The sequence below is a fragment of the Pelodiscus sinensis genome, chromosome 11 (genome assembly GCF_052426305.1).
Source record: "Pelodiscus sinensis isolate ZL-2025 chromosome 11, ASM5242630v1, whole genome shotgun sequence".
Taxonomy (NCBI): Eukaryota; Metazoa; Chordata; order Testudines; family Trionychidae; genus Pelodiscus; species Pelodiscus sinensis.
The window spans coordinates 48,794,469-49,690,613 of record NC_143062.1 but is presented as its reverse complement, the minus strand read 5'-3'; the positions used below and the strand labels follow the sequence as shown (position 1 = coordinate 49,690,613).

Here is an 896,145-nt window from a genome sequence, read left to right as displayed (position 1 = left end):
CTGGATGCACAGGGGCTTGTCGGGAGGGTTCTGGCGTAGGGGCAATGGGACTCTGAGCTCAGTGGAGGAATCAGGAGAGTTGGGGCTTGGTGGGGGGTCCAAGTGCTGGGGGAGTGGGACTTCATAGGCTAGTCGGTCCAGATGCAGTTTGCTGGGGCTCAGTGAGGTGGGGGTGCGGGAGGGTGGGGAGTTTGTTGGATGAGTCCAGGTTTAAGGGAGCAGGGCTTGTCAGAATGAGGGTTAGATGGGCCTGCTTAACCAGGGAGCTCCAGCTGCTACTGTGGGGACACTGCATGCCAGACTCTCCCTCTCCCCTCGATTCTCCATCCCCTTCCCCTCACTCTCCATCCCTTCCCCACTGCCTCTTCTTCACGTCTTCTCCACTGCAGGGCACAGAGAACAGGAAGCATGTGGGGAGACAAAAAGGGGAGGGGACTGGGCAGCTATCTCTGCAGGGCTCATTGAGCTAAGCAACACTCCCCACCAACACAACTCTACACACTAGCCAGGGAGAGGGGGATTACGGGGACTGCATTCTAACCAGTCAGACACGACCCCGCTCCCGCCTCTGCACTGGTGTCTAGCTGACCAGACTTCTCTGCTTTTCCCTTCTTCCCTGACCGTGGCTTTCTCAGTTATAATTTGTGAAGCTTTTTATCATGGCTTTGTATGTTATCTGTAGCACAATGCAATTTCTTGTACTCTAGGCCGTGAGGCCCAACTTTGCCTAGAAACCATATTGCTAATGAATATGGATGTAACCTGTGGGATATGTGTGAGGCGTGAATGAGAAATACCCCACCAAAAAGGCAGTTTAGGATCTGTGACCTTTGAGGCAAAGACCCTGCAAGCAGATAACTTAACTGAGAAGTGGCCAGAAAATCTCTCTCTCTCTCGGACAAGATGTAACATCATAGCAGAAACCTGGGACCGACCCAGAGAAAGTAAAGCCTCCTACAGATCCGAAGGGATCCCCCAAGGAACATCACAGTCGAGCCTCCAGGAAGCTGACGCCTGGCCAGTACTCCAGTCACCAGTGAAATCAAAAGTAATCTACACCACACTTGCAACCTGCCTCCAAAATGCCAGCATTGTCATGCATATGAGAAGAGGACATGGGGAGAAGAGCCCCCAGCAGCAGGTTTGGTAGCAACTAGACTGGGAAAGTGAAACCAAACCCACCACCACTCCACACACTAGCAAAGGGGGGGAGCCAACTGAGCAGTGAAAGGGCAAAGGAGGAGAAGGGATGCAGCAAGGAGGAAGCCACTTTGTCGACCTAGGGCCAAGTGCGGGGGTGAGGGGCCAAGTAGGGAGGAAACGAAACCTGCCAGAAGCAGCAGGGACACAGCAAGCTGGGTGCGGTGGTCTTTGCAGAGCAGGGCTTGCAATCCTCAGTCCGTGTGCTGGAGAATGCTGCAGTAGCAGCAGAGAGAGCCTAGTGACTGTAATTCAGGCCTTGTGTATGTTTCATGCAGGTTCAGGGGCGGGCTGCTGAGGAGGCTCCCTGCTACTCTGCCTTCTCGGCCGCCCTGCCTGAACCATCCTAATAACATTCCACAGCAATGCCATGTGCAAGTTGGAGGCAGGGAGGGGAGAGGCCGGGCCAGCACAGCTCCAGCACTGGGCACGCAGGGCCTCCCTTTCACCTAGCAAACCGGATGCTCATGTCTATCATAATCCCCTTAGTCAGCTCCTGTCTGAGTGAAACAGTCGCAGTTTTTAATCTCTCCTCATAAGAAAGTTGTGCCATATCCCTAATCATTATTTTTGCCCTTGTCTGCAGCTTTTCTGTTTCAAATATATCTTTGAGATGGGGCAACTGGAATTGCATGCAGTATCCAAAGTGGCAGGCATACCATGCATTTTCCTATTCGTATTATACTTTCTGTTTGATTCTCTATCCCTTTTCCTGCTGCTGCACACTAATTGGGTGTTTTCAGAAAACTATCCACAGGGACTCCAAGATCTCCTTTTTGAGTGGTAACATCTAATTTAGAACCCATCGTTTTGTATATGTAACCGGGATTATGTTTTCTCACGTATGTTACCATTGCATTAATTAGCATTGAATTTCACCTGCCATTTTTTACTCAGTTTTGTGAGATCCCTTTGTAACTCATCATAGTCTGCTTTGGACTTGACTATTTTAAGTAATTCTGGATTATCTGCTACCTTTCCCACCTCACTGTTCTCCCTCTTTTCCATATCATTTGTGAAACAGCACAGCTTCCAGTTCCAATTTTGTGAGGACACGGCTATTTATCTCTTTCTACTTGAAAACTATTAATTCTACCCGTTGTTTCCTATTTTAACCTATTATTGATCATCCCTCTTACTTTGCTTAAGATCCTCTGGTGTGGGACCTTGTCAAAAGCTTTCTGAACATCCAAGAACACAGTACTCAATGGATCACCCTCTAATGCAATAGGCATGAAATATGACCATGAATATCCTTAACAGTGCCATTATTAGACAAGTGCAACAAATCTTGTACAAGGTATATTATGTCATGGAAAAGTTATGATTTCCTAAATAAAATCATCCTCTTTAAAATCCATGTATCATTTTTATATCTGAAGTTATGAATATTGCTATATTCCAGAATCACCCCTGTGTTTGTTCCGTGATAACACCCACCAGGTAGCTTACATCCAGTCTAGCCAGAAATTGTGAATGAATTTTTCAAGCTTAACCCTCACAATGAGCTATAAAAGAAACTCATCACACCCAGTAAGCCTTCCCATGGATGCTTTAGCATGAATATAACCTATGGTTCACCTTTCCGCCCCCTCTTTCCCTCTCCCTGAGTCAGCAAGCCATATAGGGACTCTGTGATATGCTCATATGATGCTGGCCACCATCTTGTGCCAGTGATTCCACAGACAAGGGCTGTAAGCTTTGTTAGGGACAGTAAAATTCCAAGCACATGACAGAGGATATAAAAGACTCTAGAAACATCTCCACGGTTTCTCTTTCCTAATCTGATTCTCTAGGCAGATTTACAACTAAATGGAGCATATGGGACTAAGAACTGAGACTCAATCTTTTGGAAGCTACCAGAAACTTTACAAGCCAGCTGTCTCTAACATCACTAACAAACCTGATATAAGAACGTTGCCATTGTTTTATGTATATGATCGATTGGCCATTTCAACTTTCTTCTTCTTTTCTTTTAATAACACACCTTTAGATGTTAGTTATTAAAGGGTTGGCAGCAGTATGATTCTTGGATAAAATCTGAGTTATATATTGATCTGACTAAGTGTCTAATCTCTTGGAATTATAGGGACCCAATATTTGATTAAAGTGGCTTTCCGTTACCACTCATCATGAACCATCACCACCTAGTGTCTGGGCAGTGAAATAGGTGTAATGTGAATGAGTACAGCATTTTAGGAATGCCTCTGAGGAGATTGCATTTTTTACTTTTTTGTTAACCAACACGGTGAGCTGGGAGTTTGTGTTACTGGCTTAGTATAATCTAATGATAAAATAACCATCAGTGTGAAATGAGTCTGCCCTATTTTTAAGCAGTTTGTCCTGAATCTGGCAATCTCCGCTGTCATAGAATCATAGGACTGGAAGATGTGGCCTCACCAGTGCCGAATAAAGCGGAATAATAACTTCTCTAGATCTGCCAGCAATGCTCCTCCTAATGCACCCTAATATGCCATTAGCCTTCTTGGCTACAAGGACACGCTGTTGACTCATATCCAGCTTCTCATCCACTCATCCCCAGGTCCTTTTCTGCTGGACTGCTACTTAGCCAGTCGGTCCCCAGCCTGTAACAATGTTTGGGATTCTTCCACCCCAAGTGCAGGACTCTGCACTTGTCCTTGTTGAACCTCATCAGATTTCTTTGGCCCAATCCTCTAATTTGTCTAGGTCACTCTGGACCCGATCCCTGCCCTCCAGCGTATCTACCTCTCCCCCGAGCTTAGTGTCATCCGCAAACTTGCTGAAGGTGCAACCAATCCCCTCATCCAGGTCATTAAGAAAGATATTGAACAAAACCAGCCCTAGAACCGATCTTTCGGGTGCTCCACTTGAAACCGACAGCCAACCAGACGTCTAGCCATTGCTCACTACCTGATCACTACCGACAGTCTAGCCAGCTTTCTACCCACCTAAGGGTGTGTCTAGACTACATGCCTCTGTCGTCAGAGGCATGTAGATTAGACACATAGGCAAAGGCAAATGAAGCCGCGATTTAAATGATCACGGCTTCATTTAAATTTACATGGCTGCCGTGCTGAGCCGACAAACAGCCGATCAGCTGTTTGTCCGCTCAGAGCGCTAGTCTGGACGCTCCCCTGCCGACATCAAAGCCCTTTGTCAGCAGCCCCGTTATTCCTCGTGGGATGAGGTTTACCGGGGCTGCCGACAAAGGGCTTTGATGTCGGCAGGGGAGCATCCAGACTAGCGCGCTGAGCGGACAAAGAGCTGATCAGCTCTTTGTCGGCTCAGCGCGGCAGCCATGTAAATTTAAATGAAGCCGCGATCATTTAAATCGCGGCTTCATTTGCCTTTGCCTATGTGTCTAATCTACATGCCTCTGACGACAGAGGCATATAGTCTAGACACACCCTTACAGTCCATTTATCCAATCCATACTTCCTTAACTTGCTGGCAAGAATATTTAGCTTTGCTAAAGTCAAGGTATATCACATCCCCCAATTTCCCCATGTCTATGGAGCTAGTTACCTCATCATAGAAGCTAATCAGATTGGTCAGGCATGCCTTTGGTGAATCCATGTTGACTATTCCACACCAATTCCTGCTCTTCCAAGTGTTTCAAAATGGATTTCTTGAGGATCCCCTCCATGATTTTTCCAGGGACTGAGGTAAGGCTGACTGGTCTGTAGTTCCCTGGATTGTCCTTCTTCTCTTTTTTAAAGTTGCACACTACATTTGCCTTTTTCCAATCATCCAGATTCCAATCATCCACTGTCACCCCATGAGGCCCAGTGACATATCCTTGTCCCCATGATTCCCTCAAATAATTCTATTAGATTGGTAAGTCATGATTTGCTTCTGCACAAGTAGCGATGACTCTCCTTCCTCATGCAAAATTTTCTCAGGTAAGTCATCGCTATAGAATCTAAAGGAGCCAACGTGGATGCAGGCTTTGCCTGGGCACTGTCAGACATAGAATATAAGATGAAATTGGCATACGGCCACCCCTCATTCTGCAGAAGCAACCCACCTTAGCATATCATGAACGTGATGGCACATGAACGTGATGGCACTCTCCGCACTCATAGAATCATGGAACCACAGAGCTGGAAGAGACCTCAGAAGGTCATCAAGTCCAGCCCCCTGCTCTAGGCAGGACCAATCCCAACTAAACAAGTAAAGCCTTTAATTGTCTCCACTGTCCTGCCTCCCTAAGACATTTGACCTACCAAACCACCTGACCTCCCAGCCTTTCCCCTCAAGAAATATGCAGGGCAAGCGTAACCCACACACCTGGGTGTGGAGTGTTCTCTCATCTAGCGGCAGTGAGACCACATACAGAAATAATGAGGCTGCCCTCTAGCCTCAGTTACCAGCCAGCAGGACTGCCTGACACCCTGAGAAAGGAGTGGTGGGCGGGGCCTCCAGAAGGGGCGGGGCCAAGAGCAGCCAGACCCTACCACTGCCCAGACAGAAGTGCAACCCTCCCCCAGCCCTCACGGCCACGCAGACCGGTGCTCCAGAGGCAGTTCAAAGGGGCCTGGGGTTCCAGCTGCCCCCAATGTTGCACTAGTGGCAGTGGTGGCCGGGAACTCTGCGCTCCTTTGATTCTCCAGGCCTTTGAGCAACTGCCCCCTTCGCCCACCACCCCTGCCCCTCTCCCTGCTGGCAGGCCTGCTACTAGCCAGCTGGCTTTCAGCTTATGCAGTAGAGTTGCAGTAAGCTCTACAGGCTGCAGATCTGATTCCACCCGCTAATAACTGGGGTCTGCTGGTGTTACACTGCTCCCATCAAATTTGTGTGTAAAGGAAATTAAATCAATGTTGTCAAGTATCAGAGGGGTAGCCGTGTTAGTCTGAATCTGCAAAAGCGACGAGGAGTCCTGTGGCACCTTATAGACTAACTGAAGTGTAGGAACATAAGCTTTCGTGGGCAAAGACCCACTTCGTCAGATGCATGTAGTGGCTACATGTAGAGCCACTACATGCATCTGACGAAGTGGGTCTTTGCCCACGAAAGCTTATGCTCCTACACTTCAGTTAGTCTATAAGGTGCCACAGGACTCCTCGTCGTTAAATCAATGTTGTGGACCCTCCCTCCCTCCCATTGAGGTTACCTCTCCGGGGAGGGAACTCCAGTCAGTAGGAAAAGGCAGTTGTTAGTAATGGGAGATTCAATCATTAGAAATGTGGGTAGCTGGGTTTGTGATGACCGGGAGAACTGTATGGTTACTTGCCTGCCTGGTGCTGAATTTTGGGCACCTCAATTTTTGGATGACCAGCTTGAGACACTGCAAAGGGATCTGCTTTCCCAAAAGCTCTGACTACAAATCCTTTGCAAAACAGGCCCTTCCAGCATCCGTTTACCAGGTGCCCAGAAAGTTCTGTTGAAAAAAGACACTGTCAGCTCCAGTCAGCAGCAGTATCCCCTGGTAACTGTGTGCCTGTGAGGCTGTTCAGGAAAGATTCAGATGCTGCCCAGCTGATTAGTAGAGCACTCACAGTTAGGTTTTGTTTCTATTAGTGGTGCACATTTGTACCTACCCCAGTGCACATAAAAATTTATTCTGCACATGGATGGAAAAAATCGATCCACGCATAGAAAAGATTAGAGCAGTGATTCTCAACTTGTTTCAGTCCACGGACCACCAGGCCAATCAAAACATTTTCGTGGACCACCTTCTTTTTGAGACATGATAAAAAAGAGCAGACAACGAACATTTTGGTTTGTAATTTTTCTTACTAACAGATTTTTGGTGCCTGCCCATGTTGTGTGACTTTGGACAATGTTCTTGTGGACCACCGAAAAAGTCACCATGGACCACCAGTTGAGAACCACCTTGCTCCATGCAACTCCCTGGAAGCTACATGTCCCTCACCTCCTGGGAGGGGGCACAGCCAAGGGGGCTCCCCACTTTAAAAAGAAGCTAGATCATTTCATGGAGGTTAGGTCCATAAAAGGCTGTTAGCCAGGGGATAAAATGGTGTCCTTGGCCTCTGTTTGTCAGAGGCTGGAGAGGGATGGCCAAGACACATACCCCAAGGCACATACTATCCTGAGCCTGAGAGGTACTCCAGCATCCCAACCCCCTGCCCCAGCCCTGAGTCTCCTCCTGCATCCTGAACCCCTCGCTTCTGGATTCACCCTGGACCCGGCACCCTCAGCCCAGAGCCTGTAGCCCTCCAGCATCCCAAACCCCTGCCTCAGCCCGGAGATGCCTCTCTGAGCCCCCAACCCCAAAGCTCCCTCCTATAACCTATGTCCCTCATCCCTAGCCCGGTCCAGAGCCCACACCCAGCCTCCAGACTGGAGCGCCTTCCTACACTCCATACCTCTTATTTCTTGTCCCACCTCAGAGCTCTGCCAATGTGGGGGGCAACAGGGGCAGTTGCCCCAGGGCCCAGAAATTCATTGGCAGTGGCCGAAGCCCCAGGCCCTTTAAATAGCTGCTGGACTGCTGGACTGTGTGCTCTGGGGAAGACTAAGGGCTAGGTTGGTGCTCCGCACATCCCGCAGCGCTGACGGCCAGCTGCCCTTGGCTCCCCCCCTTCCAGCCTTGGCTGTGCCCGTTCCAGGAGTGCAAAGCCAGGCCCCATCCCATCATGGCCAGGGGCCTGCGGAGGCTATCGGCTCTGCTGTCACACCCTAACTCCCTGCCCCAGCCAGGTGAAAATGAACAAAGGAGTGAAGGTGGGGGAGAAGTGAAAGGGCAGGACCTTGGAGCAGGGGCAGGGCCTGCGTAAGGGGATGGGGCAAGAGTGTTCAGTTTTGTGTGATTAAAAAGTTGGGACCCCTATATCAAGGTGTCTCAAATTGGGCACCCAAAAATCTCTAAACCTATTTGAAAATCTTAGCCTAGAATTTAAACTAAATCAGATAAAGGATTAAAAAGCTTACCTCTGATGCATTCTCTGTCACTGGCATCACATACTACTCACAATCCAGGGATAGTGAAGGGTTCACCTTGCAAGTATATTTCTTTCTCTTTTCATCTGTCGTCTCCCTCTTTTTGTACGTGGCATTTTAAAGGTACTTCTTCCTCCTTTCAGAGAGTGAGCACACAGAAGTGGCTGAAGATGCAGGCATGTTTAAAATTAGGATGTCTTTTCTCTCTCTGTCTTTAATGTATGTACTCGTGAGAGTGTAAAACACAAAACTGTACTGAAAATAACACTGAAAAAAACCCAGAGTTCAGCAAAATGGCATAGCCTAGAATTTGGCTAAGCATGTCAAAAAGTTCTGATGAAGGGGGAAAACATGAGTATTATTGAACAGTATTAAAACAAACTGTAAAACCTGAATTTTACCAATAGCTCTTCTCATAATTCTCTATTTCTAATGCTATAATCTCTCTCTGTCACCAGAGATTACTCATTACATAAAGAATTATAACTGCTAAATTTACACAAAACAGATGAAGAGGTGGGTTACTGCTCGAGCAGAAGCTTTTGTTTACCAAAAGACGGCTTTAATATTCTGCTATTAAGGGAGGAAAGAAATGCAAACACATGAAGCAAAAAGTGATGTATGTTTCTAGATAATTTGTTCCTAAAATTCAGCTGAGCATGAAATCTCTTGAAGACAAGCTGAGTAGAGATCCTGGGAACACACTCTTTTAACCCAGTAGGGACACTGTATTTTTCTTCATTTATACTCAGCTGTTTACTGTTTAAAATGGAAAAATATAAAACTTTCTCTCCCTAATCCTTAGCAATAAAACAAGTCCTCAATATCTTGTCCTTGCCAACCTCAGTTCTTCAGTGTGCCAGGTCATTCTTAAAGTAGTTTTTCCTGCCAAGTAAAATTTGAGAAGTTGTCTCACACATCATGTTTAATGGGGATTGTAGGTTATTTTTCAATGAAGTCCAGTAATCCCTGTATAAAACTGCTTTTTATGTAAAAAGCATAAATCCTAGAATTTACGGTGTTTCAGAATGTATATTTTCTCCTATGGGAAAGTCAAACAAACTCTTCTGTCTCTTGCCATCACATTTTCTCAGTGGCCAAGAAGTGAAAACAATCATTAAGCAGAAATAATAGTGGTATTAATAAGAACCTTATTTAATCTTAAAAATAAATTCCTTATCAATTCTTTTCTCGCCATATGGCAAACTCTGATTCTTTTCCTCATCACCAAGTTTCTACTGGGTTTTGACACTAACCTAAAGGCTGTGTCTCGACTGGCAAGTTTTTCCGCAAAATCATGTGATTTTGCGGAAAAACTTGCCAGCTGTCTACACTGGCTGGTTGAATTTCCGCAAGAACACTGACGATCTCATGTAAGATCGTCAGTGTTCTTACGGAAATACTGTGCTGCTCCCGTTCGGGCAAAAGCCCTCTTGCGCAAATCATTTGCGCAAGAGAGACAGTATAAACAGCACAGTAGTGTTTTCCACAAAAAAGCCCCCATCGCGAAAATGGCGATCGGGGCTTTTTTGCGTCAAACCGCGTCTAGATTGGCCACGGATGCTTTTCCGCAAAAAGTGCTTTTGCGGAAAAGCATCCTGCCAATCTAGACGTGCTTTTCTGAAAATGCTTTTAACGGAAAACTTTTCCGTTAAAAGCATTTTCGGAAAATCATGCCAGTGTAGACATAGCCAAAGTGTTTAATCTTGTTTTAGCCCAACAGCTCTGAGACGAGGGTTCAGTGCATCAGAAAAGCAGCAAAACATTATAGTCCCTGCTTCTACAGCTGCTACTGTTTTATTTTTTGGAGCTCATGTATAACACAATCTTTTGTTGTTTTTTGTTTTTCTAGGGTAGGCACATAGAATCCAGAGAATATGCTCTACTAGATTATGACGATTTTAAGCAACTTTTGGGCCTCACAGCTTTACAGTATCCCTTTATTGGCTGCTGGTCTTTTTAATATTTTTTAGATTGTGATGCCATTTCTGTCTTCCCCTAAACCTTTCCCTCAAGCTACTGTACAATCTGTAGTGGACAACTCAACAGCTTCCCCTCTAAGGCCAGTCTCCTGACTTAAAACTCATCATTTCTTTTGTTTCTCAAAGTGCAACAGTATTCATGTTTTCGGCGTAGTAATAGCCCAGCATCCAGTCAAAACAGACTCTTCTGTGATCCCAGTCAGTCATTCCTCCCTATTAAACTGTCATCCCCACATGCCTTCTGAGTTACACCGTGTGTATTTCCCATGACTGTACCCACAACACGTCCACAAATGACTGTGTGTGTTCAGTAACAGCGCCACAGCCTTTTATGAGCCTTCTTCACTAGCTCGGCAGCTGCAGCTGCTGACCACAGAACTTCCGTCTCTTCGAGCTGTGCTCTTTCATCTCCCATGACTAAAACAATCTATAAAGAGTAAAAAAGTCTAATATATATTTTATTGACAGCATAATTTTTTAAAAAAATGTTAAAGATTTCCACAATATTTTCCATAAAGTCAAATATTTTCATAAAATCATAAAACTGGAAGGGACCTCAAGAGGTCATTGAGTCCCGTCCCCTGCCCTCATTGCAGGAGCAAGCACCATCTAGATCATCCCTGACAGGTGTCTGTCTAACTTGATCTTAAATGTCTCCAGGGATGAAGATTCCACAAAACCCCTGGGCAATTTATTCCAGTGTTTGACCACCCTGACAGGTAGGAAGTTTTTCCTAATGTCCAACCTAAACCTCCCTTGCTGCAGTTTAAGCCCATTGCTGCTTGTTCTATCCTCCGAGGCCAAGGAAAATAATTTGTCTCCCTCCTCCTTGTGACATCCTTTTAGATACCCAAAGACTGCTGTCATGTCCCCTCTCAGTCTTCTCAATTCTAAACTAGACAAGCCCAATTCTTTCAGTCTCCTCTCATAGGTCATGTTCTCTAGTCCTTCAATCATTCTTGTTGCTCTTCTTTGGGCCTTCTCCTATTTCTCCACATCTTTCTTGAAATGTGGTGCCCAGAACTGGCACAGTACTCCAGCTGAGGCTTAATCATTGCAGAGTAGAGCGAAAGAATGACTTCTCGTGTCTTGTTCACAGCACTCCTGTTGATGCATCCCAGAATCATATTTGCTTATTTTGCAACAGTGTTGCACTACTGACTCACCTTTAACTTGTGGTCCACTATGACCCCTAACTTCCTTTCGGCAGTACTACTTCCTAGACAATCACTTCCCTTTCTGTATGTGTGAATCAGATTGCTCCTTCCTAAGTGGAGCACTTTGCATTTGCCCTTCTTAAACTTCCTCCTGTTTTCCTGAGACCATTTCTCTAGTTTGTCCAGATCATTTTGAATTTTGACTCTATCCTCCAAAGCACTTGCAATCCCTCCCAGCTTGATATCATCTGCCAGTTTAACAATCGTACTCTATATGCCATCATGTAAATCATTGCTGAAGAGTTTGAACAGAACTGTTCCCAAAACAGACCCCTGCAGAACTGCACTTATTATGCTCTTCCAGCCTGCTTGTGAATTGTTAATAACTTCTCTCTGAGAACAGTGTCCAGACAGTTATGCACCCACCTTATAGTAGCCCCACCTAGGTTTTATTTCCCTAGTTTGTTGATAAGAAGGTCATGCGAGACCACGTCAAATGCCTTACTAAAGTTTAGGTATACCATTGCTTCTCCCTTATCCACAAGGCCTGATATCCTATCAAAGAAAGCTATCAGATTGGTTTGACATGATTTGTTCTTTACAAAACCATGCTGGCTGTTCTCTATCACCTTATTATCTTCCAGATGTTTGCAGATGGATTCCTTAATTGCTTCCTCCATTATCTTCTCTGGCACAGAAGTTAAACTGACTGGTTTGTAGTTTCCAGGATTGTTCTTATTTCCCTTTTTATAAATGGGCACTATTTTGCACAGAGCGTCCTGAGTCCAACACAAAAGAATACCTCTAAGCTACATAGACAGAGCATGATATTTTTCTTTACCTTAAGAAATGCTGATAATGAAACCCAAGCCTCCTAACATTAACACAGCTGTAGGAGGACTCACAGCTGTCTCCAAGCATAAGAGGGGCTACATCTAGACTGGCCCCTTCTCCGGAAGAGGCATGCAAAGCAGGTAAGTCAGAATAGGGAAATCCGCGGGGGATTTAAATATCCCCCACGGGATTTAAATAAACATGGCCGCCGCTTTTTTTCCGGCTTGGGGAAAAGCCGGAAAAGAGCATCTAGACTGGCGCGATCCTCCGGAATAAAGCCCTTTTCCAGAGGATCTCTTATTCCTACTTGCGGTGCGCTTAATTCGAACTAGGTAAACCTCATTCCACGAGGACTAAGCCTAGTTCGAATTAACTAGTTCGAATTAAGGGCTGTGTAGCCACTTAATTCGAACTAGTGGGAGGCTAGCCCTCCCCAGCGTGCACTGGTGGCCACTCTGGGCACCACCAGGGAAACTCTTCTGCCCCCCTCCCGGCCCCGGAGCCCTTAAAGGGGCACGGGCTGGCAACGGTGCCCGTACCAGGTGCAAGCCTGCCAGCACCCAGCCAGCAGACCCTGCACCTGGCACAGCTCGAGCCAGCCACCCGCTGCCACCCAGCCCTCCGCCTCTTCCCGGGACCAGGCTGGTGGCTCCCGGGAGCCTGCCCAGGTCCGCAAGAGGCGGGCGCCCGCCTGGTCTAGTGCAGACATCGTGGACCTCATCCATGACCTCTGCACTAGGCACAGAAAAGTGGCCGTCTAGGGCAGGAGAGCTGCCAGCCTGGCCACCCAGGAGCAGGTTGGCATGAAAATCAAGGTGGTCCACTGAGACCCCCGACCCTGAGCCCTGAGCTTAGAATGGCCGTACTGGGTCAGACCAAAGGTCCATCTAGCCCAGTAGCCTGTCTGCCAACAGCGGCCAACACTAGGTACCCTGGAGGGGATGACCCGAAGACAATGACCAAGCCATTTGTCTCGTGCCATTCATCTCCAGCCTTCCACAAACAGAGGCCAGGGACACCTTTTCTACCCCCTGGCTAATACCACTCCATGGACCCATCCTCCATGACTTTATCTCACTTCTCTTTAAACTCTGTTCTAGTTCTAGCCTTCACAGCCTCCTGCAGCAAGGAGTTCCACAGGTTGACTATTTGCTTTGTGAAGAAGAACTTTCTGTTATTAGTCTGAAGCCTGCTACCCATTCATTTCATTTGGTGTCCTCTAGTCCTTCTATTATGGGAACTAATGAAGAACTTTTCTTTATGCACCCTCTCCACACCACTCATGCTTTTATAGACCTCTATCATATCCCCCCTCAGTCTCCTCTTTTCTAAGCTGAGAAGTCCCAGTCTCTTTAGCCTCTCTTCATATGGGACCTGTTCCAAACCCCTGATCATTTTAGTTGCCCTCCCCTCTCCCACCCTCTCTCTTCCCCTCTCCCGCCTTCTTTTCCAAGTCTCCCCGAGTTTTGTTCAATAGAGAGTTTCTATTTTTGAACACACGTGTCCTTTATTTTGTACATCAGGAAGGGGGGCTAGGGAGGGGTAAGTGGAAGGAGGTGAGGGAGGAATGGGGTACGAGCCCCCTATGGGGAGGACTGGGGTGGCTCTGTGGGCTCCTCGGGGTGGAAGCTCTCCTGAAGCCCCTTGATTGACCCCCCCTCCGGATGGCAGCCTGCGGCAAGTGCAGCCAGTCTGATGGCCAACTGCTGTGATGTGCCGAGTGTGGGTACTCAGGGCACTCCAAGCCAGGACTGCTTTGCAAGCGGGGAACCCCTGAGAACTGTTTGTCCGGGGTGGGGGTCGGGTCCCTTTAAGCACAGCCCTCGGCTAGCCTCAGGCAGCAGCTCCACACTCTAAGTCCTAATCTGATGCCCTGCCGGCACTGCTTCCGGCCATCCTTAACCTCTGTTCAGGGTCCACTCAGTGTGGACATGCTAGTTCGAATTAGCAAAACGCTAATTCAAACTAGTTTTTAAGTCTAGATGCGCTAATTCGAATTAGCTAATTCGAACTAAGTTAGTTCGAATTAGTGCTGTAGTGTAGACATACCCTCAGTCTCCTCTTTTCTAAGCTGAGTCTTTTTAATCTCTCTTCAGATGGGACCCATTCCAAACCCCTAATCATTTTTGTTGCCCTTCTCTGAACCTTTTCCAATGCCAAGATATATTTTTTGAGATGAAGTGACCACATCTGTATGTAGTATTCAAGATGTGGGCGTACCATGGTTTTATATAGACGCATTAAGATATATTCTGTCTTATTCGCTATTCCTTTTTTAATCCTTCCTAACATTCTATTTGCTTTTTTGACTGCCACTGCACATGAGTGGATGTTTTCAGAGAACTAGCCACAGTGACTCCAAGATCTCTCTCTCAAGTAGTTGTAGCTAAATTGGTCCCCATTATATTGTACATATAGTTAGGAATATTTCTTCTACTGTGCACTACTTTACATTTATTAACATTAAATTTCATTTGCCATTTTGTTGCCCAGTCACTTAGTTTGGTGAGCTATTTCTGAAGCTCTTCACAGTCTGCTTTGGTCTTAACTATCTTGAGCAATTTGGAATCATTTGCAAATTTTACCACCTCCCTGCTTATCCCTTTCTCTAGATCATTTATAAATAAGTTGAATAGGATTAGTCCCAGGACAGACCCTTGGAAAACCCCACTAGTTACTTCTGTCCACTCAGAAAATTTACCATTTATTCCTACCTTTTGTTTTCTGTATTTTAACCAGTTATCAATCCATGAAAGGACCTTCCCTCTTATCCCATGATAACTTATTTTGCTTAAGAGCCTTTGCTGAGGGACCTTGTCAAAGGCTTTCTAGACATCTAAGTACACTGTATCTACTGGATCCCCCTTATCCACATGTTTGTTGACCCCCTCAAAGAACTCTTGTAGATTAGTAAGGTACGATTTCCCTTTACAGAAACCATGTTGATTTTTCCCCAACAAATTATGTTCATCTATGCGTCTGACATTTTATTCTTTATTATAGTTTCAACTCATTTGCCCGGTACTGATGGTAGACTTACCCATCTGTAATTGCCAGGATCACCTCAAGAGCCTTTTTTAAATTTTGGCATCATGTTAGCTATCTTCCAGTTATTAGGTACAGAAACTGGTTTAAAGGATAGGTTAAAAACCACAGTTAATATTTCTGCCATTTCCTATTTGAGTTCTTTCAGAACTCAGGGGTGAATGCCATCTGTTCCCGGTGACTTGTTACTGTTAAGTTTATCAATTTGTTCCAAAACCTCCTGTAATGACACCTCAATCTGGGACAATTCTTCAGATTTGTCACCTAAAATGAACGGCTCAGGTTTGGGAATCTCCCCAATATCCTCAGCCATGAGGACAGAAGCAAAGAGTTCATTTAGCTTCTCCATAATGACTTTATCATCTTTGAGGGCTCCTTTAGCATCTCAATCATCTAAGGGCCCCTCTGGTTGTTTAGCAGGCTTCCTGCTCCTGATATACTTAAAAAAACATTTTGTTATTACATTTTGAAGGTGTCATCTTGATAGATTTTAAAATGGCTTTCCTCTAGACAGACACAACATCCAGAAGATAAACAGTTTGGCTATGTCTACACTGGCAGCTTCTTCCAGAAGAACAGCTATTCTTCCGCAAAAACTTGCCAGCTGTCTACACTGTCCGCTTGAATTTCCGCAAAAGCACTGACTTCCTACTGTCTGAAATCAGTGCTTCTTGCGGAAATACTATGCTGCTCCCGTTCGGGCAAAAGTCCTTTTGCGCAAAACTTTTGCGCAAAAGGGCCAGTGTAGACAGCTCAGATTTGTTTTGCGCAAAAAAGCCCCAATCGCAAAAATGGTGATCAGGGCTTTTTTGCGGAAAAGCGCATCTAGATTGGCACGGATGCTTTTCTGCAAAAGCACTTTTTGCGGAAAAGCATCCGTGCCAATCTAGACGCTCTTTTCCGCAAATGCTTTCAACGGAAAACTTTTCCGTTAAAAGCGTTTGCGGAAAATCATGCCCATCTAGATGTAGCGTCTGACTTACAGCCCAGCTCCAAAACAGAAAGATTACTGTAAAGCCCTTGCTTCTGAGAGGGAACTGAATTTGACCACACTGAACAAAAGTTCAAAGTATTTTCAAACATTGCTGATGGGTGGATGTTGAGTGACTACTTGTTCTATGGCTTTTTTTCAAAAAACTATTTTATGGGATTTTTATATTGAACTTCCGGAAATCTGGCAACATGCTGTCATTTCAATATCTTTTCAGCCAGCTAAAACTATGCCAGCTCCTCAGAAGGGTCTCTTGTCGCCAATTTATGATTTTTTTATGAGGGGGAAGGTGTCACAGACTTACAGTCTCTACAATATGTAAAACACTGAATATTTTTACACTGTTAATTTAAGTGGGACTTTTTCAAATTGATGTTTGCTAGAAGATGACCTAATTTGAACCTGGTTGGACCAAGTTGCATGACTCCAGAATAAGCTTCACAACTGATATATCTGAAGACCTTGGATGAAGACTGAGTAGGTAAAGTTCATAAACTATAAGAATCAACGAGATGGTCTAGAAATCTTGTCCTTTGTGGTCAACAAGCTACCTGGGATTAGCCTCACATTCCAGAATCTCAGAGACCCACCATCCTGAGAAAGGATGTCATGACACTAACTAAAAGTTCTGTGCAGCTCTTCCCTATTGTCCCTGAAACCAAGTATATGCTAGCAAGAAGCAATATGCCAACAGAACATCACCATCTAGTTCCTTGCCTTCAGTTCTAGCTCTTACTTTACAAGAATTCAACAAGAGCTGAAGAGTATGGAAATCCCTGTTATCTTATTTTTTCTTTCTCTTTTTATGAGCTGTTGGAGGCATACCAACTTTTCTAAAAGGCGTGAAAGTGTGGTTGTGTAGATGCTTATGTGTAAAGTCCACATAGGGAAGGAAACAGAAAAAAATATTTCCCAGATTTAAACAACCCTAAGCATTGTCTCATAAAATTATTCATTAGAGCACATTTTGTGGCCGATGTTAAAAAGTCCTGAGAAATTTCAAACTGTCATCTGTATTTCTGATAAACAAGAATTGTCAAACTTCTGCTTATAAAGAGAGTGTTGTGTTAAAGTCTGTATTTTAATATCTTTGATGTGGGGGAAGAAAGGGTTGCCATTTAAGAACTGAATTCTAAGGATGAAGCTTTATAATTGGCTCTAAACCTGTGGTTTAGACATTAGCTATAACTTTTTTCAGTATTAAGTTCTTAATAAGTTTTAAATCATATATTTCATTAAATTTAGTAAATTTTTTAGGTGAGATTCAAAACCAAATGAACCTTCCTAGGGTACGTCTAGACTGCATTGCTCTTTTGGGGTACAGGAAGTACCCCAAAATAGCAAGGCCGCATCTTTAAAAGTGCCTGCTATTTCCCGAAATAGCGGGCATGCTATTCCAGTATCCCTGTAACCCTTGTTCTATGAGGGTTTGTGGGAATAGTGTCTTATTTTGAAATTTGGCCCTGTGTAGACAGTGCCAAATTTCAATATATGCTCTTTCGACTTAAGACTCAGAATAAACTACACAATTTACATAGCACAAATTGTGTAGCTTATTCCGACAGAAGGGTGCCACCCCTCTTTTTCTCTAACTAATGGCCATGCAGTAGAGAAACCACTCTGAATCACTTGTGAATTTTTAAAGTAAGGTTGAACATTAGGAACATCTGCTTAACTGTCACGGTGGTTAAGCACTGGAATAAATTACCTTATGAGATTGTGGAATCTTCATCACTGGAGATTTTTAAGAGCAGGTTATTCAGACACCTGTCAGGGATGACTTAGATGGAGCTTGGTCTTGCCATGAGTGCAGGGGACTGGACTTGATGACCTCTCAAAGTCCCCTCCAGTTCTAGTGTTCTATGATTATATGATTCCTTGGCGGAAATTTTTTCTGTCGATCGTACAGCTCAGACTAGAAGGCCAATTTATATAGCAATCACATTGACTTCTGAGAAAATCAAAATTAATGTGAGACGTAACAGAGGAATTACGGAAAACTGTTGGAACTCTAGAAACTAATAATGCTATTGAAGCCTTCTGATTTGGCAAGGAAACAAGTCCACACAGATATTCAACAAATGCCAACAAAGACATCCAAGTAAACTTTAATTCCACAAACAGTCAAGCTTCATGGTGACATTTAAATAGCATAGAGTGCTTGTCTAAGTAAGTAAGGCTGTGTCTACACTACACGCCTCTCCCGCCTCTTGTGTCCACCTGTGTCTGCACTCACTCAGGAAACTAACAATAACACTAACAGTTAGGGAAGCAAATAACGTCGTTAACAGGTGAGAAAGAGAACAACATCCACTCTTTCCTTGCTCCTCCTTTGCTTCCAACAATAATCAGACTACAACAGCAAGGGTTCGGCTAGATTACAAGTTTTTGTTGGAAAACGGTACGCAAAATATGCTCCACATTTTGCATACCTTTTTCCGATTTTTTTTGTCGGAAGAGGCTTTTCCAATATTTGGCCTGTCTAGATTGGGCCAAATGTCAGAAAAAAAAACCTCTTTCGGAACCCCCTTCTTCCTTATAGAACGAGGAATACAGGGACTTCCAAAAGAGTGTGTTTGCTCTTCTGCAAAAAAAAGTGGAAGAGCAAACGCATTCCCTGGACACAGTGGAGGTTTTTTAGGATACCTGTGGTATCCCAAAAACCTCCCGCAGTCTAGCTGTACCCCACGAGACGTGAGATATCACAGTGATAGAGAAGGTGTAAGAACCCGAATCAGATGGAATCTTCAATTATAAAGTCATTACCTATCCTCTATCATCAAAACTGGAAAAGGCATTAAACAATAGAGAATTGTTATCATGTGAAATATTCTGTTGTTTTTTTTTTAATTAATCAGACAAAAATATATTATTGAAAACAAATGATTATTTTTTCCTGGCATGATGTTTAGTATTTTTCTTGTTGCCTGATATAAACTATATCTACAGCATATTCAGTGTTCGGTAAGATACAATAGAGATCTGAAAGAGATGATTTGTAACAATTAGCCTGCGCCAAGGACTCCTCCTGTTTGCATAATAATGAGCCATCTCTCTTTGCTGAGATATGGAGAAAAATGCTCTAAAGAGATTATGGCTGAAATCCAGAGCCGAGTGACCAGCCAGAGGTTTTTAAACATGTTATGTTAAAAAAAGAGGCTGTAATGAAAATACAGCCTCGCTCTTGCTATATTTCAAAGGCAGAAGTGCCGCCATTTTACCCCTGTCCCCGACCTACGGAGTCGGTGCTGGGGGGAACTGGCTTTTAAGGATCAGCATCGGCTCCTGCTCCCTGCCTTGCTGCCTCTCTCTGATAGAGGCAGCCATGGGTTGAGAATTTGAAAGTGGAAGGCAGCTTGGGTGAAAGTGATCATGAAATCATAGAGTTCACAATTCTAAGGAAAGGTAGAAGGGAGAACAGCAAAATAGAGACAATGGATTTTGGGAAGGCAGATTTTGGTAAGCTCAGAGAGCTGATAGGTAAGGTCCCATGGGAACTGAGACTGAGAGGAAAAACAACTGAGGAGAGTTGGCAGTTTTTCAAAGGGACATTGTTAAGGGCCCAAAAGCAAGCTATTCCGATGTGTCGGAAAGATAGAAAATATGGCAAAAGACCACGTTGGCTTAACCACGAGATCTTGAATGATCTAAAAATAAAAAAGGAGTCACATAAAAAATGGAAAGTAGGACAAATTACAAAGGATGAATATAGGCAAACAGCACAGGAATGCAGGGGCAAGATTAGAAAGGCAAAGGCACAGAATGAGCTCAAACTAGCTACGGGAATAAAGGGAAACAAGAAGATGTTTTATAAATACATTAGAAGCAAGAGGAAGACCAAAGAGAAGGTAGGCCCACTGGTCAGTGAGGAGGGAGAAACAGTAACAGGAAACTTGGAAACGGCAGAGATGCTCAATGACTTCTTTGTTTCGGTCTTCACCGAGAAGTCTGTAGGAGTACCTAACATAGTGAATGCTAGTGGAAAGGGGATAATTTTAGAAGGTAAAATAAAAAAAAAAGTTAAAAATCACCTAGAAAAGTTAGATGCCTGCAAGTCACCAGGGCCTGATGAAATGCATCTTAGAATACTCAAGGAGCTGATAGAGGAGGTATCTGAGCCTCTAGCTATCATCTTTGGAAAATCATGGGAGACAAGAGAGATTCCAGAGGACTGGAAAAGGGCAAATATAGTGCCCATCTATAAAAAGGGAAATAAGAACAACCCAGGAAACTACAGACCAGTTAGTTTAACTTCTGTGCCAGGGAAGATAATGGAGCAAGTAATTAAGGAAATCATCTGTAAACACTTGGAAAGAGGCAAGGTGATAGGGAACAGCCAGCATGGATTTGTAAAGAACAAATTATGTCAAACCAATGTGATAGCTTTCTTTAATAGGATAACGAGTCTTGTGGATAAGGGAGAAGCGGTGGATATGGTATACCTAGACTTTAGTAAGGCTTTTGATACGGTCTCGCATGATATTCTTATCAATAAACTAGGTAAATACAACTTAGATGGGGCTACTATAAGGTGGGTGCATAACTGGCTGGATAACCGTACTCAGAGAGTAGTTATTAATGGTTCACAATCCTGCTGGAAAGGCATAACAAGTGGGCTTCCGCAGGGATCTCTTTTGGGACCAGCTCTGTTCAATATCTTCATCAACGATTTAGATATTGGTATAGAAAGTACGCTTATTAAGTTTGCAGATGATACCAATCTGGAGGATAGGGTCATAATTCAAAATTACCTGGACAAATTGGAGAAATGGTCTGAGGTAAATAGGATGAAGTTTAATAAAGACAAATGCAAAGTGCTCCACTTGGGAAGGAACAATCAGTTTCACACATACAGAATGGGAAGTGACAGTCTGGGAAGGAGTATGGCAGAAAGGGATCTAGGGGTTATAGTGGACCACAAGTTATATATGAGTCAGCAGTGTGATGCTGTTGCAAAGAAAGCAAACATGATTCTGGGATATATTAACAGGTGTGTTGTGAGCAAGACACGAGAAGTCATTCTTCCGCTCTACTCTGCGCTGGTTAGGCCTCAATTGGAGTATTGTGTCCAGTTCTGGGCACCGCATTTCAAGAAAGATGTGGAGAAATTGGAGAGGGTCCAGAGAAGAGCAACGAGAATGATAAAGGTCTAGAGAACATGACCTGTGAGGAAAGGCTGAAGGAATTGGGTTTGTTTAGTTTAGAAAAGAGAAGATTAAGGGGGGATATGATAGTGGTTTTCAGATATCTAAAAGGGTGTCATAAGGAAGAGGGAGAAAACTTGTTCATCTTGGCCTCTGAGGATAGAACAAGAAGCAATGGGCTTAAACTGCAGCAAGGGAGGTTTAGGTTGGACATTAGGAAAAAGTTCCTAACTGTCAGGGTGGTTAAACACTGGAATAAATTGCCCAGGGAGGTTGTGGAATCCCCATCTCTGGAGATGTTTAAGAGCAGGTTAGATAAATGTCTATCAGGGATGGTCTAGACAGTATTTGGTCCTGCCATGAGGGCAGGGGACTGGACTCGATGACCTCTCGAGGTCCCTTCCAGTCCTAGTATTCTATGATTCTATGGGGGGTGGAAGCAACTAGTCGAATCACTAGTTGACTAGCCGATAAGTGTATGCGCTACACATACACGTATCTGATCGTTGACTAGTCGCTTACATCCCTAGCTGATACCAGCTAAATGTTTTTGATAGAAGAAACGGGAGGGCCATTCACCCCTGCATTTACTCAATTATTATGACCGATCTGGTTACAGGATTACACTGTGATAGTAATGACATTAGTGGAGTTACATCTGCATAAAAACAGAGAAATAATCGTGAGTCAGGCCCATCAGGTTTTTGCACATTTAGTATTGTCGGCCATAGTACTTGAACTACTTAACTATCACGCTGGCATTTGGCAGCCATATTTTCATAGATATTTAGGAATCTCCACTTTTATATTTAGTTGGATCCCAAATAGTCTATTTGCTACTTTAATTGTTCTTGGTAGAAAATAGCTCTCTTTACTTGAGAAAGAAGGCAGACAAATTGGAAACTATGCTGCTGGCAAACCTACCCTTGGAAAGCATACAGACAGTATATCATTACACATTTATATTTATTTCTATGTTGCAAAAGTGACTAAAATATTTTATTGCATGCAGACATTGTATAGTGATCGATATAAACCAAATGAAACTGTGTGAACAGCTGCAGCGCATTGTTATGGCCATTTCTCATGCAGCAATCTTGTTTTGTTACTGAATAATTGCTTATTTTCTCCCTTTGCTAGTCTCAACTCTTTTTTTCTGAAGAATCTCACTAATGGTGAGTAAGTGAAATAGGAAAATGTTATACTCTGGTTACATAAACTGTTTAAAGTCGTGTTTTTCAGGCTAAGTCTTTTATTCAGAGCCCCATTTTCATGCTATTGCATCTCTGTTTATCATCTTTCACAGCATGCCAGTTTTCACACTCATTCGTATGGCATTACAGTTTCTGCCTGTGTGAGGTATCTATCCAACCATGTGTATTTTCTAGAACACATGATAATACCAAATGGAAATGGCATTAACAAAAGTGCAGTAAGTGTAATTCATATCAATAACCTCACGGAGTAAGATAGATCTTTGCAATGTACTCAGCATGTAGTCCTTTTATGAAGTATTTGATGGTTCTGTTTTATATATCACTCTTGATTCAGAATAAAGTAATTAAGAACAGGATATTTTTGGTATCATATATCTGGACACTAGTTAATAACAGCAGAGACTTTGCCTTTCCTGTAATTAATATTGCGTCTGCATTTCCATTTTAAGCCTAATTTTTCACAATTTTGTAATTTCTGCATGCATTAATTCTGGAGTAAGAAACAGCACAAAGTACCTCAGTTTATGAGTGATTTATGTGTTACCAAATATACAAAGATAGTTGTAGTTACACACAACATAGGAAAACATTTTGCAGTATAGCTATGCAGGAATGACGTACACACAAAGAGCTATACCAATTAAACAAGCTGAGAAGAGAAAGATGGTGTAATCTTGGACCAGTCTACTTAAATGACAAGTCTGCAGACAGATGATGTGACATATTCTCACACCTTAGCTTTCAACCATACTTGTAAATATCAATATCAATTGCATGACCTTCTCCAAAAATGCCTTACAATCTGCAAAGCTCTCTGGATTTACATTGCGATACTACTTTCACACTCCACAGAGTTAAGATTTTTTTTAGGGTGCAACTGCTTTCTTTTTTAATGGTGTTTTTGCTTTGATTTTTATTACCTATTAACCCAAAACCATAAACCACAACCTCTGAAAGGGAGACTAATAAATAAGGTCAATATCTCCATAGCCACCCTGAAAATAGCTGATATTTGTGTGATCTTTTAAATGTTAACAGCTGGTTCATATTGGTATTTTAATCCTTTAAAACAATTATATTAATATTAAAAATATAGCCCCATATTACACACTATAGTGAACCTAAACCGAACATTTACAAAGAAGAGTTTACATTTATGTATGTGCTTGCTTCATATATCAAACTCCCCAGACTCCTATTTGAAACATTTATTTATTCAAATGACCAAGAAGAGAATTGCAAGTCTGAGGATTGCTGGCTGGAGCACTTCATTCAGATTCTGCAGGGTCTACTCAGCATTTTCACTGACGTCGAGAAGAGTTAAACCTCGATGAGAGTGGCCGGATTTGGCTCAGAGTCTACAGTGGCCTCTAGGTAACCTTTTATGCAGAACACTTTGCAAAACAACATTTGTACAAATGAGAAGGAATGTAGTTCAGCTATTAGCAAATTATAATTGTCCATAGATACTATACAATATGGCTGTGTCTACAGTGGGCCACTTATTCCAGAAAAGCAGCCACTTTTCCGGAATAAGCTGCGAGCTGTCTACACTGGCCACTTGCTTTTCCAGAAAAGCAATGATGATCTACTGTAAAATTGTCAGAGTTTTTCCGGAAAAACTATGCTGCTCCCGTTCGGGCAAAAGTCCTTTTCCAGAAAAACTGTTCTGGAAAAGGGCCAGTGTAGACAGCACAGTAGTCTTTTCCGCAAAAAAGCCCCGATCGTGAAAATGACGATCAGGGCTTTTTTCCGGAAAAGCGCGTCTACATTGGCCATGGATGCTTTTCCGGAAAAAGTGCTTTTCCAGAAAAGCATCCTGCCAATGTAGACGTGCTTTTTCCAGAAATACTTATAACGGAAAACTGTTCCATTTTAAGCATTTCCGGAAAAGGGTGCCAGTGTAGACGTAGCCTATATGTTTGACCAGATACACACAAACATTTCTCTCATTTTTGTCCATTTAAAGCTTAGAGAAATCCTTCAAAACTTGAAACTTAGCATCCTTCAAAACTCAAAACTTAGAAACATCCTTAATCTTAATCTACACTAATTTGCTGTCTGTCTAAAATTAATTTATCCATGTTGAAGCTTTGGCCCTGGTCCAAGGTGTATGCACAGATATAACTTTAAGTACGTAAGGGCTGTGTCTACACTGGCATCCCTTCCGGAAAAGGGATGCTAATGTAGCACTTTGGAATAGGCAAATCCGCGGGGGACATCAGTTTCCTTTGCAACGTGACTAACTAAGCAAGCCAGCAGGGTGTACTTGTCTTTACGTGTTGGATGATTAAAGAAAGCACACAAAAAGCATTCTCCAGCAATAATATTGCTAAGGTTTTGTTTAGATTTATAAATGATTGATATAAATGATTGATACAAAGGATATCAATAGGGGAAGCCAAGAGGCAAAACAGAATTTTAGATAAGGGGATAATCAGGAAAGAGAATTTTATAAATACATTTTCTGGTAAAAGGAAAACAAAAACCAGTGCTGAATCAATAGAAAGGTCGAATCATACTGGCCACAAAGTGCTGAATATTTCAATTTTTTTCAGACTTTAATATAAAGGGTGAAGGAAGGATGAAACTTAGTGAGATAAATATGAATAAGTCTCTGGGAATATCTTGCTATAGATTTAACAAAAGGCAGGTAAGGGAATATTTAGATAATTTAAATATTTATAATGCAAAAAGGATCAATCATATTCATCCAAAAGATTCTTAAGGAACTGGCTGAGAAGAAATACTGGTAGCCATCTTCCTGACTTCATGACAGGTAAGGCATGAGAGGATGGAAGAAGAATGAATAATCGCACAAATGTGAAGCAACCGAAAGGGGAGAGACAGAGTTTTAGGCAAGTTATTTCTTCGAACAACAAGAAAAATATATTATAGAATAGAGATGCCCCCAATCTACGCAACTTGATCTGAACAAGCAAAACACCCAACAGTTGAAGAGGTATGTGTGCGTTTTGGCTTTACCTTTAGGGTTTTGGTTTGTCTTGCAATGGTAAAGGAATGAACCATGAAATCTGGCTAGGCCTACATGTCAGGCAGTTTTGATTTACGATTTATAAATCTAAACAAAACCTTATCAATATTATTGCTGGAGAATGCTTTTTGTATGCTTTATTTAATCATCCAACACGTAAAGACAAGTACACCCTGCTGGCTTGCTTAGTTAGTCACGTTGCAAAGGAAACTGATGTCTGTGCATCCAATCCAGCTTTTCAAAAACAATCTAGGTATTTTCCATAGGTCATTAACCATTTCTGGATTGGGGACAAGCTTTTCCATTCTACCAATGTGGGATGACATGTTATAGTAGAAGCTAACCCTAAATCACAAAAAGAGTTAAAAAGCAGTAGAGACAAATAAGAAAGCAAAATCTCACATCATGAATAATAAATACACTGTTCCATTTTGTCCTCAAATAAAATAATAAGAAAAATGCATAATGAGAGACAGAGGTGTAAAAATATGAAGCTAAAATTGAATGGTTGAATTCTACATTTACACATTATATATACACACATTTTATATATTCAAAAATTCATTTCATGGTGATAATGAACCTGTTTGTGATTAACATTCTATCACTCAAAGCGTTATATTGTTAGAACAATTTTCCAAGGTACTAAACTATCCTGTACCAAACACCGCTTTCTGGCTACTAGCTGTTCAAAGTAGGTCTCCCTTTTGGTTTTGACACTATTAAACTTTTTGCCTCGGGGCAAGACTAAAAGATGTGGGCTCCAGGAGGAAAAGGAAATGCTTAGAGTAAAATAAAGAAAAACAAAGGTTAAAGGACAGAAGCAATAAAAACCAGCTAAGGAAGGCTAATCCACACACACACACACATACACACAAATAAATACCTTTAAAGTAGCAACTTAAATTCCTCTGAAAGAGCACATGCACTATTCTTATTGTTGTATTTGAGAGAATATGGACCAACTTAAGCCCTGGGATAAACAGGTACATCTCTCGCAGAAATCCACTGATGATATATCCATTTGTGTCGTTGTGAGTTGGCAGATTCCTGTCTATATTGAACTAACCAGAGTCTGGATGCATTTCTAAGCAGGTCTGTGAAATTATTTCTTGCCGAGATCCCTAGATCCATCCACACCAATACAACTGATTCCTGTTCACTGTTGTGAGTACAAGACCAGCCTCGGGATTCAGGAAAGCGTTTGTCTGATCTGATGAATCCTTGGCATGTATTTTCGGCCACCAGTAGTAAATCTGCTGAGAAGCTCATGCAGTCTGAAGCCATGTTGCTTTGCATGGAGTTCCTTCCATGCTGCCTTACCTGATTTAAAAGATCCCCTAGCAGCTCTTTCCTCAGAACTCTAGTGAAGTCTCCACTCCAGACAGGAAGATCAATAGTGATTTTAAGGGCTCAGGGCTCCGGAAAACCCTTCTGCAGTCACAGCAGCGGTAGCCACGACCTTCAGGTCCCTTTGAATTGCTGGGCCCTGGAGAAATTGCCACCTTTGCTCACTCCCATCAGTGGGTCTGGACCACTGCAGCGGCGTAGAGGGTCTCCCTATGGGTGGGTCGTGTGTCATACTGATTTTGGGAGATGTGCAGATTCTGTGACTAGATAGACCATCCCAGTTGTTTACAGGATGGCTGGGGGTTGGAAGCTGTACACTCCCCCGAAATGGAATAAAACCTGTCAGGTTCCTCTTCTTGAGTAGTCCACACACATACCCCCCGAAAAAATAATACAAAAACAGGAAGGGTTTGTGAACTTCCTGATAAGCAATGTGAGCTAGTCAAGAGAGCAGAACTTTCTCAAAGGCATTGATCTGCAGTTGATTCTGTCCCACTTGTTGGAATTTATGACATATATTATTGGTATAGTGGAGTCCCTGAGCTACTTTAGGATGGGAGGAAATACAAAAGAGCTACCTTACAAATTGGTGTCAGGTCTAGAATTTAGGCAAGACATCTATTTTTATTCCCTGTAGAAATAAAGTTCATTTTCTAAATTTGCCCGGTTTCATCAAGTTTACTGTGCTTCTTGTAGAGTGGAGTGAAATTGCCCAACTGTGATCAGACCTTTGGAAATGGACAGAGAACATAAAATCAGCCCTGATAAATAAAAGTTTCATATAAAGTCCACAAGATGCTACGAATGACATTGCAATGGTTATTTTTTTCATTAGGCTATATTGTCTTTGTAGCTCTAATTAGTTTAGACATAATTGACTAGAGCTCTCTGCTGCCAAGGTAACTCTCCCGCCCAGAGTAACTCATGCATCAGCTTTTGATCTCTGGGTTTATAATGGTAAATTTCTCATGCCCGTAGAATGGAAGAAGTAAGAAGAAGTGAAAAGAAAGGGAATCGCTCAGCAGTCTCAAATGTATTCATATTTTTATTGCATTGAAATCTTTTATTTCTTTTTGCCCCCTCTTTTCATTCTAGGAATCAAAAATTCCAGTTTATGACAATGTCCTTAATTACAATCATCAGAACACTGCAGCTTCATGGGTGGCGGGTAATGTGGGAAAGAGAAGGAATGTGGTCTCCTCACCTCAAAAAAGATATTTTGGCCTTGGAAAGGGTTCAGAAAAGGGCAATTAAAATGATGAGGGGTTTGGAACGGGTCCCATATGAGGAGAGGCTAAAGAGACTGGGACTTTTCAGTTTAGAAAAGAGGAGACTGAGGGGGGGCTATGATAGAGGTCTATAAAATCATGAGTGGTGTGGAGAGGGCCGATAAAGAAAAGTTATTTATTAGTTCCCATAATAGAAGAACTAGAGGACACCAAATGAAATTAATGGATAGCAGGTTTAAAACTAATAAAAGAAAGTTCTTCTTCACACAGCGTGTAGTCAACCTGTGGAACTCCTTGCCTGAGGAGGCTGTGAAGGCTAAGACTATAATAGAGTTTAAAGAGAAGCTAGATAATTTCATGGAGGTTAGGTCCATAAAAGGCTATTAGCCAGGGGATAGAAATGGTGTCCTTGGCCTCTGTTTGTCAGAGGCGGAAGAGGGACGGCAGGAGACAAATCGCTTGATCGTTGTCTTCGGCCCACCCTCTCTGGGACACCTGGTGCTGGCCACTGTCGGCAGACAGGCTACTGGGCTAGATGGACCTTTGGTCTGACCCAGTACAGCCGTTCTTATGTTCTTATGTTAAGGAAGGCATTGCCTCCCCAAAACTATCTACCCCACTCAGCCACCCGGGAGGGGAGGTTACCTCCTGCCACACCGTCCTGGAGGGGGGGTTACCTCTAACCAGCCCGTTTCCCATGCCTGTCTCTTTTCTGTGTGGTTTTCTGGGAAGCAATCACATTCCAGGCACATCCCATTGTCCTGGCATAACCAAACCCTGACCTTGCTTTCATGTACGACCAGAAGAAGCTGGATAGCAAATTTGGTGGTCCTGAATCTGCCTGTGTAGGAGGAGTTCTTGACAGACAGACAGACAGACAGACAAACTCTCTCAAGGAGATAGTAGATTAAGATGTATTTCCATGAGAGGTGTGGCCTGACAGGAAGCATGGGATGAAGAATCAGGAAGTCCCAAATTCTATTCCAAATGTAATCATTACAGGTTTGGTGGCACGATTTCCACTGGAAACCAATAAGACTTGCACTCCTAAGTCACTTAAGCACTTATAAAAGATCATGAGAGGTAGGTGGAGCCCCACCTCCACAGTCAAAAGAGCCCCCAACTCCTCCCCACCCAATCTGCTCGTAGGAGCTCTGGGCTGGCCATAGTCATGACAGCTATCCCCACACCCAGGGCTGACTTCTCCATTAGGCACAGTAGGCACAGTGCCTAGGGCCCACAATACTTTTAGGGGCCCACGAAAATGTTTTAGTTTCTTTTAAAATCAGAAGAAAAAAAATGAACTTTTAGGGTCGAAGAAAACTTTTTAATTTTTTTCTCACATCAGAAAAAAATGAAACTTTTAGAGCCTATGAAAATCTATTAAATTTTGCCTAAAACAGAAAAAAAATAAAATGTTGAAGTATTTACAGTTATATTAAAAATAACAATCCCGTATTTGCAAAATTAAGAAATTATTTATATAAGGTAATCCCTAACCTAAATAGATAACTTACTGATGAAATTACTTATAACACATACCTTTTAAGTAATCAAAATGGAGAACACTTTGATATATGCGCCATTATTTTGTACTATAGTGAGAAATTTAGTGACTGTAAACTGTATGGACAATATGGCCTCGGCCATAGGCGCCAACTGAATGATGGCGGATAGGAGGCCCACTTAGCCTCAGTGCAGTTTACTTCATGCAATAAGCCAGATACATACTTCGACTGCATTGATATAAAGATGAATATAATCCAGCCTGGATTATATTTGTCTTTATACCAATGCAGTCGTAAAATATAAAAAAATTTTTTTTTTTTTTTTATGGAGGAAGGGGTCCATGAAGGCAAAAGTGCCTAGGGCCCACGAAAGTCATAATGTGGCCCTGCCCACACCACTCTTGGAAAATTCAAACGCTCGTCTCCTTTTCTCTCTTCTGGGAGACGAACCTCAGCTCGTTATTCCAGGGCAGCTGAGCCAGCAGTATGTGTTACTTGGCTTCCTGGGTTCATCAGTGACTCCTGAAGAACCCAGGGAGCTGAATACCACATGCTGTCTCCTCAGCCACCCTGGAACCTGCCCAGGGCACACAAAAAAGAAAAATTTCCCCCACCAAAACCTGCAACTGAGGTCCGGCAGTAGTGCTGATGGAGGATGAGTTGCATCTCCCTTGGGCTATTATACTTGTTGCCACCCATGGAATGTTGCTTATTAATATGTCTTCTTGAAGACATTTGATCTCTGTCTTTCCCACAAGATATGCTGGTTTTAGCAGTCCATCATCAGTGCTTCCCCCAACCCCAAAGAGTCCTTGCAAACAATCAGTTCATCATTATACGTTAGACTAACCACTTCTGCATTTCAGACCAAATTTACCATCATTGTTCTTTATTCCAATAACAAGTGCTTGCGGCGCTGACATTCAAGCTCTGCTGTGTTCAGGATTTCAGACGGATTTTTAGTATTCAGAGGCAGCACCCTCGCTCATCAGCTTACATTAACACAATGGCTCTTTTGGAGCCATTGCCGTCCATCCTGCCAATGATCCATGGGTTATGTACTTTCTCAGAGTCTGATACCTTCACAAACAAAGCGTTTTCCCCTTTGCATTTCTTGTGTCTCATGGGATATTTCCCCCTTTCTTATCCTGCACTCTGTAACACTAATGCAAAGCAACCAAACAGTGACTATTAAGCCACAAAAGCTTATGTGAATGTATCATTAGGGGTCTGATTAACCCTAGCAAGACGAAAATAAATGACAAGTATTGTTTTTGACAAATATTGTCTTGTTTCCTTGTTCTCCCATCTGTGTCCCTATGCTGTTTCTTGTTGGATACTGAGATCGTAAGCTCATTGGACAAGGACTATCATTTCTATGTACACTGCCTAACATAGGTCGATTTTTTTCCCCCGAAGCAGGTGATATTTTTCCTAACAGTACTTGTAGAAATATGTCAGCACAGTGGGTTGAGAAAGGAGTTTTCAGCCACTGGTTTCTAGATTTCATTGGGTAACTGAATGGGCTTGTTGTTTCTTTGTTGTTTTGTGTGTCCCTGTGGTGGGGCGACTGCCCCACTCTGGCTGGAAGGGGTTAAGGCAGGCAAAGGGGGAGCCTGTGTTCAGCCCTGGTCAATTAGGGAGAAGCGTTTTAGTAGCCAGTCAGGGTGTGGCTGGCTGGGGCAGCCCTGTATATAAGGAGCTGCCCTGCAGGGAAAGTTAGTTAGGCCCTGACCAGGGAAGGTGCAGGACCTGGCTCTTGGAGAAACACCTTTGGGAAAGAAGTGCAGGGCAGGCTCAAGGGAGCTAGAGGAGACTCCCACCTGAGACCTGCCTGGCAGCTGGCCTTGCCGCAGGGGCCAGGAGGGTGCAAAGGGGAAGTGGCCCAGGGAGCAGGAGGCAGTGAAGGGGAGTAGAGGATGGCAGGACAAGGCTGCCGCCAGAGGGTCCCTGGCTGGGCCCCAGAGTAGTGGGTGGACCAGGGTCCCCCCCTTTGCCCTTGACACAGAATCTAGCCACCACTGCTGTGCAGCCTGAAAGGACTGAGGTTTGCCTCTGAAGTGAGGGGCTAGATTAAGGCTGCAGTAGGCCACAGTGGCAGGTGCTAGATGAAGGACTGCTGATAACCCCCTGGGGGGACACAAAAGACCACTGTAGTGGGCAGTGCAGGAGGGCAATGTCCCAATGAGGATGCCTCAGTCCAGCGGAGGATTTAGGGCAGGGCGAGCGGGACGGCTGCCCCGGGCCCCGCGGCACTCTCATCCACCCCTGCCTCGGTCTGGGAGCGACATGGGTCCAGAGTCCAAACCTGGACAGAGTGGCGTTGACGGGCGAGACACCAGCCAGAGGGAGGTGCCCTGCTGACAAGAGTGCTAATTCCCAGTGCTACCAGCAGGAGGCGCCGCAGTAGTGAGTCAACCCCATGACAGACTCTCTCAAGTCTTTTCCTGTGTAGAGACGCTGGGATTGAACCTGGGACCTTAGTGGCTATAGCCTTGTTTCTCTGCCACAGGGGTGGGGAATCTTTTTTTGGATCAGGGGCTGCTGACCTACTGAAAAACCAGTTGGAGGGCTGCACATAAGTGAGAAGCAAAAAAAAAAAAAGCCCCTGACTGAGAGGAGAAAGACACTCCCCACATTCACCAGACCATAGGGGGGCTCAGCCTCGTAGACGGTGTGTGCTTCAGCCCCCTAGTGGGTCAGCGGGGGGGACTGCAGTGCCAGCACAAGCTCCCCAATGCTGGGGGAAGCCCTGAGCCTGGGGGCCAGATCCTGGCAAGCTAAAAGCCGCCTGGCTCTCATCTAAGGCTGTAGAGCAGACTTCACTCACCCTTGACAGGGCCTCTGAGTTACACCCGCAAAGCCAGAGGGGCTCACCCAGCTAAAGTCCCTCTTACAACAATGACTCTAGGACAAAAAAACCTGGCCTCAGCCTTCTGCCTGGAGTATTAAATTTGGCTCTTCCATTGCCATAAAGAAGAAAATAGAAGCTAGGAAAACAAATCACCAGAGAATTTTTAAATCAACGCCAGGGGTGATGCTGCACTGACGTGTGTGAGAGTTGGGTAAGGTGCTATATGGGAACTGATCTCTGAGCTGGCCCTCCTACGTCATCATCTCCACGTTCCCGTTCCTGCCGCTGCCATAAGGGCCCTGCTTGTGAGGACTCCCGAGACAGGAAACGCTATGCCAGAGCTGAACTCTAGTCAGGATTAAAAGACTCCCCAGTCCTCTGCTAGGGGAATTAAATTTCACATAGAAAGAACTCAATTAGGCCTTCTTTAGGCAAACAAAACCTCTACACGCTCTAGTCGTCTTTCTGGGATGTCCTACTTCACGGAGGAAGGTCAGCTCACCACAGAAGAGCCAGACAAACAACCTCAGTTATGGCCCAAGTTGTTGCTTAGGAGCGACAGTGTCATGTCAAAATTCTTGCCCCTCCAGATTCCTACGCACTCTCTCTCTCCTTACCAGTTCCCCTGTGTGACTGGGGAAGGGATCATTTAACGTCTCTTTTTGCCTCAGTTTCCCACTTGGGAAACTGGGAGAATAATCCTTCCTTTCTCTCATCCCCTCAGCTGGCTTCTCTGTTTTATATTGTAAGTTCCTGAAGATAGGGAACATCTCCCTCTGAGTATGCTCAGGGACAACCACAATTGGACCCCAGTCCTGGATGGGCCCTCTAGGTACTATCATAGTAATGATATCCAGGGGATTTGTAGCAGCCTTGCTATCAATCATTCGGCCATCCAGAGAAGGGTGCCTTCCTCCCTGTCTCATGTCCCATGGATTGAGTCATTTGGAGTTACACAAACATGTCATTCTCATGAGTCACTGGTCACGTATTGGAAAGTAGCATACTTGGGTAACTACTGGGTCTTTCAATAGCCTCTGTCGAGAGGATCCTATTGTTTTAGAATTTGTAGCAGCTGACCTCCAAGAGCTCCAACAATAGAGGGTAATGTTGGTTTGTGAAGTAGAAAGTGCTTATTAAACAGAAGAGGCATGCAGAGTCCTGACCAGAAAAGATGGAAGGGCTATTGTCGAAACAAGCCCTTGAAGAGGTCAGCCCAAGGTATCGAGAAAGAAGCTAGCTGAAACGTGTCCGTGGAAGACACAGAGATGAAATACTCATAACCAATGTGCTATTGTTCATGTATCATTGGCAATGCTGCTCTCCTTGGCTGTGTCTACTCTGCACAGTTATTCCGAAATAGCATGTCTACACTGCAGGGAAGCCTCCAAATTAGTCCGAGGCAGGCCTCTCTAATGTAGACGTACTATCTCGATTTAGAGCCCCAGGGGCTATTTCAAAATAGCAGAAGTGGAGCATCGACACACGCCTTATTTCCAAATAGCTATTTCAGAATAGGCGTTATTCACAGAATGAGGTTTACAGAAGTCGGAATAAGCCGTTTGTTATTTCAAAATTATTTTGAAATAACGGAATTGCTGTGTAGATGCTCATATAGTTATTTTGGAATAACGGCCGTTATTCCAAAAAAACTGCTGTGTAGACATGCCCTTTGACTATGCATAGAAAGGATGCTATCAGCCCAGGAAGAGTGCATCCTGAGGAGCCAGGCTGATTCCAGGTTGTAAGAATCTTTGCTGTAGGTAGTTAAAAAGTTGGCCTTGCTGCTGACTTGGGAAGTTTTCCAGGTGATTTAATAGAACAGATTTCGAGGTGACAACTGAAGTATTTCATGCTATGCGAGTATCAGCCAGTTCCACACTTCTGAGAAGCTCAGTATTAGTGGTCACAATCTAACCACAGGACACAAACCAGATCCAGCCGGCTGAGCCACTCAAGACCTAGAGGTCACAAATCCATAAAGAAAACATAGGCCGGGATCATCAGCGGCAGACCTATGGCCAAGAGCACTCTTCTCATGGCTAGGGCCATATCCGGGCCCCTGTGGAACCCCTTCATGCCACTCTGGTGAAGACAAATGACTCTGAGGCTGTGTCTACACCCCCAGGTTATTTCAAAATACCTCCCGAGATAATTATTTCAAAATAAGTTTCTTCCTCTTCACAAGCTGGAATCATGATATCAAAATAACAAACCCATTATTTCCAAACAGGCTTGGTAGTGTGGACACTCACCTTACCTTGAAATAAGGGGAGTGATTTCCAAGTAACTCCCCAGTGTAGACATGCCCTTAAGAAACAGGGAAAGCCTGCTGTGGAATTCCCTTAATGCAGGAGGACCCTAGTGTCACAGGCCGTCTGGAGGCAGCCATAGTTAGAGATTGGGATGCTCTAAGCTCTCCATTAAGGTACTCTCCCATCAGGCTGCAGAATCAGGTTAATTTAAGGACTGCACTTGCTTGGCCTTTGCCTAGCGCAGAACTGAAATGATGACTCGCCTGCATTCTGGGTTAGGACGATTGCTAATACACAGCACCCAACTCTTTTGTTTGCCATGAGGATTTATCCCATGTCTTCCCCCACCCCTTCTGTAAACATCAGCTTCTCGAGCATAGCAGTAATGATACAAAAAGAATGAGATTCTCTGAGGAATCTGTGGAAAAAAAATATTTTTCTGCTACATAGAGTCACTGGCTGATTTTTAGAGGAATAAGGGATCTTTCGGAAAAGGCTTTATTTTCCGAAAGATTCCCGTCTAGACTGGCACTTTTTGCCGGCAAAGCCCCGAGCCGGAAAAAAGCGGCAGCCATGTTTATGCAAATGAAGCGGGGAAGATTTAAATCCCCGCTTCATTTGCAATTGCACTGTGTCTAATTTGCATCCCTTTTACGGAAAAGGGATGCAGTCTAGACACAGCCACTCTTCTTGTGGATAAGCAGGCATGTTCTGATAGGGCAAACTTTCAGGTTAGATGTTAAAAAGAACAGATTTTGCCAGAACGCTGTCTTTTAAATATCCTTCAACTCGGGAGATTATTTTTATGTCATTTCTCCCTTTTCTCAAATCCTTCATTCACTGCTGACTGTTCCTTTGCTCTGTGGTCATTTGCACACTACTTTTATACAGATCACCAGTCTATCCCCCAATTCCCTAATTAAGAGTCATCTAGTTACATAATGAGACCAATCTCTTCCATCTAGACATCAGCTTTTCCATTATCCGTCCTTATAATAACAGTAGATTGCCGTCTCTAATGTACTAGTGAATTTTAAGTGCAAGTTTTAGAAAAGTACTTTTAAAAGGTCTAATGCCCATTACCTTGGGGGACATATGAAGTTCCCGCAATCATAATGGCAGATGCAGGCTTACATGTAGAGAATAGATCACCCTAAGTTCAAATATTGTATGTACCTTGCATAGAAAATTCGACATATGGAAAAACTATTAATAGTGCATTTCCTTCAGAAAGTTTCCTGTGAGAGAAGATATCTGTGCGATCTTTGAGGGTTCTTTTTTGCATTTTCAGGTTTTTCTTTGCATTTCACAGGTATGCCTCAGAGCTTCACTCTTTCTTGCTCAACCACCCTGGCAGGCATAAAATAGAAGTCTAGAACATGGATTGCTATTTTCAAATAGAATCAGGTACAGTGACAAGGAGGGAGCTTAATGTAGTCTCTTTATAGAGGCAACACAGGGTACAGTGCCCATGTACACGAGGACTTTCTGTAGCTGGTTTGGAGGACAAACCATTGCCTTATAAACAAAAAGAGAGAAGAAACTCCGGGCAAAATAAGCATATAAAGAAAGCTTTGCTTCAGCGCTTGTGGGCCTAATGAAGATGAAGGAGGTAGGTCCCAGATGGCCACCCATTCTCCTTTACACCCTGGGTTTTTTTCCATTGACTACAATAAAACGAAAATTTCTCCCCGGCCTTTCTCTTCGGTTTATATGTTCTCTTGTCAATCAGGCTCGCTGCTGCTGGAAAGAACCGCTCTCCACACATCCTAGCGAGCAGAATACAGGGACAGTTCACAGCATGGACGTCAGGATTTAACCCGTCAGAACCTGCACAGGATCCAAAACGGATGAGAGCAACGTTCTCCCCCATTTCTACCTGAGCCACCATTTCTTGCATTGTATGAGGCTCCTCTGATTTCCTTCTCCGCTCTGCCTACCCCCTTCTCTACTTTAAAGAGTTGTTGTTTTATCAAATGGGAAGAACGGTAAAGAGAGGAGGGGGAAATCAATATAGTTAAACACATTATTCCCTGGACTCCCAATACTGAGAGGAAAAAGTTACATTTTGCAGCATGAATCCTCACAGATCTGTGCATTGCAACCATTTCACTTGTCTGAGGGGTTGGGGGGGAGTCACTGATGCCTAGGGGCAAGTAAGCAGAGTCCAGAAATTTATTTGGAAATATACCCTGGCCTCTTTTTATCCATTTAGAAACTGTCGGGAGATATACCCCTAGAACTGACCTAGCTGGCAATCTAAAAGGTCAGTGATCCTCAGCCTTTCACGTAGTACCTCCACACAGCCTTCACTGAGCATCTTGTACTTGCCCTGCAGCTCGCAGGGAATGCATAGGGATTCCTGCTAGAGTCTCTCTCCAGCTAGAATTTCTGATGCACTGCAAACCGCTTTGGAGAACGGTTACATTTTAATGATCCTGCCCTAAGTGACTATTCTGGAGCATACGAGGCGCTGACGTGTTATAGAATATAAAAAGTTTATAACTATAGGGCCATGTCAGTGAGAGCATCTTACAACACCACTGATTTCAATGGTGTTGTTTGCCGAGGAAGGTACTGCTCCACATGATTGAGTGGAGGAACCTGGATCCTTGTTAAAATTATTATAATTTTGCTTCATTTTGTCTTGCTGATAAAAATCGGGAAAAGGCAAGCAGTTCTATGTACAGCCTAGAGACCTCAAATGATCTAAAGTGTCCCTTTCTTATAGCTTGGGACTAAGCACACAATTGGGGTTATTAACATGGGAGGGTTTAAAACACACTTTGGACAGCCCTAATTATCCATCTGTTCAGCAAGTTCTCTGTTCACTGAGCTCTTCATGAGTAAGAATAGGTGAGTCTCAGATTCATTTGGTTTTGCTCAATTTTTAATGACTATTAGAATAAGTGAAATATACATTGCAGTGCTAGCTTGTGACACCTGCACAGACTCAGAAGAGAGAATTCTGCACAAAGATTTAAGATCTGCTGCTTATATGACAAGCTGACAGCTGAATAATTGCATTCCCTTGGGAATGTCCAGGAACAACGCAACCTTTTCACCATGAAACAATTTTACTTTACAATTGCCAAAACCACCCAGTGTGTATCTGAAGAACTGACAAAAATAAATAATATTCTAGAGATTTGTTCCAAAGGCTTATTGAGAGAAGGAATTCTGTACTAATCATACAATTCGATGGAGATGAACGACATTTTCTTCCTACAGCCATATGGCAAAAATAAACTTTTACTATGGGAGCATAAGTCCTTGCAAATCTTTCCTAAATACAGTCGGTAGTTCTTCCATTTTTTGATTATTATTTTTTTAATCTGTAACCCAGGGACCCTGATTCCAGGAGGAATAACAGATAAAGCCCTAGTTCGAACTATTTCAAACTACCAGGGTCCCTGCCGCATGTAGACGTGGGCAATTAGTCTAGACTTGTAAATTTAAAAAAATGGCGACCGGCTGGGAAGATGCAAATCAAGCATGGGATATTTAAAACCCAGGCTTGATTTGCAACTTTGAATGCCTACATTAGCCTCCCTGGTTCAAACTGTTAACCTCCCCAGTTTGAACTAGGGGGCTAGTGTAGACGTACCGTAAGAGATCACTTGCCGTGTTTCTAGTGCTGACTCAAAAACATTAAAACACTTTCCCCCAGCTCTCTCAACCAGTTTCTCCACCATTCCCTCACCCATCTCTACTTTTTTAAAAAGAGTCTTGCAAATTTCACCGATTCTTCCCTCAAATCCCCTTTTAAAAACAATGTTAAGGGCCCAGGAAAATGCTGGAATTAGCTAGTAAACTTCCACTTCTACCTACTTGCTGCTGCTGAAGCAAAACTGCTGAGGCCAGGTGATTTTTCCAGTTTGCTCATCCTAGGCAGGAGGAGGGGGAAGCTGAGAGGCTGACCAAGATCTGATGAGATAACATTTTTTTGCTGCCTGGGACTAAAAGATTTCTGGACTTTCACTTCCTTGCTGATTTTATTTCTCGTTAGGCCGTTCAAGTAACATAAGCAGAATCCAGCTAGAAAGCTGCCCCTCCTATGCTAAGAAAAAAGCCACTAGCAACGGTGCCAGGGTGAAAACTCAGCAAGGCTTGGCTTGCCAGCTAAACTTCCCAAAAAGCCTCCTCAGTGGGCATGCAGGCGTCCAGCAGCACCCCGAGGCCAGCTGCTGCAGTTCAAAGCAGACGCATGACGCTGAGCAAGCTGCAACTACAGCTCAGTGGGCTCAAGTACGTGTGCTCCCCAGATGCTGCACTTTATGTCCCCATTCCATACCTTTGATTTTACACATCATTATGGCACCGCTCTGGGGAGATCCTCTAGCAGGAATACCTATGCATTCCCTGCTAGCAGCACTAATCAATCACCTTTCTTTATTGGATTCAGCATGTGTGTTCCTTTAGGGCAACTGGGAAACCTGCCAGCTTCCATTCTCCCTTCCAAGCCACAAAGGTGGAAGTCCAGGAACGGAGTGAATTCCTGTTGTGCATATGAAGCTAGGCAGGCTCTCTGGTTTGTAGCACAATGCATGGAACAGCTGTTTTTACAGCGTAGATGAGTTCAGAAGGCCAGAGCTCTCCAAAGTCAGCTGAAAGACTCCCACTCAATTCTGTGTGCTACTTTCCCCCCATCATTATGACAGTGTTTCTCAATCTTTTTTTAAATAATGTAGCCCTTTAAAAAATTAGAAGTGCCCTCAGTACCTACAGTTTTCAGTCACACACATTTTTTTTCTACCATTGCAACACATTTGTTTAAACAACTTAATTGTAGCCGGGTGGGCAATGAAATTTTTGAGGGTAAAAAGTAAAAAAATAAGCAAGCGCTGTAAAACTTGAAACAAAAATTGAGTTTTCTCCAAATTTCATCTGTGTGGATGTACCCCTCAGACTTCTCTCAAGTACCCCTAAGGGTACTTGTGCCCCTGGTTTAGAAACACTGGTCTACGACAATCAGTGTTTCAACTATGCACATGCTACTAAAATAGTTGACTTCTTAAAACTGTGGTCAGTGCATTTCTCTCAGCTGTAGTAATATTCCACATTAAGAACTGTACTGATTCCAAAGAGTCATGTGTCCTACATAGGGATGCATCACCTAATGACCCCAAAATTCGGGATGTAATGAATAATGAAGAGGACATGTCACTGATTTAGAGCAAAGCGAACTGTGTATTTTAATACAGCTAAATGTAAACATACCCATCTCGGCGCAAGGAATGGAAGCTTTACTTAAAAGATGGGGGACTCTAGTCTGTGATGCAATGTGTTTTTAAAAGATTTGAGAGTTAAGATGGAAAATCAGCTGAACATGAGTTCCCACTGGGATGCTGTGGCCAAAAGAGCTAATGTCGCCACTGGAGGCATGGACACAGTGGAATTTCAAGTAAGAGGAGAGGTTGTTTTACCTCTGTTTGCATTGATGTGAGGGTAGAATACTGCATTCAGTTCTGGTGTCCAATTCACAATGAAAGTTGAAAAATTAGAGTGAGAGAAGAGCCACAAGAATGTTTAAAGGGTAGAAAACCTGCCTGTCATGGGACAACACTTCCCCTAACCCCTAAGAGTATCCCCATTGGGCCAAGTGCCAGTTCCTGCACTGCCTCAGTTTTAAGAAGCCTTGCAGCTACTCAGCCCTCCAGCCGAGTCGCACTCCTGTGTGATACTCAAACACCTTCCGGCGTATACCTCTAACACGGGCCCATCCCGGTACCCTCTGCAGAGTGTCTCTCTGAGTCCAGTCTCTCAGTCTGTTTCCCCTCAGTCTCTTCCTCCACTCCATAGGAGAGGGGTGCCTCCAGGGCTTCTCCTGCTGGAGACAGTGTCCTCCAAAGCTGTCCCTGGTTCTGCCTGCCTGCCTGCCTCCTTGACCTTCCTCCTTCAAGTTTGGGCTGCAACTGAGTTGCCTTTACTCCTGCAGCTCCTTTTGTAGTCCTCTCTGGGCCCTGATTGGCCCGTTACTCCAGGGCCTTTCTTGCCTCCTGGAGGACTTCTCTATGGCCCTTTTGGCCTTAGGACCTAGCCCCATTACACTGCCTTATAGTGAAAGATTTAAGGAACTTATTCTATTCAGTTCAACAAACTCTCAGAAGGGTAGCCGTGTTAGTCTGTAATTTAAAAAAACCAGAGACTATTAAAGGGTGACTTGATTACAGGCTATAAATACCTACCTGGGGGACAAATATTTAATAATGAACTTTTCAATGCAGCAGAGAAAAAGTATCACATGATCCACCAGTAGCTGAAACCAGGCAAAAAATTCAGACCGGAAATAAGGCATACATTTTTAACCGAGAATAATTAACCATGGGAAGGATTGTGGTAGGTTCTCAATCACTGAACTATTTTACAATCAAAGTAGGCTGTTTTTCTTAAAGATATGCCCTAAGGAGTATTTTGGGGGACTTCTCTGGCTTGTGCTAGACTGGAGGTCAAACTAATGGCCCCTTTCTGGCCTTGAGATCTATGGATCCATAGAGTGGGGGCCAGGGCCAGCAAGAATACATCACCAAGGCAGCCCAGGAGATGACTGATACAGCGCCCACTTCAGTAGCTTCAGCTGATGACGTTCCTATGAAGCCCAATACAGGAAGTGCCCCTGTCCTGTGTAACCCAAGGTTGGGGCAGCAGTGTAGAAAGCCATCAGCTGAATCTCCCCATTGCCAGTTGTTGAATGGAAATGTAGCTCGCACGCCTCTGACCAAGCCAGGTGAACCTCGCCTGTTACGACAAATAGATGAGCTGCCAGGTTAACAATAACAGTGCGGTTAATGTCAAAGGTTGTGCAGATCAGATACAGTCCAGGCTCTACCACCAACTCTAGAAGGTTGGAAGATGGGTGGACAACATCTATCTAGCAAATGACCCCACAATGTGAGGAGGAGAAATTTTGACCAAAGGCACACCATAAGCTCAAATATTTAAAAGACAATCATGAGATTTTTACGGCAAATTGTTTCAAAGCACAATGAGTGACACTGGCTCCTGTGGAAGTTGATGAGACCTAGGCACCTAAGTGCCATGTATGCTTTTGTAAATCTCTTAAGTGACCAAGGAGAGCATGGAAGTTCTCTGCTGTTAGTGTCTCGTTCTAGATACATTCACAGTAAACTGTTCCAGCAACATACAAAATCATAAGAACATAACAGCCACACTGGGTCAGACCAACTGTCCATCTAGCCCAATATCCTGTCTGCCAACAGTGGCCAATGCCAGATGCCCCAAAGAGAGGGAACACAACAGGTAATCCTCACATGCTCCCTCCCTGTCACCCATTTCCAGACTAACAGAGGCTGGGGACACCATTCTTACCCATCCTGGTTAGTATCCACTGATGGATCTAACCTCCATGAATCTATCTAGCTCTTTTTTGAACCCTGTTAAAGTCCTGGCCTTCACCACATCCTCTGGCAAGGAGTTCCACAGGTTGACCGTGCAGAGTGAAGAAAAAGTTCCTTTTGTTTGTTTTAAACCTGCTGCCTATTAATTTCATTTGGTGACTCCTAGTTCTTCTATTGTACGAATAAGTAAACAACTTTTCCTTATTCACTTTTTCCACACCAGTCATGATTTTATAGACCTCTATGGGTATGTCTACACTACAAAGTTAGTTCGAACTAACGGACGTTAGTTCGAACTAACTTTCATAGGCGCTGCACTAGCGCTCCGTTAGTTCGAATTTAATTCGAACTAACGGAGTGCTTAGTTCGAACTAGGTAATCCTCATTCCACGAGGATTAAGCCTAGTTCGAACTAGCTAGTTCGAATTAAGGGGTGTGTAGCCCCTTAATTCGAACTAGTGGGAGGCTAGCCCTCCCCAGGTTTCCCTGGTGGCCACTCTGGCCAACACCAGGGAAACTCTACTGCCCCCCTCCCGGCCCCGGCCCCCTTAAAGGGGCACGGGCTGGCTACGGTGCCCGTGCCAGGTGCAAGCCTGCCAGCACCCAGCCAGCAGACCCTGCACCTGGCACGGATCGAGCCACCCACCCGATGCCCCCCAGCCCTCCCCCTCTTCCCAGGACCAGGCTGGCGGCTCCCGGGAGCTTGCCCGGGACCGCAAGAGGCGGGCACCCACCTGGACTAGTGCGGACATCGTGGACCTCGTCCATGATCTCCGCACTAGGCACAGGAAAGTGGCCGGCTTGGGCAGGATAGCTGCCAGCCTGGACACCCAGGAGCAGGTGTGCAAGAGAATCAAGGGGGTCCACTGAGACCCCCGACCCTGAGCCCTGAGCCCTGAGCTTACAATGGCCGTCCTGGGTCAGACCAAAGGTCCATCTAGCCCAGTAGCCTGTCTGCCGACAGCGGCCAACCCTAGGGACCCTGGAAGACAGTGACCAAGCCATTTGTCTCGTGCCATCCCTCTCCAGCCTTCCACAAACCTTGGGCAGGGACACCACTCCTACCCCCTGGCTAATACCACTCCATGGACCCAACCTCCATGACTTGATCTCACTTCCCTTTAAACTCTGTTCCAGTTCTAGCCTTCACAGCCTCCTGCAGCAAGGAGTTCCACAGGTTGACTCTTTGCTTTGTGAAGAACAACTTTCTGTTACTAGTTTGAAGCCTGCTACCCATTCCTTTCCTTTGGTGTCCTCTAGTCCTTCTTTATGGGAACTAATGAAGAACTTTTCTGTATGCACCCTCTCCACCCAACTCCTGCTTTTAGAGACCTCTATCCTGTCCCCTCTCCGTCTCCTCTTTTCTAAGCTGAAAAGTCCCAGTCTCTTTAGCCTCTCTTCATATGGGACCTGTTCCCAACCCCTGATCATTTTAGTTGCCCTCCCCTCTCCCAGCCTCTCTCTTCCCCTCTCCCACCTCCTTTTCCCAGTCTCCCCGAGTTTTGTTCAATAAAGACAGATTCCATTTTGGAAGACACGTTATCTTTATTTTGTACATCAAGAAGAGGGGCTAGGGAAGGGTAAGTGGAAGGAGGTGAGGGAGGAATGGGGCACGAGCCCCCGATGGGGAGGACTGGGCTGACTCTGCGGGCTTCTGGGGGTGGAAGCTCTCCTGCAGCCCCCCAATTGCCCCCTCTGCCCAGATTGCAGTCTGCGGCAAGTGCAGCCGGGCTGATGGCCGAGTGCTGTGATGTGCCCAGTGTGGGCACTCAGGGCACTCCAAGCCAGGACTGCTTTGCAAGCGGGGCACCCCTGAGAACTGTCTGTCCGGGGTGGGGGTTGGGACCCTTTAAGCACAGCCCTCGGCTAGCCTGAGACAGCATCTCCATGCTCTAAGTCCTCCTCTGATGCCCTGCCGGCACAGCTTCCGGCCATCTTTAACCCCGCTTCAGGGTCCACTTAATGTGGATGCGCTAGTTCGAATTAGCAAAATGCTAATTCGAACTAGTTTTTAGTTCTAGATGCGTTAGTTCGAATTAGCTTAGTTCGAATTAACTAATTCGAACTAAGTTAGTTCGAATTAGCGCTTTAGTGTAGACATACCCTATCATATTCTCCCTTAGGGTATGTTTATGTAAGCGGGGGAATGATCCCACTACTGTGGGGAACTTTCCTGGCTTCTATACCACCCCGGTGAAATGAACCAGCGAAAGGATCTGAGTCCCCGCTCCCACTTCCTTTACCCCACGGCTCCCTGATCCTGAGGGCTCCCCCTCCACTCTCCTGAGTAGCAGAGCCCTTGAAACCCCAACAAGGCTGGGCCCAGATTTCCTGGGGCTTAATCCCCGACCTTGTAGTCACTAGGTGCAGGAGTTAGGGTGTCCTCACTCCGAGGTGCTCTCTTTACACTGCAGGCCTTCTTGGCCCAGTGATCACTTCATAAGGTTCAAAGCAAATACAATTTATTAAACAACAACTGATTAAGGAGAAAAGAATAAGAAAAAAATGAGAATGGTTAAATGAGAACACACAGCCCTGCTCTGTAGCACGGGGACATCAAAACAGCCGCCTGCAGAGTGTAAGGACAGTCCACAGTCTCTTTCTTAGAGGCCCTGGATATGCTGCAGGGGGCTGCAGGCTGGACACGCTAGCTCTGGTAGTGACCACACAGTCTCAAGCTCGAAGTGGCCAGACCCCTCTCCCAGTCCAGAGCCTTTCCTCACACTTTGCTGGTCCCAGGTGCTCACCACATCCAGCTGCAGGCTGTGCTGCTTGGCCAGTTCCAGCTCCTTGTGTTGCTTCTCTGTTCCTTTTGGCTCTCTGAGCACTGCCAGTCTGCTGCTCAACACAGGATCTGTACTCCTTGAGCTGTGTATGCCTGGCTCTGCTGCTGCAAAAACTGCCCCTCAGCACAGCTTGCTCCTCTTAGCAGTGTCTCAGCTCTCTGTTCCTTTGGCTGGACTTCTTCTGCACACAGCTCGCTCTGCTCTCTCAGCTCTCTCCTTGCTCAGAGAGACCCAGAACAATCCCTGCTCACAGGGAGGACGGGGCCTGGCCTCTCACTGTCCTCACTGGCCTGTCCAACCTGTCAATCGGGCTGAGCTGGAGTGTTGGCTGCTTTCCAAATAGACTCTGGGGTCTGTCAGTCTCATGAACTCTTCCCCTTCAGATACTGCGAGCTGGCAAACAAAAAACTCCCACAGAGTTTTAGTAAGGGGTAACAGTCCCCTTACATTTACACCATGGAGTTCTTCCAGAAAAAGGCACATGTGGACACAGAAGAGGGAGTTCTTTCAAAAGAAGAGGCCTCCAGGAAATAACACAGGTGCTCTGATGGTCACTCCGTCCATACTAATCACAACTTAAATGCAAGATAGCGTCCAATCAATGCGGATACTATCTTTTGAAAAAGCACATCACTTTTTCGTTGCGCTTTTGCTGTAGGGATGCTCTCTTTCAAAATAAGCCATTCTGGAAGCTCTCTTCCGGAAAAGCTTCTTCCAAAAGAAGCTTGCAGAATAGACATAGCCTTAGTCTCCTCTTTTCTAAGTGAAAAGTCCAAGTCTTTTTAATCTCTCTTTATATGGGACCCGTTCCAAACCCCTCATCATTTTTGTTGCCCTTTTCTGAACCTTTTCCAATTGCAAGGTATCTTTTTGGAAACGAGGTGACCACATCTGTAAGTAGTATTCAAGATGTGGCCATCCCATGGTTTTATACAGAGGCAATAAGATATTTTCCGACTTATTCTCGATCCCTTTTTTAATGATTCCTAACATTCTATTTGCTTTTCTGACTGCTGCTACACACTGCGTGGATGTTTTCAGAGAACTATCCACAATGACTCCAAGATGTCTCTCTTGAATAGTTGTAGCCAAATTAGACCACATCATATTTTCTATATAGCTGTCTCAAAGAATTCATTGCCCTCTTACTGAAGCACCTGAGAATCCTTAAGACCTTTATCCTCATAATACTATTGATGTATTAGCCACATGTTACCAAAGGAGAACTGAGTCACAGGAAAATGACATGGTGTTTTATCTTAAGGGGCTCACTGCTTAACTTCTATGGAAATCAATGGAAATTAGGTGCTTTGGCTTTTTGAAAATTGCCATGGGAATTGGTGGCAGAGCGGGAGAGTAAATCCAGATCTCCCAAATCACTGGCTAGGGTTCTAGCTACTGGGGCATCCTTCCTCTCAATAGCACCCCCCAATTGTATCAAAAGCATGGAAAGCAAAAGCAAATCTCAAACCCTGAGAAAAAGCCCTCAGCTGGTGAAAGTCAGTGTAGCTCCATGTGACAGGATGAGGCAGCCCCACACTGAACCCGCAGGGCCCAGCCAGGGTTACCTGGCTGCAGAGGCCCCTCCCCCACAGCTCTACCGAGCATGCCCGGGCTGTAGCTGTGCTATAAAAGCCTTGGGAAGGACTCAGTCTGGGGAGACAGCTGGAGGAGAAGGACTGGTGCAGGGAAGCTCCCACTCAGCTGTTACTGGGGATTCCAGGAGAGGCTGGAAGGGACGCGGAGATGAGTTGGTGTAACCCAGGGACTGCCTGCCGAGGGGACACCGGCACGGAGCTTGCAGCAAGCTGGGCAAGTACAGGGGAAGGAACCCCAGGGAACCAGGTAGGAAGTGGCCCAGGGCAGGAGCGGGAGCCACCTCTCCTGCCTAGAGAACCTTGGTGTGTTTCGGCCGGATTGCCCTACCGAGGGAGTGACCTGTTACCCGGTCGCTCACAGGGCCCTGGGCTGGCACCCGGTGGAGTAGGATGGGCTCGGGGCCCCCTACCTGGGGTGCGTCCCTGCTACAACCCTGAACTACATTGCGGACTCAGGCTGGAGGGCCTTGTCCTTGCTTAAAGGGCCAGCTATAAAACTGCATTGTGGACTTGGGCCAGGGGGCCTTGGACTTAAGAGGGCAGGTGGAAGGGGCCTGCCACACTCCATTAAAGCTACACTGATTGACACTGGGGGAGGAGCTGAGCCCTAGCATTTATTAGATTTTGGGATCTCGCCAATTTGGAGGTGCATTCTTTCTTCATGTGATTTGCTCCACAGTAAGGATGCTGAAGGTCTGACCTGATTCCTCTTCTACTGTCAATCTCTAGCTTCCAGCCCTTACACATTCGAACTTCTCTGCAGGTGTTGGCCCCAAACTGTACCTACCCACACACACCACTCTCTCCCAAGAGGACAACTCACTAGAAGTGATGGTTAGCCTGCAGTTACACAGGGCACATTTATACTTATCTGAAGATCAATCTTTTGGCATTTGATTTAGCAGGTCTAGCACAGACCTGCTAAATCGAACGCTGAAGGCAGCTCCTGCTGGCTTTCGGTACTCCTCCTTTTGTGAGGAGTAGGGGAAGCCTACAGGAGCATTTGCTCCCTTTGGCCTTCCACAGCGTGGACACCACCAAAGCCAGGGTTAAGCTATACTAACTCCAGTTATGCATTTTGCGTAGCTGGAGTTGTGTACCTTAAGATGACCTTCCTGCACAAGTGTAGACCAGGCCACAGTGATTCACTCTAGCTATGCCATGTTACCTTTTTCTTGCAGTTTTGGTAACATCTGTATGCAAATCTAAGCCACGGACAATTCCAGCTATTGTTCATAGAACCATGCCAAGGCTTGGGAGATACTGAGAATGAATCACATTTGAGGGAAGTCAAAAAGCTGAACTTAATTGGGCCGAGGTTGTGTTAATCAAAGGCAATTCCACCCGCATGGACTAAGTAAAGGACCCTCTGAATTATTGTCTGTTACTGTGGCCACTGTCTTATGGGAAAAGCCAGGGAGAAAAGAAACGTCAAAGTTGACCACTGAAAAGGCTCTGAGACTGCAGCATCAGGGCTGACAAAAAGCAGAATAAAGCTATGGCCACACTACAGCTTATGGTGACACCACTGATGACGCGCTGGGGGGTGAATACACCAGCCTCCCCCCTCAGTACTATAAGTTGCACCAACCTAAGCACAAGTGAAGAAGAACAACAAGGGGGGCTCCAGCAGTCGTGCACAGCCGTGCAAAAAGCCACACCGTGGGGTTAGGGAAGAGCGTGGTCCTGGGGGGAAGCTTGTCACCAGAGCCTGCCAGGGACCGGAGGTCAGAGCTGTTCTCCCTGCTGCCCACCACAGTGGTACCAGCTTGGTCTTCAGAAGGTTGCCGAGTCCCTCGTGTGGACACGCCGTGTCAATGGGAAAGCTTCTGCTGTCAGGACTGCCACCACGCAGAGGTGGTTTTATTACGCTGGAGAGCTCCCTCCCATTGTGGAGTGGGTCTTCTCCGGACCTCCTGCGGCAGCACAGCTGTCTATGCAGACAGTCCCTAAGACTCAGAAAACTGCCTTTGCCTCAGGCTCTCTCTGTGACCTGGGATAAAGCACATAACCACGCCGGGCCTGTCTCAACATGGAAATAATCCTGCCAGGCTGAACTATTTCGATTGCAAACTGAGGCAGAGACGGTCTGACACTGTCTGTACGTTACCTCAGACAACAGAGCCCCACTGGTACTGGTGGAAAGCATGAACCGTAAGTTATGCCACCTAGCAGAGGGTGTCCCAGGGCAATTAGTATTGGTCAGAATTTAATAACCTTTTGGGTTTTTTACCATCATCTTATTATCATGATATGCCTCAGGTGACTGAAAGGAAAATATTCCAGCCCTGCAGGACCATCACAGACACTATCCAGCTCTTGGATATGTGTGCTCAACAGTCTTAACTGCAAGATCAGAAGCAGCCTCATACTGAGTATTTCTAGAATGACCATCTGTCCCTGTGCTGAATATGGGACGCCGGATAAAACAGCAGGCCGTCGGAACCGCGCCGTGCAAACGTTCACATCCAGGAGAGGGAGAAACCAAGAACGACCCTGGCGCTGGAGTCTTTTTATTTACCGTCTGCTCTGTACGGTCTGCACGGGGAGAGGTGACACCCCCACATGCCCTACAGCTCTCGCGCACTCACCCGCATCATCAGCCACTGCCCCTGCCCACTCAGCCCTGGGGGTGGGCGGCTGGTGAGCAGGGATCCGGCCGGCCGCCAGGACCCCCCAGTGCTGCTGGGATGGGAGACACAGAAGATATGGGACAGGTGGCCCGTTGTTTAAAAGAGGTCAGGACACCTGCAGGAGGGCTTAAATACAGGACTGTCCCTTTAAAAGCAGGACATCTGGTCACCTTACGTATTTCACCCCAGTAGTCAGGACCATCCCTAGGGTCTGCGGGGCCTGGAGCAATTTCCCCCTCAGGTGCCCCATGTCTGGGTCCCAGGGTAATCCCGCTCAGGCCCTGCCCCACCCCTCCCCTGCACCATTAAGGCGGGGAGATTGAGTGCCCCCGCCCCCCCGCACTCACTGCAGTGGTGGGAGCCGAGCGGCCTGGGGTCGGGGCACGGTGCCGCCTGTCGCCATGGAGAAGCTGTGTACAGTGGGCTGGAGCGGGGTGGAGCAGAGCAAGCTGCTCCAGCTCCCACCACCATGATGAGTTCGGGGGGGGGGGGGGGGATGCTGCTGTCACCCTGCCCCAGGCCAGTCCATAGGACGGTTGAGGTGGCCGCTGTGGGGCCCCACAACGCACAGGGCCTGAGGCAGCCGCCCCGAACTGTCCTAAGGCCAGGATGGCTCTGCCAGTAGAACCCTGCTGAGCCCGCAAGCCAGATTCAGAGGGAAGCGAGAAATAGGGAAGGAAATAGGGAAGACCGACTGGATCATGGAAGGACAGAACAGGCTTAATTCTCCTGTCATTCACCCTCATGCAAATCAGTAATAATCCACTGCTGCCGCTCAGGTTACAAACCCGCCCAAGCGAGGGCTCCTGGCAATATCAAAGCAGAAGCGTATACAGCAAAAGTGCTTTCTCCGATTATCCATCAACAACATTAGGATACATCCCTTATTACTCACAGCCCAGCCTTCAGTGAGCTGGTTCCTTCACTGTGCCACATGCTGAGCGCTTCACTGTAGCCACTTAATTTTCTCATTTATTATGGCAATTTCAGAATAGGTCACAATGTCATGTCATAACATTTGAGGGAACTTTTATTTTTATTTGCTACCATAGCTACCCAGTCCTGGGACTAGGGAAGTGATGGTAAATAATAACAAAAGGGAAATGAAAACAGAACAATGTTTTGGTAGGAAAAAAAATATTTAATAGCCATGGCTTCGGAGAAAATTATTTTTATGACCAGGTTTTCCACAGTGCATGCAGAATTTGCAGGTGCATCCATTTGTATGCAAGGCATGACATGCTGAAGAAAAAGCTGTCTCCAAGATGAGCGGCCTTTTCCTCACTTCCTCCTCGCTTTTAAAACACTAGCCTTGCTGGAGCAGAAACAGCAAAGATTCTTCATCGACACAGCTGGAATTGCCAGCAGGGCTCAGCATATTGGGTGCCAAACTGGTCCGATAACCTCGCCACAAGTATCCCTACAGGAGCAGCTGCGTGCTAAGATTTTTGAGAACCTGCCCTCTCCCATTTTGGGGGCTGAGCCCTTGAAAATCTGACCATGATCTTTAGAGATTTGATCCCATGTGTGATTGGCGGGGTCTCAGCGGAACCAGCTGTGGTCTCTCAAGATGCACTGCAAGAGGTGGGAGGACCAATCCTCCAAACTGGTGGTTATTCCAGTATTTATAGTCACCAAGTCAGCGCAAAACAGCTTGGCTACGTCTACACTGGCATGATTTTCCGAAAATGCTTTAACGGAAAAGTTTTCCGTTAAAAGCATTTTTGGAAAAGCACGTCTAGATTGGCAGGATGCTTTTCCGCAAAAGCACTTTTTGCGGAAAAGCGTCCGTGCCAATCTAGACGTGGTTTTCCGCAAAAAAGCCCCGATCGCCATTTTCACGATCAGGGCTTTTTTGCGGAAAACACTACTCTGCTGTTTACACTGGCCCTCTTGCACAAAAGTCTTTCGGAAAAAGACTTTTGCCCAAACGGGAGCAGCATAGTATTTCCACAAAAGCACTGACGATCTTACATGAGATCGTCAGTGCTTTTCCGGAAATTCAAGGGGCCAGTGTAGACAGCTGGCAAGTTTTTTTCCGCAAAATCATATGATTTTGCGGAAAAACTTGCCAGTCTAGACACAGCCCTTCTGTATTACCATATTGGTCAACCAGAGTCCAATCCAGGCAGTTCCCTTAAACTGCCCAGCCTCAGGCCACCACCCAGACACCCCAGCCAAATAAAGTTCCTCCAGTCTTTAGGACATGAAGCATTGGGCTTAAATTGCAGCAGGGGAGGTTTAGGTTGGACATCAGGAAAAACTTCCTACCTGTCAGGGTGGTGAAACACTGGACTCAATTGCCTAAGGACGTTGTGGAATCTCCATCACTGGAGATAATGAAGAGCAGGTTAGACAGACACATGTCAGGGACGACCTAGGCAGTGATTGGTCCTGCCGTGAGGACAGGGGACTGGACTTGACCTCTCGAGATCCCTTCCAGTTCTCGTGTTCTGGGATTCAATCCCAAAGGATCAATCACAGACCTTCTCTCCAGTACATGCTTATAGCCAATTCTTAATAACGAACCTAAGATTTCTTTTAAAAAGAGACAGCAGAGTGGTGTAAAGATGAGCATACGTACAGCAGCGATGGGCAGCCAAGACTAGTGAGTGGGCCTCATGAGTGGCCTGCCTTTGTCTCAGTGAGATGCATGATTGCCATGGTGGCCCAGTGGTGTTCCACCTGTGGCTCATGCACCCTCGGTCGGTCCTACTGCCTCCCCCCGCACTGACGCCCTGCACTTCCGCCTCCCTCCCAGCACTTACAGACTTGCGTAGAAGAACTAGAGGACACCAAATGAAATTAATGGGTAGCAGGTTTAAAACTAATAAAAGGAAGTTCTTCTTCACACAGCGTGTAGTCAACCTGTGGAACTCCTTGCCACAGGAGGCTGTGAAGGCTAGGACTATAATAGAGTTTAAAGAGAAGCTAGATAACTTCATGGAGGTTAGGTCCATAAAAGGCCATTAGCCAGGGGATAAAATGGTGTCCTTGGCCTCTGTTTGTCAGAGGCTGGAGAGGGATGGCAGGAGACAAATCGCTTGATCATTGTCTTCGGTCCACCCTCTCTGGGGCACCTGGTGTTGGCCACTGTTAGGAGACAGGATACTGGGCTAGATGGACCTTTGGTCTGACCCAGTATGGCCGTTCTTATGTTCTTGTGTCCCCACTCCTCTTCCTCTCTCTCAGAGCTTGCCATGGACAGGTGGCCCACCACTGACTTACAGATGTGAGTTCCATTCTTGGGGTTCGGATACAGAACAGAGAGGGGAATCTTGTAGCTGCAAAAAGTTATTTTAGAATCTAGTCCGTGGTTAGAGTCCAAAATCCACATCCAGCGTGATTCCAGCCAGTGACTGGGACCTTGATCCTCATGGCTTAGATTTCCCCCAGGAGCATCCAAGCACATAGGAACCAAAAAGGGATCTTGTCCAAAGGGACTCGATACCTTTGCAGCAGCCTCTTGGTCCAGGAGAGCAGACTAGGTTTTTGACATCACCTTCGGTCTCCCAAGTATCCTGGCAATTAGCACATGATCATTTATGCACTGAACAGTTCACATACAATTTACCACCACCTTCAAAGAGACATATGCACAATAATACTGCTTCAATTACGTTTCATCACAACTGTTAATATTCCCTACTGATTTTGAATCAGAGTAACAGACAGAGGATTGTTTGTTCCCATCATAAGGCCTGAGCAGACACCAACTGTTCCCAGGCCTAACAATGCAAGTTTGCATTTCAAAGTTCTGCTCCAACCTAATGTAACTACCCACTTGTCATTCATGCGTCTTCCCAACAAGTCTTTAAAGGTCAGCCCCGGAGCTGGTTAACCCTTTCTGGCCACGTGCCGCATTTTAATCGGCTGGCTAATATTTCAATCAATAACATCACACTACAAGTTACAGTCACTACACCCACTGTACTTGGAAAAATAACAAGTGCTTTGCACTTGAGGGCGATCCACATGCAAACAATATATTTGCTCTAGTGCAGGACTGGGCACGATGCGGCCCTGGGGCCGGATCCGGCCCACCTAGCACTTTGATCTGGCCTGCAGATTGCATCTGGCCGCTTTCTATTTATATTCTGCTGCTCGGGCCACCGAATTTCCAGGCGGTGGCTCAGGCAGCAAGATCCTATTTAAATGACTCCCATCTCCCGGTCATGGTGCTATCCTTGCCAGGGCAGAAGCTGCAAGCCTTTAAATAGCCACAGCAACCCCAGGCGGCTGCCAGGCAACACGGTGGCGGGGGCCAGGAAGGGCAAGCCCATTGCTGTGTTTATTTCAAAACCTCTGGCCCCAGACAATCCTGGGCACAAGCTAGATTAAAGCTAGCTGGGGTGTGGCTACCTGAGCTGAGATCCCACCCATGATTGCAGTGCACACGCCCCCTTTGTCAAGAGACAGCGCGGAAGAGAAGGGAGAACCAGGCAGAGATCCTGACATCTGATTACTCAAGTTGGGGGAGTGTATTTACAGACAATTAATGACAGGCTTGTGATATTTTTTCTGTCTTACACAACTTGTCTGTGATGAAGTTCTCTCTGATGTGCTGTATCCACCAGCTACATGCTCAAAGAGGAAGGAAAAGATGAAAGAGGAATGCCTCAGTAGCTCAGAGCGTAGTTATTTTCCACCTACATAAATCCCTTCTTGTCTCCCTTCTGCTGTAATTCCCCACCCCCATGCCTGGAGGATGGGGAAGAGCACTTATAGAAAAAATTGCAAACATGTTTAAAAATTGGTCATGAAATGCTACTGTATTTCCTGCTGCGTTGCTCCCCATATGTGGGCTAGAAAATACACATTCAGGGTCGTGTCAAGGCGCTGGGACATCTGATTGGAAGTGGAGGCAAACAGCGAGCAAGCAGGTACATTAGGATCTGTTCTACTGGGAAGATCTGGCTTAAGGTATGCAACTCCAGCTATGTAAATAACAATAGAGAGGTAGCTGTGTTAGTCTGATCTTGCTAAAACAAAAGGAAAAACTATGTAGCACTTTAAAGACTAACAAGATGTTGTAATAGGTGATGAGCTTTCGTGGGCCAGACCCACTTCCTCAGATCATATTCTGGAAGGAAGTGGGTCTGGCCCACAAAAGCTCATCACCTATTACACCATCTTGTTAGTCTTTAAAGTGCTACATAGTTTTTCCTTTTGTTTTATGTAAATAACGTAGCTGGAGTTGAAGTACCTTAAACCGAGCTTGATGTCGTCGCCCCTGTGAGAGGTCGATGGCAGCAAATGCTCCCGTCAACTCCCCTTTCTCCTTGAGAATCGAGGAGTACCGACACCAATCAGGAGCATTCTGACCATTTGATTTAGTGGGTCTTTACTAGACCCGCTAAATCGAATACCAGAAGATAGATCTCCAGCATGATGTGTATCAACATGGCTCAGTCAGATCCATGCCTAAATCTGGTGGTTTCTGTAGGAAAGGATTGATGATGAGTATGACAAGCTTAACTGTACCTTAAATAAATAGTTTAAATTTAAGTCTGTATCTCTTATTTGATCCAGACAGAAGACATGCAATTGGCTGGGAACGGCCACTAGCTTTAAGTCACAGAAGATGCGCAATGGGACCTCTCTTAAACAGGGCGGTAATAGAGGGCACAAACCCAGTCTGGACCCCAAGACGAAGGGCTTAATAGCCTCCATGGGAGACTTGAAGCCTGAGTCCAAACCTGTTCCACCACAGCTGACAACCCAGAGCCAAGAGGACCAAATCCTTACCTGGAGGGAAGAAAAGGGAAGCAGCAGAGAGAGAAACTGATCAGCTCACACAGGGTATGTCTACACTACCCCGCTAGTTCGAACTAGCGGGGTAATGTAGGCATACCGCACTTGCAAATGAAGCCCGGGATTTGAATTTCCCAGGCTTCATTTGCATAAGCCGGGAGCCGCCATTTTTAAATCCCGGCTAGTTCGAATCCCGTGCAGCGCGGCTACACGTGGCATGGAGTAGCTAGTTCGGATTAGGCTTCTAATTCGAACTAGCTGTACTCCTCGTGGAATGCACACTGAGCCTGGGTTGGATTCTACAGTCACTTCCCCAGAACATTTCTCTAGATTGCTTCATACCCAATACCCTGCACTATGCCCTCTCTGGGTCTCCACAGTCTCTCCCCTCCCTGCTGTATCCCAAGCATGTGTCAAGGCCCATCTCCCTCTGGCTGGCCTCCGTGTCCTGGAGTGTGGGGCAGTTCTCCCCTAGAAGTCAGCAGTGCACCTCCTTCCCCATCGGCAGTCAGCCCAACTTGAACTGCTCTGCCGCCTTTTATAGCGTGTCTCCAGCTGGAGCATGCCCAGCAGAGCTGAGGGGGTGTGGCCTCCACAGCCCAGAGGAAAGGATTAACCCCTGCAGCACCTGTGGAGGGCTGATACACCCTCTCAGGGTGTGTCTACACTTGCACCCTATTTCAAAATAGGGATGCAAATGCAGACATTCGAAATGGCAAATGAAGCCGGGATTTAAATATCCTGCCCTTCATTTGCATAACTGTGTTCTGACCCTATTTCAAGTTAACGCTATTTCGAATTAACAGATGCTATGTAGATGCGGTTATTTCAAGAGAAAACCCTTCTCTTGAAATAGCTGTTAAACCCCATTGTACGAGGAGTAAGGGTTATTTTGAGAGAAGGGTTTTCTCTCAAAATAACCGCGTCTACACATCATCTGTTAATTCGAAATAGCGCTAACTCGAAATAGCGCCATAAGGCTATTGACTATAGCTATAGCTATTGACTATAATAGAGTTTAAAGAGAAGCTAGATATTTTCATGGAGGTTAGGTCCATAAAAGGCTATTAGCCAGGGGATAAAATGGTGTCCTTGGCCTCTGTTTGTCAGAGGCTGGAGAGGGATGGCAGGAGACAAATCGCTTGATCATTGTCTTCGGTCCACCCTCTCTGGGGCACCTGGTGCTGGCCACTGTCGGTAGACAGGATACTGGGCTAGATGGACCTTTGGTCTGACCCAGTACGGCCATTCTTATGTTCTAACGCAATTATGCAAATGAAGCGCGGGATATTTAAATCCCAGCTTCATTTGCAATTTTGAATGTCTGCATTTGCATCCCTATTTAGAAATAGGGTGCAAGTGTAGACATACCCTCATAGCTTATGAAGCCAAAATCCAGGAAAAGGGTGAGTTTTGATGGCATCAGGAGTGAACTAGAATAGAACAGGTTGGGAAAGGCTCCTATTTATATAGGTATCCTGAGGATGAATGTGCTTTAGGAGAATTATTCACAAGAGAGAGAGACGTTTTGCATAAGCTTTGGGGATTTTAATAAATGATTATGAAAAATGAACAAAATTTCGCCTTTTTGAATAAAATTTTCTCCTTGCCTTATTTGTTTTTAGGACAATTAACAGTTACATCCATGCTCCAGTATAGTAAACTCTGCTTTCTTCTAACATAGCCCCTGAAGTTTAATGGCTTCATCTCTTATTCATCCAGTTAAATTCTACAATTCAAAAGACTTGGGACATCAGGCTAACTTGCTGACTAATTTGTCTTTAGTAGGAACACTAATTGTAAATGGTCTCTGAGGAATCTGGTGAACTGTGAAGAAAGTAAATCCCCAAATTACAGACCTCCAATTAAAAGGTAATCAAGGTATTGGGCAGATGTTTGCTAGTGAGGGATTTCATTTGCTTTTTTAGTTTTTAAAGAATCACAGTGAGATTGTTTTTCTTTTTATCTCTGCTGCATGCTGGACTGAGCAAATCTGAGAAGATTAGAGATCTTTTATGAAAACATTATGCTTCAAATTTTAAAGCATTGATGGGTGGCAGGAATTCCTACAATGTTCTCATCCCCTTTTACAATGAAATATCTTGACAAACTTTGTTCATTTTTTGCCTCTCTCTTGCATTTCACAATTTACCTTTTAAAGCTTGTAACCATGAAAAATTCATACGGATGGTGGAGGTAGAGTTCCTTCATTTCATCTTACCTTCTCTGTCCTCTCCCGAGGCTCCTGCTCTATGAACAACTTATTACTGAGTGGTGGTGTTGTGACAGCATAGATAAGTCACTTCTCTCCAGCTCCTTCTTTTGTTGTCCTTGGTGCCTTTGCAGATTGTAGTCCTGTGACTGTCTATAACCCTATGCTCACTCATTTTTCAAGACTATAATACATTTTGTGCAAAGTATGCCTTGGGTGATAATGCATAATGTGCCGGTCATTATTGTCCTAGTAACATCGATGTAGCAAACATTGTATGTGAAGCTGAGGGCTGTCAATTAAGTGCAGTGAACTCACACAATTAAATTAATCATGATTTAAAAATAATTAATTGCATTGCTAAACAATAGAATGTCATTTGAAATTTAAATATTTTGGATGCTTTGCTACATTTTCAGTTATACTACAGAATGCAAACTGTACACTACTCACTTGATATTTTTATTACAAATATTTGAACTGTGAAAATGACAAATGAAAGAAATAGTATTTTTAATGTACCTCAGACAAGTACGGTGCTACCTCTTTGTTGTGCAAGTGCAACATACAAATGCCGATTGTTTAGTTTTTGAGTGCACTTTGCAACAATGTAAAAACGTTACAAGTCCACTCAATCCTATTTCTCGTTCAGCCAGTTGCTAAGAGAAACATATGTGTTTACATTTGCGGGAGATAATGCTGCCCACTTCTTATTTATAGTGTTATCTGAAAGTGAGAACAGGCATTCATATGGCACTTTTGTGGTGGTCACTGGAAGGTACATGCCAGATATTCTAAATAGGTGCATGCCTGTTAGTGCTTCAATCACCATTCCAAAGGACATACTTCCATGGCAATGATGCCTGTTTAAAAAAAATTAAGGTGTTAACTGTATTGTAAGGGAAGAATTGTATGTCTCCTGCTCTGTGTTTTATCCACATTCTGCCATACAGTTCATGTTACAATGGTCTTGGATGATGACCCAACCCTTGCTGTTCATTTTAAGAATACTTTTGGCTGCGGATCTGACAAACTCAAAGAAGGTACCAATGTGAAATTTCTGAAGTTTGTTACAGCACTCAACCCAAGGTTTAAGAATCTGAAGTGCCTTCCAAAATCTGAGCAACCAGCTGTGGAACATGTTTTTGGAAGTCTTAAAAAAGCAACTCTGATTTGGGTTTACAGAAACTAACCGTTAAAAAAGAAAATCAATCTTTTGCTGGCAGTATCTGACTCAGACGATAAAAACAAACATGCATTGGTCCTCACTGCTTTCAATTGTTATTGAGCAGCGCCCGTTAGCAGCATGGATGTATGTTCTAGGGAATGGTGATTGAAGCATGAAGGGACATACAATCTTGAGTGCATTTGGCACAAATATTTTGCAGTGCTGGCTGCAACAATACCATGTGAATGCCCATTTTCACTTTCAGGTGACACTATAAACAAGAAGTGGGCGACCTTACTTCCCGCAAATGTAAACAAATTTTGTGTATGTGGAAAAGAAGTAGGAATTAGTAGACTTGTAAAATTTTATATGGTTTTTCCTTTGAATGCAATTTTTTGTACATAATTCTATGTCTATAAATTCAACTTGCATTATAAAGAGATTGCACTACAGTACGTGTAGTAGGTAAATTCAAAAATACTATTTCTTTTGTTGTTTTGCAGTGCAAATATTTGCAATCAAAAATAAAGTGAGCCGTGTACACTTTGTATTCTGTGTTGAAATTAAAATCAATACGTTTGAAAATGTACAAAATAGCCCAAAATAGTTTTAAAACGGCATTTATTGTTTAATTGTGTGACTAATCACCATTACTTTTTAAACCCTTGAGCACCCTAGGGAAATGAATAACATCAGTACAATCTTAGAATGTACACTGCAAATCGGGGGAAGCAACCACAAGCCATGGGCAGTACAAGACGTGCATTTCTAGCAGAAAGCCTGGGGCTGGGAAGTTGCTTGTGTTGTTCTGCAGTGTAGTTCAAGAGTGGCTGGCCAGAGTTCTCGCGCTGCACAGCCGGGAGTGATTTCCATGCTGGAAGCTGGGTGTGGGCAGAACAGGAGTGGTTGCTTTCACAACACAGTAGTATAAAAGGCTGCAGAGCCGTTGAACCGTCCAGCTTATACCCTGGGGAATGCCCCCTATCCTCTTGGCTGAAATGAAATGACTCAGCAAGCTGAGGGTGCACTTACACAGAGAAGCAGAACAGCCATGGCTGCTCTGTGAATATTGGCAAGCTGCATGTGCTGTTCCAGACTGCTACAGGCTCTCTGTCTCCCGGAGTAATCGGGCAAAGAATTCCCACCAGTACTGCCACCGCTTCCACTGCAGAAATGGGCATCTTAGTATCCAAAAGGCTCCCGCGGTTTACCAGCATTTTTACCCCATGTCCGTTAAAACTGCATCCATGCGCAGCCCAAAGCTTCCAATAGCGCTGCCATCACGGGCCGTGGATCCTTATGGTGCTCCACTTCATGGCATGACTCTCATCTTTGCATATTCCAGGCTGGTGTCCGCAGGGCACGTGATATGTGTCTGCTGCTGCAATGCAGCCACTCTGGGGAGGTGCAAGGCAGTGGCCACAAGGGGCTGTTTAAAGTAGAAGAGTGAAGAGTGAGTTCTCCAACTCCAGCTGTGGGAGGAATATTTGACAGGTAGAGTAAGCACCTACACTGGAACTTCCCTACGACCGTAGAGAAGAGCTAATGGCCTCATTTTGGAGAAAAGTTTCTGGGGGAAGCCTGTGGTTTTGACACATCGTCAGCACTGACGTAACTCAAGGGGTTATTTTATACTGGATCATGGCTTATTTAGGATGGCATCTCTGCATGTGGCTTTTCTTGGAAACTAATAGGGTGGCTTGTCCCTTCAGGGCCAGAGATCTGGGGCCAGCCAACCCTTGTTAATAAAGAGCCGCACCTGAACAGGGCTCAGCTAATGGCCCTAGACACGCATCAGGAAGCCATGGACGGTGAGTTCTTTGGGTGAACAGTGTGGAGTACAGAGGCTGCTGGAAGTGTGCAGGTTCCAGCAGGGAAACCTGGGACAAGAGTGAAGTACAGAGGCCACTGCGAGTGAATCTGAAATTTGGGAACAGAACGACGGTAGGAAAGGCCTGAGAGTGGCCTGATGAGACGGAACACAGATGGGCTTGAGGAGAAACCCACGATGGAGTGTGAAGGGACAGGATGTTTGAGAGTTAAGAAGCCCCTTGAAGAGGGACTCGGAAAGGAGGCTGCCACAAGTCACGAGGGGCTACTCCCCACTGGTGCACCTCTGCATCGTTTACCTAGGGATTAGCTCTCCACTGACTGCTGCCTGTTCCTGCAGTCACTCAGCACATTGTCTCGATCCAGAGGGACCCAGAGGCCCCTGCTGAAGATATAAGGGTCCTGCCACACTCAACCTCGGAAAGGAGCAGTAGCGAGGTCCTCCAAAGAGGCTAGAGTGGCTGCAGAGGAAACAGCCAATCAGCGGCTGCAGGGAGAAGCCAATCAGAGCACAGGAGGGCCCTGTAAAAAGGAGCAGCCGAGCCAGAGAGAGGCGATTCTTTGCTGGAGCGAAAGGAATGCAGATAGTACTGCTGAATAGCTCAAGGGAACTGCCACACAATGGACAGCTCAGTGCAAGTGGAGACTGGAAGATCTTGTGGAAGGCTGCTGGGCCGGAACTCAGGAGAGTCCTGAGCTAAGGAAAAGGTGTCAGTGAAGGTTGAAGCCACAGTGAAGTGGCCCAAAGACGGCTGGGCGGGCAGCCACTGTGGGCTCAGGAGCAAGTTGTGGGGGGTGGGCTGTCGCTGTGCCCCCCACAAGGGTCAGGGCCTGCGATGGAAGGAGCAGAGCTGAGAACAGTCAGCCCTTAGTGCCCACCAGAGCTCGGCGCTGGGCCCCAGCCCTCCAAGCCGTGAAGCACTCCAGCAGCCGTTCCAAGGGCTCCAGGGCTCTGGTAGCAGCAGAGGCACCTGGGAGATTTTAGCCCCTTTGAAACACCAGGTACCAGGGCAACCGCCCTCGCCTCCGTCAGCAGGGCCCGCCCAGAGCAACGAACGCCATTCTGCTAAAGGGATGTGGTGGTGGATGGGTACTGGGCTGGTAGTGGGTGGGCCTCAGTCCTTCCCCTAGGCCACTGTTGGACAGCAGCAAACCACCCTAGAAGGGGACTGAACTGACAGGGGGCCCAGCTGTAGTGCTGGGGCCAGAATGGACTGAGGACAAAGCCACGGCCGTTGTAGAAGTCCTGGGGGTCCCGTTGGATAGCAGGGCTGGTTTAAAAAACTGCAGGCCCCCCTGACCAGAAGGGGCCACTTGCAAGAGGCGGGTGCCAAGCTGTTGCGCTTCTTTAGGATTTGGCCCTCTGGCCAGGTCACTTAAATTTTCACCTGTTGGGGTCTGTCTGTGTCCCTCTGCAGGGCCGGCTTTAGGCCGATTCCCCTGAATCAGGCCCTGCACCTAAAAGGGGAGCCCCGTGCCTAAAAGGGTCCCGCTCCCGGGCGCACGGTGCATGCACAGCCCTACCCCGGCGAATCGGGCCCTGAACTTCCTAAAGCCAACCCTGTCCTTCTGGACGAGCTGTCCCTTTACCATTCTACACCCAAGACTGTGCTACTGACCACTGGCTGGCAGGAGACGCTAGAACCCAGAACTATTCTGCAACTCGCATCTGCTTGCACCCAGGCCTGGTGGCTATTTCCCTGGGCTCTATCCTGCTTCCTTCTTCTAGCCTCCGGGAGCCATGGTTTTACCCACCGGTCTGAACTTCTTCCCCTCCCCATGGCGACTGTTCCCATTGGCTTCTTGCCAGACACAATCATCTCTATTAACCTTCCCTCCTGTCCAGGAGTGACTGCATGTTTCCCTGGAGGCTGCTGCAATTCTCAACCTCCGAGCTTTATAGGAACCCTGCTCAAGCGAGCCTCATCCTTAATGGAGCATCCTTGATCCCTGGCTTCCCAGCAGGGTACAGGCTGGGTGCATAATTGGCCCACTTAACCTGTTTTAACCCCTTCAAGAATGCTGTGGGGGTAACTTAAAGGATAAGGGTACCTAGGAGGTGTTCTTCCCCATGATGGGAACCAAAAGCCTCGAGTGTTTACTAAGAAGAGCACCCAATGGCAGAATTAATGGCATGATTCAGCCAAAATATCCTCCAATATCAAAATGCTTTATAGGCCTGGGATCACCAACATGCTAAATGCAACCTTAACTCCGTAAAGCGTTGAAAAGGCGATCGTTACACTTTACTCATCGTAAAGACGTCTGGTCCCAAGGCTACGTGCGTCATTTGTGTTTGTGCGATGAGGAGTCCTGTGGCACCTTATAGACTAACTGAAGTGTAGGAGCATAAGCTTTCGTGGGCAAAGACCCACTTCGTCAGATGCATGTACTGCATCTGACAAAGTGGGTCTTTGCCCACGAAAGCTTATGCTCCTACACTTCAGTTAGTCTATAAGGTGCCACAGGACTCCTCATCGCTTTTGCAGATTCAGACTAACACGGCTCCCCCTCTGATATTTGTGTTTGTGCGGGCCAGCTTCTTTTGCGTACTGTATTTGGCAATCACTTCTGCGTCAGAGGGGAGAATTGTTAGCCACTCGATCCTCACAACTTCCTCTTATCTCCGAGAGCAGACAGGAAACCAGTCAAAGGTGGGCGAGTGGTCTGGGCACTAGAATCTTTACCAGGGTCAGCAACATAGAAATTATGCACCTCAAACTTCCATTTTGTCTCCTCATACATCCTGGATGACCAGAGTTCAAGACTCAGTGATATATTTTGTTCCATGTCGCCTCCTCTTGGCATTTGGCTAGTCTCAGACACTTTGTCAGAATTTTCTCTTTCTAGGAATTCTTAACCAATAGCAAAACTGTTGCTGCGATGGTGTGTTTCTGTACTGCCAACTAGTGGTGAAGGGGAATAAGAAGTAACTGAGTAAAAGTAACTAACTCTAGATCTGTGCTTGTGCATAAATATAACACTTCTTCCTAGCAAATACTAAATGAAGCTCAGCTGGCATTTCACCAGGATTCTTCCCCTAAATTGGTCTGCTGGCTGGATCATTTGCACTCCTGGTTTGGGCTGTGTCCTGACAGGAGTGAAACCTGAACACCAATCCATGCCTCCCTCCCCCCATTATAACAGTTAAAAGCTGTTGTCTTAAAGATTGCTGTTTTTAAGAGCCCGCGTAAGGAGCTGCCGAAAGGAAGCCATTTGCAAGGAACACGACTGTTTTTGGTACTACCAAACCAAAAAACTATGCTATGTGTTCTTGAGTGCCATCTACTGGCACTTGATCTAGTAACCATTTACAAACAAATACTATGGCTGGTAACAGACAGTGTTTGATTATATTAGAACTCAGATGTATAGCACTAGGATAATGTGTAATTAAATCTGTAATCACCTATGCTGGCCAGGAAGCACCCTTTCCCACCATGTACACAGTTCTCCTATATAGAGTCCTTTGGCAGCACTAATTTTTACCTGATACCTAGAGGAAAAGGAAGCATGCTGTAATACAGCTGTTGAACTGTGTGATGCTATCTGGAGGGGGAAATGCCTTCCTAAATGATCTAATCCAAAGTGCAGAGAAGTCAAGGGACAGACGTCCATTGGCTGTATTTTAGATCAGGTCCAAAATCAGCATATGCCATGTTTGTCATTAGTTGGCATTGCTTGTCTTTAGTTGGCATTGCTGCTGCTATTTGAGTTGACGACATCTTGCATCTGTCACTATTGCCAACTTGTGGAATTACTTGCAAAGCGCTAGCAACAAAATAGGTGAAAAAACTCATAATAAACCTACCTTGGTGACTTGGGATGTGAGCCACTGACAGGCAGGTTACTAATCTGATTAGCTCCAGCAAATTCTTTGTTGTTATTATTGCCGTTCTTATCTCGATCGACACCAGACAGCTACTTTCTGTGGCTTAGTTTTTCTGTGGAAGGAACTTCCCATGAAATGTTGAATGCTTGTTGAACAGTCCATCAGACCACAACCGGCTCTTTATATCGTCTAGTTCTGAAAAGATCTTCATCACATGAATGGAAGAGCCTACTGAAAAGTGTCAGGATTAGATGCAACGTTTGAAAACACATGTGAATGTATTACTCTTACTCTGATTCAACTGGCAACAACCGAGCTTTGTTAAGATTCTATTGGAGCAAAAGCTTGTAAGTTGCAGCTCCTATATCTCCCTAGCTACTCATATTGTAAATGGTCTGCATGAGAGGCCCAACTTCATCTCAGTGGGCCACAAGATTGTAACCAAGACAGTCTCCCGGGATAAGGTCGTTTTGCTGACTGCGCTCGCGTACCTAGAGTTTGCGGGAGGTGCTAACTGAACCGTAGCAGCGCTTTGATTGGATGGAGAGGGAGCACATGGCTCTCACAGTCAGTATTGTGTGGAATCAGCATGTACCTCATTTCGTGCCCCTGCTTTATGTGCGTATCACTTTAGTTATCCCAGTAGAAAAAAAAACTATATAGATGGAAGCCAGTGTCATCTAGCAACCTTGCACATAGGCAGCTCAACAAACTGTCTCGTGGGCCACACACAGAGCCCCAATGGGACCACATGTGGCCCTTGGGCCATAGGTTGCCCACTGCTGTCCTAGAGACAGTAGGAACTGTGCTCCACCTGTCCAAACTTCGTCAGTGTCTAGGCCACAGTTCAGCAAAGCCTTATGTCCCATGAAAGCTGATGTTAAAGCAAAGCACTTACACATTAGTTTACTAGGGTACCCTTGAGCATATGCTTAAATGTCTTGCAGTACTGCAGCCTTAAATAAGTTCAAGAAAAATAAATTGACGCTCTACATTTATAATCTTTCTTCCGTCCAAACCTGAAACCTTTATCGCTATAGTCATAAAATCTTAATGAATTTAAAAGAACACTATTTTTCAAATTAGTATAATTAGTCAGACGCAGTGAATCACTGGCCTTTCACTCAAACATATGAAGTTCAATTCTGACTTTAAATTTACTCTGGAAGAGATTTAATATATTTTTGGCTGAGAATTTTATCTTCTTTAGAAGCTTTATATAAACAAAAATGTCATCCTTTTAATTAGGGAATTGAATAACAAGATGTAATCGAGTCAATCTGGTTAAAATGACTTCATTCTCTTTATCAAATACTTCTTGTTTTATCTTTATAAAAAGAGAGGGTTAAATTTAAACAAAGTAAATAAAAGTAGAAAATGCTTAAATTAAATATAACAAAATTGTGTATGTCAGAGAAATAAAGGTAGGTTTAAAGACAAAAAAGGAAGCGATAAAAGCAATACATCTTTAACATGCAAGAGTTAAAAATTATTGCAATAAGCATACATCAGATAATGAACAGGGGTACATTTTCAAAAATGCCTTTCACATTTTCAAATATTTAGGAGCTATGGAACTCAGATCAAGACTAAGGTTAAAAATTAATGCCTAAAAAAAGGCAAGGGTTACAACTTTTACATATTATAATGGTAAATATTAAGTAGTTATGACGACTTTACATCTATATTTCATCCCTTTTTTCCATTTCCCTTCATATGCTCTTTGATTTTTGTAGGGGGTAGGAGGGATGGTCTTTTCCAATGTGTGTTTTGTACTTTGAGGCTTAGATCCCGATTAGGTGCTCCCATAAAATAAATAAGAATAAATAGTCTACAAGTTTGTAAATTGCTTTTGTGTTGTATTTGTAAAGAGAAGCCACCCAGAAACAAAGCGAAGTGTCCTTCATCTGTGCAGATGAGTAAAGAGAGAAAGAAGCAGGTGTTTCTTTGGGACTGAATGGTTCCTGTTTCCACATGTGGTTATGTGTGGAGGGAACAAAATCTTTCCTTCTCTATAATAATCTTCTCTCTTCTGCCTAGCAGTAAATTTTAATCCTCTTTATCTAGTCATGGAAGGAGGCCCGTAAAATTCTACCCATGTTGACTCTTTTGTATTGATAATCCGTTTTCAGTTGTGTGGGGTTTTTTAAGGTGCTCTTAAAATGGGGTCACAGCTGGTGTATGATGCAGGCTTTTAAATCTTACTTGTATCTCTCCTCTTGGGCAACACAATGCTATTTGTCCAATAATCATTTTTATATGAAACTGTGCAAAAGACATTGTGAATGAGGCTGAAAAATGTCACAAATTCAGCTGTGGTTGAATTAGACTTTTTTGTTACTTGAAGACACCTCGACAGGGTCTGTGTTTAATCTGTGAACAGTTTGCAGCTTCTAATGGCTCCCTTATGAGTAACTTGAGCAAAAATTGGGCAGAGTCTTGGATTATTCTTTATATCTAGAAAGATCAGAAATAACCCATTTTAAAGTACTGCCCTCCCCAATGCACAGTGATGAATTAAGTTGTTCAAAGCTAGGTAAACTCCATTTAAAATTATACATGGGTTTCTTTTGTCTCTTCAGTGTGCTACAGCATTAAGTTCATTCTCACTTTTATGTGAAACCTACATAAACGTAAATACTCACCTGGCTTCCTTTGGCACTATTCTTTGGGTTTGTCTTTACATCAAACACTTCTGCACCCTGATTTTCTTATCCTGCCCCCAGTCATGCATTCCTCTGTGAATTTTGAAGGTGTAAGGAATATAAAAATGAGGCCACTTTGCAGACTTCATCTCTCTATATATTGGCATATATTTTGATCAGTTTCATGAGCTTTTCTAAGAGACATGTCATCAGTTGAAATTTAAGGCCCTGATTCAGCAATGGATGAATGATGAAGGCTAGTGGATTTAGGCATGTCCTTAATTTTTAGTCTAAAACTTGAGTTGGATGAAATCATGATTTTGGCTTGGCCCTTTTTACTGAAATGTAATCTGTCCTTACACAAACTAAGGGAGTTGCATCAGTAAATGAATTAGAAATGACCCTTCTATGACAAATTCTTTTATTTGAGCAGCCAGCTGCAAATGATACTTTTTTAATAAATGTGAAGCCAAATCATTAGAATAAGAGCAGAACATGGACAGACACCCAAAAATGGCTTGCATTCCTTTAAACACACACATACACTTGTTTTATCTCAGCTGAATCATTCTCCTCTCAAATAATACATATATATATACACACGCGCAGAGTATCCAATAAGTTCTTGGACTGCACTGGAGACATTTTTATTTTAGAAGGTTGAGAAAGCTACTGGAGGGAGAAGCTTTGACTTTAACAAATAGGGAGGAGTTAGTAGAAAATTTGAAAGTGGAAGGCAGCTTGGGTGAAAGTGATCATTAAAATCACAGAGTTCATGATTCTAAGTAATGGTACACGGGAGAACAGCAAAATAGAGACAATGGATTTCAGGAAGGCAGATTTCAGTAAACTCAGAGAGCTGGTAGGTAAGTCCCATGGGAAGCAAGACTAAGAGGAAAAACAACCGAAGAAAATTAACAGTTTTTCAAGGGGACATTATAAGGGCCCAAAAGCAAAATATTCCACTGTGTGGAAAAGATGGAAAGTATGACAACATACCACCTTGGCTTAACCAGGAGATCTTACATGATCTAAAAATCAAAAAGGAGTCATATCAAAGTGGAAAAAGGTCAAATTACAAAGGATGAATATAAGCAAACAACGCAAGTATTCAGGGGCAAGATTAGAAAGGCAAAGGCACAAAATTAGCTCAGTCTAGCTCCAGACATAAAGGCTGCAGCTGCTTTGGCGCAAAATCTTGCCGCCTGTCTACACTGGCCGCGAGTATTTGCACAAGAACACTGACTTTGTACTGTACAAAATCAGTGGTTCTTGCGCAAATACTCCGACGCTCCTGCTCAGGGATAAGCCCTCTTGCTCAAGTATTCTTGCACAAGAGGGCCAGTGTAGACAGTCAAGTTAATTTCTTGTGCAAGAAAGCCCGATGGCTAAAATGGCCATCGGAGCTTTCTTGCGCAAGAGAGCGTCTACACTGGCACGGCTGCTTTTGCGCAAAAGATGTCTTTTGCGCAAAAGCATCCATGCCAGTGTAGATGCTCTCTTGTGCAAATACTTTTAACGGAAAAACTTTTCTGTTAAAAGTATTTGCGCAAAATCTTGCCAGTCTAGACGCAGCCAAAGGGTAACAAAAAGACTTTCTATAAATATTTTAGAAGCAAGAGGAAGACCAAAGATAAGTTAGACCCATTGCTCATTAAAGAAGGAGAAACAATAACAAGAAACTTGGAAATAGCAGAGGTGCTTAAGGACTTCTTTGCTTCAGTTTTTGTCAACAAGACTGATGAAGGAATGCCTAAGGTAGAAAAAGTTAGATATAGACGTAGTGTAAGTGATTTTTAACTTTTTTTAATTTTATCTTCTAAACCTGCCCCTTTCCCACTAGCATTCACTATGGCTACGTCTAAACTACACCGCTCTGTCGGCAGAGGGTTGTAAATTAGACGTATCGAAAGTGCAAATGAAGCCGGGATTTAAATATCCCGTGCTTCATTTGCATAATGGCGGTCGACACTTTTTCTCAAAACGAGGCTTTTTGAAAAAACCCTGGCAGTTTAGACAGGGCATTTTCGTCAGAAATGCCCCATTTTGAAAGATTCTGTACTCCTCAAAAAATGAGTATAGGATCTTTCGAAACGGGGCATTTCTGTCGAAAATACCCCATCTAAATTGCCGGGTTTTTTAAAAGCTCCATTTTGCAAATGAAGCGCTGGATATTTAAATCCCAGCTTCATTTGCACTTTCGATACATCTAATTTACATCCCTCTGCCAACAGAGGGGTATAGTTTAGACGTAGCCATAGTGAATGCTAGTGGGAAGGAGTCAAGTTTAGAAGATAAAATAAAAAAAAATTAAAAATCACTTAGAAAAGTTAGATGTCTTCAAGTTACCAAGGCCTGATGAAATGCATCCTAGAATACTCAAGGGGCTGAGAGAGGAGGTATCTGAGCCTCTAGCTATCATCTTTGAAAAGTCATGGATGTCAGGAGAGATTCCAGAAGACTGGAAAGGGGCAAATACTGTACCCATCTATAAAAAGAGAACTAAGAACAACCCAGGAAACTACAGACCAGTCAGTTTAACTTCTATGCCAGGAAAGATAATGGATCAAATAATTAGGGAATTACTCTGCAAACATCTGAAAGATAATAAGGTGATAAGTAATAGCCAGCATGGATTTGTAAAGGACAAATCACGCCAAACCAATCTGACAGGTTTCTTTGATAGGATATCAAGCCTTGTGGATAAGTGAGAAACAGTAGATGTGGTATTTCTATACTCTAGTAAGGCATTTGATATAGTCTCGCATGACCTTCTTATAAAAAAACTAGAAAAATACCAATTAGATGGAGCTACTCTAAGGTGGGTACATAACTGGGTACATAACTGTTCTCAGAGGGTAGTTATTAATGGTTCACAATCATGCTGGAAGGGCATAACAAGTGGGTTTCCTCAGGGGTCTTTTTGGGACTGGTCCTGCCTTGAGGGTGGGGGGCTGGACTCGATGACCTCTTGAGGTCCCTTCCAGTCCTATGATTCTATGATTCTATGAATATCTTCATCAACGATTTAGATAATGGCATAGAGAGTACAATTACTAAATTTGCAGATGATACCAAGGTGAGAAGGGTTGCAAGTGTTTTGAAGTTTAGGGTCATAATTCAAAATGATTTGCACAAACTAGAGAAATTCAACTTCTAATTTGTCCACAGTAAAACTCCAGGCCAGGAAAACTCTTCACTTCAACAAGATTTCTCCCCAGGTTTTTTTTCATATAAGGAAATCACTTTTCAATCATTTCACACACACTCACCCCCCCCCCCCCCACACACACACACTCCCCCGAACCAATACTGGCCTGTACTAGTGTAGATTATACAAACTGACTTTAATTCCATTTCTGAAAGCATGCCTGTAACACGTTTCCACTGGAGGGGTCACTGTGATGGAAAAGAGGCTCAGCAAAGAATACACAAATGAAGGGATTAGTTCTTTACTTCAGCATGGTTTTAGATGGGTAGGGGATTATCCAGTATGGCTCCCGCTGCAGTGGCCAAAGGGTAAATAGTTACTTTCCGTTGAAGTCCACTGAAAAGTCTACCCAGTCGACAAATGCTAGTGCCAAAGTACACTAAAAATTTGGTAACCAGTCCAGGCCACGTCTATGAGAGGGGGTTTCCAGGCCTGTGTGGCCCCCTAGTGGAGGATATGCTGCACCTTGTTCCAGAAAACTGGTATCTGTTGAGGGGGTGGGAGCAGCCATTTTGAAAACTGATGAAATCCAGGGGCCGACAACAACCAATCATAGCCCAGAAGACGGAAGTAAAAAGCTGCAAGTGGTCAGCATGTCAGTTGCTAGCTGGAGCCAGAGGCATGAGTGGGGATAAACCTTAAGCGGAAGCTTGAGGAGTCATACAAGGTCTAGGCCTAGCTGTAGTCAGTGGTGGAGGTTAAAAAGGAACATTGCGGATTCAATCCCTGGGGAGAAAATTTAACCCAGAAAGGGTAAAAAGCTGCTTTTCTTTATAACTGGCTCTGAGGGACAAGGCATTCTTTCCACCTCACGTGTCTGTTATGCCCTGAAAGGGTTTTTGGATGTGTGACCTGGATGGAGGGCTGAGCCACAGATGCAAGCTGAGGGCCTTCGGGGAGCGGGCTTGGTATCCAAAGAGAATGGTAGCACCATGGCCGGTTCATGAAGGGGGGCTCAAGAGGTGGGTGCATTGTCAGTGTGAAAAAGGAAGCTAAAGCATTTTCAGAGCGGTCACTCTGGACTTGCAAGTGTTGCGGTGCTGCATACATGTCCCCAAACCGAGTCATCTTTGGGTCTAATTAAACACATTAAATAAAGATGAAACTTCAAAAATATGGAACAGGTGTTCACTTCCACGTGGCAAATCAATGCATCCTAGACGCAAAGTCTGAAATCAGAAATTTATTCAGGGAAACCAGGAAAGCCACAAGCCACTGGGAATGTTCCTTCAATTCAACTGAAATATTGAATTACTCGCAAGATTTGCCTTTTTCTACTAGGACATAGACAACTACTTAGGAGATACGTGCAGCTGAAGGTATCTGGCTCATGTGACCTTTACATATGAATTGAACTGGAAAATGTGAGGGAGTGAAGAGAGGAGGCCCTGGCATCACAGGGGTTAAAGCCTTTTTTTGGCCCAACAAGCCCCGCCCCGCTTCACCTGTAGCCAATGCCAGGCCTGGAGGGAGGATAAAAGGAAGGAGCCTGACTCAGTTAAGGGCTGACCAGCAAGGAGGCAGGAGCGCAATTCCACTGTCCGCAGGACAGGAACCAAAGCCCGTCCACTTGGCCAGCTGCAGGTGCAAGTTAGCCTCCAGCCCCACCCCTGGCACAAAAGGGGGAGGGGGAGAATCTGCTAGAACCCTAACTGAGGTGGGAATCTGGACTTTTGGGGCCATGCCCAAAACGTAAGGCCTATACTAATATCGAGGGCTGGAGTTCCAAGGCCTGGGGCACTGGCGGCAGGGTTTCTGCCAGGTAATTTTGTGACCTAACTACTAGGCCACCCTGCCACCAGGGAGACCTGGCCACAGAATGTCATTATATACAAATGTGTGAATAAAATATGAAGTCTCAGAGAGCCTATTATGACCTTTACATTTGCATAACTGTACCAATGGCTTTCACCTGTACCTTTCATGCTGCTCCTTCGAAAGTGCATGGTACAATATAAGCTAAAATCTTCATCAGAATAGATTTATTGTTGTAAATAATAGGGATGTAATAGTGTAATCGATTAACCGATAAGCAAAAGCTTATAGGTTAATGCTATGGACAACATGCATTCCCTGCCACTCCCCCTCCCCCAGCGTAAATTTGTCAGTCCTGACTGATGCCGAGTCTGGGACCTACCCCCACTGTGGCTCTGCATTTAAAGTGTATTAGGAGTCGGGCGGGCCGGCAGCCCGGCTCAGTTCTGGCTCGCACCAGGTCTGGGAGCTTAGCCCCTGCCTCCCATGACAGGGGCTGCTGCCACCCCGCACTGCTGCTTCTGTATCAAGCAGTTGGTCTGCAAAGGGAGCTGGATTTAAACTAGTTCCCCTCATGGAGCAGCTCCTGCCTGGCACCTCACATTGCTGCCTCTGATACAGAGGCAGCAGCATGGAGTGGAAGAGGGTTCCTTGGGAGTGGGGCCAGATCACACTGGCTGCCAGCCCCACCCCTGGGTATTATGGAATAGTCAAGGAACCCATAAGAATTCATGAGGTTAATCGACTATTCAATGAACTGATATTTAACATCCCTAGGAAATAACTATCCAATACTTGGGCGTGTGTATTGGATTGCTGTAGTTAACTTCTTTTTTTCCAAAAGAGGTGGATTGTGAAGGAATATGTAGATAAGGTTACACAAATAACATGGAATTTTGCATCTATGCTGCGGCTGCCCGAGAGAATGCTAGGGCACGCAATGTGAATTAAATTAAGGTTGTTGCTTCCTCCAGGCAACAAGTGCTGTACGATTCTGCAGGATTTTCTCGTCTAGTATTTCTGTAGCTTAGCCCATGAGCTAGGTAATAGAGCTTTGCATGAAGCAAAAAAAAGTGCTTCGCTGTATGGGGAATAGTCGTCACTGACCTGGAACTTGGGTAATAACAGTAAATTGGAAATAAATATTTACTAAAATGCTGCATGATCCTGTGGGGATTCTTTGGAAACATCAGAACAGCCATACCCAATCAGACTAGCGGTCTGTTTAGTCCAACATCCTGTCTTCCAACAGTGGCCAGAGCCAGGTGTTTCAGAGGAAAAGAACAAAACAAGGCAATTATCGAGTAACCCCTGCCCTGTTCTCTAGTTACAGCTTCTAGTGGTAAGATTTAGGTGCACCAAGCACACTGGTTTGCATTCCTAGCTCTCTTGGTGAGTAGCCATTGCTGGACCTATCCTCCATGGCCTGAGGTCATTCCTTGTTAACCCAGTTATACTACTGTCACATCACAAACAAGCCTTATCCTGAGGCAGCGCAGCCCAATGGCTAGAGTCAGTAGCACAGCCCTCAGTACAGGGTAGCAGAACCTACTGGCTAACGACAGCCATTTGGGACAGCAGCCCCCAGTAGGGGGGCCCAGGCCCACCCTACTCCACCAGACCCCTAACCAAGGCCCTGTTAGTGGCAGAGTGCTCTGCCACTGGCTCAGCAGGGAATCCCACTGCTGAGCTCATTTGGGTGAGAGATATCACTCATGCACCCTCCTTGGGTCGCTTCCTACCAGAGTCAGGATGGGGACACGCCACAGAGTCTCTGGGTCCTCCGGTTCCCGTCGTCCAGCTCTCCGGCTGGGGTGGAGCTCTTGCAGCAGGTCCTTCCCTTCCAGCATCCAGCCCAGACAGAGCGGAGCTGCTCCCTTTTATACTGTTCCTGCATTTGGAGCATGGCCCAAAATGGCTGGGGAAAGGGGGTGAGACTTCCTCCCTCCCCGGGGCATTAAGTCCTCCTGACCCAGTGCGGGATATACACTCCCCGTTACACCTTCACAACATTCCCTGGTTACAAGTTCCACGGGTTCACTGTACATTGTGCAAGGGGAAATACTTCCTTATGGCTTTTTTAACCCCCCTGCTCATTAATGTCAGTGGGTGAGCCCTGGTTCTTGTGTTATGAAGTAGTGACACATGCTAGTCATGAGTTTAGACTTCTATCATATCACTGCCTTCCCTTCTTTAAATTCAATCGTCCCTGTCTTTTTAAGCTATCCCCATATCCATAAGCAACCTCTAGTTTCTTACCTCTAGTCACTTTTGCTCTTCTCTGTACTTTTCCTTTTTTTTTTTTTTCCTCTTTAAAAAAAAAAAAGGAGGTAGGGTTCAAAACAGAACTAGCTAAATCCACGGAAGTTACATCTGTCAATATTTACTAGCCAGAATGGGTAGGAATGGTGTCCCTAGCCTCTGTTTGTCGGAGGCTAGAAATGGATGACAGGAGAAGCATCACTTGAAACTCCTCTGTTCACTCCTTCTGGGGCACCTGGCATTGGCTGCTGTCGGAAGACAGGATCCTGGGCTAGATGGACCTTTGGTCTGACCCAGTATAGCCGTTCTTTTGTTATGTTCTTAAAGATTGGACATCCAGAACTGCACGCAGTTCAGCCATCAGAGATTATATCATTTACCATGTTTGTTAACAAAATTCATTCTTATCCTTCACTTAATATTGTCCAGAAGCAGCGTCCAAACACCCTAGAATCAATCCACTTACTTTAATTAAATGATTTTCCCCACTAGAATACATTGAACTTTAGCAACACTTCTACCTTTGCTATTCCAAATACATTTCTCATCAGAATTACCAAATGTACAAATGTGGGAATTGGCTAATGCAAATTCTACAACTACATATTTAAAATACACAAAATTGAAGTGCAAGAAATGTCCTCTCTTTGTCAATGAGGGGTATTCCAAGGGCTTGCATGAGGAACTTGCTAAGGCACTACATTTCCATTACTTACATGGGATGGATCTGTCAGTCCAGGTGCTACTGAACTGAACCATGTGCTAGCTTGCTGTAAAAACTGAAATCCAGTCTCTGAAGAGGTATCCTGGTTTACGACTAAACAGCTCACTCTGTAAAATAAATCATGCTAGTTTTACTAACCAGAATTAATGATTTACATTATTCTAGACTTAATGTTCTTTGTGCTCTAATATAACAATGTCACTAGTAAAATGGTAATGTTTCCATATACAGATTTGCTAAATTGCCTGAATTATTTAACAATGGACATCCTAGTTTTGCCATCCTTAATCTCACTGAGCAAGTAGCTCAACTGAACAGTAAAACTGGCCCCCATCCAATCCTTAGCCATCATAAAAGTCCCAGTCTATTTGCAGAAGGATATTACTGAGTTTAATTTAATCAACATTACTAATAAAGGCTGTTTGCATCATTAACAAGAACTGGGTGTTGCTGTAATGCCCCCACCTTGCCTTATGCAAAGGCTTTCCTCCCTCTGCTAATAGATAGCAGGTTTAAAACAAGCAAAAGGAAGTTTTTCTTCACACAACACACAGTCAACCTGTGGAACTCCTTGCGAAAGGATGTTGTGAAGGCCAGGACTTTAACAGGGTTCAAAAAAAGAACTAGATAAATTCATGAAGGTTAGGTCCCTCAATAGCTATTAGCCAGGATGGGTAGGGATGGTGCCCTAGCTTCTGTTTGTCAGAGGCTGGGAATGAGTGACAGTGGGATGGGTCACTCTCTGTTCTGTTCATTTTCTCTGGAAGCACCTGGCATTAGCCACTGTCGGAAGACAGGACACTGGGCTAGATGGACCTTTGGTTCATTCTTCTGTTCTTATGTTCTGTCTCTTGGTTTCAGCATGGCCAGGTAGACCCCATGTGTGCCAGGTTTTGCTATTAGCTAAAGCTAGCTGGGAGGAGAATAAATCTGCAAACGTCCTGTAGCCAAGGGCAATAAGCCTAGTCAAGGGACCCGAAACAGGTGCAGCAGTGGCAGCCGGAGCTGAGTGGAAGGGTCAGAAGGAACAAGAACAGCAGCAAACTAGCCCAACAAACCTGAGATCGGTGCTCCAAAATTCTATATCCTTTGAACCATGTGCAATACACGTCAGATCTGAAAACAGAAGAGAGACTGCATCTAAGAAACATACGGCTCACTTTAATCTACAGATGGAGTGTCTGTGGCAGCCTCCTCCGACTGGTCTTCTGGCAGATAACAGCCTACTATTGCTACTAGCAAAGCCCGGTTATTCCTTTCACTCAGTAGGTCGAGCGGTGTACTATGGTTGCTGAAACTCTGGGGTTGAAACCTCCCTGAGGATTTACAAGAAAATATGAATGCTTGTTGCATAGGGCTACTGCGTGTCCTACTTATTGGGGGCGGGGGGAAGGGACATGCAAATCCAAAGGAGAAGGAAGGCTTAGCAGTGCTGCATGGTACTGTCAAGGGGTAAGGTAGATCTAAGATGTGGTTTAAAACTTTGGCTGTGAGGCTTCATAGGCAATCCAACCAAACTGAATTTAAACACAACCTAGTGAATTCAAACGTCTTGGAAAACATGGGGCCCTTAGATTGAGTCACATCCCTTTCTGGCATCTGGTGTGTCAGTTTCTTCAGGGCAGAATGCCTCATTTATAAAACACATGACCTGAAGGAGTCTTTGCGGATCATGGTGGGTGGCTCTTGCTGACAGAAAGCTGCATAGATGGATCTAGCTTAGCTTTCCAATCCCTGCCTTTAGGCCTGGAACCACAACATTCTGTGTTACTCATCTCAGAACGGCTTTGAGGAACCTGACTTGCTGGAACTGCACTATAAAGCTCTGACAGGAGAACCAGGCAGAATTCCACTGACATGCCCCAAGCCAGCAACGTGAACTTCGCTTTTGCTTCTAGTTGTTGTTGGTTTCCTTCTCCCTCTCTTCTTGCTGCCCAAACGAGCCGTAGCTTAGCATCTGCCTAATGTTATTGCTTCCAGTTTAACTCTTCAAGTAACTTGAGTGGCAAGATTGGCGTAATTTACAAAATGGATTGTGTAGTAAACTGACTCTGGAACTGATTAGAAGTGCCCTAGTTTAGATTGGGAATTTAGGAAAAACTGGGTGATAGGGTTTTTTTAACCCTTTCCTTCTCAGATGTATGGACCTGGAATAGGTCTTAGGAAATCTAAAGCTTAAGAAAGTTAGTAATGTCTTTATAATAGTTCTTGAGGTCTTTCTAAGTTGGCTAGTCTCGTAGAAACCCAGAAACAAAGTAGAGGGGTTAATACATTTTCTAAATGTGATTATGAAAATGCAAGGGTGATATCTAAGGACGTTCTGTCTTTCTTTTCCAAAAGGTAAGTGACACTAGTTCTCAAGACAAAATTATCTGTGTATTCCGATGGGTGCATTTCATCTCTGGGTTTTCTTATGTCCCCTCTTTCCCTGTTCTGACTGTTATTTGAACATGAGATGAGTGAGAAAAATACTGATGTAAAAGTATATTAGCAGGGAAGCAGGGGGTCCGGGCTGCGGGGGCTGGCTGCAGGATCCGAGTGGCAATCCATATGCTATACGGTTAACTGGTGTGTCAGTGCTGAGCCACTTTGCCCAGCGACAATTGCCCAGTTCTAAAATGGGAGCAATTGAACTGTTGTAGACTTCCCCTCCCTGCAGTGGTCACTCTTTGATTGCTGCTTTCTCAATGCAGGGGCAGCCATGCCCTCAGCCCCTAAAATTGGCAAGCATGCTACCAGCGATGGCCATCTGTCCTCGGTACTTAAAGGCTCCGGTCTCTGAGGGTGTGTCTAGTCTACAGGGTTTTGTCGACAAAAGTAGACTTTTGTTGACAAAACTATACCTGCGTCTACGCTACCAACAGTAAGTCGACAGAACGCGGCAGTGTTGTGGATGACGGTAAACCTCATTCTAGGAGGAATAACTCCTTTTGTCGACCGAGTTCCGTCGACAAAAGGTGCTATTGCATCCACACCGTGCTTTTTCTAAAGAGAGCGTCTACACTTTGTCGAAAAAGCAGCTTGCTTTTTCGACAGAACTGGTTGTAGTCTAGACGCTCTTTTTCCAGTATATGTCGACAAAGCCTCTGTCGAGAAAAGCCTGTAGTCTAGACGTACCCTGACTCACGAAGTGCATGTACTGCCTGGCCTAATCTCCTTCCTGGGAGATTTCCACTTCCTTTCCCTCTGCATAGTGTTTAATCACTTAGGCTATGTCTACTCTGGCAGCTTCTTGTGCAAGAACATCTTGTGCAAGGGTTCTTGTGCAAGAAGTCTTGTGCAAGAAAACGTCCACTGCCATGTGTGCGCTGTGCTTTTGCGCAAGAGCTCCCATGGCAGTGTGGATGCTCTCTTGCGCAAGAAAGCTCTGATGGCCATTTTAGCTATAGGGCAGAGCGTCCACACGGCCCTCTTGCGCAAGAGCTCCTGTGCAAGAGGGCTTACACCTGATAAAAAAGAGCATAGCTCTTGTGCAAGGAGCCCTCTCTTACCAGGCCATACTGTCAATTTCCTTGCGCAAGAGTGGGGGGACAGTGTGGACGCTCTGCAGATTCTTGCGCAAGAATGGCTGTACTTGTGCAAGAAGCCACGAGTGTAGACATAGCCCTACTGTGGCACATCTTAAGTTGGACTGGGAGAGGTCTAGGTTGGATATTAGGAAAAACTTTTTTCTGGGGGGGGGGGGGAAGCACTGGGATGGGTTCCCTAGGGAGGGGGTGGAATCTCCATCCCTAGAGGTTTTTACGTCCTGGCTTGACAAAGCCCTGGCTGGGATGATTGAGTTGGGGTTGGTCCTGCTTTGGGCAGAGGGTTGGACTCGATGACTCCTGAGGGCTCTTCCGCCCCAGAACTTTATGATTCGTGGGGCATATTTCATCCAAGGATCTAGACCTGCTTATAAACAAAGTATTGAGCCTGCTGGGCTGTAGATAAGTGTCACCATTCGCACTTAACCGACAGGGGAAGCTAAGCCGCCGAGATCTGGCTGAAGCGGCGAGTGGCGTTGCACCCAGAATGAATTCGGCCAGCAGAGAGGAAGCGCCTTGTCCAAGGTTGTACAACAAACCAGGGATAGAACAGGAGGCTTGGCTCCAGTGCACTGCAGTGTCTGCCTGTAGGATGCGTGTCACAGGCCTAGGCCACGTCACGATTTTTCATATGTGGTTGCAGGCCAGCCTCTCGGAAGGGGCAGAGCCTCAGGTGCAAGGGGCAGGGCCTCAAGGTGGAAGGGGGCGTTTCGCTCTAGGTGCCGCGCCCCTGGTGGCGGGAGGGAGCTGCCAGCCACATTGCACTGTGAATGATTTTGCACACTCGCCCACCCCGCGGTCTCAATTGGCCTGGGGGCACGGGAGTGGCAGGGCCGGACGGATTCAGCCCACGGGCCGTATCTTCCCCCACCTCTGCCTTAGCGCAATCCTCGGCCCAAGGAAAGAGGAGCATTTTTTTTCCTGCATGCTTACTCCAGCAGTCAGAGGATGTGTCTGGGGTGTAGGAGATGCTTGTTTTGTTCTTCCTGCTGCCTGAGGAGGCCAGAAGGGATTAGGACGGGGAGCCCCCGGCTCAGGATGAGAGGAGAAACAGAGGCCAAGAAGGGAAGTGACCTGCCCCAGGCCACACAGCAAAACCAGGAGTAGCTCTGCTGAGTCATGCTCCAGCGCCCCATTCACAGAGCCATGCTGCCTTTCCTTTGCATTAGCTCTGAGTGTGTGTGTGTGTGGGGGGGGTATCACAGGAGACACCTTGGGGGGGCTGACAGACACTGACACTCACCTTCCTGCGCTCTGGGGCATCTCACTACCCTGTCCTACTGCGCTAGCTCTCTGGTCTCCCCCAGCCAAGCCACAGAGCTGAGATCACCGCAACCCCGTGTAAGCAGTACAGAGTTCCTGCAGGTCCAAGGAAAATGCAGTTTGGGGCCCAGTTTCCTGGGATACCAATCCCCAATGGGATCACAACGCACGATGCATTTTTTAGGTAAGCGCCCTCCAACAATGCCAGGGGGACTGTGCACCCCCATTGCTCCCCCACGTAGTAATTATTTACACTGGGTTTGATAGTAAATAAGTGATTTTCTTAAGTACAAGCGGGAGGATTTAAGTGGTTGTAAGTGAAAACAGGCAGAGCCAAGTAGATTAGAAATTTAAAACAACAAAACGTTTCGCTAATTCTAACACTGAAACCTCAGTACAAACTTTATTACAAACTCACCCTAAAACTGTTCTTACTGTAGCTTAGCCTCCAAAACCAGGAAAGCTCCTTTTCCCTGCGGTCTTTAGTTATCCTGCTGGGTGTCCCATGCCGGCCGAAGACAAAGAAACTCCTAGCTTCCTGTTGTTTTATAGATACCGCCTTTCCATAGACAATTCCTTAGTCCACCCTTACCTGTTGGGGCGGACATGAGACTTCCTAAGACCAACCACTGCAAAGCCTTAAAGGACAAAAGAGGGTGTTTACAGTTGGTTATCTGGACGTTGAGGGTAGCCCCCTTGATGGCTTCCCTGTGCACATTTCAAACCATAAAGCATTCCACACTCCATGTATCTAATGCTGCACACGAGAATGCTACAGACCCCAAAATGAGATCTACAGAGCTAGCAGATTAGGCTCGGAAGGGGAGGGATAGCTCAGTGGTTTGAGCATTGGTCTGCTAAACACAGGGGTGTGAGCTCAGTCCTTGAGGTGACCCTTTAGGGATCTGGGGCAATTCTGTCAGGGATGGTACTTGGTCCTGCTGTGAGTGCAGGGGACTGGACTGGATAGGAAGATCTCTCAGGTTCCCTTCCAGCTCTATGAGATAAATATATCTCCTTAAAAAAACTGATGGGTTACAGGAGGCCATTTGTCCCAAGCATCTTTGAGTCATGCATATTTGTGGCCATAAGTCCATTTCGTAAAGCAGGGGGGAGGGTGGGTTGCAGCCAGCAGCTCCCTTGCTCAAAATCCCCTTGTGGCAATGCAGAGGAGTCCCTTTTAACGTTGTCAGCCCTGGCGCAGGACAGTCAATCACCCGCCACAATAACCAAGGGCAAGGCTAAAAGACAACGGGTGGGAAGTCAGAATTGTGGGTCTTCACTCAAGCTTCATTTTCCAAAGTATGTGGAGAACACAAGGGGCATCCGTGCCTATGAAGCTGCAGCTCTAGCCTGGCCTAAGTCAGCTTCGAGGCCAAAAGCGGAGACGTTGACGAACCCGGAGAACAGATTTGCTGGCGTTAAAAGGAAGCACCCTCAAGCTGTGCTCACATCTGGTGGTTAAACCTTTTGGAGACAGTGACAAATGAGAATTAAAGAGCAAATTCCCTCCCCCCATCTAAACAATAGGGGAGTTTGACAGTTGCAGGGTGTGTCGGGGGCAGTACCACATTGTGATGCAGCTACACAGCTACTGCAAAGCTCTGGGATACGGCGGAGGGGTCGCTAGCTCCTCCTTGGCGAGCAAACGGTTAACCTCAGTCAGAGAAAGCACTATTGAGTCTGTACCACAGCAGCTCTGAGAACACGGCCCTTGGGGACTGTCCCGGAGCAGACTCACCACCGTGGCACCTCCAGCGGGTTGCTCTGGGAATTAGCGTGTGGACTTGCTGGACGCCTCCCTGTAGCTGGGGTCTCCCCATATTCCTCTTTGACCACGGCGTCCTCGTCCAGACACGGCCTTCCAGCAATACCTGTTCCAATCTCTCTGTGCCCCCTTTGGGGGGGGGAGTGTTCACTCAACTGCGCACTCCAGGGTCCTCCCCTCCCAAGTGGCCCCCCCATTCTCCTCCCAGGGAGCACCCAGTTTCCCTGTCCCCACCTTGCCTCAGTGACCCACTGTCAGTCTCATCTAGCCCCTGCCTCGGGGCAAACGGCCATCTGTAATAGCCACTCAGCACTGGCCAAGGGGGGTGGACCTGCGGCCTTTGCCTACCCTGGCTGCTTCAGGCCCTGCAGCCTGGGGGGTTGCTTGACCAGAGCCTCCCCCTTCCCCCCCGAGCACTGCTCTACCCCCAGAAAGCCTCCTGCTTCCCAGGCAGTCAGGTCCCTCCTGCTCCCGAGCCAGAGCATTGGCTTTCTTTCTACAGCCCTCAGCTGGGCCCTCATTAGCCAGAGCTGCCTCAGCGGGGGCTTCACTCGCAGCCCTCACTCAGGCCCTTAAAGGGCCAGGGCAGGGCAGATGCCCTGTCACCAGGGGCAGCCCATGAACCTAGGCAAACTAGGCAGTTGCCTAGGGCGCCGCCAGCCCGGGCGCTCGATGATGACATCACGGGGCACCGTGGCTTCCCGTGATTACATCACAGCCATTGCACACCTTCCGCCTGGGGCGCCAGCTGCCGCAGCCGGCCTCAGGGCACTCCTGCCTGTCACAGGGACCTAGAGACCCTGGCCACGTGTCTCCCTTCTCAGACAGTCCCAGATATGACCTGTGCTTTGGGGGGTTCGGCACGGGATGAGGGGAAACAAGGACCCGGCCTCGCCCTTTACACCAGACATTCCCCAGAGGAGGAAGGTGATTCCAGTTGCTTCACTGCCGATTTGCACTGGTCTCACTGACGAAGTATTCGCATGGCACAGGTGACTCACGCCTGGAGATGAGGTGCCTGTGGGAGAGCTCTTGGGTGGATCTCAAGTAGATAAGTTCCTGTTCCACTTTTTGCTGCTCTGTTTTCTGGCTATCAACTTCCCTTGAGGAGAAACCCTGGCTGGCGGTAGCCTGCACCTGTGTTCTAGTTCTGCTGAGTCACCCACTGTGGAGTCACATTGTCTCACAGGCAAAAAGCAGTCGCTAGACAACATTTTGGAGTCTAACTGCCTGAGTCCATTCATTTCAGTCTAAATCAGAATTACTTCTAACTTTAGTAGCCCGTATTTTGACGGCATTAACAGTTAACAAAAATATGGTTGTTACAGTTCAGATTGGTCATTCATTAGATGGGGATCTAGTAGCACGTGGCTTTAACATATAAACTACTTTATGAGCACTTCTCGCTGCATGCATATAACAAAGGCCCTACCTGGTCTAGCATAGTCAACCTGTGGAACTCCTTGCCAGAGGATGTGATGAAGGCTAGGACTTTAACAGGGTTCAAAAAAGAGCTAGATAGAGTCATGGAGGTTTGGTTGATCAATGGCTATTAGCCAGGATGGGTAGGAATCGTGTCTCTAGCCTCTGTTTCTCTGTACATGGGTGACAGGGGAGGGATCGTGTGAGGATTACCTGCTGTGTTCCCTCCCTCTGGAGCACCTGGCCTTGGCCGCTGTCGGCAGACCGGGTACTGGGCTAGGTGGCCATTCTTATGTTCTTATTGTGTTCTTGAGGAGTGAGCAGTGGAGGATGTGATTCACTGAGTTCGGTTATGAAAGAATAGGTTTTCATGAGTCTCACGTCTAAAAATAAGAATGCTGCTCCGTTTTATCCATGACATGCATCTCTGCCAAGAATGGCTGTCAGAGCTCACCTGTCCAGCTCATTCATGCTTGCCAGTTTCAATGACTCCACGAGGCTTGCGATGATAAATGAACATAAACTAAGCGGCCACTGGGAGACTTGATCCTTGGGTTAAAAAAGGCAGTTTCCAGAAGCTGGCATCTTAGAAGACGGGAAGACAGAAGGATGTAGCCTGACACTCAGTTATGAACTTTTATTTTCATGCTGAAACACCAACGTCCCAGGAATCGGCCTAAGATGCAGGGCTAATACGAAATGCTTGGACGGGGCACTAGAAAACCTTTAATGAACACAAGAGATCAAGACCTTTGCTTTCAGTTTCGTCAAAAGGGTTTTCTTCATTTTCTTCACGGGCACCTCTGTTCCAATGGAAAGGCCATTTTCCATCCCTTCTGCCGATGACCTGGTCAGTTTATTGCCGGGTTACCTTGTGTACTGTCTTGAATATGATCTCTACCTTGGTGTTATTTAAACATTTTTCTTCAGGCAGGAAATGTAGGATTTTTTTTGTTTTTGTTTTCTACTTGTGGCAACTTCATGGGGGGAAAAGCTGCCAGCAAACACGGGCACTGTGACACTGGGTGCGTCTAGACTGGCAAGATGTTGTGCAAAAACTTGCCAGCTGTCCACACTGGCCGCTTGAATTTGTGCAAGAGCACTGACTTTGTAATGTACAAAATCAGTGCTTCTTGTGCAAATACTTCACGCTCCCGCTAGGGAAAAAGCCCTCTTGTGCAAGAATACTTGTGCAAGAGGGCCAGTGTAGACAGGGAAGAACTGTTTTGTGTGAAAAAGCCCTGATGGCTAAAATGGCAATTGGCGCTTTCTTGCACAAAATCGCGTCTAGACTGGTCATGGATGCTTTTGCACAAAAGTACTTCTTGCGCAAAAGCATCCGTGCCAATCTAGACGCGCTTTTGCGGAAATACTTTTCCGTTAAATGTATTTCTGCAAAATCATGCCAGTCTATACGCAGCCTGCATGTATTAAGCAGTGGGCATGAGCGGTAGGATACAACAACATGGAAAATCAAAAGACCTTTTTTTGGTTATGTCTCACTAGATTACAAACATCACTCTTACGCTGGGAAGGATTTCCTGGCTGTGAATCGGAGAAGGTACCGTTTGAACAGTGGGAAGTCAGCAGCTAGTTTTTGAGTCAAATAAAAAAAAATCTCAAGTAACAAGTCAGCAGTGAATAAGAAAAGCATGTTAGGGTTGTCGTGAACAGGGTAACAGTGGGATAACCTGTTGTAAAGATTGAAGTCAGGCGGGAGGAAGAGGAGAGGCTCATTTTAACAGCACACGCTTTGTAATGAAGTAGCACTTTGACTTTTGAGAAACCGTCTATCCTTGTTGCGGCTCATCCGTGCGACATTCCTAACAGGAAACTTTAGACTGAGCTTTCTAATGTACTTACTATGGGAAAGAAGGTGGCTTAAGTCGGTGGGTCTCAAACTTCTTGGCCTGTGACCCACCCTGATCAACGCAGACCTTTCTGCGGACCACCAGCCAACCACCCATGAGGACGAAATGGGTGCAGGAGGGAGTCGAGGTGCCGGGTTTGGCTGGGAGGCTGGGAGAGGAGGGTCTGGCCAGGATTCCAGCCAATGGGAGCAGCGGGAAAAGCCTCCAAGTGAGTGGTTTCCGGTGCTGCTGTTTCCCCAGCTAGAGGGAGGGGAAGGGCAGCTCATGAAACTGCTTCCTCCCCCCATGAGCTGAATCTGACCCGTGAGGCTTGAAGCTCCGCCTCCTCCCCTCCCCCATAGCAAGAAGCCAACCTTGCGGGGAGGTGCAGGACTGGAGCACCAGTGGGGGGTTTCTGCTCTGGGGGGAAGGGCAGCCCTGAGCCTGTGGCCCATCCGCAAAATGGTCCGCAGACCACTGGTAGTCCACAGACAACACTTTGAGAACCGCTGGCAAAGTGGAGACGAAGCTCGAAACCTGTTGGCTGTGTCTAGACTGACAAACTTTTCCGCAAAAGTGGCTGCTTTTGTGCAAAAACTTGCCAGCTGTCTACACTGGCCGCTTGATTTTGCACAAAAGCACTGACGTTCTACTGTCCGAAATCAGTGCTTCTTGCACAAATGCTTTGACGTTCCCGTTCGGGCAAAAGCCCTTTTCTGGAAATGTTTTTGCACAAGAGGGCCAGTGTAGTCAGCTAAAAACTGTTTTGAGCAAAAAGGCCCCGATGGTAAAAATGGCGATCGGGGCTTTCTTGCGCAAAACCGCGTCTAGATTGGCACGGATGCTTTTCCGCAAAAAGTGCTTTTGCGGAAAAGCGTCCATGCCAATCTAGACGCTCTTTTCCACAAATGCTTTTAACGGAAAAATGTTTCTGTTAAAAGCATTTGCGGAAAATCATGCCAGTCTAGATGTAGCCGTTAAGTATGAACACGACTGAGGACAGAGACATAAAAACACCAACGGAGTTAGATTAGGAACATGGGAAGGAAATCAGAAAATGACCATTACACTGGACCGTATGTGGCCAGGGGAAACCTGCCGAAATACAGACACTTACTAGAAGGAGCAGGAATGTGGAAAGAGCTGCACATGCAGGACTGGTCAGTAACTGGAGGCATTCTTCCAATGGCGCCTCGGCCCCGCACTGTAGAGCAGACTGGGGGCTGGGCCCAGCTGGCTGCCAGTGCCCCGCCCCCACGGCCCTGCCGGGCATGCTCAGAGGTGAGCCAGGGTATAAAAGGCCCTGAGACCGCTCACTCCAGCCTGACTGCTGAAGGGGAAGGACCTGCTGAGAGAGACCCCGAGGAGCCGATGCGGCAGCCGCAACAGCCCCGGCAACCGGTAGGGTGACGGGGAGACGTGGGGCGGTAGGAAGTGGCCCAGGGTGGGGAATTGCAACCCCGAGTGCTCAGCGTGTTGCGGGGAGGGACCCCCTGCTGAGCAAGCAGTGGACTGAGCCACTGCCCATAGGGCCCTGGGCTGGGACCCGGGAGAGCCCAGGTTCCCTGCTCCTCTCTCTGCACGGCTCCTAGGCAAAGGTAGCCCTTGGAGCCTGTGGACTGGGCCTTGGGGCCGTATTTACCCCGATAGAGGGGAGTGCTGCAGGGACTAGGCCTCCGGGCCGTATTTACCCCGATAGAGGGGAGCGTTGCAGGGACTAGGCCTCTAGGCCGTATTTACCCCGATAGAGGGGAGCGCTGCAGGGACTAGGCCTCCGGGCCGTATTTACCCCGATAGAGGGGAACATTACAAAGACTAGGGCTCGGGGACGTATTTACCCCGATAGAGGGGAACATTACAAGGACTAGAGCTCGGGGACGTATTTACCCCGATAGAGGGGCATACTTCACAGACTGGGCTGTATTGACCCCGATAGAGGGGCTCTATTAAGACCATGCCTTAGGGACATAGTAACCCCCATGGGGGGCGGGTGGAGCGCTATAGGGACTTAGGCTGCTGAGCTGCACTGACCCCTATAGAGGGGGATCTGGGACTCAAACTCTGGCCATCGGGCCATTCACACACTGATAAATGGACCCGTGGGAGATTTTGACAGCGGGAGTCCGCCCGACGGGAGCATGCCCCTCGACAGGCATATTGTGTCAAAAAAAGTATCCACTCTAGGAGCAGGAAGAGCTATAACTAAACTGGAGGCAGAGCAATTCAGGGAAGAGGACCCCAATTGCTCCACAGATGGGCAAGATTGGAAAGATTAAAAGGGCCATATTCCCTGTCCAGGAAAGATTCCAGTGTCGCTCAGCTATAAGCAGAGTGCCCACAGCCAGCAGAATGTGTTTCTATTGGTGGTGCACATCTTCATATTCCTTGGTGCACATTGCAAAATTTATTCTGCACAGGGATGGAAAATAACAGAGGGAATATTATTAGCCGTATGGACAATATGTGCCCCCAAACTAGGATAAAGTTCTAACAGGGACATCACTTAGGCTATGTTAGTCTCCCAAGTAGCACTGGTGAGTGCCTGTTGCTTCAGAACTGATCAAGCAAAGCCAATATCATGCAGGCAGCATTGCTACAGTGACAGAAGGCTGAGGTGTGACTCGTTGGCCTACTGAGACTTTAGATGCCAAGGGGCCAAGACCCAACTAAGATCTGATAAAGTATCAGAACTAGGATCTCTGCGAGAGAGAGGATGGTGAAAATCCGAGACACGTTATCTGGCTGCCGCTGCAGTGTGGTCCCATTGAAAATGAAGCCGAGCAGGGAGGTGATTTGAAAGGCAGGAGGTGGAGAGCAGAAAGGGGCCAGAGGGAGCGAGTGCTGCACTCTTCTGTCACACTCCGAGATTATCGAGGTTGAGAAGAGACAGCCCAGGGACAGGGTTCCCTGTATGCTGAGCACTTGGGTGGCCACCCAGAAGAGATTCAAATGCTGCCCAGCTGATTGAGAGCGCCCACAGCCGGCAGCCTGTGTTTCTATTGGTGGTGCACATCTGCATAAGCTTTGGTGCACATCACAAAATTTATTCCACATGTGGCTGGAAACCAATTAGAGGCAACATTGCGCTCAAACTTCCTATGTGCTTCTGGGGCAACTCCAGGAAAGAGCCCGAGCTCCCAGTGGGAGTGTAGCAAGCTCGGCTAAAAGGGCAGGATCTGGACTCCCCGGGAGAGAACCCTCTGAGGTGCTCCGAGGAGGCGAGAGCGGCGGCGAAGGAGAAGAACTCAAGCCCCCAAAGAGTTGATTGGTTTGCGTTTGTACATTCCGAGTTTGGATTTGTCGGGAGAGTCCTGGCCCTGGAGACGGGGATGAAGATAATGAAAGAATGGTGTGAGGAGCACAGGGCCCAGAGGTGAGGCCACGAACCTGTTCTGAGGACACCAGGCTGTTTTCTCTTGGACTTTCCGTTCCCCTGCAAGGCTCGGCCAGAGGCTCCGTCACAAGAAGAGGCAGAATTCCGGGTGTCTGCCACAGCCATTGGTGTGGAAGCCAGCTGTGGAGAGAGCTGCTCCCCAGTACCCGACCAGGAGGAGGCACTTCTGCAGGGAGCTGGGCAGAGAAGACTCGCTGGCAGGCCGGGGCAGAAAGCACTGCTGGACAGTGCGGGGGGGGGGGGGTGAAGTCTCTGCACTGCCGCGCTAGCGTGGGCAGTAAAGGGGCACCAGCAGCCTGAGGAGGCAGGCAGGGAGGCCAATTACCAAGCTTCCGGTGTTTGGGGAAGGAAACGAAGCCCAAAGCAGATGCTGGGTGAGAGGAAGATGAGCCTGGGGAATTGTTAGTGCCTGGGAGAGGGAAGGAGGAGGAATCCTCAGGCCATTGCTGCACAAGGAGCCGTGCAGACAGTGGGCAAGCTCCCTTCTGTCCCAGCCGGGTGTTCGACCACCTGTGGAAGATGCGGGGGGAGGCTGGTCAGATGGCAGGGAGGGAGGCTCCAAGCCCAGTAAAGGAAGAACTCCGCCATCTCACAGCCCCTGGAGGGAGAGCTAATTAAAGTCCTGACCTGCAAGGGAGACGAGCCCACCAGGCTAGTGAGGCCAAGACCAGAGAGACCGTCTCGAGGGGGGTGTGGAAACTCCCCTGAACTGACGAAGAGCGATTTTTTTTTTTAACTGACACGCCCGGCTTTGCACCACATCCACCGCCCTGACCAAAGTGGAGCCCTGAACCGAAGCGGGCTGGGGAAGAGGCTAACGGGTCTCTTTGGACTCCGATGTACTTGCGTGTGAGCACGAGTCCTGCAGCACTGCGGTGGGGCTGCCCCAGGGACCCTCCCCCAGCCCAAGACTTGTAGAGTGGGTCCTACTGGCACTGCCGCGTTTCCCTTTTTCGCGTGTAACCCGCGGGGGTTTGTGTTCCTACCCCGCTCCCAAGAGATTCCTCCCGCGGGGGTAGGGCACTGGTTTTTGCTCCTGGAACGAGACGTCTTCAGAACCCACCCCACAGCGGAGCCGCATTGTGTGACTCTGCTGGGGGCCAGCAGCTCTGGTGATGGTGGGGCATTATGTGATCTCAACCACAAGAAGTCAGGAAGTTCTGCTGCCAGTGATGGGTAACGACGTCTCTTCCCCTCCCCCCCCCCCGCCCCGGAAGCCAGCAGAGTGCCTTTGTGACTGGCCTCTAGCCATCGAACAGGCTCAACCTCTTGAAACACAGGCCTGAGAACACATTTACTTTCTCGGTCGCCGTTTCAGATTCAGCCTGACAGGATGTGGGGTTTGACTCTGGGGAGCAGGCTGCTTAGATGCCAACAGGGAGTAGGTTTGATGGTCCGTCCCTTTCCACCGCCGTCACTACCCTTGCCACCTACCGCCTGCGCAGCTGGCAATGTCTTAGACCAGGATCTCCTTGGACCGCTCCAGGAGATGGTCTTTTCAGATCAGTGTTGCCACTTGACTGCCATGGCCTGTGTTGTCTCGGTCCTATGGATACGCTGGAGGCATTCCGCATCCAAGCCTGTTGACTCGGCGCCTTTTGCGAGCCCTGAGTTGACGCACTGAGTTGATGCACGACAATGTCGTTTTAGCGGCACAAAACCCCCTCGCAGGAAGCAAACGAAGGGTCACAAAAGTTTCCCAGAATAAAAATCTGATCTTCTAGGCAAAGAAAATAGCAAGGCATAGCTGCTTTTCTAGCAAAGGTTACTTGCCACAGCGATATAACTCACCAGCTGACTTTCCCCTCCCACGTAATTTAAATGTATTTGTGATGAGGTGGACTGGGCTGAAATTCCTCCCTGCTGGAGGCCTCTGGGTACTGCCACATTTCATCCCAAGTAAGGAGCAAGTGAAGAGGTCTTCCCTTGCAGCTACTCTAGCAAGCTTGGAAACAGCCAATCAGGGCCCAGAAGGGCTCTATAAAAAGATGCTAGAATGCCAGAGATGGGGCAGTTCATTGCTAGAGCTGCAGGAGTGTGGGTAGCAAAGGGATCCGCAGCACAATGGACAGCTCAGTGCTAGTAGGGACTGGAGAGCAAGGAAGAACTCCAGGCTGGCTACTGGGTCTGAGCGTAATGATTGCTGTTTAGCCAGTTAATTAATTAAATGGGATTCTACACCCCTCGTAGGGTCCAGTGGTAGGGCTGGGACTGATATAAAGACCACAGATACACACACAGGTGGGCGCTAACTCTATGACCGTGTTGGTGCACCAATCTCAAATCCTTATTCAGGAACAATATCTTTTGACCATGATACCAAGAGTGAGTGCTGGATATTTGGTTCCCTGTCTGTCAGATCCCCGATAGTCCTTAAAGGGCCCTGGGTGGGAGGTGGGAGTAGGAGGGGCTCCTCTACCGACAACTCTCCCTGTAAGTGCCAGGCCTAACCCCTAACCGGTAGACAACACGACTAGCAACCAGAGGAGCCAACAGCCTTGCCAGGACCCTGGGCAAGGTCAGTGGGCTGGCTTCATGGTCCTGGAAGGGGTGGGGCCTCAGGTGGAAGGGGTGGGGCCAGAGACAGCCAACCCTCAGTGCCACCTGGACCACCGCACACCTCCCCTCACCCCCCATCCTTAGCGCTACCTGGAGGGCGCCACACGCCAGTGATGATTTTAAGGGCCTGGGGCGCCAGCTGCTGCAGCAGTGGGAGACTTGGGCTCTTTTCAACTGCCAGGCCCTGGGGCAATTTCCCCACTTGGATGCCCTCCATCCCCTCCGCCCCCATCAGCGGGCCTGTTACCAACCGGCCCTGAGCGAGGACTGTCACAGCGACTATCTTTTTATCTCAGCCACCTGACTTTTAAAGACGCGTCCATTGATTTTTCTCCACCCCCCCTGCACATAAACCCAACAGACATAATCGCACCACACGCCGCTGTCATGAAACGTGGCCAGTATCCTACCGTCAGGTGCTTCAGTTGTTGAAATGGCCCGAGATTAGGCCTACACCACCATATAAACTTCATTGATCTACGCACCGCAAGATAGCCATTCAATCTGATGGGAACTAGCAAAGGTTTCCTGCACATTAAGGCTCAGCCGACAGGCTCAGCACACGCTGGGTTGCAGCTGAGGGCGGAGTGCAATGCAGCTGTACCCTTCTGAGGGAAGCGGCATCACAGGGTGAGTTGTGAGGGCAAAGACGCAAGAGCTCTGGATAAACAGCAGTGTCTGTATAAACACAAGCCTGTCGATTGCCAATGTCTGTCACTCTTGAGTTCTGAGGGAAGAAAAATTGATAAGAGTCGGGTATTTCTCTCGTCACCTTGTTTTATGCACAAAACATGCACGAAGTCCAGTTTTCCTCAACACACCAGGAGACCGTTTTTTTGCTTCAAGCCTCTTTCCAGCCAGTACTCAGCTGAAAATTATCTGTGTGTGGGGTGGGTTTTTTTTTCCCACTCCCTTGCTACTCCTGCTTCTGTGGCCATCTGGTGCTTCCCTGTTGTTTTTCGCGTTTCCTCTGGAGACATGCTAATGTTCCCAAACCAATACCCAGCAAACCCCTGTCCCTAAGTGCCCTTCCCTGTGCCCTTGTTCTGGGCAGGGACCCATGCAAGTGCTTTGGGTGGAGGCTGCTATTGTTTCTGTTGCCTGGTTCCATGGAAGAGCGTCTATCTTAAATGAAAGGTCGTGGTTCTGCCCGACTCCTAGCAATATAACCAGCACTGATGACTGGTGTATAAAGATAGAGTGTGGCTCTGTTGGGTGCTGTGCAGGTTCAATAAAACCATTGCTATGCTGCAAAAGTCTTCCCAGATTGGGTCTTCATGAGCAGATGTTAACAATACCCCCTGGGACTGTGGTAACGGGATCTTAGTGGCCTCTGGTGGAGGAGGGGAGCTAAGTGAGAAATGGGTGCATCCTATAGAAAAAAAAACGTGCCTCTGTGTTGAGACCAAAGAGGTAATTTAGTTTAATTTGATTTAATTTAGGGTCACCATCCATCCCACGGTCAGAAATAACATGGCCGTCAGAGACAATACAGAACACCCAGGCTACGTCTAGACGGGCATGATTTTCCGCAAATGCTTTTAACGGAAAAGTGTTCCGTTAAAAGCATTTGCGGAAAAGCGCATCTAGATTGGCACGGACGCAAAAAGCGTCCGTGCCAATCTAGACGCGCAAAAAAGCCCCGATCGCCATTTTAGCCATTGGGGCTTTTTTGCTCAAAACAGTACTTGCGCAAATGATTTGCGCAAGAGGGCTTTTGCCCGAACGGGAGCAGCATAGTATTTCCGCAAGAAGCACTGATTTCTTACAGTAGGAAGTCAGTGTTCTTGCAGAAGTTCAAGCGGCCAGTGTAGACAGCTGGCAAGTTTTTCCGCAAAAGCAGCTGACTTTGCGGAAAAACTTGCCAGTCCAGACACAGCCCCAGGGTGTGTCTAGACTCGACCTCTCTGTCGACAGAGAGATGTAGATTAGGCACGTCGAAATTGCTAACGAAGCAAGGATTTAAATATCCTGCACTTCATTAGCATAAACATGGCCACTGCTTTTTTTTCAAAACGGAGCTTTTTTGAAAAAAACGGCAGTCTGTTGAAAATAAACCCTTTTGTACAGGATCTGTTGAAAAAGGGTTTATTTTTGACAGATCTGCCTCTAGACTGTCATTTTTTCGAAAAAGCTCCATTTCGTGTTTATGCTAATGAAGCACAGGATATTTAAATCCCTGCTTCTTTAGCGATTTCAACGTGCTTGATTTGCATCCCTCTGTCAACAGAGGGATGCAGTCTAGATGTAGCCCCACAGCCAGCCTGATAGGAAAAAGCCACAAGAGGTCACTGGTAAAGACCAATGGTAAGACCAATGGAAAGCCCTTGATGCCTGGCATGATGACTGGGAAGAGGGGAGGAGGAGGTAGGTGACTCCGACAAAGGAGCTGATGGGCATGCCCAGCACTGCGCAATGACAACTTCCATGCCAAGTCTGCTGATTTTTGTGATGCCTTTCAGACCGAGGTGATAGCCTGCCCCAAATTCTCACAGGTTCAGTGCACGGATACCGCAGCACAGAAACGGTCCCTTCCTTTGCATTAACATCCTGGATGCACAGTATGCGGGTTATGGCTTCAAAGAAGACTATTATTTGGCAAATGCCCATGACTTCATGCTGCATGAACTTCACTGTGGCTACTAATGTGAGTAACACCAAACCTGTGTAAATGGATGCAGGCTTGCACCTCAAATTGGTACTGATACCTTGACTTCCAGATAGGTTCAGAATTCCCCGGGAAAATGTACTGTAGGAGTTTGTTTTGCTGTTGGGAGCTAATGGCGAATGTGCAATTAATTTTGAGCTGCTGCGGGAAGGAATCCTCGTTTCCACTGATAATTCACAAATGTACTTTATTCCTACCCTGGGAGCTGTATTTTGCTTACCTATACCAAGAGTTGAGGGCAATATGATTTTGTATTTGACTGTTTACATAGACAGTTAAATGACTTAAATAAGCCATGCGAGTTCCTAGCTTCCCTGTAAAGAGAGGAAGCCAACTAATTCCCCTCGCTTTCCCCCCCCTTCCCTTTTCCTCCCCATCCCATCCTTTTCTATCATGTATTTGTAACTCAGTACCTCTTGGTCCATACATCTGAAGAAGTGGGCTGTGGCCATGGAAGCTCAAGATACCATCTACATTTTTGTTAGTCTCTAAGGCTGTGTCTAGACTACATCCCTCTGTCGACAGAGGGATGTAAATGAGGCACTTCGAAAGTGCAAATGAAGTGGGGATTTAAATATCCTGCACTTCATTTGCATAATCGTGTCATGGCGCTCTTTCGAAAAAGCACCATTTTGAAAGTAAAACCGTGGTCTAGATGTGGTACTTTGGAAAATGGCAGGATTTTTTGAAAGCTTGAAAAAGCCTGCCGTTTTTGAAAGAATGCGGTTTTACTTTTGAAATGGTGCTTTTTCGAAAGAGTGCCATGACACAATTATGCAAATGAAGTGCAGGATATTTAAGTCCCTGCTTCATTTGCAATTTCAAAGCGTCTCATTTACATCTCTCTGTCGACAGAGGGATGTAGTCTAGACACAGTGTAAGGTGCTACTGGACTATTCACTGTTTTTTTAAATTGTTTTCAATATACTGCACGGCTATTTTGAAATAAGCTATTCTGGAATAGTTACACTACAGGGAAGCCTCAAAATTAGACCGAGGCAGGCTTCCCTAATGTAGATGTGCTATCTCGATTTAGAGCCCTAGGAGGCACTGGGGAGGAATAACTTAGAACGGCCCGGGTGAGAGTGTATTTCGAAATAGCAGCAGTGGAGCGTCTCTACATGCCTTATTTCAAAATAGCTATTTCAGAATAGGTGTTATTCCTTGTAGAATGAGGTTTACACATTTTGGAATAAGCCGTCCGTTATTTCATAATAACAGAATGGTTGTGTAGATGCTCACATTATTTCAAAATAATGGTGCAGTATAGATGCACCCTTAGGGTAGGTCTACAAGTAGTGAGTAGCTCAAAATAAGCTATGCAATATTGCATAGCTTATTTCGAGAGCTTATTTTGAAATTTGGCACTGTCTAAACAGCTCTAATTTTGAAATAAAGCGCTATTCCAATGAGTGCCTTAATCCATGTGCAACGAGGTTCACGGGACATCGGAATAACAAGCACGTTATTTCGAATGTATTTAAAAATAATGGGCTTGCTATTAAGACGTACAGAATGCTATTTTGGGATAATGGACGTTACCTTGAAATTAGAGTTACCATATCTGACCTTTTTTGAAAGTTCAAAGATGGTAACTCTAATTTCAGGGTATCTGTATCAGTATCTACCAACTCACATTGTATTAATATATAACACATTAGTACAACGTGAATTGGTAGATACTGATACACTCCCTCTCAGGAGTGTCGCCTTTTTTGAAAGTTCAAATAGTCTGTGACAGGGTCCGTCTACACTGTGGCGCTAACACGGCTACCCCTCTGATATCCCTGATCGGAATTGCTTTTAACATTCTGAGAGGTGGACTAATGAAAAAATGATGGGGATTCACCAAATATTTGGGCCACACAGCGGATCCTAATAAAACAGAGACACTTATCCTGACCAACATGTTCCTTTGGGGCCAAAATCTGCTGCTGCTGATGCTGATCGCCTCGGTTTTACTCTAAGGCTGCCATTCTGCAAATATTTAGGCATGTGTTCAAATTCTATACCGTGTGTAGACTACTCCTAGTAGTAAAGTTAAGTTCATGCATCAGTGTTGGCAGGATCAGGGCCAAAGAGAATGGAGTCTGCTCATACACTACCACTTCAATGTTTGCTTGAAATGATGCTCTTCACCCACCCCTTGGACGTCTTTTGCTCAGCAAGCACAGCTCTGTAGCTCCCAGCAATTTCACCAGGGCTTCACAGTTTGCTGTTGGCACTTGAGGAGATGGGGCTAATGTTGGCAAATGCTTTATGTCTGCAATTAGCAGGTCTGCTGCTTAAATGGGACCTTGTAGACACGCTATTTTTAATTATTATTAAATGCGGGTGGAAGACATGCAGCTCATTATAGGCCTCCTCATGCAGTGACTACAGCCCTAGGACATGTTTCCTTTAACCACAAAACAGGATTGGGATAGAGTCAAAATGGGAAAGCACAGCCAGTTTTCTGATAACCTTGGAGGCGTACAGCTTGACACAGTCCTCGGCTCGGAGAGAATTTGGCTCCTTTCTTCTCTCCCCTCCCCCAGAAGAAAAGAGCAGGAGCAGCCTGTGTTCTAATTGAACATCCGTCATCCCACGTCACTCCAGGTGAAATAAAACCTGTTACTAGAGCATACAGGGGCCAGGAAACTCCTGCACCAGGGCAAACTTCACCTAATGGCTATAATGATTTGAGCACCTTGCAAGGTTGGGACACAGGTGCAAGATTGGGAACAAATGCCGAATGTTGTTCCCTCAAAGCTCCAGTTGATTTTTGGGGGAGTTTGGAAAGTGAAGGATAAGACTTTGTCCTAGAGCCCCTTCCAGTGGCAAAAATGAAGATTTTGCTAGCAGAGCACCAGTTTTTGGTTGTTTTGCTTTGTTTGTTTTTACTGAATCTCCCAGGGTCCTTCACAATGAGGGAGACAAATAAAAGAGGGGAGGTGTTCCTTATATATTAAAAATGAATACATTTGGACTGAGGTGGAGAAGGACATAGGAGATAGACTTGTTGAGAGCCTCTAGGTTAGGTTAAAAAGGGTAAAAAGCAAGGGTGATGTCATGCTTAGGGTCTACTACAGACCACCTACCCAGCAAGACAAGGTGGATGAGGCTTTTTAAAAACAACTAAAAATCATCCGAAGCGCAGGATTTGGTGGTGATGGGGGACTTCTGTTTCCCAACAGATGTCTGGATAGTTAACACAGCAGGGCCCAGATTATCCAATAAGTTCTTGGACTGCTTTGGAGACTTTTTATTTTCAATTATTTCAGACGGTTGAGAGCTGCTAAAGGGGACACTGTTCTAGAGTTGACTTAACAAATAGGGAGGAATTAGTAGAAAATTTGAAAGTGAAAGGCAGCTGGGGTGAAAGTGATCATGAAATCATAGAGTTCATGATTCTAAGGAATGATAGAAGGGAGACCAGCAAAACAGACAACGGATTTCAGGAAGGCAGATTTTGGTAAGCTCAGAGTTGGCAGGTAAGCTCCCATGGCAAAAAAGACTAAGGGGAAAAACAACTGAAGAGAGTTGGCAGTTTTTCAAAGGGACATTATTAGGGGCCCAAAAGTAAACTATTCCACAGTGTAGAAAGATAGAAAGTATGGCAAGAGACCAGCTTGGCTGATCCAGGAACTCTCACCTGATCTAACAATCAAAAAGGAGTAGTTTAAAAATGGAAACTAGGTCAAATTACAAAGGATGAATATAAGCAAACAATGCAAGTATGCAGGGGCAAGATTAGAAAGGCAAAGGCACAAAACGAGCTCAGTCTAGCGAGAGACAAAAAACGGTCACAAGTAAACGTTATACAAGTATATTAAAAGCAAGAGGAAGAGAAAGGACAGGGTAGGTCCATTGCTCAGTGAAGAGGGAGAAATAACAGGAAACTTGGAAATGGCAGAGGTGCTTAATGACTTTGTTTTCACCAAGAAGATTGATTGAATGGATGCCTAACTCAGTGCATGCTAGTGGAAACAGAGTGGCTACGTGTACGCTGGCACCCTTTTCCAGAAATGCTTAAAACAGAACAGTTTTCCGTTATAAGTATTCCCGGAAAAAGCACGTCTACATTAGCAGGATGCTTTTCCGGAAAAGCACTTTTTCCGGAAAAGCGACCGTGGCCAATCTAGACACGCTTTTCCGCAAAAAAGACCCAATCGTCATTTTCGCGATCGGGGCTTTTTTGCAGAAAAGACTATTGTGCTGTCTACACTGGCCCTTTTCCAGAACAGTTTTTCCGGAAAAGGACATTTGCCCAAATGGAAGCAGCATAGTTTTTCTGGAAAAACACTGACAATTTTACAGTAGATCGTCATTGCTTTTCCGGAAAAGCCAGTGGCCAGTGTAGACAGCTGGCAAGTTATTCCGGAAAAGCAGCTGCTTTTCCGGAATAAGTGGCCCAGTGTAGACACAGCAACTGGGTTTACAAGTTAAAATAGAAAAAGAACAACTTAAAAATTTCATAGAAAAGTTTGATGTCTTCAAGTCACCAGGGTCTGATGAAATGCATCCTAGAATACTCAAGGAGCTAATAAAGGAGATATCTGAGCCTTTAGCTATCATCTTTGAAAAGTCATGGAAGTTGGGAGAGATTCCAGAGGACTGGAAAGGGGTGAATCTAGTGCCCATCTATAAAAGGGGAAATAAGAACAACCCAGGAAACTACAGACCAGTTAGTTTAACTTCTGTGTCTAGGAAGATAATGGAGCAAATAGTTAAGGAGCCATCTGCAACCATATGTAAGATAATGAGGTGATTGGTTTGGCATGATTTGTCCTTTACAAATCCATGCTTGCTGTTACCTATCTGACAGCTTTCTTTAATAGGATAACAAGCTTTGTGGGTAAGGGAGAAGCGGTGGACGTGGTGTAACTAGACTGTAATAAGGCATTTGACATGGTCTCACATGCCCTTCTTATCAATAAATAGGAAAATGCAACCTAGATGGGGCTACTATAAGGTGGGTGCATAACTGGCTGGAGAGCCATTCTCAGAAAGTAATTATTAATGGTTCACAGTCATGCTGGAAGGACGTTAAAAATGGGATTCTGCAGGGGTCTGTTTTGGGACCGGTTCTGTTCAATATCTTCATCCGTGATTTAGATGGTGGCATAGACAGTACAATTATTAATTTGCAGATGGTACCAAGCTGGGAGGAGTTGCAAGGGCTTTGAAGGGTAGGATCAAAATTCAAAATGATCTGGACAAAGTAGAGAAATGGTCTGAGGTAAACAGGATGAAGTTTAATAAGGACAACTGCAAAGTGCTCCCCTTTGAAAGGAACAATCCGTTTCACATGTACAGAATGGGAAGTGACTAGCTAGGAGGGAGCACTGCTGAAAGGGATCTAGGGGTCATAGTGGACCAGAAGCTATATACGAGTCAACAGTGTGGCATTGTTGTGAAGAAAGCAAACGTGATTCTGGGATGCATTAACAGGAGTGTTGTGAGCAAGACACGAGAAGTCATTCTGCTGCTCTACTCTGTGCTGGTTAGGCCTCAGTTGGAGGATTGTGTCCAGTAATGGGCACCACATTTCAAGAAAGATGTGGAGAAATTGGAGAGGATCCAAAGAAGAGGAACAACAACGATTAAAGGCCTAAAAAACATGAGTGGGCGAGGGAAGACTGAAAGAACCAGGCTTGTTTAGTTTAGAAAAGAGAAGATTGAAAGGTGACATGTTAGTGGTTTTCAAGTATTTAAAAGGGTGTCACAAAGAGGAGGGAGAAAAATTGTTCTCATTGGTCTCGGAGGATAGGACAAGAAGAAATGAGCTTAAAGTGCAGCAAAGGAGGTTTAGGATGGACATTAGGAAAAACTCCCTAACTGTCAGGGAGGTTAACGACTGGAATAAATTGCCTAAGGAGGTTGTGGAATCCCCATCTCTGGAGATATTTAAGATCAGGTTAGACAGACATCTATCCGGGATGATCTTAGATGGTGCTTGGTCCTGCCAGGAGGGCAGGGGACAGGACTACATGATCTCTCAGGGTTTCTTCCAGTTCTTTGATTCTGTGAAAAGCTGGGGAGCTTCCTAAATAATAATGGAGCTTCCAAAACATCCCAACAGTTCAGAGCTCCTCCGTTTTTAGTGGTGGCCAATAGCATCGTTTTCCTTTTCCCATCACTATGTTCCTGCTGTCTGTCTTCTCTTTCTTTCTGATATAAAAATGATCCACTCACTGCACTGGCTGGTAAAAAAATGGACAAACTTTGTATTTGCCCAGTGATATGGACTGACAGTGGTTTATTTCAAATGTAAACCAATGCCTGCTCAGTGAGAGATATGACCTGGCTGAGTTGCTTTAAAAAAAACAACAACAACCCTCTGAGAAGCGTAAAATCTCCCTAACCGGATGTCTACAAGGCCACTAGTTTAGCTGCTAGCAAGAGCTGTTACATTTTAGATGGGGAATTGGTTACATTCCAAAACAGAGCGTTTTACTTCTTCTAAAATTCTTTGCAAGTTTCAGTTCTTGCTCCGGGTACCATCTCCTGAGGAGTCCACAAAATCATTTCAAGCCACCCAAAATTTCCACACAAGCCACCCAAAATTTCCACACAAGGGAGTAGTCCCATGGACTTCAGTGGGATAACTCGCATAAGTATGGGCTGCAGGATTTGGCGTGTTCACAAATTAGTTATCAGAGTAGCTCTGCTATATATAGTATTTTAAGGAGAACGGCTGCAGAGAATTCATTCCAGATTTCACACCAAAGCCACTGGTTGTTGAGACGGAAACGTGGGAGTCTGGCAAATGCTGTGAGACTGTGCTCATACAGTCCAAAGATACAGGATAATAATTATGTACCTCATGCTAGTGGCCTACATTGGAGTGGCAGTGCTACCTACTAACTAGCACACGGACGTAGGATCCATTCCTGGGCCTCTCACGGTACATCTACACAGCAACATTATTTTGAAATAACAAAGTGCGTGTCTACACAACCAGCAGTTATTTCAAAATACTGTCAAACTGGAGGACTTCTTATTCCGACTCCTGCCACCCTCATTGTTCGAGGAGTAAGGGAAGTCGAAGGAAGAGTGCTCTGTTTTGAAATAAGAGCAGTGTAGACGTTCCCAATTTCGAAATAAGCTCTTTCAAAATAAACGACACAATTAGCGTAGCTCAATTTACGTCGCTTATTTTGAGTTAAGCCCGGCTGTGTAGACACAGCCTCACAGGCCTGCTGGGGAACCTTAGGTAAGTCTCTTGGACTCTGCGCCTCACTTCCCCTTCCCCCACCATGTGTAACAAGGCTGATCTTGACCGTTGCAGAGTGTTTTGAGGTCTTCTGAGGAAGAGCCCTCTATATATAGGGGGTATCGTTATTCACCTATAACTCCCATAAAAAGGAACATACCAACAGGGATGTAAGTATTACCACTCCCGTTTTACAGATGTTGAGGCAGACAGGTGAATTGACTCGTCCAAGGCTGCCTATTGGCTGCTGCCCTGCATTTTTCGAATATCCAGGTGAAATTGGTTTCCCTGATAACCAAGACCCACTTCTGGTCTGCAGTCTAGAGTATGCTAGTTGTCTTTCCCATCCGTACCTCTCAGCTAAAGATGAAACTATACCTGCAGACTTCCAAGCCGTCGGGGACAGCTAGAGCTGGGCAGCTAGCCATGACCCAGTAAGACCTTGATTCAGCAAGCCACCTCATCACGTGCTCACTTCGGTAAAGTCTGGGGTCCTGTAGAAATCAGAGGTAGTCACACACATGTCTCTGTGTTTTGCGGGACCAAGCTGGACAGTGGCTTGTGTTACGTTGATCTAAGAGATCAGTACCCACCTCGGGGAAGCCACCATCATAATGGACCATTTGGAAACTGAATTATCCACCACCTGGAGAAATTCACACATCTTCTGGCCAAAGGTGTTGCATAGTAGCAGGTCAGTGTTGGAAAACTTGCCCTGAGTCTGTGCTGTACTGGCTCTTGGGGCAATTTTTTTCTCTATCTTTACCAATCCTGCTGCAATGTAAATGCTAATTAAAAAGCAAGCACCGCTGCAAATTCATCGCATGATATTACAAAGCAAGACAAAACTCTGGTACATTGAATACTTAGGAAGAGACTCTAAAGCCTTTTAGGAAGTCTCTGTTTCCACACCTTTGCTAAACAATTGCTCGTTTACAGCGAGCCTCAGAGATGTAGCCACAAAACGCTTCTCAAAATCCACTGCGACTCTCTTTTAAACTAGTCCAGAAAAATACTGGGCTGGCTTTTCCTCTCCTGATCCTCCACCGGCATTGCTTTAATGAGGTGTAGTAGAGGGATGCTTCTCCCTATGCCTTAAGTCAATTAGACTGGATAAAACGTAAGGCCATGATACGGCATTGAGCCGTGTGGGCGGACTGGGCCTAAACCACTCACTCAGTGTGGCATTTTATCTGGCAGAGGCCTCCGTGTTCCCAAACGATGAAGAGCTTAGAGCACAAGGGTCCTGATTCTTCACTAGGATGCTTACACAGCAGCGAAGGGGTTAATTTAAACGTTTGTCCCATATTTCCACAAAGATGGTTATCCATTCCCAGCGCTTTCCGAAAGTGAACATTAAAGCTCGAATCTTGAGTGTTTTGCCTATTTAGAGAGAGAGAGAAAACCATGGCGAGGAAACGGGACTAGCTCGGCTATGAATGTGTGAAAACAGACCCGTCCCCACAAAGTAAATGAGTAAGGCCCTGATCCGACACCAGAACCATGCAAGTGGACTCCTGCCACAAAGATGCATGGTGCAGCTCACACAGAATCTGGGGGTCTATGCACACCGCTCCCCATGCAAGCCTGTGGCTTCTCTTATGCAGGGTGAACTTCTGAAAAGTGCCCAAGGGACTTAGGAGCGGAAGTCCCATAGAAAAGCAATAGGACTTGTGGCCGTAAACCATTTAAGCCCAGATCCTCACAGATATGCAGGCGTCCTGAGCCACCTCTGAATCCCACCCTAAGCCTCAGTGTATACTAGGGGTATATGGTGCCATGTAAACTAGTTTACATGACCTAGTCAATGAAGCAGGGATTTAAATAATCCCTGCTTCATTAAAATAAAAATGGCTGCCGTGCTGTGCCGACAATCAGCTGATCCGGCACAGCTCAGCCATCTAGATGTGGATTGGCCAACAAGGGAAGCCTTTGTCAACCTCTCCCTTAACGAGGTTTACAGGAGCGGTCGACAAAGGCTTCCCTTGTCGACCGATATGCGTCTAGACTGCCGCGCTGTGCCGAATCAGCTGATTGTCGGCACAGCGCAGTGGCCATTTTTATTTTAATGAAGTGGGGATTATTTAAATCCCTGCTTCATTGACTAGGTCAGGTAAACTAGTTTACATGGCACCGTTGATGGAGCCATGTAGTCTAGACATACCCTAGGGCTTTATTTGGAAATATCCCCCCCTTATTTTGAAAACATAAGAGGAGCATCCGTGCTACCAAGCCTGTTATTTTGAAAGAACGGGCTGCTTGTTTCGAAATCTGTACTCCTGCTCTCCTGGGGGAATCACACTTATTCCGAAATAGCAGTCTTCAGTGCCACTATTTCAAAATAATGACTCCTCAGAGTCATTCAAAGCAGTCACTTCCCAGTGCTTCCTGGGGCTGTGTGTCATGATAGTGAGTCCACAGTGACAGAGCCTGCCTCGGGCTAATTTCGAGGCTCCCTCATACTGGGGATACTCTATCGTGAATTTTTTATTTTGGGAGTAATTATTGCCAGTGTAGTTGTTTCAAAATCATTTCCTAGTGTAGACAGGCCCAGCATGACCCAGTTTGACAAGACACAACTGGGTGCTCTAAACTGTCCCCCTGTGAATTCCGACTTCCTGAGTTTGAGCACCAAAATCCGAGCACGGGTCACGGCTTATGCAGCTCTGACACCATTACAAGAAAAAGCCACCTCTGGCACACTATTCTGTGAAAATCCAACTCTTCCAATGTTAATAGTGAAACGACCTGCCATCTGTGATAAGTTAGTGATCGATTACCATAATTTAGCAAATATAACCCGCGGGTTATATTTACAATGGCAAATGAAAGCAGAAGGCAATGCAAGCTACTTTATAATAAAGAATCAGTGTTTTGATGGGCGGATTAGATGCCCCCGCCAGGTTAAGCCTTGTGAACACACACATTTTTACAAGCCTGATGCCTTATTTGATGCCCCATAGGAAACGGGCTTGTTCCAAGGTGTAGCACGTCCTAGGGGCCTGTGAAAGCAACGTCACTGGTGAGGACATGTTGCTGACTCCCAGGGTGCATGACTAGGTGATGGCGCCTTTCAATCCATGTCCATCCTCAGCCTGTTCTCCCGCTATATTGCGCCTCTCCCTGGGGCATGCTGGGAAGTTGGGGAAAAAAGGGCCAGGGGAAGTTATTGAGAAAAAAAAGATTGCCTGCCCCTTTAAGGGCAGCCATTTTGAATTCCGTTGTTCTCTGCAGCACACCGGTGTGCCGCGGAACACAGTTTAAGAAACACTGCTCTAAACCCTGTGCATAAAGGACACCACGTCAAGTCACACCCTCCCATCCCCCTAGTTCCAGCACCTACGGCACAGGGGCGGGGCTTGTAATAAAACAGGAGGAGTCACAGGAGCACTTAGAGCTTGTTCTTTAGTGGTCCTGACCCCGGTCACATGACATAAATCAGAGTTACCAAGGGTTAGTAATAATCAGCTGGTCGGGCTCCGTGTGCTGTGGCTGCTCTCACTGGGCTGACAACTGAGAGGAGGTGGGCAGCGATCCCTGGCCTGCCAGATGGGGCAGCCTTGCAGCTGGGACAAAGGGGCAAAGAGTGAGGGGAGAATTCTTCTTTCCGGTCTCTCTTAGCGGAGGCTTCGCGCCTCTCAGTGCTGGATGGGTTAACAGTCTAGGAGAGGCAGGGGCCAGTTTGCCACCAAGAAGAATCTCTGCGTAACGGAGACAGGGCCCTGCTTGGCCTGCCCAGCTGTGGGTCTGCAAGGCGCTGATTTTAAGGGAGCAGGAAAACGGGATTTTCTTTTTAATCTCCGGAGGCTCGTGGGACTGGGCCTGCAGGAGCAAGAAGGCCAATGTCTACAAATAAACAGAAACAGCCTCGCCAAGTGAAAGTGTCTGGCTTCCCACCCTAACAGAGCGCCCCCTGTTTCTGGTAACATGGTTGGACGCTGCTCTTCCAGCCAGCGTGAGGATCCCTTAGGAAGGTGGCGGGTGGCTCGTCGTTCAAAACCAGACGCTGAACCTCCACGGCCGTGATCCTGGAAATGACACAGCACAAACTCTCCCCGTAGACAGATAATCCTACGCAACAAACAGGTCACTGCCAGATGCTATGGTGATGGGCACTGTATAAGAACCTAAGAAGAAAAGTGCATGCTGGGGAGATACAACCCACATAGACAACCCCAAATAGGAAACTTCTTGAAGACTGGATGGGCTGCCTGTCTGTAGGCAGTAGGAGTTATTTGCAAGAGGGCAGAGGGCTATGGATTATAAACTAAGTGTTGGATAACCAGGGCTCTGCAAGGCACGTAATGGTAATTTGTTCGCTAGAGGATGCCAAGACCAAAGCGATTCTCACGCGCTTTGATAAATGGATTCCTGAAATTTAGCAGCTCCCCAGTGGCACTCCTCAATGTGCAAATGAAAGGGAGAGACGTGAGTTCTCCACCGGTAAAGCCCCAGATAACTGACTGCACAGAAAGAAGGCAGGTGCGGAGAGTCCTCGCCACACAAAACTAACCACCAAGCTGCTGAGTCGGCCCGTTTTGACCCGGCACATCTCCCTACCTGAGCACCACTGTGTCCGCTAGTGGTGCAATTGCCACTGTATGGAGCCCCCAGCAATGCTAGATGATGGGGAGCTGCCCAGGGTGGGGACAGGGGCTACTCAGCTGTGCATCTCCCAGACTGTCTTTTCCCTGCCTTCTCCCCCATCCTGTAGGGCAGAGGTGGGCAATCATTTTGGCAGTGGTTGCAGGCTGCCCCCGCAGAAGGGGCGGGGCCTCGGGTGGAAGGGGTGGGGCCTCGGGTGGAAGGGGTGGGGCCTCGGGTGGAAGGGGCGGGGCTTGGGTGGAAGGGGGCTGTTCCCTCAAGGTGCCACATGCCCCTGGTGGAGGGGGGAGCTGCCATCCACTTTGAACAGCAACTGACTTTGCACGCTCCCCTGCCCCCAGGTCTCGACTGGCCTGAGGGCAGGGGAGCGGCCGGGCGGGCCCTGAGCTGGATCAAATGGCCCGTGGGCTGTATCTTGCCCACCCCTGCTGTAGAGCCGCTATCGGCTCTGGCATCAAAATTGGGCTTTGGGCAGCGCGTGGGTGACGCCTCCAATGTTTCTCTGATTTTAATTGACAAGAACATGCACATTTCTGCTGTGAGGTCAAAACTGAGGGCAGGAAAACCAAGTCTGTTTGCCAGCAGCACCCATGGGTGCCCAACCTGGCAGGAGGGGAGGGAGACCGAGATGTAAGAGGGAACAAACGCATTGTGGGAAGGAATTAGGGATCCCTCTGGAGTCCCAGTCCCTCCAGCTATTCTTCCCTGTAGCGCCTACCTCCCTGGAGGGACTCTCCAGCTTCCTTTTGGGTCCGTCTTCCCACAGTGGCATAAGTGCTGTGCACAGACCCCTCTCCTCCCTCCCCTGGATGGGTGTCCCAGGAAAAGCTTTTACAGGGTTTGAGACTTGAGGTCCTCGTATGTTATCAGGAGCTGATACCACTGGCTATTGCCCCTCAATAGGTGGGGGCCTGAGATCGTCTGCTTTAATTCAACGTGTGGCCTGAGGGTAAAGAGCCGGAGGGTCACTGCTCTAGGGTGTGCTGTGGGGCTGGGTAGGGTGGACTCTTCTTCCAGCTGGCGAGGAAGTTCTATTTGTGGATTCTACATGTGAGCTGCCTGCCCGTTGAATGCACAGTGCTTTGCCCCACCCCAGTGGCCACGTAGGGTCTGTCTACACAGCAGCCAACATTATTCTGAAATAACAATGACTCAAGGAAATAACGACAAGCCGTTATTTCGAAATAATGTCGAGCTGGAGGCCTTCTTACTCCCGCTCCTGTAACGCTCATTTCACGAGGAGTAAGGGAAGTCGAAGGAAGAGTGCTCTTCCTTCGACGTCCTGCAGTGGAGATGCGCCTAAAGCCGAGTGAATCTATTTCGACTTCAGCTATGCAGTTCACGTAGCTGAAGATGCGTCGCTTAATTCGACTTCAGCCATGTTGTGTAGACGTACCCTTAGAAATTAATGCATCCGCGGCAGCCTTAAAAGGCCCTGGGCTTTTAGCTTATGCAGTAGCAACTCATGTGTTTCTCTCCCAAGATCCCAGGTTCGATCCCACCCCTCTGACAGCTGGGGTCTGTCAGGGTTACATGTGCACATACTGTAACAGTATTGCTTCCCCCTCCCCTCTCGTGCCTCAGATACTTCCCCCTCAAAAAGATGTTTGCAATCTCATTCTTTGGAAGCCAACACTGAATTCTGAGTTTCCCATTTCTGCCTTCTAGTATTTGACTTTACCGGGCTCACATTTTTCAAGTTTCTCCCGTTTCTCTCCACAACTATGTGGGCTGGGAACTACTTTTGTTTTCTGGGGTAGGTTATTTGTTTTGTTTTTTAACCGAAAGCCAAGATTCTCTTGTAATTACAGGACTCTCCAAGCTGGTTCTTAAGGAAACACGAGATATGACAGAGCTGAGATAAAATCATGAGAGTGAGCAACAGTGCTTAAAGAAATCAAAAACTGTGAGCAAAAGAATTAACAAAGAGCAGAATGAGCGAGAACAGTAGATGTAAAGGCAAATTTGGCCTTTCTTTATTCTTTAGATATGCGTTGCCTGTTTAGACTTCTCGCTTTGTTCTAATTAATTAACAAACTACTGCTAGTCAGTCATTCCTCAAAACATATTTATTTTGCTTCACTGCATTTATTTGCACAGGACTACTGTTGTGTACGTAGATGATCCTTTAATGAAGTTCAAAACACCCTCTCACAGCATGCATTGCTCTTCCAAACACAAAAAATACAATGTGTTGCATATGAGCTTCTGACTTAAACTACCCTAATTCAGTTCTTCTCTGCTTGAGTACTCTTTATGTATTTTTTTGGCATCTTATTTTTACTCATTATTTTGACTATTTTTAATTGCTTGTTTTCATAACATATTTAAATGAATATTCACAACTCTGTTTAACAGAGTTTGCATTACCTAATTAAAATGTATTAGTTTGTTTTTGCAATACCATTTTTTAAATGTAATTTTTATTACATGCCTATCTTAAAGCAAAGATGGGCCCAGCACAATACCTCCACATCTAAAATCCTTCAACTTTTGGGGTGCTGGGGTAGAGGTAGAATGGAAGTATTTGAATATCTGGCTCTAAGTTTGGGTCTGTACTGGATGAGGTCTATTTTCTAGTTCAGAGGTGGCTAGATTCTTCCAAGTCCCGGCAGGAAATCACAGCCTGAGAGAGTGGAAATTTCCTGATATCAGTTGATACTGTGAATATTCTACTTCTTTGGGCTATGAGATTTCAGTGCTGTTGATCTGAACAGAAGCCCTCATTTGACCTTTTACCGTAGGCTACTGGGCCAATAGCAATTCACCTGAATAGTTCCCACCTTTGGAACAGAAGGCTTTAAGATGCAATTATCCTATAACATAGTCAGCAACCTTAGCGCCCTGCCTAGGGATGTGGGATATCTCTATTGACCCATGCTTAGGTCAGGTGCTCAAAACTTGCATAAAGAGGCAGAGTAGCGATTTCTGAGTCACTATAGCAGATGCCCCTTGTAAACTCCAAAGCAGGTTGGATATTTTTCAGCATCAAGGGGAGCAGGAAGCCATGACAGAGGAGCAGTCAAACTTAGGGAGAAAGATCAGGGTTGGAATTGTATCGTCTTGTGTCTTTTGGAGTTACCACCGGTGCTTTTTTTGCGACGGTACTGCCCGATACACAGTACCGGCACCCCCAGACGCAGTACCAGCACCTCCAGTCAGAGCTCAACAACTTTTCTCCAGGGGCTACGTCTAGACTGCAAGCCTCTTTCGAAAAAGAGCATCTAGACAACAACCAGTACTTTCAAAAAAGCAAGCCACTTTTTTGAAAAAGAGCACCCTGGCAGTCTGGATGTTCTCTTTCGAAAAAGCACAGTTTGCATTACATAGCGCCTTTTTTTGAAAGAGCACTTTCGAAAAAAGGCGGTCTTCCTCGTAAAACGAGGTTTTCCGCGGTCGAAAAAACTGCCACGTTCTTTCTATCGGGGCGGATGATAATTTTGCGGGGCCCAGGGCTGCGACGCAGGGCCCGGGGAGGCACAATTTTGCGCATGCGCCTTGGCAGCAGCCGACCAAAAGTAGCATCCCGCGAATGCGCCTCGGCAGCAACCGACCGGAAGTAGTGTGCACGGGGTGCATGTGCGGGGCCTATTGAAGCGTGGGGCCCAGGGCAGCCGCCTCGCTCGCCCTGCCCTATATCCGCCGCTGTTTCTATTTACTTTCAAAAGAACGCAGCAACAGTCTAGACGCAGGTAAAGATTTTTCGAAACAAGGCCACTTTTTTCGAAAAATCCCTGTAGTCTAGACACATCCTGGAGTACCGGCAAAGGGTTTTCTTTTTGTTTTTTTTTTTACAAAAAAAGCACTGTTTACCACTAAAGCAAAAGGCCAGGAAGGATGTAGTTTGGGGTGATGTGCAGTGGGTGTCTGTTCTGATCGGGCAAGAGGGGAGCAGCCCGTTCTGACAGATCACAGTCACGGATGCACCAGCCAGCTGGAGTTGGACAGCTGCCCTGTGGGAGACTGGCAGTAATAGCATCCGCTCCTCAGTTAAGTGTGGAGGTGGCTGCTGCCAGACACTTTAACAGCGGAAATAAAGCCAAGTTATTTATCTCATTTTATTTACAGTAATAAGGTGCCTGCTGGACATCATTTAAGTGCAGGCCGATAAAATCAATACGGAGCATTTGAATCAGAAATAAAGCTCAACCACGCTGAACAGGCTGCCAACCCGAACCGAAGGATCTAGTACCAAGACCAGGGCAATAGCTCCCAAACAACCCAAGCCACAGAACAAGATGGGGCCAATCCCCCAGTTATGGGGTGCCCGATCCTGTCTTTAGTGTCTAGTCAGTCCATACTGAACCCTGCTGGCCTTGAAGACGTGACTACACTGAAGCCTGTGAGGGGGAATTTGTTTCTTTGTGAAGGCCAAGCAGGGATCTCAGGAGATAGGGAGGCGGGTTGGGTTCTGGAGTGGCTTAGAGGATAGAGCATTTGCCTGGGGAGTGCAGGGTGATGGGTTCAATTCCTCCCACCTATCCAGGAAGTAATCAGAGGAAGGCAGGATAAAGGACCCACTGGAAATAGAGAGGTGGGGTAGATTCTGGCATGGCTTAGGGGCAAAGGCATTCACCTGGGAAGCAACAGCACAGCCAACACAAGCAGCCCCAAGGATGGAGTTTGCTTAGAAAGGCAGGATAAGGCCTTTCTGCCCCACCAAAACCAGGCAGAAAAGCCACCCCCCCATTTCCAGGAAAAGATGAAAACAAAAGAAGCCCCCCCCCCCCAAAAGGTCACTGATAAAGCTGGTGGAATAAATAGTTCTTGGGCTTGGCCCTACAAGAGGACTCCAGCAGACCACCCATCAGGGAGCATTCCACAGCTGAGCGCACTCCTGGTCAGGTGCAGGGACCAAGCAGTGACCCACTGTGAGTGTCTCTGCAGAGCAGGGACAGCGAGGGAGCTTATACAGATCCAGAGTGAAATCCTGACCCGCTTGAAGGCAAAGGGAGTTTTGCCATTGACGTCAATGGACTGTGATTCTCCCTCCAGTTTGCACTCTGCTCATACTGTCCCAGGTCCAGTGAAGGGAGATGCTTTCCTTCAGGCGTATGCCGGAGAGAGACAGTGTTTTAAGTGAGTGCAACTGGACATTTTCTCTGTGCTAGAGAGATTCTGAGACAATGGTTAATGGGCAAAGCTTACGTGTGGCTAGAAAAGCTGTTATCTGGATCACTGATCCAGGTTAGTCTGGTTTGTGAGCAATGATTTATATGCTAATGTACCAAGAAATCTGTAAAAAAAAAAAGAAAAAAAAAAGACAAAACTGAGTTTCCTGTGGGGCTGATTCTCGTCTAGTTTAACTGCAGTGTATAAATGAGCGATCAAAGATCACTGCCCATTAGTCGGAATTACTGCACTAGGCTACCCCCATATTTCACTGGATATCTTCTTGACAATCTCCTGATCTCTACAAATTGTTGGTAAGTGCTGCATTAAACCAACTATCCTCAGTCTTGGCTCTGACTGTAGGAACTCAAACAGATGTCTGCAGCTCTGGTGAGAAGATATTAAGCTTTAGTTTTTACTGAAGACTGTACCCACTCATGACAGTAATATACAAGTGAAAATATATTGACTAGAAGTAACTGACATTTTTGTCTGATTTTTTTTAGAATGGCTTTTTAACTAAAATTAAGTCTTTCAGACTGGAGTCTGGCTCTGAAGCGGGCCAGACTGAAGAGGCTGCCATCCATCCTGTAGGTTATTTCAAGTCTGCCTGGGAGGTAGCCCAATGATCTGGAATATGGCTGCCAAAAAGATATTAAATAGCGTAGGGCTATCACGCACCCTTGTTTGACTCCAGTCCTTACGTCAATTGGTTCAGTTGCATCGTCATTGTTGAGTATCGTGGCCTGCATGTTGCTGTGTAAGAGACATATAATACTGACAAATTTTGGTGGACAACTAAAATGTTGCAGGATCTTCCAGATGGCCTCATGGTTGACTATGTCAAATGCTTTCATCAAATCAAAGAACACCATATACAGAGACTGATGTTGCTCCTGATATTTCTCTTGCATTAGGTGGACAGAAAAGATCATATTGATAGTTCTTCACCCTGGTCGGAAGCCACATTGTGATTCTGGAAGGACTTCCTCAGCCAGTGGAAGGAGATGGTTCAGAATGACTCAGGCAAGAATTTTACCTGTGGTTGAGAGCAAGGATATCCCTCTGTAGTTTCTGCAGTTCATCCTGTCACCCTTGTTAAAGATGGTCACTAAGACAGTGTTTGAGCTCACTGGGTATGGTTTCCTCTCTCCAGAAAGAAGGAATATAGGCATATAGCAGGGATGGTCCTCTCTCCTTGAATATCTCAGCAGGGATTCTGTCAGTGCCTGTGGCCTTGTTGTCTTTCATTTTTTTGTGTGGCTGCTTGAATCTCGCAGATGGAAGGTTCACGATCCATATTGACACAGACAGGTAGATTGGTGCCTTTGTGATACGGACAAGTAGACTGGTTCCATGTCGAAACGGACAGGTAGAATTAATCGACGATGAAATCTTCCATCAAATCTCCAGTGCCAGCACAGCTTATGGACATTTACAGAGGTGAGTCTTCGATGACCATGACATCAAGACACAGACCAAGATGGACGTCTACAATGCCATAGTCATCCCAACGTTCTGTATGGAGCTGAGGCCTGGATTCCCTGTAGACGACATATTAAAGATCTGGAGAAATTCCACCAAAGGTACCTAAGGAGAATATTGGGCACCACGTGGCAGAACAGACAAATCGACGTTAGTGTCCTCACAGAGACTGACTCTCGCAGCATTGCGGCAATAGTCGCCCACAGGAAGCTACAATGGTGTGGTCACGTGGTCACAAGGCCTGACACATGCTTGCCTTAACAGATTTTCTAGCTGAGGACTGGGACGAGGTCTCATGGTGGACAGGAATGTTCTTAAGAACTCTTTGGTAAAGTGTGGCGTTGACATTGACACCTGGGAGAGGTAGGTGAAGGATCGGGTAATCTGAAAGATCACCATCAAGAATGTTGACCCTTTGAGGTCAAGGAACGTCTCATAGAATCATAGAATCATAGAACTGGAAGAGACCTCAGAAGGTCATCAAGTCCAGCCCCCTGCTCTAGGCAGGACCAATTCCAACTAAATAACCCGGCCAGGGCTTTGTCAAGCTGAGACTTAAACACCTCTAGGGATGGAGACTCCCTAGAGTCAAAGAAGAAGATCAAAGAGCCCAATGTAAGGAGCGTGCCCGGGCCCGTATTGGCACTGCTGGTGTTGGTGCCACTGGAGATAGAAATCTCATATGCAGACACTGCCAGTAGCAACAAGACAAAAGGAAAAGAGGAAACGGCAAATTGACTCTAAGCATCATTAATTCTATTGCATTTAGTGACAGAAAAGAGTAAAAGAAAGATGAAAACAGATGGAGAAAGGGGGAGAGGATCAAAGACAAAATAAAATTAAGCAAGAAATGGCTTAATTTCGCATCTACACACTCATCGGCTATAGGTGTGCATGGGGAAATCTTACCCAATTCGAGGGATCCCAGAGAGAGACACGAGACAGTTATTTCTAAATAACCCCCCTTATTTTGAAATAATAAGCAGAGCGTCCACACGATCAAGCCCGTTATTTCGAAATAATGGGCTGGTTATTTCAAAATCTGTACTCCTGCTCTCCTCAGGAAACAACGCTATTTCAATTTTGTTATTTTGAGAGTTATTATTTCAAATTTAGTTATTTCAAAATAATTTTCGAGTGTAGACAGGCCCTCACAACAATGTTCTGATTTTTATTATAAAAACATCTTTTGTTTCTATCGAACCAGAAATCCTGAATTATCTTTGATCCTCTCCCCCTTTCTCCATCTGTTTTTCATCTTTCTTTTATTCTTTTCTGTCACTAAATGCAATAGAATTAATGATGCTTAGAGTCAATTTGCCGTTTCCTCTTTTCCTTTTGTCTTGTTGCTACTCTGTAATTTTTCAAAAGCTTCCCTCAAGTCTGGACAAGTTACAGTTTGGCAAAAAGACAGAATGACACTGTCTCACAGTGTGAACGTTAGAATAAGAAAAGATCAAATTAAAAACAACCACCACCACCAACCGTGGTCACCATACGTGTTATTACATTCAGTTTGGAAACGGAGAGGGGAGGAAGAGGAAAATGGGATAAACGGAGGAAAAATAATAATGACCACTTTAAAAAACAAAACAAAGTAAAATCAGAAAAATGCAAGCAATGCCAATTACTCTATTTCAAACCCTGTGAACTGAAAACAACTTTTTTTTTAAACCAGCCCTATCTGGTTTTCAACCAACTTTACTACTGACATACAGGCATGTCTCTACGGCTTCCAAAAGCTGTATAGGCCAATTTGTGGCTTGCTTTTGATGATAACAAGTAGAGTTCTCATTTCACATGTTACAAACCTGGTCATTGTTCTTCCTTTCCTTCCAAATGACCCACCTCACTCTTCTCGACAGCTGGGTGGGAGATGACTTTGGCCGTAAATCAGATGGGGGAGGTACTGTAATGCTCAGGACCCTCAGAGGTTTCACCTGTACGTTCTTTTGTTCTTTTTCTTTATATCAACTTGTCTATTAACAGCTCTTTCAATGGAGGAGGAGAGAGAAGCTACAGAGAGCTCTTGGGTATTATTCAGTAATAACCCTAGTTTTCTTGGAGTGGCAGCCAGTACTTGCTAGCCATTGTTTGTCAGTCCATGTTGTTTTGCTGGATAATATCCCAGTGTAATAGCTTTGAGCTGCACTGGTGCTTTGTTAATAATGTGCTGGGAAATGGGCCTTCCCTTTGACATAGCAAAGGCAAAAAATGGTTTCTGAAGTGCACGAGCATATAGATGTTCGTACCTTCTGACCTGGTATCAACCAAATCAAATACGTGCAGGAGCCAGAGAGAAACATAGCTCCTTTCCACTGTGCAGAACGGTTCCAAATCGGCCATTTAAACTACCCTACGCCTTCGTGCCAGGGTGAAGCTGGGGGCGAAGAGAATTTTTGGATGCCTGAAGTTTGGGGTGCACTTTTCTCCGAGCTCCCTAGCTTTGTATTGAAGAGCACACTAGCTTATGTGCTAGAGCTAGTGGTAAACCCTTTGGTAAACCCAGAGGCCATGTCTACACTAGGATCTTAGTCCAAAATGAGCCCCCCAAGGTCGATTTTCTAAGCGATGCATCCACACTACCAAGCCCGTTATTCCGGAGTAAGGGGCCACGGAATTTGATCTCTATAGTCCTGCTTTTCATGAGGAGTAATGCTAATTCCAAACTTGTATGTCCAAAATAACATTAGTGTAGATGCTCCGGTGCTGCTAATTCGAACCAATTGGCCTCTGGGAGCGTCTGCTTCCTGGGGCTCAGATTCCAAGGCAGGGTCCATGAATGTGGATGTGCTACCTCGGACGACGTTCGATTCTTCCCCGTAGTGAGCACGCGGAACTTTGAACTTGTAAAATCAGGTGCCCAGAAGTCGAACTTAGTAAATTTGAAATAAATGCATAGTGTAGACATGGCCAAGGAGAAATATACCCAGGCTAGTTTCAACACACCACTGCCATCAGAGGCTGGCCACGCGTAAGGGAACTGGACAAAGGGTTAACACGTGAATCGGGCTGATGGAGCAATGAGAATAGATGGCAATGCAAGGGCAGGAGCCTGCTTAGATACGGTTGTTCTCCTTTTGCTTTGCTGTGATCGCACAGGGTGATGACGTGCCAGGAACTGTCACACCATGAGAACTTCAGAATAGGACACAGAAACCAAGAGATTTTCTTAACTCAAGGCTGTTTCCCTCACTTGTCCTACCCTTCCTCAAGGAGCTGTCCAGGAAGCCAGCAGGTGAACTAGCGCTTAAGAGAAAGAACCTTGTCTGCTACACAGCTCGCCCCTCCCGGCGATACCAGAGAACTGTGATAGCTGACGTCACAGAGCAATCAAGTTACAAAGAGGAGGTTTTATGAACCAGACAAACAGAGACTCTGGCTACGTCTACACTGGCATGATTTTCCGGAAATGCTTTTAATGGAAAAATTTTCCGTTAAAAGCATTTTCGTAAAAGCACGTCTAGATTGGCAGGACGCTTTTCCGCAAAAGCACTTTTTGCAGAAAAGCGTCCGTGGCCAATCTAGACGCGCTTTTCCGCAAAAAAGCCCCGATCGCTATTTTTGCGATCGGGGCTTTTTTGCGGAAAACAAATCTCTGCTGTCTACACTGGCCCTTTTGCGCAAAAGATTTTTGGAAAAAGACTTTTGCCCGAACGGGAGCAGCATAGTATTCCCGCAAAAGCACGGACAATCTTACATGAGATCGTCAGTGCTTTTGCGGAAATTCAAGTGGCCAGTGTAGACAGCTGGCAAGCTTTTCCGGAAAAAGTGGCCAGTCTAGACACAGCCAGGGTACGTCTACACTACAGCGCTAGTTCGAACTAACTTAGTTCGAATTAGTTAATTCGAACTAAGCTAGTTCGAACTAACGCATCTAGAACTAAAAACTAGTTCGAACTAGCGTTTTGCTAGTTCGAACTAGTAAGTCCACATTGAGTGGACTCTGAACAGGGCTTAAGGATGGCTGGAAGCAGTGCCGGCAGGGCATAAAAGGAGGACTTAGAGCATGGAGATACTGTCTCAGGCTAGCCGAGGGCTGCGCTTAAAGGGTCCCGACCCCCACCCCGGACACACAGTTCTAAGGGGTGCCCCGCTTGCAAAGAAGTTCTGGCTTGGAGTGCCCTGAGTGCCCACACTGGGCACATCACACCACTCGGCCATCAGCCCGGCTGCACTTGCCGCAGGCTGCCATCTGGGGAGAGGGAGTAATTGGGGGGCTGCAGGAGAGCTTCCACCCCCAGAAGCCCGCAGAGCCAGCCCAGTCCTCCCCATCGGGGGCTCGTACCCCATTCCTCCCTCACCTCCTTCCACTTGCCCTTCCCTAGCCCCCCTTCTTCTTGATGTACAAAATAAAGATAACGTTTCTTCCAACATTGACTCTGTCTTTATTGAAAAAAAACTGGGAGAGACTGGGAAAAGGAGGTGGGAGAGGGGAAGAGAAAGGCTGGGAGAGGGGAGGGCAACTAACATGATCAGGGGTTGGGAACAGGTCCCAGATGAAGAGAGGCTACAGAGACTGGGACTGTTCAACTTAGAAAAGAGGAGACGGAGGGGGACAGGATAGAGGTCTCTAAAAGCAGGGGTTGGGTGGAGAGGGTGCATTCAGAAAAGTTCTTCCTGAGTTCCCATAAAGAAGGACTAGAGGACACCAAAGGAAAGGAATGGGTAGCAGGCTTCAAACTAGTAAGAGAAAGTTGTTCTTCTTGACAAAGCAAAGAGTCAACCTGTGGAACTCCTTGCTGCAGGAGGCTGTGAAGGCTACAACTAGAACAGAGTTTAAAGGAAAGTGAGATCAAGTCATGGAGGTTGGGTCCATGGAGTCCTATTAGCCAGAGGGTAGGAGTGGTGTCCCTGCCCAAAGTTTGTGGAAGGCTGGAGAGGGATGGCACGAGACAAATGGCTTGGTCATTGTCTTCGGTCCATCCCCTCCAGGGTCCCTAGGGTTGGCCGCTGTGGGCAGACAGGCTACTGGGCTAGATGGACCTTTGGTCTGACCCAGGACGGCCATTGTAAGCTCAGGGCTCAGTGTCGGGGGTCTCAGTGGACCCCCTTGATTTTCATGCACACCTGCTCCTGGGTGGCCAGGCTGGCAGCTCTCCTGCCCTAGACGGCCACTTTCCTGTGCCTAGTGCGGAGATCGTGGACAAGGTCCACGATGTCCGCACTAGTCAGGAAGATGCCCGCCTCTTGCGGTCCAGGGCAAGCTCCCGGGAGCCGCCAGCCTGGTCCCGGCAAGAGGGGGTGGGCTGGGGGGCATCGGGTGGGTGGCTCTGTGCCGTGCCAGGTGCAGGGTCTGCTAGCTGGGTGCTGGCAGGCTTGCACCTGGCACGGGCACCGTAGCCAGCCCGTGCCCCTTTAAGGGGTCCGGGGCCGGGAGGGGGGCATAGAGTTTCCCTGGTGTTGGCCAGAGTGGCCACCAGGGAAACCTGGGGAGGGCTAGCCTCCCACTAGTTCGAACTAAAGGGCTACACAGCCCTTAGTTCGAACTAGCTAGTTCGAACTAGGCGTTAGTCCTCGTAAAATGAGGTTTACCTAGTTCGAACTAAGCGCTCCGCTAGTTCGATTCAAATTCGAACTAGCGGAGCGCTAGTGTAGCGCATAGGAAAGTTAGTTCGAACTAACGTCCGTTAGTTCGAACTAACTTTCTAGTGTAGACATACCCACAGAGACTCTCTGGTGTAGTAAATAGGCTGTGGCAGGGTCAAGGTACTAGTGGTCTCAACTACCTAGAATACCTAGAGCGGGCAGACTGGCAAGTAAGCAGTTAAGAATGGACCTAGGATACATCCCGGTTCAGAAGCATTTGAAATTCAGCTTGGCCCCCATGAGAGCAGCAGTTTTACATCTGATTGTATTTAGTAAACAAAAAACCTGCAAAAAAAGTACTCTCTCCCTGTTCGTGCTGCTGCAAAGAATGATGGGCTCTCCTATTGTCTTTTGAATGGAAGAATCTTAGAATTAACATTCAAGGTCTCTTTTCCAAAGTCCCTCCTTTGAATGCCGACCCTTTACCAGATGACAAAGTAAACGTGGTGTTCATGGATTTCATTTGCTCTTTTAAAACCTGGACCTGCAAAAGTCACTTGGAATAACAGGAACCCGGGAGGACCTGGCCACATTTATGTTCTATCCATCTTTCATGTATTTATGCTAAATATTTCCTCTTGGAAGCCTTGATCTCAGCTGCGATTAAACTATTTCCTCCCTTGTTAATCCAGCATCTATTAAACATTTCTTTAGCTATCTGTCTTATACTCTAAATAATTTTTGTTCAAATGTAGGGTGGAGATTTTCTTAAAGTCAGAGGGCAATATTCTGCAGTTGGTGATACTAGTACGAATTTCAGTTGAGGGAAGTTATTTACCCATTGTGAGAGCAGGATCTGGCCCCCCAAATGTTGTTCTTTTTGTATGATTTAAATCTCCCATCTGCCTCCCCATCCTAGTATAACAGATGTTAATATGCTGCCCAGGGATGCTGTGGAATTGCCATCGCTGGAGATATTTAAGAGGAGGCTGGACTGACACCTGTCAGGGATGGTCTAGACAGTGCTCGGTCCTGTCGTGAGGGCAGGGGACTGGACTCAATAACCTCTTGAGGTCCCTTCCAGTTCAAGGGTTCTATGATTTGGTGAAAGCTGGTCAGCACTCAAGGAGATCACACATTTTCATGATATGTGATCGCATCCCTGTTTGCTTCAGTGACATTCAAACCCAAGTGCAAATGGGGTAACTTCATTGACATGAATGTTGAGTCATGTAGGTCAGTGGAGCCGGAGCCAGGGACAGTAGGGCTGTCGTTGGCCTTTCATTACACATGCAAATGAAATGCTGAATGAAAATCAATGCGGTTGCATTAGGGAGGTAAGTTGGCAGGAATTGGGAGTGCTGCCTGTTTACCTTCTGGGGCAGCATCTTGTCACTCATGAAACCTTTATACCAAGTGTGGAGTGGCGCTGATGGACTCCAGCCAAAATAGAACACGGTCCTTTTCTGGGAGGAGTATCCTCCTGCCACTGGCTGACAGTAGAGCAAGGGGAAATAAACGCCTACAATTACAGAATCCAGAAGACTCATTGCGCTGTCAAATCACAGTAGCCTCAATCTGCATTTATTACCTACCTAGTCTATTGATGCCTATGGGGATGTCCCAACACTTGAGCTGCACTGATGCCTGTGTGCATACTGTGAGCAGCCAATTTTATTCCTCTCCTCGGAGGGTCTGTTTGCTATCGACGCTCATTCACTTAATGGGGCTCTAGTGGTGGAATCCCTTTTCTTTTTAATGGGGGCTTGTTAGCTAAAGTACAGGCGGATCTGTTGCAACAGCAATTTCCTACCGCACAAACGGAGAGAAATTCACATAAAACTACAGCTAAGTAACTGGTAAAGTTTCCAGAGTACTCCCAGGAGCAGGGCCATTCACTGCGAAGGCAGAGAAGTGTAAGTCACAAGTGGGCTGAACTCTTCTTCGGCACTGAGAGCGAAATCCCCCAGCTGGAGCCACAGGCCAAATGCCAGAGGGGTGCTGAGCATGGCTGAAGTCCAGAAAGGGTGTTTCTGCCCAGGTGTCCGTGAGCTCATGAAGGATTTACAGCAGCTGCCCAACATGCGCCTGAATCACTTTTGCTGCACAATCATTTGCACATTGCAATGGTGCAGGGTTATTAGGGACCCGATGTGCATGGGTGTAAAGGTGCCCACAAGAAGCAAGGCAAGGAGGAATCGCATCTTATACCTTTGGTGGGGCAAATGTGTGGTTGGGGCCAATATGTCTCTTTACCATACCCGTCTCTCCGTACACAGGCTGAAATGAAGAGCACGTGAAGGGGTTAAACCAGGGCTGGGAGAAATGTGGCCCGGGGGGGGCCGGATCGGGCCCTCGGATTGCATCTGCCGATGCCACCGAATTTCCAGGTGGTGGCTCAGGCAAGCAGGATCCTATTTAAATGGCTCCCGACTCCTGGGCGCAGCGCTACCGGGCAGGGGCTGGAGCCGTGCGCCTTTTAAATAGTCGTAGCAGCGCCTGGTGGTTGCCAGGCAACGTGGTGGGGGTGGGGCCAGCAGCCACGAGCCCTTTGCTGTGTTTTTAATTCAAAGTCTCCCATCTCAGACGACTCCGGGGGGAAGCTAGGCCGCGACTTCGTGACCACGTACCCAAATTCATGAAGTGGCTCCCCCTGTGAAAATTATTGCCCACCCCCCCCGTTAGACACTACCCCTGCCATTTGAACATACAAAACTTCTTAATTACAACGAGTGGGAATGATCCATCTTCCTGGTAGATTCGCTGAAGAGGGTGAGTGTGCAATGGAGTCTGCGCATCAGAGACATAGCCCATCTGCTCTGTTCCTTTCCCTGGCTGCCGGGGTGGGCAAAGGTTGAGTTTAATGCTTTGGTTGGGAGGTTTGGAATCTGTAAAAGATGGGACATCCTCCTGCTTTTCTTGTTTCTGGCCATCCCAATCTCTGGAGGTAAAGGACTGCTGGAAGATGGGGCTTGTTTCGGCATGAGTGCTGTTCATTTCTTTTGCCTCAAGAGATCCCGTTCTGTGCAGTGTCCCTCCTTTCAACCTTAAAATTACTTCCAGGAGAGCCCTTCTAAAGAGTTTTAAACCTTTTTAAAAAAAATTCAGAAGGTCTTCCACACAGCTCAGAGATTTGGTTTTTTATGTTTTCAGACTTCTATGTCTTTTATGTTTTATTGTGTAGGGTGCCGAGGGATCACTCACTGAATACCTAATAACTGCACTTGTTATCCATGATGATTATCTTGGCCGCATAAGCTCCCTTGATCTTTTCAGAAATTCACAACCAACCAACCACTTCAGAATGAGCGCTGTTGCATTAAGAGATTAGCCAAACTTCCTGGCTTTTTGCAGGTCACTTCCTCATGCCTAGTGTAACACACACGTCTTCCACCTTCCTCAGCATCGGGGAGCATTTTGCTAACTTAAAATTGCCCATGATCTCTCAAAATGTCGACATTCTCATTTGACACCCTTTTGGCCCCCACTTTGCACCCATTCATCTTGTCCTTGGACTCAGCTATTTTCACTACGGGCTAGTCTAGAAACACTACTGCAGCACATTGACGCCAATGCAGCTGCGCTTCTGTGGTGTGTCTAGTCAAGAGGCTGTAAGCCGATGGGAGAGAACAATTTGCCGTCGGCTTAATTACGCAACATCCTTGAGTGGCGATAGCTATATTGGCGTGAGACGCTGTCTCCGTCAACACTTGGGTCAACATCACTTATGCCACCCAGGGATGTGGATTATTATTCCCACTAAGTTATACCGAAGTAAGTGGTATTGTAGCCAAGCCCTAACATTCTTGTTCTGTTCTTGCCACTGCATTGGTGTGATAGGGTGAACTAGGCCCCAATTCCCCCTACAGGAGGCCAGAGGCCTTGCCACACCCCATGCCAGCAAAAGGAGCAGAAGAGAGGTCCTCCAGGAAGGATAGAGTGGCTGTCCCAAGGTGGCCAATCAGGGCCCAGCAGACTAGTATAAAAGAAGCTGCTGGGCTAGATCCTGGCAGTTCCTCACAGGAGCTTGACCCAGATACTGACTGGGAAACCAGCAGCACTATAGACAGCTCCAAGTGCAAGCTGAACTTTAAACCTGGGTGAGGCCCAGGTCCAGTGGCCAAAGACTGGGCACAAGCTGAATATAAGAACTGATAGCACCACGGATAGGGCTAGTCAGATCCTAGCCTCAGAACCTTGTGACGACCAGACAGGGCAGCATCCAGGGGAAGTGACCCAGAGAACAAGGAAGTACCAGACAGCCAGGCAAAGAACTTACCCGACACCCCTTGGCCACGGAGGGTTGCCCACAAATGGGTGGCCCCTGTTACAAATGGGCTTAACTATCTTTTTATAGCAAGAGGGAATTTGTGCCTCTTTCTCTTCCCCTCCAAAAGAATCTTACTGAGTTCCTTGTCTGTGGGCTACCACAGTACACTAAACTAGAGGTCCTTTTGAATAATTCAACTCCCAAATCAAACGGCCCCACCGCTGTGCCAGTCGCTGACATTCATAGAACAAAACCATTTTGGGGACTTAGTTAAAAAAAGCTCCATGTGACTTCAAGACCAGCACGAGGCTTCCATGTGGATATCTCAGCGAACGAACAGCTGTTTGCTCTGAAGATGTTATCCTGAGGGTAGCCTGTGGAGGGGGGGGTCTCTTGATAGACCAGGAGAAAGGAAGCTTTATTAGTCACTCAACAGAACCATTGCAAACATTAGGGGGGGTTGGCCCATCGAGATATGTTTGGGTATCAGACAAGTAAATGTTCTGAAGTCATTATCCATCTACCACTGGTAGGTGGCAGATGTGCGGCCTAATAAACGATATTTGCAGCAATCCATGACCTACAGAACAATATGTCTTTACTTAGAGCTCACATCACCTATCAACACTCTTCATTCCATTTTGCTTCATGCATCTTTCTGGATTAATCTATTTTTTATGTCTCCATAAATCAAACAACCCAGCATGTTGCTATGATTACACTGAAATAAAGGCCCTTTTTTCTTCCAGCTACTTTGCTTGCCTTCCACGTCTGTTTCTCAGCAGGTTCTCAGATGCCATGTAAGACTTTTAATGCCTCACAACACACTTAAAGAGGAATGAATCTGTCCTGAGGCTATGGGAAAGTAGCTGTTCTGATAAAATAATCCATGAAACTCCAACTTCAGCACTTCTCCGTTCCTTCCTTTGCAATACCGGTCAGAAATAAAGGCTGCTGAATTCATCTGCAATCTTATAACACACATGACTCCTTGTAATCTGAATTGTAGCCTCTAAGGTACATCATGGTGACGGGCTCTTGCTCTCTCTATCTGAGCCACATCAGTGAGTGGAAATCCATCGGTGCTATCCTGCTTTGCACCAGCGAAAGAAGTCGCCTTTTGTTTTCAAATGTTCCAAAATGGAAGTGGCTACATGCAGATTTAATTCCCTGCCAGCCCCGTTTTTATTCTCCCTCCCTCCCTCAGTTCTTTGTACAGTCATTATACAGATTAACAAGCCTGGTTTGGAAATGATGAATGTTATTAATATTCTTCCAATTCAATAATCCTTCTCGTATTTGAACGGCGTGCAATATTTTTCTGCTTTCTTCAGCTTTTCGCTAATTCAAATATATGACAAATGTGAGTCTTGGTTTCAGTTTTCTATTATTTCCCTTGTCTGATCAAATAAATTAACAGACTGTCATTCCTTTCCCAGGAGTGATGCCCATATGTCAAGGAAGGCAGGGTGAAAATATTACCTGTTCAAACAAGATGATAAAAGTTTTCATACATTATTCACTCGTCCATGCAAACCAGACAGAGATGCTGATCCTATTCCTTTCACCTTGACCAGTGCCCACTATATTTAATGGTAAATAGTGCAAGATTTGCAGAATCTACATCAGTCCAGTCCTCCATGCATCATTTCCCCTTAAAGTCCGCTCTCCTCTTTTCTCACAGTGGCAGTTACTGTGATCACACCCAATGGCAGTAGTCACTTTAAACAATGGGAACGAATCGACTGTCCTAAATGCACACTTCTCCCAGCAACGTGGCATCAGTTTAAATCCAGCATTTCGTGCTGTCGCGGCAGTTTTCTCTATTTGGACTATCAAGGGAAAGATTCCTACCTAGCTATTGTTGTTTGACAATGTGCCATCGGCAAAAAGACGCTGCAGGAAATGGATGCACGTTTAACAATGATGCATACCATTCTCCGGGCCTCTGTCATACATCTGTACCATTCTCCTACCCATCTCAAATGCTAATGGAAAAAGAAAGTTGCTTCCCTCACTACAGGTCTTTATTTGATAGATGATGATGTAATGATTGATCGGTAGCTGTAGGAAAACTGTTATGTACACTGTACCTTTGGCACGTGGAACCAAGAGTTCAGCTCCTTTACTTTTCTCTCATTTTCTAAATCTTTCATAGATGTTAAGACCCTGAAGGAAGCATTCGGATCTTCTAGTCTGACCTCCTCCATTTCTTTTAATGGGGCACAGCTGTTTACAAAATATGCCTTACGAAGATATATGGGATAATTTGCTGTCTGAATGCCGGCGCCAATGCCGAACGCTTACCTACTTGTATCTCAGTTGTGTGTGTTTGTTCTAAGGATGGGAACATATAAATCAAAACTCCAAGTTCAAGATGTGGAGTTAGTTTCAGGATTTTAACTTACAAGTCTAGACAGACATAGGCTAATGTAAAATGATCAATATTTTAAAATAAAACACTGTGGTCCCAGTAACGTTCATTAATGATTTTGCATCAGTGAGAATAATTAATGCAAATTGCATTAAAAAAACCCCACAGTTACTTTGTTCTGCCCTTATGAGAATGCAATTGCTTTTTAATTGCTTTTCTCAAATAGCGTCACCTGTTGAACTTCCGCTTACAGGCCTGGTTTTGCACACCAGTCTGCTGTAATTTTACAGAGTTAGCCCTTGTTAAAGTAAGAGCACCTGTTTTGCCTATCACTCTGGCTAGGTCAGGGATATGAGGCTCGAAGTGAGAATGTTGCTCAGGTTTTCTGGAGCAAACCAATAGGAGCAGACTAGTTGAATATCTGTTCATAATCCCTAAGGTCAAAACAGGTGTGAGTCCCCTCCTCCTCCCCCACATCCTCGTTTGCACAGGAAGAGAAAATGGATACAGTTTTCATAGTTTTACCTTCCTTATTTTCAAGCTACCCGAAAGAAAGTAATATCATGCAGACAAAAATGATGTACTTTGAGAATTGTTCAAGTGCCTACGGTGTTTGTCCATTTCTTCAGGCCTTTGGGTCTTTTGTTTTGGTTGTGGGTTAGTCACTCTGCAAGGGCCTTGAATTGAGATTCCTTGTGTACCCAAAATGTTCATGACCTCAATGGCTGTTTTGAGCGTGCAAGGAATGCAGGATCAGCCCCTAATTCTGAGCTGTACTACATGGCAGGCACAACCTAGAGTGAGGAAAGGGAGAGAGGGCAAAGGCAGACTTAAGGTATCTTTGTGTCTCCTGAATTTGGGGCCTTCCAGGCTATACTACATAAGAACGTCAGAACGGCCAGACCAAAGATCCATCCAGCTCAGTGTCCTCTCTTCCCACAGTGGCCAGTACCAGGTGCTCCAGAGGGAGTGAACAGAACAGGGAATCATCCAGTGATCCCTTCCCTGTCACCCATTCCCAGCTTCTGCCACACAGAGGCTAGGGACACCATCCCTGCCCACTTTGGCTCTTTTTTGAACCTTGTTATAGCCACCCCGTTCTGCATCCGACCTGCTGCACGTGAGCCTGATGGCTGGGGGCTCAGTCTCCTTCCCATGGCAGTGCAGGGCTGTTTCCGGGTGTGCAGCGGGGAGGATTGGAAGAGGGGGTTGCTGCATTCCAGGCCCCTAGGGTACGGCTACACTACAGGACAAAGTCAAATTAAAATACACAACTTCAGCTTCATTAACTGCTTGGGTAAGTAACATCCTCCTTTGCTTTGTTCCTTCTTCCCTTTCATCCGCCCTCCCCCATATAAAACTAGGGTTTGAAAGGACTCCTAGGTGAAAGGCACTGCACGTCCATAGGGGTAAGCCAATGCCAGCAAATAACAAAAGCAGCAGTGACCCATTCCAGTCCCAGTACGTCATGTGATTTGTAGCTCTTCTTTGACTGGAGAAAAACAAATCCTGTAATAAGGTATTTTTTGAATATCAGACAAAAACTGTATCGGAATGACATTCAAGTGCCGACAGAAGGCACCAAAGCCAGCCGAGCTCAAGTTAATACTCAAGATAATTCCTTCTCGGTTCAGCCCACTGACTCAGCAGGGCTGGAGCTAGAAGTGCTGGGGGGACTGCCGCACCCCCTGGCTTGAAGTCGTATTAGGAACCCCAGAACCACCTACAACATCCCCCCCACTTAAACATTCTTCTAACACTTCCGCAGTGTGTGTTTCCCATGCCGGTGTAAAGTTCCTTCCCTGTCTATTGCTGGAGTAGGTGTCAAGTCTATTTTGAAAGTAGCATTTAAAGAAATATTTGTCTTGATTAAAAAGCCTATGCTAGGACAGTCAAAAAAAGACCTAGCTCCATTCATGGAGGTTAGGTCCATTGATGCTTATTAACCAGGATGCTTAGGAAAGCTGTCCCTAGTCTCCGTTTGTCAGAGGCTGGGAATAGGTGACAGGAGATGGGTCACTTGATGATTCCCGGTTCTGTTCCCTCCCCCTGGGGCACCTGGCATTGGCCACTGTGGGAAGACAGGACACTGGGCTAGATGGACCTTTGGGGTCTCTTCTGTGCTTCTTTTATTTGGTGTGAGGTCTCTGGCCATCCCCAAAGGAATGATAGAAGACTCCCTCCCGGAGCTAGCAGGACGCTCAGTGTATACAGAGGGCGGCGTCATAACATAAATAACTTCAAACAGATACAATTTAGATAAGAGTGAAGAATTTTAAATTGCAAATGGCAAATGATCTGGACTCAATTACACATTTAATCAAAACCAAGCCGGCCCTAGTTAGAAGCAGTAGAAAGGCAAAATACTGAGCTGCTCGCTCCAACGTGATACCATCTCGCAGCGGAAAGGAAGGGACCGAACTCATTACAGATAAGCCGCGCTCCCATTTCCCTCGGATTGTTTTGTTATTTAAAGCAAAGGGCTAAAAAGGAAATCGCTCCCAAGTATCTGCCAGGAATCGGCCCGGCCTCCGGGCGTTGATCCTCCCCGCGGCTCCTTTTAACCCCACGCTGCTCCGGGCAGCAGGGACCGGGGATCCTTAACACATGCACCGCCCGCCGCCAGCCCTTCGTCGCAGGATTGTTCTGGATCCGATTAACACGGCAGCCCATCCGTCCTGCTGTCTGCTGTGGTGGCTCGCTAGTTAGCCCGGCTCCTGCCAAATAGATCGATATTGCTTTAAACCCCCCCTGCTGTCAGGAAATTGAAAAAATATGCAGCAGCAGGTCTGATTTGCAAAGGGACTGGAAGGACCGCGCCGGTTTTCGCCCCCTTCGGAGGGAAAAGAGTGTGTGTGTGTGTGTGTGTGTCGAAAGGGGTTTGCAGGCGAGTGTGTGCGGCGTGAGACACAAGCTGCACAGTGCGCAAGAGCGTGTGTGCAGGGAGACACACGTGTGTGCACCCCTCCAGAGGTGCTTAGGTGTGAGTACACACACACACACACACACACACACACACGGCCGCTCACTAACCCCTTAGTTTCCCCGGCCAACTCCTCCAGGGTTCCCATCAGCGGGAGCGGCAAAGGGAGGGGGGAAGAGGAAATAAAAAAAAAAGGGGGGGGGGGAGAGGAGAAAAAAATGTGAGCACGGCCCCTTTAAGAGCCCCGGGGGCGCGCACAACCACCCGACTCCCCTTCTCCCCGCGCGCCCCCGCCTCCTCTCTCCCTCTCTCCGCTTTAAAGTGTGAGCCAGGCGCCGGGCTCACATGGCACTTCCTGTGCAGGGCAGAATGGAGCGCGCCCCGCTGCCGCCCGCCCGCCGCCGCCCAGCCCGCCGCGGAGCCCCAACTTCCCGGGGCATGGACTGAGCGCCCGCCCGCCGCCAGCCCCCGCGCTCCGCTGCAGCCATGGCGTGGCCCGGCCAGGCGCTGCCTGCATGAGGAGCCCCAGCCCCGCCGAGGCGCTTCTCCTCCCGCCGCTCGCCGGGGACTGAAGTTGTGAGCGGGCTGCCCGGAGCCCCCTTCCCCCGCCCCCCAGCTCCGCGGCTCCCGGCCTGGCGCTTGCGGGACCCCCTGCGCCGGCTGCATCCCCCCGCCAGGGCGGCGGCGGGGGCCCCGGGGTGTCCGCGCCCCGCGGGGCGCAACTTGGATTGTCAACAAGTTCCCGCCCCGCGCCCCTTTCGATGCGCGCCTTTGGACATGCGGAGGCTACTGCGACCGTGCGGGTGGATCGTGGGCTTGCAACTCGCCAGCGCCGTGCTCCACTACGTGGTGTGCTTCCCCGGTGAGCCGCGCCGCGCCGGCCTGCCCGCCCCGGGGGGTGCGGGGCTGTGTCTCTGGGGGGGGGGGCAGCCCACGCGAGCCCCGGGCGGGCGAGCCCCACTCTGGGGGGGGGGGGGTTTGGGGGCCGGTCTGCGCCCTGCCCGGGCTTTGTCTGGCGAGGCGGCTGGGGCTGGTTCCCCCCCCCCCCCGCACTTAGCCCAACTTCCCCCCCCCCCCCCGCGCGGGGAGCGGGACCGGCTGCGGGAACCTGCCCCCCCCCCCAGTGTGTGTGATGGGGGCCGCCTCCCCTGCCCCCGGCCGCCTCCCCTGCTGGGCTTCGCCCGCCCCACCGCGCACTCCCCGGCGCCTACCGCGGGGCGCCCGGTGCCTCCCTCCGGCGCGCTCGGCTTGGCGCAGTGCTGCCCCGGCGGAGCGCGGAGCCGAGCCGGGCAGCCCGGGGCGTGAGTCCGCCCAGCCCGCTGCAGCAGCGGGGGAGCGCGGGGCGCCCTTGGCTCCAGCGGGCCCAGCCGGGGCGCCCCGGGGAGGCTCCCTGCTGCCCCGCGCCCCCAGCCTCAGGGGTGCCCCGCCGCTCCCGGGGCCTCCCACCTGCGCCGCTCGGCTGCGCTCCGCCGCCGTCCCCTTGACCTTGGTGGCGGCCGGGGATGCGGTCTGGGGCCGGCGGGACAAAGGTCGGAGCCTGCCCGGGCTCCGGCGGGGCGAGGTGCGGGCAGAGCCGGGCGGCTGCTCTGTTCCGAGCCGGGCAGAGGAGGGGGCGAGAGCGGAGCCCGATGCGGAAACTTCCCCCGGCGGGGAGGGAGTCGGGCTACAGCCTTCAGGGGCGCGGGGCTGCCCCCCCATGGGGCTGGGATCCCCCCACCCAGATGTTGCCTGAACAGCTGCCAGGCTCGCTGGGGTCCCAGGCAAAAGCCCCCCGCTGCTGCCGAGGCGCGTGGCGAACGGAGCCGGGCGCGTGTGAATGGAGCCCAGAGCTAAGGAAAGTTAAAATGTCAGGGAGCCTTTGCAGGAGGCTGCTTTGCCATTTTCAAAGCTGCAGTGGCGCGGCTCTGCCCCCAGAGGCGCAGCTGAGCCGGGCTGCGTCCCGCGCCTCCCCACAGAGCCCCCCGCGCACGCTCCGGAATGGACGTGTCACTCCTGGGAACTTCTCCGGAGCGTGGCTCTGTCTGGAGTGGGTGTGGCAACGGCCACTGGCCTGCGCATCTGCTGGCTTGCAGCAGCCACTCAGGGTGCCCAGAGGCAGCTGAGAGCAAGGTCTCAGGCTGCCCAGTTTCTCTGGCCAAGGGTTACAACACCCACTCCTGCCACAATATATCTGTGCCCCTTGAGGTTTTAAAGGGGCGTTGCTAATTGCACCTATGTGAAGCCGGTTTCTTAGAGCACCCTGAGAATGTCAGCTGTAGCTGTATTTCTTCCTGCACGTTGCTCTAGAAATGTCTAAGGGGTTTCCAGTTTTCCCCATTCCTGTCTTAGGACAATCTTTATTGTGGGGAAGTAGCTGGAAACAAGGAAATGGATTCTGCACGAAGTGCTATCACATGCACACGCTATCTTTTTTTTTTTTAAACTTCTTTTGCTTCAAATATTATGACTTGCATAGCTACAGTATTTTCAGCCAGATGTGGTTTGTTTTATTTAAATAGTAGTGGTTTGGACTTCACTGACTTTCAAAAGTCTGGAGCTATATTTTAAAAACCTACTTCAGTAGCTTATTGCAGAAAGAGCCAATTTTCATGTCTTGCAGGCTCTAGCTGCATGCTTTTTCTGTTAATTTTTATTAGTTTTTTTTAAAGTCAGCCTGTGTCTTCATGGAAAGCTGTAACACAAACCTTCTGATGTAACTTGTATTGTAGGCAACTTACAGGATACATTCAGAGTTTTCTGGAAGCTTTCTAGTAACTTTCAGTTCTCATTTTAAATACATACAGGGCAACTGGACTGTATATTCCAATCACTTCAGTAACTTATCAGATAATAAAATGACTTCAAGCAAAAATAAAATAAGCCAGAGTGAGAGTTAAAACCTCCATCTATTTGAAATTTTGCAGCTCTTGAGGAAAAACATTTATCTTTCTTGTATTGATTTCTTCTCTATTTCAGCTCTGAGAGGCCTTTCTTTCTGAGTCTGATGTATAATATGCAGTAATTACATCTAGAAAGCAGGTTCTAAGAACAATTCAGGAAAACAAGCTCTGATGTAGGTTTAATATGACAATATTGTAAGAGTAATTTTATATCAATGGAGTTCAAGCTAGATCATATTTTCATTATAGGTTGATGTGGATATATGCTCCATTGTATGCCCGTGTTCATGTACCATGTGTAGCTAAATGACTTAACAACATACATATCTGTGAAATAGCTATATAATATTTACAGATGCTGTTCATCACGGAGGCTTTTCTTGGAAAGCAAGCTACTTGGCTTTTGTGGATGTAATTCTCAGATGCTGCTACCATGTTAGGCCTCATTGAAAGAAAACGTACAATAATGAAATCCAACAGCAGTCACACTGTTGGGCAAGTTAGCATTAACCAGGAAGGCCACTGTAGCCTTCTCTATGGAGACTTGGTACATGAGAAATGCCAGAGGCAAGCTGCAAAAGTGAGATCCGTGGAGGACAAAATCTGGTGCCCGGTGTTCATCACGCCAAATGGCAAACTGTCAAAATTGGCATTAGTGGGGAATTCATGCCAAAATGCAACTACTAGCACCCAAAACAATCCCTTCCAATTTTTTTAAAAAACTGAATTTAAGAAGCTTCGGGGATGCAGATGTGTTCATATAGCAAATCTTTATTTCCAGTTACCTTTAAACCAGAGATACAGATCACTACGTTCTCTCCCCCTTTCCTTTCTAGATCGTTTTCATTAGTGAAGCAACATAGAACGAGGACAATTTAACATTGTAAAAATCAAGTGAGGTCATACAGAAAATAAACCCTTTAACCTTCAGCAGTCGGCTAACAGAATTGTAACAATTTTTACCTTTGTACAAGTGTCTTGTTCTCCCTCAGTAACAATGAGGAATATATTGGAAGCATTTGCTCTTCCTACAGTGCTAGTGCAGTACATTTAACTGTGAACTTGTCACCGATAATTGCAACGGTTAATAAATCAAACAGTAAGAGGAAAAACACTTCTTGCTATGGGGTTTGATCACTCATGCAGCTAATGTGGTGCCAATGAATAAGAAAGGGCCTAAATATGAACCATACATTAGCATCCTTTATAATCTGTTTGTCAGCGCTTCACTGAGGATCATTTCTGTCCCAGGAAGGAATGATGCCATCTTCATGCTTTGTTAGTCTAGAAAGTGCTACCAGACCATTTGTTGTTTTTTTAAGTTTATCCTGTATAGACTAACTCAGCTATCCCCAAAGCTCCAGTAAGGTATGTCTGTGCTCCACTACTCATTTGTCAGGAGTAAAAGTATTGAACTTCGCATCTATGGAGCTATAAGGTTGTTTCTGTTTCCGTAGGAGAGGGGTGTGTGTGTGTGTGTGTGTGTGTGTGTGTAACGAAGAAGGTGATTTAAAAAAATTAAATGACCTAATTTTTAACCCATTTTTAGCTCACTGTTGACCTAGCATATGTCGACCTCCAGCTCTTTAAAGTCATGAATAGGGTTGCCAGATGGTTTCAACAAAAGTGCCAGACACACTTGACATTACATCACCATCGACATTACATCTTTAGAAAATACCGGCCACTTCTATTTTCTCACTTGTTTCCTGAACAGAGAACTCAAATACTGGACTGTCTGGTTCAAAACCGGACCCCGGCAACCCTAGGCATGATGTTGGTGGCTTTCTAGTCTTCATACATGCCGAGTGAAGAGCTAACTTCTCGGTGTGTACGTGTGGGGCTCTAGTATTGTTCTTTTCCTGGGAGTTTGTGCCTTTGAGCTAATCAAATGCTGCTTTTAAAGTCTTTAACGAGGCTGAAAGACTGGGCTTGGTTGTCCAGGATTTTTCTAGCGCAAAGGGTGTGTGGGGGTGTCTGTGTGCACACGCATGCGCTTTGCTTTCACAGAGAATATGGAATGTACAGGAGAGGGCTCTCCAAGACTTGATTTAGTTCTGTGGCTTTTATGAAGATGACATGTCTTACATCTTAATGATTCTTATTTTCAGTGTATTTTTAAACATGCTTTATGTTCCAGGAAGTGGCTAATGGAGTCCTTGCTGATAAAGAATGTCAAATGCTCTCCTCTCCTGTCCTGTGCACTGGGAGATGAGCTTGCTGGTATGCTTCTGAAGAGAGAACTAAGGAAGAGCTTTGATATCGTTAGCAGGCTTAGAGAAGCTGATTCACAGCTAACAGTGCCAGGAGAGAGCTTTGTAAAATCTTCAAGTGATGCTGGAAGCTGAGTCTACTCAACAGCTACAGCAAGTGTGATTATTTTTTAGGGGGTGGGGGGAGCAACTCAGTCTAAAAGGAGTGTGGGAGAGTATTTTCAGAGGCTGGAATAAAACTGGGATATCAGAGAAGTGTGGTGGTGCTGCAGATGCTGTTTACCTGATCAGATTTATAGGCTCTGTATAACAGTTGTTCTCCACTAGTGAGATCCAGCCCTATTCTGGGTCTTGGGGTGGTTTTTTTGCTTTTTAAGAGTAAAGAAGTAAGGTAGCATCATGTGTGCACTCTCTCCTCCTCCCCCCCCCCCGCCACACTCCACCTTTCTCTTCAGAGTTCAACTTCAATATGTGTTACGGGAAACTGGTGTGAATAGCTTTCCATCACACTTAGGGAAAAGAGGAGCCTAATAAGGGATTTGCATAATCTAGTATTTGCATAATGTTCTTCGTCCGCTAATCTGTACAGCAGCTTCGGATTGTTTCACTGGCTCTTGGACAAGTAGTTCCTGGCTGAGTTGTGAAGTTGTGCTGTCTGGTCCATGCTCCCGGGACAGGTGGATGAACACTTCAATTCGTGATCGCCTAAGAAATCTCACTGTCCGTATGATGAGGCTTTCCTTGAGTGTCCTCATTGTATCTTAATGCAGCTGGCATTTTACCTGGGGTGAAATTCTTTCCTTAATTAAAGCCTTACGCTTTTTAAAAATTCGTAGCTTGAATAGTTTTTGTTTTGTCCAATTGTAGAAAATACCATGAAGATCCTATGAGCGGCAGTTAAGGGTTAACCTGCTGATAGCTTTTGGAAAGACAGCATTGTTCATGTTGATGCTAACTTGCATGTTTGGGGTTTTATGGTTAATAATTGGAAGCTGTTTGAGTTCATCTCCGCTATCTTTGGAACAAATGTTAATCTCTTGACAGCTTCTTTTTGAGCAGCCATCATGGGGCATAATGTGGCTGGAAGCATAAGGGTATAGTAATAAAACTGCACTTGATTAATATATAACCTTAATATGAGGCATGATAAGAGAACGAGGCTATTTCTTGTTTGCTTTTAAGTTACCGTAGTTTAATTTATTACAAAATGTACATCATGGGCTGTGTCCAGACTCCATGCCTCCGTCGACGGAGGCATGTAGATTAGCCAGATCGGAAGAGGGAAATGAAGCCGCGATTAAAATAATCGCGGCTTCATTTAAATTTAAATGGCTGCCCCGATCTGCCGATCAGCTGTTTGTCGGCAGATCGGGAGAGTCTGGACGCGATGCCCCGACAAAGAAGCCTTTCTTCATCGACACAGGTAAACCTGGTTTCACGAGGCTTACCTGTGTCGATGAAGAAAGGCTTGTTTGTCGGGGCATCGCGTCCAGACTCTCCCGATCTGCCGACAAACAGCTGATCGGCAGATCGGGGCAGCCATTTAAATTTAAATGAAGCCGCGATTATTTTAATCGCGGCTTCATTTCCCTCTTCCGATCTGGCTAATCTACATGCCTCCGTCGACGGAGGCATGGAGTCTGGACACAGCCATGGGTGCTGTTACGTTCTGACCAAATTGTGATTCTTTATACTCACATGGCAGCAGGCGGTCATTCTGAAGGCTTAATTAGAGGGCATTTAAATATTTCAATCAACGTGTTCTGCTGTCCGGGCCAGATCCGGAACCCTGAGGGCTGGTATTCTAAGGGTATTGAGGATCCTGGTAAGATATTTCCAAAAGTGCCAACCACCTCACTAGGCACGTAGCCATGCTTTCAGGTGCTGGCTTACCTTCTAAACCTGAGACCGGGCTGTACTTTCACCTCAAGCCAGCTGCCAGTCACTTTATTGGCCTGAATAAAACTGCAGGTCTGGGTTTTCTTTTCTTTACATAGCACCGACCTGGGCTTAACACCATTGAGGTAAGCAGAGTAACTCTTAGTTAACATTGGCATCTGCATCTCCCTGAAAGGTTACTATGTTCTCAAGCCCAAGGATAGGTGGAAAACCTAAACTACTGTGTGTCCCCTACACGGATTGAGTTTCGGTACTAAGGAGGCAAGCCAGTTATATTGCCCACCTGAGAAGCGAACTGGAGACCAGCTCTTCTGGTTGGCAGCCCTAGTTTTTCCATTTGTGTATTGATACTCCTTCAATGAAAGCAAGGAAAACTAACATGAGTGTAGCTGATAAGGGTTTTTGTACTAGATCGGGGTGCTGCACAGAGGCAGACACAGATCCTGCCTGATGAACTTGCAGTCTAAATAATGACCTCTTCATTTGTCTTCTCGCCAAAAGCTAGCAAGGTGTGGGAATGCTTTTTCATTGCTCTAGTTAGTCAGTGAGATGGCTGCTGCTGTTCTTCTGTCTCCCTCCCTGTCCCCCCCCCCCATATTCTTTAATTTTATTCATATGGGAATGACATGGGGGGGGGGGGGGAGACACAGGAATGTGGCGGGAGGGAGGGCAGGGAGAGAGGACATTCCAAGCAAGGTAAGGTATGCACTTAATTTTTAATTAACAAATTCAACTTAACCATCATTGTGTGAGAAGCTAATTTTAAATTTCACTAATGGTAAAATCAGGTGTCTGTTTTTGTGTCCTCGTGCCTGTTTAGGTATGTTTGGGAGCTGGCGTCCAGAATGCTAAATCAAGTAATTTGGCGAGTGCTGGACAATTTCATAGAACTCCTAGCTGCAACCTACACCTGCCAGCAGCGGTGATGTGTGAAATCTCACTTGATGCGGGGCTCTGCAGTGCATAAATGTTGCTGTAATGCCCAAGGAGATGTATTCTCTTCCAGTCACTGCTTTGAGGGCTCTTGCATTCATAGCATGGGAACGCATGTACAGAAAATCTAGGCTTTTTGAGACTTGGATATTTAGCTTAACAAAGCTGCTTTGAATATCCTTTTCCGTGCTAGCAGATACTTGAGGAATGAAACCTGGCGGCAGGAGGAGCTGCACTGGTATTTGGGAGCAAAATATTGGCCATTATTTGATCATGTGGCAGCTGTTGGTTCTTTTTTCCCCCGATAAAAAGCCTGCCTGTCTTTTTGATGGAATGCTTTTAAAGCTCTTCGTCTGACAGCCAGCTTATTCTAGTAGCGAAAAAGAGGAAAGCTATCTGATCTCTTTTGCTCACAAAAATGGACAGTAGTACAGATTTTTTTTTTTTTTGCCTTCAGAGGGGAAGAGAGTGATACAATGCCACAGTGCTTTAATCAAACCAGTGCTTCAGAATGTACCCACATGAAAGTGCCTAAGTATTGGATTATTGCACTTCATCATTCTCCAGCCTTAACTGGCATTTCTGCTCCATGGCTGTTCCACCTACCTTCAAAAGCAAGTCCTGAGCCTCCTTTTTAGCCTCCCCTCTTGGGGGGCGGAAAAAAGGATTTCGAAGGACTCAAGCTGAAGGAGGCACAATTTGTGGCAACTTTGTCAGTCCCCTCCCAAAAAGAGGCAAATTTCACGTTGTAAAACACTTGTGTTCCGACTGTTGCAGTGTTCCACTAACTTGGTGCTGATGCCAGTGATTATACCTTATACTGGGCAATGATTGTCCATGGTACAAGGCAAGTGAGCTGGGCCCATTAAGTGTTCTTCAGCAAGGCTGCCCATGTAGTACCATCAAAGACTGCCGTTTGTGGAGATCCTTTGGGTGCCATATTTTATGGCGCATTCAGAATGCTGCCCTGCACAATTGGAGAGTCAGTCACCATAGCTTCTGCTGCTTGGTCTTAAAAATGGCTCTTTAGAGATTTTTTTGCAGAGGTATTGCAACGATTAATAAGATGTCCCAAAATGAAAAAAGTTCTCAGATGGCCAAGGTTGTTTTTCCAGAAGTGACTAGTGCTTTTTTAACTTTTTTTTGGCAGCCTAACATGAGGTACGACAATGGGGGCTGACTTATTTCCCCTAAGCAAGTGCTGAGTTCTGACCTTCTAATAATCAGACTCGAAGTTTTTGCCACCAGAAAACTGAGGCACTCAAAATTGCTTGTTGCTTAGATGCCTGTCTACCTACACCCAAAAACAAGGGGTAGAAAAGTCAAAAGCTCCTGAATCCTGCTGAAAGATTCTTAAGTGGCTCTAGGTGCTTCTGCAATTTTATTCTAGGTGTACTATCGAAGCAAGCTAGGAAGAAGAACAGTAAAACCTGGGGTTCATGGTGCAGGAATACTTCTCATGCACTGCTTCCCTTCAACCAGGGAGAGCCAGCACGCAGCTTGATAGGTCAGCATCTGTGTTGCTCATCAGTTAATAGTTCCAATATTGCTTTTACAGTAAAATTTAGGCATACATATTCAAAACACTCGTTTAAAATATACCTAAAATGTGCCTGTTGACAGCAGTTGCATCATATTCTAATTGGTGAGAATCACTAATGAGAGTACTCAAGATCTAAAATTAGTTGTTTATTTTCCCTTTCCCTCTGTGCCCGAGGGTTTTGCATCAGATTATGTGACTTCTGTATAACTGTTTGTATTTCAAAGCAACACCTCCCTGAATTTTTAGCTATTTAAGTGTTAACTGTGTGGGCTTAGTGACAGCAGTTTCAGAAACTGTGACTTTTTTTAATTGTTTCTTACTACAGTGTTGATGCATAGTAAAATGTTCCTCTTTTGTTTACGGTGAATAAATGCATTGTTATTTTCTGTAAAGCCCGGGTTCCAATGTGTGATCATATAACGTTTCCTCTTCACATGGCGCGGATCCTCAGCCCATGCAAACTGTCATCGCCCCACTTGTTAAATGGAGCAATGACAAATTACACCAGCTGAGGTTCTGTCCATTGTCATCTTGGTCTGTGGGGAGGAGAGTCGGATAAAAAAAACTACACATTAAAACTACGGGTTTTGTTAATTTCAGTATGTCGAATGAAATTCTCGCAATCATAATTTGGTTGGAACATAGCAGCCGTCATGCATGTGTTTTAATACACTTACAATACCGTAACTTTGTATTTTGTTTGTTTTTTTTGTTTTCAAGTCCCAAGTCTCTATTCTTTGGGTTTGCCAGTATTTAGGGCCTTGATTTAAAAAGCTAGGCTCTGTGAGCCAAGCCCAATGCGTGTTCTTTAGTGCTGTTTATGCACTTGATGCCTTGGCAAGGCGCAGACACGAGGATGACGACAGCCTAGCTAACCTGTTTCAGTGCTACGTTAATACACGCCTGGGAGCTTCTGGTGCTCACCAGCCGAGTCCACGTGGACCAATTAGTGTACAGCACACTGCGGTGCTCTAGAAACGACAGCCAGTTGGCTACATGGAGCAGCCATGCAGACAAGCTCGCAGAATGCCAGTTGCCTTACAGTTAATAGACTAGAATAATGCAGCTCTGTTACTAGAACAGTCACGGGTTGGCCTATGGCTGCTGGAAGGGACTAGAGGCCAAAAGCCCACCCCTCTTCCATTGGCCGACAGATCTCTGCTTTCTATTGTGCACCTCCTTGAATGACGACAGCAGAGCTCACACGAAGGCCTGCAGCCCTTGTGGTGGTCTTGGTAGGAGCTTCATGGACTACAGGACATGGCTCCCTAGAGTAGTGCAGGTTAGGGAGTGTGCAGGGTACCTGTGCTCAGTGCTTTCATGGCAGATGCCATTCTCAGTGCTGGCTCTACTCTGGATGTAACCCTTCGCAGGCGAGGGATTTTTCTAGGAAGACCCTACCTACCCTTCCAATGTGCATATTGTTTTCCTCTGGGTTCTTTCAGACAGCTGAGAGTTGGGGAGAGGACCACTGTTGAGAGGGCATCTCTCTGATGACTGGCCGTTTGCGCACTTCCTTTACAGAAGGGATCATGAGAGAGCAAGACTTCTTCTTCTGCTGTCTCCTAACACATGCATGTCCAGTGCCAAGATGCTGCTGCTAGACGTCTGAAGCAGGGTGTCCTCAGCTGAGCTTTTTGCCTTTAGAAGTGTGCAATTTCCACTAGACCCAGGTGGGAGCAGGGTTGGCTTCTTCCAAAGTCCCTTGAAAGAGTGCTTGCTTTCGGCTTGGGCTTGCGAGACCATCCGAATGGAAATACAGTAATTCCTCATTTAACATGTGCCTGCTTAACATGTTTTCGTGATAGCACGATTTTTTTTTTTAGGGAACGTTTTTTGAATTACACGACTGTCCCCAGAACAACACGATTTTCCCAGCTGGCCCATTGCTGGTGGCTGTGCAGGGCTTCCCCCGCTTCCCTGCAAAACGTCAGAGGGTTCGCTGCTTGCCACACTGTTCCCTGGTGACGACCCCCCACCCCACCTGTCCCACAGCCGGATGCAGTGCGGGTCCCAGCAGACCCGTCACAGGGGCATACTCCCAACCCAATCCCCCTGCCCTCTCCTCCCCTTCCCTTCCCCAGAGCCAGACCCCTCCCCTCCCTGCTGTAACCCAGTCCCCTTTGTCCCCCAACCTTATGGCCCAGTTCCAACAAACACCACCGCTTGAAACGCAACCCCTACCTTTTCCATTATTTTCAATGGGAAAATTGACCTCGCATAACACGTTTTCACTTAACACGATCATTTTCTGAAACACATCTATAGTGTTAAATGAGGAATTACTGTATCCTAACCAGTGTTCCCTCTAATTCTTTCCATCCAGATATAGCATTCACTTTGGCTACGTCTACATTGGCATGATCTTGCGCAAATACTCTAACGCCAGAGTTCTTGCGTTAAAGTATTTGCGCAAGAGAGCGTCTACACTGGCACAGATGCTCTTACACAAAAGCACATCTCTTGCGCAAAGAGCATCTGTGCCAGTGTAGACGCTCTCTTGCGCAAGAAAGCTCCGATGGCCATTTTAACCATTGGGCTTGCTTGTGCGAGAAATTCATGTTACCTGTCTACACTGGCCTCTTGCGCAAGAACAGTTGTGCAAGAGGGCTGATTGCTGAGTGGGAGCATCATAGTTCTAGCACAAGAAGCACTGTTTTCATACGTTAGAAGATCAGTGTTCTTGCACAAGAACTCGCGGCCAGTGTAGACAAGCAGCATGTTTTTGTGCTAAAGCGGTTGCTTTGGCGCAAGATCATGCCAGTGTAGACACAGCCTTTATGTGCACAGAGGCATGAGGGGATGTGTGCTAGGAATATAAAATCCCATTGAGTTAACCCATTAATTGTGAGGTTTAAACAATTAAATGCCAGGGGCCTGCTCCAGGTCAGTTAGAGCAGCCCTTGGTCCCTGCTGGACCCCACTGCTTAACCGTAACTGGTAAGCATCCTCCAGTAGGTGTGATGCTTACCTGTTAACCAATCACATCCCTAATGTGCACCATCAGTAGAAACACAAGCTGCCAGCTGTGGGCACTCTGATAATCAGCTGTGTGGCATTTGAATCTGCGGGGACGATGTTTAAGCACACAGCTCACAGGGGACACCCATCCTAACCTGTCCAAAGTTGCTCAGCTGCTTATGAGGGCACCCTTTGCCAATGGGGCAAAATAAAAAAGTTGATCTATGATGATGAATAGGCCCAATACGGTAGCTTATGGCCTCTTGGTGCACTTCACTTAAGAGAGCCTACCGCATGACTTCCTCCTGATGCTAGTTTAAGGGCACTGCTTGTGAGGAGCAAATATGTTTGCATTACTGTGGGTTTGTCTACCCAGGGAGGGGTTGGCGACAGAAGTGCTGTCGACATGCACAAGTCATTGAAAGCTGAAACCGACAATTCGGTTTTTCTGCCTCCCATTGTGGCTACATTGCTAGCACCCTGTTGCTTGAGCAAAGCAGTATGGGTAACTGTTCCACAATTCTTGCCGGCACTTTCAGCCTCTAAACACTATGGGCACGTGCAACGTCGTCCTGTGCATTTTGGGAACGTGAGGCAAATGTCCTGTCGGCCACCTCTGGGCTTCCCACCCTGCCCTGGGTTTGTCGTATCTTTGTGCCACTTGAATGACAGTTTGCTGCAAATTGCAGGAGCTGCAGTGAGACATCATGGATCCCGCAACTCTCTCCCGCGTTGGCGTCAACGTGATTAAAACCTCGCACCTCGCAGCACCGCTCCCGAGCGAGGCATTCCCCTGAGATCCACGGGATATTTCAGACTTCCACAGGGGCCGGAGTGATTCATGTGGGCTGTCTCACCAACTAAACTCACATCTTAAGACATTTGTCTTCATTAAGGTCTTTCAGTCAGGATGTCAAGTGGCAAGGGAGGCTGAGTCTCACTGGAAAATCTCACCATGGTGTTAGTGTCCAGCTCTTCAAGTCACAGGTGCTTTCATGGGGAGTGGGGTGTGCTGGAGGCATTTCTTGATTGGGAAATGTGTGTGTGGGTATAGAGAGAGGGTTACTGGATAGAGAATTTTGCATTTGTGTCCATGGGCTGAGGTGTGGGCATGGAGGACCGGCTGCTGTGAAGAGAGTTCTGTCTGTCATGACAGTGGGGTCTCTGGTGTTGGTTGCTCTGCACCTGGAGAATATTTGTCACAATCTCATTTTGGTCTTCCATGAGCTGTAGCATGCCCTGAGTGGTTTGTGTGTTCCCCCCACCCCCCACTTAGACCTCAGGAGATCTTTCCTTCTCTCCTTTGCTGTGCTTGAAGCATTGAAGGACGTCACCCATCCTTGACCAGCTTTCCTGGGTGTTTTCCTTCGTTGAGGGAGTCTGCTGGTAAAGGGGCTTGACAGCTCGAGGTCTGGTCGGGAAAAGGTAACGATTAACAATCATGAAAGATTGAGTATTCTAAGTCCCTGCTTTCACTGGCCAGCCTGTCCATCCCCTTACGACACATAGCAACCAACAGCCCGCATGGTTGCTGTGACCCTCCCTTACCTGCACTGGGACAACTAAATGCCCCAGGTTGCCTCTTTCTCCCTGCCCTTCCTCCCCCATTCCACCTGTGCTTGTGCATCTTTGTGACCCTCCTTCAGCTGCACTAAATTAAATTTGTGCCCAGCATGGCCCCCCTCTGCACCACCCATCCCTCCTCCACATCAGTGTACCTTGTGTCTCTTGCCTTACCTTAGGGCCCCGTGTCTCTTGACTTCCTTCAGGCTCCTCGTGCAGTTGCAGAGAGTCCTCAAACGTTGGACTTGAGAACAGTTCCTCCTTGCCTGGCATGCTGGCTGCCACTGGATGGACCCCAAGCCCTTCCTCCGTTTCCGCCTCCTCACCAATAGCTTCCATCTGTGGGACAAGTGCTTCTCACAGAATGTGTATCCACATTCTCCTGGGGTGTGGGGTTCCCACTCATCACTGTGTCCAGTTCTTTATGGAAATGGCACCAGGCCGTCTGTTTGCTTCCTTCACCTTCTGGTAAGCCTGCCGCAGTTCCTTGATCTTGGCTCTGCATTGTAGGGGGTCTCTCTCGTACCCCGTCGCACACAGGGCTGTTGAAATGCGATTGTACGTGTTCCAGTTCCTACAGGTTGCTCCCTGTGACTGCACCAGTTCTTCATCCCATACGTGGATAAGACCCAAAAGCTCTGCATTGCTCCAAGCAGGAGAGTGTTTTGAGCAATCGCCCCCCCGGGCTTGCTGAGAAGATGCCAGGAACACCAAAACACTATGACCCAGGCACCAGGAGAACGGATTTTTAAAGTTTCCCATGGACAGCAGGTGGGGGGCACCTGGTATGCGTGTCTGCAGAGCAGCAGAGTTCAAAGCACTGACCAGAGTGGCTAATGAAGCATTGTGGGAAACATGCCAGAGGTCAATAAGTTTGACAAAAAACCTACCGTAGGGGGGACTGCATGATTGTCTACAATAAAGGGAGGAGAAGAGCCAGAAGTCTTGTGTGGAGGTGGAAGTTTTTTGTTCCCCAAAAATGGGGGCGTAACTTCGCTCACGAAGTCTTGTCACGTCACAATGTGTGCGCTCCCTGGGTTCTGTCACCAGAAAGGGGTGTTGTGGTGACCAAAGCTGCAGTGTAGACCAGGCTTGAATTAATACCTGGTCCTAAATACGTGCTGAGCACATACAGCTCCCATGAACATCAGTGGCACGTGGCATGCACAGCACTCTGCAGGATGAGGGCATTAGACAGCAGTTCGCATAGCTCCTGCTGGAGTTCCCTTGTACTGCCATGTCGGCTTCGTCTGTCAGGACCAATCGCTGTTGTGTGTGCTGCTGTTTCTCATGTTGACAAATCTTGGTTCAGATGACTCACTTACCAGAAGGAAGACCATGCTGGACAGCAAAATAGCTGAAGCCAGATGTGACCGGGCCCAATAACTTTCAGTGGGTCAGTTTCCCTTGCTCTCCTTGCAAATGTACTGGTGTAATTCCTTGGGTTGCTCAAAGCTCAGTGTGTAGCTTTTAGTCTAAAACCCATGCAGCCAAATGGCAGCTTAAGGGGCCCTAGGAATAGTAGCCTTATCCATTGGATCCTCAATCCAGTTCCTGCATTGCTGTGTACTGAAGAGCACAGCAAACCATGTGTGCAGAGCGGGGGCAGGAGTGAACAATTCTCCCTTCTCTTCTGGGGCCCTTAGACTCTCTCTGCAAGAGCTGGGTGTCTGAGTGTGTCTACATGCAAGACATAGCGCTTACAATGCTTACGGACAAGATTAAGGCAAACTTACATATTGATTCATACCTAGTCTCATATTTGAAACCACTCTCTTAAGCTGGAGGTCATCTGTGGTCTTGATTGCTGAAGAGTTCATCTATCTTATCACATCTTGTACTCATTTATAGTGGCTTCCATTTCTGGTATTGTTGGAGAGACAGCCGTGTTTCAGTGTAAATTAAAATCAATAAGAAGCAATTTCATTTGGTTTTAACTACTAGGAAGGGCTTTTTCAGTAAAACTCTGTACGTTGAACTAGGTCACTTGCTTCGTTCAGGCAAGCTAATTGCCAAACCCATTAATTCTTGTGTGTGTTTATTTTCCAGTGCTCCTAATAAAATATCAAATATGACTGACAGCTTTAACGGTTGGTTTTACAATGGGACGTGAAGGCAATAAAGAATATTCTGTTTTTGGCACGTACATGGGATTTTAAGCACATGATTTTAAAGAAGGAAATAGTGTTCTCAGAAAAGTGCCCCCTTGGATAGCTCTTGGGACACAAATTATACCACCAGTGGCAGCTCTGCCTCCTTCTCCTCCCCCCCCCCCCCCCCCCCCCACCAAGGTGCTTGACCACGTTCTCCAGGGACAGCAGCCAGCAGAAAGACAGTCTAGGGAGCCATATGCATGGAGTCCTCGCTTTGCCCTGCTCAGACTCTCTGCATCTGAGTCTTAGACTGTATGGCCCAGCTCCGCCGAGACCTCTCCCAGTTGCTCAAAGGGCCTCTCTTACCGCCCATTGATTTCCGGCCCCTGCGTGCACTTTTTTTTTGAGAGTCCGGTTGTGTATGTCCACATCAGAGAGTCCCATGGCGGAAGGTGTCACCCTATTGTCAATTAAATAGTTTTGCATAGAGGCCACTCGAGTTGCCAGAAAAAACCCAACAGGCCAAAGCCCATAGAGGTGGTTCTCCTGAGATCGGAGATGATGCCGGTGTTGCCTTGTTGAGAGTCTGGAAGTAACTGCAAGTAGCCCTCTGACACGGTTGTCATTTTATTTATTGAACAAGGGTGTTGCGCCCCTTGCTTACTGCACTTGCCAACCCCTCTGTCATGGGGGAGGGTTAGGAACCCCGCAGTCCCCTGGGCCACTGGTGAGGGCCAGCCAGGGTCCCTCCCCTGCTCCTCCGCCAGCCAGGGCTCCTTCTCCCTCCCCACCTCGTGTGTCCTGCCACCGGCGACCCCATCAGCTGTCTTAAAAACAGCAGCCATCCTCCAGGTGGCACTTGCTGGAGCTTCAGCCAGATGCTGTGGCACCTCAGCAGAATAGGGTGCACCCTATTTCCCCTTTTTCTCTCCCCCCCCCCCACTACGGCTTCACCAATGCGCGTCCACTCGCAGCGCAGTCCTGTCCAGGGGCCTAGCGAGGGTGTTTTGTGCCAGGGCAAAGGCAAAATCGGCCCGCCCCAATGAGTGACGAGGGCAATGTCTGGGTGCAGCGGGCTGGCGCTGGCAGCTGGGGCCCGGGCTCTGCGGCAGGACTGGGGGACGCTCGGCTTTTCTTGGCGCACGGACTCGCCTTCCCCTCCCTGACAGGCACGGGGAGCTGCGTGGGACAGCCGCAGGCCAGCCCCCGCCCTGCCCTCCACCCCTCGGACTCAGGCGGGGGCCGGAACCCAGCCTCTGCTCCATCAGCTCCCGCCCCCGGTCCTGTCCAGTCCGGGCACTGAATGGAGCAGTGGGGGGTGGCAGCGGCTCCTAAGCCGGGGCACTGGGCTCCTGGCCAGGCTTTCGAAGTGCCCGCTCCCGCCGCCTGGCCCTGCCTCGGTGGCTTGTCTGCAGGGAGCAAGTGGCCCGCCAGCCTTGGCTCGCCGCGGGGGGGCTGTGCGCTCCCACCCTAGCCCGGCTAGCAGCTTGGGACACTTTCATGGGCTGCTTCCCCCAAGGCCCCTTCTTCCTGCCAGGTGCCCCTCCCCCCGCGTCCTGCTGTTCATTTCGGGGCTCTCTGCTCCCTTGCTTGCAGAACGTTTGGCAGCTAAAGTGGCACCCCCGTAGCATGGCACCCGGGGGCAACTGGCCCCCCTGCCTTCCCTTGCTACGCCACCGGTCCTGCCCCCTGCCCCCGTCCTTCTCAGCAGCAGCAGTCCCCTTCCTTGCACCCTGAAGGTAAAAGGGCCACGTTTAGATTTCATGAGCCATAGGTTGCCGACCCCACTATGGGTAAGCAGCAGGGAGGAGAGAGGGAGGCCGGGTGGCTGAGGGCCAGGGGGCTGCGGCATGCAGAATGACGTGATGCCGTTACTCTGTCGTCCCACCGGAAAAACTTTTTTTTTTAATGGGTGTAGTAAGATGGGGGGGCTTGATGCCTCAGGAATTGGGGAAGGTGGTTCAGGAACTGTCCTCTCTCTGTCCTTAGTACAAACTCTTTGCACAAGAGGGTCGTGCAGAAATTGTTACTATCTTCATGATGATTGTCTTCAGTATGAACTCAGTGGTCCTGCCCTAGCTTCCAATGAGCACAAGTCCTCCCTCAGTCCTTGAACCTGACTGGGAACCTCAGCCAAGCCCAAGAGCTGTCTGGATATGGAGACTTTAACTACTGCAGGGTGGACCTCCCTGGTTCAGGAACTGACCTATCCCGCGTGAGGGAATTTCCAGACCAAGAGAAGTCAGATCTGGCCCCCCTAAATGGGCCATCAGCCCCGCGTGCCACTGGCCTTGCTGCCCTGACAGTCCCCCCTACCTCCTTCCTTGCTACGTTGGGCAGCCCCACTGCAGCCCTCCACCGTGTCTCTGCGGTCGTGGAACGTCCGCAGTCACTCTCAGTCTATAGACGTTCATCTGTATTTCCATCTTACAGAGCCTTGCCGGACAGCAGTCGTCATCCGCCCCCAGATGGGAATGGGTGGGGGTGGTGGTGTGCTTGCACTGCTGGGAGTGTCCTATCTCTCCTGTGGAGTGAGAAAAGTGCAGCTCTTAGGGTATGTCTACACTACCACCCTAGTTCGAACTAGGGTGGCAATGTAGGCAACTGGAGTTGCAAATGAAGCCCGGGATTTGAATTTCCCAGGCTTCATTTGCATAAAGCCGGGCGCTGCCATTTTTAAATGTCCGCTAGTGCGGACTCCGTGCCGCGCGGCTACACGCAGCATGGACTAGGTAGTTCAGACTAGGCTTCCTCGTGAAACGAGGAGTAACGGTAGTTTGGACTAGGAAACCTAGTCCGAACTACCTAGTCCGTGCCGCGTGTAGCCGCGCGGCACGGAGTCCGCACTAGCGGACATTTAAAAATGGCGGCGCCCGGCTTTATGCAAATGAAGCCTGGGAAATTCAAATCCCGGGCTTCATTTGCAACTCCGGTTGCCTACATTGCCACCCTAGTTCAAGCTAGGGTGGTAGTGTAGACATACCCTTAGTATGTTAAACCAGTACTTGAAAGACCGTTATGTTATTCGGTCTGTCCCGTATTTAAATAAAATACAGCTGGTGGATCTTGGCCTCTCTGAATTCGCTGGCAAACCCGGTTGATTAATCTGGGCCAGGATTTCCTCTACTATTCTACTATTCTTTGCCACAGGTTTTGACCTGCGTTACACCAGGAATACCATGTTCTCAGATAGGCAACCGGTCAATTTCTATTTTGCCTTAAAAGCCAAACCAAATAAACTTGCATTCCCATCAAAGGGTGGTTTTTGTGATGAGCTCCCTCATCTGTTGCCTTAGCTTCCTTGTAGCTATCAGCAACTCAAGCTCTATATTACTGGTTCGGGAAGGCTAACGGCTTAGGGGAGCAAAGTAGACATGGGCCAGAGTGGTTATTGTGGTATTGAAAGCAAGCTTCTGTTCCCTTAATACTGGAAGAGCATTAATCCTGTTGCTAGAAAACCTAATTACTGACTGCCTTGCTTTGATGAAGAGCCCGTTTATTCAACTTTGAAGGCAAGTTGAGTAGCACGCAAAATGCTTGGATCTGAGATCAAAACTTCAGACCATTTCTTTTCAACAAATTGCTTAGAACTATAAAGGGATGTACGTGTAGGTACCAGATGACCAGTTGGGTTATAAAAATACAGGTAGACCCAACACACGTCGCATTCGGGCATCTAAAGGTAATAAGGGCTTGACGGTACTTTCGTCATACCCGTCCTGTGTGAATTCAAGCTGGTTATATAATAAAAGCAGTAATATTATCTCGCTCAAGCGGTTCATCTGGGAGCAGAGTTAGTTAGTGCCTGTTATGCCTTTGTACGTGTTTGCAGTACAAGCCATGTGATCTTTCTCTTTTTAAACTAGCTTGTTTTAAATGTTAAATTGAATGTTCATCTTCAGCTCATTTTTATCTGGATCTTGGAGTCTTGTACGTGGTTTTCCAGACATGTAGCTTTCCTCTGATTTTAGAGTTCTGGGCCAAGATCCTGGTGGATCCGGGTGCCTAACTCACCTTGAAATCAATCAGAATTAGGAACTGACACCCCTTCAAGAATGTGAGCCTCGATGACTGTTGTGGTCACAGACCCTTGCACTTCTGTGACTGTTCACTCAGTTAACCAGCATTAAATTTCAGGGCTCTCACTCACCATGATCTCTTCCCCAGCCATAATTCCCAATCAGTGTTCCTTGGAAGCCATGCCCTTGGGTGGTCATTCAGGAGAGAGTCAGGCACCGCCTGGGTGATTAGTGGAGCGTCCACAGCCGGCAGCATGTGTTTTTACTGGTGGTGCACATCTGCACATGATAAACTTTTTTCCACACTGATAGGAAAAAATGACAGTGAACATTACTGTAAACCTCCCCTTGTTCCACCTTCTCAGATGCTCGGTGAATCTGTAGAGCCAGGTAAGTACTCACAGAATGTACATTACGAATGGATAACTGCAGCAGCTTATCTTATTGGCACTCTATTAGTGCCAAGTTAATTTACTAAATAAGTCTGTAGTCTTAATCTTCAATTTTTAATTTGCCTCTCAATTGTGATAACGGCTCGAGAGTGCCCAGCAGAATACTGCAGTCCTGGCATTTTCTTCCTCCCGATGAGATGGATATAATATGTGTGTGCACGAGGAAGAGATGGTGTCTTTTGTGGGTCATGGGGCCGTCGTACTTAGGGACCGTATTGGAGTTTGCCATGTGACATTCTGATCCAGTAAACAGATGAAATGCATAGGCTTTGTGTGTGTGTGTGTGTGTGAGAGAGAGAGAGAGAGACAGACAGACAGACACCAGGTCTTCCTGCTACGCGACGAGTGAATTAGGCCATTTTACTCACACTGTCTCCATTCCTGTTCATTGTATGGACCACTTGATCCAGTGTACCATATGATGTCAAGCAAAGCAATCGATGCAGCCATTAGCCGGCTTGCTATCTGTGTAGGAACATTGATGAATTTGTTCATATTTCCCCTCGGGTTTCTTCAGTGATTTGTGTCAGAGGAGGAATGAAGAAGCAGCGTAAACAGAAGTCACGCCCTTGCTGTAGCTCTCATCCCGGGAATAAAGCAGAGACTGTGTGTGTGTGTGTGTGTGTGTGTGTGTGTGTGTGTGTGTGTGTGTGTGTGTGTGTGTTGGCTTTCAACCCTGGCCTTTCTGCTCTGTATGGCCAGAGCGTGGCATTAAGGGTCTCCTTAGCACTTTCCTTATTTTAACTGTACACATGGCCTTGTAGGAGTGGTGGATTGATAAATCTAGTCAAGAACAAATACACAGAAATGAATGGGAGGACTTCAGTGGAATTAGTATAAGGATACTGTACTATAAATATCCTCTTTACAATTTTTACCCTAAACAGCTGTTCTTTGATACCGAGCTTTGAGTCAGAGGTGGATTTTTTTTTTGTTTATTTTTTGATCTGCAGCATTTTCAAAATTGTTTGCAACCTCCTAGGGTGGGCCAGGCAGTTTCAAAGGCCGGACGCCCCCACAGACAGGGGCTCCCTAGGAGCAGGGCTGTGAGCACGCTGGCTGCCAGACCCGCCCCTGGGGACTGTCGAATAGTTGTATAATTGCTCCGATTTCATGCGGTTACACGACTAGTCCAACACGATATCTACAGTCTGTTTTTATACATGTGTCATGTCAACGCTAAAACAAACCAATGCCATTCGTGGACCCGTTGCTAAATGGGAAGATTTTGTGTGCTCTGCCCCAGTGGGGCAGTGGCAGGGGGTGTGTTGGAGCATCAGAGCAGGCTCCCCAACGTGGAAGGCGGGAACTCTGACCTTCGGGGGTTGGATCCAGGTAAGACAGGGGCTGCATCCGGTCCAGGCCTGAGCTTCCCCACCCCTGCTGTAGACCATTGGTGGGGTCTCCTGGCCTAGCTTTACCCTGTGTTAGGTGGTGGTGAAATGCTGGCTAAGGAAGATGTAGATTTTCCACTGTATGTTCGTGCAAGAGCCCGTTGGTCCTGAAGCGGTGAAGTTGAAGCAGCGGCGAGTTAGTCGCCCCTGACAGGTGACATCTGAAAGCTGGTGGGGACATTCTGTTGAAGAACTCCGTTTAGAGTAGCGAGAGGCTGTCCCGAGCAGCCGCCTTGACATGCTACAGGGTCAGGCGACAGCCCCGCAGAGCACCCCTTTCTGTTACGGCAACGCGTCTTACTGCATTCAGTGGGAACTCGTGCTTCAAGTCTGGTGTAGCAGAAAGCAGATGAGTGAATGACTTTCGGCAGCGCTGACAAGGGAAAAAACCAGCTATTGACCACTACAGGTTAGCTTGATCAAGGGCCCTGTTGCTTCTTGGCAGTTGCTTCCTGGAAAGCTCCCATGCTGTAAGTTTCCGGAGATTTGGAAATCGGTGGTGATGCCGAATGACCATGTGGAAATAGCACATTTTTAAGTACTGTGCTTTTAATATACGCTATAAAGATTATATTAAAGATCCCATGAGTCAAACCAGTTGGAAGAGGAAAAACTATTAGCACAATTTTGTATGTGGTCACAGGTCGCTCTTCTTGCTTCTGTATATTCCCATTTTACTACCTGTACTGCTTTTTCCAAGTCAATACTTGAAACCTGGAAGGCGCAGTAGAGATGTCTGCCGGCCGATTGTGTAATACATGTGTATTAGCACTGAAAATCCATTTAATTATAGAGTGCGTCTTAATATATTCAAATCAACCCCAAACGCTTTTCTTTTCCCCTGGCTGCCAATTTCAGCCATTTTTGGCTCAGAACAGTAGTGTCTGCAGCCTAGAATTCTTTGTGCAATCCTTGAGAATGCCACAAGTTGAGACAATGTAGCTGTGACATGCAGCAAGTGTCTGGGTGTTTGCCAGGATTGATTGTGTTTTGCAAGTGTCTGATTTCCAATCTGAGTTAAGCCCAGAACAGGCAAGTTAAAACTTGAGACCTGTGGGTTATGGCTCATCCGTTGTGTCCACAAGTTTGTCTTGGGGCATGGAGGCTAGAAACTAATATCAAAAGAAACTTATGCCTTGTCTACACTTACCCCTGCTGTCGCTCTAATCTATATGACTTGAGCTACGCACACAGCTCTTCTGAATTCTAGGCTCCAGAGATGGTTGTACAGAGCCAAAAATAGCTGACACTGGAAACGGATGGTACAGAAAAGCATTTGGGGTTGATTTCAGTGTATGAAGACACACTTTATAATTAAATAGATTTTCAGTGCTAATGTATAAATATTGCAAAATATTTTCCATACACTTACTACGGCGTCTTGCGTGCGGTAAGGTCGGCAGGGGCTGCTTTCCTGTCAATGCCAGCCCTGCTTCTCGCCCTGGTGGAGTACCAGAATTGACAGGAGAGCGCTCGGAGATTGATTTATCGCCTCAAAGCAGATGCAGTAAATCAATGACTGGCGAATCCATTGCTGCAGCATCAATTCCCGGTGTAGTGGAGACAAGTCTTTAATTCTGAGCATCTGCTAAGATGGTGAAATATACTTTGGCATGACACATAACCCATTGTGCACAGATAAGAATCTACGTTTTTCTCACCTCTAGGTTGCCTGCATAATGTTGTATACTCTGTTCTGTTTTCATCTGTTCCTCTATTTTGGGTGGTATGTCTATATCCCAGTAATAGGAATTGGGGGGATGCGGGGGGCTATAAGCATGGAAAGCCTGCCAATAGCTTCCTTTCTCTCGGGAGCATTGACTAGCTGGGTCAGAAGTGGACAAAGATTCCATCTGGATCTTCACTCTGCCAAGAGCAGCATGTGTGCATTATTTTTTTTTTGCATGTGGAAGCACTGATTTTTTTTCCCCCCAGTGTTGGCAGCACCTTCTATTGTGGGCTTGAGACTGTAGGGCAGGTGGATTTGCTGTTCCATTCCATCCTGGTTCTGACTTGTGGCCCCGGGGCTATTCCCCAGCTCATTCAAACGCTTCCTGTGCAGTAGGCTGAGGGGATGGGGGATGGGCAATCCAGATTCATGAGCCATCTTGCTGTGAGCAAATCATGTCAAACCAATCTGATAGCTTTCTTTGATAGGATAGCAAGCCTTGTGGATAAGGGAGATGCGGTGGATGTGGTATACCTAGAATTTAATAAGGCATTTGATACAGTCTCGAATGACCTTCTTATCAATAAACTAGGGAAATACAACCTAGATGGGGCGACTATAAGGTGGGTGCATAACTGGCTGGAGAACCATTCGCAGAGGATAGTTATTAACAGTTCACAGTCTTGCTGGAAGGGCATAACAAGTGGCGTTCCAAAGGGGTCCGTTTTGGGAACGGATCTGTTCAATATCTTCATCAATGATTTAGATCATGGCATAGAGTGTACAATTATTAAGTTGACAGATGATATCAAGCTGGGAGGGGTTGCAACTGCTTTGGAGGATAGAGTCAAAATTTAAAATGATCTGGACAAGCTAGAGAAATGGTCTGAAGAAAACAGGATGAAGTTTAATAAGGACAAATGCAAAGTGCTCCACTTAGGAAGGAGCAATCAGTTTCACACCTACAGAATGGGAAGTGACTATCTAGGAAGGAGCACTGCGGAAAGGGATCTAAGGGTCATAGTGGACCACAAGCTAAATATGAGTCAATAGTGTGACACTGTTGCAAAAAAAGCCAACATGATTGTGGGATGCATTAACAGGAGTGCTGTGAGCAAGACACAAGAAGTCATTCTTCCGCTGTACTCGGCGCTGATTAGGCCTCATTTGGAGGATGGTGTCCAGTTCTGGGAGCCACATTTCAAGAAAGATGTGGAGAAATTGGAGAAGGTCCAGAGAAAAGCAAAAAAAACAATGATTAAAGGCCTAGAAAACGTGAGCTATGAGGGAAGAGTGAAAGAACTGGGCATGCTTAATTTAGAAAAAAGAAGACTTAGAGGGTCGTGATAGCGGTTTTCTAGTATCTAAAAGGGTATCATAAGGAGGAGGGAGACAAATTGTTCTCCTTGCCCTCTGAGGATGGGACAAGAAGCAATGGGCTTAAACTGCAGCAAGGGAGGTTTAGCTTGGACATGAGGAAAAACTTCCTACCTGTCAGGGTGGTTTAACACTGGAATAAATTGCCCAGGGGGGTTGTGGAATCTCTGTCACTGGAGATATTCAAGAGAAGGTTAGACAGACGCTTGTCAGGGATAATCTAGACAGTGTTTGGTCCTGCTGTGAGGGCGGCGGACCGGACTTGATGACCTCTCGAGGTCCCTTCCAGTTCTGTGATTCTATGCATGGTGGAGGAGAGCAACCCAAAGAGGTCTGTCCTGGTGGAGGAGTGAATCACCTTGGGCCACAGTGAGGTTCAGCTGTTGGGAGCATGAATGGCACTAAATCCTCCTCCCTGTTTCATTTGGCTCCTTGAGGTTAGGGGGGAGGAGGGAGCAGGGGGTGAGGAGTAACCAAGGGCCAGTCTGGTGATGGTGGGTTGTTTTTTCTTCCCCACGACCTACCATCATTGCCGTATCTGAGCACCTTTGCAGGTGGAAAGTAGATGGATGCCTTGCTCCATCAAGGAGTGCTTGGTTGTGCCTGCTGACAGCTGCTCTGGTGGTGGATTGAGCGTTTATGGACTAACAGCTGATTCTGTCTGATGGACTCACGGGTAGGACTGTCCACCTCTGTTTGGAGGAGATGGTGGGGCCTAGGTGATGCTGGTAAAGCTCTGTAAAGGGGCTGTGGATGCTACCTGTGCAGATCCCATGGGTGTCATAAGCGCCATGAGGTCCTGCCCCAACGTGACAGTCATCACTGTGGGTAGCAATGGGCTTTAGCGGGCCCAGTACTGGGCTTCACATGGATTCCATTGAGGGCATGATCCTCTGCAGAAGGGATGGTCTGTAGATCACTCAGGAGCCTTTTTGGCCATGATTAGTGACTTGAATACCACGCCGTGGTCTGGCCACGCCTTGGGCCCGGGTTCTGCTCAATGATGCACCAAGTGATGTACCCGAGCTGTGGTTAGTTAGTGCTGTATGCGTGTCATCCTGTTAGGTAGGTGACCTACAGCATGTTCAGAATGTCTTCTGCTCTTGGTGCTGTGGAGGGTGCTGGCTTCAGTGGCTATAGACCAAGGGGCGGGAACTTTATTTGGGTTGGGGGCAAAAAAAAGCAAGACAAAAACCCTTCACTGACGTGGCACCCAACTGAGGAGGAGAGACACTCCCTGCATTCCCCTCACACACCAGAGCCTAGGCGGGCCCAGGCTAGTAGATTTTGTGTGCACCGGCATCATGGGGTAACTGGAACACCAGCATGGGGGGTGGGCCGGCAGGCTCTGAGATTCAGGGGCCGTATCCCGGCCACCGCGCCTTAGCTTCCCAATCCATGGTATAGACTTCTGCATTGAACTTGGTGATACTCCTTGAGAAAACACCAAGTGCCTGGGATCTTTTCAGAGGTAATGCAGGGATTGAAGAGTAAAGAACCGGACACCCACATAGTAACAGATCTTTTCTTCATTGCCTGATAAACTGTCACCGAAGGCACGTATTCCATGCAAAGCAAACTACTCTGGGGCGGAGGTATTCATACTCTGTCAGGCAGAGAGGAACAGCTTCTGTAAACCCAAGTTTTCATTTAAATAGGCCTCACGATCTGTTAAATATTTAGATATTAATATTCCCCCATGGCTTGATCAGCTATTTGAAATGAATTCTCTCATGCTGCTGTCACAATTAAAGAGAGACATGCTGAGGTGAAAGGGATTGTCTGCTTCCTAGATTGGAAGGATGCGCTCAGTGAAAACGAACATCCTCCCAAGGTTAAATTATCTATTTTAAACCCTTCCAATTACAGTACCAGGTAGAGGGTTTTTGATGAGATTTAGTAGAGAACAAATGACTTAATCGGAGGGAGGCGAGCGATTTGGCCCACTCCTTAAGGGGGGTACATCCTGGGTTTCTGCCAATTTTCTGCTCATCTACCGTTGGGGTTTATTTTGCTGTCCTGTGGGATTAATCCCATGCATTTTGGGTGGGCGGGTGGGCACCAAGACTGCTTGTGACCTCCCTTTCTTTAGCATCCCATGTGGGGCTGGCCACATTTTCAGTGGGAAGGAGCTTTTTGTAAGGCCCTCGGACCTGTCCTAACTCCCAGGTGACCATGGCACTCAGTAGCCATTTCTCTTCAAACATAGTAACCCAGGAGCGGTGGCATGTTTCGGTCTTTTCCTTCCATCTCTGTAAGTTAACACGCTTCTCCAAGCCTGGCTCCAAACCTATGCTGAACTCGGCCAATAAAATGGGGGAAATGCTCTCCCCTAAACATTTGCTCCAGTTGGAGTTGGGGACAGTGGGTTCCAATTCTAACAAGTTCAGAGCTTCCATTGTGTGCTTGCTGGGTGGTGAGGGGCTGGAAGGAGTGGGAAGGGAAGCCGGTACTTAAGAACTTTCCTGCAATGTGGAAATCTGGTGGATTCCAAATCAGCTGCCCAGAGAACCCCTCTCTCGGCATTGTGGTGACCCTCATTCTGGCAGCATTAGTTCCCACTGGCGGCCGTCTGCTTGTGTCAATTGTTCTAGCAAATATCTCACTCAGTTGGGAGAGGAGCATGTCACAGCTAGCCAGACCTTTCACCCACTGACCCCCAACATCATCGTCCCTGTAGATCCAGGCTTGGGATGGAAGCATTGGGGAATTTGCATAGGCTCCCTGTGGACCAAGGAGGAAACTCGTGCTGGTGACAATACTTCCTCCCCGTATTCCCTGAGCCAGCGTGGATAGCCTGCCGCCTCCTTGTTCCAGTGTAGTACACGGGTCGTCATTGTCAGCAGAATGCAAGTCCGAGTAACTTGAATGAAAGTGACACGTGTGCACCAAGAGACCATGCTGTCTAAACTAGCTAAGCGGACTGCACCAGGAAAAGACCTTCACAGAATCAAGCGTTCTTAAAATACCCAGTGAATACCTATCTGAACTCGGGACTTAGTTACAAAATGCGCCACGATTTTTAATTTTGTGATGATTCGGAGGCTTTTCCCCCTTTTCCCGTGTCTTGTTGTGTAATTGAACTTCAAGGTGTGTACTCGTGATGGATAAGCTGCAGATCTTGTCTGGAGATACGGTCTGCTTTTCTTGTGCCTCTTGCTGACACAGGTAATGTGCTTTATAAATATATGCTCAGATTGTAGCCTGGTGCTGCCCTCTTGAACTTGAGTCGTTCACCTTCAGGTCTGTAATGATGATCACTAGATGCATCTTATCTGTGGAGCAGATGGCTGCCTTTGCTTGTTTTCAGAGTTGGTATACTGAGCTAATTGCTCTTCTGAGAGACTTCATTTTGCAAGCTTACACTGGAAGAAGGCTTATTGTCTGCAGACCTATTTTTCTCTTGCTGCCAGAGGCCTTACTCCTGCAAAGAAACCCGATTATAGGAGATCTGAGGAAGCATCCTTTCGGAGGGAGTTCACTACTAGCAGCAAGAAAGAAAAGTCCTCTGGTGTACTATGGGTTATTTTACTCTATTTTTACAATACCGTTGCCTTTTCACTCCGGCCTGATTCTTCTTGTAGGAATGCCAGACCTCTGTTGCCGTGATGAATAGCAGATAAACTAGCCAAGTAATGTATAGTCAGTCCTGACTCGGTGTGTGTGTGTGTGCGCGCGCGCGCAAAAGAAAAAACCTTGCTAATTCTGAGAGCTAAATTTGAAACTTCCCCAGCATAAAATCCATACTGAACTACATCCACACACTTGTAAAAATCTCCTGTGCTGTTGTAGTTTCCTTTTTAATATTGCTCTGGGGCCTAGCTCCAAAATCAAGAAAAAAGTCCGACAAACCTCGACCTAGATATCTAGAGTGATACCAGAATGTGTGGTGCACTCCAGGCAGAAAGAGAGGAGTAGTCTGACAATGCCCATTGACGATGGCCATGCCCCCAAATCACCGGACATCAAGCCTGGCTGGAAAGTCCTTCAGCTGTGGAGGGAATATCAAAGGAAAAAGCTGGCTTGAGAATTCTCAAACCCAGCTGGAGAGATGCTGGTTCAGAGAGCGAGGGGACGAAGTGGTCCAGAGGTTGGAATGTTGGGAGTGGGTAGGTCCAGGAAGAAGATTTGAGCTGGCCTTTGCTACTTTATTGTTACCTTCTTCATTCATAATGTTAGTGCTCAGGAAAGGGGGTGGTAAAACTTCCTTGGACTCCCAACGGGAGCAGAGCTGTGCCACCATTGAGCACTTCAGTTCTGCCACATACATTGTGTGGACTGTGCTTTACAAAAAATGGTGGAAAATCATCTGTTCACAAACGGGCTGTACTTGAAATGAATGATACTGTCCATAAACGAGTGGCTTGTGTTGTACCATTTGCATCTCTTATGTTCCTAATCCACCTTAGGTTGGAAATATTATGTATAGAGAAAGGAGCAAAAGGCATGAAGTGAAATTATACCAGCTTTATATAAAAAAAAAAGCCTTACACGCAGGACTCTGCATGAAGCGGGTGCGGGATCAAAGGCATAACAAATTTGCATAGATACCATTTGAATTGTTAATTCACATTGCAAGAACGTGTCATTTTTAATTAAGAGTAAAATGTGGTGGATATTCTAAACTGGAGATGATTATAATTGCAAATGGAAAATGAGCTTATGGGAGCTGGTTTTGTTAACTTATAAACCCAAGTTTTAAATTGTAAATTCACAAAGCCCTCTTCAGTATCACCCATACACAAAGCAAAAAGTTAAGCCTGTGTTGAGGAAGGCCCTATTGCTGCAGACACGCAACTTTGTAACTTAGCTCTCGGTTGCCCTGCTGCTGTGAATGGGGTGACGCACATGGATAGAGCCCTGCAAATCCACAGATACCTGTTTTGTATCCACGGGTATTCGCAACAGAGGATGTGATGCATATATGAAATTTCGTATCTGCGCACGACTCTGCATGTGGGTCCATCTACTGACGCAGGTGCGTAAGTGTTTACAGCGTTGACCCAACACGATAGTCTTAACAAAAACAATTGAGCAGTAGCATTTATCCGAGTTACACTTTCATTGCTGGTTTCAGTGCTGCTAACATACAATGTTGGTTGGGAAGAATGGTTTTTTGTCCCATAGAATTTTGATCTTTATGGCTTCCTATTTACAAATATGGCTAGCACTGTGCTTCTAAACTGGGGCGGGGAACCCCTTTTGGGTCAGGGGCCAATGACCCACAGAAAAATCAGTTGGGGGCCGCACACAAGTGAGAGGCATAAAACCCACAATACACACGTCACGGACAATCTCCACAATCCCCTGGCACACCAGAGCCGGGGGGGTGGGGCAGTCTAGTAGATCTTGTGTGCTCCACCCCCACAGTGGGGCAACAGGAGAACCCTGAGCCTCGGGCCAGATCCGTTCCTCGGCCGAGAGGTTCCCCACCTGTTCTGAATCCCCGTCTCACATTCAGATATTGAATTGGAGGCAGCTCTTGGATGACTCACTGGATTGTAAATCAGGGTGGAAAAATACAGCTTTTTAGAGCTCTGTTAGAAATGGTCAACTGCTCAGCCATGCGAGAGAGCAGCCAACTTAATTATCAAGCCTACACCTGTGTGTCAGGAAAATAAATATTTGGAAGCAAGCAAAATTAGATGGTTTTACTACGTTATACTAAGAGCAATACACTAAGGGCTCTATTTACCCCTGGGATACAAAGGGGCTTTAAAGAGAGAACTCCAATTAGCACTTTTAGGCGTTATCTGTGTAAATCTTCTGCACATGGGTGGGAGAATGGACCCTCTAAAAGACTAGCAGGTATTACCTCTGCGTCCTAATTCTCTGTGGAAGCATAATGGAGAATCACTTCTTTGATCATTGTGTTCAGCCTTCCTGTTAGCTGTACACAGCATCCCGCTATGAATAAGCTATTGTTTACCAGAAATGGCCAGCTAGCATCGTTATTAGAATAATGAGCGTGCGGAAATTTGACCCAGAATATTACACAAACTTGCATTCAAGAGTAGTTTCGCTGCCTCCTGGGCTTTACTAGGGATTCACTCGGGTTTTCTTCTAAGAAGGTTTGAATTAGTTTTTCCCTGGAAATTGACTTGATCTGTGACTCCCTCAAATTCCCTCTTCTTCCCCTCCATGTGTATCGTGCAGCCCTGTAAACTCCTTGGGGAAAGGTGTCTCTCTCCTCTTGGTGGCTGCAGTACTTGGAAAGCGGTATTTTAAAACCAATAATTCCACGTTAGACGTTCGTCACTGTTGGCAAGTTAGTGCTAATGAAGATCCATTATATGTGGGAAGAAAGAGCAAAGCTTCATTTTATTGTGTGGTGTGCAAATAGCTCAAAAATTAAGAATAAAGTGAACTAATATTGAGTAGGCTGATAAAAGAACTTACTTGAATGACAGCACAGTTGATATATATTTTTTTTTCTTCCCAAGTACGTGGCTGGAGATACAAAGTAGGGCAATACACTGCTGATAACAGTGGCTTCATTTGCATTTCTTCCCCCTTACCTTGTGATTTGTCCCCTGAAGCACATGTGTTGGGAATTGAAAATGCAGTTGGCCTATTATGTTGGCAGTAATCTTTCAATTTTTTTAACATAAAAAATGAGGCAGCAAACATGAGCAGCCAGTGATGTATGGGGCTATTGATGGGAATTGAATTTGCAAAGGGAAAATGGGATTTGGTTGCAGTCTAAACTGATAATGATGTAGCCCAAATGGATTTGTAATGGTCATTCATTCATTGTTTTTTGCCAACTGTGTGCTTTGACAAAACATATTCATGAAGGTGACGACGAGAGAAGCAGAGGTTAGCTCTGTGAGTAGGAGTTAATAGCTCATAGCAAACGTGTGTACAAACATTGGACTCCAGCCTGTTCCCACTAACTTCATTAGAGGGGACCGGGAGATTTATTTACATAGGAGGAAAAACGGTTGGTGTTTTGAACACATTTTTATGAGTAACTCGGAGAGAGAGAATAAAATACACCGTGGTGCACACATTTTTAAGAATGTGTGTACGTTTGTTGTATGGACCTTGAGAATTCTTTACTACTGTTCATTACTTATGCAGTGTTGTAAACCTACAAGGGCTTAATGGAATTGTACAATACTAGAACTGGAAGGGACCTCGAGAGGTCAAGTCCAGTCCCCTGCCCTTACGGCAGGACCAAGCACCATCTAGAACATCCCTGACAGGTAGCTGTCTAATCCGCTCTTAAATATTTCCAGTGATGGAGATTCTGTAACCTCCCTAGGCAACTTATTCCAGTGTTTAACCACCGTGACAGTTACCAAGTTTTTCCTAATGTCCAATCTAAACCTCCGTTGCTGCAATTTAAGCCCACTGCTTCTTCTCCTATTCTCTGAGGCCAATGAGAATTTTTCTCCCTCCTCCTTGTAACACCCTTCTAGACACTTGAAAGCTACTATCATGTCCCCTCTGTTTTCTCTTTTTCTAATCTAAACAAACCCAATTCTTCCAGTCTTCCCTCATGGGTCATGTCTTCTAGACCTTTAATCACTTTTTGTTGCTCTTCTTGGGACTTTCTCCATTTTCCCCACATCTTTCTTGAAACATGGTGTCCAGAATTGGATACAGTACTCGAACTGAGGCCTAATCAGTGCAGAGTAGAGTGAGAGAAGGTCTTCATAGTGTTTTGCAGTAGTCAATGTACATGCCCGAGGACGTTGCAATTTCATGCATGTGAATCTCATGCATTGTGCAAAGACATGCCCATTCCATTGGGTGGGGTGATGGTTTGTTTGGTTTTAAGTCACTGACTGAACTGGGATTTGGGAGGTGGGTCTACACTGCAGCTCTGAGCAAGATGAGTTCTACCTGGGTTCAAGCTGGTGCCCTGAAAAGAGCAGTGTGGCTCTTGTGACTCTGGCAGAACTGAGGCGAGACGCCCAAGCTGTATCCCAGAGACTTACGTGAGCTTGAGTCTCCAAGCTGTGGCATTGATATTACTGTGGCTGCATTTGCAGGAAGATTGACGCTCCGGAGGTCGATCTTTTGGCATTCGATTTAGCGGGTCTGGCAAGATGGAAGGCTGAGGGTGCTCCCGTCGACCCCTTCTTCCTCCTGACTAAGGGGAATTTCAGGAAGTTGACGGGGGAGTTTTTCCTGTTGCCCCACTCCCACGGTGGGGCTGCCCCAGAAAATCGATGCAAGGTACATCAGCTCCAGCTATGTGCTCTTGCATCGCTTTTCGCTGCCGGTGTAGACCTGGCTTATGTTTAGTGAGCTACCATGCGTCAGATGATTGAGGCTGCCTGGGCTTTGAAGCTTCCTCAGAGCTGCAGTGTAGACACACTCCTGGCTGCTAGAAGAATGTAGAAACATGTCGCACACTACTATATGTGCGGGGCTCGATTGTCTCTAAAGGTATGTCTGTTCCCCCACACAAGTGTCAATTGTAGCATGGGTACAGTATCTGTGCTAGCTTGAATCTAGTTATCTGGCTAACTGTGGGAGGAAAGATGCAATGCATGGACCTGCATGAGTACAAGCCCAGTAGGGACTCTGGGTACATATTCAGATTGCGAGCTACTGCAAAACCAGTAAGAAGGGAAAGTACTTCCCAATGCTTCCTTCTCCTGTTGGGGGCTAAACATATCTGTTTTGGTATGATCATTAAGGGTCCAGTATGCCTAGCAGTGAACACCAAGGCAGAAATTTGGGTTCAGGAGGCCAGTGCAAGTTGCAAAAGGTTGGAGTAAATTGGCACCATGTCGCCAGTAAAACCCGCAGTAGGCCGAACTATCTTGAACAAATGTTGTTCGAAGGCAAGCACGGAAAGAAATAGTCCTGAATGTCGTCTCTACTGGCAAATGGCCAGAATGCTAAAGCGAACTTTAGCACTGGATACTTGTGCGTCATGGCACCCTGCTTATCTGCCGGGGCAATAGAATCTCTCCCTGGGGAGTGAAAAATTTTCTCTGCTCTGTGTGCTCGTGTAGCGGGTTTAACATAAGGGTGACGGTGACGCAGGAAGAAAGCTGCACAATGGTCTTAGCAATTAATGGGAACGTCTTTGGAAATGCGTGTGGGAAGCTAAGTTTCTGCTGTGTTGTGGAGCCGATAGCGCGGCAGGTGTCTGAAGTGTGTGTGTGTGTGGGGGGGGGGGTTGTTTTTTTTTTTTTTTTTTTTTTTTTTTGCTTGCGGTCCTCTCAGGCATTAAAACAAATCTGGCTCAGAACATTTGTGTGTATATAAAGAGCTGTTTTGTTCGACATCTGTGTGAAACCTACAAACTGTTCGTGTTACAAGGGGGTTGGCTATCAACTTGGAAACTTTTTTAAAGAAGACACAATTGTGTAACTCAGTCCCTTTGCTATGTCTGTGGTTCCCTTCACTTCTCCCATCCCAACACGTGGATGCACTGAGTTGTGAGATAAGACCAAGCTGACCCTAACTGTGTCCTTCTTAATGTGACCCATTAGATCTGCAGAAGCCCAAAGGGGAGTAATGTGTGAAAATCACAGAATACTTAAACTGGAAGGGACCTCGAGAGGTCATTGAGTCCAGTCCCCTGCCCTCACAACAGAACCAAGCACCATTTAGATCACCCCTGACAGGTGTCTGTCTAACCTGCTCTTGAATAGTTCCAGGGATGGAGATTCCATAACGTCCCTAGCCTGGGCAATTTATTCCAGAGTTTAACCACCCTGACAGGTAGGAAGTTTTCCCTGATGTCCAACCTAAACCTCCCTTGCTGCAATTTAAACCCATTGCTTCTTGTCCCATCCTCAGAGGCCGAGGACAAGAAGGTCTCTCTCTCCTCCTTGTAACACCCTTTTAGGTACTTGAAATAGCAGAAGACTGGACCCTACGTGGTGAATTCCTGCCCATGGCTCTTTAAAAATGAATTGCTACTAATTTGAGATCAGAGTGGTTGAGATTCTGAAGGTGATGAATGAATTGTAGAGTCAGAGTCTCTGATTACCTATTGAATTAAGTGAAAAGAAAAATTATTAAAAGTTACATTGGTCTTAGGTTCAAGGCGCGTGTGCGTGTGCGTGTGTGTGTGTGTACACAATTAACCTCTTCCATTAACAGACTCTGATGCTGAAGTGATCAGGTTTATGACAAAGACTCCAGAAGGATAAAATTGCTATGCTTGCTGTTGGGGACAGGACATCCAGATTTTCCCTTGGAAGTTTTATCCTATCTAGATATAGCGCTAATGTTCTATCTTGGCATAACTTGCTCATGTCATTATCCCCAGTTGGCTTTAGGTTCTCCATTTTTGTATTAACTGACTGATTTCCTCCCTGCCTCCCATCCAGTTTTTCCACAAGTGGTTGTCTTCAGATGCATCCCAGAATCCTTTGTGTCTGTTTCCTGGTGAGACTTGCTGTTTTAGGGGATTAGTGTGAGATATCAGATGGGAACTTTAGGCAAGCAAGGAAGGTAATGGTTTTAAAGACAATGATGTTTCTTGAAACTCGGGAGCAAAGGTGGTCTGGCTAGCCTCTGAGGGCTGAATCCTGTGATTTCAACCGACATAAAGTCGAGCAAAATCCAGATTACTGGCAAACAGCAGGTTCTTGTCCAAGAGTCTCTTACATCTGCATTGTCACAAAGCTGCAGTGTTGTCTGGCAGTCCACTGCGTTGCGTCAAACTACAGCAATCCAAAACACGATGGGAGGTGTTTTGGGGAAGCATGGTTGGGTCTACTCTTCCATGGTCAAGGATGAACTTATTCTTCTAATGAACCACAATTCCTTTTGGAGAAGTGGGCATTAGCAAATGGCTCATTTTCACCCCAGCCTATTCCTGAGCACATCGTAATAGCAGTTGGTTCCCAAAGATGTCGCTGGTAAAAGATGATGCTGCCTGCTCAGTATCCCCTGCACCAATGCTTGAGTGGTTTGTTTCGACTCCATTCTTGGTGTCGATAGGAACCACTAAGGCAGTGCTTCCCAGAAGACTGTACTGCTTTCCTGAGTCTGCTGTACCCCCATGTTTCACCTCACTTCAACACACAGAATCAAACCTAAAAAGACAAAATAGTCTAAGCACAGACATTTTTGAAAAATTTCTGACTTTCTCCTTTTTACCGTAATTATAAAGTAAATGAATTGTCATATAAATATTGTACTTACCGTCCTGTGTCTAGTCCACAGAGCAGTGTAAACAAATTATTGTCGGTCTGAAATTTTAGTTAGAACTGACTTGGCTAGTGCTTTTCGTGTAGTCCTTTGTAAAACGAGGCAAATACTCCAAGTTGATGAATCCCCTTGAAGGCCCCTGTGTACCCCCAGGGGTACACGTACCCCTGGCTGAGAACTACTGCCCCAAAGTCCTATGGTAGTATATCCCAGAAGCACTCTGTCTCCCTCTAGTGGTGGCTGGGTTACCTGTAGTTCTCAAAGTTTGCTACAGCATAGGCGAAAAGAGCTGCATGTTCTAGCTCAGGCAGTAGCAGCTTGTGCTCTAAGACTCAGACTTAGTCTGTACTTACCAGATCGGTGGAATTTAGGTACATAACTCCAGCTACCTTAAGTCTACTCTAGCTACCAAATTCTCTTAATTTGACCTTTGTCGCGTCTCCATAGTGGGAAGTCGAAGGGAGAAATGCTCCTGTCGAATTTTCCTTATTCCTTGCGAGGAGTAGGCGTTCTGGTGTTGACGAGCACTCTCAGCATTTGATTTAGCAGGTCTTCACTAGACCTGCTAAATCAAACACCGGAAGATTGACCGCCATGTTGATTTTCTGGGAAGTGAAGACATGTCCTCCGAGGTTGCAGGATCTCTCTTCACCCCCAATGACACCATCAAAGGGGTGTCATGTTGCATTACTTCCTGCACCTTGCTTAACTCTGCTTCGAAATTGGCACCACTTCTGCTTACTGATCAAAACAAAAAACGGTATTTTTTTTCAAGATTCTAGTTCCAGGAAAAAGCTTCAGCATATGCTGAAAGTTAAGTTTGTGCTTAATCACTTTCCTGAATCTGAGCCAAGTGGTGGAAAAGCATGTGTCTTCCAGTAAAAAGTAAATTATTTTCTAGCTAAAATTCATATGAACTCTATCTGTAACAATGTAGGTGATTGTGCTACTTGGCTTTAGCCTTCTGTTTTGGCAAAATGTGCATCTGTTGCTTTAGTAATTCGCAACATGCACACAACATATGTTCTTCCACATACTGTGAAGGGAAAATGTGAACTTTTCATCTAAACAAAATGGGCTTATATAGATCACTTGTGTGGCTCTTGTTCTTTGTTTTTGCTCCCCTCTCCCCAACCTTGGGTTGTGTGTCGCTCAGTGGAGGAGTATATTTTCCACGGTTTCCATTGCAACCGTATTTTGCTACTGTTGGTTTTTATGATTTTTCAGGAGTAAGCCAGTATATGTCATGAATGTCACTGATTCACTGTAACATTTTCCTTTACCAAATGTCTGCACAGTCACATATAGGTTTTGGATATTTTTATGTAATGGTTCAAGGTTCAATTATTTTACTGGATGAAGTCAAGCTTTTTTCTCTTATTTTGTACCTGTATAAAATGTTAACTTAATGAAACATTCCTGGTGGCAGTCCATTAACAAGAAAACAAAAGATATCATCTAGAGACAGCTGCCAAAATGTTTTGTTCAATTGAAACCCATTCTCCAGCTGTTTTGTATTCATTACGACTGCCTCTTACTGCAAGTTGAAAAGGTCTGTATGATGTAATGCAGTGATACCTTTGTGTGCAAAGCTGCTTGGAAGCAAGCCGAGTCAACAGGAAAGCAATATCTTCTTAAAGCTGGTGACTTATATTACTTTTGTGATCTCAGGTATGAAGGAGATAAAAAGGGCAAGGGTTTACTGTAGAGTCTCTGGAAGGCATGTAGAGTTCTTGAAGTAGTAATAAATGGCAGATTAAAATTGATCTCGGTGAGACTTCCGATGTTAACCAGTGTTATGAAAGTAAATGATTTTAGCTATTTGGCTGCTTCATGAAACAGGTCATATTGTATCATACTGTCAAGGTACCTCCCTGCTTGAAAAACCCAGCTGCTGAGAGAGCTTTGAAAAGCATTTCAGGAGTGGTTCTGAAACAGTAATTTTCAAGTGATTAAGAACCATCAAATGCTGTTTTTATTCGAGACGTTAACATTCTTGAATACCCACAACAGTTAATGGTTAATTCAGAAGTGCTTGAAAAGCAGCAGTGTTATTTCTGTGTGTGTCAGAAGGCATATCTCCACCTGACCTACTGTGGTGCTACAGATGCTCTGACTCAGTTTCCCTTCTCTCATGGCTCCTGTTGAGCTCCACACAACCCAAATGGGTGTGAGACAAAGTTCCATGCCGTGGTTCTCATTTGTTAACTTCAAATAAATTGGAAACATATTTGGCCCTGGGCTTAGGGGCCTGCACATCTTTCCGCCTTGGGGCCCGTGTGTATCAACCCTGGTCTGTAGTTTGCCCTACCATGGCTTCGTATGTTAGGTACATATGTTGTGTGAGGGGGGGCTCACAACCTCTTTTTTGGGGGCTGTAGATTCTGGGAGCTTCTCTGCCTTAGGATAACTGCACGCTCTGTCAACCTTTCTCCTTAGCTGATGGCCTTTTATTGGGTCTGGGGGGAGGGCCTGCTGTTCAGTTAAAGGCCTAGATCTAACTATTCCCTGAGATTTAAATAGTTCCTCATGATTAGCCTGTGCCCCCACTGCCCTTAAAGAGGCTAGCAACCCTGGGACACAATGGTTTTGGGAACAGCATTTGTTGTTAAAATGTGGGCATCGGATGTTGTGGCCAAAACAATAGCAATAGATGCTTTTTGGCAGTGCTGATGGCTATCCACTGGCTCAGTTTATGTAGGAGGTTAGATGAGATCATAATGGTCCCTTCTGATCTTGAAACTTTAGAAAGCTAACTAGAGAAATGTTTTCTTGAGTATATGTCACTGTCCAACCAGCATGTTTACACGCTTTTTGGAAACAAAATGTTTGGGGTAAATATAGGGTTGCCAGATGGTTTCAACAGACTTGACATTACATCACAATCTACATTACATCTTATTTATAAAATACTGGACATTTCTATTTTCTCAGTTATATTTTCTCAATTTGTTTCCCGAACAGAAAGCTCAGATACTGGACTGTCCGGTTCAAAACCGGATACCTGACAACCCTAGGTAAATATTGGATTCGTTTTAACTTTTTTCTTCCTGGATGTTCATTCTTTTTCCTGGTTAACACACTGAGGGAACATCCAGGCTTCGTCTACACTACATAGCTCTTAGGGTTCGTCTAAACTACATGGGTCCATCGACGGAGCCATGTAGATTAGTTGTTTTGGCAAAGGCAAATGAAGCCGCGATTTAAATGATCGCGGCTTCATTTAAATTTACATGGCTGCTGCGCTGAGTGGACAAACAGCTGATCAGCTGTTTGTCCGCTCAGCGCGCTAGTCTGAAAGCTCCCCTGCCGACATCAAAGCCCTTTGTTGGCAGCCCCGGTAAACCTCATCCCACGAGGAATAACGGGGCTGCCGACAAAGGGCTTTGATGTCAGCAGGGGAGCGTCCAGACTAGCGCGCTGAGCGGACAAACAGCTTATCAGCTGTTTGTCCGCTCAGCGCAGCAGCCATGTAAATTTAAATGAAGCCGCGATCATTTAAATCGCGGCTTCATTTGCCTTTGCCTATGTGTCTAATCTACATGCCTCTGACGAAAGAGGCATGTAGTCTAGACACAGCCTTAGTGACACAGCCGTGTCGACAGGGCCGTGGTGCTGAAAGTCGGGCAGTATAAACGGTGTTTGCCAGCACTTCCATGCTAAGAGTGGGGTTCATGTTGTCAATAGCTATATACGCTGCTACTAATTGTGGCAAAATCTTTTTCTTTCGGTGGTGGGTTTGGGGGGGACCTGTGAATGACATAAGATTTTGTCATTCAATTAACATCGTAGACAAGCCGTACACATAGAATCAAATTCTTAATAGAATCTGTTTTTCCTGTTGGTTTTGCATAGCATTCTAGAGGAGCCAAAAAAATGCGTTGTTAAAGGAAGGGAGCATTGGTCAGATGAGCAGAATTCTCCCTATTTCAAAATCCCAAGAAAGAGCGAAGAAAGACTGCAGACAAAATTTGTATCCACATCCATAGCCACAAAAAACGAGCTTTGGATATCTGTATCCACGTCCATGGCTCTTCAGCTCTCACGTGAATATCTGCTGATTTGCAGGGTTCTATTGACAGGACTTGTTAACTCCATTGCTTTATGTGTGTAGAGTACTAGGGAAGACAATGTAATCGACGAAAACCTGTCTGGGCCGTATGTTTACTCTTTTCTCCTGTCAGCCTCTACTTTTTGGAAACTCACTCTTAAAGCTTTTGGAGGATCAGCTAATAGGTAAAAATGTTGCCCTCTGATATGAAACCACATCAACATTGGGTTGCAACCAAGGGTGGATTATAGTTTGTTCCCAAAGGATATGATTCCTCCCTCCCTCCCTCCCGTCTCCGTGGAAATGGCAGTGTAACAAGATAACCCCTCCCTCTTGGAACTAGCAAAAGGCACTACTGGAATGGAATGGAATGGAATGCGGTGTCTGATGAGAATGCCGTTGGTGTGTTTGTTTTGCCGGTGTAATACTGTCAAAGCTTTGTTGAATGAGCTGATTTCAAGCTGTTGATCTAGTTCAGACCTTGGCAGCTCTCTAATCTCCTTGAAGCTTTAGTGTTTGATTGCATTCGTTTGCCCTGCAAATAGTCAACTGTGTAAGTTCTCTCCAAGTGAGAATATCTCTAAAGCCTGTATTTATCACAGACCAGGTTCGCAGGAGTGCAGAGACCTTGTACATACACATGTGGACAGTTTTTGACTATCCAGTGAAATTGCAAGTTCTGCTTGTCAACACCTGTTAAACAGGCCTAAGTTATCTTTTGGGTTGCAGTAGGTTTTGTGGTTGAACAATATGTGGACTAATAACTGGTCGTCTTTTGCAGCTCACTCTGGTGGTTGCATGCCTAAATGAAAAGCTCTTCCCATCCGGGATGCATTAACACGTGCATTTACAAGTGGTGGTGGTTAGGGATGTGAACGAGGAGTCCATTAGATGACGAACCAATAACCAAGCGGACTACTCACATTTCCCCTCCCCCTTGCTGCCTCTGTATCAGAGGCAGCAAAGGGAGCGGGGAAGCAGGAGCCAGCTAAAAAGCCAGTTTCCTCACCGGCACTTGTTCTGCAGTGCCGCCTGTTCCCTCCTGCACTGCTACCTGATAGAAGCTGCCCCCGCGCTGCTGCTTCTACCCGTGGTGGGCCTTGGTTTGCTGTGTACAGAGGCTGCTCCGCATCCCGCGGTCAGCCTGGGCCCACCACGGCCAGAGGCTGCTTTGGAGCAGTAGGCCCTGTTCGCGGGGGGTCTGAGCTTCCCATGGACAGAGGCTGCTCTCCTGGGAGCTTGGACCCCCCCTCCCCCCAGACAGGCGCTGCTACCACCCCACGCTGCTGCCTCTGATACCCTGCTGAAACGTGGTTAATGAATTCCACAGGTTTTGACACCTCTGGTACAGCTACTACGGGGTTAACAGTGTCCCTGCAGCCAGTAACTGATTAACCTGGCTGGGCGTGAGTTAACTATAGGCAACATATGTGTGTGTGTGTGTGTCGGGGGGCCCAGTGCTGGGTTAATCTGGCAAGGCTCACAGAGGGGGGATGTCTGGAGTCGGTGTTGATGAGAGACAGGCATGGCCAGCCGGGGTCGGAGCGGAAATCCTTGGTCACTGGATACCGAGGGGAGTGGGCAGAGCTGTGAATTGTTCTCGGCTTCTCGGTGTCTAATTCAGGTGACTTTTTTTCCCCCTCATTCAGCTTGAGTAAATGTGCAGGCTGCTGCTCGGTGGGCCATAGGGTTGCCAGATGATTTCCACAAAAATACCAGACACACTTGACATGACATCACCACCTACATTACATCTTCTTTAGAAAATACTGGACATTTCTCTTTTCTCCATTTGTTTCCCGTACAGAGAGCTCAAATACTGGACTGTCCGGTTCAAAACCAGACACCTGGCCACCCTAATGGGCCGACGGGGCCATGACAGTGTAATGAGGCCTCCCCGGCAGATGTATTTAGCTGACGCAGCATAGCTAAACTGGAAGAAAGTGATAGGAGCTGAGAAGAACGATCCATTCTCGACTGCTCTTCGCCTGCAGTTGTTGAAGTGAAAATAACGTCCAGGGCTTGTAAGTCACAGGCTGGAAAGGCTTTGTGCTACCTCCAAAAGCAGAAAATCACTTCCCATTTTTTCCTAATGATGCCATCATCAAAACAGAGCAGTAGCAAGGACTTAATCCCTGCACCAGGCCTCACAGTAGCTCACATTAGGAGCAGGGCTTCTGTGTCTCCCAACTCCCCCATAATGGCAAAGAAGGAATTCACTCCTAAAAAGCGAGACTTGAGCGGTATCAAGGTGCAACCTTTTTTAAAAGTCTTCAAGTTGAGCACAGTAGAAGCAATTTAAAGGTCAATATTTGAAGTTCTTTGCAGAAGATCTATATTTTCAGACGGGTAAACGTGTAGGTCAGTCAGCCGGCAGGAATCTTGCCTACTTTCCTCACCACCCAAATTGTGCAGTGAACATGCTAAACCTGGGGTGGGGAACCTCTGGTCCGTGGGCCGGCTCCCAAGGCTCCAGGGTCCCGTCTGCATTGGGGAGCCCGTGCTGGCACTCCCCCCCCGTCCCTACCCCCTAGCTGCCTCACCACAAAGCTGGGGGCACACCAAATCTACTGGGCAGGTCCCCCCTGGCTCTGACATACAAGGGGAATGTGGGGAGTGTCTGTCTTCTTCTCAGTCAGGGTGCCACGTCAGTGAGGGGTTTTTAAATTTCTTTTTTGTACAGCCTCCAACCGACTTTTCAGTGGCCACTGACCCCAAAAAAGGTTTCCCACCCCTGTGCTAAACCCATTCGAAGATGGATTATCTGACCACGGAGCTAACCATTGTCTGTCATGCCAATGTGCAAGGGTGAGGAGTTCATGTTGCTGGCCCAACCATAACGCTCATTTCTCGTGAGTGTCCCTCTTCACAACATTAATATTCTTTTTTAACTAGGGATGTCGGTGTGTAGTTGACTCTGTACGATTCACTGATAAACCTGGGCTTATCGGTTACTGCTATCAATTACATGCTCTCCTCCCCCCTCAGAGGCAGTAAAGGGGGGGAGGTGGGAGCTGCCTTTTAAGCTGGCTCCTCCCATACACTGCTGCCTCTGATAGAGAGGCAGCAGCGCAGATGGTGTGGGGGCAGGCAGGAGCTGATACAGGTGGGAAGCCGGTTTTGCATCTGGCTTTGTGTCAACTCTGCGGAGTCACCTGCTCCCCCCGTGTTGCCTCCCATAGAAGTGGGGGGAAGGACAAGAGCTGGTGCTCAGAGGGGTCAGCTTAAAAGCTGCCTCCCCATGAGCACTTCAGCATTGCTGCCTCTGTCGGAGGCAGCAGTGCGGAGCAGCAGGGGGTTCCAGGGAGCGGGGCTGGGAGTGCACTGGCTGCCCCCCCCGGGGACTATCGAATAATCGTGCAATCACTAAGATTTGATGAGGTTGCACCATTATTCAGTTAATCGATATCTAACATCTCTCCTTGTAATGTAGCTTTTTGAACCAATATTGTATGCTTAAGCCCTTCCACTCGCTCTTCTGAGGAAGGTGGGAGGGAGGGCGTGAGTATGGGACAGTGTATCAAGTAATAGGGATGTAAGCGACTAGTCAACTATCAGACCAGCATAAGCTGATCATATAGTTGAGTAGTGACTCGACTAGTCACTCCCCCTCCCCCCTTGCTGCCTCTTGCTGGCTCTTAATACATTTAATAGGCAGAGGCACAGCGGGGTTAGCTCCCGGGGCCAGGAGCTCACCTCACAGAGGCTCCACAGTTTCGCCTGCTGATCAACTAGTCGATGGACTTTCCAAATGCAATTTAACATCCCTATCGAGTCATTATTTTTTCAGACGACTTTCTACCACAAAACAGTTAAATATTCATTATTCAACTGCCCAGCCTGGAAGACGTAGCGAAACGTGTATGTTTACCTTAGTTTAGTAAAACCTTTTAAAAACTGTTTTTCCCCAAGCAAAGGGGAGTTGAAATTACCATTGAAAGTTAGAGATGGCAAGTATAGAAAAGCAGAAAATCTTAGAGAATCAGGACATCCATTCGTCTTACTCAGAACTCCAGTGCTGTCCTGGCCTCTAGGGGCAGTTTCTGTCAACAGCTTGAGAAGCACATGCACGATCCACTTTTCTGAGAATAGTCTGCTGAAAACATTAAAAAACCACCTATTCAGGACTTCATTATTGACTGGGGCAAACATGGTTTCAGAACATGTGAAAATGCCTTTTTTTTAAAAAAAAAAAAAAAACCAAACAAACCCAAAAGCAAAGCTTGAAGTTAGTCTCACAATGTGAAATTTTCTGACAGGCTTTCTCTTCCTCCCCCTTCCGAAACACGGAAGGTGTGTTTTTTACAGACCCTTTTTAAGTTCCTTTTCCTCCTAATAATCTCTCTTGCTTGCACACACAAGATAACGCTGGTCTGTATGGTTTTGCTGGATTAGTAAACTGACAAAGCATCAGAATAAACATCAATCTGTGGTGAACCGCATTAGCTGGTGTGCTTAGCTTTATTTATTTGTGTTGCAGTGTGGCCTATTGCAGTAACGATGCTAGGCCCCCAAACGAAAGAAGACCGATGGCTCATTCCAAAGCTTTCGATGCAATTTGTAATCACTACACTAACATATCAAAGACAGTGGGGATGGGGACAGATACGTGACAGAGTTTGGAGTCAGAGGTTTTTTTGGAGGGATTCTGGATTTTCGCAAGTATCCGAGAGGTAGTCTGGATCTGCAAAAGTGACAAGGAGTCCTGTAGCACCTTATAGACTAACAGATGTATTGGAGCATAAGCTTTCATGGGCAAAGACCCAGCACTTTTTAAATAAAGTGATGGAGATTGTCTATCTCCTAGAACTGGAAGGGACCTTGAAAGGTCATTGAGTCCAGTCCCCTGCTTTCACAGCAGGACCAAGTACCATCCCTGACAAATTTTTGCCCCAAATACCTAAATGGCATCTGCAAGGATTGAACTCACAACCTTAGGTTTAGCAGGCCAATGCTCAAACCACTGAGTTATCCCTCCTCCCCCCACTTAGAGTGCATTGGCTTGGCTACAACATGCTGATGACCAGGGCTTGCCAAGTGGCAGCGAGCCCTGCTCGCCAGCTGTGCAGTTCTGCGTTCTGCGCATGCGTAGGTCGCTCTGTGCCGGCTCTTCCGGGTTGTAATCTACTTGCCACAGGCGAGTAGATGACATTATTTGTCGAGCCCTGCCGATGACAAATAACGTGATCTTATTGTTCATGGGAGGGATTTTGTTGCCCCCCCCCAAAATTGGACTGAAAATATGGTGACAGAAAATATTGGAGAGGAAGGGTCTTTCTGCCACGTCTCCTGTACTCTGCAGGCCTCCCAGTGCAATTGGATGGGGAAACACTATTAACTACTGTGAAACATCTTATTAAAGTGAAGGCCCAGAACAACCTTTCTCTTTTGCCACGTACGTTGCCTTTTAGAACAAGATTCATTGGTAACCTATCCTGGTACATTTCCAATAGGAATTTGACTCACTCGTCATCGCTTGTATTCATGGGTATGAATTCGAGGAAGGCGCCTTTCCACTGGGGCGAGGCGAAGCTCATGGAGTTGAAGCTGTTACAAAATTCTTGAGCTCTCTGTGTTCTGGTTGGCAAAAATGTATTCTCAAGCTCCCCTCCAACTGAACTTCTCCTCTCCCTGGTCCTCCAGGGATGATCCACTAAGACCCATGCTTTCCTCAGGAAAGAGAAATCTGCGGTCAAGATTGAAGGTAGGGTAGGGTGGGTAAGTGCCCTGTATGCAGTGCTCATGTCCTGTTCTGTGTGTGTAGTCACCTTATTTCTCTCTGTCCTTCTGCTTCTTTGATTTCGTAGCAGGTCTGCACATACTTTAGCAACGACCAACCACAGACTCTCTCAGAGCAGCCATTTTCCCAAGGCAAGGAATTTGAAAATTGCTCTGCCTGCCATCTAGGAATTCCTCTTTTCTTCTTTAACTTCGTTTCCTGCACTCGCCTGACCTAGTTCATTCTGGATTGGACCGGTTTAGTGGAGCTGCAAGCTTATAGCTGGCTGAGGAGCCCCATACTCAATACTGCAGGGACATGATTAAGGGCTGAGGTTTGGATGTGGCCACAAGCCAGCGAGGCATGTGCAGATAGCGACCTCGTAACAGCTTGATGGGATTTCAGGAAGACTGAGGATGAAAGCCCCAGTTCTCCACTGCCCGATCTACCAGGTTATATTCTCTCTCGGATGCAGTTGGCCGTAGTTGGACTCTGCTGCGTGGAAGTCAGAAACTTAAGGCACACAGCGCTAGGAGCAGAAATTAAACCTACTGCATGTCAGGGCCTTTGTTTAAAGCAGCGGTTCTCAAACCATGGGGTAGGCTTCCCAAGGCAGGTACGAGCTGTGTGCACTTTTTCTTTTAACGAGCTCCAGCTGCCAGTTCCAGGTGGCAACGGAGCACCACGTCCTCTGTGAAAAGCGCTGTTGACAAATACCGCTGTTTACATTGGCACCCTTCCTACTGAGCTGGTGTGACACTGTTTTCAGAGCTGACTGGTGGTGTATGTCCTTGTGGAAGTATGGGGGTGGGGCATAAATGACTGCCGACACACAAATGAGGAGGCCCAGGTCGAATATCATTGAGAACCACCCACTGAGTATCTCCCTTGCTAGCTCTGAAGTACGGCACACCCTTTACTATTGTAAAGACTTAACTCTGAAAACTAATTCGAACTAATGCAGATACTTGGGATAAAAGCTTAGGTTTTTATTCTAAATTTATCAGTACTTGGACATGAGACGACATAGAACCAAATGTAACTTTTCCTTGTTCTGTTGAAAGGTTATTCCTTTCTGTTGGAACTTAACCCAGGGCTGTAATTCCTAGCAGATGTTTTGATTAAATATAACTAATTGTCGATGTCTTGTTTTGTTTTTTCTTTCTCTTTTGAAAGCCACAGTTGGGAGGATAGGAACCTGAATTGATGAGAAATGTTGGAACCCTTAGTTGCGCAGATTAGAATTTAGGGAAAGGTGAAAGAAAAACTTTCTCTCCAAGGCTGTGTCCAGACTCAGGGGATTTTTCGGGAAAAGTAGCCTTTTTCCGAAAAAACTTCACCTGCGTCTAGACTGCAGCCGCGTTCTTTCGAAATTAAATCGAAAGAACGCGGCTTTTCTTTCGACGGCGGTAAACCTCATTTCACGAGGAAGAACGCCTTCTTTCGAAAGTGCTCCTTTCGAAAGAAGGCGTTCTTGAATGTAAATAGGGCTTCTTCGAAAGAGAGCATCCAGACTCACTGGGTGCTTTCTTTCGAAAAAGCGGCTTGCTCTCTCGAAAGTTCCGCGTGCAGTCTAGACGCTCTCTTTCGAAAGAGGCTCTTTCGAAAGAGGCTTGCAGTCTAGACATAGCCCAAGAAAGAGCAGCACTCTAAAGCTCATGGTTCTTATCTGGTTTCGTGTCCATATTTAACATGGCAGCAGCTCTCATTCGAACTGGAGTTTGCTGATAATTATGAGTGAATGGCTTTTGCTGACAAATAGCTATGCATGATTTGGGTAATCTCTGTAAAAGATGAATCACTGAAGGGATGTGAAAAGTTTCTTTGGGTAGTTCAGTTGGGGTGACTTGATATACTTAGATGGCTTCAGAGGGATTTTTGTTGTTTAAAATGCAAAGCACAGGCCTTGAGTTATTAAATCTTGTCTTCAATTCATCTCTTTTATTTATATTCTCCCCGTAATAGAGTTGCTTGCGATCAGGCTACTTTGACCCAGTGCTGTAGCATGTGTTCCTCTTTGCCTCTGTCTCTTCATCTTTCTTTGGTGGAAATCTAGCGCTTATGTTCCTTCAGTTTCTCTCCTTGCGCAGTCGGCCAATGCTCTCTCCCTCACTTCCCTTGTGATCTTTCTTGGTTTGTCCCCGGGGTATCATGTGTGCTTTCACAGATGCCTTCTGGGGATCATGTGGTAGCTCAAGGCAAGGTTGAGGAGGCCATGTGTGGGGATTGAGGAAGGGGACTGTGGTGGAGCACCTCAAGTGCGAACAGGAGCAGCTAACAGGAAGTTTGGAGAGGGAGTTCTACAGGTAAAAGAGGAGTAAATACGGGACCCTTGTGGTAAGTGGCTGTCTGTGTGTGTGTGTGGGGGAGGGGGGGTTATTTGCTGTGTGCTGAGCTTGTGTTTGTCTGTTTGGTTTGTTTGTTTGTTTTGAAGGAGCTTCTGAAAGGTTTGAAATCTAGAAGCCTCTGTTAATTGGCTAAGCCTCAGTCAGGGGGAGGGGCTACAAGAGCTTTATAAGCCTGTGAGTCAGCGACCAGGGAGCTTGCGAACAGGAGCAGATAACAGGAAGTTTGGAGAGGGAGTTGAGAGGGCACTAGTGACTTCTGACCTTCTTTAAACATAACTTTTATAATCTATATTCTAGACATTTAATAAGCCCAGTTTAGACTTAAACTTATTCATAAGAAAAATGGAGACAGAAGCCCAGCAGCAAAGTGGGGGCTATCCTGTTTATTGTGTTGAGTGTAACATGTATGATTACCTGCCCTGTGGGCGGGTGGCGTATGTGTGCACCCGTTGCAAGGAGCTCCTGACCCTCAGAGACCGAGTTTGGGCTTTGGAGGCCACGGTGGCTGAACTGGAGGAGCTAAGGGAGGTAGAGAAATATGTTGATGAGACTTTCCGGGACACTGTAGTAATGTCCCACCTCCAGTTTGAGAGCCCCAGTGCTCTTAAGGAGGATGAAAGTCTCAAGGGAACAGAGCGTTCAATGGGAACAGAGGGAAACCATCCCGTAGTTGGGACCCTCCTTCCGGAGGATGTTGCGGTATCCTCTCGCACTGAGGATAACTCTGAGGGGGAGGGAATGCCAGTTGTTAGGAAGAGGCAGGTGTTAGTAGTGGGTGATTCAATCGTTAGAAACATAGATAGTTGGGTTTGTGATGACCGGGAGAACCGTATGGTCACTTGCCTGCCTGGTGCGAAGGTTGCGGCTCTCTCGAGGCATCTAGACAGACTTATGTGTAGTGCTGGGGAGGAGCCGGTGGTCATGGTGCATGTAGGTACCAATGATGTAGGGAACGGTAGGAGAGCTGTCCTGGAGGCTGCTAGGAAAGAGACTGAAATCCAGGATCTCTATGGTGGTGTTCTCGGAAATGCTTCCAGTTCCACGCGCAGGGCCAGGTAGGCAGGCAGAGCTTCAGAGTCTCAATGTGTGGATGAGACGATGGTGTAGGAAAGAGGGGTTTGGATTTATTAGGAACTGGAGACCCTTTTGGGAGAGGGGGAGCCTATATAGGAAGGATGGGCTCCACCGAAACCAGGGTGGAACCAGACTGCTGGCACTAAACATTAAAAAGGCCGTAGAGCAGATTTTAAACTAAGAGATGGGGGAAAGCCAATTGGTGCAGAGATGCACATAAATTGGATGGAGACTTCTCTCAGAGGAGAATCCATTGATAGAGAATCTCTAAGCTGTAGTCAGAAAGAGAGGAGGGGAGAGGACAAACCATGGGCCAGAGCAGACAAACAACCGCATATAAAGGAATCCAATGCATCAGGGAAGGGCAGACAAATAAGCAGTGGCAAATTTTTAAAGTGCTTCTACACAAATGCTAGGAGTCTGACTAATACGATGGGTGAACTGAAGTACCTAGTATTAAAGGAGGAGATTGACATAATAGGCATCACTGAAACCTGGTGGACTGAGGACAATCTGCGGGACACAATCATACCGGGATATGAAATATATCGAAAGGATAGAGCAGGCCGGGTGGGTGGCGGAGTGGCATTGTATGTGAAAGATAATGTAGAATCAAATGAAATAAAAATATTAAATGAATCAACATGTTCCATAGAATCGCTATGGATAGTAATTCCATGCTCCAATAACAAGAAATTAGCAGTAGGGATATATTACCGACCACCTGACCAGGACAGCGATACTGACATAGAAATGCTGAGGGAGATTAGAGAGGCTACCAAAATAAAGAACTCTATAATAATGGGGGATTTTAATTATCCCCATATTGACTGGATACATGTCACCTCAGGAAGAGAAGCAGAGATAAAATTTCTCAGTGGCTTAAATGACTGCTTCTTGGAGCAGCTGGTACAGGAACCCACAAGGGGAGAGGCAATTCTCGATTTAGTCCTGAGTGGAGCAGAGGATCAGGTCCAGGAGATAACCGTTACAGGACCGCTTGGGAATAGTGACCATAATATAATAACATTTAACATTCCTGTGGTGGGAAGAACACCTCAGCAGTCCAGCACCCTGGCATTTAATTTCAAAAGGGGAATTACACAAAAATGAGGAGGTTAGTTAAACAGAAATTAAAAGGCACAGTGACTAGAGCCAAATACCTGAAAGCTGCATGGAAACTTTTTAAAGACACCATAATAGAGGCCCAACTTAAATGTATACCCCAAATTAAAAAACATAGCAAGAGACCTGAAAAAGAGTCACTGTGGCTTAACCACCATGTAAAAGAAGCAGTGAGGGACAAAAAGGCATCTTTTAAGAAGTGGAAGTCCAATCCTAGTGAGATAAATAGAAAGGAACATAAACACTGTCAAAACAAGTGTAAAAATGTAATAAGAAAAGCAAAAAGAGATTTTGAGGAATAGCTAGCCAAAAACTCAAAGAAATAACAAAATGTTTTTTAAGTACATTAGAAGCAGGAAGCCTGCTAAAAAACCTGTGGACTGGAAGCATGGGTCGTCAATAATATTGAGCAGCATTACCAACACTCCCATTGCTTCCTGGGCTCTTAGGGTACGTCTAGACTACCGCGTTTTGTCGACGGAAGTTTTGTCGACAGATACTGTCGACAAAACTTCCGTCGACAAAGAGCGTCCAGACACATTGAGTTCTGTCGACAAAGCAAGCTGCTTTGTCGACAGAACTCCGTAGTCTGGACGCAATGTTACAGGCAATAACACCTTCTGTCGACAGAGTTCTGTCGACAGAAGGTGTTATGCCTCGTAAAATGAGGTATACCAGTGTCGACAAAACTGCTGAGTTCTGTCGATGTTATGTTGACAGAACTCAGCGGTAGTGTAGACGCTGGTATAGTTTTGTCGACAAAAGTGGACTTTTGTCGACAAAACTAGGTAGTCTAGACACACCCTTAGAAAGCTTATTAGAGCAAGAGAACAGCACAGAACTCTGCGAGGCAGGAATGGTGGCCACAAACAAACTTTTTGGGCCCGTGGGAAACTTGGCCACATCCATGATAAGTGGACATCTGGCTCCTAAAATCATGGTGCACCATGGAAGTTGCCTCACTAGTGAGGTTTAGCCTGTCGGGGCTTTTTTCCCAAAGCAGAGAGAACTGACAAATGGTTTGAAAAGTTCCCTTCCTTCTGGTTTGTTGGTGCATTGTGGATTTTAGTTGTTGCTGTTTTTCCTGCATATACTGCTTTAAAACTAGCCATAAATATCCTAGTAATCCATATTGGAATGAAAGCAGTAAAATATAAAAGTATCTTAATGTACTGGAATCCAGCCAGACTCAGTAGAGTTTTACTACACTCTTTAATGGGAGAATAACTAGGAGCAGGATGGTAAAAGAGCTGTTAAAATATTGTTCTGTATGCTGGCCTGAGGTTCAAAAGGGAATTGACTTGACTTCTGAACTTTCAGTACCCTCAGGTGCTAACCATCTTCCATTCTGAATAACTTAGTTATTAACATACATCTCACCATTAATCCCTCCTGATACTTTCAACCTCTGTGGTAGACTCTAGACATGCATTATTAGTCTAACTGAACAGATGGTCGGATCAGGCAGCTCTGGAAGGATTTTCTGGAACCTCACGTAGGCCTAAATGTTCAGTGGTGATCGAAAGAACAGCCATTTATTGTGTATAACAGGTTTAATTGGTTCTACAAATGTCAAGAAGTGTACTACTCGCGTAGTGTCATCTGCTGTCGTCTTATCCAGTAACCGCTCACGCATAGAGTGTGTAACACTAACGGGAGATTAAGGGCTTGTTAGGCAATCTATTGCCAGATTTAATTTATAGAAAACTCGGTAAATTGTATTGAAAAGGAGCCTAAATACTATGTAGAGCTTACAGTGTTAATACTGTAATTTTAAATACCGTAATTAGCTTTAAACACTATTTAAACCTTAACATACACTGTAGTTTACTTGAAGATTACTTCCATGCGAAGGAGTAGCTGGTTGGTTGGAATTGGTTGGCTTTTGTTGTAGATAAACTGAAATTAAATGGTCCAAGCAAGTTGTCTCACACACACATACAGTCTACCTTCTTGTTTGCTGTTAATGGTTCCTCGACCTGTATTGAATTTCCATATTTTATTAGCACATCTCTTCCCACAGCCTGTTACATGCAGGAGCTTCCTTTGACTTTTGGGAGAGATGACCCTAACTTTTAGTGAAGATGGTTGGGGAAACACTATTAATGAATATACAATTAAATGTAGGCTAGGTATTTTTGCAGCATATAATACTCAAATAGGCCTACCAGGTCCTAAGACAGAGTCCGTCTCTTGAGACGAGTAATGTGACCGTGGAGAAAAGAGATGAAGAACCCAATGCAGAAAAGATTGCTGCCTAATGTCAGAGTCCGGGTTGAAGACCAGAAAGGACCACTGGGCTATCGAGATCCCGGGTGGGTTATCGAGATCCCGGGTGGTGTTATGATCATGAGAGATGGGACTAAGGGGTTAACTATACCTAAGCCAGGTAGAGTTGGCCAATAGGAATGTAGGTAGGAATTTCCAACTGGGACAAAGGAATTGTTGGGGTTTCCCTCCTTTGACTCTGGGGCAGTTTTCTCTCCAGCTACTGAGGGAGACAAACAGAATGTCTCCCTCCAAGAACAGACCCTTCACTCTTCTGTAAGTAGGGTGTAAAGTTTAGATAAATCCGTTCGGTTTTATGGTTTGGGAAATGGGATCTGATGTCTGTGCACTTTAAAAAAAAAAAGTTTTTTGCTCGCCCCTGTAACTAAGTTCTAGGCCCATGGTGGAGTTTCCCCCATGAGTATTACTTGGTGACTTTTCCATCTAGTCACCTGCTTTCAACAGGAATATTGTGGTGATAAGAAAAGTTCTTTCTTTTCTTTTTATTAACCTGGTGTTTGGTTAATTTTTGTGTCCTGGTTTTACTTTAGGGGTGAGAGTTCCCAAGTACTCTCTCCCTGGTCTCTTTATCATTACTTGGGTGGTGGCAGTGGATTTTATCCCCAAAATCTAGGTTCTTAAGGTTTTGGGGGGAAGTTTTATACCACAGCCTGGTATAAGGCCTTGGGGTACTTTCGCTGGCCCCCACTTCTGCATTCATCGTGCCAGAGTGGGGAAGGAGCCATGACAGGTGGGCTGTAAGCAGCTTGAGGGTCAGATGCAGTTTGACAGGATTAGCCCCCATGGTCCGTCAGAACATTCTCCTGCACATCTGCTGGCTGGGAATGGTGACTCGCAGGCCATGGGGCAGCAAGCAGCCGTTCCTGCTGCAGCGCAGGGCAATAAGGTATCTGGCAGCCCACCAGGGGCTAAGCCTAGTGAACCGCATGCGGCCCACAAGCCGCTTTTTGCCCACCTCTGATCCAGTCGGACCTCTTAGGTAATACAAGCCACCAACACCATCCTGAACCCAGCTCCCGAAGGGAGCGATGTATGTTACAGCCCACAGGAAATGAAACTACTGTGAAGGGTCTTCCTAATGGTCTTGCAAACTTAATCCGGAGTCGAGCAGTGACTGCAGCGTCACAGGTGTGTCCAGTGCCCTGCTGTAAGGAACTCCAGCTGCAATGAGAGGCCTATGGGCACGCGTCTACTGTGCAGATCTATCACGCCCTCTTGTGAATTGCAATCACCTCTCCGACGGCCCTGGAATTGGTGCAAACTCCTTAGATGCTTTGGTAGCTTGAATCCAGCATCCTTTGCACATGGGAGTAACGTTTAGCGTTTATCTAAAGAACAAACTTTTTGTTTCCTTCTCAAAACTTTAAACAAAAGCCAGGGAATAGGTGTCAGCTGTTAGTTTTAATTTTCTCCCCTGCACATAAATCTGTCTAAACTGTGGGATGGTGAGTTCAATACGTATTTTTCTTATCTATACACTTGAGAAGGACTTGGCTGTAGTAGTGAAAAAAAAATCCATGTGCAAAGCTGAGCCCTGCACGGTACACTTCTTAAAACACTTCGCAGCAGAAAGTTTGATTAGTTAAGTGGTTAACTAAGAGGGTAGGCCGGGTGACGCTTCAGCCTGCCGGCTTCTGGCCCCATACGGGGCTGCCAACTTGCAAAATGTGTGGGGCTGGCAGAGCCGGCGGCCCTGCACGGCTGGAGCCACCCTCCTGCGGCTGGCCACTCCCTGTGTACCCTAGATCCTGTCACTCTTTACAGGTAGTACAGGGTGGGGAACTAGGGCTGTTAGCGCAGGTGTAGAAGTGTGTATTCCGGTCCCATTCCTTGGCCTCCGCCCGAGACTGGGCAGTTCATGTGCATGGGAAATTATGACTTGCTCTCCCACTCTCTGTAGGCAGTAAGTCCTTGGTCCCTCGTGCTTTTGCACACTTCGAATGGGACGTATCCAGCCCACTTCGTTAGCCTCATTAACATGGGTCCTATGATGAACAGCTACTGTTGCTGTTACATGTATCTTAGATTCTGTTATTTCCACTCCAACGCATGTGCTGCAGCTCATGTTACTAGATATACATTGGTTAGTCTCTAAGGCTATGTCTAGGCTGCACGCCTTTTTTGACAGAGGCTTTTTGGACAGTATCTTTCGAAAAAGCTTCTGTTGAAAAAGAGCATCTAGACAACAAGAAGATGTTTCGAAAAAGTAAGATGCTTTTTCGAAACGAGTCTAGATGCTCTCTTTCGAAAAAGCCCTGTTTTCATGCAATTGCGCCTTTTTTTGAAAGATGACTTTTCAAAAAAGGCGTTATTCCTCATAGAATGAGGTTTACCGCAATCGACAAAACCGCCACGCTCTGTCGATTTACTGTCGACAGAATGCGGCAGTAGTCTAGACACAGGTATAGTTTTTTCGAAAAAAGGCCATTTTTTTTGAAAAAACCCGGTAGTCTAGACACACCCAGAGATGCCGCAGGACTACTCGTTTCTGAAGTTCAAGACGAACACGGCTGCCCCTCAGATCAATTCATTGATCTCCATTTGCTAATTTAAATGCTTTGGATGCTACACAACTTAAAAACTTCCTATGCTGCTTCTATACTTCTTATAACTTCAAAATACCTCAGGCAAACTAGCTGAGTTCCAGGTGATTGAGAGGGAGGGAGATTGGGGTTCGATGGTCTGGGTTGTGATCCGAGACCTCCATGCCGTCAGACTTAGGGCAGTGGTGCAGTTTGTATCTGCCGGCTGCGTGCCTTCTGCCTAGTTTGAGCAAGTCTCCAGGTACAGAATGAGGCCATCGGTTCAAGCATTGCTAAGGCCTTGTCTGCACTGGCAAATTACTGCACCAGCAATTTCTCGCCTTGTGCGGGTGGTTTCCCTAACACTTTGGCCGCACTCTCTTCCCGCACTGGCACCGTGGCCGCACTGTTGTATCAAAGCCCTGCGGCGGCAACTCTTTCGAGCTGCCAGGGTAGAGGAAGCCGAAGAAGCCAAGGCAGAAGGGGCTGACAACAGCTGCCCAATCTCTGAGAGCCTCAAACGATATAAGGAGGCGGGGGCAACACTTGTTGAAATCTAAAGTGCCATTCAGAATGGGTTTCTGTGTTTCCTGAGGTTTTTGTGACCTCAGAAAACTCTGGACAGCACCAGAGTTACTCAGTTTCCATCCTGGATGCATGTGAGCGTGCAAGGTGAACCGATGCTGAGGTTTACATTTTTGCAGGCAGCGTTCCTTTGAAATGTGGGGTGTTCCAAAACCTAACGTGAAGCATTGTAGTAATTCAAATGACTGCGGGTTGAATTTCTCTGGTCTGAGACTCTCTGGTCCAGCAACCGGACCAGCAGGGAGCAGCAGCTGGCCAAGGAGCTCCAGTAATCCCAGGGTAGCTGGACTGGCAGATCGACTCTCCTGGTCTGGCAAACTCCCTCCGTTGCAATTGGTCAGGTCTCAAGGATGCCAGACCAGGGAGGTCCAATGTGCGGTAACATGGAAAACTTCCCCTAGGCGCAATCTGGCATGTACACAGCATGTGCCAATGTGCTTCTTCATTTGGAGCATTTTTCAAAGGGAAGGATACCAAAGCTTGAAGTACTTCTTTAAAGCGTCCGCTCTCTGCTGATGACCATGATCTAATTGGAGTCTTGTGGTCAGCAGTATGGAGGATGCTTTCAATTGTCAAAATGACAGAGTGTAGCTTGCCTGCCACATAAACACTACTGTGCTGGTTATTTTGAGCATTCTTAGTTGCAGAAACAATTTTTGGTTCTTTTTGGATTCTAGCAAACCAGAAGAATTGTCAGAAGCCCGTATGGTCAAAGTCAGTTACGTTTGACAAGGGATGCCAAGAAAAGCTCTTCACTAACTTTGGCCTATAAAGGACTTCTCTGCATAATGAGCTATTTGAGAGGGGCAGGATGGAGAGGGAGGATGGAACAGGCCTGATGGGGGAAGCTCTGTTTCAGGCTGAGAGTTAATAGGAAATGTCTGGTTAAAATTTTAAAATTCAGCCCTTTGATCTGGGGCCTGCTTCCTTCCACACTTCCAGTCCCCTCCACTCACAGAAGTATTTGGTTCTCTTTGGGCTGTAGCTGTCTTAGGAAATGGACGTTGCTTTAACCAACATTATTTTTTAACTGCCAAGGGTGACATCCTCTCTCCAATGACTTCAGTGGGAGTTGGCCTTTTGACTTCAGCAGGACCAGGATTCGGTTTGTTTTTCACGTCTGCTCTGCCAAAATGGCCAGTGGAAACGAAGGAGGCTATTCCTTACTGTCCTAGCATGCAGCACCAGGGCTATGTCTACACTGGCGGGTTGTTGTGCCAGAAGTATGCAAATGAGGCAAACCTTGGCATATTGCTGAGCCTCATTTGAATACCTAATGCACTGCCATTTTTCTGGAAGAGGCTCTTGCGCTAGAAGGAGCTGTCTACACTGCCCCTTCTTGCGCAAGAAAATCCCTCTTGCGCAATGCCGCTACGCTGATTATTTTCAGGAATAACGGCATTGCGCAAGAGGGGTTTTCTTGTGCAAGAAGGGGCAGTGTAGACAGCTCCTTCTAGCGCAAGAGCCTCTTCCAGGAAAATGGCATCTCATTAGGTATGCAAATGAGGCTCGGCGATATTCCACGCTTAGCCTCATTTACATACTTCTGGCACAACAACCCGCCAGTGTAGATATAGCCCTGCTGGTGCGTATTCCTGCGTACACTGTCTCAAACAAAGCAAATGGCTATTTTCGTAAGGGAAAAGTTTCTCACTCCAGGCAAACAGTATATATTGGTATCTCCACCCAGATGCTGCAGAGACGGGCTCTAATCTTAGGGCTGCAGAAAGAGGGGCAGCTGGCAATCTCAGGAAATTTCCAAAGGTTAGAAAGAGATGTCCTTTTGGGTCAGTGTACTCATTAGTTCTCTCTTTTCTAATAGGCAGTGGCTAACATCCTGGCTCTAGGGAAGTCAATACTAAAATTCTCATTGGCTTCAGCAAGTCTGCATACCTTATTTCTACTTGTTTGTGTTTTTTACCCTTAAGCCAGTAAGTTGTTCAAGAAAAGGAGAAAAGCATAACCCACGTGTGCAGGACTGTTCTAGGTAGCGGCCGACTGAACACGTTACATGCCACCTTCCTTTTTTTTTCCTTTACTTACTACAGAGTCAACCTGTGGAACTCCTTGCCAGAGGATGTGGTGAAGGCTAGAACTTCAACAGGATTCAAAAAAGAGCTAGATAGATTCATGGAGGTTAGGTCCATCAATGGCTATTAGCCAAGACGGGTAGGAATAGTGTCCCTAGTCTCTGTTTGTCTGGAAATGGGTGACCGGGGAGGGATCACATGAGGATTACCTGTTGTGTTCCCTCCCTCTGGGGCATCTAGGATTGGTCACTGTCAGCAGATGGGATACTGGGCTATATGGACCTTTGGTCTGACCCAGTACCGCCGTTCTTCTGTTCCTGTGCCTTGACGGTGAATTTGGGCCCAGAGAGGCTTCTGAAACAGCAACTGCTCCTCTGGAGATTTTGTGGTCAGATTTATTCCCCCCCCCCCCCCATTTTGCTTACACCCATATCACCCAGAAATGCCATCAGTGAAGCCAGTGTAAGTAACTGGGGCCATGTCAGTGTTCAGTGAGAGGAGAAGCAGGCCTGTCACGTTGAGATTCTTTTTAAAGAGTCAAGCAGATGAACTCAAATATTGATACTGTTCTCTGAACGACAGTGAGGCTGGTACAGAAATAGATTAAATGAAGAGTAGAAATGATCCTCTTTCTCAGAAACAAACAAGGTGAAACCGAGCCTATTGTCGGTTGGCGAGTAAATGCTCTATTTACAGGGACCAGACACGTTGATGGCCCTCGAGGCTTCTGTGCACAAACCAAGGGGAGTATATAGCCCGGCCAACGTCTACTCCATATTTGAGAGAGTTGGTCTGTCTGTGTGTCTGTGTTCAAGAACTTCTTCTAAATGGTAAGAGCTAGGATTGCCACATTTGGTAGGCAGCTTCCTCTCGTTGTAACTGAAAGCAAGGCCGGGGGTTGGTTGTGCCAGGACAGTGTGATGTGCCTGGAATGGGATTGCTTCTCATAAAACCAAACAGAAAAGAGACACACTCAGCAGACAGGTGACAGGGGCTGGCAGGGGCATTCCCCCTCATCTGGGACTGCCCCAGCCCCATGCCTCCCACCCCACAGGTGCCCTTTAGGGAGGGCAAGGGGGCTCTCCCCCTGCCCCGCTTCATAAGGGAACATGGCTGGCTATTCCCTTTCGCCAGTGAGCGAGGGCAAAGTGCAGAATTTGCTGCATTCTTTACTGGAGAGCGCAGGGGGCTGCCGAACCCGGACCAGCTCCAGCTGGGCGACGCACCTCTCCCCCGCCTGTGCCTGCTGGAGCCACAGAAGCAATTGAGAGATGCTTCTCCCCCGGTCCCAAGCTACGGTACTGTTGTCCTCTCCCCCGGGGCAGCCTGCCTACTGCCTCCTCCCCAGCCCTTCCACAGAGCAGTGATTTAAATGAAGCCTGGACATTTTCGTTTTGTTGTCTAAAAAACGAGTATTAATTGATTTCGGAACCTGAGAGAGGCTGGGTCAATCTACTAGCCTTAAATAACCGTGGAGGGAGCGCTTCAAAAAAACACGAGTACAGGACAGGGATGTTAAAAAGCAGGGAATATGGTAGCCTGGCAGCTACCATAAAAACCTTGGTGGTTACGTGAACTGCGGGATGTGCAGTGTAAAGCTTTATAAAGAGCCTACTATGAAGCCCCTTTGGGAGCAAGGCTGCCAGCCCTGTTCTCTGCGCTTTGTAAAGGACTACCCAAGGTGCAAATAGACTCCTTCTTAAAGCCTTTGCTGGCTTGTACACCTGTACTTGCATAGTGAAATGTACAAGTGCCAACGTAGCAATATTGTGTGTGTCTAGTTGTAAGGGATTTGAACGGGTAACCAGTTAACCAGGTGATGCTTATAGGGTAACTGTTAACTGGTGCTCTCTTGCTTGCAGCCTGCTGTGGGTGGAGGGCTACTCCAGCCGTGCTCGGCCTCCGCACAGAGCTGCCGGCTCCCAGCCTGCATAGTCCACCACCTAGAATCTCACTTAGCCAGTTAACTGGTTAAACAATGGGTTAAGCTCATGTTTAACTGGTTAACTGATTAAACAGGATTTTATATCCCTACTTTGTTGTAAGCCAACACAAATGTATATAAATTTTCCATTGCACTAGAACAGTGATTAAGCATTCTAAAGCTACCCTTTTTGTGAACAATATAGTAGTAATTTCTCTGTGGTAACACTGACTCTAATGATGTGGAGAAACTCTGCTGGCTTGTTTGGGAGGGATGCATTTATACTCCCCACTGTGCACAATTTTAGCATCCTATTCATTGACCTTACTTACGTGAGTTTATCTTGATTTCATTACAACTCGTATATGCCACCAGAGAAGTGCGTTGGCTGTAATAGTAAAATGAAACTTAAAAAAAGTTGGATTCAGAAATATTGTAAAGTATTTCAGGGCAAATAAGAAAGCTATGTGGAAACTGTAGGGCTGGCTTTTTTTCACAAGTGCTCAGGACCAGAGCTTGGTGAAACTTTGTGTTGGAACCTTTTTCTGGTAAAAAATGCAGGTTTGGTGACTCAGGAGTGTTTAGCTAATTCCTGTTGGTTTTCTTGAATTGTTCATTTGGAAAACAAAACACTTTGAAAAAAGTCAAAACTTTTTGCTTTGTTTGTAAACTACTTTTTCTTTTAAAATGTCCCGAATTCTATCTCTAAAGGTTCAAAATAATTGTAAGAGGTCACATTTAAAATAACTTCAATCCTGAGACACCTCATTCAACAGAAACGACTTTCTGAAATTGCTGAAGAACTGAAAAAAATCCTATTATTTGCCCTGCTGTTTCGAACCCATCAATTCCCTCTACAGTCTGTTTCACTTTCTTCAGTTAAGGCTGTTGGGTTCTGAAGACTTTTGAAAATCTGGCTTCTTCATTTCTGATGTCTAAAGAGAAGCTTTTGCATGTGACTATATCTTCTAGAAAATCTGGCCTTTTTGTCTGTTGTTGATATGCCTTTGTTAATTTGTACAGACAGTAATGTGGCAAGTGGTTCACAAAAATAAATGGTAATATGTCATGGCAAAATTGTTGCCTGGGCCAATTTTGTACTTGATCTAATTGAGTTTTGCTATTTTATGTCAATAGAGTAAAACAGGTCCAAGTCTTTTCTTACATGGGCCATAATATCTTTATATGCAAGGATTTACAAGGGAATTCTTTCACCCATCAAAGGACTTTATTACATGCAGTAATAATACTTTGAGGTTTTCATGAATATACATGAAATTGGACTAGATACCCTTGGAAGGTCCCTTTCAGTTCTACTGATACCATGCTTTCTCCCAATAGGATACCACAAAACACTTGAGTGTTGGCTAAGCATTATTTCTGGTTTATGGGTAGGGAACCTGAGGCGCTGAGGAGCAGACAGGACGTCAGTAGTGGAGCTGGGAATTGAACCTAAGAACTCTTGCACTAAAGAGTTTTTACGCAAGATCATGCCAGTGTAGATGTAGCCAGGCTGTGTCTAGATTACATCCCTCTTTCGACAGGGATGTAAATTAGGCACTTCAAAATTTCAAATGAAGCCAGGATTTGAATTTCCTATGCTTCATTTGCATAATCACATAATGGCACTCTTTCGAAAGGCACCATTTCAAAAGTAAAACTGTGGTCTAGACACAGTTCTTTCAAAAAGGGAAAACCTCAGGTTTACAGGATCTTTCAAAAAAGCCTTCCCTTTTCGAAAGAACCGCGTCTAGATGCGGTTTTACTTCCGAAATGGCGATTTTTTTTCAAAAGAGTGACATTACATGACTATGCAAATGAAGCATGGGAAATTCAAATCCCGGCTTCATTTGCAATTTCAAAGTGCCTAATTTACATCCCTCTGTCTAAAGAGAGATGTAATCTAGACGTACCCATCGGGACCCAAGTGACATAGCGTGGCCTTATACATACAGGTGAAGAATAGGCCATAACATGGAATGGCAGCCGGAATTGTATCTTCCCCTCCATCTCCACCACCAAAAGTTGTGACAGAAGTGTTAACGCTTATTGTTTGTACAGTCTGTGTTACCAAGGTGTGTGTGTGCCCTTCGCACAGTGTAGATGATTTTCTGGCATAGGTTTGATTTTCACACCACCATTTTTCATTCTCCATTTTTGAACCTGATCTTTGCTTTGGCCATTTTAGTTCTTTTAAAAAATAAGGTGCAGTTTCTCCTTCTTGAAAACTTGCTGCCTTATTTTAAAGCTTTTCCAGCTTTATGTTTCATGGCACAGTGCTATCTCTGAATACAGATTCTGTGGGGAGGTTACAAAAGGACCGATTGGTTAGCATTGTGTAGGATTTGAAGGGGTAGCTCTTTTTCTTGTAACATAAGGCATTCAGCTAATGTATACTCACACAAGAGCCAAGACAGTTGATTTACATGCAAACTACAGAGTGTAAAATGAAAATGAATTCCTATTGTTGGAGTACTTTTTGAAAAGGGATGCTTTCTTTTTCTGGGTGATGTCTAAGCGTTTTTCCTTTTGAAACTGGATTTCAATTCAAGCAACCCCTACTGAAATTTTACTCCACTCCCTTCCAACACTAGCAAATCAGTAAGATCAGGAACCTGAACATTTAGGTTGCATATTTTCTGCATAGATTCCAAAATACTGTAAAGCTAAAATCCAAAATAATCACGGTTCTCCCATACATGGGGTTCTGCTGCACTCTTTTGATTGTAGCAAACTTTTTGGGTTTTAACACTTGGCCATATCTCAGCATAAAGTTTTATCTGGAGCAGATGATAGTTAAGGGGTTTGGGATGTTGATTTAAAGCTGCCAAGCTGATAGTGCCAACTGTCTATTTGCGCTGCCAAACTTTTTGGGAGGAGTAGAAGTGAATTCTTACATCGTAAGGTAGGGATTTTCTCTTCCCCAACTGCTACAATGTCCTGTATTCATTCCATGGTCTTCTATTGCCCATTGGGGCTGTTGTCTCTGCTGTAGCTGTGCTGGAATGGCATGCAAGTCCTGCACCTTGCTGGCCAAGAGCCGAGAAGATGCAGAGCCTTGCTCTTCAGTAAGCAGAGACTTTTCTCCTCTTTCTCCTCCAGCAGGCTTAACTTGAAAAGCCGGCAGGCCTGCAAGTAACCTGGGGCCAGGCATGCTGATGCCAGGCTCAAAACGACAAGTAAGGAGGTAGGATGAGCTGCCTGACAGCCTTGGATCTGGGGGGCAGTTTCCTGGTACTAATCAGTTTTCCCTTAACACGTCCACCTTGGGCTCAGACGCTGCAGTCCTGGGCCCTTTTCCAGGAGCAGAGAGACTGGTTAACAATGACCAAATGGCCTCTTTCGTGCCAAATATCGAGGGGGGGTTGGGGTGGGGAAAAAGCACGTGGAGAAAACATTTTAAAAACAATCAGCTTTATATGCATGTTGTCATGCCTTTAAAACCTACCGTTCTCTGGGTCGGAGAAGGCCCAGCTGATGCGGGCTCCCTTTGGGGTGGGTGTGATCAGCCTGCCTTTTGAGGCAGCTCCTGACAAGAGAAAACCACCTCCCCGCCCCTGCCGAGTACAGCTGTTTCTTTGTTGACCTTCAAGCTCATAGCTCTAGCAAAGCCAGATTTCTAACCTTTAGAGACCATCTGTTGCCTCGTAGACCACAGTTCCCTACATCACTGTGTTCATCTAGGGTATGTCTAGACTACGTGCCTCTGGCGACAGAGGCATGTAGATTAGACTACCCAGCATAGGAAAATGAAGCGGCGATTTAAATAATCGCCGCTTCATTTAAATTTAAATGGCTGCCGCGCTGAGCCGATCAGCTGTTTGTCGGCTCAGCGCGCTAGTCTGGACGTTCCGCAGTCAACATCAAAGGCATTTGTCGACCTCTCCGGCAAACCTCATCCCACGAGGCATACCGGGGAGGTCGACAAATGCCTTTAATGTCAACCGTGGAGCGTCCAGACTACCACGCTGAGCCGACAAACAGCTGATCGGCTCAGCGCGGCAGCCATTTAAATTTAAATGAAGCGGCGATTATTTAAATCGCCGCTTCATTTTCCTATGCCAGGTAACCTAACCTACATGCCTCTGTCGCCAGAGGCATGTAGTCTAGACATACGTGTAGAGATTAGAAGTCTAATTGTTCCACCCCCATGATACAACAACTTTGCCTGACTGACCAGGTAACACACAAAATTCATATAGTTATTACAGATCAGCATTCATAGATGGTAGGTAGCATCTCCTAGCCCGCCACACCCTCTACTGGCACCTATCCCGTTCGATTTCCCCATATACAGAACGTTCTGATAATGCAGCCCCGAAGGAAGGGGCCTGCTCTGTTAGTCTAGATGGGTAACAGGCAGCAGGACTTGGCACAAAGATGGGGCATCAGCCCTGCCCAGACACGGGCTGTTAGTGGCACGAGGAGCTTTGGCTTATTCAAAGAAAAGACTCAAGAAACGGGTGCTCAGAGTTGGAAAGCGACAGGCAGGGTAACTGACCGACCCTTCTCAAAGGACAAAGCCCATTTCAATGAAGAGCGCTAAAGAAAACACACATTTCCATAATTGCTTTGCTGTGTAGTTGATGAGTTGCAGTTGCCCTCAGATGTGATATGATCATTAATCAGGTCGCGGACACCCTTTCCGCACTAAGAGGTGATCTGTGCCTGGAGAAGCCATCCCAAATCCTGGGCCTAAGCCAACATCTCCCTGCTACAGTGGACACCGGTCTGCATTGGAGCCCTGACAGTAGTGAAGAGCCACTGCCAAATTGGACGCCTGAGTTTGAACGGTTATTTTCTGGATTGTATTATGGGAATGCATGCGAAACCCAGTTGTGGACCAGGATGCCACGTTGCCCGGCAGTGCACAAAAATAGAACAAAAAGCTAGTCCCTACCCCAAGGACCCTGCGATCTAAACAGACATGGCTTTTCCAAACTGCCGAGTGATTTTTAGAGAGACCAGGTGGGTGCAGTGTGAGGCTGTAAAATCCCGTTGAATTGGTTAACCGGTTAAACATGAACTTGAACTGGTGAACTGAATAAAGGGCAGGATGAGCAGGGGTGCTGCAAACAGAATGGAGCAGCTCCCCTGCCCCCGCCCACTGCCAACAAGGGCTGTTCCAGCTAGCAGGCCGGAGCAGCCCCGGGGCAGGCCCGCCATGGACAAGTGCTGCTTGGTCCAACTGATTGGAGTGCCCCTGCCTGCTGTGGGCCCCCATGGCCGGTGGAGAGCTGCTCCAGCCCTTCCACTTAACAGGAATTGGTAAGCCTCAACCGTTAACCGTTCCCACCCATCCTGAGGTAATGTCTCTTACTGGGCCACGTTCTGTTGGCAAGAGATTCCAGAGTGAATCGATTTTTTTGTGTGCCCGGTTCAACGATGGCTTTATTTTCAAGGGTTTCCTACCCCTAAATGCTTCACATCTGAAACGCGGGGTCCTTCGTTGTGCCTCGAGGCAGACACCCAGAAGCATTAGTCAGCTTGAATTTGGCTCTTGCTCATTGGTGGTATATCACAGAATGGGAGGATGGGAAGCCTCTAGCTTCACAGTACAACTCGTTATGGCGAAGTCAAGTCAATGGACTGAACCGAACCCCTGGCTCTCTGGCACGCTGCTACCAAAGGGCCTCATCAGTGAAGACAGCCGCATTGTGGTTTGCTTTTCTCTAACAGTATTTTAAGAGCCGTACCTAAAGCATTAATGGGATTAGAAAACTTTCCCTGTGTTGACAGGTTTTGCACTCTAGATATTTGATGTTCCCATATACTGTGCGTCACTTACTCATGAGAACGGCCATACTGGGTCAGACCAAAGGTCCATGCAGCCCAGTATCCTGTCTGCTGACAGTGGCCAGTGCCAGGTGCCCCAGAGGGAGTGAACCAAACAGGTAATGATCAAGCGATCTCTCTCCTGCCATCCATCTCCACCCTCTGACAAACAGAGGCTAGGGACACCATTCCTTACCCATCCTGGCTAATAGCCATTTATGGACTTAACCTCCATGCATTTATCTAGTTCTCTTTTAAACCCTGTTATAGTCCTAGCCTTCACAACTTCCTTAGGCAAGGAGTTCCACAGGTTGGCTGTGCGCTGTGTGATGATGAACTTCCTTTTATTTGTTTTAAACCTGCTACCCAGTAATTTCATTTGGTGGCCCCTAGTTCTTATATTATGGGAACAAATAAATAACTTTTCCTTATTCACTTTCTCCACTCCACTCATGATTTTATAGACCTCTATCCTATCTCCCTCTTAGTCTCTTCTTTTCCAAGCTGAAAGGTCACCTGCACTGTAAGTCGTCTTGGCCTGTGTGCCTTTCTCCCAGCAAAAGCGAAGAGAGATGCTCTTTTTTTTTTTGCGCTTCGGAAAGGTCGATTATAAAACCACAAATTGGCTGGGGAGTGGTGAGGCAAGAGAACACTGGGAAATAACGGATGGGTTTGACTGAATGTCTAGTGAGCCGTGTCTTTTAAAAACAAACTTCCTTTGACCAGCCAAGAAGTTGTTGAACATAACGTAGTGGGTGTGGTGGCAGGAACTGCTGTTTGCCATGAGAACATGTGTCATCCGTTAAGAACAGAAATAGGCCGGAAGACGGTTGCTATGACTCGTCCTTGCTGGTATTTATTCTTCTGCAATGCCGTTTGCCTTGATTTCCTCATTGTCCCAGTGCTGCCCAATGCATCCTGCGCCTGACATGTAAATGGTGAACTCTCATGGGCAAAGATTCCTTCACCTTTTTATTGTCTGTACCACCTCAGGATTCCTATGTGCTGTAGTAAAAGAAATTAACAATTATTCTAATTGTAATATGCAAAGTTTAATCGGAGGTTTTAGTGCTGTGCTTAGCAACTAAGTATAGTCCTAGTTTTAAAAATAACAGCAAAGCCCATCCTAGCAAATTGTCCTTGCCCCCAAAATAGGGAATCATAGAATTGAATACTAACTCACCCTCCCGTGAATGTTTCAGTAAGGGTATGTCTATACTCAGAAATTATCTTGAAATAACAAAAATGGATTTAATAACTCCCAAAATAACAAATCGAAATAGCCTGCCCACACTACGGGGCAACCTCAAAATTAGTCTGAGGCAGGCTCTGTTAATGTGGACGGGCTACCTCGACTTAGAGCCCCAGGAAGCACCGGGGAGTAAGTTTGAATTGCTGTGGAGAGTCGTTACGTTGACGTAGCAGTACTGGAGTCTCCACGCTAATTTTGAAATAAGCGTTGTTGCCCAAGGAAAGCAGAAGTACAGATTTTGAAATAACCAGTCCTTTATTTCTAAAGAATAGGCTTGGTAGTGTGGACTCTCGCCTTATAAATGCAACCTACCAGGGGTTACTTTGAAATAACTCCCTAGTGCTAATATCCTAGGCTGTGTCTAGACTGGCAAGTTTTTCTGCAAAAGCAGCTGCTTTTGCGGAAAAACTTGCCAGCTGTCTACACTGGCCGCTTGAATTTCCGCAAGAACACGGACGATCTCATGTAAGAAATCAGTGCTTCTTGCGGAAATACTATGCTGCTCCCATTCGGGCAAAAGTCCTTTTGCGCAAAGCTTTTGTGCAAAAGGGCCAGTGTAGACAGCTCAGATTTGTTTTGTGCAAAAAAGCCCCGATCGCGAACATGGCTTTTGCGGAAAAGCGTCCGTGCCAATCTAGACGCTCTTTTCTGCAAATGCTTTCAACGGAAAACTTTTCCGTTAAAAGCATTTGCGGAAAATAGTGCCAGTCTAGACGTAGCCCTGGGGTATTGGTGTCCTGCTGCTGCGGAGCAGGGAGAGATTGCAGGATGTTTGAATGCTTGCATTCTTCACCACCTCCTATCTTCAGAGGGATCTAAGGTGCGGCCCCGTGTAGTCCTCATGGCTGGAATTTTGTCCTGCAGTGACTCAAGCTCATGATGATGGCAGCAGCCAGATCTTCCTATGATAAACTTAGCTGATCTAGCGGAGAGAGGCTTTAGACATCCTGTTGACTTTCAGCTGGAAGCTAATCAGTGGCGTAGCAAAGGGTAGGGCAGTTGCCCCCGGGCGCCACGCTAGAGGGCCACCAGTTTAGTCCCCCTCCGTTCCCTCTGTCATCCCTCGGCTTGCTTGCTCCTCCTCCGCCCGCTGGTGCTGGCTGGAGCCTCCTCCCTGCCTCTCCTCCCCCCGCCCGACCCTCCTTCATTTCCACCGGTGGGTTAGTGCATGCGGGGCCCAGCCCAAAACTAGAGGGGGCAGGGGAAGACATGGTATAAGCTCCTCCCCCACTCCTCCCAGGGTTGGGCTTATCTGTGTGCCAGGTTTGGGGCCCTGCCATGTGGTGGCAGCAGCCAAGAGGGGGCGCAAATTTTCCCTTTGCCCCCTGGCACCTACGACCCTCACTACACCTCTGAAGCTAATGCCTAACTCCCTTCAGTCTCGTTTTGAAAATCAGAATCTCAGACGTTCTTACAGCAAGTACCCTAGTTCTCCAGGACTAGGGGCTTCTATGCTTCTCGTCCTATACTGAACATGCTTGGTTTCTAGATCTTGTGCTCTTCAAGGCAGGGACTGTCCTCATCTGTCTTTAGAAAGAGCCCAGACCCTTTTGAGTGTCCAATGACCGGGATGACATCTAGCCAGTTTTGATCAGTCTAGTAGCACCTTGAAGACTAACAAAATGTGTAGATGGTATCGTGAGCTTTCATCTCCCAACCCACTTCTTCATCATTTAGTCTTTAAGGTGCTACTAGACTATTTGTTGTTTTTAAGTTTTTTCTGTTACAGACTAACTCAGCAACCCCTCTGAAACAATTTTGATCAGTTAATCATGGATTTTAGCACTTAGGAACCCCAGCTTTGTTCTCCTTTGTCTCCCCACTGCTGCCACCACAGAGATGCACGTGCAGTTTGCCCATCTTCCCGATGACCTTCCTTGTTTGCCCCATTTTAATTTGATTTCTGCTCTTGGCAAATTATTCTGCGACTTCTCTCACGTGTCTGTGTATTTGAAGTGATTCCTTCTTAAGAGCTTTTCTCTGCGTGGGAAAAAGCTGAATTGACGACAGGCTGTGGGTACAGTGGCTGGAGAATGTTTAAACTTTTGTGGCTACGGTCTTGGTTCATACATGCCAGGCAAGAGTTACTTGGGTGTTTTTATATGTATCTTGACTTAGTTGTTCTGTGTCCCCGAGGCATTTAAAATATGCAGCAGTTTGTCATGTTCCATTTTTTCCATGCAACTGCAGTTTGTCCTCTTTGTGTCTCTCTGTGTCTAGATTCAGCTGTGTTTTTATATTGGTATTTTAAGTGTGTATGTGACAGCAGTCAGTTGATACAAGCTGTAGGAGTCTTTGCGTGTTTGATTAGTGGAGGCTTCTGTCTGCTTTGCGTGTCTGGAGTGGGCGTGATTCCTTGCATTCGTTAGACTCCACGTCTGCAAAAATTCTGCACACCTGGGATGCTGGTGACAACTCCATGACATCCGGGAACAGATGAGCTTGATAAAGCGCTCTAGCTTAGGAATGGTTTGTCTGTGTACTTGGTCTCCTAGTTCAAGCAACAAAATTGTGTTGTGGACTCCGCACTGTGGAGAAGGAAAACCTTCCTTAAGGACAACATCAAACTGGGGCCAAGGGAAAGGATCCCATAGTGGAGACCCTGCTTTTTGATGTCCTGGTATCCTTGCATTGAAGAGACCCCTGTTCCTAGGAAGAGAGATGTAATAGTAATTGGGGATTCGATTAGTATAAGCAGTTGGGTTTGTGATGACTGGAAGAATTGCCTGCTGGGTGCGCAGATTGCCATCTTAAGACAGCTGGGTAAACTCATATGCCGTGCTGGGTGAGGAGGAGTGCAATGTGGTGTGGGTACCAGTGACATTGGGAAAGTGGTCCTGGGGAGGCCGAATGTAGGTGTTTAGGTAAAAGATTGAAGTCGAGGTCCTCCATGGCAGCATTGTCTGAAATGCTTCCCGTTTCATGCGTTCAGACAGGCAGAACTGCTGTGTTTTAATGAGTGCACGGAACGGCGGGTTGGGAAGGGAGATTTCAGGTTGAGGAACTGGGGAGAACTTTTTTGGAAAGGTGCAGGAACCTGTACAGGAAGGGTGGTCTGCGCCTAAGCCAAAATGGAACCAGATGGCTGTCATGTAGAACAGTAATAAGTTTAGAAGAGTCTTCAAGGACTGGGGAAAGACCAGTCGTTGCAGAGAAGCGGAGGGTGGACAGTCGCATCCCATAGGGTAGGCTTCATTGAAGGGAACAGTCTATGACCTCGTACAGATGAGAGAATAGAAGCTGATAAAGTGCATATAGGAGCTGACAGGAAACGGTCAAGAATCCCAGTCAGTTCCATCACACGAAGGCAGACAACTAAATATTGACACATTTATAAACGCGAGAAATCGAAATACTAAGGTGGGTGAACTAGAGAGCCAGGTTTTCAATGAGACTATTGCCATAAAAAGCATTACTGAGCATGGTAGAGCAGCGACAATCAATGGAACACGGTAATACCGAGGTAAAAGTGTGTAGAAGTGGCAGAGTAGGTAGCTCTGGAGGGGGAATGGGGCGGTGAAAGAAAGCATAGAGTTAAATATGGTAAAACGCCTCAGTGACGCAAACCGTATGCCGAATTTCTAAGGATAGAAGTTCCGGGCTGGAATAATAAGAGGATAGCAATAGCAGGACATTAGCAACCGTCTGAGCAGCAGGATGACAGCGATTCTGAAATGCTGTGATTAGAGAGGCTACGAAGACGAATGCCGGTAACAATGAGGGATTCCTTTATTGACTGGTTCCATGTCACTTCAGGATGGGAAGCAGAGAAAAATTGTAGATCCTTTTAATGACTGCTTGGAACGGCCAGTCCTGGAACCCACAGGGGGAGGGTGGGAGGCAGTTATTGACGTAGACCTAACTGGCACACGGGAGCTGTTCAAAGCAGAGAATGTAGATGTACTTGCCACAATCACTATTTTTTTACATCCCTGTAGAGGAGAAATGCCCAAAGAAATCCCTCATCATAGCATTTCACTTCGAAAAGGGGGAACGATACAAACATGAGGAGGCTGTTTAAGAGGAACAGTCAGGAGTGAAATGCCTTCAAACTTTTTGAAAACTTTTTTTTTTTTTTTTTTTTTAAAGCTGCAATAGAGGCTGACACTATGCGCACCTACCCCCAAATAATAATCAAAAAAGATCAAACGTGCTACTCTGGGTAAACAGAATAAGAGGTGATCAGAATAGGGATGTCAGAGACTAGTCAACTATCCAATAAGCATATGCTTATCCGATAGTCGACTAGTGACTCAACTAGTCACTTTCTCCCTCTCCCTCGCTGCCTCTATCAGAGAGAGTCAGCAAGGGGGGGAGCAGGAGTCGGTGCTTGGGGGAGCTGACTTACAAGCTGGCTCCCCCCAGCACCGTCTCTGTCGGGGGGAGCAGGGGAGCCCGGAATGGATCTGGTGGCGCTTCTGCCTTTGAAATGTAGCAAGAGCGGGGCTTGTGATACGTTTCAAAAGCAAGCGTGTGCAGGGAGCACTGGGCCCGCAGGGGACTTGAGCAGTCCCCCGCTGGCCCTGCATTTGCTGCTTCTGAAATGTACACAAGGCTCTTACGCATTTCAAAAGGAAGAAGCACGGGGCCAGCAAGGGGCTGCTTGAGTCCCCTGCCTACCGCATGCTCCCCGTAGCGCTTCCGCCTTTGAAATGTAGCAAGGGCCCTCTTGGCTCTTGCTACATTTCAAAGGTGGAGGCGCCCTTATGGACTAATCGAATAATTGATGCAATTTGCATCAACTATTTGATTAGTTGATTAATCTAAATAGTTAATGTCCTTTGATCTGAAACAGACATCCTTTTAAAAATTGGAAAGTCAATAGTAGCACAAACTCTGGCAAATCAAATACAAAAGTATAATTAGGCAGGCCAAAAAAGTACCTGAAGAGCAACTAGCAAAAAGACACAAACTACCAGTGCATAGGAAGGTACATCAGCATTTGGAAGCCTGCCAACCAATCTGCTGGTGGGGAGGGGAAGATCCCTCTGGGAGACACAGGTGCTAAGGAGTATTCAAGGAAGACAAGGCCATTCCAGTGAAGCTAAATGAATTATTTACGTCCCTCTTCACAGCAGAGGATGAGGGAAACTCCCACACCTGAGTCATTGTTTTGAGGTGAGATGTTTGAGAAACTGTCCCAGATTGAGGTGTTAGAGGAGGTTTTGCAACAAATTGATAAATTAAACAGTAATAAGTCACCAGACCAGATGGTATTCACCCAAGGGTTCTGAAGGAACTCAAGAATGAAATTGCAGAGCTAACATCTGTGCTATGTGACCTATTGCTTAAATCAGCCTCTCTACCAGATGACTGGAGGATAGCTAGTGTGATGTGGATTTTTTTAAAAAAGGCTTATTGGCCTACAATTTCCAGGATTGCCCCTGGAGCCTAAAAAGAGTAGCAGGCAAATTTGGACTAAAACTATAGAAAAGAACAGAATCATCAGACACCTTGTTGAACATAGTATGTTGGGAGGAGTCAACACACAGCTTTTGTAAGGGGAAATCCTGTCTCCCCAGTCCACTAGGCTTCTGTGAGGTCAACAGATCTGTGGACAAATGTGATCCAGGGGATATGGTGTATTTGGGCTTTTAGAAAGCCATTTGGCAAGGTAAGGAGTCGGGGGATAAGAGGAAGGTCCTCTTATGGTCAGTTACTAGTTAATGGATAGGAAACAAAAGGCAAGAATAAACGCCCGCGTCTCAGAATGGAGATAAATAGCATGGTTCGTCAAGACACAATACTGGGACTAATGTTATTCAACGGATTCATAAATAAGCTGGAAAAGGGATGAAGAGGGAGAAGGCCAAGTTGGCAGATGATACAAAATTCCTCAGTTAAGTCCAGAGCTGACAGTGAAATTCTACAACGGGATCTTCCTGAAACAGGGAGACTGGGCAAGGAACTGGCTGACAGGATTCCATATGGAGAAGTGTAAAGAAACGCACTTTGGAAACCATAAACCCCATTATGTGTACAGAATGATAGGACTAAATAAGCGGATCGCAAAGAAGCCAGATCTTGGATTCTTTGGGGATAGTTCTCTGAAAATATCCACTCAATGGGCAGCAGAAATCAGAAAAGCTAACAACATCAGGAACCATTATCATAATAGAGAGTACGCTTATTAAGTTTGCAGATGATACCAAACTGGGTGGGGTTGCGACTTCTTTGGAGGATAGGGACATAATTCAGAATGACCTTAGCAAGTTAGAGAAATGGTCGGAGGTAAACAGGATGAGGTTTAATAAAGAGAAATGCAAAGTGCTCCATTTAGGAAGGAACAATCAGTTCCATACATACAAGATGGGAAGCGACTGTCTAGGAAGGAGCATGGCGGAAAGGGATCTAGGGGTCATAGTGGACCACAAGTTGAATATGAGTCAACAGTGTGATGCTGTTGCAAAAAAAGCAAATATGATTCTAGGTTGTATCAACAGGTGTGTTGTAAGCAAAACTCGTGAAGTCATTCTGCCGCTCTACTCTGCACTAGTTAGGCCTCAGCTGGAGTACTGTGTCCAGTTCTGGGCGCCACATTTCAAGAAAGATGTGGAGAAATTGGAAAGGGTATAGAGAAGAGCGACAAGAATGATTAAAGGTTTAGAGAACATGACCTATGAAGCCAGGCTTCATGAACTGGGCTTGTTTAGTTTGGAAAAAAGAAGATTAAGGGGGGACATGATAGCGGCTTTCAAATATCTAAAAGGGTGTCACAAGGAGGAAGGAGAAAATTTGTTCCTCTTGGTTTCTGAGGACAGGACAAGGAGTAATGGGCTTAAAGTGCAGCAGGGGAGGTTTAGATTGGACATTAGGAAAAAATTCCTAACTGTCAGGGTGGTCAAATATTGGAATAAATTGCCAAGGGAGGTGGTGGAATCTCCCTCTCTGGAGATATTTAAGAACAGGTTAGATAGACATCTGTCAGGGATGGTGTAGACGGAGCTTGGTCCTGCCTTGAGGGCGGGGGGCTGGACTCGATGACCTCTCGAGGTCCCTTCCAGTCCTATGATTCTATGATTCTATGATAATACCACTATGTAAATCCACGTTTGGCCCACATCTGGAATTCTGCCTGCAGTTCTGTTCACTTGATTTCCCCTCCTTGCCCCCCCCCCAAAAGAGATGTATTGGAATTGGAAAAGGTACAGAAAGAGGCAACAAAACTGGCCAGTGGTCTACAACGGCTTCTATCTGAGGAGAGATTATAAAGAATGGGGACTGTTCAGTTTGGAAAAGAGATGCAGGGAGAGGGAGTAAAATCATAGATAGTGAGGAGAACGTGAATAAGCAAATGTTATTTACCTCTTCCAATAACACAAGAACTAAAGGGCACCTAATGAAATTAATAGGCAGCAGGTTTAAGACAAACATAAGGAAAGCAGTACTTCACACAGCACTGTCAACATGTGGAACTCCTTGCATGGACATGTTGTGAAGGCCAAAAGAATAAATGGATTAAAAAAGAACTAGATAAAATCCTGGTGATTAGATCCATTGATGGCTGGCTATTAGCTAAGATGATCAGAAACACATGACAATGCTCCGGTTCTCCCTAAACTGCTGACTGTTGGAAGCAGTAAATTTCCCCGTTCTGTTCATTGCCAGATGAATCAGAAGGACTGGCCTCCATTGGACACCAGATCTTGGGATAGAGGGGCTGTTGGTCGTGCCATATATCTTCCAAATGTAGGAATGACCCAGCTCACGGCAACTACACCTGTATTCCTCTTGCTGTGGTCCAGCAAGGGCACTCAGGGTATGTCTACACTTGCAGCCTAATTCGAACTAGGGCTGCAAATGTAGGCTTTGGGAATTGCAAATCAAGCCCGGGATTTAAATACCCTGTGCTTGATTTGCATCTTCCCGGCTGGCCGCCATTTTTGACGTTTACAAGCCCGAAGTAACTGCCTGCGTCTACACGCGGCAGTGAAACGGGCGTTCGAAATAAAGCCCTAGTTTGAACTACCTGTTAAACCTCATTGCAGGAGGAATAACAGGTAGTTCAAACTAGGGCTTTATTGCGAACACCAGTTTCACTGCCGCGTGTAGACGCGGGCAATTACTTCAGACTTGTAAACGTCAAAAAATGGTGGAAGATGCAAATCAAGTGCGGATATGTAAATTGCAATTCCCAATGCCTACATTTGCAACTCTAGTTCGAATTAGGCTGCAAGTGTAGACATAGCCTCATTCAAGGTTTCTGGCTCCGGAGCCATCACTCAAAAGAGTTCTTCTAGGCTTTTTGTTTTGTTGTGTGTTGTCCTCAGTGGCTGTGAACGGTTGTAATGCCAATAGTTAGATGTGCTTTCTAAGAGAGTACATTTATTCTTCCATGGAAAGCTTCACAGAGCAGTTATGTTAGAACAAGACAAAAGAACCTGCTTGCATGCTACTAAGCTTACCAGAGCTTCAACCCCCACCAAATTCAGCAGCAGCTCTGAGAGGAAACGCTCCTTCACAGGCCACAAAAGGCTTTCTCCGTGGTTACAAGTTCATAATTGCCTCAGAACAAGCCCCCTGTGAATAAGTCTGTCTCTCCCTCCTACTGCTTGGACTTTTGATCTTCAGGGTGTAGCTTCAGAAAGTTGGGCCCCAAGGCGGGACTGCAAATTCCCTTCCCACCAGATATTTCCTAGGACACCCGCTCAGCTATGTCCCAGTAGTTCCTTCTTGTCTGACACATTGTTTAAGAGAGTCTTTTGGCGCATATTACATTTTGCAAGGCATGCATTGGGCACATCTCCGCACGGGAAAAAGTTATACACAATCCCACCTACCACAGACACTTTGTATACAATTCAGTGGACTCCAAATTCAGTCATGGTTTTCAGGAATATGGAAGGGACGTATCTGGTCTGTCTCAAAGTTTCTTTAGAAAAGTATGTTAATTTTAAGTTACATGTCAACGCTAAAGGCAAATACACAATAAAGAGCAGATATAGCCATATCCCAGGCAGCTTAACGACACCTTAATCAACTGAAATCTCTCCAAAAATCAACTCTGCGTATGAAGAGATACATATTGGGTAGCCTGTCAGCTGCCATTCTAGGCGAGGTATTACTGTGAGTTTAGTGATGGCGGCAGAGAGAAAGCAGAGATACCTCTTCTAGAAATACATCTGGATCTGTCAAGTGTGTCCAGTATTTTTGTTGAAACCATTTGACAACCCTAGCCACATGGCTTGACTAATATCAGTGGGGTGACATGCATCTGACAAAGTGGGTCTTTGCCCACGAAAGCTTATGCCCCAATAAATCTGTTGTTTAGTCTATAAGGTGCCACAGGACTTCTTGTTGTTATGGCTTGACCAACAGTCTAACCATTCTCCTTGTGGATGACTTGCAAAAATGTGTCTCTTTCACTAAATAATCTCCTCCTGCCTACCCTGCTTCTCATCTTGTCTGTCTGTCTGTCTGCCTCCTTTTGCATGTTATCTTGTCAGCATAAAATGAACATGGCCAAACCCCTCCATTTAAGCTATCCCATGGGGATTAATTTTTTCCCTTTCCTAGCCTAATTTTTCTGCTTTCCTCTCCACCACCTCATTTATCATAGCATCTTCCTCTTTGGTTTCCCATACTAGCCTATTAGACCAATCAGTCCTTACCGAATGCTTCTACTTACCTCCTTTCCCTTTCCTAAGGATTCCCCCCCCCCCTTGAATCTCTCAGTAGGCTTTTCATCTTGGCATGCGTCAGATTAAGGCTTCAGTCGTGCTTATTGTTTGTCAGTTCTGTGCAGCTCCTTGCACATGATACAACCTCTGAGCGCTTCCTGTCACGTGTAAATCCTTCTTACGACCTACGTGTGCCATGTTGCTAGTGAACAAAGTTGCTGTCCATACAAATTGCCTCCTCTTCCCCAGAGTCCTCTCTAATTGTCTGTTTTTAAATTCTGGGCTTCTTGGAGCAGGGAGCCCTTAAGTTTTGACAAGTGCTTAGCATGCCTTTGGCAATGGCTCCCGCTAAACAAAGGGGAGTCCAGGTGATTTGGTGGTACAGCTTCTCCACTGGTCACTCCTGGTGTGGCAAGCTGGATCACCTTAGTCTCAACCGACGGTATGACAGTGAACGGAGGGTAAATAATTCACAAAAAGGGACGATGTGAGTAGGCTAAGTTTGGACTTTGTGTCGCACCTTCTTGGTGCCATAGGGGCAGACGTGCAGCTCTGAGGCCTAGCGGACCTCGCTTTTATTTACAAGATGAATTTTAAATCCTTGAAGAGTAAATGAGACAAAGCCGAATGGGTTGAATGAAGCTAATAAACCAGCGATCCCGCAGAACAAAGGGCTGTAAAGAAACTGAAAAGAACTTTCTAAATCGCCTCTCCTGCCTCATGCCACAGCACCAATGCAAGTGCCCAAGCCCAAACCTGAGATGCCGTGTCTGAAAACGTTTCGTGAGGGGAACAAAATTAACGATGAATTTGGAAATAACAGATGATTGTTTCTTATATTAAATACTACAAATGCTTTGCCAACAGTATACTCAAAATCCTGCCTTTCTGAAGCAGGTAAAGGTCTCAGTTTGAAATGTTGGGGTCATTTCAGCTGAAAGGCATTAACTTGCTCAGGATCACAGAGAGAATCTGTCCGAGCCAGGCCTAGAAATCAAGAGGCTGTTTTACACTGCTGCGCTTCTCTTTCTCTGTCCTAATGCACGGCTGTATCCCCCTTCCCTCCCTCACCCTCTTGCTTCTTAGTTGAAGACTGTGGAGAAGTACTACTTCCTCTCTTCACTGCTAGTCCAGAGAGTTACTTCTCTTTAACCAGTCGCTGGAGCTGGAATGCTAAGACTTTTGATGTCTTACCCCTGCGTATAGAGACTTATTCCTCATCTCCGCATTCAAGGCATGTGCTTACAACTGGAACCAAGGAAACAGCGATATGGACACTTCCCTCTCAGTGAGGGCATCAGCAGTAATACCTTAAAGATACCATTGAGGCTGTACTCGACTTGAAACCTATAAGAGAGGTGCTAAGTATTCCAGGGAGGGGAGGGAGAAAGTCAAAAGACTGTTTCCTGAGGCCGCCACATGCTCCTTTCACGTAAATCGACACAGCTTTACTGAAGTTGTTTAAGCGAATGCTGCCCTGAGCCAGCTGCTGTGACATTTGGCAGAGGTGGGGATCTTGCCAAGACCTAATGCAGATGGTTCCCCTTTTCATGGGTTGAATGATCTTTGAAGGATTTTGGTGCTGCTTTTCTTGTCGCCCAGTAGGTCTTCTTGATTTCAACCCTTAATCCGTCTAAGGGTCAGTGTCTTCCACAGCTATCTCGAGCAGCATTTACATTCTGCGGGGGCAGTCTTCCTTGGGCTGTGAGTTTCATTCCTGGTGGAAGCATCGATCAGAAGCCACGTCTCAAAGGGGCAGCCATTTTCGTTAGTCTCCACGGTGCCCTGGGACTATTCGTTGCTTTTTGAGAGACCATGGAAGTCTCGCTATTGGATTGTGCTAGCAGCAGTGTAGGCACAAACGGTGCTGAGAGTCCTTACTGGCTGCGCAGGTTTGGTTTTGACTCCACAGCAGTGCTATGGATACCTTAAACTAGCACAGTCCTGCTGCTCTCTGGATGTGCATCCCAGATCTCCTGATGCGGCTCCTCTTTTTTGTGCAAGTGCTTGCTGCCCACCCAGGCACTGGCTTGCCTTGCTGGTGACTGGCATGAGTGAGACTATGCCCCGGGGAACAATCCCTCCGTGTTGCTAACTTGCCTTATCTGCGCTGGGCTAGCTGCCAAAAGCAACTAGAGCGGACGATAAGGGGGGATGACCCTCAGTTCTTGATCAAACTGATGCAAGTGTTCTTCTTTTGTATTTCAGAAGCATTCAGCAGACTAGCGTGTGCTGCAATGAGACAAACACCTCCACCGGCCTTTAATTAACAATACAACAATGACTCCAGTAAAACCATATTCTACACCAGCGAGGGGCAACCCAGACTAGTGAGTGGGCCGCACAAAGGGCCCTCCTCCATCTCAGCGGGCTGCAAAGATAATTGTAACCAAGGTGGTCTCCCGGGAGAGGGGAGTTTTGCCAATTGCGCTTGCGTGCCTAGAATGTGCAGGGTGCGTCAGTTGACCCAGAGAAGCGCTTGGCTTGGCTGCCGCAGGAGCACGGCTCTGTCCATGTTGTGTGCCATCAGCACGCCCCTTGCGTGGCGCGCTCTTGCGTCACATGCGTGTCACTTCAGTCATACTGCTAGGGTCAATGGATGCGGATGGAAACCGGTGGACTTAGGCAAGCCTGTGTGACGGTAAAGAGAACGGGCCAGGAGTGTGTGCAGGGATTCCAATGGGACTGTTTTTGGAAGAGCACTTAAAACAGTGGCTCCGCAGACAGTGCCTAGGCCTCACTGTCTCCCTTCCCTTCCCTCCCCGGCCCCTGCTGCCTTCTCTTCCCCCGCAGCCAAACAGGCCCCTGCTGCCTCCTGGGCTTCCCACCCATCATCCTCCCAGCATCACATCAGCTGAGTCCTGGCTTGCGCTCGGTCCCCTGCTATGTCTCTGCCTTTTAATTGTATTAAGAGCCTGGCAGCTAACCCCGCTGCGCCTCTTCAGTTTTGCCCCCTTATCGAGTAGTCGATGGAATTTCCATCGACTACTGAATTACCTGATGACCCACAATTTAACATCCCTAAATTGAGTAACCTCATGAATTTTTATCGATTAGTTGACTATTCTGAGTGGACTGCCAAGGAGTCCCCACTCCTGAGGAGCCCCCTCCCATTCTGTGCTGCTGCTTCTGTGTCAGAGGCAGCAGCGTGGGGTACCAGTGGGGAGCTGGTCCGCCAGGGGAGCCAGTTTAGGAACCAGCTTCCCTTACGGACCAGCTGCCTGTCACCCTGCACAGCCCCTATCTAGGGAGGGTCTGAGTTCCCAGACCTGGTGTGAGCCAGAACTTAGCCAGGCTGCCTGCCTGCCCGTCTCCTAATAGGCTTTAAATGCTGAGCCTCAGTGGGGTAGGTCCTGGACCTGGCGTGAGCCGGGCTGCTGGCCAGCCTGCTAAAAAATTTACTGGCAGCAGTGGTGGAGGAGAAATGCGTGTGGTCTATCGCAGTGTTTCTCAACCTTTTTTTATAAAGTACCCCTTTAAAAAAAAAAGTACCCCCAGTACCTACAGTTTTCAGAAACATACATTTTTTTTCTTCCATTGCAACACATTTGTTTAAACAACTTAATCATAGCCGGGCGGGCAATGAAAAAGTGCAAAAATAATCAAGCGCTGTAAAACTTAAAACAGAAATTCAGTTTTCTCCAAATTTCAGTTGTTTTGACGTATCCCCAGACTTCTCTCAAGTACCCCTATGGTACTCGTACCACTGGTTGAGAAACACTGGTCTATAACGTTAACCTTTTTGGTTAATCGGTTAATTGACTACACTATTACATCCCTAGTCAGATAATCATTTCAGACCAACTGACAGCTGCAAATCAAGTAGAGATTGCAATGGACAGCATCTTCTCTCTGCAGCAGGCCACCTTCGTGCTCATCAGACTTTTGGTTGGCAGTGCAACTTGGGTAAAGATGAGAAGGTGTAGTGTTCCAAAGTAGACAACTTTTAAAAAAAGTATTGAGAGGAGTCTTTGAAGGTTTTTATACATCTTGTTCTTTGGATATTAGTGTTTTACTTGAAACTTAGCGAGATCGCAAAAGAAAAATCACAAATTGCCTTCTGAAGGGTTTTCAAGATGTGTGCTGTATTGTGCTAAAAATATGTTGCACTACAGCAATCCTTTATTAGCTGGTTTCACTCCACCACCCAAATGCTCTATCTGGAATTGCTATCAGCCATAACATAAAGCTTTGTTCTTACACATAAAATTGACAGAATATTTATTTGGTGCATATTACATTTAAAGTGGCCTAGTTTTGAATGTGCGTTTATGGCTTTGAATCTTAGTACTTCCAAGAGAAAAGTTTTAAAACAGTTCTTATTCCTGTGCTGAGGTTAATAGACTCCTACCTTGGTTGTTTTATTAATAGCTCCTTCCAAGTCTGGGTTATTCAAAGTACACTTGGCAGCAAGATATTATAAACCATGATTTATTAACAGAAAGCTAAGGCTTTGATGCCAATTATATGATGAAATACCAAGATATAAATGAATACTAAATTTTTATTAGACACATTTACAGGAGTTTACATGGTACCATAACTGTTCATGGAACAGCATATAAAATATGACATGCTACCCCTAGATGCTTACAAGACTAAAGACTCAATTCTGCCTTGTGTAGCGTGAGGTATGAAGTGAAGGAAACATCAGCCTCATTGGTGGCTTGTGGAAACATTCTCTCTGCCCCATCTTTGTGATGTCTCTTGCTCTTCACGCAACAAAAAACAATAGGAAGAAACCACATGGGTACGTGTGGGTCCTAAATACGCATTTACATGAGCAGGCAAAGCTTAGCTATCTACATCTTTCTCTTCTGATTGTAGTTTTGGGCTGTTTCTATGACACAAAATCCAGTGAGTGCCACTAAATGGCTCGCAAGCTACCTGAAGGGATGCTATCTTGTTCCCGTGCGCTGCACCTTGGGCTAATCTAGGCAGCGGTTCTCAGATTGTGGGTTGAGGCCCAACAGTGGGTCGTGATCCCATTTGAACGGGTTGCCAGGGCTGGCTTAAACCTGAGGAGGTCAGGCTTTTTGTCCCCCCCTCCCTTCCGCCAGTTGTATAGACATTTTTGTGGTCAGAATCAGGTCACGGTGCAATGAGATTTGAGAACCCCTGGACTAGCGGGTGGGTTTGGGCAAATTTCTGCCACAAGGCCCTGTCCCCAACGGTTCTGCAGAATTGTTACTGCCACTTGCGTGTGCAGGGTGTATTGGGGGCTCTTCAGAGGGTTTGTGAGGAGGCATGGGTCGCATTGAATTGCTGGGGTATTGCTGGCACCCAGCTCTTCAGTATCTGACCCAGCTCATGCTGTGAAACGTCCACGCTGTGGAACAGGAAAGGAGAGGCACGGTGGGTCTGGGTAGCTAACTGTCAAAGAAGGAGAGAGGTGCTGAACAGTAGGAATGAATGTCAAGTTACCAGAGATGCCAACTTAAAGCTTCCATTGTTGCTAGTTTTATTCCATTAGTTACAACCATCGAGTGAGATGTGGTAGTTCATCAACTAACAGCAGCGAATTAAAATCCATGATCTTAAGTCCAACACATAATCGGTCTCTGTGCTCGACCCTGGCATTCCCCTGTGTCCACTGCTGCTGTGAGGGGGAGGGGAATGTGAGCTAGCTCAACCACCAGATATGGGCTTGATGTCAGAATTGCTGGGTGACATTAGAGGGTCTGTGTAATGGAAGAGATCTGCATAATGGTCTCTCTTTTGGCATGGAAATGGATGGATGAAAAGTTGGGCTGATTGAAGTCAGTGGTAGAATTTTTATTGATTCAGCAGGATAAGGATTTCACACTATGAACTGAAAGAATTACAGTCAGTTCTTTTGGGCACCCTTAAATACTACCTGAGGTCTCTAGAGGATGCATAATGACGATGTCCCAGTTAACCGATCAGATGTTGAAATGAGCTTTGATCCTCAGCCATTGAGTTTCTGAGGGCCTAGAACACACTAATAGAATTTTTGGTTTTTTAGAACAAAATTAACTTCTTTCAAATAAAGACATCCTATCCATAGACATCTTTCAGGTATATGGCATGGAACACAATTTCTGTTCTGAAAGTTGGGGGGCTTCAATGAATTTACAGGGCGGTGGAATATTTAAATGTTATGTAAAGACATACTTTGCAATTGCTCGTATTTTTATTTAACTTTATATTTGTTGTGAGGTTTGTATATGTTTTCGAACTGTTTTCCCCCTTTACATTTAGGATTGGCTTATGGCTAGCTAATAAGGTGATGAAACATTAAGTATTTCTTGACATGAAAAAATGGAATCTGATTGTTTTTTCTGTTCATAGGGAAGTCATACTTGTTTAAAAGTATCATCTATATTTCAATGAAGATGGAATTATCCAAAAAGCTTATACTATCTTTGAAAAGTACAGTTGTATTGAGCAAGTTTAAATCACCAACCCACCCATTTATTCTTATGCACTTAGTTAAATAGAAGTTAAAAATCCGTGAGAGTTCATGCATTGCTAAGTGTTGCATAACAAAAAAGAGCCTTCGTCTGCCACAGATATCTGTCACTCAGCTGTGTTTTGTGCCCAGTAAATGTACAGCAGCTGTTAGATATTTCTTTACAACTTTGTACAGAGTCAAATTCTGGAGGGGATGCTAATCCTGTCATAATTAAAGCTGAAGCCAACTTTCTACTCCACATCCACTCTTTTTTTTTCTTCCCCCCATCCATGCTTCAGAAGCTAACCCTGCTCCCCTGCACAGCCTGAATTTTTCAAATCAAACCAATCCATCAAAAATTCTACATGCCTCATTTCATCTCAGGTTGGATGTTGTTGAAAGTTTGAGGGAGATCACACGATGAATTTCATTTGCAAGAGGTGGATCTTTTAATTTTTTCCCCTAAAGCTTTGTTTGGCTCATCATGTCTCGGAGGCTGATTAACCTCCAAACTTCATACTTCACTTCTCCTGTAATGCTTAACAAGTGGAAGCACTTTTCACTGGCTTTGAAGGGGTTCAGACATCAATTTTTAAAATACTTAAATGGGTTATCGTGCATTTATCAAAACCTGGATGTGATTCTTAACGAATATTTATACATGATTATGGTTACCCTTTGTAGTACAATAAAGCAATGTGTGTGTGGCCCTCATGAGACAGGCTTTGCAGTCGCTGTCATAAAGCTACATTTATATTCATTGTCTCGATTCTACTCATCACGTTTTTTTTCTGGCTAGCGCTGCATCGGCAGCCTCACAACTGGATGTCATGGGTTTGATTGAGCTTGCAGTATTGAAGGAATAGTTTTGCTCTCAAGTCTCCCCCTCCTACGCGTGACTTTTTTAACTTGAGCTCTTTAACTCTTTCGCACTTAAAACAGTAATGCAAATACCAACCCTTCCCCTCAGTAGGGATGTGAGGGGCCTAGCAAAAGAGTGGAGCACTTCAGAATCGAGATGTGAAGGTATTACTGTGTACACGGTTCACCGACGAGGCTGGGCTCATTGCTTAGTGTGCATATTTACACACAGCTCCCTCCCATGCCCCCCTCCCATGCTGCTGCCTCAGACACAGAGGCAGCAGCGTAGGAGGAGATGTCAGGCAGGAGCTAGTGCACAAAAACCTGCTCGCTGTGCATACCTGCTACTGGTATCCGAGGTAATAGCTGGGGGAGAGGGCAGACAGGAGTGCGCCCCCAGTGTATAACTGCCAAAAATGTCAGCAGTTGCAAGTTTAGTAGGGGGATGTACCCCCTGCTCGCTATGCTTGCCAACTTCTCCCCTGCCTCCCCAGAGCATCGGGGAGAGGAGAGGCTCTCACCCTGCTCCTCTCCGAGTGCTGTGGAGGGGGGAGGCCACACAACTCTTGCCCGCCTCCCTCGAGCACCAGGGAGGGGGGAAAGACCACGCGGCTCCTGCCCTGCCCTCCTGGGCACTGAAGAGGGAGGGAGGAGGTCGGGTGGCTGAGGGGGGAGGGGCAGTGAGATGCATCCTGCCGGAAAAGATTTTTTTTTATATACAGCCTCTCTCCGAGTTACGAACGAGTTACAGACCAAACACTTGGCCGTAACTCGATCTGTTCGTAACTCGGACCCCATTGAGTTACATGCAACCGTGCTGTTCGTAAGCGCGGGTCGCATTCGTAACTCGGGGACCGCCTTTACGACTGCTACATGGGAGCTTTGGTCATAAGTGCGAACGGTCGTAACTCGACCGTTTGCATCTCGGAGAGTGGCTTATGAGAGAGAGAAGCCAGAGGGCGGTGTATTGGTATTGGCTTATGGTACGTGGAACCGACGCACAAAGTATAGCAAGACCTTGAGAGGGGCTGTTGTGGCACTGTAAATGCAGGGAAAAGGGGAAGCTAAACGATTAAAGCACACGCTGGCCAGTTTTGCCCTAAGCCAGCTTTAGAGAGAAGGTCAGCAGCTGCCGACCAGGCTGGCTCTGAACACCCCGCACTCGCTAGGGCCCTGTGGGAACTCATGTGAAATTCAGCCACATGGCCAAGATTCTGCAGTGCCTTGGGGATCCTCTCCCCCGACTCGTCTGTTGCTCTGTCTCTCGCCGACAGCTAGAAAGCACCGTGCTTGGCGGCGGTGGGGAGCGTGCTAAAGATCTGCAGCAGCCTGGCCAGCTTGGCCCTTCCCACTCGCCCCACATGCGGGCGGGTGCAGGGACGCAGGGTCGGGGGCACTTTGTCCTGGTTCAGTGGTCCATTGCTCTGGGAACCAGCTGGTCTCCTGCAGGCCCCACTTAGCTCTCGTGATGTGCCCCGAGCAGGGGTTGGGTCCTGGTCCCTGTGGGCTGCTGGGGTTTGGTGGCTGAGGTGGCCGGGAGCTGGCACCACTGCGTACTGGTCAGGCATGCCCCGTTAGCTGCAGAGAGTTCTTCCTATCTTCCTACTGCCTATCATGACAGCCGCGCCAAGACACTGCAGGACCCGCTGCCTGGGACAAGGTCTGTCTGAGGTGCTCGTGTCTCGGCTTCTCTAGGACAAGCAGCCACAGCAGCCTGGGGGCGGTGGGATGGGGAGGTGAAGGGAAGCACTGTTGGAGGCCGACCCTCAGCCTGAGGCAAGGCACAGGCGAGGAGAGCAAGCTTTACCCTCTTGCTTTAGCCACTCATTGTCGTCTTGGTCATAGTGTCTTTTTTTGTGACTTCTGTTTGCCGGGGAGGGGCAACAGGACTCGGAGTGTCATGATGACATCACCCTGTTGGCCCGCAGGAAAATGTTTCTTTTTTATGTATATATATAGAGAGATTTGAATAAACTCATTTGAACATCCCTAAAGGTCTTGAGTTTATGCTCAGGAGTTGAGCCATTCAGAGAGTAGTAAGAAACAAATAGAAAGCGCATGTAATGAGTGTAAAATAGGAGGAATGGGTTAGAAAATCGGGGTATTTTAAAGAACCCGGGTAGCAAAACTTTCCACCACCTGAAGCCGGATAGCAGGTAGGGATGGAAGATGTTTGCCATCTGGGAGTCCATGAAACAGAAACTGTAACGAGGTATCCCAAAATCTTTCAAAGCATGAATTCCCATCATGGGAAGAGGCAACAGAGTTAACTCATGATGGCGTTCCCTCAGATGGCAAAAAGAACATATGACTAGAGGAATAATCTATTACAGAACTAAATCAAGGCAAATACCTTGCGTTACTCGCTGTATCTTTACAATCTTAATAGCAAATGTAATGGCTTTTCTGGCGAAACTGATCTCTCTCCGCAGGTGCGCCAGGCTGTTGCTTTTTTGGGCTCTCTGTCATGAAGTCAGTCATAGTTGAATTAAACCTCTGAGTATTATCTGACATCCATTTTTCTAGAATAGGAGCATTAGCGTGGCTCAGTCAGCGTTGCAGAAAGGCCAAATTGCAGGGAGCCAGCCTAACAATAACAGATCAGCCCAGACTGTCATAGGAGTCAAGAGCCTTTCTGAACACTGCTAATTTCAGGCTTAGATTCGTAGGGCAGATTGCACACAGACTGGATATTGCCGTTTTCAGTGAGTGTCGGGCTGTCGTTAGTCAGGAAGGAAGCACGGGGCCAGCAGATCCCCGAGAAAAGCATAGAAATAACATCTGGTCACCAGCCTCCAACAGAGCCACTTATGTTCCTGAGAAATCTAAGATCCTGTCTGTGTTCCGTTCACCGTTCTTGTGCGTTAGCTGCTTATTACTCGTGGCCTTCTCCGTAGTTATGGGCTGTTGCCCTGATGGTGTATTTTTAAAGTTGGAAAATGTCCTCACCATATACTGTATCCTGCCATTTAAGGAGTCTCTCTTGATCAATAATGTTGCAAGATTCTTGAACGGGCTTAGATCCATGGTTTTTAAACAGTGACGAGTTAAGCCCATGCCAGAAGCCTGTTTCAATCAACCACCTCGCCAAAGGGGTTTAAGTGAAACTTCTGTCATGGCTGGAGAGACACTAGGGTTTCCAAAAGTTTCCCATTCAAATGAGCACACTGGATGTAAATATGACCTGGGCTTGTATGTCACTTAGGTGCTATTAAAAAATTTTAACACACTGCTGGCCCTTCTTAAATCAGTATCCCATTCTGACAACAGCATCGCCTCTCTGAAAAGTAGCAGATAGGAGGGGCCTGAAACTTAGCTTGCCGAAGAAGAAGAAGAAGCAAAAAAAATGCAATACACATCCAGACTGCCCTCTGCACTTCTTTACACACATGCCCCAGTCCTGGAACAGAGGTGGTAGCCAAAACAGCGGTCAGGGCAGTTAGTACCCTCTTTCAGGATTCTCAGCCCAAAGTAATGCCCAGTTCCCATGGACCAGTGCTGCCTCGGGAATGGACTCTATCCCGAGCCTCAGGCTTCTTGTTCTGCTCCCTCCCCGAGGATCACTGCTCCCTCCCCCAGGATCACTTGCAGTGAAAACTCATCTGTGCCGGACCTAAGATAAATGTTGTAAGACCGTGCGTAATACAGTAGTGACACTGGCTACAACAATACTGGAAAGGGCTTGTCTACCTGATGTTGCTGTGCAGAGCATGGGGGTGTGAACTGTGAAGTGCTCTGAAGTGTTGCACTCAGACTCCTCCCTCTGGACTCCTCTGGCGCACTCCTTGTACTGGCTAGCGCAAGTAGGGTTCACGCGGGCCAGTGCAATACGTCGGAGAGCTCTGCGTTTCACATCCCCTACTCTCACTGAGCAGTATCTTAATTCAGCGTGACGTCAGCTACTATCTAACGGGAGCAAGAGACCCCACAATTAGTCCTTAAATTGGCAATCTAGTAAGAAGACCAAATTAAAACGAAGGTCACAATTCTGTTCTCCCATACACGTGTTAGGCTGCCCTGGAAGTCAATGAGTGTTCTCTGGGTGTGACGGAAGATGCAATTTGGGCCTAAATTAATTTCATTGGTAAAACTGAAACTCGAGCATGGTGTGAATGAGACAGCTGCTAGTCCGCTGATTCATGTCTGTAGAGACGTATCATCAGGGTTTTTAGAATGCGACACTGTGTGTCTGGCAGATGCGCTGGCACTGGGTTTCAGTCTGTTTTTCAGATGAGGTCTTCAACAGTAAACCTTTGTGTGCTCCTTTTTGTTTTAAATGTATGTTTTAAAAAAAGCCAAGACATTAAAACTGCAAAAATAATACTGAAATGGACACAAGCTGCAGTAAGCAAGGAAACACAAAATTAAGGCTGATGGGCCCACTCAAGGCTTCTCTGGTCAATTTGTTTTTTTTTTGTGTTAAGGTAGGGATGTTACTTTAGCAGATCAGAATGATGTAAAACATCCCTTCGTTATGAAATAGTAATTCTGTTATTACAGCCTTCTAATCTGGCGTCACACCTTGAAGAGCTGTTGATGCTGTGTGTGAAACACAAGCATTCTGTTTAGAGAGCACTTGACTTGTTTTCATTTGATATCTTTCCCTTTTCAATGTGAAGAGCACTTTTTTTTTTTTTTTGCATTAAAGATCTGTGCTGCTGAGGAATTCATCTGCTCCTATTGCATATCTCTCATGTAGTCACAAGCTTTCACGAGAAATGGTGCAACTATATGTGCTTATCTTGGTTTCTTATGAGCTGTTATAGCATCTTGCCATTTGTCTTGGCCATTCGAGTGCTCCTTTGTGAGCGTAACTGGGATGTGGTGAACACAGGACGGACATGATTGTGGAAGCACGGCAGGGCTGCTGGACTCACAGGGAAGTGTGAAGTTTCCAGGGATGAATAACTAACGGAAGCCTCTGAATGCCAGAGCAATACAATCCAGTTTCCGTTTAGAGTCTGCCAGTAAAAAGAGACATACTACGTGTGATGTACTGACAGACGTGTCTTTGTGTAATTAATTTTCAAAGTCGTCTTTGGCTATTCCATGCAATATTGGTTGGATGTGTTCTCCTAGTGGAATAGCAACTATTGGGAAGTCTTCAAGGAACAGACAGACGAATGTCCCTGATGGTAGCTTTTGCAGGTCTTCATTTTCTTTTAAATTTGTAACTGGATGGAGCAAGTGTCCTTGGAGCAAGAAAGTGTCAAGAAGTCCTTCCTAATGCTGAATTGTTTCTAATTTTTTTACAGACCAATTTTTCTGGAATCAAGTCTCCTTTTATTGCGTAATTAGCATTATCAAGAGAAAGAAGTACAGCACAGCTCCATGTCTTTATTTACTTATGAAGAGCTCTCTGTTGGGCAGCTAGAATAGCTAGAGTATCTTTGCATCTCCAGAGCTGTTTTGTGCATTACGATAAAGGATGAAAACTGAAACATGGTCTATGTTACAGAGCAAGGTTTCACGAGGCAGCTTACATCTACCTAGCTATGTAAGTGTCTACATGAAAGTTGCACTCCCGCTATGCCGACGTGACACTTCTCATAAAGACGTTGAGTCGACATAGCTAGGTTGATGCAGGGTCCGTGACTCTGTGTTGCTTATGTTGACTGTTACTGGCATTCAGAAGCTATCCCACGGTGCCCCGCACTGGCCGTATGGTTGGGATAAGCACTCCTGGTGAGGATGCACACCTCTGATGTAAGTAGCAGAGAGTGGCCACGCACAAGTTATTAAATAACCGTGGCAGCTATATACCAACATAACATAGGCCTACATAATTTTGTAGGGTTGTCATACTGAGTGTATGTAAACCAGTGAAATTTTTGGCTCCTAAAGGAGAGAGATTTTTACCATCTGTGTATGCCTGTGGGTTATATAGGTCTGCCTGGTTTGGTTGTTCCCTACTTGCCCACCTCTCTCTCTCACACAGAAGAAGGAAAGAGAGAGAAGGTTGGTGAGGTAATGTCTCTATCTGACCAATTTCTGTTGCTGAGGTAATCTCAAAAGCTTATCCTTCCCGCTCACCTTGTCTCCCTCATATTCTGGGGTCAACCCTGCAACAACAGCACTGAAAAGTGCTAACGAAAGAAGCAAGTCCCTTATGGAAAGATGCCAGATTTTCTCCCTGCTGTCTCTTTGAGAAAGGAGAGACAGATTCCCAGGTGGCAAGTGGCTGGTAGAAGAAAGAGCCCTCTTCCCCCCTCACCCTCCTTTTGTCATATTAAGTGTGGTGGGGAGGGAAGGAAAATCCCCCCATGACCACAGCCGACTTTCAGATCTCCTCAGGAAAACTCGCAGCCCGCGTCCTCCATCTGCCAGACCAGATCACGGAAACTGCCTGGCTGGCTTATGTGGAAGGCCCAGACTGTAGGTTACAGGGAGTTCATGGGGTGGCATCTTTAACAGCTACTCTACAAGCAGAAATGGAAACTGCAGTGAGTGCAAAGGGCAACTTGGTCTGAAATCCAAATACAACATTTCCCCCCACCCTGTTCAGGAAACTTGTGGTGCATTGCGTAAAACTTGGTTAACCACTCGGTCTAGTTCAACAAGTAATTTAACAGTTCCTTTGGTCCTGTGGTTACTCTGAGTCTAAGCTCCCTTTATAACTGCATCCTGTCTGAGAAGAGAGAGAGAGAGTGTGTGTGTGTTTGGCTTTTTTTGTGTTCGGGTAGGGGGGCGTGAGATAATAAAAAATTGTCTTTTGATTTGTAACATTGTATAAACCTAGCAGCCTGATGGATGACAGCAAGAGTGTGATTAGCACGTTGCTATTATCTATACAAGATGGTAAAATACCAAGCTGTCATGTGGTGACTTCCTGTCCAAATTAGATCACTGGTATCCAAGCATAAGCACTCAAATATTTATTTCAAGGAACATGAAAACACCATGCCATTCCACCCGCAAGGTGGGCTTTTTTGGTTATTTGCACGCACTGCCCTGCAGAATCAGGAACTGGAGTGTGGGCTCACTTTCAGTGAGAAGTGGTGTTGGGAAGGCTAAAATGAAAGCACTTCCGGCCCTCTGGAGTCTGTCCTTCTCTTCTGCCCTTCTCCTCAGTGCGCTGAGTGACTCAGGCCCAGCGTATGTAGAGATGTTAGAAATTGTTTATTTTAGTAATCGTGTAACTACAATAATACTTAGCGGTTACATGGTTGCTAAAATGCTCTCCCTGGATGCGTGGCTGGCAGCTGGTGCGCTCTCGGCTCCTGGCCCCCCTCTTAGGGTGGCAGGCAGGAGCTGTTTTAAAAACAACTCTCTGCGTAGATGGGCTCCTGCCTGCTACCCTGCAGTGCTGCCTCTGATACAGAGGCAGCAGCATGGGGTGGCCTGCAGCTCCCTGCATTCTCTTCATTTAAAACTCGGACTGGTAGTCTGAGGTTAACCAGGACGGTTCGGCTGTGAAGACAGAAGAGGCTTATATGGGGATAGTAATTCCTCTAACCCGGATCTAGCTCTTGCTTATAGAGTTTCTCCTACTGTTTCTCGAATCCAGATGGTTTCCACGTCTGTCCCTTGATGAACAACCCTTCTTGGCTAGTACTGATGAGTAAATTACAAGATGAAGCAAAAAGGACTTCCAAGAAAAAACAGGAAATATGTGATTTTCTTTGGCTAACGGTACAGCCTGACAATACTCAGTAGAAGGAACATGTGGCAGGAACACTGTGTAATAGGTCATGCTGCCTTTCATCTCAGGAGACTAAAGAAACTGTCTCCATCCAAACAGGAAACCCGTTTGCCTTGGTTGCCAACTTTAATTCTTCTTCATTTGACGATGAGACAGAAACTTTTTGTCTTACCTTTCTAGTTATGAAACCAGTTCTTTTGCTGCACGTTCACACACAAATCTGTTTGGCCATTGATGTATATGGAGGTGGGACTTCTGCCACCAGTCTCCTGCCAACTGGAAATGTGGCTTCCCTTTGGTTACACCAGAAGCATTGGTGTAGGGCTTCTGGGTTGCCGCACTAAGTGAGCTTAAAAGTACATTAGATCTTTGTGATAGAGGTCTATACAATCATGACCGCTGTGGAAAAAGTGAATAAGGAAAAGTTATTTACTTATTCCCACAATGTAAGAGCTAGGGGTCACCAAATGAAATGAATAGGCAGCAGGTTTAAAACAAACAAAAGGAAGTTTTTCTTCACTCAGCACACAGTCAACCTGTGGAACTCCTTGCCAGAGGATGAGATGAAAGTTAGAAATTTAACAGGGTTCAAAAAAGAGCTAGCTAGATTCATGGAGATTAGGTCCATCAATAGCTAGTAGCCAGGATGGGTAGGAATGGTGTCCCTAGCCTCTGTTTCTCTGGAGGTGGGTGACAGGAGGGATGATGTGAGGATTACCTGTTGGTCACTGTCAGCAAACAGGATGCTGGGCTGGATGGACCGTTGGTCTGACCCAATATGGCCCTTCTTATGTTCTTACGTGACATGAGCCAGGCGGTTTGGAAACTCCATGTTTGAGGATGCTCCATAAAATTGTTTAAATCTAACTCAACTAATATTTGCCTGGAGTAGTTGTACGGGACAAATCTAGTGCAAGTTGTTAGATGGGCTCACGATGATAGCTCTTGCTAGTGTGGGGAACAGTGCATGGCAGGGCACATGGTTCATTATTACTCAGCAGCTGCAATTTACAAAGGTGTCAGGGAGAAGGAGGCAGACAGAATGAGTTATATGCCTGTCTGGTCAGTTATTTTTAGAGGCTGTGGCATTACGCGTATGTTGAGAAATGGCTTTTGAGAACGCTTCATCTTAACTAGAAGACTCAGCCCAAACCTAACAGCGCTGGGTTTTTGCATCGCACATTTCTTTACAATGTTGCTCCCTCCTGGGGGATGGAGGGGCTGGATACACATGGCAGTGTAAAGGAACCGGGGTGGGAATAAGCAGCAGAAGTATTCAGTATGCCATGTCCAGTTAGCTACTCAGACATCGTCTCCCAGCGTGGTGGTCTGTAGGACTGTGCCTTGCTTGATTTAAGCTAGAAAGTGCTTGGTGACCACGTTACACTGAATTTTTGTTGTCTGCTCTCTTCATAGCTCTGGAACCTCCTGTTTATCTGCTCCTACATCTTCCCACCCCAGTGCCCATGTTTTGATTTAGTCCTCTCTCCTACGGGCGTTTTTCTGCTCTCCTCCATGCCTCCCCGTTATGCAGTGTCCCCCTTCCTCCCATGCCGGTAGGAACCTGTCAGTTGATGGTGGCTAGTACAGCGAGGGGCAACGTAGGCTAGTGAGCAGGCCGCATGAGTGGTCCTCATTCATCTCCATGGGCCGCAAGACTGTCATAGCCAAGTTTCATCTCCCGGGCTGGGGCAGTCTTGCAAACCGCACTTGAGTCCCTAGAACGTGCAGGGTGGGGAGTGCCGATGGAACCGTAACAGTGCCGTGATTGGATGTAGGAGGAGCACATGTTGTGTGCATTCAGCATGCACCTCACTTCACGTGCCCTGGCTGTACGTGTGTGTCACTTCCGGAATAGCAGCAGGGAAAGCCCTCCGCCGACAGAGCGTAGCAACTCTGGGCTGGGTAACAGTCAACAAAACGTTGCACGGGCCTCACGCAGAACCTCAATGGGCTGCCCGCAGCCACCGGGCTAGCAGATGCTCCGTGGGCTTTGCTGATACCTGTTGGCTTATTTTAGTCTTGCATTCAGAAGCGGGAACCCTTTTAAAGGTTGAGCAGTGAGCTTAGCTTGTCTATAACTGCACGACGCTGGTCCTCCTTTCCCCGCGTCCCTCCATTTGGGGCATTCACTTGATGCATCTTTTCTTCAAAGTAAGCTCTTACAGGCAGGGATTGAGTGTCCCTATGTTGATACCACCCTTGGATCCATGGGCCTCTGATCCTGTTCGGGGCTTTCGAGTGCTATAATGCAATAATAAAAGGCAATCACGGTATTGATGAAAGGCCACTTACAGCTAATAAGAAACAAGCTCTCGTCCGGTTTAATTCCATATTTAAAAACATGCTTGGGTTTCAATTTTTCAAAGCAAAACTTTTGTCTTGTTTGCGGGTGAGCCGCACTGAACAACAAAAGCTTTGTCGCTCAATTGCCGGTGTGGGCACAGCCTCATGGCGTAAGGGCCAGTTGAACGACTTTTGGTTTTGATGTAAGTTTTCTGAAACGGGGCTGGTCTGTGACCAGGGAGCAGGGACTGTTTTGTTGTGTGCTTTGTGCAGCACCTGGCACACGGGTCTGGTTCGTGCCTGGGGCTCTCCCATGCTACAGGAACGCAAATGAGTGACAAGGTGTCCTGTTTCTTCCTTCCAGGCTAGTGGTTCTGACACACACACTCCTGCTGAGCAGCTCTGATCACTTAGTCTCTCTATTGGCAAAAGAAGTCAGGACCCCTATTTTCTCCCCTGCCCCTACTTCCCCATCCTGTCACTCAGGCTGTGGTGGCAGGAGGCGGCTGGCGGTCGTGAGTGGATGAGGGGCAAGGCAGGAGTCGACAGCCATTGTCCCGGCTCACTAAAGTGGACTTCCTGCGACCACATCAGAGATCAGACACCCCCATCCCTGCAAGCTGTCTTCTCTCTCTCTCTCTCTGTGCGGCTGCTTCTTTCTGGGCCAGTCGTACATGTGGGTCCGGGCAGCTCCTGGCAGCAGAATGTCTCTCGCTTGGGGCATCAGCATCACCTTCAAGGCCCCAGATGTTATGATTCGTGCCTGTGCAGCTTCCAGGGCCTCGTCTAACACAGCTGGATATACTAGGGTTCAAGTTGCCGGAGCTGGCTGCAAGCTTGAGTAACTCATCATGGAGAGGCATCTGGATCTCGTTGTCCCATCCCCTCGCATTTCATTGCAAGCCTCATGCTAGGGGGAGTTCTTAAAGCCACAGCTCATGGAGTCATCAGACTGTCACAGTCTTGGCTTACTTGATTGTTTACAAGAGATTTTCTAGCCCTCATGGATGTGGGCAAAGCTGGGAAACATTGATCCCCCAAGCCTCCAAAGCTAGAAAGGAAAGAAACAGGACGAACCTGACATTGATTATTTCCCAAAAACCTCCAAGACCAACCACCACTCCCAACTGTTTAAGCCAGGGCTACTCAACTTTGGAAGCCCCAGAGTCCACAATGATACTTAGAGCACATGCCAAGGGCTGCAACTTAAGTGTGGTTGTATATACATGCAAATAGATATGCATATATATGCAAATAGCTTCTTTCACACTGACAGGCATAAATACAAAGATTAAGGCAAGACTACACAACACGCAGGCCCCATTTCAGTCAGTTCTGCTGATATGAATAAAATGCGACATTGACCCGATTTCCACCCGTATGACAGCACTTCGCAATCATAGAATCATAGAATAATAGGACTGGAAGGGACCTCGAGAGGTCATCGAGTCCAGCCCCCCGCCCTCAAGGCAGGATCAAGCTCCGTCTACACCATCCCTGACAGATGTCTATCTAACCTGTTCTTAAATATCTCCAGAGAGGGAGATTCCACCACCTCCCTTGGCAATTTATTCCAATATTTGACCACCCTGACAGTTAGGAATTTTTTCCTAATGTCCAATCTAAACCTCCCCTGCTGCACTTTAAGCCCATTACTCCTTGTCCTGTCCTCAGAAACCAAGAGGAACAAATTTTCTCCTTCCTCCTTGTGACACCCTTTTAGATATTTGAAAACCGCTATCATGTCCCCCCTTAATCTTCTTTTTTCCAAACTAAACAAGCCCAGTTCATGAAGCCTGGCTTCATAGGTCATGTTCTCTAAACCTTTAATCATTCTTGTCGCTCTTCTCTGTACCCTTTCCAATTTCTCCACATCTTTCTTGAAATGTGGCGCCCAGAACTGGACACAGTACTCCAGCTGAGGCCTAACTAGTGCAGAGTAGAGCGGCAGAATGACTTCACGAGTTTTGCTTACAACACACCTGTTGATACAACCTAGAATCATATTTGCTTTTTTTGCAACAGCATCACACTGTTGGCTCATATTCAACTTGTGGTCCACTATGACCCCTAGATCCCTTTCTGCCATGCTCCTTCCTAGACAGTCGCTTCCCATCTTGTATGTATGGAACTGATTGTTCCTTCCTAAGTGGAGCACTTTGCATTTCTCTTTATTAAACCTCATCCTGTTTACCTCTGACCATTTCTCTAACTTGCTAAGGTCATTTTGAATTATGTCCCTATCCTCCAAAGAAGTTGCAACCCCACCCAGTTTGGTATCATCTGCAAACTTAATAAGCGTACTCTCTATCCCAATATCTACATCATTGATGAAGATATTGAACAGTACGGGTCCCAAAACAGACCCTTGAGGAACTCCACTTGTTATCCCTTTCCAGCAGGATTTAGAACCATTAACAACAAATGGGCAATGACAGTCCAGGAATATAACTATTAAAATGCATATCAACAGAAGACCATTCTGTTGGCGACTTTTTTGTTTTGGCTCCCACCCGCGGGCTGCATGTTGAGCCCCGCGTAGACCCAAACCGTACCGTGGGTCACAAACAAAGGGGCCGCGGGCCACAGGTTGAGTAGCCCTGGTTTTAAGCCAAGCTCATGACTTCTGTTAGCCTGACTCATAAGCAGTGAATGCTTGGGGTTGGAGGATTCTGTTCTCAGCGGATGCAACAGATGGGTGCTGTATGCTGCACATCCACAGTGTGGAGTTTGGAGCAGCCCTTACGGATTTCTCTCGTCTATAATTGCTTCACTTTGCTCCATATAAATTACCCTAAGGGGTGAGGGGAGGAGCCTGACGGAAGGAGATCGTCTACCTCTCGTACAAAATCCATCCCTTGCAAATACTACCTGCACATGCCTCTCATTTGCACAAGTAGTGCGTGTGCGTGTTTTTCTGAAATCACGAGCTAGATGTGAGGCTTGAATATTTAGTTATGCAGAAAGGGTTCATGACAGCAGATTCCCTTTTCAAAGATGATTGTCACAGTCGCTTAAATTGTCTGCCAAGCATCATAATAGAGTTTTACTACTGCAGAGAAACAAAAGCATAAGATAAGCTTAACTCATTGAAATAAAAAGAGAACAAAGGGAGAAAACAACAGAACAGCAAACAGCCTTGCTGATGACAAGGGAACATGGAGCAATTTCCATACAAGTAACAACTTGAAAAGAGCTCCCAAAATAAGGTTAAGGCAGAGAATGTATTTAAGGTCCTTCTCCCCCTCCCATCCTCTCCACGCTGCTTGTTCCAACGGTAGCTTTTACTGGTGGTAATAACAAGACCGGCGTTCTGTCAAGGTGACTTCCTGAGAGTCGGGCCTGGCCTCAAAGGAAGCGACCATGAAGAGCGCGCACCAAGCACAGCAACTCAGAGGTTTGATGGGAATTCAACAGAAATCCTCGGGTGAGATGGAAAAGAAAGCTGGGACTTGAATGGAGCCAAAACCAATTTGCTGGCAGGTTGCAAGTCCTCTGCGTTTCAAATTTGAATTTCTATCCCCCACCCCCTTCCTTCCAGTGGGAGCAATCGTTTCCAGCCCGTTCTCTGCTTTGGCCGTTGAATCTGTAGAAGAAGCAGGTAACTGGAGCAGGTGCCTGAGCAGGGTTGTGTACAAAGAAATAGGTTGGTGGGGGCAGTGTCCGCTTTATGTCCTTGGATCCAAGCACTGACAGTGGGGAACACCAGATCTCCTCTAAGTGCGATAGAAGAACGGCCAGACTGGGTCAGTCCAAAGGTCCATCTAGCCCAGTATCCTGTCTGCCGACAGTGGCCAATGCCAGGTGCCCCAGAGGGAGTGAACAGAACCGGGAATCAACACATGATCCCTCTCCTGGCATCCATTTCCAGCTTCTAACACACAGAAGCTAGGGACACCATTCCTGTCCATCCTGGCTAATAGCAGTTGATGGACCCACCCTCCATGAATTTATCTAGCTCTTTTTTTTTTTTTTGAACCCTGTTAAAGTCCTGGTCTTCACAACATCCTCTGGCAAGGAGTTCCACCGGTTGACTGTGCATTGTTTGAAGCCCCTACTTACCACTTCCAATCTTGAAACTTTTTACAAATGTTAATTATACTGCTGGCGCACACAAATACCCCATTTTATTAATTAGGAAATTGCAGCAGAGAAGCTACATGAATTGCCTGTGTACAGAAAGATACAAAATTAACATTCCAGCATTTGACCCTCAGACCACACCTTTTATCAGTTGTTAAGAGGTAGGTCCCAATTCACACACGGAGCACGTGCATTTTTGGGCTTCTCGTGACGCACTTACATGCTTAAATGTCATTGAAAGTTGAGCACGTGCTTAAGTGTGTGTGCTGGGATTGGGGCCTAAATCTGCAAACAAGCAATAAAAGTTGCTGATGCGACACAGCAGAATACGAAGGAGTTGAGCATAAACGAGAAATGAGGACACTGCGTTACCTTTAATCAGGGACTAGAAACACTAATTTTCTTCATGAGCTGCTTTTTTAGCTTTTATGTAAAGTATTCAGGCGAGAATGAGCAAAATTGCTAACGTGGATGAACAAAAGATGTGTCCTAATCCTGCAGCCTTTTCCTGCATGGAATTCCCATTGAAGTCAGGTTGGGATGGTGGTGAGGGGGACTGATGGGGTGGGGCTGGGGTTATATTGCAAGAAGGAGGATTGTATGGCTGAGCCTCCAGTTTGGAATTTGTGGATTTTAATGATTTATCTAGCTTCTCGGTTTGTCTTCTCCTCCCCCCCCCCCCTACATTTAGCCTAATTGTGTAACACACTTGGATGTTGGTTGAATTCAACTGAATTGATGGTACGGATTTCATTAAATCATAGAATACTAGAACTGGAAGGGACCTCGAACTGTGGAAGGGACCTCGAGAGGTCATCAAGTCCAGTCCCCTGCCCTCACGGCGGGGCCAAGCACCCTGTAGATCAGGCATCTCCAACCTTTTTAAGCACAAGATCACTTTTTGAATTGAAATGCAATCCAAGATCTACCTCAACTCTAAATACCCGTGTCCCGCCTCCTTTGTACCCCTTCTCCGGGTCCCTGCCCTTGCTCACTCCATTCTTCCTCCCTCCCCCATCCTTCCTGCCTTTCATCAGGCAGGGGCACAGGGTGGGGGTGCAGGCTCTGGTCTTGAGCTGAGGGGTTTAGAATGTAAGAGTGGCTCTGAGCTGAGCCTAGGGCAGGGGTTGGGGTACAGGAAGGGGTTCAGGGTACGGCTCTGTAAGGGAGTTTGGGTCTAGGGGGGCCCAGGGCTTGGGCAGGGGGTTGGGGTGCAGGATGGGGTACTGGACAGGTGCAGCTGGATACTGCTTACCTCAGGTGGCTCCTGGGAGGTGGTGCAATGGGGCTAAGGCAGGCTCCTCCTGCCCTGCCCCTGCACTCCTCTCAAAAGCAACCAGCAAACTCCCTCCATCCCAAGGCCTATTTCTGCCTCATCCGTTCTGTGGAGATAGAACACAGGGTGGGAGAGGGGAACCGCTCCAAAGCAAAGGGCAGGAGGTGCGCAGCAGTGTGGGGAGGGGCAGTTGAAGTGCTCACACTTGATAGCCTCTTGGCCAAACCAGTCAAGATCACCTGTCAGAGGCTCCAAGATCTACCAGTAGATCCTGATCGACTGGTTGGTGACCGCTGCCTTAGATCATCCTGACAGGTGTCTGTCTAATGTGCTCTGAAATATCTCCAGTGCTGGAGATTCCACAACCTCCCTAGGCAACTTATTCCAGTGTTTCACCACCCTGACGGTTAGGAAGTTTTTCCTAATGTCCAATCCAAACCTCCCTTACTGCAATTTTAGCCCAATATGCGATTTACCCATCGTTATTGCTCTCCTTGTGCCTACTTGGTGCCATAATCACAGCATATTCCTTGTCTAGATATTTCAAGACAAAATGTTGTTCCGTAGGTATATGGAGCATAAAACGCATCATTTGTATTCCCTTGCCTGTGTGAGCACTAAATTAGATGCTGTTCTATTCTAGAAGGAGGATATTTAAACCCATCTACACTCTAATGGAAACAAGATTTCAATTATTCTTGTAATGATAGGAATGAAAGTTTTCTAGTTTAGCCAGGAAAAGTCATGTCCTCTAATGAACCTCAGCAATTAGAAATGCACCAGTCTATGCTTATATTGAATAATCTATAGCTAAATGAATTGTACAGCTTAGTTAGCCGCAGTCTTTTCTCCTGCACCCTTTCTCATGTTCACATGCAGCTACATATTTCTCTCCATGTGTTCCAATGCACTCTCCCCTCATGCCACATGATTTTCCTCCTCTCGTGATTTGAGAAGACTGCATGCAAAGGCCTCTGAATCTTTGGGGAGCACGTATTTGCTTGTGCTCTTGTTGGAACATGTAGCATTTCAGCATGACATTTTGCACATCTATGCCCAACAAACAACACGTTACACAAATGGTAGCATAACAACTAGAGCTGTCAAACGATTTAAAAAAATCGCAGTTCATCACGAGAGTAAAGAAGTCGTGATTAATCACAATTTTAATTGTGTTAATAATCTAAGATCTATGTAAGTTGATTATATGTATTGGGATGTTTTCCCACACTTTCAAATATATTAATTTCAGTAACAACACAGAAAACAAGACGTACCATTAGGGTTGTCGGCTCAACTGAAGCTATTCCGGGGGATTTCCCCCTCTCCTCCCCACCACACATGACAATATCATTTTCTTACAATATCCTATTTAAAATCTGCTATATTCCTTTCGGTGGTCACTGGGAGATGGATGGTAATTCTGGGACGGTTCTGGGGGTTGGCAACTCTATGGACAGTGCTCACACTGATTACCACTATTTAATTACCAATTTTTACACTGTAAATAGATCAAGGAAATGGTACAATTTGGTTCACTTCATACAGGTGCTGTAGAGCAACTCTTCATATTGGAAAGTCATACTTGCATGCTAGAATTATGTTTGAGTGCAGTTATGATAAAATAATGTAAAATTCAGAGCTGACAAGTCAAAGCATGTAGGAGGATATTTAGTGTATCTGGCACAGGAGTACCTTGCGACACCAGCTGCAAAAGTGCCATGCAAATGTCTTTTCTGTCAGGAGACATTGTAAATAAGAAGTCGACAGCATTAACTCCTGTAAATATAAACAAACTTGTTTCCGTTAGCAAACAGCTAAACAAGACATAGGACTCAGTGGACTCTTGTATGAGGTGAATTGGAAAAATACTATTTTCTTTCTTTTTTACAGTGCAAATATTTGCAATAAAAATACAGAGTGAGCACTCCACGCATTGATAACTGAAATCAATGCATTTGAAGAGGTAGAAAAACAATTTGTAATGCATTTAATTGGTATTCTGTTCAACAATCTGATTTAATCGCAACTAACGCAGAACAAATTAACTAGGTTTAACAAATAATCGCATGCATGAATTGTGATTAACTGACGGCCCTAATAACCTCAACCTAATTGTATACAGGGTCAATGCAGAGGAATTCTGTGTATTTGTGTGTATCTATGACTTTCAAAAAAGCAGTATTTTTTTTCTGTTTTCCAAGCTGCTTGGGTCATTTTCTGGAACTAGTTGTTATGGCTGGATGCATGTTTTATGGATGCATGTAATCAGTTTCTTGGCAAATGTATGCATGAGCAAATTATTTATAGTTATTTTCTCGCTGCATTAAAGGTTATGATATGGCGAGCAACATTTTAAAAGCAATGCAGTGCCAAATAACTAAAAATCAAGGGATTAATGCTGTAATGGGTATGGGGCGGCCGGGGGGAGGAGGGAAGGAGGAGGCCGGTGTAAATTGTGTTGAGTGTTTTGTGTGTGGCCCTGATACAACAATAGTGCACTAATGTTGCTTAACAGTGCATCTTTACCCCATTTATATACTCACTGAAGCATTTAAACAGAGTATTTGCCATTTATTTCCAGGCAGCTACACTCTTGTAAAAATAGATGAAAGGGATAGAGGCACCTTTTGGAGAAGAAATTGTATCTGAATTATCCCTCCTTGCTACTGTACTGGAGCCAGATTTTATGACATTTAAAGCTGGCTATGCATGATTTCATTTTCCTAATTCTACGCTCCATTTGGTCAGAGTGGTGGCGCGGCTGAATCGTGGGAGACGTGGATTCAGGAGGTTCTTAGCCAGGTGGCACTGAGCGGTATCACCTTCGTGATGCACTCGGGCAACCACAGCATGTGGCCGTGTGTGTGGGTGGGGCTCGTTGCTTGTAGAATCAACCAGGAGGTAGACCTGGACAGGGATATGAATGGCTCACCGGTCGGGCTAACCTGTGGGGGCTGGAGCAGCTCCCTGCCCTGGCCTGCTCAGGTAGAGGCTCTGCAGCCCAGCCAGAGAAGGCCCTGTCTGCACCTCGGTGGGGGATTCAGCAATAACCCGGTTAACTAGTTACTAGGGATTGTACATCCCTGATCCTGAAGTGAGGTTGACCTTGTATAGGGGTTTGAGAGTCCCCGCTGCGGTGCCTCCTGCTGGTTTGTCCAGGAATTGGCTCTTTCAGCCCTGGAGTGTCTCCACCACTCCTCAGGGCCCGTGTCTCTCCTGGCCTCTTTCCTTATGAAACTGCCCTGCAGCAGTGCCCCACACTCTGAGGCCTTCCCCTCTCAGGAATTCCAACCCCCTATACCCACGTTGCCACCAACCCCCTACCCCAGGGGCAAACTGCAGTCTGATATGGCCACTCATTGGCCAGGGCTGTGGCTGCCTCCCTGAGCCCTAGCATCCCTCAAGCCGTAAGGTCTCTGCCTGGGAGTTTGCCTGGCTGAAGCTCCCCAGCCCTGCCTATCCTTCCCCAGCACTGCCTTAGGTATCCTCTCTAGCTCACCAGGCAGCCGGGTCCTTCCTTCTCCACAGCTGGAGCAAGAGTGTGTCTTTGAGCTTAATAGCCCCTGTTTATACTGCCCCAGCTGGGCCCTGATTGGCTACTACATGCCCTTGCCTGGTTGGACCATGGTCCCAGACTTCTCCCAAGAGTGGGTTAAACCTTTATTTCACTGGAGCGGGGTGACTGCCCTGCTACACCTTGGTTCAGCATGGAGAGTCCAATGGTCCATGTCCTTTGCATGGTGTAATGGGGGCTCACGGAGAAACGGGGAAGAGCTGGGTCAGTCAGGCTGAGCTGGTTACCGGATGGGTTTGTGCCCTATTACCCGGTGAGTGAGGAAAACAATATCCCCTTGGTCTTGCCACTTATAAGATCTTGGGCAGGGTGTAGACTGCTTGACACCTGCATGCACAGGGGCTAGCACAGTAAGGCCATGTTCTGGGTTAGCACTACAGAATGAAAAGCTTGCGCCTCCCAGTTAGGAATGTAAAATCTCATTTAATTGTTCAACTGATTAAATGGGAGAGGGCGGTGAGGTGCCACGGGCCGGTGTCTGATCTAAGACTGCTTATGAATTTCCAGTTACCACCTTCAGGGTTGACAGGTCCTTTGTTCCAGGATCAGATCCAGTCATCAATTATTGTATTGGGAACCCTCGTGCACAGCTGCAACGCTCACATTGTAGGAACTTGTGTCTGTTTCCAAGCAGAGTTTAGTAATACGTTTGGCACAGTCACAAACTCCCCAGTTTCACGAGATAAATCGGGAACGTGCATCGATATTTCCATACCATACGCTCACCCCATTCCTTGTAGAACAACTCGAGGTGTCAGCTATCATCTTCCTCATCACCATCACCTTCCCCATCATCACCAGGGGCCTCATTCTGGCACCTCCCAAGGGCAACACCTCCCATAGGCGTTTACTCTGGCACCTCCCAAGGGCAACACCTCCCATAGGCGATGCCGCTAACCTGTTACACTGATGTTATGTCAGATGCATGTTCAGTCGGGGATGTTTTCTTTTCTCCTTCTTGATATTTCCTCACCTTACTGATGGCGAAGTGTCTTTTTCCAATAGGTCAGCACAGCATTGATCTCAGCTTACTATCTTATGTGTCTGTTTGTTACTGTGGGCCTTTTGTGGTTGTCTCTCACGTTTATTATTTCTGTCCTACCCATTTTTTCGGTCTGGTCTCGACCGGTTGTTTTGGGTTTTTCTAAGTTATGATGTACCTGCCAAGTTTGAGGGTATTCTTGAAAGCCCCTATGCCATGGAAAGTCCCTCTGTCTTACCACCATCTTTGTAGGGGAAAGGTCCTGAATGTGTGTGAGCTGACGGTCCTTTTACCCAGATAGGGCACAGACAAAAATACTAACTTTGCCTTAGCTCAGCATACAGAACATGGCCTGTAAGTCTCCTATGTGCATGCCAAACTTCCAACACAAACCTACCATAACTTCTTCTAATAAACATAATCCAAAACCCTAAGGAAATAATACATTTATATATATCTATGAGCAAACAAGCAGGTTAGCCATATAAGTTACAGGGCAGGGGCTGCTCCAGCTCCCCAGCTTCCAGCCCCATGCTGAACTGCTGGCTCGCAGCCCAGGGGCTGTTAACGGTTACCAGGTAACCGGTTACCCGTTCCCATCCCTACTCCAAATGAAGGGCTGTTGGGAGAGCTCTTAAGTGTCTGCTAGGGTTTTGTGCTACAGAAAGAGAACCCTATGAAGTAGGAGATGATTAAAAGTGGACTTCAGCCTTCACTCACCCTCTGGGGAAATCCTTAAAACCCTGGGTATGTTGTGTTGTTTTTAAGACAGTTGGGACTTCGGTGAAGTAGAGGGCTGTATCATGGACCAGACATTACAGGGATCGATTGCTTCCAACCTCCTTACTGCATTACCGAAGTGAGGACTTCAGGAGTCCATTCCGGTCGTTGTCTGTGAGCACAAATAAGTGAGGGGCGGGAAGTGGAAAAGGTGACAACAGGAGCCCATCCGGCTGTGGTGATGAGGATTCTACAGCATGTGCTAGTTCCCATAGTTCTGGCTGAAAATGCTGGCTCAGAGCTTAGAATTGAAGAACAGCACAGGAGTAAAGGTCTGTGCTTAGAGCCAAACCCTACTGGTTTCCCAGAAGGGTCAAAGTCATCGCGGAGGCAGGTGGGGCTTCACTTCCTGTGGGTGGTCAAGGAGTCTGCGTGGTCTAGTAGACAGAACACTGGACTCGGCCTCGAGACTTGTGGGTTCTATTTCTGCTCTGAGTGCTTGGGAATGCTTGCCTGTTCCAGACGACGGTACTGTCCTCCTTTGTGAAGCTCTTGGAAATGAACTGATGGGAGGTGGCCAGTGGTGGTACTGGAAGGTGTCTTCTGAGCACAGAAGTGGGGAATGGCCACTACCTTTGGAAAAGTGACTTTCAGTTGGAGTTTCAGTGGTGATGTGAAAACGTTACCAAAACACTGACAACGGGCTATTTTAAAGGATGGGCTTGAACGGCCTGGTTTTGTCCGTGGCGTGTGCAGCTAGAATGCACAAACTTGGAAGTGCAAATTCACCATTCACTCCAGAACTAGCTTTTGTGTTCACCAACCACAGCCCTGTTGCTGCAAAGGAGCCATGTACGTATTTTTGGATTCACCTCTTGGGCCAGATTTTCTGTTGCGGCCCACTGCGTTCTAGCTCTAGACGATGCTGCTATTGCCTCTGCCGTTAAAGAAGTCGATGCAGTCTGACAGGGATAATGATGAGGTGGGTATCGTCAGCTAAAGCTAAGCAACTGCAGCACAGGGAGAGGGTGTCCTCTACACGGAAAATCTCTGGCCTGACATTATCACGCTGGCTGTCCTGGTGAGGAAAGGGGCTAACTTATTGGCAAATCAGTCAAGCAAATTTGAAAAGACAGATCCGCTCGCAGTCCCTCCTCCATTAGGCTGCGTTTGTGTGGCTAGAAGAAAGCTGATGTGTGCCTGCACGGAAAGGGAGCAACAATTGAGTGGAAAGCTGTAACAAGCCAAGATGGGCTGATAGCTTTGTAATTCCTACTAGTACAATAATGTCAAACGGCGAGTGAGCAAATAGGAGCTACACGAATATATCCTGGGCTGTGCTGCTTGGCTCATGAGTGGGTGGGGAAGTCTTGACCTTCCCTTCCACGGTATTTAATTACATTTCCCACATGACCTTCTCCTTGACACATTCCATCATTTGCATCAGTGATGATTGGCACCAAGCCCCTTTGGCATCTCCCAGGTTTGCTTGAAACTTGTTTGTTTTCTTCATTTTTTTTCCCTCCTGCTGCGCTAATTTTTCTCTTGACCTCTCAAGATGAACTCAGTGAGCCTGTCATTCTGATTAGAACGCTTGTTCTCCAGGTAGCTTTTCCCACCTCCTCACAGCTCTAACATGTGCCTCTGTTGGAGGAGTATTATGTGCAAGTGGAGGGTGTTGGAGGAGTATTATGTGCAAGTGGAGGGTGTGTACTTCTTCTTGCCCTATTTTGCTTCTGTGTGTGAAGCTGAAGGGGGTGACGCTTTCACACATAGGGGAAAGTCAACGTGTCTTGTCAGAGGCACACGCGGTGGCTACGTCTACACTGGCATGATTTTCCGAAAATGCTTTTAACGGAAAAGTTTTCTGTTAAAAGCATTTTCGGAAAAGCACGTCTAGATTGGCAGGATGCTTTTCCGCAAAAGCACTTTTTGCGGAAAAGCATCCGTGGCCAATCTAGCCGCGGTTTTCCGCAAAAAAGCCCCAATCGCCATTTTCACAATCGGGGCTTTTTTGCGGAAAACAAATCTGAGCTGTTTACACTGGCCCTCTTGCGCAAATGATTTGCACAGGAGGGCTTTTGCCCGAACGGGAGCAGCATAGTATTTCTGCAAGAACACTGACAATCTTACATGAGATCGTCAGTATTCTTGCGGAAATTCAAGCGGCCAGTGTAGACAGCTGGCAAGATTTTCCGCAAAATCATTTGATTTTGCGGAAAAACTTGCCAGTCTAGACACAGCCTGTGTGTACATCCACCTACTGTGTCCTTAGTCTTTGATCTTGCACCATTGCTTTGCTTTGTACAGGCAGACTCTGCGGTTGACTTTCTTGGGCTCTGGGTTTGCCTGCAAGGAGCAGTTAGCATGATGTGGACCCTTAGCATACGTTTCACTGTGATACAGATGAGGCTAATGAGTACAACTGCACACTGCAAGAGTGCTGCTGAAGGTGTACTGAAAAATGCTCTGTAACTTTTTTAAAGAAAAATAATTTCCTCCCCCTGCTGGTGTTAGACAAAATGTTGTCTTAGTCATACAACTCTCCCAACCATGATGGTCACAAATGCTGACCAACAAATACCTCACGTCTGCCTTCTCTTTTACTTTTTAACCCTCTCTCCCAGCGATAAATTCTGCCTCCTTAAATACTATTTGACTATTTGAAAACACTGCATTAGGCGCAGAGATAGACAACAAGGAGTACTAAGAAATTTTCGGCTTGCATCACGGTAAAAGGCTAACGATACCGTGTGTTAGGACTAACTTGGTATGGATCAATGACCTGAAAAAGGCGATGGACAGTGATGCTGCAAAATTGGCGGATGACACGGAATTATGTAGGTTAATCACGACAGGCGGGACTGTGAGGAGCTTCAGAGCGACCTGACTGAGTGAGGTTAAGGGGCAGAGGAAAAGCAGTGTTGTCAAGTGCACTTAGTGTGGGAGGAATAATTAAATCTGTTCATACAACGTGCAAGTTTCCAGATGAACTGTAATGACTTTGGGGGGGAAGAGACGTGGGCATCGTATGCTGCTGTAATGAGTGAGAGCAGGAGTGCTGTGTGGTGATGGGCCTGCCCCCCCCCTCACAGCGTGACTGAGGCATTGGCATGTTGGACTAGCAGAGCAGTTTCAATGCAGCCTCCTCTAGGTCGGGTCAGACCAGTGATGGCAAGCCCCTCCGATGCCTGGCTGGCTGATGGGGGGAGCCTTGTCGGAGACACCACACCTGCGTCCCGTCACAAAGGTGCTATTGCGAAATATTTGTCAATGGAGGCCAGAGAGACTCAGAGGTGGGTGTTGAGAGAACCCTGCTCTGTCGAGAGAGGGAGAAACAGGCTGGTGGAGAGACGCTCTTTAAGCCAAAATGGGACTTGACTAGGTTCTAGTGGTTCAGGCTCCTGGCTTCCTCAAAGAATGGGCGTCTGTTTTACCCGGCGGTGGAGCTGAAGAGGAAACCCTTCAGTTGGGTAGCCGGTGTGCTGAGGCCGCTGCCTGTTGTGCTGACCAGCAATGTCCCATGGTTTCCTGTGCTTGCGTTGGTCTGTCTGCAGGAGCGGCCCGTCCAGATAGGCGAACTAGGCAGTTGCCTAGGGTACCAAGTTAAATGGGGTGCACTGGGGTGCCAAATGGTGGTGCAATATCGTTGAGGGGTTTGGAGGTGGGGGCGCCGATTGCATGGTTCGCCTTGGGTGCCAGCTGCTGGCAGCTAGTCTAGGGCCACGCCTGTCTGTTTGTGTCTGGCAGGTGTCGTCTATGTCCCTTGTTAGCCAGGTGGGACAAGGAGTGTATGTCTCTTGTTCTGCGTTGGTCCAGCAGCTAGCACAAGGCACCCTGCGCCATGGCTCCATGCTCCTGGGCGCAACAGTGATACAAAGAATTAGATACAGGTTGAACCTCTGAAAATGGCACTCTCTGGTCTGGCAGCATCCGTGGTCCGGCAAGACCCCGAATACTCCTGGACCAGAGGGCCCCGGGGCCTAGTGGTAGGAGGGTCAGCAGCCCGGTCAGGGCAATGGGGCCGGAGACCAACAAAAATGCTGGGGCTGGGCAGAATTTAGAGGGCTGTTTGTATTAAGGTACTGTGCTTACAGTGGCTCAATACAAGGAGGTTCCCTTCAGTGCTGTGAGGCCACGTTCGTGTTCTCCCTGCATCCGAGATCACTAGGCGCAGCTGTGTGGGTGCCGGCACGGTTATGGCCTGGGACAGCTCATTTACCCGGAACAAGTGAGTGCGCAGGGGCTGGCTCTCTGAATTTCGACTGAATTGTTTTGCTTTCTCCTGGTGAATTCCAGGCATCGAATTGCAGAGGCCTGTGTGGATGAAGGCTTGAGGCAGGACTAGCACCTCACTATGTACGTGGCTCACGTGACATTTCTCAGGCAGATAGACCACTGTGGGTCACAATCTAATGGTTATTCTTTGTCCAGACCAGCCCTGTTATGCTGCGGAGGCTTTTCCACCTGCTGCAGCATCAGAGCTGCAAGTGCCTTGCCAGTGAATCGGGTGTGTTTATTTCCACAGCCCTTGACGTAGCATCTCCTCTGGTACTGAAAAGAAGTGTGAGGTGTGGATAGGCCGAGTTTCAGGCAGCCATAACACCGTGAACAGGTGTGAGACAAACCATGCTGCTGCTTCGTCAGAGGCACGAGTTGAGGAAGGTCTCTGCAGCCTGCGATGGGTTTGTTAGTGTAAGGTGCCATAGGACCCCTTGCTGCTCTTGCTGAAAACAGCTGTCACAGCCACCTCTCTGAACACTGCCTCTGGCTGTCGTGCATTGGGTGACATAGGTCTAAGCATTTATTTAATGGAAGCGCCTGTCTTCCTAGCTCCTCGGGTGTCATGGAGTGTACAATCTGCCCCGGCGGTTAGCGTGGAGGCAGCATTCAATCTCTAGGTGGGGAGCTTGTGTGTGTGGAGATGCAGGTGCTATTGGTAATCTGAACTATTTAAGGTAATAAAACCCCCACATGAATGAAATGTTAATAAGCTGGGAGACCGTGAACCGAGACGAATAATGATTTGGACCAAATTTTGCTCTTCCATTGTTGCAAATCCAAAGTAATTGTATAGACGGCAACAGCTGCGCTGCTCGGACAGTGGTGTGATTCAAGAAGGGCTCCGGGCAACTGTGTTAGTTTTTTAGAGAAGCTCATTCATCAAGTCACTTGGGGGATGAAATTGTGGCCCCAGGGAAGTCTGTGGCAAAACATAATGAAAAATACAAAACAGAGGCCTGATGTCACCTGAAAATGCATACCATGGAGGTGGTCTAGCGATGGGCAGTTCGAAAGACACATCTGTCTAGGTGCTATAATTCCTAAACCGCTGAGCAGTGCGGCATTGCTAGGGTCCTAGATGAGTTGGATCATCAGGAGGGAATCTTGTACTGCGATAGACTGGTGACACCTCTTCATTCCCCGCTGTCTCAACAAAAGGACCATAGGAGGGTTATGGAGAACAGGCTGGAGAAATAAGAACCGGTTACTGTGCATGCTAGCTGTCTACTGTGATGCATGTTTGTCCTGTAGGAGCCACTGGATTTCCCAGCTGGAAGCTGGGTGCAGGAATTTTCAAGTCAGAGATACAGAGGGCCAATTCTTGGGGAATTTGTGGAAATGTCAGTTACAAGGGAATTGGTACACGACTAAAACGACAGACATACTGGTAGGATATGGGCTTAAAAAGCCTCCAGTATTCAAGCATTCTGGTACATTTTAACACAGTGTTTCTCTGTGCAGTTCTCAAACTGAAGAAACTTTTTAAAAAGATTATTCTTCAGGCTTTCAGAATCTGTAACGTTTAGGCACAGACTTTTTAAAAGCATCTCACCCTGGCTTCTATTGTAGTGTCCGCATTTGATTCCAGGCACAAAATTGTGGCTTTAGATGCCTAATTGCGTGGTTTGTTGGTGAAATCAGGTGGTTGGGTATTTGAATTTCTCTTGTGTCTCTGATTAGTCATAGGTCCAAAAATAGACTGCATTTAAGAACTTGGCCCTCTCTTAAACCACACGAGTCAGCCTTGGCGTCTTTGTTATCCAAAATGACTCATTTTAGGACATTTCAATTACACTGCCTTAATTCAGAAATGAAGAGGGGAAGAAACATTATTTTTGGGGGGGGGGGGCGGGGGGGACGTGGTGGTGTCACATGGGTTAAAGAAATTGCCCAAGTATCTTCTTTGATTGCAGATCTGGTGGTCTGATATCCCCCACTGCCCTCACACACACACTCCAAAAATGGATATAGCGCCGTGGATGCAAAACCATCCTAAAGGTATGGATTGGTTAGCTGGTAAAAGGAAGAAACACGTTGACAGGGATGAAAAGTAGGTTTGGTTTTAGCTACGTATGGCTAGCATAAGTGGCAGTGATTTTGCCACAGATTGCTACGAGAGTGCAGGGTTTGGGGGCACTCTCTATCTGTGCACAACTGGGCCGTTAAAGGGAATCCAGCCAGGTTTTGGATTAAGTACAGTACCTGTCAAAGTTCAGTAATGCAAGAGGAAGAACGAATTTAAAGCACATTAAGCAACACGCTTAAGAGCCTGATGGGGAAAGTGTGGTCATCAATATTTCTTCACTCTTTGCAGCTTCTTACTGGTGAAACCGAAGTGCCAATTTATCCAGCATAGATTTGCTGAGCCCTCTTACAATGAAGGGGATTTTAAGCTAAGGTGTGGAGTTCCACCCATTTTTGTGTGTGTTGTGTGCCTCTTGACTAATAAATGTCTAGTTAAAACAGCTGGACAGACTCTTCTTAAAACACCCTATGAGCAGCGTGGCAAACGAAACATGCCAGAACTCCCTAATTCTGCTATAAGATTGAAACCTCCTAGAGTGGCTTGAAACCTTGTGGGTCATTTGCTTAGTTTTTGCAGCAACGAAATTGCAAGCATCAAAGTCAGAAGCTGCATTTTCCTTTCTCTTTGTTCTTTTTCTCTCCCTGATATTTAAATAGCTTCTTTAAAAAAAAATCATTCTGTGGTACGCTTCAGGGAATCGCTGCCATGCACTGGGCAGCTGAATCGGAGTCTGACTGAGTGTCTGTTTTCTTATCTGTTTCTCCTTTTTGCTCAGGAAGTGAGATGGGCTGAAAGAAACAAGCCGAAGGCCAAGTAAAGAAGACGGAGAAACTTTTTCCAATTAAAGCCTTGATTAGTCTGTCACCTTGTAGCTGAGTATTCAGGGCTGGTTCAGGGTTTGAACATCATGCAAGCAATAGAAATTGATCCCCAATTACCAGTGTGGTAGGAGGGGGAATTGCCCCAAATGCAGCTGCAACAATTAAAACTCCAAAGGAATCTTTAGAAACTGCCTGGGAGCAACTCGTAATAACAGCTTGGGATAGAATGGGTTTCCTTCCGGTTGGGAATTCAAGTCTTCCCTTGTGTTGCAGGGATCGGTGATGGAAAGTAAGAACTGGCATGTTCCTTGTGAAACAACATGCTTTTGAAATTTCACGATGATGTAGAACGTAGCTCTGTTGCTGTAGCATAGATATGGCCTGATGTTGGCATCCTCCTGTGATGTGGTTGTAGCTTCTAGCAATAAATGGGTAGAGCCCTGCAAATCCGTAGGGTTGCCAGGTGTCCGGTTTTTGCCCTGACAGCCCATTTTTTCTGGTCCCCTGTCCTCCGGATAAAAAAACCAACCAACCAACCAAACAAAAAAACCCACAGAAAACACTGGACATGTAATTTTTTTTTCTTAACAAATTTGGTCTCTTGGTGTGTGTGTTTTGGTTTCCCCTCCTCCCATGTTTGGGATTTTTGGTGAAAGCATCTGGCAAGCCTACAAATCCGTAGGTATCTGCTTTCTATTGCAAGTCTCTGCATCTGTGGAAGTGAATGTGGATATTCGCAGCTTATTTTTGTAGCTACAGATGCGGATACACATTTTGGATCCAGAATCTCGCAAACTTGCATATACTCCATTTATGTTGGCAGGTATCCGCATCCACAGATATCAGTGCAGAGATCTGCAGCTCATTTGTGCAGGTATGGATGGTGGATACCAATGCTGTATCCACGCAGGACTCTACAAATGTGTTTTTTCCTGTTGTGGTAAGAACATCATCTCCCCAAGCAATGGTAGCTAGGTTGAGAAGAGCATTCGTCTGCTGATCTAGCTGTACCTACATCAAGAGTTAGTTTGGCATAGAAGTGGAGCTCAGGAGTGTGAATTTTTTACCAGAAGCTTGGAATGTGTGATCGGGAACGGATCGCTTCATGATGACCTGTTGTATTCCTTCCCTCTGTGGCACTTGGCATTGGCCACGGTTGGAAGTCTAAACTGAAAGTGTCGATCAGCCCTCTTTCTCTGGTGGTTCCCCAGTTCACATTTAATTATAGCTAAACTGGAGAAGCACTCATATGCCTCCTTAGTATATTGTAATTCATACGCATTTCTACAGTAATTGTGTTCCTTTCTCTGTTGTCAGCATATGGAGTTGAATTCTGACCTTTAGAGTTGTAACTTACCTTAATTAAAAAAAACTTATAAAGAATAAGGCCATAACTTCTGTTGCTTGCCTGTTTACACCTAGTGTGGCTACCCAACAATGCTTTCAGTAACACAAGTGCAATTAAATGCATATTGATCCGCAGCCTCTCACTGAAGCGGAGGAGGATAGAGACAGTGAGGACTACCTGCAATGAGCTTGAAACTAGCCATGTGGGAATACAGTGAACTAGACATTGAGTAGCCAAATAGCAAAAAAAGCTGACTGAAATCTAGCTGAAAAATGGCTAACAGATTGCACTTCAGTGAGGAAAAAAATACTTTGCTAAATCCTTGTGATTTCTAGAGCATAGGTATGCTGGTCTTTGGGATGCTTACTCAATTGTTGCGGAAGCTTGGAGTTCAATACAGATGGACTTGGAACATGTACTGAAGTTGGAATTGCTTGATAGAGTCCAAAACTTCAGGAGGAGTGTACAAAACTGGCTGGCTTTATTGATTTTTTTAAAGCACCTTGGTACCATATTAATGGGTTTTTTGTGCTAGCATTTTTTTGAAATCTGTGCATAATTTAAAAACAGAAAGGGCCATATAACCGAACTAGTAGTTAGAAGAGCAGCTGTATAACGTATTACAGACCTTTGACTGCTTGGAGGAAGGCATTGGCTCTGGCCATTAATCTCAATAACAGAACAGACATAGACATGCACACATCGTTAAAATGTTAATGATCTGGCTCTGCCAATGAAACCAGGCAACTAAGATGTGACTGTGTAAAATGGAGCATTTCAGACTTCAGCAGTGCTATCTGACCATGCGGGTGGGTCGGTCCAGTTGCCTCTTTACACATCCATCGACTCCTCTCAGTTTTCAGGGTAGCCAGTAAACACGTTGGCCATCTGGTGATCTGTAGGTTAGCAGGTTGCCTGGCTGTTTTCCCCACCACCATGCTGCAGCTATGTTAGGAAATGCTTCTATCACACCCATTGCTATTGGGCCTTTTTAGGTTCTTGTGCTGAGATGCCGGGCACACCATATTGGAATGAATGGGTTTATTTTATAGGTGTTGCTTAGCACAGTTTCACTTTTAAATACAGGCTGAACCGCTCTAGTCCAGAATTCTGTGATCTGGAAACATCCATTGTCTGGCATGATTGTAGTTAAGAACATAAGAACGGCCATACTTGGGTAGACTAAAGGTCTATCCAGCCCAGTATCCTGTCTGCCGACAGTGGCCAATGCCAGATGTCCCAGAGAGAGGGAACCGAACAGGTAATGATCAAGCGATCTCTCTCCTGCCATCCATCTCCACCCTCTGACAAACCAAGGCCAGAGACACCATTCCTTACCCATCCTGGCTAATAGCCATTTATGGACTTAGCCTCCATGACTTTATCTTGTTCTCTTTTAAACCCTATTATAGTCCTAGCCTTCACAACCTCCTCAGGCAAGGAGTTCCACAGGTTGACTGTGCGCTGTGTGAAGAAGAACTTCCTTTTATTTATTTTAAACCTGCTGCCCATTAGTTTCATTTGGTGGCCCCTAGTTCTTATGTAATGGGAACAAGTAAATAACTTTTCCTTATTCACTTTCTCCACACCACTCATGATTTTATAGACCTCTATCATATCCCCCGTTAGGCTCCTCTTTTCCAAGCTGAAAAGTTCCAGTCTCTTTAATCTCTCCTCATATGGGACCCGTTCCAAACCCCTAATCGTTTTAGTTAGCCAGATGTCCATTTCTCATTGGTGTGAGCAAGTTTTCCACAGTCCCATAAAGTTTGTTTGCAGCCACTAGTCCGGGCTCTCAGTGTTCTGTGCAGTGACTTAGCCCTAATTTACCCCTACATGTCTTCTAACAGCCCAGTAAGCAGTTGAAGTATTGGCAGTGCTGCTAGACCATACTGACCTCCCGTGGTCTGGATAATTCTCTCGTTCGGAACCAGTCAGGTGTCGGACTAGAGAGGTTCCACCCGTACTTAGATAATTAAAATCAGCCTTCTAAATCAGGATGTTCACTGGGCCAGATTCTGTTCTTGATGACATCAGACCAATGCTGTGTCCTGCCCTAAATTCTCATCTCTGTTGCCATTACATATACACATTTCTACTAAGTGACTTCAATTAAAAACCAAAATCGGAACCTTACAATACAGCAAATGGATACAAGCAGGGATGGAACAGAGCAATGAAAATCAATATAAAAATAGTTCATGGTAATGCCATTTAACAAACCTACTTCGCAGTGTGTTCTCAATTAGCTGGAGGGATGGGAGGGAAGATTTTTGGCCATTCAGATCTTACGGGAAGCATGAAAATGGAGAGACTTGTGCTAGAGGGAGTCAATATAAAGCTCATCACACATTAAAAAAAATCTTCCTTCCTAATTAAGCCAAACTAAGCTCATGGTGAGCTGCATGGGGCACTCTCCTGAGAAGAGGAGAAACTGACTAAATCTAAATTTTATATTGTGAAGGTGATGTCTAATAAATCAGAAGCAAAGATCTCGCAATGGGAAAGTATTCCCTACTTTCTCCCAGTTAAGTGTTAGACTCTGGATAATGGCGTAAGAGTTAATTGCTACAAAGTCATAATAGCAGTTTGAGTACAACTGATGCAGTAAAGTGCCTATGGTAAAATAATAAACCATTATTTCAGTACTAATCTCAACTTAATTAGAACAGGACAATGCAGCATATTTTTAATACTAGAGGAAAAACTATTAGCATACTATTTAGTAACAACGGTATCCTATTATCCCAAAAGATACAACAGGATTAATAGAGCAGTAAAGCACTGCAACCATATGTCAACCGAAGAACATAGCAGTAGATTAATTTTGTCAATAGCCACATTAAATCCAAATGGGAGAATCTTCTTTATGCAAGGATCAGGAGGGACGGGGTGGCCACAGTTTGAGTTGTTGGTTGCAGATTGTTTGCTGCTGAAAGGCGCAGGGTGCCTTCCATGCTAAAGATGCAGTTAAATGGATACAAGCTCTACAAAATACTGTTAAGCTTGTGCTGATCCTTCTGTCTTCTTTTTGGAGGCCAGAAGTGACCATTAGAGATCGTGTTGTCTGAACTCCCAAATAATACAGATCGTCGAGGTTTCACCCCCTTAGTATGGTGCTGATTTCTGAATCCAGGATCTGTATTTTTATTACTTCATGTTTCTGAGCTTTTTTTCTGCATGCAGTAATCAGGAGTCTGACCCTACCCGTACACGTGCAGCCCATCAGGGTTCCATTGTTTTACCATTTACTGCTGCTCATGCACAAGGCTGCCAGATTCCACACGACACAGCCTGTAAAAGTCATGTTCTCCCTCTGAATCCACTCAAAGCACCGCTACAGTTCAGTTGGCACACCCCGCAAATGCTAACTATGCACGTGCAGTGAACAAACCGACCCTATCCCAGGAGACCTGGCTACGACAATCGTGCAGCCCACTGAGATGGAGGAGGGCCTCTCACATGGTCCACTCACTAGTCTGAGTTGCCCGTCGCTGTATCAAGGAATCAGGAAGACTCTGTGAGCGCGTTTAACGTTCTAACTGAACCTAGTCCTGAAGTTGCATCAAATAAGTTTTCTTCACGTTGAACGTGACTAGATTTCTCTTCATTTGCAGAGATTAGTCAAGGGCAAAATGCTGGATAGTTTTAAAAATCTCTATCAACATCACTTCGTGTTAATTTATAACATGATACAAACCCAGAAAATAGTCCGTCCTCTTTGTCTTGCTGTTATGTTTAAGTTGTGGGCTCAAACATTGTTATTGGAGCACCGAGGTCTGGATAATGGGCCAACATATTCTCCAGCAGTTAATGCTCATCTGCCCCCGGCTTGGCCTCCATGGCTAATGCGGGAGACTGAAGATTATTCCTCCTCTTTTTTTTTTTATTACCGTTGCTAAGGAAACCAAACAGCAATGGTCTCTGGTGTCAGGAGCCCCGTGGAAATAGGCCTGCTGCTTTCCTGGGTGACTGTCAGCTCTGTGCTCATTCCTGGCTCATTTGTTTTAAGGCTGTAGCACAAACTAAAAGCTATTGCAAGTTGTTAGATGGGGGGTCGGGGAGGGGAGGAGAAGAGTGTCTGCCCTGGAATCAGAGGTGTGACTGCAGCCCCTATAGCTGTACCTGCACTAGCTGGGACCTTGGTAGTGTCAATAAGAAAAGCAGTGACGCTACAGCAGCATGGGTCGGCCATTGGGGTATATAACAGGGCTGCGTCGGCCCTGCTGCCACGGTTTTGCTGCTCTCCCTCAAAGCTAGCTTGGGTATGCTGTGCTAGGGATGTTAAATATCATGAATTGTTAGTGGTTACTGGACTATTCTGTAGTCCCCGGGGGGGAGGGACTGGCAGTCAGTGCACTCTGGCCCCATTCCCGAGGAGCCCCCTACCACTCCATGCTGCTGCCTCTGTATCAGAGGCAGCAGCACAGAGCGGCAGCAGCTCCTGTTGGGGCAGGGGTGTCTGAGCTTTCGGAACCGGTGTGAGTTGAACTGAGCCAGGCTGCCTGGCCACCTGGATCCTAATACACTTTAAATGCAGAGCCACAGTGGGGGTAGGTTTTGGACCTGGCACGAGCCAGGACTGAATCGGGCTGCTGGTCATCCTGCTAAAAAATTTGCTGGTGGTGAGGGAAGAGGGGAATGCTTATAGTCTATGGCATTAACCTATAAACTTTTGTTTATCGGTTAATCAACTACACTATTACATTCCTAGTGTGTGCTCCAGTCACACTTCTGCTGGCAGGGTAGACATATTTTGAATGCTAGTTGGGAAGCCGTGCCTTTCTCTCTGCAGAGAGAAGAGTTACGTTCCTCAACCAAAGCCAACGTCTTGCAAGCCTGTTCTGGAATGCACACCTCTAGGGAAGAGACCACGAGTCAAGGTCTACCCTACAGAGAAACATTGAATTAAGATATCCATTTCCGGCTATGCTAATTACATAGCTGGAGTCGACAAACCTTATTTTGAGTTTGTGTACCGTCTCTGCAGTGTTAGCCCCTATTGGCTTCCTTTACTCCTTGCAAGGGACAGGAGTACCGGCGCCGATGTGGGTGCTTTCTGAGTTCAATTTAGTGGGTCTTTACTAGACCCGCTAAATGGAACTCCGGAAAATCGATTGTGGCAGCGTCAGTGTTCCACATAATGAAAACATGGCGTGAGTGTGCACTTTTACCAGGAGAGTAGGTGATAAAACACCCAGTGGTTTTTGTTGGATAGAAAATTGGAGGCCTTTGTACTTGGTCTCTCTCAGACTCCCCCACAAGGCTGTGTTGACATTGTGGGGTTACTAAATGTGATCACGCGGCTCAGTGAGCAGTCAGCTAGTAATAACGGCTTTCTGTGAGCTCAGGGTTGAGTCTGAACTAGTGGCCTACATGAGAAAAGCCTTGAGGGGGAGTACACGAGAGAAGGGCAGGAGAATACGGAGCATTATAAACCTCTAATAAAAATGCTGAACATGGACACAATTTCTATGCTACAACTTCCGGGTGGATGTAACTAATATAGACTTTACAGAGCTCTGGATGTCTGCATGCTGGCTTTCCTTTTCTGGAAGTTATCTATAGTATTATACAATGCTGAGACCTTGAGTTTTATGCGTGTGACTGTTTATGGAGAAAATAGGTACCAGGGACTCTGAAATTGTGGCAGGTTTGATCAGGAACATGTTGTACAACCCCCCACCCCCTCTTTTGCTTCAGAAAAACCAAAAAAACCCTTAAAATGACTGCAGTAATGTTTTGCTGTTTAAGCTCCAAGATTACCATCAGGTACTGCAGTAAGCTAAAAAGTTACCTGCTACAGTAAAACTCCGATGGTCCGGCATCTGATGGTCCGGCACTCCTGATGGTCCGGCACCATCAGGAACCCGGAAGTGCTCCGGGCAGCCGGACCATTGGAGCTGCTCTGCCCCCAGCTTCCCGGATTCAGCCGCTGCTAAAACTGACTAGTGGCTGAATCCGGGAAGCCGGGGGCAGAGCAGCTGGTGTGCTGCCGGGTAGGTCCCGTAGCACTGCCCCTCGGGGCTGCAGGACCAACCCGGCAGCACCTCAGCTGTCCCCGATTCAGCCGCTGCTGAAACTGACCAGCGGCTGACTCCAGGAAGCCCGAGGCAGAGCTGCTCTGCCCTGGGCTTCCTGGAGTCAGCCGCTCGTCAGTTTCAGCAGCAGCTGACTTGGGGACACCTGGGACAGAGCAGCTGGGGTGCTGCCGGGTTGGTCCCCGCAGCGCCGAGGTGCGGCGCTACCGGACCAATCCCGCAGCGCCCCAGCTGCTCTGTCCCAGGCGTCCCGATTCAGCCGCTGTTGAAACTGACCAGCGGCTGACTCCAGGAAGCCCAGGGCAGAGCAGCTCTGCCTCGGGCTTCCTGGTGTCAGCCGCTGATCAGTATCAGCAGCGGCTTAATCAGGGATGCCTGGGGCAGAGCTGGACTATCAGAAGGGGGGGGCTATGAGGGGTCTGGGGCCAGACCCCTCATAGCCCCCCCTTCTGATAGTCCGGCATATCTAATAATCCGTCACCCCCTGGGTCCTAAAGGTGCCGGATTATCGGAAGTTTACTGTATGTATAATAGTGGCCCTAGTCTTGCACTGCATTTGCCCCTCTTCAGAACCCTACCGGCTTCTGTGGCTATTGTAATGCTCTGCACAGTACCAGCAATCTGCCAACATGCTAGTGCGACGCCGGCAAACTTCAGTCATCTGTGAGCAGAACCGAACCTGGGACCCCTGAAGCTTAGAGTACAAGCCTCTACTGCAGGAGCTGAAAGCCAGATGACTGTGAGGTCAGGCTGGAGAGCAGCCTCATTATTCTATGAGTGGTCTCATTGTCACTAGATGGGAGCATGAACCACGCCCAGAAGGGGTGTGGGTTATATTAGCAACAGAGGATCAGTGCCTAGTAGTGTGGTCACTTCTTCCTGTGAAAAACAAGAGCTAGGGGCTCCCAAATGAAATCAGTAGGCAACAGGTTTAAAACAAACAAAAGGAAATACTGCGTCATGCAACGCGCAGTCAACAGTGGAACTCTTTGCTAGAGGATGTTGCGAAGGCCAGGAGTTTAACAGGGTTCCAAAAAGATCTAAACTCATGGAGGTTAGGTCCATCGATGGCTGTTAGCCAGGATGCTCAGCGATGGTGTCCCTGGCTGCTGTTTGTCAGAAGCAGGGAAAGGACAACAGGGGATGGATCTCTTGATGATTCCATTCTGTTCATTCCCTTTGGGGCACCTGGCATTGGCCACTGTCCGAAGACGTGATCCTGGGCTAGATGGATCTTTGGTCTGACCCGGTATGACTGTTCTCATGTTCTTGTGAATTTGTAGTTGCTTTTTTGAGCTAGCACGGAACATTGCATTGTATTACTTGGTCAGTATACTGGATTACCTGGGCTGCAATAGGACAATTCCTGGTTTGCAGCATAGCTGTTTTGGAACTAACCCTGTTAGGTTCCTGAAAAATCTAGGCAGAGTCCTGTAGGAGAAAACCCTTTACACCCAGAACTTAAGTCTAAAGCAACGTGTGATCTTAGCATTTTTGTCCCTTTTTATTTTGAGATGACAGTTGTTCCATTCATCTCACTCTTACAGCGCCAGTCTCTGCATTTCTCTTGGGATCTATAACTGGGAACAAAAACTGACATTTGATAGAGCAAGGGGAGCGCTTGGGGAAGAAAAATACCTACAATGGGCTTGAAAATTTCTCCGTTTTCCGGTATGATGATCTTCTTTGTGAGATAAAAGAAGAGGCTTTTTTTCTGCTAAATGTGTCCCGTGCTTAACTTGTAGTTTTTCATGTTAATTATAACCACTATCTGTGAAATCAGTAGGACAGCAACGTGTCAGATACAATCAATCTTTTCAAAGATAAGCTGGTTTGAATACACTTCTCTAAAACCAAGACAAAAGGCAATTCTCGAACGCTCTGGCCATGATCAGCAAACCTCAGCTTTTGCTGAAAATAGAAGATCTGTTGCTTTACACGAGACTTGTATAACGCTGTCAACCCTTATAGACATACGGCTCCATTTGATGTGTCCTGACAATAACAGTTAGCAGTAGCTCTATCCTCCCCGTTCAGAACAGGGCACATCTGTTAGATGTTGGTTGACCTTCAAGGCCCAGTTAAGAACTAGCTGGAAAACATCCCTTTTCACCCCCCCCCCTTTTTTTCTGGACTCTTGAACGTGTTAGCAAGTTACTGCTCAAGGGATGGCTTTGGAAAGTCTGCGCAGACAGTACATGGGAGATTCTGAACATGGCTTTGACCTGGAATACACTCTTCTGACTAAATGGAGCCATTCTGCCTGCTCCTATGGCATTTCGTGCAAGGGAAGGGATTGTTCTCCTGCCTCCTTGGAGAACATTTTGCCCTCCCTGGGACCATGCCGTGGTGGGTTGCTTTTGTCCGCCTGTCTCCAACTCACCAACTCAGATTGGGTGGCATCTTGTTGTGTTACTATCTTGTATGTTCACCTGCAAAGGGTTCTCGCACCCGTTGTCTGAAGCGACGTCACACTGAAAGGCGAAGTGTTCCTACTGCCACATCCCATGGGTCAGATGGAGGACAGCCCCTGCACGCATACATATGCAGATGGAGAAGGAGGTAAGCCTCCTTGCTTAGGTGCAGGTTCAGGTCGCTGCTGCTGATCGTACCCTCCTCTGGAGGCAAGGACTGTCCCTCATTAGTGGCGTTAGCTGGGGGCGCCACCTGAAAGGCTGGAGCAGCAAGTGCCAGCGCCTACGCGTAGCTGGCTGCTTTGGGAGCTCGCTTTGAGGCCATGCAGCACAACATGGTCCCCGCCGTGGGTCTGTGAGGTGAGAGGCCCGGTGCTGGCTAAGAGTGACGAGGCGGTCACCGGTTCCCGGGAATGTACCGGTGGGGATATGGTTACGTCACCTCTCCGTTACATGAAACGCTTAATCCAGATGCTGTCTGGCCTTAGTTCTAACGCCCCTCCTCTTGCACCCACAACCTGGCCTGAGCTCCCCAAGCAAAGAGCTTCCGTAGCTCCCTCTGGCTACAGCGGGCTCTGGGGAAGCTCCCCCCGAAGGAAGTCAGGCTGTGCGTTCTTACCCTCTTCCTGCCCAAGGTAGTACAGGACGGGGTGCTCCAGGGCAGCGGGAGGGAAGGAGCAGTTAAGTCGTCTCAGGAGACCCTGCCCAAGGACGCATAGTCCAGGGAAAGAGCGTCACTGGAAGGCTATCCAATTGCTCACAAGAAAGTATGTAGCTTTAAATGAAGGAAGAAAAGGGGGGGGGGACACTCCAAACTCATCCCAAGAGGCTGTTGGTGCAATTTACAGCCATTCCATTCCAGAACAGTGGCGTTAATCGGAGCGAACCAAAGCCCAGGTGAGTTCAGAAACACTGAATTTGAAAAGTTTTGGTTCACTAAGCATTGTGCCACCAACAGCTGTTAATTGTCATCTGCGTGGGGCTGTAAAGCGTAAAGGAGGGGCACCGGAAAGTAAACAACAGCCGGATGCATTGAGCAGTGCTAGCGCAGGGGTGGGTGACATACAGCCTCGTCAGCCGACGGTCAGCGCAGTGAGTCCCTTATGACCGGCTGAAGTTCTTTTAAATTGTGCTTGGTTCTGTTACAGCAACTGAAGGAGTCAGGTTAAAGCTTAAACAGTTACTATTTTATTGTTACAGGGTAAACTTAGTTGTTAAATGCTACTGCTGTGTTACAGATAACACAGCCACTACAAAGGACAGGACAGAAATTACACTAAGAAGTCACTTACAGGTACCATGAAACCCCTTTGGTTCTCTGAGCTCTTATTAAATGCATGCAAAATAGACACCTAGCAGGTATATATTCTCACCCCTGCATTCCAGACTTGGCATGGCCAGCGTCTTTCTCTCAATCCCTCGGGAAGAAGTAGGGCGAGGTTGGGCGTCCCACAGACCTTGGGAGATAATCAATACCTGCCAGCAGGTATAGATGATTGGAGCTCAAATGGGGTGGGCTACTAAACCCCTCTTTATACCCCTTGGGTCATGTAGGCTTCTTCCTTGTCTCAAGTGGCCAATTAGGAAAAATGGCTTTGAATGCCAAGTTTCCCACGAAGGGTGCAAAGCATAATTCACACCTGGGAAAATGCAGACAATGGGCATCTCTGGTATGTGATGGGCGAAGATTCCTCTCCTGGGACAGTGCAGGCGTGTCAATTACTGGTACTAGCCATCATGGCAACGGGAGGCCTTCCAGTCGTTGGCTAGCCCATTTACTGTCTGGTTTCTGTTTATGGTAGAGTCAGGGACAGGCAGCACACCTGCATTCCCAGGGCATCAAAGGCTGACTGCCTTTCTCTTGCTCTCTGGGGCGGGGGGGAACCAAGATGGGGTTCATGTCTGGCTACAAGCCTGTGGGCCAGATCCGGTCCGCCAAGCTGTTTGATCTGGCCTGCGGCCACCCTGCCACTCCCCCGCTGTTGGTGGTTGATTCTAAGCTCCGCGCGCTGGAGGGCAGGGAGCAAAAGAGTTTGTGCGTCTCCTGCCCCCAGGCCAATCGGACTGTGGGAAGTACGCAGTCTCCTCCCGCCCTGCAAGGGGCTCAACTGGTGGGTGACTCTAAGCATGATGATTCTTGGCAGGGTGGCGGCAGACTTTGCATGCTCCCCACGCCGCCACTTCCTGATTCACTTGGAGCGGGGGAACCATGCCAAGTCTCTGCCCACCATCAGGGACACAGGCGCCTAGAGGGAACCGCTAGCTGTTCAGAACAGCTGGCAGTTCTCTCTGAGGCGGGGCAGGGAGGCAAAGACTTCACATGCTACCCTACCCCCACCCCAATTAGGGACTGTGGGCACGGAAGCACAGAAGTGTCCTGGCCCCCCCCCCCTTCCACCTGAGGGCCCCACCCCTTCTGAGGCGGACTGGGGCTACTTCAAACATTTCTGAAGTGGTCCCTGGTCAAAAATGATTGCCCACCTCTGGCCTAGAAGGAACAGCCCCTTTTTTGCCCGAGGCCCTACCCTTTCTGGGGATGGTCCTCTGGAACTACTGCCAAAATTTGTGAAGTGCCCCCCCGCCTTGCAAAAATTATTGCCCACCCCCGTTGTAGCTACAAGAAGCAGGAGCTAAGGATGTTCTAAAGATTAGGGCATTGAGAATCTAATATTGCCCAGATGTCAACATTTATATGTTAAGCTGCTTTAAAAAATGCACGGAGGTTTATTTGTATTTGGTAAAATTTGAAGCAGCAGAGTCAAATTAAATCATGTCTGATCATTTTTTCCCCCTTCCATTAGTTACAAGTGGCACCAAAGATGACAAGTACTGAAAGGTAACAAGAAACAGACGCAAACAGAAATGTATTTGCTTATTTTGTATCCCGTTAGGGTTGTAGTACAATAAGATGAATACTCCACTGGGGCAGAGACCGGCTGTGAATATCTTGTGTGGTACTCGATATGTTGGCTACTTAGCATGCAGAGTTATTTCATGTGTGTGTTTAGGGATGTACCGCACAAAACATTTTAAAGTTAATCGCATTTAGTGTTGGGACAATGTATTACTGAAGTCTAGTATGATTATTTTTTTTCGATTCAAAATCAGATTACCCATATGGTCCCAGCAAATCTGGTAAAGCTCAGAATATAATATGTAGAATGTCGGGCAAATAAAAGTAAATACTCACCTAATGCTTCTAAACTGAGAGGAAGAGTAGCATTTGGCAGTCTGTACGGTGTTATTGTTTAAAAATTCTGCTTTGCTGCAGCAAGTACTGTGTCGCTAGAAAGTGAAGATGAATATGAGCAGTGCTCTTACAAAACAATCTGACGTGCTGTCACTTTTTAATGCATTAGGGTTTTATTTCAAGAAAATCATTTACCTAAAATTATAATGGCTTTTTGAAGTTGGTGGTAGTAAAATTGAATAACTGTGCTGGTATTAAGTTAATAGCTGCTTTTTGGCCAACCTAGATTGTTGGATGTTCCCTACAAGATTCCTTTGTGGTATTGTATGAAAGGATTAATCTATTTTTAACACTGACACCAGATGTACAAGAGGAAGAAATATTGTTACAGCTTCCCATGAACCAAAGTACAGAATACAAAAACAGCAACTGTGAAACCCACAAAAGCAAGGAACTTCCAAGTTAAGGTTGGCAGTGTCCTTAATTACACCCCCGCCCCTCCGCTGTGGATAAGTAACAATGCATAGAACACAGGAGCCACTTAGCTTCTTGCAGTCCTGAGCTCGGAGTAGCTAGGGGACCCGTTCTCCAGCTAGGCACAGCGACACTAGTTTTCAGGGGCTTGTAGGGTTTCCCCCCCCAGTAACTAAACTTTCCATGGATACTAGGGACCATTCTGGGGCTTCCTAACTCAAGTGGGGCTACAGAGCCAAGAGATCGTATACTTAAATCTCTGGCGGAATCTACTCTTGAGGAGACAGACCTGTAGCAGTCAATCAGCTTGGCTCTCCGAAAGCTGGCAGAGTTCCTGGTGAAAAGGTTTCTGTGAGCGACAAGCTCAACCCACTGCTGCTTTTGTGGGGTTGTCCAGCACGGAGGGATGTGACTCATGACCAGTGAACTGAGGCTTAAGAAAGTACGTTCTGCAGACTGCTGTGGCTTGTGCATGAAGTGCAGCATTGTTACATGGGCACGGTTCTTCTGGCATTTCCCCCTCCCGCCCCCAAGAGAACGAAATACTCCTAGTAATTGTCAGGCTCGTCGCCCTGGCGCTGGAGCACCCTCCACTCACTAGTTCCAGCAGGAACGAGAGACCCCGGCTTGGGCCGAGAGAGCCGTTTGGTCTCCATGACCGTGCTGCCAGTAGCTGAGCTGGGGAAGTGTTGGCTGGGGAGGAGCCATTTCATGGTGCGGATGCTGCCCGCAAGCACCTGGAACGCCACGACTCCCTGCCGAGTGTCGTTCCGACAGCACACCCACAGGCACCGACCAAGAGCTGACTGGCTTAGTGATAGAAACCTGTCCCAGGCCCATGCCCTGGCTGGGCTAACTTCTATCTCCCCAGCACAAGTCCCCGGCGGGCCCTCGCTGCAGCACAGCCCTCCCGCCAACTGAAGACACCACTGTATGGCCCATTCTCCCCCACCCCTCCTTTCTCTGTCACTCAGGCTGTGCCATAGCAACCTCCCTGCACATCTCTAGCTTGGCCCTCACCTCCTGCCCTGCTAGGTCGCAGCTGCCCGTCACCGAGTCGGAGATGCGCTGGTTAATGTAATAAAAGCCAGTTCCTTGTTTTTTCCTAAAGGTTCTCATGCGATTGACAAAACCGTTCCTCCAATAGAGGCCTTCCTACAACCCTGTGTTCTGCTGTGCCTCTGACTTCAGAAGGCTGCATAGCCTAGTGATTAGAATGCAAGGCTGGTTCCTGCCTCCACCACTGATGCTCTGTGTTGACCTTGGGTTGTTCTTTGTTTTCCCCACATAGGAATGTGGATAATAATACTTCTCCTTGTTAATTAATGTTTGCCAAGGGCTTTGGGAGCCTTTCACGGGAGATGGTGCATGTGAGGCAAGTGCAAAGCGTTTTGTTCTTTTACAATTTCTTGTTATGTGCTACGCTTCTTTTTTCAAAGTCGGGGCTTCAACCTGCATGAAGCACGGAGCCGGCAGCTTCTCCGGAGTCTCTCAAAAGCCGCACTGGTACCTCCAGCGCCTTGTGCATGCGCCACTGCAGTTGGGATCGGTCTTTTGGCAGTGGCATTGCAGCGTGACTTCTCTTCTGATTTGTTACTCTCCCACAACCCCCCGGTCCTTGGCTAGCGCCGTTTTAGAAACGGCAGTCTCCCGCTTTGTAGCGACACACATGATGATTTCTGCCCCAGGGCATTACCGTACGCTTACCTATAGGAGGTCATCTCCCTTACATCTGCCCATCTCCCCGAGCTTGCCAGATCACTTGATATTGTTGAGGCATCTTTTATAGTGTCTACGATTCCTTCCGCTTGGCATTGGCCACAACTGTCACGAATACGGAATTAACGTTGTCTTCCAGACTGTTCCGGAGATGGAAAAACCATCCAAGTCCTAAAATGGAGCACTGCATGGATCCATTTGATCCTGCCTCCCATTTTCAGAATGTGCTGTTGATGGCGATAGAGCATTTCTAGTGGGTTACAAAGCCGGTATTGGAACTAACATCGTTTTTGTCCATGGGGTTCCTCTGAGCCCCGTTTCTCCTCTTTGTGCCCCCTTCTGCCAATGGCCTCGCTGTAGGCAGAATAATCTTCTAGCCTGCTTCAGCTCTGCTGGGTTCCTGAGGTAGTTAGACCGCTGCAGGGCATCGAAACTCCCTACCACTGTCGAGAAATGTCATGTTTCCGGAATAGTAATAGAAATGTAGCCGTGTTAGTCTGGTGTAGCTGAAGCAAAATGCAGGACTATGTAGCACTTTAAAGACTAACAAGATGGTTTATTAGATGATGAGCTTTCGTGGGCCAGACCCACTTCCTCAGATCAAACAGTGGAAGAAAATAGTGGTTGTGACTACTTTCTTCCACTATTTGATCTGAGGAAGTGGGTCTGGCCCACGAAAGCTCATCATCTAATAAACCATCTTGTTAGTCTTTAAAGTGCTACATAGTCCTGCATGTTTCCGGAGTGAGCCGTATGCGCTTGGGGAACACCGTAAGAGAACTACTGGCTGGTTTGGCATCCTGGGGACCTGACCCATCCCAAACAAGGGCATTTGCTGGACCAAGGTGATCCCCGGCTGCCGGCCTCCCAGACTGTTGCCTGTCCCTGCAGCCAGCTCTATTTCTAGCCCTAGCCCCACTGCTGCTGGGCTCCACTGTGGGATCTGGCCATGCTACTGCTCTAGCCGGGTCTCCTCAGGGCTGGGGTGTCTCCACCCTGCTGCCAGTTCCAGCTGTGGCTCCTGGCCAACTCCCACTTCCAGGCTCCGGGACTCTTTGGTCCAGCAACATTTGTGCCGGACCATGGCTGTTGCCAGACCAGAGTGTTCCGGGTTTGTATTACTTGTGCACTCTGCTTCCCCCATGTGACATTGGGCCCTGCTGTTTCTAGACTGACAGAACTGGTCTTCCTCTAAGTACAGTGGTAACATTGACCAGCAAAGGTGACGCTCCGATGTTAATAGAGACAAGGGTACACGGCACCTTATTGGGGAATGGCTTCTCTGGGTTAGTATCTTGTCAGATATCTGTTGTGGCTGAGGAAGGTGCAAAAACCTCTACGTGTCAGAGAATTATGGGATCATCTGCCCAAGGGACAGTTTCTTCCTCGTTGCTGACAGCCGGTGGTTGGCTTTTCCACGGAAAGAGCAAGATGATTTATCTGAAAGACGAGTTGAAAAGGGGGAGTTCGGAAAAGATGGGAAAATATGCCTAATACCCCCCACCCCAAGCCTGGTCAATGATACAATCTTTTGACTTTAACTCAATTTAGTATTTTGCTCGGGGGGTGGGGGGGGGGAGAGGCTTTGGACATCATCTTAAGATAAAAATAAATTTGGATTTTCCAGGTGTAGTCCAGTGCTGGCAATATCTATCTGTGCTACATACTGCCAGCATAAGAAGTTTAAGATGCCTTCACTCTATGAAACATCAACAGCATGAAATAAATGTTTAGGGCCATGTCTTCTCTCAGCGGAAAAGTGCTGCTGCTGCAATCCATTTTCCGGAGTTTGATTTAGCAGGTCCAGTTAAGACTCGCTAAATCAAACTGAGGGTACCTCTGTTGGTGGCTGATACTCTTGGGAGGAGTAAGGGAAGATGACCAGAGCAAGTGCTTCCATCAGCCTCTCATTGTGGGGACAGTGGGGAAACTTGAATTAAGGTACATCGACTCCAGCTACGTATTTAACATAGCTGGAGCTGGGTATCTTGATTCGACCTTCCCCTTTAGTGTAGACCTGGTCTAGATACAGAAACACTAATGCCTATCAATTGGACACTCAACTTGTTTTTAAAAGGTTTTTCTTGCCTTTTAATTTGCTCCCTTGAATCATTCTGTACCTTGTTGACCTTGAGACCTGACTGCAAATTGAAAGAAAAATAACCTACAAAATATATTAATAGCAAATTTTTATTCTCTGTCGTAACCATGCCCCTTTGGAGTTTGCCGCTCCAGTGTTAGTGCCTGGAAACCAAGAGTGAACCTAACTAGAAAGAGATTAATGTGGTTTTACTTCATTCCCACAGTTAAATAAATTGTGAAACTGGCAAGGTATGTAACCCTTACAGCCTGACAGGAACCCTAGAAAATCCGAACTGTAGGCCGGACGCTGATCCCATTTTAGTTTCACACCCAGACGGGTCCACTGAGTTCAGCGGAACCGGTCCTCGTTTACAACGTGAACGAGAAGAGCATCATTCTCCGTATGCATTGCTGAGGGCGTGCTATTTTGCTCGCTCGTTGAGTGACCACAGTGTGCTGTTTCCGATGATTCCGCCTCAGAGCACCATCGAAAGCTGTTGGCGCACATCAGCAAGGCCGAAGGGGGGCAGTTGGAGTACTCCAGTTACACCCCTCTGAAGTGCATTGCCACACCTTGCAGACAGCCCCTTGTTAAGCTGTCTCGAGTTCGGCATTTGAAATGCCTACATGCTTAGCCTAAAGTGTGTCGAATATACAGAGGGAAGGGGGCAGTGTAAGGAGATAGATGTTTGTTCTGGATTTGGATAAAACCAAACTGTCCTTAGGGTTTTGGTTTTGTCTAGAGCTTCTGGTGATCAGGGATGGTCTAAGACAGGGGTGTGGAACCTTTTTTGAGCCATAGGCCACTGACCCACAGAAAAAGTAAGTTAGGGGTCACACACAAGTGAGAAACAACCCCCCCCCCAAAAAAAACCCCAAACCCTCACTGACGTGGCCCCCAACTGAGAGAGACATTCTTCACATTCCCCTCACACACCTTAGGGGCCCAGACTAGCAGGTTTTGTGTGCTGTGCTGCAGGGTGGCCAAGCGGCAGGACCGCCAGCATGGACTTCCCAGTGTGGGGGGGGGAGGAGCCCTGACCCTCAGGGGCCAGATCCAGGCCACATGCGACCCCCAAGCCTTAGGTTCCCCACCCTTGGTGTAAGGTCATGAAGCAGATCCACTGGCAGAGTGATGGGACAAAGGACAGCTGCGGGGCTCTTGGGTGGCTAGTTGAATTGTTGTGTTGCTGGGGACAAGGTGGCAAATGACTGGCTTTTTGGCACCGCTGGGTATCTGTCCAGCTTTGCTTAGGCCTAATGCGGGTTCCGCAGGCGATTCCAACTACCCGACAACTTGGATCGGCAGCCCAGCATCACCGGCCGTGCTGCATGTCACAGCGCTGATACCAGCTGGGTTGTAAACTGCTTCATACAAACCCAAACTCCTTGTAATCCTGCAGCAGCCTCCCTGGACAAAACTGGCAGCCGGCCTCTCTCTTCCCCCCTCCCCCCCGACTGCCCCAGGCTCCCTTGTTTGAAGCCCCCTGAATGGGGTCATTAGTGTAACTTGAGGCTGCCTGGCTGAGAAGGCTCTGCTGCCTTCCCTCAGAGCCGGAGAGGTTTGGAGAGGGAGGTCTGTAAAACCTGGCCATGACCATGGGAATTTGGATTCATTCTTCCCAGTTCCTTGGAGCTCATCTACTGTCCCTGGCAGCAGCTAGCTGCCCTGAGACACCCATGACTTGGGCGTCAGGCCAAGTGGAGGCTCTCCCTTGGCATAGAGTCAGGTCTCACCACCCGACAGTGGGGGACTCCCCTGTCAATCCTTGAAGGGCTCCGCCTGCTGTTACAATACCCTTGCTTTTGTGCTGTGAGAATAGATGTGCAGTGGTTTGTTTACAGCAGCCCTGCTGCTTGTGGGAGCTGTGTTCCTGATGCGGAGGGATAACGGAAACCGCAGCCGAGCAAATTCAGTGGCTTCTAACTCACCCAGCTGCGAGGGCTGACGTTCCAAGCGGGAGGAATGCAGCAGCTCCTAGGAGCCAGTAGTTTGAATTCCACTGGTTAATTTATTTCCCCACCACGTGACACTGTGTTCCCTGAACTATTTTTCATCTTCAATTTGCAATCTGCTGGTTAGCGCCTGTCCGGCCTGCTGTGCTCTGCGTTGATGTTCTTGATGTTCTCTGCCACTGCGCTGCCGCCTCATCGTACGTCAGGTACATAAGCAGCAGCAAGAATGAATAGAGCCGATGGTCCCATGCCATTTACACAAACAGATCTGTAGCTGATATTCACCCTAAGGGGACCTGAAGGGCAATTCTCTGCTACACAGTAAGGCTGATTCTCAGCTCAAGGGTACTCCTTCTCCCATTGAGTCACTTCCAGTGTTCACTAATGGGAGCCATCCATGAAAATTATCTGTCCATCCTCTGGAAAACAGAGTTAGTCTTTTATCCGAAAAGCAGAGGAAAGTCACTCCAGTATATTTGAAGGGAGAAGTCTTTCCCGGAATAGAATTTGTTGGTTCCGCCTGACCACCATATGTCATTTGAAGGGAGGTTCCAAAGAGGATGGAGAGAGGCTGTTCTCAGTAGTGACAGATGGCAGAACAAGGAGCAGTGGTCTCAAGTTGTGGTGGGAGAGGTCCAGGTTGGATATTAGGAAAAGCTATTTCACTAGGAGGGGGGTGAAGCACTGGGATGGGTTCCCTAGGGAAGTAGTGGAGTCTCCATCCATAGAGGTGTTTAAGTCTCAGCTTGACAAAGCCCTGGCCGGGTTGATTTAGTTGGGATTGGTCCTGCCTAGAGCAGGGGCTGGACTTGATGACCTTCTGAGGTCTCTTCCAGCTCTATGGTTCTATGATTCTATGACTTTCTTTGTTGGCGAGAGATAAAATCATCTGGACAAAATGCCTGGTTCTGTGGTTGAGAAATCTATTTAAAAGCAATGCAGTATTAAAATGGACTCGCTGCACCTGAAATGTTTTGTAGATTTATTTGCTGTCAAGAGGCTGATAAAATAGTTGAGGCAAATGGCCTAGTTCTGTTGAGGCAGCTTCCTCTGAGAGGGACTGGAAAGATGGATTGAATCCCTTTTGATTTTAATTGCACAAATATACTGTTAACCATTATACATTGGTTTCCTATCAATTGTTCTCTCTTTTCCCTCCTCCCCCTCTGGCCTATTGTGTGGTATTTATTATAAAACATCTGGAACACTAAATGCCAGAATGGAGCGATTTAAATCATTGATTTAAATCACGCTTTAAATCTCAAAAAAAAAAAAATTTAAAATCAATTTACCAAAAAGCTAAGACTGACTGTACTTAGAGTGCACTTAATTTTGGAGTAAGCCCCACTGGAAAACAAGTATAGGGTGAAGTTACTGTGGGAAAGCCGAGTTACGCTTAAGTAAAATAGGGAATAGACTTATGGCATCGCCATTATGGTCTGTGGCCATCGTGTTCCAAAATAACATAGTTCTGTGTAACAAAGTAAGAAAATGACGGTCAGTGGCAACTAGTAACTCTAGATTTCTCTTACTGCATCTGTCTGTGCTGTATACTTGGGTGATAGATTCTAAACCTGGTTAACTAATTAAAGAAGCCATAAGAGTTAGCTAAGCTAAAGGGTTTTTTCTTTTTTTTTCTAGCAACATCCAACACAGCAAATAGCTTGGGAATTGCCTTGTCAAATCATACTTCTACTAAAAGGCATAGAGAGAGCCTTGAAGAATGATGCATTGCCGAGTGAATTATTTGTTACAAAGCAGTTGATCCCCTTAGCCACATCTACATCTTCATCCACATCATTTGTCCCAATAAGCAATTTTCCTTTATAATGTTTTATTCTTAAAATTAGGCCCTGCATCTTCTTGCCCTGCTTACACTTGACGTGTTTCCCTTTTCCACCCCGAGAATGAATTTCTTCAGAATGTTTCCAGATGGGGCCTCTTTACGCCCAGAAGCCAGGACGCTTTCTGTGGCAGAAGTGTGGGTGAACCTAGAAAGCTGTATGTGTGCTGATAGCGTCTTCCCTTTTTCTTTTCAGCCCACTCAACTCCACTATTGCTTTCCATGTGTCTCCGTCCTTTCCTGTATATTGTCTCTGTCTTGAAGACAATGTCTTAACACCACCTCTTCCATGGTTGGCCAAGGTCATAAGAACATAAGAATGGCCGTACTGGGTCAGACCAAAGGTTCATCTAGCCCAGTATCCTGTCTACCGACAGTGGCCAGCACCAGGTGCTCCAGAGAGGGTGGACTGAAGACAATGATTAAGCGATTTGTCTCCTGCCATCTCTTTCCAGCCTCTGACAAACAGAGGCCAAGGACACCATTTTATCCCCTGGCTAATAGCCTTTTATGGACCTAACCTCCATGAAATTATCTAGCTTCTCTTTAAACTCTATTATAGTCCTAGCCTTCACAGCCTCCTCTGGCAAGGAGTTTCACAGGTTGACTACATGCTGAGGTCCACCACCATATAAGGTCCACCACCATATAGGCACAAAACAAAAACAGCCTCATCCAGCTCGTGTCCGTCTTAGCACATGTTCCTTTTTAGTCTGCCGAGACACAGAAATTGAAAGCCAAGAAGCCCCACCAATTTCAAGAAGCAATAGCTAGTAGCTAGGCTGGATGGATGGATTAGCGCCATCCATCCATTTTTATGAGACTGTCAGTGTTACGGGTGTCATCGTGGAGACGACCTTACGATTAACTGAGATGCCTGGGCTTGTCACTTAGTCCTGTCAACTACACCCATCCCATCCCTGCCTCTCTTAGAGAGCGTATCATTGAGTAGTCGTGTAACCACCTCAAATTTTTGCAGTTATCTATTAGATAGTCCCTGGGGGCGGGTCTGGCAGCCAGTGCGCTCCGGGCCCACTCCCAGGGAGCCCCCTACCACTCTGGACTGCTGCTTCCCTGTCAGAGGCAGCATCACGGGGTGGCAGCAACCCCTGGCCACAGGGGGGGCCTGAGCTCCTTGGGGACAGAGGCTACTTCATGGCAGCCTCCCTTGCACCATAGGGGCAGGCGGCACCATGCAGCCGGTGCTGGGCGGGGAGCCAGCTTGAAAGCCGGCTTCCCCTAGCAATGATTCTCTCTGTATGAGGCATCAGGAGAGTGGGCAGGCAGGTCCACAGAGCCAGCACGCATTGAGAGCCGGCTTAAAAGCCAGCTCCCCGGGCGTATTGGCTCCCGCCTGCACCCCTCACGCTCCGCGGTGCCACTTGTCCCTCTCCCTGCGCTGTTGGTTCTGTCCCTGGAGAGCTCGGATTCTCCTCCCTCCCCCCCCTCCCGCCTGTGGACAGGGGCTGCTGCCACATCACACTGCTGCTGATAGAGAGGCAGCAATGTGGAGTGGCAGGGGGCTCCCCAGGAGAGCTCCCCGTAGCCCTGCCCTTGGGGACTATGTTGTGTAGCTGCTAAAATCTGACGCGGTTACATGACTATACAGCTGCACATCATCTGACTTCCCTAGTCAGTGTAGGGTGCCATGTGTGATGAGACTTAACTGTCACTGTTGTTTTTAAATGAGAAACTTAATATTCATGATTTAAAAAAACCAAGAGATCAGATTTAAAATAAAAAAAATCTGATTTTTAATTTTAACAACACCCTCCTCCCCTGCTAAATGCTGTTGTAGTGGAACATGTGAAAAAGTTAAGTCTTGTGATGTCTACATCTTACCTGTCTCTCTTTATTAGTATCTGATGAAAAATGAAGCCAGTGCACCTAATCTAAAGGATGCTGTTTTTAAAATGAGACTTGTTTCACAGATAGTTAACTGCCATGGCTCATAGCTGTTAGCCCTGGTCTACCCGAGGAATTAGATCTTGTGAATACTCTTTTAACTTCTAATATTTTAAAATCCCTGTCTAACTTAAATAGCGTAGTTGTGAATCCAGTAACTTTTTGGTATGCACATATAAAAACACCCCAAACCTAACTGCAGAAACCCTTTGTGCAGCCTGAATTAAACACAGGAGTAATTACTAACAGTCTGGATAATGAAATCCCTTTATGGCAGAAACGCTAACAAGATTTTTCACTGTGCTCTTTATAGACTTCACGTCATCATAGAGGGCTAAGGCCGTAATAGTTGAACTTTCATAAATCGTCTTGATGGGCTTATCTACATGACAAATGTAGCACTGGTTTAACTAAACCGATTTAGTCAAAGTAGTGCAAGTCCCTACTGTAGACACACTCACCCAATTTAACGCTTTGCTTAAATCAGCTTGCCTCGGTCAATTACAAAATGAAAATCCACTGGTTTGTTTGTCTGCATTGGGGGTTTGCACCAGAACAACTTCTAATTTGTTTAGTCACAGCTGTGCACCTTTTCTAATGTAGACAAGGCCTCAAATGTTCAATGTTTGGCCCATAATGTGGTTTGAGTTAACGCAACCTAATGTACGAATGATGAAATTGTTCGTTATTAAATATCCGCCTTAAAGGGTTTTTTCCTTTACACGGATGACTGTTTGATATCATTTGAACACTAATACCCAGAGTATAATCTCTCCAAATATTATAATAATTTTATATAAAAGGTAGATAGGGGATAAAATTCTGTATTTTCATGTGAACTCTGAATATCACTAGAGTATTCAAGAAGGAATTACCTTATTGTGCCTTTGAGGGCACTTATCAAATCCATTTTGTTGAAAACTTAATATACCGAGACAGAACAAACGGGAAGCTGATCAGAATATTAAATAAACAGCACGGAATTTCATTGCTTTGGCTGGCTCTAGGAGAGGGACACAGATTGATACCCTTTAGACTGTTGTGTGGGATCTGAAATTTAGTGCTAATGGAAAATTAGAGTGAATTAGGCATGGGAGAGATTTCACAGTGAGATCTATAGGGATCGTCACCTTCTTACAGAGAGTAGCTATGAAGGAGCCAACACAACTCCATTAATTGTGGCCGCTGTTCCTGCTGATAGGTACTGATAGAGCAGCAGCAGCTTGTGGACTTGCTCTGGGTTTAATTTTCTATTGGTGCACATGAAGCCAAATGGGGCCTGATGTGTTGTAAATGGGCATTCTCGTTGAAACTCTCGGCCCACAAAATGCTGGTACGTGTAAAGCTGTGTGCATCTGCCTTCAGCTTTGGTTTGGTGTATGCACAATTCTATGTGTACCCAGCTGCGGCATGGCTAGGACAGGAAGAGTGAATGAGGTGGGTCCCATCTTCCGGGGGCGGGGGCGGGGGGGCGCAATGAAGGAGGCCGGGGGAAGGGATGGAAGGTAGGGAAGATCAGATGTGCAGGAGGACTCCAGTGCCACAGGAAGAGAGCAGGAGGGTTCCAGTAACCAAGAAGGGGGCAGATCAGACGAGGGGCCTATACTCCTCCCCCCGCCTTTATTGGTCAGCAGGCACTGGGGCACACCGGCTACAGGCCCGGTGGTGACTTGAGCTCCGTCCTCCCTTCCAAACCTCCCTTCTAAACCTAGCCCTGCCCTAACTGCTCCATGAGGCCCCTCCGCCCCCCCTCTCCCCTCCCGGCCGGGGCTGGAGACCAGGGCAGCAGTGTGTGGTGCCAGCAGGAAAGCATTGAGGCTGGGCCGACAGAAACCCAACTGGGTCAAGAGTCCCAGCCCGCGGAATCGTGGGGCCCCCACCCCGATTTGGGTGGGCCTGGCCTGGCGACGCTAACCAATATTCGTTTATGTAAACATGTAACCGCTCAGTAGTTTGAGTAGTTCCATGTTTACATGCAGCGGGGAAGGCGGGAGCCAGAGCTCGCGGGAACCGGTTTTGAATATCTACACTGCAATAAGAGCTGTAGCAGTGACTCCCCGACCCTGGGGCACATGGCATAGGGGTAAAAACCAATGGTGTAAATGTTCCCCCTTGGGTTCTGAGCCCACCCCCCTTGCTGGGCTTCAGAGCCCAAGTGGGGCATGTTTACACTGGTCCTTTTCGCTCATAGCGTGAGCCCTGCAAGCCCTCGTCAATTGTCCTGAGCTTTGAGAGTATGTCTGCAGTGTAGTTAACAACTCCTTGCTGAGCCAGTTGACTCCAGTTAAGGGGCTGTTTAATGATGGTGAAGACATTCAGGCTCAGGCTGTAGCCTGAGCTACCCTCCTGCCTCACAGGTCCTAGAGCCAAACCTCTACACCACCATTAAACCGCCCTTTCCCCCGAGAGCCTGCGCCAGCTGGTGCAAGCCAGCTCCTGCTTCTTAATTACAGTGTAGACGTACTTAAAAGTCACTACCCCATTTTTGTTTCAGGCTCAACTTACCCAGAAGAAAGTCTGTAGGAGACTCAGGGATTGGCCTCCAGTTTTCTGAGTTCTACTACGATGTCTTAACCTAAGGTCAACTTTCCGACAATGTAACGCAATCCAATTCCATCCTGCAGTTCTGTGAATCAACACTTGAGCTACTTCTTTGGCTTCGATTGCCAGAACTTTTCAGCAGCATTCCACAGTTGCCTAACGTGGCTGCTCTCTGATTTAAAAATGCAGAAAGACACTTAATTATAAATCTGTGCGGAAGCCTAAAACTGCATATATTCATAAGGATGTCAAGTTTTAATTGCATAAATAAGATGCTGACTTAAGCAAATGTTCAATTTCACATTAAAGGAAGAGATTTGTAAAGGCCTAGATTTACATAATTTAATTTTCTGCACAGGAGATACTGAAAATCAATAGCATGATTCATAGCCATACCGCCGAATTGCCACGCTGCGTCTTGGGCTGCTCGGGCTAAGAGTACAAAGAGTTCTCCGATTGATTTTAAGTTGTGGGTGCTGACTTGGAGTGTTTCCCTGTAGAATCCCCACACTGTAGACCCAGTCTGTCTCCTGTTTTGCGGTAGAGCCTGCCAGGGCCTGGCAGCTGTGGATTTAGGAGCAGAACTTGACCTCTCATGGAGGTGGCTGTCCATCATCTTTCTTCCAGGTGAAGAAATGCAGATTTCCCTGGAAAATCTGTCTTGTCTGCTGTCATGTCTCTTGTGGCTATGCATGTTCAAGGGAGTCAGGAGTGCCTACCTCCCTGTCGTGAGGCATTGGGTGACCGATATTGCCAGTGCACATGTCCCAGGACACGTGGTTCCAAGTCAGACCTTCCTGCCATTGTTCGGAACCACCAACATTCTTTTCCTGTTCCCCGGCTGCTGCCTCTTGTGAGGGCCTGCCAGCTGCTTTGCCTAAACGTCTATCCCACAGTCCCTCCTTGTTGAGTTCCATGTCACTCTTCTGACTCCCACAGATGTCTTCTCCTGCTCCTGGACACCCTGGCTCTCTTGTCAGCAAGAGGGAGGAGAGGAGGTAGACAGGAAGTGCGGATATGACCTGTTGAATCCAAACCTTGCCACATGGCCCCTGGCTCTTCAGTTTAAGCTGAAGCTTCACACTTGGATCCTGCAGGGAAACCAGGCATTTGGCATCTGCATGAAAAATACTCGGAACTTGCAATTGTCACTCGGTAACACAATTTGTCCAGATGGTTGTTCCAATGGGCCTGGGGGAGCCCTCTCCTATGTTTTGGGGTGAGTCTTTTCTGCCATTCCCACGGCCACAGAACTTCCACTTGGTCCCAAAACTTACTGTGGCCGTGCTAGGGATAGCAAATCCCGCTGAATTGGTGAACCGGTTAAACAATACGTGTAACTGGTTAACCAATTAAAGGTGGGGGGGGGCGATCCAACTTGGCTGGGCTGGAACAGCCTTCCTAACCCTCCCCTTGCCCGCTGCTGGGCTGGACCCTCCCGCCCCACCTCAGCTCCGCTGGAACCCCCCCCTCTACTCCACCTCTGCTTCCGCTGCAAACATGGCTGGAGTACCCCTGCCATCCCTCTCCTTTAATTGTTTAACCAGCTCATCAGTTAAATGGGATTTGACATCCCTAGCATGACCACACTAAATTTTCTCCACAGGGTTCAAGCAGCCCCAGGACCAGAGTGGGCAGGGAGCTGCTTCAGCTCCCACCGGTTAATCGAAACCTGTTAACCTTTCACGTCCCTAGGTCATGCTGCAGAAATCAATCGGCCCTGCCGTAGAGTGAAGCTCTTGGCGGTGCTGTGTAGACAGGGAGCCCGAGTACGTCTGCTACTGAAAACCAGCCAGCTCCACTCACCTTCGTACCAAGCAGGTATTAGTCGGGTATCAGGGCAATGGGAAGAACTGAATAGACCTGCCTATACTTGGTGTTCCCGGACGGTTTGCTCAAGCCCCGCCTTGCTGTGCTTGGCTAGAGAAGTGACGGGCATGCAGCATCGGTGGTACGGCTGCTATATGCGGTAACCTTTTGTACACCTAACTGAAGTTAAGTACTGGGAATTATTTAATTAGTACCTTGCTGATTTAAATAACTGAACCGCGACCAGTCAGAGAGAAATTGCTGTTGAGTCACACGATGCTCGGCTGTGTTTTCAAATAATGCCTAGACAGTTCTCGTTGCCTTCCCAAGCAGGTTTTATTTTTGTGTGTGCATTTATTATAGGCCGGGGGTTTGCAGCGGCGGTGTGTGGTGACAGAGAGAGGCAAATTCCATTTCAGACTAGCTTCCTGACATTTGTGAACTCGGACAGCTCAGATTTGATTCAGTCAAGTGGATGGAAGCAGTACACGCAGTATCTGCATGTGTAAAGTTGCCCCTTTGGGAAAGCTGAGCATTTCTTTAAAAGGAGAAAAAAGCAGGTGTTAACTATAACAAGAAAAAGGCCTGGAAGCACTTGGTGGCTCCCTCTTTTGTTTCAGTTGGTGGGTTCAAGTTCTTCACTTTATGAAAGCAAACCATGTTAGCGGTTCCTTCTTCATGAATCTCTTTGCTGCGTGCTGGTCATAGGGTTGTACATGAGGTGGCTTCCTGACACCTCCCCTCCGTCTTCTTGGCTGGAAGGTTGGGTCTGTGTCCTCCATGCTGGGTGGGATGGAGAGCTACTGTCGTGTGACGTGCCTTCCATGAAGTTCTCAAGCCGTCATCCGGATAGCCAGTTAATCTCCACCTTGCCAAAGACCTCTATCCTGTTAGAGAGGGTACTCCTGGGCCACTGGAGGACTGCCTGGCTGGGGATTTTAAAATGTCGCTTGGGCTGTAGGGGAAGCAAGTGTAATACAGTATCTGAAGCATCGAGCTTGATGCCATAGGTATCTCAAGAATCTGGCTACACTCTGTGTTTCCTGTAGCAACTACTGTTTTGTGCACACCTAGTAAAGCAAGTCCACCCCGACCCTTGGAGTGGCTAGACAGGAAGTCTGTCAACGGCCTAAATGTCCAGAGCAGATGCTCTACTGGTGTAGGTCAGCGTAGCTCCATTGCAAACACCGAAGCTAACCTGTTGTGCGCCACACGGGGGCATGTCCGCAGCTCTTCAGATTGTTTCGTTTTTCTTAGGAAAGGGCAGGGAATGTGACTGTTCTCTGGGCACCCAGAACCATGAGTCACCTTGTTTTCCTGCTTGCCTCCAACCAGCAGGAACCTTCCCTGCGCTTCTCTGGGTGGGGTGGAGGGGCCAGTTCTCGGATATCACTGGCCTTTTAGTCACTCCGCTGGGTTACGCTTGTCTTCGCCTTGCGCATGGTGTCCCTTTGAATTTTGTCCCTATGGGACCCATACCCTGGCACTGGCTGCTCACAAAACTGCCCGGAGGGGCATTGTACCCCTGTTGACTTGTTTTACCTTCAACCATTGCTCCTGGATGACACACAGCGCTTGTGAGCCCTTAAAATACAACAGAAGTCGGCTTATGGAAGAAAGGGCCAAGCTTTAACTAGCCAGGAGAGGGAGTGATGACAGCCAGCAGATATGGCACAAGCCAGAATCAGGAAACGCAAACCTAGGTCTGCGCTTAGGGGGCTGTTCCCTTTCCCCGCTAATAAAACAGGTCTCCTCATTTTCCCCTCCCCCGCACCAATTTCATTCTCTTGTGGAGTTGTCCGGCTTCCCAGGATTCGGTTTTTATTTGTCCATCCCCACTCCCAATATGGCTTCTCAGAGACGGGATGCCGAGTGCCGCCTCCTGAAGGAGGTTTTTTGTTTCTCCTCACACGCAAGGTAAAGCCTCCTACCCCTTTGCTTCCTTCAGGAGCTTTCATTTGTTTTCTGGTTGCCCGATAGTTTTCCACTGAAAGACTTGGGACTGCACAAAGCTAATTAACATTGCATCACCAGCCAGCCAGGGAGGGGTGACAAGAGCCTCTTGCCTGAACATATTGACTCTGGTGACTAATTATCATTATTCCAAATCCTGAACGCTTATTTGTAATGTAAATATACTAGCAGATTTACCCGGTGTTCCCCAGGTCCTTCCAGGCATGGGATTGGGGGGGGGGGTACAGGAGTCGGGGCATCGCCTTGGAGATGTGGGGGGCTCAGCGCAGAAGGCTCAGAGGTGGGGTGCAGGAGTCAGGGTGGGGGGGGTTGAGGGAGGGTTCAGGATAGGGAGTTGGGGATGCAGGGAGTGTGAGAGTGAGGGTTGAGATTGAGAAGGGCTCAGCGTGGGGGTGCAGGAGTCAGGGAAAGGAGTTGGCTGGTTCTGACTAGTCCCTGTGGGCTGGTGGGAACTGTTTCCTTCTCCTGGCCTGGGACGGGGGGGCAAGAGGGGCTTTCTCCCTCCTCCTGCTTACTCCTGGTGTGGAGAGGGGACTGGCAGGGCCTTTCTTTCTCCCGGAGCTTGCCAAGGACTTTATCCCTCTCCCTCCTCGCTCCCAGGGAGTTTGGGGTGGAGTGGAGGGCACTTACCCAGTCGGGTAGCAGGCAAGATGGGGGATCTCAGCTTCAGCTGGCTATTCTTTTGGTGGTGCTGCTGCCCCTAGTGGACACTGTGAATATCGCATCCCTCCAAACAGCCCCTCCCTGTCCATGGAATGGAAAACATTCCCATTCCAGGCACTTCCTGTTTTCCTGGCACAACCAACCCCTGACTCTGCTTTAAGCGAGGAGAAGAGGAGATTGCATTCCAAATTCGGTGGTCCTAGCTCTTACCCTTCAGGAGGTGTTCTTGAGCAAATGGACTCACAGACAGATGGATGCACAATTCTAAAATAGATTGTTCTTTAAATGTTACCTGTACGTTCGTCTCCTCAAGATTCATAACCATTGCAATTTAGGAGCTCTCTATTGACATCTTTCAGGTTGTTCCTTATGGATAAACTTTGTGTGTGTGTGTGTGTGTGTGTGTGTGGCGCATTTGTCAGGTCTAAGGTGAGAGTTGTTGGCAAACCAATCGGGGCACGTTGCCTAGGAATTTGTATCACAGTAGCCCAATAGTCTCTCGTCAGAGAGTATGCCTGATTCAAGGCTCTGTGTACACACGTTTCTGTAAACCCAAGGTCTGGGTGGATGTTGTGTTGTCTTCTGTATTGTATGGCTGTAGCACTAATCACAGAGGAGGATTCCATTTGGTTAGGTGCTATTGTGTAAACACAGAATAAGAAGGCAGTTCCTTCCTGAAAGCATAACCCGCCTTCTCCCCTTTCCTCCAATGGCATTGGCATCTTGAACATCCATCACTTCCTTCTCTCCTCATTGCACCTCCCCTCCTTCCTTGGAAAGATCGTTGTTCAGAAGCAACAAAAACCTATTCTGAAGGTAACTCAGTCATTGGGGTTTCCCAGTATGTCCTGGCTCCTGAGTCGTCTCTTTAGATTGTGAACCTTTCTGGGGTAAGGAGTGTCTCTGTTCGTGAACAGCATCACACCCTTAGAGGGTGAACTTCATTTTCCTAATGGCGGCTGTTCTCTTCTCTTCTCAGCTCTGACTGAAGGCTACGTTGGCTCGTTGCATGAAAACAGACATGGTAGTTCTGTGCAAATACGGCGGCGTAAGGCCTCGGGGGACCCTTACTGGGCATACTCAGGTGAGTTGACTCTCTTGGTATTGGAATGAAATGTGCCTGTGCCAATCTCCAAACTACTTGTTTGAAGCGATTGTTGTATACGGTTTGTTGTTACAGCCCCTTCAGGAACGTGAAACGGGAATTGGACTTCTGTTGTGCGAGCTTCATTATTTCTGTTTTCGCAGTGACTCCCTTGAGAAGCTAGCAGCTTGACTGACCTATCCTGACCTTGAGTGTGGAAGGCGAGATGATGGTTGCATAGCTGGCTCCTGTGGGGAGCTGCGACACTCCCCCACTCACTGGCCACAAAATGGCAGTGAAGCGTTGTGATGTTCTTGGAGGGCCGAGACTGATAGTTTCCTTGGTACCCCCTGCTCCAGCAAGAGTGAGATTTGTGGTGCCTAATGGGGTGTCAGCCCCCTGACACCTCCAGTCTGTCAGCCACCAAAGCAGTGTAGGTTATACCAGCTCTCCCTTTGCCTTGTAGGCTAACAATCAGTGCACTCCATCACTGAGCCTTTTGGAAGCCTTTCCCTGTAGTGATCAGCCACTTAACTTTTGAACACTCGGCCATACCACGTCTGTTGTTCCCAGGGGAACATTACGCACATTGAATGGTTCAGCTCTGATCATCTCCTTAAATACTGCCACCGCACTGGGATATGTTTACAGTGAAAAGGATCATAAGTTGACTATCAAAGCTCAACATTCTAGAGTAAGGACTATGGTAGCTGAGGGGTTACAGACTGCACAAAATCAAGATTAAATTTACTTATTCAAACAGGTTGGCCAAAGTTGTCTCTCCCCAAATGTCCTTTTGCAAAATTTTCAACCAAGCCCGGTTGCGATCCTGTTTTCAGGGATGCAGTTTGATTGCCTGATTGTTTCCTATAGCTGCAGGATAAAGGGGCAACTTTTGTGTCATCTGCTTCTACCCCCAAAATTCATGGTTTGCACTCCAGCTCAGGAGAATTCATGTGGCTTATTTATCCTGTTGTTTTCACGTATCCTTATTCGCTTGGTTTAGGATACAGAGAAAGCAGAATTAGGTGGATCTTTTGTTGGTTTTATTGGCTTGGTAAGAAAGGTCTAAGATGGGGTCTCAAACTCCCGTCCTGTGGGTCGTCTCCCGTCAGAGCAATCTTGGGATCCAGCCCATGACTCCCGTTGGGCTGGGGAGGGAAGGGGATGTTCATTACTGGCCCCCAAGCCCTGCCTCTTCCTGCCATTGTCCCACCCTCTCGCACCATGGCACCCCATCCCCCAAGGACCTGGCTTCAGAGATCAGTAAGGGGGCTGGTGCGGTATGACGGTAGCGGTTGTGCCTCCCCGCAGCAGCAGGAGCTGCAGAGGAAGCGGAACAAGTGCACTTGCCTTGTGTGCGCCGTTTCCCTGGCGGCTCCTGCTGCCGTGAGGAGTGCGGCAGTGCACAACTGCGGCTTCTGGGTGGTGCCAGACTCCTCCCCTTCAGTAATCCTGGAAGCTCAGCACTTGGGGGGTGGTAACACACAGCCCCCACCCCCACAGGGATCATTGGTGACCCCAGGCTAAGAAAATCCTGCCATCTTGGCTCAATTTTGAGACTACTTGTCAAGATACAAAGTAACTTGTACCAAGCCACCTGCTTGTGCAATTTTTGGGTAGTTGCAGACTTGCTCCTGTTCGTTTGCAGACCAGCTCTTCAAGAAGAGGGGAAAAGGAGAAAAGAAAAACAAATCAGGTTGGGAGCCAGGGTTTTGTTTGCAGAAAGTGTTTCCACACACTTGCTTCTTTCTGAGGGTCCATTGTGTTATTAATTTCGCATAACTTTTTTCAGAAGAACTTGTGATGTATTTAAATCATTGGATGTTGGTTCCACAGTATATAGAACTGGATTTATCTAAAGGATACAGTTGGTTTTCTAAGTACTTGGAATACTGATGTCAGCCAAATAGGAAAATTATAACCTGCATAATACTGCTAATTCTGCTCGCAGTAATAAATTATCACTTTCACGGAAACGGCATGACTAGGTTAGCATTCATCCATTAATATACAGAAACATCAGGTGTCACATTTCCCTTTCATTTGATGTCATAATCGGAGATGCTGTCTCATTGGCAAATAAGGCCATGGAAACAAAATACGCCTATGTCAAATGAACTCTAATTTCTAATAACTTTGAGAATACCGGCTAATGAAGAGGAAAAGGCTTGACGCTAGTTTTGCTTCTGTATTGGATTTTCAAGTAAATAATCTGATAGTAGAAGCAATCAAATCAAGGGAAAAAAATCTGTATTTTAAAATGGATGGTCTGTCAATTCTTATCTATCCTCTACCAACTAGACAAAAATTACAGGTTAAATGGCATTTGGCATGTTTCCTTGCTTTTAGTTATCTAAAAATGCATTTGGAATATTCATTGCCGCCAATAAAAGGAAAATGCTTCAAGAAGACAAATAAAACACTGTTGGAATGAGTTTGCTGTCATAGATATGAAAACTCTGAGCCTGAGATGCTGGGTTTTGTTTTTAATCAGTCCTACAGTTTATAAAATGTCTCTGCATGTGACAATGTTCTAAACTCAACATCATGACTATTCAGTTTTTTCTTTGACTAATATTGCTTATCTCCAGTAAAAACTCTTACCAACCACTTTAAATACATGTCAGTGTAAAATATATAGACCTGATTTTTAATTGCACATTATCTATTGGCTTTTTTGCTCTATTGTGTCTATCGATAAATCTCTTGCTTCTATAGGGAAAATAGCCAATCTGTTTTGTTTTACAGAGAACAGATAGGGCCTCCTCAGTCGTCAATCTCATGCAGTTCTACCTGATTAGTGTTATCTAATTAGAACCCCTTTGTCACTATTGCTGATAACAGAAGTTAAATTGGGAAATAGAGGCACAAGAACAGCGGTACTGGCTCAAACCAATGATCCATCTAGGAGCCTGTCTTCTGACAGTGGCCAATGCCAGGTGCCTTGGAGGAAATGAATAAGAACATGGTATATTTATTAAGTGATCAATTCCCTATCACCTAGTCCCAGTTTCTGACATTTGGAGAAATAGGAAGCCCCAAGGCATGAGGTTGCATTCTGAACTATCTTGGTTAATGACCATTGATGGACCGATCCTCCACAAACTTACCTCACTCTTTTTTTTATCTCCATTGTACTTCTGGTCTTCACAAATTGCGGTGGGTATGAGTGTCATCGATGGACTGTGCATTATGTGACATACATCCTGAAGGTTGTTTCAAACGTGCTACCTAGTAATATAATTGGGTAACGCTGGTTCTTCTTATGTGAAGGAGTAAAGTATTATTCCCCCCTCCCCTTCATGATTTTATGGATCCTGTCCTAGCGTATCCCCTTCCCCCTATCTTCTCAAAACTGCATAGTCAAGACTTTGAAATCCGCTCATATGGAATTTGTTCCATATCTTTAGGGAATTTTTTGGTTACCTTTCTCAGCTTTTTTCTGATTTTAATTAATCTTTTTGAGATGGAGTGACGTGCCATAGGTATTGTGTACACACCATGGACTGAAAACATATAGGGCTCGTCTACACTGGCCCCTTTTCCGGAAGGGGCGTGTAAATTTCATGAGTCGTAGTAGGGAAATGCGCGGGGGATTTAAATATCCCCCGCGGCATTTAAATAAAAATGTCCGCCGCTTTTTTCCGGCTTTTAAAAAAGCTGGAAAAGAGCGTCTACACTGGCCCCGATCCTCCGGAAAAAGTGCCCTTTTCCAGAGGATCTTATTCCTACTTTGAAGGGCACTTTTTCCGGAGGATCGGGACCAGTGTAGACGCTCTTTTCTGGCTTTTTTAAAAGCCGGAAAAAAGCAGCGGACATTTTTATTTAAATGCCGCGGGGGATATTTAAATCCCCCGCGCATTTCCCTACTACAACTCATGAAATTTACATGCCCCTTCCGGAAAAGGGGCCAGTGTAGACGTAGCCACAATGCATTATGTTATTTTCTATTGTCTATCCCTGTTCTAATAGGTCCTGACATTGTCGGCTTTTTCTTTGGCTGCCGCTGCGCATTCAGCAGCTGTTTTGAGAGAAATAGCCCCCATGGCTCCAAGATCTTTCTTGAGTAGTAACATCCGATTTTAGAGCCCATCATTTTATAAGTGTAGTGGAGTGCATTACTTGCACTTACAACATTGAATTTCATCTGTCATTTTGTTGTTCAGTCACCGAGTTTTGTGGGCTCCTTGGTAATTCTTCACAGTCGGCTTTGGGCTTAACCATGTTGAGTAATTTTGTATTGTTGGCAAAACTTGCCTTCCGACTTCTCACCTCTTTTTTTTCAGATCATTTATGAATATGTTGAACAGCACAGGTCCCACTACAGATCCTTTGGGGACCTCCCATCTCTCTCTCTCTCTCTCTCTCTCTCTCTCTCTCTCTCTCTCCACTGACCATTTATTTCTAGCCCCTTGTTTCCTATCTTGTAACCACTTACTGGTCCATGAGAGGACGTTCCTTCTTACCTCATGACACTAAGATTTGCCCATTGGGGAGGTGAGAGCTTGTGAGTGTCAGCTGACGGGGATGCTGAGCATGTATTTGTCCCACGTCGTGTGGGATGAGGCGGAGGCTACTTTAATTCCTTCCCCCCCGGTCTTGGACTGTTTCATGCGTGGAGTGTGGTGGAGCAGTTTGCCTGGCTTTCAGGTGTGATGTCTCTTGGGCAGAGATTTTTGGCTGTGGTTAGGGTGGCTAGGTTAAGTGATCAGGCGAATAGAGATTGGTTTTCCCTGTGTCGGGGGAAGAAAGTGTCCTTAAGCTCTTCTGTAGACGTAGCCTGGAAAAACACTTCCCTTTTCATTCACAAATATCCAGACCACGTCCTCTTCTCTTCATCATCGTAGAACCTCCCGGGGGCAACTACAGCAATTGCTGGGGTCGGGGGAGTGCCATTAGTAATTTACTTTCAGACATTTAAGCTTCTTTTAATGTGATGTAACAGTTGGAGGCAAGGATGGAACGTTGCATGTCCTCACTGTTACTGTCAGCAGCATGCAAGCCACAGTGTTGATGGGCACTGTTTGCTCCACGGAGACCCCACAGATCTATGTGGCTCTTGCTTTTAGATTGAACAGCTCTGTTGTTTGATACTAAATTCAGTGAGAAACCCTGATTCTTTCCATGCTGGAAGGCACTCAGGCCTCGTCCACACTTATCCCGAAATCAATGCTCCAGAGACCCATGTGCCAGAGTTTGATTTAGTGGGTCTAGTAAGGACCCACTAAATCGACCGCTGATGGTGCCCCCATTGACTCGAGTACTCCACAAGATCAAAGAGTTTCTCCCATCAACCTTCCACAGTGAGGATGCTGCAGAAATTTGGCCGAAAGTACGTCGACTCTAGCTATGGTATTCTCACTGCTGGAATTGGGTCTCTTAGGTTGAGTTTCTCCAGTAGTCTAGACCTGTCCTCAGAGTGGTGGCAGTTCTAGGCTAACACATTTGGTGACTGGTCATACGGCCAGATTGGAGAGCTGTGGGCATAACAGGCCTGCTGCCGTGCACAGGGCAAGGGGGCAGTTACAGGGGCAGAACAGGTCACCAGGGACTCTTCAATAATGGGTCTGCCTGGAGGGTGGCTTGCTGAGCTGGGACTCAGGAGATATGAGCTCCATCCCTGGCCTCATGAAAGACTGGCCAATTAACCGTGGGCAAGTCCCTTCACGTAAACCGGGAATAGCTCTTCCCTGCCTCGTAGAATGCTGTGAGCACAAACAGCCACTTCAGATTATAAGGCACTCAGGGTATGTCTACACTACAGCACTAATTCAAACTAACTTAGTTCGAATTAGTTAATTCGAACTAAGCTAATTCGAATTAGTGCATCTAGACTTAAAAACTAGTTCGAATTAGCGTTTTGCTAATTCGAACTAGCATGTCCACACTGAGTGGACCCTGAACTGAGGTTAAGGATGGCCGGAAGCAGTGCCGGCAGCGCATCAGATTAGGACTTAGAGCGTGGAGCTGCTGCCTCAGGCTAGCCGAGGGCTGTGCTTAAAGGGACCCGACCCCCACCCCGGACAGACAGTTCTCAGGGGTTCCCTGCTTGCAAAGCAGTCCTGGCTTGGAGTGCCCTGAATGCCCACACTCGGCACATCACAGCACTCGGCCATCAGCCCGGCTGCACTTGCCGCAGGCTGCCATCCTGGGGGGGGGGGGGAGGGTCAATCAAGGGGCTTCACCCCAAGGAGCCCGCAGAGCCAGCCCAGTCCTCCACATTGGGGGCTCGTACCCCATTCCTCCCTCACCTCCTTCCACTTACCCCTCCCTGGCCCCCCTTCCTGATGTACAAAATAAAGGACACGTGTGTTCAAAAATAGAAACTCTCTTTATTGAACAAAACTTGGGGAGACTGGGAAAAGGAGGTGGGAGAGGGGAAGAGAGAGGGTGGGAGAGGGGAGGGCAACTAAAATGATCAGAGATTTGGAACAGGTCCCATATGAAGAGAGGCTAAAGAGACTGGGACTTTTCAGCTTAGAAAAGAGGAGACTGAGGGGGGATATGATAGAGGTCTATAAAAGCATGAGTGGTGTGGAGAGGGTGCATAAAGAAAAGTTCTTCATTAGTTCCCATAATAGAAGGACTAGAGGACACCAAATGAAATGAATGGGTAGCAGGCTTCAAACTAGTAACAAAGTTCTTCTTCACAAAGCAAATAGTCAACCTGTGGAACTCCTTGCTGCAGGAGGCTGTGAAGGCTAGAACTAGAACAGAGTTTAAAGAGAAGTGAGATAAAGTCATGGAGGTTGGGTCCATGGAGTGGTATTAGCCAGGGGGTAGAAATGGTGTCCCTGACCTCTGTTTGTGGAAGGCTGGAGATGAATGGCACGAGACAAATGGCTTGGTCATTGTCTTCGGTCCATCCCCTCCAGGGTACCTAGTGTTGGCCGCTGTTGACAGACAAGCTACTGGGCTAAATGGACCTTTGGTCTGACCCAGTACGGCCATTCTAAGCTCAGGGCTCAGGGTCGGGGGTCTCATTGGACCACCTTGATTTTCATGCAAACCTGCTCCTGGGTGGCCAGGCTGGCAGCTCTCCTGCCCTAGACGGCCACTTTCCTGTGCCTAGTGCAGAGGTCTTAGATGAGGTCCACGATGTCTGCACTAGACCAGGCGGGCGCCCGCCTCTTGCGTACCTGGGCAGGCTCCCGGGAGCCGCCAGCCTGGTCCCGGGAAGAGGCGGAGGGCTGGGTGGCAGCGGGTGGCTGGCTCGTGCCGTGCCAGGTGCAGGGTCTGCTGACTGGGTGCTGGCAGGCTTGCACCTGTCACGGGCACCGAAGCCAGCCCGTGCCCCTTTAAGGGCTCCGGGGCCGGGAGGGGGGCAGAAGAGTTTTCCTGGTGGTGCCCAGAGTGGCCACCAGGGAAAGCTGGGGAGGGCTAGCTTCCCACTAGTTCGAATTAAGTGGCTACACAGCCCTTAATTCGAACTAGTTAATTCGAACTAGGTGTTAGTCCTTGTAGAATGAGGTTTACCTAGTTCGAATTAAGTTCGAACTAGCGGTTTGCATGTGTAGCGCCTATTAAAGTTAATTCGAACCAACGGCTGTTAGTTCGAATTAACTTTGTAGTGTAGACATACCCTCAGATACTACAGTGATGAAAGGTTCCTAGATCCATCTCCCCTGTATCTCAGTGGAACGCCTGCCTATGCTCTCCATGCGCTCTAGGTGTGGGTGGCCCAGAAATGTGGTCCACAAACTGTTTCATCCAGTTGTACAAGCGAAGGTATTCTGTTGCATTTTTACAAAACGATGTAGTCCATCATCTACCAACACAGCTCTTGGGCTATTCTTGTATGCCCTTAATTGTAGAGCGGCTAAATCAGAACTTGTGTGAGAGAAGTGGCATCTTGAGAAGGAGGGGGAGAGAACAGATAGCAATTAAATGAAGTGCAAACTCAAGGTCTGTTTTTAATGGCTTCTGTCATAATCACGGAGGCGAAGCTCACGGTGTATCAAGAGAAACGGTATAAAACGTGTGCCATCCGCTCTTTAAGCCAGCCACAGAAACGAATGCTTGTCTACTGAAAAGAAAGAAGATAGCAGGGCCTTGTAAACTGACAAGAGAGGAGGGAGATGAACTTCAGCGCTTAGTATCCAAAGTTCCATTTAAATGGGAAACACTTTCTGTGTGCACTTTGGCAACACACTGTGTACCTGTGTGTATGTCAAATCTGGCTACAGAAATTCAAAAGAGATTCTGTGACATTTGGCTAAAATATTAGAGCAAGAATACCCGTTAGAATAAATGAACCTAAATGAATGAGGATTATAGCTTAATGAAGGTTACCGCTGCAGAGCCTGATTCTGCAACCTCCTAAGCCCTTGTGCATCTTTATTCATGTGAGCAATCCCTTTGAACACCAGGAAAGCTAGTCACACCAGCCTAGGACTTCACCGTTTGAGACCAGCAGTCTGCTTGTACTCAGTGAATTGCAAGATCGGGTCCTAAAATGTCTGTCCCACATATCCTTATTCCCATATTTAATAGGTTAAATGTGGCATATGCCCCGTGTCCATAATTACGACAACTGACAGTTTAGTAATGTGGAAAATTCTGGGCAAGTTCATAAGTCTTTCTCTGTCTTTTCTCCCTCTAAATTAAAAAGAAGTCTCTGATAGATACACAACATGGAAAAGTGTTCCAGGTTGAGAGCTTTTTGACCGGCACTTTCTTGGGCTGTCTACTGTACTTCACAAAGGATCATAATCAAAAGAGTAAACCAAATTTTTGACTTGCAACTTCCACGTTCTTTTTCTGTCAGCGAATGTCACTTTATCACTCAGCCTATGGGATGTGATGGAAGATACAATTTTTGGATCCAAATCTGGTACTTTACTGTCAACTTCCTGGGCCTTGATACTTGTTAATTAATCAATAGTAATTTAAAATGCCTTCACTGTAAGTACAGCCACATCCATTAAAAAGAAACCCATACCAACATCCCTCTTAATAACCACAATCCAGAGAAATGTCTATGACAAATGAGCGACATGTGAAGAAGGGGTGATTTACTGAATGGCCTAATGAGATCATTTCAGTACATTTAAAAAAAAAGCAGCAAGTAGAAAAAACCATCCAACCAAACAAAGCCTTTCGCTCCTTTGCTCAAACCAGGAAACCTCCACCCAGATATTGAGAAAAAATTAGAAAGCAAAGTAGTGCCAACCATTTTGATTCCCCAACCCGGCATGGACAGGGTCAGAGTGTGGCCCCCAAGGGTGGGGAGCCTATATCAGAGCTTTAGTTCACGACTGCATCTCCTGGACCATTTTGGCGGCCAGCTCAAATACTAGAGGCTCATCTTTGATATCTGGCAGCTCCAGTTTCAAAGCTGGCTGTGGCTGCAGGCATGCTTGGTTGTGCGTTCCTGTGTTGATGTCTCCTTTGCTGAATTAGCTCATGAGCCTCTCCAATGAACTGGTTGGAACCACGGGGACTTCTTGGGGAACAAGGCAGGCTGGCATTGGCACAAGTTGTACAAAATGTTCTCTACTTGTGTGTCTATTGAACTGATTTTTATGAAGAGTATCAGGAAACCCTATGCATGAAATGGATGGGGTTTCCCCATCGTGTTTAATCTTGCAGTGTGTTCAAAGCACCTCTCTCGTTCTTAGGTCCTCCAGATATCTGACTCTGAAATGTAGTCAGAGACATGTAGATGAGTACTCCAAACACTGTCTGAGAGAGAGAGAGATTTTCAGTGCTCTTATTTGGTAGCTGTTCCTAGACAATGTTGTTCCAGGTGCTGGAACTAGTTTGAAGTAGTTTCCATCAGATGCGAGGTTTATAGTTTGGTTCAATGGCTCTCAACACCCCCACTGAATGTAGTATTGCAGAACCCTGAGTGGTGTTTTCTCTTCTCTAAACGTTTAGGGTCCTTTCTCCTTTGAATATAAGTGCAATTGCTAATAATATTAATGGAAGTTGACAGAAGAGAAAAATAGGCCTTACTCACACTGGGTTGACGATGAAAAAAGTCCATTAAGAAAAGAAATCTTGCTCATTGCTGTCATTTTAGCAGCCATTGCTATATATGAATTCGAACATCATTAAACAGCAATTTCTGTTGTCCTTTAAGATACAGTATTTAAAATATAACCACTGAGATCCACCTTGAATTTGAGATTTCAGCTGCTTTTCTTGAATGCAATTTCTGGCATTAAAGCAGGAAAGATCACTAAAGCTTCTTTGCTGTAAGAACAACAAATAGTTTAAAATATGATGAAATGTAACTTGGTTTTGTCCTTTGTAAATGTCTGAATTTCTAGCTCTTTTGCCCATGTGGTGTTCTCATTAGATGAATAGCTAATATGAATGGCATTGGACACCACTGTCACATAGTGACTTCTGGAGAGGTGATCACGCAGACTTACTGTTTGGAGAGGCAACTAATGATCTGTTTTCCTTGGTTACTTTTTTTTCTCTTGGGCTACATCTAGACTGCAAGCCTTTTTCGAAAGATACTTTTGAAAAAGTCTCTTTTGAAAAAGAGCATCTAGACTACAATCAGTACTTTCGAAAAAGCAAGCTGTTTTTTCAAAAGCGAGCACCCAGGCAGTCTGGATGCTCTCTTTCGAAAAAACAAAGTTTGCATTACATAGCGCCTTTTTTTGAAAGAGCACTTTAGAAAAAGGTGTTATTCCTCGTAAAATGAGGTTTTCTGCAGTTGAAAAAACTGCCACGTTCTTTCCATTTATTTTCGAAAGAATGCGGCAGCAGACTAGATGCAGGGGAAGTTTTTTAGTAAAAAGGCCACTTTTTTTTTTTGAAAAACCCTGTAGTCTAGACACACCCTCTCTGTCTCAAGATAACATAACTTGATGTTGACCAAAAATCTGAAGTCTGTACACTCTTTGTATTGTAAGATTCTGAAGATATTCATCAAAATATCCAGAAAAATCTGCATTACAGCCAAGAATTTTAGAAGTAAGTCTCCTCTCCAGCTAACGTTCTAAAACATGAATTCAAGTTAGAAGGCCAAAGAAATACTGCTGTTAATTGCTGAACTGAGCAGTAAATTGAGATTTGCATGTCCTGTCTCCACTAATCAGAGGTGAATGGTTGTCTGCCCTGAGTCCTCTCGAAGCTACTACTATGATGCTGTCACTTGTAAAGGCAATTAGATCAGCGAACAGTCGATTCTGTTATTAATATCCACCTTTGTCATGAAATGGAAGTGGAATGACTTGGCGGTTGACTCTCTTTGTCTACGCATGAGCACTGACTTCTATGTTGTGCTTTTAGGGTACTCACTTGGTTTGAGGTACAGTTGCCAGATGTCCGCTATTGACCCGGACGGTCCGGTATTTTTGCCTCCTGTCCGGTAAAACAATTCAGAAAATACCAGACACCTAAAATATCTGGTATTTTCTGAATTTTTTTTTCCTGTCCAGGAGGCGAAAATATTGGACACCTGGCAACCCTACGACACACTTGGCAACTGGGCCCAGCTCCTGGCCTCCCCTGGATCCCCGACACAACCAGCCCCCCATCCCTGGACCCGCTGCTTACCTAGTTCCTCATGGAAGCTGTGTTCTGTCTTGATCAAGAAAACAAAATGGCCGCCAGCAAAATCCTAAAGACCAAGGGAAAGCACTGCATTCCCTGTGTCTTTGTGCTCAACTGCTCCCATGTTCCTATCCCTATTCTGACTCTGATTGCACTCTGAAAGGGGCTATGCTGTTTTAATTTTTTTTTTTTTTTGCTCATCAGTTGCCTTCGGTTTCCCAGCCTCCCCCCTCGTGTTCCCAGACAGCCTCCCAGCTTAAGGCTCTCTCGCAAGTTCTGGATAAAAATCCTCCGTTCCAAGCCTGCTTGTAAAAGGCTTCTCCCTGCCCTTTAGTCCCCAGTGACTCCTGAGTAGTCAGCATGCTGGTACTACCTCCTGGCTTGATGTTTGAGAGCCACAATGTTTTTGGCAACTTCTGGTCTTCTGAGGCTAGAGTTGCCAAGTAGGACTGAGGCTGTTTCAGGAGCTTTCCTCCCTCCTCCCCAACATGATGTAAATATCATGTTGATTAAAACAGCCTATTAAATCCTCCCGGATGGCTTTCAGCACTCATTGAGGAATGGATACCGATTCCAGAAGACTCTAGGATATAGCTGGAGGGTTGTCAACTCTTTCTGAGGCCTGGTCTTCAATTATCAAATTCAATAGGCTTCACTGTGTCACTCAGCGGGTGTGAAAAATCCACACATCCCTGAGCGGCATGGTTAAGCCAACCCAACTCCCAACATCAACAGTGCTAGGCCATTGGAAGAATTCTTCCATTGACCTGGCTACCGCGTCCTGGGAAGGTGGGTTACTAATGCTGATTGGGGGACCCCCTCCTGGTGGCATAGATAAGGTCTGCACTGATGTGCTATAACTGCACCACTGCAGCATTTCAAGAGCAGACAAGGCCTCAGTGTCTTTCCATCAGAGTTTATGGACCTCCACTGTCTCTCCTTGGGCTGGACAATGGATTATTATTCAGAGCTGGTTTCATGGAAACGACGGTGTGGCCCTTCCCTGCATGACTGCTCACTACTCTGCTGAGAGGTGGAGGTGAAATTGTACCACAGATTATAAACACATGGTTTTCTAGATTCCCCCGTACAGAAATTCATAGCCATAGGCTGTGTCTGTGTCTCATCATGATTCCGAAGTTCCAAGCATTACAGACATTCGTGGGAGATGTATATGTTTGTGGTACAAGAATGGAGCGTGCAGTCAGTCAGCTGAACTGTTGAGTTTTTCTGTTCTCCCTTCCGGGGATCTGGCCTATGTTTGTTACAACCTTGCCTAGCAAAAGCTTCCCTGCTGGGTTTTTGAGCCTCAGAAGTTTCTTTCCAACTGTTTTCTGCCTCAAGATATCCATTCCGGAGTAAGAGACGTGTTACTCTCTCACTTGTCCGTTGACAAGTTCCTACCTCACCTCCTAACAAGGTCTCTTAGAGCATGAATGTTATGTCATAGGTACGTTATGATAAGAGATTTGCGATTTTATAGACTTGGCTCACACTCGAGATTTTAGCCCCACGGTCTAAATCTGTGAGTCAGCTGATGAGATTCTGAGATGGATGTCGGAGTTTATCTCAGCGTAGACAGGCTTCCACTTATTTTCACAGAGGCCAAGTGGTTTCTTTATTAGACACCAGAAACACTATTTTCCTTCTCTCCTCTTATGGTTGAAATACTCATGGTTTATTCCAAATACAACCAACATGATTGCGGATATCCTGGTTACTTGCCTGGAATAATATCTGGATGGAACATCGCTGCAAGTAAAGTTGCCATTTTTTACCTCACCAATGCTCCTCTTGAAATGGTGGACTGATTTCGTTCCGATGCTTCTAAAAACAGTGGCTGTGTCTACACTGGCATGATTTTCCGGAAATGCTTTTAACGGAAAAGTTTTCCGTTAAAAGCATTTTTGGAAAAGCGTGTCTAGATTGGCACGGACGCTTTTCCACAAAAAAGCCCCGATCGCCATTTTCACGGTTGGGGCTTTTTTGCGGAAAACAAATCTGAGCTGTCTACACTGGCCCTTTTGCGCAAAAAGACTTTTGCCTGAACGGGAGCAGCATAGTATTTCCACAAGAAGCACTGATTTCTTACAGTAAGAAGTCAGTGCTTTTGTGGAAATTCAAGCGGCCAGTGTAGACAGCTGGCAAGTTTTTCTGGAAAAGCGGCTGATTTTCCGGAAAAACTGGCCAGTCTAGACACAGCCAGTAAGTCTGTGACTGAAACGCTGCTTTTGCAGTGGGTGTAGTGGAGGAGGTGGCTAGCTCAACAGTGAACCTTGAGTTACTGAATCCAAGCCCTTTCTGCAGTGGAAGTGTGATTATGAGCTGGCTTTCAGCAAAGAACCAGGGCAAGATCTTCTTGGGCTTTGAGTTCTTTCATGGGGCTTCTGCCTGTCTCAGTATAATAAACATAAGCTGGAGAGTAAGATGGGAATTTTACAGATTTGCATGTTGCAGCCCCCGTATTATCTTGAAATTCTCACTTGCCACAGAGCAGTCATGGGTCTGGTTATTTCTACCGAAATAGAAAGCTACAGAACAGTGTTAATGACACACAACCCTTTAACCCTGTATTGCCATACATTGTGATTTGTTCTATTGAACGCTTTCATTATGACTGGAATTGGATGTTTGGCCGAAAATTGACATAAGTTCTAATTATAGTACTTTAAACACCGGAAAATGAGCTCAAACACCGCAAAGAGTTAAATGTTCATTTTTAAAAGAATAAACCTCAGCCCTGCATTCTAAGAGAATTTAGTCTAAAATGTTCCTGGCCTTTTTCTAAGGAGAAATTCCACTGGCATAGAGATGAGTGTACAACAGTGATGTATTTTAAATGTGCAAATGAGCCGACACAATCAGAAAACAGCGGTAGCGCAAGCACAACAAACGTGCTGAAGAATGCACAGAAGGTAGGAGAGCACCAGTGCCTGGAGGTACTTAAAAGATTGCAGCCAGGACATTGAACTTCCAATCTTGGTTTAATATATAACTGACAAAATATAGCAGAATAAATAAGGGAGTGGATTGTGAGCGGCAGGGAGTCTGCGGTGGAAAACAAAGCAAGCAGGAAGGCTGTGAACAGTCTGCAGAGGGAATAAAAGAAGTAGTCTGAGGCCAACATTATTGCAATAGCCCAAGCGTGAAATAATCAAGGAATGAATCCGAATGTTAGTTGCAGAATAGACGTGGAATCCTCATGCTGCGTAGATGGATTGAGTCATACAGATGTTTCTGCCTATGAAGAAGTGGCTGCATTGCTTTTCTTTCTTTTCTTTTCGAGGCCCGGGGTGGCTACTGTGTAACGTGGCCATGATTTAAAAAAAGGCAGTTCTAAGATAATCTTCTTAGTAGCTCTACTCCAGGAATTGCCCTCCAGGCAGGAACTCCATCTTGCAAAATGTAGCAACAAAACATTATGGTCCTTGAAATGTCAGCCTGTGTCTGGATAGAGAATATAGCTGGGAAAGGGTATTCTCTAACCATGAAAATTAGCAAGCAAATACAGCGAATGGCTATTAACCGTGAACTGCCAATAGTGTAATGTTTAATGTAGTTCTTAAAGGTGTCACATGTTCCTCAGGCTGGAGCCTGGGTGCTTACCTGGTAATTCTGTAGGCGTCACCTCTAGCTAGCTAGGTGCATATCTGTTTATTGTCACTATAACATCTGAGTGCATCACATTCAATGGATTTTTTTATCCACACAACATCTCTGAGGAAGGGGCATAAAATCTACATTTTATCAACAAGAAACTTGGCAGGTTAAGTGAGTTGGCCAAGGAGTAAAAGGAAGTATGTGGCTGAGCTGGGAATTGAACTCGAGTCTCCTGAATCTCACCCTAGTGTCTTCTCTTCTAGACCATCTTTCCTCCCTTAGCAGATGATACAGAGGTTCTGCTCAGTGTTCCCTCTAATTGTTTCCTTTCATGTGTGGAATAAGTTTATGTGCACAGAGGCATGTGCAAATGTGCACCACCAGAGGAAACAAAAATCCTAGCGGTGGGCACATTGCAAATCAGCAGCGTGGCATTGGAATCTCTCCTGAGAGACTGCACGAGGGCATGGCTTACAGGGAACACTAGTCCTTGTTAACTTGGCAATCCGCTGTGTTATTGCAACTGTGAAGGGCCTGGAGGCGGGAGGCATTCAATGAGGGGATTTCCAGTCGTGGTGAGCACTTCCTGCCTTGGGCCAGGCCTGTACTACAGGGGAAGTTCTGTTTAAGATACGCAATTCCAGCCACGTAAATAACATGGCTGGCATTACCGTACCTTAAGCCGACCTTTGGTGCCATTTCCACAGCGGGAGATTGATGGGAGAAATACTCCTGTTGACGTCCTTTACTCCTTGGAACAGCGAGGAGCATCGGGGTCGATGGGGGTGCCCTCAGCATTTGATTTATCAGGCCTTTATTAGACTCGTTAAATCAAATGCTGCAGCGTCGATCTTCCCGTGAGTATAGACCTGGCCTCAGTTTGGGAAACCCAGTCTTTGACCCTAATGTCATGCTGCAAGGCCCAGAAGTGCTGCTGGGTTTTTCTCCAGGGGTAAAGGGGATGTGAGGTGTGGGGAGGGGCAGCAAGGAAAGCTCAGTGCATTAGCCTTTCATTCTCAATGGCTAGGTTCTCACCAAAGCCCGCGTGTGCCCACAGAACTGGAGGAGCAGGCTTTAAAACAGCCAATGAAATAAATATGAAATCCTGCAGCGGAGTGCAGAGCTGTGCATCTAAATCACATCTTCAAGCAGCCCTTGAATGATTTTCTTGAAATGTTTTGCAACTTTCCCCTGAACTCTGAAGGGTCGGGCACGCAGCCTTCCAAGCTGTGCAGGCGGAGGGAGACCACTGGCACTGACTGGCAGCGGGGATGACTTATTTACGAGGCACATCAATCTGCAGCATACAGACATCAGATCTCCCCGTGAACCCGTTTGTGGAACTGGGAAGGCAAGTGGGTTTAAAGTAAATGAAGCTCCTGTCTCCTGCACTCATGCTTGCTAGGAGTGCTCTATCTCCTGCCCTCACTTCCACCCTCCCTCTCTGCTCGGTGGGCAGATCAATTGGAGTTTAATTTGCTCCTAATGAGGACGGAGGAATGAATTATCCCAATTGGCTAGTGAAAAGCAGGAAGTCCTGCTTCCTGTTGCTGTCCTAGTTGCTGAGAAGTGATGGGAAGTAAGAGATCCTCAGGCTATGTCTACACTGCACAGTTATTTCAGAATAAGCTATTCCGGAATAGTTATTCCAAAATAGCACGTCTACATTGCAGGGAAACCTCAAAGTTAGTCCAAGGCAGGCTTCCCTAATGTAGACATGCTATCTCGATTTAGAGCCCCAGGAGGAATAACTTAAAATGGACCTATTTCAAAATAGCAGAAGTAGAGCATCTGCACATGCCTTATTTAGAAATAGCTATTGCGGAATAGGTGTTATTCTTCATACAGTGAGGTTTACAGAAGTCGGAATAAGCCGTCCGTTATTTCGAAATTATTTTGAAATAACAGAATTGCTGTGCAGAGGCTCGCATAATTATTCCGAAATAACTTTGCTGTGTAGACACACCCGTAGAGCCCTCATTATTCTCCAGGGCTGAACTGTCAGTGAGGGATAAACACCATCCAGCATTGTGCAGCCATTAAGCCTTCAGTATTCGGGTCTGATGAACAAGCCGTTGCCCAAATGGCTCCTCTATTGTGTTTCTGTAGTTCGTTGGCCTATTGCTCCGTTTTCATTCGCGTTGGGCTTGGGTAACCCTTCCAGGTGTTAAAATGCTACACTATAGTTCAGAGGGTCACTGGAGGGTCTTTCCATTGTCCCTTTTGTGTTCCTCCACCAGCTGGGGCAGATGCTGTCGTCAAGGGCGGAAGCATCTGCCCTGGCTGGTGGAGGAATACAAAAGGGACAATGGAAAGACCCACTCCCTCGAACACTACTGACAACTGATGGGAACTAAGACCACTGAGGGTTGAGCAGCTGAAGATAGACTGGGTGAATGTGGCCTTGTCTGTGCCTTGAGTGACGTTTGACAGCACGGAAAAGTTTAAATTCGGGCAGTGTGTCTTCCTTAAGCGGAAGATTGATGCTGCTGCAATCGAGCTTCCCGAATTCAATTTAGCAGGTCTAGTTAAGACCCGCTAAATCGAACTCAGAAGGCAACCAGTCAGTGGCCGATGCTCCTGCGAGGAGTAAGGGAAGTCAGCGGGAGCATTTGCTCTCCACTTGGCCCCCCACTGTGGGGATGGTGGGGAAACTGGTAATGAGGTACGTCAATTCTAGCTACGTATCTTGATTGGACCTTTGCCTTTAGTGTAGACCTGCCCTCAGTCTTCCCATTGACAAGAGTCTTTCCATTGGTGCCAGTGGGCAATGGATCAGGCCTTGAGTTTTTCTCCGTCTCAAGACAATTCTTGAGTGTCTGTTGTTAAGTTCTCCGAGATCCCCACCTGTATGGTGTCTTCATTTGGTCTAAACCTTCTAAGGTTCTATTGAACTAAAATTTACCCAGAGCACACTTTCAGCTCTATCAGAGGCATTTGTCTGGTCCACCTTACAGACTTGTATGTATTTATCCTCACAGTACCTCTATGAAGTACGGAAATGCTGTTTTACAAATGGGGAACTGGTGCAAAGAGAGACTGAGTCTGAGGTAGTCTGTAGCAGGAGCGGACAATTGAGCTCGGGTGTCCTACCTGTGAGGAGCACCTGCATTTTCCTGCCTGGCATGCTGACAAGTTAGTTTGCAGGGGTGAAGTTCCACTTGATGATGTTCTGGCCCGGCTTTTCTCCCCACTGCAGTAATAACTCTGATCTCGCTGACATAATGCCACATGGCAGGCACACGCATCACAGCTACCAAAGAGAACTGAAGGAACAATAGGGCACTTCTGTTCTTCGGGTTTTTGAGACGCTGTCGCCTGCCCTAGCATATAAACTTCCTTAGAATTCAACAGAGGAGAAAACAATACTGTAAATAGAAGACTGAAGATGACTAAGACTGACAGGTGGACCATGCTGGGTGTAACCAATCAAAAAAGGTTGCCTCGTTTCCTGTTGCTATCTCTGTTTGCCATAATAAAATTACAGCTACATACCTCTCTCCATACCTGCCATCCATTGATGCCTGTTGGCCCAGTCCTGAAAGACGTGCCTGCCTTTAATTGCCATGGACTTTATTGTTCTGTGTCTTATAAGAGCAGAGCCTTAACTGGCTTATTACATATTGCCGAGACTTTAGGCGTTGTGGGTTCATTCTTGTGGGGTCCTGAGTACTGTCACGTTCCACTGGAATGAATGCTAAGTGTATATATGCTTGGCTTTCTGTGTCTCAGGTAGAAAAACAAGCTTATAGCCCTGAGGTAACGGCTACTGTGAAGTCACAGAAAGTTTAAATCACTTCACATTCTGTTGGCTGCATCTCTTCTAAAGGTGTATTGGGTCTTAGGTTGCCTCGGCTCACAGCACATGCTCCGTTCTTCTCACCCTTGGGGTGTGAAAATGGCTTTACGTTCCAGATGTTAATCTGCTTCTAACCAGAAGTGACATTTCCTTCTCAAATAGTTCCCTACTTCCACAACTCTTCAGACTTTTAGTTTTGTTTTCTGAGGGACAGAAATTCAGACCCTCTTTGTGTGATGCAGTACTAGAGAGTGCAGAATGGACTTCTCACGTGGTTTGAACAAAGACTTGAACATATTTATGTCCCCCTCCCCCTTTGGGGTCCTATATTTTACTTTATATATATTTATTTATTGTGCTTCTAAAAATGTTGTAAGCCGCCTTGGATATTTTAAATAGAGAGGCGGGGTAAAAATATTTTAACACCAGCTTTTCTTACATTTAACACCTTATTGACATCAAAAGCTAAGTATGAGACACTAGCAGCCCACTCAATTAGCCTCATTAGCAGCAGTACTACAATCCATGGGTCATTTTTTTTTCTTTTTCCCTTTTTATTCTGAGGATCCCCTCTTTTTTCCCCCCTCAAGAGCGTCTCATCTGAAGAAGTGGTTTTTGCTCACGAAAGCTCACGGATACTAGACATATACTTTTTGTTAGTCTCTAAGGTACCACTTTAGAAAGTTGTTTTTAAAGTTGCAGACTAACACAGCTATCCTGCTGAGATTATCAAATACCCTGTAATAATTCTGCTGTCTGTGGGGAGTGAATTTGTTTTCATAGAAGATGAAATATTCACTCTGCAAATCTGTGACTTGACAGTTCCCGGTTATGTTAGGGATCTCCAGTATCTGTAGTGCAGTTGATTATTTGTATTAGGGTAGTGCTTAGAAGCACTAGGCACAGCACAGGGCCCTGTTGTACTGTACAAATATGTAGCGAAGTTCCTGTTCCTTAAACACCTTACAGTTGAAGAATGCGATAAGGTAGATGCAACTAACAGATGCGGGAAGCACAATGTGACAATTGTGAACAACAGGAAAAGCGGATGAACTCCGCCTCTTTTTGCGCTTTTATTAAAGCTTTCCCTATGCATCTCTTTTGGTCTCTAAAATTGACAACTTTTATTCGTTCTGGAAGTGGCCATTTTGGACACACCCCAGCTCTGCGCTAATCTTCAATCTTCAACCAGGCGTCCCTGCTGTTTGAGAGTCTCACACCAGTTTCTTCACATTGCAAAATGTGTGAGGAGCAAAATGAGTCAACATTTTTGTGACAAATGGAAAATTGACGTGTTGAAAATTCGGCGTTCTTCTCCGGGGGAAAAAGTTGGATTTTGATTAAATGATATTGTTCAGTATGTTGGAAAAATGTAGCTTATTCAAAAATGTCCACAGGAAAGTGATCTTTTTTGGGTGACATTTTAAAGTTAAACGTTCCGGTCGGAATCAACACTGAGTTCTGGAAAGTTTTGTGACAACCCTTAAATGTTTGATTTGTCATCCCAATGGTGTAGGAAAATATTTTGAACTATTGGGATTTCCTAACAGACAGCAATTTGGTTTCCTTGCCAGTTCTGTTGAATAGCGACATATTTGGAAGCACATGGGTGAAACCTAAACAAGGTCTGCTTGTAATAGCCAGTTTTAGAAATGCACTTGTAAGGAGGCACACTCCCCTGCACAGCGGACCAGTACAAGAATTATGTATTGTGGAAGACATACTTTTGAGTTGCGTCCAAACTCTGCAAACAGTTATGCCTGTTTCTTACTTGCTGTGCCATTGATTTCCATAGGATACCCTGCAGAAACAGCCTGGTTTTCTGGGTGCCTCTTTTTGCAAGATTAAGCCTTCTGATTATTCATTTATACCAATGACCTGCCCTGAGGTCTGTTAAACACCCATCCCATCTATAGCACTGTGGGAATAATTTTGCAATCTCAATAAGATTTTTATGAATTTCGATGAATTTTCTGTTTGAATTAATGATCCGCAGTTGGAATGTGAATTCAGAGTACACAAGAGCTTGAATCCTAGTAAAACCAAAACTGACATTTCTTTGGAGTTGTTGCATAGTTGCTAACTTAGGTCATCAGTATTTGAGTTCTGGTAGCATCTAGAGAAGTCTCAAGAAGGTAAGAGGCACATTAGGCCAGTTTTTCAGAGGTATTTAGATGGCTAAAAATTCAGCGGGCCACTTTGCACTTCCCACTGGGCATCTGCATTTTCGGGCATCTACGTACATTTGAAAATCTGGCCCATTGTGTTCAGTGCTGGGTGACTATTTAGAGGTTACAATCCCAGCCCTACTGAATTTGCGATCTAAAGTTCCAATCCTGTTGGATTAAGCTTGAACAAAAATCCACTAAAGTCAGTCAGGACCTACATGGATGTAGCAATCAATTAATCACTGAATGATAGAACCTTAATTGTGGAAGATATGGTGACGACTTCCTGTCTGGTGTCATTGTAATGGCTCCCTTGTTCTTATCTCTCGCTGTAAGTGGTCTAAATGCCACTACATGAGACAGTGACCACACCTAGGTGTGTGCTTTACATCATGATTTCACGACAGTTGCCACCTGTGTGTTATAGCAACAGAAAAGAGCTTTCTGATGCCTCTTATCAAAGTAGCATATAATAAAATGACTACTTTGTAGATGGTTTTACTAAACTACACCATTTTTAAAAGAGCATAATGCTCTACAGTCTTTTGCAGGATACTGAGCATTTTTAACATTCTTGAATGTTGATTGCCTGGCATACGGACATCTCTGCTTATTTTAATAAGTACTTTCAACTGTAATGTAAATAATGAGGGAAATGGTCTTTTTTATATTCAAGCCCATTTCACTGGATAATGTAATATTTTTAAAATATCCATATTAAAATTTAAAATTCAGGTGTTTGGGTTTTTGAAAGTTGATAAAGAAATGGGAATGTCCATAGCATGAACTGAAGAACTCAGACACGTGCTACCCTGATAAGAAAGCCACGACCAATGATAGTGTTTGTATAAAATGCGTGTAGTGAATACTGTTACTAGAATTTCATGCTTGTAATCCAGAGGTGTAATCAGCAGGAGAATTTTGATGTGAGGGTATGTTCCTGATAAAACCTGCTTATTTCTTTTACCCACCAGTTTACGTCTCATCTCCTTTTAGCTCGTGAATTCATTGAGACACGCAATTGTCGTGTGCTATATGTTTTTACAGAACCTTGCTAGCTGGAGCCCGGAGCTGGTTTAGACCTTTCAATGTGACTGCAGTGTAAACAGTTAATTATAAAGGCTTCATATCGGAAGTGCACTTTGCTGTTCTTCTATGTGATGAGGGGGAATAAGAATTCCCTGGAGAACATGGAACAGTCAGTTTAATTGACTAGGGATAAATATGAGCCCTACAGTCAATGGAAATATTCAATAGAAATGATGATGTGTAGATGTATGGATCTGTAGATGATGGAGGCCTCGTGTGTGCATCCTATTCCTCGGGAGGGTGCTAGCCAACCCATTTCAAGATGCATTGGAAAGTGAAGGAGGAGGAAAATGGCAAGGAAAATAAATAAAAAGTCCACTCTGCTGCAGCTGAGACGACAGAGTTCCTTGTGGGTATATTGATTTTTTTGAAGCACTGCTTAGCGCTGGCGCTTGACTGTAGCTATAGTCCTGTGGTGTTGGATAAAGTGATGGCAAGGCCACCGACAGGGGTGGGGGGCAAAGGGGACAGCCACCCTGCGGCCTGGTGATACAAAAGGGCCCAGGGCTCTCGGCCCCCAAGGCCAGAACCCAAGCCTCTTAAATCCCTTCCAGAGATGCGGGCGACACTCTCCAAACAGTGCTGAGGGCTGTGAAGAAGGAAGGCGGTGGGAGGGCATGGTCTGGGCAGCACTGAGGGTGGGCTGCCCCCAACTCCTCCCCTTCTCCCTGGGGTCCTGCCCCATCTGTGAGCACAGAGCTAGCCCCACACCTTGTCCAGGGGCCCAGCAATTTGGTTGGCTTCCCTGAGCGAGAAGGGGAAAGGGAGAAGCCACCAAGCGCTCTTCTCTCCCCCTCTATTTTGTGCTTATTGGGCTCCCAGCATGCAAAGCGTCACAGGCTTCTAGAATTCTCAGTGCCGCTCGGAAGGGAAGAGAGGTGGTGCATGGGTGAGACATGGCTGTTTTTCCTCTTCCCAACCCGCCTCTGCACTCTGGCTCACTGAGCCGGGAAGAGAGAAGGTGTGTCCTGTTGAAGTGGATAAAAGGTACATCTATCCTGTGCGTGCCCCCAGCTTTGCTGAGGCTGTTTCTCTGCATGCAAGGAGAGTGTATACCCCCGGAAGATGCTCCAACTAATTGCAACCATAACATGTGCAGTCAGCCACCATGGACTGATAGAATAGAACAGCACAGAGTTAAGGGTTAATTGGAAAGCAGGATTTTAGAGGCAAGGTCAAAACCAGCTGGCAGTTTCAGAATGGGAGGGAGGGAAAGAAATGTACAGAAGTGAGACTTGAAAACCTTGAGTCCAGATGCCACTGATATTACAACTTTATTGAAAGTTAGAAAAGTGATGATCCAGCAGAGGTCATGATGACCTGTGTCTTTTGTAGACAACACTTACAAAAGGGATTAGCAATAGAGTGCTACTTTGTAGTAGTCCTGTGAAGCCACCCTGAGAGAGGTTTTTCTGATGTCTTTTCTCCCCAGGGAGCAAATCCACTATTAATTGCTAAGTACCGTTCCAGAAAATATCTAGGGTGTTTTAACTCTATTGTTTATGTCTGTGTGTGCTTAAATCTAATAAAAAGCCATTTTCGGTGGGGCATGCTTATTTGCATTAATCTCTTATCAGGTAGAATTGCTGTGTTCCTCAGTGATTTAATCCTGACACCACCTAGTTAAGTTGCTCCTGTTGTGGGTTCTGAAAACCCTGGGCGTACGTCTACACAGCAGTGTTGTTTCGGAATAACTAACGTTATTCCGAAATAACAAAGAGCGCATCTGCACTACAAGAGCTCATCTGCACTGCCTTTATTTCGAAATAACGTCAAGCTGGAAGACTTCTTACTCTGACCCACGGTAACGCCCATTTCATGAGCAGTAAGGGGAGTCAAAGGAGGAGGGCTCTTCCTTCAACTTCCTGCTGGGTAAACAGCACCTAGAGCCAAATTAAGCTATTTTGACTTGAGCTACGCAATTGATGTAGCTGAGGTTGCATAGCTTAATTTGACTTTGGCCCTGTTGTGTAGAAGTACCCTGGGTGACATTAGTTAAAAAAAAATAGTATGTCATAGTTAAATGCATTTTTTAAATAAAAAGAACTACACATGCATTTACAAATTTTGAGGCTCGAAATCGCAATATTAATTTAACAAACTTTTTCTGTAAAGTCATCACTGCTTAACTTGACGTAGTTTGCCCTGATTTGTTATTAAGAACCATATTCAGTCATTAAGAATTGGTTTTATTTTAAAACCAGTCACATCTATTTTAGTATCCAGTATGCCTTTTGGGAACAAGAATGTAGTGCAAACATAGCTAATTGCTGTGCCCCTGTGGCTAAAAGTCAGGCAGTGTAAACACTGTCCCCTCTGTTTACAGTGGTACTTGACACCCCAGAGTTTTTGTCATGGGGGGGGGGAGTGCAGGGTGTATTTAAACATCTGTGAACAACATAAGCTGCGTAACTCAGTATAGACAAAGCCTTAGGGTGTGTCTACACTGGGAAGGCTTGGCTGCAAAAGTGCAGTCGACGTACAAAAGTGAAAATGGGTCAGACTGATTTTTTTCTGCCTCCCATTGTCAACATCCCATGGCCACATTGCAAGCACCCCTCTCAACAGAGCAAAGCATAGTGCCGTGTTGTGGGAAGGCAGAATTATCTCTGCATTTCTTGGGATTCTCTCCGAGTTCTCCCACAGCCCCTTCAGCAGCTGGGAGCAGCACCATAAGTAGCTCATGAGTTCTCTGGGCTGAGGAATATCAAAGAAGCACAGCAGTCTTTCCACCTTTCCCTGTTTCTAGCAGAGCAGAATGGGAGCATTCCAATGATTTGCTCTTTCTGTTTGTTCCCCAAATGAAGCAGCTCACTCAGCTGTCAGATACTTCTTGGAGCTTTGAAAGGGGGAGGGGCACATGCCTACAGGGCTGCAGAGATCACAAAACCCTGAGCACAGCCATTAGGGCAGGCCTTATGGGATACTGGCAGAAGCCAGTTCTCTTGACAAAGCAAATAGAGTCCACGCTGGCTTTTTGTCGACAATAAAGGGAGGGGAAGAAAAAAGTCTCTCGCGGGGATAGAAAGCTTTTTTTGTCACCAAAATTGGATGTTTCCCCCCTGACAAAAGTTGCATTGTAGTATGTACACTCTCATTGTTTTGTCAACAAAAGGCTGTTTTGGGTGACGAAAAGTGCCATTGTAGGTAAGGCCCCTGTTACTATACTACTGAAGAGCACAACACCTGTGCTGAATCTAGAAAAGTTGGCAAGGGAGATACTCAAGTTATGTATATACAGTCCCTTCCCGACTTACGAACCGGTTACGGACAAAGCAATTGGTCCGTAACTCAGTTTGTTCGTAAGTCGGACCCCATAGAGTTACATGCGACCGCACTGTTCATAAGCGCGGATCACATTCGTAACTTGGAGTCCACTATTTACGACAGCTTCGGTCGTAAATGCAAAAGGTCGTAAGTCGACCGTTCGCAACTCGGGGACTGGCTGTACTTGCAATTAATCGACAAAACTTTTGTCATTCACAGGTTTGGTCACCGCTCTCCCCATTACAAAAGTTTTGCTATGGTAAATGCAAATGTAAAAACCGCTTTGTTGGCAGGGACTTTCTCCACTTGTGGGGACTAGAAGTATTTTGTTGGCAAAAGTGCCTACAAACAGCATTCACACACACTGACTTTTAGCAGCAGGGCTGTGTCGACACAGCTTTGTTGCTAAAAGCTGAGCAGTGTAGACATAGCCTCAGTCTTTGGTGTGAACAGAGAGAACAAAAAGACATTTTATGAGCACTGCTTGATTGCATGTAGAACCCTGACAATCAGTCAAGGATTTTGATCCATTTCTGAAAGGGCACATATCATCCACTAACGTGATCTATGCCATCAAATGCCAACAATGCCCCACTGCCATGCATATTGGCCAAACTGCGCAGTCTCTACGGGAAAGAATGAATGGACACAAATCAGATATCTGAAAAAGCAACACACAGAAACCTGTTGGAGAACACTTTTACCTGCCTGGACACTCATTAATGGATCTCAAAGTCACCCTGTTGTTTCAGGCCAATTCCACAAGCCAAATACACAGGGAAGGGTTGGAACTTAACTTCATTCACAAGTTTGATTCTTATCAGGGAGGAATGAATAAAGATATTGGCTGGCTTGCACACTACCTTCCACATCCTAATGACTTACCCAACCAATGGGTACTTATAGAGGTGCAAATTGTTCTTACCAGCCTCTTGTAACTTGAACAATCCAATTTGCTATTTTTTTGTCTCTTTTCTTTTTTTTCTCCCCTCTCCCCTTACTTCCCCCCACCTCTGCCTTCCCTTATTTATTCTCGGATCTGGACTTTCAATACTCCAGTCATCTGAAAAAGTGGGTTGTACCCACGAAAGCTACGTGTTTTGTTAGTCTTTAAGGTGCTACTAGACTATTGTATTTCCAGTTACAGACTAACAAACTCGGCTGTCCATCTGATACTTTTTTAAGATACTTGAGGAAGGAATCAGAAATAAATGTAATGTTAGATCAGTTAACAATGATACAACTGACACAAGAATAACGTGCTAGCAATAGGATGCAAGGAAGTCACTGGGTAGAGAGCTAAGGCAAGAAGTTTCATTTAGTTTGGGACTTACTTGATAGTCTTTCTAGCTGTATGAGTAGTTGATGAACAGAGGTTTTTATAAAGGTAAAATGAACTGACTAATATGTTCAATATTAATGCTTCAAAAATAATTAAATATTTGCTTTCTCTGTATAAGAAATATGTTATAAATAAACGACTTAAACTTAGGTTTATAGTATGAGGGTCAATTTCCAAATCCTCCCTGTTATTCAATCCTTTTTATTTTTTAAAAACGGAAAGTGGCTATTAAGTGTAAAGCATTGGCAATTGTGCAAACAGAGGACTACAAATGCCACAGCTTTAAAAACAGATTACTGCAGCTTCATGCCTTCAGTAACGTAAGGGTCTTTCAAAATCTTACACTTTAAATGAGTTTCACGGCCATAAAGATTTTATTTTCTTGCTCGCTTAAACCAAAGCGACGCCACTAACTCTGAGGAAATGATACTATGGAGGCTACATGGGACTTCACTTGCAAGGAGATGAATTTGAATGAATCAATGCTAGTGGAAAAGAGAATTTAGTAGAAATCTTAATGGAAATCTGCAATTAGATAAATGGCTGGTATATAAGTGACCAGACATAATACTACTTGCTAGACACTGAATGTTGAACGCATTAAAAAAAAAAGGTAAAATATAAGGCACAATGCTAATGTAAACAGCACATTGAGTCGTAAAATGGAGACCATGTTTGCCTTCAGCTGGTGTTTTAGAAAGTATTGTGGAGAGTACAGCGGCTAAGTTTGGGTCTCTTTCACAAAGTCTTGGGCCCAAATTTTCAAAGGTGCTTAGGTGCTGCAGTACTAAATAGAACGCCGAAGTGAGTTGTCAGTCTCCCTAGTATAATTAGCCCTAATTTAACGAGTAAGGGAAACAGTACTGGGCACTCATGTCTATCTTTCCACACAATTGACTCATTGAGTATAACATTTTAAACATCAAAACCCTATGCCTTTTGGTGCCAAATTAAAAAACCTCTCAAACTTCTGATAACCTTCCTGGAGGTTACCTCTGAGTTTTCAATGAAGTACAACAATCCGACTTTGCTGAGCAGGTACTTTTTTATATTTCAGTTTAAAAAAAAAACTGGTGGGAAGTAATTTAAAGAAAATTGCAAATTCTATTCTTAGTATTAGTGATGACTTAAATCTTGCATGATTAGTCATAGGTGTGGGGATAGGGCAAAGTAATGAGCTGAGCTCATTTGTAACGGCACCAAGAATTTTTCAATGTGAAATGTCTATGCATAGCTTAAAGTCTCAAAGGACGTCTTGGCTTTTTATTTTTAAGCAGAATCCGTCGCATGAAATAGTTGAATCCAGGGGTTCTCCAGCTGTGGCCCACAGGCCACTTCCAGGTGGTCTGCCAATGTGAGGGAAGAGCCTGTTGAAAACATCTGTCGGCCCTCGGGCAGCAACACTTCCTGCTCATTGCATCCCAAAGTGGGTCATCTTTAGGCTTTCTATCAGCTCTTCTAAAAGCCAATTACTCTTAACTATAGTTCCCACTAAGGTGTGTACCTGCGCAGCCGTGCACAAAAAATTCCTCCTTCTCCCCCTCTAGCGTAGGTCTACCCTGCATGCTTATTTCAAAATAATAATCAGAAATATTCCAAAATAGCATATTTCAAAATATTATGTCTACACTACAGAGAAGCCTCAAAATTAGTCTGAGGCAGGCTCCCCTAATGTGGACGTGCTACCTTCATTTAGAGTCATGACTTTGAATTGCCCTGAGGTGGAGCTATTTCGAAATAGCAGCAGTGGACCATCCACACTATTGCTATTACGAAATAGCGATTTCAGAAGAGGTGTTATTCCTCCTGGAATGAGGTTTACAGATGTCAGAATAAGTCGTCCGTTATTTCAAATTTATTTCAAAATAACGGAAATGCTGTGTAGATGTTCGTATTGTTATTTTGGAATAACAGCTGTTTTTCCAAAACAACGCCGCTGGGTAGATGCACCCCAAAAGAGCCGCACAGCAGTAATCACATGGCAGGCAGCTGCTCTGGCGGGTGTGATCGGCTGAGACGGTGTGGTAAGGGAGCCGCTGGGGCGGGGGACTGGGGCTACCACGTGGCGGGGGGGAGGGCGGGGCGGGGGCCTGTTCTGGCAGCTGGGAATGGGACATGCTGCATGGCCGGGAAGGTGGGGGGAGGCTGCTCCGATGGCCGGAAACTGTGTGTGTTAATAACTTGGGTGCCACAGTGGCCCACATCCAAACCAGCACACGTGACCTCAATATCGGTGCACGAGCCAAAACTCATTCTGCTCACAGTTGGAAAATCTTAGTGGGAACATTGCTCCGAACCCCAAGCACCTGGGCATGTCTTGTACAGCTGCCTCTGCTTCTTTCTTTGGTTTGGATTTTGGATTTGGGGTGGGATAAGCAGCCCGGGGGTTTACATTGAACCATCATCACATTTTTCATCTGATGAAAAATATACCAGACCTGAACTTCACCTTTACCCAGATGGTGTCATGGGAGGCTCCAGGCAATAGAAAGGAGATTTGGTACTAGTAAACTAGCAGCTGTATGTCCAGGAAAAGGAAATAAAACAGCACAGACTGAAAATAGGGGGATGTGAGTAAAAAGCGGCTGCCTTCCCACTCTGGCCTATGGAAGGGAGTTGATTTCCATCAGTCCCTTGTTAATAGTGTGCTAATGTTTGCCCTCCATGTAACAATTGGCTGTAATCGTTTCAGGGCAGGTCTGTGACCCAGCCAGGTCCATGGGAGAGTTTCTAGCATCAGATGTCCACAAGATGAAATCTGCTGCATTAACCTATTGATTCCAAGAGGTGAATTTGTCCTGCAGGTGAACACTCAGCAAATAAAGCAAGCGCAAGGACTGGGAGTGACTGTCGTGGCCTTTACATGATCCTCTGTTGTTTCCCCAAACTGCACTGGATTAGAAACTCTCAGGTCCCCCTAGTCCTTCTGTCTTCCTGAGGCTTCTCTCTAGGGTTGAAGAGCAGAAAACGTGGTGGTGTGACATGTCTGTTTGTGAGCTTCTTCCGGCCTTCAAGCTCGTGGCCTATGGTGATAGTTCAGACAGGCTTACCTAGATCAGGACAGAAGTTCTGCTCACAGGCCTGCAAATCGGAGCAGTTCAGTGAAGTCAAGGCTGTCTCCGTCTCAGACCTAGGGTTGCCAGGTGTCCGGTATTCACCCGGACAGTCTGGTATTTTCACCTCCTGTCTGATAAAAAAATTCAGAAAATACCAGAGATGTCTGGTATTTTCTGATTTTTTTTCCCCCGGCCAGTAGGCAAAATGCCAAACTCCTGGCAACCCTACAAACACTCAGCACCCGGCCTCCCCCACCCCCAATCCTCCCCAGCCCTCTGACCCCAGACCCTATGCTTACCTGGTTCCGCAAGGCTGCTGGCATAAAATAGCTACTGGCAAAAAGACCTTGGGGAAGTAATGACTCCCCTGGGTCTTAGTGCTCAACCGCTCCCCTGTTCCTATCCCTGCACTCACTCTTAAATGGGACATGCTGTTTTATTTTATTTTATTTTATTTTATTTTATTTTATTTTATTTTTTTTGCTTAATAACTCTTGGAGTCCTTTTTTGTTTGTTTTTTTGCTCAACAACTTTGGTCCCCCCCCCCCTTTTTTCCCCCTTCAACAGAATTTGTTCGGTATTTTTGTTTCAACCATCTGGCAACCCTGCTCAGGCCTTCACGCCAACTAGCTTTGGGTGGTGACAGCACAGTGTGTGTCTGCTTCTTGAAACCATTCTAATGTGGTTTGGAGGCTAAGGGGGCGGGATGGGGAGTGGAACCTAGAAAATGTCCTTGTACTCTGCTTTCCCAAGCATTGCGTTAGATCAAGGAATATATGGCAGCAGGGTTTTTATTGCTTCAAAGAATGTAGCAAGATTCCAGAGATCAGACGCGTCTGGAAGTGCTGATTCTATAACCCTCAGTGGTAACACCTCTTACTCAGTCCACAGTGAGGCGGGCGTGGGCTGATCTGGCTGGAGGAGTCCACGGCGGGGTGGGCCTGGCCATGCTGCTCCAGCCTGGCCGGGCTCACTGTGTCACGCCATGGGCAGGGATCTGTTTCAGTGCCCCCACCCTCACTCCCACGCCTGCAACGTGATGCAGCCAGCCAGATAACCAGTTAAACATATAGTTTAACCAGTTAACTTTTTAAATGGGATTTTACATCCCTAATTTGCAATAGCTCACTTGGTCCCCAAGCGTGCGAACACTTAAACACACAAGTAACTTGGATCATATGAGTTGTTCCACTGAATTACTCCTGAGTTAAATGAGGCACATGCTGTCTATAAGGCTGAAACCTCTAAACCCATCCCAGACCAGACTCTAGAATAGCATCCATTATACTCCTCCTGTGTGTCACGTGAAAACTGGTTGGTTGAACCCAAACTCAGACATTTGTTACTGATGTCGTAAGTGTTTCTACAGTGAAAGTTTTCAGAATTAATTTTCAGTTCAATACCTCATGGTGTAATTAATTTTCTAATTGTATTTCTCTTCGGGTATGTCTACACTTGCACCCTCTTTCGAGAGAGGGATGTAAATGCAGCTGAGCGAAATTGGAAATGAAGCACGGATTTGAATTTCCTGTGATTCATTTGCATAATCGCGTTGTGGCGCTATTTCAAAATAGCGCTATTTCGAAATAACAAATGCTGTTAAGGCGCAGTTATTTCAGGAGAAAACCCTTCTTCCGAAATAACTGGTAAACCTCATTGTAGGAGGAAGAAGGGTTATTTCGGAAGAAGGTTTTTCTCCCAAAATAACCGTGTCTAGACAGCGCTTGTTATTTCGAAATAGGGTATTTCGAAATAGCGGCGGTCTGCAATTATGCAAATGAAGCACGGGAAATTCAAAGCCGTGCTTCATTTGCAATTTCGCTCAGCTGCATTTGCATCCCTCTCTCGAAAGAGGGTGCAAGTGTAGACACCCTTCTTTTGCTGCTCGTTTGAAATTCTTCTGCAGTTGTTTCTGAATAAAATCTGATCACCTTTTTCAGTTCTAAGGCATCTGGTGAAAGTAAGAATTTACAGCATTTAGCAGACTTGAACTGCCATGTAATACACAAAATACACTGAGATGACTTTGGAGTGAAATGCAGCCATGCGGGAACTGCACATAGAAACACTACAAAGGTATTCAGGGCATGAAGTGAAAAACATCGTATCCTCCTGGAACTACTGGAAAAGTTTTCGGCAGGTAGAGGGTCACTTACATGATTTGAAATTATGTAAGTACAAGGGAAGTTAAATTGACTGGTGAGGCTACGGAATCTCCATCACTGGAGAGGTTAAGAACAGGTTAGACAGGCATTTATCATGAATGATCTAGATGGTTGGTCCTGCCGTGAGGGCAGGGGACTTGATTTGATGACCCCTTGCGGTCCCTTCCAGTTCTAGTGTTCTAGGATTCTATGAAATTGCCATAGCTTTCATGATCACATATACTCGGGATCTCAGTTTTGTTTGAAGAGTTTCTAAAGGTCATTGGTTACTGACCATAAAAATCCAGTTTTCTTCCATTTAGTTGAAGCTGTGACTGCAAAGATAAGGACTGAGTATTGGCCATGCTGAATCCCACATTGGGTGTCTTATTGGGTACCATTTTTTTAAAATAAAAATTACTAACATTACCTGGCCATGAGATACCAAATCTCTATATGCTGCTGCTTGTCCAGTGATGTCAGAGTTTGTAAAAGGAACCCACCGTTGCCATGGAAATTCTGAAAGTTGTTTCTGGTTCACTCTTGGCTAGTGAGTTGTGGAGAAATGTGACTTTATGGAACAAATTCTTCCCGGGTGTAGCTGCACATGCTGCTGCCTCAGTGGACAAAGCTGGACGTGTGTTTGCTCATCGTCCAGATCCCCAGAGGATTTGGATGCTACAGTAGCTGAACTGCTGGAAGCAAATAGAAATGCTTTCCTTTTGCGCTCTGCTTTCCAAATTCATAGCAGAGCTTGCAAATAACTCTTGGAAATTAGAGACTGTTAAAATGTATGAGTCCAGTGGTTTCAGGGGGAGGGAGTGGGGAATTTTTAAAGTAGATGCCTAACTCCTGCGGAAAGGCACCAAGAAAGCCAAAAGCTATTTGTGAAAATCACTGTGAGCTAGACCCCGAGATGCCATTTATGTCTTTACAAAATCTCCCCCTGGATTGTTTGTGGTGTGAGAAATAAGGCCTGTGGTTCTTGTGTGTGTTAGAATGCCTATGTGATCTCTTCTTATGACAGCATTGTAGCATGGCATGTTGGAACTTTGTAACCGTTCTCCTTTGGTCTGTCGTGTCTCATGCCAGCGCTCACTCTGAAGGTGAATAAATATTTTTGGGGAGTTTGCTAACATGTTATGGCCTATAGATGCTGGGCTGCTTAAGGAGATCCAATATCCTTTGAAATAAGTGCAAGTCTTTCCATGGACACTCAGAAGATTTGGATCAGGTCCAAAGTGCAAAAAGTTTGGCACATTTTTAATAAAATGTGGCTGTTCCATTATGTAAGCGGGGGGAATGGTCCCGCTATTGTGGGGAACTTTCCTGGCTTCTATACCACACTGGTGAAATGGACCAACAAAAGGATCTGAGTCCCCCCTCCCACTTCCTTTACCCAACGGCCTCCCTGACCCTGAGGGCTCCCCTTCCACTCTCCTGAGTAGCGGAGTCCTTGAAATCCCAAGAAGAGCTGGGCCCAGGTTTTCCCTGACCTTGTAGTCACTTGGGGCAGGGGCTAGGGTGTCCCCACTCCGGGGTGCTCTCTTCACACTGGATGCTTTCCTGACCCACTGATCATTACATACAGTTTAAAGCGAATACAATTTATTAAACAGCAACTGATTAAAAAGAAATGAACGAGGAAAAATGAGAGAGGTTAAATGAGAACACACAGCTCAGCTCTGTAGCACGGGGACATTACAAACAGCAGTTGGCAGAGCGTAAGAACAGTTCACAGTCTGTTCCTTATAGGTCCCAGGGCATTCTCTGGCTGTGCTGCGGGGGGAGGGCTGCAGGCTGGACACACTTGCTCTGGCAGTGACCACACGACTTCAGGCTCTAGGTGGCTGACCCCTCTCCCCGTTGGAGTTACAATCCCTCTCCAAGTCTGGCCTGCAGGGCCTCTTGGCCGGTGGCGTCTCCCTGCACAGAGCCTCTTTTTCCCCCTTTGCTGGTCCCAGCTGCTCACCACACCCAGCTCCAAACTGTGCTGCTTTGCCAGCCTCCAGCTCCTTGTGTTGCTCCTCTCTCCCCTCTGGCTCTGTCACTGCAGGTCTGTGTCTTAACACAGCTTGCTCTTCTTAGCTCTGGCCCCCTTCGACGCAGAGACGCAGAAAATCCCAGCTCACATGGAGGATGGGACCTGGCCTCCCGATTCCCTCATCGCTCTGTCCAACCTGTCAACCAGGCTGAGCTGGAGTGTTGGCCTCTTCCCATTTTCCCTGGGGACTGTCAGTCTCAGGGCTCTGATTTCTCATGGACCCTTCCCCTTTTGGGACTGGGAGCTGGCCATCCAAAAACTCCCACTGAGTTTGAGTAAGGGGCTAACAGTCCCCTTCCATTTGCTGGACTCAGCGGTTCAGGTGCATACAAAAGGACATTAGATTTAACCCAGGGGTGGGCAAAAGGGCCTTCGCGGGCCGGATCTGTCCTGGCACGTGGGTTGATCCGGCCCACAGAGGCCCTGCTGCCCCCCTGCTCCTAGGCCAATTAGGCCTGGGGGCAGGAGAGCACGTGAAGCTTTGAAGTGGCACGTGCTCCTTGCAGGGTAGGGCGGGAGGAGGCTTCGCGTGTTCCCTCCGATCCCAGGCTAATCAGGGCCTGGGGGCGGGGAAGTGTGTGAAACCTCTTCCCGCCCTCCCAGGGGCATGGGTGCCTAGTGGGAAGGGACAGGGCAAAGGGGCTCCCCCACCCCCAGACCAATTATGGTCTGGGGGTGGGGAATCCCAGAAGCATTCTGGTCCCACCCCCTTCTGGATCAGGCCCCACCCCTTCTGAATTTTTGAAGTGGCCTCCGGCCAAAAATTATTGCCCACCTCTGATTTAACCTCTCAGTGCCTGTTCTCAGACAAAAGACAGGACTATGTAGCACTTTAAAGACTAACAAGATGGTTTATTAGATGATGAGCTTTCGTGGGCCAGACCCACTTCCTCAGCTACACCAGACTAACACGGCTACATTTCTATCACTGTTCTCAGACAGAGAGTCAAAAACCCCTTTTATTCTCCTTCTCCCTAATCCCCGCCCCGCCTTCATCCCCTCCCCCTCCAAAAGGCATAATCCAGCTTTAACTAGTGTATCCCACCCTTTTCAACATTTCCCTGTTTTGAACCAGAAATGGGGGAGGAGCTGCCCTTTCCTCTCTAAATGTGAACACTGGCACAGAAGTCACTGCAATAAACTGGACCCTAAGATGAGCCTCTCCATACCTGGTGGGGCCCCTTACGTAGAGATGTAGGGGGATTACCCCTGGGAGAAGGAGGTGTGCGATGGGTTGGAAGGATGGAGATATGCTTGTGAAAACACATACCTGGCTGTCTATCCACACAAGCACTAACATTGGTAATGTGCTAATTTCACTCATTTGCTTCTCTCGTTCCCATTTATTTTTACCCTGAGCAAAGCATGCCTTCTTCATTGAAGGCTGATTTTTTTTAAAACGATCAGAGCACAGAACAAAGCAGCTGTTTCTACCAGTTTCTATCTAACTGCAAGGTTCGTTTGGTCTGCAGGAGGCTGAAAACTTCACATGTATCACAAGAAGTCATGTGAGTCTAATGATGCCATTTAACAGGCAGTGTTTTTCTTGGCTTTCGCTGAGACCCGTTAGAAAAAGAGTGTAAAATCTGAGAATCCAAGCTGTGGCAGAGAGGGAGGATTGGAGAAGGCACTTCTGATGTCAAGACTTCATAAACTTTCAGGTAGGAGGAAGGAACTATGCTAGTGTCTGCTAGGGAATTCAGGATTACAGTTGTTGGCTGGTTTTAGAACAGGGATGGGCAATAATGTTTGATGGGGAGGGGACTCCAAGAATTTGAAAAGTGGTCCAGGGCTGTACTCCTCCATGGTGTTAATGGAGGGGTGCAGGGTCTGGGATTGAGGTTGGGTGCAGAAGGGAGTTTGGGTTCAGGGACTGGGGTGCAGTGGGGTCTGTGAAGGACTTTGGGTGACGGAGGCAGGTGTGACCTAGGGCAGTGGACTGAGGTGCAGGGGTTTGGGATGGGACCTAGAGTAGGAGGGGTTTGTGATCTGGGACAGGGGATTGGGCTGTCAGATCTGGGAGGGGGTATAGGTGCGGGAAGGGGGCAGAGGGCTTGGGTATATGGAGTTAGGGGGCAGTAGTGGGGGAAGGCGCAGAAGTTTGGGAAAGGGAGGGACTGCGGTTCCAGAGCCAGGGTCTGGCCAGGAGACTTCCCAGCCAGCAGCCTGACCAGCCAGCCAGCCTGCCTGCCTACAGAGCTAAATCTTGCAGAGCGTAACAGCTTTTAAGCTCTGTGCTTTCAGAGCTCAACCAGCCGGCCAGCCTGCCCTGCCCCTGCACAGGCTGCAAGGCCATGTGCTTGTATGAGTAACTGAGCTGGAGGGGAGGGGAGTGTCCTGCTTCGTGTGCTGCCTGTTATTGAAACAGGTAGCTCCCATTGGCTAGTTTCTGGCCAGAAACCGGCCAATGGGATTGTGCTGGGGGCAGCGCCTGAAGCCTTCCCCCCCCCCCCCCTTCTGGGCTCACAGTTTTGAAAGAGAAATGGCCCCGCAGCTGCTTTTCTGAGCAGGCTGCAGGGCAAGCAGGGAGCTCCCTGTTGTGTCCACAGGCGGGATCCAGCGGTTTGGCGGGCTGCACCTTACCCGGGCCTGTTCTAGAAGAACCTTGTCTATTACTAGGAGGCTTTACTGGAGGAGTGTGGCTTTTCCTAAACTGGGCATCCCCAAATCCTGGTTATCGCAGAGTTGTAGGGCAGTGGCACAGTTTCCAAGTAGGAACGCTTCAGATTTATAATGTAGACGTGCAAACTCCACACAAACCAGATTAAGATAGAATACGATTGCTCCTTGGCAACGCCAGTTCCCAGGTTTACCTAGAACCTGAATGCTTAAGTGAAACCCTGCTTTGCCTCTCTGCTCCTAGTCCCTTTAGTATTACAAATGTGAAAAGCAACTTTCTCCGCTAGCCTTTGCCCCATGGATGGGTTGGGTTCCTTGTTTCAGGGTGCACTCTCCCAGGGTTTTAAGGTCAGGCATGGTCTCTGGTGGTCTCCTCAAGAAATAAACAAACACCAAAATCTTTCTTCTAGGAGGAACACACGTAGCTCTTTATGTTGTAGTTAGCAGTGTGCCAGATGCTCCTGCGTTATGGGGATGAACAACGTAATTAGTGTTAAGAGACAGCTGGAGGGATTCATGAGGGCCGTTGCATGTCTGGGTTGCCTGTGATGGTGAGGGGCAGTGTGTTTTATGCTCCTAACAGATCAGGAAGGGATTGTCCTTGCCCTCCATGGGGATTTGTTTTAGCCCTTTCCTCTAAAAGAATTGACCATAGACGTGGGTCGGGGAGGGAGAGGGCTCTAAGGTAGCACCAAACCGTCTCTTTGTCATGTGCTTGGCTGGCTGGTTCTCGCTCACCTGCTCAGTCTGATTGCCCACGGGGGGCTCAGGCAGTCATTTCCCCCCATGTCAGATGGGGGTATTTCACCATCCTCTGCTGCAGGTGGGCGCAGGTCACTTGCCGGGATTATCTGGGTTTATCATTTCCCTGCCTGGGGCAATGGTACACACGAGTCCTTCCATGGTACGTAATAGTCTAGCCTTCTCTGGGCTGACACCTGCTCCAATTTCAGTTGTTGGATGCAAGCTTTGTCTACACATATGGGGGGTGGGCCCGCCATGGACAAGGTTTGCTCTAGCTGGCCTGAGTAGACCCTGCCTGTGGTAGGCCTCGCAGGCCTGGAGCAGCTCTAGGCCCTGTGGTTACCTGGAACCGGTACACATTATCGATTTAGGGTGATACTTACCGGTTAACCTTTCATATCCCCTACGTCATAACGAACAGTAGGACAGAAAGGCCATGAACCTGAGAGGCGCTGAACGCCTACAACTCCAGATGACTTCTCAGGATCAGCCCAAATCAAACCAAAATGCTCTCCTGCCCTTGTCTCCTCCCCATTTTTTTTTAAATCCAGGGAGGGAAAAAAATTGAATTCTGTTAATAGATCCCTGGGTTTGTTTTGATTTAAACACCGTCAGGAAAATTTACCCTTGCCCCGTCAATATCTCTGACGTGAACCGTTTAATAGTTTGAAAATGAATGAATTTAAAATTGGATAGTTGAAGGTCAGAACCCTATAGTGATAACTCAGCTAATGTAATATTCATATCTGGCGAGGAAATGGCACCATATATCAATATGTTGTCGCTGTCTGCCATCATTATGTAGGGTAGAAGTACATTTGTGCTCTGACAGATCTCTGAGAGAGAAAACGATGGGTTATTACATACAGCAAATGTAAAGGAAAGTTGAGTGCTTGTGCACCAAACAGAACTGAGAGCCGTTGCACCATTAATCTGTTCTGAACACCGTGATCTGTGTCACTTCCAGATTAACCTCGTCAATATTTTCCATGATAGAATTGGCTGCACTGGAGATGGAAAGGTGCGGTAGGTTTGTACATAGTCCTTCAGGGTCCTGCAGACCCAGATATGCTTCATTTGGGTATATTAGCTGGGATGGGAGTTGCGGGGAGCCCAGTGTGTTCCTCCATAAGCTTGTCCTTGAGTCCAAAACACATTGTGAATGGCGAGACTGACTGCTTTGTTGAGGAGCCGGGTTTGAGGGAAGGAAGTGGGCACACAGAGACTCTTAGTGCAATAAAGAATGTCCTAATAGAACAGGGGCCAAATCTGGCCTGCCAAGCCTTCTGATGCAGCCTGCAATGTAGCCTGCCAAGACCCTGAGGCAGGCTCTCTTACTGGGGGTGGGTGGGAAAGAGACTTGAAGCACGGCCCCCGCCCCATCATCACAGCTCCTGTGGGCTGGAAATGGGCCAGCGGGAACTGCGATGGTTGGGTGGGGGGGTGAGGGGGGCGGGCAGCACCCAAGACTTTTCCCCTACTCCCCCTCCCCGTGCCACACAGGGAGCAGAGAGGGAGCAGTCAGCCATTTTGAGCAGCCTGAGGCTGCAGCAGGCAAAGAACCTGCCTCTGGGTCCTGCTGGGCTGCTGGCCGGGAGGCACCGAGGTAAGCGCCTCTCAGCCAGAGTCTGCCTTTGGCACCCCAACTCCCTGCTCCAGGTCCCCAGCCAAACCCTCTGCACTCACCCTCCCCTTGGTCACAACTCCCTCCCAGATGCTGCACCCCTCCAAAGCCCTCCCCCAGGCCCAAATTCTCTCCTACATCCCTACCTCCTCCCGGACCCTGCACCCCATCCCCTGCTCCAGGTCACAATCCCCTCCTTCACCCAAACTCCTTCTCAGACCCCTCACCCTCTTCTGCACCCCAAACCCCTACCTCAAGCTGCCTTCTGCACCCAGACTCCATCCCTGACCCTGCACCCCCTCCATAGAAAAGTTCGGCCCTTGCCCACTGACCAAAATCTTACTCCCCTTTCAAAAATTATTGCCCACCCCAGTAATTATTGCCCACCCCATACTGCATATACCTCCTTGGTATATTCAGTATGCACGCCTTGGTTGGTGTGCAAGCCTATGCCAGTTACACGTTTGCTTTCCTTAGCAGCATGTGCTAGCCAGCAGCAGGTCAGGATTCGTTGTGCTCTTTTTTTTTTCAGGGACAAGTCCTACAGTGGGTCATGGCGTGTTGGCTCACAATGCAAAACGCTGCCCTGCGCTGGCGAGGATTTCTTGGACTGAGGCTGTACCAGCTCGTATCCATCCATCCTCGCTATGCCAAGCTGCCTGGGCCAGGGGGTTCTTTGTTGCATCCTAAGACACAATTACTGACGATTCGCTCCACCATTAGCAAACAAAAGGCAGGGTATGTGGACTGTCACCCAGCCGGCTGTCTCTCCTCCATTGGGTGTTAGAAGAGAGCTTGCCCTACCACGGAGTCAGCATATGCTGAATGACAGGGAGAAGTCAGCTTGGGCTTACAGACAGGCAGCCATGAAGAGGGATGGTAAATTTCTGTCGAAAACTGACCTGAGTTTCCTCCCTCTGCGTTGTGTAGCAAAGCTACCCAGAACTAGTGGTGGTCTCTTGATTAGAATGAAACATGGATGAATGAAACATGGCTGCTTAGGTCAAAATTAATAATATTCGTATGTTTGCAAATGTTTGTATCCTCTGCCAAGCTCTCTAAACTGCCTGAGTAATAGAAAAAGTTGCTCGATGAGCGTTTTGGGTGTATTTGTATTATGCTGATGAGAAAAGGAACTTGGTTTATTTTTTCTCCTCGGCGCCGCAAGTGAGTTTCCTGCATTGTTAAGTGAAAGCTCCCAAGAAGCAACTTTGTTATGGCTAGTTGAACCCTGCTGGTCCCATCTCCTGGTTATTGTTGGTAAAAAAAAAAAAATCAAATTGATATGCTTCTTTTAATTACTGATAGGATTTCAGAATGGCCAATGGGAACTGGGGCCAGATTTTTAAAGGTATTTAGGCACCTTACTTCTAGGGAGATCAGTGGGAGTTAGGCACCTAAATACCTGTTAAAAACCTGGCCTTTTGCACCCAACGTCCATTGAAATTCGAAGGTCCTTTAAATACACCAGCCTGCATGAATAGCCTGTCAGGGTAGGGTTCTGGGCATGCTCATAGCTGTAACTGAAGATTTAGGCTAATATAAGCATGAAAGCAACTCCTTGTTATCCTATTCCCATGTCAATCACATAACTACTCTTCAACTCACCTGCCAAAAATGGTAATCTGAAAGAGCTGTTCCTTGCCCTGAAAAGGAAGCGACTTATTGAAGATACTTTTCTGTTTAAAGTGTTCACAACCTGTGCAAGAGAATCTTTTACAGCTGAAGATGAGCGAGAATTACTCAAAATGGGATCTGCAAAATGATCCTTAAAGCATTTTAGACAAAACAATTTATACATTCAAGCGTTTTTTCCTTTCCTTTACCAGCTGTTGTAAAAGTCAAGCAAATTAATCACTAGTAGGCTTTCTGAAGAGAATATCCAAATAGCTATTGATTGTGTGTGTGTGTGTGTGTGTGTGTGTGTTTCTTCCTTTCCCTTCCCTGCAGTTTTCTAGTTTTCAGCCCTTTTAATGAGTGGGATGGGGAGGGAAGTAGAAAGAGATCTTACTGCTGTATGACAGGTACTTGGAGTAATCATCTACCACTTGTCATCTGTAATTGTTTGGCAGTCAGGGGAAAAAGTTATTTTATGCCTTCGTGCCATTATCATGTCTGCTATGGAATTACCTTGCTTGGGTGAAGATGTTGTATAAAATATTTCAGTGTCCTGTACTTTGCATATAATTAGAGGGGGGTGTTTTTAGAACTGAAAGGGACACTGTCAGATATTTTAAAGTCAGCATTTACGTTATCATCTCTTCAAGAACATGCTCCAGATTTACGTGCATGAAGGATACATTCTTTTTAAAAAAAACAAAAACAAAAAACAAGCAAAAGCTATTTTCCAAGATGATGTAATTATTTCACAGTGAAGACTGGAATAGATAAGGAGCAGTGTAGATTTGTTAAAATATCCTTTTTGGATGTATCACTTCTGGGTGAAGACTTTGGTACAAGGGTGTTTTCTGCACATATTCCTGGGGTTGGGGGAAAAAAAGTCAGATATTGAAGCTAGCAGATGCTTGTTCTGTGTGCTGATATGAATTAGAATTCTAGGTGGTAGTGACTTGAGATGGTTAAATAACCAACAGTAGGTTTCATCTAAAATAAATGGATACCAACCTCTGAGTGGCAGGGATAGGTTTTAAAAAAGAACCCAACTCTCATGAGAAGAGGTGGACCTTGCAGTGTGATAAGGGGAACAAATCCAGTAGAGCAAAAGGGGGGAAAAATCAGTTTCACACAAGGGAGAAAGGAATCCACAGGCCAAGCTCTCATTTGGAGCCAGGAAATCTCATTTCAAGCCTTTTCCACTGACTGGAATTCGGGCAGAATGGCATGAGGAGCAGGGCCACCTCTCCACTAAGTAGGTCTCTTCAAAGGGCCTTGCAATGCAGAAAGGGAGTGAAGTATAGGAAGCCCAAAGGGCCTCTTTTATTGCACCGTCTGTTGCAAAACTCTCTGGCTTTATATCTTACAAACACACTGCTAGGCTGTCCAGGATTATCACACTGGCTCTGCCCAAGTCCTTCTGGCCGGCATCTCCGGAATGGATGACTGGATCCAGGCCCAGAGCTCCGTAGGGCGTTAAAAGTTAAAGCCAGCATCCGTGCTCTGACACAGGTAGGAAGTGGTGCCAGCTGGTGCTGCAATCAGCAAATGGCTATTCTGCCCCCGCTGCTGTTTGCAAGGGCTCTCAGGAGAGTTCTGTGGAGCGCGCATTGCAGTGCAGTGGCCAGGACCTTGGGAAGTGTAGCTGGCGTCGCGTCTGAAAGGGTCAAGCGTGGCTGCAAAAATCACAGGCGGAAGTATGTCATTTTGTCTATATTTGTAGCCCCTCCATCCAATAATGGTGCGTAATAACAGCCAGATTGGGTCAGACCAAAGGTCCGTTTAGCCCCGTGCCTGTCTTCAACAGTGGCCAATGCCAGGTGCTCCAGAGGGGATGAACAGAACAGGGTATCAACAAGAGATCCCTCCCCTGTCGCCCATTCCTAGCTTCTGACAGAGGCTACGGACACTTACTACCCATCCTAGCTAATAGCCATTGATGGACCTCTGCTCCATGAATTTATCCAGCTCTTTGAGCCCTGTTAAAGGTCCTGGCTGTCACAACATCCTCTGGCGAGGAGTTCCACAGGTTTACTGTGTGTTGTGTGAAGAAGTGTTTCCTTTTGTTTGTTTTAAATCTTCTCCCTATTCATTTCATTTTGTGACCCCCTCCCCTCGTTTTTATGTTATGGGCACAAGTAAATAACTACACCACTAATGCCTGGTTCTCTGAGACTTATGAAATTGGGCAGGTTTAGGGATCTCAGGTGCTCCAGCATAGAAACCCTATAGCAAGATGGAAATGTTCCTCTCTCAAGCTCCTGGAGAAATGAATGACTATTCCGGGTGAATGGAATGTTGACCTCCTCCAAGCCCGTCCCCAATACTTGATCTATTGTGCTACCCACCCTGTGGCTGCAGACAGTGCCTGACTGTCATGGCAGTGATGAATTCTTGAGTCTGTCCAGAAGGCCCATCATTTGTCTGAGACTCTGGCTATCAAGTGCTGTTTTCAATGATGCTTTCAGCACAGCCACAGTACGGCGTCTGAGACTCTCTGAGATCTGCCTGCTGTCTCGGTGGCGAACACCCCAAAAGACAGAACCTGCCAAAGTGATAGACAGTACCTTACGTTTCGAGTGGGCTTTTTAAAAGCCTTTTTTTAATGTAGGCTGAAAAAATTCACCACTGTAAATCTATTCCCGAGAGCTGTGAGAGATAACAGATAATTTTATTTCACTTAAAGCTTGAATGTTTTCTTTTTCCTTAAGTAAATAACACCTTGCTGAGCTGTATTTAAGGATGCCAATCTTTCCATGCTAAGGTGGCTGTGAAGGTGTTAATTACAGTGAACAAGCTAGTTATTAATGGTATTTTTACATTCTTGTCATCTATTGGTGGCTAGGGTGGGGGAGTTATTTAATTTACAATATCAGCTACTTTCTACCAGCAGAACCAAGTTTAGAGAAAATGGGGAAGATTTTACCATTGTATGTATGAGTTGAAGGAGTTAGTATCCACATATAGATCTGTGGTGGTCCATAAAGGATTTACTCTCTCTCATTTAAGGTGATTTGTGAATTAAATTGTCCCTAATCAGATTGTGGCACAGTAGTTGGTGACTTACTCATTAAATGTTATCATATTAACAGGGGCGGCCCGTGAGCCTAGGCGAGCTAGGCAGCTGCCTAGGGCACAGCTGGCTCAGGCGCCCGATGATGATGTCACGGGGCACTGGGGCGCCCCGTGATGACGTCACGGCCATTCATGCAGGCAGGGGCGCCAGGTGCTGCAGCCGGCCTCGGGCTGCTCCTACATATTAAGGCCTTCATGGGAGCTCTTTCATGTGAGTTCATCGATGCTATGGACGTTAGAGCTTTTACCGTCTTCAGTAGTAATGCAGATTTAGAGATGCCTCCATATTTGGTTCACAGGAGCAGTAGGCAGTACCAGTTCCTTCTGAAATTGTTAGTCTGTGTTCTTGGACACCCCCTACGGCAGGACTATTCAACACGCGGCACATGGCCCATTAGTTTTTGGCCCACGGTGCAGTTTGGGTTTACGCTCAACATGCGGCCCATGGGTGGGATCCTTTGAACGTGGCCTCCACTGGGAACATGCTCCACAGCGGCGAGGCGTCTCCCAGGTGGGGTGAGCATTGGAAGATGCGAGCAGACGGGCTGGCTAGAACAGACGGGTACAGGGTGTCGGTGTTTCTAGCCTCCAGGGAGGAGATGCTAGGCACGCCGGGGCATTGTGGGAAGTGCTGCCTGCTTAACCTTGTGGGCAGAGCCTGAGAGGTGCTGACTGGCTCACCCTGGCCACATTTGCGTCCGGTGCCACAGCATAAGGCTTAATCTTTGTATTCATGCCTGTCAGTGTGAAAGAAGCTATTTGCATATATTTACATATATATTTGCATGTAACTTAAGTTGTGGTTTTTGGCATGTGCTGCCATTATCATTGTGTCCCTTGGGGCTTCCAAAGTTGAGTAGCCCTGCCCTACAGCATAGATTGTTGAACAGTTGCTCTTTTTATGGTCCATTGTGTCGTTGTGCCAGCAATCTTTTTAAGCAGTTGTCAGATGATCCATGAGGTGATAGTCCTTAAAGCTTCAAGCATTGCCGTCTACCCTGTTGATGAAAAGTAGACAACCTAGGCAGTGTATGAATCAGTTTCAAGCTAATACACGCTGTTGGCTTTCGGTTTTTGTTTAGTACCGCATTTTAGAGAAAAAGGTAGAGAATGGCAGTCATGTTAAAAATGGCAAACTCGTCAACTTAAAAATGGTGGTGGCGGTGGTGCAGTCAGTTGATGAGGAACTCTTGACGGTAGTCTGTCCGTGTTTATGCTGTGTGATCCTGGCTTACCCTCTCTGAGGGTATGTCTACACTGCCACCCTAGTTCGAACTAGGGTGGTTAATATAGGCATTCGAATTTGCAAATGCAGCCCAGGATTTAAATATCCCGGACTTCATTTGGATGTTCCCAGGCGCCACCATTTTTAAATGCCCCGTAGTTCGAACTACCTGCCCGCGGCTACACACGGCACGGACTAGGCAGTTCGAATTAAAGCTCCTAATTCGAACTACCGTTACTCCTCCTGCAAGTTCGAATGCCTACATTAGCCACCCTAGTTCGAACTAGGGTGGCAGTGTAGACATACCCTTAGTCTCTGAGCAGTGAATCATGTTAAACGATGGTATCAAAAGCAGCATGGACATTTAAAGATGGACCTTTGTGCAAAAATCCAAGTGCATTGATTTTACATGGCTATATTAGACCCTTGGCATTGCTTCATTGGAATTAATTGTGGTATTTAATAATGAGGTAGGACTAAATCTAAGAGTAGCTTCAATAAAAATCACTCCCCCCCCTTAATAGATATGTTTTTCAGGGTAGAGACACAGCAATTTTCAATACATAATGTATTCAGATACATTTTGTATCTCCAGCAGCATATAAACAATAATAGAATAACAGTCTGTCATGCCGTGTAATTTTACATTTCTTTTCAGAGTTAGTGGATTAAGTTCTGTACTGACATACAGCCCATTTAAGTAAATGGGTTTCCACAGGAAGTAAATTACTGTCGAACTGGGCCAGAGAGTAATGGTGAGCAGCATCCAGAAATGCCTTGATATTTGAACGTCAGGGTACTTTGTTCTTCTTCTGTTTCATTTTTGTGATGATATAATTATCTGGTCGGCAAATAAATCTGAATAAAGCATTTGTAAATGCCAGGGCTTGGAACACTGATGTCTTTTTTTGAGCACAGAGAACTTCCGATACAATGTATGGAAAATAATTTGTTGAACTCTGTACAGTGATGTATGAGAGCGCTCTCGGAGGAACGCATTTTTGTGCATAAATTAGTTTTTAAATAATCCCATCATTTCATAGTGCCTAAATTTAAATACATCATTGGCCACGTTTTCCGTGGGCGTTCAGCTTGTATTTCAGCCCTCGTAGGGCAATAGCAACGCCCTCAATCATTTGTGCACACAGAGTAAAATTTACTTGCATGACATCTACAGGCAGTCCCCGAGTTACGCGGATCCGACTTATGTCGGATCCGCAGTTACGAACGGGGCTTTTCTCACCCCGGAGGACGGCAGCGGCGGGACGCCCAGATGCGCCGCGGTCCCGCTGCCCATGTCCTCCGGGGCGAGAAAAGCTGCTCCGTGTCTCGCTGGTCTGCTGGGGGGACTCCCCCCAGCAGACCAGGGAGACGGGGAGCAAAGCCTCGGAGGACGCCGGCAGCGGGACAGCCGCGGCTCGTCTGGGCTGTCCCGCTGCCCGCGTCCTCCGTGGCTTTGCTCTGCGTCTCCCTGGTCTGCTGGGGGGAGCCCCCCCAGCAGACCAGGGAGACGCGGAGGATGCGGGCGGGACCGTGGCGCGTCTCGGCGGTCCCGCCACCCACGTCTCCCTGGTCTGCTGGGGGGAGGGGGAGGCGCAGCTAGTGCGCGCCCCTTCCCCAGCAGACAAGGCTTTTCTCGCCGACGACGCCTGGGGTAGAGCAGCTGGGGCGCTGCCGGGTTGGTCCCGCAGCGCTGCTCCTTGGCGCTACTGGACCAATCCGGCAGCACCCCAGCTGCTCTGCCCCAGGCGTCCCCAAGTCAGCCGCTGCTGAAACTGACCAGCGGCTGACTACAGGAAGCCCGAGGCAGAGTTGCTCTGCCCCGGGCTTCCTAGAATCAGCCGCTGATCAATTTCAGCAGCGGCTGACTTGGGGACACCTGGGGTACAGCAGCTGGGGTGCTGCCGGGTTGGTCCAGTAGCGCTAAGGTGCGGCGCTGTGGGGACCTACCCGGCAGCGCCCCAGCTGCTCTGTCCCAGGCGTCCAAATTCAGCTGCTGTTGAAACTGATCAGCGGCTGATTCCAGGAAGCCCAGGGCAGAGCAACTCTGCCTCGGGCTTTCTGTAGTCAGCCGCTGGTCAGTTTCAGCAGCGGCTGAATCTGGATGCCAGTTCTGACTTACATACAATTTCAACTTAGGGACTGTAGGTTTGTTCTTATCTTGTACATAACCCGGGGACTGCCTGTACTTGCGTTAAATCTTTCGTGTGTTTAGGCATGTCACTTCTGTCATGGGCACAGAGAAGACAAATTGTCCAAAACATGGCACATGTGAGTGATTGCTTCTGCAGGAATAGAGGCCAAAAAGGCGCTAATAATGAAAGGACGACGAGGCTAAAATCTTGTATTGCAGCACTAGTAAATTAAGCCCTCGTCCTGCGACTGGCTTTGCTGGCACAAATAGGAATGGATTGTATTGAAAAGAATTGTATGCAGAAGAAATAAATTGTAGTTCGCCTAAATAACGGCACTTGCTTCGAGATGCATGTACATGACAAGAGCTTGAATCTTTTAACAAATGGTTAAAAATGTAATAAGCAAAAGTGTTTTTGGGTGTGATTTAAAACCAGGTATTTTACAGTTTTTAGTGAAGCTGGTGCACTTGGTTTCGAGCACTCTGTTGTGGAACATAATAACAATGCTTGTTGTGCTTCAATATTTGATGAAAGTGTTGGTTTGAGACCCAGTGTTCAAGAACTGCTTCCCCCGTGTCTCTTCTGAGCTCTTGTCACTTGTGCTGCGCCCTAAGATGGTAATGCAGGTTTTGTCTCTAAGTATGAGCTTTCTTGCAATACTTTGCTTCCTCTTTCGTGAAGGGGTGTTATCTAGCCCTATCTTGATTTTTTTCCAAGTTATTTTTTGATAGTTGTTAAGTTTTAGTTAGTATATGTTGACATTTAGCCATATTAAAACACGTGTGGTTTGCTTGTGACTAACCTTCTGGGAAATGAGGAAATCCCTATCGCACTAGGCCAGTGAACTCTCCTCTTCGTAATTTACCATGCCCCCGATTTTTCTGTCCTGTGCAAACTTTGTCAGTGGTGCCTGCATGTTTTCTTCCAGGTAACTTCGAAAAATGTTCAATAGCGTAGGGTCAAGAACCAGTCCTTGCAGGACCTTACTTGAAACCCATCCATTCCATAGACACTTCGGGGCCTGTCAGTTAGACAGCTTTTAATCCCTTTACTGTGTACCATGTTAATTGCATATCATTCTAGTTTGAGTATACGATATCTGCATTTTAGAGCATAGGATTGCACTCGTTTTTCATGCTGTGGGCAAGTCTTAATAGAGGGAGTGTCTCACGAGTCACATCTTCTATTTATAATGGCTCAGGCCTCCTTCTCTCCCTTTTGCTATCATATAACATGCTCATAAGAACAACAGCAACTGCGTATTTGGACAGTAACTTCAGGAAAAGTGGAATGTGTTTTTTTTTAAGCTGTGTTTGGTGCAATATAACATCTGTCCCAATACAAGGAGAGCCAGCACAGCTTGGTCAGCTAGTTTCCTAAGTTACCACCTAATGGTCTAGCTACGATGGGTGGTCTATAAACTACTTTTGGGGAGCTGCTGGTATCCAGCCAGGTGTCATTAAAATTCAGTGACCGAGTTAGCAGTGGAACTCAGGAGTTGTGATTCTCGGTTTCAGTCCCTAACCCCGAGGCATGCTGCGCCAGTGTGTCGAGACAGCGATACGTATTCCTAAAATAAACTGTCACAGTACGTGAAGTTACTTGCTGGTAAATCAGTTGGCTAGCAACAGGAGCAAAGTCTTTAGGAAATGGATAAAGTAGCAGCATCCTGTACCGTAAGCTTGATCATTTGTGTGGGTAGTCAGGACCCTGACAATATTCTGGTAATTTGAGAAGTGTATCTTTTTTTAGAAACTTGTCATCTGGGAGGGAAGCTGTTAGGATGGAAAGAGCGAATCTATGAAGATGATTTCTCTAATTAGAATACACACTTCATTTTACTTGTGGCAGATACTGCTCATGATTCACATGCACAAGTGCACCTTATGCCCTTCTCTTGTGGGGACAGCTTGAAACAGGGAAAGCAAAGTGAGGGGTCGTGTCCGTGAAAACACAAAATAAACTAGCGGAGCAAATAGGACAGGACTGAGTCTTCTCTGATGCGACCTGTTCTGAATTGTTGCAGATGTTTTGAGGTAAAGGTGGCACAACTTCAGGGAGGTGAGATTCATAGATCTCTTTTGATGCTGGTAGAACCATTTAGCAGATAGTATGGAGTTGGATGTAAAAGGAACATAGGGCTAAGTTTGAGGGCGTTGAAGGAAAAGGACAACCCCATTTCTAATATTGACATGTAATCTGTAGACTACTGATTTTAACATTGGCGGTATCTCCTGGACTCTGAAAGAAGGAAGAGTGGTACATCTTCCTCAAATGTCTTCTCAGCAGAATTTTTATCACTCCCGCCACTTCTCCAACCACCTCTAATCCAACATGCTGGAACTTTGGCCTACACAATAGCATCTTCATTTGTGATTTCCCTACGCTTAGGTTGGCTACCTTCCATGACACACTGTAGAAAGTCTGTGGTGATGCTGCTTTGATGTCTTTGGTGTCATGTCTCAGCAGGGGTGGGGATGGGAGAAAATTGCCCCATTTGCTTTTTATAGGTTGAGAAGTGAAGGTTGGTGTGCAAGCAACACTGGAAAGCTCAAGATTTAAAAGCTACATGAGGACAGTGCTGGAAGATAAAATAACGTAACCGAGCCTGGGACGTTGTTTTGTGAACTTCAAACCTGATGTTTGCTAGAGCGTCTTGTAACGAAGAGGATTTGTCCCTCCCCGGATATCTCTAGCCAAATAACAGTTCGGGAAGTCACATTGTGATCTTTTTCCAGTTTGCACCTTTCTCTTCTGCATGGAGCTGTGGTTTTATGTAATGCTAAAGCTGTAAACATCTGCTTCATACAAACCACCTCTTCGTTTCTAACTGAACAGCTCCATTTTGGGCCTTGGTTATTTATCAGAGTGGTCGTTGAAGAAGCAGTTGATTTAATTTGTCAGTATCTCCAAGGAATAGAAAGGAAACTGCATCCAGTAAATACCAACAACAACAAAAATAATTACCAAGGCATGTAAATGAGAGTGTAAATAACTGCAAGGCTTGCATATTACTTATCTCCACAATAAGGCTGTGTCCAGACTCCATGCCTCCGTCGACGGAGGCATGTAGATTAGCCAGATCAGAAGAGGGAAATGAAGCCGCGATTAAAATAATCGCGGCTTCATTTAAATTTAAATGGCTGCCCCGATCTGCCGATCAGCTGTTTGTCGGCAGATCGGGAGAGTCTGGACGCGATGCCCCGACAAAGAAGCCTTTCTTCATCGACACAGGTAAACCTGGTTTCACGAGGCTTACCTGTGTCGATGAAGAAAGGCTTCTTTGTCGGGGCATCGCGTCCAGACTCTCCCGATCTGCCGACAAACAGCTGATCGGCAGATCGGGGCAGCCATTTAAATTTAAATGAAGCCGCGATTATTTTAATCGCGGCTTCATTTCCCTCTTCCGAGCTGGCTAATCTACATGCCTCCGTCGACGGAGGCATGGAGTCTGGACACAGCCTAAGATGGAAAATCATTGGCAAGTTAATGCACACCTGTGGGCAAGACACAAAGTGGTTTTTTGACATGATTTGTAAGAGGCATGTGTTTAAATAGTACAAACATATATGTTGCATTTGAAAATCCATCCCTTCCTTACTTTCTTAGCAACACGGAGGAGATTGGTTTACAAATGTGAAATGTTTATTGGGCCCCTGTAGTGCCTATGTATTCATAGAATCATAGAATCATAGAATAATAGGACTGGAAGGGACCTCGAGAGGTCATCGAGTCCAGCCCCCCGCCCTCAAGGCAGGATCAAGCTCTGTCTACACCATCCCTGACAGATGTCTATCTAACCTGTTCTTAAATATCTCCAGAGAGGGAGATTCCACCACCTCCCTTGGCAATTTATTCCAATATTTGACCACCCTGACAGTTAGGAATTTTTTCCTAATGTCCAATCTAAACCTCCCCTGCTGCACTTTAAGCCCATTACTCCTTGTCCTGTCCTCAGAAACCAAGAGGAACAAATTTTTGCCTTCCTCCTTGTGACACCCTTTTAGATATTTGAAAATCGCTATCATGTCCCCCCTTAATCTTCTTTTTTCCAAACTAAACAAGCCCAGTTCATGAAGCCTGGCTTCATAGGTCATGTTCTCTAAACCTTTAATCATTCTTGTCGCTCTTCTCTGTACCCTTTCCAATTTCTCCACATCTTTCTTGAAATGTGGCGCCCAGAACTGGACACAGTACTCCAGCTGAGGCCTAACTAGTACAGAGTAGAGCGGCAGAATGACTTCACGAGTTTTGCTTACAACACACCTATTGATACAACCTGTTGATACAACTGTTGATACAACTATTGTATTGCAGAACTTTCAAGCTTCCTCATGAAGTTGTGAATTCACTTGTTAATTACTTTGTCATAATCAATACCTTACTCAAATACAGAAAACATGGAGATTTTGAGAGTCACTTTAAAGGGAAATGAATAATTACATGACCTGATGGCTGTCTTAGCATGGACAAAGCTTTTGGCTGGCACCCAACTTTCTTGGGTTCAAAATTCAAAGCCTACCCTGCTTTCCAGATGAGGCATTTTAGCTATTGGAAGCCTGAGTCCCATTGTCTATTACAATTTGTTCTACTGAAATATTGTACTGAAAGAAAACTGCTGTTTGTTTTTAATGCAGTAAAAATGTGTAGATGACAGGGAATTGATTGGATTAGCATTTATAGTTTAATTGCTAAACAAATAGGAAGCCTCCAGCTGGGCAGTCTGGTGACTTGTAACTTGACCCTTGGGACTTGTCGCTTGATCCTGTACACACCTGGGTATACTCCCATAACTCCCAGTGAGTGATTCTTACTGTGTGCATCCAGATGTTACTCAGGTGCAGAATGGGGCTTGATTCTGTTCTCCCCTCCTCCCCCACCACCCATTATAGCCCCATTGTGCCACTATGGCAGCCAAGAGGAGGCTCAGAGGCGTCCAGAGACATGTCCTGGTGTGGAGGGTTTTCTTAGTCTCTGTCATCCTTACCCCCTCACATGTGATTGGCTACAGCCCAGCACACTGCCAGAGTTCCCCATGCTCGGGGAGAATCCACGTGGTGTTAGTAGAGGGTGGAATCCAGGTGTGGTAAGAGGGTTGTGTGTGAGGTAGTCTGGGTGCAGGCAGCTCCTGAGGGGTCCATATGCAGGGGGGGGGGGGCAACATGTCTGTGCTGCTGGGGAAGCGTACATACCTGCGCTTGTGGCTTTCCCTTGCTTCCTTGTCAGAAGCCACTTTTCTGTAGAGAAGCAAAGGAATCTGCGGGGCGCACCAATTCTGCACATCGACAGTGGCACAGAAACCTGCTGGGAGGATGTGGGGCATCACCGGGGACAAACAGCACGGAACCTGGCACAGAAAGTGCACCTCGGTATTTGAAAGCCTGGAAGAAGCTGCCGATTTTCATAATAGCTTAAAAGAGCATTTTGATTCTGAAATCTGACTTAAAAACTCGACATAATGGGGAGACGTGTTGCCTGGGACTGAGTGATTGGCATGTCTTTTATTCCACACGCTACTTCTGAAGGTGAATACCAGCATCTCCGAAGAGTGTTAATTACCACCGTGCACATTAGTTTGGTAAATAAAGACACGGTTTTGGTTCACGTTTACATTGTTGCTTGTCATAGTGATGCTTGATCTTCCTCGACAGAAGATCTTTCGTCTCAATGGCAACCAGGAGAGGCAAATTCCGCATGGTAGTCAGTGCACTATTCGTTGCATAAGATACCTTGCCAACTTCTTGGATGTGCATCATAGAATATGAACCATTGCAAGCATCAGCCAACATGGATCTTCAGTATTGTCAGCTGGGTCTCTGCAGAGATTAGGGAGAGAATCCAATTAGAGCCAGCATATTTGATTAATATGAAGATGCACTATCTGATCTGCAGGCAGATACAGCTCTTGGTGCATGGAACAGGCAGGTTATGTAAGCTAAGGCTCTGGTATATTTTGGGCAGTGTTTGACTTCAGAAACCTGTCAATGCAATCCCCTCCTGCAGCAAACCTGGGCTGAATCTTAACAAGGGAAGGGGGAAAAAAAAAAAAGGTTTGTGCGCACAATTTAGAATTCCGTTACCTGTTGGAACTGGTGAGATCTGTTCGCTCTGCATAATGAGTGTGCCGGTGACCGACAGCTCTTAATCACGGTGCTGGTAATCTGTTTCCTTTCCAAGGTACTCCCAGGGAATCCTGTGATCAGCCTTGCTAGAGTGAAAATAAGACCTAGCTAGCATACGTTGAACAAGAGTGAAAAAGTGGTTAGGTTTTTTAAATTTTATTTTGTTTTGGTCCGGTAGGAAGGCTCCCGAATCTTGTAGAATCAGGGTAACAACATGCAAATTACACCAGTGTGTAAGAGGGCAGGATCACACTGTGCTCTGCAGGTGCTCGTTTAGTCTTAATCCTTCATTTCCTCTTTGTAGATTTCTCCTTCCATGCATCTGTAGGTAGTGCAGAATGAGGAAACAACCGGCACCTCCTGCATGTAGAAACCCAGAATACAAACTGCTCACATTCCCCCAAAAAAGTAAGAGTGTATTAATGTAGTCATCCAGAATCTGATATTTAAGATAAAGCTAGGGTTCTTATGGGTAGAATCCAGAAGGGAGCACAGGATGTGACCCTCCCCCTCTCCCCACCATCCTCACATGAAAGTTTCCTTTCTGCATCCGGCAGCTGAGTACTCAAGTTCTCAGATGCCCTGTAATCTACGTAAGTAGCCTAAGCCTTGATCATTCTTGTTCCCAGAGGTCAACAAAACTGGTTTTCAGTCTTGTTAGCTGACTGTGGGATTGGAGATTAGAGAACTCAAGGGGAGTGTAGACTAATCCAGAGCCTGTCCCCCTTTAGAACCTGCTGCAGTAACCTCGGCAAATTGAATCGAGCTTCCCCCCTATGACCAGACAGGCATTGACAACATCCAACCTCTCCCCTTCCTCGCCGCCTGAAAGAGACCCCACCTCAAGCAGAGGTTTGGTCTATGGAAGGCTCTTAGATACCACAGTGATGTGCAGAAGTGCCAAGGTGAAAGATAGAGCCAGGAGTCTGGGCTGCCTTTGGTTACCAGAGGATTGCAAGAGGGTCTTTCTTTTGATTTCCTGTTAGAGCATTTTATTGCAAACTTAATCCCATGCGAGGATTGGATGGGACTGGGCTGGGCAGCTCTCCAGCTTTCTTGACGTGCCTCTGCCACAGCTGCCCACAGATGAGGGGGTTCTTCAGAGAGCTGGACGTCTCCCACCGAGGGACGCAGACCTCTGGCTCATTTACCCTCTCCTGGAAGCATTCTGGTTTGGGCTCCCTGGGAAGCTTGTGCAGGATTGCCACCCCTCGTTGTTCAAAAGCGACAAATCAGGCACTGCACAATTTCATGAGACCTGTCTCAAAAACGATGCCATGTCTATGTTTGTTGGTGGGCTGGGGCAGTTTGTCCGTTGATTGTGGAACCATTAGGGATTTGCGCTGCAACCCGAGAGGTGAGAAACTTCCTTGTGTCATCACCTGAGTCTGGAGCTAGGACGGTACGGAAAATGTCACCAGCTGGCAACAAGTATAGCAACTCCTTATTTATGTTTATGCCTGCACCTCCAAAGCATGTTCTGTAACCTTCCCCAATGGCTTTCGTAGGCCACCAGACCCTGCCAGAATAGCCACAAAGCTCCATCTTTGTCGTCAGGTGGTAAGTTCATGCTCATCACTATTGTCTGAGCCTCTATAGCGGGGGGGTGGGGGCGCGCACTGACCCACAGAAAAATCAGTCGGGGGCCGCACACAAGTGAGAAGCAGGGGGAAAAAAGTCCCTCACTGTGGCCCCCAACTGAGAAGGAGAAAGGCACTCCCCACATTTCCTTCTCTCACAAGAGCCCGGAGGGTGGGGAGGCTAGTAGATTTAATGGAGCACCAGCACGGGCTCCCCAGTGTTGGAAAGGACCCCGAGCCTCGGCGGCAGGATCCAGGCAGCTGAGGGCCGCATCTCTCCCCCAGGCCTGAGGTTCCCCACTTAATGGGATAGAAGCAGCATTGCTAGCATTGTCTGATTTTATAGTCTCCTTTAAATCCATTTTTTTGTTCGGACTATAGCTGGTCTTCTATTTCTGTATTAAAGTTGATTCTCGTAATCATACAGTATCTCTCTCTCACACACATATGTCATACTGTATGTCGGTGGGGAGAGGGAAGAGTGTTTGCTCTAAAAAATTAATTTTTATTCCTGATTCTTATTAGCAGAGGCAGCACACAGTAATAGATTTAATTAAAGGTATAGCAAGCTTTGTCAGTCAAGTGAGGCAAAATTGTACTTTGGCTTCCCTCCAAAATTCCAGAAACAAAACAAAAACCAAAATCCCTTCCTAAAGCGTGCTAACATAATTCGAATGTTGTTACCACTTACGTTTTTTTTTCCTGTCCCAGGACCAGAATATCATTATAATGAAATTCAGATCTAAAGGTTTACATTACTGTTCATTGTTAGCTGCGCGTGTTAGATCTCCTTTCTGTTAGTTACTGTGTAGCAGGAATGATTTAATTGAGTACTAGGGTCAATCTTTTAGAAAAAGGCTTTTGTGTAACATGTGCCTTGCAGTAGAAAACTGTGTTATCACTTGGTCTTCAATGTCAGCAGCTGATTTTCCTGACAGGGCAGTAGATACTTACAAATAATGGCAGCTTTGCAAGAAAATGCATATTTGGAGATTATGGTAATAGCACTTTGTTCAAATTAGTGCAATCCGGATGCATGATTATATCACGGCTACCTGATTTCAATGAATATGATTGAGTTAGCTGGTGGTGCAGTTCATTTAAAAATGGCATTGGAAGTAGTTCTATTTTCAAGACCGGTAATACCAAATAAGATTTTGCCCCTCCCCCCCCCCCACCGTTTTTTTCTTTTTCTTTGTAGGGTCAGAATAATTGCTACCTTCCTGTCTCTGACTAGGATCCAGAGAAGCTGTTTAACAGCTGTTTCCTCAAATGTGAATTCTTACTAAGAGAAAATATTTTTATCCCTTTTTTTCCTACTGTAAGCCTGGAACTAGCACACTCTGTATTGGAATGAACAGAAATTGTATATTGATTTTTATCCAGGGTCATTTTTCTGATTGCACTGATTTTAGAAAACAATTGTAACCATCATACACAAGTGATTACCCTAATGTGTATATACAAGTGTGTGTGTGTGTATGTGTGTAATGTTAGAATATTATATATTCTGTTACCCTTGCAATTAGACAACATTGGCTCAGTCTCCTCTGAATCTTCCTGTGTGTATTGTGGATGATACGGGGGTTACGTTTTAGTTACCTGAGGCAGCTGGCAAAGCGTGACTGCTGTAGAGATAGATACTCGCTGTAAATAATTTCATTGCACTTAGTGATTCATCAGACATGCTGTGCATAAAATATACCATGCGTTTGTTTCAGTTTCAACAAGTCCAGCTGCCCTTGGAAGAGATTTCTGTTCGGGTAGCTGTTCTGTCCGGGGAAGGATGTGTTAATCCTGTGTTGTGACACCTTAAACACCCTTTTTGCTTTTACAATTTGGCCTGTGCCAGTCTTCATTAGCTAACTGTTCTCTAAGTGGGCATCCATTGCCTATGTCCATGTTGCAGCTAGCATAGGATATGTCTAGACTTGCTAAGGCCACAGGAGGTCAGATGTTCTCTGATGAACTGTAGCCTTCCAGTTGCTGCACCAATGAATTGCATGGTTTTGGAAAGCTACTAAAAATGATGGGGAGGCAGGATTCTGTTAGTGCCTACCCAGTTGTACGTGGCTGGGTCATGCAATAGAAGTGGATGATGGGTAGGATTGCCAGGTGTCCGGTATTGACCCGGACAGTCCGGTATTTCGCCTCCTGGATGGTAAAAAAATTCAGAAAATACTGGACACCTAAAATGTCCGGTATTTTCAGATTTTTTTTCCCCCGGCCAGGAGGTGAAAATACCGGGTGCTTACCTGGTTCCGCAGGGAAGTTGTTTGGCCCAGAGCAGTAAGACAAGATGATGGATGGCTGCTGGCAGCATGTTAGGGCCAAAAAGCCTCAAAAGCATTTCTTAAAGGGGCCACGCTGTTATTCTTTTCTTTTTTTTTCTTTTTTTCTCTTTTGCTTAACAATTCTCGGGGGCCTTTTTTGTTTGTTTGTTTTTGTTCAACAACTTTGGTCTCCCCCTCTTTTTTTCTCAATAGAATTTTTTCCCCAGAATTTTTTTCCCCCAGAATTTTTTTTGGGGGGATAGGGGTGTTCGGTATTTTTGGTTAAACCATCTGGCAACCCTAATGATGGGTGGTAGTTGGCTTGTTTGTTGTTTTGAGTTTGTTTGTTTTTTTGGAGGGGGAACACAGAGGACTGAAAACATCCATGAGGTGAATGGACATCTCTGTTCTCATGTGCTATCATAGCAAAGTATATTCCAGGAAGGGGACACTGCAAGATATACTGTACCAGCAGTAGTATTTTGTGTGCCTTGTTAACTTACCAGTGGTTTAAGGATGTATTTAAAAGATTGCTTGTGGACTTCAGTTTGGGAAACATGAGGCCGTATGTAGCTAATTATGGTATTAATATGATAATAAGTATTAATAATATTTATGATATGCACATTCATTCCAGGGCCTCAAATCGTGTTACCAACGTTAAGTAAATCTCTCAATACCCTGGCGAGGTTACAGAAAATGCCAAATAATTTTGGCCCCGCATCACTAAGACCTTTAAGCAAGTGGATAAATATTACTCACATGCGTACTGTTCTGCTAGTGTCTTAACCACAGATTCGAAGGGGTGTTACTGAGTCCTTGGCTGATCTGAGGTTGAGTCTGAGAGTTCCCAGTCTTGCGCTTTAACTGCTAGACACTACTGCCTCTCTTTCAATGCTAATTTCACCTCTCCATGACCCCAAGCAGCAAGTAAGCCAATTTGCCATTGTTAAACCTCCTGACCAGCTGGAGAGGCAAGAACAAACAGCAAATTCTGCTTGAGCGGAACCTCATTCTATTAGGGAGCTTTTCTTTCTAAAAAGCCTGGAAAATGAAAGACTCTGTTAGTAGTGTTCTGGGAGCTTGCTCGCCCAAATCAGGCAAGGATGACTCAGAGCAAACTTCTGAAATCCACAGCCCTCCCCCCTTTTTTAAATAGGAGTTCTGTGAACAAACTCCTGTAGGAGTAACAAGAGACTGCCCGTGAAAGGAAAGTGTGTTAGCCATTCAGGCCACCTGGTGGCTTGCCATTGCTCGGTCAGGCAGTGTTTTTCACATTGTAATTTATTTTACGCTTAAAACAAACCACCCCTACTAATGGCACAGACAAAAAGCCTCCTTCCTTCCAGATTTTATCCGTGAATGAGAGAGGATGTGGGAATAAACAAACCAAAGCCACTTAAATTTCCTGTCATGCACCTTCTCTGTCTTGAGTTTTTGGTTGGGGCAGGATGGTTTTCTGCTCCTGGCTCATGCTCCCTGCCTCCCGTGTGTGTGTGTGTGTGTGTGTGTGTGTGTGTGTGTGTGTGTGTGTGTGAGCTTTTGGTTGGGGTGGGGGGGGGAGGGTGTGTGTGTGTGTGTGTGTGTGTGTGAGTTTTTGGTTGGGGTGGAGGGGGGAGGGGGGTGTGTGTGTGTGTGAGTTTTTGGTTGGGGCGGAGGGGGGAGAGGGGGTTTGTGTGTGTGAGTTTTTGGTTGGGGCGGGGGGGAGGGTGTGTGTGTGTGTGAGTTTTTGGTTGGGGCGGGGGGGAGAGGGGGTGTGTGTGTGTGTGAGTTTTTGGTTGGGGCGGGGGGGAGGGTGTGTGTGTGTGTGTGTGAGTTTTTGGTTGGGGCGGGGGGGAGGGTGTGTGTGTGTGTGTGTGAGTTTTTGGTTGGGGCGGGGGGGAGGGTGTGTGTGTGTGTGTGTGTGTGTGGTTTTGTCAGCAAGAACAAATTAATAATCTGTAGCCTGACTCAGTCCTGGTCACTGAAGCCCACTGTTCAAGCGCAGAGTCCTGCACTTGGGGCAGAAGGATCCCAAGCATTGCTACAGGCTGGGGGCTAAGGGGCTGAGCGGCAGCTGTGCAGGAAAGGGCCTGGGGATTATAGCAGATGAGAAGCTGGATACCCAAGGCAAAGGACGTATTAGGGTGCATTAGGAGGAGCATTGTCATCTAGAGAAGTGATTATTCCCCTTAAGAAAGGGTGGGGACAAATTGGAGAGACCAGTGGAGGGCAAAGAAATGTGGAGAGGTGCCTTCTGGGGGTATGTCTAGACTACGTTTTTTTTCCGAAAGGAAATATGCAAATGAAGTGCTAATTTGCATATCGTCTTCTGATCGCTTTTTCGAAAGCGGGTTTTTCAAAAGTGAAAGTCTGGACGCGTTTTTTTGGGGGGGGCCTTTTTACGAAAAACCGAATAAACCTCCTTTTTTTTAGGAAGAGCAGTTTTTTCAAGAGAGGTTTTTTCTGAAAAAAATTACGTCCAGACTTTCACTTTCGAAAAAAAAAAACGCTTTTGAAAAAGCGTTCGGAAGAAGATATGCAAATTAGATGTACCCTGGGACCGTGTCACTGAGGCAGGGGTGGGGTGTTTTTGGCTTCTCACTTTTGTGTAGCCAGTCCCCAGTGAAGGGAGCTCACCAGCCAGCTGTAAGAGGCATGCTCTGAATGCAAGCACTTTCCCCTCATTCTTTTAGCGTCTGGGGCAGTGTTTCTCAGCCAGTGGTACGAGTACCCTCGGGGGTACGTCGACACACCTGACATTTGGAGAAAACTGAATTTTTGTTTTACGTGTTGCAGCGCTTTATTATTTTTGTACTTTTTACACCCCAAAATTTGCCTGCTCAGCTATGATTAAGTTGTTTAAACAAATGTGTTACAATGATAGAAAAAAAATTGTGCGTCTGAAAACTGTAGGTACTGGAGGTACTTTATAAAAAAAAAGTTGAGAAACACTGGTCCGGGGAACATGATGAAAAGCTGCCACTCTCCTCCCCCATGCGCCCCAAATATTGCCCTTGGTAGGCTGGAGGAGACAACTCAGGGAAACGTGCCTTGTACTTGGTGTGGAAGATGGGACAGTTTGTGATCGTTCTTGGCTCCTGGGAGTTAATTCCAGTCTCAGACTAGCCAGAGAAAGTTGGCTCCTGCAGAAATAAGTCTATAAGGTGCCACAGGACTCCTCGTCGCTTTTGCAGAAATAAGCTTCACCCTTGTGCCAGAAGAGTGTAGTTGTCAGCTGTCATCTCCGGAAGTTGAAGGGTAGCTTTTACCTATTCAAATATCAATGCGCTGTTGACTGAAGCACAAGTAACAACATGTTTTAGCTAGAATATCTTATGATCCATTTTGAAATTCTTCACACTTTTGGGCACTCTAAAATACAGATTTCATAATATAATATCAAAGAGGGAAAGCTTGGCAAGATTTAGTGTGTGGTTCAAATAATCAAAATTCTTAGATGCTTATTGGAATCTCAGTAAATGCCCAAGTCTCTTTAAACCACATATCTTTCCAAAGGAGGCTTTATTGTGAGATTTCTGGTACCTGCTTGGTCAGAAATACCAGAGAGAGCTTTTCCGGGGCTATTTCTGTTTCCTCCTCTGGATTCAGTCCAGAACTACAGAGAGATGTGAGTACTCCCTTTTTAGAAGGGACACGTCACCTATAGAATTTCAGATGAGATTCAGGGTAGATTGGCTTCCTATTCTGAATGAAATTTTGTGTATGTATTAGGTTTTGTAAATGTTACAAAGTTTGTAATGCACACTCATTTTCCAGCTCCTTTATGCTTCCGGAATGACGCAACATGATCTTAATGTATGTGAGAACCAGACCCTCAAGCCCAAAGTATATGATTTATCTCCAATAACCCATTCTGGGAAATTCATTGCAGTCAGTGTGGTTGCAAAATTAGGGCAAAATTAGGCTTTAGGGGTGATCCCTTTACTGCAGTCCTAATAGTTTTCCAAAGGAAATTCTCAAAACTGCATCTTGGGACAGATGCAGAATAGTGGCGTTTTTCAGCAAAAGAAATCTTTTGTATCCTCCAAGGAATCCTTCCCATCTTTCTAAAAACCAACGAGACAAGAAATATAAATCAGCCATTTAAAGGAAAGGAGACAGTTCAGAAACAACATCCTTGAGGGTATTCTGCATTGTACTTTTGCTGTTAGGACTAATGGACCAGAGATTTTGCTCTTAATTTAAGCAGAAGAGTATTTTCCAAACCACAGATTTTTTTTTGATTTTTTTTAAGCTTGCCTGTAGCTTTTCAGTGACAATAATATTGGATGGCCTTTTGTGTAGTGACCTTTAATATGCTGACAAAAAACAACCCTCTTCCCTCCCCCCCACACACTTTGGCCAATCTTCCTCATGAAAAATGGATCAGCTAATGCCCTTGTCTTTTTCCTCAGAATCTTTTATAACATGGTTTAAAAATAAGGCCTTTTGTGGGAAAGGAAATTCTATTTTCACCACCACAAAATGTTCATGTTAACTCTAGAAGTGGCATAGGTTGCTTGACATGCTAAGGCATTTAAAACAGGAACGGCTACTCCAGCTTCTGAACTACTGAGAATAGGTAGTGAATATTTTCAGATATAGTGATATATAAAATGAAAGTTTATCCTTTTGCCAGAGGCAAGCAAACCTGGCTGGAGTTTTTGTTTCAATGAATTTCAATTTCAAAGGGAGATTCATACGTATACCCATCTTACTGTCCTTGGGGATAAAAAACAAGCAATGGGAGAAGTTTGTAAGATGTTCTCACTAATTTTTCCCACCCAAATCCCTCTGGCTGGAAGAATTCTCCTGTGTTACAGTGGTTGATCTGCAAAGAGGAATGGATGTGTTGGTAAAAGCTTTTGTTGTAGCTTATTCCTGATGGTCCACTTGACTGCATGCTCTGGGAACCCAGTTACATCTTTATCTGCTTGTTAATGAGAGGTGAATTGGGGGCAAGGTTTCACCTTTGGCCTTTCAATCTTGTGAAGTGATAACAAGGTGGTTCCCCTTATCTCTGATTTAGGCATTATGGGAGGTGAGTTGTAAAAACTTCTGGAGCATCTTAACTGTTGCCCAGCATGGATGGAACCGGATTTGCTAAATTTCGGGTGCTAGTGATGTAATGCCCACTTCCAAAATGGACTAGCTCCAGACACGCCACCATTGAAAACTCAACATCTGAGAATCCAGCCCTGGCAAAGTCACAGGCTCGGAACTTGGAAGCTGCCCAAACACACTCTCTTTAAGTGGAAGCTCAAGTTGCACTTTGAGGGTGGGATTTTCCTCGGCGCCTAAGGAAGCTGGGATTCCAGTACCTCTAGCAGGAAGATCACCAGACACTCTAAATGCCAGACAGCGTTTTATGGCTGTTCTGCCAATGATGCTTCAGAATCCAGCGAATCGCTGATTGTTGGGGTGCTTGGATTCACATTTAGGTAATAGAACTAGGCCTTAATAATAAATATAGGCTGAACATTTCAAACCTGGATGCTGAAGTGCCTAACTTCAGAAACCCGGATTTGAAACCAGTGTCCAAAGTTTCCCATTCCGCAAAACTCTGGTTTAATTTCTAGGCGAGAGTCGTGTAACTAGGAAGAGGTGCCAAGGAAAGAAAGGGGACTTTAGGAACCTCTGATGGGCTGACAGACTCTACAAAGAAACAGAATTAAAGGGTTAAAAAGGAGGAGCATTTTCTTTTCCCACTTTCAGGCTATGGGCAGTTTGAGAACAGGAAACACAGGCAGAAGAGGGTGACTCCCAGGGAGATTCAGGCCAAATGTATATTAGACCCGGAAGGTTGGCTTAAAGTTACGCAACTCCAGATACATAAATAATGTAGTTGAAGCCAAGACGGGTGCGGTTTTCACAGTGGAAGGTCAATGGGAGCAAACACTCCTGTCAGCTTCCCTTATTCCTCCCAACTGCAAAGAATACTGGCACCAACCAAGGGACACCCTCAGCATTTGATTTAGATGGTCTTCACTAGACCTGCTAAATTGAATGCCTACAAGATCGATCTCCTGTGCAGTAGACATTTCCCTATCTACTCATGAGCAGTGCTTCAAGGTCTAGTCCATTTCAAGGTCTAGTCCATGCCCAGTATTCTTGGTAGGCATTGTAGTTCTGCCTGGTTCAATTAATCTTGTTTCCCCAGCTTCTAACTTAAATCTCCCACAAAGAAAACAGCAGGGAGGTATCTTTTGAATAAAAGGTTAGCACCCTTTCCCATTGGCTCTCCTGGTTCCCTGCCATCACCTCCTAGCTACTTGAGTTTAACCATTTAGTTACCGATGCTGTCCAGCACTCCTATCTGTCCCAGGGTGCTACAGAAGTGAGGGCCCTCCGTCTCCGAACCCTTTCTTGGAATATTGAAAGGCTGCTGTGCATGTGTGGGGTTCTGGCACCTGATTAAAGAATTGTGTAAATACGGCTATCAGTTTGGCTTGTAATTGGACGATGTGCTGAAGTTTTTCCGACCAGTTGTTAAATGACAGCAAAGAAGCATAGATTTTTTTTTAAAGCAGAATTAAGCTGTTTTCCTTTAATCATTAGGAAGGTTTTATTTTTCATAGAACACACTTTGCCTCTAGCTATAAAGCTGAAAGTGTAAGTGCAGCCGACTTGTGTGGTTGCACGAAATGCTCTGTGTCACGTTGCTGCTCATGTCATTTACTCCCAGTAACCTTGGCACTCATCCTTGCATGTGGCTTCGTATGCTCAATTGACTTTCCCTTACTTTCAGGCGGCTTCGTTGCTGGTCATTCTTTGTTTCTAATATGTTCGGCGACATACTCTATTGGACTAATTGGATGGTTTGCACTCCAATGGTTGAGTTATGACCTATGTTTGCTATCTGACATGTAAATGAAGAGCTGAAATTTACAGGAAATAATTTGCACCTTTGGTGTCTTATTTTGAATGTATAGAACGGGATAAATAGGCAAGTTTGCAGAGCGTTCAGAACTTTCAGCATTTTCCTCCCTTCCCCGCAGAAATGAATAGCTGCTGCTGCTGCATATCTAGATGATGCAATACAGAAATAAAATGAAAGAGAGCGTTTCCTTGGCTATTTAAGACTGTGCCAACTGCTGCCTCATCTGATAATCAGACACACGGGGTGGACCCTTGCACTCCTGCAGAGACCTGTTAATTTCATTTGTTCCCTCTACAGCCACAAAGGGTCCACCTACCGAGGTCTGATTGCAGAAACTGGGCCGTAAAGCAAAAGAGCCACAAACTGAGTTGTACTCCTGTATCTGGAGGACTGAAATCTGGGATTAGGGATAAAACTTGAATTCCTATGGATTTAAACAATAGCCTCGTGCACGGGTCTGAGAGTAGATGTGGGAATCATGGATGAGGGAAGTGAGTTGATTAGCCAAGATATCTTGATCTTCTTTCTCTGAGAAGTGAGAGTCGGATTATAAATCGTTCAAAGGTTTTAAGACTGCATGGGAAAAAATGTCGCTGTTTCATCTGGAATATATTTTTAGTGGCCTCCCATCACCAAAAAAGTGCCCTGAAGTATAATAAGGCTGAAGGATGATTGGGCTGTTGCAGTCAATGGTAGTATAACTGAAGTCCAGTGCAATTCACAAAATAGTGAAGGGTTTTGCTAAGAGAGTGGATAGTATATTGTTCAAACACACATGGGTTTCTTTGGTGCTGAAATAACGTTTGGGGCCACTTGTGATACTTTGACTCGCAATGAGTACAAGTTGAACCTCTCTAATCTGGCATTTCGTGGTCCGGCATGAATTTAATTAGCCAGATTCCCACTCATCCTGGGTGAGGCCAAGTTTCCCACAGTCCTATAAAGTTTAACAGCCACCAGTCCTGGCTCTCAGAGTTCTGTGCTGTTATTTAGCTCTAATTTACCCCTTCATGTCTTTCTAAGAGTCCAGTAAGCAGTGAAAGTGTCAGTGATGCTGCTAGATAATACTGACCTCCCGTTGTCTGGCAAATTCTCTGGTTTGGAACCGGTCATGTCCCAACGGTGCCAGACTAGAGAGGTTCAACCTGTAGTGCCTTTTATTTTAATGATAGAGCACTGCTCTGGGATGCTGGAGCTATCATGTTCTGCTTCAAGCTGTACCACTGACTGGCTTGGTCACGCGATCTGTCTATTGACTTAATTTTTATTTTATTTATTTATTTTAATTATACATCTCAACACGAGTTCAAGTCTCAGAATCTGGCCCTTTGATCTGTTTATATTGAGGGGGTTGCCTATCATGCTTGCATTCTTACTATCACAGGGAAACGTGCGATTAGAAGGCTTGCGGTGTGGTAGAAATATGACCACCTGGAAGCATTACATACCAATCATAAAAATGTTGATTTCTTTTTCTGTTCACGATACTGAACAAATGAAAAACCAAGTTAGTTTTAGAAACCCTAGGGCAGACTGCCACCAGCCAGGACACCAAACCGTTGATTGTGTGTCCTGCAGGTAGATTTCACCAACCAGGCATCAAGTGTAATCTCCTTAAGTCACAAGGACCGGGGCAAGTCTGCCTTTGGGGTAGGCTCTTACAATCTTCAGGGTGCTCCTGGTCCCAAAGGATCAATTGCTTATCCCAGGTGAGTTGTACCTTAGATCTCAAACCAGTGTCAATGCTCTGTAGCTGGTGAGGTAACAAACAAAAGATTAACTAGGAAAAAGAAATGACTGAATGACAAGGTTCAAGCAGGTAAACATATATATACAAATGAGATCCAGTCTTAGGTTCCAAAAGATGATGTTGGCTGCTACAATATACATGCTTTTCATGTCCTTTGGAGCTAACCAGTTGGGGATCATTGCAGGGGTGATGTGTGGGGTTCACAAAGGGTCATGGGGCCCCCAAATGTGGGGGGGAGGAGAGGCAAGGGGCCAGCAGCAACCTACACTTATTCTACACTAAGCACATTCTATCTCTAAGAAGCACCCATTCTTCTATCTCTAATGCCGGTAAGAACACACAGGCGAAGCAGACTGGTTCGCAGCTCAGCACTTGTCAGTGCCTTTGACAGGAGCTGGCCCTGGTCTGCCAGCATCTCCCTCTGTTTTGGACCTCTGGTCGTTATGGGAAAGCTTTGTGACAGGTCGTTGTTTAAGAGCCAGCGGTTTGGCACCTGCATGAGGCTTGGAATTTCTGGCGTCTCCTGGCGGAGATGGATTGTTACCCATCATGTGTTTTCCAGTGGAGCTCACCGGCCCCAGTCCGCTTCTGAGGCCTCGTAAGAGGCAAGTGAGGACAAAAGTGCAAGATGAATCAATAGCCTCCATTGTCCACTTGTTGAATTTGCAAGGAAGGATCTTCGGCTTTCTGCCCCGGTGCCCCTCGCGCCTGGGAGAAGCTCCCTGTAAACATCGCAAAGCTGACTCATTGTTCTCTTTGAGAGTTCTCCTGGAAACTCGATTCTGTGGTGAGGCCTGGCGATTGCTTGATAAGAATCAGGCTGCTGGCGTGCTGAGCTCACTGTCCTTCATGCAGTACTGTTGCATTGTTCGCTTGTACTCCCCTGTGTGTGTCTCATCTCCTGTCTTAGATCCCAAGCTCTCTGGGGCAGGAGCTGGCTTGGTTCTGTATTGGTAGAGAGGGGCACAACGCAGCCCCGGCCCACAGCTGGGGCTCCTCTGGACTCCGACAACACAAATAAGAAACAATAGTGAATCCAGTTTCTTCCAAGATGGAGGAAATAAAGGGATTCTTGCCCTTCCTGTCATGATGGTCTACGTGGTAAATAGAGATCTCCAGGCTTAGGAATGTCAACAATAAAAGTAAGGGGCCTACGTACTTTGTTAGCCGAGATTAAATAACTAATATTGAAAGAGCAATAGAGAGTCTGTCATGTGGCGTACATCAATGGAGCAGAAAACTTCAATGTGTGTTGTAGGCCTATAATGACTATTTATCTCAAATGTGCCGTCTGTTGATTCACACTGAGTAATGAATGACCTTTCTGTTTCCACAGCCGAACCTGTGCAGCCCTCATTTGGCGGGGGTGTAGCGCCGCGGCTGTTTATCATGCCTCGCTTATTCTGATCACTGGTTTAAGCCACGCTCCTAGGGAAAAATCTTGGACTTCTATTAAGATTCAAAACAGAGAGATTTCATGGGTTAAGAGGGAAGAAAAGCAGCTGTTTTCTGTCCCTTGGTGCTATAATTCAAAGTTGACTCTCCTGCTGTTTGCATCAAATTACTGCCAATATTGTCATAAGTAAAAATTTATCAGCCAAGGGCGTATTTACAATGTCTTCGCAATGCAGGGCCTGGTCTCTCTTGTCTGTTTGGGTGATTCCTTTGTGAAGCTTCAGTTTCTTACTCTCATAAATGGGATAGGACACATGAATGAAAGCAAGGTGGCAGAAAAGAGTCAGCAGCTTCAGAGCTCGCTTCAGAGGAAAAGGACTATGTGAAGTGGAGATGTTTTGTAGCCAGTTGCATTATATATATATAAAATAAAAACCCGTCCTAAATAAAATAGAGTAGCAAACGTAGTGCTTCAGGAAGGGGAGGACGGAAACGGGGGGGAAGTAGGCAACCTCCTCTTCTGCTCTGCCACACGCACGGTGACGGGTCAGGGGCGAAGAGGACAATTGCACAGGGGCACAGTAGCAGTGGTGGTAGCTGATGGCACCTCTGAGAGCTGGGGCCGGGGGGAACGCCCAGCACCTCACTCCAGCCAGTACTGAGGGCTGGCTGCTCTTGGTCCTACCCCTTCCACCTGAGGCTCTGCCTCTTCTGGAAGCGAAGAACTTGCCCTTGGGTCCACAGTAGCTATCTGACCCATTAGCCACACTTGCCTGTCTTAGTCTTGCAGATGGGTTCAGTTAGTTAGGTTTTACTGGTGTAATCCCTAGATGCCCAAAATCAGTGTTTTCCCATAGGGCATGTTAATTCTTCAGGTGGGACCTGTGGACTTGTGGCATAAAGCGTGAAATGACATTAATTTCTAGGGTCGCGCTATCACTGCAGTGTTTGACAAGCCAATCACCTAATAGTTTATCTCAATGAGGGAGGGAGATTATTCCCTTGTAAAATAACACAGCAGTATTGCTGCTATGCTGGCACGACCAGCGAGAGGAGTAACTGGGTCAGAGGAGAAATAGCTGCTGCTCCCTTCTGCTGGTTTCCTTGCCATCTCGCTGAAGTACAAGGACAGGTCTGAGCTATGTTTCAGTATAACAGCGTCGACAGCACTATGTTGGTGGAAGACCTTGTCCTCCCACGCCAGGTCTCCGCTGGTGGAGAAAATCGATGCAAGATACGCAGCTCTAGCTACACGAATTGTGTAGCTGGAGTCGACATATAATGCCTCGATTTTTTTTTTCTGGGGCAGCCCCCACTGGGAGGCTGACAGGAGAAACTTTACAGCCAACTTCCCTTACTCCTCGTTGTTGACAGGGGCATCCTTAGCATTCAATTTAGCAGGTCTTTACTAGACCCGCTAAATCGAACCCCGGGAGATAGATCACTGGAGTATCAATCTTTCAGGAAAGTGGAGAAGTTGCCTCAGGGGGGTGGATTAACTGTCCATCTGGAGCAGCCTTTGTCTGCAGCAAGCCCGGGCACCCCGTAGGTGGAGGTTGCTCTGGCCTGCAGCATGGGGGGGGGGGGGGGCCGCAGGAAAGGGGCTTCTCCATCTGGGTGGCCTTTACCCGCTGAACTCCCCCTTGAATTGGTTAACCATTTAAATGGGATTTTACATCCCTACTCTCTGGTGATTTAAAAAAAATTGGATCTTCATTTTCAGAGATAAAAATATAGCACGTTGCTCTACTGGGATGCTTTCTGGGAACACAGTGCGAACTGTGGATGTTGCTACTACTGCTGAAGTGATGAGCTTCACAATACAGTCTTTAGAGGGAGGAGTTGACTGTGCTGGTTACAAAAGACTTTTCTGTTGTCTGACAGATAAACAGTATGTGGTTTGGCACAAAAGAGCTTGTTGCAGTGCTTTGCTTGTGTCAAATTAATGGTCTCTGGGCTCATTTGATCTTGGAATTTCTTTTCAGGGAAAGCTTTTCAATAGAAAGCTGTACAGTATTCTGTAAGATAAGTGGTAAAAGACAAACATTCGATTATCCAAACTCCAATTATTCAACCCTCCCAGCTACCAGAAACAGGGTCATGTCCCCTGACATTAGATAATTACATTGAAAGTTACCTTGATTCTCCAAAACCTCAGTTATTTTATCCAATGTCTCTGTGACATTCAGGTAACAAATGTGGAGCTATTGACTTGGGCCTATTTTGTTCTCACTTCTGCTCTTGTAATCCAGCTAACTTCAATAAATCCTCTTTTTGTTTTGTATGTTTAAAAATAAATTACTGATATTATGTTTCTTAGAGGCTCTGTTGTGCTAGCTGCAATACAGATACAGGGAGAGAGTCCTTAAGAGGTGCCCTGCACAGCTTATGATATAAAAGGCGAGACCCATAAAGAGCGGGGATAGGATTTACTCTTCTCTCCCATTTTCCAGGTGAAAGTCTCAGGCACAGAAAATTGTGACTTTCACAAGGTTACATTACAAACGTGTAGCAGAGGTAGAAACTGAACCTAAACGTCTGGGGATAGCCCAGTGCTCTAATCACAAGACAGGGTTGTTTGGTTTTTTCGTCTTTGTGACAAAACGTGTAGATGAAAGCTTGCTGAAGGCCACTGATGCTAATGGTCTTCTAAAACGTACAGCAGAGCTGCCTTGCCCCCCAAAGAAATCCTTCAGTGCATGGGTGTTGTCAGTACATCTTTTAACGCATCCCCAAGGAGCTGTCACAGAGTGAGGTGGCAATAGAGGAGGCTTGGAACACATTGGTAAGTGAAACGCTAGCAAGTCACCAGACCACAGGTGGGACTGAGCTAACAAAATGGCACTGAGAATTCAGTGTGCAGTGCAAAGCACAGTATACATTGAAATATATAACCCTAACCGTGCATACAAAACCATGGAGTCTAAACTAGCTGTTGCTGGGGATAGGAATGTGAGAACGGCCAGATTGGGTTAGACCAAAGGTCCATCTCGCCCAGTGTCCTGGAGGATAGACATATCCATGGTAATTAGCCAGGGTGGGCAGGAATGCTCTGGGTGTCTAGACCTCCGACTGAGCAATAGGAGATGGATCACTTGTTTGCTCTATTCTGCTCGTTCTGTGTGAGGCATCTGACATTGGCCACTATGGGAAGACAGGGTACTGGACTAGGTGGACCAATCGTCTGATTCAGAATGGCTGTTTCTTATGTAGTCATTTTTCCTCTTGATTGTAATTTAGAATTAGTTTTTGTTAAATAAAACTAGCATGGAATGTGTCTTTTTTTTGTTGTTGCTTTCAGTGGTGCATGTGTTGTATTGAAAAGACCAAGGACAGGGTAGGCCCATTGCTCAGTGAAGAGGGAGAAACAGTAACACGATAAATAATAAAGCCTTTCATGCTGATGGGGATATTTTGAGAAAATAGCATTGTGAACTGATGTCCAGAAAAAGAGTATTATATATCCTTCTTCTGTTACGATGTTGTACAAGAGGATTTGATAAGTTAACAGGCAGGATGTTGCTTCTTATGTATGTTTTCTAGGGTTTCTATTTGTAGCTTCCTCAACGGAAAGTAAAACACATGAGTTTGCACAGGAAAGTGAAGGATGTCAGTACTCCAGAGGGTGTTCAGAAATAGGATGAATTAAATGCGAGACATGCGATCTCGCTCTGACTGAATGAGTGTGATTGTTTTGGTCCTGTGAACTTAATCTAGAAAATGCTCATTTAGTAGCATTGTGCTGTTTTCTGTCCGTTCCCGGATGACACCCAAAGCACTTGGAGCAAGGGGAAGTCTGTTTTGCAGCAGGACACACCCCAAGATAAGTAATTATGCACTGAGTAAATGCACCTTGGTTTTTTTTTTCTGTTGAAACAAATAACGAACTGATAATCTAATAAATCAATTGATAGAACAGCAGTTAATAAGTGTTTAATGTGGATAAATGGGGTTGTCTGCCAAATGATGCTTACATATTTAATTGAAGACGTGTTTTAGCTGCTTTTTTTAAACATTCATTTGGACTTACGTGATGTGTAAGTAAAAGTGCTTATTTCTGTGGGAGGGGCTCCATTTTCCAACAAGCGACACAGTGTACATTCCTGAAGTGCCTGGGTGAGATTTAAGGAGGTGCAAGACTGCACTTCCCCATGCTTCAACATGTTCGCTCTATGGTGTGTAAAACCACATCGATGCCTCAGTAAGGAAAGAAGACAGAGGGTCCACCTCTCACTTGAAGCAAGTACGGGTCTATTCAACATGTCGAACCTGATCCTGGGGTTATTTGGCTGTACACCAGCTGTGTTGGTAAATATGGGCTACAAAGGCCGTGGAACCCAGCTCCAGGATGCAAGAGTCATTTCTGGCACCATGTGATCTTCACCCTCGCCTCTTCCAAAACCCTTGCTGTAAGGATGTGCCATTGACTCAACAAGGTGTGGAGGGAGGGGGAAATGTGGTCAGAGCCGGTTCTACCTGGATTGGCACAACAGTCCCTAGAGGAGTGCTACTGTAGATTATCCTGGGCTGTTGTAGTTTACATGGGTGTTGGCTCTAGTCCCTAGCTGGCTCCAGAATTCAGGCTGGGAAAGCTGATGTAAAGCAGTCTTTTCCTCTTCTTCAGGCCTGAACTAAGGTCAGGAAGTAAGGGACCCTTATCACTGGGGGGCGTTGGGTGGGAAGAGGGTGGTGAGCGTTAAACGTGTTGTCTTTCTTGAAGTTTGAAATCTCACCCATTAAGTTCAAGCTGAAGTATGAAGAAGCAGGTAGAGCAATAGGGAACAGGAACAATTTTATAAAGCACTGTGGCAAAAAGAAGGCAGCTTGCTGCCTTTCTCAATAAGAAATGCTCGGAATTAATAGCCGTGCCTTGAGATCCTTTATCCTATTGAAACCACAAATGATTCTTTGACCGGTAACCGTAGAAAAAATAACACGTTCCTTCTTGACTCCAAACAGTGAGTCTCACAAGTGCTGTGAAATATCACAAAGAATGAAATGGGATCATTCATACTTACTCAGTCAAACCATCTTAAAAATGCTGCTGCAAGTAGAAAGGACAAGTCCTGGGTTTTAGTTCTTTTCATTTGAACAGCAAGTAAAATATGAGGTGTTGGTACGGAGAGGTTAGAGAAGTATATTTTCTGCCTGTCTGGAAAATTGTATTGATAATTAAAAGGTGCATAGATCTGAATGGGTTAAATCTAGGAGGCTGATAATATTTCTTCAGCTTCCAGGCTTCCCTTTACATTGACTCCAGCACAGGCACACAAAAGGTTGCAGACAAAAAGTCATTAAGTGGGCTAATGGGCCATTGTACTAACCTGAGGCAGCGTTTGAAAGGAACGGCTTCTTTCTTAACTTCTTATTAGAACTCTCTCAAGTATAACATCAAGCTAGAGGTAATTAAGCTAAAAATGCAAATAAACGTGGAGTGATGATTTTTAGGCTGAAAATAAATATTCCCGTGGCGTCGGTTGTTTCCACAGAAGCAGAGTAAATCTAGAAAGTGAGAGTTGGCTTTGGTATCCTGGGCATGGTCCCCTGCTGCTGCACAAATTGAACAGTGAGGTTCTGGTGTTGGTGGGTAATTAATTAGTGTCAAGGTGAAGGCCCACACCCTCCTCAAAGTAGGAGGCATTGGTGCTGTCACAGAGGTGGGTGGGGGAAATGCAGACCCTTGGAGAGCCTTTGGGAAGTTTTTCCACTGTATAGGCCAGTGTTTCTCAACCTTTTTTTATAAAGTACCCCTTTTAAAAAATATATAAGTACCCCCAATATCTAGTTTTCAGACACACACAGATTTTTTTCTATCATTGCAACACATTTGTTTAAACAATAATCATAGCTGGGCAGGCGATGAATTTTTGGGTGTAAAAAATACAAAAATAATCAAGCGCTGTAAAACTTAAAACAAAAATTCCGTTTTCTCCAAATTTCAGTTGTATTGGCGTACCCCCCAGGTTTTCCTCGAGTACCCTTGAGGGTACTCGTACCTCTGGTTGAGAAACACTGGGATAGGCTTCTCCTCTACATGCAGCATTACTTGGGAGAGAGGCCTGATTCTTAGCCGTGCGAGGTGGTAACGTGATCTGATGGTCTCAGTCCAGCACTGAGTACATCAGCTGGCCCTAAATGATCTCAGATAAATAGCCGTGTTAGTTGGTAACTTTTAAAAACCACGAGTGGTCCTACGGCACCTTAGAAACTAACCCAAATATATGGAAGAGTCTAGCAGCTAGACTATTAGTTGATTTTTTAAGTTTTTCCAGTTAGACTAACTCAGCCACCCTATGAACCAATTATATGGAATCATGAGTTTTCGTGGCTAAAGCCCACTTCATCTAGGGATCCTAAAATGCATTTATTTTGCTAAACCTGTAATCACTGAAAGTTTCAGCATTTACACATGGGAGGCACGTGGCTCCCTGGGAGCCGGTGCTTGCGGGGAGCCTGTTTAAAAGCCGCTCCCCACAACCACCGGCTCCCACCTCTCGCCCCTTCCACCGCGCCTCACGCTGTTGCCTCTGACAGAGGCGGCTTTCTCACACCTGCCAAAAGCTTCCAGGGGGACATTCTGTTGAAGCCAATGGGAGTCTGACCACAGGCTGCAGTATAGCCAGAATTCTTAACCCTGGCATCTTGCTTATCTTATCAGATGGATATTACTGTTAGAGAATGATACTTAAGACATAAGGACACTAAACAACTTGCAGGATCTTACCCTACAATTTGTTTGCTACGATTGACTGTTTTATGTGACAAACCTTACAGCGTGACAAGGAAAGGACTGAAGTTTTACAGGCATCAAACCACTTTTTATTTACATGCATATTTTGCACATCCTTGAGTGCCTGTTATGTAATAGCACTTACAGATTGAAATGAAAACTGACAACATTGAGAACCTAGACACACCGCTGCTGTCAATATATTTAACTTCCTTTAACTGCCTGACTTGGTGCTTTGCTTCCCACAAAGCCATAGCCAACATTTCCCAAGTATTTTGTGTTCAGAGTGCCTGTGGGCACAGTGCCTCATCCGTCTCTATGCATGGTAGACATGCAATACCAATATGAGAGCCTATTGGCAAAGAACATCAAGGAAAATGGGTCTGGCCCTAATCTTGTTCTCCCTCAAATCTGTGGCAAAACTCCCATCCTCCTAAATGCAAGCAAGATGGTGCCCTTGGCTTGCAAGTGTTGCTTGAAGAGAGAGTTGATGAATGAATCTGCCCCCTCTTACTTTGCCCAGGGGCCCGGCATGACTGTCGGCTCTCCTGGACAGGAGTAATAGGATACATAGAAGGAAAGCAATTAGACACACGTTGTGTTAAATTCTCCTCATAACGAACCCCAATAAGATACCAAGGAGAGGAAAAGCATTTGAATATATTGTCGTTATATATACCCCTATTCCAGGGCGTGGCTTCTTCTTTAATTAAATACATAAATCCTCCTGACAGCCCCCTCAGGAGGTGGAAGTGAGAGGGGAGCCATAGTGGGCAGGTGGCTGACCCCAGGGAACGAACCTCCTCAGCTAAAAGCCTGAATCTGCAGTTTGAAGAGGAACTGAGCCTTGTAGCTGGGGTAGAAAGGTCTCTGCAGATCAGGCCCCAGAGGGATTATTTAATGAACTAAGTGCATAACTGAGGCTGTGTCGACACTGCAGGTATTTGTCGGCAGAGAGTATGCTAATGAAGCGCCCATTAGCATTTGTTGCGCTGTCATTAGCATATTCTCTGCCGATGTTTTTTGCTGAAGAGGTTTTTGAGCAAAAACAAGCCGCGTAGACGGGTCCGCGTAGACGGGTCTTTTGTGCAAGATCCCTTATGCCTCAAAAAAGGAGGTATACAGGATCTTGGGCAAAAGGTTTTTTTTGCGCAAAACGGACCTGTCTACGCTGCTTGTTTTTTGAGCAAAAACCTCTTGCGCAAAAAGCATCGGCAGAGAATATGCTAATAACAGCGCAAAAAATGCTAATGAGCGCTTCATTAGCATACGCTCTGCTGACAAAAACCTGCAGTGTCGACATAGCCTGAGAGTCCTGGAAGAAGTTGCATGCAAGGGGATTAGGGATGAATAACGGGGGAAAATGTTCATCTGAAGAAGTGGTTTGTGCCCACGAAAGCTCATGAGACCATCTACATTTTTTGTTCGTCCCTAAAGTGCTGCAGAACCTATTCGTTGTGTTTTAAAGGGAAAATGTTGTAATGTAAAGTTGGCCTGTGGAAATTCTTAATACCAGTTCACTGGAGTCCTTTAAAGGCATCTGTCTCCACTGCAGAGTTTTCAAGTATTATTTTAAACCTCAGTTGCAGTTTGATTGCTCCCCGCCGTACTTCCTAGCCTTGTGATGTTGCTTCCTCCGTGATCTGAGCAGTCATTCTGCCACTGAGCTGTCTCCATGGTTCCTGGGACCTCATGCCTGTCAGAAGCCCGTGAGAAAGTCTTTAAAGGTATTTTTGTAAAGTCTGTTTAGAATATTTAGCTGCAGACATCCATTACTCTTGCTCTTCTGGCTTTAGCACTTAATTATAGGATTAAATATTTTTTCCTAAGATCTAAAAATGCTTTTGAATAAACTCTTGGGAACAGTCTTGCCCAGGGACGAAAGAAGATGAATAAGTACAGGTCTTTTCTGTCACTGATTTTTCGACTCATTTTAAGGTTGCTCTATCTTTATTAAATAAAATATGGGCAAATATCCTTGATCGTGGGACTTGTTTTCGTGTTAAGCGTTTTGAAACTCCTGCTCGCAATCCACATTTCACACACCAGATTATCATTTCACTCCTACAATTTTTAGTAAATGCTTTGCACACAGTCTTTATGCATAAGAAGGAATCACCATATGCAAGATTGATTAGCAAGATCTGACTCAAGGCTGGAACCTAACCACAATTTGTGTGTGTGCGCTGACTTCTACAGAAGAACAAAGTCATTGGAAGAGCTAATGACATATGCTTGGCTCCTTCATTATCCCTTATTCCAACTTCCAGATTGTTTCTCAGCTATGGCTGGTCTTTTTCCTGGTCAATGTTTGGCCTTTCTTTTTGTTATTTTACAACCTGAGGCGATACAAGAGCTTCCTTATGTTGCTGAGTTCTTGAGAAAGATGTTATCCCTGTTACACTTTGGTAAATGCATTTTTGGACCCCTTAAGTGAACTTCTCCCACTGCCAGAGGATCCACATAGGCATAACCTTGCAGTACCCCCAGTGTGCAAAGGCTGTAGGCTGAGCTGAGCTCTCTGCAATGACACTGAGGCCGTGTCCACGCCCAGGGGAAAGGCTGGCTTAAGGGACGCAATTCCAACGACTTAAAAAACAAAGCTGGAGTCGACGTACCTTAAGCTCGCAAGGAGTAGGAATACTGGTGCCAACGGGGGTGCCCGCAGTGTTTGAGTTAGTGGGTCTTTTCTAGACCCACTTGAGAGGGAATGAAGACAGGAGGGCCTGGCATCACAGGGGTTAAACAAAGCCTTTTGGCCCAGCTTGCCCCGCCCCACTTTGCCTGTAGCCAATGCCAGGCCTGGAGGAAGGATAAAAGGAAGGAGCCAGGCTCAGTGAGGGGCTGACCAGCAAGGAGACAGCAGCACGGTTACACTGTCTGCAGGACACAAACCAAAGCCCATCCACTTTGCCAGCCACTGGAGCAAATTAGCCTCCAACCCCACCCCTGGGACAAAGGGGGGAACCTCCTAGAACCCTAACTAGGGGGGGAATCTGGACTTGTGGGGCCATGCCCCAAATTTAAGGACTATATGAATATAGCAGGCCAGAGTTCCTTGGCGCGGGGCACCACCAGCAGGGTTCTGCAACCCTTTTTCTGCCAGCTAATTCCGGGACCTAACCACTAGGCCACCCCGCTGCCAGGGAGACTCAGCCACATGGCTAAATAAATCACTGGAAGGTCGATGGCCACAGCGTCAATCTTTCCGCAAGTGGAGATGTGGGAACTGTACGTGTTGGGAGGCTGGGAGGGAGGAGTGAGAAATGAGAAGAGGATATCCTGATTCCATGCTCCAAGCTGCTACGTGTGTGGCTCCTTGGCCACTGGAGTGGCAATAGGTGCAATTCTAGACCATACATTGGCGCAGTGACTGCATATGAAATGCTCTGCAAAGCCATGGCTCACCCTTAAACGTGGGATGAAGTTTGAGACATGAACCGAATTTCAGCCTCTCTGCCTCACTGGCATGATATACATCCCGAGTTACACACCCTCACTCTTCTGGTGGTGGCGCAACTTTCTGTTTTATTGCAGATGTGTGATGTACATTATTCCGCCAGCTCTGGAGTGGCCTCCCTTTCGTTGTAGGGCATCATTTATTTTTGAAAGAAGCAGGAGAGTGATGAAACCCACCACAGCACTTAAACCAAACCAAAATTTCCAAAATGTAGCAAGTGTGTCTGGCAATTTAAAATAAAAAATGGTTCCTGTCAAGCAGCATCTTCTGAGCAAGTAGCTACTTTCCAGAAAATCTCGAGGAAAGCATTTTATATTCTGCTCATGTAAATTCAAATAGCAATTTTATCTTTAAAGATGGAAGTTATTCCAGAAAGTTTCTATTCATTTTTATTTAAAACGGGGCATTTCTTTTCTTCTGTCATCTAGCTATGCTATATATTAAATAAATTACTTCAGTCCAACTCTGGGATTACAGTCTTTCAATAATACTTGTTTTTCCTTAAGACTAACTTACTGCAGGGAGATAAAAATCCAATCATTTAGTTTTATGTGAATTTCCTTAAAAAAAAAAAAAAAAAAGGAGAGGGGAGTTTCAAGTTTAGTTGTTTATGTTCTTTGAAGAATATAAAGGTTTTGCAGTTCAGACAGACCCATTTCCTTTAGTAATGGGAAAAGTTCCAAGTACTTCTCTTCAAACAAAGCTAGAAAGATTATTTTTACAGACTTCTGTTGAGTAGATTTTGGACAACACCCTAGAACAGGAAACCTCAGTTTCGCCTAAGTTTTTTCAGGGTGCAAATATACAAATTGCTGTTTTTAAAAATACAAGATGACAAGAAGCAATGGGCGTAAATTGCAGCAAGGGAGGTTTAGGTGGGACATTAGCTAAAACTTCCTGTCAGGGTGGTTAAACACTGGAATAAATTGCTTAGGGTGGTTGTGTGGAATCTCCATCACTGGAGATATTTAAGAGCAGGTTAGACAGACATCTATCAGGGATGAACTAGATCAGGACTACTCAACTTTGGAAGCCCTGGGGGACACAGTGATACTCACGGTGCATGCAGAGAGCCACAACTTAAGTGTGATTGCATGTACATGCAAATATATATGCAAATAAAATTTCACACTGACAGGTATGAATATAAAGATTAAGGCAAGACTACACAACATCAACATTCAGGCCCCACTTAAGTTAGTTCTGCTGATATTAATACAATGCAATATTTACCCAATTGCCACCCATATGACAGCACTTTTAATGAGCAATGATGGCCCAGAAATTTAACTACTAAAACTCATATCAACAGAAGACCATCATATTGACTACCTTTTTGTTTTGGCTCCATCCGCGGGCCGCAAACAAAGGGGCTGTGGGCTGCATGTGGCCTACGGGCCGTGTGTTGAGTAGCCCTGAACTAGACGTTGCTTGGTCCTGCAGTGAGGGCAGGGGACTGGACTTGACGACCTCTCAAGGTCCCTTCTAGTTCTAGTATTTTATGAATCTATGATTCTATAACACTAGCCACAATTAAACCTTTAATATTTGTTATAATAATACAATATACAGTTTGATTTACTCCTTTCTCACATGAATGCATCAATGTAATCAACCATGCAATTTGAAATTCACATTTGAAAGTGAAGCATTTGAACTGTGTAGTTTTCCGCCAGAGACCTGCTAGCAAAACACAAAGTTTCTAACAGTATTTCCAAGAAACGGGATTGAGAGCACACAAGGCTTTGCAGAAATGATGGTAGTGATGTGTAAATGACACTTAGAGTGGAGGTGCAACCATCTTCTGTTATAAGAACTAAAAATAAAGCTGGAGTCATTAAAACTTCACTGTTCATCCCATTGGCTGGAAAGTGGTTATGCTGTTTTTCCTTTTTGGTCTCGCCTCATAAAGTAGAGAGCGTTTGATTCACCGAGCGATGCCAGACTTTCTCATAGCTGCCAGCTTCTTACTAAAAGATTGTTTGTCTTTGATTTCCAAAGTTTGTAAGTTTTAGTTCAAGACTGGAGGAACTCGGGTGAAGAATTTGAAATTTCTGTATTCTTACTGAGCGCCTCAGAGGCTGGAGAGCTGTGAGAAATTGCATTGTTGCTTTTTATGAGCAAAGAAGTTGAATAAGAAGTGTCTGGTTGAAATCCTTGGGTCTGGACCCAAAAGAGCAAAAATTATTTTCACATCAGATGTTGAAGGGTCTGCACTGGAATATTTTGTTTCCAATGTCGTCGTGGTTCTTCGTATTCCTTGGACGGCCGATCCAAGAGTGCCCGTTAGCAGCTAGTCGAGTGTGCCACTGCTCTCAAATAAGAAATGTGGTTTTAAATCTGGTGTCACTCTGATACAGGTTGAGCCTCTCTGGTCCAGTACTCTGCTTGATCGCAAATGCTACCAGAGCAGGAAGCCCTTGGACAAGAGAGCTCCAGGAGCTGGGAGTACGGCAGCAGGGAGCAGGATCAGGGGCTAGCAGCCAGAAGAAGAGCTGGGAGCCCAGCAGCGGGGGCTAGGAGTCCAGTGGCTAGTGCCCCGCAGCTGTGTCAGACCAGCAGCATAGTCCAGCTGAGGGGGGCGGAGCTAGGTGGCTGGGCTGGACCGCCAGCAGCACCTGGCCCAGGGCAGGGAGTCTACTGCCGTTGGCTGGCAGCGGGAGAGCCTGAAGTCCATCAGCCACGACTCCCTGATGGAGTCACGAATTCCCCTGATCCAGCAAAATCCCTCATTCGGGACCGACTAAGTCCCAAGGGTGCTGGACGAGGGAGGTCCAACCTGTACTAGCTTTCAGAATCTGAAACCCTTATTCTTCCCCATGTTAACTGTCTTGTTTATGGGAACAATGGGGACTAAGAGGGAAAAAAAGCAACCGACTCTTAACTCAAGAATTACAAAAATGGGACTTGTGTTGTAATGGTCAGTCCTGCTAGGTTGGCTGAGCCTCCTCCGGGATGATCTTGCTCCTGTAGATGCTACGGTATTTTGGGTCGATGATACAGAGGGACTGGATCTGGACGGGGAAGGGCCTGGCTTCTGAAGATTTAAATCTGGCCTACGCTAGAAGCACTGTGCCTGTATAGTTCAACTAGTATAACGTGCCGGCCAAGTGCCCCTGCTCAATACCACTGACGGGCAAAACCACCCCTTTGCAGTGTAATTATTCCATCCCTTCTCTCCCCCTCTCCCCCAACGACATAAGCAACACTAGTAAAACCAATTTTGCCAATATGAAGGTATCTACACTAAGCACAACTCTGTCAGCCAGGCCTCCTCCTTTGTCACACCACAGATCCACATACGCAGTGGTTGGCAGCGTAGGCCTGGCTGTCACATTTTTAGTTCACCCTAGTTCTTCTTTTTTGCTTTTCTCTTCCACTCTGCCTCCCTCCCATTCTCTCTCCCTCCCCACCCACTCCAAAAAACAGGTGGCGGGCATGGAATAAAAGGATATTTCCTGGCATTTTCTAGTCATTGGGTGATTGTTCACATGAACACCAGAACACTGCGTTAAGTTCTGATACTAGAATTTGCTTTCAGAGATACAGATATCCTCTGTTTTGGGGGTAGTGTTGGGGGGCTCAGGCTATTAGTGCCACAAGGTGGCGAGGTATCAGTCTGACTCAGAATGTTTCTGCTAGGGATGCTGGAGTTTAACCAATTAACCGTTTAACCGATAAACTGCTGGTTATCGGTTAATGGTAGCGGTTAAACTCGACTAGCTCCCAGGGTGGTGGCTTCACTGTGGCAGCGAAGTCTGGTCTCTGGGAGCTGGGCGGGCGGAGGCTGGTGATCTCACTCCTGGCTGAAGGCTTCAGCTTTAACCTGCAGAGCCCTTAGCGCGTGGAACCTCAGATTTTTAGCAGTTACACGGTTACATTGCAGTTTTTAACATCCCTAGTTTCTTCCTGTTGGAGAGCTCTGTGTTGCTCGAGGCTTTGCCTCAGACATGAAGTACGTGTGCATTTTTTTAAATTACTCTTTGCCTTTAATTGCGGTGTGCATGTAAAATGGCATTTTTATCTTCTCTACCTTGCATCTCCCTTTCACTTGGCTTCCTCTTCAGGTTAGCTACCTCTGCAGACCTCATTACCCTGCCCATCGTTCCCTAAAGAACAGCCGCCCACCTGGGAAAGGGAGCAGTGAATCTCAGTTTTACTCGTTCCCTTGTTCAGGCAGATGTTAGGTTAACAGCCCGGATGCAGAAAACCGCATGCGGGTGCTGCTGCACTCCAGCGTGGCTGTAGTCTGTGTCTCTGTGTCTGCTAATGGATCGTGGCTTTGTCTGTGACAGCAACAAATGGGGAGCTTCTGCACAGCCCGTAGTGACCTGCGGGCATATGGCAACTTGAAACTTCTTGCTGGAACTTTTAACCTTCTGTGGCAGAGGGTTGGGGTTTGCCTCTGGTGTGGACTGAGCAGAGGTTTGTCTCCCTTAACCCAGAGGTTCCCAACCTCCGGGCCGCGGACTGGCGCTGGGTTGTGAATCGCTGGCTGCCAGGCCGTAATGGCTCTTAGGGCCGGGGCTGGGATACACTGCCCAGTACCTCCCCTCCCATTGTGGCTGTTGGGAGAGGTGTGTCCTGCCCTGTGTCTTAGCCAACCAGTGTGGTCTCCTCCCGGATGCGGAAGCGTGGTTCAGTGCGCGGCAGGAGATCAGCCGCAACCTGGGCAGCAGAGCTCACCTGGCGGCTGGGAGACCACACAGGGTAGGTGAGGGGGGTGGGGCAGGCACTGTGGGTTCTGGGGGTTGGGCTAGTGCTGGGGGGCTCTAAGAGGTGAGGGGCTGACATTGGGGTGTCACTGAGGCATCCGGGGTGGGGAGGTGTCACTGGGGGACTCTGGAGGAAGGTTAGTGGTTGAGGGCTTGTGGGGGCAAGGCTGGCACTGGGGGGTCTGGAGACGAAGTTAATATTGGGGACTGGGAGCTGGCGCTGGTGGGTCTTGGGGGGATTGGGTGCAGCAGGGCTCTGGAAATAAGCTGGCACTAGGGGGTCTGGTGGTGGGCTCTAAGGGGCAGGAGGCTGGCACTGAGGTGTTTGGGATGTGGGGCTGGCACTGGAGGGCTCTCAGGGTGGGAGGCTGGCATGGGGGGGTTGGTTACAGGGGACTCTGGGGTCAGTGGCTGGCGCTGGGGGCTAGTGGAGGGGTAGGGAGCTTTAGGGGGTATGGGTGGTAGTGGGGGTTCAGGGGACCGGGATGTACTAGCTGTTCACAGTGGCTCTGGGGGCCGGAGCTTTTGATGGCCCGGCAACATTTTATTTGCATATTTGCTTATTCATTATTTGCATATGCAAATTTGCAAAAATTGGTGAATGGGATTGCCTCTCGGCAGTATAGAAAATGTTGGGAGCCAGTGCCTTAACCCACTGGCTGGCTGACCGCGTCTTGTGTGGGTCTTGGGCTGTTTGACACCTGGTGCCCTGCAGGAACAATTCTTCCAGTAACGGTCCTGAGCACAGCCGCTGAACTCCCACTGCCAAGGGGTTCTGTAATATGGAGAGAGCAACAGCAGCAGTTACTAGAACCGGTGACTTCCTCAGGTTTCCTTTGCTGGTGTGAGGAGCTGGAGAAGGGGGAATTTGGCAGTCTCCTTCTCTCTTGCACCCCTCAACCTTGGCAGACTCCGCACCTTGTGAAGTCTGCATGGAGGTGCTTCCCCAGAGTTGGAGCAGAATAGAGCATGTGGCTGAAGTGGAATTTTTTCCACCTTCTCATGTACGGGATCTGTCTCAACGTGGGCAGCGGAGGATTATAAAACGGGCCTTTCTGGGAGTCTGTAAATCAAAGATTGAGAAAAGGAAGCAAAATCACTGACATTCATCCAAATTAACCTTTGAATACCTCACATTTTCTGAATGCACTTTGTCAAATGGCAGCAGAGGGTGGTAAATGGTCCTGTTGAATATCTCAGGGCTTCAGTGAATCCTAGAAAAAACTCCTTATTGTTAAAATAAATATCTGGTTGAGCCCGATAAGAGGTGAGATGGTTCATAAAATGCTGGATGAGTAAGTCTAAAGAACCTGTTTAATTGAATCTTCGTACTTAGAATGTCATAGTGGAAGAAAATAGAAGTCTGGGGAATTGTGGCAATATGCTGTCTTGACACCTTCTCGTAGGATGAGTGGCTGGTTATATTACTACCGCCGGTCCCATTGAAACCAATTGTAGGCAAGTCATTTTGAACAGCAAACAAAATGTATTTTCAGGCTAACCTTGACTGTATGGAAATATAGACATTGGGAGAAGGGTGTATATAGTTTAAGTGATTAGATCAAATAAGGAAGCAAGAACTGCATAGCCTAGAAAATCCTTCTATTTGTCCCTGAGCCCCTGTTGTTTGCTGGTTTGACCTTTTAATACACCTCTCCATAACAGGGCTTTTTCCCTATGTCAGATTTTCCTTGTTACTGATACAGTCCTGCTCCGGGTCTTGCAGAACCTGAAAAAGGAGCCCTACTCAAGAGAGGAATCCTGTTGCAGCCAACAGAACTATGCAAGTGGAATTCATAATTCCACGATGGTGTCCTAAGTGTTGAATCTGAACTAAAGTAGGAAAGATCAGTAAATGGCGACTTGTCACATGAATATTACCAAAGTCAAACCCTCTGGTTCAGACTCCAGTGAGGACTTTGGAGCGAGAAGAATCTAATTAGCTGCCACATCATGTACAAAATCCAAGCAATGAAACGCAAGGTAACGGATAAAGACCTCGTAAATCCCATATAATAAACATCCACTTTATTCTTATCACATATGAAGTAATACAGACTTCATCCCAATCCAACAGAGTTGCCAACCCTCCAGGTTTGGACTGGAGTCCCCTGGGATTGGCATAATCTCCCGGTGATTATTGAAAGCAATCCGGAGAGTTTAAATAGATTTTAAGACAATGACATTGTCATGTTGGGAAATTTTTTTCCCCAGAATAGCATCAGTGTTAGCAACCCTACAACCCAACGTGATCTCTGACCTGTGGCTTGCTGAGGCTTTTATGTATTTTTTGTTTATATTTCACTTTTTTATTTTGGTGTACAGTAAAACTCCAATAGTCTGGCATCCAATAGTCTGGCACTCTTGATAGTCCGGCATCAACATGGCAAGAGCCTAGTGACTGAGCTTCGGCAAAAATGAGTCACAAGGTAACAGCGGCAGCAGCTGAACTGAGCGAAAAGGGTAAAAAAGGGTTAAAAAACCGAAAACATTACAGTATACTGTATACAGTATGTACAATAAAAAGGGTTAAGAACACTTTATATACAGTATATACATAACCAGTTTATAGTACCTCCTGATACTCCGGCATATCTGATAATCCGGCACCACCTGGGTCCCATAGGTTCCGGATTATAGGAAGTCGACTGTATATGGTTTTGCATTCTTATCTGCTGCAGAGAATCATATCCAGTTGTCAAATACTACCGGTATTGGTTGAATATTTTGTGTCTTTTTTTTTTTTCTTGAAAAAGTTCCTTTTGGATTTTTAAGTCAATGCCGACCTCATCTTTGCTTTAAATAGTGTTGTCTATGGCTTGGATTGTGCATCTAGAAGCTTTGGACTCTGCGTTCCCATTTATGTCTACTGGGTTCTGGGCTTCCTTCAAGGAGCTGTGAAAATAATAGCATTTGCAAACCTGTTTTTAAATGTGCCATTTTTGAAGTCTTTTAAAATCTCAGTTGAAAAAAACATTTTTAACACTGTCACAGGCCCTAAAACGGTGAAAACAGGGATATTTCTTCAATTTCCAAAGGTGATCAAAACCAGGCGTCAGTTGGGACCATTTTATGACCTTGGTGAAGAACCTACCACCTCTTCTCAGCTGAACTACTCTTATACTTACAGCACTTGGATTATATTAGGGATGTGAACGACTAGTTGACTATCCAATAAGCAAATGTTTACCGGATAGTCGACATGTTAGTCTACTAGTCACTTCCCCCTCCCCCTTGCTGCCTCTATCAGAAAGAGGCGGGGGGAGGGGGAAGTGGAGGTGCTTCAAAGCAGTAGTGCCGTATGGAGCCAGGGGTCTGCCACTTTGAAATGCTGGCCCCAGACTGCACACAGCATTTCAAAGCAGCAGCATCGCATGGAGCGCAGGATCAGCTGACCCCGGGCTCTGTGCGGCATAGCTGCTTTGAAACATCACAGGCCCAGCAGGGGACTGCTTAAGTTCCCCACTGGCCCCGTGCTCTCTGCATCACTTTCGTCTCTGAAGTGTAGCAACAGCCTTCAGAGGGGGAGGCGCTCTTATCCACTATTTGATTAGCCAGTTAATCGAAATTTTACATCCCTAGCTTACATATTTCGTTTGTAGAAACGTAGCTCTCTACGACTGTGACTAAAGAGAGCTACCGCTGTGTTCATCTGTTCTTTGTAAGCCAGTAGGGGGCGACATGCCTACATAAATATTACCCATTCCTGCTTCCAGTTATAAACTCCCATTGAAAGCTTTGGAAGCAGGATTCAGACCATTGTTACTAACGTGCTCGTTTTCATCTCACTCTAGGTCACGGTTGGGGAGTCTTTTTTGGGTTGAGGATTATTGACCCACAGAAAAATCAGTCGGGGGTGGCACACAAATGAGAAGCAAAAGAAAAACCCCCCAAGCCCTCACTGATGTGGCCCCTGACTGAGGAGAAGGACAATCCCCACGTTCCCCTCACACACCAGAGCCTAGAAAGACCCAGGCTAGTAGATTTTGCGTGTTCTAGCCCCGCAGGGCAGGGTAATGGAGGGACTGGAGTGCCAGCGTGGGCTCCCCAGTGCGGGGGGGAGGGGGATCACCGAGCCTTGGGGGCCGGATCCAGCCCTTGGGCCTTACGTTTCCCGCCCCTGGTCTAGGTGGTACCTGAGTTTTTAGTAAGACATTAACTATATGCAGTGAGGGTTAATAATTGGCTGCCTCTGAGTGAGACAAGAAATTGCAGATAACCTTTCATGACATGTCACTCAGGAATGGTTTGTGTTTTCTTCAGACTATGCAGAAATATTCTTCTTGCCTTCAGAGTAATTTTCCGGTCAGGATACTTTTCAACGCCAAAATCTTTTAGGACTGTTACAATTAGGTTAGGTTGGGGTAGGAAGGGATTTGAAGAGTGCTGCCCAGCCCAGCCCCTCCATACGCTCCTGAAAGGAGCTCCCACCCTTTGCTTTGGGGGACTTGTGCTTCCCCACAGCTATCCATCCCCTCCTCCGTCTGTTGAACTGTGGCTGTCTCCTTTAGCCACCGGGGCTTACGACGGAAGCTAGATGTCCTCTTGAACTCTGGGAAAACGCCTGCCTCTTCATAATAACTGGTAGGCTGTCCCTGAACAATTAGGGCGGTTAATACTTTCCCCATGAGGCTAGTCATTATTTCAGCAAAGATAACTTCTGCTGGCATGATAAAAGACATTTATGAAGGAGCTGAGATCAGCCCACCCATTCGCTTTAATGGACACCATCAAGGAGAGTGTGCCCCAACCTGACGTTCTTTTTCTTAAGACTTGAGAATTTATGGTCCGCACTGCCACATCCGACAGGAATGCCCGTGGGAAAAGGCTTGTTAAGGATCCTTGCGTAAAAATTTCTCTTGAGTTCTTTCCGAGGGGCAAGGGATATTGCTCTTCACAGACAACATGCAAGTGGTTCTGCATCCAAATGCTGTGGGAATCCTAGACCCCGGCCTGGTGGGTTAGGAAGGGGGAATGCCAGACACCGGAAGCAGAGGAAGAACCCTGTTAGACGATGCCCTTCCATGGTTGTGAGGTCGGGGATGTGGGGGCACAGGCGGGATGAATGCTCTCGAAATTGTCTTTCCTCTAAGCATGGCTAATAAAACAGAGGGACTTTCCGTTGGAAAAGCTACCGTGCAGTGAAAAGATTAAATAAAGACCAGCTCCAAATACAGAACCTTTCTCACTGGTTTGTTTGGAAACATGCAGCTTAAGGAGCTTAGGAAGCTTGGGGTGGAACTAGTAAGCGAATTCCAAATAAGGCAGCGTGGTCTGAGAGATGGGAGATGATTGCTGTGTCAGAAAGCTGAATGTGTAAAATAATGGGAATGGAAGCAGGGTGAAGCAGGAACACTCTGCCTCAGGCCAGGCTGCGAGATGAAATATACCTGATCAAAGTGGACTGGACCAGTAAGGAAATCCTGCCTAAAACTCCAGCTGCGCCCTGAAATCATCCTCCTTCATTCTGAGCTCTTTGAGCTTTCTGCCCTGTGACGTGCCAGCGCTAACAGACAAGATGAGGTGAACCATTTCTTAGTTCATAAAAAGCCATTATTCTACATTTCTTAAAAATGGCTGTTGTGGGGGGACGAGGTTAGAGAGGGGAAAAAAGTTTTTCTCCACAGTTAAAGGTCGCCCCAATAAGCCCCACACGACTGATGTAGCAGAGGGACCTACCTTGTAAGGTGTCAGAGCTGAGTAGCGCCATGTGAGTCTTGGTCTCCAGAACGTTTCTAGAGCACACTTGGCACAAGTGATCCTGTCTCTTTGTCAGACTGGGAGCCTGAAAAAAAACCCAATGTGACTTTGATCGACGATCCCGTTGTAAAGATAAGCCCTTGGCGTCCTGGCTTAATTTTACTGTCGTGCCATGTGGCTGCACTTGAAGTCCTGTCCTTTGCCTTCACAAGCGTTGGAGAAATGTGCAACATAAAAGAAATGGTGCCACCAAAGAGGCCCGTCTTTGTTGTTGTTTATACCAAAAGTATTATGTTACGCTATTGGCAGAGTAATTTTCAGCTCCAAGTGAGACAAGATCAGTCACAGTGGTTTTCACAAGATTGATGTGAAGACCTAGAGTGGTGCTAATTAATCAGAAATGGGGAGAACGCCTGCCTGCATACTCAATTAGTGTAACATTCCCTGCATTGGAGAACAGTGCTGCTATACAGGAATAGTATACAAAGGCCATCTTTAGAGAAGGCTGAAAGATTCAGCTCTTATTAAACTCTCTCAACTCATTACTTGTATACTAATAATACACTAGCGCAGAACTGGCTAGATTAGGAATCAGTGCTGTCTGAGAGGAGAACTATGCCGTGTACCTGAAACATACCCAAAGACAGACATACCACATTTCTGATAATGGTTCTGCATAAGCAAAATCAGGCAGAAAAACTGATTTATTTTGTCATGTTTTGATACAGACAATAGTCAACTGAGCAACATATGTTTTTCATTGCTCTTTGAAACTGGGATATGGTAATACAATTACTTTCAAGGATAAAGAAGTTTGTGTCCTCACAATACTGCATGCGAAAGTTGCAGTTACAGATTCAATCCAAATAAAAGAATACACATGGGAAGTCATTGTTCTGTATGTGAGCCACACATTAATTATATTTACACATTTGTACATTTTTATTATAAAAAGATTACTTTTTCTTTCCTTTTTCAGGCTTCCATCTATTACTTCAAGTAAAATACTAACCTACAAGCCGCAGCGGTGTTAAGTAGCACAAGGCAGCATGCATTTTTAAGCCTTTAAAAAGAAAGCGATTTAGTAGTGTAGCAGCTTTAATTTTATCCAGATTTGGAGTTTCCATCAGACGCAGCTGTTGAGTAAACCTGAGAAATGAATTAGAAATGGATTAATGAAGCTGTAAGACAAAGACATTAGAATATTTTAAGTAGTGCTCCAGAAAACCAATTTTAAACATGTAATGTCTGATACTTGTAGCAAAATAAAATAAAACAAAACAATAGGCCCAATTTGTGAATTGACAGCCAACACATAATTTTTTCCCCACAGGCTCCTGAAGTATGCAAGCCCATATAATTATAAAAAACAACAAATAGTCTGGTAGCACCTTAAAGACTAATAAAACATGTTGATGGTATAATGAGCTTTCATGGGCACAACCCACTTCATCAGATGACTGGTCTTATTCCTTGTTTCACTTAGTTGTGGTCTTTGGAGGTTTGTTTGTTTGTTTTTGCTGTCTTGAGATGACTGTAATCTAAAGAAATGGGTTGTGCCAATGAAAGCTCATGAGACCATCTATGTGATTTGCTAGTCTTTAAGGTGCTACTAGACTATTTCTTGTGCTTTAAGGTTTTCCTGTTACAGACTAACTCGGCTACCCCTCTGAAACATAGTTATAGTTCATCCTAGTTAATTGTTTCCCATCATTAGAGAGAGGTAGCCTCTCCCTAATAAACAAGTCTATGTCAACTAGCCCAACATGGCTCCTCCACTCCAACCACGCTAGAAGTGGACATACTTTGCCAATTCTACTCTTTGTAACATGAGTGTAAATCTGCAGTAAATCCACCGGCTTGATACCAGCATCAAAAACCGAGCTGGGTTTTCCTTGCCAGTTGGGCCTCTGTCTCCATTATCTCTGTATCTATATGTAAAAAGAGGACACTGACGTTTGATCGTTGAACAGAAAGAAGTTGAGACTAAACCACCATGAGGTGGGCATTCTGCTTCAGACTGACCTCTTCGACTCCAAGAGACGCTTCATGGGAGGGAGGGAAGCGTCATAGGAGAGGCTTCTTTCTTGCTCCAGAGGAATTCCTGCCTGGGCTCTATTTTTGGAGATTATTCTTGCATCAGGTGTTCAAAGCCATCTGCGCATAGGAACCGGTAAGTTGAGGATTTGCTGCATTATTGTGTGGTATTGCAGCCATCCTTCACACGTCTCCTGTATCTGCATTGTCTTATGTCAGAGGAAGCCCACCAAGGGGCTTGTCTATATGGGGGAAATGTACTGGCATTACAATTTTGGTTACCATTACAGGCAGTCCCCGGGTTACGTACAAGATAGGGAATGTAGTTTTGTTCTTAAGTTGAATCTGTATGGGTATGTCTACACTACCCCGCTAGTTTGAACTAGCGGGGTAATGTATGCATACCGCACTTGCTAATGAAGCCCGGGATTTGAATTTCCCGGGCTTCATTAGCATAAGCGGGGAGCCGCCATTTTTAATTCCCCGCTGCTTCGAACCCCGTGTAGCGCGGCTACACGGGGCTCGAACTAGGTAGTTCGGACTAGGGTCCTATTCCGAACTACCGTTACTCCTCGTGAAACGAGGTGTACCGGTAGTTCGGAATAGGCACCCTAGTCCGGACTACCTAGTTCAAGCCCCGTGTAGCCGCGCTACACGGGGTTCGAAGCAGCGGGGATTTAAAAATGGCGGCTCCCCGCTTATGCTAATGAAGCCCGGGAAATTCAAATCCCGGGCTTCATTAGCAAGTGCGGTATGCATACATTACCCTCCTAGTTCGAACTAGGAGGGTAGTGTAGACATACCGTCAGTAAGTCGGAACTGGCGTCAGCCGCTGCTGAAACTGATCAGTTTCAACCGCGGCTGAATCTGGATGCCAGTTCTGACTTACATACAGATTCAACTTAAGAAACCCAGGCGTCCCCAAGCTGCTGCTGCTGAAACTGATCAGCGGCTGATTCCAGGAAGCCTGGGGCAGAGCACCTCTGCCTCGGGCTTCCTGTAGTCAGCGCTGGTCAGTTTCAGCAGCGGCTGACGTGGGGATGCCTGGGGCAGAGCAGCTGGGGTGCTGCTGGGTTGGTCCGGAGCGGCACTGCAGGACCAACCCAGCAGCCCCCAGCTGCTCTACCCCAGGGGTAGGCAAGAAAAGCCTGGTCTGCTGGGGGGGGGGCACTAGCTGTACCCCCCCCCCCCCAGCAGACCAGGGAGACGGGGGTGGCGGGACTGCCCAAGTCCTCCACAGTTTTGCTCCATCTCCCTGGTCTGCTGACCTGGGAGACGGGGAGCAAAGCCGCAGAGCACGTGGGCAGTGGGACAGTCCAGGCACGCCGCGGCTGTCCCACTGCTGGCGTGCTCCAAGGCTTTGCTCCCCATCTTCCTGATCTGCTGGTCAGACCAGGGAGACGGGGAGCAAAGCCGCGGAGCACGCCCGCAGCGGGACAGCCCGGGTGCGCTTGAGCTGTCCCCCTTCGGGCGTGCTCCGCGGCTTTGCTCCTGTCCCCCTGGTCTGCTGGGGGGGTCCAGCAAAGCCGCTGGACCCCCCCCCCAGCAGACCAGGGACACCAGAGCAAAGCCGCCGCTGGACGGCTTTGCTCCCGGGCAAACAAGCAAAGCCGCCCAGGCGGCGGCTTTGCTCGGGTGTCCCTGGTCTGCTGGGGGGGTCCAGCGGCTTTGCTGGACCCTCCCAGCAGACCAGGGAGACCGGGAGAAGCTTTTCTCGCCCCGGAGGACACAGGTGGTGACCCGCCACCCGTGAGCTCCGGGGCGAGAAAAGCCCCGTTCGTAAGTGTGGATCTGACATAAGTCGGATCCGCGTAAGTCGGGGACTGCCTGTATAATTATACTGCTTTAACTCCTTTGTGCAAATAGTCTTCTTTGGAATAACAGTGGCTTGTTTCCAGTTTAGTTTCCTGATGCAGTAAAACTCCAGTGGTTCGGCATCCAATAGTCCAGCACCATCTGGAACCCGGAAGTGCTCCGGGCAGCCGGACAATTGGAGCTGCTTTGCCCCCGGCTGACTTGACGCCTGGAGCAGAGCAGCTGGGGTGCTGCCAGGTTGGTTCCGCAGCACCGAGGGGCGCATCCCCCCCACTACACCCAAGACCCCTCATAGCCCCCCCTTCCGATAGTCCGGCATATCTGATAATCCGTCACCCCCTGGGTCCTAACGGTTCCAGATTATCGGAAGTTTACTGTGCTATGGATAAAAGTGTGTTCACATTAGCAGCTATATTGATATAATTTTCCCCATTTGGTCAAGTTCTTGCTTATAACTTCTTTTGCAGTTTTCTTACACTGAATTTAGTAAAGATGACTAGAGTTTGTGAGCATACATTTTCCGCCTTTCAGTTCTCTCTCGTTCATTGTAAAATGGTCTTATCCCTTGTTTCATTTAATTGTGGTCTTTGGTGGTTGGTTTGTTTGTTTGTTTTTGCTGTCTTTTAATGGAGAATATTCCTATGAGAAGATGTCGGTATGAGATCAGGAAATCTGTTTTGTTTAGAATGTTTGACAGCTGTATGGCCACATGGGAATCCAAACAGTATTTGGAAAAGATAATTATCCCTGACTTATGCTCAAGAAATGCAAAATAAAAGCCCCATAAGGCTTAGGTCAAACTGAGCTTAACCCAGTCTTGTGAGATTTAAAAGACATATGTATGTCGTTAACTACTTGTACAGCATTACTAATCCTCCAGTTGGATTTCTGAAAATCTGGAAATAGGTTTCCAATTTTAAAAGCATTTGCAAATGTTTCTGTCTTCAGTATTAATTCACAGTTTTTCATATGCTTATTGGAGTGTCACGTGGTCCTTCTTCACTACATAAGCGTTATCTCTCGTGGTTACGAGTGGTTCATTGGTGGCCTTGTCTGTGGCTTCTCTCATTGTTGAAAGATGCAACTTCCAACTGCTCTCATTGTTGGAAGATGTTACTGCTGTTTGTGTTCTGCCGCTTGCTAGTTTTAGGCTTTAAGGAGCTTGCTTTTTGTATAGTCCATCCAATCCTACACACATTCTCCAAAGGTTGTTTGCCTAGCGACTGTTTTCAAAACTAACTAAAGGCTATATTTCTCGTAGTAGAGGACTTCTCAGAACCCGTCTGTGATGGGCCGGAGAAGGGATTTGTTGACACTGTCTAGCGTGAGTCACCAGATTTGCATTGTGCTTTGTTGCCGCCTGACAAGCTATGACCATGTGGAACAATGAGTGTGAAACATTTGCTCCCTACGTGAGGAAAACAAAAAAGGGGGGTGGAAGGATGCGCAGTGCAGTATCTCTCTGAGCATCAGTGCATCTTGAAGAAACATTGTATAGTTACATATTAAAAACCCAAAATCATAACACACCTGGAACATCTGGATTGGTTGAAATGCAAACAGGACATTTCAGGAATCCCAAAAGAAGTTCCTGACTCTCCAGAATATCTGATGGAAAAAACGAGGAATGGGAGAGTCTACATTGCTGTCCATATATTTCTGTCCACCTTTGTACCTGTGGGCCTGTTACTGACTTACCTTGTCCTAGAAGTGGGTGTGAGAGTTTGATCAAGATATGTAATAAAAATAAATAAGTCATTGAAGTAATAACAAATACATAATTACCATGGCCCAGAGAATAATGTGTTAGACAAAACACAATGTTTTTCATACCTGAGAATATAATTACTCTGTCCATTTTGTCTTATCTGACTCTTCATGTTTTAGTTAGAAAAATCTTTCTCTCTCTTTCTCCCTTGCCATTTGACCACAAGTTGCTTTTTTTTTTTTTTTTTGGTTCCTACTGTATTTAATTCTGTAGTCTATCCTAATTAATTCTGGATCTCTATATCTGATTTTAAAGGATGATATCACACTGTGCCCAAAACCATTGGGGTTACCAATTAAATAACATCTTTCCTAGAGAGTTAGCATATAATGAATCTCTGCTTGGAATATATTTGCAGGGATAGTCTGAATCATTTACTAGCTGAGCAGGAACAATGCAATCTGCCCACTGTTCAGTTAACTCTTCTAATTACCTGGACAATGCCGATGGAACCTCTGCTTATGTCTTCATTCTGTGGAAGATGGACGCTGCTGCAATTGATCTTCTGGAGTTCGATTTAGCAAGTCTAGTTAAGACTCTCTAAATCAAACTCAGAGTGTACCCCCACTGGTTGCCGGTGCTCCTTCAAGTAGCAAGGGAAGTGGAGGGGAGCGTTTGCTCCCATCACCCCTCTGCTGTGGGGACAGCAGGGAAACGCGAAACAAGGTATGTTGACTCCAGCTACGTATCTTGCTTCGACGTCCCCTTTTATGCTAGGCCTGGCCTCAGTCTATAACATAGTTGAGTAGTAGTCATTATTTGCAAACATATACAGGGCAAAGACGAAACTGCACAGTATACTCTGCACGTATTCTATCAATGAAGAACCAAGAAAACTCAGGACTAGGTAAAGACATATACATCTATGCTTATTTCATATGGTCAACAATTTGACATTAGTGCATTGCAATGCAACCCAATGAAAAACACCATTAAAAAAAACACCTTGCAAGTTATTGCTCCAGGAAATACAAGATCAATCAAAATAGGGACGATGCTGGGTTTAATTCCAGTACGAGCAGCCCACAGGATATCGGCAGCCCAGAGAGCAACTCTACAGGCTGTGCCCTCTTGTTCCACTCATCCATCTCCGTGCCTCTTGAAATCTTGGGCAGAGCTGGCCAGCAAGGATGTAGTTTCACAGCTTTTAGTGCCAGAAGGAACCATTGCATACTAGTCTACATGGGCGAGCACTGAAATAGCTAGCCCAAGCCTGTTTTCAATTGCTAGCTCAAATAGATTATTGTTACTACTACCTACCTGTATGCCAGGGCTGAGAGACAACTTCTCCGGGCACTGGGCAATGTGGGGGATGGACCTTAGCCCTGGGTCCTCAAAAACGAACTGGGCCTCGGATGGAAGGGTGCCCCCAGCCAGCCCTCAGCATCCCCCGGGGCTCCAGTGGCAATTTAAAGGGCCCAAGGCTTTGGCTACTGCTGTGGTATCAGCAAAGGCAGCCCAGAACCCCAGGTCATTTTAAATTGCCAGGCCCGGGGGCAACTGCACTGTGTGGCCTCCCCATTCACAATGCTGGTGTACAGCTATCCAAGCAGGGAAACGTGCCCCCCGTTTCTATGTTTAAGGCTCAAAGAAAGGGCTACAAGACATTTTGATCAAAAACTCTTAACGGCATCCAATTAAGCTGGTAACAGCAGTTCTATTTCTTCCAGTTACACCTGTCAGAAGCCCGATGATTTGTGGCCACGAAAGGCATCTGGACAGCACCTAGAACAATGGGGTTCTGACCTCAGTTAGACTTCTAGGCCTTCTACTTGTATGCAGTGAGATTGTAGTGGTGTTGGTCCCAGGATATTAGAGGGCCATGCCTTGCCTAAGTTGATGCAATAAAAGATATGACTTCATCCACTGTGTCTCTCTCTAGGCACCACTGGAACACAAATCACATACTTCACTCCAGTTTATGCGCTTGCAAAATTCCGCATGACAGCAGGCAAAGAGCATGTTCTCCTCCACGTTCCGCCCCTTGTCAGCACCAGCCTGGTTTTCCAGTGGGTTGATTTGCTCTGTTACGTAGCTGATGGCAGCTCACCAATCCACTCTGGGAAGAGCACAAGCCATGGCTCGTTTTTAACGCGACTGTTACAGAAGAGCAGCGTTGCCTCAGTTGGGACTGGTGGAACTGAATATCTGGTTTATCTCCAGTTTTCATCCAGCAGATGAGAGTCACCTCGCCTTATGGCCTGTGGATCCTTGGGCTTTATTGGATATTAAGCTACAAAGGCTGTTGCCAGGATTACTCTTCTTGCAGCTCAACATAGCTCCCAAAGTCAACTTCCTTCCTCGGGGCTGGTTTAGCCCCGATTTCTGCCCTCGGCAAAGCTATGCTGGTTGGAAACACGCCAGAACGTGGGTATGGAGTCATATTTTAAGGCCAACACACTATTTACAGCTTGTGTATCGTATAGGCCATTAGATGTTACTTACCCCTGTTCTGAGCCCAATAACCTGTACTTGGCTAAAGCATACTTTCCAAAAAGGCATCCGATTTTAATCTGAAAACATCAATAGATGGAATATCCAGCACTGCCCCTTGTAGTTTGTTCTCACTGTTAAGATTTTATGGTCGGATTCTCATTTAAATTTCTCTGATTAACCTCCAGACATTGATTCGTGTTGTGCCTTTCTCAGCTAGATTAAAATGTCCCTTAATATTGGGAATTTCTCCCTGAAAAGTTGCAGCAGTAGAAAGTTAACACTTGCCTGCTAGGAACAAAGGCTAGAACGGCCACTTATTTCACACATAGCATATATCAGAAAGCAAAAGTAATGCAGTCTGGAAGTGAACATCAGTGATCTGAAGGTGAAAAAAACGCAAATCCCATTACCCATTTTTGACCCATCCAGTTCCATGCGTTTTGGACCAAAAGTTTTAAGAAGTTTGAAAAAATATTAAAATCAACATAATTATTTATCTATTTGAGTTCAAAGTAGCACACTTCACACACGCTAGATTTTCTATTTATTAAAGGCTGTCTTTGGAGACTCTTTGATCAGAGAATGACGACTGGATCGAAAACCTGAATTTTTATGACTTTAAACTTGGTGGCTGTATTTTAACTGGGTTACCTTAGGTTTGTATACTTCAATGGTATATTCCAGTCCCTGATAACAGAATGTATCTAAATACAGCTCCAAAATGATTAAGGTATCTCTTATTTAAAAATGGATTTGGAAGGCAGTACAATTTGCATTTTAACAAGTAAATGAAAACACTTCCGTTTTAGCTAATGAAATGTAAACAAATTGAATTATACTGCTGAAAAACATAGCCAGAAAATGCTTATTCTTGTGAAGTAAAGGAACACATGTAGCTAGCAAAAGATGTGGTGAATGATACGTCACACGTTTTGGCACTTCCGTTTGAAGTTGGGAACTTGGTTTTTTTAAATCTCTGTCTGATGTAACAAAGGGATTTTTGTAATAGAGAATTGAGGCTATTATGTTTTGATAGTACCACATATTTAGATTTATCTGTGCAAGGATAGTACTGCTGTGAACTGACCAAAACATTCAAATTTGAATATTATAATTAGCATGCAGAATCCATATTAGGCTACTAAATGGCCTATATGTGAAATTAGGTTACTTAATGTCAGGACTGTGATTGGGAAGAAATGACCTGTGTCATTACATGTGTGTTTTGAATGGAAGCATTAACAAGTGGTCCATATGCATGACATTCAGTGTGAGCAAAATCATAGAATACCAGATGTCAAGAACTCATCAAGTCCAGTCCCTTGCCCTCATGATAGGACCATGCACCATCTGGATCAGACAAAAGACAGAAGTGGGCATGCAAGATCCCTTGTTCACTTGAGCTGAGATTACCCAAGCTTTGAACCAAAAACTGCACAGTTTTAGATAACATATAAAGCCAATGTATTAACTACAGGCAGATGGATTTTAAGCGATTGTAAGTAGCAGGCACAGAGATCAAAGTTGATTACCTAAGAAATAAACTCACCACCTAAATTCTACATTCTGAGCAAGATTCGAATCAGTCAGTTTCTTACTCCACTGGATGCTTCAGGCAGTTGACATTTCTTATGACGCAGGTGAAATTTTCTTCTCTATCTGGGACCAGTCTCTCCAGCACAAAGTCTTTGTCTTCCAGACGATCTTCCAGGAGTTTCCGTGGGCAACAGGTGAAGGGAGGGAGAAGCCAAGTGGCAATGTCATTCATACTTTCCAGATGCTAGAAAAATCCTTTCAATGACATGAGGGGGAGGGCCCTAGAGTTCTCATGGTTCTTTGAGGAGCCTTCTCAGATGCCGGAACTAGGGCCATGGGGAGGTGTGGCGGCACCCCTTTACATGAATTTGTTTCTATTCTATAATCGGTTTGCAGTTGGTTTCAGGGACTTCAGCATCCCTACTATGTAAATCAGGGCTACTCAACTTTGGAAGCCCTGGGAGCCAGTGATACTCACAGCACATGCTATGGGCCGCAACTTAAGCGAGGTTGCATATACATGCAAATATATATACAAATAGCTTCTTTCACACTGACAACACAAATACAAAGATTAAACCTTAAGTCATGGTGCCAGACCCAAACGTGACCAGTGTGAGCCCTTCAGCACCTCTCGGGCTCTGCCCACAAGGTTAAGCAGCCAGCACTTCCCACAATGCCCCGGTGCTCCAGGCATCTCCTCCCTGAGGGCTAGAAACACCGACACCCTGTAGCCGTCTGTTCTAACCAGCCAGTTCATTTGAATCTTTCAGTGCTCACCCCGCCTGGGAGGTACCTTGCCGTTGTGAAGTGTGTTCCCAGTGGAGGCCATGTTCAAAGGATCCCACCCGCGGGCCGTGTGTTGAGCCCCGCGTGAACCCAACCCACCCTTTGTGGGCCTCAAAACACACGGACAGCAAGCCTCATGTTGAGTAGCCCTGGTGTAAATTGTTCCAGCAGATTTATTTTTGTAAAAAAAAATCAGAAAATACTGGACACCTGAAATGTCCGGTATTTTCTGTTTTTTCCCAACCAGGAGGTGAAAATACCAGATACCTGGCAACCCTTTAATACCCTCAGCAACTGGGCCCAGCCCCCGGTCTCTCGCCCCCGGCCTCTCTGCTTACCTGGTTCTGCAGGGAAGCTCCCTTCTTGCGCGACCAAAAAAAAAAGATGGCTGCTGGCAAAAAAGGGGAAGCAATGCCTTCCCTGGGTCTTAGTGCTTAACCTTTCCTCTTCCTATCCCTGTTCTGACTCTGCATGCAATTAAAGGGGCCATACTGTTTTAATGCTGTTTTTATTGATTTATTTATTTTGTTTAATAACTCTTGGGGTCCCTTTTTTTTTCTCAACAGCTTTGGTCTCCCCCTCTTTTTCCTCCCTCAATAGATTTTTTTCCCCAGTATTTTTTTTGGGGGGGCGGGAAGGTCGGTATTTTTGTTGAAACCATCTGGCAACCCTAAACGGAATGCACTCATTATATCATGAGCTACATTCTTAGCTGGCCAGGGCAGGCCACCAGAGCATTGCATTGGCGTTTCTAGGGGAGAAATTGTTCTGATGCAGCACAGAATTCTCCACTTTGGCCAGCTGGAGCTTTAAGCAGTCCCTCTGCTGAGTTGTGTCAAGGCCTTGCTGTGAAACACGTGTTCCTGGGAGCCTGTCTTGAGCTACAGAAGCCTCTGGAGAGGAGGAACTGGGGGGTTGTCATGGGCTAGTGCCCTGCAATGGATATATTGTATGGGACTGTGCTCCCAAGTTACCTCATGCGCATGTGGAGATTGCAGAGCTGAAAATGAGATCTGGAGGGGCCAGAGTGCTGATAATTGGGCCAGGAGCAGTTAGAAACAATGGGGTCCCTCCCTTCTTCTAGACTCTAGCTAATGAGTCTCACCAGCTCCAGTTGCTCCTCCTATCCCTCAACCCTCCAATCACAATAAATCTCACTCCCCTTGCCTGAGAACCCTAACCCTGGGCTGCCCTACATGCATATTTGGAATTTCTGTGTAGCCCGGCTTCCTACATCCCCTTCCAGCCCCCAACATGCCGCCTCCTCCGTGGCTTGTGAGGACATTGTAATGGGGCAGCTCTATGGCTGTCTTCTGTGCTGCCTGCATCCTGATCCTGGCCCCTCTACTCCGGGTAAAGGAGACAGAGCAGGGCTTCAGACAAAATATTGACCCAGGACATGTAACTAGCTTTTCATGGAAAAGACTTCAGAAATGATGGTCTAGGTTTAAATGTGTGACAAGAAAATTGTCAGGGTTTCAGATAAAATCTCAGCTGGAAAATGTTTCTGTTGATTAGATTTCTTACTGCATGAGCACTTTTTGGTCGTGCCGTTGATTAACGGCTCGGTGGAAAGATTTTGTAGGATTTTATACAATATTATATGGGAACATTCAAAAGCTGGAAAAGGTTCTGCACTATTTACGTATTACCTCAGTCTGTGAAAGCTTTATCTAATCTCATTAGTAATCAGAAACAAAGCAAACTTGGGACTTGACGAGATGAGAGAGAATATTGGTACTTCATGTTTCCATTTGTGGAACAGTCCATTTTTGGAAGCTGTGGCTTCTGTCAGTATTTTAGCACAGCTTGTTTTTTCATTTCTGATCAAATCCTATTTCTAAAAGATTGTCCGTCTTTTATGCTTGGCATATTATAAATTAATTTAAAAGACACTGTCCAATGCAGCTTGAAAATGGACCTGAGAGACCAGAGTTCAGGCGGGTGGTGTGTTACAAGATTAAAAAAAACTCACGTTTCTCTCCTCAGTAGCAGAGTCAATACTAGAGACCCTGCCAGCATAACTGTACCAGCAACTCCTTGTAGTGCAGAGCAGACCTATGCATTGAAAAGGTGAGAGCGTGTGGATTAGGGATGTTGAATATCAGTTAACTGAATGGTCGAGTAACCTCGTGAATTCTTACCAGTTACTTGACTATTCTCTAGTAGCCAGGGGCGGGGCCGGAAGCCAGTGTTCTCCAGCCCCACTCCCGAGGAGCCCCATATCACTCTGCACAGGTGCCTCTGTATCAGAGGCAGCAGCGCTAGGTGCCAGGAGAGAGCTGGTCTACAAAGGGCGCCAGTTTAAAATGCTTGTCATCTTGTGCTGCTGCCTCTGATACAGAGGCAGCAGCATGTGGTGGCAGCAGCCTCTCTCTGGGGAGGAGGAGGGGTCTGAGCTCCTGGACTCGGCATGATCTTGAACTGTGTCTGGCCACCTACCTTCAAATACAATTTTAATGCAGAGCCACAGCAGGAGTAGGTCCAGGATCCATCACAAGCCAAGACTGAGCTGGGCTGCTGGCCAGCCTGCTAAAAAATTTAGTGGCAGAGGTGAGAGGGGAAATGCGTGTGGTTTATAGCATTACCGATCAGCTTTTGCCTAAAATCCTCCTCTGAGCCAAAACCTTTCTGACCAGAATGAAGTCCTGAATTTGCCATCTTTGTGGGAAAAAAAGCATCCCCCGGCATGGTGGTTTTTTTTTTCCTCTTTCTCTTCTCTCTCAACAACTTAGAGCCTGGAATACCGGCACTTTTTTTCTTACAAAAAAAGCACTGTTTAAGCCCATTGCTCCTTGTACTATCCTCTGAGGTCAAGGAGAACCATTTTTCTCTCTTTTCTTTGTAACACCCTTTTAGATACTTGAAAACTGCTATCATGTCCCCCTCAGTCTTCTCTCTTCTAACTAAACCAGCCCAGTTCTTTCAGTCTTCCTTCATAGGTCATGATTTCTAGACCTTTTTGTTGCTCTTCTCTGGACCTTCTCCAATTTCTCCAAATCTTTCTTGAAATGTGGAGCCCAGAACTGGACACACTACTCCAACTGAGGCCTAATCAGTGCAGAGTAGAGTGGAAGAATGACTTCTCGGGTCTTCCCCACAACACTCCTGTTATGAGCAGGCCCAGTGGGTGAGCAGGAGAGGTGACCTGTAACATACTGGCTCCTGCCGACCCTCCCCAGCCACCGCCGCATGTGGCCAGTACTAGCCGGATATGCAATGGCGGATGGGGCCCTGCTGGCAGAGAGCCAGCACATGCGCACTGAGCTGATGGAGCGCCATGGGGAGTGGCCAGCCCCACACGCCGCAGCTTCACTCTGCCACCAGCTAGGCCCACCTGCTCCCATAGTCGGCCACTGGATCCTCCCCTTGCTGGTGGGCTGCTGGCAAGCAGGGATCTATCCAGCAACAGGACCTGCCAGTACTGATATTGGGAGGATAGAAAATATGGGGCAATTTGATCATTTTTAAGAAAGTCAGGACACCAGGCTTAAATATGGGGCTGCCCCTTTAAAAACAAGATGTCTCATCTCCCTAATGTTAGCACTTTTACCTCTCCGTTGCATTGGAAACTCACATTCAGTTAGTTATCCACCATGACCCCTGAGTCCTTTCCAGAGTCCCTGCTGTTCAAAATGCCACCTCCCATTCTGCTAACGCATCCTACTTTTTTGTTTGGTTGGTTGGTTGGTTTTGTTCCTAGGTGTATGTCTCTGCCTTTGGCCACGGTACGGTGCACGTGGCTTACATGAGACCGGTTATTGAGCAGTCTAGGGCAAGTTTGCCAAGGGCCCCCAAACAAGAAGGCACTGTGACCTGGTGCTTGCAATTGCATGGGCACTTTGGGATGGTCCCCTAGGATGCAGGGCCAATCAAATTTGAGTCCTTTCTGGGAAACTCGATCTGCGTCCAACACTAGACCCGGTAGGGCAGCTCTTTAAAGAGGGAGAGTACAGCTGCTGATTCTGGTAGAGATGAAGTTCTATGAGACTGTTTTCCTGTGAGTATTATTTCCCTTCCTCATTTCTATTTTTGAGTCCAGCACAGTTCTTTTTCCGTGCGTAGATGCGCTCAGAATAATTGATGCTGTTGCGAGTCGTCTTTGTGCTCTGCAATTGAAGTTTCAAACTATTACTTACATGGATTAAATTTATCTGAGCACTATAGTAGATGAGGTATTCATATTTGCATGAGGCAAAAGGAAGCATATGGTGTATTGTTTTATTGTTTTATAATTATTCATTATATTTTCATTAATCAAATAACTCGGCTTCATATATGGCATAGGAAATTTGCTGCTAATGACACTGGGGGACAAAATAAAATTGTTTGTTCCTGAAACATAAGAGGATTTAAGAAACCTAGTGGAGAAAGAGGCCTCCTGAATCACTTAGAAGTGCCTCCTTCCGCATGTGCTGGTGGATCCCTGCACCAACATTGGATCCCTAACAGAGGCCTTACCAAGAATATTTTCCTATCAGACATGCACCTATGTTAAAGACTGTACTGACAGACAGAAAAGATGTGCTCTTTTAGCAGGCGGGTTAGCTAACATCTGAGGCATGTGTACTGCTGGCACATTAATTTCCATCCTATTCAAATTAAAAACAAATAAATAATGGCTACAGTGTGATGGTTCATCCTAATATAAATAATAAATTCATAGTAGATTGTATTTATACTCCAACGGTGAGGCAGCATTAATCTTCAGTGATTTATTCTCACAATCTGCCAAGCTACTAAGCCAATATTTATTTGCTGGAGACTTCAGCCTTGTTCCATGAGATCATTTAGCTTATTCCTCACATGACTCTCCTGTATTACGAAAAAGCTACAGAAACAATGGAGCCTTTAATAAGGGCACATCTACATTATGCGGTCGCTCCTGCCCATTTTATTTAGTGGGTGTAGTATAGATCTGCTAGCTCGAACTCGAAGGACACCCCTATTGGTACCGGTATTCCTGCTCCTCACAAGCAGCAAGGGAAGCCGACGGGAACATTTACTCCCTTCCACCTCCCACTGTGGGGATGGCTTGGAAATGGGACACAAGATACGTCAAACCCAGCTATGTAATTCACATAGCTGGAGTTGTGTATCTTTCTTTGACCTTCTGATATAGAGTACACCAGGTCCGAGTCCAAGGAAAGTGGGGAAAAAAAAACCCAAAATGCATGCTATCCATATTGATCCTTTTACTGATTTTCTTTCCATTTCTAAATTGATTCTATTCTACATGGGTTCTTGTTCTGTTTTCATTATAGTAGTATCCAAAGACCTTCCAGTTGTGCCGTAAGCAGTTGTTACTAACTTTAGGCACATGTTTGCCAGGTCTTTATTCCCAGAGATGTATTGGGAGGGTTAAGTAATGATACTGGATCAATTAGTCTCTGCAATCACACTCCAGTTAAAGCAGAATGGGGAATAAATGAAGGAAGGAGTTCTGGAAGAAAACGAACTTTGAACATGCATCCTTTTTCTCAAAGACAAAAAATTCAGGCTATCATGAAAGGGAAAATGTAAGCTCTTTAAAGAGACAAATGCTAATATGGGAGAGTCACCAGTAACTTAATGGGTAGTTCTTAAATTAGTCCTCAGAGGGTCATAGAACAGAATACTTGCATGAAAAACAAAACAAAACACAAAAAGAAATAAAAAATCATTTATTACACCCTACCCACCAATTAGGGAAAAAATACTGAAGAGATGAGAACACTCATTACTTAAATGCTGTTATTCAAGATGATAGACAATTAGCCTTTGAAAGGACAGAAAAAGCATTAAAATTCACTAAAGCAACAAGAGCATATGAATAGGGCGTGGTGATGGAAGGAAATAAAACAGGAAAACTTTTCATTTGGCAATTAAGAAAGAAGAAACTCAAAGTGCTATTAATGAACCAGTGGATGAGTCAGGCAAACTAATGATATCCACACAAATGTTAATACAACTTTAACTATACACGTCTAATCCCAAATATCCATATTGGAAATAGAAAAATACTTTATTTATGTTATAGTTCTTGCATTTACAAGTATGAGAGAAAATGAAGCTGGGGAAAATTATCTGAGCATCTGTAAATGTTTCCAAAGCTGTATTTCATATTCATGGATGCAGTACCCGAGTATTACGTGAAAGTTTTATAAACTCTTCTTGACCAAAATAATGCATAATTGCAAGAACGTACAGCTTCCTCCTCCTGAGAAACCTCCCGCTCTTCGCAGCAGTTCTGGTCAGCTATCGTCTGTCTTAAACGAAACGAAGATGCTGTAAGATTGGCCTATAACATTTCTAGCTCCTTTTTGTATCAAGATGATGCTTTTTTTCATGAAGATGTCAAATTAAAGACTTTCACGTTCTGGTCAGGAAGGGTTTGGCTCAGAGGAGGATTTTAGGAAGTATTCCCAGAATAACAACCATAACTGAATGCTATTTAATCAGCAAATTCTTGAGTCTATATCCTGAGAGCCCTTGATAAGGTAAAGTGGGGTTTCCATCTAACAATGCTTAAGAAATTTGGATTTGGTCTGTTTTAAAAATGTATTAGGTCACTATATCACAAATCTGTAGCTGGAGTCAGAACTAACAAGAATTTATCATGCAGATTTTTCCTTTGTAGTAAAAAAGAAAAAGAGAAGCTGGCCTGCTTGATCTCTTTCCCCATATTATCTGAAATCTTAGAACTCCTCTACAAACTATCGCATGCTGACTATTTTTTGGGGAAAAATCCTGCTGTGAAGTGCAGGTGTTGGCTTATGAACAGGTTCTTCCTGTGACTCGGGAAGCAACACCGTCTGAAGGACTTGCTGGCTGTTAGCATAAAGCCCCTCAGCTCCCATTGGGTGGGAACAGCGAACAGCAGCCAGTGGTATCTGAGAGACTCCATACCTGCAGCCAGCAAGTCCCTCGGCCAGTGCTGATGCTAATGAGCTGACCCTAGAAGTCTGTACTCTGGAGTCGGCTTTTAAAAGGGCCAGTGACTTTTTACCATTTTTTCTCTGGAGTTTTGGGGGTCGGCTTCTAAAACAAACAGGCTTAAGTTTGCATATATACGGTAATTCTAGAATATCGGGTCTGTCAATTGGTGGAACACAAATCAATATTTCATTATATGTTGGTGTTTCTCTACTTTTATTTGAATGAGGCAGAATGGAGTCAAGCAGTCCTATCAGAAATTTGAACACTCAGAAGATTGTCAGGAAATAAAATTGAAACGGAGAAAAGTAAAATGCTAAATGTCACCTGGGATTGGGAAAACTCAAACTTGTCCTTTTAAGTTACGTAGGTGGGACTGTTTTTCTTGAAATGGTGGCGTTCTGCTGGACAGCAGGCATACAAAATTTAAAGAAATTAAAAACTCACCAAGTTACAATATTGATTAATATGAATGTTACAATATTCCCATTTCTATTCCTCTGCATCCCATGTAACTTGTTTATCTTCTTTCATAAAAACAATTACCTTCCATGCTGTTTTCTCTCACTGAAATCATTCGTGTTCAACGGCTAATTATGTAGTTGCTTCAGTACAATGCATTTAAGTGTAGTTTGTTGATTGATGTCATATTAATAATCACACGCAACTTTCCTAGGTCTGATTTATTTTGTTACACATTCAGTTCCATTTAGTAATAGTAATGTTGCTTTGCCCTCAAAACACTGGGGTGTCTTGCTTGAGATAATAATTACTTGCAAATATTGAGCTGGTTTCTGTACTGACTTACACCTGTGCAGTCCCACTGAGGTCAGTATGGCTTTCATAGATATGTGTTGATCTTTTTAAAGAGAACAATATGACGATAGAAAGCAGTGTGTGGGCATTGGGTGGAATTTCTGCCCAAGCTATGCCACGGGGAATGAAAACTTAGAGACACAGCCCTTTCTTTGAAGAGATTGCCTGAAAATATCTCAAATGTAAGGTGTACTCTTTTGGTTAAACACCACCTCCCGTTGCTGTTTCAGCACCAGTCTTTGCCAGTCCCTTGATGAACTGCTTTGGAGAAGTTTTACTGACACCATACAAGATTAACCCTCATAGGCCATGTCTTCACTAAGTGGAAGATTGACACTGCTTTGATCAATCATCCGGAGTTTGATTAGCGGGACTAGTTAAGACCCATTAAATCAAACTCGAAGGACGTTACCCTTGGCAGCCGGTACTCATGAACCTGTGAGGAGTAAGGGAAGTAGATGGGAACAAACATCTGTAAAGATGGCAGGAAACTTGAATTAAGTTATGTCAACTCAGCTATGTAATTAACGTATCTGGAATTATGTATCTTGATTTGACCTTCCCCTTGAGTGCAGATTAGGCCTTAATTTGGTGTTCTTCACTTCGGTGCAAGGGCTGAATCCTAAAACTTACAGAACACCTTCAACTTCCATTGGGCTTGATCTGTTCAGGCACTGAGTGTCTCCTACATGACTTCAGAGTCTTTTGCCTGAAGTGAGAGTAGCAAAAGATCGACTTCTTGCAAGAGGTGCATAGCAGCACCTTGCAGAAACAGACTTCTCAATGTGCAAGCAATAGAAATGAGGGTGCAGTTTTCTTCTCGCACCTTTTATTGGGGATGTAAGCACCTAGTTGACTATCCAATAAGCATATGGTTATCAGATAGTCAACTAGTGACATGATTAGTCAGTTCTCCCCTTTGCCGCCTCTAGCAGAGAGAGGCACCAAGCGGGGGGAGCCGACATAAAAGCTGGTTCCCCCCAATGCTGATCCCCCCCCCCAACTCACACCTGGTTCCCCCCTCCCCCCCCCCGCTGCGCTTTAGCCTTTTAAATGTATTCAGAACCTGGCAGCTCTGAATACATTTAAAAGGCAGAGCTGCAGCTGGGTTCGCTCCAGGGCTGGGTGCTAACCCTGCTGCGGCTCTGTGCTTTCCCCCCTTAACAACTAATCGACTAGTTGAGGGAAATTCCATCGACTAGTCGATTAGTTGATTGAATACCATTTAACATCCCTACCTTTTATGTCCATGACACCTCGGTGGAGCTTCTTCTGCTTTACAGTATGGAAGTGATGGAAGAGTCGAGCCCCATCTCTCTGGTTACATTGGCATTGCAGATTATCAGTAGCACCACAAAAAGAAAGCTAATTGGTTGATTTTGAGGAATGGAAAGGCTTTAGCAAGTAGAACACTGTAATATCTCATTAGCATGCTAGATGAGCAAAAAATGGTCGTTGTTACTTAGGCTCTGTCTGCATTACAGCCTATATTGACATCATTATGTCGCTCGGGCTGTGAAAAGACCACACATGCCCTGAGTGATATAAGCACTTGTGTGCACAGAACTATGTCGGCAGGAGAACTTCTACCATCTGTTTAGATCATCTTCTCCAGACATGCTGCAGTGGCACAGCTGTATTGATTCACGTAGACCTGGCCTTTGGCTTGGCTAGGAAAAAAGAATAACGTACATGTAATTGCTTACAAAAAATGTTAGGGGGATTACTGGATGTGAACAAGGTAAGTACGGTATGAACATTCTGATACAGTAGGAATAGTGCAACGTAACATATAATATTAAATAGTTGGTACTCAAAATGTACCACGAGTAGTTGCATAAAGTTTTTAAGATGAAGTCAACCTCATGTGGACACAACATGCCTTTTTTACTGGCTTGTCAGTGACATCTTTCAAAAGTATGAAAAACAAGCTGTATTCTTTAGTCCTGAGGTCTGTTAAAATTGCTAGAAGAACAGTAAATGTCCCCATCCGTCTCTGGGTTTAATCTCGGCATAATTAGCTCCTTGCACAATAGAGTGTTTAATTTGAATGGCTGCCAAGGCTCATTAGGTTAGAGAAGTAGTTCCTGAGATCTGTGCTGTTAAAAGTGGAACTTGGAGAGGAGAGAATTTTCACTATGTGTGTCAGAGTTCTTCTTAATATTATGGCATTAATTGTAAACACCAAACTAAATATTGAAAGTTTCATGTGATATTGATATAGCCTTCTACTTGATGCTCAAAGCTGAAATGCACAACTTGTTCAGAAATGTACGTGGGGTCGTATGAACATATGGGAACACTATTTGTGTCTGCCTTTTTTGCTGTTGGTGGGGATCACAATGAGATAGTGGCATCTTGTAGCTATGGGAATAGGAATCCTTAATTATATATGTAACTGTGATTCTCAGTTGTGTTGAAATTCTTGAATTAGAGAGAGACTTATTCTAAACTCCAGTTTTAAAGGGAATTCCTAGATCTGTTTGTTTCTTTTTTATTTCTGCCAATCTCTTTCCTATTACAGACAGCTATTTCCAGCTATACTTAGGGTTGGGATTGGCCTTGCTTTGGGCAGGGTGTTAGACTCTAAAACCTGCTGAGGTCTCTTCCAAGTCTATGATTCTATGAATCTGTGATATTCTGTTATAGCTGAGGGAGTAGTTTACTGATCTATATTCCCATGTGGCTATTCTCTCAATATTATGCCACATCTTAAAGCCCTACCTCCAGGAGTCAGGTGATTGTGATGATCATGATTGCAGACATTCAAAGGCTATTGATACCAGTGTAAATTGTACCATTAGACATAATGTGTCTTGGAGCCATGGAAATATAATAGTTATGCAAAAGGCAAGGTGGTACAAAAAAATCCTTAAAATATGGAACTAGTGTGATGTTTACATACTATTTCACTTGCATGTTATTTGACTTTCCCCAACCCCGTGGTCTATGCAGATTTGTAGAACTCCAGGGCAGAGACTGTCTCTTAGGCCCTGTCTACACTGGACCCGGCAGCTCGGCTTAAGGTACATACAAATGCTCCCATTGGCTTCCCTTACTCATGGTATGGGACACCAGGGAGGGTACCCCCTGAGTTTGATTTAGTGAGTCTTAACTAGACTTGCTAAATCAAACTCCGGAAGATCGATCAGAGCAGCATCGATCTTCTGCGGCTTGAAGACGTGGCCTTATTCTGTATGTGCACAGAGCCTAATACAGTGGGCTCCCAAGCAGATAGTACTATAATGATTATAAAAGATAAGGAAGATTTAGGTCCATGATATAAAAAGTTTACAGAAAACCAGTACCCATTTTGTTCACCCCTAAACTCTGAAATTTCAAAAAGACAACACCAAATTATGTAATGTGCATGCATGCCTTCTACTTTATTCATACTGACGTGTTTCCTATCTCCTGAGATTTAACGTTACTGGTTTGAGACTAATGGGGGCAATTTCCATTTAAATAGCCTGAAACATGCAGGATCCATAGTGTGGCTTTGTCATGTTTACATGTAGATGCACATAAAAATGTTTGTATGCAATCAAATTACTCTCAGGATTGCGGCAAAATCCACATAAGATTTTTAAATGTAAGTGTTTGTGTTGGAATATCTCTAGTCACTAATACATATGTACAGGAAACGTTGAATGAGTTGGTTGCCCCTATTGATTCTCTGTTGTAAGGCAGGATGGCCAGCATATATTGCATTAAGCTGGGTTTTAGAGTGAATAGGGTTCTGTTCCTGGCTCTGCCAGTGATCTGTGTGTGTTCTGGACATGTCCCTTTGTTTCCCTGTTTCCCCTCTAAATCATTGATCTTGAGATTGCTTTGGGCAGGGAATATTTTTACCATGTATGTGTGCAGTGCCTAGAACCATGGGACCCTAATAGCAGTTGTACATTGAAAGATAAATTATCTGTTCCTCCAAGAAAAATCTGAGTAGATTTTTGCCTGGTGAAAACCCGACAAGTTGCATGTCACACTGAAGATGGCCTTTTTCATGCTCTGCCTCTTAAAATATGAAAGTCAGGACCAAAAATATAGACTTCAGCACATTTGATGCTTGGAAGAATCCAATAAGATCACAATTAGTGGTCTCTCAGAATATGTCTACGTGAGAACGTTGCACCAATGTAACTTATTGTATGAATTTAACCCCATTTAGCTAAACCAGTGCACAGTAGTGGATGTTGGTTTTGGATAAGAATGACTTGTTTTGCTTCACTTAAATCATCTGGGAACAAGTTTAAACTGAATTGCTGTTGGAGTGTCCACAGACAGACACGGATTTATGTTAAAAACTGATTTAGGTTGAACTGATGCAGCCTTTCCACAAAAGGCTTGTTGGGAGACCCACCTGTGTGAATCTGGTCCGTCATTTCACTCTAAATGTGCAGAAAATCAGTAGCTCTATTTTTTTTAAATATATGGGGGCCCTGAGGCAGCTCTTGAATATATTAAGTTACAAGTCTGAATTTATACCCTCCAGATTTATCCGAGTCACTAATTTCAACTAAATATTTCAGAATTTAATACCAACTTGCAATATATTATTTCTCTGCGAACACAGAAACCACCAGAGGGAGTTCTCCATGTTTCTGGCAAGTAAGCAAAGATGATGACGTAAAGATCTCAGCTTTAAAGGCATGATTGTGTTGACCAATTGTAAAGTGCCATTAAGAACAGCTGCCCGAGGAAAAGGTGGAATCTTCCATTGCCCCAGTCTAAGAAGAGGAAGTTTCATATTTTTGGCCTGTTTTGCCTATTTGACACAAAAGAGGGTGAGAGAATGGGGTTGCTGCAGGAAAAAAGAAGGCCTGTGTTGAATTCCTAAAAATGAATGGGAAAAGAGAAGATCTGGGATGTTTGGGAGACGGGTAATGAGATGGTTTTCACTTGTAGGTGATAAGCAAAAATTGAATCTAAGTTAGGAGAGACCAAAGGGAACATCTAGTAGCTACTTGGCTCCGCTTCTCGAAGGTGTTTGGATGCCTGACTCCTATTGATTTTACTCTGAGGCACTGTGCCCTTGTTCTTTGAAGTGCGTTCGGGCTTCTTTGTTCAGTTTGCCGTGGACACGCGTCCGCCTCCCCGCCCACACAGCTGGCCATCTCAATAGAGAGGTCAAGGGCTGATGGAGCAGGAAGGGAGGCCGTTATCCCCAGAGGCTGTGTGTTCAGTTGAACTTGGAGCATGTCGCCAAAGTAGAAATCCTGGGAGGGAAATTTTTCCATTGAGGGGGAGAAAAGAAAACCTACTTTTGTGTGTCTTGGTGTTCTGGATAGCCAGTAGGAAAATATTGTAAGCTGCTATGAGTTATGGATGTTAGACACTCAGTGTTAGGCCTAGGGGTAGGGAAGCAGCGGTCCCCTGGGTGCAAACTTCCTGATGGTGCTGTACTGCCAAGCCACTCCGCTACTGTTTTCCCCTTCCTGTGCTGTCTGACCTTCAGTGCGAGGCTTGAAGGGGTGTATCTGGCTAAGGTGTTTTGGGGGCAGGTAGAATAGAAAACGTTTTGTGCCCTAGTAGAAATGATTTGGGATCAGACTGTAACCCTTGTGCTCAGATGACTGAATGCTGACTCATGTGGGTAGACATGCTGACTTCAGTGAGATTAGTTATGCGAGCAGTTGCTCACTATTGTTTACCACCTGGGGCTTTTCGGACAGAATTTAGCTCCAGGCTTGAGTGCGCAAGAAAAGAATCGCAGAGCCCAGTGAGATACTGCAAAATACAGTTATCATTCCTTATATAGACCACAGGCATATCTGTGAGCTAAACTCTGTGTTTTGGGAAAGTTAGATACAGAAGAACTGCCTGCAGCCAATCCAAAAGTGTGAAAATTCAGTGTGTAAGTTTTGGTGTACTTACAAAATACCACTGCTTTCTTGCATTATGTAAAAATGCAGGTGTGCTGAGATTTATAACAACTATTCCTCTTCTCTGGGAGGAGATGCTAGAATTGTTCTCACAAACACCTGGAGATACTCTATCACCGGCCCAGAAAAGAGTCTGTCTTTGTTGCGGCAACAGTTGACCCATAAAAGAGAGAAGATGGCCCATATTTCTGTTAATACACTTTAAACCTGAGTTAAGACCCTAGACGTTTTAATGCTAATGGGCTAAATTCTGACCTTGCTGATATTGATTCTGTTTAGGTGTGTCTACACAGCAGGGCTTAACTCGAAATAAGTTACACTAATTGAGCTACGTCAGTTGTGTAGCTTATTTCGAAATAGCTTCATTCTAAATTGGGAGCATCTACACAGTACTTATTTTGAAATCGAGCCCTCTTCCCCCGACTTCCCTTACTTCTCGTACAATGAGGGTTGCAGGGGTCGCAGTAAGAAGTCCTCCAGCTTGACAGTATTTCAACATTATTTCAAAGGAACTGCCCGCTGTGTAGACACAGGACTACGTTATTTTGAAATGATGCTAGTTATTTCGAAATAATGTTGCTATGTAGACATACCCTTTGAGACTTCATGCCAAGTCTTGGGTCCTCATATAATTAAAGCAGCCAGAGCTGCTTAGACCATTCTTTCATTTCCAGTGAGAGTGGGAGTTCACTGTGGAGGGCAGCAGTCTTAAACCATATGCCTCCACATTTCTGAGACGGCAAAAGATGTGAAAATATTTTGGTTTTTTAGCTGAAACCCGCTCCTCCCCATTACTAGACTATTGATATATGGATGGGCCGGTCTCTTTAAATACGTGAAGGTTTGGTCAAGGTTGTAGTCAGTCCATGCGTGCAATTGATGGGCATGAAGTAAATAATGAAGTGCTATGTACTCCGCCAATAAAAGATGAAAAGTAGTTTTCATTTTCTACTTTCTTCTTCGGAATTATGCATCTGGAAGTAAACTCACTCTTTTCCTTTCAGTCGTTCACTTCTTTAAAAAAATTAAGAGTTCTGAAGTGCTTTAGGCAAAATGACACAGAATTGCTTGAGAAATTGGATGAATGCAAATCTGCCTTTAGCTAAATTGGTGGGACTGCAAGTTTTAACTGTATTGTGAGATAGAAGAATGTATCCATTGCAGATTTCGCTGGATAATGTGAACTATAGTGGCCATACACAATTTAACTCCAACAGGGATTACGTATGTTTGGAATTCATTCAGGAATTGGAGTAAAGAGATGAACAGAAAAGCAAATGTATAGACCTCCCTTATGATCTGCATTTTTAGATGCTATTTTATCATTTTATTTTCAAGAAGAATTTTGAATTTGAGAGAATAACGTTATAAAATATCATGGAGTTCAATCCATTAATGCTTAGGAACATACATTGTCTTAAAAAACATCCTCCAAAACACATTTGCTGACGTATGCTACTGGAAATACCATAGATGATTAAAACTAAAAATGGGGGGGGGGGGGGGTTAATTTAAGTTTTCCATTTGCATTTATGGACAATTGATAGTAGGTTGGTAGATGATGGCATAGAGCATATGCTTATTAATGTTGCAGATGGTACCAAGCTTAGAGGGGTTGCAACTGCTTTGGAGGATAGGATCAAAATTCAAAATGATCTGGACAAATTGGAGAAATGGTCTGAGGTAAATAGGATGAAGTTTAATAAGGACAAATGCAAAGTGCTCCACTTAGGAAGGAACAATCTGCCTGAATGTTAAATAACAATAACAATGAGAAGTCCTGTGGCACCTTATAGACTAACAGTTTTATTGAAGCATAAGTTTCGAGGGCAAAGACCCACTTCGTCAGATGCCCACAAAAGCTTATGCTCCAATAAATCTGTTAGTCTATAAGGTGCCACAGGAATTCTCTTTGTTTATGTGGATTCGGACTAACACGGCTACCCCTCTGATACTTGTGAATGGTAAGTGACTCTCTAGAAAGGAGAACTGCAGAAAGAGATCTAGGGGTCATAGTGCACCACAAGCTAAATATGAGTCAACTGTGACTGTTGCAAAAAAAGCAAACATGATTCTGGGATGCATTAACAGAAGTGCTGTGAGCAAGACACAAGAAGTCATTCTTCTGCTCTACTCTGCGCTGATTAGGCCTCAGTTGGAGTATTGTGTCCAGTTCTGGGCACCGCATTTCAAGAAAGATGTGGGAAATTTGGAGAGGTCCAGGGAAGAGCAGCAAAAATGATTAAAGGTCTAGAAAACATGAGCTAAGAGGCAAGGCTGAAGGAATTGGGCTTGTTTAATTTAGAAAAGAGGAGACTGAGAGGGGACATGATAGCAGTTTTCAGGTATCTAAAAGGGAGTGTCACAGGAGGATGGAGAAAAAATGTTCTCCTTTGCCATGGAGGATTGGACAAGAAGCAATGGGCTTCAACTGCAGCAAGGGAGGTTTAGGTTGGACGTTAGGAAAAACTTCCTAACCGTCAGGGTGGTTTAACACTGGAATAAATTGCCTAGGGAGGTTGTGGAATCTCCATCACTGGTGATATTTAAAAGCAGGTTGGACAGACACCTGTCAAGGATGATCTAGATCATGGGTTCCCAAACTGGGGAACGTGCCCTCCTGGGGGGGTATGAAGAAATTCCAGGGGGGGTGTGAGGTGATCCAGCCACATACACCCCATCAATCCCACCCCAAGTTTTTTTTTGGGGGGGGGGCATGAAGGTTTCTCAAAAATCAGAAAGGGGGGGTGTGATGCCGAAAAGTTTGGGAAGCACTGATCTAGATGGTGCTTGGTCCTGCCGTGAGGGCAGGGGCCTGGACTTGATCTCTTGAGGTCCTTTCCAGTTCTATGATTCTATGATTCCCCCTTGTTCCACAGGCTCTGATCCTGGCAAGAGAACCATGTAGCCCAACCTTTGTATATGGCGTCCCATTGGAGTGAATGGGGTTCTTAGCAGCACCTGTAGAGTTCTCTTTGTCAGCTCAGGGTCTTAGTCAGTTTTTAATACATTTCACTGTCACGTTCATGAGCTCAGTGTTCCCCAACTCTCACTATTTTTTCGGGAGTCGCACACAAAAGGCCAGCTCCAGGAGCTGGTTGAATACATGGGAATCTTATTTTTAATAGGAAAAGGAATTTTCTAGACCTGGTGTTCATGGATGGGTACTGGGAAACACGACCCAATCTCCCACTAAGAGCTGGAGAGCCAAAAGCAAACAGAAAGAACCCAAGGTTGTTTTTATTTTTTTTTTAATTTCCTGATTTTTAAGGCAATGTCATTCTTTTCAGAACCTTCATTAATTTGAAAAGCCTGGGATTTGCAAAACTGGAATTTTATAGCAGCATTTCTGTTGGGTTGTTGACATATTTGGTTAGGTGAAATGTTTATTTTTATAAAATGTAAATTTTAAGCCAAATCGAATTAATTTAACAAGTTGTGTTGTGTTGTGTTGGTAGACATGAATGGTAACGTGCTGTCACAGAAGCTGTTAGTAGTTGCTTTGAGAGAGATTTTTAGAGGACTAACGTTATTCCTCAAGAATTAGCGCTCTCCCAATTGTTCAGGTTCATAGAGAAGCCTGTTTGGATGTCTTTCAATATATTTCATACTCTGGATCACTAAGGCCGCGTAAATGAATTTTCCTTTGTTGTGTTACTAGTGGCAGATCCATTGCATTGTAATGAGCATTATAGAGCCCTGCAGGGTGGCAGCATCTCCAGCAGTCAATGATAACTGTTGTTTTGAGCATTGTGCAGTTGCACTTGGTAGCCGTGAAATGGTTTTTCTAGTAAATCACCTGGGTTTAGGTTCTATAAAATAGCTTTTTCTCCCTCACTGTCACATTAAGCAAAGTAAAATGAGAGGCTTGGGAAAAGTGTTAGGAAGCATAGGCTGGTACGCAGTCAGACAGTGAGACGCCGGCATAGATAGTTGCTATTGTCCGTACATGAAGAGAAGACAAGTTTTGGTGTTCTAGCAAACCCTTTTTTAAAATGGGAGGCAAATAAAAGGCATTGTTGGGATTTTTTTCTTTTTACATATAGTTTACATCAAATATTAAGCTTGCTGCAGTGCATTTAAACTCATGAGTTCTAATTTTGTTCATTGTACGATGTTGGCCAAGGTAATGTTCCAAGGCCAGTAGCTTTAAGCCAGTAGGCAGGGTTTCTGAAAACCTGGGTTCGATCCCAAGTTCTACCCCAGAGTTCTTATGTGACCCATGCAAGTTTTGTAGCTTCTGTGCATCTCAGTTCACCATCTATAAGATGGGGATACTATAAGGGTGGGCAATAAAAAAAAAAAAAAAGGCAGCCTGTGAGGGTTAGTCCCTGCTGGGCCATCGTTATTATATTTATCTCCACCTCCACAGGTATCAGGAAATCGCAGCTTTCATTGGCTGCGGACCTTCACTTGCGGCCAATGGGAGTGTTGGGAAGTGGCACAGACTGGGACAACATTTCCTGCGCTCTCATTGGCCACAAACTGTGATCCATGGCCAGCGAAAGCTGTGATCGCATGATAACTGTGGAGGCACAGGTAAACAAAAGTGGGGGCCTGCCAGCAACTAACTGTGTAGACCGTATTCAGCCTGCAGGCCAGAATTTTCCCACCCCTGTGATAATAGCACTGCTCTACCTTGCAGAACGTTTGTGAGGATAAACACACTACAGACTGCGAGGTGCTCAGATTGTAGGGTGGCCAGGGCCCTGTAAGCATGAAGATGAATAGATTTCACCTGGTTGAGGCAGTCCGTAGAATGGAGATGTTTGCCTACTCCTGGCAGTGCTGATTGATTAGTGAGTGCAAGGTATTTTAGAAACAGGAAATGTGACGTTGGTTTCTTAGGGCTTGTCTCCACTACGTGGTGGATCGATGCTGCAGTGATCGATCCACCGGAGGTCAATTGATTGTGTCTGCTTAGATATGATCAATCAAACTTTGAGCGCTCTTCCATCAACTCCGGTACTCCATCAGGACACAAAGAGTAGCGGGAGTTGATAGGAGAGCAGCTCCCCCACTGACCGTACTGCATAGAAAACATCACAGTAAGTATATCGACTTCAGCTGAATTTTTTAATATTTCTTTATGGGTGTCAGCCTAGGGTTGCAAGGTGTCCAATATTCTACCGGACAGTCTGGTTTTTGGGCCCTCTGTCCAGTAATTTTTTTTTAGAAAATACTGGACATGTGCAATGTCCAGTATTTTCTGGTTTTCCGGTGGGGTGCCGACCGGAAGCCTGGCGGGGGGGGGGGGGGGAAAGGGAGGGGAGAAAAGTCTGGGAGGCAGGGCGCGATCGGCTCTGGGAGCCTCTGGTTGTGTGTGAGGAGGAGGGGAAGCCCTATCCCTGCTCCTAAGCACTGGTCAAGCGCGTGGTGGAGCCACAGCCAGACTCGCTTCGCCGGGACCGTGCGCAGGATGGGCAGCGCCCTGGAATCTGCACGTGCCCGGGTCAGTCCCACTGCCCGCCGGCCGATCTGCACCCTGGCCAGGTCCACTCTGCCCGACCCTCCCCCTCTCCTCCTGGCCAGCTCTGCTTCCCGTCGGCCTCCCCTCCCCCGATCTCCTCCGGCCAGCCATGCTGCCCCCGACTGACCCCCTCCCAGCTCTGCTTCCTGCTGGCTGCCCCTCCCCTGATCTTCCCTGGCCAGCGCCGCTGCACCCGACCCCCTCCTCCCCCGCCAGCTCTGCTTCCCGTTCTCCCCCTTCCTCCCATCCCCCGCTCCTTGCCAGCCCCGCTCCCCTCTTCCTCCCTCCTCCCCCCCGATCAAGTGTGTCCGGTATTTTTTTGAGACTACCTGGTAACACTACATAAGCCCATATTGTCCACATTCACGCTTTGTGCTAAATCAACTGTCTTATGGTTCTTCAGTGAGCAATGAAAGTTTTTCTTGATTAAAAACTGCTGTGTGGCCTTTTGTGTTGACTGGTATCTGTTTCAAAGGTACTTCTGCATATATTTCATCAGTGAAGTGTGTTGTTGCACTGGTAACCCTTTTACACCCTGACTTCTGTATTCTCAGCTTTAATGATGGGGAAGAGGTAACCACAAGGTCAATAAAGTTGTGGTGTAGGAGTCTTTTGTGAGGTTTTAAAACTGGGTTAAATAGAGCACTAGAAAATATGGTATAAAGAACGATCCTGCATAGGCAGGAACATGAAGCAAATAACTCAGTGGATATTTTCAGCAACTCTTTTGAAATCTCAGGATCACGGGAACACCAGCTTGCAGTTGTAACTTTAAATTCATTAAATAAGCCATTCTTTTCCTGTGTGATCGTTGAGAGGAGATGGGGAAACTGAGGAAAAAGTTGGCTATGATAACTAGTTGATTCTTTTAAATTAGAATGGACATATTGCAATTATGAACAGAAAGATCCGTCTTGGTGGAAAGTAATGGATGAAAACTGGCTGACAATTTATATATAAAGTACAGCTCTTCCTGCGACATGTTTAGTTATGTGCCTTTTGAATATGTTACCAAAAGATGTCTCGTTTAATTAAATAATAAAATATTAAAAGTAAGCCTACATTATTTAAATTACTGGAGCATGTTAGTATGTAAATTATGGAAATTAAAATTTAGTACACTTAGTCCAATTATTTTTAATTCTTTGACCTGAGTTGATGTATGTGATTTCTTTCTAATATAAAGTTGCACCAGGACAATTCATTACATCTGAAGTCCGGAATTGTGAAAGAGAATATTAATTGCCAGAGAGAGACGACTTTACATGGAAGTCCTATTTCTGTTTCAGTCAGATGGAGACATTTAACTTTACAGGAATGAGTTTTATTGTTCTTAATACTTGAAATGACCTTATGGGTTAATGCTGGCGAATATCTGAACAGAAGGTGTAATAGGGTAATTAAAAGTCAAATTTGATGTGTTCAAAAACTATGTTCCCAGTTTCCTAACACAGGAATGTAACAGATGTTATTACATCCAGACTGTTATCTTGATAGGTGACACATCATTATCAACAACTGTTGATGAAGTGCATATTAATGCCCTACGAACATGATGTTGTACAGGTGAAGAAGTCCTAATTGGAATATGCTTCTTTCTGTGTGTGTTAAAAATTTAAAAGCTGTTATCTGGGTTATTAGAACTAGTGTATTTTGGGAAAAAGAATATTTCTGTAGTTACAGAAAGCTTTAGCACTAGAAAATGTTATGTAGTGACAGCTGATCTATGCAAGTTTGGCAAAATCAAAGGTCCCATTTATTTTCCTGAACCCGCTATGAAATGGTCTATTTTTTTGCAAGGAAGTTTGAACTTGGAAATTTCTCTGCGTATTGTACATTGCACACATTCTTCTTGCGGCAGTTAAACAGAGCACGCCCAGTGGTTTTATCTTGCTTTCATATATGAATCACTGTCGTAGCGGGGTAGCCATGTTAATCTGTAACTTTAAAAATGAGTAGTCCTGTGGTACCTTGAAAACTAACTCTGTGTGTATGAAAAAAACAACAGATGGTCTGGTAGCACTTTATAGACTAACAAAACATATAGATGGTATCATGAACTTTCGTGGGCACAGCCCACTTCTTCGGATGACTGGAGTTATGAGTAAGGGATATGAAAACTTGAAATAAATAGGAGCGGGGAAGGAGAGGAAAGAGAAAAGGAGGAGGGGTGTGAGACAGAGCATCATTAAGTATCTGGAGAATGGGTACTTAAACCTAAGTAGATCAAAGTAAATAGATAGATGCTAAGACAGGAAGGATACCACTGTATACATACATACCCACTCAAGCTCATCTGAAGAAGTGGGTTTTGCTCAGGAACTATATATAATATATATTTGAGACTATATATAATATATATTTGTTGATCTCTAAAGTAGGACAGGATTACTTGTTGTGAATCACCATGTGCTTCATAAAATTAGCTATGGTGTTGATTAACATTGTTCTATAGCTAATTTTGTAAATTAAGCATCAACATAGGCCAATGTATTTTAACAAAGGGGAGAGCCCCTAATCTGGAGAATTTAGAATATTTTATTTTAAGAGCTGATTCACTTCAGTAGAAGGTTACCAGAAAATTCAGTGGAATTCCTTTTCATGGTAGATCCATCATGGATTGCAGGATACACACAACAGAGGCTGTCCAAAGCTGTGGTTGACTAATAGTACTGTATGCTCAAGAAAATCATTAGCTAGGCTGTGATTATCTTTACCACTTACAATGTAGAGTGTATTTACCAAATCTCCTTTTGAAAAGTTCCTTTAAACAATTTATACTTTTATGAAGAGTGGTGTATTGGTAAGTTGAACTTCCCGTAGCCCAGCTGTGCATTTTTGCTTATGTAAGACATTTAAGAAAGTAATATATGACTTGGCTGCTGCCTATAAATTCAAATAAATCCTCTGATGGGCTATTCAGGCTGTTTGGGAAGCAGAGCTTCATTACATTCCTGCACACATCCAGATACATTCAGACAGTGTGAAAGGTTTTGTTTAAGGTGACAAATGCTAGTAAATCCCAGAGTCAGAGCTGCAATTACAGTGAACAAAACTGTATAGCCATAAATCTGAATCCCTGTGTAGTCAGAGAAATCCAGTTCCATGACCCCATGCGCAGACCTACAATTATCTGACCCCGTGTGCCAGCACAAAGTAACGTTCGGGGTTGAGTTGAGCTGGGGCAGGTTTTCTGCCTTTCTTACTGTAATTCTCCACTGGGAAGGAGTTGTGCCCAAGGGTTAGGAGAATAAGTAGCAGGAAATCCGGGTTGCTACACGTCCTTAGGTGGGTGTTTGTGTGTGTGTGTGTGTGTGTGTGTAATGAAATGAGGAAAATCATTCTTTCCCGTTATGTACACTTGCCGTCCATGGATCTCTGAGTACTTTATCAAAGCAGGCACCATCATGAATGACAGAGAAGCCCCTGAGGTGGAAACAGATATTTAGATTTTGGCCAAATGGCCACAACTTTATTATGCCTTGTAGCTTAAGCTGGACACTCTCTGGAAAGCAGTATATCCTGGGAGCAGCAAAAAAGGAGAAAGACACAGCTGTGTCAAGCTGCCCCATTTCCTACATTTTGATGCTTCTCTCCAAAGCAACCAATGTGTTGTGGGCTTAACCTGCCTACTTCGAGCCAGGAGCCTAGTAGGCCTGTCTAATTACAAAGCCTAGCCAAGACCTGTAGCCCTGTTCAGTCTATTGAGTTTTTTACTGGTTTCCCACTCAACTGCCTTTTCTTGTCATGTTCCAGCTTTCCCTACTGCCATGTACTGTGTCCCCAGTCTCCGGCCCTACTACTCATACTGGTCTCTGAGCCTCCTCAACCCCTTCTGGGTTTCTCAAGGCTCCATCTTTGTTCTCCCTTGCCTGACCCACTCTGGCAGAATGTGTGTGTACAGATACATGACTACTTACTTATGTGATTGTTGACTGTGACTTGTGCACCAGGCAATCCATAATTTAAGCAGCGCTGCATTGCATCAAGGGCCAAATATCTAGTCTGGAGCCCGTTTCTTTTTGTCACTGTAGCTGTTGGACATTGAACTGTTTAATACGCAATAGTACGGTAATGCCAGCTTCCCCCATTCAAAAATCAAGCCAGGCCCCAAAAGAATCAGGGGTTAAAAAATAACCAATTTATGGTTCATTTTATGTGCCTCCTGGCTTTTGAGTCTTGTTGGTATACTCAGTATATGGTTTTGAGGTCCCCCCCCCCCATACACAGGAGGACTAAAAATGTATTTATTTAAAAATAAATAATGAAAGCAGAGATTCTCACATAATCCCATGATTCTGGGAGCTGGGCCTGGAAGCAAAACAAGTATGAGACTTGTGATCAAATCCTGAGAGTTGGCAACATTGTGAGAAGACCAGCTCTCCTTTTGTAAAAGCTCTTACTTGCACTCACATTTTGCAGTTACAAACGCTGTTAGTCATTGCATAAGCTGTAACAATGTCGAACGTTTGTGAACACGTTTTAAATATCATCCGTGCTTGTCAGTATTATAGTGGGCAGTCACTGGACCTACCGAGTTACCATAATAGATCATACAATGGAATTTTTAAAGCAGATGGATATAAAAGTATCAACGAGAGCACTTTCTTGAGTCTTCCTTGGAGTTTCTGCACCTTTTCAGGTTAGCGAGCCTGAATTTGAAGTCAAATTTTATATGGCACCCATCCATGACCTGTACAAAGCAAGAGGAAAAAAATGTATGGATAATAAATTATCTATACATTAGATATATTATCTACAAATTATCCACTTCTGTGTTTTCAGAGATTAAAGAGAATAATTGACCTTAAAAGAGAAGTGAGAGTGTGTAGGGAGTGCAGGAGCCCGATGTTCTTGGCTTTTAGCTTGTAAGACCATGTTCTGTGTCTATCAGCTCCTAGATCTCCTTTCAGGAGCCCCCTCTAAATGGCAGCCTACTCCTAGAGAAGGTCATTACACTCATTGGAATTGCGGTGAAACGTTAACATCCTATGCGTTTGTTCTGGCTAACATGCATATGCAGCTGTTAGACCTTTTTATTATAGCACTAACCTGTATTTGTAATGTGTGGATGCAGGTATTTGCACCTGCCATTTTACACACTCATGCAAGAGTAGTTTAGAGTCCAAGCTGAAAATGGACCCTCATGTCACATAACTTTACTCCTTTTTGAGTAGTTCTGCCTCGTATTCAGTAAGGAGGCTTAAGGCTCACTAATAGAAAACATTATTACATCCTTACTTTTCCTAGTTTTTATTCATCTCTATCAGTCCGATCTTTACATATTTCTGAGATCGCTTACCTTGTCACTTCAGAAAGATGAATCTCTTTGGGAATTTTGGCAGCAAGAGAGATTCATTTGGTTAAATTTCTCCTACCTTTACACCAATTCTGACAAACATAGGAATTGACAATTTTACTAAAGCGACTGCTACAATTATATAATACACAGATTAAGAAAAGAGTGTACCTCTGGGTATAATGCTTTGAGCTCTTCTTCAGGGCTGGGAAAAGTACCAGCGTCACAGCTAAATGTAAGATGCAACAGGTTGTTTAGCAGAAGTACTTAACACATGTGTCAAGAGGCCATTCTAGGTGAAGTGGTGTATTTAATATCTCTCCAGTGATGTCATGAGGGAGGAGTGGAGAAGATAATGATGGGATTTAATGATATCGCTTATTAGAACAACTGATAAGTCTAGTGTCTCCATTCGATACTTGATTCTTTTTTAAGTATCAAATGATGCTAATAGGCCCCTTCACCTTGGATGACCCTTTGAAATCTATGTTAATTACTTACACTAAACAAACGGTGCCACTTTGTGTTTAGCCATGACACTCTGAATACATGCTGCCATCCCACACCCTCTCAGTTCCTTCTTCACGTCCATGGTGGTCAGTTGGAGCGGATCTCTTGCTTGCCAAGAGTTAGCTGTTTTCTTCCATTGGACTTCATGTCTTTGGGCCTTTGCTTGATTGTAGTTATTGTTAAGTAGCATAGTTAGCTGATAGGTAAGGTCCCAGTGGGGACTTCGTCCCCAATGAGGGCATGCCCCAAGCTCCTGTATTTAAGCCCTGCTCTGCTTGCGGCAGACCTGTGCCCACGAGTGACCCCAGGACAGCTGCCTTAAGTGCTTGGGGGAATCGCACATCAAGGAGCGTTGCTTGATCTGTAGGAACTTTCCGCCTCGCACCCAGAAGGAGAGAACATTCACAGCATGCATCCGTATCAGTGGCCATGTTGGAGCAAAGATCGATGGCCCAGCCAACACCAGGCCTAGAAGCTTGCTCCGAGATCAGGGTGGAGGGTCCGGTGGCCACCCTGAAGCCTCCCTCTCCAGCAGTTGTTGAGCCTTTGGTGCCTCCACTGGTGGCCAGGGCTGCCTCCTCTTCCCCAGATGAGGCAGTTACAGGACCTTCCAAAGCCAGCCCCTTGGGTGATTTTATAGAACACCAAAGCCTTCTCAGGCAGGCGTCTGAGAAGTGAAGCTGAAAGAGCAGGAGATGGTTGAATAGGAGGACGCCTTTTTCAGTGTCCTCTCAGCCTCCAGACTTGCTGGGTCACCCTTCCTGTACATGGTGGGATCCTCAGGATTGCTAAGGCTCCATGGGAAACCCCATCCTCTATCCCACTCACCTCGAAAGGGGCTGTGAAAAAATACTTTGAGCCAAACTGAGGTTTCAAGTACTTGTGTACCCATCCTCCCTCCCCCTGCGCACTTGGGGGGGGGGGGTCAGAGACCAATGAAAAGGACAAACAGGTTCCCACTGCTTCTACCCCCAAAAACTTGATTTATGTGGCAGAAAAATGTATTCAACCGCTGAATACATTTTAATCAAATTCTGGGTGGTGAATGATCTGAACCGATACAAATTAAACCTCTTGGGCAGCTTCCAGAAGTTCCAGGACTCTTCCTTCAGGATCAGGATCAGGAGCTTGGTGTCCTGGTGGAGGAAGGGATCGAAGCAGCCAGATGCTTCCTGCAAATATGATGGGACTCAGTGGTGAAGGGTGGTCGAATCAGAGGTGGTTTTGTGTTACAGATTCTGGCTCCAAATGGCGTGCCTTTCCTTGGACGTGCAGGCCTCTACGTAGGACATCCTCATTGACAGAATTGGGCTCTTCTCTGATCAGACAAACACCAGGCTCCATGGGTGGAAAACACTAGGCTGCCCTTTGCTTGTTGGGCATGCGTACCCCTCCGTCAGCCAGAAAGCTACTCTGGCCTCAGACGTTGTCGAGGCCTTGGCTAGCCTGGCATGTGTCTGCAAGGAGACGGGACTCCGGGTTCATCTTCCTCTTGGTCACCAGCCTGCCCCAGACTTGCTAAACATGTGGGGGGGCAAAAGCGATTACTTGAAAGCAACACCCCAGTCAACTGGCTGGTTCCTACCCCCCTTTCTTCCTACTGGTCATCTTGGTTCCAGGTTACCTCAGATAGACAATAGGTCGAGGCCAGACCCTGCAGTTTGTGAATGTCCAACTTGTGCATGGGTGGCCAAGACTGACCACTTCAGCTGGACTGAGAGACCATCACAGTCTCCAGTAAAATGAAAGTCTCCCTATAAAAAGGGAGGAGAAGAGCGTAAAGGCCCTTTGTTCTCTTCTGAACCAGTGTTAATGGCATGTCGAGGCTGCATTGCCTCACAGTTGTTCTGCCATCCATCCAGTTTGTCTCCGTGGGAGAAGGCGGATTTGTTCTGGCATCCTCACAGCAAGCATTCCTTGGAAAGCCTACTTCACTGTCTGGTAATTGCATCTTCAGATCTTCAGTCTGGAATGGCTAGTGGGAAGAGTTAAACACAAAGCTCTTCAGCCTCATTCATCTCCTTCTGATGTTTCTCTCATGCAGAGGTGATTAGCTCCCTTGGTCAGCTCTGCATCTCTGAGCCCCAAAGTATCTTCTGGCATGCTTCATTGCTCTTAAATGTTGGTTAACATTTAGTGCATGGTGTTAAATATTTCTATACACTGGGTGGCTTAAAAATTGATAAACCTGTTACGGGAAATGTAGGGCAGGTAAAGTTTTACATTACAATGAATTGTGTACTCAGAAAGATTAAATTGATTTTATATACACTGGAGAACATTTTTTCCATATGGTAACATTGACCCTGAATGATTTGGTTAACAGATACTGTGTTAGTGAAAAGCCCACATTTTATGAATTACTCCCAACTCCAGTTAAAACAGTAATGGGCAGACAAGGCAAAAATAAGTACATAAAATAATATATACAAAAAGCTGTGTGTGTGTGTGTGTGTGTGTGTGTGTGTGTGTGTGTGTGTAACATAAACACAGTGCTTTTTTTGCGACGGTACTGCCCGGTACACAGTACTGGCACCTCCAGACGCAGTACCAGCGCCTCCAGTCAGAGCTCAACAACTTTTCCCCTGGAGTACCGGCACCTTTTTTTTTATACAAAAAAAAAGCACTGTATGTATGTGTGTGTGTGTATGTATGTGTGTGTATATATATATATATATATATATATATATATATATATATATATATATATATATATATATATATAGTGGATACATATAAAATCTCCCTACAACTAGACAACACCTCTACACATCCACTGCCACTTTTAAAAGGTATTCTGAAATGTTCCTTTATTCTGAAATTTATTCATTCAGTTCATATTTCACACTCAGCCTGTGTACAATAGTTTTCCAGAAAATCATGCACTATACTTACATAATGTTTAAGGAGCATATTATAAAACTATGTAACTTTTTTTTAAAAGACACTTGGTTGTCTTTCTCTTTTTGTAGCTATTTGGTCATATTTAAGACTAAAAGAAATGGGATTAGAGAAAGCCCTTTGTCTAATAAAAAAAATGCATTGCAAACTCCTGCATAGGCTTCTGAAGTTAGAAAAAGGAAATTAGCAGAATCCTCTTAACTGGTTTAAGGACTTGATGTTAATGTTTTGTTCATTGCTTTTTGCAAAGTTCAATTTCCAAGTGATTGCCTTAGTGTATACTACAGATATTTATTTAGCAAGAGGCTAATATTTAAAGTTTTTTTAGGCTGTGAGATTTTCAAAAGTTCCTCGGCACCTAACACCCAATGAGATGAGTCCCCAAGATCCATATTATTTGAAAGATTCCTGGAATTGAGGATTGAGTATGTAGGAATTGTATCTGTACAACATTAATACCGACTACCATCAGAGTGGTGTCCATACATCAGTCGGGCTATCGTTTGAAGACTGTAAATAACCCATGTTGCATTTCACCTAAATTGTAAGTATTCTCTGGTAATCTAGGAGCTACTCTGTCCGTTTACTGGTTTCTTATAATGATGATCTGGGTTTGAGGTGCCTTCTCATAATCTAATAAACTTTCAGAAAAATAAAAATGCATCGAAACTTCAATAATCCAATCACTGCTGAGCGATAAATCCCATAATTCACACACAGGGACAGTTTCTGCCCACCCCTCCGTGATCTGTTTCTCAGCACACAGGTAAATAAAAGTGCTGAATGTAGTGAGACCTCCTTATAACTTTTACAGCTGAATATTAGCTAGTAATACTCTGACGTATCATAAATAATTACTATCACCGAACACAGTGTATTCTGTTTTGCATTTAGTATTGCTGTTTTTGTGTTTGTTCACTCAGGGTTGATTGAGTACTTACTGTAGGCCGTGGTGTATGAGGTTATGATATTGGTGGGTTTGCTGTACAGCTTGGACAACATGGTAGAGTGTTCATAGAATCGTAGAATCCTAGGGTTGGCAGAAACCGCAGGAAGTCATCGAATCCAGCCCCCTTCCCAAAACAGAGCCAACTCCAACTCAGAGCTGGCAGAGACCTCAAGAGGTCATTGAGTCAACCCCCTGCCCAAGGCAGGACCAACCCCAACTAAATCATCCCAGCCATGGCTTTGTCAAGCTGGGACTTCAAAACCTTTAGGGATGGAGATTCCACCACCTCCCTAGGGAACCCATCCCAGTGCTTCCCCACCCTTCTAGGGAAATAGATTTTCCTAATATCCAACCTAGACATTCCCCACTGCAATTTGAGACCATTGCTCCTCGTTCTGCCATCTGTCACCGCTGAGAACAGCCTCTCTCCATCGTCTTTGGAACCACTTTCAGGTAGTTGAAGGCTACTATCAAAATCCCCCCTCACTCTTCTGCAAACTAAATAAGCCCAAATCCCTCAGCCTCTCCTCGTAAGTCATGTGCTCCAGCCTCCTCATCATTTTTGTTGTCCTCTGCTGGATTCTCTCCAATGTGTCCACATCCTTTCTGTAATGGAGGGCCCAGGTTTGGACGCATTACTCGAGATTGGGCTTCACCCGTGTGGAATAAAGGGGAATAACCACCTTCCTCAGATCTGCAGGCAATGCTTCAACTAATGCAACCCTATGCACCTTAGGTCTCTTCCAAATCTATGATTCTAATATCTTCTACCAGTTCCAAAATTCTTCTGTTGAAGTGCGAGTGGCTTTAATGTTCAAAGATGTTGGGCACTTATAACTTACACTGATTTCAGTGGTATTTGTGGATGATCGGGGTTACTGAAAATCAAGGCGCTTATTTTCAGAATTTTAGGTCCCATGCAACTAAGAGCTTAAGCACATTGGGAAAACTTGCACAGCAGTTGTTTGTGATGAAATATATCCTCTCTGGCCCAATTCACTCTCTGCCTGCTGATATACATGAATCTTTGAAATGTCATCTCCATTTTTCTTGCCACAAGGTGTAATAAGGAAGCTGGCTTGAGGGAGTTGCTTTTGGGACTAAAAGATACACATTTTAAATGTTAGAATTATTAGGCTACAAAACATAAATAACACCAGTAAGTCACTACAGTAAATGGCCTTTGAAAACTGGAATTTCCATGAGAGCATTCTCATTGGATTTTATAAGCTGCAGAAAAATCAAAGATGTTAATCATGTATTAAGGCATCCCACACAATGCATGAAGTCATCTGCTGTTCATGGAATTTGTTTATAGTTTTCTTTGGGATGAAAGGTGACATCTTTAATGGGGAGAAAAGGTGGTTTTTGTCTTAATGATAGAGAAAAACACACATTGCGGAATTTCCTGATCCTGTGAACTACCTTCTAGATAATCATTATATTTAATACAGCTGTTTCTGCACTACAGAGCAATATAAATATTTAATTTTCCTTGTTTAAAACAATGTGTGTCTGAAAAGCAAATTGACACAATATAGATAGTATTTCCTTGCCTCTATTTTTTTAAATTAAAATTTAATTATGGATCTATATTCCACAGTCAATGTCATTTTTAAGAATTAGGTTTTGCTTACTGAATTGAAACCACAAATTCACTTAAGCACAAAACAATTACCCTTTAATGTCAAATAAAGGATTTCGTCATTATGATTGATTTTTGTACATTAAAGACCAGTGAGATATCAAGAGACTTTGATGTTTCTGTTTTGATCTCTTGGCTTTTCTTTTTGTATGGTACATTTGGTAGGTTGTTCTCATTTTTTTTTATTCATTCCCTTAACTTTAAATCAAGGCTAGAAATTATAAAAAGAGAAATAGAACAATCATAATGATGATTTTTCCTAGTTAACAAACCCTCTATGCTCTGCAGAGTTTTCAATCCTTGCAGAAGTCTGCAGAGTATGAATTCAGTGCTATTTTCACCAACGTAAAATATAATTCGGAAGCTCTTTAGTGCTACCTTGCTGTGTATCTCATCCTCTTGCTCTTTTTATCATTTATTCAATAAATAACTTTTATTAACATTTTTTTTCAATTACTCTGCTGCCACATTTGGCTGTTACAGTTTCTTCACTCATTTAGTGTGTGTGGGCTTGTTAACAATGCCTTAGTTGTTCAGACAGAGGGTCAGATGGCGTGAGGGTACCACTGCCATAGGAGCTTAGTAAGCCAGTTTCTTGAGAGTGAACTCAGAATCCAAGTCACTGTCTGCTCGATCATTCATTATGTGTCCTCCCCTCCGCCCCCCCCCCAAAAAAAGTCCAGTGGCAACTTAAAGTTAAAAAATTATTATGGCATAAGCTTTCATGAGCTGCCACTCACTTCATTGGATGCGTGAAGTGAAAGAGTTGCCACTCTCAAAAGCTTATGGCGTTAAAAAAAAAAGGTTAATCTTTAAGGTGTCACAAGACTCCCTGTTGTTTGTTTGCTGACTAGGCTTGCCAGATGGTTCCAGAAAAAACACCGAACAAAAAAAAAAAAAGACCCCCAAGAGTTCTTAAGCAAAAAAAAGTGTGTCCCTTTAATAACCGCGTGGTGAGGCTCTTTGGCCCTAACAGGCTGCCAGCAGTCGCCCGCCATCTTGCCTCCCTGCGCGGCGCCGAACAGCTCCCCTGTAGAACCCTGTAAGCACTAGGGTTGCCAGGAAAAAATTCCTTCTGGCTGGGAAAAATTCAGAATATACCAGACATTTTAGGTATCCGGTATTTTCTGATTTTTTTTTTTTTTAATCGAACAGGAGGTGAAAATACCAAACTGTCCGGTTCAATACTGGACACCTGGCAATCCTATTGCTGACACAGGTTAACATAGCCATCTCTGAATTCCTTTGCTCCCTAAAGTAGGCATTGAGTTTTGCCCAGATCATTTCACCCCCCTCTTGGCAGTGGATCTGTGACTACTCACTAAAAGCAGTGTTGCATAGTGATGGCCATCATTGTTTATCTCTAGATATGCACATTGTGACGGATGCTGCAACCACAGGCAATATCTCTGGGAGCCATAGATTAATAAAACTTGGCCAGAAGGTATTATTGCGGTCCAATCTGGCCACCGGTAGAACATAGGCCATAGAACTTCCCCAAAATAATTCCTCTAACACAGTGTTTCCCAAATGGTGTTTCGTTCCACGAAGTGAAAATAAGGGCTCCGTGAGAAAATTCCATTACAATAACATTTTATGATTTAAAAAAATAACTAATATTTAAGCATTTATTAATTTTATTGAAAACTTTAAAGAAAAAAGTGAGTACTTCAAACATTCCATATTATAAGACTGTTATTAAGGGATTCTGCAAAATTCTTCGAGTTTTAAAGGGTTCCATGGCCAAATAAAATGGGGAAACTCTGCTCTAACAGATCTATTAGAAAAAGATCCAATAATCTTGATTTTAAACATAGTCAATGGTAGAGTCCAGCACAACCACCATTCCCTGTAAGCTGGGCACTTGTGCTGACGCTCAGGAGAGATTCCAATGCTGCCCAGCGGATTAGGAGAGCATCCACAGCTAGGTATTGTTTCTGCTGGTGGTGCACATTCACACATGCCTCAGTGCCCATAACAAAATGTATTCCACACATGGATGGAAAAGATTAGAGGGAACACTGACCAGAATCCTTGGTAACTTGTTCTAATTTGTTTATTTACCCTCACTGTTAAAAAGGAAAAACTTAAAAAACAACAAATAGTCTGGTAGCACTTTAAAAACTAACAAAACATGTAGATGGTATCATGAGCTTTCGTGAGTTCAACCCACTTCTTCAGATGCCTGTTAAAAAGGTACCTCTTCTTTACATTTCAGCTGGAGACAGGCCTGCTCGATGATTTTGTTACATTTTGAGTCCATTGTTGTTTATCTGTTAAAATGTGTCATGTTAATGATCTATTGGTTTAATTTTTCAATCAGTATATCGAATGGTACTAAATCAGTTGCTTTAAGGAAGTTTAAGTATTTATGTCAACATGTTTACCTTTATCAACTGACCATGTAATTTCATAAAAAATCAAGTTAGTTGGACAGGATGTATTGTCCATCAACCCATGTTTATTTGAATTAATTATGTTATCCTCCTTTAATTCTCTATTAATCAAGTCGTAGCAGCTGCTCCATGATCTTGCCTGGTATCGGTGTCAGACTTTGGCAGTCATATGATTACAGAGTTAATCCCCTTTACCCTGTTTAGGAAGTGGCACAACACGAGCCTTCTAGTCTTCTGGAACTTCCCCCGGGCTCCCAGCATGATTGAGAATTCATATTAAGGGTACATCTCCTCTGCACACTTATTTTGAAATAAGCTATTCCAGCAGAAATACTCCAAAATAGCTCATTTCGAAATAGCGCATCTACACTGTAGGGAAGCCTCGAAATCAGTCCGATGCAGGCTTCCCTAATGTGGACACGCTCCCTCAATTTAGAGTCCCAGGAAGCACTGAGGAGTTATCACTTTGAATGGCCCTGGAAAGGAGCTATTTCGAAATAGCAGCAGTGGAGCATCCACACTATTGCTCTTCTGAAATAGCTATTTTAGCAGAGGTGTTATTCCTTGTGGAATGAGGTTTACAGATATTGGAGTAAGCCATCTGTTATTTCGAATTTAGCTCAAAATAACGGAATTGTTGTGTAGACCTGCCCTAACAATCCAGTAAGCTCTACAGCCAGCTCTTTCACAACTCCTGAATGCAAATGATGAGCACCTGCTAATTTAAAAAGGTTTGAGTCTGTTTAAAATCCCCCAGAGATACTAGTGAAAAGGAACAAAACACAGGAATATGTAGCACTTTTTTGGTCCAGCTACACCAGACTAACATGGCTACATTTCTATCTCTATTCTAGTGAAACAGGTGAGTGTTGTTATAACCATATCGTGAGACTACATCATCTCCTTCCCCCTCCCCATACTGAACAGAAATATGTACTAAACACTTCTTATTATTCTCCATTGCTATTGAGACTTCTATTATTTCTGTCTATTAATGAACCAACACCATTGTCAGATCCTTTTTGTTTCTAACATACACCTTCTTCTTGTCCTTATCTCTGGTAGCCAGAGTTATCCTGGTGTTCTTGGGCTTCTCTTAATTTTCTACAATTCCTAATTTGCAATTTATATTAATTATCATCAACTTTCCGTTTCTTCCATTTGTTGTACCTTTTTATAGTTTCCTTCACTTCCTTTTAAATCAGTATGGCCATCTTCTTTGTCTTTTTGGGGCATCTGATAAGGTGTCTGTAAATTGTTCGCAATGATCACTCACGTTTTTCTGGTAAAATTCTTCTTTCCATAATTGTTTTCTGCTTTGTGAAAGTGGTCCTTTTAAAGCACTAAGAATATATATTATTGCTCTGGACTGTATTCTGGTTGAATGACATTCATGTGCTCAAATTGTTTTCACTTGTACTTAAACTGTCATTCATTTTTAGTTCTGTGATCAGCTCTTCTTACCTAAGACAAGGACCAGTATAGAATTCTCCCATGTTGAGTGCCACACTTGAGTTAGGATATTTTCATGTATAATGTATACAAGTTCAAAGAATGTTTTAGTACTGGTATCAGGAGACCTCCAGCTTATCTCATTCAAATTGAAGTTCCTCAGGATCATACAGATTTTTTTTACCCTCTGTGGCTACGTCTAGACTGCAGGCTTTTTGTGCAAGAAGTTTTTGTCGGAAGAGATCTTGTGCAAGAGCATGTCCACACTAAAAAAGCGCATCGAAAAAGTGACGCACTTTTGTGAAAGAGAGTGTCCGGACTCCATGGACGCTCTCTCAAAAGTAAGCTCTGATTGGTATGCACAGAATGGCCACCAGGGCACCTATGCTTTTTCCTCTTTTTGCACAAATAGCCCCTATTCCCCGTCCACACACACCTTTTTGCAAAAGAGCTCTTTCGCAAAAAGGCGTTCTTCCTTGTAGAAAGAGGAATACCTAAGCCGGAAAAACCCCTCTGTTCTTTCGATTCTCTTGTGCAAAAATGTGCCTTAGGTGTGGACGCTCTGTGAGTTTTTGTGGAAAAACTCTGTAGTGTAGATATATTCTGTGTTGTAGATAGCTGTATAACGGGGTGGGGAACCAAAGGTCCGGGGACCAGATGCAGCCCCTGGCTTGTCTGGATCTGGCCCTTGAGGCTTGGGACTCCCCTCTTCCCCAGCATTGGGGAGCCTGCGCTGCTGCTCCTGCCTCCTACCCCTGCCATCCCTGGTGAGATGAGGGTGGGACAAGTGTCTTTACCCCGAGGCAGGGTGAGGACTAGATCCGAGGGGCACGTGTGGAATGGACCATGAAGAGGGCAACACGGGGGCATTTGCCCTGGCCCTGTGCAGCGTGCGCCTTCCCTTGGAGACCATTACACATCTGCTGTGGTATGCTGAAGAAAACGCCTCTTGGTGGAAAGACATTGTTCAGCTTTCTATTGACTAGGCTGGGGGACTTCATTGTACGTAGACAACAACTGACTGGCATGTGGGCTTTGTTATTACTCAGGGCGCTGTCTCTCCCTCCCATCAGCACACGTTTATCCGTGCGGTGGATCACAAGAAATCTGTCCGGCTTGGTAGCCTGCAGCGTCTTCAAAGCTCTGACTCTCTCCTCTCCTGCTCTCTCTTCTTGGATAGTGCTCCAGCTATTGGCCACTCTGTGGGCTACACTAAAGTTCACTGGCATCTCCGGAGCTTGTAGGGCGAGGTTGTGGTGGATAGAGCGGTCGTGGCCGCCGGCCTTGGTTATCCCCCGTGCTCTGGGGCGTGGTGTCTTCTGCCTGGCACAGCCAGCTCCCGCGACTCACCCCTGGAGCCCTGCATGGAGTCAAAGTTGGTAGCCACAAAAGGAGCTGCGGCTGTGGATCCCTGCGGCTGTAAAGCAAAGATCTGAGGATTTGCAGGGCTCTGCTCACACGGCCTCATCCAGGATGATCCATGGCCTGAGCTGACTCCTTCGCCGTGTTGCTTGCAGAGGTGTCTCCGCCACAAAGGGGTGGAAAGGAACGATACCGTGTGCACGGGGGGGGGGGGGGGCATGGTGACTGTCGCGGACCACACGAGGCTTGTGTGCACGAGGCGTGCAAGCCTCCTCGTATTTCCCCCACTACCAGTCTCCCACTGCCCCTTGGTCTTAGATGTTTTAAAATAAAATGTTTAAAAAAACACCCTGGAGTTCAAAGCGCCCTTGCTCTCATTGAAGTGTTATTATAGGCATTAGCTTGCCCTGCATTAGAGCCCTGGAAAATAACTACCAGGGAGAGAAACAGCCAGCCTGGCCATGATTCCCAGTTGCTTTTCATCGTCTACAAAAAAACAGCGAGATGGAGGTGTTTAAATATAAACCTGAATTTTTCCAAGTGGGCTACTTGCAGCTGAAGAGTCCCTGGAGGTCACTCGGGAAGGGTTAAAAAGGGGAGGAGTCTCTCTCTCCCCTCCCCGCACCACAACTCCTCAGGCTGTCAAACTAGAGGCATTTTAAAGCGGAGTAAATAAAATCTTACTCTTTGGGGACCTCTTCCAAGCGAGGCGGCTAGATTCATCCCCCTGGAGCTCATTACCTCCGGAGTGAGCTCTGCTCCTCGGCGGCTTCTCTTTTCCAGTGCCGGTGTGTAGGCCAGAGGATTCACGGGCAACATGGATGACTCAAATCACGTCAAATTGGCCCAAAATCATAGCCTGTTCTTCTCCCACTGCTGTTAATCGCATAATCTGTGGTTATGTTTCCTCGGCGATACGCAGAGAAGGCGATAAACCGTCAAATATTCTTCCTGGAAGGTTGCATTTTAAAACTGGTTCTGAGAATTCAGAACATAAAACTGGAGGAGAGAGAGAAATAGGCTGCTTCCTAATCTAGAGAGGCCCAGGGGGATGTGTCTGGAATAGGATTGCTTCTCATCAAATCATACAGAATCACCAGGCAGATGAAAGGGGCTGGCTGGGGGTATGGCCTCTCCCTCCAGGACTATCCCAGTCCTGAGCCTCTCACCACTCAGGTGGCTTTTAGGGAAGGTGGGAAGGTTGAAGCTCCCCCCTTCCCCCCTGATTGATATAGGAGCATTGCTGGTTGTTCCCCTGTGTCAGGGAGCCAGGGGAAAATGCAGAGTTTGCTGCATTCCTCACTCTGGCTGGGGAACGCAGGGGGGCAGCCGAACCTGGACCTGCCCCAGCTGGTCGACACGCAGCCCTCCCCTGGCTGTGCCCGCTGGAGCTGCAGCAGCCATGGAGAGGCGCGTCTCACCTGGCCCCAAACTGTTACGGTGAGAGAGGGCCAGGGTTGTCCACGCTTCCCAGGGCAGCCTGCATCCTGAACCCCTCCTGCCCAGTCTTACCTCACAGCAATGATTCAAATCAGTTTTTAAACCAGTGGTACGAGTACCCTTAGGGGTACTTGAGAGAAGTCTGGGGGTACGTCCACACAACTGAAATTTGGAGAAGACTGAATTTTTGTTTTAAGTTTTACAGCACTTGGTTATTTTTGTACTTTTACACCCAAAAATGTCATCACCTGCCTGGCTACGATTAAGTTGTTTAAACAAATGTGTTGCAATGGTAGAAAAAAACATTCTGAGCTCAGATGGACTTGTTCTTGTGGTTTTGGAATGGACTTGGGCTTGGAATTCAGGGCTTGTATAAAGCTCTCGCATTAAATTAGCCCCGCCAGGATTTTGTTAACAAGGGAGAGCCTCTGTGACTCTCAAAGAACCCCCGAGAAAATGAGAAGTGGGGGTCCTGTACAGATTCTCCCCTCCAGCAGCGGGCACTCAGTCAGAAGCAGCTGGTAAGACAGGGTCCTCAGTACACTACTCCTAGGGCCCTGAGATGGTCTTTAACAGCGCAGTCAATCGCACAGCCAGCAGAGACGAAAGCGGTTGCCTGAAGGGAGTGTGGATTTTTTTATTTTTATTTGGGCAAGCTTCCTTTGGGTGTTTCGAATCCCCACTCTTTCCTCCTTTAATGCTGCCGGATAGTTTTAAAAAAAAGTAAAAGATGGTTCCTGGTCTCAGGAATATAGTGGCGATGTCCCTCTTTTGTCCACTGGAGCTGTAAGGAGAGCTTTGAGAAGCAAGCTGGGACTTTTAACAGTGGTTACATTTGTAGGCAAGGGAGAGTCTGGTAATATCTGCCGTGTCTCTGGGTTGTTTTGGAGAGCAGACTTTTAGGTGAAGGACAGCTGTCATGTCAATAATGCAAAAACACATTCAGAGGCAATGGCCGTATGCACCTTGTCGCGCTAAAAGTTGGGCACTGTAAATGCTGTTGCTTGGCACTGTTGACGATCAGATACGTCCATGCCCTGCGAAGGGCGTTTGCGTTCTCTAAAGGAGAGTGCTACTGTGAGTAATATGCTGTTTAGGCTTCCACTTGACTGGGCAAAACTTTTGTTTCTCGCGGTGGGGGGAACGGAACGTTTAAGTAGCTGTGAATGTAAAACATTCTGTTGCTCATCTGGCAGCAAATTCTAAAGAAACCGCAGAGTAGGTCTCAAACCCAACCTTCGCAAGCCTCTCCAGTGTGTGTAACACAAAAGGCAGAAGGATTTGGGAGAACAGGAGTCATTATGCAAATTGAACGGTGGAATATCCTCTTCAGCTTATTATAATGGGCACAGCCTTCATGATAGAGATGAATACCCAAAGCTTGCTAATCTTAGTTTAGAAGTTTTCTCATGAACGTAAATGAAAGATGAGCATCTGAGACATTCGCCTCCTGACATTTTGCTAAGGGAGGAAGAAGTTTTAATTGTATTCTTCCTTGATTATTTTTAGGTATTTAAAAGAAAAGAAAACTAATTTTCCAGCAAGGCAAGAAGACCTTTAGGGAAACCATTGGAAATTGCATGGTATCGGTGCTATTTTGATTTAACATTACCCACTTTTACATCTGCATCTAAGGGAACAATAGAGAAAATCTCATGCAATGACATTGAATTCCAGCCAATTCTATTTGTGTTCACTGCCCCTAGCTGAATAGCAAAAATAATTGCAGTCAATTCCTGAATTAATGTGGATTAGAAAATATGTGGCAAAATAAAGTACAATAAACTACTCATCCATTGATGTTAATTCTAACAAATTGGGGACCCAAGGAATAAAGTCAAGTCAACCAGGAACATTAGAGGAGCTTAATTCCTAAGCCCCCATGGCGTTTGCACTAAAACCCTATGCCACAGACACATTCTGACAGTCTTCTATGGCTATCGTACCAGGAAACGATTCTTGTTTTGAAACCTTACCCGATCCCTGGGTTGTTCTGTTTTTCTACTTTTCAGTTTCACAGCACTCTGCAGTCGTCTCAATGAGCCTATAAAACATCGGCATAAAATTCAGCTTATGTAGGCCAGAGACGGAAACACATACTACAGAATGTTTCAATGAAGCTGTGTTAGCAACTGAGCACTGATACATTAACTCTAAAATAAGCATTCTCTGTTGAACTGTGTATTGTAGAGAAAAAAGAACAACAACAGAGAACATAAGAACGGCCAGACTGGGTCAGATCAAAGGCCCATATAACTCAGTGACCTGTCTTCTAACAATGACCAATGCCAAATGCCCCAGAGGGAGTAAACAGAACAGATAATTATCACGTGATCCCTCACCTGTCACCCATCCCAGCCTCTGTGAAACAGAGACTAGGGACACCATTCCTACTCATCCGGGCTAATAGCCATTGATAGACCCAACCTCCATGAATTTATCTAGTTCTTTCTTGAACCCTGTTAAAGTCCTGGTCTTCACAACATCCTCTGGCAAGGAGTTCCACAGGTCGACTGTGCACTGTGTGAAGAAAAACTTCCTTTTGTTTGTTTTAAACCTGCTAGCTATTAATTTCATTTGGTGACCTCAAGTTCTTATGTTATGGGAACAAGTAAATAATTTTTCCTTATTCACTTTTTCCACACCAGTCATGGTTTTATAGACTTCTATCATATCTCTCCTCAGTCTCCTCTTTTCTAAGCTGAAAAGTCCAAGTATTTTTAATGTGTCTTCATATGGGACCTGTTCCAAACCCCTCATCATTTTTGTTGCCCTTTTCTGAACCTTTTCCAATGCCAATATATCTTGTTTGAGATGAGGCAAGGAAATCTTTAATTTGCACTTGTAAGGCAGGGTGACTGGAACTGCACCAGAATATAAATGTAAAATGTTTAAACATCAATAGTTCTATAAATGTTTGTGGAATTTATAAATAGTTCTATAAATGTTTAAACATCAATAGTTCTCTAAAAGATAATGCTGATCTTTTTACCCTGACCACCAAAATACAAACTGGGTTAATTTAGAACAGGAGTGGGGAACTTTTCTTAGTTCGGGAGCCACTGGCCCACTGAAAAATCAGTTGAGGGCTGCACAAAAGTGAGAAGCAAAACCAAAAACTCCCTCACTGATGTGGCCCCAACTGAGAATCAAGAAGACATTTCTCACATTCTCCTCACACACCAAAGCCCAGGATAGTGCATTTTGTGGGTGTCCCCCCCCAGGCTCTGGTGTGGGGCCAAAATGAGGGATTCATTGTGTGGGAGGGGCTGCCAGGAAGTGGGCGTGGGGTCTGGGTGGGTGGGAGGGAGGGTGCGCTAGAGGAGGGGGTGAGGGTGGGAGGGAGGGTGTGGGAGCATGGTGAAGGTGAGGGGTCTGGGTGATGGGGGTGCTTACTTGGAGGGGGGGCAGGGCTAGAGTACCATCATAGGCTCCCCGATGCTGGGGTTGGGGAACCCTGAGCCTTAGGGGCCAGATCTACGCAAGCCAGGGACCGAATTCAGCCCCAGGCCATAGGTTTCCCACCCCTTATTTGGAATAATATTTAAGGCTTGTCATTAGGTCGGATATTTCACAAATCTGTATAATTCTCCATGTAGCATCGCCGGCACTTAGTCTGCTGTAAAACCAATAATTACCCCGAGATGAGCCTTAACGGGGCATTGTTCAGCAAATCATATTTGAATCAGGTGTTGGCTGACAGTGATCGCATTCTAGGTCAGAGCCCCAGCTAATGCTATGGAGATACATTGCAGCTGTTGAAACATTCGGAGTTTGGTTAGTGGAGCCAGGCCAAGTACGACTCGCCTCTCCTTCGTATGCTTCAGGAGCTGTAGCTTTCAACCAGCTTCCTGCCCTGCAGAGGCTAGATCATTGCATTGCTACGTCATGCTGAATAATTCGCAAGCACTTAGCACTTAAATTGGCTCATTGAAGACAATCCAATTAGAATCAAGTCTATTATCGTTTTGGTACCTTGGAACGAAATGGGGTGTTGAAGCGATGAGCGCGCCATGCAGCCGGTTGCGTTTCCCATCACGGCCCTGCAGTGTTGCAGGTTTCTTGTATTGCGTTGAAATGGTGCCGGGTGCGACATGTTCCCATTAGACAGGGTGAGTCGTGTCTGTATCGTCTTCCAGCGTGAGTTACCTTTTCTGTTGTCGAGGTTTGGAAAAGCAACCAGAAAAGAGCCACAAAACAATTAGGGGTTTGGAATGGCTGCCATATGGAGAGAGATTAATAAGACTGGGACTTTTCAGCTTAGAAAAGAGGAGACTGAGGGGAAAAGAGAAGCGATTAATATGATAGAGGTCGATAAAACCATGATTGGTGTGGAGAAAGTAAATAAGGAAACATTATTTACTTGTTCCCATAACACAAGAACTTGAGGTCACCAAATGAAATTAATAGGTAGCAGGTTTAAAACAAACAATAGTAAGTTTTTCTTCACACAACACACAACCTGTGGAACTCCTTGCCAGAGGACATTGTGAATACTAGAATTTCAACAGGGATCAAAAAAGAACTAGATAAATTCATGGAGGATAGATCCATCAATGGCTATTAGGCAGGATGGGTAGGAATGGTGTCCGTAGCCTCTGTTTGTCAGAGACGAGAAATGGATGACAGGGGAGGGATCATTTGATGATTCCCTGTTCTGTTCACTCCCTCTGGGGCATTTGGCATTAGCCACTGTTGGCAGACAGGGTACTGGGCTAGGTGGACCTTTGATCTGACCCAGCATGGCTGTTCTCATGTTCAGAGCAAGAGAGAACGGAGGTGGTCTGTCTCCTTGCCCATTCATATGTAAAATTTCCTTATAGCTGTTGCTTTGGGTAAGGTCGGGCACATTAAAACATCTTGCGTCGGATTCTCTTCCATCTGCTGGCTCGACTGGAGTTGTGCTGATTTTTGCACTAGCGGAAGAGCTGGCTTGGGATTGGGAGGCTGCTTCTGTGACCATGTTTTGGAGTCTCAGAGCCATGGAATCTCCGGAAGAGACAGCTGGCCCCCCTGTGAAACTGGGATCGACTTTCCCATTCCAGACCAGATCTTCCCAGACAGGTCAGTTAAGAGCCTGGGGCAGCACCAGGGGCTGCCGCAGGCCAGTGAGGAGAAAAGGAAAGGCGAGTGGAGAGAGACGGCTGAAGGCCGGAGAGCAGAGAGGGAGGTTTGCTGGGCACAAGTACTGAGCACTGGTTGGGGCTATTGGTTACAGACCACTTGTGCGGGGATTTGGTAGCAACCTGGCCCCAGGAGAGATGCCATGTAAGTAAGAGCCTTGCATGCAGTCCTTGGGGTGATCCAACTGAGCATCAGTCTTTGCAGGATCGGGGCATTATATTGTAATACAGGTTGGATCCTTCTGCTCTGGCATCTTTGGACCTGACCAGTCCCGCACAAGGGAGTTTTGCTGCACCTGGGATGGTCAGTTCAGGCCCCATGCTGCCAGCCTGCCCCTTGGGCCCCAGCAATGCTACTGGCCCTGGATAGCAGCCCCAGCAACACTCCCAGCGCTGGCGGTGCTCCTGGCTCCGTCATGGCCCCAGCTGCTGGACACTGTGGCCGCCAGACTCCTGGCCAGCCCCCGCTCCCATCTACCTGGGCTCTGTGGTCCATTTCCTTCCTTCATTTTACGGGGCGTGCTGTACCGAGGAGGCCCTACACGTAGACAGATGCATGTGCAGGGTGTGAGAGAGAGCTCCGTTGTGAATAGGAACGGGTTGGTTTAAAAAAAAGCAAGCTGCACAAAAAAGCTTTAAATGAAGGCCAAATATAGGCTCTTCACACAAGTGTGACATGTAGAACGTGTGGTGTTGCAAGTGAGATTTCTCCGGCAGTGACATTTGAATGTACTAGTTAGAGCCGTAGCAGCCCATACTGGAGTCACAGTTGCATCTCACAGAACAGACCGAATCTCTGATGAAATGTTACAGCGAGCGGACATTTTAGTGTGTCTCCCTACAGCCCAGGCCTGTCTGAGAGACACTGCTGTTCCACCAAGTGAAAAAAAAAGCGAGTGGTCCTGCAGCACCTGAGAGACTTAACAACAAAAAGATAAGTAGCAGCACGAGCTTTCATGGGCACAACCCACGTCTTCAGATGACCAACTGCTGTGGTTTGTTCCTTTGCGCAAAGAGACTTTTCAACTCAAAAGAAACACTTTTATGTATCCAGACCATAACCTGGTAGAGCTCTGTTGTGCTGGGTGCTCCCCAAACACACACAAAAGGGCAGTCTCTACCCCCAAGGCCTTATGGCTTAAAACCCACTTACTTGTTTCTTGTTCAAATGAGCAAACCACTGCGTGAAGAGGGGTTGTTAGGGCCAAGGAGTAGGGTTGCCAGATGGTTTAACCAAAAATACTGAACACCGCCCCCCCCCCGCCAGAAAAAAAAACACTGAGGAAAAAATTCTGTTGGGGGAGGGAGAAGGGGGAAGACCAAAGTTGTAGAGAAGGAAAAAAAAAAAGGAGCCCAAGAGTTAAGCAAAAATAAAAGAAAGTAAAACAGCATGGCCCCTTTAAGTGCGAGAGTGGAGAGGTGAGCACTAAGACCCAGGGAAGGCATTGCTTTCCCTTGCTTCAGGTTTTAAGGCTTTTTGCTGGCGGCCATCTTGTTTTCTTTATCAAGCAACCCCCAGGTAAGCAGGGGGCCTAGGAGCGGGGACAGGGGGATAAGAGTCGGGGGAGGGAAGTCGGGGGGGATGGGAGGCTGGGGGCTGGGCCCAGTTGCCGAGTATGTCGTAGGGTTGCCAGGTATCTGGTATTTTTGCCTCCTGGCCGGGAAAAAAAAACAGGGAAAAAAAAACCCTGGACATTTTAGATGTCCAGAATTTTCTGAATTTTTTTATCAGACAGGAGGTGAAAATACCGGACTTTCTGCGTCCATACTGGACACCTGTCAACCCTACCAAGGAGTTGCTGGAATATCTCCAGCATGACTGGCTTCTTCTTTGCCATTAATCTTGACGCAGTGGTGGGCAGTGCAGCAAAATGGTGGCTAAAGTTAACACAAAAATCAGCTTACTAATTCAGCTCTTTTAAAAATACTGTTTTGCCACTCCTCCGTATGACTGCCTGGCAGAGATGTCCCCTGATCTAAGGTTGTAGAACTTAGGTTAAGAATTCCTCCAGCTGGCTCTCCGGGTTGGACGTAGGGTTGTCATTTAGGCTGTGTCTAAACTACATCTCTCTTTCAAAAGAGGGATGTAAATTAGGCAGATCGAAAGTGCAAATGAAATGGGGATTTAAACATCCCGTGCTTCATTTGCATAATTACATCACAGTGTTCTATTGAAAAAGGCTATTTGTCTAGACACGGCTCCTTTGGGGGAAAAAAAACCCTTTTTCGAAAGATCCTGTACTCCGAGGATTTTTTTTTTTTGAAAGGACCGTGTCTAGACAGCAGTTTCACTTTCAAAATACCGTTTTTCGAAAGAACACTGTGACGTGATTATGCAAATGAAGCACAGGATATTTAAATCCCCACTTCATTTGCAGGTTTGATCTGCATAATTTACATCCCTCTTTCAAAAGAGGAATGTCGTTTAGCTATGCCCTCCGGATGATAACTGTGGGAAGGAAATGGGAAAAATCCATGCCTTGTCTTCTGTGTGCTCTTTACCATCAAATGGGGAAAGGAAATAGGAGTTGATTTATCTATTCTACACTTGAGAGCGTTCGTGTGTCCTTCTGTCTGTCCGTCTGTGAGTCCGTTCAAGAACTCCTCCTAAACAATAAGAGCTAGGACCACCAAATTTGGCATGAAGCTCACTCATCTCCTAACCTGAGCACCTCTTCACATCCCCCCACCCTGAGTCCTTCACCTCCACACCCCCTGCACTGATGCCCTCTTGATAACCTGAGCAATGCCGTGTAAACGGGCTAATTTGAAACAGAAAGAAGATTGTTGATCATTGAAAGGAACACACACACAAACATGTAGCTGAAAAGAGCTAAAATAAAGGGCAGGGTTTCTGGGTTTTTTTTTAACTACTCTGAAACATTGCTGCTGCAAAGCTATAATAATATGGTAACAGCTAGAGTCAATGCAGCAGGTAATGAATCTTCAGTTGGGTATGAACTTTATTATCGAATGTAGGGTTTCAGCTTGAGTGTCTTTCTTGTTGTCACAAGAGCAGCATTTGCATAATTAAATAAACGATCTTAAAACGGCCTGATCGTATGTGGCTGTGAAGTACCACACTTTTTTTTCCTGTCAGTACTCACGCTCACAGCCATGGATTATTGGAAAATGCATCACAGAAAATTACCATCAAACCTTTGGTCTTTGTGGAATGCACAGTAAGCAGATGACTTACTGAACCAAGATTCTGGGGTCTATTTCTCTTCTTATCTCCCTTAATTGATCTCTCTGGTAATTTTTTTCATTTGAAAGACAGAAGCACAAAGGATATTTTGAGGGCTTTCTGTTGCAGGCTAAAGCAGATGTCAAACTGTAAATAAGACCAGCGCTAGCGGACAACAGCAGAAGGCAGGTGAAGATAAGATTAGGCGGTCCTGATTTTTATTTACTTTTAATATTTTCATTCAGCAGATTATCATGAGACTCCTCGCAACATATAAACATTGAAAGACTTTTCAAGGGTATAGATTCCATTTTTTTCTTTGTATATTTATCACAAGTCTGCTTTAACTGATGACTGCTGGTTTTGATGGAGATATTTGTGCGACCTGGTCAGTGTGTGTCATGTGTCCCTGTGTTCCTGATCCAGAGAGGATGTTAGCGTGTTAGAATTCTTAACAAGAAACTCTGCTTCTAGCTGCGTCCGTATTCTCTCATGGCTTTTAAACCCTGGTAGTCTCCATTTCATTTCCTGATGTCAGCCAAGATGGTGATCATCACATAAGTACGAAAGTTCTAGGGAGTAAACACAAGAAAAAACATTCATGGTCAATATTCCTTCTAATTTTTTCCACCCATGTGGGGAATAATTTTATGTGCACTGAGGCATGTGCAAAATGTGCACCACCCGTAGAAATGGGAAAAAATGTAGAAGTGGATGGTCTGCTAATAGTCTGGGTGGCATTCAAAACTCTCTTGAGCAGCAGCACAAGCATACAGCTTATAGGGAACATTGTTCATGGTCTACTGAAATTGATTCTCAGAGGCTTTGGTGGAAACAGAATTTGGGCCTTTTATGAAAAGAATGGAGATTCTGGAACAACTTTTTGTGAGCTCCCCCAAGTTTCCACTCTCCTAAAAACTGTGCATGAGGATCCATGGCAGAATATTTGTCTTTGAGTGAGAAGAATTTGTTCATCAGATAATCACTAGTGAAGTGTACAGTTGGAAGACCATACTGCATGGGTTTTGGATACCCATGTCCAGTAGTGTAACAAATAGATATTAAAACCAAAACAAATTTTGCCAAGGTCAGGTTTGCAGAAGTACAACTGATCGTGCCTTCTTCCACTTTCCTCCCCCCCCCCCAAAAGAAAACCATCTTGAAGGGACTGAGAATACAGATACAAGAATTCTGCAGCTATTCAGTGGGCAGACAAAAGAAAGTTAAAAGTTGGGGGAATTGGAATACATTCATACCCTGATGTCAGAACAGAGACACTCAAATGACTTCTGACTGATAAGTATGTGTGATAGGTCCCCTCATGTGCACTTGAAGCCTGAGCTTGTTACAACATACGCTTGAGAGATTTAGCTCAAGCTATCACCATTGTGGTGCACAGTTGAATTCCAGTGTATTGGCCAACATAGGGGCTGTCACGCTTACACTGAAGGTTATAAAAACTGGTGCTCACTAATGAATGGCCGTGAGAATTGATTAAGTGGTAATTAGTAAAAGTGGCGAGGAGTCCTGTGGCACCTTACAGACTAACCGAACCAACACTTCGGTTAGTCTATAAGGTGCCAGAAGACTCCTCGCCGCTTTTGCAGATTTAGACTAACACGGCTACCTCTCTGATACTTGGTAATTAGTAAATACTTGGATAATAGCGGCAGTGTAACGTTAAATTTTACTCCTGGGAAGTTTTTCACTCCCAACTGCTGTATGGGGCGTCGGAGCAGACAAAGCATGTCACTAGATAATACTAATTTTCTTGTCAATAGATTTGGTTTATGGGTCTAACAGGGGTATGACATTAGTTTACTATGGCTGATCATTTATCAGCTACAGATTTTTAAAAATTCCATAAGACTCAGGGATAGACTTACCAAAAATGCTTTAGGAACACGAGACACATGTCTGTTGAAAATCAGTAGCGCTAGTGCTCCTAAATCACTTAGGAGCCTTTGAAAATCCTACATGGGCTCTTGTTTCAGATTGAAATGATTTGTTTCCACCCACATTCACTTGTCCCCCATGCGTCGGCACAGAAGATGCGTTGTGGCTTAAACAGTACGAATGTTAAACAGACTCGGGATGTTAGCGCCTACCCAGTTAGTTGTGAAGCATCCTCTTACCTGTTTCTGTTAGGGTTCAACTCTTCTTCTGGTGCGCACCAGCTCTTAGGCAGCCTGCAGCCTCCCCTGCAAACTGTAGATGGGTCACTCCACTGGCCCTTGAAGCAGGAAACATGGCAGCTGTTTTATCAGCAGTACTATACACATCTGGCCAGGAGAAGCAGCAATATCTCTGGTGGTCTGGGCAAAGCCAAATCAAATAAGGAGAAAGAAGCTAGGCCAACATGAAATGAAATCCCTCCTCTAGGGCTTCAATCAGCTCCCATGGAAGTCAACGGGAAGAATTCCGTGGGCGATTGATATGGCCCAGCATTGCCAAGTCACTCTGCATTGTTGCAGGGACACTGTCATGTCTCATAGAAAAAATAAATAAATGCCCTGTATGTTTTCAAGCCTTATACGTTTCTATAAAGGTATCAACTGTACCATGACATTTCCAGATACAATAAACTGTCAGTCCTACCCCAAGCCCCATGATTGATTGCCGCTATAATCAAAGCCAATGTACGTTGATGTACACATTTTAAACTAGTTTTGCTATTACGCTTTTACTTGTTTAACCTGACACTTTCTATTACTATAGCTAGACACCTAAATATGTCAACTGTTTCTAGTGTGTGAAGAGCTCTATGTCTTGGATAGAACACATCCGATGTGAACCTTGCAGAAAACTCTTTCTGCAGGCTATTCGCCATTGTCGGGGATTGTTTAAAAATATTGTTGAGAACTTTTTTTTTCCTTCGAGGGATGGTCCCTGTCATATTGCGCTGAGGAGCTTTTGAAAGTTATAGTGTTTGGCTGTTGGCGCATGCGGCCTGTGGTTTCATTGTGGTTTTGCCCGAGGGGATAAAAGGCTGAGCAGTGTCCTGGCCTCTCTAGTTCCTTCTCACTGCCACTTGGGGGAAAAAAAGGCTGTGGAAAATATATTGGTTGTGAAGGAAAGGGACTGAGTTTATAGGGGAATTCAATCCTCTTTTAATCCACTGACTCGCTTCAGCTCTGTTGAAACCGAAATGTATTCCCCAGAACGTAGACCAAACATTCATTGGAAACGTGACCCGCTTGTTCCATTTCCATATGTTCTTAATTATTTGCTTCCTTTGAGAAAAGGCCATTGATTGAGCCAAATTGTCCCTTGGATTTGAGTTGTTTCCATGTGGATCGCTGCCCAAAAGGTGATAAATTAGATGTTTAACTCACTTCGGTACCGACCTGCAAAACTATTTTGAAAACAAGAGTGAAGGCTCTTGGTGGACCGTCTGTGCCTATCACTCTAGAGTACAGTAAATTCATTCAATGCCTGTCCGGTTTGAAATGATTAACAGTAATCCAGCAGCTCTCTGCAACATTAGCCTTCTGACATTCCCATGTTTCTTCTGTTAAGCCTGAGCAGCATTAATGTTGTAATCATTAAGATATCAGAGGCAGTGTGTGGACCTATATATTTTTACTGCTTCAATTTTGGCACCTTTTGGTTCTACGAGAGCCTATGGAACCCAGGCGGGAATGTATGCAAGATGCTATACTGTACTTTTCATGCTAGAGCTTCAAGTTACAAGCAAAGCACTAATGGAATACAAGGGTGTAATTAAACGTTGAATCCTTAGTGATTCTTAGGCTTGTTTTCTGATCTTATGCATCCCCACAACTTGATGGCAAGAACAGTGAGCAGGGCTTTTACTCAACCACTTTCCAGCTCACTAGCGAATTTGCTCATGTGTGTGTAATATGGTTTACACACACACACACATGCTAGCTATATTGGCTAAAACAGGGGAAGATGCGTGTTCCTGCAATTTTGTGGATGCTGTGAAGCCACTAGGTCAATGCGAGGCTTTTGAGGCTCACATTTGATAGCTGATAGTGAACTTTAAGATGTGTCCCAGCTACCATGCACTACTGGGCAGCTAATCAATGTACTTTTGTTGCATGGCACCATATTTTACTGCGTGACAGTGTGGTAGAAGCCCACTTGATAATTCTCCATTAACTGCGGAAATTCTAGAAGCAGCTGATCATGGGCTCCGAGTGCTCGTGCCGCTAGTAACATTTGTAAAGGTAAGAACAATGTATGATGACCAATGTATGAAAATGCTGGAACCTCCGCCCTCCCCTGTTCTAAACCTGCCTCCTGCCCCCCCCCCCCCCCCCCCCCACTTTCTTCTCCTCCTCTGAAGCACTGTGAAGGTTTTTGAAGAAAAGCTGGAAGCAGGCAGGGCATCAGACAGATCGAATTGTCTTCTACAGCTGTCTTTTTAGACAGATGGCCGGGAGGGCATGGCGGGGGCGGTGAGGCCTGAGCCCGGGCAGTCTGAAAAGAGGAGATTGTTGTGGTCAAGCTGAGAAATAATCACAGTCTGGGTGAGTGTTTTGGGGGTGGGAATGAAGAGGGCAAAGGATTCTGGAGCGTGAGTCATCACGAGACCTCCTTCAGGGAGGTGGGTCAGCCACAAGAAATGCTCTGATTGCTTTTGTTGAAACCAGTCCTCAGGCTAGTGATCACTAATGCTGCTTGATGTTTGGCTTATGTAACTAGATTAGAAGGAGAGCCTCAGAACAGTGACATGGTCCCCTCTGTCTCGCCTGGCGCAATTAGTTTCCAGCCCCTTTCGTTCCATAGCCCAACTGCCCCCTACTTTGTCAGTCTGACCCAGGCATGTCCCAGAGCTGGTTTGCTGGCTTTTCCGGTGACACACTCAAGTGACTGAGTCCTTGAGGCTGGGGTGCATAGGACATGGTGGACATCTGAGGAGCACTGGAATAAATTGTCTAGGAAGGTTGTGGAATCTGTCACTGTAGATATTTACGAGCAGATTAGATAGCCATCTATCAGGGATGGTCTAGATGGTGCTTGGTCCTGCTGTGAGGACAGGGGACTGGACTTAATGACCTCTCAAGGGTCCCTTCCAGCTCTAGTTTTCTATGATTTTATAAGAAAGTCACATAGAAGAATCCTGTTCCCAGGTCACGGGAACAGCCTGGACCAACTTGCTTGAACTAAAAGGGAAGCGAGGATTGTTCCAAGTGGGGTTATTGGGATACAAGTTGTCTTCGTTTATAATATGGGTTGAACCTCTGTAGTCTGACACTCCCTAATGCGGCAACATCCATGGTCTGGCACATTTTTAGTTAACCGGATGTCCACCTATCGTGGGTGTGGCCAAGTTTCCTGCATTCTCAGAAAGTTTTACAGCCACCAGAACTGGGTCTCAGTGTTCTGTGCTGTGATTTAGTTCTGATTTGCTCCTAAATGTCTTCCAAGAGCTCAGCAAGCAGTGGCAGTGTTGGTAATGCCGATAGACAATATTGACCGCCCACGGTCAGGCAAATTCTCTGGTTTGGCATAGAGATGTGAATGGCTAATGGGTTAACTGGTAAGCATCACCCATGCCGGGCAAGGGTTACAGGTTACAGTTAACCGGTGGGAGATGAAGCAGCCTGCCCCCGCTTACTTGGTTGACCGGTTAAACATAATGTTCAATCAGCTAACTAATTAAACAGGATTGTACATCACTAATTCGGCACCGGTTAGGTCCTTAGGGTTCTGGACTAGAGAGGTTTCATTTGTTTTCACCCCATTAGTTCTATATTGTTCTGTGTTAAAGATATCCATAGCACTGGCTTTTACCCATGAAAGCGTATGCCTAAGTAAATCTGTTAATCTTGAATGTACCCCAGGACGCCTTGTTGCTTTGGCAGATACAGACTAACACCCTGCTGAAAATAGTCAAATATGTAACCCGCCGATTGACTTGCTCTGACATGGTGCAACCAGTAGCAGCAAAAATTAATTTAAAACTCAAGGCCAGCTTGAATCTCAAAAGGCAGCCATTTTTGGCTTCATATAACGGAATGGAGCATAGCCTTGATTTTTTTTTATGCAGCTTGTCTCTTAATTTTCTAAGTACACACATTTTTTCCTTCAAGAGAAAGAGGTTAACTGAGTTAAATATATTGTTGTGTAAAAGCATAGAGCTATACTAAGTGGCTAGGTTGCTTCTGGTGTTGCCAGAACAGTATTAGGCTGCTGAATTTTAAGATGGATTTATCTCTTGGCTACAGTATATCACACAAATGCTAGGAGAAACTTTTCTTCTGCTATAACTACAGCCACGGGGGAGAAAGGAAGGGGGATTTTTACCTCCTCCTCCTGTCCTGCTGCAGGATTTTTGTGTTTTCAGTTCTCCTCTTATGTGATCATGCCTCGGTTGCCTTGGGCAAAGTCTGCGGTTTGAATGGCATCATGAATGAAGTCGCCATGAAGAAATACAATTGCATAACAACATAAAACAGATCTTCAAATGCACACATGGCAATCGTGGTAGTACAAAGACACCACCATGTGTAATGCTAGCAACATAGTGCGGCTCGACTGGCCAGATACAGAAGTCGCTCTAGCTTTGCTGTTCACCAGCATCGAACTCCAACGGGCTCGCAATTCACAAAAGGGAAGCAGCATTGCCGGCCGTTGCGTTCGGATAAGAGAAAAAGAGTCGACTGGGCTCCTGACCCCTTGGTGTAAGGAGTGTTCCCTTCCACTGTGAAAGGTCTTTCAGTGAAGCATTTGCATCTTAAGCAAGCACAAGAATCCTGTCAGACAAACGCCCCCCTCTACCTCCCCTGAGCCAATTCACAGCAGCCAGATGTAGTGAGGTAGGCTGTTCAGAAGCAGTGAAAATCCCTATAAGCTATGTCACCATTGTTGTGTTTTATTGCGGGGCTCGTTCTTGTACTTTTCACAGTTCTAACAACCCATCTTCTGTGTTGCTGAAAGTCATTTTTAATCGAGAAGGGGCTTCTTTGGGGCTGTCTGCATACATTTCCACCTTCTGCGTTGGTGAGAGAGTTGTCTCCTAATTGATACAACTCATAAACATTTGTCAATTACAGCTCTTCTTGAGATTACAGCGGGATTTTAGTGCTGAATATATTCATCAGATTGACTTTGCCATAACATCCACCAAAATCCTCTTATTCTATAGGATACAAATGATCCGATCGGTGTGATGCTAAATGTCGCACCCCTCCTAACCACTAGATATTCCTGCCTTGCAATCTCCATTTGTAAAGTTAGTCATCTAAAAAAGTTTCAACAGATAAGAACTTCCCCTCTAATAGTTGCTTCAGGAAAATCAATGCGTTTCAGGGCACTGTCAAATAGCCGTTGACTAAAGGCAGTCTTACTTGTTTGTGGCAATGGTAGACTTGAATGAATTTTCCTCTTCCAGATGCCTTATTTTTATTCGCAGTCTCTAAAGCCATTTCAATTACCTGTTAACTCCCCCTTTCTCTCCCCCCCCTTTTTCATTTTTGCAATTGCTGGTGCTGCTGACATCTTTTAGACAATACAATAAAAAGGGGGAAATCACCTTGGATGTTAATTGTGAGCAACAGCTGAGAAAGGGTTTGATGAGTTAATATCCTACTTACCATCCCATATTGGTTTCCTGCTTAAATCCTTGTGACATGAACAGCTTGCACTGGAAGAGAGATTAAAAAGACCGGGTCTGACCAGCTTAGAAAAAAGATGACTACGAGAAGCTCTGGTGGAGATCTATAAAATAATGAAAGATCTGGAGAAAGTGAAGAGGGAACTGGTGTTTGCTCTTTTACATAATACAAGAACCAAGGATCAGCCAATGAAATTAATAGGCAGCAATTTAAAATCAATATAAGGAAGTAGTTCATAGAAGACTAGAACTGGAAGGGACCTTGAAAGGTCATCAGATCCAGTCCCCTGCCCTCACGCATAGACCCAGCACCGACTAGTTCACCCACCTGCACAATCATCCTTTGGAACTCACTGCTCCTTTTGTGGTGGCACAGGTCTTAAAGACTACTGAAACCAAATGAACAGGGATGCTACGCCCCAGGCAAGAGGCACTCAAGCTGGACGGTTGCCCAGCTCCACCGACTTGTCCAATTATTGAAGCTGAAGGAGAAACAGGAGGCTTCTCTGAGCAACAGGATGGTCTCTTGTTCTCCTGACTTCTGCCTGACTATTGCATCCACCCCTGTTCCTGAGTCCTGCTTTGCTCCTGGCTGCTGCCTTCCCCCTGCCTTTGCACTGTTCCCACCATGCTCCTGCTCCATGCTTGCTCCTTGCCTCTTTTTCTGCCCCTACGCCTTGCCTCTAATCCTTAGTAACCCATCCCAGCTTTTACCCTGATCTCCAACTACTGACCCTAGACTCCAGCTTGACCTTTGGCTCTGGTATTTGGCATCTGATCTTGGTCTTTGAACCCTCAGCTTCCATTCCTGGTTCTGCTCTGTCTGGTAATTATGACTCCTACTCTGACCAGTACTTCATTCCCTCTGAAGTATCTCACTGCTGGGAGGAAAAAATACTGGACTAGCTGTACTGCTGATCTGATGCAGTATGACCATTCTTGTGATATCATATGGCACGTTAAAGAACTCTAATATATCGTGTTTTTCCTCTCCAGTTTGATTTACACGCTCTGCATGGTAGACTCACTCTCGATTCTCAAATTCCAGCAGTGAAGTGCAATATTTGTCTAAATAACCCCAACCATGCCCCATTGCTGTTGACCCCTCCATATACATCCTCACAGTGAGGACCTGCAGAAAGGACCCCTGTAGGGTACTCTAAATGGAGCTTCCCTTAGCAATGGTACAAAACGACAGCTACTGCAGAAGGCAGCTGCCTGCTTGCTTAGGGGTGTTGGGCATTGGGAGTCTACCTGCTCCTTCTCCCATGGCTTCCCCACCTTCCTGTTCATTGCAAGGTGTCTGTAAAGTTCTTTGCGGCTTTGCTCCTGGCTGACCGAGAGACGGTCCCTTCGGCTCTGTGCGGCGAGGCCGGAGGAGATGGATGGGGGCCCTTTTGCTCTAGTTATGTGTCAGCGGGAGGGTTCGTTTACTGAAGGGCCCTTCGCTTGGAATTACCATCCATTGTCGGTGTGTTGGCAGCCGAATCTGTTCCCATTCAGGGCACCGTGGCAGGTTCATCTATCACTCAGGCGTGTGCTCCAGGGGCTGATGGAGGAGATTGTGATGAACTGTAATCTGGGAAGGGAAGTCTGTTTTGCTTGGCGCTTGTCAATAAACCATATATATTCTTGTACACGAGCCTGGACACCACATGCTGGATTCAGTTCACAAGCCCCCTAATAGACGGAGACAGGTAAAGTGTGACTGGGACTTGCCCACTGCGGTGGCAGCCTCGGTCCCCCGTCAGGACAGCCCAGGGAAATGTTACTGCCCCATGACCCCCTTCGGACAACAAATCACTACATGACTGCAGGTGTGTGTGCAGGGTGGGGGAGAGGCAACACCAAAGCTTGAGTGTACCAGAGACCTGTGGCCTGGTGTAGGGCACCAAAGTCCAATGGCTTCTGCTCTACGCTGGGACCTGTAACTTAGTCCCATCAGCTGAAGCCCCAGGGGCTGAAGCATAAGCAGACAGTGGGGCCCCAGGAAGTTTTTGTCAGCCCCAGTTACCCCATTAAAATCGGCTCCTGACCCACTTGGGGGACCTGGCCCACAGTTGGTAGTGTTGCCAGGTGTCCGGTATTGACCCGGACAGTCTGGTATTTTTGCCTTATGTCCGGTAAAAAGAATTCAGAAAAACCGGACACCTAAAATGTTGGGTATTTTCCGATTTTTTTTTCCCCAGCCAGGAGGTGAAAATACCGGACACCTGGTAACCCTACGACACACTCGGCTACTGGGCCCAGCCCTCGGCATCCCCCCCCCCCCCCCCTCTTGTCCTCGGGCCCTGCCCCCAACCCCCCTGCTTACCTGGCTCCACAGGGAAGCTGCATTCTGTCTCCATGAAGAAAACAAAATGGCCACCAGCAAAAAGCCTAAAGAACTGAAGCCTTCCCTGGGTCGTAGTGCTCAGCTGCTCCTCTCTTGCTATCCCAATTCTGAGTCTGCAGGCACTTAAAGCTGTTTTAATGCTGTTTTATTTTTAATTTTTTATTTTTTTTTATTTTTTTGCTTAATAAATCCTTTTTTTTTTCTCTCAACAACTTTAGTCTCCCCCTTTTTTTCCCTCTCCACAGAATTTTTTCCTGTTTTTTTGGAGGGGGTGGGGGGGTTGATATTTTTGGGTAAACCATCTGGCAACCCTAACAGTTGCAGAACCACTGGGATAGCCAGACCCTGTTGCCCTGAGTGTGGCCTACCTCAGATGATGCATTTCTTAGACGTGGTGTTTTGCCACAGGCGGTTTTGTTAGACAAACCGAATAAAGACAAGAGACTCCATAGTCACAAAATAAATGAAAAGATCTGACCACCCCCTCGCCCCTACCATCCTCCCTCTCCAAGTGACCCCACAGATTGTGCTGAACTGCTGAATCCTGCCTGGATAAGAACTGGCTCCCTCCGGTGTTCAGATTTCTGCAGCAGGCTGGCCCGGGTGTGGTATCTTTATGAGCAGTCCCCCCTGCTGGAATCTTGCCCATCTACCCAGGCTGTCCAGAGGCAGCAGTGATTCCTCCATCTTTGCACACCCTGGCTGCCATGGAATGCTGTAAGGGCCTTGTATTCAGACAGATTGGACTCCCTGCCTCACGCCTTGCCTCTGTCCCCACCCTGCAGCCTAGCGAGCAAGGAGGTGGCCACCCCAGGGCCCTATTGGTGCAGAATGGGGCGATCCAGGGGTGGAAGATAGAACAGAGGTTGTACAGACGTTGGAACTCACATATGGGGAGAAGGAGGTGGGAACAAAGAAGAGCTGAAGGGAGAGGAACATCTAGGATGCACCCGGTTCTCCTAGCCTTCCCGCATGGCAGGGTCATTCCACCAGGCTTCTTGTAGCATACACCGCTTTCCCCTCCCTCCCTCCGCTGTCTGGCTCTTACCGCCGGGAGGACACCAAACAGAAAACCAGCCACTCGTCCTCAACCGCAAGCACTGTCATGCATGGAGCTGCACCAAGCTCGGCCGCTGTGTTGACAGAGGTCAGTTTTCACCTACGGATTCCCCGCCAGACGGCTCAGTTGCTTGAAGTTGCTAAAATAAATCCTCCCAACAGCCCCTCATCCTCCCGCTCAGTAGCTGTTTTGGGAATACAGAGGGATGCAGCTGCTATGCCAAATGCAACCGCTAAGCCACCGGCTTGTTGAAACACGTGGGAATGGAAAGATTTCTGAGCTTCGGGGCTTGTTCCGTGGGTAAGTGTGCAGCTTCCGGGCAGAATGGCCACTTCCTCCTCTTCTTCTGGAGGGGACATTTAGTGCCATGAAGGACGGCGAGTTCTGCTGCACAGAGGTGTCTTCAGTTAGAAAAAGGAAATGGTTTGGAAACCAGGATCGGGTGGTTTGTCTGTGTCCACCTCTCACATTAGGGACCCACCACGTCCATAGATGGCCTGGCTGTCCCAGCAGCCAGCTGGCCATTTCTGAAGTGTTGGCATCACGGTAAAAGCAGATTTTGCTCATGAGTGAAGGCTGCATTGGCATAACTGTCTGATTACTCGTGTGTAGTCACTGAAAAAGGGAAATAAGGTGCCCCTGGCAGTTTGGATAAATCCAAAATGGGCATTTATGACATCTGGTAAATGCATACATGCACACCTCATGCCCATACACACATGGGCGTGTACCTGGTTTGCACGACTTTAAAGAGGCAGTCTACTTTATGGGGAAGTTTTATATCCCTAGACCTTAATACTTGAGCTCGATGGTGACATGCTTTGTGGATTATCGAGCAATTGCAATCTGTCACTTCAAACTCTCAGGATTTCCCTGAGCTTGCTTGCAGGCTAATGGACGCTGGGCTGACCAGCAGTCGACGTATAGCCAGCCCAGCTAGGATAAGGTGGGTTGAGCTGCGCCTGTGTCTTAGGGAGCAGCCTGCTTTGTTTTGTTACGCATTGGGAGTTTGGTTTGCTGTCATTGAGAATTCCTAGAAATAATGTAGTGTTACTTAGCCACATTCCAATAAGAGTGCTTAGTTTTTAACCTAACTTCTCTCTGTGTATGCTGGGAAACATCACATGCTGCCTCTTTTCTTTCCGTATATGTAAAAAAATGTTTCCCGTGGGACAACAGAGTGACGTCCTCACATTACAGCGTCCACAGGCTGGCGGGTAGGCAGGTAAAGTCCAGCGCCGCCCCTTCATCCCTGGAGCCACGCCCCACCCAGTGTCAGCCCGGCCTTCTCTGGCCTCCACGTGGAGAGCCAGGGTTGGGTACCACAGCCTCAGCCTTCCCCAGCTGCCAGTGGCAGAGACGGGCCTTGTCGCTGCGGCTTCGGCCCAGCCCTCCCCATTGGCCGGGGGGCGAACCGAGGTTGCTTACCCCCTGAGAGAGGGGGAGATTGTCGAGCATAGGAAGCAGGGAGCGCAGCCCCCTAGTGATTCCAGAAGATTGAAAAGAAGGAAGTGAAAGTGGACCTGTTGGTCTCCATTCTGAGATGTTTTTCTCCTGCTATCTGGCTGCCACTCCGACTTTGGAAATATTAATAGCTCATGATAAATAGAGGTATTATTAGCACAAACGATTATGACTTCCAGTCAGAGGCCCAACACTAAATAAAGTTCCTGTCAACATGAAGGGTTTATTTTTTTTTCTCCCACCAATTTGTGCAAACACAGCTGAAGCAGCACTACTGACTGGATTGTCTTTCTCCGGGCCATGCGGCGGATACAGCTTTCCAAAAACCCTCAGAAAGGTTGTAGGTGGCACCTGTGTAGTGGGGGCGGGGGAGCGGGGCTAATCCTGCCTCACTGAAGCCGAATGCAAAAGTCAAGGCCTATGTGCCTTGATAAAAGAGGAAAATATAGGCACCAGGATGGATGAGGGAAGCACTGCACCAGAAGTAAATCTGGGAGGGAAAGGGGGAGAAGAGGCTGGAATGGTCATCTGAAATATGGTTAATAAGTGAAGGTCAAACTTGAAGAAGCAAAATGGAATCTATTGAAAACGTAGAAGGAATTGAAACTAAGCAAAGAGCTGAAAGGATGAGAAATCCAAATTGGAGAACTCAGAAATATTTCATATAAAGTGACTCCCAGATGCTTTAGGTACTCAGAAGTCTCCTTCCCTATTGAAAAGCAGTGAGACATAGAGAACTGTAATTGGTTTAAACACTGGATGGGTGATGCTAACAGGCGGGCAAAGTTAGTAATTATGAGAACTCCTAGGACCTAGCATGGATGGATGCTCGTTGAGCGTTGTGTAAGAACACGAAAATGGAACAGGTGTGGGCTGAAAACGCCCTCTCATTTTCCAGCAAAGTAGTACAGTGTTCCTTTGGTTAGTAGTTCACTGATGATTTCTGGACATCTAGGTGGCAGAGGAAAGTCTCCTGTGTTCAGGGGGGAGGTGTTTAGGCCCCTGGATGCTGCTGATGCATCTCTCCTCCAGGGGAGACTGACTATTCCCAGTTCACTGTTGGCGAGGACTCTGGGTGATGCGAGGACTGAAGTAATACTGTGCGCGGTAGCAGGCGTAGATGGAAAATGACTGGTGAGCTTGGTTTTGAATTGTTGTTTCAAATCAGCGCACTTTAGTGCCATTTCTTCTGCATTCCTTCTCTTGTGTTCACTGAAGACATGGGTAGCATTTAACAGGGTGGGCCAATAACAACATGCTGGAAAAACGAGGGAAAAGTGAGTGGTCTTTGCTGGAGGTAAGTGATGAAAATAGTCCATGACCCCAGCCAGAATTGTCAACGCTAGAGGGAAGATTTCGTATTTCCTTCTACCAGGAGAGAATGGGAATGGGCTACAGTAATAGAGGCTTTTGGGGTCTGAAAAGGTCCAAATATAGGAACCTTCATGGAGAAGGCTGGGATTGGATTTACTGAACAGGGCAGCAAAACTTGATGAGGGGGGAGGCTGGGTCACCTCGTGCCCGCCCCCCCTGGAATTTCTTCACGCCCCTCTAGAGGGCACACGCCCCAGTTTGGGAACCCATGGTATAAACTCTTCAAGGCCAAGATTCTCTCTTCTGCATTTGTACAGCAACACAACAGGGCCCCGATCCCAGTGTATGTGTGGGGGGTGGGGGCTTTGGGCACTACAGTATAAAAAAGGACCGCTAACGATCACATTGCTTGCTCTGGCTTCTGTAGTTCTGTAGCACCTTAGACCCTAACAATATAGTATCATAAGCTTTCATGGGCAAAGTGCTCATCTGAGGAAGTAGGTTTTGCCCACAAAAGCTCCTGATACTATATAGAGAGAGTTGTTAGTCTCTAAGGTGCCATAAGACTACTTGTTGATTTTAAAGTTACAGACAAACATGGCTCCCCCTCTGAATCCGTTTTCTGTGTATGGTTAAAGTAACAGAAAGCTCAGCATGGGGGGAAGTGGCCTACTGTGACTGCAACGGTACCTCAACAAAGGATACGACAACCTCAAGCTTGAAATTCAGATGAAATAGAAGCAAATTCTGTTTATAGCATAAAATAGTCAGTGTATAGTTAAGGGAAGCCATCAGTTCCCCGGTTACGGTCTTTGGGGGATTCCTGAGGCACGCTTACTGGGTAACTGGTTTTCTGGAGGGCCCAGCTGACAGGAACAACCATTCTACCCACGACAGCCTGGTCAGCAGGATCCTGGCTGCGGTGGGCCAGCTGGGCTGGAGCAGCTCCCAGCCCCAGGGATCCAAAGCAGCCCCTGCGGCAAGCCCCCACAGAGCCGGCAGCCCTGCGGTTAACCGTGTAACCGATAGAATTTTGACAGGCAGCCCCTCACCCGCAGCCGATGACTAGTTAACCAGTTAAATGGTTTGTTTAACTGGTTAACTATTTCAGGTGCATTTACATCCATAACCTGTACCCCCCAGCACCAGCACCGTGAGACAAAGGAGCTCATCCACTCTGCCCAGCTCAAGAGACGTCTCAAGGGACCAGATTCATCTGATGATGCTCCAGATGGGGAAATGAGCTAGAGCCCCTGTGTGCTTGACCTGCCTATCCAAAGCATCTGCCTGTGGCTCACCTACCACCTGGAATTGCAAGGACGTTAACCGGCAATGCACTTCCTCGGCCTTTCAAAACCCTCCCTTTTCTCCCCCTCACACTGGTCCGTCAAAAGCAGGAAAAGGAACCATCTTTTACATCTCAGGCCCGAGCCACAAACTCACCCTTCCCTCACCATGAAAAGGTCCAACTAACCAAGGGTATGTCTACACTACCACCCTAGTTCGAACTAGGGTGGTAATGTAGGCAACCGGAGTTGCAAATGAAGCCCGGGATTTGAATTTCCCGGGCTTCATTTGCATAAAGCCGGGCGCCACCATTTTTAAATGTCCGCTAGTGCGGACTCCATGCCGCGCGGCTACACTGTTTCGAACTAGGGTGGTAGTGTAGACATACCCCAAGGGATTCTAGCTGATATCATCTCACTAAGAGACTTAGATAGGTGTTGGTTAACAGTATCTAATCATTTAATTAACATTTTTTGTGTTTCAGGTTTTTCTCTGTACTTAGTTAATAAATGCCTGCACTTTGACGTCAGTTTCTTAGAATGTTTGCCATGAAACTAACAAACAGAGGTCTCCGCGTATCAAACGCCAACTTTGTTTAAAGTGTATAATGTTGAATAGTTTCCAAATCATGTGAACTCGTCTCACTCGTGGGGGCCATTTTTTCCACCTAAATGAATCAGGACACTAATCCTCATTTTTAGTAATTGAAATGGCTACTAAGGTAGCAAGACCCCTGTTTTAAACTTGAGAATAGCCTCCCATAGATAAGCAGCGGACTTTCCATCAAATCTCCATTCCTGCTTAAACTATCTTGATGCAGGCGGAATTAGTCTTACAGATTTTAATGGAAAAAGATGTGCCCATACATAAGTCATTGCAGGGTTAAAGGTTAATTGAGTCATTGAAAACTCAATTAGATAAAATACTGGATGGCACCTGATAAAGTGTTGGGGGGGAGGGGGGGATGCACTAAATGCTTTAAAAGGTAGAATAGGTCAAAAAGGCCAATTTTATTTTCCTGAACATTTTTAAATGAAACGGGGTTTGTTTGTTTTTGTTTCAAAAAAATGTCACAAATGATTGATATTTGTGAGAACTGTATAATTTTTTTATTTCAAATTGAACAAAACAAATTTTGTTTTGAATTTTGTCAAAATCATTTTGTCAGAGGTTTTCACAGTTGATCTTTGGGCAGGGGGCTCGACTCGATGACCTCTTCCAGCCCTGGGATTCTATGATTCTGGCCTGAGTTTGTGAGACAGCACTACATAGTTTGGAAAATTTCTACTATACCTCCTTAATAGGATATTTCTATCTGATTTCTATGAAGAGACAGATGTACAGATATCTTTACAGTGTCAGTCTTTATTCTGCTTCCTTATCTTGCTGGTAGATATTAAAAAACTGAGTGAGCTGAAGAACATACAAGTTGCTCATACAGAGGTCTCTTGCTGAAAGTTAGATTGATTCTGAAAAGTGATATTATTTCTAGTAATAGAATCATAGAATACTAAAATCATAGAACCATAGAGCTGGAAGAGACCTCAGAAGGTCATCAAGTCCAGCCCCCTGCTCTAGGCAGGAGCAATCCCAACTAAATCAACCCGGCCAGGGCTTTGTCAAGCCAAGACTTAAACACCTCTAGGGATGGAGACTCCACTACTTCCCTAGGGAACCCATCCCAGTGCTTCACCACCCTCCTAGTGAAATAGTTTTTCCTAATCTCCAACCTGGACCTCTCCCACCACAACTTGAGCCCATTGCTCCTTGTTCTACCATCTGTCACTACTGAGAACAGCCTCTCTCCATCCTCCTTGGAACCTCCCTTCAGGAAGTTGAAGGCTGCTCTCAAATCCCCCCTCACTCTTCGCTTCTCCAGACTAAACAGACTCAACTCCCTCAGCCTCTCCTCATAGGTCATATGCTCCAGCCCCCTAATCATTGGAAGGGACCTCGAGAGGTCATCAAGTCCGGTTCCCTGCCCTTGTGGCAGGACCAATCATCATCTAGATCACTGTTTCTTAAACTGTGTTCCAGTTGGAGGTGTGCCATGCAGAACAACAGAATGCAAAATGGCCACCCTTAAAGGGGCAGGCGACTTTTTTCTTATATCCCTAGTTTCTATAGAAGATTGGGAGGAAGTTGATTCGGTTGCTGTGTTTTGGAGGGATGTTAAAATGCGTTCATTTGGGTAAACATGTAACCACTGAAATGTTAAATGGTTACATGTTTACATTGTGGGGGAGCAGCTCATAGAGCCAGTGGACCGAGGGAGGGGAGAGTTGCGAGTAACCATGAAGGTTAACCACTGAGCCCAGGTACGTCGGTTAGCCATTTACACGTGTGCACTGTTACATCCTTAGCCTATCGCTACATTTTGTGTTATCAGAGTAGGTAATTTCCTCTTTAGATCTATGGTCTGGTAGGCGTATCATGAAGTACAATGAATAGCTATCAGAGAGACCTATTTAGTCCAACTATCATTTTGTAACATTCAGGCTTTGCTGTTTCTATCTTTTAATCCTGATCTGCGAAACCTAATAAATGTCTGAAAAGACTTAAAGGAAATAGTGAGCATTCCAAATGTAGTAAAAGGTAGTAATTTTGATACATGATAGCTCCAGTGTAAAATTTGAGACAGTTTTCCATATATCATCTCCTCTGTCTCCCATTCTTGTCCCTCCCGGATTTGGCTGTTGAATCCTCTTCACCTTCCTGTTACTTTATTCCTTATAAAGTCATTTGTATTATTCCTTATAAAGTAATTTGTATTAGACTAACAACGAAACCCATCAGAGTCTATGTGAGGGATGTTTTGTGAATTTCATAACAATGTTGTAAGGAACCTTACTAGCAGGGTTAAATGTGGATAACGCTGACTTTACCCATACCCCCAGGTTTCATATAATTCAGGAGTTGGTCCTAATAGCTTTCTTCATACTGGACATTTAAAAAAAACAGAATAAATGTAATAGTCCAGTCATCAAACAGGGATTTTAAACCTTGGCTAAACGAGAATGAGAACATACTGAAGTGAAAACACAAAATAAGAATGGCCGTTCAAAGTACGTTAGAAAATATTGCTACCTATACACACTTCAGAGAGTTGGTGTGCTGTTGTCATACATATCACACACTCGCAAATGCCGTATATTAAATTTCAGATTTGTTCAGCTAGAAGCCAGGGTATGGATTTTTAAAAAATGCTTTTCACAGTAATATTTCTCTATTTGTCAAACTAAAGAGCCACTGTAAAAGTAGACTCCACTGGAATAATTAAAAGCAATTCATTCAATACATTTATAAATGCTAAAGTAAAGTCTAGCAGTTGTCCATTGAAAAATAATCTGCAGTGAAATCTGATACCCCTGCAGGGGAGAGGGTAAATACGCAAGGGAGCTTCAGTCAGCAAGTTGTGGAGTCCGCCAGTATTTAACAAATCAGATGGCAAAGGGAGCTTTGAAAAGAAATCAATTGAAGTGCAAAGAATGCATTTATCAGAGGTTTGATTAAACAATGCAAACACCTCAGAGGGAAGACTAGAGACTTCAGTAATAACTGAGTGACTCAACTTCTCACATACAGTCAGGGGAGCCCACAGTCTCTACGGGCCCGTGAGCAAGGTGGGAGGGCGGCGGTTCTTTGCTCCCGGAAGGGGCGGAGCCTGGGGCAGAAGGCTCAGCCCATGTGAATCGCAAGGCGCTGGGGCAGTTTCCCGTCCCCATCAGCAGGCCAGCATACAGTGGTCACTACAGCACAATTTGAAGCTAACAATCAACATTATGGCTGATCCTCGACTAAGGAAACGTCAACCCCACCATCACTGCTTTGGTGTGTGAAATCTAATTTCTACCAATTACAATAACAGTATTGCCTGTCTATATCTGTATCTCACAAAGATACATGTCTTTGAACCCTGGCTTATGTGAATCCCCCCCAGAATTCAAGGCGAAATATATATTCGAGAAACTCATATACATACAAGTTGCAGAATTGGACCCATATGGCATATAAGTACTGGGTTTGTGTTGGGTATGGTTGGATGTAGATATTCATGCACATCATTAGCCTTCAAAAGAGACTGTTAGACCTAATTCTCATCTGTTTTGTGACCTCAAGAGTGCTTTATTGTTTCCAGGAAATTCTTCATTTCCTCCCCCCCACCCACCCCGTTATGAGAAGTAAATGTTAAATAAATTGAATTTTAATGTTTATGATCATCCCAAAGGAAGATAGAGCCATTTAGCTAATGACTACAGTGATGAACAAATTGTATTTAAATTTGGAATAATATCTGATATGGAAGTTTGGGTTTTAAAAAAAACTTTATAAATACAAAAATACCATTGTGACTTACACACTCAGTTTAAGTAGAATAGACGTTGAATCTGTTTTCCTCTGGAAATGACACACCAGTTACTCATTCTATAGGAATATCCTCCTCCTAACTTTACCTTATCCGTAGAATGGGAGTAGTAATTATGATGGAATGCTATCCCAGGGATTAAAATTCATATTGCACACATCAGAGCACTAATTTTTATTGCAGGATGTGCAAGTATACATGATAAATGTTAATAGTGTGTTTATATTGTTCAATATTTATACTTTCTCACAAAAAGAACTCTAAAGTTCCATGCCTTAAAAAAATAATTTGTTTGAAAATTTTAAAATAGTGTTTAAAAACTCAGCCTCCGGTGGCATATGTACTGTCAGTGACCATCCTAAGATTTGTACAAATGTCATTTGAAATATCGTCCCATTTCTCTGCTTAACCCAACACCGCTTTCACTCGGGACAAAAGCCTGCATAAAAGGTTGAGCCATGACTTTAAAGTTGGCAAATTTCGATTTTATTATAGAGACAGAACTGGATTGAGATTGTATTCAAAGTCCTACTGCAAGTCTCCTGGAACTCTAAACTAGGAAGTTTTCCTAATCTGATCTGTTTGCATGGAGATGAATATTGTCCAATAAGAAGTAGTCATGAAAGGCCCTTTGGGCAGTTAAAATCTTGTTTAAGACTTTACTGTTTGAGATCATTAATGCGCAGGGCTTCATGAAACCTTCTGCGCTAGAATACGAGTCACTCGGGTGCCTATATAGAGAACTAGGATCTGAGCCTTATGGGGTTTTCAGAAGACCAGTCAGAGGATGCATCACTCAAAGGCACATTGTCCCCTGGAAATCCAGTCAATTTAAATACAAACTGAGCGAAAAGTCCTGTCTGTTTCTGCACTTGACTGCTGTGCCAGTGTGGTTTCATAGGTCTGGGGAAGTGCTTTTCTCGCCTGCGTTTCATCGTTTTCCCTTCATGCTCTTGGGCTCCCACTGTTGATTCCACGGTCACTGGTTGAGAGAGAGTCCAGCAGCCATGATGTCTTGGTGGATAAGGTTCCCAGTTATGTACATATCAAGCAAACCTTGTTGCGGGATACTGCAAAAACTTGTTTTAGCCTCCTGATGTCAGCCAGGCATTGACCATCAATGGAAGGGGGATTGGTAAGGCGTGTCGGTATATGAGAAAATATACTTTTTCCTTTCATCTCTTTTAGCTAGAATAAACATGGCTGTTAGTTGTAGAATGAATGGCAAGAAATGTGATTATTTTTTAAGTTGTGGATGTCTCTTTAACACCAGCAAGGAAAGCAGTCAGCATCCAAGAAGACTTAAATAGCAACCCAGTGTAGAGCATGCTATGCTTTACCCAAGCTTTTGGGACCTCTGAATGGAGCCAGCTGCAGCTAGAGCAGTATCTACTCGGCAAAGTGGAGTAGCAGCTTTCTTGTCAAATACTGATAGCACAAAGCCATCTTTGCCACTGCTTGTGATTCCAGGAGCATTATGAAACTATGCGCTTGAAAACTGCTGGATAAAAGCGGGTGCATATACCCTCCATAGACTTAAGTAGCTGCTACCTCTACTGCATACTCCCAATGATTCCCCCGTGAACCATTTGCATTATCTCTGCCTGGCCAACGGAATGGTGCTGTGACCTTGTTTACTCATGTTGCTGTCTTGGCCAGATGCTTGGAAAGCTTAGAGATTGCATCAGAGGGATGTGATGAAATGCTCTGAAGCAGAATCTCTAGCATGGTGATTGGCCAACCGATTTTCAGGTGTTCCTTTGGACTTCAGTGGATCTTCTCCTGGAAACAAATACCCACCTTCTGAAAAGTAGTGAAATGAAGTCCTTTATGGCTCAACATTTGCCAATAGAATTTATTACTGCATCTATTTGAAAAGCCATCTATTAAGCCAAACATTAAATGCGTGCGTCTTCCTATAGTGAATAAATTGAGATTTGTAGGGGTTCACATTAAAAACATTGAGAATGGCTGTTATTCCCCCTTCTTGTATCACTCAAATAGGCAAAAGAATTAGCTGTCTTGTGGTAATTGATGAACCAAAATCAGGATCATCACTAGAGCCATGTCAGATAGACAACCACGTACACAAAGATGCCGCTTTCCTGTAAGCATCTGCATGAAGAAGCTGGTAAAGGCAGTCCTAGATGTTCCACTGAAAGGAGTTGAAGTCTAATGCTAAATTTAAAATAGTGTCATACAGATTAGAATGGGAAAATAGATAACTAGGGGGCTAATATCTTCTCTTTACTTTGAATATTACATAATTATTTTATGAAGCTAATGTATGGTAAATATTTATAAACAAAAAAGCAAACAGTGAGACCATTGTGAATAAATTACTATAAATGTATTGAAGTCTAGTTTCAGAAATGTCTGCAATAAAATTCTTCATTGTGATCAATATTTCTTCTTCCTACCCCATACTTTGCCGTTTTATGTGTTCAGTTCCAGGTGAATGATATTTTATATGTGAGGCTACATTTTTATTTGATATCCTGTATTATTTTTATGCGGTGCACAAAAACATATAATTTCTAAATATAGATCTTTTAGGTGTAGCAATTACTGCTTCTTTGCCAACTGCAAGAGCAATTAAGCATCAGCTAATGAACAGTTTTCTACATTATAGTTTATTCTTGCTCTCTTAATAGGTCTTATCTCATTAAATAGATTTCTTCCATCAGAAAAGAAATGTCTAAATTCATTACACATTTTAGAACAAATGGCCACGAAAGCTTCATCCTTTTCTCTTGAAGGCAATTTCAGGATTTTTTCAGGTGCATCTTTTTGTGAAAAAAAGAATTTCTATTTACATTTTATACCTATTTTAATTTAACTTTGGCAGCCAGCTTCAGAGTATCAAATTGATTTACCTGAAAGCCCGTGATAAGGGCTTTCAGCTGAAACAACGGAACTTACACTACTTAACCAAGGCTTTCTACTCCAAAAGCAAATGTGCATTACGTGTGAATTTCATACTTGGCATTGTTATCCAACGAATGTAGAGAGACAGCTTTTCAGAAAGTTATGTTTGGCATCCTTGTTTGGTGCACTGTTATCTAATAAATTAAAGCACTGTTGATTGAAACTTTTAAAGACTGGCTAATATAAAATTGATGAGGGGCGTAATACGGGGTGTTAGACTATATAATGCACCAGGGAGTCAATGAAAATGGAAAAGGCCTAGAGGGCCACAGGAAATGTTGTGAATTCTTGTAATTTTATTGCAAATCTCACAATATTTGGTGTTTTTCCTTGTGCTCCAAGAGCTGGAATCTTGTGCTCAAATAAAAATTAAACACATTTCATGGGGAAAACAAAGTTTTGTGGCTGCAAGAACTGCATGAAAATGTGATGAACCTCTACCTGCAGTTTTTATGAACCAACACATTAGTACAACCAAGTATGACCGTTCTTAAGATTCATCTAGTCCAGTATCCTGTCTTCCAACAGTGGCCAATGCCAGGTGCCCCAGAGGGAAAGAACCAAACAGGGAATCATCAAGTCATCCCTCGCTTGTCATCCATTCTTAGCTTCCAAAAGGGGCTATGAACGCTATTCCTGCCCATCCTGGCTCATAGCCATTGATGGACCTCTCCTCCATGAATGTATGTAGCTCATTTTTGAACCCTTGTTGAAGACCCAGCCTTTACAACATCGTCTGACCCAAAATGAGATACCCTTTAAAAAAAACACAACTCTGATTAAAAATCAGTGGCATGCTTGTGGGGAGCATGATTCCTTATTTTTGAGCATTCAGGATTAACAGTATTGTAAGTAGGTGGGCAACTCTGCATGAAAGTATCCCCCAATCTGTCTCATTGCCTCTACCCCCAGTGTGCAAGTTCAGCTCCACGTGGCTCTTCCCATGCTATAGGAAGTGCCTATAATGGTTTTTCTGAACAGTTTGTTCATTCCCATCTCTGTGTAGCTGTTTACTTTGCTGCAAAGATCTATGAGCGCTGCAGAGAAGGACTTTTAACCCCTTCCTGGAAAAATTCCATGGTCAGTATTGTCATTTTGTGTTTGTGGTCAGTGGTAAATCAGTGTATTCTGCATGTGTAACACCAGTAGGCGGAACCAAACCTGCGATCTCCAGTGCCCAGTGCATGAACCTCTACTGCATGAGCTAAAAGCCAGCTAGTGCTCAGCTAAGGCCGCAGCGCCAACTCATTCTTTCTCTTGCTGTAAGTGGTCTAAGTGCCACTACGTGGGAAAGTGACCCACACCCTGTAGGTGTGTGGATTGCACATGCAAGAAATCAGAGTGGACCTTGTCGGCATTCTTATATTGCCCCCCCCCCCCCCCCCCAATGTCAACATTTTAGAGATGAATTTGTGCCAAAGTCCCCAACTGGTTCTATGGCCCAGAATGAGCAAAGCCCTTCAACACACACTTAAATGTAAGCATCTGAATAAACCCATGCCAATTCAACCTAAATCAACTTCAGGCTTGTGCTTGAGCCTTAAAGTTGAAATTTGTACTAAGTGATTTTGCTGAGTTGGGGCCTAGCAAAAGAAAGGTTCACCAACATGTGATCTCAGAACAGTGCAAACAAATCTACAGTGAACTGACGTTCTCACAAAAGCACGGCCATGTGGCTGACAGTGCCCCGCTGTGGGCGTGCTGTGTGTTTCTAAGCAAAGCCCTATAACGCTAGTTCGTCTTTTGGACATTTGTGGAGGCTCCCTTGGGTGAGTGAAACTGGGATCTGTGCTGGTCTGCTGCATTGCTCCGTTTCCAAGCTATCCTACCATGAGCATTACGCTGCATTATATGCATAATAGAATAGAAGGTTGTTGAGGTTTTTCTGTATGCCACTTAATTGAGGAATAAACTGAAACTGTGACGTTAAACTCTAATGGTCAGGTGAAGTAAAATAGATGGTCAAGGTCTGTCTCAATAGCTACTAATTTAATTAATTTGTGTTTACCGATTTACTAGATTTTTAGGTTTCTGAGTATAAATGGTTACCTGCAAATTACTTTAGAATGAACACTGTTTTTTTTTTTTCTTGTTTATATTACCATGAAAAACTGATGGAATGGGGAACACCGGAAGAATCCCAAGCATTGTTACAGGCTGGGGACCGACTGGCTAAATAGCAGTTCAGCAGAAAAGGACCCGGGGATTACAGTGGATGAGAAGCTGGATATGAGTCAACAGGGTGCCCTTGTAGCCAAGAAGGCTAATGGCATATTAGGGTGCATTAGGAGGAACATTGCCAGCAGATCTAAAGTTGTTATTCCCTTTTATTAAGCACTGGTGAGGCCACATCTGGAGTTTTCCTTCCAGTTCTGGGCCCCCTATTACAGAAAGGATGCGGACACACTGGAGAGGGTCCAGAGGAGGGCAACCAGAATGATAAGGGGGCTGGAGCACTTGACCTACGAGGAGAGGCTGAGGGATTTGGTCTGTCTTAGTCTGCAGAAGAGAAGAGTGAGGGGGGATTTGATAGCAGCCTTCAACTACTGGAAGGAGGCTGTTCTCGGTGGTGACAGATGGCAGAATGAGGAGCAATGGTCTCAAATGACAGTGGGGAAGGTCTATGTTGGATATGAAGAAAAATATTTCCCTAGGAGGGTGGGGAAGCACTGGGATGGGTTCCCTAGGGAGGGGGTGGAATCTCCATCCTTAGAGGTTTTTTAAGTCCCAGCTTGACAAAGCCCTGGCTGGGATTATTTATTTGGGTTTGGTCCTGCTTTGGGCAAGGGGTTGGTCTTGATGACTCCTGAGGTCTCTTCCAACCTGAGGATTCTGTGATTCTATGATTTACCTGTTATGTAGGGAGTTCTTTTTACAGTTCTATCACATACCTTCAAATCCTTTTACAACGCAGCTTTTTTTTTTAATGGCATAAATGAAACACAGTGCAAATCCTGAAACTCACCAATTGAAAAAAATATATAACAGCAGACCTCTACCAACAAAATTAACACATGACTTCAAACTGAGCACCAAGGCACGTGTATTTTTGTTGTTGTTTCACAGGAAAAATCTGCATATGAGGTGTAGGTGGGTTGTGTGAGATATGTATCGCTACTAAAAGGTTTGAATAAGATCCAAATACATGATGTTTTATAAAACGTCCCTCACCTAGTTTAGACTGTGCAATGCATTTGAGGTGCCGCTTGGGGGTAAACACATCATGGACTAAAAACCAATCTACAGTCGTGCCTTTTTAGGTTAGTAGGCTAATAAAGGTCTGATCCAATAGGAAATAGCTGCAGCCCTTCTGAGCAGCGGCGGGTGGCTGGCCCTGAGGGCCTGGCATGAGTCCTGTGCGCTTACTCAGGTTTTTGGTCGCGTGGAATGTCTGGAAGGATTTTTGTTTCTTCGTGGCGCTGGCATCTTTTTGGCATTTGTCATTGGTTATGGATTTTGCAATATTGCCAACCCCAGCGCCTAACAAATCATGAGGAAGACCCTCCCAAAATCGAGACATTTAAAAACACTGAAGGCTTTTTTAAAATTTTCCTTTTAGTTAGACCCATTCAAGCCTGGCCCTGCAAAATTGAAAAATCTGATTTAGTCTCAGGACTGAATTGCCCTACAGCAGGGGTGGGCAATAATTTTTGATGGGGGGACAAAAGTGGTTGAGGGCCTCACTCTTCCATGATGTTTATGGAGGAGATTCGGGGTCTGGGATGAAAGTTGGGTGCAGAAGGGAGCTTTGGGTAAGGGATTGGGGTGCAGGAGGGAGACTGGATTCTGGGAGGGAGTTGGGATAAAGCAGGCATTTGTGACCTAGGGCAGGGGTTTGGGATGTGACTTAGGGTAGGAGGGGATTGTGATCTGGGGCAGGAGGTTGGGGTGCCAGATCTGGGAGGGGGTGTGGGTGTAAGAGGGGGACAGAGGGTTTGGATATGTTAGGGGCGGGGGGCAGAGAGTTGGGGCAGGAAAGGGCTAGGGTGCCAGAAGCAGGCTGTGGCCAAGAGATTTACTTGTCAGCTGCCAAAGTAGCCTGCCTGCCTGCAGAGCTTAAAATGTTTTCCAGCCTGCCTGCCTGCCTGGCCATGTGCTTCATGAATAACTGAGCCAGGAGAGGGGATGTGATTCTTCTTAGCTGCCTGTTATTCTAACAAGTGGCTCGCATTGGCTGGTTTCTGGCTAGAAACCGACCAATGGGAATGTGCTGCGGGTGGAGCGGTTCCTCAAACTTCCTCCCTCTCCTCCAGTTTCAAAACAGAAACTGAGCCCTGCAGCCTCTGTTCTGCACCGCATGCAGGGCTGTGGTGGCAAGCAGGGGAGACTGCCTAGGGCTCCCTGCTGTCTCCATAGGCCGTATTTTACCCATGGGCCATATTTTTCCCAGGCCTGCCCTACAGCATCCATGGCCTACTTATCATACAGCCTCTTGATTACAGACACTGGGGCGTTACTAGAAACCCGGCTCTCCCCAGATGGAAAAGCAGCTTTGGTCGGCGGGTTGGAGTCCCTGGACTGGGTGAACGGGGGAAATGCCATGCAGTTTGAGGGAAGAGGTGGAATCGATGTCCCTGTCTCTTCTACTCCACTGATCTCTGCTACACGCCATGGAATTATTTCTCCCCATCCCCTTGTGCGGCTCGGTAGGGGAGTTTGGTTCAGGTGGTTCATCCTTCCTGTATAGGCTCTTCTCTTCCCTAAAGGTTCCTCAAAGCCCTAAATCCCTCTTCCAAGCACTATTATCTCACCCACACGTTGATCCAGTGCAGTTCTCGCTGCCTGGCTCTGCATGTATAACTGGACGCAGTTCAGAGAATGCTACCATGGAGGAACCTGGACTTGAATCTCTTACCTCAGTCTAAATTTGCCCTCCAGGACCTGTGTCACCGATACCTACATGTGCCACGTCCACTAGCTTCCTCCTAGCACTGCACATCAGTCTGTCTGGATTTCCCAAGATGTCCACAACCTTTGTACCCACTGGGCAGCTCACCACGTGGTAAATTGTAGCATCGCAGGGAGAAAATTCTGGGTATTAAAGGGCTCTTTAATTTAGCCGAGAAAAGCTCAACAAAAACAAATTCCAATGGAACAGAAGACACAGTGTTAAAGTGGCAAGAGTGATTAATTATTGGAACAAACTACCATTGGGAATGGTGGATTCTCCTGAAAATTTCAGATTGAGACAAGATGACTTTCTGGAAGATACGCTTCAGCTAAACACCAAAAATTGGGTTCAATTCAGGCATAAATGGGTGAAAGTATCACTATCTGTGTGATGCCAGAAGTCAGACTCAATGGCGTAATTCTCATCGCTGGCCTTAAAATCTGTTCATTGATTTCCATGTTTCCAGTTGTTGCTTATTTAAGCTTTATACAGCAGAGCCCGCAGCGTGTGTACCCGTGTAACCACTAGGATTGTTAGCCGCTACACGGTTACATTTGTAAATGTCTTTTTACATCCCTAGTTATAACTAAGGGAGGGCTTAAGAATCTGGGTTAGAAACTTGCATGCCCTAAGTTACTATGCACATAAAGCCACGGCAAACCAGTGCAGATTCAGAGCATGTGCTGAAATGGAGAGGTGGTGCTGTTTACCTGCCGTTATGCTGTTAAGTGGCAGCTGGCCACTATCCCGTATTTATCATTTGTGTCGTGATAGTGCCAATTGAAATCAGCGGCCTATGGTCATGGGCGCTATCTAAACACACAGGGAGAGCCCATCCCTGCCCTGAACAGTTTACCGCAGTGGTTCTCAAACTTTTCAGCATCACGCCCCCATTTTTGATTTTTGAAAAACCCTCATGCCCTCCTCCCCCAAAAATAGCTGCAAAACACGAGGGAGAAAAAGGAAGTGACCGGGGCAGGAAAACTTGATTGGGGGGGGGGGGGGTTGGATCACCTCGCGCCCCCCCTGAATTTCTTCATGCCCCCCAGGGGGGCATGCCCCCCAGTTTGGAACCCATGGTTTACAGTCTGGACAAGACAAATGGTGGAAGGGGCAACAAAGACAGAGAATGGGGAAATACTTGCATGGGCAAGAAGCATTATACTGGAGTTCCTCTGTCCTTTGGATATCAGCTGACCTCTGCTGCTCAGGACGATTGGTTAGAAGCAATCATTGATTTTAAATAGTCACATGAACCCATGAGCAGCCATTGTTGTGACAGACTCAAAGCTGGAGTCCAGGTATTATCACGCTTAATGGATATTGGAAACAAGACACAAACATATGACCCTTAACCATGGAGCATGTGTAATCACTAATTTAACATTGTCCACAGCTGGTTAACAAGGCTTTGGGTGAAATGCTCAAAAGCACCTGCGTGAGCTATTTTCCAAAGTAACTTCAGAGGAGTTGAAAACGTCTTTAACTTGAGAACTTTTTGCATTATCAAGCCTGAACATGGAATGTTACGTTATTGTGATTACTCCCCCCCCCCCCCCAAAAAAAAGCGAAGGGAGATTTGATTGGCTTTCTAGACAACATGCTCATACAATTTTCTTCTTCCAGCTGTGGCCCCAAATGAGGCTGGCTTTTTGAGTTGTCCATTGTACTCTGTCTTGAAGCAGCTCTCCAGAGACTCTGGGCAGCTAATCAAGTCCTTTTGTATGATGCCAACCATCTAGTCTTCTCTTACCTCCATTTCCAACTTTAAAAGGCTGTTTCTTTTCGTCTCACTCCCAAACAATCTAAGCCTAGATTCCCTCGGCTTTTCTGTGATTGGTGCCACCTTTTCACATTTCCACTACTTTGTTCTCTCTGAGCACGATCCATCCTTAGAATTCCAAGCATTCATTTTGCTAGGCTGGCAAAACGCTTCCATTAAATAAGAAAGAAGACTAGCTTTATATGCCCTTCTATATAGAACCCCCCATGAGAAGGAAACTGAAAGTGATGGATTTGACAGAAGAACGATATTCAGATGAGACGATTTAAAGGATAAAAATAAAATACTGAAATCTGCTTGCAAATGGATGAAAATAGCACACACAAATCCCGGAGAATTCTGTCAGTCTCAGATCTAATGCTTTTCTCACAAGCAAAGAGGAAAGCCCTGGTATCTCTGAGAAATTCCCTATTGTAGGAGAATCAGTGGACCCACGGTCTTTTAAATCCAGCTAAGCATTGTCCGCAAAAGAAATTCAAATGCCGTTTGAGATGAGGAAGAAAAACACAAAACGTTTTCTGGACAGACTTGAGTAACCATTTCCATTAATTCAAAGCAATTTTTTGTTTAGGAAGAACCGTTCCTTTCTGGAGGCTGCTGTTTTCATGAATTTAGGCCACCAATGATGTGGTATTTCTTTCGGGCTAGAATTCAGCAAGAGTTTTGTCACCGAAAGGTGTACTTGTGGCTAGTAATATCATGTTGCAAACAGACCTTTACATTGGTCAGATTTCTGCTTTTAGTCTAGTATTTTGAAATACTGATTGCTCTTGTCCCCAACAAGGAGTTGAAAATAAAGGGAAGGGTGGTATAAAGTAAATACCTTGATCATTCTTTCCTGCGTAATGCCCAGATTGCTAGACATGTGTATCTCATACTAGGTTTATAGATTCAAGGGCCAGAAGAGAACATTGTGATCATATACTCCAGGATGGGCAATAATTTTCGCCGTGAGAGCCACTCCAAGAATTATGCAAGCGGTCCCAGGCCGCATGTTCTATCGTGTTAATGGAGGGGATGCAGGATCTGGAATGGAGTTTGGGTGCAGGAGGAAGCTCTGGGGAGATTGGAGCGTAGGAGGGGGTGCAGGGTCTGGAATGGAGTTTGGGTGCAGGAGGAAGCTCTGGGGAGATTGGAGCGTAGGAGGGGGTGCAGGGTCTGGGATGGAGTTTGGGTGCAGGAGGAAGCTCTGGGGAGATTGGAGCATAGGAGGGGGTGCAGGGTCTGGGATGGAGTTTGGGTGCAGGAGAAAGCTCTGGGGGTGCAGGGTCTTGGAGGGAGTTGGGGCCCAGGAGGGGGTTCTAATCTGGGGAAAGGAGATTACGTGCGGAAGGGAGTGCGAGGTGCAGGCTGTGGCACTGGCTGGGAAGCGCTTACGATAGGCGGCTCTTGGTCAGTGGCACAGTTGGACGGGCAGGCTGCCATTCAAAGTGACTGGCTGCTTCTGGCAAATGTCTCTGCATGCCTCTTGGAGGAGGGCGGTCCGTTGTCACCATGGGCTGTCTGCGCCTGCACACACTGCCCCTGCAGCTCCCATTGGCCAGTTTCCGGGAGCGACATGGCCGGCCACAGCAGACAGCCTGCCTGACCCCCCCCCCATGGCACCGCCGACTGGTAGGGCCCCTCGGAGTCCTGGCGGGCCGAAAGGAAACATTTGGCAGGCTGGCTGTGGACTGCAGGCTGTATTTTGCCCCCACCGATCTAGTCTGATCTCCCATATGACACAGGCCATAGAACGAACCCCAAATCAGTCATGGAGCAGTCGGCTGTGTTGACCAGTGGTTTAAAAGGTTCAAGTGCCAGCCTGGTACATGCCCTGATCAGAAGGGAGACCCATGAATCTTCCCATAATCTTTGTGTCCTTAGGGTGATGTTCCAGCCTCATTGAAGCCCGTGGGGATTTTGTTATAGACTTTAGTGGGGTCAGAATTTCATTTTTTGGTCTTGCCGACCTGGGGTGGACAAAGGGCAAGGGGGTGGGCAAAGGGTTAAATTTCCCCGGGCCCAGAAATTGAAAGGGGCTTGGAGTTCTTGGCTGCTGATTCTGCAACTGCGATCGGAGCCCCGGGCTCCTTTGAATTGTCATGGCAGAGCTGCTCTGCACAGCCCTGAGGGCTGGCGGGGCGGAATGTCGTGGTCTGAGCAGCGCTCAGGGGCCCTCAGTCCCGCCCCTTCCCCCGGAGGTCCCACCCCTTTTGAAGGTGTGGAATCAGGGCGCCCCTCACTTTGTTGGCCATGAGACCCTAGTGACCATGAAGCATTGGCTGAAATGTGTCTCTGTGCAGTCACGGGGGTTCATCCATCTGCAGCCCATGCTGTAGGCTCCGATCCTACGAACAGGTAAGCGCGTAACATCACTGAACTCACAGGACTTCCGTGGCGTTCTGCACATGCTTCAGGTCTCTTAGTGTTTGTAGGACCTGGGTCTTCATAAGCACATTTCTTTTTTGCAAGGAAGTCTTCGGATCAGTCAAACGGCACCGTACCACACGCTTGAGTTGAAAGTTTCAGATTGCCCCGCATTTAAACGGAAGTTGATATGTCTTGTCTTTTGTCTCCCCATACACTGATAAAATCAATGATTCGGCATTCAAGTGAGGCCCTTCCATGTCTGCCTTGCTTTTAGTCCTTTTTCTTCTCTGTTCTGCGGCTCTCGTGTCTGTCCTTGTTATGTCGCATATTAGTAGGGACAGCTCAAGTCGGATTCCTACATCTTCATCCTTTCCATGATCCTTCTTCACTCTCTGCCCATTCCTTCCCCCACCCCCGAAGTAGCTTATTTCATTTTGAAAAACATTCACACAGAAGGTGACGTTTTCCCCCACGCAGTTCCTCCTGGCACAATCAGTGTCGGGTGTGTTAACAAATCCCTCCATATTGGGTTAGAAAGAGCTGCACTTTCCTAAGTAGTCTTCTGTTATGAAGTTCGTTTGACTGAAAATGTGTTGCATGCTTAACTACCTGCTGGTGAATTTTTCTATGCCAAGTAATGTGTCAGAAGCTAGTGGAGCATAGTAAGTTAATTACTTGTGTGCACACTGTGAAGCAAAAGCAAACAGCAAGGCACCAGTGATACGAAGAATGAGACTTCATTTCAGTCTCCAGAGATGGTGTTGTTAATGAATCCACTCAATCAGCAGGGAATTGGTAATGCAGATAAGGCCAGGTATGGCTGTGTACTGATAGGCAGATTACTCCCTCAACCAAAACGTTGTTTTTAGGGAGGGTTTGCTAATATTAAGTAGTTTTTCAAAAGCGCCGGTGAGATAAAATGACAGCCTGAATAATTATGGCTGTCTCGGAAAGACATGACGATGATGATCTTTTAATGTGCTCTGCAAACACTATATAAATCCAATATCTTGCGGATTGAACACAAGCTCGCTGATACACTGTATCGATTTCATCTGGGCGCGTCGCTGACTCTGGGCTGCCCTGAGGGGGCCGTGGAGACGCGGTATTAGAGACACGTGTTCAAGGCTAACCCCTCTGCCTCCTTCCTGCCCTCCCGGCTTTTCCGCCCGAGGCCAGGAGAGCTTGCTGCCTGGCGCAAGGCTGCTCAGTCGCTCAGACGGGAAGACCTTGCAAAAGCAGAAGGCATTGCCAGCCTTTCGAGCCATGCGATGCTCTCTGCGTACACCAGTGTCAGTGTAGAGCACTGGCACCAGCCAGTGGTCCAAAGACCTGTGGTGGCCTTCAAGGGCATTGGTCTTAGAGAAAATGTCTGTCTCGTTATCCATTAAAACAGGGCTGGGGAACCTTTTTTTGGGTCGGGGGTCACTGATCCACAGATGTATCCGTTGGGGCCACACACAAGTGAGAAGCAAACCCCTCCCCCGATGTGGCCCCCGACTGAGAAGCAGAAAGAGGGTTCCCACATTGCCCTTGCATACCAGAGCTTACGGTGGCCCAGCCTAGTAGATGTTGTATGCGCTCCAGCTCTGTGATGGGGCAATGGGGGTGAAGACAGCTGGAGCCCCGAGGGGGAGGGGTTTCCTGAGCTTCTAGGGCTGCATCCGGTCTTCGGGCCCTTGGTCCCCCCATGTATGAAAAGTCCGCATCCTTGCCAGCTTACGGACCTGCCCTGTCATAGGGGGTGTGGCCTCCCCAGCTGCCTTGCACTGCTCCCAGCTGTTGGTACTTTCTTGCCACTTCCCCTGGTAACCCCAGTCCCTGTGTCCCTGCTAAACTGGGGGGCCAGGGTAGGAAGTGGCCTGCAAGCCTCCCTCAGCCCCACCCGCCAGAGCCCATTTCTCCCCCCCCCCCCAGCACTGTGACCTGCTGGACCCTTCCCCCCCACACCCATGTGACTGCTGGCCCTTGCCCCCTCCCTGCTCCAGGGTAGCACCTCCCAACCTCTCCCAGCTCCGGCAAGCCAGCAGGCAGCACAGCCCCAGCCCAGAGCTCTGGAGAACTGGCCAGCAGGCAGGGCACATGGCTGGGCATGGTGGGGCTAGGTGAGGCAGTCTGGGAAGGCCTTCCCTTGCCTAGGGTACCCACCGCCCATGGTTGTCTGGTTCTGCCTGAACCTCAGGGAGCTCCTACTACTGCAGGGCTCCCCTGCCTGGGTCCCGGAGGGCAGACAAGGGGAAAAACGAAAATTGTGCTGAGGAGCAGCTACTGAAGACGGCTCCTTGATTCTCTGCCTTGGTTAGAGAAGCTTTCATGCTGCTTTAACTTGCACTAGCAGGCAAGGGCCCCCTAGGACCCAGAGGCCATCTGGGGATGGCCAGAATGCAGCAAATTCCAGCAATTTTTCCCTCCTCGCCCATGCCCGGAAATTGCAAGTGGGGGTTGCCTGCTGTTGCTGCTTGGTTGGCATTGGGTCAGTGGCGTGAAGGGAGAAAATGGGGCATGGGATTGGCCAACATGTATTGATTGCGGCTGCTCTGTTGGTTTTAAATGCTGTATGGAGCCCCACTTCCTGAGGGCGAGTCACTGCTGCTGTCCGACTCATGTAAGCTTGAAATCCATGGCGTTTCTTCCAGACGGAGGCAAGTAGAGGAGAGAGGTACATGGAATCCAAAGGCTACGAAAAGTGGGACCTGGGCCCAGAACGATCAAGTGGTTAAAAGACTAGAACCCAGGCCGTACCTGAGTTCTAGACCTGTGACCACTGAGGAGGCTGTTTCCCATGCCATTCATTCCGGAAGGATGTGGTACGTTGAGATAATGGGCTACAGTGACATGATACTTTGCAGCCATAGGCAGCCCTCCATCACTTGACTGCTCTACAGTTAGAAACCACTCCACCCGCCATAGTCAATCTGTGGAACTCCTTGCCTGAGGAGGTTGTGAAGGCTATAACAGGGTTTAAAAGAGAACTAGATAGATTCATGCAGGTTAAGTCCATAAATGGCTATTAGCCAATATGGGTAAGGAATGGTGTCACTGGCCTTGGTTTGTCAGAGGGTGGAGATGGATGGCAGGAGAGAGATCGCTTGATCATTATTTGTTCGATTCACTCCCTCTGGGACACCTGGCATTGGCCACTGTCAGCAGACAGAGTGCTGGGCTGGATGGACCTTTGGTCTGACCCAGTATGGCCGTTCTTATGTTCACAGAGGACAAGACTTTCAAACAAATGAATTAAAAGAGTGGGGGAGGGAGGAGGAAAAAGCATTGGCTCAGTTTTAATTCTAGCTCTGCATCATGAGGACCGCATCCCCAAACCAATGCGGTACAATGTCACTTTTACCCCAGTGACCTTGTCCAAGAAGAGCCTCTATTGACTGTGTTGTCTTTTTCTTAACATTTATTTTCTGCTTCGCCCCAAGTAAGAATGCTGGCTTACAGGCCGGTTGTTGACTTTCCAGTTTATCCATGCAGTATTTTAACAATCAGTTAGCATTTGTTTTTAAATTATTACTATTTATTTGCATTATGGTTGTGCCCAGACCACCCAGTTGGCAATGAGGGCCCCCCATGAAGACAGTGTTTAATAAAAGCACAGTCTCTGCCCCAAAGAGCTATAATAGGTAAATAAAGAGAGGGAGGGGAATTCTCTTTGGGCACGAATTTGAACCATTTATCACTCTAATTGACAAGATTTTTTTCCTTCTCTTTTCCTCCCTATCTCTACTTTTTTTTTCCTGCTATTTATTTGTGTCTCTCATCCTCCTGCTCCATTCATCTGAAGAAGTGGATTGTGCCCACGAAAGCTCATGATACCATTGACATTTTTTGTTAGCCTTTCAGGTGTAAGACCATTCGTTGTTTTTTAATTTGAACCAATGAATCTCATGCTGCTTCATAGCGTTTAGCAGTGATTGTCTCACAAACACCTTCCTCCCCTGTGTACGGACACGCAAGCTGCCTCTGCTGACCTTGGATGGCAGCAGAGTTCCTAATGGTTGATGGCGTGGAGGAGTAATCTTTCTCACTGCTCAGCCTGTGGGGCATGCCTGCCTTGTGCCAGTTGCACAAGGATACACGATTTTTGTCCCAGCTGTGGAGCATGGCTGCTGGGACCAGGCTGTAGAAATTCGTATTTTAGCTCCTAAAGGTCTTTCAGCTTAGCAACGATGGGTTGAAGTGAACCTCGACAGGTCCTCTAGTCCAGCCCTCTGCACTGAAGCAGGACCACGTAAACTTCGACTTGGATTTAAGCCCTGGTGTGTAGGCCAAGATGGCAGGCGTTTTATAAGTAGGTGTTTTCTCAGGATTCAAACTGCTCTGGGTTACACTGGCCCTTTGTTAGCAACCTGGAGGGTTTTGTCTAAAGCAGGCAGGTCCTGTGGAAGTTTCCGTTCTGATGCAAACTCTATTTCCTCCGCCTCTCCCGTGTAGCCTTTTAAACATGTTGGCCGAAATGTTCCAAAGTGACTCATGACCTTAATTCATCTTGGATTTTCAGAAACTGCTATGGCCCCAACCTTTCAAAATCTGACGTATTAAGGCATCTTATCCTGGGCCTACAATTTTGGTATACCCAAAACATCCCTGAAAATTGAATCAGTTGAAAGTAGCATTTTGAAAATGGTAATTGTGAAACAGACTGAAGTATAAAACTGTCAGCTCAGTTCTCTTGTGCATCTCCTACATCTGTCTGTTTAAAGAAACCCTAAAAAAGCCCTGAGGTGAGTATTGGACTCTTGTCTTGTTTATTCTAATCCTTACTGCTGTTACATTTATGGTGGAAAAACAGATTGAATGTTGACGATAGGTGAGTCTAGGGAGCATTTAGTGTCACTAATTAAAAGCTGGCAATCACACGTAAACCTTTTTGAGGACTACTTAGTATGCATATATTGGAGAGAGGGACAGCAAAATCAATAATTGTTAGTTACAGGGGCAGTATTATGTGGATAGGGTAGGCAAATCTGTTCTTCACTTCAAAAATAAGATTTCGGTCAAATCGGTCTCTGTCACATTCAAGATACGCAAGAGTTGCTTGTTCCACTTCAACTCACCTGATGACATGGGTCATACCCACAAAGGCTCATGATACTATACAGGCAGTCCCCGAGTTACGTACAAGAAAGGGACTGTAGGTTTGTTCTTAAGTTGAATTTGTATGTAAGTCGGAACTGGTACATATTGTAGGGGAAACTCTAGCCAGACATTTCTCCAGAGCTCAGTTTTATTCTCCCACACCTCACTTCCCTCAGTCCTTTATTCTCAAGATGAGGTGTCTGCTGAGAAAAGCTGCTCCGCGTCTCCCTGGTCTGCTGGGGGGGGGGGCACTAGCTTCGCGTCTCCCTGGTCTGCTGGGGGGAAGCAGCTAGTGCGGGGTTTCCTCACCCCGTTTGTAAGTAGGGATCCAATGTAAGTCGGATCCATGTAACCCGGGGACTGCCTGTATATATTTTTGTTGGTTTCTAAGACTACGTCTACATTGCAACACTATTTCGGAGTATCCGAAAATAGCTAGCCACTATTTCAGAGTATAACTGGAATATCCCAAAATAGCTATCCCACATCTTACAGCAAGCCTGTTATTTCGGGCTCGCTAGTCTGACGTCCCTGTAAACCTCATACCACGAGGCGTAAGGTACATGTTGGAATAGCGGGTTATTTTGAAATTTGGGGCTGTGTAGACAGCACCAAATTATGAAATAAGCTATATCGAAATAAGATACGTAATTTGCGTAGCTCAAATTGTGTATCTTATTTTGAATTACAGTGCAGTGTAGACATAGTCTTAGGCAGTGTCTTTCAGAGTGGTCTGCAAAACCACTTGGAGAAACATGCTAGCTCACCAGGCTGGTTTGTTTGCTTACCGGTGCCGCGGCCACATCGCCTCGTGGCTCCCATTGGTTCCAGTTCACTGTTTGCAGCCAAGGGGAGCCGTGGGAAGCAACATGGGCTGGGCCACCGCGTCCCGCAACTCCCCTTGGTTGCAAATGGCAAACCAAAGCCAATGGGTGGTGCAGGTAAGTATACCGGTGCGGCCAGTTAGCATGTTTCTCAAAGTGGTTTCGCAGACCTCTTCGAGAAACACTGCTCTAAGGGCATGTCGACACTAGGAAATTATTTCGGAATAACTTATTTCGAAATAATTCCCCAAATAATAATTTTGAAATAGCGTGACCATAATATGGGGAAGCCTTGAAATTAGTCCGAGGAAGGCTTAGTTACTGTGGAAGCTCTACCTCAACTTAGAGCCCCTGGAAGCCCTGGGGAGTAATTACTTTGAATGACTCTGGGGAATCGTTATTTCGAAATCGTGGCACCCGAGCATCCACACGACTCCTATTTTGAAATAACTATTTTGAAATTAGCTTTATTCCTCGTGGAAAGCAGGTGTTGTTTCAAAATAACGGTCTCGGTATTGTGGATGCTTATTATTGAGGTATAAGGGCTCAGGTGCCACAGGACTACTAGTTTTTTACGTATTGCTTGAGATATAGTTAACAAGAAAGGCCAAATCAGTGCAGCCCTTTCTTAATCAGATTAGGACCAGCAAGAGGCAGTTAAGTTTTTAACCCACCTGCTATGCGGATGATTTTTCTGGTTTTGTAAATTTTTGAAGTTAAGAAGCCAAAGCGCCAGCAAGAGACAATCATTCTTTTTTTAAGCAGGCTTCCTTAGAAATCGTGAGGGTTTCCATTCCGCCTTTGCCTTCAGAAAGGCTGCATGGATATAACTCCTCCCTACCTCTGTTAATTCCCTTTATAGATGGGTCTGTGCTCTCAGTCAATGTTTTATTAATCCGTAGCCTGCAAAAATTCAATACAAATAGAAAGTTCTTGGAAGGAAGTTTTTTAGGGCAATTCCCAGAGCCAGGGCTCCAGGGAAGTAAGGGCTTGAACTGGCTACTCATCAATTGGCCTTGAGCCAACTGCAGCACTTTCTCCTTCCCACAGCCCAGCCTGGATGGAAAATAATTAATTTACTGTGAGGTATCGTTTACATTAGCAGTTTCCATCATTGCGAGCAAGACTGCTAAGTGCATTCCTTGGAGAAAATAAGTTTTCAGAGCTATTGTTCTAACACTTGAAAAAATAATTACAGTATTTGGTTTGCCTTATGTACGCATCTATAGAGCTTGCAAGCAAGTCCATAAGGGAACTATGGTTTTGCACTAGTACAGCATTTTTCATCTCCATAGTGCTGACAAACATTCATCAAGGCTCTCAAAATCCCTCCATTTTGTAGATGGAGAGAGACACTCAAGTCACGTGACTTGCTCACAATGGTAGAAGGAAGTCATAGACAGCGGCCAGGTCTACAGTCCATCCAGAAGGTCGGCTGAAGGCGCGCAACTCTAGCTACATAAATAATGTAGCTGGAGTCCAGGTGCCTCTTAAACTGAGGTTAGCACCATCTCCGCGGTGGGAGGTCAACAGGAGAAATGCTCCCATCGCCTTCCCTTACTCCTCAAGAGAGGGAAGAGTATCGGCGCTGACAGAGTTGCCCTCAGCATTCGATGTAGCGGGTCTTTGCTAGACCCGCTAAATCAGTGGTCCCCAACCATTTGAGGTTGCCGGTTGCCAGGGGGCGTGGCCGTTCGCCCGCCGGACGCCAGAGGGCGGGGACACTTGCTTGCCCGGGGGTGGGGCCCCCCCATGTGCTGCGCGCCCAGGGCCGGTGCCCCCTTCAAGCGCCGCACACCTGAGGCCGGCACCCCCCCGCAAGCGCCGCGCGTCCGTAGCGCGGGCAGTCAATTCGCCGCGCGCCTGGGGCCAGCACTCCCCCCCCCAAGTGCCACGCGCCCGGGGCCGGCGCCTCCCCGATGCACTGCACGCCCAGAGCGCAGGCGGCCAATCTGCGGCGCTCACCGTGCTCCATGCGCCCGGGGCCGGCTCCGGCACCATGCATGCATCACTTGCCCGGGGCCAGGCCAGCCCCGAGCACTTGGCTGGCGCACACAAATGCCCCTGCGGGCACCATGGTGCCCACGGGCACCATGTTGGGGACCACTGCGCTAAATCGAGCTCCGGAAGATTGATCGCCAGAGTGTTAATTTTCCGGTAAGAGGAGATGTGGCTAGAGGCAGTGCTAGAATGCAAGAGCTCCTGGCTCCTGCTTTTGTGCTTAAATCATTCTCATTACTCTTATCTGTATACTTCACTCAGCATAGCAATCCAGTGAGGTAGCTCCCAAGGCCAGTGCCCTGCCAGGATAAGTCGCAGGCCATTTTCTCAGAGAGCAAATTCTTGGCTAAACAGAAACTCAGGCAAAATAGCTTCTGTGCCCCATGTGGGCTACAGTTCCCAGAGGCTTTTCCCTTGGCTTTTCTTGCCAGGGTCCTCCCTCAGGAGGCTTTCTACTCTCTGTAGGCGTCATTCCCCAGGTAATGTGCCCAGAGTCACTTTATAGCAGTGTGCTCCCCCCGCCCCCCACTCTAGGACCCCACCGTAAACGCTCCCTGCAGCTCCCCAGCTCAGGGTTGGCTTTGAGGCCTTCCCCCACTGCCTTTTTTGGTGCTGCACTTCCTGTTACAGGGAGACTGCATAAGAACCCCTTTGGAAAATGCTGAACGTGCTCTTCCTTCAGAAGCGTCCCATGCCCTTTTGAGCCTGGCTCCTCTGGGATCAGTTGCCATCCATGAGACGCTGCCTGAATTTCCTTCTTTTCCTTGGCCTCCGCATGTGAGGAATCTGAGTGTTTTCCTGCCCCCCAGTCTTATTTTCCTGAGAGGGTGAACTGGGAGGAGGCTGAATTAGGGTAGTTGGGAGGCGGAGCAGTGATAGCTGTACGGTGGGATGGTTACATGAAAAGAGATGTTGAGCTGTAGCTATAGAAGTCCTAGGCTTTGGACCAGTTCAACTGCAATGGGACTGACAGCCTCACTGATACCATGGGCAAGATGGCGGGGAGGGGGCTGCTCCATACCCCCAGAAGGGGGCGGAGGTCTCATACGGAAGGGGCAGGGCTGTGGCTAGGTAACCCTCAATGCTACCTGGAACGGTGCTCGAACAGAAATGTAAAGGCCCCAGGGCTCTGGCCTCTCCCACGGCAGTGGCATTTTGTATTGGTGGGCCCCGGAGCAGTTTCCATCTTCCCCCACCCTACCGTCTTCAGACCTTGTGTTCTACTGTATGCTCTTTCGGGCAGGAGCTCTTTGCTTTCTTTATCACCTAGCACAAGGAGGGCTTCTAGGCCACTACAGAGACACAGATACGAACACATTTTGCTTTCCAGGCCCAGCAACACATCATCCCTCCGGAGCAGTGTTTCTTAAACTATGTTCCAAGGTGTGCTGCGGAGAACAACGGAGTTCAAAATGGTCACCTTTAAAGGGGCAGGCGATCTTTTTTTTTCTTGCTTAATAACTTTCCCCCCGACCCTTTTTTTTCCCCTCTCTTTTTCGTCAACAAAAAATCCTTGGTGTTCCTCATAAAAAAAATTGTTTGGTGTTCCTTGGTCTTAAAAAGTTTAAGAAACACTGCTCCAGAGAGAAGGGACAAGATGGCCGACTCCAGAGGGAGCCTGCTATAGGTCGTTGCTAGGTAGGCAATATACGAGGCACTGTCACCTTGCACGTACACAGTGCTCGGCAGCACTTCCCTAAACTACCCGCTGGAGGAATACACATCCAAATCCATCCTTTAAACCTACGTCTTCCCTGCAGCGAAACCAAGCACTGTCACTGAGCCACTGCTCAGACTCAGTGCACCTCTATATACTAATTCTTCTTTAAGATTTATATTGACTCATATTTTATCTATTTTGATTTTTTTTTAAAGTGTATAGGCCTTTTTCCCTATATGCTTAATGGGTTTTTTACTCAACTTTCATAAAAGTAAATTTATACTTTCGCCACGTCAATTAATCTTGTACTTTCTCCTTGTGCTGTAACTTATCACCTCCTTCATTACAGGCACCTCAGTGGTGGGCAGTTTTTAAAAGGCCACAGAGACAGACAGCGATACAGTGAATTGTGCGATGTGTCAGATACATGTTAAAAATGTAGCAAATTATGAAAAATAGGGTATGTAAATTTATGCATTCTCAGTCGCTGGCTACTTATATGCACATTCTGTGCAATAACTTATTCTCCTACTCAATAAGTTCTGCATATTAATTTTATTGATACTATTGTTCTGCATGTTACATGCTATGCAAGCGTTGCTGAAATATTGCATAAAGGTCAGAAACTCACAAAAACATCAGTCATATCTTTTGGCAGTTTAATGCAAGTGACTCCCCTTTATTTTTAAAAAGCAATTTATCCACACCTACGCTAATGCCATTTTCCCTTTTAGGGTTGTAAATTATTTAGCTCATGAGTGCTGAATCTTAGAACGTTTATATAAAAAGCTTGTTTTGTTAATGATGTTAATTTCACTTTCCTACAAGCTTCCTACAAGATTTGTCTGAGGTTCTTGATGTTTTCTTACGTTGGCTATTTATCACGTGTTTGTGTGCTGGGCAGATGATCAGAAACATGGAAGCGTCATATAAGATTCAAGAGAGTCTCATACAACCATCAAGAAGAAAATTAACATTTATAAATTATATATGTCTGTGAATATGCTTCTATACCCATGCATGTGTGTAACATGTACATAAAATGTGTATTTGTCTTGAGAATACTAGGAAAGAAAAGACATATGTTAGTAAGCTTTCAACCAAAAGTAATTGTGAAACAGTTTATGTCACTAAAGAATGCAACCACAATAATTCTTTGCAACTATAACTGTGAAAATGCAAAATGTTTTAATCACCCTGACTTGTGGTTTAAAAGTTAGAAACAGCACAGGAAAAACATGCATCTAAGAACATGGCTTTGAGGCTCTTAGGTTTGCAGATCTCTGCACGTGGGATTAAACATGGTGAAAGCACTATCATGGTCAGAATCAATCTCTTTTAGATGCACTTTACTCATAACAAGAAAATATTTAGATGTTCCTCTAGGCATGCTAGTTACGGTTATTAACATTGTGACTGGCTAGCAATTGTAAAAAGATTAATACTTCTAGTCGGTCTATTCTCCAGGCCAAACCTTTCTTATTCTGTTACCCAGCAACCTTTTGATTACGAAGGACTCTGCTAGAGTTTACGTGCCAAGGACTGCAATTTCAAATACCTCTCATTGGATCTTGTCCTTGGTAGATGTTTCCTTCAGCTGTGTTATTCTCAAAGAACTGCCATCAATTGTTTGTTGTTATGGCTTCTCATGCACTCTTTTCTGTACTGAGCTTGCAGACCAAAATATGATGCTAATAGCCTTGTTTGGGCCTCTGAGTGCAACTCTCCAACATCTTGCTCTTGGTATTAGAGCTCTCATTTTTCAAGCGGTAATTGGAATTTTCTGCAAGCATGAGCCTCTTGTGTTAAACAGAGAGATGACAGAGAATAATAAAATGTAAAAGCCCATTCCCCCTCCAAATAGGAAATCCTGGAATCTTTGTTCAAAGCAGCATCGTGACCTCTAACTATTTTGCCATGTTTCTCCATTTCTTGGTGTTAGTAGTTCTTTTTAGATGAAGGCAAGATAATTTCAGCAACTCCGCCCCCCCCCCATAATAATGTTGACAACTCAACTGGTTCTTCTGGGATGGAAAGGTCTCTGAAAGATGCCTCTGATTATGTCAAGACTTTTATAGTCTTGTGGCAAATTCCTTAGCTAGAGGTAAGTCAGTCATCTGAAGCATTCCTTCTTGCCTCGTGTCTAAATGCAGTCTTCTGCGTTCCTCCTGTCTGTCTTCCTCTGGTCCTTCTTCAATGGAGAAACTCATGGTGCTGTGAATCTTCGGGTCTGGTTCTGAGATGCACGCTACACATGGGGCTGCTCCATGATTTAACTCTTTCCATTTGAGCGCCTCCTTCTGTAGGTGCCTCCTTAACCTTAGCGTCTCAAGAACGTTTATGTTGCTGTGCTTATGGGGAAGTCTTGAGGCATGTGGCGAGGTTGCTGGAATCTTTTCTCCCAGGGAAGTGCTAAGTCTGGGATGTCCACAGGACCGTAGAAGTCGGCAGCTCCCATTGGTTTCGGTGGTGTTGGGGCACCTATCTTGCGCTCCCTTGAACATCCCACCCTCTAAGTACAAAGTGCAGCTGTGCAAAGTGCAGCTGTGAGTGCTGCTCCCTGGGCAGCCTGTGTGGGCAGGGATTACTCCAGGCTGCTCCTCACAGGGGCAGAGAGAAGCTGCTGCCACTGCCCAGGGCTTTATAAATGAATGGAGATGCCGATCTCCTAGAACTGGAAGGGACCTTGAAAGGTCATCGAGTCCAGTCCCCTGCCTTCACAGCAGGACCAAGTACCATCCTGACAGATTTTGTGGTCCTCATCTGACTTGGAATGGGAGCTGTCATGCCATCACGAATCAAGGATTCTATTTTCAGAAGTACCTAAATCAGGTAGGATCTAAAAAGCCACACAGACTAGTTGAGTAATACAAGCGGGCTGGATATATGGGTCAAAGAGGAGAAGGGACGTGTTGTGAGAAATGAGAAGTACACGTCTATTCCTACAACCAGTTTTCGATGCTTGTGTTGATATCTGCCTTGCACAGCTATAGGTCTCATGCATTATCACTTCTGGTCTGCACTCTTGGGCTACGTCTGTACTTTAGCACTATTTCAGGATACCCAAAATAGCTATTTCGCGCCTTTTGAGCACACCCATCATTTTGAAATATAACGGGCTCGCTATTCCAATGTCCCTGTAAACCTCATTCCACAAGGAGTAAGGAACATTTCGGAATAGCAATTTATTTCGAAATAACTGATGGGTAGACAGTGCCGACTTTCAAAATAAGCCATTTCAAAATTTACTTGAAGTAAGCTACACAATTTGTGTAGCTCAGATTGTGTAGCTTATTTTGAGCTACAAGTGCAGTGTAGATGCATAGTTAGTTACTACTGAGTGGTTTCCCTTCAGGGATGGAGTAGGTATCTCTCCCCCACCACCATTTAACCAAAATAACTGAACCTCAGTTAACTGGAGCTAAAGCCTAATTAAAGAAATGTCAGGTCACTTTGCAAGTGTGACTCCCATTTGCTACTGGAAACTAAGGTTTTTTGAAGCGTCAATGCAGTCATGTACCCTGAGGGTATGTCTACACAGCAGCATTATATTGGGATAACTGATGTTATTCTGAAATAACAGTACACGTTTGCACTACAAGCCTTTAGTTTGAAATAATGTCAAGATAGAGGACTTCTTTCTCTTATGGTAACTCTCTTCTTCTTTTCACTAATGGTAACCCTCATTTTATGAGGAGTAAAGGAAGTTGAAGGAAGAATGTTCTTCCTTCTACTTCCTGCTGTGCAGACAGCGCCAAAAGTTTAAATAAATTGTTTCAATTTAAGCTACGCAATTGACATAGCTGAAATTGTGTAGCTTGTTCCAACTTGAGCCCTGCTGTGTAGACATACCCTGAGATTGTTGTGTGAGCGGGATTAAAAATTGGCCCATTGTATACTAGATTTGGGGCTCAGAGTGAGATGAATTGTGTCTAAGTGCAAGTAAAATGAGATTAGAAAAATAAATGTTGTATCCGATTTTTTTTCAACTGGGAAATGAATTATCAGCATACAATAACTTGTGAATGGGGAACATCCACCAAACCATTTGTCAAATGAAGTCTATTGTTATGTAAAGAAATATGTGAAGACCACAATTTTCCATAAAAATAACTGAGCTGGTAATTGGAAAGTTAATGGAAATGAGCGAAATTTCAAAGTTGGAAAACAAATGCAGCTTTAAAAAGTTATATTTTTAAACAATAATTTCACAAAGGAAAAATAAATACATTTGACTGAGGAAAAAAAAATCCATGGAAGTTTATATCAGCTTTAATTAGATTTTGGCTGAATTCATTATTTTTAATGGTTTTTCATTAGTGAAGCGTAGTCATTATTTGGGATGTACAGTAGCAGGAAGAAAAACAAGGTAATTTTGGATTCTATTTAAAGAACAGCTTATATATTAAAAGTCTATTAATAAAAATCCTGCAGTAGCTGGTAGAAAATTTTAGCATAAGAAAAGGTTTTAGATCTGCGGGTTGAACATAGAATGTTTCCTCGTCTGGAGGGAAACTTGATTTTCATTTCGGAACCTGGTGAGGAAGCGACAAGTTGTTTCTAATGAGCAGAGATGAAAGAAGCTGGTATGTGTTGCTTAAGATGCCTGAATTCCTATGATAAGAGATAGTTGCACTCCTATCTGACCTAGGCTCTGAGCCCATACCGCTAAAGTCAACGGGAGTTTTGCCATTAACGTCAATAGGAGTATGGTCAAGTCACTGGAGACCAATCATGCTAAATTGGATTCTGAGGCTGCTGGCCCATGGAAGATCTGTAAACCCCTACAGCGGGGCGGAAAACCACTCTGCGTGGGAGGAATTTCATGTCCTGGGGTTACCAGGCCTGTTGTGGTAGCAGGGATGTTTTGAAGGTCAGCCAAGGAGAGAGAAACAGGGCCAGGAGGCATTGCTAACTTTGAACAAGGCAGGCATCAGAGAGGCAGTCCCCAATGGCTAGTAAGAGAAGGAAGCTTTCCCAATAATGCAAAATAAATGGGGAAAGAGCAGCAGCATCTCTGTTCTTGATTCCCCACGTCCCCCAGTGGCCTACACTGCACGCTTATTTTGAAACAACTCATATTACTTCAAAATAACAGAGTGGGCGTCTATATAGCAAGCCTGTTGTTTTGAAATACTTTCGAAATAACGGGCTTCTTATTCCGATGTCTGTAACCTTCATTTCACAAGGAGTAAGGAAGAGTGTTCTTCGACTTCCTGCAGCGTAGACAGCGCCTAAAGCCGAGTTAAGCTACTTCGACTTCAGCTACGCAATTAACGTAGCTGAAGTTGCGCGTCTTAGCTTGATTTTAGCCCGCAGTGTAGACATAGCCTATGTGAATAGTTACCTAATCCTCATCTTCTTGTTCCTGCTCCCCTTCACCCCATCTTTCATTGGCATGGGGTTAATGTGGCTTTTGTACCATAGCACATGACATGAATCTGTTGTTACTGTAACATGTTGCTTAATGGACTTCCTAGCACAATCTGGTGCAAAGGCTTATTCAGGTTAGATGGAGAGCTTCTCAGAGCAAGGGCATTCTCCTCCCGTGCTTTGAAAGTGCTTAGCACAGAATGGGCGCTAACATTAATAAGGAACGATGCTAAAGGTCACCGCCATGCAGGTCTATAATATTTCTCTGCGATGCTTCTTCTGGCACGAGAACTCAAGGACGGCGGGGAGGGGGGCGATTTTATTATAATTCACATGTCATTTGGGAGGTTCCTGTGGCAACTTGTATTGTGTGGGAGTAGAGGAGGGCTTCTAGTGCATCAAGGTTGGAACGCGGAGCGATTAAAACCCCAATTCACACACAACCCAAATATTACTTCATTAAAATAGTGAGGCTTGTTGCTGATGAAATGAAATGCAAATACTTTTACATGAGTCTGTTTCAGCCCTGTAAATGTCACCCGCAAGATGCAATGATTTTTTTTTTTTACTAGGGTTAAGTTAAATGCAATCTTTATTTAGTGTCATGTTTTTATTTAAAAGCATTTATTTAAAGTTCTAAAAAACAAAGAATTCAATATAGCGGGACAGGTGCAACTGCGAATGATTAATGATATAATTCTCAGTACTTTATAACGTGTCTAACGTGGAAGAGATTTATACAGTGCAGAATGGCAATTGTGCTTTGATGTAGGGAATAGGTAATCAATACCTGCAAGCTTAGAAAGTGTTCTATTTCCTCCACTAATGATGTAGGTTTTTTGCAAGGCCAGGGTGTCTGGAGCATGAGACACTTAGAAGAAGAATTAATTTGAAATCTGTAGTGGAAGATCAGTTTCAATTAAAACTCCACTTGAATGTACATGGAAAACAGCAAGCTGTTAGACGTAAACCTTCGGATGGTTATGAGCGAATAAATAAATCTTCTTGGGCTAACCTCTTGATTCCATTTGTACTGGGTGCTAAGCTCATTTTTCCTGGGTGTGCAGTATTATTTATTTTCCCTGATTTTCAAAATCTAAAAGAAAAACGTGTCTCTTTTCTCGTCTTTTCAGACTGTTCAGTAACAATTATATGGGACAGAGCCTGAGCTGCTAAAAATTGTCATAGCTCCATTGAAGTGAGCAGAGCTACGCTGCTTTACTCCTGCGGGGGAATCTGGCCTTACTTTTCCCATGATGGACCAACTGTTGGCATTATAAGGCAGATGATATTGTGCGTTGCATTTTGCGTGCCACGCTAGAATGCAACTATTGGAACTAGAGTATTTCAAACAGTTCTGAAAGAAAATTAATAGGAAATCTGCAGGTTTTAAAATCCCATGGTGATTCTAAATAGCCGGTCTTCAACTTAACCTTGTGATAGTGATATGCCCTGGCAGGACTCACAACCACTGCACAACTTCAAGTTGTGGTGTTGAATAACTCAGTGTTTCTACATGACTTTTTTTTTTTAAATAATTTAGCACCAATATGGAAGCAGTTAAGGCATATTAGAATAATACTATCACATAATGATGCAGCTGCACTGCCGTTAGTAAAGCCTCGATTTAGATCCAGAGGGAGCTGGTAGTTGTCTAGAAGGAGATTATCAATTATTAAAGCCATACGGAGAGGGTAAAATTTTCAAAAGCATTCAAGTGATTTAGGAGCCCGGTTCCCATTTTTCAAGAATGAATTAGCTCCCTAACTTTCATAGGAGGCAGGGATCAGTTTTCCCTATAAGCTGAGCATTTGGGCGTCCACCGAGAAGAGATTTAGGTGCCGCAGAGCTGATTAGCAGAGCTACCACAGCCAGCAGCATGTATATCTACTGGTAGTACACATATACACGCCTTGGTGCACAAATTATTCCACACATGGATGGACAAAATTAGAGGGAACATCAGTAGGGACCTAAATATCTGAGCCATAAATCTCATAGAAAGTCAAGGGAACTTATGCTCCAAAGTGTCTGTCACTTTTTCAAGATGGGGTTTAGTTTTGCTGAGTCACTGAAGCACTTTTGGGAATTTTACCCATATGACAAATGAAATGGACAAAGACGTTTTCACTGCAAATTGATCGATACCGTCCATAGTTCTGATTTTTGAAACGCATGTGCCTTGCAAATGTTCATAAGCAAAACTCCCCCTGATTGCTGTGGTTGCCCAAAGCATTGTGGGTAGGTGCTGTGTAGTCTGTGGGGCCTTCTCTGCCCTTGACACTCAGCCGCTCAGGAGCAACCCTCTCAGGCTAAGCTACCATGAAGACATAATCCTCCAGTGATCAAGAAGGGCCAGGAGGAGACACTGACTAATTGGGATCCAGCAGGACATTTCAGATGGCTTTCATGCTTCTTCCCAAGACTTCTGGGTGAGACTGACCAGTGTTCCCTGTAAGCTGAGTGCGTGAGCAGCTGCCCTGGAGAGATTCAAATGCTGCCCAGCTGATTAGCAGAATGCCCACAGCCGGCAGCCTGTGTTTCTATTGGTGGTGCACATTTGCACATGCCTTCGTGCAGATAATAAAATTTATTCTGCATACGGATGGAAAACAGTTAGAGGGAACATTGACTATGACTGAGGAAGGGTGCCTCAGAACTAGCCCAGAACTCCAGGCATTCGCTTTGGGGACTTGCCTGTGAGGTATGTTGGCTTGTTGGACAGAGCAGCCAGCTCCATTCTGAGTTGGTTACAGTTTGACTGTTCAAAGATTGATTCGGAGTGTACAGCCTGGGCTGTCACCGTTGGTGAACTGAAGCAGCGAGTGACTGTGTAACCTACACACCTAGTGTGGTTACTGAGCAATGCAAGTGGTACGTAGACCATAGCAACAGTTAAGATCAAGAGACCAATACAGCCTCAGCTGGGAGCCACCTGGCTTTTAGCTCAGAGGGGAGAGGCTCCTGTACTCAACTCCAGAGATCCCAGGTTCAAATCTGCCCAGTGGAGGTTACAACTGCAGTGCCAAACTTGGCCCAGCAGGGGGCACTGCGAAGCAGCCCCTCTGATGATAGCAGGGTTTTCAAAAGCCACCGAATCCCGTTTGAGTGGTAGAACGCCCATTGTTTTCAGTGGAGGGACTGTTAGGCCAGGGCTGAGCCCTCTGGAAATCCAGACCTTTGTCTGCATTTGTAACAATACGAACAAGAGAGAGCTGAAGAGTTAACTGCACCCCTGGAGCTTTTGAAATGTAACAATTTCCTTGTCATTTTAATGCAAACTTGCTTTTAAGCTGTGTAAGTGGCTAACTAGTCTGCCACAAAACAGTTAGGCATCAGAACCCTTTTTGTAAGGAACATCTGTCTACAGGTTCAACCTCTCCAGTCCCACACCCTGGGGACCTGACCTGTGCGAAACCAGAGAATTAGTGGGACCACGGAAAGTCAATATTGTCTAACAGCATTATCAACACTTCCACTGCTTACTGGGCTCTTAGAAGACATCAGGGGATAGATTAGAGCTAAATAACAGCACAGAACACAGAGCCAGGACTGAGGGTAAATAAATTGTATGGGTCCACAGGAAACTTGGACACACCCATGATAAGCGGACTTTTGGCTAACTAAAATCATGCCTGGATGTTACCAGACCAGAGAGTGCCGGATTAGAGAGGTTCAACCTGTAGAAACCAAACATGTTTAGTTTTACGGGAATAGGATTTAATAATTACATTCCCTTTAATGGCAGGACTTTCGGCATTCCTTCTCGCGGCTTTTAGTAAAAGTAAAAGCTAAATCATGAGCTGCGGAATTCTAAATAGGCAGAGACCATCGATGATTTTTTAAAACCCGTTGTGAATTACAAGCTGGCAAAATGGCCAACAGGGCACTTCTGGTTAAAATGTGAATACCACACCTAATATCAGGTTTCCCTGTATGTGGCCTGCATTAGAACAACCTGTTGGAATGTGAGTGTGCTTTGTAGGGAATGGGATTTGAAAATTCCCTCAACCAGGAGCGTGGGCAGCTGGTATGGGAGGCAGGGGAAGGCATGGCCTTCCCAAACGGTAAGCCTGGCCCCTCCACACTGCACCCCAGAATGCCTACAGTAGGCATTCTGGGGGTGGAGTATTGCTGCCCCCAGCACCTGCCCTCCCCATGCTCCAGGCTGGTGGGGGGCACGCTGCTCTGCCTCCCCATGGTGAGGGGGTGGAGAGACCGCTTGGCTCCCATGGGGGTGGGGCCTCAACAGAAAGGGCGGGGTTGGGAGCTTGCCATCCCCAACCCTACCATCACCAACCTCCCATGATCAGGAGACTCAGTCAAGGACACTAAAAATTGGAATAGCTCTTTTGCTTCCTTGCCTCGTGCTTGCACAAGGGGCAGGACAGGATGCAATCTGATATCTCCTATGTTAAGCCGGATGTGAGTGTTACTTACCTCACTTCACAAGCTATAAAAAAAACCGAACAACCCTCCCCCACCCAGTGTATAAAAGCAACGGGAGGGAGGAGGGAAACGTGTCAGTTTGTGGCACGGTTTCTGCTTTGGCAGCAATCCTATATGAAGCAAACACTGCTGTGCCAGATGTACTGTCCTTGGTGGGTCACGGTGCTACTGTTGGACTCTTTCGGGGGAGATTTGGAAGAGTCATTTGATCATCTGAGGAATTATGTGAAAATAGATTTGTGTAGCGAGGAAGGTAAAAGCTTGAGAGAGGATAAATGGTAGAAGAGCATGATGATATTTTTCCCTGAGCTGTGCTGTCATTCATTAGGGGTGTAATTGACTACTCGACTACCTGATAGGCATAAACTAATCAGGCAGTCGAGTGGAGAACTCGACTACTCGCTCTCCCCACCCCCCAAAATCCCACTGCTTCTGAATGAGACACAGCAAGGGTGGAGTACAGGAGCCGGTGCTGGGGGGAGCTAGCTTAAAAGCCAGTTCCCACCCCCCCGCCAGCACTGTCTCTGCAGTGCTGCCATTCCCCTTCCTTCCCTCCCCACCTCTGGTGCAGCAGGGGGTGGATGGGAAAGTTGCTGGGAAGCAACCCCTGTCACCCTTGCCCCCCACCGTGGGCAGGGGCTGCTGTTGTGGATAGGGGCTCCAGCTGGCACTGGGAGTACCCCCTCTGTGGCTTTGCAGAGTGGCCCCTTATTGACTCTTTGGCTGTGTCTACACTGGGCCACTTATTCCGGAAAATCAGCCGCTTTTCCAGAATAAGCTGCGAGCTGTCTACACTGGCCCTTGAATTTCCGGAAAAGCAACGATGCTCTACTGGACAAAATCAGCCACTATTCCAGAAAAACTATTCTGCTCCCGCTCGGGCATAAGTCCTTATTCCGGAACACTGTTCCAGAAAAGGGCCAGTGTAGACAGCCCAGTAGTCTTTTCTGGAAAAGCGCGTCTACATTGGCCACAGACGCTTTTCTGGAAAAAGGGCTTTTCCGGAAAAGCAGCCTGCCAATGTAGACGCTCCTTTTCCGGAAAAACTGAAAACGGAATAGTATTCTGTTTTAAGCATTTCCGGAAATTCATGCCAGTGTAGACACAGCCCTAGTGTAGTTGATACAAATTGTATTGACCACACAATTAGTCAGCTAACCCCAATGTAACATCCCTATCATTCATCTCTACCATTTCTCCTCTCTGTAGCTGATTTTTGACCCACCCAAGTTTGTTCACTTTGTTTCTCTCTTGATTTAAATTAAGTTCTCCCCCTAGTTGCCCAATTCTAGAACCTCAAAAAAAGCAGTTGTTTAAGGTTGTATCATCTGAATAATCTGTCATGGAAACTAGAGTTATGGGGTTATTAGTATATTCAGTATCTGATTGAAACAGGTAAGCTGTATACATTTCTGCTATTTCTCTAGCTATTTTAACATTCCCGTTAACACTAAATTAACTCATAACTCAGTCATGAAGGGATTGGTGAATAGCAGATAATTTTATAGAAGGGCAATTTGAAATACCAGTACAGTTGCTTATTGCTAGGGGCAAAATTTCAGTACTGCAGAAAGTTAATGGATTTCACTCTTTTCATAGAAAAGACTTAGCCACCTGCATTCTGCTACAAAGACCTTTTACATCTGCACTTGAAAGGGAATCCTCTGAACTGTCATTCATGTTAAAATTCGACACTTACCGACAAGGACTTAACAAGTCTTTGAACTTTCTCACCCATTATCAAGACAGTTTCCCCAATTATCACCTGTAATACCATTAACTCACAAACATCCCACTCTCCCTACCTTTAATATCAGCAATTCACAGACACTTACCTTCCTTCCTCCCCCTTCCCACCCCCCCCGCATCCTCCTTCTGTTCTGCAATGTGATTTGTCCTTTTCATATTTGTTCATTTTTTTAAATTGTATCCTTTGGTATATATGGTTGTGACTACTTTCTTCCACTATTTGATCTGAGGAAGTGGGTCTGGCCCACGAAAGCTCATCATCTAATAAACCATCTTGTTAGTCTTTAAAGTGCTACATTGTCCTGCATTTTGCTTCAACTCTTTTCATAGGTTATATGCAGGGAATGTAGCAGCAGTGTAGTTACCTTGGAAACTAAAATGCTTGTTGCCCTTACTTTGGGAGGGGTTTGTTTTGTTAACTGTTGCCCCATCAGAACAATAAGTTGTTGGTCTTTTCTTTTAACAGGTACATATGGTCCTGAGCACTGGGTTACTTCAAGTGTGGATTGTGGAGGCACTCACCAGTCTCCAATAGACATTGTAGACCATCAGGCACGTGTGGGAGAAGAGTATCAAGAATTACAGCTTGATGGTTTCGACAGTGAATCCTCTAACAAGACATGGATGAAAAACACTGGGAAAACTGGTAGGTTTTTGGCTGTTTGTCACAACAAGCCTGTCTTTTCTCAATTAAAAATTCAAGCCATAAGTGAAAAAAAAAAGCTTCCCATTGTTCTATTTAATCCTAACATGAGAACTTCTCTGTATAGTTGGCAAGGTGGCTACATCAGCAGTCCATGCACAATTAGTGCTATGGATCAGGTTTTAACTGTTTTTTTGAAGTTCATCCCCAATATCCATCCTTTTTTTGGCCGCCAAGTGAACATCACAATAAAGGGCTGTATTACAGTGAGGTGTAACCATGAATTACCAGCTAGGGGAGGATCAAGAGTCCAGAAGCAAAGTGCGCCAAAATGCAGGACTCCAACATATTCTTGTGACTAAAAGAAAAGACATGGGCTGTGTCTACATTGGCAAGATTTTGCACAAAAGCGAATGCTTTTGCACGAAAACTTACTGCCTGTCTACACCGGCCGCGAGTTCTTGCGCAAGAACACTGACGTTCTAATGTAAGAAATCAGGGCTTCTTGCACAAGAACTATGATGCTCCCACTCAGGAATAAGCCCTCTTGCGCAACTGTTCTTGCGCAAGAGGCCAGTGTAGACATGCAACATGAATTTCTTGCTCAAGAAAGCCCGATGGTTAAAATGGCCATTGGAGCTTTCTTGCGCAAGAGAGCGTCTACATTGGGCATGTATGCTTTTGCGCAAAAGCACATCTCTTGCGCAAAAGCACATGCCAGTGGAGACGCTCTCTTGCGCAAATACTCTAACGCAAAAACTCTTGCATTAAAGAGTATTTGCGCAAAATCTTGCCAATGTAGACGTAGCCTGGGAGTTTGGAGGTTCTCGCACCGAAAGGGCAACAGATGTGCGCAGTTTTGTAGTTGTGATGAATATATTGTGGGTATTATTCCAGCGCCGAATATTGACCTGTAATTACACTTCTCTCCTGGCCCATTTCTATAATTGTTTTCTAAAAGAACAGTCTGACGACATTTCTTGTTTCTACCAAAATCTCCACAGCTCACCCAAAGACCAAGGTTAATTTAGCTACAGAGTCGTTTGCATTTTCTTGCACTTGGATACTGTAGAAAAGGCGAAATTGTAAGGTCTGCCTCTTCAGTTGTCAAGGTCAAGAATTTTTAGGTAATTGAATTAAATCTGTAATTAATTCAGTTTTAGGTATTAAATCTATGTTTATATCCTGGTTAATATTCTGCCTGTGTCTCTGCTGTACTTCAGATCAGGTTTCTCTAGTAAAGGGTCTGCTCACATACACCATTGGGGATTGTATATGCACTCTCTGGGTGACCGGATGTATAGACTGGGAGTACTAACACTGAGTTAAGTGGGCTTTGGATCAGAACCATAGGTAATAGCCAGAGACCTTGAAATCAGATTCCTTTGGACGACAAGGAGATTTTGAGACTTCCTCAAGTTAATGGAGGCTGGGGTTGCAGAAACATGGGTTCATTTCTCTTCTTTGCCACAGACTTCCCATATGATCCTGGGCAAGTCACGTAGCCTCTCTGTGCCTCAGTTCTCCATCTGTAATACAGGAATAATAGCCTGCTTCGGAGGGGTGTTGTGAGGATGAATACGTTAAAGGTTATAAGGCACTCATGTCGACAAAAGGCGTTATTCCTTGTAGAACGAGGTTTACCACCATCGACAAAGCTTCCGACTTCTGTCGACGTTATATCGACAGACCTCGGTGGTAGTGTAGACTCAGGTATAGTTTTGTCGACAAAGGTCCACTTTTGTCGACAAAACCCTGTAGTCTAGACACACCCTAATTGGCCAGAAGTGAAAAACGGTTTGAATAAACCTGCTTGTAGGGCCTAGCCCGGAGAGGTGAATTTGAAGGAAGGAGAAGGTGCAGGATCAGGTCCACGGGGCAAGATAGGAGCTCAAACCAGTGGTGAGAGCCCTCTGAGAAACCAAGCTCGGTCCTTGACAAGTATTATTAAAGTTTGTCTGGCATGGCTGAGAAGAGAAAATAGCTTCTGCTTCTATTTTTCTTCTCATCTAAGAATCTCAAAAATGCAAATGTCAACTGCAAATGCTGTTGTTGTTAATGTTATTGCAAATGTCACTCATGCCTGCTATTACCATTTGGAGATAGATAAGTAGCTGCATTTCACTTCACTGAGGCCAAGGGGTTAAATGACTTGCCCAACATCCTATAAAACGTTGGTAGCATCTCCCAATTCCCAGTCCTTTGCTTCAACCTCTAGCCCAGACCTCCTGGATATGCATTTCCATAATTAAAAAGAGAAGGGGGTAGAACATGGTTCTCCTCTTGAAATAGAAATATGTGCTTTGCCCTTTGGATACATATAAAAAAATCAATGCAAATGAATGTATGAACCTGTCGGCTAGAGTCAGAAATGTTTGTGCCTTCTTTAATGCGCTGAGTCTCCCTTCTAGCAAAGAGGTTCTGACAGGGCAGGGGTCTGCAAAGGCTTATGCCTGAAATATACCTTGGAAGTAACATTCTCAGGCATCCAATCTTGCAGAGGAAAAAGGTTTTGCTAGAAACACCGAGAAAAAACAAACACTGCGTAGAGCGTGAGGGGTGAGGCTGGTCACCGCCTTGCTGCAGGCGGGAGTTGCGTGTTCACGGAGTGTCTCTGAATTTCCTACAGTTGGAAATGAATGGCAGGCTTTTCCTCAGAGGCACGGTGTGCTTGTGTAGTCTCTCACATTGCAGAGCATCAGAGAGTCACATCCCAGTGAAAACTAAACACAACCCACGGGAATCGCTGGCCAGGAATTGTCCTCTGTGTGTCATGGCCAGTAACGCAGGGAATGGCCATCCCCTCCGCAGCAGCTACTGTTATCACCCAGGGACGATAATCTCATCTGCGGGGCCAGGTTTCCGTCTCCTAGCCAGGTTGCCTACCAATGCTAAAGAGCCCCGCGTATGCTGAGCAGACTGGGTTCTTGGAAAGGCCCTGCCAACATGTTTGAATTGTGCATGCTAGAGGGTGGATTTTTGATGACAGGTGAACCCTTCTGTCGCGGGGTGGTACGTGGCTCCCGCGAGCGCCCCCATCTGGGCGAGTGTGCGCCTGTACTGTCCCTGTCATTAGCCGTTTGGCTGCTTAGCTCTCTGGCCAAGTCACGCTCTGTGTGACCCACTCAAAACCTGTTCTGGGGTGCAGCTTTACCAGGGGCCCATCATGGTGCCCTCTTGTCTAGTGTCACTAATTCCATTTCCCCTGAGTCTGTTCTCCACTCGGAGTAAATGGTGTCTCTAGGGCATCTCCTACTGGAGACCGATTCCTCAGCCCGCCAGCCTCATCGTCTGCAGTGCTTGAGCTCCAGGACCGCTGAGCTGCCTGTGCTCCTGCAGCTCCTTTTGTAGAGCTTCCTGGCCCCTGATTGGCTCTTTCCTCTGCTGCCACTCTCGCCAGCTTGGAGGACCTCTCTATGGTTTCTCTGGGGCAGAGTATGACAGGATTACCGGGACTCCAGCAGAGGGTGCCTCAGGGACTGGTTCACCCTGTCACACCCTCTCAGGACACCTGTTATCAGCGGTCCCTTCCCTGTAGTGCTGTGTGGTGTTTTCTCAGAGCTGCGCACACGTTTGTTTTTGCATTCCTGTCTGTTCTCAGGTGATGTAGGAGCCTGTCGTCATGTTGCTTGAGCACCTTTAGCTCCTCCCATGTTTTCTCAGGCCCTGCCCCATTCCTGAGGTTCACCGGATGTTTTTTGCTGGGAGGAATTTTGAATTCAACGTTTGGTAAAGCAGCAACCCAAGTAGGTTGGGTGGAAGGCAGTGGCAGATTTTGGAGTAAATTGCTGTGCTTTTTGGCACAAGAAGCATGGGACCGGCATATTACTGTCTAGGAAGGAGCATGGCGGAAAAGGATCTAGAGGTCATAGTGGACCACAAGTTGAATATGAGTCAACAGTGTGATGCTGTTGCAAAAAAAGCAAATATGATTCTAGGTTGTATCAACAGGTGTGTTGTAAGCAAAACTCGTGAAGTCATTCTGCCGCTCTACTCTGCACTAGTTAGGCCTCAGCTGGAGTACTGTGTCCAGTTCTGGGCGCCACATTTCAAGAAAGATGTGGAGAAATTGGAAAGGGTACAGAGAAGAGCGACAAGAATGATTAAAGGTCTAGAGAACATGACCTATGAAGCCAGGCTTCATGAACTGGGCTTGTTTAGTTTGGAAAAAAGAAGATTAAGGGGGGACATGATAGCGGTTTTCAAATATCTAAAAGGGTGTCAGAAGGAGGAAGGAGAAAATTTGTTCCTCTTGGTTTTGAGGACAGGACAAGGAGTAATGGGCTTAAAGTGCAGCAGGGGAGGTTTAGACTGGACATTAGGAAAAAATTCCTAACTGTCAGGGTGGTCAAATATTGGAATAAATTGCCAAGGGAGGTGGTGGAATCTCCCTCTCTGGAGATATTTAAGAACAGGTTAGAGAGACATCTGTCAGGGATGGTGTAGACGGAGCTTGGTCCTGCCTTGAGGGCGGGGGGCTGGACTCGATGACCTCTTGAGGTCCCTTCCAGTCCTATTATTCTATGATTCTATGATTACATATTGACACAGTCAATCAGTTTTAAATGCCTATTTAAGCATTCGTGATGTACGGGTAGGACAGTTAGTGAGTGGTTGGCTGAAGTGAGGGTCCAAGGCAAAGCTCGTAGCCAAGACACTCGTTAACTATCAGATTTTGTCTGATTCAGACATTGCTTTTGCTGTTACATTATGACAATATTTCACTTAAAAAGGAATGAAAAGATCGATTTTAAACGGATGTGGACATACATGCTGTGTTGCTAGGTTTTCCCTAGCAGATAAAGGACCCTATGGTAACCCCTGAGTGCAGGACTTCAGTGGGCATGTACAAAGACATTCAGTTAAGGCCTTGTGTCCCACTCAAGGATTTAGTTATGTAGAGATCTACTGGCAAACCTCTGCAGTGTGGATGCAGTATAATAGTGCTTGTTGTGGGATAACTGAGACCGGTGGCATAAACTATATTGTCATCAGAAGTTGTATCACTATAACTGATCTATGCTACGGCTTTCCCTTAGGTGCTGCTAAAACAGGAGTGGGCAATAATTTTTGATGGGGGCCACTCCTAGAATTTGGAAAGCGGTCGAGGGCCGCACTCTTCCCTGATATTAATGAGGAGGTGCAGGGTCTGGGCTGGAGGTGGGGTGCAGAAGGGAGGTTGGGGGAAGGAGGCAGTCATCACCTGGGGCACTGGACTGGGGAGCAGGGGGTTGGATTTTGACTTAGGGCAGGGAATTGGAGTACAGGAAGGTGTGCAGGGGTTTGGGTTGTGATCTTGGGCAGGGGATTGGGGTGCCAATCTGAGAGGGGGTATGGATGCAGGAGGGGGGCAGAGGATTTGGGTGTGTGGAGTAGAGGGGCAGGAGTGGGGGGCAGAGGATTGGGGAAGGGAGGGGCTGGGGTGCCAGAGGCAGCTTCTGGCCAGGAGACTTACCAGCCGGCAGCCCGTTCCTGAATCAGCCTCCTTGCCTGCCCCGGCCCCCCACAAAGGTTACAGCCATGTGCTTTGTGAATAACTAGGAGCCCCTTGTGCTTTGGGGCTGCCTGTTACTGAAACAGGCAGCTCCAATTGGCCAGTTTCTGGCCAGAAGCCAGCCAATGGGATTGTGCTGGGGGTGGGAGCAGCTCTAAAAGCTTCCCCCCTTGCCCCCTCGTCTCTGGGCTCAGTTTTGTATTGTATCCAGGCCTGTGCTAAAACCATTACATGTAGGCCACATAGGGTTGCCAGGTGTGTCTGGTTTTCGCCCGGACTGCCCGTTATTCAGGTCCCCCGTCCAGTAAAAATAAAAACAGAAAATACCAGACATGTGACGTGTCCGGTATTTCCTGTTTCACTCGTGAAGGGTTATAGAACCCAATCTCACCTTCCCCAAACAGATTCTTCTGGTCCCAAGAAACCAGCCACAGATCCCAATCGATCTACACTCTGGATCTTACCCACAAGATCACGCTGAGCCAATCCTTTAGAATCTAAAATCTAAAGGTTTATTACTAAAAGAAAGAAAAGCATGAGAGAGAGGTTGTTAAAGAAAATACATTGCATGCACCGAATCATCCAGTTCTCGAAACAGGCTCTTAGCGGAGCTATTATAAACTGCTATCTTAAAAGTCTCTGGTGTACATCCTATGTCAGGATGGGTCCACCGTTCTTCCCGGCTCATTGTTCCCTGCAAGGCTGCATTTGAGATGAGGAGCTGAACTCAAGACAAAAGATGGAGGGTGCCACATGACACTTATATACCTCCCCGGTCATCTTCCTGGCCAGAGAAGGTCACATGGTCCAACGACCTATCCCTGTGTCCCATACTGGCAGCCCTTCAGCCTTGGCTGGTTTGCAGGTATCAGTCACATTCCTGAGGGGTGTATTGGCACCTTGCTAATTATTATAGCCCTTGGCTGAGCATTCCTTGCCCATTGCTCTGCCTCAGACAGAGAACCTTCCAGGATCAACATAGAGTACATATTTGTAACTCCACACACAGTTATCATACGAGTACATGAATAGCATCTACAGGATCAGTAGAACATAAGCTCACATGGCCCCCTCTGTACCAACTTTTGGGGCAAACACCCTTCCTGCACAGGTGCAATATTGACCTGTCTGATCCCCTTAAAATCCAGTAACATGACACACACACCCTTTTTTTTTTTGATCAACAGAATTTTTTCCCTTTTTGGGGGGAGGGGTATTTTTTGTTAATCCATCTGGCAACCCAAAGGCCACACGTAATGCCGAATATTCTTATTGTATGCCCTGTTGTTCCTAGGTTTTCCAGTGGAGCCGCACTTCCTATTACAGCTTATAAATGTGGCTGTTATAACCCCTCGTCACTTAGAACTTGACAAATTTCTTCCCTTTTGGAATGGAACTTACCGAACTATAACTGCAAGGGGGGCGGTTTTGTTCACTGGTTTTAATATGCGAGGGTCACCTTTTTGGCTGACACAGTAGGGCATGAATCAGTAATTTCTGGCATTGAAATTATGAGCCTCTACAGTTTCAAGTAAGGAGCTATCTTTGGCAGCTGTATGTTGTAACAGGCCCTGTTTTCTGTGGATCAGGAGAGGGAAGTTATAAAAAGTGTTTGGACCACGAGCAATTCACGGGTCTCAGAGCATCAGGAGAGCAGAAAAAAATCCATTTTCCTCTTCACATAAAAGTTCTATTTGTGACTATTTTGGTCACAAACTACTTCGAGGAAGAGAGTTGAAAATTGATGTGGAAATATCCCTAATTGTGGAGAACTGCCCTTCAGTGTTCCAGTGAAAATTGGTCCAATTAACTGGAGTAATAACCCACTGAAAACCATGCCTTATGCATGCACAGTGCTGTTGGCATGCTTTTTCAGGCTTGCATAGCAGCATCCAGAGAGAAGGCCAGGAGGCAGCAAGCATCCAGCGTGCCACTTTGCTGCAGAGAGTAAATGAATTCACAACACACCATGCAAGGTAAAAGCCGCATATCTCCTTAGGCTTGTAAGTTGAGGGAGCCACCCTCGACCTGTTGAGAAAAGCATTTTGCTGATGTGTTTGTCCAGTAACTCCACAGTGTGGCATTTTGGTTTTTCTTTGAAAAATGAATAACTCTAGAAAATTCCATTTTAATGTTAGCATTTCCTAACTTTTGTCTCCTTTAAACTTGCAACCTTAACTTGCGCTTCATGTTGCAGTTTTGAAGTGATTATATACACTATTCTGGGATCCCTGTAAGCTTTGTAAGAAAAGACATACAGTTACATACCTTAAATGTCTGCAGCCTTAACTCTGCATTTCCTAGTCTTTTTAAATCTAAGTCCGGACATTAGTAATACTGTTCTGAATTCAGGTGCTTCCAGGAACAGTTAGGGTTGCCAGGTGGTTTCAACAGAAATACCAGACACACTTGACATTACATCACTATCTACATTACATCTTATTTAGGAAATACCGGACATTTATATTTTCACAATTATATTTTCTCAATTTGTTTCCCGAAAAGAAAGCTCAAATACTGGACTGTCCGGTTCAAAACTGGACACCTGGCAACCCTAGGAACAGGGTCTGTGTGACACTCTTCAAAATGGCATCCCCCATCTATGATACATGATTCTGTCTCAGTGTGGGGCAGAAGACAAACTTTGAAAAACAGGCCTGGCTAGCGTAAAACCAGATGAATGACCTGCCTACTTTGAAATGGCTTTCCATGGGTGGGTTTTTCTACTGTGTTCTCTGACTAAATCCGTGTGTGAATATAAAGTATCAAGCAGTCTTGTATGGCGGTACTTGGATATTACAGTTCTGGGTAATGCTAGAAATAGTTTACATAAAGAAACTTCTGTTGGCCGTAACAATGCTGCCAAGGCAATGGAATGGTGGCGGGTGCACGTCATACAACACAGGGTAGTAAGGAATACTGTAAAATGAACAATTAGATGAACATTTCAGATTGTACGTCCTCCTAATTATCCTTTTAATTATTCATCTAAAACAAGTAAAATGACCCCTGACAGAGCCATAAATGATTTAGATGCTATGAAATATTTATAAGATGCAACTGAAATCCCCACTGTGCATTGTAACAGATGCACATGAATCTGCTTTCTCGGATTCCTCCTCATATGCAATTTTATGGATGGGATTTATAGCCGATTGCATGCAATCTGCAATATTTTTAAAGCTACTGAGTTGGTGGGGGGCGGGGAAGCATGGCATAGCTTTCAGTCACTTTTTTTTTTGATGGAATAGGTATAATTTAAAATAAAGATGGAGGTCCAGATTTGATAGGTGGGGAGCAGAGAATTCTCCATGTTGGAGGTGAACTCCTGCTGGTACCAGCAGCCTAGAGCCTGTCCCTATGTTTCCCCAGCCAGCTGGACCACTAAGAGGGTATGTCAGGGAAATATGGAATGAAGCTCCACTGTATTAGTGGTACAACTTTGGAGCTGCTGCTGGGCAGAGCTTGTTCTGACCCTGCAAGATAGGAAAGTTTCATTAGCTCCTTCACAGCTGCCGGGCAGGAGAGAGTCTAGCCTGGACGATTGTCATTCCATGGTGGTTCACAACTATTCTGTTGTTTGTCCGCACAGAGCAGAACTTTCCCATTGGTGCATAATGAAAATGGATGTATATGATTGAGTCCATCTGTTTCTATTGTGATGGCACCGTTTGGTTAAAAAGGCCTGAAATTACTCATTGACCATGTTTTCCACTGGGGACTTTTTCCGACTGGGATGGGGAAGATCCCTCCATCCCTTTTGAGCTTCCAGGAAGGAAAGCAGCCATTGTGACATTATTGTTCCTATTTTCCTTGTTCAGTTCCCAAAGAAACGGGGCCTTGTTTAACCTGGGGCTGATTTACCTGCTTTCTGTTACTTTGCTGTATCCGTCTGGCCCGATCCTGTCACACTGATGACTGAATTCCAGCGGAGATTTAAAAACGCCAGCTGAAAGTTTGTCGTTTCACATTACATTGCCTAGGACTTGTTCAAAAAGGAGTAGATCGAGATGGCAGAAGATGGAGGCCGTTGGGTCCTGGGGGCCCAAATGCAGTAGGTGGTGCTGCCTAGCTACTTGAGGAGAACTTCTTTGGAATAACAATTATGACATAGCTACATTTTAAAAACCCTTTTCACTGTTAGGCAGGGGGTTTGTAACAAGGATTTTCGGAGTCGGTTCCCAGATTTTAAAATCAACACAATACTACTCCTCTGTTCCCAACCTCTTGTCTGCTTTCATTACGCACTCCTCATGGTAGACACTAAACTTACAGGCAGTGCTCTCTGTTAGGGCCTCAGGCTGCTACGGGCATGTAAAATACAAATGAATGTGGAAATTAAATATTTGGCCCTTACTCTAAATGGTACATTAATAAGAACGGCCAGACTGGGTCAGACCAAAGGTCCGTCCAGCCCAGTATCCTGTCTGCCGACAGTGGCCAATACCAGGTGCCCCAGAGGGAGTGAACCGAACAGGTAATGATCAAGTGATCTCTCTCCTGCCATCCATCTCCATCCTCTGACAAACAGAGGCCAGAGACACCATTCCTTACCCATCCTGGCTAATAGCAATTAATGGATTTAACCTCCATGGATTTATCTAGCGCTTTTCTGTAATCCCATGGGCAGAGCCAGAGCTGCCTGGCACGGGGCTGGCTGAGGTTTGAGCAGTCTGATAGCTGGGGGAAAGATGCTGTAGTCATTGCTGGCCAGCTGAGACAAGAAGGTTACTCTTTGGCTCATGCTTTTGATGGCATCATAGAACCATAGGAATAGCACGGACTGCAGCAGTCATCTAGTGCTAACCCCTGTCAATATGGCCTCCAAAACCGAAGGGTCGCCAACAATGGTTCCCCTAATTTATTTCCATCATGTGCAGAATAACTTTTATGTGCACTGAGGCCTGTGCAGACGTGCACCACCAGTACAAACACGTGCTCCTTGCTGTGGGCACGATGGGCGCTCTGTTAATCAGCTGGGTGGCATTTGAATCTCTCCTGGGTGGCTGCCCAAGCGTTCAGCTTGAAGCTGCCTTGTGAAAAACCACCATTGCTCCACTGTTCTTGCAGCAAGGAAGTTTTTCCTGAGATTATGAAGAAATTTTGGTACTCCCCCGTTGTTTCCACGGGCACTACCTTTCCCTAATGGACCTGTGTCGCTCATAGGAGCGCTTGTCTTTCCTCGCGGGGCTTGATACAGTGAGAAAAAGAAAGCCACCGTAATCGGGCAATTTTGTTCATGATCACTAATCGTTACCGCGCTAGCCAAGCAAGACTCTAAAAATCTGTGTCCCTCTCTTTGTCTTGTGTGTGCAGTTGCCATCCTTCTGAAGGACGACTATTTCATCAGCGGTGCCGGGCTGCCAGGGAGATTCAAAGCTGAGAAAGTGGAATTTCACTGGGGGCAGAGCAATGGATCCGCCGGCTCGGAGCACAGCATCAACGGCAAGAGGTTCCCTGTGGAGGTGAGTGGCGAGGACACGGAGAAATGGGCGGCAGTCGAGTGAGGTGCAGCAGGTCCTTCCTGGCTGACGGCTGCTCTGCCTGTCATCTCGGGAGACAGAGCTGCTACCTGTGCCAGCTTCCCTGTTTGCTCCACGAACGGGGCCAGCCAGCCTTGCCCGCTTGTTGCATGTTCACACCAGCGGTTTTGTGCTTTCTCCCAGGCCACTTTTTGCAGGAGAGGAGCCCCTCGGAAACATCGGCAAAGCTGCCTCGTACTCGCTCGTGGGGCCCTGAATGCATGGGGCCCAAGGCATCCGCCTTGCCCAGAGGCCGGGCCTGAATGGGTGTGTGGGTTGGCCCAAAGCTGAGAGCTGCTGCGCTTAGGTTGTGCAGTGGGTGCTTTTCGCATCGGCTGTCTTTGGGAAGGCGGTGGTTGGTTGCAATTAAAGTCGGATTTTACACACTTCGTTCGGGGCTCCCACGTGGACTTGCAAGTGGCTGCTCTTTGTTAGACTGCGCTGAGCGAGAGCCACACTCGCACTGCTCCCGAGAGCGTCTCTTGAAAAGACACACGTTTCAAAGGTCGGGCCTGAGCCGTGGGCTTGGTGCCTGAGCCCCTTTTGCACAGGCAGGCTGCAGGGCTCCTTCTTGGAAACATCAGCCCATGAGGCCCCCTGGGTTTGAGTGGGCACTCAGGAGTGGCCCGGAGGCCACTACTCCTAACGCAGCAGCAGGCACCTGGCAGAAGGGCCTTGCTCAGTTTTTGCAGGATGGAAGTTGGAACCGGTTTTGCGTAATGCTCCTTGCAAGTACAGGTTGGACCTCACTGCTCCGGCACCCTCAGGACATGAGTAGTACCAGGTGAAGGAACTTGCCGGACCAGGGAAAGTCTCCTGCCACCAGCCCCCTGACCCTGCCGCCCCTTCCTGCTGCCGGAGAGGCGACATGGCTGCCCCGGCCTCTCTGCCATAGCTGGTGCTCCAGCCCCACTGCCGGCATGGAAGCATGCAGTCCTGGCCCCGCTGCCGTGGCAACGGCCCCGCTGCCGTGGCAACGGCCCCACTGCCGGCCAGCACACGGCCCCGATTGGGCAGCTGACCTACAGCAGCCCTAGATGGGCTTTCTCTGCTGGGCTGCCGTGGCCCAGTCTTACTGCCAGCCAGGCTGCTGCGGCTCTGTCCCGGCATGCAGCCCTGCTCGGGCTGCCCTGGCACAATCCCGCTGCCGGGCCGGCACATGCAGGCTGCCCCTAGCCCGCTGCCACGGCCCCACTACAGCTGCCGGGCTGCTGAGGCCCTGCTGCCACTGACCTCACCTTTCGCAGGGCTCTCAGCTGCTGGCCCTCCTGCCTCGTGGCTCTCTCGTTCAGCAGCATCCACAGTCCTGCGGGACGAGAGTCCCAGTTTAGGGAGATGCAACCTGTAGCTCTTACTTCATGACACTTGCAATTTCTGGCCAGAAACCTGGTGCTGTGTCCTAGTGGTGGCATTTCCAGGCCTGCTATTAAATGAAAAAAGGATGGGGAGGAACATACAATGAAGGCCCCGCTCATCTCGGCCCATAGACACAGGCCAGTTAGCTGAGGAATACTCAGGGGCGCTTTGTGTTCCACGTCTGGCACTGTTCTAATATCCAAGGGCAATGCTGGTCGTCTGCGGGCAGAACCGAACCTGGAACCTCCGGAGCCTCGCGCGTGTGCTACCCCCATGAGCTAAAAGCCAGCTGCCTCTCAGCTAAGGGTGTAGTGCAGACTCATCGTTCCCTCTGCACGTCAGTGCCAGTCGATGGGACAGTGCACCACGCCCAGCAGGTGTGTGGGTTACACATGCAGGTGACAGCGAGTGATCTCCTACCCCAACTGGCAAACCAGATGTGCCCTCTGCAGATTCCCGTTAGTTCCACGGCACCTCCCCCGGGACCACGGTGGCTCAGTGTCAGTCATAGGCTTCGTTCTGTAAACAGCCAGTGCAGACGAGCATGCCCCAGCCCAACAAACCGTTAGTCTTTTTGGGGAGGCGCATGCACTGATTTCAGAAACTAATTAGAAACATCAGATGCGGTGCAGAGCCTTATGGTTTGACCATGTTGTTTGTTTGGTGTTGTTACAACTAATGGGTCAGATGGGGAGGCGGGCTGTGGTAATTGGTCCCCTTCATTGACGCCCATCTGGATCGTATCTTTTGTGATTTATATGTTAAATTACTCGGTAGGGTATATGAGAGTGTCCTTTTGTTTCGCACTTCAAAGGCCAATCGGATAAAGGCATTGTATTTTCAGTACTTCTGTTTATACTGAGTGTAATTGTTATCTGTGTTCAGTACAGTTAAAAACATTTTAAATGGCTGGTTTCGTGATGTGGCCTCGACTGCTTACCTGGTCCTTAGATTTTCTTTTGCAGACATTCGCTCATTCCGTGCCTGCCTGGCCTTTATTAACTTGGCGGTATCTGAAATCACCAGAGTACAGCTCTGGAGTGGTGAACGCTAGCATTATGGTAGCTGTTCCATGCTCCCCAAATGTCTGTCTTTGGCCACATGATAAGGCTATGGTACCAATGCCAGTGGGCCCTGTGTATTGCAGCGATCGCTTCTTTCCCACTCTTTGTGTTAGAATCTGTCTCTGGGCAGGGTCACCAGCTAGTCTGGGATGCTGAGGGTTACAGCAGTCCTCCTAGGCCAGGCCTACTCTGGTGGAGAAAATAATGCAAGATGCCAACTCCATCGGGAGACCGCCGAGAGAAACCGTCCTGTCGACCTCCCTTACTCCTCGTGACACAAGTACCACGATCGACCGGGGTGCCCTCCATATTCGATTTAGCAGGTCTTTACTAGACCCGTTAAATCAAACCCTGGAAGATGGATAGCCGGAGTGTCAATCCTCCAGTAAGTGGAGACAAGGCCTGGGTAGTGTCAATAATTCTGAGGACGGTGTGGGCTCTGGACTTGACTAGGGAACATTTCCTGTGAAGTGACAAAATTAAAATAGAAAATAAAATAGAAGCTCCCTTCCAGCCAGCACAGAATGCAGGACCTCCCTGTTGGATCCAATAGTAATAATAGCGGAACTTTAATCCTCTTCACCGCCGCACTATTTAATAGCCTGGCCTTTGTGGAGGTTGGGACACAGAGGTCACGCAGTCTTTCGGACCTGCTAATATGGTAGACATGGGCAGTGGGTGAAGGTAGGGCTGGGGGAGGCAAGCCCTGCCCCCCCAGCCCTGCCCCCAACTCCACCCCTTCTGCCCAGGTATTATGGGGAGGTGGGTGCGCATGGCCCCAGCCCCCCACCCCAACACTACGGAGAGGCAGGAGGGTGTACAGTCCCAGCCTTCCTGACCCCGGAGCACATGCAGGATGGGCGTTCATGGGAAGCAACGCTCCACCCCACTACGCTTACAACAAGTGTTCTGGGGGTGGAGTGTGGACAGTGCCCATGCATGGCAGTTTGGGAAGACAAAGCCTTCCCCTACCTATGATACCTGCCGCCCCTGATGGTAGAAGCACAGGTATATAGCATCACAGGCAGGCTAATGATAGACGTGTAACGTTCTGCTGACACCATCCAACACCTCTGTCTTCGCATGACGGGGATGTTTTCAGTTGCGCCCTATTCATTTTCATGCAAAATGCTGATTATTTCTATGAAGAGCAGAAATCGGAGGAGTAATTTTAATCATGGCTGTGTTAATTTTATATGAGCTGCGGCTGTTTATGAGCTTTCTTTTTAATGGCTCTAATTGTCAGTTATAATGTGGATGCCATTATACAGTAATATACAGTAATTTATTTAGTAAATGAGAATCTTATTCCAAGGGCCATACTGCAATATGCCAGAGAGACCTAATCCCATTAATCTTACATGAGCAAACTTTGTACTGTCTGGCACCCTCAACCGGCCTCCTATAAACACTGCTCTGATTTTGCACATGCAGGCTGCTGCATTGTGCATTTTTGGAGATCTCTCTCTTTTTTTCTTTTTAATTGGACACAGCTCAAGAGAGGGGTTAAAGTTGTGCCCTTTCCCAAGGAAGGGTTCCACGTTATGGTGACTGACACATTTCTCTAAATTATCGTCATAAGCAATCATTTGCATGGGCATTTCTTATTCTTCCTTAAATACACATCTTGGAACATAGTCCCACATAGTCTTTGTGTTGTTCCTCTAACTCCCTGTTTGTTCTCTCCTTGGATTATACTAGTAAAACTAACTCCCTGGTTGCCCAAATCTGGAGCTGGTTACTCCAATATGAACGTCTGTATTGTCTCCCATAAATGTATCACGTGGTGCTACCGATATCATATGGCCCATTAGCTTCACATGATCCTTTTGTTTCCTATTGCTACTTGTGTGTGTCTGGTGTAGAAGAAATGTGTGTGATTCGATACAATGAAGCTCTTTCCAGAGGAAATAAAAAGAGATCTAGTATATTTGTTTACTGTTACTGTCAATATTAATACCATGAGCCATCCCTGTGGCCATATAATATAGTTATAAGGCCCCTGAAAAACCCAGGGGGCTGAGAGTAATGCTTGTCTTTTCAGTGTTAAAATCAAGACCTGGTTCAGTCTCTCATTTTAGACTCATTTTGTGCAAGCAGCTTTTCATTAGTGTTTGGGGCAAACCTTTTCACATTTGTGTACTTTGGGGGGTGATGCAAAGAAGAGCCTAGCGCTAAATGTTTTCTTGGAGTCCACTGTTAGAGCTACCATGCTGCTTTATCGTCCAATCATTGGGTTTGTTACCGTCGGCATGCTGCACCTCGGAGAGTAATATCATTGCTAAAATATTGCAGCTGGCTCGAAGCCGCAGTACAGTGTTCTCGTGACACAGGTGGACAGGAGTGGCTCTGTTTTCCTGAGAGTTCATTTGGTGGTTGCTCTTGAAATTTCCTTGCTTCCATCTGGCAGAACGCAAATCAGTAAATGACGGAGGGAATTTAAAGAGACAATTGGGAAAATCTCACAGCAGGAGGCTTTGAGCAGAGAAAGATTTTTTGCTGTAACTGTCTCTCTGAAGGCCCAATCTTATAGTCCAGTGTTTCCCAAATGGGGCTCCATGGAACCCCGGGGTTCCTCAAAGTGAAAATAAGGGTTCTGCGAGAAAAAAATAATTAATATTATGTGACTTTTGTTTTTAAATGTGTGCAATTAAAATAAATGTTGATCTCATGACCTTGTTTAGCATTTGTTTATTATTATCCTTACTTCTTTGTGGTCTACTTTTTCAGCTCCATATATTAGACTGTTATTAGGGGTTCCACAAAATTCTTTCGCGTTTAAAAGGGTTCCGTGGCCAAATAAAATTGGGAAACACTGTTGTAGTCAATGGAGATGCTTAGTGCTCCCATTGACTGGCGGAAGAGCTACAAAGTCCCTTCACGGTGTGAGGACCTAGCCCCAAGTTCAGTAGAGTCGAGCAGTGTTTTGTACCTGTGAAGGAATTTCATCAGTGTGCTCTGCATCTGTTCTTTTGTCTGTGACTTACTCCTCCAGGCAAGGAAGGGAGGGCTCAAGTATTTCCTGGACTAATTGTTCTTTGTGGCAAATTGGCAGGCTGTTTTGTTGCAAACCTCAGCCATTGCTTCACCCACAAGGCCCTGACATACTAAATGGCAGAGGCCACCCAAAAAGAAAGGGGAATTTCTCCTCCATTCCTCTCCAGCCATTCCCCCCACTCTTCTCCTCTTGAAATGTGTGTGGGGGGGGGGGGTTGTCAGCAGCAATAGTTCTGCTCCATCTAATTTTTAAGGCATCATATTTCTTGGGATATGTAAAATAGAATAGAGGTCTGGGATAGCTAAGCATTGGTGGATAAGGAGTTCAGCCACAGTACAAATTACCCTTGAAATTTTTTTTCCCTTTGTTTCTACAGCCTGGAAAGATAGATTAAAAGTCCGGCCAAAATTGGTATTATCCTTCCTGATGTATAAACACGCTCTTTCCCTTCATTTTTGTAGCCTAGAAGAATAGATAAGTATGCAGTTGCTCTTCTTTGTTGTTTGTTTTACTTAGCCTCGTTGGCGTTGTATAAGATATTTTCAGGGTTACATCTCCTGTAATGTCTAACCTATCGATTTCGAAAGTTTGTGGTGTAGAAGAGTGTTGATTTAATTAGAAATTTTGTAAATAGTAATTAGGGGCGGGTATGATAATATTCATCACCTGCTGGTTAATATTCATTGTATGGGAGTTAACATTCTAAATAAGGATTTAGGGAAAGTAGTGATAGACATGTGAATTAACATACTAAAATAGATAAAAGGGTTTAATTGGTGCCAAATTGTTGCCAGTCGGACCTTGTGGTGACTATCCGAGGTAAATGTGTGTGGGCAGTAAAGCAGTTCTGTTCACCCCATCCACTCCTGGGTCGCCTGTTACTTCTCTAAAAATACTGATATATTTGTTGACTACATTACTGCCTCGGTGCCTCCCTATGTTGAGATGCCAAGCCCATGTTGAACTGAAGCAAAGCCTTATGTAATGGTCTACTCCCCCCCCCCCACCCTTCCTCTTTTTTGTGGCCTAGCTGGTGCCCTTTCCTCTTGTGATTTCCTTTAGTGCTTCCTGTATCGTCTTAGGGGAATCGGTTGAGTCTTTAATTAATGACTTTATTGCAATAAAGGTTCCATTTTCGTGCAGAATGCTTCATCTTCTCTTAGTGAAATATTTAATCTCCATCTGGCTGATCTTTTCTGTGAATGCCCTATGATAATTAAGAGGAAACATGAGAGGCTGGTCTGAAATGAAAATGTGCTTGGTGGAAGTGTTAATGTATCGTGGGACTGTTCATGTAGAGACCAGGACAAAATGGAAGGGAGGAAGAACAGTTTGTTGTGATGGTGTCTTGCTGTCTGCCGGACCCAGATAACTCTCAGTTGCTCGTCAAACGACAGGCACATGCAGAGTTGTGTTTTAAAGGAGCCATTCAATGTTCTAGACACGGATGTGGTTCTCTCAGCGTTGGGTGGGAATATCCTGCTTCCTCTAAGGATTTGCTGTGGTTTGTTGTGAATCAGTAGCCCAGCGCTACAATTGCAATATGTTAATGGTCGCCTAAGAAATATACATTCCCTCTTGACGTCAATCCCTCATTGTGTACCGGTTTAATAGGAGTGTGGAAAGACTGATCAGGTGGAGGTAAACGTAAGAGATAGGAGACTGACAGCCTGTTCCTGTTGTAAAGGAAAGTTATGTTGAATTGGAGAAAAATCGGTAAAAATTGTGGCGAATTTGAGTTGTAAGAGCTGTTTAAATGGAAACTCACAGATTCAATGGGACTGTTACTTGAAATGCTGGATTGTCAGGAGCCAGAAAAATGTGTGGGACAGTTTGCGTATCTGCAAAAGACGCTAGCATCTCTGTTGTGATGTTTTGGTGGCTAAATCCATGGCTCATTTGTAGCAGTTCACAGTAGATATTGGAGTACTAAAGTACCACAAAAACCCACAAGGGTGTGTTAATGGCACAGGAGTACTCAAGCTTTTTTCTGTCTTGATTTTTGAATACAGTAAAACCTGTGTTATCCGGCATGCTCAGGAATTGTGGTGTTCCAGTTATCTAAAAAATCCAGTTATCTGAGGGTCCCATCAACCTTGGAAAAACCAATGGACAATAATAGTAAAACTCAGGTTTTTAATATTGGTAGTTTTGTAGCGTGAGGCAGTTGGTCTCACATTTCTATTTTGAGTTAAAGATGATTAGTACTTCTTAAATAAAACATTGTTAAGCCAATTATTGTAAACCAAGCCAGACCTGTGCACCTGAAGATGTGACAGTATTGTGGCTGGGGGCAGTGCCAGTTAACAATGTTTTCTGGTTAACAGAGTGCCGGATAACAAAGGTTTCACTGTAGTTGATTTTAGAAGAAATGGGGGATTGGGGAAGAGAGAGAATAATAGATGTGTAGGACTAGAAAGGGACCTCAAGAGAACAAGGACTACGAGGTAGGACTACTAGAACATTTCTGACAGAAACAAGTCTAATCTACTTTTAAAAATTTCCAATGATGGAGATCCCAAAATCTGCTTAGGTAATTTATTCTAGTGTTTAACTATCCCGACAGGAAGTTTTTCCTAATGTCCAACCTAAACCTCCCTTGCTGCAATTTAAACCCATTGCTTCTTGTACTGTGCCCCTCTCCCCACAACCTCCTTCAGTCTTTTCTTCTCCAGGCTAAACAAACCCAGTTCTTTCCGTCTTTTCTCATAGGTCATGTTTTCTAGACCTTGAATCATTTTTGTTGCTCTTCTCTGGACACCCAGAACTGGACACAATACTCCAGCTGAGGCCTAATGAGTGTGATGTAGAGCAGAAGAATTCTCATGTCATGCTTACAACACTCCTGCTAATCCATCCCAAAATGATGTATTCTTTTTTTTTGCAACAGTGAGTACGCTGTGGACTCACATTTAACTTGTGATCCACTTTGACCCCCTAGATCAGTGGCGCTCAACCTTTTTAAATTCGCGACCCCCAGAGCTGGGAAAATTTTGGTTGAGCAAAAAAAAAAGCGCTGGGAACCCCCTTTAATTTAAAGCACTGGTGCAGCACCACCGCCCTCCCCCCCCCCTTGCGTATGTTGGGTGCCGAGCTGGGAAAACAAAATTGCAGCAGGCGATGCAAATCTCCCCCTCCCCCCCGGAAGACAGCCACGACCCCAAAGGGGATCATGACCCACAGGTTGTTCACTGCTGCCCTAGATCTTATTCTGCTGCACTCCTTCCTAGGCAGTCATTTCCCAGTCTGCCTGTGTGCACTTGAGTGTTCCTTCCTAAGTTTCTTTATGGAATTTCATCCTATTAACTTCAGACCATTTCTCCTGATTGTCCAGATCATTTTGAATGCTAATCCTATCCTCTAAAGTGCTTGCAACCTCTCCCAGCGTGGTCTCATCTGTAGACTTTATAAATGTGCTCTGTCTTTATCGAAACGGTTGATGAAGATATTGAGCAGAACCAGACCCGAGGCTGATCTCTGCTGCACCCGTTTGACTGTGAGTCTATGACAGATGTAGCAGACCATGTTTGGATTTTGAAAGACGGAGGAGAAATGTGATGCTAAGAGACGCCTAAGTTCCCTTTTGGCATTCTTGGTTTGGGAATGCTGGCACAGATGCTCTCAAGTTGGAAGAAGCCACAGGCATCCTCGTAAAATTGAATGGCTTTTGGGACGTAGCAGGATGTACAGACAGACTTCCCAAGTGAAAACAAATAGGGGCAAGTCTGAGTCAGCTGAAGAGCAATGAGTCATCTGCAAGGGAAAGTAAGCTCTCTGTTACAAACACTGACAAACAACGGGAGTCTGACCCTACCAACCATGAAATGTCAATGTGGTTACTGGAACTACAGTCTCGCAGACACTCCAACGAAAACAGTAGACTCCTTCCCCTTCAGACCAATGAAAGGAAATGATGTTAGCGAGGAGGGATTTTCAGATGTCAGGTTTTGCATCTGGTTGAGTTTTACAGCCCCCTCATCATGGGCTCCCTGCATAGATGTTAGGAACAGGGAGGGAGCTATTCGAGGACACACTCAGAAATCCTGGTGACTCCATGATGGGCATCCAGGAATCAGCAACGAAATACCATGAATTAGCGTATATAACCAGCGGGTTATACACGTTTTTATAAACCCCTCCCCTCCCCCACGGGTATACATGTCCACGGGGTATACAAGTTTATTTTTGCTCACCTGCTGTGCTCTCTGTTCCCCCCGCCTGTAGGAGGGTGAGTTGCGCCTGGCTGTGGCTGTGCGGAGCCTGAGAGCGAGTGCAGCTCCTCTCCCGCAGGCCGGCCTTCTCGCTTGCACTGCGCTCTACGTTCCCCCCGCTGGCATCAGGTTGGCTACCTAACAGAAGTTGCAGTTTATCCTGGTATGTGCAATTACCTTAAAGTAGCATATATAACCCATAGGTTATACACATCTCCTGGTTATCTAAAACTTTTTTTACACGTTCAGGAAAAACCACGGGTTATGCATGGGTGTGGGTTATACATGAGTGCGGGTTATTTACGCTAATTTACGGTGTCAGAGACAGGCTATTGTATAGATGGGAGGGTGGATGTTTTCAGCAAATTGTAGGCGAGCCGAAGGACCGAGAAGGTCATTTTGAACGTTAAATCTGACATCAGGTGGTTGATTTATTGCCCTGTAACATAAATGAAAGCAAGGCAGGGCTTATATTTAGGAAGCACTGAGCATTTCCACCGTCACACATATGTGGCTAGAAATGACTCCGGCTGAAGTTAGACTATACTAGACAGACTTGGACATTACAGTACGTGGATATCTCTGCTCTGGCCAAGCCTTCTCAAGAAGACATAGCTGCTACTGCGATAAGGAGATCTTTTACTGATAGTCAGAGAAATAAACCATTTCCTTGTGACACAAACTATACTGGCAAAAGGACTCTTGGCAGTACAGTAGCTTCTATACTGGGTGTTTTGCTGGCATAGTTACGTTGGTCTTGGGTGTGGATTTTTTCACTCCTTTGACTGACCTACATACGCCATCAAAACTCTGTAGTGCAGACCTGGCTCAGAGGATGTGGTGGGCCATTCCATATCTAGTTAGATCACAAGACCAGATTGACTTGAGTGTATCATCACGACCTAGCCAACCTCATTGCCTTACGTGGACATCACCAAAAGTAGCATTTGCTCCTACTGTTTGCCATCTCTTCTAGAACTTGAAGAAACAAAATACGAGTTGACTGTGGAAGGAGGCATATTGTCTTTTGCTAATGAATCATGCAATGTGAAGAGATTGGGCAGCAAAATTAGCATCAACTTTTGATACTTATCCTTCCAAGAGTCCCCGTTTTTGCAGAAGAGGGCATGTGTGAACTATGGCTGGAAAAGAATTCAGATTGTTCTACATTGTTGTGGTGTGCGAAAGTAAAAATACAAATCGATGGGTCAAGCTCAGAGGTCTGTGTGCCATCTGGCCTGAAAACATGAGGCAGAAAGATTTTAAAGTAAAGCAGAGGGAAGGATTATCAGTCCTGCAAAAATGTGTAAGGTCTCCTGGTCCTAGACAGTCTTGGAGATGAATAGACTTGTGCGATAATTCTCCAGTTAGTAGGAATTTTCAGCAGACTGAATTGTCCATCGCAAGAACTAAGCACTCTCTCATTGCTGGGAAAACTAGTCTGTTCTATTTCTTGGCAGTCTCATCATGAAGCCAATAGAGTGCTTACTTCCTGAGCCAGAGTACAGGAAAACCAGTGCAATTCCTTTAATCTTAGCCCTTCCCATGGCTTGAAGGCATCTTTCTTCGAAGTTTTGGATCCTCCCCCTGGGCCCACTTCCCCAAACCTTGCCTGAGGCAGAGAAACTCGTGGAAAAGAAGGAGAAAGTGAGAAGTGTCTCTGTTGCTTAGTTACCCTCTAGTCGCCTTGCTTCGTGGGGGAACTTTGCCTTCCCTGCTGCAACGATGAACTGTCCCCATGAAAGATCCTCCACTGCCAAACAGTCCCCCTTACCAGCTCTTTTACCACCTCACAGAAAGAGCCTTCTCCAAGAATTGGTTGGGGCCGCCAGACTGACACAGCTACTCCTGTGGCAGCTACTGCCAAGAGATGCCATTGAAGAAAAACATATGAGAAAAAGGAATGTCATTTTTTTCCGGTGAAAAGCACCACAACAAAGTTTTAAACCCCAAACAGAAGGAAAACCCCAAAAGGTTTCAGTTCATGGGGCTTGGCAAACCTGTAGCAAAGTTAAGGAAATGAAAATTTTCCACAGAAATATTCATTCCTAAAAAGACCTGTTCTCATCGAATGAAGTTTTCTATACTTAGATTCCGTACTTAGATTTCCAGAAAGCCTTTGACAAGGTCCCTCACCAAAGGCTCTTATGTAAATTAAGTTGTCATGGGATAAGAGGGAAGATCATTTCATGGACTGAGAACTGGTTAAAAGACAGGAAACAAAGGGTAGGAATAAACGGTAAATTTTCAGAATGGAGAGGGGTAACTAGTGGTGTTCCCCACGGGTCAGTCCTAGGACCAATCCTATTCAACTTATTCATAAATGATCTGGAGAAAGGGGTAAACAATGAGGTGGCAAAGTCTGCAGACGATACTAAACTGTTCAAGGTACTTAAGACCAAAGCAGACTGTGAAGAACTTCTAAAAGATCTCACCAAACTAAGTGGGCAACAAAATGACAAATGAAATTTAATGTGGATAAATATAAAGTAATGCACATTGGAAAAAATAACCCCAACTATACATGTAATATGATGGAGGTTAATTTAGCTACAACTAATCAGGAAAGAGATCTTGGAGTCATCGTGGATAGTTCTCTGAAGACGTCCATGCAGTGTGCAGAGGCAGCCAAAAAAGCAAACAGGATGTTAGGAATCATTAAAAAAAGGGATAGAGAATAAGACGAAGAATATCTTATTGCCCTTATATAAATCCATGGTACTCCCACATATGGAATGCTGCATACAGATGTGGTCTCCTCATCTCAAAAAACATATACCGGCATTAGAAAAGGTTCAGAGAAGGGCAACTAAAATGATTAGTGGTTTGGAACGGGTCCCATATGAGGAGAGATTAAAGAGACTGGGACTTTTCAGCTTGGAAAAGAGGAGACTAAGGGGGGGGATATGATAGAGGTCTATAAAATCATGAGTGGTGTGGAGAAAGTGAATAAGGAAAAGTTATTTACTTGTTCCCATAATATAAGAACTAGGGGCCATCAAATGCAACTAATGGGCAACAGGTTTAAGACAAATAAAAGGAAGTTCTTCTTCACACAGTGCATAGTCAATCTGTGGAACTCCTTGCCTGAGGAGGTTGTAAAGGCTAGGACTATAACAGGGTTTAAAAGAGAACTAGATAAATTCATGGAGGTTGAGTCCATAAATGCCTATTAGCCAGTACGGGTAAGGAATGGCGTCTCTAGCCTCTGTTTGTCAGAGGGCGGAGAGAGATCTCTTGATCATTACCTGTTCGATTCACTCCCTCTGGGACACCTGGCACTGGCCACTGTCAGCAGACAGGGTACTGGGCTGGATAGACCTTTGGTCTGACCCAGTATGGCCATTCTTATGTTCTTATAAAACGTTTTGGCCTTCCCTAGCTGAAGAGCAGTGCTTTTTTGTGATGGTACTGCCGGGTGCCTCTGTAATGAAAATGTCCGACAGTCAGCATGTCTTAAAGGGGCTGCGTCTCTTAAAAGGGCAATGCTGGCCCAGCACCCTTTTTTTTTTAAACCAAAAAAAGCACTGCTGAAGAGCATTGCAAAATGTGCATCTGACATAGCATCTCGTTACATTATAAGCACAATTAGTCCAGGATCTTTTTTTCAACATGGCCAGTGAAAATAAGTGCTGCAAAGATTGTCAAGTGATTATCTGTGTGTGACAATTTGGGTGCAGCAGACACAAGTTAAACCAGGTGACTTCTGGAGCAGGGCGGGTACTGGGGGGGGGCAGAGGCCAGAGGCATAATTAGCAAGGATGATTTTCAGATCCCAATAACCCGACATGTCTTGCTAGCAATCAACAGAGCTTCACCTGACATTCAGAGATAGGCATCAGATAACAGCCGTCAGAAAATCAATATGTCGATGCCTTATCCTTGAAATGGTATTTAAGGTCTGCTCTTCACTTGATTTTACCTTGCTTGTGTGAAGTCACAGCAGTCTGGGAGTTGAGATAATACATTTGTTTATGGTGCCGCAGAAATCGAATAATTCCTGCGGAACTCTAGATATCAGTCCTTCCTCCCTTCCCTCTCTTTTATTGTATCCATCTTCTAATGTGACAATGGGCTCTCATTGAGTTAAATTTATCTCTCCTGTCAAGGCTTATATAAGGAGGTGCTTAAAAGATTTAAATTGGTGCCATGTGTAGGAAAGATGTAAATCTGGGATTCAGGGAGTGATGCACAGTTGGGTTGAAGAGACGCCTGGAATGCCTCAAGGTTCTCACTCTCCAAACTGCGAGAGAAGTGAAAAAGCAAAGAACAGTAGATTGTCTGCGTCTCTTTAGAAGTTGAGTTTCTGCCCAAGCCCCCAGGGTGTTAATAACACCAAAATGTTCCTGCGTTGAACATCGTTCTATGTCTTCCTGTTCACAGATTTCCCTCTTCCCCACCTCTTCTCTGATCACGTTGAATTATTTATGGCGTTCCTGTGTGCGCCACAGACACAGTGTTGGCATAGCTGAAATAATAGGCGGTGTGTAAACATCCGGAGAGATGCACGCTGCAGCTAGGAATGAGCATCCTGGTCCCCAAGCTGTGAACATCTTAAATGAATTTATATGGTGGAGGAAAATCCATTGGTTGAGTGCTGCTGTGAATCACAGGAAATGTGCAGCAGGCTAGCACCACGACGCTTCCCTTCGTGCTGTCCTGGTTAACGTTTTGTTTTCCCATCCCTCGGCTGTGAAGGGGACGGACTCGTTAAAAGTTGCACAGTGTTTTCACCTGCTAGCAGGGGAGGGTTTGGAACCAGTGTGGGCTGGTAACCGGCTCCGACCAGATGCCCTTCACCACCACCCCAGTGTCTCCCACCTGCTCATGGGCCCATGTATCCTTCCTCTCCCTCACCCCACACCTCCCACCTGCAGTCGTCAGCTGTTTGGAGGTGTTCAGGAGGCCCTGGGAGGAAAGGGGAGGAGCTAGGATGCAGTACGGCAGCTCCCTCCCCCAGAGCCTTCTGAATGACCCAAAGCAGCTGATGGCTACAGATAGGAAGCGCACTGCCTCCTCCTCGCACGCGGTGCCTCCTGCCCCCATGTTTGACAGCATATGGGGGAGAGGAAAGATGGGGGCGAGTCTGGGGCAGAACCGGGAGGTTGAGAACCCCTGGTACTTTGGAAGGTTGGCGGTTATGCAGCCAGACATTCCCCGGGAAATAGCCCGATGGCTACCAGCCCTGTTGCTTTAGAGCAGGGCTAATCAACTCCGGAAGCCCCAGGAGCCACAATGCCAAGGGCCACAACTTAAGTGTGCTTGCACATACATGCAACTATATATGCAAATATGTGCAAATAGCTTCTTTCACACTGATGGGCATGAATAGAAAGCTCTTCTCACAATGCCCCAGCATTCCCAGCACTTCTTCCCTGAGGGCTTAAAACGTCAATACCCTGTACCTGTCTCTTCCAGCTAGCCCGTCCGCTTGCATCTTTCAGTGCTCACCCCACCTGGGAGACGCCTCGGCGTTGTGGAGCGTGGTCCCAGCGGAGGCCATGTTCAAAGGATCCCACCTGCGGGCCTCATGTTGAGCCCTGTGTAAACCCAAACCACGTCGCGGACCACAAACAAGTGGGCCACGGGCCGCATGTTGAGTAATCCTGCTTTAGGAGAAGGTTGCAGAGCTATGAGCAGGTCCCCAGACAATCCTCTGATTCGAGCTCATTTAGAACATTGACTGAACACGTACACAATGTCTTCTGTCTGACGAAAAAAAATTCCTGGAATCCAATCCTCCCTCTTTACACTAATTCTTATGGGGAATTCACTTAATATCATTTTGCTTAAAGTTGCATTTTTCAAGATCAGATCGGCAACGTTAAGCAAGTCATTACGGTGCCCTCCGCTCATCTGTGGGCTTCCATTTCATATGCAGGGTCAGCTTCTATCATCAAGGCGAGAGAGGCGCTATGGCTTAGGAGAGCCCATTTATCTGGTTAAATCCAACCCATTCCTGGCAAAGGGGCATGGGGGCTAGTCCCCAAATACATGAGAATAGGGGCGGGGAAACTTTTTTGGGTTGGGGGCTGCTGACCCCCCCAAAAATCAGTTGGGGGCAGCACACATGTGAGAAGCAAAAAAACCCCAAACCCATCACTGATGTGGTCCCCAACTGAGAGGGAGAAAGACACTCCCCATGTTCTCCTCACACACCAGAGCCCGGGTGGGTGGCAGCCTAGTACCTCAGGGGCCGGATTCAGACAAGCCAGGGTCGCATCTAGCCCCCAGCCGTAGGTTCCTGTCCACTGCAAGAGACCAGGGACAGCAAGGGTGGGGAACGTTTCTGAGACATACTAATTGGCATGTATGAGCATCCTCCCCTCCTGGTGGCTCACTAGAGGGTGGAAAATTTAGTGCTTCTTTTCTAGTAGGGTTGGTTCAATTTTAAGCAGATGATGGCGTGAAAGATGGGACAGGAAATCAGCCCTGGCAGAGGACGCTGTGATTTGAATAGGACCTTCAACGTATTTGACACACGTTCTGTTCTGAGGAAGGCAGCTGAATTCCAGACAGGTGAGGCACTTGCTGTAAGTCATGATGGGAGCTTGAGCAAATCGGTGAATCAGGTTGCTGGAAGCGGATATGACACACCTTCCTTCAAATGTCATTCCCCTAGCATCGGCCTGTGTTAAACCTGCTGGGAGAGGGGCTGTTTCTCTCTGTCCCCTCCTTGTTCTCGAAGAGTCAAATTTCAATGGGGGAGATACTGGGAATGGCCATGGGGAAATCAGCGTAAAACTAGCGTACATAGCGCATGTGGTTGGCCTGACGCAAAGGGGCCGTGCTCCTTCGTTTTATGTCTCCAGATGCTCCCACAGTACAAATAAATAGCACACATGCCAGTACTCTGGCCGGTAGTGCTTATTTCAGCCTCAGCAGAGGCATAGACATTAGAGTAGTTCATCCTTATCATGCGTATAAATTGAGAGTGCTGTTTCTGATGGCAGTTGGACTCACCGGAGCTGTTAGTAACTAACTTACTCTGCTTTGCCATCCTATTCCCACTTGTCGTTGAAGCGAACGCACATTCCCTGCACTTCCAGTGCAAAGAGAGGACTCTTGTTCCTCTCCCCACTTGCCTGTCGGATGGCACAAAGGGATCCGGATGCTTCCAGCTCTGTGGCTCTCACAGCTCCCTCCTTCCAGCCCTAATACAGGGAGCGTAGCAGAACAAGAAGGAAGCATAGCCAGATTGCGCGACAAGCCTTCGCTGGCCTCTTAGGAGACCCATTCCCAGCAGGTGCATGTCAGTGCAGCTTTTAGGCCTGTACAGAGAAGCAGCAAGCTCCCTGACAGCCCGTATCTTTGCAGTGGGCCGTCCTTACCCATATGCAGAGTATGCAGTTGTGTGGGGCTCCTGGAAATTTGGGGCACTGCTGGGTCTTAATGTCCACCTGTCTGCCTCTTCCTAACCCTTTTCTGAAGCTCTGCTTCCTTCAGAAAGGATCTAGTTAAATGAAAACTGAAAAAAGCCTGTGCCAGAGCGAGGAGCAGAAACCTGCCCTGTGAAAGAGCCATTCCAGTGGTAATGGCGCCACTTAACAGACCTTTGCCAATCCCGGGTTTATTCTGTCAGGTTCTCGATGTTCTGTGAGAGTCGACAGGACCTCAGTTTAAAATTTGCTTTAAAGCTATTTCATGAGTGTGTTGCTGAAGATTATAAAAGAGTATAAAGTCACAGCTCTAAAAACCATCCTGCTGCCCCGCCACCAGGCACTGGGACACCAGTTTCATAGTCCCGCATAGGACCCCAGAAATGCTAAGGACAGCCCAGTTTCTGCAGCACAAAGTGGAAGCTGGTCACAGCAAAGTGCCCACCCTTTCATGGGGCCCCAAACTAACGGATAAGGCTTGTCCCGCCTTCTGCCAATTCTCTGGTTGGCGAGCAGCAGCATCGAGTAGAAACTAGAGATGGGCCCGTACCGCAAAGTTGGTTTTGGCTTTCAAACATACCAGAGTCTGGGACTAGTCAGAGCTGGGATATCGCTTCCTCTTGTTCTGAAAAGAGGTTCATTTGTCAAACTCTCATCTTAGCTTATTTTCTGGACTCCTGCAACTTTTAGGGTTGTGTGTGTGTGTGTGTGTGTGTGTGTGTGTTAGTTTGGCGCACTCAATCCTGTCAATTCAAACAATTCCCTCGTATCCTTATGTATTTTAAAATAGAAAAATTTCCTGTTTCCCCCCTTCTATGTATTGATATATCTGTAACTGTCTGGCTTTCCTTTGTTGTTAGTACCCGTAAATTGAAATTGTGTCCTTTATATTGTGACGTTCAATGATTTCCTTTCAGCCAAGAGTACATTACAAAGGTTAAAAATGGCCTTGGCAATCCATGCATTTAAGTATACATTACTATCTGTTTTAAGGAGGGGCAGTCAATATCATCAGTGATGCCTCTGTGTATTTTGAACAGATCGCTGGGTAAATATCCATAATGGAATTGATCTTGTGGGTTACGGCAGCTGTTCGCACAGAAAGGGAGTTGACAATTAATATATTAGACATTTGCCTTTCATACTTACACATAAAATAATTATCTATTGATTATTTCCAGGCTAGGTTAATGATGTTCAAGAGGTTTATGTATCTCAATTTAAGGCATGGAAGGTACTGATTCAGAAAGAGGTTTTGGGTTTCTTTGACTGAGCACACGCTCAGGTTAGGTGAGTCATGCCTTGGTTCTTGGTCCCTGGGACTGTTTGAAATGAAGGTTGATCTGGGTGCCCAGACAGCTCGGTGAACTGATTAGAGGGTTGTGCAGCGTGCAAGGAAGGCAGGACCGGGTCCGTATGTTCATGTTACTGTGTAGGAATAATCCGTTGCCACTTGGGAGTCCAGCCTCTTCTCAAATCAGGGGTGACTGCCACTCGTGTTAATGAGCAGGCATGCCACGTGGGGCGTGGCCATTCAAAAAGGCCAGGTTCCTGGCGACTGCTACTGCAGGAGTAATGATGACCAGAGCCCCAGCCCTTTTAAATCACCACGAGTGCCCCAGGCAGTGTGCTATGTGCAGTGCTGTGGCGCTGGTGGGGGCTATCCCAGCCCCACTCCTTCCCCCTGAGGCCCCTCCTCTTCCGGGAGCAGGGAGCCACCTCCCGCCGTGGCCCAGAGGCCAGGCGATGCTGTTGGCTCCCCTGCTAGTGAGAATGGTGCATGCGTGAGCAGTGACAGGAAGCTCATTTTCTTGGTGAGTGTAAATTCCCACCCCCTCCCTTTCACCTTCAAATGTTTCCTCAGACTGGGTGATGGGTTTGGGTATTTGGACATAAGCAAACAATGAGGAACAGTAACATCCTCGGCGATATGCCAAGGGAGTGAGAGGACACAGGGGTTAGAAAATGAGACTATTGTCCCAATCCTGCAAGATGCTCTGCATGGGCAGGTTTGGGTCCTCACCCCCCCCCACCCAAGATTGCACAGGGGCTCCAGTCATGCACAGGGGTCTACCCCTGAAGGGCGCCTTGTGGGATGGATGAGAGTCTGTGGGCTGTTTTTTGCATGGATAGCACCCACATTAACTTCACCAGGAGCCTGGTGGTCAAAAGACACCCTGTTCTATTCGCGGGCCAGTAGCCGTGTGAAGATGCACATCTTCCCGAGACAACATTTATTTTGCCATAAGTTGTTATTGTTGATCTCTGACTCCTTCCTGACACCGGCAGGGTGGGTGACAAGACAGACCGGACTGTAGGCTGGAGTGGAGCCGTTAGCTGTGGGTACATAATGTTAGTTGTGATAAACTCCTGAGAGAGTGCATAGTAGTCACACGGTAGTTGTCACCATGGGAAAAGTGTTAGATTTCAATGCGATTTCAGTTGGAGTCTTTTTGAGTCGGGTGGAATTCATTTTCCTTTCCGAGCAGCGCTTGGGTCAGAAAAAAGGAGTGATGATTTATTCACTGTTACCGACTGTTTTATCTGTAACAAGCTAATTACTGCCTAAAGTTTTCAGATACCACGAGTATAAAATGCGCTCTGCACAGCCAAATGGTATTCTCAACTGCTGACTTCGTGATGGTAGAAAAAGCGCTTTGCAAATATAGATAATAGAATCATAGAATACTAGGACTGGAAGGGACCTTGAGAGGTCATCGAGTCCAGTCCCCTGCCCTCATGGCAGGACCAAATACTGTCTAGACCATCCCTGATAGACATTTATCTAACCTACTCTTAAATATCTCCAGAGACGGGGATTCCACAACCCCCCTGGGTAATTTATTCCAGTGTTTGACCACCCTGACAGTTAGGTGATATTTTCGAAAGCACCTTAGTGACTTCTGAGCCGATTTGAAAGGTCTTTAGGTGCCTAAAGGATCAGAGAGGCTCTGGGTGGGATTTCAGAATGGAAGTTTGTCTCTTAACCCATTTAGACACATTTTGAAAAATTTGCCCACCCCCCAGGATGGGGGTTCTGAGGCATTTTGAGCTGTGACCCAAAAATAAATTGTTTTTAGGACAGGCGAGCAAAATGCCCCTCACCTCAACTGGACTAATCCTATCCCACAATCCTCTGTGGCCGCCAAGGAATGTGGGTTGCATGTAGTGATAAGGGACAGTGGGATGTTCTGGGCTGGGTGGAGAAGGTAGGTGGAGGATGAAGTTGGTTGTTGTTGAGAGGGTGGGAGCCATATCTGCTGGGTGGGGCCATCCAGGAGGCTACGTTTGTGCAGTGGGGAAGGCATGTTCCTGGTGTTAATAGTTGCTTTGGGAGGGTTCTCTCCTCTTCACCCATCTCTGCACAACATTCAGTCCTCCTTTGGGAGATGACACAGCCCTTGCAGAACCTTAAAGATGATACTTTCTCAGCTGCTGAGCTCCTGGAAATCGACGTCTGCCTGGGCGGGGAAGGACTGACCTAGCTGGCCGCTACACCACTAACGTGAGGAACCTGAACAGAGAGGTTGGCTTGGCTGGAGCCTCCAAGAAAGTCTATAGCAGCGCCAAGAAGAGACCCACCCTTCTTCCATCCTTCAATCCTACTTGCTTTTGAAGGGATAAATGCTTCTAGAATTGCCCTGTCTGGGGAGGCCGTATTCTCTGTCACTGTTTGCATTGTGTGTACGTGGGGGAGGGGGGAGGCCTTCCTGAAGGGAAGTCATCAGTGCCGCTTTGGGCATTGTGCGCAAAATGAGACGTTCATGGCAGCCCATAGACCCCCTTGCAAGGGTGACATCTCTCCCGGTCCCAAAGTCTGGTGTAGTGCGGCGGGCCTGGAGAAGGGCGCAGAAGTGTGGATAGAGAAACGGAGTGGGAAGCTGGGGGCTGGAATACTCAATGGTCAATGGGTTTCAACCAGAAAACTCCACAGTCACCAACGTGACTGTAGACCCTGGTAAGTAACCTAGTCCTGAACCACAGCAGGACTTTGTCGAACACATTGTATGTAGCATTCCGGGTGGAATGAGAGAAGTGACCCACCATGCCCCCCAGGTCTCAGGATGTGTCTGGTGGGGGAGAAGAGAGAATCAGATTTCATGTTAGAAACAGAAGCTGCTTCCTCAAGAGCCACGTTTCGGAAGAGAAACTGATTTCTCGGTAAAACCCAGCTTCCATTTAACAAAGTCCGTGCGGCCGTGTGGAAGTCTGATTGATTGATTAGAGCAGGACTGTCAGCACCTGCTGAAGAGCTTTGATTAATGGGGATGGTTTGCTGGGAAAGGAGCGCGTCACCGTGTTAATTCCTTGCACAGGTCGAACGCCCAGGGCGGTGTTCCAGCACTGCGGTCAGTGTGGCCGTTCTGGGTTTGTTAAAGGAAATGCTCCTTCCCGGGAATAACTGCTACCACAGGTGTGAACGACCTTCCCCCCTCCCCCACGCCTTTAAACCGCCGGGACATGAAATGCTCCTGTCAGGCATTCGTGGCTTTTCAGACAGCCCTTTCAGACAGTTCTCCCTCAGCGTAGACCTCATCAGCTTCGAGAACGTCTCTGAAAAAGGAAAGCTGGTTAATTACCCTCCCTGTTAAAAGCGGATGCCTTATTTCCAGGCTGAATTTGTCTGGCTTCAACTCCCAGCTGTTGCTTCACGTTAAGCCATAAGGTTGGCCAGGATGTGCGAACTTTCTATGGGGAAGGGAATGAGAGGAAGGAGATGAGCTGCAGGCTAATCGGAGGGAAGGCGTTTGTGTGTGTGGTAGAGGGTGGAGTGGGAGCCGAATCAGTCTGAAGCCACTGAACTGCTACTCCTATGGAAATGCCTGCTTCTAAAATAACGTGTTTTTTTTTTAACTGTCCTCGGTGCTGAAAAATGGGCCTGATAATTTATGGTTGGAAGCCACCTTCACTTTTGCAATGCAAACCGCATGGCCCTGCTGCAGTTTATTTCGAAAATGCCTCAGGCGGAAAAATTGCAGTGCCATAATTAACTAATACCACGATCCTGTGCCTGGCACCTCATGCCGCGTTCCTCCAGAAATAGGCAGCCGGTGTCAGTTCCCAGGGCTTGAAAGATGGTGCTTCGGGAGAGACTGACATCACCGTGTCATTTGAACGTGATGGCAGGAGCTAGCCGGGGGCCCGATCCGGGGTGCTGTTGAGCACCTTCTCTTTTCATTGAAGGCAAAAGGACACGAGAAGGCTTCGCGCTTGAACCACTAGGGGAATTCCTAGTGCTTATTCTTGTAAAGGTCTTGTTTTTGGTGAAACACTCCGACCCAGGAGCATCATTGTACAGGCTGCTTTCCAATGACGCTGCTTTCCGATCTTTTAGGAGCATTGCTCTTTCAGAATGATCTCTTGCTGACGGGGTCAGCTTTGCGGTGGGAAGTGTTCTCGTTCTGCAGTGATAAACTGATTACAGACTCTACATTTTTAATGATTTCATCTCCTGTCCTATTCCTAGAGAAGCGTGATCTTGATTCCAAGCTGATCTCCTGTGGGTCACCGAATGCTTCTCGTGCGACGGATGGCTTTCATTAAAGCCTGTTGGGAATGCAGGTTTTAGGATTCTTTCGTTAAAATGAGGAAGGGGACACGCCTGCTGAAAGATTACTGTAATATTGCTGCACTGAGCATTTCATGTCACGCCGGGCCCCCCGCAACATGTGCCTCAAATTACAGAGTGCACTAGACAAGTGATATGAAAAGCTACGGCTCCCTAGGTCTTAAAGTGCATGCAGTGGGTGGCATATTAGACTAATGCATTTTAGTTTCTTTCTGTCTTTCTTTCTGTCTGTCTTTCTTCTTCTCCCACCCCCCACTGGAAATCTAGATACAGTGTCTGCTTACCCTGTCTACACTGATGTTTAAAACTAAATTGGGGAGGGAGGTTAAACAAGGGATGGGCCAAATTTAGAGTCTCAAGCCTCGTCCTTCTCAAATTTTGGGCAGGCAGCCACGTGTACCACTGGGACAGTTTGTGCTTGTACCATTTGCAGTTTGTGAGCGCACCCTGGTCTGTTTTAACCCTGCCCTCGCTCCTGTTGATCGAATTCTTTCTTTTGCTGCTCCTGGAGGCTGGGGCTGCTTTTGCAAAGTTTGTGTTTCTCTAGTGCTTCCCCCAGAGGGGCCTCGGTGGCTCATTGGAGAGCTCAGGTGTTACTGACAGCGACAGGAGTGTTTACACATGAGAATCTTTCACATGTTTAGATCCGTAGTTTCCAAGGTCAGAAGGGACCGTTGTGGTCATGTCTAGGGTTTTTAAATGACGGGTCGTGACCCAGGACTGGGGGGTGGAATGTCGGACGCTGGGTCTCGTTGCTGCGAGGGGATCAGGTGAGCAGTGGGGGGGAGCTAAGGCAGCTCCCTGCCTATCCTGCACCGCAGACTGTGCTGTGCCCCAGAAGCGGCCAGCAGCAGACCTGGCTCCTAGGTGGGGGGCAAGGGGAGAGCTCATAGGGCTCCACACACTGCCCCTGCCCCGGGCACTAGCTCTGCGCACCCACTGGCTGGGAACTTGCTGCTGGCTGCTTTTGGGGCTCAGCATGGTCTGCAGTGCCAGGAGAGGCAAGAAGCTGCCTTAGCTCCCCCCCACCCTCTGCTGCACCACTGACCAGGAGCTGCTCCAGGTAGATCCCTCCTGCCCCAGACCTGACCCCACCCACCAAAGCCAGAGCCCCCTCCTACAGCTCAAAGCTCCATCCTAAGCCCCACCCTGGAGCCCACATTCTGATCACATGATGTTGGGTCGTGGCCTCAACAATTTTCTGCAATCGAGTCATGGGGAACAAAGTTTGAAAACCTGCCCCCGGATCACCCCTAATACCGAGCTTTTAGACCAACATGCATCTCCATGTGTCAGTGGAGCAGAGTCCATCACAACCCTGGGTCAGTAGCTCCTCTGGTTAATTACCCTTCCTGTTAAAAACAGACACCTTATTTCCAGGCTGAATTTGTCTGGCTTCAACTCCCAGCCGTTGCCTCACGTTAAGCCTTTGTCTGCCAGGTGGAAGAGCCTGTTGTCAAATACGTATACCCTGGGTAGAGACTTACAAACGATGCCAAGTCTTCTCCTAACTTTCTCTTTGTTAGGTTCAGGGATCTCAATATATTTAGCCTATCACCATAAGGCAGGTTTTCTAGTCCTTTAATTCTTCTCATGGGTCTTATCTGAAGCCTCTCCCATTGCTCCTCAGCCTTCCTGAGTCTTCCAGCTGGGCTTGTACCACTGCCAAATGCAGAGGTAGACCAACCTCCTTCCTCCTGCTCAAGATTTCCCCATGTCTGCACTCAAGCGTCACGTGCACCCGTGTGGCTGTAATATTGCACTGAGAGAGGTGAACTGAGGAGTCGCCACTCCTCCCAAATCTTTTTCACAGTCCCCGCTTCCTGGGAAAGGGTCCCTCCTCCTGTAAGCAGGGCCCGTTGTCTTTGTTCTTCGCTGTCGATGTCGATGTTGTGAAGGGGATGGATTGGATGCACTGCATCTGAGGCAGCTCCTACAGCTCTGGATCAGATTGAGAAAGAGAAGGGTGGCTTGTTCTGGTTTGGAGGTGACCGAAATCTTGGGAGAACGGCCCTTTTAAATTGGCGGAAACTGGACAGAGCTTATTCAGTGAGGTCCCCATCGTTTGGGGAGGCCATTTTGCAACCGCAGCCCATGAGATGTCACTGCCACCTGGTCCAACCACAAACACTACTATGAGTTTAGCTTCAAAGCTTCGTATTATTACAATGGTTCCGGTATTGCCGTAGCATCGAGGAGCCTCCGACTCGGTCAAGACGCCACTGGGCTGCCGGCTGTTCAGGAAAGGAATGAAGCATGTGCTTGAATTCCATTCATTCAAAATTCAAATGTCAAGGAGGGGAGATAAAAAAAGATGAATTGTTGGCGGGGCAAGCCAGTGTGAGCCTCTGGTGTTTTTAATCACAAATCTGACCTGACCACTTGGACTGGCATAGGAAGTGGCGTAGCTTGAAACCAGATTTCATCCAAGTTCTAAGCTTGCCTTTTCACCTTAGTTTGATTCCCAGCCTGTGTACAGGGTAGTAATCGCAAGGTTCTCTAAATAGTTGTCCATTAGCACTGTTAAGTACAATTGGAATTAGGGATGTTATATTTCGATTAATTGGCAAATCGAATAGTCAACACAATTTGCATCAACTATTCAATTAGTCAATAAGGGCGCTTCTGCCTCTGAATTTTAGCAGGGGAGGGGGAGGCATAGCAGGAGTGGGAAGGGGCGTGGCAGGAGCAGAAAGAGGGCGGAGCTAGGGGAAAGGGAGGGAGCAAAGGCCTGTGGGAGGGGGTTGCCGCAGGCCCAACGCCCCCGAGAGATAGCCATGGTCATGGGATGGGAGGAAAGGTCCTTTCATGGGTCATAACTGGTTAAAAGATAGGAAACAAAAGCTGCAAATAATGGCTTTCAAAGTAGAGGGAGGTCAATACCGATATCCCCTACACATCTGTGCGATAGCCCTGCTCTTCAGTATATTTTGATCTGAAAAAAAGGGCAAATGGTGAAGTGACAATTCAAAGATGATACAAAATTACTCAAGGTGGTTAAGTCCAAAGCTCACTGACCGGAGTTATTGCCATAAAACTGGTTGATGAGGCAACAAAATGGCTCATGATATTCCGCGTTGATCAGTGCCAAGTAATGTACGTTGGAGAACATAATCCCAGCAAAATGATTGGCTCTAAACCAGTTGCTACCCCCTCGAGAGAGAGATCTCGGAGTCCCTGTGGATCATTCTCTGAAGACATCCAGTCAGTGCGCAGTCACTGGCAGGAAAACTAACCATGTTAGGAACCACTCAGAAAGGTTTAGCTAATAAAACAGAAAATATAATACCATGGTGCAGATGCGTGGTAGGTGCACACCTGTGTGCATTTCTGGCCACCTCCTCTCAGAGAAGCTGTCTTTGAGTTTGAAAAGATACAGAGAAAGCAGAAACTGGGAATGGACGAGATGGATCACCTTGTGATTCCCTGTGCCATTCATTCCCTCTGTAAGAAGACGTGATACTGTGCTACGTCGCTCATTGGTCTAATTCAAGATGGCCGTTCTTAAGTTCTTCTCCTTGTCCCTTTGCAAACTATTAATAACCATCTGGTTTCTTACTCTTCTCTAGCATTTTTCCTCGGTAGATTTCAAAGCACGTTACAAATGAGGTCAGTGCCCTCATCCCAGGTTGCATCTTTGTATGTGACACCAAGGAGCAGAAAGCTGCAAGGTGGAGTGGAGTGGAGTGGAGTAGAGAGTCCATTAAAAATAGTTTCTGGGCCCAAGTACATGAGTGTACTTATCCCAAAAGCTAAGGGACTTGTGGTTATTGCCTGCACAAGCCATGTGCACATGCATTCCTGCAGTCATAAAAAGCAAGGCACAGACTTTCTTACCATGAAAAGGGAGTTGAGGCCCCTTTGAATGTCAGATTTTTGAAGCCTTCCTGGCCAACCAAGGATGAAACTATTATGATGAGCTAGAACTCCAATTTTGTTAATGTTTTAGACTATGGCAGGAAGCAACAAATCTGATTTAAGCGAAGACATTTTGTCTTGGCAATGTGATTTACTCCAAGACTGTAAATCTGACATGATGGAGACTAAAATGTACTGCAGCTTAAATTTCTCCTATATCTCACTCAAAGTCTAACATGATTTAAATAGCAAGCTCGTAGAAATGACATGCATCCTTGGGTGCAAAGCTGTTTGTCGGGTGAAGGTTTTAATTTCACATGGAGAAGAATTTATCAATTTGAGGGCTCTGAATGTTGTAGGAGGTCAGTCTAGGTGTAACGTTTCAGGGCAGTGGGCTTGCCAGAATAGTTTTTAATAATTTTGATGGACAGTATAGATATTTTCAGCATTTTTTCAGGTTTTACATTTTCACTGTTGCATGAAATTATGGCGGGTGGGGGGTTGTCAGACAATAGAGGGTGTCAGCCTGTAATTATGTGACAACAGGAAATGTTGAGATTCACAAAAGTTAAAGCTGTGTCACTGTTAAAACATAAATTGTCAACATCACATCAAAGTATACAACAAAGCAAATATCTTGAAATCAAAGTCTGATAAACTCTTAAGCAGCATTTTTGTTACGTTGCCTATCTGCAAATGTTGATGATTATCAGTGGAAAGGTTTTTTCTTCAGTTTGAGAAAATCGATATTTTATCCACATTTGCCAATACAATTTTAATCCTGCCAAGTCCAGTGGTAATGTGAGTTTTGTGTGACTAACTGTATTTGTGAATGCCACAATTAAAATTGACTCCTTGGAGACCCTCTAATAGGGTTAGCTATTATACCTTCGACCTTCGTCCATCCTGTGCTTTTCAGCACATTGGGCTCCCTATATCCCCCATGCTTGCTTATCGGCTGCTGTGTGACATAAATTCTCCCATTTCAGATTGCATTTTTCTCTGTTGTTGATAATCGTACACTTCCAAGTCATCCTAGGTCTATTCTTTCTTGTTGTATTCTTCCAATTGAGAGCCATAATCGGTAGTCAGGTATGATACATGCCTAACCCACACCTCAGCCATTGATGTCTTCTCTTAGAAATGATTTGTCATAGAGACCTTGCGTTAGCCATTTTTTCTGATCTCATTGTTTGTTTTGCTTTCCTCATAGCTTCTTCCCAATAGTCCCTGCAAGCAGATATGATGAAACACACCTAACTGCTGAGCATCTGCTTTCTGAAGTTGCCAGGTTTCGCTGCCCGTAGGTTGCTATGGTGACAACAACGGCTAAGCAGGCGCCTAGTTTTGTGTGTACAGATACGGTATTAAGTTTCCAAATGTTTCTAAGTTTCCCGAAGGCGGCATTTGCTTTGCCGATCTTTATTCTTCTTTCCTCAGTGCATGTACCATCTTGGCTTATTGTGCTTCCAGGATATTGGAATCAATTTACCCTCTCTAGCTCTTAATCATTGATTTCTATGTTTAAAGCCACGGTCTCCAATTTAGGGATGTGAAAGTGTATCCATGTACATGGTTAACCAATGAGCCTGGGCTCATCAGTTTACGTTCATGGTTACACTCAGGCTTCTGGTACGTGCGGGGAGCCGGTTCCCTGTGTGCACCAGCTCCCAGGGAGCCACCTCCCCCTTCCATGCAGGGCGGCTGGCAGGAGCCAATACCAGTGGGGAACCAGCTTTTAACCATGTAACTACTGACTTTTTCAGTGGTTAAACGGTTACTTAAATACACACATTTTAACGTCCCTACTCCCAATATCATGGTTTTACATTTCTTTCCATTGAATCGGAATCCTATCTTCTTTGTTTCTTTAACTTCATTTGTGCATGCTTGAAGTCCTTGAGTATTATAACACGAGCATAATCAAAGGTAAAGTAACATATTGCCTCTATATAAATCCATGGTACAGCCACATCTTGAGTACTGTGTGCAGGTGTGGTCTCTCTATCTCAAAAATGATAAATTGGAATTGGAAATGTTTCAGAAAAGGGGAACAAAAATGATAAGAGGTATGGAACTGAGGAGAGATTAATAAGATTGGGATTTTTCATTTTAGAAAAAGATGACTAAGTGGGATATGATAGAAGTCTATAACAACATGACTGGTTTAGAAAAAGGAAATAAGGAAGAGTTATTTACTTTTTCATAACACAAGAAGTAGGCAGTCACCAAATGAAATTAAGAATTAGTGTGTTTAAAACAAACAAAAGGAAGTGCACAACGCACAGTTAACTCATGGAACTCCTTGCCAGAAGATGTTGTGAAGGCCAAGACTATAACAGTGTTTGAAAAAGAGCTAGATAAATTCATGAAGGATAGGACAATCAGTGGCTATTAGCTAGAATGGTGCCTAGCCTCTGTTTCTTCTGGATTTGAAATGCATTAAGGTAAGAGAGTTGAAAGGAGAATCCAGTTCCTGTCCCTGTGGCCGAAAAGTGCTCCTGGCATGAGAGTTAGTGCAGGTCTGCTATATAAGGGAGTGGTAGAAAAATGTATGGGGACAGATTAGGGATGTTAAATATCGGTTAATTCAATAGTCGAGTAATCTCATGAATTCTTATCGGTTACTCAACTGTTCTATAGTCCCTGGTGGGGGGGGGGAGGGCAGCAGACAGTGCACTCCCACCCCACTCCTGAGGAGACCCCTGCCACTCCACACTGCTGCCTCTGTATCAGAGGCAGCCGCACAGAGTGCCAAGCAGGAGCTGGTCTGTGAGTGGAGCCAGTTTGAAAACCAGCTCCCCTCATGGACTCGCTGCCTGTCGCCCTGATACAGAGACAGTAGCATGGGGTGGCAGCAGCCTTTGTCCAGGATGGTGGGGTCTGAGCTCCTGTGGAACTGAGCCGGGCTGCCTGATTGCCTAGTTCCTAAGGGTATGCCTACACTAGCCACCCTAGTTCGAACTAGGCTGGCTAATGTACTCATTCAAACTTGCAAATGAAGCCCAGGATTAAAATATCCTGCAATGAGGAGTAACGGTAGTTTGAATTAGGAGCTTTAATTTGAACTACCTAGCCCGTGCCGCGGGTAGCCGTGGGCAGGGAGTTCGAACTACTGGGCATTTAAAAATGGCGGAGCCCGGGAACATGCAAATAAAGCCTGGAATATTTTAATCCCGGGCTTCATAAGGACATAAGAGCAATCGTATTGGGTCAGACCAAAGGTCCATCTAGCCCAGTAGCCTGTCTGCCAACAGTGGCCAGCACCAGGTGCCCCAGAGAGGGTGGACCGAAGACAATGATCAAGCGATTTATCTCCTGCCATCTTTCTCCAGCCTCTGACAAACAGAGGCCAGGGACACCACTTCTATCCCCTGGCTAATAGCCTGTTATGGACCTAACCTCCATGAAATTATCTAGCTTCTCTTTAAACTCTGTTATACTCCTAGCCTTCACAGCCTCCTCTGGCAAGGAGTTCCACAGGTTGACTACACGGTGTGTGAAGAAGAACTTTCTTTTATTCATTCTAAACCTGCTACCCATTAATTTTCATTTGGTGTCCTCTAGTTCTTCTATTATGGGAACTAATAAATAACTTTTCTTTATCTGCCCTCTCCACACCACTCATGATTTTATAGACCTCTATCATATCCCCCCTCAGTCTCCTCTTTTCTAAACTGAAAAGTCCCTGTCGCTTTAACCTCTCTTCATATGGGACCCGTTCCAAACCCCTAATCATTTTAGTTGCCCTTTTCTGAACCCTTTCCAAGACCAAAATATCTTTTCTGAGGTGAGGAGACCACATCTGTACACAGTATTCAAGATGTGGGCGTACCATAGTTTTATACAGGGGCAGTAAAATATTCTGTGCCTTATTTTCTATCTCTTTCTTAATAATTTCTAGCATCCTATTTGCCTTTTGAACCGCCGCTGCACACTGTGTGGAAGTTTTCAGAGAACTATCCATGATAACTCCAAGATCTCTTTCCTGATTTGTCATAGCCAAATTAGCCCCCATCATACTGTACGTATAGTTGGGGTTATTTTTTCCGATGTGCATTACTTTACACTTATCATATAAAATTTCATTTGCCATTTTGTTGCCCAATCAGTCAGTTTGGTGAGATCTTTTTGAAGTTCTTCACAGTCTGCTTCTGTCTTGACTATCCTAAACAGTTTGGTATCATCCGCAAATTTTACCACCTCACTGCTTACCCCTTTCTCCAGATCATTTATGAATAAGTTGAACAGGATTGGTCCCAGGACTGACCCTTGGGGGGCACCACTAGTTACCCCTCTCCATCCTGCAGGCTACAGAGAGTCGTAGCAAAATATGTGAGGAGATTCAGTCTATAAAAGAGAGGCTAAAGCCAGGTGCACTTAAGTTGTGCCTCACTGCCTTAGGGAGCATCCTGTTTTCTCTCTCTGTGCTCTCAGGTTCCTGCGTGTTATCGACCTGGGGGTTAAGGCATCAAATAGTGTGACTCCCAGCAAGAGTATCTGTATATTTCAGGAGTAGCCAACCTATTTAACAAAGCGAGCCAAAACAGCAGTGGAAAAAATGCAGATCCACACCAGAATTGTCAAGCAAAAAAAAAGGAGGATGCCCCTTTAAGGAGCAAGCAAGCTTAGGCTTTTTGGCTACATCAGGCTCCCGTCGACGGCCTTCTTGGGCACCATTTTGAATTGCTGAGCTGGTGCGCACAGGGGGGCTGGGGGTCGTTTGGGGGGGCTCAGGAGCAGCTTCGCAAGCTGCACTTTTGGGGGGGAAGAGCCACATGTGGCTCGTGAGCCACGGTTTGGCCATGGCTAGTATATTTCATCTAATTTCTCTGAATATATCAGAAGCCTCCCTTTTGGATCTCCCAGGGCTCAGCTCAGCTAGCTGGGTCATGGCCTAGGCTGAGGACTTGGTCCATAATTTTGTTTTTCTGCCACCCCAGTGGAGTCGTACCCATTTCTGCTGGCTGGGTATTTAGCCTTTGGGGCCTGTGGTAATTGGGCAGACGGTAGGATTGATCTGGTTATTTTCCCCACTGTTTCATTAATACACTGTTTAAAAATTCAAATGTTCCTGACATTAAATGAAAGCGAGCTTGGATTTAGTGGATTTGGAAGAATATGTCCAGCAACTTTTATGGCCTTTCTCTATGTGTGATTCCATGAAATGGAATTAATTACTCTGATCGCACTAAGCCTGCACTGTCAGTTCGATAAAAGTAATGTGACCAATCTCACTCTATTACTTTTAAATTAACTTAGTCCATGCGGCTCTTCCTCGTACGCTGCCACCTTGTGAAAAACATGGTGGCATTGTATTGATTCGAGGGATGGATGAGAATATTAAGTGTTCCCTGGCAAATGAGCGCCCCAAACAACTTCAGGCTATGCATCTCAGAAGGACTGGGGAACTAATTATGCTGAGGCATGGGCAGGTTATTTCACTAAGTTGTAAAAAACTGCAGAACATTGAAGGATGTTTCTAGCTTTTCAGAATACCAGACAGTGTACTGTATATCCCCGGGTCTTAAAATAGTCTCCTGCAAATGCAGAACTTGCAGTGGGGGGCGGGGGGTGTCATTGGGGAATAGGTAGCAAGCAAGTCCAAGGGGAAGAAACCAGTCACCAAATGTAAGGAATGGAAAGGTGGCATTCAAAGCATGATATAACTGTTATTTCAACGTTGAAAGTTGTGCAGCTTTCCACAAAGGGGGAGGGATGAAAGGGTATTGCACCTTCAGAAATCAAATCTCACCAGAGAGGTTGCTTGTTAAACTTTCACTCTGTGAAAAATGAACTCTCGAGAAAGCTGGTGTGATGATCATCCGAGGACATTTTAGAATAATTGTAACAATAATGCATTAAAACGTCACTAGAAGAAATGATTAATTGGGATTGCCTTCATTTTTCTCCTCCATTTACTTGCATTCCTGTCTCTGCTACCTCATATAAAAAATAAAAATAGTAACGTTCAGCCCTAGCACTATGTATGAAGTACTTTATTACTGCAAAGTGGCAATGTGAAACCTTGCTAGTGACATTCATAGACTTACATGCCCACTACTTCAATTGCTTTATTAATGTTTTGGCTTTCAGCATAAAAGTTACAGTACTGAAAACCACTGAAAATTTGTGTAGATGACAGTCACATCGATCACTCCGTGAAGGAGGGCTTGGTAGCTTTTGCTCTGTATGTCAGCTTGCTCTTTCAGAGATTCTAATTTCCAATTAATTTTATCTTAACCCTAGCCCTGAGTTCACAAGGAGTAGATTATCAGTTGGGAGAGTTTTTTTTTTTAAGGTTCTTACATAACAAATAGGAGTAATAAGCAGGACTCGCCAAACCGCGGTGAGCCCCACTCGCCAGCCACGCTGTCCGGTGATCTGCGCATGCGCAGATTGCCCGAACCCGGCTCTTCCGGGTTACAATCTACTCGCCATGGACGAGTAGATTGTATTATTTGTTGAGCCCTGGTAATAAGACACCCTGCCTCCACTTGCAGATGGAACTGGTGAATGAGGTGCACTGCACAGAAAGCAGCTAACTCCAATCCATGGGAGTTTATGGGCCATGAAACCAGTCCCCCTAAATTTGTAGGGCAGGGGTGGGCAATAATTTTTGATCTGGGGCCACCTGAGATATTCTGAAGTGTCCCCAGCCCACCCCAAAAGGGATGTGGCCTCAGGTGGAAGGGGCGGGACCAGGACACTTCCGTGCTGCCACAGATCCTAATTGTAATTGGTCTGTGGATGTGGAGCATGCAAAGTCTTTGTCTCCCCCCCCCCCGAGAGAACCGCCATCTGTTCTAAACAGCTGGTGGTTCCCTGTAGGTACCCGTGCCCCTGGCAGTGGGAGGAGGCTTCGTGCGCTCCCCCCTGCTGCCCCCAGGTTAATCAGGGCCTGGGGATAGGGAGCATGTGAAGTCTCTCGCTCCCTGCCCCTGCCCTGCAAGGGAGCGTTACTCTTAGAGTCAAGCACCAGCTGAGCAGCACTCCCACCCCCAAGTCCCGATTGGCCTGGAGATGGGAGGAAGCGGGAGAAGTCTCCTCCCACCCTACCCCTGTCCTGCAAGGAGCGTGCAGTGCTTAGAAGCACCGCGCCCCTCGCAGGGCGGGAGGAGATTCAGTGTGCTCCCGTCCCACCCCCAGGCCCTGATGGGTAGCGGCAGGGACTCCGTGGGCCGGATCCAGCCCATGGAGGCCCCTTTGCCCACCCCTGTTGTAGGGCCTCAGAGGGTAGCCGTGTTAGTCTGTAACTTTAAAAAAAGATGAGTAGTGCTGTAGCGCCTTAGAGACTAACAAAAAATATAGAGTATCATGAGCTTTGGTGGGCAAAACTCAGCTCCTTTTTTGTAGGGTCTGTACAGCATGAAAAGTTGTGGCTGTGTGTTCCTTGATGCAATGTGAATGTAGCATTTGGAACTGAAAATGTAGTTTGGATTGTGGGAGCGGGGGAGGAGTCACATTCCCCCACAAAAAGGACTAAAGGGACGGGGAAGAACCGAAATGTTAAAAATAAGTGAAATACGTAAGTCATCTGTTTGTTGCCTTAGGCGTGTTTTTACTCATTTTAGTTTATTTGTCATTTGGTTTGACTCACTGAACTGATTCAGTTTTAATGGTTCACTTAGATATGCAACTACCTGGATAAAAAACATAAAAAGTCCCCCTGAAGCAAGTTTATTGAGACTTTGGTCAAAATAAGGATCATAAATAAGGAGAAGTGAGAGTGAAAGCAAAGGGAATATGGCACATACCAAACAAAGGGAAATACAATATGTGAACTGGAAAGGAGGAAGCAAGCATGAGAGACCAAATGGAAGTTCAAAATCAGTACCAAAGGTAGAAGTTTCAGCTCAGTGTGTTTGTTTTACAATTACATGGGAGAGCAACTTTTTTTAAACTTTTGGAGTCTTTATTCTATTCCTTTTTAAAGCTCTGTGCTTGGGAATGGATCTCTCCTTAAGTAGCAGTAATTTCTTAGGGCTCTTGCCAAATGCAGGAAAAATTAGCAATGGGTGAAATTGCACACGCTAAGAATACGACATGATGAATATTTTGTCGCACGGATACCATCTGTGGAGTTGTCCTGATAGACGGAACAGCTTGTCTGCCAAACCCGAGAACGTGGCTGCGCTTAGCGCATACAGAGGGGATAAGCCTGAGGATTCTAAATAGACTGCAAGAATTAAGACTTGACCTTGAGTGCCTACTCTGCAAAGTCGTGTCCTATGACACGGGAAAGAACGTGGCCCCTGGATTTGTAATGGAGTCTTACACGTTGTCTATGGTACAGGCCAGTGGAACGGGAACGCTACCAGAGAAGCTGAAAGTCATGTGATACTTCATTATGGCCCTATTTTCACAAGAGAGTCCACAAAAGGTATAGCAGCATCTGCTTGTAGGAAAACACCTGTGTCTGTGTATAGTGTTAGGCGTTATTAATAAATGCTCAGATGTAACCTTTAAAGGGATAGTGGGGCAACCTGAAATCAGTGAGGTTAAAAGCGCACACACACACACACACACACACACACACACACACACACACACACACACACACACACACTATTACTTGGCTTTCAGTAGCACCTATATTGCAGAATGATTGAGAAGAAGAATTAAATATCAAATGATACAAGTGCTACCACATTCAAATAAAAAAAAGTTTATGATTATTATTATTGATATTACTCGTGCTCTCCAGAGCGCATGACCTTACTGTGTCTTGTAGTTACTTAGCTTGTGAAATTATTATTTAATGATTGCACCTAGAGGGCCCAGCTACATCTTAGCATTCGCATGCAGCTCAGTGTAGAAAAACTCATGGATACTGACAGAACTTTGTAAACTTTTTGGTCTCCGTTTAATGATGGTGTTGGCGCTAGCATTTCCAAACTTTTCACCTCCGCGGAGGGGGCTGGTTTGGACTCATGCCATTTCAGTTACCGTGACAGGAAATGAATTTGGCAGGTGCCTGGTTAACTGAGTGTGTTAAACATTAGCTTAAGTTTGAAAAATAAATGCTGGTTTTATGTAGCAGTATGACCTAGATGCAGTGGCTTTACACATTAAATATATCTTGTAAAGAGGTCACTTCCTGAACTACAGTGCCCATAAACACTAGGTTTATTTTATAAGTACCTACTTTTTCTGCACCGTGGTAGCCGTGCCCGTTAAATACATTTAATAAGGAATGGGTTCTCAGCTACTAAGTGCTTATATGTATTAAATATTTTTTTTAATTTCCATTTCCTGAGCAGCCGTTTATCATTTAGTATAATTAAAACTTTTTTCAGATTACTCTTAGCATTAAATATTTTTGTAGGTCGTTAATTTTCAAGCCATTGAGCAGCCCTTAATGTTCAATAGTTGCTTTCACAGCTGCAGAATGTCTCTGTTTAGTACTTTTGGTTGTGTTCTCCCTTAAAGTTTTGGAAGCTCAGGCTAATCTGCTTTCTTCTCCTGAGCAAGTTATTTAATATAGAGGTACTGTCCACTGGCACTTGAGTTCGTTTTCATAAACGAGATACAAGGGGAACTTTTCTCCACCTGTTTCATGAAAAGCTCACACCAACAGAAGGAGAAAAGTAATTGACTCAGAGTATGTCTACATGGCATTACACACCTGAAGCTGATAGGCGCTAGATTTGTGAAGCTGTTTTATTATGGTTGGGGCTCAGACTGCAGACCGAGTTTTGCCACCTTCCCACCTGAGCCAAAATGACTAAACCGCAATTCAACAGCTTCTTAGCCTAAGCTTTCCATGGGCCAGCTGCAGGTGTTTAACTGCACTGTAGATTTAATCTCAGAGAATGTACAGAGGAAAATCTTGAAACTGAGTCCTATCAGAGGCAGGAAATAATCAGTCTGTGTCTAAACTGTGGCATATGAGATGAATACTTTCAGAGAGGTTTGATTCTTTTTCCGTTTAAGTTAATACTGCCCATGCTGCCCATTACACTTTTGGGACATATCAGCATTCATATAGATGTTTACATGCATGTGTGTTAAATGTGTGCATGTGTGGGTAGGTGAATACTAATATATCCACCCAACAGCTCATGCTGGTGCATACCCGCAAATCGCTACATAGCTGCAAGATTTCAAGGGCCTAAATAAACTCTGAGGCTATGTAGATACTATAACTTTTTTTTGGAAAAAGGTATGCAAAATATGCTCCCGTCATTTGCTTTTTCTGCTTTTTTTTCCGAAAGAGGCTTTTCTGAAATTTGGCCCATCTACACTGCGCCAATTTTTGGAGGAAAAAACCCCTCTTTCGGAAGATCTCTTCTTCCTTGTGGAACGAGGAAGACAGGACATCCAAAAGAGCGCATCCGCTCTTCTGCCAAAAAAAATGTGGAAGAGCAAACGTGTTCCCTGGGTACGGTGGAGTTTTTTCAGGATACCTCTGGTATCCTGAAAAACCCACGCAGTATACACGTACCTTTAGCATAATAAGCAAAGTAGTAGAGCACTCAGCTGACATAAGAAACAGATGATGCACATGATTTTTTTCCCCCTCCATCTCCACTCTCCTTGGCTAAATATGGTTTGCCAGGAAATCCAAATGAATTTGTAAAGTCACTTGTGTTCAGTGTTTGCACCATAGGAGTGGGAGTTAGGAGTCTTAAATTCTAGCCCCCTCTTGGCCAAGGACTTTTGGAAAGACACTTCACCCCCGGTAGTTCAGTCTGACCATCTGTACGTATGACGGGGTCAGCACTTACCTCCTGTGCCTGCACACCTTGCAGCTACTCCGCCCTCCAGCCAAGTCACGCAGCCTTGTGTGCAATGACAAACCTCTTCTAGGATAGATACTTTACCCAGGCCCATCCCGGTGCTTTCTGTAGCCTCTCAGTTCAGTTCATTCTTTTAGTCTGTCCCCCCACTCGGTAGGAGAGTGGTGCCTTCAGGGCTTCTCCTCCTGGAGACAGTGCTGTAAACAGCTCCCCACTTTGAGCTGTCCTTGGTTCTGCCAACCAGCCATCCCTGACCTTCTCCCTTCAGGTCTGGGCTGCCTCTAGTCCTGCAGCTTCTTATATAGTCCCTCCTGGCCTCTGATTGGCTGGTTTCTTCCTAGTCACTCTAGCTTCCTGGAGGACTTCTCTATGACCCTCTTGGCCTTCAGGCCTAGCCCCATTACAGTACCCTACATGGTGCATTATGACTCTTCATTAATTAGCCCCTTTCTCCTACAATTTCACTCTGGTAGCACATGGGTGATGCTTTGATTGACCAGTTGCAGTACTTTTGTTGATGCATCTTGTGAGAGAGAAGGATTTTTTTTAACGAGACTCAAATTCTATCAGTGGAAATATTTACGGTGAGACCCATTTGTCCTCTTTACTAGAAGCAGAACATTTTCTTAAGTCCAAAGTCCAGTTAGTCTAGGAAGAGTTGTCAGAGAGGCGGAGCAGTTGACGGCAAGGCGAAAACATAAAACTTGATTCTTTTCTTCCATCCTTTCTTTGCAGAATTTCTGCTGGGAACAGATACAAACCATCTGACATGCCTGCCAGTTAGGAGACAAATGTTAACCTCACGAACTTAACCCTAAACATTGTTTCCTTTGTGCTGGCCTCTGTGAGAAACAGAATTAGGTACTTTTCTCTACTTGGACTCACTAGACAGTTCAATGGCTTGGCAGTAGGCTCTGGTGTAGCCGTGAAAAATAACCGTGTCGTAGGCTGGACTCAGTCCACTAGGGTTAGCCCCTGGCAGTCTGCCAGTGCTTTATTTATCTGGGCTTCTGCAGGTATGGCTCTCCCATTTCCTGCCGATCGCTGCTCCCGGCCAATGGGAGCTGTGGGAAGCGACGAGGACCAGGACATATCTTCCTGCAGCTCCCATTGGCCGCGAGTGGCGATCCGTGGCCATCGGGACCCATGGCAAATGGCCGTATCCTTTCAATGGCCATATCTGAGGAGGTGCAGGCAAGTCAAGTGCCAGCAGCCTGCCAGGGGCTAACCCTGGCAAGCCTCGTCTGGCTTATCACCCACCTCTACTCTTGAGCATTTGACATTGAGGCCGCTAGCTGAAATCCAGCCTAGGTTCTGAGTAACTGAAAGACTGGCTGGGTGTGCGGCCTGTAAGCCAACTTGATGGTCTCAGGGGGGTGTCTTGTGGACAAATGTCTACATCACAGGATTATTGTGATTAATCTTGTTTGTGCTGCAGTAACGTCTACAGAGTGCAGCTGAAATCAGTGCCCTGTCGGCTGGGCGATGTGTCCATGTGTAGGGAGGGAGGCTGCTGACACAGAAGAGTTGGGAGAAAGGGACTTTCTCCTATCCTGCAGTCAGGGAAAGACACACAGCAGTTCTGACTTGCTCAAGGACAAGCAGGAGGTCTGGGACAGGTAGGGCATTGAACCCAGCTCCCCCAAGTTTCAGTTCGGGGCCTTCCCCTAGAAACTGTCCCGACTTCTCCACGGCCTGAAACGGCAATTGTCATTGGCAGTCTCAGTTGAGGGCCTAAGCACTTAAAGGGAAGGACACATCCTTTAGGATCAGCTTGTGCTGTGCTTTTCCAGTGTATGAAGGCTTCATGCGTAGGACTGTTAATCCTAGCACAAGTCTGGAACACATCAGTCAGACATCCAAAGCGATGTGCGTTGCATCTGTTGTGTATGGAAATAGGGCAGTAGCCCATTAAAATAGCTTATGAGCCCTCTAGTGGAGCTCCCTGGATTCTGTGTGCCAGAGCCTCAGTGTGTGCATCGCATGGCCTGGTGTGTTCGGGTATGTTCCGTAAACACAGTTCTTTGAGGCCAGTGGCAGTGTGGGTTCTGGATATTGTCATGTAAAGAGCAAAAATTACAACCGTATCCTAGAAGGTCTGTCCTGCTTTGCGCTGCAGCTGCTGACATCTGTATACCCAGATTGCCAATGCTGAGAGAAGAAAAAACTAAAAAAAAAGTTTTCCTTTGAGCGTGGGAAACATTTGTTTGGAGTCTGGGGAAGGGGGAGGGGTGGCCATCAGCTAGGAATTTATCACTTGATAACCACAAGGCATCGTGAAACTGCAAAACCCATTTCCATTGTCTGTTTGATTTGGTCCTATAAAAATTGTGATAGAGAACACAAAGCAAGCATAATCTATCCTTCTCATTATGCGTCTCTGTTTATTTTGTATAATAGAAGAGGAAAATAGAGATCTCCGTTGCAGCTGCTTTTTTAAAAAATGGTAGTGTTAATGTATACACACACCCAGCATATAGCATATCACAAACGTATATGGGGTTTTTTTTTGCCTTTGCTGAATGTATTGCACATACTTACATTTTAAATCAACACTATTCCCTTCAAAGGGTTGCGGTCGTTCCTGAATATTACATTTAAATGAAAACTGCTACACTGAGTTGTTTACATGAAATTGCCTGGCTTTCCTTTCGGGCACATAAGGAAATTCAATAACTGTCCTGAATAAGAGATGTGATCGGAACAAAATCACTTGTCAAGGAACTAACAAATTGGCTAAAGGAGAATAAGAAGGAATCATGATTACCGTTGAATTTGTCCAATGGAATTACTGTCAGCCTTGTACTTTAATAATAGCTGGGTTCCGTTGGCACTGAAAGCTGTGGGAGATCTTCCTTTGACTTCACTGGACATCAGATTGTGTTCTGGATTGATAGCTATAGGAACTAGCTATGTGGTGAGAAGGTGGAAGGTCCAGGTTTGGAATCAATTGGGACTGTGCTATTTCGTCCAGTCGAGTTGGTATTTATATGTTTAGATGTAAATGAGGATAGAAGAAAGTCACAAAGGCTTTAGATGCCATAAGACATCACTAACAATACAAGAAAATCCTAGCACCATTCAAATCATGATTCAGCCAGCTGTCTACAGATGTTCCCTTCCATATTGCAAGTAGTACACACCCACAGCCTCTCCAAAATTTCATATCAAACGTGTGTCTTTTGCACCCTACCAGGAAGGTCACAAATTGATGTGATTTTGGAGCAAGGCTGGAAACAAATTCCTGTGTACACTGAGAGAACACCCCGCCAGCTGCCGCCTCTCTTTCATAAGGAGGGCGATCCAACTTGAGCACCAGTGTTCCCTCTAAGCTGAGTGCCTGGGCAGCCACCCAGGAGAGATTCACATGCTACCCCGCCGATTAGCAGAGCACCCACATCCAGCAGCGTGTGTTTCTCTGGTGGTGCACATCCACATTGGCCTCAGGGCACATAACACATGGGTGGAAAAAATTAGAGGGAACATTACTGAGCACCTATGCTGACCCCGGCTGTGCAATAGGGCTTGGAAGTCTGTCGGGGAAGTTGGTCCCAGGCCATTTAGGGCATTCTGGGACCTAACATCTTAAACTTCCCCTGGGGATCACTGGGAAGCTAATGCCAATCGCAGAGCAGTAAGGTAATGTGCAAGATACCCTGCTCAAAAAGAGAGCCCCTGCATGTAACCCCATGTAGAGTGCATTGCATAAGAAAAGAAAGATGAGGGGACTTCTCATGTGTTACGGCTTGGGTGGGTCATGTATTTTGAACCCGGGCAAGTGTTGCAGGTAAGTGGTGGTGGGGTGGGTTTCTCAGTGCTCCTTGCTGTCATTCTGGGCACCACATTTCAAGAAAGATGTGGAGAAATTGGAGAAGGTCCAGAGAAGAGCAACAAGAATGATTAAGGGTCTAGAGAGCATGAGCTGTGAGGGAAGACTGAAAGAATTAGGCTTGTTTAGTTTGGAAAGGAGAAGACTGAGAGGGGGCATGCTAGCGGTTTTCAGGTATCTAAAAGTGTGTCACAAGGAGGAGGGAGAAAAATTGTTCTCCTTGACCTCTGATGCTGGGACAAGGGCTTAAACTGCAGCAAGGGAGGTATAGGTTGGACATTAGGAAAAACTTCTTAACTGCGTGGATGGTTAAACACTGGAATAAGTTGCCTAGGGAGGTTGTAGAAGCTCCATCACTGGAGATATTTAAGAGCAGGTTAGATAGACATCTATCAGGGATAGTTTAGATGGTACTGAGTTCTGCCATGAGAGAAGGGGACAGGACTTGATGATCTCTCAAGGTCCCTTCCAGTTCTAGTGTTCTATGATTTTATAGGATGGCACGGACTATAAGGAAAATGGATCCAAGTTCTGGTTGAGGGTAAGATAGGGAAAATATAAGCATCAATGCATAGATGGTGTCTGGACCAATATTGAAGCTGGAGTCGATTCTGCAAACTGAGCTTCTCTATGGAGGACAGTGGGTGGGGTCAGAAAAGCTTTATACCACTTTGCTTTAAATATTCAGTCAAATCAATCATTCCAGCCTCTTTCTGCTTCAGATACAGTAGATCTGGAGAACACTGAACTTTTGAAGTGGCTGCGAAAATAATGTGCATTATGGCTCAGTTCGGAGATTTCCAATTCAGGAAGAAGTTCCCCAGATGGAAAGCAGTGAATTATTGATGCAGTGTTTATCTCAAAGTTTACTTCCCTTCACAATCAATTAAGGCTGTTGCATTTCATTAAAACCAGCGTTTTCCCATTTGGGAAATAATTTATCTGAGGAAAATTTAAAAATACCCTCTCCTTGTAGGCGCAGAAACTAGTGTCAAGTCAGATAGCCAATAGATAAACCAAGAAAGTTAAAAGGCTTTGTCCTAAGTGAGACCTGCTAAGTTTGATTGCGATGAACGGCAGTTGAATGATTTGGCGTTCTCACTCTTGACTTTGTGGATTGTAGAAAGTCTTGTGATACAGGAAAAGGTCTAAATGGCTTCCAACAGTTCCTCTGAAGGCAAAACTCCCCTGTCATTGCTGTTTCACCTACATCAGGAAAACAGAAAGGCTACATCTAGACTACATCCCTTTTTCGTAAAAGGGATGTAAATTAGACGTATCGCAACTGCTAATGAAGTGGGGATTTAAATCTCCCCCACTTCATTAGAATAAAAATAGCTGCCACTTTTTTTCCGCACGGAGCTTTTTCGGAAAAAAGCACCAGTCTAGACGCTGATCTTGCAGAAAGAATATAAAGCCTTTTCAGAAAGATCCCTTATCCCCAACTTCTGGAATCCCTTATTTCATAGAGGGATAAGGGATCTTTCAGAAAAGGCTTTATTTTCCGCAAGATCAGTGTCTAGACTGGCGCTTTTTTCCGACAAAGATCCGTGCGGAAAAAAAGCAGCAGCCATTTTTATGCTAATGAAGCGGAGGAGATTTAAATCCCCGCTTCATTAGCAATTGCGATACGTCTAATTTACATCCCTTTTACGAAAAAGGGATGTAGTCTAGACATAGCCAAAGTGAGTTCTGTGGGTCCCTGTGATGGGGCGGATAGAGCACATCTTCCACTGGAGGCCGTTCAGCACCCTGGCCAGCAGCAGGGACAGTGGAGAGGACCTCCAAGCAGGGCAGAAGGGCAGCCAGCCCTGCAGCCAATCAGGGTTCGGCAGCCTGTTATATAAAGAGCTGCTGAGTGAAGGTCAGTTAGTTCCTTCCTGGAGCTCAATCTGGCCAGAACTCTGGGCTGGCTGGGAGCATCAGCACCTGGGCCAGCTCCAAGAGGGAGCTGGACCTTTTCAAGGCTAGATCCTGCAACAGGAGGCTAGCCTGTGATGGAGTGGAAGAACCCCGGGCAAGGGGGGAACCCTGACCTCAACTGCCAGTTGGTCTGTATCTCACCCCGAGTGGGCGAGGGCATTGTTGCGAGCCCCCTTGTAGCCGCTAAGGGGCGCTTGCTAACAGGACTGAATCTGTTACACTCCCATCTGGCAAAGTTGCCTCCCATTGATTTAGAGTGAGGGCTTCTCAGAATCCTAGGGCTGGAAGGGACCTCAGGAGTCATTGAGTCAACCCCCTGCCCAAAGCAGGACCAACCCCAACTCAATCATCCCAGCCAGGGCTGTGTCAAACCAGCACTTAAAAACCTCTAGGGATGGAGATTCCATCCCCTCCCTAGGGAACCCATCCCAGTGCTTCCCCACCCTCCTAGTGAAATAGTTTTTCCTAATATCCAACCGAGACCTCCCCCACTGCAACTTGAGACCACTGCTCCTTGTTCTGTCATCTGCTACCACTGAGACCAGCTTCTCTCCATCCTCTTTGGAACACCGCCCCTCTTCAGGTAGTTGAAGGCTGCTGTCAGATCCCCCCTCACGCTTCACTTTTGCAGACTAAATAATCCCAAATCCCTCAGCCTCTCCTTAAAAATCATGTGCTCCAGCTCCCTCATCATTTTTGTTGCTCTCCGCTGGACCCTCTGCAATGAGTCCACACCTTTTCTGTAAATGGGGAGGCCCAGAACTGGATGCAGGACTCCAGAATGAGGGGCCCAGAAATGGACGCAAGACTTCAGGATCTGCCCCTGTGAGAAGAGATTGTTTTTCACAATAAAACTAGCAATTTGTGTTTTGTATCTTTTACCTGCTCAGTTTGTATAGCAGTGAAGCATAGGGTACTACATGCTGTCTTGAGTTCCTCCTCTGTTCCTAGTGATTGGGTGATTTCTCAGACACAAAGGGATTCCAATGAAAGCTAATACCGGACTTCCCATGAGGATGAGGAAATTTGGATCTGGTGTTCTCGTTCCAGTCCTGACTGACCAAACAGCTGAGGTCTTTGGTTGCCTTGCAGCTTAACACCACTTCAAATGCCAGACTTTAATGTAAGCACAGGAACAGCAATGAGGTGCCACTCACAGAACAGAAGTATGGTCAGAAGATATTGTTGAAAACAGCCACAATAACAGATTCTGCTTGCCTCTCTATGTTGGCAGTTATGGACTGTATCATCGCTAACTGTACTGATCGCTCCGCTAGGACCCTCGATCAACAACAGTGCCGTTGAACTGTTGAAATAGCGATTTAAACCTGATATTGCGCCTCCCACTTCTTATTATGCTTCATGGCTTAAACTCTAACAATATGGACTCTTTCAGAGCAGTAGCCAAGTTAGTCTGTAACATGAAAAACTTAAAAAACAACAAATAGTCTGGTAGCACTTAATAGACTAACAAAACATGTAGATGGTACCATAAGTTTTTGTGAGCACAGTCCACTTCTTCAGATGACCAGAGTGTTGGAAGTCCAGAACCAAGAATAAATAAGGAAAGCGGGGGGAGGGAGGGGGTGTGGGAGGAGGAAAAAAATTGGAGCAGGGGGAGAGGACGTTGGGTAGATAAGTTTCAAAGGATTAGCCAAGCCAATCTGTAACAGGAAAAACTTAAAAACAACAAATAGTCTATTAGCATCTTAAAGACTAAATAGGTAAATGAGGTGGATAAAAACCATTGGTTTGAATTAGGAAAGGAAGAGTACTAATGCCAGATTCTATACAGACATCAAGAACCATTGACACCTTTATTGTTTGGTTGGTTATGTGTGAGCGAACCGATATTGCGATTTAAACCATTAGCATGAGAGTTAACTTGAGAATGAAGTGGAGTTCCAATCCTTGTCTGTGTATTTGGCTTTTGGAATTGGTCTGAAACAAAACAAGTAACTTGGAGATCCCTTACGCTTTGTCTACACTTTGAGTTTTTGCTGCAGAAATATGCTAATGAGTCTGTCATTAGCATATTTTCTGCCGCAAAAACTCATAGTGTAGACGTAGCCTTAATGAGTGTCTAGGGAGGTTAAAGTGTTCCCCAACAGGTTTTTGTGTGTTGCATTTTCAGATAGCTGATTTGTGTCCATTAATTCTTTCTGATAGGGACTGTCCAGTTTGTCCAATATATATTGCACTGCAACAGTCTTAATTTTAGACACCAAAGTTGGATTTGTTTTAAGAATGGCTCTTAAAAACCATTCAGTAAAGGCCTGGCAAGCAGCTAACATCACTGGGGGTTTCAGAGATTGGGCCGAGTGGTCTGTGACCGTCTGTCAGTGTACGTGTCATGTGTCTGTGGAAGGGAAAATCACCGCATTGCTTCTCATAGAGTCCCGCTGAAAAGAAAGCCCTTACCTCCCTAAGCTTGGAGGATTTTTTTCCCCAGAGTCTTTCATATTTATATAGCAGCTCTGAACTTTTAAATGCATATTAACACTATGGCTGTTCCCTGGTGGAAAGGTGGCAAAATTCCAGTTTGATAAAAGGGTTTAGCGGAGGGAGATTTGGTTTATATATTGCAGATTTAGTACAATGCATGGTGCTTTTACTGCAGGTGACAGTTTGTGCTCCTTTGTGTCTTGCTGGTGTTTACATGAAAATAAGTCAGAGGGAAGAATCTATTTGACTTATATAGTTATGTGACTGCAGTCACATCATAATGAGGATGGGAGGGAGCAGTACATTTCTCAGGATTAAGGCAATTATGGCTATTGGTTACATATTAGGGCACCTATGACTCTTCAAGTGCATCCCCCCCATGTAACCATTGCCTATTGTACAAGAGAGAGTGTAACAATCCTTGACTGCCTTTTAAGCTCCTGTAATCTGAAGATCTCAGAAGCATATGCCACACACCAAGTAAACTTTATTACTTGCATTATTATTTATTTGATTTGCTGGACTGCCTCAGTGGCCCAGTCTTGTAGCAGAACCATATTGTGATAGGTCAAGGGTAAGGATGTTAAATTGCGGTTAATTTACTAGTTGAATAGTCGATGGAATTTCCATCGACTACTCGACTAGTCAATAGCAGGAGCCCCAGTAAGGGGCTCTTGTACATTTTAAAGGAGGAATGTTGAACACCGCGTGCAGCCCCGGGCCAGCAGGAAGTCCCGCTGACTCCAGGCTGCACGCGGGCATACCAGCTTTGAAACGTACAAGAGTCCCCAGCGGAAGCACACTCCCCGGGCTCCGCTTGGCCTTTCAGCGGAACCCGAGATCCCTTGGGGACTCCCCAGCTGACCGCGGGTTCCACGCAGCATTTCCCCAGAACCAGGGGTCAGCTGGGGACTCCCCAGCTGATTCTGGGTTCCGTGGCAGCGTTCAAAGGGGCAGCACCACACAGCTGAGCCGGGTTCAGCTGTATGGCGCTGCCTTTTGAAGTCTTGCCTCTCCCCCCGCTCACTTTTCTGCCTCTGATGGAGGCAGCAAGGGGGGGAATTGACTAGTCGACTGACCAGCCGATAAGCATTTGCTTATCAGATAGTTGACTAGGGTTTAACATCCTTAGTCAGGGTGGGGCATCTTTTTTGGGTCAGGAGCTGCTGACCCACAGAAAAATCAGTTGGGGGCTGCACAGATGTGAGAAGCACATTCCCCTCGCCCAGCCTACTAGATTTTGTGTGCTCCAGCCTCATGGTCGGGCAGCAGGGAACTGGAATGCCAGCCCAGGCTCCCCAAAGCTGGAGGGGGGGCCCTGAGCCTCAGGGGCCAGATCCAGGCAAGCCAGGGGCTGCATCTGGCCTCCGGGCCTGAGGTTCCCCACCCTTGAGCTCACTGTTTAACAAACACAGAACAACGAGACCTAGGAGTCCCGTGGCACCTGACAGACTCACACGTGTGTCTGGGCATAAGCTTTCATGGGCAAAACCCACTTTGTCAGATGCCGCTGCGGAAGCTTCTGCCCACAAAGGCTTGAGCCCAACGAAATCGGTGAGTCTGTCAGGTGCCACGGGACTCCTCGATGTTTCTGCAGATACAGACTCTCTGCCTACTGAAATAATACAACCTTGGTGGGGTCCTTCTCGATGACATGCCATTTACTACATTGCCAAGACCATCCATCCAGGCAGCAGACTCCAGCTGCAACCAACTGCATTTAAAGGGCCTTTTCCCAAAGGTCTGAGAGCCTCACACCGGGGGATTTTATAGGGCCCTGGAAAGACCTTCTCCTATTCAGAGGGCATTTTACTTGTGTGTTGAGTTAGTGTTGTTGCAGAATAACGCAGGGTAGGTCGTGCTTTCTGTGGCTCGGGTATGTATTTTGACCCAAGAAACAATCAAATATCAGTGTCAGCTGGTGTGTCAGAAATCCGGACTCCTCCAAGAGTCAAATTTAGGCCTGAGTTGAGGGAGCCAGTAGCTCCTGTTAGCTGCGATGTCCATTTACACCAGGGCCACATGAATGAGTTCATAACATGGCTGTTGTTTGTCTAACCCCACTATGGGTTGAGACCCCAGCATGCGTCATGACCAGTGTTCCCTCTAATTTTTTTCCATCCACATGCAGTATAAATTTTGTGTGTCCCAAGGCAGGTGCAGATGTGCACCACACACAGAAACACATGCTGCAGGCTATGGTCACTTTGCAAGTCAGCTGGGTGGCATTTGAATATCTCCTGGTTGGCTGCCCAAGTGCACAACTTACAGGGAACACTAGCATGACCCCATTTTAATGGGGTTGCCTGGGCTGGCTTAGACATACTGGGGCCAAAGCAGAAGTCCAAAGGAGTCAGCCCTGGGCATCAGCGTTCAGGTTACAGGCCCAGGTTGCCCCCTCTCCTTTGTCCCCTGGTCCTGGTGAAAAGCAGTTTGAGACCCCCTGGCACGTTCTCCCAGCTGTGCACAGTCGTATCTGAAACTCCCTCACACATAATAGCTGTGGATCAGGTTTAGAGGGGAATTTCAATATTAGAGTTTGGAGAGGCAACCAGCCAGCATAACTTATTGTTCAGCTGGGCTCCAGTTGTGGGCGAGATGCTCATGGGAATGCATCACACTTTGAAGCTGCATTGACACGTAAATATGTTAAAACACTGTTTTATTGCAGCTAAAAATACTGGCGATACTTCCCCACCTTTACTTCTTGAGCCTTGGTAGGTAAAGTCCTCAATCACTGCATAAAATCTGCCACTCCCAGATTAATCTTTCTCTCTCTTTCTCTTTCTCTTTTTTAATGGAACATTTATTTTCTAAAGAGAAACAAAGTACAATGCAAGGTGCAGTTCACCGAATGATCCAAGCAAGCCTCTTCCCTTCATTCATCATGCAAAGCAGAACCAAATGAAGGAGCGTTTTATAGCAGGCTGATAAGTGGTAATGCAGCTGTCGGATGTGTGAGACAGATCTTTAGCTAGTGCAAACTGGTGTCGCTCAGATGCATTGCTATTCTGGCTGAGGATTTGGCCTTCTTCACAATAACAACGATTTGGTAATCGTTGCTATTGTGACAATACGCTGAAGAAGAGATAGCCACTAAATCGAAGTGAAGGTAAATCTGAATTGATGTTGGTGCACCTAGAGGCTTTGGAACAAAATGTTTTTGAGCAGTAAACAGAGGTTGCAATGAGAAGCCAAGGTGGGTTATTTTTCTTCATCTCTGCTGCTTCTCTTCACTTGTTCAGATTGTAAGAGGGAGATTTCTGCCCATGTGGGGAGAGCTGTAGGTAGCTCCTTTCGCTTCTGGAGGCTGGATTATGAAAACATTGTTCTCCAGGTTGTTTTATAAACTGTAAGTAATCATAGAATACTAGGACTGGAAGAAACCTCAAGAGGTCATCGAGTCCAGTCCCCTGCCCTCATGGCAGGGCCAAGTAGTGTCTAGACCATCCCTGATAGACATTTATCTAACCTATTCTTAAATATCTCCAGAGATGGGGATTCCACAACCTCCCTGGGCAATTTATTCCAGTGTTTGACCACCCTGACAGTTAGGAACTTTTTCCTAACATCCAACCTAAACCTCCCTTGCTGCAGTTTAAGCCCATTGCTTCTTGTTCTATCCTCAGAGGCCAAGATGAACAAGTTTTCTCCCTCCTCCTTATCATGTCCCCCCTCAATCTTCTCTTTTCCAAACTAAACAAACCCAATTCTTTCAGCCTTCCTTCATAGGTCATGTTCTCTAGACCTTTAATCATTCTTGTTACTCTGCTCTGGACCCTCTCCAATTTCTCCACATCTTTCTTGAAATGCGGTGCCCAGACCTGGACGCAATACTCCAACCAGCGCAGAGTAGAGTGGAAGAATGACTCCTCGTGTCTTGCTCACAACACACCTGTTAATGCAGCCAGAATCCTGTTTGCTTTTTTTTTTTGCAACAGCATCACACTGTTGACTCATATTTAGCTTGTGGTCCACTATAACCCCTAGATCGCTTTCTGCCGTAATGCAGTAGGCAGGCAGAGTTGTCATCTTACTAGATATTTTAGAAATATATGTCCGTCTGTGAGTCCATTTGTTCAAGAACTTCTCCTAAATGGTAAGAGCTAGGCTTACCAAATTCGGTAGGCAGCTTCCTCTTCTCCTAACTTAAAGCAAGATCTGGGTTCGGTTGTGCCAGAGCAATGGGATGTGCCTGGAATTTGATTGTTCCTCAGAAAATGGAAAGGGAGGGGTCTGGTATGCGGACAGTTATACTGTAGAATGACCATAGGGGGCAGCAAGGAGGACCAGGACAGATGTAATCCCACTGGGCCGGCAGGGGTGGAGAAAAGGACAGCTATTTACATATTTCAGAGAGTGTGCATGTCTGTCAGTGTCTATCTGTCCCCAAGCCGGGGAACATGGACCTTCCTCCCCAGCTGTGCCCACTGCAGTTTTAGTGGCCATGGACAGGTGTTTCTCACCTCGCCAAAGCTTTTGTGGTGACAGAGGGCTGAGGTTGTCCTCTGTTCCTGGGGCAGCCTGCATCCTGAACCTCTCCTCCCCATTCCCATCCCATAGCAATGATTAAAATGGAAGAAAAAAAACTTATTTGAGTTAAGCACCTGAGCAACGCCAGGCAAATCTTCTAGTAGAAAATATCTTTACTGAGCATGCATAAAGGTCAGAGCTACATTCTGGGAGGCCTACGTTTGTCTGATATTTTTTCACTTCAGGAGTCCCACAAAAATCAAATCCCTCCTGAAACCTGTCCCTCCATTTCATACTCCATAACCCTCATACTCTGACCTAGTTTGTTTTGAATGGGGTTTCTGTTTACTGCTCCCCCTCCATGCTGATTGATACTTAAACAGTAGTTCTCTCTGTACTCTCAGGGATCCACGCTATGAATCTTGGAGCATTTTATTTTTCCCGATAGCTTGTTTTTCTCTAGCGTCTTTGGCACGCCACAGCTTCCATCAGGGTGTTCTTCCTTCCTATCTTTCCTACGTTAGCCATGGGCGCGTTTCCTGGGTGTTTGTGCCAAATCGGCTCTTACAGACTAGCGGGCTCGTGCCTGAAAATAGAATTTTGCATATTCCTGTCCCATGAAACCAATGGGTGAAGCTACCCAGTCGTTTTCTCAGTAGTTCTCTGTGGAGGGCTACTCCACAGAAAGTCCAGTTAACGAGTTAGGAAAATTGGCCCTTCCCTTATCCCTGGAAGAACAGAAACGGAACATAAGGGATTTATCATCATCTTTGTTACGTTTGTGAGAGATTTAATAGTCCCCAGAATTGTTCATTTCTGAAGAGCTATGTGCTATTAGACTGAGGCATTATTTAGCAATTGGTGTCATCTCAAGAGGGTAATTACTCAGAAGTATCTATTTGAAAATTCATCTACTGCTTGTTGTATAAATGTCTTCAGTGCGTGAGGTACTTAAACATTAACAGGCCTCATGACAAAAGTTCCCATATTACAATATTTAACAGCATGGTGCATTTCCATTAATAATATTCTTGTGTAGACCCCAGTTTCTATATTATAAAGTGGCTCATGGGATTTTGCCACTCAACACCTATTAATGTCAGCTTCGCTGTGTGAAGAGGAATTACTGTGTCATGTGTCCTGGTAAGTCGCAGAAATGACGTGCAAATGTGCAGAAATAAACTTGAAACTTCCTCGGCTACAAATTTCAAAAAGCCAGAGCAATGAGGGACCCGGGTGGGGTCGTGACTCAGGCTCCTAATGCCAGTAGTGTTATAGGATATAGCTGTAGGAACTGTTCTGCAAAGAGAGTCGGGGAGTAGGAAGAGTCTTAGTGCTTGATCCTTGACCCATTTACACGGGCGAAGTCAGTGGAGTCGCACCAGTGTAGAACTCATATGAGATGAGGAAAGGCCCAGTGCTCTGTGGAGATGGGAGAAGAAATCGCGAGTGACCCCATCCCAAAACGATGACAAGGGCCAAATTCCACTTTTCTGGCTTCTGGAAAGTTCCTGGTCCCCGTTGCAGGGAATGAAGAAGAAAAAAGAGCTATTGGCGTGGTTAGGGACCGGTAGAGTGAATGGCTGGTTTGGGGCAAACAAGGGGACTGCTCTGAGACGTATCTGTGTCTTTCGCTTCTCCCTACCACCACTCTCCTTACAGTTACCTCTCTGCAGGCGTCCGGGGTTGAAGACTCTCTCAGGCTGGATCAAAGCAAGTTGGGGTCCTTGGCACATCACAACATGGGGGCTCGACCCTCGTCACCCCACCCCACGTTGTGGCACCACCCATCGCTTGGAGTGTGATGACAGGGACCCCTCTGCCAGAGAAGCAGTATGGTGCCGAGAGTAGAGCTAGTCCCTTCCAGAGAATCTCCCCTGGATTTTAACAGCTGGGGTGTATTTCCTTTGAGCAGGCCAGGACTGCTGAGCTCTTCCTCTCTTGCCATATGCAATGCCCAGGGAAGAGCTGGTCCTCCCTCCTCCCAATCCCCGTGGGTCTGGCGTTAACACCCTTTTGGGACGAATAGTGCAGTTCACCACTACCAGCGGTATTGTTTCAGGCTCTCTGCAGACTCAGGCAGACAGTTACTGCTCTTACTCAGATCCCAGGCTCCAGCTTTTCTCCACATCCAAGAGAGCTAGAAACTTGTTTTTACTAAATGAAAGCTGAGCTGATGGTGGAATCACATGACTCTAGGCTGTGGGGCCTGTAGGGCCTATGCCTTAACCCACCATGCTGTCTTCTAGTATTAGAGGGTTAGCATTAGGCTAACGACTGCTGATAGCCTGGGAAGGGAAAGTAGGGTGGGGAACACAACGGGGAAGAAAGAAAGGTGGGCTAGAGAAAAGACCAGAGATGGAAGCAAGGGAGAAGCTGAGGAGATGCTGAAAATGTATGTGGTACCAGAGACAACAGCCCTGGCAACGCACAGAAAAGCAGGGCTGCCTGTGGATGAATCACTTGTGGAAGTGAGAAATTAGACCAAACCATGAGGCCTAAAATAAGAAAAAAAATCTAGTATGACTCTCGCTTTCAAAATGTCTCTCCTAGTTTGCCTCATTATTTTGTCCTGGTTGGGGATGAAGAGGGAACATTGTCCCATCTTGCTGCATTTCCCATCATGCCCCCTTTCAGTAACACTGTCCTAATGGAATTTCCACTAGAATAGTCTCCAGAAAGAAGAAGTTGTTCACATAAAACTGAACAGGGCAAAATTCCTCAGAATCATTTTGCTCTGTCAGGACAACGGCTAAGTCACCAAATTGGTATTTTCCATTGGTGATTCCCATGATTTAAAGCTAAACCACCATTTCCCCCCTATTTTTAGTTCATTTCTTGTATAATGACATTTAACTTGAACAAGTATTTTCTAACCAGGCGGACTGGTGTTGTCACTGTTTGGTATGTGAATATGGTTTGTGTGTCTCTTTGGGCCCTATCTTAAACCTACAACAGAAGGAAACCTAAGGCCAAGGCTTTGTCTTTAATTCTGCCTTGAGGACAAAGTAGTTTCTCAGCAGTTGATGTTATATACAGTACAGTGCGTATAGCAATAGCTCTCCACAAACAAAAGATTATGGTCAGTTTTTCCGGCTTAAAGTCACAATTTCAGAGTTAGGCCAATAACATTCTTTGCCTCCGTTTTGTGGTATGTTAATATAGCAATATAAAAAGTGAATAACTAAAAAGCCTGTAGCTTTTATATAAAAGTATATTATAACTCATGCTCCAAAGGGAATTTGTGATTTGTAAGTTATTATTCATACTTGGAACATCAATGCCATTTTAATATTTTCCGGGCTTCTTGATCCCCAGCTTACTTGATATTCTGGAGGCGTCTGTTTGTTTGCTCTAATCTCAGGAGAAGATAAGCATGACATCTGGTTCACACCTGTGGTTTTAGGGATAAGAGTGTAGCTGTTTTTATGTATTATTCAGGGCGCGCTGTCAAAAACTGCACGAAGTTTGACTCTTCAAGTCCTTTATCTTGGGTATTTCTAGTTGTCTGCGGTAAACACGAAATAGAGCAGGTGGCAAGGAACGCGGGCCGTGGGGATGGAAATTATTTGTGCGAAGTTGGTTTTCGTGTTTTGGCTCTTGTTTCACCACTCCCGCTGGAAGGAATTCAGTGAAGGGCACATGCTTTGGGGCCAGGTCCGGGCCAAGGAACATGTGAGTGCTAGGTGGATGGCACTAACAACGAAGTATACATCTCACTTGTGTGTGCAACAACTGTTCTGGTTGGCCCTCTCTAGACCTGGCGCAATCCCCTTGGCCTTCACCTGAGCTGGAAGGTTGCAATTCATCTGCGGGAATTGCTAAAATAGCAGGAGAGAAGGCTTGCAAACCCTGAGAACAGCCAGGCGCCTGAGAGAGGTTACATGGGGTTCACAGATTGCTGTGGAGGTGAACAATAAAAGGGAGGGGGTGTAAATTTGCACCATATCCATCAGGAGCCTTTCCTGTGTGCAGCGGCGTGGGAATGCCTACTCACGCCCAAGTGCTAGCACGGCTGCTCCACCCACTGTGGGCAGGGCTCCCTGGAAAGAAATGGTCCTTTCCTGTTACCCTGTTAAAATAGTCCAGGCTGCTGCAGGAGACCTGAGCATTGGCCTAGAGAGGGACCCGTCTTGAGCTCATGCTCATCAACCATAAGGCATGGTCAGAATAGGAACTGCAAGTATGGCTCACTGACGGGGAAGTTGTGGACTGGACAACATAGGGAGGGTCCTCCAAGGGAGAGTAGAGACGTAAGTGCAAAGAGGAGAAACAGAGGGAGGGGCATAAATGTTGCCAGGTATCAGGTTTTTTATCAGAAACGCCAGTCAAAAGGCAACCTGCACAGTCTCCAGTCAGGTGTACTGACTGGGCACCAAAAGTCGTTACCGTGGGCAGAGAGACAGAGACATCCCCAGGTCATCAACCCACGCCAGCCCTGCAACATCAGGACTGCCTCCTCCCTGAATCTCTTAGACAGGCAGTCTCCGTGTCGGGCTCCAGTTCCCAAGCCAGCCCCAGAGGCCAGCTGGCAGCAGGAGGGAGGTGGAGAGACTAGAGAAGCTACATGGGAGGAGCGGAGAGGCGTGAGCAGGGGGTGTGGCCTTGGGGAATAGGCGGAGCGAGGGGAGGAGAGACAAGACACAGGATCTGGGAGGTTCCGGTGCTGTTACTTTGTGTCCAAATTTTCAGAAATTAGAAATTTGGCGATCTGAGGCACAAATCCAGATGCTGATCAGAATGGAAGGGGGAGAAATGAGAAGAGAAACACCAGACACAAAATAAAACAAAAGCCAGCAGCAATTTTGAAAAATCGTGAAAGTTGGCAGAGATTCCAGAAGCCTGGAAAAGGGCGAATATAGTGCCCATCTATAAAAAATGGGAAAAAACAACAACCCAAGAAACTACAGACCAGTCAGTTTAACTTCTGTGCCAGGAAAGATAATGGAGCAAGTAATTAAAGAATCCATCTGCAAACTAAGTGCTCCACTTAGGAAGGAACAATCAGTTCCATACATACAAGATGGGAAGCGACTGTCTAGGAAGGAGCATGGCAGAAAGGGATCTAGGGGTCATAGTGGACCACAAGTTGAATATGAGTCAACAGTGTGATGCTGTTGCCAAAAAAGCAAATATGATTCTAGGTTGTATCAACAGGTGTGTTGTAAGCAAAACTCGTGAAGTCATTCTGCCGCTCTACTCTGCACTAGTTAGGCCTCAGCTGGAGTACTGTGTCCAGTTCTGGGCGCCACATTTCAAGAAAGATGTGGAGAAATTGGAAAGGGTACAGAGAAGAGCGACAAGAATGATTAAAGGTCTAGAGAACATGACCTATGAAGCCAGGCTTCATGAACTGGGCTTGTTTAGTTTGGAAAAAAGAAGATTAAGGGGGGACATGATAGCGGTTTTCAAATATCTAAAAGGGTGTCACAAGGAGGAAGGAGAAAATTTGTTCCTCTTGGTTTCTGAGGACAGGACAAGGAGTAATGGGCTTAAAGTGCAGCAAGGGAGGTTTAGATTGGACATTAGGAAAAAATTCCTAACTGTCAGGGTGGTCAAATATTGGAATAAATTGCCAAGGGAAGTGGTGGAATCTCCCTCTCTGGAGATATTTAAGAACAGGTTAGATAGACATCTGTCAGGGATGGTGTAGGTGGAGCTTGGTCCTGCCTTGAGGGCGGGGGGCTGGACTCGATGACCTCTTGAGGTCCCTTCCAGTCCTATTATTCTATGATTCTATGATTCTATGAAACATCTGGAAGATAATGGGGTGACTGCTAACAGCCAGCATGGATTTGTAAGGAACAAATCATGTCAAACCAATCCCATAGCTTTATTTGATAGAATAACAAGCCTTGTGGATAAGGGAGAGAAGTGGTGGACGTGGTATACCTAGACTTTAGTAAGGCATTTGACACCGTCTCACATACCCTTCTTATCAATAAACTTGGGAAATACAACTTAGATGCGGCTACTGTAAGGTGGGTACGTAACTGGCTGGATAACTGTTCTCAGACAGTAGTTATTAATGGTTCACAGTCATACTGGAAGGTAATAACAAGTGGGGTTCTGTAGGGGGTCTGTTTTGGGACCGGTTCTGTGCAACATTTTCATCAATGATTTAGATCATGGCATAGAGAGTAAGATTATTAAGTTTGCAGATGATATCAAGCTGGAGGGGTTGCAACTGCTTTGGAGGATATTGCCAAAATTCAAAATGTTCTGGACAAACTAGAGAAATGGTCTGAAGAAAACAGGATGAAGTTTAATAAGGACAAATGCAAAGTGCTCCACTTAGGAAGGAGCAATTTGTTTCACACCTACAGAATGGGAAGCGACTGTCTAGGAAGGAGTACTGCAGAAAGGGATCTAAGGATCATAGTGGACCACAAGCTAAATATGAGTCGATAGTGTGACACTGTTGCAAAAAAACAAACAGGATTCTGGGATACATTAACAGGAGTGTTGCGAGCAAGACACGAGAAGTGTCTAATCATAGAATACTAGGACTGGAAGGGACCTCGAGATGTCATCGAGTCCAGTCCCCTGCCCTCATGGCAGGACCAAGAAGGTCCAGAGAAGAGCAACAACAATGATTAAAGGTCTAGAAAACATGAGCTATGAGAGAAGACTGGAGAAATTGGGCTTGTTTAGTTTAGGAAAGAGAAGACTGAGGGGGGAAGCGATAGCTGTGTTCAAGTATCTAAAAGGGTGTCACAAGGAGGAGGGAGAAAAATTGTTCTCCCTGGCCTCTGATGATAGGACAAGAAGCAATGGGCTTAAACTGCAGCAAGGGAGGCTTAAGTTGTCCATGAGGAAAAACTTCCTACCTGTCAGGGTGGTGAAACACTGGAATAAATTGCCCAGGGAGTTTGTGGGATCTCCATCACTGGAGATATTTAAGAGCAGGTTGGACAGACATCTGTCAGGGATGGTCTAGATGGTGCTTGGTCCTGCCATGAGCGCAGGGGCATGGACTCAATGACCTTTTGAGGTCCTTAGATCATAGAATCCTAGGGCTGGAAGAGACCTCAGGAGTCCTTGAGTCCATCTGCTGGCCCAAAGCAGGACCAGTCCTTCCATTTCTAGGATTCTATGAACTTTTAGGCTGGGAATTATAGCTGAGGTCCTTTCAGCCGTCAGTCCACTGCCTCTCCCCAGGGTCAAAGGAAACTCCGAAGTAACTGCCTCCCACTCCTGAACTTTCCTTGGATTTCCCCTCTCGCTCCAGTTATGTTGGAATGTCCTGATTTGAAGGTGTGTGTTTGTAGCGATCCCCTATCCCAAGGCCGCACCAGAACTAGAGCCTGGCATAACAAGGAGAGCCAGTTCCCACAATGACGGTACAGGTTGAACCTCTCAAATCTGGCACCATCAGTGCCGGACCAGAGAATTTGCTGACCCACAGGAGGTCAGTGTTGTCTAGCACAGAGCACTGGGAGCCAGGACTGGTGGCTGCAAACATACTTTATGGGACTGAAGGAATGTGGCATCCGCCTAACTGACATGATGCCAGACCACGGATGTTGCTGGACCACAGAGTGCCGGACTAGAGAGGTTCAACCTGTATTTCCCAAGAGGCAGCATGTAGCCTACATAGCTAGGTTGCCATCTGGAGAGTCAGCCCCTGTCCTGCAGTCTCAGTGGTGCTGTAGCACGCTGGGGAGGTCCTGGTCGCCCTGCCCTTCAGCCCACTGGCCATTATCTGTGCTACTGAGGGGATACTCCACCCTGGGCATGATCCCCAAATCCCATCCTTCCTTCCTAGGTGGAAATGCTAATCCTGGAGGAAGCTTCGGGGCATTTGCACCTGCTCAGGTGAGATTTGTCCAAAACGGGTTACTGATGGGAGCTGATGCAGCAAAGCACTGAAGCCCGGACTTCATAGAATCACAGAATCGTAGAGCTAGAGGAGACCTCAGGAGGCCATTGAGTCCAGCCCCCTGCCCAAAGCAGGACCAACCCCAACTACATTCCTCTTTTGAATAGCCTCACGTCCCTCTTGTGAACAGCCTCCCTCTCCGTCAGCTTCAAGATTCAATTGGAGAGCAATGTCTAGAGGCTTTGCAAAAGAGGGATGGGATTGTTGAGATGAAGCATGGGCTGAAGAGCTGGGCTGAACTTGGGCCTATCGACTGAAATTTGAGCCAGAGAGCTTCCTTAGGAGTGCTGCTTAAAGATCGATACACAGGAAAGGTGATGGAGGGGTGAGGAACCCTAAAATACCCAGACTAAAGCAGGATAGTCCAACAGGAGAGCTTCCCCGGGGATTTCTGCAGAAAGGTGCCGGCATGTGGAGGAAGTGGGCAGGCGTCAGCTTTGTGTTTCATTTTACAACCGTGGAAGAACCACTTGGACATTTTCCAGCTGATTTTGCTCTGGAGAGTCTGTGTTTGCAAGTGGATTTGCAGATGTGGTGATGGGCAGGTTTCAACATCTCTTGAGAAAATTGTGCAATTTCCAAAAGCTTTGAATTTTCACTCACTGTTCATATTCACTTGAATATGTTACCTTTTGTGACCCCATTTATGCAAGCAAAATGTTAAAAGAGTAGTTCTTTTGATGTGTTAATACTCATTTGGAAGTGGATGACACATGAATTCAGAGACTAAGATGGAAACGAAACCTCCACCTCCGAATAGTTTCTTGCTAATTTTCCCAACTCTTGAATGAGTTACATGGCTCATTGCTACAAGTCATGCAATGTAATGTTGCATAATAATGTATGTTACATGTGTCACAGTGACATCCCTATACAATATCATGTGAGTTCCTGACTGGGTGCCATTAAAGTGTTGCAAAGAAAGGCTGTGTCTACACTGGGCCACTTATTCCGGAAAATCAGCCGCTTTTCCGGAATAAGCTGCGAGCTGTCTACACTGGCCCTTGAATTTCCGGAAAAGCAACGATGCTCTACTGTACAAAATCAGCCGCTATTCCGGAAAAACTATTCTGCTCCCGCTCGGGCATAAGTCCTTATTCCGGAACACTGTTCTGGAAAAGGGCCAGTGTAGACAGCCCCGTAGTCTTTGCCGGAAAAAAGCCCCGATCGCAAAAATGGCGATCGGGGCTCTTTTCCGGAAAAGCGCGTCTACATTGGCCACAGACGCTTTTCAGGAAAAGGGGCTTTTCCGGAAAAGCAGCCTGCCAATGTAGACACTCCTTTTCCGGAAAAACTGAAAACGGAATAGTATTCCGTTTTAAGCATTTCCGGAAATTCATGCCAGTGTAGACACAGCCAAAGTGCTTGGTCACCAGGTCAGGAGATAAGAACAGAAGATAAGAATTTTGTGAGAAAGCTAAGTGCAAAATTCTTGTCTCAGTTAAGGTGATATAAATCTGGATTAATTGTGCTATGGTCAATATGAAAATAGTGAGGACTCCTGTGGCACCTTAGGCCACGTCTAGACTACATGGCTCCGTCGATGGAGCCATGTAGATTTGTTTACTGGGGAAAGGGAAAGGAAGCGACGATTTAAATAATCACCTCTTCATTTAAATTAAAATGGCTGCTGCGCTGTGCCGATCAGCTGTTTGGCAGCACAGCGCTGTAGTCTGGACGGTCCGTGTCGACATTAAAGGCATTTATTGACCTCTCCGGTAAACCTCATCCCGTGATCAGCCAAACAGCTGATCGGCACAGCGCGGCAGCCATTTTAATTTAAACGAAGTGGCAATTATTTAGAGACTAAGGCCATGGTTTCACTACCAGGAAGATCGACGCTGCAGCAGTCAATCTTCTAGACTTCGATTTAGCGGGTCTAATAAAGACCCGCTAAATCGAATGCTGAGGGCGCCTCAGTCTACACCGGTACTCCTTGATTTGTAAGGAGTAAGAGAAGTCAATGGAAGCATTTTCCCCATTTCCAAGGGGCAGTGCAAGGTGGAGCCCCGGGTCAGCTAGAGTCCCCAGTTGACCCCGGGCTCCAAACAGTGCTGCCCCTTAGAAGCACCGCGGAGGCGCATCAAAGGGGCAGTGCAACACAGAGCCCAGGATCAGCTGGAATGCCCAACTGATTCTGGGCTCCGCGTTGTGCTGCCCTTTAGAAACGCCGCACCAGCGCCTCAAAGGGGCAGCACATTAGGAACCTGCGATCTGCTGGAGTGCCCAGCTGACTCCAGGTTCCGCTGCCACAGGGAGCCCAGAATTAGCTGGGGAGTCCCCAGCTGACCCCAGGCTCCACGGCTGCCCCTTTTAAACGCCGCCTCGCTGCGCATTTGAAAGGGGCAGCCCTGGAGCGTGGGGTCAACTGGGGACTCCCCAGCTGATCCCAAGCTCTGCACAGCAAGTCCCCGCAGCGGCACTTCAAAGGGGCAGAGTAGCATTAACCCCCTGCAATTAATGCATTAAAAAATGTAAAGCCTTAATCCTGGTCTCAGGCATTAACGCATGTCGATTGACGGCCCTAGTCTTTATTCAAGTCCAGGGTAACAGTGTCAAATTTGTAGATGAATGCCAGTTCTGCAGTCTCTCTTTGCAATTGGGAGGTGAAATTCCTTTGCAGAATGGCTACTTTTAAATCCATGATTTTGTGACCAGATAGGTTAAAAATGCTACCCTCCAGGTATATGTGTGTTACCATTCCGGATGTCTGATTTGTGTCTGTTTATCCTCTGTCACAGAGACTGTCTGGTTTGGCCAATATACATGGCAGAGGGGCATTGCTGGCACGTAGCTATTTGTATTAGTGCCTAAAAGTCCTGTTCATGGACCAGGACTCCATTGAGCTCAGTGCTGTACATGCACCCACCCTGCCATCGTTTCTGGCATGTGTATGACACTTTCTTTGCCCACTCAGTTTGACAGATCGTAAACTTACCACCTCATGACTTTAAAGAGAACCTGGTAAACACACAATAAGAAGATAATGTGACAAAACCTGTCGTAGTTCAAGGACATGAACTAGAAAAGTAGCACAAAAAATTCGAAATCAGATAGGGCCCATATTTAAAATATTCTAAAATGTGTTAGGTATGTTAAATGTTGTTTACATGTCACTGGAATAAGCATTTCCTGCATTTGGAAGAAATATAAGAAGTAGAAGGAGAAACAAGTGTAAAGTGGACGAAGAGCAAAAATGGGAAGCAGTGGTGAGGTCATAACCACAATGCCATAATGCTGGGCTGTAGCATGGTTTAAAATAGAAGATTTATTGCTGATTTCTTGTTTGTTTTGAATGATTTATAACATTTTACTTGTGGCAGAGTGTTGCCATCTATGCTGTCATAGAAATTCTGTTGAATTTATAGTTCCATTTATCCAAAACGATTTTCCAGACTTCATTTCATGGTGAATCATATGGCTGTTACTTGGAGTACAAAGCAATTTCAAAAGAAAAAAAAAGTTCTATGTTAGGGAAAGCATAAACACTGAAACTGTTCCATTTATTTTTATCTCCACAAGAGGAAAATAATGCACAGTCCTTAGCATCAAATTTGTCTGCACTGTGTAACAACTCCTCTATGGAAATGAGAATACCACTTCCTTTTCGGGACAGGGAGCCAAGTGTGGGAAATAGCTAAAGCTCAAAGTACAAATCAAGAGTCTGGCATGCCGAACTACTTCTCATTCAGGATTTAACCCTCGAGGTGCGGAGTCTACTGGCCTCGACCCAACAAAGCTTTACCACTTGAGTAAATCCATTAACTTCTCTTGCACTCATTCATTGACTATAGGTTGAACCTCTCTAGTCCGGCACTCTATGGTCCAGCAACATTCGTGGTCCAGCATGATTCTAGTTAGCCAGATGTCCACTTATCATGTGTATTGCCAAGTTCCCCACAGTCCCATAAAGTTTGTTTACAACCACCATTCCTGGCTGTGCTGTGATTTAGCTCTAATTTACCCCAAAATGTCTTCTGCAAGCCCAGTAGATGGTGGAAGTGTCAGTGATGCTGCTAGGAAATATGGACCTCCCGTGGTCTGGCAAATTCTCTGGTTTGGCACCGTTCAGGTCCCGAGGGTGCCGGACTAGAGAGATTCAAGCTATCCTGGGACTTGAGTAGGGCTTAGGGTTGCCAGGTGTCCGGTATTAACCCGGACAGCCCAGTATTTTCGTCTCCTGTTCAGTAAAAAAAATTCAGAAAATACTGGACACCTGAAATGCCCAGTATTTTCTGATTTTTTTTCCCTGCCAGGAGGCGAAAATACTGGACACCTGGCTACCCTATGACACACTCGGCAATTGGGCCCTGGCCTCCCTCTTGGCCCCCTGCTCCCCCTGTCCCTGGGCCTCATGCTTACTTGGGGGGGGGGCGCTCGATCAGGAAAACAAGATGGCCACCAGCAAAGACCTGAAGCAAGGGGAAGCAATGGCTTCCTGGGGTCTTAGTGCTCAACCTCTCCCCTCTCTCACTTAAAGGGGCCATGCCGTTTTACCCCCCCCCCCCCCCCACACACACACACCTTTTTTTTTTTTTTGGCTTAACAACTTAGGTCTTCCTTCCCGGTGTTTGTTTTTGTGTGTATGTGTGTGGGGGAGGGGATTCACTATTTTTGGTTAAACCAACTGGCAATCTTAGTAGGACTGCTCACATGTTGACATACTTGCTGGACTGCTGAGTATCTTGTAGGATTGGGGTCAGAAGGGCCCATTACAATCATCTAGGGTGACGTCTTGCAAAATGTAGGCCAAATCGTGTATCTTCCTCAGTGCCCATAGGGGAGTGGTGCCCCTACATTTTATGTTGCACTCCTCCTAGCCCATAACGTAATCTGTCCACACTCCCCTGGGTGCCAGAACTGGGAGCTGAGCTGTTTGGGTCTAATCTGAATACGAGGAGTAACGGTAGTTCGAATTAGAGATCCTAATTCTAACTACCTACTCTGTGCCGCGTGTAGCCGCAGGCACGGAGTTCGGACTAAGGGACTTTTAAAAATGTCGGCGCCCGGGAAGATGCAAATGAAGCCTGGGATATTTAAATCCCGGGCTTCATTTGCAACTTCGAATGCCTACATTAGCCTTCCTAGTTCGAACTGGGGGCTAGTGTAGACATACCCATAGACAGTGAATGACTTTTGTTAACAATAAACATCAGTGCCTATCAGTTTCTTATCTTAACACGAAGATGCGCATGTGCCCAGTTTACTTCCTTCTGTCAGTTCTGTTTGAATACATCAAGTCCTTATAAAGGTATTGGGGGGAAAAAAATCATATAATCCTTCTCCCCTCACAGACCATGCTACAAACCAGAAGTTTTACATATATTAAGAAGACTAATAAATCCAGCGACCAAATTCCAATCTTGATTAGCAGTGTAAATCTGAGGTAATTCCACTAACTGCAGTAGAATTATTCTGGATTTACACTGCTGCAATCAAGATTAGAACATGGCCCTAGCTAATTTATATGTCTAATCAAATGGATGACATCAGCCCATTCCCTCCAAATCTGTGCACATATTTAAAGCAGAATAAATTAGCTGCATGCCAGCTTTCAATAACAACTACAAAATCATGTATGATTCAGAGGCTTAGCATACAATTTATTTTTTGTGCGAGCCATTTTAAATCCAGCTGTAGCGGGGTGGAGAATAATTCCTTCTTGGAGGACAAGCAGCAAAAGGTAATAATTAAGGGTTCGTATATTCCGTGATTAACTCCACTTTATAAAGCAAATATTTCAGAATTTGTATTTCAATGTTCTGTGCAAAGTTGCTGTCTACACGCAATCCCTTTGCGTTCTATTCTTCTAAAAATGTTCTGAGTCGCTAACACAGCATGTAAAAAATCCCACATAACTGTTGCCTTTGCACCTAACTGGCTGAGTCACCAGAAAATTGGCTGGCCTACAAAGCTTTTTTTATTTTATCCCCCCCCTCCCCCCCACTTTAAATTGCATGTTAGTTCTGTATAGCCAGGGAAGGGAATGAGGAGGAAGCTAATTATGATGATCTTCATCCACAAGCTGGCATTCCTTGGTACCACTGAACATTTTTTTATTCTACCTCTGTGACACTGCAATGAAGCTGTTGCTGATTTTTAATCTAAGTAATTTGTCCTGGGAGGTTGCAAGGGGGCAATAGCATTCGCAGCCTCCTTTAAAACCTCTCAACGATTGTGTAAAAACACTTGCATCCGGCTGTGGAGAAGTCTCCTTGCTTGGGTTCCACAATCACTTTCAATTCTCTTGGACCTTTTGGGTGCCATTTCATGCTCATCTTGGTTTGACTTTCATATGCGCTGTGTGAGGTGAATGCCTCCTCCTCCTCCTCCTCTGCAGCCCTGACCAGTGGCAGGGAGATGTCTAGCGATAGCTCCTCTGTCTTGAAAGCAGAGCAAAAAGACAGCGACCAGCAGAAATTAAAAGCAAGCCACTTCCTTGTTATGCTGTGTCGAAAGGCCGGAGAACAGCGGGGCTTATTTTGAGGGCTTACGCGGGTGCCCTGGACTTTGAGAGAGTTTTGGAATCAGCAGCTGATTGTATTGAATGAGATCAGGATGGAGAAATAGTAGACCTTATATTTCATGGGCATTAAGAACTAATAATGTGTGTGAACACGAACCAGGCAGGCCTGTCCTTTAAGGAGCCTGGGGCCAGCCGCAACCGTCTTCTGAAGCCTGTTCAGAGCAGGTTGGGTCTGGGTGGTGTGGAGCTGATAGGGTGATGGTAGGGTTGCCAGCTGTCCGGTATTTAACCGGATAGTCCGGTTTTTGGGCCCTCTGCCCTGTAAAAAAAATTCAGAAAATACCAGACATGTGCAATGTCCGGTGTTTTCTGGCTGGGCACCCAATGGAAGCCTGGCGCGGGCGGAGGGAGTGGCTGAGAGGCGGGACTGCGATCGGTGCTGGGAGCCTCTGGTTGCGCCTGACGTAGGAGTGACGCCTTGGGGAGGAGGAGAAGCCCTGGCCGTGCTCCTGAGCGCTGTTCAAGCGCGTTGTGGAGCTGTAGCCGGACTTGCTCATGCTTCGCCGGGACGATGCGCGGGACAGGCAGCACCCTGGGATCTGCATGTGACCGGGCCAGTCCCGCTCCCCGCTGGCCAATTCTCTCCCCCCCTCCCAACCAGCCCCACTCCCGCCGCCCGACCAGCTTCCGGAAAAGCGTCTGTGGCCAATGTAGACGTGCTTTTCCGGAAAAGCGCCCCGATCGCCATTTTCGCGATCGGGGCTTTTTTCCGGAAAAGACTACTGGGCTGTCTACACTGGCCCTTTTCTGGAACAGTGTTCCGGAATAAGGACTTATGCCCGAGCGGGAGCAGAATAGTTTTTCCGGAATAGCGGCTGATTTTGTACAGTAGAGCATCGTTGCTTTTCCGGAAATTCAAGGGCCAGTGTAGAGAGCTCGCAGCTTATTCCAGAAAAACGGCTGATTTTCCGGAATAAGTGGCCCAGTGTAGACACAGCCAAAAGGTTTCAACTGTAATCTGAACTGGACTTTTGAGTACTTACTCCGGCAGTGTTATTTTCCTCTTCACACTGCTTTTGTGTGATGCAGGCACAAGCTAAATTTCTTGGCAGACTCTACTCCTAAATTCCTTCCAGCTGGAGGATCATGTAGGCCTGTTAGTATGTGACAAATGAAAATACTTTCTCATACAATACAATTCCCCTTGATTTGAGTGATGCCGTTAAGAGCACCCCCCTCTGTGGAAAGACATCAGGGGAGCGCCATGAAAATGTTTCCACACATGTGGTAATCAGGGCAGGTATATACTGTTGATTAGATGCTGCAATTGCAGAGCTGAGATGGAGGCTCTCCACACGACCGTTCTACCAAAGCCATTTGCACTATTATCCAAAAGTCTATTTAAAAAGTTAATTTTCTTCAAATATTATGGCCTGCTGTATAATGATTTTGGCAAATATCCTAACTCGCCGAATGAAACTTTCCTTCATAAACTCTGATGAGGCCCATATATTAAAATATTTTTGCGGGAGGAATACCCAATTATAGTCTGGTTTAAGAGGAAGTAAAATGTAATTTACTATCATCGAGTGAGCGGCAGCCTGTATCAGTTAAATGAACCTTAAGCCGTTCAACCTAAAATGAATTGTTTTTAATTTCAGTATCAATGAATGGCTGTTTCTTAGTCAATTGGTTCATGTCAAAAACTGGCCAAACCTGGAGGCCCTACATGTGTGAGAGACTGCCAGAATCTCTGAGCTCTGTAAATACATTGCTATTCGAGGTCTGGGAAGGGAAAAAACCCACCTCCCGTCACTCCAGGCGAGGGTATTTTCCTGTGGATTTTTGCAGTTGTTCTGAAGCATCTGAATGGTAGTTTTCTTTATTTCCACTGTTACGGATTGATCTTCTGGGCCTCTTCTTTTCTCCCTATGCTAATGTGTCGTTAGGTGTGCAGGTGCTGCTATAGTTTTGCACCTTTACGACCAGTGCACGCTGCCAGAAATCTGGGACTCACTCCACATGGCTGGTAGCTATCCCAGGAAGATAATTAAGACTTATTTTTCACTTTGAGGAGGCTAAATGAGCTTTTGACGTGTTTGTAGTAACAGCCTGCCAGTTGAGGCAGCATGCCACGTGCAGAAGCTGTGGAAAGCGGGGGAGAGCACTGATATGTCTACAGAAGCAATGGTAGGATTTGTTCCACTGCGCAATCTCAGAAGAGCACAAGCCCTTTGTCAGAACCATCGGAGACAGAAACAATGTCAGAACAAGCACATACATTACCTGTGACCCCTTGGGATTAGGGGCTGACAGAATTGGGCACTGTACAGATGCATTGTAAGAGACTGTCTCCGCTTTGAAGCGCTTTCAGTCTAAGGCAAAGGAAAAAGTCAAGAGACTTGCCCAAGGTTATCCAGCTGGCCAGTGGCAAAACCAGGAATCGAACCAAAGTCTTTTGATTCATCATGCAGTGCCCGCACCACTGGAACACACTGTAACTAATGTGCCAATGATTGTGCATGAGTAGGTGTGCAGATGCTCTTCAGTCAGAATTCTTCTGTTGCCAGAGCCCTTGAGGCAAAATTGGTTGATGTTTAACTAAAATCAGGGAAAAGTGCAGCACCAGCTGACAGTCCTTTTTATCAGAGGCTCATAAAAATGCATTGATACTGATACTCCTTTATTTGAATCTCATGAATTGCTTTAGAAATAAAGAAAAGTAATGCGCTGCATTAAAATGCTGCTTAAAAAAAAACCTTAAAGATTTTCAAGATAAACTTGCATAGCCGCTGTAATAGAACTGGAGAAAAGCCTGTAATGAAAAAGGGAATGTGAGCATGCTGGCAGAAAACTTGGGTTTGCCATCTAAACAGGCTGGATGCGCTGTTTAGCCATTGGTTTGTTATTAAAATTCATTGCATTGAATCTGTTCCCTGGTCACTGTCCCGGTATAGCAGCCATACTGTTCATCAAAATGCTAGTTAAAGGAATTCTGCTCTGTGATATTGTCTGTCTCCGAGTTGTAACAATTGATCAAAGGGTAGCACTGCATGCCACTCGAGTTAAAAGTTACACCACTAGCCAATTGATTCACTTGTGTTTTTTAATTTTTACAGATGCAGATTTACTTCTACAATCCTGATGACTTTGACAGTTTTGGAGCAGCAATTTTAGAAAACCGGATAATAGGAGCCATGGCTGTGTTTTTTCAAGTAAGTCCCACAGCAGTTCCAGTACTAAAACCGAGAGTTCGCCGGCTCTTTTTCATTCATTGTCTTCATTGACTTGTTTCTTACTTAATGGGTGCATCTGTTTTCTCGCTCACACCTGTCTACATGAAAGATATTTCATATTGTCTAATGTGTGATTTAAAATGTAAATAAGTATGCTTAGAAACATAATGAAAATTTGTGCATGAATTATTCTGATTTTATACCTACTTGACTGGTGCACAGATTGGAGATCACATTTATCATGGAACTTACTTTGCTGCTGAAGCGCATTGCTCAGGTTCTCAGCATGTTAACAGACTGATGTAAACACGCGTTTGTTTGTAGAAAAATTGAAATTCAGACATAATTAGCCAGCAGATGAATCAATAACTCCAGTCGGTTTTTCTGTAGCAGTCTCGGGGTAACAGGTTGGGAATTTCTGCATTCCTTTTCTTAAAAAATATAGTCTGATGAACATAAATGTCCTGTTAGTTCATTTGCTGGCTCATAACACTTGAGATCTGCCATCCTTTTCAGAGACTGCTGCATATGCTGGTTGGTGGGTTAAATGAGATTGAAGTGGTGTTCAGTCGGGTGCACTTTTTTGCCACTTTACATCAGAAGAGAGGCTATCCTTTTCTGATTGGAGGATAAATTGGGGTGAGTGTGTTGAAGCAACACCATTGAGGTGTCACAAATAGAGTAGTATCAAATGAACGATGTGAAACAACCAAAGATAAGAGCATAAGAATGGCCATACTGGGACAGTCCGATAGTCCAGCCAGCCCAATATCCTATCTTCAGACATTGGCCAATGCCAGGTTCCCCAGGGGGAATGAACAGAACAGGGAATCATCAAGTGACCCATTTCCTGCTGCCCATTTTCAGCCTCTGACAAACAGAAGCAAGAGACACCTTTCCTGCCCATCCTGGGTAATAGCCATTGATGGACCTATCCTCCATAAATATATCTAGCTCATTTTTTAACTCTGTTAAAGATCTGGCCTTCACAACATCCTCTGGCAAGGAGTTCCACAGGTTGATAGTGTACTGCGTAGAGAAATAGTTCCTTTTGTTTGTTATAAACTTGCTACCTATTAATTTCATTTGGTGACCCCTAGTATTTTTCTTATGGGAGCAAGTAAGTAACTTTTGCTTATTTACTTTCTTCAGTCATTTTACAAACCTCTATCATATTCCCCCCTCTCTTAGTCTCCTCTTTTCTAAATAAAGAAGTCCCAGTCTTTTTAATCTCTCCTCATATGGCAGCCTTTCCAACCCTCTAATCATTTTTGTTGTTCTTTTCTGAACGTTTTCCAGTTCCAAGATATCTTTTTTGAGATAAGATGACCACAGTATTCAAGATGTGAGCGTACCATGGATTTATGTTGGAGCAATAAGATACTCTCTTTCTCATCCCTTTCTTAATGATACCTAACATTCTGTTTGCTTTTTCACTTCACATTGAGTGGATGTTTCCAGAGAATTATCTATAGTGACTCCAAGATCTCTCTCTTGAGTGGGGTAACAGCTAATTTAGTCCTCATCATTTTATATGTATAGTTGGGATTATACTTACCAATATGCATTAGCGGCAAGGAGTCCTTTGGCACCTTATAGACTAACTGAAGTGTAGGAGCATAAGCTTTCGTAGGCAAAGACCCACTTTGTCAGATGTTAAACTAGTTATCCCCTAGGAGGAGTAAATAGTAATTAACCTTTGACATGCATCTGACGAAGTGGGTCTTTGCCCACGAAAGCTTATGCTCTTACACTTCAGTTAGTCTATAAGGTGCCACAGGACTCCTCGCCGCTTTTACAGATTCAGACTAACACGGCTACCCCTCTGATACTTGACAATATGCATTAATCAACAAAAAATTCATCTTCCATTTTGTTGCTCTGTCACCTAGTTTAGTGAGATCCCTCTGAAGTTCTTCAGTCTGCTTTGGACTTCACTTATGTTCTTACTATCTTGAGCAGTTCAGTTTCATCGGCAAATTTTGACACCTCGCGGTTTACCCCTTTCTCCCGATCACGTATCAATATGTTGAATAGGATTGGTCTCCGTATGGAGCCCTGCAGGACACCACTAGTTACCTCTTTCCATTCTGAAAACTGGCCATTCATTTCTACCTTTCGTATCCTATCTTTTAACCCATTACTGGTCTGTGAGAGGATGTTCTCTCTTATCCAATGATAGATTACTTTGCTAAGAGCCTTTGGTGAGAGTCCTGGTCAAAGGCTTTCTGGAAATCAAAATACATTATATCTACTGAATCCCCGTTTTCCACATGCGTGTTGGACCCCCACCTCCCTTCCCAAGAAGCTCTAGTAGATTAATAAACATGATTTGCTTTATAGAAACCTTGTTGACTTTTTCCCCCAACAAATTATGTTCATCTGGGTGACTGACAATTCTGTTCGTAACTATAGTTTCAACCAATTTGCCCAGTACTGTGGTTAAATTTACCAGCCTGTAATTGCCAGGATCACCTCTAGAGCCCTTTTTCAAAACTGGTGTCACATTAGCTATTCTCTAATCATTAGGTACAAAAGCTGATTTAAAGGATAGCTTACAAACCACCTGATAGTTCTGCAATTTCCCATTTGAGTTCTTTCAGAACTCTTGGGTGCATGCCATTGGGTCCTGGTGACTGTTTTGTTTAGCAATTTGTATAACTCCTCTTTCTGAAATTAGATGCTACCGTGTTGGGCAGCTGTGGTGTTTTTCCTGACACCGGGATGTTCATTTTAATTAGATTACGGTCACTACTTCCAAGGGGTCCGGTTATATTCACCTCTTGGACCAGAGCTTGTGCTCCACTTAGGACTGAATCAAGACTTGCCTCTCCCTTTGTGGGTTGCAGAACCAGCTGCTCCAAGATGCAGTCGTTTAAAGTGTCAACAAACTTCCTTGCTTCCCATCCTGAGGTGACGTGTATCCAGTCAAAATGGGGACAGTTGAAATCCCCCACTATTATTGAGATTTTTATTTTATAGCCTCTCTAATCTCCCTCAGCATTTCACAGTCGAATTGTCCAGGCCCTGATCCTGCGAAGATTTAAACTTGTGTTAAATTCTCCACAGCTGGAGCAGCCACGTGGACTTCAGTGTTAAGCATGACAGCTGCTGTCTTGGCCAACACAAGGGACTGAACCGTGGAGACTCTAGAGCTCAAAGCATGTGTCTTGAACTAAAGAATAGTGCACAGCTGTCGGCTGGACCAGATTTGTGTCCGCTGTGGATTAGGGACGCATGAGGCATGCTGACCAATGGGTTACAGAGGCACTTCAGTAAGTCATTGGAGGGTTAGAGGTTAGGGGAGAGGGAAACGGTGAAATACGGAATTTCTGTATTTCCACGGTTCAAAGAAGAGAAGGAAAAAGCCTCTAACGACCTTTGCAATCTGACTTAAAACAAAATAAACAGCTGTAAAGTTAAAATAGTTATCCCCTAGGAGGAGTAAATAGTAATTAACCTTTGCAAACCATGATGCATGTCTAAATATGAAACACCTCTGGCTCTCTGAAGACTGCTTCTCTGCTCCACTGCACTTCCATTGTGGTCATAATCTAGCTGCACATTGCATGCTGAGGTTATCACGGAGTGGGAGCTAGTGAATCCTGACTTAGACCAGCCCCTCCCCCCCCCCCCAAAAAGAGAGAGACGAGAAGGCTTCCCTCTTTCCTACTAGGTGCTGAATACGTCTCTTAAGAATCACTCTTTGAGGGCATTATGCAAATAACCTTCCTCATATTGATGCCTCATATTGATGTTTTCAATAACTTTAAAATCACCTTGAAGAACGGTTCTTTAATTTCTGCCCAGAAAATTCCAGGATGCGCCGGTCGACTTCTTCTCCTTGAGATCTTAGAGCCATAGCTTTCAATTTTGTAGACACTTGGTTTTTGTGTGGTAAATAGACCCTTCTCACTCTTCACTACCTAGGAATGTTTGTAACTGTTGGATTAATTATGGAACAAAGTTTGTTTTTTACATACAAAAAGGAAATTAAGCAGGGCCTGTTTTGCTACATAAATATTGTATTATGTAATTGATTTGCTAGAGTTTGCCATTAATTGAAAACTTGAATTATTCCTAAGGTTTGAATGCAGTGTTGCACTGGATGTGTGTGTGTAGCGCTCTGAATTTATGGTCTGGCAGGTGTTTTGTGCTTGACTGATATTCACAAATGTTCCTTCTGCGTTCAGGTTCCCCAGTAAGTGAATATTATACTGAGCTATATAATTATTGGTGAAATATTAAATAATTAAGAACCTTTCTTTTCCGCCTTTTTAATAATTTAAGTTAGACCATATAAGAATTTTCCTTATTGAATTCATTATGTTTCAAGGGCACTTTCCAAGTATAGTGTATTGGATCAGAAGTTGACTAAATTGAAGCAATTACAGCTTGGTTGTAATGAGTGCTGGTGACGTCTGTATTTGTTTCATTGCTTTCTGAAACTCATCTCTAGCCTTAATTTATTTTATTTTAAATGTTGTCAGGGCAGTTGACCTCAAGAGTGAATAAAACTACAAGGTTAAGTTGAATGAGAAAGTCATGCAGGTGCAAGCAGCATGTATTCATAGGTGTTAATCTGGGTTTGTTCCTGATTTTGGTTATACTACTCAAAAAAATGATTCTCTAAAAATGCTACCACGGGGAGTTCCATGTTGATTGTTTCTCAAGGGCTCCATCTCAGATGGTTTCAGTGTACAAAGGAAAGCAGTATTTATTTTTCTGACTGCCCGACTGTGCTCTCCAACCGGGATCTGAATGACAATATTGTGCATTTTATTTGAAATCTTCCCCCCCACCCCATGCCGAGGGCCAGCATGAGGCCTGTGTGCCATTGAAGTCTGACTTATGCCCTGTTCAGCCTTGATCAGATTTCACCCTAGCAGCTTGTCGGCGATGCGCAAGGCAGGAGTGAATCCAGTTTACTCTCCCATGAATGAGCTGGCTCTGTGCCTCTCGTAGGAGTCGGAACTCATTTTATCATTCATTACAGATGAGCCAGTTCATCTCCTTGCATGCATAGGAAGCAGACTAGGGATGTTAGCAAACATTTAGTTTTGTAAATGTGTAAACTGCTGAGGCAGCAAAGAACATAAGAACGGCCACACTGGGTCAGACCAAAGGTCTGTCCAGACCAGTATCCTGTCTGCCGACAGCGGCCAATGCCAGGTGCCCCAGAGGGAGTGAACCAGCCAGGTAATCTCTCTCCTGCCATCCATCTCCACCTCCTGAGAGAGACTAGGGACACCGTTCCTTACACATCCTGGCTAATAGCCGCTAATGGACTTAACCTCCATGCATTTATCTAGTTCTCTTTTAAACCGTGTTATATTCCTAGCCCTGACAACCTCCTCAGGCAAGGAGTTCCACAGGTTGACTATGCACTGTGTGAGGAAGACCTTCCTTTTCTTTGTTTTAAATCTGCTGCCCATTCATTTCATTTGGTGGCCCGTAGTTCTTATACTATGGGAACAAGTAAATAACTTTTCCCTATTCAAAAGGGATGTGTGGGGGCCCTCAGAGGCAGTGGGCTCTGCTGTGTACAGGCCGGACCTGTTATGACTGTAGCAGGGCTATTTTCTGCTTCTATTTTAAATCATCTGTTAACAAGCTTATTGTAGGATAATGTGCTGAGTTAATCAGATATATTAAAAAGGGCATTCAGTGATGATTAGAAGCCTAGGCCCTGGGGCAGGAGGGAAGGGAAGGTGTGTTTTAAAACCATTATGTACTGGGTATCTCTCTTACGTTGCTATTTGGGTCATTCTGCCTATCGCCCTATCATGATTTCAAAGCGAAAGTACTGCTAGTAAAAGAAGCTTTTCCATTTCTCTATTATCCTTCTGTTCAAAAAAGTGTGAGCAATTTACTGTATATTTCAAGAATCTGTAACCCACTACTTCCCCCTTTTTTTATCCACTGTCTGCAGAGGTGCTTACAGGCCTCTCCATCTTCAACCGTCCCCTACAGTATCTGCTAACTGCTTGCCCTGTACAATTTGTTCTACCTTGTATTTAGCTGTGAAGCTCCCAGTACCTTTGCCAGACTTGGCAAAGAGTTTTCTGTGGCTGGAAAACGTCTCTCTCTCCAGCAGAAGTTAATCCAATAAACGATATTCCCACACCCACCTCGGCCGACTGGATGGAGATTGTTTTATGATGTGTGCAATAGTCTACCACTAGGATCTGGAGTGAGACCAGGATGTTTCACATCTGAAATAGGATTCTTCCGCTGTTTGGCGGCGGTGGCTATCGCAGGGCATGTTTACAAAGTCGACCTACCTTGTGTCCGCATGGAGCCGCTGCAGCGATGGATCACATCGCTTGTGCATGTCTGCACCCCCAGCCGTGGGTCAGCAGTGCGTATCCTCACCTGGAGCACTGTACCAGGTAGAGTCTCGGGGGGGGGGGGGTGACACCGACACACCAGCGACCTCACCACGTTGTGTTTGCTCTGTGCCGCTCGAGGAGGTGGAGTTAGTGAGTTGACCTCGTGGGGGGATTACATCAGCAGGCGTGGAGTGTAAGCGCAGATGCTTACGGAGGGAGGCTGACACAAGGCAGTTGACCTCGACCTAGCTCTGCAGTACAGACCAGGTATCAACCTCTGCTAGGTCTCCATTCAGTGCAGTGGTTCAGGGCAGGCTTCATTGAAATGAAACTATCAGGGGTGAGGAACCTTTTCTGAATCAGGGGCCGCTGGCCCACAGAAAAATTGGGAGCTTCACACAACTTTCACTGCGGCAGCCCCTGAGGAAGGAGGAAGACCCTCCCCATATCCCCCCCACACACCAGAGCCTTGGAGAGGCCTAGGCTTGTAGATTTTCTGCGCCCAAGCTCTGTGGGGGGAAAGCAGGGAGCACCAGTGTGGGCTCCCCAATGCAGGGTTGCCAGGTGCCCGGCATTCCACCGGACAGTCCGGTTTTTGGGTCTCTGTCCGGTAAAAAAATTCAGAAAATACCAGACATGTGCAGTGTCCGTTATTTTCTGGTTTTCCAGCTGGGCGCCCGACGGAAGCCTGGTGGGGGCTGGGGGAGTGGCTGGGAGGCGGGGTACGATCGGTGTTGGGAGCCTCTGGTTGCGCCGGTCAGGGGTGTTGTGGAGCGGTAGCTGGACTCGCTCGTGCTTCACCGGGACCATGCGTGGGATGGGCCCTGGGATCTGTGTGTGCCTGGGTCAGTCCCGCTTCCCACCGGCCGATTCTCTCCCCCCGCCCCTCCCTCCAGACAGCCCCACTCCCTCGGACCCCCTCCCGGCCAGCCCTGCTTCCTGCCGGCCGGTTCTCCTCCTCCTGATCTCCCCTGGCCAGCCCTGCTGTCCCCCTCCCCCGGCCAGCCCTGCTTCCCGCTGGCCACCCCCTCCCTGATCTCCCCCAGCCAGCCCCGTTGCCCCCGACCCCTCTCCCCCGACCAGCCCTGCTAACCGCTGGCCACCCCTCCCCCCCCGATCACTCCTGGCCAGCCCCGCTGCCCGCGAACCAGCCCTGCTTCCCGCTGGCCAATTCTCTCCTCCTCCCCACCCATCCCCAACCAGCCCCGCTCCCCCCAACCCTCTCCCTGCAAGCCCTGCTTCCTGCCAGCCGGTTCTCCTCCTCCCGATCTACCCTGGCCAGCCCTGCTGCTCCCCTCCCCTGACCAGCCCTGCTTCCTGCTGGCCACTCCCCCCCCCAATCTCCCCCAGCCAGCCCCGCTGCCCCCACCCACCCACCAGCCCTGCTTCCCACCCCCCTGCTCCTCCCAGCCAGCCCCCCTCCCCTCCCGGCTGGTCCCTCTCTCCCCCACTCTCCATCAGGAATGTCCAGTATTTTTTCTGAATACCTGGTAACCCTACCTGGTAATTCTACCCAATGGTGGGGGAAGCTCTGAGCTTCAAGGGCTGGATCCAGACAAGCCAGGGGCTGCATCCAGCCCCCGGGCCTTAGGTTCCCCACCCCTGAGATACGGGTTAACCTAATGCTTATGTGCTTTGGGGACCCTGGCCTAAGTTACTGTGGTACGAGCCAGGGGGTGACCTGGTAACCAGGAAGTGACAGGCCACAAATCCCCTTAGCAGCCCTTGAGCCAGCCCCGTATTAGTTTATATAAGGCATACGCACAAGTCCCATTTCAAATGAATAGTTACACGGGTTAAATGCATTCAGCCAAATTGCACTGCTCTTTAAAAAAAAAAAAAAAAAAACCGTATCACACTGTAATTCATTGCACACTTCACTACTTGCTTTATTAAAGCCAAACTGAAATGTGTTCAAAACAAACATATTGCTTTTACATTTGAAATATTCATCTTCCAAGCGTACAGTAGATTCATTATTGTGGAGAGTACTTCAGCCCTTGATTACCGCTGTGAGAAGACACAATACTGAATCCCAAAGCACCCGTTAAATATTCGATAGCACCGAAATTCAGGAGGAGGTAACAGGGTTCTTATTTCCACAAGGAAGGTGTCTAAATGTGCTTTACCATTGAAAAAGAAAACAGCCGTGATTAGTGGTTATGTCACAAGTGGCTGAACAAGTAGAGACGGTCCAATAAAAAACCGTTTTTAGAACCGTGTTCAGAATTCCTTTGCTTTTCAAATACCCCTGTAAGGACGAGTCGTGCAAGTATCGTCCAGGGATGAAGGGGTCTGTCAGGTCCCCAAAGGTGAAGCTAGGCACAAAGGTGAGGCTCCCAAGGGGGGCTGAGAGGCTGCGCATGGTTTGCAAGGCCTAACTTTCAGCCCCCCCTGCAGCCTGGAAGAATTACCCTACGCGGTGCACGGAGTCAGGCCCCTGTGAATGGGATTCCCCAAAGCCAGCAAGTGGAGCAGGGAGCCAGGCAGCAAGAGGAGGGGTGTCCGTTGTTCGGGGTTCACCCCGGAAACGGCACGGGGGTGGCACCAGGCAGCACCACTGACCAGCCATTAAAAGTCCTGGTGCTGGGACTGGCAGGCTCCCTACCTGGCCTCATGCAGCTCCCCAGAGACGGTGACGTATCCCTTCCACTCCTAGGCAGAGGTACAGCCAGAGGCCTCCATCTGCTGCCCCCACCCTAAGCGCTGGCTTCGCAGGTCCCATTGGCCTGACTGAAGCTAGGGTTGCCAGATGGTTTAACTAAAAATACCAACCTCCCCTCCCCCCAAAAAGGGGGGGCAATTCTGTTGAGGAAAAAAAAGGGGGAGACCAAAGTTGTTGAGCAAATAAATAAATACATTTAAAAAACAGCATGGCCCCTTTAAAAAAAGCCTTTGAAGCTTTTTGCCGGTGGCCATCTTGTTTTCCTGATCGAGCCAGAAGACAGCTTCCCTGCAGATCCAGGTAAGCGGGAGGTCCAGTGGGCTTGGGGGGGGGGGCAGGAAGGGACCCGGGGGCTGGGCCCAGTTGCTAAGTGTGTGCAGGGTTGCCAGGAGTCCGGTGTTTTCGTCTACTGGCAGGGGAAAAAAAATCAGAAAATACCGGACACCTGGCAACCCTATCTGAAGCCCATGCCCCCTCCCACACCCAAACTCCTTCCTTGTGCCTGCACCCCTGAACTTCCTGTCCCAGCTTGGTGTCCCTTCCTGCACCCTGAACCCCTCATATCTGGCCCCAGCCCAGAGCCTGCCTTCCCAATCCAGAGCTGGTACCCCAACCTCCGCCTCAGCCTGGAGCCCTCTCCTACACCCCAAAACCCTTGTCCAGCCTAACCCACACCCACACCTCTGTCTGGAGCTCTGACCCCCTCCCACATTCCAGCTGGAGCCTCCTTCTGCACCCTGAACCCCTCATTTCTGGCACACCCAGAAGCCCTCACCCCTCCAGCATTCCAGCCCAGTGCAAGTGAGTGAGGGTGTGGGAGAGGGAGGGAGGGAGGCTGGAGGGAGCGGGGGTGGGGCTTCAGAGCATGGCCTTGGGGAAGGGGAGAAGTGGAGGTGTGGCAAGGGTATTCAGTTTCCCGCAGTGAGAAAGTTGGCAACCCTACCTGCAGGCCCTGTGATCTGTGAACTTCTAAACGGTTCGAAGAGAAGATACACTGTTAATACAGCTCTAAGAAATAGCTTGAGATCCTGCGGTCAAAAGTTAGTGTTCAAAGGTGCCTCTCTGCAGATTGAAAACATCTCTGCTTCCCTTTAGTGTGTATAGTTGCAGAGAAAATCATTCAAAGACAGGCCTGGGAAAGATGAGAGCTTGCCCTCCGAAGTGTTTAAACAGCAAATCCTGAGATGTGCTTAATATCTCAACTAGCATTTGGGTCATTAAGCACAAAGCACTAAACAGATCTCCAGCATTTCTCTCTCTGACTAACATTTTCAGACGCGGGCGCCTACACTTAAACATGAGGGCTCATCCAAAATTATGAATTGAAAACATTTTTTGGTTGGAAAAACTAGGTTTTGAATCAATCGAGCCCTTTTATGGAATTTTCCTGAGAAAATTCCCAGCAAATCATGTTGTTGTTTTTTTCACTTTTGTCAAAACAGCAAAATATGTTTGACAAAAGTGGAAAGGGGAGGGGATATTTTCCAGCCCACACCATTAGGATGCGTCTACACTGCACCGTAACTCAAAATAAGATTATTTTGATGCCATTTTGTCATTTGGTTCTATCTGTACAGCACCAAATTTCAAAATAAAACGCTATTCCAAAATGTCCCTTCTTCCTCATAGAATGAGGTTTACAAGGATGTCAGAATAGCGAGCCCGAAATAATGGGCTTCCCATGAAGACGTGGGATAGCTATTTCGAGATACCCCGATATCCCGAAATAGCATTGCAGTGTAGACATACCCTTAGGTATCTAAATAAACGTGAAACTTTGGTGTTTCTTGACTTCTGAGTGCTTAATATTTGCAGCTATATCTTAATTTAGTTTCTTTGTTTGGAATTGATCTAATAAGGAAATGTTTTAGTATTAAAACAAATGTCTAAAGATTTTTTTAGAAACTTAACTCCTAAAGCTATATTTTATCTCCTACATAAGTGGCCTCATATTCCAGAATGTTGAGCAAAAGAACACCTATCGAAGCCTTTCATTTAGTTGCGAGACTTCAGAAGTTCTTTTGATTCAGGGGAAAATACTGATGGTACAAACACTGCAGAGTTACTTTGGCCCGACTCCTGAGAGCTCAGAATCTGAATTTTTGCAAAGTCCTCGAAAGGCTTGCTCCCATATACCTCAGACAAATGCAACTCCTGTTCATCCCCAGAGGAGTGTGGGTTTTGGCTCTCTTGTTCACATCGCTGTGCACTGTTAGTGATTATCCATTAGACGTGTTTCAGGCTGATCCATTTAGAAAGACTGTGCTGAGCATAGCTGGTGTGCAGTGATGTTCACATGCATGTGTCGGAGAGGTAGACTCTGACGACTGAAACTGACCGTTCCTGGAATGAAAGGTGTCTCTCTGCTTCTGCTTGCCTCTGTTCTGCCAACAGGCATTTGCAATCTCTGGATCATGACGGCTGCACCCTGCTGTGTGGAAACTTTTCTATCCACAGGCCGACTGTGTAGTGCAGAAAGCTAATCTTGTGCACTTATCTTCCACTGGGCTCAAACAATCCGTTTGCCCTCCTTTCTCCTGCTTTAGAAATCGTTCCATGGTATTTTTCAATGGGATGCTGCAGTACGAAACCAAGGACCACGAACAGATGACCTCCAGAATATAAAACCTTCAATTAAAGCTTGGTTTAGGATCAGATTTAAACAGAACATGCTCTTGTCAAAGAGTAACAGAATGTGGTTCTCTCTGCTATGTTTAACCAAATAGCAGAACGCAAAGTCGGTCTTTCGGCTTGGCTTTTTTGGTTTAGTTTGTTTTTTTTAATCTGTAGAAATACAGCTTATTCCCAATCAGAGAAAGGAGTGAAATTGTGTGTTGTCTTTAATTCACTGTAGATATCTCCTTAGGTTCTAGTGTTCATTAAAGTTTGTGTTGAAATAACTATCGCCTTAGACTTCCATGTCTCTGTTCCTGTTGTATTAACAGAGGGGATAACTTACAGTGGTGACGGGTTGTCTAATGACTTTTTGCTGCTACCTGCTTTTAGTGAGACACCATATTCCATCGCTTTGATTTTTTAAATGAGAGTGCCAACATTACTGATGATAGGAACAAAAAACTATTAAACTATTTCCTTACTGAAAAGATTCTGGATTTAGATTTGAATCCATCTCTAACATTTGGTGGGATATCTTCTCTTCTCAGAGTTTTAAGCTAACTCTTATTTAAACTAATGGGATTGTCATGAGTACTGAATGGAGAATAGACTCCTTTACCCATGCTCTGTAACGTTCCTTTGCATGTCAGGATTGGTGTCTTTTTATTTATGGCATGTAAGTGGTTTTGACTTGCACCACCTTTGCTTTTTCATGTGATTATTAATCAATTAATGTAATAGATTAATTGGAATCACTTACTTGATTCACTTACATCCTAATTTGTTACATTGCATTACTTTAATTATCCCATTATTTTAAAAGATGCTTTGGATTTTTAAATATTGCCCTTAAAACGCATTCCGCATCTTTTCATATCTTCCCTTTTCAATAGAGAATCACTGCCTCTGTATTATTTTTTAAATGCTGGACAGTGTCGTTCCTATAGGAATATTTATAGTGGGACAAGGTGTGTGAGATCTTTTATTGGCCCCACTTCTGACCAGAGACAAACTTTCGAGCAACACAGAGCTCTTCTCCAGGGCTTAGAGTTAAGGTTCTCAGAGTGTCACAGCTAAATACCAGGTGCAACAGATTGTTGAGCGTAAGTAGTTAAAGTGTCTATTATTTATAGTGTCTATAAATGTCAGCCTCCTGAACATAGTAATTTGTTTCTCTGTGAGTTATGAGTGTCTTGCCTTTAATAATAGAAATTAATTTTGTGGCTATACAGTAAAAATTTTTAAATGGATAGAATATACTTGATGGGTGTTTCGTTAGCAGACTCATGCTACCAATGCTTAGATGTCTAATATGTAAAAATTACAGTAGTCAATCATAGCAGTCATATTATCTCACACCCTGTGTGGTTTAGAGAAGATTGATAACCAAGGATGCCTGCTGATTATAATTATCAGAATAAAAGAACAAATTAGTTGGATATTCCCTAACTACAGCAACCCTTAATGTTTCTTGCAATTGATGCTTTGTTAACAAATTACAATTTCAGACTGTTTACGCTTTTGTCTCCATGAAAGAGGTATTTTTAATGCACCATTTTATGAGCATGTTTACAAACACACACACATCCATACACACACACTCGGGGCTGGGCAAAATGTTGCCCATGGGCTGGATCCAGCCCGCCAAGCCACCGGCTCTGGCCCACCGATGCAGTGGGGAGCCTGAGGGAGATTCCCTGCCATCCCCTCCTGCATGGTTCTCAGAAAGGCAGTTGCCAGCTGTTTGTGTTTCACGGCTTTGATCTGGAGGAAAGGGGAAGAGGCTTCCTGTGCTTCCCCCCGCCCCCAGCACAATCCCATTGGCCAGGTTCTGGCCAACAGGAGCTGCCGGTTTGAAGAACAGACAGCATGCAAAGCACCACTTCCCCCTCCCCTCAGGCTCTTATTCACCAATGCACATGGCCCCTGCAGCCTGGGGAGGGGCGGGGCAGGCAGGGAGGCTGCCTGAGAAACCTGTTGGGCTGCTGGCCAGGAGTCACCCAGGTAAGTCTCCTGGCCAAAGCCTGCTAGTGGAACCCCAGCCCTTCCCCCACAAAGCCAAACTCACTGCCCCTCCCCCGAACCCATACCCCTTCCCAGACCCTGCACCCCAATCCCTTACCCCAAGTTGCCTTCTGCACCCAGCTTCCATCCCAGGCCCTGCACCTCCTCCATTAATACCCTGGAAGACTGCGACCCTTGACCATGTTCCAAAATCTTGGATTGCGCCCCCAACAAAAATTATTGCCCACCCCTGGTGTAGACAAAGAAATGTGAATGCTGCATGACCAAATGCATTCCTTATTAGCCTGGCTCCGTGCAAAAAGGTCAAGGAACTCCCTCACTAAGATCAGAGCTGCCTATCAACATCTATGGCCCTGCTAGTGCAGAGTTCACACACTGTCATGCTCCTCTTTGTGTCTGTAGCAGTGCAAGGTTGGTGGACTCCATCAGTTTACTCTGCCATCCAAAGAGCCCTTCCTCCTCCCTGGGGACAATCAGCAATCGTTTCTTCAATAGGAATATCACAGTCCAGGTTGCAGTTGGATCTAAACCTGATCCTTTTTGTGTCTGAGAGAGAAGACACGAATAGAACCCTGAAATAAGGAACCGTCTCTCTTTTTAACGATCATAATGTGTGCAGAGTCGTGATAGAATGGGTCTCCACTGCAAATATGGAAGGGCAGTAGTACTTGTAAGTGTCTGTGTCTATCCCTTTCACTGTGTTCTCTTGCCCGGTTTATGGCCAACCACTTTGTGGAGATCAGCTTTGTCTGCTCTCCTAAAGAGTCTGCCCTGGTGCCCAGAGTAATCATTGTTTTAGGGTTGCCAGGTGTCCGATATTGACCCGGACAGTTCAGTATTTTTGCCTCCTGTCTGGTAAAAAAAAAAAAAAAAATTCAGAAAATACCAGACACCTAAAATGTCCAGTAGTTTCTGATTTTTTTTCCCTGCCAGGAGGCAAAAATACCAGACACCTGGCAATCCTACACACACTCAGCAACTAAACCCAGCCCCTGTCCCCCCACCCCCTGGGCCTCTCGAATCCCCTGCTTACCTGGATCCGCAGGGGCGCTGTCTTCTGGCTCGGATCAGGAAAACAAGATGGCCGCCAGCAAAAAGCCTCAAAGGCTTTTCTTAAAGGGACCATTCTCTTTTTTTTTTTTGCTCTCTGGGTCCTTTTTTTATATATTTTATTTTATTTTATTTTATTTTATTTTAGCTCAACAGCTTTGGTTCCCCCCCCCTTTTTTTGCCCCCCTCAACAGAATTTTTTCCTTGGTGGGTTTTTTTTTGGCGGGGGGGGGGGGGAGGATTCGGTATATTTAGTTAAACCATCTGGCAACCCTAATTGTTTTATGTATGTTCAGTCCCAACTAGTCAGTGTAGTTGCCTGAAGATCATGCTCAATTTGGCCCACACAGAGCCCGAGCAATTGGACTTTTTGTGGATGACGTGCAGAGGAACTTGGGAGGGGGGAATTGCAGCTACTCCAGCCAGTAATTAGAAATCCCCAGTCGTTCCCAACTGCCACCACCACTATTGTGGAAATAGTGGCAGCTAGAGCCCCAGACCCTTAAACACATTCTTGGGGGCACTGTACGGTGTGCTCCGTGTGGCTCTGACAGCTGGGGCATGAAGGCATCACGCTCTGAACAGCGCTGGTAGGAGTCATGCTACATTCTGGGAGGCACCTGGCCCCGTCCCTTCCACCTGAGACCCCGCCCCTTCCAGGAATGCGAAGCTGGGTCTCCCCACACCTTTCCCAGGGCCCCACGGAAGCTGTCAGCTCCCTTGTGTGAGGACGCTCATGCAGCCCCATGGAATAGCGGAGGGATTTGTGTGGCCTCCATTTCATCCTCGGCAATTACAAATGTGTAGAGTCTTCAGATGTCTCGGACTACCAGTTAGCGTAATGACGCATTTTAAATAGACGTGTTCAGAATCTCTTCTCCTCTTTGGGCTTTGTGCCATAAAAGAGAGATTGGTTGTAAAGTCGGAATAAGTATGGTATATGAGTAAAAATGGGACTTCCTTTGCCTTTATATCTTTAAAAATGTAATCTCCTGACTCAAATGAGAAAGTTATTCTTATTAAATGTAAGCTGTTCTGCCTGAAGAAATATTACTGCAGGTCTCAAATCTAAAGATGCCAAGTTCCAAATAGTATTTCTTGATTACCATACCAAATGTTATAAAAACTCCTCTTGGACAACAGGTTATACATTTTTAATACAAATAAAAGGTCATTGCTAGTTTGTGCTTTAGTCCTATTTCAGTCTGATCCCTGTGGTAGAAAGAAAATAAAGAATCTTTATGTATTTATTACAAATATTTGACCAAGATACCCATCTGGCAAAGAACTCTTTTGCCCATGTTTCTTCCTACAAATTATAGAATGATACACGGGCAAGAGAGTTCAGACTGTACAAATAAATGCAACATATAATTATTTTACATGCAAAGGCTTGGGTGGTTTTACAGTTTTGGGAGTCATACTTTAGGAAGGTTGTGGACAAATTGGAGAAAGACCAGAGGAAAGCAACAGAAATTGGTCTTGGTGACCTAGGAGGAAAGATTGAAAAAAAAACCGGTTTGTTTAGTTTGGAAGATGTAGTGTGAAGATGGGGAAGAGGCTTGATAACTGTCTTTGGCTGTGTCTACACTGGCATGAATTTCTGGAAATGCTTAAAACGGAATACTATTCCGTTTTCAGTTTTTCCGGAAAAGGAGCGTCTACATTGGCAGGCTGCTTTTCTGGAAAAGCCCTTTTTCCGGAAAAGCGTCTTTGGCCAATGTAGACGCACTTTTCCGGAAAAGAGCCCCAATTGCCATTTTCGCGATCGGGGCTTTTTTCCGGAAAAGACTACTGGGCTGTCTACACTGGCCCTTTTCTGGAACAGTGTTCCGGAATAAGGACTTATGCCCGAGCAGAAGCAGAATAGTTTTTCCGGAATAGCGGCTGATTTTGTACAGTAGAGCATCGTTGCTTTTCCGGAAATTCAAGGGCCAGTGTAGACAGCTCGCAGCTTATTCCGGAAAAGCGGCTGATTTTCCGGAATAAGTGGCCCAGTGTAGACACAGCCTTTAAGTATGTAAATGATTTTATAAAGAGGAGGGTGATAAATTGTTCTTAACCGCTGCATAACACGTTCTCGCCACCCTGCCCCGGTTGCCCCTTCGCCCCCCCCCCCCGCCCCGTCCTGTGTTTTCACCCACACAAGTGTTTTTACAGTTTTTGTAGTTGTCCTCAGTCTTCCCGTGGGAGCAGCCTACTCTGTTCAGGGAGTCAACTGACAATGCTGTCTATGGCGATGGGGAGAGGGGGCTCCGGGCCTGCCCTCACATACAGACCCCAGCCCAGGGCCCTAAGGATGCAGACCTATCTGGGTCCGGTCCGGCTGGCAGGGCTTCCCGCCGAAACACACCAGCCTGCGGACTTTCCAACTGCCCTGCCCTGGGCTGCTGCCTCTCCCCCTTACCTAAGGTTCGCCTGCAACAGTTGTTTGCCTCCCTTTTAAACCACCCGCGCTCGGGCTAGGTGTCTTGCCTCTCCCTCCTGGTGCCTCTGTCCTAAGGCTCCACTCCAAACTCTGCCTCCTTACGTCTCGTCCCTCCCACCATATCTCCCTACGTGCCTCCCCGTCTCGCCTCCCACCGCCCCTGAACTCCTGCTGGAGAATTTACCGTGCCCGGGACGTAACGTCATGTGATGTCCTCCCCGCCCAGCTGTTTGGTGGCGTCCAAGCAGGCCGCGCATGTGTGTGCTCCAGTTTGCCGCTCCCCATACAGGGCCGGCGCGGGGGGTTTTAAAGTGCGGGCCCATAGCGCCCTGTCACACACTGGAACACAAGTAGTCCCATGGCACCTTAGGATATGACTACACTTCCGCGTTAGTTCGAACTAGGGATGCAAATGCAGGCATTCGAAATAGTCAATGAAGCGGGGATTTCAATATCCCACGTTTCATTAGCATGATCTTGCCGGCGCGCTAGTTCGAATCACAGCTGATTCGAACTAGGAAGTGCGCGCCGGGATGTGTTAGTTCGAACCAAACCCCTAGGTTCGAACTAACGTTTCTCCTCAAAAAATGAGAAAATGAGAAGTAATGTTAGTTCGAACCAAGGGGTTTGGTTCGAACTAACACATCCCGGCGCGCACTTCCTGGTTCGAATCAGCTGTGATTCGAACTAGCACGCCGGCAAGATCATGCTAATGAAGCGCAGGATATTTAAATTGACTATTTCGAATGCCTGCATTTGTATTCCTAATTCGAACTGGGGTGCAAGTGTAGACATACCCTTAGAGACTAACATATATGTATTGTGAGCGTTTGCGGGCAGACTTTTTAACCACTGAGGACAGGGCAAGAAGCAACAGGCTTAAACTGCAGCAAGGGAGCCTTCGGTGTTAGACGTTAGGAAAAAGTTCCTAACTCTCCGGGTAGTACTGGAAGAAATTAGCTAGTGGAGGTACCGAGTGGAGGTAGTGGAATCTCCTCATTGGAGGTTTTAAGGAACAGGTTAGATGAAAACCTGTCAGGAGTGGTCTAGATAATATCTTAGCCCCCCTCTCAATATGGGACTGGAGAAGGTGACCTACCGAGGTTCCTTCCCGTTCTGTATTTCTGTGCAGGGAGTGTCACGACAAGCCTCTCCCAGCTGTGGGAGAAGCATCCTTGACGGAGAGAAGCTGTTAAGCAGACTGGGGAGCACCCAGCAATGAGTGAACTTGACTCTTTGACTGGAAGGAGATTGTGGGGCCAGGCTCCTCCAGGGACCTGAGGCAATGGCAGGATGCTGTAAAAGGTCCACAGGGGGCGCTACTCCAGGTGAGCAACTATAGGCTATTTGGGCTATGGAGACCATGCCCCAAACTGAAGGGATGTAGTGTAGGGAATTTAGTGTCTGCCACAAACACCCTACCCATGGTGGTTCACACAGGACCCTGGGTGGAATGAGAGGCCCTGGGTCCCCCCCTCGCCCTCCGCCCTTGAGGGCTGGGGCCCAGATGTGAGTAGATGCCAGTGGAGTCCTGTCTCAAGGCCAGGAACCAGGCCTCTCTGCTGCCCTGTCGGGGAAGCAAGAGGTCAGACGCAGGGTGGCCTAGTGGTTAGCACCCCCAATCACACACCTTTCTCATAATATCGAGCACATGGGTAGCTGTACAAGAGCCTGCCTATTTCTGAAATGTGTGTCCTAAGGACTATAAACAAAGTGTACGTAAATGGGGGACGGAGTTTGCTACCCAGTTGGGAACTTGAACGATCCCTCACACAGCAAGGGATGGTAGCTACAAGTGAGTTAAATCGTCCCTGGCTTTGAAAACACCTTGGAAAAGAGCACGCGCAAGCAAAGCTGTGTGAAACTCCATGATTTCAGCTCATAGGGGATTATGGGTTTGACCCTGCAAAGTATTGAACACTCGAGCGCTGATCCAGCCACACACTTGAGCATATGTTTAACTTTTCATATGTGAGTAGCCCCTTTGAGCCCGGTGACACTACCTACATGCTTAAACACCTGCTTAATTGCTTTGCTGGAATGGGGCTAGAATACCACAGCATCTTGCAAGGTCAAGCCCAATGTGAAACTGCTACCATCTAATCTTAGAGGGGGAGCTGTGTTAGTCTGTAACTTTAAAAACAACAAGTAGTCCTGTGGCACCTTAGTGACTAATACGAATATATATATATATATATAGTATCATGAGCTTTTGTGGGTAAAACCCTCTTCCTCAGATGATGAGCTGGGGTGGAAAATAACAGAATCAAGATATTTATATTTTTCCTTTCTGTCATAAATATCTTGGTTCTGTTACTTCCACGCCAGCTCATCATCTGATGAAGTGGGTTTTGCCCACGGAAGCTCAAGGTGCTGTAAATATTTTTTAGTCTCTGAAGTGCCACAGGACTATTCATTTTTGCCATCTGTTCTTGTTTATTTGCCCCCTCCTGTCCCTAACTGTCTCTTTGGCCTGGTCTACACTAAAGGAGAAAGTTGACTTAAGATACACAACTCCAGCTATGTTAATTAATGTAGCTGGAGTTGACGTATCTTAAATCGCATTTTGGTGCCGTCCCCACTGTGGGAGGTTGATAGGAGCATACTCTCTCTTCGACTTCTCTTACTTCTCGTAGGAGCAGGACTACCAGCATTGACGAGAGCACCCTTTCAGTTAGAATGACTGTGTCCTCACTAGACCTGCTAATTCAAACCCCAGAAGATTGACTGTGGCAGCTTTGATCTTCTCTGTAATGTAGACATGGCCTTTGAGAGTCAGCTAATACCTAATCCGATCAGAACTGAACTGCATCTTCTAGGTTTTGTCTAGATTTTGATCCAAACAATGAGAATCTGACAATATTCCCATACTTTTCACTCATCATAATAAGTAGGTACAGATTCAGTTCTTGGCCTTAGTTGTGAGTGTGAAATGAAACTTCAAACAGGGAATATTAAATCTCCATGCTATGCACAAGCATGCTTCACTTTTTCAGTGAGGTCTCAGGGTTCGGACACCCACACAGCTGTGAAACAGCACAGAGCTGTTATAGCATTCTAGAAACGGTATGTAATTTAGTTTTCCTAGCATTCTCCTTTCAGTGCCATAGCCAGTGTTTCCAGAAATAGCATTCTACATGGGAATGGTTTTTATATGTGTGTTCAGAGTGGCTTTGACCTCAGACGTAATTTATCTAAACCAGTTGCTTGTTTTATTTTGATGAGCTCAAACTGCAACAAATTTGTTCTGGTTGCCCAGCTGGAGTGAAATCTTAGTCGTTTTTAGGTTAGGTGTAGAACGTCCACCATCGTGAATGGGACCAGGACTTCACGGCTGGCGTGGGTAAATCCTGCTCCAATTTTAAAAGCCACTGGAGATGGTGTTAAAATGCTAAATGTGATTCTTAGGGTGGGCCTTTACCACTCTCTCCAAACTGTTCTATAGTAACGCTGGGATTCAGATTTTCTGAACAAACCAGCCCAAAAGTATGGGTATGCTCTAGTGAGCATTGAGTTCTACTGGAGCTGAATAATGCAAAGGATTGCCAACCTTGCCTTATTCTTCACCCAGTGTTAAAACCATGTGCCTGTCTCTCATGTTTTAAGCAAAGGTTGCGTGAACCGGTTCTTGACAACTCTGAAAGGGAAGCTTTTAGAGATGGAAAGATAGGGCAGGAATTTTTCTACCTGTCTATGATGTTTGGTATCTCTCTCTGAAAAACAGGCAGAGAAATGCAGAGACAATGAAAAAGTGCTGATAGTGTGAGATACATATTTATTTGGCTTCCAATCATAGTAGCTTTCACTTAGGTGTTGACAAAAAATGTATTACGTGTCAGAGTGAAGAGAATAACAGGAGAGAAGTACTAGTTTTGCATCATATCTACTGTATCAAATTAATTAGGTCTAATTGCAGATTTGGCAAACTCCTCTTTATCACGGGAGTAAAACGATGTGCTATATTAGAAAGCAGCTAGGCTTTTGCAAACTCAGTTTTGCTCCTGGTAAAATAAATTTTTCAATTTAAAATTAATCTTCACTTGCTGTGAATAATGTTGCAAAAACAGATTAACTTTGGATCTAAGTCTCTTTATAGTGTGCTATACATTACCTTAATACCACAGATATTATTCCAGGTAATCTGCAAGCTTTATTCTCTTTACTTTTGGGGCTCTTGGAAGAAGCAGGGTCATGTTATACTGGAATCTAGATGACTGAATTCCATTATGCCTCCAGATACATTTTCCCTCAGGCTAATGCAAGCAAATGTATATTTTAAAAAACAGCCGCAGAGAATATGGCAAAGTATTGATGAGAAATCCAAGCTTTGTCAGGTAACAGTGAATATTTCTTTGTCTATTTCATCTATGATCTATATTAGATCACACTTATTCCTGAATATTAGTAGCAGTCAATTCAATTTTTTGTTTGTTTCCTTCTGCTTATCTTGCCCTTTGGCTAACTTCTGTGTCACGTCTCGATCCTATTAAAACCTCCAACATAATTTGAAATCCTCCTGTATAAAATATAGACGACATCAATTATTTTTTCAAAAATGTCGCTGCATTTTGTATTCCAAGCTGCTAAAACACTTAATTTTATATCCTCGTTTATTTCCAGGAGATGCAGAGCAGCCACACAGTTCAATATCTGAGATAAACCAGACATGTGAAGTATTCTCTCAAAGTGCACACGGATCAAATTAAACTTTGTTAACTTTTTGGAGAGTTCTCCTCTTGGCAGCTTATTACCAAGGCTATGGCTCACAAACTCTTACCTTCTACTGCTCCATAAAACCACAGAGATTTGTCGTGTCTTGGATAATAAGCTTACCTTCTGTAACCGTCACAGAATCCTAGGGCTGGAAGAGACCTCAGGAACACCCATCCCACGTTATGGTTAAGGTGGTCTTTTCTCAAAACCTTGAGCACACAGATACAAATTGCCCTGCCCTGGTCCTTTAAGGGGCCAAGGAGCTGGAGGGAGGAGAGCCCAGCTGAGGGCCATAAGGAGGGCCCAGCTGAGGGCTATAAGAACAGCTCCTGGGAGGAGAGAGAGTGACCTGCCTGCTGCTCTGGAGGAGAGAGCAGTTAAGACCTGACGGCCAGGGAAAAAGGAGGCTCCCTGGAGGAGGGCAGGACTGGGGAGGCTCAGGCAGGAGGAACACAGGCTACACGGACGGAGGCCCAGTGCCGCATAGGAGGCAGCCCTAAAGGGCCGGACTGCATAGGAGGCAGCCACAGCTGCACAGGAGGAAGGGAAGCCCCAGGCCATAAGTCCGGGAGGCAACCGGGAAGGTAGAGGCGCGCCTGCGGCCAGGGAGTAGGGGCCTAGAGATCCTGTGGCCTGCCCGGAGGGGCTGTTAAGGGGCTGGCAGGGGACCTGAGGCCAGGACAGTGCGAGGGGAACTAGGAGTCCCCAAGAGGAAGAACTAGGGGTCCCCAGGAGTAAGAAGGACCCTGAACTACAACAACATGGACTCTCCCCTGGAAGGGGGGTGCGGATGAGCTACGGAGTGGTCACTGCCAGAGGGCAGTGACCTGAAAAATACCACCACACCCAAAGGGGGCATATCGGAGCAGCCGGCTGCTTCCCGCCAGAGGCTACCCAGGAAGGAAGAGCCGGGCGAAAAGGAAAAGTGAGTGAACCTGCCACAATATCCAAATGAAAACGAACATTAAATATTTCTATCAGAGTCTTCCGGAAGGCCCCCGTGTTGTGGATCTCCTCCTCCATCCCAAACCAGCTCATTATCCTGACATATTCGCTATACCCCAGTAGCATTCATTGTACTCTCAGGACAGATGGTGGGTAGAGGGGGAGAGAGATGGGGACGACCAGCCAGGTGGCATGGGGTCGGTGCATGGCAGTGCCATATGAAAATGCAGATCTTAGAAAAAATCTTAGTTGCGTGTCTAGGTGTGCTGGCTAGCTGACTCCGACCCCACCTTTTTAATAGAGCCACTATTGTTGCTGAGCTATAGAAATACTCTCAATCCCAGTTAGCTGTGATTGCATCATTGACATGTTTTCTGCTGTATTCATGCAGTAGGTGAGGACTAGGGGGAAGGATGCAAGATACTTTACTTTACAGTTTGGACAATTCCATCTTTCTCTGCTACTGTGAGTAGCTTGTTTCTCTGTTACCATCTCACTATACCTCTCAGGTGAAGTTTTTGTCAGTCCCTCTTTAGCGTATCATCTGTGTAGCTACGCTGCTGCATCAAAGCACTGATGTGGACGAAACGTAAGGTTCAAGTCAGTTTCAAGTGCTAGACCTTGAAAGGAATTTGGGGACGTTCCTCCGGAGATGGACAGCCGTTGGCAGAAAAAGGAGAGACAGTCAGTGTACAGAGGTCAGAGACTTGACAATGCCAGATGATTGAGCTGCTCCAAAACCACACTACAAAATGCTAAGGTGTCGTCTTGACCAGGGTGTGTGATGTGCTCCTGAATCCAATTACACCGTTAATAAGAACATAAGAACGGCCATACTGGGTCAGACCAAAGGTCCATCTAGCCCAGTAGCCTGTCTGCCAACAGTGGCCAGCACCAGGTTTCCCGGAGGACAAAGATCAAGCGATTTGTCTCCTGCCATCCTTCTCCAGCCTCTGACAAACAGAGGCCAGGGACACCACTTCTATCTCCTGGCTAATAGGTTGACTACACGCTGTGTGAAGAAGAACTTTCTTTTATTAGTTTTAAACCCGCTACCCATTAACTTCATTTGGTGTCCTCTTGTTCTTCTATTATGGGAACTAATAAATAATTCTTTATTTGCCCTCTCCACGCCACTCATGATTTTATAGACCTCTATCATATCCCCCCTAAGTCTCCTTTTTTCTAAACTGAAAAGTCCCAGTCGCTTTAACCTCTCTCCATATGGGACCCGTTTCAAACCCCTAATCATTTTAGTTGCCCTTTTCTGAACCCTTTCTACGGCCAAAATATCTTTTTTGAGGTGAGGAGACCACATCTGTACACAGTAGTCAAGATGTGGGCGTACCATAGTTTTATACAGGGGCAGTAAGATATTCTGTGTCTTATTTTCTGTCCCTTTCTTAATTCCTAACATCCTATTTGCCTTTTTGACCGCCGCTGCACACTGTGTGGAAGTTTTCAGAGAACTATTCACAATAATTCCAAGATCTCTTTCCTGATTTGTCGTAGCCAAATTAGCCTCCATCATACTGTAAGTATAGTTGGGGTTATTTTTTCCAATGTGCATTACTTTATACTTATCCACATTAAATTTCATTTGCCATTTTGTTGCCCACTCACTCCATTTGGTGAGATCTTTTTGAAGTTCTTCACAGTCTGCTTCTGTCTTGACTATCCTAAACAGTTTGGTATCATCCGCAAACTTTACTGCTTACCCCTTTCTCCAGATCATTTATGAATAATTTGAACAGGATTGGTCCCAGGACTGACCCTTGGGGGACACCACTAGTTATCCCTCTCCATTCTGAAGGGACCGTTAATGTTCTAAAACAGGCATGTCCAAAGTCCGGCCCGCGGGCCAATTGCGGCCCGTGTTCCGGTTTAATACGGCCCCACAGGTAATTTGGCAATATCTATCTTTTATGGCCCCCAACGAATCCATATATATTGAGATGAATACATTGTAAAATCTCAGTTAATGTCAGTTGGTCTAAATCAGTTATAAATATATTTGGACACAACATGTATACTTGGTGTTATGTTCCTGTTCATATTTTTTTGAACTTAAAAGTTGACAGACAACCTTTATTACCAATAACATGTAATGTACTTTACAATGTTCCTGACATATATTTCAGCTTCCTGGATTTTTTTTTCATCTGGCCTTCAGATATGAAAGGAAGAGTGATCTAACACCTGTTTAGATTTGTCATCCATGTGATGAAATGAAAAGTATGCCGTTTGCAATAAACTTTGCGTAAAATAGTTAATTTGCATTTAATTTTAATGGTTCAAAGAATGTCAGGCAAAATGGTCGGCCCTCACGCATGTTCACTTCATCAAACCTGGCCCTCTTTGAAAAAAGTTTGAACACCCCTGTTCTAAAAGGTCACCAACTCTGGAGGACCTGGCGTGGTCGGTGAGAAGGAGGTGCACACCTGAAAACAAAACAGGGATGTTGTCTCTAACAGGCAGAGTGGCAGAAAAGAGTCGAGGGGAACTAAAGGAGGAGACACAAGATTTTTCCCCAAAATACTAAAATTTATCCTAGGTACGCTCACTAGCAGATAATTTGCCTCTTGCTGAGAATACAACAAGACATATTGTGCAGATAGCATCTTGTTGTAATCAGATTTTCTCGCTCTGTTTTTAATGGATCTGGATTTTAATTAGATCAGTTGAGTCCTAGTTGGTTATTTTGAAGTATATCTTGGAAAAGAAGACAGCTTTCTGATCTGAGAGAGGCAGCGAGGGAGAAAATGGTACCTGGCTATTGGCTGTAATCAATACGGGCACAAAGAAAGCTAGTGGTTCGGGGAAATGGCAGGAATAGATGAGTGAAGTTTACAATACCATGGTAAGTATTATGACTCTGTGACTATCAGATACTCATTTTAATTGAATAGCCTTCAAAGAGCTGCACCACTTCTGAAATGTAGAACATCTTGAGACAAGAGCACGTCAGCTTCAATATTGCTTTGTATTTTAAGAGAAAGAAATGGCTGCCGTAAACTGAATGTTTTCCAGTCTTTTAATGCACTTGTATTTTAAGTGCTTTTCTTTTTTTGTTCTGCACAATTATTTTCCCATTTCCTTTAAATGCAGAGCAAGAGATTTGTTGGAAATGTCTTTTGAGCGCTACAGACTAAATAGAGTTAGGTCATTCTAAACGAGTCAAAATAAACAGCTGGAATTGTGATCTTCACCAGGCTGTGTGTAATATCGCACGCAATAAGGAGAGATGGTTTTTTTGTTTTTCCAAGTTGAAAAAAAATCTTTCACTGGGGCAAGATCTGAAGACGTTAGGAGGCCACTGTGGTGCAACGTGGCTTTCAGTGGAAAGTCAGGAAATCCCCTTCCGTCACCTTAGACTGCATCTGCTCGAGGAGGTGAGGGCTGTAGGCACTCTAGCTGTGCTGGTCCAGACCCTCTAAGGTAGACAGGCCCCTGGTGAGAGAGAGTCTCTGCGCCAAAGAACTTACAATCCAGTGTAAATGCAGCACAGACAAGAAAATGGGGGAGGCAAATGTTGCGTGAATTCACAATGGCCTTCGTTAGCTTTCAAGGGTTACAGGGGAAGTGGGGAGTTGCAGGGTTTCTGGGGAGGCCGTCTGAAGAAACCGAGGAAGGACGCCTGACCAACAAGCAGCAGGAGAGGAGGCTGAGTGGAAGGCAGGTGGAGGGAGGCTGATGTGAAGAAATTGAGGAAGAGCTTTACAAGGGATTGGAGCCCTTGGCCCATGAGCCACATGACAATGTAGAAAGCAGCTGAACACGGGGGATGCCATCTGTGTTTGAAGGGCCCAACTCCAGCTCCTTGCCTCTGCCTTTCCTGGCCTGTCTCGTGGTGGGTTCTGTGCCAGTTTGGTTGAGTTTCTGGGCTGGGTCTCCTGCTAGGGGAGAGGTTTTGTCCATTTGCTCGCAGGCCAGAAGCCTGGTCTCTGGAGCTAACTCCTTGGCCGCCCCCTGGCTCTGAGCACAGCGCAGGAGAACCCAGGTGGGCAGATGAAGGCACAAAAGGGAAAATACTGCCCTACGGCAGCTCTTGCTCTGTCTTCTCTTCACACTGCCATGAAGGACACCCCGATAAGAGAAAGTGATTGGGTTACGGGCACAGGGACTTCCTGATGACACAAGATGAGAGAGAAATTAGGGTCCTGTACAGCCTCAGGGAAGATCTGTAGGTTCCTTGGAGAGAAGGATCCAGGCTTGCTGGGATATCTTGGCGGGGGGGGGGGAGGGGGGGACAAAATCAGAGGGATAGGTAGGAGCTGAGATTGTGTGACATAGAGGGGTGGGAAACAACGGGTCAGGGCGCTGTGGAAAGGAAGTTGGGGAGAAGTTCAGGCTTGTGGTAAGTCTTTTGGAGGAGAGGGAGGATATTTGGGGAAGGGGTGCATTGGTGGGATAGAGGATGGGGGTGATTGGAAAAGAAGGAATCACTGGAAATTTGGAAAGAATAGAGCCGGAGGTGTTTCGAGCCTTATTTGTAGGGGTGTTAGAAGGAATTTTTATTGCTGGGGTGTCTTGTGACACCATGTGAGTCTATGTCTAGTCTCCCCCCCTTTCCTGCAGAAGTGTAGATAGCTGCACCCGCATGTGCCATCTCCAATAAGGGCAAGAGCAAAGCCCCTCAAGAGATGACGTTGGCAAGACCCTGCGGGAACCTAAACCAGTTGAAAAGTTTGCAGCAAAATAGGAGGAACTTGCTTAAAGGGAAACGCCACGTCTAGCTAGAATGCAATGGAGCTGACAGACTAATTTGTCCTCCCGTGGCAGAGAAAAGATTAATTAGCACCATTGATCTAAAACAGGGGTTGGTGGAGAAGGAGCGTGAGAGTCCTGCAGGCATGTGAACCCACATGACTTACAACTGCGTCAGAAACGGGAAGTGTCTCCCACGAGAAACGTGTGTTGGGGGAGAGAAACTTACACGCCAAGTCTCCTTCCCAAGATTAGCCGTCTCCCCTTTTCTCTTCCCAACAGGATGTGGCTGGGAAGCGCCTTGCAGAGGACTGTCTGAAGGCTGGAAATACTGGGTTAGCATGGCAAAGTGGAAAATCTGAGCATGTCATTTGAGTTTCCTTTCTTGGTGCCAGTCCAGTCTGTGGTGGTTCCCGTATTTCAAAGTAGCCTCTTAAATGAGAATAATAATAGAAACTGGGGATGGGAATGCTAACCGGTACCCAGGAGCAGCACCCCTCTCCCCGGCTGCCATTTCTGCCCCGTGCAAGGCTGCCGTCTCCTAGCCCGCGAGCCCACATGGGCTGGGAGCCCAGCGCGAGATCGGAAGCAGCCAGGCTGGAGTAGCCCCTGCCTGCTGCGCCCATCCCCGTATAGTCAGTTAACCGGTTAAACTTGACATTTAACCAGTTAACTCATTAAATGGGATTTTACATCCCTATTAGAAACCAACTTTTCTGATGTCGCCAATGGATCTTGGGTAGAATTGTACCCTTTGACATCAGCTTTCTTATAAACTTCTAATCTGAGTCACGTCTCCCCTCAATCCCGTCCTCCAGGCAGTTATCTTCACTTGATTTGTTAATTGAACTGGGGACAGAGGGGAGGTTGTGGTCAGAAAAATGCCTGTTATTTAAACCAGCACGCCTGCCCCTTGCATGTGTTCTGAGTCAGAGCTGCCGTCTTTACTTTCTGTATCAGTTCCCACTTGGAAGCCATGGTCGCTCTGGGTAGGGTTTCCAGATACTTTCACACAGAATTCTGAACATGCCGGGGAAAAAATTGGTTGAACCAAAAAAAAAAAAAAAAAAAAAGGCACTGCGCCTTTAAATCGCCTCTCCCCCTCCCCTCCCTCCTCTGCCAGACACGGCAGGGGAAGAGCGTCCCCGCTGGCCTTCTGTCTGAGAAAAACAGACATGTCCAGTATTTTCTGGTTTTTTTTACTGGACAGAGGTCACAAATACCAGACTGTCTGGGCAAAAACCGGACACCTGGTAACCCCAGCTCTGGGAGCCGTGAGCTTGGTGGTGGTTGGGGGGAGCGTGCTGCAGGGCAGCAGGAGTGGATTGTCAGCCCTAGGGAAGGAGAGAGCCTCTTCAGTGGCAGGTTTCCAAGATGAATGAAAGGTGGCAGCAGGCAGCTGTAACAGCTGTGCCTGGCAGCAACAGTGAAAGCTGTGGCCAGCATGTGTGGCAGCAGGGAGGGAAGAGCGCTGGCAATCCCTGGTTTACCCCTGGCGCTCGGCGCTGGAGAGGTTGCCCTGGCGTTCCCCTTACAAACTCCTCCCCGCTGCGGGGATTCTGAACTGGTCCACCCAACCTTTTGCATGTTTTTTTCTCGGTGGCACAGACCAACCTCTACCCAGCTGGAGCCATGAACATGAGAAAATTAAATATCACTTGGGCACTTCAACGTGGGACTCTCCAAACGTATAACGCTCCTCTTCAGTGAGACGCGTGGGTCTCCGCTGGGAAGCCACCTGTAACACGCTCTCTCTTTTCATGGCGAAACTTCCTTCCCTGCCCCATTTTCAGTGCAATCGCTCTTGTCCCCTGAGGTCCCTGCAGTTGGACACAGTGCAGCAACGCTAAAAACAGGCCCAGCTAAGTTCCTTCCTGAAGCCGTGAGAACACAGTTTCTTACTGATGGCAGTTTTTATAAAAATAGACTTAGTCCCAATAAAATGTTACCCCCTGGTGTGCCATTTTTCCAGCTGAACTGCTGGTCGGATTGAGAGCTCTTGTGCACTGCTGCTTAAATAAGTAGACTACATGCTGTAGGAAGAAATCATATTATTTTCTCAAAGGAGAGCAAGTGGGCACAGTGTACCAAAATTGCTTTAAATAAACGTGCTGCTTTTTCCTTTTTGCTCAGCTGCAAATAGCATATTCTATCAATCAAGCTTTCCTGGGACTGAGATTCCACCGCTAGAGCTGTCTCCTTTTTGTCATAATTAAATTTTGTCTTCGGCAGAGCTGGGGTGTGTTTTAAATACTCTATTGAGCTGCTCAAATTACCGTTTATCAGCGTGTCCTCTTTGAGCTGGGGGTATCGGATGGATGCTTGTTTGTTTGTTTTAACCTTTAGTGAGCTTTTCACTTACTGCAAGACCACGTCTACACTAGGAAACTCTTTCGAAATTACGAAATTCGGCTTAATGACTCCTGATTTTACAAAATGGAACTAGGGTGTCTACTCTTGTGCCTCGAAATTAGTCCCAGGCAGGCTAATGTGAACGCGCTACCTCAGACTTAAGAGCCCCCGGAACCTCTGGGGAATAATTACTTTGAATGACTCTGCGGAGGCGTTATTTCGAAATAGCAGCATTGAAGCATCCATGCTTCGAAATAACTATTTCAAAATGAGCGTTATTCCTCAAGGAAAGCAGGAGCACACATTTCACAATAAGCAGCCCATTCTTTCGCAATAACAGGCTTGGTAGTGTGGACGTGCTGCTTATTAATTCGACCTAAAGGTAGGGTTGCCAGATGGTTTAACCAAAAATACCGAACACCCATACCCCACCCCACCCACCCCCCCAAACACAGGAAAAAATTCTGTTGAGGAAAAAAAGGGGGAGACCAAAGTTGTTGAGCGCAAAGAAAAGGGGGGGGAACCAAAGTTGTTAAGAAAAAAGGGGGAGCACTGCGCCTTTAAATGGCCCCGTGCTCCTTATTCCCTCACTCCCACCAGATGCAGCAGGGGAAAATTGTCCCCGCCGGGCTTCCCGCGTGTCTTGCTCCCCTGCCAGACACAGCAGGGGAAAATTGTCCCCACTGGGCTTCCGTCCAAGGGAAACAGGAAATACCAGATATTTCACATGTCCGGTATTTTCTGTTTTTTTTACTGGACGGGGAACCCAAATAACAGACAGTCCGGGCGAAAACCAGGCTCCTGGCAACCCTACTAAAGATTGAAATAAAGCCCTAGCATCGACATGGGCTATCTGAGCTCTCTGTGATGAAAATGCTGAGTTAGTGCTTTTAAACCAGTCCTGTAAGCAGCCTTAGGAACATTTTTGAGAAATTAGGGTTCACTGTATTGCTTTGTCAGTGAATGGAGTTAACATTTAGGTCAGTGAATGGTTAAAAGCCAATAAAAAAAGAATAAAAGTATTTACATAACTTACGGTACTGGAAGGCATTTATATTCTATGTGACAGTGAAGAATTGCCTGGCATAGTGAACTGATCAGTCAGTTGCCGGCATGCACAGAGTATTTGATTAACATAGAAATATGGAAAATACTCTGAGCTGAGTAATTAAACTGCACTTAACTAGTTACATTGGGGTCCAGAGTCCTGGCTTCTTGACTTACTGCATCCTGCATTAGCATGCGGCCTTGGCAAACATTGGCGTGAAATATAAAGACATTCTATGTTTTCTCATTGACGTTACTGTTTCTTTCCTCTTTCCTTAATACATTAGAGTTGCAACCAACTGCTTGTATAAAATGACTGGTGCTAGTACATTCTCCGACATCCCTACTGGACTGAATAACAAACAAGGGTGTCTGGGTAGCCAGGGTGCAATGAAATGGGCAGGCGTGGAGAGTTTATTATGTGGAACATTATCTCTGCCCTTTGTCAAAGATGTTCTATGCTGTTTATAAATACAGGCAGTCCCTGGGTCACGTACAAGATAGGGACTGTAGGTTTGTTCTTAAGTTGAATTTGTATGTAAGTCAGAACTGGTACATATTGTAGGGGAAACTCTAGCCAAACATTTCTCCAGAGCTCAGTTTTATTCTCCCACACCTCACTTCCCTCAGTCCTTTATTCTCAAGCTGAGGTGTCTGCTGAGAAAAGCCGCTCCGCGTCTCCCTGGTCTGCTGGGGGGGGGGCGCTAGCTTCGCGTCTCCCTGGTCTGCTGGGGGGAAGCAGCTAGTGCGGGGTTGCCTCACCCCGTTTGTAAGTAGGGATCCGATGTAAGTCGGATCCATGTAACCCGGGGACTGCCTGTAGCTAGTCAGAATATCTCGTTGGCATGTTTATATCATGGAGCTGTATGTGATTTCTGTGTGGATGGCGTGCTGGAGATTTGGGAGTAAGCTGTTTACAGAGGTTTGACTTATGGACAGACTGCAGTCATTGTGGGGAACACAAGGCCAGCTCAAATGTTAGCTCTAGATGGACAGCCAAGCGGAGGTCTGGACCATAAGCAAAAGATTATCCTGGAAAGATTACCTAATGCGTAAGTGAAACTGGAATCTAAGGGGGTGGGGGTCTTCTACAACTACAAGGAATTCTGATTACCCTAAAGCACAGGTGGGGAACCTCAGGCCCGTAGGCCAGATGCAGCCCCCAACTTGTCTGGATCCGGCCCCCAAGGCTCAGGGCTCCCCTCCTAACATTGGGGAGCCGGCACCTACTGAGAGACTGGAGCACACAAAATCTGCTAGTCTGGGCCTACGCAGGTTCTGGTGTGTGAGGGGAGCATGGGGAGTGTCTTTCTGCTTCTCAGTCAGGGGCTGCGTCAGTGAGGATTTGGGGCTATTTTTGGTTTCTCACTTCTGTGTGGCCCCCACTGATTTTTCCGTGGGTCAGCAGCCCCTGACCCAACAAGGTTCCCCACCCTGCCCTAAAGAGAAAGACCGATCCTGGAAAAGACCCGCTGAGAACTCTGAAACCTGGCTAGAATATGTGAACCAGAACAAACTCTAGAGCCGTAGTTCTCAAAGGGTGGTCCATGGACCACTAGTGGTCTGTGACCATCTTGCAGGTAGGCCGTGGGCTCCGGGCCAGTGGCATTCCCTTCCTCCACCCCCTTGTGGCGAGTTTGGGGCGCCAGCTGTCCACTGCGAGGGGGCGAGCCTCGCGGTCTGGATCCTGCTTGTGGGGGAAGTAGGTGGCTCCACGTGTTGTTGCTCCCCCGCACCCCAGCTAGGGGAAAGGCAGCACAGGAAACTACTTGTGTGGAGGCTTTCCCCGCTGCTCCCATTGGCCAGAACCACGGCCAATGGGAGCAGCAGAGGTGGTGCCTAGGAGCTTTGGGAGGCACAGAGCCAGGTAAGCAGCCCTTGGCCCCTTCATGCCCAGACCCCACAACCCCATCCCCCTTGTGCAAACCTCTCTCGTTGTGACCCCGCAACCCTACCCCGTTCCTGCACTCTTCCTCCCAGGGCCTGCACCCTCCTTCTCACCCAGACCCCCCACCCAACCTCAGCCCATTCTGCTCCCTAACTCCCAGCTAGATCCTCGCCTTCTCCTGCACCCATTTTATTATCACAGGTGGTTGGCTGGCAGTCCACAGAAAGGTTTGCATTGAGTGGGCTGGGTCGTAGCCCAAGAACCCCTTCTCTAGAACCAAAGAGCTGGGCTGAGGGCACAAAGGGTATGTCTACATTGCATTCTTCTTTCAAGAGAGGAATGCAAATGCAGACAAGCGAAATTGCAAATGAAGCGCAAATTTGAATTTCCCGCGCTTCATTTGCATAATCACGGACGGCCGCTTTTCCGAAATAGCGTATTTCAAGAAAACAAACGCGGTCCACGCGGGGTTATTTTGAGAAAGAACACTTCCTTCGAAATAACCCTTAAACCTCATTTTTTAAGGAGTAAGGGTTATTTCGAAGGAAGGGTTTTTTCTCGAAATAAGCCAGCATGGACCACGTTTGTTTTCTCGAAATACGCTATTTCAGAAAAGTGGCCGTCCCCAATTATGCAAATGAAGCGCGGGAAATTCAAATCCGCGCTTCATTTGCAATTTCGCTTGTCTGCATTTGCATTGCTCTCTTGAAGGAGGAATGCAATGTAGACATACCCAGAGACTGAAAACAAGACCGCTTCGGACCTGGAAACGTTCCAGTGTCACCGGTCTTCTGGTCTGCTTGCCTGGTATCCCTGCAGCTAACTCAGGGCCTTCCTGGCTGTGGCAATCACGCTGCGGAGCAAGGCGGCAAGCATGCACGGGGGTGGGGGGGTTGATGCCACCTCTCGTCCTGCTGTAAGGAAAACGGCAGTGCACTAGCGGAGGAGCAGCCAGGAGGCTTGGTTAAAATATGTTACACCAGTTCAGTAGCGTTTTAAACCATTTTTAACTTTCCCTTCAAAAAAAGAAGCGTCCTGCTAGCAGCCTCCTCTTGCCGCTGCTAGTTAATATCTCATTTTAAATACTTTCCACAAAGCTGTGATGTATTAAGTTAATACATCACTATGCAGCCCGCACTCGGAGATGCATTATTTGAAGTGGAATTAGCTCGAAGGATCAATGCACACCCATTACTCTATTGAAAATAATCATCGGAAGACCCATTAGCTGCCTTTTTTTTTTTTTTACGCTGCAATATATAAAACTTCCATGGGAGCTGCTGTATGTCAGAATGGAACCCTCCCTCTCCGTTTGTGCCTCCAAGATTTGCCTATTTTCTTCACCCGTGGAAGGGTTATTCACACCTGAAAACCAAGGGAGCTCAGAAAAACAGGCTTGACTCAATGGACTTCGTCTTCGAGTTACTGAACCAGATAGAATCGGCCATAGCTGGAGGTTAACTCAGATCTAATATGTATTTCTTTAATCAGAGGTCCTGGCAATATCTGTTTGAAATAGCATGCGCACTGCCTTAAGGTTTAGTGTCATGGTTTTTGTCTTAAAGGGGCCTTTTTGATTTCAGTAGTTGCTGTGACTTAGGAGGTTTGTGGTACGAGGTGCCTCTTCCATGTACCCCTGCTACTGTATGGCAAACACTTCTCTCTCTTTCATATGTCACATGTGGGTAAGCACCTCCACTCTGCTACACCTGTGTGTGATGTGCATGTTACTTACAGGGGGTGGGGAAAGGGGATGTGCATATTTCTGGGGGAGAGGGGGCTGGGAAGGAGACAAGCAAGTACGCATCCTTCTAGGACCTTTCAATACTCAGAATGGTGGAAAATCAACAGAACTAACTGTAGCTTTGCTCCGTGCCCCCCACCCCGCAGCACCACTTGTAGGGCAGGCAGCACATGGCCCCAGCCTCCTCAGCCCTGGAGCACCAGGGAAGGAGGAGGGTGCATGTCCCCATTCTCTCTGGCCCCAGAACAATGGGGAGGGAAGAGGGTGGTGCAGGGCCCTGCTAGGGAAGTTAAATTTAGATGACTCAACTAATCGAATAGTCGATGGAATTTGCTTTGACAATTCGATTAGTCGATAAGGGTGCCTCTGCCTTCGAAATGTAGCAAGAGCTCCGCTGGCTCTTGCTACAGTTGAAAGGCAGAAGCGCTGTGGGGAGCACAGGGCCAGGGGTACTCACCATGGCGCCATGCTCCTGCTTTTGAAATGTACAAGAGTCCCGGACGCACACTTTGCTTTTGTACATTTCCAAAGCAGGGAGCACGGGGTTAGGAGCGACTGCTTGAGTCCCCTGATTACCCAGGCTCCCCACGGAGCTTCTCCTTGTGAAATGTAGCAAGAGCAGGGCTCCTGCTACATTTCACATTTCAAAGATGGAAGCACCACCAGTTCCTTGCTGTGCCCCTGCCTTCCCATTGAGATGGTGCTGGGGGGGGGTTCAGGTTTTAAGCCAGCTCCCCCTCCCCCGGTACCGGCTGCTGCTCCCTTCCCCTTGCTGCCTCTCTCTGGGGTGGGCAATAATTTTTGACGGAGGCCACTCCAAGACTTTGGAAAGTGGTCAAGGGCCACACTCTTCCGTGATATTAACGGAGGGGTACAGGGTCTGGGATGGAGGTGGGGTGCAGAAGGGAGCTTGGGGTAAGAGATTGGCGTACAGGAGGGAGTGTGGGTCTGGGAGGGAGATTGGGTGAAGGAGGGGGTCGTGACCTAGGGCACTGGACTGGGTGCCCGGGTTTGGGTTGTGACCTAGGGCTGGACCTAGAGCCGGAGCTAGGGACGTAAGCGAATAGTTGACTATCCGTTAAGCATATGGTTATTGGATAGTTGACTAGTGACTCAACTAGTTACTTCTCTCCCTTGCTGCCTCTATCAGGGTATGTCTACACTAGCCCTCTAGTTCGAACTAGGGAGGCTAATGTAGGCATTCGAAGTTGCAAATGAAGCCCGGAATTTAAATATCCCAGGCTTCATTTGCATCTTCCCATCCTGGTGTCATTTTTAAATCCCCGCTAGTCCGAACTAACTGCCCGTGGCTACATGCGGCAGTCAAACGTTAACTCGAACTAAGGACTTAGTTTGACTGCTGCGTTTAGCCGAGGGCAGTTAGTTCGGACTAGCGGGGATTTAATAATGACACCGGGACGGGAAGATGCAAATAAGGCCCAGGATATTTAAATCCCGGGCTTCATTTGCAAATTCGAATGCCTACATTAGCCTCCCTAGTTTGAACTAGGGGGCTAGTTTAGACATATCCTGATAGAGGCAGCAAGGGAGAGAAGTAACTAGTTGAGTCACTGGTCAACTATCCAATAACCATATGCTTAACGGATAGTCAACTATTCGCTTACGTCCCTAGCTCCGGCCCTAGGTCACAACCCAAACCCGGGCACCCAATCCAGTGCCCTAGGTCACGACCCCCTCCTTCACCCAATCTCCCTCCCAAACCCACACTCCCTCCTGTACGCCAATCTCTTACCCCAAGCTCCCTTCTGCACCCCACCTCCATCCCAGACCCTGCACCCCTCTCTTAATATCTCGGAAGAGTGTGACCCTTGACCACTTTCCAAAGTCTTGGAGTGGCCTCCGTCAAAAATTATTGCCCACCCCAGTCCAGGAAAATCTTCCACCACTGTTCATTGATACACATCCATCAATCTATTCATTTAAGAATGGTGCATGAATTCAGATATAGGAGATTTAAGAAGGTAGATTTCCCAAAAAATACAAAAGGGTGGGGGGGCGTGTTTTGCGCAACGTAATAGAACACGTATTCTGGCCTTGTGAGGAATCTCACACTTTCATGCTACAGGAGACCAGAATTAAGGTGCAATCATTCAATCATGTTAAGAATAAAAGTCTCTCAAGCAATTAGATAGCTGTCAAATTATCTGGCCCAAAAGACTCATGTCTGGCCATTTGATCATCAGTGTGTCACATCCTTTCCCCATCCGTATTTCATTGGACTGCGGTCACCTTGAATTTTCCAAAATCAGGAGCTATAATATTAAAATACATATTAGTTTAGGGATTAGTGTATGCATTCATGTGGCTCTCTTTGTTCTTGAACTAAAATAGGGGCAAACTTGGAGCATTCTGACCTCCCTCAGTACAGTACTGATATCTGTCCAGCTGATTATGAGAGAATAGATTGTTTAACCACGTCGATTCTTTTGGAATTTTACAGGACAATGTGATGTCTTTAGCAGGGCTAATATATAAGGGTATGTCTACACTACAGCACTAATTCAAACTAACTTAGTTCGAATTAGTTAATTTGAACTAAGCTAATTCAAATTAGTGTATCTAGACCTAAAAACTAATTCGAATTAGCGTTTTGCTAATTCGAACTAGCATGTCCACATTGAGTGGACCCTAAACCGAAGTTAAGGCTGGCCGGAACCAGGACTTAGAGTGTGGAGCTGCTGCCTCAGGCTAGCAGAGGGCGGTGCTTAAAGGGACCCGACCCCCACCCCGGACAGACAGTTCTCAGGGTTCCCCGCTTGCTTATCTACGTCAATGAGGGACAGCAAAGCAGTCCTGTCTTGGAGTGCTCTGAGTGCCCACACTCGGCACGTCACAACACTCGGCCATCAGCCCGGCTGCACTTGCTGAAGGCTGCCATCCGGGGGGGGTCAGACAGGGGACTGTCAGGATCCAGGAGGCCCTGCAGGAGAGCTTCCACCCCGAAGAGCCTGCAGAACCACCCCAGTCCTCCCCATTGGGGGCTTGTACCCCATTCCTCACTCACCGCCTTCCACTTACCCCTCCCTAGCCCCCCTTCCTGATGTAAAAAATAAAGGACACGTGTTCAAAAATAGAAACTCTCTTTATTTAACAAAATTGTGGGGGGGGGGATTAACCTCTGGGGAGACTGGGAAAAGGAGGTGGGAGAGGGGAAGAGAGAGGGTGGGAGAGGGGAGGTGGAAACCTGGGAGGAGGGAGCTGGTAGGGGGAAGCCAGGGAAAGAAGGAGGAGGGGAAGTATAAAACTATGGTACGCCCACATCTTCAGTACTGTGTACAGATGTGGTCTCCTCACCTCAAAAAAGATATTTTGGTCTTGGAAATGGTTCAAAAAAGGGCAACTACAATGATTAGGTTTGGAACAGGTCCCTTATGAAGAGAGGCTAAAGAGACTGGGACTTTTCAGCTTAGAAAAGAGGAGAGTGAGGGGGGATATGATAGCGGTCTATAACAGCATGAGTGGTGTGGAGAGGGTGGATAAAGAAAAGTTCCTCGTTAGTTCCCATAATAGAAGGACTAGAGGACACCAAAGGAAAGGAATGGACAGTCGGTTTAAAACTAATAAGTGAAAGTTCTTCTTCACACAGCACATAGTCAATCTGTGGAACTCCTTGCCGCAGGAGGCTGTGAAGGCTAGAACTATAACAGAGTTTAAAGAGAAGTGAGATAAAGTCATGGAGGTTGGGTCCATGGAGTGCTATTAGCCTGGGGGTAGGAATGGTGTCCCTGGCCTCTGTTTGTGGAAGGCTGGAGATGGATGGCACAAGACAAATCGCTTGGTCATTGTCTTCAATCCATCCCTTCCGGGATACCTGGTGTTGGCCGCTGTTGGCAGACAGGCTACTGAGCTAGATGGACCTTTGGTCTGACCCAGTAGGCCATTCTTATGTTCTTATGTTCTAAGCTCAGGGTGGGGGGGTCTCACTGGACCAACTTGATTTTCATGCAAACCTGCTCCTGGGTTCACATGTGGCCTTTGGTGGCCAGGCTGGCAGCTATCCTGCCCTAGACGGCCGCATTCCTGTGCCTAGTGCAGAGATCGTGGACATTGGAGGCCTCCCCCCAAACCTCGATAAGGTCCATGATCTCCGCACTAGACCAGGCGGGCGCCCGCCTCTTGCAGCCCCGGGCAGGCTCCTGGAAGCCGCCAGCCTGGTCCTAGGAAGAGGCGGAGGGCTGGGTGGCAGCGGGTGGCTGGTTCGTGCCGTGCCAGGTGCAGGGTCTGCTTGCTGGGTGCTGGCAGGCTTGCAACTGGCACAAGCACTGTAGCCAGCCCGTGCCCCTTTAAGGGCTCCGGGGCTAGGAGGGGGGCAGAAGAGTTTCCCTGGTTTGGCCCAGAGTGGCCACCAGGGCAAGCTGGGAAGGGCTAGCCTCCAGCTAGTTCGAATTAAGTGGCTACACAGCCCTTAATTCGAACTACTTAATTCGAACTGGGCGTTAGTCCTTGTAGAATGAGGTTTACCTAGTTCGAATTAAGTTCCAACTAGAGGTTTGTATGTGTAGCACCTATCAAAGTTAATTCGAACTAACAGCTGTTAGTTCGAATTAACTTTGTAGTGTAGACATACCCTAATAGTTTTGTGTCTTTGTAACCTGTCCAGATGTGCTGGACTCCGTTTTTCTTATGGGCAGTGGACTTCACAGCCAAACTGACTGGCTCGCGAGCCTTGCAGTCTGAGGAGTTTTACTTCTGACCTGTACCAGTGTAACTGAATACGCCATCTTTTGGTCTCCCCTCTTGTCACTTACTTCAGCTGCCACAGTTAACCGTGTAGTTGTTCATCCTTGGCAGGTGGCGTCTTTTTCAACACTGCGGGATGGTCTCTGGATGCTAATGCTAATGGGAGCAGCTGGCTTTATCAAATTCAAGGCATGCAGATCGTCTTGGCCAGTTTACTTAGCAGATGGGTAAGACTTGATAGATTGAAGATTATTAGTTTCTAAGTCAAGGGCCAAATGTTGTATAGGGAGAGAAAAGTAAATTATAACCCTATTCTGAGGGGAAAGGCTCAGGTAGAGTCTTACAAAATTGTTGCCATTAATTTTCCCTGTGTCTTATACAAAACGCATGTCATTTCAGCTTTCAACAGAGTACACTTTGGCATAGTACTTGCTTTGGGAAAGCTTTGTAATACTCTATGTGAGCCCCTTTAATGAGCTTGAAAGCGATGGCTGCAAATTTATGACAGTCTCACAAGCTTCAGTGCCAGATTTTTTGGATGGAAATGGGAGAGAAGTTTTTATTTCACACCGATTGAAAATGGATTTGAGATTTATCTTCTCTCTTTCCCCACCCTGAGACTCAGTAGATCTATTAGCTGTGCTTGTAAAGGAAGACGCATTCCTTCCTGCTAGTCTCGGTACTCTTCATGTAGCGTTAGGAAGGGGCGTTTATTACCGGAGGTGAGCATGGCCCTTCGTTGTAGTGCCTAGAGGTGCTCCCTCCTGATACTGCCGGATGGGGACTGGCTGCGGAGAGCGTCGCCGAAGCTTGGAGGCGTGGCCTAAAATAGGAAGCTAGGAACGGGCAAGCAGCCAGCTCTCTTGTTTCCCTCCTCACGTGCATGGGGTCATGATGCAGCTTGCTCAAGCAAGGGTATCAAAGAGGAGACCAAGTATCCCACTCCCTTTGTGGATGCAGCTGTCCGTTTTTGTTCCATGACTCAGTGTATCGGCGTATGTCTACATCCTGAGTGGAGACAGGTGCAGGCTGTACTTATAGGGCATGGGACTCAAGTCGTGATTCTGAAACAGATTTGCAGGTCATGGTAGAGAATAAGCAGAATATGAGCTCCGAGAGCGATGCCGTGGCTGGAAGGGCTACCGTGATCCTGGGATACGCAAATGGGGGAACCTCACATGTCGAGGTTATTTTATGGCCTTGGTGCAGCCGCTGCTAGAATACTGCCTCTAGCTCTGGTGTCAGTGATTCAAGAAGGATGTTGATAAACCGAGGAGGGTTCTGAGATTATCCACAAAATGACTGAAGGATTAGAAAACATGCTATATACTGATAGACTCCAGGAGCTTGAGCCATTAATTCAGCAAAGAGAAGGTGAAGGGGTATCTTGTCCTGGTCTGTAAGTACTTTCGTAGGGAACAAATATTTGATCATAGGCTCTTCATCCAGCAGGCAAAGGTTTAACACAGAGCAGGGACTAGAAGTTGAAGCAGGACAAATTTAGACTGGAAATAAAGTGTGCATTTTAACAGTGAGAGTAATTAACCATTGGAGCAGTTTAGCAAGGGTCATGCTGAATTCTCTGTCTCCGGCAATTCTTAAATCCAGACTGGAGTTTTTTTAATGAATCTGCACTAATTGAAAAGAAATGATTTGGGGGTGTTCTTTAGCCTGCATTGTTAGAAGGCCTGACTAGGAAATCGCAGTCGGCTCTTGCAACCCATGGATGCTTGGGTTTTTTCCAGAGTTCATTAGAAACTCAAATATAAACATTACAAAAGACCCTCTTTGTGTGATGCAGCACTAGAGAGTGCGGAATTGACTTCTCACTTGGTTTGAACAAAGACTTGAACATATTTATGTCCCCTCCCTTTGAGGTCCAATATTTTACTTTATATTTATTTCTTGTGCTTTTAAAAATGTTGTAAGCCACCTTGAATATTTTAAATAGAGAGGCGGGATAAAAATATTTTAAATAAATAAATAAATGAAAGAAATTCATCTGTTTCGCGAACTTATCCACGCGTGCTTCCCATTGTTTGGACCGAGTTTTTTGTTTTTGTTTTTCATTACACTGGGGGTACGTCTACACTGTATACTTATTTCAAAATATGCTATTCCGGAAGAAATACTCTGAAATAGCTTATTTCGAAATAGCACGTCTACACTACAAGGAAGCCTCAAAATTATTTTGAGGCAGGCTTCCCTAATGTGGACATGCTACCTCAATGTAAGACCCCAGGAGGCAATAAGGAGTAATGACTTTGAATGGCCCTGGGGAGGAGCTATTTCAAAATAGCAATAGTGGAACGTCCACACGACTGCTATTCTGAAATTGCTATTTTGGAATAGGCGTTATTCCTCGTGGAACGAGGTTTACAGATTTCAAAGTAAACCGTCCGTTATTAGATCCTCGCATTATTTCAAAATAACTGTGCTATGTAGGTGTTCCCTATGATATGTAGAATCACTTTTAGGTTGCAGAAAGGTCTGACTTCACTTGAATGTTCTTAGCCTGGGCTTTTATGAATTCAGGATTTTGGTAAATTTGGAAAAAATATTGTAATTTTGGAAGCAGTAAGAGACTCCTTGTTTGTTTTTTAACGGATTTTCTTTTTCCTTTAAAATATCAAGCTAGCAAAAAAAAAACAGCAGTTACTTAAAGGATAATAATAAAGCATAGCAGTGAATTTTGAAACCATGGTGTGTTATGCTTCACACACTTCTAAAACAGCCTATAGAGTCTGTTGATGATCTTTACTTGTGATTCAGTACCAGTACTTTAGTTGCATTCAATAAACCCCCCAGAATCTCTAACCTCAATGTAGCCTGTGATGCTAGCCATCAGTTCTGTTAGCTGTCCCATTATTACGCATGCTCTTTAGACGTTTTGTCTTTTGAGCAGTAGTAACATGATGGTTAGAGGATCCCTGTTTCCCTCTTTGACTTCTTTCCTACTGATACAGAGACCAGGGCTGATGGCATGCACGCTTAGGGCGCGTCTATACAGCAGGGCTTAATTCGAATTAAGCTACGCAAATTGAACTACATCAATTGCATAGCTTATTAAGAAATTGGAAGCATCTACACAGCACTTATTTTGAAATAGAGCACTCTTCCTCTGACTTCCCTTACTCCTCGTACAATGAGGGTTACAGTAGTCAGAGTAAGAAGTTCTCCAGCTTGTCAGTATTTCAACATTATTTCAAAATAACTGCCTGCTGTGTAGACGCAGACTATGTTATTTCAAAATGACATCAGTTATTTTGAAATAATGTTGCTGTGTAGACATACCCTTAGGGACATGCTTGGAGACAAGCAGGTACCATTCAAAAGTCCTAATGTTGTTGCCGTTAAAAAAGTTCATCATTGATCAACCATGGCCATATTGAAGCTATTGGAGATACTAGTTATTTCCTATTCAAAGTGTTGGAAATTGGAACTGTGGGTAAATACTAACTGTACAGTGTCACGCTCTAACCATGATCTTTATTTGCTTCTGAAAATAAACCCCCTCAAAGAATGCACTGTGCATTCGTTGGCGGGGTTGTTTTATGTCTCTGGGATGTGATCACTTGTGCGTTACCCTGTTATATAGACCATATTTCTTTGTTATATAGACCATGTAAGAGTCAAGATGCTCATTTTATATTTTTATTTAGCCCATTAAAACAAACCAGTTCCTACTATCCATAATGGCATGTGCATTGGGGAATAGAAATAGCACGGAGAAAGTGATGAACAAAGAGATGGTATGTACTTAGTTTACCTTCATCTCTTCTGTACCCCGAGGTGAGACAGTTCTATTAGCATAGGAAACAGCATAATGATATTCTTAAATGCCAAGGCAATGTTTGTTTTTCCATTGTACTTAGTGTGGTGGTTACCTATTTGTTTCCGTCAAAGAGGATTACAGGCACTGTTCAATTATAAATGATACATGCAAGTATTCTATCCTGTTTCCTGCGGAGCTTTTGTACGTTAGGTAGACTTCAGCGGATGCTTCGTATTCGGTAAACACAATGTCTTGTAGCAGTTCTATGGGTGTTTTTAGGAAAATTCCAGGCTATTTTTTTCTGTCTCCACGTCATTAATCCATCTGATTCTGAGAGCACCTCCAAACAACAACCGTAGCAGGTGTTCATTTATGATCATGCTAAAGAAATCTTCATTTGGCTGGTCTCCTTCAGTAAGTAGGGAATGGGACTGAGTTCATGCACTGGTCCCAGCACGGGGGAAAACAAGCCTTATGAAATGATTGCAGGCCATTGTCAGAGGAAGCACGCATGAGGAGCAACAAAGATGCACCAGCCCCTACATGTGACCTTTGTAATAATGCATAACAAAGCACCAGTCACTGTGATGTCACACAATGCAGTTAGCCTGTCGAACTCATTGCCGCAAGATAAGATAGAGGCCAGGGATTGAAGAAAGGATGAGACATTTGTAAGGACAATGGGAAAATGCCACATTTCCCTAGTTCTGCAGTTTTCAAACGATGGGTCGCGACCCTGTACTGAGGCCATAGAATGTGAAGCACTACGTCTCGTGGTTGCAGGGGGATCAGGTGAGCAGTGGGGGGCTAAGGCAGCTCCCTGCCTGTCCTGGCACCGCAAACTGTGCTGGGCCCTAGAAGCCGCCGGCAGCCAGGCCCAGCTCTTGGTGAGAGAGAACACAGGGCTCTATGTACTGCCTCTGCCCTGAGCACTAGCGCCACACTCCCGATGGCTGGGAACCTGCTGCTGGCTGATCTGGGGCCCAGCATGGTCTGCGGTGCCAGGAGAGGCAGGAAGCTGCCTTAGCCCCTCTCACCACTGACCGGGAGCCACTCTAGCCCCTCCTGCCCCAGCCCTGGCCCCCCAAAGCCAGAGCCCCCTCCTACAGCCCAAAGCTCTCACCTCCACACTCCAGTCAAATGATGTTGGGTCACAGCATCAACAATTTTCTTCAGCTGGATCACGAGAAAAAAAGTTTGAAAACCCCTGCCCTAGAAAATATGTTTTAATAAATAGTTTTGGACCAAATGGATCTGTAATCTGCTCCAGCATGGCAGGTCCTGTGTTTCTGTGCCTGGTACAACACAAGTGAGAACCGGGCATTTTGGGTTTCAAAACCACATGTTGCTACCAAAGGGAATTAAAAGAAAGTAAACTTGACAATTTTTTTTTTTTTTTGAAGAAGGGAAGTATGAAGACTTGAGTTTTTGTTCTGAGGGGTTGAACTGTTACAGCACATGAGACATAGGGCTTAAGAGATGCGAAACAGATCTTGAATGACCACCATGCTGGAGAGGAGATACTAACCTGAGAGTTGGTGCCTCCATGCACTGCTCCCAAGCAGTTGATCATCTTATCTTTGATTTAGGTCAGCTCGACACCAGGCAGGAAAAGACCTTTTCTCCTGATTATCTATGGTTTTTTAAACACATTTAATCTTCAAAAAGCACCAAACAATCCCAATAGGAAATCAGATTTTTTGCGGGGAGGGGGAGTCAGGCCTCTTCACCTGTGGAAAAAGCCATCTGCTTATTACTTGCAGTTTTGTCAACAAGCTTGCAAACCGAGTATCAGTAGTGGTGAGATGGGGAGAAAATGGAGAGGAAAGCAAAAATTCTGGCTCAAAAAATAGGATCATCTCCCAGAGTTAGGGTTGCCAGATGGTTTAACAAAAAATACCACCCCCACCCCCCAAAAAAAAAAAAAAACACTGGGAAAAAATTCTGTTGAGGGGGAAAAAAAGGGGGGGGGCCAAAGTTGTTGAGCAAAAAAAAAAAAACACATCATGGCCCCTTTAAGAAACGCTTTGCTTTTGAGGCTTTTTTTGCCCTAATAGGCTGCCAGTGGCTGCCTGCCAAGCCAGACAGCTCCCCTGCAGAACCCGATAAGCACCCGGGATTTTCGCCTCCTGGCCAGGAAATAAAATCAGGTGTCCAGTATTCTCTGAATTTTTTTACCGGACAGGAGGCAAAAATACGGGACTGTCCAGTTTAATACCAGACACCTGGCAACCCTACCCAGAGTGCTCTGCAATGACCTTATCTTCCTACATGGCATTCAACTTGCACACAAATTTTTAAAGAGACATGACGTGATACAGATGAACAGAAAATTTGATCACAGGTGCATCAATATTTCTTTTCCCTGAACAGTACCTGAGTCCCCATTTCATTTTGTTGCACATTTTCAGAAGACACTTTCGAAAGACTTCCTTAGCTGGAGCTAGAATAGGTGCTGCACCTCAGCCGATTAAAGGGACACTGTCAAAGTCTAAAAATATATCAACTTGGACAGAAAAATCCCATCGGGGAGGTTTTTTACCTTCAGGATTCTTTCTGTCTCTTCCCTGGTTTCAAACCAGTTGCAGCTGTCACCAGAAATAAAAACAAAGCCAACCAAATAAACGGCTGTACGCTTTACAGTTTAACTATCCAGCTCATAAAGCAATCCCCAGTCTAGTGCTTGGGCACCTCTGTTCTCTTTGACTCACAAACTAAATTATGAGTTACTTTTTTTTTTTAAGTTATTTTAGTGGCAGCAATGATGGGCTTGGAGCAATCCAGGAAGGACACAGTGCAAAATGTACAGGACTGACGCACGAGAGTTTAATTCTCTCAGCTTGCAGCACTCAGTGCTAGACTTAGCTTGAGTTTACTGCCTATGTTTGTGATTTTTACATTGGTATTGTCTCATTTTCAAAGATTTCTTATTCCCCCCTCTTATTGTGTAACAGACGCCCACAATCAGGGAACACTGTTCAAGAGATTTACCTCTCTAATGTATCTTCCCCTTCCTATATTATCTGAGAGCCACCGCCATCTTTAAATTCTCCTCACAACATGCCTGGGCGGCAGGGCCCTGCTATCACGACCATCGTACAAATGAGGAGCTGAGGTACAGAGAGACTTAGTGGATCTTCCAAGGCCTTGCAGGAAGACCGTATCAAAGGAGAAATGAACATGAGTCTCCCAGGTTGAGGTGAAACCACTGGGTCACCCTTCCTTTCTCATTCCGAGGGAAACGGTTCATACTTTAAAAACTCACACTTGTGCCTGAGAATGTTTTGCTGAGCACTCGTACAAGAAGCACCTGAGATGATTAGAACTGGAAGAGGATGGAGAAGAAATACGTCTCTTGTTTTTTGGTTCTCGTATACTTCATTGGTCTGATGTTGCTTCATGCATCTGATGTCATTTGGTGTATTCTCAGTGCATTACTATGTCCTTCTGAGTTAATTTCTCCTTTTCTTAATGTAGGCCTCATGCAGCAGCTATAAGAAAAAACACTTTTAAAAATATAGCAAAATGAGTATTAACGGCATAAAACCTGACAAAGGCAATCAAGGGGCTTGCCTGAGAAACTCTGTGTCCCTTTAAAGGTAGAGTGGGTAGCCCTGGTGCGGCTGGAGTCAGCTTAAGTCTCAGACCTGTTCAGCGGCATTTACTTTTCACTTATTCACTCATACTCGTTTGTTTCCCATATTTAGATGTATCTTTTTTAACCATAACTTCAATTCTTTATGTCCGGACTTAATACAACCTTTTCCTTATTTGAGGGCAGCGAAAATTCCTCAGCACCGTATTACTAACCTTATTTGAGGGCAGCAAAAATTCCTCAGCACCACTTTGCATCTGACCTTGTTGCAGATTTAATAAGTTCGCATGGCGTGAGCCCAAAAGAAAGAGACAACCCCACGGGCAGTCCTCCTTTGACACCCCGGTAGAGATTTCAAAAGGTCTCTTACCTCTTGTTTGATGCCTTCGGGTTCGAAGGGGAAGGGTCCATAGTAGTTTCCGCTGTCTCAGCCGGGCATTGCCATCTGAGTCACAGCACCAAATTGTGGAAGAAAACAAGTCCTCAGTTTGCGTTTGTAAGCAACAAATCAGAGGCGGTTTATTTTGAGCAATTGCAAGGGAAGACTGCGGTCGGACCGGGAGGTGGCCACCCCTTCCTTAGACAGATCTTCAAAATACAAGCAATAAAAGACGAGTATATATACTTTCCTGTTACATACATCAACGGCTAACCGTTATTTTTTTGCTTATACAATACTCTCTCTAGAAGCAACCTTCTTTCAAGGTTCCGGCTGGAGTCAGCATTCCAACCTTATCTTCCAAAGCAAGGCGAAGAAAGCATCTTTTACCACTCTTGCGTGGTTTAGGAATAGGGTTAGCCTGTCTTTTACTCTATTGCTAACAAACGTGAAGTGACTGCACACAAATCCCCTTTTTTCCTTTTCCTGCTTCCACAGTGTCTACTCATGCCTTATTTCAACATAGCTATTTCGGAAGAGGCGTTATTCCTCGTAGAATGAGGTTTACAGATTTTGCAATAAGCTGTCAGTTGTTTTGAAATTATTTCGAAATCACGGAATGGCTGTGCAGACACTCACATTGTTATTTCGAAATAACGCTAGCTATCTCGAAATAACAGCACAGTGTAGACGCACCTTACGAGGCCGGCTGCTCCAGGCCTGAGTGGTGTCACCTTCAGCTAGTGGTAGTGTGCGGGGCTGTGTGCGGCGTGTGACAGACAATTTCCTGCAATATCCCCAGTGAACTTGACTGAATTAAATTAAACCTTATTGAATTAGGTGAAATGCCTTTGGGGCTCATTGTATTAAAACTACAATTGTGTACTTGTTATTGTGGAGTTGTACGCAACTTCTCTAGGAACCTGACTAATGCAACCTCTGGAAAGTCATAGGAATTGCAGAGGGCTTTTTTTGGAACAATACGTATGAAGTGGATTTCCTAGCAAGTAGCTGGGAGTGAGGGGAATGCAAATAATCCATTTTGAATCCACCCACTTGGAAGCTATGCCCGGGGGAAGAAACCCATTTTCTACTAATATCCTGCTCCTGGAAACTCCAGCTGAAAGACCCCCAAACTGTATAAAGTATGTTTATAATTCTGTTCCGAGTGTGCTTGTTCCTAGGACATGTCTACACTAGGAAACTATTTTGAAATAATTACATTTGAAATAATAACTGCCGAAATACCAACATCAAAATAGCGTGTCCTCACTACGAGGAAGCCTCGAAATTAGTCCAAGGCAGGCTCCATTATTACAGACATGCTACCTCGACTTAGAGACCCACTAAGCACTGGGGAGTAATTAGTTGGAATTACTCTGGGGAGTCGTTATTTTGAAATAGCAGCGAAGCGTCCACATGACTGCTATTTCAAAATAATTAGCATTATTCCTCAAGGAAGGCAGGAGCACAGATTTCAAAATAACCGATCCATTCTTTCGAAATAATGGGTTTGGCAGTGTGGATGCTCCACTTATTAATTTGACCTAAGGAGGTGTTATTTCCAAATAAAGCCCCAGTGTAACCCAGGGCCTAGTGAGCACAAGGATTCGCACTTGGAGTTTGAAGGACTGTTCCTGCCAGAAGCCATGTTTGGGGTGGGGTTAATGCTGGTAAACCAGTAAGCAGGCACGTGGGTTATTTCATTGTTTCCAATATGTTTCCTCTGTAGTGCTTTTTGCCTTAAAATAAAAGAGGTTCAAACTGTGGTACTGATCAATGTAGCCATTATCTCTAACCCGTCTGAAGAGGAAGCATGCACGTGTTCTCGGGCCTGGATCTGTGTGGGGATGACATAGTGATGGCAGGGAACTATGCCGGAAAGTGATGAGGTCGGAAGGGAGAGGAGCCATTTCTCCCTAACTGAGGAGATGAACACTCACGAAACGTGGAAAATCTCAGGTGGATAAAAATGGTGGGTGGCTGGCTGGGGAGCTCCTGGGATCCCAAGCTTTTTCCTTCTACAGATGAAACAGCAGTAGCACTACATGGAGGCAGAAGATCTGTCTCTGTTAGGAATCCCCTCTCTCTCAACAAAAATATTTTCTCTCTCGCCTTTCCGTAGCCCTGCCTGTTGGCTCCCCATCTTCTCCAATGGAAATAGAGAATAAAACCCCACCCACTCAAAAGCACCCTGATAATTAGCAGACATTATTCAGATATTGCATACCCTTAGAAGTGCTGCAATCGCCTGAAATGCAGTAGAATAGAAATGTAGCTGAAAAATGCATTTTTCTGAAACTATTTGCAAATTTTAGGTGATAGTCAATTAATAGTTCCATCTAGAAAACCCCTAAAAAAACTCAGGGGAGGAGGAGATTTGAGTCTATTAAAACATTTCAGCCAATTCAAAATGAAATTGTTCTGCGGTTTTCAATTCGGTGAAACTTTTTCCAAAAAAAAAAGTTTCAGTTCTAATCTAAACAGATTTCTCCCCACCCCCCAGCTTGGCCTCCAGAAATAAATATCCAGTATATGCTTTTCTTTAGAAGAGAGTGGTAACTTACACACCCGTTCTAAAGTAACCAACACTCTCAAAGTTTAAATATCCAATGTTGGCACAAAACAGCACTTAACCAATTTCATGCCAGGATTTCTTTCCCAAAATTAAATCGGTGAGTAATGTTAAATAATGGGTGTGTTAGTGTAACTGGTAAGTTATTCTTCAGACACTGAATGAATGGGAGGAAAAGCAACATTTTTCACGTTATCGGTTGCCAGTTATTTGCTTAGCAAACAAGTGACAGCAATGGCGCCTTAGTTTAAGTTGTGTTTGAATGGAAGGTGGGGAGTTACAGTGGGGGAGGTCTCTGTTGGATATTAGGAAAAGCTATTTCCCTAAGAGGGTGGTGAAGCACTGGGATGGATTACCTATGGAGGTGGTGGAATCTCCATCCCTAGAGGTTTTTAAGTCTCAGCTTGACAAAGCCCTGGCTGGGATGATTTAGTTGGGGTTGGTCCTGCCTTGGGCAGGGGGTTGACTCAATGACCTCTTGAGGTCTCTGCCAGCTCTGTGATTCTATGAATGATGAGTTTTACGTCCCTGTGTCTGCTGGGTTTAGTCCCCTCTATGGATGGTAGCTCTATCATCTCTGCTGAGGATGTGCGTGGTTTGTTCAGAAGAATCCAATGGAAATTTTTGCTCCAGGACCACAGGGTTGCATTATCGAATTTCAGAGACAATTGCCTGGGCTCCACCTGACATTGCCTTTATCTCTCGCTCTTCCCAAGGGCCTTTCAAGAAATTATTTTACAAACATAAATTAAAAAACCCCCACTTAGAGCTGGATCTTCTGGTATACATTGATGCAGCTCTGTTGACTTTTGTGGAGCAATGTTGACTTACAAGAGATGGGGATCGGGTGCTCTTCAGTGTGTAACCAACTGTTCTGCAGTAACTTTAAGAACTTTCTATATGTAAAAATCAGAGGAAGAAAAGTGAGGAGAAATCAGCTGTTTTTGGTGCTGCTGGGGCTTTAACATTTCTAATGCTGTCCCATCTTCTGAAGACATTATTTTGGGTCAGCCTTCCTCACGTTTATTTCATTATACCATATCGTCAGCATTGGTTGAGGAGCCATTGTAAATGTGAGAATGAAGCCGCTTGCTAGATAACATCTTTTTTTTTCCTCTTGAGAAGATTAAACTGAGACTGTTCTGTCTGATGCCAGAATAGATTTAACCAATCATGTATCCTTTATATGTAGGTCGGTCAGAGGGACAATCCAGCACTGGATCCTATTATCCATGGGTTGAAGGGTGTCGTACATCATGGTAAGTAGCTACTTAAACTTTTTTTTTTCTGGAAGGGTAGTGGGGCTAGCATCTTGTCCTTAAGGGATCAGGTCATCTTTCAAAGGACATATTGAGATGTCCATTCTTCATTCACTGATGTTGAAGGGCATGAAAGCCATTATTTGATTGGTACCGATCAGACTCATTTGTTACCTGAAAACAGGTGTGGGGTAACAGTACACAATTTGTTTCTTTTCAGTCAGTGTTTTAGAATGTGTAAGTTATAAATCAAAACTTAGTACAATATATCATTCATATTAGTACTTCAGATGCAGTGCAGAGGCTTCACGCCTGCTATTTATCTTGCGTTTGGTCTAAAAATACTCCTCTGAAGTTTCTATTTGTTTATAAATTATTTGTCTTTCAAATTTAGGGAGCTGATAATGAAACAGAAAATTAACTATCTGTGAAAATTAATTAAACTTTGCATCAGATGAACATCTTTCTAGTGAAATATAATCAGTCAGCTGGTCTGTTGCATGCAAAGCTATTATCCTTGAACTTACTGCAGGTACTGAAATAAATATTAATATGTTTTATATTTTTATAACTAGTTTTACTGAGGAATTATCCTGAAACCTTATCATTAGTAATGCGTCATTAGCAGTGACATCAGATTCGCCACTTCCAAAGTCCCCTTGTCAAGTTTTAATATCATGATTTGTAAAGTTTTAATAATCTCATTATAATTCGAAAGGCATCTGCAGAAATGCCGTTAGGTACTATAATAAATCTCTGTTCTGTCTATAGTACCACAATAAAACATCTTTGCACCTTTTCGTAGGATTGTCTTTAGACATTAGCGGGTGCCACAGAGCTTAACAAACATTTTTTTTCTCTTGACTAGAAACCTAAAACTAGTTGACAGTGTTAGATTAAAACAAATAGGATTTTGGATTAATTGCTCTGCTTTCAAAACCATTTAACATTGCAGCTGTGCACACCGATAAATCTGGTGAAAGTGAAAAATAGGGGTTAAATGATAACATACCACAAAATCCTTCATTTAGAGAATTTTCCATAGGTTTTGCCATTTATAAATTGCTGTGTTCTGCTGTGAAATAAACACTACACAGTGAGCTGAAAAACTGTGTTGTTTCTCACAAAAATAGATATTATTATCAAGTTCCCACTGAGTTATGAAACAGGCTGGCCAACAAAACAAAAACAAAAAAACAAGGATGAGTTGTGGGCAGTTAGGATTTTTTGGGATTGGGTAATTTGACTGTACAGTCAAGCTGCCATTTAAGTGAACCAAAAGCTGTTTTAGGTTTCTATTCTACCTTCTCTCTCTTTCAAGGCCCTCTCCTGCCAGCAAAAGTGGATCAGCGTTTAACACATCCCGTTCCTTTCCCGCTTAATTTTTCCTTCAAATCTGCTGCTGCGGAAACTGCTAGTGTATGATCATGTTCATGTTTAGTAACAGTACCCCGTTCCCAAACAGATTAAGTCTGGAACAATGTGACCCAGTCCCTAGTTTGGGATTCCATGGCCACATAATGAAATTCTTGGAGCTGTTCAGACACAGCAGAATGTGGGTGGATAAAAGATATTTATTTTGGTTTCACTCACAATGCACAGAAGACTACTAACATTCCAAGGAGAGGAAATAGATTGATATATTTCAATAACTTACTTCCTTTTTAAAATGCTAAGAAAGTAGAGAGGAAAATCTCATTTTCCTTCCTCTTGTGGCTGCTTAAAGCTTTGTTTTTGGTGGGAAAAAGAACATTCAGAAGGGAGGGGAACAGCTAGGTTCTCTTACTACATTATTTTGAGTTAGATGTCTTTCTTTCTTTCTTTCTTTCTTTCTTTCTTTCTTTCTTTCTTTCTTTCTTTCTTTCTTTCTTTCTTTCTTTCTTTCTTTCTTTCTTTCTTTCTTTCTTTCTTTCTTTCTTTCTTTCTTTCTTTCTTTCTTAGTCTGTTTCAGCAAAAAAGAAAACCAAAACCCCCAAAAAACCTTGAAATCCAGTGGCATTTTAAAGACTAACAAATTTATTAGGGCACAAGCTTTCGTGAGATACAGCTCACTTCCTCAGATGCTTGAAGAGAAAAGGGGAAAAAAAGGAAGGGATACAGAGATGGGAGTAGAGTAGTAATACACATGACAGTTTCAGTTCTACTTTAAGTGGTTTCATTGCTTTACTTGATGTTGTTTACCGAGTGCCTTATGTGGATATATTTTTATAAACTGAAATAAATACAAGGGTTGTAAGAAATACAGGAGTTGAAATAAATCCCCCGCGGTTGTTTCTTAAAGCAGCCCACTGTTTGTTGTTAGTTATGCGCACTCAAACTCTGATGCTCACATAATATGGACACCAACTGAGTTGTATGTTAGTTAGATGGAAACTCTTATGGGGTTTGGACAGTTTGCTAATGGGGGAGGGAAAGGAGAAGAGAGCGCATCACTGAATACAAGCAATGCAAACAAAAGAAGGTGGAACAGGGCAAAGTGAGGAACTTGAATGTCTCAGCCATTTGTAGACTCTGGCTGTCCAGCTACTGCTATGGCAGTAATACCCAAGGGCATGTGTGCGTATGTATATGTTTAGATAAGATAGCAATAGTGTATGATCCTTAACTTTGGGGTGGCCGTGTTGCTCATGAGTTAGTTATATGTCACCCCAAAGCTTTCTTGATTGCCATGCCATTGCTTACTCTAAGCGTGCCATGGATTAAAAGGAAATCAATAAATAACAAGTCTGTTTTAGAAATGTTCCCCAACAGTTATTGAAAGTGATGGGGGTGGTATCTTCCAGGTCGTCTCTCCCCAGGCTGGCCTAAATACCAGGGCTAGCTCGTGCTGCCATAAAACTCTCAGGAAGGGACTAAGGAGGAAAAGAACTCTTATCAGGATCCTCCAGTGGAGACCCTCCCATCCCCATGGGATCCATCCTGAAATTTTAGGGTTCCTGGGGGATCAGTGGTAGACTAAGGTCATCTTTCTTGAAACTAAGAGCCTCTATGGCAGCTTTAGCTGTTTTCTTTCTCCTTCCCCACCGGTAAAACAACAACACATAGCAAATAATGGTGTCAACTCACCAATTATCATGCTGTTTTGATAGAAAAATTCACCTAATAATAATGGTACTTTTCATGTAATTGTTTGCACTGTGGTAGGACGTAGGAGCTCCAGCATTGGTTGAGGACCCTATCGTGCAAGGGGTAGTACAGAAACACGCCAAAAAGACAATCCCATTTCTTACGAAATAATGGTACTGTTCAGTGTTCCCTGTGAACTGAGCACGTAGGCAACAGCCCTAGAGAAATTCAGATACCACCCAGCTGCTTAGCTTGAGCACTCACCATAGGCATCATGTGTTTCCGTTGGTGGTGCACATCCACACATGCTCTGGTGCACACAACAAAATTTGTTCTACACATGAATGGAAAAAAAATTGAGGGAACATTGGTGCTGTTATACATACCATTGCATGTGGTTTTTCCATTTTCTCCTGTAAAGTTTCTCTTAGATTTCAGTGTCCTTCCCGGGGTAAGTGAACATTTTAAATGTCAGAAAATGCTTCCTGTGGAAGCAATTTGAGCTTGAGATTTCGTCAGGGATTTGAATTACTCACTAATTTGATGGAACATAAATAATTGTGCCCTTCACAGTGTCACCGGCTTAGCAATGATGATAGAGAACTGTACACATAAAAATCAATACAGGCTTAGTCGCTGCTCCGAATTCACGTTTTCCCCCCTTTATCTCCAGGCTTAATTTGCTAGAATCTTAATGTCATATTAAGCTTAATTTTATAAGAAGAGCCATATAAAGTGCCTTAGCCGGAAGGAAAACTAGTGATGTGACAAACATCCTAACAATATGGCAAATTTTCAGGTTTGCTTCATGCCGTCCTGCCTCATACCGTGTTCCCATCCCATGCTGTGTCTGCTTCCAAATGGCGGGAGCCTCCGTTGCAAAGCATTGGGAAGGCATGAGAATTGAGAGGCAGCGGTTCTCAGGGCTGTCAGATGCCTGATGCTGAGGTTGACACACCTTCCAGTTTTCGGCTTTGCCGAGGGTGGTGGCCCTTGCCCTTCAGAGAGGTGCACGCTATTCTTGCTCTTCTTGATTTGTGTATGGTCCAAAATGTGCTAATGATACTATGCATGGGCCTGTCACGGGGGGCGGGTCTGCGAGGCAGCGGAAGGCGCTGCCTCTCCAAACTGCCTGCCTGGCCCCGCCCACACTCCGCCCCCAGAACGCCTGCTGTAGGCCTACTGAGGCGGAGTGTTGTTGCCCCCCGAGCACCCATGGGAGTGGCTTGGCTCCTGTGGGCGGTGAGGCCTGGCCAGAAGGGGCGTGGCTGGAGGCAGGGTTGAGGGCTTACTTCACCCACCGCCCATAGGGCCTGTTTCTGATGGTTCTCCTGTGAGGCAGGCTTGAAAAGTGGAACCCCCTCCCACAGAGGAGATTCAGCCTGAGGTAGGAGAAGCCATGCAAGCTTCCTGATGCTGACCTGCTAAAAGTGGCTTTTCATGGCCTCCTGGGGCTTTTTCAGTTCTCGGTGGCTCTGCGGAGATGGACCACAAAGCTCCGTGCCGGTGGTTTTTTTAAACTCTGCGAGGCGCTGGTTGAAGTTACATCCTGGGTAACCATACCGTGGTTGTCGATGTGACCTGGCAGCGTGTGAATGACCCTGCCAACAAATCATTCCCAGTCTACAGCCCCATGCGTCCTTCCTCCTCCCATCAACTGTCCTTGGGAGGGTGGAGTCTCTCTTAGCCCTGACTCCTAATACTGTCGAACACGAGGAGCATAGACTAGATGTTAGCTGCTCCCTCCAGAATGAGTCCTGAGCCCCTCTGTTCTCAGACAGAGCACGTGTACCACAACGGGACAAGTTAGCTTTTCACTTGCCACCACAATACTCGGCTCAGAGAGACCTGGGGGAACTGTTCCATAACAGAGTGGATTTTTCTATTTCCATGTATTTCTGATTTACTCATTTTGTTGTGCCACTTAGGCTACGTCTACACTGCCATTTTGGGATGCTGGAGATATCCCGCAATAGCTATCCTGTGTCTTAACAGCAATCTGAAATACAACGGGCATGCTATTCCGACATCCCTCTAAGCCTCATTCCACGAGGGTTTTGGATAACGATTTATTTCAAAATTTGGTGCTGTGTAGACCACACCAAATTACGAAATAAGCTGTCTTGAGCTATGGGTAGCCCTTAGAGAGACAAGGTGGGTAAGGTAATATATTCTGCTGGACCAATTTCTGTTGTGAAAGAGACAAGTTTTTGAGTTAGGGAGCTCGTCCCCCTAATGGGTGTCAGTCGTCTCAGGATACTGTATTTCCTGATGAGAATTTCTGGTGACCGTGACTTCTTTCTTGTTCAACACCACTCCACGCCCCCACCAAATCTTCTGTCAGCAACAGCAGGACACCTTCTGCTTTTCTTTCTTAACCTGTGTTTTGCTGGCTGGAGATTTCCACAGATCAGCAGAAAGGTCTCAGTAGAAGTACAGATACTTTGACCTGTTTGGAAACACGCTTCTATGAATTCCCTGTCCTTGTTAAACCAAGCACTGAAAATCAAAGTGTACAGCAAGATCAAAGGCTTTCAGACAAACAGAAAGTGAATCACTTGCATGGGTGGCAGGTTGGCTTATCTGAAGGTTGGTAGGAGTTTTCCTGCTTGTTTGTACATCTGCTTGTTTAAGCAGTAAGCTGGGAATTTACTTGTCTCCCCCTCTTGCCTCTGACTATTAAGAAGTGTCATCGTGTAAGCCACAGTGGGCCATCAACACTGATTTTATGTCTTCCCCTACAAGGGAGGGAGGAGTTAGACGAAGGTCACTTTGGGTGTGTCTAGACTACAGGGTTTTGTCGACAAAAGTGGGGTTTTGTCAACAAAACTAGACCTGCATCTACACTGCCGCAGAGTTCTGTCGACGGCTGTAAACCTCATTCTACGAGGAATAACTCCTTTTGTCGACAGAGTTCTGTCCACAGAAGGCGTTATTGCATCTACACTGTCCTTTGCGTCTACACTGTCATGTCGACAAAGCGGCTTGCTTTGTCGACAGAACTGGATGTACTCTAGACGCTCTTTGTCAACAGAAGCTTTGTCAACAGTATCTGTCGACAAAACTTCTGTAGACAAAAGCCTTTAGTCTAGACGTACCCTAAGATTTGGAGGTGCTTGGGGAGAGAAGACCATGGTGAAGAAGAGTGAGCAACTGGATTGCTTCAAAAAGGCATAGGGAGCGAGTAAGCTGCACATCACTGAAGTTGTCATAGGTAAAAAGGCGCTGAATAACCTGTTAAAAATAAATCAGCACTAAAAAGGAAGCAATCCAGACAGTGTTAGTTATCCTGTGGATCTATCGCACCACCAGGCACAAGAAGAAGAAAACACCATTAGCAGCGTGACAGGTTTTTTTTTTCTTTTGTTATTAACGTGAGCCATAACACCACTGACAAGCTGTTTGTTCTCTGCATTGAAGAACTGCCGGTCACAGGAAGGAAAAGGAGGGTTGTCTTGGGACTTCATCTTTAAAGTGCAGCTTTGAAGAAGGCAAACGCCCAGTGGAGTTTGGAGGGGGAAAGGTCATAAGAGTGTGGGAGAATGAAAACGAGTGTGAGCGGCTTGGGAGGATGACTTGGCACCCTGGTTTGTTTTCTGGGCTGTTCTTGTGCTCTTGTTGCTTTCCAAGAGCCACGGCATGAGAGAGCCCTGGACATGATCATTGTGTAAGGAACAAGCAGAGGAAGGAAGCAAAGAAAGGAAGATGAGAGCAGAGATAATGACTTGACACCTTTTACACTGACCAGTGCCTCCATGCATAACTGCAAGCGACTGAATCATTTACAAGGCGTTCCCACTGGTCTCAGCTCAGGAAAGATCCACCAATAAGAGCTTAATAGCGAGCCTACGGGCTGATGTATATATCAGTTCTCCAGGGCAGCATTCAGGTAGATTTACCACCATATGCAATGACACACAAAAGAATGTTAAGAAAATGTTCTGAAAGCTTCGGCATCAAGCATTAAAATTAGGAAGAGGCGGAATGAAAACTGTCTGTGCAATGTTAATTTGGGCCCCATGTACATTTGCATTTTGATACAATCTTTAATCATATCCTTTTTTCCCTGCCTAGAACTTCTGCCTCAGTCAGGGTGGATGGTGCTCACTTAGGGTGCATCTAAACTCGAAATACGATACACAATTTGCATAGCCCAAACTGTGTCATTTATTTCTACTCTATTTCGAAATAGCACGTTATTTCTAAATTTGGCGCTGTGTAGAACTGCTGAATTTCAAAATAAACTATTTTGAGACATCCCTTAAACCTCGTGGAACGAGTGTTACAGGGATGCCGAAATAGCGTGCCCGTTATTTCAAAAAATATTTCAAAATAACAGACGGTTTGTTAAGCTATTTCGGGATACACACCTGAGACTACAAGGTGCACTCTGCTTATCTGTACTCGATTACGCTTCTCTGTTCATGACACTATTCCAGTGTGGTGCTGGGAAGAAGCCCATGAGGCAGACAGCGATGTTGCTTTGCTTTTTAATACCACTGCAGCAAGAGGCCAGGTGTGTCTCCAGCCGCCCATGCGAGTCTCAGCTTGCCTAGGAATAGAAGAGTGTTAAAAGCGTATTGTCCTTTCAAGCTGTCGCAATCTCAATAATTTTTATGTCTCTTTTGATGATGAATCTCTGATACTCGTTTTTCCTTTGGCAATATCCTGCGGACGCTTCCCCTCCCCCCCTTTGCCCATTTCAGTGCTTTATGCAAAAAGCCACGATTTGAAAATCATTAGGACAACCGATGGCATTCGGTGCATGGTGCCGTTTCATTGGGCTGAAAACCAGTGGCCGCTTTGCTTTGCCACGTTTACATGGCAATGCCAGCGATAAATCAGTTCCACTTCTCTTCCTCCAAAGAAAAAAATTGTCCTTTAGGTTGAGTACAGGAATCTAACATTGGAGCCCCACTTGGCGTGGTTCTAGCTCATTTTCTGAATGCCACGTGTTCTGTTGATGTACATATTCCTGGGTTGGTATCGACAGGGGCATCTAGCACCGAGGAGTAGAGGAGGCTGCAGGAATGGCTGGAACGGCCATTGGGTCTGTGTAGTACTGAATGAGGCAATCCAGGAAGCATTTTTTTGGAGGACGGGGGACACAGAATTCATGGCTAGTGCACATGGCGGCATCTATCTGTCTTTTATTGTAGTGCCCATTCTGATAGCATCTAAGCACTCTCCACACGAGATGGGGGTGTGCCCGCCCTGGTCCCTAGCCAACACCATGCATCCTTTGCTGGCGAGGAGGCTGTTTAGGGGAGATGTGCGGGTGTGTTTCATAAGGTGCAGGGCTGAGGTTGGGGCGCCGTGGGGCAGCCAGTGTGTGGTTATGATAAATCCCCGGTCCCTCCTGTGGCACGCACTCGCTGCAGCTCACCTCAGGGTTTGTCCAGGGGAGGTCTGTCTCCCCTACCGGACAGCAGGGATGTTAGAGTTAACCTGTTAATGGATAGCTAGTGCTGATTGGTTCATGTTATCGGTTAAACTCTGAAGCTGCCTCCCTGGGAGTGGAGCTGGCAGGAAGCCTGCGCAGGAGCAGAGCCGGCAGGGGCTGGCGGGCCTTCGCTGCGGGTTCCGCCGTGTCAAGTTTACTTAAGCTTTATACTGCAGCACGTGGAACCACGTAAACACGAAGATTTTCAGCCGTTACACGGTTACCGTTTTCACCAACGATTTCCATCCCTGCTGGACAGGGGCTGCACTTTGCTCGTATTGCTTGGCATGTCAGGCATAGGGGCTGGAACGAGCGGAGTTCGGGGGTGCGGGGCTGCAGCATCCCTTGACTTGAAGTGGTAACTTAGACCAGTGAGCGGGCCGCATGAGAGGCTGTCCCTCATCTCAGTGGACCACACGAGTGTTGGAGCCAAGTCTCCCGGGACAGGGCGGTTTTGCTCACTGCACTTGCGTGCCTGGGATTTGCGGGAGGTGCCGAGGGAGCGCACGGCTCTGCCAGTCAGTGTTGTGAGCAATCACATGCTCCTCCCTTAGTGACACTGGTAGGAAAAAGCAACATGGACAGAAACCAGCAGAATGTGGCGACCCTGCGTGTGGGCAGCAGTCAACAAGATGTCTCCTGGGCCACACACACAACCCCGATGGGCCGCAGGTTGCCTGCCACAGCTTTACAGGGTAGTTCAATGGCTCGTGCCATCCCGGCTATAAAAGATGGTCAGCACCCCTGATGTCTGTGCAGTCTCCTCAGCTGGCTTCACGGTGCTGGTGGGGACCAGGGTACATTGAGGTCAGAGCTGGGGGTCCCCATGAAGTGGTGTCCATGGTTGGGGTCTCTGCCGCCCACTCTGCAGAGCAGAGTCCAATGTCCCTGCTGCCTGCCTCATGCCCTGTTCCGCTGCCTCCTGGCCCCCTCGGCGGAGCAGTCTCTGGGCAGAAGGGCTTGTGTGGGAATCACTGTGGTTCTCAGCCTTCAGCCCAGAAAACACGTTGTGGGCTGCATGTGCATCCCGCAAGGATGAGTAGGTTGAGAAGCACGGTGACAGTCTCGGCGGTTTCAAGAGATGCTGCCTTCCCCTCCAGCGTTGAGTCCTGCATTTCGGCGATAGGTAGGTTGACGCTGGATAAAAATAAGTCTGCACTTCACATTAGCTGCACTTAGTAATGTAGCCGTGGTAAACGAGGGTGCAATTTTCAAAAGCAGTTCACTGATTTAGAGCCCTAAGGGCATGTCTACACGAGGGAAATTATTTCCAAAATAACTAAATTCAACTTAATAACTCCTTGTTTTACAAAATCGAAATAGCGTGTCACTAATACGGGGAAGCTTCGAAATGAGTCCGAGGCAGGCTTCATTACCGTGGATGCGCTACCTCAACTTACAGCCCCAGGAAGCACTGGGAAGTAATTAGTTGGAATTATTCTGGGGAGTCGTTATGTCCAAATAGCAGCACCAGAGCACCACGCTACAGCTATTTCAGAATAACTATTTCGAAGTCAACATTATTCCTTGGGGAAAGCAGCAGTAAAGATTTTAAAATAACCAGCCCGTTATTTCGAAATAATGGGTTTGGTAGTGTGGACGCTCCGCTGATTATTTCGAACTAAGGGGGGGTTATTTCAAAATAACTCCCTAGCGTAGACCAGGGCTAGGTCCCAATTTCAAAAGTGACTTAGTTGGACTTTAGACGGCTAAGTCCCCCAGACTTTCAGTGAGACTTGAAATGATATGAGAACGGACTTAGGGTTTTGAATCACTTAGTTGCTTTTGAAAATACTCCTCTGTGTAATTAGACAACTACGCAGTGTTAGTTGTGTTCCTAGAGAAATTATAGGGAAGAACAGAGAGTACTGAAAATAGTGCCTATTTATCCAAAGCAAAGCTGGCCAGCTTTCAAGGAATGCCTCTCTAAATGCATCTTTGCATTACTATGTAGATAGTGCAGTTATGATAATTATTATATAAGTTAAGCATCTCTGTGCTAAAAGTGCAAATAAATATACTATTCTTGTCTCATAATTAAAGCATTCAAACTGAGAAATGTTTATAATTGTGTGGTTCTTCAGCCAAATAGGGTGCATCTGGATATAAAATTAGTGGGCTTTTATGAAATATGAAGTTATTAAAATATAGCACATGCAATTAATCAGATTAGCATCTTCCAGTATTTTAATTATCCTGTATTAAGAACATAAGAACAGCCACACTGGTTCAGACCAAAGGTCCATCTAGCCCAGTATCCTGCCTGCTGACAGTGGCCAATACCAGATGCCCCAGAGGGAGGGAGCACAACAGGAAATCCTCACATGATCCCTCCCCTGTCACCCATTTCCAGACAGACAGAGGCTAGGGACACCATTCCTACCCAGCCTGGCTAATAACTATTGATGGACCTAACCTCCATTAATCTTTCTAATTCTTTTTTGAAGCCTGTTAAAGGCCTAGCCTTCACCACATCCTCTGGCAAGGAGTTCCACAAGTTGACTGTGCGCTGAGTGAAGAAAAACTTCCTTTTGTTTGTTTTAAACCTGCTGCTTATTCATTTCATTTGGTGACCCCTAGTTCTTATATTGTGGGACTAAGTAAATAACTTTTCCTTGTTCACTTTTTCCACACAAGTCATGATTTTATAGACCTCTGTCATATCTCCCTTAGTCTCCTCTTTTCTAAGCTGAAAAGTCCCAAATCTTTTTAATCTCTCTTCATATGGGACCTGTTCCAAACCCCTCATCATTTTTGTTGCCCTTTTCTGAACCTTTTCCAATGCCAATATCTCTTTTTTTGAGATGAGGTGACCACAACTGAACACAGTGTTCAAGATGTGGGTGTACCATGGTTTTAATCTAATGTATATGTTCTGTTTGTTTTAATCTTAGGAATTATTACTGAAAATTTACAACACCGGTGGGAGCTTAAAAAAAGTAAAAATCAACAATATTTGTCGGTGGCTTTCAAACTTTTTTTCTCGTGATCCAATTGAAAATTTTTGACTCCTGGTCCTCTGTTCAGCTGGGGTGCTAAAACTGACTTCCTGCCTCTCCTGGCTAGGGATGTAAGCGACTAATCAGGTGACTGCTCGACTACTCGCTCTCCCTGCCGCTGCTGCTTCGGTATCAGAGGCAGCAAGGGAAGGGGAGCAGGAGCTGGCGCTGGGGGGAGCCGTCTTAAAAGCTGGTTCCCCCCAGAACTGTCTCCATAGTGTGGGAGTGGGGGGCAGGGAAGGCAGAGCCACAGCGGTCCCGGAGCCAGCGTGAGCCAGGGCTGTTCAGTCCTGACTTGCACCGGTCCCGGGAGCTAACCATGCTGCGGCTCTGCACTTTAAATGTAGTAAGAGCCTGGCTACTCGATTAGCTAATTAACCGTTATTTAACAGCACTGCTCCTGGCACCGCAGACCATGCTGTGCCCAGAAGCAGCCGGCAGCAGGTTCCCAGCCAGTGGGAGTGCAGGTCTAGTGCTCAGAGCAGGGGCAGTGTGTGGAGCCCTGTGCGCCCCCACCTAGCAGCCGGGTTTACTGCTGGCTGCTTCTGGAGTGTAGTGCAGTCTGTGGTGCCAGGACAGGCAGGGAGCTGCCTTAGCCCTGCCCACCGCTCACCTGATCCCCCCCCCCCACAGCCACAGGACCCACCGCCTGACATTCCACCCCCCAGTCCTGGGTTACAACCCGTCGTTTGAAAACCGCTGGGTTATGTCATTTCTCACTTCAACTGTGTGTTAGCAAAGCTACGTTTTTCATCCAGAAATTTTCTCTTTCACAGCTGACTTTGACTTTCCAGACGTTTAAAAGAATCTGCCTAATTGATAACCAAAATTTAATCATAGTAGGATACTTTCAGTTTGCATTCAAATAAGGTATTTCTTTGTCTAAATAAGCTTCCCTTGGTTGATTATTCATGTTGTAGTTCAAAATGTTTAAAAATGAAAGACAGACTTGGATGAAATGTAGACTACTTAATACAGTGTGTATTTAATATAAAAGTCATACATTATTCATTTTTGCAATTTGAATAACTTTGAATTTAGCATCCCTGTTCTTTTTCTGTTCCTTTGATGAACAATTAATTATTAAAATATAATATTGTCAGCATATGGCACAAAAATCCTTGAAAGTGGAATGAATATGAGCTTCATTCTTCAGTACTACTTTAATAAAGGAATATGCCATACTTGCATGTTGTTTTATGTTTACATTTGTCCAGCATTTTACAGATTTTCATACAGACTAACAAAAGATTAAAGATGTCAAAAATTCAGGCTGTTAATTATAACTAAAGACTTTAAAATGGGTGAATGTAGGCCTGACCGTTTTTACATTTTATGAACATATCTCATCTCAATGCATTTGTTATGTGTATGTCCAAGTGGCCAGTAGGTTCCATAACTGCCAATTTATTTGTGCAAATACCTCATTTTATGCAGGCAGTTGCATGCACTAAGTAGGTCGGGTGTCGGGGGGAGGGTGCAGGAGTGGGTTTGGGGGTATACAGTCTGCATTTGAAAATCAGAACCTAAAACTGAACCCCCGGTTTTTCTGACCAGATTTTCATGTGTAGAAATGAGCAAATGGAATTTGAAATGGTATGCATATAAATGTGGATGTCGGGGAAAAGCACAGCAATTATTATAATCGCATGCTAGAGTCCCCTTTGAACTTTGGTCAGTGGTATGTTTGACCATTTCTATTTTTAAAAACAAACTTTTTCTTTCATGAAGAGATAATGCTTTGGTTTAAAGGTTAAAAATGTGGCCTGCTTTTTTTTTTTTTTTTTTTTTTTTTTCTTTTTTTCTCAAGGAAACGACCATCCTGCTCTTTTAGCATATCTGCTTTAACGTGAATAGCATTATTCATATTTTGGAGCACTGAATGCTTCAGAGACATTGCACACCTGTTGTGGCTACGTAGCACAATCTAAAATGCCTACAGTGCATCGCATATTTACAATCTTTCATCGGCCGCACAGAAAAATATGATTACAGGAACGGTGCTCAGGGATATATATATACCTTCCTTTGATGTGATCAAGGCCACTAGAAAACTGGGGGTTTAGTAGAATTGAAATCTGCAGCTTTTTAACACTGCCTCTCTGCGTTCTAATTTAGCGCCTATTTCAGCAGATTTACCCGTCACTTTGCAGCCAATTAAGCCAAGAGAAACCCCACCAGAACGGCCAAGTGGGGTAGCTCATTAGTTCTGATGAAACTAGATAAGCACTATTGTGGGTCCGTCCGAATATGGACTTTTGCCTAACGTCCAGAGAAGACAGAGCCCAGCAGCGGAAGTGAGGAAGGATATGTTTTCTCTGTAAAGGAGAAGTTCCATTGTTGGAGAGCCCATAGGCATAAAACACTTATTTAAGCAGCCTATTGGTACCTTTTCCATAGATGTAGTGAGAGGTGCAGATTGTTAGTCATGCAGACGGCAGGGGATAACTGCAAAGGAACAGTGGCTGCTCATGGCTTTTTCCTTCTTTTATGGGGCACGCTCCCAAACGTCAATGTTACAAAAGCGCAGCTGTTAGCGAATCTGAACGTGGACCATGTATTTGTTTGGATTTCAAGGTGAAGGAATGTCAGTTTTCCTCCAAACGGTGTCTGTGAGGTGCGAGAACAAGGGGTCTTGAAACAACTGAATTCCACAAAGAACACAGAGGCGCCTCTTGCATATTATTTTTTTGAATGTTGTTGAACCGTGAAGGTCCTAAGCCCTGCGAGCCACTGGCTTTGGGTCACTTTTGACAGTGTGAATTACGCATGGTGAGATCTGTTTTATGTGACTATACAATAGACCTGCAAAACCCAGCTGCCTAGCTACCTGCCTGTCTGCCTCTTGAGACTCACAGAAGTTAGATAGAAAAGATATATTAGCACATCAAGTCCAACCTCCTCTCTGTGAAGAGTACAATTTAGAAGAGTGTTTATGTATATATGTAAATGATGCATAGAAAAATGTGATTACAGTAGAAACTTCCTCATTAATTCTTAAGAACGTAACATATGAACATAAGAACAGCCATACCGGGTCAGACCAAAGGTCCATCTACCCCAGTGTCCTGTCTTCCGACAGTGGCTAATGCCAGATGCCCCAGAGGGAATGAACAGAACCGATAATCATCAAGTGAGCCCTCTCCTGTCACCCATTCCCAGCCTCTGACAAACAGAAGCTAGGGCCACCATTCCTACCCATCCTGGATAATAGCCATTGATAGACCTAACCTCCATGAATTTATCTAGTTCTTTTTGGAACCCTGTTAAAGTCCTGGTCTTCACAACCTCCTCTGGCAAGGAGTTCCACAGGTTGACTGTGTGCTGTGTGAAGAAAAACTTCCTTTTGTTTGTTTTAACCTTGCTACCTATTAATAGAGACAAATTAAAGAGTGGGGCAACATTTCCAAAGGCTCACTCGATGAGGATAACTCTGCCAACTTATACATTGCCTTCCTCTTCATTCCCAGAGCCCCAACAGCTCCCCAGGGAAAGTGGATGGGCAACCTGGCTCTGGTTCCCATTCTTAGCTGCACCAGGAGGGAGATGATGTGTAATGTAACTAGCCTTATTTCAGGGTTGGAACAACTGTTTGATGTGGGACCAGTATGTTACGTGATGCTCTCCAACTGGCCAAGAGAGAGCACGATGTCACATGAATTGGCTCCACCCACCCACCACCGATAGTGTTTTTTGGGTCTATACTCCATGGTCTAAAAAGTTGAACGGCAATTTAACGAGTTTCTTCTCTCCTGCCATGCTGAAAACCATATTCTATTCTTTCTTACGTTTTTAAAAAAGGGAAACCTGTTGGAAAAACAAGTGTGCTTCACACCTTTGCTAGGCCTGCTACATTGAACACTGATGTTTGGCCCAAGATGGATGAAAGTTTTGGGTGTCTTTTTCAAAACCAAATAATAACTCTTAAGGAAGCTTTCTGACATGGGTTTTGTATCTGTGACCAAATTAATCATAACTGTTGCATATTTTAAATCCGATGCCTGTTTTAAAGCCATGTAAAACAGGAATCATTTTAGTTGTCTTTTTTCTTACAGAGAAAGAGACCTTTCTGGATCCCTTTGTGCTGAGAGACCTTCTGCCCACATCATTGGGGAGTTATTATCGGTATACAGGTTCTCTGACAACTCCACCATGTAGCGAGATTGTGGAATGGATAGTTTTTCGCAGGCCTGTTTCCATTTCTTATCACCAGGTAAGCTTATGCCATCCGTAAGAGCTCTATCTGGATTTGCCCACTAAGGGTACGTCTACACTGTACAGCTATTTCAGGATACCGGCAGTATCCCAAAATAGCTATCCTGCATCTACACATGCTGCCCGTTATTTCAAAATATTTTTTTAAATAACAGGTGCACTATTTCGCTATCCTGGTAAACTTTGTTGCACAAGGGTTAAGGGATGGCTCGAAGTAGCACGTTATTTCAAAATTTGGCGCTGTGTAGATATGCAAAATTTCAAAATAAGCTATTTCGTATCTTATTTCAAGTTTAGGATGCTGTGTGGCACCCTAATACTCAAAAACTGTGGTTTTAATTTTGAGGACACCAAAAAAAATCTGTTGGGGGAAAAAAGGAAATACTAGAGGTTGTGTTTTTATATATATATATATAGTTTCTGAACATGAGCCATCAAACTTAAGGAGATAATACAACATGAAACCTGACTTCCTTTTAATGATGTAGCTAATTTTTTTAAAGATAAAGTTAAGCTATCCTCTAAATATTTACATAGAAACCTTTTTTCTTCCTTTAAATTGAAAGTTTATTTTGGAAGTAAACTAAGTAACTTTATATGGACATGTATTTAGTACTTTGAAGTAATTACACCACGCAAGAAATGTTCCCATTAATTTGCCATCTTTAATTGTTGTTACAGTTTAGTGAAGCTGCCGTTATGAGCTTATACAAATCTTGAAAACTATCACATCACATCTCTTCTTGTAGATTGAGGCAATGACTGGAACTTGTATTGAGCGGAATCCTGCAATAACAAATGAACATATACAGTCAAGTGTTTAACTATTAAAAACGTGTTGGCATTTTAAAACAATTCTTTTTAGAAAGGCTTCCTGTTAAAGTCAGATTCTCCTTTCATTGTCTTGTTTTGCTTCAGTTGTTGAAAGCTGTTGTAAAATAAGCTATTCTGGTAAAAACAAAGAATCTAACTAGAAGTAAATGTAAATAAGTCAGTATACACACTCCATAGACAAATGTTAAAATTATTTAATATACAGTTTAAGGGACAGGTGTCTATATATCTGGGTACAGTGCTTAAATTATCCCGAAGTACAAAGTTGGGTTTAAAAGTCATAAAATAAACATATAGGTTGAACCTTTCTAGTCCGGCAATATCCATAGTCCAGCATGATTTTAGTTAGCCAGATGTCAACGCATCATGGGTGTGGCCAAGTTTTTTGCAGTCCCGTAAAGTTTGTTTAGAACCACCAGTCCTGGCTGTCAGTGTTCTGAGCTGTTATTTAGCTCTTTTTTACTCCTACATGACTTCTAAGAGCCCAGTAAGCAGAGGAGCTGCTGGTAACTCTGCTAGGTAATATTAATCTCCCGTGCTTTGGCAAATTCTCTGGTTCAGAACCGGTCAGGTCCTGAGGGTGCCGGACTAGAGAGCTTCAATTTGTGCTACATAATCTGCAATATCCCAGACGAAGGTGAGTAAAGCAAATACAGCAAGGAGTGCAGACGATACCTATATGTCCCGCCCTCACACGGGGCTTGCACTGCCTATAATGCCATAGATAAAATAGTCCTTGTGTGTGTAGACAAGCTTCCCATGTGAGTTTAACAGGAAACGTGGAATAATAGTGTTATTTCCCCCTGCAGCATGCACTGGATATACATTGGATGTAGGTTCCAACCTGGCCAGTGCTGTAATTATTATTTGTTCCTTTTATAGAAGCAGCCCTGTCTAATTCATTTCCGTAGTTTAACTTTATCGCAAACCATAGGAAACCATCTGTAATCCCTCATGGGAAAAGTGATATGATTTAAGCTCTGCCGAAGTTCCAGTAAAATCCTTCCCAAGTATCTTGCTGTAAAATTGACAGTTTTGAAGTGAGCCCATTTGTGTCGGCTTCTCTCTTTCAGTCTTCGTGCTCCATCACTGTCAGCTCGCTTTATAATTAGACAACAAAGCAGGACAAGGCCTGTCACCCCGCAAATGCGTTGGAAAGCTAAGTGCCATCCGTGGTCCCAAGTACAACATTATCTCTCGTAATGCATAGCTCAGAGTATCCTATTGCCATTGTAATGGAGTTAGTATTTTTAATTGCCATTTATATATCCATCACTTACAAAGCTGGACACATCGGGTTTTTAATCGTCTATAATTATGTGACTTCAAGTTTAGATCACTTTCCTCCTTGCTCAAAAATGGTGCCTTAAGAGCTTTTTTATTTCATTTGAACTAGAGCGCTCGCTCTCCGTGAAGGGCACAAATTTCACTTCCTCTCTTCTTCCAGCAGCGATGGATCAATTAATAGCTCATTTGTGTTAGATAATATTTTCGTAATAAATCATTTCAACTTGGGGTTTCTATCAGCATGTAAGAAGGAAAGTGAAAATTGACAGGGCAGCAGTTCAAATGCAGTTTCTCCTCGCCAAGGTTGCCTGGAAGAAGAAAATAGTGGAAAAGGTCTTTTAAAAGGTTTAAAAAGCCAGGTTAATGTCATGGAAGTAGAAGCGTAAAGGCTTAACTGAGTATGAGCTGTTGGTATGCAGGCTCTCGATTCTCTGGGGACCTTATACAATGCAAGTAACCCAACGGACTTCAGTGAGGGCATGTCTAAACTACATCCGCCTTTCGAAAGATGGATGTAAATTAGATCAAAATTGCAAATGAAACTGGGATTTGAATTTCCCCATTTGCATAATGGTGGCTGCGCAGTCTTTAAAAAAGGGTATTTTGAAAGCCATCTATAAGTGTTTCTTTCAGGAAAAAAGAACCCCTTTTTCAAAAGATCATGTAAACCTCATTTTTGAGTAGTAGAGGATCTTTCAAAAAAGGAGGGTTTTTTCGAAAGAACCGTGTCTAGACGGCAGTTTCACTTTCGAAATACCCGTTTTTGAAAGAACGTGCCATTCTGCAAATTAAGCATGGGATTAAGCAAATTAAGCACGAGAAATTCAAATTCTGGCTCCATTTGCAATTTTGATCTGTCTAATTTACATCCCTCTTTCAAAAGAGGGTTGTAATCTAGACACAGCCTGAGACTGTTCCCAGTGCTTACAGTTAAGAAGGTGCATAAATCTTTGAAGAGTCGGGGCCCAAAAGGGAATAGAAGGACCCATGTGGTTTCTCTCCTGTCTTCCTCCCTCCTAAGCAAAGTGTAGGGTAATAGTCTCTTCGCCCTTTGATCTGCCTAGCTTTCCCCAGTCAGGGCCGGATTAAGACATGTTGAGAGTCCCTAAACTATGTCAAGTTTGAGGCCCCATAGCATTACCAAGAAAAAGGTGTCTTATTCGAACAGAAAGGACAATGAAAATAGAAATAATCAAGTTGCATATTTGCATATAGGCCGAGGCTGCAACTAAAAACGAGCAATTTCTTTGTGTTTAGAGGCCCCTCATCATCTGAGGCCCAAAGATGTAGCTTGTGCATGACTGGCACTACCCAGAGTGCTAGTTAGGAAGTCCATGGTGCAGGATTGGAGAGGTCCCAGTGGGGAACCGCTCCAGCCTGTCCCCCGGCTGCGTGGGGGTGCCACTGCCGGCCCCACCAATCACACAGGGCCTGCCTCTGCCAGCTCCCGACCGCGGGCGGCTTGCTGCTCCTGGCTACCGTTTAACTGGTACCCGTTCATGCCCCTATGCTGCAGTCTGGCTAATTGTAGTTGTGCGTCTGAGCTATAACAAGCCTAGGCACCTCCCTCACCCCAGCCTTCATTCCGGCATCTTTCAGTTGCCTGCATCAATGAGGGCACATGAATTTCTTGATCGCCGTTGTGGCTTGCTCGGAAATGCCCATCTCTGAAAGGGCATGGATAGCCACAGCCTTGCAAAAAAGAGCTGAAATGGCTCCCTGTGGAAGCTCTCTGCATAAAGTAAATAACACAGGGTCAGTGAGAGCTGGTCAGTGTGCGCTACGCCCCCCTCTCCGCCTCAGTTTCCCCAGTCCTCTCAAGGTTGTACAGGTGCAAGGTGCCAGCTGCGTATTGATCCGAGGGCAGATGATGTCTCTTGCGACTTGGTTCTAAGTCCCCAGCCTGGCTACAGCCTTGCCAGACGCAGGGTAACAGATGCACGAGACCTCCCTGCCATCCTCCCTTTTCCAGCGGTCTGTGGGATGCTCCCGGTGGCAAGAATCCTACGTTTTTGTCTTCACGTGGCGGGCCGACGACACGTCCGTAGCCCAGCCGTGCTCCCTGTTGAAGTGAAGTGGGCCCGTTTAACATGGGCCTGCCCAAGTGGTCAGAAGAAACCATACCGGTGTCAGTGGAAGAGCTAGAAACGACAGAGCGCGGCAGACTGGGCAGCCCAGCCAGTGGCACTGATGGGGGCTTTCCAGAGCACTGATCTGTGAGGGCAATTAAGTAATGTCCGTGGGCGCCCAGAGGCCAGTCCCAACCCTGGACAGTCTGTTAAGCTTCTCTTGGATTTTTTTTTTTTGAGAGAGAAGCAATCAGCGATGATACGGCTGACAACGTAATAGGGTTGAGTGTGTGTCCCTGGGTCCTTAGTTCACGTCTCAGACTTGTCACTTCCTTCTCTGTCGCTCTTAGTGTAAATGCACTTACGGAGAAGGAGGCAGGACGAGCTTTCAAACTATGGCATGGCATGAAGCAGCAAGAGAAACTCGAGTCCCTGGGACAGACCCTGCTCCCACCGAAATCCAGAGCACCGACTTCAGGGAGGGCAGGATTAGATTCCTTGTGCCGTGTGCTTCAGGTTGCTGATTCCATCCCACGAAACCGAACACCCTGACATGTCCACCCCTTATCCAAGCCCCGCCCCCACTCGCTCCTTTCCTCCTCCTGCTGTCACTCACTGTCCCCCACCCTTGCTCCTTTTCACTAGGCCGGGCCGGGTGTTGGAGGTATGGGAGGGAGAGAGGGCTCTGGCTGGGAGTACGGGATCCAGGGTGTGGCCAAGGACGAAGGGTTTGGGGTGCAGACAGGGAGTTTGGAGCGTGGGAGGGGGCTCAGGGTTTTGGGGTGCGGTCTGCAGGAGGAGGCTCCAGACTGGGGCAGGGGTTGGGGTGCAGGCTCTGGGAGTGAGCTCTGACCTGGTGCTGCGTGTTGGGGGTTCAGGGCGAGGGCTCCAGCCAGGTGGCACTTCTCTCCAGCAGCTCCCGGTGGGTGGTGCAGCTCTCTGCCTGCCTTGTCGCCACACAACTCCCGGAAGAGGCCGGCGTGTCCGGCTCCTAGGCCCTGGGGCAAGCAGGCAGCTCTGTGCCCACAGGTATCATGCCCACAGCTTCCATTGGCCTCAGCTTCTGGTCAGTCGGTGCTGCCGAGCCAGTGCTTGGAGCCTCCCTGCACCAAGAGGCCACCGGGACACGCCGGCCGCTCCCGGGAGCTTCCTTCGCTCCGCTGCGTTGCTGACTACACTCTTAGCGGCCCAGTCAGCGGTGCTGGCCGGAGCCATGAGGGGTCCTGTTCAACGGGGCGTTCTGGTCGAAAACCGGGTGCCTGGCATCCCTAGCTGTCCTGCTCAGTCGTTCTTCCTAGTTCTGAAAGATAACAAGCTGTGAACAAATGCTGCATTGACCTCAGCAGCCAACTGAACAAACAAGTTAACTGAGTCTTTTCAGTGAAGCCTGCCGGTATTTTTCCTTACTGGAATGCTCTTTTAAACTACAATTATATCTTAGGAATGAATGTGTTACAGTTAAAAATAGCCCGGCTCTGCAAGCCGCATAGGAAGCAGCAACCTGTTCTCTTGCAGCAAATACAAAAGAATTAAATGCACCTAAGCACATGACACAAAATAAACGCCAGGAGCATGGTTTGGGTTGTCTCTTGTAGACAACGGCAGAGAGAGAAAGGGGACACTCAGCGTGGCCCAGGGGACGCACCGTTGGATGAGGGATCAGAACTTGGTTTTTGTCCTGGATACCCCATTGATTTTGGTCAAGTCACTTTGTGTCTCTGTTTCTCCGAGTGATGCTATTGACCTTCCTTTGTACCAGGCTTGGAAATCTATCAATGAAATCTCCTACCTAAAAGTCATCCCTCAGTATTAGTGCAGGGACTATGTGCAGAAGAAAGATTTTGCGAGCAATGAATGAGTATGCCAGTATAATAATAAGAAACAACATAATATAAGCAAGGAGGGATAGGCAGGAAGGGTTGTCTGGGCACATACTAACTGCTTGAAGACAAGAGAGTCTAAGAACAATTGTTTGCTTTCCTGGGTCAGTCTCAGTATCAGCATTTCCTGCTATTTCACATGCTTATCGGCCAACCAGATTTCACCCCATTGTTTTTCTAATTAATGTTCTTTTTTTTTTTTTGTCTTCCCTGCCCTGATGGCCGCGTTCAGCTGGAGGCGTTTTATTCCATCTTTACCACAGAACAGCAAGATCACGTCAAGTCTGTGGAGTATCTGAGGAATAACTTTCGACCGCAGCAGCGTCTGAATGACAGGGTGGTGTCCAAGTCTGCTGTGAAAGACGCTTGGAGCCATGATGTGATGGACATCCTAGAAAATCCATTTGGCACAGAGGCTTCCAAAGGTAGATTGGAATTCACTGCCTTTGCCAAATGACAGATGTATCTTTTTTTTTCTTTTTTTAACATGGGGCTTTTAATTAAGTGTTACTGGACTAGAGGTTCCCCAAAGAAATATAGCAAGACTTAGTGATACACTTTAGTTCTGCTTTATTATGTTTTAGTTGAGTTATAAATCACTGAGTTCCCCCACAATATTCAGTCAGCCTGTGGAACTCATTGCCACAAGAAATCCAAGAGCTTGGCAGGACTCAAAGAACTGGATAAATCTGGAACTTCTATAAAGGATTTTTTAATATAGCCAAGAATTTTAGAATGAGGTGATAAGACCTTTGGGTGCAGGACATAGACCAACCCTCTTGTGGAGAGGTTGTTCTCTAACTCGTTTCTTCAGTGTGTGTTTCCACCTCCCTGTAGTGCAGCCAGTGTTTGCTGCTGCCGGAGACAGATGGCCCTCCGTTTGGAAAAGAGCATTCACAGCCACACGCTCTTCCAGGCTGTCAGTCTGCTTCGGATACACTCACCAGTTTCACTCCTTGTGCCTCGATGTTCCGCTTTTTTCTAGGCAGTGGTCACCAACCAGTCGATCGGGATCTGTTGGTAGGTCCTGGAGCCTCTGACAGACGATCCTGACTAGTTTGGCCGGGAGATTATGTTGTGCCGGCACTTCGGCTACCATGGTTTCCTGCCCTCTGCCTTGGAGCTGCCTCGTCCTCCCCCCCGGATCTTCCTGCTTTGCTGTACATGATAGGGGAGGGGAAAAAGGGGGATGGTGTTGTCAGGGTTTCCCCCTCTTCCTACCTCAGCACCACATCTCCACTGAGTGAGCAGGGCAGGGCCTCTGAGAAGGAGTGGGGTAGGGGCCGGGCAGGGCCATGGGGAAGGAGGTGAGGGAGGGGCAGGGCCTCAGAGAAGGCGTGGGGAAGATGGTGGGGCAAGGGTATTCGGGTTTAAGGTGGATCCTGGATTGATTTCAATTTAAAAGGGGATCTTGTGCTTAGAAAGGTTGGAGGCGGCTACTCTGTGGGCCGGTTTTATTAGGCTGAGCTGCCGGTTTTATTAGGCTGAGCTGCAGAGGGGACGCTCTGTCTTTGCTAGTCATTCCTCTTGAGAAATCCTCACTACTGAAAGCATCCTGGTCAGGCACCCACGTGCCTCAGTGGTGGGGGAAATCGATGGGGCAGGCCATAGAAGGGGACAGTCCCAGCAGCTAGGGAGACAGGCGTTCATGAAGGGCATAATAGCTCCTCCCCTCGGGGATCTCTGGCACCCGTTGGCCCGCTTGGGGGGAAGGGGTGCTGATTGGTTTGCCTTCCCCGTCTCTCGGGATTTAACCCAGTGGAGCCTCTTTTGACTGTGGTCCAGCAGCCCTACCCTACCCGCCCAAACTAGGACTGGAAACCCAACCAACATGGCACATCAAGACTACGTTTTATTTTTGAAAGAAGATATGCAAATTTGGCAGTAATTTATATATCTTCTTCTGATCACTTTTTCAAAAGAGGTTTTTTTTTTTTTTTTTTTTTGTTAAGCAAGCAGTCTAGATGCGGTTCTTTCGGGGGAAAAAAAACCCAAACTCGTTTTTTTGGAAGAACCTTCTTCCTCAAAAATTGAGGTTTATAGATTCTTTCAAAAAAAGGGTTGTTTTTCCCCAAAAGAACCACATCTAGACTGCTTGCTTTTTCGAAAAAAACTCTTTCGCAAAAGCAATCGGAAGAAAATATGCAAATTCCCGCCAAATTTGCATATCTTGTTTCAAAAGTAAAAACTTGTCTAGACGTGCCCTGGACAGAATCCAGCTCAGAGGTTTTCAATCTTGTTTGCTTGCGACTCAGCTGAAGCAAACAAGCAGATGCTTGCGACCCAACATCATTGTATCTTTTGACTAGAATGTGGGCTCTGCAGGAAGAGCAGGAATAAGGGGTCTGGGGTTCAGGAGCAGTCTCCAGGGCAGGGGCATTACACGGAGCCTGCGGCTCCCCTACCTAGGAGCCAGACCTGCTGCTGGCCAGTTCCGGGGCACAGCATGGTCCGCAGTGCCAGGGCAGTCAGGAAACCTGCCATAGCACCCCCCCAGTTACTGGGTCATCCTACAGCCAGGTGACCCAGGGCCTGAGATTGTGCGACCCTGTACTGGCTCGCCACCCAACGGCTGAAAACTGCTGGTCTAGCCAGTTGCTCATGTGGGGTCAGGAAGGAGTGTTTTCTCCCATGAGCCAATTGACAGAAGATGGGAGAGTTTTCTGCTTCCTAGCAACACCTTCAGGCTCAGAGGGGTCAGTAGGAAGGCGCTTGGTAACCAACTGAGGTTGTGGGGCGGAGCTGTTTATTCATCACAAGTTGTGGCCAGTTGCCAGGGTGGCTAAGAGAATGTACAGGTGGCCCCCGCTTTACGAAAGCCCAATTTACGACCTCCCACACTTACGACCTTTTTCGTAAGTGTGGAAGGGGCAGAAATCCCCCAACTTATGTCCTCGGCCCCACATTTACAATGTCGCACGATGCCTGTCGTAAATGTGGGCACAAGTTACGATGCCCCTGACTTGTGATGGTGTCCCGATAACCAATCTCGTTGAAAGTCGGTGGCAGCCTGTAATGGACGGTTCCCAGAGATACGACGCTCTGCGATTATGGTGCCAGGCCTCGGGTTCATGGAGCAGGGTCTGACGTTGGGACGTGTGGCAGGGTGCCATCCCCACCTTTCTGCACCCTCTATCCCCTTGCAGTGGGAAGGGGACCAGGACTTAGAGCGTTGAGTCTTGGGGGGGGCAGGAGGAGGAGAGGCTACCGCAAGGTACGGGTGATACGTTAGAGCTCTGCACTCGTGGTGCTAGTGACAGATTGAGCATTAAGAAGCTCTGTGTCCACCCCCCCACTCCCGGCCTGGAAGTAATTCAGTATCCTCATTTAAATCCATCCGTGTGTCTGTCCTCACTATGCTGTGGTGTCCACGTCCGTGGCTTGGATTCAAGGACGCACGTCCCTCCCTGGCACTTCGGCCTGGCCGGGCACCACCAGCCGATCTCTCTTAGAGCTCTGTCGCCACCCTCGCCGTCCCAAAGGAACGGGGACCAAGCGGGGCGCTCGGGGCTCTGTTGCTCACAGAGCGAGGCGCATAAAAGGCTGCTTTGGGGCCAAGTGTTTCTGCCAGGAGTGAGATCAACCTCTTGTCAGTCAGAATCATCCAAGCTGGGCCCCGGCCTCAAAGTTCCAAGCCGTGTTTTATCAGCATCCTGTGCCAATATTTGTTCCTTCTGGTGGATACGATGCGCCTATTATTTACCCAGGGCAGTCGTGAAAGCTAATAGTTCACATTGTGTTAAAGTGACAACACTGACTAGCTTTTATTGTGCGTATAGCTCAGGTACCTCTGGACCATGTGGTGTAATCGTGCAGAAGGTTTTACTGCCCTGGCTGAACGCCTGAATACTCTTTGTCTCACTGGCCTCTTTTAAAGATTATAAAGGGCCATGTAGGTGCTTCCCTGCCCCCATGTAAATAGCATGAAACCTACAGCTATGGCAGCATGTTGCAAATACTAAGGTGCACACAAGTAGTTAGTCTTGGAATTGAAAGAATGGCTATTGAGCAGAGCCCGGTAGAGTCGATGGGAAGACCCACATTGACTTCACTGTGCTAAATCCAGCTCCAGGGCCCAGCTTCAGCGAGCCACGGCGCCCAACTTGAACATGGGAGTTGTTCCCGCGAACCGAATGGAACCACTTGCGTGCTCACAGACCACGAGGCGTCCTGTGGCACCTTAAAGACTCACGGATGCATGGGGGGGGATCAGCGTTCGTGGGTCAAAACCGCCTCGTCAGGTGCAACCGTGGGCTCAGGTTAGGTTGAAGTGCCTTGTGGAATGGGGGCCTGAAACTGTATACAGTGGAGTATCTGCGAACAATGGCGCTTTTGTGAGAGCTGAGATCGGTTCAAACGTGCTGACCGGCCGCAAGGGTTGTGACCATCTGGGGGCTGAGCATTGTTTGTGGAAGGCCCTTGATTTGGAGCTTGTATTCCCTCCTCATCGGATGACCCCCATTTTGCTGGCCTTTTATGTTGGGCGCTATCATTGAGTCTGCTAGCGGCAGCTCCTGCTGGCTGCCCTGGGAATTAGTTCTGCTAGGCTTGCGCTAGACTCTCTTGAGGTCTTCTCCCAGGCTACCTCTCGCTCCTGGGACTGCAGTCTGTTCTTTGTGGCTTGGCCCTCCGGCCAGGCCCTACCATGCTCTCCTTCCGCAGAATTCAAAGTCTTTCCAGAGCTGCTGTCTGTCTGGCGTTTCCAACACCCTGGCCACTTCTAAGGACTGGTCGGGGATCTCAGCCCAGCCTTCTGGGTTCCAGGCCAGCAGGGTTGCCAGGTGGTTTCTGAAAAAATACCAAATCAAAAAAAAAAGGGGGGGGGGGACCCTGAGAGTTGTTAAGCAAAAAAAAAAAATTGTTTTTTAATTTAAAAAAACCAGCGTGGCCCCTTTAAAAAATGCTATTGAGGCTTTTTGGCCCTAACAGGCTGCCTGTGGCCGCCCACCATCTTGCCTCCCTGTGCTGGGCTGGACAGCTCCCCTGCGGAACCCGATAAGCACCTGGGATTTTCGCCTCCTGGCTGAGAAAAAATCAGAAAATACCGGACATTTTAGGTGTCTGGTGTTTTCTGAATTTTTTTACCGGCCAGGAGGCGAAAATACCAGACTGTCTGGGTCAATACCGGACACCTGGCAACCCTGTAGGCCAGGCACCCGATAACAAGCAACCAAGGTTTCTGTACCATGCTACCTCTTGTTGTAGTGCCTCTGGTTTCTTCCTAACTATCTGGCTTCTTTCTTCTCTGAGTTTGCCAGCTTGCCAACTCCCACCTCACAGGGAGTAACTGTAGCTACTTCCCTGCCGCCCTTGTCTGCAGCCAGCTTCCTGCCTTGATACAGGCCACACTGTTTCTGCACAGATGAGCCTATTCCTTTAATTAGGGCTTCCCTTCAGCATTCAATCTATCAGGTTAATTGGTTCATCTAGACTCCACTAACCCTTCCTCGTGTGGTGGATGCTCCATCGCAAGTGGGAAAAGAACCATTGATTGTTTTTGCTTGGTCTTTTCCTTTGGAGGCTGCCTGGTGGTGCGAATCTATTTGTATAGACTCTGTTGACGTGTTGTAAATTGTCCAGCTGCACACATACCAGGGGACAATGGCAGCAGGGTGCATTTTTATGAACGTAAAAATAAATAGGTTGCGCCGGTGTTTCCAATTGTCGCACATCCCTCCAAAGTCTGTAGGGTCGAGTTGTATTGCCTCCAGAGATACAGCAATGCAAATATTCCTGACCCCTTTCCCTGACAGAGGTGAATGGCGGAATGAAATACCTGGTCCCGGGCACATTGTGAACTACTGACATATAAATAAAGAGACTTGAAGTCACAATGACTTGAGTGAAAGCTAAACCTATTGTTTATTCAGCTAGTAAATACAGTGCATCATTTTATAGTGTCATTCATGCACAAGTACTGCAGCCCAGAACGTTTCATAGCCAGAGAGAGTCTAGCATACAAATACAAGACTGTAAGGTTAACATAAAGTATTAAGCCTTGCCATATTTAAAACCCTTCTGTGTTCAGTGACTGCCATTAAAATACTAGCATTTGTCAACAGCTAACATAGTATAATATTCAAATTACTATAGTTTCTCTTTATACATGGAATAAGAGATATTTGCAGTATCAGTGTGATAGTGGTAGGGGGAAACAGATATTTAATGGCTTATTTGGTGATATATTTTGAATGGTTGGCAGTAGCTATCTTAAACTTCTGTTTATGTGAGGTTTTTATGTCAAATTCGATGAAATCGAGGAAACAATTGGTAGCACTTTCTTAATAAGCCACTTTTGTTTTCTAGAAAAATGAGCACAGAAATAGAATTTCCAGGGTGTTTAGAATCATTTTGAGACTCAAATGGAGCCATGTGTCTGTGCATGGATAAAGTATCTTCTCCTGACCTGTTCTGGATATGCCACCCATCAATACTGGAACTCCTGCTCTTTGATACCAAAGATCATTCAAATCAGAACAATCAACCATGAAGATACGTAACAGAAAAGTCAGTGTGTTCATCCAGTTTCCCTGAATGTATGTTTCCCCATACAGGGCAACAAATGGTACTGTTCAGCAAGTGGATTTCCTTTTGATGTCCCTCATCCTATTCCATTCTGTTGGTGGAACCTACTGACATTTAATTTCCTTAGGAAAATTGATCTATCTTAAAAGTTAGGCACATGATTAAGTACCTTGCTGGATCAGCACCTCTGGTTGAGAACACCACTGAAACTGATCCTGTAGTGCTCACTTAAGCTTGCTACATCGCAAAAACCTTCTGTAGCAATCTAGTCACTGAAATGTACTATTCTGATGTTCAGAATGACCTCAGCTGGAACACGATATGCTGGTGAAGGGACATCAGCCAGCAAATAAAACATTAAAATAACCTGTTGACGATCCCTTTACATCTTCAAACCCTCAGGTGATTTAGTCGATTGAACTGAATAAGGCTGCTCACCTCTTGAAAGCTGTGGATGTAAGGGTTTGCAGGGCTGGGGACTGCATGTCTAGACTTAAAAATGAGAGCTGGTCAGAGATACAATTTTTAATCTAAATAAATGAAATAGGCATTGTATTTGAACGTATTCTTTAACCAGTTATCAAGCTTATCAAATAATATAAAAATATTAATCAGCTAACGTGTACCAGAATATTTAATTCATGCCCCTTGACCATCTCCATTTGCATTAATACTTGCGTTTAAAACCAAAAAATGTCCTCATCATAATTGGTTTCTGTATTTTCTGACTTGTCCACCTGCATTTAGATTTATGTGTTAGTCTAAGAGCATCACACATTATGCTCTTGGCTCTTCCTTATGCAGTTTTTAATGAGCTACAGTAGGGTGATTTGCGCTGATTATTAGCATAATCAGTGAGCATGACACTTAAGAGGGACGTCATAAACAGGGTCCTCTCACTAAAGAGCTTGCAACCAACTCTGCAAATCCCTTCCTTTCATAAGCCCCGAGGAAATGAGAGATACCAACAAATTGTGGGTGCCGCTTTTGCAAAGAAAACAGACTACTCGGAAGTTGTGACGTGGCGTGTGAGTTAAGGAGACGTTGCTGCCTGTCCAGTAGTTTGTTTAAAAATGCAACTGGTTTGCAATGAAGTCTTTGGCTGTATTTCTGCTACTGCTTTGGGCTCTTAAACAATTGTTTGTGCACACGCATAGCTAGCTAGAGTTGTTGTCAGCCTTCTAGTTCATCTAACAAGACTGCAAGGTGAAAGTGAAGGCTTTCTTAATCAAGCATGTATATTGGTCACCTCGCAGTCTCAGTAGATGAGCTGTAAGATCCACAACAATTAAACGAAGTTCCCATGGGGAGGTGCTCTTGACGTCAGAGTTCTCTTTCGCAGGTGGCTGACTGCCTCCCCAAAGGTGTGCGATTGCTCTTCACTGGAGTCCCAGATGATGCAGTCTGCCACCAATGGGAATTGGGCGTAGAGCACCACCTGTAATTATGATTTGAGACGTAGTTAACTAATGAGCAGTCACCATTTCACTACAATAGCTCCAAGGCCGTATCTGGCTGCTTGCTCTAGTGTTCCACATGGAAATGTTTTTCATGTTTAGTGTGCCAGTTGCCCCAGGGATGAAGCTAGGCTCCTGCTTTAGGAGTGTGGGGTTGAAGTCCCCAACTACACTGGGAGTAGCCAGAAAGCCAAGATGCACCCAGCTTGGAAGTCATTGTCACCGCCAAGCCATTACAACTATCTAGAAGACGGGGTTTTGGTTTTGTATATGTCACACGTGGGACAATGCTCCAAATACTGATTTGGAGTCCAAGTTACTGCACTGCTCCAGCAAAGCAGAGGTGTTCAAAGTCGCTCTGTCATAGCGCCTGACATCGGTAACGAACGCAATATCTCCTACTTGAAGGTCTTCCTCTTGTTCTGAATGGCATCACGTACCGTAGAAAGGCTGCATCAGAGCATGGCTACCCTTCAGACCATCCAAAAGAAGGTTAATTTCTCTGGAAAGCGGTGCCAGGTGAAGGAATGTGGGAAGATGTAGTCAGCTGGGGACAGACCATTTCAGGCATTAACAATAATATCCAGAACAGAGTGGAGTGTAGCCATGTGGTTCATTTATCTTGTCCATTTTATCTGCCGTATGCTTTATTTTTCTTTTTGCATAAAGATCCTCCGAAATAAAACTGAGCATATGATTGGTAGATTTTATGATATCTTGTGGGAAGATAACGAGGCTTAAAATAAGGAATAAGGGATCTTTTGGAAAAGGCTTTATTTTCTGAAAGATCCGTGTCTAGACTGGCGCTTTTTTCCGGCAAAGCTCCGCGCCGAAAAAAAGTGGCAGCCATTTCTATGTTAATGAAGCGGGGGAGATTTAAATCCCCGCTTCATTAGCAATTGCGATACGTCTAATTTGCATCCCTTTTACGAAAAAGGGATGCAATCTAGACTTAGCCAAGGAGAGGGGCGAGAGGAGTGCTCTCTGATTGGCGAAACGTTCCGACATGATAAGCAAAGGTCTACAAGACTGCAATTGGGCCTGCAGTTGTGTGTAAAACTGAGGAAGAAACACATCCGCAGATCTTGAATACAGTAGAAATGAAAATGTTAAGATGTGGATGCTTGGAGTTAAAGTTGGACCATGTTTGTTACAAACAAATTAGGGAAAATGTGAAGAGGCACCAGCTATAGAAATACCAAGGAACCTAGCCCAGGTGGTTTCTGCATGTGAAAAGAAGATCAAAACGATATATAGGAAACAGGATGTTAAATTTAAAAATCCAAGGTGAGAGAGAGGCGGGAAGGCCCCACACTAGATGAATGGATGTGATACAAAAGGATTTCATTAGCTGCACAGTGTCCGAGGAATTGCTTCAAGACAGACTGGAATTGGAAACTTCCTCCATATGGCAGGGACTAAAGTTACAAGAAGAATTAGTTTTTTCTTGTTAAGTGCCCAGTGTTTTATGAATATTCCCGCCAGGCCAGCAAGCAGTCTCCTTGATTTCAATGTGCAACGCCAAAGATATAGCTCATGCAAGAAGCTTCCTTCTCGCAAAGAGCTATATTAAAAAGTTGGGGGCAAACAAAGAATCTTGTATAGCAACAAGTCCTGAATGCTCATTTCTGTCTCCCGGGAGACTTAATCTTTTATCCAAACCAGCATACGCGAGACATACAAATTTAAAATCGTGTATTACGAACATCTTAATTTGAAACCACTAACTAAATGATAAAACATTATTTATTTCCTCCCATCTCATCGTTCGTTAGGGAAAATGCAAATGATCCAGACTCCTGTTCAATTCACTTACCATATGGTCACAGTTGCAGCTCATCTTACTGTCTTTGGTAAAATCTGTTCCAAGCACCGATGGCCTTCTGGGGAAAAAAAGTTTCTCTTAAACACCCTGAGCGGCGCAGAGTCTTTTCTTAGTTTCTGTTCAGTCCCTTTTGCTTTTAAGATTCTTTTGCAAATTTCTCTGTGGCGTCACTTTTATTGTTGTACCTCTTCAGATCTGTATATTCCTTATGCTTTGTCTATGCTTGACTGTCACGGCAGCGCTTGAAACGGAATGTGCAGCCACAGCACACGTGCTGGGAGAGAGCTCTCCCTGTAAAAACCACCTCTGCAAGGGGCATAGCTAACCACATAGTGCCCAGTGCCATAGCCTGGTTCACGCTAGCACTTTACAGTAAGGGTGTTAAATATCGGTTAATTGACTAGTCGATGGAATTTCGACTCTTATACATTTCCAAGGAGGAATGCGGAACTCCACGTGCAGCTCGGGGCCAGCAGGAAGTCCCGCAGACTCCGGAGTGCACATGGGCGTGCCAGCTTTGATATGTACAAGAATCCCCAGCGGGGGTTCTTGTGCATTTCAAAGCAGAAGTGCCCTCATGGAGCCCTCATGGGACTTAAGACTCCCCCACTAACCCTGGGCTCCATGTGGCACTGCCGATTTGAAATGTCGCACGGAGCTGGGGTCAGCTGAGGACTCCCCAGCTGATTCTGGGCTCCACGCGGCATTTCCTTAGAACCCAGGGCCAGTTGGGGACTCCCCAGCTGACCCCGGACTCAACGCAAAGCTGCCACTTTGAAACACCGAGGTGGTGTTTCAAAGGGGTAGCGCCACACAGCTGATCCCGGGCTCAGCTGTGTGGTGCTGCCACTTTGAAGTACCCCCTTCCCTTCCTCCCCTCTCCCGCCCTTTGCTTCCTCTGTCTGATAGAGGCTGCAAGAGGGAGGGGGAATTGACTAGTATAGTCAACTGACTATAAGCGTTTGCTTATCGGATAGTCAGCCGGTCCTTTACATATTTCCTTTAAAGCTCTGTAAATTGCTGCGCTCAGTGGGGGAGGATGTGTGCGTCTGTGTTTTTTCACACCCCTGAGCCAGAAAGTCACAGCGCTGTGAAGTGCCCCTGTAGACTTTGCCTTAGTCACATCATCTCTTAACTGTCCTTTCCATTGCAAATAACCTAGTTAGATCAAGTTTTAATCATATAAACTTCCTGGTGTCCTTCCAGTGTGGTGTGTCCTGCCAGCTTAGTTTTGTGTTCCTTTGGTGTGATGTTTCTGTGGCTGGATCGTGAGCGAGTTATTTATGAAGCCTCATAATGTTGCCTGGTGCTCTTGAGATTTGAGCACGGGCAGGCATTACTTTTAAAGAGCAGCACGAATACCTTGTTAAAAAATTTAACTCTGCACATATTGCATCCTCCCGTGGAATGAATGTGCAGCTCCTAATAGTGGTAATGGGAGCACTGTGTATTCCACCAGGAGAAAATAGATCTTTTCCATTCCAGGCCTCCTGTTCCAAGAGAAGCTAGACCAGGCTCCTCTGTCCTTCATAGAAAACATGATAAAGCCACAGGTAGCAGGACTCACACTCAGGGGATCTGTTCCTGCCACTGCCTCGGTATCTTGAGGAAATCAGTGCATCTTTCTGTGCCTTGATTCCAACCTCAGTAAAATGAGGGTGATGTTTCCCTACCCCTCTGCAGTGTTAGGAGGAGACATTCATTTAAGACGTGCGATGCTTAGTAGTGATGGTGGCTTCCCAGACAGCATTAGAAAGCTCTTCCTAACGTGGATTTCTAACTTTCACATACTTGGTTTCCAAAATCGACTGTAATTCGATAGGTTGGAAAGATGCAAAGGTATCTGATTTCTGTCCTTCCTTCCCTCCACGTACCTCCAGCAGCCACCCTATCCTAACTAGAAGCTCTCGTTCTCAGCCAGACGTTCCTGGGTGTGTCACTCATTCAGTCCATTATATTTCATTTTACAACTTCACACACATTCCTCTTCACCTGTGTTAGAAAGAAGTGAGTTGACCTCCTTGCGGGATCCCTAGAAAGTAAGTGTCTAGGTCGCTCCTGTCCTTGTATGGCTAGGTGCCTCACTGGGCCAGGCATTGAGCCCTTGAAAATATTCACCATTAATCTCAAAATTTCTTACACTTCAGACCAAGAGGAGTCATGATCCAGTCCTTTATCTGGAAGATCAGATAAGCTAAGTGAGATGCGTATTTGCCATTCTGATGAGGGCATCCTACTTGCACATGCGTATTGCATGTAGATTCATCTTACCTCCCTAGGCTTATATCCCCATCTTCCAAAAAAAGTGCAATGCACAGATTGGCTTAATTGTTGCTCCAGAATTGTCACCCCTCCCCAGAAGAGAAACTAGAGAGAGGTCCTCCAAGCAGACTACAGTGGCTGCAAAAGGAACCAGCCAATCAGGGACCAGGAAGGCCTATTTCCTTTCTTTGTGTCTGCATGCATCACTACACTTGATCACACCTGCTATGCTAAATGCCAAATATACTGTGCAAATATATGATGTAAGTAGAGACAGAGATGCATTTAAAAGGAATGCGTCATACTCCATATGTGCTAAGTGTATATGTAGTGTGTCATACATGAATGTAGATTGTTGTTTAGATTTTCAGCTGGCATAACAGTGGTGAGTGGAGTTGCGCTGCTGGACACCTGCTGGATTTGCCCTATAGTGTACAAACCCGTGTGTGTGACTCGTGTGTGAGGGAGACAGAGAACACATTTAGGGGGCGTAACAGGAGGGCACACACATCCCACAAGCGCCCCTCTGGCTGAGTAGCGTGTGCTTGCATTCTCTGTTTGAGCCTTCTTCCATGACTCAACCCTCCTGCCAAGTCACACACACCCCAGGTGTGCAATCACACAAAACCCTTCTAGGGTACACCTTTAACAGGGGCCCATCTCAGGGCCCTAGAATCATAGCACTATAGAGCTGGAAGAGACCTCAGAAGGTCATCAAGTCCAGCCCCCTGCTCTAGGCAGGACCAATCCCAACTAAATCAACCCGGCCAGGGCTTTGTCAAGCCGAGACTTACACACCTCTAGGGATGGAGACTCCACTACTTCCCTAGGTAACCCATCCCAGTGCTTCACTACCCTCCTAGTGAAACAGTTTTTCCTAATCTCCAACCTGGACCTCTCCCTCCACAACTTGAGACCATTGCTCCTTGTTCTGCCATCTGTCACTACTGAGAACAGCCTCTCTCCATCCTCTTTGGAACCTCCCTTCAGGAAGTTGAAGGCTGCTATCAAATCCCCCCTCACTCTTCGCTTCTGCAGACTAAACAGACCCAACTCCCTCAGCCTCTCCTCATAAGTCATGCGCTCCAGCCCCATAATCATTTTGGTTGCCCTCCGCTGGGCCCTCTCCAATGCCCCATTGATCCTCCAATGCTCCAATGCATCCTTTTCGTAGTGGGGGGCCCAGAACTGAACACAATACTCCAGATGTGTCCTCACCAGAGCCGAATAAAGGGGAATAATGACATCTCTTGATCTGCTGGCAATGCTCCTCTTAATGCAACCTAATATGCCATTAGTCTTCTTGGCTACAAGGGTGCACTGTTGACTCATATCCAGCTTCTCATCCACTGTAACCCCCAAGTCTTTTTCTGCAGAACTACTACTTAACTGGTTGGTCCCCAGCTTGTAACTACGCTTGGGATTCTTCCGTCCCAGTTGCAGGACTCTGCACTTGTCCTTGTTGAACCTCATCAGATTTCTTGTGGCCCAATCCTCCAATTTGTCTAAGTCACTCTGGACACTATCTCTGCCCTCAAGCGTATCTACCTCTCCCCCTAGCTTAGCGTCATCCGCAAACTTGCTGAGGGTGCAATCCATCCCCTCATCCAGGTCATTAATAAAGATATTGAACAAAACCAGTCCTAGAACCGAATCTTGGGGCACTCCGCTAGAAACCGACCGCCATCCTGACATCAAGCCATTGATCACTAACCGCTGGGCCCGGCCTTCTAGCCATCTTTCTATCCATCTTACTGTCCATTTATCCAATCCACATTCCCTTAACTTGCTGGCAAGAATATTGTGGGAGACCATATCAAAAGCCTTGCTAAAGTCAAGGTATATCACATCCACTGACTTTCCCACGTCCACTGAGCCAGTTACCTCATCATAGAAGCTAATCAGATTAGTCGGGCACGACTTGCCCTTTGTGAATCCATGCTGACTATTGCCAATTACTTTCCTCTCATCCAAGTGCCTCAAAATGGATTCCTTAAGGATCCCTTCCATGATTTTTCCAGGAACCGAGGTAAGACTGACAGGCCTATAGTTCCCTGGATCGTCCTTCTTCCCTTTTTTGAAGATGGGCACTACATTTGCCTTTTTCCAATCATCCGGGATTTCTCCCAAACTCCATGACTTTTCAAAGATAATGGCCAAAGGCTCCTCAATGACATTTGCCAACTCCCTCAGTACCCTCGGATGCATTAAGTCCAGATCCATGAATTTGTGTACATTTAGCTTTTCTAAATAGTTCCTAACCTCTTCTTTACCCACCAATGGCTGTCCATCTTCATCCCATCTTGTGTCACTTAGCGCATTAGTCCGGGAGCCCACCTTGTCCGTGAATACAGAGGCAAAGAAAGCATTGAGTACTTCAGCTTTCCCCACTCATCTGTCACTAGGTTACCTCCTTCATCCATTAGGGACTGCACACCCTCTCTGATCACCTTCTGCTTGTTAACATGCCTGTAGAAACCTTTCTTGTTATCCTTCACATCCTTAGCCAGTCGCAATTCCATTTGCGCTTTTGCCTTCCTGATAACCCCCCGGCATTCTCGAGCTATACCTTTAAACTCCTCCCTGGTCATTTGTCCAAGTTTCCACTTTTTGTAAGCTTCCTTTTTGTGCTTAAGTTCACCAAGGATTTCCCCTGTAAGCCAATCCGGTCTCCTACCATGTTTGCCTCTCTTGCTACGCGTCGGGATGGTTTGTTTCTGTGCCTTCAATAAGGCTTCTTTAAAATACTGCCAGCTGTCCTGGACTCCTTTCCCCTTCATGTTAACATCCCAGGGGATTCTGCCCATCAGGTCTCTTAGGGAGTCAAAATCTGCTTTTTTCAAGTCCAAGGTGTGTATTTTACTACTCTCTTTTCTTCCTTTGGTCAGGATCCTGAAATCTACCATCTCATGATCACTGCTTCCCAGGTTGTCACCCACCTCTACTTCCCCTATTAGTTCCTCCCTGTTTGTGAGCAGAAGGTCAAGCTGCGCACGGCCCCTGGTTGGATCCTTCAGCACTTGTGCCAGGAAGTTATCCCCAACATTCTCCAAAAACTTCCTGGATTGCCTGTGTACTGCCATATTGGTTTCCCAACAGATGTCAGGGTGATTAAAGTCCCCCACGAGAACCAGGGCCTGCGATCCGGAAGCTTCGCTCAGTTGTCCGAAGAAAGCCTCATCTACCTCATCTACCTGATTCGGTGGCCTGTAGCAGACACCAACCACCACATCACTGCTGTTGTTTGCTCCTTTAAACTTAACCCATAGACTCTCAACAGGTTTTTCTCCCTCTTTATACTGGAGTTCAGAGCAATCATAGTGCTCTCTTACATATAGTGCCACTCCTCCTCCTTTTCTCCCCTGCCTGTTCTTCCTGAACAGTCTATACCCTTCCATGACAGCGCTCCAGTCATGTGAGTCATCCCACCAAGTCTCTGTTATCCCAATTAAATCATATTTCTTGGTCTGGGCTAGGGCCTCCAGTTCTTCCTGTTTGTTCCCCAGGCTTCTCGCATTAGTGTACAAACACCTCAGATAACCAGTTGATCGCCCTATCTTCTCCATTCGAATCAGGGGTCCTCCATTCTTCCTCGTTCCTCTCTGCATTTCTTCCCGGTATCTGACTTTCCTGCTCCCCTCAGAGTTTTGGTCACCATCCCCCGACGAATCTAGTTTAAAGCCCTCCTCACTAGGTTTGCAAGCCTGCCTGCAAAGATGCTCCTTCCTCTCTTCGTTAGGTGGATCCCATCTCTTCCTAACAATCCTTGTGCCCGGAATAGAGTTCCATGGTCAAAGAAACCAAAACCCTCTCTGTGACACCACCTGCACAACCACGCATTTACGTCCTCAATTCGACGATCCCTGCCCAGTCCTTTCCCTTCAACAGGGAGGATGGACGAGAACACCACTTGCGCTCCGAGTTCTTGGATCCTTCTTCCCAACGCTACATAATCCGTAGTAACCCGCTCAAGGTCATTCTTGGCCGTATCGTTAGTTCCCACGTGGAGAAGCAGGAAGGGGTAGCGATCCGAAGGCTTGATCAGCTTGGTAAGCCTCTCAGTCACATCCTGAATGCGAGCTCCCGGTAAGCAGCACACCTCTCGAGATTCCAGGTCTGGACGGCAGATGGATGGCTCAGTCCCTCTTAGGAGGGAGTCCCCGACTACCACCACCCGTCGTTTTCTTTTGGGGGTAGTGGCCGTGGAACCCCCATCCCTAGGACTACGCATCCCATGCCTTCCAGTAGATGGTGTTCCCTTCCGATTTCTTCCTTGTGAGGTCCCTTCCAAAGCATTCAGCACTTCAGAGCCTGTGGAGAGAGCCTGAAAGCGATTACTTACCTCTATAGCACTGGGGGATTCCCATGCTGGCCTTTTTCCCCGTCTAGAAGTTACATGCTGCCAGTTCTCTTCCTGGTCCCGTACTGCCCTCTCTGGCTCTTCTGCCTGCTGTGCTTGAAGGATTAAACGCTGCCTTTTATCGAGGAAGTCTTCATCCTCTCTGATCGAGCGTAGGGTTGACACTTGGGCCTCCAGTCCTCTAATTTTTTCTTCCAAAATGGCGACCAGCTTGCACTTAGTGCAGATGAAATCTGTTCTTTCTTCCGGGAGGAAGAGAAACATGGCACATGCTGTGCAGGTAACAACAGCAGAGCAATCACCATCCATGGCTGCTGTCCTGTTCGCAAGCTCCTTGGTCTCTTGCCCACTACCTTATGAAGACCTGGAGTGCCTGAAAGTCCCTCCCCCATCCTTCTTAGTCTGCTTCCCCAGTCTGAGAGAGAGTGGTGCCGCCAGGGCATCCCCTCCTGGAAACTACGTCCTTGTCCTTACCTCAGGACTTTATACATCTAGCAGGGCTCATCATAGTTGATCTTCAATAGCTCTCCACACAGAGGGTATGTCTACACTACAAAGTTAGTTCGAACTAACGGACGTTAGTTCGAACTAACTTTAATAGGTGCTACACTAGCGCTCCGCTAGTTCGAATTTGAATCGAACTAGCGGAGCGCTTAGTTCGAACTAGGTAAACCTCATTTTACGAGGACTAACGCCTAGTTCGAACTAGCTAGTTCGAACTAAGGGCTGTGTAGCCCTTTAGTTCGAACTAGTGGGAGGCTAGCCCTCCCCAGGTTTCCCTGGTGGCCACTCTGGCCAACACCAGGGAAACTCTATGCCCCCCTCCCGGCCCCGGACCCCTTAAAGGGGCACGGGCTGGCTACGGTGCCCGTGCCAGGTGCAAGCCTGCCAGCACCCAGCTAGCAGACCCTGCACCTGGCACGGCACAGAGCCACCCACCCGATGCCCCCCAGCCCACCCCCTCTTGCCGGGACCAGGCTGGCGGCTCCCGGGAGTTTGCCCTGGACCGCAAGAGGCGGGCACCTTCCTGGGCTAGTGCGGACATCGTGGACCTCGTCCACGATCTCCGCACTAGGCACAGGAAAGTGGCCGTCTAGGGCAGGAGAGCTGCCAGCCTGGCCACCCAGGAGCAGGTGTGCATGAAAATCAAGGGGGTCCACTGAGACCCCCGACACTGAGCCCTGAGCTTACAATGGCCGTACTGGGTCAGACCAAAGGTCCATCTAGCCCAGTAGCCTGTCTGCCAACAGCGGCCAACCCTAGGGACCCTGGAGGGGATGGACCGAAGACAGTGACCAAGCCATTTGTCTCGTGCCATCCCTCTCCAGCCTTCCACAAACTTTGGGCAGGGACACCACTCCTACCCTCTGGCTAATAGGACTCCATGGACCCAACCTCCATCACTTGATCTCACTTCCCTTTAAACTCTGTTCTAGTTCTAGCCTTCACAGCCTCCTGCAGCAAGGAGTTCCACAGGTTAACTATTTGCTTTGTCAAGAAGAACAACTTTCTCTTACTAGTTTGTAGCCTGCTACCCATTCCTTTCCTTTGGTGTCCTCTAGTCCTTCTTTATGGGAACTCAGGAAGAACTTTTCTGAATGCACCCTCTCCACCCAACCCCTTCTTTTAGAGACCTCTATCCTGTCCCCCTCCGTCTCCTCTTTTCTAAGTTGAACAGTCCCAGTCTCTGTAGCCTCTCTTCATCTGGGACCTGTTCCCAACCCCTGATCATGTTAGTTGCCCTCCCCTCTCCCAGCCTTTCTCTTCCCCTCTCCCACCTCCTTTTCCCAGTCTCCCCCAGTTTTTTTTCAATAAAGACAGAGTCAATGTTGGAAGAAACGTTATCTTTATTTTGTACATCAATAAGAAGGGGGGCTAAGGAAGGGTAAGTGGAAGGAGGTGAGGGAGGAATGGGGTACGAGCCCCCGATGGGGAGGACTGGGCTGGCTCTGCGGGCTTCTGGGGGTGGAAGCTCTCCTGCAGCCCCCCAATTACTCCCTCTCCCCAGATGGCAGCCTGCGGCAAGTGCAGCCGGGCTGATGGCCGAGTGGTGTGATGTGCCCAGTGTGGGCACTCAGGGCACTCCAAGCCAGAACTTCTTTGCAAGCGGGGCACCCCTTAGAACTGTGTGTCCGGGGTGGGGGTCGGGACCCTTTAAGCGCAGCCCTCGGCTAGCCTGAGACAGCATCTCCATGCTCTAAGTCCTCCTTTTATGCCCTGCCGGCACTGCTTCCGGCCATCCTTAAGCCCTGTTCAGAGTCCACTCAATGTGGACTTGCTAGTTCGAACTAGCAAAACGCTAGTTCGAACTAGTTTTTAGTTCTAGATGCGTTAGTTCGAACTAGCTTAGTTCGAATTAACTAATTCGAACTAAGTTAGTTCGAACTAGCGCTGTAGTGTAGACGTACCCAGAGCTACCAGCAGTGCTACCTTTCTCTCAGCCAGCCAGTCCCTAGGACTGCACACGTTTGGGGCTCCCACACAGTCTGCTGTTTTGGTCTCCAGCTCCTTTTATAGGCCCTCTTAGCCCCTGACTGTCTGGTTCCTCCTGCAGCCACTCTAGCCTGCTTGGAGGACTTCTCTCTGGCTTCTCTTCTGGGGCAAGGTATGGCACGGTCACAAGCCTCCAGCAGGGGGCTTCTGGGTCTGGTCCATCCCGTCCCAGGGGGAGAAAATTCCCCCACAGTTTCTGCCATCCAGTAACATAGGAGTTGTTACAGTAATGCCATGGGAACTCCCATGCTACAAAGAAATCCATGCAGCAGTGCATGAAATTGTGCCTCAGATGCTAGCTGGATATTTACTGCAGGAAATGGGCCATCGGCAAAAGGGGCAAGAACTTGGCTCCCCAAAGCCTCCTCAATGGGAAATTCGTAAGAGCATTTTACCAGCCTAGTCACTAGGGGGGGTGTCAGATGTTGTTTCACATGGAACATCAGACAACACATGGTTTTGTTCATGTTCCTTAAGCATCAAGAGCCATCTTGCTTGTTTGAAGCATAGTCAAAGGTAAGAGCAGGGAAGATGAATTGTCTGTCTCCTAGCTACATTCTGCCTGTAGATTGAAGTAGATCAACACAAATATTTGCAAGCACTGTGCACTCAGTAGCCTGTGGATGCCTGCTAGCAAAGTACAGTCAGAGAAACAGGATAAAAGTGTGTCTCTTTAAAAGTGATTATTCTTATGTATTAATAATGGTGCTTACAAGGATCACAGCACTTAACAACACCAAATAAAACATCGCTAAGCGTTACAGGCATCTGGTAAAAGCAAACTGGCAGGGATGTTGTAAATCGGCCTCTTAGAGCTTTTTCACGTATTTAAGCTCAAGTTACTTCTGTGTATGAACCTCATAACCTGACTCTTGTTCTTAATGTAAGCCACCCGCCGTTCCAGGATGGAGCGTGAGTCAGATAGCAACAAGCCTGGTGGTGTTTTCTGTTGGGTTACTCCTAAGTGATGCCAATGCAAGGAAGCAGAATCTTTACTTCCTTTGCTACATACAGTCGGTTTAATACGTGCTGCATGTGTGGGTTTGGGGTGTGCAGGGCGTTTTACTTCTCTGGAAGCATTGTGATGCGTTGCACGGGCTATTGGAAGTCGGGGGAAGTTAGCCGACAGACGATGAGGGTTTCATATTTGCCTGGTTACTCTTTACAATGGCCTTGATTTTGATATTGTTTGCAGCCGCGTTTCAGCCTGTCGCTCTGACCAGGAGCAACTCTTGGGCAGGTAGCACACCCATCAGCAATCCTGCCAGCAGGCCGGTCGGAAATCAGCCAGGAAAACGTTCTGAGGTGACTGCCGGGACAACAGCAGCTACTCCGCCTGTCTTGCCAGCTGGCCGCTCCTGCTCCTCCCCGACACCCGGGAGAGAGGAAAAGAGCCACCCCTCCTATTCCCCGCAGGTTCCCTCTCCCCACCCCCAGAAACACACCTGTTCAATGATGGTTCCTCCTTTAAATTACACTTTGAGACCTAGTCACCTTTTAATCCATTTACTGTGTGCCATGTTAATCTTCCATCTTTCTTATTTTTAATGGAAAGTCAAAAAACAGGACTATGTAGCACTTCAAAGACTAACAAGATGGTTTATTAGGTGATGAGCTTTTGTGGGCCAGACCCACTTCCTCAGATCAAATAGTACCAAGTCAGACGTCTAAATATATTGCATCGATGCTATTGCCTTTATCAAGCAAACTTGTCATCTCAAAAAAAAAAAATCAAGTGAGTCTGACAGGATCAATTTTCCATAAAACCATGCTGACTAGCATTAATTGTATTACCCTCCTTTAATTCTTTATTAATCAAGTTCCATTTCAGTCACTTCATTATTTTGCCTGGGATCGATGTCAGACTGACAGGCTCATAATTACCCAGGTCATCCTGCTTACCCTTTTTAAATATTGGCACAACAGTAGCTTTCTTCCTGGCTTTAAGAACTTTCCCAGTGTTTCAAAGCTTATTAAACATCAGCATTAAACTCCTTGGCCAGCTCTTTTAAAACTTTTGAATGCAAGTCATCTGAACCTGCTGATTTTAAAATATGTTACTTTTGTAGCTGCTACTTTATACTGCTATTCCTCCAGTAGTGGGATGGGGAAAGTGTATCAGATGCTATGACTAAATCATCTCTTTTTTTCCACAAATATAAAACCTAAATATTTATTGAACACGTCTGCTTTTTCTCCATTATTATTGATCATTCTTCCATTTACATCAAGTTGTTGGATTCTTTTTGTTCTTCATATACTTTTTAAAACTCCTTTTTATTGTCCTTAATTCTGCCAGCCATAGATTTCTCCTTGTCCCTTTGCTTCCCTTATCAATTTTCTACAGTTCTTAGCTTTGGACCTGTATTCATTACCAATGAATTCCCTTATCTTCACTTTTCTTTGTTTTTTTTTTGTTATTTTTTTTTTATTTTGTATAGTTTGTCTTCACTTCCCCACTAAACCAGGTTTTTTAAGTAGGATGGACTTCTTCCTCCAGGGTGATATGATAATTCCCAATTATCAGTTGTATTTTTCTGATTAAATTCTTCCTCCCAAATGATCTGGCTTATAATTGATTTCAGCTTTGTAAAATTGGCCCTTTTAAAATGTGTGTAAAAACTGGTCTAGACTTAATTTTGTTTGTTCGCTATACATTTGATCAGGTCGTGATACTTGTACCTGAATTACCATTGCTTTTTAGTTCTGTGATCAGTTCCTCTTTACTGGTCAAGATGAGCCCTAATATAGAATTCTGTCCTACTAGATGCACACTTCTTATGTCTAATATTTAGGAAGTCCAGTGATGTTTAATACTGGCAGCATGAGACTTCCAGCATATGTCATTCCAACTGAGTTCTCAGTGATCATGCTGCATTTTTCCTGCACACTGCAGACAGGTGCATAATGTGCCAGTCATGTTCCGTGGTATGATTTTGTAGTCTGTAGCAGACACCAACTAATAGTCTATCTTGTGCTTTATCTGTTAGGACATTGATTCATAAGCATTTAAGATATTTTCTTCCAAATTACCAGTGACTTTGTTGATAGTCACATATATATATAATATGCCCCTTAAGATGAGATAATATTGCATCTAGGTTGTAAGTTGCAGAGCCATGTGGTAAATAAATGGATTCCTTGTCTTACAGCATTTCACTTGCTCTCTGCCCACTAATCCATCTCCTCAGGATTTATTCTAACATACCAGACTTCTGAGCAGCTTCAATGCTCTCGCTTTTTTTAAATCACTTTGATTCAGAAATGTTTCCTTTCCTCTATCCACATGTTTCTTCACAAGTCCCCTTCGCCCAGGACTCCCCATCCTTGCAGAGGCAAGTTTTGAGTTCTCCACCAGCCCCTGCTTTTCTATGCACAAAAGGGTCATGACTTGAGCGTGTCTTATGTCCCTGTGTGGCAGCGGTAGAAACAACAGGAAGAAGGAGATGCTCCGCTTCACAAAAGCAGACACAGCACATCCAGAAATAATGGTGGTGACATTTTTATGCATAGAAAAGCTAACTTAGAACATTTTTAGGTTGTGATGGATCTCTGTACTGTACTGTTGGAGTCCAAGTGGAAGTAGGCTTGAAAGGATGCGATTTTTATCGTTAAATGTCTATCAAACATCAATTTCACTGTGCCTGCACAAATGGACAAAAATTCCATCAATGAGCCAAATCTTACAAAGTTAAGAAAAATGCTCCTTGAGTTCAGACCATTTGCTTCCTATATTTTGACTTGTGATGTTGACAGCTTCTATTTTAATTGTCGTAAAGCTTTAATTTTTTGAACGTCAGAATCTGCTAGCATTAAATTGTCTGACCTCCCCATTGTATGGCACTCCATCCCTAATATTCCCCCACTGTGAAAAATTAAATTGATAAAAATCGGGGCAAGGGAAGGCTCTGAAAATTTAAATTAATAAGAATAAATTCTTAAATATAAACATTTATATTATCAGACAAAATTCTAACAATCGAATTCTGCCAAGTAAAGTATAAGGCATCTGGCTTTACAAGGGGAAGCAATACAAACAATAAACTCCATTCACATTTTAAAACATTCCTTATGTAGTTTTTCAGTAACACAGGTAGCGTAAGCAAAATGCAGGCTAGTGCTGTATGAGAGAAATTTTATCCCGGTAGAACCGCATATGTCACTACCTGTGAATAAGGTGAGTATTCCTGTAGCTCCATTGTCAGCCATAGGTACCAACTAGTGATGATTCCCCTTTATTTGGCATGGCGAGGCCATATTGTGTCCAGTTCTGGGCCCCCCATTACAGAAAGGACGTGGACACATTGGAGAAAGTCTAGCGGTGGGCAACAAAAATGATGAGGGGGCTGGAGCACATGATTATGAGGAGAGGCTGATGGATTTTGCTTAGTCTACAGAAGAGTGGGGGGGAGGGATTTGATAGCAGCCTTCAACTGCCCGAAGGGGGCTCCAAAGGGGCTAGAGAGAGGTTGCTCTCCGTGCTGGGAGATGACAGAACGAGGAGAAATGGTCTCAAGTTGCAGTGGGGGAGGTCTAGGATGGATATTAGGAAAAACGATTTCCCTACGAGGGTGGTGAAGCACTGGGATGGGTTCCCTAGGGAGGGGTGGAATCTCCATCCCTAGAGGTTTTGAAGTCCCGGCTTGACCAAGCCCTGGCTGGGATGATGGAGTTGGGGTGGGTCCTGCTTTGGGCAGCTGATTGGACTCGATGACTCCTGAGGTCTCTGCCAGCCCTAGGATTCTGTGCCCTACATCAGTGCCTAATCCCTGCTAAACCAGGGACATCTCTCTCACCAGAGTCCCAGAGGAGGGCTGCCTTGAACCTCTAGGTTAGGTTCTGTGGGGCTTGAGTTAGGAAAACCCTGTGGAGGTTGTGTAGCCACATGGAATGTAGAACTCCAGTGAAGGCAGAGATGAGGCTGCAGATGTTACGTTCATGTTACGTGTCCCTGCCCGCTGGAATGCTTCTATCGTGAACGAAATAGTTCTCTGTGGTGTGGCTGACCTGGAGGGCCCTGTGGATTGTGCACGTCGCTGTGTTGGGCTTTGCGATGGTGGTATGCAAGGGTGGACGGATGCCGTTGGCAGAACTCCCCACAGGAGCTCGTCATAGCTCAGTGACAGCTGGGGAAGGAGGCCAGCGGCACACCACATTTTTCTAAAGGGGGCACACATCCCTTAGCCTCCTGTGCCTCAGTTTCCCTTCTGTGACTTGTGGACAGTAACACTGCCTCGCCTCACAGGTGCTGCATTATAGTCTGTCAGGTGCTCAGCTATTATGGTGCTCGGAGGCAGAGAAGATAAATTTGTCCTAAAGTGAGGACTGGCTGTGGCGGATTTTAGTGTTGTAACAATTTCAACACCCCATGCTCCCTTTATCGCTGCCTGTCACGCTGACTAGTACTGTCTCATTGTTACCTTGCCTTTCCAAGCTGTCTGTCTCTGGTCTCATACTTACACTGTAAGATCTCTGGGAGCTTTTCATCGGTGTCTGTACCGTACCTTACAGTGTTCCCTGTAAGCTGTCCAGCCACTCAGGAGAGATTGAAATGCCATCCACCTGAATAGCAGAGCAACCACAACTAGGCTGATTGTTTCCAGAGGTGGTGCACATCCGCACATGCTTCAGTGCACATAAAACTTATTCCACACATGGATGGAAAAAATCTGCACATGGCTGGAAATGATTAGAGGGAATATAGGGTCTGTGCCAGGGGCTCTTAGGTGCTACAGTAATATAAATAGTCATAATGATGGCTGAACTTGAGGGGAAGGCATGGTAATATTTTTCTCTAAAAACAGCAGAGATCTGTGATTTCAATGTCAAATGGCTTTTTTTAAGGAATCATCAATTCACTGGCTTGCTTGGTCATTTTGCCTGAAAAAATCTTGTTTCTGTTCAGTGTATTCCTGTACTCTGATTCAATCCAGAGTAACTCGCATACAATTTTTTCCCCACATTTCTTCTCTGCATTTGTATTTGTCCTTCAGCTGTATACTTTGCAAAATCAATGGGGGCTCTTTAGCATCCTAAAATACGGTTTATAAAACTCAGAATCTGTGAATTTTCTCCTTTCAAAAATGCAAAACACACACACAAGTGAGAAAGGAAAACTGGCTCTCTAGAATAGTTTTATATATAGTCAAATCATTATGCACTTCTTCTCTCCTTTCAGACATTTGCTGCATTATTATGTACTGTCCTGATTAAATCATCAAATTAAATTATCAGATCAAATGTTCTTGATTCCATTGTGTCCTGAACAGGTTTGGTTAAATTAGCAAACCATATGTTTCATTTTATAAACAAAGGGGCAGGAGGAAATCCTGTTTTGTTCATTCATCAATCCTGAAACCCTTAAAATAGATGCTGAATTAGAACACGCTAGTTAATATGTAATCATAACACATTCTTCCCTTGTGCCTCAGAATAATTGAAACAAAGTCCTATTAAATCACAAACTTCTTTACTGTGAAATGGCAGCATTGTGAATTCAGTATCCTTTGAGCATGCCAGGGGCCTGGATTTCCCACCATTTGAGGGCTCCGAACTAGCAGAGTACTTTAGCATCTGTGGGTGAAATCAGGGAGGGCGTCAGAGTGAGGAAAGTCATGCACTGCGCTTACCCGGCTCCTCGTGGAACAAGGTGTACCGGTAGATTGAATTAGAGATCCTAATTCAAACTACTTTCTCTGTGCCGCATGTAGCCGCGGGCACGGAGTTCGGACTAAGGGACATTTAAAAATGGCGGCGCCCGGGAAGATGCAAATGATATTTAAATCCCGGGCTTCATTTGCAACTTCGAATGCCTACATTAGCCTCCCTAGTTCGAACTGGGGGCTAGTGTAAACATATCCTTAGGGTTTACTGAGGTGCGTATTCCGTGTGAGAGTCTCCGTGGAAACTGGTGAACATAGAGCGACAGACCATAGAACTGACTATCCCCACACTGTCGAGGCCGTCATTGTGTGGGTTAAGTTCTCTCTTGATCTCTGGATGGGAACGAGACTGTTCCCCTGGACTCTGAGGGACTCAGCCTACCAGACGTTCAAAAAACTGCACAAAGAGAATTTGAATGCATAGGCCCCCACGTAAACTAGCCCATGTTTAATACACAGAACGTGAACTTCATGCAGCCACGGGCTCACACTGGAAGGCTAAGTAGGGAAAGACCAATGCACAAGTCGGAGAGCAGAACAGACGAGAGAGGCCGAGAAGGAGCAAGAACTGTTGCTTGGGACCAGTGGCTCAGTGGAGTCCTGCCAGGGGGTTCTGGAAGTGGCGTTCCCTTGGTAGGGGCAGAAACACCTGTATATTGTTGGCCACCTCTGTTCACAGTGATCAGGACACTGGTAAATAGGGATAGTACACTCTGCACAGCAGTTTCTACACAAACCTCTCTCTAAAAGACAACCGGATTCTGTTCCCTCCTCCTCTTAGAAAATGAGAGTGATGAATGCACCGGAGATATTGTAAAGCCCCGTACACTGGAAATACGGGCGACGCACATTTGCTGCACATGTTCATTTCTAAACCAAGGGTGTATGGTAATGCAGCAGCACGCAACTGGTAACCCACATCTGAGAACAGGCTTTTTTTCCCCCTCCTCAGTGCAGCTGTGATTCTCCAGGAGTAAAATGTGGTGTGTGTATGTGCAGGCAGCAGCATTAAGGCAGGTGTGTGGTAACTTGCTATTGAAAGGTGGGAAGGAGGAATAATATTGGTAACAATGCACAAGCTTAGTGGCACGGATGACACCCTGAGCCATTCCTGTCAGCACCGGCTGGATCCTTGGTCCCTGCTGAGTGTGTTGCGGTACCGTTGCGAGAAGTTCTTTTGTGGCTCAAGGTTATATTTGGAAAGAGGGTGTGAGAATCTGTCCTGAATTATATATTTTAATCATGACTCTTTTAAAGCTTGGAAAAATCAGTAGCCCTTACAGCAGGAGACCAGTGTGTACTTTACAGACAGCATACGAGTGCCATCTAGTGTTCTCCATGAGGATGCCTTTCCCTTTCCATTGTCAGACAAGTATTCTCCTGAGCGGATTGTGTTCTGTGAGCGCCAGCATAGGGCAGGCACTGGGTCAGCGCCCAGACTCGGGCCTCTTCTTCCGTAGGCAGTGGAATAACTAGTCGCCCAGCTCAAGCCAGGCCATTCCTAGGGTTTGGTTTCCTCCCCGGACGTTCCCCCCTCAGATCGTAGCTCACTCTGGCCCGAGAGCAGTCTCCTGGCATGGCCTCCAGCAGACGTCCGTCGACGGTTGCACACAATGTTCCTCACAGAAGGCGGGTAGGACGTGTGAGCCCCAAAGCCTGCTGCCCGGGTAGTTATGGACAGATGGACGTGCTCTTTTGTTTCTGTGGTATTTGAACAGGCCCACCGATGAGGAGACAGGGTCACTTGCCGTGAGGCCCGGTGATTCAAAAGAGTCGGGGCCTCCTGGCTGCCATCTCTGCTACTGCAGTGCCGGCGGGCCCTTTAAATCACAGCTGGAGCACCAGGTGGCACACTCCAGGTGACACTGAAGGGCAAGTAGGGGGATGCTAGCCCCCCTCCTTCATCCCCGCGTCTTCTACCTGAAAGTCCGCTCCTTCAGGGAGCACAAAGCTTCCCCCCCCCCCCCCGACCTTGCTCAGGGGCCTGGCGATTCTGTCCCCACCTCTACATCTGAAATAATGTCTGTGTTTCCCTGCAAAGCAGGTGAGGAAGAATATAAAATACCCTTAGTTTATTACGCACCAGTGGGCATGAAACAGAAACCATTTAGTGTGCCAGTAATAACACTTACCTCTGATATAGGGCATCGCAGCTTCAGAGAGCTTTTGCAAACATTAGCTAATTCTCCCAGCGCCGGGCGAGGCCAGGAAGAATTATTGCTTCCATTTTATGCAGCGGGCAATTGCAATGCAGCCCAGGAAAGTTCCCCAGGGAAACGAAGACCCGAAGGTGCAAAAGTGTCTGTGAGCACTTGTGGACACCCAGAGCTTTGCAGGTGCAGAGGGCGGGATGTGTTCACATGTCGGGAGTGGAGACTTTGTGCCCATTTGGGAAAGAAATAATTGAGCCTAAACAACTTGCCCAAGGCCACAGTTATAATGGAGCCTATTGTCCGTTACCTTTCCTGCGCTTGGCACGGGAAAACAACGGGAAGTGGTTTAAATGCCTGTGGGTGTAATGTAACGTAGAGAAAGGTATTACAGAGTCGAGGTACATGGGTCCAAAATCTGCAGTTATTCTCCTGCTTGGTGTGTGTCTGTCCCTCATATTTGATCCCTTTTGTTTAGTTTGCAGCACTCCCCCAGTCAACATGAAAGTGCAGCCTGTGAACAGAACAGCTTTGCTCGTAACCTGGAACCAACCCGAGATCATCTACCACCCTCCCATTATGAACTACATGATCTCCTACAGCTGGACTAAAAATGAAGACGAAAAAGAGAAAACTTTCACCAAGGACAGTGACAAGGACCTGGTAAAGCTACCGCATCCGCACATGACCTTAGTCTTAAGCTAGCCTTGCTTTGTGCTTTTCTCAGTAGAAGGTGGGGTATGAAAGCGTTTATCTTTCAATGAATGGTTAGTTTTTCAAAATTGCAATGGATGGCTTTTTGCATATTCAGTGCTAGTTGAATTCACCCAGTGTTCCTGAGTATGTCATTCCCGTGGGCTTTTGGCTTATGTTCAAGTCACTGTTTTCACAGTAAGAACTGATCATGCAAAATCTATTACTGGACCGAACCTCTCTAGTCCAGCACCCTCGGGACCTGACCAGTGCCAAACCAGAGAATTTGCTGAACCCCGGGAGATCAATATTGTCTGTTAGCATGACCAACACTTCCACTGCTTACTGGGCTCTTAGAAGACATCTAATGATAAAAGCTAAATAACAGCACAGAGAGCCAGGACTGGGAGCTGTAAATAAACTTTATGGAACCGTGGGAAAGTTGGCCACACCCATGATAAGTGGACATCCGGCTAACTCAAATCATGCCGGGCCACACGGATTCCTGGACCAGAGAGTGCCAGATTAGAGAGGTTGAAGGCTTTTGGGACTGTCCCTAGTGGTTTCAAAATCAGGGCCCAGAAGCTGAGGGTTCAGACTCTCAGGCTTAAGTAGGGGAAAAAAGGAAATGTGCCCTAGATTTCTCTGCTGATTAGATATTAGAGGGAAAGATCACCAGCTCCATTTATGATTGGATCTGTTTGTCATTCTTGTCCGAGTGAAAGCAAATACTGTACTCGTCTTTAATATCCCCTGCATATAAAATCAAAGTTATATATTCAAGATTCATAGGTCTCTGTTTATTGTTAATCAAAGGAAGCCTCTGGAATAACAAAATCAGTAATTGTATATGCACATGAAAATGCAGCGGCACAGAGAGAAATTCCTAATGACTGTCACTTTTTTTTTTTCAAATACACAGTCCTCTGGGCCCATTCAATCAGTTATAGAATAATACTTCTTCCCTCAGATGAAGATTCTTTTACTTCATTTCCATTTATATTTTCAATTTCCCCACTAGACATTGTTATCTGGGTCACATTAGGGAGAGATGTACTTCATGAAATCAGAGAGGAATCTATTGAAAGACACTCAAGGTTAGGATGTATTATAACCTCTCTCTTGTCAAAACTTCACACGCTTAAGGGAGATTTTTTTCATCAGTAATGAGGATGGAGTACGTTAATCAGCAGAAACAATCTGGGCACAAATACAGTGTCTTATTTTTATATTAAAAAAATAACGACCTATGTAGGGAATGCAATGAAGTGGTAGCTCGAAGTGACTAGCAACAAGCCCAGCCCTGGAAAAGTGAGTTGGAGGTAAAGGATTGAGCCAGGGTTTAAGAGAGAGCAGCATGGCAGAAAAACGTCCTTTGACTGTGAAATACAATGTCCATTCAAAGTGCTGTAGCATTGCAGCAGGCATTAACCAGTCCAGTTGCTTGAGACGTTTGAAAGGAGCCCCTTGCTGATATCCAGGGCAGTTAACTTCCTCCACTGCACGGCCGAGAGAGAAGCAATCTCTGGCCAAATGGGTCGGAGGAGCACACGGAGAGTGAGGACTGGCTGGCCACCCAGGCAGCTCCGGTGCAGCATCCATGTGCATATTTGAATGCCCTTTGTAATGGTGATGGCGAGCTGGAAGTTGCTTCCCAGCCCGGAGCAGATTTTCAACGTAGAGGGGCCTCCAATCAAACCTGCGGCTTATTGCTCAATAAAGCTCCCGGCTTAGTTCCTGGGGCGGTTGGTAGCTCTCTGTCCCTGTCGGAGTTGATGGGAAACAACCTTTCCTCCCCACCACCTTTTGCGTTTTAATTTTTACAAGATCAAGTCACTTGTTGAGCGGGAAGAGCATGTATGTGTGTGTGGTCCTGAATGCAGCGTGGGTGCAGCTCTCCTCTGTGCGGAGAGCTAGTGCCAGGACTGTGCTCCACTTCGGTCTTGCTGAAGCCTAGCTGTGTATGTAATGCATGGGCCAGTGGCCACGCCTCCGCACCGGAGTTACTGTCTCCCTCGAGAGCTAGCCTTGTCCTATGTGTTCTGTGTTAGCACTGTGCGCTGTGTTGTACAACTTCATGATGGAGAGCCCTTTGGGGGGGCACATCTGAATAATATCTATTTCTTTTAAACAGAAAGCCATCATTAGCCATGTCTCACCTGACATCCTTTATCTGTTCAGAGTTCAAGCAGTTTGCCGAAATGACATGCGTAGTGACTTTAGCCAGACAATGCTTTTTCAAGGTAAAGAAAGACAAAAAATCTGTTTAAAATGATGTGATTTTTTTTCCTCCCTTTTTTTCCTCTGATTTCTCTTGCTGACCAAAATGGGAACATGGGAAGATATTCCAGGGGGTGTCTGAGTGTTACAGCTAATTTGCAACTCTGATCAGCTGAGCAAAAGAAAGGGCTGATTGGCAGACTCTTTACAGTGGTGGGTTCTCAGCTCCTGCAATTGCTTTCCATACCCACTCAGTGATTCTTTGGATTGAAACCTAGATTTAATAATGTCCAGAGCATACGCAACTCTCCTGTATTAGCCCACACTTTCCCGGAGAAGGAGATGAGCGTGGTGTTTGCTTTGAGGGCTACAAGACTCCTTTGCTGATATTGTACCATTAGTCTTTGTTTAATTATGATGTTTACATTTTGTGTATGAGTTTAGCACAGTGACGAGCAATAACCAGCCTGCAGGCTGGATCTGATTGGCCAGTGTTAGCCCCTGGCAAGCCACCAGCACTGTATTTCCCTGCGCCTCTGCATATACAGGGGCTTGCAGCTCCTATTGGCTGTGAATCGCCATTCCCGGCCAACGGGAGCTGCGGAAAGTGGTGTCCTGGTCCATGCCACTTCCCGCAGCTCCCACTGGCTGGAACGGTGGCCCTCTGTGGGCTGCAAGCTCCCATACCTGCATCAATGGACCTGCGAATCGCCGCCATCCCATTGCCCACCCCTGGTGTAGAGCATGTTTGCCTTTAGAAATCTGAGTGACTATAAATATACGTAATCTTCTTTGGAATCAGCCTCTAGCTACTGAATTTAAAAAAATAAATCAGAGGTAGCATAGCCCTCTGACATAGATGGTAGCTGTAATTCACGTGCAGCAAGAATTGGGTCGTGGATCAGTAATTCAGTCTTGGTAGCTGTAATTCGCATGTAGCTAGACAACCCCATGCACAGATTCACAGTTTCATTGATTACCAAAACAAAGATATTTTCAATTGCTTGTTGAACTCTTATCTTTCAAAAATCAACAAATGGTCTGGTATAGACTAACAAAACATGTAGCTGGTATCATGAGCTTTCGTGGGCACAGCCCACTTCTTCGGCTATGCCCACGAAAACTAATGATACCATCTACATGTTTTGTTAATCGATAAAGTGCTACCAGACCATTTGTTGTTTTTCCTGTACAGACTAACTCAGCTACCCTCTGAAGCGTCTTATCTTTCAGACATTTCTGCTTCAGTCAGTCTGAGTAGAGTGAAAAGTCCGAGACCATGAATAGAACTTGATTTTTAAAACAAGTGCCAACATTTTCTTTTTTTCCTTTTAAAGGAAAACGATTGTCACTCGCTGCTCCATTGGTATTGATCTCAGTTTTGTGGTTTGGGGGTGAAATCTCTCTCCCAGCCCTCACAGAATACAAGTCCCATGAAGTGAAACAGAGGCTGTGGGTGGGGCCTGAATTTCACCCTTAATGAAATTTCACCCCTACAAGCTAATCAGAAGAACTACACAGTCTTGTAAATCCTAGAGCTAAGAAAAAGCAAAGAGTTAAATTACACGAGTCAGACGTTATCCATTACATTAATGGAGACTTTTTAAGGGTGACCTTTAGAGAAATGTGAGGGTTTCAAACCTAGTTGATTTCTTCCTCCTTAACAGCTGAAACTGTTTATAGACACCAGACAGTATTCTCTTCTGAGATCTGCAAGGTGCACACTTTGCCTCTAGAATGATGGGCTCTCCAGCGTGGGGTGGGGGAAACTCTCATATCTAATAAATGCCCTGTATGCGGCACCCTTCACTCTGGCTCTTCTCTGCACATTGAGGGGAGAGTTGAGGGCTTTGTTTTAAATGCCCGGCAGGATCAGAAACTTGTATGCTGGGGGCCGTACCTCTCAGGGCTGTATGCTAAGGGTGACGGGGAACAAACTGCTGAAATTTGACCATATTTGATTATCGAGTCTTTTTGACAGCTTCCCAGTTACACAAAGAGATCTATAATGGAGGCCACACACACACCAGTATGGCAGAGAGAGACGTTGATGGTTCCCTCCTCAGCCTCCCCTCCTCCCTATACGGCAACTTCTTCCAATTTTACACTGGCTTCAGAATCTAACTTTTAAATAACCCCTCAGAAGGTTTTATCCTCCTGTGTCTCGCTAGTTGGATTGTTTAGCTGTTTGTTCTAATGCTCACCTGCGTTCTTCTAGAAGTTTCTAAACTGGTCAAGATTCAGATCAGTGCTGTGGGAAATCAGTTCACTGGAATGGTTAATATGTCGTTTAATTTGTCTAGCAGATGATGTGCAATTTATATTTCCTTCACCCTTTACAAACTAGTAATTATACAGAGATAAAAAACCAGAAGAAACCTGTTTTATGATGGCAGGCAGTGTTTTAAAATATTGTATTAAAGTTTTATTTGAAACATTTCTCACTTACATAAAGTATTCTAAACAAACGATAAACACATACCTAATTACAAACAGTACACAGCATGTGGCATGACAAATGGACCTGGAGTACATTTCTCCTCCACTGTCACAAATCAACAGCTTGGGGATGTATCATTGCTTACAATAAACCCAATTCCTTAAATTTAGCCTCTCTAATATTAATTCTCAATAGCATGGACTATAATCTGACTTCATGTGTACCAGCGTAAATTGGGATGAACACAGATATAATAAGTTTCAAGGTCAGTAGCTATTATTATTATCATTTAGTCTGACCTGCTGTATAACTGGGCCATATATTTTCACCCAACTTGTGGTTGAGCGAGAATATATATTTAATAGGTCAGTAGTCAAAGGCCAACATAGGTTTTGTAAATCCATATTTAGGCACAAATATGGATTTAGATGAATAATTGCAGACACCCCAGATGGTGAAATATTGGCCTGACTTGCACTTTACACTGGTGTAATTGGGACCAGAATTTTCTTCACGTCACTTGTTTTTTACTGGTGTGTAGTTACCATCTTAATACTTGTCACTCAGTAGTAGGGCTGTCAGTTAATCACCGTTCACTCATCCAGTTAACTCAAAAATAATCACAATTTAAAAAAAATAAATTGTGATTAATCACAGTTTTAATTGCACTGCTTAACAATAGAATACTAGTTGAAATGTATTGTATATTTTGGATGTTTTTCAATATTTTTTATTACAACACACTCTACAAAGTGTACAGTGCTCACTTTATATTATTTTTATTTCTAATATTTAAACTATAAAAATGATAAAAAGAAATAGTATTTTTCAATTTACTTCATACAAGTACTGAAGTGCGATTTTGTCATCATGAAAGTGCAATATATAAATTGTTACATAACTATACTCAAAAACAAAACAGTGTAAAACTTTCGAGCCTGCAGTCCACTCAGTCCTATTTCATGTTCAGCCAGTCACTAAGAAAAACAAGTTTGAGAACAGGTGTTCACATGGCACTTCTGTAACAGGCATTGCAGGTATTTACATGCCCGATATACTAAATACTTGTATGCCCGTTTGTGCTTTGACTCCATTTCAGAGGACATATTTCCATGTTGAGGGTGGGGGTTTTTTTAAGTGTAATTAAAATTATGACTGGATTCCTTGAAGGAGAATTGTTTTTCTCCTGCTTTGTGTTTTACCCACATTCTGCTATATAGTTCATGTTACAATGGTCTCAGATGATGATCCAACACATGTTGTTCATTTTAAGAACACTTTCGCAGCAAATTTGACAAAACGCAAAGAAGGTACCAATGTGAGATTTCTAAAGATAATTACAGAACTTAACGTAAGATTTAAAAATCTGAAGTTGCTTTCCAAAATCTGAGTGGCAAGGTGTGGAACGTGCTTTCAGATGTCTTAAAAGAGCAACACTCTGATGTGGAAATTACAGAACTTGAACACCACCAAAAAAAAAAAGAAAATCGATTCTGCTGGTGGCATCTGACTCAGATGACGAAAATGAATACGCGTTGGTCCATGCAGCTTTGGATTGTTATTGAGCAGAACCCATGAGCAATATGGACATGTGTCCTCTGGAATAGTGGTTGAAGCATAAAGGAATCTTTAGTGGATCTGGCATAAAAATTTTGCGATACTGGGTGGACAATGCCATGTGAATGCCTGTTTTCACCTTCAGGGGATGTTATAAACAAGAGACAGGTAGCATTATTTATTTCCAGCAAATGTAAACAAACTTGTTTGCCTTAATCGACAAGAGTTAGGACAGAGTGGACTTGTAGACTTTAAAGTTTTACCTGGTTTTATTTTTGAATTTGGTTTTTGACCATAATTCTACATTTATAATTTCACCTTTCATGATAAAGAGGTTGCACTCCCCTACTTGTATTAGGGGCACTGAAAAATACTATTTCTTTTGTTTGAGACGATGCAAATATTTGTAATTAAACATGAAATGTAAAGTGAACACTGTACACTTTGTATTCCGTTTTGTAACTGAGATCAAAATATTTGAAAGGGAAGAAAACATCCAAAAATATTTAAATAAATTATATTCTATTATTAAAGAGCACAGTTAATTATGATTAATTTTTAATTGCTTGACAACCCTATCTAGCAAGAGTTTGAAATTTTTATATGCTTTTAATTTATGAGAAGTTGTTTAGCAGAATAACTGCATTTTTCAGCTTCTGAAGCCACATAATAATTATCCTTCTTTATTTCTCAGCTAACACAACTCGAATATTCGAGGGGACCAGAATTGTTAAAACAGGAGTGGTAAGTAGTGGATATAAATCATTGCCAAAAATTTTAAAGCAGTCGTAAATTGAGCCGTCATACCCACCAGGTGGCAGCATAATGTTGTAAATCTACTGCCGTCATTTGGGAGGGTGTTATTTTATTTAAATCCTGAACAAAAGCTTTAATAGCCTGTTTCACACATGGAATAGCTTTATAGCTCCATGATTCTATAAGCTTTCTTTGCAGAGAAAATGGTAGAGAAAATAGACAAATCCTAATGAGGACTGAGAAGATGCTTAATTTCTTTTAATAACTAAATGAACAGAGGTTCATGCAGAAGGTACAAGACAATGGTTTGGCATATGGCATCTGCCGTCTTCCAATGCTGTGGAAATATCTACTTGTGTGTAAATTAGGCCTTAGCAAATTATGTATTTTAATCCTTTATTTCATGTTCCTTAGGGCTGTAAGTATTAACTAAGGTGAACTTTGAACAGCTCTTCTAAATTAATAGTCCAAAAACCCAGTGCAATAAGCGAATATATTTTACACCACTAATGAATGCCCCGTTTTAGTTATTGAAAGAACATAGTTATGTACAGTGTGGTATTGTCAATCAAATATACAGAATGAAGTCATATTAGAGAACTTAAGCTGCTAAGTACTTTATGTCTGGTTTCACTCAGTCCCATTTTCATAGAACACTAGAACTGGAAAGAACCTCGAAAGTCCAGTCCCCTGCCCTCACGACAGGACCAAGCACCATCTAGATGATCCCTAATAGATGTTTTGAATGGTAACACCCTGGTAACACCGACCTCAGAAAAGAATGTTTAACATTTTTCACTGATAATGGAGAAATGTACTAAATATACAATTCTTCAGCCCAGCTCTGAGGCTAAGAGCAAATGCCAGAGAAAAGCAAATTTCTCAAAGCTATAGAGGTTCCAATTGATTAGTGTCCTGAAGTTCAGAGGCTTATTTAAAGTTTGAACTCGAGATCTCGGAAGAACAGGCTCTCTCTTGAGCTCTCCGGTGCTTTGTGGTGGCAGCTGGGCGAGAAATAACATGAGAGCAGCCTTTCTTGGTTTGCTGCAGCATTTCGACTTCCTGGCTTTGGCTGAAACCAGGAATGGGGGGTGGGGAGAGGCGCGGGTGCAGAAGCAGCATGTCTAAATTTACTGAGGGTTTTAAAATTCGAAAAATGTTTGGGGTTATAGAGACGTTAGGGCATGGGCGAAGATCCTTGTTATCCTTGTTTGCTGTCCCTCATAAATACATTTGCAGCCTCTCACCCCCACTTTATTTTTGTGGCTTGAAGTGGGAAGGCAAAGCAGAAGTGCAGCATGCTGGAGTAGCCTGTGCACAGGACTAAATTCTAATCCCAGCTCCTTGTTCCGTGTCCTTGGAGAAATCAGTGAACTTTGGTGCCTTTAGGATGATAACTATAGGCACCGTACCAGCAAAAGTTATCGAATGGGTTTCGGGTGTAAAGCCAGTGTTTATTCTGGCGAGATCGGGCGTGTAGGAAGTTGATGGTTTTAGGGCTGCTGATCACCTTGTAGTCCAGCCCGAGTAGCTGCTACTCTGGGACACAGTTCGGCCCCCGCCTCTCCCAGCTGCATTGGGAAAATACACTGGCCCAGCCCTTTTCCTGGTACAGCTAGCTCCCGCCTCCTGGTGAGTTGTGGGGGCAAAGTGAGCTGGGCAGGATGGGTAGAAACAACTTGTGCTGATAACAACAAAGGGCTGGCAGGGATGGTCACTAGTTCGGGGCCACAAGGAGGCCCCATATGCCTCGTACTGAGCTGAGATCTTTCCAGACTGTGCCATGGTGCCAAACCCTAGTAGAGGAATGCCAACCTGAGCAGGGTAAATAGCAAAATTAGGAAAGAAGGAAGCCCTGCTCCTGCAATCGGATCCTTATGGAAGGACCACAGGGCTCTTTATGCCCCGTGTTTGGATCTGATTACAGGAACCGGGCCATTATTACAAAATTAGGGGCATTATAGTAGTGGCTGCCACGCAGCTTTTATTTCAAAGTAAAATGAATGTGATAGGACATTTTAAAGGTTTTTTTTTAGTGGGCAGTTTAGAGAACTAATCTATTGAGACTCATTAAACTTGTTAAAAAAAAAAAAAAAAGCTCCTTCCCCCACCTGACAGGAAATGTCCTTCAGGAGTTGCTATGGAAGGGGCGAGGCAGAGTACAAAACGAAGCTCAGAGTAATGAGCGATGACTCTTGTTATTGATGGGAAGTGGCAAATGCAGGCACGGCATAGGTGTGACGGCTGTTGGTGTACACATAACTTGAGCTAACTACAGTAAAACCTCTGTTATCTGGCACACTCGGGGATTAGGGCGTTCCGGTTATCTAAAAATTCCAGTTATCTGAGGGTTCCGTCAACCTAGGAAAAACCAATGGACAATAATAGAAAAACTAGAGTTTTTAATATTGGTGGTTTTGTAGCGTGAGGCAGTTGGTCTCATATTTCTATTTTGAATTAAAGATGATTAGTGCTTCTTAAATAAAAAATTGTGAAGCCAATCATGGTAGACCAAGCCAGGCCCGTGCACCTGAAGATGTGACAGTTTTGTGGCTGGGGGCAATGCCGGTTAACAAAGTTTTCTGGTTAACAGAGTGCCGGATAGCAAAGGGTTCACTGTAGATTAAAGCGAGCGTGAGGCACAATAGCAGTGAAGCCGTGGCACGAGGCCTTCCAATAGCAATTCTGGACCCAGGGAGGAAGTCAGTACCCCCCCCCTCCCCCCAAGCCACGTCCACATGACATTTGGGTGGTGCTGCGCCTGCACTGGCTGGTGCCCAGTAAGCTACCGGCTGCACTGCCAGGTACACCCTTTCGGCCTGGCCAGAGCCTCCATGTGCCTGCTCAGCAACCTTCACCGCTGCCAGTACCACCCCATATGCACCTAGGAGCTCTGAGACCTGCCCAGGCCATTGGAAAAGGCCCCAGGGCTTCTGGCCACTGCTACCACGGCAGTGGTGGTGGCGGCTCAGGGCCCGTGGGGCCTTTTAAATCACCTGGACCCCAGGCAATGGTTCTCTGGGCAATTACCTCCTTCCCCTCCTCCCTCCACTTGGCAGGCCGGCCTGGCATGGGTCCGCCTGGCACCTGCTACGTCAAAGCTCCCTCGAGTACGTGTACGTGTTCTGTGATCGCACCTGAACGCATTGCAGGCCTAATCTGTGTCCTTTGCCGTATGACTCGTCAATGTTTGTGTTGGTGAAGTTTCTGGGGAGATTTGACTCCAGTGTGTCTAAATATCCTTGTCTCGTTTTGAACAGAATAATGGTCAGACTGGAGTGTTTGGAAAGAAAAAGAAAACAAAAGGAAAAAAGAGCCGAGGTAGCATATCAGGTACCCCTACTGACGCTCTCTCTGGTGTGTTTTCTTCCCTTGTCCCTTCTGGTGGTCACTTCAAGCCTACAGCTTCTCCTGCTTCTTCTGCTGACATGGCTCCCATCAGTTCTGGATCTTCTACTTGGACTTCTTCTGGCCTTCCTTTCTCCTTTGTTTCCATGGCAACTGGAATGGGGCCTTCCTCCAGTGGCAGCCAAGCAACAGTGGCCTCCGTGGTGACCAGCACATTGCTTGCCGGCCTTGGGTTTAGTGGTGGTGGTATTTCCTCCTTTCCTAGCACTGTGTGGCCGACCCGTCTTCCTACTGCTGCTTCCACCAGCAAACAGTCGGTCAGGCCGGTGCTCACTACTCCTGAGGCTTTATCTTCTCCAGGACCGGACAGTGATTCCGCTCCGACGAAAGACAATGAGGGAGCGGAGGAAGGAGAGAAGGATGAGAAGAGCGAAAGCGAGGATGGCGAAAGGGAGCACGAAGAAGAGGGGGAGAAAGATTCGGAAAAGAAAGAGAAGAGCGCAGTGACGGAGGCCGCTGAGGTACAAAATGACACGGAGCCCACGCTAACGACTATTCCCCCTAACAGAACTGTGGAGGAGGAAGGAAATAGAACCATACCTGCTCAAGAGGAAACCCAAAACGTTTCCTCCACAGCTCAGAGTTCTGACGAAGAGAGGATTACTGAACCAGACACTCAGCCCCAACCTGTCCCCTCCACCCAAGCACCACCAGCATTCACAAAGGAACAGTACGTCGAGAAAATCCCAAAGGGACCAGAGACAACATCAAGAAAAGCTTTTCCTGGTGACCGCAGGTTTCCAGAGGAAAATCCATCAGATAACAGATTCATCACCATTAACCCCGGTGAGTGATCTTGGGGAGGGGTGGGGTGGAGCTGCATTTACCACCTTATTTCAGAATCTGTTGAAGTTTTAGAGACCAGAGTCCTCTCTGATTGGACCCCTGCCCCTCCTTTATCCCATTAGCAGCAATAAGGTAAATTGGTGCAGGACTCAGCCCATAAATGCTGTTCGAACTCTGGGGGGGGGGGCGGGGGGAATACCCAAGGGAGAGAGGTTATTGTGTTAGGAAATTACCCAGCCAGCAATTCAAAATGTGTGCTTCTAGCTGGAAAATGAAGTTTGGCAAGAAATTAGTCTCCAGTATGGTTGGCTGCTTGAGGAGTTTTGTTGTTAGAAATTAATATAGCTCACTCTAAATGTGACGTTCTCTTTGAACAACGGCCTCTGTGTCGTAGGCATCGGTTTTTCATACGAAGTTTGTGGCAGAGGTGTAAAGTTATTTGTGCATAAGGCTTTCACAGCTGATCTCCAGTGTATCTGGATGGCTTCTTTCTCACCACACAGGCCTCTGTCCTGACGATGGATTCGTATAGATCAAGGGTGGGCAAGATACTGCCCACGGGCCGTATGTGGCCCGCCAAACCATTTGATCCAGCCTGCGGCTCACCCTGCCACTCTGCCACCCCCAGGCCAATTGAGACTAGAGGGAGCCGCCAGCCATTTTTGAACAGCGAATGACTTCGTGCACTCCCCTGCCCCCAGGCCCTGTTTGGCCTTCGGGGTCGGGGAGCACGCAAAGTCTCCTCCCCCTCTAGGAGTGGGGAGGGGGCACCAAGAGGGAACTGCCCTTTTTGCCTGAGGCCCTGCTCCTTCCACATGAGGCCCTGCCCACAACCACATACTAAAATTCGTTAAGTGGCCCCCGTACAAAAATTATTGCCTACCTCAATATAGATACTCCTTTGCATTTGACAGAATCCATGGACGTTAAAGGGATTCTGCACAGGCAGTCTCACATGGATCCAATTACTGGGTTTACCTGGGTGATGTTTGGTTGGTTGGTTGGTTAGTTTGTTTGTTAAAAAAAATCACTTCATTTTGCAGAACTGTACTATGTTGAATAATTTTGTTTTTCCATCAAGGCTGGTGTGGACTTAGAATACCGTGACAAAGCCTCTTAAATATTTATTTCTTTTTTACAGTCATAAAGATTAAAATTCAGACCTTTTCTGCTAAGTTACAGCTCAGAATCAATTTTCACGGCCAAATTTCTAAAAATCACCCCCCTCCACTCTTAATGATGTTTGCGATAGAAATGCTGACCCAACTCAAATGCTGCCACTCAGAACTGTTCTGCAAGAAAACAGATTAACAGCAGTGGAGCAGTCGTGCTCTAACCCCAGTTTTGCTGACATTCTTTATGCCGACGCTGCTGATTTTGTAGCTTGCTTGCTTCTGCTCCGTGGTCTCACTTGATGGTTTTCTTCAAAGTCAGCTCTTCCCACCATGCATGTGTAAAACGCTTGGTAGGCAGCCGGCAAGACCCAGTTAGCCAGGCCTGCTTTTTGTCAGGGATGAGTCTGTGTGCTCTGGCTACTTTTTCCTGTGCAGTGTCCGAGAGTAAGGCCGTAAGAATTGGACATAGTGGAAATTCAGTTTGAATCCAAGTAGCTTGCTCTGTGAAGGCAAATCTGCCTCTTGAACAGAGGCATTGGGTTCTTCTCTCCCTCTGCTGAGCAGTACCTAATGTTCTGGTTTCCTTGGCTGTCCACATTTCATGTCCTTTGTGCAAGCTCTAGCAAAGCGACTGATGGCTTACTGCCAGTGTAATGTAAATGAGAGAGGAAATGGACAGATGGCTCCGATGTCCATCAGAGGACATATGGTTTGTTATCACATCAATTTTTCTGGGGTGTGAGTAAAGGAGGGGGGTTAAGAAAAGAAGGGACCCATTGCGGAGTGTGAGGAAGGTGAGAAAACGCTAATGCGCAGCCATATTTTATTATGGATGGGACTCACTAGTCTGACATGGCTTGCTCCCGCTCTGTCTGACACATGGAGAGCCCATATGCCTTGAGCAATCTCTGGAGGGAGCAGAGGAAGGAAGATCAGGTGTAGTCCCGGGAGTCCAGCATGGCTTGTTGCTAGTCAGTTATCAGGTCTGTGGGCACTGTTCACTTGGAGGTTGGCTGTGGGCTTTCTGGAAAGACAGAACATGGAATGGATCATCCTGGAAACCTAACAAGAGGACAGTCACCCTATACAAGTCACAACCAATATGGTGCTAGGTTTTTCCATGCTGGACTGAGGGACGTGACATATTTGGATCAGCTGTGGTCTTCATGTTCTGGCTCAGGCTATCTCAAGACAGGCGATAAGGAGAGGTTTGTAAGTCAGACCTTAGATCCAGAGTCTCCAGACCAAGATGTGAGTGACAACGTTTTCTGACATCTGCTGCAATTGAGTCTCTGGTGGCATCACATACAAATTAGTCAACCTGTGGAACTCCTTGCCAGAGGATGTTGTGAAGGTCAGGACTTTAACAGGGTTCAAAAAAGAACTAGATAAATTCATAGAGGGTAGGTTCATCAATGGCTACTAACCAGGATAGGTAGGAATGGTGTCCCTAGCCTGTTTGTTAGAAGCTGGGAATGGGCAACAGAGGATGGATCATTTCATGATTACCTGTTCTGTTCACTCCCCTTTGGCCACTGTTGGAAAACAGGATACTGGGCTTAGATAGACCTTTGGTCTGACCCAGTATGGCCACTCTTGTGTTCAAAAACAAGCCTCTTTTCAGCTTCGTAAATGGATGGTGTTAAGCTCCTAGATTCTTGAATCTGCAGAAGAGGAAGTGGAAGATGAACCTTAAGGGACATGCAGAGACCTTTTCTAAGGTAGAGTCCTCTTTTGTGTCCCTGGGCTCTCAGGGGAGAAATGTTAGACTCTGAGGATATGGCTAGACTGCGGGGGTGGAGGGGTTCGGGATACCTCCAGTATCCTGAAAAAAAACTGCCGCGTCCAGGGAACACGTTTGCTCTTCTGTTTTTTTGCAGAAGAGCAAACACATCTTTCAGAAGTACCTGTAGTCCTCATTCTACAAGGAAAAAGCGGGTGTTTGAAAGGGGGGGTTCCGACATTTGGCCCAGTCTAGACGGGCCAAATGTCAGAAAAGCCTCTTCCAACAAAAATCAGAAAAAGCTATGCAAAATGCAGAGCCTTTTCCGACAAACAGATCTACTCTAGATGTACTCTAATAGACCAGAGGATTTCTCCAAACATAGTGACCATTGAATCAGTCTTTAGGAAGGACCAAGGCTTTTTTGCTGTGCCAGAGTTTTTCAGTGCTTGTTATAGCTCTGAAGGATGGAGGACTTAGACTCTGGATCCCTTTACATATCTTTGTGTCTTGGCTGAGAGGAAAAGCCTTGTCCTTCAGTGTCTCCTCAGTGAAGTCTTTCATGTCATCATGTGAATCTTGGGTCCAGTGGCCCCCTTCAAGGACTGCAGAGACCCCTGCTTGCTGAGAAGGGCAAGTTCCCCAGGAATTTGTTTACTATACTCAGATCGTTGAAATTGAAATGTCTGAGGAGACCTGGTTCTTTCAAACCAGCAGAGGAAACCACGAGAGCTCCCCTTCCTCTCGGGAAGAGATTCTGCATCTTTGGAAGCTTTTTTTAATCCTGTTTTGCACATAGATCACGTGGGCTGTTTAGGTGAGGAATGGGAGGGTTAGAGGATGGAAAGGCAGTGACCAGCTGTGGATGAGGGAAGAAGGGTAACTAAGAGAGTGGGAAGGACCCAGACCACCCTGCCCTACCATGAAAGAACCTTGGAGAAATCCCTTCCAGGAAACTTTCTTGTGCTCCCTTGGGGGGAGGAGGGGAGAACCCTTTGGCAACTTAGGCCCCTCTTAGCTAAGCCCTGAGAACAGGGGTAAGCAATAAGTGGCCCACGGGCTGGACATGGCTTGTTAGGGGTAATCCCTGGAGGGTTGCCAGACCTTTTATTAACCTGAGCAGCAGCTGCGAGTGGCCGTGTCTGTGGACGCTCAGGTAAATAAAGCATTTGGCAGCCTGCCGGGGTAACCCTGATGAACCACATCCGGCCTGAGAGGACAGTTCCCTGGTACTCCTGTGGGGGAAGCGTGGAAGATTGGGAGTTACAGCATCCCTCAGCCTCAGGGTGGGGAACGCTCTAATGAACTGTCCTGAGGCGTGTACTAGTCCCTGTGCACGAATGAAGGGTTTGCCAAGATCAAGAGTCTAAGTAAGGTAATTTTAGGGCGACGGAGTAGTGTTTTGGTGGTGAGGGCCGGGGATTGGACTTGATGGCCTCTCGAGGTCCCTTCCAGTTCTAGTGTTCTATGAAAGCTGGATATGGGTCAACAGGGCGCCCTTGTAGCCAAGAAGGCTAATGGCATATATAGGGTGCATTAGAAGAAGCATTGCCAGCAGATCTTGGGAAGTGATTATTTCCCTTCATTCAGCACTGGTGAGGCCACATCTGAAGTATTACATCCAATTCTGGGGGGCCCATTACAGAAAGGATGTGAATGTATTGAGAGAGTCCAGCAAAAGGCAATAAAAATGATTAGGGGGCTGGAGCACATGACCTACAATGAGAGGCTAACAGATTTGGGTTTATTTAGTCTACAGAAGAGAAGAATGAGGGGGGATTTGATAACAGCCTTCAACTTCCTGAAGGGAGGTTCCAAAGAGGATGGAGAGAGGCTGTTCTCAGTGGTGACAGGTGGTAGAACGAGGAGCAATGGGCTCAAGTTGCACTGGGGGAGATCTAGGTTGGACATTAGGAAAAACTGTTTTAGTTGGAGGGTGGTGAAGCACTGGGATGGGTTCCCTAGGGAGGGGGAGGAATCTCCATCCCTAGAGTTTTTGAAGTCCCGGTTTGACCCAGCCCTGGCTGGGATAATTTAGTTGGGGTTGGTCCCGCTATGGGTAGGAGGTTGGACTCGATGACTCCTGAGATCTTTTCCAGCCCTAGGATTCTGTGAAAGGTGGAAGCTGAGTGCTCTGATGCTTTGGGTTTCCACACCACAGAATCCTTAGAGCATTGCTCTTCCCTTGCTGGACAGGCAGGTCATAACCTCACCTCCCATGACAGCTACCCTGGGGGCCTGATGGAACTTAGTGTAACCCTCACACCTCCTGGGAGTGGTGCACGGTGCCATTGAGTGGCGCTGAGACCCCTTACAGATAGAACAATGAGTCTGCTCTCCAGCCTTAGCTATCAACCAACTGGCTTTTGGCTCATGCACGAAGCTCCAGATGTCCCAGGTTCTGTTCCACCTGTCAGTGCTACATTTGCCCCAGCTGGAGTGTGGGAGTTGGAACTTTCCCAGGCCGAGGTCTAGGCTATGGAATGGGCTTCCTCTAGGGAGAAGCACAACGATGGAGCTACTCCCTCCCAGTACTAAATACAGACTCCATTTAGCTTTCCCTCAGTTATGTCAATAGACCGTGCACGTGTCACACTACTGTCATGCCCTAACATTACCTCGTTTGTCTCTTGATCTTGGCAAACCCTTCATTCATGACTGGTGCATGCAGGAAGGTCGTGGTCTCCCATGAAACTCCTTGCATGAGCCAACACTACAGTCTCAAGCCATAAGTGGCGTTTGGGACATTGAGATGAACATGTCATTAGGTCAAATTTTGCGAGATTTGGCATCCGTAGGTAGCTGGTGCAGGTGGGTGTCTCTTAACGCATTTCTGAGAACTAATGCAGGTCAAGAAATGTGCACAGCACTCCCAAGATGTGCAAGCAAGGGAAGTTTGTGCAGTTGATTATAGCCTCTAGAGCAGGGGTGGCCAACCCACGGCTCATGAGCTGCATGCGGCTCTTTAGAGAAAAAATTGCGGCTCTCGCACCCATGGCTTGCGACTCTGAAAGGGGCAGCATGTTTCTCTCTGAGACACAGAGCCGGTGTCCCATGCAGAGTTCAAAATGGCCACCTTCAAAGGGCAATGCCTGCTCTGCTCTTAAAAGGGTGGCGTCCGGAGGTGGGAGGGGAAGGTGGTTTGTGGTTTGTTTGGTTTTTTTTTGCTCAACAACTTTTTTCCCTCGGCTCTTTGCGCTCTATCCACCACTATTTTGACTCTTCGTCTGTAACAGGTCGGCCACCCCTGCTATAGAGGACCAAACAGCCTTTTTTGTGTGCGCGGGGAGCAATGCTTCATTTGTCCAGTGAACCAGAAAAGCAAAATTTTCTGTCAGGTTATTTTGCTGGGTGTTTTGAGTGGAGATTGCATCTTTTTAAAGAGTAGAACATTGTTTTATAACAATGTACACTTGCAAAATTAATGAGAGGGAACCAAATTAGCAGTGCGTAAGGAGATAACTGAAAGGGGAAGCACGCCTGGGCACAGTTGACAGGAGGAGAATAGGAACACATGAGAAATTATGGGGAAAGCGAGAGGCCAATTAGTGCAGGAAGGCTCATTTTCTTTTAGCACTTACTTCACACACACATATACATACCTCTCCTGAGGCCATGTCATTATTTTCCGAATGGCATCGGTCCCCTCTTGTCTGGTGTTATTTGCCAGTGTTAATGGTTCCTTCTGCTCCTGCCGGCTTGCTCACACACTCTGGTTTCAGTTTCTTGTTCAGCCCTCTCTGTTGTGTTTTTTTTTTTTTTTTTTTTTTTTTGCATTCGCCTAATTGTATCTGGATCTGCCACTGTGAAATACACCACTGTTCAGAATTCTTCGTGACTTTTTAAAAATCTGGAAATTAAAAGGGGCTGCAGTTATAGTGATATTCTGCGCATAAAAGCATGACTCACTCCTACGGGGTAGCAGCTGATATTAATCCCCAGAACTTTGATTTGCTATGTTGGAAGCGTACATAAATACTATTTGATGTGTGATGATGTATTCACTTTCCACCCCTGTCATCAACAAATTGAACATATTTCCTGGTGGTGCTTTTGACTGGGTTATGAGCATAGCTTGAAAACAATATGGATCTAGATCCTGACCCTGTGGGATTCCAGTTGATAGGAATTCCTCCCTATTTCCCACTGGGTTGCAAGACTTCACACAAGTTTGCTCACAAGAGGGCTTTAGAGTGAGATCACGTTACGCATTCAAAACCTTATTTAGTCTCCATATAGGACTCCAGTGTTTTGCTTTTCAGACCAATCTTCAACAGGGCTGAGGTTACACAAGCCTTTTGGGGATAATCTCATTAGGATAATTAAACATCTGTGTAATTCTGCTTCTCCATATGTGGCAAGAATTATTAAGTTATATTTTCAGGAGCTGTTTTGCATGACAAATTGTAGACGCATACAGTAATAGGGTTTGAGCACTGGTAAATAGAAGAACTAGATGACACAAAGAAATCTTGTTCAGAAGAACAGGGTAAATCCTGATTATGTGACGTTATGGTTATGGATCATCAATATCGGTTTATTAAATAGTGAAATGACATTTCAGGGTGATAGTTGTCTAGAGGAATGAGCACTGAATAAACGCCTATAAATAAATAAGTTCAAAAAACCCTGGAATGATGTTTTTAAAGCCGTTTTCAAGTCTCTCAAACTTCTGCCCTTAGAATGACTGATGTTATCTTGGAGTGTTCTTAAATGACCATACTCTATCGTTTGCAATCTCATTTACTCAAAGGAACGACTGACAATTGCCTTCTACTTGAATGAGTGGATGGTAGGAGACAACTCTGCTAGGACAGTCACATTTTTTGGCATCAGAACAGATCTATATGTATCTAAACTAATACAACCCACCAGACTGGGTTGTATAATACAACCTCTGCACTGGAGGTTTGTGCAGTGTCAAGGGATGATGAAGGGAAAGTTTCAGCAAGGCATAGGCAAGGCAGGTAATATATTACAGGTCACTATTGCTTATTGTGACAAGTGGCATTCCTTTTGGAGAATAAACATTTTGATATTCTCACAGAGAAAGCTTTAGAGACAAGAATTTTGTGATTGTAGAATTCCTGTTTCTCCCAGTGTCCTTTGTCAGTAAATCCCCCTGCCAGAGCACCCTTCCCAATTTCCTGACATAGATGAAAGCTCTGAAGAAGTGTTTCTCGGGAAAGTGACCGTTGTGGACACCTACACCCTTTGGCACGCTGAGAAGTAGATTGTGAACTGCCTGCGCTCGTGTAGGACTTCCTGAAGCAGATACGCTCTCGTAGCTTGTATTGCTTCCTACTGGGATGAATTCCAAGCCAGTAAAAGGCAAACTGAATTAATTCAACAATGACATATGCCACTGGAAACTGTTTACATTTCTTAGCAAAATTGGAGTTTTCTCGTCCATGATTTTTTTTTAATGCCGAAGTAAGGCATATCCTGGGCACAGTTACAAGGATATGCTCTATCGCGGCTCGAAGTTCTCAGTTTAAGACGAAAGCTTGAAAGGCTGATTTTTGATAGATGCAGAGAAGATAAAGCTGTGTAGCTTCCTTTTCCATGCATCGTTTCTTCAACATTTTTCCACAGTACCCAGCATGCTGCCTTTTAATCTGCTTCTCTTCCCCTATCCCGAAGAAGACACCTGCTGGCAGTCCAGATGTACTGCTAATGTCTTCTAGCATCAACAGTCCTCGTATAGCAACTTTTGCTGATGTTTTTAGTTCAGTTCACTCCAAACATTGCTTAAGGAGTGGAAAACACTTAGACTTTCACCTCAGAAGCAAGAACCTGAGTTTTTCTCTCTACACCTTGAACCTTTTTAGACCAGCACCCACAAGACCTGTCCGGTGCCAATCCAGAGAATTTGCCAAACCACGGGAGGTCAACTGCGTGTAGTAGCATTACCATTACTTCCACTGTTACTGGGCTGTTAGAGGACATTTAAGGGTAAATTAGAGCTAAATAACAGCACAGGACTGGTGGCTGTAAACAAATTTTACGGGACTGCAGGAAACTTGGCCACACGCATGATAACTGGACACGTGGCTCACTCAAATCATGCCAGACCATGGATGTTGCTGGACCAGAGAGTGCAGGACTAGAGAAGTTCAACCTGTAGTGTTGCTTGGCCATTTCCACTTGGTATCTCTGCCTCAATACAAGTGAATTGTGCTTGCTGTGGCACCCTGTGGAAGAAGTAAAAGAACCCTCATGAATATTACAGAGGTATTGTACTTAATTTGGCACGTCAAAACTCTAAGCCAGACTGTGTTTGCTAAGTGATGTAAATTTTTTCATGCAAATTGAAATATAAATTTTTGTACTGGCGCATAAGGAGAGGGACATGTATGGAACTCTCATATGAAAGAGATGAAGTAATACTGTCCTTGGCAAGAGATGAAGTAATATTGTCTTTGGTTGCTGGTGATACTTCACTTACCTAATAAGTTGCAAGGGACCATCTATTTTAATTTGCTCTTCTCTACCACTCGGATCAATAGTACTTCTTTCCCTCCCCCCATGTGTTGTGGTGCTTAATTGTTGGTAAGGCGATTAAAGTTCCACTGATGAAAAGGATTTTCTTACTCTGGACTATTAAAAGAAATGAAATGCTTGTCTTCACGGAGGCACATCGTTTATGTTTTGCAGCATTTGAAGCAAACGATGTGAAATGGATTATAAGCTTTAATGTCTATTGGACACACGTGCTAAATAAAAACTGGCAATAATGTTTCTGAGACAAAGCACAAAGCCGGTACCCTCTGCAACCTTTATTCATTGAAGTTAGAGGTGTGGGAATGATACTGGCTACTCATCTCTCTTGTGATCAGTTCTGCACTCTGTGCACGTTCGCTGCCCCTGCAACATCCCTCTGATTAGCACCTCATTTAGGCTTTCCTGCTAAAGGGCATTACCTCCATCAGCCTACTGCTTAAAGCCAGAGAGATTTCTTGCTGGGCTTGCAGCAGCCCATGGTCTTGCTCTGTTTTCAGCAGCCTGGCAAAAGCATTTACAATTAACCTTTACTTCCATGTTGTTTGAATTTTACTCCTGCCTATGGAGGAGTATAATCTAAATGCTATTAAAATAGAGTATGACTTCATATTATGTGACATCTGGTGACTTCCAATTATCCGTGTTTTGCCTACCTATGGGGAAAAGGCAATTATGTTTGGCTGGTAGGGTTTGCTGCTGTTTCAGAAGAGATGATAATACAATACAGAACAAGGGCATGGAATTGCTCTAGTCAAAGAAAACACATGGCGGGGGGTGGGGGGCAATAAACAAAAAGTCAAGTGTGTATTTTTTTTATCTTTGTTCAGATCTGAGGCCATTTACTGAGCAGCCAGGGAGACGTACGTTAAGTAAGGCAGAATGATTGACCGAAATGGCATCTAGTAACTTGTCATTCAAGCTATTGCGTGAAAAAGTTTTACTTTTCAATATTTTGTGAATTTGCAAATTGGAGGGCTTTGTATGCAAGGCCCTATCATGCTAGTGTTATTTCTGCTGACTCACCTTGATCTCAGATGCCAGGACCTTACTATAGTATTATTTTGTGTAAAACCTGAGAGGTAAGGATTTCTGCGGTGAATTACAACAAAATCCATCTATCTACTCTTTTTGATAATCAGCGTTCTAAAAGTTCCTTCCTATGTACTAATGCAACAGATTTTAACAGTTCACCAAACTTTATGACATGCTATTGGATCGGGGTGTTCGGTTTTTTTCCCTAGTGCCATTATTACGCTAATACATACACTAACATGAATTTTACTTACTCTGTTTACAAAGCTCTAAGGCACATTCCCTGCCCCAAAGTGATTACAAATGAGGGACATGGACCTGCAAACTTTAATCACTAAGCAGAGCTCTTAGTTTATTGACCTGAGGAAGTGACTTACGATGGTAAGAGTAACACTTGGATCCTGTTTGCAGGATCTGGCCCTAAAATCGTGGGTAAGTAAACTTAAGACTGGAACTAGGGGGCAGTAGTAGAATCCACTTGATGCATTGTATAAGTACCATACTTTCATGCTGTAACACATAGCTGAAAGTCAAGGATTGAGTGATACCCTTTACTGAAGGTCCATTATTTACACGTCATGTAAACTGGAGTGACAGTGGAGTGATGGCAGTTTTAATTTTGTGTATAAATGTATCCATTGTAGCATCATTCCTTTTACTGGTACTGATTCTATTCCTTCCATGCTTCCTGTGCAGCAGACAAGAATAGCTCCAGTATGGCCACCAGACCTTCTCCTGGCAAAATGGAGTGGATCATCCCCTTGATTGTGGTGTCAGCCCTGACCTTTGTGTGCCTCATTCTTCTTATTGCCGTGCTGGTTTACTGGAGGTGAGCCTGTTTCCTTCCGATTGGGATTTGAAATACTTTGGGGACTGTCTTTTTCATACGCCCCTGTGCTTTTTTATTTTACCGGCGGTGACGATGATGGGCTCGTTCGATCTCTCTAGAGGTGTTAGGGCAGCTGAATGGGTTAACTATCTTCAAGTGTCTCAGGGATTGATTTATGTGTCTTGAAAAGGAGATTCATGGTAGCACTCGCAAGGGTTTCCTCAATTAGCTCTCCTTAAATCGCTTACACGTGCATGGCAGTTGTGACCTTCCGGAGGAGAAGCTTCACTGAACTGGGGCTCTGAGTTGTAGGCCTGACTTGGCCACAGACTCCCTGTGTGAGCTTGGACACGTCCCTCTAGCACCCTGTGCCTCAGTTTTGCCATCTCTAAAATGGCCTCCTTGTTACCTCATAACAGTGTTTTGGAGATTAGCTCTGCAATATCAGGAAGGGGCCCAGACACTGCTGTAATGAAATGTATAGTAAAGCCCATGGGAATAAAATACAATGCAACCAAATCCTCCCGATTGCCTCTTTTGAAGAGATCCTGGTGGGTATGCTAAGTGGTGGGATGGTTGGATAATGAGGATGATAGTTTAGCAACCCTGAACTCATCTCACTTTAGACCAATGACAGATTTGATTCTAAGGCATCTTTCTGGGTATACCTGAAGCCACTGCACCTTTTGTGGTCTGTTGAGATGAAGTGATTTGGATAGCGTTTACGTGGTCAGGTACTTCTGTGCAAGACAGGCTCTGAGGAGAAGCTCAGGGCTTTTCTGGTGTGGAATGTACCATTTGTTTTTTTCTAGAAGTGAATCTGGATTCTGAAGGAGAAGGGGACTGGCTGGTTCAGAAAGCCCTGGAGCGCCTGTCCGGAAAGGCAGGAACTACCAGCTCTCTATTGGTTAAATCTCTGTCACTCCAGTCCAGAGCTCCGGGGATTTTAGACCAGGTGTTCTGTTGGAGTAACCAAGGCGGGAAGCGAGAAAGGGCTGTTTCAGGTTCTAGCGCACCTCAGGGGCAGAGTTCCCGCTACGGTTTTCCATCCCTGAGCGGAGTGAGTTTTGTCTTTTGAGCCAACAATGAGGTTATGTGCGCTTGTTCGGACGTGTGCCGCCGTGGCACCCACCGGGGCGCTGCTCCCCAAAAGACTCTCCCAGGTAGCACCTCCCCCCACAAGTCATGGGGAGAAAGTGAGACGTGCCCTGGGGCAGCCGGTGTGCAGGGCAGGAATGCCCCCTGGATGCTCCTCACAGGGCTGGCTGAGAGTCCCCACTTAGGGTCGAGGGAAGCTGCTGCCAGCGCCCAGGGTTTTCAGGGAGTGAGGTGCTGGGGGTGAGGCAGTGACATGTGGGGAGATGGGGAAGAAAGAGGGTTGGGGAGCGGGTGGCTCTGAGGGGCAAAAGAGAGATGTGGGGAGGGAGAGAGGAGCAGGGGGCCCCAGCCCCAGGAGAAGCCGCACCACAGCCTGGCTCCAGCTTTGGGCAGTTGCGAAGCCACTTTGTGGCCCCAAGCACAGCTCCAGCCCTGGGGCAGGAGCTAGGGATGTGAAAGAGTAGTTGAGCCGACCACTCGCATTGCCCTCCTCCCCGGCTTTGCTGCCTCTATATTAGAGGCACTCACCTTCCAGAAGTGAGTGCTACTCCCCACATGTCACTGCAAAGGAGGTGGGTGGGCGAAGAATTTTTTTCTGCGCGGCTTGCACCTTAGTGGGAACTATGATCAGTGGTACTGGATTTGGGTGCAGTGTTCATTACTGACGTCATTTCAAAGGAACTTAAGTTCCTTACTTACATCCATACTTGTGGGAAGATCAACGCTGTGGCAGTCCCTCTTCCAGTGTTCGATGTAGCAGGGACTCCTGGCTGTTGCAAGGAGTAAGGGAAGCCGATGGGAGCGTTTCTACCATTGACCTCCTGCTGTGGGAATGGCACCAACATTCAACTTAAGGTTCTTCAACGTCAACTACATTATTTACATTGCTGAAATCTCACCTGTTTTTCCTCCAGATACACAAAGAGGCAAATTTCTCATCCATGTAGCGCCATGGAAGTAAAAGGGGTTTTACAGACAGAAACAGTATGATAGAGAGTAACATACAATGAGCAATCTTAAGGTTTTATGAACAAGTATAAAATAACAAATTCAGAGTCAATAACCAAAGTCTTGCCCTCTATGCCAAGTAAGAATTAATTTAAGATTGTGTGTATGAAAATCCTTGAGGCTAAGAAACTAGTATGTAAGGCCAAGTCAACACTAAAAGGGAAGGTTGAAATGAGTTATGTAACTCCAGCTACATTAATTACGTAGCTGGAGTCAGTGTACCTTAATTCGAGATTCTGCACAGTCTCCACAATAGGAGGCTGATGGAAGCAAATGATTCCCTTTACTCCTCGCAAGGAGCAGGAGTACTGACGCCAACATTGATGCCTGCTGAGTTGGATTTAGTGGGTCTTAGTAGACCCACTAAATCGAACTCCAGATGATCGATCACAGAAGCATTGATCTTCCCCATAGTGGAGACGTGGCTTAAGTGTAATAAGAAAGGCAAACAGGTTAACAAGGTATATAACACCAATTGTATGTGGCATAGGTGCGGGAACTCGGGGTGTGGGGGGTTGCTGCAGCACCCCCAGGTTCCTGGTCTAGCACCAAGGGGCTCTGCTGGCCCTGCATATCAGGGCTTTGCTCCCAGCCTCATCTGGGAGTGGTGGGGATGGACAATGGTAAGGGGGCTGGATTTGATTGTCCCCACTCTTAAAAATGTTCCGGGGCCATTAGAATGCAGTGATATTTCTGACTGTACAGAGCCTTGGCAATGAAGTGGCCACACTTCATTTTGAGTGTCTTTGCTTTCCTTAGGAACAATAATGTGTTTACTGTGGTGGGCATTTAAAATAAAATAAAACCACCCACAAGAGCTACTCTGAAAGTTCGGAAATTAAGATAAACTAGATCTTCAGAAAGAAGTACTTAGTGAAACAAGCAACATAGGGAATACCTTGCTAAATAAGGTCATCCGCACAAAAAGCATGAAAATCAGTTGGAGACGGAGGGGGAAACATGCTATTGAAGTATGCAGCACAAAAAGCAGTTGTTGAGAGAAGATAACCCTCAAGGGGACAGGCATGTTGGTCCAAGTGGTCTTTTCCTGTCCAGCAATTCTTTGTTCTTGTGTGAGAAAAGCAGGAAACTCCTACTGAGAATTAGAGAATTCAGACGAGACACAGATTACCCTTTAGCAATGCATTTTGAGGGTAAAACAACTTGATATTTTCACTTTTGCACTTTTGGGCATTTGAGAGACTAGATGATTTGAGAACAGAGGTGACAGAAATAGAACAGTGAAGCAGAGCAAAGCCTTCTGGTTGTTTGTATTGTATTGATGCCTTCGTATCTAGCAGTCCAAGTAAGGAGTTAGTTTATTTAGGGTTTTTTTGTATGTGAATATATATATATATATATATATATATATATATATATAACAAAATTAACACTGTTCTGATCCTTCGCAACTGTCATTTCACGTTCTGTAAATTAAGTGTTTCATATTAATATAAATATAGGGGAATGCTTTGAAGAATAAAAGAGCAAAAGATAGTCTCTGTTTTTCCAAGCTTTTCTCACGTTCTAAGGTGTCGAACTTCAGTAGAGTACTCAGTAGGAAATCTTTGCAGCTACAGATTCTTCAGTGTGGCGTGTCCCACTTCTGTATGATTTGTGGGGGGCAAGTTCTGCTTCCTGCCCCCCTTGCCTGAAGGAGACTGTGACGTGATTGATTTTGGAAGGTGCAGGTCGTTTTATTCTTGCCCGCACTGCTACCATCTAGTCATGAAAACACAATGGAACATGCATGCAACAATTTTGGCCTCTTTTTTACACCCAGTTTCTTAGGCTTAACATATTTTTAATGAAGCTGCACAGCAAAGAGGGTTATGTTGGATTTTTTGTTTTAGTTTTGGGTTTTTTTGCATGTTATTGTAAGGGAAAATAAAAAGTCAACATAGTGAAGCTAAAAAGAAAAATCCCATTGCTAGGTACCCCAGACTAATGAGCTGGTAGCTTCCTCGGTTAGCCATAGGACAACCAGAAACAAGGGATGTAAAAGGGTAATTGTTTACCCGGTTAACTGATGAGCCTCAGCTTACCAGTTTCTGTTACAGTTACATGCTGGCTGCCCAGGAGCGGGGCCAGGATCCCAGGGAGCCAGCTTCATTGCAGGCTCTGCAGTCCAAGCCTGCCTGGGAGCAAGGCCAATGGCCTCTGCTTATATGTATAAGCCTCATACTGCAAAGCCCACAGTGCACTAGGATTTTTAGTTACACTGGGGTGGCCAACCCATTCTGGGCAAAGAGCCAAGAGAGCAGTGGATCCAGCGCGAAGAGCCAGGGCAATGTTGTCAAGCAAATAAAAAAAAACTGCCCCTTTAAAAGGAGCCCGTGGTCGCGTTTGGTCAAGTAAAAAAAAAAAAGCTGCCCCTTTAAGAAAACTCATTTAAACGTGTTTTGAGGCTTTTTGGCCACAGCAGGCTCCCACCGCCATCTTTAATTCTACATCTTTCATGGCCGCACCAGACGGCTCCCCTACCCAGGTCAGCACAGGGAGCCGAGAGGAGAGGCCCGTGTTTGGGGGCGCAGGGGAGGCTTACAAGCCACGGGAGGGAGCTTTGCGAGCCACACCCGGGGGGGAGGAGGGAGAAGAACTGCATGCGGCTCATGAGCCTCGGGTTGGCCATGGCTGAGTTACACGGTTACATTTTTAATGGCGTTTTACATCCCCACCAAAACCCCGTCTTTGCACTGTAACAGAACTGGCTTGAGGCTTTGCTGGCATTGGTTGTGAATCTCTAGGTGCTGGAGTAGCAGGCATGAGGAGTCCGTCATTTCACATTCCCCTATTGTATGCCTTGTTCACCCCTTTATTCACATTTGAGAAGGAGGTTGGCCACGTGATCTTTAGCCCTAATGGGGAATGATGACTGGAATGGCTTGTTCACACACGGTCTAAAACAGACGCCTTGTTTTATGCCTGGAATGAGGGGCGTTAGTAGAGCAGGTAAGGAAAACAATCACAGCACTTATCTGGACTATGTGCTTGCATGAGCCCACTCCTGCTACATAAAGGATGTGCCCTAGTGACCGTTCACACAGGAATACTGAAGGAAAGCGAGAGTCCAGTTGTGAACATACTCTCACTGGCGTGCAGACAGGGTCTCTAGGCAATTCATTGCTATTCACAGAAGTACTGATGGGAACAAACCAAAAGATTTGGATATGCTTATGTGTCCAGCAGGTTTCTTTTCTCTGTGCTATGAGGGCTCGTCTACATGTAGGGTTGCCAGGTGTCCGGTATTGACTCAGACAGTCTGGTATTTTCGCCTCCTTTCTGGTAAAAAAGTTCAGAAAATACCGGACACCTGAAATGTCGAGTATTTTCTGATTTTTTTTCCCAGCCAGGAGGCGAAAATACCGGAGACCTGGCAACCCTACGACACACTTAGCAACTGGTCCTGGCCCCCCGTCACCCTGCTTACCTGGTTCCGCAGGGAAGCTCCCTTCTGGCTCGACCAAGAAAACAAGATGGCCGCTGGCAAAAAACCTAAAGACCTGAGCAAGGGGAAGCAATGCCTTTCCTGGATCTTAGTGCTCAACCCGTCCTCTTCCTATCCTGATTCTGACTCTGCACGCATGCTGTTTCAATGCTGTTTTATTTTATTTATTTTTTTTGCATAACTCTTGGTGTTTTGGGGTTTTTTTCTCAACAACTTTGGTCTCTCACCTCTTCTCCCCCCTTCCCCCCCAACAGAATTTTTTCCCTGGTGTTTTATTTGGGGGGGGGGGAGAGTGTTCGGTATTTTTGTTGAAACCATCTGGCACAGCCACTTGACTGCGCTACAACTTTCTCACACGGGAGTATGGACAAACACCTTTCCAAGCACAGCAAGTTAAGTGTGGACTTAGACTGAGAATTGCTGGAAGTATTCCATACATACAGCCTCCAGGATGTGTGTGTGTATACATGCACACAAAAGACTGTACACAACTTTTCATACAGCAAGCCAATTTGCTGTACTTGCTGAGTCCTGATATGGTACAAGTCATATCTGTGGTTAGAGATCTGATGTCAATAAAGCCGGTTGCTGATTAAACCTTTGTCTGATGGTACTGGTATTATTAGTCATTAGGACTGTGAAGAGTTGATGTGACTAGTTCTGCATGTTGATACCAGATTGCTCTTAGGATTTTTGTGTCGTAGGGTTTGGGGAGATGGCTGCATTCTACGAACACATAAAATATTGACATATGCAATGAGTTCTCGTGTCTCTGCTTTGCAGTGGTGGGGGGAGGAAACTATTTTGTGTGACTGGTGACTTTTCATTGTCTTGTCTGATGTTTTGGTTTGTTGTTTTTATTCTAAACAATACGGTGCTATCGAGAGCAGTTTAAAAAGGGTAAAATACAGAGACACTATTAAGAAGCAATTAACATTTTAGAGTTTTAGCCAACAGCAATTTTTAAATAGAAGCTAAATTATATCCATTTCTCATTTTCAGCTACGAGGAGGAAATTAATTCACAAGTATAGCTTGAGAGTTTTTTTCCCCCTTTTTTGGAGGATACCATAATTCACCTTTGAATTATTGCAGTTGTCAACGTTGTGATCCTGAAGACAAAGAAGGAATATTGTACTGCCTTTCTTATTAAATCAAGCTACTTATACAGTGCTAATATGTTTACATTCAGGAGGGATTTCTGGAGCAACACAGCTGCTGCCTTTCAGAGAGCAAAGGAAGCTTGTTGGTAATCGTGTGGGCTTTGAGGTAGCTTGGGGAAGAAAAGATTGTGACTTCCTTAGGCAAAAGTTTGATAGGAACTTTTTTCTATATGGATTTTTAATGGCATCCTGCAGACATTAACAGTAAGTCAGAAGAGATTGCTTCTCTTTCCTATTGTGTTGCTGAATCATTCTATGACCCTGGGCAAGCCACTATCTATTTGGTGGCAGTGTCATAGAACTCCATGGCAGAGAACACATTGACTTCAGTGGGAGTAAGATTAGGCCCTTAATATCTCAGTGCCTGTTGCCCAACTGGTGTATTAGGCCATGTATGCTGCGATCAATCTTCCAGGGTTCGATTTAGTGAGTCTGGTAAAGACCCACTAAATTGAACTCAGAGGATGCCTCTGTCAGCATTGGTACTCCTGCTCCTCACAAGGAATAAGGGAAGCCGATGGGAGTATTTGCTTCCATCAACCTCCCGCTGTGAGGATGGTGCAGAAACACAATTTAACATATATCGACTCCAGCTAAGTAATTAGCATAGCTGGAGTTGTGTATCTTAATTCGACCTTCCGCTGTAGTGTAGACTAGGCCTTAGTAATAAAGCACTTAGCCGTGTCTGTAAATCTACAAATGAAAAGTGCTAAGAGCCAAGTACAGTTGTCCTAATTATCACTACTAATGAACTTTCTCTAGGAAAGCTACCAGTCAGTATTAAACTCTGCATCACAGTCTGTTTTTAAACTTGTCTGAAATGAGGGGAATTTCTGTCTGACCGGTGCTGCAGCTATTATTTGATCATTTTATGGGTTTTGTCTTATGAGTAGCCATGGTATTGTATTTTGTCTGCTACATTTGCTAAAAAGTGAGTATTACTGTTCTGTTGCAAATTCACATAATTTCTAAAAAGGCTTCCTTAGTTTAATGAAAGAACCTACTTTTCAGTTTACCGAACAATGTTCCTGTCTCTGTTGAATGTCTCATTCTTGGAAGATGCTAGGCAAAATTCTGAAAAGTGCCCAAATCTCATTTTCCAAAGGGACTTGGTTATCTAAGTCTTCCTGAAATCCATAGGATGTAGGTACGGTCAAAAGTCACTTAGATGCTTTGGAAAATTTTGCCTGCCCTCTTGATGGCACCTAGTACTGACGTTTTGGCCACAGAAGAGTCAGAGCTGAAAGGTTTTGGTACAGCTCCAATGTTTTCCAAAACGAACGGGGGATGGATCCATAGTTGTTGGGTAGTCTGAGCTGTCAATCAGCACACAACCAGCTGAGCTGTTCCCAGATCGCTACATAGTCAAGTCACTTGGCCGTGTGGCTGGAAACCAAAAGTCAGCCCATTGCAGGGTATCTTGTCCCTGCCACTGTGCTCCTTTTAGCAACGGTACTTCTTTGGCTTCTTCAGCAGTGGCACCTTCTTTCCAGCAGAACAGACTCACTACAGTCAGTCAACCAGGTCCTAGTTACGTGACTCCTTGTCAGGTGACTTAATTCATTGTCTCCCACTGAGGCAGCAGGCCCAATCTCACCCTGATGCTGAATGAGCAATAGCATTACGAGCTTTTCCCGCGCTACCCTGACACAATTCATCCAAACGCCACTTCTAGGAGTGAAAGGGTAATTTAGCTCTTGCTGCTGCTGCTGAATCTTCCAGGAAATGAGACTGTTTAATTAGAGGCTCATTTCTGTGATGTCAGTTGTTCTCCACAAGAAACTCTGTGGTGGCCTCCATCCAGATGGTAACAATGCTCAGTGTTTCCAAAATGGAGTTGAATCATTTCCCTAGAGAGGATAGAGCCTCTGCCTCACTGCCAATCACCTGAGAGATCCATTTATTGTTTCGCAAAATATAATTTGCATTGGCACAGCCGCTATTAATAATGGCTTTCAATAAAACCTGCAGAATTCTCCAGGCTTCCCTTTCTGCCAGCTTCCTAGATTAATTTGGCAGGCAGCTGGACCTTAAAGTGGAGTACCCACAATACTTTCTTCTTCTAATTAAAAACTTTATTTTGAAGTTGCTCTGTATTGAACTTTAAAAACTGGCTGCTTGAACATGGCAACTGTTTTTACTGCTCCATTTCCTGTGAAACTTTGCATTCTAAGGCCATGTAATCGCGCTGTCATTCTTGATGTGCAGAATATTGGCTTACTTGGATTGGTCTAAAACGTCAGCCTCACTAGATTCTAATTAATTCAAACAATAGTGGTTTAAGCGAGCACTCACACGCAGTAAGTTGCAGGTACAGCAGTACTGCAACACTTGAGTTGCTGATCATTGTTCCCCCTAATCTTTTCCATACATGTGTGGCTTTTTCCATTCATGTGCAGAATAATTTTACGTGCACCGAAGCATGTGCTGACGTGTACCACCTGCAGAAATAAAAAAACTAGCTGTGGGTACTCTGCTTATCTACTGGGCAGCATTTGGAGCTCTTCTGATTGGCCACACAAGCACACAGCTTATAGGGAATACTGATGCTGATCCTTTATGAGGGTATCACTTAAGCATGCGATTAAGTTCCTCAGAAGTCAATGAGATTAAAATACATGCTTAATGTTGAGAACATAACAGCCACACTGGATCAGATCAATGGTCCATCTAACCCAGTATCCTATCTTCTGACTAGGATTGCCAACCCTCCAGGATTGGCCTGGAGTTTCCAGGAATTAAAATATTATTTTTACCTAAAAATTATGTCATGTGATTAAATCCCCAGGAATACATCCAAGCAAAATTGGCAACCCAGTTTCTGACTGTGACCTATACTGGGTGCTTCAGAAGGAATGAGCAGAATAGGCAATCTTCTAGCAGTCCATCCCCTGCTGTCCAGTCCGAGCTTCTGGAAGTCAGAGGCTCGAGGCACAGAGAGTATGAGGTGGCATCCTTGACAGTCTTGGCTAATATCCTCTGAGGCACTTGACCTCCATAAACTTACCCAGTTCTTTTTTTAATGCAGTTATAGTTTTGGCCTTCACATTCTCTGGCAAGGAGTTCCACAGGTTGACTGTGCGTTATGTGAAAAAATACTTCCTTTTGGTTTTTTTACACCTGCTGCCTATTCCTTTCGTTGGTTGGCTCCTGGTTCTCGTGTTACGTGAAGGAGTAAATAACAGTGTCTTATTCACTTCTCCATACCTTTCATTATTCCAGGGCTCATCTAGTCTACGCAGAAGTGTTGAAAGAGGATATGCAAATTCTGAATTTTGCATATTTTCTTCCGATTTCACTTTCGAAAGCGGTGTCTGATTAACTGAAAGATTACATACCGCTCTTAGTAGTTCTGCAGTTTCACATCTGAATTCCTTTTGTGGGAATACCATCTGGTCTCGACATTACTGTGTAATTGATCAGCTTGTTCCAAAACCACTTCTATTGACACCTTAGTGTGGGTCAGTTTCTCAGACTTGCCACTTGTATTTAAGTGTTGTCTTTAATTGGGATGAACTTAAGCACAGATGTATGTGCTTTCCTGAATCACAGTCTTAATGGTTAATACTATAATTAATTTTTACATTATTTGTGCTTGAAGGACTTAATTCTTCATGTGTGATATCATACAGGTCAACAGATCTGTTTTAGTGTGTGTTCTGCTACTGTATGATTTTCAGTTTGCCATGTGGGTATATTTCTTCACTAGAGACTTTGTTTACAACTAAAGACTCAGTTATATTGACATATCTTTTTCATACATATTATCTAGATACATATTACCCAGATCTTGTCTGCGACCAACCTTTCCAAACATCGTTTTTCAAAGGAAAACTACACATATGTGTGTAGTAAAAGTAATTGGTCAAATTCAGGGCTGAATTCCTGTCATGTAAAAAGTATAGCGTTAGCATTTTTAACAAACGTTAGGAAGCAGCAGAACCTAGGACAGAAGTATTCAAAGGGTTTACAAAGTTGTACCTACGTATCTTCCACTCATGTCCTTATTTCTCTGGAAGTAGGTGACAGGGGAAGGATCATGTGAGGGTTACCTGTTCTGTTCCCTCTCTCTGGGCATCTGGTATTGGCCACTGTCGGCAGACGGGACACTGGGCTAGATGGACCTTTGGTCTGACCCAGTCTGGCCGTTCTTATGTTTGAGATGGATGTGCAGGTATTAGCATGGATGGTGGGTGCACATGCAAAAAAAATGTGCGGCAGCATGAGGAAAGCCCTGGAAAACCATAGAATCCTATGGTTGGAAGAGACCTCAGGAGGTCATCGAGTCCAGCCCCAACAAGAATCATCTGTGTTGGTACAGGAAGGAATAAAAATGTGGGCATGGTTCAATCGGGACTGCACAAAACCTCCCGCAGCCCTGATGGTGCAATCTGGAGAGAGTGGAGCTGTAGGTCATGACCAGGGTATGTGACCTCACAAGCTGGAGGTGAGGAAACCTTCTTGGGAAAAGCCGTGAGCTCAGTTGGACTCCTAAGCAGCCATGTCCAATTATGCTCAGTCTCTCCTTATAGTGTTGTCTTCCCCCTCTTCCCCGTCCTCCCCCCCCATGCCTATATTCATCGTGCCTCTTGCTTTCCCATCCCCGCAACAATCTTTCTGCCTTGCCGTCCCCTTTCCCAGCCTGAGCAACTTTTCCAGATGTTCTCTCCATTCCTGCACTGGCAGGCAGGGCTGTCAATACAGCATCTACCTACGTTCTTATATTGGAGCCCCTCACCTGGGTATCTGAGCACCCTGTGGACTTTGCATGTCTAAAGGTACAAAGTGCTGCGTGGTATGGGGAGAATGCATTACAACTGCTCCATGCACACTGCTGCACGGTCCATCATGTCCACCTTCCCATGATTCGGTTGGTCCATGTGATCCCTCACCAAAGGAGCAGCGGGAATGTGCAGTGCCCTTCCACCTCATTACTGCCAACTGAAAGAAGAGCAGATCTACACTACAGGGCAATGTCAACCTTAGGAGCATAGCTGGGGTCAGTGTACCTTAAATCCAGTTGACACAGGGGCTCCACTGCCGGGGCTCTCCTGTTGACACCCCCCCTTACACTTCTATTCCAAAGGAGTGCCAGAATAAACAGGAGCGTGATCAGTGATCAATGTAGCGGGTCTTTATTAGACCGGATAAATCAACCCCCGAGGGATTGATCACCACAGCTCCGATCTTCCAGTAAATATAGACCTGCTCTAAGGAGGAATTGAGGAATCCGATGCATGCCCTCACTTTTTGGGGAGTTGGGTATGTTTACACCACCACAAACTCCCTCCCCAATTTAGGCAAGACCTGTGTTTGGTTTCGGTGTCATTAGATATAACAGCACAGAAATAGTGTACTTGCGAACTCAGGACATATCTTGGTGTCCTGCTCATGCTCACTAAGGTGGAGGAGCTCTGTGACTGGTTACTTCTTGTATTTGGTGGAGAGCTAAATCGTCTCATTGTGCTCGTGGCAGGTCCTTGTTGCGTTTTACGTTTGAATCTCAGGGCAGCTTTTGGTTACTCGTTCAAGCTTCTAGCATCACTCCCTGGGCCCTCTTCATGCTTTTAACACAAGATAATCTGTGTAAATACTTTTCTGTGTTTTGGCTTTTCAGAGTAAAACAACGTGAAGTCTAGAGGAAAATCTTGTAATTCCAAAGTACGGTGTGCCGCAGCTATTTCAGTGTATTGTTAGCTTGTGATGCTTGGTCCGGTCTTGCTGCGGGGAACTAAAAAGGATCTCTTCTGGCACCCCAGGTGTTCTGTGATGCTGGTGACATGTTTTTTTCTCTGCTTGAATGACCAACATAGCGAAGTGCAGCTGTGTGCAGCGAGGGCCCTGTCACATGATACCTAATACAGCGATTCCTTTGCAAATTTTTACTGGGTAACTATTTCCCAAATGGCTACTTTAAGGCCGTTGAGAATTCACAGGAGTTGTCAGTTGTTATAGTAATGGACCCCCTGCTGCTGAATTGGCTTGGAGATGCATGTTCAGGCTTTTGAACAGACTTACTCATGCTCATTAGACACAAAAAGAAAAAAAGAGAGAGAGAGAAAGAGAGATTCACTGGCTGAAAGTTGCTTTTTAAACATACTAGATGATCTGTTAAGGACTTGATTCTGTGTGAGACAGAGAGAGAGATCTGGAAAATTGTTTCCATCTGTTGTTACACTTCTGTCATTTCTACATTTAAGTAGCATTAGTTTTACTTTTCCATGCAAGATATTTAAATGAAAAATATAAAAACAGTCAATTTCCCCATTAGACAGAGCGGTGTTGATTCGCTTATTTAATCAATAAAATTGCTAATTAAAAAAAAAGGTAGAAGAGATAAAGAGGACTTTGCCAAGCCAAGGTATCAGGAAATTTAGAAAGAGAAAACGGGTTCCTGGAAATTTCTGGAACTGTAAAAAAGTCTAAGAAATTTAGCAGCTGGTATCTTTAGTTAAGCATATAGAGGTTTTAAAAAAAATTGTTTAGGAATTTTAAGTGCAGAAATTATTATTCACTCATCTCAATAGCAGTGTTCCCTCTAAGATTTTCCATCCATGAGTGGAGTGAATTTTGTCTTGTGCAGCAATATTGAGGTCATGCGCACTTGTTCGGATGTGTGCCACTGTGTCACTCAAGTTATTAACAAGTATCTTTTTTTTAAATGTTATGGAGGAAAGAATACTAAAACAAGGGATCATTAACAAGGTGCATGACTTTAAATGCTTTTGACAGGAAGTCAAATAAAAAGAAAATTAATATTACAGAATGTTCAGTAGCCAACTTCTGGTATATAGCCCTCTCACAAACCCTCCCCCAGCTGGAGTAGATGAACTCTTGGGGTCCCTTATGGTAAAACCTGCCTGGGCCCTGTGCTGAGGTAACAAGAAGTTATTTAAAAGAAACAGGATATACAAACTTTCCTCCATTAACCTACACATTTAAATTCTGTCTCCTCACACAAGGATTGTCTTGTAAACAATATGTTTGCAGACTCCATTCGCATAAACTAATCTTAGATCACGTGAATATTAGCAGTCTTAGTTCATAATAATTACCAAAACATTATATCGAATTTCCTTTTAACAGCTATTCCATAATATTAGATTGAGCTTTATACGTATTTTGATATAGGATAGGAAGAACAAGATTAGCATATTTTCCTTGAAAATCCAAGGGGAAGAAAGGGGAGAATTACAAATAAAGACTATCTTAAGGTGTCTGGAAGCTACTTTGGTCTGGGCGGGTACTCCGCATTTACCTTTTTCCAATTCTTTTGTCAGAAAAGGCTCTTCTGACATTTGGCCCATCTAGACTGGGTCAAATGTTGGGAGAAAAAAATCTATTTTGGAAACCCCCTTCTTCCTCGTAGAACCAGGAATACAGGGGCTTCCAAAAGAGTGTGTTTGCTCTTCAGCAAAAAAAAAGTGGAAGAGCAAACATGTTCCCTGGATGCGGTGGAGTTTTCTGGTATCCCGAAAACCCCCGCAGTCTAGCCGTACCCTCAGTTATATTATGTCATACTCAAACCAGTCTACCACCCCAAATGAAAGAGCAGACAAATATATACAAAAAAGGTGGTTTTGCAGAAGATTTGCTTATAGACAAAACAGGTGATGTGGGCGTTAAGGGAGAATGGAAGGCATACCTGTGTATAAATCAATTTACTGGAAACCTTTTGAACACTGAATAACAAAACAAAATGAGTAAAACAACAGGCAAATCAGAAACGACAGAAGTGAGTCTAGTAATTACAGAAAGTAACAGGCAGCAGGTTTTAAACAAATACAAGGAAGTATTTTGTCACACCATGCACAATCAACCTGCAGAACTTGTTGCAAGAGGATGCTATGAAGGCCAAAGGGGGAATAACTGGATTCAGAAAGAATTAGATAGATTTGGTGTCAGTGGCTATTAGCCAGGATGGCCAGGGATTCTACCCCATGCTCAGGGTGTCCCTAAACCTCTGGCTGCCAAACTTGGGACTGGATGACAAGGGATGGATTAATCAAGAACTGTCCTGTTCTTTTCATTTCTTTGGAATCATCTGGCACTGGCCACTGTCAGGAGACAGGACACTGAGCTAACTAGACTGTTGGTCTGACCCAGCCTGGCTGTTCTTATGTTGTTATGACTTTCAGAACCTTAGTTCATTTACGTGAATTTCTAGTGCACAGGGACCTTAAGGACAAAGGTCATTGAAGTCAGTGGGAGCTCTTCCATTGACTTTGCTAGCTTTGGATACAGAAGTTGTGGATGCATATTTAAATAATCAAATATTTGACATGGATGCAAAGTGAATATTATAGTCAATATCTCAGCAGTAGAAGAGGATTTTAACAACCAGGTAGAATTCCTTTTATCTCCCCCAAAGACTATGACAGCGTGAAATATTGAAGTGTATTCTTTTCAACTTAGTTGTGTAAAAATGAGTCTGACAAGTACAGAGACATTCAGAGGTATGATTTGAATGGGAGGATCAAGTACAGAGAATTTCAGAGGTATGATTTGAAAGGGAGGATGTGGGGTTTTTTTCCCTCCATGTAGATCACTCAATTCATTTCCAGTGGAATTGAATTCATGCAGAACTTTGGTGAGCCAGTCTGAAAAATCCTGTTTATACACTTCTTGTCTTTTTTTGTTTAGAGAATGTAACAAAATAAAGTCCAAGGGCTTACCCCGACGTTTCCGTGAAGCGCCATCTTCTGGGGAGAGAACAGAGAAGGGGAGAAGGGGAGGGCGGTACAGATCAGGTGGGGAGTTTCCAATGAGTGGGGTGACTTACTGCCTGCCTACTTATTTATTATGTGAAATTAACCACATTCGTTCATTCAGAATTCTTATTCTGAAATCACCTGTTATAAATGCTAGATTCATCGCTGCAGTAACCCTCCTGAAGTCAGAGGGGTTGCACCACAGATCAGTTTGGTTCATTATCTTAAAATGATCATGTTTCATATTAAGGTTCTGTTTATGGCTGGTTTATAAAGGGTAAGCAAACAGTGTGTGACAGTCAGGCATAATATGTGATTCTGATGATTGAGCACATCAGTAGTTAGAAGGCATTGCAGCCGTACATAAGGCATGGTTATAAGCATATTGGACTCTAACAATGTATATCCATTGGTTATTTATAAAAACATCCATTACTCACTTATTTACCCTTGGAACCTTAATATGAAATGAGACTTTTTAAATGGGTGAAGAGAAAAGTAGCCATTTAAAAAAAAAGAGGATTAACTGTCATTATTATGACTCTTGTGAAATATTTAATTTTTAAAATTGAAACATTTTGCAAATCAGAAAAAAAATAGTATCGTCTCTTGCTCTACCTTGCTTCCAGGAACGGTTTATTACTCTATCCTTGTGTGATCCGTGGCTGGGTTATCTACTTTTATGGGATTCTCTGAAGAGTCTCTCTATGTGTATGATATGGTCTCTCATAAAGAGATTGGTTTCAGTTGTAGAGGACGCTCCCAGATGAACTGTGAATGAAATATCCATAATATAAGTCGATGCATCCTAAGGGCCCAGTATACATTTCTTATAAAACAGTGAAATACCAGAAGCTGCCAGAAAAATCAGGTTTTCATCCTCTCCATGGAACCAGAAGGCCATGTTCTCACTCCCACAGCAAAATGTGGACCAATATTAACACTAGTTAGTTTCACAACATGAGACACTCTGGGTATGAAATTATAGCATTAGGAATGTTCAGATCAGTCCAGCAGTATAGCTGGCTGGCTCCATAAAATGGATCAGACATCTCGATGAAACAATAAGGAGCAGGGATGATCTTCTCATAAAGCCTCGTTTCTTAACCTACAGTACCAGACCACATCATCCTAGTTTTTCCAAGAGCAAATTTCCAGCACCACACAAATTCCATGGCTTTCGGTGAGATGTTATTAATATCTGAGCTCCTCCGATTGCTCTACAGAACAGCATTTTATTATATGGAAGGGTTTGTTTTGTTTTTAAAAAGAGCAAACAGCATTTTATGATTGAAAAATCCATTTGAATTTTACTTTTAAGGTCAACGTTAGACATAAGAACATCATAATGACCAGACTGGGTCAGACCAAAGGTCCATCTAGCCCAGTGTCCTGTCTGCCGACAGTGGCCAATGCCAGATGCCCCAGAGGGAGTGAACAGAACAGGGAATCATCAAGTGATCCCTTCCCTCTCACCCATTTCCAGCCTCCAAAAAACAGAGGCCAGGGCCACCATTCCTACCCATCCCGGCTAACAGCCATTGAGGGACCTAACCTCCATGAATTTATCTAGTTCTTTTTTGAACCCTGTTAGAGTCCTGGTCTTCACAACAGATTGTTTTTCTTTCCTGTGTTATTTCCCAATTTTGAAATTTCTTCCAAAACGGAACCAAAAAATGAAATTTCATGCAAAATGAATTTCTAGAAAAAAAAGACTGATTTCAGGACTATCTAAATGTTTCATTTTGAAAAAAAATTGAGCTATTTCATCCCAATTTTGACTTTATTACATTGTAACCTTTCTGTGCACACATTCTCAGTTGAACTTCTTCACACCGAAACAAAAAGTTTGTTTTAAAACAGAAAATCCATAGAGGGCTCTGAGGGCATGGCAACACTAGGAAATTATTTCAAAATAACTTATTTCAAAATAATAACTCCTGAAATAACTATTTCAAAATAGCGTGTCCCCATTACAGGGAAGCCTCAAAACTAGTCCGAGGCAGGCTTCCTTAATGAGGATTCTCCACCTTCACTTAGAGTCCCAGGAAGCACTGGGGAGTAATTACTCTGAATGAGTCCAGGGAGTCATTATTGCAAAACAGCAGCAGTGGAATGTCCACACAACTCCTATTTCAAAATAACTATTTCCAAATAAGCGTTATTCCTCGTGGAAAGCAGGAGTTATTTCTAAATACGCAGCCTGTTATTTTGAAATAACGGGCTCGGTAGTGTGGATGCTCTGCTTGTTATTTCAAACTAGGGGGAGTTATTTCTAAATAAATTCCTAGTGTGGACCAGGGCTGAATTACTACAGAGAATTCTTTCCCAGGTAACTGCCAGTTGGGTCTTGCCACATGCTCAGGTTCTGATTGTGCCATTTTTGGGGTTGGGAGGGAAGTTACTCGCATTTCTAGTGACCACAGATCGCTCTTCCTAGCCAGTGGGAGCCGCGGGTAAATAAAGCATCTGGGATGGACCCTGGCGAACCACGTCCGCTTATTGTCCTTCCTGCTATATAGCATGGGGCTCAGGTCACTTGCAGGGTCAAACTAGGGATATTAAAAATTGTGTAATAAGGTACCCGTGAAAATCTCAGCAGTAACACAGTTACCTGCGCTGTGTTAAAGCTCAGCTAAGCTGCCTGCTGGCCTGGCTCCTGAAGAGGAGGCTTTGCTGCAGCAGAGAAGCCACCTACCTGGAAGCGGAGCAGACAACCCTTGCCCACTGGCTCCAGGGGAGGTAACTTCGCTGCTCTACAGCTGAGATCATTAACCAGTAAGTATTAGCTTATCGGGTAAACAGTCGATCTGTTACACTCTAACATCCCTAGTTCAAACTAGTGGAAATGGTGGATTTTCAGTAACGTGGCATCCTTTAACCGTGGTTTGAGGATGTCAGCTGCTCAGCCAGAGGTTACGAGTCTATTTCATGAGTAGGTGGCTGAGGTTCTGTGGCCTGCAATGTGCAGGTCAGACTAGATGATCACAATTATCCCTCTTGACCTTGAAGTCTGTGACTCAGACAGAAAAGCGTTGGGTTGGAAAATTTCCAACTAGCTTCCAGTAAAAATGCTCTTACTTGACAGAGACAGAAGGCTTAATTCACCCCTCTGTGCACAAATCCTCCATTGAACCAGGTTGAAAGGCGGCCCGGGGAATAGAACTGTCCCCAGCCACAAACAGCCGGCAAAACTCCTACAGATGGGTTGGGACAGTAGCCGTAGGCCTGGTTGTTGTCGTTTTGTAATACGGAATTACCGAAAAGCCGCACAGAGATCAGAGCCCTGTTGTTCCAGGCACTGCGCATGCGTAGACCAAGAGACGGTCTCTGTCCCAAAGAGCTTGCAGTCCAAACAGAGAAGACAGATGCAGGGTGGGAGAGGAAAGCACGGAGAGGGGGAAAGGGACATTCCTCAATGTCCCACAGCAGCTGAGTGGCTGAGACAGGACTAGCACAGGAGTCCCCTCAATCCCAGTAGAGTGGAACATCACCAGACCATAGTGCACCACCTGTATCCTTAGTCTGCTTCTGATGGCCCCCAATACGTTGGCCTGTTCTGGGCCTGTGCAGGGCCCTGTTCTGTGGGTCTGTAGAACCCCCTTGGTATAAAAATGCTGTGAACCATTGGCAGTACTACCTGCCCCAGCCTCTGTTTGCTAACATGGGCCTAGCGCAGGCCTGGGAAAAATATGGCCTGCGGGCTGGATCCGACCCGCCAAACCACCGGATCAGACCCACGAATGCTGCAGGGAGCCTCAGGCAGACTCCCCACTTGCCTCGCCCCACCCACATGCCACTCAGAAAAGCAGCTGTGGGGCGGTTTCACTTTAAAAAATGTGAGACCAGGAGGGAAGGGGGGAAGGCTTCAGGTGCTGTTCCCACCCTCAACACAATCCCATTAGTCAGATTCTGGCCAGAAACGGACCAGTGAGAGTTTCCTGTTTGAATAACAGGCAGCCATGAAGCACCACGCCCCTTTCCCGCTGGGAGCTTGTAGTTATTCACAGAGCACAAGGCCACAGCCTGTGCAGGAGCGGGGCAGGCAGGGAGCCTGCGTCTGAAAAGTGCTGGCCTTCTGGTCTGGAGTCATCCGGGTAAGTCTCCTGGCTAGACCCTGCCTCTGGCACCTAAGCCCCTCCCTTCCCCAACCCTCTGCCCTCCCCTTCTTTACCCCTACTCCACATACCCAAACCCTCTGCCTCCTCCTGCAACTATATCCCCTCCCAAATCCGGCACCCCAAATCCCTACTGTGCTAGCTTACAACCCAGTCCCTTGCACCTCCTCCTGTACCCCAATTCCTTGCCCTAGGTCACAACTCAACTCCCTGCACTCCAGTCCAGTGGCCCAGGTCACAATTGCCTCCGTCACCCAAACTTCCTCCCAGACCCCACACTTCCTCGTGCACTCCAGTCCCTTACCCCAAGCGCCATTCTGCACCCAGCCTCCATCCCAGACCCCGTATCACCTCCATTAATATCATGGAAGAGTGTGGCCCTCAACCACTTTCCAAATTCTTGGAGTGGCCCCCTGTCAAAAATTATCGCCTACCCTTGGCCTAGTGCTATGGAGGGCTTTTCATGGGCTCTGGACTGGGGAGAGTCACTCACAGTGTGTGGAAAATTGAATCTGCCTCTGTTTATAAATATGGAGTGTTAGCGTGGGGCGTTGTGCTCTGAACAGAAGATGAGCATTTTGCAAGCCTGCAGGAGGGGAATAAAGACACTTTTTAGGCCCATCTTGGGAAGTTAAAATGGCCGTTCTTGCCCATGTAGCCACAACAGAATCTGCAATGTCAGAGGGGTTGTTCTTGTACCCAGCATTTTAGAGAACTTGGCAAAACTGGGTATGAAAGTTAAAGCCGACTCTCGGCTTCTTTATCTTGCATGGCCGTCATTTGCACAGCAGCAAACCAAGACGCTCCAGACCTTGGCATCCTTACAGGCTTCATCTTCATTCAGATGAACTATTTCTCGTCACTCTCTTCACTGTCCTTCACCCTGCAGGGCTTTTCTTTCAATCTGTGTCTTCCTCAACCAGCTCCTTTTGGACTTTGATAGTCTCAGCTAATGGTTGACTTCCTCCATTTCCTAATGACAATATACTTGTCTTGTGTCTTTGTTTTTCGCCTTTGGGAATCTCCTGTAAAACACTAGTGGCATTTAATATACATATACCAGGCAGACCTGTTTTGAACATGTTTTGGGATACTCAGGGTGATACACGCCCTTCCATTTTGATAGCAGTTATTCATGTTTCATAACAATTCTTTTTTTTTTCTTGTTAAAGGAACTTTATTCACATAATTTGTATGTGGAAATAAGCCATAATTTGACTCTGGTGATAGTTAATATTATACCTATTTACAGGGCTTGACAAACGGCGGCAAAATCTACTCGCCAGCCCCACACTGCGCATGCGCAAGACCCACATTGGGCATGCACGTGCCGCCAGTAAACGGGATGACCGGCTGAAATGTACTCACCATGGGAAAGTAGAAACAGCGATTTGTCGAGCCCTGCCTATTTACCAGGGGTAACTTTGAGATCAGATCTAATACATAGAGAAATTAAAATATTAAAAGAAGATTAATGGGTGAGGAATAAATGATTCGTTTGTCTCAGTCATAAAATACAATATCCATTTTCCAAAGGAATATATAGTAATTAGGGATATTTGCAAATGGAAATTAGCCTGGCTTGGTCTGCCTATTTATTTTGGTCATTAAATGGAGTATTCAATTAGCATTGATACAATTCATGATTCAATATAATCCATTGTGTAATTCCACAAGTTTAAATATAAAACAGGATTTGATGCAACCTATTGTTCCTAGGCAAAGCACCTTATTTAGCAACATATATCTGAAGATACTGTGAATGTGAATTGCAAAAATTCATATTTGGTAAGGATTCAATGTACATTTTCTGAAACTATGGGCTGAACTGTGATTTTTTTTTAACTTTTTCTAATTTGCATACATATTAGTCCCTGTTTAAATGATGTGTTAATTCTATTCATTAGGCTTCAGTAAACGTATTTAAGTCTCCAGATAATCAGGCTTCAGTCCCTGGGAAATAAATTGTGGACTTTCCTGTTAAAAAACCTATTGTAAACGTGACATTTGTCACCACTGAGCCAACTTACGTGCAGTACTTGACTCCAGTCAGTAGGATAAATCCAGTCTTTCTTTCTGATGCTTATTGTAATGATTATGGTCGCTGAATAAGTAGTTGGTACCAGGCCCGTAGTGTCTCTTCAGAGGTGATTGGGTACTTCAGAAACCACTCCACCCACGATGTGCTCCAAATGCCAATTCAGCTCCTCAGGAAAAGAGAGGCTCAATTCAAACCATAATGCAGATTGCTTCAAGGAGCGAGAACGCCACATTTTTTTTCATTCCTGAGGGCAGCAATGGTAATGCCTCCAGTGGGGTCCCATAATGCATCAGGCCCATCCCAGCCAGAGACCTCCTTCCTTGCTCTAGAACAGGGGTCTCCAAACTTTTCAGCCCGAGGGCCGCATTAACTATCAAACAGCAGTTCGGGGGCCGCTTTCACGACGGGGAATTTCAGTTGCCTATTGCGCCCTCTGTCGCAGCGCGGCCGGTACTCTGACCATGCACTCCCTCCAGTGCTGAAGGGGAGGGAAAGGGGGGCCCGGGCCCACCCTCACTCACGGGCCCCAGCCCAGGGCCCTAAGGACACGGAACCAGCTGGCTCCGGTCCGGCTGACGGGGCTCCTGCCGTAACTCATCAGCCCGCCAACTCTAACGAGTTCTGCCCTGGGCTGCTTCCTTTCCCTCCTCGTGTGACCCTCTACCTCCCCCCACCGTGGGGCGGTCACCTTTGATTCGTCCGTCAGGCTGACGGTCGTATATCCAGACGCCCACCCCTCCCGCCGGAGCTGGTCCTGCCGTCTGGGTGGCCGTCGGGTCTGGACTCCTGAGAAGGGGGGGGGGGCTTTTCCCCCTGCTCTCCCCTTCCTCTGCACGCTGTCCTCCCCTCCTGCTTGCCACCGCTCACTCCTTCCCCCCCCCCCCGGGCGGAAGGGGTCACCTTTTTAAAGTTCTCGCCGGGGTTCACGTTCCCCCACACGTCGCCGGGCGGGCGTTACCACCACCGCCCATCCTGCCCCCTGATTGGCCGGCTGCCCTGTCAGTCTGGGCGGGGGAACGCCGCCCGTGCTAACCCCCGCCCCCTGCGCCGTTTGCCGCCGCGCGGCCGCTTGTCAGCGGAGCGGCCCGCTTCTCCTGCCCCGGCGCGGCGTGAGTACACGCCGCACACCCCTGACAGGGCCCCCCCCCCCCCCCGCGGCAAGAAGGGCCCGTTCGGCGGCGCCCCAGGGACGGGCGGGGGTCGCCTCGTCACACCGGCACGCGGAAGGCGGGGCCAGACAAAAAGGTCTCCACGGGCCGGATGAGAGGGCCTCGCGGGCCGCATCCGGCCCGCGGGCCGTAGTTTGGAGACCCCTGCTCTAGAACATGATAGGTTTTTGCACCGAACCTGAGAATCTTTAGCCTTCACACCAGAATCATAAATTTGTCTCAGGAAAGCAGATTTTCAGAGTCCTTGTTTCCACCACTTGTAGTAAAGGTAGAAACAACTTGTTGATCATAGAATCCTAGAACTGGAAGGGACCTCGAGGGGTCATCAAGTCCAGTGCCCTGCCTCACAGCAGGACCAAGCACCGTCTAGGCCATCCTTGATAGATGATAGCATGCGATGGGAAGAAGGGACTAGGAAGTGGTGTTAGAGTAACATAATGTCAGTTGCCTGTTGACATGGCAGGTTTTTATATTGGGATGACACTTGAATGAGAGTTACACTTGAAGGTGCCATGTCTGCTCTGAGTAATAAAAAAATTCCCTGCAAAAAATGTTCTTATGCCATTAGTGTGAGGCATGAAAGGCCTATATGTTAATTTACATCTGCTCTGGGGGCATATGGGCCTGCGATGAAGTATAAAAGGGAATTCATTTGAATGTGTAGAAACAGAGGTTCAGAGTTCAGTCTCACTGTTATTGTTCACTACAAAGCTACATGGAACAAGTTCCCCATTGTATAGTTGGAAGCAACAGGTGGAGTCTACCAGAAAGGAAGCGTGTATTCCTTGCCGGTAGCTTTATTCCGGATGCACAGAGCATTCTAGCGGAGGACAAGAATCCCATTTGATACACATTCGCAGCAGCTGCTTTACCTCACGGCATCTGAATACGTAATCTTCTCTGTGGCATCCAACATGCGAAACAGCTGGGCACATCTGAGGGAGTGAGTAACTCTCCTATTTCACTTTCATTTTGAACATAAACCTGGAGGCAGGACCATTAGAAAATGAAAATTCCATGTTTTATCATGGAGGGAAGGTTCCTATGGATTTCGGTGTTGTCTGCCGAATTTAAGTTTTCGTTTGGTTTTGGAGATCTCCTTCAGTGTGTGAGCAAATTCCCTTTCTGCATCTCTGGAGGCAAAAGCCCTTTTACTCTGCAGCCTTCTCAGAAGAGGCTTAATTCTGAAGCCCAATGTTAACCTTAACAAACTGTCAGCATGGGTAGGCACTGGAACAAAGTGCCCAAATTCCACTGGAATTGAAATCTCCCATCACTGGAGGTTCTTAATAGCAGCTTAGACAGACATCTGTCAGGGATCACCAAGATGGGGGAGGGGGAATAATTTTTGATAGGGGGCTACTCCACGAATTCGGAAAGTGGTTGAGGGCTGCACTCTTCCATGATATCAATTAAACATGCTGAATTCTGCCTCACGCCCTTGTGAAAAACTGGCTCCTTTGTTAAGTCGGCTGAAATGATCTTGCACTGAATGTCTTGTGCTGATGTGAAAGGGCTTGCTTGGCCCTACAAAAGCTGATCGATTTGCCCTTTTATGAGGGAGAATGATAAAACGTGGCTCCCTTTACAAATTGCAGAGTTTGTTCATGGTTTTAAAAAAATAAATTGTGATCTGCAACTAAGGATTGGTGGGCATTTGGCTAACTGCAACCAGGAGTACATAGGTGCAGCTCCTTTGAATGTGTCTGAGTGAAACACAATGGTGTCATAAACAGTGGTGGAATTCCCGCCCTAGTAAAAATTGGTCACCACACAGGGATGCAAAGTGGGTGCAAAGTGCTAAGAACTGTGACACATTAAATATACCCAGATTAAATTTTTAAAAATCCTCTTAAGTATTGTAGTTGCTGCTTGTTTTATTAATAGTGAGAATTGCTGGAATTCCTTTGAGAAGAGTTCGTGGAAGGACTCTCAGGCTTCCTGGATCTCTGCAAAGAACTGGTCCAACATATGAGCTTTGCAGCCATAGGATACAAGTGTTCAGTCTCTGGACAGCTTTTTTGAGTCCATTGTGGGAGCATAACTTTGTGCTATAAATAAAGCATGTGACATAAATCACCAAGTTGATTTATCCATCCTGTCAAGCTGTAATCAGCTAGAAGACAAATAAATGGGTCAACAGGTATTTTGCACTTGAGTGATCTAGACAAGAAATCACAGACCTGAAGCCAAAAGTCTGTGACACAGCTACTAGAGAGAATGGCAAAATGTTTCACTGTTTAATCTGTACTTTATACAGGCTTCAAATTCAAGGCACAGGACTAAAACCAGAGGGAAAATGTTTCTGAGTTTCCAAGACCACAACAGAGGTGGAAATGGATGTAATGGATGGGTTAGTAAAAAAAAAGTGGAAGAGCAAACGCATTCCCTGGACATGGCGGAGTTTTTTCGGGATACCTCCAGTATACCGAAACCCCCCCGCAGTCTAGCTGTACCCTTAGAATGGGTGTAACAGCCTTTATATAGTTACCATTCTGTGGGTCACAGGGCTGTAATCTAATCCCACCACCATATCTGTATTAAATTGCTACCAGAGGTCACATAAGAATGTGGAAAGCAAATATAGATGAGGGGGAAGATGTCACAAACAGGTTTACTAAAGTGCTACATAGTCCTGTACAGTAGACTTCCGATAATCCGGAACCTATGGGACTTAGGTGGTGCCGGATTATCAGATATGCCAGACTATCAGGAGGTACTATAAGCAGGTTATATATATACTGTATACATTATATACTGTATATAAAGTGTTCTTAACCCTTTTTATTGTACATACTGTATACAGTATACTGTAATGTTTTAGTTTTTTAAAACCTTTTTTACCCTTTTTGCTCAGTTCAGCTGCTGATGCTGTTACCTTGTGACTCTTTTTTTTGCCGAGGCTCACTCACTAGGCTCTTGCCATTTTGATGCCGGACTATCAGGAGTGCCGGACTATTGGAGTTTTACTGTATTTTGTTTCAGGTTTACTAGGGATATAGATATGACAAAATAGAATAAGATCAGACCCCCAAAAAAGCATGGATAAAATTATATCAGCCTTTGGGGTCAGAGATCACTTTATGTGGCTTGAATGGAAAAGATTTCTGAAACTGAGTGTCTGCTTCCTGTTGCCTGGCAGAGAGCAATGAAGAGGTACTTGTCCCTCCAGCTCTCTTTCTAACACCAGCACTCAGAAACATTCCCCTGTATCTTCTTCAAAGGCAGCCTCATTGTTTACTGCTTTTTAATCTCCTCCACCCATCTTCAGACAGTGCCACAGTAACCAATGCTATAATTAAATGAGCAAAACATTAAGAAATTAGTCAAAATAAAACAGAATAAAGCCAACTAGTCTATCATCAGTTAGTAAGAGATCTAAAGACACTAACTGCCCTGTTGGTAATTAATGTAAATGATGTGAGTTCCCTATCTTGTATCTCACTCATTTGAAACTCAGTTCTATCTTTAAGCAGGATATTCATTTCAACATGATTATTTTGTTAGCTGTTTCAATACACAGGTTGAGGCAAATGGAAGCCAATACATTATCTGTGCATGCTGTAGGTCTACTCAGAACAGAATTGGGTATGAAGGTAGTTTCTGGTTCTTAGTGAATTGTGACGCTTAAGCGATTTGCTACAGCAGACCATCCTTGGCTACTAAATGAAAATGTGACCTTTCTGTACAATCAGGGGCCTTATTAATACATATTTCTAACTCTCACTGTAACATTTAATGATGTTCCTTGATCTTTCAGTCCTTTTGCATAACAAACATCTTTTCCCTTGACAGGAATATTCCAGGCATTTTGAACTGAACTCTCAGACTTCAAAAATGTTCTTGTTTCTTTTTTCCTTTTTATAAATAGTTTGAAAATTTGTATTCTGTGCTCTCCCTCTGTGCCCTGTCTCTTTCAAAATTATTCTTGATCTTCCACTGAGCTAGCACAGTCACCTAAGCCTCTTGAGGAATCAAATTCTCAGGAACAACATTTGGTTGTAAAATTTCTAGACTTTTTTTTTAATTGAAAAATTATCTGGCCAGTGTCTATTAGGTCAGGAAGAGTGGGTGAGTCCAAATAAGCATTGTCTTCATTTTCCCATGCTTATTAATTACAGTGAGCTTTTTCGGTGTTCATTTGATCTTTCTAGTGTACGAGCCTAAACACTCTTGGATTTGTTTCAGAGGGTTGCTATTGTTTGTAGGGTTTATTTGAATAGAAAAATCCATATAATGAGCATTTGCCCTATTGACTGCTAAAGTTACTGGGGAGACCCTTCGTTGTGGTAAATTAGCAGAGGTCTGTTGGCTTCAGTGAAGCTCAACTGGTTGAAAACAGCTGAAACCAAGGCTCAATATTTCTCTACAGTTTCTCTGATCACTTATGTATCGTCATGTGTCTGGTATTTGTGTCTCCTCATTACACTCATTAACCTTAGCATACAAGAAATGCCTTAATTAAAAGTGAGTCTCCAGACATAGCTGTGGCGTAGTTGGAACTGTGAAGAGTCGATAATATATCGGCACCAGGACTACTAGGAATTGAATCTCCAAATGTACTGATCACTGAAGAGATTAACGATTCCCCAGACCTCTGCTTCAGAGACACATATAACATATAAGGTTTGTTATCTGTCCCTGCATAAATCTCAGCTCCCGTAGGCATGGGCGTAGAAAGAAGACTATCTGGATACCAAAAATTCTGTCCTTTATTGTGAGGCGCAGGTTTTGTACATTTCTTTTCTGAAGTAATATTGTATTTCCTGCATACCCCATCAACTCTATCTGTCAGGTACATCATCTGCTTCTCTTGTCTTTTGGCATCTTGTGTTATGTTGATGAAGGGGTTTTCTCAATACATTTGAAACCAATTTTTAATAAGACACTATAGAATATTCCACAAAATTCTTGAAATTCCTTTTCCTATTTAAAGATGCAATCAATAAAGACTTTCCACATTATCCACAAATTTAACAAGAAAAATCTGCCCTCAATAGTTTGAACATGACATAGGCCAAATTAGTCTTGGGAAGATTTTCCTAGTTATCTCTCAGTCATGACTCCCCAGAGCAAATGGATCTTTAAGGAGTCTGGAGTTCCAACTAAAAATGGCCAGTGCCCAAGAATGAGATGAAAACTAAGCCTAAATGTTAAATACGTTTAATTGTACGTATGTCTAGGGCCAAAAGCTGGTTTGGTGATCATTCAGAGGACGTCAAATAAATATCAAGTAATTGTTCTGTCGTCTTACTTGAAATTTAAAGAGAATATAAACTTACCACTGGGGAAAGCAGGTCTCTTGGGGTACGCCTAGACTGTGGGGGGGCGGTTTCAGGATACCAGAGGTATCCCCAAAAAAACTCCGCCGCATCCAAAGAATGCTTTTGCTCTTCTGCTTTTTTTTTTTTTCTTCAGAACAACAGATACGCTCTTTCAGAAGTCTGTCTTCCTCATTCCACAAGGAAGAAGGGTTCTTCTGAAAGAGGTTTTTTCCCAAAATTTGGCCTACTATAGATGGGCCAAATTTTGGAAAAGCCTCTTCCAAAAAAGCTATCGGAAAAAAGTACGCAAATTGCAGAGTGCAATTTGCATACCTTTTTCCGATAGAGCCCCGCAGTCTAGACGTACCCTTGTATTTTGAAAGCATTTACTGTGCTCAGGTGTATTTTCCAAGCAGAAAAGATATGTGGACTGCTCACTCTCATATAAATCTTTTCTGAACTGCAATTTTTATAGGAAAGCTCCTGTCCCCAGTTTGTGGATTAAAACAGGAAAAGATTGTACTAAGTTTTTGGACCTGGACTAAAAACACAACCACATGTACTTTAAATTTAGATGTAGGTTATCTCTTATTCTTAGGTGTGTTTCGTTGGATGTCTTTATAAAACTAGCTACTCTGTATGAATCACGCATGCTCCTTCTATTGCTGTTGATGCAAAATAAAATCCAAGTCTTGTCAATACTGTGTTTGGGGCCTGCACAGAGCACCAATGGAATAGTGTTGCTATTTATTGATGGCTTGTCTGGTTAGATCACTTTGATCACAGGCGTTCTGATAATTACTGTACAAGTCTGCACTTGGAGGAAAAGTCAGTTCCTACTTAGAAAAGTTTTGAGCTTCTTTCTGATAGCCTGTTGTATTCAGCATGTTGGAAGTGAGCATTTTAATAAAACTACTTGAGCTATCATTTGCTTGGATAAATCAGTCTCTTACCAATTTAACCCATGATACACAGTAGAAAATGCACTAGGTAGGCTGGGGTGGGCAAGGCAGTATCCAGCCGTGGGCTGCATCCAGCCTGCCAAGCCCTTCGATCCAGTCTACAGCTACTCCTCCCGCCCCCAGGCCAATCGAGACCTGGGGCGGAGGAGCATGCAAAGTCTCCTCCCTCCACCAGGGGCACGCGGCACCCGAAGGAACTGCCAGATGTTCAAAACAGATGGCAATTCTCTCTAGGCGCCATGCGCCCCTGGCAGGGCAGGGGGCAAAGACTTCCCAGGCCCCCCTGCCCACAGGCCAGTCAGGGTCTGTGGGTGGGGGAGCATGCAAAGTCTCCTGGTTCCGCCCCTTCCAGGGTGGCCTCACAACCGCTTCTGAAATTCATGAAGTGGCCCCCCCCTCAAAAATTATTGCCTGCCCCTGAGCTAGGTAATTTGTTGCAACATTTGTAGCTTTGCAACATTCCACATCTATTCATTTCACTAAATACGTGTTTGGCTCATGGAGAAAAACGTGAATACAGATACGCTTTTTAGTATCTCATCTATACCTCATCTTTAAAGACTATGTTAAAATACTGCCTATAGATTTTTATACCTTGCTTTCTCCTCTACGTCATTTGGGTGGCAATGCATATGCCTGACAGCATACTCTCTTTTGGTGGAAAATACTGAAGGAAAAACCTCCTCAGTCACATGTGAAACTGCCAAGTGTTATCAACACAAGATATTGATGGGGAGGCGGGGTTCTGACTCTTGTAACTGTCAAAGGTCACAACGAGAATAATTAGTTGCCAAGTGTTACAGGAGCTAGTGGCATCACAAATAAGATTTTGCAATTGCCTTTGCTGTTCTCAGGGGACACTCGGAAGATGGGAGAAGGGCATGGAAAATGTTTATGCTGGGTTAAACTAAGAATTAGCCACTTACAATTTGCAGTGGAGCGGCTTTGTAAATGCATTACATCATTGGCCACCTGGGCACTTTTTCTGGTTGCACAGCTGATGATGTTAAGAAGGGGGGGGTTGTGAAATCATCTTCCATGCACATGTCATAATGTCTAAAGCTCTTTAGCCATATAAATACCATTTTTGTAAATGTTTATTGCACACATTGTTCGGCTCTGTGCACTGCAGAAAAGGAGACAGCCTTTGAGCAAAGGAGATTACAGTCCAAGGCTGTCTGGTACAATCTCTTGGCATCAGAGGAACAAGGTTTGCAAATGAATCCCTTGTTTTCAACGAATATAGACTGAAAATACTTGCCCCCTTCTCGTGGTGACAAGGCCAACTAGGGGCTGATAAGTCGGCTACAGCCTTGGCTAAGGCTTGGTCTATGCTAGGAGCTTAGATCAAATTTAGCTGCATAAGGTCGATTTTCTAAATGATGTGTCTTGCTAACCTTAAGGGCTGCTGCAGTCGATGTTGGGTACTCCTGATTTCATGAGGATTAACACAATTCCCAGCCTTGCCTGGTTGACTTTACGTTGGTGAAAGTGGAGGTTTTTGGCTTCCGGAAGGTGCCCTGCTCTGGCTGCTCTGGCTGGAACTTGCACCTTTACTGCTCTCCAGGTGAACAGGAAAAACCCTGGGAAAGTTTGAATTTCATTTCCTGTGTGGTCAGCACTGCAAGTACACCGCACCTGACCACGACATCCCATGAGCTGCGATTCCCAGGGGCATGATCACAAGCATGCAGTGTGAAGAAAGTCTTGGACCTCATCGAAGCATGGGGAGAGGAATCCATTCTCTCCAAGCTCCAAACCTGCAAAAGAAATACCAATAGCCATATGAAGATCTCAAAGGCAATGGAGGAGAAAGGACCCCTAGCAGTGCAAAATTAAAATCAAGGAGCTGAGGCAGTCCTACCACAAAGCAAAGGAGACAGACGGATGGTCTGGTGTCTCACCACACACATACCATTTCTACGAGCAGCTGCACATGATCCTAGGTGAAAACCTGACCAGCTTTCCCCGCCAGCCCCTGGACTCTGCCCAAGTCTCTAAGGGTGCATCTACACTGCACCCATAGCTCGAAATAAGTTATGCAATTTGAGCTTATTTCTAATTAATTTCGAAATAGCTCATCTACACAGCATCAAATTTCGAAATAGAGCGCTATTCCAAAACATCCCTTACTTCTCGTGGAACGAGGTTTACGGAGACATCCGAATAGCAAGCCCGTTATATTTCAGAATAATGGGCTTGCTCAAAAGACACAGAATAGCTATTTCGGGATACTGGAAGTATCCTGAAATAGCTCTGCAATGTAGACGTAACTTAAGAGGCGTAGTACAGACCACCACTTAAAATACCAATGCTCTTTGGGGGGCTGTCAGCAGAGGGATTCAAACCTAGAATCTCTTGAACTTAATGCACCAGCCTCTACTACCAGAGCTAATAGGCCTGTTTTTCTTAGCCGAGGCTGGAGAAGGCATGTCAATCTTTAGCTGGCCTAGCCGCCACTAGGGAGTGACCGAGTGCCACTCCAAGCAGGCAGCACCATACTACTTCAGCTCTCCTTCTCTACCCAAAAGTCACAACTCCTGAGAGACAAAGTGATTTGCAGGTGGAAAGTTTTAACCCTTTGTATTCTTTAATAGGGATCATGTCTTTAATTCTCGCCTACTTCCTTTTATCCCCTCATTTTATTCCTTCCCTTCTTCCCACTAGCATCCTCGTGCCGCAAAGCCACGAGCAGCTGAGCCGGAGGCAGAGCACAGTAGAGTTATGCTAAGCAGACACAAACTATGCTAAGCTTTTCCCCACTTTCCACTTCTGTAGCTTTAAGTATAAACTACATGGAGCTTGTCGACTGGGTCTAAAAGCAGCATCCCACTCCAAACGGGTGTTATAAGCTGCTGCATTGCGAGTAGAGTGATCCATGAAATCAGTATCTTTATATTTAAATAAGTGCCACTTCTGTGCTTAGCTTATTTTTAGAAAGGTTATGCAGTAAAATTAGCTCTAGTCTGGACACATCATTTCAGCATAATACACTTGTGCTGTTAATATGAATTACTTTGTGTGCCCCATGTCGAATGAGAGACTCACAGGAAGTGAATTCTGCACCCCTATAAATCTTTCACTTAACCACTACGCGGAACAGGGGTGCATTTAATATGGCTAATTCCTTGTTCACAACACGTGTGCATATTTTGAATATACACACCACAAACCTGTTTGGGAAAGAAAAACATTACCTTGCTTACCTATTTGATAGGCATCAGCTGGCTTGTTCCTGTTGGCCTTTGGAAATGGCATGATAAACTACTTCTCTACAGAGAACGGGATCTGTGTGCCTCTTTAAATACTGTTATTTCTGCATTAAAACCCCCAAATGTTAACCTGCTTAGCAACTTTATGATTGTTTTTGAATAGAAAGAAGAGTGACAGTAAAGGCATAGACGCTAATTGAACCCCCAACATGTTTTTAATTATTAGGTAGCGATACATTGTTAACGTGCACGGAAGAAATTTTCATATCAGCATAAGGGGTACCCAGTTAATGAGCATTCTAATACTCTTTAGGTTACTTCAGTATTATTGCTTAATATCTTTCAATGTTGGTTGTCTTTTCCATAAAGCTGATTATGAAAAAGTGCTGTTTTTCTTTCCATCTGTGAAAAGATGATTAGCAAAGCTTGTGTGATTCTGAATGGTTAGAGGGACTAATTGAGTGTGTAATAACTTGCTCCTGTAAGGAAATACCCAAAGGAACTGAAGTGGAATTGGATGGTCTGTTTTTATGCCAATATAACCAGATAGAGATTGCAGAGCATCGGAAACTTCTGAAATCTGTTCAGGTCCTGTATTGGCTCTTCTGACCTACCCTGCACAAGAACGACAAGGTAGGTGAGGTAATATCTTTTATTGGACCAACTTCCGTTGGTGAGAGAGACAAGTTTTATGTTTACACTGAGCTGTAAAACAAAGGTGAGTTTCCAGACCTGAAGAGCTCTGTGTAAGCCCAGAAGCTTGTCTCTCTCACCAACAGAAGTGAGTTCAATAAAGATAATTCCTCACCCAACTTATCCCTCTAATATCCTGCGATTAACACTACCACAATACTGCCTTGCACAAGAAAACGATAACAGGCAGAAATTAGTTTGTGAGGAGAAGGAAAATCATCTTCATGAGTCAGACCCAGGAGAATCCAGCTTATACAGATGTAATGGGAAATTTTCCTCTTGTTCCAGCAACGCATTCGCTCTTTGCTTTACATGTTGCCAAGTTTACATAATTCCACAGTTTGTGTGTGAAGGCAGCATTCTCGGTATTACATCTCTAGCATTTGCTTGTCTCTGATGTCTGTTTCCATTTGGAGGAGGTTTCTTAAGAGTGCTTGTAGCTTCTTATATCGTTCTGCCAGTGTGCTGCAGGATGGGGTTTTTGTTTGTTGGTTGGTTTTAAGCCAAGAAGACACTGGAAACAAAATACTCTCGTAAGATGAAGATTTTAGCTCGATTGTACCCTTTATGAAGGAGGAGAATGCAAATAATTCTTAGCATAAGGGGAAAGGATGTGTGTAATCTCATAGCTCCTCTCTAGTCACTTGTTAATATTCAGCACATCAGTTCTGCTTCTATATTCTCTTTGTCTCGCTATTTTCTTTTTATACTGAAGTCAGTTTTATTGCTCATAAAAGTCAGTGACTGATGACCCTGGCTAGAGCTTTGCGCACTGCTGGCAGTTGTTGTCCAAACTCCCAGAGTCGGGTCTGCCAGTGACTTCGTTCTGATCTGCAGCATTTCTGCTCTTTCAGTCTTTGGATCTTGTGCTGAGAAGTCGTTGCCAATGTTGATGCTGACAAATGTCCGCTGAGGAACGGTGAACCTGCTTTAAAGGGCAGAGCGGTGCACAACTGATAAGCTTAACCTCCTGCATGCTCTGTACTGTGTTCCATCAGACATGGCTCTGCACTCTGTTTGCTGGAAAACATGCAAAAATTGCACCTTTAGGGTGCATCTACACAGCAGGGCTTAACTCAAAATAAGCTACGCAAATTGAGCTACATCAATTGTGTAGCTTACTTTGAAATAGCTTATTTCGAAACTGAAAGCGTCTACACAGCACTTATTTCGAAATAGAGCACTCTTCCTCTGACTTCCCTTACTCCTCGTACAATGAAGCTATGTCTACACGGCAGGCTTTTTGCACAAGAACAGTCGGAAAACTTGAGGAGCATCTATACTGCATATGCATTCTTGTGCAAGTAAATTAAAGTAAAGCGTCAGAAGAGAGGGCTTCTTTGCACAAGAGTTATTCCTCTCCCTACGAGGAATAAGCCCTCTTGTGCAAGAGCTCAAATGGCTAAAATGGCCATCAGAGCTGTCTCGCGCAAGAGAGCGTCCACACTGCCATGGACGCTCTTGCGCAAAAGCACATGCCAGTGTAGACACGCTCTTGCACAAGACCTTTTGTGCAAGAACTCTTGTGCAAAACAGTTCTTGTGCATGAAGCCCGCAGTGTAGATGTAGCCTGAGGGTTACAGGAGCCAGAGTAAGAAGTCCTCTAGCTTGACAGTATTTTGACATTATTTTGAAATACCTGCCTGCTGTGTAGACGTGGACTATTTTCGAAATAATGTTGTTGTGTAGATGTTCCCTGAGAGTGTGCAATAAGTTTTTGTGTGTGTTTGTGCATAAACACACAAACTTTGTCCCTGTCACAAATGCCCAAAGATGAGGGCAGCTGTCATGGAGAGAAAATGTAGCATATACTTTTTGCAATGTTTCTAAAAGCTTGGGAGACTTGAAGGAGCAAATGCAAGGGCAACAACAGAAAAGCAAAAATAAAAATAGAGTGGAACTCTGAACTGTGTGGTAAATGTGTCCTACCAACCAAAGCTCCTGGAGGACAATACAGCACAGAAAAAAACATTTCATTTCCCTGAATCACGAACACTGGACAGGTGAGCAGTTGACTAAACCCCAAACGCCTTTGTACTCATGGCAACATTACCACTGTATTTTGAATGAAGAATTTTTATAGCTATTTCTCCATCGGTCGTTCTTCAGCATCTGTTGTGTATGCTGTGTTATGAATAGGAGTTTTCCATCTCTTTGTTCCTCCAGAATAAGTATTTATTGTCTTCATTACAAACAAATGCATCTTCCAGTGTTCCGCTCTAGATAGGGATCTAGAATTTAGGAACTGCTGTCAGGGTTTGGAGCCAGCTGCCATCTAGTCCAGCATATTGCTTTCAAGAGAAGCCAGAACCAGACACTTCAAAAGAAAAGGAAAGAACGCAGCTGTAGGCAGATTGGGATAACCTGCCATGGCGTGGCAAGTCTTACATTCAAGTTTCAAGGTTAAATGAATAAACCCAGCGGGAGTCCACCCCTGCCCTGTTCTCTGCAGTCTGGGTCACTCACTGGGTGATGGTAGAGCTAGGTATGTGTCTCAGGTTTCTTGACTACCAGTCCCCAGCCTCTGTTGGCCTGAAGCTGGGAAGGGGGACAAGAGGGATCACTTGATGATTCCCTGTTTCTGTTCACTCCCTCTGGGACACCTGGCATTGGCCACTATCGGCAGACAGGATACTGGGCTGGATGGACCTTTGGTCTGACCCAATGTGGCCGTTCCTATGTTCTCTGCTTTCTAGACCATGATGCTTCTCAGAAAATACATTCTAGGCTGTATGGTCCATCTCCCAGTGTGACGGCGCGTTGGGGTCCCCCGTCTCCTGCACCCCGAAATGGCACAAACAGACTGCACCAGCCGGTGGGCTAGAGGAAGTTTATTGCCTCTCCAGGATACAGCACAGCACAGATGTAGTCTGGTCACAGAGCTGGGCTAGGATGCCTCAGGCCCCCTTGAGATGGGGGAGACTGGGCCCCTAAACTCCAGCCTCTTTCCCTAGGCTCTCCTCCATCTCCCAGACAGTAACTAACTAAATTCCCTTCCAGCCCTGCCCCCCAGTCAGGGCAGCCTTCCACCTTCCTTTGTTCCTCTCCATGGGGGGTGTCTGGCCACTGGTTCAACAAGTTTGGCACTACCTTTGCATAGTGAGGTTTTCCCTGCTGGGTCTTGCTCCAGACAGCAGGGGTCACCACAGCCCAGCAAGTACCCCCACTACGTCACACCCAGTAGCAGCCAGACACGTTAGTGTCCCAGTGTGGGAGGAGGCTGGGCTGCAGTAACTTACTGACAGTTTCTTTATGAATCCAAGTAGTTTCTATAAAGTCACAATTAATGAAAGGGTGCTTATGGGTAATAATCACCCCCAGCAGGGTAAGACCTGCCTGTCTGCTAACACCACCCTGTTGGACTGTCCTGACCAAGCTGCTCACATCCTCCTACTTAGTGTCCAGAGCGTAAACTAGCACAGTGGAGTTTTGATCCGTGACTAGGGCTCTCAAATGCTGTCGTAATGCAAATAACAACATCAAGTGCACAACTAACACACTGCCCCTCACCTGGTCACTGTCCCCAGCAGAAGTACAACAAGCCAGATAACGGCCTAGCTAGTAATGCCAGAAGCTGCTTTAAGAATAGTCAAGGGGTCCTGGTTGTTGTTCAGGAGGTACATTGCAGTAACTCCTAACGGCCACAGCCAGTCGGGCTGACGCTAACCAAACTGAAAACGCACAGGGCCAGGTCTCCCTGAATTTGGAGAAGCCCCATTCTGCTTGTTTGCATGTGTGCAGCCACTCACCATTCTTGTGGCCGAGGCAAACGACTGCAAGGCCTGCCAGTTGCCTCCCCCACTTCCGCCCAGACCGGCTGGCTCTGAGCAATGCCGCTCCCTTCGCCGTCAGTGAGGAGCTGAAGATGCTCAGAGGACAAAGGACTAAGAGCCAGAGTTTGCCCTCGGATCTATTTCTTGGGCTCCCATTGATTTCAGAGGGCGCTGGGCGTTTGTCCTGGAGGGTCCTAGCTAGGTAACTTGAATCACGTGCATGAAAATCAGGAGCATTTTACCTCTGGGTCCTTATGCTGACCAAGTGCCCCATCTTGCTTTCAGTCGAAAATAGACTAGAACAGTAGCTGCTTCAAGCCCTCAGTTATTTTGCTAAGCAAAGATGGGACACGCCTTTAACACACCCGCTCAGGCTGGTCCCTTGGCAGACTTTTGATGCTGTGGTGCAAAGATAAGGCAGCATCGCCCTGAACAGGCCTGCCGATGGAGGGGCAAAAGGGGGCAGGTGCCACGGGGCCCGGGGCTCCCAGCAGCTGCTACTGTGGCAGTAACCGGAGACCTGGGCCCTTTAAATCACCGCCGGAGCACTGCGCTGCACGCTCCAGACAGCTTTGAGGGCTGACGGGGGTGCAAGCTGTGGTCCTGGCGGTGCTGAGGGCTGGCTCCCCCCAGCCCTGCCCCTTGCAGGAGCGCAGAGTGCCCTCCCACATCTTGCCCAGGGCTCATCTAGACTATGGGGAACGGTCGAAAAACGATATGCAAATTCCCAGGGAATTTGCATATCTTCTTCCCATCACACTTTTGAAAGCAGAGCTTTCGAAAGTGAAAGTAGTTAAGACGTGGCTTTTTTGGCGAACTCCCCCCCCCCCCCCCTTGTCAAAAAGCCGCTCTTCCTCAAAAAAGGAGGTTTACATGGCTTTTTGACAAGGGGAAGGGGTTGCGTCGAAAAAGCCACATCTTAATACTTTCACTTTCGAGAGCTCTACTTTCGAAAGTGCGATGGGAAGAAGATATGGAAATTCCCGTGGAATTTGCATATCTTCTTTCGACCATTCCCCGTGATCTAGATGAACCCCCAGGGTCCTGCGGAGGCAGTCACCTCCCCTGACTCTAAACATGGCATCCTGCTACTTTGCTTTAATCATATTTGCCCGTGGCTCTCTTCCAAAGGATCTTAGGGGGGGAAGAACTTTCTAAAATATAATCTTAGACTGGCGAACACTCCCACCATTCCCCTTCTGTGGCGATGGTAATCTCACAGTATTATTTCCTCCATTTTTGCCCCATATGTGACAATTATGTGTCTGGTCTCTGGTTATATGACCCCAGGGAAAAGCAGCCCTAAAAAGCATATGGGGCTCTGGGGAGGAGTTTGCTTCACTGCACACTGATTTTCTTTCAAAGACAAAGAGTCCTGGGTACTTTGCAGCAGGGATATTCGGTGGCAATAAAACCAAAACCAGGATTTACTTGAAATCACCCCTGTCAAATAGCTTCTGTCATTCTGAACCCGTATTTCAGTAAGCTTGTAGCAATAATTTATGCCACTGCCAAAGCTCAATTGTTAATTCACAAAACACTGCTTCGAGCTGTCAAGGAAGTGTCTGGCGTAAGTCTTTTGTATCAGTTGCACCTGATGTCCCAAGCAAATAGACAAGTAGTATAGTATTCAGTTGGCAATTATAGGTCCCAATCCTGCACACACTGTGGCCAGGACTTTGGCCTGCGACTCAGGAGCCTTGTGTTTTATACCTAACTCTGACACTGACCTGCTGTGTGACCTTGGGCAAGTCATTTGACCCTTCTTTGCTGTATATACCTTTTGATTGGTGGGTGCAGGGACCCTCTCTTTACTATAGAGGAGGCTTTAAGCTACTGTAATGTTCAGCGATGGACAATCGTCCCCAAATGGCTGCTCCTTTGGCCAACATCACTGGAATATATCCTGGCCTGCCACATCCTCCCCATGGGTGACTACGCCTCTGTGGTGGGGGTGAGGGTCGGTGACTGCACTAAAAAACCGCAAGCCCTTTGCTGAGCCCCATAAAGGAGACTGTAGGGATGCCAAGGAGCTGACCTACTAGCCTCATTTTTAAGGAAAGTTCATACTGTGAGTCTGTAAAACTCATTCTTTAGAAATGACTCACTTATTTTGTATGGGTTTTTGGACCCATCAGTCTGGAGAGCAGCCTCACCTTTACTTGCCTGAAATGGGTGAATGGACTTTCATCAAAGCCGGGTCTCCACTAAAAAAAAATTAGGTTGACCCCACTATAGTGCCTATGGGTGTGAAAAATCTACTCTCCTGAGTGATGCAGTGGTGTAGGCAGCACTCGGTTGACAGAAGAATTCTTCCGAAGTCGAGCAACCACCGTTTATGAAGGTGGAGTAGCGCTATTGAGCGTAGGTAGCATCTACGCTGAACTGCTGCTCTGGTGGAGCTAGAGGGTTTCAAGGGTAGACACAACCTTAATTAGAAATCTAAAGCCGAAAAGGAGGTTTTTTAGAAAGTTATGAGCATCTGAAAAAAGGATTTACAAGGGAAGCCTGTATGTGTAATACCATGCCTAGACGCACACTCACACACACTTGTTGTAGTGGGATATATTTGTAATTAGCCAAAGCACTTGGCTCACTACCTGATTATGTCATCATGATGTTTTAAATGACAGCTATACAGAGACATCCAAAAAAGAGAAATGTGTATTTGTTTATTGCATAAATTAGACCAGCAAACTCTTACCATAGGATTAATATATTTTTGCTAATACGGGTATATATTATATTATTGCGTATGTGTATTAGGCACATCACACAATGTAATTATGCTGTAGAATTCAGTAATTTTGTGTTTTTATTAAATGATTCTCTTGTGATGATATAAAAACCCAACACAATTTGCATATGTGAGAAGAGAATAAATAAATGAATAAAAAGGACTATCATTTCATATGTATTTTAAGTCCAACTCCCGCTTCCCAAAAAAAAAACCCTAGGATCAATAAATACAAAAGTCTATCTTTATTAAACTACCATGTGGGAAACTGTATGCATTTTTAAGCCCTCAATTACCAGGAGACATCTCCATGGATTTTCTGCAGAATTTACTCAAGGGAAAAGTGTCCTGAATGCATCAAAACCATGAACATTTTGCCTGTTTCATATTCATACTTTCTCCCCTTGTGTGTGACTGATTTATTCTGCTGTGTGCCCCCAGGGTGCACATTGTCCAAAGAAAAGGCTGCCAAAAAATAAAGGAATTCCCTTTTTGCTGAAAAAAGAAAGCAGCAGAGTTGAGGAGAGCAGGGAAATGAACTAATTCTTTAAATGTCACGCAATATGTCATGCATCTTGGAGTCGCATATATGATTTCACCCCATGGTGTTCCCTAGCAAAGTTTGCTTACCATATTAATAACCCTAGTACAGTACAAGCCACTCTCCTTGAAAAGAAAGGCCCACTTCAAGAAAACAACCACGCCATGCTGTGAAATGTCTCTTTCTGGTTGCCTATGTGAGCTTGCTTACTTGTATACTTTACAAAGTGCCATAACTAGTATGACACTGCTCTGCAAACATGGATCTGGAGGGCTCTTAGATTCTTTTAGAGGCCTCTTTTGCCATGAAGCCTTGTTGGAATTTGTCAGTGATTTTTGAGCACTCCGGTTTGTATCTGGGATGAAACAATGGAGCATAAATTAGTTTGACAATGTCAGCAAAGCCGACGATCTTGAGTGGGCTTTCTCTGCAGAACACAATGTCCAGAATTGGAGGCACGCACATGACAGGGCAGAAAGTTTCATGCAAATATTTTTCAGCAGGAGGAACAATTCCCAGAAAGGGGAAGTTTAATCAGGGCTGTGTTTTAACGCTATACAGGTGCTGAGGAGCCAGTTGGTCGTGTGTTCCAAGCTGCAGCGAGAGGGATCTGTAGGGTAGGGCGAGGCTATTGTTACGAGCCCCGGACAGAAGAGAGCAGACCCCTCTCTTGTCACAATAGCTGCTCACACGGTGCAAGGCTCATTAAATATTCAGTTCCAGCCTCAAGCAGCTCATTAAGTCGGCAATGAGCAGTGACGCTGGTGTTGGAAAACTCTGCCTCAGTTAACATCACCATGCAGAAGCGCCTTGCATCTCTTGCTTCTCGTCTGCTCAGTGCCTTCTCTAGGATGACCAGCCTGTGCTCTCTGCTTTGCATTAAATACAGGTAAAACCAGCACAGTCGATGCAAGTTCTGCTTGCAGGATTTCTAGCATTTGACTTCTTGTTGGGCCTTTTAAGAGCCAGCTTCTGGGGCCCACGCTTAAGCATCCCTTGGCTTTTCTACAGCGGCATCTGGGACTCAGTGTGAGCCGGAGGTTGTGAAGAGGATTGGGGTTTAGAGAGCTAAAGTTTGTTTGTGTTGAGCCGGCAACGGAAGTGGGGTAACACGCAGCCTTACATATTCTGTGAAAGATGCTGCCCACTGTTACACAGCGTCAAGTTTTACAGTAGGTGCATATTCCCTTGGAACGGTTTGGTTTAGTTTTGATTGGAGAACTGATCCATAGCATTGTGTGTGTTTCTTTCTGAATTGGGTGTTTGAAATGTAGTATATCTCCAACACTAAACTTTCAGTGCTTAATTTAATGTGGACTAATACTTAGCAATGGTATGCTCCTAAACAGGGTGGTATATGCCGGATAGCAGTGAATTAAATTCAGACGGAAAGCACAAATATAATTACATTCAGATTACATATGTTTTCACTAACGAGCTATAACATCTGACAGTATGTAACTAGAAATGGCAAGGTAGAACATGTGCAACAGTGGACTGCATTTTTATATGCTATTTTTCACAGCACTTAACTTTTTTCTGTTCCTTTAACAGAAAGTGTTTTCAGACGGCTCATTTCTATGTGGAGGACAGCAGCTCGCCTCGAGTGGTCCCTAATGAGAGTATTCCCATTATACCTATCCCAGGTAAGGCAGGCCCAGCCTCCTGTTCAGTATTGAATGAAGTCACGCGTTTTGTGGACAGGCTCTGATTGAATGAGGGGGATACTGTCGAGGGGTGTTTGCCACAAGATTCTGATTTGTCTTCAGAGAGGTTTGCAATGTCCATGCTGCTTCGGGACAATTATCATGCTGCAGTTTGACTCTCGCCGTGAAATATCGTGCCTTCATTAGACAATTCACCCCATTGGTTTCAACCGGGCCCGCCAATGGGAAGTGGGGGGGCGGGTCTGGAGCCATCAGCTGCCACTGTGCAGCCCTGGGCCCTTTAAATTGCAATTGGTGTGCCACACAGTGAGTTCCGGGCAGCTCTGATGTCTGCTTGGAGGGGGGGGGGCTTGGCATGTTCCGGGCAGCGCTGAGGACTCACTCCCCAGACTTGTCCCTTCTGCCCAAAGCTCTGCCCCCTTCAGGAGCGTGGACCCCGCCTCCCCAACACACACACACACTCACACCTTGCCCAGGATAAATCTGTTGGTCCCCGAACAACTTTTTTAATGTCAAAACCAAAAATGTTATCTGTTAAGAGAAATGCAGAGCATCCAGAAGGCCAGTTTTTTCTCCCAGTCGCATTGACGTGAATCTGAGCGCCGAAATTGGCTCCAGGTCTTCCCCTCAGGGCACATCTAGACTGCCCACGGCTTTCGAAATAAGATGTGCAAAATCGGCGGGAATTTGCGTATCTTCTTCCGATCCCGTTTTCGGAAGAGTTTTTTCAAAAAAACAAAAGCAGCCTAGACACAGTTCTTTTGGGGAGAAAAGCATCTAGACTGCTTTGTTAAATAAAAAAAACTCTTCTGAAAACGGAATTGGAAGAAGATATGCAAATTCCCACCCAATTTGCATATCTTCTTTCGAAAGCCGCAGGCAGTCTAGACGTGCACTCAGTGTTCTGTTCTATTATTTAGTTCTAATTTACCCTAGCAAGCAGTGGAAGTGTTGGTAATGCTACTAGACAATATTGACCTCCTGTGGTCCGGAAAATTCTCTCGTTCGGAACCGGTCAGGTCTCCAGGGTGCCGGACTAGAGAGGTTCAAGCTGTAGTTCCATTTTCTGTAATTGCAGTCCATGGACATGTGTGTCCAACCTTCTCGAGTGAGATAGTTGGAGGATGTTAAGATGGAACCGTGGCCATCCCTTCCTTATGCAGAATATGTCACAGTATTAGCGTGTGTCTTCTGCTTGTATAAACAAAAGAACATGTCACACCCACCTGTCTCCATCGCTGGCATATTCAGTAGGAAATGGGTGTGGAGTCCTGTCCTTTCACCACCAAAGAGGCACTCTTCCCTCTCTAGTAGTGGCCATTTCCACCCTAGATAGCTCATGGATGTCACATCTGATGAAAATCATGCACAAATCTGAATAACCTAGGAGATTTATCCACCCTCTCCTCTACAGATCAGAAACAAACTCATCAGCATTTGAGGTACGAATAGAAAGAGCTCTTTGTATCCATGTTAGTCTAGATCTTGTTCCTCTGCCTTGTCCAGTCTCCACGTGGGGCCTTCTTAGCATGACTGGGAGGCGCTGTGCAGGGGTGCTGGGTTGGCATCCGTGCAAAGCAGCATCTGAACAAGGTGGATTAGGATCAAAAGGGCAAGGAGAGCGAAACTTTCAGACCAGGCTGGTCAGTCATTTTAAGTCACAGTTACAGCGAAGAACGTTAAGAGATGGGGATGAGAGAAGAAGAGACACTCATCTCTGGTTTTTTGTATGCTAGCACTCTCTAAAGGGGATAATAGCATTTCCCTACCTCACTGGCAGGCTGCAAGAATAAATACATTAAAGATTGTGAGGCTGAGGTAATGGGGGCTGTATGAGTGCATCAGAACAGCCATACTGGGTCAGACAAAAGGTCCAGCATCTAGGTCAGGGACCATGCCAGCTGCTTCAGAGGGAATTAACAGAAGAGAGCAGTTTGCTGAATGATCCATTCCCAGTCATCCAGTTCCAGCTTCCACCAGACAGAGATTTAGGGACCCGCTGCCCATGGCATCGTATCCCTGCCCGTCTTGGCTAACAGCCACTGATCCACCAGGAATTTAAGTAATTCTTTTCTTAACCCCATTATAGTTTTGGGCCTCACAACGCCCCCTGGCAATGATCTCCATGGGTCGACTGTGCATAGTATGAAAAAATACTTGTGTTTGATCTCTCCTCATCCAGAAGCTGTTCCATGCTCCTGCTGCACTTCGCTGTACCTTTTCTAATGCTAAGTACCTGAGAGAGTAGAGTTGCCTCCAATATTTAATAACTGTGCAGAGGAAACATTTGAAGATAAGACCTTGTTGAGATTCCCCCTGGCAGCCTCATGTTCTGTTGGGACCCCCTGGCTAAAAAACAAGAGTCCTGACCAGCTCCAAACGCAAAGACATTTGCATCCTGGCGCAGGGAGAGTAGAGATTCCAAACCCCCAGTTTAGCAGTAAGAGACACATTCTTTTCATTCAATACTTGTTCTCTGCTAGGAAAAGCCCTGGGGCTTCTGCAGGCTAGTTCTGTTCTGACTGGTTTCTAACCTGTCTCCTCTTTCACTGCCTTTGCTCAGCACAGAGCCCCTGAGACTGGCTGGGCAGCCGGACTGATGTGGAAGAGATGGAAAACTGGGGGCGTACAAAGGGAGACTTGAACATGACATAGGGGGGAGCTAGGAGCAGACAGGGGGACAAAAAGGACTTGGCCGGGCTGTCTTGGCTCCTTGGTGCACCAGGCAATATCACGGTGGGGTGGGAGGCTTGGTGGCTGAGAGAGGCACGGAGAGTGAGGTAGGGTATGTAGGGCCACGGGGTATTTGCAGGGGCATCAGTATAACTTTGGGGTGACAGTGGGGCTAAGCAGGATTGGGTTGGAATCTGGGTTGATAGAGTGATAAGTGCTAGGGATATAAAATCACATTTAAGTAAGGTAACCTGTCAAACATTATGTTTAACCGGTTAACCAATTAGATGGAGGCGGGTGCGGGACTGCTGGGCTATGTCTACACTCGCGGCTTCTTGCGCAAGTAATATGCAAATGAGGCTAAGTGTGGAATATCGCTGAGCCTCATTTGCATGCCTAATGAGCCACCATTATTTTCAGAAGAGGCTCTTGCACAAGAAGGAGCGTCTACACTTCCCCTTCTTGCGCAAGAAACCCTCTTGCGCAATGCCGCTCTTCCTGAAAAGGAATAGGTGTAACGGCATTGCGCAAAGAGGGTTTTTCTTGCGCAAGAAGGGGCAGTGTAGACGCTCCTCCTGCGCAAGAGCCTCTTCTGAAAAAAAATGGTGGCTCATTAGTATGCAAATGAGGCTCAGCGATATTCCACGCTGTGTCTCATTTGCATATTACTTGCGCAAGAAGCCGCAAGTGTAGACATAGCCCTGGAGTGCCGCTGCCTGCGGCCCGTCGGAGCAGGGCCTGCCACAGATGGGGCCTGCTCCAGCTGGGCTAACGCGCCCCCTGCCTGTTGTGGGCTGGTGCAGCCACCTGCCCGCAGTGGACAAGGGGCTGCTTCAGCCCCACCCATTAACCATAATCAGTAAGCATCACCCAATAAGGTGATGCTTACTGATTAACCATTGACTTCCCTCTTGGGTGCAGGGTGCTGAAAACGGGGGGCCCAGCATATTTAGTTAGCTATTGCTCCTGGCCCACGACTAGGGCTCTTTGGCATAACGGTAATACAAATAATACTAGTTAATGCAGTATATGAACTGCGTCCTTATTAGACCACTTGGTACTGGCTTCATCATCACTAAAGAGCAAGGAAGGCTGGTCTTACTTCCTGACGCACTGAAAACCGACCCCTGCTGTCACAGCTGAAAGGGTCCATTACAAAAATGCAATTGTGAAAAGACACTCAAGCTTCATTAAAGCCACAGGAGCCACCAAGAGGATAGATACCTTGACACTTGATTTGTAGTGGATTCTTCTCTCAGTATCTGTCCCGACCTGCTGATGCTTTTCTTAATCAAATGCATTAATATAAAGAGAGTTTGGTACTTTGGTGAAGAATGGGATCTCCTTTGATGGGGGTGGGGGAAGATCTTAGTGAATGTGTTCAACCATGGGTATACTAGGTATAATAATGTTAATTACTTGCACTTTAAATAGTGGCTTCCACCAGAGGATGCTAAAGCACTCTATGCACATGGATTAATTAAGGCTGTTGATTAATCGCAGGTAACTCCGATGATTAGCTCAGAAAACTGTCATTAAAAAAAAATCACAATTAATCGCACTATTAAACAATAGAAAACCATTTGAAATGTATTAAGTATTTTGGATGTTTTTCTACATTTTCAAATATATTAATTTCTGTTACAACACAGAATACAAAGGATAAAGTGCCACTTGATATTATTTTTGGTTACAAATACTTGCACTATGAAATGATAAACAAAAGCAATAGTATTTTTTAATTCACCTCATACAAGTCCTGTAGTACAATCTCTTTATCGTGAAAGTGTAACTTACAAATGTGTGGGATTGCGGGGGTTGTTTCATAACTACACTCAAAAACAAACAATGTAAAATTTCAGTGCCTACAAGTCCACACAGTCCTACTTCTTCTTCTGCCGATCGCTAAGAGAAACAAGTTTGTTGGCCATTGGGGGAGATCATGCTGCCCACTTCTTATTTACAATGTCACCTGAAAGTGAGAACAGATGTTTGCCTGGCACTTCTGTAGCAGGTGTGTTGCAAGGTATTTAGGTGCCGGATATAGTAAACATTTGTTGGCCCTTTATGCTTCAGGCACCATACCAGAGGTCATCATTCCATACTGAGCAGTATTCCCTGTAAACTGAGGGTTTGGGTGGCCACCCAGGAGAGATTCAAATGCCACCTAGCTGATTAGCAGAGCGATAACAGCTGCCTACAGCAGGCAGCATATGTTTTTACTGGTGGTGCACGTCCACACATGCCTTGGTGCAGATAACAAAATGTATTCCGTGCATGGATGGAAATAATTCGAAGGAACACTGATGCTGAGGATGCTTGTTAAAAAACAAACAACCGGGGCATTAATAAAATTTGTGACTGAACTCCTTGGGCAGAATTGTATGTCTCTTGTTCTTTTTTTTACCTACAATCTGCCATATACCTCATGTTACAGCTGTCTCAGATGATGACCCAGCAGATGTCGTTAATTTTAAGAACACTTTCACAGCAGATATGACAAAACACAAAGAATGGTTTTAAGAATAAGGTTTAAGAATGTGAAGTGCCACCCAAAATCTGAGAGGGCTGAGGTGTGGAACCTGCTTTCAGAAGTTTTAAAAGAGCAACACTCAGCTATGGAAACTACAGAACCCGAACCAGCACAAAACAAAAACAAAACAAAAAACCCTTCTGCAGCTGGCATCTGACTCAGATGATGAAAATGAATATGCATTCGTTTTCCACTGTGTTTTGGATCGTTATTCAGCAAAATCCATCATAGTATTGACATTTGTCCTCGGGAACAGTGGCTGAAGCATGAAGGAACATATGAATCTGTAGCACAGATGACATTTTAAACAAGCAGGCAGCTTTATCTCCAGCAAATGGTAACCAAACTTGATTGACAGAGCAAGAAGTAGGTCTGAGAGGGTTTTCAACTCCAAAGTTTTATACTGCTTTATTTTTTAATGCAATTATTTTTTCTATGTAGTTCTACATTTGTAAGTTCAGCTTTCGTGATGAAGAGATTGCACTACAGTATTTTTACTAGGTCAGAGGCTGCCAACCCGTTACAGACAAAGAACCAAAGTAGTTGTGCAGATAGCGCAAAGAGCCGGGGAGAAGTGTTGTCAAGAAGGAAAAAAAAGCCCCAGACACATTTACTCAAGAAAAAAGAAAGACACTGCCCCTTTAAAAAAGCCTCAGGGTTGGCTTTTTGGTCACATCAGGCTCCCGTGGGCCAGCCATTTTGCTTCACCATGCTGGATGGCTCCCCGGCACCCTGTGAGCTCAGGGAACTGGGGGCCATTTCTAGGGGCACAGGGGCTGCTTCACGAGCTGCGGGGGAGGCTTCACAAGCCGCACTTTAAGGGGGGAAGAGCCGCAGGTTGACCACAGCTGTACTAGGTGAATTGAAAAATACTGTCAAGTATCAGAGGGGGAGCCGTGTTAGTCTGAATCTGCAAAAGCGGCGAGGAGTCCTGTGGCACCTTATAGACTAACTGAAGTGTAAGAGCATAAGCTTTCGTGGGCAAAGACCCACTTCGTCAGATGTTAAAATAGTTATCCCCTAGGAGGAGTAAATAGTAATTAACCTTTGACAAGTGGGTCTTTGCCCATGAAAGCTTATGCTCCTACACTTCAGTTTGAAAAAATACTGTTTCTTTAAATTTAAAGTATTAAATATAATTCTTAATACTACGTATTATAATTGAAATAAATGTTTGAAACCATGCAACTATATTTAAATATATGGTATTCTATTGTTCTATTAATTCATCCCAATTAATATTTTTAATCTCGTGACAGCTCTAGAATTAATTAATCCTCACAGACATGTAAGTGAAGAAGGAAAAAGTAAGCCTATTACAGATAGGGACCAGATTTTAAACGATTCTTAGATGTTTAAAGATGTAAATAGGCACCCAACTCCCACTAAAATCAATGGGAGTTAGCATCTATCAGCATATTTAGGTGCCTAAATAATGGAGACTCTGACCCCAAGTGACCTATTTAAGGTGATGCAGCAAGTCAGGGGCTGAGCTGAGGGAAGAGCTTAGGGATGCTGACCCCTGTGCACAAACCACTAGACTCCCATTTCCTCCGAAAGAAAAATAGAAATTTAGCATGGAAATGGCTACTTAGGCTGCTCGAATGGTCCAGATCTCATCTAAACACTTTTTCCCTTCCACAGAAATAGAAAAGACCCCAATATACTTGCTCTTCGGGGTCATTTCTCTATTAATATCAGTTGCCGCTTCTATGCAGCCGTCCCCATTGAAATGCTTTAAACAGGTTGAACACCAAAATCTTCCTTTGATTCCCTTGTAATTCTGATGAAAAGATTTTGCTTTTGAACTTTTTTCTGCTGGACGCTGCCCAAGAGCGCGAGAAAATCCTACTTGCCATATTGAGCCTGAGAGTAAAAAGTGGCATTTTCACAAAAGCGAGTTCTTTCAAAGTAACCTTATTAGCTTCTCACATCCTAGGCAGTGCCCTCTTAAGGTATTTCAATATGTTCCTGGTGAGCTATGCAGCTATTTCCTTGGGTTTAGTGGACCAAATTCCACCCAGTTACACACAGAGTGCAATTGCAGGTAAGTTAGCTCAAATGTGTAACGGCTTTGCCAAGACCCACCGTTTCGTCTGCTCTGAGAACTTCTTAATAAAACATCAGTAGCTCCTAACAGAAAAAAACAGTTTTGCAGGTTCACAAGCAGAAAAATCATCTAATAGAGGAGTGATTTTACCCATAGTCTGTCTCCCTTCACTCTGCAGAAATTTCATTGATTATTGAGCATAAAACAGCCTAGCCCATAGACATGCTCTTATCTATGCAAATTTACCCTGAAAGCTAAAGCCCTTATTATAATTCATAATTATCTGTATGTTTGATCTAGAGCAAAACAGGACAAAGGAGAGACCATTAATTGAGTCACCCTCTGGCTGTTACAAGTGATGTAAGAATCTAAACTCAGCATGATTCTGTGTAGTGAGCTCTTCTTCTAGGGCTTCAACTGACTTCAGTGATCTCCTGAGGCGCCCCTGGAGTGTAAGAATTCGGATCCCCCAAATGGGAGTTTTGTCATTGGTCTCTGTACGAGTTAGGATAAAAATTGTAGTTTCCAAGCTCATTACCAAAGTCTCTGAAGGGTTAATACAGTTATGATTGGCTCTATAGCCAAATTTAAGAGTTTTTATCTACTCTGACCAATTTTACCATAATGACTGGCTCAATGAAGCTCTTAGTTCGCCTAAATGTATTGAGCCAGAGGTTCTTGAGAGTTTCTGGTCTAAGCAGGAATGTCTGTTGTGTTGCCAGGCACTTTGTATCCCATGTTGAATGTATGTGGTAGGGTTTAAGAAATCCAACAATGGTAATTACCAACATTGTTCTCAGGCCTTAGACTATATTGATATTTACTAATCAGACATTTTCTGCTTGATTCTGTACTTTGCATGGCACTAGAGTTTTTTCCATGCATGTCAGACTTTCTGGATAACATAACAGGTTTTTAAGTCATCATTGGATATGGTTCTGAGGTAAATGTGCTTCAAGTATGTAAGGGTATGTCTACACTACCCCGCTAGTTCGAACTAGCGGGGTAATGTAGGCATACCGCACTTGCAAATGAAGCCCGGGATTTGAATTTCCCGGGCTTCATTTGCATAAGCGGGGAGCCGCCATTTTTAAAACCCCGCTGGTTCGAACCCCGTGCAGCGCGGCTACACGGGGCTCGAACTAGGTAGTTCGGCTCGAGGAACGAGGTGTACCGGTAGTTCGGAATAGGAATCCTAGTCCGAACTACCTAGTTCGAGCCCCGTGTAGCCGCACTGCACGGGGTTCGAAGCAGCGGGGATTTAAAAATGGCGGCTCCCCGCTTATGCAAATGAAGCCCGGGAAATTCAAATCCCGGGCTTCATTTGAAAGTGTGGTATGCCTACATTACCCTCCTAGTTCGAACTAGGAGGGTAGTGTAGACATACCCTAACAGTGTAGAGTACACAGGAGGTGCACGCCTGCCTTATGGACATGAGACCAGAGACTTCCTGAGTAGCAAGGTCTGTCAGGGCTGTGCTTGTGCTCTGTGCTTTCCCATTTCTCCCTGAAGGAGGGCGTGAAGGCCGAGTGATATCCTTTGTTCGCTTCAGTGAAAGCTTCTGAATTTCTCCACCACACCTTTGATGACCTCCATCTGCAATTGCTGTGATCGTGTTAACCCATCTTGACAGCGTATTGATGGCTCGAGTTGCCCCTCTCTCACCTGATACAAACAATCTCTGTACCAAAGCTCCCAAACATGGAGAACTCAAAACTTTCAGGCTTCACATCCTGCCCATCCTCTGTGATGGACCAATTCCCTTAAAGGTTGGACATAGCTGGTGCCTCTTCTGCTTAGGAGAAGTGCTCGTTCCTAGCAGATGCTTGGAGAGTCTATCATTGCTGCTTTGCAAGGCAATGGGTGAGGCTTAAATTACACCTGCACATTATCCTGGGTTCCATCCTCACAATGCAGGCACCCTGACAACCAGGCCAAGAAGAGATCACGTTATGGTAAAAGATGCCAGCCTGCCGCCTGCTTCTCGACACACCTCTCTCCCGTGGTACGCCAGCCAACATGAGGGTGCGATTGGGAGGCGCATCAAATCCAGTTTGCCTTGCGTTCAAAAGCCACCTTGCCTCATTCCACTGGCAGACACAAGGATGTGATCGCAGGGCATCCTGGTGCCGAGAGCCTTCAGACTAGCCTATGCAGGGTTCCTGTTTGTTCTGCATCACTCCATGATGTAAATCCTGACAGAAACCCATCAGTGATGCATTATATAACTGAGACACACCTGTTCATCACCTCCTTCATGGGAGGCTGTCACGATCATGAGCATTAGCCAGCATCCTGGGGACTAAAGGGTTAACTATGTGCCTTACCTAAACCCGGTGGCAGGCAGCCAATAGAAATGTAGGTAGGAATTTCAAACTAGGACAAAGGAATGATTAGTTTTTCCCTCCTTTGTCCTGGGCAATTTCTCTCCATCTACTGAGGGGGACAGACAGAATATCTCCCTCCAGAATAGACTCTTCACTCTTCTGTAAGTAGGGTAAAGTTTAGATAAATCCGGTTTTATTGTTTTATGGTTTGGGAAATGGGAGCTGATGTCTGCATTTAAAATGGGTTTTTCTCTCTTTTGCAACTAAGTTTGGGCCCACGGTGGAATTCCCCATGAGTATATTACTTTGTGACTCTACCATCTAGTCATTGTGCTTGCAACAGGAATATTGTGGTGATAATAAAAGTTCTTTCCCTTTTCTTTTCTTAACCTGCATTGGTTAATTTTTGTGTCCTGGTTAGTACTTAGGGGTGAGATTTCCCAAGTGATCTCTCCCCTGATTTTCTGATCAATACTTGGGTGGTGGCAGCAGGATTTTATCCCCAAAATCTAGGTTGTTAAGATTTTGGGGGGAAGTTTTATATCAAAGTCTGGTAGATAAGGCCTTGGGGTACTTTTGCTGGCCCCCACTTCTGCATTTATCATGCCAGAGTGGGGAAGGAGCCATGACAGAGGCCATCAGGTTTTAGACGTGGTAACATCGACATGGGATAACCCCACTGGCTCTGCGCCTCCCTGGGGCCCAGGTTCCTAAGCAGGCACCCAGTGACCAAACCTAAGTGGCCACTGAAGGAGACTGTCATGGACTTCCTATTCTATCTACGGGGACTCCATGGGATAGACTTTTTTATTGTAAAGAACAATACCAAAGCATTAACTTCTGTTCCAGAAAAGGTGCAAGTCTGGGCTTGTTGCAAGATGCCTTCCTTCTTGGGTGGTCTCAAGGACTCCTGTATGCTTTCCCACTGATCTTTGATCCCCAGGGTTGTGTCCAAGATCAAGAGGGCTTAGAGTACAGTTATCTTGCTAACCTCTTACTGGCTGAGAGTTTTTGGACCAACCAACCTTCTACCTTCTTCTTACCAACCTACAGGCCTACCTGGACTCAATAGCTCAGAACCAAGATTAGAACCTGCTCCCAGGCCTGCAGTTGTACACGGTGGCTTGGATGTTGGCACTGAGAGAGGCTGCTCCTTTCAGGTCCAAAACATTCTTGTACCGAGCTGGAATCTCTGCATCAGGAAAATTAGTGCCCTACAATGGAAATTATTTCACGTATGTGTCGTGCAAAACAGTCTGGGCTCGGTCAAGGTGCCAATTCCAAAGATGCTCTTAGAAGAAGCGGGAATGTCATTCAATTCTCCCATCATACGCCTGGCAGCAATATTAATGCATCCTGCTCTGGTTCGGTTGCATTTGTTCTTCTCACACTCAAGATATTTAAATTCTGTACAGGCCTCCTTACAGTCAGAGACCCAGCTCCCTCATGGGACTTCAGTGCCATCTTGCTGAAGCACTTGGAGTTGTGTCAATGCTCCCTGTACTAACGTACCATTAAATGCACTTTCTGGTGGCCATCACCTCGGCTGACAGCATCAGGCATCTCCATGTCTCCTGACTTGCTCTTACGGCTGAACCGCCTTACGCAGTCTCTCATAGGAACAGGGTGCTGCTCAGGTGATACTCAAGTGCACCTAGGGAGTGGTATTGGACTTTCACCTAAACCTTTCGGTTACCTTGCTAGTCTTCCCAAAGCCACACTCAATACTGAGAGAGAAAAAACTCACACCCCAGGATATATCCTGAGCTTTATGCTATTACCACAGCAGAACCAAGCCACGTTGCTGTCCCTGTGACCATTTTTGGCTCGCCCAAAGATTACGTCATTCTGTCTCAGAAGTTTGAAGTGCATCATGCACTGCCATTTTCATCTGCTCCAAAATGGCCAGTGAGCCTTTTCCTTCGAACATCAAGGCATCCTCCTTCATAACAGAAACTGCATCTAGCACTTGCTTCAGAAGCGTGCCTGTCTCTGATCTGTGTCAGGCAGCAATGTGGAGCGACTCACTCCCTTGTGTAAACGTTATGTGTGTGTCATGACAGCCAGGCCATGGTTAGAAGAGCAATACTACAGTCACTGTTCAGTTGAGACAGTGGAAGCTCTTCAATTCCACCATCCAGAGAAGACACTGCCGGCCAGTGACCTGCCGTGGGATTCATGTTGGCCTATGTTTGCAGAAGAAAGCACAGTTACTTACCTTCCGTAACTGTGGATCTTCCAGATTTTGTAGTCAGTGTAGAACTTACTACCCACTCTAGAAGCAGTAAAGCCACCACTGAAACTTTTCTTCCTTCTTGATTTCCATCCCTGGAAAACATGTCAGGTAGAAATGAAAATACAGATTTATTCCAGTAGTGAATGAAGTTCTGCATTTAAAAATACTTTGGTAGCACGTTCTGATCCCATGACTCATGTTCAAGGCTCAGATTCTGTTATGGCTGTTTGTAGTAAAACTCAGAGACAGGTCACGGCATGGCCAGCTGGTGAAGTAGGGTTGTGGGAGAACGGGGCGGGAGGAGTCCCCAGCCCCGCCCCCAGCCCTGCTCCATCATAGGAAGGACAGGCGGCACCCATAGGTGTTCTGGCAGCAGAGTGTGGGCAGGGCTAAGATGGTGGTTTGGGAAGGCAAAGCCTTCTCCCACTTAGCGTACCGGCCACCATGTGTCATGGGCAACAAAGAAGAATTCACAGAAGCTGGTGCCTTGTCCTAGACTGTTACTAAGAGAATCCAGGATAAAATGGGAAGGTGCAGGGCAGATGCAGGGGGCTGGGAGTTCCAAGCCCTCCCCTCCCTCACTGTGGGGGCTCAGAGCTCTAAGGTCTCCCTTCCCCCTCCCTGGTGGCGGGAAGCTGTGGGGCTTCCCCTGCAGCTGACATGGTGGGGAGTGGCAGCTGGGAAACTGCAGGGATCCCTTGCTGACACCGTGGCGGTGAGCTGCTGGGTCTCCCTGCCCTGACATGATGGTGGGGAGCTGCTGGGGTCCCGCTGCGGCCAGGGACTGCAAGCAGGACCCTGTGCCACCCCGGCAGCTGGGGGGCTGTAGGGTCCCCCCCGCCCGACGCAGATGAGAGGTTGGGGGCCCCACTCCCTCACGTGGCAGAGGGGTACCTCACAGCTCTCTGACACTGTGGGAGGAAGAGGGACCCGGCTGTTCCCAGCCACCAGGGCTGAAGTCACAGAGGTCTTTGGAAGTCACAAATTCCCTGAATCACAGCCTTTCTCCCACTTAGCAAGGTGCTGCTCAACAAGTTGTCCAGCTGACATTAATATCACACCTGAGGGAATGTGCCACTCAGCGTAAGTAAGGGGTTAAGAATCTAGCCCGTAATGCTTTATGAAACGCAGACATTACTTCCTCTTTTTCATTGTGGGTACAGTTGTAGAGAAAGCTGCTTCATCTCTTTGTGGAGAGTCAGTTTGTGGCCTCATCCGGCACTCCTTGCACATGCAGCCCCCTCCCCCCGAAAGGCAGTGGGAATTCTGGTTGTGCACGAAATGCATTCTCAAGTCCTTGGAGAGCATGTGTAACTTTTGTATTACGTTCAAATAAGAATATACATGTAAAACACAACTAGTGATGAACGCTTTAAACAAATTCAGCAAATGACGGTAGGCTGGGAAAAACAATTCAGTACTGGCTTTCAGACACTAAGTCACAAGTCCTCCATACACTTATGCACATGCTTAATTTTAAATGCACGAGTAGTCCAATTTCAGTGTTTGTGCAGTGCCCGGCACAATAGGGTCGTAGTCCTAGATCCTACAATAATGCAAATAATAAATAATAATGAGATCTGTCACAGGCTTAGAAAGTTAATAAAATAATGTTTAATGTGTATGCAAATAGAAAGCTTGCACAATTTCAGTCTGTTGAAGAGAAGTTAGTAAAATGGGTTTGGTTGCTCCTTTCTGCTCAAGGGGAAGAGATCAGTTGCATGGCTTTTTCTTTCTAATTAATGATGACCTCATCTAAGATTTGTACATGCAGTTTTAAAATTCAGATTTCATTATGACATGTGTATAATGTTTGTCATTAACATTGTCCGTCATGTTTCTGATTGGCATATGGTTAATAGTGCTAGATTAGATTAAATCTTTAAATTAGTGAGATTAATGTAACTGCAGTACAGCACACCTTATTTTACATATTCTGCTTTTCTTTATTTTATTATGCATTACTGTAGTGTCAGAAATCTGCCCGAGTCTTCATTTGATCTCATTAATAAAATGTAGATCACAACAGTTTTGCTGAAAGGTATTTTGTGCAGATTTTCTAATATGGTGAAACAGGACTACCCTGAGTGTGAATATTTTCTTATTAAATCTTTTCTTTTTTCCTCTTTCAGTTTGAAAGACATCGTTTAAAACCCAATCGTAATTGTGAAAGCATACAGTTTGAATAACATAAAAGTTAAAAAGGAATTGTGCCCCCTGATATGTGGCTCTCAACAATTACAATTTATTGTAATAATTCTAAGGTCACTGACTTCAGGAGGGTGCGGACGTTGAAAGGGTTTTCAGCATGTATTTCAGACTCTGGGGATGACACGAGCTGTGTTGCCCTACTTTTATTATTTATGCAGATATGATCTGTCTAGAAAAGATCTACGGATAGCTTAGAAATACTAACGACACTTCTATGACTTTATTCTACCCTAAGCAAGTTGCCTAATCTTTTCAACTTTTTTTTTTTTTTTGTATTGCAAGAAAATATGAATTTTTCCGGATACACTAACACTTCTAATATATCCCTATTTTAAATGCTTTAACAAGGAAGGTCTTTCTGTTGCTGAACTAACACTACCCCACATACAGACATATGCTGCAACTAAATTTAAATATAAAACTGAAGGGTTTACAGAATATTCAGGGACGGATTGCACACTCAAAACTCAGGCAATGCTCACATTAAGAGTGCATGTGGAGTGTCAGCTCCCCAGTGTGTATGGTTTACAGTTCAGTCATCAGTTGCAGGACCTGGGCTCTTTCGAATCTCATCTCTCTTCATAGCCTTAGTTGCAAATTCTTCCATTCCTATAGTTGTATTTCTAAAATAGTCCAAGATATTTTGTTGACTCTGTGTAAAGGACTCGCCCTCTCTCGAGCGCCCCCTCTGGCTGAGGGTGTGTGTCCACTGGCTCCTACTCTTTCTCCTGGCTCTGGGAGTGGATGGTATCTCAGGTGCCCCTTCTTGTACATTGCCTACGACCAGGTTTTTTCCTGCCCCCTTCAGTAACTACTGAGGGTTGGGCGGGGGGGAGCAGCCACTCTAGCCCACCTGGAGGATTTCTCCTGCTCTTTTTCCTGGGGCGGGGTATGGCCCTTCCAGCAGGGGGCTTCAGGCCTAGACCTCTCTGTCACACTGAGACATTTTTTTATAGAAGCTCTTGTTTCTCGAAGGCAGGAGTGGGCAATAAAAAAGTAGCAGCTCACCAGGGTTACTCCCTGGTGGACTACTGCCGCTTTTGTAGATATAAGACGATCACAGCTCTCATTGGCCACGGATCACCGTTCACGGCAAAAAAGAGCTGCCATTGTCCAATACCTGCAAAAGCGCAAGTAAACATATCGTTGGGGGCGCACCAGGGACTAACCTTGCAGACCGGATCCGACCCGCAGCCTGGAATTTGCCCACCCCCGTTCTAAGAGGTGAAATCGTGACCTTATTAGAATCAAGGGGGGTGTCAAGGTATATAATTTACAGTATATCAGCACTCCTGTACATTTCTCTTTTACCAGCAACATTTCCTGTATTAGATGCAATTCAGGCAGTGAAACAGTTAACTGTGAAGCTATCTCAACAGCAAGCTACATAGTTAATTCAACTGTGGTGAATGTATAAAAGCAAGTTTTCAGTATTGCTCTGTGTCATGTACTTACTATGTAATATATTGTGGAAATGTAGTTTACCCCCATTCCTCCAAATGACTTTTAGGGACACAGTTTTCTGACATACAGTCATACAAGATAGGTACATCCTGAACTATCAAGTGCTGTTCTGCCCATTTCTTTTTAAAATTAAACACTGTAACGCCCCCAGCATATTTTCATGAAAACCCAGGATTTAGCAAAAAGATTGCTGGAATTACACCCAATGTTAGCGTCATGGCCCCTCCAAATAAAAAAACGATGAAACAAAAAGTCTATCAGACCAAGATACTTCTCAGAGGAGACTGCATTGGGGACTTACTTTGTGATCAAGCAACGTAGTGTAGAATAAATTATAGCAATGTTTACCTTTTTTTCCCCACAAATGTACAGTATACCAGCTCACAGAAGTTTCCCAGTGGGAGAGAGCCTACGCAGAGAAACCTGGCAATGTAGGAGACATCAGAAACCAATGGGAAACATTGAAAATTTCTGGTTATCACACAATAGAAAGTGAGACAAGGGAGCAGCTCGCCATTGAGGAGTGTAGCTTAGCACTGTGCAATTAGCACCCTCAATCTCTACGAAGTGAGAATTTAGGAGGAAGGAGAATGAGAGGAACATGAAGAAGGCAATAGAACATGGAAGGGAAAGCAGATGGCAGGAAAAAGAGGCAGAAGAGGAAAAATCATGTGACATCCCCCCAACATGGGACATATGGCCCTAAAATAAAATGTGATCAGAAAGAGGCTTTTGTAATATAGAAATCTGTCTCAGGGCTAGAAGGAGCATTCACTAGAGAGGTGAATTTTCCCCATTATCTGGCTAGACGTTACATCCAGTTTCCACTATGAGACTAGCGGTGGATGTGCCTCTTTCCAGTGTCTCAGTAAAACTCTCTTGTATAAGCTAGACGCTATGCTGACACCTTTTTGGGCTAGTCAGCACCACTGAGAAATGAGGAGTTTCTAAGCTATGGGAATGAATGGTGACCTCCACTGGAGGTATCACAAGGTGAGTCGAAAGGAGACATGCCAGTGATGCAAGCCAGTGGTCATATCTCCAGAAGTTTGCGGATTCTGGGACCTTCATAGCGTAGGTCAAGTTTGGAAAATTGGAAAGCAAAATGGAATCAGTAACCAACAAAATTAATACAGTTTTGATGAGCTACAATAAAGAGTGTATCTGACTTTTGAAAAGAACACCAGAGAGACAAGAAGCACAACTGACAATTGACCCCGATTATTTTAGAGTACGCATCAGAGCGGCTTTATTAAGCCAGACATAGATGGAAGACTCCTTCCTAATCATACTGTTAATTAGACAGCCTTTAAATATCAGCCTGTACCAGTGTTACAGTGTTAGAATACACTGGACATATCAGTTCCCGAAGGGATCTACTTCATGTGCTATGTTGGTTGTCCCTTCCCATTTCTTAGGAAACCAGGTGAAAAATGCAGGTTCTTTTTTGATCTGCAGGGGAATGTCACTCAGACCCATGACGTTAGCAATGCACTCTCCTTTTGTGGGGGCGAAGTGAGTTGCACTACACCCCTCTGAAATACATTCTGCATCATTTTGTTACCCGCACAAATTTCTCTATCCCAGTTTCTAGGGCTCAAGGTGCAACCCTATTAATTTATACACCCACCCTTACCCAATTCCTAGGGCTCAGGGTGTAACAACCCATGGGTTGGCAGGATCTTTAGCCACTGAAAGAGCCTCACACAGTAATGTCCTTATACTCTATTTATTGACAAATCCCAAACAAGCCGAATGCACATGCTAAGCACACAGGGTCATGCTCACCAATCCTGATAAAGGCAGGTAGACTTCCTCTGTTGGCCAGGCAATATCAGTCTCTCTGGTCTTAGGCTATATCTTGGAGGTGAGTTCTTCTTTTCTAGGTCTTCCCCCCTCCTCCTGGTCTTCTTCCAGTCTTTTCTTCCTTCTGTTGTTTCTGATCTTGCTTCCTCTTTTTCCTTCTTGAACCCCAGTTTATATAATGAAACCTGAGTCTTGCTTAGCTAGACCTTAACCAATTATTTTAGCATAATTTTACTAACCAATCATAACAAAATTACCTAACCAATCATACCCCACCACCTTAATTGATTTACACCTAGCAAAATTAATTATACAGCAGACAGAAACAGTTACAAACCAGACAGAGACCACACAGTCAAACAATAGGAAAGCATCATGACAATGCTCATAGGATGAGGATTCCACAACATCCTCTACTGATAAGCAGTTTCTTGCCAGACAGAATGGTGTTACGCACAAATTTCTTTACCCATCTTGAGATCTGCTTCTTTATCTGGTGACAGTGGGGGAGCTATCAGGGCAAAGTCCCTCCTCACAGCCTGGTGTGACACTTTGTAATACAATTTAGCTGGAACTGTGAGTATATGACTCCAGGCCTTACAGGAACGGCTGCTGCTCTTCAGTCTGGCTGCAGAAGGCAGCTTTGGTTCAGGCCTAGCACAGGCCTTCCAACATGGCTACAGAAAAGCCAGATTGTTACAGTTTTGCCCATGCACATCTTAGTTCCTTACAGAGCCTCTCGCCATCACCCCACAGTTGACCACAGGGTCACTACAGAGACCAGAAGTCTCACCTGCAGCAATCCCAGATCCTGCTGGCCAATTGGCTTCCTATTTGAATGTCTCACAAAGTAACATCAGAGTACTGGAAGCCATCTCTGATTACGAATCCTTCCAACCCTGAGATCTTTCCCCAGGCTCACCTACGTTGAAAACCACCATGGAAAGCATGGTTTTCCTCCTGAAAATGAATACGGCGAGAGAATGTGCTCACATTTCATACTGGTGTAAACCGGGCTGGTTCTGTTCACAATGGCGTAACAGAGGGCTGAGTTTGTGCCATAAAGAACTGCCATCTTTGCACTGGCAATTAGTTATGAAGACACAGTTTAAAACTATTCCCTTCCTTTGAATAAGCTATAGGTCTGGTAGAAAGTATATACTATACTGACACGAACAAATGTCGGTGTGGCTTTAGGCTGGGAAAAAGTAAACGGTGCAAAAGGGAATATGCACTGGGCAACTATTAGGGCTCCTAATTAGCTATTACAGGATTCCATTGACTAGAAGAATTATGGTCTCTGAGGCTCATTAGTCTTAAGATGAGAGAAGCGTAACCATGCACTTGTAGCTACCTGAAAGAAATACTACATTCCATGTATCCAGCTACATTCGTCTTTTAAGTTAGAAAAGGGTCAGAAAGGATTCTTCAGTTTAGACAGACCTCATCAGAGTCCATGCTGTCAGACAACAGTGTGCAATATTAGTACAGCCTGTATGGTAGCATAGATCTCCCAAGCTAGCTGTGGCCAAATTCACACCCTCCTCAACTAGGTCCATTTGTGCTCCTAACTAGGAGATTGGGGGGGAGGCGAGAATATGGCTCCAACTTACATTAATTTGTGCCAGCTCCATTTTAGAATAAAGCTGCAAATCAACAGGATACCTTCTAGCACACAGCATCCAATTTAGATAATGTACTTGGAAGACATATTGGTTTAAATATCTTTAGTATCACTTCTCTCTTGTGTATGTCAAGGAGAATGAAGATGTACTTATGGACTGAGAGGAGGGTTCTGGGGTCAGTTTGTCTGTCTTTCTTTTTAGATTATAAATTCTTCAAGGCAGGGACTGGAACAGGTGCAGAGATGGGCTACTAGTATGATCAGAAGAATGGAGAACCTGCCTTACAAGGAAATCTAAGGAACAAATGGCTATGCACTGTCCATCCACAAGTTCAGGCTTGAAATTAAATGAAGGTTTCTAAGAGCAGTGAAGTTCTGGAACAGACTTTCAGAGGGAGCGGGAAGGAAGGTGTAGTTTGTTTCAAGACAGAGCTCAATACGTTCATGGACGGGATAGCATGACAAGGGTTCCCACAATGGCATATGCCATTAAAAAATATCTCCAAAAACCGAGGAGGGCTCTGAGTTCCTGCAGAGAATTCTTTCCCAGGCTCGCCACGTGCTCAAAGTTTAACTGATCATCGTATTTGTGACTGGGAAGAAATTTTCCCCCAGGACAGGTTGGTGGAAACCTCTGGGGGGGGGGGGTTACCTTCCTCTCCAGCATAAATAACAGGTCACTTGTTGGTCTGAGCTAGAGTAAATGTTAGATTCTCTGTAGCTTGACAACTTTAAATCAAGATTTCAGTACTTCAGATAACTCGCCCAGAGGTTATGGGTCTGTTACAAGAGTGGGTAGATGTGGTTCTCGATCTGCAAAAGGTCAGACAAGATGATCATGATGGTTCTGAGACCTTTAAGACTGAGAGTACGTCTACACAGCAGGGCTTAACTCAAAATAAGTTATGCAAATTGGGCCTCGTCAATTGCGTAGCTTGTTTTGAAATTGAAATTGAGAGCGTCTACACGGCACTTATTTGAAATCGAGCACTCTTCCTCCGACTTCCCTAATTCCTCATACAATGAAGGTTACAGGAGTCGGAGTAAGAAGTCCTCCAGCTTGGCAGTATTTTGACATTATTTTGAAATAACTGCCTGCTGTATAGATGTGGACTAAGTTATTTTGAAATTAAAGCTACTTATTTTGAAATGATGTTGCTGTGTAGACGTACCCAGTGAGTCTTGCCATGTGTCTGTACAGTGCCTACCACAGAGATGCTAACTATCTGGCTAATTCCAGAGCACTCAATGTATTTATGACTCTCCATAGCATATTCACATGCTGTAGAATCTTAACATTTTAGTTTATGAAGTTTCTAACTTGCATGGTGGAGAAGTTAAGCTTTCAAATGCTACGTGTTTGTTACGGCCGGTACAGTGGTGTTTTCTCAAGTCCACAGGCAGGCAGAAACAGTCACTCCAGAACTGTGAACTCCCCGTCACCCATTAATCTCATGTGAACATTATTCATTATTTCACTGCTGATCTTTTTAGCAAATGGGATGGGAAACTGGATGGGGAGGACGCCTATGGAGTCACTAAGGAGTTGCTATGGCAGAGACAATACAGAGGAAAGAGAGGAGAAGTGAGACAAAGGGTTTGTCTAGACCATAGGGATTTTTCGAAAAAAGTGGCCTTTTTTCGAAAAATCTTTACCTGCGTCTAGACTGCCACTGTGTTCTGTCGACAGTAAATCGAAAGAACACGATGGTTTTGTCAACCACGGAAAACCTCGTTTTAGTAGGAATAATGCCTTTTTTCGAAAGAGAGCATCCAGACTGCCTGGGTGCTCTCTTTCGAAAAAGTAGCTTACTTTTTCGAAAGTACTGATTGTAGTCTAGATGCTCTTTTTTCGAAAAAGGCATGTAGTCTAGACATAGCCAAAGAGACAGAAGGGGGAAGAGGCAAGGAAAGCAGCATGGGGAAGGAAGAAAAAAAGAGAGAGCAGAATTAGCTATGGGTATAAAGGTCACTGAGCAATAATTGTCACTGAGCAATAATGATAGCTGAAAGTTTAGTTAATACGCAAGGATCATATTCTGTCCTTGATCTTTGGTCCCAAATGCTCATTGCAGTCAGTGGGAATTCAATAGGTTGAAGGGAGCTCGTCATTGTAATTGTATGCCAGGTAGGGATGCAAATATTGGTCAAAACAGTTAACCGGGTAACTATTAAAATGATCCCATTAACTGGTCAACCATTGGTGGGCCGGCGCAGGGCAGCCAGGGCTAGAGTCCCACCTGAGATATGGTCTGCTAGATCTGTGGAGTAGGCATGCCAGGGGCTGCTCCTGGCCAACCTGTCTTTCATGGATGGGGAGGGGGCCACTCTAGGGAAGCTGGGGTCCTGTCTGCTGTGGCCAGGGTCCCATCTGCCTACCACATGGCCCTGCCTCCCACCCCAACGTGACCAGAGTCCTGCCGTCTGGCCAGACTCAGACAAGGCTGTTCTGGTCTGGTGCTGCTGACCATCCCCTGGAAATTGGGAAAGGTCTGGTTAACCAGTTACACCGTACGCATTCTGGTAAGCCTAATGCTTACAGGGTAACTAGTTAACCAATTACATGTTTACATCCCTAATGCTGGGGCCACACCCATAATTAAAATGGAGTTTTGCTCTCTGCAAAATTGAAGTAGACATCCCAACCTAATGCAGTAGGCTCCTGGTCTCAGCTTGGTCTCTAGGCAGGACAAATAAACAATAATAATCCATTAATAATTAATAGCATTTGCTTGTGATTTGTGTGTTATGTGAAATTCTTAACACGGCATTGGGTATTTTTGCGGAAGCTCAGGACGTATATTGCTTTTGGGGGAGGAAAGATTCTTTTACATATCGTTGGTATTTCTGTCCCTGTGATCCATGAATTCATAAATGCCTTGGCTGGGAAAATATAAATGTGTCTTAATTAAATATTATTGTATTCTAAAATATCACTTTATGTAAGCTTTTAAAATGCTAGTGAATCTGTATTGTAAGGCTGTTTACTAAAACTCTCTTTAAATGTTCAAAATTACCGTGATGAGATGATCAGATTGCAAATACATTTTTAACAATTGCCTCTGTAAATAAAGTAGATGAAATAGAATATTTATTCTCTAAGGCTGATTCAAGTTTAAAACTGCCAATAGATGCAAAATGTGTCCCCAAAACCTTACCCAAGAAAATGAAAATAGAGGACTAATGACACAGTCATTAGTAACTTCCAGAAATCAGAGAAAAATCACAGTTTCAGTGCTGGATCTATGCAATACTTGCCATACTAGAACCTCACATATTCATACCCTTTGCTTAAAAAAAAGCATATGTGATATCTTAGGGTATGTCTACACTAGCCTCATTGCAGGAGGAGTAATGGTGAATCTGAACTAAGGACTTAGTTCGGATTAACTTCTGACTGCCGCATGTAGCCACGGGCAGTCAGTTCGAACTAAGGGGATTTAAAAATGGCGCCCGCCAAGGAACATGCAAATGAAGCCTAGGATATTTAAATCCTGGGCTTCATTTGCAAGTTCGAATGCCTACATTAGCCACCCTAGTTCAAACTAGGGTGTTAGTGATCCCTTCGAGATTTATTAGGTTGCCAAAAATCTTTCACTCTAAATCATCTATCAGGGATGATCTAGACCAGGGCTTCTCAACAGGCAGCCCATGGGCCACATGCGACCCGCAGCCCATTTGTTTGCTGCCCACAGTGCAGTTTGGGTTTACACAGGGCTCAACACGTGGCCCGCAGGTGGGATCCTTTGAACATGGCCTCCACTGGGAAGATGCTCCACAACGGTGAAGCATCCCCCGGTCGGGGTGAACACTGAAAGATGCAAGCGGACAAGCTGGCTGGAACAGATGGGTACAGGGTGTCGGTGTTTCTAGTCCCCAGAGAGGAGGTGCCAGGAGCATCGGGGCATTGTGTGAAAGAAGCTATTTGCATATATATTTGCATGTACATGCAACCACACTTAAGTTGCAGCCCTCAGCATGTGCTGTGAGTATCATTGTGGCCTCCAGGGCTTCCAAAGTTCAGTAGCCCTGATCTAGACAGTGCTTGGTCCTGCTCTGAGGGCAGGGGACTGGACTCGATGACCTCTCAAGGTCCTGTCCAGTTCTAGTATTCTGTGATTCTATGAATACTATAAATGTTACATATCTCTTTTGTTTCTCTATAAAATTTGCTAAGTATCTATAGAAATATTTGGACTTCTTTTCATCATAACATAGATATTTTTGAAAAGCAGGAGAATACAGATAAAAATGCAGGGGTAGCACAAAATCGAATGGGAGGAAAAATATTTTACAGGTACTTGAAGTAAACATAAGCCACATATAATCTTCAGCAAAATACATTAAATGTCTGAATAGTGCCTTGAATGATCCAATCAGACAATAGTAATTGTCGGGCAGTAAGTTGCACATGCTGAAAATAATCACACTTGTGTTGTAGAGCATTACATTTTCCAAAGGGTCATACTGCAAACGTTAACTGATTGCTCCCAGAAAATGAAGTGATTTTACCAGTTGCAGTAGTTAATGTAGCAATATTGAGAATCTGGAAATAAGAAGGCTTGTCTAGATGAACAGAGCAGCTGTGCTAAACATTGTTAAATCTCCATCTCTGGAGATATTTAAGAATGGGTTAGATCAGGGTTTCCCAACCTATGGGTTGGGACCCAAACGTGGGTTGCCATTACATTTCAAAAGGGTCGCCAAGTATCTCCCCAAGTGGCTGTGACGCCCTTCTTCCGCCCATTTTTGAATTACCTTGGGTCACCAAGTCTTCCTGAACTGTCAAAATGGGTCCCCATCTGGAAAAGGTTGGGAACTGCTGGGTTAGACAGACACCTATTACAGATGATCTAAATGGTGCTTGGTCCTGCCGTGAGGGCAGGGGACTGGACTTGATGATCTCTCGAGGTCCATACCAGTTCTCGTGTTCTATAATTCTATAAAATCAGTAGCACTCAACCATATCACACACTGTTTTTCAAAGATCCCGTATTCCTCAAAAAATGAGGTTTACAGGATCTTTCGAAAAAGGGTTTATTTTTCGACAGATCCCCATATAGACTGCTGGTTTCTTTGTTTCGTTTTGTTTTTTTCAAAAAAAGCTCCGTTTCGAAAAAAAGCAGTGGCCATGTTTATGCTAATGAAGAGCAGGATATTTAGATTCCTGCTTCATTAGCAATTTCGATGTGCCTAATCTACATCTCTCTGTCGACAGAGAAGTGTAGTCTAGACATAGCCTCAGTGCGCTGCAGATTTACAGCCGGTTTGCTGCGTGCTAATTGTTCCTCTAAACAAGCCCTGTCAGAGGTGGGTCCCCAGACATCCCAACTTTACCAGCTCTCTCCTGGTTTTTCATGATGTCTTGATTTCCGAGGAACTTCTTTCAAGAGAAATGTTCCGTGGGCTTTTATGGCATCAGTCAAAATGCTTAGTTTCTTCTTCATTGAAAGCATGCAGGATTTATTGCCATACTGAATCGAAATTGCTCTGTCGTTAGCAGTCCAGCAGAATGAATGTGCCATGCTAGGAACAGTGTTTGGAGTAAAGTGAAAACTCAAATGACACTATCCAAGCTGTTCTTTGTTTCCAATTGAATGTTAATGACGCTTGTATAGTATTTCATTACCGATTCATTGGAATACTACTGGTACTGTGCATTAAAAAGAGAAATGTCTCCACTACAGGAAATGCACCTGTGTCGCTGCTGAGTCAGGAGCTGTCAGCCGTGACACAAGGCCTATTTTTTAAAGTGTACTTTGTCTTTTGGGTGGTCATTACGTGATTCTTACAGAATGAGTTGCCACAAAAGTGCTCCAGTTTTTATTGTCACTTTGAGAACTCACAACTACTTTCATTTTTAAAATGCCTTTAATTAAGGTACTCCCAAAAGTATAATAATACTGTAACTTAGATTTTGCTGAAGAATAGCTTTGCAAAAATGCTTTACAGGCCCAAAAATACTATTCATATTTGAAATGGCTAGGTTTAAGTATATAGCGTCAACATTTGCATACAGATATCAGTAGTAGATATTCTAGGATTTGTTGTAAGTATATACAGTACACACCATGCCACTAGAGAACTCAGATGAGTCATCAGTAAAATATTCTCTGACCTGAGGTTGTAGCTGGAGTTGTGGATCTCAGTCTCAGATATGAAAAATACCAGATGTATTTACAGAAAAAAACATTATCTAGCAACTCTGAATATCTTTCTCTTTCTACAGATGACATGGAAGCCATTCCTGTCAAACAGTTTGTTAAACACATCAGTGAGCTCTATTCTAATAACCAACATGGCTTCTCAGAAGACTTTGAGGTAAGTTTCATTTTCCTTTAATAAAGTAGCCTTTTCCTAGAATAACTAAACATCCTGTGTACTCACAGCAAATCGTCTGAGTCACAAAGGGCCAGAGTTTGCTGCCATTGATCACACTGAATAATACCTTACTTTTTGAGTAGCCCAAGAGTAGAAGGGTACTACTCAGTGTGACAGCGGGTAATAGAATTTGCCTCGTAGTAAGAAATGTTAAACATGGGAATGGAAAGTTCTGCTCTTGCCTGATTATATTGGACCAGATCCCAAAGTCCCCATTCAGTTTTATACTCTTTACTTGGAAAAGCCCCCACTGAAGTCATTGGCTTTTTTTCAGATTGAAAATTGAGTAAGGGCTTCCAGTTTGGCCCACAATATTCATATTATACAGATATTTTAACAGCTACATCTTATTACTGACACCTTCAAAGATGTATGCCAGCTTTGGTTTTTTCTAGTCAGAATGGGCCAGGGTTTGCTAACATCAATCACGCAGAATAATATCTTACTTTTCGAGTAGCCCAAGAGAAGTAAGGTACTACTGAGTTATTGCAGTTTAAATATGGAGCACCTCCATCAAAGTGAAACTGAGGCCACATTTAGGTAAGGTCCCATGGGAATCAAGACTGAGGGGGAAAACAACTGAGGAGAGTTGGCAGTTTTTCAAAGGGACATTATTAAGGGCCCAAAAGCAAGCTATTCCACTGCGTAGGAAAGAGAAAATAAGGCAAAAGACTACTTTGGCTTAACCACGAAATCTTGCATGATCTAAAAATAAAAAAGGAGTCATAAAAAATGGAAAGTAGGACAAATTACAAAGGATGAATATAGGCAAATAGCACAGGAATGCAGGGACAAGATTAGAAAGGCAAAGGCACAGAATGAGCTCAAACTAGCTACGGGAATAAAGGGAAACAAGAAGACTTTTTATAAATACATTAGAAGCAAGAGGAAGACCAAGGAGAGGGTAGGCCCACTGGTCAGTGAGGAGAGAGAAACAGTAACAGGAAACTTGGAAATGGCAGAGATGCTCAATGACTTCTTTGTTTCGGTCTTCACCGAGAAGTCTGTAGGAGTGCCTAACATAGTGAATGCTAGTGGGAAGGGGGGCGGTTTAGAAGATAAAATGAAAAAAAAAACCAAGTTAAACATCACCTAGAAAAGTTAGATGCCTGCAAGTCACCAGGGCGTGATTAAATGTATCCTAGAATACTCGAGCTGATAAAGGAGGTATCTGATTCTCTAGCTATCATCTTTGGAAAATCATGGGAGACAGGAGAGATTCCAGAAGACTGGAAAAGGGCAAATATAGTGCCCATCTATAAAAAGGGAAACAAGAACAACCCAGGAAACTACAGACCAGTTAGTTTGACTTCTGTGCAAGCGAAGATAATGGAGCAAGTAATTAAGGAAATCATCTGCAAACACTTGGAAGATAGTAAGGTGATAGGGAACAGCCAGCATGGATTTGTAAAGAACAAATCATGTCAAACCAATCTCATAGCTTTCTTTGATGGGATAACGAGTCTTGTGGATAAGGGAGAAGCGGTGGATGTGGTATACCTAGACTTTAGTAAGGCGTTTGATACGGTCTCGCATGATATTCTTGTCAATAAACTAGGCAAATACAACTTAGATGGGGCTACCCAATAAGGTGGGTGCATAACTGGCTGGATAACCGTACTCAGAGAGTAGTTATTAATGGTTCTCAATCCTGCTGGAAAGGTATAACAAGTGGGGTTCCGCAGAGGTCTGTTTTGGGACCGGCTCTGTTCAATATCTTCATCAACGATTTAGATATTGGCATAGAAAGTACACTTATTAAGTTTGCAGGTGATACCAAGGTAGGAGGGGTTGCGACTAATCTGGAGGAAAAGTTCATAATTCAAAATGATCTGGACAAATTGGAGAAATGGTCTGAGGTAAACAGGATGAAGTTTAATAAAGACAAATGCAAAGTGCTCCACTTAGGAAGGAACAATCAGTTTCACACATACAGAATGGGAAGCGACTGTCTAGGAAGGAGTACAGCAGAAAGGAATCTAGGGGTTATAGTGGACCACAAGCTAAATATGAGTCAACAGTGTGATGCTGTTGCAAAAAAAGCAAACACGATTCTGGGATGCATTAACAGATGTGTTGTAAGCAAATCACGAGAAGTCATTCTTCCGCTTTACTCTGCACTGGTTAGGCCTCAGTTGGAGTATCGTGTCTAGTTCTAGGCACCGCATTTCAAGAAAGATGTGGAGAAATTGGAGAGGGTCCAGAGAAAGCAACAAGAATGATTAACGGTCTAGAGAATATGACCGCATAGACTCATAGACTTTAAGGTCAGAAGGGACCATTTTGATCATCTAGTCTGACCCCCTGCACAATGCAGGCCACATAATCTCACCCACCCACTGCTAGAATAATCCTCTCACCTATATCTCATATATTGAAGTTCTTGAAACGATGGTTCAAAGACCCCAAGATGCAGAGAATCCTCCCGCTAGTGACCTGTGCCCCATGCTACAGAGGAAGGAGAAAATCCTCTAGGGCCTCTGCCAATCTACCATGGAGGAAAATTCCTTCCCAACCCCAAATATGGCGATCAGCTAAACCCTGAACATGTGGGCAAGACTCAGGAGCCAGGCACCCAGAAAAAAGTTCTCTGTAGCAACTCCTATCTTCCCACCATTGGCCTATTTACCACTGATAGTGAAAGGTCAATTAATTGCCAAGATCATGTTACCTCATCAAACCATCCCCTTCATAAACCCATCTACCTTTACCTTGAAGCCAGATAGGTCTTTTGCCCCCACTACTTCCCTTGGAAGGCTGTTCCAGACCTTCACTCCTCTGATGGTTAGAAACCTTGGCCTAATTTCGAGTCTAAACTTCCTTATAGCCATCTTATATCCATTTGTTCTTGTGTCCCCATTAGTATTGATCTTAAATAATTCCTCTTCCTCCCTGGCATTTATCCCTCTAATATATTTAAAGAGAGCAATCATATCTCCCCATAGCCTTCTTTTGGTTAAGTTAAACAAGCCAAGTTCCTTGAGTCTCCTTTCATAAGACAGGTTTTCCATTCCTCGGATCATCCTAGTGGCCCTTCTTTGTACCTGTTTCAGTTTGAATTCATCCTTCTTAAAAACATGGGAAACCAGAACTGCACACAGTATTCCAAATGAGGTCTCGTCAATGCCTTGTATAACGGCACTAACACCTCCTTATCCCTACTGGAAATACCTCGCCTAATGCATCCCAAGACCGTATTAGCCTTTTTCACAGCCATATCACAATGGCAGCTCATAGTCATCCTGTGATCAACCAGGACTCCGAGGTCCTTCTCCTCTTCCGTTACTTCCAACTGATGTGTCCCCAGCTTATAACTAAAATTCTTGTTATTAATCCCTAAATGCAGAACCTTACACTTCTCACTATTAAATTTCATCCTATTACTATTACTCCAATTTACAAGATCATCCAGATCTTCCTGTATGATATCCCGAACTTTTTCTGAATTGGCAATACCTCCCAACTTTGTGTCATCCGCAAACTTTATTAGCACACTCCCACTTTTAGTGCCGAGGTCAGTAATAAAAAGATTAAATAATAATGGTCCCAGAATTGATCCCTGAGGAAATCCGCTAGTAACCTCCCTCCAACCTGACAGTTCACCTTTCAGTGTGACTCGCTGTAGTCTCCCCTTTAACCAGTTTCTTATCCACCTCTCAATTTTCATATTGATCCCCATCTTTTCCAATTTAACCAAAAATTCCCCATGTGGTACTGTATAAAATGCCTTACTGAAATCGAGGTAGATTAGATCCACTGCATTTCCTTTATCTAAAACATCTGTTACTTTCTCAAAGAAGGAGACCAGGTTGGTTTGGAACGATCTACCTTTTGTAAAACTATGTTGTAATTTGTCCCAATTGCCATTAACCTCACTGTCCCTAGCTACTTTCTCCTTCAAAATTTTTTCCAAGACCTTGCATACTACAGATGTCAAACTAACAGGCCTGTAGTTACCCAGGTCACTTTTTTTTCACTTTCTTAAAAATAGGAACTATATTAGCAATTCTCCAGTCAAATGGTACAACCCCTGAGTTTAAAGATTCATTAAAAAATTTTGCTAATGGACTTGCAATTTCATGTGTCAGTTCCTTTACTATTCTTGGATGAAGATTATCTGGGCCCTCTGATTTACTCCCATTAAGATGTTCGAGTTTGGCTTCTACCTCGGATTTGGTAATATCTACCTCCATATCCTTATTCCCATTTGTTATGTTGCCATTATCCCTAAGCTCTTCATTAGCCTAATTAAATACTGAAGCAAAGTATTTGTTTAGATATTGAGCCATACCTAGATTATCCTTAACCTCCAGTCCATCCTCAGTGATTAGCGGTCCCACTTTCTCTTTTTTTGTTTTCTTCCTATTTATATGGCTATAAAACCTTTTACTATTGGTTTTAATTCCCTTTGTAAGGTCCAACTCTACCTGACTTTTAGCCTTTCTCACTTTGTCCCTACATGCTCGAACCTCAATAAGGTATCTTTCTTTGCTGATCCCTCCCATCTTCCACTCCTTATATGCTTTCTGCTTTTTCTTAATCACCTCCCTGGGATTCTTGCTCATCCAACTTGGTCTAAAACACCTACCTATACATTTTTTCCTTTTTCTTGGGATACCGGCTTCTGATAGCTTCTGCAACTGTAACTTAAAATAGTCCTAGGCCTCCTCCACTTTTAGATCCATAAATTCTTTAGTCCAATCCACTTCACTAACTAATATCCTTAATTTATTAAAATTAGCCCTTTTGAAATCAAAAACCCTAGTCTCAGATTTATTTTTGTTTATCCTTCCATTTAGTTTGAACTGAATTAGCTCATGATCACTCGAGCCAAGGTTGTCCCCTACAACCATTTCATCTATGAGGTCCTCGCTACTCACCAAAACCAAATCTAAAATGGCTTCCCCCCTTGTTGGTTCAACAACTACTTGATGAAGGAATTCATCAGCTATCACATCTAGGAAAATCTGAATCCTATTATTATTACCAGTATTTGTTCTCCAGTCTATATCTGGAAAGTTGAAGTCTCCCATGATTACAGTTTCCATTAGTATTTACTTCTTTAAAAACATTAAAGAGGTCTCTATCCATATCCAAATTAGATCGTGGTGGTCTATAGCACACCCCAAGCACTATCCCAGGGGAGGATCTAATAGTTTTCTTCCCCAATGTGATTTTTGCCCAGACAGACTCTGTCTTCTCTATTCCTTCACTTTTTAATTCTTTGCAATCTATCTCATCATTGATATACAATGCTACTCGACCACCTTTACCTTTATTTCTGTCTTTCCTAAACAGCACATACTCTTCAATACCTGTACTCTAGTCATGCCTAGTATTCCACCATGTTTCTGTTATTCCTATAATATCTGACCTATGACGGAAGGCTGAAAGAACTGGGTTTGTTTTGTTTAGAAAAGAGAAGATTGAGGGGGGACATGATAGCAATTTTCAGGTATCTAAAAGGGTGTCATAAGGAGGAGGGAGAAAACTTGTTCATCTTGGCCTCTGTGGATAGGACAAGAAGCAATGGGCTTAAACTGCAGCAAGGGAGGTTTAGGTTGGACATTAGGAAAAAGTTCCTAACTGTCAGGGTGGTCAAACACTGGAATAAATTACCCAGGGAGGCTGTGGAATCTCCATCTCTGGAGATATTTAAGAACAGGTTAGATAAATGTCTAACAGGGATGGGCTAGTCAGTACTTGGTCCTGCCATGAGGGCTGAAGACTGTACTCGATGACCTCTCGAGGTCCCTTCCAGTCCTAGTATTCTATTATTCTATTATTTCCATTTACCGCACTGGAGATCAATCTTCTGGCATTTGATTTGGCAGGTCTAGTTAAGAACCCACTAAATTGAACATTGAGGGCGCCTCCGGTCAGTGCTGGTACTCCTTACAGTTGTAAGGAATAAGGAAAGCTGACAGGAATGCTCCTCTTGGCCTTCCTCTGTGAAGATGGTGCCTGAGATTAGAGTACAGCCCTTTATCTCTTCAAATACAGGTACACAACACTGTGTATTCCACACCTAATAAAAAACAGGTTTTGGAACGTAGTGATCAATAAGCGATTGAACAAGTAATCCTCATGCACGCCAAGTAATATAGGTAGCCTCAGTGATGCCCATGAACACTTGTCAGTGTGAGTGAGGGTGGTAGTCCCAGGAACTAAGAAGTGAGAATAGTTACTCAGTAACTAGCACTAGCAGGAGTGTCTTTCAATCCTTTAATAACAGGTTTGGAAATATTAACGTGAGAATGGCCATACTGAGTCAGACCAAAGGTCCATCTAGCCCAGTATCCTTCCAACACTGGCCAGTTCCTGGTGTCCCAGAGGGAATGAACAGAAGAGGTAATCATCAAGAGATCCCTTTCCTGTCATCCATTTCCAGCCTCTGACAAACAGAGGCTAGGGACACCATTCCTACCCATCCTGGCTAATAGCCATTGATCAACCAAACATCCATTAATGTATCTAACTCTTTTTTGAACCTTTTTAAAGTCCTGGTCTTCACAACATCCTCTGGCAAAGAGTTCCACAGGTTGTGTGCTGCATCAAGAAAATCTTCCTCTTTTTTTTTTAAACCTGCTACCTATTAATTTCATTTGGTGACCCCTAGTTCTTGTGTAATGGGAACAAGTAAATAACTTTTCCTTATTCACTTTCTCCACACCACTCATGATTTTATAGACCTCTATCATATCTCCCCTTAGTCACCTCTTTTCTAAACTGAACAGTCCCTTACTGTTCTTTACCTGGTGTAGTACCGTAGTTGACGGGAGCACGATCAGCAGTTAATTTAGTGAGTCTATACTAGATCTGCATATCGACCCCTGGGATTTGGTATGTCAGAGAGATTTTCAGCTGAGAAATCTGGTAAAGGGTATGCAGCTGTTCCATGGGCTTCACTGAGGACATAAGGAGACCAGCTTGGGTTCTACTCATCAAGATACGCCTATTTTAAAATGTAATGGATGGATCATAAAGGCAACTGTATTTACAAACACGACAACGAAACAAAATTGGTTTTCTATATCTAAAGCCTTGTCGCTGAATGCAATAAAGACAAGACTACATGCAGGAATCGTCTTTTATGGGATCATTTAAAACATTTACTGCCGCGGTTCGGTTGCAGTCTGTGCATCAGCGGCATTGTCTGATACCCAAAAACTATTGTGTAAGTCATAAACATTTTGTATTCATGAGGACAGCAAATGTGCAAGGTGTTAAAGTGATTTAGTTCAATTGACTGCTGGCTGGATGACTGAGCAGGGAGATTGAGGCATTTAACAATGTTGATGGTATTCAGGACAAACATTTATCCTCCAGAGAGCAAAATTTGATCAGAATGATCAAATGCGACTCAGTCTTCTCAATTATTTATGAATTGAGACCCCAGTGCTATTCATCACAGCTGGTTTTGACACCATTTAATTATTCAAAATAATCAGCTACACATCTGTAAACTTGATCTGACTTAATATAGGCTTTGCTTCAGCTGTCTCAAAATCACTGCTATTAACAAACGTTAGACATCTTCCACCTGTGTTTTCGGCAGCAGAAAACACTGCTGTAATAATCCTCTTCTTCCCTTTATACTGGAAGTCCCCTCTGTGACTGCTGCTACTGGGAACTTACCGGGAGAAAGAACCAATTAGTTCTCCTCTTAGGAGTTCACTATCCCCTATGAAGGGAAATAATTTTCTTTGTGAAGTAACTGTAGGCCAAACTCAGCTCTCTCCACCGGGTTACAGCTGGAATAATTCCTTTAAAATCAGTATAGTTACTCCAAATGTATACTGATATTAAAAAAAACAGAATTTGGCACAGGGTTCCTTAAGAACAAGTAAAAATAAAATCTCTTGTCCCAAAAGAGAAGTGAAGTATGAATAGAATGATCATCATGTAAAGATAATGAATTGATACATATGTGAGGAAACACAGCTTCCTTTTGTTACATTGGACTCTTGTTGACTCCTGGAGTGACCTGATTTTCCTCTCACATCAGTTTCACCCTATAGACATGAGTGGAATTGCTTGTGGTTTACACCAGTGTAAGAGAAGAATGAGACCTGGGTGGATTGATGATAACAAGATATGCCGGAAAATAACAATAATGATAATAACAAGATATGCCGGAGATATGCTTGTAACAATATGCTTGTAAAGATATGCTTGTAACAATAATAACAAGATATGCCGGAGGTATCCCGGAAAAGCTATGCCCATCCAAGGTATGTGTCCGCTTTTCCAAAAAAAAATTCGGAAAAGCAGATGCGTTCTTTCGACATCCCTGTAAACCTCGTTGTACAAGGAAGAAGGGATATGCTGAAAGAGGAGGTTTTTCCAAAATTTGGTTCCATGTAGACGTGCCAAATTTCAGAAAAGCCTTTTCGGAAAGAAAAGTGGAGAAAGATATGTAAATTGCAGTTCGCAATTTCCGTATCTTTTTCTGACTTTTTATTGTAGTGTAGACACAGCCTGAGAAGCCTTCAGTCGCATTTTCAAAAGTGGCTTTCTAACTTAGGCAGGTCAAAACTAGGGGGCAATGTCGAAATAAGGTACGCAACTCTAGCTATATGAATTACCATGACGTCCTCACTGCGGTGCCTCGAAGAAGAAACTCAGTGAAGAAACTCTCCCATTGACTCTCTTTATTGATCCCTATAGCGCCTATCTCCCGGTAAGTGTAGATAAGGCCTTAGGAGCCAACATCCCATTAACAGTCCGTGGGATTCACCCTCGTGAATAGGATTCATGTTCTTAAGTCTCTTAGGCATTTTTGAAAATTTTACCTTCTGTCTGTAAAATGAAAGTAGAAAAAAGAAAACAGGAGCCTGGACCCAGCACAGAGAAAAAGTCCGTTTTCGAGAGAGAGAGAGAGAGCCCTATTAATGAATGGGGACATTTGGGTGTGAGAGGAGGCCCCAAAACAGCTTCAAAAATTCTGCAATAAGAAATTTTCCCCTTTGTGTGTTTGTGAAATAAACTTGAGGGAAACAAGCATGCTGGGAACAAGTGAGGTCTGCCCTGTGTAGTAGGTTCTTGTCCTCTTCTGTTAGGTTAATCTTTCTGGCAGAAATCCTCTCCTATGTTTTGGGGAGTTTGCTTTGAGTTTATTGCTTTTTCCTCTTTCCTCTTCTTGCGAAAGAACTTCTTCCCCGTCCACATATGCCTTTTTCCGAAAGAGCTCTTTCGGAAAAGGCTTCTTTCTCACAAAAAGAGGATTACCACCAGTGGAAAAACCCCTCTGTTCTTTCAATTTACTTTCAAAAGAACGTGATTGCAGTGTGGACTGCCATTTTTCAAAAAAACCCTCTGTTGTGTAGACATACCCTATGTCTAGTTAGCTCATCTTTCTTTCTAAGGCATGCAGAATGGGTACGATGAACCTTGGGAACAATAAATGTATTATTTCTGAAGTCACTAGTAAGTCAAGTTCAAAACCTGATTGACCAACAAAACTGCCTTTTAAAATAATGCCCACAGTGGACGGTTGTCCCTAGTGCTTTCTGAACCTCCTCTTGCAATTTCTAAAGTAGTATTTCTGGTCTCCCTCCAAGAATATAAACGAATAACAGTAAAAGTCCTATGAAATCCAATTGGATTGCTAGCTAAGAACCTGTTCCAGCACTTTTTTCTCTGGCACAGAGCTCCTGGATTGCATCTGGTCCATTGTGCCTACACTGCATCGTTGGCGTAGGATTTGGGTGTCCTACACCCTGTGTGCATAGCAGCAATGCTCTGTGGAACGCTGCCATGGATTTGGGAAGGTGCTTCTGCAAGTATGTGCATCATAAGATCATTCCTGACCACGTGAGAGGAAGGGAAAAAATCAGGACCTGATGAATCTTCCACCTCCGTCTGCACAGTCACTCTGTGAGGTGTTGCTGGATTTGGCCCCGAATGTTCCTGTTCATACAAGGCAATAGAGCTTCACTCTTGGAGGAGGCAGAGAGCTTTCTCCCACCAGGGAGACCCACTCTTTCAGTCCTCGGGCATGTTACTAGAATAAGAGAGTGAGTTGTGTTTGGATAGCTTTGTCCTTTGGCGCTAAGAGAGAAATGTTAAGCCAGGAAATCTCTGAAGAGCCAGCTATGAATGTTTAGAGTACAACACACTGTTTGGATTTCATAGATCAGATCATTTCATTTGCCGCCTCCAGTTCTTTAGTGGGTGGGTCAGCCCTGCTGCTGGACTGATTAGATTGGGTAAATGTAAACTTCTCAGACCTGTCTGCTGCCCAGGAATGCATGAGGATGGTGATTCATTGCCAATTTGGAGTCTGAGCCAGCCAGCTGAACTGAAAACAAGCTGTCTACCTCCCTCGTCACACAAATTGAAAATATATTTATACTCCAGTGGCACCTTCTCGGAAAGCTCTGAAAGATAAGCAAACAGCATAAATCCATATCGTCTGAGACATGGCGTGGATCTGTTTTGCCCTGGCAGCTGTTGCAACTTGGGTGTCACTGAATCTTTATTATAAGGTTGTCCCTAATGTTTCTGTGTTCTGAACAGCTCTGTTGAAGGTAGAGAAATCATTGTGTTTCCAAACTTTTCCTGACATCTGTGGCAGTTAGCCAACTCAGGCCTGGCCTACACTGCAGCGGAAGGTTGAATTAAGATACGCAAATCCAACTACGTAAATTACGTAGTGGGAATAAACGTATCTTCAATCACATTTCCACACCATCCACACAGCAGGAGGTTGACATGAGGAGCAGGAGTACCAGCACTGATGGGGCACCCTCTGAGTTTGATTTAGTGGGTCTATACTAGGCTCGCTAAATTAAACCCCAGATGATCAACCGCGGCAGCGTTAGTGTTCCCCTTAGTGTAGACACGCCTGTCTTTGAGGATCTGGGCCTAAGCACTAGTGTACATGAGAAAAGGTTCGCCAGTAGAGCCATGCTGCTAGCATAATTCTATCGGCACACTCTGCTATCACAGACGCAGCCTCCTAGGACAGACCTGGGCCAAAGATAGGGTTTTGCTCATAGACTTGAATCAACACTAAGGCTTTGCCAATACAAAAATGTCATTAAAGAAGAAAAATCGCCCTCCTGACTAATATTTACGTACCTGTAAACGTGTTATGTGTAAACCTGACCAAAAGCTACTCCAGTCTCTGCAATATCCCAGTCTCTGCATTTCCATATTGGACTGATCTTGGGAAGGAGAGACTGGAAAGACCAAAGATGCAGACACTGTGATGCTTAGGACTGCCAACTTCCTAACTGCACAAAACCGAACACCCTAGCCCCACTGCTTCTATGAGGCCCCGCTCCCTACAGCTCCCTCCCTTGGTGGCTCACTGTCCCCTTCCCTCACTCATTCACTGGGCTTGCGGTGCAGGAGGAGGGAGGGCTCAAACTGGGGGTGTAGGCTCTGGGTTGGGACCAGAAAGAAAAGGTGCAGGGTGCAGGAGAGGACTATGGCCTGGGGCAGTGAGTTGGGGTGCAGGCTCTGGGTGGGGCTGGGGATGAAGAGTTTTGAGGTGCAGGATGGGGCTCCATGCTAGGGGAGGGGGTTGGGGTATGGTAAGGGGTGAATGCTCTGAGGTGGGGTTGGGGTTCAGAGTGTGGGAGGGGGCTCTGGGCTGGGGCAGGAGCATGGGGTGCAGGGAGGGAGGGTTCCAGCTGGGGGTGCAGGCTCTGCTTGAGGAACTGGGGTGCACGAGGGGGCTCTGGGTTTGGGAGGGCTGGGGTAGGGCATTGGGGCTCAGGGTTGGGGTGCAGGCTTACCTTGGGCGGATAAAGGTCAGAGGTGCTGCAGGGCTAAGGCGGGCTAGTCTCCACCTTTCTTGGCACCATGCTGCACCCCAGAAGTGGCCAGCAAGTCTGGCTTGTAGGCAGAGGAGGGGCAAGAGCCTCTGTGTGCTGCTCTGGCCAGCAGGCATTACCCCCTCCTACTCCGATTGACTGGTTCCCGGCCATGGGAACACGGAGCTGGTGCTCGGGGCAGGGATAGTGTATGAAACACCATGGCCTCCCCACCAAAGAGCTAGTCCTGCTGGCTGCGTCTGGGGTGCAGCTGGGAACCCACCTGCCTTAGCCCTGCAGCACAGCTCGGCAGTGCTGACCTGGACCACCAGGCTCTCTTCTCAACCAGGTCCCTGCTGCTGTATAGCCCACCCCTGCTGCCCTTCCTGTGGAATAATACTGAAGGATTTATACCTGGGCTAGGTTCTTAAGGGATTCTGTGCTACGGTGGATCCTTGCAAGCTACTGGCTACATCCTCTTAGCCTTGCCCATGAAAAGGCAGGGCCAGCTGTAACTGCCTGGACTGCACCCTGCAGAGCTCCAGTGTCAATTTAAAGGGCCCAAGGCTCTGGCTACAGCTGAAGTAGCAGCATTCTGGGGCCCTGGGCCCTTTTAATTCACCACCCCCTTTTAAAAGGGCAATTGACTCCCCCTTTCCCCCAGCCTTTTTGTGGCCCCTGGATCTTAGTGATAAATGAAGTGGCTGCTTTCATCCTGAAAATAGCGAAATAATATCCAACTGTACCTACTGATCTTTTAATATGTGCCTGTAAATAAAGCTCCTTTAATCCGCTCTCATAACCTCCCAATCACTGTTTGTATGCCTACAACTCACCTGCTGATAAGAACATAAGAACGGCCAGACTGGGTTAAACCAAAGATCCATTAGCCCAGGGTTCTGCCTGCCGACAGTGGCCAATGCCAGATGCTCCAGAGGGAATGAATAGAACAAGGAATCATCAAGTGATCTCTCTCCTTTAATCATTTCCAGCTTCTGACAGAGGCTAGGGACAACATTCCTACCCATCCTGGCTAATAGCAATTAATGGACCTAACCTCCATGAATTCATCAAGTTCTTTTTTGAACCCTGTTAAAGTCCTGGTCTTCACAACATCCTTTGGCAAGGAGTTCCACAGGCTGACTGCGCGCTGCATGAAGAAAAACTTTCTTTGGTTTGTTTTAAACCTGCTACCCATCGTTGTTATGTTATGGGAACAAGTAAAAACTTTTCCTTATTCATTTTCTGATAGGAAGGCAACTGACAATAAATAATGGGAGACATGTAATGCCTACAAAATTCACGTCAAAAGTCTGGGTTTGCAAGCAGTCCTTCCAGTGACATTTTTAGCTCATTAATTCACATTGGCAAATATATAGCAATTTGATTTTGCACTTAAATTTAGTGAAAATTCTTTGACTTTTTAAGAGTAGTCTGTAACTCCTTTCAGAAGAGCAATGAAAACGAGTCATTAAACCTTGGTGTATTAGTTCCCAATTAGCATTTGCACAGAGCATAGCATTAAAAGCTAAGTTAGTCATTTTAGTACTGAATATCACGTCTTATAGTAACTCACAGTTGATTGAACTCAGATATTTTGGGTTCTTGAATTGTCAATGATGAGTTGAAAAGGACAAAACAAGAGCATGCATCCATTGATCTTCTGTGTCTTCTGAGAAGTTAACATAAAAGATACCAGTACACTAGCTAGCCTGAATTAAAATAAATTAAAAAGAGACCAAGGAGAATGAAAAGAAAATACTGCAAACCCTATTGCCCGCAATAATCCAACACAAATCCTTTTAAAACCTGAGGGTCTTAGTTATACACAGTCAAGCTGATAGTGGAGTTTACCTGAATAAAAGCACAGAGTAAAGATATCTGGATTTCTTTGGTCCCAAATTAATCATGTTTTACATTAAGCAGCAGAACCATGCATGCATTACAACTGCACAGTGGAATATATAGAAGAGAAAGTGACATTGTGGGCGGGAAAGTAACTAGAGTACTACTGTATCTAAATACATCGTCTCCTGTCAATGTTGACTACAGACTTCTGCTCCTGGCCTCTTTGATACCCACCACACCCAATACGAAATATAGCTGCTGAGCTCTTACCTGCCATTCCAACAATGCACACTCCTCTTTGATTCTCGATACTGGCTGTTCCACCACATTTTTGGGTTTTTATATTCTCCTTCCAGGCCTTTCATCACTGTGCTCCTCCCCATATTTTTGATGTTATCTCTTACCATGTTTCCCTATCCACCTGCTCTTGTTAGCCTTGATCTCCCCAACTTATCTGTGCACTCCTCAGACAAATGGTTTTGTACTTTTTTCTACACTGCCCCTTCTTTGGGGAACACCCTGCCTGAACTAGATCATAAGGCAACAGTCCTGCATAAAACACTTGCTCAAGATCCCCCTCTACCATGAATCCTGTGGGAAGTTCACCTTTGAAGCGGAACATTTAGAGAGAAATGATCATCATAGTTTTAGAAACAGTTGATTATCCCTTTGCCACATGTTTTCTGAGACTGTGAGCTCTTTGAGGCAGGGATTGTGTCTCGCTATATGTTGGAAAGCACGTGAATGTGGCGAATTAAAATAATTATAACCAGGGCTCGCCAAGTGGCAGCGAGCCCTGCTCTCCAGCCGTGCGGGTCTCTGTGCCGGCTCTTCCGGGGTGTAATCTACTCGCCACAGGTGAGTAGATTATATTATTTGTCGAGCCCTGATTATAACTGTCCCATCTTGATGATGTAACTGAGGCAGCTTAGGCAAACTTGTGCCAGAGTTCCTGGTGTAGAGAGAGAACCAGAACTGTTGAAGTCTTTCATTGATACCAGTGCTATCTCTTGGGCATATCAAGTCTTTGTTTGGTGACCTGCAGAAGCAGGAGAATATATAACAAAGAAAGGTGCTTGTGTTGATTGAAGCTAATCAAGTCAGGGTGGATGTGGGTCATTCACTGCATTTGGTGCAGAGATGTGAATAGCCAAAGAGGGGGAATTGCCCCTGTAATGCATTAACCAGTTGAGATCCTTATTTATTTCTAAATTGATAATGCTGAATTTGCAAATGGATTCCAGTTCAGCTGTCTTCCTTTGTAATCGGGTTTTGAAATTCTTTTGCAGAAGGATGGCTACTTTGGTTACTTTGATTACAAAGGGAGACAGTTGAACCAGAATTCATTTGCAAAACTGATGAGGAGTTTACCCACGAAAGCTTATGTTCTAATAAATCTCTAAGTATATGTCTACACTACCAGGTTATTTCCAAAGAAGTTATTTTGAAATAACTCCCAAAATAAATATTCTGAAATAAGTTTATTTCTCTTCACAAGCCAGAATTATTATTTTGAAATAATAGGGTTGGGAGTGTGGACACTCGCCTTGTTATTTGAAATGACAATGATCTTTTTTTAGACATGCCCTAAGGTGCCACAGGACTCCTCCTTGTTTTGGCAAATACAGACCAACATGGCTTCCTGTCTGAGACTTTTTTTAAAGCTTTATTATGAACATAAGACTTTTTTTTTAAATTCCCTACCATTACAGAAGAACGGCAAAAGCTGAATTCTAAAATGCACCTAAAACTAATAATCAGTTTTTCAATTGTGGCTTTGACTGAACTGATATTTCCTATTGTATAACCCAATGACTAGAAAGAGAGAGGTAGCCGAGTTAGTTTTTCCTTTTGTTTTAGCAAGATCAGACTATGTAGCACTTTAAAGACTAACAACATGGTTTAATAGCTCATCACCTATTAAACCATCTTGTTAGTTTTTAAAGTGCTACATCGTTTCTCCTTTTGTTTTACCAATGACTAGAAATGAGCCATGTTCCTCCCCTCTTCCGCACGCTGGCACTAGCAGACAGAATTAGAGCAGGTACGCACATGGCTATGAAAAAATGTTTTCCATGCTAGAAATGAAATTATGTCCACTTAGGATTCAGCCAGATTTCTTTGGCTTTGCTGAGCTCATCCCCTTGACTGTAGTATTCTCCTCTCTATGGAAGAGAGAGAAAGGCAACTGTGCACTGGGGAGCGCCTTGTGCATATAAAAGCCACAGAATGTTCTTGCTTTTAGTAGACTTTGCACTTTTAAAATGTAAATGCTGTGGAAAATATCAAAATTACTGTGCAGCCCCTTTGTGAAATGTCTGCATAATGCTGAACTCCGTTACATCTGCTGTTTGTATAGCATTGCTCTTGATAATTTTCTCTGTCCCTTAGCTCCTGATCTTTGTAGCAGCTGTGCACTGCTAATGACTTCCTTTATTAGTCAGGTTCTATACTGTTGTTTTTTAAGCCTCTAGTATAAAATAATTTGGCACCCCATAACCTTGGGGAGAAGTGGTTTTTGAGAAGGGATTTTGGGGCCCACAAAAATCTTTCTCAACATAGTTTCTTCCACAGCTATTTAAACAAAGGGGCACTGAACTTTTCTTCAAAAAGTGTGTAAAGAAATGAAATAATGATGTTAATGCCAAGGTGCTAAGCTCTTAACTCAGGATCTTTTTTCTGGATGGGAAAGAGTAATAACGCTTTGAGGTTGTGATGGAGCACATGTAAGAAAGTTTATCTTGACTGTGATATTGCGTATGAATGCATTGATTTACATATTGCTGCTTATTAGCACAGGGACATGACAGATTGGCAAACTCTGCAAGACAGTCTCTCAAACCTTGCCACTCTTTAGCTGAGCCTGGCAAAAGGTAAATGCTAAAGCTGTGAGGTGAAGACACCCACTCTGCCTTTTTAACAAACCCCTAGGCTGTGTCTAGACTGGCCAGTTTTTCCGGAAAAACTTGCCAGCTGTCTACACTGGCCGCTTGAATTTCCGCAAAAGCACGGACTTCCTACTGTAAGAAATCAGTGCTTCTTGCAGAAATACTATGCTGCTCCCGTTCGGGCAAAAGTTTTACGCAAAAGGGCCAGTGTAGACAGCTCAGATTTGTTTCCCACAAAAAAGCCCCGATCGCGAAAATGGCGATCGGGGCTTTTTTGCGGAAAAGCGCGTCTAGATTGGCACGGATGCTTTTCCGCAAAAAGTGCTTTTCCGCTAAAAGCATTTCCGGAAAATCATGCCAGTCTAGACATAGCCCTATTGTATGGTTTAATTACATTTGCTAGAATTATGCTGAGAATTGAAGGTCAGTAAGAGTCAGGTCTCTAAACTGCTTAGACATTTTTGTAAAACTCCAGTGGGCACAACTCTGTATTTTAAGGAGCATAAATCCCTTAGTACCTCCCACCCTTGTTCTGTTTTGTAAATGAGATGAATTGCCTACATATATGTGCCTAAACATGGATAACATGACATTATTCTTTCAAAAAATTATTTTACTCTTCAGTCATTGCCGTCAATTGTAGTTAATGTACTTTTCAGAACCTTTTTTTTTTTATGAAAGTCATTCCTGTGCAAAAAGCTAACAAAAGAACAGTGCATAAGATACATTCCTTTAAAGAGAGAGCTCAGTTTATAGAGAATAACACCTAGACCGGGGGGCGATCATTTTTGATGGGGGCCACTCCAAGAATGTGGAAAGTGGTCGAGGGCCACACTCTTCCCTGATATTAATGAGGAGGTGCGGGGTCTGGGATAGAGATTGGGTGCAGATGGGAGCTTGGGGTAAGGGAGGGAGTTTGGGGGAAGGAGGCAGTTGTGACCTGGGGCACTGGACTGGGTGCAGGGGGTTGGATTGTGACCTAGGTACAGGAGGGGGTGCAGGGATTTGGGTTGTGAGCTAGGGCAGGAGGGGACTGTGATTTGGGGTGCCGGATCTGGGAGAGGATATGGGTACAGGAGGGGGAGAGGATTTGTATGTGTGGAGTAGGGGGCAGGAGTGAGGGGGCTGAGGGTTGGGGAAGGGAGGGAGTGTTATGCCAGAGACAGGCTCTGCCAGGAGACTTACCAGCCAGCAGTGGTTCCCGAATCAGCCTCCCTGCCTGCCCCGCCCCCTGCACAGGCTGTAGCCATGTGCTCTGGAACCCTTTGTGCTTAGTGGCTGCCTGTCATTGAAACAGTCAGCTCCCATTGGCCAGATCCTGGCCACAAACCAGCCAATGGGATTGTGCTGCGGGCAGGAGCAGCTTCTAAAGCTTCCCTCCTCCCCTCAGCACTCTCAGTTTTTAAAGAAAAGCCACCTCCCAGCCACGTTTCTGAGCAGCGTGCGGGTGGGGTGAGGCAAGCAGGGAGCCTGCCTGTGGCTTGGTAGGCCGGATCCGGCCCGCGGGCCGTATTGTGCCCAGGCCTGACCTATACTATAACTTCTGTGAGGACCAGTGGTGCCATTTTGAATTGAAATATTGTTTGAAAACTAAATTTGTCAACATTTTCTGTGGGAGAGAGAAAACCCTAATCTGACCTGCTCTAGTGCATAAGGCTTTCTCTGATCTTCTGTAGCGGGGTGAATTCCACCTGTTCTGGAGACCTAATTCTGTAATCAGAGACCAGGACTTAGTTAACATCCCTGATTTAATCAGAATGTGTCTTGCTGGACTACACTGAAAGATTGCAACAAAGAAATCAAACCACTAGCATATTTCCACAGGCCTACTGTAAAATGAGACAAACAGAATGGTTTTGCATTGATGTGGTTTTCGTCTGAATGCTTTTGTCACTAGGAAGTGCAACGCTGTACAGCCGACATGAACATCACCGCAGAACATTCCAATCACCCCGATAACAAGCACAAAAACAGATACATCAACATTTTAGCATGTGAGTAAGAACTTGCAGTAAATACAGTACTTAAATTGTACAGTGCCCTCTCTCCTAAGAGGGTGAGCGCATGAGTGGGAAAAGCCAGGTTGTTTAAAAATAATTGTAATTGGAGAGGGACAGCAATTAACGATTACAATTCTAGTCTTGTTGCAGTCTGTATGAGTTTTGCCATTGAATTCAATGAGGTCAGGGTTTCATCCACGCTTTTTTACAGGAAGAATATTGACTCTTTGGTGTTAGATATTGCAAATTTAGTATACAAATGTAGCAGTCTGCGTAAGACAATGCAACTGAATAATTAAGATCAAATGACTGCCAGAACTCCATATGCTAATCTCTGAAAAAGTGAATTACGGGAGATTCGTGGTGGATCCAAGTGTTTTATTGATGATCCTTGGGATCTCTTTATCTTCCCAAATATGCTGAAGCCGGCATGGGTATGTCTGTCACCTTTCAAACTGCTCCAAAGGAGAGAGCCACGTGGACAGTCGGTGTTACTTTCAGCGTCCTTTGGAGATCTGTAAGGCCAAAGTCCATTTCAGAACTGCAAATTATTCGAGGTCTGAGATGGGAGATGCATTAACTTTCTCTGTTGTCATCTCTCATGTAGAACTGATGGGAGACTAGCAGTCAACACCTATTTTATAGCAGTACTGCATTGCTGCCCATGTAAAGGTCATAATGCAAAGCATTGCACTCAAGAACACCAAATGCAAATGGGACAAATCCAGCTTGATTTTAATTATATATAAAATACAACCCTCTGACTTACATCCTCTGAGAGGGGGAATGGCCCAGTGATTAAGGTGCCTATTTGGGTCTTGGAAGACACAGGTACAATTCCCTGCTCCGCCACCGATTTCCTGTGTGACCTTGGCCATGTCAATATCTTCGTTCCCCATCTGTAAAATGAGATTAATAGCACAGGCCCAGTGTTGCAAGAATTATATGTAAAACAACAACAGAAAGGAGAATGGAGACACCTTATAAAGACCTTGCCAATACTACAATAAAGGGGCTGTCCTTACATAGGTCCCCCTACTCAGAGCACACCTAGTCTTCCAATTTCATACTTTTTAACAGGGAACTGTCATATACCAAAAAACAACCCTCATTTGTAGTCTGAAGCCATCAGATACAGGAGGGCAGACTCTTCCCCTTACTGTTGCGCTAATGGATTACATGCAAGCAAAGTGAATATCACCTATAATAATCAAGGAAATGGGATGGTTTACCTGCAGATTTTTTTATGTTCTTTTCCTTAGTGCTTCTCTACTGTTTTGTTTTGGTTTTTTTTCTCCTAGATGATCACAGTAGAGTGAAACTAAGGCCTTCACCAGGAAAAGATTCTAAGCACAGCGACTATATTAATGCTAACTATGTTGATGTAAGTTGTTTGAATATTGTATCTCCTCTCTCATTGCAAATTCATTCATAAAGGGGAAATCTAACCAATTGCTGCTTGTGAAGTGTTTGTGTTTTCTGACTTCTCCTGGACTCCTGCTACAAATGCTTCCAATATTCAGAACAGGAACGTCACCTCGCTTTGTTGCCTGTAAATTATTAACCTGTCTGCCATGCTGCTGCTTTCATCTTACTTGGCATTTTGGTTTTCTTTGAAGGGGTACAACAAAGCAAAAGCCTACATTGCTACCCAGGGACCGTTAAAGTCTACCTTTGAAGATTTCTGGAGAATGATTTGGGAACAAAATACTGCAATCATTATCATGATTACAAACCTTGTGGAAAAAGGAAGAGTAAGGGACCATGGAGCTTATTAACGGTTACCCTTTTTATTTAATACAATGCATTGTATCCTGCCATCTGATTAACAAACAAACAGAATTTGACCCGTTTGCTTTAAATGCACAGATAACGTATTGCTACACAGTTTATAAATAACACACTAAAGATATAAATTACGAGTCATGATTTTTTACCCTTCCTGATAATCTCTATGTATGTTTTTGGAACCAAAATAACCCCAACCCATCTAATTCTCCCTTTATTCAGAGAAAATGTGATCAGTACTGGCCAACTGAGAATAGTGAGGAATACGGCAACATTATAGTCACACTGAAGAGCACAAAAATACATGCCTGCTACACCGTCCGCCGTTTCACAGTCAGAAATACAAAAATGAAAAAGGTGAGCAAACCCCCTTGTCATGGAGCCGGATTCACTGCTGCGGCGCCTCCTGCTGGTAGCTCCGGGGAATTAGTCCTTTCATCAGCAGGGTGCCTACTTCGAGCCGGTGTCTCCCACGTCCGGTCTCCACACTCCTAGTCTGGACGATAGGGATGTAAGGAACTAGTCGACTGCTGACTCGATTAGTCGCTTCCCCTGCCCCCCTCAGAGAGAGGCAGCAAGGGTTGGGGGGAGCAGGAGCCAGTGCTGCGGGGAGCCGGCTTAAAAGCTGTTTCCCCCACAGTACCATCTCTGCGGGCGGGTGGGGGAGACAGAGGCTCATTGGGGAACTGGGCGCAAGCTGGGAATCAGCCGATTCCCGGCTCGTGCCCAGTCCCCTCCACCTCCGCCCCCGCTGTGCTTGTGCTTTTTAAATGCATTAAGAGCCTAACACCTCTTAAAACATTTTAAAAGCACAAACGCAGCAGGGGGGCTGGCTCTGCAGTTTCCTAAGCTAACCCCACTGCAGCTCTGCAGTTCCCTCCCTTATCAACAAATCGACCAGCCGATGGAAATTCCATTGCCTAGTCAATTAGCTGATTAAACCCAATTTAACATCCTTAGTCTGGACCCGTGTCGCTCCCGGACCACGGCGTCCTCCTCGGGACACTGCCCTCCAGCAGTGTTCACTGAAGTAGCCTCTTGTCCTGTGTTTCTGCTGCCGCTGTGGCATCCGAGCCCCGCCCCTATGTCTCAGAAGCAAGCCACGGTCTCAACTGACCACGCCTTGGTGGCAAGGTGTGGAGCAAGGGGGATCCCAGGTCCACCCGCTACTCTGGATCCTGACTCAGGGACCCTCTGGCAGCAGCCTTGTCCTGCCCTCCTCTACTCCCCTTCACTGCCTCTAGTTCCCTGGCCACTTCCACTGTGACTTTTTACACCCTCCTGGCCCTTGTAGCAAGGCCAGCGACCTGACAGGTATCAGGCTGGAGCCTCCCTCTCTAACCCCCGAGCCTGCCTAGCACTGCTCTATCAAAGCTGCTTCTCTGGGAACATGGCCCTGCATCTTCCCTGGTCAGGGCCTTACTGTTCACTCTCTGCTTGGCAGCTCCTTTTATACAGGGCTGCCTCAGCAACCCATCCTCTGGTGGGCTCTTTGAAAATCTCTCCCTGATTGGCCAGGCTCCCTCCAGCCTGCTTTAACCCCTTCCTGCCAGTGTGAGGCAGTTGCCCCACCACAAGCCTCCATTCATGTTAATTTCTTGTGTGGATTGTAGAGTGCAAGCAGCATAGCAACAGAGCCCTGGAGTTGAATGGGAGGCAGAGCTGGGGGAGCAGGGCCACTCTCCGTGTCAGCCTGGCCGGACACTGGCTGGGACATGTTGCTAGAGTTTGAAATAGTTCCATGCTTCTCCTCTCCTAATGTTTCTCTCTTGGTGGGGTACGTTTGATGTGCAGGGTCAGAAGGGGAACCCCAAAGGGCGGCAGAACGAGAGAACGGTTATTCAGTATCACTACACGCAATGGCCTGACATGGGCGTGCCGGAATACGCTCTGCCTGTGCTAACCTTTGTGAGGAGATCGTCAGCCGCCAGGACCCCAGAAATGGGACCCGTGCTTGTACACTGCAGGTATGGCCCTCTGGCTAGCTAAGACATGGGAGGCACACTTTGTACCAGAGGTGGGTTCTTATTAACATGCAAATGCAATAGCTTACTACACACACGAATTCAAAGCAGAACGAAACTCATCCCAGTGCAAAGCTTTTGAACCACTTCATCCCATTGGGTGTAAGTGATGCATAACACGTATGCAGTGTGCCTGCATTGAATGAACTTGAAGTGCAAACAAGGGTGCTGGCCCATGGTATGTACAACACCATGTACTTGCTGTTTGCACTGGACATTACTAAGGTATGTTTAAAAGGTTCCAGCCGTCCAAACAGGGAGTAGAAATGATATCATGGATCTGTAGGCTGACCAGTCCTGCTCTATGAATGAAGATGAATCAAAGATCCAGTCAGGGAAATAGTTTGCAAACCACCCATGGACTGAAAGATGTTTCTCCCAACAGTTTGGCAAACGGTTATTGGCAAATACCCTGTTTGCAGATAACTTTTCATACAGAAAAAGCACTGTGGCTACAGTTTACACTATGAATAGCACATCCAGTGCTAGTTACGGGGGAACTCTCACAGATGTTGAGGTCAAAATAACTATCATGTGACCAGAATGATCCACTCGTCTGACTTCCTGCACAGAATCTCACCCACAATCACTGATGTTAGCAATTGCACTCAGCAGGGGGCATTGTTACAGATGCCCTCAGAAGGAAGCTAGAGAGGGGAAAGGAAACAAATATTTGGAAAACTAGCTAAAATAAGCACACATTTTAATGTGATAAAAATCCTAGAATGCATGTAGCATGTTACTTAAAGACTTCAATGATCAGGAGGGTCAAGATATTGTAATAAAATTCGGGGACAGAAATGTAGGAACTCTGATTTGCTATTGCTAACGTTTTATTTAATACATATGAATTATCAGTGTTTCTTTCATGTCCTTTGTAGTGCTGGTGTGGGCAGAACTGGTACCTACATTGTGATAGACAGCATGCTGCAACAGATAAAAGACAAAAGCACAGTTAACGTCCTAGGTTTCCTGAAACACATCAGGACACAGCGCAACTACCTCGTTCAGACAGAGGTAAAGATGGGTGTGATACTGAATTTAAAGCAGTGTTCATTTTTATGGTGTGATCTAAAAGGAAATAGGGTTTTCAGTTACTTCTCTCTAAATGTGGATTACATTTCAGCAGGTGTTTGGTGAATTGGAATGTCTTTTTTCAAGGCTGTAAACTTTTGAGTCCTCTCTTGGCATTTTAAGTGTTTTCTAGATTATACTCATGAATGTATACACTAGCCTGAGCAGTGTTTATAGACCGAGCTTGTTTTAAAAAGGAAATGTAACTCTTTCCGTAAACGTGCTATGCGCCTTCATTAATGACTCTGCTTGGTGTAATTTTCTCCTAACTCTTAAACTGCTTGCTTTTGCCTTTCTAGGAGCAGTACATTTTTATTCATGATGCCTTGTTGGAAGCCATCCTTGGGAAGGAGACAGAAGTATCTGCCAACCAGCTGCATAGTTATGTTAACAGCATTCTCATACCTGGAATAGGGGGAAAGACACGACTAGAGAAACAATTCAAGGTAATGGTTTATCAGGCACCAGGAGTAATTTCATGCACACGCTCACTTCTATCTTTTTGTCACATAGAGAGTCTTTGCTAGCATATCTAATAAGTAAAACTGGAGGAACCTAACCAAATAGCTAGGTTCCAACACCCCTGAATTTTGTAGATGTTTCAAAATGAATGACATTTGTTACAATTATGTAAATCGGGACTAACACTATTGAAGTCAGTGGAGTTATACTAGCATAAAACCCTAAGCCCTGGTCTAGTCTAAGACTTTATTTTGAAATAACTTTCCCTCCCCTAGTTGAATTTATAAGTGGAATGTCCACACTACCAAGCCCATGTTTTTGAAATAACAGGCCGCGGAATTAGAAATCTGTACTTTTGCTTTTTTTTTTTTTTTTTTTGCTTTTCAGGAGTAACACTAATTCTGAAATAGTTATTTCAAAATAGCAGTAGTGTGGATGTGCCGGTGCTACTATTTCAAAATAACTACTCCCCAGAGTAATTGGAATTAATTACAGCCCAGTGCTTCCTGGGGCTCTAAGTCTGAGGTAGTGTTATCTATATTAACAGAGCCTGCCTCAAATGAATTTCAAGGCATTCCTATAGTATGGACTCACTATTTCAATTTTGTTATAAATTGGGAGTTACGTTGAATTTACTAATTTCCTTGTGTAGACATGGCCCAAGTGTCCCATTATAAAATCAGCCGTCCATACATTTAACACTCATTTATATCAAAAGCTAAGTATGGGACACTTCTAGCCCACTCAATTAGTCTCATTACCACCGGCACTACGATTGACAGGTACTTTTTTTGCTCTCTCCTTTTTCTGTTATTAATTCTGGGTTCCCATTTTTTCCACTCCCGCTCATCTGAAGAAGTGGGTTTTGCACATGAAAGCTCATGATACTACATATATTTTTGTTAGTCGCTAAGATGCCACGGGGTTACTTGTTTTTTTAGTGTAACATTGGTGTGACATGTGAATTGGATGCTCACTTGAACTATGCTGCTGACCCCCCGCTCTATAAGGAGCTCGAACCAAAATGCTGACTCCAAACGCTTCTGAGATTTGAATAGTTTTAGATCTAGATCCGGATCTAAACTTGGTGTCTCAGACTCATCTCTGGTGAAAACAAATGGAAATTGTGACATTAGCACAATTACAAACCGCAGTATTGTACATATGGGATAAACTAGTTTTCTTGAGACTCTAAAAAGAAACTGTGACTCTGTCATTGCATATAGCTGTTGCTTTTCCAGTAATACATTGCAGATAATTTGTATCTCTAAAAAAAACCCTGTTTGCCAGTTTCTCACATTTAAGAATTAAATGCTTCCAGTCATTTCAGATTTTCTGATTACATTTTAGATACACATTTAAAACTTTGCGCTATTGCGTATCATTATGTGAATCTGCGCAGAACCTACTTTCACAATTAAGCTCCCTAAAACAAACACCAGCTAAGGACATGAAACTGTTAAACAAATTACACCAGGTGCCAAATGATTCAAAAAATGAATAGGCCTTTTTCGGAATTCACTAGTGAGACTCCCTGGATTTCTGTAGCATTCGCAACATTCCAGATGCTTAACAACCAAATAGAAAAAGTCTGATTTTTTTTTCTCCAAATGTGCAATGTTTTTTGAAGTGCAAAATAATAAATATAAAACTGGTTTTTAGGGAGTGGTGGCAACAAATTCAAAAATACTGAAGGGTATGTCTACAATGCAATAAAACACCCAGGGCTGGTCTGGGTCAGCTGATTCAGGAACAGGGGGCTTGGTTTTCAGGCCTATAAAATTTCTGTGTAAATGTTTGGGCTTGGTCTGGAGCCAAGGTTCTGGGACCCTCACTTCTTGCTGTGTCTCGAAGGCCAGACTTCAACGTGAGTCTGAACCTCTGCACTGCATTTTATAGCCCCACAGCCCAAGCCCGAGTCAGCTGACCGGGTCTAGCCGTGCATGTTTAGTGTAGACTGGTGGTTCTCAAAGTGTAGTCCATGGACCATTAGTGGTCTACAGCCATCTTGCAGGTGGGCCATGGGCTCGGGGCTCATCCCACTCCTGCAGCGGGGAATCTGCGCTGGCGCTCCAGCCCTGCACTCCTCCTCTCACAGTGAGGTTGGAGCACCAGCGCTGGCTTCCTGCTGTGGGGGGCGGGGCAAGTGGGGGAAGGAAGCAGCTCCGTGTGCTGCCACTCTTCCCCCTGCTTGAGGGAACTGTCACCTGGAGGGGGAAGCCCAGAGCCAGGTAAATGCCTTCAGCCAAGGCCCTATGTCCCTACCCTGCTCCTGCACCCTCCCTTTCACCCAGATTCCCCCCCAGCTTGCTCCTGCACCCTATCCCCCAGCCAAATCCCCACCCCCAGTCCACTCCTGCACCCTGCCTCTCCACCACTTCCTGCACCCATTTCATCATCAGGAGTGGTCTGCAGAAAGGTCTGCGTTGAGCAGAGTGGGCTGTGGGCCAAAAAGTTTGAGAACCCCTCCTGTAGGCACAAGTGTCTTTGCCACCTAATTCCCATTTGCAAAAGTGACTTAGGTGCTTTGAGACTCCAAAGGGTCAGTTGGAGTCTCAAACACTTCAATAAGTTAGGTACCTAGCTTGCTTTGAAACTTTTAAAAATGGGACTCCTAAAGGTATGGCTACACTTCAGGTAGCATGAAGAGCAGAAATACTGCATTCCCAACCACTCTTAAGTGGTAGTGTAGACAGCGAGGTCTACCTTAAATGAGTGGCATGCCCTACACAGCTGATCTGTGGGTGTAGGTGTGTGTATCTCCTACACTGCTCTCTACACATTCTAGCAGCCCTTCTCATATTGACACTGGTACTTTTAGCAGTGCAGAGTCTGGCTCTGGCTCCAGGAAAAATGCTCTGGTAGAGCCTTTTCCCACTGCTTTCCCCCACTGGAGCTTTCCGCTGCTGCATGTAGCCACAGAGTGTAGTGATCAATGTGGACACAGCTGCCTGCCCCAGTGGTGTGTAGTGACATGCCTAGTATCTGTACTCTACCCACCATCGGAAGTGCAGACAAGGCATACGGCACTTTTGTATATTTGAAAATGTTACCCTTGGTAAATACTGGCAGCTATTCAAAGTTACTTGGAGGTTTGGAATATCAGTAGGGAAGGATTAATTGGCAAGTCGGGGGGGGGGGGGGCGTAGCATTTGATGTGAGTTTTAAACAAAGAAGGAAACCTTTGATAGGGTGTTTTTCTAGTTCTTTTTTTTTAATAGTGGCTGCTTCAAGTTTGCTTAGCAGTTTGTAATAGTCTTGATGGGGATGGAATAGTGCAGGTAACGAAGGTTGCTAAATGCTATTTTATTACAAGGTTCTACAGTTTGTCCCAAGGGTCCACCACTTCGCATATGACTAGAGCTACCACGCATGGTGGATTAGCCTCTGGGCCACGGGGATTCATGCTCAGGAACCCCTCATGCACCACCGAAGGAGCGCTGGATGGTGCTGGGCAAGTCCCTGCATCTCAAATGTCCATTGTATAGCTGATAGAGGGAGGGATAGCTTTGATGAAATTGTTAAACTGCTCTTCTCTTGTTGTTATTTTAATGAGTAGAGCTGGTCAAAATTTTTTAGTTAGAACCTTTTCCTGCTGAAAATGGGGTTTTGTTAAAAACAAAATCAGATGAAAATGTTTTTGGATTTTTTAAATTTTTTTTTTAGTGCTAAGTTTCAAAACAAAACTTTTCATTTCAGTGAAAATTTGTAATTTTAATGTATCCCTCCTATTGTCCCTTTTTTCCCACTCAGAGCAGTAAAATTAATAATGTACAGGTTTTATTCCACAATTTTCACTCTCTTTTTACCTTTTCCCCCCCACTTTGCAACATTTCAAATCTTCACCATGTCTGACAAAATTACAGAAGAATAAAGAGAAAAATATAACTCTGGAGCTATGGCACTCAAACTGTTTCGAAGTTGAAGAAGTTTTGAAAAGTTAAGAGTGGGAAAAGGCAAAGTAGAGGAAAAAATGGAAAGAAAAAAACAAAACATTGTCTCTCACTATGATGCATTCTTTTGCTTTCATTGGCAAAATAAACAGGAAGAAAAGAGAGAAAATAAATTGAAGTTTTAAATTGTTTTTTCAAGAACCAAATCAAAACATAAATTTTGATTAAAAACTAAGTGAATTATTCATTTAATTTTCTTTAGAGTTTTTACCATAAAAATTTAAAATGAGAAATGGTCATTTGAAATTATTTTTGTGGTATGAAAAATAAGGTTTAGGACCAGCTCCAATATTGACAACATACTTCTGCTTCCAGCAGTTATCAACCCATTGTAACTGTACCATCAGAAGTGCTCCTCTCAGGAGTATAATGACACAAAAGGAGTGCACTGCGCCTGCACAATTTTCTTTTTTTTTCTGTCTTGCCTTTTCCATGAGAGACATCAAACTTCAAATGTCTGCACAGTATTCCATCCTGCAGAATCAGACATGAGGGGCTTAATTCTCCACTGGGCTTGTTCTCCAGCTCCAACACAACGGAGAGTTGGCACTGACAGAGTACCAGTCACCACTCTCTGCACCTGGTCCCTGCATAAATTAACGCTGCTTTGACTTCTCCTGTGGAGAATTAGGCATAAAGGAACCTCATTCTGCCACTCCCTCTGTCCTCCTCCTGGCTGCCTGCTTCGCATGCCCTACCTCCCTTCCTGCCGAGCAGTGGAATTCTAGTCCAGGAAGCAGCAGCATCACCTTCACCGGCTTTGCACGAGCAGTGATTTTCCCAACGCCAGGGGATTCTCCAGGATGAAACTCCTGCCTCCTCAACTTCATTCTGTGCCACAGAAGTAGCACAAAGTGAACCTGGCAGATTGGAGAATGTGCCCCAAGATGGCTGGTCTCTCAGCCAAAGCATTTGGGGCTCATAACAGGCCATAGCAGTAAATACACTTCCTTCAGCATGAGATTGTTTCGGCTGAAAGGAAGAGAGAGAGGCTTTCTTTCATTGGCTTTGTTTTTCCCTGAGACTTGCTACTGGGCTAAACATCCCTACAGGGCTTCAGAGTAAATTGTCAAAAGTAACTAAATCTAGAGATAAGCTTAAAAAACAACAAATGGTCTGGTAGCACTTTATAGACTAACAAAACATGTAGATGGTATCATGAGCTTTTGTGAGCACAGCCCACTTCTTCAGATGACCAGAGTTTTGAGTTTAGGATGTGCAGTCCCAAAATAAATAGGGAAGAATGGAGAGGGGGGAAGGGAAAAAAAGGAAGGGGGCGGGAAACAAGGAGCAGAGGGTATGAAAATATCAGAGGGTATGTCTACACTTGCAGCCTAATTCAAACTAGGGCTGCAAATGTAGGCATTTGGAATTGCAAATCAAGCCCGGGATTTAAATATCCCGCGCTTGATTTGCATCTTCCCGGACGGGCGCCATTTTTTGAAATTTACAAGCCTGAAGTAACTGCCCGCGTCTACACGCAGCAGTGAAACGGCCGTTCGAAATAAAGCCCTATTTTGAACTACCTGTTATTCCTCCTGCAATGAGGTTTAACAGGTAGTTCGAACTAGGACTTTATTTCGAACGCCCGTTTCACTGCCACGTGTAGACATGGGCAGTTACTTCGGGCTTGTAAATTTCAAAAATGGCGCCCGTCCAGGAAGATGCAAATCAAGCGCGGGATATTTAAATCCCGGGCTTGATTTGCAATTCCGAATGCCTACATTTGCAGCCCTAGTTCGAATTAGGCTGCAAGTGTAGACATACCCAAAGGGAAAAACAAGGAAGCAGAACTGGTAAACTATACGTACCTAAAGATTAGATAGTTAAAGGAAGCAGATAAGGATCAAAAGATAGCAATTAGATAGGAAGGGTACTATGCAAGAATCTACCCAGACAAAGAGTTGTTGGCACCTTCCTTGTATGTTAGGTTGATAATGTCCCAGCCATCCGTTATCTTGATTGAGGTCATCAGTGTGAGAATTGAATTTGTGGATGAATTGTAATCTACATGTTTTGTTAGTCTATAAAGTGCTTCAAGACCATTTTCTGTTTTTTAAGTTTATCCTGTACAGACTAAATCGGCTACCCCCTGAAGCTTCTAAATCTAGAGAGGTCTGTGAAAATCAACTTGAAATGGAATTTCATTTTGAGGTGTGCCAAAGCGAGATCTGTAGAGACCTTTGTATCCCATAAGAAGTCCTGTATTTTAGGAAGAGGATAATCCCTATTGGCATTTTGAGTACTTTAAACAAATCTAACCATACAGTTTGTTCTTCCAGTGATGGTATTTTTCTAGAAACTGCCAAGGAAAAACTTTCCTCTTCTTTTTGAAGGCTGTGAAACCACATCCAACCAATTCCTGCTTATTTTCTTTCAGCTGGTCACACAGTGTAACGCAAAGTATGTGGAATGCTTCAGCGCTCAAAAAGACTGCAACAAAGAGAAGAACAGAAACTCATCAGTTGTGCCATGTAAGCTCACCTCGTTGGTTTGATTACTGCTTAGCATAACTTTTTGTGTGGAATTCTGTTTGTTATGCATGAGGAGGCATAGCTGCCAGTAGAGGAGAATGGTTAGGTTTTGTTCAGCCAAAGATGTCCTGTCTTTAGAAATGATTATGGCAAAAGGGCCTGGGGATAGTGTCCAAGCAAAATATTCATCTGAAGAGTTAAAGTTTTTGAATAATTATATGGGGCTTTGTTATCTACAGAAGCACAGGCATATATGCATGTTAGCGTCTCTGTAAAAGCTCGCAGTGTGATTGACGTTGATTGTTTGCAGTGACTATGATTAAATTAGGGATATTAATGCATTTATTAAGGTAAACATGTAGCACTGAAAAGTTCACTGTATCAGAGGCAGCAGCGTAGGGCAGGGGCAGAGCGGGCCCAACATACGGGCCACCTGGACTATCGCCCGGGGCGCCCTATTGTAGAGGACACCGTGCAGGGCTGCCAGGCTGGGCAGGGGCGGCACCACGCGTGCTCTGCCCGCCCGGGGTGGCACCACACATGCGCCGCGCACCCAGGGGTGGGGCCATGCATGCGCTGGGCTCCTGGGGGCAGAGCTGCACATGCGTCACACTTCCGGGGGCGGCGCCACGCTCTCAGGGCCCAGGGCATACGAATGGCTTGGGCTGGCCCCGGTCAGGCGTGAGCCAGTGCTCCACAGATAGCTGGTTTTTAAGCAGGATCCCCATGATCACTGGCTCTCGTCGAACTGCCTCCCCTTTACTCCCAGCTGCTGCCTCTGCTGCAGAGGCAGCAGCGTGGGTGGGAGGACTGTGTGTAACCATGAAGGTTAACTGATGAACCCAGGCTCATTGGAACCATTTACACTATCCCATCCCTAGATTAAATTACTGCATTTGGATGGCTCAGTTCACCCTAGTAGCACATTTTGCGCGCACTCAAAAAAAATTGGGGACTGGGAATATAAACCTCATTTCTGCCCTCTGGAGGAGATGAGATGTGTTGAGGGAATTGTGTATGTTTCTGGGTGACTAATCCAATGGGGATTGCCTCAGCTGCAGAGACAGCTGCCGGCCTGCCCCAAGGTCAGAGAAACAGTCATAAAGCAGTGCTGGAAAAAGACCGGAGAAACAAAATAAATGAGATGGTTATGTGTGCAATTGGAGGCGAATGGAACACTGTAGTCAGGAATTATCTGAAATCCCCGGCCACCACGGTATATACTGTGATTTGATCATTCAGCCTGCTGTGAAAATCTTTTGCTATAGTAAAATCTGATTCCTGAAATTACTTTGTCCTTGTAGGAATACTGTACAACATTTCATTTTATATTCTGCTTTGGCTGGCAATGCTTTATCACAGTCAAAGTGCAGCCCTGCTGCTGGGGGAGATGGGAGTTGTGTTAGATCTGATTTGTTAAAGCCACCTCATGAAATTCCTGCTGTCTGCACCATGCCATGACCAGACTGTGATCATTTTTTTTCATCTTCTAGCTGAACGTGCTAGGGTGGGTCTCGCACCACTGCCTGGAATGAAGGGAACTGATTACATTAATGCCTCTTATATCATGGTGAGAAAAACTGCACTTAATTATAGAGCAAAATCAACCGAAAGGTCCTGAATACCAGAGTCCTACAATTGTCTTTGCTTATAATGGTTGAGTATGAAAGATGAAGTTTTCACACAGTTCCATAATGTCAAATTTCATTGTCTAAAATATTTAAATTATGCAAAACATTTTTTTATGGAATGAATATTTCCATTGCATGCACTCCAATAAATGTGAGCCTTAGGAGTAAATGAAAACCACAGGGACTCTGAAAAGAGGAAGTGTACTCAGAGTGAAAGTGTAGAAATATTAATAATAGCACCGGAAAAAATTAGAGTTGTCTTGGATGTTTTCAGTGGGAGTTGAAACAACATGATCCCTTCCCATAAATAAACCCTAACGTTTTAAAAGTACTGTGTCAATAAGGGACTGTGTGGTTTTGTCTTTGCTTTATAAGGGTTACTTCAGGAGCAATGAGTTCATCATAACCCAGCATCCTCTTCCACACACAACTAAAGACTTTTGGCGGATGATCTGGGATCACAATGCGCAGATCATTGTCATGCTGCCAGACAACCAGAGCTTGGTAAGTGCTGAAAGCTGATGCCCTAATACACTGATAAATGTGTTAGTCTTTAAAGTGCCACCGGCTCCTTGCTGTGTTTACACGTAACTACCTATATCCTATACTTTAATTACAGAGCACAGCAGTGTGCAGGAATTGGGTCACTCATGTATGTGGTTATGGTTCTGTTACAAATGTAGCTATTTTTGAGCCATACGCATAAACCTGGGTTCATGCGACAAACTTGTTAGAGTCAAACATGTCGCTGCTTTCTGTTAAATCTAATACAGGTTGAACCTCTCTAGTCCGGCACGCTCTAGTCTGGCAACATCCGTGGCCCGGCATGATTTGAGTGAGCCAGATGTCCACTTATCATGGGTGAGGCCAAGTTTCCACGGGGTCCCATTGTCATGATTATGAGGGTTAGCCAGCAGCCTGGGGATTAAGGGGTTAACTACACCTAGCCAGGTGGAGTGACCAGTAGGAATGTAGGTGGGACTTTCAACCTGGGACAAAGGAATTTGGGTTTTTTCCTTTCTCCTTTTGTCTCTCGGGAAGAGTTCTCTGCAGCTACAGAGAGGGACAAGCATGTCTCTCTCTCTCTCCAAGACACCATTCTTCATTTTCTGTAAGTAGGGTAAAGTTTAGGTAGTTTCGTTAGGTTTTATTGTTTTAAGGATTGGGTATGGGATCTGAGATCTGGCACTGCTTAAAAGATGTTTTGGCTTTTCTTTGTAACTAAGTTCTAGGCCCATGGAGTTTCTCCATGAGTATATTTTGTTACCTCCCTATCTAGTCATTATGTTTGCAACAGGAATATTGTTGTAATAATAAAAGTTTTTTCTTTTCTTTTTATTAACCTGGCAGTGGTTAATTGTGTGCCTTGATTTTTATTTAGGGGTGAGATTTCCCAAATGATCTTCCCCCTGATTTCTTTATCAACATTTGGGTGGTGGCAGCGGAAGTTATTCCCAAGATCTAGGTTTTTAAGATTTTGGGGGAAGTTTTATACCAAAGCCTGGTAGATAAGGCTTTGGGGTACACTTGCTGGCCCCCACTTCTGCATTTATCATGCCAGAGTGGGGAAGGAGCCATGACACCCATAAAGATTTCTTACAGCCACCTGTCCGGGCTCTCAGTGTTCTGTGCCGTTATTTAGCTCTAATTTGCCCCTCAATGTCTTGTAAGAGCCCAGTCAGCTGTGGAAATGTTGGTAATGCTGCTGGACAATGTTGACCTCCCATAGTCCGGGAAATTCTCTGGTCTGGCACCAGTCAGGTCCCGAGGGTGCCGGACTAGAAAGGTTCAACCTAGAGGGGATAGGTAACATCAACTAGTGTCAGTGGGGCTGACACATTTGTTGGGCCCCTGGGCAAGGTTGGGGGAGACGGCTCCACTCCTGGAAAGGGCAGGGCCTCAGGTGGAAGGGGCACGTCTGGGAGGCAGCCGCACTCAGCGCTGCTCAGAGCGGGCCGTGTCACACCCTCCCTTCTACTCTCCCCTCCCCCCATCCCAGCCAGCCATTAGCGCTTCCTGGAGTGAGCCACCCTGGTCCCTGCCCTCCCCCAGCAAGCCTTGAGCAGCTGCCTGGAACATGTGGTGTAGCCCTCCAGCGGCGATTTAAAGGGCCCAGGGTTCCAGCTGCCGCCTTGCTGTAGCAGGGAGCCCCAGGCCTTTCTGAATCGCTGTTCCCCAGGGCAACTGTCCCTTTTGCCCTGCCTATCGGTGGGCCTGCCTAGTGTACTCTGCCAGGACTGAGTTACTAATGAACTGAAGGAGACCATACAACACACTCTGAGCAGAGCAAAAATGATTGTTTATGCCTCACTGCTGTGTGTTTGTGCCCTGTGTGATGAAGGGTGGGGACCGTGAAGATATTTGTGTGCCAGAAGCGAAGGTTAAGGCCATCAAGTGGTAACAGAGGCAATTAGTTTGCTGGGGGCACGGGACCTTGGGTTAAGGACACCAAAGAGAGGATAAATACATGGTTTCTGATTAAGGCGAAAGCAGTTGTGGTTGTATGTGCCGATGGAAATAAAAGAGAAAATTGAAGTGCTGGAGGTGAGAGGGGTGAAGTGTTAATGCTAGCTTTCAGGTTAACTGGCAGAGGCTTAAGAAGAATGAGTGCTGAAAGGGATTCAGGCCTGAGCAGTGGATTTATTTTCATATGCGCCTGACTAAAAGTGAATGGCGTGTGGCTGAGATTGGCATGGAAACAATGGCCTTCGTTCCAAGAGAGGTTGTGAGGGCTGCGAATGGCCTTCGTTCCAAGGAAAGAGAGGTTGTGAGGGTTGTGTACTCCTTCAGCGCAGCGAGGTTCAAGACAATCAGCAGGTATTCCAAGGGAAAGCATTTTAGCTAAGTGCTGCCAAATGGAAAAGAACAGATGAAGAGAGAATGTGTCCGGTGAAAATGAAGAGGATGATCCAGCCTTTAAAAACACAGAAAGCAAGGCTGCTGACCAGTTCTGACTATGGGAGAGGTGACTCCTGGCTCGATATGAAAATACCTTGCAACTCGTCTTGGCAGGCACACGGTGCTGGATTCTGCCTCAGTTGTGTTGCGGGTAGAGGGGGTTGCCCTGGAAACAGGCACCAGAAATTGGCATAAACTCTGTGATATGGTTAATGTCCATGTGGGTGAAGTCAAACATAGAGCGCTCAGGCGTGTACGTACGGGGGCGGGGGGGTGCGAAGGGTGCAAACGCATCCTCGTGGTCTTCCAACTAAGCGTGCTCTGGCCAGCCGGGGGAAGTCAGGAGCAGCACACTGCCTAACCCTTCCTCCCCAATGCTCTGACCAGCCAGGGGAAGGCTGGGGCTGATTTCCCCACTTACTTGCGAGACCATGGCAGGTACGTTCACACCCTTGCAGGCCACATTTACAAAGAAGCAAGGCACACCCAGAAATTCGTGCCTATGGGCCGGACACTGAAAGAATGACAGTGCAGACTGATGGCTGTGTTGAGTGAGCTCAGTCTGAGGAAGAAGGGTGAAATCACTATCAACTGTTGGAATACGCTTCTATAGACCAGAGGTGCTCAAACTTTGGCCCACAGCCTGCCCTGCTCAATGCAGACCTTTTTGCAGATCAACAGCCAGCCTCTCATGATGACAAAATGGGTGCAGGCAGTGTGGGGGAGGTGCAGGGTCTAGCCAAAAGATAGGGTGCAAGAGTGGACTGGGAGTGGGGGTCTGGCCAGGAGGTTGGGTGCAGGAACAGGGTGGGAACACTGGGTCTTGGTGGGAGGCACTTAACTGGCTCCATGCCTCCTGCTGCTCCCAGGCACTGCCCCCCCTGCTTCCGCTGGCCATAATTCCAACCAGTGGGAACAGCGGGGAAAGCCTCCAGGTGACAGTTCCCCCTGCTGGGGGGCAGAGGGGAGTGACAACATGCAAAGCTGCTTCCTTTCCCCACAAGCTGGATCCAGCCTGTGGGGCTCACTTCTCTCCCCTACCTCATGGCATGAAGCTGGCGCGCCAACTTTGCTGTGAGATGGGGCATAACGCTGAAGCAGCAGAGCAGGCTCTCCACTGCAGGGGTAGGGCAAGCCCCGAGCCTGCGGACCACACTTCAGGAACCACTGCTGTGGATTGAGGGAGACATTTTCAGATGTGAGTGCAGGACCAGCCTAAATCCCATAAGCACGTGGGAACAAAAGTGTCATCAAAAGTCTTGCCCTTGGCCACAGAGGGAGACAATAGATTCATAGCTGCGGAAGATAACGGCTCATGTTCTTTCAAAAGGAAAAACAAATTGCTGATCTTGTCCTCAGAGACACAGACAAGTAATGCCATGTAGTCTGTCCAATTAGCTTCTGTGCTCTTGCCAGCCTCCCATATGTCTTTAAATCCAAGACCAGGCATGGACCTTGGGTCTACTATTCCTTCCATTCTTTGGACCAGTGCCTTAGGATGCCTGATTCTTTTTTCAAAGATACTTTCTTGAGAGTATAATCCACAGCTGATTACTCAGTAAAAGTACCGAAACTCTGAATCCTTCCACCCTCTTCCTCCCATCAGTGAGCTATCCTTACTTAGAATTTACTGTTGCTCCTTCGGTAGATGGTTTTTTCAGCAGAATAAAGTTTACACAGAAGTAAGCTGACCTGTTTTCCTCAGGGCTAGGAATGTTTGTGTTTCTTTTTTTCAGTCAACACCTAGATATGACAACCATGAGTGTTCTATCAGCGGCTGATCCAAAGCACAGTAAAGCTGTGAGAATCTCTCCCCTGACAGCGAGATAATAATTAAAGACAATAGCAAACAATTTCTAAAGTTCACTGAGTGTTTCTAAACAGGTTCCTGGCCTGACTGCAAAAGAAAGGGAGTAATGGGTAGACAGCAGGTGGTCTAGTTTGGGAAAGATTGTGTCTGCATAAAGGTTAAGTCTAAGTTAACTAAAATAATCATTTCCCTGTGAAACCAATTAAAAAGCAGACTTGAATTATTTGGGAGGCCATAGAGGGATACTTGAGGCTTGTTGAGTACTGTAATGAATCTCTTTTAGACACAAGCAGTTTTGAAAGATCAGTTTCTGGTCATAGCTAGCTATCAAATCAGGTTTTGGATCCACTGGATTTTTCAGCGATACATAATAAGCAATTTGGAAGACTGCAGTGATCGGTTTGTTTCATTTCCCCAGGCAGAAGATGAGTTTGTGTACTGGCCAAGTCGCGAGGAATCCATGAACTGTGAGACTTTTACCGTGACCCTTATCAGCAGAGACAGACTGTGCCTCTCTAACGAAGAGCAAATTATCATCCATGATTTCATCCTTGAAGCTACCCAGGTAAAGAGAACCTCCCCTTGCCCCTGCCCCCAACATAAGATCATTTGGACCAGGCCTTTCATACAGTGTGTTATTGCCATCAGTTCAACTTTCAATGAGACAGAATTTGCAAAAAATATTCTGTCATTTACAGCTACCATTTTCTTTTCCTTCTCACTCCCCAAGAGTTGACTTTCCAAGTGTTTCATTTCCAGGAAGATTGCTTATCAGCCTTCCAGTTCTGTAGATGGCTGAGCTAGAGCATTTCATCTCTGCTTATCTGATTCAAGAGTGAGGAGGTTTGCTTTTCATGCAGCAGTCACATTGGTTGACATGACTTATTTTTTAAAAGACATTGAGATTCACTGTCTCATTTTCCCTTTTAGAAATTCACATTTTCTAAATGAACTGTTTTGAAGCCAACTTGTTGGCTCTGGATTTGCTAAACCACATTTATATGGTATGAGAACGCCTGTTCTTTGACTTTGGTTACAATGGCAGGTATATTTAGCTGCAGAGAAGATGTTGATACCTGTCTTTGGTAGCCTTTTTAGTTTGGATATGTTTAGTTGCTCCTCTCTTGTTTGACGAGCTGTCCTTTGAATGGGAGAGGCGCTGAAGAGAAAGACCTATGTGAAGGTGGGCCCTGAATTGAAATGGAACATAGTTAATTGTATAAATATATTCAAAATTATTAATTGTGGACCAAAACTTGGCTTCCTGGAACTTGAGAGAGGCCGGAGCTGCATAGCTTGGCTGAGCTCTGCATTCACCCAGACCTCACTGACTCCTGCATGGGCAACAATAGAGCCATTGAATAGCTGAGTACACACATGGCCTGCCAGAGTGTAGGGGAGGGTTCTGTGCAGCTAAGTGGCTTCTCATAGGGCTTTATGGCCAGTGGGCTCTGAGATGGAGAGGAGCATTGTCCAGCAGGCAGGATGTTCCTCCACAGCATTCAGGGAGAAGGTGGCATTGTGTTACCATCAGGCAGGAGCAAGGATCACACAGGCACTTGCTGTACCTTAGTATAAAAAACCTGTATGGAAGCCCATCTAGAAATGCTACACACCAACACACCCTGGTCCTCTCTATAAACTGGAGCACCAAGAGCTCTATGATCTAACTTGGTGGTTCTCAACCTGTGGTACATGCATCCCTGCGGGTCTGCAGACTATTTGCTCCATACCTCTTTTCAAAGTGTACTAGGGGTCTTGCAATGCAGTGGCCTACGCCCAAAGACTCCCTACTGGAAACCTCATGGTTTTGCCATACCTATCCCTGGAAAGGTCCTCCAAGCAGGTTAGAGTGCGTGCAAGGAAAGCAGCCGATTGGGGCCCAAGAGGGCCATAAAAGCAGCTGCAATTAGTCACTGCTGGAAACTGGAGAAGAAAGGGCTGCAGCTGGCTGGCCAGCTGTGCTTTCTCCTTCTGTAAGAGCACCATGGTTAATGCCATCCTTCGAAGAGAGACAAAGTGTCGGTTCCATAGTCAGGTACTCAGAGAGAGATCTGGGACACAAGGGCTGTGCATCTCTCTTCTGCCCCTGCCTGTGGGCCAGCCTGTCTGGCTATGCAGTGGTGTGGGGTGCAGAGACAGGCTAGGGACACATAGGTGTGGATGATACACACATACGTGTATACCATCGTTGCTACCCACCTGCCTGAGATGAGACTCCTATTTCCATTTCTGGCCCTTCTCGTTTCTTTCATTGGCAAACAGAATGGGGAGGAATGTCATTCTATAAAACCTCAGCATTCTTCAGTGTATGAACGTGGCGTTACAGTGGCTAACAACAGGATGGCTTTTCATTTCAGGATGACTACGTTCTGGAAGTACGCCACTTTCAGTGTCCCAAATGGCCAAACCCAGATGCCCCCATAAGCAGCACCTTTGAACTTATCAATGTAATCAAGGAAGAGGCCTTAACAAGGGATGGCCCCACCATTGTTCACGATGAGTATGTCATCTGCCTTTTCTCATTTACGTACAGGTTGCAGAAGAAATAGTACACTGGATAAAGGGGTAGATGGAGGAAAATGTCCTCGCTCATCTGGAGGGGGTGGGTTTTCATGGGCTAAGCGCCAAGATCAAAGTACTCCCTAACTTGCAACCAGTTATCATCATGTTTCAAAGGTAAATACATTGAGTTTAATGCAGTTTATTATGTTTGGAGCTTTCAGGCAAGACCCTAAAATCTGAGGTCAGGTCTTCTCTACATGCAGAGTTAGATTGCTCTAGACTGGGGTTACTATAAGGTGGGTGCATAACTGGCTGGATAACCGTTCTCAGAGAGTACTTATTAACAGTTCACAATTACTATGTCTAAACTACAGTTTTTTCGGAAAGACGGCCATTTTTCCAATAAAACTTGAGTTACGTCCACACTGCAAGCGCGTTCTTTGAACAGTAAATTGAAAAAACAGAGGGCTTTTTGCTCAATTGGTAATCCTCATTCTATGAGGAAGAAGCCTTTTTGTGAAAGAGCTTTTTTGCAAAAAGACGTGTGTGGATGGGGAAGAGGGAGATTTTTCGGAAGAAGAGGGAAGAAGAAAAAGCACAGGTGCCCTGGTAGCCATTCTGTCCATAGCAATCACTGCTTACATGCGAGATAGCGTTCAGGCAGTCTGGACACTATCTTTCGAAAAAGCGCATTGCTTTTTCGATGGTCTTTTGCAGTGTGGACGCTCTCTATCGCAAGAAGTTTTTTCAGAAGATCTCATCCAAAAAAAGCTTCTTGTGCAAGATGTAAAGTGCTCCACTTAAGAACAATTAGTTTCACACACACAGAACGGGAAGTGATTGTCTTGGAAGGAGTACTGCTGAAAGGGATCTAGGGGTCATAGTGGACCACAAGCTAAATACGAGTCAACGGTGTGACACTGTTGCAAAAAAAGCCAACATGATTCTAGGATGCATTAACAGGAGTATTGTGAGCAAGACACAAGAAGTCATTCTTCCACTCTACTCTGAACTAATTAGGCCTCAGTTGGAGTATTGTGTCCAGTTCTGGGCACTACATTTCAAGAGCAATGTGGAAAAACTGAAGAAGGTCCAGAGAAGAGCAACAAAAATGATTAAAGGCCTAGAAAACATGACTCATGAGGGAAGACTGAAAGAATTGGGCTTGTTTAGTTTAGAAAAGAGAAGACTGAGAGGGGACATGGTAGCAGTTTTCAAGTACCTAAAAGGGTGTTCCAAAGAGGAGGGAGAAAAAAATTTCTCTTTGGTCTCTGAGGATAGGACAAGAAGCAATGGGCTTAAACTTCAGCATGGGAGGTTTAGGATGGACATTGGGAAAAACTTCCTGTTGGGGTGGTTAAATATTGGAATAAATTGCATAGGGAGGTTGTAGAATCTCCATCACTGGAGATATTTAAGAGCAGATTGGATAGACATCTACAAGGATGATCTACACCAGGGTTTATACTGGGAATCAGCTGTCTCGACTTGTGTCCGATCCCCTGGTTGCACCTCTTCTTTTTAAATGTATTAAGAGCCTGGTGGCTCCTCCAAGCACCTAGTGACTCTTAATACATTTTAAAAGTAGAGGCACAGCATCTGGGATCGGGTGCAAGCTGGGAATCAGCTGATACCCCACACATGCCTGGCCACCCGCTGTGGCTCTGCAGTTTCTCCCCTTATCAATAAATCGAGTAGTTGATGGAAATTCCATCGACTATTCGATTAGCTGATTAAATGCAGTTTAACGTTCCTAGTTTATAGTGGGTTTATTTTGCTCTTCCCTGAAACTGTTCTGTGTAGCCATTTTGACATCAACTGGGCGAGCCGTAAACTCCCCTTCTTCTCCTCTTCCCCTCCCCGCCTCGGACAGGAGGTATCGCTACTTTCTCACACGTAAGTCGTTTTGCAAAGCAACCGAACATTTCTGTGCCCAGTAACATTTCAAAGGCTGATTATAGAGGGTCCTAATTTTACATCACACGGTCACTGTTACTGATGCTGTGCAAACATTCATGGCAGTGTCCAGCACTGGGAAATGCTACTGGGGAAATCTTTGAGGTTGTCCTTAGTTTGCAAAAACATTATCGTACACTGTGCCATGGACAGCTAGGCTAATAACTGAGATGTAAAATCACTTTTTAACATTCTGCTGCTGCAAAGCAACCTTTTTGTTAACATCCCTGTGTTGTGACTGCAATAGTTTGTCATGACAAACTTCTACAAAGCATAGTTTGGGTGGGGCAAGTGGATTTTCTCCCTGCCTGCCTCTAATGCATAGTGTAAGCTCTGTGGGGTTTGGGCAGTTTTTATTAATTTGAGTTGAATTAGTATTAATATTAATGATTTGGCTAATCTCTAGTGCAGTTTTGCTGCTCTTGCAGTATTCAAGATTGTGCTGTACAAAATGAGAACCATTATCGATTTGGGCATTTCAGGCTAGACTCCCCTCTCCTTCTCCATCCCAGAAAAAAAAAAAAGCCTAAAACAAATCCTCAAAACTGCGCTTCAAAAAGTGCTGAGTTATTCTTCTGTAAATTGCTTTTTTGGCTTATTTGTCGTAGTCAGTGATTTTTATTTTTATGCCTAGTATATAATGTGTATTGCACCTTTGATTTGGAGGCTGAGCAAATGTAGCTGAAAATGAAAATCTCTCTTTAGTATGTGCAACAGCCGCATCCAATAATCCACTAATAATTACAACTGCAGATTAATCCCAATTGTATGGATTTGCAAATACTAACAGCAAGTGGGATTTAAGAGGTACTTGGTAGACAACTTGATGAAGAAACTTTCTAAAAAGTTCTAGAACTCCACCTTTATAGCACATGTTAAACACTGACTGTTTATATGCAAATTTTCAAACATGGCTGCCTCTATTTAGGCACCAAATTAAGGATCTTGTGGTCTGATTGTCCAAGATGTTGAGCATCAATTCAGGATATTGAGAGCTGCAGGTAATCAGCCTTTCTGAAAACCAGCCCATTCGTGCCTTACACGGGCACTTAGGTGTCTCCTTTAGGCTCCTATGTCATCTCTAATCCATGAAGATGGTCAGTTCTCACAGGAGCCCTGTCTCATCTGGTAAGTAAATAAGGAAAGGCCTGTGCTGACAAAGGCAAGGATACCTCACTTTTGGCCAAATTGTGTTTGCAGTGGTCGTCAGAAATACACTACGTTGAGGCAGTGTTGCGTTTCGTCGTATTGAAATGAGGCTGAAACCCGTGGAAATAATAACTTGTAGTCCTGGAATTAAAGACCATATTGCAATACAAACATGGAAGGGGAGGCAGACTCAAAGTTGGCTTGAATCCTTTGCACCCTTAATATTCTTCTAACCTCATTTTTGCATTTCTTTGCCGTGAGCTTATTGCCATGGACATGGCTGGAGCTAGCAGCATACCAGCAATCCCTGGAATGGACGTTTTACCTGACACCAACAAATTCCACATTGCTCTCGAGCCACAAATCCTTGGTAAAATTCTGACTGGGTGCCTCAGAGACTCAGTGTCAGGCCACGTCTGGAGGTCAGTCTTCTGGCATTTGATTTAGCGGGTCTAGTAAAGACCCACTAAATTGAACACTGAGGGCACCCTCATTGACGCTAGTACTGTGACTTTTTGCAAGGAGTAAGGGAAGTCAACCTCCCACTGGGGGGACAGTGCCAAACTTCAAATTAAGGTGGGTCGACTTCAGCTGTCCAGTTAACATAGCTGGAGTTGCGTATTTAATTCAAACTTATCCCCTACTGTAGAACTGGCCCCAGTAGCATTTCTCAAACGCCTTTGTATTTGAGCCACACCATAAAGAGCTAAACCATTTGCGTACAAACAAGACATAGCCCCTTAGAAGGGTGTTAATGAGATGTTTGTCATTGACTCATGGCCACTTAGCATCCGAGTTAGACTGTCTTACATAATTGTCAGAGGAGGAGGAAGAACTAAGCCTCGTTTTTGTTGTAATGGTGTATGGTTTGCTTGAGTTCCCATAAACATACTATAAAATATGCTCCAACATAATGGAAACACTGCTACACAAAAAGAACATGAAAAGTAACTCTGCTTTTGTGCCATCCAAGTGGGGTATTTTTAAAGGGTTCACATTATTTGGGTATGATTCTTTTGTCTGAGAAACGGCAGTTAGCTCAAGATAGCAAGAGCATGGTTAATGCTGCTTTTTTATTAAAATGGTTACAAATGACTTGTTCGCCCATCTAGAATAGAACATGTAATATTTCTAAAAAATAAAGGAAACCATATATGTAGCACTTGGGTAAGCCTCGAGCCATGCTCTGTGGCAGTTTGCAAACACACCCAGTTCACCTCTGCACATCTGAACACGGTGGTGTTATGGTTTGCAGGTATGGAGCTGTGTCAGCCGGAACGCTGTGTGCCCTGACCACCCTGTCCCAGCAGCTGGAGAACGAAAATGCTGTTGATGTTTTCCAAGTGGCAAAGATGATCAATCTTATGCGGCCTGGAGTATTTACGGACATTGTAAGTCTTTCTGTGAAGGATCAAACTGGTCCTTTATAAGTCTTGTGCTGACAAGTAAAACTCGAATTAAATCCCTCACCCAACATGGTGTCCATTTGCCTTGATGCCTTTACTGTCAAGCAGTGGAAGTTGCTTAATGAGTATCTTTGTGTTTTCATGCAGCTACAAGGCTCTCACAGGCTACATCTAGAGAGCTGGGCTATTCTGGGATACTGTAGGTATCTGCATCTTTAAAAGCGCCATTATTTCAAAATACAGGCAGTCCCCGGGTTACGTACAAGATCGGGACTGTAGGTTTGTTCTTAAGTTGAATCTGTATGTAAGTCGGAACTGGCGTCCAGATTCAGCCGCTGCTGAAACTGACCAGCGGCTGACTACAGGAAGCCTGAGGCAGAGTTGCTCTGCCCCGGGCTTCCTGGAATCAGCCTCTGATCAGTTTCAACAGGCTGAATCTGGACGCCAGTTCCGACTTACATACAGATTCAACTTAAGAACCCCAGGTATCCCCAAGTCAACTGCTGCTAAAACTGATCAGTGGCTGAATCCAGGAAACCCGGGGCAGAGCAACTCTGCCTCGGGCTTCCTGTAGTCAGCGCTGGTCAGTTTCAGCAGCGGCTGACTTGGGGACGCCTGGGGCAGAGCAGCCTGGGGGGACGCCTGGGGCAGAGCCGCTCCTCGGCGCTACTGGACCAATCCTTCAGCACCCCAGCTGCTCTGCCCCAGGCGTCCTGATTCAGCCGCTGCTGAAACTGACCAGCAGCGGCTGAATCAGGACGCCTGGGGCAGAGCAGCTGGGATGCTGCCGGGTTGGTCCAGTAGCGCCCAGAGCGGCGCTGCGGGACCAACCGGCAGCGCCCCAGCTGCTCTACCACAGGCGTCGGGAGAAAAGCCTGGACTGCTGGGGGGGAGGGTACTAGCTGCGCCCCCCCCCCCCCCCCAGCAGACCAGGGAGACGCAGGCAGGGGACCGAGACGCACCGCGGTCCCGCCGCCCGGGTCCTCCGCGGCTTTGCTCTGCATCTCCCTGGTCTGCTGATCTGCTGGAGACCAGCAGACCAGGGAGATGGGGAGCAAAGCCCCGGAGCACACCGGCAGCGGGACAGCCGCGGCGCTTCTGGACTGTCCGCTGCCCACGTGCTCCCTGGCTTTGCTCCCCGTCTCCCTGGTCTTCTGGAGACGGTCTCCAGCAGACCAGGGACACCTGGAGCAAAGCCGGGGAGGCGGAGGGGTCCCGTGCCTCTGAGGCCTTGCTGTGGCAAAGCCTGAGAGGCGCGGGACCCCTCCGCCGCTGCGGCTTTGCTCCCGATGCCTCTGGTCTGCTGGAGACGGTCCCCAGCAGACCAGGGGCACCCAGAGCAGCTTTTCTTGCCCCGGAGGTCGAGGTGGCGGGACCGCTGCGCTTTGGGCAGTCCCGCTGCCTGCGAGCTCCGGGACGAGAAAGCCCCGTTCGTAAAGTGCGGATCCGACATAAGTCGGATCCGCGTAACTCGGGGACTGCCTGTAATGGGCACGCTATTCCGGTGTCCCTGTAACCCTCATTCCACAAGGGTTAAAGGATTTGTCGGAATAGCGCTTTATTTCCAAATTGTTTTGAAATAAGCTATTTTGAAAAAATAAGCTCTGCAATGCAGTTACCTCGAAATAAGCTATGTAATGTTATAAAATAAGGGTGCAGTGAAGATGAACCCACCCAGACTCCCCACTACATTAAACCCATTCTGAAAATAATCTGCTACTACTGCTTCAGGAGAACCAAAGAGAATGAGCCCTAGTGAAAGAATGGGCCTGGTTCCAGGGCCCAATCCAATCCCTCTGTACTGAAAATGTGTCAGAGTCTCTGGGGGTATCGATGCTATCCCAGCATAGGGGATAGAGGTGGGACTTGGCCATAATACACTGTACTTCAGCTGTCCTTGTCTGGTGGCCCCAAACCATAGCAAGTTGGTGTAGTTCAGAGTATCCCCCAGACTAAGATCCAGAATCAGGTAGCCATATTGGGCTCCTTCACCCAAAGTACCATCTGAGCATCTAGCCTAGCTACGTAGTTAGTGGCCATTATATACTCAGAGCCAATATGCACAAAGGCCATGAAGTCTCTGTCATTCTTTCTGTCATTTTACATAATCATTGCTTATAAATTCTGCAGCATTGGTAAAAATACACTGTTATGTGAAATGGAGGAAAAAAAGAAACTGGTGTAATTGGAAGGAACCCCGATTAGCACAGTATTATATGTGCTTTCTAGAAAATATTCCCAGTGTTTTATAAGTGTATTCAGCAGGGAGACAATGTGAATGAAGTGCAGTGCATTGATGAATTGAGCCCTTAGCCATGACCAGACTTTGCTGTCTTAAGCATCCAAATTTGTATGCATGAAATTGATTTAAAAAACCCTACACAACTGACAAAAATAATGCTTCATATTCTATAACTTCTGAATGCTTTCACATGGTAACAACAGTTCTCATTATGTCCCCTGAAAATGGGAGGATTTTAACTCTATAGTTTGAATACTTGCCAGATATGGTAGCACTGGCTGGGTGGAGAAAACGGCAAGATGAAAGTAAATTTGAAAGCATGGCAGCATGCCTGTGAAGTGCATTAGTTGGGCATGACCTATTCCTGTGTTTCGGGACCACATTTAATTGTTGCAACCATATTGGTGATTTCACTGGCCCTCCCACATTCATGAGAAAATACTGGTTTCATTTTGATAACTGTTCATGATCAGCTATACTGGAAATGCAAAGTAGAAATGCCTTCTCTTAAAAAGCATGGGGATTGACACCATATGTCCTTTTCATTCCAGGAACAGTACCAGTTTCTTTATAAGGCAATGCTAAGCTTGGTGAGCACTAAGGAAAATGGAAATGGTCCCATGACACTGGACAAAAATGGAGCTGTGATGGCCAATGATGAACCAGATCCTGCAGAAAGCATGGAGTCTCTTGTCTAATTGGAATCTTGAAAAGGCACTTAATTTGTAGAACTTCTGAAGACTGCGTGAACTTTTTTGAGGCCTTTTTTTGCCAGACTCTAGGTTATACAATAACCCAATTACTTTTTTACACTGATAAAAGTTTTGATATTTATTTTTTGCCATTTTATGTCTTAATGGTATCCTACTGAGCATTTGCACCTCTGTTTATTTCACACAGTGAACCGCAATTTTACCTAGTTTGCACTATCTGATCAGTGTTACTGCCTCTAATTCTCTAACACAAAAGCAAGCCCTGATGTGACATTCCATGACAACAAACATGCTACTTTTTAGTTTAAATGCAGTGAAGTTTTGTTAATGATAGTGGCCCTTGAATCTTAAATCCTGAATGCTAGACCAGATGGATTCTTTCTACAAAAAATACTGCACCCCTTCAGACACCTAATGTTTATTGCTTTCATTTTAATTGTTGTAGGTTTTCTGTATTCCAGTTCATTGGATAAGCAATAGTCATCTTTTCTTGATACAATGTGGCAGGTGATTACTAGCAACGGTGAAGGTATAATAGCCTCACAGAGCTGAAACAATTGCTTTTGTATTGTTTCAGATTCTGCTTTTGTATATTTTGAGGCCTAAGCATTGCTTTCCGTAGAACATATAAATTACATTAAAAAAATGCACAGAACAACTCAGACCTGCGACATGGTCACACTACATCTTCAAAGTTTCCCCAATTATTCAGAGTAAAAATGTCAGTTTTAGGTTTTAAAACCGCCATATGGGAAAGTGTTTTATTTTTCATTTTCATCATAGCAAATTCAACGAAAACTGTGCTACAATCTAAAAAAGGTCTGTTTTCAGATACACAAAGGTAACAATATTTTACATTACTAAACAATTCAATATTTTAAACACATTAATTTCCTTACTATTTCTTGAACAGGACCTCACACCTACTGGTATGTCACATGGCGAAGACAGACGTTTCTTAATTTCATAACTGTTAGATGCCATTTTTACAGGTGTGTAATTTTCATATTTTAGTGCTAAAACATAAAGTACTGATCCATATTTACTGGTGAAGCAAACTAATAAAAATAACTACCTATAAAAGTACATTCTTCCTCTTATTTTTTTGCCAAGCTAATTATTTAGTACAAACCTTTTGATTCCATTCTCCCTCCCACATAAATCCAAAATTTTTCCCAAATTAATTTATTTAAACAGTGTTGTTATCTTGAGCATTTAGGTGTAATTCCCTCATTGGTTCCCTAATCCTGTGTAGAGTACTTAAGTCCAACCTTATCTAGCAAAACCCTTAAGTACCTGCGTAAAGCTAAGCACATCCCTAACAGCTTTGCTAAATAGGTATGATTTGCTCTAAAACTGGATATGTTAATTTGACAGTTCAGCTGTTTAGTGTAGATGTAAAGGCATACTCCCTTATAGAGAGGTTTATTTTCATTAGTTTTAAATTTCAATCAAACAAAAAGGGCACTGTATTGTTTCAGGACTTGCTGTCAAAATATTACAGCATATTGTTCACTTAAATGTAAAACCATGTTGTTTTTTTCTCTGCTTCCAATATTCCCTTGTTAGGATGTAAGCATCTGCCAGGCAACCCCACTTCTTTCGTTGAATTATTAATTTGGATTTCTGGAGGGTTAGAGATAAGCTAGTGATTCTGTGCATTTGCATTCAAAAGGACATTTAAAGTGAACTTTTAAATAATGTTAAAAGTAGATATACGGGACCCGATCGTTAGTTGGGGTAAATCAGTGTAGCTTCACTGAAATGAATGAAGCTCTGCTCCGTCACACAGGCTGAGCAGCTGGCCTGTTATCTGTAGTGATGGAGAGATCACTTCATAGTGACAGCCCTGGTTAATCCAGACTTCTGAGCCTTTGAAAGATTTCACCCAATAACAACTATGTCATTTACCTTGATTTGATCTGAATGTATTTAACCTTTTGATACTAGTGGTCCAAAATAACTGCTGATGCTCACAGCGATGAATAATACCTTTGTGTTTTCTATCAGAAAATCCCATGTCCAGCAGCAAGGAACTAATTCCAATAAAAAAATGTCAAGAGGTCTCAAAATGACGCTTTGGTGGGACCATCAATAGTTAGAGTTAGGCAGCTCGGCACTCCAAGGTCAGCCAGTTTAATACACTAAGGCCAGGTCTATAGTAGACCCAGAAGGTTGCCTTAAGGTATGCAACTCCAACTACATAAATAAGGTAGCTGGACTCGACATACCTTAAGCTGAGCTTGGCACCCTGTTTGCAGAGGGAGATTTGCTCCCGATGGCTTCTCTTACTCCTCACAAATGGAGGCATACAAGCGCTGACTAAGGGTCTCCTCAGCATTCGATTTAGCGGGTCTAACACCAGAAGATCAGTCTCCGGCACGATAAGTGGAGAGGTGGCCTAAGAGTTCAGATTGGCTTTCCGATTGCTTCAATAGCAGGAGTCCTACAAGCACATTTCAAGCATTGCTGTCTGCACTGGGGGCTGGGGCTGAAGCGGCTTCCAAATGACATTAATTTGCCAGTCTGGGCTGATGCCAGAGCCTTCAATGCACCCACTGCTGGCAGTGGCTGCTGCCCCAGGAAATTCTAACTCTTGGCACAGAACTGGATTTGATCAGCTCACATCTGAAAGATCTGAGTTCCTAGGGGGAATATAATTCAAATCCTGACAAGAACAGAATGGCTTGCAAATTAACAGAGGTATTTAGAGAGCTGAATTTGTTCAATCCATTTCGAAATCAGTTACTCTGCATTTTGGGGGAAGTAGCAGCTCAGTGGAAGTGGGCTGTTTTAATGATACACTGCATGACTTTCCTTAGGATGATTCCTTACATTTGTACCACTTTTTTTTTTCTAAGTCCAATGAGCTGTGGGAACAGAGTTGAATTGTGGTGGATGGTTTTGAAACCCCTGCATTTGTATTAGCATTTTCCCATATCTGAAATACTAACACAGGTCTTAATCCATGGGGAAATATCTCAGACAGATGTCTTGACTTTTCCCTGGATTTTTTTTTCTCATGAGAATCAAGAAAACTGTGAAGTAAGTAACCAGAAGGATGGTAGTGTCCTGTTGGCTAGGAGGATGGGTAGAGCTAGGAGTTTCATGTGATGGTCAGGATTAAGAGTGCATGGGCCAAATTGACCCCACTGTAAACAGCTGCTATTCTACCGACTTAACAAGATTTGCACCTGGGGCTGCTTGTGACTGAACATATGTTAATAGATCCTTACTTACCGAGGTATGATGAGATGCCGGCATTGGTCTGTCACGCCAACGGCAAATCCCACACGTGCAGAGCAACAAGTTGACAGATCTTTGCTGTCACCACTCTGTCCCTATCTGCATTGTGATGACATTTCAATCGTTATTACAGTGGAGTTGTGATATCTTTCAAACATTGGAAATTCTCAAAGGATGTGCAAGTCTGCGAATTAGGAACAATTTAATCATTACTTGGCTGTAAGCTATGGTCTTCACCACTTGCGCTCAGAGGGAAAGGGGAATAATGGATGGCAAACAACTCTGTGTCTATGGGGATGTTTGTGTGAGTGCACGCACATATGCTTTTTAGAAAATAGTTCCCCATGTTTTATAAGTGTGTTCAGCTGGGAGACCATGTGAGTGAAGAGCACTGATGAACTGAGTCCTTAGTACTGACCAAGAATTTCTGAAAAAGCTGCTGTCTATTAACAACATCCAAAAATCAGTGGTGTTCACCAGAACCCCTGATCCTTCAAGCACTTACCTGTATGTTAAACTTTACACAGGGGAGTAGGTCTGGTCAAGTCAGTGACAGTTCTCGCAAGTGTACAGTGGAGCACACTGAGTGTTTGCAGGGCCCAGGGCTAAATAACTTTCATTCTAAAGCAGCATTTGTCCTCAGCATTTCAGAATGTCTGTTTCTAAATATGAATTTTGGAAACAAAAAAAGGCTAAAGTTTATTTTTTATGTTTGATTCTGGTCTTTTATTCCTCTATTGTGGATCCATTCTGTGTTTCTGGCTTTACTTATTGGATCAGCAAGGTTTCAGTTCTTCTTCAGATATGACTGCTTGAATTGCTTCAGCCCAGAGTGACGTACTGGAACACTAGAAAAACAACATTTTTAATGACACAGCCCAACTGCCTGGTTGTAAATCCTTTTCTGTTTTTTAAACAGATGAGTTTTGTTTAAAAGTTAAAATATAGATATCAGTTTTACCAAAGATGCATATTACTAATTGTCAGCAAAAACTTAAAGAAAAAATAATAAAATGTAGGAATCTTAAAATATTTAGCTGTCATGCTCTCAAATTCATTCTCTTCTGCCATCAACTTCTGTGTTCTGCAGTTTATGTTCAAATGGTGCCAGTGAATTTTTATATGAAGGCAAAAAGGCGTAATTGTTAGTCTACTACATGGCTTTAATTTCCCCCACTTTCTCTTTGTTGCCATTCTGACAATGTAAACTGCATTGGCTTTGCATAGCTAAGGAGAAGAAACACAAAATGGAGTGAGAAAGAGAAGGAACAGTAATGAAGAGATTTGGCCTCTACTTTATCTTTGCTGTTAAACTGTTTTTAGTATTTTTGTTAAATATTTGCAACGGGAAGCATTTTCTACAGATGATAATTTAAAAAAAAAGTCTTGAGTTTTAAGAAAAAACATGTCTCCAAAAGAGGAGATAGTCAATTTTATAAAATGTCACAACTCTCCAACATTTGGGGTAGTGACTCTTTTTGTTTGTTTTGTTAGAACATTTGAAACTAGCTAGCAGCCATTGTTTCTAAAGAACTAAGCATTCATGTCTACTCACATTTCCTTTTCCTTCATTTTTAAATAGCAGAAAGCATTAAAACTGTAAATATTTTGTTGCTTGGGTAAGCATCTTCTGGGAACTTTGTATCTATGGTATATAATCATAGAATTTTATATTTTCATATAAAGCTAATTTTTTTCTAGTTTCAACTCCCTCATAGTTTTTTTTTGTGGTGGACATGTGAATACATATTTTCTGTGTATTGAAATAGTGAAACACAATCATCACATTCCAAAAAGAATTCAACACACATAATTTTTGGGGAGGCAGTGATTGTGAACGTTGGATTTTCTTTCAATTCCATTGTCAAAGTGTGTGCAATAGGAATTAGATTTAGCCAGCCATTGGAGAAATTTGTTTCATTGATTCATTGTGGGAGGGAGAGAATTGATGTTTGGTTTAGGGAAATTATTTTTTGTTTGCTTTTAATTTTGTTTTTTATTTTAAGGGGGGGTTGTTTGTTTTGGGTTTGGGATTTTTGGTAACTTGAAAATCTCCTTTTTGTTATGTTTAAAACTATATCAAATCATTCTATTATAGTGTTATTTAATATGTAAATTGTATTGCTATACATAAAATAAAGTATGGTTTTTGATGTATTTTACAGACTTATTTGTTACTTCTACCAGCTTTGCATGCAACACTAAAGTTCAGGTGTACATTTCATTAGAGAAGGAATGTTCCTCTATGCAAAGCCCTGATGATGTTATCCCTACTCAGATGAAATTTCCATTGACTTCAGTGAGTAAGAATAAGGGCCCTGATCCAGCACATCGCTACTGCACCCAAGAGTAACTTCACTCATGTGACTAGTCCTGTCAAAGCCAATGAGACTGCACATGTGAGTGACTTAATGAATGAGTTGGCTTGATCAGAGTGTGAGGACTTCAGGCTTTGCCCCCAGCAGAACTTTCTCTCCGTATGGTTAATGGTTGTTTCAGTTGGTGTGTTTTTGAGCCAATAGCTCCCATTAGTGGATCTGGGAGTTGTAAATATTTTGCAAACATATCTCTGTATATCAGAATTTTGCCTTCTCTGCTGATTGCATCCATTCACTGCATGCACTGCCTTTTTAATTCTCATACAACAATCGCTTGGGCTTGTGGGTACAGTGCTCAGCAGCTCCCCCGCTGGCGGTAGCATAGTACTGCAGCTGTTCTGGAATTACAGAGGTTAAAAACTATAGGGGCAGCCTCTGATGCAAGCACCAGGGTGATTTCTCTCTGTCAGAGGGTATGTCTAGACTACATGGCTCTGTCGACGGAGCCATGTAAACTAGCTTTCCCAACATAGTCAGTGAAGCGGGGATTTAAATAATCCCCGCTTCATTAAAATAAAAATGGCCGCCACACTGTGCCGACAATCAGCTGATCCGGCACAGTGCGGGAGTCTAGACGCGGATCGGTCAACAAGGGAAGCCTTTGCCGACCGATCCCTTATGCCTCGTGAAACGAGGTTTACAGGAGTGATTGACAAAGGCTTCCGTTGTCGACTGATCCGCGTCTCGACTCCCGCGCTGTGCCGGATCAGCTGATTGTCGGCACAGCGCAGCGGCCATTTTTATTTTAATGAAGTGGGGATTATTTAAATCCCCGCTTCAGTGACTATGTCAGGTAAGCTAGTTTACACGGCTCTGTCGACAGAGCCATGTAGTCTAGACATACCCAGAGAAATCACATGCATACGCTACAATTACTGTCTGTTGTTTTCAAAGCCCAGTGTGCTGCCAGCTTTTCAGGACTCTGGGGTTTTGAGAAATATTTGTATTGCTGCATTTATGCCTCAAATATTTGTATTTCCGTGCCCTAGAGAGGAGCAGACTGAAAAACAGAGGGATAGGCAGGGTATGGGAGTTGCCTCCAGGACTGTTGTGGAATAGTGGCAGAAATGGGAATAAAGCCCAGATCTCTTGACACCTGATCACACCTCCTAGTAAGGGGGTTTTCAACCTATGGGTCGTGACCCAGGACTGAGTCACACAATATCGGGCACTAGGTCACCTTGCTGCAGGGAAACCCAATGACTAGTGGAGGTGCTAAGTCAGGTTTCCTGACTGTCCTGGCACTGTGAATCACCAAGAGGCCAGCAGCCAGTCTAGGCAGGGGGGCACAGGACTCCATGTGTTGGCTCCACCCTAAACATTGGCTCCACACTCCCTTGGCCAGTTAAATTGTTACGTTGAGAGCATCTGCAATTTTCTTCAACCGTGTCATGAGAACAAAAGTTTGAAAATCACCGTTCTAGAAGACCTGCCGGAAGGTGTGACAGAATGCTGCTGCATCTGTTGGTGAGTCACATGCAAACTGGTGACCATCACTCCCAGGTGAGAGGAAAAATGGTGGCCCAGTGGCCCCTTTTCAGGTCAGAACGGTATAAAGGAGCCTTACAGTAAACAGAAGCCTGATTCTCCTTTCTTAGGAGCTATCTCAGCAGCGCTGTTTGGAACATGGAATTTTAGAAAAAGAGGTGGCATTTGTCCCATTATGCTAATCTCAGTTACTGTTGTGCTGTACAGTCTCTTTGGCTAGGAAATGGCTAGGAAATCCATCCTGAATTGAACAGATGGAATCAGGCACATGACAGACAACAAATGCTAAACAGAGACCCATCTGGACAAGTTATACTTTGAATATGTGACAGAAGCACGGTTGTAGAAACCCCACTCACCGCCAGATCTGTGCACACAGAGCAGGCCAGGATACAGGGTAAACTGCGCTGTGCATGTGCAGAGAGAGAGTGAGAGAGAGAGAGGGCCCTTCGTTACTAGTTATCCATCTCCTAATCAAATTCAGTACTGAGCCTTAGCCATTTGCCACTCCAGAGATCAATCGTCTGACGTTTGATTTAGCAGGTCTAGGTAAGACCAGCTAAATTGAATGCTGAGGGCAGTTCCAGTTAGTACCAGTACTCCTCCCAGTCACCAGGAGTAAGGGAAGCTGATTGGAGTGTTTGCTTCCATCAGCCTCCTACTGAGAAGACAGCGCCACACTCAGCTTAAGGTAAGCCAACTCCAGCTACATATTTTACATAGCTGTAGTTGTGTACCTTAACCTGGTCTTCCAGGTTTAGTGTAGACGTGGCCTTAGATTAATGACCCCGTTGTGCTGTGGAGTTCTTGTACTTCCTTGTTCAGCATATCTTTTGCTATCAGATTATGTGAAAAAAATAGGGTGAGGCTGGGAGAAAGGAAAGCGTGAGAGAACTTTATGGGTTTTCATCATGTTCTGGAGGAAAATGGCTGCAGAACCTTACAGAAATGGGAAACACGCAGTAACTCATTGAGACTTTGGCCCCACAAGCAGTGATTTACCAACACTTCCCACTAGTAACGTTAAGCCTGAAATAACAGTATCAGGAAATCCCAACTTCTTGTGTACTCAGAGCTAATAAGTTTAGCCTTTTAAAACTCCAGCACCTACTGGCTGTCCTTTTTAGCAATAATAGAGCCATTCTTATGAAATGAGATTAAGGTTTTCTTCTCCCCTAGCTCATTTGTAATGTAAAACAAATATTGATCTTGTGACTTAGACACATTGAGCACTGCGCAGGGCTTGCTGTACTGACATGTCAAGACCTGCCGTCAGATCACTCCTGCTTTCTGGTTCCTGCCTGCTGTTAGTCCATACTGGTCATGTTTTCCCAACTCTGCAACGCTTTAAGCAGTGAAGAGTCATATATCAATTATTCCTGGATTGTGCATTGACCAAATTCAACTGTGGGTAATTCAGCATGACTTGCCTAAATCTCCCTACGTTTTTTACACTTCCATTCCTAAAAAACTGAGCCATTATTTTGTGCTGTGCATTCCAGCTGCAGGGGACATGAGCTCTCTTCTGTACACACTTAGTACTGTCTTAAAGGCCTTCACAATATTGAGTGCCTTCGAGGGGAAAGGTAATTTATTTGGGTCCATGGTTTTTATCATTACAGGAAATAACACTGGTTATAAATTTGGCATTCCCTGCTTCCTGAAATAATATCAGTTCAGCATATGGCCTGACAAATTCTGTAATGCATCTGCTGAGTTCTGAGTTGCTCTGTGCAGACCCTGTCTTTGAGAGGCCAGGGGATTCTTCGGCACGTTTGCTGAGAGAGAAACGCTAAAGCTGACATGACAGACTTGAACTGCAGGATAGGTGACAGCTGCAATGTCCTGATCTCTCACACTGCCAGGCTGAGGATGAGAACGGCCAGGCCAGTCTTGGAAAGAGGCTGCCAGCGTGGTTACTCAGCTGGGGGAATGGACTGTAGTGAATGTCCTGTAGAAGAAGGCAACTCCCTGCAATTATGTACTTGTTGGACTGCCTTAGCAAAAGACTGATAGGGGTAGGTCATGAAACAATAGTTGGTGGCTTCTTCTGTCTGATGGGAGATTCAGCAAGACAGTGAGGAATTTTCCTCCCAAACTTGGATTTTTATCTTTCATCATTTAACTCCTTAAAACAAAGCCTGCCCTGGCTGGCACAGGAAAGGCAAACAGAGCTGCCACCCAGCATGTCTTCTGCAGTGAGTCCTCTGCCTGCTAGGGAAGGGCTCCTTCGGGGAAATACCTCCAAAGCTGGGCCCCGCAGAAGCTCATGGGATGCAGGGTGACACAGTTGAGAAGCTTCTTTTCCATCACTGTCTTGAGCATTAAGAAGACTACTTATCCCATTGCTTCTGCATGTAGGTGAGGGTTGCATCATCTTATGCCCCTTCTCCCTCTGCACCAGGAGTCTCAAACTCCCAGGCTGGGGGTCATCTATGACCCAAGCACTTCCCCAATCCAGCCTGCAAAAAAGTTTGGAAAAGTTATTTGCTGGCCCAGGGTGGCGGGTGGCAGATGATGTGTGGGGACTCACCCAGCAGGACCCAGGCCCAGTGCTCACACAGTCCCAGCCACAGAGGGCATGCTTGGTCCAAGTAGCTATGCTGGCTGCCTCCACCACAATGCGACCGTGCTGACCGAGCAGACATGCTTCTGCAGCCAGCAGGGCAGAACTGGTAGGTTTCACTTTCAGATACCTGGCTGGAGACGGGGGATCCCAGTACAAGGACGCGGATGTTAGTGGCGGGGACAGAATCCCAGTGCGAGGGTGCGGATATTAGCAGGAGGAAGGATATCCCGGCCTCCTTAGGCTATGACATGGCAGTGCCAGGGTGAGGTCTCGGTTTCATGTCTTTTGTAGGATACAGTCTCGGTTTGGGCTCCTGGTCACGGGGAAGTTTCACTATCAACTTGCATATGCTGTACTGTCAACCCCAAGCATTCAAAACCCATGAATCAGTTCCCCTGCCCACCAAAAAGAGAAGGGCTTCTTGAAATCACAGATTAAAAATACACTTGGGGATCTTTTTATTCGACATCTCATGTTTGAGGTCTTTGTCTGAACTTGGGGCATGTTTTCTAGCTTTTCTACACAACCCATGAGACCTGATGTCTTCCTTTAAAGATAAAGGAAAAAGAAGAAAAAGAAGGTGGGATTCTCTTCTAACACCAGGCACATCTACAAGCATCTAAACCATGAATGGTTTACTAAGTCAGAGTGATGGTAATTGACAGTGGTGCAGGAGGCATCAGGGAGTAAAGGGGGTGCCTGCTGAGCCTCTAGAAGGATTTAAGGACTGGTACTGGCCCTGAAACCCCTGCCCTACATACCCCCTCAGTACAGCATTACACAGGCAGTGTAGCCCTTAATTAATATGTGCCTACTAGCACCAAGGCTGTTACGGGCTGACTTTGATGCACACTCTTTGGGTGAATGGATTATGGATCTCTTGGGTGCTCCTTGAAAAGTGATTGGTCAATTTTGATAAGATCTGACCTTGCTCAAGAACTGCTGATGCAGCGAGAGGATCGGACCAGGTCCAAACGGACATTAACATTGCCAAAAGGCAGATTCAAATTCAAATCCAAGGTTTGCAGGTGGGACCCAACTACATTGCACATGGACAGTTACAGCAACTGGGCCTGCAGCTGTGGGCATATGATAAGGCACACCTTTGCTCAGCTGTGTCTAAAAATCTGGGTTTATCTTTCTCCTTTCTTGTTGTTTGCATGACTGTAGTGCCTAGATCCCTAGCCATAGCCTGTCCCTATCCTTGTACTGCCTCTTACATCGGGGGGAGTGACCATTAATAACTGTCCTCTGAGAGTTACTTCAAGGACCTCTCGCATCGAGTGGTGGCCTGGTATAAAAAGCCATGGGAATGCAGGAACGCTCTCATACTAAGATGTTCCCCTCAGTTCCAACTGCATCAAGGAGGGCATCTCCGAACACCTGAATGCTTCTCTGATGCCTGCAGAGTCCTGACCTGCAAAGAACTCCTGTGGTGGGTGGATTGTGTGAATGCACAGAGGCACCACACATACTGGTAAGTCACTCTGCTTTCTCCCATCTGTTTCCACTTATGAGAGGAGATTAGCAATCAGTGTCCCCATGAGAGCATAGGGGGAGAGGCGTTCTAGTCAGGAATAGCCTATAGCACTATGGGAGCATAATGCCAAGGCCAGTGGGTGATATTCAGTAAAGGTCTGAGCACAACGCCACATGGCATAGCACTCTGCCATGAGCACCTGGCTCAGGCAAGCTACAGAGGCAGCTGTGACTGTAGTGGGCACGTCTTCAGTCGATGCGCCAAAGCGCGCTCTTCTGGTGTTCAATTTAGCGTGTCTAGAGAAGACCTGTAAATCAAACGCTGAGGGCAGCTCTGGCCAGCGCCTGTACTCCTCATAGTGGTGAGTGTGACGGATTTGTGCAGGTGCAAGCTCCTCGCTCCCTCCCCCGTCAGCCCCCGAGCAAGTCTGGAGGGGGGGACGAGGCCCTGCGAACCCACCGTCTGGGTTTGTCTCCTTGGCCCCTACCTGGGGTCCTCTGCTTGGTGTCCGGGTGAGGGGGCGATCACCCCTCAGCCCCTAACGACTGAGGGGGTTCGGCAACCCCTTTGTCGGGCCCCCCCTCCTCGGCTTTGACGGGAGAGGGGGGGTCGCCGCGTCAGCGCGGGGCCTGACCTTGGACCAATGTCCTCCTGCGGTCTTGGCCGCGCGGGTTTGAGGATTCCGGGGAATTGCTTGTGGATAGTGCTGATGCGGGGGAAGGGGAGTGGGGGACCTGGGCCCTCCCTCTCCTCCGGGTCCCAGCCCGAGGCCCTAAGTGGCTGTTGGCGACCAGCTGTCGCCCTCCACGGCGGACGGGGCTGCTGCCCTCAATTCGCCCACCCACGGGCGCCAAAAGGACCCTGCCTCGGGCTCCTTCCACTCCCCGCTGACTTGCCCCGGTAGCGGCTCAAGGCTCGGGTCACTCACCGCTCCGGAGTCGCCGGGCGCATCCCAAGGCGAGCCACCAACTGCCGAGCCCGTCTCTCCTCGCCGCCCGTGGGGTCGGGGTTCTGGTGCTCTTGGACGCCAGGGCGTCTGCTGCTGCACTTCTCCCCCCCCTGCCGGGGCGTCCCCGGCCTTTGTGGTCGCTGGGGGATGACGTCTGGGCGGTGAGTCCCACCCCGTCGGCGTCCCTACCCCCGTGGCTGCCCCGTCATGCTCCCGTGCCCTACGCTGGAGCGTCAGCCGGGGCGGCAGAGCCGGCCGCTTCCCCGCCGCCCGTGTTCGGCCCCGCCTCCCGCTCCCGGTTCCTGCTGGCGTTGCGGGGCGTCCGGACCCCAGCGCCGCCGCGCCAGTGTGCTCGCCTGCCGCGGCGGCCGTTTTTCTAGCCGGGGGGGGGGTTCTCCCCCGGCCGCCAGTGCGGACCCCTCCGGCTCTGTCACAGTGAGGAGTAAGGGAAGCTGACGGAAGAGTTTGCTCCAGTCAGCCTCCCTCTGAGAAGATGGCGCTAAGCTCTGCTTGAGGTAAGCCGACCCCAGCTATGAATTTTACATAACTGAAGTTACGTACCTTAAGCCAAGCTGCAGGGTCTAGTGTAGCCTTGGCCTGTGTCTTTAAACTGGAGGAAATGGTTTGCTAGCTAAGGACTAACAATACAACTCTCAAGCCAGTGGGAAAGCGATTGTTTAGTAATGGGTTCCCCTGCTGCTCCCAACGGGCAACAAATAATTTGCTTGAGCTTCTCAAAGACTGTCCTTTTGTGGCGATAGGACAAGGCTCTTCTTACAGCTAACAAGCGCAAGCAGGACCATCCTGAGTAAGACTGGAGTCTGGGGAAGAAAAGGAGAAGGAGATACATCTCCTTAGACCCCTTGTGGCAAATCAAATGCTTCCTTTCTAGTTTCTGGAGCAGTGTCATGGGGATCTCTTGAAGCTCACAGCTTTCAAGGGGTGACCACGAGGAAGGGAGCTGAGGCAGGAGTGTCCGGTTGTAGCTCAGGTTTCTGTATAGATGTTGGCACAGAGGCCGAGCTTTTAAGCACCCAACGCAAAGGTAGGAGGCTCAGTCAGAAGGTTTACGGAAGCCAAATGCACTTGAAGTTTCAACTGCTTCTCTGCCTGTGGGATGAAGGCACGTCAGGCAGGACATGGGAAGCCATGGGAGCTTCCCCCAGGCACAGGAGGATAAGCAGATTGCATAACTTATGAACCTGCTACAGCAGTGGTGGACAACCTACGGTCCAGGGTGCATTGCCCATGACACATTTTGTTTACTGTTGCCCACAGGCCGGGTTGCCAGATTCCACTGATTTCCATCAGGATAGTTGTTTTTCCTACCGATATTGCTACAGTGACACGCCAGTAAAGCAAGGGCACATGAAGTGAGGTTTACTGGCTCTTTCGAAAAAGCGCCCTGTTTTCGAAAGAACCACGTCTAGACTGCAGTTTCAATTTTGAAATAGCGCTTTTACGTTATTATGCAAATAAAGCACGGGATATTTAAAACCCAGCTTCATTTACACTTTCGAAGTGCTTCGTTTACATCCCTCTGCCAACAGTGGGATGTAGTCTAGATGTAGCCTAAAGGTGCTATGTCCCATAAGTGGCGATGCACTGAGGCCATCACAGAAAAAGCTTACTTTTCTGCAATAACTTTAAAATGGAGATAATTATATTTTACCCTCCTTTTTAATAACACACTTCGAGAGCTACTGGTGGAAAGTGTTACATAGCATCTTTCCAATTGTCTTGGTCTGAGCACAAACAAAGTATCCATTTAGTTCCATGTAAAACCAGTGCTTAAATTTAAATTTCCACCAATTCTAAAGAGGCATTAGACAGGAAAAACTCACCCATGTTTTATATTGGTATCACTGGTGTGAATAAAGTCACCCCATGTGTGCTGGAGTGCAGCCTTTCAAAAGAGATTGTAACTATTTGACAGATGTATTTAGCTGTCTGTGTTCTCGCACTCCACCCTACCCCCACCCCTGCCACCATCCCATGCTAGCTACCCCGGGTACCTTAAACATAAATAGAATATATATAGAAAACAGCTCCCTCCCTATTGCCGTAATCCATCCTGATATAAATGTCATGAGTGTAAACATAAATATTTCAGAGGGGTAGCTGTGTCAGACAGTTTCAGTGAAAACCATGAGGAGTCACGTGGCACTTTAAAGACTAATACATTTATTTGGGCAAAAATTTTCGTGGGCTGGAGCCCACTTCATCAGATGCACCTGACGAAGTGGGTTTCAGCCCACAAAAGCTTAAGTCCAAATACATTTGTTAGTCTTTAAAGTGCCACAGGACTACTCATTGTTTTAATATACTTTATAGAATATAGCTTTTAAAGGGATGAGATATTTTAGTCCACGCTATTAGAAAAATGGACATTTACTACGTGTATGAAGAGCGTCCAGTTTAGAATGGCCATCAGTGTTTATTAAACAGCTATGTGCATGATCGTAAAATACAACAAAAACAAAACTATATCTTGTCTAGTTTTTAACAGTTGCAAGTTATATGCAGAAAAGAAGACACGCAAGGAAAGGGTTAAGGCAGTTACTTAACACACACATTCCCCTACTGCTCATAGAAAAGGTTATCGGAAGTTTTAACAAGTGGAGAAAGCAGCCTCCTGCATGCTTAAAAATAGCTCTTCTGACTGCAAAACAGGATATGAGTGGGGAAAACATTCATAAATGTCCTTAAAAGTTCAGTAGGTAGGGTTACAGAAAGATCTTCCTTCTGAATTTAAGTGCTTCAAATAAGCTTCCTTATTACTTAAATCCAATTTTCTAGATAACCTCTTACATGGAACCAGTTTGACATATGTTGTGCCTTTGCCTGAAAGTCTTTTAGTGAACTGTAAATTCATTGCTGCCTGTGAAATTGGCTCTAAGAAAACCTTTTCTTTCAGAGGAAGTGGATGGTGGTTGTCTGGTATCAGGATATAGGTTTTGTATACAGCTGGAAAACATTACTATTCTCCTAATGGCAATATATTGCCTCAAATATATAACCATATCAGTATTGTATTTCCTTACAAATCTAAGAATAGAGTGTTGTTAATAATAATATGCAACAACAGAATGTTTTTCCAAACTGATCTTGTGAAAGGTGTTATAATTATACAAAGCTAACAAATATCTGCAAGAGCAATATTTTCCCAGTGGGCCCATGCATGGCACTTCTGTCTGTTTTGCAACAGTCTGTTTTGTTGTACATTGTCTCTAGAAGCAACAGTAATATATTAAATTGGTTCCTTGTGGAGTACTGGAGTGAAAGAGTTTTCGTCCATGAATCTTGCTAACTGCACTACTCAGAATTCAGACCCAGAAAACAGCCCCCTACATTTTCACACAACTTTAATAGTGGATTGATCTAGCAAAGTCTCATATGGCTACAGCTGTGTGACCTTTCCAAATACACTGGGAGAACCTCTGTAAATGCACTGGGACTCAATTTGTCAGCTGAACAGAGTACCTTCTGCAAGGTGGCACCTCTGCTTTGTGTAGGACTCCTCGCTAATTCACAAATTTCAGTTATTTACAACAGGTCTTTCGGTTGTTCATGTGAATTAGGTAGGCTTTGCTGTATCTTCAGTTCTAATGAGGCGACAGTGAAAATACACATTGTTTCATTGACATGAGGAAGATTGAGGGTGTTCCAACCAATAAACCAAATTAAATGAAACAGCCTTTGTTATATAAAAGGCTTGCCAAATAGAAAGGTATCAGGATACAAATGGGCAAGCCAGTTAAATGCAATTGGCATGAATTTATGCAAATTACACTTGAAACTTCAAGTAAGGAAAATAAGCCAGGTTTTGTCGTCTTTGTGCCTATGATCCCAATTTCTGTGCTCCAGTCTTTAGCTCATAGGAGCTTAAGTGGGACCTTAGTGATGCACAAACTTTGTGCCAGCCTGCTGCACAGGGGTGAATTTCAGCCTGTAGTACAATTCCCCCTGCTTTCTATCTGAGGCACCTCCTAATCCCATCTCTTCCTTTCAAGATGAGTGCCTCTGTCAGCCTGACAGATTCTCCATGGATTTCTAGACTGTCTTTCATCCACATATCTGGGGCTGCCACGGTCCTTGCGCTGCTCCCTTGCCAAGATATAAAGCTCTGTTACTCTGTTTCCTACTTCTTAGGTCCAACGAGCACTTTCTAGAAAGGTCATCTTAATCTTTTGACATTGGATTAAATGTCTGTAGCACTGTTATTCTACATCTTGCCTGCATTAGAGGCCACAATTTTAATTGATTTTCCTAAACCACCTCTCAACTCTCCTGCCTGGTAAGTGTGATGCATTAAATTTCCATATAATTAATACTCCTGTTTGATTTCTTGCTCTAAAAGACACCTGTGTATAAAAGGGACTCAAAAGCATACAGTGTCTTAATGCCGTGTTGCCATTTCACATTGCCTGCTCTCAGTTGCATTTCATGGCATTTGTTTCTCATGGATTGACAAGCCAAAAATAAGCTTCAGGGGGTAGCTGAGTTAGTCTGTACATAAGAAAAGAAAATGAACTGGTAGCACTTTATAGACTAACAAAACATGTACTGTAGATGGTATCATGAGCTTTCATGGGCACACCCCACTTCTTCAGATGACTGGAGTTTTGAGTTTAGGATGTGCTGACCCAAAATAAATAGGATAGAAGGGGGAGGGGGGAAAAATGAAGGGTTGGGAGACAGGGACTGAATTTTCTATACCCTCTGCTCCCTGTCTCTCACCCCTTCCTTCCCCACCCCCCCGCCCATTTATTTTGGGTCTGCACATCCTAAACTCAAAACTCCAGTCATCTGAAGAAGTGGGCTATGCCCACGAAAGCTCATGATACCATCTACATGTTTTGTTAGTCTATAAAGTGCTACCAGACCATTTGTTGGGTTTTTTTAATCCAAACACAGACCTTCAGAAGTGGAGATCTTGCTTTTAACACAGCCAGACAAATAATTTATGCCCATTATTTAAAAAAAAAACCTATATGCTTTCTACAATAAACTTTCTACAATAAAGCTACTAATAGCCATTCTCTACCTTAAAAGGGATGGGCTAGACAGCAACTATTTCCCCCACCTTTTAAGCTAAATTTATTCCAATATGGTACATTCTCAGCAGTCATAATCTTGGATATTAGCTTCAATTTAATGAATGCACTTTGAAAACTCAATAGAACATAAGGACAGTACTGTGTCAGACTAAAGGTCCCTCTAGTCCAGTATCCTGTCTTCCAACAGTGGCCTATGCCAGGTGCCCCAGAGAGACTGAACAGAACAGGGAATCATCCATTCTCTGTTGCTCATATCCAGCTTCTAGCAAATAGAGCCTAGAGACACCATCTCTGCCCATCCTGGCTAACAGTCATTGATGGATCTATCCCCCCTGAATTTATCTAGCTCTCTTTTGAGCCCTGTTTGGCTGTGTCTAGACTACATGCCTCTGTCGGCAGAGACATGTAGATTAGACACATAGGCAAAGGCAAATGAAGCCGCGATTTAAATAATCGCGGCTTCATTTACATTTACATGGCTGCCGCGCTGAGCCGACAAACAGCTGATCAGCTGTTTGTCGGCTCGCGCGCTAGTCTGGACGTTCCCCCTGTCGACATCAAAGCCCTTTGTCGGCAGCCCCGTTATTCCTCGTGGAATGAGGTTTACCGGGGCTGCCAACAAAGGGCTTTGATTTCGACAGGGGGAACGTCCAGACTAGTGCGCGAGCCGACAAACAGCTGATCAGCTGTTTGTCGGCTCAGCGCGGCAGCCATGTAAATGTAAATGAAGCCGCGATCATTTAAATCGCGGCTTCATTTCCCTTTGCCAAAAAACAAATCTACATGCCTCTGCCGACAGAGGCATGTAGTTTAGACGTACCCTTTTAGTCTTGGCTTTCACAATAATCTCTGGCAAGGAGTTCTACAGGTTGACTGTGTGTTTGTTGTGTGAAGAAATGCTTCCTTTTGTTTGTTTTAAACCTGCTCCCTATTAATTTCATTTGGTGACCCTAACTTCTGTGTTATGAGAAGGAGTAAATAGCACTTCCTTATCTTTCTCCACACCAGTAATGAATGCATAGACCTCAGTCATATTCCCACTTAGCTGTTTCTTTTCCAAGCTAAAATGTTCCAGCCCTATTGATCTCTCCTCTATGGAAGCCTTCCCACACCCATAACTATTTATGTTGCCCTTTTCTGAACTTTTTTAAGTACTAATACATCTTTTTTGAGATGGGGTGACCACATCTGCATGCCATATTCAAGATGTGGGTGGGCATGCTATTGATTTATATAGATGCAATGTGATATTCTCTGTCTTATTACTATTCCTTTCGTAATGATTCCCAACATTCTGTTTGCTTTTTTGACTGCCACTGCATATTGAGTGGAAGTTTTCAGAGAACTATCCACATTGACTCCAAGATTTCGTTCTTGAGTGGTAACAGCTAATTTAGTCACCATCATTTAATATGGTGGGATTGTTTTCCAATGTGCATTACTTTGCATTTATCATTTGAATTTCATCTGCTATTTTGTTGCCCACTCACCCAGTTTTTGTGGGATCTTTTTGAAGCTTTTCAGGTCTGCCTGCAAACTTTAATATCTTGAGTAATTACGTACCCTCTTCAAATTTTCCCAGTACAAACTCTGGGGACCTCTACTAGTTCTCTCTCTATTCGAAAACTGATAATTTATTCCTACCCCTTCTTTCCTGTCTTTTAACCAGTTATCAGTCGATAAGAGGATGTTCCCTCTTATCCCATTACAGCTTACTTTGTGTAAGAGCCTTTGGTGAGGGACCTAGTCTAAGGCTTCCTGAAAATCTAGGTATACTAAATCTAAGTATCCTCTGGATCCCCCTTCTCCACATGCTTGTTGACCCTCCTCAGAGAATTCTAATAGATTGGTGAGGCATGACTTCCCTTTGCAAAAATCATGTTGACTCTTCCCCAACAAATTATGGTCATCTATGTCAGTGTTTCGCATCCTTTTTTTATAAAGTACCCCTTTTAAAAAAAATTATAAGTACCCCTAGGACCTACTGTTTTCAGACACACAAATATTTTTTCTACCATTCCAACACATTTATTTAAACAACTTAATCGTAGCCGGGTGGGTGATGAAATTTTTGGGTGTAAAAAGTACAAAAATAATAAAGCGCTGTAAATCTTAAAACAAAAATTCAGTTTTCTCCAAATTTCAGTCCACCCAGATTTTTCTCAAGTACCCATAAGGATACTCGTAACACTGGTTGAGAAACACTGATCTATGTGATTGAAAGAACATAATTGTCAATCAGTTTATCCGGTACTGAAGTCATACTAACTAGCCTGTAATTGTTTGGATCACCTCTGGAGTCCTTTTTAAAAACTGGCATTACATTAACTATCCTCAAGTCACTGGGTACAGAAGGTGATTTAAATTGTAAGTTAAAACAGTTAGTAAAGAGTTTTGCAATTTCAAATCTATGTTCCTTCAGAACTCTTGGGTGTATACCATCTGGTCCTGGGAACTTATTACTGTTTAGTTTATCAATTTGTTCCAAGACCTCCTCTGACCTCTCAATCTGGGACAATTTCTCAGTTTTGTCACCTAAAAAGAATGGTTTAGGTTTGGAAATCTCCCTCTTCCTCAACTATGAAGACCAAAGCAAATAATTCATTTAGTTTCTCTGCGATGGCCTTATTGTCCCTGAGTACTCCTGTAGCATCTTGATTTTTCCAGTGGCCCCACTGGTTTTTAGCAGGCTTTCTAAAAACGAGGTGTACCGGTAGTTCGGAATAGGAAGCCTAGTCCGAACTACCTAGTTCGAGCCCCGTGTAGCCGCGCTGCACGGGGTTCGAACCAGCGGGGTTTTAAAAATGGCGGCTCCCCGCTTATGCAAATGAAGCCCGGGAAATTCAAATCCCGGGCTTCATTTGCAAGTGCGGTATGCCTACATTACCCTCCTAGTTCGAACTAGGAGGGTAGTGTATACATACCCTAACTGTTGCTGTGGTCTAGGTACCACTTGCATTGCTCAGTTAAACTTGCACTGTACCTTTTAATTTCTGTTTAACTAACCTTCTCATTTTTGTGTAGCTCCCCTTTCTCAAATTAAATGCCACAGTGTTTGGCTGCTGTGATGTTTTTCCCACCACAGGGATATTAAATGTAATTATATTATGCTCACTATTTCCAAGTGGTCCAGCTATTACCTCCTCATGGACCACCAGATCCTGAGCTCCACTTAGAACTGAAACAAGAATTGCCTCTCCTCTTGTGGGTTCCAGAACCAGCTGCTCAAAGAAGCAATCATTTATCTCTGCTTCAAGTGCTGAGGTGGCATGTATCCAATCAATATAGGAATATTTGAAATCCCCCATTATTACTGGGTTTTTTTTTAATAGCCTCTTTAATCTCCCTTAGCATTTCACAGTAACTATTGCCATCCTGATCATATGGCCGGTAACATATCCCTGCTATATTCTTATTATAGCAGGGAAATACTATCCATAGAGATTGTATAGTACAGTGTAGTTCACATAAGATTTTCTCCTCATTTGATTTTACACTTTCACATATAGTGACACTCCCACATAAGCATGACCTGTTCTGTCCTTCCAACATATTTTGTACCCTGGTATTAAGGTGTCCCATTGTTTAGCCTCATCCCACCAAGTTTCTGTGACTCCTATTATATCAATATCCTTATTTAATATGAAGTACTCTAGTTCACCCATCTTATTAGTTAGACTTTTAGCATTGGTATATAAACACTTTAAAAATGTGTCACTTTGTAAATGTCTGCCATTACATAATGCAATTGAATGGAGACTCTTTTTCATTTGACGGTTTCTGCCTGTATTTTATCATTTTCCATCCTTTACTCCTTACTAGGACATAGAGATGCTCCATTAATAGATCATCCCTTATGGATGTCTATATACCAACCATACGCTCTTCCATGCTCTTTGGCTTCTCCCAGCTCTTTATATTTAAAAGGTCGTAGAGCAGTTTTTAAACTAAGTGCCAGCAATCTGGTTCCAGTTTGGTTTAAGTGGGGCCCATCCTTCCTTTATAGGCTCCCCCTTTCCAAAAAAGGTTCCCCAGGTCCTAATAAATCTGAACCCCTTCTCCTTACATGATTGTCTCAGACACAAATTGAGACCCTGCAGTTCTGCCTATCTAACTGGCCCTGCACGTGGAACTGTGAGCATCTTAGAGAATGCTACCATGGAGGTCCTGGACTTTAATCTCTTACCTAGCAGCCTAAATTTGGCCACCAGGACCTGTCTCCTATTCTTCCTTATGTCATTAGTACCTACATGTACCATGACTGCTTGTTCCTCCCCAGCACTGCACACAACTCTATGGCTGTGTCTACACTGGGCCACTTATTCCGGAAAATCAGCCGCTTTTCCGGAATAAGCTGCGAGCTGTCTACACTGGCCCTTGAATTTCCAGAAAAGCAACGATGCTCTACTGTACAAAATCAGCCGCTATTCCGGAAAAACTATTCTGCTCCCGCTCGGACATAAGTCCTTATTCCGGAACACTGTTCCGGAAAAGGGCCAGTGTAGACAGCCCAGCATTCTTTTCCGGAAAAAAGCCCCGATCGCAAAAATGGCGATCGTGGCTCTTTTCCGGAAAAGTGCGTCTACATTGGCCACAGACGCTTTTCCGGAAAAGGGCTTTTCCGGAAAAGCAGCTGCCAATGTAGACGCTCCTTTTCCGGAAAAACTGAAAACGGAATAGTATTCCGTTTTAAGCAGTTCCGGAAATTCATGCCAGTGTAGACACAGCCTATATGTTATAGCTATACAGTTTGGGAAAAATAAGGGTTTTATGTTTTTATTTACTTTAACAATGCCAGTTAACAGTCCCAGAGGGTAGCCATGTTAGTCTGTAACCTTAAAAACAAAGAGTAGTCCTGTGACACCTTAGGGTACATCTACAGAGCAGCGTTATTTTGGAATAACAAAATGTGTGTCTACACAGCAAGCCATTATTTTGAAATAATGTTGAGATGGTGGAGTTCTTATTCCGACACCTGTAAGCCTCATTTTACGAGGAGTAAGGGAAGTCAAAGGAAGAGTGTTCTTCCTTCGATTTCCTGCTGTGTAGACAGAGCCAAAAACCGAATTAAGCTATTTTGACTTCAGCTACGCAATTGACATAGCTGAAGTTGCGTATCTTAATTTGACTTTTGTCCTGCTGTGTAGATGTACCTTTTGAGACTAATCAAAATATATAGGATCATGAGCTGAAAGTGGGTTTTGCCACGAAAGCTCATGATCCTATATATTTTTGCTAGTCTCTTAGGGTGTGTCTAAACTACATGGCTCCATTGATGGAGCCATGTGGATTAGGCTGATCGGCAGAGGGAAATGAAGCCGCAATTTAAATAATTGCGGCTTCATTTAAATTTAAATGGCTGCCGCGCTGAGCCGACAAACAGCTGATCAGCTGTTTGTCAGCTCAGCACACTCTTCTAGACGCTCCTGCGCTGACCTGAAAGCCCTTTATCGACCTCCCCGTTATGCCTCGTAGGATGAGGTTTACCGGGGAGGTCGATAAAGGGCTTTCATGTCAACGGCGGAGTGTCCAGACTGCCCCGATCTGCCGACAAACAGCTGATCGGCAGAGCGGGGCAGCCATTTAAATTTAAAGGAAGCCGCAATTATTTAAATCACGGCTTCATTTCCCTTTGCCGAACAAACAAATCTACATGGCTTCATCGACGGAGCCATGTAGTCTAGACGTACCTTAAGGTGCCACAGGACTATCAATTAACAGTATTTCCTTCCAGTATGCTTAATACATCAAACCTGTCTACAGTTTCAAAGCCAATCCTGTATATTTCAATGTTTGTTGCCAGACTCATATGGCTCCTTTAATTTGCTAGACTATTCATTCCAGAGACGGAACATAAATGGGAACAACATCTGTTACAAGCTTGCTGCTCCAGGAAATGACATGGTCAATGGTTATGACAAAGTGGGAAATGGAGCATGTGGGTATGATACCAGTTTAGTCAAATGTTTGTAGTGCAAGTGTACTTTTAAGAGTCTAGCATTCTCAATCCATACTAGCACACTCTTCCTTAGACTACCTGTTGACATGAAGGTATATCTGTGCATATACATAATAGAGAGGGAAGATTTCTTAGGTTGAAATCCTGTGCTCAGTGAAGTCAATGGCAATGCTCCCTCTGACCTCAATGGTGCCAGGACTTTGCTTAGACTTATCTGTATATCACATTGCTTTTGGTGTTCATGCATTTTTCAAAGGCAGTTTTAAGGCTACCAATTTTGTTTCACTGTCAAATATGTTTATGTTTCATACTAATTACTTATATTCCTACAGACTGCAATGGTGGACGAGGGCCCCGTTTTTGTTATGTGTTCAGGCACCACCTAGCACAAGACACCCTGCTGTCATGCTGTTTTGAGTGACTCATGCCGGTAAGTGCCAACCTCTGCACAGACTGTCAAAACCAGGCAGATACCCCAAATCTAGGGTGTGTCCTATAATCAGATTTCACTAAGCCAGTAATAAGTGTGAACTCCTGGGTCACTGTACCAGTCTCACCAGGGAGTCAGAAACAGTCCCCTCAGATTCTCCAGTCTAACTTGTCACCCACACAAACTAGATTTAACGATAAGAGATTACCTAAGCACAAATCACACCACATTCAAGCTGCTTCCAGTCCCAATGGACTGGTTACTTACCTCAAATCAGCTGTTACCCTCGATCTTACATCAAAAACAACAGCTGTAGTCAATCCTGTAATAAACATTTTAAAGATTTATTAACAAGAAGGAAGAAATGAGAGTTATTTACAAGCAAAAACAAGCAAACATTCACACACTAATGAGATATCATCTAAATCCCCAGAGTGACTGAGTTGTAGTGAGCTGTCAATTCAAAGTATCTTTCAGGGCAGACTCGGGATAACCCCATGGGGACTCTGGCTTCAGCTGGAAGTCCCTGGTCCTGTCAGATTTCAAACAGCGAAGAGAGATGGAAGATTTTCCTGTGACTTGTTTCATTTTCTTCAGTCAGCTTCCAAGTCCACAGGATGATCTTCCTTGCACATAAAACTAGTCCTTTGTGTTCTGATGTTCTTTGGTGGCCCATCTAATTTTGATCCTTCTTCTGGATGAGCAGAGGAGGGGCAATTCCTGCACCTGGGTTCAAAAGTTCAGAACCAACATTTTCAAAGTTCTCAAGTAAAACTTACCTATTTTGTAATAGTCTTCTAAGATTTAGATTCTGTAAAATAACTAAATTGCTACATGGATTTATCTCACTTTCAATGGCTGTATTCCAGGCTAACACCTATTTTGACCAAACTAAAATACAGGTGAGCTGGCCTGGTCTCCAGCTATGAGTTGCTTAGTTGTTAGCGAATGCCTGCAGTCTTAGGTTTGCCAGCGTGATTCCTTTGCCAGTGTCAGACCTGAGTGGCTTTACAATCTAAGTACCGTATTTTCCGGCGTATAGGGCGACTGGGCGTATAAGACGACCCCCTATCTTTTTAATTAAAAGATAGGGTTTCATCTTATACCCCAGCGCCCCTCCGCCTCCTTTGCTCCCGGTGTCCCTGGTCTGCTGGAGATGGTCCCCAGCAGACCAGAGGCACCGGGAGCAAAGCCGCAGCAGCTTTGAAAGCCTCGGGGGAAGCCGGCGGGGGGGCATCCCAGGCGCGCCTGGGATGCCCCCCCGCCGGCTTCCCCCGAGGCTTTCAAAGCCGCGGAGGGGCTCCGGTGGGGGAGCAGCCCAGGCGCGCCTGGGATGCCCCCCCGCCGGCTTCCCCCGAGGCTTTCAAAGCCGCGGAGGGGCTCCGGCGGGGGAGCAGCCCAGGCGCGCCTGGGATGCCCCCCCGCCGGCTTCCCCCGAGGCTTTCAAAGCCGCGGAGGGGCTCCGGCGGTGGGGCATCCCAGGCGCGCCTGGGATGTATACCCGGCGTACAAGACGACCCCCGATTTTTGGGGGATGGTTTTTAACATCAGAGGTCGTCTTGTACACCGGAATATACGGTAATATATTTGGACCTTTTCTGCTCTACTGGGACAGCAATCCTAGAAATTACAGGAGCATCCTGGGACTCAGGCTGGGTGCTATACCTGATAGTGGCTGTGTGACACTAATCAAGCTACTCGACCACTTGGTACCGATTTTGCATCTAAAAGTGGAGACAATATTTACCCTGTAAAGCATTTTCAAACCCTGAGGGTATGTCTACACTACAGCACTAATTCGAACTAAGCTAATTCGAATTAGTGCATCTAGACTTAAAAACTAGTTCGAATTAGCGTTTTGCTAATTCAAACTAGCATGTCCACACAGAGTGGACCCTAAACTGAGGTTAAGGATGGCTGGAAGCAGTGCCGGCAGCGCATCAGATTAGGACTTAAGAGCGTGGAGCTGCTGCCTCAGGCTAGCCGAGGGCTGTGCTTAAAGGGACCCGACCCCCACCCCGGACAGACAGTTCTCAGGGGTTCCCCGCTTGCAAAGCAGTCCTGGCTTGGAGTGCCCTGAGTGCCCACACTCGGCACATCACAGCATTCGGCCATCAGCCCGGCTGCACTTGCCGCAGGCTGCCATCCAGAGGGGGGGGGTCAATCAAGGGGCTTCAGGAGAGTTTCCACGCCGAGGAGCCCGCAGAGCCAGCCCAGTCCTCCCCATCAGGGGCTCGTACCCCATTCCTCCCTCACCTCCTTCCACTTACCCCTCCTTAGCCCCCCTTCCTGATGTACAAAATAAAGGACACGTGTGTTCAAAAATAGAAACTCTCTTTATTGAACAAAACTCAGGGAGACTGGGAAAAGAAGGTGGGAGAGGGGAAGAGAGAGGGTGGAAGAGGGGAGGGCAACTAAAATGATCAGGGGTTTGGAACAGGTCCCATATGAAGAGAGGCTAAAGAGACTGGGACTTCTCAGATTAGAAAAGAGGAGACTGAGGGGGGATATGATAGAGGTCTATAAAAGCACGAGTGGTGTGGAGAGGGTGCATAAAGAAAAGTTCTTTATTAGTTCCCATAATAGAAGGACTAGAGGACACCAAAGGAAAGGAATGGGTAGCAGGCTTCAAACTAACAACAGAAAGTTCTTCTTCACATAGCAAATAGTCAACCTGTGGAACTCCTTGCTGCAGGAGGCTGTGAAGGCTAGAACTAGAACAGAGTTTAAAGAGAAGTGAGATAAAGTCATGGAGGATGGGTCCATGGAGTGCTATTAGCCAGGGGGTAGAAATGGTGTCCCTGACCTCTGTTTGTGGAAGGCTGGAGAGGGATGGCACGAGACAAATGGCTTGGTCATTGTCTTCGGTCCATCCCCTCCAGGGTACCTAGTGTTGGCCGCTGTCGGCAGACAGGCTACTGGGCTAGATGGACCTTTGGTCTGACCCAGTACAGCCATTCTAAGCTCAGGGCTCGGGGGTCTCAGTGGACCATCTTGATTTTCATGCCAACCTGCTCCCGGGTGGCTAGGCTGGCAGCTATCCTGCCCTAGACGGCCACTTTCCTGTGCCTAGTGCGGAGGTCGTGGATGAGGTCCACGATGTCTGCACTAGACCAGGCGGGCGCCCACCTCTTGCGGCCCTGGGCATGCTCCCCGGAGCCGCCAGCCTGGTCCCGGGAAGAGGCGGAGGGCTGGGTGGCAGCGGGTGGCTGGCTCGTGCCGTGCCAGGTGCAGGGTCTGCTGGCTGGGTGCTGGCAGGCTTGCACCTGGCACAGGCACCGTAGCCAGCCCGTGCCCCTTTAAGGGGTCCGGGGCTGGGAGGGGGGCAGAAGAGTTTCCCTGGTGGTGCCCAGAGTGGCCACCAGGGAAAGCTGGGGAGGGCTAGCCTCCCACTAGTTCGAATTAAGTTGCTACACAGCCCTTAATTCAAACTCGTTAATTCGAACTAGGTGTTAGTCCTCGTAGAATGAGGTTTACCTCGTTCGAATTAAGCGCTCCGCTAGTTCGAATTAAGTTCGAACTAGCGGTTTGCATGTGTAGCGCCTATCAAAGTTAATTCGAACTAACGTCTGTTAGTTCGAATTAACTTTGTAGTGTAGACATACCCTAAGAGAGGGATTGGGGACTTACATCCTGCAGGCCAAATTTAGACCATTGCTTAATTTCATCCAACCCATGGCAAGTCTCAGCCCTCCCCCATGGGCTGGAGCCAGAAATACTAACTCAGCCCACTATGGGGGTAAGGGGCAGCCCCAAACCTCAATGCTCTGCTCCCCACAGGGCTGGAATCAGGAGCAGCAACTTGCCCCAACTTGTGGGGGGAAGCCCTGAGCCTCCGCAGGCCTCCACTGAGCTAGACCAAAAGCACCAATTCTCCCCATTGCAGGTGGAAGCCCTAAGCCTCTGTGCCCTCCTGGGCAGGTGAGCTGAACATTTTCTATTTCTCTCTAAATCTAAACTAAATGCTTTTTATTTGTGTGTGACCCACAATTGATTTTTTTTCCTGTAGGTCAACAGTCCTTGATAGAAAAAAAGATTCCTGTGCTCTAAAATGAAAATCATTACATATTATTTTACATTTAGTGTAGTTTGCCAATCATTCAAACATTTTGAACTAGCAGGCAGCCAGTAATCCAATTACCTTTTAAGATTTTCACCAAAAGTAAACAGGTTATTTCCCCAGATTACAGTATTTTTAATCTAAATGTCATGACTTCTACATACTTTTTTTTGCTTTATGAGTATCACTTCAGAGCAGTTTACCAAAAAACTAATCTGATTGCATTCCTAAAAGTAAATGGATTATGTCACCAAGCAATCCTGAAACACAGATTATTTCAAGAAGTGAAGAAGAACGCATCAGTGCTATCATAAATTGCCAGTGTTCAAGGATGATTCTTATATGAAGGTATTTCCCGATACTTTGGCAAAAACACACGAGCAAAACAAAGATCAATCAAAACAGAAAGAAATTCTCCTGCCTTATCACAGCTCCTCTGGACTTAGCAGCCACATGGTCCCTAAATAGGAAAATGTGCCTTTTACAGTGCCTTTGCCACCTGTCAAGACTATTCCCCACTCTGCCACTTTGAGTGCAGAAGGTGGGGGCCCACAAGAGACTTTAAAATACCTTGCCACTAAAGGCTTCTGTTTAAAAACTCCCCACGATTACAGATTCCTTTACTTGGATTGGTATTGCTGCCACCACCCAAATGCAAAAACCCCTTTGTGAATCTAGAAAGATGCACTTGGGAATTTCTTCCTGTGGGGTACCCTCAAGCTCTTTAACCCTCCCTCTGGAGAAAGCTTGACAAAAATATTTTTTTTTCTTAATAGTTGGCTTTGCAGTCTCTTTGCAGTGCCCATGCACACAAAACCTCCTCCCATCTAGGACACAAAGATCAGATCATGGCCTTGAAAAGGAGATTTTTATTAACAAAGCAAAGAAAATATACTTGGTGAAACTTTACTTGGTTGCTAGGTGTGTCCGAGCAACTAAAAAAGAATGATTAAACCACAGAGAATTGCTTTCCTGGGATTCAGTTTGGAGACTTACCGTGTAAGGGGAGTAGTAACAAGTGCTCAGCACAGAGAAATCCAACAAACCAATGTAACTCCCCTTTTTCCTCCCAGAGTTGCTTGGGAGCAGGTCACACTCATGTGTGTGCCCGGGCGCCTGATGTTTTTAACATAAAAGGAGATCCTGAGTACCCGAGTAGATATGTTGTTTAGTTGGGGATTCCCTATCACTCCCCTTGCTGCAGTCTCTTGCTCCCAAAGAATGTACAATGGCGGTGCCTCCACCAACCTGGCCCTGTACACACTTATGGTGTGCCTTGGGAGCCTCCAGGAATAAAATTATTCCAGTAATAACCTGGAACTAACTCCAAGACAACAATGATAAATAAGATATATCTAGTTGATTAAATTAGAATTAACACACCTTTACTTAACAACTTAAACCAGGTTTAACAGATTAAAATGGAACAAAATCAATTAAAAATACACAGCAAGAAAGGAAATTTATCCATCTGCCATTTACACTGCCACCATTTATCCCACCCCAGAGTGTGCACTCCTCTGGATTCAGAGTCTCAGACACTTGCTGGCGTGGGCACGCTTGGAGATCTGCAGTTGCAATGGAGACAGCCATGTTCAGGTACTCTGTCCATGCTGAGCAGCCACCTGCAAAAACCCCTCTGCCACTGGAGCAGGCCCACCAAATGCCAGCAGCTCTTGTTCCCTGGACTGGTCACTCTGTCTCCCTTTGGACCCAGAGTTAGTCTGTATCTCTGAGGTCTGTCCCAGGCAGCACTTTCCCAAAAAGCCCAGTTACTTACAGTTTCCTCCTGTGTGCAGGTATGTGTAGCCCTTCTCGGCCACAGGCACAGCCAGAGGCTCTCCCTTCTAAGGACGATGAACAGCCGCAGAAGCAGCCTGCTAAATCCAAGCCCCGCAGGCTCTCAATCCCAGGCTATAGCTGCAACACAACAGCTCCTTGACTGGAACAAAGGCCCTTCTGCAGCAGCCTGGTTCCTGTCCCAAAAATGGAGAGTCCCTCTCCCAACATGCCTGGACAAGCCCCACTTCCTCCTTTTACCTCAAGGGCTGATGGGAGTTGTAGCCTCTAGGGCTAGATTGCAGTGCACAGGATCCTTCCCAAAAAAAGTCAGAGGCCCCTTTAGTAAAAGGACTACACCAAAAATAAAGAAAATAACCTGATCATGTCTGACTGTTCTTCTCACATATTGGTTGTTCCAAGATTTAGTCCTTCCCAAGGCATGGATGTCACTGGATACTGGATTCTTCTGCTCTCTGGCTCAGTTCATATTTCCCTGCCCTGCTCTGGTCACACACAGACTGGTACAAGAAGGTTGCTGCTTCCAATTAAAAAATTCATACTATTTCCATTGGCTCTCGTGGCCTCCTGCCATCTCACTTCCTGCTTCCCTAGCATTCCTGGAGACTCTGTAAGATCCACTCTCTATGCTTTTAACCCTTACAGGCAAGCCAACGAAGGTTAGGTTCAAGAGTTAATGTGGGTGGTGGGTAAAGGTAGGGCTGGGGACGCAAACCCCCAGCCCCACCCCTTCTGCCCAGGCCCCGCCCCGTCCACAGGAGCCAAACTGCTCTCCCATGGCACCATGGGGAGTTGGAGCAGCACACGTCCCCAGCCTCCTCAGCTCCGGAGCACGGGGAGGGCGGGTGGCTCATGGTCCAGGCTCAGAGCACAGGGAGGGTGGGTGCTTGCGGGCAGCAACACTCCATCCCCAGTACACCTACAGTAGGCATTTTGCGGGGTGGAATGTGGGTGGGACCAGGCTGGCAGTTTGGGAAGGCAATGCTTTCCCCCACCTAGCTTACCCACTGGCCAGGAGAGTTAACCATTGTGAAAAGACTTCAGTTAACTGAATGGCTAGAATGTCCAGAAAAGGTAGTATCCATCCCATTCATTACCCGCCCCCTCAGAATGTGAGAGTGAGGCACCCTCATTAAGAGGGTAAAGCCAGTTCCTGATCTGTTTTATGAAAGGGGTGACTCAGTCAGGCTACATCTACGCTGGCAGCTTCTTGTGCAAGAACTGTTTTGTAGAAGACAAAAAGTCTTCCACAAAAACGCGTCTACACTGGCATGTGCTTTTGCACAAGAGATGTGCTTTTGCACAAGAGCATCCATGGCAGTGTGGGCGCTCTCTTACGCAAGAAAGCTCTGATGGCTATTTTAAGCCATAGGGGTTTCTTGTGCAAGAAACTCGTGTTGCCTGTCTACACTGCCCTCTTGTGCAAGAGGGCTTATTCCTCGTGGGGAGAGGAATAACTCTTCCAGAAGAAGCCCTGTTTTCTGACGCTGTACTGTAAATTTACTTGCGCAAGAACGTGCGGGCAGTGTAGACACCCAGCAAGTTTTTGCGCAAGAACAGCTGTTCTTGCGCAAGAAGCCGCCAGTGTAGATGTAGCCTCAATGTTTGCCTTCTCTTTTCCTCCATGGTAGAGTATGGAGGGATTCTTGCATTTTCACAAGGCACAGAGAGGTGGGTACCTCAAATGCCTTTTCAGGATTCACATTATTCTCCTGTTCCGTTCCCTCCTTGTGAGGGAGCCTTCCATTATTTAGGGCAAGACATCCCATGGGGAAAGTGCAAAAGGGAACTGAGTGAAAGAAGCATGTTGCAGGGCTGACGTCCCTCTGTCCTTCCATTACAAAGAGTAGAGACCAAAGCACTCTTATCTCAGGAGGAGCATTTGTTTTCTTCTTTGTCTGTTCTCCATTGCCTTTAGATCCAGAAATCCAGCAGTCCTCGATGTAAGTGCTGTTATTTATACCTATCCACAGCACCGCCTGATGCTAGGAATACAGGGCAGCAGCTGTTCACTGAGGAGTGGGAAACTGCCAAATATTTATTTACTAGACGATTCACGCAGCATTATTCGGGTCCTCAACTCAAATACATTTTATTTTTCTACGTTAAATCATTGCTCTGGAATGGGGATGGGGAGGAGGGGTTCAGGAAGCAGGCTGCCCCATAGAGAGAGGGCAAGCCCAGCCAGAGGAACACCCATCCATAGCTGCTGCAACTGCAGCAGGGAGAGGGGTGCATGTCCCCTGGCTTGTGGACAGAGAGAGACAGACACACAGAGGGTATGTCTACACTACCACCCTAGTTCGAACTAGCGTGGTAATGTAGGCAACCGGAGTTGCAAATGAAGCCCGGGATTTGAATTTCCCGAGCTTCATTTACATAAAGCCGGGCGCCGCCATTTTTAAATGTCCACTAGTGCGGACTCCGTGCCGCGCGGCTACATGCGACACGGACTAGTTAGTTCGGACTAGGCTTCCTAGTCCGAACTACCGTTACTCCTTGTGAAACTCAAATCTCGGGCTTCATTTGCAACTCTGGTTGCCTACATTACCACCCTAGTTCGAACTAGGGTGGTAGTGCAGACATACCCAAAGAGATAAATTATCTGAAATATATAGTGAGAGAACTGTGTTTCTCCACTTCTGCCCACTGCTACCCCAATGGGGTTATAGCTGTCCCGGTCCCCATCTCTGTCCCTTGGCTGCTCCCCTGTAGCCATTCTACAGTATAACTGTCTCTCCAACCAAACCCCACCCTTTCCATTTTTATGAGAAACGGTCACACTCCAGGCACATCTCATTGTCCTGGCACTACCAAACTATTGCCTTGATTTAAGTTAGGAGAAGAGGAAGCTGCATACCTAATTTTGTGGGCCTATCTCTTACCATTTAGAAGGAGTTCTTGAACAAGCAGACTTCCAGATGGACACAGGCAGACACATACACTCTCTAAATATGTAGCAGAGTACCTTCTCCTGGCCAGGACATGGAAGGTACTGATCCCACAATGAGCTCTGAGCTGATGGAACTTGACACCTGTACAGACTGCCACTGAGTAGGGCTCTTCACAGGTGCACGGGGCCTTCTGTGCAGAGGATGTGGCAGGCTAAGTACCCAGAGGGGTACGTTATTTTCAATGTGTAATACACACAAGATATGTCTATACTGCAGCTGGGAGCAGGCTCCCCAGCTTGGATAGACAGATACGCTAACTCTGCCAAACCTAGCGTGGTTCAAAAATGTAGCTGGGGGAGGGGAGCATGGGTGATGGCAGGGCCTAGTCACCCAAATATAAACCAGGTAGTCTAGGCAGGTTTGTATGCAAATAGCTGCCCTAAGCAGCGACAGGTTCTATTGCTATTTTTGGTGCTAGCTGGAGCACAGCTAGCCTCTCTCTCGCTGTTTAGTTAACCTAAGGAACATGCTCCCAGACGCAGGGTAGAAGTATCCACAGTGGGGATGTTAGCAAGTAGTCAACTATTCGATTACCCAATACACATAATCGGGTGGTTGAGTACTCGACTACTTGCTTTCCCTTACTCTTGCTGCTTCTGCATGAGAGTCATCAAGAGAGGGGTGGAAACAGGAGATGGTGCTGGGGGAAGCCAGCTGAAAAACTGGTTCCCCTCAGCACCATCTCCATGGTGCCATGTGCCCCTCCTTCCCGCTGCCTCTATTGGCAGCATCCCGTTTACAGTGGCCTGGGCTTGCTGCGAGCCCCTGCCCGCAGCCTTCCTAGCCATAGTGAACTGGGGCTCCTGGACCCAGCACAAGTGGGGACTGAGTAGTTCCTGCTCATGCAGGTCCAGGATCACTGTGCCTCTGCATTTTAAATGTGGTAAGAGCTGTCAGGCTCTTCCTACAGTTAAAATGCAGAGGCACAGTGGTCCTGGAGCGAGCCTCCCCTTATCGATTAATGGTGTAGTGGATAGGGATGTTAAATTTTGATTAATCAGCTAATCGAGTAGTCGATGGAATTTCCATCAACTACTCGATTAGGCAATAAGGGGGACACTCGCTATCCCATTGCGTCTTTCCCTTTGAAGTGTACAAGAGCTGCCTGTGCCTCTTGTACATTTCAAAGGGAGAGACGCAGTGGGTTCCCCCTGCCTCTCTCCCTGTGAAATGTATAGGAGCTGCCCGTGGCTCTTGTTTATGTCAAAGAGAGAAAGGCAGCAGGAACCCACACCAGTGGGGAGCAAAGCAGTCCCCGCTGGCACAGGTTCCCCTCTCTGCTTCTTTCTTTGAAATGTACAAGAACCGCAAGTGGCTCTTGTACATTCCAAAGAGAGAGGAGCAGCAGTGGGACAAGCACGAGCGGAACTGTTTCAATCCCCACTCGCATCATTTCCCCACTGGCCCCCTGCCCCCCACAGAGACAGTGCTGGGGGGGGGTGAGGGAACCGGCTTTTAAGTCGGCTCCTCCCAGCACCGGCTTGTGCTCCCCCACTTGCTGCCTTTCTCTGATAGAGGCAACAAGTGGGGGGAGAAGCAACTAGTCGAGTTCCTACTCGACTACCCGATAAGCATTTGTTTATCAAGTAGTCGACTAGTTGCTTACATCCCTAGTAGTCGATACAAACTGTATCAACTACACAATTAGCAAAATACCCATTCCTTAACATCCTTAATCCACAGAGACGCACTAAAAGGGAGAAGGTGCCAGGGTGCCCTGGATGGGTGGAGTTGGCTGACTGAAGCCAAGCAATTGTCTCTAAAGTCTTATAAAGCAGGTCCCTAATGACTCAGCTTAGTTCTAGAAGGGCTGACTGTCTGTATAGCCACGATCTGAATTTTGTAATTCTATCTGTATTAAATCAAATTAATTTAATTTGCTTTAAACACACACATACACACACACACACACACAATGCTTTATGTAATGGACTCTTGACTCCTTTCTGTTCTACTTCCCCTTCTTGATTTTAAATGACTCTGTCACTCACAGTTCTTTTCCATAGCTATAATGGGAGACTTGCCAAAAACTAACCAGATTATTTTTCAGGAAGATATGATAAATAATCAGGTGACATTTGTAGGGTACATTAAAAATGTCCTTTTGTTGTCAGGATTATATTTAAATTATATTTAATAACTTGATCACTTTATTACACAGTTATGCTTACATAAATAAGTGAATTACATTTAGGATTACATTGTATGGTGGTATCTCATTACTTCCAAATTGCTGTACTGAATTTTTGTACACACTCTGTGGTACCACCTATGAGCAGATATCACATGCAAGACCAGGAACTTGATAGCTGTTTCCTTCACTTGTCTGTGCCTCCTTTAGGCCAGAGATAATCTTCCCTTCAAAAGACCCTAAATATAATAATTTAATTCAATTCAAAATACATAAAATTTATGAGTTATATATTTTAGTTGGGACTGGATATATAGCATTTTAATTAGGCATATACGACTTAAAACGATATCACAAATTACTCTGAGAGATTAATCACCCATAGAGAAATGCCATATCTCCTGAATGTGAAGTTCAGTGTGTATTACTAACTACCCTGAATTATATTACAATCCCACATTTTAAATCCAATTGCTTGGTAGCCTATATAAACAGGTGTCATTTCTCTTTCTTCAACTATAATTAATTTTTTAGCTAAAAACTTTTGGGCAAATCCTCAGCTGATGGAAATTGAAGATGTTACAAGAACTTCTGTTGAACTATGCCCTTTAACACTAGCTAAGGATCTGATCATTTGTTGCTCTAATATGGTTCAGTGGACAATAAGGGTACGTCTAGACTACAGGGTTTTGTCGACAGAAGTTTTGTCGACAGATACTGTCGACAAAGCTTCTGTCGACAAAGAGCGTCTAGACTACATTCAGTTCTGTCGACAAAGCAAGCTGCTTTGTCGACATAACAGTGTGGACGCAAAGGACAGTTTAGATGCAATAATGCCTTCTGTTGACAGAATTCTGTCAACAAAAAGCGTTATTCCTCGTAAAATGAGGTTTACCAGCATCAACAAAACTGCTGAGTTCTGTCGACGTTATGTCGACAGAACTCAGCGGTAGTGTAGACGCAGGTTTAGTTTTGTCGACAAAACCCTGTAGTCTAGACACACCCTAAATGAATACTCCTACTTTTTTACCATTCCCTTCATGTAATGATTGCATCATTTTTGCAAAGAAAATCACCAATACTAGGTCATCTCTGGATTGAAAAATAAATCTTAAGTATGCCCTGTTGTTGACCCCATTGGTGTCAGTAGAAGTACTAATTCTCTTTCCAACTATGTTAAGGCTTTGGTTCTATAATCCTGTACATATCTTTCATCACTTACAGAGCTAAACACTGGAATAAATTGTCTAGGGAGGTTGTGGAGTCTCCATCACTGGAGATATTTAAAAGCAGGTTAGATAGACACCGATCAGGGATCTAAATGATGCTTCGTCCTGCAGTGAGGGCAGGGAACTGGACTCGATGATCTCTCGAGGTCCCTTTCAGTTCTAGCATTCTATGATTCTATGAAAGGTCTTATATATTCAATTGGGCAATCTGAAAATGTTGTTACATCCTCCTGTTATTTTAATAGTTTAAACTGATTGCATTTGAAAGACAACTTACATTTAACCTGCCTTTCAGTGCCTTTTATTCTGGACAGAGGTTCAGAGAAACAGCCAACCACAAATAATGTAATGTAGGATTTTGCACTATAAAGCACGTATAGTGATCCACGCAAACACTAGTTTACATTATACATCCCGTGCGGCCAAAATGATCTTTCAACACACGGTAAAAACAACATCAATCCCATTCAACTCCCTGTGTTTAAACAGAATCTATACATAATGCACTTACATTTCATCTGGGCCTGCCACAAGCAGGCTGACTTAACAGATAAATCAAAGCTGATGGTAAAACTTCTACGTTACGTGATTTGTTGTTGATTGTTTATCTCGCTCGCTCTCTCATTGTAGTTTGAGGCACAGAAAGTCAGGTAAATTTAAACTCCACCTTTCAAATTGTTCAAACGCTGTTAGTTTATTAAAATATTTACTTCCGTGCTACTGCTTTGTATTTAGCCTATACAATTGAGAGCAGTTTGGCCCATATGGAAGGGTATTACGCATTAGACATCTCTTGAAGATACTGTGTCCAGAGAACAATCCCACCACCAGTCATAAGTATCTACCACATGAAAAGCCAGCTAAACAACTCTTCTAAAGAACTGACACAAGCAACTGCTTGATGCATAGAAAAGTTTTAAAGCAGTCCAGAAAGACTCCAACTTAGTCAGTTGCAATCAAGAAAACAGCTGCAAACCAAATACTGAGATGGAGCCCAGGAGGAGAAAGGCCCAACAAAGCTGAAGGAAAATACTTTATTTTTCTTGAGTAGTTTGTTTTAAACACAGAAGAAGAATGACAAGCAAAATAAAGTCAAGGAGCAAAAAAGAGCCAATCTGTAGGCCAAAAAGTTGAGAGAGACGGAGAGAGAGACAGAAAGGACTAAAGCCAATAAGCAGGGAAAGGACTAGTCCTTAGTCAAAGAAAACAAGCAGAAGAACTAAGCTAAAGTTGGAGTCATAGTGTATGTCATGGGTGCGTATGTCATGGGTTCCCAAACTTCCCAAACTGGGGGGGGCATGCCCCCCTGGGGGGGGAGTGAAGAAATTCCAGGGGGAGCACGAGGTGTCCCAGCCTCCCCCCTCCTTAAGTTTTGCTGCCCCGCTCAGTTTTTTTTTTTTTTTGCTCAACAAGTTTTGCTGCTATTTTGGGGGGGAAGGAGGCGCGTGAGGGTTTTTCAAAAAATCAAAAAGGGGGGGAATGATGCCAAAAAGTTTGGGAACCACTGGCATATGTCTACACTCTCCCCGCTCTCCCCCCCGGTCACCTCTGACAAACAGAGGCTAGGGACACCATTCCTACCTTTCCTGGCTAATAGCCATTGATGGACTCAACCTCAATGAATTTATCTAGCTCTTTCTTGAACCCTGTTAAAGACCTGGTCTTCACAACCTCCTCTGGCAAGGAGTTCCACAGGCCGTGTGCTATGTGCTATGTGCTTTTGTTTGTTTTAAACCTGTTACTTATTAATTTCATTTGGTGACCATTAGTTCTTATGTTATGGGAACAAATAAATAACTTTTCCTTGCTCACTTTTTCCACACCCGTCATGATTTTATAGATCTCTATCATATCCCCTTAATCTCCTCTTTTCTAAGATGAAAAGTCCATGTCTTTTTAATCTCTCTTCATATGGGACCCATTCCTGACCCCTAATCATTTTTGTTGCCTTCTCTGAACCTTTTCCAATGCCAATATATATTTTGAGATGAGGCACCCACATCTGTACGCAGTATTCAAGATGTGGGCATACCATAGTTTTATATAGAGGCAATAAGATGTTCTCTATCTTATTTTCTATCCCTTTTTTAATTATTCCTAACATTCTGTTTGCTTTTCTGACTGCTGCTGCACATTGAGTGGTTGTTTTCAGAGAACTATCCACAATGACTCCAAGATCTCTCTCTTGAGTAGTTGTAGCTAAATTAGTCCCCATCATATTATGTGTGTAGTTGGGATTATTTTTTCCAATGTGCATTACTTTACATTTACTAACATCAAATTTCATTTGCCATATTTTTGCCCAGTTACCTAGTTTTGTGAGCTGACACCGAAAGGTTTCGGTACAGACGGAGGTGATGCGCTTCGAGCAAGGCCATATGTTACCTAGACAGTGGGCATTTTCCTGCAGAGGCACAGATGTCCTGGGGGACCCTTACTACTTCCACGTCCCGGGACAAGCAGACAAGGGAAGGTGCCAGCCAGGTTAGGAGCCTGCAGGTGGGAGGAGAGTGACGGGCCAACCTGGCTTCCCTCTGTGCCACACTCACGCCGGGTCTGGCAGTGGCAACATCCCATGGGGAGAGGAGGGGGGGAATGTGTTGGGGAAGATGTGTGTGAGCGGCAGATGCCGCTTGCTGGGGAGGGTGTTACTGGGATTCCTTCCTCTTCCTTCCTCCCAGCAAGCTCATTCTCCGCCTTGCCATGCTTGCCCGGGAGCAGATGCTGCCCCAGGAGTGCCAGCATGAACTTGCACTGTGTCTGGCAATGCTGTGTGTGTCCATGACCCCATCCGCCTTAGTGGTGGGAAGGCATTACATCAGAGGAGTGGGAGCAAGGCAGGCCTCTCCAGAAACTCTGTGAGCAGGAGCACAAGGTTCCTTTGTGGCAGCCTCATTGCAGCTGTGTGTTCCACGTGCACAGGCTGCTATGTGATCCCCAGGTCGAAAAGGCCACGTGAGGAGCGCACAGCCCCTCGCCAACCTCCGCCTCCCCTGGCATTTGTCTACAGAAAGTAATGGAACTCACCTGATCGGCCTTCCCTGGCCTCGTCTGAGCCCTGGGTGACATCCTGGGAGCGGGGTACCAGCTCCAGGGACAGACTGACCTCCTCGCTGGCAGGCGTATTGTCAGTGCTGGCCTCCTCCTCCTTGTCCACAGTCCTGCCCTCCGAGAGGCTGATGACAGACATCTCCAGCCCAGAGTCCACAACAAGGGGTGGAGAAGGGACTGAAACCCCCCCCCCCCCCAGGATGCAGTGGAGCTGCTCGAAATATGGGCAAGAGTCGGGTACCAACCCTGAGCGGGAGGTCCACTCCCTGGCCTTTGTGTAGGCCTGCCTCAGCTCCTTGACTTTCATGTGCATCTGTTCTTCAGTGCGCATGTGGCTCTTCTGGGCCGGGCCATCGGCCATCCATCCATAAATGTCCACATTCCTGCATCTGGTGCGGTGATCCTGGACGTTGGCCTCCTCTCCAGACCTCAGTGAGATCCAGGCCAGGATGGGGCCCTCCTCTTTCACCCCCCGGCAGGGGTTTGGGAGCTGGCTGCAGCTGTGCTGGCAGCTGTAGGAGGCTCAGATGGAGCACTGGTGTCTGCCATGGCAGCAGGAATGGCAGAGCAGGGTGTTACTGTGTGGCATGGTGCTAGCAGGGCTCGTGTCATGTCACAAACTGTTTCCCCTATGGCTGCACCTTTAAGGGCTGCAGGGGAAGGGGAACTATAGAGTTCTGATGAGTGTGGACAGCGTGGCCACCAGGGCAGCTGTGAGAATCCTTGGAGGCCCCTTATTTCAAAATGACCACAGCTGTACTGTCTACACACACCCTATTTTGAAATAATGATTTAAAATAGGCATTATTCCTTGTGAAATGAGGGTTACAGATTTTGGAATAAGAAGCCCGTTATTTCAAAATTATTTCCAAATAACAGTTTTGCTGTATAGATGCTCTCCTTATTTTGAAATAATGTAAGTTAGTTTGCTGCAGTGTAGAAATGCCCAAAGAGAATAAGGCTGAAAAATCAAGCCTACGATGAATGAATGAATAAAAAAGAAGCATATTGTAGGATAACAGACAACCAGGAGAATAATTATCATAGCAAGCAGAGGGGTTCAGGGAGTCCTCTCTGTCAAAATGTCTGGTTAGACCGCACTGGGCTTTTCAAGTGTTTTTAAAGCTAAAGGAGCAGCACTGAAAGCATTATCTGTAGGATTAAATACACTTGGAAGTTGTGCAGATTAGCTTTAATAAAACACTAAAGCCACACTTGTCTTGCTTTGCCCCTGCTCCTACCTACAATACAACATGACAATTCTCCGTCCTACAATGTGCATTTTTGCTGTATTCTATCACTCTATGTTACTTATTTAGTCCTATAAATGGGCATATTGATGGACAAATGATTAAGCTATAGTCTTTCTCCTGCAGAGCTTACAGTCTACAGGCAGACTTAAAAGGAAGAGACGAGGACAAATACAGGGGGCAATTCATGAAGAGAATTAGGTGTCTAATTCCCTTTGAACTAATACTGGGACATACTAGAAATGAGATGCTGTGGGCTTGGTTTTTGCTCTTTGTCTCAATCAAGAAAAGGCTCTGGATCTAAGTGTCTCAAGATGGGCATCTCCAACTAAAAGACACTTTTTAAAATGCTGGCATAAATGATTTGGCCCAGGCTAAGCAGCCAGCAACAAAGGTAAGAATGGAACCCAGGTTTTCTAACTCCCCTGCTCAAACCATTAGACTATCTCAGAAAGACAAGTTATTTCTACTGAATTGCTGAGTACATAAAGTGTGTTTAAAGAAGGGGTAAAACTACTTGAAAGGGCTTAGAAATGCTTAGATTCATAATCTGCTGTGGCAGAATCTAGGAGTCTAGAATTCAATGAAGCTAAACTGACAAATTTATTATTGGCATAAGTCTGAGAAATCTATTAGAGAAAATACAATAGAAGGCACATTTCTGTGAAGCTTTAATGAGAACTCAAATAATTCAACAAAAAACTAAGTTTGGTAAGGGGAAAAGTCATGTATTAAACTTTTCTAAGAAGATTGACTTACCTCTCTTTAAAAAGTGGCATTTTTGGTAAAAAATGAAAAACTAAACTCCCATAAGACCAACCTAATTAAAAGACTTATTGGAGGCTGACTGTTTTGGGGGTTTTTTTGTTTTGTTTTGTTTGGTTGGTTGGTTTTTGCATGTTCATTTACTCATTATCCATAAATGTGTTATTACAATATAAGAAACTCTGTTGTTTCTGTAATTTCTCTCAGTGATTGAAGAAATTCCTACTGAAAACATTCAAAAACTAAACTGGCAAACTAAAATAAGAGCATTCCTGGTCAGGACTAAAGATAAGAACTAGACGTGGGGACTGGAATAGTTGGGGAATTCTGCTTAGAACTGGATTGCAACAAAGTGTGAAAATGTTGTTTTTTCCAGATCCACTTACAATAAAAGTCAAGCTATTAACATTGGACAGCAGAACAGCCATATTTGCATATTTTAAAAAAATATCAAGTACTTTCTATTTCTGTAAGTGTGTCATAATTCCATAATGATTCAATGATACTCTTACTCGTGTCAGGTATAATCCTATTCTATATGAATAGAGTAGTACCTTACCCATCATGCATATTAAAATATACCCTTAATATAGCAATTTAAAGTGTATATGAGCACATTGGGGTTCTAATACAAAAAAAGACCAATGCATCAGTAAAGTTTGTGGGCAATTATAATTAATGGGTCTCTGCTACTTATCTCATTCACGTGGCCACTCTTGCAGGGTGCAATGAAACTAACGACCTGCAGGCATATAAAGTAAGCAGTATTTAGCAGCCCAAGCTGGTAAGATGAGCATTGTTTCCAAGAGGCATGCTAAATATCACCACCATCCCACATGCTTCAAAATATGAACAGAAAATGGAGAATCTCCAAGTATTTGTTTGTATTATGTTTCCTATGATCAGGTTAGGGGAAACAGGCAACAGGAGTTGTTTGAAATAAATCTGTAATTTGCAATCCTAACATGCTGAGAAGTGATTAAATCCAAGCTAATTACTGTAAATACTTTCCATAATTACTTGTAAAACATTTTACTACCTGTACATCTGTTAAATTCAACTGAGGCCTATAGATTTTTAGTTTTCTTTTAAAGGCAACGCCTAATGTTATTACTCAAGGGTTGGTTGGAGTCCTCAAAACAGAGGTAGCTACTTCAGAGAAATAAAAGATAGAAAATACTGCTAGGCTACATATTACATCCCCTTGACAACAGACAATGGGCCTTACAGCAGAATGTCTCATGCATTGTCCAATCTAGTTTATATTTCACAGCCACTTGCACCAACACTCTTGGGAGACTATTACACAGCATAAAAAATTTCACAGTCAAAGATCTTCCTAATGTTCAGCCTGAATTTTTCTTTATTAATATAATCTCTCCTTGAAAATAAATGCCAAGGATTCTTAACCTTGAATGTAATGTGATGTGAACCATCTCAACATGCAGATTAAGTGCCAGGTTAGGTGAAAAGCAAGGGGCAGATGTAAGGAGTCAGTTCTTGCACCTTCAAGCTGTGTCTACACTGGCGCAGTCTTGTGCAAAAGCGGCCGTTCTTGCACAAAAACTTGCTGCCTGTCTACACTGGCTGCGTGTTCTTGCGCAAGTAAACTGACATTCTAATGTATAAAATCAGGGCTTCTTGCGCAAGAACTCTGACGCTCCCGCTCAGGAATAAGCCCTGTTGTGCAAGAGCTCTTCCAGAAGAGGCCAGTGTAGACAGGCAACATGAATTTCTTGCGCAAGAAAGCCCTATGGTTAAAATGGCCATCGGAGCTTTCTTGCGCAAGAGAGCGTCTACACCAGCATGGATGCTCTTGCGCAAAAGCACATCTCTTGCGCAAAAGCACATGCCAGTGTAGATGCTCTCTTCTGGAAGAGTTTTTGCAGAAGAACTCTTCTGCAAAAGAGTTTTTGCATGAGAACGTGCCAGTGTAGACGTAGCCTCAGTGTTTGTTTCCTCATTACAGGCATACTCCACTCCTGCACTTGAAGCACTCCTGCATTCTTTGTATCCCTAGCCCTTATGGTAAATTAGAGCAGCCTGCTGCATATTATTGGTCAGATAATGCAATATCATACATCTAACCTTGGGCAAGCCTTTGTGCAGGTTGTTGAACTGCTATGGAACTTCATCCACTCCAACAGATGTTGGGGAAAACTGACAGAATCCAAGATGATGGCTGCAAGCTGGTGTGATGGGATTCCATGGTTCCGTCAATGTCCGACAGGCCTGATATATTTTAAAAGTGACAGCTCTTTAGAAATGCATATGGACAGATAGATTTTTGGCAGCCAATAAGATATTAAAAACTACTATAGCAACAGAAATGAACAATCCCAAAGGGGCAAAAAAGTAAGGAAAAAGAAAAACTACCAATGAAAGAGATACTTAAGATATTTATTAATATTTAAAGCAGATTTTAAACTGGGTTTTTATATAGCACATTTTATAGTGATTTTCCCTTTGCAAACCTCTTAATGAAATCTAAATGCATAAAAAAATTATTTTTGAAAACTGACGATATAAATTGTTACTGATAAATAAAAGCTCATAAAACTGTACTATATTTCACTAAAAGTTAGTAAAAATGACAAAATAAAATACTAGCTATATAAACTGACACAGGCGTGTACTATTATTATAACAAAAACATATCTTGCAATTATGGGCCTATACTATTTATTTCATTTGTTTGTAATTACATTGTATACATGTTTGTTTAGTAATATCAATCCAAAACATCATTTTGAGACTATAATTAACTGCATGCTACCACAGAATATTTTACTATTTTTGTATTACAATTATTTTAAACAGCTGTGCCCTTGTTAGTTGTGTTTAAGTGCCATCTAGTGTTAAACCTAACCAATTTCTCTCTGAATGGTCCCCTTCTCAACCTAAGATTTTTACATTGAGAAAAAATTAAGTGGAGAGACAACCTGTGGCCAATGTGCTCACATTTCGATGCCTAAAATTAAACCCCTTTTTCCATATGTAAGCACTTTAGTGGGGACTGGATCATAGTACCTAAGGACTCAATCCTGCAAACTACAATGACACTATCATATCAATAAACACTACAGGTAGCGGTGGCTCGCTGGGCAGTAAATACTGATTTAGTTACTTGGCACTAATGTATAGATAAATGCCTAACTTTTAAGTACCCAAATTTTAAAAAATTAATCTATTACTTTAATCAAACACCAGGATTTTTTAATTTAAACAAGTATTCACATAACACAAAGGTAAATCAGTTGGTTGAGGTTCAGTGTATCCAACAAATGAACACACTTTGACACACAGTTGACACACTTTCATATTTTCATCAGATCCATTCACATAAAGTAAGTATCAAATTGTGGTAAAGTAATAGCAATTCAACTTGGCATATATAGTGTCAGCTTTGCTTGTGTGAAACCAGGTGCCTCTACAGAAAAATCCCATTCCCACAATTTGCACCCCTGTTGGCAATCTCATCTGAGGGCATGTCTAGACTGTGGTGCTATTTCGGGATACCTCTGGTATCCCGAAATAGCTATTCCGCATATTTTGAACCAGCCCTTTATTTCAAAATAGATTTTGGAAATAACAGGCTCACTATTCCGATGTCCCCGTAACCCTCGTTCCACGAGGGTTAAGGCACATTTCAGAATAGCAGCTTATTTTGAAATTTGGCGCTGTGTATTGCATAAAGAGGTGGGCTACCCAACTACCAAAATCTGAAATGGAACCCCGATCCTAACCCGCACCTTAACTTTAAGAACTGAGACATAGGCTATGTCTAGACTTCTGGCTTCTTGCGCAAGAAGCTTTTATTTGAAGAGATCTTCTGCAAAAATTTCTTGCACAAGAGCGTGTCCACACTGCAAAAGTGATGTGCTTTTGCGAAAGAGAGCGTCCAGACTGCATGGATGCTCTCTCAAAAGTAAGCTCTGATTGCTATGCACAGAATGGCTACCAGGGCACCTGTGCTTTTTCCTCTTTCCTCTTTTTGTGCAAAAAAACCCCTCTTCCCTCTCCCCACACAGCTTTTTGCAAAAGAGCTCTTTTGCAAAAAGGCATTCTTCCTCATAGAATGAGGAATACCTATACCGGAAAAACCCCTCTGTTCTTTCGATTTTTTTGCACAAAAACACGCTTGAGGTGTGGACGCTCTGCGAGTTTTTTTCAGTAAAACGGACGTTTTTCTGAAAAAACTCTGTAGTGTAGACATAGCTATACTGATGGGTGCAGAAGCTAGCAGTGTTGCTGACCTTGCATGGAGGGTTTAATTTTCAGGACTGTCCAAATGGTACCTCCTATAAACACTAAATTCACTTGGGGAAAACATATGTATAGATGAATAGAAGACAATCTTTCTGCAAAAATAGAACCTGGTGACAACTTTTAAAACTTTTCATTGTTTGTCGATGTGATTCCATGAAGCATAATTGAACACTTAAATGAAAGACAACATAGGCAAAAGAATCTTACATATCTAGGTATGGTTCTTAAGCAGGTGCATAACTTTAAGTAAGTGTAGTCACTCATATGCTTAAAATTAGGTGCTTCATTTGCTGAATTGGGGCCTTAAAGAACATTTTGAGCTATGTGTGGGAGCCTCATTGACTTCAGTGATGCTTTTTGCAGGTGGAAGGAACTGCCCATTCAAAATAGTTTACGGATTTGGGTCTTCTATTTTTTACTAACATTTTTTTTCTCTCATTATAATAAACAGCCTCACAGTTTAAAGCTTGCATTCTTGACAAGCTTAGATATTGGATAAATTGTCCCTTAATTCACAAAGAGCATTTTAATAGCAAAAGTCCAATTTAAGTAAAAAAAAAAATGTTAAATGTGAAAGTAAATTCCCATCTGCTATAAACAAATATATTTTCAACTACAAAGCAATAATTAGGACATTACTATTTTCATCTTGTTTCTGCTGCTGTTACACTGAAGCACTGGATAACATAAGAAAATAGCATTCATTCATTTAAATTCTTGTTTGCATTCTTTCTATAAATGGCATATTTATTCTGATTTTATTAGAAGACATTCTGCGCTTTTTTAAATCAAAGCTCTTTTGTCAGCATTGTTTCTGAAATTCATTGAACAAAACAGCAAAGAAGGATCCCTGCCACCTAAAGAAGAGAACTGGTATTGCTGTAAGCAGATAAAGATGCAGATTTTGTAGGGTCTCATCCAGCTCTCTCACTGAATTTAGTGAGAGTTTTGCCATTGATTTAATGAGAACTGATCAGGCCCTTCCTCCTCCCTCAAATGTTGTAAAAAGGTCTTCATCTAATTCCATACTGCAAGTGACAGCAATGAATAAAAGAGAGATAAAACTAAGATCTAACTATTCTTCCAGAATGTTGTAATAGAGTTGGGCAAATTAACAACTGCTTTAAAGAACTACTTAATTACTTAAATGAAGAGAACAGAATTTGAATGAACAGAACAGAAAAGAAACAGAGACCAAAGCAGAAATAAGAAAAAAAACGTATGCATTAAGAAAGGCTTGTGATGAGATAGCTTAAAGACGGGGTTCAGAAAACATGCAAAGAAGATACTGAGAAAACAAGCTGGTTCAATTGTGCAGACCAACTGTGGAAATCACTTGCAGCTGAAAATATGTATAAATATAATAGTCAATGGATTAGATCTTGTTGCTTTTATTACGTCCATGAAATAAAACAAAATGTGCATGAAAAGAAATGTGGGATAACCTGCATAAAAGGCTTTGACCCATCCCCAAGGCCCTCCTCCAACTCATTTCAGCTCTCATCCCTCTCTCTCCCCATCGTCACTCACTAGGGATGTTAAAATTAGATTAATCAACTAATCGAATAGTCGATGGAATTTCAATCAACTATTCGATTAGTCGATAAGGGCGCTTTCGCTTTGAAATGTAGCAAGAGCCCCACCCAGCTGTTGCTACATTTCAAAGGTGGAAGTGCCACTGGAGCTCTGCCTTTGAAATGAGCCCGAGGCCAAAGGGTCCTTGCTAGACCCATGATCCACATAGTGTTTCAGTCTTTGAAATGCACAAGAGCCCCTGCTGGGGTTCTTCTGAATTTCAAAGACTGAAACGCCACTGCTGCGCCCCTGCCCCCTTCCATGGAGCTGAAGCTGGAGGGAGCCCAGCACCCTCTCCTCTGCCCCCCCCCCTTGATGCTTCTTTGTGATAGAGATAGCGGGGGGGAAGCAACTAGTCGACTAGTGTGTCGACTATCTGATAATAACCGACCAGTCGATTAGTCACTCACATCCCTATCACTTGCTCATTTTCACAGGGCTAGCTCAATGATGTTAGGCTGTGGAAGGGGGTTAGGGTTCTGGAGTAGAGCCAGAAATGAACAGTTCAGGGTACAGGAGGGGACTCTTGGCTGTGGCAATGGGATGGGATGTGAGAGGGGTGCGGGCTCCAACAGATGGGTGCAGGTTCTGGGGGTGGGGGCCAGGGGCTCAGAGTATGGGAGGGAGTGCAGGGTTTGGAATTCAGAAGGGGGCTCCGGGCTGGGGGGAGGGTGAAACTGAGAGGCTCAGAGTATGAGAGGAGTTTCCAGACTGGGTTGGGTGCAAGGAGTGGGGTAGGGCTCTGACTGGAGATGTAAAATCTGGAGTGGGGCTGGAGGATTTGAGGTGCAGGAAGATTCTCCAAGCTGGAATCAAAGGGTTTGGAGTAGGGATCATAGAACGCTAGAACTGGAAGGGATGTCCAGAGGTCATCCAGTCCAGTTCCCTGCCCTCACGGCAGGGCCAAGCACTGTCTACATCAGCATTTCTTAAACTGTGTTCTGCAGCACACCGGTGTGCCGCGAGGCAGTCCGAGGTGTGCTGCAGAGATATGGTGACCATACATCCCTTTCTTTCCGGGACAGTCACGGATTTAAAGACATCCAGCGCTAGCATGGCGCAGCAGCAACTCCCCGCCTCCACCCAGCACCTAAGCGGCTCCCTTGGTGCTTTGCACAGGCACCCAGGGCCGCTGACAGTGACATGCACTATCCAGAACTCTGAGCTCCCATGCAGTACGCGCTGCTGTCCGGCAAGCCCCCACCATCGCGTGGCCCTTCTCTCCAGTTGCAGGACTGCCTCCGCCGTGCGCAACCGCCAGCCCAGTCACACCTCCTCCTCCATACACTGGCGGCTGCCACCGCTGCCAGAGAAGAAGGGGCACTGGTCGAAGCCAGTGAGCCGCTCTTGGGAGCTTCCACTGGTGTCCTGGCAGAGACCATGTAGAGCCCGCTGGAGCACTGCAGAGCGGGGTACATTTGGGCTCTGCCAGTGTGCTCTGTGCATGGCCCTTTCTCCCCCTGCCCCTTCCCACCCCGCTGGGGGAGCAGAAGTGCACAGAGCTGCTTTCTCTGCTGTGCTCTGCAAGCCAGATCTGGGAGAGTGGGGACTTTCTCCTCTCCCCCCCCCCCCCACCCCAGCGCTCCTCCTAATAGGAGCAAAAGCTGGTGTGGGGACTGGAATGCAGCACTAACATTAGCACCGTGGGCGGCCCAGCTCCAGGCCTGGCAAGCAGTCCTGCCTTGGAAACGTCTGGGGCCAGGGCTGTGGGGACTTCGTAGGCCCGACCACAGACTCCAGCCCCACAAACTGGAAGGCAAAAGGTAGGGGAGGGGCTCAGAGAGAATTAGGGAGAAGAGGGTGGGAGAGGAAGGGACTTGTGCTGAGGGGAGGGGGGCAGGGCAGGAGAAGAAAGGGGAAGGCACCAAGGGACAGGGTGGCTAATGGAGACAATGAGGAAAAGGGCAGGAGGGAGGGAGGTGTCAGTGCGGGTGGGAGGGTGGAGGGGACAAGGTGATGCTGGGAGAGGAGAGAGGAAGGGCATGGGGGGCAAGAGGAAGCAAGGGGAAGGGGAGATGCTGGGAGGAGGGTTGAAGGGGGGTGGGCATGAGGAAGGTGGGGATGCAGCAAGTCGTGTGAGGGCACAGACGGGCATGAGAGGAACTGGGGCAGAGGTTTGTGAGGAGATGGGCATCAGGGAGAAAGAGGGCAAGGGGTAGGGGCAGTGAGGGAAGGAGGAAGTACCAGGAGGGTGCAGGAGTAAGGGAAGGTGCAGATGCCAGGGGATTCTGGGGGTGAAGCAGAAGGGCAGACACCTGCAGGGGAGAGACCAGCACCAGAGAAGAGAGAGTTCGGGGGTTGGGGGCAAACTCATCCCTTGTGGTTAGGAGGATGGTGGGGTTATGTCTGTCCTTAAAAGGGGCAAGCTTCTTTTTTTTTTCTCTCAACAAAAATCCTTGGTGTTCCCCATAAAAAAAATTATTGTTTGGTGTTCCTCGGTCTTAAAAAGTTTGAGAAACACTGGTCTAGATCATCCCTGATAGATGACTATCCAACCTGCTCTTTAATATCTCCAGTGATGGAGATTCCATAATCTCGCCGGACAATTTATTTCAGTGTTTAACCACCCTGACAGTTAGGAAGGTTTTCCTAATGTCCAACTTAAATCTCCCTTGCTGCAATTTAAGCCCATTGCTTCTTGTCCTACCATCATAGGCCAAGAAGAACAATTTTTCTCCCTTCTCTTTGTGACACCCTTTTAGATACTTGAAAACAGCTATCATCTCCCCTCTCAGTCTTCTCTTTTCTAGACTAACCAAGCCCAGTTATTTCAGTCTTCCCTTACAGGTCATGATTTCTAGACCTTTAATCATTTTTGTTGTTTTCTCTGGACTTTCTCCAATTTCTCCACATCACTCTTGAAGTGTAGTGTCCAGAAATGGACACTATACTTGAACTGAGGCTTAATCAGTGCAGAGGAGACTGGAAGAATGCCTTCTCGTGTCTTGCTCACAACGCTACTGTTAATGCATCCCAGAATCATGTTTTCTTTTTTTGCAACAGTGTCACACTGTTGACTCATATTTAGCTTGTGGTCCACTATAACTCCTATATCCCTTTCTGCAGTATTCCTTCATACACAGTCGCTTCCCATACCATAAGTGTGAAACAGATTGTTCCTTCTTAAGTGGAGTACTTTGCATTTGTCCTCATTAAACTTCATTCTATTTAACTCAGACCATTTCTCCAATTTGTCCAAATCATTTTGAATTATGACCTAATCTCCAAAGCACTTGCAACCTCTCTCAGCTTGGTATCATCTGCAAACTTAATAATCATACACTCTATGCCAATATCTAAATTGTTGATAAAGACATTGAAAAGAACCGGTCCCAAAACAGACCCCTACAGAGCCCCATTTGTTATGCCCTTCCAGTATGACTGTGAACCATTAATAATTACTCTCTGAGAATGCTTATCCAGCCAATTATGCACCAATTATAGTCACCCCATCTAGGTTGTATTTCCCTAGTTTACTGATAAGGTCATGCGAGACGGTGTCAAATGCTTTACTAAAATCTAGGTGTACCACGTCCACTGCTTCTCCCCTATCCACAAGACTTGTTATCCTATCAAAGAAATCTATCAGATTGGTTTGACATCATTTATCCTTTACAATTCCATGCTGTCTGTTACCAGCACTAGCACCGCCATGGACAGCGGCTGCTTCATGACAGCCTCTCCTGCCCTCCCCCCATGCTGCTGCCTCTGATACAGAGGCAGCAAGGGGGGGGGGAATGTGAGTAGTCAACTAAATTAACCAATAAGCACAGGATTATTGGTTAATTGACTAGTCAACTACTCGATCACATCCCTAGTTTTGAGGGTGGGAGAGGAATTAGGGCTGGGACAGGGGTTGGAGCATGCGAGAGGGCTCAGGCTCTGGGGTAGGGGCTGAGGATGAGTGGTTTGGGGTGCGGGAAGGTGCCCCAGTCTGGGATAAAAGACCTTGGAGGACAGGAGGTGAATCAGGGCTGGGACTGGTGGTTGGGTTGTGAGGGAATGAGGTCCTGGCTAGGGTTGCAGGCCTCACCCCCTTCCCCCACAAGCCCATGACCCAACCTGAAGCCCTCTCTTGCACTCTGAACCCCCCAAAGCCTGTATTTCCTCTCCATGCTCCAACACCATGCCCTAGGCTAGAACCCCCTCCCATACCCCAAACCTTTCTGCTCCACCCCCAGCCTGGAGCCCCCTCTTGCACCCTGAACCTCCCATTTCTGGCCCCACTCCAGATCCCACATCCTCCACCACAGAGCCTGTAGCCCCCCAGCCTTGACCCATGCCTGCACCCAACCCTCCTGAGCCAGCTGAAAGAGTGAAGGATGGAGGGGGAAGGACTGACGGGGAGTGGCAGGAACAGAACAAGCAAGTTCATAGGAACAGAAGAACAGCCATAGTGGGTCAGACCAAAGGTCCATCTAGCCCAGTATCCTGTCTTCTAACAGTGGCCAGTGCCAGGTGCCCCAGAGGGAGTGAACAGAACACAGAATCATCAAATGATCCCTTCCCTGTCACCCATTTCCAGCCTCTGACAAACAGAGGCTAGGGACACCATTCCTAACCATCCCAGATAATAAGTACTGATAGACCTAACCTTTGTGGATTTATCTAGGGGTTTGTTTTTTTTAACCCTATTAAAGTCCTGGTCTTCACAACATCCTCTGACAAGGAGTTCCACTGGCTGACTGTGCACTGCGTGAAGAAAAACTTCTTTTGTTTTAAACCTGCTACCTATTAATTTCATTTGGTGACCTCTAGTTCTTGTGTTATGGAACCAAGTAAATATTCACCTTCTCCACACCTGTCATGATTTTATCAACCTCTATCATATCCCAAGGATGTTAAATATCGAGTAACTGACTAAACGAATAGTCGATGCATTTTGCATTGACTATTCGATTAGTTGATCGGGTGCCTCCGCCTTTGAAGTGTAGCAACAGCACTCCCTTGACAGGTTATAGCTCCATTAGTCTCCACCATTTCGTATGTATAGCTGGGATTATGTTTTCCATTGTGCGTTACTTTGCATTTATCAGTGTTAAAATTCATTTGCCGTTTTGTTGCCCGATCACCTAGTTTTGAGAGATAATTTTGAAGCTCTTCACTGTCTGCTTTGGTCTGAAGTATGTTGAGCAGTTTAGTGTCATCTGCACATTTTTGCCCCTTCACTGTTTACCCCCTTTTCTCCAAATCATTAGTAGGTTGAATAGGACTGGTCCTAGTAGGGACCTTGGGGGACACCACTCCTTACCTTTCTGCAGTCTGAGAGCTGACCATTTACCCCTACCCTCCCTTTCCTGACTTTTAACCAGTTACCAGTCCAGGGCTATGTCGACACGCGCAGCTTTTTGCATGAGAAATGTGCAAATGAGGCTAAGCGTGGAATATCGCCGCGCCTCATTTGCATACCTAATGAGCCGCCATTTTTGCAGAAGAGGCTCTTGAGCCAGAAGGAACTGTCTACCCTGCCCCTTCTTGCGCCAGAAAACCCCTCTTGCGCAACGCCGTTATTCCCGGAACGAAGCAGCGTGGCGGCGTTGCGCAAAGAGGGGTTTTCTGGCGCAAGAAGGGGCAGGGTAGACAGCTCCTTCTGGCGCAAGAGCCTCTTCTGCAAAAATGGCGGCTCATTAGGTATGCAAATGAGGCGCGGCGATATTCCACGCTTGGCCTCTTTTGCATATTGCTGGGGCGCCTGTCGACATCGCCCAGGAGGGGACCCTCCCGCTCAGGCGACTTACTGTGCTTGACGGGCTGTGGCGAGGGCCCTGGTCTGGGATCTCCGTGCCCCTCACAGAGCTGCAGGAGGGGAGAGGCAGGGTTCCCCTCACAGACAGTTACCTGGTCCCCTCCCCCCACCCACTCTAGGCGGGAAACAGGGGCCTTCTAGCCCCTCCCCCCAACTGCCCCTGTGGCCCACCGCCCTCCGCGTGTGATTGGTTCCCCCGACCCCTCTCTCCTCCAATCAGGGTGGGACTGACCCCGCCCACCGAGGCGGAGGGACCAATGGCAGGGAGCGGCTCGCCTCCCGCCCGCCCCCGTCCTCCTCGGCGGTCGCCACCGCTCGGAGCGGCCACCGTGGCGCGCGGACGGTCGCGGACGAGCCGAAGGGGGGCGCTGCTTGCCCGGGTCGGAGGTGCCCTCCCCTCCGGCAACGCCGAATGGTACGTGCCTGCGGGCGGGCGGCCCACAGGACCCGGCGAGGAGTGGTCTGCCTCACACCCCTCCCCCATCCCGCACAGGGTGGTACGGCCGCAGGGGTGACGAAAGCGCGGCTCCAACCGCTCCGCCGCGCGGCCGTTGGCGCGCGAACGTCTTGAGGCGCTGCGTGTGGAGGCTCCGGCCGGGGCGCGGGGCTCAGCCAGGAGCTGGTGCTTATCTCCCTCCCGTCCGCCGCCCATTAGTGGCTGGGGGAGCGCCGGGCCCCCGGGCGCCTCCAGGGCCGATGCGCGGTGCCCACGCAAACGTTTTAATTTCTTTTAACCTCCGAAGAAGGGAAAAAACCGAGCGCGCAGGGTGGAAGGGCACGTTGAGGTATTTCAAGTCAGGTCAACCGGGGCTGGCTGACGACATTGGCCCCTCAGGCAGGGAGCTCAAATGCCGCCCCCAGGGCCCCTCGCCTGCCTGTGATGTGTCTTGCGCCCTCCCGCACAGCGCTCCCCATCTCTGTGACTATAGAGCGGAGCGAATACAGCGGCCCCAGCCGCAGACACAACTTCCTACACTCTGGGGCCTAGTGGCGCCCCCACGAGCCTGGATTGGGCTTTTGTGAAACGTGCTATCACGAGTGGCGGAGGTTTGTGTTTAATCTGAAACATGTCTGTCAGCAGTGCGCTCCCCTGTCACACCACGGGAGACTTTTTGTTCTTTTATTGTCTTGGAGGCGGTCGCCTCAATTCACCTGGGCTACGTCTACACTGGCCCCTTTTCCGGAAGGGGCATGTAAATTTCACCAGTCGTCGTAGGGAAATCCGCAGGGGATTTAAATATCCCCCGCGGCATTTAAATAAAAATGTCCGCCGCTTTTTTCCGGCTTTTAAAAAAGCCGGAAAAGAGCGTCTACACTGGCCCCGATCCTCCGGAAAAAGTGCCCTTTGAAGTAGGAATAAGACCCTCCGGAAAAGGGCCAGTGTAGACGCTCTTTTCCGGCTTTTTTAAAAGCCGGAAAAAAGCGGCGGACATTTTTATTTAAATGCCGCGGGGGATATTTAAATCCCCCGCGGATTTCCCTACGACGACTGGTGAAATTTACATGCCCCTTCCGGAAAAGGGGCCAGTGTAGACGTAGCCCTGGTGGTGAGGCCAGCCCTGAGAGCCACCAGGCTCTTAATACATTTAGAAGGCAGAGGCACAGCTTCTGGGTCTGAGTTGGGAATCGGCTGAATCCCAGATCACGCTGGTCCCTGGATCCACCTCTGCCTCTCCCCTTCTTCCCCCTGAGATGTTTTTGGGGGAACCGGCTTTTAACCCAGCTCCCCCCAGTGTTGGCTCCTGCTTTCCCCCCCCCCCCCCACTGCCTCTTGCAGAGGGGAGGGACTAATCAAGTTACTACTCAGTTACCAGATAAAGCATATGCTCGTCGGATTGTCGACTAGTCACATCCCCAATACAGAGACCTAAATAGAAGTGAAATTTCCCTCCCCCTCCCGCCCCATACACACACCAGACTTGTGGATTGGAGCTGTTAGTGGTACTGCTGCTGAATATCTCTTGTTACTGCATTATCTGAATACAACTGATGTTGCCCATGTTGTTCAGGGTATATGGTGCGCATGTGCATGCCCACCTGCAGTAGGATTGCTCTCACCCTGTTCTAGCTGTTTGAGACTTTGGATATTTTTATTCCCCCAGAGATCCGCTGTGCACAGTTGCAGTCAAATTTCATGTAAACTGGGTGACTTTCATTTTGTGGGCTACCCAAAGGAATGCAGACTCCTTTGAGGTGGTGTTTGTTTTACAGCCAACCACAGGGTAGGGCACTCCTTTATTGGGAGTGAGGCAGGGAATGCTTTGGGGGCAATTTAAGATAGTGAGTGGGCCGCACGAGTGGCCTTCCATCACAGTGGGCCTCAAAATTATCATAACCAAGACAGTCTGCTGGGATAGGGTAGTTTTACTAACTGCACGTGCGAACCTAGAATTAGCGGGGTGTGCGAATTGAATCGTAGCAGCACTTTGATTGGATGCAGAGGAAGCGCAAAGCTCTGACAACAATGTTGTGTGCAATCAGCATGCACATAACTTCATGTGCCCTTGCTTTATGTGTGTGTCACTTTTGTAACACTGTTAGGAAAAAAGCTGGACGAAAACCAGCAGAATCTGGCAGCCCTGCAAGTGGGTGACAATAAGCAAAATGGCTCATGGACCACAAACAGAACTCCAATGGGCCTCAGGTAGCCCACCACTGCTATAAGGTCTTTAAGCACCATGCAGATCATTCAGTATGGACACTGATGGTTTTTAGGCAACGTAGTAACATTTTAAATATATATGTTTAAATAGGGACTTGTCTTTTTTCTCTTGTTTTTAAACTAGTCATATTTTCATGTCTAATCTAAATGGTCTTTGTATATGCACAGTTTGTATGAGAATTTTAGTATAGTAGTGACATGTAAATACACATTCAGTTACATAGCTGAAAATCAAGCCCTTGTGCTGCCATTCCCCAGTACATAAAATGGGTGTAATAAGAGTCAAGAGACGATGTGAGCATGAGTCAGTAATGTATATACAGCATTTAGAACAAATAAAGTATCTAGTATTGTGATTGTCTATATAGTGTTTTATCGTTCACAATTCTGATTTCACTTTTTTTAAAGTTACTTAGGAAGGTGTCTTGCATCTAACTAGGTCTGTCTAATATGCAGCATTCTTAAATACTTAAAAGATAAGTGTTCATGTATTTCTTTGGAGAAATAATTTTAATTTTACTTTGTTTCAGTAGAGTGAAGTTGGCATTTAGATAAGTAATCAAAGATGGCGTCCTACTTAGCTCAAGAAGTTCAGCTTGCTAGAAGACATGATGAGATGTAAGTACCTGTTTCAGGATTGTGGCTTGTGTTGTAGCAACTTATGCTATGATCTTCCCAAATCTCTCAAACTACAAAGAACTGGCTGGTTGAGATAGTGTAGGGGAGACCTCCACAGACTATTTAAGTCCTGTAACAAGAGGTTGGTATTTTGATAAGGGACACTCTTCCTTTAAAAACTGTTGAGTCAGACAATAGGCTTCCAAGACTGTTGTCTTCCAGATGAGATGCACAATTGAGGACCTGAGATTTAACCTCAATATATCATCTAAATTCCAATTCAAGTAGCTTGGGTTCTGCTGCCATTCAAAACTCAAATTGTGGTTTCAATTCAATATAGTATTTTCTTCACATTGACTTCTAAAATATCAGTTTATCTTCACTGTAAACTCAGCTTTTAAAATGAATATCTTATTAAAATGAGTCAGAAAAGTTTGTCTACACTCTGACAAACTAGTCAGGAAAAGTAATCCACCCTCTTATTAGATTTGTTAAGAGTTAAGCTCTCAGGGTATGAGAACTATGACAGAAAATATTGTTTGGGAAAGTACATGTTTTTATGTATATAAAGACTACAGTAATATAATTAACATATATTTACAAGTTGATTGTAAAATTCTGACCTCTGTTACCTGCCTTTTCATAAACACTTAGCATGAAAGAATGTGTGGTGTTTGGTTAGCTCCATTATATTCATCTTCCAGTTCTCACTGGATAGTATACCTAGCAAATTAGTTAATTCTTTATGGCTGTGTCTACATTGGCACCCCTTTCCGGAAAAGGGATGCTAATGTAGACTTCGGAATAGCAAAATCCGCGGGGGATTTAAATATCCCCCGCGGCATTTGCATTTACATGGCTGCCGCTTTTTTCCGGCTTGGGGATAAGCCGGAGAAAAGCGCCAGTCTAGACGTGATTCTCCGGAAAATAAGGAATAAGAGATCCTCCGGAAAAGGGCTTATTTTCCGGAGAATCACGTCTAGACTGGCGCTTTTCTCTGGCTTATCCCCAAGCCGGAAAAAAGCGGCAGCCATGTAAATGCAAATGCCGCGGGGGATATTTAAATCCCCCGCGGATTTTGCTATTCCGAAGTCTACATTAGCATCCCTTTTCCGGAAAGGGGTGCCAATGTAGACACAGCCTACTAGTATAGCAGAGGATTGTTGCTGCAGACTGGGAAAGCTGACAAAGAATAATTATTCTGAAATTCGTGGGTCATATTTATATCTAGTGTAAGTAAATACAGCTACATTGAGTGAATTCAATGTAGAATGGTGGGGTAGTCTGCAGTACAAACAAAAATGTTTGATCATATGCATATGATACCACTTCCATCATTTAGTTATGTATGTGACTATAGTCTTATCTAGATTAGCACTTGTAAGCAGGGTTGAATTTTATGTTTAAAATGAGACACTTGAGAATCTAAGGCCCACATAAGAATGGCTCCCAAGTACCACCTGAGTGGAGGGGGCTGGAGGAAATATGACTGCATAGGGCAAGAGGTATAGTTGTCTCTGGAGATGCTGCAGGGAGTTCTTTGACTCTTGCTACATTTCTTTCAGAAAATATATTACTCATTCTTCTCCCAGTGTTGGCTTCTGAGCACTTTCAGAAGTGTTGCCATGCCTGTACTACCTCAGCCCATCCTGGCATACCTAATCGGAGATATTCAGTGCTTGTGTGCCCCCTTCCTATTTGAGGATTGCTGATTGCAGCATTATGACTGTCTCACTGCATAGGAGCACAGCGGGAAGGGTCTCCCAGTACTTTCTCCTTCCCGCAGCACACCCACACTGAAACAGGCATAATTAGGCCCATAATTTCAAAAGAATTGGCTAAGGTAAAAGGTTATTCTAGCTACTGTGCAAAATGTTCTGCCCACTTATTAAAATATTTTCCTTTGTAGACTGTCTCAGAGATCAGTATTGCTACAGCAGATGGAGACTCATCTAGGGGACAAAAAGACTGAAAAGACATTGCAAATGCTAGCAGCTGATGCAGCTTATAAAAGAAATACAGCACTTTTAAATGTAAGTTTCTGGGACTGTCAAGTGGCATGCCGAAATGTAGTGTTACAGAGATTACGTTTGTGTCTTGGTTTTTCAGGTGAAATTTGAAATATTAGGGTTCTGATTCTGGAATGTGTGCAAAATGTACTAAAGAAGTCTTTATAACCTAGGACATCACTAACTAGTCCTCACACCCTTCTCGTGAGAGCCTGGTGGGGTCCATAGTAGAGTTTCCAGAATCTGGGCTCAAGCCTGAGGCCAAACATCTATATTGCAGTTTTATAGTCTTGCAACCAGAGTCCTGTGAGACCAAGGCAGCTGATATAATGTTTTATTGCTGTGTAGACCTATCCCAAGCAAACTTCTAAATGTCTGATTACTGAGTCTTTCATTGCAGACAGACAGACAGTTCTAAGATCAAACCAAACCCCATTTGAAACTAGAACAGTCTTTTTTTTCCTGCTACCTTTGTTCTATGTCCATTCAGGGAATTTGTTCATCAAATCCACATTTTTCCAAATAATCATTAAACACCATTGCTTAGATTCAGTCTCAAGGCTGGAGTTAAAATTTGATTGATAGACTGGCACCAACTCTGTGGGTGCTCCAGGGCTGGAACACCAGTGGAAAAAAATAGTGGGTGCACAGTGCCCATTGGCGGCCCTGCCGATGAGCTCCTTCTCTCCAACTCTGCCTCCTACCCATCGGTGATCAGGTGTTTGGTGGTGTAAAGGAAGTGCAGGAGAATAGGGGGAAAGCAGGGGCAGGAAGAGGCAGAGCAAGGGTGGGATGCTCTTGAGGAAGGGGGCAGAACAGGGCAGGAAGAGGTGGTGTGGATGAGAAAGTGGCATGGAGCAGAATGGGGTGGAGCCTTATGAGAAGGGATTGAGGGAGGGCAGCGCCTGTGGCAGAGCAGGGGATAAGCACCCCCCCCCCCCCCCCCAGGAAAATGAGAAAGTTGGTGCCTCTGAATAGACCAGAGCCTTTTTCCAGTTAGCAACTTTTTATTTTTGAGTCGTCTGATTTTTCTGGGTTGTTCAAAATCTTTTAATGTCTTCTTTTTTATGAGAGGGTATATTTATTCTTGTTCAAGATATATTCACCTTGTTTTTCTACTGGATGTTGCAGTATCTTTTCAGTGTCTTTGTATCTTTGTTTTATAGACACATCTCTGGAACATTTTGGTCTCCCAGGGTATGTCTAGACTGCATGCCTTTTTCGGCAGAGGCTTTGTCGACAGATCTGTCAAAAAAGCAAGCCATTTTTTCGAAAGAGAGTGTAGATGCTCTTTTTTGAAAAAGCACAGTGTGGATACAGTAGCACCTTTTTTCGACAGAACTCTGTCGAAAAAAGGCGTTATTCCTCGTAAAACAAGGTTTACCACCGTCGACAAAACTGCCGTTTTCTGTCGACTTACTGTGGTAGTGTAGACGCAGGTATAGTTTTGTCAACAAAAGTCCACTTTTGTCGAGACAACCCTGTAATCTAGACACACCCCAATAGTGGGGATCCATCACCTCTATCTTTGAAGAAGGTCAAACTATTTCTGTTCATTTGTTTTTATTGAGCATGTTATGACAGATCATCTACTAATCCGTTGTGTACTTTTCAGAGTTAGGGGTGCTATAACCTTCCTGTATGCTTTTCAATTCTGCATATATCTTGGCTTCTTCAAAGAAAACTGGTAATTTGGTCAATAGAAGGCTCTTAATTGGATTGCAGGAAATGACATATGATACCCGCTGCTTGAACCGTCAGCTTAGAATTTTGAAACTGAAGACTTCTAACATAAGAAAGAGCACACTGTAAAGGGGGTCATCTATTACTAAGTATATCGTCACAGAACAGCACTTAAAAATAGGTTCTTTGATAAAATCCAGCAAGTTACAATGTTCATCTTTATTTAAAATAAATTAAAATATATTAGTATTTGGACTGGTTTTACACCATATTTATAGTGAGTATACAGTACTCAGATAGAAGAGAGTAAGATTGAAAATATAATCCAAGCAGTTTTTAGTTTTGTATTTCTATAGATGGTTTGAGGTGGCTAACAGATCTCTGTGGAAAAATGATATAAGGTGCTGCCCTGTTTAAATCTTGGGATTGATAGGTGGCACCATATCCATTACATAACAGTAAATGAAGGCTGCCCTTTCTCATGAAGGAGGGTCCACAGTACAATGGGCAAAAAACAAACAAACAGGAACAGCCATGCAGGTGATAGGATCAGAATGAGAATGGGACATTGGACAAGCTGGACAACACTGGAAAGTTGAGTTCTCTGTGTATAAACACTCAAGAAGTATACCATTAACAGCACCAGGCAAGCTTTCCCCCACTTCACCAATATGTCTTTGTCATGGCCTGGAGAAATTACCTGTTTTGGCAAAAAGGTGGATCATTCTCCTTTCACTCGCATCTGTTTGGGTTTTTATGAGCTACATTCCCCTCAGAGAATTTTCCTCCCACTCTGACTTCTTCCTACAGGAATTTTACACAGAAGGGAGCAAAACAAATCCAATATTGTCATCTCTGTAGCTATTTAATTTTGATACATAAATGTTTATTATACTAGGAAATAAATTACTTTCAGACAAGTGCAGCTGTTGTACAAATATTTTAGTAGGGAAATCACATTGGCATGGCCTAGATATTGTGTCTTTTTGTTGCTCCACTCTTGTTTGTGTATTTGCTGTCTATTGTCATCCAGAATACTGACTTAATGACATACAGCAAAATAATGTTTTTACTAAAAGGTACAGTATGCCTTGGGAAAAAAATTGAGGCTACTGAAAGATTAGATGGTACCTTTGCATATAGCTGGTGGCTAGGTGGGACCTGGTCTGGCATTTTTGTTTTTAAAAACAGGAGTAGAAGATTTCTCTTTTCTAGCCCTCTCCAATTTATTTGAAGTCAGCAGTTCAAAAACCTATGGCAAGTAAGACAGAATCTAGCATACTATAATATTAAGCACTAGTCCATCCCGTAACACTTTGAATAAAATGGCCAGGACTACAAGAAAAACAGTTCATGTCCCTTCTCAGAGATAAAGTAAAATGAAGGCTCTGATACATACATCATTTTAGGGTGCCAAATTCAGCTGTCATTTATACTTGCACAATCTTGGAAGAATTCCATTTAAGCCAGTCACTTCAGAGTTACACCACCATATATGAGATCAGATTTTAAACTGGTCAAGAGTTAATTCAGCATTTGTATACAATATTGTTAGTATAGTAGTTGGCCCAGATTTTCTCCTAAAATGCTCATTCTGTTACTTCACACTTTACATTTTCTGGTATATATTAAATAGCAAAGCAAATACATTAAGATTTATGAATAACAAGAAAACAAAACACTATGCACGTGCAAGTGTTTTCTGTTTTCTTTCTTGTTGTTGTTCATAAATAACAAGCTAGGATTACAGAAGTGTCTTCAGAGCTATCTCAGCACTTAATAAGTAAAGCATCTAAGTGTGGACTATAAAGATTAAGAATGTTCATTCAGGCCTTGGATTAAAGACAGTAACAGCCTTCAATTGAAAAGAGATGTTTTTAAAAGGAACAAGCATTCTACAAGTAATGTTTGCAACCCAATCCTTTCCGTTCTTTTCTAACGTACAAAGACCAAAATGTGAAAATGCCCAGTCTATTTTCACTCTGCAAGATAGGTGAAATATAAAAAATATACAGACTGTAAATTAAATTGTACAAATGCTGTGTTAATTTTAGTTAATTTGCAACACAGAAAAGGAAATGTGTTGTTGTTAAAATATGGATTTTAACCTGATATCTGCTTTTTAAATGTGTTATGAGAAAACATACTAACCTATTTGTAAAAAAAAATGTATTTTCAAATTTCCGTTTTTTCTCTTATGGATTATAAAGCAAGCTAAGTTTGAAATTTCTAGCTTCAGACATTTTTGAGCTATGTGAGCATAAAATTTCAATTGGCAGAGAGGAAAAGCGAAGGGTTTTTTTTAAGCTCACATAAAACTGAATTAATTTTATTTGCATTTCTGTTTTTTCTAAGTTTAAGCAAAAATCAACACCTCATCATGTCCGTGTATTTTTGAGTAGGCCAAATCAACAACTCCCCACATGGTAACTGTGAAATGTACAGTGCCTGGTATCAGGAACAATATTCTGAAGCTGGCACATAAATATGAACTGTTTTTTCAAGGCTCTCATATATTATTCTGCATGGATCTCTTTCCTGTTTTATTTTGTTATCAGAAAGCATCTGCAGTACTGTATGTCTGTTAAAGCTAGTATAAAATTAATATATCTAGACTTATTTATGCTGCTTTATCCTGCCAGACTATTTGTTTTGATGGTCATACATATGTTTTTATTTCTTCTATGAACACTAATGTTTTTGACACTTGAAAGAAATCATTTTGAGGAATATGATAGTAGATGGCAAATATCCTGCATAACTACAAGACTACATCTCTTTACTATAGGTTTACAGTAAGATATCAATAACATTTACTATCATAATGAGCTTGTTTCAGTATGCAAAAATGTAATTGCATTTATTATGCTTGTCAACAAATAAGTGCTAATTTGAACCTTGTTTATAAAAACACATATGGAGACGAGTTATGGGGGGAATATAATGGGTGAAATTTGCCACACCTGCACAAAAGCTGGGTATTCATGCTGTAGATCAGCAGTTCTCAGATTTTGGCAAACAGAGGACCCCCTTTTTTTATTTGGGGACCCTCTATCCCTTCTCCTAGGCCCCATCCTCTCCATCCCCATTCCTCTGTCACTTGCTTTTTCCCATCCTCATTCAGTTTCACCAGGCTGGGGTAGGGGGCTGAGGCTCCGGCTAGGGATATGGGCTTTGGGGTGGGGCCATGGATGAGGGGTTTGGGGCACAGGAGTATATGGGAGGGTGTTTGGTTATGGAAGGGGACTCTGGGCAAGAGCAGGAGGTTAGGAGGTAGGAAGGGGTGCAAGTCTTGATGGCACTTAGTGTGACTCCCACAAAGCAACAGCCAGGTTCCTGTGGCCCCTAGGTGGAGGCGTGAACAGGGAAGTTTCATTCACTGCCCTCATGCCCGTAAGCACCACCACCCCACCCACACACCCCTCATTGCTCGCAGTTCCCATTGGGATCTGTGAAGCCAGCACTTGGATGGGGGTAGTCCGTGGATCCTCCCTGGCCACCCATGCATCTAGGAGCCACAGGGATGGAGCTAGTAATCAGTTCTGCAAGCCACACAGAATCAGGGCAAGTAAGGAGTCTGCCTGGGAGGGAGGAGGAGGAGTTGATGAGTATGGCCTGTGGACCCCCATGATCTGTGGACCCCTGTTGGGAAAACATTGCCCTAAATGAGTGGAGCACAGAGAGTCTAAGGAGGCAAAATCTGCACAGCAACTGTTTCAGACCAAGGCTGGCATTAGCAGGCACATCTGCTCCAGAGGGCTTTGACCCACAGTCCTGCCCCATCCTATCCTATCCCCAATGTGACCTTCCACGCTTATATGGGACCAGCATGGAGATCCTGTCTTTAGCATGTATCAGGTACACAGGCCTGACTGACAATTTTGCTTGCAGTCCCATATTGTGCAGCCTCTGTTTGGGACCTAAGTAGCATTGAGGGTCTTGCACCAGAATTGAGTTTCATTTAAACTGCAGATGTTTCAAGTCTTGCCCCACAATGCACAGCTTGGCCCAAAATTTTTCCACAAAGATGAATGTTTTCACTTTATAGAGTAAAAAAAAAATGAGTTCTTGTCCCACTGAACACAGGAGGACATTCTGGCTGCACATGAGATAAAAAGGTAATTTTAATGTGTACAGAATTTTTATATAAATAATAGTCCAAAACATTTTGCCATATTAGATAGTAGAATTAAATGATAAGCAACAGCAAAGCGAGGGCAGAGGAAATAACTATTACTTTATTTTAATCTTGTTCTGCAGGAATTTTAGGCCAGTTTCTGCAACCCTTACTCATGTTGAGTAGCACATACACAAGTATTCCAGTTGGCTACTACTCAGTATGAGTAATTGTGTTTGGGTTCTCCTATAGACCTGCTCCTCCAGAATCTCACTGTTCTGAGCAGCAGTGGCAATATATCTTTGGGAAGTCCCTTTGGGGAATTTCCTCACTCATTTATTTTTTTATGGTGTGCTCTTCACACCTGCTTTGTGCTCCCAACTCTGCCATCTGCTATGTTTTCCTCCCCACCCCCCTCTTCTCCTTGGCTCCTTCTCACCCATCTCCCACGCCCCTTTCCATCTCTTCATCTGCCCAAAAGCCCTGCACTCCATCCCTTCAGTGCCTGGCTATGGAACTAAGCCCACAAGAAAGGGTTACAATTTAAAAGTGTCTTTTCAAATTGAATCTAGGCCTCTGTGAACCCAACACATGTCTATTGGGCAAGTGGAAGCCCATGTGCAGATTTTATAAGAAAGCTAAGAGAGGTGTGTTGTCATCTGAGTTTGAATGTCTGGTGAACAGCTTGCTGCATCTCTACAATTTTGTGCACATGTTATGCATGCATATTAGCAAGTCATCTTTGTCTTGGGGAAGACAAGATCTTGAACACAATTTGCTTAGTTACTTTATAGCTACAGTAGATAGAATACATGTTTTGATTAATCTCTGCAACACAGTGAAAACTACTCTCCTTTTTTCTGTATTGTCATAAGAAAAATAGTATAACTCTAAATCATCTTTGTTTGAAGCGAGATTAAATATGTAGTAGGAGCTATGTATCGGAACATATCTAGCAAAGAAAAAATTCTTACAGCCAGGAAATGTAAGAAAGTTCAGCAGGCTTTTGCAAAGCTTCCACTGTATTAGTGTTCTTGTCAAAAGCAAAGAGACCACAGGATTGATGGCTGAACATAATTCAATTTCCAAAGATATCAATACAGTGCTTTTTAGGTAAATTAAATTCACTTAAAAGGCAAGGAAATGTATATGTTGTCTGATTGTCACCTGCAACTTGTCAAACTCTTATTTTAAACAGGATATAGAAGCAGCAGAAAAGAGGCTGCAAGCAGGAGTACATCTACAGCCACATCCCAATATTGTTAAGATTGAAGTGAGTCCTGAAATAAACTCCATCCTTTCATTTACTATGTACAAAATAATTCCCTTTTTCTAAAGCATATTCATAACGTAAAAATAATTGATTGTGAAATTGGCTTGTATAGCCAAAGGGGTGTATATTGTGCAGTAGGCTGAACCTAAATGCAGGGTCAAAGTCTCTAGATTTTGCAGTAGCCTGAGGGAAATTCTCTAGCAGCTTCCAATATTTTTTTACCTGAGGTTTTATTTATTTAAATATGAAAATGTATAATTCAAGAATCAGAACCTTTGTAGTTTTTATTTCAATATTAAACTCAGCTTATTTCATACCATCCTAAAAACTGAAAGTGTAAGTTTACCACAGATTGTCATCTTTAGGTTTGAGTCAACAACCTATTAAGATGAATGGGGAAGTTCACACTTGTCAGAGCTATTGTGTGTAAGGATGGTTGGGAACTTGTGAAGATATCACTGTGCAGTCACAGTTGGTTCACATTTTCAGGATTTTCTTTCAAACCACTATGGCTAGAAGCATAATTTTTTAAAAAATTAGAATTGATTGTTTTGGAGCATAAGTCTACAGAAAAGGGTGACTTCCGCCATGGTTAAGTACACAGGATGCTGCTTATAGTTAGTGCCTTCATTCAATTAATATCCTGAAGTCCTGAATATCCTAGAAGAGGAAAAGAATTATATCAACCAAACTGTACTTTAAAAATTCTTGTTATAGTGATGAAGGTGGTAGCATGCTTTTTTTTAATGGCCATATAACTTTAAAATAAATAGGGACTTTTTTGAATTTGTTGGGTACTAAATATGGCCTATCTCGTGTCCTGCCCTTCCCCCTTCACTGAAATAAAAATCAGACTCAAAATATAAATGTACATAATGTATACTGCACAGTAATTTGGGAAATGAAGCTGTTTACAATGAGCTGATTATTTTAGTAAAAATATTAAATAGTATTAAAAAGTTTATAATATATTTTAAGTTGCAACTTGCAAATAAAGTTAATGTGCTGGCTGACAAATTACTTAAAAGTAAAAAAATAGAACCAAGCTATTTAAGCTGAGTCTATAAAACAGGGCATGGTCCTGCAAGCACTTACGCACATGAATAGTTCTGTAGTGTTCAGTAGAAATATGCATATGCTAAAGTTAAGTGTTTGCAGGAAAAGGCCTAAATTTATTCTGAAGATATACTTATTACATAAGCCATAAATGCCTGCATGTGTGCTGCAAATACAGTTTTAGTCCTTGATAATTTAAAATGGTCACCTATGCATGGAAGGTTTTAGCAGCGTCTGTCTGTATTAGGCCTGAAGTCCCAACACTAGAGAGTTTTGACATTCCTAGTACTGGTTCAATCACTGTGAAGAACTGTATACCATGGCATAGCAAATTCTGCAGAAAAATTTGATAGTAGTTGCGCCAAATGGGTACAGATTTTAAAAAATATGGTGTAGATACTTTTAAAGTATGGATAAAACGGATAAAAGTCAGACAATTCGTATTGGTTACTGATAGAAGCAGTATTGATTTTTGCCTTCAGCCTTCCCACCCAATTGTGTGAGTTATGGGAGAGTTGTGTTACTATTTCAAGGGGAAAAATCACATATTTAATCTTCATATATATTTTAAGGAGAGGATACTTAATAGCAAGAAAGGAAAAATATCTTTCATATACAAAATTGGCTGTCCACATTCTTTCCAATAAAACCTTCATAGGATATATATGACACTCTCTTAGTACATATACCCGCTGTGATTTTTACAATTGATTATAATGGGTCTTTAACTTAGCAGTCCAAGTATAGATTTATGTGATTTCATATAAAATTTCAAACAAAGTCTAGTGAGTAAATATACTTTTTAGATTATGTATAGAAACTATGTCTGAGTTATACATATAAACCAAAATAGTTACCAAATAGTCCAGCACTTCCAAAGGAGTAATTTACGAGGTATCACGTGTGGGCACCAAAATATGTATTTATCTAGGTAAATAAAAATGGTTTGTTCTTTGTTTAAAAGCCTACATTTATATGTTTAAGATATGTACAAATGTTTTGCTAGAAAAGAAGTTTCTAGCTCATATTGAACAAAGCATTTAAGAAGCGCTTCAAGTAAAGCACATAATTTGCTAATTTTGGACCTGAGTCTCTGACTCTTAACTGAAGTATTTTTGGTCCATTAGTATAAATTGTATTTAGGAGTTACAATTATTTCATCCATAAACATTTAAAAATATGTGCTCAGGATGCCTCTGTTAAATGGGGTATTTTTTCTGTTCTTCAGTTGGAAAAACTGACACAGAAGTTACACCTCTTATCCAAGACCCTAGAACAAGTGCATGTCAGAGCTGTGGTTAGAAATCAGAAACTTCTGGCTATTACTCTGTTTTTTAGACCACAAGAATGCTGGCTGTGCATGTTTTCTTTCTTGAGCTAAGTACTGGAACCAATTACATTATCCTGGATTTATTCATTGCAAAATTAAGCTCACAAATATTTTTGTCAGCATTAATACATTATTTGTTTGTTTATAGCATTAAACAATAAATTTATTTTTTATCTCAAAACCTTGCTAAACTAAAATTATAATGATAATATTTAGGCATGAGAAAATGTTTATGGTTTACAGAAACATGACTACAATTCCATGACTATTGATGCTACCATTATGAGTTCCCTGTCTAATATAGTATCCACCACAAGAGGGCAGATTCAGTCACTGCATAACTAACTCTGGAAGGTGAAATTCTGCCAACTTCGGTTTCATTGTGTAAGTGAGGGATTGGAAATTTGGTATCCAAATAGTTTAGTCTTTTTTTAATTGCTTCACACATAAGGCAGGCTTTAATAACACATTGCATGTGTGTACTGTTTCGTGATAAACTGGTAAATGGATTAAATTGTGAAGCAAAATTAAATTACTTATTGTTGCATTATATCTTTCTTAGACTCTCTATTGGGCATCAGTAGAAGAATCTATTCCTAAGTGGGAGCAGTTTCTTTTAGGAAGAGCACAAACACCTGTTGGTTTTAAGAAAAAGAAATCTTCAGAGTATAACATAAGTCATGCAAAAGTTGCTGCACAAAGATGAAGAGGAAACAAAAGAGAAACTACCTTTTGACTTCAGTGGGAAAAATAATCCTGTACAGACAACCGCATATAAGGCCATTGAATTGCACTTAAATTTATGTATATTAAAATTAATCATGTTTGATGGATTTTTCTAGTTGTATCTGCATGGAAGAATTCAGCTTATCTATAGTCTGCCAGCTCGAGGAAGCTCAGAATAACATTCTTGTGGTGGGAGGAACAATCCTTCTTGAAAATGACTTTATAAGATCATAAGTGAGACACACTAGTATGTGGAAACCCACCAGTACAATTGCCTCTTTAAAATGAGTGGAATCTTAGGCTATGTATAATCCTTCACTTTTACATTTAAGTATGTTATATATGATTCCACCTTTATTTTCTTTAACCTCCTTTGTCACAGTGGGAGTTTATTCTGGCAGAGGCAAGCAATTTACACCAGGTCGAGGGGGAAGCTTTAGTTTATGGCTGGGATCCTCTATAGGAGCCCATTGGAAGGATGCAAAGGGCACATACACTCAGTCTGTATATCTCCAGTTTTCTCTGATCATGTCAGTGACCTTGATTTGGGAGGTGGGGGCTGTGTTGGTCTCCCCCACAGGCAATTGCAGTTTCTGTTCCACTAGCTGCTGCTGCACACTCTTTCCCTGACTGACTTCCCACATGAAGTTCTAGGCCTGGTTTGTGAAAACAAAAGCCAATGTGAATCTGGGTTGGATCCAGCCATGAAGTTAATTTTGTAGACATTGAAGTGATATTTTAACACGTTTCCTTTGTAGTTTTAAGCCATCGCTTTGTGTCACTTTCATTTTGTTAATGTAAGCAACAGACATCATTTATGGATTAGGCCATGGGAGGTAGGGAAGAACCAGGCAGAAAGCCAGCCCAGTCGAGCAGCCCACCAAAGATTGCAGATACTGGAATAAGGAGGTGGGGAGCTTGCTTTCTATGGCAGATTGAGGACAGTTTCTCAGCCTTGTGCTACAAATGTGGAAGGCCAGTAAGTGGTTTTTTGTTTGCATATGGTTAATTATTGGTATTCGCTAAGTGCCTAGGAGCCTTCATCATGGGCCAGGACCCTATTGTACTAGGTGCTGTAAAAACACAACAAAAAAGACAGTCCTTGCCCAGTCTGAAGCCAACCCCTTGATAAGTTAGTATGCCTAGGAGCCAACTTCCATTGCTTTTTGCATATGCTGAAAGACCCAATTCAGAATGAAATCCTTTCAAGTAAATGACTCGGAGGTTTTTGTGCTTTTTCACTCTTCAATAGCGAAGATGCATGGTGGACATTCGGGGGGGCGGGGTTCCTCCAAAATTGGGACTTGAGTAAAGAAGCTCAATAGAAAGCAATTTCAGTAAAGGATGATTACTTTTCCCCTAGGTCAAGAAGAATTCATGTACATGGTTATATGGAATGGGGTGTGCAAACCACTCCAGTTAGATACAGACTAACCAAATTAATTACTAGAGACTATTAGGAATTATGAGCCTCCCATACCCTGTTATTTGCTAGTGGGGGGGGGGGGGTCTATCTTTCCCTCACCTGCTGTTAAGTATTTATGGGGGGAGGTGTCCTATCCTTTTATCTTATTTTTTTTGTGCATTATGAGTGAATGATTTAGAAGCATCTTTCTTCTACTCCCTTACTAACCTCTACAAAAATGTCACAGCCCAAACAAGTCTGATCACAGCCTTTGCATTGCTCCTTGAGTGGTGCACCTTCTGAAATGTGCCGCTAGAGCATTACATGCATTTAATTAATCAAATAGGATTTAATTATCCTTTGCTGACTGATTAGTGGTGAGGAATTCATTGTCACAGAATATGGAGCAGCCTCTTCAGCTGGAGACCGCAGGAAGTCTGAACAGTTTGCAAGGGCCAACCCCTGCAGAAGCTATTTTCTGCTAGATCAGGCCCTTCATTTTCTGAATTTAAATCACTTAAAGATTGGCCAAAAAATTTTTTCCTCCAGCTGTACTTTAAAATGACTTTACATTTTCCATGGAAATGTTCAAAGTTCATGTGAAACTTTTTTTATTGAAGTGTCCATTAATTTGATAAGTTTTTACAGAAACTGCCATGTTAGAAATATCCTGTTGAGTGGGTGTTGGTGTTTGTAACAATAACGTTGTTTTCATAATATGTGATGGCAGATTAGCACGCTTCTCTGCAGTGTTGCTAACAGTTGTAATTAAGGAATAAACAGTAAAGGGTGTCAGTCCGATGACAATTCCATCTATAGTGTCACAATACAAAATGTCACAAAATATTAGAACCGTTATATAACTACAAAAATATCAAATTAGGCTTTCATCTTAGAAGCAGAATGCTTAAAAAAAACTAGCGTAGAGACTGAGACAGAACAATGAGTAAGTATAAAATTGCAACAAAGACAAATTGGTATTATTTTGCTCTCTAAGATTACAATGTTGTTCTGAGCCATACAGTTGATTTAACAGTAGTGCATGCAGATTTCTAGTTCTGGAGCTCTGAAAGTGTAAATCCAGTCAGATGCAGGTGTGAGGGAAAGGAACAATTTTTATTCAGTGGTTAATTTACTAGGAAAAGACCTAGATTCTATTCCCTATCCTGCCAAAGATTTCAGGGCAACATCTACAAAGGCATTTAAATGACTAGTTACATGTGCCCAACTTGAAAATTGAGATCCTTAAAACTGGTATTCCGTCCTGTAGATGCCGGAATTCCAGGAGTGCTGAAGATCCTGTTGTGCCCATTTTCAAGCCCACCTTAAGTCCAGATGCTATCATGCTGTTCAGAAAGCTCCTGCTTAAATCCCAGCAGGATTCACAACATAAGCATTTCCCTTGCCTGAGCTGGTAGCAATTCTCAGAGTGTGTCTGCCCTGCAACTAGACACTCATTACTAGCTGTACCAGCAAACTTGGGCTTGCTGGTGCTCTCTGACTTGAGGGCTGTTTCATTGCTGCATAAACATCTGGACTCAGAATAGAGCACAAACCCTGCAATGGGAAGGATGTCTAGAGGTCTGCATAACAGTGAAAGAGCCCTGAGTCCGAGTCACTTGGTACAGGCCAACTGAAGGTTTTTCTTTGCTGTGTACTAGGGATGTAACAGGATAACTGTTTAACGGTTAACTGATAAGCCTAGGCTTATCAGTTATCATAAATGGTCACATGCAGGCTTCCGTCTCGCCTGGGGAGCCATCTGCCACCCTGTGCTGCTGGTTCTATATCAGAGCCTGCAGTGTGGGGCAGCAGCTGGTTCCCTAGGAATGGGGCAGGAGCAGAGCCAGAAGCCGATAAGCGCCATGCTGTGGGTGCATGTAACCGTATAACCACTGAAATTTTAGCAGTTACATGGTTACCCAGTTACCTGCTTTTTAACATCCCTACTGTGTACACATATCCTCAAAGGCCCCTTAGAAGATCCCAATGAAAGAGAATGGGAGTTAAGTTCCTAATTCTGATTTTTGCTTTTGAAAAATCTCTCCCTAAAATGTGAAAATAACCAAGTAGTATTCAAACCCCATGAAATGTATTTGCTTCAGTTCATCTGAAAATGACAACTAAACATGTTGAAATTGTGAAATGTTGATTCAGGGAAAGAATTGTATTCCCAGATGAAGGGTGTTTGATTGTATGTAGTTAACAGCTTCAGATATTTTAACATTTATTTATTTTAGTTAATTTCAATCAATTAAAAGTGGGGTGGGGAACCTAAAGATGCAGTCCCCGGCTTGCCTGAATTTGGCCCCCCCAGCACTGAGGAGCCTTCTCTGGCACTTCACGGCCCCCACCCCCACCATCTTCCTGCACGTCTGGAGCATACAAAATTTACTAGCCTGGGCTCCATCTGGTTCTGGTGTGTGAGGGGAATGTAGCCAGTGTCTTTCTCCTCAGTTGGGGGGCCACATCAGTGAGGATTTTTTTTTCATATTTGTGTATGGCCCCTGACTGATTTTTCTGTGAGGCAGTGGCACAAAAAAGGTTCCCCATCGCTGAATTAAACCCAATTCAGTCTTTTGGAAAAACGTAAACATCTTGCAGCACCTTAGGGTACGTCTAGACTACAGGCTTTTGTCGACAAAGCAAGCTGCTTTGTCAACAGAGTGTAGACGCAAAGGACAGTGTAGATGCAATAACGCCTTCTGTCAACAGAACTCTATCGACAAAAGGCGTTATTCCTCATAGAATGAGGTTTACTGCCATCAACAAAACTGCCGAGTTCTGTCGACGTTATGTCGACAGAACTCGGCGGTAGTGTAGAAGCAGGTATAGTTTTGTCAACGAAAGTCCACTTTTATCGACAAAACTCTAGACACACCCTTAGCAACTAACAAAACATTTAGGGTACGTCTAGACTACATGCCTCTGGCAACATAGGCATGTAGATTAGGCTACCCGGCATAGGAAAATGAAGCGGCGATTTAAATAATCGCCGCTTCATTTAAATTCAAATGGCTGCCATGCTGAGCCGATCAGCTGTTTGTCAGCTCAGTGCAGTAGTCTGGATGCTCCGCGGTCGACATCAAACGCATTTGTTGACCTCCCAGGTATGCCTCCTGGGATGAGCCATTTAAATTTAAATGAAGCGGCGATTATTTAAATTGCCGCTTCATTTTCCTATGCCGGTTAGCCTAATCTACATGCCTCTGTCGCCAGAGGCATGTAGTCTAGACGTACCCTTAGGGTATGTCTACACTTGCACCTTCTTTCGAGAGAGGGATGCAAATGAAGACATTCGAAATTGCAAATGAAGCCGGGTTTTATATATCCCATGCTTCATTTGTATATTCGTGTTATGGTGCTATTTCAAAATAACAGATGCTGTTAAGACGTGGTTATTTCAAGAGAAAACCCTTCTTTCGAAATAACTGGTATACCTCATTGTATGAGTAATTAGGGTTATTTCAAGAGCAGGGTTTTCTCTCGAAATAACAGCATTTTAACAGCATCTGTTATTTCGAAATAGCGCCATAACGTGAATATGCAAATGAAGCACGGGATATTTAAATCCCGGCTTCATTTGCAATTTCGAATGTCTTCATTTGCATCCCTCTCTCAAAAGAGGGTGCAAGTGTAGACATATCCATAGATGGTATCGTGAGCTTTTGTGGGCACAACCCACGAAGGCTCATGATACCATCTACATGTTTTGTTAGTGTCTAAGGTGCTTCAAGTTGTTTTTTTTAAGTTGTTCCAGTTAGTCTGTAACTGGGCTACCCCTCTGTAGGTCTTTTGGGTTGTGATTCAGTAAGGATTTTAAGTGTTCAGAATGTTGAAGCTTAAATTGAAAACAATACTGATGATGCTAAACTCACCCTCCCTTTGGAGACAGAGGAAATTGAAATTCCAGATTGTTTAGAGGCTATGGCCTTGGAAGCAACAGAAGTACAGCTACTCTAGGGCATAGAAAATTGTCAGGGAATATATCTAGTCAACGCAGGACAATCCATAGAACAAGAACAGAAGGAAAGCATCCTGAACTGAGAAGGCAAAGATGGCAAGGGCCTGCATGTCTCTGCCTGTGGAACAACAAAAGGAAATGGGGCAGAAATACAAACTGCAAGGCAGCTGAAGTGAACTAAAGCCCTCCTTTACTTGAGTGCTGCGCTCAAGGCTTATTGTCAGCACTGAGGACAATCACGCTTGCTCATGCAGCATTTAACAGACATTGTCAATCACTGTTGATATTTTGCTAGGGTTACTGTTGGTCATCAGTGTCTTAAATTGCCATGTATCTCAGCTCTAATTAAAGACAGCATTTAAATCTGCTTAACTTTAAGCATGTGCTTAAGTCTTACTGACTCCAATGGGATTTAAGCCTTTGCTTAAATGCAGTCCTGAATAGGGATGCTTTCCTGATCCCAGGCCATTATTTGAAGCATATAATTTCAAGTAACCATCCACATCTCTGAGTAACCATCATCTTTTTTTAATTAGCTAATATAGTTTTCTTAAATTTTTAAGTGCTTTTTTCACTCAGCACATGCTGCACTACCCCTGTTCTCTCAGGTTCTCCTGGCATGTCCTTTAGTGCTAGTAAAGCTTAAGCCACATAGTCCATGGCCCCAAGCTCCTTACTGAAATATATTGAGAAAAGCGGTGGGGAAAACAAATGACTTTACTGTGTGCGGATGAGTGCTCATAAGAAGGGATTCTGAATCACTTTATTTTTTAAGTCTATGCATTGATGAGTAACGATTATACTAACCTAAGAACGCAGCCTGATTCATTCCCATGTCATCACCTCCACCACCACATTTCCTTAGCTGTACACCTTCTTGATCACTGTTCAGGGAAGGTTAGGTATTTCTGTTGGATGAAAAATCCTTTTTTTCCTGAATACTTTCTCAAGCTTTTTGTTATTTTCCAATATGATACAATATTTATAAAATAAGAATTTTTATTAAATTGTAATTGTATTTCATCCTTTTTATGGTATCATCAGTTGTTTATATTCAATACCATATTTCCATCGAGACTGGGAGCTCAATTTTACACCTCAGGCTGCAGTTTTACACACACAACCTCACACACCAAGGTGGGGTGCTCAAACTGCTTTTGTGAATGATGTCAATGAGATGTCAGAAATGCTCATTTGAACTTCTGTTCATTAAAAAACAGTTTTAGAAATTGAGTGTAATTTTAGATATTGTTTCTGGAAATGTGTTCCTTAGAATTTATTTACTAGAGAACAAATTATTATTATTTTTTACTTTAATCGGTACATTTATAGCCACTATACAAGATACACAGCTGTTACTTGTCCCTAGGAGTCTTATAAAGATTTGAAGTGGCGCTGCCATTTTTTGAAGTTGAAGTAAGGTGTGAGCCGCATGGCACAATGATTATTTTTGTGTAACATCAGATGTATAGCTTACGGTAGGGGCTACTCTGGCTTCAGAAGACCAGTATGGCAACACCACTGATTTAACATTGGTTCTTTGAAGTGCAATGCAGTGCTGAATTTAGCCCAGTGAGTACAAGAATACAAGAGACTATCTGCAAAAAAATTGCTAATTTAAAATAATATTTCTTCTCCTGAATTCTCATTAGACACTGAATTGAAGAAGTTAAAGTCTTGTATGGAGATTGGAATTTCAGAAGTTTATTGCTGAGAAAAATCACATTCTGTCAAACCTAAAGTGGAGGTGACCTGTCTGGTGTTCACGGTTTTATTTCACAACATTGACACAATCAAGTAGTTGATTATCTAAGGTATCTTATTACCAGCAACATATGGATTTTAAAGTGCCCTTGTGAAAGAGACAGATGCAAAAAAAAATTTGTTTTGGATCTACGTGCAATGTGAAGTTTTTGTCCATGCAACATGTGGTAACATACAAATGGGGGATTTGTTATTCTTTCTAAAAACAATGCTAAAAAAGCTCTTGAGAATGCTGTAAACTTCACCCATGGCACACATTTTCTGATTGCCTTTTGTGTGAGCCACATCACAGAAATTTGTCATCCATATTACATATATGTTAGTAAGGAATATAATCCTCCCCTTCAATAACTTTTCACCCAGGAATTATAAGCTTAAAAAATATTTGGTTTGTTCTTTCTCCTGATTCCTTCTCATATGAATTAAAGGCCCCTATCTGAAAGGCCATGGAATACCATGAAGTTTGTTTACATCATGCTCTTGACAGAAATAGAACCACAGCCAGATTTCATAAGATTGTTTTGTAAATATATTGTAAATTAATAAAAATAATGTTTATTCTCCTTTAAATAAATGACTGCTTGTTTGGTCAGTTTACAGTTTATGCCCACAGTCAATGAATACCTGTCAAATATGCTGGGTTATTTTGCAAAACAGGTTTTGTTTCTAGGCTTATATTTCTATATCTGCAATTATTGGCATGAATATGTCCCCGATCACATCATTCAAAGCTCTTTGACTCTTGTTCTGTAAAAGGTTCTGGTGGATAATTTGCTTAAGTGAATTGAATGCCTGTAGCTTTGTTTAAATTACTATCCAGACTGCATGCTTCTTCTTGCTTTGGCCACAAAATACATGGTTGTTTTGCTTCTGCTCAAAGACTTTTCTTACGAACAGAGGCAACTGGTTATCTGAGACAATGGAGCTGCTTTAAGTTAGACACATGAGGCTTAAGAAAGCCGAAAGCCAAGATGCTATAAAAGGAGCATTACTCCTTCATTTTTCTGGAGCTTTGAAATGAGACAGAACAGGCTCATTCAAGGTCTAAACTATGGAAAAATAGGGGAATGTTTATATTTCAAAGGAAGGTTAAATGTTCTGGGCCGGACATAAAGTATATGCCAAAAACGCTAACTAAAGAAATCTTTGTATAGTTGTGATCACTTAATAGCAATGATAATTCAAATGGAACAATAAATTAGTCATTGTGTTTCCCTGCAGATAAGTGCCCACAATAATGTGAGACCTAATCCATACAAACTGGTTTGTGTCTGAATGACGTCTCTTGCCGTTTTTCTCTGAAGTTCATTTAGAATGGTTTAAAGAGCCACTGCCTCTTTATATTGGGTTTTTCACATGTTTTCTTTCTGTTAGTTTCCGATTGTCAAGGTGTTTTGAGTACATTTGTGCTATTTTCCCCCTTTATAGTCAGCTTTTTCCTGCTGGATTCATTCAGTAATACCACAATCCAATCTTGGTGACATACCGAATCATTAACATAATGAATCAGGAGGAGGAGGCTGATTATAAATTAGAAAGCTTCTATTTATGCAAAATATCTTGGCAAGGAGCACCAGTGGAGAAGGAAATAGACTATGTGACAGTTAATGGGATTTTGGAGGAATGATTGTAAAGATTCCTAGGTACACTCTGTGAATTTAAAATACCTGCATGCTTTAAGGCCACCTCCTGCAAGTGGTTAACCTATGCAATATCATTGTAACCTAGAACACGATGCTCATCAAAGGTGGTTAAGCTTTCAACTTCCATTGTTTACAATTTCCATTGAGCATTAAAACCTTTGAGGATCTGGACCTAAGTCTTTAACTTTCTTTGATTGTGCTAGGGCAAACCACCTGCAGCCTCTTGTATGAATTGCACAAATACCAATTTCTGCTGATATATGAAGATGTCACAGCTTAAATCATTAGTTATTTAGCCCAGAGCTAATTGATATATCTGAGCTATCAAGACTAGGATTTTCTTTGGACGGTGCTCCTTTCCTACATAGACCTCCAATGTTCTAATAGAGTTGACATTGTTGTATATACATACCTGTATCTACTAGGAGCACATCACTTTTTGGGTTCCTCGTTAACCCAGTCTATTCTCCTCTAGCCACCTACATACACACACGGGTGGTGAGACCACAGTGTCCTGTATGAAAACTTCTTTTATTATCTCATTCTGATTTTAGAAACCTGCTACTCTTTTGGTATCTTCATTCAATAGTTGGGAATAGGGCCAATCACCTGCTTTTGTGTCACTCAAAGTGGCATCTGCAATTTCTTTCCAGCAAAAGTAGCATCAGAGAACATTAGTTATCCTTAATATGCTTTCTGTTACTAAGGAACCAGTCCTGCCAACGCTTGTACCTGTGCTTATCTTTAAACACAGTGAGCAGTCCCATTGATTCACAGTTCATAAAGGCTATGTCTACACTACAAGGTTTTTATGCAAAAGTGCAAAAACTGGCGGAGCTTCCACACCTGAAGCGTGTTTTTGTGCAAAAAAAAAAAAAAATAGAGTAAATTGACAGGACAGAGGGCTTTTGCTGATAGAGTTATTCCTCTCCCCAGGAGGAATAACTCCTTTTTGTGCTATAGCTCTTGTGCAAAAAGACATATGTGGACACTCCGGAGTGGGTTCTTGCACAAAAAGAGCCAATCAGAAAAAGCACAGGTGCTCAAAGGGCTATTCAGTTAATGGCAATCAGAGCTTTCTTGTGCAAGAGCATCCATGCAGTGTGAACGCTCTCATGTGCAAAAGCACTTGGCTTTTGCGATTGCCTTTTGAGGTGTGGATGCGCTTTCGCACAAGAAGTTTTTTCGGAAGACCTCTTCCGCAAAAGGCTTCTTGTGCAAAAACCCTGCAGTGTAAACAAAGCCAAAGTGTGTGAAGATTTTGCAGGATCAGGGCCTAATCAAGTTGCCACATCTCTGAAATTTGGTATTAAGAAAGTGGTAAGCACACCAGCCTCCCCAAAAAGAAACTGTCACATCCTGTATTTCTGTTCCTGGGAAGTCAAACTAAAAGCTGAACAGAAGTTCAGTGTTTTGAAAATTTGCCTGAAATTCACTTTTGGAAAATGCTTCAATTTCTTTGGCTCTAAATATTTCCCAACTGGCTTAGCCTAGAAACTGTAGATTTGTTTTGTTAGCCTTGCTGAGGAGAAGTGACTTTTAGTTGCTGTGGTTAGTGGCAAAATTGCAAAGCTATATGTTCATAATGAAAACATTAAAATAACCTGTGAGGTTCCGCATTAAGAAGGTAGCAAGTGGATTACTATGAGATCATTAAAGCAGATTGTAAAGGGCCAATAGAAAGCTGGGGCAGAGGGTTGGCAAAAGAAAAGAAAATGGGATCAGGAAGAGCTGGGAAGATGATCCTGCCTGCACTAGAACAGGTGTGTTGATTACGCCTTCCACGCTGCTTCATTGGCTAAACAAAGCTTCGACTGTGGATTGCTGGGCATGGGGGGAGTTGGGCCGAGCTGGCTGAAGCCCCAGCTCTGATTGTCTGTGCATGAAGCCAGAGTGGAGAAATGCTCTGCCCACAGGGTATCTTTGTGTAGTTTTCAGGATGCAGTGTTTTGTCTCTTCTACTTGTGGCTACAGCCTGGGCAATGCTTGTCCAGATCTGTTTTCCTTTGTGTGCAGAGTAAGGTTTGAAACGGACCCACTCCCAACACCAGACATAGATGGGAGGAGGTGTTAAAAAGGGATTTATTGGGGGGTGAGGTGTAGGGGAGTCAGTGGCATGGTTCTGGCTACTTGGACTTGGAATAGCCCGTTGTGGGGAAGACAGGAGGATGCATATGGAGGTAGGAGATGGAGCTGCTGAATGAGGGGTAGGGGCCTAGGATGTATAGGGATGCCTAGAATTGAGAGGCTGGGAAAATGGACGGTATAGGGGATTGAGAGAAGCATTGAAGTGTGTGCAGGGAAGCTGGGGGCATGGGAGGGGAAGATGGACATTGTCTTTGGTCCACCCTCTCTGGGGCACCTGGTGCTGGCCACTGTCGGCAGACAGGATACTGGGCTAGATGGACCTTTGGTCTGACCCAGTACGGCCGTTCTTATGTTCCTATGACAGGCAAAGATCCTGACTGACGGGAAATTTTTAAGCTGTTCAAACAATTTATGCAGGGGCATATTTCATTCGGCAGCATTCAGTGTGCATTGGCATCACCATCTCCCCTGCTCTCTGCTTGTGGCACACAACTGTTTGGTGTTTTGAGGACTGAAATGCTTTGGTCTGTCTGAAGTCACTGTGTTCTGTATAGGGGCTTCTGGAGGAAATTGAATGGCCTGAGAGAGATCAGATTAGATCATCTTACATCGACTTTCCCCTTTAGTGTAGATCTGGCCTGAATTATTTAAATTTACTAAGAGCATAGAAGCCTCTGAGGAACTTGGGAGAGACTTAACCAAGCCAAGTGAGGTGGCTGCATCGACAAATGTAAGGTAATACACACTGGAGATCACAGCTTCAGGTACTTATGCCCCTTGTTGGGTTTTGCAAACTGTTCTGTTTTTCTTTGATAAAATGTTAGTAACTTAAACTCACTGTAACCGCTCATGGAGAAAATCCAGCTGTGGACTGTTCAGTGAACAGCGCTGTTCAGTGTAAGCCAAATACTAGGACGCATAAGTAATGGTATTGAAAAGTCCATTATGTAACTCTGGGGTGGCAATAATTTTTGACGGGAGGCCAATCCAAGAATTTGGAAAGTGGTTGAGGGCCGCACTCTTCCATGATATTAATGGAGATGCGGAGTTTGGGATGGAGGTGGGGTACAGAAGGGAGTTTAGGGTAAAGGAGGGAGTTTGGGGGAAGGAGGCAGTTGTGCCCTGGGGCACTGGACTGGGATGTGGGGGTTGGAGTGTGACCTAGGGGAAGGGAATTGGGGTACAGAGTAGGTGCAGGGGTTTGGGTTGTGAGCTAGGGCAAGAGAGGACTGTGATCAGGGGCCAGAGATTGGGGTGCTGGATGTGGGAGGAGTGGGGTTGCCAGATGGTTTCAACAAAAATGCCAGACACACTTGACATTACATCACAATTTACATTACATCTTATTTAGAAAATACCGGATATTTATATTTTCTCAATTTGTTTCCCGAACAGAAAGCTCAAATATTGGACTGTCCTGACAACCCTAGGGAAGGGGTATGGGTGTAGGAGTGGGGCGGGGCAGAGGATTTGGATATGTGGAGTGGGGGCAGAGGGTTGGGGAAGAGAGGGGCTGAGGTGCCAGAGGCAGCCTCTAGCCAAGAGACTTACCAGCCAGCAGCCCGTTCCTGAATCAGCCTCCCTGCCTGCCCCACCTCCGCACAAGCTGCAGCCATGTGCTCTGTGAATAACTATGAGCCCCTTCATGGCTGCCTGTTATTGAAACAGTCAGCTCCCATTGGATCTGGCCCATGGGCCATTCTTTGCCCAGGTGCCTGCTCATCAATAGTCCAGTTGAGATGTGCACACACTACATACACAATTGCCGGACAGTTTTTACCCTAGCTACTACCCGTTGGGTCAGTTATGGAACCCCCTGGAGTGGTGCTGGTGCTGTGCACTATATATTACCCTGCCAGCCCAACCACTCCTCAGTTCCTCTTACCGCCAGACACAGCTGCTGGAACTTGTGGCTCTCTTGCTTTGCTTCCAGCTCTTTGTTGCGTAAATTATTAGATTAGTAGTTTTTCAGTTCGGCTACATCGTCACTGCCAGTTCTTCCGGCAGAAAATATGCTAATGGGGGACTCATTAGCATAAGTCACAATCTCATTAGCATATTTTCTGCTGTTTCTTTTTGGACAAGGAGTTTTTTGCGGAAAAAGAAACAGTGTGGACGCGGGGGGGGGGGTTGCGCAATAACCCCGTTTTGCACACGAGCCTTATGCCTGTCCCGCATGCTCCTTTTTATTCACCACCTTCACAACCAGGGAGCATAGTGTGAGGTGGGTGAAAAGGCATTCAAACCCCTTGACAGGGTCAAAGTACGCCTGTTCCACCCTCTTGGCCATCAGGGGAACGGAGATGGGAGTCTGCCAGACAGTGTTGGACGATACCAAGCTAGATATGTGTGACGTAGTGGGGGTGCTGTCTGCTCTGTAATCCGGTGTCCCCCTGTGCTGTGATGTGTGATTTCCACTGACTCACCCACATGTGTATTAGCCCAGACACCTGATAACAAGGCTCTTTCCCCAGGGGAGAGACAAAGGAAGGGAGGCAGAGGCGAACACCTGGTTTGGGGGCAGGGTCTGGGAGCGAGGAGTCTTGGGCTGGAACCATGAAGGAAACAGACTAAGGAGGGGGCTGGAATCTAGGGGCCCAAGGGACCCCATCTCAAGGGGGCTGATGCAGCCTGGCCCAGCCTTCTGTAACCACATCACGCCTATGCTGTGCTGTATCCTGGAGAAGCAATAAACCCCTCTCTATTCTACTGGCTGGTGGAATCTGTTCTTGCTGCTACATGGCTGCAGGATCGGAGGAACCCCAACACGCCGCCTCAACTTGTTAGTGGGTAAGTCCACCTGGGAAGAGGCCTCAGAAGCCATGTCTGCCCTAGGATCATCCTGTTCCACTACTTCTTCTCCTGGGAGGTTAAGACAAATCGCCACCTTGCGGAGGAGATCCTGTAATGCCCAGTAGTACATAGGAGGGGAGGCCCAAAACGGAAATGCCTGCCACCGTTCCATCAGGGGAGGAACTCGAGGCCAGCAGGGGAGGCCCCACAAGTTGCAAGTCCCCCAACTGGTCCTGTGGGTGGGGTGCCTGTCGGATCCTCAGGAGGGGATGTCGCAGGCGGTTCCTGATCCTGAGGTGGAAGGTAACTGGCAGCTGATGTAGGGACCCTGGACTGGGAAGGGAAGGCGGCAGAAGACAACTTGCCCTTGGCCCGATGGAATGCCAAAGCTGTTTCGAGGACTTGCCTTCAAGCCTCCCTGGATGCTGGGGACTCAAGAGCCCACGTCCTGGCGTTGGGTATTGCTATGCGGTGGGTCACCTGGCAGCCACCGTCCGGCCTTCCTCCCAAGGCCCAGAAGATGATACAGGGCCTTCCTTTCAATGGGATCGGTCTTTTTGCAGAGCAGACAGTCTCCTGGCTCCATAGCCTTAAGCACTGCAGGGACACTATGAAGTCCTGGGGCATGCGTACTCCTGCTTTGCAGCACAAGCTCTTCAAGCTTCTGCCACAGAGGCCTTTCCTCCTCAGCCTCGACTACTCCAATCGGCACCCACGGAACTCTGGCCACAAACCATCCAGGGGCTGTTCTGGTGCCATCGGCCAGTCGAAACCTCCGTTAGCATCTAAACTAGCCTCTTGAAGGATGCCCGAGGATGGAGCAGCAATGTCACCGGACCCTTCCCTGCCTTTCCTCAGCCGTTTGTCCTGTTTGCACCATACCTGGGTGCCCATCACTTAGACCACTGGATCCTTTGGACAGTGGAAATGGGCTACTCTAGCTCATTCTGTTCCCTCCTGCCCCTCCTGCCCACCCCTCTTCAGGGACCCCTCTCACAAGCAACTTTTACTTCAGAAGGTGCGCGCACTCCTGGATGTGGGCGCGGTGGACGAGCTCCCTTGGGACTTCAGAGGCAAGGGCTTCTACTCCAGTTATTCCCTTGTCCCCAGAGCTAAGGGGGCCTTCTACCCTATGCTCCACCTTGGGGAGCTCCACAAGTTTGTGACAAGTCCCAAGTTTTGGATGGACACTCAGGGCTCTGTCATTCCTGCCCTGGAGCTGGGGGAATGGTATGCCACCCTCAACTTAAAGGACACCTATTTTCATAGTCTGATCAAACCATCCCACAGATGATACCGCCAGTTCCTGGTGAGACCGTTGCACCCCCCCAAGTGAGTGGCCTTCCCCTTCTGTCTCTCTACAGTGCCCAGGGTGTTTACCAAGTGTATGGCAGTGGGGGCTGCATTCCTCCGGCTTCATGGGGGCCAGGTTTGCCCTTACCTGGATGACTGGCTCCTACAGAGCTGTTCTTGTCAGCCAGACCATCGCTTTGCAACTCTGACCAGGCTATTACTGTCCCTTTCTGACTTTCCAGTCACTGTGGCCAGTATGCACATACATAGCACCCTTCGCCCGGCTCCACCTGCAACTGCTCCAGCGTTGGCTGGCATTGTCATATCGCCTAGGATGGGACAGGATAGAGGACGTGCTCACAGTGCCTCGCCCTGTCACTCACACCCTCCATTGGTGGCTAGATCCCAGGTCAGGACTAGTCGGTGGTCCCTTCCACGCCCCGGAGCCCACAATGTCCCTGGTCATGACTTGAGTCAGCAAGGCTTGTGAATCACCTCAGCTGGAACACGGATGAGCAAGCTCTCGGAGCAGAAAAGGCGATTACTCAACTTTGTCACTGTTCTTCTAGCCACCCTCCTCCGCCGCTGCTGGCGCAGCCAGCAAGAAGGACCTGAGGGGCGGTTGGGTCGGCAGGGTCATATATAGGGCGCTGCCCCGACACCACTTCAGGGGGCTACGCATCTGACCCAATGGGGAGTAGCTAGGGCACATGCACCTCAACTGGAATTGAGATGAGCAACACATCTTGAAGAACAACAGTTCCAAAGGTGAGTAGCCATCTTGTGTCCTACCTGGTATCCTATTTGGTTCTGGTCACCCTGTTTTTAAGATGTGGTCGCTGGGCAATAAAAGGGGTTACCGGTGTGGGGATGAGATGAAAACCAGCGCACCATCTAGCCCAGTCAGGGCCGGACTGAGGGGTTTGCGAGCTGGGCAGCTGCCTGGGGCGCCAACCGATGGAGGCCACCTGATTACAGTTGTAAGGGGCGCGCGGTGCCCCTTATAGCTGCCATCAGGCGCCACGCACCCAGCGCTGGCCCCCCCATCCCTGCAGCGCCAGCCAGCAGCGCCCTTCACCCCACAGCCGCGGGGCCCTGCATGGCCCAGCGCGCGCGCCAGCAATGATGGCCAGGCCAGGCAGTCCAGGGTCCAGGGCGTCAATGTGGCTCAGTCCGGCCCTGAACCCAGTAACCGATAGTGGCCTTGAAGCATCTGGTATTGCCAGTGTTTGTGGCCTGGTGACTTGCTGAAGTTACTGAATGGTCAGGATATCAGGGTGCATCTACACAGCACCCTAAACTCGAAATAAGATGCGCAACTTGTGCTATTTTGACACATCCCTTAACCCTCGTGGAACGAGGGTTACAGGGTTGCCGAAATAGCACACTGATTATTTCGAAAAATGTTTTGAAATAACAGGCACGTTTAAACGATGCCAGGTAGCTATTTTGGGATACCTCTGGTATCCCAAAATAGCCCAGCTGTCTAGATGTACCCTTGGTGGGGCCAGGATTTCACTCCATAATTTTAAGGTGGGCAGAGCACAGCTGAAGCAGTCAAAAGTGCAACTTTCCCCATGTAATGTGGCCAGGCAGAATTGAACCTGGGACCTTTGGAACTTTGTGCATGAGCTTCTCCTGCTTGAGCTAAAAGTTCCTGCTGCCAGTAGCTAAGGCTGAGGCACACTTATTAGTCTGTGCGTGTTCTCAGTGCCACTAGATGGGACAGTGCCCCACACCTAGCAGGTGTGTGGGTTACACCCGCATTAAAAATAAGTATTGGTTTGTTACAGACACCTGCCACAAATTCTGGATTTCTGTTTCATTGTAACGCACTCAGAAAAAAAAATGTCAAACCAAAATGCTTCATGGAAAATTACACAAGTGCCCTTTTAAAACCAATTTGTCCAGAGACACATTCGGGGTTTGCAACAGTGAAATCTCTGTGTACACACAATGGCTTAACAGGCTTATAACTTGAGCCTCCTATTGACTCCAGCTAACTAGATAGGCCATTTCTAAACCAAAGTCAATACTGACTTAAGCCCAAATCAATATAAACCAGTTTCAAACTGATGTCAGGGGCCCCACACTGGACTAGTCTAGACTAGGAAAAAAGCTTATTTATTTGTAATTGTTCCCTGGATCTAGCTTAACTCAGTTGCAAACCCCACTCTACCCCAATGTAGACTCAGTTAAGCCCCATTTTAGCAAGCTGAATGAGAACCAGTGATTGTGCCATGTCAGGTAAACGTCTTCACTAGGGAAGCAAGGCATTTTATTAACGCCTTAGCTCAGCCGTGCGCAAACCATGGGGTGTGACCTCTTTGGGGGTCACAGCTATCTTCCTGGGGAGGTCACAGTGCCAGGCCAGCCTCCATTTTGTTTTCCCGGCTAGGTGCCCGACGGGGGTGAGGGCAGTGGCAGGGGAGCAGACTGACACTCTCAATTAAAGGAGCTGCAACAAAATGGCCCTGGCGCCTTTTTTTTTCTTCTCAACCCTGGGGGTTGCGGATTAAAAAAGGTTGCGCACCACTGCCTTAGCGGAGGTGCTGAAATTCTAGTGAAGACAAGACACCACCAGGTGTCAGCTGGTGCACGTCAACGCTGGGCTTTACCAAATGTTAAAACCTGCAACTACTTTGCCTTCGTTGGGATGTGAACACGTCTACTAATGCGTTTAAAACAGAAGTGGGTCAGACCAAAGGTCCATCTAGCCCGGTATCCTGTTTTCTGACAGTGGCCTATGCCAGGTGCCCCAGAGGGACTGAACAGAACGGGGAATCAGCAAGTGATCCCACCCCTGTCAACAAACAGAAGCTAGGGACCCCATCCTGGCTAATAACCATTGATGGACCTATCCTCCATGAATGTATCTAGTTCTTTTTGAAACCCTGTTAGAGTCCTGACCTTCACAATGTCCTCTGGCAAGGAGTTCCGCAGGTTGTGCACTGCACAACAAAAAATACTTCCTTTTGTTTATTTGAAACCTGCTACCTATTCATTTCATTTGGTGACCCCCCCTGGTGGAACAAGTAAACAACTCTTCCTTGTTCCCCTTTCCCCTTGTCTTGACAGCCTGTGACAATGGCTCCCTCCAGGCTGGTGTGCTGGGAGCTGCTGCTTGGCAAAGGAGCCCTGCTGTGGCTGGGGGAAGGGAGGAGGGGTGGCCTGGTGGCTTGTGTCTGCTGCCTTACAAAAGTTCTGATCTAAAGGAAGGGTCCAGCCGGCATTACCTGCACTCCAAGCACTACTGAAGGAGGCAGGAAAGCTTGGGAAGGCTTGTTCCTTCCTGAGTAGCAGAGCTTAGCTAAAGGCCCCACTGTCCAGCCAGAGGCGTTTGAACAAGGGCATGCCAATGCATTTTCCATCCCAACGGGGCAGTTGCGCTTTCCACTCCAGCCTCTGGGGCGGGGGGGCTTTCTTTTCTTCCCCACCAGCTCTGTGCAGCCCTGTTTCAGATTGGCCTTTTTCTGTTTGAGAGAAAGAATAGTTGTTGGCCCATTCCATCTTTTCAGCGCTGCTCTCCAGGCCTGGATCCAAGCGGGCTTGTCAGATGCTCATTAACTCCCCCTTTGGCTCTTTCCCGTGTGTCTCCGCAGCGCTTTGTGCCAAGAACTGGCGCTTCTTTCTCCTTCCCCGGCTCCCTTTCTCCGCTCCATCAGGGAGACAAATTACTTTCCAAAAGGGATCGCCAGGGACGGTTTAATGAGAATTTCTGCGGGGCTGGCCGTGGAACTCAAGGGAGTTAACATTCGGTGGACTTAATTGGACTTTTCTCTTCTGCCTCCTTCAAAAAAAAAAACCTCGGGGGCTATCCTGTTAATCTCTCATTTGTAATCAATTGTGTTGACTAAACAAAAGTCTAGGTCGGCCTTTCTTCCTGTCCCAGACAATCCTTTGTTGCCTCCCAATGCCTCATTCTGGAGTGCTGCTGGTCGTGTAGATGGGCTCGCTTGTTGACAGTTCATTCTTGCGCTTTTATCCCCGTAATCTCCCTCGCCGGGGTTTGCATGGGCGCGCCTTTAATGAGCTCCGCTGGCAATTAACATGTTTCGAGCAGCGGACTGGTTGCTCAGACGTTTGGAGAGCGCGGTGCGGGGAAAAGGGCAACGCGGCTGCCTTTGGGGTCGCTGGCTAACCCCCGCTGCGGGGCGCCCCGCTTCTCCGCACACCTGCCCCCGCCTGCTCATGCGGGGGACACGCTGGCGGTAGCGGGTGGGGGCCCCTCCGGCAGGCAGGCGAAGGGAGCACCCCAAAGGGGGGGGCTGAAATGCTGGCAACTTTAGGTCACTTTTTATGGCGAGGCACCGCCACCCCCCTCCCCCCCCATCCCGCCGACCAGCCCTGCCCAAGCTGCTGTGGGCGCGGCGGCGGGTGAGCGCCCTCCTCCTGCTGCTGGGAGGCTCGCTGGGGGCTGCCGAGGTGGGAGCAGCCCCAGCCTGCCGGGGAGGAGGGTGTTAGACCATCCAGCCCGCGTGTGGCCGGACAGGGCCGGGTCCCTCGGCCCGCGGCAGAGCCTGCCCCTGCCGAGCTCGCTCGCCGGCCTCCAGGCTCGCCCCGGGCAGGATCCCTCTAAGGGAGCGAACCCCCCCGATCCCGCTGGGGCCGCGCGCTTGGTTGGGCTCGCGGAGCCAGGCCGGGAGCAAGGCAGCCGCCCCGCGACGGGCGCTCAGGGAAGGCAGGGGCCGGGCAAAGCGCAGCGAGACGCCCAGGTGACACCTGCGGGAACCGCCGGCAGTTCCTGGGGCCGCCCCCACCTCCTTCCCGGGCAGGGTTCAGGCCCGGCGGGCCCCGTACGGCCCCTGCCCGCTGCCCTCCTGCCAGGCCCCAGGGGCCCGTCGCGGGGCTGGACCCAGGCCCCAGGGGCCCGTCGCGGGGTTGGGGGCCAGGCCCCAGGGGCCCGTCGCGGGGTTGGGGGCCAGGCCCCAGGGGCCCGTCGCGGGGTTGGGGGCCAGGCCCCAGGGGCCCGTCGCGGGGCTGGGGGCCAGGCGGCAGAAAGGAGCAGTTGCGATGCTCATTTGACTGCAGGGCCTGGCGATGAATAGCCGGGCCCTGCCCCGCAGCCCCCAGGGGAAGGCAGCGTGCGGCCCGGGCTGCCCAAGGCGGCCCCGTTGGAAGTGGTCTCCCAGCCTTTCTCGGCGTGCGCCAAGCCCTGGGCCTGCCCGCCAAACCTCCCCCGGAGCAGCGAGGGGCTAGGACTAGGGCCCACGGCAGGATCGCCCCCCCCCCCGTCGGGCACAGGGAGCATCACACAAGGCCTGCCTCGCAGCGCGGGCTCGCCGGGGCCCGCCCCACCGAGGTTGCGGACGGGGAAGGGGCACAGCCCGGCCCCCAGGCTACGTCCCAGCGGCCGCTTGGCAGGGTTGGAGCGCAGGGTGTTTTGCGGGGGGAGGGAGGCGCTCTAGGCTGTGCCCTGCGGTGGGTGGATTCCCTGGCCTGGCCCCAGCGTTAAACTTTGCACCCCCCAATAAAAACGACAAGCCCCCTTGGAACTCTGGTCAGCCGGCCCCTCTGGCGCAAGGGCGCTGGGGCAAGGAGCAGTAGGGGGGGGGGCTGGCCTGCCCGCATTAGCCCCTCACTCAGGCGGGGGGAAAGGACGCCTGGAGCCGCACGCACATGCCCGGCCGGCTGCATGTCCCTTCGCCGCTGGGATAATGTTGGTCCTCCGGACGTGGGCCGCATAGCCCCGCGCCTATTAGGAGGCTGGGGGGAGGGGGGGCGCAGCGGAGACGGAAGCGGCCAGTGGCATCCAAGCGCTTGATTATCCATATTCTGATCAAAAAGGGTCGCGCGGCCCCGCTGGGAGTGATTAGATTAATGTAATGCGGGTTGAAGGGGCTGTGTGTTCGCTCTTCATTTGGGTCATTACTCGGGAAGCCAGCGTGGGCTCATTTCATCAGCATGCGGGGGCAGGGGAGCCAGTCGGGAAATGGCTTAACTGCGCCCTCGTGAAAGGCCCCAAAGGTGACCTGGAAAGTCACCGGCCCCGGCCCCCGGCAGCCGCCTTCCCCGGGCTTTTCCAGCGAGGGACCGAGCCACGCAGCGGGGCTGGGGCAGGCGAGGGGCCGGCCGAGACAGAAAGCGGCCCCTTGGGCAGAGGAATTCGCTCCCACCCTTGCGCCCTCGCTGGGTTTCCTTGCGCCCCTTCGCCTCCCCCGGCGCCGCCGCCGCCGAGAGAACGATCCAAGGCCGCGCCGCCCCACACCCCGGCGCAGCGGGAAGGGGCAGGGAGAAGCAGGGTCGCCCCGCGCTGACAAATGCGCAGGAGCGGGTGGGAAGGGATGACTTCTGCGGCCGCGTTCCTGGGGGCGGCCCGAGCCGCTGGGTCAGGCCCCGCTTCCAGGGGGCGCGCCCCCTTCTCGCGTTGGAGAGGGCGAGCGGCGACCAGCCAGGAACGAAGCAGTGAAGCAAACAGGTGATCCCCCCCCCCCCATCTCGACACACTGAGTTCAGACTCGGGCCCTTTCCCAGGCCGCTTGTTTTGGGTTTTTTTCCCCCCTTGCCGGTCTCACAAGGCTCCTTCGCATGCCCAGTTTTCGCTCTCACGCTTCTGCGGCTTGGAAACGGGGCCAGCCTCGAAAACAACACCACGCAGCCATTTCCCTGGCAGAACGCAAATCCGAGTTTACACGGGCCGCCGTGCTTGGGGACCTCGATCGAATAAGATTTTTTTTTTTTTTTACACCTCTGCCCGTGGTTGTAGAAAGTCGGAAAAAAGCCCCCTTACTAATTGACTTTTTATTATCCCATAGATATATTCCTTATTCGATTGGACATTAAAATTTTCATTGTACAGACATATATAAAGACGGCTCTGCTGGCACATAGTTTACAGAGAGGCCCTTGTGAGGAGTTAGGTTAAAACAAAACCGCTATTCCCCGCTCATCCCAAGACAACCAAATCCCCCGGCGCACAGGGGCAAAGGAGTTTTAAATAAATTTCCTCTTATATACAAATGCGGCTCGGAATTCTGTCCGCCAGCGCCCCGCTAAGCGGGCTGCGAAACCGGCGGCTGGGTCCGATACATCGCGCGGCCTCGCTGGAACCCGCTTTCGATCGCTTTGCACAGGACGGGCGAGTCCCCGAAAGCGGCGTGAATTAGCTTTGCAAACTCCGGGGCAGCTCTTTGGCCGGCAGCGCGCTGTCGTGGAGTTTCCGCACGTGCTTCTTTAAATCGAAATTCCTGCAAAAGCCTTTCCCGCAGGTGCCGCAGGTGAAGGGCTTCTTGTCGTTGTGCGTGTGCATGTGGAAAGTCAAGTTATAGATCTGGTGGAAGGCTTTGTTGCAGATGGTGCATTTGTACTGCTTCTCGCCGCTGTGGGTCAGCTTGTGGTTCTTGTAGTTGCCTGCCGGAGAGAGGGAGAGTGAGAAGAGGGGCAGGCGGTGACTCCCGGCTGTCCCCGCGGAGCCCCGCCGCCGAAAAGGGCCGCACTTGCAAGACTTCATTAGGAAGTGTCCTGCAAGGGAGTCAAGAAGTTGTCAAACTCGCTTTGCGTCAAACCCGGGCCGCCTACCACTGACACGATCAAAAATGAGAGGCAGGGTCAGCGTGGTGACCCCGAGCAAACGGAGGGGCCGGGAGAAGGACCCGCACGACGGCACCTCACTGCAGAAAGCAGCGAGGTAAGACAGCCAGGAACTCCCCGGCCCCGGCCATCGGCAGCCACCGGCCCCGGCCGCCTCTCCTGCCCCTGGTGCGCTCTGCTAGCCGCGGGGAGACCCGAGACCAAGCGCCGTGTGTATGAACCGCAAGTGATGGGGCTACTGGGCCCCCCATTTGCCTCCCCCCCCGCAGAGCGCCGCGGTGTATGGGGCTGAGCCGGGCCCCGGACGCTGTGGCCAGCTGGGCGTTATTCTGCTGCGCCCGGGCCACGCTCGGTTGTGGACACAGGGAAAACACTTTGCGTCCCCCAATCAGCTCTCCCCGCGGCCTCGCCGTCCTCCCCACCGCTGGACCCCCGAGCAGACCCACTGAAACCCCGAACCGAAACAAGCCCCCGCCCCGGCGGGTCCCCTCCCTACCTTTCTGATGAAACCCCTTCCCGCAGAACTCGCACACGAAGGGTTTGTAGCCCGCGTGGATCCGAATGTGCGTGTTGAGCGTGGAGCTCCGGTTGAAAGCTTTGCCGCACTGGTTACATTTGTGGGGCTTTTCCTGGGGGAAGAGAAGGACACGGGGTCTGCAGAAACGCGTGGGAATACCCCCCCCCCCCCAGCGCTCTCCCAGGCCCATGGGGGCCGCTTCTGCCGCAGATCTCCCGGGTGTGGACACGAGTGGCGAGCGGGCCACGTACCTGCGTGTGGATAATTTTGTGCCGGCACAAGGTGCTGGCCTGGCGGAAGCCCTTGCCACAGACTTTGCAGACGAAGGGCCTGGCGCCCGTGTGCACCGGCATGTGGCGCGTTAGGTTGTAATGCGCATTGAAGACCTAGGAGAAAGCACACGGGAGGCGTCTCAGGCCAGGGGCGCGCAGGCCCTGTCTCCCCAGCCCCAGCCAGGTCGGCTCTGCCCTCGCCCCCCGGGACCCCTGGCCCTACCTTGCCGCACACTTCGCAGGTGAAGTTCTTGGGCTTCCCGTCCGGCGCGGCGCTGCCCTTCCCGTGGCTTTTCACGCCGTTGCGCTCGCCGGCCAGCGCCGTGTTCTCCTTCATCACCTGGTCCAGCTGGCCGGGCAGCCGCTCCTTGTGCGGGTACTGGCTGCTGGGGAACTTCTCCGGCGCCAGCCCGGCCAGCTTGGCGCTCTCCAGCAGGAAGAGTTTGTGCGGGCCCGAGACGGCGGCCGGGGGCTGCGCGCCCAGCAGGCCGGCGGGGAAGAGCGGCCCGGGCAGCAGGTCCGAGGGGGGGTACGCGGCGTCCAGGTAGTTGAAGTAGTAGAGGGAGCCGCTGGCCGGCAGCCCCGCCGCCTGGCTGATGGCCTGGGGCTTGATGACCCGGCTGGCCGGCAGCAGCGCGTGGGCCGGGCCCGGCGGCGCCTTGCAGCACACGCCGCAGTTGGCTTTGCACAGCCCGGCCGGGCCCCGCAGGCTGCTCTTCCAGAGCTCCGAGTAGCTGAGCAGCGCCTTGGCCGGCCCCTCGAAGGGCAGCGGCGGCAGGGGCAGCGCGCAGGGCAGCGGCGGGCACAGGCTGAGGCTTTTCTTGCCCGCCTCGGGCTCCAGCCCGCCCGGCCGGGGCTCCGAGGCGGGCTTGGGCTCGGCGCTCATGGCCATGATCCGCTCGATGGAGAAGGCCAGCGTCTTGGCCGGGTTGGCGGCGCCGCTTCGGGCCTCGTGGCGCGGGCAGGAAGGGGGCATGACGGTCTCCACCGCCGCCGAGCTCGCCATGGCGGGGAGGCTCGCCGCGAGCCCGGCTGGGCGCTCCCCGGCTCAGCTCTGCGGGCCAGAAAAGCCAGGAGACAAATCAGTGCGAGCAGCACCGTGGCCCCCTCCCCCGTCCGACGCCCAGGCCCCACAACAGTCCCAAGGGGGGGCGCTTAATGCCCATCCCCCCCCTACACACCGCGGCCTCCCAGCCCCGCACGGGCAGCCCAGAGCCCCCCAACCCCAGCGGGCTCTCCAGCTCCGCTCCCGGCTCTCCCTGGGCAGGGTCCCGCCTGTGCTCAGTTACCTTTGCCCAGCACCGACGAGGCGCGTCCCAGCGGCGCGGAGTCACGTCTGGAGAGCCCGCATCTTCCCCCGCGCCAGGCCGGGACAGGCGGCCGCCCCGCGAGTCCCTCGGAGCGGACTGACGCGGCCCCCCCTCCTGCTCGCCCGAGGCACCCGCTTGCCGGGCTCCCAGCCTCTAAGGGGGGGAGCCAAAGCAAGTGGCACAGCCGAGGGCTCGTGTTGCATGTGGCGAATTGGAAGGCGAGCGCGGCTGGCAAGTCGGGCGGAAAGACGCGCCGCGGAGCGGGCGCGGGTTAGAAAAGCCGCTGGGAGGGAGCGGCGGGGCTGGGGTGGGTTTTTTTTAAAGGAGGAGGGTTGTTGGGAAGAAAAAAAAAACCACCAACCCCCCCCAGCCCCGCCACACAAGCGCGCTCAAGTTGTGTGCAGCCCATCTGTGCTCGGCGCCGCCGCGAGCCGCACCGACCCGCCGCTCCTCGGCAGCGGGCAGCAATTAATCGGCAGCCCATTAATTAGGGCAGCGTATTAATGTTAATTAAACTCAGTCTCCCCCCCCTTTTCCCCGGCCAGTCACCTTCGCTGCACGGGTGCGCCGCGGCGTAGGCCTCAAGGAAGGACGGGGGGGGCTGCCCCGGGTCCCCCAGCCGGAGTTTGCGCTCCCAGCGGGGCCCCCTGGGCACGACGGCCCCTCTGCTCTGGGGCTGGGGACCCGCTCCCCTTTGCTCCTCTGGGTTTCGTTGAGAAGCCCCAGTGCGGGCCGGGGGGGTTGTCGGGCTGGGCGTTAGCGGACAACGATTTGGGGCAGAGGGCAGGGGACCGGGCTTACCAACCTCTGGCTGCTTGTCTGACTGAGAACCACCTGGGGCGGGGGGGCCCGGCTGCCCTGGCAGAGCCCCCCCCCCGGGCTTGATTAAGCGCTGACCCCTCCCCGGCGCTATTCAGCAGAACCAATTTGCCTCCGCCGATTCAGAGCCGGCCCCGGCTCTTTCACCGGCCGCCACTATAGCGCGGCGTGGAACCTGGTTTTGTGCGTCGCGCGAAGAAAGGGGAGGATTAGCCGGGGGGAGCTGGGGAAGGGGGGCGATGCGGCCTGGCCAGAGGGAAAGCCGGCCATGAAAAGGCCCCTGCCTCTCCCCCGCTCCCCTCCCCGCTCGCCTAAGCCGGTGGGAGGAATTCAGCGTTTTGTGGCGTGCTGACAAAAGCCCCCTTCTCCGGCGGGGCCGTTTGAACCCGGCTGTTTGCAGACAGCCCCTTTCACCTGCGACCCACAACAAGCCCGGGGAGCGCACGGCCGGGGGCGAGGCGATCGGGCTGGAGGGCCGGTCCCCAACCCGGCGCCGGCGCTCCCAGAGGCCTGAAGGGGTCTGGCAGGGGAAGGGGCGCCCTGCCGCCTGGTTCATTTCAGCCAGCCCGCTGGGCCTATTTGAAAGCATGGGATGGTGGGCGGGCGGAGCCGGGGCCAGGGGGCTGCAGGCTGAGCTGAGCCGGGGGCTGCAGGCAGACAGGGAAGTCGATTTCCAAACGAAAAGCCGGATGCTCCCTCCTCCCGGCCCAGGTATTTCTGAAAGCAGCTGGGCAGCGAACCCGGGGTAAAAGCGGTGCTCAGTGAGTGCCACGCCGGCTCCCTGGCCCCTCGGGGCTCCAGGCCTCAGTTGTGAGTGTGTAACAATTGTGTGAGCCCCTCCCGGCTCCTTACAAACTGAGTCCTGGGGAGAAGGCAGCCCGAATCCAGCCACCGGTGGGAAGGGCACCCTCCCTGGAGGCCCGGGGCCCTCTTCCACTCTCCACCCCCCGCCAACCTTCCACCTCCCGTCCCTGCTCCATGAGCCGCCTTTCTCCGCATGACAATGGGCCCTCTGCCTACGAGGAAGCGGCCAGCAAGAAAACATTTGGGTCCAAAGACGCGCGGGCTAACGCGCCGCTCTCCCCAAAGCGCGCCGGCTTTGGCCAAGTATTTAATTAGCCTTCGCAAACTTCTTTCCCTCGCCTGCCGCTTCTAGCGAGCGGAGGGCTGGGAACTATTTTACACCTTGCCACTCACATGTTAATTAATCTCTATCTAACCCTAATTGCAGCTTATTCAAGCGCCGCGCAGCAGCTCACCCACACAATAAACACGGAGCCTACTTTTATCCCGCTTACTCCACGCTCACACATCGAGTAATTAACTCCAGTCCCAGCTAATAGTGCAAACAAATATTTTCTGTAAACGAGCTGATTTCCAGGCAGGAGAGAGGAGGGCTGGGAACCGGGGCGAGGAACCGGAGGCTGCTTTGCAGGTCACCCTTGCCGGGCACCAAGCTCGGCTCTTGGGCGCTTTCGCTTTGCGCTTTCCCGTTCCCCAGCCCCCCGCCCCGCGCAACTTTCTCCTGCTTTTTGTGTTCGTTGTAACCTCCTGCCGCCTTTCTGCACCGGGGGTTCGCTGGGCCGCGGAAGCAAAGGGCCGGTCGCATCTCGCTCCTCTGGGTTGTTTGCTGTCGGGGGCGGGGAGTCCTATAAGCGCGGACTCCCCTGCCCCCTGCCCCCCAAACCACTACCCCAGGCCCACGGAGAGACTGGAAGGGAAAGTCACAACATCCCACGCCCGGGGTTGCTGCAAAGCCGAAAGTGATGCCCGGCGGAGGGGAGGGGGCTTTGCCCAGCACAAGGAATGACCTTCGGAGAGACAGACTGCCCCCCCCCCCCGGGCAGTGCAGAGCCAATACAGAGGGAGCCTGTACCGAGGGCGAAGAGGCTTCGCTGGGGCCCCAGCATCCCCCGGGGTCGACCCCCAACGGAAGGGCGGGAGGGGCAGGTTGATGCGCAGCGCATCTTGCCGGGGGACCCTGAACCGCCTGGTGGGGTGACTCGCAGAGCTGGCTGGGGCTGTCCTGTCCCCCTTCCGCCTGGCCGGGACTGCGCCCCTTCTCAGGGCCACTTTGGAGCCGGCTTTGCAAAGGCTCCCAGCTCTCCGCGCCCAGGCCTGGCTGAGCCGAGGTGTGTGCGTGGGGGGGGGGAGCTCAGCGCAGGAGACCTGGCGCCGGGCGCTGCAGAGTCCCCGGGTGGGAGGGAACCTGGGCAGCTGATCGCCCCCCCCCCCCCGGCTGTCCAAGAAACCAGGGTAGGGAGGGGTGTCTGGCCCGACTTGAAGACCTGCTGTACCCTGGCCCAGAGGCTGCCGCCTGCCCCATTGGGGAACGATATCCAAGGAGCGGAAGATCCTACCCCCCGGCAATTGTAACCTCCCTCCCCCAAGGCCTCCTGGATTCGGCCACCAGGCGCTCGGGTCAGTGCGGCCCGGCCCGAGCGCGCCATACGGGGTCCGCACCCGCGCAGGGTTGAATTCCAAGCGCGGGTTTCAGCGCAGCGGGAGGCGGCTTGGAGGGACGCTGCTGCCACCGGGCTGGGAGGCACATTCCACCTGCTTGGCTGGGACGCAGCCCGGACCCCACGGCCGCCCTCTGGCCGCCTGTTCCCTGTGCGCCTTAAGGCCTCCCGAGATGTATCAATTTGCGCCTGCCGCAAGCGCCGGCCGACTGGGCTCTCCTTCCCCGGGACCGAGCCCTGCGCGACTGAATTGTGAAAAACTTCTGTAGCGCAACCCGGAGAGCCCGAGCCGGGCGCATTTGAGCCGGGCCCACGCGCTGCCTCGCGGCCCTTATTTTCTTTCAGGCCCTTCTCGCTGCGCATTATCAGCCCGTCTGTCATTTCAGCCACGGAAACCACCGGGCGGGTTTCTTTGGGGTGTTTTGCACGCGTTCACTTTCCGAACGGGAGCGGGAGTGTCCTTGCGCCGCCCGTGTAAAAAAGGCGCGCGGCGCAGAACGGGCGCAGCGGTATTTTCAACCCAGGGCTATTTTCAGAGCCCCACCCGTTAGCAACGCGCAGCGGACACTATTTCCAGCTTTGCAGCTGCCGAAGTGGGAAAGGGCAGGACAGGGAGAAAAGCGTTTTGATTCCTTCGCAAAGGTGCTGAAAGGGCAGGAAGCGACCTGGCACCAAGGTGGGGGCTGAGCGCTGCGCTAGGACTGAGCTCTCTCTGCACCCCCGGGTCCAGAGAAGCCGGTTCTTTCGGCACAACTAGCCCTGTTCCTGGTGCGTTTTCCTGCACTTGTCCGTGGGAACGAGCCGCGGGGGAAACGCCCCGATCGCTGCTAGAGTCCCTGGCTGGAAAGGGGTCACACGGCGACTTGCTCCCCGCCCCGGGCTGGAAAAGCAACACCCTCGCATCTGCTTTTCCCTGCAGCCCGCGTAGGCTCGGGAGACGGCGCAGCAAGAACCCCAGTCACGACAGGGCTTCATTGCGGGGCCGCCCGCCACGCTCCTGTCTGGAATGCGGCGCAGCGCGCTCCGCGTTTACACGGGGGCTAATCAGAGGCGGGGCCCGCCGCTCCCGCAGCCGGAGCGCCCCCGCAGCCTTGCGAAGCCGCGTTTGCTTTGCACTTCGATGCCCCTTCTCGCCCCCCAAACGAAATCTCCTTCGTCCCGCAGTCGTGGCCCGCGCGTGGCCTCCCCGGGGCTGACTCACAGGCTCAGGGAGGCGGCAGCCCCCACAAGTCGATGGGAAGCGCAAGGCTAGAGGGAAATGTCGTTTAAAAACCCGGCGCCAGCAATTTGCCGGCGAGAGGAGACGGACCCGGCTCGCCCGCCCCTCGCTTGCCGGGCGCCCACGGGCTTCCCGAGACCTCCCCCTCCCGGAGGATCCGCGCTGTGAATTCCCGATGCCGGCCCGTGGGCTCCGCAGGTTGCGACATTTGAAGCCCCTTGAACGGGGCAGCGTCTTAAACTCCGCGCTGGGAGCTGCCGACAGTTCCCGGGACGGGCCCCGAGATCGCAGGCAAAGCGGGGCGGGAAGGGGGCGGTTTGCCTGATTTTTTGCAATGGCCATTAAGCTGGGCTGCTGACCCGGCTTCCCAGGAGCCCTCGGGCCGGGCCGGACTAGCCGCGTGCCCCCAGCCTGCTGGGAAAACCCCGGGCTCCTGCTCCTCCCAAAACAGGGCCGGGAACTCGCCTGGAACCGACCCCGTTTCCCTGCGGGACCCGCAACCAGCCCGACTCGAGCGTCCAGGCCCGCCGGCTGCTCGCGGGTTTTGTGCTGGGCTCCACGGAGACCCACAGCAGCCGGGTTGCATGGGAGGTGCAAGCCCCCGGGGGGGGGGGGCGCCCCGTGTGTCTATTCGTTCGCCCCTGCTGTAAATAAGACGTGCAGCCAGGCGCGGACTGCCCACGTGCTGGGTCCCGCGGGAGAGACGCCCCTCGGCTTGGAGGGTTCAAAGTTTTCTCCAGGCCAGTCACTCGACGGCCCCCGGGCTGTGCCAGACGCAGGGTGCCCGGGGCGTGCAATCCGCTGGGCGGCACGCGTGGGCTTTGCGCCGGGAACAGCGCGCGCGGGCTCCTGCAGCGCGCGCGGCGCCCGGGTTCCCTGCAAGGCGGCGCGCGCCCCGCCGCAGCACGTGCGCGAAGCGGGGCCGCAGGCCCAGGCGCTCTCTCAAAGCCACGTGCCCGCTTGCCCAGAGCCTGCAGGTCCAGCCCGGGACGCTTGCAAGGGCGCCCCCTGCCAGCTACCCCGGGGGCTGGAGTCCACCTCAAAGTCTAAGGCTTGGGGATTTAAACCATGCTGGAGCTGGGGCCAGTCAGTGTCCTAATGCTTCCCTTGTGGTGCCTGCAGGAGTGGGGCCGTGACTGCCCAGGGCAGATTTGAACCTGGGATGTCTGGAGCTTAGCTAGGAGCCTCTATAGCTCGAGCTAGAAAGGCAGCTGGTTTTCCTGTTCTTGCCTGTTGCTGTAAGTGGTCCAAGTGCCACTACATGGGCCAGCAAACCCCAGTAGGTGTGCGGGTGACGTGGACACTGGTTCAGGGGTTGTCACCTGCACTGAAGATGATTTTCTGAGGCGGCGGATGATGTGGCAGTAAAATCCCCTGCAGTCTGTCCACACTACAGCAGCCTCCCTGGATACCATGAGGTGAGCGGCATGGGGTACAATTGGTCTATGTAAATGGCACCTTTTTACCGAGAAGAGCTTGGTGTGTCTGGCATCAGACAAGTGAGCAAAACAGACAGCTCTGCTTAATCTTGCTGGGCCACTATAGCTGGGAGAAAGCAAACTGGGTTTGCCTCGTGTTTGGCCTAAAACAACAGCGGTGGTACGGAAGGCCTAGAGGCTGACCTGGCCTTCATGGACCTAGAACAGCGTTGGGGAGGTGGAGAGCCCAAAATGAAGCCATAATCCATGGAGTAAGGAGCCCCTCTCTCTCTAGCAATGACCCAAGAAAAGACCCAGCTACGATTGTAGCCTCTGTGCTTGGCAGGGGTTTGGGATAGCAAGGCGAGCAGGTGACCACGATTCAGCCCTTCATGCCACCAAGCAGAATGGGTGAGTACTAAGCCTCTTTTGTTTTAGGAAGAATGTTTAAATTGCTGAAGAATGAACCTCCCCCACAATGGTCAATAATTGTTGCCATTGCAAACATTTCAAAATGTTGTATTTAAACCCTGTTAATAATGCTTTGAATCGTTGCAAAGTTTAATTTTTGAGAGTGTGACGGGTCCCACTTCTTTCAGTGTATTTATTCTTCCACCCCACCTTCCTAATTTTCTGTGGGGGGATGGGGCGATAAGGCAGGTAAAAGGTTAAAAAGGGAAAAGGTGGCATGAAAAAAAAACCCCAAAACAATGCGCGCGCAAGAAATCCACTTTCTTTCACTTTTGTCCATGTTCCCTTTGTCCAGGACACATTAGCTACATCTAGACTGGCATGATTTTCCGGAAATGCTTTTAACGGAAAAGTTTTCCGTTAAAAGCATTTTCGGAACTGAGCATCTAGATTGGCATGGACGCTTTTCCGATCAGGGCGTTTTTGCGCAAAACAAATCTCAGCTGTCTACACTGGCCCTTTTGCGCAAAAGTTTTGCACAAAAGGGACTTTTGCCCGAATGGGAGCAGCATCGTATTGCCACTAAAAGCACTGATTTCTTACAGTAGGAAGTCAGTGCTTTTGCGGAAATTCAAGCGGCCAGTGTAGACAGCTGGCAAGTTTTTCCGGAAAAGCGGCTGATTTACTGGAAAAACTGGCCAGTCTAGACACAGCCATTTTGAAATGAGAAATTAAACACGCGTTTGGCCCAATCACCACCCAATGTCGGCCAAGCATCCCAGACACAAGGCGGGCTGTCAAAAGGGTGCATAACGGCTGCGCGGGGCAAGCAAACATCTTATAACACCCCTCTCATATTGGGACCTACCTACAAAGTACAATTTACTCGCAGATAATAATTTAAGGTTGCGGACACATACTTGTGGGGCTGCCACTGTGACGGTGTATGTGTCAGAAAGAACCCTCCTTCTCCCAGCATGGAGTGCAGCGTCTGGGCCGAGCTGGCCTCTTAAAAGGGAACAAAGAGATGCCAACGTGTGTTATTTTTATAACCCCTGATGACTTTTGCGGGCGGGAGGGGGATGGACTAGTTTAGTGCTTGCTGTACTGAGCAGCATGGTATAAGAGCCGCACGCCCCGGCAGTGTCCAGCTGTGTAGGCGCAGTGACGGCTACGTTCTCAGGGCCCGGTTCAGGAAGCTGCCCAGCAGCGTGCCTCGAGAAAGGCCTCCCAAGGACAGCTGGGACGCCGGAGAAGAGCAGGTGTAGGGGCAGCTTTAGTTGGGGTAATGCAGGCGGGCCCATGCAGAGGTTTTTGGAGCCCTGGAGTAGCGCCCGCCCTCAGGTCCACCAGCTTGAGCAGTGAGGGGCACGCCCATGGTGGAGCAGGGCGGGGCCACCTGGGAGCGTGTGGGACTGGGTGTGGAGGGGTCACAGTGCCCCTCAGGCCATGCCCACATGCAGAGTGTATACCCCTCCCAGCATAACAGAGGGGTGCCAGACCTCAGTAGCCCGGTGATCCCTCCACCACGTGCCAGGTTACGCTACCACTCAGCAGTGGTGCTGGAGCATTGGTTCCAGAGGGGGGTGCTGGAAGCCAGTGGTTCTCCCTCCCTCCCCCTTAGTCCGTGTCCCTCCCCGGGGATGGAGCCAGGAGCAGGGCTGTGGCTCTGCGTGGATGTGTGGGATCCACGGATGGGGTTAAGGAGGCGAAGGCTGGGATGCTGTGTACAGGGCCAGGAGCAAAGCTCCTGGGCTACGTTGACACTCGCAGCTTCTTGCGCGAGAACTATGCAAATGAGGCTAAGCGTGGAATATCGCCGTGCCTCATTTGCATACCTAATGAGCCGCCATTTTTGCAGAGGAGGCTCTTGCGCCAGAAGGAGCTGGCTACACTGTCCCTTCTTGCGCAAGAAAAACCCTCTTGCGCAATGCCGTTATTCCTGAAAATAATCGGCGTCGCAGCGTTGCGCAAGAGGGGTTTTCTGGCGCAAGAAGGGGCAGTGTAGACAGCTCCTTCTGGCGCAAGAGCCTCTTCTGCAAAAATGGTGGCTCATTTGGTATGCAAATGAGGAGCGCCGATATTCCACACTTAGCCTCATTTGCATATTGCTCGTGCAAGAAGCCGCGCGTGTAGACATCGCCCTGGTGTGGAGCCAGTGGTGGCTGGGACCCTGGGAGCAGAGCCGCAGGCACAGGTAGCTGGAGCCCAAAGCCCCAGGCGCTGGTCCAGCAGTTGGGGCTGCAGGTGCAAGGCCAGGCATGGAGGTAGAAGGCAGCACCGGGGCCCTGGGACCCATGCAAAAATGGGGAGTGTTGCAGCAGCCCCCACATCCTAGTTCCCGCACCTAAGCACTCAGTTTCGCACGTGTGGGAGGCCTGAGGGAAACCGTCCCCACAGGGCCCTGCCTGCAGCGGGTGCTGCTGTGTGTGTGTGTGGGGGGGGGGAAGCCGCCGACCCTGCCGAAGTTGGGAGGAACGTGTCTTATGCTGAGCCCACCTCAGTGACTCCTTTTCCATAGCACCTGGGTCTATGGCAGCCCGGGGTCAAGGGGACAGTGCAGCGCGTTCCCAGCGTTTGGCATGTGTGGTACAGACCAGCCACGGCAAGGCACGTTTTAACTCCCAGGTCGTGTGCAGATAGCTCTGTGAGCCACGAAGGCCCTGAACCTCCACGGTATTTCAGCTCCTAACGGCTGCATGCACAAGGGAGCAGAGCAGGGCTGGTCTCTCCTCAGTGACTCAAACAAACTCACGCCCGGCCCGAGCAGCGAGCCCACAGCCTAGAGACGTGCTTGGGTGGGCTGGCTCATGGGTCATACGCTCATTGGGCGGGGTGGCCAGGTCGTGTTTGTACAGCCCCCAGCGTAACAAGGCTTCTGGGCATGGGTGTCGCATCCTCTGCATTACAAAGTGTGCTGTCCTGTGTTAGGGCTCGGCCCAGGGGTGTGCTCACCTGGCTGTCTGCGATGGTGAAGAAGGCTGTCCCTTGTGGTTACAGCCATGGCCGAGGTCTTAGGATGGCCGGGCTCTGCCACAGTTTTCCTGGCTGATCTTCTGCAATTCTCTTAATCAGACACAGCGCCCTAGGGGTTTAGGCAGGGTCGTCAAACAACGGGTTGCGACCCAGGACTGGGGGGTGGAATGTCGGACGCTAGGTCGCGTTGCTGCTGGGGGATCAGGTGAGCAGTGGGGGGGGGCTAAGGCATCTCCCTGCCTGTCCTGGCACCGCAGACTGAGCTGGGCCCCAGAGGCGTCCGGCAGTGGGGCCAGCTCGTGTGTGTGTGTGTGTGTGTGTGTGTGAGAGAGAGAGAGAGAGCAAGCGTGCGCGCACATAGGGCTCCATGCTCTGCCCCTACCCTGAGCACTAGCGCCACACTCCCACTGACTGGGAACCTTGTGCTGGCTGTTTGCGGGGCGGCAGGGTTTGCGGTGCCAGGAGAAGCAGGGAGCTGCCTCAGGACCCCCGCTGCACCGCTGACCGGGAGCCATTCAAGCTAAGCCCCTCCTGCCCCAGCTCTGAGCCCCCCCCCACCCCCCAAAACTCATCCCCAGCCCTGCACCAGAGCCCACACCCTAGGCCAATGGCTACATGAACACAGGCATACTAGCAATCACAGTCGTAGTGCTATGAACTGGGCACTGCCTGGGGAGGCTGCAGGCTAAGTCTGCCCAGCGCATAGGATGTGAATATCCATAGGCCTGCAAAAGGTGGGACGGGGGGGGGGGGGTGGAGGCTGCCATTGCATTTCTCTTCCCAAGGAGAGGGGGTTATAGTTGGCCAACGCTATTAGCACAGGCAAGGATGAAGGGCCCTTGGCGGCACAGAGGATGGCGCCGGATGACCATTAGTGAGGGAGCACGTTTAAAATGGAGCCAAAAGGGACGTGCTCGGGCGACCGACAACGGTCAGTTAACACCAGACGTTGTGTCCCCGCGGTGCTAGAACCGTCCCAAACCGCCAGGCACAGCCCCACGCACAGTCCACCTGCTGTAGAACCAGGGGCCGTGTTGCACGGCCCCCTCCCTCCCTCGGTGCGCCGGGGCCAAGGAGGTTGGGGCACACACATGCCCCCTCGCATCTCTTCTCCTCCCCATGGGGGGCGGCGGGGTCTCAGCAGAGCGGGCGGAGCTGTAGGTGGGGGTGGGGGGTCTGCCTCATCGAACTCCCCAGCATCATCAACTGCCCATGGCAGGAACCGTTCAGAAAACCCACCTGGGCAATGCTGGGGGCAGCTCAGTGGATGGGGCGGTAAAACCAACATGTTGAGCCGCAGGACGTGGAGGGGTGCGGTGGGAAATGGTATTGCCCTTGCACCAATGGCTGTATCGGTCCATGGGGCGTTCATGTGTTTCCACCATTTCTGCCTGTTGCTGCGTCGCAGCGCCGTCAAACCCAGGGCTACGTCTAGATCGCTTCCCTTTTTCGTAAAAGGGATGCAAATTAGACGTATCGCAATTGCTAATGAAGCGGGGATTTAAATCTCCCCCGCTTCATTAGCATAAAAATGGCTGCCGCTTTTTTCCGGCACGGAGCTTTGCCGGAAAAAAGCGCCAGTCTGGACGCGGATCGTTCGGAAAATAAAGCCTTTTCCGAAAGATCCCTTATCCCTCTTAAAATATTATTTTACCCTTGTTATTACCTTAGTACCCAGAATGTGCTGCTCTCCTCAGCCAACGGTCTGTATGTACCCAGAAAGCCACAGGCCGATTCTTGCATAGAATTGGTAACATAAGAACGGCCAGACTAAAGGCCCAGTGTCCTGTCTGCCCACAGTGGCCAGTGCGACATGCCCCGGAGGGATGGAACAGAACAGGGAATCATCAAGTGATTCATCCCCTAGCGCCCATTCCCAGCCTCAGGCCATCCCGCCCCACAGCCATTGAGGGACCTGTCCTCCATCAATTTACCTCGCTCTTTTTGCACCCTCTTTGTAACACTTTTCGGTCTAGGGCCATCGATACGGCCTCATCGGTGTCCAGCTTCGGAGCCATTCAACCCATCTGCCTCCCCTGCACCTTGACTCGTCCACGTAGCCGAGAGCCATATCCGGACAGCTTTTATCAGCCGCTTCGGGCGAGATGGCCGTATTGGCCACAGCTGCCAGGACACTCCCGCACGCTCCTCGGCACGTCTGCGCTTCCAAAAACTCCATCTTGTCAGCCTCTGACCACCTGGTTTGTTTTCAGATTGAACAGTTGAGTCATAATATGTTTGTTTATTTCAACAACTGTATTCATTGCATAGGAAATGAGCCAATATGTCTGTGATGGGCAGAGTGAAATCTGCCATGTTTACAGTTGCTTTTTGCCATCTCACCACCAAATTTTACAATATAATCACAATCTTATTTTTGGACTTCTGGCCCCTGTCATTGACTTAATCTTCTTACGTGTTCCCATTATTCCGACTCTTTCGTGGTTGCATGTATTAATTTTAATCTTTTGAGCTCCATATTAGCTACTGCCTGCGACTAATTTGTTGCACAGTGTTTTTCTTTGTTTTGACCTGCAAGGCATTTTTATCATGGCACAGAACTCTACTGGCAGATTGCATCTAATCTCTGCACTCCCTCCCTCCCGCCCCACACTATGCGTTGCATAGTTCAACAAACGCAGATTTACCATGTTAGATGAAATCCACGTGGCCTATGAAGGAGGTGGGGGATGGGGTGGCGGGGGGAATTCACTGTATGTTTAGCTACAGCGACTACACAAGCGTGACTGAAGGAGGTACGTTGAAACACAGTGGGTTGAGGTGCTACAGTCAATCTTTTATTTATTAAACATATCCAGCGCTAGCCTTGATAAACAAAGCATAATTATACTCATTTCACATGCAGTCTGAGACAGCAGCGCCTTTCTGAGGCAGCGCGGGCTCCTCTGCTGAAACTCAAAGGAGGGTTATTTTTGGGGGGCGGGGAAAAAGGGAATGGTTGTCACCTTGCCACGCGCTCCAGCATTCCGCCTCCGTCCAGTCACTTGGCCGACGACCGCCCCATCGGAACGTCTCAGGCCTCTACAGCCTTGAGCTGAGCTAATATCAGGCGCTAGGAAAGCATCTGCAGCGCATGTGAAATGAAAGCAGTTGGTGCCGAGGCTGGGTTTTACACGGGGCCGCTTTTTGTATGGTCGGTCCATGGACCTTTTCTGCTTTGGTAGCGCATGCTTTAATCCCATGCGGGTGCATTCGTTTTATTTATTAGCTCCCCCCCTCCTCCAGCCAAACAAAAAACAACCCAACGTGGCTCACGCAAGCCCAGAAAAGTCATTTTGTTTAAAGAGACACAACACTCGTTGCTTCATCCAGGCCTTTTTTTTTGTAATGCTCCGGGACACATTTTTTCTTTTACTAGGAATCTCTGCTGTTCTGGTGCCCAGGGAGGCAGAAAAGCAATGTTTCTGGGCAGGAGGACAAATGCAGGATACCGGCGAGGAAGGCAAGGCAACTGTTAGCTGCTGAAATGTAGAACAAATTGGCTGACGAGCTGCTGAGACTTGTCAGACAAATGGTGGATTCCATGCCACGTGCATTTACTGTGCCAAACACGGCTCCGGGAGCCGGACGCCTTTCTATAATGATGAGGGGGGGCTTTGGGCTGGGTCTACATTTCAAACGTTTTCCGGCATAGCTCCGTTGGGCGGGGTTCGGTGTTCTCCCCTTCCTGCCTCCTCTGCCCCATGGACAGAGTGAGCTGTGCTGTGTCTCCAGGCAAACAAAGAGGCCCTTAGCTCGAACAGCGTGTTCTGTTTGGGGAACTGGGTTAAGCTAGACGGCCCACAGCACGCCCCTTAGAAGTGGGGGTGCGCACATGCATGTGCGTGGGGCTTGCCAGTTTAGCAACCCCCTTCAGGCTTCTAAACCCTGAAGCTGCAGGGGTTTGAGGTCTAGTCCAACATGCCCCTGTTTAGAACCCGGCCACTTCTGCCGCACCGGGGAGAGGGTGGGGGGGGCTGAGGGACCCACCCCTATTCCGCACTGCCAGTGTCTCTGTGCCTGGGTGTTTGCAGTGAGCTACAGGAGGTGGGTGTTAGCAAGGCCCCCAGTCTACGTGCTTACCTTCCCCCCCCCCGCTGTGCATAATTAACAGGAACAAGGCAAATCGGATACACACGGCCACCTTTGCCCGATTCCACTGCCACAGTGGCCTGGGTGGGGGTTGGGTAGGGAGACCACAGCAGTTCGGAGCAGTAACTGCATCTAGCACGTTGCTCAGTTCCTTTGCGTGGGCCGTGCTCCTGTGCCCCACAGAGTAAATCACCAGTGAGTAGAAGCCAGGCTGGTTTCTCCACTGTGGTGGTAGGAAGGGGGCCAGCTGGGTCCGGTAGCAGGGCGGGGGTAGGTGCTGGCTTGACATGTTCTTCAGAGGCCAACCCAGCCCAAGTCCGGCTTCCATGGCTGCTGCCAACAAGCTTACGGCGCTTTGCCCTCGTGGCTGGAGGAACAGCCCCTGCCGTTGTTTGAACAAGGCCCACGGCAGCTCAGCCCCGCAACACTGGAATATGGGAATTCCACCCGTCACGTTCCGGGAGCCTGGCTCTGTGGCATTCAGAAAGAAAGCCAATGAGTCCGGGTCTACACAGTCACTCCCTGTACTTCGAAAGAACAAGCAGCGTGTCCCAGCCTATTACTTCGAAAGAACGGGCTGGTTATGGTAATATCTTGACTCCTGCTTGCCTCAAGGAATAACGATAGTTCGAAATGGGGATGTGTGGACGCTCTGCTATTTCGAAACGACGATCCCCCAGAGTCATTTAAGTAATTACTCCGCAGTGCTTCCTGGGGCGCTAAGTCAAGGGAGCACGTCCATGGTGACGGTATCTGCCTCGGCCAGAGTTTGAGACTTCCCTGGAGTGGGGACATGCTATTTTTGAAGTAGCTATTTCAGGAGTTAGTATTCCCAAGTAAGTCTTTTCACAATAACTTCTTGACGTGCCCTCAGAGGTGTTACCCAGTGCCTAACAGGTTCCCTCCATTACCCACACGAATGGCCTGGAGTGCTCTGGCCGTGCCTATTGCCTGTCCCGCGGTGAGAGGGGTGTGTGTCTGCACTGTCGAGCTCAGGCCAGGCAGTTGCGGCTTGTGCCTCTTAGAACACGCGCTCCAGGGTCAGTCCCTGCCGCAGCCCTAGGTGGGCATGACACGGGGACTAGGGGATTGCCAGTGTGGGCCCTGGCTGTACCAGGCCCCCTCTGCTGAGGCCAGATACAATCGCTCCTCTGTGGCTGAGTTCCCACTGGCTCAAGTACCCTACATTTCTATGCAATGCCACCAAGAGGCCGATGCCATAGAGCAGTTCCCTGGCCAAGCCCCAGCGACAGGCTGTTGGGAAGGCGGAGGGGGGGGCCTTGCCCCACCCAGCCTGAGGCTCCGTCGCCATGGAGCTTTTCCACATTGGATCATTTATTGGCGCAGACACCGAGTGACTCGCCAACCTCTCAGGCGAGCCTGACCCCCTGGGCTACGGGGCCAGTCTCATGGGTGTGACTGTCCTGCAGGCTTAAGGCTGTAGGGGTGGGGGTGAGTCTCATGGGCCGGATCTGGCTCATGGGGGGAAGAAGCGGCTCCGCGTGCTGCTGTTTTCCTCCCCTGGCTGGGGAAACAGCAGCGTAGGAAACTGCTCACCTAGAGGCTTTCCCTGCTGCTCCCGTTGGCTGGACTCCTGGCCAATGGGAGCAGTGGGGGGCGGTGCTTGGGAGCAGCAGGGGCATGCAACCAGGTAAGCGCCCTCCCCATCACCTTCACTCCCTGACTCTGCATCCGCCTCCTGGCAAGAACTTGCATCCCCACCCTGCCCCTGCACCCTCTCTCCGACCCGCCACCCCCTTAGCTCTCCTTCACTCTCCTTCCCTCCCTCCCAGACCCCCCAGTTGCGGCATGGTGGTCTGCAGAAAGGTCTGCGTTGTGGGCCCCGAGCCAAAAAGTTTGAGAACCACGGGGTTAGAGGAAGGGTGAAATCACCCCTCCGACATCCTGAGCCATTGGCTACATCCTAGGGCACCTCCTCTGTGTGCGGGTGCGATCGGAGGGGGAGCTAGCTTCTGTGACTCCCTACCAAGGCAATGGGAAAATGCACAGCATGAAACCAAGGCCCAGGTGAATTTATTAGGGGCTCAGCCACGAGCGCCAGCTCTTCACCTGTCTGATAAGCCAGTTTTGATCCCCACCTGTAGATTGGAGCTTGTCAAAACCCAGTGCCCCGGCCGTGGATGGCAAGGCCCGTTCCGTCCAGTTCAGAGTCTACGCCTCCTTTTTGACACTGGCCCCTTAAGTACTCACGGAGGCTGAATGCCTGTTTTTAATGGCTGGGACCAGGGGATTTCATGGACCAAAGCCAGCCAAGGGGCACGGTGCCACAACAAGGTATGCAGAGTAATAATGCAAGTGACAAGCTGGGTGAGTCCCCCCCACCAACAATGGATCACAAAGTGTTGTGCCCAGGTACAAGCAGAGTAACTGCCAGAAACTCCTAGGCTATATCTACACTCGCCGCTTCTTGCACGAATAATATGCCAATGAGGCTAAGCGTGGAATATCGCCAAGCCTCATTTGCATACCTAATGAGCCACCATTTTTTTTCAGAAGAGGCTCTTGCGCAAGAAAAACCCTCTTGAGCAATGCCATTACCCCTATTACTTTTCAGGAAGGACGGCATTGCGCAAGAGGGGTTTTCTTGTGCAAGAAGGGGCAGTGTAGATGCTCCTTCTTGCGCAAGAGCCTCTTCTGAAAAAAATGGTGGCTCATTAGGTATGCAAATGAGGCTCGGTGATATTCCACCCTTTGCCTCATTTGCATATTACTTGCGCAAGAAGCCGCGAGTGTAGACATAGCTCTAGTGTCAGTTACAAAAGTATTTAGGCTCAACTTCCACTGAAACCAATGGGACCTGGGCATCTAAATACCTTTCGTGAATTTCCTTCCTGGTTATCTGGGGAAGATACAGTTTGGCCCTTGCCTGCAGCGGTATCCTTTTCAATGCCTTCCCATCTTGATCTTCGTAAGGGAAGCAGGAAACAACCTACTTAAATAAACCGTAGAAACACCTGCACAGAAACAACAAATCTCCTTTATTCCGGAAGGGCGGGGAAAGGGCTCTGACATCTTAGCTTGTCATTTTTATCTAAGGCAGACATAAAACGACTCAATAGTTTATTCTCAGGACATCGGAATAGTCATTTATTGAAAAGCCACAGTTCCCACATTTTACAACTGTTGGCTTGTATAAGGCAAAAGCAAAATGGAACCACTATTTTACACAGCTTCTGGAGGGGGGAACTCAAGGACATGCAGTTACTGGTCAAAATGCAATATACATGACACATATAAAAACATAGTGAAACGAAGGAATTTAAGTTATGGTAACAATCTACTGGAATAAATGGTCCTATGTTGTTATAAACACTTTTTATAGTCTAAGATTGTAGGTAAAGTCGCCTTTTTACAAACACAGATATTTGAAACTGACAGGATGTAACATTTAGGCTATGTCTACACTCGCGCCTTGTTGCGCGAGTAATATGCAAACGAGGCTAAGCGTGGAATATCGCTGAGCCTCATTTGCATACCTAATGAGCCACCATTTTTTTTCAGAAGAGGCTCTTGCGCAAGAAGGAGCGTCTACACTGCCCCTTCTTGCGCTAGAAAAACCCTTTTGCGCAAAGCCGTTACACCTATTAATTTTCAGGAAGAGCGGCATTGCCCAAGAGGGTTTTTCTTGCGCAAGAAGGGGCAGTGTAGACACTCCTTCTTGCGCAAGAGCCTCTTCTGAAAAAAATGCTGGCTCATTACGTATGCAAATGAGGCTCGGCGATATTGCACCCTTAGCCTCATTTGCATATTATGCAAGAAGCTGCGAGTGTAGACAGAGCCTTAGAGGGGCAAATGTTGACATAAAACAACTGCTTTGGACTGTATCATGGCATGGGTATATCCATAATGCTAGGATTTACCTGTCATAGCAATCCGAATTACTAACCCATAGGTATGCACCCTCGATACGAGTTAACGGTATCTTTAAGGAGAAGCGCATGGTTTATTAACAGGGATGCAGAATGATTCAAACAGCTGTTTGTTTGTTTTTTTAAAAAATGCACAGAGAACAAAACACTCATTTTTTATAGCCCCACTTTTCTTTTAAAAACAAAGCTGTTTTTATTAATTTTAAGCAGTTGGCATCCACAGAAGAGAAACAGAGAAAATGAAAGTACTTGGTTCACTCATCTTCACAACAATTTACCATCAATGTATATACAGTACATGAATGAAGCATCATTTAAACTTTAATTATAACAGGGACACACCGAGCACGTATTTTATGTAGTTTTCCATTAACAGTATTAAACAATGGTGCTCCATATTGCTTATGGACATATAGATATGAAATTAGGAAACCAATGAATCAAACTGAGGTGCTAATCTTATTATCACACAGCTAAAATGGCAATTGTATTGGTAAACTTCTCATGGGTATTTAGAGCGGACAGAAAAATTCCTAATGTGGCTAACTGAACAATAGACTAGGTACATGCACTGGCTACGAGTCCACCAGCAGAACGATCTAATCATCCTCTTCATCTTCTTCGTCACTGTCCTTCATGGTGATTCCCTGAAGGCCTCCACCTTCACTCACTGACGCGGTGGCTTCTTCTACAGTCAGCCGGTTTCGCACGGTCTCATAGGTTTTGCTGTTTAGGGTGGAGTCCAGGACTCCTTGCAATCGGAAGTCTCTATAGGTTTTCTGGGAGAGAAGTGCCGTGTGGGGAGGGAGAGACAAACAGCGCAAAGTCACGTTTCGCACCCCAAGAGAGATTGCTCATGCTTCATTTCAAGAGTCAAACAGCGGAGCTGGGCCTGCCCCACGGGGCCATTATTGGAACTGGACACGCTCCACTCACATCAAAGAGCCTGATTCTCACGCACACAAAGGGCACATTGTACATTGCGGTGGCAATGCAGAGATACACAATATAGGGTGTAACCGAACTTTCAATACAAGGGGTGCAAGAGAGATGTTAAGTGGCCTCCGTGTAAATGAGATTCTGGCCCCTTCATGGGAGTTTTGTCTTAGTAAGGCCTTCAGGATCGGGCCCAGTGTATTAACGGTGCACAAGCTGCAAAGTCAATTGGGATGTACCCAGTTCCCTTTAGCAATGTATTGTTGTCATACATAGTTTATATCTTATGAGGAAAACTAACCATCACGTAAAAAGGCGACATGATTACATGGCACCTAAACTCTTTATTCCAGGGAAATGCATATATTTTAAATACTCCTATCTACCAAATTCAAATCTTGTAGACAAGTAGAGTCCTGCACATTAGAAACACTGACTATGTTTGTAAAACACCGTGCATGAGTGAATAGTTTATATCTTCCTCTCCTTCCACAGTCTGCAGCGATTGGTAAGTTATAAATGTTTCCTGGGTACTTAAGAGTTAAAATTAACCTCTTGGTAACTGAATTTAGGTTTAGAATCTCGTTAACTGATCACCGCGAGATAAGTCTCTTGTCGTTAATACCATTAATTTAATAACACACTATAAAACAGTAACTGGAGCAAGTAGTTGTGGATCAGAACATTCTCAAATTAGGTCTAGCAGCTACCCAAAAGCAATATTGGCTTTACAAGAAAATAAACCCAGAAAAAAATTCTCAGCTAATTAACAAATAAGAGATTATTTGCTTGTGCCTATTGTTCCAATTTATGAAAAGTACATGTAGTACATTTCAGTTGTAATTTAGTTACGCTTTGATTTGTTCTTGGTGTACTGGAAAATACAAGCATTTTAAAACACTAGGCCAAAAAGCATCAAATAGAACCTAAAATGATCAAAAAACGTATTTACCCCCTTCTGTGATCTTATTTCACATAAACCACTGTGATTTCACACTGAAATAATTATCATTAGTCCAAGACACACACACATGCACAGGAAAAATAATGCTACTTTCAGGGTATGTTATCTCACCTTTGTGATCCCTTAGAGTTGATTGTATACACCCATTGTAAAAGAAACGACTTCAATTAACTACGAGAACAATCATGATTTGCATTCTGACAATAAGCATACGACATATTTAAATATTGCTGGGAGTAAATATTTCCCTTCAACCAAGTGTTGGATTTTTTTAATTAAACCCCAGTTAAAATGGATTAATTGGTGTGATCAATATGTTTGTTCATAAAAAAGTTATTTTTTGGAATGCTTATTACACCATTAGGGTTAAATGTCAATAATGTATTTTTCCCTTGCAGTATAAATAACTACTTTATAGTTGCTTGGTGTATTTTTATAATCTATATAGGTCTCAAATTCCTTTTGATTAATTTTTTGTACATGCAGTATCCTCATATGCATCCAATATAAACTGTTTGAACTAATGATTTAATTGCTTTGGCAGCAGAAAAACATTTCCTCTAAGAAAATCTACCACACGTAGTGCTTCCAGTGTGAAGATATTTGCAAAATCACATAAAAAATATTACCTTTACCATCCTAATAAGAGTTTTCAGTTGGTAAATGTGGAGCTGCAGGTCCATGCGGTCTGTCAGCCAGGTGCAAATGACATTCATTGTGCTGGTGTACCATTGCTGAAAGAGAGACAAGAGTTCTCCAGCAAACACGTCCCCTGAGTATCATGAATAAACACAAGCTGCAAACAGGCACTGACAATCAGGACTGACCTTTTCCATTTGCCAATCTGTTAGATTACTAGACAGGATTACTAGGGAATTTTTTAAAAGCAGAATTCAATGAATGAACATTTCTTTATTTCTAATCAGGTTCGTCCTGTCTGTTCCCCCCCCCCCACAAGGGAATTATGAAATAAAACCTGCACCTCAGAACGGCTGACTTTTTGCACAGCTTGTCCATCCACAGCTTGTTCAGAGAACACCTCTGGATGGTAACGGAGAGCAACAGCACTTCTGGCTGATGCACGGTATGGTCAGGCCGTTGTCACATTTGCCAGTGATTTGATTTGCCAGCAAGGATGTCAGCTTTATCCCAGTGCATTTCTCACAGCTCCTCCACCAAGAGCAGGACCCTGCCACTAACCATATCTAGTGGGGAGATTTCTTTGCCACTTACCTTCTTGGAAATTTCAAACCCAATCAGCCGTCGGAAGACTCGGATTCCCTAAGAGGAGCTGACCAGGGGGATTCTAATGCAACCTGATCATATTAATACAGAGTATCTGCAGGGCAAGGCTACATGGAGAGAAGAGCTTACACAGCACCTAGAATTGGCTGCCCAATCTGCCCCAGACTTGCCCCCCCCCCATTACGGAAGGTGTAAAAGCAAATAGAGCTCATTTCAAGACCTGGACATGATAGCTCTCCTCAAAGGGCTGAAAGTTTGCTTCTTGCCTGTGAAGAATGCTCACAGCTGTGTCCCGGCAGACGGCTGCCCCTGCAGCGTGGTGACTCTCTGCTGGGCGATGGGGTTAGAGCTCTGCTCAGATATTCCTCCATCTCCCTCAGGGACAGCTCAGCACCACTCCGAAATGGCAGGATAAAAAAAGGCCGGGGGGGAGGGTACGGAGGGGAGAACCAAATCTTACGACATCACCAGTTTGCATTCCATTTTGTATGATCAACACAACAATTGAAATTGAATTCAAAAGATACCTGGGCAGAGATATGTGTGTACACAACTTCTCTCTCTCTCTCTCTCTCTCTCTCTCACACACACACACACATCATTCCTATACTATTCCTTCTTCACATGTGCCAATACATGCCCCAGAGACCAATGGAAATTGAAAGAAGTGCTAGTTAAAAATGCTTTTTATACTCTCCCTGCGCCGCTCCCACCCTCCTTAAGACAGCCCTGTGTCTGTTAGATGTTCACTTCTTTTGTCAATTTCACTTCAAACTTGGGCTATTTTTATTTCTCTTGTAAAGCAGGAGGCAGTATAAATCCTCATCAGGGAAAGTGTCTTTTTTAGTCCTCTTTGGGGATCATCATTTGAGATGTGCTGTTCTTCCAGCCAATCGGATCTTTAAGTTAGATACTCAACCTCCCCCGTCCCCACCCATCTCCCAAAAGGTTAATTGCAAAGGAAAAAAATGAAAATTGGCCAAGGCATTGATGTCCCACCAGCTTTACATAGTCATCTTCTGTTTCTTTCAGTGTAGTTACTCTGGTGTAAAACTAGTGCAAAAAAGTGCTGGCCAGACCCATGGTGGTATAACGCTTCAGCACTAACAACATTCCTTCTCTAGTACTAATGCATCTGGCTGGGGTTGGATTTTGCAAATCTGTTTCTGCCCAGCAGCAGACAACCGAGACATAGCCTAGCCATGCTATGGGATGGGGGAGTCGCTAGAGGGAAGAAGTGCGGACTTAAACCTGCTGTCTCGCTCTGGCCGTCCACTCCAGACTTGGCTACCCCTTCTCCCAAATGCATGCTGTCCTGCGACTAGTCCCTCTGCAGGGGCCGTGGAGGGGGATGTCTCTTCATGGGGAAGACAGGTCAGAGTGGACAATTAAACCTCACCAACTAGTTTCTCTCCGGGATATATGCACATGCCGCTGTTCCCTCCCCCCGCCTATTGGTGCCTGGTGAAGATGGCTGCAGGTTCTGTGCTTTCAAGGGCTTCCTGGACCCTAACTGCCTCTGAACGCACCTTTAAATGGGTCTCTTTCAATACATTTCCTTGTGCTGATGCAGCAAATTCCCTCAGCTAGCTCCTCCCACCGACTTATCGAGGTGCTGTCCTGGGCACCCTTCCCGGTGGCATCTGAGTGTCCCCTCCAGCCTCGCAAGGGGTCAGTGCAGCCCAGTCGTTGCTTTCCTAACCCGGGAAGCCGTACGACTTCCCTGCTGCCTAGTCTGCAGCAGGCTTTCAGAGGGAGCCAAAAAAGGGCTCCCGAGCTCTCGCAATCCACCTACTCCTGGCCGACTCCCCTCTTTTCCCTGACTCAGGGGAGGTTTTCTGTCCAAAGTCAATTGAAACTTTGTTCCTGCTCTGCCCTTCCAGACCAGCCTGCAGATGGTCTTTCCCATTCTCCCTGGGACCCTCGGGGCCAGCTCACCCTTCCCACTTGGTTTCTGCACCCTAACTCAGGCCAAGTGTTTAATAGGCATCGCGGCAGAGGTGACTTTTCAGCCCGTTATCAGGCTGGCTTGTAATTAACATGCCAATTAGCAACAATCCCCAATGAGGGCCGAGCAGGACTCGGTGAAGACGTACTTGAAAGAACGCAAAGGGCCTGTTTTTTGCTTTTAACTGTTTATAACGAAAGTGTCTTCTCTCCGGCGAGGCTCAGAAACACGGCCCAGCAGCTCGCCCACAAAGTGACAGCCTACCTCAGCCCTTGAAAGCCAGAGCGCCAGGTAGTTCAAATCCCAGTGTTCAATGCTCCTTATACTGCACCTATTCCTGTCTAGTCAGCGGGGTGACATTCAGCACTGCCTGTCGGGACTCCTGATCACATTCATTTGGCTGAGTCAATGAACGGCTTCCAGCAGCTCCCAGTCTGCCCTCTAGCTAGCTCGACAGGGCCCTATGATCTCACTGAAGTAGCTGAGGCCAGGTCTACGCTAATGGGGAAGGCCGACTTAAGATACGCAACTAATTACATAGCTGGAGTTGATGTACCTTAAATCACGTTTTCATGCTCTCCACACAGCGGAAGGTCAATGGGAGCACATGCTCCATTGGCTTCCCTTACTCCTCATGAGGAGCAGGATTACCTGCG

At 45.9% G+C, this 896,145-nt stretch overlaps 4 protein-coding genes and 3 long non-coding RNA genes across 25 annotated transcripts in view; 2 read left to right on the top strand and 5 right to left on the bottom strand.

Moving 5' to 3' along the window:
* Nucleotides 1-125,692: 125,692 nt before the first annotated feature.
* On the bottom strand, nt 125,693-128,219 carry LOC142830899 (uncharacterized). Of its 2 annotated transcripts, none has more exons than XR_016350459.1 (2): nt 127,808-128,219; nt 125,693-126,155 (listed from the first exon to the last, which is right to left on the bottom strand). It is a non-coding gene; the product is annotated as an uncharacterized LOC142830899 (long non-coding RNA). The 2 variants fall into 2 exon arrangements; XR_012906428.2 differs by lacking the exon at nt 127,808-128,219 and adding an exon at nt 127,573-127,709.
* PTPRG (protein tyrosine phosphatase receptor type G) lies at nt 126,655-786,070 on the top strand. Of its 5 annotated transcripts, none has more exons than XM_089781277.1 (30): nt 126,656-127,223; nt 268,712-268,816; nt 465,163-465,342; nt 476,150-476,298; nt 543,670-543,765; nt 594,516-594,582; nt 610,146-610,303; nt 616,608-616,800; nt 644,588-644,772; nt 646,937-647,045; nt 651,714-651,763; nt 655,036-655,096; nt 655,484-655,969; nt 667,040-667,172; nt 708,664-708,755; nt 733,930-734,021; nt 752,480-752,576; nt 753,884-753,966; nt 754,202-754,336; nt 754,593-754,727; nt 756,165-756,337; nt 757,276-757,411; nt 757,768-757,914; nt 764,264-764,357; nt 765,851-765,927; nt 766,364-766,492; nt 771,115-771,261; nt 773,057-773,199; nt 777,562-777,697; nt 780,506-786,070. In XM_089781277.1, exons 1-30 carry the CDS (start codon nt 127,139-127,141, stop codon nt 780,650-780,652), a joined length of 4,020 nt encoding a protein of 1,339 aa, XP_089637403.1. In that variant the 5' UTR covers nt 126,656-127,138; the 3' UTR covers nt 780,653-786,070. The 5 variants fall into 5 exon arrangements, with proteins under 5 accessions (XP_075794579.2, XP_075794577.2, XP_075794576.2 ...); XM_089781276.1 differs by having other exon boundaries at nt 655,036-655,108; XM_075938464.2 differs by lacking the exon at nt 655,036-655,096 and having other exon boundaries at nt 126,655-127,223; nt 655,174-655,969.
* On the bottom strand, nt 752,946-753,484 carry LOC112546379 (uncharacterized). The gene is made up of 2 exons (XR_003090067.2): nt 753,352-753,484; nt 752,946-753,097 (listed from the first exon to the last, which is right to left on the bottom strand). It is a non-coding gene; the product is annotated as an uncharacterized LOC112546379 (long non-coding RNA).
* Nucleotides 783,527-833,193, bottom strand: LOC112546378 (uncharacterized). The gene is made up of 4 exons (XR_003090063.3): nt 833,049-833,193; nt 823,555-823,698; nt 804,494-804,548; nt 783,527-784,761 (listed from the first exon to the last, which is right to left on the bottom strand). It is a non-coding gene; the product is annotated as an uncharacterized LOC112546378 (long non-coding RNA).
* A 127-nt stretch (nt 833,194-833,320) lies between these two features.
* On the top strand, nt 833,321-848,637 carry CEP15 (centrosomal protein 15). 7 transcript variants are annotated; one of them, XM_075938468.2, is made up of 5 exons: nt 833,321-833,471; nt 836,252-836,336; nt 838,246-838,369; nt 845,344-845,418; nt 848,367-848,637. In XM_075938468.2, the coding sequence occupies exons 2-5, from the start codon at nt 836,284-836,286 to the stop codon at nt 848,508-848,510; spliced, it is 396 nt and encodes a 131-aa protein (XP_075794583.1). In that variant the 5' UTR covers nt 833,321-833,471; nt 836,252-836,283; the 3' UTR covers nt 848,511-848,637. The 7 variants fall into 7 exon arrangements, with proteins under 7 accessions (XP_075794583.1, XP_075794582.1, XP_075794588.1 ...); XM_075938467.2 differs by having other exon boundaries at nt 836,249-836,336; XM_075938471.2 differs by lacking the exon at nt 833,321-833,471 and adding an exon at nt 833,685-833,841.
* Nucleotides 848,638-870,014: 21,377 nt separating this feature from the next.
* FEZF2 (FEZ family zinc finger 2) lies at nt 870,015-873,416 on the bottom strand. The gene is made up of 5 exons (XM_075939745.2): nt 873,089-873,416; nt 872,023-872,853; nt 871,779-871,913; nt 871,507-871,639; nt 870,015-870,830 (listed from the first exon to the last, which is right to left on the bottom strand). Exons 2-5 carry the CDS (start codon nt 872,803-872,805, stop codon nt 870,583-870,585), a joined length of 1,299 nt encoding a protein of 432 aa, XP_075795860.1. The 5' UTR covers nt 872,806-872,853; nt 873,089-873,416; the 3' UTR covers nt 870,015-870,582.
* Nucleotides 873,417-890,243: 16,827 nt separating this feature from the next.
* CADPS (calcium dependent secretion activator) overlaps nt 890,244-896,145 on the bottom strand; it is a 418,422-nt gene continuing 412,520 nt past the window's right edge. For 5 of the 8 annotated variants that reach the window (XM_075938475.2, XM_075938481.2, XM_075938478.2 and 2 more), the window contains 2 exons: nt 892,926-893,030; nt 890,245-891,175 (listed from right to left, as the gene is read on the bottom strand). In XM_075938475.2, coding sequence (XP_075794590.1) covers nt 890,996-891,175; nt 892,926-893,030 — 285 coding nt within the window. In that variant the 3' untranslated portion in view covers nt 890,245-890,995. Of the gene's footprint in view, nt 891,176-892,925; nt 893,031-896,145 lie in introns of all 8 variants that reach the window. The other 3 variants (XM_075938477.2, XM_075938474.2, XM_075938479.2) reach the window with 1 other exon arrangement.

Excerpts from the sequence above, each read along its gene's own strand:
- FEZF2 (XM_075939745.2), bottom strand. The coding sequence starts at position 872,805 with ATGGCGAGCTCGGCGGCGGTGGAGACCGTCATGCCCCCTTCCTGCCCG. Across the intron at positions 871,914-872,022 it reads CCTGCGAAGTGTGCGGCAAG|GTCTTCAATGCGCATTACAA; the intron begins GTAGGGCCAGGG and ends GCTTTCTCCTAG. Across the intron at positions 871,640-871,778 it reads ACAAAATTATCCACACGCAG|GAAAAGCCCCACAAATGTAA; the intron begins GTACGTGGCCCG and ends CTCTTCCCCCAG.
- PTPRG (XM_075938461.2), top strand. The coding sequence starts at position 127,139 with ATGCGGAGGCTACTGCGACCGTGCGGGTGGATCGTGGGCTTGCAACTC. Across the intron at positions 610,304-616,607 it reads TTTCCATTTCTTATCACCAG|CTGGAGGCGTTTTATTCCAT; the intron begins GTAAGCTTATGC and ends GGCCGCGTTCAG. Across the intron at positions 764,358-765,850 it reads AAACTCATCAGTTGTGCCAT|CTGAACGTGCTAGGGTGGGT; the intron begins GTAAGCTCACCT and ends TTCATCTTCTAG.
- CEP15 (XM_075938468.2), top strand. The coding sequence starts at position 836,284 with ATGGCGTCCTACTTAGCTCAAGAAGTTCAGCTTGCTAGAAGACATGAT. Across the intron at positions 836,337-838,245 it reads GCTAGAAGACATGATGAGAT|ACTGTCTCAGAGATCAGTAT; the intron begins GTAAGTACCTGT and ends TTTCCTTTGTAG. Across the intron at positions 845,419-848,366 it reads CCAATATTGTTAAGATTGAA|ACTCTCTATTGGGCATCAGT; the intron begins GTGAGTCCTGAA and ends TATCTTTCTTAG.